This window comes from Camelus ferus, chromosome 2, assembly GCF_009834535.1.
Source record: "Camelus ferus isolate YT-003-E chromosome 2, BCGSAC_Cfer_1.0, whole genome shotgun sequence".
Classification (NCBI taxonomy): domain Eukaryota; kingdom Metazoa; phylum Chordata; class Mammalia; order Artiodactyla; family Camelidae; genus Camelus; species Camelus ferus.
Window position 1 is genome coordinate 66,271,787 of NC_045697.1, and position 1,153,433 is coordinate 67,425,219.

The 1,153,433-nt window shown below is 36.8% G+C and overlaps 3 protein-coding genes and 3 long non-coding RNA genes across 23 annotated transcripts; 5 read left to right on the top strand and 1 right to left on the bottom strand.

Annotated features, from left to right (window-relative positions):
• The first annotated feature begins 3,619 nt into the window (after positions 1-3,619).
• PDLIM5 (PDZ and LIM domain 5) lies at positions 3,620-189,039 on the top strand. 7 transcript variants are annotated; one of them, XM_032460004.1, is made up of 18 exons: positions 3,620-3,755; positions 7,057-7,194; positions 59,225-59,376; positions 104,788-104,830; positions 106,779-106,870; positions 112,993-113,007; positions 115,386-115,403; positions 115,687-115,859; positions 116,219-116,255; positions 135,656-135,772; positions 137,946-138,092; positions 138,965-139,096; positions 144,775-144,962; positions 165,853-166,027; positions 179,246-179,426; positions 182,219-182,339; positions 184,260-184,375; positions 185,785-189,039. In XM_032460004.1, exons 2-18 carry the CDS (start codon positions 7,099-7,101, stop codon positions 185,872-185,874), a joined length of 1,893 nt encoding a protein of 630 aa, XP_032315895.1. In that variant the 5' UTR covers positions 3,620-3,755; positions 7,057-7,098; the 3' UTR covers positions 185,875-189,039. The 7 variants fall into 7 exon arrangements, with proteins under 7 accessions (XP_032315895.1, XP_032315842.1, XP_032315851.1 ...); XM_032459960.1 differs by lacking the exons at positions 135,656-135,772; positions 137,946-138,092; positions 138,965-139,096 and having other exon boundaries at positions 3,622-3,755; XM_032459977.1 differs by lacking the exons at positions 106,779-106,870; positions 135,656-135,772; positions 137,946-138,092; positions 138,965-139,096 and adding an exon at positions 109,811-109,827 and having other exon boundaries at positions 3,623-3,755.
• A 70,500-nt stretch (positions 189,040-259,539) lies between these two features.
• Positions 259,540-607,445, top strand: BMPR1B (bone morphogenetic protein receptor type 1B). 11 transcript variants are annotated; one of them, XM_032460090.1, is made up of 14 exons: positions 259,540-259,681; positions 413,045-413,146; positions 463,640-463,734; positions 544,823-544,948; positions 559,178-559,337; positions 569,359-569,456; positions 570,007-570,109; positions 581,339-581,435; positions 582,536-582,674; positions 588,064-588,256; positions 589,053-589,350; positions 598,600-598,775; positions 602,013-602,143; positions 603,622-607,445. In XM_032460090.1, exons 5-14 carry the CDS (start codon positions 559,223-559,225, stop codon positions 603,745-603,747), a joined length of 1,476 nt encoding a protein of 491 aa, XP_032315981.1. In that variant the 5' UTR covers positions 259,540-259,681; positions 413,045-413,146; positions 463,640-463,734; positions 544,823-544,948; positions 559,178-559,222; the 3' UTR covers positions 603,748-607,445. The 11 variants fall into 11 exon arrangements, with proteins under 11 accessions (XP_032315981.1, XP_032315973.1, XP_032315933.1 ...); XM_032460042.1 differs by lacking the exon at positions 544,823-544,948 and adding an exon at positions 395,069-395,159 and having other exon boundaries at positions 259,541-259,681; positions 569,354-569,456; XM_032460056.1 differs by having other exon boundaries at positions 259,541-259,681; positions 569,354-569,456.
• Positions 607,446-612,132: 4,687 nt separating this feature from the next.
• Positions 612,133-619,483, top strand: LOC106730606. Its single transcript, XR_004312647.1, has 4 exons — positions 612,133-614,382; positions 615,810-616,027; positions 617,458-617,768; positions 618,936-619,483. It is a non-coding gene; the product is annotated as an uncharacterized LOC106730606 (long non-coding RNA).
• On the bottom strand, positions 615,316-954,602 carry UNC5C (unc-5 netrin receptor C). Of its 2 annotated transcripts, XM_006192261.3 has the most exons (17): positions 954,127-954,602; positions 767,459-767,680; positions 740,039-740,182; positions 723,404-723,507; positions 684,117-684,297; positions 680,643-680,810; positions 677,758-677,922; positions 658,563-658,619; positions 656,186-656,377; positions 655,183-655,527; positions 652,296-652,383; positions 642,310-642,478; positions 638,611-638,844; positions 625,115-625,264; positions 623,081-623,245; positions 617,886-618,064; positions 615,316-617,157 (listed from the first exon to the last, which is right to left on the bottom strand). In XM_006192261.3, exons 1-17 carry the CDS (start codon positions 954,248-954,250, stop codon positions 616,992-616,994), a joined length of 2,853 nt encoding a protein of 950 aa, XP_006192323.1. In that variant the 5' UTR covers positions 954,251-954,602; the 3' UTR covers positions 615,316-616,991. The 2 variants fall into 2 exon arrangements, with proteins under 2 accessions (XP_006192323.1, XP_006192324.1); XM_006192262.3 differs by lacking the exon at positions 658,563-658,619.
• On the top strand, positions 856,732-872,626 carry LOC116657526. Its single transcript, XR_004312648.1, has 3 exons — positions 856,732-857,422; positions 860,018-860,023; positions 872,617-872,626. It is a non-coding gene; the product is annotated as an uncharacterized LOC116657526 (long non-coding RNA).
• On the top strand, positions 878,522-895,270 carry LOC116657527. Its single transcript, XR_004312649.1, has 3 exons — positions 878,522-878,672; positions 881,530-881,532; positions 895,260-895,270. It is a non-coding gene; the product is annotated as an uncharacterized LOC116657527 (long non-coding RNA).
• Positions 954,603-1,153,433: the final 198,831 nt, after the last annotated feature.

Consider the following 1,153,433-nt stretch of genomic DNA (forward strand, 5'->3'; position numbering starts at 1 on the left):
TTTGCTTACCGGACATTGCCAGGGAAATGCATAGTCCCTTCAAAATTTGCCACTCTTCCTTCAGTATCAGTCGGTTATCAATACTACCCCCCAAACCCAGACTTGAAACTTTGAAACTAGTTTTTAAAAGTTTAAACTTCTTTTTAACTTCTTCCTCAATCATATGCTTATTCAGTTACCTAAGCATCATGCACCTGTTCTTAGAGTCTTTCTCATCCATTAATTCCTTTCCACTCTGTGCCTGGTTTAGCTCTGGCCCCTCTCTCAGGGTTCCCTAGTAAGCTTTAGAATGACAGTATGCATTTCTCCTTAGGTTACTAAATGTTTCTTTAGGTGTTAGAATAGTTAATCTTCCTCTCCATTCCAGATTTTAAAAATTAAATACTCATACTTATGAGTGGTTTATTTGTCTTTCAGGATTAGGACTTAAAAGGTAAAATGACTTAGAGCAATATAGAAACTTTTAAAAGACTGGCACTTTATAGTTTATTGGGTGCAACTGTAAAAACTCATCATAGCCATGCCATCTTGTAATTTAAAGTCTCTGTTATTTTTGAAGTACTGCAACAGGATTCTGAGTCATCCATTGGATAATAAAATGTTAGATCAAACATTTATACATATAGGTAAATACTCTGTTTAGAGGGAATATTCCTAAAAACTCTTCCTGCTAAATCAGTTAATCTTTTGATCTACTTTTTTTTTCTACTTCAGCTTTTTGTGCATTTTTTGATAAAGTGATGAGGTTTTCTTTGTGGCTAGTGCCTCATTGCTTAGCCCATAGAGTTAATGAGGTTAAGGACATTGGTCTGATTTCCCAATGGTTCAGTTATCTTCTCCTTAGTCTGTAGTCACAGACTGTCCTTTAAACCATGGCCAACCATTTCATAAATGTTAGTCATGAGGGAGACGGAGAAGGGGAGTCAGAATGGCTCAGTGTCAATTCATTCTAAAACAAGTTAAGGCACATACCCACCAGAAGTTGTTCAAGAGTTTCATCTTCTCTTATATAGAAGTAACTCAGCTTTTATTTAATTTCCATAATTTGGTGCAGATTGCACCTCTGTGGTCCTCAATAGTGTTAGTTGCTAGAGATTTCCATTTTCCTTCTCTGGTCTTTAAGCTGGATGGCTTATTGAATTTACTGAGACAGTGTGTTGAGATGAAAAGGACAGAGTTTTTGGAGTCAGATCATCTGCTCTACTTCTATTATTAATTAGTTGTGTGCCTTTAGTTAAGTTTCTTAATCTCCAAGTTTGTTTTGTCCTTTGAAAGAATACCTACTTTATATGGTTGTAAGAATTAAATAACATACCTAAGTCAAGAACTTAGTACATGTATAATGAATGTTAATGTTCCCTATTTGTCTTGTGTGATACATAAATAAAGCTAATCAATTGGTTAGGAAAGTTTCATATGGCTACCATGTATTTAACATCTTCTTGATGCCAAACATGCTGCACAGTGCTTTATATATACATATATGTGTGTGTGTGTGTGTGTGTGGTGTGTGTGTGTGTGTGTGTGTGTATGTACATGAAATTTCTACTTCTTATGATAACCTCAAACATTATTTATCATTATCATTTCCTTTAAGATGAGGAAACTGAGATAAATTGCTGCTGTCTGGGATGCACGCTTCTCATCCAAGCATAGTACACAGTAAATTGAGGATTTTGGAATACTTCTAGGAAAGTGGTTTTTAAATATTGCAGTTGAATGATTCTCTGGAGGGGGATATTTATTAAAAGGGTGGGATCCTGGGCCCACCTGCAAGGATCCTGGGTCTGAGTGGGGACCAGGAAACTGCAGTTTTAACAAGCTGTCTGTGCCATTTTGACGCAGTTCTTTGGAGGACACTTGGATAAACATTAACCTGTGCATCATACTTTAATTTGGTTCACTTCCCCTATACCCCAGGCTTTAAACTGTGGTAGGAGGAGGAGGATTCTGAGGCAGGCTAGCACCTGCAGGCAAACATTGAATTTGCATAGGTAAGCAACACTCCCCTCACTCTCAACTCTTCTTCATCATCTCAAGATGCTTACCCTCCAGTGATACCTTCATACACTGCCTGCAGTTCTTGATGTCATTAGTTCATTCAGGCTCCGATTAACTGTATCAGTAGCAAACTGGAGGAAGAGCAGAAATGAGACCCTTACAGGGTAATTCTAGCCATCGCCTGGGGGAATTGTCACAAGCTGTAATCTCTTGTAAACTCAATTTCCTTGATGGGATGACATTTGTCTTATAAAGTTATTGTAAGGATTACTACACTATCTAGCACGTAATAGGTATTTGTAAATGGTAGCTATTATTATTATTTATTGTAATATATATTGAAGCACTCTCCAAATCAGCTCACACTAGCAAACCCTTTCCTCCAACATAATCTTTTGGAGAATGTGATGAAAACTATGGACTAGCACTATCCAATGAAAATATAATGCCAGTCAGCATAGGTAACTTAAAATGTCTTAGTATCCACATTGAAAAAAGCTAAATTAATTTTAATTATGTTTAACCAAATATTAAAAAATCTCATTTCAATATGTAATCAATATAAAATTATTAATGACATATTTTGCATTATGTTTTTCATACTTAGTCCGCAAAATCCAGTGTGCATCTTCACATTTCCATCATAGCTCCGTTTGGGCACTAAATTCAGTGGTAAAGTGAAATGTAGTTCAACCCAAACAAGAAAGTTGTGTTTAACAGAAGCATGTTTACCTGCTTCAGTTTTTAAATTTAAATTAAGCTTATATAAAACAAAACTTCAGGGCCACAGTCACAGTAGCCACATTTCAGACGTTCAATATCAACACGTGACTAGCGGCTACTGTTTTGGACAGAGCAATTTTGGACATTCTCTAGAATTTTGTTTGCACTTCTAGGGGATTCACGGACCTCCATTAAGGTGATCCTTGCTTTACACGTGCCTTGGTTAGAAATGGTCCTTTTTACCTTTTAGAAGCCAATTCACAGTTTAAAAGAAGCCAACAAGTTACTTTCTGCATGTTGACTGAACATTATTCAAATTTGCTTCTGAATAAATTGCTTGGGCTAAATGAAGCAACTTCACAGAAACGGGAAAGTGGACTATTGATCTGGACTTACAAAAAATAAGCTGAGATTATAGTGGTTGAACCACTTTCGGCCGCTGCTCTTTATCACAGTCTTCTGGATTGATCAGAGGATTTAACTTCTACATATTAAAGTTACGGATTTTCATTTTTCCTGAGAAGTAAACTTCAGTGTCTTCACTTCCCAGGGCACATAAAGCTCTCTCAAAAAACCAGGCAGTAGCCGCTGAACTTGCATAGAGTTTTACCCAAAGCCCTCTTCTATTTTTAGCCAAAGCAACTGCTTGCCAGTTCAAAGTTTCTGGAGAGAGAAATGCGTCCACTACAAAACATACAGGCGGAGCGGACCTTTGGCAGGTACTGCTCAAAATCCCCTAAGACTACTACCCCCGAACTCAGTAGTGCAATAGCTTTTCCGCGGCGGCATCAGCTCTCCCCAGCAAGCCAGCGCCCTAGGCTCAGCCGCAGCCTTCTTCCAGCGCGGAGCTGCCCTGCCCGGCCCTGCCCGAGGGCGTGGCCGGGAGCGGAGGGGGCGTCCCTGTCCTGGGGGCGGGGCCGGTGGGGGAGCCAGGAGGCGGAAGTTCCCGCGGGCCGTGGGGACGGCGCACGCACCGCGAGTCACTTGTCAGCGCTCGTCTGAGGCGGAGGCATCGCCGCAGCGGACCTGAGGTGAGTGGCCGCCCGCCGTGGATGCGCGTCTCCGTCCCCGGGTAGGGAGGAGGGAAAGAAGGGGAAGCGCGGTGCGCGGAGCGCTTGGAGGGAAGCCCCGCTAGGGGAAAGGAGGGGGGCGCGCCCAGCGCTGGGAGGCTTCTCAGGTGTTTGCTGGACGCGAACCGGCGGAGGTGGGAGAGCTGCGTGGGAAGAGGAGCGCTCGGGAAAGGGCGGCGTGGGAGTGGGCGCCAGGCCAGAGCGGGCACTGGAAGTCTCCGGAGCCCGGGCCGCCCGGGACGAGCAGGCACTTGGGAGCTGGGCGCCCGGCGTGGCGAGCGCGGGCGCGGAGGGGCCCTCGCACCCCCGCACCGAGCTGCGATGCGGCTGCCGGGCGTCGCCCGGCACCCACCTAGGCGTCCGGTCCTCCCACGTCCTGCGCCAGTCCCCGCGGGTGTAGGGAGGAGCGGGGCTTAACAGGAGTGGCGTGTTGGTTTTTTATTTGCTCTTACGCTACTGAGAAGCATGTTATTTCCCTCCGAATATTTAGAATTGTGTAACTTGTTAGGGGAAAACTTACCGTGCGTCTAAAAAAAAAGATTGTTTAAAAAAAAACCTGTCGTGAACGCCAGGTTTATTAATACTTGCGTACTTGTTGGGGCTTTTGTAAGACTGTGCCTCCAGTTCGTTTGACAATAAGTGGAAAAAGGAAGGGCGTATGGACAGGGAAGGGCGTATGGACAGGGCAGGGCTTGGAAAGAAAATTCGTGGCTGCGCTGGGCAACGCAGGTCTAGGGTGTGATCGCCAGATCCTATCTCAAGTCCGCCTTCTTGACCGCGAGGACGTTGGGACCCGCCTGCCTCGGAAACAGTCGGCTCCGGAACCTTATTTGGCAAACAGGGCTAGGCGTGAACCTCTGCTGGAAAGCTGTCTGCTCGGCTGCTTTCATCCTGTGCCTGTGGTTTTAGTTCTTCCACTCTACCTCCACAGCCTCTCAGTCTGGGGAAAAAGCAGTATCTCAAGATACTGCTTGCGTTTCAGACCCTTCTTGTTACTCTGAGCAGTTCATCACGAGTTCTCCTTTTCCTCATCCTACCCACCGGACAAGCTAGGATAGAAGTGTGGGAAATACCCACCTTCCTTCCCGAGTCCTAGAGCGAAGACATGGTTTGGACTTTCCCTAAAAGAAAATCCAGCACTCTGCAGAAGTTCCAACTTTTTCTACGTGTTGGAAAGCAGAAAGGCTGCTCACTATTTCCTGCCTGACTGGTATTTTAGGAAGAGTTTGGCACTAATAACCAGATGGAGGAGACCTGGAAAAAGCCAATAATATTACCATTGCTTAGGGATCAGAATATTTTAAGTCACATAAAGCTAGCAAAGAGAGAATACAGAAAGGGAAACGACACAGACTAGAAATGAACTGACACTGGTTCTGTGGTGTAGCTGTGACCTTGCCAGTGCTAGAACTTTTAGTAACAAATGGGAGAAGTCAGGAAGGGAGCCCCCAAGTAAAGGGAAGTTGCAGGTACATGGGTTGATACAGGAATTAAATACATTTTCTTGTAGGGAATAATGGGGTTAGAGGAAGTTGAGCCTAACATTCACATTCTTCTCTTAACAAGTTAAAGATTAAAAAAGGAAGGGCAGGCTGCCTGTGAAATATCTACTGACTTTACACACTTTTTGATTTGTGTTGTGTGCCATTATCGAGACAGTCTTTCTCTACATGTTTTCTGAAAGTCTTTTCTTTTATTGTAGGGAGAAAGTTAAATCATGTGTGGCTCCTTATTACCTCCTTACTGTTTGTTTTTCACATCTAAAAGTTTGACCTCTGATTTCGCCTTTTTGTCTTTTTAGTGCCTGTTACATCAGTGCTAAAGTCACGTATTATTGCCTGATAGTTTAGTGTGCTACTGTGCCAGTGGAAAAGCCCATTTTGTTTCTTGGTAGATGCAGTGCAGATTTTCAGTGATTTAATTTTCTTTAAGAACTAGACTTATTTGAAAGTTTTGCCTCATTTTCCCTATGTGAGAAGATGGAATCTGTTTGCTTTTAATATACCTAGTGGTTCAAATATCTACATCTGCCACTGTTAATATGACATGATGGAGTTGAAATTTTGAATGGGTTAAAAAATGGAGTAATATTTTAAGATAGGTAATAGAAGGTGACGATTTGGTTGAACAGCACAGACTTCCAAGGAAGTGTGTCTTAAACAGCTTTTTTTTTTTTCAATGTGGCTTTAAAATTATTAAATTATACGTCTGTTATATTACTAATATTCTTAAAGAGGGAAATACTAGGTTTCTTAGTATTACATTTTAGAAAATCTCTATTCCTCCCAATTTCTCCCATTCACATATAACCACCATAACAACCAATACCAAACTCTGAGTCATGCTTTTTTTCTTTAGTTTTTTATTATGTAAAAGTACTATCATGAGAGTCATTATGAGCATGCTTCCAGCAAAACAGAAAAAAGAAAGCACTGAAGCCCCTTCTAAAGCTCTAATTCTCTTTCATGCTTTGAGTTTAACCGTATATTCCTACCACGTTTAGTCAGTCTTTTTCTCTGTAATAAATGCTCACTCTGCTTTGCCTGATGGGGTGTGTATGTTAAACAGAAAGCAGATTCTGACTAAAACATCACTGCTAGAGTATTGTCCATCATACTCTGAAAAAAAAGTAAATAATTTTAAGTGTGGCAAATACCATATCTCTGTAAGAGGAAATACAAGTTGTAGTTTATAATTGGAGAGAATACTTTTGTACATTAAAAAGCAACTTCTCATTTTAAAGAGTTTAGTGTTTGCAAAGCATGAATGAGAGTCTACAGATTTGCAGTTCTTTTCATATGTTAGAATAACTTAGAATTTAAGTGAGTGAAATTGAAGGACTCTTGCCAACTGTAGGCAAAAAAGAATGGGAAAATCATTTTGAATTAAACCTGAAATAAAATTTTGGGTTTTTAAAATATAATACGATGTGTTGTAAAGCACTTTGAATTAAAGTTTGTATGCGAAAAGCCACAAATTTATTATAGCAAGTTGTAAAGCTGATTGAGTGTCCAGAAATGTACTCTGATATGGAATTTTTAGGCTATGGAAATTGGCTTGAGTTTAGAAATTGTATAGTAGCTCATGGATTCCATTTCTTAGACTGAAATGAAAACTTAATTATAAACTTATTCTGCATTTCTCCTCTGCCTCCCAAAACAAAATACTGAACTAATTTTGTTAGGTTTATAGTAAATCCATTTAAATATGTAATATGTCTTCAAATAAACATTTTTGTTAACCATCTAATTTTCTTTCACAGTTTCTTTCATTTTTGGGGATTGGACTTGGAGTCACTAGAACCATGAGCAACTACAGTGTGTCCTTGGTTGGCCCAGCTCCTTGGGGTTTCCGGCTGCAAGGTGGCAAGGATTTCAACATGCCTCTGACAATCTCCAGTGTAAGCAAACTACTGATTTTATTACAGATGTTCATTCAATGCATAGTCCTGGAAAATTCAGAACTGAGTTGTTGAATTCTCTGGATGACCCATGCTCTGCTTAATAGAATTGCTCATGGAATTTGATCTCAGCAAACTTAGTTATCTAAAATAAACAAGGGGCTAGGGAGGGAATTTAGCAAGGATAGTTGATTTCAATTAAGCCTGTTTTCTCCTTTCTTAATAATGAAATGGAAAGCTTTTAACTAGGGGCAGAATCCAAATTTTTGAACTGTCACTAACACTGGGAATTCTCTAGACCTTAGTTTCTTCATATGTTATTGAAGTTTTGCACTATGGGATTTTTACTGTCCCTTTCAGCTCCTAAAAGCTGTTGATTAGAAAGTATTGATCAATATTGAATAAAATGGCTGTTTTTGGTGTTATTTCCTTATCTCACTCTCTGGTGAAGGTGAGAGCCTAAAGTAAAATGGCCAGAGGCTACTTACCTTTGAAGAGGAAATGAAGGACTTGGATCGCCAACTAGATAGCCTTGGAATAATTGAGATTGTTTACCTCATTATGGATTTAGTTCGAATGTATTCTGCATGTGTATTTTAAGGATATGTTTTCTTGATGATACTGATGAGGGGAGTGATTACAGCTTTCATTTATTGAGGCTTGACTGTGTATCAGGTGCTGTTTCACTTTCATGTCTAGTAGGTAGTTATTGCTGTTAATTACTTGTGTAACATTCCAGACGGGTTTTTTTTGTATATTCAGATAAATATGAGTATCTATTCCCCTTTTACTTACATGGTAGCATATTATACACAGGTTCTACACAGTGCTTTTTTCTCAACAATTTACCATGGAGAACTTTACCTGTTAATATATGTTTTATTTTTAGCAGCTGTATAGAGTTCTTTCGTAGGGAAGTAACCTTTCGTTAAGCAATCCCCTATTGAAGAGCATTTATATTGTTTCTAGTATTGCTATTATAAGTAATGCTGCAGTGGATATAATATACATAATTATATATATACTTTTTGATAGGTTGTGCCAATTTACACTTTTGTACAGTACATGAAAATCCCTATTCCCCCTACTAGCAAACTTTTGGATTTTTGCCAGGTTCTTTACCTGCACCCTTTCATTTAGTTCTCACACCAGCCTGTGAAGTAGTGGTGTTATTCTCATTGTATGGAACTGTGCTGTGAGCTCACATGGCTGGTGTGGAAGGGCTGGCTTTGAAGCATTATACTGTGCTGCCTCCCTAATAATAAGCTTTGTCTTAAATTAGGTAGATTGTTTCTCAGGTTAGGTATTTAGAAGGTTATCTTTTATTTTAATTGTATATGTATAAATATTTACAAACATATACAGATATACACACGACACTTCTTACAGTATATGTATAGCCACCTTGATTTTGAAAGATTAAAAATAAGTTTGTAACAATTACATATCTCTATTAAAATGCTTCAAATCCCAATTCACTAGTGAAGTTTTCCTTGTTTCTTGGCTGTGGATTTTTAAATACCTTTATCACCGAATTCCATCTTGATTCCAGTTACTCAGATTTTTACAAGGAAGCACATATATGTAATCCAGCCTGCAAGTTTTAAGGCTTCGTGGCTGGGTGAAAATGTAAATGTAAAGCATCCATGTAAAAATGTGTCTTGTAGATTTATTCTTCTTGGAGGGAAGCAGTGTTTTTCTTCCCCTCCTAATAAAGAGCTAATACGAAGAAAGGAACAATATTTGAACATTGTCTGTTTTCACATTCTGGTAGCATTCTTCTATATTGAATTTGACTATCCTAGTTTATGATAATAGACTAAAGAAAAGTATTGTTTAAATACTTCCATTTTTGCTGGAAAAAAGTCCAGAAACAAATTGACACCTAAATGAAACAGACTTAATCATCACTTTGTTGTATGATTATAGAGGTGCAAATGGATTATGTACATTTTGTGGTGCCATGCCTTTAAAAGAATTTTCTGTGCTTCAGTTCCCTGGCCAACAATTTGAGCTCCATGTTGTGATGCTGATACAACAGAACACTGTGTACATACATAGGCGCCCTCCCCTGGCACAGAAGAAATGCTTTCCTTGTGTAGACAGAGTGCTAATTAAAGGATTTTGAACATACTGATTAGAAGAGACTACGGTAACAAAGCTGCTGAGTTATTTCTGTTCTCTTACAAAAGTCTCTGCCATCTCCGGTGACCTTGTTGGGTCTTGTGCAGCGGGGCATGCAGTTCGTTCTGGACTGGGGAGGATGGGAACGGGAGGAGGAGGAGAGGGAATGTTGGCTTAACTGAGCTGCTAGGCTGTTGGCCTTTCATTGTAGTTATTTTTAACCCCTTGTGTGGTTCAGCTTAAACATGCCTGGTAACATTCCCTAATAAAGATGTGTGCCTAATAACCAAGTTATATTGTGGCAGTAAGATTATTAATGTTATACCTCATCTTAATTAGTTATCTGGTTATATTTATTATGCCTTAATTATCTAAAATTGTTGTAATATATTTCAGTGATCACCAGATGATTTAATTAATAGTATCAAGAAGCAATTAAAACCTGAAAGCATGCCTGAAAAAATGTAATTTAGTGATTCTCTTATTTTAATAATGTGTATAAAATTCTTAACAAGGTCTGGCACGGTATTCTCTCAGTTGTTATTTTTTACAATTGTATGAAATTCAAAAGAAAATTATTTAGAGACTTGAAACATCAAATCCCCCAAAATTATAGGAAACAGTAGTTATATGTGTTTTTTAATTTACAGTCTGTTGGAATTGAAAAAGAAACAAAATTGCAAGTTTGTACTTAGCTAGGAACCTGTATCTTTATTATATATAGAGTTCAGAAGTACACAATTTTTCCTCTGGTCAGGTATCATTATGTTGAACTCCAAAGGGCTGTTTATGTTCCCTTATAATACCGGAATGCAGAGATATCAAATGTATTTGAGATGAATAAGCCATTGGTTGGGACTTGAACTTTCTGTTTTCTTGAGATTTTGTTGTTACCAGCCTATGAATATATTGAATATGACTTTATTTCCAAAGCATACAAACTATAAAATTTTAACATTACACTCAGGTTTGTTCCCAGTCTCTTTTGTGTGAGTTTTGCATACTTTTTTTAGTATGTGGATTTCTAAGATAAGATTGGTAATTCTTGCAGACTTTTTGAAAATATCCTTAGATAGCTGTAACTGCCTGGTCACATGTTATTGTCTTCAGTTTCCTAACCTTAAAATGGAATACTGTCTACTGGAGTTTGCAGGCTATCTTTTCATGACCCTGTATTTATGGAATTGCCTTGAAGCCATGGAATGTGGGAATGGGTTTCATCGTAGCAGTGTGGGTTTGTTGGTCTTTGCCAATACATTTTATAAGAAATAGGAGACGTTGCACAATTCAAGGTCATATTTTGGCAAGTTGATGCTCCTCACGATGGAATTACACAAAGAATACTGTGTCTTTGAATTACCTTTTAAGTATAGCATCCTAAAGTTGAAATATTCTGTCTGCTGTGTGTTATTTTCTGATGTATGATATTAGAGTTTTTCCCTTAACTATCAATATTTGGATTTCCTGAAGGTAGTCTCCCAATTCTCCATAAACACATCTATGGTATTTCTTTAGCAGATAAAATAAGGTCAGACATTTTAATAACCAAATAATAAAGATTTTGATTCTCAAGAGTTAGGGGAGGACCAGTTGTTACCAGGTCAGACAAGATTGGAATTCAACTTGAAAAGCAGAAGAAATGTTCCATTTCCTGGAGTCTGGGGCCCTGTTGAAGAGTATAACATAGAACAGAGAAAACACTTGAAACACATGAAAACAATTTGCTATAAATTCATTTATTCAATAGTTTAAGGACTATTTCCTAGAAGCCACTGAAGAAGAGACAGAGTAATGAGTACAAAGGTTGGGGAGAAAAGAAATAAATGCAGTACTTGACAATGTCGTAAGACCTGTCACAAGACAATATTTAATGGAATGACAGAGATACAGATAAGTGTTTCTCATTTTCAGAGGGCATAGACCTTTTGTGTTTGTTCAGGGATGGAGAGTTGGCTTCCTACAGGAGAAATTAATTAAACTGGTCCTTGAAGGATGAAATTTGAACACCTCAAAGTCAACATTTCTCTGTGCTGGTTTTCAGTGCAGAATGAAGACAGAGACTTTTCTTGCCATTGCTTGACTCTGAGTGAAGCTGTGAATATAGCTGAGTGATAGGCCAGCTGCAGGGTTTCCCTCCTAGAGGAGGGGAGAAAGAGACTTTCAGTCCTCAAGCTGAAATGGGAGAACCATCCTACCTTGAATAAATGGGCCCATTGTTAATTTTAAGCTGTTGAGTATTTTCTTTTACATTCCCTCCAGCCCAGCTACCCTGTGTTCATGCCAAGCTAGAAGGTTAATAAAATTAGTTTGTTTAACTACGTAATGTATATTTCATATGGATGTTCACTCTCTGCTTTTAAAATGTTAATTAGCCTTTTGTCTTTTCCCACATGGCAGTTTTCTATCATTTGTGGTCAGAAGGCTCAAGAATCTCAAGATAATCCCAAAGGTGTTTTTCTAGTCTGTTATGAAAAGCTTTTTCAGTATATTTTATGGTAAATTAATAGTTTTAGAATAAGGGGGCTTTTTTTTTGGTTTTGGTTTTTCTTTTAAGTTTTTAATGGATATTGGGCATTTTGGAAAGTTATTTGTTAAAATAAGAGGAATTTGACTGGTGTGTGAGGGTTTTTGTATCTGATAGAGGAAACAATATTGTAGAGATTGGATGAAATAAGAACAGTACTTTAGACCTAAGTAAAGGAGATTTTCATACAACCTATTTATCTACTCATGACATTTACTTACTTAACAGAGAGTACTGAAGCCTGTAGATATATTTTCAGTTATTTTTTTTAGAACTTTCAATGTAACGAGCTTGTCTTTATGATGGTTGTTGGTCAGGCTACAGTGTGGATGTACAGTTAACCAGATGTCTTTGTCCAAAACATCCTGTTTACTGTAGTTCTTGCCCAGATTCTCATGTACTGCACTACCAGTCACGGCCATTTCCCCCAGTTACAACCGCATGGAGGAGAAATTTGATATGAGTTAGTTAATCTAGAAGCAAACATTGCTCTAGGTAAAAAGGGGTTGTTTCTTTGGGGTTTTATAAGGGATACTTATGTTTCAGCCTTAGTAAGTGAGATTCTAGGTCTTCAGTTAAATTTTTGAGATGTAGAAATGTTGAGTATGTAACATAAAATTTGACAAAACAAGAACCTAGCATGTGAAATCTTAATATATGTATGGATTTGCAAATAAATGATATAATGGGAATGAAAAAATGTTCATTTGAAAAAGTAATGGCTGTGATCATGTGATCCCTAATTTAGGTATTCTAAGTGCAGAGCCACTTCTGGGAGTTCAGGTTTGGTTTTTTAATTACATAGTGGGAAAATCACTTTTATAGCATGGATACTTTGTTTTTATTGATTTTTTTTAAGGTAATAAAATACTTAGGTTTGGACAGAGCAGACAATATTGAATGAGTGTTTAAAGATAGTTTGGAAGAACTTTTTATGATATCATTAAAACGGAATCTCTCAAATTTTCACTTCCCCCATCTTCTGTCACCTTCTTACTATTTTTTCTTTCTTGTTGCATAAGTGGATTTATCTATCTATCCTTTTGTAAATACTCAGGTGTCTTTCACAGCTGAGATTGTTGCCCATTTTGTGTGATAATTACTGGAACAAAGTTCATCAACCTCATTGGCATTTAGTACTCCCAGCAGGGCTTAGCATTTGTGACACATGTCCCTGTCCAGCCTCAATGGAAGAGAGTAAAATGATCTGGGAAAGTTGATAGAGGGAATGATCAAGAACAAATTAGAGGGAAGAAGAAAAGAAAGAGGCAATTTAAAAAAGGAAACAGTTAATTACTGGGTCAGATTTGGTGCTTGGGAAATTTTAACGCTTCATCCTCCACTCTCTTTTAAAGTTTGGTTAATTTGTACTTTTCTTTAGGTGAGACATTGATGTGAGTTGAAAGCCAAAAGATTCACTAGGGTTTAGAGGAAGGAGTCTCCTGTAGCCCTGCTAATCATTTCCTCTGGCTGGAAGCAACCAGTATTAGCAGTTTCTTGTGTGTACTTCCAGGGATAATCTATACAAATGTGTGAAAATACAGACATATCCTCACCAACCTCCTTTTCAACACAATATCCTTAAAAATATACTTTTTTTTTTTTTTTGCATTTTGTTTTTTTCACTTAACCCCACATCAGTGAATATATCTTCATTCTTTTTTAACAGGTGCACTGTGTTTGGATTTATTGTAATTTATTTAACCGGCTTCTATTGATGGACAATTAGGTTGTTTCTATCTTTTTCTTTCAGTAACACTGTAATGTAATTTTTACATGTATATGGCATTTATATGAGCACATCTGTCAGACAGATTCCTATAAATGGCATTGCTGAGTCAAAGGTCATATGCTCTTGTAATTTTGATTGATGTTGCTGAATATGTCTAGAGGCTCTCCTGCCCACAGCAGGAGAGCCAGTTTCCTCATACCTGTGCTAGCACGTGTTTCAGCAGACTTAGATCTTTTCCAATCAGATGGGCCTATTTCCATCTTTCTCTTTTTTGTAAAGGCTTAATCACAAGTATTCTACAGAGGATTCTCTGTGTTTTTAAGTGGTTCATTTTTGTCCATTTTGCATGAGAATAGACGAAATAAAAATGTGCTGACCTTCTTTAAATGGTTTCATAACTTTGGGGAGGGTAGTATTATTTGAATTTTTTCGTTTAGAGCTTTGATTAATGATTATCCTCCATCATATGTTTCCTATTTCCAAACGGATTTCCTCTCTCTTTAATATATTACTTCCAATTACATGGTGAAAGTTTTTTTGGTTTTTTTGGAGCAGTTTTTGGCATAGTGCCCTGTCATAGACTTTCTGAAAAATTAAGTAAATTACACTTAACAGATTTAAGGTTGTTACCTTTGGAGTTTCTCCAGTAGCCTGATACAGTGTGTAATTTTGAATCCTACTCTTCTCCAGCTCCCCTTAGATGATATGACAAGGAGCCTGACCATAATGAGGTGTTTGGCTTGGTCCTTGGACGTAGTAAAATTCACTGTTAGGAGCCTCACTGTTCTTTCATATCAACCTTTATTAGCCAGTGGAGTGTAACAAGTCACAACGGTTTATAGTGTTTCATAGCTTAGTGAGTCTGGCATTGTGAAGTCATACTAATGTGTGGAATGATGTATTTCTTCATTTTTCTTCATTTGGGTGTAAGCAGCAGAGAGTGTACGTGTTGGTAACTTTGGTGACAAAAAGAGGATGCCGGGGTGTTTGTATTTTATGTGCTTAAAGATGAGGGAAGGAGGAATTTCCCTTTAGCATGTTGCTATAAAAATATTTTTAAATTTTCATTATTTTTTAAATTGAAGTACAGTCAGTTACAATGTGTCAATTTCCAGTGTACAGCACAGTGTCCCAGTCATGCATATACATACATATATTCATTTTCATATTCTTTTTCATTAAAGGTTATTACAGAATATCAAACATAGTTCCCTGTGCTATACAGAAGAAACTTTTATGTTGCTATAAAATTTTAAGTATGATGAGAGGAGTTTGGAACTAGATAATGATTTGTACCATTTGTTATTTGAATTGTTTCCTTGTTAAATATTTTTTTCCAGGATTCAAAAACTGATTTAACAGTGGCCACTCTTCTTCATGATAATCATCTTGGGTGAAGTTTGATCTACCAAAAGGGGAAGCGGATTTTTAAGGACAGTAATAATGGAATCCCATTTACCATTGATTCCATCAGGGGTTTAAGTATTGTGATTTGGTTCCGTTGAGGATCCAGTTATTAGTGCAGTATTTCTCTTATGATTTCTGAGATATTAACTTCTAGAGATGCTAAAATTAAAAAATTTAGTAAGTTCGTATAATGCTAGCCAGAGGAGATTGCGGATATTTCTGAAAGTGTTTTTTCTTCTTGAGAAAAGGTACTGGAGGACAAATGTCCTTTAGAAAACAGAAGCTTTATTCCCTAACTAGCAGCTCTTAGAGATGTTCTGGAGAAAGAAGTTTGTGTATAAATAGAAGCATTGTTCCACATGAAGTTTTCTTGACTTTGGACATTCTCTTGAAATATCTCTATGCTACTGACTTCCACATATTTTACAAATGTTTCTTTTGACCTTTTCGTACTAGGCACTTCTGTTTATCTGTGCCTTTATTCATTCTGGAAGATTCTAGCTAGTTACTATCTAATTGTCGATGATACTTTGATAGTTTAGCAGACAAAGGCATTTCCAAACTTCTTCAATGGCTTATTCTCGCCTAGACTGGTTCCTCATCCTCACTCAGGCTGGCACCTTGCCCAGGCAGGAATTCTAAAACCCTGCATTTAATACATTTGAGAACTGTACTGTTTGAGAACTGTAGGGCTTCATGTTACTTATTGCTTAACTCCCCTGCCTGCCATTCAGGCTGCGCATCAGCAGGCCCACTCAGTAAAACCGAGTTTATGGTCCAAGATGCCTGTCATGAACCCTGAAGTCCTTGGTCTCTTAGAAGCATACTTTTTTTTTTTTTTACCTTTTTCTTTTTTTTTTAAATGGAAGTACTGGGGATTGAACCGAGCACCTTGTGCATGCTAAGCACACACTCTACCACTGAGCTGTACCCTCCCCCTGAAGCCCTTGGTCTCTTCATTCTTCACACACAATATGTTTATTTCTTATCCCTAAAGCCCTACCCATCCATCAAGGCACATTCATATACTAGGTGCTCTTTGAAATGTCTGACTGTTCCATCCCACTGGAGTCTCTTTTCTTTCCTATATTAAATAATAATAATGAAAATGCACTAACGTTTATTGAGCCCTTGTCATTGTCTAGGCCCTACTCTAGGTACTTTGCACATGTTTGATTACTTAATCTGCATAACAACCCTCTGAGGAAGTATGATTTAAAATCTCTACAGATGTACAGATAAAGAAACAGACAGAGAAGTTAAATAACAAGCCCAGAGCTACACAGCTGGTAATTAGATAAGCATAGGATTTGATACCAGTCAAACTGAGTGGTAATACTTTTAACCAGTATACTGTACTTTCTAGGAATAGATGACAGCTTTCACTACCGACAACTAAGTTTGTGTGTGTGTTTCTTAAAGAGAGTATGCATGCTATAGCATCAGGCTTATATAAATGGGAGTAACTGAGATTATTAAGAAAAAATATGACTAGTTTCTAAACTAATCATCAACATCAGTTAGATTTTAAAAATGTAGCTTCTAGGCCCCAGACTTTGAATTCAGGATGTTTAGGGATTCTCTCATGCTTTTTCGATGTTTCTCATGTACCATTGAATTCCATTTTGTACACTAATGTTTAGAAACTGCATGTAGCTTTGTTTTCTTAAAAGTATTTTTGTTATGGATCTTTTGTTATTTAGATCATTTCAGCAAAAAGATTAAGGCTAAATTACAATGGAACTGCTGTTGACTAAATAATGTGATAGATCTACTTTTCTTCAGCTACTGGTCTTTTTGCTTTTTTTTCAGAGTTTAGTCACCATAGGTCAAATAGTTTTTGGAAATAAATGTCAGCTTTAATAATATGTGATATCAGTCATTAGTTCTGTTTATGATGCTGTATCTTTGTGACCAAAGATTTAGAGGACCTTGAAGTTGGGACATTGCTTATAATATTTTAATACTATAAAACATAATAATGAATGTTGAACTTACTAAAGATTTCTGGAGGAATCTTTGGCCAGACCTGGTTTTGTTCTGCACCTCATTGTTAAGCTAAAGTGGTAACATTTAAGGTAAAAGGAACTGGTTACAGTTTATTTAAGGCTCTGGGCCAGAGATCAGTTCAGATACTAGGTTTCATAGCAGTACAGTTTAAGTACATATAAATAGGTCATATACTTTGTTAAATCATGAACCTCTCTCACCAGGAAAAATCACCCCTATAACCCTGGATCTTATTTACTCAAGATCATATTAAAATTTCCAGTACATCTTTAGTTAACTGTTGACTGATGATCATAATGATGACAGGGGACAAATGGGAAGCTGGGTTGCAGTCAGTTGTAGTTGGTTCTTCTAGAATTGATTGATAGTTATCGTTAACTGATGAAATATTTTGGTTTTCTTTGTTAGTGTTAGTCAGGAGATGCCCTAGAGGTTACTTAATTTTAATAGCCCTTTGGCTCCCAAGGGCTTCCTGTGTGTCAGCCTGAATTTGTTTTCTCTGTATTTGACTCAGCGGTTCTACTTCTGTCCTTTAGTGTCATGCTTAACAAATGATAGCTGTCGCTCATATTACAGTCTTTCAAATAGGTGACTGACTTATATTCCCCTTTGAGTCTGGTAGATGTTCTGTTGGAAGTCATTTCTTCAAATGTTTCTCTTCTAATAGTTTGCTTCTCTTCACTACCCTGAGTATTTGCCTTTAAAAGGAATTCAGTTTTTAAATGTTTCTTTGTGTATGACTCGCAGAACTGAACCTCACACCTCAGATATATTAAGAGCAATGCTGAAAAAAAAAAACAAAGAGCAGTGCTGGGGGAAGGATATAGCTCAGTGGTAGAGCACATGCCTAGCATGCATGAAGTCTTTGGTTCAATCCCCATTACCTTCATTTTAAAAAAATGATGAAAATAAATGTAATTGCCCCACCCCCCAAAGAAAGAGCAATACAGAAGTATAGTTATTAAGTAAGGAAACTGATTTTTGTGACTGGGTAGGGCAGGGTTTAGAACTGCCCCGGGCAGTGAACTTGATAGAATTTTCAGTTTTCTCTGTATACTTTAGTACTGTTTGGAATTTTTACAGTATGTGTGTCTTTTGTTTAAAAAGTGAAAGAAAATTAAATCTGGCCTATGCTTTGTACGTGTGCAAACTCGGGCTTGTCTGGACATAAATGGAGGTTAGGAGAGCCTGAGAGGGGCAGGTGTTTGTGTATGTGCGTGCTGTTTGCATGACAGATCAAGGAACTTTGTGGGAAGGAATTCAGGAAACACATAATTGAGGTGTATTCAAGCTTTAGTTCTTGGAGATTTTATTATTATTATTATCTATTATCTTTTAAGAGAGATGGATAAATTCTTGGTAGAGCAGAGCGCGTCCTTGGTATTGTCTCCTCGTGATGCCCTTCTGAATGAGTCATGCCAGAGCCATTCCAGGAGAAGGTGTTAGTTAACACATATTTGTTGACCTCTTACTGTGTACTAGGCTTGGCTATAGAGAGTGGTTCTCTATTTTCTGACCTAAAGGCACATGGAATATGATGTAGAATATAAGAAGGAACTTGGAAGCAGGTGAGGACATGTATGTAGTAATCAAACCTTGGAAAAGACCACAACAGTATGTGTGTTGACCACACAGCCTATCAGGATGGGATGGAACTTCTAGACTAGGATCTGTGGAATCCATAGAGGAGACACAGAACAGGCTCCAGTAGACAATTTGCTATATCTACATCTGGGCATGGAGCCATTTGCTCAGTATCATTATTGAGCATGTACTTTATGCCCAGTACTGGTCACGGGACTGAAAATATACAAAACAAAGTTCTTATTGTTATGGACCTTATATTCCAGTAAGAGGGGCTGTTAATTCACAAGTGTATAAATAAATAAGCAGTGTAATTTTAATAAGGTGCTGTGGTGGGGAAGGGCGTCTGGGTTAAGCGTTTTACTTAAGTTGGGCAGTCAAGACAGGCCCTACTAATTGAGGGCAACAGGATAGGAATCCAGTCATGGGAAGGGGAAGAACAGCACTGCAGGCATAGAGAACTGTAAGTGCAAAGGGCGAGAGACAGGAGAGAGCTTGGTGTATTTAAGGAACAGAAAAGGAGGCCAGTGTGGCAGGAGTGCAGTGAGCAAGGAGGAAAGTGGAGTGAGATGAGGGAGGGGAGGTCAGCCTAGTGTCGGAAGGAGAGCTAAGGAGGTTTAAGGTGTAGAGGAGGATGACATTGAGGGTGATGGTGGGACAGCTGGGGATTTGAGAGGAATTCTGATTCCTCTGGGTCAGAACCGAGCTAGGGACAGTGGGTTACTATTACTATGATTTTACCATATCTGCAAGCTGATGTGTTTTTAAACTGGTTTTGAAAGAAATTTCAGGGGAAGAATTCCAAAATTTTTTTGAGTGAAGGAATAACCATAGCCTTTCAAGGTGGCTACCTGGAAGTAAGATACTTATTTTAATATGTTTGTTTGGAAAAGTTATTTATAAGTTATAACACAGAAATGATTATTTTCTCATTGTTATTTGCACACTGATTACAGTTTTCTACTTTGTGTTTTAAAAAATTTTTAAATTATCACTGTTAAGGAGCAACTTGTTTCCCAGATGGCTTCTGTTTTCATTTCCTTGTGATGTTATGACCTTTTCTACTTTAGTAAGGAAATGTTGCACACACATTCAGGAGTTGTTTACAAATTATACTGGTATACTTTTGTTAGAGTCTGTCTGAAAGATAAAGTGAGTGTTAGGTCAGATATGTTGAACTGAAAAAGATTTTAACAGTGTCTATTTTTAAAAAGAATGTTTTAGCCTTTTGGTTGCCTAATGTGCCCAATGCCAAAAGTTATGTTTTGTAGTCCTTTTATTATTTCAAGTGGAGAGAGTTTATAAGATTTAATGTTTTTCATTTCTGAGCCTTTCAGAGAGGTCACTTGAGCAGGATTAACATCTAATAAGAGAAGGCTAACAGTTGACATTTCATTAAATTCAGATTTTCATGTCTTAAATACATTGTTAATGGATAAAAGTGTTATCAATATCATGTAGCTGTAGGTCCAGACTAATAGATCATAATGCCTTAGCAAATGATGTAACTTCATACTTAAAGTCAACTTTTTATAAATTCAGGAAAAGAATGAGTTTTCCAATGAGTTTTGGGGTATATTTGCAAAATAATACTTTACAGTCAACTTATAAATATCTGTATTACATTAAGTATGACGAAATAATATACCAGTGTAAAAGAAATGTTACTTTAGATACAGTTTTCTTAATGATTTCAAGATTTAAAGTAATGTAATAGTAATCGATTTCCAGCCTTAAAAAAAAACACTACTGGCAGATGTGATGATATCATGACAAGTGTTCAAATGTCTCTGAACATTTTATTACCAAAGCTAACACAGTAGTCTTGTATTTTTTATTGATTTTGTTTTACCATGATCCTTTAAGGTTTATGTTTTCTCCCAACATACCATTTTAAGATTATATTTCTAGTGGACAGGATTCTATGTGCTGTTTAGTATAGTTATTACAAGTGCAGGCTCTGGAGCACAATGCCTGGGTGTGAATCCTGGCTCTGTAATTCACCAGCTGTATACATTTGGACAAATTACTTGACTCTACCCCAGGTCCGTAACTCTCAAGTAGGGGAAAAAATAATATTTACATCACAGGATTCTTGAATTAAATAAATTAACACCTGTAAAGCACCTGACACATAGTAAGTACTCAGCCAAGGTTACCTAATAATAATAAAGATTATCCTACAGTAATAAATATTTCCTAGTAATATCTAGTTGAAGCAGTTTTGACACATTGGAATAGTATTTCTCTATCCATCACTTTTTAGATAACTTCATCTTCCAAATCAATTCTGATTTTCTTTTTCATCGGTTTTTATAGAAAATTCTTTAGAAGCATCCTTCTCAGTACACACACACACACACACACACACACGTACAGACACAATGTACACACACTGCAGTTTAAATTATTTCCTGAAACATCTTTCATAAAAGTACATAATAAGTATTTTTTTTTTGGATGAATAGGCCGTTTCCTTCTTCCATCTGTGATAGTCTGGCAGGAACTCTCAAAGAGATCTGAAAGGAGGGCTGGCACTGGTAAAACCTCCAATTAGACAATCTTCTGTTAGTGATTGTCATTCACTGTGATTTTCGTTTTTTAATTCTTTGAAAGAGAAATGATAAGCTATATTCCTGTGAGAGACAGTTGTTCTAGGGAACACTTTTTGCCTCCAGAGAAGGATAAATTTGGTTGTAAGAGGAAGTATGTAAGTGGAATGTAGACTAGACAAGTTGAGCAGTGTGTCTGCCAGTGGTACCATCTCTTTCTAGGAGTTCTTGCACTTCATCAGCCTTTGTGTGTAGATCTCTTTGCTCCTTACCTTGCTCTTCTGTTTCCCTGGCCATAGCCAGCTGACCCTGGGATGAGTGCCTGACCCAAGTGTAGCCATCTGTAGACAAAGTTAGGAGATCTGTATGTGGTTATACTACTTACAAACTTTATGGATTTTAGGAAATATAAAATTTAACTACTCTGAACTTTACTCATAAATGTAAATCATTGCTGTCATTCATTGACTTACTTACTTCCTCCACAGTGTTTATTGAACACTGTTACATGTGAGGCACTGTCCTAGGCACTAGGGATACAGTGTTGTGAATAAAACAGAGCCTGTGCTCTCCCAGACCTATCCTTTAGGGAAGTGAAGAAGAGACAATAAATAAATAAAAATAGTTGGTGATAAGTAGTAGGGGGTAAAAACAAAGACATATAGGGAAGGGGAGTGGTGGTTGAACAGGGGTTACTGATTTATAGAAGGTGAGCAAAAAGGCCTCATAGATAAGGTGACATTGAACAGAGGCTGGAGTGAAGTGGGAAGAAGAACATTTTTGGCAAAAGGTGAAGACCCTGAGATGAATGTTTGCTTGACACATTTCAGAGACAGCAAGACTCCAGTGGGAGGAGTAGACTGAGAGGGAGAGGAGTGGGAGATGATTTCAGAGAGTTGAGGGTAGGTATTTCCTAAGGTGAGCTGTAATAAAATCTACAGCAGGTTAGTTGATAGGATGGAGGCATTTTGCCTTTAGATTGAAATGAGACCTTGTCAACAAAGTGAGAGTTTGGTTTGATTTGATCTGGTTTGTTTTTGGAACACAGTACGCAGTACTGTGGTGCACAGCAAATATTTTCTCTGAAGTCTGAAAAGTCTGCTGATTGAAGTGTTATTTTATTCAGGACTGATACTAATTTTCAATAGTATTTGGGGTTTAAAAGGCTGTAAACATTGGCCTTTGTATCCTTAGTGCTGTTGTTTTGATGTAGGAAGAGTAATTAATTATAAATGAGAAATCGGGTCAGATTTAGTATGTAGTTCATTGAAAGTAACTTTCGTGGAGTGGTGACTACTCATTCATTTCATTGCCATCACCCTTACAAGAATATTTACTTTGAAAGATAAGGTAAAACAAAAAATTATTTTTGTCTTTTCTCCAAGATTTTGGTTTTACCCTTATTTTTCAGCTTCATAATGGAGATTGAAAAATTTTAGTATCTGTTGGGTAATCATTAAAGTAACATGCAGATTTTTAAAGACATATTAGTCTGTAAAATGATTCAGTCTATTTAGGGATTTGTCAAGTAATATTTGAAATCACCTTTTAAGTTTTACTTCTAGAAACATTTCCTGGGACGCTTTGATCTCTTTACAGTGGATGATCATTAAAACATTTCATTTACACCTGGCAGGAATGACCTTTTGAAGTCAGTTAGCTTTTCAGGTGGACTGGTAATCATTGTCCAATTGTCTTGGCTTCTGTTACAGTCACCAGACTGTTTCTGTTGAAATTTTAAATAAAAATAGTGAAGTATTTTCTTGGGGAAGGGCAGTTTCCAAAGTGCTTTTATTTTATTATCACCATTAACCTTCATTCTCTTCAAGACTTAAGCTTTATTATTGCTAGACAATTATCTAAGTTATCCTAATTAAAAATTTTGTAATCAGCTGCATTACCTTTTGCGTTAGTGAAGCCCTGTCCTTTCTTTTGTCTGAATGATGGGCAAGAAATGTTAGAAATTTTCTTGTCAAAGGAGATTGCTGTAGAGGACAGATTTATTCTAATGAAGAGCCACTTTCTAATCTAATGGTAAAGCTCCACATGTGATACAGATGATTTGTTTTTCTAGAGTTGGTAACAATTTAAGACTGATTTTTCAGTGATTTTGTGAAGCAAATGTTTTCTTCAGCAAAATTTGGAAGTGAATTTAGCAGGCTGTTTAAATAAGTTGATATCGTGCTTGTCTGGTTTTGATAGTTCAGGTTTTTGCAACTGCAATAGACTAGTTTCATGGTTAAATTTGGCTTTCACCAGAAATAATGATTATTATTTGCATTGATGTTAATTTTATTTTAACCTCAGTAAAGTTATAGTCTTTCTTTAAAGAGGAAAATAAAAATAAAAACTAGTAGAAAAGTAGATGGTGGTTAAAGGGGCTGAAGGAAGAGGGAGGGGGGTTGATTAATGGGTACAGGCTTTTAGTTTTGCAACATGAAAAAGTTCTGGAGTTCTGTTGTACAGCATTGTGAGTATGTTTGCCGCTACAGGACTGTGCAAATTGATGTGACTTTTTTTGATCAACAGAAAATGACCCGTTTATAAGCCCTTGCTATTTCTTCTAAGTATTATAAATACACATTCTAAAAAAAAGCATTTTTTCCCCTTGATGTGCCAAAGCAATAGTAATAGTATTTAGACAACAATGAGTAGACAGCAAATTATTGCTAACTTTTACTTGAAATTATGGGAAGTAAAATTTAACTTCAGGGATTGATGTAGTTATGGTAATATGATTTCTTAACTAAACTGACCAGATTTACCAGGGAATATCCTCTATATTTAAAGACAGTGGAAAGTTTGTGAGAATTGGCAAACCACCTCCCAGTTCAGTAACTCGAAGGCAGCTCAATTCCACCTTCTCTTTAAATAGATATATATGCAACAAATATTATATATATAGCTATATATATATATACAATATATATATAGCTCCTAGTTCTTTTTAAACCATCAAGTAACTCTTAAAGTTGCATCATACCTAAACTAAAACAAAATATGTCATAAATACGTCTACATACCTCATGAGTAGGAATGTGCTTGACAAGTTATTATTAACTGATCAACACTCTGAAGCTTGATTCTTCATATGTTGGTGTTACATGCATACAGAGCTTACACATACATGAGGACATTAGGGTTGTGTTTTACTTCTGACCGTCTGGAATCGTTCCCCTTGTTTTCTTTATAGTTTTGTAGCACACATTATTTCTGATTGGATGTTATTTGTAATTCTGATATTTTGAATGTTTTAGCTTGGGTGGATAAGAGTGTCACTTTGTATTTTAGGTAACTCAAACCTCTTCCACTTTTTTCTACCTAAAAATATAGTCAGTAGAATTGTTGTGAAGAATTGAGGAGTTGCTCTCTTGTCATTGTCTTTTGTTTGGTAAATAGTAATTTATAACAATCTAATTCTCAAGAGGAAAAAATTTTGTTTACTTTTTATTATAAAAGTTATAAATACACATTCTAGTTGAAGATGCATAGGAAACAATGACAACAAAAACAAAACAAAATACTCCACCAAACCTGAAATCCAGCTACCCAGAAAACTGGGCATTTTCTTGAGTAACCTTAAAAACAGACACTTAACCAACATTCTTCAGATAACAATTCATCTAGAATCTTCTTCCATCATCAGTATATAAAGACTTTTATTAATTTCTTTTTTGGTTGTATCTTGTTCTACTGTGTTGGTTTCATATTTAAATATTTTGAGTTTATATGTTTATAGTTTAGAGGAAGTGTAACAAATACAGATAGAGAGGTAGAGTATCATAGTGTGCAAGATTATGGACTCTGTAGCGAGTCATTGTGTGGTCACATCTCAGTACCTACACTTTCTTGCTGTGTGACCTTGAGCAAGTTACAAAACTCTGGGTCTCTGCTGTCTCATTTGTAAAATGAGATTATTAATAGTGTACTTGTATAGTAGAGTTATTGTGAAGACTGATTGACTTCATATTCTTTAAGTATGTGGAATACCTGGCAAAGAGTGTATGCAATATAATATAAACTATTTTTGTTGTTACTATGGATGTTGTGGTTGTTCAGTTTTAGGTAGATTTCAAATGATTTTAGATGTTTAGCCTAAGCATCCACCTGTGTCCTTTTGCCAGTTCCCCATCTCTTCAAGTTTGTGCATGATATTATGATGTGTCTGTTGGATGGAAATGGAGTGAGGGGAGGGTGGTAGAAAGGAGGTTTTGGGTTTCAGAGACCTGGACAGAATTACTGTTGGCAGTTATCCATGCTTTTCTGGCCATATTGTCTTTGGCATATCTTGGGTGGCCTTTGACTAGAGCTGTTCTAAGTAGAGCCAGCCCTCCTTGATACATCTTGGAATCTAGGGAATAGTTTTAAAGGTTCTTAACTGAGGGCCAATAAAAGGCAATGTAAGTTAATACAAGTTAGTGAATTTTGGCATGTAGTCTAGCCTGGAGATACACTCTGTAACCTTACTGAAGATTTTTGTTGTGTTTAACTATTCTTAAAGCATTAAAAGTGGCATGTGTTATGTGAGAGAGACTCTTTTGACTTCTCCACATGTATAGTTTTTTTTTTAATTGAAATTTGTGGGAAAAGAATGAAACTATGACTTTCAGTTTTTCATATTAAGTTTTTTTTTAATGGCCTGCAAAAAATGAAATGTAATGAAACAAAAAAATTTTTAAGAAGATTTGGCCTATGGTTACATGGATTTATAAAATTTTATTTTAGTATCATCTTCTATGAACCTCCTTAAAAATCAGTGAAAAGTTATTAATCAAGTGACTGTATCTTCTACTTGCCATGGCTTCATTTTTTTATAGGTATATATTTAAAATAATATTTGATTTCTGACTACTAATTTTTATGTATATTTCACATTTGACAGCAAGTCAGGCACATAAGTTAAAAAAACTTACTGTGACCAATAGAATATGGTTTAGTGTAGTATTACAACTGTACAGTCGGTCTGCATATCTGAGGGTTCCGTTTCTGCAGGTTCTGCACCTGCAGATTCAACCACCTGTGAATTGAAAGTATTCTGGAAAAAAATTCCAGAAAATTCCAAAAAGCAAAACTTAAATTTGCCATACTGGCAACTATTTACATAGTGTTTACATTGTATTTACAACTATTTACATAGCATTTATATTAAACGTTGTAAGTAATCTAGAGATGATTTAAAGTTTATGAAGGATGTACATAGGTTATGTGCAGATACTGTGCCATTTTATATATAGGACTTGAGTGTTCTCAGATTTTGGTATCCTCAGGGGGTCCTGGAGCCTAATCCCGCCCTGGCGCTCCCCCACCCCCCAGTACTGAGGGATGACTGTACCAAGTGATTGTGAAGCTCAGTCTGGCTGTCTGGCTAGAAGTGTTAGACTGTGAGCAGGAACGTTAGGGCACTCGTTGAGATTTCTAAAGATGGTGATGTCTTTTATTCTGTAAAGCACACTCAAATCACTATTTCACTTCATTTTCTTTTCTTTTCTTTTTTTTTTTTTTTTTAACATTTTCTTAGTCAGTTTCTTTCCCATTATTGGTCAGTCCAAATGGCCCTTTAAGGGAATTTGATGGGGAGATCTTTGTATATTGGATTGTTTTCAGGGCAAGCCATGGTGAGAAGCTAAACTGTTCTTAGATTACTCTATCTTATATTAAGATATGGATAAGATATAGATAAAATATTCTATTATATCTTGTGATGTTTTTCACATACAGCCTATTTATTTTTAACCTGTATTGTCATCATTTTATGGTATTTCTCTTTGCTTTGATTCTGAGTTTTTCATTTTGGCTGAAATATTCTGGCAAAAGTTGTTGTAAGTCTAATTTTCAAGCTTCTGAATAAAACTTGTCCACTGCCTTTCACCAACTTTTTAATTTTCTTGTTCTTAGAGAAAATGCCACTAGGAGGAGGGAGAAGAAGGGAAAAATTGAGAGTTTGAGGGGAGGCTAGAGCTAAAGCTCATTTAATGGTGGGTTACTAAGTCAGCAACCACCTTTTTATTTAATTCACTCTTCAAAACATTTTTAAAAAACACTACTTCTTTTACTTACTGTCATGACTTTTTTGGTAAATGTGGGCCACAGAGGATATATATTAGTATTACGATTATTAGTGTTAAGTGATTCTGGATCACGGGTAATTTATACATCTCAACTTTCTGTTTTACTGGGGTTTTTTTCCCTCCCTAAAAAGTAAGGTCCAGTAAGCATTCCTTTGAATTACCAACTTCTTCTATTGAAATCTCCTATTAAGGTCCTGATTTTAGGAACTGAATGAGTCAGGGTCCAATTAGGAAAATAAAAACACTCTAGGTGTTTTAAATAGGAAATTTTAGTAGATGGAATTGATAAAACAGTTTTTGGTAGAGCAGAGAAACCAAACAGGGTCTGGCAGGGCATTCTCGAGATGAGCAACAGCAGGACACCATTGTCATCTTTAGGACCCAGAGAGGCAGTGGGAAAATGTAGTGTTACCAGAGCCTGGGCATTGGGGCTGGCTGGTAGGAGCCAAAACCACAGAGAGGGCATGGGCCCTGAGCTGGGACCACGGAGCCTGGGGCTGAACGACTGGAGTTGGAACCATAGAGCAGATGTAGAAATGGGAGAAATACCAAGGCTTCTCTCCGGCCCTCCAAGCCTCTGCCATTGCCTCTTACTGGTGGGATCTATCCAGAAGCCAGAGCAAAGGAGCCTTGCCATATACAGAGGGGGCAAAGGAGGGTGGGGAATTGATTTGACAACAAGTAGACAAATGATCAGTGGAGGCAATACAAAAAAATGTTGTTTTTTCCCCCCTTGGAAACTGCTATTATTAGCGCTTTTCGTATTCTAAGGCACTCCTCTTCCTCCATGGCTCAGGTTCCTCGTACTGTAAGATGGTAATAATTATGATGTGTATGGTCCCAGTTTTCCGGAACCACTTACGTTTATTAGTAGTAAACTTTTATTACATTTGCTGCACATTTTTCTGCCAATCTCTTCTCATTTTTATTGTTTATATATGAGACACAGAAGTTTATCATTTTCATTTGTTCAAATCTTTTCCTTTTTCCTTTGTATGTCTTCAAAGATTAGAAAGTCAATCCTCTTGAGATATTTAATAAATATTCTATCCTGTCATCTGCTTTTTCTAGCTTTTCAACATTTTTAAACTCTGTAATCCATCTGGAATTAATTTTGGTGTGGGGTTGATATATTATTTTAATGTCAGTTAAGACAGTTTATTCATTTTTAAAGATTACCTATATTTTGAGAGTCTTGATCTTTTTTCTCTTTTAATTGCCTTATCTATGCTGGCTTTCTTTACATTTGGTAGATCCTTATCTTTAGTTATATTCCAGATTTTATTTGAAGTGTCATCTCTGCTAATTTTTAAGTTTATTGACTATAAAGCATATTTCTACTTTTAATCATATTTGAAGTTACTATCCAAAGGCAGTCTACCTCCTTTTTAAATTAAAAAATCTAGGATGTCATGTTGAGATTTGGGTTGATTTTAGAAATTTTTGATGTTAACTAACAAATAAGTACAATTATATTGATGCATACATCTCTATTTATTGTTTTTTATGTACAAGTCCATAAAGGACTGTCGTGATTTTCATTTTTTGCTTAGTTTAGTCATGGGAGAGTAAAGTGACTTTCTTGCATAGTGAGTGTCTAATGTGTTTTGAATGTGGCTTTTTCAAATCTATTGCTGTAATCATATTAATCTGGTAAATGTCGTATGGAACATTGTCTAAATTTAGTAGACAGGGAAGTAAAAGTCAAAATGTAAAGAGAAAGCAAGAGTAGATTACTTTAAAATTATTAACTCCTTACCTTTTTCCTTGATGTATTTATTGACTTGAGGTGAGGATGTTGGAACTCTGAAAATATCTAAATAGAGCATCACTTATTTTATTTGCTTCTGAAATGTAATATACTGTTATGAAATATTATGTAGTGACAGAATGGTTAACTTAGCATTTAAAAAGAAATCGGGTTATAAGGTAGGGTGAATGAGGAAAAGATGTGTTTAAAATGCATTATTTATCAGAAAAGATTCTGAAAAATTAGCCCCTCATATTTAGTTTTGAAGCAAGAGATTTTTGCCTTCAGTTCTTTATAGTCACAATTTAAAATTTCCGTGTAATTGGTATTAATTAAAAACTTAATACAAACAATACAGATTTTTAATGTGGACATTATCAGCATTATAAAAGTAGAATAATATGAGCCCACTGTATCCATCACTGAGGTTCAGTTAAGTATGTAGTCAATTTTGCTTTATCTGTATTCTCACTGATTTCCCCTTCCATGTTCTTTTGAAGCAAATCCTAGTTATATCATATCGTCCAAATATTTCAGTATGTATTTCAAAATTTTAAGAATGCTTTTAAAAACATAATCCACAGTACCTTTATCACACCTGAAAAATTGACAATTTCCCAGTATCAGCAGAATTCTTATCTTCCCGATTGCCATTCATAAGTATATATGTGTCTATATAATAATTATTCCTTTTTTTTTAGCAATCTGAATCAGTATCCAGATAAGGTCCATTCTTTGGGATTGGTTTATATGTTTCTTAAATCCATTATAATGTATAAATTCCTCTTCCATAGTTTTTTTCCCTTAGATTTTTATATTAAAAGAACTGAGTCATTTGTCTTATATAAAACTTTTTTTGAGAGATAACTGTATTGTAGAAAAATAGAGCAGGTTCAACATGTTTTCCAGATTTGTCATTTGTGTACTATGTTCATGATATTTGTCATATCCCAGATTTACTTAACTATTTTCATGATTATGATCCTGCTTTTAAACCAAAATTCATACTGTATTCTCATTCTAATCACTCACATTTATGGGATGATGGTTTTTGATGTCTTTATTATATTTTAAAATACTTGTTAAGATAAATGTAACTATTAAGATAAATCTCTTCATCCATGTACCATCTAAAATCATTTTGAATACCACACCTTTGGAAACACTATTTTAATATTACTGTCTCTTCTCCTTATTTTCTTTACTCACTTTCTGTGTTGAAATCTAATCAGTTACACCAAGAGGGACCAATCTGAAACCTTAGATACATTTCCTGCATGTGTCCTGAAACGAGGTACATTCTGTGCAAAGTATGGTTTTACTGGCATCCTGCTAGTGCAGTGTGTTACCAATCTGAGATCATGGTCTAGCCAGTTCAGCATTTTTATCTTTCAAGTTCAAATTCCATTACGTGTGACCTGTAATTTTACAGAGGAAGGAAAAAATCCAGGAACCTACTTCTGGCTTCTCAATGAAATCTTCAGTTTATTATTGGTAAGTGGAGTTAGGTGATGGCTGAAAACATTTTTCTTTCTCTTGAATAGGATTTAACTTATAGGGAAAGTTAAATTTGAATATTATAAATTAAAAAGAAAACAGTGATAATTTTTTTAAGTTTCTAAAAATTTGTGGAAAAGGCATTACAATAAAATAAGTTGTTTGACTATATGAACTTTGAGGAAACTTTATTTTTGTCTTTTTGACTCTGGTCAAATTGTATTTCTCTCTTGTTCATCCATCTTTGCTAGTTTTCCAGTTTTGTCTTAGGCTTATCCATTTTGTCCTGTTAGAGTTCTAAGATTATAACCTCAATATGTCTCCTTTTGGTTATATATTATCATTATGCTAGAACTATGTTATCAAATGATTTGATAAAATATTCTGTAAATAAAAGCATTAGTTTCACACTGCATGGCCAGTGTAATATATATGCAGCTGGGAAACTGTGTGGTTAAAGTGAGTGAACTAGCGCATGCCGCTTACGCCTAAGGAATATTGTCATCTCCAGTGGCTCTTCTAGCTCTTAAAAAACATAAATCATGTGACATCTGTGTGGTAAAAGGCCAGTAGATTATAAATCTGGGCTTAGGATGAGAGGAGGTCTCAAAGGCTTCCTCAAGTTCAGGAAGGCAGAACTGGGGAGTCAGTGTGCTTCTCCAGATCCCTTGGATTCACCTCGTAGATGAGTCCTATGCATCCATGATATTCGTTGTATTTCTTATGCTCCAGCCACTTAGTGTGGATCTGTAGGTTACTACCTATAAGTAACTAGCTTAGTCCTAGCATTTCTTTCCTTAAGATAGTCTTTACATTTCTTTTATTTTGGTATTTGAAATATAATCAAATAATAAAGAATACTATTAGGTAAGGATCCTTTAGCTTTTAATACATTGGATAAGGTTTTATATGTAGCTTCTAGATAAGGTGCTTTACTTAGAGCATTAAGACTCTAGGAGGTAAAAGAAAGATCTTTGTGAGTAGGAAAGGTTGGTTGGTAGACCTCATGGTAAGCTCTCTGGACAGAAATGGTGAAGATGACTTTTCTCATAAGAAATTTTTGGGTGACAAACACTACGGTTTTTGGGTGACAAACACTACGGTTTGCCTGTCTAGTACTTTTCATCACTACCACTACCCGACTTTCTTTGGGGTGGCAGCTTGCCTGGCTGAGAGATTTGCCTTTGTAGACTCATTGCACTGCAGTCTAAGTGGATGTCTGCCAGGGTGTATTTCTGTTTGCCCGAGTGAGGTGCCCCTCATTCCCTATTGCTTTTCTTCTCCTTGTCAGGAAAGTGGATGTGGTGCTTGGACTTTCTTGCTCTCATTTGTGACAATTAAAAAGTAGATGAAATCTGTGTATTTGGGTGGCTGAGGAAAAAGAATAAAGGAGACTGGGGGCAGTGATGTCATTGTGGGGCTGCCTTGGACTGCCTACCTTTACACTTCTCTTTACATGAAGAAAATAACAATTTCTTTTCTATTAAAACACTGTAGAAGGATATTCTGGTATGTGCAGCTGAATATAATCCTAACTTTGCTGCCTAAGAAACATTATGTTTTAGCCTCACACCAGAGCTTTGTTACTAAATGCTATTAGTACACCCCCCCCCCCAATACTGATTTTGTCAGTGAACTTCAACTAGTATAGAACTTGACTAGCTGGGATGGAGAGGCTATGAGAAAAAAGCATAATTTCAATGTAATTTCAATGTAATATATCATCAAGAATCATGTGATTCAAGACCATTCTCCTCCTGAACACTAAGTTGAAGAAAACTTTGAATCCAGGTAAGTTCTTGCGGTTTGGTTTCTAAAAGTTGTTTGTAGCTTTCTTCCTCTTGCAGCCTGGCCATTCCTTAATGATTCCGCCACCAAGACGGATGGCACATGCGCGTATCCAAAAAGCCCCTGTCTTTTCCCTTGCTGATTTTAGCCTGCCTGTACTCCTTTAAACATTCTTTAGGAATAGAGACTCTATTGTTTTTACTGGTCCCATGCTGCAGATGTTCAGGAATTGCTTCATCGACTGTGCATAACACAGGAGTTACTTCTGCAGGGTGGGAGTGTTCAGACTTTCCTTTGAGTACTTGTGGATGGCTGTATGTGTATCTTAAGAAACTACAGAGGGTGTGGGGGAGTCTCTAGAACAGAGTTTCTTGTCCCACCTGGGTCAGAATTAGCTGGAGCTCTTAAAAATACACATGCCTGTGCCTCACTTAAGATTTACTGAATTAGAATCTGGAGCAGTAGAAAGTGCGAATCTGTGTTTTTAACAAGCAGTGCAAATGATTCAAGGACGCAGATACTTGAGAAATACTGTTTTTGAGCCTTCTTAGATTCCCCCAGCCTCCTATACAGGGCCCTCAAGTTGCGTGTTTGTATTAAGGTGCTGAATGAACCCGTTCCGCTGGTGAGTGCATCCTTCACTGTGGGCATTTGTTGTTGATGCGGATGCCAGCTAGCTTGCTGAGTGCTGGCTCTGTGTGTGAATCAACTTGTAGATCGGTTTTACCTGAGTATTTAATGTGTGAGGAAAGTTCTTTGTCTTGCAGTAATTGATATTATTCTTGAATTGAAACAGTTTTTATCTGCAAATAGCCATGGAGCTGTTTTTCCTTTAATGGTGCTTATCCGACTGGCAAGATTCATATTCATTCAGGTTTTCAGAAACTCCTATTACCTTCATTTTATTGAGGAAATCCTTGTTTTCTTTTCTTTCAGAGGTGCTAATTTTTCAGTCACTCCTAAAGTCTTTTAGAAATGGGAATATAATTTTTAAAAATCTCCATCATCCTTAAAATAACTTGCTTTTACCTTTGAATAGTTTTGAAAAATGTGGTGTCACTTCTAAATCATATCTTTGCCGTTAAATGTGTACTGATAAGTAGCCCTTAAAAAATATCTTGGGTTTTTTTTGTTGGTGGTGGTGGTGCAAAAATTTCACTTCTGAATCCAATATATAAGCAAGCAAGCCTTTCTTTGAACCTGAATTTATACATTTATAACATAGAACACTTACATATTTTTAAGTGTTTGTACTTTTTGAGTCAGTTCTTAAGCCATGACAAGTTCAACTTAGCTATTAGGTGTTTTTGAGGCCTCCTGGTTGAGCATGTGTTTTACCTTCCGCCTTACTGCCTCCTCCTTTATTGGGCTGTTTCAGTCATAAAATGCTTTGCCCTTTACTAAAGCAAATGCCATAAAGGATTTGCCTTAGGGCCAATTATTTCTCCATGACTTAAGGTGGAGTAAGAATACTAAGGAAGTGAAGTAAACAGAGAGTACAGCTCATGTCCTTTTATGGAAAGTAGTTTTGCAGGAAGAATTACTTTGTACACCGCCCTTTGAGAGTGAGGCAGTTCAGAAGATGTCCCGTTAGGAATGGTCATAAACGTGTGTTTTCTTCTGTTGATGAAATGCAAGTAGCCTAGAAGATTTGGCAGCTCTTCCGTCTCAGATAGCGTGTGGGCTCTTTTTAGTTGTGTGGGAGCAGAATGGATGGTTGAGACAAACAGCTATCCTAGCAGCTGTGAACCGGGCACTTGTCAGTCTGGGACACTCTGTCCTCGGTTCTAGAATTTTACAGGCTGATTGGGAATGTTTGATCATATTAGGTTACATAACATGCAGTTCCTGTGGACACATATGCATGTATATTATACATACCTTAGATAGACACCTATATGAATGATAAATACCATATAAATGGTGAAGTCATTCTAGAGTTGATTATCTGGTAGTTAAAATTTGTTGCTTTTTTGGTTTTGGTCATTATATGAGCCTTACTAATTAGGTGTAGGATGTCAAGAATATTTTATAAGACTATCTGGTGACATCTTTTAAAACAAACATTTTTATTGAAAAATTAAAGCTTAATGACACTTGTAAAATATTTGAATAGTTTAACAATATACAGAGTATAAAGTAAAATTTCCCCAACCTTTTCTAGTCTTCCTTCTTCTAGATACACTCTTTCTACCGTTTTACTCATTTCTATGTTCTAATGTGCATCACTCTCCCCCACTAATACATGTTGTTCTGCAGTTTTCCTTTTGTTCTTTGATTGTATCATGGATGTATTTCCAGACCAGTACATATAAGTATTAGTGATGTACATAATTTACATGTCAATGTTTTTGAAGTAATTATTTTTTATATCCATGTTTTTTAAAGGAATGTTTGCTTATTTTTTGCCAACACATATCTTTATGTGGCTGTTAATAACAGAAAAAATTAAATATAAGGTATAGGTAATCTTGTTAACAAGTATTATGATAAGTTATATGCAAATTTCCAATTACAATTAATAAACAATTTAAAATGACCTGAACATCTTGTCAACAATGACTATAAAATATTGTAAACTCTGTTTTTGAATATTTTTCCATATATTTGATTCTGTGTAAAATATTTGAATGATTTTGGATAGTGTTTTAAGTCTTTGAAATGTTGACATCTGTGAATATGCTTTCCATTAGCTTTTCTCAAAATTAAAAATACGTAACTTATACAATGCCATGTTAATTATACCTCTAAAAATGTTTATTTAAAGATTTATATATAAAGTAGCTGGAATTATGGTCCCATATACTATATATTATTTAATAATAGTACTTAAAATTCTTGACCATGTCCTTCCTTAACAGTGGATAAAAAATTGGTGAGATGACCCAAAGGGGTATCTGATCAAAACTAATTTATTCTGTATATTGCATGTATTATCTTTCTAGAATTTCTCGTTAGTTTGATATTTATAATCCTATTTTATGTAGCCTGATATTAAAATAAGTCAGTGTGTTTGATAATTGTGTAAATGGTAAATGGCAGCAGAAGCCAATTTAGTATTGAAAAAAAATTTTGTGGCTGATCTGCTAATTGTATGACCCAAATGTGAAAAACTGAGAGATGATTCAAAAAGTGGTGATTCAAGAAGGTAAATGATTCTTTTAGAGTAGCGTTTTAATGAATAGCCAGTGTTGTAGTGTTAAGTAATTCAGTGAATTAATTTGGGTTGTACCCAGAAGGTAGGAGTGGATTCTTAATATACCTTTCAATTCTGTGTCTGGTTCTTTTTGTCTTATATGTGAATTTGAGTTTTGTAGTATAATATTAAGTGACTGTATTCCATGGTTTTTTTATACAACTTTATCTGTCAGAAGTCTTTATTCTCCATCTCTGTCACAAAGCAGCATTTCTCTATCCCCAGTGGGAATTTTTACGTGATAGTGTGAACCTTGTTTGTGTTCACTAACAGAGATCCTTGGTATATTGATTTAGGAGTGTGGTCACTTTTTCATTGTAAAGAATGCAGTGATCTACCCTCACCCCCAGCCCCCAAAAAAATGAAGAAAAGAAAAGAATGCAGTGATCATTACTTTATTCAGAATAAAAGCCAGAAACTGATTTTGGTTATGGACAGGCATCTAGCATTTGCACTTGAGACGGGAAACTTAATGCTCTTCCAAGCTTTTGAGCTGTTCAGGTGTTTGAGTAAATCATTTCCTTCCATAACTTCTTGACTCTGACGTTGATTATCCTTATCTGATATTTTAGAATTAATATGATCATATTAAAGAATCTTTTACTGTTGCTAGTTCATACTTAAATCCTGGGACAATTTCCTTTTCTTTTTGGACCCAGAACACATTGAATATTGGATAAACTTCAGAATTTATCTTCAGTGATTGGCTACCTTGTGAAATACATCACTTGCGTATTGTATTATTCCTCTCTGTCTTCGTAAATTTTCAGCAACAGCTAAGGCTCATAATCTGTACAACTAAGGATGTATAAACTGTGCTTTATTTTTTCAAAACATTGGCAAGATGAATGTCCATTTCATCATCTATCTCATTTAAGTTAGAGATTTCTTATGCCAGAAACAGATAGGGTAAGGAATGTAATTTTTATAATAAACTATTTAGTTTTAAGAGTTGCTTTTTTCCCCGTTTCTCATTAGTTAAGAGATAATTGGACCAAATTAAATTTATGAATCAGAATCTCCTATATGTGTTTTGTAGATTAAAAAACACTCTAGATTTTTACTATAGTACAATGTTTTGGAATTAGTAGTAGAAGTTTATTTTTTGTGTGTGTGAACTACGAACAGTATTTTAATACATCTTTGAGTTTCCATGATGGAAGTGTAAAAGAAAAAATACCTTATAATCCCCTTATGATTAATATACTACCAAGAAAAATATTTTCTGTGCATATAAATGTTTATTTTTAAAATACAGAAGTGGAATCATTTTTATATGTTTTATAGCTTAGGTTTTTACCTTTATTGATGTTTAATACATGTGCAATATACTGCTCATATTTAAAATGTACACTTTGATAACTTTGGACAGATCTGTACACCCACAAAACTATCATTACAATCAAGAGAGTGAACATAATCGATCACCCCCAGAAGTTTCCTGGGAGCTCTTGTAGTCGCTTTCCCTTCACTTTCCCCTTCTCATCCCATACAACCACTGATCTGCTTTGTATCACTATAGATTAGTTTGCATTTCCTAGAATTTCATATAAGTGAAACTATGCAGTATGCACTCTTTTTTTTTTTTTTTTGCCTCCCCTTGGGTCTGAGCTTTTTTCATTCAGTGTAATTATAACAATTATTTTGAGATTCATCCATGCTGTAGCTAACAGAAGTTCATTTCCTTGTATTACTGAGTAGTGTTTCTTTGTGTAGTTTGTTTATTTACCTGTTGATGGACATTTGGGTTATTTCCCATTTGGGGCTGTTACTTTATAAAGAAAGCTGCAGTGCACCTTCACATACAAGGCTTTGTAAGGATGTGTGCTCTCGTTTTTCTCGGTTAAATACTTAGGAGTGAAATGGCTGAAGTATATGGAAGGTATATGCTTAACTTTTTAAGAAATTGCAAGTTTTCCTAAGTGGTTATATCGTTTTACATTTCCATTAGCAGTGTATGAGAGTTCTGTTTCTTCACATCCTCATCAATACTTGCTATGATCAGTATTTTTAATTTTAGTCATTCTAAATCGTATGCATAGTATTTTTTTTTAAATCAAGATGAATTATTAGAGTCTTCAACATGTGATGCACTGTTCAAGTTTTTTTTTTATTGAAATGAATGCTATTTGTGTACAAATTTCTGTGTGGGCTTATGCTTTCATTGCTTTGGATATGTACCTGTGAGTGGGATTACTGGGTCATATGGTAATTCTGTGTTTAACCATTTTAGGAAGTTTGAGACCATTTTCCAGAGCAGCTGCACCATTTTAATTCTCATCAGCTGTGTTATGAGGCTTCTACTTCACCACGCTCTTGTCCATACTTGTTATTGTCTGTAGTCATCTTGGTATTAAGTGGTGTCGTTGTTGTTTTGGTTTGCATATTCCTGATAGCTAATGCTATTGAGCATCTTTTTATGTACTCTTTGGACATTTGCATACCTAATTTTATGGAGAAATGTGTATTTGAATCCTTTGCTCATTTTAAATGTGGGGTTTTTATCTTTTTATTATTGAGTAGTAGGAGTTTTTTAAAAACAATACATGTTTATGAGGCAAGTCTGTTATCAAATATATGATTTGCAGATATTTTCTCTGTTCTGTGGGCTGTCTTTTCACTTAACCTTGATGCACAAGTTTTTAATTTTGATGAAGTCCAATTTTTCTATTTTTTCTTTTGTTATGCTTTAAGTGTCGCATCTAAGAAGGCTTTGACAATCCCAGAGTCCTGAAAATTTATTCCAATATTTTCTTCCAAGAGTTTTATAGTTTTAGCTGTTACATTTAAGTTGATAATCCATTTTGAGTTAATTTTTCCATATGGTATGAGGAAGAGGTCCACTTTCATTCTTTTGCATATGGATATATATGTGGAAACCATCTTTGGTTTTAATTTATATTTCCCTAATGACCACTGATGTTCAGTATGTTTTCTTTTTCTATTAAAATTTTTTCCAACTTTACTGAAATGTAGTTGACATATTAACATTGTATAAGTTTAAAATGTGCAACATATATTAAAGTATACGTGTATACATTGTGAAATGACCACCACGATAAGGTTAGTTAACACACCCATCACCTTACATAATTGTAATTTTTTTTGTGATGAGAACATTTAAGTTCTAGCAACTTCCAGTACCGTATTGTTAACTGTAGTCACCATGCTGTGCATTAGATCCCCAGAACCTATTCATCTTATGACTGGATTAAGCGTCTTTTGTTTGCTTTATTGCCATCTGCGTATTTTCTTTAGTGATATATGTTCTCCTACTTTTTCACTTAACAGCATTCCATGGACTGAAATTTAAGTATGTAGATCATTTATTGACATAGAAAAAGATCTAATTCTGTGGTCCTTTAATCACTGAATAATATTTAATTTCATGAATATGTTAATGATTTTTTTAAACTTTGTACATAAAAATGGTTGTTTACTAGTATAAAACCTGTTGTCCTAAACATCCTGCACTCTTATTTGACAGAAATAAGTACTTAGAGGTCTAATTACTGGATCCAAAAGTTTATGTGTTTTTAAGATTTTTGATAATTATTGCCAAGTTACCCTCAAGAAAGATTATACTCCAACAGTGGGAACATTTGAGAGGGTCAGAAAAACCTTTAGAAGCATGCATAGACCAGGGGATATAGTCATCTGCCTTCTCATTCACATTCTAGATCTTGACAAGGTCACACTGTTTCTTGACAAACTTTCATGTCTCTAAGGGCATTGTAGGTTTTTTTCTCCCTCTGATACATGTTTCTTACATATTGTTAAGACTTTTATAGCTACATTTCTTGATGCTTTTCTGCTCTATATATCTGGAAAGTCCCACACATCTTTTAAGGCTGAAGCCACTGTGACCCTCCTCAATGAAATCTTTCTCAGTTTCAACCCCAGAGTATAAGTTTATTCTAAGCATACACTACATTTTACATATTCATCTTTGAATTTTAGAACCTACCACTGTGCCTGGCATATGTATTTTTTTCTCAATACTGACTAGTTAAATTATGCTTGGATCAAATCAGGTTTCTTATCTATATTATATTCTACAGTATATCTTTTGTATTAATGCTAATTTCAACTTGAAAAGCTTATCGATGTGAGTATATCCCTAACTACTAGCATTATGCAAGAAATCCTGGTTGTATCTGAGAACGTAAATGTCATCAAAACACACATTAAAGTAACTTTTTGTTTGTTTCAGAATTTTATAATCTCAAATGACACAACTGTATAAGCCTGGCCTGGTTTCACTGTTTAGAATTATAGAGTAGAATATTTTGTTAAACTTTAGCTTAAGATTTTTCTTAAGATTTTCCATTAAGTTGCAGTAATCTCCAAGTATGGTTCAGTTAAGGTTGTGTTGTAAGTTGACCTTAGCAACATCTTCTGTTAGATAGCATGCCAAAATTAAAATGGAGCTTAGTTATTTTACAAAAAGGTTTGGCATTGTAGATATTTGTCTGTCTCCTCTGGCTTACAGATTTGTCCATCAAGCTGTGAAGACCTAAATTTCATATAACCAACTGTCTAGGACATTAAAAAAAAAATGAAACTTTTGAATGTTAAATTAAAATTATTGAGTAAATGTATTACTTGCTTTGTATGTAAAAACAGAAATGACTGTTCTATTGCCAGTATTAGAATTCTTGTAGAAGTCTTATTGAATTGATGAATATATAAGAGGACATTTTTATGAAGATCAGTACAAGCTGTTTTCCAAAGAAAGTCTGGGGAAATGTTTTTGCAACTTGAACATCACTAATGCAGCAAGTTGAGTTATTTGGGGGCTGCTTTGGCCAGCACACTGATGCCCAGAAAAGGTCTGGGCTGATGGCTTGCCAGATGCACATTAGACCCAGTAAAGGAGAAACCAAACTAGCTGACTACTCACTGCCAATTTCAGTTTCCATTTGACTTAATCCAAACTACATTATAAATAGGTAACAGCCTACAAATTCAATTAGTTCCAGAAAAACCAGATTTATCTAAAATTGTATCTCTCATTTTTGTATGGTTCCTCTATAAATTCTCATTGATGGTAGTAGATAAAAAGGCATTAAAGTTTGAGTCTTTCTGATTTCAGAAGATTTATGCCCAGCAGATGTGACACTTTCAGACTCACACCAAATGAGTGAGCTGTGATTTAAGAATTGCTTAAGACTATCCTCTGGTGTAGATTCCTTTTTTTTGAAGACTGCTTTATATATGATTCTTTTTTTTCCTCCTTATGTATATGATTCTTTGACATATGTATTATTTCCCTCAAAGGAAGGTATTGTCAATGGCTTTAATTGAATTAATGCTTTCTGTGATGCTTCTTTGTTCCTCGTTTTGTTGCTGAGCGTTTTGGGGACATGTCTTAATAATTATGTATTTACTGTCAATGAAATCTTTCTGCTTAGTATTGTAGAGTTGAGAAGATAATTTATTTTTTTTATCCTAATAGTAGTGACTACTGTTTATGTAAAGAAGTGAAAATAATAATTCAGACACCCAATACCAGTATCCCAGTAGAGGTAAAAAAATTGAAGGAGTGGTTTATACCCAGTGAACTATACAAAACATGTTATGATCATGATAAAAATATGATTACCAATTATATAGTACAGAATTCATTTTGGAAAGGTTAATTGACTGTGCTCAGCTGTTAAGATACCTTCTTGAGTACTTTGACATTCCTATTAGATAAGGTGGGAAAACATCTTAGTGAATTATTCTAGAGTTCAGGTTTAAATCTTATTTGTAGGGTGGCTTATCTTGTCTGCATATCGTCACAAAGAGTTATGTAGAGATAATGAAACAGCTTCATTTCATAAAGTAGGAACCTATTTTGTATTAATTCTGTATATTATTGCTACATAGCAGAACGTGTATCTAGTGCACCGTCATCCAGTTTCAAATCATAGATTTTGGACCACTCTTCACCACCAGCACTTTTGTCTTTGAGTGTATAGCTACATGCTGTGAGAGAGTTTTAACTTGCCAGATAGGCTGAGAGGAATAACAACATTCATTATTATATCTGTTATTGGAGAATCCTTCTTGGAAAACTATTTTGCCACTGCTTAGCTAAACCTAGATTTTCAGCCAGGAGTCCAAATGAGGAGTGACCTGGGCTTTGAGGTCAGGGCTAAGCACGGAGAAGCCAAGTGCGTGGGCTTTAAAAAAAACAGGCTCATTTGGATTTTACCTGCAGAGAGATATTAGAGTTATATTTATTCCTCTCTCAAATTCAGTGGCTAAATTTAAAATTAAGTACCCCCATGAGTGATTTCAGAGGTCTTTTGCTCGTGGCTAAAAATGAAAATTAAATATATTTAACAGAGATGTTTTTGTGTTTTCATATATTTCATTGATTTTTTATATGTTTTGCTGTTGTAATGGTATATTCCCAGCTCAGGATCTTCACATATACTGGTCTTTTTGAAATTCTTCTGCCTGGCTACCCCTGGACTGTCTGAGTCACCTGGATGACTCCTAGACTGTTTGAAATACCCATATTATTTACTCTTATAACACCTTGCATCAAAAAAAGGTAGTACACTTATGAGAATTATATTTAAGTACTATAGTTATGCTAATTATTTATTTAATGTCTACTTTCTATACTAACTTCACAAAGGCATTTTTCTTGCTCACTGCTGTATTGTCTGTTTCCCATTGTGTCCTTGGTGTTTAATGGGTATGTACGGAATGAATGAATACATGCATGCATCCATTGTATTCTTTTAATATAAAAGCCTTGTACGTAGTAAAGAATCTAAACATGGTATTACTTTGGCAATGGTGTCTATTCACATCTGAAAGTACAATTTTTTTCAAAGTATAATTTTTTTCTGAAAGTTACTGTGCCTTATCAGCAAAAGCAGCTCCTTTTAGAGCATCTAATACCTTGTAAGAGTACTTGAAAACTTGTGAATTTTATTTAAAAAATTTTTTTTAGATACAGGTACTGGAGATTGAACCTAGAACGTTGTGCATGCTAAATATGTTTACCGCTGAGCTATACCCACCACCTGTGAAATTTATTAACAACCGTGAATTCTTTCATTAATTTTTAGCCAAAGGGACATGTGTAGACACAGTTAACATTTTAATAGCTCTTCCAAACTAGGGGATCAATACCTGTAATAGCCAGTCCCAGGAAATTTTACATAAGTTATGCGTAGATTTCTGTTTTACAGTTCAGTTCCTTATGCAGAATTGAAGGCTGAATAAAGAGAGGACGAACACCAAGAATGTATGCAGGGATAAAAAGGCAGAAATGATGTTTTGAATATTCAGGCTTTTATGTGTTATAAAATAAGTTATAGCAACTGAAATGTATTTGTTTTTTAAAATTTCATTTACTTGTACTAATTTTAAACATACAGAGTATAAAGAAGAAAAATTTTAAAGTTGCCTGTAGTCATGTTGTCTAATCCCTCTGGTAATTCCTGTTGACACTTAAAAATATATATTTTTCTGATTTTCTAAAAAAATTTTTTCTAACTCTTTAAAATGTCAGGACATTTCAGGCACAGCAACTGGTCTTTGATGTTCTAATACGGTATTATTAAAAGTGTTGTCAGTTTGTGATAACGTAAGTTCAGAAATTGAGTGTATTTAGACATTTTAATGGCAGTTTGACCCAGTAATTTTATGTCTGTTGAATGTAATAATAGAAATTTGGGGGTTGTATTTTATACATTTTTTAAAAATAAATTTTTCAGATAATTTGGTTTTTGTTGTATTTTTATTAAAATACTGGTCTGAAACAGATAGGAGATTTTTAAGAACTGTCTCTTTGCAGACGCTTTGAGGAGCTGTGCTCTATGTTATTTCATTGATCAATCATATTTCATCAATCAGTCTTATTCCTCTCTCACCAGTCTCTCCTCAGAGAGGCTTCTGTTGTCAGTCATCAAGGGAATCCCTGGGGAAGATCCTTCTACCAAAATAAAAATGTTGGGAGGAAATGGGGTAATACGCTATCTTGGAAGGCAGAAACTGGGCAGGCTGACTTCTCTCCTTCTCAAAAGAGTAAGATTAATTCAGTAGGAGAACTGCAGGGGTTTTAAAGTGAAGCGAGGAAATTGGAGGAGGCAGGGCAAGTGTCTGTCTTTTCTGCCACTTTCCCTCTCTTCCTCTTTTTCTGCCTTTTCCTTCCTGCCCCCTGATCTCCTCCTGCTTCTTCAGTCTCTCTTCCTTTTTGGTCTGGATGGTTTGACTGAGGAATTTTTTTTTAAAGCTTGTGTGATGTATGAATACCTGTTTTTGGATACCTGAGAGTTAATCAGGTAGCAGTTTAGAGCTAAGCTTTAAGGGAAAGAGATTTCTCTCCTGCTTTATCCAGCCTAGTTTATCAAAGTAGGAGGGACAGATAGATGGGATTTAGGGAGTAAACTGTGCAAGAGTAAAACATGTGCTTTTGGCTGGAGTGTGCAGTGTGTTATCTCTGGAGGGAGAGTGGCAGGTGATATGCTGGGTGGGAGGGCAGCCCAGCTGGTGATCACAAGGTGGACTTTGGAATCGCACTGCCTGGGTTCCAGCCTCAGTAATGTGACCTCCTGACTCTAAGTGACCTTAGACTAGTAACTTAACCTCTCTTTACCTTAGTTTCCTCACTTATAAATTCGGAGTACTAGTACTTTATAGCGTCTTTGTGAGGTTAAATGAATGAATACCTGTGAAACATCTAACTCTCCAGCATTGCTTCCCCTTTCCTCCTCCTTTTCTGTATTATTAGCATAAAGCCTGTACCAGGCAACCTGTTGAAATAGATATCTTTGTGGGTGTTGCCGCTGGTGTGAGTACTAGCCAAATATTTGCAGGATGGGCACATAGGTTTCTTCCTTTCTAGTTTGCCATTTTGAAAGTTTTGTTTTTGATTTTTAAATCAGCAGACAGAAGTTTGTGATAGTGACTTTTTTTTTAAATTGGAGCTATTAGATGTTGGGTATTTCTTAAATTATTTCCAATATCTGAATGAAACCAGTAGTCACAGAACAGGCCTAGAAAGATAGATTGTTGAAGTGGCCAGACACCATAGATTATACATTCCAAACTACTCTTCCTCCCCCACCACGTATTTTCTTAAACAGCTGAACAAGCTCAGGACAGATGAGTTCTTTGACGGGTGTAATTAGTTTTGAAAATAACTGCCTTGAACATTAATTTAGTATTAAGTTGTTACTACAAGAGATTCCTTAATCTCTCTTTAGCCAGTAGAATTTTTAATTGAGTAATATGGATATTTTTCACTGACCTCTCCCGAAATAATACTGTTTTATAATAGCTTTTCATTGTGTGGGAGGGTATTTTTGATGGTTCAACTTCATATTGGGATAAAAATAGCTGTAATATTGTTCAGGTGAATTTATTTTCGAGATCTGCGAGGTTTCTCTCCTAGGTGTTTGTATCTGTCACTTGGCTGCCTGAAGAAATTCTTTTTCTTATCAATTAAACCACCCAATCTCTGATGATAGTTCTGTTTTAAAAGGTCCAAACATCTGATGACCTGCACCAGCTTTGATATGGGAGACTTGTTTTTTTATCTGTCAAAACACTGGGGAAAGGTCATTGAATGCCAGACTCCAGACCACTTGGATTTCTACAATCCTTTTATGTTTTCACTTTGTTTTGCTTGTTCCAAAATGGCAGGTTGTGATTTTGGCTGTCTAACATCGTTCCTTAATATGAGAGTTTATGTTTATTATATACAGAATGATAGGGAAATTGATTGTGTTTAGCTGCCTTTTATTTCTGTTGGGAGTTACTGTTATGTCTTTATGGGACAACGTCAGTATCTTGTGTAGAGATGATTTATGTTTCCCTGAATAATCAGTTCTTTCTGGCCTAGGAGACTTCCTACTGTCTTGTTTGTTCCATTTGCCAGTGTCATCACAGCTTAACAGAATGTTATTTTAGTTCTTTTTGAAATCATTTTGAAGTTATGCTTACTATTTAATAATATAAATTCAGTTTCTCTGAACTCTAGCTAGATTGAAACTCATATTTCATCTTGTAGCATTTGCCATGGTAAAACAAAAAATGTTTGCAATCTGATTGAAATGACTGATGTGTAATGAGAATCAGAACGTCATGATTGTATTACTCTTACAGAGAAAGACCATTTATAATGTGTGACTAAAATTGTGTAATGGTCTCTTGCATCAGGTCATGTACTCACCAATTATTGATTGTGTGCTTAGTCTGTTTCTCATTTTCAAATCCGTATATCTCCTATCCAGTACCCTTGGCATGTGGCTGTCTGCCTTCTACTTAGACATACCCAGGAATAGGAATCTCATTACTTTGCAAGGAAATCATTTTATTTCTGGAATGTTCTGAATGTTTTCCAGCCTGTATCTGTGCTGAGAATTGAAATCTTTCTTTCTGGAACTGGTACCCTTGGACTCTTGTTCCTGCCTAGAGGGTTTATTAGATTCCTGGGCTCAAACTCCGACTTTCTAAATCAGAATCTCTCGTAATGATCTCCATGACCTGTACTTTTAGAAGGTGCGCAGAGAGGTTATGATCAGCAGGGTGTGGGAATCACTGCTTTGTAAAACACAGTAATTCTAGTTCACTACTATATCATACAGTCAGTTTTTTCAGCACCATCCATTTTTCCTAAGTACTTCCTGGTATAACTTCTGGATCTTCTATTGTGACCATGGTGGCTTCTCTGGTACTGAATTATGTATAATATTTCTTATATGGTCTAAACACACAGAATACGGTAGGACTGACACTTCCCCTACAGTCGGTAGTGCTTTTTGTTGTTGTTGTTGTGCACTGTAATATATATATTACTGCTTAAAAATATTTAAACAAACCCCAGAACATCCTGTTAACTCAAAGGGATAGTGAAGCCTTCTAAAGTCTCTCTGGTTTTATTTTTGTGAACTCTTTGTCAAGCCTTCCAAATTCTCATGAATTTGAATTTCTCTTTCAATTTTTTGCTTTTGAGTCTAAATACTGGGCTATAGATTTATTCCCGTACATTTTGTGTGTCATCAAGTTAATAAAAAGCTTTTTTTTTCCTACAGCCCAGCATACTACTCTCTTTCCTACTCTGTTGTTTTCTTTTTTTTTTTCTTTTAACATGTATGAATTGGTATACATACCTCCTAAGTCTATAAAAAGTTGTTGGAAACAAATATTGAATCAGTTCCAAGAAACGGAGCTTGTGTTATTGATTCTTTTTTTAATTGAAGTGTAGTTGACTTACGATATTACATTAGTTTCTGTCGTACAACATAGTGATTTGATATTTTTACACATGCACCATAAAAAATGATTGGAATATTATTGACTGCATTCCCTTATGCTATGCATTACATCCCCATGATTTGTGTATTTTATAACTGGTATTTTGCCCCTCTTAATTCCCTTCACCTATTTCACTAATCCTTCCATACCCCCTCCCCTCTGGCAATGCCTAGTTTGCTCTCGGTATTTATGACTCTGTTTTGTCGTATTTGTTCATTTGTTTGGTTTTTTACATTCTACATATAAGTGAAAACATCCAGTGTTTGTCTTTCTCTGTTTGATTTACTTCACTTAACATAGTACCCTCTTGATCAATCCGTGTTGTTACAAATGGCGAGTGATATTCTGTTGTATGTGTACACTACATCTTTATCTGTTCATCTGTTGATGGACACTTAGGTGGCTCCCGTATCTTGGCTGCTGTAAATAATGCTACAGTGAACGTAGGGGTGCATGTATCTTTTCAAATTAGTGTTTTCATTTTCTTTGGATAAATACTCAAAAATGGAATTACTGGATTGTATAGTAGTTCTATGTTTAATTTTTTGAGGAACCTCCATACTGTTTTGTGTAGTGACTGCACCAATATGCATTCCCACCAACACTGCACAAAGGTTCCCTTTTCCCCACATCCACGCTAATACTTGTGTTTCTCAAACTATTTCAAAAAAAAAATTTACTGATTTTTTTATGGTTGCAGAGTAATTATCAAGTGAAAATCAAGAAAGATTTCTATTCACTTAATCAAATACCTAAATAGAGTTTTAGATTTGGAGTGAAGAAAATAAATATACTAATTTCAGCTAGGGCTGGGTCATGTCTGCCAGTTTTTTGAGTTTTTGTGTATTTTACATTGCTCTAAAGAATAAAGTTTTTGATTTGTCAATCACTTTGGTAGGGAAAAATGCCTGGTATCCCCTTCTTCCTCCCTGTTTCTTCCAAACAAAACAAAATGTAACAAAACAACACTTTTTGAAAAAAAAACTTTACTCTTGAAGCTTGCCATAACCCTTCAGAGAATTCTCAGTAAAAATTTAAGTTTCTGTTCTATTGGTTTTGTTCCAGAACAGGTTTTAGTCCATGAAGTGTGCCTGTGATTAAAGAATCTATTGTAAGGAATATGTTTCTTACCTGAGTGTTTCTGAGCCATTAGACATGACATGTGAGCTTGTTGGTCTCTAGTTTATGTCTATAATGTTGAACAGTGTAGCTGGAGAACTTACAGATGAGTTAAAGGCTTTTGCTCCTGAAATAGGAGTTCTAGCTCAAATAATATTGTACTATGGTATGCTGTTTTTCCATCTTGCTTGGAAATTGAGGAAATGGCTTATAATGATGGCAGCAGAGAATAATAACTAAGCTAACCAGGGGGTTGCCTGATAGATGTTCTTGGAAATGTATTCTTAATGTTTAACTTTTTGAAAAGATGTTTGCATACACCAAAGAAATGTTAAGGCAAAATGTTAATGTGTGAGATGGAAGAGCAAATATAGCATTTTTCATTTGTTATCTGATCTTTGTCATTTTATATGTGGAGGGGAAGGTTTTGTAAAAAGAGAAAGTAAAAAAGTGTCTAGCATAGTGCCTGGCATATAGTGAATACTCAAAAATGGTAGTTATTATCTGTTAATTACACATACTTTTAACAATTAGAAAGTATAACTCTGTTATCTTCCCTTTCCTGCTCCCTCCCCTACACTTATACGTGAGTGCACGCGCGCGCACACACACACACACAAGAAATACTTTATGTGCTGGTATATATTATATGCTTGTTAACCATTTGCTGAAAGAATGGGATTTATATCAACTACTTTAATATAACTCAAAAACTTTTAAGTAAAATGTTGGTCTTCTATCATTCAGTAATGATCAATAGTTGGTTAGTAGTGATATTTTTGATTTACACAAGAAAAGCACCATATAGAGACTAGATTTACCTGTGACTTCTGCTAGTAAATTCTTGGGGGTTTTTTGTTGTTGTTGTTGTTGTTGTTGTTCTTAACAGTAATGGCCTTGATCTTGTCCCTATATTTAAGTGACCCTGGGCTCTTACTCTGAAGGGAAGAGGTGATTGATTCGTCAAAGGACTGATAGAATAGGTGGGAAGCAGGGTGAAGATGAAACCGCAGACAACGTGCTTTAGACATATTCTATCAGGCAAACCAAAATCTTAGCCTCCTCCACTTGCTCACTCCCGCCTCTGTGCAGACTTCGCAAAACTGGGAACAGTGACATTGCTTAATAGACTCTCCCTAACTGCTGTCAGCACCTTGTCCCCTGCCAAGTCCCATGTTACCCAGAGCTCAGATACAGATGGCACAGCAGTCGCACTGCAACAAGAATCCTTCAGTCTTGCTCTTAGTTTAAAAAAGGAAAGAAAAAATAGTGGCACTGACGTAAGAACATTTCCTTTCTACTTCCAGCTGCTGTCTGTGATCATGCATTTGCTTTCTGTGGACAGAGTAAAACATCTAGGGGTAAATCAATGTCTTGTGACGAGAGACCAGAGTGCTAGAAGCGATCCACCAACATTTGGTACTATTGATAAAAGCCAACTGTGCGGGCTGGATTATTGACCTAGAAAAATGAATCTGCGACGGCAAGAAAAGGCACAGGAGACCCATCAAGGGGGTATTGGTGGTAGTTCTGACCTAAACAAAGAGAGCTGGAAGGAAAGGTTTCCTAGGATTTTTTTTTTCCTCAACAGATCCCAATTGGGATAAATAAAATAATTCCATATACAGAAAAGTTAACTCTTTGGGCCCAAGTGTTGATGAATCTTAATTTTGAAAGGCTACAGATGTACAAAGGAAGCTGAAGCCATACTTCTAGAGACAGGAATGGAGTGAAGACTTACTCATCTTCTTTAAGGGGTAAGAGAAAGTGTGTGGTAGAAAAAGTACTGAAAAGAACCAGGAGTAGACGAGCATGGATTTCTTGGAAACAGTGTGGCATCCAGGAGTGATAGTTGTATAATGTAAGTACTCTGTTCTAAGCAATAAAAATTTTAAAGAGACCACACGAGTTACTGTGGAAGCAACTTGTAAACTTAGATTCTTCTGGAGTTATTTATTGTCACATACTGTGCCCTTTTACTGTGTGGCTTTTGGCATCCTGGCCAGCCTGGGCTGTTAGTTTCCCTGTCACTTTCTCCCTAACATGTGAACACGGTCAACTACTTGCTATTCTGTGGAAATGGTAGTACTTTCATATCATCATGTCTTTCACGTGCTTTTTGGTTTTTTCTGGAGCTCATACATCCCTTCTGTTTTGATCCTGCAAATTCCGACCTGTCTTTCAGCACTCAGGGCAATCGTCATTGTCTTTGCGAAACTTCTTCATGCCACCGAGGTATATTAGTCATTCCAGCCTTTGTGTTATTGGTAACTTTGATACATTTTTATATTACTCTTTATTGTTCTGGAGTATCCTTACCTTTGCTTGTCCCTCTGCCCAGAATGCCTTCCCCCTAAATACTTGCATGGTTCTTTCTCTTACTTCATTCTGGTTTCTGTTCATATGTTACCTTCCCTGATTTCCTTACTTTAAAGAGCATTTCCTGACACTTTCTATCATTTGCTTTATTTTTCTTCTGTAATTCTAATTACTGCCTGACATTTAATTACTTATCTGTGTGTTTATATGTTGATTGTCTCTTACCAGTTGACTGAATTAAAGTTCCATGAGGGAATGGACTCCTTTTGTTCCTTCTTGTATTCCCATACCTAGAATAGACTGGCATGTAATAGGCACCTGGGAAGTATTGGTTAAATGATGAAATCAATGAGTAGTTGCCTTCCCCATTAGCCTCATAATTTATTCTTATAGTCATTAGTGCATCTGGTCCATATATACTCACTCAGTAAACATACGATGAATGAGTGAAGGCATAATTCAGCATTAAATGCCAGAGGGCTCAGTTGGTACCAGCGGAAAGGAGATTCTTCTTGTTGAGGCTAATTCATTCTAAAAGAAAAACTCATTTGGGATCTGAAAAAAGTCTGTAAGCCAGATTCTCCTCTCCTAATTAGCTCTGAAAATCCAGCCTTTTACATTTCTAATGTTGATGCAGTTTCAGGTTTTTGAAAAGCACTCATGTTTGCCATTTCAGTATTTTGTAATAGAGAAATAAGAATAATATATGTGAAGTAATTGTAGAAGAATACAAAATTTATTTTAGTGCCTGAGTAGTGAGTGGATCCTAATTGTATTGACTTTAGACTAATGAGAGATTGTAAAGTCTGTGTAAATATTTATTATGGTTTAGAGTTGAAAGGTATCCTGGAACATTTGAGCCGACTTTCTTGTACTGCTGAATAGATGAGGCCAGAGATGTAAATGACTTGCCCAAGGTCACAGAATTTGTTAGTGGTAGAGGTAGAATTACCGTCAGTTTTCTTTTATAAAACTAAGGATTGCGAGGGTGTAGGTAACGGACACGCTCATACATAGTTTGCAGACTTGTAAATGGCTGCAGATATTCTTGCTGGCAGTGTAGTGTCATGGATCAAACATTTAAATGTGTATACCTTTTTAGAAGCAGTTCCTAAAGAAAACGTCAAATATGTGTGCCAAAATAAATGTACGATATCATTCGTCGCTTTGTTTAACATAAGACCAAAAAAATTGGAAATGAGTTAAATTATTAAATAATAGCCCGTTTATTAAGCACCTTTAATTTCTAGTGTGACAACTCATTAAAAGTTTATTTTGTATTATGTTTCAGTCCTTATACAGTGGTTCTAAAGAGAAATAGAAGATTCAGTCATTGCCTTAAAGGAGCATCCTTGCTGGCCTACAGACCAGCAAACTGTCAGTTACAGTTTGAGATGAAATAAGGATAGAAATGAAAAATAAGTATCTAGAAACTTCTGTGGTTCTACAGAGTAATTTTATGTTGGTTGAATCTGATGATAAAAAATTTGGTCTTATATTTTGATTTATTTATTTATTTTTATTTTTTGGTGGGAAGGTAATTAGGTTTATTTGTTTATTTTAACGGAAGTACTGGGGATTGAACCCAGGACCTAATACATACTAAGCATGCACTCTACCGCTGAGCTGTACCCTCCCCCTTGGTCTTATATTTTGAATGGTTTCTTTACTTCTTTTTTTCCCCAGTAATTTGTCTTTATTGTAGATTACAGAAGAATCGGTAAAGGCAAATTGAGGGAAAAAATCTTTGTGCACAGATAGTGCCTTCAACCACAGATAGTTTGAGGAACACTGCTTTCTGGAGAGCTGCATATACCTGGGAAAAGTTAAATAGTAGAAAAGAGTAGATGAGGGAATTTCTTAGAATTCGGTATTGAATGTAGTGCCTTGTTGGAATAGACCCTTCTTAAATGTTAGTGATTTTATGCTATGAACATTTTAAAAGTTTAAAAGTGAGTCACCATTTTTTTAAGCTACACTTATCTACCATTAGCATGTGAAATCATGATTCTGCACCACTTTGGATAAGTATTAATTCTGTTTTGAGTTCTTAAATTTTCTTGATGCTAAAGGAGTTTTTCTTTTTTTCTAAACATCTTTAGCTTGTGGGTTTTGAAAGGCTTGTGATTTGTTTCCCATCATTGAACTATGCTGGCACTAGTGGTTTAGGAACCACACTTTGAGAAACACTATTCTAAGGTTTCATTAAATCATTAGGTCTTAACATTTTTTTGGTCATAGATGCCTTTGAGAATTTGGGGAAAGCTATGGACAGACTCAATGGAAAATACATGTATATTTGCATACAGTTTGCTTACAATTTCAGAGAGGATTTAATCTTATCACTGAGAAGAACCTCACAAGAAGGAAGGGTTAAAATGTGTGAATTTCAGTGCTAATCTGTTTGTAGGTAAACTGGATGTGACCAATGCATTTTGAACCTTTATAACTTTCTGTGACATTTCTTACCATTTTCCTTATTATTATAGAGTGGACTACATAGAAACACTGATTTCTCTGTAAGTAACAAATTTGATTTTGAGATGTTTGTGAATGTTCTCTCTCTTTTTTTTTTTTAAAAAACCACTATACCTTCCACATTTCTGGTAGAATTACCTTCACACATTAACTACAGAACACATTAAATCTTTGGGCTTAAACACATGGATTAACTATAAAATGAAAATGTTATGTGGCATCTTAATAGTGAATTACAGTTTAAAAAGGAATGTTTATTTTATTAGGACACTGGTAGAGAAGAATAAAGATGTTATTTCAATTAAGAGAGACTCATCAAGGAAATCCATTTAGATTAGAATAGGCATTTTAGCAGAACAAACATATGTCCGTACTAGGTAGCTCAGTGACTACATAAGAAAAGAGGCGTAATCACCCTCTTCCGTTTGGTTTTATAAGGCATAATGACACATACTTTGAGGTATTCTCTTCATTGCTACCATATAAGGTGTATTTTCAGACTTTTGGGTAAAGCTGATTACAGTTTGACTCATAAGCTAAAAAATAAGGCACATAGTTAAAGTAACCAGTGCTCATATGAATCAGAATTTTACCAACATACAGAGACATCAGTGATTGCTGGGTTTTTTTCACCATTCTAACCTACAGAAAGCCAAGTCATTTTCTTTCACAGAAAAAGATGTTAAAATGAATTCAAAGTAGCCTCATTTTAAAGGAGCACGTTCACATTAGACATCCAGGCCTGAGACTGACATTTTGTATGTAGTTGAGGTGTATTATTGGCTGGTCGAGGCACTAACATATAACCATAATAACCATATACAGTGCAAGACAGAACACCTTTAATGTAGGGCAGACTGATAAGCACTGGAGTGGTAGTAAATAAGTTGAGATGTGGAAAAAAAGCTTTAAAGGCTATGGCTGAAAAAAATAGTTCTTCTTAGATGTTCTTCTGCTCGCGTTAGTGGCTGAAAACTGACCATTTTTGTTTATTTGTGATATTTCTTAGTGATTGAGTAGCATTCATCGCTGGGCAGGAAAGCAAGTTCTGTGAGTCCTTTCTTTTGGAGTAACGCTCAAATAGTTTTAGGCATTTTGGGGGGGTAGTGGTGCAAAAAATCACATTATTTTATTATTATTATTATTATTATTATTATTATTATTATTATTATTATTATTATTATTGTTATTGTTGTTATTATTTTGTTATTATTTCCCAGACAGTATTCTGGGAAATATGTGGGAGATAAACAGCTAGATATCTGGATTCAAATTTTTTATTCTACAGTAGGTACTACTAGTAGGTACTAAAATATGTTTTAAATCAAAATTAAAGATAGTCTATTAATTAGGAATTTTTTAAAAATAAGATTTGTCTCTGTGCTTTCCTCTGCCTCAAGAAGATCCTGTTGGTCAGATTGGTATAGTGTTTTTAGTAAATGTATTTCTCCAAATTTTGGTAATGGCACTGTTAGAAAAACAATAGCTTTTATTTTCCCATGGTTTAGTTCCCATGGTTTTCGGACATGGGAAATTTCTGTTAGTGTCTCTTTCTGTAGCTGTCATATTTATGTGTTCCTTTTTTACATTTACTAAGCCTGATGGCATTCCTGTCATACCCATGGTGTCAGGGTCACACATTTCCAAACATTCCACATTTGTTGAAAATATGCAGAAGGGTGAAAACTGGCATGTTGGCAGTGGCTCATTATATAGGTACCTGTCTCCTGCTTGTTACCCATAGCATGTAATAATGTAATTACTGAAGTGCATTTCTTTTGAACCAGCATAAATTGTTCTCAGTAAGCATCTACTAAAGTGTTATCTATATTATAAAATGATCTCTGTAATATTCTTAGGCACATATATTTTCAATAGATCATTTCTATTGCTAGCACCTATTTTCTGAGGTTTGTAACTAATGGCTTATTTCCAAGGAAAGACAAATAGAGGTTTTTGTGTGCATATTGAGAATTCCCTATGGTTTGGAAGGATACATTTCATTAGAGAATTCTAAGACAGTGTTGGAGTCACTGCTATGGCTAAACATTTTGCCTCTTTATGAAAAAGTTTCGGGCAATATAGCAGCTGTATTAGATGTTCATTTTATAGAGGAATCTTAGACAGACTTATTTAAAATGATATCTGCCATATTGGGTACTAACTTTTAAAAGCGAAAGCTCTATGATGCTTTCATTGATTTTGTTTGGGTTTTTTTTGCTGTGAATTCAATGATTGGTTTGCTTCTGTGATGTACTCTTAAGATGTAATAGCTTTGGGGAAGGATTAGTGTAACAGTTATGTCTGTAACTCCTTATGAATCCCAAGAGGTGTGCTTCTTTGTGGATAAGACAGGTTTTCTCTTTAGTGCATCTTTGAGATCCTTGTCTAAGTGGTATGCCATCTTGAGATACTAATATTTTATTTTCAGTGTAGTTTTATAAAGACATAGAGCTACTTTCCTTTTTTGTTAAAAAGTTTTAAGAAATACTTTTGGAACCACACATTTGTATGGAGGCTAAGTGTTTGGGAGAAGTTTAGCTATAAATTTTATTGGAGTACGTTAAGTTAATGACATGTTTAATGACATATATAAGTATTACTGTAAATTAATTAGCTCTAAATTATAGTTATTAATTATAGTCATTTAGGTTATTTTAGTTATTCAAATCAAAGTATGAGATCTTCTTGCTTCTATAATTAGTTACTATTTTGATGTTTTGTTCAGTTTACATACTATTTTGTGCATGTGCACAGTGATATACAACACACCCAGAGATGAGGCCTGGACCCTGTACCTGGGACATCTCATGACCCTTTCTTCCCTCATGGCCTTGGTTCCCTATTCTGACCTCTATCCCAGTCCCCTCCTTTGTTCCCTTTGCTGTGTGTTCTCTTGTTATCTTTCCTTCTTGTCCTTTCCTGACCCTCAACTCAAGGCTTCTTCACAAGTATCACCTTATTGATTCTTACCGTTTGGCCATTTGGTACAGTGGCAACACGTAACTGCCCTGGGAAGTGGGGGTATGAGGCTACCATCCTGTGGGAATGGAGTTGGGGAAATTCAGACTTGAAAAGTGGTCAGCAGGGAAGGAGGACTTGGGAGCTGGGGTTGATTGTGTGCATACCAAGCTCTTTTGATAAGTGAGGAGAAGGTTTAGGCTCAGAGAAGCAGAGGGAGAAGAGGGGTGTATGGTCTTCCTTTAAGGAGGGAAGGGAAAAGCCAAGTCAGACCGGTCAGTTTGGAAGTTGTCTTCTCTGCCCCATATGTCCTTGCGGGAGATGTCCAGCCTGTGAGAACTGATGGTGTAGAGTGATAATACCAATGGCACTGAACATTTACTGTGCATTGTGTGCTATGTGTTGTGCCGGTGTTTTATTTAATCTGCTCAACAGCTCTGTGAGGCAGGTGGAGTCCTAGTCCCTATTTTCAAGGAGAGATAGTTGAAGCCTAGAGAGGCCTAGTAAATTCACGGCACACAATTGATAGAGGGCAGAGCGTAACGTGAAGTCACGTTTGTCTAACTTCCGAGCCTTTACTGGAAACTGTGTTCTTTCTTGCTGTGTGTAAGCAAGTTATTTAATCCCTTTGAAGATTTCTTCCCATCTGTAGAGCAGCATAAAGCTAACTGATAGTGGTAAAGGGTGGTAACAGGCCTCCCAGGATCCCTCACTTACTCTTGGTGCTCAGTACATAGTCCTAATAACTTTTTCTGTGTCATTTCTTTCTCAGGGAAGAAAAAGACTATGTGAGAGGAGATACTCATCTGAAATAACTGGAGAAAATTTACCTTTGGGTATTTCCTAGTCAAAGTAAGATGGGGGAAGCCCAAGTCTATGATACCATTTTCTCTTACATCCTCTCCGATCTCTCTCTGTCTGTCTGTCTCACACACGCACGCACACACACACACACACACTCACATACACACACAGTCTGCGCATCCACTTACTGAAGACTGGACTTCCTTTTCAAGAGAAAACATCTTACAATCCGTAATTACAGATTAAAGGGTTAAAATGTATCCATAGGGGTGAGTTTTAGTCCCAAGTGCAGGTGATTGATATTAGATCCTTTCTTATCTAAGTTAATGGGGTGGCTCAGTAAAGATACCATTCTCTTGAAGAGCATACATTTTCCTTGTTTACCTTCATTTCTGCATCAGTAAACAGAAGCTCAGAGGTAGTTCCAACAGCTGCAGCCATGCCTGCTTGCAGCTTAAGTGAGACCACAAAGCAATGTTTTTAAAGAAGCATACAGGCAGCTACAATTAAGTATATGAAAAATTGGACAACAGTACTGAAAAATATATTTAAAGATCAAAGGAGAAGCATTTGCTTGTGATTAGTTTGATTTATACTGAACCTGACCCAGGAGCCTCCCGTGACTGCTTCCTTCCTACACATTGTGCATTTATGAAATACACACACTTACAGCTGTCATATAATATATAAAGATTTGCTGATGACAGAAAGTTATTACTGCTTCAAACAAATGCAAGCTATTTAGACTTGCAAAAACAAAGGAGAAATGAACTATACAAATAATGAGTGACCTTGTAATCTTTCCTTTGCTGCTCACAACTCATAATAGTGCTACATCCTACCCAATTAAGGAGGAAAATTTATCTTTCTATTGAGTGGATGGCTGGAGGAAGTGGTTCTGGGGATAAATGAAGCTCATTGGACTATTTAGGGAGATGCCGTCTTTAACAAGTTTTAAATTTGTTTCTATGCATTGGGCCTTTCCCACTGGTGTTAGTTTAGGCTTTTCCTGTTCTCTAGTTTAAATCAAGTGAGTAGAAAGCCTGAGAATTGACTAATAAAGATGATTAAAGATTTAGAAAAGATGTTAATGTCAAAAACCCAAGACAATTAATATTACGAAGCTCAGGGGAAAAAAAACTACACAAAAAGGAGTTTGACGATTTAAATAACAAGAGAGATTTTTCATATGGTGATGGGCATTTTGTTTACATTTCTGATGATTGAGTAAAGGTTGAGAGGTTGAGAGTAAATAGAGTTAAGTTCTTCCTAACTGCCTGTTAGATAAAGTAACCAAGGGGAATTGTTACTTCTTTGGAGATCCTAGGAAAAATATATTAGCTAACTATCCAAAATGGATTTACTTTGTTCTGTTGGAAATATCGTTTAATTTTTGACCTAACTTAGGTCAGTTCAGCCTCATGATTAACTGAAGATTCTCATTTTCAGATTAGAATCTGTTTTTCTCTCTTTGGTGAATTAAGTATGTTTCTACTAGAATATAGAATTTAGAATGTTAAACTGATGGATGGATTTAGGACTAGATTACAGGATCATGGGATCAAGAGGAAAATAATTAAGATAGAACTTTATTACGTATATTTTAAAATACTGTGTAGGCAGATATATTTATTAAAATATGAAAGTAATGTGTGTGTGTTTGAGAGTAAAGAAAAAGTCTTTAAAAAATAATACCTACATTAAAACATTTTGGTAAAAATGTACTTATCTTAAAAGTTAACCATGTTAACCATTTTTAAGTGCACAATTCATTATTTGCATTAAGTATCTTTACCATGTTGTGCAACCGTTAGCACTATCCATTTCCAGAATTTTTTTCATCATCCCAAATGAAAATTCTGTATAAAATCTTTGGTTTTAAGTGTTAGAGAAATATCAGTTATTTTCTTTCTTTTTTGGGCCTAGTTTCACCTGTCTTCCTACAAACCAGTATTCAGTGTGAGCCACTTGTCCTTGTTGAATTCTGAGCTTGTCATTTGAATTAGAATGAATTAGAACTAGATTTCTTTTGATTTGTACTTGTTCCATGTTTCTGAGTATCTATTAAAATTATATCATCTTTTATTTTACTATCATATTATATATTTGTTTCCTTCTTTTGGAGCAATGAAATAGATACATGTTGAAGTTTAAGGGAGATCAAACTAAATGTTAATATGTAGAAAATTTCATAGAGAAGGAAAGAAAGATTGGGGATTAAAGACTGTGGTACACAAAGAAGTCTGACTGTCTCAGATGCAACTGGTTCCCTTCCACTCTTGCTAAGTGCCTGGAGCAGGAAGCACATCCAGCGTAGTAGATACCTGGGGCTGTGATCTGAAAGAGTTCAGTTCCCCAAACATTGGATATGGAGTGGATGCGACATGAAGGACGTTCAGGATGTTCAGTACATCCTCCTTCTGTATTACTCTTTGTGCTCAAACGAAAATACAGTTGTTTAAAGAGTTTTAAAAATTATTTTAAAAAGAATATTAAATACCCTGTTCAGATTATCTTCTTTTTTCCTGCTCAAATGTAATTTTCTTGGCTACTTCTCTTCTGCATTTGTAACAGTCATGCACTACTGTTACACAGTAGAGAAATGGAGAAATTATCAGAGCTCCTTTCTCAGACAATTATTGTAGATTTTTAGAAAGCAAATAAGAATTTAAGACAATAAATATTAAAGTCATTTGAATTTTTATTGACCTGTTAACCAAGATAATTTGTGTTACTTTAATAGTATATTAATATACCTTTATGTCTGTATAACAGAAGTATGATTTTCATCTGTGTTTATTCTTTGTTTTTTAGAGAGTGACAGTCCTAATGAAATCTATTTTTTACAGCTGAAAGACGGCGGCAAAGCATCCCAGGCAAATGTAAGAATAGGTGATGTGGTTCTCAGCATTGACGGAATAAGTGCGCATGGAATGACTCATCTTGAAGCCCAGAACAAGATTAAGGGTTGTACAGGCTCTTTGAATATGACCCTGCAAAGGTAAATTGCTTTTTGTTTGGCTCTGAGAGAGAAAACAACACTGAGGAATGTGTTTTCGTGTATCTGATTCATGGTGTTAACTAAAAAGCAGTTTCTACTGCCATTGTTTCAGGTAGATGAATAAAAAATATAATGGCTTTTAAATTGGGTAATTGAGCAGTGTAAGAATTGGTGATAGCTTTGGATTATACAGCATGTATTCACATACACACAAAAATTGTGTGTATTGTTTCAGGGAATTTAAGAATTCCTGAAATTTCTCAATGGATTGCAGGCTAGGAATTCTTATAGCGTAAAACTCTTGGCCTTAATATTCTGGGCAATATACTAGAGGGTATTTTTTTAAGGTATGATTTTTTTTTAATGTCTTTTGCCTCTTTTTCTCCTGGGTAGAAAAATAAAATTTTAATATATGCATTTGAAGTCCAGATTTTCTGAATTTAGTTTGGCTTCAGTTTTAAAATAGCTAATTATCACATTGGTTATACTATATCAGGTCTTTTCAGTATCCCAACATATGAACTATATTGATAGCACCTGGATTTCTTGTTAAAAATACTGATAGGAATCAGAATATCTGGAAGTAAGGGCCAAGAATTATATTTTGATAAATTGTCTGTGGTTATTATGAAATATAAAGATTGAACCACTATGGTGTCTTGGGTTGAGGGGAAGGGAGGAGAAAGAGGGAATAGAGGGAGCATGATTGAATGATGGCTCTGAACCTTTAAGTTTATAAGGAGGGTAGCTATCATTTACCAGGTGGTTATGGAGGATTTTAAGCAAGACTTGCTTTTTATGATTACAGAAGTGTTCTCTGTTCTATAAACTTTGGAAAGCACTATTTTCCTCTGAAACATCTTATAGTCTTCCATAAATTATTGTGTGTGTTATAAATCTTTAAGAGAGGAGTAATGTATGTGGTACTTTCCAAACATTTTTAGCTATGAAACCTTTTTTTCTTGGAGTCTCTCCTGGGACTATTTAGAGGATATAAACAAAATAAATTATATGTACTTGTCCGGAGCAGTATCAGTTGGGTCTTAGGACAGAGTAGGAAACATTTTTGTGAACTTAGACTTACAGATTTACTTTGATGTATCATGACTTTCTGACCAGTTCCCCTTTGGAGAAATTTGTGTGTGTATGGTGAGTATGTGTGAGTGTGTATATGTGTGTGCGTGTGAAATTTCTTTCAATGGACCATTGAATCAAAGATCATGTATATTTAAATTTGGAAAGATATTAGCTATACATTGTATTATTTTTTACTGTTTGTTTATAAACTGAAGTATAGTCAGGCTACAATGTTGTGTCAATTTCTGGTGTATAGCATAACGTTTCAGTCATCCATATACATACATATATTCCTTTTTGTATTCTTTTTCATTATAGGTTACTACAAGATATTGAATAGTGTTCCCTGTGCAATGCAGAAGGAACTTGTTGTTTTATCTACTTTATATATAGTAGTTAGTATCTGCAATAGCTATATATTTTAAAACATATAAAAGTAATCAATGAGAAAAAAAAACCTTGCTAAAAAGTTCCATTTTGATAGTATCCTTTCATTCTATATATTGAGACATGTAACACAAAAATTGTTACTAGTTAAATGAAGGTAGTCATTTTTGTTGATAGGCATTTTTGCTAAGTATGAATTCTGAAAGGGATCCAAGAAGTCAAGAAGCTTAACTCGTCTAAGATATCAGCAAAACAAACACAGATGATGTTGAGCTGTTTCTCAAATTCGATACGGAAAGTTTATGTAGGGTGTAAGCTTTTTTTCTGGGCTGTGTGTCATTTCTTTCATAGTAGCTTACTTGTTTTCACATTGTGCTCCTTATTTTATGATCCAGGACTCAGTATCTTATTTTCTATTGAAAACACTTCTGGGTTCCTAAAGAGTAGATGAAAACCAGATGTTACCCTGTTTGAATGCATTTCTAATTTAAGTCATCTGCTACTGACTCGAGAAGTGTCTTTGAAGCTACTTAAATACAAAATTATAAACATTTGGAGATACTACTTAATCTTGTCTTCTTATTTCTGAATATGGATACTCAAGAGACCCAAAATATGAGGGAGAATTTTAGAGTCCTGTTGTCATTTATTGTTACTCTTCTCCAGTTTTTGAACACTTCTTTTGTTAGGTGATGTCAGCCTGAAAGAGAATTGCATTTGTGAGAATTCACGGTATGACATAGGCGTTGCTACTGAAGAAATGCTTTTTGCCTTTTATGGAAAAAATAAAACATTGAACAATTATCTTCAATTCTTCCCTATACGAAGGCCATTCTCTTCTTAAGTCCTCTCTCTTTCTCATATCAAAGCAAATATTTTTACTCCCACTCATTTCTGAGTTTGAACAACAGCATCCTTAATTGGCCTCCAGTCATCTTACCCTCTTTACCCCACCTCTCACCAACCAGACTGTTCAGCATTCTCCTTCCAAACTGAGTGAACTACAACAGGACTTTCTCTGTGTAACTTTTTCTTCATATACATGTAGTTTTCTTCATGAATAACTAGTACTTTCCTTCATAGACTTGTCTTAGTCCAGTTTCCCGAGAAGCAGGACCTGAGATGGGATTCACATACAATTGATAGATCAAGAGAGATCTTTCAAATGTTACTTTCAAGGGAGTGAGTGAAGCAGGATTGGGAAGAAGAAACTGAGGTGAGCAGGGTTGTGGTTTCAGGGGATGTTTCGCCTTAGCTTCACCCAGGAGGGAACTTGGCAACAAAATTGTACCATTGAGTCTGTCTTACCTCGAGGCAAAGGAACTGGGCTTTTGTCCCCCTTCCTACGTTCCTTAGTCTTTGGCCACCAGCTATCCTGGAAATACATGTGTGTGTGTATGTGTGTGTATGTGCGCATGCACACGTGCATGTGCAGGGGAAGGCTAGGAGGTAGCTTCTGCTGCTTCCACAGCAGAAGTTGCTGGTGTGAACCATTAGCAGCAATACAGGGAGCACCTTGAGGATGGATGTGCCAAGCCAGTAGAAGAGTTCTAGGGGACCCAGACTGGGTACCCACAGTATGTGCTGTGAGATTCCATCCAGACTGGAGTCCCTTGCTCAGAGGAGCAGACTCTCTGCGACCAAGGCCCACTCAGATTGTCCTCCACAGATTATCGCTGCTCATCAGTGAATACCATATTTCTGTTTTTAAGATACCTTACTGTCCCTCACATGCCTTTTTGTCCTCTTATGAAAATCTGCTTCATCTGGAACGCCTACCCACCTCTTCACTGCCAGTTCGTGCCTCCATTCCGCAAACTCCTCATCATCTACCCATAGTCTTTCCTTACCCATTTTCCCCCTTTGAACTCTTATGACAAGTTTATACTATTCAGCTCAGCATTTAATTATACACTAGGTATAACTAGGAATAATAAGGCAGATTCCATGAGTCATATACAAATAAACCTAATTAGTTAATAATCATACCTAATACTGCCTATGTAGTTAACTAATTACTTCATGTATATTAGCTCTGTTTCACCAGCTAGACTCCTTGAAAGCAAAGACCATGTTTTTTTGTACTATTTATATTTGACAACATCTTGTATAGTCTTGTGTTTTTAGTGTCCAATAAATGTTCGATGGGCACCAGCATTATTTCTCAGACTTGGCATCACTGATTTATTCCACAAATATTTTTTGAGCTATTACTGTGTCAGGCACTGTTGTAGGTGCTGGGGACACAAAAGTGAGCAAAACAGACAAAATCCCTGCCCTCCTGGTGCTGACCTTTTAGTGAGCAGAGACAGATAATACACAAGTAAAAGCGTATGGTATGTCACATGGTGATAAGTGCTATAGGGAAAAATAAAGCATCTAAGGGCCATAGAGAATGCAGGGGTAGGAGACAGCAATTTAAGGTAGAGTGGTGGGGAAAGACTCAGTGAGAAGGTTGCTGGATCCCTGGGTCCCGAGTGTCCCAGGCGGAGGGAAGAGCTGGTGCAGTGGCCCCGTTGGGAAGACCAGTGTGCCTGGAGCAGAGTGAGTGAAGGCAGAGGGGTAAGAAGTGAGGTCAGAGAGGGATGGAGCAGGGAGTGGGTAGGGAAGGGACAGAACTTGTAGAGCCTTGTGGGGCACTGTAATGTTTGTAATAAAATTTAAGTTTTCCTGGGCCTATAAAAAGTTGTGAGAACACCTTGGAGCGTTGTAGCTGCTTGGCCAGATCTACGGTAGGATTTGGGAGAGAAAAGACATCATTATTGGAAAGAGGGGCTAAAGGAGGAGCAGGCCAAGCCGCTCCCTAGTCTTTCTTTCTCATAGGATTAATCTCAGTTTAAGAAATAATTTAGGTTTCATCATTTTTAGTAAATTCTTTTTTTTTTGTATATTCATTTTTTATTGAAGTATAGTCTTGCTAGCGGTGCACTGCCTTTTCCTTCTAGTAGAAGTACTGGGTGATTACCACTTCTGCTCATCTCCACCCAGGAATCCCCAGGGGGAGACTATAAGAGAAAACCCATCCTTGTTTTTGAAATGAAAGTTACCAGCAATTTTGTTTTGTGAAATTGTTTTGGTATTAAGTACTATTGTTATATGTCTGTTCATTAAATATGTATATTTAATTGATCTCTTCTTTAAGCCCAACCTCAATATCCTAAAGTAGGATTTAAGTAAGAAAAAGTAAAATAAAGAGACTTGCTTGAGTAGGGTTATTTTGTACTGTTTTTCCTATCTAGTCTAATTTGGGGCTTTTGTAATAAAGCAAACACACTATCTCTCATTGATATCCTAAAAAATAAAAGACTTGTATCATTGAATCCTAGCATCTAATGAATATAGAAGTGTGGAAGTTTTCATTTTGATTTGTCTTTTATCCTTGGAAAGGATGGGAAAGCATTTTTTTTCCCCCTGAAACTGGCACTGATTCTAAGTATACTACAACTGGACACTGAAAAATTCTATTTGAAATTATTTTTCCTTTTGGGAGAATTAGGCAGATAGTAGTGTGCTTATTTTTAAATATCATTTGCATTTTGCCTATGCTTTTGATCCAAGTCAAAGTGGATCATTTAAAAAGTTGCATTATTTCAGCTAATAAGAGAAGAAAACTACTTTCTAAAGCTTTGATGTCTTGTAGCTCTATTAATTATCTTAGAGTTGGATCTGTGAATAAGATTTTTGACTTTCATTTTATTTCAGTAATTCTCTGAATAACGTAGATAAACCTGCTAGTAACTTACTGTATGAATTGGGGTAAGTCACTAAACTTCCAGGCCTTCATTTTCCTGACTGTAAAACGAGGTTAGGACTAATTTCTTAGTTGCCTTAAATTCTGGTTCTCTTGTTGTGGTTTTTCAGCTGTAAATGGATAAGTTCCCTAGAGCTTGCTGTTAGATCAGACTAACTTAAGTCTGCTTGTTTTGGCTTTGAGAATCAGGAAATTTGACTTTTTTCATTGGAGTTATCTTAAACTGTGCCAGGTTAGCAGAGTGACTTGTACTACTCTGCCGACTTTAAGGTGAAAGGTCGGTCAGAATGATATTCAAACAAAACTTAATCATTAAAAAATACTTTATATATTTGTCCTTATTTAATATTTTTAAATTAATCCTCTCAGAATCACAGGGACGATGTGTAATTTTTCTAATCTTTCTTGTTTTTTGCATTATTGGTAGTGGCATGTCTGTGTTTTTTTTAATTTTTTTGGTTCCTTAAACTTCATTTAGTGTATAACTTGTTATGATTGGAAGTGAAAGATATAGAAGGATTGAGTTTTGAAAAATATTGATGTACTCTCTTTCAGCCTCCTGCTTCTTCCTCATCCTTGAAGCTACAAAAAAAAAAAAAATTGTCAGAGGTCCAGTAACTACAACTAATGAATGACAGAGTGGAATAATTTAATAGGCACTTTGAGTTACAAGAAAAAAGAAAAAGTAGCTGTTGTACCAGACTGAAGCTATTAGGCATCTTTTGTTTCATTTTAATGGATTGCTTAACATCCTATGACTGTTAACTTTAATGGGTTCAACTCTCTTTTTTCACTAATATCATAGAGGCAAGATTTCAGAAAGTTTTTATTTTTTTAATCGGAGGTTTTGGTTCTCTATCTGGGATGCTTCTTTTCATGTGAATTAAAAGACATTTAGTTTGATTATCTTTTCTTTTAATTGGAGTTTCACATTATCCCACCTCTGGTTCCTTTTTTCCCTTTGGTATTTCATATGCTTTTTGAATGTCTTTTCTGCAATTTAGGTTTTATTGGTTTTTCTTGTTTGTTTTTTGCTTGTTTGTGTTGGTTTTAATCTTGTTTTTTAATTCTTTGTTTGGAGGATAACTTTTTCAGAAGGACTGTCTGATTAATCTACCCTCCTCCTCATCATTAAAATTAGAAGTGCTGCTTAGGAAGAAAGTGGAAGAGGACAAGCACACATTGACATCTCTTTAGTGCAAGTCTTTTTTTTTTTTAATAAGAGTGTAGTTGATTTATAATATGTTAGTTCCTGGTATACAGCATAGTCATTCAGTTGTATGTATATATGTGTGTGTGTCTGTGTGTGTATTTATATTCAAACAGCACTTTTTCATATTCTTTTTCCTTATAGGTTACTACAAGATATTGAATATAGTTCCCTATGGTATACAGTAGAAACTTGTTGTTTATCTATTTTATATATACTATTTAGTATCTGCAAATCTCGAACTCCCAATTTATCTCTTCCTTCCCCCTTCCCCCTCTGGTAACCGGAAGTCTGTTTTCTGTGTCTGTAAGTCTGTTTCTGTTTCATAAATAAGTTCATTTGTGTTTTTTAGATTCCACATAGAAGTGATATCATATGATATTTGTCTTTCTCTGTCTGACTTACTTCACTTAGTATGATAATCTCTAGGTCCATTTGTGTTGCTGCAAATGGCATTATTTCATTCTTTTTTATGGCTGAGTAGTTTTTGTGCAGGTCTTTTCACATATCTCACTTAATCCTTTTATCAGTCCATTGAGGAAGCAGTTAACATACCCATTTTCTGGATGATTATTTTATGGCTTTGAGAGTTTATGTGACTTGCCTAACAAACCCAGATCAGTTCAAAGACTGCCCTCCCCTCTTTCTTTGCTGTAACAAGGGCCTTGGTGACTATAGTCTCATAATAAAATTTGGTAAGACAGGATAGTAATTTAATAGGAGTTACTCCTTGATTCTTTTACTTTTAAGCAACAGCATCTCTTTTCATTTTCACTCTCACCTTTCAGTATTCCATAATAAATATTATACCTAAATTATTTTCTGTGTGCTTCATAGACCTTATATATTAGAATAAAAGTAAAAGAAAATAAGGAGGCTCAATAGATGAGTGGGCTGCTAGGTAGAAGCATTCATTTGGATACTGTCTTGTATATATGGTTGCTTGTCCTAAATCAAAATGTCATTTTTAATTCCCCCCCCCAAGTTTATAAGCTTGTTGACTATAGTATTTGCTAGCTTATTTCTGTTTTAAAGTTAGAAAACTTTTTTCTTCAGATGGCTCTGTCTGTGCATTCCATGAGTAACTAAGGATTCACAAATTTTAAAAAAGTATGTTTTTAAGACTTCTTACTCAATATGACGCTGACTGGAAAAGATGCTGAAACTGCCTATCAGCAGACCTACAAGGGAAGTATTTATCTTTTATCTCTTCTTCTTCAATTCACTAGGGATAAAGACTGCTGAAAACGAACTTGAAGACTCAAATTAGTGCATCATTTTTGATAGTCTGTAGCAACTTGGCAATAGCAGATTTGGTAAATATGGGTTTGTCAGAGTATTTTGCATTTTGAAATTCTTGCCTTTGAACTTTACATCTTGAAAGTACAGTTTGTTTTTTTTTTTTAACATTAGAGTCTTATTGATTTATCTGAAGGAAAAAATATTTCATTCTGTAATCCTTTGAGTTAAAATAATCCTAGAGAATAATACATTTAAACACCTGTTTAATTTTGAAGCTTTAATGTAAATCCTTAATATGTAGAATATTTTTGTATGTGTATAATTTTTAAATAGGCCATGGAATAGAGATATAAAGAAGGAGATTGGTAGTAAAACTGGCTTTGAAATTAGGACAACTTGGTACAAACCTTGGTTCCACCACTTCCTAGCTGTGTGACCTTAGGCACGTTATATAACTGAGTTTGTTAGCCATTTGTAAGTGGGCAAAGTAATAACTCCCTTCTAGGGCTATTATAAAGGTTAGATGAAATAATAAATGTAAAAAACCTAGGACATAATGTAGATAAGTTTTCTCTCCTTTCTTCCTGTTTCTCTCTTCAGTATAAGTGAGTGTCAATACAGTGTCCATTGTAAAGTTACTTCTAGGAGATTGTATTTATTTTGTTTCTTAGCAACAAAATGGGTGTGACTGGAGGGAAATAGGGAGAAAATGAGAGGGCCGTCTGGTAGGTAGTTATCTTTGAAAGTCAGAAAGATGATGATTCAAGTGTTAGAAGAAAGGATTGTTTATAGTCAAGTGAGTGGTTTTTGATCATACAATTGTAATTAAAGCTTTTTTAAAGCATGCAGTGGATACAGATATTATGCTTAGTGCTAGCTAACTACTGCCTTCGTTCAAGAACTATCTCAACCAATAATTTATGGCAGAGAAGAGAAACCGGTATGCCCCTAGTCTTGTTTATTCTGCTAATTCCTCTTGTTCTCTTTAGAGGAACAATGCAGATATAGTTCTCTCTTACTCTGGGTTAAGCCAGAAAGACAAACAACAAAAAAAAGTTTTTTCTGTCACTCTCCCGTCCAAATTCATGTGTATTCCCTTTAATTTCCTGTGTGACATTAATATCAAGTTAAATTTCTAACTATTGGATTGTGTTTTTATGATACTTTTAGAAATAATTTTCTCTTGTAGCCTTTTATCAACACTGTCATTACTTAAGTTTAATTGGAAAATCTCATAATGTTCCAAATTTTTGAAAATTGGACTTCTTCAGATTTACCTTATGACCAGGTGCCATAAGGGGTGGATATAAAGAGAATGATTTATTTATTTATTTTTAATTTAAAAAAAAACCTTTTTTGGGGGGTAGGTGCTTAGGTTTATTATTTATTTTTAGTGAAGGTACTAGGGATTGAAACAGGACCTCGTGCATGCTAAGTGCGCACTCTACCACTGCTCTACCCTTCCCCACTAAGAGAGTGATTTATGATTGGGATATTTATTGAGATAGGGAGAGACAGAAACTGCTACAGAGGTTCAAAGAGGGCAAGATCCTTTTCAGATGGAAAGGCTTCTTATAGGTGCTGAATCTTGGGCTTGGCTTTGATGAGAAGACTGTCTCAGATGGGGGCGGCCAGTCCCCAAGGATCTGTTCAGACGAGCATGCTAACCATCAAAAGTGGAGATAAGAATGAAAGGAAAGTTAGGTTTGAATAATGCTTTGCAGAGTCTTAGACACTGAGATGTTGAAAGTTTTGATCAGAAAAGTGACATTTTCAGGAAAGTGTTTAATGAGACTGCTTGGAGGAAGGTAGACACCAGAGGCAGGGAGACCAGTTTGACAAGGATTGCAGTAACGTGGGGCTTGAGGGCCTGAAATGGAAAGCAGAGGAGAAATGGGAGGAATTAGAATCTGTGAACAGTAATTCTAAAGGCCACAGTAATGGTGTGAATATGAGGAAAGAGGGAAGAGCCAAAGAAGGCTCATGTTTTCAGCCTGCTGGACCCGGGCTCCATTCTCCTGTCACCTTCTCCCGGCTCCTTGACTCCCTGGAGCCATGGTTCTGCTCTGCTTTACACTAGAGTGTCTCACAGATTCCTCAACCTCAGTATGGTCAGAACTGAGCTCTCCACCTTGTCTCACCAGTTTGCATCTCCAGCTGCACTTATCTTGTTGAAGCGCCCACCACCCACCCTGTTACCCAGATGAGGAGGACTCATTCCTTGTCTGAACCTCCCACATTCATCTCTAACCACCTGTTAGTACACTTTGTATGTATCTCAAACCAGACTATGAATAGAATAGAATAAAGTAGCCAGGCCTCAGGGTATGGAGGTGGGGAAGCGTAGCTCCTAGTAATAATGGGAGTAATGTGTAAGATCCTTTTGTTGGACAAATGCTAATCGGACATTTACTGTGCTGGTTATTGGGGATGGAAAGGAAGCCCTCACACCTGCCCTCAAGGAGCGCACACTGTGGAGCCCTGGTTTCTAACCTTAAATAAGGACCTTGTTTTAATATCAAACATTTCCTGGGCAACCCTTCGCCCACTACATTAAGATAATAATTGTATTTTAAGAAACTGCAGACTTCATACCTATTGTACTGCATTTTTAAATGAAGATTTTTTATATTTATGTACAAGAATTTACATTTATTTAAAAATCCAAACATATACATGATCTAAGCAGACTTTAAACAGTGTTTAGTATAGAAATGAATTCATGAATCATTTGTGACTGCTTCGAACTGTGTGCTTGTTACCTCCAGCTGCTTCAAGCATCCTTCACAAATTGGGAACCACTGGCCAAGAAACATTTTAAGCCATCTGAAAGTAGATCCATAGGTAAGATGAGACAGAGGAGAGAGAGTTTGAGGGTGGTCAGGGAAACAAGAAAGAAAGGCAGAGATCGCAGGGCAGCAATTGAAGGACGAGAGTAACCTGGGAAGATTCTCCTGGTCACATCTGCTTGTTAGTGGATTAAAAAGACCATGGTTCTGCAACATTAGATTCTACCAAATTTACCTTCAATATCATTTTAAGAAAAAGCCTAATTTCAGAGTTTAAAATGAGAGGCATATGTCATATTTCCTAGTATAAAATGGAATAGCTGAGGAAGATGTAACATGCACGCTGAGTTAAATGGCCAGAATATCACACCCCGCTTTTGAAAGGAAGAAATAATACTCTGTTTTTACATACTCCAGAGCCTATCACTCCAGGGGACGTAGAAATACTCAATAAATAGTTACTGCCCTGAGTTGTAGAGACTGTTACTTTAAAAAATACAGTAATTTTTGCTATGTTTGCCTGATACATTTAGAAATAATTAAGAAGTTATTAGTGAGATTGAGTGACAAACTGGTCATTTTTGAGTGTTTGATGGCAGTAGTCTCCTCGGAATTTCAAATAAACCTTGTGTCCATGGCATTGAGAGCTTTTGAAAGAATTGAAATTCAAGTCATTCCCAACTGTTTCCAGTAACTGTTGTTGCTATTAAGGTCTCGAAGGCTGAAATAGCTTGGGCTTTATGTGATTTGGAAAGTAAACGGGAGTGATTGACTGTGCAGAACACAAGCGGCAGAGTATTTATACTGTTGAACTTTGCAGCTTATTTCTTCTTTCACATATCTTAAAGGCTGTGTTTTCATAATAAACCAGCTTTATAAATAGATTTCTAAATGGTACTAGTCCCAATAATTTCTTTTATCAAGTACTATCGCTATTAACAGTCTTTCTCTGAAATTTAAAACATATAAAAATAGCCTCTCATTCATCTATTTTTTGTATATATGAATTTTAGTTTCTTGTGTTATACAGCAAGAGTTCATTTTTGCATTACAATAAAAACCTATAGGTGATAGTCTTGAATTCAGTGACCTCTCTTAAAATTGAGTCTGCCTTTATCTTGACTGTTTTGGCTGACATTTATAGTATTGTTTTCCTGTGTAATTCACCCTATTACAATGAATATGAGGGACTTTCCAGATTCTTTTGTTTTACTGGAATTTTGCTACATGGACCGCGCTTTGAAATAATGGATTATTTATTAGTTCAGAATGTTTTTGTTATCCTGAGGATATGGGATATGTTTGGTTACTAAATTATTCTTAAAACTATGAAAAGTATTTTTGTATTTGAAAGATAAGCTGGTTAATTGCCTCCTTCAAACTAGGATTTTAATCTTTTTGACACACTGAAATATAGAGCAATGTCTCTTTTCCAGATTTTATGGATTCAATAGTGTTTCTGTAGATTTCTTTTTCTAATGAGAAACCTGTTTGTTTTAGTAAGGCAAAGAATTATCTCCAAGGCATCAAAGTGAATTTGTCCTTAATTGAAACTTTGCTGTGATGTTTTTGATTTTTACATGTAACTATTTACAGCTGAAATAATTTTATAATTATGCAGAAAAGAGTCCATTTTTATTTATACCTTTAAAGAGCTTATACTGGTTATAGCAATATTCATGTTTCCAAGGACTTTAGATAACAGTTTTTCTTCTCAGCTATCTGATGGGAAAAGTGTCAAAATTGCTAGGGATGGAATTTCAATCTTGTTTTTTTTAGCACGCAGTAGGAAATTAGTAAGTAAAGCATATTAAAGAAAAAGAAACTAGAATTTTAAATTCTTGTTCCAGCAATACACTGAGCCCGGAGCTTTATATACCTCAGTCATTGAATCTTCACAGCTGTTTGACAGTCTCCCTCTGCTTTACAAGAAAGTGAAGCAAGTGCTTCAAAGTCACACAACTTGTAACTAAGGCAGAAGTCAAGCTCAGATCTGTTTCCCTCTTACTGTAATGATTTTTCGATAACATCACACTGTCTCTTTAAACAAAGGAATTTTAAATATATTTTTATTGTACAGTCATCCTAATACCTGTTGTCTAGAAGTTCATTTTGCTTTTCCAAATACACCACAATAAGAATTTTTGCCATCAAATTTGTTCCATAGGAGGCACAGAAAGAGGTAAATTGTGGAGACATTTGTTTGATATTTAAGTAAATTTGAAATTCTGTGAAAAATACTAACAATGAGTTAATGCTCTTTGAAAAATTTGCTTTTGTAGAAGCTCACAAAATATTCTAGCGGTAATGTTACCTCACTCATTCCTCTAGCAGCTCCAATTCTCCAAATAAATTAAAGCAGCTTTAGTATCTTCATCTGTGAAGCAGTTTTTCAGTTGAATTAAAATGCATGGTTAAGTTCAAGTATAGAGAACAGGCGTCATAAATTCATAGCATTTTAGGGTTTGAAGCAATGCCAGCCACCAACCTGTGTAGTACTTAGTCCAACTACATTATTTGTCTCTGGACTTAAAATTTTCTTTTTGATCTATGTAAAAAGTACCTACTGTGACCACTCTGACAGTCATGACACTGGATTGGAGTTGTGCAGCAGAGGAGGAGAAGGATAGGTGTCAGCCTGTGAGCTTAACCTTCTCATCCCACATGCCTTTCACCCTGCTCTACTCTTCTCCATCTGTTTTGTGGTCTAATTACAATGTTCTTTTAGATGTCTTATCATATACCGAGAGTGGGAAATGTGTTGGATTTAATGGTAAATTGGTTTATAGGAAATGCCAAAACTGTTACAGAAACAACATGTTTCCTGTTTTCTCTCATCTTTTCTCCTACTTTCTTTTAAGTTGTTCATTTTCCTGCATTTCTTTTTTTCTTTAGAGCCTTCATTTGACTGAAAGGTGTCAAAATATCTTCCCCAAATTATACATCTAGAACTTGAATAAACCATATGTAATTGATTTACAAAAATAAGAAAAATGTTTATGTTACTTTCAGCTAACATAGAGACCTTAAAAATACTGAAGTACAGCCGCCCCCAAAACACACACACACACACACACACACACACACACACACACAGATGGGACAAATGGTGATGGCAGAAAGGAACAGAGTAGCTTTGTTCAGTCACCAGAAGTTTGAAATTCTGAAAAGAATTTTTTAGACTAAAGGCAGGGAGAGAGTTTACCAGAACACCAGAGAAGAGAGATCCTAGTTCAGAGTGATTCCGTGATTAAAGTACAAGGCAGGGTAAAAGTTAGTACAAGAAATATTCAGTTTTGCCAGGAATCAAATGAGATGAACCATGCTAAGGTTTAAAAGGACTATAAAAACTTCAGTAAGATGTGAATGAGTAACAAGTGAACCGAGTTCTTGTGACTTATATCCATGCATGTGTATCTGTGTATAATCCATTATTCATACCCCCAAATTCGTTTGTATTGTAGAAAACTGTAGGTGTACTTTGGGCTGCTGACTGAATTTATTGGCTGAAGAGGACCTTCATGGAGAATGGAAAAACGTAGGGAGGATTGGGGCCACTGAGGCCATGACGGATGAAAGAGAAAGCACCGTCTTTTTCTTCTTCCCTTTCTCCCTTTCTTCTGAAGGCATATGTTTAACTACAGTTAAGTACATGGGCAGTGACTATGCTAGGATCAGAAATAGATAAAGAAATAAATTCATCTCTTAGTTCAAGAAGCTCCAAATGGGAAGAAACGGGCATTTTTATAATACAGGTGGATGACAGAGTGTGGGTGTGTACACATAGCATCTGGAGCACAGAGGAAGGAGCAGAAGGAGGTGAAGAAGATGTCCCATGCGATCGTTCATGAGCCGAAGCTTGACTATAGACAAGGCCTTGCCAGGTGGTCAACAGTGGGAAGAAAGAGGGCATTTTAGGTGGAGAGCCCAGCTTAATGAAAGCCACACTGTGTTCTGAGAACTTGTCAATAGTTCACTAGGGCTGAAATGTAGTTCTTGAGAGAACAGGACCAATAGGAGATGGTTAGAGGGTTAAGAGGGTTTAGATTCTTTATAAAAGATTCTCAGCTACCATAAATAAAATTTTGAATCTTGGTTCTTAGTTCATGGGAAACTAGAAAAGTTGTTTGGCAATACAGTAATACCGGGTTTAAAAATAAGAGTTAATATTTATTGAGCAGGTACTGGTTTTCAGGCATTCTTTTTAATGCTTTTCATATAAGTCATTGAATCCTTTTGAAAACTCTGTGAGGCATGGATGTTACTATTTTTCTTCTATCAGAAATAAGGAAATGGAGGGAAACAGTGCCTCAGGTCAGCTGTGGGATCCTGAGCCTGGGCACTGGGGCTGCGTATAATACGTGTAATGTGTGTAGGGCCAGGAAGGAAGGGAGGAGACCAGTTAGGAGACTGTTTCCTGAGTGTAGCTGGGAGCTGGTGAAGGCTGGGGCTAGATGGGGGTCGGGCAGAAAGGTGAGAGGTCTGATGGCGAGGATCGAAAGTTCCAAAACTGATTGAGTAACTTTCTGGTGAGCAACTTTACGGATTCAGGTCTTACTGCCTCCTCTATTGCTTCTCTCTTGCATTTAGAGCCCTGTTCTGTTCCTTCCATTTAGTTTGTCTCTCTTTGCTCCCATTAGTAGCACTTATTTACTTGTTCTTTTAACAAGTATTTGTCAGGTTTGTAGTTGGTGTGAGGCTCCAGGAATTACTGTGCAGTTACAGAGAAGAGAAAAAAAGACAACAGCCCCTGTCTTGCGTGGGTACTTGATGTAGTGTGACAGGTGAGATAGCGCACAACCAGTAATTCAGGTTTGGGGTGAGAGAGGCCATCAGAATGATGCAGACGCCTGGGAAAGCCGTGTTCCTTTGAAAGTTTACTTCATCTTTCATTTATATTTCTCAAGAGATTTCAGAGTCATCTGGGCCAGCGAGGTCTTCAGTCCCTTGATTTCTTAAAGGCCAGAGCTGGGACCCTCATAGGGCCATTATATATTTATTCTATTTTTAGGGGTGTAGAATATGTACTGTCCCCCTAACATGAACAATCACACACCTCTTCCAAATTTCCCAACATTTTGGCCTTAAGGAAAAAAAAGGCTCATTAATATAAAACCTCATTCACATCTGCTAAGGGCAGAGGCCGTGCCTCTCTTGTTTACAATAGTATGTCCTGACCTTTCCTGTGTAGAGTTGCCCCATGGTTTGTGTTAAAATATTTGCTGAATTGAATACTGCATCAGAGGGTAAAAGTTTCCCAAAAATGCTTTTGCCAAGAACTTGGAAATGAGAGCACACGAGAGAGTACAGAAATGAGTGAGACTAATGAGCACGAGTTTGTGACACTAAATAAAACTATACTAAATTGTAGTCACCGATTGGCAAGGACATTTTGTGGAGCAGCCCCATGTGCCATACTTCTCCCTGGGGAGCCATAACTCTAATGTCTCCATTTTTCCATCTTGATTATCCACCCAGCTCCCCCTTTGGCCCATCACCAGCTGGGGAGGGAGGTCATTCCTTCTTTCTGCTCCTTCTGCCTGTTGTGAGGACAGAGCTTCCCAGACATCTTCTCTGCCCACTGGGACAGGGGCTGATGGAGGGTACAACTTCTGTCCCTCCAAATCAGCCCCTCCCCTGGTTGCTGGAGTCTGTGCCTGATTGGTCCTAACTTGACATTCAGTGGGCCACATTTAACAATGAGTGGAGGGAACTTGTGCTGTGACAAAGTCATAGTCTCCAAGTTCTGCTTGTTCACCTGCTGGCCTCAGGTGTGACAGGTACCCTGGGCAGAGGAGTGGCCTGCTCTTCTCTACTTTTTTGATATGAAATGGAGTCAAGGAGGTGGAATTTAAGACAGGAGTCCCCTCTTTGCTTCAACTGTGATCAGAAGCTCCGTATTTTGGGCCTTAATAGGGACTTGCATTTATAAAGGGTTTACATTTATTTCTCCTTTGTCAACCAGTCTTTGGTAGGACAGAGCCCTGCAGAGAAGGAGGTGTCAGTGATACACTTACCTTCTAGGTGAGAAGTGGTTTGGGCCCATCTGGTCAGTACATTTCATGGACTGCTTAAGTGGCTGATACGTCTCTTTGGCTTAGAAGACAAAATCATTGTATTTCAGTAGCAATACATTGACTGAAACAGTATTTCACTTGGGTGATGAGTATTTTTCCTTTTCTTTGTTAAACCATTCACTCTGTAATTCCATCTATTTCCAGTGAGCTTAAACCCCTTTTATTTCATCTATTTAATGGATTGGGAGTGATTGGTACTTTTTCAAGGCTACTAGTAAATTTAGCCTAAGTTAGTCAAATAAATGAGAAAATCATTTAAAAATTGTTTTTTCTAGAAACAAACCTTAATGATTACAGTTGATAATTTAAAAAATAGGGGGGCAGGGTATAGCTCAGTGGTACAGTGTGTGCTTAGCCTGCACAAGGTCCTGAGTTCAATTCCCGGCACCTCCATAATAAATAAATAAACCTAGTTGTTCATCCCTCTAAAAATATATGTATTTACTGGGCTACCAACTACAATTTGGCAGTTATTTTTGCAGTGAGGAAAGAAATATGTGACATTTTCCATCCTGAAAAACATTAAAAAGCAGACATTTATATGTAGAATGTCTGTGTATTCATTAATTAATAATAATTACTAATACTTATTATATATCTACAGATTAAGGTGCTTTGAATATGCTATCTCATCAAATCTTTTCAACACTCTTTTTGTACTGTATTTTATAGTTTCCGGTAGCTTATGTAGCAGATTACCACAGATTAAATGGCTTAAAGCAACAGATATTTTTTCTCTCACAATTTGGAGACCAGAAGTCTGAAATCAGTGGCAGAAGGGCTGCAGTCCCTCTGGAAGCTCTAGGGGAGAATCCTTCCTTGCCTCTTCAGCTTCAAGTGGCTGTCAGCATTCCTTACGGCTACATCAGTTCAGTCCCTGCCTTCATGGCCACTTTATCTCCTCCTCTTCCTATCTTCTCCTCTTCTGTCTGTTACAAGTAGATTTGTCCTTGGATACAGAGTCTACTCGGGTAATCCAGGATGAGCTCATTGAAAAGTCTCTAACTTAATTATATCTGCAAAGACCCCTTTTCCAAATAGGTAACGTTCACAGGGTCTGGGTTTTAGGACATGGACATATCTTTTTGAGGACCACCATTCAACTCACTTTAGGTACATGCTTTTATTACTCCAGCTTTCTGTGGAGACCCTGAGTAAGGGGTGAATCTGTTACGACTAGGAGCTGTGCCTCTCCCCCACTGCACTGAGATGCCATGCTAATTTATTCTGCTCTGTTTGTAGCCCATCTGTTTTGAGGCATTATCTGTATGGTATCTAGTCCTTTATTTAATTAGGAATGAATTCACACCTGGTAAATTTTTTCTACTTGTTGCGTACTGTTTTGGGAAGTATATGTGTAAAATTCACAGATGAATTCTCTCGATAAAGACTGGAGTTACCTTGCCATGGTTAACTCCAGCACAGAAAAGGCAGGCAGCATAGACTGGTTTTCCTGGTTCAGTGGAGACCAGTCAGAAACATCCAGACATCAGAGTTCTAATCCTGACTTTATCACTTAGTAGCTCTAGGACTATGAGCAAGTTACTTCAGTTCTTAAAACCTCTGTTTATTTACCCATAAATTAGGAATCGCTCTTTTATAGAATAGTTAGATTAGTTGAGAAACTTAAACCTGAGCATTTAATAGGTAGTTTGCCTAAATTATATAAATATTTGAAATATATAATTGCAATCCCTGTGAATTTCTTTAGGCTTATTTAGACCTCTTTACTAATAAGTTATACTTTTAAAACAATTCTCTATACCACAAATGATGGAGCTTGCTCCTTTAAATAAAAAAAATAAATTTAATACATCAGCATCTTTTATTATCCATGTACATATGTATATTTTTAAAAGCCCAAATAATATTTGCTTTGCCTGTTTGTGGTAGCTCCATCAGCACATTTTGGTTTCGTTGTTTATGTATGTTTAAAAAAAATTGTTTTCCTCTTACCCAGTGCCTGACACACATACCAAAAAGGGGAAAATTATAAGAAAGAATGTTGCTCAGATCACATTATTGAATTATTGTGCTCTCAGCATTTTGTGAGTGATAGCTTCTTCCTAAGGAGACATTTTTGTCAAGGTTGGAGGTCATTGTTTCTTTTTAAGAGCACTATGTTCCAGTTCTAAATAGTATTTCCTTGATGGGAAACATGACCATCTTTCATTTTCTTGTCATTTTTAGTAGATGTTTGTTTTTGAATACTGGATACTGGATAAAACAAACTGCCCCAGTCTAGTTGTTCTTATGCATTCTTGTTTGTTTTTCACAGTTGCATAAGCCTATTTGATAAGGTCATAGTGCTTGGATTTATTTTTCATTTATTTTTCTGATGAAAGGACTGATTTTTTTTTTCAATATTGCCTTCTCCTCTCTTATTAAATTCCTGACAACTGACGAATTTTCAAAACTAAATGTTTTAGGAAACATTATTTTTGTGAAATATGTCTTACTTTTTGCTATTTTATAAAAACTCTTAGAGTGTAGTCTTAACATAATCTATCTTGCGTAGGAGGTGTTATTTAGATAGTGAAAAAAAAGCCTGTGAAGTTATAGGCCCAAATGAGTAGTATCTGTAAAATTTGTTATCCACTTTTGTGCAGATGGTACAATGATGGATGCATAATTTTGACCATTAGCATTTATGATACTTGCTTCAGGAAGAGTGTATTATCACAGAGCTGAATGTAGTGATGGATTTTTCAAACTAGTCTAATGCAGTATTTTAATTAGTAATGATATTGCATTGCTAATACTGCCCCTGCTATTAATTTTTCCCTGCAGTAGAAAATGGTTTTTTGTTCCTACCATGACCCATTTAAATATCCTCACCCCACCATGTTATGACGCATTAAAATACCCTCTCCCCACCACGTCCATATATACATCCATGTGCACACAGCCACATTTCTACTCAAAACAAAATAGTTTCATATTTAAGTTACAGTGCAGAAAAAGAAGGTAAACTTTACCTAGAGAAATGTATGTAAGTAACAGTTTTCCTCTTTGTATTTACTTTTTTTTTTTTTGATATCAGACAAAAGCTACAGGCATACTTCGGATATATTGTGGGCTCAGTTCAGGACCACCTCAATAGAGTGAATATTGCAGTAAACTGAGTCACATGACATTTTTGGTTTCTTGGGGTGTGTAAAAGTTATGTTTACACTATAAAAGGTAGTCTGTTAAGTGTGCAGTGGCATTATGTCAAAAACAATGCACATACCTTAATTAAAAATATTTTATTGCTGAAATATGCTAACTATCATTTGAGCTTTCAGCGAGTCATAGTGGTAACATCAAAGATCGCTGATTAAAGATCACCATGACAAATACAATATAATAAAAAAGTTTGAAATTTTGTGAGAATTAATTAACAAAAGGTGGTGTGGAGACTCGAAAGGAGTAAATACTGGTGCAAAAAATGGCACCAGTAGACTTGCTGGACACAGGGTTGCCATACACCTTCAACGTGTAAAAAGCAAAGTACAATAAAACAGAGTATGCCTTTATTTGGAAATCTTTGGAGTTTACTCTGAAGAGGTTTCAGATGGGTTCTGTTTTCTGGTACTCTTACGCTTTAGAAAATATATTAATGTGTTTAATATGTATCTGATATTAAATATAAATGAAAATTTCCATTATTGATAGAAGATGTTCTGAAACATGTGTAGGTGTTCTTGAATTTTTAACATCCCATCTATAATTTGAAGTAACTTTTAAAATATAAAGCAAAATTTAATCTATGGTAAGAGGCATGAAAACATCAGGGATATCAAATTTTTTAACTTTTAGTATTTTAGCATATATATATTACTTGTAATTTTTACTTAATATATTCAACCCTAGCATTCCCTTTTAAATCTAAATATGTAATGGATTTAAGGTATTAGAAATTGCATCTGAGTTATGTTGTGGTTATCTCATTGGCATTGTAACATCTAGGTTTACAGTTAACTGTTAGTGATTTTAGGCTTAATGAAAAAAAAAAAAAGCATTTATATAAAGTTAGTGGTAAAACTTCAGTTAATCCCAAAACATCAGGGCATAGCTAATTCTGAATAACTGAATTTTCCAGATAAATTGACATTAGATACCTCAGTGCTTAAAATGTTTACTGTAGCATTTTCATAAAAGCCTTTCAAAAGATGATTTCTTTGTGTATTAGTTTCCTATTGCAGCTGTGACAAATTACCACAAACCTAGTGGCTGAAAAAAAACCTTCACAAATTTATTATCTTACAATTCTGGAGGTCAGAAGTCCCAAATGAGTCTCACTGAGCTAGAATTAATGTGTTGGCAAGGTTGCCTTCCTTTCTGGAGGCTCTGGGGTACATCTGTTCTCTTGCTTTTTCCGTCTTCTAGAGACCACCGGCTCTCCTTGGCTCCTGCCCGTTCCTTCCATCTTTAAAGGCAGCAAAGCCTGCAGTCTCTCACCTCACCTCATTCCAACACTGACTCCTTGGCCTCCCTCCTCCATATTTAAGGACCTCTGTCATTACACTGGGCCCACTGGAGAATCCAGCCTAATCTCCCTATTTTAAGGTCATCTAATTAGCAGCTTTAATCCCACTTTCAGGATATCTTAATTCCCCCCTGCCATGTAATTTAGCATTATTTATGGATTCTGGAGATGAGGACAGGAACATCTTTGGGATGTCTGTTTGGGCCATTATTCTGCCTACCACACTTTGCCTTTTTATTTGTATTGTTTGTTTTCTGAGGGGGAGGTAATTAGGTTTCTTCATTGATTTCCGCTTGGAGGAGGTATTGGGGATTGAACCCGGGACCTCTTGGATGCTGAACATGCGCTCTACCACTTGAGCTATACTTTGCCTTTTTAAAGTATTCAATTATGTGTACTGAACTGATTGTGATTGTGTAGATTGCACGAGATGGTCGGTCTGAGTGACTTACTTTATCACTGTCCACTAGCTTGGTTAGCAGGCCTTGTTTGTGGCTCACTAGAAGTTTTGGTTGGTGACTGTGCTTCTGCAAGCACAGCAGAGCTTTTCTGTACCAGCGTCACTAAGGGCTGTTATTGGGATACAAATCAGTGTTCTGACACCCCTTCTCACTCCTGGGAGGTATAGTGCCATTAAATACTCTTTCAGTTGTTCACCCTTTTTATTACGGAAAAGCCCTTTCCCATCCTTTATCGCCATGTCTCTTACCATCACCACAGTTGGCGTGTCTGACTTCTGGTCACTTAGGGTGGTCACTGATCTTTATCAGATTCTAGTCTTGCTCTGGTCTTTTTGCTGTCTGTTGTACCCTTTATTCACATTTTTTTTCTTGTTTGTTGTTGTTGTTGTTGTTGTTGTTGTTGCTGTTGTTTTTTAAGATGAAGAAATGAGAGTTTGGGTAACTTGCACAGGATTACTCATCAATGGCTGATTCAGGATTTGAACCCAAGGTTACTTAATCCAGGAGAGCCCATGCTTACCTCTCCACTGAATTGCTGTCCAACATTTATTCCAAACCCTGAGCCTTTTCTTGGAAATCCGTCTGTCATGACATTTTAATTTAGAGGGTTTTGCAACTAGAAGGGAGAACCTTTCATGGAACATGATTTCATTTACCGGGAAGATAGGAGTAAGATGGGCTGATACTCTCACTCTCCCTTACCTCGTTCAAGAGCTAATACAGGAAATCTGAGGGATAATGTCTGTGTTTCAGTAGATTCAGTAGAAATAGTTCATATACACCCATTTCTCAACTTAGAAGGAGATAAGGAACTGGGCTATTTTTGTGACATTCTTCTAAGGGAAGATAAGAGAGGAAATAAAGGCGTGAACCAAAAGACATCAGATATAAAGTGCCTGTTTGTTCCCTGTGAGTCACTGACTTATTCTGCTTTGAAAACATGTTAGGAATTCATCTAATCTTCTTCAGGGCACACCCACTTCCCTCTAAGCCTTAGTAGAGTTCACAGATAAATTGGTCTTTCTCAGCTCACTTTTGCTATGCAGTCACCTTGCCAACGGTGATTGGTGTCCTGCGGCTGGCCAGACTTCCTATTCTGTCTGTTTCTTCCGTATATAAATGAGTACCTGGCTAACATATTTTCCAGTCCTAAACCTTCCTTTGCCTAGGCGATGTTGCTGTGAGCTGAAAGAGCCGTCTAAGTTACTAAGTACATATTGGTGGTCACTTTGTTGTTTAATTCATGTTTTGCTTTACTTGACTACTCTTCTTAGCTTCCTACATCCTCGGTTTCCACAAATGATTATTTGCCGAAAACAGTCATTTTATGCATATTTACTCTCTGTCCTGAAGTTTAGGACACTGTATGCAGAGTTAATTTTCCTTTGTTTGCGTGCTAGTGCTCTGTTTGGGCCAAATAGTGCCTGAAGCTTCTTCTTACTCTTGTTTACAGTGAGGAGACTCTATACAGAGTATATAGTTCATTGCTAAATGACTTCTGTACTCCTTAACTGCTTCCTTCCCTCCTCCCTCCCTTTCTATCTTAATGTACGCATTCTCATTCTCTTGTTAGATTGCCTGTTTGTATCCCTTCCCAGAAAAGGCCCTTAAAAGGCATGAGCTGGAACTTATATTTTCACATATTTATATTTCTTTAGCTTTGAATTTTTCTTTTAGAAGAAGAGAATGCATAAAAAATATTCTCTATGTTGGAAATTATACTAGAAATTGGATTCATCATTAGAGACCGTACTAGAAACAGGGATTCGTGCTCTTTGCGTCTATTGTCAGCTTTTTCAGAAAGATCTAGAAATGTTTTATGCCTCATTGATTAAACCAAAAGAATATCTGGTGTAACTTAAAGAGATTTGGCGTCCAAATGGTCCAAAATATTCAAGTCGCTATTTTTGAAAGTAACTACTGCCTCCAACAAAACTATTTTGAAAATCTATATGAGGTAATTTGCAGCTGAGAAAATTAAGTTAAAACCTGAGAAAATTTCTTTGCTATAGCAAATTATTACCTTCTGGATCTCCTGGATAAATGAATTATTCTTTTTAGCTGAGGGAGAGTACTTGGTGCAATGGAAAGAATATGGAGTGTCAGACAGAGGTGAAGTTTATCCTGATAACATTTACCTGATCTCTGTATTAGAAAGTGCATGATTTGACATTCCTGAGAGTTCAGAATCTTTTTTATAAGCAGCATTTATTATAAGGGTGCCAAAGATGCAGTTGTAGGTAGCAGCATGGTGTAATGAAAAGTTTTTGATTTGGATTTTAGTTCAAGATTTGAGTCTCTGCTCTGCCATTTCCTAATCCTGAGGACCTTAGGAAATTTTTGGTTTTTCTTCTTTTTTTAAAAACCACAAAATTTTGTTAATTACTTTTTTGATTGAGTAGTATATTCATATTGTTAAAACTCCAAAAGTTACAAAGCTTTTGCTGTAAAAATTCTTTTTCCTTCCTCCTGTCCCTCAGTCAACTAGTTGTCTTCCATAGAGCATCCAGTAGGAGACAATTAAATATACTTTGATGTATATGTATATTGAAACACTTTGCAGCAGTATTTTTGCAGAGATATTTTATGCATGTAAGAGCAATGCACATGTATGTTTCCTAAAGATGATAGATACTATGCATACTGTTTGATAACTTCTCTTTTTAACTTAACTTCTTAAAACTTCAGTTGATTTAAGGGATCTTTCTATATCAGTAATTAAAACTTGTTCATTTTAAAAATAGGTACATAATGTTTCACTGTATGGATCAGAATCTGTTGCGCTTATTTCCTATTGTTGGACTTTTAGTTTGCTCTTAACAATGTCTTAATGGTTTACTTTAAAAGTGCTTCATTTCATATATGTGTGAGTATATCTGTGGAATAAATATCTAGAAATGGAAGCAGCAGGTCAGAGAGTATATCCATTCTTTGTCTTTAGAAGAAAACAGACCTTACAGGTATCTGAGTGCTGTTTGGATAAAATATTGTGTGCACTCTGTTAACATTGCTTCTCTTTGTCCCTCCTGAAGCACATATGGATACTGGGGACCCTGGGTCAGCTGAATGCAACTTGAGTCCAGCTTATTTGACATGTGTTGAATGTCAGCATTGTTGTCGTGGCTTTTAATTTGCTTCTGCCATAAAGAATAGGCCCTTTGGAGATGAAGTGGCTGCCCTTCTCCAGAAGTAGTTTGTGTTCCAGAGAAAGAAGCAACCATTTCCAAAATATCTATTTCCTTTCTCAAAAAATGTAATTCTTCACAATTATATTATGCCTTTGAAATGTCATCATATCATGTCAAGACTGAAAACGCTATCTTTGATTTTTAAAAATCACTAGCAGAGTAGAAAGCAGGCACGTTCTTGCTCCCCTACTCTTCTGTCTCACTTGCAGTGTCATGGAGTGAGGGAGACTGTCCTTGTTGAGTGTAAGACTTTAAGCTGACCTTTATTTTTTCCAGTGCTTGCAAATTTTCCTCAGGCTTCAGAAGATGCATCTTCTCCTCTTCTGACGTATGACCATATCATAAAAATCTTGAGGGCTTTTCTTTTTTCTTTTTAAAATTTTTTAGTTTGAACTGAATTCTGGATATTAGGCACATTAATCTTTTGTAATAGTCTGAGAGTTTTGTTTTTCACTAGTGTGATAGATCAGTTCTTGAATGAACTTTTCTAACAACATTCATTGTCTAAGGTACACCTTGCTCCTGGGTGCATAGGAAGATGGTAAAAATGAGGACAAGGGCTATGTACTAGAACACTGTCACATAAGTAATAATAGCTAAATCATTGTTATGACTTACATCTATTAGCTCATACAGTACTCACAGCATCTTTCCTGTGCAGTAAATGATATTCAATACTTGATATTGAGCAAAATAAAGCACAGAAGGGTGAAGTAACTTGCCTGAGGTCACCCCTTTAGTCAGTGGCAGCTCCGTACTTTGAACCCAGCCTGGCTCTCCCTCTGTCATATCCTACCCTTAGTTAAACAGATGCCTCTTTAGTGTGACATTTTGGTGCTCTTAGGGACTGCTGAAATCTAAATAACTGTCAGCTTAGCTCCCTCCTGTCGCCTGTCTCTGCCTACCCCTTCCTTCACACCAAGCATGCACAGCCAGCGCAAATGCCCTATGGCGAAAGTGCCACTGTGGTACTAAATTTAGATTGTACTTTAACTCACTGTTCTATTTTCTGGTTCTTTTCTCTTCTCTGAAGTCAGTATCATATGAAAGCTATAAACCTAGTAGAGCACCCTGTCTTCTGGCACTGTGAATTTAGCACTTTTCTCAGCCATGTTTACTTGCTCTGGCTGTCAGAGGTGGCTTCTTTATTATTGAAGAAAGGAGTTTTTTGCCAACTACTTTACAAGTATTAAACATCCCTGGGCCAAGTTATTTAAAACTATTAGGAAAATGGAGGTTGGTAAATCGTAGCATGGTCAGAAAGCTTGGAGTCTGGAATACCATGATTCTAAAAGCCTTCAGTAAATCTTCAGCAACATGAATCTTCAGTAAAATGATAGTAATACCAGTGTCTCATGTTTGTAGAATGGTTTCCAGAATATAAAGCTTCTGTTTATGTATCTTCTTGTTGAAATCATTGATACAACATCCGGCATATACACAAATATACACATATTAATTATATAATAATGTAATATAAATATATATTGATTCAGTAGGATTGTCATCTGAATACATTTTCTTAGTTTGCTTATTTATCTAAGGATTGATCCAAGACATCTCACAAATATTTTTGTCTAATCTATGACTGCATCTGAAGTATTTTTCTATATAAAATACATTTTATTCTCACTTTCTGAATTTAAAACTAAGACATTTCAGAAAGATTTATGCATTATCTATTTAGTAGAAACCTTTCAGTTACTTTCTGATATGTAAAGACTAAATGAATCACAGAAGATGAGGAATTTAAAAGACTTGTTAGTAAGTGTTTAACATGTGCTGCTGTCCTTGTAAAATTATTTTAAGCTCTATCTGTTGTCACACACTGCAGGATGAAGGAAACAATGTGGCTTTGGCTGGAGCTTATCACTTCTCAGAATAACTTTTGTGTATTATCTTTAGTGGCATTTTTAGCTTCATTGGCCCACTTCAAAATATCCATCAGAGACACTAGAGATTGACTTAAGCTTTGATGATTTGCAGTTCCATATATGTCTAATTTTGGAACCCTGAAAGTTTGGAATTCGAAAACTCTTAACTTTGAAATGCTGCAGTGTCCAACAGCAGTTCTGTCTACTTGAGGGGCAAAGGGAATTGTTCTGATATTTATAATTAATGATGTTTTTATTATTTCTCTTATTAAAAATTACCCATCATAGTATTTTGACATTTTATTTGCACAAGCATTACTAGAAAGAAGTCCATGAAAATAGTGTGTGACTTTCTTGAAAATACACTGCACCTGAACTATGAGGTCAAAGTCCTTATCAGAATAAAATTAAATAGAGAAAGAACCAAGAGAACGAGAAATGCCAAAACGAACAAACAAAAAGAATAGAAGCTTGAACTTAACATGTCTATTTAAAAATTCAAATGGAAGAGCAAACATTCAAGAAGAGTTTGGAAAATTTGAAGAACAAGGTGAGAGGATTGTTGTACAGTATATCACAATGTAAAGCCAAGGGCAGTGTGGAATTGTTGATATGAGGCGGCAGAATCATTTTAATGCTTCTGCTGGAAAAGGTCCTTGTCATCTCAGCATTTTCTGGCTCAGTTAAATTCACAGTTGTCGTTGCTCCTACCCACCCACCCCCGCCCCCCGCCCCGCCCAGTGAAGCTATTTAGTTTATAAATTAGCATTTATTTTACTAAATTTATTGTATACCTCTTTTATGCCAATCATTCTGCCGGTTGCTAAGGATAGAAAAATTGGTAATCTGAGTGAAGACTGCTGGATTTACTGTTTTCACGGGGCCCCATTAACTGCTTATACTAAACCTGGATCGTAATGAATGTATGAGCATGCAGTAAATCAAGGAGCAAGCCTTAAATTCTCTAAAATCAAGGTCCCGAAACTTTTTTGAGCTTATAAAGCTTGGAAGCTTGGAGTGGCTTACTGGGTTCATCCCCAGAGATTTTGATTTTAGAGTTAAATCTCTCTTACTCCACAGCCCACGTATGTAACCACTGTTCCTTATTGCTTGTTTATTCCATCTCCCCCAATAAATGTTAAGATCCTTGAAGGAAGGATTCATTTCTTCAGCTCTGAGATGTCTCCTACAATACCCATAACAGCCCTAATACACAAGGGATGCTAAAATATGCATACACATGAGGAGTTAAATCCAGGCATGTAATGGTTTACCTAACTCGCCTTTCTGTCCAGTGTATATAGGAATAAAGGAAAAACTGAAAACAACTGAGGTCTCTCACTATGTGTCATATACTGGGCAGCTCAGAGGGAAAGGTCTTCCTCTGCAGCTGAATATACAAGTTGTTCTTTTGTATTCTTATATGAATGTGTAAGTTGTTCTCTAAGAGGAAATGGAGGAGTGGAAGAAGCTTCCTTTCTTTTTGCTTTAGGAAATGACACTCATTCTCTGCAGAAGGATTGACTGACTTTTTGCCTATGTATGAACGGATTATTTCTTTTATGTTAAATAGGCGAAGATATTGTATAGTAAAGTTTGCTTAAGATAAGATTTTTGGCTCTGCCTAGTGAGTTTAAAGCTTGCTTTATCACTTCTCAATAGCTACCCATTAGCTAAGAAGAGTGTACTTTTCTAGCTAAGTTGACCTGTGGACACAGACGTGTGTTGACCGCTGTTGTAAGACGCACTTTGATGATTGTTTTTTCATATATCATCACAGTTAACTATTTTCAGAATCTGAGGCACTCTGTCTCCTTTATAAGTCATATATTCCATTTAGTGACAACTGTTTGACAGTGTAATATATACTATAGTGTAATTTTAAAATATCCACAAGTTGTCAGGTTGAGTGGCTGAGAGATTTGTTTAAAGAAATGTGGGCAAGATTCTTGTGGTTGGAAAAAATTGGGAGAAAATGAAAATATTGTTAAAAGATATTTTAAAACTTATTTTGTGAAATGTATTATATCTTAAATATAGTCTTTTTAAAATAAAAATGAGAACAGACCAAATTCTAACTGTAAATATCTTTTAAATAGGAGTACTTAAAAAGACAGTATTAAAATTAACTTCTGATTATGCATTCTGTGACCTCAATAGAGCATTTGTTGACTGAGTGAAATAGATATAAAAATCTCAAACATAGCAAAGTTTACTCATGGTAAAATCTCATTTTAATGTATACCAGTATTATTTAAGTCAAAAAAAGAAATTTTCCGTGAGATACACACACACTCACACACACGTACATATATATATGTATATATATGAGAGAATATAGAGAAGGGAAAGGTTTTTCCCCTAAGATTTTGCTTCATAAAATAGTGGTATTTGATATTGGCTAAAAAATGATTGATGTAGTTTCATACGGTGGCAGTAGAAAAAAAGGCACATTAGGTAAACATCAGGCACCTCTGTGACATGGTCATAGAGCCTGGAAAGAGCAGGGCAAGGTCGGGTAGCTAGGTCGTCTGGTTTGATTAGTGCTTCTGGAGCAGAAGGGAAGGGGCTAGAAATGTTGAGAAGATCTGTATGTTTTGTAGATACGGGTCTCCTTTGTTTTCTTAGTAAATCTAATTTTCTTATATGGTATTTGAAATTATTAGGCATAAATTCTCTCCTATATTATATTCCTAATGTTTCTACCTTATTTTACACTTTGGATCATCAAATATACTTCTTAAAAGTTAACTTTATTTGTATCAAAATATCTTATGCAACTAGTATAGGAAATTAAAAGGCTTATTTAAAAAAAACTCCCCAGCCATCCCTTTTTTTGCACCTCCATTTACCTGGTATCTTCCATCACAGGCAACCAGTTATTTCCCCTGGTATTTACCTTTGTATTCTTAAATAATAGTCATTTGCTAAGCCTCAGTTCATCAGTTTTAGTTGTTAATCACTGACTTCTTTTGGTAAATGAGATTTTACCTTACTTATAGCCCCACTTCTCCTGCAACCTTTCTTGTTAATATCATCATTTGGGAGGATTATTTAACAGTAAATTTTTAAAATCTGTATTCAGTCTTTTCATTCTTAGGACAATACAAACACTCAGTGCTGAGCCAAAGTTTGGGATAATTCAGTGTACCAGAATTCAGTAAGAAGATTGACAGTGTCTCACAGAGAGCACTTCAGTGTATTGTGGGCCCTAATGGAGTGTGTGAGCCACGGCCCCCCTCACTCTGTACATGAGCTTAGTGTGCTGAGCCCATGATCCTGGAACCCAGCTCTCCTTGCCAGATTGCAGGCTTTTCATGTCTATAGATATGGAGAGAGAAATTCAGCATTTCAGAGAAGACATATAGATATGGCATTGGAGGATGAATAGATTGCATAAGCTTGTGGGAGATGTGAAAGTATTTTCTAAAAACACATTTTGTAACAATACTCTTTTTCCACATTCTTCGTATATTATTTATTGATATTGTTCCACAGTGTTATCGGCACAGATAATGTCTGCTATCACATTGTCTTTGCTGGGAATCAGACATTCATCTTTCCGTTTGTTGTTGGACTTCTCGTTTTTTAATTGTCTTTATAGAGTTTTCATCATTTTACTACTTAGAGCTAGTTCATTGCTTTTCTGTGTCCATTTTTGTGAATACATGCCATAATCCCTTTTAGAGGGCATCTTCCATCAAGAGGTTACAAAATCATTTGTGTTTGCGAGGCTTTCGACTTAATGCTATTATGTTCCTTGTTCTCATCTTTAAGCACTTTTAAGAAAATATTTAGTGACTTCTTTCTACTTGGAAAACAATTACACCTTTACTGAAGAACATTTGTAAGATACAGAAAATAAGAAACTCATGTGTCATCCAGAGATGACAAACATATTTTGGTATATGCTCTTCTAATCTGACTATACACTTTCTGTCTCTCTCTCTCTCTCTCTCTCTCTCTCTCTCTCTCTCTCTCTCTCTCTCTCTTTCGACACATACTTCAGGGATATAGAGGTGAACAAAATAGGCAGGGTACCTCTCATCCTGAATCTGCTACTACACAAGCTAATAAAGGAGATAGTCAACATATAATAATATAGTAATTTAATTTTAATTTTGACAAATGGATATAGTATAAGAACACAGTTTCTTTTTAATTTGAGGTATAGTTGATTTACAGTATTATATTAGTTTTGGGTATACAGCATGGTGATTCAGAGAATACAAAAAACAGTTTCAAGGAAGAGTATAGTGTTATCAAATTTATAAGCAGATTTTGTCATGTAAAAAACCTTATTATCATAATATATGTTAATTGCCTCGGTAACATGCCATATTATATATAGTCTTCAATGTATGTAAATTTGTCAAATGTATCTCATTAGGAGATAGTTGTGGCCTAGTAGAATTAAATACTAGTGTGAAGAATCCTTCTTCTTTCAACTTTATCTTTCGTATGTAAACTTTTTCAGTCGAATCTTTTATTTCCACCATTGCTGCAGTGCTGGAGTAGTGAGATAGACTGCTTATACTGTTTGCCTGTGAAAGCACCAAATGATGATTATAATGTTAAGTAGATTCATTTTATAAATACATGAAATGCCGTATAAATTGTAGGCTATTTTATATGTTGACTACAAGATATAGGTATAGGGCTAGTTAATTTACATGTATTACATCATCATTACCCCATTACAGAACAACCCTGTGAGATAAATGGTGACCTTTTTTACAGATGAGGAAACTAATTCTGAGAAGTTAATTAACTTGAACTAACTTACTGTTGTGAAGATACTAAGTCTTGCTTGGCTGCAAATAAAATTCATGCTTTTAATTTTCTTGATATCATGCTCTCTTTTGTAATGGTGAGATAGATGAGTAGGAATTATTATACTCACTTCTCAAATGAGAAAACAGGCATAGACAAGGCTAAGATTTCAAGTATAGTAGAAAGAGAAATGAAATAGTTGTCAACCTATTCTTTCTCAACTTAGGTTTTCCTGTCTCTATATAAAAGGATTCCTTTGTATCCAACTCTATCCTATGACAATGGTACCAGGAGGCCAGTGGAATGCTTTCCGATTTTTCTGCTTGTACTTGTAATTCAACTAGAGAAGCTGTACTTTTATTTGTTTACATATTAGACCTTGTAACACATTCACGTATAACCAAGGATTACATTACTAACCTAATTTGGGAATAAAAATTTGGACTTTCAGTTTTGATTTGCTGCTTTGCTTTTATTCTAGGTGAGACCATAAATAAATTAGTTCTCTATTTTATTTTTCTATAAAATAAACTGTCAGAGTCTTTTTTGATAGTAAAAAATTTAATGAGAATTAGTTTATGTAAGTGGATATTGATCTTGAGGAATGTTTTTAATAATAACATATGTTAGGTTTCCTCTCCCAAGTAGTTATGATAATTTTTTTTGTCTAAAGCATTTCATCTATAGCAGTGATATTTGAGTATATGTATAGATATTTATGCTCAGTATTGTTGGTGAACTAAGTGAATTTATAGTATAGAATGAGGAATTTTGATTAGACTAGTAGGAAATTGTGATAGTTTGACATTGACTAAGTTACTGTTTATCTATCAGGAAGCCTGTAAACAATAATGATTTTTTCTGTGATTCTGATGATGTGATTTTTTAAAATCTGTACTTATTTTTATTTTTTATATTTTATTGAGTTATAGTCATTTTACAATGTTATGTGATGACGTGATTTTGATGACGATATTATGAAAAGTCAGTCTAGATGACCTGTTAAGATCTATGTGTTTGTTTGATTTCTCAAGCCTTTACTGAGAATTTTGTCAATTTTCAGAAACTGGCCTGAGTATCCAACTTTATCGAACATAGGGTATACAAATATCTGGGATTCAACAAATATTTTTGATGATTCTGAAATGAAGTTTATAATTATCTCAGCTGAACCTCCTATCTAGTGCTATTTTCATAAGTCTGCTCTACCTCTACAAATGTTCCTTCTGAGTAACTGGTTTCTTACAACCATACCCATCAGTATTCTAGCACATTTAACTGCTAGCCTCTTTCTTCAGAACTAACTTAAGACACATAATTCAACAAGAAGCACAGGGAGTCATGCCGCATCTTGTTTGCATAGGAGCAGCACCAAAGCATGAGCCTCTGCCAGTGTTTGCTGTAGGGTAGATTCCCCTAGAAAACAGGAGATCAGTGAGATGCTACATTGCACTTTTATGTGACAGACAGCTGAAAACAAGGCCATGTGTGAAAGCCAAACTCTTAGATGTTCTGCATGTCAAAACGGGAACAAAAATTATAATGCAAGTTTTACTTCCTTAAATATGGATCCCAACATTAGTTGAGGTATGCAGCTCTTCCACAGCCTTGGGTGTGGCCCATGAATATAGCTGCTAACTCTGATCTGTAATTTTTGTATTTTATTGCCGTGTATGACTGGGCCTTTGGGTTATAACCATTGATGTAAATGAAAGAGAAGGAAAGATTGTTGGATATAACGTAACGTGTGTATTTTTGGCTTTGGTATTTGTGTCATCATAGAAGTTCATAGAACTTCAGGACTTGGAAGCACTTTTGGAGAAAGTTTAATATGCTGGATTTCTTCATGGGGATTGGGAATAGAGCTTGTTCTCTAACCAGTCTGTGATAGTTTCTTATCTCTTCAGACTCCATTACCAATCACTGTGATGGTTTCAGAGGCATCCAAGGCCCACACTGTCCCCCATACATTACCTCTGCAGGCAGGTGCGCGTGATTGCCTGCCTGCCATGTGAGCCTGGTTGTTGTCCTTGCACATTGGATTCAGGGAAGTGCCAGAGGGGAATTCAGAAAAGAAGAGTCATTGACCTCACCTTTTCCTCCGTCTAACTTTTCATAAACAAATGTTGCCATCACCAAGCCCTGCATTATTGTTAGTTGAAAGAACTGTTCAGAAAACAAGTAGACCTTAGTTTTGCTCTGGGGATTTAGCAGTGACTCTGTGTATTATGGATGATTTGTAAGTGGGTTGCCTCTCCCATTTCCTATTGTGGCTGATACTCCCCCAAAACTCCATTATTATGGTAGCCAAGAACTGACGTTTTCTGAAATGGACCAGTGAAGTGGCTTTTACAAAACTATATCGTGTTTAATGTTAGGCTTGTCTAACTTAGAAAAGCCTTGAGCCTGGGAGATTATAACTGCCATTTATGTTCAGTTTTCATGCCATGGAGAATGATAAATATCATAGCTGACACTTTAATAGTGTGTATTTACGTGGCAAGCACTATTCTAAGCACCTTACATTTTTTCCTTTAGTTTTCACAATAACCCTACAAGATAGATAAGCATTGTTGTTATTATTATCTTACATGTGAAGAAACTGGGAGAGAGTGCTTAAGTAGCTTGTCCTAAGTTGAACAACTAGTAAATGGAGGAACTAGTGTTAACTTGAAAACTGGGTTTGCCTCTTGGTGGATGTTGAGCCAAAAGACACAACCAGGCCAAAGATCAGAAGAAAGGATTTATTACTTGCAGCAAGTGAAGAGAATACCGGGGATCTTTCCCAAAGCAGTGTCTCCCTGAACAGCAAAATTAGGACCTTTCAAGCTAAGGGCACATGCATATTCATGAGGGGATGAACAGAAGAGAATTCAACATAGAATTGAGGCAGCGGTTGACAGAGGCCAAGCTTTAGTTGATTTAAGTCATGAGAAACAGATAAGGTCAACATCATCATTCCTTAGGTTCTGACCAGTCTGGGGTCTCAGCATGTAGTTATCATCCTCCACCTTCATTCCTGCAGAACCAATGATATGTATCAGATTATTATGTCTATCCCTTGAGGAGGAACTAGGACTCTATTTTATTTGTTGACTGCTTTTCTTTTGTTCCTGCATTCCTTCACTTCCTTTAAGATCATTAATTACTGGGATCCATTCAAAGACAAGCATTGTGGCCAGGCTTACATCACAAAGTGGCTTAAGCCAAAAAGTGGCTTCTCTTATGTCAAGAAAGCCATTCCTGGTTCCCTTTCTCCAGGGACTCCCTATCCTATCTGCTACACTAGGATTAGAATCTGGGAAATCTGCTTCTCAGCTCTGTGAGATACTGGACATTCTAGGGGCTACACTGCTTATCAAAGTCACCAGGCTAAGACTTAGGTGAAGTTTTAAAATTTACCTGTGGTTTTCTTGTCTTTGAAGCCAGCGTTAGTATCGGGTTTATTTGCCAGTTTGTCCTGAGTCTCTTACACCTTGTCATAAGTCATACATACCTAAGAGAAATAAAAGAATTAGCTAATACAGACAGGTTTTCAGAAAGAAAAAGTTAACACTGTATGATAATAGGCTATATTATAGAGGTGTTCGTATTCCCCTGAGCTTGAAGGGTCCTTGTGGCCAGTTGGTCTCACTTTCTCCTATGAAAGGATCCCTGCAACAGCATTACAGATCCTACGTGAACCTCTCCACTGGACAGCCCTTTCCAGTTAGACAAGTCTAATTAAGGGAAAGTCCTTTTAATTAAAAGCTCGTGGTTGGTATTCGGCAAGAACATTTTAGAAAAGCAGCCAAGAGTTAAGTATCAGAATAGCTATGGAAGAAAAGAATCATTGTTATCTTGAAAGGAATCAGGAACTTTGTTTTCAAAGTTACATAAGTGCTTTTTCATTTATTGTAAATAGTTTTTTTGTTGTTGTTGTTTTTTAAGATCACTGTTTAGCGCACATTGTGGCTTGTTTATGAACTGGTTCTATTCTTTCGTGAGATCTCAGGTCCTTCTGTGACTCTTTGAAAAGGGGAAGTAAATGACAGGAATCTCCTGTTTGTATTCTCTAGAGATTTTTTTAAGGGATGCTTGGTGCTAGCGTCAGGGAAATATCAGATTAGAGAATGTTTTTCTCTCACTGAAGAATCGAATACATTTCAGGTTATCTCTTAAGAGTTAAGTGTTAGTATTTGGCTTCTCTGATGTTTATACATTTTCAAATAAGGACTTACTAGAGGGTGTCGTTGTTGGAGCAGTACATATAGTAACTTATGGTCAGCACTTCTGTTCTCAGTGATTATAATTCTGTCAAAAGCAAATTTGGTGAGATAGAGCTTTACAGGCATGTCCTAGCCAGAAACTTGTGTTAATTATTGTTGTTGCTAGGCCTGTTTATTTTGTGCCTTTGAGGATATTATTGAGTGCAGTACTTTTTTCACAAGTCAGAACTAGCTTAATATTTTGTGAATGGGCTATTTCAGTTCAATGAACATTTTTTGTGTGTGTGTGACCACTGTTAGGCAAATGTCATGTTTATTATATGACCTCTCAAGCTTCCAAACTCTTCTGAGTTCTCTGCCCTTGAGTCAAGATTAGTGTTTATCAAGCTGAAGCTTATTATGCATTCAGTTTACTGAGTCAGGACCAGCGTCTTCCCTAACCCTCCTTTTTTTGTTTTATAAATAATATAGACTAGAACAGACTGTATTATAATGGATTGCATGTGAAAATATGTGTTTTTATTGGTTCATATTTGTATCATGCAGGTCATGTTATAAAATGTATTTCTGACAGTGTATTGTGATGAAAAGTTTGAGAACAGTGGTCTATGTCAGTGCTCCTCAGTTTGCAGCCTCTGGACACTGGTGCCATTTTGGACTGTTGGTTCCTGGTCTGTCATGAGATAGGTACAGAAACTTGGGATAGGCATTTAGAAATTTTCGTAGCAATTTGACATTGCCATGGTTTTTAAGCTTTTGATCAGCAGATTTGTCCCATTGAAAGATACAGACCAATTTGGGTGTTGTGAATGTGCATGGTTTCAAGTTGTGTACTGTTAAGAAGCGCTTATTCTAGGGTCATCTTCTAAATATTAGATTCACACCACAGTGGAGGGAACTAATTCTCTTAGGATAATATGCTTACCTTTTGGTAAAATAGGCAGAATGCATTTCTAATTTGCTACAGTTTCAGATTTTCTTTTCTGTAATGACAGAGGTATTAGAGAACATAATTTATAATGTTTTATATTGTTTCTTTGTTTACAAAAAAAACCTTGGGAAGCTTTGGATTTCTAACATAGCTTAAATTTTACAAATAAATTAATTAAATTATCAGTCAGAAATAAAAGCAATACCGTCTTTTTATAAATAAGTTTTAGTTTCTGTAAACAGAAATAATGTTTCTCAATAAATAAAAGAAACAGTTGAATATGTTTCAGTCCTTCCTCTATGATAGTGTAAATGTGGTTAATCACAAATAATGTAAGAACTTTAAAAAAATGAATAAATACTTGAATACTTACTGGTTTAAAATTTTTCTTTTTCATATTTAGATGTTATTATCATATAGAATACTTTGAACTAATTTAATAAGATTCAGTGATGAGGATGTTGGACAAGATTCTACTTCTGAACTGATAAATGAACTTTATGGCTCATCTTAAAGTTATTAAACAGGGATAAACCTGGCTTATCTGTGGCTAAAATAGTCACATTTGATCATTAACTTTTGAATTCCTAGACTCTGAGTACCACTAGATTTTTTTTAAAAACTCAAACCCACCCTCAAATTATTTTTAAGTGTTAAATGAATGGAAAAACCTAAGTTTAGACTATAAAGAATGAGAAGTTTTCATTTCTGTGCTTTTCACAAGACAGCAGACTGACTTTGCTTTCCTAATAAGGCTGTGCTAAATGTTGGAATGCCTGTCCCCTTGAATTTTATTGAAATACCTAAAAATACCCACTTTACCAAAAAAGTTTGCAACTTAATGTGTTTAGCCTAGACAAGAATAGAAAGATGTATCTGAAAGAAATTAGAGGCAAAATTGTGCCTCCAGTATTAGCGTAGGACAGAGAGCATGTAAGAGTGAACCTCAAACAGAATTATCTTATACTTTGGATGTTTCAAGAACAAATAAGATATTCCGCTGTTTTCCATTTGTATTGTTTGTCTTGGTATATTTAAGATTTGGGGCAATTTTTAGTCCATCTCTTCCCCTTTATAGTAAGTAGGCTCATACAGTTTATACGTATGTATGGGCTAATTTATTGTTCGACGCTGTATTTAGATTTACTCTTCTTTAATTTGATTTAACTTTCTTACAAAATGAAGTACTGTGTTTAGGAATACATTTCTGTCCCAATTAGAGGAGTGAAAGACAAGGTCCTGATAGTGGCATGAAGTAGCTTATATGCTCTGGCTCCCAGTTAGCTCTCCGGCTTCATCTCTCATTGTCCTCCCAGCTTTCAGTCCCATTCTAGCCCCACTGGAACATTCTTGCCTCCAAGACTTCACACTTGCTATTTGGTCTGCCTGGAATGTTCTACTTCAAGTCTCTGCTCAGCTCTCATCTTTTAGAGGCTTTCTCTGACTCCTTTATATAAAATAATGTATCCTCTGCCCCTGTTTGCTTTATTATACTCCACTGCACTCATTACCATGTGACATACTTTGCTTGTTTGTTTTTAGTCCGCCTCTTCCAAATAGAATGTAAGCACCTTCAAGATAGGGATTCTTGTCTGTATTATTCATTACTGTTGCCCCACCTCCTGTGGCAGAGTCTGCTATGTTAGGGGCTCAACAAATATTTGTGTAATTAATTAGTAAATTAATGGAATAAATTAATTTAAGGAAAAGCTATAGCACAGGTGTTGCCCTCAAACTTGAAGTGACATATAATACATATACTAGGTATAATACATATTGGTCAGGAATGAGAAGGCGCTTGGTTAAAATAATTTAAGGTAATTGAGAAGCCCATACTAATTATAACACACCTGGAGGGTTAACAGAAGTTAGATTCTGTTAAAAAAGGGTGTGTGTGTTTGTTTGCTTGTTTATAAAAGTATAAGCTGATTCACAAGTAACTGAACACTATAAAAATGTATTATTCCGTGACTAGGTGTATATGAATATATGTAGCTAAACCAAATTTTAAAGGATACATCATGGTTATTTCTGTAATCTCACATGCTCAGTGTCCACCTCTGTGTCACAGGGCATACATCAGACCAGCAGTCTTATTCTCTGGATTATTGGCAGCATATAACCATTGATAGTTGTAATGGGGATTATGATGCCAGTTCCTTTATTTTTTCAAGATCACCAGTGAGGAGATACAAACACAAGGTTCTTGACATGTACCCAGAAGAAGATCACATAATGTGGTATCTTGGGACCTGCATGGCCACTGACTTCAGAAGCTGATTGCTGCTTTGATCAAAACACCCACTTTAGCACCATAGGTGCCCTGTCCTGCTGAAAAATAAAGTTATTAGGGAATTCCTGTTATTATGGGAAAAATGTTTCTCTTCTCTGGAAAAATAAGGAAGAATGAACTGAAGGCACTTACTTCTTTGTTTTTGTATGTTTATAAAACTTTTAACTGAGAATTTTCTGAAGAACTTAAACTCTTATTTATGGGGTAGTTCAAGCTGTAAAATATGTACTTTCTGTAGATCGAGAATCAAATAGGTAGATAGATACCTGCTTAGATCTCTGTATATCTATGTGTTAACCACAAACATATGCATATATGTATGCATTACTGTGAGTAACTCCTGATTTTACATAAGTTAAACCAAAAATGACATTCTATAAATAACATGATTAAAAAAGAGTAGTTATTAGTTAATAGAAAGTTAATAGTTATTCATTGTTTGAAAGCGTTTCTCACTGAAGTTTTTGCCACAGTTATTTCTGTGACTTTCACTTTGATATTACTCCAAGAAGGCAGAGTGTTAGAGTTGCATTTAAAGCATCTTGGGTTCAAGTCTTGGTGCTGCCATTTTCCAATTCTAAGTTGTGGTCAAATTATTTAACCTATTTGAGCATCTGCTTCCTGTAGTTAAAATGCAAAAAATACTCCTTTCCCAGGAAGAATAAATGAGATAATTTATGTAATGGGTCAAGCAAAATTATTGGCATTTGGTATGTACTCAATAAGTGATATCTTCTCATTAATTTCTATTTTGTTGTTGTTTTCCCTTGAAACTTACCCTGGCAGATAATTTGATTATAACAGTATATAATCAGAAATGGAGAATAATAAATTTAGCCTAATGCTCCCTTCTCTCCCCACACCCTCCTTTTTTTCCCTCCTTGAAATTAGTGTAACCATGTGGGCCAGGGAAGCTCAGCATAAGTCCTTCCTTCTTCCCTCCCTCTCCCGCTCGTTCCTGCTCTCTCCTGCTTGATTTCCGACTGGTCGACTGGTCGCTGAAAATTTCTTCTCAAGCCCCATCAGAACTCCTGTAACTACCTGAAGAAGATCTTTACAACAGAAGCCCTTTCCCCTTTACCTAGGGAAGTAATTATCTACCAGTAACTGCCTGTTCTGGATTTATCAGAGCCACACCCAATTTCAGGACGACCTCAAGCAGAGGGAGTCCCAGGTACTCAGATGGACTAGAACAATTCCCTTGCTTCTTTTTACCTTCTTTCTCTGGCTCTTCAAAGTCTGTCCAGCTTTGGGTTATTTCTTCCTCTCTAGAGAAAAAAAATAGACTTTATTTAGTTCCCATGGTAAGACAGAAAATCAAAGAGAGGGAAAGAAAATGAGACTATGTATGAATGCATGTGTGTGTGGTGGAGTATAATCTTTTATAAGTTAAAAGGTTAGTTATGCTGAGATAGAATTATTTTGTACTTTTGTTTATAGATAATATAACCTTTACATGTTCTCAAATCATTTAGAAAAAACCACTGATGCATTGCTTTAAGTGATTTAAATATTTAGGGTTTGAGTTTTTAGGAAAGTCGACTGACTGAAAGTAAAATTAAATATGGGAAAATTGTTTAAAGAGACATCCCTCTGCACACTCGAGTGCTCCTTTTTGCCTTCTGGAGTTGCTTTGTTATTGCAAATTGACAACTTTGCAATTAAAGTGATTAATGATGTATCCCAGTGTTTATGGGTCCTGAGGTCAGTGAGCCCAAAGATGGCTGTGCTGTGGGAAACTTAGATGGAGCTCATCTCACGGAAGATGAACTAAAAATCCTCCTCTTTTCTGTGTGATTGTTTATGAGTTTAACTATATTAGATATGGTTGAAGGCAGTCACCAAGACATAATGAGTAATGTGAGTAACTTTTATCAGTCCAGTTTTGTTGCATAATTCCTCATTCTTAAACACTAATGTGAACATTCATTGGCTACTTAATTAATTAAAAACATGTTTTTATAAAACAGTATTGAGAAAAATTCATTGAGTGTTCATATGATGCAGTTTTTTATGATTCCCTTGAATCTGATCCTTAATAACGCTGTTGCGTATTTATGGCTTTGTTTTTCCTGCACGTTATTCTAACCAGGGTATCACAATTCTAGTTTCTAATACAATCCCTTATAACTTAGATTATAAATATAATCCTTTCAGCTGTACAGCCGGAAGTTCTGATACTGGTTGTAATGCATCACAGATTTTTATTTTGGATACTGCTCTTATAAAAATCGATCAACTTTCAAAATAGATTGTTGTAGCCACATTGATGATTTTGTTCTCTGAATTTCATGAGCCGAGGACAGTGCTGGGCCCAAGGCACTAGTCTCTCACCAGTCATGCTTTCTCCTGTACAGTGGCTGCACACTCAGGGAAGGGAGAACAGTAAGCAGATTGTTGAGTCCCATGGCACCGAGCCATTGCCAGGATCTCTGCTGGCTTGAAACACGTACTTCACAAAAGTGATTTGTGATGATCACTGTGGTTGAAAGGCAGATAGATATATTATCCCATTGCATATTTCCCAGGATTTGAAGAGAAAAATGTCAGAATGATTTTTAATAACTATACATCACTTTAAAAACTGTTTAAGTCTTTACAAAATTATTTGCTTTTATGTAATCTGTGACATTTCTAAAGTAAAGGAGCAGAGGCTCAATATAATATTGTTCTAAAAAAAGAAAGGCAACCATAAAAATTTTAACTTTGAAAACTATTTTTCTTTATTCATTTTTCCTTATTCGTTTCCTTTTCTCCTCCAGGAATATAGGAAATGTATATTTCACTTTGGTGAAGGAAATGAGATTTTCCCCCTAAAACATTAAGTTAGGCTCAGAGTCTTTGGGTATCTTACTTAACAAAGTTCAGGAAAGCACTAGTTTGATAAGAAAGATATTCTGTGTAACAAAAGGTTCTGAGGATTTTATGGATTGTAATGTTTCTTGCCCTTAATTTTAGCCACCTGGAGGAGACTTAAGTAAGTTTTTCAGACTGGCAGAGATTTACTGTCTTTACTGTTTCTTCAAAACATTTCCTAGAGGGTTTTTCCCCTTCCTAACTCCAATCCTATGAAAGGTTTCCTAAGAAAATGAAGATTCTAAAAATGAATTCCAAAAATGAATATTCTACACTTCAAATGGATGTGGACCACAGTATTTTCTTTTTTAGACATTTGAAGGCTTTGAGTAGTCCTGTGGCTAAAATGCTTATGTAACTTTAACTTCAAGTTTTCTAGATATCTTTGATAACAGAACCTTTGTTTTTTTTTTGGTTTTGTGTTTTGGGAAGTAGTTTTCTCCAAAGCATGCTTTGAGAAATAGTCTTAATTTTTTAAAAGTGGCACATGTACAGTGCATAAAATATGGAAAACACACAAAAGGGAAAAAATAAATATTCATAGAGAGCCTCTGCTAAAATGTTGATGTGTTTCCATCCACTTTTTTCCATGCATTGATCATGCTGCATATGCTATTTTATATTTTCCTTTTTTCACTTAACATTATACAATCAGAAGCATGTTATCATATAGTCAGAATTTTTTCTAAAAATGGTTTTAATCATTGCAAAGTGTTTCATCATGTGGTTATATTACAGTTAACCATTTTCTCATTTGTATATTTAATCACTTGTTTCCTATTTTTCACTATTACGAGTTTTACTATAGGGAATGAATATCTTTATACATAAAGTCCTTTCCTTATTTCAGATTATTTCTATGATAGATTCCTAGATGTTGATTTAATAAGTCAAAGGGCATGAGCTTTCTTCAAGGCTTTTTACAAATAAATGCCAAATTATTTTCCGAAAGAATGGTAATAATACATAGTTCTTCAAGCAACATATCGAGTATTCTTACAAGCATTATGTATTAACATTTTTTAAAACTACACATTTGAAAATGAAAGATGATGTATCTTTTATTTTGTTGTCCTGTGATAATTAGTTAAGTTTGATTTTAAAAAAATTAGTGTTAACTGCTATTCATTAGTTTTCAGATTTCATTTGTCATGTATTTTATATCTCCCAAACCATGGTGGTATCATAAGAATGTGTAATCACACTTAAGTATAAATCTTATGTACCCTACTGATCTTTTAAAATGTAACAAATGTATGTTATAGATTTTATTTACATATTCTGCATGTTAAACATGTTTTTCCAAATATTTTTAATGTGGACAGGTTGACTTCCTGTTTATCCCCCAAAACAAAATAACACATTAAAATGAAGGCTATTTTTAACAAAAGAGTTCAACAATTACATGGCTTAAACTGTGAGCGCCTATAAATATTGAGGTCAGATGTGTACCTGATTGATATGTCATAGAGTAACTCTAAGGGATCTTCTGTGTTTTAATGATTCTGTGACTCATTTGGTAGTTATTTAAATGTTTAAACCAACAGAACTAATTTTTTTTGCATCTAGTGTCAACTCTTTCATTTGACATTTAATTATGAGCCAGTCTTTTATTTTCCTCTGCAAAATGAAGCTTGTGTTTTCACTGTGTAACGGACTCAATCCTGGGACTTTGAGGGCATTGTTGCCTGTCTTGTCTTTGACTGCATTTCTTAGTTCAGGTCATTGCACTTGTGAGCTTTATCAGAAGGCAAGCAGGGCAAACATTCATAATTCAGTTTTACATTTTTTGGTGAATTCAGAATTTGAAGATGTATTTTTGTATAACTTTCAATCCATAAAATATGTTAAGACTGATTGTTATTCTGTGCACTCTCAACACACTAAGAGGTCAGACTCCAAAGTTAATGAAAACTAACCATTCTGGGACTTTTGTTGTTGTTGTTGCTAACACTGTTTAAATAAGAACTAACACCTAGAAAAAACGAAGGAGTTTGTCTTCATAGACACAGAATATATGCGTTTTATTCTGTTTGAAAACCTAGTGACCATTTAAACATCATCTTTTTTATTAATCGTTTTTGTATTGCTAAAAGAGCCCCACGCACCTGGAAGTGTCCAGATAAAAAAGGATATTGTCCTCTCAATTATGGCAAATTTTCAACAATGTCCTGTGTGGTTTTAATAAGTAGATCCTTTGTGATTACATCTTACTGTGAAATTTCAGTGAAAGGAGGATTCCACTTTTCTGTACTTAAACTTGTTTCATTTGTTTGTTATAATAACTCTATAAGCTATAAGAGAGATTGTTTGAGAGTGCACATGGAAAGTTGTGCAACTGCACAGTATTATTCTGCACTGCAGTAACTGAATGTTAGCATCTATTGTGGCCTCTCATTAGGTTAGCCAGTTATTCAGTCAGTGCTTGCCCTGGCTAACCAAATTAGTTGTTACTGGAAAATTCAGTTGCTGCTAAAAAATGTTGATCAGAGTTCACTACTAGGTTATGATTATAGAGACCAAATATCCTGTGTTTGCATCTCTGTAAGTAAAAAGCATCTCATGGTTGCAGCTTAAAATGATCACATTATTTACCTGCTGTTGTTACATTTTTTGAATTCTGCACTTGCTGTCTAATTCTCAGGCTCGTGTGGTGTAAGAGTCAGGCTGCTTCCTGCATTGTTAAACATAGCATATACTCTAATACTGGGGAAATAGCCTTTAAAGCATTCAGAGTTTTCTGATCATTTGGTTACTATCCTTGACTACAGCCAGTGTATTGTAATAAGTAAGAACTGTTGGCTTTAGCCCCAGTCTGGTAAGTAATTTACTTTAACTGAAGTTCCTCATATGAAAAGTGGGAAAAATGATAGTTGCTACTTTGGTTAGTTGTCATGATTATAAGAGATAATTGCTCTGAATCAGTTATTGTTACTATCAGTCCATGCTAAATAAAGGGACAGTAATATACAAAAAAGCATATATTAAAAATAATAAATTTGAGTGTACATGTGCATGACTGGGACCTTATGCTGTACACTGGAAATTTATTGTAACTGACTATACTTCAATTAAAATATAGTAATAAATTTGAATTTGGGAATAGTTCTGTGCATGTTTTTTTATCCTTCTTTCCTTGTTCTCTCCCTCCCACACTCAATACTGATGACCTGTTCCAGGCCAGACACAGGGCTGATATAGAGACACAAATGGGGCATGGTCATTGCTATCACTGAAAGTTTAGCCTAGTGGAAGAGCTTACAGTTTGGTTTTAGTAGAACAGATACATTAATTTACACTTAAGAATATAAATACAAAATAAATGCTCATTTTGTGACCCAGCTCACCCAGAATTGATTCAGTATTTTCACAGAGACCCAATGCCCTGTGGGCATCTTCATAGGGGATTGAAAAAGCAGAAAAGGCAGATACCATTGGAGATAGAGATGCAGATGATTTGTTTCAAGAACCACTCAAGGGTCAGAAAGTCATGTTTATTTTTCTTTACCCTGTTTGATAGGGAATAGCCTTAATTTAAAGATTAAACACTGGTACATTAGCACACAAGATTGGTGTTTGTCTTTCCTTATTTGAGTGTGTAGAGAACTAATGAATGCCTAGTGTGTGAGGTATTGGGTCTTGCAGCATTTAGTTGCATGAACCAGTTAGTAAACTGTGAATGGTCAAAACCATGAATTACAAAACCATAAATTCTGATGATCTGGTATATTAAGGTATATAGTAATAAAATTCCATTAATAAGAAGTTTGTAACAATTTATGTTTTTTTTTTTTTTTCCTTTCTTTCTTTCTTCTCCTCTCAGAGCATCTGCTATACCCAAGCCAGAGCCGGTTCCTGTTCAAAAGGTGTGTTTCTAGTCTAGCATCACTGAGGTACCATTTGATTGTCCCTCTTGAACCACTGTGGCTTCCATCCCTATCTCAGGCCATACTGACAGTTTATAGTTTCAGTACAGTTTTCCTCACAGTTTTCCTTTAAAGACAACTGGGAAAGTGGAAATCAATCCATACAGAATTATCATCTGTAATTATGCCTAAATTATTTAAATATATTTCCTAGGTTGTATATTATCAGTAACTTATATCCGAATTTCTTACATTCACTTTTGATTTGCCTGGCTTTATTTACATATTCTAAAGAGAATAAATAAGTGGTTACCAAAAATGAATATTACAATAAGCCTTTAATAACATTTTATTAATAGTGTTAATAAATTTTTAAATTACATTTGCAGAGTATTCTTGGATTAGGTTATTGGCAGGTACCCTTTTTTCCCTCAAATATAACCTCAAATTGTTCCAAGCCATTTTTCATATACATCTGGTTTATGCTTTTTGGGGTTTTCCCCTTAATTTTACTTGTGCCTTTCCATTGAATTACTTATATTGATACATTGAGGCATTAAGCTACTTTATCCTCTCAATTACCTTATTATTTCTGCAAGATTAATTTAGATTATCTTTTTTTCCCCCTCAGATTAACTGTAATAGAGCCACCATTGTATACTTTTTAAAGAATTTGATTGGTTTTCTTTTGGGATGGTAGAAACTGATTTTTGAATATCATGGAAGCTTCAGTTGTATTTTTAAACTTTACACTTGCTTTGGGATAGGGGTTTGCAAATGCAAATTCTGTTAATTTTAGGAGGACTTGATTTTTCTTACTAGTTATTTTTTGTTTGGCTGATAGCAGTGAAGAAACATCTGAGATCTTTGGTGTTTCCTTCATGTAACTATTACTAAATATTTATTTTGGAAAGGGAAGAATTTTATTCCATTTTTAGTGATATTTCAGAACAAGAGAGAGAAATGAGATTACAGGAAAAGAAAAGGATTGATTTTGTTTTTTTCATTTGTTTGCTTTTTTTGTTGAGTTTTTTTTAAGAAGAAATTTCTTGATTCAAAATAACTAATTAGAATGTGCAGATTTCTGAGTTAGATGAAAATGAACATTCCTTTTTTTTAAATTCAAGAGTTAGAAATATGCTGCTACTTCTGCATGAATCAAATAATTATACTCTGGAGAGTAATTAAGCATGTTTGAAAGATGGAATTATAATTGAGACTCTGGATATTTTAAAATAAACATTTTGGTTAGTGATGTTTTGTTTATTGTAGGGTATTTAAAAAATTTTCCTTTGGAATATGTCTGAATTGGGACTTATGTTGGCCTTTTGGCTTTTTGATAACTTTCCTGCTCTATTTCCTAAATATTTTGAACTCCTTTCATTTTTATATAAAAAATATATATATGCACTCAATATGTGCATCTGTGTTATGCTTGTTGGGACCAGTTAGCATGCATGCTATGTTATATGAACTCATTGTTTTTATCTGGAAACATGTGAAGTTTGGCCTGCTAACATTGTGTTTGTGTTTTAAAAAATGAGCTGTGTGTTCTTTTCAGTGGATCTATTTTGCATGTATTTGGCGTGTTTTTGTGTATGTTTATTTTTATTTTACATAGGGAGAACCCAAAGAAGTAGTTAAACCTGTGCCCATTACATCTCCTGCTGTGTCCAAAGTCACTTCCACAACCAACATGGCCTACAATAAGGCACCACGGCCCTTTGGTTCTGTGTCTTCACCAAAAGTCACATCCATCCCATCACCATCGTCCGCCTTCACCCCAGCCCATGTGACCACTTCATCACATGCTTCCCCTTCACCTGTGGCCGCTGTCACTCCTCCCCCATTTGCTGCACCTGGACTGCATGCTAATGCCAACCTTAGTGCTGACCAGCGTTCGTCTGCACTGAGCGCTGGTAAACCTGCAGTTAATGTCCCACGGCAGCCCACAGTCACCAGCGTGTGTTCCGAGACTGCTCAGGAGCTAGCAGAGGGACAGAGAAGAGGATCCCAGGGTGACAGTACACAGCAAAATGGGTAGGTGGCCAAGGGTGCTTTCTGCTTTTGTCAAAACTCTTCTTTCAGGCAATTTCCAGGCAACATTCCCCCCAAATCAGCTGTTCTTTGAAGGAAGGGAGATGAAGTTTTGTTTGCTTCATTAGCATGTAGCTTTATGTTATATACGTATAGCAGTTTCTGCAAGGCAATTATAGGTTAATCCAAACCTAATTATGCATTTTGACATGTTATGAACCCTGTCACCTACTCTGTAACTCGTTTTCTCCAACTCTTGGCACAGCGAGGAGCAGCTGGCACTTATAATGCAGAGCAATTCTTGGATCTTTCTTCCTCAATTTTTCCATCCTTTTATTAGCCACCAAAGGTTTAAACAGAATGGTTGCAGTTACTGTCCGCTTATGTATCTCATGCTAAAGAGAGAGAAAATGAGAAGTTTGTAGGAAGCTTTTTTTCTAGGGAGTAGTCTTAAGACAGAAAACAAATTAGCTTTGACTCATGTCTGTGTGTGATGCACTAGTCTAGGTCAGATAGCTAAACAGTATTCTTTTCAGATAAACTTATGCTAGAATTTAGTCTTTATAAGCAAGCAGTAATGAGAGACAGTAACATTAAGGGATGCTTAAAAAGCAGAAGCAAATTGGAGAGTATTTTCATTGTAAAGATTTTTCTAAAATAAATAGGTTTAAAGCAATGGATACTAAATATATAAGGTTAGCAGAACTTTTTGAAAATCTATCCCTTATAGTTTTCCCCTTTTGGTGGTATAGGTTTTAAAAAAAATGGTTGAAGTCTGCTTTCAATAGCCTCCATTTATAGATGGTCATTTTATTCTTTTTGGAATTCAGTGACCATACTTTAAGCCAAAATCATTTTGGTAAAATCATTTTGATCAGATTTATTGTGACAAAAGTGTCTTTTTAAAAGGAAAACAAAAGGAAATAATCTACATGCGTGCTTGTTTTTACCAATGCTGGTTCCCAGGAAAATATAATTAAAATAATTGTGTGGAGAGGTTCTTTCTGAGCTAATCCCTTCTGAATGTTAATTCATGTAATGAAGGGGCTGTGCTTTCATAGTGCTGCTGTCATGGCAACCTGAGGGCTTTGGAAAAGAAGGTGGCAGGGGTCCAGGCGGCTGCTGAGAACAAGGAGCAGGTCTGGAAGGACAGATACTGGATCCTACATGTGGTTTTGTGGTTGTGGGTGGCTTTTTAAAGTTGTACTCTATATATTGAGGAAAACTAGTGTCCTTCAAAGAATGTTATTTCTCCTTTCATGGGAAGAAGAGAAATAGTATGTAGTGTTGAGGTGTGTGTGGCTCTGTTTTTTATTTTTTTAGTATGTCTATTTGAAGACAGTAGATTTTAGAATAATCAAAGTAGGTATCCTGAAAAGCCAGATGCTACCTGTCAAAGGCTAGCCTCCTGGAAAACTAAAAGCAGAAGTTTACCATGTTTGTGAAGTTCCAGGTCCAGTAGGAGAAAGTCCTTTGAAGGACATGTTGGCGTTAAAAATCTTTTCTCCTTGCTAACACTTCTTGAAATTTTATAACAAGGACTTCTTCATGGAAAATTATAGAGATAAAGGCAAATTGAGGTTACAGAAAACTCTACATGGAAAATAGGTGAAAATACCAAGCTTAAATTTTGTGTTTTATGAATACAGCTTTGGTGATTAAACTTGATTTAAAGATTATTATTTTCAGGCTGAAGCTGTAGACAGCGGTGTAGTTACAGGGCCTTTACAGTGGCTTCTTAATCAGTCGACATGTGATCATTGAGCACATGCCTGGTGCCCAGCACTGTTCAAGATTCTGGAGAAGAGAGATTATTACATGGTTTGCATCATTAACAAGCAAGTAACTACTTTGTATTTGCAAACCGATTGCATTTGAGAACAGCTTAATTTCAAACGTTGTCCAGATATGAGCACAGTGAAAACTTTTACTGTGAAAACAAAATGTGCTGTCTAAGACAGATTTGCAATGCTCTTTCCACATTTAGATCAGAGAGATCCAAAATAAGAATTTACTATTTTACTAGTCAGTGATGTGCCATTTTGATGAGCAGGTGTTTTGTGATATTGATGAATGTATTTCCTCCATCAGGTGTCAAATTGTTTCCCTGAAATCACTGTCAGACTTTTTACTAATTCTGTGATTATTAAATTTCCTGTATTTTTTATAGTGTTACAAAAGATCTGCAACAGAATTCTTTCACAGTTGAGAACTTGTTACTTTTCATTAATTACTTTTCATTTTAAAAATATTATATGGCAGTAACCAAAAATTAGGCGTTTAGAGGATGTAAAAAGTTAAATGCGTAAGTTATCTGTTTCTTCAAAGCAGAAAGACTTTTAGTCTTTAAGTGATTTAAAGTAACTAGCTAGTTTGCCAGTTTGATAGGCATCCCACTTAAATTTATATAGGATTAATAAACATAAGACAAACAAGTACTTATTAATTATACATCAATCTGAGAAATAGTTATCCATCCTAATAGTATGGAATCTAATAATTATGTTGATATTTTAAAACTATCTCTTAATAATACTATGTTAGCAATCTTGTTCCTTCTTATAAATCATAATGAACAAGAGACAAGGGACTTTTAAGAAATTTTTAGTTTTTCTTCAACATATACCAATTACTAGTCTTAGTTTACTGTTTTCTTTACTACCTTACTCAGAGCAGAATGGAACTTTACATTCCAAACTGGAAGGGAAACTATTTTGCATCAGGTAGTATAAGTGATTTCCCTTTTCCCTTTTCATGTGCCCTTGCATTATAATGTGCCACTGCTTTCAAGAGGTAAGTCTTTCAGGTATCCTTCATTAATTTTAATTTCATTGGACTGCAGTTTCTTCTAACAGTTCCTATGTGGTATTTTGAAGAATCTGGCCTTGGAATATGCAAAATATGGTATGGTAGTAATGTTTTTACATGCTTTTCTCTTTGCAGAAAACAAAAGTGACAAAGTTAGTATCCACATTACTGGAGAGGAAATATGGTGATTTATATAATGAATAAACAGCATGAATGCCTGATTTTTGCAAAATTAAGTTAAATTTTGCAAAACAGCTATAATTTAGAATAACCACATTTAGTTTTTTCAATAAGTTTGGTTTGCATTGCTATGTTGTAGTGAATTGCTTTATGGTAATTAATAGTAATGTTTAACTTTTGTCATAAAATATATGTGGGGTTTGCTGTGTAATGGTTTAAAAGAGGTAATGTTTGGGATAATTTGTATCATTCAAGACTGTTAGAAAACAAAGGTAGAAGAGAAAGCATAAATATACGTACCACTAGTGAACAGTCTATATAAAACTGAATTGATTTCCGAATTTATATTAAAACTCATTGTTTCTCAGGTAAAGTCTCAGAGAACTTTTTTGATTTTTTTGACAATGTTGTTGAAAGGTTTAGAACTTTAATATATAGTCGTGTGTCATTGGAAGATAGAAAGTCTATACACCTTTGAAATTAGTTAAGAGATAATTACTAGCTTGTTAAATGTCACAGGTAGTTGGGAGAGACATTGGAAATCACTGTGGTATAACTTTTAAACCTTGCTTTTGTGTCTATTGGTATTGACAGTAAACTGGTGATTACTTGCTTTAAAAATAGATTAAAATCATATTAGGTAAGAACTTTAATTTTGTGTTACATTACTATAGATAGAATTGGAAATGTGGAATATCTATCTTAGACACACTGAAGGGAATTAACTATTGAATTATTAGAGCAACTTTATCCCAGTGTGGCTGTGGTCTCAGTAATTGAGTAGTTTCATGTTCTAGACACATAGGAATATTGCACACCAATGCACTAGAGGAACATTCCCCAAACCCTGATTTATTGTTTTCTATTTAAAGTTAGTCTTACACACAGGGACTTCTGCTAGTTACTAGGTTCCAGTGTTAACAATTTATTAACAGTTTGACTTGTAAGGGGGAAAAATTGGGTCTTGGAAAAATAAATTTAAGCATTTAGGTTAAATACATATACATTTTTTAATTCTTTAAAGATTCAGTTACTTTATTATTATTATGCATTGTGCTAGATGTTTTTAAATGCACTATGTGATTGAATTCTCATTTAAACTTTGAACCTTGAGAGGTTACTTAAATTTCTCAAGTCATGTAGCTTGCGATTGAGCTAAGATTCAAGGCTAGGTTTTTTGAAGCCAGATTTTGGTGTGTCTTGCTCTGCGTCGCTTGTTTGTGACCTAGGCTTATTTCTGTTACTTTGAATAAGTATTTGTTTTTAATGGTTATAGACTAAATTGAGTGAATTGAGGCTACATGAGTGAATAATGTGCATAAACTATAGTTGGGTTTGATAGTGTTTCTTTTATATTGTGCAGTTGGAGGATCTGTTCTAACAACAAACCTGTATTGGTGTATTTTTCAGAGGGCCTGAAAACATGTGCCCTTACAAGAGGTCTGAAAGATGCAGCAATTGTCATTCATTTCACTGTTGAGGAAAAAGAGGCTTCTGGGGATTGCACCTGTCTGGGCACAGGGGAAGTGGGCAGCATAGCCAGGGTGCAAAACCATGTCATCTGACTGTCCTGATGACACATATGCCACTGTGGTGTATGATGGGATGTTCCACTTGGGCACATTTTCTAAAAGTCATGAAAGTATCTGTTCAACATATTAAAATTGGCATCTTTAGGCTTTAGCCAATCAACCCTCTGCTGGCTACCACCCACCACACTGTAGAATATTTCCTCCTCAGCTTCTTGTTGACATTAAACTTTTCCCCTAAACTTTAAAATGTCTGAATATATATTTAAAATTGTATTCTGGTCAGAAGAGGTTATTTTGAAAAACTATTTCTCTACTATTTAAAATAACAAGGCAGAGGAGAAAATGCTTTGCATTATGGCTTAGAGAAGAATAAATACCCATAAATTACTGAGATTAACTTAATCCTGCGTCTCACCCCAACTCAGCAAAACTCAGCCCTCTATTGAGTTTTGAAACTAACTTTGACATGTGGAAATATGGCTTCTTAGTATTCAGACTGGTAGACAGTTTTTCTCACTATGTTTATAATCAGTTATTACTGTGACTAAAGTTTATTGCAGTAAGATTGATTCAGCATTGTGTTGAGAAACTGTATAGAGCTTATACTTGAGTCTTCTATCCATAATGGAATGTGAGTATATTTGTTTTTAACAATTCTACACTTAATAGGCTTTGAGAATGAATTCTGTTTTCACTCTTTAGATGTTATTAACCTAGTTCTTTTACCATATCATATCAGCTATGCCTTTCTGGGCAATGATTAGATTGCTGATCATACAGAACTGCGGAATTCCTACAAATCAGTTCTGAACGTCCTGAAATCTGCCTTGTTAAGAGGGCAGTAGTAATGATGAATAGGGAAGAGTCTGAAAATTGAGTAACAGCCCATTATTTGTGACCTGCCACTTCATGTATTTTTCATCATAATCACTACATTTTAAAAAATAAGAGAAGATTTTCAAATAGCATATCATTCCTTTATAATATATGATTCAGGATAATTTATGTGAGAGGATTACACTTGCTGTTAATGTATACTGCTTATATTATGTGAGACTAAAAGATTTTCTCTTAGTCTGTTCTGACTTTAAAAGTGATTCTAAAATGATCTGTTTTTACATCTTATGTCTACTTTATATTTTAATCTCTGCCTTTTGTTAGGAACACAATAGGAATTTAGATTCACTCTAAAACGAATTTTATAAAAGTCTAGAAAAATTTTAAATAGTGGATCTTTATTTCTTGGTATTAGTAACTTGAGACTTGAACTAGCATTCATATATAAAATATTTTTCGTTGATTTTGGAAGCCAAAAAAAAAAAAAAAACCCCAGAGAACTGTTGTCCAAATAATAACAGTGTAACAGAATTTTGACTAACACTTGTTCATTTTTGTTTGTCTGTGTTTACGTGATTATTTTGAAGCATGATGTTTGGTGTAGCATCTTCATGTAAATTCATTGTTTTGAATTTTGTTATTTCATTTTTCTTTTTCTTCTCCTTTTTTTATTTTTTTGGTCTCATCTTTGTTTTCCATCATCCTGGGGACATCAATGTCTTCTCTACTCTATCACGTCTTTTTGTGTGTGTATTATTCCTCCTTCAGTAACCCTGGCACCGTGTAAGTATCTAATCAATGATTTCTTTTCTAATTTTCATCATTGTCTCTGTAACCTTCCATCTGGCTTTCAACTTAACACCATCAGAAAATTTTGTTAGTATCTTCTCATTGCATAAAATGTTCAAGTATGTTAAGCAGCCTAGGAAACTTGTTTTTCACACCAGAGAACTTCATATGAATTAGTGTGTGTATTTTAGAAAACCCACACTTATGCAGTGGAAAATCTTAGTAAGCTAAACCTTCAGGAAGATAGATCAGCACTATGGACAGTATATACGGGAGTTAAAGATGTAGTTGGGGCCTCCCTTGTTAAGTATTTTTTTTAATTTGAATAAACTTGCTAATTTTGAATGTCTGTATTTTGAAATAAATTATTTGCTCTTGATAGTTAAATTTATATTCTATCCCAAATACATTTAAAAAATAAAATTGTTGAGATTATTCTTTTCTTTAATCATAGTCATCAGAGTTTGGAGTTTCAAAACCAGTAGATGTTTAGAAACTTTCTATCGCTTGACACAATCTGAAACTGTGGTGAATGTCACAAAGAGTCTAAGATGTACTATACTTTTTGCAGGTGTGTCATGGCTAAAAAGTATTTTTTAGTGGTGTCATTTTATTAATCTTAGTCTTAGCTTGACATAAAACTTTTCATTTTGTATTTTTATAGTTCAAACCTTTTGTAGAGAATAAAGTAGTCTTATACCTTAAATTGGCACCTTTTAAGAGTAAGCAATACTTACTATTTAAAATTATAATAAATTTAGTAGCTTAACGTTTTTCAAGTAATTGCATAAGATAAACTGTTGTCTGTTTAGGAATGGCCAAAGACAGTGTATTTATGAAATAATCTATATTTATTATTTTATAATTTTTAAAAATTATGTCTACTTTAAGAAGATTAGGAGGTTTTGTTTAATATTAGTTAAACGTGTTTTTGGTATTTTACTTCTAGAATATTAAAATTTTATCATAAATCATAGTAATTTTAATTACCATTATAATATGCTATTAAATATACCACTAAATGGTATTAAAACACTATTATTAGTATTGTATGTAAATACTATTGATCTGTTCTATATATATATAGATGACCTATAGTCTTAGAACATGCATTGCAAATAATTTTTCTAGTAATCGTTAAGGAACACATTACGTGATCATTACTTTGTGTTAGCTACTGTGGAAAGCACTTTACATACTTTAACCTGTCTTATTTATTCCTCAAAACGACCTTTTAAGGTAGATGGAATCCCCATTTCTCAAATGGGAAAAATTGGGGCTTGGAGAAATTAAATGACTTGCACAGAACACACACTGAGTGAAGGATGTATGTTTAGAACTATTATCTGACTCCAAAGCCAGTCTTAATGTTAATTCTATCATGTTCTTCACTGGACAAAAACTCTTCTAGTGTATTGAGACAGTTTTGATACTGTCCCTCTTAAAATGACAGCAGTCACGTGGCATCCTGAAAGCACTATGATTTTCTAGCAGAGTCTTGTGCCAGTTGTCTGCTAGTCCAGATTCAGGTTCCTTTTTGTCTTTTGAAACTAAACTCATAGCCTCTAAAAGTTTGCATTATACTATTTGTGGGGGAGAGGGTTGAGAAGGGAAGGAGTACTTATTAAGTTACCTAGATCTTGGGTTAAAGTGTTAAAGTCATGTACACTGTGAATTCCTTAATGGTTATACTTTATTAATAGAAAACTTAGTGTTCTTAGCAAGCTCAAAGTTTTTGAACTCTGTAGTTTACAGATCCCTTTCACATACATTATTTCATCTAATCCTGAGAACAGTGTTACTTTATATGTGATATTCTTGTCTTATAAATGAAAAAACTGAGGCTTAGTGAGATTGACTTGTCCAAAAATCACATATCTGAAAAGTCATAGACCCAGATTCATATCTTGGTCTTTTCATAAATATTTCATCGGTTTCTGATACACCACAGCTCTTCCTCACTGTGCTGATCCTTCACGCAGCTTTATTTAGGATGAGGGATATTTGTACACATCAATGAGAAAACCGTAGAAAATAACAGTTCTGACCCTTTTCAAAATTGTTATTGGAACTGCCGGTTTGCCCTGTACTAAACCACTCCTGGTTCCTGGACCTAGTGAGGAAATGGTCATTTAATTTTGTGAAAGCCAACACATTTTAGCAGCATGTGGGTATTTAATGGTGGTTATGAATATAATCCATATCTGTTTTGTTAGCCATAGGATGAACAATACAAGTAATTTTGAATTGTTTGATTTTAATTACTGTGGACTTTTCAGTTTCTTGTTATTTTCCTTCTTTTCTTATTCTTTTCTTTTCCTTTTCTTCATGTTGGAAATCTCTCTTCTGGGCCTTCTTCTGTCAATTAAAAGGAAAATCCCACCTAAACGGTAACCTTTCTGTTAAATAGATACTTATACTATTATTTTGTATTAGCATATAAGTACCTCTTTTTTTTTTTTTTACTAGTTAAGAAACCTAGTCTGCTTTATTTTAGAAGGATTTTTTTGTTTTTTAGAAAAATTGATGCTGAGGATACTTGAAAAAGCAAAATATGTTAAAGGAACATTGAGGGAAAAATGTATAAATTATAAACAACACAGAAGAGGGTATTTTATCTTTAACATAATTTAAATTTTTTTAATCCTGTTTTTTTTTCCTTCTTAACCCTAGCCCACCAAGAAAACACATTGTGGAGCGCTATACAGAGTTTTACCACATACCTACTCACAGTGATGCCAGCAAGAAGAGACTGATTGAGGATACTGAAGACTGGCGTCCAAGGACTGGAACGACTCAGTCTCGCTCTTTCCGAATCCTCGCCCAGATCACTGGGACTGAACATCGTAAGTGAATACCTAGGCTTCTAATAGATAAATATTCTTTGCCACAGAGACTAGCATTTAGGGTGATGGACAATTACTGGAGAATAGTAATTTTCCTGAGACAGTCTGCTTTTAAATTATGCCATGCATAATGGTATTGAAAATGAGAAACCAGCCCAAGAGGGTTATTACGGAAAGTGTAGAAGTAGTGTAGTTGTAGTACTGACTGTAGTCTGTAGCCAATGACAACACGATAGGGGTCTTTTTAGTGGCTCTGTGCAACTTGACCGTTTGGTATTAACTGATAACAGGTAATTGCTTAAGTGATTTTAAAGTTAAAAAAGGCAAACTAACATTGGATATTGCTTATTATATTTCAGTGAAAGAATCTGAAAGTGATCATACAAAGAAGGCAAAGTAAGTAGTCCATTTTTTGGTAAATTGAATGCTTTTTTTCATGAATGGTCGCAATTTGTTCTTTTCACCTTTTTGGTGTAATGGTATGGCATTTTGTCTTTGCAGCTGGAAACTAAGCTTAACTTTGGTGCCTTTTATGGGACTTATATGTACAACTTACAGATTTTTAAATTAGTAGATATTGTCTGGATTTTGTGTCTAAGGCTTATTTTTCTTTAGTACTGCAGTAAGTGGGCAGAAGGGTATATTTGGGGGTGCTTTGCTAACACTGCAGGTCTCTGTGAATGGGTTCGTGTGTTGTCTTGCAGTCTCCTTATTTGGGAATAAAAATTGAAGTTTCCATGAGGGTTCTGTAGATTAATTTCTGTATTTCTGAAAATGCTCTACCCTTAAAATCTTTGCTGTTAAAGCAGCTCTGTGAAATTCAGCTTTTATAAAGGCATGTTTTTTGCATGATGAACTAAGTGTAGAAACTTTTCCTTTCTCTTTCTTATGACTCTTCTATCACTTTCTTTTTCTTTCTTTCTTTTCTTTTTTTTTTTTTTTTTTTTTATTTCCACAGGGAAAAGATACCCCTTCACGTCTTTAGTCCCAAATACACAAAATTACGTGACTGGCACCATGAAGTTTCAGCACGTGCTCTTAACGTACAGTGATTTCTGAGCCTTGCTCCCCCAAGCAGTCAGCACATACCTTTCATTCACTTTTTTCTTTTCCTCCACCTTCATAGCAAAATCTGTATTAAGTTTGCTGTATGAAAGAAAAAGTAGAACCTTTTCTATACTTTCCTAACCATTTCCTGCTGTCATGAAAACAAAGAGGATGAACATGTTTTGTGCTAGTTAGTAGCTCAAAAATGTTAAACCAAGAGAGCAAATTAAGGAACTAGGTATGTTCAATGGATTTACATCTTTTTTATTGTTACTACGATAGTAACCTTGGAAAAGGAACTCTGTTTGTAAGTGGACTTCGGTTGGTTTTTTGAAGCAGAGGTAGATGAGCAAATAATGTCCTTGTCTCTTTTGGAAAATACTTCCTTTATGTTACTTCATTTCCCAAGGTTACTTTTAAGTTCATTATTACGTAATGTTCAAAGTAGGTTGTCAACTGTTCTAAATAAACAAATATGAGGAGGCAAGATAAAATAGAAAGGACTTTATTAGAATGGAATTCATTATAGATTTGGGTATTTTTTTTAAAGCAGACACTATTGAGAATGGCTATATGAGAGCAGGGAGCCTAGATTTGGCTCCTAAAAAAAGGAAAGAAGAGAATTCTGTCCCTACTGGCAATGGGGAATATCGTGTTCTTTTGGTTTGACTACTTTTAAAAATTCTATTTTCTACTAAAGGAAGTAGGTCTAAACTGGTGGATTTGTTTAGGGTATAGACAACTTCTAAGTATTAACTAGTAAGATATAGAAAAGATAGCTTTGCTTTGTTTCTAAATCAGAGGAAATGAACATAAAATAAATTGCAGTATGAATGATTCTTTATGCAACATCAGAGATATTTTACTTAGTGATATAAACTATTGTGCATTGCTGCTATTCCTGAGAAGCTCCATTTTAGGCAATACATGCAAGCTAAATATCTGAGCAGAATGCTTTCTGTCTTGTAATATAATGTATTATATATTAGATTAAATTCAATGATAAATGCATTTTGAAGTTTGGAAAAGTATTGTAATAAAGTTGCCTTTAACTTAGCTTTGTACTTGTTTTCTGTTTCCTTGAAGCTAGTAACAAGCTATCCAAGACTTTATAGTATCACTTGGATAAAATAAATGATTTTCTTGACATTTAATTTGGAAAACATTTTTAATTTTGTGAGGTTGCTAAAATGTGAGTGTGGAATATGACGAACATCCATATTCAGTTTTTTTCCTACCTTATTACATTATTTTACATGACGTTATATGTAACACATGAGATCAGTCAGACTAGAACACGACATAGAATTAGTCTTTGTGTGAAAATTATTGCTGAAGCATCTTTGCCTGCATTCAAGGTTCCATTTTTATTTTTCCAGGTTTTCTTCACTTTAATGTCACCGTAGAATAGGAAAACTGCCTGGTGATTTGGAGAAACTAACATTAATTGCAGTTAGTGAATACTGTTTAAAATTTGGCATGCCAAATGCATTTATAAAAGAATTCTAGGATTTAACTATGTTCATTTTTCTATGCTTAATACTATATTAAGATGTCTTTCTTTTAATTGCATCAGTTCTTCAGATACTGCTTACGATTTTATGACCCTTACATCAGTCTCAGTTTACAATTGTGTCTCCAGCCTCTGTAAGAAGATCTGCTTTCTTAGACCAGGTTTTCCAACACCTAATAATTCTTCACTGGTCTCAAAAGATGATGCTTGAAAAAAGACAGAATCAAATTCTCATGAAAATAAATGGTCTGGGTAGAGTAAACATCGTATTTACACCAAGAACCAAATTTCTAGAATAACTTCAGAGTTGAGAGAAAGAACTGCTAAGAGAGTTTTAGGTAAGTGAAGACAACGTATGTATGTAGAACTTTGTAAGTTGAAATAGGTGCAGTTGAAAATAAGAGTTTAATACCTTGCCTAATTAGAAGTGAAAATATTTAAAGTGTCTCATTGTCTCATCGAAAGTGTAGACTTAGATAAATGGTAAATGGAACGATCCATACTTGAGTACGAGGGTAAATGTTCAGCCAGGATTGCAAAGGACGTTCCGTTTAAACCTCCCTGTCAGAGGTGAAATTCCTCTGCTTTGTTAATCTCCTGGGACATCTTTATTCCAGGCTTAAATGCTAGCCAAAAACTGTAAAAGCTTCTTGCAGAAGTATTGTTGCAAGTCTGGTTACCTAATTTATAGATTGTTTTTGTTTGTCTCTCTTATACAGACTTTCTTTATCACAGACTTGTTTTTCTCGTAAAATTGGAAAGTTACTCCTAAGAGTTTCCAACATTTTTTTCTTAATAATGTTTTACCAGCCAGAAGATAATGTCTCCCACACAATCTTTTTATTACCATGATAAACAATTATTTGTGGAACCAGAAACGTACTCATTTTGCACATGATTACGCCCTTAAGGAGGATACAGATAAAAAAAATACCCTAGAGGGCTTGTTTAATAAAAACTGTGATGTTAGGAAAGAAAGTAACAGTCCCTTTTTTTATTCACATTTTTTTTTCCAGAAATACAGGGTGGATTGATTTCCCCAGACAAATAATTGTGCAATCGTTGTGTTGCTGATGGGTCTTTAAAATCATATAAATCATGAATATTCATTTTTGTCTGTATTCATTCTTTCGCATGACTAATTACCGAATGCTTAAATTCCAGGGACTGATCCTGTGCTAGAGATTCAGAAGTGAATAGCAGTTGATATATAGACAAGATCATCTGAGATAACTCTGTTACCCAGATAATAAAATTAGTTAATACAAAGGAAATTTGGCCCAGGCAGGGTAGGCTTACTTAGATTTTGTGGACCTCTGAGGCGATGACCTCAGTGCCATCACCTGAGAGAGTAAACGGGGTCAACCATGTGATGACGTGGGGCAAGTGCTCAAGGCAGAGGAAACAAGGCTGGGAACCCTGAGGTGGAAAGGAGCCCAGCAGGTACACAGAACAGAAGGGACCGTGTGGCCAGAATGTGGTAGGTGAGGGGAAGCTCAATCCAAAGACAGAATACTTGTGCATTCAGGCAAATAACGTATGTTCCCCATACTGTCCACAGCATTTTAAATGGGAAGTTGTCTAATTATTATGTCTAACCACGTCCAAGTAAAATTAGAAAATGAAAAGCCAGAAAGTCTAATCAATTTGCTTAAATAAAGTCTACCCACCGAGTTAGTGCGTGCCCTGGGCATAATGATCAGGCTTAGTGCTTTTCTAGTTGAGACCCATGGAAGACCTAGAACAGGGGGGCATTAACATGGGATATGTTGGTAACATATTTGTAGGGAACAGAATGCCCCTTAAGCACGTGAAGTCACTCAAGCAAAACTTCCATGTGTAGAAATGGAACATATAATGCTCTGCTCATAATTTTGGGATGAACTTGACAATTTAGTCCTTTCTGTGAAAACCTGTCTTGGTTTTCACATATCACCTGAGCTGCAGACACCCCCTTCTCCAAGGCCACAGCCTTTGTGGCACCGTCCACGGGCGGTGAACTGATCTGGGAGGGCAGGGAAAGCCTGGCCCCTTCAGCACAGGTCAGGCCAACCTGGGCAGGCCATGCTGGCTCTGTGAGCTCCCACCTTGTACCTCAGTTGCCCCCATTCTCTTCAGTGTGATCCTTGTCTTCGCCTTCTCATCATTCTCTCTGTCCTGGACCTTCTCCTCCCTTCTCCTTACATTTTCAAACCAGATCTCAGATACCATTTAATGAAATCATTAAAGTGAAAGGATCAATTTAGGGCAGCCTGAAACATGTATGGAAGTCAAAAGAAAGATACACTGACTCTTCCTTGCCTCCACTAAAGATGTCTATTTGTTGATTCCATCAGAAGCACCCTGGGAGGAATGAGGAGGTAAAGATGTTTCTGTTATAAATAACTTATTTCTTATCTTGGTGTTTATAGGATTTTGTGTTTTAGCCTTGAAATAAAGCAATTTTACTGGCCCCCCCAAAAATCAAATATTATCAGGGCTATATGAATGAGTCAATGAAGTAAGAGCTTCAAAACAGAAAATTAAGTTTAATTCTGAATAAATGTGATACGATCTCGTCACTGGAAAGCAGCACTTCATATACTATTATTATTTTGTATGTTATACTTTTCTATATGCAACTTTTTAGAAGCCTTTTGATCAGTCACTTAATGCGTTTTATTTAACACCTCCGCCGTTTCCTTCATATCCTAAAAGTTTTCTCTAGTTCTCTGCCAGGGAAGATGCTGCTTCTGAGTGGCCTTTGGGAATGTGTAGGGGGTGGTATAGATCTCACAAGGTCAGGAGGGTGCCACTCGGGGCCAAGGATACTCAGTGTCTTGTCCTGCTCGGAATTGTCCCACAGGATCAAGCGTCATCTGCCCAAAATGCCAGTGGTGCTTCCCTGAGAATGACTGGGCGGAGTACAAATGCTCCCTCCTCTGAGATTTTCTTGTTCCTCCTACAGCTTCAGCCACACAGTCTCACCCATGGTGTACCACCCCACCCTCCACAGTGGAAATAATCTCACTTCTGAAGTAACAACTGTGTCATTTTTATCACTCTTCGGCACCTCTTTTTCTAATATGTGTTATGGATATTTGTCTACATGTCCTAAATCTCCCAACTAGAGGATAAGCTTTTCAAACACAAGACTCAGAGTATAATACACATTGGGAGGTAAAGGCATTCTAGTGGTCATGGTATTTCTTCCTGGACATTTATACATAAGTGTGTATGTAAATATACATATTTAAGTATTTAAATACAGTTGCTCCTTGAACGACATGGGAGGTTAGAGGTGCCACCACCCTGTGCAGTCAGAAATCCACATCTAGCTTTACAGTCGGGCCTCCCTTTCTGGGGTTCTGCATTTGTGAATTCAACCACGTGCAGATCATGTAATACCGTAGTATGTATTTAGTGGGAAAAAATCCACGTATAAGTGGACCAGTGCAGTTCAAATCCACGTTGTTCAAGGGCCAACTGTATATAAATATACAGATTCAGTTAAAAGATTGTAAGCTTCATCTCTGGTGAACCGCTCCCCAAATTATAAATAAGCTGTATTAGTCAGCTGAGGCTGCCGTAACAAGATGCCTAGACTTGGTGACTTAAACAACAGAAATTTATTTTCTCGCAGTTGTAGAAGCTGGAAGTCCAAGAGCAAGGTGCCAGCAGGGTAGGTTTTGGGTGAGGCCTCTCTGGCCTGCAGGTGGCCACTTTCTGGCTGGGCTGTGTCCTCATACAGCCTTTCCCTGTGGACTTGTGAAAAGGGAGAGCTCTGGTATCTATCCCTTCCTCTCCTTTAAGAACACCAGTCTTCTTGGATTAGGACTTCAGCCTTGTGACCTCATTTAACCTTAATTACCTCTCTAGAGGCCCTGTCTCAAAATACTGTCATATTAGGAGTTAGGGCTCCAACATCTGAGTTTGGTAGGGTGGGAGCACACAGTTCAGTCCATACCACACTCGTGCTGCCTTTCTGTACTAATGTTTATTTTGATAGATTAGCATTTAAGAAAAAGTTACTCTTAAATAGAATCACTGACTTGGACCCAGTTGGAAGTATTATTGTTACCTCTGTTGTGGTGCCTTCTTTTCTAATTTGCATGGCAGGTATTTATCCCTGGGTCCTCTGTCCCTAACTAGAGGATGAGCTCTTTGAACACAGGTTTTTGTCTTCTCCCCTCCCCTGGCCCCCGGATTTGGCTCTGATTAGCACTAACTAGTGGTATTAATTGTATGGAATTGCATACTGCTCCAGTTCCCTAATTGTTCAATTGTAGGGAAATTGTTTACAACATGGTATATGTAATTTTTAATTGAGTACAAAATTCAACATAAGGTTGAAATTTCATAAAAATGTCAAGGCATTAATATCCTCACTGAGGGTAGAGTGGAACCATCCCTAAACTGCTTGAGAAGAGAATTATAGTTGTGCTCTGGACAATCAAATTGGCAAAACTTGATACTTTTCCCGTTATATTATCTGTTAAATAGTCATTGGAGATACTTTTTTTTAATTAAATGAACATTTGTTCCTTTATCCATCGTCCTTTGTGTTTTTGGTCTATTTCAACATGAATAGCTCACTCACTCCTGTGAGGGACGATACCTGACTGATTTTAGAAATAGGCTATCAAATGCTTAGTGCTCTGATTGCAAAAACCAACCAAAATTTTATCATTACTAAGGGAATGTTTTAAGTTAAGAGTCTAATTAGAACATTGATTAAAAAGAAGCAGCCACCATATTATTAGTTAGCTATTAATACTGAAACCTAATAATAATTTGTGGCCTACCAATATAGAGAGTTATGGGAGGCCATAGAAAATTTCATTTAAAGGTAATTCTTTTAAAAACTTTTATACCCAAAATACATCATTGTGTCAAGTACCACAATATTTTCAATTAAAGGGAGATTTTCTTAATCTCACTACTTTGTCAGTTTCTACTATATAGTAAGATATTTAATAGGTGATTTTAAATTTTTTATGGTTGTATAGGTCTGTATAAATAAGCATAAAGTAACATTTTAGTTTAGCAAAAAGATATTTAAAAGTACCATGATCAAAACATACTTTTGTAAGTCTTTTCTTTCTCTTGCTCAAGGAATGCTATGTTCTGATTTTTCACACATTATGGTTAGGAATTATAATATATGATCCCGTTTCCCAATTTTCAGAGACTTAAAATATACTCACCAAGGGAGAAATGACTGCCCCTCCCTTTAATTGAAAAACAGTTCAAACTCCAGTCGCCAGTTACATTACACAAAACTGAAGCAGTTATGGGGGGAAAATATCCTCTTCTAGGCTGTCCCATAGCACTAAATAATGTCCACATGATTTCCAGCTGAGGGCCATCAGAACAGATGTTAAGTCACTTCTTGAACAGAAACGTAGGACCTTTGTATATTCACTGAAAATTTAGAAAGCAGTTAATACATAAGTATTTCCAAGCATGCTCTTTTTACAGCAAGTTTTCAAAATGTTTTAGCTCGTTCATAGACATTCACATGGTCCACATAAAACAGATTAATGAGTAGCAATGAGTTTGCTTTCCTGTGCGTGTCTTCATTATTGTTGTTTCACCGTATACTGGACTCTTGTTGCATCTCCGTATTAAGACACACGTCATTTAAGTTAATCTAAAACCATTCCTTATAAGCGATGCAAAGAGATCAGGGATCACTCCTAGGCTCATATTCTCACATGTTTTCATGAGGTAAGAATTAACAGTCAGATTTTCCCCAAAACACAGAACACCAGTGCTTTCACAGCATAGTCTAATTTTTAAAAAATAAAAACATTAACAGCTGGACAGAACCGTTTAGCCAATACTATCATATGGATTCCTGCAAAGCATTTTGCCAACCTGGAAAAAAGACCACAGATTCAAATAATGGGTATATAACCAAGCAGTAATTTTTTGTTTGTTGCAAAATATGGAATATTTGTAATTTATCTGCTTTCATTTTCTACTGGTGGATTATACTGTCCTATGCAAATACTGGTTTGGTGACTATAATATAAAGGCTGCCATCTATTGAACATAAGTAATTACTACACTTGAGTTCCTTGTGAGAAAAGTACTTATAAAGTTACTAAAGCAAGAAACATAGTTCCCGTCTACTCATTTTCACGCACAAATTGTTTGATTCTCTGTTTAATTATGGAAGTACTTGAGTACTTTTCCCAAATTAAGCTGAGAAGACTACCATATAAAAAGATTTTCTTCATAAAAATCAATATTCATAATAAACAAAAATTGACTAAGTTCTCTAGGCATTTTATCAGATGAACAATGTTTCTCTTAAGATACTGTTTGGATAAATTCTTTTCACTTCACCTTTAGAGAGGTAAATTTCACAAAATTATTTTATTGAACTCAGCTAAAGAAAATAAAAGGAACTTCTTTTCTTGACTAAAGCTCAGTATTGAAGACACTTCCTGCAACTTTTTTTTTTATTCTAAAGAAATTACAACTTAAAAAGATTAATTAGGGGTGTTGCTAATAGGCAGTCTTTTTTTTTTTTAGCATTTTTTATTGATTTATAATCATTTTACAATGTTGTGTCAAATTCCAGTGTTCAGCACAATTTTTCAGTCATTCATGGACATATACACACTCATTGTCACATTTTTTTCTCTGTGAATTATCATAACTTTTTGTGTATATATCCCTGTGCTATACAGTGTAATCTTGTTTATCTACTCTACAATTTTGAAATCCCAGTCTATCCCTTCCCACCCTCCACCCCCCTGGTAACCACAAGTCTGTATTCTCTGTCTGTGAGTCTATTTCTGTCCTGTATTTACGCTTTGTTTTTGTTTGTTTTTGTTTTTGTTTTTTAGATTCCACATATCAGCGATCTCATATGGTATTTTTCTTTCTCTTTCTGGCTTACTTCACTTAGAATGACATTCTCCAGGAGCATCCATGTTGCTGCAAATGGCATTATGTTGTCAGTTTTTATGGCTGAGTAGTATTCCATTTTATAAATATACCACATCTTCTTTATCCAGTCACCTGTTGATGGACATTTAGGCTGTTTCCATGTTTTGGCTATTGTAAGTGCTGCTATGAACATTGGGGTGCAGGTGTCATCCTGAAGTAGGGTTCCTTCTGGATACAAGCCCAGGAGTGGGATTCCTGGGTTATATGGTAAGTCTATTCCTAGTCTTTTGAGGAATCTTCACACTTGTTTTCCATAGTGGCTGCACCAAACTGCATTGCCACCAGCAGTGTAGGAGGGTTCCCCTTTCTCCACAGCCTCTCCAGCATTTGTCATTTGTAGATTTTTGAATGACGGCCATTCTGACTGGTGTGAGGTGATACCTCATTGTAGTTTTGATTTGCATTTCTCTGATAATTAGTGATATTGAGCATTTTTTCATGTGCTTTTTGATCATTTGTATGTCTTCCTTGGAGAATTGCTTGTTTAGGTCTTCTGCCCATTTTTGGATTGGGTTGTTTATTTTTTTCTTATTGAGTCGTATGAGCTGCTTATATATTCTGGAGATCAAGCCTTTGTCGGTTTCACTTGCAAAAATTTTCTCCCATTCCATAGGTTTTCTTCTTTTACTTCTGGTTTCCTTTGCTGTGCAGAAGCTTGTAAGTTTCATTAGGTCCCATTTGTTTATTCTTGCTTTTATTTCTTCTAGGAGAAAATTTTTTAAATGTATGTCAGATAATGTTTTGCCTATGTTTTCCTCTAGGAGGTTTATTGTATCTTGTCTTATATTTAAGTCTTTAATCCATTTTGAGTTGATTTTTGTATATGGTGTAAGGGAGTGTTCTAGCTTCATTGTTTGCTAATAGGCAGTCTTCACCATGATGGCGGCTTAATTTTCTAGCTTTTGCCACTATTCAGTTTTACATATTTCAGTCACATTGAAAGTTTCAGAAGCCCAGGTTTTTCTACCTTTATGTAAAGATTTTTATTATGATGGTATGGTTTTATAAAAGAACACTGCAACCGTATACTATATAATATAAAACATGACAGGTATGGATATTTAGACGTCTTAATTTTCTTCTTAGTCAAATTAAAGAACTCTATTTTCAAATTACATTGATCATAAAAGCAGTCTCAGCACTCAATAGGTGTTCATCTCCCAGATGCATCTAATTAATTACTTCTGAAGAATACGTATTAATTTCTAGTAACAGAAGAATGTGTTAAAGCTAGGATGACAGCTCAGCAGTATTTGAGCTAGTGGTACATGTGTGTTTTATCTTTTCACATACTTTATTTGTACCAATATCCTAGTAATTCATAGGTAGGAAAAAATGTTTGAGGATAAATTTCTGAGATATTTTAATGGCTTAGGGCAGTTGTATATCACTGTTTACATAATGGCGAATTTGAGGTTTTAACACAAAGAAGCAAGACTTCTAAACAAACTTGATGGGCTCAGACTTATCCTTAACTTACAGTAATGGAATCAAATATCTCTTGTCAAAATCAACAGATCTCTTAGCAATGATATTAGGAGGGATATTAAAGCAGTACCATGTGCGTGTTAGGTAAATGTATATACACGCAAATACAGAAATCATTTCACTGTGAAAAATAAAACAACCAGACAACATTAATTCAAGAGATGAAAAAGTAAAAAAGGGGAGTATTATCAGGAATTCTTATTAAAATAATAAATGCTGGTTGTTGAAAAATATAAAAAAAGCAAACAAAAGTTACTCAAACCTGGAGGTAAATGCCGAAAAGGTTTTGGTTTATTTACATTCTGGAAGAAATTGAAGCCTCAGGTAGAAAGTTGTTCTAAATGAGCTCTCTGTAGTCTCTTTTTCTTGATGATTTATAGCCTGAGTATTTAGAGAACTTAACAGATGAGATTTGCCAAGTAACACAGTTTTCATTTTTTTTGATCTTGGTGAATGAAAAATAAAGTAGAAGACTAGGGACAGGTAAATAAATAATAAATGGGGACAAGTGCTGATTTTCAAAACAGAAAAAGGTCAACTTCCAAATTATAAACTAATTTGAGCTTGAGCTCACCTGAAAAAAAAGTCTGGTTCATTATGAAGTATTTAATTAATTAATTGTTATTGAAGTATATTTGATTACAACATTGTGTTTCTGGTGTACAGCATAGTGATTCATATGTATATACACATACATATGTATATTTATATATTCTTTTTCATAATAGGTTATTACTAGAAGGAGTTATTAAAAGCCAGTTAGTGAGCATTGAGAAAAGGAAGGCAGAATTGCCAAGACCCAGAATTAAGTTTTCAAGAAACCAGTCACACCTAACTTAACACATTTTGGATAGACTGGGGGAAATGTTAATTTTAACAAGTCATCAAAGAAAGGCTCTTAAGATCCCTTTGAATTTAAAAATAAAATGAGGCCAATGATTCATAACAGGTTGAAGGAGTTTAACCAATGAATATTATTTGAAGATCAGTCAGTGACTTAGATGAGGCCCTCTACAGCTTGCTACCTAAATTTATGGGTGACATGAGGCAGTGAGGGATAGCATTCATCTGTCATAAAAAGATCCTCCTTCAAAAATATATCACAAGTGTAGGCAAATGGACCAAATCTAGCTTTTTTTTTTTTTTTAAAGAAAGAAAGAAATGTAGTATGGTTATGTGTAATTTGGATCAAATCATTTGCTCTTCTGGGACATATTTGGGGTAAAGGGGTGGGATAAGGTTAGCAAAAACAAATATTTGAAACACTAGGGATTTTAGAAGAAAATGAGCCTAATACAAGTGTGTCATGTCATTTGACTTCTAGAATTATAAGGCAAGTTAATAGTTCTATTCTGTGCTAGTAAACTCTCATGTGGCATATTATGTTTAATCTTTGGCATTAATCTCCAACAATTATATAGATAATCCCAAGAAAATCAACTGAAAAATCATGAGATATTTAAGCTTTCTTTGGGTCAGAGGCAGTTATATAATTCTTTTTAGCTGATAGCGTGAGCTAGTTCCTTGACCAAGATCCACAACTATGTCTTCTCCCACAAAGATTCTCCCTTAGTTTCGGGCCTCATAGATGAGCAGTGGTCTCTGCTCATGTTTATTACATATTGTATATAATAAATAAACCAAACAATGTTTATGAAGTACTTACGTGTGCCACTCAGTGTTCTAGGTGGGTGCTTGGTTTGTGGCAGAGGCAAAGTGCTGTCATGCACTTACGGTCTAGTCGGAGCAGATGTGCAAATAGTATAGTTTTATATTACAGTGTATTCTATAAAGAAATAATATGGGGCAATAGGACTAGTGTAAGGAGGGAAGGGAGGAGTAAAGTCATTAGACAGTAGTTAGGGGAAAAGAAGATTTGAGCTGAAACAGGAATAATTCAAAGGAGATATTAACCATGCAGATGTGTAGGAGTTACCCTCTCCAGGCTGTGGGAATAGCAAGTGCAAAGGCCCTGAGAGAGGAATCAGCTTGGTGTGTTAAAGGAATGGAAAGAAGGCCACTATGACTGGAGCAGAGTAAATAAAGGAGAGAGTGGTAAGTGATTGAGTGAAGAAGTTGTCAAGGGCAAGACCATTTATTGCCTTGTAGGTCATGTTAAAGGATTTAGATTCTTATTTCAATTAAATAGGAAGCCAAATAAAGGATTTTAATCATGTGAGTAACATCTGATGTATGTTTTTAAAAGATCACTCTGAGTACCATGGAAACTTGATTGTAAGGGAAAAATAATGAAAGCAGGAGACTATGTTTATTTCCCTAGTTCAGGCAAGAGATGGTAGCTGTTTAGGCCATGAAGGTCCTAATAGAGATGTAGATGATTGGACGGGTTTATGTTTTAGAGGAAGAACTGACAGGCGTGTGGAAATATTGATGGGGGAAGAGGAGCAGTGTGATGGATAATGGAAAATTGCTGAGTCTGTGAATTTGATAAGAATTAATTCAGTTGTAAGAGTCAGTGAAATTGATGACTCAGTTCAGTACAGTAGAAAAGCTATTCAAATCAAGAGGAAGAGGAGTGGTTGAGTTAGGAAAAAAGGTGCTTAAAATCCAGATTTTAGGCATGTTATACTTGTTGATGAAAAAGTAAAGGTTGTGAATTCTGGAGTGCATGGCTGGGGTCTTCCAGGCCTAACACTTAATTGGTTGTAGAGGGATTACCACTGAAGTGAAGAAGTCAGAGAATTTAGCAGTCTCCTCTTTCAGTGATTCAGCATGATAACACTGAGGTCATCAAGAAGTATTATTGGAATGGGGTAAGGAGGAGCCAGTGAGCGGGGGGCTAAAGCAATAGTGTGAGGTGGGGGCAAGACAGTGAGTGGACAGACAGCCAGTGCTACAGGCTGATGACTTGGGCCTCAAAGGACTTGGCATTTTGGAGGATCGAAGATGACTGCTGATGTTAGGAACAGAAATGAGGACACCTGCTCCATCTCCAGCTTTATAAGCATGCGATATGAGAGAATGGGGACCCCTGTTTGAAAGGACTACAAGGGAGGTGTAGAATGATAGAGAGTCTGTGAGGGCTGAGAGGGGCAGGAAGTGGATCCCATTAGGAGATACATAGAACGGTGAAGGAGGAAGAGCTTGGGAGATGATGGATGACTGAGGGGTTTGTACTTCTGGTTGTGGCAGGTAAACAGGGATGGAAAGTCTGATGGGACAGGTCCTCATGGTCTGTTAGTCTGTTAGAGGACAGTGGACCCTGGAGTGTAAGCTCCATGAGAGCAGGACATTAAAGTGGGCATTATGCCTGGCGTCAAGGGGGAATTCAAATGATATTTTGTAGTTGTTGAATGAATGAGGGGATGCAATGAGTGGCTGTGTGGGAGTGCTCAGGATGCATGACCCAGAATCTTTAGCCAGGGAACATGTGGCCCTTGGCTTCTGTCCTCTCATGCTGGAAGGCCACTCTGGCTGGAGCCGGGGGCACCGTGGTGGCTTTTTCAAGATACCTGACTTCTCCCAGGACTCACAGTGGGTGGCTGTTGAACGGGAGGTATTCACACAGATTCATTTGTATTTTGAAATAGGTAATGGATTGACTCAACACTGCTTATTGATTAATATATCCTTTTAATCTGAATTTTAAAAAAATCAGTCATTAATTCTTTTTATATTAGGATTACATTAATATTTACAAAATGGCAGATTTTTTTCCCCCTGTATAAGAAACTCTCCCTAACTAGTAGAAATTGTTGAAATCATTGAGAGGAATGATCCAGTGATGAAACTGATGATGCAAAATGAGAGCAGCTAAGGTTAGTGGTAAGTACCCTGCTGTGACTGAGGGAGTCAGACTTTTATCAGGGGATTGTTACAAATGATTTTTAAGTTGGTGTCATATCTTAAAATCTTTATATTATATTGGTATTTTTTATAGACACAGCATAAAAATATGCTCATTCTTTACCTATGTTTTCTTTGGACCTCATACTACATTTTCTCTACAGAGAGCAAGGAATAGTATAGATAACTAGAGAGTTCACATAATAATAATACTGGACATTTAATAATGGCAAAATCCATTAGGGAAAGGCAAGAAGAGCAGGGAAAGGCAAGAAGAGCAGAGAAAGGCATAAAGTTAAGGCAGAGTTTGTAAGGTGCTGAAGAAAACGGGATATAATGACAAAGAACAAATTCTTCCCTCAGTGCAAACAAGTTCCAGTTCCTTCAGAGGCCTGCTTATATGTTTCCCTCTTTCCCTTGCTTCAGTAAATCGGAACGCTCCAAGAAAAATAATTTCTTTGAGTTAGTCCTTTTTCCTCGCTCTCACGAAAAATAAACCTCATTTTGGGTGGTATTATAATATATTTCATCATCTTCTTTTCTCCTCTGACAGTCAGTCCCCTCTGCCCCTCCACGTGCAAATCAAGGATGCCCCTACTTGCTGATTTTGAAATTCTCTTCAAGATGCCATTTATAATAAATGGAGAATTAGCTGACTTAAATAATGCTTTTAGATTGCTACAGGAGCAAAGGCTGTTGAAATTAATTAATAAACTTAACTTGTGATTAAGACTGTCAGACATTTCCAGCTGAGGTTTAGTTGATTTAATTTTCCAGAAGGGGGATCACAGTTACAAGTGAACACACTCACCAAATTTATTGTCAGGAAGCCAGCAAAAGATACCCATTTTTCCTGTCAGCAAGCAGTTTCCTTGACTAAAATAAATGGCTTTGCTGTGCCAGTGAACCTCAGAAGTGCACAGTGCAGCTGTGGTCCAGGTATATTCCATTCTCTGCTTACGATTGTTTGTGAGTGTTTGCTTTGTGGAAGATTGAAAATACCAAGGACAATTTATTGTCATTTTCCTCCTTTACCTGTTATAAAATACATATTTTAAGGTTTCTGAATCTCTTCTTTTACTAAAAACTTGCCATGTGGTGTTACAATAAGTCATTCTGTTTGATTATTTTGTGATATTTATTTAGAGAGTGAGGAGACACTGAAATTTGTAGCTGGAGACAAAGTTTTCATACTGCAAAATAATTTTATGCATTCCTTTTCAAGGTTAGCCTTTGTGAAGAGTTTATTCTTGTATAGTTTGCATGTCATTCCACCAAAATATGGATGAGCCAAATTAACATTTGAAATTTTATTACTAATGGTGTGCTTTAACATCCTGCAGCCAGAAATGGCCAGTGAAATAGTACGAAACACAGGCAGGTGTATAGGGTCAGGGCACCTGAAGATGGAAGAAAAGGAGTTGTCAGTTGAGTCCTATGCCGAGACTAAAATTAGCAGTGCGCTCAAAAGACGGAACATATGATTCCACCTAAGTGAGGTATCTACAGTGGTCAAATTCATGGAAAATAGAATGGTGGTTAGCAGGGGCTGGGGGAGGGAGGAGAGGGGAGTTGTTATTTACTGGGTGTAGCGTTTCGGATTTGCAAGATGCAAGAGTTCTGGAGATCTTTTTCACAGCAGTGACTGTGTCACTCTACTGAACTGGCCACTTAAAAATGGTTACAATGGTAAATTTTATGTTGTGTTTTTTACCACCATAAAAAGAAAATGAGGAATGCAAATTGTCAATCGGATTTAGCCACAGAGAGGTCATTTGTGGCCTCGGCAGGAAGATGGTTTTGTAGAGGTTGGGGAATGAGCCCCACTCGCGGTGGTGGAAGAGGAGCAGGCAGGTGAGGAAGTGGAGACTTCGGGAGTAAAGTGTTATTTCCCAGAGTTTAGCTATTAAGGTGAGTGGGAAAGCAGAAGGCGAAGGCACTTTGTTGTTGTCGTCGTCGTTTTAAGAGAAACAGTAGCATTTTTGAATGGGGATGCAAAGCCTGCAGTGGAGAAGGAGAAATGGAAAATGCAGGAGAAATAGAGGGGGACTAATTGAGGCTCCTGAGCAAAAGGGAGGAGCTGGAGTACACATGGTAAGGATGTTGCTGTTTGAGTTGTCAGGACTGGGATTTAGAAGGAGAGTTCCTCTTACCAGTCCAGTGGGATGGTCAGGTTGGTACAGTAATAAGATGGGCAGATTGCTAACACACGTCCCCAGTGCAGAGATTATGCAAAGAAAGGCACAGTTACCCGGAGAGATAATGCACAGATAGCTGTTTGTTCATTTTTCCTGAGAAAAACAGGCCAAAAGGATGCAAGGCCAGCTCTCCAGACATATCTGGGAAGGAGAAAGTCTTCATACCTCTCACTGGTGAGAAAAAAAAAAAAAACTCACTTAAGTAACAGACAAAGCAGAAAGTCTGGCTGCTTCTGAGGTGCTGTTAATCAGAGCTTCCTCCAACCCTGAAAGGAATAAATATTAGGGAATGACAGGATGAGAATAGATACTGATGTCTGTTCCATATTCAATGAGATAGTTTAAGATTAAGATTTTCTTCAAGTCTAGTATATTTAGAGTTTGGCCAAGCAAAGGAATAAGTAATCAGTGTGTGTAATACATGGGAAGCCTCCCAAGTACATTGTTGGAAACTTGGAAATCTGGCTTTAAAAGGTATTTCATGAGTTATATGAATGTATTGTCAAGCGGCATTCATTTTTCTAATCAGCCTAGCTCATGGAGGTGTTGGAAATCTCAACCTCTCCAACTCTTGTATCTTACCTGTCCTCATATATTAAGATATAGGCATTAATAATTCTTTATAACTGTATTTTATTTTTTCTAGAACATTGATCATTTATATTTTAAAGGATATTTTAAAAGATATTTTTGGAGTTTTAGTCATTTCTTTGAGGTTGATCATGTGTCAGTTCTTAAAACAGTAATACCAGTCTCACTTGACTTGGGAAATGGTCTTTAGAAAGTAGAAATATGTTCTGAGAAATGTATCTATATTGTGAGTGAGTTCTGTATTTGAGAACAATACATTTCTTTCATGCATTTATCCATCAAATACTTATTTTTTGTTTACTGTATGTTAAGCACTTTGTTACACTTCATTTATACCGGTAAACATAGCAGTCCCTAACCTCAGGGAGCTTCTGATTGGCAAAGGAGTCCAGATTTAAACCAATAACTACACAAACTGTATAATTATAGTAAGACCAAATTCTGTGAAGAAGAAGTACAGGGTGTTACGAAAGCATATGACATGGGCAACCTTTAGGGGATTTGGGAAACCAGGGAGGCCTCCCTGAGGAGGTGACATTTAAACTAAGGCCAGAAGGATACTTAAGAATTAGTGTAGTGAAGGTGTGGCAGAGTGGTGGGTATAGAAAGTGAGAATGAAGAGACTACACAGAGGCCTTGAGGTGGGAAGAAGCTTGGCCTGTTTAAGAGGAGATGGAAGACCAGTTGGGACTATAGCAAGCCAGACAGAAGACTCCATCAGGTGAGGCTAGCAATAGGTAGCCCATGATCACAGCTGTCCTTAGAGCAGTGCTGAAAGCATCTAAACAACAGACAGGTTCAGATTTGTGTTTTTAAAGGTTCACTCTAGTAGCTGCTTGGAGATCTTATTCTCTGGAACAGGGGTCAGCCAACCTTTATTGTAAAAAGCCAGATAGTAACTAGATTTTGTGAGTCATATGGTCTGTTGCAACTACTCAGTTCTTTGTTTTGTGAAAGTGGCCACAGACATACGTAAGTGGAACCTGGCTATGTTCAGTAAAACTTTATTTATGGATGCTGCAATTTCAATTTCATATAGTTTATATGTGTCATGAAATCTTCTTTTCATTTTTTGAAAACAATTTACAAATATAAAAACCATTCTTAGTTTCCAGGCCATAAAAAGATGGGAGACAGGTTGAACTTGACCTGAGAGCCATGGTTTGCTGAGCCCTGTTATAGGACTTAATGTTTCTTATTCTTTTAACTTTTTCTGCTCTACCTCTTAAAGGATGTTTTGGTTCTACCATGACATTTTTCTTAAGTTGTCTACCTTTTTTTTTTTTCAACACTCTGGTAGAGGTATGGCCAATGTTAAAGAAAAAGTGGGAATATAACCTCTTCTTTTCTGTTTCTTTATCTTAGTGTTAATTTTTCCACTTGAAAATCAGTATAATGACTGACCCATTCTATCTTTATCTACAGGCTTTTTAAAAAATGGGTAATTTTATACTTTCCCTATTTATTTTTTTCTTCCCAAAGTGTTATACTTGGTGCTTTCTTCTTTCAAACCTCACCCTGAATTTTTCATCCTTTCTTTATCTGGTAATACTTCTTCTAAAGTAAAATCCTGGCATTCAAAATTAAATATGGTAAAGACATCAGAAGGAAAAAATGAAAAATATTCAAACAACACAGTTGCATGCAAACATTTGTTGTGTGACTGGGTGAAATACTTTGTTTTACATCAAGATAAACAACATCCATATAATCTCAGATCTGCAAACACACCATTCTGACTTGAAAGGAGATCCCTAGTTGCTTTCATGTGGTCCACTGCTCAGCCCCACAAGATGTTAGAAAGCATTATGTAATGGAACTCGTACAGACAGACTTGGTTCAAATTCCACCTGACCCTTTAGGTATATGATATTGGGCAACTTGATTTCTTTGAGCTTGAGTTTTCTTGAAGCATGCAAAATACATAGGAAATTCCCATCCACCCTTCTTCCTCTGTGAGCATATCTGTTATCACATGGAAGTCACCATGTTAAAAAAATTGGGGGGTAGAACAGCCTATGTTTGGTGGTGGTGAGGGTGATGGTGTTGGTTTTAACTTTATGTAGATATGAAGCTTAAAAAAAAAAAAAAGAAACCTAACAGTATTCCAAAATGGAACCAGTGTACTTTTAAGGTAGTATAAATGATAAATGTCTGTGCTTTTCATTAATATTTCCTTTGCCTTGTTTATTTTACTTCTGAAAACTCAGGTTTGACAGTTCTCTGGAAGACCTACCTAAGAGTGGACCTCACCCACCTGCAACTCCTCAGGTTTCACATATTGGTAGCCACGTAGCTACACTTTCTAAAGTAACCACATATTCTAGGTAGAGTTTTCTTCCTCTTGGTATGTCTAAATTTTAATGCTGGCAGTGAAACTAAATACTAAAACTGTTTGACTAAAAAGGAAAGAGTGATCATAGATTACAGAACTGACATCACTAATATATAGACAAGAAAGCTTGGCACTCAGCCTTGGAACACTGCTTTCTACTGCTTTTATATTTTTTACTTTTTGTTTAGATTCTAAGTTCTCATTTAGAGTCAGGAAATCTGTTTCTTTTATTTATTCTCTGTGATTTGGAAAGTCAACTTTCCTGAGCTTGTTAGAAGTCTACCTTACTGAATTAGAGCATTTACCTCTAAAAAAGGAGCAATAGAGATTGTATGTTCCAGGTGCGCAGACATAGTCTAAAGGTACTCAGGTTAATTCTTGTAAGATTTTACTAGACCCTGCTGACACCCAGTCCTTTTATATTATTGTGATACAATGTGATGAAACAAATTCATCACACTTTCCTTTTCTTCTGGCAGGAGAAGGATAATTTAGCTGATTTTTTTTTTTTTAGCTGACCTGCTTATAGACTGATGTGTCTCATTATTATGCACCATTACTCCCCTCAAGTAGTAGCTGTTACCTCAGAGATGGAGAGTAATTGAGAAACTCAAAGTTGAATCACTTGATAACTTTATTCTGCTTTACATGACACTCATTCCCCTGCTCTGCCACTGATAGCATCTTTCTTTTCTCTTTGTCAGCCTCATTCTTTATTTTCTAGCCATTCACAGCAGGTGACATAACCTTCCTTTTTTTCTCTGCTTATGGGAATTCACACTTCATGTTTGGATTTATTTTCTACTTAGTTGTTGACAAATCAATCTTCAAATGAATGTTGTTATGTGACACTGATTCAAGTAGGACTAGAGACAGTGAACTTAAATACATTAAAAAAGTTTGTATGTTCATAAAATCAGTTTTATGGAGGATTATACATCATTAGACTTAGCAAAAAGTTATACTTAAAGTTTAACAATTCTATGTGTGTGTGTATATATATTTAATGGCTTGCCACTGGTTTTTTTTTTTAATGTCTTCTAATGGTTTGTAAAACTGTAGCCAGTGGAACTAGGAATCATGGATTATCAAATTCTTCTAAAATGTAGAAGAGACGTGTGTCAACCCTCACAGTTTTAGACATCTGAGCTCTCGTTAGCTGGGGTTGAATTTGATGCATAATTACTTTGTGCTAGAGGTGGCTGTTGTCAACAGATTCTGGAGAAAGTAATCAGAGTTTAGTGGGAATATTCACTAAGAACTTGTGCTCATAAATGAAGAAAAGAGACACAGGTTTCACCTTGTGCATTTTAGACCTCCGTTTTACTTAATAAAAAAGAAATGCTCAATTCCAATTTGATAACCAAATTTGAAAAGTCATAAAGTCCTAATGATGAAATGTTAATTCCTGTCCAAATGTTTGACCTTTTCTAAAAGACCAAAGGAAAAGAATTATTATTTTAAATAATAAGAATTCTGAAGGTAAAATTTAGTACCAGCATTTTTGAATCTTTACAGAGCTAACTGAAAACAGAAATACAGAACATGAGCAGAGAAGGTGATGTTGAAGTCATATTCACTGTAACTGCTGTTAATATTTTACACAGACGCCTGCCCCCCCAAATAGCTTTACTCTCAATATTTTAAAGTTATTTCTTGTCTGTATTAATACGTATTGCTGCTTCTGAATAGGCAGCTGGTTGTATCTGCTTCTCCTGAAAACACGAGTCTCATTAAAATGTCAGGTCCTGGGTGTATATCATCTCTACAGTAAAACTCCTAATGTAGAGACTTTTTGGAAAAATTGACATAACCTTCCTTCTTTCTCTGCTTATGGGAATTCACACTTCACGTTTGGATTTATTTTCTACTTAGTTGTTGACGAATCAATCTTCAAATGAATGTTATTACATGATACTGATTCAAGTAGGACTAGAGACAGAGAACTTAAATACATTAAGAAATGTTTCTGTGTTCATAAAATCAGTTTTATGGAGGATTACACATCAGATTTTAATTTCCGAGAGAAATCACAGTGACAGGAAATAAAGGACCAGAACTCCTTTTACACGTGTGACGCGTAGGAAGGTTGCTTTCTTACCTGTATTGTGCTACCTCTTCTCACTTTCCTTTTTGTTCCTCTCCTGTTTTTCTCTACTGATCAATTTAAGCAGCTCCACAAGAAAGGTGGCGTCAAGTTCTTTGGAAGGTTTTCGAAACTTGTCTGCCTTGCCTTCTCCTGCCAGATACAGTGCTGCCGTTCTGAGCAGCGCGGCCGCCACTGTGTCTGCTGTTCTCGCTGCAAAAACCAGGTAGAACTACGTGTACAATGTGCGTCTGCCGTGAATCCAGTGCTTTCCACTGTCTTACAGCTCACCTCCAAGAAAACGTGCCCATTTCAAAGGGTCACAGCGCTATTACAATATCTTAATTGTACGGGGATATGTTATCTAGGCTGTGAATATATCCTATGATATTTATTACTGATTTTTCTTTAAATCGTTCTTTTTATCTCTTTCCATTGCTACCATTTATCTGTGATACTTCTCAGTTGCATGGATTATTGCATGTTGTGTGCCTATCGACTTTTGGGTTTTTATCATTTTTAATTTTTATATCTGGAACAGAATCAAGCATAAATAGGTATTTTAAGTTTCTGTTGGTTTTATCAGCTCCCACAAACTGGTTGTGTTTGAGGGTGATCTAGAGTGGGTGATCTAACACTCCTTCCTCCCATAAAAAGAATACAGCCTTTTTATTGTTACGGGTTTTGTTTTTACATAATTTGTAGTAGTCTTTATCGCTTTAAATGCTTTCCAAAAGATTGCCCTGATCAATTTTGGTGAAAATTTAATCAATTATATATGTGTTTTTTAATACATGTTTAAATCTCTGGGTTTTTTCTTTTTTTTTTTTTTGATGGAGGTACTGGGGATTGAACCTAGGACCTCCTGCATGCTAAGCATGCACTCTACCACTGTTCTATAACCACCCTCAATTCTATATTAATGAGTAAAATAGTATAACAGACTCTTCTTTTCATCCTTTCTACTGCTTTGTTCTCTGTCTCTGTCCCTCTCTATATCTCTCGAGATGTTTCAAATCACAAGCTATAAAAATTACGTACTTTCTGCTATTGGTAGTGTGATTTTTCAACCTAAAACTCTTTCTAAACGCTCACCAGGCTCTCCAGTCCTGAAAAATATCACTCACTCCTGGATGCACTTTGCATCAGTCCTGTTTCCAAGCCTTTAGCTTTTTCGTATCTCCAGCCCTCGAGGAAATCAGCTGGTTCTGTCCATGTTAAGAAGACCAGGTACTGGGGGAGCAGACATCACAGGGGTGGTTTGCTATGAAAGGTCTAACACTGACACCACCGTATTAACAGCCGAGATAAGAAAATTCTAGAGCTGATTTGTGTCCAGTTTAAATTAACTGTAATTCCAATGCAATGATAACGTACAAGCATGTTATTTTGTATGATTATTAACGTGCCTTTTAATCCTTTGTGACATCTTTTATTAGCACACTTGATGTTTGGTTTGAAATTATGAGTAATTGTGCAAGTATTTGAGTTCCAATAGAACCCTGTTTTTAAATCGCATGGATGGAGCCATACGAGAATGCTTAAATGTTTAATAAAACATACCTTTATACTTTTTGAAAAAGATGAACAAGAATAATGAGATAATTGGTTTTGATTGGCTACTATCTTATAGTTCTGAAATATGAAGGTTTTACTTGGGCAAACAACTTAATTTTCACCATATCTGGGAAATACTAGAACACAAAAAATGATTTTTCTCCTAAACTGAACAATTACGCCAGAATTATTAGGTATAATGTAAAAATGAAAATATCTCAAGTGCTTACTAAAAGTGTAACCTTAGTGAAATAACTACAAAATTATTTACAACAGAACATAAAATTAATGGCAGAGTACAGAACTGTGACTATAATCAGTAAAAGCCAGATATGACATAGGCTGTCTGTTGATCAAATGTTTGTCCTACCCACTGTTACAGATGTTCTCAATATGCTTAATTACAGGCATGCCACAGAGAGATTAGGGGTTTGATTCCAGACCACGGTAATAAAGATCGCAATAAAGCAAGTCACAAATTTTTTGGTTTCTCAGTGCATAAAATTATGTTTACACTATACTGTCTTCTGTTAAGTGTACAATAGCGTATGTCTAAAAAACTAATGCACATACCTTAATTTAAAATATTTTATTGCTTAAAAATGCTAACCATGATCTGAGCCTTCCAAGAATCATAATCTTTTTGCAATAGTAGCATCAAAGATCACTGATCCCAGATCACAGTAACAAGTATATTAATAATGAAAAAGTTTGGACTATTTTGAGGATTACCAGAATGTGACACAGAGACACAGAGTAAGTAAGCAGCAGATGCTTTTGGAAAAATGGTGCCTATAGACTTGCTTGATGCAAGATTGCTATAAACCTTCAATTTGTAAAATGCAGTATGTGCAAAGCACTGTAAAACAGAGTGCAATAAAATTATATGATAACTTTTAAGGGAGGTGTTTAAACAGGGGGAAAAGAGATCATTGTACATTTCCCTCTAAGAAAATAAAACCTGAAATTATATTTGTGGCATTGTGATTGTTAAATGAGCAGGCATAGTACATTGTCAGAGCTGAGTCTGTACAAAGGCAGGTTACTGATCACACTTGGAATAAAAAGACCCTTTGAGAACCTAATGGAATGCTCTAAATTCTCTCTCCAGAAGAGCATCTGTTGCATTTCTTTTTAGCAAAATGGCCTACGGTGTGTTTTGATTGACATTCAATAAGATAGGATGGGGGAAAATACTGCTTATGAGAAAATACCCCTTTCTCCACTTTACTGCTCCCTTCTCCATGCTTTTTCAGCTGATAGCTTTGTATTCCAGTGAGTTATCTTGTCCTCACCGTTTAACAGAAAAAGAACAACATAAAATCCTTGCATACCTTGTTTGATTGGAGAATTTTAACGTTTTTCATTTACCATTGTAAACCGAGGATAATTGTGTAACTTTTTGACCTGTAGTTGTTACATGTAAGGCAGTGTGTCTTGCAGCAGGGTGAGCTTCTCTAAAAGAAATGAATCCTAGATAGTTTTTGCTTCAACTCAGGCGTCTTATTGTTGAAATGAACTTTTTGTTTAAAAAAAAAAAAAAAGTAGGCCTGCAGTTATAGACTGACTGAATATTTATCTATGGACCCATTTCTAGAGCAAGTGTTAGTAGTCATTTTCGTTACCTTTTATTAACAGCAGTGGGCACAAACTAAATATATTTTGATATTTGAAAAAGGAAAATGGTTCTCGGCAAGGTAAGCTAGTTGGCATCTTGCACAGCAGGGACACAGGGTGTCCTGAGGAGACCTTGCTGCCTCAGTGGGAAGAGTACCAAAAAGAGCAGTTGGGCTAATGTCAGAGGTATTTTATCTCTGATTTTTGCTTTTGTATGACAGTAATCTTTAAAATTATAATGAAGTGTAGTATAATACCAGACTTGCTTCTCTCCATTGTAGTATATTTAGCATGTCGAGTTTTGATACAGAAAGTCTAAGTTAAAGAATTTTGCTTAGGAAAATACAAAAAATTTTCTTGTAAACAGAATTCTGGAAGGAAGGCATCTCATGACTGTTCTGTTTTTCTAGGTCCTTTTATAGAGTTTTGACAGAAGAATTCTATTAAAACTATAAGTTGCTTATGGTTCTGACCTTCCAGAAATATTCCTCTCCTGCCACTTAAGAATCTGTGTATAAGTGTATCAATTTTTGTGAAACTTTGGCTAAAAAAACTGTTTAAATATTGACATAATTAAATCTGTAGTGTACAGCTGCCTTTAAAAAAATGTAAACATGAAATTGGAATAAATTTACTTCAAGATTATTCTTTGAGCAGGATTTTTCCTTTGAAAACAGACTTGAAATTTCCAATTGGTCCCAACTGCAACTGAAATGTATTTGCTGTAGTAGTTAAACAAATGTGGGAAAAGAATGTAAACTCAAGATAACTCAGGTTGCTTACACTGAAATTTACTTGTTTTTTCCTTATTTTTTCCCCATTAGTTCAGTTTTGAAAAGAAACCTTTGCTCTATCAGTATATGTTTCTCCATTTTCAGTTTTTGAAATATGAAACAGAAACTTCAGTATTCTTGAGATAGAAGACTTATTAATTTAACATTTCATTTTAGTGCTTATTTGGCACATTATTGAAAATGACCATATTTGATTCTTAGCTTCTGTGATGTTAACCAAGGGTATTTATGGATTTGCTCTGGTTTCCTCGTTAGCATCTTTTAGAAAGCATTTTAATTTTGTTCAGAATTTAGGTATACCTCAAACAATTTAAATTTAGGGAAAATATATATTAGTCATGATTTCAGAAATAAGTAATCATGGCATGTTAATAAATTAGTCATCAGTTTGAAATATTTTGCGATTATTGATTATTGATAACATTTATTCCCAGATATAAAATTGTATAGCTAGTAGTTTTATTAATTCTTTCATTTTTAGTACACTATACATAATTTAATATATTTTCTTTAAATAGTAGCAAATGGTTAAATATTTGGGAAAACAATGTTTTTCAGTTTTAGAGTCCTAGGCATGATATATTCTGATATATGATTGCCTAAGTAAAGCCCAGTATTCTCCAATTACTCCATTATATATTTTAAGTTAATAGAGCTGTATTTCTCCAGAGATTATTTAACTCTGCCAGTCAATCCTGAATATAAATGTAATTGGAAGAACTTTCTTGCTTATAACTTAGATTTTTATAGGTTCTTTATAATTTACTGCACACCCTTTGTATCTAAGGAGAACTCTTACTAAGTCTCATGGAACTCTTATGAGCAAAGTAGTATCCCCATTTAAAGTTTAGGTAATGGAGGCTTAGAGAAGTAAAATAATCTGTCCATCACAAATCTTTTAAAAGGCACCAACTATAATCCTTAAACTCTGCTTCCATTAATATTATTTATTGTGCCATCTTTATTGATAACTGTGTTCAGCATTGCTATTGAGTAAGCAATCTTTCACTTTTTATTTATGATAAAATTATTAAAGCACTTAATTTTTTCATTGTATGTTTTAACATCAAACAGGTTTTAGTTTTTCATCAAACTGCTTTCTGCTTAGAAATGATGAAAGAAGGTGATAGCTCTTCTGCACCTGAATTTGAGAGAACAATAATAGAGGATAATATTTCCAGAAAATGAAAGTAGCTCCCATACTATTTTTCAAAACTGTTTTCGTGCAGAGGTGCACTAAAAGCACCCCTAGGTTTGATGAATCACTGGAGGACTCACAGAACTCGGTCTGTAGTCATGCTCATGACTAAGAGTTATTGCAGTGAAAGAGTACAAAGCATGATCAGCAAGGGGGAAAGGTGCGTGGGACCAAATCTAAAGAAAGGAGGTTCAAATTTCTAGAGGTCCTGTTGCAGTGATGTCACATAGTACATGTAGATTCCTCCAGCAATGAGTAAGAACAAGACAGGCAAAGCGCTGTCAACCAGAGAAGCTCATTAAAAGCCAAGTACCTGAGACAGACTTAATTGGGGATCCTTACGAAGGCATGCTGGGCCTCGTTCATACCAGAACTGGAGACTCACAGGAGGAAAGCAGGTGTTTACCGCATTGTTCATATAGTTTAGGCACAATGAGCCACCCTATCTTTTAGAGGAAGTTTTATATGACTCTAGGGAACTGTTTACCAGCCAAGTTCCCACATGCCAGGCAAAGGGCAACCTTGCAGCCAGCCTTTCCTAAGGAGAGGCGGCCTCAGACCTGCTTTGTTCGGTGTTATGTGGGATTCAGGAGGCATTGGGGAAATTAGGTGTTCTTGGTCATTTGATAGTATAGTGGGCATGATTGCATTGAAAATTTTGTTGAAATAATCTCAAAGTAAATGGTATAATTAAGGGTATTTATTTTACTGAAGTCATTAATATAGTATTTACTGAAGTATTAATGTAGTATGTCTTTATTGAACGATTCCTCCAGCTATTGGTTTCAGTTATTGAAGGAATTGAGTTTCTGTGCATGGAATTATTTAGCAACCAGACCTCAATTTCTATGGAAAAGTTAGTAGGATGTGTTATTGTTGTTGTCATTGTTATACTTCACTTGAGAGAAACTGCTAGAGTATTGCATCATTCCAAAGAGCATATTTTATAATTTGAACTACCTGATATTATTTTGTTTGAAATGATGATGTATAGTTAAGAATAATAGATGTCTGGGATAATAAAAGCCTTATGATTGTCTAAATCAATCTGGAACCAGTACAGTAAGACCTCCTGTTAAGCAAATACCTGACTGAGAGAGGACCATGGCAGACTTGTTCCTCGTTTTCTTGTCGTCAGAACACGGAGCACTGGGTGTTGTCTCTCTTTTTACCACTGTAAGGCCAATGCGGATGGAGCACAGTGTCTGGCATGTAGGAGGTGCTTGAGTATTTATTGAATGAATGAGTAACTGAGTGGGTACGTGAGTGAAAAGAGTGACTGGTAAGATGTCAGGAAACTTAGTTCATAAATTGCCAGAGGAATGTGGGAAAGAGGAAAGCAACATCTGTGCCATTTGGTAGAAATTATCAGGGTTTCTCCAAAAATTAACTGTTTTCATCTAGATGATTCTTCTGAAGGAATAGGAGATTAGCTTATTATTTAAAAGAATTGGCTGTACAAGTTTTTCAGTGCCTAATTTCTCCTGGTAGACCTTTTAAAGAGAATTTCCAAAGTACTGAACAACTACAATCTGATTCCTTTCCTTTTCTTTTTTCCTGTTTTAAAGAGAGGCGGCCCCTCAATCATGGTACTAGAGTTTTTCTTTTTCAAAATATCCATTAATTAATTAATTAATATATTTGTTCTCCTTCAAGATTTAATCGATTGAGAAAAGAAGGAATCATTGCTAAGTTAGATTGCTACCACTTCGCCAAAAACGTTTCCTTCCTTTTCTCCCCAGCATCACACACGAGCTGTCTCAGCAGTCGGCTCCGCCAGCGGCTGCAGCGCCAGAGGGGCCGGGGAGCCCAGCCTCTGCCAGGGCCGGGGTGGCCGGGGTAGCTGGGCTCACTACTGCCGCCGCCTTCAAGCCTCTGGGATCCACCAGTGGGATCAAGTCACCAAGCTGGCAACGGCCAAACCAAGCAGGTATGCTGGAGAAGTTGCTTGCTTTTTGCTTTTCTTAAGTGTAATTATGAAAATGTGTTTGGGATATATGATCGAATACACTGGTGAAACCTAGTCTCAGCTATCTACAGTTTAAAAATTGAGAGGAATAGTTACAGCTTTGTTTCTCTCTGAAGTGTCTCTTAAACATTCTCGGTGTGTTTTTGATGCAACTGCCACTTGCTATTTCTGATTATAGAATTGGGCATGGCCTGGTTTCCCAGATTATTCAGGAAGCATGGGTTGAATTGTAAATCTAGGGTCTTACTAACGAACTATATTGTTGGAAAGGTAGCCTTGGAACTACAGCATTTTAGTTTTGATCATATATACAAAATAATAACAACAGAGGCATTTGTTGCTATCAGACAGTTACTGAAGAAAAGGACTTTTACTTTTTGTCCTCTGAAGATTCACGAGGCAGAAGCGGAGGAAGGACGCAGTAGGTACTAGAAAGAGAGCATTTCTAGCATGGTAGGAGGGAGCAGCTTGGGCTTCATTTGGAGATCTGAGTTTTTATTCACTTCTGCAGATAAACAGCTTTAAATAAAGTCACTTAACCTCTTGACACTCAGTTTTCAGATTTGCAAAATGAAAAGAAACTAAATATTTCTCCAAACACAAATGAAGGTTATGATTCTAGGACTAAAGTACCTCTTAACAGGAAGATGAGACCGTCCTTAAATGTTGCTGATCCTTCCCTCAGCCTTCATCTCTTCTTACTCTCTGTGCTCTCCCTGGATGATGCGTCATCCAGATTCCTTTTACTACCCTGCCCCTGATGATCTGCAGGCCTCTCTCTCCTGAACCCCGTATTCTCAAACTTGTTGACCTGCCTGCTGTCCCAGGTGGCACCGTAAATGCAGCACATCCAAAAATAGCATCACCCATCCCTGGCACCCAGGCACCACAGCTAGAAAGTAAGGTTGAGACCCTCACCGCCGGCCCCATGGTCTCACAGTAACTAACACCTAATGGTTCCTCTTCTTAGTACTTCTCACGTTTCTTCTCTGTGTGGTCAGAGCCATTGCTTTGGTACAGGCCCTTGTCGCTGAGAACAGCTTCTAACTGATTTCCCAATCTCCTCACCCCATCGATTTGTCCTCCGTTACAGGTGATCTTTCTTTGCCCATGTCACTCTCCTGCCACACATGCTGTGCTGTGTTTCCCCCATTAAGACCGTATCCACTCTGACCTCTGCTACCTTTTCAGTCTCATCTCCTGCTGCTCCCAATTTATAATCTGTGCTGTGGTCTTCCTGAAGTATCTTCAGTTACTGAGACATGCCATGTTACCTTATTTTTGAAAGTTCTGGTTCCTCTGCAAAGAAGGCACTCCCCCCCCCCATCTTATCCCCTGTGTAATTCCAGTCCTTCCTTATCAGTTTTGGGATGAGTATTGAGTGACTGCACAAGGGGTTGATTTGAAAAATATGATAGCTTTAAAAAAAAAGACCGTTTATTATTATTTAAGAATTTTTTAAGTTATAAGAGTGGAAAGAGGGGATTTTTAATTAATTTCATTAAGAATCCATCTTTGTTTTGTATTTTCCATAGTGTTTAAATATATTAACACTACATTTATTGTAAGTCAGTTATCTTTAGAAAATTACTGATTATTTATATAGTTAAAATTTATTTCATAGTGTCATTTTGTATAGTTTCTAATTACCATTGCTAATTTTGCAAAGAAGCTACAAGTTTTGTGTTACGAGAGAAAGAAAAAAAGCCATTGCATATGATCTTGACTGTTTTAAAGAAAAGACTTTTATTACTTTTGAACCCTTAAAATATTTAGACTAATATCATTAGAGATTTCTGCACTATTTGACTTAGCAAGATCTATTCTCTTGAAAAAAATGCTGATGGCTCAGCCCTACACATTTTAAATTATTTCCATTTCCTTAAAGCTTAGCTATGACAATGGAGAGTTGCTGTAATTATTTTGTATGTGATTAGAATACAGAAAGCAACTTTCATAAAATTTTTTTTGGTATGGTAATTGAAAGGGAACAGGAAAATGTTTCCTAAAAAAGCAAGGAAAAAACTAAATTTCAGAGGTAGAAACTTAAGGAAGGGTACAAAGTATATGTGCTGTGAAGGGCAGAAAGTGTATGTACTGCTTTTGGAAATTCCGAAACTGGTCAAAATACTGCTCTGCCTATTAGAGTGAAAAGATGTGGAACTCCTGGAGAATACACTACAGCAAAATTACCACGAGAGGGCGACAGAATCCTTGTTTCTCTTGGTCTAATTTAGTTTGTTACAATAATCAAAGCAGGCAAATAATATAGATATAAAACTATAATCATGATTCACTTGGTTAATATTTAAAATATTAATCTTTTTACAGAAGATATAACTGAATCTAGTTGAGAAAAACTACAACAGTACAGAAAATTATACAGTGTATATAACACTATAAAGCATTAATTATTATTAAAAGAAAATGTTTTGCAGTTGTGAAGTTTTAGTTGAACTACATCATGATGCTAAGCTCAAATCAAAAAATATTTGCAGAACTCTTGCTGTTTGTCTTGCTCTAGGTTCTACAGACTGACAATGAGTTTATGTTATGTAAAAGTTACTTATTTTATGCTATTTTGTAAAAATTGTAAAATGAATACAAAATTCCCAGCCACCCAAATTCTATAATTTTACTCTACCTAGCATTACACCATATTTCAACAAAACAAAACAAAACAAAACAAAACAAAAACCTCAGAATCTACTTAGTCTTTGATAAATAGTTTCAGGGGCTTCCTAATGCAAATGAAAAAGTTCTTCTGATTTAGAAGGTGGTAGCTGTTTCATGATGGGTTCTTAACGTTCTTCACAACTCACCTGTGAAAACGACAGTGCCAACCAAAGAGTGCAAAAGCTAGAGAGGCCAGTCGCTGCACTAGTGTGGACTCAGATCAGACACTGAACAGGTGGCGTTTCTTTTCTCATGCTGAGAACTTCAAGCTTCTTTCTCTTGTTAGTTCACAGCTGTGCTCTAGTGTGGGCAAAAAAAAGGGGAAAAAAAAAGATTTTATTACCCCCCTCACCTACCCACCAACACCAAAGATATCATTTTAAAATAATTCCTGCAGTTGGATGGGAAGGATGGGAGCAGAATCAGCAAAATGCAGTCTATGGCCCACTTAATTGATCGTGAAACAGTGTAATGGACACAGTCAGTCTTTTCATAAAAAGTGAAACAGAGTAGAAAATATGAGAGTATTTTACTATATGAAGTATATTAACATATTCAGGGTACATATCACATTATGAAAATGTGGTTTTAGTTTATGGATGTATATATACATGAATATGTATGTAAGTGTCTATATATGCACACATACAGACACCTATATTTTGAATCTTTCTATTTTTATAGTTAAGAAACAGTTTGAAAGACACTTATTTAAATAAGTATTTTAGTTATACTTTTGCCTATTGGGTGATGACTGATTTAGTTTTGAAATGATAACCAAAAAACACAAAATCAAAAACAAAAGGCTACACTGAAAGGGCTAATTGGAATTTTAAGACCTACAAGTGCATTCTGAACCTGTCATGGGTTTCTGTTACCTCCATTGAAGTTCTGACTTTAAATCTGAGATCATTTCACTTGTGGTATCATATAGCCCGTGTTACCCAGAAGTCTTTCAAGAGCACAGTAATGCAACACCAGTTGACAAATAGGGACTAGGTGTGTATGTCACAGCATGATAGTTTAGACTGGATTATCTTCTTTTTCTCAGGAGTGTAGTTTAACATACACTGCCACACATACACAGCTTACCAGAGACGGACAGCTAAATATTTCAGGATACAAAATGTTAAAAAGTTCATAGCCTGCATGAAAGTATCAAGATACAAAAGAAGTGAGAATCCATGCTTGAGCTTTACGTAAGCTAGCCATATTACTTCCTACATGCACCTTGTCTTTGGTAATAACTTCCATAATTCCAATGCAGTAGTCCCCTTTAGAAATGTTTACTGGAGCTAGTAAATTACATAAAAGGCAAGATTCTTCTTGTTATTTTTCAAAATTGAGGATTTGTACTTCTTTACACTTATATTTTAACTCACTACATTTGTACGTCTGACAGGCTTTTTAACACTTGAAATTTTCATATTGTATATAATAAGTGGTTAGATAGATATTTTTAAAACCCTTTTAAATTTAACAGTATACATTTAAAAATATGTTCCTGTGTTTCTGTAGGTGACCTAATCTGGAATATAATATTTTTCCTAGATTTGGTTTAGGTTATTGATTACCAGATTAGGTAAGTTTAGTTCATTTGATGCAAGTATATATATAAAATATTACTGTCTTACCAAATATAGTCAGGTGTTTTTCACAAATTCAGTCTTAAAGTCATGAAGAGCCATGACATGTTGAAAGCACATAAGTTTTCTAACTTTAATTATATACACAATGAGAATGACCAGTGCATTAGAATATAAGCAGAGCTTTGCTGGATCAGGCCTACTGTTCGTGGAACCCAGTTTGTTGACTAGAGAGGCCCTGAAGAATAGAAACCCCTGCCCTCTGGGGCAGCGACCTCAGAAGGCTGTAGATGTTGCCTGGATGGGGTGCTGGGACTTCAGTTTCTTTACTAAAATAAGGGTGTAAAAAGCTCCCTGTAGTATCGTTGTGGGGCTCGAATGATGCAATGTATATTGAAGTGCCTGGTACATAGAAGATACTCAAGAAAGGTGGTATGTCTAGCCCTTTATTCTTTTTAATGATAGTGTTAGTAACTTACACTGTTACCATCCAATACAACAGTTCTCCTCACGTGACTTCCCTGCTTGAAGATGTTGTGGGCCCTTTGCTGCCCACACGTTAAATGTTTGGCTTCTTAACTGGACTCACAGTCCTTTCACAGCCGTGTGCCAGCTTCCTCTCCAGCCTCACTCACTTTGTATTATCTTTCCTCGTGGTCCCTCCGGTCCTGGCACACTCAAGTTTGTGAGTTTATACCATTCCTCAGGCGCACACGTCTGTACTTTGTACAAGGGGCTTCTTTTACTTAAACTGCTTTCCCACCCTTCTACCCGTGAGAAATTTCTCTCCACTCCTTAATACCGGATGTCATCTCTTCTGTGACCCTTTCTTGAGTCCTCTGAGTAGTTGCCTATTCTTTCTCTATGTTCCTACAAAATTTTGATGATGGCTTTATTGTAACATTCATCCTGTTCATTTTGGTTGTTTACATATGTGTATTTTACCTGTGTTTTTAGAACCCCTTAAGGACAGGGACCAAGTTTTACTATCTTTGTTTTACAGCACTGAACCAATAGCTGGTACCGTTTACAGGCCCTCATTCTGTAAATGCCAGTGCTAGGTTTGTTTGTCTTATTTTGGACATCCTCAGATGATTTGAAGGATTCTCCAGACATTGTTTTTCCCTCCTGCCAGACTTGAAATCCCCACGGCAGTCACTGAACAGGGTGGGCGTGCTGCCTGCCAAGGGCCACCATTAAAAACCATACATACAGATAAAGGAGAAGGGGCTTTCACTGTCCTTGGAGATTAAATTCCCAGAAGGCTTAAAAGTTGCAAACATAAACAATACTGTAACTAGTACTGTATTATTATTTTCCAGTAATTAAAAAAATTAATAATAGATCTGAAGCCATCTGGTAGGAAGTTTTTTCTCAAAAAATATGGAAATTTACAGCATATAAGAAACCAAGAAGTGGAATGCAGAGGAAATATTAGGAATAGTTCACCAGCCTTGTCACGGTGGACAAATTAACTGGGATGCAAAGCACCAGTAAGTAACAGAAATCAATTTAAAAAAAATACAGAATTAAATCTGATTATAAGGTCCAGGTCAGAAGGCCTGGAGGTCTGGGTCAGTGGGAACCAGAGAAAAAGACCAATAAAGTTCCAGTGATACAGTCTTGAGGTAGCGTGTGTATTTGTCTATAGTGGAGTCATAGTTTATGCAAGAACAAAGTGTTCATGTTTGTGCGTAAAGTAAAATCATATGCAGTCAAGGCCCCCTTGAATATTCTCAGGAAGAGGCCAAGTTGGAGAGGGAACAACATACGTGGAAGCTCTCAGAGAACTTGGCTTCTCTGCGGAAGGGCAAGTGGTTCAGTATGTTCAGGACAGTAGAGTGGCTGGAAAGAAGGTTGGATGGATTAGTGGGGGTCTGCTCAGAAAAGGCTTTGAAAGTAAAAAAGAGTGTGGATAGATGCAGAAAGGAAGCTATGGTAAGATTTGTAAGTTGGACCGTGACACAATCAGATTGGCATTATTGACAGATCATTACTGCATTAATGTGTTTAAAAGGTTATCATGACTTCAGTATAGAGATTAAGACTGGAGTCCTAGAGACGACTGATGCGTTTGTTGAGGTAATCCTGTGCAGGGGTGATGATAATGAGTATTAACCTGGGCATTGACAGTGGGAGCAGAGAGAATTCCAACAGCAAGAGAATGCAAAGTACTTACACTTTAACCTGCCTGGGAGGCAGGTTCTAACCACCGCTCCCCTGGGGAGTGTTGTCCCTTGTGGAGTATTCATGTATCCTCTGTTAGAACCCTGGTAGAGGATTGCATTTGGCTTAAAGAAACTATACTTTGTTTTAATTCAGACTATGGCTCAAAAATTGATTGTATCTTTAAGTTTATGTAATGTGTGTAGTTATAAAGTAAAAATCTGAGTGGATTGCACCTTGTACTTGAGAAATATGTTTAAGTTTGCTTTTCTAACACAACTAGTCTATTTTTGCCGCATTTCCTCAGGTGAGTGCATTCATTTCCTCTAAATCAGTATGTGCTAAACGTTCACTCTTTTTCATTTCTTTATAGTTGCAAATACAAGGTTGGTTGCTTTGGCATGATCCGCACTGCATTGCTTGCCTTTGCAGGAAGCACTTGTACTACATGTTGTCATGGAAATAAATATCATGAGATGAAAAAGGGGTTTCTTCTGAGACTAAAGAAGAAAAACTCTATAGCGCCCCATTGGTCAAAAATTAAATACTTATGTTATTTGTGTGTAGTTCAGAAAGCTTTAAGTCCATGCATAGACTTTACTTTTTTTTTTCATTAATTACGGATTATTTCTTCCCACTTTTAAAAATATGTCGATTTTGAGAGCATTTGTAATGATTCTTAAATGTGTTAACATTGTAAATTTTTAATAAATAACACAGTTTGTTGCTCAGAAAAAGCATTGAGCTATACAGTACTGGCTAATGCTCTAATCACCATTTTTCTTTAGAAAATAGTATGACTTTATTTCATAGAGCCATTGAAAATAAGCTGTGTTATGTGTTCTTTCTTTGTCATGTAGTGGTGTCTAGCCATGCTGAAATGTCTCCTTTTTCTGTTTTCTTTGCAGTTCTTGTAGCATGTTAGAATAATGCCACCTTCATTCTTTGTTTAATTACACACAACTCCATCTATTCTGTCCCCTGATGCTGGCAAGAAATTATTGGATTTCTTGTTTTTACTTTTATTATTAAATGTGTCCATGGAGGTAGACATTCTACAGAGAAAAGTAAAGGTATTTACTGAATATTATGGTGATATACCCAGTACACAAGCAGTATTTTATCATTTAATATGAGACATTCTTAACCTCCTTTACTCCATATGTAACAAATATTTCCCTATATTCTACTTACGGCATCGTTCCCTTCACGTGTATCAGGTACAAGTTTCTTCTGCTGTCTGAAAGCAGAGGTTCTTACGAAACCTTTTGTAAGGCAAAGTCATGGAAAGCAAAGAAGCAATTACCTTTTTTCATAAAAGTAAAAATCCTCTTTAGATTTCTTTCGGTTTAGTGAAAATGAGCACTAATGAAGTCTTTCATAAAAGCAAAGTGGCACAAAACAAACTTCCTGAAAGCGGAGAATATCTGTAATATGTATACAGGCTTCTTATTAGTGAATTGCTAATTTTTTTGTGAAGCAATTTTAATATATGTAGTAAAAGCGAGAGCTTATAGTTGGCAATGAGATTTGCAAACATCAGTATTTCTTTTTTAAAAGATGAATTGTGTTTTGAAAAAGCACAGTGCAAGTAAGCACTTGGAATCATTTGCAAATCTTTTAGGGACACAATAAATTTCTTTTGGTCAAGTGAAAAAGGGAAAAAGATACAAGCCTACTTTCAAAATGAATATTCAGTTAATTTTAGCTCTGTTATATTGTCTTGGGGAGTACTCACTGGGCCATTTGGAACGCAAGAATATAGTTGGTAGCCTTGAGAGGAGCAAACATCCTCTTTTAACAGTAAAATAGTGGATATCGTTGATTAGTAGTAATAATCATGTTTTTATAATTTTTCAGTTCTTTAAAGTATCCTTTTATTCAGAATATACAAAAAGGTAATATCATTAAAATTTTAAATGGGCATCATTTTCCCAGTGAGGTAATTCAGAGTCAAAGAGGTGTCAAAAAATTTGCTCAGGGTCCTATAGTGATTTGAACCCAGTTATTTTGACTAAATGGTGCAATTTTCTATATCACAAGATCACATCAGTGAATATATTTAGGAAGAACTAGCTCTCTTAGGGATAGCCTAGAAAGAGCAGATAGACTAGGTAACTTGCAATTAGTGAGATCTGTTTCAAGTAACATTTTCATTGCTTCTAAATTGCAGTTTTTAAATTTATCTAAGATTCTAGTTAACATGACCCTTTACCATACCCTGCTCCTGGTGTATGCTACATTTTAGAAATTTAAAAAAAAAAGCTTTTTTATTCATTATGGACAGAGCTTTGGAGAGATCTGATGCAGTCTTTTTTTCAAGGAAGACTTGGATGTATTTGTGAGATCTGATTAGATCGAAGACTGAATGATGTGCATCTCAGTTATAAGTGGATATAAATTCTATATTTTATTTGAGGTCTAAAGGAGATAGGGGTGAGAAAGGAAATTACTGTTTCTACAACCATCCCGAATTTCATTGTAGGCTTTCCGCTGCAGTAATAAATCGAGATAACTAGATTTGCTTAGCTAGGATGGATAGATTTATTGGTTCCATTTTTAAATTTTGATATGAATAAGTAAACTGCTACCAGTTGCGTATGTTTCATCTCTTCTAATAATGTTTTATTGCCATCTGCTCCCCTGCATTTTGACATCATTAAACTAAACAGTTCACTTGCTGTAAAGGCTTAACTGGTGTTGTCCATTGTCAAAACCATGGTGTGAAGCATGTAAATATCCCCTGTCTCTTTATGTAACAAATATATTTTTGTTTAGAATTATGACTCTCATACAGGAAAAAATCAAAGTAACAGCCATTAACTGCCCTCTTTTTTTTTTTTAATTTTAAATGTCCTCTGATTGGAATTGACCCCCTTGCTGGAAGCTTCCCACGGTGATGCAGGTGCACTGTTTTGAAAGCTCTTCTTCCTCCCCATTCTCCTCTCACCCTGAGATCAAAATATTAAGTCATTTTTAAGGGAAGATACTTGGATTTATTCACATATGCTTTTCATGCAGAATTATTACATCTTATTAATTAATGCATATGATTCAAACCAGGGGCCCTTGGCCACCTCTGCTGCACCACCTGTCTTTGTAAATAAAGTTTTACTGGAGCACAGAGATGCTCATTCGTTTACATGTTGTCTGTGACTCCTTTCATGCTTCAGTGGCAGAGTTGAGTAGTTGCAACATAAACTATATGGCCCACAAAACTTAAAATATTTAGCCATTTGCAGAAAAAAAAAAACTTTAGGTTTAAACCACAGGTGTAAGAAAAACCATGCCTGATAATTCTGCACAGCAGCTGTACACTTTACTGGGGATCTTGGGCACCCTCGTCCGACACTAATCCTAAGGCCCTGAGTTGCCTATTTGCTTGTGAACATCACCCATAAGAAGGGAAATTCTTTGGGAGCAGGTATCTTACTCTTAGGTGTATCTTTCATACCAGAAGATTTCCTAGAGCTGAAACATTAAATGTGCTCACTAGGTAGCTGTTGAATGGATATTTTCTTTTTTTTAGCCATGTAGGATCTGGTGTCAGAGTGTAATAATGACTGACAGTGATGAAGCATTTCTTCCACATTCAAGGAACTGTAAGCAAACACTGCTTATACCACCTTATTTAACCCTCTTACACTTTGAGGTCGTTATTTTTGCTATTTTACAGATGAGGGAAGCTGAGACCCAAAGTGATGACATTTCTGAGTTCACACAACTAGAAATGAAAAGAATGAGGAGTCCACAAGTATCTTAACATTAGTCATTATACTAGAGATACTGCTTCCTCCAGCATAGAATAGCTGAGCAGTGTTCTCTGCTTCTAAAAGATGTGAAATTCAGATATAGCTTTGGATAATGATAATAAGGTTTTGTTTATCTTAAAGATCTAGTGACTAATTGAGAGAGAGCGAGCTTAGAGAATTAGTAGTAGTAATAGAAGCATAAGAAATATCCCCAGTTTTAAATTTTCCAGTGACTTACTATTCATCATTAGAGACATGTTTGGTGTTGTCTGACACGGGGAACTCTTCTTAAATTTTCCTTCCCTTTCTGCTTCAGTTGTTCTGCTTCCATTAAAAGAATGAGCACTATTTATATGAGCATTCAAATCTGAGGTACCTTTCTCCTTTATTTCTGAGACTAGATTGCTTTCTCACTTACATAAATAGATGAAAATTGGTGGGGAAATGGTAGAAACCAAGCCCATTTGGGTTTTATGTTACTTTAGGAATAGGATATGTGAGAACTCTAGATATAATGTGAATATAAATAATTTTAATGCATGGTTTTCTCATTCAAATATAAGCTAAATTCTACAGATTTAATGTTTTAAATGAATTCTTAGCTTATAGAGTCTATTTGAGTTTACATATAGGTGATCCTCTTTAGTATTCTTGAGGTCATGAATCATAACTCAGATTTGTGGGGATTTTTTTTTTAATATTATTTTGTTTCTTTTTGTTGTTTCTTCTTCTTTATCCCCCACTTCTCTCTTAGCATAAAGCACATTGAGCACCCATGATTAGGGCGTGGATTTGTCTTCCCATTATAAAATTAGAAATTGAAACAGTGATACGGTGATTTATAAAACTCTATAAATGATAAATAATTTGTTGATTTTTAATTGAATGTTGGCAAAACCAGAAATTTTAAAATCTCTTATCTTTATTTTCAAGGTACAGACTGAGTTTCTTTTACTTGTAACTCTGACCAAATGGAAATGTTCTATGGAAGGTCAGTTAGTAGGGAGAAAAAGGCAAATTTCTGTATCCCGAATTTTGATGATGTGTGATGCAACAAATTAAAAAAGAAGAGAAAACCTAATCTAAGTCCCCACACTCACTTTAATTAAAATACTCGAGATCCAGTTTAATCTAGGTTCTTAAGAGTTGAAAGGCTGGCTGCTGATGGAAGAAACTAACCTCCTGAAGTTGCGGAAATATCTGATACTTGGCCTTGGGCGCACCTGTTCCAATTCTTTACGGCATACATACCAGCATTCTCCACTGCTGAGAGAGATGATAGTAGTTTAATCTGTCCGATTTTGCTTTTAATCACTGAATTAAGAAAAAAAGTTTGATTCCACTTGATAATATTTGCACAAACCTCTCTAGAATGTACTTTCTTCTGATCCTGGATCTTGGCTCAACTTTAAACCTTTTCTATTTCTACTGGATGTGATTTCATGCCTGGATTATGAAGAGTAGACGGTTGTTTATGCTTTCAACATAAGGAGCTTGACAGACAAAATGCGCAGATTCTCTGCTTGTCGTGGCCACCATCTGTTTGAAATGATTGGGGAAGGGGTGGAGAAGAAAGCACTTGGTGCCCACGATAATGTGCAAGTGTGTAGCCATCGCTGCTGCCCAATTTAGTATGTGCAAAATTTCTACCATAGCTTTGTGAACATATTCTTTGAGATGTTGAATTACAAGACTTTATCTCCCCAAGAGTACCAGAGCGTCACTTTGATGTAGCCCAGTTGTTTATATGAGGACAGCACTAGCCTCAGTGTTTATAAGAACACCCCTGCTAGGAGAAGTTGTTTTCCACACCAGGAAACCTCCCATATGATTTCTTTCTGTCTTGTGCAGGCTGTAAACGTTTTTCTTTTTCCTTTTGAAGGAGAATATTAGTATTCTTGATATCAGCCTTATTTCTGACTTAGTAAGAATGAAATATTACAGAATTTTTAAAACATATTTTATGGTTATCTGTAGATTTACTGCCATAACGTTCTCTGTTACTTTCTCTTAATTCAAGTGTAGTAGGTGAACTATTTACATCAATAAAGCTTATACAACAAAATGGATTCAACATTCCAATGCTTCCAGCCTGTTTGTCCTTAGCAGAAGTACTAGATCTGTAATTATACTTCGTTTCTGAAGCAGTTTATATAATGGCTGAGAAGTATGGACAGTCAGGTTGAGGGAAAGAAAGTTAGATCTCTGTAGGAAATGAATCTTTTACAGAATACATGAAGGGCTTAAAAGTGATAATCTAAGACGTTAGACATACCAGAGCAAATTAAAAAATAATGCTTTCATACATTATTCCTAAATTTATCCCAGCAGACTTATTAAGGAAGTTAAAATAGCAGAAATGAATCATCTCAGTTATCACTATCCCCTCCTTCTAAACTCATCTAGAAGTTAGTACTTCCGGATTTAGATCACACTTGAGAACATCTGCCTTCATGTTTTCATGGGTCAAAGGAGTACCTGGCAAAGAGCTTGTCACACAAAAAGCGCATAATAAATATTTGATGAATTAATCTTTAGGGACATAGGCACTGGAGTAGACAGAAATGGTTTTGGATCCCATATTCTCCACTCTGCTTCTTTGGCTTCCATGCCATACTCTCCTGTTTTTTCTCCTACTTCCCTCTCTGTTCCCAAAGTATTTCTGTTATTTTGCTTTATGCCTTAGGAGTTCTTCTATTTCATACTACTCTTTCTCTGAACAACTTCATTAATTTTCACAGCCATCAATATGCTGATGACTCTTGAATCGGTTCTTCTAGCTAAGTTCTTTTTCCTGAGTTCATATATCCACTAGACTATCTGTACTTAAAGGAAACACAAGCACCTCCAACTCAAAAAAAAAAAAAAAAGGGTTTGAGCTCTTTGAGAGAAAGGACAGTACATGTTTGGTTCTCTCTTCTGTACCCACGCATAACATAGTACCTGCCACACTGTAAACTCTCAGTATACACTTGACTGAATGAATATCTGTAATTAAACTCATTATCTTTCCATCATTCTAGCACTAATCCCACTATAACATAATTGACTGTTTACTAGTCTATAACCTTTAAACTTCGGAGGGCAGAAACCATGTCTGTCTTGTTCATAGTGGTAAAGTCTAGCACAATTTTTGTTCAAAAAATAGTAGTTGTTCAAAAAACATTTGCTGCATTTTATTGCTCTACATGTCCTTGGACAAATCACTAATCCTTTCTGAACTTTGTATTCCTAACCCCATCAAATAGTAAGAATAATACCTTGTATTATTGTTGAGAAGATGAAAGTTCAGGTTAGTATGTGTAAAATTTCTCTTCAACTTTTTACTATTAAAAAAGGTTCAGATACACACACACACACATAACTGGAGAGTTGGTTTCTTCTACATGCATATTGTAAGGGGTGGGAAGATGGAAGGATTCATAGACTAAAAAATTGAAGACATACATGCACCAGATATAATATATGGACCTTCCTTATTTGGGTCCTGATTAATATTGTGTTGGGGTATGTGTGGAAGGCAGAATAATGCCCCTCCCCAAAGATGTCCATGTCCTAATACCCAGAACCTGTGAATATGTTACATTACACAGTCAAAGGGGAATTAAGGATGCAGATGGAATTATGATTGTTTAATCAGCTGACCTTAAAATAGGCATATTATTCTGGCGAGCCCAGTGTAATCCCAAAGGCTTTTAAAAGTAGAAGAGGGAAGCAAAGAGAGAATTGGAATACTGTAGTGTGAGAAGGCCTCAACCTGCTGGCTTTGAGATGGAGGAAGAAGGCATGAAGCATGGAATTTGGGCAGCTCTAGAAGCTGGAAAAAGCAAGGAAATGGATTTTGCCTAGAGGTTTCAGGGAGAAACACAGCCCTGCCAGCACCTTAATTTGGCCCAGTAATATCTGTGAAGGAGAATTGTAAAATAATACACTTATGCTGTTTTTAAGTCAGTTAAGCTTTTAGTAATTGGTTATAGCAGCAAGAGAAACTAATGCAGAGAATAATCAGAAATAAACTGGAAAATTGGTTATTTGATGATGTTAAGGAAGTTTTTATTTGAGGTGTGATAATGGTACTATGGGTAGGTTTTTAAAGAGTACTCTTAGAAATGATACTGAAATACTATGGATTAAATGACAGATCCTGAATTTGCCTCAAAATAATTCAGAGATGGCAGTGGGGTGAGTAGGATATTGACAAAACATGATCAGTTAGTTATCAGGTGAAGAGTTGTTAAAGCTTGATTTTTCCCTTTTATTAAATTTTACTGGGTTTTAAAATAATGAATTGTTCCCTTAGCATCTTGTGAAGATGATTAATGTGGTTTTGTAAAAATTCCAGAATCATTGTGATCCCATGTAAACTTACATGAAAAAAGTATTTCAATCCTTTGTAGTTATTATTATTATTATTACTTAAGCTGTCTCATCTGCTTCTTCAAGTCCATTTGATACCACTGTAGTTCTTTCACAGCATTCTTGCTTTCTCATTTGACAAGATATTCTAGATTTTCCATGTTCATTTTTTTTTTTTTGTCCCAATCATAGAATCAGCAGTTTCTCTAAGAAGTCTGGTTCCTTTCAGTGGGAGGACAATAATTCTGCTACCAGAGTCATTCATTCTCTAAACAAAGGTTTCCTAAACAATATGCCAGGAAGTGTTCTAGGTGCTAGAGATATAGCAGTGAACAAAATAAGCAGTGTCCCTGACCTCAAGGTATGGAGAAATAGATAATAAAAAGCAGTAAGAAAAACATAAAATGTATTAGATAGGGATGATAAACCAGTTAAGGAGTATAGAGAATGCTGGTTTGTGGGGAGGGGGTTGCTGTTTTATACAGGATGGTCAGAGCCACATTGATAAAATGGCCTCTGAGCAGAGAACTGGAAGGAATCGAAGAAACAAGCCATGCAAACAGCTGAAGGAGAGATTTCCAGACAGAGGGAATAGGAAGTACAAAGGCTCTGAATCATACTGGCCACTTAGAGAAATAGTAAGGAAGACAGTGGGCCCCATAGGTAGGGAGGAGAGGAAAAGAGACACATCAGGTCAGAGAGGTAGCAGGAGTCAGATTCTATAGGACCTTTGGTTTTAGTTCTGAGTTGGAAGGGAGCTGTTGGAGGATTTTGAGCCTCAGAGGAGTAACATGATCTGATTTGGTTTTCTTGGCCTTTATGTTGTTGGCAAGACTAGAAGCAAGACCTTTAGGCAGTCACTAATAATAAGCCAAACAAAGATGATGGTGGCTTGGACCAGGACGTACTATAGACGTGGTAAGAAGTCATCAGTTTACGTATTTCTCATGTTGTCGTGGGCAGTTCATCTTCCAGCACCAGCTTGCCCTCCTGTTGAATGGTATGTTCAGCAATTCGAAAGCACTACATCTAGCAAGGGTAACCTACCTTGGAAGACACTAACCACAGCGGTTTGTTTTGGAGGATGTTATCCCCCTAGCCGCAATTGACTTATGTTAAGTTTCCAAGTAAGATTTGACATAATATAGTATTTTTTCCACCTAATATATGTATCAGTAATATGAATATTTTTTACTGGCAATTGAATAATTTGACTTGAACCAGAAGAGTTTAACTGATGAATTTCATGCCTATTTAAGTGCAGCCTGGTCGGGGGTTTAATGTATACATTATAATCTTCACTATGCTCTTTTAAAGAATATTGGTTTAGAGTTAATAGCTTTTTTCTCAACAGGAATAGAAAGCAAAAATATCATATAACCTACCTTATTCTTAATACAGTTAGAAAACATTTGTTTTCAGAGAATTCACACATTGTACTACCTGGAGTTTTATTGGTCCTAATCTGTGTTTTCTCTTTGGAAACTTTTTATTTATATAAACAGGTGCCTTTTAGCTTATCTATTTTTGAAGCATATAGTAAATAATTAGATAATTTCTAATTCCTTATATATTACACAGTATTTTGTAGTATTATATATAATATATAATATTGTAATATTTTATGTAAATCCCCAGTAATATACTATGTGGCCCAGTGAGAAGTTACTTGGATAAACTTGATAATCATCACTTGTTTAGAGCCCTAACAATGGTTAGAAAAGAAAATTAAATTTCAGAATAAGATTGCTTAAAACTTGTGTTAACTAATTTGCTAAATACGTAACGCAAACTTGAATCATCTGCTTAGGGGGAAATGCAATTAAGATCTTTCTAGAGTAAAGAATTTTCATTTTACCTTTTAAAGTGATATATCACAAACATTTCCCATGACAGAAAGTACATGTTCTACTAAATTAATGAATATTTTGTGGTTCAGTTTTTCAGAATTCTTTATCTCCAATTTATAGTCTGTAGTCCAAAAGAGATGACTTCATTTCTTTGTAGTAAATTAAATTTCATGGTTAGTAAGTCAGTGGTCTGTTTGCTTTTTAAAAAAGTATTGCCCCTTAGAATTCTCAGATCGCAAAGACAAATATTTTTTAAATTAGCAACTCAACATATTGTGGGTTGGTTATATTTTATTTGATTAACTTGACAACTTGATGTATTATATACTGAGAAAGTATTCTAGTATGCTGCTAGGTTTTTCCACTAATTTGTGTTTACTTATTTAATGATAGCCGTTGTAATCTTAAGTGTGACTATCATAGTGCTGAAAACAAAAGCACAGGATAAGTATGAATGTATGTCATTCCAAACATTTAGAAGACTTATAAATAACCATTTTAAAGTTAATAAAAGATATCTCACTAACACTGTTAGTTTGGAGAATAACTGTCGGCTTTAAATTTCAAGATGAGTTTTGTGGTGCCGAAATGTATTTGATACAAAAGAGAAAAATTAATTTTTAAGCACGGCCCCATTGGAGTAGAGATCAGTCATAAAAGAAGCCAAATTTAATGGAAATTGTTCAAGAGTAAGATTACAAAGGAAAACTTGAGTCAAGAACTAACCTCCCCCTGATGTTCTCATTGTGACATTTTTCTGACTCACTCATTATTCAGTTTGAATAAGTCACTTAAATTTTTGTGACTGAGATTCCTAGATTATGAATGGGGCAAATTCAGTGTTCCCATTTAATAGTTCTATTAGAACTTAAAAGAAAAATCTGTTTTTATTACAGATAAGTAGATTGAGATCTTTAAACTGCTATCTCTAAAGAGATTTGTATCTTTTTTTCCTGTGTAAAAGTGGTTTTTATGGCAGGTTCAGTAAATGCGAAGTAGTTCGGCTTCTGTACTCCCCGTGGAGGATTGTTTTGGTCTCTGTGGTAGTGTAGTTCTCTACAGAATTATAAAGGAAGCAGGGCTCATCTCATGTGCTTCCTCTCTTCCAAAGCGTCACCTTCTTACACCTCTCTCTCCCCAGTAAGCCAAATGAGCAGAGGCCAGGGGGCTGGCACTCAACAACTCACAAGTTGCCCTCTCCTGTGCTAGAGTAGTGAGAAATCCAGTGTGGAGAAATGAAACATCACTCTATTCATACAGGAAAGAACTGTTCCTTTGAAATGGTCAGGGCTTGGTAATACAAGGCTTGTGTAGCTTTGTGTGTGGGCCAATGTACGAGCAACACAGCAACAAAACAGAGGTGTGAGAACTTCTGTCTTTTTCAGAGTGGCTAAAATGGGGCTGTAACAGAAAGCAAGGCTTTTCTTCCCAAGGAAGGAACAGCAGTGAGCTTAGAACCTTTTTATACGTGTCTAAGATACAGTCACATGTTTCGTGTTTAAGAATGGCTTCTCATGTTAAATGAGTTACTTCCCCATGTATCTTCTCCTGGAGGCATGGGCCAGATGGATTATGTCCCATTTTACAATGACTGATGGAGAATTACTACACTCTTTTATTGCTAAAAATGTCTCAGTGACTCAGTACTTTAGGGCTTATGCATAGATAATGTGATAAAATAAAGGCATATGGTAGATGAAAGAGTCTGACTCTCTTTGAGGTCTGATTTTCAGATTTTTCAATTGGTAACTTTCCCACTGTTTGAAATCCTGAACCTGATCCCCATTTAAAAAATATCTAAATCGTGTTCTTTGAAAAGGCGAAATGAAAGTGACTTGGAACCTTCCCTTTTTCATTTGCTTAATTAAATATTAATTTTTTGCCTTCTGTTTTTAAGCCAGTTTTCTGGTAATGGGTAGAAAGAAGTGTTGTAGAAGGAAATTCATTTTACAGAGTTTATCATTGACTTAGGAAGGAAAAGATATTATAGGATATTGATAAATAGCAAATACATAGGTGGGGGTGTTAAAGATGTTAAGAGGAACAAGAGCACACTTCTGGCTGAGATGGTCAGGGAATACTGGGGAAGAAAATGGCACTTCCATGAGCCTCACAGAATGTGGGAAAACCGTGCATAGCAGTGGACATTTCATTAGCTGTGGGTGGTAGAAGCGGGCCCAGCACAGCACGTCCAGGAGACAGTGAGTACACAGTACAGTAGTGTCAGTCAGTCACAAAGACAAACATCTGGTATCATTTATATATGGAATCTAAAAAAATGATACAAATGAACTTATTTACAAAAACAGAAGGAAACTTATAGACTTAGGAAACGAACTTATGGTTACCAGGAGGAGAAGAGGGGAAGGAAAGGATAAATTGGGAGTTTGGGGTTGGCTGATACAAACTACTATGTACAGAATAGATAAACAGCAGGGTCATACTGTATAGCACAGGGAACTGTATTCAATGGCTTGTAGCAACCTGTAATGGAAAAGAATATGCATGTATATATGTATAACTGAATCACTATGCTGTACACCAGAAAGTAATACAACATTGTAATTTTTTTTTAAATGCAAAAAATAGAAATGAAAGAAATTTAAAACAAGACATTGAAGGAGAGAGTTGTGCTGTGCAGATCAGTAAGGTAACAAGGATGAGAGTATATACAAAGTGAGAATTATGTAATTTTCTTTCTCATTTCTATAAGAGAAAGTGTGAATCTAAGAGAGTGAAACATGTTCTCAGTCCAGTTGACTCAGCTTCAAACATGGGCACTCGTAGAGCTCCCTGGCCTGCAAAGTGCCATTTCACAGCTCAGGTGCCAGGTAGAGCAATGGGGGAGATGTGCTACGTGTTTATAAATGCCAGGTGTCTGGCTCTGTAATGTCACATCATTGCAAATAGGCTTTATTCTGGTGAAGGAGAATTATCCTTCAATTATCCTAATTAATCTTATCCAATTCCAATCACACCTTTAATAAGAATCCTGACAGTATACACACACACATACACAACCACACACATGTACATCCACACACTGTTAATTTATATTATTTATATGCTTTTCTTAAAAGTTATTCCTTTTAAACATTTTGAGTATATGCCTTTTCTCTTCCACTACATTTTAATTGCCTTTGGGTAAGGCGCAGGCCTTCATTTGGTTTCAGTTCCTCAGTTTTTGCAGATGTTCATTTATGTATAGATTCCAGTTTACTCATTTATTCATTCCAGACACTGTATCAGTTGCTAGGGTTAGGATTAGATATAGTCCCTGCCCTCAGGGAACTCACACACTGTTTAGGGAAGAAAAGACACGCATGCATGTAGTAGAAGCAATAATAAAGTCATTCACAGAAAATTATGGGAACATGGAAGCAACATTAATCTAGATTATGTGGATGGGGCAGTGGGGAGAGGTAGTTCCGGGAGGATTTTTGGAGCAGTTGACTCCTGAGATGCATCTTAATGAGTAGGGGTTACTGGGTAAATAGGAAGAAGGGTAAAGAAATGACAGTGAAGACAACCTGTGAATAGATAGACCCCTCCACAGGGGAAAATGAGGCAGTGTGGTATTCGCCGTAGCAGAAAGAGAAAGGCAGATAGAGATGAAAGATGAGGCTGTGGGGCAGGAAGAGACCACTAGAGGAACCTGTATGCTTAACAAGCGTGGACTAAAAAAGTAAATAAATAAATTTTTAAAAACAGCATGGACTACACTCAGTGGTCAGAGAAGAGGGAGATTCTTGAAATGGTTTATTAAGAGTCGTGATCAGATAAGATTTCAGTCCTAGGTGGCACTGGGAGCATGAATTTAAGGAGGATGAGACATTTTGGTGGCTAGTCCAGGTGGGAGACATTCAGGACATAAACCAGGACAGTTTTGTAGGGATGGAGATAAGGGAGCAAAATTAAAGAACTCTTTGTGATACAAAATCAGCAGGACCCATTATAACCACAGAGGGGCAAGGAGGGCCGTAGGACGTATATGACTGGGTGACTGAGTTCAGAGTCTACTTAGACAACACAGGAAGAGAGAGTAGAGAGTGAATTCACTTTTGCTTTTATCTTCAACACATTAAAATCTTTAATGTGTCTGTGATAATATTCTGAGTTAAGTCTAATTAATGGTTAGCCGAGTTGTCTGGATGGCTGGAAATACCTCGCCACCAGTATTCAGCTTGCCCACACCCCGTCCTGGAAGCAGAGGTGACCCTGCTTTTCCTGCACCACCCTCTGCGTTCATCTGTCATAACTTCTTCCCTGTGTTGTAATCCTTGAATTTCTTTCCTGTTTTGGTCTGTAGTCTCAGCCCAATGTTGGGTACATAACTTCTCCGTAAGTGTGGGTGAATGAGCTAAGAAATGAAGAGATTATTTTTAAAATAATATTATTATTTGCTTATCAGGAAAAGTTTAAATCTGACTTCTTCTCATTCTGATTCTTCTGTTTTAACTACTAGCACCTTCCACTGGAAGAGTCTCAAACAGTGGGACACCCACAGGCGCCGTGGCACCAGCCAGCTCCGCCGGAGGGCAGCCCCAGCCCAGCGATGAGGACACTTTAGTGCAAAGAGCCGAGCACATTCCCGCAGGCAAACGAACTCCCATGTGTGCCCACTGCAACCAGGTCATCAGGTTGGTTATTTGATTTTTAAATTTTCTTGAAAGGACTTGATACCAATGTTGATTTTTTTTAACATTCTGAAAGAGTAGACATTTTATTAGTGAAAATATTCTTGCTGTATTTCTATGTAATAGTTATTGAAGTAGACAGGTATGAATATGTGTATTTGTTAGAACCTATTTTAATGAAAAGTAATTCTGAGCTCTGTGAAAATAAAACTAAAAATACCAATTTAGTCAGTTACTCATTCCTATCAGAACTAAGGAAAAATAATGATTAATTTGGCTTCTCAGAGAATAATAAAATATTAAGACTCATAAGGACCCTGAAGATCATTTATCTGAACAAACATCAGTATTTTACAAATTATAAAAGTGAAAACTTTCATTTAGATGGAAAATAACTAGTTATATAAAATAAAGAATTTTAAGCCCTAGAGAGAAAAGAAGATTGGATTTTTTGGAATACCTAAGCACTGAGAGGGTATCATTACCTGCAGATCTGTTCATAAATGCTTTACATTTTAGATCAGGTCATAACCTGCTTTAAAATTTTTTTTACCCAATTGTATTTTATTGTTTCTTAAATTCTAAAAAGCAAGACAGGCTAAGTAGTGAGTGTGCTACACTGGCACTTATTAAATCTCTGAGCATTTCTGAATAAATGGCTTCTAAAATGCTGTGAGGTTGAGGTGTGAATGTTAATTCAGGGATCCCACCACAGGACCTTGTTGCCTCTGTGAGTTGCCATGTTGGCCGTAACAGATTAAGGCTTGAAATGACTGCTCAAGCTTTCTCCTCATTTTTAATTTACCCTGTTTTGAAATAACTGAAACAGTGGTTTTCTAAAGTTGAATAAGGTGTTAAGCCTTAACTTGCATTTTCCCATCCTCTCTTACATAATCATTGCTTGGGATAATATTTCTGGTTACTGCTTAAAATGGACCACAAGAGGTCTCAGTACCTTATAAGAGCCAAATATAAATTGGTCTTCTTTTTAACCCACTGTTAAATAATAAATGTGTGAAGAACACAGCACAGGGTACATGATTTTTTTTAAAATAGCTTTTGTATTTTAAAGGTAGTCTATGTTCATTGTGACATTTCCAAAATACAGAAAGCAAAAATAAAAGTTCATACATAAGTCCACCTCCCAAGATAACCATTATTAGTATTTTATAGTTCACACTTTCAAACCCACACACTTAAGGACAAATTTTTTTTTTTACAGAAAGAGAATCATAATGATATTCTGTAAACTTTTATTTTTCACTTAGTTTGTATTTTCTGCAGTGAGTACCTGCTTTGTAAGAATTAGCCAGCAGCAGTGGGAGTAGTGACAGTGGTTGTGGGGAGAAGGAAGCAATCAGTAGAGGTTTCCAAAGTCCGGCAGAGTCTGCAGCACACAAAAGGCATCAGTGACTGTTTGACCTAAACGGATCATACATGACTCAGCACCAGCTTATCCTTCGGGCCATAATTTAGTTTGGTTAGTCATTTTTTTTTTTAAAGTTTCTACTATAGGGTCTTACAGAAATATTTAACTATTATAAAATCTAGTGTGGTACTGCTTTGTCCCAATAAATAAAGTTGTGTTTTTAATTACTAACTGTATTTAGGGTTATATTTTTAGGGCTGGTATTATTAAGAAGAAGTTTTGACTTATAACATTGTTTCTGTAAGTTATGGTACTTTGATTAACCTATACTGGTATGTGGGGATACTGTGTTCTGGATAAAAACATCCTTTATGGGGACAGGAGTCACTGCTGTTCGTGTGCCGTTGTAAGCAATAATCGCTGGATGGGTTAACAAAATGTCGCACCGTATCAGTTGCTGATTCGTGTGGTTTGATGATCAGATTCTGAGATATCCTGTAATATGTTGTGATACCACGACTGCCAGCACATCTGAAAAACTTAGTATGGAGAAAATGTGAAGGGCAAAATAGAAATTATGCTCCCCATCTTTAAGTGCCTTGGTTTCAGTTTTTAAAATGCTAGATCAGGATGTAATTTTAATGTGCAATCTTCTGCCAAGTGAAATAAATATAATTGCGTTAATAACATGAATAGCCCTCACTTACTACCCCCCTCATCTGTTAAATTTTGTATTGGTCTGGATTATCCCAGCACTTGTTATCAGTTAAGCACTAAAGCTTCATTTACTAGGGTTGTTAATAAGGACAAGGATTAGCTCATGTCAGGATCCTATAACAGTAATTAACATAACACATTTGCTTGGTGCTCAAATGCTAAAGCAGCTTGAATAGATTGCGGTTATTTCTGAGACCTAGTCAAAGCATAATTTCAGTTCTTGGCCTCGGTGTCAGTATCACTTACCAAAGCAACGAGGCGTTGGATCAAGTGACATTCTCTTGGACACCTGTTTTAAAAACAAGCTGCAGTTGTAGGCTTGATACTTTCAGTATAGGATATTGTAATCTGGCAGACTCTGAGAAGTTTAAGATTATTTTATAATTTATACTACTTGTTTTCCACAGTGTGATTTATATTATTTGTTTGTAATTTCTATTGTTTTGTTTTATAGTTATCTTCTAAATATTTCAAATTTTCAAAATTATTTTTTTTAAGTAAAGGCAAACTAAGGCAAATTTTATGTTTTATTTCATTGTTGTTTCTTTTTAAGCAAAGTTTTTGGAAAAATTTCAGCAACCTGAGTCACTGAATGTTAGCACTGAACTGGTTATCTCCCACAGAACATATTTTTAGCTTAAAACTGCAGAGATCGTTTTACTTTGATCTGATGTTTAAACTTTTTTGGTTTATTTGAACCTTGAGGAGATTATGAATGTTTTGCCTAAGTTGTATTATTTAAGCAATACTCTGATTAGTTAGTTGCCTTTTACAGATGGATACATTTTAGGAAATTCTACTGAAGCTTTGATTAAGTTTGCTATAGAAGATTTCCAATCTGTTTATGATAGGAGTACCTTTCTTCAACTCTTACACTCGTGAATAGACTGACTGTTGGAGTGCTGATATAATAGGGAAACAGAAAATCAGGCTACTAACGTAGCCAATGCCACATTTTCGTTTCTCTGGTAGAATGGGCTTATGAAAACACTAGCTTATTTCTGGACTGTGTATCTAGTGGCATTAAAATCTATTGACTACTTGTATTACGTGGAGTTAAATAGGCCATTCACATTTAGCTTCTTAGCATTTTGGTGAAAGAAGTAAGGAATTTATGGTGCTTGAATTTCTGCTTAGATATGGAATGCTTAAAACACACACACACAATACTATTGTTCTGTCTTTGCCTGCAGTACAGCACCAGAACAATCACATTCAGACAACCCATTGTGTATTCCAGTGAGAGAGAGGATTTTAATATTGTTGATTTGTTTCTTGCTGACTTATTTTCAAGCTTAAAAGGAGGGCCATTTCAGCTATCCCAAGGAAAAAGCCAGCAGAGTTTTTTTGCCTGTCTGACAATCCATTTCTATCTCTGAGCACTCCTTTATTAATAAATGGGTTTTATTTATTTCCTCTTCTGGTTAAGATTTTATTTGAAAATAAAAGGTTTCTTGGCTTAATGTGTTAGTCCCTCAATTTAAGGAAACAGTCTAAGACATAGACCAAGATTTTAGATCTACTGGAGTGAAAAATTGGAAAGAACAAAATATTCAGCTCTGTATGATGTAATAGTATGGCACCATTAAGATCCAATTTTCAGATAATAATTATTTAATGTATTCCTAGCATGTCCCAAATACTGTGTTAAGAATTTTATCATAACCTTGTGAGACAGTTACTACAGTTGCCTCAGCTTCACAGATGAGAAAACTGAGGAACAGAAAAGTTACATATTTGCTGAAGTTACATAAATAGTAAATTCAGTAAAGCTGAATTTGAGCCCAGATCTAACTTTAAATTTTATTCATGATTTTAACTTCCACATCTTAGGAAAATGTTATAGTATTATATTAAGATAAAAAAAGAAATATAGAACTCTAAATAAAGTGTGATTCTAATTTTGTATAAGTAAAATATTTACCTATATATTAATATATAATAAAAATAAATATTATGAATATATACTACTGTATTAAATCGGGGTGGTGGGGGGACCAGCTTAAGCAGACCTGCCTTAACTTAAGAGTGTGGCAGTGTACTCTTCTTCGTAACGTTAGAGTGTGTAAATGAGAAAGGAGTAAATAATAAATAGGCTGAACAGGTAAAATTTCTTACCTCCCTGCCAAATGACTTTGTACCACATACTTGCATTCTTAGACTCATGGAAGTGACCCAGGAGTAGGGAGGTTCACTTTTCCAATTTCTCATCTAATGTAGAAATAGTCATTCTATAAGCAATGCTCATTGAGTATTTTATGTATCATCTCCACTAGGTACCAGCGATACAGAAATCAAAGGCATACTCCCTTCCCTTAAGGAGGGTACTGTTATGGACTGAATTGTGTCCCAGTGAAATTCATACATTGAAATCCTAATCCCCAGGACCTCAGAATATGACTGTATTTGGAGATAGAGCCTTCATGAGGTGAAATGAGGTCATTAGGGTGGGCCCTAATCCATTATGACTGGTTTCCATATAAGAAGAGATTAGGACACAGACACACGCAGAGGGAATACCAGGTGGAGATGGCCATCTACAAGCCAAACAGATAGGCCTCAGAAGAAATTAACCCCAATGACACCTTGATCTTAGACTTCTAACCTCCAAAATTGTGAAAAAGTTAATTCCTGTGGTTTAAGCCACCCTATCTGTGGTACTTTGTTAAGGCAGTTCTACCCAGCTAACAGTTACACTCTAGTGAAAAATACAGAGAAGCAAATCAACAGCCATGTCAATGTAAGTCTAATAGAAATACATCCAGAATCCTATTGGTGAAAGAGGAAAGGTGGGGATTATCTAGCTTTAACAACCAATTACTTTTATTTGAAAGAAATTGCAGGCAGTGAAGTTCAGTAGTGTACTTAGAAGATGGTACTTTTATACAATAAATATCTGTCAAAAACTTATAAAGTGTTGGCTAATGCTAAGGTGGTAATCATATTGCAATATATAAGTATATCAAACCAACACATCACATACCTTAAACTTACACAATGTTATATGTCAATTATATCCCAATTTTTAGAAAATACTTTAAAAAGAAAACTTAAGTGCAAGTTGCCATACTAGCACCATAGTATATAAATGTTAAACAACAGTCCCTGATTTCATGTACTTTATCATCTGATAAAGAAGCTAAAGACCTGGCACAGATAATCATAATGTAGTTGTGTAAGTGTCACAAGAGGTACATAGTTCCCTTACAGTAATATAAGTAATATATACGTATTGCCCATTTATCCATAGTAAGGAGTCCTGAATCATAGTACTTGGGAAAAGTCATGAGGTATCTGTAAGTATCTAAATTATCACAGTTATAAAATTGAAAAATTAATCTTGCCTTAGGAAAATTTTTAGTAATGGGAATTCATCTTGATGATTTCAATATTTATATATATGATCTTTCTAATATCCAGGTCTCTCAGTTCCCTGACATCTTCTGCTTTAGTGATCCATGCTTCAGTCACCAATTTTCAGTCATATCCTAGACCTGGTCTTTACTATTAACTACAGTTTCTCCATAACCTCATTTCTACACATCCCACTGTACTTCAAGAACCACCACCTATATTCCACTCTGTCGCTATTACCTCAACTCCAGCAATCCTTTGACCATCCCCTGGCCCCACCTAACAACCTTTAATTCATTGATCCAAATACCTTTTAACTGTCCCTCAGGTCCTAATAGCCTCACTTTCTTTTTTTCCAAAACCTGTCATTATAATCAATGATCACCCCCTTACATACACCCTTAGTTCCTTTGCCCATCTGTCATTTCATCGTATTCATTTAATTAAAGCACTAGCCTGAATAAAATCAACTCTTAGTCATCTCTGTGCCCGCACCTGAGCAGATGGATATGGTTGGAGAGAAACCCACAACCATACTAACCAGTGTTTAAATTCATGACTATTAATCTCAAGTATGTTCTTAATAAAGTCATGACTATTAATCTCAACTATGTTCTTAATAGTGACAAAAGTCAGCTGTATTTCTCTAGTACATTTACTTCTGCACTCTCCCCAAAAGCCATTTCATATCTTCTCCTTTCTCCTTAAACCTCTAATACCTCTTCCCCATCCTCATGATCAGCTGATGACCTTGACTCCTCTTTCACTCCTTTATGTAGGAAAGGGAACAAAAAAGCTATGCAATACAGAGAAAACAAATAATAAAATAGCACTCATAAATCCTACCCAATCAGTAATTACATTAAATGTAAATAAATTAAACACTCTAAAAGAAAAGGGCAGAGCAGATAAAAATCATGATATGACTATATGCTGCCTATAACAGATATTTTAGATTATAAGACACAAATAGGTTGAAAGTAAAAGTATAGAAAAAAGATACATTGGATAAATATAACCAAAAGAAAGCTGAAGTAACTATACTGATATCAGATAAAATAGGTATAAAGAAAAAAGTTGTAATTTGAGACAAAGAAGGACATTTTATAGTGATAAAGAGTTCAGTCTGTCAAGAAGGTAGAACAATTTATAAACATGTTTTCATCTAACAACAGAGCCCCAAAATATGTGAAGCAAAAACTGGCAGAGTAGAAGGGAATAATACAGATAATTCAACAATAATAGTTGAAAATTTCAGTACGCCATTTTCAATAATTGATACAGTGACTGCCTAGAAAGTCAACAAGAATTAGAAGCCTTCCACAACACTATATACTAGGTAGATTTAACAGACATCTGTAGAATATTCTATCTAGGAACAAGAGAATGAAAATATAAGTATATATATAAAAATATATATATGTATATATATATAATTTTTTTTCATCTTAAATGCACATGAAACGGTCTCCAGGACAGACCATGTATTAAGGCATAAAACAAGAGTCAATAAATGTAAAAAGATTGAGGTCATACAAAGTATGTACTCTGATCAGAATGGAATGAAATTAGAAATTGATAACAGAAAAAAATGTGGGAATTTCACAAATACATGGAAATTAAACAATACACACCTAAATAACCAGTGAGTCAGAGAAGACATCAAAAAAGGAAACTAGAAAATACTTTGAAATGAATGAAAATAAAAACATACCAAAACGTATTAAATGCAGCTAAAGCAGTGCTTAGAGGGGATTTATAGCTACAAACATCTAGATAAAGAAGAAGAAAGCTCTGAAACCAGTAACAGAATCTTTCATCATAAGACACTAGACAAAGAAGAGCAGACTAAACCTACAGCAAGCAGGAAAAAGGAAAGAATAAAGATTACAGTGGAAATTAATGAAATAGAGATTCTTTTTTCAGTAGAGAAAATCAGTGAAAACAAAAGTTGTTTCTTTGAAAAGATCAACACAATTGACAAATGCTTAATTTAACTACCAAGAAAACAAAGACTCAAATGACTAGTTTCTATGCGTTATGAGTCTGGCCATGGGTTAGTTGAGTCCTTGCTCAGAATCTCACCAGGCTGAATTCATGGTGTCATCTGGAGATCAGGGTCCTCTTCCAGGTTCATTTAGGTTATTGACCAAATTTAGTTCCTCACAGCTGTGTCTGAGGCCCTCAGCCAGCTCCCAGAGTCCACCCCATCCTTCAGTAGTTCACAGTATGACTGCTTTCTTCCTCAGGACCAGCAGGAGAGCATCTGCTGTTGCTTTTTGCCTATTTTAAGGACTTACCTAGTTAGGCCAGGGCCAACCTAGGATAATATCTCTGAATTAACTCAGTGTCAACAGATTAAGGAGCTCAGTTACCTCTGTATTATCCTCTTACCATATAAAGTAATCTAATCCCAGGAGTGATATTCCATCATATTCACAGGTCCCACCCGTACCTCAGGGCGGCGAATTATACAAGCCTCGTACACCAAAGGGTCGGTATCTTGGGGGCTGTATTAGAATTATACCTTCCATGCGGCCTTTCCCAGTCTTCTTCCCTTTCTAGGTTAGGTGTTAGCTTTGTTCTCACAGTTGCTCAGACCTCCTGTGATCTATCAGCACATCCTTTTGGCTTTGAGTTCTAAATACATCCACAATCTAAACACTTCTCTTTCTGCTACCGTCCTGATCCACATCACTGTCATTCTTGGGATAATATAGTTGTTTTTTTAACTAATATTTCTGCTTTGGCCCTTGCCCTATACCTGTGTGTTATCAACACAGTGGCTAGAGTAATTCTGAGAAATCACAAATCAGATCGTGTCACTCCTTTGCTTGAAACCCGGTAATGGCTCTGCTTTTGGTAGAAGCCAGAATCCTCCTAATGGCCTAAAGCCCTATACAGTCACCCCCACCTCATTATCTCGCCGTCCTTATTACTTGCCAGTTTCCCCCTTGTTTCTTCTACTCCAGACACACTGGCCTTGCTGTTTCTCAGACACCCTGGACTCCTTCATCAGGCCCCTTGCATTTGCTGCTTCCTTTGCTTGGATTTTCTTCCTCTAGATATTTGCATAGTTCCCCTTCACCTTCTTCTGGTCCTTCCTTCTTTATCTTATTTGTTGTCTCTATCCCCATCCTAGAATGTCAGTTCCATGTGAGCAGGGGTTTTTCCCGGCATTGTTTCCTGACAACTTCCTTGCTCCTGGAAGAGTACCTGCCACATATCACTGACCAGCTGATGAATTAACTTTTTAAAAACATTTGGAAGAATGTGTGATAGTAGTCTTGCCAAGATGAAATTATAGCCTACTTATTTGTCTTATTATATAAAATCACATTTCTCTTGCTTTTCCAGTTTTATAATAATTTTAGTATAAAGCATGGACTGTAATTGTCTCTAATAAACTTCTATAAATTATCAATTTATATTACCTTTTTTAGAACTTGTTCTTTTTGTTCACTATTATGTTTGGGCTCATTTTACGTGTGCATTTGTTCTTGAGGAATAAATCATTTATGTCTTTAAAATAAAAAGCGATGGTTGGCCTCATAACCTTTTAAATGCAGTATTTTAAAGGGCTGCGAATTGAAATTATACACAATGAAAGTAGAACTATATTTTTTTATGTTCTAAACTGGAAAGTTTTGGGCGTAATCTGCTGGAAATGAAGAATTAAGGACATCAAAAATATGGTATTTCTGAATTTTCTGAATGATTGTTAATATTTCTGATTTTGACCTTTATAAATCTTAAATCTTTGTCACTGTGTGTTTCCTTCTCCTTTACTTTCTTCTCTTCCTGCGTGTGTCTGTGTATATATTTGTGATCTTCTGTTTCACTCTATTCTTCTGGCTATATTGTATTTAGACTCCTCAGGCTAAGCCTTTCCTAAAAGTTGACCATAATGAAAAACTGGCTAATACATTTTTGTTATTTATTATATCTAGTTTATTAGAATACCAGCTTTCATATTTATTTTGAGCATGTTATTGTTTATGTGACTTTGTTTTTAACTTTTGTTGATTAACTTCTTTTGATTGTTTTTAGTTTCCTTTTGTTTTTAACTTCTATTGATGCAGTAACTTTTGGTTGAATAAAAATTTTTGATCTGTAGTGGCTGAGCCTTGGAGGATTCCAGCTTCACAGTTCATCATCCTCATAATCTCAGAGAAGTTGGCTAACTTCTCCGCTGTTTTCTTCATCTGTTTGTAGAGTTCATTTCTATCACCGAGGGTTATTGTAAGAATTAAATAACAAAAGGAGGCAAGAAGTAAGCATTTGATTCTGAAGCGAAATCCCTCTTAACCTGTGCCTGTTGAAATTTGCATTTCCTTTTACCTTTCTGAATAAGCTTTTCTTTTGCTCTGAATTCTTTCCTTAGCATCCTTCGCTTGCTTTCCTTCCAATTTTTTTGTTTTCTTTTTGGCATAAATGTCATGGAAGGTGGACAGGGTAAAAGGTTTCATGCTGTGGCTCTTCTGTCTCAGCCAGTCAGGGCTTCAGCTCTGGCCCCCGCCCTTCCCTTGTCAGTCAGCAGGTATTTAGTGAGGGAGGCTCAAGGGGCGCGGGGCCCTCAGAGGGGCAGCCAGCCGACAGCCAAGGGCGTCACTCCTCTGTGCAGTTACCCGAGCCTGTTGTTCACTTCACGGACCGAAACCCAGTCCTACCAGGAACAAGAAGAGCTTCTTCAGTGTTAATCCTGTATTAACGAATTTGTTTTAATTAGTCCCTTGCCGACACAGAAGAGAGTACTTTGTTGTAGCTAAGAGATTTTATTGTTTCATCTATAGACACTACTTCAAGGGCATGGATGTGGAAGATGCTCTTTCAGCTCAGCAAGGAATATCAGGTTGTGCAGAAGCCCAGGTCATTGTCACCTCACTTTGTAAAGATGCAGAGGGAGTTTCTTTACTGTCATTAAGATCTTTCATTATTCAACTTTGATAAAGAAACTAAGTAAATATCTGAAAATTTCTTTCTTTTCTTTCCTTTCCCTTCCTTTTCTTATCTTTCCTTTCCCCTTTCCTTTCCTTTCCTTTCCTTTCTTACTCTATTCCAGAAAGCTTTCAAAAAGACTTTTAAGAATACATGAAATATATGAAAACCTTTTAATTACAAAAAGGAGAAAAAGAAGGATGAAAATCATGGGTGGGACTATTAAAAATGAAGACTGGAGAAAATTTTGTCATTGAGACTGGATGATAATGACATACGTACTTGCTGTGGTTAGACTGGATTTGGCTTTAAGCCTTTTAGCAGTCTGCAAAAAAAAAAAAAAAGAAAGAAAAGAAAATGTTTTAAATTACAGTGAGATAATAAAAAGAATAAATCTCTTGCTCAGAAGAAGCAAAACCATTCTTGTTACAAAAACCTGAAAGGAGTTTCTCCTGAGAATCCATGTCATAACGGCCCTGTGTGATCTGACAGAGGCGCTCTCAGCAGCACCTTGCAGGAGACTCGGGGATTTTGTGGAGCTGTTGTCCGTGCAAACTGATGGTGTCACCCTTAGCACCGGTCAGTCTGTGGATTGGTCAGACCCAGTCTGCTCTGATTCCGGGTTCTCTGCTGGTCAAAGTTGATCTCAACACTTATTTTAGAAAAGTCTAGACAATGGATTATATGTTCCTTAGTCAGCTGTTCTTAAACATCTTTTTTTTTTTTCTCAGATGAACTTTGTTAAATATTTGGTAGCACTGATAGACAAGTTTCAAGAGGAAAACTCTTCCTTCCAAGTACATGCTAATACTTAGGCTTGAACAGGATGCAGAATTTGAGGTTAGATTGGCTTCTTTTCCAAACTGAGTCATCAAATACGGATGCTGGTCTCAAGGGGCCATCCAGCCTTCTGGACGAGCTGAAGATGTGCCCTAATAAATTTACCCTCGGAGACTGGTTTGAATCTACTTTAATGTCCAGACCAATGGTAGCATAAAACCCTACAATTCTGTGTTATGGTTGCAGTAAGTTTACCCTGGTAGACTTTTCAAGCACACATCACAAAGACATCCACCTGGTGGAAAAGCTCAGTGCATTCATAAAACTTTGTCTAGCTTTGAGCATTATATGATTCCTTGGTTTATTTCTGAGGATAAACTGCTTACCAAATACATACTGAGAAAATGAAGTGAGGTGTTAAGTAGGACTGTCATTTATAAACCAGTTAAAAATTGAGGGACAGCCTACCAAAAGTAACATATTTGGTTATAGAATAAGTGATCTGTAGCACTTTTTTTTTCTGACAGGAAATAGTTAACAAAGGCATTCCTTGTTAGTAGTGACAAAAATAGTATCCTAAAGTTTAAAAAAATAATAATAATAAATTACTTGTCTCCAAAGCTAAGAGCTGCATGCACTAGCTTATATAAAATGGCACCATATTAATAAGAAACAAATTAATAAAAAATGGGGCTAGGAGATATCCCCTTCTGCCCCCAGAACACATTTTAATCATTCTTCAAGAGCCTTACTACTTTCTTGACTCCTACAGAATTAGGTGCTGGTTCTGAATAAACATTAATGTATTTGTGAAGAATTCCCCAATGGGAACGAAGATTTACGTTATTGTCAAAGGCTAAAAACTTTCAACTATGTCATGCTCATTACGGTGACCTTTTCCCATTAATAATCTTCCTAAAGGCCAGGTATCTTGTGCTTACTAAGAATTAATTAGGATGATAATTGATGGTAATGAGATCAGAGGCAAAATATCAGTTGACTAAGGCAGTATACTATAAATCAGGAAATTCAGCTTCTGGCCTTCATTCAATCAGTGATTTTATGATACATGTCATATCTTTTGAACATTCTGTATCTCAGCTTCTCCATCTGCTAAACTGTTCATAATAACTGCCCTGGTCTATCTCACAGGAATGTCTCATGGACAAATTAGATAACTGTAAAAGTGCCTTGGAGGTAAAGCCACTCTGAATAAGAATTAGTGTGAGGTAGCTACTGAAAAGTATGTTGCAGAGGCTAGGGTGGTTAATCTCCCCAGGCCTCATGACTAGATAAAGCTTCTTAATGGATTCCTGTCAAGCAAACCAAACCCACCTTATCAGTTCCTGGCTGTATAGTATTTAATGGAAAAAAATCTCCTTTACAGACATTTCTTACCTTGATACAAATGTACGTTAAAAATCAGTCATGTTTGAATTAAATAAAACCTTTCTAAGTTGCTTCAAATAATCTCTAATACCCAGTTTATAATTTCTGTAGTCATTTTAGAGGGTAAGGATTTGCTATGTTTAATAAAGTTGAGAAGTACTATATGAAATAATATATGGGGGAGAGAAATTGACTCATGCTTTCTCAGGTAATACTTATTACTGTTTTTAAGACTGACATTACCAAATTGAGACTTTTTTTTCTTTTGTTTATTTTATAGAAATGTCAAACTCATTTCTGCCTAAACCTTTTATTTTTTTCCTGGTTACTTCATAATCTGTCACAGTTAACCTTCTCATTCTCAGTCATAATCATAACGCAGACAGACTCACTCACTGCAGCTCAAAATCATAACCACCAAATCCCTTGAAGACAGAAAAACAGGGGGCAGGGATGGCCTTTCCTGAAGAAATCCCTTCAGTGCTCTTACTCCTCTTCCCTGTTGTCTTCACTTCAATGTGCAAAGAGTTCCTATGTAAATTTATAGCACCCAAGTGTTCAGTCCTTGAGAAGGAGAATTGAGCAAGTATTTAATTATTTGCATAAAGAGGTCCTATCCGGGCTAACTAGAAACTTTTATTCCTAACTCAACTTCATCTCTTTTCTTCCTGCAGGGGACCATTCCTAGTGGCACTGGGGAAATCTTGGCACCCAGAAGAATTTAACTGTGCTCACTGCAAAAATACAATGGCCTACATTGGATTTGTAGAGGAACAGGGTGCCTTGTATTGTGAGCTCTGCTATGAGAAATTCTTTGCTCCTGAATGTGGTCGATGCCAAAGGAAGATCCTTGGAGTAAGTACTGGAAACCTTTTCATTCTGAGTGAGTTTTAAAGCAGAACAGTTTTTTGGTATGAGACCCTTCCATCCTTTTTACTTTTTATTTTCTTCTTGCTTGATCTCCTCTTTGCTTTCATCACTATTTATTTTTGTAAAGCAAAACTAAATAGGCCTCTGTAGGAGTATATCGGACTCATGGGGTTAAGTTGTCTTTGGTTTTGTCTTACTGAGTACTGGCTTGTCTGGTTAAAGTCTACCTACGCTGTGGGGAAAAAATAATTTACTGTGGGTGTGCTACCTCAACAGGACCCTGTTTGCTCAGGAATGAAGAGGTCGCACAGGACCACACACGTTTGAGTTCTCAGAACCGACACCTTCCCTGTTTTAAATTAAATTCCATCGCTTTTATAAGAGCAGCATTTCCCCATTTGTCAGGGTTCAAGCACAGGGCACAGGTCTCGTGAAATATATAAAACATGAAGCTTATAAATGGTATATTTTTCTTGAATACATATAATGTTTAAAAATATAACCTCAGTTTTATGAGAGTATACATGTGATAGAAAAATAATCAAACCACCTTTTTTTTTTTTTTTTTACAAAAGGAGTAATTTAGCAGTCAGATACATAATAAATAATGATGAATGAATGAATGAATGTCCTACTCTGGAATACCCAATTTGCAGTTGTGAAGTAAGGTTAAGGCATTTCCTATGGGTGACCAGGAGTTAGAATTTTACTTTTAGAAGCAGCCAAGGTCCTGGACTCATAGAAAACTCAGACAACTCATACAAACTTTGGAAATGACATTGCTGAGTTCTGTTTCAATATGAAAGTATAATAATGAAACTCTAATTCATATTAATTCAGAGAAGAGTTAGTATGAGTTATTGAGCAGTCTTAATTTTAGAATACATCTTTAAATGGGCCTAAAATTTTGAGGACACTTAAAAATTATAAATATACTACATGGAATATGTCTGTATTATTAATTTATACAATATGTGGAGAACAAAAGAGAAGAATGATTCAGGCTGTACCTTTCCAAATGACAAAGAATTAATAGGTAGAATACATTAATACTGTTTTAGTAGATAAATGTATTCTGTGGATTCTAGAATAATTAATAAAACAAGGTCAGGTAAGAATCTAAGCACCAAATGAGGTTCTTGGAAATAGAAATCTTAAACTCGCTGCTACAGACATGGGCCAGAACATCACTAAAGGGAGAGATTCTCTGGATTGTGTTTTAGTTGTCTGATAGCCTGCTGAAGAAGGAATAGTAATCTGTCTCCTGGATAGAGAGCTGACTATATCTAGAAGCCTTGGGAAATGATTTGGTTGAATGTATATTTCTTGTATGTGCTTATTGTGATCTCTTTGGGTCTAAATAACTGCCATTTCTTCCTCTTGTCTTTCATTAGTGAACTGTGGCATTTTCTATGGCTAATAATTTATTCTATATCCCTTTATTTTATTTTGACAGTGTTTTTAATTACAAAAAATATTTCACTCTTTAACAATTAGAAAATACAAAAATTAGAAGGGAGGGTATAGCTGAAGTGGTAGAGCCCATGCTTATCATGCATGAGGTCCTGGGTTCATTCCCTAGTATTTCATTTAAAAATAAATTAAATAAACCCAATTACCCCCCTAAATGTGTGTGTGTGTGTGTGTGTGTGTGTGTGTGTGTGTATTTTTTTTTAAAGAAAATACAAAAAATACAAAGAATAAAATTAAAATGACCTGTATGTTTACCAATTCCAGAGAGTTCCCGTTAACCTTAGTATGCGCTTTCTTCCAATGTGCTTCTTATAAGTAATCCATTTATAAAATTGTAATTATGCTTTATGTATATGGCACCCTCTTTTTTGTGATAAATATTGTGGAAAAAGTAAATTCCTCTGTTATTACCTATTCTTCAAAAATGATTTTTAATGGCTGTATCTCCTCCTCTCAATTCAAAGAAATGATTCCTTGCAAACCACCTTCCCCAGACTTCTTTTACTACTTAAAATCTGGCCCAAGTCTTTGATACTTCGTACATGTAAAGCACAGGGCCACTGTTGACTAGAATCCATGCTTTATGGTTCAAATTTTAGACACTCATTTGAATGTGTGCTTAGTACAGTCATAGCTGATTTCCAAAATCCTAAACATGTGTTAAACATGATTGGATTACACTGTTGCAGTTATTGCTTCCATCATGCACCAAAGTATAGGTTTGTTTTAGTTTTTAAATGTTTTGCCCTTCCTCCCTGACATTTTCAAGATAATACTGTGAAACCTTTACAAGTTAATGTTTCCTGACACCCTTTGAGAGAAGACAGAATGTATTGTAGCAAGCACTTATAAAATGCTTTTATTCACTGCATGCATAATGTTTAACATAGTAAATCATTCTTTAAATAAGTTTGTTGGTTTATATTTGTGAAAAATGCATATTTTATATAGAGCATCAGTTTAGATGATTCGTGAATCTGTTCTTAAATATCTCTAGTTCCTTAGAGGAAAAGCTTAGGGAAAGACAAAGCATGTATGTCCACTTTGGGTCATTTTAAAAGGGCTGTATTGGTGGTGGGAGGGTGTAGCTCAGCGACAGAGTGCATGCTTGACATGCACGAGGTCCTCGGTTCAATTCCCAGTACTGCCAATAAATAAATAAATAAGTAAGTAAAACAAATAAACAAATGAATAAACCTGATTACCTCCCTACCCAAAAAGTAAATAAGTAAAAGGGCTGTGTTGGTACAGTTAGTACAATAAGCGTTCATCTTTCTTTACATCCAATTACTTTTTTCTGACAGGAAGTCATCAATGCTTTGAAACAAACTTGGCATGTTTCCTGTTTTGTGTGCGTGGCCTGTGGAAAACCTATTCGTAATAATGTTTTTCACTTGGAGGATGGTGAACCCTACTGTGAGACCGGTAAGATCCTGAAGACATTAGTTTCTTAAGTTTTGAATGAAGATAAAACATTAATCCTTTTATTGCTATAAAGTTGAAAGGAAATACTAGGCAAAAGAGTTGTACTGATTGTTTTAGGACCCACTTAACATTACTCTAAATGTATAGCAAATGTGACTGTCAAAACAGATATTCCCCACTTCATTAAGAGAAGTGAGCACGTAAGCAATTACTTTGAGAACTATTTTTCTTGAATCACCAATAACTTATGGGTATTAATCCTACCAAATCGTGTAGCTTAAAGCCACCTCTTACACTCCACTAGTGAATTTTGAGTGGTTATAAACATGAGAAGTGTTCAGGTTTTGAATATGATACTGATGTGCTCTTTAAGGGAACTGCCTTGACAATAAATTGGAAATCCTTTGTTCCTTTTACTGAATGGGAAGGTAATCCTGGTTTAGTTTGCTCCCTTGGTGAAATTATTTTTAAAAATCCAGGCTCTGAGGACCAGTCTACTACATTTATCCTATTACCTGAACTCTGAACACTTTCTTTTCCTTTCCAAAGGCTGTAAGTGAACTTTCATAACACTTATTTATTATTACCCTTACCTAGATATTACTACCACACATGCATGTTTCAAAACATAAAATATTATTCCCTTATTGTGCATCCACTCAGTATCACTGCATTGCTACCATGGGCTTTATTGTTGTTCTACCTTGAAATTCAAAGGATGATGCTGGAAGAAGGGAGTATTCCACAGTGGTCAAGTTACAGCAGCAGTCCGCTTCTCATTTGAGGCTGGTCAGCATGACTTGACTCTTCTTTGCCCAATCTAATTAGTAAACCCTAACCGTTCTCCCCCAAGTGTGTATTGAACTCATGCTTGTCTCTCACCTCAGCTGTCACCACTAAATCCAATTCACTCTAACCCTTCACCTGGACATTGTCATTGCCAGCTAAAATGGTTTATCTTCTTTCTCCCAACCCTCAAATAGTTATGATAATATTTGTTTAAATATGAATCAGAATGTGCTTAATACCTTCATGGTTTGCATTAGAGTGAACACTATGCTTCTCACTAGAGCTGGCTTTGGGGCCCAATTCCTGGAAATCCTCACCCTTTCCCCAAAACAGTTGGAATAATCTTCCTACTTGTTAGCATATGAAACTACCCAGCCCATAAAAACCAAAACCCCCGTACCCTGGGGCTGCCTGTCTTGCCTTCTGAGATGGGCCACACTCTGTCTGTGGAGGGTGTATCTCCCTGAGTAAATCTGCTTTCACTTTATGCCTTGCTCTTAAATTCTTTCCTGCACGAGACAAGAAGCTATATTCTCCGGCAACACACTCGCCTTTGCAAAAAAGCCAAACTACTGACACCTGGTTATGGTGAAGGCCAATGCAGTGTTTCTTATAAGGCACCAGATGAGGAGTCCAGAACAGCTAGTGCTCAAAAAGCCCAGATTCCCTGATGGGTTTCAGCAAAGCATTTTCAAAGGCAAAGTGAAGGAGGGGCGTCCCAAGGTCTGTGATAAGCTTGTGCACAGTTCTCTGATTGGTTGATGGCAAGGTAACAAGGCAGTGTCACAGGGGTTGACGTTATCATTCCTTAGGCTCCAGGAGGCCTGGATGATCACAGTCATCAGGTAGTTAACATCTTCCATCTGGTGGGGGTTTTCGCATCTGTAAAACAACTCAAGAATGTGCATCAGATTCTATTATCTAGGGCCCGGAGAGATGTTAAGTTGCTAAATACCATTTACCAAGGGTAACCTGAAATATACTACACATATCTCAAGCAAAATATTATGTCATCTGCAAATTTTTTAGTTACTAGTAACTTTATCTTCATCATCTTATTGAATTCCAATTTTGTTGCTGTTTTCCAGAAACTGTCATATTTAAATTATGTCTCCTCCCACTCCAATACAGATTATTATGCCCTCTTTGGTACTATATGCCGTGGATGTGAATTTCCCATAGAAGCTGGCGACATGTTCCTGGAAGCTCTGGGCTATACCTGGCATGACACTTGCTTTGTATGCTCAGTAAGTAAACTCTTATTTCCAAATTAAAGGAGCACAGTATGGCCAGTTCTAGCCTAGGCATTAAATGGAAATAACAGTTTTTGTATTTTTCAGTACTTCAGACTTTAAAGTATTTTTACACTGATTTTGAAAGTTGTTTATTAAAAGTTTTGGTACTTTTTGAAATTATTTGGCACACAGTAAGATGCTTACCCCTTTAGAGAAAAATCATATTTTATACATTTTTGTCTATAAGGAGAAGCTATGTATTTCTTAAAACAGTAAGTCTTCTACTTTTTTTTTTTTAATACTCTCTTACTGGTGTGTTTTTAGTAATTTTGAGGAGCATAGACACTTCTTAAAATAGAAGTAAATAATTATAAAAATCTTATATTAACTTATCACTGGAGTACACTATATTTGATCTGTTTCCTTATCAATAGTCTATGAATACTTTTTTGAGACTATAATGAACATACAGTAATATAGTTAATTGCCTCTTTCATTTGATATTTTAATATTTTTGGTTTTATTTTAATGATGAGGATAGATTCAGAGATTAACATTAACCTAAGATGTGTAGTATTTAAATTTAGAAGTAAATATCTAATAAAGGTATTGTCAGTTGTTTGATTTTTTTTTTAATTCAATTTAGTATCTTCAGTGGTTTACAGTACCCATTATATGAAGGGGGAAAAGTCTTGTTAATTGAAGTCAAATGATTTCCCCTAACATTATCATTGAACCCTGTCTTGTTTACCTCCTTGATCTTTTAGACTTCATAAAATCTATAAAAAGCAACAATTTGTAGCAGATCTGCCTCCTCCTGTTCTCTGGTAGATCTGCTTAGGAGCATTAAAATTAACAAAGACAGTGGGAAAGACAAGAAGACCTAAATGTGCATAGTTAACTGAGGATATAATCATCCAGCAGCCAGATGTTGACTAGGGTTTTCACTGTAAGCAACAAAGAAATGAATTAAAAAGAATTCTCAGGTATTCTATGCCTGTGTATTTGGGGGCTTAGGAATGTGTGGCAAAGCAATTGTGTTGGGGTTTTGGGTTTGTTTTTCTGAATGCTTTGGTTCTCTACAATAGGAGGCAGATTTAAAGCATTGATTAGAATTTGAGAAGAGAAATTAATGTTACTTCTTTATGTGTTATTTTTTTCACTAGGGCCAAATATTCCCAGTAAAGGAAAATAATAATCAGTGAATTTTAAATAAATTAGAATGCATTCCAGGAGAAAGTCATTCTTCATTGCTTTTGAAAGATTACATGAAATATACTGGTAATCGTGAAATGTTAGAGGTCAGACACAACCAGTTAAAGTGCTTTGTCATATTCTTCATCGGGTGAAAAATCATTTTCCCCTTCTTGGGTACACTTGATAAAATACCGAAATTCTCTTAAATAATGCTTCTTTTTCAGGTATGTTGTGAAAGTTTGGAAGGTCAAACCTTTTTCTCCAAGAAGGACAAGCCACTTTGTAAGAAACATGCTCATTCTGTGAATTTTTGAAAGCCATCAATTCAGGAGAAGAGAAGAAAATCTGAAGAGAAAGAAGAGATTTAAAATACCGATTAATTTTTAGATTTAATATTTATATGGAGTTTTGAAAAATAATTAGTGCCCCTGAAGGGATAAATTCCAAGCTTTGAAAACCAAGTCTATGAGGAAATATTTGGCTTCATAAAGAGACAGTTTGGCATTTATTATTACTTTTTTCCTGTATTTTCTCCCCATAAAATAACTTTTATAAAAACCAATTTCCTGGTTGACTATTAAATTCATCTTAGAATAAATTAGTGAAGAATTAAATTTTAGAATAAAAACCTTCAACCTCTATGCTGAAATAATTAATTATGCCTTCTTTCCTTGTTAGGTAGTTATGAGTAAATCTATAAAAGGCAATGAAAATGCCTTACACTTAATCAACAAGTGAAACTTTTTTTTAATAGTGTTTATCTTTAAAACAGTAAATAGGAGTTTAAACAGAGGATTTTATCAGTGGTGGTGTCATTTTTTAAAAAACTATACATTTTTTGTCTTTACAGTTGATCATTCCAGTAGGAAAGGCCAATGAGATTTTGATCAAAATGTGTTATGCCAATAAGAGATGTTATATTTTTCTCCGATTCCCCCACTCCAAAAAAGCCACCATATAGCTTATAAATTTCAGATGTTTGCCTTTTATTAAAATACAACTTTTTATTCATATGTATGTTTCACCACCTATATCAAACTTTATTTTTTCCCCTTCTTCATGCTGAGATAAAGAGCAAGTTGAATAACTTTGGACTCTGACGGTTTTCTCTCTCTTTAAAGAGAATGAATAGAAAAGAATGTGGTTGGGAATTATGGTAACTGAGAGGATTGGATCAAAATTTTTAAAAAATTTCCCCTTTTCAGACAATGCATCAGTTAGATCCGTTTCAGAGTTGTACTCCTGACTGATGGAAGTTTGAAAGTTCTCTTTACAGAATAATTTTGTTCTTCAGTTCTACGTCAGAAAAATAAAAGATTGGCTTGGGGAATGTGATAAAAATTTAGATTTCTTTTTTTCTTTTAGTAGTTCTTTCTCAATAATAAATGAACCACTTCCAGTTGTAATCACGCAGTTTGGAAAATGTTTATTCACAGAGGTTTGGTAGTATAGAGGGAAACATGATTAATTACTCAGACTGGCCTGTTACTTGTTTTCTTTATTTTAGGGAAAAGATAAGCAGCTACCACATGAAAACAGAAAAACAATTGTGGTAGAATCATGGATCCTGTTGATATTTGTTGATAGTTTTTTTGTTTCCAAAACAAACAGAAGCCCATGATCACGGGAAGGTATAGTTTAAATTTGTTTGGAGAAGGTGCTCTTACAGTGGACACTGAGCCCCAAGCTCTGCCTGTCCTAGCCGGCACCTACAACTTCTCTTCCACTGTGTGTATGTTTGTCAGAGAGGGGGATTTAAGGCTACAATATTTGTTTAACCTCCCTAAGAACTTTTCAAGGTATCTGTCCTTGAAAGCTGCTAATTTATGGTCTAGCAGATTTATATTATATGCAGATAATAATTAACTGGGGCTAAAAGAATGAGAAAGGTGATACCAAGTAGCAAACTGAATGCTTCACCAGTAGCAACCCCAGACTACCTCCTCACCCTGCATCTTGTAGGGAGGCAGGAAGTTTTCTGTTCTGTTTTTTAAAAGCTGGAACTGAATTGTGCATTATTTCCTATTGCTGCTGAAACCACCTATAGAAGACATGCTGGCTAATGTGCACTGTCACATATCAATGTCAGTCTTTCGCTTTACACGACATAAAATAAGCTGGTGGTTTTGTTTTGGTGTGGTAGAGATTTTTTTAAATTTAGTTTTACCTTTCTCAATTATATGTCAAGATAGTATTTGATAAATCAATGGCATTTGAATGGCATTTGGGTATTTCCTTCAAAGAATTTTATTTGACCTGAATTTCTTATAAAGTTATCTTACATTAGGATTTCATTTTTATTACACTTTTATTTCTACATATTATTCATGGAGCATAATGTTGCATTTCTCTAAATTTTATCCCTAAAAGAATAATGTTGCTTCCTAATTTATCATTTTGTCTTTGTGCTTTGCCCTTCTCTTCTGTGGCGAAGCCTTCTATTTGTTGCTAAAACAGTGAATCCTGTGAGATAAATATTGATTATAACCCAGAAGAATCTCTGTATTTTACAGTGGGGAATGCCATATTTAATACACCAGCAGTAATCTTTTAATAACTGGCAGAGCACTTTATTCTTCTGGTGAGCTCCCTGAATATTTATTTTTCTGATTATAAATATTCCATATCAGTAGCATTTTTTAAAATTATTACCTCTATTGTAGAGTGTTTCTTTAGTCTCTCTAGCTGTATATTTTGGAATGCTGTGCTTAGGGTAGTACAGATGAAAATCACAGTACATGATTCCAAAACATCTACTTGGATTTCCCAGTTTCTAAATGTTAATGATGGGTTCAAACGTATAACATTCTCCAAGGACTGAATGTTGCTCACTGAAATAGCAGCCAGAAAATAATGCCCCCTGCTTATGCTTGTAGCATGCAGATTTCCTATTGGTTCAGGTTACAGGTTCCATTTAGAGTCTAAAACTAAACCCTAATAATTTGGTCACTGTATTAAGACAAATAGAAATGAGTTTAAATCTTCAAAATATTAGTGCAGCATTATTGTTTAAAAATGATCTACAACAAAAAGGAATTCTTTGATACCATTTTCAAGGGGTACTGTATTAGTATCACTTTTACAGCAAATAATTCTTCCCCTTTCAAGTGGGAATCTAGGGTTATAGTCACATTTGTGTGATACGTGGAGTTAAGTCATCCCTGTCGAAAGGAGAGGTGTTACAGACATACAGGAAGGGAAAACACACTGAATAATTTCATACAAATTTAATGTGGCTTCAGTTTGTCCCGCTTCGTTCCCCGTAAGTTTTAAGGTATTGAATTTGGATTCTCAGTGTATCATTTGTCTTATGTATTAATCTCTATCTTCTGTTTCTTTACATTTTTCAGTTTGTTTATGTCTGTGCTATTTTTCTTTTGGATGTGTTTTCTAATTAAAAACCACATGATAAATATAATCAGTATAGCAATACCTTAGTGTGCACATACTCAATAAATAAATGGCTGCAGTGATGTCGACAAGCTCTCCTGGTTTTTCTTTTTGGACGGCAAGTGGTTTCCATTAAGTCATCATGGGGAAAAACATGTTCACAAGGTAGGATGAGATGTAATAATTCTCAGGAGAATTCCTCTTTTATGGTATTTGCCAGCCAAAATGTCCCAGAAACAAAATATTTGAAAATACTGTCACATTTATTCTGCTTTAATCCATATTTATGCTCTTCATGTAGCATGTATACAATAAGTGGTTGTAAATTAATAGATCAGTATGCTCTATCGTCTTAAAAATTATTTGTTGCTGAAATCACTTATTGGAATAACCTGTCATGTCAAGCGTTATACTGTATCATATGTCATGTTCAGACAACATCCATCATCATCTACATTCTCACTTTTCTCATTGACCAGTGTGTGTTACTTCATTCTTGACTCACCCTGATCTCATTAGCTAACTTTTCTGTAACTAGGTAGGCTCACCTATTCCTTGTTTGTTTATTGGTTTGAGTTCAGATTTTTTTCCCAACTGTATAAAGTTGAGAGGAATGTTACTGTTGCAAGCTGTATACTGGAAATAAAAGACAAATTCAAGTCTATTTGCTCACAGTATGTTAAACTCCAGAAGCCAAACTTATAAGGGCATCGAGTCTGCATCTGACATTTTAATAGCTGCTGCTTGGTTTCTATCAATCACGTCATTGCACATTAAAATGCACCGACAAAATAAGAGATCTGTCATTCCTTCGTTAAGAAACAGTAATCCAGTACAAGATTTATAGGCTTAAGACTCAACAGTGTGTTCACAATAAATCCCCATTCAGTGCTCACACCAGAACAAGCCTCCCTGTCGTCCAATGTTTTCTGGTCAGAATGTCCCCAATATAAGATTATCAAAGGTTTTCTTACAGAACTACATATAAAATCCTTCTTGCCAGCAAAAGCTTAATTTAGGTTGGCGGTTTCCCTTTTTGAGTCCTCTCAGACAAGATCTTGGTTATATCAGAAACACATAGGACCTGATGTATTATTAGCAGGCCTGGTGTTAATTAGGGAGAATTACCAGAAAGAGTTTGCTTCGTGGGAATTTATTACAGAATCACCCTTGACTGATGGCAGAATAGGAGTTGCTGAGAGAGAGCAGCTCCCACTCATAACCACTAATTAATAAGGTGCCAAAATTCCGCAGAGGGGGTTTCATCCCAAGTGTGGGAGCCTCACAGGGAAAATGGTTCCTTTGCAGTATTTAAAATTTAAAAGAGGAAAGGGGCTGGGACACACGGTTACCCAACAGAAATCTCAGACTGGTACGGTTTTGTGTTGTACTCATGAATGAGGGCATTTAACACGGGAAGCACCCCGTCCAAAAGTTTGTGAGAGAATTACTTTCCCTCCAGGTCAAAAGTAGCCTGTAGATTTACCATACTAAGAAGATAGGCATAGTATTTTTAATGTGGCAAGTGTCTGATTCATGCAACTGTTCATTTTATGAAGCAAATGTAGAATAAGCTATTTGTCTGTGGTATTATATTACTGAACTTTTACTCTTTAGTCTGTGATTTAGAAGGAGGCAAGATTGCATTGATGATTAATAAGAAAGGTGTGGCTTCCACACCTTCAGCACAGAGCTGGGGAAAAGCAAGGTGTGTTTAATGATTGGCACTAATGGCAGAGATCTGGGGGAGCCCTATTAAATGATTGCCAAGAAGGAAATTTTCTTGTGTCTGTAACTGTGTTAATCATACACAATAAAGCTCAGAGCTGTTGCTTAGTTGTAAAGAAGAAAACATTTCCATGTGAGAAAAGCACTGATCCCTGACCTCGGGGAGAAAAATAAAACAAGTTAGAATTCACAGAGTATAATTTGTCAATTTCTCTTTGGTTCCTGAGGAAAATGACTTCCGTGCCAGTTCCACGAATTGACTGACGTGGTTTCTAATGGATCCATATTTCAAAGGACAAAGTTTTGTTTTAATAATTGGGTTCCAAGTTAGTTTTTCATCCTCATGTTCTAAATGATCACATTTGCTTTCTAGTTCAAATATACTTAGGTTTGTTTTTATTTTTTTCTTTCCTTTTTTCTTTTGCTTGTAAAGCACACACAGCTGATACTCTTCTAAGCACTTAAAAATATCATTGTTTGCCTGTTTTAGGTATTTTAGTAGACTATAGTATCTTTAGAGTTGTGGAGTATTTTTTTCCTGGTGTATCACTGATACGCCTAACTGTTCCCTTGGTAAGTAGGAAAGTAAATTGAACTCCAGTGACTTCTACCAGTATTAATTTCTGTGCAAATAAAAGTCTTTGCTTAGGTGACTTCATATTAATGTCGTCTGACCCTGGAAGCTTTCTCTATCCTGTTTGCTTGAGAATCTGGACAATCTCAGGCCCCCCTTGTTGAATGAAATGGCGAGCAGGAGAATCCATGGAGCATTTCAGGTATGAACTTTGGAATATAAGTTAAAGTAATCCTGACTTTCTCAGCTGAAACTTATTTATTCTGCTCTGTTAAATTATTATGCAACTGCTTAATAATTTTTCTGGTACTACTTAAATGCTTCAAGTAAAGATGAACTTAATAAGCAAGATGAGAGGCACTGAAGTGAACCCAGGACTTATGCCTGAAAAGATATAAATCAATGATATGAATATACTATAGCTTTCTTATGCTGGAATCAGGGAGTTCTAGATGATCTTTAACAATATATCAACATAATATAGATGTTGAGAGTATAAATTAGAGCTTGGGGAGGAAATGTGTTTTATTACTCAGCCTGGGTCCCATCAGGAGACAGATAACCTAACAGTAACCTAACAGGAGAAGTTTAATGTGAAGAATTATTAAGCTATGATAGGAAAGTAACTATGAAAATATAAAAAGAGCTCTAAAGGGTAACATAGGGCTGAGAGAAGGGACCCAAGGAAGGCCAACCTTACAAGGGGGTCAGACTTTGTTGAAGGAAGTGTGGTTGCAGCCCACACGACAGAGAAGTTTTCTGGACCAGAGCTGACCCTCAGTTGCCCAGAGCTAAGAAACAACCCTCTGAATACAGGTAAGCTAAGATTGGTGGGTGGGTGTGTGCAAAGGGAGCTGGGGTACTGCTATGGGTGCAAGGCCTGAAGTACACAATATCCACATGAAGAGACCTGTGACAAGGTGGTCAGGGATATGAGGTCACGGAGGGACTGTGCACTCTAGACGCATAGCTGGGGCAGATCTCCACCAGGTGTCTCCAACCACATGCTCCATGAGTGGACCATGCTGCTGGTGCAAGAAAAAGCAAGATGCAGCACCTGGACCCAGGAAGAGAAGCCTTTTACTTCTGCAATATTCCTTCAGCTTCCTTGGCTGACAGCTGACGAAGCTTAACACTGTGCTCACGATAAAGCACTGATTGCTTTTTCCAAGGTCTACCCTCTAAACATGCAGTATAATCGAACAGTTCTGAATTTAACTGGATATATTCTAAGATATAACAGAAAGGTTTTTTAAATGAGTTTATTTTATTATACTGTAATGCTTTCCTATAGCTAAAATGAGTAAAACATTCTTAATTGAAACTTTGTGCTATTGAATTGGAATATCACTTAATAGAAGTTTTTCTGTATAAACCTAAAGTCCTATCAAAGAGAAAAATTGGATTCTTTCATATTCAGTAATAGAAAGCAAAGAGATTAACAATTTCCCCTTCACAGTAAACCATAAAGGATCAAGTCCAGTGGCTCTATAATAATAACTTACATATAGTAAAGTCATTGCAATTTGTGTAACATGTTATCTCATCTGTTACACTAAGGTATACTAATACACTATAAGGTTCTAATAATTGGAGAAACTGGGTGTCAAGTATTTTTAACCCACATAATAGAGATGAGAAAATGAAAACTCAGAGAAATGATTCTCTAACAACATAGTTATTAACTGGAAAATCTGAGACTTAGACTTCTTAAAAGATTAGGGAGAAAAATTATTATTTCTTACACGTTCCCTGAGAGTCCCTCTTTTTAATAAGGGAGAATTTCCATATATTCAGTTAGTAAAGGGTAGTTTTAGGAATTACTTAATTTTGATAGAATATATAAAACTTAAAAGCTGTATCATCCAGATGGCAAACAGGCACATGAAAAGATGCCCAATAGCACTAATTATTAGGGAAATGCAAATCAAAACTACAAGTGTCACCTCACACTAGTCAAAATGGCCATCATTAAAAAATTGATAATAAATGCTAGAGAAGGTATGGATATAAGGGAGCCCTCCTACACTGTTGGTGGGAATATAAATTGGTGCAGCCACTATGGAAAACAGTATGAAGTTTCCTTAAAAAACTAAAAATAGACTTACCATATGATCCAGCAATCCTCTTGGGCATATATCTGGAGAAAACTACAAAAAGATACATACACCCCAATGTTCATAGCAGCACTATTTACAATAGCCAAGGCATGGAAACAGCCTAAATGCCCATCAACAGATGACTGGAGAAAGAAGATGTGTGTGTATGCATGTGGGTGCGCGTGCGTAATGGAATACTACTAGGCCATGAAAAAGAATGAAATAATGCCATTTGCAGAAATATGGATGAACCTAGAGATTATTAAATGAAGTCAGACAGAGAAAGACACATCTTATGACATCACTTATATGTGGAATCTAAAAAAAAAAAAATGATACAAATGAACTTATTTACAAACCAGAAACAGACTCACAGACAGAAAACAAACTATGGTTACCAAAGGGGAAAGGGGTGAGGGAGAGATAAATTAGGAGTTTGGGATTAACATATACACACTACTATATGTAAAACAGATAAACAACAATAATATACTGTATAGCACAGGGAACTATACTCAATTTCTTGTAATAATCTATAATGGAAAAGAATCTAAATATATATATATATATGTATGTATATGTATAACTGAATCCCTTTGCTCTACACCTGAAATTAATATTGTAAATCAACTACACTTCAATAAAAATAAAAATTTTTTAAAAAGCCATATCTATCTGACTTGTACAGTTGCCTGCCACACAGATGTCAGTATTTGGGAGGTTTGCAATTGGACCATCTGTTCATCAAGGGAATTTGTGATGTGGTAGCCCTCTCTGCAATGCACCATTTGCTGTTCTTTCTGTTGGTTCAGTTTCAAAGAAGCACAAGATAATGGGAGTAAGTTAAGTTAGTTTGAAGTGGAGATAACACCAGATGTGATACCAAACAAATGAGAAGTCCATAGGAAATACAATTGCAATTACTTCTGTACTCAGAGGTCAATAATGACCTATTTATAACATGCTGGAAAACAGGTTATGGTCGTTGACACCCAGTTCACTGTTACCTCTGCAGTGTGATGAAGTTAGTTCCAGGCTGTGATTGAAGAGTGGAAGATGGAAAAGGTGAGAGCTTGGTGAGAAACTGCATATACGTCCAATTATGCTGACAAGGTTGCCTAAGATTTTTTTTTTACTCAATTGAAATAAAATCTCTCTGCTATTTGGTAATGGCAGGCACCACTGCTAAGTCCACTGAAGCATAGCTGGAAAATCCAGCTGCCCTCACATCTGTTTTGCATGACCTTTCAATCATCAGCAAATACTTCTGCCCCTAGGAATGGAAGTCTGGGTCGGCTATGGCCATGGGACTTTCTAAGCTATCACTATGGAAAACATATTGAAACAAAATTCACGCATGCCATGTACTGTGCCCAGAAATTAGAGACTTGTCTGGGTAGTGTTAAGGTTTTGACCTATCAAGAGTGCTCACACCTGCTTCTTACATTCAAGTTGTTAATCCATGGTTCACAAAATAAGACACATTATGAAATATGTGAATGGACTTCTCTGGCTTAAGTCTTAAGTGTTCAGGCTCTTAAACTAGTTCAAACTAAAGTAATGTTGATGAAATTGTGTTTTTTAGGCGTCTAACGATTACATTTATTATATGTCAGAAACCTGTGTGATTTGACTTTACTCTCAGCTTCTTTGAGAGCCCTGACTTGCTTGACTTCCAGGTTGTAATGAAATGTTTTGAAAATTTAAAAAAGAGGGGAAAAATCACTAAAGAATTTCTTGAAAGGATTGTGATAAATTTCACTCTCACATTAATAAATTTCCTTCTCACACTAACCCGATGGGGAGCCAATAGACTAAGTTCCAGAACACAGTTCAGTTTATCTCAAGACTGACTTCAGCTGTTGTCAAAGTAGAGCAGTTATACTGAACTTAAAAGCTGTTTGTAAATGTCCGAGTCAAGCATTCAAAGGGCTGGGACTTTGTTTAGGAGGAATACAGGCACTGGTATTTGATAAGCCTGAGTGTGATTCTTGATCTAAAGTATCTCATTCAACCTCATGAAGTTCTCTCCCCAAGAATCACCCTAGTAAATTACAGTTTTCTCCCTCTCAGTGTTTCCAGGAATGTTTAGATGGGCACCCTGGGAAATTAACCAGCAGACCAACCTCCTTCACTGTCGTTCCCTCTCAGGAAAACTTCTGACCTTGGAAAAGCTACAGAATTTGGCTGAGTCTGTGGAGTTTTTTTGCTTTTTCGTGTTTGTTTTCTCTAATGTGTCCCTTCAGCATCTCAGAGGATAATTCTCCACTGTCTTGGAGAATTGTTGAGACACAAATGAGATAGTGTATGTAACCCTGCCAGAGCCACAAACAACCTACTCAGCCTTTTCTTCTGGTATCAACAATAAGAGATGCTACTCAAAAAGCAAATTCAAATTGCTGGTCCTCTGTTCAGAAAACGAGCCGTATTATGTAATACGTGAATGGACTGCTATAGTTTAAATCGTGTTTCCCAAACAATATATTTGACCACGAACTGCTTTATTTAAAAAACATCTATTAATACCTTATTCTACATAATACAATTGGGGAAATACTGTCTCATCTTTTTTCTCTTTTTAGGGTGTACACTCTAAGTCATGTCTGTCTTCACTTTTTTTTTTTTTTAATTTTTAATGTAGGTACTGGGGATGAAGTCCAGGACCTCATGTATGCTAAGCATACGCTCTACCACTGAGCTATACTCACCAGCCCCGTCTTCACTTTCTAAACAAGGGTACTCAAACTTTGTTGTGTGTCAGAATCTTCTGGACAGAACTAGATTTTTAAGCCTCATCCCTAGAGTTTCGAATTTAGTAGATCTGGAGCAGGTGAAAATCTGCCTTTCTGCTGAGCTCCCAGGTGACGCTGATCCCGCTGATCCCAAGACCACTCCTCGGGAAGCACCTGATGTAGATCTAGGCCAACGCTTCTCACTTTAATATGCAAATACCCTGAGGATCCTGTTAGAAGGCATGCGCGGGCCCACCCCGGAGGCTCTGATTGGCTGGGACGGGGGTGGCGTGACTATATTTGCAATGCCACTTCGCTCCTGCTGGTGCTGCCGCGCCGCCGCAGAGCGGAGTTGGCGGAGGGGTTCGCTCGCTCGGATGTCCTGAAACATTGGTCGGAAGCTTTCGGCGACTGCAGGTAGAAACGAACGTTTTCTCTCTTCCTGTGGCGTCTAAAATCAGAGACTCACGCCTCAGTTTATGAAATTTAGATACCTAGAAAAAAGAGGATTTACTCTGGGGATTTTTGCAAGTTTTTACCCACCTCTTTTTCTTTCCAGAGTTCTGTGGCACTCGTGGGAAGCAGAGCAGATAAAACAGGTTCCGCACAGACCTGGCTGTTTCCTGAGCTGAAACAGTAAATGCCGCAGTCAGTGTGCAGCCCCCAAGTTAGGCGTTAAATTAAGTCTCACGTGGTACGGTTTCCCCATCATTCCGTATTAGGAATTTTCCTAACCTGTAAGATAAACTTAATGGGGAGGTGAGGGAGTTGGGTGCGGCAGTAAGTTAGAGAAGAGCACCCGCGGAGCCAGGAGTAATGCATTTGGGTGTTTGATTACTAATTATTTCTCTGATCCCGGAGATAGCTTGGGTCCAATCCTGACCAGACCGTCCATCTCTATAAAAATTAGATCAGTGGTTTCTACGTTTTGATTGTTTTAGTAACTCTTGAAACATCTTCAGAAGCGACTACATAGAAGAGCCCAGAGGTAAGCATTTGGCACGTTAATTTCTTAGGGTTTTTTGTTTTTTAAGCAACAGATAGTTCTAATTTGCAAAACCTTCAAAGAAACTCTGGATTCTTCAGATTCTCAGGAACAAGATTTGTAAACTGTTTAACTGGAAGGCGGCCTAAATTTCTTCCAATGCGACATTCAACCACCTGTGGGATTGTGGATTTGTTCTGATTGATACACACCCATTCACATTCTCTGCAATGACTCAAGCTTCTCCTGAAGAATAATTTGTTTTTGTTTTTAATCATAATCCCTTTTCTTCAGTGCTCTCCCCTCTAAAACTAACAAGCAAGTTTTTGTTTGTTTTCTTTTCAAACTATTGGAAACTACTTGGTCTAGGAGTTGGAGTGGGAGGAGGAAAGGTTGGTTGTCTGCAGCCGCGCGGGGAGGTCTGGGAGTTGCTCTGTTTTCTTAGCTGTGCTGTGCAAATGAACTGAAGGTTTAACACTTAGGTGCTGTTTGAAGATATAATACAACAGAGCCCAGAGGAGGGAGTGCAGGGCCGCCATGGACGGCCTGGCCCGAGGCCCCTCGGTACAGCTGCTCTGGGAGCTGCGAAGCTAAAATTTGTTGCCATGGCTTAAACCTAAACAAACCCCTGCCTGTTCTGGTATGTAGATTATGTTCTTCGAGGACAGCACTGCTCACTCATTTTGCATCCATCTGTGTGACATACGGGTTTCAATCATTCCTCCGCCGTCTCCCATTCTAAAGCTGCAGTCTGTTACATGATATAGTGCCTTGTCACTTAGCAGCAGACGCCATGGCGTTGGAATCAGCCTGTTCCTCCAGATTTTCCCTGGCTATACTGGAACCTCTGTCCTCAGGGACCTTGCTGTGGGACCACCTTGCAGGCGTTAATACTTTTCCCACTAAGCCCTCTTGGACAGAGGCCAGGGTGGATGCTGTTCTCAGCGGAGCAATGAAGATTCCAGGATACGTTTAGGTTAATGTGGAGGCAAGAGAGCACAGCATCCCTCTCTTCATCAGGCTCATCTTAATTTCCTGTCTCTCTCTCTCTACCCACCCTCTGGGAAATGACTCTTTTTGGTTTTTTCTAGTACAATGATATTTGGCCTGATTCTTTAGGTTTCCTCCATCTCAGGACGCAGAAGCAATTTTAAGAACCAGAAGGTCTCCTAGAAAACAGCAAAATAACATTTCTAACTTCATGTAACATAGTAGGATGCTAGCAGATACATAGACATGTTTGTCAGTATAAAGTGTAACAGGTGAAAACTACAGAACTTACAGACAGAAAGCACAGATAACTTTAATCTGAGCAGCACGCACACATACTTTCCCTGTATTAGTGATGTCAGTGGTATTTTCCTGGCAACGGAGAGAAAGGTGCTATGTGGTCTGCATAGTCAGACTTAAAAGATGCAAATGAGTGTCATGAGGAAGGCTCCTGGTTGGCCCTGGATTCTTGAAGGAATTTGTGTTGATCTTTAAGGGGCCATTTTGTTACCTGAGGTGTCGCACACATGTTTTCAATCTTGGAATGGGTGGGAAAAACCATCACTGGTAACAAGTCATGTTTATATCAGCTCTGAGAGCAAAATGTTAAATCTCATCCCACAAAACATTTCTGCAAGGGAGGTGAAAGGACATGGTCTATATACAGTGGTTCCTCATCCATTCTTTTCACATGTTCATTCATTGAACAAACATGTATCAGAGCACCTAGCATTTTCCATGCAGCACTGAAGTCACTGGGAATTTAACACAAGTCTCTTCCCTCCAAAAGTGTATGTTCCATCAGGAGAGGCACAGTGAACAAAGTTGCAATTGAACATACAGAGTATCGGGTGGTAAATGGAGCAAAATAAAGATGGGTGGAGGAAAGGCCAGGTAGGTGGGGGTGAACCAGAGAGGAAACAAGGGAGGGAGCCACGTGGTATTTGGAGGAAGGTTGTTCCAGGCCAAGGAAAAACCTTGGCACATTTAGAGAACGGCCAAGAGCCAATGTGGCTGAAGTGAGTGGGAGAGAGGGGAGACTAGGGAGGAGAGAAAGTGATTGGGAAGGTCCCAGAGGGCCTGGTGGGCCATTTTAAGGACTTGAGCTGTTAACTTTAACGGTAAATGGTTAACAAATCCCTCAGGTTGGCATATGTTATTGTCTCTCTGTCTCTCTCTTGGTCCCCACGTCTGAGGCAGATTTTTGGCAACTGGTGGACCACATTCCAATGTCTGAATGAATGAAGGCCTGAGTGTCTGCTGCGTACTAACCACCTTTGACTTTTACTGTGATTTGCTCACAGGGCAGGGCTTCCTGAACACTCTATTTTTGGCTTGTAAGAGAAATTATGTAGTTCTCATCTTGATGAAATTTCACAAGTCTGGACTCCGTCTAATTTCCGCAATACAAAATTTAGTAGTCTTCAGTTTTCCTTTCCTTGTTCCTTGGCCTGGAGGGAGCTTGTTCTCACGGCGCTGCCACACTGAGAGATGAGCCTTCGATGACCCTCGCTCAGGTCAGCCCTCGGGGGGGGGGGGGGGATGGGCTTCCCCTAGAATTCTTAAGGGCCAGGATGGGTGGGAAGTTGGTGAAATGATCAGATGTTTTAAGTTGCTGAAGGCCCAGGAGATTAGATGGTACCTGCGTCCACAGCTGAAGGGAATCACGTCTGCCTTTCTTCCCACCATCCCTCCGAAGAGGTGTCATGGAACTTCACTTTAAAAGTCTGAGATGCTTGTTTCATTTGTCATTGATGACCTCCCAAAGTGTTGCTAACCACTGTTTTAGAGAGCTGCCAGGCTTTGGGGAAATCACATTGTAATCTCCACCCCAAACATTTTTGTCCAGGAAAAGTAACTGTCAGGAACAGCTTAAAGGTTAAAGGGAGTCCCTGAAACATCATAAATGTGTGCATGTTAAGAGTGTGGACTTGGTTGGTGGTGGGTGGGGATGTCAGTGGATGGTGTGACTGGGCCCAGTGGACCTTGTTTATCTGGGTAAAGAAAACGGCTTCCTTGGCCGCCTTCCTCCACCTTGCCCTCTGCTCGTCTTGAGTTACTGCCCAGCTGGACAGCATTCAGCTTGTTCTTCAAACTGCTCTCTAGCCATGCAACAAAGTGTTCAAGTCTTTATAGATACTTCCCTCTAAATACACATAACAATGTTTGATACTCGGGACAGTGTTTGTTCCTTCTGGAATCCAGATACATGTGTGCATTTGCCAATCTGTGTGGCTAGTTTATGAGCTTTGGAAGACTATCAACAGTTGACAGTTGATCACTTATCCCAAGTAGGAAAGGCTCATTAGTGTCGTGTCCCATTACCACCCTCCTCGACCAATCAGTCATCAGAATAATTCCCGCAAACACGCCTAATTCTGTTTCCAGATCACCACCTCTGTGTGACATCATGGGAGCTTAGTGCAAATAAATCTCCAGAGAAACCTGTGCTGGACAGATATTGAAATGGATTGCCGCAGGAGAGCATTACTTATCTCCTTAGAGAGCAAGGTTTATCGCTAAAGCAAGGTTTTGACAAAAAACACTCCTGGGGATCCACGTACCTGGGTGTAGCCAAAGCATTTCAGCATCAAGTCTGGACATAGCCCAGAGCAAAATTAGAGCAGAATCTTATTAGCAGCTCAGAACCAGGATGTTCGGGGTACAAGGGGAAGCAGCTGTGGCAACATATTCTAGCTATTATTGATACTACTGCTGTTTAACCAGCAAGGTTGGAGAGGCTCCTAGTTGTGGCTGCTGAAATTGTCCCTGTTGGTGTTGAAAAGGCAATTGTTGAAGAGAAAGCTGCCTCCCTTCCAAGTCTTGAATTATCCTTAGTGGAAATTTTGTGTCACTGCAGGGGCTAGTATATGGCTTTCTGTATGGGAGGATGCTCAGGATCAAAATGGAAACTTACACAACTTCTAAGCATGTTCTTTTCAGATTCACTCCTCCTGAGGTTATAAACTGAAAGTGGGAGTTGATTATTTTCAACATATTCTCTTAAATCCAGAATGGGACAAAGAAATGACCAAAAAAATTGGTGATGGCAAAAATACTTATGGAGGATAAGGCAGAGAAGTCACTGCAGATTTAGCCGGTGTAAGGGCAGTGTAAAGGAGTGGGATATATAGTTAGGCCTCACGTTTGTACAGAATCCAGGAGAATGGCAGGTGGAGAGCAGACCCAAGTAGAGAACCGAGATGTGTCCAAGGATACTTCCAGTCTGGAAGGAGTAGGGCAAAGGTCGGGGGAACGGTGGGCATTTAATAACCCAGAAGGTAAGAATTAGTGACTTTAAAGCTAGGGAAACTGCGGTTCAAAATAGTTAGTTTTTCACAAGGTAGTGAATGATAGAATCAGAACTTGGATGGCGGTCTTTCTTCAAAGCCCATGTTCTGTGCCTTCATCTATAAGTCAGAAGTGTTGGATTCACTTTGATTCCGAGAACATAATGAAGAGAGATGTTCAGATTAAGCCCCTTAAAAGTCAGAGCTACATGAGAGTCTTGATTATCAGAATTTTTGTTCTGTATGTCAGAAATGGGAAATCAGCAGTCTATCTCCCAGTTTGCAATCTTTGGCCATCAGATTAAAAAAATTTTAAACATAGTTGCCAACTGCTAAAACACTGAAGATTATATACCCCAGAGTGAGAATTCTGTCTTGGCTCTAGGAAGGTTTGGCAGCTTTTGCCTTTCTGATGGGAAGATGCTGGAACCCAGCAGCTGCCATTCCTTCTCGGGGGCACGGGCTCCTCAGTTGGCTCCCGTGACCCTGCAGGCTCGTCTCCCCATCATCTGCCTGCCCCTGCCAACCTTTGAGATCCAGGCCCCCGACTTAATAACGAAGAGCCACGAGTGCTCTCAGTAGGAGAGGAGTGCGATGAAGGAAGAGTTTTAAGAGGTAAGAAAAAGGACAAAGTGATAGATGAAAACAGGTCTTTAAATTTGGCTCATAGGGCGCTTCATGCACTTGCTAGCAATCCTGAATATTCACCCCCTTCGTTCAAATCTCCCCAGTAAACAAGCTATTCTGGGGAGCAGTGTATGATTTGTAAGGTGAAGGAGCCAATAAGTGTGTAATGTTAGTGTTGGGAGGTACGTTAGCAGCTGAGTCCAGCCCTTGTTTTTAAGAGCTGAGGACAGAAAGGCCTGTCTAGGAAAAGCGATTGTACCTCAGGTGGCCTGGAGTGAGAGCTGTTCTCCACTGAATGTGTGAGAAAGGTCACTCATTTGTAATGTTAGAAAATGAGGCAAAGTGTCAGATTTGGGGTAAAAGTCCTATTGGAACTGTGCATTGAATAATGAGCCTGTTTTTGTTTTTTTTTTCAGTCTTTTGTGTCTCTTTATAACTCTTCTCAGTGGGTTTTGTGGTGGGCTGTGGCTCTCCTTGCAAACCTGTTTGCCCTGAGATTGTGTCTGAGATCGTGCGGAAGGTCTTGGCACCCCTCCCCTGTCTTCCACCCCCCAGTTCTTTGACGGAGAAGATAGCCGAGTCTACGTGAGGGCAAACCAGTGGCCTGGAAAATAGAAAATACAGACGATTTTTGGTTCTGACACCTTTGGATTTTATGTAGCATTAATGTTCCCAAAAAAACAAAATTCAGAGGCTGCCAACTTTCAGACTTTTCACACATTGACAACTATCATTTGCTATGGAAATCATTACATTAAGAAAAGAACATTTTAGCATCAAAGTGGAAAGGACATGATCTCAGAATAACCGACAACTTTTCCTGAGAAAAGATGGTTGGCAATCTAGCCCTGACATATATATAAGAACAAATGCATCTATGTGAACGTTAACACGTAAAAACTGATCTGATCTTGCTCTGAGTGAGTGAACATTTTAACATAGTCTGGTATTTGGGAACATTTGTTCTCAACAGCACCCAACTACAAACTGAAATATTTTTATTGCCACTGGGACTGAATTTTGGTTACTTCTTTGTTTTCCTGTTAAACCATCTGCCAAGTTTGTTTTTTAATCTGAAAGAGCCTACAAACGCCATCCTCTCATATTGACATATATATTTATAGTCGGAGCTCTGGGCCGCGTCTGAGTGTACTCCAAAACCTCACAGAAAAGGAGCCGTCTGCCCCGTGTTCTCGAATTCATGGTTCTGTCTGGTTGTAGCTTGATTCCTTTTAATATAAGCTGTGCTGTCGAGGTGAATTTTGCTTGCTGGTGGTCATGGGGAAGGCAATTACAAAGTCTGACATTATTCTTGGAATGATTTTAAGCAAAATATCATAGTTCATCAAAACCTGTCTGCAAAACGCCAACAAGTTAATAGTCATTTATGTACAGAAGGAAAAAATTACGGCTGCCAGACCACCTTCATGTGGGAGATTGGGCCATAAATTTTAAATATCCATTGTGAGAATTATATTATGTGTAAGGAAATCAGCATCCTGCAGTTTTATAAGTAGGCCTAGGAGGGCGTAATGCACAAAGAAAGATTTAACAAGAGATATAAGCAGAACAGGCAGATGAGAAGACATCTCTGAAACTTCTGGTGCCTCCTACAAGGCTTTTGGGAAAGGGCATAGTTCCTAAGGCTTTTTTTTAAACACAAAATGGTGGCGTGGGGTCCTGGTTGTTTTCAACATTTAGAACTGCTTCCACTTTTGAATACTTCATGTGTGCTAAGTACCTCATGTCGATCATCTAACATAAGCTTCAGAGGGGCCACAAGATGTAGGTACTAATGAAGCTGAGGTTTACTGAGACTGGTAACTTGTACATGTTCTCAGCCTGGTAGGCCAGCCTGTGTCTGGCCATCATATCATAAAAGGCACTGTCTAAGGGCAGATGGATCATAGAAACGCACCCACTGGGCAAGGGAGTTATAAAAAGGCATCTGTCCTATGTCCACATAGCCTGCCAAGGGGGATACAGCTAAGACATCTTGAAGTGTGAGTATCGTCTTTGACAAGGGGCACCTCTCTTATTACAAAGTAGGCACAGTCCTGCACCAGGGCACATGGCTTGGGGAGCAATGGGCTGAGTTTTATCTCCAGTTCTGGCCAAGCAACCCCCGCCCCCATGCTGGCCGCATTACATCAACTTGCCCTAGGCAGACCACAGGACAAATAGAGGGCCTGGGAGTCAACCCCAGGCAGTGTGACCCTGGAGGTACATGCTTAGGTGCAATCCTCCCTTATCTTTCTTACCCAGTTCAGCCCAGTGAGCAGGTGTCTCCATCATCCATGCGGGGGCCCCCAGCATTGTTCGTTCTTCTCTTTCCTACCACTGTTCCATTTACCTAGGCTACGTATGCACTTACATCCCCAGTGCCTGAGGCAGGAACCCTGCCTTCAAAGAATTCATGTTCTAGAGACATCACAATTTCACAAGCAATTAATTAAGCAGTTGATGCACCTGGTGGTAGGTGCCGGTGGAGGGAACATAAAAGGCGCCATATTCACACAAGCTGGGGCAGACTCAGCACCGGAAGACTTCCAGGGGAAGCTGTGGCTAAGCTGGGACCTTTGGAAGGAAGAATAGGAGTCAAGCGAAAGAAGGGTAGGATGTGACAGGCCCGCTGGGTGGGCTGTGGGAAGAAGCAGGGTCAGGTCACAGCTTCGTGGGCCATGGCAAGGGGTTCACACCTTATCCTAGGGCTAAAGGGAACCATTGAATGGTTTTAAGCAGAAACATATCTTTTCAAATAATCCTATTTGTTCATGGAGTCGTTTTCAGATGACTTTAGAACTTTATAGTCACTTCATATAATAAGATCTTACCTGGTTTTTAATTATTTCAAACCACCTTCAAAAACACTTTCTAATCACCCCTAAAGGCTAAGTGACTCATTCTGGGTCTTCAGGCTAGACTTGACGCATTGCTGTCCTACTCCATCACAGCACTGAGCGTAATTCCATTGACATACCTATGTCTGCGATGCTTTGTTTGCTGCCTCCCCAACCTGAATATAAGCTCTGTGTGGACAGCAACCTTGTCTGTTTTGCTCACTCATATGGTAAATATTCAGCAAATGTTTAAGTGAATGAATGGATGTCCCATGGCAAGTGCATGCTACTCCTCAATATCTAGGGGCTCCCCAGCAGGTGGTCCTTGGGAGCTGGTGCCCAAGACATGAATTGTGAACTTCCTGTCACTGGGAGTTTAGAACATGCTTTCAGGATATGTACAGTTAAACTTGTTTTAATACAGCCTTCCCTGAAATTGACATACATGTCTTTTTTTTTTTTTTTTTTTTAAGAAAGCCTGTATCCATTCATGGCTCCATTAGAAATAAAGTAGAAGTTACTGGAGTTGCTCACCAGTCACTGCAAGCTAAGGCTTTGCCTTCTTCGACAGAGAGAGGTTCAACATAAGTTTGGGAGAACTCCAGAACTGAGGTCTTCACGACCCATGATACTGTACTGTCCCTTTACATCTCACATTTTGGGTTTCAAACTGGATTGTGTATTGGATGCTGCCAATTCAAACATTTGTTAATATCTAGAATTACACACGCTTTTGTTTTTTGTATATATTTTTATTGAAGTATAGTCAGTTTATAATGTGTCAATTTGTGGTGTATAGCATAATGCTTCAATCATACATGAACATACATGTATTCATTTTCATATGCTTTTCCACCATAAGTTACTGCAAGATATTGTGCTATACATTATGAACTTGTTTATCTTATATATAATTAGTATCTGTAAATCTCAAACTCCTAATTTATCCTTACCCACCCCTTTCCCCCCCATATTTCTAGATATTGAATCAGGTTCTGAATTAATCGGGAGCATATAGTTGGGGCCAGTGTATTAGTTTCCTTTTTGTGCTATAATAAAGTATCACAAAATTAGTGATTTTAAACAGTACAATTTTACTACATTTCTAGAGGTCATAAGTTGTTATCTTATGATTTATAATAAGAAATATATATTTGTTCTCTGTCCCCGTTCCTGGCACTGAACTCCTAAAACCCTTGGAATTTCCTTAGGAGCGCAGTAAAGGTGTCTTATATTAGTAAGGTGACTTTTGGAAAATACCTAAGAAGGGAGGGTCCTAGTTGCCAGGGAGCCAACCAAGTGATTGGAGGGTTGAAACTTTCAGTCCCACCCCTCTTCACCTCAGCCTCTGAGGAGGGGCTGGAGGGTGAATCCAATCACCAATGGCCAGTGATTTAATCAATCCTGCCTATGTCATGAAGCTTCCATAAAACCCCCAAAAAGATGGGGTTAGAGTGTCCAGGTTGGTGAACACAGATTTGGGGAGGGGAGCGTGGGGTGCCCAGAAAGTATCCTCCATACTCTGCCCTGTTTTTCTCTTCCATCTGGCTGTTCCTGAGTTATATCCTTTTATAATAAACCTGTATGTGATCTAGTAAGTAAGTTGTTTCTCTGAGTTCTGTGAGCCACTCTAGCAACTTAATTGAACCCAAGGAGAGGATTGTTAGAACCTCCAATCTGTAGCTGGTTGGTCAGACGCATAGGTAACAACCTGGACTTGAGTTTGGCATCTAAAGTGGAGGCAGGGGTTCAGTTTTGTAGGACTGAGTCCTTAATCTCTGGAATCTGATGCTGTCCTCAAGGAGATAGTGTTAGAGTTGAATTGTAGGATATTCATTGGAGAATTGGTTGGTGATGTGGGGAAAAATAAATACATGCATCAGAACGGAAATTGGTATGACAACTGTAGGAGTCCAAAATGGATTTCAGAGGGTGAAAAATAAGGGCTCAACAGGGCTGTGTTACACTGCTGGAGGCTCTAGGGAAGACTTAATTTCTTGCCTTCTCCAGCTTCTGGAGGCTGCCTGTGTTCCTTGCTTCTCCACCCCTTCCAACAATCACAGTGCTGTGATCTGTGCTTCCAGGACCCATCTTCTCTGACTCACTCTTTTGCCTTCTTTCATGTGTATGAACCCTTATGGTTATATCAAGCCTACCCTTATAATCCAGGCTAGTCTCTCCATTTCAAAATCCTTAGCTTAATCACAAAGTCCCTTTGCCATGTTCCTAGGTTCTGAGATACCATGTAACTAGGTTCTGAGGATTAGGATGTGGGCATCTTTAGAGGACCATTATCTGCCTGACTCAGCTGCTGTATGGTGCATATACCCAGTTGGTAGAGAAAAAATGGTATGAGTTAAATTAGACCTGATTCCTGTTCACTTCTACCGTTTACCAGAAATACAGTCTTAGGAAAGTTACTTAACTTGTCTAAGCCTCAGTTTCCTCATCTGTTAAATAGGAAGGATATTATCCTACCTCATAATCATGAAGTTTATAGACAATAGAACATGTTACTGCCCTGTACCTCGTAAGCACTTGAAAATGTTTGATATCATTGTTGTTAGCTTCTTTTCCTTGAGCAGACATCCCTGGTAGCACTTGAGTCTTTGACTTGGAGATTTTCGGAGGCTTACCATAGTATGCCACTATTTTCTGAAGGATTTTTGTTAACTTAATGTTACGATTTTCATGAAAGAAAATTGTAAAATACTCAGTAGTAAGTTCAGAAATTATCACTGAGAGTAATACAGACTTTGAAGAAAACAGCTTTCAATTTCAACAAGAATTTAATTTAGGTACTGGGTGTGCCCTCAGAAATCTTTCAAAAGTACATCACTAAAATTTCAGTGGGTTCAGGATCCCATCAGCCTTGGGTGTTTATGGTCTTTATCAGAATCTGCTTTCCTCTCTGAGCCTTGACAGAAATTGCTTCTGGACTCTAACTAGAAATCGTCATGGTATATTTAGGGCTAGCATTGTAAGTTAGACTACGCACAGCTCGCCCCTAAAACTAAATGTCCATAGAATAAGGCTCGTTTCCTGCTGCTGCTTTCCTAACTGAGTTTTGGAAAATCAGTTTTCCTATAAATTCAAAACGAGGTGCCAATGTGCCATAGATATTTTAAAAAGACCCTCAGCAGCTGCCTGAACTTGCCTTCAGGTGAGGTTCTATTACATCCTTTCATCTCCTTTCTCCTTCTCACTGAAGAGCAGATCTGCCTGCTGCAGGGAGAGCTCTGTTCTCTGCTGACAACTGGCACTGAGGGTCTCCACACACAAACAGGTCTCTGCACATATTTTGAAAAACTTGAGTAGAAAACCAATTTGAGAATGGTAGATGCAACTGCCCTCCAGAACACACATGTTCACATACACACAAAGACATACAAACACACACTCAGGAATGTAGACAGAATGTCTTGAAGCCCAGTGCAGAAGCGAATTTCCAGAACAAAAATACCTTTGAGGCAATTCCTAGAAGTTCTGAGCTTTGGACAAGGATAATTCTTGGCTCACACACCTTTGCTAGAGAGTTAGAAATTGAAAGTACAATTACTGAGTAATGAATTTTTTTCTAATAAACATGCCAGAAATTCTACATCCAAAGATTGTTAATCATCCATACATTCATTGCACTAACAGGTATTGAGTTCAATAGACACTGTTAAATGACCAGAGTTTTCACCCATGAGAAGTAAATGTGAAATCCTATGATCACACAGTAACTGTAGCTTGTTGCTTTTACAGAATAGATGATTTCTGAAATATTCTGTGAGCTAATTTTTTTTACAATTAAGTTGTTACTAATGCCATAAAAGATTTAATCATTTTTAAGCCTTCTTGCAGTAAATCTTTTTGAATAATCAATGTTTTAAAACAGTAATTGGAGTAGTATGGACACAAGGACAGAAAAAGAGGGTCCAGATTCAAATCCATGAACACATGAAAACTGGGTCATTATCAGGTGGCTTTGCAGATCAGCCAGAGGAGGGGGTCATCTTTTCAGTACATGATGCTGCTCCTCTTGCTTAGCCATATTTAGGGACAATGGATTTATACTCTATGTGCAAAAATGTATTCCAAGTGTTTAAAGATGGAAATATGAAAAACAAACCTTCAAATGTGCTAGAATAATATAGACAAAATTTTTATTACTTGGAGGTATCATGAGAGGTTTTAAAATATCACACACATACATAAAGGAAAATATTGATAAATTCTTTTTCCTTAAAATACAAAACCTAGGTTTGTCAAAGACCATTTTTAAAAAGTGAAAAGATAAGCCACAGTCTTGGAGAAGATATTTGCAAAGCATGAATCAACAAATCAATTAGGGGAAAACACTATTATACATAGTAGGTATGTTATAGAAAAGAAATATGCATATAATACTATAAAACTATAAATTTCAGGGCTGAATGTTTTTAAAGGAGGTTATAAATGTTAAAGTTCTCTATAAATTGACTTATATATGAACTAAGTGAAAATTAAATTCTGTTGATAGGTTCCATTGCACATGAAACATGAATATTACTGAATTGTGGTTACGAAAAGCATTTTATTATGAGATTTAATTCAAGTTTACTACATAGAAAAAAATCACAAATTTAATAGTTGCTACTAACCACCTACTCGTTTTATTGATGTAAGTTCAGATTATTCCTGTTGACACAGGGCTTCCTCGTCCTTTCCTTCTCATTAATTTTTAAATACAAGGTTGAACAAAACTGAAGATTTGCAGTACCACAATTTTATCTTTGATAATCATAACTATTTTTAATCACTTCTGTGTGTTTAGCATCGTGCTGAGAACTTTGTATGGATTGTCTTATTTCCTACAGACCTATGAGATAGGTACTATTTTTAACAACCTGTTTTACAGATTTAAAAAATTAAAACCTGGCAACTATGTAATTTGCTTGCAATTAAACATCTAGTGAGTTTTATTTTTTAACTGACTTTGGTCTAGAAAGTATAAAAAAAACTCGCATTTATGGCACTTCTTGGTGACATCTTTAAGTGAATGAACTAAGCAACAGCTGAGTAACACTGCTTTCTCAAAACAATTGTTTGCTCAATTTGATGTGTTCTTTGCATAACTGTGGATAGGACAGACCTTTAAATCACACTGGAACGTGTGACCTAAAAAAAATTGAAGTTATAAAAGTAGTATTTTTTAATTTCAAACAGCTAATAACTAATGGATGGACTCTAAGGAAAGTTAGTGTTTCAGGTAACTTCTCCGAAAGAGAAGAAACTGGGACGAAAGATAATGGCTTATCCTGCCTGCCCTTGACTTCTTCAGGTGAGCGATCAAATTGAGCTCTTTTAACCCTGGGCATTTCAGAAAGGAAGAGAGGCCCACTTAATGTGAGGTACTAGTTAAAGGAGAATGAAGGAAGCGCTGTGTACCTTCCGTCCTCCATGTAGTCTCCCCTGTACTGAGGTTCAGCTCATACACCCCAAATCGTGGCACCTGTTCTTAAATTGAGATTAGTTCATGCTGGTTGGAAAACAACTGCCCTGAGGCTCCCCTCCCCATCATCACAGTGCCTTCTGCTACTCAGTTGCCTGACCCCGACCCCATGGACCCCTGAATCTCCCCACTATCCAGCAACCTAAGGATTAAGGACAGGCAAAGGGAGGGTATACTGCATCCTTGATTCTGAGCTACCATCAGCATCCATTCTGGTCAGTTGGTACCCATGAATTGTTAAATATGTCAGTTAGCACCTCTGTCCCTCCCATTCTTGATCTTGAATCCTATATTTGGTGATTGGCTCAAAGGACCAAACCATGTGTTTTGACTAGGAATTAATCACTATCCGAATAAAGAAATGTTCACAGCTCTCATATATTGCTTCTGCAGTGCCACCAAGATTTCCTTCCTCACTAGGGTTCCTGTTTCCCACTGGCCCATCTCCATTCAGTACCTCATTTCAGAAGTGGGGCTCTCCCTTCATTGCCTTATTTCTTCCTATGACCCACTCAGAAGTGGGATCTTTAATATTAGCTCAACTGGTTTATCTTACACAGACATGATTTGCTGATGTAACAAGGGTACATCTTTGTGCTATACAAGACTCACACAGTGCTGCTTTCACTACTCCTTGTAAGGGGAGAGGATCATAGGCCATGTTACTTGGGAAATTCCTTAGTCTCCTGTCCACATCTGTCATGGTGTAATCATTTTTACAGTAAGACAGCTCCATGGTAAAACAAATGAATCATCTCTAACAAAAGAAAAATTATTCTAGAATGAGAGGAGCCACCTCTTGTAGGTGAAACTACATGTTGAAGGCTCCAATAGGCTCTAATCGTCCCTAATCTCACAAGTGAAAAATGCTCACGTAATGTGATACTTAATTTGTGTCATTTTGGCTAGGCTGTGATGCCCTGTTTGGTCAAATAACAGTCTAGATGTTGCTGTGAAGGTATTTTTTTTAGATATGATTAACGTTTAAATGCGTAGACTTTGAGTAAACCACCTTCATGATGTGGATGGACCTCATCTAATTAGTTGAAGGCCTTATGAGAAAAGACTGAGGTCCCCCTACAGAGGAAAGAATTATGCCTTTAGGCTGCCTTCTGACTCAAGACTGTAATATCAACTCCTGCCTACTAGTCTGCCCTGCAGATCTGAGTCTTGACAGCCCCCACAATCATGTAAGACAATTCCTTAAAACAAATCTCTCTCTCCAATATGTCCTATTGGTTCTGTTTCTCTGGAGAACACTGACTGATAATACACTTAGCATAGAGAAATTTTTTATTAGAAAAAGATGATTGCTTTAAAAATTAGATTAAAAAATTTTGAAGTATAAAGTGTGATGAACATAATTTTGAGAACATCAATAAGTAGACTTTAATTGTTTATGATGTAGGATGACTTTCCCTGTCGTAAAGGGCCAGGGCTAAATCTATTTAGCAGCACAAAAAAGCATAAGCTTTGAGGACAGCCTACCACTACTGGACTCCAAGAACTCTGCAATCAGCAAGAAAACTTGCTGTATATGTTCCTGGTAGCAACTCTGTAGACCCATTCTTTTCTTCTGCACTGGCTCCCAGATACAAATCACCTAAAGATACTGGAGCCTTTTCCAGACACTCAGTTTTCAGTCCCAGAAAGTCTGAGGGGCACTTATAAAGCATTCTGCTTGAGCTCCAAGAATCAAGCTTCTCTCTTGCACTGATGGGTCTAGGATTGATATATGAGGGCCAACCACTACACTGCAATGTGTTTCCCATCACTTACCTTCTCATGCTCATATTGTGTTTGGTCAATACTCAATACAGCCCAGTCTGTGAACATAGTATGCCCCTCCATTTATTTAGAAACCTTTTAAAAGTTTCTCAGTAAAATCTTTGATTTATAAAGTCCCTGTATATCTTGTGTTACATGTATACCTAGGACCTAAAATATTTATCATTATCATTTATATGATTTTAAGATTACGTTTTCTTGCTAGTGAAAAATGGTAAGATGACTTAGAGTGTTCTTCTGTTCTTGGAATGGTTTGTGGAAGATAGGATGATTTTCTTTGTTAAATGTTTGGTGGATGTTCTGGTGAAGCCATCTGGGACTAGATGTTTTCTTTTTTTTTGAAAGTCAATTTGATAATTTGATTTCTTAGCAGTATAGGTTGTTTCAGGTAATCTTGAGTAAATGTTGGTAGGTTACATTATTCCATAAATGCATTCATTTCATTTATATTTATAGATTATTGGCATAAAGTTGTTAATACCCTTCAGTTTCTTTGTTTGCAGCATATGTGACACTATTCCATTTTTATTTCTCATAATCTGTAAGTTGTGTCATGTTTCACTTTTGATCACAATCTCACCAGAGGTCTATGACTGTTTAAAGAACAAACTTGTTTGTCTTTATTGAATCTCTATTATGTACTTGTTGCTATTTAATGGATTTCTGCTCTTGTTTTCATTTTTTCTGTGGCTTTTTGGGGATTTTTTAGCTACTCTTCCTAACTTCTTAAGATACACATTTACCTCATTAATTTTTTACAATGTATGTATTTGAAGCCCACTATTTCCTTGTTTTCCTTGTATCTGTGTATATCCACAAAATTTAAAAGTTAATGTTGTAATGATTGTTTCATTGAACATACTTTCTCATTTTTTTCCCTGTAAGTGCATTTAAAAAAATTGAAGTAGTTAGTTACAACGTGTCAATTTCTGGTATACAGCACAATGTCCCAGTTGTGCATACATATACATATATTCATTTTCATATTTTTCATTAAAGGTTTTTACAAGATATGGAATATAGTTCCCTGTGCTACACAGAAATTTGTTTATCTTTATATATAGTGGTTAACATTTGCAATCTTAAACTCCCAAATTTATCCTTTTCTGCCTTCTTTCCCCGGGTAACCATAAGATTGTTTACTATGTCTGCAAATCTGTTTCCGTTTTGTAGATGAGTTCATTAGTGTCCTCTTTTTCCTTTTTTTTTTTTTTTTTAGATTCCATATATGAATGGATATCATTTGGTATTTTTCTTTCTCTTTCTGGCTTACTTCACTTAGAATGACATGACTGGATAAAGAAGGTGTGATATACAGTGGAATACTACTCAGCCATAAAAATAAAATAATGCCATTTGCAGCAACATGGATGGACCTGGAGATCACCATTATAACTGCATTTTTTAAAAAGTTAAGATTCTACATATAAGTGAGGTCATACAGCTTTTATCTTTCACTCTCTGACTTATTTCATCTAGCATAAGGCCCTCAAGGTCCATCTATGTTGTCACAAATAGCAGAATTTCTAATTTTTTATGGGTGAATAATACTCCTGAGTGTACCATATTTTCTTTATCTATTCATCTATCAATGGACACTTAGATTGTTTTCATCTCTTTGATAAGGTAAATATGCTGCAATAAACATGGAGGTATAGATATCTTTTATATCTTTTCAGGTTAGTGGGTTTTTTCTCCTTCAAATGAATATCCAGAAGTGGGATTGTTAGATCACATAGTAGTTCTAATTTCAATTTTTTAAAGAACCTTTATACTGTTTTCCATAGCAGCCATACCATTTTACATTTCCACCAACAGTGTACAAGGGTCTTGTTTTCTCCACATCGTCAACACTTATTAGGGCTTTCTTTTTGATAATAGACGTTATAACAAGTGTGAGGTGATATTTCATTGTGGCTTGATTTGTATTTCCCTGATAAGTGTTATGAACTTTTTAATGTATCAGTTGGTGCTCTGTATATCTTACTTAGAAAAATATCTGTTCTCTTCCTCTGCCCATTTTTAAATTGAATTGTTGGGTTTTTGCTATTGATTTGCATGAATTTAAATATTTTGGATGTTAACTCCTTATCAGATAAATGATTTTGCAAATATTTTCTCCCATTTGGTAGGTTGCCCTTTCATTTTGCTGGTTTTCTTTGCTGTGCAGAAGCTTTTTAGTTGGATGTAGTCCCACTTGTTTATTTTTGATTTTATTGCCTTTGCTTTTGGTGTCAATCTGAAACACATCACCAAGATTGAGGTCAAGGAACTTCTTATGTTTTCTTCTAGGAGTTTTATGGTTTTAGGTCTTACATTTGAGTCTTTAATACATTTTGAGTTAGCACACACCATACACAAAAACTAACAATCCAGTTTTGTTCTTTTGCATATGGCTGTCCAGTTTTTCCAACATCATTTATTGAAGAAACTGTCCCTTCTCCATTGTATAGTCTTGGCTGCTTTGTGATAAATTGACCATGCATGTGAGTTTACTTCTGGGCTGTCTATTCTGTTCAATTGATCTGAGTGTTTTTATGCCAATACCGTGTTGTTTTGATTACTACTGCTTTTAATAGTTTGAAGTTTGGAAGCCTGATGCTTCCAGCTTAACTTTTTCAAGATTGCCCTGGTTATTTGAGGTATGTTGTGGTCCCTTACAACTTATAGGATTTTTCTGATTCTTTGAAAAAATGTTATTGGAATTTTAATAGAGATTGCATTTATGCTTTAGATTGCTTTGGGTGGTATGGACATTTTAATAATATTCCTTCAATCTATGAGCATAAAATCCTTCCATTTATTTGTGTCATTAATTTCGTACATCAACATCTTATAGTTCTCAGTGTACCAGTCTTTTACCTCCTTGGTTACATTTATTTGATAGGTACTTTACTCTCTTTTAAGCAATTGTGAATGGGACTGTTTCCTAATTTCTCCTTCTGCTAGTTTGTTATTAGTATATAGAAGTGCAACTCTTTTTTGTATATTGATTTTTGTATCCTACAACTCTACTGAATTCATTTTTACTTCTAATGTTTTTTTAATGGAGTCTTTAGGGGTTTCTATATATATCATGTCATTTACAAATAGAGACAAGTTTACTTCGTCCTTTCTGATTTGAATACCTTTTGTTTTTCTTGCCTAATCGCTCTAGCTAGGTCTTCCAACACTATGTTGAATAACAGTGGTGAGAGTAGGCATCCTTGTCTTGTTCTTGATCTTAAAGGAAAAGCTTTGTGTTTCATTGTTCGGTATGAATAGCTGTTGGCTTGCAAGTTACTTTCTAATTCAATTTGACACTTAAATCATTTAGAAGTAAATTTCTTGTTTTCCAAACACTGTAGAATTCTAGTTATCTTTTTGCTATCTATTTCTAGTTTAACTTACATTTTGAGAACCTACTCTATGACTTTAATTAATTGAAATTTGTCGAGGCTTGCTTTATTGCCAAGATACCCTTAACATTTTTTAATGTGCTGTATTCTTGAAAATAGATATTCAGCAGTTCTTACAACATACACATATAAATATGGTCACCAGATCAAATTTGTTAATCAGGTTTTATAATCTTAACCTTACTACATTTTTGGTCCATTTGTTCTATCAAATTACTCAAGGAGCTCTCATTTTGATTTTATTTCTCCTTTCAATTCTGTCATTTTGATTTATGCATTTTGAGGCTATATTATGAGGTGCATGCAAATTTGTTATATTTTCCTGGTAAGTTACATATTTTGTCTTTATTAAATTTTCTTCTAGTAATGCTTTCCCCCCACATTAATGTGTAATATAGTTACACTGTCCTGGGGACATTGCTAATATAGAGCTATCTTAACTTCTCTGTACAACTCAGGTGGCGTGAACTTGGACTGCAAATCCAGGCAGTGGCTGGTTTACCTATAGTTCAGCTTTATCCTGAAGGTGTGATTCATTTGCACCCCAGCTACTTGTGGGGAGAACTTCCTATAAATGATTCTTTATCCTGTATGGACCCAAGTCTGATTTCTGTTCCTTTCATCTGACAAGGCCATTAAGAAAACATTTGCATATATAAAACTCCTAAAGGAAGAGGCATCAACCATACTACTAAAACTATATAGATGTTGAAGTGCTTTTTATTCTTCTATGCTATTTAATTAAATTGTGAATTTTATTTGGAAGTAATTAGAAGAATAGCAGACAAAAGCAATGAATATACTTAAATGCTAGTTTTCCAGTTGCAACTACGAAACAGTCTTTTAATAAAAACATTATTACAGCACTGGCATGTAGTGAGCTCAGGATTCAAATCGAGAGAGCCTGAGTCCAGAGCTTACATGAGACAGCTGGATACAAAGAAACATTAATAAAAGTAAGACCTCTCCCTCTTGGTAGTAGAACCTGGCTATATTTCTCTATACCATATGCTCTTGTGAGGACACCTGTCAGAAAACTGAGATTCCAGTATCCTAACAATAAAGGTCTCCTTAATTGAGCTCTCTGAAATTCAACAAGTCTGATTGAAACAATTCACAAATTTTGTTAGAGAAATCTTTCATATTGTCAGTAAATATTTGAATAAAATTATATATTCTCTTTAACATTACACAAATATATCACATAAATTAATGCCATTTTTGATTCACAAATTACATTCATATTCTATATAATCTCATTTTCTTTACCTCACAAAGAACACAATGTGTGTTCCCATTCCAACTTTGTTTAAAGAAAATAAACTGTGCATCATATTCTTAGGCTTATATATTCTTAGGTTTCTGTTAAAGAACTTGAAGATTTTCCTAGTTCTTAATTTTATCCAGAATTAAAACATCCTATTTTTAACCCATGTCATCTTGCAACAGTTATTTTGCTTAGGGTACACAATAGTGCAGGTAAGTATAATATTTAAAATGTTAAATACATTTATTTTCTCATCCATGACTAAGCCATTTTTATTCAGTAAGTCTGTCCTTTAGAATTTTCTTCTTTTTTTTAATTGTGGGAACTTTAGTACTATTGGCTCTTGATCTAATGCTTGTAAGAGAATATTTAATGGTTGGTGGCAGTTTTATTGCCCCTTAAACATTTAATGGGTTTTCTGCATAATTTCTCAATGTGTTCTTATTTGTTTACTTTTTTACATTTTTAGTATAAAATTGAAAACTTATGGTATTGAATTTTATGACTTTGGCACAATTCCACCTGCGCAGTTGTAGTATATACTTCCACTATACTCTTATTTCTAGGGGCTAAAATATGAACTTAAGAGTGCAACATGGCCTTGATCCATAGTTTATATTTAGATGACCATTACAAATTAAAACCTTTTTCTTTTTTAAACTAATAAGATTATTAAGTTCCTTCTCTTTTAGTTGTCATTTATTATAAACACACTGGCAGAATCTGGAACTAAACTTTATTACAATTTTTTAAAGTTCAACGTAAGTTTGATCAGCTTTGTTTTACTTGCCTAAGTATGTTCTAATGGAAATGGCACCAGGGTGGAAGTCAGGAAATTCAGGTTCTAGTCATAACAGCGCCGTTCGTTAGGATGCTCTGTGATTCCGAGCCTCAGTTTGAACGAGGTCAGAGATTTCCAAATTTCTTAAGGCTAACACTATGTTTAAACAAAATCTCACAATATGAAAATCAGAACACAGCATCTGAAAAAGAGTAGAATAGATTCTTTTTATTGTTACTTTACAATTCTAGGATTTACGGTTTACTAGATGAAGCAAATCCTGCCAGCAACTAAAGAGATTTTTCAATTGTTTGAAATGACTAGTTTGCTCCTCAGGGCTATTAAACTTATCATTTCTGTGCTTGTGTGTTAAGGAGGTAACTTCAACTTTCACAGATCATTTATAAAAACTTTCAGTCTGTCCCACGTCATTTCTACTGATGTGTATATTAACAACTTAGTAAAAATAATTTTAAAGAGGCAGCTTTCAAAAGTCCACAATTTAAATGGAGAAAATACAGAATGAAACTGCAGAGAGCTTTTAATTTGGTATTTAGATTTATATAAAGTAAACAAATGTAAATATTTCTGTTCTTAAATTCCATACATGAGAAAGTTCATTGTTGTTTCTTCTGTCTTTTGGGAAATGCTCCGAAGGAAACTGCCTCTCATGGTTGATTTCAGACAGGCCATTCTATGAACAATTCAGAACCCACTGTTAAGGGACAGAATGACACTGTTTTACAGAAAAGCTGAGAATGAACATTCACTTTATCTTTTGCTCCCACTCCCTGAAGTCTAGTTGTGACCAGCACCCATTCCTGTGATTGGCATTTCTCTTTTGGTGGCCTGGCTCCAGCCTCCACTTGCCCTGGGGCAGAGTTTCCTTGGGAACAGCCCTCTCCATCCCTTGCAGTTCACCAGGGAAACCTACCCAGGCTCTCACTCATAAACCTCTTTACTCCCCTCTTATTAATTTCATAGCAAACTTTGTAAATTTTCAGTCCTTATTCGTTTATACTGGTGGTTGCTGATCCTTGCTCTCCACTTTGCTTCGAGTGAAGCTCCACAGGCACAAGCCTTGTTCCAGCCTCCCTTTCACCCAGGACTCACAATCACTTGATTGTCCTTGACTTGAGCTTGGCCAGAATAGCCCTATTCCTGCCCTGGCTACTCCATACTCAGTAAAGGAGTCCTCACTGAAGTCCAGTGTACCTTCAAATCTGTACCCCTTGTAATCATGACATGGCTTCTTTTAATTGAAGTATAGTTGAGTTACAGTATTGATTTAGTTTCTGGTGTACACCAAAGTGATTCTGTTATGTATATACATACACATATTCTTATTTTCCATTATGGTTTATTACAGGGTATTGAATATAGTTCCCTGTGCTATACAGTGGGATCTTGCTACTTATCTATTTTATGTATAGTAGTTTGTATCTGCTAGTCCCAAAGTCCTAATTTATACCCCTCAACTCCAACCTCCTTTCCCTTTTGGTAACCATAAGTTTGGTTTCTACATCTGTTGTCTTTTTCTGTTTTGCAAGTAAGTTCATCTGTATCAAATTTTCAATTTCATATATAGGTGATATGATACGATATTTGTCTTTCTCTGCCTGACTTAACTTCACATAGTATAATCTCTAGTTCTATCCGTGTTGCTACAAATGGCATTATTTCATTATTTTCATGTCTGAGTAATGTTCTGTTACTCAGTAATGTTCCATAATTCAATTGTATAAATATACCACATCTTCATCATCCAATCATCTGTAGATGGACATTTAGGTTCCTTCCAGTCTTGGCTATTGTAAAGTGCTATGAATATTGGAGGGCATTTACTTTTTTGAATTAGAGTTTTCTCCAGATATATGCCCAGGAATAAGATTGCTGGATCACATGGCAACTCTATTTTTAGTTTTTGAAGAAAACTCTATACTGATATCCATAGTGATGACACCAATTTATATTTCCAACAATGTAGGAGGGTTCCTTTTTCTCTACATCCTCTCTAGCATTTATCATTTGTGGACTTTTTAATGATGGCCATTCTGACCGGGGTGAGGTGATACCTCCTTGTAGTTTTGATTTGCATTTCTGTAATAATTAGCACTGTTGAACATCTTTTCATATGCCTTTTGGCCATCTGTATAACATCGCTTCCTTACATTGAATGAATTCCAGATGAAAAATGAGTTTATATTTTAAAGTCATTTTATAGATGTTTAGTTCTTTTAGTCCAAATAACAGATGTCCTCCCCCACAATTATTTTCTTCTTTTTCTTGCCCTGGGGCAGAGCTTCCTTGGGAAAAAAATCACCTAAAATCTTTTGAAAGTTTACTTTTCCGAGACCATTTGATGTAAGTCCTCTTTGGATGAACTTGACCAATACTCAGGGAACAGTTTTGGATCTTATTTTATGTGTATACTGAATTAAATAGTACTTAAATATTTTTATTCTTGGTGTATTAATGAATAATTTATATGGTTATAGGATTGAAAAAATCTTGGATTCATGTAAGTGGGCAAACATGTAAAAATACTGGAGTAACTATTTAATTCTTCCATTGTTTGACGAAACAACATTTATAAGCCATTTACCCTCTACAGGATTCCATAAGGGAAAACTTTACAATCTAATGAACAGGTCAAAATAATAAAGGCTCATACAAATATGTATTTTCCCTCCTTACATGGTTATTATATATGTTTATTTTTCTTTTTATAGTACGGACTTTAAATATACTGTTTTCACTAAATTGTGAAAAGTGTTTTATGGTATAATTCCACATAAAGGCTTCAGTTCTTACACTGTAAAATAGAGTATTATACCTTAAATCCTAAACATTCTTGCTTGTGAGCTGAAAATTAAGAATCAGGATCCAGTCAAGCCCTTCCAATTGCTTTTGGAACAGGTGCTGGGGCAAAGCTGTGAAAACAGAAAGCTGAGCGCCAAGAATTCCCATGGCTTTCAAGAATGGAACAGACAAAACCAAAGGGTGGTCCAGCAGTCACTGCCAAGTGACATAGCTCACTCTAATCACTGTATATTTTGAGAGCAAATGCACTGGAATAACGAAACCTTTTGCTTTCATTTTTACATTTTGAAACATAGGAGCTAGGACAGTTGTGAGAATTTTCTAGTGTTGGAAAGAGAACTTACGAGCAGGGGTTGGTGGTGGTGGGGGGGTGCTCTGAAGCTGCGATTGTTCATTAGGAAAGCAAGAGGAAGGTGCCGGTCCCCGCTGCTTGAAGTCCTCCCAGGACTGTGCTGACTGAGGGTCCTCCCCAGCTGGGCATACTTCGAGGAGAACTCAGGGAGGGTGTCTCGGTGTGCTCCTCACATCTGCCATCACACTGGGGGCTGTGGACCCGTTGTGGTGCTACACCCTCTGGGGACTGTCTTACCCCCTCCCTGCCATGCTACTGGAGCCCTCCGGGTCTCAAAGCTGCAGGGGCTCAGTGCTCAGGAGCCCCCAGTTTTGTTTTGCTCCTTTGACCAGTCAGTTAGCATCTCTGGGATTCACTTTCTTTGTTTGAACACAGGATAAATAATACAAGATAAATAACAACAGGCCCACCTATTTCACAGGGTCCAATAAAAGAATGTATACAAATACACTTTAAAAGCAGAAATCTGAGGTGTTCAGGGAGGTATTTTAATTTGCGCTGTGAACTGCCAGTTGATATAGTAAGATGTGCTTGGAAGTTTGAGAGAGTGGTCATGAGTACAAGAAAGGTGCTAAGAAGAAAGAACTGTAAGAGTTAAGACCAAAATAAAATTAAGGGGAAAGTGAACAGGAAGTCAGAAGTGTGAGGTGAGCTCTAACTTTGTCCACGTACAGGCTGTCCAGCTACATACAACAAACAAACTGAGTGGTTATACTGGAGTGAGGCAAGTAGACAGCAGTGAGGGCCTGGGAGTGTGCGGACAGGAGGAAGAGGCGAGAACTTACAAGTGATAAGCACAGTGTAAACTCCTAGGACAGGAGTGGTTTTATCTGTTGACTTCACATTGTACAGACAGGTGCTTAATTGAGGGTGTCATACTTATTTATAAATATTTAAATAAAGTCTTAAATCTTACAAAGTAAGATTGTCAGGTTTTTTTTTTTTCAAGAAAAAGATAATTTATTGGAAAGATATTGAGCAGCTCACAAAGATATAAGGAGAAACTGAAGGATCAGATTTGGTTGTAGGACTGACTGGAGAGTCTCTTCAGGTCATCATTAGTGGCAGTCACAGCGCAGGACACTGGCCCAGTCCAAGCTTTTCTTTCCTCTCTGGAATAAACAGAAAAAGAGAAACAGCCCAGAGATCTTACTTGTTGAAATTGCATGATTTCTTTTAACTGTTTATTTAGAAATAGTTTAGACTTAGAGAAAGGTTACACACATAGTACAGGGAGTTCCTTCACCCAGCTTCCCCTGTTGTTAGCATCTTGCATAACCGTAGTGCAATGATCAAAACTGGGAAATTGACATGGATACAATACCATTAACTAAACTGTAGACCTTATTCGGGTTTCACCAGTTTTCTCATGAGTGTGTTTGACCTGTGCAGAATCCGGCCCAGGATTCCACATTCCACTCTGTGTTAACTGTCATGTCTCCTCGGTCTCCTCCAGTCTGTGAGGGTTCCTCAGTCCGTCCTTGTCCTTCATGACCTTGACACTGTGGAACAACGCTGGTCAGTTATTCTGTAGAGTGACTGCCAGTTTGGGTTTGTCTGGCATTTTCTAGAATTAGCTTGAGGTTATGCATCTTTGGCAAGAAAGTCACAGAAGTTATACTGTGCCTTTCTATGTGCATCTGTCAGTTTATGTAATGTCAATTTACCTTCTTAATGATTTTTGTGCCTTTGGTTACAGTGGTGTCTGCCAGGCTTCTCTCCTATAAAGTTAGTATTTTTATCTTTGATATTAAAAAAAAAATACCTTGTGAGGAGGTAATTTCAGAATACGAATATGTTGTTTCTCGTACTTTTAGTTACTAAATATGACATCTATCAATGGTACTTGCCTTAAAACAACGTTTGCCTAATGGTGACTTTTTTATTTTCATCATTCCTTTTCCATTTATTAAGAATCCTATGATTTCTTAATACTTGATTGGGGTGTGATAATGACACTCATACGTAGGTAAATAATATTCTTACTAACTTCAAAATGTGGTTATCGAAATCCGGGTTGAATTATCCTTCAGATAATTGTACCCAGTTAGTGCAATGCATTAGTTTACTGAATGTCTCCAACTATTTTAGGCTTATAAGATTCTATTTTAAAAATCATACAGAACCTGGGAAAATTAGAAAACTATTTTGTGACAAGACTTACAGCTAGGGTAATTAGGTATAATGAGATAAAAAACCTATAGAATTAGAAAACTTGACTGAAGGAATCCTGATGGAGTCAGATAATGCTTGTTTAAATCAGTTAATTGTTCAGATTTGGTTGACCTGGTGTAAGAGGAAATACATTTAAAATACATGTAAAATAGGTATAAAAAGGATGTAGTCCCTTTAAGAAACCAGAGTGCCACGTTTGGAAATTGTTCTGAGAAGAAGCAGCTCTCCGTAAGTGTGGGGAGAGCTTTTCAACATAATTTGCCATTATTTTGATAAAAGCAGAAAGTGCAGAGGCTCTGAGCTCTAGCCTCTAAATCAGGAACAGCCCTGGGGGAGGAAAATTAAGAGCCTAGTGTAACTAGAAGGTGTTAAGGAGGCAATAAAACCTTTTCCTCTACATGGCAGCCAGGAACTGGCTGGAGGAGAAGGTGCCAGGGGCCATGAAAAGGCCCAGGAACTTGAACCTGTGGCATTATTTCAGATCAAAAAGTTTAGTTGGTGTAACTGGTAGACACTGTGCATAAAACGAAGTAAAGACTCCCAATTTATAGCATCATGGGGAAAATGAATAAACATACTTAACGATGGCTGGTATTCAGTAAACAGTGAATAAACAGTATTCATTTTCACAACAAATATCCATTGAGTTCTTGTGTAGTTTCACACTTAACCATACTGGGCCTTAGATTTTTATAGTCATAAAGGAGATCATATTAATGACTTCTAAAGTGCCTTTTAACTCCGAAATGCTATGACTATACTACCATAAGTGGGAACTTGAAAAATTGCACACTGGACTTTGAGAAAGGCCAAACCAATCGCCTTAACCTATTTGTTAAACACTAGCTGTGTAGCAGGCACTATACTAAAGGCTAGAAATCTCTAGGCCAAATAAATAGCATTCATTCCCTGACTTACTTCAGCCGCACAGTCTATTGTGATGGATGACCATGCAAACTATTAGTATTTAATATGGTAGAGTGGTGGAAGAAAGGGGTAGTTCTTCCTGTAGGAGTGAAGGCTGGCCTCAGGGAAGTGAAGATACGAGACCTGGTCCAGGTAGAGTGAGAAGAAATTTACCAAGCAAAGAACAGTACATAAGGTAGAAGAGTTTGAATAAAAGTGTAGAAATACGGAAGTGTATGGACCTTTAAGGGATGAGTATTATACTTTGGAGAAGAACGTGGTTGAACATGAGAAAATAAGTTGGGACAAGACCAGAGTTTGACTTCTGTAGCAACAGGGAGCCATTAATATTAAGTAAGAGTCATGTGACAGATCACCCTTCTACAGTGTATTTGTCAGCAGGATAGAAAATGAAATTAATGGGAATGACTGGAGAAAATAGTTTAAAATAGTTTAAAATAGTTTAAATGGCTGAGAAAATAGTTTAAAAGATTATTTCAACAATTCAGATAACCAGGGAACAATTTTGCAGTAACAGATAGTGTCTTCGTGTAGGACAAAGGGCAGACATGCTTACTGGCCATTACAAAAGATTTGAGTTCTCCAAGTTCAAGTTGCCTCTCTTGGAAAGCAAACTACTATGCATGCAAGTGTTACCCAGCCCTCTTTGCACTGCCCTGTGAGAGCTGGAGCTTGGGGAATTGATTTAAGAAAATGCCACTAGTTTGGCTATAGCTATTAAGAAACTCCTATGTTTCCAGCTCAAAATTCTCTTATCTTCTGCCAGCGCCCATAAAACTGAGGCAGGCTAACTCGGTGGCTTGTGAGTAGGGCAAAATATCAGACCCTTCACCATTCTTGACAAGAGGTTTAGACTTACTGATGAACTGTAAAATGAATAGAGATCAAATAAGAAATGACATACTGTAAGAAAATTCCCAGTAACACAGAACCCAAGATAAGGGATCTTTGGAAGTTTATGTAAGAGAGGACCAGCCATAAGGAGAAATCGGACCTGGGTCAGGGATATAAGGATAGAGTTTGATCTCAGGGAAGATGATAAGATCAAGCTGGGACCTCAGTTCTAGAAGTGTGCTGGGATACTGCATTAGGTGTCAGAAATTGTTTAGAAAGAGGGACCATATGAAGATGTCTTCCCAGTTACATGAACTAAGGCATGCAGAGGGAGAAAAACTCAGACTTAGAAATAAATGTAGGCATATGAGAGGTTGAAAAATGTCATAAAATATTTACAAAGAGGTTAAGCTTTTTTGTAACTTTATTTGGCCAAGAGTAATGAAAATGGAGAGTCAAAGGAACATGATTGGCACACGTAGGAAGGATGTGGGGAGAGAGCTGTGACCTGGGGGCACTGACCCTGCTGCAGGTACAAAAGGAACGACCTCGATGTTTAGCTTCACGAGAGAGGGAGGCAGATTATGGCCAAGGGTGTTTAAGTGCTTACTGTCTGCTTCAAATCTGGATTGATCTGAAAACTAAGGGTGAAATGGGCAGATCATTTGCAGGGGCTAAGAAAGCTAGAGATACTGGAGGTCAAAGCAAGACCTAAGTCCTGCTTTGATTCCATTCTCCTGCATAAACGCCTCGTGTTTCTGAGCATTGGTTCCACAAAGCTTCTAAACTCACTTCTCGTTTCCATTGTTGACCTGTTGTAAACACTTGATAGATAGAAAGACTATGACTTGAGCCCTTTTTGACTGTTTCTAAGACATTTCCCTTATGAAAGCTGTTTCTTAAATAAATTATCAGTTTGGCTAGGAGTACTTTCAACAAACAGTAACAGAGTACCCAACGAGCCATGGGTTAAGCAGTAAAGATACCTGATTATCTCACACAATAGGAAGGTCAGCAGTTGCAGGTTTCATGAAGAAATGGCTGTATCACCAGAGACCCTGGTTCTCCCCTTCTGTTCTACCGTCTTTGATCAAGATAACAATTTGGCTGTCACTGTTCATCACTCAGCTGGTTTAAAGCAGAAGTCTAGGGTGCTAGTAAACCTTTGCCTCATTAGGTTCAGTCTATCCACTGGGGTAGAAAGTTTACTTTTCAGAAGCAATGAGCGTCTCTAATGTCTCCTTGGCTAGAACTGGATCTACACACATTAGTCAAAACTGGGTCACATGCCTACCAAGACCAGTCACTAGCAAGAGGAAGGGGATCACCATGATCAACACAGGCCAGCAGGTCTCAGATTTCATCGCACGTTGAAATCATCAGTAAAAAATACTGATGCCTGAGTCTTACCTCCAGCGACTCTGATGCAACTGTTCTGGGTGTGGCCCAGGCATCAGGTTTGTTTGTTTCAGTTTCCCAGGTGATTCTGCTGTGTAGCCAAGGGTGACAAATACTACTTACTTAAAACACCACTCATGATCCCTTAAAGCTAGAGGAAAGGACTAACTTCACAAGTTCAAAGGGTCTCACCTGCCAACTGAATGAAACTGAGGTAGAAAAATGGCTGCTGGTGGCCTCAGACTCGCATTTTTTTTTCAACCCAGTGGGAAAAAGATTCTCTTTGCCAGTATTTCCAGTAAAAGTCCAGAATTGAGTCCCACGGGACTGTCTTTGGGTCTGTGCCATCCTTGAACTAATCCTTAGGGCTGAAGGGATAGAGAATACTCATGGGCCAACCTGGGTTATGTGCCGGGAATGGAAATCACACCAACAGAACCAAGTAGAATGCTAGTGGGAAAGGGGAAGAGGTGGTTCCCCAAAGGAATATGCAGGTGCTGTTACTAGAAAAAGGAGAGAAGAAAACCAGAGGCTTACTAGTGTTCAATATACTGTATTTTTGAATGAATGAAAGAATGACATTTATTCCTCATCGTTTCCATTCCTGAGTGAGCAAAGGGAATAATTAACACACTTTACTCTCATTTAATCAGAGTTCTATTCTTCAGAGGAACTGTGTTGACTCTCAAGACATGAGTCTTTGAAATATAGCTCAGTCTGCCTTCATGTATTGAGGATTATTTCTAGTCTCAGGCGGTGAACTAAATTCCACTAAATGGAGAAGAAGGATAGGTATGTATAGAAGACACACACATTTAGCAGGAAATGAAATCGAGTATTTTTGCCCCAGCTCACCCCTCTGATCATGACAGTGCCGATTGTGCGTCTTTGCCAGATACGCGGTATCAGAACGGCATACTACCTGATTGTCATGGCACTTTCTAAAACCAAAGTCCTTTCACCTGAAGACAGTTGTGCAACGAAATCATAGTGCGACTTTATCGCTGACGGTTCATTAAAAAACCAGGTAGGTCCTGTTGTGCTGGTAGCTTGCTTTTGCAGCCTCAGAGGGTGTTAGCGTAGTACCAAGTTACAGCCTCAGCAGCTGCTGTGGGAGATCAGAGGACATGTGAATAGCTAAAAAAGGTTAGGGAGGCCAGATGTGGTTTAATCTATTTCCTGACTCTGTGATTCTCCACTTAAGGGTTAACCATTAGCTTCAGGGTAATTTTTCTGCCTGCTGACTTTTTTTTTTTTTCCAAGAGTTTTCCAAAGGATATTAAAATAACTATGTTCATGGTAGCCCCTTACATGCAAGGGCAATGAGGTGCTTCTTACAAATCTCCAGGAAGGGAGAATTGGAGGAAAAAATTGTGTCTTCTCCAAACACTGCTTGTGATTTTCCACCCAGGCAAGGCTGGGGAAGGGGAAATGCTGATAAACCTTGTGATTTTGCTTGTTTTTTCGTTTTATTTATGCTTTTAACTTTAAAAGAGAAAACATTTCTTGCTAGTTTGCACTGGTCTGGTGACTTGAGCAGCAGAGGAATTGAAACATTGTCTTATTTCATTCCCAGTACCTTTAAAGTGAGGGTTTCCTATGGTCAAAGTCTCGGAACTTTCTAGGGGTATTTGTGGGAGCTTTGTAGAGGTTAGGGGGTGGTTAGTAACAATGTGCAAAATGTAAAACACAGGGATTGAATTAGGTATTCAGTTGCCAACATTGTAAAATACCATGTTAATTCCAACCAGGTAACTTCCCACATAATCCTTTGATTTTTGTGTGTACTGAGAGAAGATTAGTCTTACCTACAGCCCTCCTTCCCCTTTTACTTTTTACAGGAAATTTGAGAAAGACAAAAGTGCACAAAGAATGTTTCATATTTTTACCATCCAGAATTAACCGATCAACATATTTCTTCCTTAATTCCTATTTTCCTTCCTTCATCTTCATCACTTTTCTGTTTTTTTAAAAAAATAAGACATGTTGACCATAAAAAATTTGAACTATACAAAAAAGTCTGAAATGAAAGAAAATACCCCAAATCCCACACCGAAATACTCAGCATTAGGTGAACATCAGTTGCAATGCATTTCTACACATGTAGATAAGGTAGAAATCCTTTTATAAAACTGGGATCATACTGTAGATAGTGCTTTTAATGTAGAAGTATTTAATTCTGTTTGAATGTTAAGAGAATAGAGAATGAATTGTTTAATACGTATATCTAACACATACATACACGTACACATACAGCTCAGGAGATTAGTATTTCCTAAAAAACTGCTAGGTCTAAAAAATAACTTACAAATAACTTAAAAGTTGGCATGGTCATGATTTTTGAAAAATTCTTTTTAAATAGTAGAAATTGATCCTTGGTTACCAAAGTCCGAACGTGAGCTCAGACTACCTCTTTCTCTCCTTCACATCCTGATTTTTGTCACTTATGTTTTTATATTGCCCCCATTTATAATGTTTTTCTGTTCTATAGAACACATGCCCATTCTTCTTAATTCTATGTTTAAATTTACTTAGTGCTGCCATCAACTCTTATCACAACTTATTTCTGTATTGTGTTTTGATTCAGCTCTTAAAGACTGGATTTCATTGTTAAGTAAATTTTTTTCAGAAGGGCTCATAAGGCTGTATTTAGTTCCTCTCTTTATCTTTGAGAATTGTCTGTTGCGTTTGTATTGAAACATCTTGGCCAGTTGTAATAATCGTGCTTTCCTTTTCCTTAGCGCTTGACGAACATTGCTTCATTGACTTGTAGCATTAAACTTTGCTGTGAATTAGACTGAGTGTAGACTAATTTTCTCTGAGTAGATTTATAATTACAAATGTTTTGATCCGTAATCTGAAGCTTCCTAACTTAACTGGAGTGTGTGTCAGGCTTAAGATTTCTGTCTCAAACTTTCCTGAAATAGTCTATATGGTGCAAATACCACATTCCCCCTTATTTTAGAGAAATTTTCTTGTATTATTTTATCTTTGAATATATTTTCTATTCTTTCAGTAGGCTTTTTGCTTGAGAGATCTTAATTATCCTTATTTTGGAATTGACCTTATTTTCCCAAGGTATTTATTTGATCAACAGCCATATTTCTTTTCATCTCACTTTGTATAATTCCACCTTTAAGCTCTTCATTATTGTTTTGATATTCTTAAGGTGAACAATGCAAAACACTTGGGAGGAATCTCCTTTGTTCTGAACTTTTCTTTCTTTCCTGTCTTTTGAATGGTTTGTTCCTATCCTCTTGCTTCACTTTGGGCGGTGGTTGTTGTTCCTTGCCATTTTAATGTTTGCATGTTGTGGAGTTGCTGTGCTGTTTCTTGTATTGTTCATGCCTGAGTGTCTCTCCACTCTACCTGCTCAGATCATGTGGGAGCGATTTCTTTCTCTAGTAACTGAGGGTTTGGATTTTTTTTCCACTTCGCACATACAGCTTGAGACTCTATATGCTATTACCCTGTTTTTCTGTGCCGTAAAGCAGTGGTAGGGGACGGGAGTAGTGTGCAGGCTGTGTTAGATGACCTGGGGTCCGGTACTTTTTTCCTGAGATTTTATTACATATCCTGTACAAGAGTTCACTTCAGTTAATTAGGACTCAATACCGCTTACACTGTGGAGTTCTCTTGGGCTTTGGATTGTTTTCTGTCTCACCCATTTCTCCCCTTTAGTCCCTTGCCACTGTTCCTCAGTCAGAAGAGGAATTGGATAATAAAACCAACTCAATTTCCTTTTCCCCATATTTGGAAGTTTTTGTGGGAATTCTTGGATTTTTGTGAACCCACCATCATGGTTTCCAGAAAGCTGAGGGCTGGATTCTGAGCCAAGTTATGTCTTTCATCATTACTTCATTCCAAAATCAGTTGTTTCTTATTGCAGTTGATTATGCCTCTTCCCTTATTTGGTGGTTTGACGAATTTTTCTTTTTGTTGAATTTCACACTTTTTTAACTACAAAAGGCAGCTTTAGTAGAGTGCATTAAGGCGCGAACACACTGCCTGGCTTCAAGTCTCTGCTACTTGCTCATTCTGAGACTTGGAATCAGGTATTTAGCTTCCATAGTGTTAGTTTCCCAGTCGGCCTAATATCTTTCTCAAAGGATTGTTGCTAAGATTAAATCAGTTAATAGAAGTAAAGCTTTTAAAACAGTCTCTGGCATATGCTGAGCACTTAATGTTAGGTAATCTTCTTATTTTTATTATGGCTAACTTTTAAGTATTCAGCCGTGGAGAATTCTTTCCAATCTACCACCTTAAACCAGAAGTCTCTGATTCTGTTCTTCAGGTCAACATTTCCTAAAATTTTGAAACTATGATAGACATGTCACCTGGCTAAATTGCTCAGCGAGTTTACTCAGATTGTCTCCATTGGTCCAAACTTTCTATTTATAAATTCAAATCATATAAACATGCCTATTTTTCTTCATCTTGTCCTTTTCTCAAATCTTTGACCTTTGGGAGCTTATTAAGCACTTGAAAAATATCTGGTGCATACTAGGCACTGATCAGTGTTTACTAAAGATTCCTGAGAACTGCTTTACACTTGGGTTTTAATGCCTCTCTGCGGTCCGTTTAAGAGTCCATGCCATTCTTTAATATATTGTGCATCCTGTTTTTTTAAAAGATCTAGGTGTCTTTTTTTTATTCTTGTATAACTTAACATAGTTTATTTAAAAATATTTATTTTGGTTCTGTACTTTAAAATATTTGGTTTCTGCCAATGTTTTCCAAATACTGGGTCCTGCAAGTGTTACAGGTTACACATCGGCAGTAATACTGATTCCTCTTGGCGCCTAGGCGGAGTCTGAAAAGCTGGAACAACCTGCCTTCAGCTTTGTCTGCTTAGCACGACAACAGAGGTCATTTTCTGTATGTGCCATGATATGGAATAGGTTGAAAGGAGTGAGTCTGAACAGTCAAGAAGTAAATTATGCTGAAAAGTAAGTCACCCCAAATGGACCCATGCACCATCTGCTTAGAGGACAAATAATGGATTTGAAAGTCCACAAAACCCCTAAAATTGTGTGCAAAGTTTGAGTATTTTTCTGAGACAAGGCGCTGTAACTTTTACAAAACCCTCAGTGTTTTTCAAAGTGCAATTTGAGATTTAGAGTCATCTGAAAAAGGTGTTTTAAGAATCTGGATTCCTAGGACCCATCTTACTAAATATTAAATCCTTTTAAATGACTAAAGTCCTTTACTTGTCCAAAATACTTGAAAACTCTTTCTGCATGAGTGCCTGTTTTTGTTAAGTTGAGGCTGCGTGTAAAGTGCGTGTGTCAAAATTGGGGAAAAAATGTTGTGGTTTTTATTTGACAGTAAGGTCTGGATTTATTGATAATATAAAGATGTGACTAAAAGTTAATAAGATCTGCTTCACTGATGAAAGTTTACATGTAGAAGAAGAGAGAAAATTTTCCTTTAATTCTTCACAAATTATATCACACATAGGATATGTTCTCTCTCAAACTTCGGAAGTTATAGGACTAACTAATTTCAGATCATACAAAACAACTTTCCCTTAGTCAAAGCTGCTTCATGATGGAATGGGCCATTTTGGGGGACTGTAAGTTTCCATCTCACTAGAGGGGTTGAACATAAGGAATACTGTAGAGGGAATCGACACATCGGGAGTATCAGAATTCCATTGTTGTAGTAATTTAACTTGCTCTGCAACCCCAGCTTCTTAAAACGTTTTTTGACAAAACTAACACATGCTTATTGCAGAAAATTTAAAGTATAGACCAGCAGGGAAAGGAAAAAAAACTTTAATTCAATATCACTCATAGATAATTGCTGCCAATATTTTATTTTAGTCTTCCAGTCTTTTTTAGAGACAAATATATAGAAATATTTTTTACAAAATAGAATTATATTGTGCCTAACAGTTTATAAATTTTTCGCTTAATAGTAAAATACTCTATGTTCATAAATCTTACTTAGAATATAATTTTTAATGTCTACCTCTTAGTTCATCTTATGGATAGTCATATAATACTCTATTCACTTTTGATATTGAATGTTTAAATTTTTTCTTACTCTTTGTAAGACAGGATTACAATACATATCCATGTAGTCAAAGCTTTGTATATATCTGCATTGTCTATTGCTGCATTAACATATTATCCCACACTTATAGGCTTAAAACAACAAACATTTATTATATTTTCTATGGGTCAAGAATCGGAGGCATACTGAGTGGTTGTGGTTCATGGTCTTTCATAGGTTGTTGTCAAGATGTCAGCTGAGGCTGTAGTCATCCAAAGTCTTTTTACTGAGGGGGGGAATAAACAATATAGCATTATTAACTATAGTCACTGGGTTGTACATAGATCCCCAGAACTTCCTCATAACTGGAAATTTGTACTCTTTGACCAGCATTACTCCTTCCTACCCCCTCTACCCACACCCTCTACCCCAGGCCCCTGGTAACTACCATTCTAGTGGGTTTCTTTGAGCTTAGCTCTTTTATATCATCTCACACATAAGTGAGATCAGATGGCATTTGTCTTTCTCTGACTTCTTTCACTTAGCATAATGTCCTCAAGATCCACCTATGTTGTTGCAAATGGCAGGATGTCCTTTTTAATGGCTGGATAATATTCCATTTAATATATACCACATCTTCTTTATCCATTCATTCATTTACTGACAGATGCTTGTTGTTTCTGTATCTTGGATATTGGGAATAGTACTGCAATGAACATGGAAGGACAACTATCTCTTTGCCATCCTGTTTTTATGTCCTTTGAATATATACCCAGGAGTGGGATTATTGGAATACATGGTAGTTCTAATCTCAATTTTTGAGAAACCTCCATACTGTTTTCCATAGGGGTTGCACCAATTTACATTCCCACCAACAGTTCACAAGGGTTCCCTGTTCTCCACATCTTCACTAACACTTATCTCTTGCCTTTAGATGGCAGCCATCCTAACAGATGTGAGCTGGTATGTCATTGTGGCCTTGATTTGCCTTTCCCTGATGATGAGTGATGCTGAATACATTTTTATGTACCTGTGGACCATTTGTATGTGTTTTTAAGAAAGACTTTCTCTGCCCACTTTTAAATTTAATTGTTTATGTTCTTTTGCTATCGAGCTGTATGAATTCTTTATATATTTTGGATATTAACCCTTCATTAGATACATGATTTGCAAATATTTTCTCCCATTTCATAGGTTTCCTTTTCATTTTGTTGATAGTTTCCTTTGCTGTGCAGAAGCTTTTTAGTTTGATGTTGTCCCATTTGTTTTTGCTTTTGTTGCCTTTGGTGTCAAATCCAAAAAGAATCATTCCCAAGACTGATGTTAAGGAACTTACTGTTTTCTTGTAGGATTTTTATGGTTTCAGATCTTATGTTCAAGTCTTTAACCTATTTTGCATTGACTTTTGTGTGTAGTGTCAGGTAGGGGTCCAGTTTCATTCTTTTGCACTTGGCTGTTTAGTTCTCTCAGCACCACTTACTGAAAAATCCTCCGAAGTCTTGCCAGAGGCTGCAGGTTTGACTTTCATGGCTCACTCTCATGGCCGGCAAGTTAGTGTTGGGTTTTGGCAGTAGACCTCAGTTCCTCCCCCTGGGGTACACAATGGCAGCTGACCCATGTCCCAAAGCAAACGATCTGCCAGAAAGCCAGACCGAAGCTGTTCTTGTGACTTAGCCTTAGAATTGGTAGAGCAGCCCTTCTGCCATGTTGTGTCTGTTAGAAATGAGTCCTCACTAAATCTGGTCCATGTTCAAGAGGAGAGGAATATTTTTAAAAATTTTATGGACATACTTTAAAAACCACCACAACAATTCACCGTAAAATAAATTCCTAAAGATGAGACACGAAGAATCGAAGGATATGGAACATGTTGGGGCTTATACATGTTTCTAAATTGCCTTTCAGACAATCTGTACCAACTTTACTCCTATAGCGGTATATGTGAGCTATTTTCCTGAGCCCTAGGAAACACTGAGCATTCTCTTTAATGCAAGGCCCCTGCTTGTCCGAAGGGTGCCTTTGTAAGAATCAGAAAAAGGAGCCCCCTCTCCTGGCAGACACGGGGTCCCATCAGGGTATATGGCTTGACAAGAGTAGTGCCCACTGGATTTCATCTCCTCCTGGTCTTCTGGTCTGGGCGCCCTTGTGCAGGCCACAACCTGCACAATCATGCTCAATGGCCCTGTTAACATTTTTTTCCCCTAAACTACAAATTTGCCTTTTTTGTGCTCATTAATGCATATTTGATTTTTTTTCTCATTGTAATCATCAAAGACTAGCACTGTCTAATTCAGTTTAAATTTTTTATTATATATACACCTGAGAATAACCAAAATTTACTTAAGTTTGGGATTAATAGATACATATTACTATATATAAAATAGACAACAAGTTTCTACTGTGTAGCATAGGGAACTATACTGAATACCTTGTAATAACCTATAATGAAAAAGAATGTGAAAAATATATGCATGTATATGTATAACTGAAGTACTTTGCTATTTATCTGAAAGTCACATTGTAGATTGACTACACTTCAATAAAATAAGAATTAAAAAAATTTACTTTCTTAAACTATTTCTATACACATTTTATTAAGTTGGGCTGGGTTTCTTACCCTGCTTGCCCTGTCTTTAGCCACCCTCCAAAATAAAGTTTGGACTCCGGCACTATATTACGACAAAATTGTCTGTAGAAGTGATTTCAGTTTGTAATGATACAGGCAAGGTTGTTAAACGCTAGTCAGGAAAGTTAACTATGCACTTATAAGCATCAATTGCCCTTGACCATATTCACAGCTTCTGCTTTTTTTTACACTTTCATTTCCTGTAAGGGGAGATGTGATAAACCACAAAATTGGCCGTGAATCCTACACCTGCCACAACTAGCCCTTTGGATCCTGGCACCTTTTATAGAATATACAAGCATGTTTATGCCAGTTTACTTGAGAATACAGCAGCCCATTCACATGTTTTCTATTGTAAGAAAACATTTAAATTATGATTTTTATGTTGTCTAAACCAGGCTATAGCAACTGTCCATTGTAACGTAACCCTCTCTGTTCTTGTACAACATCAGGACATCAATTTCTCAGTAATTTCCTTACTGTTCATTTATCACTTATCCTATGTTCTTTTTAAGATTGAAAATTTCCTTAACTGGTAAAAGAAAGATCTCATAATTAAAGTTTTGAAAACCTTGACTAATATAAATGTGGATGATACTGTTAAACAATTTAACTATTGTAACTGATCTGAGCATAGTGGGTTTTTTTTTTTTTTTGTATTAAATTGACCATTCCGTTTAATCGTAAACAGTAAAACAGTGGTTAGCATAGTTGAAGCCAGAAGCATAGCTGCTATTTTTCACCTTAAGTATTTGGGTATGATATTATCATATGCAGTCCTTCATTAAGTCTACGCTTGGAAGTAGGTGTTAAGGAGCAACAAGAACTTGGATTTACTTCCACAAGACTCATGGGAAGTATAATTGAAACATTACTTAAAATGTAAGTGCTTTTCCATCAAAAATTTAAAACTGAGAGATGACTTTTCCAGGTGTCAAATAAGCCCTGGTTTAAAAAAAAAAATGACAGTCACTAACACTTATTAAATTATATTCTTTATAGCAAACAAAAATGAGTTCCACTATCTAAAAAGCAAGCAAACTTACTCATAAAAAATGAGTGGTTACCTCTAAATAGATATGAGTTAAGTAATGTTCATGAAGATGAATGAATTCTAATGACTAAAACCTAAGCCAACTGATGGCTTGGAATACACTCAAATAGCCTCTTTTGATCATTAGATCAAGCAAAACAGTTTTACGGAAATCTCAGTTCTCAGTATCATCTTTATTACATTGTAAGAAATATTTTTTGCCTCTAAAATGTCACTGTCCTTTCTTAGTTGTCAACCTGGACTTTACATCAGTGGAGAGAATGGTGTGAGAAAAAGCTTTAAGTGGGCCAAGAGTTTTGCTTAAATCAATTTCTGTTAAAGTGCTTTTTCATTTATCACCTCTGAAAGGACATTTAACAAAGGCCCTCTGATGTAACTTTTGTCAGAGTCCCAGGTAAACTGCTGCTTAAACATTAGCTTAGTCTAGAGGCTGAGTCCTGAGGAGGGAGGGGCAGTCTTCAAACTTCAATCTATATGAGGAAATGAATTTATTAGTTGAGCTGCTCCTTCTGAAACAGTCTGTCACTTAGGGCTTAACAGTTTCATGTCCAGAGTGAGAACTCGCGTGCGGAGCATGATCCAGGGGATTATGATATTTAAAGGTTAAAAAAAGATGGGTGGATCACTGGAAATATCCTTTCCAATGCAACAGTATTAAAGGTTTTATGTGTACTGTGAACCTGGAATATTTGGATCTTGTCGGGGAAAGTTGACTCTGCTGGCAGAGTTTCCTGATTTTTTTTTTCTTGTTTTTATGTTGTATTGGTTTGTAGCACTGAAACTGGACTTCAAAGTAAAGTGGAGATTTTACATATGTGGAGAGTAAATCATTTCTATGAGGCATTTTCATAGGTTTAGTTAAATTCTTGTAAGTAATCAGAGTCCAAGGACAAATAAGAACATTTAAGGGGAGATGATACCTGTATTAAACGATCTTAATACTTAATGTAGAGTGATTTTGAGGGCAAAATGTAAAATGGCTTTGAGGGTAAAATGTATCTGAATTAGTCTCTCCTTTCTCAGCATCTCCACTTTGGCAGTGATGTTCTGTGCGTAGACCAAATTAGAGGTAGGCAATAAATTGCAACACAAAAGCAAAGATTATGCCTCCACCAAACCTGGCCACACCACCAATGTTTATTGGAACTTTTTCTTTTTTAATACCACTTGGAATTTGGAAGGAAAGAGAAAATCTTTTCGGTTTTTTTCACTCATGCTGGATATAGTCAGGAAAAAAGAGCACCCATGGGGATTTTAGTATTTATTTCTGTTTAAATAAAAATATGAAGAGAGCAAGAAAAACCTGAACGTGTGTGTACTCCCCCCCCCCCCGCTGTCCCCCACCCCCCGAGACATGGCTGTTATTCAGAATGAGGGAAACATAGAATGAGATGCTATATAGAGGAAAATCTGTGATTACGGACATCCAGGGTGAAATGCATTGACTGATAATTATGTTTCTTGACAAGGCTCTTGGAGAAATGTATAGCACAGTACTCTGGCATATGAGGTGCTCAATAAATAGATATATATATTTTTTAACACACTAGAACCCAAGATCCTTGAGGCCTCCAACTGTTGCACTAACAGCAATAACTCATTCTGTACTCTTGTTACGGGACCTTCAAGCTCCCTGAATGTCTCACGCAGTGATTTCTGGGAGTTGGAAAGGAACGTCTTGTTGAACTGGAAAGCAGGTCTGTCATGATCTCTACTTCGGCCCCCTTCTTGATTTCTGCTAATTAGAAACCACTTGAGAGGCTCAACATGGTGGTGCTAATATCTCTGCCAAGCTGCAGCCTCCTGGTCTTCTGCACGGGGCCACTAGTAGGTCTGTGTAGGACCGTAAAGTTTATGCCCTGCACAACCTCAGGGAGCACCATTTCCACATGCTGAAATGTGAATGGCATTGCCTGGAATTGTGCAACAGTTCTTTGCTTGCTTTCCTGCAAGGCTTTGCTTGCATTACCTCTGGGTATTAAAAAAAAAAAAATAGTGCTGTATTTCCTGGAGCTCACCATGTGCCAATGGCTTGTGTGTTAGTGTGGAAATGGGGGACATGCTCTCTGCTTCTGTGCTGTGACACACTTGGACACCTGAGCACTGACATAGCAGTGCTTGTCAGTGCTTGTATCCTGTTCTTATAAACAGCAGCTTCAGCTTCTGGATACAGCCTCTGTCGACACAAGGCCCAGTCAGGTGCAGTGGGACCAAGATTTAAGCAGAATGGATTGCTGACCCCTTCTCCTAGTCTTGACTCTCTGTGCCCATGAAAACCTTTCACCCAGCTCTTAGAGACCCTAAAACCTATCGATTAGGCATGCTTGTCATGTTTGATTTCCTGTTTGGGATCAAGCTTGGACCCTTGCTAGAATTTAAGTGAATAAATGCACGAGTAACTGGATTTTGGTATCCATATACAGTCTCGATTTATCTGTTAAATTTGGTTTCTAATGGAAAAAGAAAATCCTGTATGTGGTATTAGTTGGTATAGTGGAATTTGAACCTGGGATCTCATTGTCTGTTGGAAGGATAAGTTAATTATTATGGTTTTTTTTAATGTAGTTAGACCCTCTCTGTGTGATTGAATGGAAAAAGCTTTGAGTTTGATATAGAATCCTCACAAAAGTTCCTCATAAAAAGGCCATAAAATGGACAGTACAAGTCAGTGCTACATATCCTCTGGAGGAATTGTAACAGTTTCAGGGTTCTGCTTGGTTTGCTTTAAATGATGGGTACCTAATGGTCCCTAGTGCATCTTTAACGTAAGTAATTTTCTTTTAATTTTAAAACAAAACCTTGGTTACCCTTAAGCCACAGGGGAAATTGTGGTTTTCTGTTCTAGGGTGAATTAACTGTTCAAAGCATCCTGTTTCCAGGACCTATAACTCCCTGATGGGAAGTGTGAGAACCTCTAGCCTGAATGCCGTGATCTGCATCCACACACCTGTTCAGCCCAAGATCCTGCATCCAGAGTCTACGGACGCAGGTTAGGGAGGACCCAGAGCTATTTTGCTCTTACGTAGTTTGTTTTTTTGAAGCATTGCAGTTCTAACCAGTCTGTACTACTTGAATATCTCCCAGTTACCATGGAATACACTGATTGGATTGATTGAAACCTTTTAAAAAGTGCTAAGTCTAAATTCCTCATCCTGCTAACAACGTCCTTAATAACATGACCCCAGCCTATCTTTTGCACTGTTTTCTAACAGCTCTAGCTGCACAGCCAATGCCCCAGCCAGCAGTAAACAAAGTGTCATTGTCCATATCCATCATCCAGCACACTTCTGTCACAGTGTGCCTGCCATTTCTTCTGTCTCGAATGTTCCGCCTTCTCTTTTCCACATTACAGTGTCATTCATCCTTAATAACTGGGAATCTCTAGGGCTGTTTACAGATGATCAGCTTCTCCTGCTTTCAGGCATTTGGTTGGATTGCTCTTCCCCATTCCATTTTAATTCAGATGTGGTCCTGTGACTTGCAGTTTCCAGTGTGTTATGAGCAGATGTGCTACGTTATTGGGCAGAAATTTCCTGGCAGAAATTGAGAGGAATGAGAGGTCCTGACTCCCCTGGCCCCAGCCCCCTGCTGCAGCTCTCAGGAAGGCATGTGTTGACATGATGTCTTTGTCACCTGATCGCCTAGTGACGATGTTGAGCAGCAGCTCCCTGCTAACTAGACCTTGATGTGTAATGTGAGAGACATTTTTGTGTATGTGTTAAATCAACAGAAGTTGTGGTGCTTTTTGTTACCATGGCTTAACCTCACCTATCCTAGCGGATATCATAACTGAATCCAACTCAAATCTTGGTTTATCTTAGAAGCCCTCTCCCCACCTCTCCTGCACAGTGATCACAACTCTCTCAGCACTTTCATAATGCTTGGAACATAACTTCATCATTACTCTTGCCACAGTACATGGTGAATGTTGTTTCCATGACCGTTTCCCATGTCATCCTTTGAACACCCCAAGGAAAAGCCTGTATCTTAGTCACCATCATTACCTTCCCCTGCCTTCTAACCTTTCTCCTTTTCTAGCATATTGCTTGGCACTTGGTTGATATTCAATGACTATTTTTAAATAAATGAGAAAACCTACTTTCCTCTTACGATCAAAAGAGGGTTTTTTATTTTGTTTGTTTTTTTTTAGCAGCTCCATTGTTCAAACAGGGAAAATAAGCTCATGAAGTTATCAGGCCAAGAATTTTTTTGGTTGTTCATTTAAAGTCAAGAATGTATTAAATTTATTTAAATAGCTATTCTATACTAAAATAATTCCAAAGGAGGACAATCATTTTATTGGTATTGTTTACAATTAGCACCAAAATCTGCATCTCATAATTGAAGCATTTCTTACTTTACTCACATCAAGATAATCGTTAACATTGTGTCTGCTTATGAATGTTTCATTCATTCAGTAAATGTTTGACTGTCTATGCTGTGTCTCGTACTGTGCTAGGCACTCGGGATACAGTGATTGAATAAAACATAATCACTAACACCAGGGAGCTTATAGCTTAGGGGGACAGAGATAAGAAAAAAAAAAAGGTAATTATAATGTAATACAGTGTGGACCTTAATTGAGACACACACAGGGCATTATTTATGAACACAGAAGCATTAGTCCCACCTGAAAAGTCTGAATCAGGAGAGTCATGCGATCCCATGCACAGCCCTGTGGTTTCACTCTGGCTGCAGGATGGCTTGCTTTTGTTCTGTGTGATGATGGCCTAACCTTGCACAGTGCTAGTAGAATGGAGGAGAGGTAAAACTGGAAAATCTTAGTGCTTGGGTTGATGTGGGAGTAAGGGAAGGGAGAAGTCAAAGGTGACACCCAGGTGCTAGCTCGTGTGACTGGGGTTATGATGGTGCCCCAGGTTAAGACCACAGAAGGAGAAGCAAATTTAGATAGACCCTAAATGGGGCATCACATGATGTATATTATAAAGGGGCCTTGGAGCTGAGCATTGGTAAGGTATTCCCAAAACCTGCAAAGGCCAACAAAACACTGTGATGCTTTCTCAGTGGTGGCAGATAGAAGATGAAATAATTTTTCCTTTATTTTTGAAGGGATTTCCCTACATGCCCTTTAGAAAGGTCACTGATGCTGCAGACTCCTGAACCTTGGTAGGGATTATCCCCTATCCTCTGGAGTTCATGTATCCTGCAAGACAGACTTATGTGTCATCTTTAAGAAAGGTTAGGAGTGTCAGCCTTCAAAGGAGAGGAGGGGGCCACTTTTACAGGCCCAGAGGGTTCAGCAGAATCTGGAATGTCAAAGGTCTTGAATGCACTGACTGAGATGTTCCTACCCCAAGTCTCAGATCTTTCCCAATCAGCGCATTGTAATCAAGCTCACGTGTCAGGTTTGAGAATGCAAGCTTCTGGATTTCACTCTTTCTAATGGAGTTCAAAGCCCAGTGCTAAGCATTTTCTACCCTCCAGCTGCAGGAGATGAGCTGCCTCCTATGCTGCCAAGGAGTCTTTTACTCACACTTTAAATTTGTGATTAATTATCGGTGTCTTCTTTATCTTTTTCTAGTGCATCAGTAACGCCCAGCAACAGCCATCTGATTCCATGGTCCTTACAATCGCTTTTCCTTCCGTACATCTCAAATGCCTGAGATCCCAGCACCCTTCGGTCCATTCCCTTCCACTGGCATCCTGTACTCCTTCACTGCTGGTGAACAATTGCCTTGCTACAGTGTGCCAAAGGCTTTCATATTCCACCTCCGATCCCCCTCCACAGCTCCATTATAGAATTGTTCTAGGACACTTCCAGTTTCGAGTCCTACGTTGGGTTTCCTGGAAATGGACTCTGAGAAGCAGGTTTGCATGTAACAGGTTTATTGGGGAGTGTTTCTGCCTGTGAGGCAGTGAAGAAGGCATGATTAGGGAGAGAAGTCAGTTGCAACAGAGGCCCTGGCTGATCCCATAGGATCTCTGCAAATGGGATGATCCTTAAGAATTGTCCCAAATTGAAGCCAGGGCCCTGAGGACTTCAAACAAAATACCGCATTAACCAGTGATGGAGTGCAAGCAGTCTCTGAGGATGGGACATGACGTTGGGTGAGGCAGCTACCCATATGTGTAGCCAAAAGTGATTCCCATAGACCCGTAAGCCAAATTATTATTATTAGCTGTGGAATAGGGGGAGGGAAGGGATAGGTGCCTTGGTCCAAAGCAGGTGATCTGGGTGGCACATCACAGTATCACTGCAGTAAGGATCACTGTTTCTGGGATGCTAGGAAGAGAAGGGACAAGGGGATTTCAAGGAGAGGAAGAGATGAACAGATTCATGTCCCTCCCTGCCCACTTTCATTGCCACTTTCTAATTCAACCAAGATGTAGAGGAAAGAGCAGTCTCTTTGGAGTCAGACCCATTTTCAAATTACAGTCTGAAATTTGCTAGCTGTGTGACCCTAGACAAAGTATTTAAACTTGAGTTTGTTAGCTGTAAAGTGAGGCAAAGAATACTTTCACATGGGGCTATCCTAAAGATGAGTTAATAGTTAACACTCACCGAGCTCTTAGTACAGACTAGATGCTCTTCTCAGTGCGTCACACGGACAAATTGATGTGCATGTACTAGCCCTGCCAGGGAGGGACTATTCCCAGTCATGTCACAGATGAGGATAACTGAAGCACAAACATGTTCAATGCCTCCTCCAAGATTCAAACCCAGTAAGTGACAGTTGGAGATTTGAACTTCCACAGTCAACGTCGGAGACTTGACCTTTAACTATTGTCTTAACTATATCCTATCTTGCCTTGCTTTCTTTAAGGAAAATATTTTATTAAAAGAACTCATGGAGGTAGAGTGCCTGTCACAAAGTGGACACTCAGTGAATGTTAATTTCCTTCCAGTTTCCTCTTGGATGGATTTCTAGAACTGTCTAGTCTAGATTAGCGTTCCGGCCCTGTTCTCACAGGCCTCATGTGGTAGGCTGTGGTCTCAAGTGCTCATGATAACACTGTTTGTACTCACACACGTGTTTTATTCAGGTTGGTGTTCATATGTTGCATGTGTTGCAAAATAATTGCTCAAAACATTTGTTAAATGAAAGGATAAATGGCAAGGGACATTTTTAAGAGTTTCTAGAAATACTGTAACATAACTGTGGTGGTTCGACTACTATATACATTTGTCAAAACTTACTGCATTATATGCTTAAATGGGTAAATGTTGTTATGTGTAAATTATCCTTAAGTAAAGCTGATTGAAAAATAGTTTTGACTCTTAGTGAAGTGAAAAGCAGCTTTCTGTAGTACATCTAATCACTATGGGATACTGAGCGTTTTCTATCACTAGAAAGGGCATCTAGTACAATTAGGTCAGCCATTGCAGAAAGATTAAGTTTCTAGTTCAACCAAGATAATATAACAACTTGGCTCAATGTTTCTCTAATTGATTTACTGTTTCCTCTCTGTTGCTTCTGTTAGTCTGAGAGTACTTTGAGTAAATTTTAATTTTAATTTTAAACATGACTTACTAAATTTTCTAGGAAATTGAACCTCAATGGTGCTGTCATGCTGGCCATATCCATAAAGCACAATGGATAGGAAACAGCGTATTGTCTTACAGTCCAGCTTTATATTTTTGATGGTATTGTAAATGGCATCTTTTAAAAATTATATTTGTTTGTTTGCTGGCTATTAGGAATACAGTTGCCTTTTATATATTTTGTATCCACCAGTCTTACTAATCTACAACTTCTAATAATTATCATGAAGGTACTATTACACTTTTGTCTTTCTTTCACATTTAAGTTTTAATCTGTCTGGATTTCGTGATTAAACCAAATTCTTACTTCTTTCCTCTACCTTCCTCCTTCCTTCTCTCTCTCCCGTCCACCCCCCTCTCTCAGTCTCTCTCCCCATCTGTCTCTCTGAACCTTTCTTCCTGTCTTTCTCTCCCTGTCTCGTTCCTTTTTTTCTTTATATGTCTAATCTGTGGTCTTGATAGCATTTACTATAAAGTCCATCTTTTCCTCGCTGTTTTCAATGCAAGTACTATAAAAATCAAGTTTCCACAAATGTATAGATGTGTTTCTTGGTTCTTTCATTCTGTTCCATAGGTCAGTTTGTCCACATTTGCACCAACAGCAGACTGCATTAATTCCTATAGCTCTATATTAATATTACCTAGTGGAACCCCTGCCCCCCAACTTGTTCTTTCTTCTTTGTAGTGACTTAGCCCTTTTCACTTGCATGTAAATTTAGAAATGGCATGCCAAGATCATGTACCCTCATGATATTTTGAGTGTTGGTTAGATTGGTATTTAATCTGCAGATCAGTTTGGGAGAAATGAACATCTTTAGGATTGTGAGGCAATCTATGATCGTGGTATTTTTTTCCATCGTCTTTAATGTCATACCAGAAGACTCTACAGTGTTCTTTGTAAAGACCTCTTAAAGATTTTTATCTAGTACTTTATATTTTTTGATGGTATTGTAAATAATGTCTTTAAAAATTACATTTCTATTTGTTTGCTGGCCTATAGGACTATTAATTGACTTTTATATATTTTGAATCTATCGTTCTTACTAATCTATGACTTCTAATACTTACTCTGAGGATTCTTTTGCATTTTTATGTAGGCAGTTATAGCATCTGTGAATAACCATATATTCTTTTCTAATTCTTACCTTTTACTTTTTTCTTATTCTGCTGACTTGGACCTCTTCTGAGTATGTAAAAATAAATAAAAAATTTCACCTTTCATATAAATATCTAAAATTTAGGGTATGATTACATGAAATCACTGAACTACCATATGATTTATCCCGAATTACCTGTGTTAATTTGATGGTCCCACTCTAAAGAGAACATGGTAAATCAGATCAAACCCAGCTCACAGAACCACATGGTCTTACTTTTCCAACTATAGAAGGCTGTGTAATTCTTTCACGACTGGCTTCCCTCACCTTAAGAAGCAGAAGGAGGGATGCTGTTCTGTTCATCATTGTTTCCTCCAGAGTCTAGCATATTTCTGGCACATGATGCACCTCTACTAAATATTCATTAAATAGATAAATTAACGTATGCAAGAAATCATTTGGAGACTGATAATTAGGCGTTTGGCTTCATGGCCTGCGTGAGGGCCATAGATGTATTCCACGCTGATTTCCACACTGATTGTCTTTATTCATGCTGCTTGAAACGATGTTCCTGGGCCAGCAGGTATCACCATCACCTTGGAGGGTGTTAGAAATGCAGAAACTCAAACCCCACCCCAAATCTGCGTTTTTACAGGGTCCCCAGGCAATTCGTAGGCTCTTTAGTATGGGAAGCCTTGCTCTACATGATGCCGGCTGGATTACCTGATCCAGGATCCTTTTGGCAGTTTAATCCTTTTAGGCTGTGCCTGAATCTTTCTTTAAAAAGTCTGACAATCCTCTTGCATCCACTTACTCTGCTGCTACTAATGCATGCTGAACGTCCTTGGAATTAAGTTTAAGCTATTGTTTTCCTGCTCAAAGGACAAGGATTTCCTTCAGGAGCATAGTCAATCCAGGGCAGAGATGATCTTTTTAGACAGGTTTGAAAACTTCCTGTTTCTTTCTTCACAAGAAAATGCTGGGAATATTTGGGAGATAGGTTTGAACACACTATCATGGTCTGTGTGGTACCAGGCCTTTGAAATGCATTAATACTTGGAGTAAGTGGGAATGTTGGTAATCTTCTCTTTGTGCCTGAAAATAATGTGCACGCTACATTTGTTGAGTGCAGAGTTCCATATATGTTTGTTAGATCACTTTTCAGCTGTCACATATGCATTCCAGGCAGTGGTGAGGAGGAAGGCAAAAAATGGGCTTCTCCAAACTTAGCTACTTTCAAGAAGTCTTTCTAGAAGCCTCAGACAACACTTTGATGTTTATCACAGTGAACAGGAATTAGCCATGTAACAATACATAGCTGTGTGGGAAGCTGGAAAACACAGGATTTATTCTGGGTGGCAGTATACCCAGTTAGGAATTAGTTTTGTTTCTGAGGGAGAAAGGGAGAATAGATATTTGTAGGCAAGTGATAGTACTTGTTATATGCAGGACAGAAATTCCCTCACCTCACTAACATAACATTTATGTTTGTTACTTGCTAGTTGAAACCTGGCTCTTCTGGAAGACACTCTAATAAAATGCTACATTCTCTCCCAAGTACTACCCCACAAGGGAGTGGAGGTGTGACCTGAATTGCTCTCACTTCCCTAAACAATTTCAAGACCACCAATTCTCCTTTTAAGACCCCTTGTCCACTCGAGCCATGAGCTGTTCAGCTGCATCATGCTTCCTTCCTGTCACTGCCAGTCGTTGGTTTCCCAATCCCTGCCCTCAGTTCACTGAAGAGCTGAGTTTCTGGGTCTCTCTCTACTCTCATCCTGAGCCATCATCCCTTTTGACTTATTGTTCACAATGAACGGCTATTTTCAACATGTGGTCCAGGGATCCTGGGTTTCTCTGAGGCCTTTCCCAGGGAGTCCATGAAGGCAAAATTACTTCTACAGTAATTCTAAGATGTTATTTCCCCTTTTCACTATCATTCTCTCACAAGGGAACAGTGGACCTTTCCAGAGGCTACGTGAAGTCTGATATTGCAACAGATTGAATGTAGGGGCAGATATGAGACTCCAGCTGCCTCCTATTAAGCCAACATTAGAAATTCACAAAAAGTAAAACAGTGTTACTTTTACCTCTTTTTTATGAATAAGTTTATGTTAACACATAATGGTTTATCATTTTGAAATGAATTTTTTAATTTAAAATTTGAGTCTTAAGTTCTCATTCTATAAATATACATGAACAATCTTTTTAGGGTCCTCTGGAGTGTAAAGGTTTTGTGAGGCCAAAATTGTTGACGTAGACCAATAAAAAAAATTTAATCTCAGCTTTTCAGTTCCTTGCTTATATTTACCTTGTAAGTATAATGGAAGAACAAGGGGCAGTGATTCATGGCTGACCTCCACACTCAACTATCCAGCACAAGCAACTGCCTTCTTAATGTTTCCAATTAGATGTCTCATGGGCACCTCAGGCTCATCGTGTCAAAGCTAAATTTCATCACTTCCTCACCAAACATGTTCTTCTTCCACTTTTTCTGTTTCGGGAAAATGGCATCATGATTCACCCCATGTTTTAAACTAGAAGCCTGAAAGTAACCTTTCATGTCTCTTTCCTCCATTCTTAGGTTTAAAAATTTACCAAGTTCTGTCATTTCTACTGTCTTTGTGTGTTCATCTTTTTTTTTTTTAACTTTTTAATTGAAACATATCTGACATATAACATGGTGTGAGTTTAAAGTGTACAGCATGTTGATTTGATATATTTATATATTGCCATATGGTTGCCCTCATGGCATTAGCTCACACCTCTATCATGTACATAATTATTGCTTTTTTGGTGGTGGGAATAATTAAAATCTAGTCTTTTAGCAAGTTTGTTTATAATTAAATATTGCTGTCTATAATCACTGTGCTGTGCATTAGATCTCTAGGACTTACTTATCCACTAGTTGCACGTTTATACCCTTACACAATATCTCTATTTCCCCAGCTCCTGGTAACCACCATTTTAGTCTGTTTTTATGAATTTAGCTTTTTTAGATTCTATACATAAGTGATAGGCTGTGGAAATCTTGTCATTTGTGACAACATGCATGGACCTCGAGGACGTTATGCTAATGAGACAGGCACAGAGAGGTTATGTAATATGTTCAATGTATCAGTCAGGAAAACAGATCGACTGAGTTATGGAATGAAGGATTTATCATAGTAGGAATATATATAGTATGATGAGATGTTGGGGAGGAAGGTCTTAAAGGAGAAGCTAGAAGATCAAAGAAGTCATCAGCTAGTCAATAAGATAAGCCAAGCACGTCCAGCCACTCAAGTGGGACTGTGAGGGTGCTAGTGGATGAGTTTATGGGAGCTGTTGTCTCTGAGTCTGCAGCTAAGCATTGGGTGATGGTCCTAGACCTGCTCTTGGTCAGAGGAGCCAGAGTTGAGGAGATGAGCTGAAAGGGGAGGAGAGTGAGGACAAGCTGGAACCCTCAGGCTCCTCTCAGTCTGTCAATCACTCCATCACTACATCCAACCATGAGGACCTTCACAGGGTAATGGCTGCTGTTTCACTTTGATTTCCTAAATCTTGTGCAAGTTCCTTATCTGACCAATAACAGAACTACCTAGCGAAAGAGAATATGAAACATGATTCTCAAGTTAATCAAGCTGAAAATGGAATGATTCGGCACACCGAAAAGTTACCAAGACTTAGCTTATCAGTGTTTGAACCAGAATTGGAACCCAAGCAGCCTGCCTCAGCTTCTGTAATGGTCCACCTTACAGTGGCCTTTGTGGTCTTGTTCAGGATTCCTCTGCCTACCTCTGCTTTCACAGATGCCTGCTGTACAGCCTTTGCTTCAGCCGTACTGAACTACCTCTAGTCCCCTGACTATGGGATGACCTCTGACTTTTGGGCCTGTGCACCAGAACACTCTGCCTTTCCTTAGTCTTTGGCCAAATGTTATTTTCCTTTGGGGGTGTCAGCTAAGCTGTCACTGCCTCTAGAATGACTTCCTTATCCCCTAAAGACTGGTGTAAGTACCCCTGTCTGATAGGATCTAATGCTTGCTGCTGTCTTAGGACTTACCACATACCCTCTACCAGGGCAGAGGCCTGTGTGTTTTGTTCACTGCTCTATACTTAACACCTAGCATAGTGGCTAATAAAACATGAGTAAATAACCACACTGTTTAGTAATTTCTTATTTATTAAACTCCCTCCCTGGACTATAAACTCAGCTGAGATGGATTTTGGTCTTGCCTAATGTATCCTCAGCATACAGCATAATGTCTATTCATATAATATGTTGAATTAATGAGGCGGAAATACCTGTGAAAGCTTACAATTTTGATAATCAGTTGAATATGTTCTCTACCTGGTGAATTAGGTAGACAAAGACTCAGTGAGAATTAACTTAGAATTATATATTCTTTAGCTTAAATAATTAGATTCATTAATCACTCTTCTCTGTTCATCTGAGTACGTTAAGGTAAATTTATACCATGAAATTCTAGGTTGGTTTTAGTGACACCACAGTGAAACTGATTTCTTAAAAAGATCCAAGGGTAGCCAACAATAAGGATGTGAATAAATTGTCGTTATTAGGAATCGAAAAAAATACTTTGACTGACTTTGAAAATTCTGCTGATTATCCCGTTACACTTGATTACTGGGAGAGTACATCTAACAATCCCGCTTGCTCACAAATTCTGTTAAAGTCCAGGGCATGAAGTAATCCCAGTGCCCCTTCAGAAGGAGCCTGCAATCCAGATGTAGTATATAGAAAGGTAGAGTTAGTAATGTGTTTTCTGTGAAAATACACTGGCTTCAATAGGAAAAGCAAAGTGAGAGACCATGCTGCACATGAATGTGAGTCCTAAATCTTCTAAACCCCTTCATAAGAAAAAAGCATGGAGGAGGAAATGACATGGACTAGAACCGACCTAGGAGAAGGTCCGGAACGTGTGCTCAGTGCGATGGTGGTATGCCACAGGGGAAGGATGCGGACAGCTTCCAGAGGTCAAATTGATAGCATCTGCCACCTACACTGAACGTTAGAAGATAAGCCTTTGAGAGATAAAGGAGAAAGTTTTAAATAACTAGCATGTCATAAAGTTCTGCTTATATTAACAGAAGATGTTAATCAGTGTAACCATAAGTGTTAATTAGCAAGTTGATGAAGCTGGGTTCTATGTGTATTCTCTGAAGGGCAATTATTCGTTACTATGAGATTTATTCCTTGATGAGTGTCAAGAAATTCAAGTGTTGGCTGAGCCTGGGTGAAAGATGAGATGTTGATAACATGCATAACCATTGTGGAAATTCAAATGTAGAACTTTCTGTTTAAACAAATGATTATGGTTAAAGTAGAAGTGCAAACAGGGTCACCATTCATGACATGTCAGTTCTTTCCCTGCTGCAGTCATAGGTTTCTCACCTGCACAGTAACACCCGTATGATTGCAACAGAATAGACCATGACTAAAGGATTTGCAAAGACCTTGCTTTACAAGAAAATAAAAACAGAAACAGATAAGAAATCAAGAAAGTCTTGTGAATTGCTGTTTAATGAATTCCCTATACTTAAGGAACTACAAAGCTAGGCTACGGGGAATTCAACTGTCTGAATCTTCTTTTGTTTCCAAATCTGTTACATTTATATTGACATATTCTAGGTATACTTTAGGGAGACCTTGGACCTAAATTTTGGAGGAGTTAGTTTTAAAGAAATGAAAATCTTTATCAGGGCTTCCCATCTGTTACTATATCAAGGCCTACATGTTAGGAATATGTGGAATACAGTACAGCCTGGTCATGGTTATATAGAAATAAATGCTGTTTTTTGTTTTTTTTTTAAATACTACAATTCAGGATTCTTCAGTAATCTATTATCCCAGCGGTATACTGAAATATGCTTTCAAATCGTTACTTGTTCATCGGGAAGTAAAGTGATGAAGTAGAATGGTAAGGAATTCGGAGGCTAATGTGTTTTTGGTGTCACAGATAGTAAAGCTTGTAGGTAATTGGATTCCTAATCTCGGCACCTCCCCATGAGCATCACACATGCACACTCGTCTGTCACACTCCCACAGGAATGTCATGGAGTGTGAACGTCACTGAGACGACAACAGCATCCACAGAAACGATACCTTGGCCACCTATACACTAATTTTATGCCCTCAGAATACTGTGTACTAAATAGAAAATTGTGAAGTTGCTAAATACAAAACTATGAATATCAGTAACTATGAGATTATGGTGAGTTGCAGATACATTAATGATTGACTTGAAACATCCTACAGAATGATTTTAAAGCCCTCACAGTCATTAGCTTCTTGGTCCATTGCTTTCTCCTCAAAGTACAGTGACTTGGGCAGCATAAGGTGGCAACTTTATTAATGAGTACCGTTTCTCCAGGTGGATTTCTCTCTGCCTGGGGGACATTCTTCATGCTTATCTGGTATCTTTTGCTTGTTAACTCCATTCAGACTACTGTCTCTGGTTTCCATACAATGTGCACAGCAGACGATTCTTAGCCCATGTACCAGACTTCTGGGCAGCTTTGCGGCCCCTTTGTAGAGCTGATACTTGCAGTCTGAAGGATGATCTGTCCCTATTTCAGAACTCATGTTACAGTATCAGTATGGCTGAACGTCATTTATTTTTTCATTCTGTTATATGTATCTCCAGTACATATAGGTCAGAAAAACTAGTATGATGCCCGATGTGATTTATCTACTTACTGAGTAAGCATGTATTCACATTGATTAATATGCTACAGAGTATGCTCTGGGGATACAGAAATGCAAAGATACAGCCCCAACCTCAAGTTTAGCAACCAGTAGAGGAGAAAGATGAAATAAAAACTTCAAGCATTCAAATTATATTGAATTTTAAGACTCAGAACAAAACAAAAGGGGACCTGAATTAAAATATTTACTCACTCCCTTTTAATGTTGGAATTTCAATCAAGTATAAAGTGGTATCTTTAATATTAAATGATATTGAAAGTCCTCTGTGGCGTCTGCATAATTTTGTCATTAACATTTCATGGTCTGTGATACTGCGTCCATAGGTAACAGCACTGAAGTAATGTTAACGTTAGGAAACAGATGGTAACATATCTGCAGTCATTAACTGTTTACCTCTTTTTGCTTCCCAATAGAACAACATTCTGAGGTTAGTTCATGGTTCTAGAAAGGTCTATCACTAACAGCAAAAAGAACGATAGATTTGGTTAAAAGTACTTTAGTCAATCCATGCATCAGCTTGCACTTTTTTTTTTGTTTTGCAGTTACACAATTGATTGTTTTCTTTCACAACTGCATAGTTTTTTTTTCTTTTTTTTTTCATCAGCTTGCACTTTTAATATGTGGCAGTATTCATAAGCTCTGTGGTTGGGGGTATGCTGGTTAAGAATGAGTTCTTCATCCTAAAAAACCTGAGTTTAAATATCCATTCCATCATGTACTAGCTTGATATCTTAGCAAGTTACTTTCTCAAAACCTCATTTTTCTCATCCATTAAGATGATGGCATTAATAGTAACCATGATTAAATGAGATAAAGTAAATTCTAAAGTACCTGGTACTATAATAGGCAATGAACGCATCATAGCCATTATTTATACCATATTAGTACTGTTCTCGTTATATCATTTCACCCCTAAATTTCATTTTATTTAACCTATAATAGGAGTGTGTGTGAGAAGAATCGATCTGTTCTTACTCTTCCATAAGAGCACTTGGTGGATGAAACAGGAATGCTATGAAGTTGATAATACGTTGACATGTTATTTATTCATTCCTCATGTATTTATCAAATCCTTAATATGTGTCAGGTTGCTAATGGTGTGTTTGTGTCCTGAAGGAGCTTTCATTTGCATCAGAAAACATCTTGAAACACCGTGTTCAGATATGAATGCTCTGAAAATCTGACGTTCTCAGCAGTGTGATGATTTGATGGCTATTTTCTACCATTTAGAGGATAATAGTTGTTATTGACTGAATGTTTGTGTCCTCCTGAAATTCAGACCTTGAGATCCTAACACTTAATTGGTATTAAGAGACTGGACCTTTGGGAGGTAATTGGGTCAGGAAGGTGACGCCTTCGTGAATGGAAATTAGTGCCTTTATGAGGTGGATGAAGGGCCCAGAGCTTTGGTTTTCTGCCATGTGAGAATACAGTGGGCAGTCAGTCACCTGCATCCTGGAAGACTGTCCTTACCAGAATGTGAGCTAGCTAGCACCCCGATCTCAGACTCCCTGCCTCTGGAACTGTGAGAAAGAAATTTATTGTTTAAGCCACCCAGTCTGTAGTATTTTTGTTACAGCAGCCTGATTTGAATAAGATAATAGTCTTTACATTCCTGAGCAAGGAATGAAGAAATTTTGCCCCTGAGACAGTCACTCCCATGCCTAACTGGACTTCCATCCACTGGGCTCTCCCCATCCCACACCCAACCCAAACTACAGGTTGGTCGGGCCATTTTGTGCTAGGCCACTGCTTGTCCTGATCTTACAGTAAATAAGCTGATGTGTGTTTTCTTCTCAAAAATTTTTGTTTTTAATTTTTTTGTTTTTATTAATCCCTCCCCCAAAACACCTATGTATCCTGCTGCCCATATAACCCACGTGTAGGGTGTTAATTGTTTCAAAGACCTTTTTTGAGTGGCTGATGCAATTGGAAATTCAGCCTCATGATTCTAACACAATCGTGAAGTTTTATAGTTCTGTTTCTCTTTAGCAGCAAAGATACATGGAACACCTATTATGTGCTAGGCCGTATGCTATGTTAAGAATATAAAAAGATGTAAAATACATTAGAGTGGTAATGCAGAAGTATGAGAAGGCATGACTAACATGCCTGGGAAATGAAGACCTGTCTTATGAAAGGAAAGACATTTGACTATGGTCTAGAAGGTGAACCTCAGATAAGGAAGGGGGATAGTTGTCAGGGGGCCAGATGGTATACTAGCCAGGAGAAATTGTGGGAGGTGTGAAGATATTTGGCAAGCTGTCTGTGAGGCTGGAAAATTTGGCAAGAGATGTGGCTGGAATTGGATGCTGAGGTCACATTGTGATGAGCCCTGAAGGTCCGGCAAATGAAAACCTCAGCATTTTATTAGCAAGTGTGTTATAATCAGACCTTCAACACTTCATGCATTTTGATTTCCTATGTAAATGTTTAGCTCAACTTAATAGTGTTACTTAACAAAATCACAAATGCTATCTGTGTTTTCAAACAGAATTCTGCCAGAAAGAAAGATACATTTTAGAATGTAATGTCTTTACATTCCTCCTTGATTTTTTTGCTTTCTCGTTCCTGCTACTTTTTTTTTTGGTTGGAGGATTTGTTTTCTCTTTGGTCCTTTCCTCCTTAGACTTCACTTCTGTCATTTTCCTTTCTGTTAATAGTAGTGTGAAACTTCCAGGATTTGTTCACAGATTGCCAAAGAAGGCTGTGGCTTTATCCTGCAGGATCCCCTGGAGTTAATCAATTTTTCTATTTTATTTGGTGGTGCAGAAATCTGTACAGCTTTTGACGCTCTACTATGAATGTCTTCACAGTGTATCATTCCAAAGTGTATGGTATTCTTATAGGTAGGAATGTCAGTAAGGACTTCCTAAAATGTCTTTAAGTTTATGCAGATATGTTCAGTATTGTTCTGACATTAACAGTGTTGAATCTTTGGGAATTTATATAAGGCACAAAACTCTGAACTCATGGAACAGAGGTTAAACTTCTTTATTAGTTTAAAACAGTTCTGTCGAGTGAAGAACTTATGATGGAAAGAATGGGCTTCATTTAATGAGTCAAACCCCCTCATTTTCAGGTAGTTTAACTGGAGACTTGCTTTTCACGTGTTTTTGTTCCGAACTTTCCTGTTCTTTTTTTCTAGTTCAGAAGGGAAATGGTTGCTGTATGTTTCTTCCCGAGACACACACTGTAAATATACTGTGAGTCAGGAAAACACTGAGAAGTTCCAAGGTTGGCAAATCACTTTAGAAGGAAAAAGTCATTAGGAACATGAGACTCCAAAGAAACAGATGTAAGAATTTTTATAAGTTTCATTGCAGAATTTTTCCCTAATTTTCCAGTTTTAGGAATTATGTAGGTGTATGGGTCAGGATGGTTCAGAAAAAAAGATGCTCAGGCTTTAGAAATTTTAAAAAATTGAAATGAAATGACATTGTATTCAAATCCAATTTCAAAGAGATTAATTTATGTCAGGCCTTGGATAATTTGGCAGCATATAAATAGGTAGGTATTACATCTGCTTTTATTAAGACAAATTGGAAAAATGCTGACAGCAAAAGAAAAATCATTTTAGCATTTCTACTTCAGATTTTCTTCATAGATTATTTCTGTTTCAATTGAGGAATTCTGTTTTTCTTGAACTTACATATTGGACAACATAAATTTAGTTCTAGCTGTAGAACTAGAATCTGTTATTTTTTCCTGTATGCAATCATAATTGTTTTAAATAAAATCAAATAAAGAGAACAGAAAATAGTATGGAAGTTTTAGGATACAAGTATGGAAGCAATTTGTGAATTTTAATTGTGAGATTATCACTGATACGTTATGCGTCAGAGTGAATTGTCAACATTCATATTAATATTGAAGTTATTTAATAGCCATTCTAACACTATGAACATAATATTTGTATGAATTATGTCATATTTATGTTGTATTTGTGTTAATATTTTAAATTATTCACTTTCAGTCTGTTAAATATAGACTCAAAGTAGAAAGGAGTCTCAGAGATTTTTGGTCTGCCTTCCCACTCACTGGAGGATCCTCTTCCGTAATATTCCATCTCTACCTCTGAATGCTCGCAATGGGAATCTCACTATCTTATGATGCAATCTGCTACACAATGTTAAAGATTCTGACTTTGAGTTAAACTCACTCATATCTCGCTAGCAAAAGTAGTTTGTTTAAAAAAAAAAAAAGGTTGCGGAGAGTAGTAAAAGACAAGGAAGGAATCCCCAGAAAGTTCACAGCTTGGCAGAGGACCCAGCCAAAGGCATTAAGTGCTGACCCAGAGGGGGACATGTTAAAAGCCACAGACCCTATTGCTTCCCATGTTCCTGGCATCACCAGCTTTGAACCCAGGTGCTAGGTTTCCAAGAAGCTTAGGAAACTGTTTAACAAACTATAAAGGACTCAAATACTTTGCCTTTCCATACTTTCTGGGATCCGTTTCACATATTATCTTAGATTCAAGATCTCTAGGTATTTTTGTCTGGTATCTGTTGGATACTTGAAAATGTGCTAACTACTAGAGCGTAGTTTTGTACACGGAATAAGCCTGAGGTGTTGTAGCCACACTGCCTGGGTTCATATCTTGCCTCTTCTACTTGGTAGCATGGCCTTCAGCATGTTATCTAACTTCTCTGTGCCTCAGTTTCCTCATCTGTAAAATGGGGAATAAAATAGTACCTACCTTATCATGAGATCTCAACGTATTCATCTGTATGAGGTACTTAGTAGTGTGCCTACCACGTGGTAGTTAACAAATTTGGCTTCTATTATAGAAGCTACATACTTTGCCAGTATGTACACATTCTTACATTAACAAGCAAGGATTTAAAAACTCCAGTTGAGGGGTTTAAGCTCTAATTTTGTGTATGTAGTCAACACATTAGCAGTGGGTTATAAGACAACCATAGCAGTATGAATCATGGGGAAAGAAAACAGTTTTCTTCCTTCTGCTGAAATATCTTTCACCTGATTCCTAATATATCTCAGAAAAAGATTCTTTTTATGCCACATCTTGAGAGAAATAACTTAAAAGCACTCTGGAATGCTACTTACCATAATGGTGGTTAGATCCCTTATAGTTTGGGAAGAGGGGGAGGTGGAAAAGGGAAAGATGTGGGAGTAAGGATATGGATGAAGAGAAAACAGTTGGAGAAAGGGGATGCTGAAAGCACAGAAGCAAGCTCACTAAATCACTTCCTCAGATCTGTACCACATGTAAATTCTCAAAACAGTATGAGTCCAGTAAGGCTAGGCAGATGTCTTCCTTCATGGGAAGTATGCCTGTGATTTCTGTGAGAGTCCTTGCTTTTGCTGCTCTGGTGTCCTCTCCTGAGATACCTGGAACTTTGAGATGACTGACTTTTACAATTGGATGAAAAAAGAAATTGTGCTTTTGCTCAGATTTGTCATCCCACCAAACTAAGCCTTTCCCTCCTCTTCTGAACAGCTTCTCCCTCAGTGGTCCCTGTTGCCTTTAAAAGCACCACCATCCCAGGCTGCAAGGCCAGGGAATCAGCTTGTACAACTCTATCTGAAGTGTTCAAGTCTGCTGGTTATCTTGGTAGCCACGTCACTATCTTGGTTTAAATCTTCACTCTTTACATGAGCCTCTTAATTAGTTCTGTGCTTCCATTTCTCCCACTCTGGGTACCTCTAAACGATCTTCTGACAGTCCCAATCCACTATTTAACACCTTGGTTTAAAAGTCTCTACAATTAGACCTGGGTGATATATAGTCCTCTGTCTGTGTTTAAAGCCTTCGGGCAAGTGATTCAGGCTGGCAGGGTGCAAATGTCTGGGGCAGTTGGTGTGTGTCCGTGTTGAGAGGGCTGTTCAGTGACTTCATTTGTTTTGTGATTCTCTTGGAGGCTAGATACTGTACATAAAGTCCTCAAATTCCCTCTGGAAAAAAAATCTCTAAGACTTCCCCATCACCTAACAAGGAAAAATCTTCCATTAGCATATCTGACAAGGTCATACCTGAACCCTGCTTAGCTGAGATTCATCTGCTACACCTTCTCCTCACAACTTGGGTAGCATCTCCGAGCTACCAGCTGCTCACTCAATGCGCTCAGCTTTTTCATTCTGTTCCTTCTACTTAGAATGCTTACTCCTTTTCTAACTGCTCTTTGGTCTATAAAGATCCTTCATGTCCCTGATAAACTGTGACCACTTGGTGTGCGGTTTTCCTCCCATTCCCAGATAGAATAATTCCTTTTCCTGTGCTCCAGTAGTTGTTGTGTTCATGTATTGATGACTGTACTTCTCACGGAATGTCCTAATTTAAAAAATATACATCCTCTTAAGACTTTCAAGAATTTAAATCTCAAACATGAGTGCATCGTATGCCATAGGTATTCAATCAAGTAGATTGTTGAATGGCTTATAACCCAGATTCCTCTTCCTGCCTGTTGAAATCTTACCTTTTAAGGTCCATATCAAATAGTCTCCTTGTTGGTGTCCTCTGATTCTCTGACACCCAGAATACTTTTTCTTTTTTAATTAAATGAAAATCAATAGAAACTTCCTTATTCCTGATTGTGAATTTTTAAAATATCTCATTTAATTTGTCTTGTCTACCCAGAGATGCCAGATATTCCCTGGATTAGTGTCTTATGTCCAATAGATTCTTAGAAGAATGTTTTCTGAATAAAGTTAAGCGAGAAAAGCCAATCCTTAGTGCAGCTTCTGAAAAGATACAGATGACCCCAACACTCTCTGCTCCAGCCCTTCTTCCATGTCTCATTTATTTCACCGCAGTTTGTGAGGATTGAAAAACAAAAAGGCAAAAAAAGTTTGTCACATAAAAGTTCCCAGTAATTCACACAGTGGAGGGGATCAATTCAAAATTTTTCCCTATTGAAACCTAGTTAATGTCAGAAGATGGAAATGATAGGAAATTTGAGGACAAGGAGGAAAGTAGTTTAGGAGCAGAGAGGACTTGGTGATAAGGGTAAAATGTGTGGATTCTACCTTGGGATTCTGGGGACAGTAAGATAATTACTGGTACTAGGGACTAGAATGAAGGTTGAGTAGGAGGTGAGATGATACTAATGACAAATATAACTTCTTTTGAAAAATTTCTAGTGTCATCTTAACCAGAACTTTCCTCTTCCAGTCTGGCCTCAGGAACCAGAATGCAGTTTAGTCCTCATTGATATTATGGTTCAGATAGGTTATGGGGAAAATAGACTTTTGTGGGGACCCTACCTAACATGTCTTTGGGGAAAATGTGCTCACATTTCACAGACTCAATCAGTGAGTGCCTGGAGCACCACCTGCTCACTCCTGAGTGGGAACTGCATAAAATACAGTTATACACAATTAAACATTTTCTTGTAAGTTCAAAGAATCATTTTTAATACTTAACATAAAATCATTTAATGGGAATAATTTTAAAAAAGGAGGAATTGAAAGAAAACAGTAGGCTAAGAATTAGACAATAGAAATAGATATGAAAAAATTGGAAAAACTACATGAGAGTGAAATTGTATTAAATTATTTAAATCACATGCTTGATGGTGACCAAAGAGGGTTTATTAATATTTCAAAGTCGGGAAAATTTTGCAAAACAAGGAAATTCTGGAGGGTAGGCAGCTGAGGAAAAAAATATTTGGAAGTCGTTAGGTATGTCCTTGGGAGATACAGATAGCAAAATGGCTGATTTTGGAAAGTTAACTATTCTCCCCAAGTCTCTTGAAAGATTGTGGGCTAGCTTAAGTTATATTTACCTCTTTAGAAAATGTTTCAACACTTAAAAGATGTAGCAAGGGAACCACGAAGTGAAGACGTTACGTACTTTTCCAAAATAAACACGCTAATTGTAAAATTTCATCAAATAGTGTTTTCTTTTTGTTTGCGTGCTTTTTTTTTTTTTTTAAAGTTTAAATGTATTTAAAGAAAAGAATATCTTTTCCCTAGGAGGTCAACTTGTGTTTCAGGGTTCCTACACTCCCCGTCCAGAACTGCAGGCATAATTTGACGTGTTAAGTGTGGTTTTTTTTTACGAGGTGTGTTAACGTTTTATCAACTTCTCAAAAGTGTCATTGGCCCTGAAAAGTTTCAGTCCACTGCGCTAGATCATCTTTGGGAGCCCCTTGCAGCTCTCACTGACCAGTAATTCCACAAATCTTTGTTCCTCAAACGTAGGTTTTTTTGAAATCCCTGTTACACATGACCAAGAAAGCATCTGTGATTGAAATCGAGGTGAGGCTCTGCGAAGCAGGCTGAGCTCGGAAGTTCACCCTGGATGCAGTGCGGTGGAAGGGCGAGAGGCAGCGGGCTCCCCAAGTCCGCTCACCCTTCTTTACAGAGGCGGCGGCGCTGGGGCAGCTCCAAGTGCGTCGAGAAGTGTAATCCCTTCGTTAAGTACTTGGCTCTCAGTCTCCAATCACTAGTGGGAGCTGGAGAGGGCAAGTGAAAAAAAAAAAAAATTCCAGAGGCAGCCGAGGAGCGAGAGGGGGAAAAAAAAAGTCCCGCGGCGGCGGCGGCGGCAGAGCGGCCACGGCGGCCAGAAGTTGACGGCACGGCCGGGCGCGGGGCGCGGAGTGCGCGCGGGGCCTGCGGGGCGCCGGAACCGGCTGGGGACCCGGGGCGGCGGGGCGGCGGCGCCGAGGACGCTAGGGCCGGGTGCAGCAGCCGGTAAGGCGCGGGCGAGCGGGCGCGCGCGGTGGGGCGCCGTCCTCATCCTCGCGTGCGGTGGGCGGCCGAGCTGGCGCGAGCGGGCGGGCAGAGGGGGGCCCGGGTGGGCGGCAGCCGGGCGCGGGGCTCCGCGGGCGGCAGCCGCTCGGGGCGGGAGCAGTCGCGCCGGCGAGAGGAGAGCGAGCCGCACGGCCGTGGGGCGGCGGCCTCCCGGGCTTTGTGCATGGGCGGCTCTGCCGGGACCCCCGGACCTCGTGCCCGCGCCGGCAAGGAGTCGGGGGCAGAGGCGGGACACGTGCTCCGGAGTTGGGGAAGGAGGGACGCGCCGAGGCGGGCATTCGGGACCTGCGCGCCGTGGGATGGGGCAGGAGGGTGAGCGGAGGGCAGCCCCGGAGTTGGGGGAAAGAGGGAGCCCCGCCGGCCAGAGGCGCGGAGCCCGCCGAGGCAGGACCCGCCGGCTCCCAGCTCCGTACGGAGCCACCTGCCCCGGGCGCCTCCTGAGACCCCGCGGCGGAGAAAGTGCGCAGCGGGCTGGTCCCGGCGCCTCGGACCTGCTCGTCGCTGCCGCTATTGCTTGTCTCTGGCCCCCCGTCTGTTGCTCTGTCTCTCTCAGGTTCTCAGTGTCCCCTCCCCCCCATTCTCATTTCTGTCTTTCTCTCTCTCCCCCACCCCCTGTTGTCTCTTTCAGTCTCCCTCTGTTTCTCTTTCTTCCCGCTCCCCTTTCTGTCTCTCTCTGTCCTCTCTGTCTCCCAGACTCTTTCGCGCGCGCTCTCATTTAGAGGCTGACTTTCTGCTCCTTGTCTCACTGTGTCTTGCTTTCTGCACCCATCAGTCTGCTCGGTCCCGTTTGTGTCAGGGCTCCATATTTCTGTCTGTCCCTTGCGGTGTTAGACTTGAGACCCTCAGGAAGTTGTCCGGTGCGGTGTCTTTCTTTTTGAGCCGCGCCGCTCCAGTAGGGTCCTGGGTCCTTCGTATTTGTTCCCCACAGAATGGGAACTCTGGTTTCCTTCAGTTATTAGGAATTGCTCTTTTCTTAGTCACCTTTCCACCAAGGTGAGGTCAGTGACTGTGAGCAGCCACAAAGGTGCCAGTGAAAGAAAACAGAAGAAGAAAGCTGCTGATGGCCTGTAACATATAAAGAGAAAGTACCAAATATACCTGCAGTGGAGCTGAGCCACCTGAGAAAAGGTTCCTAGATTCTGGGAAGAAACACGAAGGTTTCCCCCAGTGCTGAGGGGACTCAGCTAAAAACTATTTGAAAATTATTTGAAAGAGCGCTTAGGGAAATTCTTTGCTATCCTAAACTGATGCCAACTAATACCTGTTTTCTTAGATATATTTTTAAGATCCTAGTGACAGCTCTCCTAATTATTGTTTGGGGAAAATTATGGAAAATGTCCTGTGTCAACTGGGACATGTGTCTTTAAGAAAATATTCAGTCTTTGTACTCTTATACCTTTTACACTCTAGTGATCAAGAAGAATTATTTCTAACTGCAAAGAAAATAGGAAAGGATTTGTCAGTGATTTTAAAACATGAGACATTCCAGAGATCAATAATTTCTTTGGAAAACGTTCACCATAAGGATGTTTTGAAGGATATTACATCTTCGTGAAATATGCACGTTATTACACACTTAGATCATTGTGCGATGCAAAAAAAGGTTGTGTGCTGTAAGCAAATCATAGGAGTGATGGTTTTTTGTGGGAAACATAGCTGAGAAATTAATTGCTCTGATTTTCACTGTTTTCTTTACTCATGTATAATGTACCTTTGTTTTTAGCAAAATATGGCCTAGGGCTACAAAACTTGATACAGTGCGTTATTTGTCCAATCTGAATTACCGTTTAGAAAACCACCTTTTTCTTTTGGTCACAAGATATGAGTTGATATGATCTCATTACTCAAGTGCTAGAGTCTGCTGATGAATTTTAATGGCACTGATTTGTGATTTTAAATCAAAATGTTAGTTTTTGGTGAGTTAAAATCTTGATTTATGTCATGTTAGTGAATCAATCACTATTTATAGGGGCTTTGCCACCTTTTCTGCCAGGTGCTGTGCAGCATTTAGCCTGGGCAGGGTTTTCTGAAATTCCCTGTTAGATCATTGTCCCTGAGTGACGTGCTGCCCCTGCTCATGGTGTGCTCATATATGCCCTTCAGAATGTTCCAGTCATTAAATAATATTTATTAAAAGGAAATTGACTTAACTTTTTTCTTCATAAACATCGAAAATTGTTGAGGTGGCCTGATAAATTATTTTTGTTACAGTAAGTACTGTATGCCTTGTGCTTTTAAATAAATAATACAATTTAAAGTGTGATTTTTGGGGGGTAGATAAAGCACCCTCCACTTTTCTTCAGCGCTCAACTCCTATTTATCATTTAAATTGAAAGTCAGTTGTCATCTACGCCAACCTAATAAAGCCTCTTCTAATTTTCATAAGCCGCCTCATGTCTACCCTCTGGCTTCAGTGCACTCCTCCCTCAGCGTTCACCTCTCTGCCGTGTGATAGCTCGGCTCTTCCTCTCGGGCTGTTTTTCTCTTTGAGGTGAGATAGGGTCCTTTTCTTACCTTCCTTGTGTTTCAGACGCCCAGCACAGTACCTGTCTTATGATAGATACTCAGAAAATCCTCAAAGGATGATTTGTTCTCTTCCAATTTGTCTCTAACTTGTGATGCTACCTTTTGTTGGTGCAGCACCTGAAGGGGGGAAATACTTTAGCATGGTGTAATAGCAGCTCAGAGACTGAGGGTTGAAGGAGTTGGAGAAAGCATCTCATCACACGTTAATATTGATGATGAAGCAGATGAGGCCCAAAGAATGTGAAAACCAGGCTCAGAACTAGGCCATGAAGCCCCACGGGCTATAGAACTGAGACCTCGCGTTGTATTCCCGGGGCCACGGTTCTTCTCACTGGACTCATGTTTGCTTTCTTTCACTAGAAGTGGGTAAATATGTCTATTATTAGAAGTTAACAGTTGTTATTGAAATGCTGAAGACTTCTCATGCCAACTGATAAGTCCTGCATGAAATGTATCAGTTTGCAGTAACTGACAATAATTGGGTTTACATATGCATGGAGGTGATACGTGTCTTTTAGAACACGGACTTCTAAGTGCTTTTATGTATTAAGCATTGTTCTGGGTGTTAACTGTGTCAGCTTGGGTAGACTGAATTATTTCTACCTGCAAAAAAGATTTAAGCTCTCTGGACTTAAACTTTCTCCTCTGTAACTTTCTGTGTGTATGTTGAAGAGGGGTGAGGAGAAAAGAAAGGAAGTTTGGACCAGATTAAGGGCTCTTTTTGAAGTTTTTCTTCAGAGACCTATTTAACTCCCAGAACAACTGCAAATTCATCTGTTTTACATATCAGACTTCCCTGTGAGCTTTTGTTTGAAAAAAAAGGCAAACTCAGTTTAAAAAAAGCTTGACGACCACTTCACTTGATGTTTTCCAATCTCCCTTCCAGTTCTTGAATTTCATAATCAAGATAATTTCTAGCTTTTAAACCTGGGTATCTGGAGGATAGTTGATAAAAGTATTAAGGGTAGAAGGAGAAATGATTTTGCTGGAGAGGTACTAATTTTGGGTTTCCATATGCCAAATTTGATGTGATGGCAGAAATTGGAAGTAGAAGTGTTGTAGTATCAGAGGCAGGCCAGGGTGCAGAGGAGAGAGGGGCCAGGCCTGCACATAGAGATGTAAGTCATTTGCACTGAATTAATGATTAAAATTAAGGAAAACTGAAACTTTAGGGATAGAGTCTGGAGAGAGAAATGAAGATTTGGGATAGAGAAGAGGGACATTTTATGTTACTTCTGAGTATTCTTAAAGCTGATCTGTAGTATTGAGATAAGAAAAAAAAAAGGTTAATGCATGATTTACATCAGGCAGTAATCAATTTTCATGAGTTTTAGAGCATTTACTTACATGCCAGTTATCTTAATTACATTCGTTTTTACTTGAATGTTGGAATGCCTACTCTTGACCTGGCATTATTATATACTTTGGGACATTGCAGCCACAAGAGGCACAAGGCCATTGCTGTCATTGAACTCTCATTCTAGAGAGTGGAAGCACAGTGAACTGTAAACAAGCACATGAGTAAGGTAATTTCCAGTAGTGAGAATTGCCATTAGGAAAATAAGACAGGGTGATATGACAGCGAGTGCTGGGGCTACTTTATGTGAGGTGGTCAAGGAAGGCCTCTCTAAGGATGTTCCTGGACAAGAGAGTCAGCCCAGTGGAGATGTGGGAGAGCTTCCTGGCAGGGGGAACATTAAGGCTGTCTCTGAAGCAGCAGCAGGCTGGCCACACTGGCAGTGAGGGGAAATGATAGAGATGAGGTCAGAGCGCTTGCTAGGCCCACGTTATAAAGTATGCATTTTATTCAAAGTACATTTTATTGAACCACCCTGGAGAATTTTAAATGGAAGTGAACAAATGTGACTTAGCATGACTGTCTGTAGTGTGAGCAACAATGTCCGAAGATGATGTGGTGGGAGACCATGAGAAGCATCTAGCTGAATTTGGTGGTTTGGCCAAGGGTGGAACCTGGAGAGATTGATCAGACATTGTTCTTATCACTGAGTAAGAGTAACTGGGTTGAATCATGCCGTGTGGTTTCCCCTGCCCCCACAGATCTTCATTGCAGCAATCCGCTGGTTCAATGGTTGCTTTTACTTTTAAACTGTAGATCTCAGCACCTCACAGTTCCCAGATGTCACCTTTTTACCTTCCTTCAAATACCTCCTGGGCTACAAGCAAGCTCCTTGGCTCAGAGGCTGCAGTATGTCTTGGGAAATGTTGTGGCAAGGTTCTTTAGGGCTCAAAGTGATCTTTGGTCTACGTGGGGATGCTTGGCTCTTTGAACTAACCTTTTCTACACTTCATCATACATAAATTTTGTGTGCTGATTAAAAAGGAAAGGATGCAAGTCAGAATTCCTCTAATTAGGTTTTACTGTCATTTTTTTCTAACCCTCAGCCTTGAAAACTTTGCATGTTTCTTGAAAGACTTCACTGTAAAGTCCGTATTTTAGATCTGGATCTCACCCATCATATCCCAGTCCTTTGCAAAGAGCTAGTATATAGTAGGCGTTCAGTAAATATTTGTGGAAAGCTGTTGAGTGCAGTCTATTAGAGACCCGTAGCTTTGACTCTGCTGACTTTATTTTTCCTGTCTTTCAAAAAAATGTATGGCTGCATGTGCCTTCAGCTTTGGAAGTATTAAGTAGCAAGTTTGGAAATGATTTTTCTGCAGGTTGTATTTACTTATTGGCTAAAGGAAAAGAGATACAATCCAATATATCTTTATAACATTTGTTGCCTGGCTGTCTTGAGATAAACATTTTAGTCATTTTTATAGCAGTTAGATAGATATGGACTTAAACAAGTACAGACACATCTGTCACTAGTTAATTTGGTGATTTATGAATCTGAAGTGATTCCAAGGAAGCCTGCAATGATGATGCCTTTGTCTAAATTAATCTCTTGATACAAATCAGTGAGTTTTATCTAACTAGTACACTTTACAATGATCTGTAAAAGGTACTAAATTATCAGTTTCTTCTCTGGAAACGAGCTACTATTCTGCTGTTGTCCGATGACATTTAGCTACGCTAGTGCACATAATGGGGGCTTATCCCCAAATCCTTCCTCTTATTGCAGAATGTAGTACTTTACTCAAGTGGGCTTCACAAGCAACTTGGCATTACCTCGCTTCTACATGTCCAGCAATTCTTTCACTGTTGCTTTAGGTCCTTTTTCAATAAGTAGAGAGTCCCTTCTGTATCTGAGTGTCCTCTCTTCCTGTCTAACTCCATTTTGCTGAAACCTCATGCGTTACACCCACTGGCTTCTGTGCCAGTATCTTCTGCTTGCCTCCCCAGATCTGTGGTCCCCGCTTCTACTTTATACTCTGTCCAGGAGGAAACCTGGATGAACTGTGCTGATTTCCAGATAACTTAGGTTACTAGGGACCCCCAACAGGAGATTAGAGGGAGGGTGGAGAGAGGGTATTGATTTGGTTTGCTTCTTCCGTAATCAGCTTAGGCTGCCTGTGTCCCTGCACGGGAAGTCCCTGATCTCCTGAAGGGACCCTTCTCTTGGGCTGTCTCTGTCTCAGGATTCCAGTAATCTCTGGAATTAGCTCCTCTGCTTTTACTATCCTGATTGACTGCACTACCCTTCTTTTACACTCCTGCCTATGCTTCGTTAAATTGTTTGTTTGTAAATAAATCCTCTTCAATTTATCAGAAGTTGTAACAGTTAAGTTCCCATTTTCTGTTGCTTAAGCTTCTGAAAGCTACCTCCTTTTCAGAGCCTTCTTGGATTGATAAGAGCAGTTGGCTCCCCTTAACTCTGTTGGACATCTGCTTTCCACCCCAAATTATATACTTCTATTCATGCAATAATGGCTCAGAAAATGGCAACTGTTGTTATGTAAGTACTTTTCTGTCAAGCAGTTTGATTGCCTTAAATTTTTTACTTGATAGTCTGTAAACCTACCATGTATGTAATTTGGTTGTGTTTCATTCATTCTTTTATTCATTATTAACACAGTGTATATTTATAGACTCACTGTTTAGGGCCATGCACTATGCTAGGCGTGGATACAGAAAAGCAGATATGTCCTTACTTGGGTTGAGGACTGGGGAGGGGACAAGAAATAAACAACATAGTATTTACAAATCAAGTTGTGTTTAGGGCTGTGAAGGAAATAAACAAGGTACAGTGGTGGAGAGTCATAGAAAGGAGTATCATTTTCTTGATCACAAGCAACTGAAAGAGGGGTGTTTCTAAGTGGCTTTTGTTAACCTGCATCTTTTATGCAAGCTCTTCATATGGGAATTTTAGAGTTTTCCTGATGACATAATCTTCTTGGTAGGAGAATTAGAAATTGCAGGTAAACTTACAGAAAATAAATTTCCTTATTACCTAAAATTAGTACTTTGATATACTACACATATATACTTTATGAAGGCTCTTGTGCATTTTTAAACGAAATGTAATGTATTTTTAAACGAAAGTAAGATCACATGTTTTTTTACTTACACTTTCACTTAACCATATGTTGACAGCACCATTCTACATCGATCTCTTCATTTTGAAACATAACACTGAGCGTATCATTTGATAATTAGTGATCACAGTGTTCCCCATCTCCCTGTCAATTACATCTTTTAGGATTTTTAAAGTCAGATAGGCATGAAGAAGAAAATGACAAATAAACCCAGAAACCTCTGGAAGTTAGGAGACTCTTGGAACTTGAATATAGAAATGGCCTAAGTTATGTAGATTTTTATTTAATCAAAATTCCTTCGAGTTAAGATGTTTGATAAAATTAAATGACAACAGAGAGGGAAAACAATTTAACCAAATTTCTCTCGTTTAGTAATTACACGCTAGAAAATTTTAAGCCTAACACTGTAGCAAGTTATTTCTCACTCATCACATACTAAGTGAGAAATTTGGAGTTTGAAGTAGTGTGAGCTGTTCTGCCAGTTGGGGTGAGCAGTTGACATACAACAGTATGTTTTACTTGACTGCCTTTATTTTCATGAATAGTGGTTTTGTGGAATGGCAGGCGGTGTAGCCCAAGACGGATCTTGCGGGTGGCAGCACGGCCTACTGGTTAACTGTGGGGACTCTGGAGTTGGCCTTCTTGTCACTTTTTAGGTGTGTGACCTTGGGCAAGTTACTGACCCTTCTCGTGTTTCAGCTTCATCTGTAAAAGGGGAATGACAATAATAGTGATTACTTAGTAAGTTTACTTGCGGATTAGAAGAGTGAATATTTGTAAAGCGTTCAGAACAATGTCATAGTAAACACCACAGGCATTCATTATGTAAATAAGTGATCAAAGAAATCTGGGCATTGCTGACGCTTTTAAACTGCAAGCATTCGCTGAGCCTTGATGATGCTAATACGCATTGTGACTGTCTCCGAAAAAAGGGGTTTTTGACCTTGGGACTTGTTTTTTCCCTGCATTTATCATTGGGCTAATGTTCCTCAGAACATACTTTAGGAAAAATTGATACAAATAATTGGCTAAACATTTCACCAGTCTATTGTCTCCTGAGAGAAAGGGACCATTCTTATTGCCAGGACTTGTTCCTCTACCTGTCACACCTGTTACAGAGTAGGAACTCCGTTCTTCTTGTGCCTCCTCCCTTTTTTCTTTCTAAAAGTAAAATGAGTGAGTTCATTTCCCAGAGAAAGACTTGCTGTCAGTATAGATGTGAGTATTCTCTGGGCCTCTGGGGCTCACTGAGCCAGGGTTTACAGTGTGTAATATCTTCTGAAAAGCGACTTCTCTGTATAGTTTTCTGGTGAAGAATACATATCCCTTGAAGTGAACTTGAGAAATACAAGGAATTGTAACAAAAATCACTCTCTTGTGCTGTGCAGAAATAACTACTTATTAACATTTTGGATCTTTTTTTCTTTGCAAAATTGGGAGCATAATTTAGTATGGTTTTGAGTCCTGCCTTTCTTTTTCATTTGACTTTATATAATATTCTCAATCCCAGACATGCAGTGACTTCTGGCCTTCAGATGATTGGTCATCTACATTTCAAAAGAGCTTCCTTCCTTCCTTACCCAATTCTGTGGCCAGAGACAATATGAAAATAAAATGGTGTATCTAGAATGAGTTTCTCATTTTAAGTGTTCTCGGAAATTGGAACCACCTGGTAAGCAGTTGGCAGTTCTGTTTAAGAGACCTGGAGTAGGTGACCTCAGGTTGCTTCATTTTTATGAGTCATTCCAGTGTTCCAGCCAGCAGCCAGATGGACGCACAAGAATCCATGACCAGGCTGCTTTGGAGGCATTACTTACTCATCCTGAGTGACTGTGAGTGAACTTATATAATGTTGAGATTAACTTGGAAAAGCTATCCAGGGAAGCCTGAATTACTTCCAGAATAAATTAAACTATTATTTAACTTTTAAATAAAAAGTTTGTTCTCTCCATTGTATGTTGGAGGTGTAGGAGTATAATAATAAACTAATATGGAGGACAAACATTGCCTCTAAGTATTTTTATCTTCTATAATTTTATAATTTTGAATGGGAAAGACAGTATTGCCTTTATATATCAGTACCTAATGTAAAGACTTGGAAAAATACTTATTGTTGTAGATTTTACCTTGTGTACTTCATAAATGATGGATGCTGTTGTAATTAAAATATATCTGCACAGGAAGTCCTTCTCCATTCAAAATACTTCCACAGTTTTGAATCTTTATCTCAAGATTAAATCAATCACACTTTAAAACATTTATCTTTAACATCTGTAGCAAATGAAAAATTTAAATTCTTTCTGAAGAGGAAAACCATACTACACTGTTTAATTGAATTAAATTAGCTTTTCATGGAAATTTACCTAGGAGCTGTTTCTGGAACCAATTTGGAAAATGATCTTTGTATTCTGTGGCATTTATGTTTGATTATGTTTTTCTTAGTAATTCTCAGTGGACCTGATTCACTCCTTGCTTCAGTCATCAAACCCTTGCAATTTTTGTAGGCAAATTAGGCATTTCCTACCCCATAATTATGCATATTTATGGAATAATGTATGCTTTCTCCTTAAGTAAAGATGGTATAAGAAATTCTTAATTCTGTAACTGAAAATTAGCTAAATTTTAGCATCTTAACATGCTATAGAGTATATTAAGGCTGAGATAAAAGTCATATATAAATTAACGTCTTCCCAAAAATGTTTTGTACAGTTTAGGTTTTGACACCTTTTAGTAATAAAAGCACGTGCTGGTGTTTCTAAAAATGGCAGATAATTCAAAACTTCTTGTAAATATATTGCCTTGAAACAGTCTGTACTTCAGGCACATCAGATTTTGTGCAATACATTTTCTGTATTTTCTCTTATATTGTAATGTTATTTCACACAGCCATGAAGAATTTGAAAATTGCTCAGAAAAACTCAATTTTCAGGTTTTTTTGCTGTAAAATTTATCCTTTGTGATCAACGGCATAGGGGATATATTTCATATGCTCGGACAAGGGAGTATGACTTAATGTTTTTATTTCTGGAATACTTCCTATTTCGCAGTTTAAAGATATTGAAAACATCTTCAGCTTTTTATAAAAACCTTTGCCGGCATTTGCTGCAATCCTGATGTTAGAGCTGCAGCTCTTTTCTCCACGTCTGTGTTCACCTTCCCAATCCCCCACCCCTTCTTCTTCCTTGTTCTCACCTTTGCAGTTGATTTGAAATCACTGTTTGCTCTAACTACTTTTTTTTCTATTAAAACATGCTCATTTCTGTGATCCTGAACATGTAGGGTATTTCCAGGGTCCTTCTAGCTTTATACCATCCTCTGACTGGAGTTTTGACTAAGTTATTGTAATTGGAATGATGACTTAGTATTCTCTAGACGTAATCTTAAAATACTTTAATAATAGAATATTATTAGAATTATTAATAGAATAGAAGACGCATTTCTATTTTGTTAAGAAATCACTTATTACATAATTTCACTCGAAGTATTTTTATGAAATGCCCATGTTTTAAACATTTAAAGAAATGGGTTCTCATGGCTAAAAACTTAAAAATGGCACAAACACATATTATGTAAAATATATTGCTCGATATTACTTGGATATAGACTTTTTCATTTTCATGCAGTTCTTTGATATACAGACATCTGTAATTGCATTGTATATGTTTTCACCAAACACTCTCTAGCTCCTATTTGAAATTTTGTGTATTCATAATTGTGGTTTGAAAGATGTTAGGCATTCTTAAACATTTTTCTTGTAACTTACTAGCATGCAGCCTGGCTTACCGTGAGACTGTAAATTCCTTTTTTGGCTCATCTCTTAAACCTGGAAGGTATAATGCAGTTTAACAATAATATTTTACATCTTTAGTTTGTGAATAATGTCTTTCTTACAAATGGAATTATTAAATATTTATGCAATATGTATGAACTTGATACCATATGTGTCAAAGAGATAATTGAGTCTTGCTCTAAGGGGAAAGATGTTTAAAATCATAATGATTCACTATCAAAAAATAAATGCAGAGCATAAACAGACGGAATATGGGAAAGACAAAATGAGAAGTCGATGAGAACATTCATGAAGTGCCAAGTTGATTCAGTCTTATTCTGTCTTTCAGTGGTGCCATCAGGGGAGATGTTAGGGAAGGCTATGACTAGTGTTCTGTGATTTCTCTTTTAAAATTTAGAATTATATCCTTCAAATATCTTTGTTTTCCTCAATATAAACCACTGCTCTCTTTTTGGAACTGATTAGAATTTTTCAACGTGTTTAACTTCGTGGCTTTATGCTCGTGTGTTCTAGTTGAAGTTACAGCAGCAATTCCTTAGCTCTGTATCTGTCTTGTCCACACTTTCCATTGTTGTGTAGAGTCTGTGAGTTTTAACATCTATGTTTCCTTGTAAACTTCACCTTTCTAGACGGAAGGAATGCTAATCTATCTTACTTTTCTTCCTAGGGCTGTCCTGTGGTCCACTTGATCATTGCTTTTTATCTCCTTGGATTTTCCTCAGTTTCTAAATCTTTATTTCTCCTTCTTTCTTGGTGAAATTAGAATTAGTCCCTCCCTCCCCCCATTCTTCAGCAGATACTGGAGTGCTAGGCTGTGTTAGACCAGAACTGCATGTAGTATTTTAAGTAAAAATGAACTGTGGTTTTAAATAGGACGGAGAAGCATGTTTTTTGTTCTTGAGTGATGTCAGTGCCATTATTAGCTTTGTTGGCTATGGGAACACATTAACACAGGGACTTTTAGGCTCCTTTTTATGGTAACTAAGGCCCATTATCCTAAGTAGTGTAGTCCCTGTATACTCCTCCCCCATATGTATATAACCCTGTAGTTTTCCACTTTGTATCTTACTTGATGTTTTCCTCCTAGAAACTCAAAAGTTTTGGAAATCCCACTGACTTGGCATTTCACATACTGGAAAAACTTAGTATCTTTTGCAGACCTGGAAAACTTAATCTGTGTTTCCTCTTCTACATCATTTATAAAGATGTTAAATAAGACCACTTCTAGCACCTTCCTTATTTATAATTTTCTTGCCAAAATAATACCCCCCCTCTTTTTTTTAGTGTCATCTTTGTATATCTAGTTAAAAGTTCATCTAATCCTATGGTGACTTAGTTCTTTTTAATAACTCTGTGGCCTGTTAAGGGCTTAAAAAAAAAAATAGGATGGATTATATTCACTGGTTTCTCCCTTGAAGCTCCACATGGCTTTTAATATGCCAAGACATGATTACCCCTGAAAAAAATCAAAGCCACCCACCCCTGACCATTGTTTGCTAAATCCTTTGGTGACCTTATACTTTAGCATATGTAGACCTCACAAATTTGCCAAATTGCCAAGAAATAATAACAACACTGAATTGGAGGAAATTTGAAAGGCTGTGGATGAGAAAGATGAAATTTAGCATTAATGTGATGGTTGAAATGCAATTATACATAAACAAGCGAAAAAGAGGTTACCGTGTTTGAGTCTTTCCTATGTTCCAGACAATGAGCTACAAAATAAATAAGCCAATTGTGTTTAAGATGGTAATTGTCATCCCCATTTTACAGATGAAAGACCTTAAGGCGTAGTGAGGTTCAGCAGATGTTAGTCCAGGATTCTAATACAGGGCTGTCTGATTCTAAATCTGTGCGTAAGTGTTGGAGGGCTGTTACAGCCAGATGTTGTTAGTTACTGATGCTAGAAAGATGAGTAGCGCTCAGCCCGGGGGGCCCAAGGGCTTTTAAAGACTGGAGAGAAGGGAGAGACCTGTGCATGACAACTTTAAGAGTTGGTAATTGCATGTAGACATGCTGTGAGCAAAGTTAAGACATTTTTTTACTAAATTTAGCTTCCATTTGACCCACATATTTTGTGTATGTGCATGTGAGGGAGAGGGACATGAGAGTCATTAACATGGTTTAAATGTAGTGACAAGTTTTAGTGAATTTGGGAAATCAAATAGCTCAGGTAGTTTGCTAAGAATATAGAGATGCAAATGATGAAAATTATTTAAAGTTGATCAATTTATCTGAAATGACATGATTAAACTTAAAAAAATTATTTTGTAGGAAGCACCATAATATATACCGAATTGTAAACATTGGATTCTGGGGCTTGGCCAAAGTTGATTTGTTGGGAGGGACCAGAGGCATGTACTGAAAACACAGTAAAAACCTTTGAGGAGAGTTTGGTCTTAACTCTTTTAAATCACTTTTTAAAATATTTTAATTGACTCTAGATCATTATCTGTAATTTTTTTCTCTATTAGTTCGAATGTGTTAGCATGAAATGAAATTACTACAGTGACTTTCAAAGAATCGTAAAACCTTCCTTGCTTTAAGCATAATACCTTTGTTTTTTGCAGGGTTAAATGAAATGGAGTCTGTTGGCTGTGATCATGGAGCTTAGCTGAAGCAAAGTTACTAAAGAAATCTTTAGTTTCCAAAATAACTAGATAAAACATGTATTTTACATGGAGCCAAAGTGCTGTGTTGAAGGCAGAGTTTAAAATGGATTTAGGCATTAAAAGTAAAATAGTAAATTAAAAAATTATTGTTACAAATATTTTGTTAAAATCAGCTCATTTTTACTAGTCTCATAATCACCATTTGATTTTCCAAATGTGCATATATACCACAAAAACACAGTAAGTTATAGTATAATTTGGAATGAAAAGAAAGCTTCCTTCGTGAATCCTTATATTCCAAAATACAATTTTTCCATTATGGAAAATTATATTTATGTTGAACATAAATAATCAGATATTTGCTTCACTAATGATCCAGATTATTTTAAAATCATGTTACTGGATTTAACGATGCGACCTCTGTTCTGTGACCTTGTGTATTCTGGAGGCTTGTTATGCATGTCAAGGGTACTTCCTTTGATTTGTTTTAATTTTACCTGCCACTTAAATCATTGAATGACCCTTCATAATCTTATTATGAAACCATATAATAAGGAAGGACTAGTTGATTATTTTTTACTTTAACTTTCGTAATCTCATATAATTCAGATCTTCTTTGTATTCTCATTTCTCAGGTCAAATAATTCTTGTTTTGCAATTTCTCATCACAGTAATGGATGAGATAGAGTAGTACATTTCAATACATTTATTTTTATTATTTTAGCATTTTACATCTGTTCTCTCTATTTCAAGGGGAGGGAGGCAAGTAGTATGTTGAAAACAGCACACAACTGGGAGACAGGAAAGGCCATAATTAGTTTTGGAGCCTGAGACTGATCACTTAAGTAAAAGATTGGCCAAGCTCTCTAAGGTCTTTCTGGTTTGAAATGCTGTGGTTCTGTAACCCAAAAAGGGGAAATCTTATTATAGTTAATAATTACAGTATGGCATTAGTTTCTTTAGAGCAAGGCACTATAACAGATTAATCTCTGTATTTTTTTTTTTTATTATTCAGGTGGTTTTTGGAATTTCTGAGACAAAAGAATGTTCACAAATTAAGCACCTTCCAAACCTAATCACCTTTGATATTTTATAATTCTTTACATGAGATATTGATACTTACAGGTTATGTAATTACACTAGGTACCATTTTATATGCTTTTATAAATAAACCCTTTACTTGGGGGTTTCAGATAATGTTGGTTAGTAAGAAGTAATTCTGTAGTCAGTACTGTTGTACTGCTTTCTTCGAATTATTTTTGAAGAACTTTATGGCAGTTGTTGAAAAAGGTTTTGTTCAGAAATCAGATTCAGTTTCACGTTTGACTGTCGGGTTCTAGTGGCTAATTTTACTAGAAATAAAGTATGCAGAGCATGCCAGCAATATGATAAATTCAACTTTGTGGTAACTTTTCACTAATTACTAAGATGATTTCTGTGTGCCTTATTGATTACCTTTGTTTCTGTGATGCCCCATACTAATTATTCTCTTTTAAAACCCTTTTTAGTATAAAAGCAAAGGCTGAACTAGGTTTAAATGTTGTGCAGTTAACCTGGTTCTCTCTATGAGAAGTTAATAACCTATTCTATTTTTTTGTAAAATATTCTTCAAATTGTTCAAGGATTGGTTTAATACTCAGATCCCTTTAAAATGTTTAGGCAACTTGATGTATCATTATTTTCAAGTTGATTAGTAATTTCCTTTTAAGAACTATTTTCAAACAACAGTCAACTCTTATTTTTTTATGTGTGAAGGTTTCAGTGGTACTTTCTAGATTATCTATAACAAATTTGTAATCCCAGTGTGCTTCTTTGCAGCCTTCCCCTATGGTATGTCAGTAGGTATTGAAAGAATCTATGCTAAGAGGAAAATTATACTTACCAAGCTGAGTAAAATAAAATTGAGAAAACAAATTTTCAAAGCCCCTGGAATAAAAAATCATCCTGGAGCATTTGCTGTTGATACAAAGCAGGAATCCTCCACTGAAAACTATAGAGTTGTTTGTATTACGTGGACTGTTTGCTCTTATGAGATAAGGGAAACAATATAAGGAAGACATTGAAGTTGTAAAGTAATGCTGAAAATGTTCTTGTCCATGGTGATTGTATGAAAGTTCATGATACTAAAACATCCTGAATCAAAACTGAGGAACAATGTGAAACAAAGTAAGGCAAGTCCCCTTCATATGGACTCTTTTCTTGGAAGTTGGATTGAAAAATGAAGAAAAATCTGATTACCTTTATACCTAACATGTATCACTTTATTTATGAATTTCTCATACTGACACTATTCTTGTACTTTTCCCTTCTTTGGAAAACTGATTTTTTTAGTTCATTTTCGGAAAAGCTTCTGTTAATCCCATCTCACTGGGCTCTTTCTTCCTTTGCTCTGCCTGCACCCTCTTCCACCTTAGGATGGAAGTCATGCAGTGATACTCTGCACTGTATGCTTGTATTTATTGGTTTCCTGTGTTAGTGTAATTAGCATCCTCACCATTTTAAATGTATTGAATGCCCCCAAAACTGTCTTCTATTTAAATATTTTTCTACATATGTCACAACGTAGAATGTAACACCAAAAGATGCGTGGTCTATGTTGACTGATTTACTTTCCTACCTTGTATGGTTTTCATCCTTATTTCCTTGTAATTAATGGAAGTGTTCACTTTGAGAATATGTGAGAAGCCTTAGGACGTTAAAAAAAAATTGTGTAATTTGTTGTATTTGTTTTATAAATACATTGTAGAACATGAGATGGGAAAAAATTCTCTTCCGTGCTTTGACTAAATCCAGTGTAGATGCTCTGCCCTGGATCTGGAGGCAGATATCAGAGTTTGTATCCCAGCTCTTGCGTTTGGTGCTATCATCTTGTAGGGGTACTACTCAGGAAGGATGTTGTGGAGTTGAAGTGAAGTACCTCGAACTCTGCCTGATATATGGTAATTATTCAGTAAGTGTTCCCTCTTACCCTTTATTTTAGATGTTTTAAAGTAGGCTGAGTGCCAGTACCACTTAAAGTGGTACCTATGTGAGACTGTTCTACTAAAACAGAATGAAGAAAATTTACAGTTAATTGATCAATTTTAATGAGAAACAATTTTCTTACAGAATATTTCCAAATGCGAAGTGTTTTAAGTCAGATATTCATACTAAAATATAAGTGCCTTGTTAGAAATAAGCTCTTCAAAATAGTTATTTCCTTCCCTTTTTATTCAGTTTGGGATACTTCCATCTCTATTTCAGATGCTTGCTTCTTAAAAAAAAAAAAAGTCCATATAATGAAATAAGAGGATAAATTGTATGTTTTCATTAATTTCAATGGCATTTTCCCTTGGATGAGTTATGAAAAGCCTGGTTAAGTTTAGCACCAGTGGAGCTTGAAGAGATGTTAGTATTAAGCAAGTGTTTAGTTGCATGACATGATCAGTTTACACTATTGCAGAACCTTAATTAAAGTTTTATTAAACTGTGTAAACCATGATCCAGTTTGGATTTGAAAGTAGATAGACATCTGTTTCAAATATTATTACTACAGTTAGAAATTAATAGCTTTTTTCTGAAAGTCTGAAAGTTCTTTTGAAACTTTTGTTTCTGTCTCATTCTCTATTAAAACTTTTTTTGAGATGTTAAGTTTATTTTAAAAAATCATGTTCATAATCTGTATAATATCTAGACAAAAGAAAAGTGGGGAAATGTTTGGAAATATTTTTTCAAAGAACAATAAAACAAGACCCCTCTTTGTGTGTTAGAAGCAGATTTCTACAATGATGCATCAGAGACTCCTAAGCCAGCCTCCTCCTTCCATCTCTTTTTTTCTTTATGAAGTGAAGGCTAATGCTAGATAAACTTAGCGTTATTTTGCTCACTTAGCAATAAGTGAAAGTGTCCTATTTTTTCTCTTTGCCTCAATGACATTAGAAAATTATTCAGCAAATTTATTTTAATTGGTTATATGATGTGTTTTACTCTTAGTTCTGGAAAGGAATTGATATATTTCATTCAAATCTTTATGCTTTCTAGAGAAAAAAAGTCAGAATTTAAATTAAAATTTTTAAACCACACTCACTAAAATAGTAGAAAACACAGCTTGTGATATCCTAAAGTTCAGAATTCATTCATTTACTCTATTACTATGTCTTAGTTCTGCAAATACTAATTATTAAATTAATACATGTTTGATGAAAACTTTGTAAAACAGGAGGAGGGCAAAAAGGAAACTGCACTACTTGGAGTCTGTTATTTGTTATCATTTTGATATATTTCCCTCTCACGTTTTTAGACTAAAAAACACTGAAGTTGCCATCCTGACTTATTTTCACTTCAAATTATGAATATTTTCTCATCATTAAATATGCCTCAAAATATTTTAATTAGTGACTGGAAATATTTAAAAATATTTTTACTATTTTTCATTATAAATGCTTCAGTGAACACCTTTATGATTAGATCTTTAAATATTTTTGTGAAGCCTTGTATATATGATGCCAAATTGCTTTCCAGTTAAATCATTCTAATTTATAATCCTACTAGCATGATATCTATTTAATCTTACTCATTTTCTTAGGTATGTTAATAAATATTCCAAATATATTCATTAAATTTCTGTAAAGCTCAGAAAAAGACCAAAGTGAAGAAGAAATAAATGAAGTGAAGGTAAGCAATTGATCCAATAATGAGTTCTAGGTAATGATCATAAAGATGCTCAATGAATGCAGGAGACGAATGGATGAACACAGCAAGAATTTCAGAGTTAGAAAATGTAAAGGAAAACCAAACAGAGCTGAAGAACACAATAACTGAAATAAAAAATATATTATACAGAGGATCATACAGAGAAATGGATCAGTGATCTGAAAGGCAAACTAGTGGAAATCACCCAGGCTTAACAGAAAAAAAGAGAATGAGGAAAGTTTAAGAGATCTCTAGGACAACATCAAACTTCTAGCAACACTTACATTATAGGAGTCCCAGAAGGAGAAAGAGACAGAGAAGCAGGCAGAGAACCTATTTGAAGAAATAATAGCTGAAAAATTCCCTAACCTGAGGAAGAAAACAGAAACTCAGGTCCAGGAGGTACAGAGTCCTAAACAAGACGAACCCAAAGAAGAACACACCAAAAACACTACAATTAAAATACCAAAAATTAAAGAGAGGATCTCAAAAGCAGCAAGACAAGCAACTAGTTATGTGCAAGTGAATGCCCATAAGACTATCAGCTGACTTCTCAGTAGAAACTGCAAGCAGAAGAAAGTGGCATGGTATATTCAAAGCCATGAAAGGAAAAAAACTTACAACAAAGTACACTCTACCTGGCAAGGTTATCATTCAGATTTGAGGGAGAGATCAAGAGTTTTTATAGATAAGAAAAAGCTAAAAGAGTTCAGCACCACTAAACTGACTTTAGAAGAAGTGTTAAAGGGACTTCTCTAAGCAAAAAAAGAGAAGACCGCATAGAAATATGAAAATTAGGAAGAGAAAAAAGTCATATTAAAAGATATTAGGACATGGGATATAAGGGGCTGTCTGGTAAACATTATCATGTGGGTACTTAACTGTGACTTGGGAGTAAACGATCTGGCTAGGACATGTGAAAATGTCAATTTCTTTGGTATGTTGAGAAAGGAGTCACAAGTCTTAGTGGGCGGGAATATTAGAAAGAATTTGCTTTGTAAGACTTGAGAACCCACCAGTTCTGTTCCTTAGGACGTTCCCTTCACCAAGACAACAAGGAACGCATCGCTGAACCTTCTGCCGAGTGTCCAACCTGCAAATAAGCAGACAAAGACATGGAGCCCTTCGTAGGGCACTGTCTAGCCTGTCTCTGGTGGCAGTTGGGTTATCTTGTACACCTTGGGCACTTCTGAACTAGAAGGAGGTAGCAAATTGTCCTTATCGAAATTGATATGTATACCAGATAGAGATATTTTTATTCCGCTGCCTGCAGAACCCTGCTGGAATCACCATCTGAGTGTTCAGCCCACCGACGGGATGACTAACATAATCAATATGGTACCCCATCTAACAGTCCCCTGGACTAAGGGGCCTGTCTTATGCGTGAGCCCATGATCACAGGATTCATGGGTCTTACTGTGTTCCCCAGCTCCCAGAAGCATCTGGATAAGAAGGGTGGGATGGTCTGTGGAATGGAGGAAAGGTTCAGTGAAGGCAGCAGCTTGTGGATAACTCTGGTGTTGGATGCACTATATATGGTGCTGATTCAATAGCTGGTAGATACTGCTGACTTGATAACAGATTAAAAGAATCTGAAAATGAAGGGGTGGAAGTTAGACTTGACTTTTACGATCAGTTTCCATGACCTACTTGCAAGTTTGTGCTTTCTGTCCCTGCAGTTTTAGCCTCTGCTGGTTTAGAGTTCCTGATTCCTGGACGGTGGGATGAAGAACACTGTTGAGGACAGGACACAGTAAGAATTCCATTGACTGGGAGCTGTGAATACCACCTGTTCATTTTGGGCTTATGACAGTGCACCAGCGGGCATAAAAGAAGTGTCAGCTAGACCAGTCAACCCTGAACACTGGGAGAAGCTAAGGGTATTACTGCACAGTGGATACAGGGAGCATTATCTCTGGCTTAAGGGATTCACTGGGCTGCCTTCTGGTGTTTCCCTGCCTTGTGGTAACCGCAGTTGGACAATTTAAACAACCATAGCCTGACAGAGGCAAGGCAATTAGAGGTCCAAGCTCCTTGGGAATAAATGTCTGGGTCATCTCATAAGGCAGAACCCCAAATTACCCAGAGCACTGGTCAAGGGTGAAGGGAATCTAAAGTGGGAGGTGGAAGAGTAGATGATAGATATAAAATTATAAAACCAGCTGGAAACAGCAAAGTCGGGAGCTTCCTTTACTAACTTTTTGACAACTGCATTACTACCATGAACTGGACTTGTACCTCTTCTCTTGGAGAAGATGTCAGGGTAGCCTTCTTTTCATACGAGATCTGCATATCTTGAGAGCATATAAGTCACCTGAGTGGCACAAGGGGAGGGTTGCCGTAAGTCTGGTTTGTGTGCTTCTCAGGGCTTCTGGGTTCTACTGCCCATGTCTCAGCAGCCTGCTCTGCTGCTTCAGAGCAGCCCTGGCAAGTCTCCGGTCTTAACTGAGGTGCCTTGCCTCTGCCGTCACCTCGTCCTGATCGCTTCTGTCTCAGATTCCTCCGAGGAGATGAGGACCCAGCTTCTGCCCCTCCATCCCTCGCACTGGGATGTGAGTGTCTGTAGCTCCTGTGCGAGGTACCACCTGAATGGAGAGGCTGCAGCTTTCTAGGAAGCTGCCCAGAGGGGCCAGGAAGCACAGCCTTAAGTGCGAAGGAGAGAACACCCTGGGGTGGCAAACTCTGCCTAATGAGAGATGGGAAGCAGACGAACAATTGCTTATCTTTCTTTCCTTCAACAGAGCATTCTAAGATGGAGTGGTCTCATCAGCCTTTCTGTGTTGTGAAGGATGAACGTAATTTAACAGGTAACCTGAGGCAGGAGGAGAGATAGTGTGTCCCAAGTAGAGAACAGTAATCCCTGTGGCATTATTAGGATTGGAAAAGGTAGCCTGTGGTTGAGGAACTGAAATAGTTTGGTAAGTTGAGATCATAGGATAACTGGAAAAGATGAGATCTGAGTGGCAGATAAAGGCCTGATCTTAAAAATTTAAACTCCAAGATGGTGTGCTTGCTCATTGCGGTGTAAAACTTGTATTAATACCTAAAATAGTGTCATTCTTTATACATTTCTATTATACATGTATATTTTATCTCAGTACAGTACATCATATATAAAATGTATGAAATATTTGATAGATGCTATGGAGAACCAGTACGAGTTATTACTGTTACAATGTAGTAGACTAACATCAGATACAAGGTTTAGTAAGGTAACTTTATTGCGTGTCTGGGGTGGGTTGCTGGGTCGGGTATCGGGATTTGGGAGGCAGGGAGACCAGCTGAGAGGTTTATGACTTCTGAATGCTGAGGTTCCGCTCTCACTCCCGTATCCCTTTCCTGTGCGCACTCAGCCCTGGCCTGGGTCTTTCTGCAGAGCTGTCTGTCAGGTAGGAGCTTGGCCTCAGGGGTTCACCCTGTGCTTTCCATTGTCCACACTGAGAGAGTTCTCACTGCATCTTCCTAGAACTTGTTGAAGTAGGAGGAATTTCTTTTATCTTGTGAGCTTTAAAACAAAACGATAGACTTTATTGTTTTAGAGCAGTTTTAGGTTTAATCAAGATAACTTTTAAACAAAAAGGAAAGGATATCTTTTAGTTTTTTTTTAACCTCTTCTTATCTTTAATATCTCGTTATCTTTAGTATCTTCTTGCTTCGTCACAATGAATGGCTCTTTGTAGGCTGTGGCATCTCTTTTGTAGAAATTCCATGTCGTCTTCCTTGATTTACACTCTTGTACTGTCTTTAATAACTTTTGATAGTTATATTGTGAAGTTATCCACTTTACCAAGTATGTCATTTTATTACTCAGTATTACCATGATGATCTTATTTGGGCGAGAGCTAAGATTTTTATGTCCATGAAGTTTAGAAATGGTCACTGCTTCATGTTCTTTCACTAGTGTTTTAACTTTGTGATCTCAGAGCTGAAAAGTTTTTGTAAACTATTTAAATGACTAAGGGGAAGTTTTGTCTCAATTATGCTCACGTTAAATTTCAAAATATTGTCATGAAACTTTTGAGTCTTCTAATCACTTGCAAAAATACTTGTTGTCTATTTTTTTATTTACTTGAAATATGAAATGATATGCAGTCAGATAAACAGGAAGAGAATGGACTTAGTTCTGCGTCTTCCTTTCCTGTTGGCCACCGGTTTTATATTCTAAATGTAGTTTATCCCAAAGTAAATGCCTTAGGAAGAGCTAACCAAAATCAGCCAGAAGAGGCTCCCCACCCTCTGCCAATCCCCCATACCCCCGCCCTTGCCCTGGCTGTTTTCTGAAATGAATAGTTCTTTTATTTCATAACCCCCATCTTTACTGGATATTTTCAAACTATTCTTTCTTCCTTTTATCAGTGGTGTAGCTTTTCCATCACTTGGCACTGTTGGATTTATAGTGTATTTTGAAAAGATGTATTACTAAATTGAGCAATTCCCTATCTGTCTGGCATATTTAAATTGTGGATTATTCAAATTAAGAGAGTTTTTCAGATGATTAAGTTTTACATCCTTGATCATGAAAATATTTAGTTATTATTGATAGGCAACTCTAAAAATAATGTGCTTTTTCCTTGCCTCATAAAATAGGTTATATTGAACATAATTTAATCTTTTCTGATTACTCAATTATTATAGACACACTCTAAAAAACTCTGCTTTCGTAAATACTTCTGATATAAATGGGCTCTTTGTCCCTACTCTAAGTGTTCTCAGGACTGAATTGTTCTGTCTGTTTTGGCCTCTGATTTTTGTTATTTATTTGATGGCTACAGTATTTCTGTCACTAGTGGGCCCATGCCAGCACCCCGTCTCTCCTCCTCCTTTTTTTCTCATCGCTTTTTCCATAACACAACACACACATCACACGCACATACCCCGTTAGCTATTTGTATTGCTTTGATTACTTGAAAAATGAGAATTGGTCCAAAATAGGATAAAATAAGGACTTGAATCTGAAGCCAAGTGGTTCTACTATTAGTCAATTATCTAAATCTCATTGTATTTATCATCTGGCATTTCAGTTAACTAGTCAGTGGCTTTGTTTAATTTGCTTTTCAGTCTTGGTTAGGCTGGAGAGTTGAATTTTCTCATTAAATATGACTTTAGGTTAACTGAGATGTTACTGTAAAAATGTAACTTTTACATAGTTACATATGAATTTTGAGGCAGAATTGATTATGGAAGCATATCCAGTAAAATAAAACTATCTTTTAAAAATGATGTTCCCTAAACAACCATATTTCCATACAATTTAACTGAAAACTATCCAAAGCAACTTAAATGGGTTCTCCTTTTACCTTTTAGAAAATTACTGTCTGAAAGCAATGGCATTATTCAGGTAGTCACTAAAAGGGGGAAAATACGGTGTAACTAATTTCCTATGGAAGGTTATATAGACAACCTCTTACTGAAACATTAAAAAATAATTTGGGTCCGGATTAACATTTTTAAAAAGTGAAAAACGATGCCACCTCTGAGTACACTCAAACATTTGGGGAGTTAGATGACAACAAGCAGAACTGTAAAATGTTCAGCCTCAGATTTTGCTGTCTGGATTTTATGTTTGATCGATTCATAGTGCATTTGTAAAACTGATGGTATGACTTTGCATATTTGGGGATGGCCAATAAATTGTCAGGCCAGTTTTACATGAACTTTCAACAGTGTCTCCTGTTCTGCAGGCATGCCATGTGGTTAGTAGTAGTTAGGTGAATTCATGCTGCAGCAGTAGGTTTGACTCTCTTCTATTCAACAGTATTGGGGAAAATCGCAGATTTCTGACATGTTTGTGGCACCAGCGTCTTTCTGAATATAACCGTATTCTGAGCCTTTCTCAGATTACATACAAATAGGAAGTAATTGAAACCTTTGAGAAGAGGTTTTTAAAAATGTTTTTGAAGTTTTCGGTTGAGTAAGGATCAGGACTAAATGAATGAAAATAAGGGATGTTATGTAGACACATCTCTTGGTTTCTCTTTCATCTCATTACAGACAGACTTAAAGATAATAGGAATTTTCCCAGAAGAGGGTGTTTTTTTCTGTGCTTTCAACTCTTATGTTGCTCATGTGTCGTTACTGGGCTTCCTTGAGGTTCTGTTGATTACATACTTGTGATATTTTCCAGTGCTTCTCAAAAGTATTGCGTGTGCTGTAAGAAGGCAACAACAAAAAATAATCAAAGTAAGTTTTGCTTATTTTTCATTTATATTGAATCTGTATTTGTGGTCAGGTTTAATAAGGTTTACTTGTTTATTTAAATATGGAGTGTAATATGGAAGTGTATGATACTTCAGTCTCTGGAGTACTCAGTTCAAGAGATACATGTGTAAGAAATAAATATGATTTACTTAGAACCATTATTTCTCTATTTCCAGAACACTTGTTTTAAAAGTGCTAAGGGAATATTTTCAGGAATACATATATATTTCTGAAGTATTTACCCTGTAAGATGAAGTGTTGTAATGGCATATATTGTACAGAATTGATACAACTTATTAAATATGAGTTCGGAAGGTGTAGGGAATTACTGAGGCAACAGTTGTTACCAGATTTGGTTGTGGCAATTAACAGTGAAATGAATTCACGTTGACCTGAGGTGTATGGTGTAGTATTTCCCAAATTTGTCTAATATGAGGCTTTCCTGGGTGATAGAGGGTGTGTGTGTGTGTGTTTTAAAATGCATTTCTGGGTCATTTCTGAAGAGATTCTAATTGAATAGTTTGGGATAGGACCCATGAGTTTATACTTTTAATGATACCCTAGGTAATTCTTCTTATAAAGTATGTTTGGCCAATAATCACATGGGTTAAAGAGTTAGACTGGCAAATAATACCTATTGACGGCAGCTACCAAGCAAAGAACAGTATTTATGCTGTTAGAGGACTCTTCGCCGTGTTAGTGGATGAATTTATAATAGTGATGATGGGAAATAGCTCTAGTCATAAAATTGCATCATTTCTTCATCATGTATTTACTTAGGGTTTAAGATGCGCCAGGCATTGCTTATTTATCACGTATAGCATTTGTGATTATTTTACATATCTCATTTAAGAGTTGAGGAAACCAAGACTGAGAGTTGTGATTTAACTTGGGTCAAATTTAATGAGTAGGGGAAGTAATATTTAACCCCCGGCAGTCTGTTGCTAGAGTTATTAGTACTGTTAACCAAAGTATAGGTGTATTGTATGCTTCGATTCCCTCTTTATTTGGTAAGAGTTGATAATTCCAAGCACCTCAACCCCAGCTTCCCTGTAATAAAAAAGCAATTCAGGTATGACACAGGGTTGGCTGTTGGGAGTGGTGTGAAGGGGCTGTTGGCATTCCCAGTGAGATGTGTCCCCTCTCAAAGGATGCTGTAGTGTAAGAGGAGACACAAGCAGCCTGACGCAAGTGTCCTAGAGTACCCCTCATTCTTCGCTATGAGTCTCCAGACGCCAGCACATAAAAGCACCACGTCACTACCTCCGGCCCCAAGTCCCATGACGTCAGCCCTCCCACACAAATACTCTTGAAGCCAGGCAGCAGTGTCCATCCTTCACATGTGTTTTTACTTGCTGACAGACCTTTGGCAGGTTTAGCTGCCTCAGTCCTAAGTGATAACTTGACGTTGACATCTGCCTGTTAGTCAGAGCTGCAGAGTGGAGAGTTTCATCAGGGCGCTGATAATCTAAGGTGTTGACTGTCCTCAGGATAATAAATACTGAAGGTTTCTCTTCCCCTCCTACCTTCCGTGTTTAATGTTAATTAACCTTAGTGTTGAGAATCTGTTCACTGGTGTTGCTCTTCCAGAAAGCAGCATCCAGAGAGGAAGATTGAAGGCAGGGAGCATCCTCAGCAAGATACTTGGCTTATGTGAGTCACTGTGGTTTTCGTGTAAACCATGCCATTGAGCATCCCAGGCGCATTTTAGTGCATGTTTCTCAGACTACCCCTGCAAAGCCATTCTCTCCAACCCAGTTTGAAGCAGGCAAACAGACAAGAACAAAACAATGGCTGGCACTCACACCATGCTTCTAGAGTGTAATTTTTCAGTTCTGCCTCCCCCTCATTCATACTGGGTGAGAACTTGTTCTTTCTGTTGTTCCCTTGATGGCAGAAAGATCATATCTTTGTGATGCTGTGATGAATAGAGTTCATAGTGATGACGTTGGAGGGGAACACTGGCCTAGCCTTCCATCTCCGGGGAGAGAAGACATTGGGAAATTCAGACATTTTAGGCAAAGGAGAAATGAAAGCTAAACTTTAAAGGAGAGAAGAATTTCACTTTTACATGATTTAAAATATTTTATTTTATTGAAATATAGTCAGTTTATAATGTTTAATTTCTGGTGTACAGCATAGTGTTTCAGTTATATGTGTGTATAATATGTATTTATGTGTTCCTTTTCATATTCTTTTTCACTATAGGTCATTATAAGGTATTGAATATAGGTCCCTGTGCTATACAGTAGGACCTTGTTGTTTATCTGTTTTATATATAGTAGTTAGTATCTGCAAATGCCAAACTCCCAATTTATCTTTTCACTCCGCCCCCTTCCCTCCTGGTAACCGTAATTTTGTTTTCTATGTCTTTGATTCTGTTTCTGTTTTGTAAGGAAGTTCATTTATGTCATTTTTTTAAAAGATTCCACATATAAATGATATATGGTACTTTTCTTTCTCTTTCTGGCTTACTTCACTTAGTATGACAATCTCCAGGTCCATCCATGTTGTTGCAAATGGCATTGTTTCATTCTTTTTTATGGCTGAGTATTCCATTGTGTGTATGTGTACATATACCACAGCTTCTTCATCCAGTCATCTGTCGATGGGCATTTAGGTTGCTTCTATATCTTGGCTATTATATGTAGTGCTGCTATGAACATTGGAGTCCATGTATATCTTTTCGAATTAGAGTTCCCCTGGATATATGCCCAGGAGTGGGATTGCTGGATCATATGGTAAGCCTATTTTTAGTTTTTTAGGGAATCTCCATGCTGTTTTTCATAAATGGCTACACGAAACTACATTGCCACCAGCACTGTGGGAAGATTCCCTTTTCTCCACACCTTCTTCAGCATTTATCATTTGTGGACTTTTTAATGATGGCCATTCTAACTGGTGTGAGTTGATACCTCATTGCAGTTTTGATTTGCATTTTTTTGATAATTAGCAATATTGAGCATTTTTTCATGTGCCTGTTGGCTGTTTGTATGTCTTCATTGGAGAAATGCTTGCTTATGTTTTCTGCCCATTTTAGGATTGGGGTTTTTTTCTTTTCTTTTTTTTTTTTTTTTTTACTGAGTTGTATGAACTGTTTGTATATTCTGGAAATTAAGCACATGTCAGTTGCATCATTTGCAAATATTTTCTCCCATTCCATACATTGTCTTTTTGTTTATAGTTTCCTTTGTTGTGCAAAAGCTTGTAAGTTTGATTATGTCCCATTTGTTTATTTTTGCTTTTATTTCTGTTGCCTGGGTAGACTGCCATAGGAGAACGTTGCTAAGATATGTCAGAAAATGTTTTGCCTATGTTTTTCTCTAGGAGGTTTATAGTGTCTTTTCTTAAGTTTGTCTTTAAGCCATTTTGAGTATTTTTGTGTAAAATGTGAGGGAGTGTTCTGACTTCATTGATTTACATGTGGCTGTTACGTTTTTTTAATTCATGATTTTTTTCGTCTCTTGTTTTGAATGCATTTGATTCAATGGGTGTCACTTTTTCTAAGTGGAATTGAATCAGAGTAGTGTAGTATTTGTGATTCTTTTTCGCTACAACTAGAGGATGATCCCAATTTCTCTTGTCATTTGCCTTGATACCCTCTTTAGCAGAAGGCATTCTTTCAGTGCTGTGTCTACAGAAAGAAATTTCGGGCCGTTTTCACTGCCTTTTTGGCTGCTTTGAATCAGGAATCTTTTTAGTAAGGTTTACGCATTTGTATTCAGATATCATTTGTGCAGGAACAGCTTTGAATCCAGATGTGAGATTTCATTTTAGTTCAGAGTTTATACTTGAAGAGTGTATAGGAGATCATTTATTTTATGCCATCCCATGGATTAGGAAACAGTCTGAGTATAGAAATTTATTGTGAGGATTATTTAGGATATTTCCCTGTGATAGGAAGCAAAACTATTTTAAGGTCTTTTTGTTGTTTTACTGTTTTCTTTGGTCAGCAAATGGTCTTTTAGTGAATAGGACAAGGACTGTCAAGTGCTTAATATGGGTCTGGCACTCCTGTAGAATACACGTGGGCAACTGTGAAGAAGTGAAGTCGGCTTGTTGCTCCTTATCTGTGTGACCTCAGGCCAGTCCTGTCCCATCTTTGGACTTCACTGTCCTCAGCTGTAAAATGAAAATTGTCATATCACATTTGCCTTCCAGTTGGGTTGTTTTGAGGATCAAGAGAAGCTGTGTCTTTTTAAAATTATAATATAATTATCTAAAGTTATTTGATATTTTTAGTCTTTTTTTTTATATAGTCACTGTTCTTCAGGAACTTATAACTTGTTTGCTTTAACAAAGTTTATGTAAAATAAATACTTGAAGAGCAGCATAAAGTAGGATATAACTAAATGCAATTATTTTTCAGCAGTTTCTATGTTTTACAGGTCAGGAAAAGGAGAGATGGCTGTAGATGGGTTAGAGGAAGCTTGCAGGAGAATTGGGTGAACTGGGTATTTAACTGTGGATTAGGGCAGGGAGACCTAGACCTGGAGCAGAGAGTGATCATGTTGGTGGGAAGGAAGATAGGTAAGCCGATCCACCTGATTTCACCCAGGTGCCATGGACCTGAAAATTGTCTGCCTTCAAATGTCATCCAGAGCCTCCATAGCTGATCCCTGTGGTCGCTGGGACTCTGCTTACTCCTTTGCACATCACAGTTCCTCTTCATGGGATTATCTTCCTCCTTTCCTTCCTCCAATCTAGTGTCTTAGATCTTATGACAATCAGGTATCATCACCCTGGTGCCTTTGCTGCACTATTAGCCTTCCCTCCTCTGCCTTCCTACTGTACCTTCTGGAGGGCTCCATGACTCACAACTTACCATTAGTTACGTGGTTTAAATGCATCATTCCATTTTGTCATTATAATAGCTTCTTGAGTTGTTAGAACTTCCTGAGTTAGGTATTATTATTATTATCCTTATTTTACAAACAGTAATGAAAATCCTTGAGACTCTGAAAGCTTAAATAATTTGTCCAAGGTCCTTTAGCTAATAATGCACATTTGGACTTAAACTAAGCCTATGTATCTGTTCTTATCAATGATGGAAAACTGAAAGATAATTTTTAACTACTTTATTTTAACAAGTTTTTGCATGTAAAATATGAGAGGAAAAAATAATACAAAAATAGATTTTGGAAACTTTTCCCATTATTTTTTTTCCTGCTGGATTTTGCAGAGCAATAGATAAAATTAACCTTATGATTAAACAAGAGATCAGTAATATGCTGAGGTAAAGAAGAGTTAATTATAACACTCAGATTGTCAAGAATGCATTTTTTCTTTTCACTGTGTGCATCACTTTATACTATGCAAGTCTAAAAATTTTTGTATTCTGCTTATAGGATTCTATTATTTCATTTCATATTTTACAAATGAATATATACCAAATTGGTTGGCATATAGCAAATTGATTGTTTAAAAGCGATTTTATTTTTAGCTGGGAGGAGCACTTTGGAGGCAAGGAATGGTTTGTATTTGGTTCCAGGTACTGTGGTTGCCTGCCGTAATTGCGGGGAGAGACAGGCGGCTGTACAGACATCACATTTATTGGATGTTCAACTTCCTACTTTTCCCAGGTCAGTGGCTCTGGCTGAATCTCAAGCATGTGTGTTGAGATTGGTCTGGCCTAGGTCTGTGACAGAAGAACTGTTCCTCTTGGGGGCAAGTCTGGTTGGTGAGAGGCCTGGGGGCCTCTGGAGCTAGATAAACTGCCACTCGGGGCAACTCCTCAGTGTTTTGTTTTTTCTTTTCTGTTTTTTTTTTTTAAAGGCATCTTTGTCATCCCAGGAGTTCAGTTATCTACGCTAAAATTATCTTTGGCCAGGATGGTCAGTGAGAAAAGAGATGAATGAGGTAAAAGAAGGCTTCGTGACAAATGTGGGATTTGAGCTGAACTTTGAGGGATGGTGGGACTTACTTGCAAGTGCTACCCAGAGAATAGTAGCAGAGACCTGGAACTGATGCCATGTTGAGGGTGATAGTGGGAGTTCTGATAGGATTAGAGAAAATTGTCTCCCGGGTTAATAAAATCTACCTGTTACCACTCAGATGTGCAGAGAAATGTGTAGTTTGTGTATAATTAATCTGGTCTTTCTGGTAAGACTCATTTACTCATTGCTTAAAAGGCAAAACATAACTATTACAGCCAGTCTGAAGGAAGAGTAGTTGAGTTTATAGCTTAATCTCCTTGAGTAATGACACTTCTCTCTAGGACGCTTTGCTACTCTGTCAGGCATCTCACCCTTCTTCCTAGCACTTCCCCCAGATAGCGAGGTGGACGGGGTAGTGGGTGGGGCAGAGTTACCTGGTGCCTGCTGTTCACTGCCCTTGTCTGTGGGGCAGTGGCTCTTGTTACCCTGCTTGCTGAATGCCTCCTCAACCCGTAGTGCTCATGCTTGTGGCTGATGAACTCACAGGCCATTCTTTGAATTTCTCTCTCTGGGTACACCCTGGCTGACTCCAGACTCCTTTGCTTTTGCTGGATCGTGGAGCCCGTGGAGGTCTGGACTATGATATCCCTGGGTCATGTCCTGAGCAGTCCATCCTGCATCCTTGTTCCAGAGCCACCTCAAGTTGTGGCAGTGATCTCTGTCTGAGAAGCTTCTTGGTCAGAGTCTTAGCTAGATCTGCATCTGGTCTACCCCTACACAGTAATCCAGCATGGTTCAGGAAAGCTTCGCCTCAGTGACTTCTCTGCCTCCAGGAAACTGGTTTGCTCTGATATGGTTCCCTCCCAGGTCCTTAGGAGTATCTTTAAGACACGCAACTGGAGAAAGGAGCTTATGAGCAGAGTGGGACCATGAGAAGTAAAGAATTGACAAGTCTACTCATCTCAGTTTCCTGCCTCTCCTCAATTCTTTTCTAATTCTTCCAATGTGAAAAACAGGCAGGATTCTTCCTTCCTCTTCCTCTCAGGTCTTTGTTATGTAGGAATCTATAGTTTAGCTCAGCAAAGATGGCAAAGGAAGGATAATCTTTGGTCAAGATAATAACTTGATTTATAAGGCTCTTGCTGCAAAATCTTATTTTCTGAATGTTAGAAGTTGAAAATTTCTTCTGTCTTGGTCTTTGCATTCGCAGTTCTTTTATGATAAATCTTAATCTCTGTAAGCTAAGCTTGGATAGATTTGGGAAAAGGTCATGTGCTCAAGAAGTGCAAAGGTAAGAAAAAAAAATTAACATTTCATAGTGCGTTTGTTACAAGTGGTAAAAAATGACTCAGAAAACTGACCCAGGTTCTTTGAACCAAATTTTCCAGGCTCTGTTCTGTAGGATTAGTTAATAGCATGCTTAAAATGATTCCTTCCAAAAGAGATGTATGGCCAAAGTGGGTATCTGCCTCTTAGAAGGTCACAGCAAATATTAGTTTATTAAAGGTTCTGAAAAGTCCTGCATAAAAAGAGGTATCTGTTAAGTTTTGACCATGAGGCTTAAGAAAATTGTTTAATTCCTAAGTGGGGAGAAGCTTTTAGCTGTGGCTGATCTAAATACAGGTCAGGGTCATGGCCATGCCAGTTAGAGCCTAAAACCAAAGAGAAAGAGATTTGAATGGCCGTTCAGACAACTTGCTTTGTTAATGTTTCTTTGCCAAGGACCATTACTGAACCTCTGGTGAAGGTATTTTTTGAAGTAAATCTATATTTTAAACCTGTTCACCTAGTATTTACTTTAAACTGAACTCCAGATAGAAGTTATTTTCTTTGGGAACTTTTACATAAAGTAGTTTATGTGATGTAGAAACTACTTTGTAATACGTATGCCTAGCAGTGAGCCTTTTGTGAGAGCCACTGTTTTCCCTTCCGATTAAATGAGAAATGCTGAAATTCTGTTTCATTTGGCTGCAAGCAAACAAATTCACTTGGGACCTCTTCTGCATCAGCTTTCTTCAGATAAAGAGTATAATGCTAATACTACTTACGTTTACATAATTCTGGAATTCAGTATAGACAGAAATAGGCAGGATGTACACTTGTCTGAAGTAATGTACCAGCTAATAGTCCTTATTTTAGAGTTCTTCTGGGATCCACAAAGTAAAGAAAAAATATACTGTGCCTGTTAAAGGGATAGTTTCTTCCAGCTCCAAAATTCTTTGTGTCTTTAATTCTGTGTCTTAAACTAAGCCATGCCTCTATCTCCCATATATCAAAGCAGAGAAATAAGGCTTAGAGAAGTTAAATAACAATTTTAAGTTTCTATAGTGAGCACTAAAATACAATTTTACTTTCAGTAAGCTGAGTAATGATTTAACAGTTTAGGTAAATTTATTTTTTGATAACACATTTCATTGAAATCTAAGGAATTTGATTCCTTATTAAGATCTTAAACCAGATGCACTTTATAGATGTTAAATTCCTGGTTGTATGTTTTTAATTCACTGAAGGGAAGCGTATTTATAAAACTTAGAAATATGTGGAGAAACTACCTTCAACTTTTAATTTATTTTAACCAAGCATATTTTGTGATTAATGATAAATGAAAGCTGCAACTTTATTGCAGAAGGCTTTTGTGCCCCAGTCGGAATAATTTGTATTCATGAGCCACAGTGGAATGAATGTATAATGCAGTTATAAATCATACTTGTATTATTGTTCCCAGCAGTTGAAATGGGTTTTAAATAGAAAAGTCACAGAATAATTACATCGCTGTAGCAGGGGTAGGAGAATTACTGTGGAGAGGAGTGTGGAAACTGGGAAAGTAGTGTGGATATAGATGGTGATTCAGGCAAAACCCTGGCTTTTAACAAGAATGCCCTGAGAATGAGTAAATCTGTTAAATTTTGTCCTTTTATTCTTTGTTAAAATTTCCATATCTTAATGTATACTAGCAGCTGAAAAGTTATATATAGAGTAAATGAAGAAAATGAATGAATGAATAAATATAGATCTGGAAAGTTGGTAGCCAATAATAGTATAATAGGAGAAGATTGATTCATACAATTAAGACTCTCAATTCCTTTACAATACATTCATCTGATACTTTCACTGCCTGGATATAGCAGTAACTGTACATAATGGAATCCAGTGCAAGTCAACAAATATTTTTCCAAGCAATGTATTTTCTGAGGGGACTTCTATGTGTAGTTCACTTTAGCTTTATTCAGGAAAACCAACCTCTTAGTATCTAAATGGGATATTCTCCTTACTGTGTCATATTGATCTTAAGGGAGTATAGGTACAACTTAAGTTCAGGCTGAGTCAAGGCATTTTAACTGTGTTCAGTGAATTCAGTCAGTGTTGACAGTGAGTTTCTGGGTGTCAGGCCCAAAGTTAAGATTCTTCTCCATCATAACTGAGAGTTGGAACAAAATTAATTAGTTGGCTCAGTCATTCCCTTTGACTGTATACCCGTTGTCTATAGTAGACTATTAGCTGCTGGACTTCAAACTAGTGACTTATGCTCACAGAGACTGTTTCCTTACTAGTACAATGAGGGTAATACCTACCTCACAGGGTTTTGTTGAAGATAAAATGCATCATTTGATATGCCCTCTGCCTAGCACAATTTGTGGAGGTTATTGCACCAGTAATTAGTAATTTCTTCTTCACTTTTCCCTCTGTATTCTTTTACTGTACTGTAGGTCTAACTGAGTTAATTACGCTTCCGATGCTTCAGTGTTCTCTTCATTACTTCCAGGGATGCCAGGTAAAATGTACGATATCCAGTTAAACTTGAGTCTCAGATAAACAAGGAATAAATTTTACTATGAATTTGTCCCAAATATTGTATGGGACATACTTATACTAAATTAGTCATGTTTATGTGAAATTCTAATTTAATTGAGTATCTTGTATTTTTATTTGCTAAATCTGGCAACTTTATTACTACACACTGAATTTTACATCAGTAGCAATTGATATTCCTTTTTCTTATGAAGGACATTATTAAATAAGTTCATAATGAGTAAAAAATATTGCTAGTTATTTGTGTATTATAATATTATATTATAATGAAAGTCATATTAAAATAAATCAGATTTAAAGTAAATCATATTAAAATAATCAAGTTTGATATAAAAAGTTTGATAATGATTTTTATTATAATTGCCTGTGTTTTATTTATTAAGGAACTAGAGAAAGAGAGGGAGTGAGGGACAAAGGTGGGGAGAGAGAGGCAAGAATCTAGTAGAGAGAAATTGTGTATGTACTTTTGGCTATAAATCAGTAAAGTCAGGAAGTGAATCACACTTAGGTAATTAAGAATGATTTAATTTATTTTCAAGGAGTGAAATCTGGTAACAGCAAATCTGGTGAACATGCAGCCATACCTGGTGTATTGTGACTGGAGAGAATAACATGATGTTTTGTAATCTGTGGAGAACAGGAAGTAGATTCAATATGGATCCAGGATTATATATGATGAACTTTGTTTTATATTGTTTCAGCATTTGAAATAATAAAATAAGTATTTTTCATTGCAACATTGTACATGTAGTATTTGCGATTTTTCTATTTTGTACTTACTTGTAATTGTTACTTTGTAGAATTTCTAAAATTAAATGAACATACTTGTTCCTAATGCTGTTCTAAAGGTTTTTGCATTTTTTGGCTATACAGCATACATACCAGCTATAAAAAAATTTGGAATACAGAAAATTAAAATAATTACTCACAGCTTCATTACACAGAGAAAACTAGTATCTTTTTGGTATTTTATTTATATATTTACATTTAAAATTTTTTTATTGAAGCATAGTCAATTTACTTGTTTTGCTTGTATAGCATAGTGATTTAGTATTTTATGTATTACATACTATATTAACTCCATTAAGTTATTATAAAATAATGGCTGTAATTCCCTGTGCTGTACAATATATCACTGTTGCTTATTTATTTTATACGTAGTAGTCTCTATCTCTTAGTCCCATTCCACTGTTTTGTCCCTCTCTTTGGTGGTAACCATTAGTTTTCTGTATTTGTGAGTCTGTTGTGCTGTATATATTTGTTTTATTTTTTAGATTCCACTTATAATTGATATCAAATATTATTTGGCTTTCTCTGCCTTATTTCACTAATCATAATGCTTTCTAGGTCCATCCACATTGCTGCAAATGGCAGAATTTCATTTTCTTTTATGACTAAGTAATATTCCATTGTGTGTGTGTATATATTTCACATCTTTATCCTTTTGTCTTTTGATGGACACTTGGGTTGCTTTCTATCTTTGCTATTGTAAATAGTGCTGTTATGAATATTTGGGTGCGTGTATCTTTTTGACTTTGTTTTTTTTCTGGATATATACCAAGGAGTGGAATTGCTGGATCATATACTAGTTCTATTTCTAGTTTTTAAGGACCCTCCTTACTGTTTTCCATAGTGACTGCAGCAGTTTACATTCCCAGCAACAGTGACAAGGATTTGCTTTTCTCTGCATCCTTGCCAACACTTGTGGTTTTTTTGTTTGTTTTTGATGATACCCATTCTGACCTGTGTGAGGTAATATCTCATCATGGTTTTGATTTGCATTTCTCTAGTGTTTAGTGATGTTGAGCATCTTCTCGTGTGCCTATTAGCCATCTGCATTTCCTCTTTGGAAAAATGTTCAGTTCACATTTTTAAACTGGGTTGTTTTTTGATGTTGAATTGTATGAGCTATTTATATATGTTGGATATTAATCCCTTATTGCATATCATTTACAAATATTTTCTTCTGTTCAGTAGGTTGTCTTCTCATTTTGTCAGTGGTTTCCTTTTCTGTGCAAAAGCTGTTAAGTTTAATTAGGTCTCATTTGCTTACTTTTGCTTTTATTTCCTTTAGGAGATGGATCCAAAAAAACATTGCGATGGTTCATATCAAAGAGTGTTCTGCCTAGGTTTTCCTATAGGAGTTCTATAGTATATGGTCTTACATGTAGGTCTTTAATCCATTTTGAGTTTATTTTTGTATATTCTGTTAGAATGTTCTAATTTTATTCTTTTACGTGTAGCTGTCCAGTTTTCCCAGCATTACTTACTGAAGACTGTCTTTTCTCCATTATATTGTCTTGCCTCCTTTGTTGTAGATTAATTGACCATAAGTACATGGGTTTATTTCTGAGCTTTTTATCTGGTTCCATTAATCTATGTGTCTGTTTTTGTTCCCATACTACACTGTTTTGATTACTATAGCTTTGTAGTATAGTTTGAAATTAGCATAATTCCTCCAGCTCTGTTCTTTTTCAAGATTATTTTAGGTATTTGGGTTTTATTTTGTTTCTCTATAAATTTTAAAATTATTTGTTGCAGTTCTGTGAAAAATGCCATTGCTATTTCAATAGACTGCATTGAATCTGTAGATTGCCTTGGGTAGTGTGGTCATTTTAACAATATTGAGTCTTTCAATCCAAGAATACAGTATATCTTTTCATCTTTTTTGTCATCTTCAGTTTCTTTCATCAGCGTCTTACAATTTTCAGGGTAAAGGGCTTGTAAACAAGACTCAGTCCTGCCTAGGAGGTTGAGCCCCCAGGTGCGGATTCAGGGCTCGGCCCTGCCCCCACCCGGGTGCTGTGCACAGGAGAATATGGCGGCTGTGGCTGTGCCCCGCTTCTCGCGAGATGAGCCAGTAATGGCGGCGCAGGTCTGAGGAGATGAAGGCTACGGCACCCCTCCCCCCAGGGCACACCAGCTGTGTTGCTTTGCTTTTTTTACAATTTATGGGGGACTGGGGTTGTTCTGCTCTGTATCCCCTCCCAGCCCCACAGCACACAGCCCCCTGCAGCCCCCCGGCACTGCCTCACTGCAGCCACCCCAGTCCTCCGCCCGGCTCGGGCAGCCTGCCCCGGCCCCCAGCTGCTGGCCCGCATCTTGGGCTGAGTGTCGCAGGGACCCTCTGTGCCTGTTTAACTCAGTTCTGTCGGTCAAGGGCTGCTTCGTACAGATCCGAGCCTCGGAGGCTCCCCCTCCATCCTGCTGGCCTCTCCGTTGGAGTGGGGAGACCCAGCGAACGAGCGTTATTCCTCCTCTGCTGCTCCCTCCCCGCCGGACCCGTCCCACACTGTTCTGCTTTTTCTTTTCTTTTTTCTTTTCTCCTACTAGATTTTTGGCGTCTTTGTCTTTCGAAGAGGGCGATATTCTGTCGGAGTTCCACAGGTGCTCTGGTTGGCTGAGTGGTTCCATAGATGTGAGTTTTGGTGTATTTGTGGGAGAGGGTGAGCTACAAGCGTGCTACTCCGCCATCTTGCTTCTCTCTCCAGAGATTTTTCTTGTTTCTTGAGGAAGGCCTGTATCACTATAAACATTCCTCTTAAGACTGGTTTTGTTGCATCTCATAGATTTTGGTGTTTCGTGTTTCAATTTTCATTTGCCTTGAGCTATTTTCTGATTTTTCTCTGATTTCTTCATCGACCTATTGGGTTTTTAGTAGCATGTTGTTTAGCATCCATGTGTTACTTCTTTTCCCATATTTCTTTCGGTAGTTGATTTTTAGTTTCATATCATTGTGGTTGGAAAAACTGCTTGGTATAATTTCTCTTCTTTTAAATGTATTGAGACTAGTTTTGTGGCCTAGCATGTGATCTGTCCTGGAGAACGTTCTTGTGCACTTGAAAGGAATGTGTTTTCTGTCATTTGGGATGTAATGTTCTATAGATAACCATTAAAACCAACTGGTCTATTGTGTCATTTAAGACCACTGTTGCTTTACTGATTTTTTTCTCTGGATGATCTGGTTTATTGATGTAAGCAGTGTGTCAAAGTCTCCTTCTATTGTATTGTTGTCAGTTTCTCCCTTTATGCCTGTTAGTATTTGCTTTATAAACTTAGGTGTTGCTGTATTGGTTGTGTATGTGTTAATGAGTGTAATATACTCTTTTTTCTGTGAATCCCTTTCTTATATAATGCCCCTCTTTGTCTTGTGTTATAGCCTTTGTTTTAAAGTATTGCTATTCCTACTTTCTTGGTTTTGTTTACATGAAATATCTTTTTTATTCTCTCCTTTTCAGTCTGTGTGTGTTTATAGTTCTGAACTGGGTCTCTTGCAGGGAGCATATAGATGGATCTTATTGTGTTGTTTTGTTTTTTGTTTTGTTTTTTTAATCCAATTAGCCACCCTATTTCTTTTGGCATTTGAAGTAAATTACTGATAGTCATGTATTTATTGCCATTTTATTACTTGGTTTCTTTTTCTTTCTTTCTTTCTTTTTTTTTTTTTTTTGTAGTTCTTCTCTAGTCATTTCTTTTTGAATCTCCCCTTGTGGTTTGATAATTTTCTTTAGTAGTATGCTTGTATTCCTTTCTTTTTAGTTTTTGTGTATCTGTTATAGGTTTTTGATTTGTGGTTACCACAGGGTTCATATATGTTGATCTATAACTTTATTTACCTGTTTTAAACTGGTAGTCATTTAAGTTCAGATACATTCTAAAATATCTGTATTTTTACTCCTTTACCTCACTTTTTTTTTTTTTTTGGTATCATGTTTTACATTTTCATGTTTATGCCGTCACTGTTTATTGTAGTTTTAGTTTGCAATTTTTTGTCTGTTCCTCTTCATACTGGCTTATTTAAATGGTTGATCCTCAGTTCTTTCTATGTATTTGCCCTTCCTAGTGGGATTTTCCCTTTCCTGTAGGTTCTTTTTTCTTTTCCACATAGAGAAAGCCCTTGAGCATTTCTTTTAGTGTATATTTAGTATCAATGGACTCTTAGTTTTTGCTTGCCCTGTGGAAGTGAAGTCTCATCCCAGATTGCTGAAGCAGAAACCCTCAGTGTTGGCCAGAGCTGGCTCTCTTCCCTTTCCTGGAGCTGTGACCTGCGTCCGAGAGCAGGGGAGAGCTGCAGTGGGGGGCCCACTGGGCTTCCACCTCGTGTCCACTGTAGGCGGAGTGCACGGCTGTCTCTGATGCATTGCCTGTGTAGGCATGTGCAGTTGTTTCTCTAGCCCTGCTCAAGCACAGTTTCTGGTCCAAGTCCTCTTTGTCACTCATAGCTAATCGCTGACTCCAGCCCTTGCCCCTGCTCTGATGTGGAGTGTCACTACAGGACAGGTAGGGCCCGTGCAGGCTCTTGGATGTGAGCTGTGGTGGAGTGACCTCTATCAGAGTTCTGGGCCGCTTCAATGTGCTGCTTGAGCAATCACCAGTAATGGCTGCCATTACCCCACCCAGGCTCTGTCCTGGGACTAGGTCGCCTCTGTGTATCTGGCCAAGGTTTCTCCTCAGCTGTGGCAATCCTAGATCCTAGTGCCATGCTATAACATGGCGTAAGTAGAGCTGGAGCGTTTTCTCCACTTGAGCTGGTGCACGTGCTGAGGCAGTTACGGGAAACCTATTTCCACGCTCTCTGCCCTGCCTCGGGGCAAGTCAGCATGTGTGCTCCTCATGAGTGGAGTCCAGGCTTCCCACAGCTTCCCTTCTAGTTCCAGCAGTCCTCCAACCAGCCAGGGAAGCTTGTCTCCCCTGTGTGGGACCCCAGATCTGGGGCACCCAATCTGTGGCTCTCACCACTTACCCCCATGGCAGGTCTCTGCCTGTGTATTCTGCCATTTCTTCTGAGTTTCTCCCAAGGGCGCAGGTTCTTTTCTTCCTATTTAATTACATGTAAATATTTCTTATAGCCTTGATTGTACAGGAGTCTTTCTTCCAGTTTCCAATTCGTTTTCTGTGAGAATTGTTCCACATGTAGATGTATTTTTGATGTGTTTGGGGAGAGGTGAGTTCCACATCCTCCTACCTCCATCTTGATCAATCTCTATTTTTAGTATTTTAGTCTTCCCCTTTTACTCTACACGTGTTTTAGATTGGTCATAATTATTGTATTTTATAGTATAACAACATTACAAAAGTATAATTTTAATGACTACTTAATGTCACATCCTTCTGTTGTACAATAATTTCCTCAGCCAGTCTAATACTGTTAGGCACTTTGGTTGTTTTTTTATTAGAAGTAATGTTGAGATGAACACTTCTGGTATATGGCTGTTTATATGGTCATGATTTTACCTTAGGCTATTCACCAATGGTGGAATTTTAATGATTCAAGGAAACATACGTTGTAAGGTTCTAGACATATGCTTTCAAAATCAGTGTCTGAAGAGATTGTGCTTATTTTTGTCAACAGTGGCAGTGTGTCAGAGTTCCTGTTTTATTTTACCATTTCAATATTGACCTTATATTTTCAGAAGTTTTTGCTAATTTGATATTTAAAAAAACAATTCTGTACTTCTTTGATTATTACTATGGATCAACCATAATAAATCCATTTGGCCACTGATTTTTTAATTATAATTTTTATGATATTTTAATCAAATTTTAGAGTAGCAGTGTGGTATGGGCACATGAGGGGAACTTAATAGATGCTTATTGCTTGAGTACTTTATGTAGCTAGGACATGATGTAAAATTGTTCTCATTGACATTTTCTATTTTCACCTTCTTTACACCATTATAATAAAAAACCCTTCAAGTTCACTGGAAGTGAGGTTACTGTTGCTCTGAGAAATGTACAGTAATCAGTTCTTTTATAATATATAAGCTTCAGATGATAACACTTTCACGTCTCTGAGGGTCATGCTGACAATAAGTTAGGGTAAAAGCAACAAATATTAAGTTCAGCTGTTTTTCCTTGATCACTAAATATTCTCAGTAAATGCTTTTTTCCAAGGATGTTTTTTCCCTCTCTTTTGTATACACTGTACAGTCCCTCCCTGCCAACGTGTAGAAAAGAGAAACAGTACTTTGCATGAATAATTTTCTTTCCCCTTTTCTTTCTAAAACACACTTGTTTTACTCTTCAGAAACAGTGGTCAAGGATCTGAAGGACTCAAGAATACCAGTCAGCTTCCTACTGTAGGAAAACGCTTTTGCATCAAGCTGGTCTCTGCTGGTATCCAAGATTTGAGGCAGAAGTATAGCCAAGTGTTTACCCGTGGGGAGCAGGAGGGACTCCGGTGGCTGCTGTTATTTTACTTTAGAACCTGAATTCTTAAAAGGAAGGAAGCAGGTGTGTCAGGGCCACCTCTCAGTTGTTTTGCAGTTGTACAGAACCACAGAGAAACAGGTGAATTTATAGCTTTTTTTAAAACCCTACATCAGGTTGGCTGTGGAGTAAGATCCAAATGGCACAGTCTCTTTTTTTCCTGTCTTATGTGCTTTAAAATGAAACTCTTAAGGAACAAGGAGAGAAAATTATACAGGCTGTTGCTGTCTATCAACTCAAGATACATAGCTTTTTGAGTCAAGTTCTCTTATCACTGTATATGTTGGCATATATTTGCTTCCAGTCCAAGTGAAGTATTTTTACTATTTTGTGTTAAAGACCTGCTACAATTTGTTCCACGCTTGTTGGGCATTTTTTGTCTTTAATGAGTACCATATTAACTTGATAACACTATGAATAGGTATATAACCATATATTCCCAATAGTTGAATAGGTCATTTTGTTCCTGTCTCTTGGAGTAGTGTCTAGTCGTTTTCCAGGATTAGAAATTCAGTGCAGGGGAGAGAAGGTATAAATTTGGTGTGTGAATGGAAACTAGCAGTGGATTGTGTTATTGTCCAAAGGTCAGAAATAAAGCAAGATTGAGATGCAAGCCTACATCAAATGTCTCATCACAGAGACAAAGCAAACACAATTTGATTTGTATTTTAAATTAAAAAATCTTTAAAAGTCTGTTATTAAAATAGATAAAATATACTGCATACCTATAAAGATAAAACCTAAACTGTTTTTCTTGAAGCTGTTGATTACAAGTAGTCAGAACAAATATGCCAAGTATGCAGGTCTCCTGGGGTTGCATGGTATTTTCCCCCTTGTGTGTTGAGTGGCTTCCTCAGTGTCAGGTACATAGTAGGTAGTTAGCTGATGCTAATTGGGCTAGTTTGGCATGATTTTTTAAAACAGGGATGAGATGTCTTTATTATATATATTATGTATAACATACAATTTATTTTTTGTAATTTATATTATATATTTATATGCTTAATAGAAAGCAGGAAGCAAATATCTTATATATAATTATATATAATGTGTGTATAAAATTCTTTTGTAGTGCATAACATAGTGTTAGGAAGATTGGGTCGAAGATTTACTGGTTACAAGGAAAAATCAGATGTTTATGATTCCCTGTGAAGTGAGAAGAAGGTAGTATAATAAAGGTGATTATTATTAAAGTTCTCAAATTACTAATTTTCAGACTCAGTATGTTTAGTTACAGTAAGGCTAACAGTTGCATAATGATATCTCATAATGTATCATGCTCAACCATTAGAAGAAATAGAAATATATTTCTTATTCACATAGAGTTCAGAACAGATTTTCTGTCTAGTGGATGGTTCTTGGAGTAGTGATTCAAGGACTCAGGCTGATCTTTATGGCTCCATCATTTTACATGTATGGCTTCCATGGTGCTTCTGTGCTTCAAGGCAGCTGAAGGGAGAGACCAGGGGAGTTACATGTTGGAGGTTTTCATGGACCAGGCCTGGATGTGCTTCACATGCCTTTGCTCCATCCCATTGGCTAGAACTTATTCGTAGGTCCTCACCTACCTGCCAGGGACTAGGAATCTAGGCTAGCTATGGGCTAGACCATAGATAATCAACGGCAACTCAGTCTTCTTTCGTCACTGTTTCATTCATGAATAAAATGACTCTAATAGGGCCATTATACTCCAGTCCAGGCTGATTATTAAGAGAATTAATGGCTCTTTTAAAAAATCAAAGTTATACTGAGTGTTTGAATACAAAATTCCTAAGTTTAAGAACTGCTAAGCTTTGATACCTTGGTCGTGACAACTTTCTCCAGGACCAGGGAGGGAACCTTTGAATCCAAATATTTTCTCTGTGTAAAAGGCCCACCCACAATAACATTCACTTGCAGAAGGAAATGATTTATTGCTCCCTGGGAATGAGTGCCAAAAAAAGTTTTCTACTGAAATGTGGTGCCAGTATTTCCATATAAACACAATTTTACCATATTCAGAGGTGTGGAAATTTATTTTTTCCATAGAATTTATAGGTTTTGAGATGTAAAGAGTCCTCATAAAGTCCTTGTGCTGTCTGAAAACGTGAAAATATTTAACTTTTATAGTTCAAAAATTTATGTTGTAGAAATGATAGAAACAATATCTAGAGGACGTTTAAAGCTTTTTTTCTTCCAGGTTACTTGGTCTGCTTGGCAAAAGATATTGTTTTATATTCTCATTCACTAAACAGACATTTATTGGGCACTAGGTGTGTGTTGTGTGATGGGCAACATTTATTAGCCAGTTTGGGGAGAGAAACTCTTCATCTATGACTCAACACATAATCCATCCTGTTACAGAGGAAATGGTGAAGGAAGAAGACTGATGTTTTTGAGGAGAGTTTCTGAAGTTTTTGTAAAGAAGATAACATATCTTGGCCTTGAATAATCCATTGGTATTTGCTTGGAATAGAAAAGGTTAAGAGTATTCAAGGCAAAGAAGAGCATGGGCCAAAGTGATGAACGTTTTGACAATTCATGACATGACCGGGATCTTGGAATTTGTTTTGAAAGGCTGGAAGTTTGGCAGTTTGGGGAGGGATTGTGGGATGTGTGTCTTTCCCAATAGGCTGGACTGGTTTTGTAGATCAGACTGAGGCTTTTAGCTTTTTCTCTGTAGGCACTAGGTAGGTATGTGAGTTTTTAATTTGGATGATGATATAACCTGTATTTCAGATCTGTGTTTTAGAAAGATAACCCTGTTTGCTCTGAAAATGTGTTAATGTTGAAAAGACCTGAGGCAGGGAAGAGAGGATGAGGATGGTCACTGGGAGTGGAGACCTCAAGATGCCTGGGGGAGAGAGTTCACAGATAGAATTGCCAAAAGTGTGTCAAAAATGTGTCATCATTTAGTTTCCGAAAGTGGCTTTTTGGTTTATCATGAGAAATTGAAAAGATAATAAGGAAAATTGAATAGTGTATGTGACTCAAACTTTAATAAATTTATTTTACATACAGTGGCTAGATTTTACATTATATACTAAACACAGGAAAGCAAATAAAAGCTAAAAACAGACAAGAAGATTAAGACAACCTGTATTGCTTCATATTGTAAAAATGATGTTTTACCTGAAGGCTTCTTGCCTAGCTTCATCTCATGTAAGGGTTTTAACCACTGTTTTAATTTTAGTAGCAGATTGGTTAATTACACATGTGTGTTCAGAGATGAGCAGGTCATGAGGACAAGTTATAAAACTCCTGCCTGTGTGCAGTTGAATATTCTCTTAAAGGAGACAGTATGTTAAATAAACAAGACATTCTACATCCAGTGGCAGGTGGTCATAACAGCTATGGAGTCTAAGAAAGGAGGGCAGGGGGCATGTTGGAGAGACCTGAAGGTCATTCTGAAACAAGCTGTCCGGATTCCTAGAGAAGGATTTCCAAGTAGAGGGAAAAGCCAATACCGAGACTGAGGCAGAGACTTCGGGTCCTGCATGTGAGGAACCTCTGGAATGGCAGTGGGGCTGGAAGAGTGTGACAGAGGGAAGGAGATGGGGCGTGGGAGGGAGACGGAGGCTGCATCACTGCAGCCTTGTAGGCTGTTGTTGGGCTTGGGCACTTTCCCTGAATTAAACAGGACAGAGAGTTTTGTGTAGAGATAGGACATCTATCTGACTGAACTGTTGAAGGCATTGGCTGTTACGTTGAGAGAAGACTGTAGTGGGTGGCGGTAAGGGGGCTACCTTGACAATCTAGTTAAGAGAGAAAATGGTAGCTTAGACCAAGAGCGTGAGAAATGATCAAACTCACTGTGTATGCTGGCAGATTGCATGTGTGGTATGAGAGAGAGGAGTCAAGGGTAACACCAAGGTTTTTGGCCTGTACAACTGGAGGAATGGAGTTAGCGATGTCAAGATGAGGAAAGCCAGAATGTGGGTTGGAAACGTCAGGAGTTTGGTTTGAGGCATCATTATGTTGCTTTGTCTATAAGACACACAGGTGGAAATGCTAAGTGGGCAGTTGTCAAGGAGACTACCCTGGAAGTCTGAGAGTCAGAGTTTGAGTATGTCGTGATTATATTTGGAGAAAAAAATAGAGTTATTTTAAAACTGGTCACAAATAACTCAAATATTGTCTGTTCATAAATATTTAAACAGATTATAACATTTTAAAATGAATAGGGACATTTTGTAATGACAAGAAAAAATAGAATGTTTCTATAAAAACAGAAAATAGAAAATTAAAAAAAATTTTAGTGACCTTTTCCTGTTTTATTCATATTAAAATTCTTTAAAAAAAAAAAAAACCCCACACATTCTCATTTTTATAAACCTAGAATTTGGTAAAGAACTTTCTCTAATTTGGCTCAGAAAGTAAGCTTTCCTGAATCCACAGCGTGTTACTGCCGTATGTAAACATTATGCTTACTGATTGTTTACCTATGTCCTTATTCTGCTTTCCAGTAATAAGAGTTTTTGACAGGGTCACACAGTGAGTGCCAAAGAGCAGAACTGCTTGGTTGTTAAGAGTGTGGGCTCTGGAACACATCCTAGCCTTGCACTTTATTAGCTGGCTGAACTTAGGCAAATTACTTACCATCCCTCTGCCTTGATTTCCTTATTGGTAAACTACAGATAAAGCAACTGTAGGATTGTGGTGAAGATTAAAGGTGTTGAAGCATATAAAGTCCTTAGAACAGTATGTGGCCTACAGTAAGTGCATAAATGTTAGCTATTATTATCTGCTATTGATTCAGTGGTTATGTGTCAAAATTTATAGTGGGCACACTGCATGTATTATTTTACCACATAATTTTGAACTATTTTCTCCACAGAATATATTTACTGCATAAAATAACAGCATTAATGGGAAACTAAATTAAAAAAAAATTAGTGTGAACTCTACCACCTCAAATTAATGAGGTATTTTTTTTCTTAGTCCGTCTTAAACATGTTCACTTGCATATTTAATGTATCTTTCTGTCACTTTCCATGTTGTAACATGGTCATAATGATTATATGTTTTAATGTAACAAAAATTACTTGGTTATACCTCTGTTGATGGATATTTGGACTATTATAATTATAAATGGTGCTGTTAAGTAATATTAGGAATTACGCATTTTTTCCAGCAAATAATTCTCCTTTATTTCATTTTTTTCACTTATTTCCTGAGGTTATATTCCTAAAAATAGAATTACTAGGAAAAAGAATGACTGCTTTGAAACATTTTGCTAAATTTCTGTTAGAACTCTGCAACGTCTCCTCCTGATGTATAGTCAATATCAGTAATACTTTTTGTTTTGCTAACTTAGTGGTTATTGGTAATATTGGCAAATCAATATTGGAAATGTTTCAATAATCTTATTTTTGTTAATTTGATGGGACATGGTGATAAAGAATATGGGTGCTAGAATTAGGCTGTCTGGGTTCAAATCCCAGAATCACCCCTCACTAGATGTGTGATCTTGGAAAGGTTACTTATCTATTCTAAGCATTGGTTTTACTGGTCTCTAAAGTGTGAAAAATGCTGTTTCCCGCCTAATGGGGCTATTGTAAGGAGTAAGTTAGACAATGTGTGTAAAAAGAGGGCAGTGTCTGACATTTGATAAGGTTACTTTTATTATACTGAATTTTTCTGTACTTTTGCCTAATGTAAACAGTTATGTCAAAGAGTTCATATTTGTTTACGTTTTTTATTCTGTGTGGATTTTTTGGAGGACTTAGCCTTTTTTATGCTAAACAATGACAAGTTCGAAGACTATAGTAAATGTATACATTTTATCTGGTGTTTTGGCATTGTGTGGTTTCTTCAGTCTGTTGATTTTTCTGTCTTTTACTTCTGTTTTATTTAAAAATATGTGTGTCATTACAACCCGTCCTCATATCTGATAGTTTTAGTTGGTGCTAGTACTTACATAATTTGAACTGTTTGGATGTAACTCTCATTCTGTTTGGAATTTGTTGTAAAATGTGAAATATGGATCTAAATTAGTATTCCTAAATTGTTGACCATTATTCTTCCCATTGCCATTGTTTTTCAATAGCACAAGTTATTTTTCTATAGAAATAAAAATCAAGATCTGAAATGCTTAATAGAAATCTAGCTATCACATTGTTTTCTGCAGTTTATCTTATAAAAAGTGAATTTCACATTAATTCATCTTACAACTTAGAAGGCACGTCTATCAAGGAAAACAAAATGATCCAGACTCATCCTGTTCTGAAAGTCTGTTATTGGAAAAGAAAGGTGTAAGTAACTTTCCTTCTCCACATGTCTGTCCGTGTAAAGACAGTGATTTCACACTTGTCAAGTCCTTTGAGAATTCATGGCCAGGATAGAAGACAACAGTTTGATTCTAAGAAGAGCGTACCACAGAATCCCTAGAAATTTTGTTTTCAGGCACTGACCTTTTCAAATACTGTGCCATTTTTTTTTTCATCGTTTCAGGAATTTCCCCTTTTCATCCCTTGATAAGTTCAGATTCTGGCTCTTCTATTTCTTAGAGGTTTGTGGCCTTTGACATATTAGCCTAAAGGCCTCGGCTTCTTTTCCTGGTCTGCAAAATGGGAATCCTAGTATCTCCCCTGTAGGCAGAGCTAATCATTGGCCATGTGCTATTGTTGCACTCAGCTGGTGTTACTCTGATGAGTGCCTGTGTCTCGTGAGTTGCTAAGTGCTTCTAAAATTTCTTCCAGGGTTACTGTGAGGATGAGAGATAGTATCTACTCTGTGCTCCAAGTTCAGTGGGATGATGGGAGATACAAGCACCTCAGGAGAAGGTATCAGGATGATGCTGAGAACCTTCTCTGATGACTCCACTCTTTTCTCTTCCACCCACTTCTCTGGGAAGCTTCTCATACTGGATGGAATGTGTTATATGCCTCAAATGCATTGGGGTGGAAAAAACTCGAAACCACAATTCTCAGTAGGTGGTTCTTAACTATTTGCTGCACAGGAGCGTCACTGGAGGAGCTTAGTAAGTCAGAAGCTCTGCCCAGGCATTAGCTTTTTAAAAAGCTCTGCTGATGATTCTGTTGTTAACCTAGGGTTCAGGAAAAATATGCTGTATTATTTTTCTGTAATGAAAGTGGTACTGCTCTTTGTATTCTTTTTAATTACGTTATTAGGGACTCCTGTGCAGGCCTCCCTGTGGTTGGCTCATTGTGCTGCCTTAGTCTTATGCTTGTGCTTATACTCTTGCTATTTTCGGTTAGCCTTCTAGGTCTCCTCATGCATTCAGCAAACGGTAATAATATCTAATACTTCTGTACTGCTGATTTTGTGCCAGACACTGCTATATATATACTGTTTCTATTTAACTCATTTATTTTCCATGACAACTTCACAGAATAAGTACTATTATCCCCTTTTTGCAGATGAGGAATCGGAGGCATAAAGAGGCTAAATACCTTGCTCAGTATTACAGGCTAGGAAGAGAGCTGCACCTCATTGAGAGAGTCTAAGCTTTCAGCTTCCAGGCCATACTGTCTCTGTAGTTGAGCCCCCGCTGTATACCTGTATACCAGGGACTCTGCTGGGCACTGAGATTAACACAGTGAACAGAGCAAGGAAATCCTACTCGTGATGGAACATACAGTCTAGTGGAAATTCTAGGGGTACTCTTGATTTTCAGTCAGGATCTTGTGTCTCAGAAAACCCTCTACCACTAAGCTATTCCCTCTTCCTATATAATGACTTACAATTTTGTATAAGTGAACATATATAGTATCCTTACTTTGAGAAAAGTTTCATTGGTCTAGACTGATTAGGTAGGGGCAGGGGGAGATGAGTAAGTGGACGTTTATAGAAGAAAACCCCATACCCATTCTCTAGACAGTTTCAAGACAGTTTACTTTTCTCTTACAAAGTTAGCCTTGGGCCAGAGGGTAAAAAACAATTTTATAGTTAGAACTTGCTCAGCCCTCTCAGGATGAAGGGACCTAATGTTTTTTCCTCTTCCCCCCATCTGCGCCCTCCCCCCACCCCGCCAACTGGAAAAAACTCAAATTCACATCCAGACCTTTATTATCCTCGCTCACCTTGACAACTTCTCTTTGTGGCATCTCATTCTCTGGGCACTGTTAAGTGATACAGTGGCTAATGAACTAAATGAATTTGAGCTAAAACACTGGCTGACGATATCTAAGGGTGCTCCCCATGCTGATCCGAGTTGTCTTAGCAGGAGTCTCCATGTGAGCCCCTGGGAAGAAACTGCGTGGGAATTCCAGGCCCTGTGGCACAGGCAGTGGGAGTATATTTAGCCCAGAGGCCTTTTCATCACCCCCTCCAGTCACACCACTTAAACAGCTGCTTACTCTGTGTGCGTGTAAACAAGTTCTTCCCCCTCCTCCCCAAGGACCTAGATTGGAGACCCTTCTTCAATCCTTCACAAATATAGCATTGATTGTGACCTTTTACTCTAATCTGGATGCTCTTGAGATTTTCAAGTACATGCTGACAGAGATTTTATGGGAATATGTAAGTATCTGCTTCATGGTGAGAAACAGATCTTTTAACCAGGAGCTCACCCAGACCCGTACATTTGGACACAGTTGGTAGTACCTTAATAGTGGAACAGAATCTACCCAATGAAATTTTGTTTTTATTGAAAGGTTGGCTTGAAAGCATTGTATTCAGCTGTGGTTGGAAGAGTGCCTTCCTGCCAAAAGGAACAGTTCCTGAAACAGTCTGTCATTTTGAGCTTTTATTCATTCCTGCTCCTTCAGTTGGCCTCATGATTAGTGAGTAGCTAAACAAAGTGGAATTGCCTAATGTGTTATTAGTCTTTGCTACAAAACTGAGATCCCCGGAAGCCCAGGAAGCGCGTCTTTCTTGTTCAGAGTATTACTCCACTGTGTCTCCCGGTGAGGCCCACTGAGGTCCACGCTACGTACTTGGTGAGAAGAGGGGTAAGGGAAGCCAGAAGGAATTTTCCTAGGTGCTAGACCTTGACTGTGTGGAGCAGGATTTTAACTTGGGTAGTCGGATTCAAAATTTTATGGTTTAACTTCACCAAAAAGTCAACTATTAAATGAATTTAAAAACCATTGGAACGTACTCCGTCTACAGAAAACCTTTGTTTTCTTGGAGAGCTTTACCGAGCTCCTGCTTTGTGAGTGATTTACCAGTCGGTGTAACCTGCCTGCTGGCCTGCTTTTCCAGTGGGACTGTAAACTCCTCCAGGGCAGGGAGAATGCTTTGTTCATTGTTTATTCCCAGGACTATGCAGACTGTTGCACGAAAAAGTGTTTTAAATTATCCAATGCGTTGTTGTAATTAAAACATATTTTTCTCATAATGATATAGTAATGATTTGCATCAGAAACAGAAGCCTTTTCTCTGAGTACTTGAAAGAGCTCAGAACATGTAAGGATACTAACTTATTCTCAAAGGACATTTGTACCTAGGATTCTTAACTCAGGTTGTAAAATCTGATCAAAGTCATAAATGTAAATATATTTTCATTCTTATAGGCATTAACAAAATCACATAGATACCTTATCTAATTTATACTCGAAACCTCATGAATTATGAGGTACATTTAGTGTGTTCAAAAAAAGAACCTGATTCATTCTACTTTTAGCACTAACTTTAACCAAATAACATATGTTGCTAAAATTGGAGTTTTCAGAAATACGGTATTCACAATAATTAGAATAATGGATTCTAAGAGAGATCATTATAGCGTACAATAAGCTTTACCTCTTACCAGCTGTGACAGGGCACACCATTGCTATTCCTCAGACTTTGCCTAGAAGCTTTAAAAGAATCTGTTTATAAACTGGAACCAATACTTAAGTGTCACTGGATTAACACTTCGAATTTCATGTTTACACATATATTTCACAACTCTCTTTAATACGCTTTAAAGCTGGCTGAGACTTATTTATGTGTTACACAGCTATACTGGGTTCCATAATCTATAGCTACTTTCTTTTGAAATTAAATTTACTGCCACAGAAAATTGTGGCGAAAATAAAGCCAAAAGGTGTTGCAACCTACTAATTGAAAACATGTATTCTGTAACTAGTAAGCATTAGTAGGCACTTAAGAGGTAAGGTTTATTTAGCTTTTTTGAAGCTTAATACTAACAGAATTCAGATTTTAAAATATTGTTAGCAATATTTTCCCAAATAATTTTAGAATATCTATTTATCTGTCTATATGAAACATAGTGTTTTAAACTTAACACAAATGTAAGCTCTAATCCCAAATAGAATTCAAGAGTTGAAATTTGGATCAAGATACTGTTGGAAATAGTTCTGCCTAGAAAGATCTTAAATCAAAATTAATAAGAGTTCAGTGAAACAGTGGTACATGTAAATTATGGAAGTCAATTCCACAAAATCTATGAATACCTGCTGTTTGCTGGGCATTGTGCTAGCCAGTATGGATATAGGAATGAACAAGGTGTAAGTGCCAGACTGTATGGATTTAGTTATAAGTGTAATAAGAACAAGATTCATAAATGTTCTCTTCTTGTGGCCTGGGTGGAACTGCGTGTTGGTAGTTTAAAAAAAAAAAAGTGGGGTGGCTTTTGGCAGATATATGCCACGTGCATCTGTTGAGGTGGTAGGTAAGTGAATCTTCCACCCCTCCCCTTCCTCCCTCTGCAGTAATGAAATGCTCTGTATGCTGGTACGAAGCTCTGTGTTAGCACTTACTTTATTGTGTGGTGGTTGCTTATCTGTCCAATGTATTTTTTACTGGACTGTAAGCTTCTAGACAGCAGAGATCACTCACAGTCCAGAGCTTCCCCCACATAGGGCATATTGAACTGTGATTGGATAAATAGGTAAATTACTAAGTTGGAAAGGGAGAAGATGGAAACGAGAGAAAGGATGAGGAGGAAGATGGACAACGTAGACAAGAAAGAGAGGAGGAAATAGGAGAGAAGATAGTAGATGGCTGGCTTGCTCTTCCCTGTCTTTTTCAGATGAAACTAGCTGTGACCTTCCCTCCCAGGACTGTGGGGAGGGCATGATAGCAGTGGCAACACAGTCAGATTGGTTATGAGGTGAGATCTGGAAGGCTTATTGAATCGTCACTGTGTAGGCGTGGTACCTAGAGGACCAAACTAGTCCATTGTGGGAATGCACTCCAGGCCAGGCAGACGGGGGACCTGTTCATCCTGCTTAGTCTCCTGACTAGCAGCATCACCTCATCAGCTGCTCATCAGTGCGAAGGCTACCAAGGCTTTTTCAGGGTAATACTCACCAGTCCAGGGGTCTTTGCACAGTGCAATGGCGACCTCCCTGTCAGTTCAGCTTTGAAGGATGATTGCTTTTGAATGGGAAGTGATATTCCTAAAATGTGTCCTTTAGGTAAAATTATATTTTGCCTCCCAGTTAAAAAGCGTTCATGTCAAAAAAAAACCACAAATGTTTCTAAGTTAATTTTTGGTATCAACATTTGGCAAGCGTTTCCACAGGCAGCCACTGTGGCAACTGTCCGCTTTCTTGTTAGAGACTCCTTGAAATGCTTAGTTGAAGTATTTTGAAATCATTTCTTATTGAGGTTGTGGTGCTCTTTCTCAGCTCACATCCTAAATTTACCTCACAGAAGAGCAGCTTTAGGTCTTAAAGAATTCTGAGATGCAGCTACGTTTGAAAATTTTGGTTAAAACTGGAGTGAAGTGGGCAAAGGCAAGGGGTCCTTCGCTGTTGGCAGGTTGGCAGGAGAACTGACTTAATGGAAAACGAGCTTCAGTTCCCTTCACTTGCGTACTTCTCTCCTGATGGGCTGCACAGTTCCGTGGTGGATGTGAGTGAGCTACGGGAAAAAGTTGGGGGCAAAGCTCTTTTTGAGATCTCTGCTGTGACGAGCTCTGCCCAGGCTTTGGGGAACCAGTGGCTGGAAGGTGATTTTAGAAACAACCAGCAGAGAAGGGAATTGTGGTCATAGTTTATGAAGAAAAAATAAAAAGACCTGAGGTGACATACCGGGAGACCTTTGCTGCACACAGTCCAGCCTCTCTATATGGCAAGGTACTGACTCTCCATTTATTTCCTGGGGCTACATTCTGCCTGAGATAGGGAGTCAAGAAAAGCTTAGATGTGTCTCTCTGAGCAGCCTGCAGACTGAATACCTTATCTTAGTGACCTTTTAGTTTTTAGAGTTCAAAGTCTCATTTAGTATTTTATTTCTTTCAGAATTGTGGTGAAGAAAATCAGATATATAATTGGGCTACTAACTCCAGTGTTTTAACAATTTTAATCCATTTTTTTGTTTGGGTTTTGATGCATTAACTTCTTACATAATTTAATTAGCCTGATCACTGACACAAGAAGCCTGACACTGCCCCATACATCTGTTCAGGAGGGAGCTAAGGAAACCTTCCTCGCCACATAACATTTTCCCTCTCCATGGATTCCCCGGTTAATGAGATACTCCCTTTTTGATGCTGGTCCACAGCTCTGTGGTAGATAATTATCAGATGATGAGTGCTGTTCTGCCTGACTTCTTTAGTGGACCCTGAGCATGTGAACAGAGCAGATAACTTACTCCACCTATGAAGCTTTCAAACTTCGACCACTGCATGACTAACCCCCATATGCAGACACCAATGTAGTGCATCCATGTGATATTTGAACTTACCTATTTTTGATTAGTAATTTACTAAAAATATCATCCAACAAATGATAAATCAGAACCTTTTTTTTTTTTTACTGCCCATATGGTATTTAGAGACTTAATTTGAGATAATGAAAACATGTAATTGTGAAAGAAGGCAAATAAGTACCATATTTAAGATGTTTCATTCAGAAAAACTTTTCTGTTAAATGAGGAAGTCAGTTGAGGGGAATTTGGTGGTAGACTTGAGTAAAAACATTTTTATATTAGGTAAATTTTTCTTTTGGGCTGTAAATTTAATAAAGTCATATTTAATGACATTAGTATCTAGTTTGTTTTCTATAAAATTTATTGAATGTTGTGCGTATGATTGGAATCCTTGAGTAAGTTTAAATGCCATTTTTTTCATTGTTCTAAGAATAATTTTGCAAAAAAAAAGAAAAATCCCAATTCAAACTGACTTAAACAGGAAAGTTGATAATCTGTCTTAAGTGGATGTCTAGGGAGAGTGGTGCCAGAGCTGACTGATGCAGAGCAGTGGCTCCATAATGTTCTTGTAGAATTTGCTTGTTTGATGGCTGTTCCCCTATAGCCTCTGACATTGTGTTGGCCTCATCAGTCTGGCAGTTAGCGCCACACACCACCCTCAGATACGAGAATGTTTCCAGAGGAAGAACAGGTGCCATCTTTTATTACGCCTCTTTCTTAGTGTGGAAGAATTCTCTCCAGAAGCCCTGCAGCCAACTTGCCCATTCCTACTCATCATTAACAAGGGAGATGGATGATGGTGCCTTGCTTAGACTGATCATTTGTGTTAATAGATGTTAGGGAGTAAATTAGAGTGGCTACTACAATAGATAACCCTATCCTGCCTATGTACAAATCTCAAAGTGCTTTGCTGAATATGGAAACAAAATGGATTTCATTGTACATCAACAAAAAGATTTTTTAAATAAGAAAACAAAAATAAATCTCACAAATATATATTACATCCATAAAGAATTAAATATTACAACAAAGGATTTTTTTTTCTGGTTTCCTAAACTTTGGAGTTGGGCACATGAAAACATTTCCTTATCAATTCCATGATTTTGCAGTTAAGGATACTACATTCCTCCCCCTGTGCCATTGGTTACTGGGAAGGGATCTGAAAGTTTATTTTGTGTAAAAATGTTACTAAAATAACTTCATGGAAAGGATATGAAATATTTTCTTTGATAATAGCCAGTCAGGAAATAAATGAATTGATGTAATAGTATGGTGTGTAGAACTTAGATACATTGTGAAGCATAAATGAAACATGACTAGAAATCTTACATGAGACTTTGGGCTGCGGCCTATTGGTGGTAGTTTACAGCTTGTGAAGAAGGTTAAGGTTAAATGAAGGTTGAAGGGATATTGCAGATGTTATTCTTCTGTCAGGTGCTGTCGTTTGCACACCTGCAACACTGGGGTCTTCTTTTAATGTGCATAGAAGCTCACTTGGGGCCAGACTGCTTCCAGATTGACTTCCTGCTCACTTTGTTCTCTTTTTCACTGAACTTTTTCTGCTATGTCCTCACTCTCATTTGTTTAACCCATTTTCATAGGGAAAGTTGCTCTTGTAATATAAAAAACATGGAATCCTTGAGATTCCTTTAATGTTTTTTCTGTTTTCTGTTCAATTAATGTTATCATTAGTAAGATGATTATAAAGAGGAATCTAGTAAATGTATTCTTTGGGGAATACCAATGAAGGAGGAACATCTGGAAAGTTCTGTACAATAATAAAAATGGAAACAGATGTATAATTGCTACCCTGCCTCCTGTCAGATGTCTCTTATTAGTAATTTAGGAAAATTTTTATTCTACGTATCCACAAAGAAAGGTAAATATATACTTAGAATATTAAATTGTTGAAACTGAAATGAATAGTTTAATATTAGACATAGAGACGTCAGTGAAAAAGCTTTTATTACCAAGATTAACAATTTTGCCCATTAAAAAGTAGAAGTTAAAACTTAGTTAAAACTACAATAACTTTGATATGACTTGCCAAACAGATGTAAATTTTTTAACTGAAATAATTTATATGATTAAAAATCACAGCATGTTACTACTTTCAAAATGGTATAATTATAAAAATAAGCCAAAAATACTGAGTTATAAAAAAAATAGGGGATTTTTAGGAAATAATTTTTCTAATATGAAATATAATTCGGCTCCTTAAATGAACACTGTTCCTAAAATGGCATTCTATTTAATAGGTGTTCTCTTCACCCCACTCCTCACCCCTGCTGTGCTTCTGTGGCTGAGTTGTCTTGAGCAGCAATCACCTCCTTCTGTAGGGTAAGAGCTTCTAGTGGTAGTTCCTCTGTCCTTGACATTGGACAGCATGATTGTGTTATCTAAGGTCCAGATTGCTCTTTGGAAATCTAAATAATCCTTTTAAAGTTAAATTTATGTAAAGGACAAAGTCTCTTAAACATATTAATTATGTTTCTGTGCTATTTTCAAATTACTGCCTCAGTCTTTCACAAATTTAACAAATACATGTGGAATACCTACAGCATGCCAGGCACCGGGTTAGGCACCAGAACAGGCAAGAATCATTCCCTTAGGGAGCTTACATTGTTTAAATTCTGCTAACTGATGCCTTCACTCAATTAGCTTTTTTCTTTTTATTCTCCTAGTAATTCATTTTTGCTATTCTTACGGCAACCAGCTGTTTAGCGATATTCAGATGTGTGAACTATAATGTGGAAGATCTTAAATATGTATTTTTGCATGTAATTTTTGTGATTAAGAGAAAAAAAAGAAAAACTGCTAGATAAAATAAACAGGATGAGTATATAAGTTACCACTGAGACAGTACAGCACAATGGAGAGATGGGTGACTGGAACATGAGTCAAAAGACATGTCATCACTCAGTTCCATGAATTGGTGACTCGCTTTGCCTTCCCTGTTCTCAGCGAACTAACTCATGGTAACACAGAGAAATACCTGCTGTATCAGCTTCACTAAGGTGTTTGCAAACACCAGATAAAATCATGTATGAGGAAACATTTTGATCTGAACATATTTAAGGTTTTTTATAACATTGCTGTAAGCATTTTATTAGTAAATGTGAACACAAGGTAGATATGTGGTTTTCAGTATTTCAAATTCAAATTAATATTAAATTATGCATAGCTTCTAATTAATTGGATTAATGACTGACGCACTGCTAAATTTTGATATGTACTTCACACCAAGGGCTACTGAAGTTTGCACTGCAAGAACTGGTATACATGATTGGAGGAGATGCTATTTTATTTTGACAGGAAGTTGAAATGCTATTTTATTTAGACAGGAATCATACATGGTAAGAAGTTGGATTATTTTCCAAGGACAGAATTAAGTTCTGCTAAAATACATTTTAAGGAAATAGTTGTAAATAGTCAAATGTAGTTTTTTTTTTTTTCAGAGTGTATTCTGTAGAGCATGGTAGGATGATAATGATTGCTCTTGACTCCAGGGTTAAGTAATTTTGTTTGATAAACAATAAAACTTACTTTATTGCAAAACTTTTCAGAGCTTTTAATATGCTAAAAGTTTATAGTGAAATTTTAAGAGAGCATACAAAATTCATAGCACTTTCCCACAGTATTTGGGAGTGGATATTACCCGCTCATCTATGGGCATCTATGAAAAGCACAGGGTGAATCCTCAGAGTGCGGTCCTAGGACCAGCAATGTCATCATCACCTTTGCTGCACCCCAGACCTCCTGAATCGGGATCTCTGAAGGTAGAGCCCAGCAGTCTCTTTACCAAGCCCTCCAGTGGTTCTGATGTACCTGAGAACCACTTCCCTGGGTTCCAGGAACATAATGTGGAAAATAAAGATCTAGTGAATTTAAAATCTGTATGCTTCTAAAAGAAAGCTGTCATTCTATTCTGAGTAGTAATATTTAGGTCTCAAGTCTTCATGCAGGTGTGTGTGTATGAAATCAAAGAAAAAAAGTCAGTGCATTCTTGCCAAGTAGAGTAGGTGTGGTAGAATGAAAATGTGTTGAAAGTTTGATTCAGGATTTAGCAAAAGTGGGGTTGGATTAGCCTTAGATTATGCATGTGACCTCAATACCACACCCTGACTACCACAGATTTATACTTCAGTAAATTGAAAAAGTGCATACTTGCACATCTTGGATTACAAAGTAGAGTGCCTCAGGATTTTAACTTTCGTAAAGAGGTGTGCTTTCATCCTTTTCTTTAAGCTTGTTGACTCTCTTAATTTATTCCAGCAAGTCAGTTTTCTTATACTGCTGTTAGGAAGTTCTTTCAACAATTACTTAGTGACTGCTTAGTAGGGGCTTGGTAGGTAGGCACTGTGCTAAGTACTGGACTTAGTAAATAGAGTACTGATCTTCACAGGGCCTGTAGTGTGTGGGGAGGTAGAGGCAAGGCTTAAGACATGGCTTAAGGAGTGAAATGCTACAGTTAAGTCCAAGATGCCAGGGGAAGGGAAGGACACACAGTCTAGACCTTGAGCATTATGGAAGGTTTCTCAGAGGAAATGTCAAATAAAACATTGTAAAGTGTGAGAAGCAGTTTAAGTTGTGCAGTAATAACTTGAAAAATAATGGAGGACTATTTCTAACTCATTTCTAATTTAGGAAGGAGAAAGTACTTAGTTTGGGAGTTTCTGATAAGTGGGCAGTTCATCATGTAAGATAAAATTCAGTGCGTCTGTCTTTTGTAGGTTGTAGAAAAAGCAAAGACCATTTTATCCTGAATTTAAGAGAAACTGAAAATGAAACAATAAAATACATGTGTGATGATGGAGTTAATCTAAGCTTGCTGATAAGTAATGTATTTAGGCTGTCATAAGAAAGAATATTTATATTAAATAACTCTAAGTAGTAAATAATATAATTTATTTGGCCATCTTCAAAAGGGAAAATCCCAAACTTAGGGAAAAATAATATTTAAAGTATTTATGACTTAAAACACATGTAAACACCATGTGTGATTTTAGAATTTTACCTATGTATGTGTTTTTATGTGCTTCAGTGAATTTTGTTTTTGTAAATATAATTGTCTTTTTAAATGAAAAAGCTATCCATACTGTGTCAGTAAAGCTAGTGTTAATTTTAAAATTCCAATGTTTAATATACTTTTGAGTCACTAGTTTTTATAAACTGTTAGTTGTATCAGGACTATGGATAGGTTTGATGCTGTGTGGGTTATAATTTTGGACTCCTTCTCCGTCCCCTTTTTAAACTCTTTCAGATACTGCTATTATTACTGTGGTTTCCTTTTGGAAGATTTACCTCTGGATACTGCCATGCCTGAAATAGTAGTGGTAGATGTTAATAATGTTGGGAATTTAAGTATGCATTAGGGTGTTTTTTTTTTTTGTTTTTTTTTTTTTGGATTTACTACTTGAGCTAAATGATTATCTACTCCAGATGCTGTTATTACTCCAGTTGACTGGGGTCCCTGAGTGTTGACAGAGGAAGGTTTATTTGCACATTAGAGCAGCTGACTGGTTTGATCAGGTCAGTCTCATGTGGAAAGGGATTATAAAAGTCACCTGCCTAGGTCAAATCCACACTCTGCATTTACAGTGACTTTTTAACTTGAAACTTCTGTGCTTTAGGTTTCCTCTTCCTTAAAATGTACCTGCTTCGTAGAGTTATAATGAGGATTTTAAAAGTTAATTAATCTGAAGTGTTTAGAGCCTGGCACATAGTGATCAATAAATGATGGTAATTAGCATGTTTCATTTGACCTTTAATAATCTTTCATTATTAGAGTGAAGAAAATACTATCCTTAACAAGACCCATAAAACAGCCCCATTATCTGGCCATTATCCCCTCTTCATTCCTCTTCTTTTCCCTGAACTTTCCAAGCTACTTTCCATATTTGGGGAATTTTGTAGCTTTGTTAATTCTCTCCTGAAATGCTCTTTTCCTCATCCTTCCTTTGTCAGCTGATTAATTTCGTGTGCTTCAGATTTGAGCTCAAAAGGTACATCCTATAGCCTGACCTTTCCTGCTATTCCCGCACTGGCCTCCGTACCCCCAGGCTAAGTGCTGCTCCCGTTGCTAGCTATGTCCATATAGAATTTTAAGTTTCTCATGATACAGTTGGGTTATTTGTTGTCTCTTCACTCTGTAGCATATTATGGACCTAGAACCGTTCTTAGCACATAGTGGGCACAAAATAAATACTTAAATGTGTATGTGTGTGAGGGAGGGAGGGAGTGAATTATGAATGAATGAACTGTCCTGTGTACATTTGAGTGTTACGCATATTTAGGTTTATAAACATAGGGACCAGATAATCCTGATACTCAGTGGGCTGGTTTTCCTTGTCCTTGAAAGCTGAGAAGGTAAATGCTTCACTGTATGGAGATGTACTTGAGAATTACCCCTATAGGGTAAGTGTGTTTGGTTTTGTTGATTAAATGGAAGAAAAATCTTTTTGATATTTACGAATTGTTCGAAACAGGATAAAAGTATTACTATGCTTGAAATATGCTGATCATGGTATGAATATTGCCAGTCATTTCCCAGTATGCCTGGGGTTTTGCCTATCACCAGCTTACACAGATTTCCCAGGCTGCGGTGGGCTGCCAGCGGCCTACTTGTGTCCCTGGTGTGCATCTGCAGGTGATCGCCCTGAGGCCACAGCCTGCAGGAAGTCATTGAGAATCTGAGTAACTTGGAAGCTAAGGCTCCTGCCTGAGCTTTACAAGTACGGATTTGTTTGTGGGACCCTCTAGTTCCGCTAGGTTGTATTCATTGTCTGCTTATTTCCTTCTCTCCTATCCTTTTTTTCCTTATTGTCCTAATATCTTGTCTATTCCTAGGCATTTCTGTTCTTTTTTTCCCACCTTCTTCCAACTTTGCACACTTGACAACATATGCCCCCACCTCTTTGGCTTGAAAAGTCGAGGGGAAGCTTTTTCTTCCTTTGAGACTCTTTAAAATTTCTGTGTGAATCTTGTATGACTTAGACATAGGCAGTGAAAAACTGTTCAAAGACATTAGACTCCTGTTTGACTGGGAGATGGTTTGGCTTAGGAAATGAAATTCTATAGTTTAGAACCTTATGAACCAGAACCAATGAAATGGTTTGCCAGAATGGGAGTGTTTTATACTTTCTGGATCACTGATTATTTAGTACAGAAAGTTCAGCATCACCAAAACACAACAGTTAGCAGCTTTTCATACCTTACTCTGGAAGGGAAATGGCAGTGCCTGCTTTAGATATTTTGATAATAAAAGGGACTCATTTTTTTCCCCACTGATTGAACCCAACAGTTCTTAAGAAAGAGGCTGACATTAAAAAATCTCAGAGGAATTTGTGCAGTTTATGTTTTTTCCTTTGAAAATACCCTTCAAAGATAGGTAATAGTCTCTTCTTATCTGGATGAGGCCCTTTCCATTTGACAACCATTTTCTTTTGCAGTTTCTAGGCACTTTTGGGAAGACACACAGATTTTATTAATTTGTCTGAGTCATCTTTGGTTATGTTGACCATCATGAGTTTTCTGTTGGTGTTCTAATTTTCTGTGGAACAGCAGGGTTATCTTTACAGCATGTTTAAAATGTTAGGCATGGTTTGTTGACTTTTTTTGGCAGCATTGTACACACAGGATCTTCAACTACAGAGTCATTCCCTATGTGTGCTAACACTTGGAAATTGTTTTCTTAAAGAAATGTTTTTTTAAAATGGAATGAACTTCTAGTAACGTTAACAAGTTTTCAGAATTGCAATAAATTATTTGGCAAAATATTTTATATTGTCATAGCAATAATCTCTTTGGTGATAAGCAAAGATGGCGAGAGAGATGCAATTACATATTTTTAGATGCCAATTTATATTGAGAATATTTATAAAGTATGAGTTCTGTAAAACTGTACTATTTAAAGATTCTATCCCCTAAGACCATGCTAATTTTTATTAAAATGAGAGATTATCAGCTACTTAAAAGCCATCGTGTTTCCTATTGATGATAGTTAACTAGGTAATTAACTACAAATGAAAATGATTTTAGTAACATTTCTTGGTATACAGTCTACTCTTACTTTATCATAAATGGGTGTTGGATTTTAGCAAAAGCTTTTTCTGCATCCATTGAGATGATCATACGGTTTTTATTCTTCAGTTTGTTAATGTGATCTATCACATTGATTTGCAGATACTGAAAAATCTCTGCATCCTTGAGATAAATCCCACTTGATTATGGTGTGTGATCCTTTTAATGCATTGCTGGAGTTGCTCTGCTAGTATATTGCTGAGGATTTTTGCATCTATATTCATAAGTGATGGTGGCCTGTAATTTTCTTTTTTTGTGATATCTTTGGTTTTAGTATCAGGGTAATGATGGCCTCGTAGAATGATTTTGGAAGTGTTCCTTCCTCTGCAATTTTTTGGAATAGTTTCAGAAGGATAGGTGTTAACTCCTCTCTGAATGTTTGGTAGAATTAACCTGTGAAGCCATCTGGTCCTGGACTTTTGTTTGGGAGATTTTAAATTACTGGTTCAATTTTATTCAATTTTATTACTGGTAATTGGTCTATTCGTATTGTCTGTTTCTTACTGGTTCAATCTTGGCAAATTGTACCTTTCTAAGAAATTTGTCCATTTCTCCTACATTGTCCTCTTTGTAGGCATATAGTAACCTCTTATGATCCCATGCATTTCTGTGGTGTTGGTTGTAATTTCCTCTTTTTCATTTCTTATTTTATTAATTTGACCCCTCTGCCTTTTTTCTCAAGTCTGACTAAAGGTTTATCAATTTTGTTTCTTTGCAAAGAACCAGCTTTTAGTTCTTTTCAATTGTTTTTTAGTCAAATTTATTTCTGCTCTGATCTTTACGATTTCTTCTAACTGGGTTTTGTTTGTTCTTTCTCTAGCTGCTTTAGGTGTAAGATTAGGTTGTTGAGATTTTTCTTGTTTCCTGAGGTAGGGTTGTATTGCTATAAACTTTCCTCCGAAAACTGCTTTTGTTGCGTCCCAGAGGCTTTGGATCATTGTTTTTGTTTTCGTTTGTCTCAAAGTATGTGTTTAATTTTCTCTTTGATTTCTTCAGTGATCTATTGGTTGTTTAGTAGCATATTTTTAGCTTCCAGGTATTTGCAGTTCTTGCGTTTTTTTTGTTATAGTTGATTTCTAGCCTTATAGTGATGTGGTCGGTAAAGATACTTGATACGATTTCAATTTTCTTAAATTTACTGAGGCTGACTCTGTGGGCCAGCATGTGGCTGATTCTGGAGAATGTTCCATGTGCACTTGAGAAAAGTGTGTTTTCTGTTGCTTTCAGATGGAATGCTCTACAGATAGCAATTAAGTCCGTCTGGTCTGATGTGTTATTTAGGGTACTCTTACTTTAGAAATCTTCCTTAGTGAGTCACTTAAAGGAGATGATTGCTGAAAAAATGGAACGGTGTTTTTTGTTTTTTACGCTCACATGTAATCCTTCTGTGTGGATATATGCTTTGTTAATGCCCTGGTGCAGCAGTTTAAAAAGTGCTTAGAAATTGCTTTTTAAAAAATAAATGATTTAATTTACTGGGTGACTAGGTTTCTTAGCTCATGGTATAATTCTAACAAAGGACAAAAGTAAGCTTCCTCCTAGTCTTGTCTTCCACCCACTCTGATGTCCTCCCCAGAGACAATGACTGTGACCAGATTTTTGTTTTCCTTCCAGAGGCTGTGCGTGTGTGTGTGTACATATATACACATACACTCATATACATGTATTTACATGATACAGAAAAATATATATAGCATATATAAAATATATATTTCTTACTTTTAAATTCAAGTTTGAGTAGTTACACATACTGTTCTGTATCTTGCTTTGACTAAATATATGTTGTCAGTCATTCCGTATTAATGCATATAAAGCTGCATTATTCCTTTAAATGCTACATGCAGTTATTGGATATAATGTAGTGTATTTGATTTTTCTAGTCATTTGTTGTTTATATACATGTGTGCATGTAACTACAGGAACATTTCCTGGAGCATAGAGTTGGACACCACAGAGCTTGTCCCCATTTCCATGCCCACCCAGAATACATGAGAGTGCCTGCTTCCTGTATGTTACCAGTGAATATCAAATTCTTAAACTTCTGCAAAGCTGATAAAGAAAAAATACTGTCTCTGTAATGTTTTTACTTTGCATTTTTCTTATGAGTATTTGGCATCTTTTCATATACTTGAAAACCACTAATTTGAATTTTTGTTAAATCTTTGTTCATATTGATTATTTTTCATGCATTGCTGGTCTTTGTTTTTATTTTTTAGGAGTTTTTAATATATTATGGAAAAATAGTACTTTGTGATGATTTGGGAATATTTGCTTAGTTTGATTTTTGGCATGATTTATGATTTTTTTGACCCAGGAGGGTAAGAACCTTTTTTTTTCCCCCACCATTTACTGTGTGCCACTTTTAACCCTTTAATTTGTCTTCATAAACTTATTTAATCCTTAATAAAAAAAAAATGATGAGTTAAGTAACTTACCGAGAACCTCACAGTTAAAGTGAACTCAGGTAGTCTGACCCCAAGGCCCCTCCTCTTAACTACTGTACTGTGTTGCCTAAATCTGTATTCTTAAAGACCAAACATGTAAGTTTTCTGAATTAAAAAATTCTAATTCACAGGATTTTTTCTTCTTGATATGGGCAACTGATAATTCTATTTTTTTTCAAATAAAAATACAGGGACTGATTCACTGCTCCCTTCAAAGCAGTATTGACAATTATTTGTTCTTATAGTTAGAGAAGCATTTTTATACTCATTTTTATATTGGTTAAAGTAATTTTATATGGAAACTGGTATCTGCGAGGCGATATTTATAAATAGTAGTGCATTTTGATTGATCATTTTCTGTCAGAAAAAATAAGAATACTTACTAGGATTGGATTTTCGGAGAGGTGTAAATGTTAGGTTATTAGGAATATTCTTGGTATCTCAGAACCCTAAGGCACGTGACACATAAATGTGGAGTCACATTTTTATGGCCCTCCTAACTTCGGAACAGTGGGCAGAAGACCAGAGACTATCCAAATACCTTAGATCTAGATTTCTTTTTTCTGGATAAGGCTGTTACTTAGCAAGACCTTTTGTGAATACTTGTTTTTTTCTGTCTTAAATATTTAAAAACTTGTTTAAAAGAAGACACTGCTTTTTTCACATGCTTGTGATTAAAAAAAAAAATTGCTGCCTTAAAAACTGCATTATTTAAAGGCTTACCTGCAGTCAAGTTTCATAGGTCTACAGTAGAAATCAGTGAATTATACAGTGGGTTGCAGAGGAGGAAGACAATTCCACCAGGGAAGGAAGAGGCGGCAGGTGGGAAAAGGCTTTTGTGGATGAGGTGTCATTTGAACCACATCTTGAGAGAAGAGGAGGAAGCAGCATTCCACAGATAGGGAGTTACACACGCAGGACAGGAGACGCACTGTCTGTCGGAGGCACTGGGTTTAGTGTGGCCAGAGGGGAGAGGAGACACAGTTAAATATTGATATTGGTTGTCTCTTAGACGGTGCCATGCAGCAGAAATATAGTGTGAGCCATGTATATAATTTATAATTTTAGTAGCACATTACAAAAAGCAAAAAATAAACAGGTGAAGTTAATTTATTTTATCCAAGCAGGAAAAAAAAATTGGATGGGAGTCAGGGTATGTGGTGTGGGATTCTTTTTTTAATTTTTGAAAGAAGAGACTTAAACAGGCGTTAAGCCATAAGGAAGGATAAGAAGAGTGAAAAAATTCTAAATATGAGACCAATTAAAGAAGTCTAGATGGGGAGATTGGTCTTTATTGGTAGAAAGGAGAATTTTTCCTCTGAAACAAAGAGGAAAAGGGAAGATAAAGATTTGTGTTTCTTTGGAGGTTTTGGAAGTCTAGGAAAAATTAAAAATGCATTCTCAAGTACAGCTTTTCAGGAAGAAAATGAAACTCAAAAAAACCCAGATTGTTCATGAATAACTATTTTTTAATGTTCTTTTTAGCCCTTATAATAACATGAATTAACTCTTCACATTGAAAAAAATGGCCTAGGATATGGAGAGCAATAGAATATGGATGGCAACAAACGTCACAAAAGAAACCAGTGCACCTTTATTCAGACTCTGGTGGAGTGATTCAGGAATGGCTCTGCCACAGACAGGGTCTTGGAAAGTTTTAAGCCAGTTTGTAAAGGAAGAGATGGACACAGGTTGGCAGGAATTCTTAATGTCAAATACCTAGGACTAGTGAGGGGGAGGAGAGACTAGACTAGAATGTAGGGAGGGAAAGAGGCACTGACAAGTAATAGCAAATACCAAGGGGTGAAAAATATCTTTGCTCTTACTTTAAGTCAATGTTTTTTCAACTTTTTCACAAAATTATCTGTTACACGTTACAGAAAGTGCATCTGAAACTCTGTTAAACAATGAAAGCAATGTACTGGCTCACAAAATCAAAAAGTTTAAGGGTATCAGACTTTTTTGATCAGGAAGCTCAGGGTGTTAAGGAGACCAGCTCTGTTTTCTGAGGTGCTCCGGACTCTGCCCTGCCCCACACATTTGTGTCCTCCCCAGGCGGGGTATCCTCATTGCTGTACAAAATCACGCCCTGCTGTCCCGAGTGGCAGCCAAGTGCATTCACCTCTGACTCCAGTGAGAGTACTCATACTCACTCTGATTAGACTGTAGTTGGACTGCAAACTCCATCTCTGGGGCTGGGAATGCAGTTAGGTCTCTGGGATTCCATATCCCCAGTGAAAACTGGGCCCAGTTGGGAAGTGAGAAAAGAGACCAATGATACAACCATGAGTTCCTGTAGTACCAAGGGAGCACGCTAGGCACCTTGGACGATTAGCCTGAAGCACAAAGTTTCATTTTAATGTATTCCATTGTATATTAAATATTACTTACAATTTTACCTTATATTCCATAATCTACTTTTGTGTATATCAAGATTCTTCCAAAATCTTTGAGTAAAATGAATGATCCAAAGCTGTCATTTAACCTGTGACTGCAAATGTCCCTTGGTGTACTAGCAGGTACTTGTAAACGGGCCTTGTATCATCTTGACATAATAGACTCTGTAATACAAACACATATTTGATGTATAAAATAAAGAGAACGCTGAAAGACTTATTAAATAGTGTATCCAACATATATTTTAAGCCATGATTTTTGTCCATTTTAAGAGTACGTTTTCCACAACTCACAGTTATTTACAAATACATATAATCGCTGGAATTAACCATTTCTTGGATATTAATAACCATGGTAAAAATAACTGAGAATAGTTTTTCTAAACATGCTTTGTACTCTGTGTCATTAAACTTAGTCTGAGAATGCGTTTAGTAGCTGTAACTGTGCTGCGGGACATTTTAAAAACTAGAATTGAATGCTCAACCCCAGGATTCCTCTGAGATAATTATAGGATGAAAAATGACAAAGAAAAAAATCTACTTATCTTTGTTAATAAAGATGCCCCCCAGTCCTGTTCAATAGTTTAAATTTTAATGATACGTTTATTTTATATACACAGACACACACTAATGTCTGTTTTTAGGAAACAGAGTTATCCATTTACTGTGATACCCAGATCTTATGTGAGACTTGGATAGTAGTGGAAAACTTCTAATTATTTTCAAGAAGTAGGACTTACTGTGAGCCAGCTACTGTTTCAGTGTTTGAAATACAACCACATTTAATACTTATATCAACTCTCAAAAAGTCAAGTTCCAGCATGATTAAATAGCAAATAACTTGTCCAGTGTTATTTACAAAGCTAGTAAGTAGTCAGGTTGGAGAACCCTGGGAGCCAGACTCTGGAGTCCATGATCCTACCTGTACACTGTGTTGATTCCTAGTCATTCTGTTAACAAAAAAGAAACCTTTGCCAGGTAAATCTATGGGAGTTATGAAAACAGTTTGTGGTGATACTATTCATCAACTTTTCTAGTTTGAAAGTGAGGGAGCAACCTTGTGTTTGAGCTGTGGCATGAGAGCGGGCTGTTTTCCCAGCAGCTCACATCTGTGCTGTACTTTTGAAGTCATGCTTCGCTGAGTCTTTGATGTGTTTCTTCTGTCCAGGTTCCTTTCACGTGTCTAACTTCAAATGAATGGTAATGGTGCCATTCTTCACCGATAACATAATGGAACTTGGGTTCTTTTATCCTTGTTGTTATGTTGGTCATAATATGCTAGATTTTTAGGGAAGTTTATTTTAACTAATCAGAATGTTGAGTTTTAAGATTTATCTTTTGGTGCTTATTTTATGTGTTTATCCATTCAATGACAGATTACATTAGAAACTTTTACATAATGCTTTTGGAAACATCAGCTGCTCTTCAAAAGAAGTGTGGTGAATGAATTCCATTTGTGTTTTGGTAAGCAACAACGGGATGAAAAATCCTTAAATCGTTTTGTCCCTGAGCCTCATTGAGATGAAGTTCACCCTCACCTTCTTTATTTTAGATACTCGCCTCATGCTTCTGTCAGTTCCATAATGCACTTCTAGTCTTGTTGGAATAGTGACGGAGGAGCTGGGGCTGTAACCCCAAGCCAGAAACATGGAAGAAATAGTAAATGTAAAAATACCTCTTTATTTTGAATCATCTTCCATTGTGCTTTTTCTTGATCCTTCCCTCCATCCTACTCCAGCCTCCTTTGTTATAGTTACAGGAAATAGAAACCAATTTTAAGGAAAACAGATTCATTGGGAAGATTCAGAGTGGCTTAAAGGAAGAGCTGAACAACCAGGCTTTGGAATGGAGCCAGTTGCTTGCTGAACTGTGTTTAGATGTCCTTCAAGGGGATGACTTCCCTCTGGTCACCTTCTCTGGTCAGGATTACAGTATCTGGGGAAAGTGTGGGAGAACTCAAGTCAGTTCCACACCTGACCCCGTCTCTGGGCTGGAGGGATGGAGTGTCCTTTGTGGAGGAGCTTGCCTCAGAGGACTGCGGAGATGGGACCCAGGCCAGCTCATGCTTGCTTGCTCCCCACCCCTCTTCTTTCTCCCTCCCCTCCCCCCCTCTCTCTGTCATCCTCTCTGTCTCTCTCCGGATTCTGTGCACACTCTCAGACATAGGCAGTCTAATTTGATGTAGGATTTTGCTCCAGGGAAGAAAGACTTGCTGGAAAAAGAAAGAAGTAATGGCACTGGGTTCCAAATCAGTTTCATATTGATCACTGGGTAATTCTCAGTGAGTCACATTTTTCACTAATCACGAGTGCAGATTGGTAAGATTAATGAATGTGACTGAGAGGATAATAGTAGGCCAGAACCTAGAAGCTGTGTATTTCTACCTGTGCCCCTCCTCAGGGAAAACCCAGAAGGGAAGGAGGGAGAAGAATTAGATTAGTAATTTTCCTGGTTCTCTGGTCTAGCTTTTTGCAAGACTTCTCTGCTTTCACCAACTAAGAAGAGAGCAAAACAGAATGTAACACTAAAGGAGGAGAAAAAGAAAATCATTACAGAATGTTGATATTTAGAATTTTATAAAAATATTACCACAGATGACATATTTCATAGAAGATTTAAGTACATAATTTAAAGAGTAAATAATTGGGTGGAGTGTTGCATGAAAGAATTTGTATTAATAATTTCAAGTTGAACTTTAAGGCAGTTAAAAATAAATTGCTAGGTTAGAAAAGGTGAGACCGACAATAACCAGGAAATTATTTTTCTAAGAAAGACTGTTTTCAAAACTTAGACCCCCATTTGTTTCAATCACAACCTAAAGTTTCTACCTCACATTTATATTCTCTATTTAAACTTTACAAAAACTAATTTTTGATTAAAATTCTGAGTGTAAATGAAAATACTGGGATCTAGTCTATTTACATGTAAACTTTTAAGAAATGCCAAGTCAGTATTATTATTTTGACTTAATACAGGATCAGGATATAGGGAACACATTTGGAAGAATTATTTCTTCCCTAGAAACCTGTATTTAATTTTTGTTACCTTAACAAGTATATTAAAAAGTGTCTTATAAATTGCAGTGAAAGCAACCATAAGCAATTCCCAGTTTAATATAGATGAAGTATTGGTAATAAATGCCATTCCAGCTTATCTGTCATAAGTGTAGGATTCGGTTAGGGATTCAAAGAAAAGTGAAGCTAAATTTCAGTTATGCTTTTTCACTGAATCTATGAAAGCCATTTTAGGAGGGAAATTAAAATTCATTGAACTGCTATATATAATAGTTCTCTCTAATTAATCCCCCAAGTACACAACAGGGACATTTTTTAGTAACAGATGTATAAGAAAAAGGCAAAAGTTTAATTTAAAGAATTAATCACTGCAGCAATTTTCATTTATTAGGAGTGAGGTACGTTTCATTTTCTCTTGGGGGAAGATGGTCCCGGCAGAGTGAAGCACAAGTGCAGGTAGCTAGGCGGTAACGTGACTGACGTGCTTAAAGACCGGCAAGGCGGCCACGTGCCCAGAGTGGACTGATCCAAGGGGAAGGGACCACGAGGGCATTCAGAAAGGCAGTGGGCAGCTAGGTCGTGTTCTGACTTGTAGGCAGTCTTAAGGACTTGGGCTTGTATTTTTAGTGATATGGAAAGTCATTGGAATGCTTTAATCAAATGAGTAACCTGAGTTGTCATTGGCTTTAAAAAGATCATTCAGGCTGCTGCATGGGGAGTAATGTCAGGACCAAGGAGGGCAATCGAGAGAGCTGGAGTCCCCTGCAGCAGTCCCAGGTGAGCCAGCGAGGCAGGGGAGAAAAAGTAAAACACACAGAATGTGTTTCACAGGGAGAACTGAAAGGATTTGAATGGGATGTGGGAAATAAGTAATAGGGAGCTGTCAGGAACAAGTGCGAGGACTTTCCCAGATCAAAGATGAAGTTTCCATCTGTGGGGCCAAAGGGAGGCTGAGAAGTGAAGGTGTGGGTTAAATCAAGAGTTTGCTTTTGGACATGTTGTGATAGATGTCAGTTAAACTGGATATGTGAGTCTGGAGTCCCGGGAGGAGCGTGGCTGGAGATATAAATTTGAGTTTCATTAACCTACGTTAGTTTCATGTAGGTTTTGCCTAAAGCCGTTAAACTGTATGAGACAATATAGCGAATGAGTGCAGACAGAAAAGAAATTTGAAGACTGGCCCTAGAGAACTCTGAGGTTTGGAAGCTGGGGAGATAAGAAACCAGCAAAGGAAGATGAGGAGTGAGGTAGAGGGCAGTCAGGACCTTGTGTGTATTCAGGCAGTCATGTGATGAAAGTATTTCAAGGAGAAGGAATTGATAATCTTAGTTTAATCCTGTTTAAAGTTCAGCAACAGGGAGGGTCAACTGGTGACCTTGACAAAAGCAGCCTGTAGTGTTGAGGGGAGAGCATGACTGCGTTGGTTTCAAGAGAGGGCAAGAGTGGAGGAGGGACTTGCAGGCAGCAAGTATAGACAGTTCTCTTGAAGGGAAAAAGGAGCTGAGAGATGAGTGGTATTTGGAAGGGAAATGAGGCCAAAATAAGATTTTGATTTTGTTTTTTAAAAATGAAAGTAAATTCAGCTCAGGAATGATCCTGTCAAGAGATGCGGGGGATGGGGTGTGTGGACTGCTGTGGTGCTGTCCTTGAGGTGGCCCCTGGAGGTGGGATCTAGTGCAAAAAAAGGACCCCGGGGCTGAGGAGGGGGTCTTGGAGAGGCGCAGACTGTTGATTCGGTCAGGGAAGGTGGGCACAGAGGCACGTTGGTAATTAGGTGTGATAGGGCGTGATAAAGTAAGAGGGTTTTTCTGGTGTGTTTCAAAATTTTGGTTTTTATTTTTTCGTTTCTGTGGGTTGACCTTGACACAGGATTGACAGGTGTGGGAATAGGAAGTAAGGAAGGGCTGGAGAGAAGAGAAGCAGCCCTAGAAACAAAGCAAAAGGTAGTGGTCAGTGGAGTTTTATAACAGCTGTGGTCTGTCCTAGGATATACTGTATTCCTTGTCCATTTGTTACAGCCCTTCGGTTGAAACCTACATACAGCACATAGAGGATTGTCCCCTGACTTGCTTATTTTCCTTCCTCTTAGTTCTTGTTGCTAGAACATCAGTCCCCACTTTACCTGGAACACAAGGGCTCTTGTATGCAGCAGACTTTGACTAAAGAATTGAGAGAATGGGGGAAGATTACAACATAATCCTTCTAGCCTTATTTTTTTTTTTAAGTTTTTTTTTTTTTTTTAATTTGGCGGGGAGGTAAGTGGGTTTATTTATTTATTCTTACAGGAGGTACTGGGCATTGAACCCGGGACCTCATGCATGCTAAGCATGTGCTCTACCATTTGAGCTATACCCTCCCCACCTAGCTTTATTTTTTAAAAGTTATTTTCCCTCATACTTCAGAGCAGTTCTTTCTTTTTTGTGCTATGGATCCCTTTGGCAAACTAGGGAAGCCTACGGATCCCCGCCTCTCTTCAAGGTAATTTTTAAATAAAAATAATTCATAGTTATAGAAGAAACCAGTTAAGATGTGGTTTTTAGAATATATAAAACACAGTAGGAATATAATATGTCTTTATTGTGCATTAAACAAGCTGGCAGGTGGCATGACTACCTTAATTTCAAAATAGTTAATGAGTAAATTATACTCTGAGATATCTGTATTGACTAAGATATAATATGAAAATGTTTGGGATTTCCACTGATGAGAAGGTCACAGATGTTGGTACTGTGATTTGTTGCCTACTTTTATAACTAAAGGAAATGCTAAATTCAGCTAAACGTTCATAAAAACATAAAATATTTCCCCCCATTCAAGTTCTGTCCTGCCTTCTGTGTAAGAACCTTTTGCGGGTCTGTGGACTTCAGGCTAATCACCCCTGCCTCAGAGGAAATACTGCGCCTCTCCTGCTAAGGCCGGACTCATCACCTGTGGTCTGCCCTCCGACTCCGTTTTCTCTGGGACCCACTCCACACAGGTATCCCAGATGGCTTTTATATCTTGAATCTCTTCTATCCATGGATGTTTTTCTTTCCTTCCTTGGAATATACATGGTTTCTTCTATCTTCCATTTCCCACGAGAGCAGTAAAGAGCCTTATTTGCCTGGGTGAGGCCAGCATGGTGCCTGGATATGCTCTTTAAATGTTTACTGCTTGTAATAAAAAAAAAAAAAATGTTTACTGCTTGTAGAAGGTGCTCATGAAATGTTTAAATAAATTGGTACTTTTCTTTCCAATGGAAATTCAGACTTTTGTCTCAGTTAGTGAGTGTTACAGCTGTCTCCCTGGTGGTGAAGGGAGGATCCCCATAGGATTAAAGAGCATCATGTAAAAACCCCATTGGTAAACTCAGAAGAGTAAGTAAATTCAGTTAGTCTGTGAACGTTAACATTCTCAAAGAGGGATATGCTAGATGTCTAAATTTTGTTAAGAAAAGTTGAGATTGGCTCTTTGTCAAACCAGTTCATTGATTTCCATGTAAATCTGATGAAGAAGAAGAGAATGGTGAATGATGTGTAACTTGTAACTGTGTTTATGAAATACAGTTAACCTCAGTTTTGTGACGTTGCAAATGTTTACATACGTTATGTTTAAAAATACAATTCTCGTTTAAATTTTGCACTAGGTTAATATAGACATGAGTTACCTTGGTTTAAAAGGATAGAATTCAATGACAATAGAATTTAGCTTTGGAGATGTATTCACTGTTATTATTAGAACATGTTTTTTCTCCTTGATACGAGATTATTTTTATTTTATCAATTTTTTGAGCTAATTTAGTTTTCTTATAATCCAGTATCTAACATTCTTTGAACACATACCTCTAATTTATGTAACTTTTATATGTTTATTTTATAATATTCTGTTTTCTGTTCTTTAATTACTGAATGGTTACTTGATTTTATTATGTTTACACCAACATAAATGAGTCAGTTGAGGCAATTGTAAAGCTAGTAGATTAGTGCTTGGCACATAATAAGCACTACACAATAAATAAAAAACCACAAACATATACATACAAACATTTATTCTCTCCAACTAGGTTATAAACTTGTGTGTCAACTCTTTGACCACAGGACCTTGTTTTTCTACATTCTCTTATCTGGCCCATAGTGGGTTATTAATAAATACTTGTTGCATGGATGTAAGCCCCTAAGGTGCAGTGGTCATATAGGGTGGAAGAGAGATGAAGAAAGTAGAGATTTTTATGGTAACTAATGCTAAAAATGAACATGTTTCCTCCTCATGCGTATTCGTACTTGGTGCAATGAATATTTCTTACAAATACAAAATGACTATGGTTGTTGCAAGTGGATGAAGAGTAGGGAGGGACAGTATTCAGCTAGGACACACTGGCATGGCTGTTTTGGTTCTTTAAGGCCAGCCTCCATTCTCGTTGGAGATAGGTATATATAGGCCACAAGTTGGATAGCATTTTGAATATCATCTGTGGACTTGAGTGAATAGTTGAAAGAAAAGTTACTCAGTTAAGTTGTGTAGGTAGAAAAAAAACATGTATACACGCATATATGAAGGGAAGATGCTCATAAGATTAATGAGCATTGTGCAAGCCCTGTTGCTAAATACTGTGTCTAATTTTAATCGCTGATATTTTAGCATATATAGATCATTTATATATGAAAGAACCTATATAAATTAGTAAACTATATTTTAATGTTATTAATAAGATATTTTAACATTTAACATGTTGATTTTTCTAGTTCCAAATGGCAGTCATGGTAATGGAAGTACATTATTGGTTTTATTACATTTATATACTCGCTGGTTCAGTAGGGAACTCATATTTTACAGGGTCATGAAGATTAATCAGTAGCATTTGCTTCTTATGATAGGCACCCACATTAAAATGATTACATTCCAGATATCTTATTTTTTGGTCATCATTGTCTTATTTCTCCCCCTTAAGAAAAGGCATAGCAACTACTATACTATATGTAAAGTAATTCTATACTTGCCAATTGATCTTCCCTTGGGGGGCTACGGTAGTTTTTATAAATAGCTTGCTGACTTCGAAGAAACATAGTTCTGTTCTTAGGAACTCATCTGGAAAGGGCATTTCTTTGGGGATATGGAGACCATGTGTGGAATTTCAGCTACAGGAAAAATTCTGGGATTTAGACAAAGAAATATTGGCTGCTTTAACATTGAAGGCCCGTTCGTGAAAAATTGGTTTGCTCTTAATAGCCATATTTTGTTTTTAGAACCTAATATATTGGGGACTCATGGTCCCCAGTCTGAAGTTTTCAAGTTCCTAGGGACCTGCAAACAGATTTGGTACCACTGCTCATATTATCCTGGTCAAAGGTACTGATGTGAAGTAGTTTATCCTTGATTATTAAAAATGAGCAAATATTATTGCTTTAAAAAGGCAGTTTGTTTAGTTTACTCAGTTTTCCATGACATGGAGTTCATGGAGTAAAAATAACAAAAAGTTCCTCTGGGAAAGACTCTTGTCAGTTTGAAGCCTAATCTGTGGGACTGTCACATGTGTGATATTGTTGCCCCTGGAGATTTTTATTGATTGAATTAATATATTCATTTGTAAAGCTAAGAACACAAACTAAGGGAGTTTTAATTTTAAAAGTTGAGATGTAATTGACATACATTATATTAGTTTTAGGTGTCCAACATAATGATTTGATATTTATATATATTGTGAAATGATCACCACAATAGGTCACCATCCATCAGCACACATTGTTACAACTTTTTTTCCTGTGATGAGAGCTTGTAAGATTTACTCTTAGCAACTTTCAAATATATGATGCAGTATTAACTATGATCATCATGCTGTACATAATATCCCTAGGGCTTATTTATTTTATAACTGGAAGTTTGTGCCTTTGGACCACCATCGCTCATTTCTGAATTTTACTTGACAGTGAATAGCAAAGTTTAATGAACTGCTTTTTATCCCACATTAAAATTTTTGATGGAATATGCAAGTGGTTTTATGATATTCGTGGTGAGAATGTGTGGAGGCCAGCATTTTGTAAATATTTCTATCCTTAATGCAGTGGATATGTGATACTGAATTCATATTTCTTAAAGTGACTTTTATTGTACTCGGATTAAGAGATATCAAACAATATCCTTTGCTGTGTTCAGGACCAGTTTTATTTTTGTTTGCTTGTTTACTTTTTCCTTTTCTTTGGGTGACAGGGATCATGGTTAGACTAGCAGCCCATGCCACCGTCAAGCTTCAGACACTCTGAACATAGATCACACTCCACCCCCAGTTTCTCCAGATCATTGCAAAAGCGCTAAAGCTTTTATTGAAGACTCAATTTTCTATGAATTCATTTTGAAACACTTAAACATTTTAAAACATTAGGTGAATATTTGTAGGATTATCCCATTTTACAGTCCAATTTAATTTTTAAGAAAGCTTTGCTCATTACATTCTTACATGGCTTAAATATACTGATAAGCACTTCTCATTCTAGCAATTTACAGTCTTCTCCTTCAAGATGTTTAAAATGCCTAACCGAAATTCTTATTTGAAGTTAAACTTTTTCTGGTTTAGTCTGCAGTTGGAGTAAAAGTAAATGAGTTATTTGCATTTTCTCTGGACTCCCTTTGTATGTTGGACGGTTGCTATGCAGCTCTCTATTCTTGCTAGCTCTCTTCCTTCATACCCCACGCTGCCTCATCTATTTTACAGTTCTCCTTTAGTATCCTGAAATGTTGATGTGATATGGTACTCCACTGTAATCCTATTGTAATTTAAAGGAAAAATTACATAATTTTTTTAAAAGTATTAACCAATACGTTTTCAAAAATAGTGTGAACTTCAATATGGAAATGCTTGGGCATGAGCACACAAGGAATAATGAAGTAGGTAGATTCTTATGCATATGTGTAGCCTCACTATGAAGACTAGAGCCACAGATGGAGACTACAAAAAAAAAATTGGTTGTATCAGAACTAAAAACAGCAGTGTTGAGAGTGTGGGTGTGAGTTTTTGATTTGATGAATCACTTTTGACAAGGTTCTGAACAAACAAATCCCTGACTTACACAGTTGTGTTTTTGAAAAATTCAGTGTGTGTTAAAAATCTTTCATGAATACTCCGTGTTTATGTAAAATGGTGTAAGGTTCTAGACTCAGATAATTATAGACATATTTTTCACCCCCGTGAGTCTTTAGCTATCTATTCAAAGGCCTGAGGGACCCAAGAGCATTCTTTGTTTGGGACTCTTTGGCATTGCAGCGAACATAGCAAGCCTCTCTTCAGCCCATGAAAAGCAAATAACACTCCCTAGTCGCTGTGCAAACCCAAATGGGATCATTTATTTTCAGGAAGGCCAGTCCTAGGTGATTCTTTTGAGAAGCTTTGGTTTAGGCTAAGGTTTTAAACCTTAGTCTCTTTTCTGAAGCGTCAGTAGTTTTTCCTCCCTCCCCTGTAGACTGTCCACTTTTTCCTTGTCTTAATGTAATTGACAAGGGTCAGGAATTCACATTTGCTTATCTCAGAATATGCCTGATAGATACTGAATGGTGCAGCTGTAATAATCTAGGAGTACAAATAAATTTTCAAGCAAATTACCAGTTGCTAACAAACCATTATGGGTGATTACCAAAGAGGTCCTTTCATCTTCTTTTAGTGGAATTCCACTAAAGATCGAGCATTTTATTTTAAAATATGGGGGGGTGGTAATAACACAAACATTTATGGAACACTTAAGGCATGCAACATAACTGTTTCTTAGCTCTTATTTTTAAGTCTGCTATCCATCTGATGAAGCAGGCATTATTAATCTCTTGATTTTACAAAAGTGAAATCAGAGTCATAGAGAGGTTAATTACCTTGCTCAAGGTCACATAGCTATTAAATAGTAGAGCCAGGATTTAAACTCAAGTTTCTCTGACTCTACAGCAATTGCTCTTAAATTGCTGTGGTGTTAGATGAAATCTTCTTGAAAGTGGATCATCACTGTTAAAATGTGTCTAGCACGGACCTTCAGAGAAGCTTTCCTAATTTCTGGTAACATTTGTCTGTAATTCCTCTTATTCTCCCTTTTTGGGGTAGCTGTATGTATGGGATATAAAAGTGACCGGTATGCAGAAGTTCTCCTTGCTGTTGTTTCAGCGTCAAAGTGGCAGTGAGAAATTGACTTGCCAACATCATGATGCTCATCAGCGATAAGCATTTTGAGTTGATGCAAGAGAGCTTCATCTCCCTGTGTGATCTAGGGTGACAGAAAATATGAAAACGCTGCCATGCACTTAACAAAAACTACATGAATTATAAAACCCAGAAGGCAGAGGGTAATGCTGCTTTCTGTTTACCACCTTCAACTTCAGCTAATGGGAAAGCCTGCTTTTCATTCATCGGATGCTAGTTACCGGTGAAGAAAATGAGTTTACATCGCTGAAACTGGTGATATTTGTGGCTTCTAGGTAAACAGTGCCTTCTAGTCTCCTGTGTGTTACTCTTTTTAGCATTAATAAATTTATTTAAAATAGTCATGTGAGTAGAACAAATGAGTTATTCTTGTGCTTAACAGTGAAATTATCAGATTTTAACTTATTTAAAACTTAGAGAGGTTTCCCATTAAAAATAGCATTTGGTTGCAATTGCTGACATACCTTCTTCCAGTTTTCCATTAAAAGACCAATGAAGACTGAGAAAGAAACACAGTATTGGAGGGAAAATAAAGACAGACACTTCTAGAAACTTTGATGCATTTCCTCCACCTAGAAGGAACTGGACTGGGGAAAACTGGATGGGGAAAAGCATTCTCCCATGAAAAGATAGGCTAGCCAGTCTCAAGTAGGGAATGTAGTTTTCTGTTTTCCTAACATCTGCTTGTTCAAACGCCCATCATCTTTAAACAGTGAGAGAGTGGGACAGCTCTCCATCTGCTGCAGGGATGCTGTTTTTCTGAGGAAGCTGTGGTATTACCATCACTTCCACCTCCATTCACTTATGTCTTTCTACATCCATCCAACAGCTGTAAGAATGATAGAAAACAGCAAGAATGTGAGGACAGGGAGGGTTGGAGTTGCTGACTCCTGCATCCTCGAAGGAAGAGGTCTCCTCACGTAGAGGGCTCAAATGGGAGACTAAATAGTAGGCAGTGCAGTCATTAGGTGATCCTTTTTCATACTAGGAGTATTTCAGGAGAAGGTCCCTCTGCATTCCAGAAGACCAGCTTTAAGTATGCCTGAGAGTCACTGAGGACTGAGCCTGTAACTCCTCATATTCCTGCTACAACACTGGAGAGGAGTTTCTGTAACCATCAAGAGCACAGAGAGTCAGGCCAAGCCTATGTTGGTGATGGACACCATCATCATCTTAGAAGAGGCAGTAGGAAAATTCAATGTGGAATCTATTAACAAATCTGTACTTGAGGATGAAGGCTGATTGTCCTGAAGATGCAGAGAGAGGCACATTTTGGGGAAATATGTGTAACAACTAGAAGAACATTAAGAAGACAGTTCACCGTAACAGAACATAGAAGGTATGATATCTATGAAACTGCAGCGGAGAGCTGTAAGAGTACAAACTTGTGTTTTAATAAAGGTAAAGAAAGACGGCAAGAAACACTAAAAAGGCTGGGAGCAGGATTTGTCTGTGTAGGAAGCAAGAATTAATGTTTTGAAAAAGTGAGTCAGTGATATTAAGAACAAAATTGAGGGACTTTTGAAAACATTTCATGATATGAAAGTCTCCCTGTCTAATAATGTAGCTTCAGTGTCCCTAAATTGGATGCTAAAAGAACAAGGAGAATCAATTTGGGAAGCTGCTTGCTATCCAAATGTGTTATGATTTACTTCAAAAGTCATTTATGATTTGAAAAGTCATAATAAATGTTAGCACATTATAATGCTCTCTGAGAAATCCTGCAATAAGGACGTCTTTTAACTTTGCTTGAATTGGTTTATACCATTATACCATAAAACACAACATCTCCCAGAAGAGTGTTCTTTAAATACCAGATTGGGAAACAATATGTTAAATTTAAAACTATACATATTTATGTGAAATGGAAGTAAATACACCAAATAACTTAAAATTATCTCTGAATAGTAGAATTCTTACACTTATATGTAAGTCTTAAATTTTCTTCAAAGAATTTCTTCAATGAGAATGCAATGCTTACATAAGAAAATGCAGCAAATGCATTAAAAAATTGTTAGGGAAATTCCAGCTATAAAACTTAATAGTGATTAGAGGAACCATCATTCTGGTGGAATTCATGTCATGATTATTTTGGTATTACAGAATTTTGTTAAAATGTGTAGAGATGTTTTGATCAAATTTTTAATGATACAGAATTAGTCCCTCCTTAATTACGAATGGTGAGCTTCAGAAGACTAACAAATTGAATTATCTTGAGTCAAAATAGAGTGAAAATAGTGGTTTCTTTATTTTGTTTTAATCAAGAACTGAATACAACCCTTGCTGGTTTATTAACCCCAACCATTTGAAAAATGGGACAGGGAGGTTAGTTGCTGTTTGTTGATGGTTGAGGAGGGTGTGTGTGTGTGTGTGCTTGCAAACTGTGTGTTTCAGCTTTCTAACTTCCTCCTCCTCCTCTTCATTTTTAATACATCAGAGTGGAAAACACTAATCCTACCTCGTCAGTCTTTCTCCACCTTTCCAAGTCAACTTAAATTCTAATTATTCACAGATGAGATTAAGTCCGAACAATTTTTGTTGATGTTTCTGTGCTGTTTCTTTTACAGAGAACTCTTTCTTTTTGCAGCTATGTTAATATACAGGCACATCAGTCTAGTTTACTGTTGCCATAATCATATTTTGTTAATGCGAGAATTTTTAGATTAACAGGGAAATCTGGAAGTGATTTAGGTCCTTGCCTTTTTGAAAAATTTGAATTGTCCCATCAGACTGTCTAGAGCAAGTTAAATTGGGAGATGAGAGAGTTAAGGTTCAGGAAGCTACACTTTGTTAGAATGGGTAATATTCACTGTAAGCTGTAAAGTGAAGTTGAAAGAAACGCATGTTTTAGTTAATAATTTTTTTAAAAAACAGTTTTCTGTCTTTTCAGTTATCCAAACTAATTTTTTATGATTCACACTGAAGACTGAAGCACACAACATGAATACTCTTCTCATGAAGGACACTTTAATGCTAGAGTCAGTACACCAGTCTTACTTTGTGTCCTCTAGTATGTATAGGGTAAAATAGCGTTTCTTCCCCCACATTTATTTACTAGGCAAGACTTAATTTCAGGAGGCCGTCGCACATTTATTTTTGAAACAGTCAAAGATAGAAAATACTGTAATCCTCATATGGCTAACTCCTGCATTCTTGATTTGGTGAACACTTTGATCAGTGTAGTGTGGCAGTTTTGCAGCCAGATCCTACCCCAGGTGGCATAAAGATGAACCTTAAAACAATGGGCTTCAGTGACAAGGCTTTAAAAAAAAAGAGTTAATAGGTGGTAATAGTAACAGTAATAGAGAAATTTGTGAAAATAATAAAATATTTTTGAGTTATTTTGGCCTCGACTGTGAGCAAAAATTACTTAATTGCATATCAATGAATAAGGGTGGTATAGTTAGGATTTCAAAAGTAAACCGTTCCCATTTCATCCAATGAAAAATCCTCCTTCCTGAGTCTCCAGGAGCTTGGTTAATGTTTTTCCATTGGATCATCGTGGTTTTGGGGATTTTCATCTGTAACTAATTAGAACAATTAAAACTTGTTTCTTTTTTTAAAATTTGAAATTCTGCCTCCTTGGTGGAACTCTGTAATTGGAGTGAGAGCAAATTTTTCTTTCCTGCTTCCGTTCTCCCTAACACTTCCTAAACTGGGTGTAGCACTGCTGATAAAGGGAGAAAGTGAAGCTTAAAAGAATTAATGCGGCTGTTACTTTATTCTACATCCAGATTTTCTTTACTAAGAGGGGAAAATTTGGTCTCCCTTGAATAGGGAAGAAATACAGTAAGATCTGCGAATTAAATATGCTATAAACTTCAGGAGCAGAAGTTGTATATTTAGAAGCATATAGAAATCCAGAAATGTCATTAGATGCTGAACAAATACTGTTCCCCAAATAGTCACAGATGTTACAGAATGAGCGATACATAGTCACAGAGGGCAGTTCTTGAGGACAGGGACCATTTCTTATTTTTTAATTCCTAGGTCTTGAATAGCAGTTACATAGAAGGTTTGCTTTTTCCATCAAGAAAAATTTTAAAACAGGGGCATAAAGATTCAATCTGAATTAAATTGTATCTGTCTTACTAAACTTGTTGTGTTGGTTGGTTTCTTACAGCCAGGCATATCTCTTTTTATAAAGAAGAGGTGTTTGCTACTTACAGTCTTTTTTTTCCCCAAGTTTTGTAGGAATTTGCCCTTCCTCATACTAAGTATTGGGATGATAGTATGTTTTATAGTAGTTGCAACCAGCGTTGGAGTTTGGCAGACCTGTGTCGTATTCTAGGCATTTCTGCGGCCAGTCTCTCCAAGTTCTTGGACTAAATCCACCTAAAAGTTCACTTTTATTTGTCTGTCTTTGTCACAGATCCCATTCCGTTTCATTCTATCCCATTCTTTTATTGCTTCATATATGTGTATATACTTTTTGTTTTCGTCTTGAGAGTTACAGGTAATGTAGTACAGTGATTAAGAGAAAGGGTGTTATGGCTAAACTGGATTCAAATTCCACCTCTGCAGTATACATAGTAGCTGGATCATTTATGGTAAATTATTTAAGCTCTCTGTGTGTCACTTTCCTGATGCATAAAATTGGGATCACCCCTCAGAGCTGTAGCAAGATTAAGTGTGATAACGCGTCTAAAGTGCTTAGAGCAGTGTGTAGTGCACATTTGAATTCCTTTGTCTATCTTTGAAGGCTGATTAGAACTTGATATTACCTGTTTCATCCCAGAGAGTTTTCTGACCCAGTTTGATGTTTGTATTTCGCTTTGACCACACGTGGACTCTTCCTTTGGTGTGCCCCACCCATGCCCTGCATGCTCCTGAAATACTATCCACACTGCTCCCGCTACTGGAGTTCTAATGATCCGTGAGGGTGCATGTTAAGCCTCCTCCCCTTTTCTTACTGTCAAAGTAAAAGCATGGTCCCTGAACTCACAAAATTCATATTACCAAAGCCGATAGCAGACTTTGTGAGGAGTGCAAACACAGAAATTATACTTTTGGATATCCTGGAACATTCTTTATCACAGCATTGGGCAAAAATGTTACCAAGTAAGTATATGCTGATTATAAAATTGTGCTAATCTGTTTAACAGAACAGAACTTTAGAAATGGTATATAATAATATAGATCAGAATAGATTTTTTCTGTTTATGATTCCAGTTGTGCACTTAATAATAGATTAGGAATCATCATGGGTGTTTTTCACATTGTACATTCCCTGAACCTGTTGTTTGGGTAAAATAGGATCATCCTAAGGCTGAATTTCATCCAGGTAGGTCAATAGCTTATGCTTACTGCTTTATATGGACTTAGGTTGTGAGAAAACCATACATTTTAGTGGAAATAATAATAGTAGTAGTAGTTATGTTTATACAGGGCTTCTTATGTGCTTCAATGAACCTGTCTACCAACACTGAATCTTGACTGAAAAGCCTTAAAAACTAAAGAATAAGATGACTTGGGAGATTCCAAATTTAATTATAAATTTTAGGAACTTTTTTTTTTAATGGAAGATTTTAGTTTAGAGAGTTTTGTGTTTAATAGAAATGGTGCTTCTAGATAGCCCACCAGATTGTAATTGGCTCTGGAGAATGTCAGATGGTGGTGGTCACCACAAGAGTAAAGTGGGGCAGTGGAGGACACTGTCCTTGGCAACATAGGGTGGTGAAAAACAGCCCTAGGATTTTTTTTTCCACTAAAAGTCTCCCTAAGATCTTCAAGCTACTCAAAGTAAAAGGTGAGGAAAATAGTAGCTCTCTGTATTTATTTTGCAGTTACTATAAGGTTTCTAATTTAGGCTGTGTATTTTCCTTTAATGTTTCATTTTGACATAATATATTTTAAAATGGACTTTTCTTGTGGATAAACATTTTATGGTATGATTTTTCTCAAGTTCTAGGCGACCATGTGGCTGTGTTTTATTTACTTGACTCATTTGTGATGAGAACCAGACTCAAGCTTATTTCAGAAATAGTGTTAATTATACAAATGAAAGAGGCAGATCTCTTTTATTTCATCTACACGTTTCAGAGTTGCTCTGTAGTGCATTCCTGAAACTATATCTGAATAATCATACAACATTTTCTCACGTTGGTGGGTATTTTATACTTACCCATTGGAAGTTATATTTAATTAAATGGCCACGCAATGATGTGTGGTTGTCAGGCAGAATGAGATTCAGCACATGGGTAGCTACAGTTGTCCCCCCTTATCTGCGGTTTTGCTTATCACGGTGTTTGTTACCCATGGTCAACCAAAATCTGAAAATACTACATGGAGAATTTCAGAAATAAACAATTCATTAGTTTAAAACTGCACACTGTTCTGAGTAGTGTGATGAAATCTCACATCTTCCTACCTGGGAGGTGAATCATCCCTTTGTCCAGCATATCTATTCTGTGTACCCTACCCACCAGTTAATCACGTAGGAGCCACTTTATCGGGTCGACTGTGGAGGTATTGCTGTGCTTGCATTCAAGTAACTCTTATTTTAGTTAACAGTGGCCCCAAAGCGCAAGAGTAATGATGTTGGCAGTTTGGGTATTCTCTATCTGTGCCTAATTTATAAGGTAAACTTTATCATAGGCACATATGTCTAGGAAAAGAGGTGGTATATATGGAGTTCAGTACTGTTGACAGTTTCAGGCATCCACTGGGGGTCTTGGAACATATCCTGCATGGATAAGGGGGGACTACTGTAGTATATGGTAATGAGGTTAAAGGTAATGGAAGATAGATTCAAATGTAGATGACGAATTGTGTACTTAAATTGTTCTTCTAATTATAGTAGGTTTTAGTTGATCTTTTAGTGGCGTATATAAAAAAAGAAGAAAAGTAAAAAAGTTGGTAGATCATGTTATATTCTCAAGTATCAACAGTTGGAGTGGGAAAAGTGAAAGGAATGTGTGTTGTAGTAGCAGGACTGTGAAGAAACCGTGGTCTGTGGCTCGAGTGCCGGTCACTGTAATGACTGGAGTCTAGTCTCCAGAACACCCTCTCTCTGGGGTACAACCCCAACACTGATCCAACCTCTCGCGTTTTGCATCTGCTTCATGGCAGGTGGGAGGATGTTAGGATAAAACTCAGGATTTAAAAAAAACTTAGGTTATTAAAAAATCAACATCAAGGTACTGTTCAGAAGATTTTGGTGAGAGGAGTAGGGGTAGAGGGAGGATCAGGAAGTCATTTTGGATATGAGGGTGAGCTGAATTCCATAGGAAGGAGATGTTAAATGCTGTTTCTGATCTATGTAATTTTGCATTTTTTTTACAAATGGGTCATTTAATAAGAGTTAGAGACTTATTAAAAGACTTAAATTGTATAGAAGTAGAGCATTTCTTAAAATTTCTTGACTGTAGATTAGGAACTTGACTTAGTTATATTAGGTCATTGCATTTGACAAAGGAGTACTAGATCAAAGTGCTTTTATTATATTTTGAAAATACTAGTACTAGAGGTTAAAAGTCAACAAAAAGTGAAACTTAGCTTGATTGCCCCTTAATCAAATTTATTTAAATCATATCTAAAATTGTAAATCTTTGACTTATTTTTTTCTATTTAAGTATGTATTTGTTGCACACAATATTTTTAATAGCTTCATAGTGTATGGAGGTTTGTTTTATAATTTACAACTATGTACTTCAATACAATAATTTATAGAATAATAAGAATTTTCAAGTTTATGGATGTAGTCTAGATTAATTCAGAAATATAAATGTGGATTTAATTATTTTTACTTATTAAAACTCATAAGAATGTAGTACATAATTCAAAACACAGATCTGTTCCAATTGCTTTCTACTTGAAATCTTTAGCATTTCCCATCGCCTTCAAGATAAAGTCAAACATCTCTATCATGGAAGCCTCATCTTTTTCATTTATTCATTTATAAAGCTTCTATTTGTCCCAGTCTGCTCCCTGTCCCATTCCTTAGAGGGATTATGTCATCTTCCATAACATATCTCTGTAGCTTTTCAGAGGTTGACCATTTCTTTTCCCTAATGGAGAAAATACAGGTCGTGGGAGATGTCCACCCATACTGCCACACATTCATTCCTAAGTATTAAGGATCTTTCCCCCTTATTCTTAACATAACAATAGTCTTGTTTAATCATATTCTGTCTCCTCTCACTCTACCTTTTTCTTCCCTGCTGACTCCTTTTTTTTTTTTTTTACGAACTTTTTTCCCTTTCCAGAACCCATCCCTGACCCAGTGTCAGCCTCTAACTGCTTCTGTAACTCTGAAAGTTGTCTGTATTCCTGACATCGATTGTCCATTTCATTGTCGATAGCTGGAATTGCTTTCATCAAGTCACTGATGGCTGTTGATTTGCCAAATCCCACAGACACTTGTTTCGGGTACTGGTATATCCCTTGTATCCTGTCACGCTTGCATGTTACACATGCGGTGTTTGTTAACTGAATCACATTTTTCACTTGTATTATCTTCTCCTTATCTTATTTATATGACTTCGCCTTTTTTAGGCTCTTTTACTCGCTCCTTAAATGTCGGTGTTCTCTTAAAGGTACTGAGACCACATTCTCACTGTAGCATGATTTTTACTGTTCCCTGGATAGACACACCATTCTCAAGCATGCCTCCAAATACATAGCAGGTCTCTTACCTTGTCTCAGGTCCATATTGAAAGACTTTGATCTTTTTGTGTGTTTCATACAGTCCCAAACTCAGGATGTCCAATTTTAACTCATGGTCAATCCATAAAGTATAGTCCTTTTGTGTTATTACCCATAAGTAGCATCTAGCTATTCAAATACTGAAACCAGGTCTAGAAACAATTCTGTAATTCCTGCTGTCTCTAATATCTTAATTTTGAGTCTTCCTCTTCTCCTTAATACTCCATTGTAGGGCCTTGGATCAGTGCCATCTCAATTTTCATCTGTAATGAACTTAATATAGTCTCTCTGCCTGCCTCTCTAGCTTTTGCTATCTATGTTTTGTTTTTTTCTCTTTTTTTAACCTAAAGAAAAAATTTTACAGTTCCATTGGGATGCATGATTTTTTTTTCCCTAGAGCAAATTGAAAATACTTGTTTGAGAGCCCTTGGAAAAACAGAATTTTTTCAAAACCTTCAAAAAGTGATGGATATTGCTCAATACATGCTAATGTTTTACATATAATTATCATATTTTTGAAGTTAGTTTCAGCTGCATACTAAGATCACAGTTTACTTCTTTATTCAGTGAAAAAGAGCTGCTCACTGTTGTTGGCTTTAGCGATGGGGAAACTAATGTGATCACGTTTCCTTGGAAGGGGCCAAGAAGTGTGCTTTGTTTCCAGTGCTGAAGGATAAGCAGAATATTAACAGAAAGGCCACTCTAGGCAGAGAGAAGACAAAAGCCAATGCTTAACGCCATGAAAAGAAGCAGGGTGAAAATATTCTTGGAACATGAAAATAAATGTTTGAATTTACGCAAGTGCATTTGACTTACTTTTAATCAGAAGTATTGTGTAAGAAGATGGATAGTTTATGCTTGCTTAGTCACTTTAATTTCTTTAGACAGCTATTTCATCTCAGGGATTCCCAATTTGGTAGACTCCGTATAATGGATTGAATGCTGCCCTTTAATTTCTTCGTCACTCCTAATTTCTTGTTCACACTGCTTATTTACGTAGTAGTGTGAGTCTCCATGGAGTCATTATTTAAAACTTAAATGTTAGAGCACTCTGAGGATCAGGCCAAAAAGAAAATGTATTTTAGCTTTCTGTAAAATCTCTTCAAAAAAAAAGTAAGAAAGCTATAATTTGTTTAAAATAATTTATTATTGTCTTTCACACACATGTACACACACATATGAAGGAGGAATACTAATTTGTATTTCTACTTGCTAGATAATTTGTAAATTACATTTCTTATTCTTTCTGCCATGTAAAAGAGAAAACCTCCATAGCTTTTCTTTTAAAGTCTAGAATCATTATTCATATATTGTATGAAAACAGTTTTACACTTTTTTTTCTTCAAATCTTTTTCCTTTATATTTCTAAGCACTAGAAGAAAGCCAGATTTTTTCCTGTGATGCTAAAATTTCTTCCAGATCACATGCTAAAATACCCTTTCCTTTTTCCCTTGAGGTCCTTCCTAAGTGATCAGTTGTAGACTTTTAAGTCTATATGGCCAGGTCTTTAATCTAATGTACTTCGTCTAAATTTAAACTATTCAGATAGCATGCATCCTCCTCCTGAATAGCTTTGCATCTGGGCTATACTTTAACCAGGGAGTTTTTCTTTTTTTCCCTTCTTTTAGATTTGACTGAAATTAGAGGTACATTCTGTCTATATTATATGGGTTCAAAAGACCTGCTTGATTTGGAAATATCTCTCTTTTACTCATTATAAAATAGAATGGGGCTGTGTTTCTAAGTATATATGTGTTTCCTAATTAATAACATTTATCTTCCTTGAGATCGTGTAAGCATTTCTTTAAAAAATCTAGTTTGTATAAAATGGTTCATGCTTTATATATGCTTGGCCTTTTAGAATTTTTTTTCTAAAGATGTGAAGATGAAGGGTTATAGAGAGCAGCAGCACTTCTTTCCTCTTTGAAATGTGGTCAGTTTTTGTGTAAGGAATAATAAATACCGAGAAGAAGGAATACATTATTAGTAGTGCTTTCATGCTGATATTTAGCAAGCCTTATGGATAATAGAGTTGAAAACATACGCAGTCTACATGTTTAAAAAGTTACATTACCTATGTAAGAAATTGCAAAGGACTTCAGATTTAAAGAAAAGAAATTTATCTTACTGTTTTCAAGTCTTTTAAAATTCTATTTTTATGAGTTCTGACCAGTCTTAACTAAATTTTGCCTTTAAACCTTTGGATGAAAATTCATGTTACTTGAGTTCCTTCAGTGTGAACTTAGTGCCGTATTTGGGCTTGTTTTTGTGATTTTCTTCCACTGAAGTTGGAAGGCAGTCTTGAAGAATAGATTTTTGGCTCTCAAGGGCCATCACAGTCACACACTACTTCTTAATCACTGTGTCTGTGGAGTGTCTTGCTGATGTAGCTCTCAGTGTGTTGACTTGCCCTCCTTGTTTCCAGCCAACATTTTTGTAAATGTTTCAACCGCCTCCTACCCCCACAAAAAAAAAACCCAAAACAAACAAAACCCAAAACTACACATTTACCGCTTGTGGTGGAGAACATCTTTACTTGGTTATGTTATTTGCGTTGTGATGATTATGGAATTACTGCTGTAATAGAAACTGTCAACTTTAAGTTATCAGTGCACGTTCTGGATTAACAGCATCGTTAGTTTTTATTTCTTCTCAGTCCTTTTGCTTGTTTCATTGTGCCTTAGAGAGTGGAGAATTGGGAAGGAAGAGAAATGATTTAATGTTTCACCATTTAATTCAACTTTTCTTGAGTAGCTGAGAGTAAATATAAACGTTTTTGTTACAAGGAGGCTTTTGTATCATCTGTGGATTTGATATTCTTCTGGCACAAGTAATCCTCTGTTAGCACAGTGAATTTATAATTGCTCCGACATTATTGAAAGTCTTGCAATGGATTCTGACCTGACTCTGGAAACTTTTTCTTTAAAACTGAGATGATACAAAGAAGGTTAACAGGATTCAGGATCTGAGATTTCCCATATCAGCACTGGAAGCTGTCTTGTGATATGTTCTTGAAGAGCACTTATGGAACAGTAGAAATAGCTTTAGTTGAGGAACTAAGTAACCTGCTTTCTCAGGTACACTCTTTTTGAATATCAGATTCTCACATGTAAATCCTTTTTTTTTTTTTTTTTTTTTGGTGAGAGATACTATGTTAAATGCTGCATGTACATTATCTTAATTATTACAGTAGGTGTGAGCTAGGCATTATCTCCATTTTACAGATGAGGAAACCAAGACTTAGAGAAAGTAAGCAGCTTGCCCAAGATGACACAGCCAGTAAATACAGAACTGGAATTCATACCTAGGGACTGTCTGACTGAAAGATCCTGCTCTTCTCTGCTCTCTCTTCTCCATGTAAAGTACCATGTAGTTATTGTGAAGATTATGTAAGCTAATGTATGCATCCTTTATAAAGTGAGTTATTAGTCTTGGTATAGTAAAAATATGGGCATATTTGGAATTGGAACTGTTTGTAATCCCTTCTGCTATTTTAAGGCTTTATATTTATTTCATAATTTTATATATAAATATTTTACACCTTCAGGATTGATAATATTTTGCCCATGTCATGTTTCTTGATTTATGAAGTAAGTCGTGTTATTTTTTAAAATCTTTACTAAGAGGGAAGGAAATCTATGAAAATTCCATGGATTTTTGTTCTGGAAAAAAAATCAGTAGTTTTACCTCAGAACCTTCTTCAGGATTTTCTGGACTTTAGAATTTAATAATGTTATATCATTCACTTATTTCATGCTGGAGAACAGAATGTTTAATACTTCTCTATTCTAAAAAAAATAAGACAAGATAAACACGTTAAAAAATGTTTGATTGCCTTAGTGAGGATACTGAATAGTCAAAAATTTTTAAACAATTTAGTTTATTACCTGTGTATACAAGCTATTTTGAGTGTTGTGCATTACTGAAATACTTTAATGCCTTCTTAATTAATATGCATTGCTGAAATACCCGAAGCTTGAATCTAGAATGCTTAAAAAATGTTAAATTGCAAGGGGAAAAGAAATGAATGCTTACTCATGTTGTAACACTTTTCTGTAATTTCCCTCAATTTCTGAGGTTGTCCTCTGGTACCTTTCATTTGGGTTAGGAATGGATTTTAAGTACTCTTGATTCCAAGTAATTTGTTTAATTGTCTTAATGCTATCTTTATAATGATTTTAAGCTGTGCTGCTCTGCGAGCGAGTGCCCAAGGGCTGGATAATTGACATCCAGGCAGTGAGGTCTGCTTTCTCTTACTGGCCTCTTGGCAGCCTCTGTGACCTCACAAGGGCATCTAAAAAAAAAATCTTTTAACCTCTAGTAGCTTTGAAGGCAAAGTTCTAGAATATGGTTTAGGAATTCAAAAATGATAATTTAAGTAAAACTAAGATAAATACATGTTTGTAGACAAAGCATTCAAGTCTAAACTGTAGTAGAAGCTGTAGTTTAAATACCCTTTTATAAGCATAAAATTTTTTTCAATATTTTTTAAACCCAGGAGCAATATAGTGTGAAAAGTCCCTATCAACATCACATATTGAGTAATGGTTATAAGTATTTGTTTGCAATGTAAATTTTGTAATACTGTTTTTGATTAAAGGAGAAGTATATGAAATTATTAACCTTACTTTTCAGGTGGGAAGTATAGAAGTTTCTTTGTCTTTTATAAATAGTATGAATTGATGAATCTACTGCTTTTTGTTTTAATCTTATTAACACATCCATCTATTTAGCATAGCCTCAGGTAAACGTTTGGCAATCGAGGATGATCATTGATTGTCCAGTTACTTATAAATGCTTTCTGTGAGCATAAAACTGAATTCTGGATGAAGGATATAAGAAATGATCACTGCTCCTAAGAAGTTTGGAGTGAAGAAATTTAATTTGAACCAATTTAAAGCTAATGTAAGTCCATACTGGCTGTGGAAGATTTTGTAGGGTATATCTTCATTTATTGGAAACCCAACTGATTAGGTTGCCTGTGAGGTCCCCCAGGCCCACCTCACATGTGCCTAGGCTGTATTAAGAAATCTCTATCTGAATTCTATTCACCTTAAGTCAGACTTCGTGGGTCATCACTGAGCAGTCTTGTAACAGCTATTCCTGATGGCTTTTTTCCACCTCTCTGATCTGTCTGGCCAGAGCTCTATTTGTCCTGTCACTTCAGAGACTTCTTGAGCACTGACCGCCTTACCAAAGGACCCTCAATCCACTATTCTAGTTTGATCTGGGCCACTCTTCTCTCATTTGCCTGTTGACCTGGGTTTTTTGCTTTTCTCCTTTGTGTAGGTTGGATCTCCTGTCTGGTCTTTCTCCTCCTCCTGCCTTTCTAAATCTGATCATACTATGAATTCTGACTTTGTAGTTTCATGTATGTTACTAATTACCTGTGTTTTATTGCCTTTAAAAAATTGTGATAGAAAATGTAAAATTTACCATGTTAACAATTTTTAAGTATACAGTTCAGTAGTGTTGTTTATTTATATTGGGCAACAGATGGTCACAACTTTGTCATCTTGTAAAACAAACTCTGCTCATGAAACAACACCCCATTTTTATCTCCCCTCAGCCTCTGGCAGCCACTGTTCTACTTTGTTTCTATGAGCCTGACTACTTTAGATACCTCATATAAGTGAAATTTTACAGTAGTTTTATTTTTTAATGACTAGCTTGTATCACTTTTCATAATGTCCTCTGGTTTATCCATGTTGTAGCATATGACAATATTTCCTTTTTTAAGGCTGAATAATATTTGCATATATTATATATATATGTAAAATATTCATTTACATATATAAAATGTGACCAACATTTTGTTTATCCTTTCATCCATCTGTTGGGATTTGGGATGCTTTTATACCTCTTGGCTACTGTGAATAATTCTGCTAATAAACATGGGTATACAAATATTTCTTCGAGATTCTGCTTTCAGTTCTTTTGGGTATATACTTAGAAGTGGGATTGCTGGATCATATGGTATTTCTGTTTTTAATTTTTTGAGGAACTGCCATCATGTTTTCTGTAGTGGCTGCACCACTTTATATTCCCACCGTATACCAGGGTTCCGGTTTCTCTGCATCCTAACACTTGTTATTTTCTTTTTGTTTTTTAATCGTAGTTGTAGTCATTCTCCTGAGTGTGAGGCAGTGTCTCATTGTGGTTTGATTTTTCATTTCCCTATTGATTACTGACTTTGAACATTTTTTCCGATGCTTGTTGGCCATTTGTATATCATCTTTAGAGAAGTGTTATTGAAGTCCTTTGCCCATCTTTTAATTGAGTTTCTTTTACAGTGTTACTGTTGGTGTGTAAGAGTTCTTTATATATTCTGGATATTAAACCCTTACCACATATAATTTGCTAATATTTTCCTCCTCTTCCCGTAATTTGCCTTTCTACTCTCTTGATTGTATCCTTTACTGTGCAGAAGCTTTGTGGGTTTGGTGGGGTTCTGTTTGTCTGTTTGCTTTGTTACCTGTGCTTTCGATGTTGTGTCCAAGAACTCATTGCCAAATCCAGTGTCATGAAGCTCTCCTTTTATGTTTTCTAGGAATTTTAGTTTATTAAGTCTTTAAGTCTTTAATTCATTTAGAGTTAATTTTTATGTAAGGTAAGGGTCTGGCTTCATCCAGTTTTTTTCAAATGTGGATGTCCAGTTTTGCCAGTAACATTTGCTAAACAGACTGTCTGTTAAAATTACCTAATTTACTCATTAATCATTCTGAAGCTAACATTTATCACTGAACATTAGGCATTTTTGAAACACTGTGACTTTTTACACATGAGGAGATTGAAGCCCAGAGGAAGCCAGGATGAAATGAAACATGTTTATCAATTCATTAATTCCTAGTTACTTAACAATTGTGTATTATGTACCAAAACTGTTTCTGAGTGACTTGGCCTCATGTTGGCATTTTAGGCAAGACTGCCTAGTGTATTTAAGCATTTCAGTTTGATGCTCTTTGTGGAGTGATGTGATTTATGTTGATTGTGCCATTTATTAATGCTTTTTTGTGTCTGATTTGAAAGCTCAAACTTGCAATAACTTTAAAACACAGGGATAATAAAAAAGTAAATCATTAACTTCGTCTTGACATCATAATCACATACAATTTGTTTTTCAAACTATTAAAATGTTCTATATTGTGAATCCAAATCAAGATCTCTCCTGATTCGGGGTTAAATACAGTTGTATTCTAACAAAGTTCCATTAGTAACTTTGAACTCTATGGGGAATGGATTTTATTTTGCTTTGAGACTGTGGGAATTTTATTACACTAAATCTGGCTGTCAAGTCACTGTCGGTTTAATTCAGATATTTGTTTACCTACTTAATCTGATACTGTTATAATGAAAAAAGTTAGTCTTTTTTTTTTTTTACCTTATTTGACCATTTTGCTTTTAGTCTTCTTCCTTATTCTGTCTTGTTTATGTATTTTAACTGGAAGAGCATATTCCCTACCTAATTAAGATCTAACTGTGGTTTATACAAATTTTACTAGAATGGGGTGATGTGAATAGTAACAAAAGTCTATGAAAATCCAATTATTTTTCTTGCTTTCCCTTTTTCAGTAAATAAACTTGGTTAGGAAAAATGTCCTAGATAAAAATCTAGGTTATATAATTAACTCTCAAGCTATGGCTATACTTTTATATAAGTAAAATCTTCAGTTGTATTTAAACTTACTTAGACCTAGTATCTGCTTCTTTTCGGAAAGATACCACACAAACTTTATATGGTGTCTGTAGTTTTATTATATAGAGTACTGTATTTTCTTATGTTTACAAGCACAGAGCTCAGAAAGTTAGAGCTTTGAGGTGCTAAAGTACAAATACACTTTTTTTTCCCAATTTAATCATGCATTGCCATTGGCTCTGCATTTGAACTGGTAAAAGATCACCCACCCTTTTCTCAAGCCAATAGATTAAAACAAATAATACATCATTTTTCCCCCCTCTGTTGACAAGAGTGAAATTCAATCTACTCTTTCTTAGACGTGAAAGGAAGGGAAGGTCATTGCATGTTCGTTGATAAAAGTAAGGTCATAGTAATTATTAAAGAGTTTAGGATGTTTGTTGGACATCGTTGTTGCTTTTTGACATTTTGTCTTTGGGGTATGCTGAAGTTAACAGGAAGATAATATATTTTATACAAAGAATGGAATGTACACTTGTTCCTTTAGTTATCAGTAAAAACACATAAGATAAGGAAACTGGTATAAATCAACATGACAAAGTGGTTGTGATTTGCTATATAATGAGAAAGTAACTTGTGCCTTTCATTTGAAATGTTGGCTTACACATTTAGTCTGTTAATCAAACATTTACACACTTGGTAATAACCTTTTCCCAAATATTGCTGATATCAACATGATAACATTTTTCAGGTTAATACAGACTAGATTAAAGAATTATGCTGTTTTCAAGCAAATCCAATCCATTATATTTTCAGGCTGATGGTTCTAGTTGGCTTCACTCATTTGAGAGGGCAAATGTGAAACAGGTGTGAGGACATCAGAGGCCCCAACCCTGAAGAGATTGACATGGACCCTAGTGATTGTTCATTTGGAGACTTTTCTAACCAGTTTGTGCCTGCATGGAGTTACTTTTTATAATGTGCTTCAGTGTTCAGACCATGTTAGAAATACTTCATATGTATTCAATTTATATATGTATATATATATTTTTTTCAGTGTTCTTTACAGCAACTCTGTGGGGACTATTCTGTTAGTATTCTTATTTTAAAGATGATAAAACCTGAGCACTGGAAGGTTAAGAAATCTGTCCAGGATTACATGGCTAGTAAGTGGTAGAGCTGGGATTAAATGACAGCCTCATGGTCTTTACTGCTAAAATTATATTGAAAACCTACAACACTATTAGAGTAATTACCCTATGACTGACCCTTGATTATCATACATCAACTGACAGCTTCAGCTGCAAACTCAAATTTTTCGTCATATCCTACCTTTAAGTAAAATTATGTATTTTACAACTATCTCTCAGTTTTTGACACCTAATTTGTTTTCAGTCAAAAACAAATGTGTAAATAGTGTTTCTGTGAAAACACCAATGTAATGACTCTCCTCTAATCTTCACAGTTGTGTTCATGTTTTTAAAAATTTAAATTACTGTAATGAAAGGTGAAGATAATATTCAGTAAGAGAGAATGTAACTTTCACCTTTTGGTTAGTTATTTAATCATCTCTTCTTACTTTCTTTTAACAAATTTTTCTGGAAAATACTGGCTTCATTATTTCATGATTCCTGGAATATTTGCACAAAACATTAAAAGATTAATGGCAAATTCTATGAGAGGAAATAACTGCATGTTTCCTTGAAAATGAAATATTTAAGAACCTGAATCAAATACTGTTGGAGTGAACAAGTTCACATTAACAATGTAACTGTTGTAGAGGCAGGACACGTTGGTCAGAAAATCTTCTGAGTAGAGTGTAGGAGACCAGGGAGATGTGCACACAAGAGCTATGTTATTCTCAAGGGTATTCTGTATTATATGTCTATTTAAAGGCTCTTGGATGCCAGTCATTGTTTAATGGCTATATTTTTATAGCTTCCTTAAACTCTTTAGAAACAACGTACCCTTCTTTCTACTCTTCTGTGATGAAAGGTGGCACCGTCCACCTAGTGGCAGCAACCTGGATTAGAGACCTAGGACGGAAGAAATAAGGAGGCTCTGTTAGCTTTCACATCTAAATCTCTTGATTGACAACCGGCTACGCCTAAGGTGAACAGACACCATTTTAGCATGAGACAGAAGATGTTAGATGAAGAAAAAGAACAATGGATATGAATTAACAAGTCTTAAGGATCTGGATGTCAGATAATTTGTAAGTCAATTTAGAGAGGTGCTTAATTTGTTCTTGGTAATTAGAGAATAGGTGAATTCTTAATGCAACTTGAAAAGAGAATAAGAATTTTTCACCAGGTGCTTCAGTGAGATTGAGCCAGTTCATTTTCTGTAAGAAGAAAAAAAAAAAAAGATGAGATTGTGGAGTTGATTGACACTCGTTCTTTGTGAACATTGCAGGGTGAACTAGTTCATAATAATGATGGAAAGATGTGCTTTATTTTCTTGTATCTTCTCTAGTAACAAATGAGCAGTACGGAGAATAAGTTATACTTTTAAATGTATTTGACTTTAATGTACTACAGTGAACTCTTTGAAAATTTTTTATATTTACATCATTGCTAAATACACTCAATGAGGTTTTCTGAAAGTTACTTAATCCATATTTTTATAGGATTCCATTGTTGGCTTAAAAATGACCATTTTAAAAGATAACAGGAAAATTTTAAATAAGAATAAATAATACAGTTTAGAAATATTACTGTTTTTTGGGCTATCAATACAACTTAATTTTTTTTCCCTGGGTTAATTATTTTGAGGTTAAGTTTTCTACGTGGTAACGTCCATAGCCACCACATTATGTCATTGGACTGAAAACCACACGTTGTCTTGGGCATCAGAATCATGGACTCTCCCTCATGGGGAGAGGTGGTGTGAGAGCGGGCGGAAGCAGTAGGTCTTAATCTGGCTGCTGTTTTCTTTCCAAAGGATGGCATCTGGGGCATTGGAGGAGAGCGTCGGAAACCCCTGCAGTACCAGGGTGAGGAGTTGGGAAAACGCTTCCATCCATGTTTGAGTCTTGCTCCCAGTTTTTGATGGGCTCAGAGTTTAACCCCAAAGGAAAGAGAGGGAAGGGTCTTTTACTTGGACTTTGGATGGGGTTAGAGACCTAGCCAGATGTACTGGCTTCAGAATTGGGATTTCCTGTTAGTCAGTGAACCAGAGTAAATCAGAAAAGAGGGAGAACCTCAGCCTGTGGACTAGGCCCCCACAATTCTGCTGGGGAAGAGGGTACCTGCAGCTCCTTTCCCTAGGGATGAATTGTAGGAGTAATCCCGACAACCGGACTAATCTCAGTCCCACCCCCCAGGATGTAAGGTTTCTAACACAAGGCTTTGTGAACATATTGCCATGAACAATGGGAGTGCTCAGCCTGTAAGTTAAAATTTTCACTATATTCTTAAAACAGTGAGCTTGAGGGAACTGAATATAGAAACTGATAGGCATGTATTTTTTTCCAGAGACATCAGCTATCAACTGTGTTGAATTTTCTTTAACATATTGTCTAGAAATGTAATATTAGGACATTTGAAACATTTTATTGGTGACAATTTTATTAGTGAAAATAATTATGCTTATTGTGGAGATAGCGGAGGTAATAGGAATTCTTCACCTCAGTGTTAGCGTTTCTACGTTCTCCCTCCATCTGTCGGCCTCCCCTCTTTAACTTGGAGTCATGTTGCCTCTGTTGTTACTGGTCCTCTAAAAAAGAATTTTAAGTAAAGGCTGTGCACTCTTCTGTTGTATTGTGTTAGAGTGTATCTCTAGAATATATTCCTGACAGTAGAATAACTAGATCAAGAAATGGGAACATTTTTAAGGGCTTTTAAAATGTATTGCAGAATTTCTTTTTGGATCGCTGTATAATTGATGTTTGTTTCAGAAGTTTGAGGGGACTGGTTTTATTGGTTAGAAGTATTATGAAAATCTTTGCAAATTAGATGGGAAATTTGTATTCAGTTGTTTTAATATGCTAGTCTTTTATCCCTTCTGAGGTTTCACTTTTTTTTTACTTTTGATATATTTATTTTGATAGACATTTGTATATTTTGTGATTTTCCTGTTCACGTGTTTTCCAATTTATCTGTTGCAGTTTTAGTTTATTACTAATTTGTATGGGATCCTTATGTAATTAAATTATTGAATTTTTTGGCTCTTACGTCATATTTTTATATGTCACATTTTTATTTTGCTGCTTACCTTCAATTTAAGTGAATTTATTGAAGTATAGAGATTTCACATTGAATTTATTGAAGTGTAAAGTTTTCACGTTGTATATTCAGATCTAATGAATTTTTAAAAAATAATTTCTTCTAATTTCCAGATTTAGAAAGAAAGCCCCCAAATGGCCATTTTGATGATAATACTATTAATGGGGTGTGTACTATCTTTCTGGACCCGTTCTGTCATTCACTTTTGATAGCAATCTGAGAAGGTAATTGCTGCTAGTAGCTTATTTGGTAGATGAAAAAACTAAGATATAGAGGAATTAAGTTATCTGTCTGAGATAACCCAGCAAGTAAATGGTAAAACTGGCATTTAAACTGGTCATATGGCTCCTGCTAGGAAACAGCTTTTCCTAGCAGGAGAGCCCTTCTTGAAACAGCTAAACACTGACTGCATATTTGATTGGTTCTCATTCACAAACTGGCAGAATTTCAGAGAGTACTTCCTGAATCATGATTGTCTCTATACATTCAAGGCAGAGCGGCGAATTTGCCCTCAATACAAGAAGTAAAAAATGGTATTTTAATGAACTTTCAAAGATAGAAAACCACTCTTTTTCTTTTAAAGGTTTGAGGGTGAAAATGATGCAACACAAGAATTTGGCAACGAAAGGGGCTGGGTTCAAGTTCTAGGCTTAGGCAAATGTTTTAAACTTCGAGGCCTCCTTTTCTTCAGCTGTAAAATAAGGCCACTGATTTCACCCCAGTGGATGGCTGTGGTCCCTTCCAGCTCTAACTATAATCTTTGTAAAATAGCCTGAGGTCTCCTGGAGTAGTTTGTAAGTGAAACGAAAAACTCTCAAGGGTAAGACAGTGTCTGGACCTGGCTGTTGACCTCACCAAGTTCGTGAGGTTTTGAAAAATGCTGATTTCCTTCTCTAGAAGATTGATTCCAAATTCTGAGTTCTGGACTCAGGACTGTGGGGTTTTTTCTTTAGAGTCATGTAAACCTAATGGATAGCCAAGTTTGGAACTACTTATTTGAAAAAGTCTCCTATGTTTCTGTCCCGTTCTATTCTTTCTCCTTTGAAAGGCTGGGGAGGAGGACATCTTTCTGTGGATTCTTTGATTATTAAATTTTTGTTGTCCTTTCCTTAGAGGAAGTTTTTTTTTTTTTTTTTTTTAATAACCTGTGGATATTCTTTTGTGTCTTTTCTATTCCAGGGAGCAAGAACTGTTCTATCACCAGATCAGTGTTTTTATATGGAAACAGGTACAGTCCTGCCTTATGTTGGAAATATGAAACATTGTTCCCCTCATCAGAGTTTAGCTTGGGAGTTGGGAGTGGGAGTGGAGATACACATAGACTTAGCTGGAGATTGGCCTTTTCCCTCCATTGTTGGTATCTGTTAAAATTGCCTTCTACTTGCCAGGTACTATGCCAAACACTCAATGTACATTGTTTCATTTTATCTTGTGAACAACTCTTTAAAGGACAGAAGATATTATGATCTATTCTTTTTACAGATGAGAACAATCAGAAGCAGAGGCTTGATTCACCTGGTCCAGATAACCTGGCTAGACTTGGTAGAGTGGATATTTGAAGTTGAAATTAGGTCAGGCTGCCTTACGGTACTTTTAAAAGATACAGTGTTTAGTTTTCAAGGAGGTTTCTTCAGACCTCCTTGAGGATCGTGAGATAGAAGTAAAATGATTTTTGTAAAGGGAATTTAACGTATATCATCATTGGAAATGTAGAAATTAGTAAGTTTAAAATGTTATCACTCTCTGATTTTGTTGGCATGCAAATTAAATGAATAATTCCTTGCCTACAAAGTTGATTGTATGTAGAATCAGAATTGGCACCAGGCAAAATTATAAGACACAGTGGGCCCTTCTTCTCCTTCCCCTTTTCCACCCTTAACTTCAAGTTACCCTAAGGTTTTTAGGCTGACTTGATTCTCAGTGCAAGAATCTTTCTACTCGTCTCTCCTTCCTGGCAGCGTCTCACAGAAAACTAGGCCTGCAAACTTAAGAGTTCTAAGAATTCTCCTCCCCTCTTCCACTGGTGAGGATTCCCGTCCAGAGCTCGCTCTTTCATAAGATGATTGTGAATCTGAGGTGGCTTTTTTGAGGCACAGTGTACAAACTCTGATACTGCATGCCAGATTTGTCTGTGTGTACATTTTCTGGCCCATAACTTCACAGTCTCCTTGGAGTCTGTGTTCAGAAAACAAGATGGAAAATGTTTTTGCATTCCATCACATTGACATTCTAGGTGGTCTTATATTTTCTGTTTCTGCTACTTATCAAATATTAATGTGATAGCTCATTCCCCAAGACTTTTTACTCACTACTAATACACATGCTCATTTATTTGTTATTTACACTTCTCTTCTGTTTTCATGAAGTAGTTGAGATTGTTCACATAAAACATTAAACAACTTACTAATTTAATTTTTATCCAAGGGGAATACTTTTCATAATGTAATATATTTTATAAATTTTCATCTAATATACTTGAAGGATGGTTTCTAGTTGGAGAGTTCTTTATTGTGGTACGGTCATTATATATGAAGTATAGGAAATTTAAGATGCAGAATATGGAATTTAGCTTTTTTCTTTGTAAATTATTTTTGCTTCATTGTAATGATTTTGCCAAGTTTTAATTTGATTATTTTTTTAATACAGAGTTTGAGAGGCTGAAAATTTGAATGCCTTGAGGGTTGATTTGGCAGTAGAATGGATTGAGGGCAGGACTATAGAGAGTAATAGGTTCTATGACAAGATAGAAAATAATTGCTCTAGCTAAAGCATTTACATTCACATTGTAGGAAAAATACTGATAGTTTAACAAACATGGGCAAAGGCAGATGTCTGTGACCCCTGTCCTACTCCCTTTGTAGGACTAAAGATATACTAGTAAATTGGATACTTTGTAGTTAAGCTACTACAGGAAAAAAACAAATGATTTTTCATAGTTGGAGGAACATGTGATACTCTTGATCCAGGTCTGTTTTTCATTAAGCTGAAAATTCCATGAGTAGAGGAACTATTGAATCCTCAGAACCTACCAGAGTATTTGGCACGTAGTAGGTTTGTTAAAAACACATTTAGTAGTATAGTCAGTTTTGCCCCCTAACTTTCCCCCAAATCTGCCTATTCCTGTGCATCTCCACCATCATACCCTGATCTAGGGTACTGCTGTAACTAATAACGTATAATCTACTAAAAGAATTTTTCTGGCTCTAGTCTGGTCAATGTCAGTCTTTCCACAATGAAACCAGAGTGATCCTCCAAGGATTCAAAACTAAGATAACTCCCTTAATTAAAAGCCTTTAATATATTTTCATTGCCCCCAATTCAGAGAAGAGTTGTGATCACTCGAGGGTGATATCAGAAATTTTATATAATCTTCTTTAGGTGTTAGAGAATTTCTAGACACTAATAATATAAAATCTCATGAAAATATCAACTGTAAACTTAAATTTCACATTTACAGATTGTGATTTATCAATTGCAAAAATAGCCCCAGTTGTTTCTTTCTTGTATCTATATTCTCTGCAATGTGACTTTACTGCTCTTCCTGTTAAGATGTAGTCTATTTCTCTGTCTTGAATCTGCTGGCCTTGTAATTAGGTTTATTCAATAGAATGTGGCAGAAGTAAGGGTGCCCCGTTCTCAGCCTTAGTCTCAAGAGCCCCAACTTGCTTCTGTTCCCTCTTGGAAGCACGCCACTACCATGAGGACAAGGACAGGCTAGCCTGGTGGAAGAAGAGCAGCCACGTGGACGACAGCTAAGTTGTGTTAGACTTGAGACCAGCCGTTAGCCAGCTGACCCTGAAACATAGAAGAACCCAGCAGTGATGAGCTACCTGCCTCACCTGAACCTCACCACACAATCTTGAGTGAGCCCACTTGAGATGTGAAAAATCTTCCAGCTGACCTATAGGTTCATGAGCAACAGTTAATGTTTGGAGCTGCTGAGTTGTAGGGTAGTTAATTTTTGTAGCAGTTGCTAATAGATCTATTTCTGCCTTTTTCATCCAGTTACTGAAAAAAAGACTCAATTTCAAACAACTGAATATGTTGCATTTTTATTTAGAAAATCATCATTATCAATGTTTGGAAGGATCTGGCAAATGCATTTGCCAATTCTTAAGAATTTGCAAAGAATAGTGAAGTTTGAACATTTTTCTATTCCAATTTGTTTTTAAAAACATAAGGAAATACACAGTTACCTTTGTTTTTTAGCTGAAACTATTAGAGCTAACACATTTATTACCAGAGAAGAAACTAGTATAAAGACATTTTGCCAAACTGTCTGACTGTCCTAATGTTTTTGAAGGAAATGTTAAATTAACATAGGAAAAGAACACTTGACCACTTGACTTCGATTTTTCACATTATGGTAGAATAAATATTTTGAAAAAATTTCAGGATTTTGAAAATGCATAATATAAAAATCACAATTTAATGTTAAATATAATTTTTAAGTGCGTTACTTTAAGCTGGCAAAGATACTGAGAGGAATCTTCAGAGGCCAAAAATAAGAAAACATGAATCCAGAAAAATAAGAAAGAGAGCTCTAAATCTGACAGCCTTGGTGACCCAACCCTGGAAATATGGCATTCTCATGAAAGGACATACTTGGACCAAAAATTCCCCTATAGAAGGAAGCTTAGTAAAAATGAGGAAAATAAAATGATACAAATAAGTCCAAATATATCAGCAATCACAATAAACGTAAATGTACTGAGCTTTTTATAGTTCATAAGGACTTTCTAATGACACTGAGAAAAATCCAGCTATATGCTGGTTACAAGTATCATGCCTAGAATATAAGTTTAAAAACGGCTGAAAGTAAAAAGTGAGATATATGTATCAGCCAGATAATAACAATAATTAATAAGCTTGGGGAGAGAGAGCATGAGAAGAGATAACATTCTAAGATGAAGAAGCATAATATCCTGAAAGATACAATTCTTATGTGTATCTAAAAGGATGGCTTAAATTTTTTTATTAACGTAAAATTAACTGAATTATAAGTAGGTGTTGACAAGTGGACTCTTTCAGTAGGAGGTTTGAATGTAATGCTCTTCCTTGTTGCTCGACCAAGCAGGTCCCAAATCAATAAGCAATATAACAATGGAGCCACGTAAACATTACATTTGATATTATGGCTCTATATTGTATGTATATATATTGTACTGTGCTACAAATTTGTTGAATACACATTTTTCCCAAAGTAATGGAAAACATTTTAATAAATCACCATAGACCTTCCAGGTAGCTGAAGACAGTGGAGGGTAGTACGCTAAGTAGCCTCCCCAAACCTCCTCTCCAGATATGACATAAATTTCACGACTACTGAATTTCTGTGCAAAAAGTACATGAGCAGCGTTACTTGAAGACAAGGGATTCAAAGATTGCAGAATGACAATGAGCGCTGCAGCCCCATACATTCCTGTTCGTCCCCTATCACACTCATGGCAGAGCTCATGACAAATGCAGACTTAGGAAAACGAGGGGTGCTTTCTAGGGGCCTTGAGGAGGAGTTGGAGAGACCACCCCAAAGATGAAATACAAACGGAATCTGAAGACACTAAAAGAGTAACTGGGCCTATGAGAAAAGGATTTTAAAGTGCATTATTTAACAATTTGATGGGACAGTCTTATGGATCATAGCTTTTCAGAGAGGGAAAAATGGTCAGAAGGAAATGCAGGATTCTTTGGCAGTTGGATGGTGAAGAGGAAAACAGGAAAGGAGGTATAAAGGAGAACTACAGTCTTAGAGGACGCACAGCCCTTCCCACCTCCAAATCAAATAAACAAAGAAATGAACCAAGCAAACCAGCTGAAGTACCTGGACTTTGTCAGACTGACAGAAGAGCACCAAAAATATTCCAGTATCACAAAATGAACAAAAGAAAAATAAAATTCATATAGATACACTGAAGAAAATCAGGAAATGAATTTTCACATAAATCAACAGTGAGCTGGAGGAAAATATGTCCCCTACCCTGAAAAACAACCAAGAACTAGAAGAAAAAACTGTGCTGACTCCAAACAGAATTCAACGTAAAGCATTTAAGTATATGAAAACTTACCTTTAATCAGAAATTTGAAAACCAAAAACAAATTGAAAAAACAATGAAAAGTGAAAAATAGTACACATATTTATCTCAGGAAATAAATGAAAGGAAAAAGACAAAATTACTTCAAAAATAAAGAAAAATTAAAAGGCACCCAAGGAATAACATAATAACAGACCCAAAGGTAAGTAAGAAACGTTAAGGAAAGATAGGAGAACTTCGAAGATAATACAGATGGCATAAAGCAGCAAAATAGAAATGATTGGAAATGGAAGGTAGGCAATAATATATGAAGGAATTATATTTGCATTATTTAACTCTCTGAAGAAAAAATGTTCAGAATTAATTTTTAAAACTATAATCCAAGAAAACATCTCAGAAATAGAAGAAATCCTGAATCTCTACACATTGAAAGTGCTTACAAGGGAAAATTAACCCTGAACAATCAACTCTGAGATTTAGCGTGTTTCAGAGAGAGTGATAAAAGCCTCAAGGCTAATAGGCAAAGAACAAAGAATACTTAGACTAGCATCAGACTTTTCAAAACCAGTATACGAGGAAAGCAGGGCAACAGTGTTGATATGTTATTAATGTTATTACTCTTATTGTTATCCTCAATGAAATAAAAATACTGTCCTTTCTACTACCCCAAATCTTTGAAAAATAAAGAGCAAACAGCAAATATAATAAATTACACATAAATACACAACACTGATGCAGTTGAGACCAAATGTGTCAGACATAATGCATGTAAATAGGGTTAAGTCACCCAGTTAAAAGAAAAAGATGGTCATTCTGACACATAATACAAAACCCAACTATATGCTAGTTTATTACAGACACGTCTAAAACAAGATGATTCAAAGAAGCCAATAATAAAGGAGTGGACATAAGTATATCAGGCAAAAGGGCATAGAAAGAAAGCAAGGGTCCTGGTATCAAAGTGGAATACAAGCTTCAAAGCATTAAGCATCACAGAGACGAACACTTTTAATACTAAAAGCCATGGTCCACAGTGAAGCTATAATGTTTTTGAGTATGTATGTTCCAAATAACCCAGCAACAACTTTTATGAAACAAAAACTGCAGGAGATGGAAGAAGACAGATGGCAACCCACTAAATAGGTGACTTTAATAACATGACACTCAGCACAGGACAGATCAGGTGGACAGAAGATTAGTAAAGGGAAAGAAGATATAAACAAGGTAATCAGTAGGGTGGGTCTTAGAGATGTTATGTATGTAAACTCTACACCCTGACAGAGATTACACATTCTTTTTAAGTGCCTATTGCACATTTGCAAAAATTTATCACACCTCATTCACAAAGAAAACAATTTTATGAAGTAGAAATACGACAAGTAGCAATTTCTGATCACTATGCATTAAAAGGAGCATTTCCTAATGAAAACAAGACATGTTAGGAACTTTGAAGGAGAGAGAAATGATCAGTTTACAGAGAGAAGACCAGGAGCATATACACTTAGTTTGTAGAATGGTGGGGCATAAATCTTCATCTTTGTTGGGTTTAAAAAAAAAAAAAAACTGAAAAAAAATTTAATTTACCAGTGCTGGTGCTCAGTTCAGCAAACTTTGTTTTCCCATTCTGTGCAAAATACTGGGTGTACAGAGATGAAAAACTCTTCCTTGCCTTGGAGAAACTCCCAGCAGAGGTGGGTAATTATGATCATATGTAATCACTGTATGATTACAGTGGCAGAATTGATCAAGCAGTCTTGGAAAATACTCAGCATCTAATTTAATATTTCTGTGCTTGTGGAGGGAGCAGGATCTTCCTATCAGGCCGAAGCTCTCCAGACCCTGTGCTGTTTTTCCTCTATACCTTGTGGCCTGGATAATGCAAATCCTGTTGCATAGACTGCTCACAGTAGGTACTGAGTACAGTTAAAATCCGAGCAATGATTTTCATTTATCTTATTTCTGTAGTTTACAAGTACTTTGTATCATTTTATTATTTATACTCTATGACAGTTTTTAAATAAGATATTGCAACTGCTCTTCATAGATGAGGCCCTTCACCTGAACAGAGCTTTTCTAAGATGCTTTCTGCTCTAGAATCCCTTGTACCAACTTTGGGATAGTAGTGAGATGGCTGGTTGTCTTGTTTATATTTGTTAAAAAAAAAAAAAAAGTAACTAACTGTTTTAAACTACTCGAGTTAGGCTTGTTTATTTTAGACCATTTAAAAAGCACAGAATACATAAAAAAAATAAAATAAATACTACTTGTCACCCAGATGAGCACTTTTCATGCTTTGGTCTGTATTCTTCTTGTTCTTTTACTGTCTCATCTCGTCATCTCTACTTAGCTTTTTTCTTTCCTCCTCTTTCATTTGCACCTTCTATATGTGTACAATTAAGAATATTTTGTGTATCTGTTGTTCTTTTACACAATGTGATGGTGGTACCAGGGAGGAGAAATTACAAGTGGGCAGATTGAGGAAGGCTTTCTTGAAGGTGGTGATTTTTGGATCTGGGTTTCAGAGAATAGGGGAGATTTTTGACAGGCAAAAATGGGGAAGAAGATCACGTTAGGTAAAGTTCTCTCACTAAAGGCACAGAGGCAGGAAAATTTGCTGTGTTAGGCAAATGCAAATAGTTACAACTGTATGTTCACTTATAAAAGCATAAACAATAACAATAGTTGATGATACCATGCACTTTTTGTTGGAAGCACCTTGTAAACATTAATTTTTTCATAATTATATGAGGTAGGTTCCATTAATCATGTTACAGATAAGGAAACTAAAGGATAGTGGGATGAAGTAGTAACTTGGTCCAAAAGTGGAAAGTGATAAAGCTGAGATGGAGACAGAGGAAGGCTAACTGGAAATTTGTGTTTGTAATGTGGCCAGTGAACTGAAATTTCTGGGCTAGTCCCAATTTCAAATGTTTTGTTATAAAGTTGCTTACCTTGGATTGCATTATTTTATTGTCTTTTATTGTCAGAAAATCTATTAATGATAGATTGCTAGGGAAACCATATATTCCATTGTTTCTTACACTGCAAAATCGACTTTTCACCAGTATTAAAATATTCTACATTTTATAGTATACTTTAATACTAAGTTGAAAGAGGGATAGTTAAAAAAAAAAAAAAGACTTCAGCAGCCTTTTTTTCCCCCTTATTTTAAGTGTATATGGGAACCTCAAAGAATAAGAGAGAAATTTATAATGAAGTCCTTTTAATATGTCAGCACCAGAAATCTCTTGTGTGGAATCTAAGAGAGACCCCGCCCCCCCCAATGAATTTTTATTGTCAAGTAGTACAATGGTGATGTTCCAAACATGTTATCCAAAAGTGAACTTACTAGAGTTTTAACAAATGTATTTTATCCCTTGCCTTCCTCTATTTTTATCTTAATTTGCCTGTGGTTAAAGTATTTTTCCATCATAATGCTATAAGATATTTGATAAATTCTGAATATATTATACTTGATAAGCATTTTACGAGCCAAACATGTCTTAAGCCCTGTGACAACTCTGTATTCTCTCTGTTTCCCAGATGAAACTGAGGCTCAAATTAGTACAGGGAAAACAAGTTAAGATCGAAAGTTAGGTGTCTGCAGCTTTAAAGCACATGCATGTTCTACTCTGGGGTGCTAAAATTCTGATTCTTTAAGTACAAAAAGTGGTCATTGAAAAAAAAAAAAACCAAAAGGTTTTACTCTTGATTCTGATGTGAACAGAGGAAGTTCTTACTAGTTCTGAGCCTCCCCCAGTTTTTTTTCACTGATGCTGCTGTCCTGCAAAGAGCTGTCCCATACAGAGTAGCCATAATGTACTGCAGCCCCCAGGTTCCAAAACGGGAAACCTGAGAAGGAGCCACAGCCTTCCTGTAAGCAACAGATGGTTACTGTTTAAATGAGGGTAAACTCTGGATCTCATCTGTGAAGTGATTTTAGGTTTCTGCAGGGCGGGTGGGTTCAGAGGGTTAGTCAAGGCAACAAGCTAGTAAGAAGATTTAGGAGGAGGAAGAAGTAAACAAACCAAATTTATTGTAGCATTTTTCACCCTTATATACGATTCAATCACAGTCATGTGGCAGGTTGTATGTTTCTGCCACCCCCACCCCACCCCACCCCACCCCAAATAGAGGAGGAGGGGCGAAGGGAGGGCATGGCAGGCTGTTGAAATTTGTAGTGTGTTGGCACCCAGCAAGTGAGTTTTGCTAGGGGGGTAAGTCCTGTGGCTTGTTTTCTGCCTTCGTGAATAGAGCCTTTCCGTCTTTGCCAAGCCTGCAGTTAATGCGGTCAAGGGATTTATTATGAAATGTACTAAATCTTGGCATGCAGCTAATTGCATATAACAAGAAGCGTGCTAGAGGCTTGGACCTGAGAAGTGACACATGCAAAAAGCATTCTCTTTCTGATGTTGCTGAAAGAGGTTCTGTGTAGGGGAGTGTCTGCATGTCTGCGCTTATTGCTAATGAGGTAACCCCTCACCCAAAGCACATGTCTGAGTTGCTTGTTAAAATAAATGCAGAGTTCTCTCTCTCTCTCTCATAGTTGTGAACAATTGGCAATTGAAGAATGAATATTTACTAACTCTTAACTCCACTTCTAAAACTCTTACTGTGCCGTAAAAATACACTCATGGCAGTTGAAATTACATAATTAAAATCTAGAGTAATTCTGATGCAAAGGTATAAAAGGGAACCAGAGAGATGTTGTACTAAGTCAAGCTGCCATAACAAAACACCATAGAGTTAGTGACTTAAACAACAGAAGTTTTCTTAGTTCTGGAGGCTGAAAGTCTGAGATAAGGGTACCAGCATTGTGGGTCTGATGAGGGCTCTCTTCCTAGCTTGCAGACAGATGATTTTTCTTTGTATCTTCGAGTGGTGGGAGAGGAAGCATAAGGGGAGATCCAAAGAGCACGAGCTGTCTGGTCCTCTTCTTACAAGAGCACTAGTGCTGTCATAAGGTACCACACCCCACCCCCATGACCTCATCTAAACCTAATTACATCCAAATGCCCTATCTCCGGATACCATCATCCTGAGATGGTAGGGCTTTTTCAACATAAAGTTTTGGAGGGGACACAATCCAGTCCATAGCAGAAGTATTTAAAAGGAAAAAACAAATATTGCCTCTTTTTAAGCTCAGTGCGTGTTCTTAAAACTTTAAAGTTTATTTTAAAAGTATAATTGAGTAAATTAAAAGTAAAAATTGAGTGACTTTTAAAAATCCCTTTCTGTTTTTGTGAAATTTTGTTACATGAATTTTCTCAAAGCATTATTTGGATATTTATTTTTATAGTCCTCACAACACCCTAATGTATGCATTGTATATAGTAGGTGCTTAATACTTGTTTGGTACATTAAAAACTTAAACACTTTTAACACTTTCCCACAGTACATACCACATACACATTAATTTACTGAAATATACAGAGATTAAACCAATAAAACTTGGTTCAGTGAAACAGTCATATCTTTTGACCGTAAGGAGAAACATTTTTCTGCAGATAATCCTCTTCCCTTCCAATAACAAAAGCTGGTTAACAAAGTACGTTTAGGAAATAAATGCAAAGTTTTGTATTTTCTTAGATTAGTGATTTCTGTATGCATGTGAAGCTAAGACCTTGTTACTTAAAAAGTAAGTGGGAAGAGATAAATGGTGGGTTGCTTATGGTAGCTTCTGTTATATGACTAACACTAATCTTTTTGGTACTAGCGGTTTTTGAAGTGGCGGTAATCCTGAACTTAAAACAGTAGTGGCCACACATTTTAATCGTGGCCAGCAAAAAGGAAATGCTGAAATGAAAGTGTAGCCTTTGAAAAAAACAGTAGCATTCAAAGATAGAACAGCCAAGAGATCATTTGTGTGATCCCTATAACCTTGAAAATTCATTAATATCTAGGGCTTACCAGAGCAGTTTCAATTTTTATCAAGTGCCAGATATTGGCACTGATCAGGGTAATAAAAACCTGATGATTTACAGAGAAGGAATAGCTTCTTTGCTTGTTCATTCACTTAAAATTGATTTACTGAGGTTCTCCTCTGTTTTGAGGCACCATGCCAAGCACTGTGACAGACACCAATCAGTGATAGCTTTTACCCTCCAGTACTTAATTCTGTATTTACTTAACTAATATTAAATTGAGTCCCTCCTACATATACAGTACTGTCCTGCCTCTTGGGACTGAAAATACAAACATCAGTAAGAATGGCCCTTTTCAAAAAAGCTTGTGTCTCATCCAGGGAAATACGCATAAACACGTAATTGCTCTTAGTTATTAAGTTTAATAACTTGAGATTTGGTGCCAGCTCTAAATAGAGGTTAATATTCAAGAGGAACGAACACATGGCTTTCCAAACCATTCACCAGGTCTGGTATATGTTACCACAGTAGTTTAAGTCCTTGCTGCCCAAAGGGTGGTCTAAGAACCAGCAGCAATGTCATCACTTGGGAGAAATTACTGGAAATGCATAAGAATCTCAGCTCCCACTCCAGGCCTACTGAATCTGAGTTGACATTTGATTCATACATGTATTGAAGTTTAGGAAGCTTTAATACAAGGTTTGACATATTCATATTTATATGAGGTGAGTTTTTTATCTGATGTCATAGCTGAGTTTTATTTGCACAAGTGTCCTTTTAACAAGCATTTAGTGAACACAAGGACTTATGGGACATGTACCAGGTACTGTGCTGGGAGCTGAGGACAAATGACTTTTAGCCATAGTTAATTGTTAAATAAATCTGATAACCTAGTAAAGAAGTAATTGTATCAGTATTGAGAGTAAGGAAACTTTCTAGAAAAGACATGATACCAGAACTAGTCCTTAAAAGATCTGCAAGGATTTGTTTAGGAGGAGAGAGAAATACCCCAGATTCTTTTCTCAGATTCCATTTATCTGTCAACTTTTGAATAGGTGAGTTACTAGAGGTAGGTTGTTGGAAGTCTTCTAAAAAGTATTAGGTAATACCTAAATCAAAGTTTTGTGTTTTGCTGCATTTCGCCAATGGGATGAGTGTATTATTTCTTAAGGAAATGTGATATAGTGAGCACCAGAGTTCAATGTGAGTAATTTTACATTCCGAGTCTCAATTTTTTCATCTGTGAAGTGGGACTGTCGTTTTGCAAGGTTTTAATGAAGATTGCTGGTGCTTGTAACTGTTATTAATGATTATAAGAAAAATTTGTTTTTCTTTACATAATGTTGCTAATTTATTTTAGCTGAAGGAAAATATAATGTGACATGTTTAAAATAAAAATATTCCCCTATATTAATAATGAATACTAATACATCCTCCTTTACAATCTAAGACATACAAAGATTTAAAAAATGAGAAATAATGAGTCATAATGTCCAAAAACTGAAAAAAATATTTTCACCTTCTGAACGAGGAAACTTTCTAACTCAACATTCTCCTTTGGCTCTAGACTCTGCACTTCAGTGTTCATGGTCAGCTCCAGGACAGGCGCCCTCTGTCTCCAGTAATGGGCCATTTCAGTCCTTCCTCATGAGGCTTCACCCGAATGCCTTTTAAATATTTGAATAATAAGTTTGTGTGAAGTGGACTCTTCACCGTGTTGTGTGTGGGCTTCCTGAGAAGAAATACATCCATGTGTTCTTAGAGAAAATACGACTTCTCTTTTTTTATTTCACGAATTTGGGAAACACATTTAAGTTCCAAGCTAATATAGTGCAGCTGAGTTGTTCTTACATAAACAGAAATTGAAATTGGCTTTCTCTAAAGAAATGTTCTTTATTCAGTGCTCAGGAACTGGGTTCACTTGCTGTTCTAAAGCTGGAGTCTCACATGACCTTAGGCAAAATTTCTTGGTGCCTTTCCCTTCATTTAAAATGGCCATCTGAGAACCACCAGTAGAAGGCAAAATGTCAGTGGAAGGTATTAATCTGAAGAAAGGTGAAAATGGTGCAGACAGCCTACTGATGTGTAGCGCAGTCAGAAGTGGGTAACAGCATTAAGTGGGCTGAGGGGCAGGATTTGAGTCCTGCCGTGAAATGTGCTACTCAAGGTAAACAGTCCATTGTTGTTGTCTTTGGCAGTTCTTGAGAACCTTGTCATGTTAATGTAGTTATTCCAAATTATTGAATTTGGAAATTGTAATGTTGCTCTCATATTTCACTTAAAAACAGTGCTGCTAACTCCCACCTTGAAAGGGATCACATGTATCTCATACGCAGGGCACGGCTAATATTTTAGTAACCCCACAAGAAGGATAGTGAAATGAAATGCTGTGAAAACACAACCAACCTGCGTTTTCTTTTCCCAGCTTACTTGCAATGAGATACATAATGTAAAAATAACCCACTACCCAGTTCTCTTTACAAATGCACAAATGGTACCCATTGTGTATCAGAGATCACCGTGGGTCTCTGTGACCCTGGCGACACTTCAGGGGTTACATTTTCAAATGGATCAACTTTTCTTGAACAGTTTCTCCAAATTATTGGCACAGACCAGCTTTTCTTAAACAGTAAGCATTTATTCCTTTTTCTCCCACCTATTTTTCCTTATGAAACATAGCTATGAAGTCTTTAAGGAAGGAGAGGAAGGGAGGGAAAGCAAGGAAGGGAGGAGAAGGGGGGGAAGAGAGAGAATGAAGAGGGGAAAAAAGGAAGAAAGGAGCCTTAATTACCATTTACGTACGAGTTTCCACATAGTATCAGGGCAGTGTTGTCACACCTGATCTTAGTTCACATTTGTCCCTTTTTTAATTTTAAAGGGTTGGCTCTTTCAGGATTTCTTTTTGAGAATAGTTTATATTGCTTATTGTCCCTGAAAGAACAGCTTAAAAGATATTTATGAAACATATATTTTCATGTATTTTCCGTGACATACCTTTTGTTCATTTTTCTAATAGGGAGGAGTTGTAGATTTGGCTTTTGGTTATTTTGGAATTATTTGAAGAAAGGAAATTTCATATTTCTTTCAACTTTCTGACCTTAGGCAATGAATACTGAGAGAGGCTGCTAGTTCTTTTTCTTTTTTGCTCTTCCACATTTTAGCATACTTCTTGATATGGTAAATAAAGTAAATACAGCGAGTCCTTTGATCATTATTGGATTTTTAGAATTAAGTCGATCATGAAACTAATTTCTTCTTGGTTCTCTGAGGATTAGGTAGAGCAGTTACTCTGCAGGTAACCATGATACAGAAGAGTAATGTAGAAAATAAAATAGTTAATGCCGATGTCTTAAGTTCTTTAATGTAACTTTTCATTGGAGAGACTTGGTAGTATCATGTTCAACTATTAATGTAAACAAGTATCACAAAATTCTTTTTTCTCTTGGTTTTACAGTTGTATAGCTGGTCCAAAGTTGAAAATGTGTTTGTTCTTGAAAGAAAAATATCCCTTATTGCTTAGATTGATGGTGCTTCAAGACATGTTTATTCAAAGATGGCAGCAAAGAGGTGAATAGGCTAAATGCTCCACATTAGGGATCACTGTGTCATGTACAACAGATGCAGCCAGTGGACTGTTTATGTAGCTGCCTTCAATTTTTCTTTGATTTATAATCTATGGGAAAATTGAAATGTTTTGTCTACTTTTTTGAAAACAAAAATAGGGACATTTTATACAAAAATCTGTTAATTCTAAAATTCAGTTCTTGAAGAAGGCTTTCTTAGCCTGCTGTTCTTCAGCTCTCACGTTAATTAAACATTCAGGTTCTTTCAAGAGTTACTCCATCAGGCAGTTAGATCAAGGAAAATTATCTTTGATTTTGGTGTCTTAGAGGCAGCTTATAGGTATATATATATAATTGGCTAAACTTGAACATACAGCACTTAAGACTAATCGTTAAGAAATACACTGGTGTTTTTGAGGTGTGTGACGTTTGTTTGCTTTGTAGAAGGCTATCAAAAATATGCCCTATATGACACTTGAGTTTTAAATAAAACAATCAGAATATTTTCTCAACTGCTACATTTCTTTTGTGTCTAGTTACTGGAAATTATTGTATGAACATTCTAAAATAGGCAAAACTGATTGCACTATATACTTTATTTAATGCTAAAATGTGACAGAAACATACCAGTCATTACCAAAAACAGGAAATCAACCTATCTCTGTTTATCTGTAGGGTTTCTCAAGAGAGCTTTTGATTGGCATTTGAGTAAAAGTCTCTCGGTGACATAAATATATATTTCAATGTTTTGTGTGACCACTCACCAGTATGACTTTCCAGGTGTAACTAGCATTCTTTCAGCAAGAATAGCAGTAAAGACTTTCTACTTCCAGAAGTTTATTTTTTATTTAATGATAGTCCTGGTTAAAAGCTCTTTGGGGATTTGCAAGACAAACAAACAAACAAAAAAACAGTCATGAATACTAAAAGGATAAAAATGAGTAGTGTCTTTCTTTAGAGGTTTGAAAAAATGTTTATCCTCTTATTGTTGTTAAGATTGATGTAACTTCTCAAATTAGTGATACATGCATGTCTGCATAGCCCATGAGTGGAGTATTTTTGACAGTTAAATCTAGACTTGATGATCAGAACATCTGTTTCAGTATAGAAAAAGAAAAGTTTGAGAATAGTTTTATAAGTTGACATTTGATATTTGGTCTTACGTAATTGATCTTCTGATGCTCTGAGTTTGAAAAAGAAAAGTTTGAGAATAGTTTTATACATTGACATTTGATATTTGGTCTTATTTGATTGATCTTCTGATGCTCTGAGTTTGCTATATCTAAATCTGAAAGTTGAAAATTAGCTCTAATTTGAGCATGATCTTTTTTTGTACCCATTAATTATGGTTATCATTTCCTTGATTGTTTTCTGATGTTAGCAACTTATCAAAGTTTAAAACTACTAAAAAATAATAAAGTTCTCTAGAATATATTTACAACTATAAAATCCTATGAATTCTACAACCTGAATGAGAATGTAAACATTTTTAAAAAACATAAATATGATTATAATACCTTTTTTTTTTTTTTGCATATTTTGGGTGACATTAAGTCTCCAGAGTTTTGCAGGAGTTATTTTTTCATTTGTCTCAATTAGTGAAATTAAAGCAAATGTTTGCTGAAAATTGTTGGCTTTCAGAATAATAGAATATGTTATAAAATGATTAAGTGCCAAAACCAAGACCCTGTTGTATGGAGAGGCTTGGACCAAGAAATTAATATAAACTGTATCCTGACTCAAAAATAAGTGAAAAGAAGAGATGATACTGATTTGAAAGATTGGGTGTCTCTTGCATGTATATATTTAGTAAGTTATATACAGTAGGCAATATTGATACAATTCTATTTTATTTATACCTTGGCTTACTCATGAATGTGAAAGGGTTATGGGGAAACCTGAGATATTTACTTGCTTTCTGATAAGAAGAGCTGCCCCCTCCCCATGGCTGAGCCTGGCTCTGATGCTGCAGCACCATCTTAGAGACGGGGATTTAGCGCCCAGACTGAAATGACATGACGTGGCTTTTGTCCCAGCTCTTCCTGCTTCTGTAGGATGTCCTTGAGTAGACTCCAAAACTGCTTGTGCTCCCAGTGTAAATACTTATTCCTGCGTGACTCATAGAGGTTGAGTTGTTGTAGATGATGCGACACATTTGAAGGCATTTGGGAGTTTTGTCTGGTAAGATATTATTCTGTCTTCTCATCACCCAGAAAACTGGAGCATTTGTGTTTTCTACCTACCCCTTTACATCACCTCTTGCTCTCAGAGTCTGGTGTGCTTTTAGTAAAACTTAAAAACATTAAAAGAGGGAAAAGTTAGCTGTAATCCTGTGTATTTCTTTCTGGTCTTTTTTTTTTTTTTCTTCTTCTATGCATTCAGAATAACAATTAAAAGCAATAGTGTATATATTCTTTTGCATGTTGCTGTTTATATGTATATTTTAAGTTTTTTTTTCCCAAATTCTTTTTAAACATTATTTTTGATGGATATATAAGATGTTCAGCTAGGACGGACTGTAGTTTACTTAACTCTCATTTTGAGTGTTTAGATTGTTCCTAGTTTTTTATATTATAGCTGTATGCTGTAGGAGCATCTTAGTCTATACAATTTGATCTGATTTTGGCATGCTTTCTTAATATTGATTCTTAGCAATGAAATTACTGAATCAAAGGGCAGAAGTACTTTTATGATCTGATAATGACTCGAAAATCATTTTCTGGAAGTTTTTAAATGAAGTTTGAATCTTCCCCCGGACTAGGCATGTATTCTCTTCATTCTCCACTCTTCATTTTTCTAGGCCTAATTCTTTCAAAAACCCTTTCCACATTCCCCCAACACACTTGAAGAAGATCTCTCATTTCCCAAGTGGTTGAGGACCCCTCACCCCCAATTTCATTTACTTTGAAAATTCTATTATCTTGAGGTAATAGCAGTTCTGATTGCATTAGTTTCAAGGGCTGCTGTAATGAAGTACCACATCTTAGTGGCTTAAAACAACATAAATTTATTCTCTCACAGTTGTTGAGGCCAAAGCCAGTTTCACTAAGGCTAAGTCAACATTTCAGCGGGTCCATACTCCCTCTAGAGGCTCTAGGGGAGAATCCATTCTTTGTCTCTTCCAGCATTTGGTGGCTGCTGGCATTCTTTGACTTGTGGCCACATCACTCCAGTCTGTCTCCGCGGTCACAATTTTTTATGTGTATGTAAACTTGCTCTCACTCTTTTTATTTTTATTTTTTAACATTTTTATTGAGTTATAGTCATTTTACATGTTGTGTCAAATTCTGGTGTAGAGCACAATTTTTCAGTTATACATGAACATACATATATATTCACTGTCACGTTTTTTTTCACTGTTAGCTACCACAAGATCTTGTATATATTTCCCTGTGCTATACAGTATAATCTTGTTTATCTGTTCTACATTTTGAAATCCCAGTCTGTCCGTTCCCACCCCCTACCCCCTTGGCAACCACAAGTTTGTATTCTATGAGTCTGTTTCTGTTTTGTATTTATGTTCTTTTTTAGATTCCACATATGAGTGATCTCATATGGTATTTTTCTTTCTCTTTCTGTCTTACTTCACTTAGAATGACATTCTCCAAGAACATCCATGTTGCTGCAAATGGCGTTATATTGTCGGTTTTTATGGCTGAATACTATTCCATTGTATAAATATACCACCTCTTCCTTATCCAGTCATCTGTTGATGGACATTTAGGCTGTTTCCATGTCTTGGCTATTGTAAATAGTGCTGCTATGAACATTGGGGTGCAGGTGTCATTTTGAAGTAGGGTTCCTTCTCGATATATGCCCAGGAGTGGGATTCCTGGGTCATATGATAAGTCTATTCCTAGTCTTTTGAGGAATCTCCATACTATTTTCCACAGTGGCTGCACCAAACTGCATTCCCACCAGCAGTGAAGGAGGGTTCCCTTTTCTCCACAGCCTCTCCAGCATTTATCATTTGTGGACTTTTGAATGATGGCCATTCTGGTGAGATGATACCTCATTGTAGTTTTGATTTCCATTTCTCTGATAATTAGTGATACTGAGCATTTTTTCATGTGCCTTTTGATCATTTGTATGTCTTCCTTGGAGAATTGCTTGTTTAGGTCTTTTGCCCATTTTTGGATTGGGTCGTTTGTTTTTTTCTTACTAAGTCATATGAGCTGTTTATATATTCTGGAGATCGAGGCTTTGTCAGTTTCATTTGCAAAAATTTTCTCCCATTCTGTAGGTTGTCGTTTTGTTTTACTTATGGTTTCCTTTGCTGTGCAGAAGCTTGTAAGTTTCATTAGGTCCCATTTGTTTATTCTTGCTTTTATTTCTATCGCTTGGGTAGACTGCCCTTGGAGAACATTTTTGAGATGTATGTTAGATAATGTTTTGCCTATATTTTCTTCTAGGAGGTTTATTGTATCTTGTCTTATGTTTAAGTCTTTGATCCACTTTGAGTTTATTTTTGTGTATGGTGTAAGGGAGTGTTCTAGCTTCATTGATTTACATGCTGCTGTCCAGTCTTCCCAACACCATTTGCTGAAGAGACTGTCTTTATTCCATTGTATATTCTTGCCTCCTTTGTTGAAGATTAGTTGACCAAAAGTTTGTGGGTTCGTTTCTGGGTTCTCTGTTCTGTCCTGTTGGTCCATATGTCTGCTTTTTTTTACCAATACCATGCTGTCTTGATGACTGTAGCTCTATAGTATTGTCTGAAGTCTGGGAGAGTTATTCCTCTAGCCTCTTTCTTTCTCTTCAGTAATGCTTTGGCAATTCTAGGTCTTTAATGGTTCCATATAAATTTTACTATGATTTGTTCTAGTTCTGTGAAATATGTCCTGGGTAATTTGATAGGGATTGCATTAAATCTGTAGATTGCCTTGGAGCTTGCCCTCACTCTTTCTCTTACAAGGATGCTTGTGACAGCCTTTAGGGTCCACCTGGATAATTCAGGATAATCTCCCTATCACAGTATCCTTAATCACATCTGCAAAGATCTTACCATGTAAGGTAACGTTCACAGGTTCTAGATAATAGGACCTGATGTCTTCAGGAGCCCCCATTCAGGCCCCTACAGTAACTTATTACTAAGATGAGTAAGGTAATTTGAATAATGATTTGGATTTTTAAAAACATTTTATGTATTTAGAGCAAAATTAACTGATACTACTGGGAAGTAATGTAGTTGAATATGAAGTATGAATGTGACCATCAAGATGTGAGAGCTCAAGTAGCATCATCTCTTAAGAGTATTATGTGACCTGCTATAAAACATGGTGTGTTTATATTTAAGATAGAACGAAAGAAGAGTTGATATTAACTCGTGTTTAACAAACTTCTCATTGGAAATGTGAAATTTCCTAACAAATTCCTGAAAAATCACTGAGGAAATTTATTATAGTCACTGTTATACTTTTAAGATAAGAAAACTTTTCTTTGTGAAATGAGAATGTTTCTACTGGAATTAAATCGGGCATTTTTCTCCCTCTAAATACCTATGATATCAACTAAGTTTCCCTGTTCACCTATACATAGTACATTTATAGTTTCAGGTGTATATTCCTTTAAGTTTTTTTTTTAAATTGAGATATCATTGATATGGTGTATATATTTGTAACAATCTATACCAGGTGCAGAGCTTGCTATTCAAATTGCTGTGGTACAATTCCAGAAAATAGCAGGTTGTTACTTCTGGACTCCCATCATGAGAGAGGAGCTCAGGGAAAGTGGGAGAAAAGGCACGGGTTAGAAATAACCTGCTAGTTCTAATCTTCAGAACCTTTGCATAAACAAGATTGGAATAAAAACAGTGTTGTGTTTTTTTTTTTTTCTTCAAATTTGGAAACCTGTAACTTGTCCAATCATAACATTCCATGCTGAGTGCATGCACACTTTTAGAAAGACACCACACTATTATGTACTAGGTCCCCAAATCTGCTTCAGTACTGGCTTTGTATATAACTTGAACTTGAGACGTCAGTTGGCTAGATGGTGTATTTTTATATTGCATCCAGTAAAATGAAAAGATAGCCAGCAAAATGTAGTCAGCATAGCACTAGTAAGTTTTAAGAACATTTGACGTTAATCAGAATGTTAGGTCCTGTATTTTTACTGCAAAATCATCAAGCTACAATTTGTCTTCCTATGTGTATGCAAACATTTAGATACTGTCAGTGCTTAGGAGCAGCTGAATACAATGGAAGTATATTAAAAATAAGGGCAGAGTTCTGGAAAAAGAAAAGTTAACCAAAAAAGCAATTAAAAATAAGCCCAGCATTCTAAACCTGATTATTTTATTCAAAAACACAAATGTCTATATTACTTGAGGCAGTATTTGGGACAGCAGAGAAACTATCTGTATTATTTGAATAGTAAGAATATCAGCAAGTTGTTGCTTACTTCCTAGGGGCATAGAAACAATTGTGCCTTTTGTTAGTGGCAAATCTTGGAACTCAAATAACTTACAAAAAGTATACTTCTAAGCATATTCAAAATGTGCCCCTGGTTTATATATCTGGAATCTGAAACAGTGTTTATCATAAAACAAAGCAAAACAAAACAACAAAACCCCAAAATAGTTAAAATATTTCTTAAAAATATCTCAAGTGTCAGACCTCCGATCTCATCCTGTGCACATCCATGAGAACAGTCGAATGACATCTTGTAGCACTAATGTGCTGAGAGCCTGGGTCTCTTTGGGCAGATGCCCAGTTGGGCATACTTTGCTGTCAGTACCTGTGTGGAGTGGGTAGGGGTCTCAGTTCATTATAGGCTGAAACTCACAGGTGTATTCTTTTCTTCATAGGCATTTTGGGCATAGAAAAGATCCAGTGTTTTCCAGATTGAATGTTATGACTCATTAATGGGGTTATGACATCAATTTAATGAATCTCAACTAACAATTAAATAGATTGAAGTAAAATAAAATAGAAAATATCAGAGTGCTTCACATGTAAGGATAAGCATTGTTTTGTGAATTTTTAAAATTCTGCAATGTAATGTACAAATCTAATAAACTATTCTTAGATCTCCCTCGCCAGTGGGGAAGGAGTCTCATATACTACTTGACCTTTGTGTTCAGACCTTGGGAGGGGTGGAGATGCCTGTATGGGAATGTAGTATTCCTGGTTGGTAGATGGGGTAGGAGCAGATGCAGCATGACCTTAAGTGATAAACTGTATTTAACACGGCTGAGATTTTTCCCTGTATTCTTGACCAGCTCTTCACTCTCCTGAAATTGTGGATTTAGTCAAATAAAAAGATTGTCTATAATCTAGGAAATAAAAGCCAAAACAGCAATGAAATACTTTATACCCCTCAGATTGGAAAAAAAAAAAATCCGATAGCCCTAATATTGGCCTGAATGTGGCAAGAGAGGAATTATTTTCTGTTATTTTGGAAGGCAATTTGACAGATCTTGGTGAGTTTGAAGATACGCGTATCTTCTGACCCACTGCTTCCATGGCTACAAATCTATTGTAGAGGAAGAAGCTCTCCTGCATGTGCATAGAACACTTGCACCAGGTTATTTATCCATATGTATGTCTTCATATCTATATTTCTATCTAAATAGGTGTATGACTATATAGATTTAGAGATCTGATCTCTGCTATACTCGGCTTCTTTTTAAAAGTGGAATGATTAAGAAGGTAACTCAAAATCTTTGCTTTTTTTCCCCCTTATTCTCAATTCACTTTCTGCAGATTGTATGTGTGTCTGTGTGTGTGTGTAAAGGAAACAACCTTACCATCCCTCTGCTGAGGAACAAATAACAAGCCGAGGTTATTTATGCTGTAAATACTCTATTGCAGTTGGAATGAGTAGGTTAGACTTGCCAATGGAATATATCAGAAGTAACAGGGAGGCTAGAAAAAACAAACTGCAGAGAGTTCAGATAGTTTAATGCTGTTTATGTAAAAATTTGATTCTTCAAATAATACCTATTTTGTGTAGGGATTCATATGTATTAAAGTAAACAACCTGGATAGAAAATAATATTCTGCAATTTGGTCAACTTTATAGAGACAGTGAGAAGGGGTGGTGGTAGCACTTGGTAGTGCTTGGTGATATTTTAGCTCTTATCTGTACCATTTGATTTCTGACCAAAATAAGTTCTGAAGCAAATAAGGGCAGGATATTAATATTTGGTAATTGTGGCTTGTAAGTACATGGGTGTAATACTGTTTCTGAACTTTTCTTTGTCCAAAATATTAAACAGCTTAAAATGTAGTCTATCCTATCTTTGAAAAATAGAATCCTTTAGTCTTTGTGTTACAGATTAATTAAATTTGTTGGAATTTCCACAACTCTTGATGCATTCACTTGTAATATTTTGAAGAACAGGGAAGATGTTTATATCAAGTCTCATTTGCTGATCTCTGATATATTTGGCTTCATTCCAGTGAAGGGGTGATTAAGAGAGTGTTGTGAATGCTTTGATTCTTTGTTCTCAGTGTACGTTCACTAGAACAGAAGCTGCGTGAGGGCTGGAATTCTGGTCTCTTTGGCTCACAAGCATCTAGAGTAGTTAGTGCCTGGCACTAGGACGGCTCAGTAATTTGTGCTGAATGAATGAATGAATGAATGAATGAATGAATAAAAGGATAAATAATGAATCCCCAGCTATGAACGCTTTGTCATATCCTGTTAGTTTATGCATGTAGCATAGGCACTGCATATTACATGCCAAGAAGTGAAGTTACAGTACAGGATATTAAGAGATGCTTCTATATTAATCCATTCCTTACTTTCCTCCAAGAAGTTAACTGTTGGGACAAAATTTTTTTTCTTTGGACAAACTTGTCATCTACCTTTCTCTAAAAGATAAGAAGCCACATACTCCCACCTTTACCTTTCTTTTTATACCTTATTTTCTGATTAATTCAGAGTTAAGCTTAGTGTTTGTTGGAGACAGTAGAATGAATTGACGCATATCTATATCTCTGCAGTGTGTAACGGTTTCCGGTTTCTGTGTTTGCTTTTGTTTTTGTTGCTGTTCTATTTTATTAACATATTTCACATAGTCTTAATACTATAAACTCTCTCAAAAGTTTCTTGAAAAAAATTACGATGTCATATTATTTCCATAAAAATTATATTCCTTTAAAGTTGTATGTTAATTTTGGGGGGAAAATGCATCATTTAAAATGTACCTGACTTCCAATATTTTTAACTGAATTCAGTTATGAACTTCATAAAGCAAATGCTTACTCAGTGTTGGAGGCTGTGTCCTCTAAAATTTGTATGTGCTAGTCCTAACTCACATACCTCAGAATGTGATTGTATTTGAACATAGGTTCTTTAAAGGGAGGGTATTAAATTAAAATGAGGTTTTAGGAGTGAGCCTTAATCCAATATGACTGATGTCCTTAGAAGTAGGAGAGATTAGGACACAAACAATACAGAAGAAAGACTGTGTGAAGATACAGAGAGAAGATGGCTACCTGGAAGCCAAGAAAAGAGGCCTTAGAAGAAACCAACTCTGTCAACGTTTTGATCTTGGACTTCTAGCCTCTAGAACTGTGAGAAAGTAACTTTCTGTTGTATAAGCCATCCAGTATGTGGTACTTTGCTATGGCAGAAAACTAACATACTTGGTAAAGTTAATAAATATATACACATTTATCTTTTGTCAGCCTAAACTTATTAGACAGTAACCTGCCATCTAGATCTTAGGAAAATATGGAATCCTTATAATAAGGAAGTTAAAAGATGTCAGAGGTATATTCTGTACAGTAATATTTAACCTTTATATAGTTCTTTATACTTTAAATACAGTGTCATACATCATCTCATTAGATAGCAATCTGACATCAGTGACTTGATTTAAAATACATTGCAGTGCATGACAGCATTTCAGTATCTATGTGGCCGTATGACTTACAGATGTATACTTCTGTCATAATTAGTGCCTATAGTAGGGACTTTGAAATACTAGTACTTTTCAGGCACTTTGCCACCTCAGTTATATTTAATGTTAATTTTAATGTGAAAAAGTGATAATGTGTATTAGTACAGTAGTTAATGGGGATTCAGGATATCAAATTAGCTCAAATTGCTCATTCCTGCTTCAGTTAATTGGTAAATATTTATTGTGTTGGCTTTGTACTACCTACCTGTGCTGGTTTCAGTTTATCTCCACGAAGTGATTTGTGACTTATTAGTAAGAGAAATCAAAGATTATAGTATTTTAATTAGTGCTGAAACATTCTTTTGCTTCTAAAATGAAAGATGTTATAATTAGTATCTTAAAATATTTTCTCTGGTAGCAAGCATGGAGGTAAGTTCTCTGAGGTTTTAAGATAGATCATGAAACTGAAATATGAAAAAGGTTGGATTTGAACCTACTCACTTTTTAGCATTGGTTTGCTTTTATTCTACAACATGGCAAATATCAAGAAAAGCAAGCTTGGGTTATTTTGCATTCTGCTATTAGTTTTTCTTCGTCATCCCTCAAAATTCTATGTGTATACTTCAAATGCTACAAGAAAATAAAAGCAGTGTTTTATATGAAATGCCCTAACCTAAATTTTGAGTCCTCTATTTTGAGTAACTCTGAGCCTTGAAGATCTTGGAATCCTTAAATCTCTATTTTTGGCAGGCACCATGAGAATTGTTTTGTGAATTATTTAAAAATAGGTACCTTCACTTAACTCATGAACTGTTTGTGAATTCTTTTACAAAATTGTCCAAAGATGGGGTAGTTTTTCCTTTAGTTTAAAATGGTCAAGATTGTTTGTGTTGTGAATTTCTCAACTCATCTAGTGGTGTAAGTTAATTTAAATGAATTTTTAAATTTTTATTAAGTAGGAAATTGTTTCATTTTTTATTATACTGCTTGTGGTTTCCCAATTTTAATCATAATTAAAATATGCATACTTTATTATCATTTAGTGTTGCTTCTGTAGTGAAGACAACTAATTTCTAATGTAGAACAGTTAACAGCTTAAAACATATAGTGGTTATGATCAGTTTATAGTCTAAAAACAACTCAGTTACCGCAAATATTGTTTATTTAGATTAATCAGTGAAAATTAACTCACCTGTATTTTCTGTCAACTTGAATTTCATACAAATCAGGCGTCTTGACTAATCAAATCGTACATTTACATAGCCTTCCTTCAATTTTCCCTCTTTAATTAACTCTGTTACATACATACCCAAAAGGTGATTGGTGTGATCATGTTGTACATTCTACATTCCTGTGTGTTCCTCGCAGCTGTGGTGCTGAGGGCTCCCTACCCAGAATGCCAGCCTGCCTGGCTGCCCCAGCTTACCTAAAGGCCACATTTATCACAGCTAGGGATGCGGAGGGCAGGGTAGGATATCTCTCTATTTTCTTTTCTGTCTTTACGGAAAATATGGAATTTTTATGTCTACTGAGGAAACAATGATGTGTTTTACAATTTAATAAATTTTTTTAACTGTTCATTCTGTTTTTTCATTAATAGAAATTTATTTCCCTCTGGGAAAGTATTAAGCTACAAAGGAATAATGAATGGATAATAATATTAATCAAGTAATTTGGTGATTTTAAAGAAGTATTTCACAGCTAAGGTTTGTTCTTGTCAAGAAAATACTTAGTTTCTGCTCAGCCAAGATTTTTCTCTTCTGAGTAGTGTTTGGATGTAATTCATATTATCTCCAGTGACTACTTTTTCCTGGCTATTAAATCTAACTCCTCAGATTGATATTTTCCTTCTGTAGTTGCTTTGATAAATCGATCAGTTTTGAGTCGTCTAGTTGATTTGGGAACCCAAATGGTTAAATGCTTTGAAAATGCCTCTGGAGACCAAATTAAAATCGAAACCTTTTTTTCTTTATATTTGCAATTTTTTAATGTCAAAAATCACAGTTAAAATACCAGTGCATTTGAAACCAGACGTTCGTGTTTTATATGGGGAAAAAAATCACAAAAAATATTCATACTTGAGTGGCAATAGCCAAAAGCAAAAATGTTTTGTGATTCACTATTAGTCCTCCCGACTGTTCATCCCAGAAAGACACATTCTTTTGTTTTATATCCCTCTGGCCTGATCTGTTATACTGAATTAAATAGTTGAAGGCAATCATATATCTTTTATTTTCAGTTTTTAGGAGATGGCACACATTTTGTCTCTGAAAAAGCAAGATCTTTTGTATTGTAATTTGGTCAGTTTCTGAGTTTTGTAGAGCAACTTTTGGATTATAATCTCTGCCAGGATCTTTCCACCCATATCCAAGTAGATACCTCAGAGCATTTCATCTGCTGTCATCTTTGAGGACCAACTAGCATATTGTTGATGCCACAGCCTCAGCTCCAAATCAGAGACTCTCAGAAGTGTAATAGAGTGGTCACGCAGGGAGGTTTTTTTTTTTTTACAAAGCACATGCCTGTGCCCTGTTCCGGACGTATTGCTTTAGAATTGTGGCGGCGGCAGAAACATTTTGGAAAAATCTCTCAGTGTGACACACTCTCATGGTGAAGAGACACTGACTATACCATAAACCCGGAAAATCTATCATTGGTAATACTTACCTTTTAAATGAGAGAAAGGCAGTTTTTGTGGTGTCTGACCCAGAATGGCATTGCCTATGACAAGTAAAAGAAAATCATGCTATATTAATATTAAGTCACCCACACAGGAAATATTTGAGTCCTATGGTGTGGTAGGAGCATTCAGGATTCACTTCTCCGGCCACAAACAAGGTAATTGCCTGTCCAAATGCTCAGTCCTCTTTCTCCTGAACTCCTCTCTTCTCCATTCTCTCTTTACCTACCTGTCTATTAAGATGTAATTCAGACAGTGCCATCTTATTTTATCGACTCCCTTACCAGAACCTCTGGGTAGAAAAAGAGGCCAACTCCACAGCTCTCTAGAATCCTTATCACCGTCGTCTGCGTATCACACTGTACAAAAATGTGCTCACTTTTCGTTTGGACTTACTTGTATGTGTCCCCACTTTAGCCTGTGAATTCATTCAGGGAAGGGATAGTGACTTATATACTAGCCTGGGAAATCTTTGCTTCTCCAATGCCAGGGTGTCTTCAGGGTTAGCTGAATGACGTTACTTTTTCTGTCTAGTAGTAGAATTCATGGGAATGTACATGCCTGAGGTCTTCACAAGTTAAATGTTCTTCAGGGAGTGTCCATTCTAAATAAATACGGGAAATTTCATCTGTTAACCTTGAATAGGAAATGAGAAGATATTTTTCTTAAGAATTGTACCTTCTAGACTGACACAGAAGTTTTGATACTATATTGCAATTTCAGAATTTTGTAAGGGTATATTTAACATATTAGTGTATATGTCTGATGTTTTATATACTGCATTTGATTTTGGCATTTTGGCCACTTGTTAATTTATTCAACAGGCATTATTTCCGTCTCCTTCTTGAAACATTATTGTCTCATGCCCTCTGTGATGCTCTTCTCTCCTAGTTATCTTACTACTCTCAACTCCGTGGTCTTGCTTGCTTCTCATCCCAAACCTCTAAATGGCAGAGCTCTTCAAGGTCTTGTTCACATCAGCTTCTCCTTTTTTTCTATCATTATGTGTAATGATATCACTCCTTCTCAAGGCTCTCAATGCCATCTGTGTGTCAGTGATCCCCAGATTTTATCTTTAGCTTCAGCCCTCTTACTAGAGGTAGTAATTCATTTCAAAAGCTTAGTCATGAGTAAACTGATGGATATCTGCGGATGAAGACAGGACTTTTCGTCAAATGCAGTGGTACCTTGTTAATGCATCTATGTCACATATCTTCTCTTCATTTAGAATTCGTTTTTCATAATTCTGAGTGAATTATTTTCATAATTATGAAAAACCCATATTCTTTGCTTGATTAATTCCCCTTATATGGTTCTTATGTGCTCTTCATGAACTTATTCTTTTTTTATTGGGTAACATTGGTTTATAATATTATACAAGTTTTATGTGTACAATACTGTAATTGGCATCTGTATATACTACAGTGTACTCACCACCAGAAGTTTAGTTTCTATCTGTCCCATACAATTGACCCCTTTTATCCATTTCACCCTGCCCTGCCCCCTTGCCCTCTCTCTTTACCCTCCCTACTTCCTCTCTGGTAAATGCTGATCTGTTATTTATATCTATGCATTTATTTTTGTTTTTTGGTGTTTTTTTAATTCCACACATGAGTGAATTTGTATGGTATTTGTCTTTCTCCATCTTATTTCACTTAGCGTAACACCTTCAAGGCTTATCCATGTTATCACAAATGGCAAGATTGCATCTCTTTATGGCTGAGTAGTATTCAATTATATACATTCATACACACACACGCGCGTGCACACACACACACACTCTACATCATCTTTATCCATTTATCTGCTCATGGGCACTTAAGCTATTTCCATATTTTGGCTATTGTGAAGAATGCTGCAGTGAACATAGCGGTACATATTTCTTTTAGAATTAGTGTTTTTATTCTTCAGATAAATACCCAGAAGTGGAATAACTGGATGATATTGTAGTTTTGTTCTTAATATTTTGAGGACTTTCTATATTGTTTTCTATAATGGCTGCACCAATTTACATTTCTATCAAGGATGTGTAAGGGTTCACTTTTGTCTGCATCCTCTCCACCTCTTGTAATTTCTTGTCTTTTTGATAATAACCATTCTAGCAGACATGAGGTGATATCTCATTGTGGGTTCTGATTTGCATTTCCATAATAATTAATAAGATTGAACATCTTTTCGTATACCCATTGGCCATCTGTATGTCTTTGGAAAAACATCTATTCATATCCTCTTCCCATTTTTTGATCAGATTGGAGTTTTTTGTTACTATTGAATGGTATGAGGTTTTTAAATATAGTTTGAATATCAACCCCTTATCAGATATATGATTTGCAAATATATTCTCCAATTTGGTAGGCTGTCTTTTTGTTTTATTAATGGTTTCCTTTGTGCATGAACTTTTTAGTTTGATACTGTCCCACTTGTTTGCTTTTGTTTCCCTTCTTTGAGGAGACGTATTTAAAAAGATGTTGCTAAGACTGATGTGATGTCAAAGAACGTGCTGCTTAGGTTTTCTTCTGGGAGTTTTTTCGTTCAGCTCTTACAGTCAAGTCCTTAGTCCATTTTGTGTTAAATTTTGTGTATGATAGTGGTCTAGTTAAATTCTTTTGCATGTGGCTGTCCAGTTTTCACAATACCATACTGAAGAGAATTTCCTTTCTGCATTGTATGTTTGTGTCTCCTTTGTCGTAAGTTAGTTGTTCATGAATGTATGAGTTTATTTCTGGGCTCTCAATTTAGTTTCATCGATCTATGTGTCTGTTTTTCTGGATACTATGCTGTCTTTATTATTACAGCTTTGTGATATAATTTGAAATATAATGTGGTAACTCCAGTTTTGTTCTCTTTTCTCAGAATTCTTTGGCTATTTGGAATCTTTTGTGTTTTCATGCATTTTAGGATTTTTTTTTTCTATTTCTGTGAAAGCAAAAAAAAATGTCCTTGGGATTTTAATAGGGATTGCATTGAATCTGGATTGCTTTAGGTAATGTGGACATTTTAACAATGTTGATTCTTTCCATTCATGAGCATGGAATAGCTTTCCATTTATTTGTGTCTCTTTCAATTTCTTTCAACAGTGTCTTATAGTTTCCAGCGTACAGGTCTTTCATCTCCTTGGTTAAATTTATTTCCAGGTATTGTTGCAATTGTAAATGGGATTGTTTTCTTAATTGTTCTTCCTGCAGGTTTGTTGTTAGTGCATGGGAATACAACAGATTGTTGTATATTAACTTTGTACCCTGCAACTTAATGGTATTCGTTTATTGTTTCTAATATTTTTTGGTGGTGTCTTTAGCATTTTCTGTATATAAAATGTCAACAGAAAACAGTGACAGTTTTCTTTCCTTTCCAATTTGGATGCCTTTTATTTTTCTTGCCTAATTGCTCTAGGACTTCCAGTGTTAACATTGAATAAGACTGGGGATAGTGGGCATTCTTGTCTTATTCCTGAACTTAGAAAGATAGCTTTCAGTTTTTCACCATTGAGTATGATGTTAGCTGTGGGTTTGTCATATATGGCCTTTATTATGTTGAGGTACATTTCTTCTATACCCATTTTATTGGAAGTTGAATCTTATAGGATGCTTTTTCTGTGTCTATTGAGATGGTCATATGATTTTTATCCATAATTTTGTTAATGTGATATATCATGTTGAATGATTTGTAGATATTGAACCATCCTTGCATCCTTGGAATAAATCCCACTTGATCATGGTGTACTATTCTCTAAAGTATTGTTGAATTCGGTTCATTAATACATTGTTGAGGATTTTTACATTGAGGGTTATCAGTGGTAGTGGACTGTACTTTTCTCTTTTTTGTGTTATTGTTGTCTGGTTTTGGTATCAAGGTAATGTTGGCCTTTCAAAATGAATTAGGAATTTCAGTTTTTTGGAAGAGTTTGAGAAGGATCAGAATTAAATCTTTAAATTTTTGGTAGAATTATTCACCAATGAAGCCATCTGGTCCTGGACTTCTCATTTTTAGGGGAGGTTTTGATTACTGTTTCAGCCTCCTAACTAGTCATTGGTCTTTTCATATTTTCTATTTCTTCCTCATTCAGTCTTGGAAGGATGTATGATTCTAAGAATTTATCCATCTCTTTTAGATTGTCCAATTTGTTGGCATATAGCAGTTCATAGTAGTCTCTTAGACTTAGAGATGTGTGTTACTTAGAGGTATGTGGCCTTGGGCAAGTTACTTAATTGCTCTGTGCTTTAGCTTTCTCACATATAAAAAGGAGATAGTAGTGCCCACCTCAAGAAACTGTTGTAAAGATTAAAATATTTAATATATGTAAGGTATGTAGAATACCTAGCACAGAGTAAGCAAATTTTAGTGATAAATGCTATCCCAGTCTTCTTACTTAATAGGCCTATGAAGATGCTTTCCTGAAACCTCCTAATTTCATTTCTTGTTCTTCCTCTTTCTGATCTTAAATACTATTCATTTGTTTCTCCTTCTTCCTGTAATCATTTGTGAGGTGTTGCAAGAGGTATACTGTGGTAGTGCAGATGGTCTTTGCACATTTTCAAGGTCACTTCTGGACCACACCCACTTAGAAGCCTCTACACGGCTGAAAGGCTGGAAAATGTGGGGCCTATTGTGCTTCCAAATGCCTGTGGTTGCATGGGATCCTTGGAATGTTAATTAATTTTCATATTTCCCTGTAAGTTACTTTTTGTTCTAGCTACAGAAGTATCTGAGTTGGGTCCCATAGTGGCATTGTCATTCACTAACACCCTCATAGGAGACTGTTCTTGAAACTTTGTCATTTTTAAAAGTCTGTAAAAGGCATTCTAGGTTTGCAAAGCTAGTTTAAGATATGCTCCAAGGTCTAGCAGTGAAGCTTTTGGTCACATATTCACACAGAAGATTCTGGTATTACTTTGGACAGTGTGCTTTGCAAGGCTGAGGTACGTTTATGGCAACTCAGGGACTTTGAGATAAGGAAAGCTACTCTCATATTTCCTCTGAGAACCTTCTGGCCTCATTAGAAGAGATTTTACTTCAAAGCATGCCTATTTTATGTCTTCTGCAGTTTTTTTTTTCCTCTTTCAAAATTAAAAAAAAAAAATCATACCAAGTATCTGGTGATAGAAATGCTGTGAGCTTACTTTGGGACTCCTGATGAATTCATTGAAGTAAATTCAAGTCTCTTGAATTCTTTCCTGCCATTTGAGACCAGTGGCAAAAAATGAGACTCAATCAAGCCAAGTAAACTATACATGTAAGTTGCATTCTTTGATGTAATTTATAAATGTGTATTTTTAGGTATAACTGCTTATTTCTATTATGTTTTGAAGTTAAACTACAGTATTAAAAATTTCAGATAATTCAGTGCAAAAACTCTTGTCGATAAAAGAGAGAATTTATTAGAGTACACTGACTCATCCAGTACTTACATCAACCATGCATACTGTATCCTGCTTTCCACCTTGTTGACTTATTTTTTGGATATTTGATACACACCAGTGTATTCAGAACAGACCAGTCTAGCTTCTTGTCTTTGTACAGTGAGATGAGCTGAGAAAATATTCACTTGTTCATTTATCAATGTTTATTTAGAGTCCACATTTTACTGACTTGGTGCCAGCCTCTGAGATCAACGAGACTCAAACTTTCACTTAGTATATCTAGAAGAGAGAACTGATGTGTAAACCATTCAATTACAATGTGCTGTGAAAAAGGTAGGAGGTGGCAATGGTTAACTGTCTAGGATTGAGGGTAGGAAGAAGTTTGCTAAGTGAAGGTGACATGTGAGCTGTGTTTTGAAACATAAAGGGAGCTTGTTGGCTGATATGAACAAAGAAGAAAGTACGTGTCATGTGTTTAAGAACTACAGGCAACTTGGTTTTGCTGGAGTTTATAGTGCATGTTTTCTTGTTCTGATTCTAGGACTCCTGGTAGCTGTGGTTTTTGGTGTACTCTGTGGAAATTGAGGAATTTTTATTCACCTCATGATACTTGCCAAATCATTTGTAGAGACAATATAATATCAAATTATATAAGTGAATTTTTAAGCCCTGATAACTGATACCACAATATCAGAGGTTTGAAAAGTATTGCATAATACTGCAATCATAGCATTTTCAATCTCTGTTCTGCTCCAGTGCATCTATGTAATGCACTCCCATTAGTAATGGTGACTCACCAAGGTGATAACTTTCAATCTTAGGCAGTGGTTTGGGGTATCACCACTTAGAGGCGTGTACTTGCTAAGGTTAATATAGTCCTTGTAACAGATAAATCTCCAAATACAAATGGATTAACACACTAGGGGTTTATTTCCCTCCTAAGTACAGAGTAAGAGTTGTGACTGCTAACTAGGTGTGTGGTGGCTGGAAATTAGGTGGAAGGCAAGTGGGCTTGGCTCCATATCGTTGTTCAGGGATCTGGCTAGTAGGTGTGTCACTGTCTTTAGCAATTTCCAAAAGTTCCCATCCAAGTGCCATAGGGCAGAAGAGAGAATGTGGAGAAGGCCCATCAGCTTTCTTTCTGCCTGAGCCCTGAAGTGGCATATATAACCTGCCACTGGGAGCCTGGTTTGATGTGAGTCTAGACATGTGTTAGTTGAGGGGTGACTGGTTTACTCTGCCTTTTTGATTAACATATAGGTATTTACCACTGAAGCCCACGATCCCAGTTATTTATTTTTAGTTTTGGAGACCTCAAATAATGCAACCCTTTATTGTGATCCTAGGCCTCTGCCAGCCCACCAGCCCTCTCAGTGAGCTTTATCTCTCAGTGGGACTTGTAGGATGTTCTGAATCCTTTGCAAGCCATGCCCAAACCATGAATACCCAGAGCATGCTTTCAGTATACCGGTCACCACCTTCTTCCAAGCTGTATTAATACTCCTGTGTCATGTAATATACAGAGTTGAACTGATGGTTGGTCTTCCCTTAGGGCAATTGCTTTCACAGTGTTTTGCTATGAACTATAGTAAACACATTTAAAACTATAGTCTAGCAGGGAAACAAAAGGTTCACAAACCAATATTTATCGTTGCTACTTGAGATACATCTTAACATTTATGTTATTCTAAAACATTTGGAAAATGCTATTCATGATCTGGTAAGTTGATTTGTGACCTAGTATGAAGTCTTCACTCGAAGTTGAATCAACGTTGTTTTAGAGGCCTGCAGCCTTCCCGTGGTGATGTCTGGGATGTGGGCCTCCAGGTGAGATGTTCTTTGGGTGCCTTGTATCTAATTGGATGTTTACAAGAGACACTTCTTTCCCACTGTGCCCTCTCCCTTCCCCACCCACCATTCTTCCCCAGTCAGAGGTTCAGGCCAGACAGTCTGGTTTTGTGATGTCACTTAAATTTGATCTCCTTATTCTCCATCTGGCCTTCCTTCCCAGTACATGATTAGGATCGTGCTATTATATGAGGATATACTTTGAGTCATGTTTCCCTATTTGAAAAAACTGGTGAATAAAAGTGGGGACAATGCTGTTATTTTGCTATCATATTCTTTATTCTGTTCTTCAAAAGAAATTGTCTTTCAGTCATATGTGACTGTTAATAATCTTTCAACTCTATATTGGATTGCTGTGCCACTAGTAGAAAAAGTGTATCCTTGTAAGTTTTCACTGTTTTGGGGTTTAGAATTTCCAGGAGATTCTTCAAACTCAATTTTATATGAGGTTTAAAAACAGATGTGGCAGACTTATTTATCTTAAAACTGGAAGTCTGTACCTTTGACCACCATCATGCATTTCCTCCACCCTCTTTTGTGACGACCACCAGTCTATTCTCTGTATGTCAGTAAGAGTTTGGTTTTTAAGTCCTGGGAATGTAATGAGCAGTAGGGTGACTAGGATTAACAATATGGTATCGTATATTTGATAGTTAATAATGGAGTAGATCTTAAAAGTTCTCATGACAAGAAAAAGAAAGCTTGTAACTATATGTGGCATTGGATGTTAACTAAACTTAATTGTGGTAGTCATTTTACAATATATACATCTATCAAATCATTATGCTGTACATCTAAAGCTAATACAGTGTTATATGTCTTAATTATACTTCAGTAAGAAAAAGAATTACAAAGCAAAACAAAATCAGGTGTGGTGGGTACATTGAAAAAGGAAAAGGGATGTTAATTCTGTTTTGTATTAGTTGAAAGGCATTAGGACAAATTCTTCTAAACGTAGTAACAAACAAAAGCACCTTCCCAATATGTAAGCAAACTCTTCTTTCTAAAGAGCAGTTATTTCAACTTTTTATAAACGTAAAATATTGCCCAGAATTTTTAAGGTTTTTTTTTTTTTATAGCTTTTTGATTGTTTTTATTGAAATGCTTGTTGTCTCTTGTTAAATGACTGCATTAATTATACAGCTTTGGGCCAGCTTCTCAACCTTTTCCAGAAGAAGCCCCCGGTTTCCATTAAAGAGTTTTATGGGGGCTCCCCACACGTCAGATTTCACACAGCCAGCTATACTGGCTTTTTATAAAGGTCTTTGAATGCAATGCCAAGGCCTCCCACTAATTGTTTTATGGGCTCAGTGTGGGATCTGCATCCCTGACTGAGGAAGCCCCGCGTTAAAAGACTGTGGGAGTAAGGAGCTGTCAAACATACCCAGAAAGAGCAGTAAAAAAAAAAAAAAAAAATCCTGGTTAGCTGTACTGTTGTTGCCAAGGAGCGTAAGCAGAGCACAAAACATGCCAAATGCTGACTGATTTTAAACAGTCACCCCTATTTCAGAGAATACTCACTTCATTACATTTTTTTGGGACAAAAATCAAATCACAAATAGCTCCATAATTTGAGTGCTCATTTGAAAGTTTGGCACTGTATTTCCAAGGGGTGAAAAAAAAATACAGCTAACTAAATATTTTTATGTGTTCTGTTAACTCATCATGGTTATCTGCGAACATTTAGTCTTGGAATAATGTGTTCAGAGTTCTTTGCTTCATTATCTTATTTCCTCTGAAAAGGTTAAGGAAGTGTTTTTACCCCCTATGAACCACTAAATTGCATGTATCTACACTAAAAGTAAATTCTAAACTTTAAAGAAGTAGTGGCAGAATTGAAACTTTTACCTCCTCTCCAGGCCCCGATGTTGAGTCTTGTCAGTCTCCAGCAGTCTTCTTGGGATTCTGAACCTGCTTTTCCTCTAGACACTGAAACAGGACATTTTTGAGGTACAGTATGAACTTAGAGGATGTTTTTAGCTTGGTTAATGTTGACCTGTGAACAGAAATAATTGAGTCACTTCAATAAGGCCTAGAGTAGAAATAGTGTATTCTGGAGGAAGGAAAATGCAACCTGTGCCCTTGCAGGTTAATGGCATTAAAACTAATGACATACTGAGATTTTTGTGAATTTCCAAATATCTTTTTGGAAACTTGAAGGAGAAAAGTGAGTAGAGTCCTTTGTAATCAAAATACGCGCATTAAAAAATGATTCTCGTACTTTAAATAATCTTGAATTAGCAATTCTTTATGAAAAAATTATTCTCCTTTTCTTAGCATGTTTCTTATGTGTAACATGTGGCTACTACTTGTATATGGTGCGTGTGTATGATATTTATATACTATTCTGTTTACTATTAATAATACAGTAGGAATGTGTAATGTATAGAGCAAACCACAAGTAAAACATTGTATAAAGTGTGAAATGAGTTTGATTTTGCTAACTACAAAAGGTAATTTCAATTTTCTGTTAATAGTCTTTTGTCCATACAACTATGATATTTTTCCCTTGAAAGCTGGACAAAATCCAAAGCAGAGAACCCTTGATGGTAATTTCTTCATCACTGTGACTCTAAGAAATTCTTCTCTCAGTTATATATATATATATAGTTATCTTTTATGTAAAATAACTTGAGTTGGCCTGCTATTTTATTTACTGTATGAAAAATTACCCTTAATGCCAGGTTTCACCTCTGGATGGCCCCTTGCTATATCATTATTGTGAATAAGAATCAACTTAGTAGTGTGATCCATAAAACCAACCATGCTTCTGTCTATTAAAGATAAACGTATCTTTTACAACTTCTTCTATGAGCTTAAATGTGTCATTTGTAATTCAAACTCCAAGTTATGAAATCTATTCATCATTGCCAACATTTTTTCTGTAGATTGTACTAAATTTTTCCCTTCATTTTGAATTCCGAGGGACCAGATTATAGGGTGCTCACCACTGCGTCTGTGTTGCCATTCGATTCCTCCATCCCACTGGAACTTCCATCAAAAGTGCTATTTCATTGACTCATGTTCCATTGTGTGTCTCTAAAATGCTTACAGTCATGCAGGATATCCGTCTGTGTAACTAACCAGTCTTTAGCCAGCTTGCTTCTCTTCATCAGACACTTTGTTTTATCATTGTTCTATTGAATGTCCTTCTGTGTATTTTTGAGGTACATGATGGTAAAGTTTGACAGTGAAAAAGAAACTGCCACTTCATTAACAGAATTCATAATAGTGTTCTGAGTTGTTTTCAATTAGTATATTACAAGTTAACATATATTTAATACTTTCTCAATTTCAAATGCACTTCATATATGTATTTATCTCTTCTAATCCTGTAGAGGTAGCATTGTTATTCCTATTTGCAGATGAGAAAATTTAATCTTATGGAAGTTAAGAAACTATCCCATAGTCACATAGCAAGTAAGCAGAGTTGGGATATGAATGCAACAGGCTATGTACAGTCATCCCTCAGTACCCAGGGGGAGGGAGGGTTGGTACCAGGACTCACCACAGGTACCAAAATCCACTGGTGCTCAGGCCTCATGGTTGGCCCTCTGTATCTGTGGATAAGGAACCGTAGACAGGGAGGGCTGACTGTATAGTTACTGGAAGAAATCCATGTATAAGTGGACCCTTGCAATTCAGACCCATGTTGTCCAAAGGTCAGCTGTACTCTGAAATTGTATGTTTATGAAAGGAAGTATTGAAACTGAAGGGATTGTGTAGATTTTTTTCTGTGGTGATTGTTGTCTGGTTTATAGAGACTGCTTTTGGGTAACTTATACTAATAATATATGTACAATAATTGTTGAATGAATTCCAGAGACCTGGGTTCAAGTTCTGGCCTTTAGATTGGATACTGATAAATGATTGAACCTTCTTGGACTTAAGTTTCTCAGATAAAAAAATAATGTATTTAGGTGTTGGAAAAACTGGACATCTACGTGCAAGAGAATGAAATTGGACCGTTATCTTGCATCGGATACAAAAATTAGCTCAAAATGGGTTAAGGACTTAAATATAACACTGAAGCTGTACAGCTCCTAGAAGAAAATGTAGGGGAAAAGCTTCATATCATTAATCTTGGCAATGGTTTCATGGAAATGACTCAAAAAGCATGGGCAGCAAAAACAAACAAGTGGGACTACTACTACTGCACAACAAAGGAAATGACAACAGCATAAAAGGGCAGACTGCAGAATGGGAGAAAATATTTGCAAACCATTTGTCTGACAACAGTTCATCTCCAAAACAAACATGTAAGAAACTCCTATAATTCAATAGCAAAAAAACTAATAGCCTGCTTAAAAGTGGGTTTTGAATCTGAATAGGCATTTATCCAAAGAAGACAAACAAATGGCCAACAGGTATATAAAAAATGTTCAATGTCACTAGTCATTGTGGAAAAGCAAATCAAAACCACAGCGAGATAATCACCTCATACCTGTCAGGATGGTGATTATTTAAAAAAAAAAAAGTGTTGACAAGGATGTGGAGAAACTGGAACCCATGCACAGCTGGTGGGAATGCAAAATGGGAGCTGCTATGGAAAATAATAAAGAGGCTTCTTAAAAATTTGAAATAGAACTACCATGTGATCCAGACACTCTAAGTCTGGATATTTATCCAAATAATTGATACCAGGATCTCTAAAAGATATTAGCACTTCCATGTTGATTGCAGAACTAGTCATAATACCCAAAATGGAAAAAACCTAAATGTCCACTGACAGACAGATAAATAAAGAAAATATGGTGCATGCACACTGGAATACTATTTAGCCTTAAAAAAGAAGGAAATTTTGCAATATGTGACAAAATAAATGAACCTTGAGGACATTATGCTAATTGAAATAATCCAGTGTGGGAAAGACAAATTGCATGATACCCCTTACATGGGACATCTAAAATAGTAAAATTCATAGACTCAAAGAATAGAATGGTGGTTGCCAGGGGCTGGGGAGAGGGCAAAGTGGGGAGTTACTGATCAGCAGGCATGGGTTTTAGTGATACAGGATGAACCAGCTCTAGTGATCTGCTGTACAGCATTGTGCCTTGAGTCAACGATACTGTATTTCACACTTAACAAGAGATCTACCCACTTAACACATTTTAAGTGTTCTTACCACAATAAAATAACATTAAAATTTTTTAATATGAAAAAGGAAAAATAACAAGTTTGGATGAGGTATTTTGGTGTACTAAGAGCAGACATGCTCTTCCTGGAGGTGTAATAGTGGGAGGAGGGAGTGCTTATAAAACCTCCTTTGCTCTGTTTGTTCCTACCCCAAGGCAGTTAGAAATGTACTAGATGAGATGATCTTTCAGCTCCGGGGTAAGCTGGGTTCCAGATCTCTTTGGCTACAATCTTTTGAAAGGCCTCACTTGGACTGGGCCTTAGGAGAATCTACCGCATGGACCTAAATACTGTGATGAGTAAACCCCTCTTGGTTGGTGGATGAAGGGGGTGTGGCTAGCCTCCAGCACTCAGTTGTCCCCCATTATTATGGGACCCAGTTGAAGGGTGTTATGTTTCAACTCGTGTATGCTGTTCTGGGAACTATGGAATTCTCCTTCATATTTGGAAGAAATTCCTCTTCATTCTGAGGAAAGCTTTCCTTTTCCTCCCTGCCCTTTGGCATTTAAAACATTTACTTGATCTATTTCTACTACTTCTATTTGGCAACTGTAGTTACTTGTCTTCACTTTTCCTGGAACAAGCAAGTTAAAGTTGGAGCTGTAGAATGCTGAAATCATCCTATCAGCTGAACTGTTTCCTTGTATAGTGACTTCTTGGTCTTATATTTCTAGGCAAAGCTTAAACTGTACTCATAAATTAGAGAAAAATAGTATTAATTTTTTTTTGCTTCACATTTCTTGAGATTACAAAATCTGGAGGAGATGGGAAAGATAGATGTAAGAGCCTGTTGGGAGACCTAGTCCTCTACTACCTGAATTTGAAAAAAGGACATTTGGTGGCATTTTGCTTCATTTAGATGTAAATTTATTCTTGTTCACCCCACCATAATCTTTAAAAACAGTCTATAAAAAAGGGCAGAGGCAAAAGTCTCAGATTATAGGAATAGAATGTGTCCCAGACTTGATTGGGGTTGGGGTGGGGCGTGGACTATTTGCCTACCTCTGCAGCATTCATTTGCCACCTTCTTTCCTACCAGTAAATAGTTTGCTTCTGAATATCCATGAATTTCCAGGAGAGCAGACTTTTACCTTCTGCATATAATTTAGATCAAGACAATCAGGGTATTTCATTTTTCTGGCTCTAGTGATGCTTGTAGGGTGAATATGTGACCTAGGCCGTTTCAGTCAAACTGAATCACAGAGCTTTGTTTTAGCATTTTAGAACAACAGTGCTTTCTTTCTTTCTTTGTGAACTTGGGGAACGGGAGTATTTTGCCTCGGGAGTTGCTAGTCCCAGTGTTAGAATAATGGGTTAAGATGGTATAGTTGAGAAATGGGTCCCTGGTTATTTCATTGAACTGTTTCATCAAGCCTTACCTGAAGCTCATTCTGCTTCACAACTTTTCAGTTATGGGGACCAGTAAATCTGCTTCACGTGTAACTTAGCTTGAATAAATCATTGCCAGCAAAAGAATTTTGGCTGATACATGAAAGCCTTTGTACTTTTGCCTAGACCTTCCTAATTTAGTTTACTTTCCTAGAAGCAAACTTTCCGATCTGTTTAGACATGAGTTCCTTCACCTATTAAATGCAGAGTTTGTATCGAACTGTCCAAAATATCCATTGGATCACTTTTTCTCCCTTCTTCCATGTAGTGGAAGTTGAATCTGTTAGGTCAGAAATTTGTCACCCTCTCTCTTCTTATTTAGACCTATCCTGCTGCAGTCCAGACTCTAGGAGTGTGGATTCCTTCAGTACCATACATAGAATAGCATAAATGTCATATACTTTTGGTCAATTTTACAATGTATGATTACTTCTTTCCATTTTTATCCAAGCAATAAATACTTTATAGACACACAAGCTTAGGGAAAGAGAAGGACGTAAGAACGATGAAGCATGAATGTTTTCCTGTTAATCTATAATTAAGAAACAGCAGATGACTACAGGGAAAGCTAAGAATTAATGATTCCAAAGATAACCAGTCTGTCCCAATATAAATCAGTTGATTTTGCTGTTTTTTTTTTTTTAATAACACGCTGGCTCCCTAACCTAGCCAGCTATATCCTAAATGTTGTCAATAGTTAAAATAATTATTTGAGAATAGTATCATGGATCAGCTCAAAACTTGAACCTAGTGTTAGAGAGACAACTTAGATGCCTTAGGGATACTATAAGTCCAGGTCAAATTATCATGTAAAGGAAAGCACAGAAATGCATTGAAACTTGGACATGGTACTAGGGGAATATTAATAGAATTTGGATGTTCATAAGGACTTTAACACTGTTCAAGAAGATAAGACGAAGAACCAAGTAGATTTTTAAAGCCGAATGGTTGATTGTGGTGGAGGAGTGGTATTAGTGGGAATTAACATTTATTGAATTGTGCCAAACAGTGACAGGTCCAATGAAGGCTTTATATGAATTCAGTGAATGGTAATTTGTAGCAATGTAATTTCATGAAGCAAAGATCTCTTGCAAGGCACAATTTTTTCTTTTTTTCTTATTTTTTAATGACATTTTGTTATGTGTGACTCAGTGATGAATGACTTTGTAAAATAGGTGTGTTCCTCCAGATTGCACTGTGGGACATTTAATTATTTTTCTTCTGAACAGATGTTTTATAGATTTTGCAAAATTTGTACCAAATTCTTCTTGGTCTTAGCCATAAACATCATTGTATTTAGACCTATATTGCTGTACTTCTTCTGTTATGCTTGCTAGCTAGATTTTAGCAATGAGTTTTCCTGCATTTTAAGATACTACTTAAATTAAAAATGTTAAATTCTACAGTTTTTCTTTAAGGCCAACCAAAATTTTAGCCTAGAGGAGTTTGCCCTGCAGTTCAGATGCATCTGCTATTTTGAGTGGATGCTCCGGGGACCTGTCTTATTTTGTTTCTCTCAAGAACACCTTGTTAAATTTGGTGATCATGTCCAAAGTCAGCAATGCATGCTGTTTCATGAGTTATTTGGCTATACATTGAGTTGCATTTTTTAAAGTTGTCACTATTTTCATTGAATCTTAGTGTTATATTGATTTATAGCTTGTGTGTATGTGTGTGTGTGTGTGTGTGTGAGAGATGGCTACATTTGCTTTTTGCATTTAAAAAAATAGTTACAATAGTACCTTTGAATGGTGTTCATAAGGTGAAAATCTAGTAGATAAAGTTTAGAAAACAAATGACCTCAAATTAACTTGGGTGTTGGCTTTTAAAAAACATTTTAATTTAAAGCATTTTATTTTATTTTTGAAACTTAGTAAAACGATAATTTTCCCCGTGGTAGAATGATCAGAGTTACTTTGAACAAGATAGTTCCTCTTTCAAAATTAACCTGATATTTACTTTATTTGCTTGAAAGTTATTTGTATATAATTTATTCATCCAAAGTTCTTAAGGTTCATTGACAATAACTGGTAAACTGGGATGATCTGCGCACAACCAGTGCAAGTCCCAGTCTTAGTGCACAAGAAAGGGGTAATAAAAGCTGTGGTGGACAGAGCAGTTCATTCACTCCTTGATGGATTGCTTTGCTTCCAGACCTGCATTAATGCATTAACATTTTCAACTGCATTCTGCAAATACTGACAGTATTACTATAATCAGATCATTAGGTGCCTCTAGATGAGAAATAGCTGTGACATGTTTTCTGTCCCTCATGGAGCCAATGGATTACCGGTGGCAAAATGTAAAAGCAAAACCAAGCAATATTCAGGACATACATAGAAACCATACAAGACACAGGTGTTCCATGGGGGCATGGTCAGAGGTAGATTGGGAAAAATAAAATTATGCAGGAACTGATGTTTTATCACTGAAACATCAAGCAGCCTTCCTGGGGAGGGGGATTGGGAGAAAGCAGCATTCCGTGGGCAGAAATGGCAAGAGTAAAGATATGGAAGTACAACTAGGAAACTGCAGAGAAATGAAGTTTCAGAATAGTAAGCCTTGAAGAAAACTGTCCTGTAATGTATCTGAAATGCCAGGGCAAGGATTGCTCACTTAATTTGCTGCTTAAAGGGGGACTACTCGGGGCTGAAAAAGTCACTTGGAACTGGGCTTTGTGCTGAGCAGTTGGACCTCTGCTTAGGAAGAACTGGCTTGCATTGGGAAGTTGCACACGTAGTGAAAAACCGAGCTGCGTCATGGCAGAGGTAATGGAAAGAAAGGCAAAATTCCTGACATACTGAATATGTGGAGTCCGTTGTATTTGGTGCATACTTGGATATAGAGGATGAGGAAGACTGGTGTTAAGGATGACTCCAAAGGTTGAGGCTGAGCTGCTCTGGAATGTTGGCTGTTTTATTAATAGAAGTTGAGAAGTCAAAGAAGGAGCTGTTTGTGGGGAGAAAATGTAGGAATTAGATGGACTTCACATGCGCTTTTTTCCCATAGCTCTGGCAGAAATAGTCTCATCTGACAGTTAAACGCATGTGTGGGTTTTATTTTTTATATTAGTATCTGCAAGTCATTCTAATTTGTATGTGAAATTCTTTTATAAATTTCTTAGATTTGAAGTTACATACAAAAACTTGTATCACTGTGCGTGATAGCAGACCAATTACATTTTTTTACATCTTTATTTAAAAAAATTTTTTTAGAGGTATAGTTGATTTACAGTGTTGTGTTTCTGGTGCACAGCAAAGTGATTCAGTTATACATATACATGTATATACAAGACTAGATGGGTCTACCTCTTGCTGTGTTGTGCAAATGAAGTGAAAGGCCTGAATTTTTTCCTAAAAGTTCTACAACGAGAAGATAATATTGTTGGCCAGATGCTGTGGAAAACAAATAGCTGGCTAGGACTACTTTCTTTTTTTACTGTATAAGTTTCAGGTGCACAGCATTATAATTCGACATCTGTACACATTACAAGGTGATCACCTCCACAAGTATAGTCACCACCCATCACCATATAGTTGAACTTCTGTACCCATTTCACTTACCCTAGGCACTATTCCCTTTTTGCTACAGATATTAAAACATGTTTAGGAAGATGTATAAAACAGGGTTCTTGCTTTTGCTTTTTGATCTTTGGTTCATACCAGATATTTTACCTGCTTCTATCTTTATAAGCACTTTTATGCACCAATGTTATTTACAAACAATAACATGCAATTCTTTAGTTTCTATAAGCTCCTAGAACTCATTGAAATGTTCAATGGGTGATATACGCAGACAAGTGAACTCATAATAAATACTTCCTGTACTGCCATTAATATTTAACAATAATCAATTGAACATTGAGTTGGGTAACTTTATTTAAAGTCTCATGGAATCTATGGCATGATTAAGTTTGATGTAATATTTGTATTTTATAAGTTTTACACTTGACATACGGACATATCTTGAAGTTATTGCCGAGTTCAGTTCCAGACTACTGCAATAAAGTGAATATTGAAATAAAGTGAGTCACATGACATTTTTGGTTTCCCAGTGCATATAAAAGTTATGTTTATTATGCTGCAGTTAAGCATGCAATAGCATTGTGTCTAGAAAACAATATATATATCTTAAATTTAAAAATATTTTATTGCTAAAGCATATTAATCATCATCTGAACCTTCAGCGAATCATAATCTTTTTGCCGGTGAAGGGTCTTGTCTTGATGTTGATGGCTGCTGACTTATTGGAATGGTAGTTGCTAAAGGCTGGGGTGGCTGTGGCAATTTCTTAAAATATGACAATAGTGAAGTTTGCCACATTGGTTGATCTTTCATGAGTGATTTCTCTGTAGCATGCAATGCTGTTTGATAGCACTTTAGATACAATAGAAGTTCTTTCAAAATTGAAGTCTGTCCTCTCAACCCTGTCACTGCTTTATCAATGAAGTTTACGTAGTATTCTAAATCCTATGTTGTTGTTTCAATAGTCTTCACAGCATCTTCACCAGGAATAGATTCTGTTTCAAGAAACCACTTTTATTACTCATCAGTAAGAAGCAACTCCTCATCCATTAAAGGTTCATCATGAGATTTCAGCAATTCAGTCACATCTTCAGGCTCCACTTCTAATTCTAGTTCTCTTGATGTTTCTACCACATCTGCAGTTCCTTCCTCCACTGAAGTCTTGAGCCCTTCAAACTCATTCATGAGGGTTGGATTCAGCTCCTTCCAAACTCCTGTTAATGTTGACATTTTGACCTCTTCCCATGAATCACAAATGTTCTTAATGGCATCTAGAATAGTGAATCCTTTCCAGAGGGTTTTCAGTTAACTATGCCCAGATCCATCAGGGAATCACTATCTATGGCAGCTTTTAGCATTATGAAATATATTTCTTGAATAAGACTTGAAAGTCAAAATGACTCAATGATCCATGGCCTGCAGAATGGATGTTGTGTTGGCAGGCATGGAGACACCATGAATCTTATTCTGCATCTCCATCAGAGATCTTAGATGATGGTGCATTGCCAGTGAGCAGTTATATTTTGAAAGCACTCTTTTTTTTTTTTTTTTTAATGGTAGGTCAGTCTTGAGTAGGCTTGAAATATGCAGTAAACCATGTTGCAAGCAGATGTGTTGTCATTTGGGCTTTGTTCCATTTATGAAGCACAGGCAGAATAGATTTAGTGTAACTTTTAAGGCCCTAGAATTTTTGGAATGGTAAACAAGCATTGGCTTCAACTTAAAGTCACCACTTGCATTAGCCCCTACCAAGAGAGTCAGCCTGTCTTCTGAAGCTCCGAAGCCAGACATTGACTTCTCTTCTCTAGCTATGAAAGTCTTTAATGGTGTCTTCTTCCAATAGAAGGCTGTTTGGTTTATATTGAAAATCTGTTTTGTGTAGCCACTTTCATTAATGGGATCTTAGCTAGATCTTCTGGATAACTTACTGCAGCTTCTACATTAGCACCTACTGCTTCACCTTGCACCTTTATGTTATGAAGATAGTTTATTTCCTTAAACCTCATGAACCAACCTCTGCCAGCATCAGACTTTTTTCTGCAGCTTCCTCTGCTTTCAGGATTCATAGAATTGAAGAGACTTAGGACCTTACTCTGGGTTAGGTTTGGCTTAAGGGACTGTTGTGGCTGGTTTGATCTTTACCCAGACCACGCAAACTTTCTCCATATCAGCAATAAGACTGTTTTGTTTTCTTATCATTTGTGTGTTTACTGGAGTAGCACCTTTAATTTTCTGTAAGAACTTTCCCTTTGCATTCACAACTTGGCTGTTTGGCACAAGAGGCCTAGCTTTCAACCTACCTTGGGTTTCAACATGCCTTCTTTAGTAAGCTTAATCATTTCCCCCTTTTGATTTAAAGTGAGAGACTTGCAACTCTTCCCTTCATTTGAACACTTAGGGGCCATTGTAGGGTTTTTAATAGGCCTAATTTCAATACTGTGCCTCAGAGATGAGGGAGATCTAAAGAGAGACAGCAATGGGAGAACGGTCAGTTGGTGGAGCAGTCAGAGCCCACAGCACACTGATTAAGTTTGCTGTCTTACATGGGTTTAGTTCATGGTGCCCCAAAACAATTATAATAGTAAATCAAAGATCACTCATCACAGATCACTCTAAAAATTTAATAATAAAATGAAAGAGTTTGAAATAGTGCAAGAATTACCAACCTGTGACAAAGAGACATGAAGTGAGCAAATGCTGCTGGAAAAATGGCTCTGATAGGGTTACTCAACACCAGATTGCCTTCATTAAAAAATAGCATCTGTGAATCACAATAAAGCAAAGTGCAGTAAAATGAGATATGCCTGTATTTTCCAAATGTTTTAGGTGTAAAGTGATTTTTTTTTATTCCCTTAAGACTCATTTAAAAAAACAAAAATGATTTATGACACAACTCACTGAATAGTTTTTATAACACACATACTTAAAATCAACCAAAGCCAGTGCCTCCTAACAATTCCAGCTTCCTTCAACTGAGGAACATGAAACTTGGCTAAGGTGATGGTTTAAGAGATTCCCAAATAATCAGTGAGTGTCCTAGAGCACTTCTCTGACTTCCCACTGAGGTTTCAGTTGTAGTCAAAACCATCGTTAAACATTTGTTTGGAATTGCTTGGGCGATTGTGGCATATTTTAAAATTTTGAGCAGGGTGACATGCAGTAGGAAAGTGTGAATTAGGATCAGTTGGAACATTTAATAAGTTCCAGAAACTATGCAATTTTCTGTTTTCACATCATATTTACTCTTCAGTAACTTTTGAATCACTCTGTTATCTCACTGTGGAAACTGTCTTTGCAAAGGTCATGAATGACCTCTTTTGTTGCAAAATCTATTGGCCTCGTTTTAGTCCTTTTGCTGTATCTCAGGATCATTTGACACTTAGGTGTTACCTTCTCAAAACTCTGTACTGTGCACTCTCCTGATTCACTTCTGAGCACCTGTGCTGCTGCTTCTGTTCCCTTTGCAGGTTTCTCCACCTCTTCTGCTTCCCCAGTTCTTGCTTCCAGGAGTGCATGCTGAGGCTGTCTTCCTGGCTGTCCGTCTCTCGTGGTTCACTTCGTACACTTCCATGACTTCATGTGCCAGTATTAATGCTGATGGCTCTCATATTCATGTCCCTAGAATGAGTCTCTTCCACACACACCAGACTCTCTTGCATGATTTCTGCAGATCCCCACTTGGAATGGGGTTTCTCAGTTATCAACAAAGTGATTTCCTTGAATGTTTGCATCAAGTAAACACATGCCCTGACCAGATTTGCTTCTCTTTCTGTGTTTTCTGTAGTAGTAAACATCACCATTATCCTCCCTGTTGCCAAAACCAGAAACTGAGGAATTGTCTGTGAAATCTTGACTGCTCTGTTTCCTCAACTCAGTTTTTAAATCCTGCCTGTTCTGTTTCCTTAATACTTGTTAAATATGTCTACTGTTCTTTATTTTGAATACAGAGTTACAGCCTTAGTTTAGGACTCCATCACTTCTCACCTGAATCACCATTAACTGTCTCTTTACTGGTCTCCCTGCAGCCAGTCTTGCTCCTTCCATTCTAGTGTACTTTATAGTCACAGTGACTTTTCTGAAACTTACCCTAGTGGTTCCTGAGAATGAAGTACAAAGTCTTCAGCATGGCATATGAGACTCTCGAATATATGGTACTGCTTAAACCTTCGGATCTCATATTTCATTGTGTGTTCTGTGCTGAACCTGTTACACCATAGCTCAGATCTGCCCTGTTCCCTGCTGTTCCAGGTGAGCCCTCTGTCTCTTCCTTGCATTCCCGTGGTACACAGTGTTTAAGACAATGTATTGCAACCATTTGTTTTCTTATTCTTTGTTAAACTTTCTTTTAGTATTGATAGATAAGGACTGTGGCTTTTTTCCTTATATACTTACTGAATAAGTGTTTAGCATATGTCTAGTAGATATACAGTAAGAATGTTGAATGGATTAATGAGTAACCAAACTAAGATCAATAAAACCTGCTTTCTACTCTCAAGTACCTCATCGCCTAGTGAGAAGTTTTACAAGTACAGATAATTTTAAAAAGCCATCAACAATCAATTACAATATAGTGTGGTGTAAGCTATTAAAAGTCATGTTTTCAAGTAGGAAGTGATTAAATGAGAATGACTCAAGGGACTGTCTCTTGAGGATATATGATAGAATTAAACAAATTTTCATGGCGTTCAACCATGTTTCTTTGAAGTGAGGTCTTATAGTAACACTTAGGGTATTCAGAGTACTTTACAAAACGTTCTTTATTGACTCTTTAAAACTTTACTGAGTCTTTTGTTTTGTCAGTTTTATGAGGACTCAACAAAAGTGAGGCAGGATGTGTTAAGCTCCTAGACATCTTGCTTGGTTAGCTAGGAGGCGTGAGGATCATAGCTTATTTTTCTTTTCCTTTCTGAAACTACTACAATAATTTCTGTTATCTAATAAGATTTCAGTGACTTTATGCTTTAGAGTTAACTCTCTAATTACAAGAAATATAGTGGGGTTTGAGTGCGTTACTTTTATGATTCCCCAGATTTAAAAATGCCATCATGACATGATTTTCCTCATAATAATGGAATAAAATATTGTTGAAAAAATTAATGACCCCTTCTGACTTTTAAAGTTTTAAATGATGTGGGTCATGGACTTGTGTATTGCTTGGAGTAGGCTACACTGTGAATGTTAACCCTGTGATTGCAAGGGCAGGGTCTGTTTAGTTGGTTTTCAGATCATGTCCTTCAGGACTCGGGTTCTAGGGACATCTAAGGAGCCCTGTGTGGAAGGTGAGGAGCATGGGGGCAGGCTGTGGGTGAAGTTCTGTAGCCCTTCCTGCATCTTCCACGCTTCTGTTATATCACTTGCTTTTATCTGCTATCTATTGGCCTTTCTTTGTGAAAGATATTCTTTAAGTGGGGAAAGATATTCTTTAAGCGGGGGGGAGCAGACTTCAAAAATACCTCAAGCCATTGATTGGTTAAATCGTTGCAAGTATTCGAGGAAATCACCTTGGTGACAGTTGAGAAAATCCATGAAAATGGAAAATGTACAACATTTCCTTCACTAACTGCTCTTTCTATGTGTCATCTGCAGTAGCATCCCGAGAGACAGTGAGGGAGAGCTGTACACTGAGAAGAGCTAGGCGAGCAGTGTGTCCTGTCTCATCTGTTTTCCATCAGAGACTTTCAGTCACCATGTGGTATTTCCATTGTCTGGTCTTTAGAACCTGTGAACCGGGGCCTGACTAGGTTTAGAGGGATCTTGAGGTGGAAATTTTGGGGATGGTGAGAAACAGAATTTTAATGCTTCTTGAGACCAAGGGAAAGGGTTGCTGATCTTGCCAGTTTCATGGTGTTCACATCATAAGGCTAAATACTTTATGCCAAGAAGCTTAAGGGTCAGGTCAGAGTTTTATAGATTTTGGCCAAAAGCAGTTCCAAAAGAAAAGTAAATGTTTAACGGGGCTGACCATTGCCCAAACTTATTCTTCCATTCTTTTTGTCCCTTACTTCTCTCCCCTGCCCCAAATAGGGTTAGCCTAGGTGCAAAATCCAGGTCACTACCATAGTAACCACACAAATAGAGCACAAAGGAGGGCTGTTTGCTTTAACTTCATAATGATGGAAAGAGAACTACACAAGGAGAGGCTTAGAGGCAACATAGATGATGGTATAAAAATGTGTCTATAAGAGATAGATTGGAATGGACTTTGTCCATAAAAATTTTGTATCTTAAGAATCTAGGGAGTAACTGCATCTTTTTAAACACTTTAAAAAGTTGGCAGTGTTGATTCAAAGTGCTACTTAAAGACTCACTTTCAAAATGACATTTTTGGGGGGAAACTAACTGTCAATTTGAAGAATGGGATTCTTTTCAGCAGAGCTTGTAAAAATATCCATTGCCATATGTGAGGCAGGTTTAGGGTAGTTTATCATAAATAGATGAATTTGTCAAATAAATAAACACACACCCATTTTTGGCTGCAGAGAAGAAATTCCAAGCCCATAGATAAAGAAATATCGTGAATTTCTGCAGCACGTCTCACAACTAAGATATTTCGTTGATACACATATTAAGAGCAAACAGTTTAAGAAGGGATTAATCATACCTGATTAGTATTAATCACACCAGAGATAGTATTAGAGATTATCAAGCTTTGTGGACCTGGTTGGAGTTGGGGTCTTAGGAAGTGGTTGAGGAGAACACCACTCAGAAGGGTATGACAGATCCTTTGTTCCACTGATGACTTACATAAGGAACATTACCTTGAATAGCCACAACTTCACTTGGCTGAAGCAATTGTGGTAGCTACTGTAGCTGTGTTTCTAATTATAAAAGTAATATATGTTCATAATTAGAATTGTATTTAGTTCTACTACCCTAAGATAACCTCTCTGAACACGTTGATGTATCTTTTTTCTTTTGTTGTAGGACTGTGCATATTATATACAAAAGAAGAAAACAATACTTTTATGTAGTGTGCATGTATATATTAAAATTGGAATCTAGCTATACATATAGTTTTTGTATAGGTTTTATAAACTGCATTTTTATTTCCATTATTTAACAATTCATTGTGTGCCTGCCATAACCTAGGGATTTTTCTGTCCCATTAAATTTTCCTTGAAATCATGACATTCAATAACTTCTTGATATTTCACTATATCACAACTTATTTAAATATCTTCTTATTGCTGGGCACTTACATTGTTTCAGCTTTTTAATATTAAATTGCTATCTTTTTATCTCGAATTCTTTTCTATTTCAGTATTTCTGATTATTTCCTGAAGAAAAAGTCCAAGAAATGAAACTATGTTTTAATAATCCTCAACTTAATGACACTGTTTGGGGAGAATTATATGAGCCCAAGCTTTTATGGAGCCCAAACAATAAGATATTCAGGAGAAAATGAAAGACATAGTGACTTACCTTCTCAGCAGCCCAGCATACTGGTTGGGTTTTAAATGGCCTAGACCTTAGCATCACTTTAGTGTAGGTGTATCAAGGTTCTTACATAGTGTGGTTGCCCAGTGTATAACAGATACTTGTTATGACAGATGGTGTCATTGTAAACTGAGTTACTCATTTCTCATTACTGTTCTCAGACAAATCTGAACACCCAATTCTTATGCATAAAACTGCTTTTAAAGCCTAATATCTTACACACATCTAGGTCCTTGATGCTGTAAAATCAACTTCACTGTACCATGACCCCACTGAATAAAAGAGAAGGAAAAATTAAGAGAAAAGACAATTCCTGCACAGTGCAAAGGTATTCATTCTGTTGTGCTGTATGATAGCCAACAGATTTTTATTTTACTGTTGAATTTTGAACTATGTCTGGTATGTAGTTCTTTTAGCTACACCTTGCAGTAGCTAATGGATATAAGGTGAAAGATAACTGATAGTTCTCGCTCTTCCTCCCCTCCTCTCTTTCTCCCCCTCTGTGTGTTTGTGTCTCATGTCTGCTTCTTCAAATATGTGATTTGGTTCATTTCAGTCATTTGTAGCATCCACAAATATTTAGTCAAGTACTTAATCTTCCCATGAAATGCTTCGGAGAGTCGTCACATGAAATCATTGGTTTCTCTTCAGTGCTAAGTCATGGCAAATTATCATCTTTTTTTAGGTTGATTTTGTGGAGTGTTAAATGCTATTTAAATTTCACTTAGATATGAAGCCATTTATTTTTCTCCTAATCACTTAAAATAGCAAGAACTAATCAACTGGAGTTTTTCTCCCTTTTGTAAATACATCAGTCTACCCCTGACTCACGTGCGTGTTTCTGCCTTTAGGTCAGTGGGAACTTTTCCCAGCCATGTTTTCTTTTTCCCCTTCGTTCCTAATTTCTCTCAGGAACAAATGGCAGCACAGTTAAGCATGAGAAACTTGTTGCTGAAGGTGCTAACCTAAACATCAGTGCCAGGATATGGCTGAGACTTAATAGACTAATTAATTTGTCTACTGCACCTCTGACCTGGGAATTGCATACAATGGGCTGCATGTACATATAGAGCTGAGAGTCAGGGATCCAGAGTAGAGAAAATGCAGCTTTTGTGTGCTTTATACATCGACATAAGTTAGTACTGGGTTCTTTCAGAAAATAGATTTTGAAAATGGAACTTTATCTCATCACATATGTTAGAAGTAAGATACTGCAAGATTCAGTGTGCCTTTTTGTTTGTTTTCTTCTTTTACATTTTATAGGAGTGCTAAACAACACCCTCCCATTATTTGATCCCAATATGCTACTGACCTCCAGTAGAGACCAATTATATAGACTGCCTACCACAGTTTCTGTGTTATCTATTCCAGCGTAATACGCTCACGTGACAACCACAGTCATCCTTAGAAAAAAATAGGAGCTTGAAGCTTGAACGACATTTTAAAAAGTGTTTTTGCTATGAATTCCTGACTGCTATTTATGCTTCTATCAGTCAGAAGATTAATTTTCTCTTGTATTCCTTTTCTCCCTTCTTCATTTTAGAGACGGTTTAAATATACTTTAAGAACAGTTAACATTTGACTGCCACTGAATTCTCATGGCACTGAATAAAAGCTGAAATCGGTATTAGCCTGTCAGTGTAGGGGTTATGCATATCTGGGTCTTGTGAACTCATAGAGGTACCAAATAAACCCTTTTCTGTTAGGAATTTATTTAGAGCAGGGTTTTAATATTTTGATAGTTAGTGGGTTTGGCAGCATTTATTAGGCCACCAAATGTCTGTTTAGCACATGGCAGGCATTCTGCTAGACCCGGCTGATGAAGTGGTGAACAAGACTGGTGGTTCCCAGCTCTGCTGAGGCTCACAGTCCAGTAGCAAGAGTCCTATACAAAGTAAACCCTAAGAGTAGTAATGGAAGTCGACAAGGCTGCTTGTTATGTACCCAGTGAAACATCAGGGAGATGCTATTGCAGCCAAAGTATTTAGGGGACAGCTTTCTGGGAGGCATTATGAGAGCTGGAAATTAAACGATGAGATGGTAGCCTTTGGGGAGATGCTGTTCTTTTTCAGTTATTGGCAGTCACTTTACCTGAAAGACCAGGCAAGATGTCATATACTTCTCAGTACATGCGTAGTGCATGGATACAGTAAGATGTTTGGTGGATATTAGCATGAACAGAATAAATAGATATTGGCATAGGATTTGAGGGGAAAATGCTTTACCTTTCTGAAGTTATGTTGCTTCTAGTAGTGGAGTGAATGATTTAGGCTTTGTGTGCGTTCTGTTGTTAAAATGTAATATGAGCCTCACACTGAATTTGTTTTCTTGCAATTATTTATTTTACAGGCTTCCGAGCGGTCAAGAGAGTGAATGTGTCTGAAGTGGATGTACTGTGCATAAAACATCGAGAACATTCTATGCTACACTTACCAGCAGCCTATTTATCTGGTTGGTATCTAAAGCAACTCAGATTGACCATGATATACACATCATGGTTAATAAAAACATTGATTTTAAGGGAAAAACCATTCAATGATTTTTGCATGTCGGGTTGTATAGACCCAATTCATTTCTGTCCAACCGGGTCACATAAAGGTTAGCTAAGGTGTTAAAGCAGTAATTTGAAATCTGGGCTGGGGTGTGAAGGGGAGTTCTAGTGAAGGCAAGATGTCAAGTGGTGTAGAGGCCACAGTGATGGCAGACTTTATTTACTGCCTTCAGTGAATTTTATTTGTACCCATTTTCAAAAGAAAACCTGATGAACAGGTATGTTTGCAGTCCCTTCACTTTGACAGGTTGAGGGTGGGCAGGGGAGATGGAATTCTGTTATCTCTCAACATTTAGCGTTTGAAAGACATTCCAAGATCAGTAGATAGATAAACATGGTTTCCAGTTTAGGCTTTAAAATGTTAATCTTGACCTGTTTCTTCTTGTTTATACACTGAGAACTGCAATTTTAAAGGTAGAAAAAAATACTTAATTTATTCACAAAGTAAGAATGGATTCGACTTTCAGCAAAGATTCATGTTAAGTGTTGATGTTGCACTGAGTCTCTCCTTGGCTAGCCTCTCTTCTCAGTTTGTTTTCACCCACACCTATACTTTCAATTATCAGGATTCCATTCCCCGCATCCATTATCTCAGATCCTCAGTATTTCTCAGCTATACTCTAAAATAGCTTCCTAACATCTGTCTTCTCTTCCCCTTTCCAAGCTGTCTACCATTGCATCAGCAGAAGGGACATCTGATCCTACCACTCTCTCTCCCATGACCCCTAATGCCTATGGGATTATGTCCTGCAGCATATAGGGCCCTTCAACTTGGTCAAATTCTGACCTGCCATTCTATCCTTGTTACTTGTCGCTACCCTTTCTGTACCTACACTTCTAGCCTGTGAATTGTCTCTGCTTCCTCAGTTCATGTGCTTGCTCATTCATTCATGGTTCTGTTCCTTTGCACTTGATGTTTCCTCTTTCTTGGATGTCATTCCTACCTCCTCTTGTTTGCGTGGAAAATTTTTACTTATCCTTCATAATCCTATTTAAAAGAGATATTTCTTTCTCTGTGATACTTCACCTGGCAGAGTGAGGTACTGTTTTTCTGTCTTCCCATAATGCCTTGACTGCATCTCTAATTTGATTCTCAGTATAAATGTTTTCATGGCTCTCTCACAGTGCTCTGTTAACAAAACCTTTATGGACAGACTGCCTTCTGTTTTCTGCTCTATCCCCAGCCCTCAACACATTAACTACTAGTGACTGAGTTGTCATGCATTGGAGGAATAAACTGATAACCTGCTGTGTTTTAGCACCATGCTGTATATATTGGAAGAAAAATTAAAAGGATATGATTTAGTTCCTGTTTTCAGTAAGGCTGTGATCTTACTTGGTGGACAAGAGTTAAACACATGAAATAATTAGGGAACACAAAGCATAATATGCAAGTGAATTATTTACATTTTAAAAGTTTAATATATACGCATACACAATACACATGGTGCTTTGGGGGAAGGGCAAAGATCAAGTTTAAATCATGAGATAAGCTTCTTGGACTAGATAAAAGTTCTGAGCAATAGTGAGGGAGGTGAGGTTGAAATGTGGTCTGAGGCATGAGTAGAGTTGTGGTTATTGTATTGATGAGTCCTTACCGTATGTATGGTTTGCTTAGCTTATTTTTTATTAAATCTTATATAGCTTATATAGCTTTACTCTAAAGGCAGATGTTTAATATTTTTATTTTATAAAGGACCAAAAATCAAATAGAAATTAGAACAATGAATGAATGTTGAGGTGGATGCTGGGTTTGGGTTAGAAAGAGGTCCATCCATGTAAATCGGACTCTGGACAGAATATGTCCTAAATGCAGATGCCCAAGTAGAAAATGGAATGACTGACAATTAGAATAATCTTAGGATGACAGTGAGGTAAGACTGCTCTTTGGGTTCTAAACAGTAGTTGGAGATAGTATTTACTGGGCTCTCGGATGTTATAGCTAGAACTCTGTTCACCCTCACGGAGAAAATGAAACTCAGAGATAAAGAACAAAAACAAGCTGAATTCATTCGTTTACAGGTGAACAGTGAGACATGGTTTAAATTGAGTTGGGCATGACTGACTGATGGAAGAGAAACCATCTTTCTGGGGGGTCAAAAATGAGAAAACCAGTGGGAATGTGCAGAAGTTTCACAAATTGAGCAGGTAACTGAGTAAGGCTACAAAGGCTGAAATCTTCAGTGACAATATGTATGGATACATTTCTCACTTGCATATTAATTCCTTGAGTACATTGAAGAGAATGCTGCCTCCGTCTAGGACAGGTAAGGCAGAAAGAATTTAGGGAGCTCAAAGCCATGTTGTTCCGCTTGGGTCCTGGGGTCCCTACATGGTCGTCACTTCTGCACTTTTCACAGTCTTCTGATGTGCGTTTTATAGATGAGGTCCAGATTTTTCAGCTGTGGTAGTCTAGTGGGAGAAACAGGAAGAAGTACTTGCACTCCATCTTGGTCCAGAATCACTTAGATTTTTAGAAGTTCTTATTGGGTCCTTGGAATTTAGTATTGGAATATGTTGAATTGACAGCTTTTCAAATGTCGGGAGGTAATAGCTTCAAGATGCTGTGGATTCTTAGGCACTAGAAGACAAACAAACAAATAATAGCCACACTTACCATGTAGTGTAAACCCTCTTTAAAAAAGTACATTATAATTTTCACAATACCCTATTTCTACCTCAACTCTATATGGAAGGGAAACTGGGGCAAAGAGGTTTTAGGGCTTCTCCCCAGACTCCGGACAATCTGATTGCATAATCTAAACTTTTAATCACTGTGTCTCCTTTACCATTTGACAAATAATTATTTTTTAGGACTCTGACATCCTAAATTGGGAATCACCAGCTTTCCGCAAAGGATTAAGGAAATTGCTGATGGAACCAGATACTTAAAGTGATACACTGAGAATTGTGTATGTGAGCCAAAAAGAACACAACTACCAGTTTAAGTTTTTCCCATAGTTTTTCTCCTGTGCTCTAAAATAATTTTACAGATTTTATAATTAGGGAGTAACCAACACTGTGAGTTAAAACCAGGGTAATAACTAAACTCTTCAACCTAAAAGTAATAGTTCTTGACAGTATGGTGGTCTGTGATGTTATCTGGCTGTTATGAAAACTTAAAAACTACAATTTGAAAGTGACCTCTGGGTGCCCGCTGTTCTTGCACATTTGGAAATTTTCCTAGACCAGTGTAGTATGAGTTTCTCAACTTTGTCAAGTTTGTAAAATTCATAAACTTTGTTAAAGTCGGGTCCAAAGCAGACTAATAACTAACATTTGATACCAAGCCATAGCTTTATCTTCTCTTAATTTCTTGATTCTTCAGTCAGGTAGAAGTGGCATATTACTAACGCAATTTGGTAATACATACACAATAACAAATCCCATTTGTTCTTTTCCAGTTCTTAGGGTTAGTGGTTATATTTTCTGATTTTTGTAATTTGATGTAACTCTTTCCAGACACTACCTAGGAAAATGTCTTGTTTTTGATTTGACACATTTTAAAGCCAAAACCTTTTTAGGATACTTTTGCTGTGTTTGAAGGAATCCAATAGTCGTGAAAGTACCTGGCGAATTTCAACAGCATTCTGGCTAGTCAGTGTGGTCAGTGCTTTAACTTGAATTGTTTGTTTTGAATCAGATACTGTTACAAATTAATCTAATACAGCCCCCCCCTTTTTTTGTCTAGGAACTAAGCCAACAATACTAATGCATTTAGGGGTTATTATGATGATGATGTAAAAATCAAAACATGTATGAAATAACAAAGCAAGAATTGTTCAAGATACATACTCTGAGTCTGGTTAATTTTTCCATCTGACTTCTTATAAATTCAGGCTTCTGCAATATTGTGTATGATAATTTCAACATGTCATAGTTCCTGGTGATAAAAATTTCTGTAATATTGCCAGAGCTTTAAGATCTTAAAGTTTTTTTTTCTTTCTCATATTTGTTGAATATGTGAAGAAATAGTGTTTACTGAGTTGTACAATACATACAGGCTGACTTGATATGAGGCTACTGGATTGCTAGTCAACTTAGATCATTACTTACTGCAGCATTTCTTTACCATATCGTTAGCTGTGCACTAGAGCCACTGGCGTTCCTCTTTGACGTTGAACTGAATATGTTACCAAGCTCTGTTACTTCATTCTCTGTTGGCCTCCAGATTTCACTCCTGAAGTTGATTCTCACTTTCACAATCCTCTCCAAGGCTTTCATCCTCGAAGGACTGAATTTTGGCAGAGACTTTTAACTGATTGCTCTGCTTCTGTTTTTTCCCACCCCCTGCAGAAAAGTTATCTGAGTTTTGAGGTACGTGGTAGTAGGTACAATATAAGGATGCAGTAAATGCTTATTGATTGATTAGAAATCAGTTCTCAGAGGTAGAAAGTCAGGTACTTCATTTGAATGTTGAAACTTTAATGGTGAAGCTATATTTAATTTAATTTAATTTTTTTGGTTTGGTGAATAATCCTTTGAAATTCAATTAGATTCTGTCTTTATGTACCTTCTACATTTTAGTTGTGAAGTGTGCACCCTGGCTCTCCTATAGGTGATAAAAGAAAACAAAAATGCTGATTACTAACTCTGAGTAAATATTCAGTAGTTCAAAATAGTAATGTTAAAAGAAGTATTTTCTTTAATATTTTCCATTTTTATCTGTAAAATATATTTAGACATTTAAAAAAGTTAAAAATTATGGTGAAAGCAGGTGGTGTGGGAAACACAAACAAACAGAAGAAAGAAAAATCAGCATTTTATAGGATTTTTTCACGTATCTGTGAGATTGTTGACTTGGTAACGGTTCATTTGGGGGGAGCTTATTTTCAGTGGGTTGCTCTGTTTCCAAGAAGAAAAATAAAATGCTACTCTAACTCTAGTTTTTACATTTTCATCAAAGTCTTTCAGTAAATTTAAACTGTCCGAAAAGTGTGCAGTGAAAGTTGTGTGAACAGTCCCTTGCTTCTGTTGTTGTGCGTTTCAAACATCACTCATCTGTTTCCAACAGGTGTTCTGCCAGCTGTGCCCAAAACGTTTCAAATGATTTAAAATCTGTTTCCACACTTACCTTGTATAGTGGCTATTTACTGTAAGAGGAGTTCTCTGATTACAGAGTGCTCTGGCACAGGTGAAGGACTAGAAGACAGAAAAGTGAGTCTAGTATGAGGTCTACCTGCCTGTTGTTGCTTCAGCAGAAGGAAGAGGTGGGAGGACTAGGGTTGTGTTTGTGTAGCACTGGTGCTGATAAATGGATTTTCCTCTTAGTCTTGTATGCTTTAGCATGTATATTTATCTTGTGGCAAGAAAGAATTTAAATGGAGTCAGAATAATTTTATTTTCACAATTGCTTGAAGATACAATGAAAAGTTTGAATTCTTAGAGGTTTTAGAGCTATGTGGTCTATTAAGATGGAGGAAAAGATCTATATTATACTGCTTTGATGAAGAAGTAAAAAATACATAAGGTCTTTTCTATCTGTAAAAATTATCTGATTAGTGATCATAAATGACTGGGAAATGTAAGAAATTTTGTGAATATATCACACCATGGTCAAGATATTAAGCAAACTTTAGAACTTCTGAATATTTATGCTTCATGCTACTAAGGTTAAACTATTCTTTCTTATTAAAGAAGTAAATAAACACATCTCAATGGCAGTAACTTAATAAAGCCGTTTTCATGCTGATAATAGAGTTTGACCTCAGCTATAAATAATCATGGTTGAAACATCTCATTTTCAAACTGCAGTTATATGTAACAGATACCATGTTTTAATGTCACCTTATAGCTGATATCAGATTTAACTGTTGCTGTCACTTTATTGCATACCATTACTGGACTGAATTCTAGTCTCACAGTGCAACTCCAAATATAAGCAGGTGTTAAGAATTTTGCCTGAGAGTTGCAGGCATAGAAGAGAGTATGTCCATGCAGATAAAATGGTCTTATCTGTAATGAAGAGAGTATGTTTGCATTTTATGGACAAAATAAAACTGATTTGGAGCTAGAGAAATATCTAATACTTCCTCCATATATTGTATCATGTTGAGGAACTGCTGTGATCTGAGGCACTGTAATATTCGCAGTCAGCATACCTTCCACTCCCAAATTTTGGCTTTTCCCTATTGCAAGAAAATTAAAACAGCCAGACTCTCCATTCCAAAGAATATCCCAGTTTATGTAGTAGTCCAGTGTGGTGGTGAAAAGAGCTGGCCTTGGAGCCAGTCAGCTTGGATGTGAATTCTCGCTCTTCCATTTATGGCTTGTCTTCATCTCTAAATGAGGATAATACAGTACCCACCACATAGGTTTGTTTGACAGTGAATGAATTAATATGTGTTCAGTGCGTAGGACAGTGCCCTACACCAAGCAAGTGTGGCCTAGTTGTCTGCATTCAGATGCTTGATCCTCCCGTGCCTGATGACTGTAGGTTGAGAAATGCTGTTGTGGGAAAGTAGAACTTCATATACCGTCGTTTCTCATGGTTTGCATTTTTAAAGTTAAGGAAATTGAAATTGAATGCTGTTAAATGACTTGTTCAAGATTAAACAAATACTTAGTGGCAGATTTGGAGCTAGAGTTTAGCCCTTTTTCAGTGTCTGGCATCTGCCCTGTTTTTATCTCAAGAGCATTCAAATAATTCTAATAATTATCTTACACATTTGATGTTCACAATTTCTCTTTTCTTTAATTTGGAATTTCACTGAAATAGTTTAAATGCTGCAAATATGTAGAGTATAAACTAATATTTATATATTTCTAAAATCACTTTAAAAATTCTCACTTGGAAAATGGTTTTCATGTATTGTTACACAAGAATACTAAAATAAGGAAACAAGACTCCTCTTCTGCATCTCCTCCCCCATCTGCCAGGGTCTGAAACTACTCAACATTCTGTGCCATAGCAAGTGATCGTAGTTTTTAAAATAAGAAGTAATCTGTTTAATAATGCATTATTGATTTGCAGTTCTCTGGAGACCAGGATTCAATTCATCACACTTCCTATGTAGAAATGTATCAGTAGCCAAAGAGACATTGTTTTATTTGTTTGGAGGAGCTTGTACAGTTTTCTTCAACAGCCTAATGATTTATATTGTAATTTTTGCAAAGCTTTGTGATTCACAAGAGGGTATCAGACAGTTAAATGGTGATGTTTGTACTTTTTGGGTAGTTCCATGGTAAGTGAAGCTTCCTGAAGGCAGAACTATAAATAGGCCCTAATTACCTGCCCTCCGTGATTTTTTTTTTTTTTTGTAGTGAACTTTTTACCTAATTGTAGAGCTCCATAATGTTTATGGTGCAACCTGTATACCTGCATTGACTGGGGAGATTGATTGGCTTGGCTGTCTGGGACATATAATAGATTACAGCCTTTTTCCGTGACATCATTATTATAATAGACTTCTTTGAGAATATGAACAGCAGCTGTGCACGTTTGTGAGTTTTACATTATGAACCATAACAGCCTTTTCAGCTCTATACAAGTGATAGGGCAGCTTGATGCTTAACAAATGAGGCCAAACTCTGAGCTGTGAAACTGTTAACAGATCTAGTAATGACACGGGCCCCATGTGTGGAACATTTCATGACAACTGGGGAAAATGGGCGACCGTCATTTAGCACGTTGGCTAAAGGTTTTCTTTACTTCTTATTCAGTGTGACTGCACAGAATCAATTAGAATTGAAGTTTGTGTCCATAGATGTAGCATCTCTTCAGTTGAATTTTATTTTGAAACTTTCAAATTTTCCAGCTTGTGAGTGTTCCATTTTCCAGCCTTTAAAAAGGAAAAACAAGAATTCCTGGTCCTTGAAGATCAAAAAAAAAAAATAATAAAATGCTTTCTTTTACTATAAAGGTAGGAATCTAAGTTAATATGATGTGGGAAAAATATCTTGATTAAACAAATACATACTATTTAAGAGTAGGAAAATAAATGTATTTCTAATCTGTACAATACTAAAGCAAAAAAAAAATCATTTTAGTAGAGAAACTTATTTAACTGTTGTAGGCCTACCTAAAAAGTTCTTTGTATATTGTGCCTTGTCAGACTTTTTCTTTTTGAATAATTTATTACTGTGATTTGCAGTGACAAATGGTATGCTGTCAATGTGTCTTTTTTGTAGTAAAAAAATTAACAAGGTAATAACTTGGAAATTATCTTTTTCTGGGATGTGTAAAATTCTGTGTTGTATTTTAATTAAGAGATAAAAATTCCTGAGATGGGAACATTTTTAGAAGATTATCTTTTATAATTCCCTGTTTAGTTTAAATCTAGACTCTTGGAATAACAATGACCTCCAATTTACATTCACACCAACAGTGTAGGATGGTTCCTTTTTCTCCACACCCTCTCCAGCATTTATTATTTGTTGACTTTTAATTAATTAATTTTTATTTATTTCTATTGAAGTACAGTCAGTTGCAATGTGTCAGTTCCTGATGTACAACACAATGTCCCAGTCATGCATATACATTTATTTGTAGACTTTTTAATTATGGCCATTCTGACTGGTATGAGGTGTTATTACCTCATTGTAGTTTTTGATTTGCATTTCCCTAATGATTAGTAATATTGAACATCTTTTCATGTATGTATATATATACATGGATGAATAAAATTGGTGCAGCCACTATGGAGAGCAATAGGGAGGTTCCTTAAAAAAATTGAAAATAGACTTACCATATGATCCAGCAGTCCCACTCCTGGGCATATATCTGGAGAAAACTCTAATTCAAAAAGATACATGCACCCTGGTGTTCATAGCAGCACTATTTACAACAGCCAAGACATAGTAACAACCTAAATGTCCATCAACAAATGACTGTAGTTGTCATATATATATCCACCTACCATGGAATACTACTCAGCCATGAAAAATAAATAATGCCATTTGCTGGAACATGAGTGGACCTGGAGATCATCATATTTATTGAAGCAAGTTACACAAAGACAAATATCATATAATATCAGTTATATGTGGAATCTAAAAACAATCACATAAATGAACTTATTTATAAACCAGAAATAGTCTCACAGACATAGAAAACAAATTATGGGTAAGTCTATTTTCACTTGTTTAAGGAACCTTTATACTGTTTTGCATAATGGCTGCACCAAACTACATTTCCACCAACAGTGGGAATTTTAAAAAGTAGTATAGTCAATCATGAATAGTACACAGTAATAAAAGAACAAACTATTAATATATGCAATGATCTAGATGGATTCCAGATGATTATGTTGATAAAAAAAAATCCAACCTCAAAACTTACATGCTTTTATGATTAAATTTATGTAGCATTTTTGAAATGACAAAGTAATAAATGTTGAGAATAGGAAAAATAAAAATAAAAAACCAACAAACTATGATTACCAAAGGAGGAAGGGAGAGAGAAATTTGGAGTTTGGGATTAACATACACACACTACCATATATAAAATAGATAAACAACAAAGATCTAGTATATAGCACAGAGAACTATACTTAATATCTTGTAAAAGCTATAATAGAAAAAAACCTGAAAAAGAATATATATATACACATATAATTGAATCACTTACTGTACACCAGAAACTAACACAACATTGTAAATCAATTACACTTCAATTTTAAAAAGTTAAAAAATAGAATTTTTAAAAGAATAACAATAATCTCATAAATAGCCATGTACAGTCTTTGCTAAAAAAAAGTGAATACTGTCATGGAATATTGGTGAGTATATTTGAGTTATCTTTTAGGAATCTTTCGGCAACAAATGCTAATTTTTTAGATTGTTCTCATCACTACTTTTTTTGAATGAGGATTAGTTGTTTCTTGTTTTGCATTGAAAATGAGAGGAAAATTGTGGCTTTTAAAAGTGTCAAATCTTTGTCAGGGAATAGTAATTCTAAAGTTTCATCAGTTCTGCCATTGTGTTCATATATCACTTAGTTTGATGTGTGGGTTCATTTTTATGAGTGAGGCATTTAATACATTGAGGAAACAATTGCTCTGGGGAAAGCTATTATATGGCTTCTTATTAGAAGGTACTGGAGCAAATTTGAAATAAGCTACGTATAATTGATTTTTCAGTGGCAAGAATTGAAACTATAGTACATATATTTAAGAATCACCTAAAACTATGATAATTGAGTGAATTATGAATTTACAGTTTTTTAGCTTCAATCACTAAATTTTCCAGTCAAGCTAATAAGCCAGCATTAATTAAATATGCTGTCTCCTTTCAAATGCTTTATTTTGAGATTAAAGTTCATAGTTTATATCATGATATTCAGAAGTGCAGTTTCAGGAGAAGAACCTGACTTTAGTAACAATGATATGAAGTCATAATCTGTGTATTCTTATGATTAAATTTAGATTGATTGCTGTCAGTCAAAGATGGGAGATTTAATGGCATGTATATTGAATAAATCTGGGAAAAATTTTAAACACAGCATTTTCTAAATTTCTTTAACAAGTGTTTTTAGTTAAGAAAATTCCAGCTGTAACTTCTAGATGGGCTTAACACTACTTACATGCTTATCCGGTAGTGACGGTAGGTTTAACCATCTAGATGAAGTAAAACTGGTGTAAGATTGCTGAGTACTGGTATGAAATAAACTCATTTTAAAAAATAGTCACAGTTCTTCCCAGATACCTGCTGCTTTGACCTAACTAGTGGCTGTTACTCACGGGTGTTAATCCTTGTTCTATTAGATTGTAAGTTCCTTGAGGGCTGGATTCTTCCTTTACTTGTACCTCCCTGTGATTGGGGGTAGAGTAGGTATTTAATACAAACGTGTTAGCTGAAGTAATGCTCTTGTTCCCAAGCAGGATTTTGAAGTCAGGTTACATACCTTTGTATGATAGGACCCGCTGGACAAGTAGCCAAGGGTGGTGTAGTTGATTTAATTTTCTGGCCTGTCTTGGCTCCTTCATTCTATTCCTGGAAAAGAGGTTTCCTCCCAGCCACATCCCCTCTGGCAATTCATGGCCCTAGTCCTGAACCACACTTTCCCTATCAGGCTTCACTTTCTCCTAGTTCTCACAAACTTCAGATCCTACTACTGCACCTCTTACTGCAATTTATTTATTTAGGTTTTAAATCCTTTACGTATACAAATTTATTCTCACAATCCTCTGCAAACACACATTTTACACAGAGGAACAGGTAGCATGTCCAGTGACGCACATGCCACAGATAGAGACCAGATGTTCACCCAGGACTTTCTGACGTGAAACCTGTGCCCTTCGTCTCTCCCTGGTCGTAGCTCATTTTGCCTGCCAAACCAGGTCCTTACACTTCTCTAACCGTAGCTGGGTTCAAACTTAAGAGTTCAGACCCTTCTAAAGTGCCTTTGTCCGTACCAGGAGGCAATTTCCACAGAAATACAGCCAGAATCACTCTGAGAGGTCCTAGAGAAACAAGCATGTTGAGAAACACGAAGGAAACCTGAAATGAGGACAATGGAAGCAAGAGCAGGAGAACATTCTCAATCCCTCAGTCTCTGGCAGAAGTTCTCAGGTTTCCAAGGCAAATAGTTGTATTTAAGCACAAAACCAATACTTCTGCCTGAAGCTAAATGAACAAGTAGCTCTTTTGAAGTATTCAATCCCTCTCATTTAGATAGAATTTAAAAACAAAGAAAAAAGAAAAGAACAAGAGCATGAAGAAGAGATAAGGCTTTGTAGTTCCCATCCTTGAGAAGCTCTGGTCCTTTATTTTGAAAGTTAAAAGGTCTATAGAATCTGGGGCCCTTAGCTGACCATGTGATATTGGCAACTTCTAAAACTCTCTGAGCTTAAATTTCATCACTGATAAATTGGAGATTGTAATTCCAGAATTCAGGCTGCACAGCAAAATCTCCTGGGGGCTTTTTTCCTCTTTTTTTCTTCTTTTTTTAAAAAATTTTTTAAACTACAGATGTCTAGGATTCAGCCTAGATTTGCTAAATCACAATCTTTGCCTGGGCTTGTGCAGAGATAGGGAGATGAGACTGGGGTGGAGGTGGTGAAGTGTGCCTTGCTAAAGAGTGTGGGCGTTGCTGTGCAGCTGGTCGGGAGGCTGTGCAAGTTTTAAGGCAATTTATCAATGTCTCTGACAGCAGTGAATGAAGGTAGGCAACAGGTGTGCCGTCAGACAGGTAATTAAACATGTCTTTATTTTGTGAAATGTATAACTTAGGGTAAATGTATTTGTCAATAAATTGTATTCTGAAAAGAATGAAAGGTGAAGTCAGTTAAGAGACTAGCCTTTCTTCTCAAAGGTGGATTTGTATTTCTAGTTTCTCTCCAAGTGAACATTTATTCATTCTTTTCATTAATTCTTTTCATCCATTTAGGAATGTTAATTTTGTGCCAGGCACAAAATTATATGTTACTTCCTTAGAGGAGTCCATGTGATGTTACTGAGCTGCTGCCTATGTGTGGAATAGTGGAGATGGGTGATTTTAAATCTGAAGGACCTTTTAATTGACAAAAAAGAAATACGTGTTAATTATCTGTGCCTCTCATTTATACACTCCTCTTATATATTAGGATTTAAAGACAACTATAATTTTTAAAAATCACAATTATATTAACCTTTAAAAAGAAAAACATTTGCTTTCTCTGTCCAGTACAGGACAGTGGACCACAACTGCTTAATACCAATTTTGCAGTTTTTTGGTCTAGTCTCCAATTCCTGCTGAAGATTTGGAACAGATAGCATTTCTTTTCCAGAAATTTTATCGGGGGACGGGGGGGGAAGCAAGTCTTATTTAGACTTTGGTTTTAGATTTGATAGCACATTTCTTTCTTCATTGCTGTTAAAATATTAATTGGGATTCCCTTTATGGAAACATTTTTACAGTGAGGTAGAGGCATCTGAAGCTAATTCAGCTTTTACTAACAGGTGATAGAAAAAGTACCTGATGTAGCCTGTCAGTTCATTTCCTTTTATAAATTCAGCTTTTACTAACAGGTGATAGAAAAAGTACCTGATGTAGCCTGTCAGTTCATTTCCTTTTATAAGAGCCAGAGATCATGAAGTAAACCTACTCAGATTTATGAAAATTTTGCTGAATTGATTCATACTAAGAAGTTTGAGCCATGATGGTCTAGCAGAAAGAAAATGAGTTTTGGATTTGTAATTGTATCTCCAAGAGGCTTACAGATTGCCAGATCTTCACCTTCCCAAGTTCCTTACATAAATTTCTTAGCCAAGACTCAGTTTTCTCACGTGCAAAATGGATGTGTTAATCCCTATCTGATAGAGTTGCTGAGGATAAAATGAATTCTGAAAAATAAGTACCAGACTTAATATTGAGTCTTAATAAGTGTTGTTTTTTTTCAAAGAAAGTTTTCCAGCCTCTAAATGAAAGCATGAATAAGCACATCACATGTGCACTCATGAAGCCAAAAAGTTCTAATTAGGCGCTTTGTTTCATTTACGTTGACTTAATTTTCAAGAGCAGTTTTAGGTTCACAGCAATTTAAGGGAAAGATACAGAGATTTCACATATACTCTGCCCCCATAAATGCATAGCATTCCTCATTATCAACGTCCCTCTCCAAAACGGTACATTTGTTACAGTTGATGAACCTACATTGACACACTGTAATTACCCAGAGTTGGTACTTTGTATAACAGTTGACTCTTGGTGGTGGTGTACATTCTGTGGGTTTGAACAGTTGTGTGACATGCATGTACCCATCACTATGGTATTTTCATTGCCATAAAAATTCTTTGTGCTCTGCCTATTCATTCTTCCCCCTGAACCACTAATCTTTTTACTGACTCCATAGTTTTGCTCTTTCCAGTATATCATATACTTTGAATCATACAGTATGTAACCTTTTCAAATTGGCTTCTTTCACTTAATATGCACTTAAATTTCCTCTATGTCTTTTCATGGCTTAAGAACTCATTTCTTTTTAGCACTGAATAATATTCCATTGTCTGAATATACCAGTTTATCAGCCTACTGAAGGACATCTTGATTGCTTCTATAATGTTTTATATTCTTTTGAGTCTTTTTTCCCAGTCATTTGAGACAGATTTAAGTAGTACAAATATAAGTATAATAAATATAGTCAATTATATTTTACTTTGTAATTCATCATTCTTACATTTTTCTGAATGTTATTTAGGAAATTTATAATACTGCAAATGCTAATAGGAAAATGAAACCATATTGTATAATATAGACTCCAGTTGATCTTAAACTATATTGCATTCTCATCCCATCCATTATTCAATGTTTATTGCTTCCCCATTACTATAGGCTGTAACATTTTGTATTTGTTAGAGTTTTTATGTTTCCAGAATACTTCTACGTCGATTAACAAGTTCCATACTATGACAGCTCTGTTTAAAGCACTTCTGCATGTGGTTGAGACTCCATCCCTTGCTGCCTCCTCTCTGACGTTGAGCCTTCAGTTCTTCTTTGTTGCTTCTTTTTTTTCCGGGGCAGGGTTGGTTTATTGAATTAAAGTCAGTTTACAATGCTGTGTCAATTTCTGCTGTATAGTATAATGTTTCAGTCATACATATACATACATGTTCCTTTTTATGCTTTTTCATTATAGGTTACTACAAGATACTGAATATAGTTCCCTGTGCTATACGGAAGAAACTTGTTTATCTATTTTATATATAGTAGTTAGTATCTGCAAACCTTGAATTCCCAGTTTATCCCTTCCCACCCCCTTTCCCCCCTGATAACCATAAGTTGTTTTTTTCTGTGTCTGTGAGTCTTTTGCTATTTTGTAAATAAGTTCATTTGTGTCTGTCTTTTTTTTTTTTTTTTTAGATTCCACATGTAAGTGATAGCATATGATATTTTTCTTTCTCTTTCTGGCTTATTTTACTTAGAATGACAATCTCCAGGTCCATCCATGTTGCTGCAAATGGCATTATTTTATTCTTCTTATGGCTGAGTAGTATTCCATAAATATACTATGACTTCTTTATCCAGTCATCTGTCAATGGACATTTAGGCTGTTCTATATCTTGGCCATTGTAAACAGTGATGCTGTGAACATTGAGGTGCATGGATCTTTTTGTACTTGTTGAATTTTTTTTTTTTTCTCAAAAGAAGTTTGCTTGAAATATACTATTGGTGCAGTTACATTTTTCCTACTTGTAATATTGGAAGGTTCAGATATTTCAGACAGTGTTTTATCCACTGTACTTTTCAGGAACATTCAGTGTTTGGTTTTTTTGTTTTTTGTTTTTTTGTTTTTTGCTCTTTCTCCTACCCAGAGCGTAGAGATTAGATGGGAAGTGAACTAAGAACCTTTATCCTTTTTCTTTATTCTTTCTTTTATCAAACCAAACTTGTTTACTCCTTGGATCCCAGAACAAGTCTTACTCATTACCCTATCTTGGCTTTGCTGATTCCATGTCTGACTAAAAAGACTGTATTTCAGATTCTGATTGTAAAAACTGTGCAACCTGATCTAAATTATTAAACTTTCTGTGCATACAGTGCAGATCATTATGACTGCTGTATCTGGCTTCTCAGACTGTGCACTGCACCTCTCTGGGACTCTATTTACATAGATCACAATATGTGGAATGTGTGACATCCTTTGCAGGATAGTTATAAGATATACATGAGGTCCTAAAGAGAGTAGTTGAACACAGTGATAGAGTATGGACTTGAAAGTCCAAACTCCTGGGATTACAACTCAGCCATTCTATTTATTAGCTGTATGATCTTGGGGAAATCATTAAACCTTTACTGTGCCTCACTTCCCATATTTTTAAAATGGAAACAAGTGCCTACATCGTAAGGGTATTCTGAAGATCAAATGTGTTAGTATTAATAAAGTGCTTAGAACAGTTCCTGGCATGCAGAATGCCTAGTATATGTTAGGCATTTCTCTTACTGTATGAAAATTGCTTACTGTGGTTCTCATGCTCTTTAACTGGTAGCTCTTCTTTAGATAAGGTTCACTCCTCACATTCAAGGTCCTTCTTCACCAGATCTTTCCTAACCTCCTTATACTTCAGTTATTTTTTCATAAGAATTCTACACAGCAGGAATTATAGTAGGTATGTGATTTAGCTTGGAACTTAAGCTGCTTTATAGTATGCATACATCTCTTTCTAGAAGGCCAGGACCCTCATCTTTACCTTTAAGGTGTTCTCAGCTTTTATCCCCTTCTGCCTCATTTATGACTGGTGTTGCTGGAAAAATGATCCATTGTCTGCCCTTTGCTCTGAAGGGAGTTGGTCTCAAGCGTCCGAGGCTTACGAACCAGAAAAGACAGCAGTAGTGCACTCATGGTCTCTTCTTTTAAGGCTTGTATAATCTAGTTTATTATATAAGATTAATGTGCACAACAATGAACAATTCAAAGTGATTAAATTCTGTGATACACAGTTAGACTAACAGCAGTGAGAGTTTAGGAGAAAGCCATGTGTGTAAGAGCTGAGTCAGTGAGAAGAGCCTTCCTGTGGGGTGCAATTTAAATGGAGTTGTATGTGAATAGATCAAGCTGATCTAGGCCTTCAGATAATGCTGATGATGTTAATGTGTATGTTGATACTAATAGGTAATATGTGCTAATATTAATCCTCAGAGCAAACACGAACGCAGCATGCAATGCTAGATGTTGTTCTTAGTGCTTTACACATAGTAACACAATTAATTCTTTCTACAAAGTTGAGAGGCAGGAGCTACTCCTGTCATGTTAAAAATAAGGAATTTGATGTTGCCAGTAGGTTATATTTAGTTGTGATCATGATTACAAGTTTTACTTTATTTCACAGTAAATGAAAGCCTTTATAATTTTTCAAAAAGATCGAACATTTGAAATTAAGTTTCATCATATTTTCTTTAATCTTGCCTTGTAATCTTTTTATTTATTTTTTTAAATGAAAGTTGTTTTTATGATAGCTCCTTCCCCATAAAGACATAATATAATTATCAACAACAACACAAAAAGATGAAAGACTTTCATGGTTTGGAATGTGGTGTAGCTTATTTTATAATTTAATAACTTCTTTTATAATTTAGGTCAGCACATCAGATTTTAATGGTTTCTTATTTGTCTGATTAAAAACAACTGGTAAAGCTCATCTCCAGTGAGAAAAAAAGTGGAGTATTGAAATTGCAAAATATTTATGGTGGTGGAGTTCTGAATTTAATTGGTAGCTACTTGGGTGCCAGTAACAGATTAGAATTTGGTTTTTAACAACTTTGATAGACTTAGTGTACTCTTGCCAAACTTTGTAACATAAATTGTGGATTATTGGCAAATCTCATCCGTATTTTTTTTTTTTTTGGCAGCCCTTTGGTGGAAATAGACTGATTTTTATTGTGTTGTTTAAAGAAAAAAAATAATTGAAATCTGTTTTTTCACTCATCAAAAAGACTGTCTTGGTTTTATTTTGTAACTGCATCTTTTTCTAATGAGATGTAGGCTGTATTCCTTGGGACATCAAAGAAAATTGTTTAGTTTCTAATAGAAGTCATTTAAGAGGTAGCTAAAGATGAGCAGACTTGATTGGGTTTTAGAAAGTCTTTTAAAGTGTAGATTATTCTGTTGATGCCCACAGCTTTCAGTTGTTACTGGCTTATTCATTTGCCAAAAGAGCAGATAAACAGTCTGTAGGGCAGGAGTTGCTGAGTTCTGTAATTGGGGCCATAGTTCATGTGGGCATTTGCCTATCTTTCCTCTCATTCACAGGGCTTGCTGTGGCTTAGTGTTAACAATCCTGTGTTTGAGGGTGGCTGTGAAACTCGAGGCCTCACGCAGGAGGCCTGCCTTCCATGGTGGTGTAGGTGTGACTGTGAAGTGTGAGACTGGTTTCCACCTTATGGACAGCCTGTGCCCAGGGAGTCTGCCTCTGCTGGGTGGTTTTTTCTTTTCGCAGTGTGTGTGTGGGAGAACGTGTACAGGAATTCTTTTTGCTCTTTCTTTTCGTGTTTTTTCTTACAAGACCGTGATGTTTGAAATGAGCATTTGGTCTTTCATGGCTCCTTTTTGCTTTTTTCCCCCATTGTCGCCCTGCAGCTGTAGATGAGAAGCATTTTTCTTTGACCTCCCTTCCCTGTGTTACTTTAGCTCCTCCCAGGGATGCTTCACAGATGACCTTGTGATCCTTCATTTTCACTCATGTCTAGGAGGTAACATATAACTTCAATTAGTGAGTTGAGGTATTGATTCAATTCTAAGATACAAGATACATTCCAACTTCAGGTAACAGTGTGAAAGCATACCTATAGTGGTAGTAACTGTTACTCATTTACGATGCACGTTTTTTTAGGATGTTACAAGGTAAGAAGAAAAAGGAATGCAGGCATTTGTATCAGTGAAATATTGTCAGTTTTATTAGGTCCTGACTACTGTGGGTTATCGCTCTCATTTGATATGAAGTGAGAAGTATAATATGGTTGGAACCAAGATAAACCTTTGTGTGCCAAATTCCCTTCTTTGAGCATTTCTGAAAGCAGCTCTTTTAAATAGGCCATTGTTAATTATGGAACCTGACTACCACATGTGTTCTGAAAATATATATGGAAAGAAGGTGCTTTCTACTTCTCAGTCTACCAGTTTTTTATCCATCAGCATTCTACTGAAAACACAGTGTTAGTGGTAATAATGTTCTCTTTGGATCACTCACATATGGGCAGTAGAACATGAGGTTTAGTATCACGAGCTTCAGAGGCAAGTTAGATGTAGGCTCTACTTTGTACTAGGGTCTACTTTGAGACTTTGAACATCATTTCTTTCAGTTTTCTCAGGTAATAATATTACATAATATATAGAGCTGTGTTGATTAAATTACTAACATAAGGAAGACACTTTGCACAGTGTCTGGGCATATGGCAGGAATATTAGTCTGCTAATGCAGCCATAACAACATACCACAAGCTGGGTGGCTTAACAGCAGAAATTGGATTTTCTCCCAGTTTCGGAGGCTGGAAGTCCGAGATCAAGGAGCAGGCATCGGAGACCTTTCTTCTGGGCTTACCCATGGCTGCCCTCTTGCTGCCTCTTCCCATGGTCGTCCTGTTGTGGACACACATTCTTGGTGTCTCTGTTTCCTAAACTCTTCTTATGAGGACAGCAGTCATATTGGACAAGGAGGAACCACCCTAACAGCCTAGTTTTAAGTTAATAACCTCTTTAACCGCCCTCTCTCCAAATACAGTCATGTTCTGAGGTACGTGGGGCTTCAAAATATGAATCTGGGGGAAATGCAAGTTGAGACCATAATGGCAGCCCCTCAGTGTTAATTGTTACTCAGAAGTGATTGTTGCTCAGGTGGTGCCTGGTGTCAGAACGAGTAGCAGGGATGTAGTCAAATAAGAGGACTCCGCTCCGGTTAGCACGGTCGGGATGGGTCACATGGGAACATTGGGGTTTTCCCTGGGTGCTGAGGATGGTAGTGCAAGTTTAAACAGAAGGTCAGGATTTAGCAATGATGTTTGAAATAATGAGTTTGGATGAGCCTGGTATGATTGGAAAAATGTGAGAAACTTGATTTAACAGGAAAAGAGTTTCATATTGGGAAGTCATGAGAGGTTAAGCACCTGTAAGATAGAAGACCAGATTGTAGAGTTGCTTGAAAAGCAGGCTGGGTTTTTTTTGGTTTTGTTTTTAAGCTCATGTTAAAGATTACTGAACTGGAGTGTGACATGAAGAGAATTTTAGAAGGGTTAAAATTTTTTCTTTAACTCTACAAATTTCTCTATATTTTTAATATGAAAAATGAAGTGTGTATTTCACATATTAGAGATGTACTTAACACAAATACCTTTCAGAACATTTGAAATGATCTTGTTAGCAATTCATGGTAATAGTTGGGTAGTCAGCAGTCTCATAAGGCATGTGCAGCTCCTTGAAATAGTGTGTTCAGATGCTCTCCCCGCCTTGTCTGTGAGAACATTTAAGGTATAAGGACCCTTTGCAGACCAGTTTGGTCGGACTTGTAGGTCGTCCCTGAGTCAGTTAGTGAACATTTTACAGAGACTCCTGGAAGCTGAATATTTCTTTGGATTATTAGAATGTTTCTTACTTCTCATGTTTATTTTAAATATTTTTTACTAATATTATTGTTTGAGCCATATGGGCTGTCTTTAAAAGGATAACATTCTTTCTTGAAGTGTAATGTAAAATTTCATTACAAAATATGTAGTTGTGTTCCATTTCATAAAGTTAATTTACTTCACAGAGCTTTGTGAAGTGCTTTGGCTAGTGAAGTTTTTGATCTTTGATTAAAATGTCAGGTAATAAAAATACTATGTGAGTTGAGATAGCTGAAATCTAGGGTAGAGAGTATGACTTTAGTTGCAACTGGGAAGGTCTTGTGCATTATTTATTATTTTTGAAATCCCCTTAAAAGTTAAAAAGCTCAGTGTGAGAAGTAATCTAAAAATTAAGTTTTCAGAGATTTAAATGTTAATTGAATTGTCTGCATGTTCTCAGTGTTGAAGAAGCTTAATAGCTTTTGAATTATTGTTCTAATTGAGAGTGTCAACACATCTTGAATTATTGAATGATCCTAAGGACCAGCTCCTCTTAACTTGTTGGAATTGTCTGGGATGCTAAATTTTTCTCTTTTTGCTCATACAGAGGGCCAGAACTTTGCAGATCTTTTCATTTTATGATGGCAGTTTTAGTCATGTCATCTTTTAAGGGAAGTAAAGTTACATCTCAATAAAAGGAAACACTGTATCTGTGTCACCAGTTCTGAGGCGCTATAATCTCCTCATTATGGCTGTAGTATTAAGACTCTTGCTTACCTTAAACATAATTTCACAGCATAAATCTCCTATACTAGACTCTTTGAGAGCTTTATCCTTGGACATTGCTCGCTTTTTACTCTTTATGTCAATAAACTGTTTTCAGGGACAACCGGAGTAAGCAGGGTTGGTCTCTTACACATCCATGTGTTCTAGGAATGGATGATAGTAACGTTGGAACATAACAAGAGAAAGCTATTTGGCATTCTGAGGCAAATTAGGTCTTAGGGTCTGCTTTAATTTTAAAAACAAAAGCTCTGCTGTTTTAGCCAGAAAACAAAATATCTTGGAGTTAAACATGGAAAATGTTTATAGTGTTGTATAGTTTTATTACTTCAGACAGAAGGAAAACAGTTTATTGAGAAACTTTTTCAGCCAATAAGAAATCTTATACAAGCCAACAATCAAGAGGTGAACAAAAAACATTTTCTGGTTTAGGGAGAATGAATGGTGAAGGCTTAAGACACTTAACCATTCACTTTGAAACAAGTGCAGTCTTTTTTTGCTTTTATGTGACAATAGACAGCTAGCCAAGTAGAAAGGCTTTGAGTTACAGAATTGGCCTGAAAATGAAGGATGTGCCCTTTTCTATTTTTTCTTCCCTGCTTGCTAGAATGCTAATTTGATGGCTGAACCTCAAGCCAGTTATCTTGAACCAAGAGTTGGCAGTCACATGTGGAGGATGGTGCAAAAACGATTATCAGAAGAGGCTAGGTCTTTTGGAATCGTGGTGCTGTCATACCAAACCTGTCTGTTACCTGGAGATTTTATTTACGAAAGAGGAATAATCTGTCTGTTTAAGCCACTGTTGTTTTAGGTTTTCTATCACTCATAGCTGAATATAATTGTGAGTCATACACCCTCCCCTGTTGCATCTACTCCTGGAGTCAGTAAACTATAGTCTGCTGACCAAATCCAGCCCACTGTCCATTTTGTAAACAAAGTTTTATTGGAACACAGCCATGCCCGTTTGCTTACGTACTGTCTGCGGCTGGCAGTGACTGCTCTCCTGCTGCAGTGGCAGGGTGGAGCAGTTGTGTTAGAGACCATGTGACCCCCAAAGCCTAAAACATGTATGACTGGCCCTTCATAGAAAAAAAAAATTGCTGGTCTTGTCTGTGCATTGACCTCACTTATTTTTCTTTGAAAATGTCTCTTTTATTGTTCTTTTTTCCTGTATTTATACAGGTCCTTTACCAGGCTAACCATTTTTACTTTACATTTGAACTACTTTAGCTGTCTTATTGTAAGCTTTCTTAAATCATTTGTAACGCTACCATTTATTCATTCTACCAGATGCACCGTAACACTGTAAGCTTTTGTAAAGTTCACATTATGTCACTCCTCTGATCAGAAATTTTTGGTGATTTCCTATTTCCTACAGCATCACATCATACAATTTGTCTTTTATGATTCTTTATATTTTTGCCCTGCTCCAGCATGCCAACATTATTTTTTGTTCATTTATTCATTAATTTAACTTACTTTAAAAATACCAATGTGTCCTGGGAAACCTGAAGCGAACCCACAATTCCAGTGACTCTTTGCCTGTAAAGTAGTAAATAGCTTCTGTTGGTCGCTTAGCCACAAGTCTTCCCTATTCTGCTCTTATCTTCCATACAGCTTTTTGGGTGAGTTTTCTGGAATGCAGTTCTGATAATGTCACAGTCCTGACTACAGCCCACATCACCTGCATGGCAGGCAGTGCAGGTTAAATCTGTGCATGGCATAGTGTACAAGGCTTTGTCTGATTTGGCCCTTGCGTATTTTCTACAATTCTGTTTCTTCTTTGAGAGGACCTTTCACTATAACCTTGAGGGCTTGCCCTTTATAAAATTTCTGCCCAGTTTTTTCTTCTTTTGCACATACAATACCTCTGTCTAAAGAATCCTTCCTTCCACCTTCTTCCTGCCAGCCCTTTTCTGCAATAATTACGTGTCTGTATTAACTCTTCCTAAGTGACGCACAGGTGCCTCCTTCACTGTGAGGTGTCCTGCCCCTCCTGAGTTCACCACTCCTCCTCTGTGTTTCCATGCAGCCTTGTGCGTACTTACCCTTGAGCCCTTGTGTATGAGCCCAGTGACTCCTTGGACTGAAGTTTCCTGGTCATATGTTCTCCTTGGGTCTTGTTGTTTTCCCTTATGCCAGTTATCACAGTTGTGTGCTGTATTTCTCTGTATTGCCATGGGATGAATGTCCTTCCAGTTCATCACTTTCCTGACCCTAGGCCAGACCTGCAGCCTTGTGCTCACCATTGAATTTCCCAGCATACAGCTAAGTACCTGGCACACAACCGACACTCAGTACTTGGTTGTTGAATGAGTAGACTAATTTGTGGAGGGCAAAAGATATTTTTTTCTTTTATGTTTGTGTCTGTGTCGCATAGCACAGAACACAGCAATGTTAATTTATCACTAATGAAGCCTTAAAGAGTACTTTTTTTAAAACAGAGACTCTTTTCTTCAAATAAATCTTATCAAAAGTCCAATGTATAAAAGAGATAAAAGCAGAACTTCCATGTTTGAATACCCCTCCCCTGGCTCCCCACTAGGGCTCCTGAGGGAACGTCACAGCATCCCCTGGCCTCCCCCTCAGGGCTGGGCAGTGTTTGGGAAACCACTGGAGAGTGGAAATAACTTTGGCTGCAGCAGCAGGTGAGCAGTGTTTTTCGTCAAGCCCTGGCTGTCCCTGTCTGTCCCTGGGCAAGCGATTTAAGTGCTCCGGGACTTGGTTTTCTTATCTTTGAAATGAAAGGTTCAAACTTACAGTTCTTGGTGTTTCTTTCCAGCTATGCAAGTATATTTAAACGTTTCAGGTTTTTTCCAGCTCTTGGTCCCCACTTAGATATGCTTGTTCTCTTATTGGAGCGTGCTTGCCTCTGCCTCACTTGTGTGCTGGATTTCTCTGACTACCGTGCCAACTCATCTCAGAAGTCTTCCCCAGCTACCCCTTTGCGTATTGCACCTGTCACGTTCATTGTCTACAGCACGTAAACTAGAACCTAGCAGAGTTGGCTTGGTACAGAGTTTCCATGCCGAACATGCTTTAGCAAGTAGATTGGCCAGACACCCACTTTGCTTACCTTAAACAACCTAATCCTATTTCATAATACTAAGGCACATTCTTTCCATATGTATATTATTTGCCTCCTGATAAACATGTAAATATATTCTGTGGGAGGGAACGCTGTGTGGAGTGTCTCCTGTTGATCAGTCACCTCAGTCAGCTTTATCTGTGTAATTGCACAGACTTCATATTTCTATGTACCTCTTATCCTTTACTATTTACTTGTTGATGGGCTGATCATTTGAAAATTAATCACCTATTAATTCCTCAAGTTAGGAGAAACAGGAAAATGCGCTTTCAATTGCTGAGATCACAATTCCAGTGAGATTGTACTTATACAAGAGGGGCAATCCATTGAAGTCCTCTCTATCCATTTGTCATTAGATTCAAGAATGGAGCAGAAGAGGGACCTGCTTTTGCAGTCAGGTCTGAATTTGAATCAGATTTCTGCACGCCTTTCCACAGATTAAAACCCCTTTGACTTTAGATTCCTTATTTTTAATAGAGTAATGCCTACTTTCTCAGGGTTGTTGTGAGGATTAGAGCTAACATATGTCTAGAGCCTGTCACATAGTAGGCAACCCGCCCCACGTAACTGTTCATGGTATTTCTTAACACTGGAGGAATCTGAGACGAACTCCCTATGGCCAAAGAAAAAGATCTAGGTATTTGATAGGGTCCATGCAAATCCATTTGTTTTCTGGCCGGGCTTGTGTAAGAGATTTCAAATTGAAGTTACGAGCTTTTTTTTTCCTTCAGGCTAATTCTCTCCTGGTTTGAAAATGGTGAAAGAAATTGGAGAAAATAAGGAGAAATAGGAACTTTCATTAAAGCTGTTCAAATTTTGTGGGACTGATTTTTTTTTCTTCTGAATTTATTTAGTAGCACACTGGAGGAGTGTTCTTCTTGATGAATATGTTTCAAAGAAATGTAGTTTGATTTAGACAAGAGTAAATTGTGTAAGTTTGTTCTCATGTTTACACATACGCACAGGAGTATTGCTACGATAAACACTTCTTTAGGCACTCGGCAGCTCTGAACTGTATTGAGACTAACAACCCTATGATCCAACAATGGAACATTTGTGGAATTGAGAAAGACAAAGAAACATTGGAAAGCAGGGTCATTGGTGCATAGGGAAAGCATTAAACCAGCAAAGCACTTAGAATGGACATGCGACCACACAGTTGTAGAAAAAAAAATTTTGAGTCTCTCAACACAAAGTCTTGGTTTTGGACTCCCTTAGTTTAAATATTGACTTCTGAAATGGGATGAAAGTTGATATGTGCCCTGTTGCAATGTCTTTCTCACCACATATTAAGTGGCAATAACGTAACCTTGTTGGGTAGAAGCTAGTACTGAGTTGTTCCTGATTTACAGCTCTGGTAATTTTTCTTGTTCTGGGAATACCCTGCATGAGAACACATGTTGAAGCTAAAATTGGCTTTAAACCTACCTAAGTAAAAGAATTCTTCTCGTATAACCAACTTATAAATATTTAGATTTTAAAATGGTGTTTCAATATATAGATCTTATTCCCTTTTTCAGAGAAATTATCAAAAGAATAAAAAATATAAGCATAGAGACAAAGGTAGCATTAGGAGTAATTACAAAGAATGATAGTTCAGTTTTAGAAGAAAATAGAATGCTTAAGCAGCCCTGAAAAAAACAGTGTAAGAATTTTGCCATAAGAAGGACAAGCGTATGCTTGCTTATTCAAAGGGTAAGGAATATACTGTAATGAAAAAAATGCAAACTTTTTAATTAGTCACAATGTTTGTTACTGTGAGTAATCCATTATGCAGTGGACATTCTCTAAGTCATGAACCCTTTATAATGAGCTCTATGGAAAATCTCCCAGTAATTGGGTAATTCCAGAGCCTTCACTTGGCTATGCATATATGGCATAAGTGTTAAGAGAGTTTATGGCTTAATTGTCATGCCTGAGAAATTTTTGCATTTTATTAACTTTAACTTAAAGTACCATTGGGTTGAAAACCTAAAGTTTGATGACTAAATTCAGATTATATGCAATGATTGAAAAATATTTTATATGGTAGGTTTATACTGAAAAATTTTCATGAACACAATCATCTGTATCCTAAGAGATAATGTGGGAAAGTTTAAGGGTAGAGTCTGAAATTCCACGAAGGGAAGGAGGGCCCTTGGAGAAATGTTTAATCTTGGGAGGTGACAGGAAGTGGCAGGAAGACCAAGCATGTGAGGTATTTTTATACACAACTGATGGGTAGGGAAGAGATAGGAATCCATGACAAAATATGTCAAAAGTTGGGTTATGTTCAAACTCTGTATGTTTACGAAAAATAAAACCATGGAATTAAGGAATAGTTTCCTCTTTTGACCAAGCCCAAGCAAGCCCTTGTAGACCTTTTGTGCAGTCTTCAGCTCCCTGAAGTAGACATACAAGCACCTTGAACATCTTTCTTGGGCTTAGTGATTAATGTATTTGACTTGAGAAGCCCACCTAGAAGTGGAGCCATGCAGGAAATAGGGGGAGTTACAAATGCCGCATTCTCCTTACAGATTATGTACATCAACACATTTGTTGTAAAGTGACCTTCTATGATTGCATTCCATTTTCTTACTAACTTCTCTTATAGAATAGATAACTTTATAAGTGTTTTTGTCCATGTGAATTAGACTAATATTCCTTTAAAACTACTTAATGAAATAGTAGGAACATGAAAAATTCTGACTGTGGTACTGTAAGAGCTCAAAATAAGTCAGATCCAGAAATTTATCAGAGAACGTGAGATAGCACCCATGACCATGTTCTTTATCCCGCTTGGAAGGTTATCTCCATAAGGGTAGTGATAATAACATTTTAGGATTTTGATTAATTTTCCTATTAGCTGTATAATTATAAACAATACTTGTAACTTTATATTCAGAGAGATTTTGTTTTTCCTTTTTGTCATCTTCGGACTTTCTTGGCATCTCTCCAGTTGCCATTACTTAAAATATTTGTATGGTTTATTTTTTATTCAGAAAGAAAGAGGTAGCTAGAGACCAAAGTGATTACCTTGCTCGTAGCGGCAGCCCCACCTGCCCTGTCTCCCTCCCTCTTCAGGATAAGACCTCACTGCGTGTCCACTGGAAGAATGTTACAATGCTAAGTGTTGGCATGTGGTGAGTAATTAAAAAAAATAAATAAAGGCAGGTTTAAGAAAGATATTTTTTATGGGCTACACTTTAAATGAGAAAATTTGAAAATGCTATACTAAGTTCTGGACAAAACACGTTTATTTAAAAATTAGGTATCTTACTTTATCGGGCTGAAAAATGTCAGAAAATTTACACTGCTGTTTTAGACACTGAAATGTTAGGAGGAGTATTTGAGAAGCGGCAACCTCAAAGTAACTTTACACTCCTTAAATTAGTCTTAGCTTTGATCCTTATGCCGAAACTTAAAGGCAGCTCACAGACTTGGGCAGGTGGCAGGCACACGGCCCATGGGCCTCTGGTGTTCGAGTCAGCGCTAAAATCCATCCCGGGCTAAGTCAGTGTATTTGCATTTTAGGATTAGGAGCCTATGTTCATGTTGCAAGAACAGAATCAACAGAGCAGAAACCTTCCTCTTCTGCTTTAGCTTTCTCCTTACTAACGTGCTGTATTTCACTTTTGAATCTGGTTTATAATTTGTCTTCTTCACTACAGTGTAAGCTCTGTCTGGGCAGGGAATTGTCTGCTTTGTTCCCCTTTGTATCTTCAGTTCTTGTAACAGTGCCTGGCACACAGTATATGCTCAATATTTGTAGACTGAAATTCTAACTTTGTCAAATAAGTATGTCTTTAAGTTGAGAAGTCGGCTAAGGAATTAATGTTCACTGTGTTCTGACTGCCTAGTGGTTTCTTATATGTAAAAAGTGATACTTTCATGAGGTTTTAAATGTTTGCTATACTTTTCAGTGTTTCAATATTTACTACACTCAAGAACTATAATTACAGATTAACTTGCAAGCCTAGGATTATGTTTTTGTTCTATATCTTATTTTATATTTTACAGCCCTTTAAAATTCTGCTTTTTTGTTGTATAAACCCATTAAAATCAGCAATAACTTATTAATTGATCCTGAGACAATCTTTTTTTTTTACGTTTTCATCTCTTTGTTGAACTTCTCCTTTTGTTATTATACTGTTTCCTTATCTGTTACATTGTTTATCTGGGTTCTCTCATAGCTCTCTTAGCACCTTGTTGTTTGTTTGTTTAATGGAGGTACTGGGGATTGAACCCAGGACCTTGTGCATGCTAAGCACGCGTTCTACCACTGAGCTATATCCCTGCCTGCCTCCCCTCAAGACCCACAGTCTTAAAACATTTTACAATTGCTGAATTTGGGATATATCTTAATGTCATCATATGACAATAACACCATTTTTTTCCTTACTGCTACATAAAATGGTGATGTGCTGCATCATATAAATGTTCTATATTTGATGAAATACTTTAGTTATGCTTTGAAATTTTGGATAGTGTTTGAGAATCCTTAAATTTCTAGAGTGATTTCCATTTGAATCACAAAACTAGTGTGAAAAGCCTTCACAAAAACACCTTACAGTCCTATTTCCTACACTTCATATACCTCAGTTACTCTAACAAAATATTTTGGAGGGGGTTTCCTCTTACTAAATACTGAACTGGAGGGACTGCTTGATCGCCCAGCAGTGATTTCAAGGTACTACTTCTGACATCGCATGTAATGGAAACCTGTCCGTTTGCAGTTTGACAAATGAACTCAGCCCTTCGTGTGACCTTATCTGTAAGGTGCACTTTCCATCTCCTAAGTAAACCAGAGGTGCCCTTCAGAGGCCATTCAATTTTTGATAGCATATTAGAATCACATGTAAAAGAAGTGTTTGTGAGAGTCCAGAATATGTCTCCCAGGTGGGGAAGCAAGGGCTTGTGAGAGTTGTCAGAGAAACTGTAGAGTTGTCAGGTTTTGAAGAGACTGTTTGCTGCCTCTGATTCACTGACTGTCTTGGTAGAAAGTCATCCAATCCCTCTAAGCCGCAATTTCAATTCTTGTGAAATGAGAGAACTGGACCGTGGAATGTGATAAAAATAACTGTTTTCGCTCTAGGAATGGATTGTGTTAGAAAGGTTCAATTTGATTTAAGTTTAAAAAAAGAAAATGGGAGCATCCATTGGTTGGAATTGAGTGACCCCATCAGTGTTTGAACTCAGTATGTTTATTGATTGAATTAGTCACTATAAAAAACTTTTACTAAGGTAGTTTATTATTCTACTTGTCACTTTAAGGAAGAGCAGTGTGGTCCTCAGCTCTATTCCCTGTGTCAATTAACTGTAACATTTAGTTTCATGTGGCGATTAAAACATGATGGATAAGCATGTGCTACCCTAATGTAATTCAGAAATGCCTCAGCCACAGGTGGCAGCTCCTTATCCATTTCCTTTCCTGATCTTACTGAGCCTGACACCACAAAGATCAGATTTAATTACCATTTTCCTCTTACTGCTTGTCTATTGATAGACTTACTGCTTTCAATATTTAATGTTACAGAATATTTGGATTATGTAATCCAGCAAAATTCTAGTTTTTAATGCATCTGATAACTGTGTAAATTTCAATAATGAGATGAACATAAGTGTTATTAGCAGATTTCAATTCCAGGTAAAACTTTTTTGATTTATAATTTTATAATTATTCAGTTTCACCATTTATAAGATGGAGATAATGCGCATCTTGAAGTATTTAAATATTAGAAGCACTATAGTGAAAACACTTTCATAGAACCCAGTTAATAGTAGTTGCTAAGTAAATATCAGTGTCGTAACTATAATTGATAATCACTCTTTGATTATTCATAACTCATTTATTGAATTTAAAAGTTCATATTTGAATTTATGAGTTGCTTTTGATGAACTTCTAAAACTTGGATTACTAACCAAAAAAAGTATTTGACATTGACATTTTAAAGACTCCAGTCATACATGTAAATTGCTTTTCAGAATGTTTGTATTAATTTATACTTGCATCATAAGTGTGTAAGTGTGTTTTTTCTCCATACCCTTCCCAATATTGAATATTATGAAAACTTTAGACTGATTTACTTAGGTGGGATCTCTCACAGTTAATTTTCATTTGTTTTGTCAACAATGAAGTTAAATTATTTTCATGGTTATGGTTCTTTGCTGTGAGTTATCACTGCATGATTTTTCCTTTTATTTAGTATTTTTCTTACTAACTTAATTATATTAAGGCTATTAAAACTCTGTCATATTTCTAAAAAAGATATTCATAGCCTGGTATTTATCCTTCATTTTACTTTGAAAAAAATTTAACATTTAGTTTCTATAGAAGAATCATTTAAAATATCTTTTTCCACACTGAATCTTTTTTCAACAGCCTTTGCTGTCTCTCTCTAGTCTTTCCTAGATTAGTTTGCAGGACTCCTCAATTTCTGGTCTTCTCATGCATCCCTCATCTCTCCTTTGGATTCCAGTTGTGCCCTGATTCATGTGGATCCCATATAGCATCAAAAAATAGGCAGACCACACCACTAACTCTGAGGAGCCAGCACACTGCACAGGGAGGAAGCTTCCAGTTTGTTAAGAAAGTGTTGGGGCTGCTTCAGGCTCCATAATCTGTGTCGGCATTGGGGGTTGGCCAGGTGAGTGGGAGGTATGTGTCCTTGGCCAGCTCTGCAAAGAGGACGCAGAATATTGCTTGGTTGTGATAAAATGAAGAACAACTTACTCTGCCCAAAAACATCCTCAAGTGTTCAGAGATTCAGGTTCTTGTTTGGAGACTTCGGGAGTTTGGTGCCTGCATCTGAGCATATTTTAATTTGCCTTTCTTTAATACCTTGAGGTGGTAGTACCTTTTTGATTTTGCTTAATGATTTCACCTAAAGATTTATGGACAACGTCTTTAAAATATATTTGTTTTTCTTAGTAAAGTTTGATCAGAATATCTATTCCTATTTTTAGAAATTTTTATGACATTTCCCATATATAGCCTAAATGAGATGTAATATTTTCTGCTCTTCATTTCTGTTATCTCTAGCCGCATAATGAATTATTCCAATCCAAAGTGGCTTAAACCTGCAACAGCTATTCTCTCAGTTTTTGTGGGTCAGGAATGTGTATAGGGTTTGGCTGTTTGCTTCCGGCTTTCATGCGTTTTGCAGTCGGACAGTGGCTGGAGTTGGGGCAGCAGGCAGCTGAAGCAGCTGGGGCCTTGTCCAGCATCTCTTTTCACACACTCAGGGCTTGTCCATGTGGTCTGTCTACATGGGGTAACTGGGGCTTCACAGCATGGCAGCTACAAGGCAGTCACCCTGCTAACATGGTAGCTGAGTGCTTCAAGAGTGAGTACTCTAGTGACAAGGGGAGAACAGTAGTGCCTTTAGTGGTACACTCTCTATATCGCGTAAGTTCAACTTACATCACTTATATTGAAGTAAAAAATTCAAGGTGAATCAGAGTTATAGGAAGAACATAGTGGGATGGCAGATGTTACTGTAATTATCTTAGGAAAATGTAATCTGCCACTGTCCATCCTCTGACCACAACCATTTACAGCCCTCCCACATGTAAGATACGCTTATTCTCAACCTCAGAGCCCCTGTTTCATCCCATTACTGCATTACCTTGAAGTCTAGGATCTCATCTTCTACATCAAGTCCAGGTGCAGCTGAGGCGCCGTGAGTAAATCTTCCTGAATATTGAAAATTCTTGAACTAGGGATTTCCTGAAAAGCTCTAATCAAGAGATAAGTTATCTGCCCTTCACACAGCCAACATTTGGTGGTGTGACAAGCACAGGGAAGTTCTGTAGTCCCACCTGTTCAAAAAGGGAGAAATGAGAAGCTACTATATTCCACAGCAAATCTCAAACCCAAGTGGTCCTGCTGCCATTTGCTTAAGTAGGGACTCAGTCTGTTCCCTGGGAACTGTTCTCTTTGACTCTTGATTCTTCCCACTGTATCCTTGTTTCCATCCTCTGAATCATCCTTCTCCCCCACTTCCCCAAAAAAGGCCTGTATTTATTGCTGACAAAATTCCTCCTTCCTGTTCATGGAAGTCTGGGGGGTCCAAAAGCCACTTTTTGCTTAGTATTGTGTTTGTTTCCTCTTAGCTCAAGCTGATATAAATCTTTAAAAAGTTTCTTTAGGGTTTCTTACATATCAGTTTAGCAAAATCACTCTAGTAGCAAAAGTCACACCCAGAAAATTTTGAGGTAATTGCTCCTTTACCAAGGGTTCCCTATGAAGCTGTGGTGAGATAACACCCTTAAGATTCTTTTTTTTTTAATTGAAGGATAAAGACTTAGTTATATTAGTTATATTAGATGTACAACATAATGATGTGACATTTTTATAGATGATTCTCAATATAAATTTATTAAATATTGGTTATATTCCATTTACTATACATTACATCCTTATATCTTACTTGTTTTATACCTAGTAGCTTGCACCTCTTAATCCCCTTCCCCCATCTTGCCCTGCCTCCACACTTAAGATTCTTAGTAGTCCTACTGTTCAGCAGAGAAAGTTGGCTCCTTATGCCCTTAAGATCCTTAGAAGGCCTTTTATCTGTTTTAAAGGATCTATGAGGCAACTACCTTGATATTCCTGAGATGCTAATACAGCCAGTTTATAGTCACATGCTTATCTTTACTTGTAGACCAGGTTTTTCTGACTACACCTGGCATTTTATCTTTTCCCCCTGAGGCTTGTTTTTGAGACTGTTGTTTTGAGACAGTTTTGCACTCTGAAGCCAAAGGGAAATGAAGATTCATTCTATTTTTCAAACCTAGCAAGTTCTGTCTTTTATAGTTCCTCCAAATTTTGCTGGAAACCAACAGTTCCTTTTTTAACTCATCTATCTCTTCATAAGTAACAAAGGGAAGGCAGATGTCCTTTTAGTATTCTGCTGGGAAAGCTCCTCAGCTTAGATCCTTGGAGTTCATTCGGTACACTTTCTATTTTCTATGTCACTGTGGGTGTTCGAATTGCTAAATGTTCTTCAACTGCGTAGCAAGAATCTCCTTTTATCCACCTTCCAAAAACATAACCTGTACATCTCTGATGCCCTCACAGTCAAACTCATTGAGGCCCATCAGGCTCCCAATAACAGTCTTGTTCAGGCTTCCATCTGCTTTCTGGTCCAAAGGCCAATACCATATGTTTTGAGTTTATTTTATTATACCACTTCACTTTTGATATGAGTATGTTTTGGTTATATATTGCTTTTTAACAAATAACTGTAAAACTTAGTGGCTTGAAACAACAAAAACAATGTTATTCCCTCTCATAGTTTCTGTGGGTCAGGATTTTGGGCAGAACTCAGTTGGGTGGTTTGATTCTCAGTTGGGTGCTCTCTAATGTAGGTGCAGTCAGTGGTGTCTGGAGGCAGAACAGCAGGAGACAGAAGCAGCTGGGAGCTGTCCAGGCATATCTCTAGTCATGGAGTCTCAAGGCTTCTCTGATTTCTCCACATTGGTAGTTTGTTTTTTAGCATCGTGTCCTCTGCATAGTCAGGCTGCTAAACTGGCAGCCAGAGGCTCCAAGAACATGCATTCTTTTTTTTTTTTTTTTCTTTTTTAATAGTTTAGTGGTTTTATTTATTTTTTAGCGGAATACAGTCAATTACAATGTGTCAATTTCTGATGTACAGCACAATGTCCCAGTCATGCATATATATACATATATTCATTTTCATGTTCTTTTTCATTAAAGGTTATTACAAGATATTGAATATAGTCCCCTGTGCTATACAGAAGAAACTTGTTTTAAAAATCCATTTCTATATATAGTAGCTAACATTTGCAAATCTCAGACTCCCAAATTTATCCCTTCCCATTCCCTTTCCCCAGTAACCATGAGATTGTTTACTATGTCTGTAAATATATTTCCGTTCTGTAGATCAGTTCTTAGTGTCTTTTTTTTTTTTTTTTTAAGATTCCACATATGTGTGATATGTGGTTTTTTTCTTTCTCTTTCTGGCTTCACTTAGAATGGTATTCTCCAGGTCCATCCATGTTGCTGCAAATGGCATTATTTTATTTTTTTATGGCTGAGTAGTATTCCATTTTATAAATATACCACAGCTTCTTTTATCCAATCATCTGTTGATGGACATTTAGGTTGCTTCCATGTCTTGGCTATTGTATATAGTGATGCTGTGAACATTAGGGTTCATGTATCTTTTTGAATTAGAGTTCCCTCCAGATAAACACCTAGGAGTGGGTTTGTTGGATCATCTGATAAGTCTGTTTTTGGTTTTTTGAGGAATCTCCATACTGTTTTCTGTAATAGCTGCACCAAAGTTCATTCCCACCAACAGTGTAGGAGGGTTCCCTTTCTTCAAACCCTCTCCAGCATTTATCGTTTGTGGACTTCTGAATGATGGCCATTCTGATTGGTGTGAGGTGACACCTCACTGTAGTTTTGATTAGCATTTCTCTGATAATTAGCAATATTGAGCTTTTTCCATGTGCCTATTGGCCATTTGTATGTCTTCACTGGAGAATGGCTTGTTTAGGTCTTCTGCCCATTTTTGGATTGGTTTGTTTTTTTCCTTAAGTTTATTCTGGAGATTAAGCCCTTGTAAGTTGCATCATTTGCAAATATTTTTTCCCATTCCATAGGTTGTTATTTTTATTTGTTTATAGTTTCTTTTGCTGTGCAAAAGCTTCCCATTTGTTAATTTTTCCTTTTATTTGTATTCCCTGGGTAGACTGCCGTGGAAAACATTGCTAAGATTTATGTCAAAGAATGTTTTGCCTGTATTTTCTTCTAGGAGGTTTATCATGTCTTATATTAATGTCTTTAAGCCATTTTGAGTTTATTGTTGTGTACAGTATGAAGGAGTGTTCTAACTTCACTGATTTACATGCTGTTATCCCATTTTCCCAGCACCACTTGCTGAAGAGACTGCCTTTTCTCCATTGTATAGTCTTGCCTCCTTTGTTGGAGATTAATTGATTGTAGGTCTGTGAGTTTATTTCTGGGCTCTCTGTTCTGTTCCATTGATCTATCTAAGAACTTAGGTTCTGATGAGTCAGTTGGGAGCTGAATCATATTTTATCACCTAGCCTTGAAGCACATTGTGTCACTTTGACAGTAGTCACAAGCTCATCTAGATTCAAGGAGAAAGAATTTAGACCCCACCTCTCAATGGGATGTAAGAAGAGCATTTGAGATAGGAGATACTGTTGTAGTCGTCTTTGGAAAATAATATAAAATCTACCACACTTCTTTGTATCCAGTCTTCACAGGTTGACTCCAAGCTTAATGGAATATAGAGGTAGATATTGATGGAAATTTAGGTAGAACCTTTTATGTTAAGAAAAAAAAATAAACAAACCAAAAAACACCCTTGAACTTAACATCCTTGCTTTCATCCTCAAATTTTGCTATTTAAACATTCAGTGAATTTCTAGTTATAACATTTAACGGGGATCTAAATTTGATGTTTTTCTCTTGGCTAAGCCAAAATTAGGATTGTGGGTGGTACATGTTTTAAGTTACATCGAATTCTCAGACATGCAGCATTTATGAATAGTAATAGCTTTAACTGGCCAGCTATTGAAACCTTGTGTTTTTATAAGAAAAGAAGAAAAATGTTTCCTAAAAATTAAGAGAAATTACATCTATTCCTAAAATGCCTCTGCATAAGAACTGACAGATTGTCCTCGTAATTCTTAAAATTAATCTTTTGAAATACCAAAAACCACATGGTTGAACTTCTGAAGGTGAACAGTGAAAACTTCATTAAAGGCGATGAACGTGCAGCCACTTGGCATCTCCTTTCTTCTTGGCCACATCAGCTTGGTTTGTCTTCTGTCGCTGCATAAACGAGCCACGCATGCTTTGGAAAATCTTTGACTGTTTCAGATGCTTGGTCTGCATAGCCTGGACCCTGTTCACTGCGCCTTATTACTTCGATTTCCCTCTGCTTTCAACAACAGTGCTATCAGGCCAGCTTCTCTAGGAGTAGCAGCAGCCTGTGAAAGCCAAGGGCCAGAAACCCGCTGCCTGTGAGAAACAGTGCTGCGTCTTCGCAGGGCTGTCGAGGGCCAGGTTCCACTTAGCCTTCTTAAATGGACCAAAGGTGATATCAAATGCATTGAAAATACTGGAATAAATCATCACAGTTTATTGCAGTTGTTATACCTAGGGAAGAACCTGCTTCTTAGCAATCAGCCTGGCCTATTGACAGTGAAAATTCAGTCATCAGAAAATTGAGGGCAACATTATTCAGTGAACTATTAACTGTAGTTTGAATCATCTTTTAAAATTAAAGTTAGATCATCAGGTGAATAGTAAACTTAAGAAAGCAACAAATGACAAAATAACATGACAACGTTGAAAACTGGATCATAAAGTAACATAAAAGTAACATGAGGTGAGTAGATAATTGGAATGTCAGATTTGGGTAAATATTTTCAGCTCATTTCAGTTTAATTCACTGAGCATCTTAGTTGTATTGCAAAAGGGACTAACAATTGAGTTTATTGAGTGTTATTACTTAACCATGAACATTGGACTTGTCATTCATTTTAAGTAGGATTTTAAATATCCTATTTATTAGTTTCCTACCCAAATTCTAAAAGTTACTTATTTCTAAGGAGGTTAGTAACTCATTGATTATCATAATAGTAATTGTGTTAAGTTTATGTGTTTGATGTTGTGGAGGGTCACATAACAGAATTTGTTAGTAATTTTAAAACAGTCTTTTCAGGCCCTTGCATTTTTTGCTTACCTACCCTCCCACCCGTTCTCCACACAGCTTTACAGAGCTTATGCTACACTGCTTTTTTTTTCCATTGAAAAATATTTATTTATTTTAATTGAAGTACAGTTAGTTAAAAAAAAAAAAAGACAATTGCTTCTTAAAACTGCTCAGTGGCTTCTCATTGCTAGGAGGATAGAAGTTAGAGTACCTTTTCATGAAAGACACAGGACCTCCATGATCAGCTCCCTCCTCCCTCCCTTACCTTACCTCCTGCCTCTGCCTGCTCTGCTCCATCCACAGAGACCTGCTTGTCGCTCCTGACACACTGTACTATCTCTCAGAGCTCTGCCTTTGCCTCTTTCTGGAATGGATCCCTCTCTGCCTTTTCTTCTAGACTAATTCCTTCTCACCCTGTTAAGATGCAATTCTGTGACCACCTTTCCTCCTCAGTGAACTAGATATTTATATTTTTTCACTTAAGCGTAACTCTTGCATTGCTTTTATTACTATGCGTTCTAGCTCTTGCCTGTGTGCTACTTGGAGGCAGGAGTTGTGTCTTTTAGTTTTGTGTGTTATAGATGCCTGGCATATATTAGGTATTCAGATTGTTTACTGAAGAAATGAGTGATTGAATGGATTTATGGTGCACTTTATTTTTCATTTGAGTCTGCAGTCTTTAGTCATCAAATCTTTCTTTTGGCCCTCCCTCCTTGTTTGGGACAAGCTCTTGTCTCACATTTTCAGGTATTTCTCACTTTTGAAAATTTACCAAGGAGGAGAGAGTGGTAGTCAGGGCTCGGCAGTGGTAATGTCCACTTGCAGAAGTGCGTACCAGCACTGTGCTGCCTTAATGTGTCCTACCTTCAGCAGTGGGAGGCTGGTAAGTCTTCATTATCCATTCATTAGTCGGGTGTTTGAATGACACCACAAAGAAAGGTGCTGTGAATATGCAAAAATGCATAAAACATAGCTCCTGATTTTAGTTAAGGTCTTGTCTACTAGAAAAGAGAAGACAGGTACCTCCTACAAGTTGGGAATGCTGTGGGCTTTCATAAAGGTACAGAAAGAATGCAGAGACTCATTTTGACATGGATTAGCTCAGCTGGCTTTATCAGATGGAGCTTTAAGAAGAAAGGTTCGAGTAGAATTTGTCGTTCCTTTTCACTCACATGCTATGAATTCCATGACAAATGGACTGTGCAGAAAGTGTGTCTACTGCCTTGAAATTCCTTTAAAGGAAGGTTGGTGGTAGTACAGTATTTATATGTGCAATTTTGATAAAATACTGTTTTGACTCGGCAAATAAAGGAATATCTTAAGCTTATCTTCTATGGAGTGTTCGAATTTTTAAATGACATTCCTTCAGGTAGTTAGTGTATTGTAATATGCTAATAGAAGCTGGAGGAGATGCTATCTCAGCAAACTTCTAGGGCTATCGCATATGATAGTTAAGTCAGTTTTTAGCAGATTGGTTTGCTTGCCTGAAGTGTGACCAGGACTTGATTGCTTTTGCTTTTCCATACTTTAATTTAGATACCTTAGCTTATGCATGATTATTAGCTGTTAAAAATATGAACTTAAGTTGGCATTAAGAGTTGGATAATGAGACATTTTACTACCATTAGGAGACTTTATTCTTCTTTATTAAGTGCAGTCCAAGAGAAGGTATTCTAGTGTTTATTTGAGCAATAGAAATGCCATCTGTACCTGATAAATTTATCTAAATATTTTAAGCCATGACAAAATTCTCAGGTTACAGCAGTCCTACTAAATAAACCCCAGATTGTTTCCCAGTGTAGTGCTAGTGGGTGAACTCCTATCAGAATTACCCACCATGAAAAAGATGTACCATTTACAGCAAGTGGGGTCAAGTTCTTGTGTGTCCCACACTAGAGGAATCCCATGTTAATGTTACAGATTATCAAAAAGAATAATATAAGCAAAATTCAAATACTGTCAAGTGTTTTGTGTATTTTTTTCCTTCTCAAGAGACACAAAGTTATTCACAAATTATAAGCAAATATATTTTATTCTAGAATTTACAGGGAGAATTCATAAAAGCAGTGAATCAGGAATGGATATAATTACATGGGTCATTTCCAAAATAACTTAATTTTCACCTAAATTACTTGAATTTTTAGAGGGAAGTGTTTTAATAATTGCTTTCATTTTTGTTGTTCTTCAGGAGAATTTGTTTTAGAAACTAACTTGTTCCTAAAATGTATTGCTCCTTTTTACCAAATATCCAGATAGAAATTAAACAGTTTAGATGTATGAGAGAAATTACAGGTGAAATTTTAATCTTCCAATGGCTGTTTGTGTAATTAGACTCAAATTTAAATCCTTATCTTGGCCTCTGGTGCTTCTCAACCTGGGCTGCGTATCAGAATCACATGGAGGGCTTCCGAGAGTGCTGATCAATGGCTCCTGCTCCAGTGATTCTGATGTAATTGGTCTGGGATATGGCCTAGCATCTGGATTTTTAAAGCAGTCCAGGTGATTCTCATGTGCAGCACAGTTGAAGAACCACTGGCCTGAAACACCTGCATCATTCAGTCACTGTCTAATTATATGTCTTCTCTGTGTGCCCCCTCTCCCTTTTGTGTTGTCACTTGAACACTAAAGATTGTTCTTACCCAAGGATCTTTCTGTAGCAATTTCTTCTGCCTGGAGTGTTCTTCCTGCAGATCTTTCTATGGCTGTCTCCTTCTAATCATTTAAGGATCTGCTTTAGGCCAAGCTTTTCTTAATCCTCCTAGCTAAAGCTTTCTTTTTCTTTTTTTTGGTGTCTATTTTTAAAATTATTTTTCATTGAAGTATAGTCAATTTACAATGTTAGTTTCAGCTGTACAGCAAAGCAATTCAATTGTGTATATATATATATTCAGATTCTCTTCCATTAAATCTAAAGCTTTCTTTCCCCCAACATTATCACATTATTCTGTTTTACTTTTATTATCATACTTTTTGGGGGCTGTGAGATATTATCATAGTCATCTGTCAGTTTGCCCAACCCCCACTAGAATGTAAAGTCCTTGAGGATGTGTCTGATTCACCATCATATTCCCAGCCTCCTAAAACCAAGTCTAACATATAACAGTTGCTCAGTAAATATTTTTTGAGTAAATGAATAAAAATGTTGATAGAAAAGTGATTTGAGTAATATAAATAATTAATACCATCTTTTCTCTCAAGAAAAACAAAACAAAACAAACATGAGATCATATTTTTAAAATTAGAATAAAGCCAAAGATGAAATGAGTGAACAAGTCAACAGGCAAAGAAGTGAACCTAGAGCTGTGACAGCCGCCAGCACCAAAACCTTTAGGGCGGTGATCCTGAGGCTGGGCTAGTTCCCGCCACCTAAGGCTCTCACCCCGTGGCTATGCTTTGGATCTTCCCATCATCCCAAATCTTTCAAATCTTTGTACTCTTTCTGGTTAACTTCTGTTTTAAGCCTTCCCTGAGCTCAGTCTGCAGGAAGAGTTAGGCCTCCTGTGCTCTGCTGGCTTGCACTGAGGCCATTGCTGCACTGTACTGTGAGCTCCCTCACCAGCCGCTCGCCTCCCTGCGAGCAGGGATTGTGCCTGGATTGCTAAATCCACAACTGATTCTCAGTAAGTGTTTTGTTGAATGAAAGCGTAAGCAAATGTGAAAATAGTCCACAAGAAGCATTAGAACTGCTAATTAAAATTACAAAATGGATTTGTCAGGAATATAAGTAAGTTGAAGTAGTTATTAATAGAATAAAGTAATAAATAAGGATATTCTAGCCCAACGAGGTGGGTGTGATGCTATGCCCACTTAGGAAATTAAGAAAACATTGTTGGTGCCAATAAGTCTGAGCACTGGCTTCCAACTGATATGTGGTTTGTCATCTATACAAGGTTTTCATCACTCACTTGGGACTTTTTATACATTATTTACCCTTTTTGATAAACTTCTTCGCAATAGCTACCATTCTGATGGATGCATTTTCCAGTAACACCTGATAAGCTTTTTAAAATGTAGCTTTTAATTGGTATTGATTGCCAGTAAACCCAATGATAACTTTCATCAGTGTACTTTGAACTTCATTGTTCTGCCCAAAAGAAAATGGAGCAGTCTTTGAGCACATAAATATTTAAGTCTCTGCATAGAGCCCTGTTAGTTCCATGGTGTGACTGTGACAGTTTTAGCAGCAGAATCTTACTTTGGAGTGCTCTTTCAGCTTGTATCCTGCTTCCGAATCTCTATCACTGTGCATCCTTCTACCTGGAAGCTAGATGAAGAAAGAGAACCACGCATTTGAAATGAACATTTTCAGTAATATTTTGGAGTTGTTCATTGCTGCATTTTCTATCACAAAGATGATAAAACAGAGGGGAAAAGAGTGAGTACTTAGGACAGAAATGCCAGTCAGGTCCCCCCAAATTATCCTGAAGAGCAGTATTATCACGGCTTTACTGCTGGCAGCCTGGGAGCCGGCACATGCTTCTCCCATCTGCTTTTAGAAGGAAGCACGCCGTTTGTCACATCTGAATGAGACTAGCAAGTACAGCAGGGAGTTCTAATACCAGCATCTCAGCATCTGAGGACATTTTCCTCCTTTTAATTTTCTAATCTGCGTTCCCACAGTTAGATCTAGTTCTGCCCCTTAAATGTTATTTCACAGAAATCAGGGCTCAGAGAATTCTGGTTGTTCTCCACACAGCATTGCCAGTGAGCACATGGTTTGGTGTGTCATGAGAGTGTAATGTGGTATTTGTGTTGTGGGCAAAGGGGGAGTGAAACCAAGAGGACAGGGCCAGGTCGAGATGGTGGAGTGGCCTATATTCTGTGCTGAAAATCCAAACCCGCTGTTGTCAGCAGGAGGAGGTGTTGACATTTTTCAAGTGTTGTAGTCGTGTGGAAGATTGATGGAGGAGGAGACAGAGTGGTGACAGGAGACTTGATTGTGGTCTTTTTGGTACTTAAGATTATATAAAAGCTAAACCTGAATTTTGGTAGGAACAGAGGGAAGGAAAGAGGGGACAGAGAGATTTCAAAGATAGACTGTTAAGTGTTTAGTAACTAACTAGAAAGAGAGAGAAGGGGAACACGAGTTTTTCCTTGGATGACTACGTAGTGGCACTGCCATCACCCAGGTAGTGGTTGTGTGCGCCTGTTTGTGTGTTTTGCCATTGTCAACAAAAGTATGTATGCCTCAAATTGGAATACTTGTTTGTCCCCTAGGAAATACAATTTTTTTTCCATAGGAAGATTATTTCTGCTGAGATACAGCCCCTCAGGTATTATTAAAAAGTATAGTAATAAAGGCCAAGAATATAATGTGAAAAGACCTGAATTCAGTATTTCTTTCAAACTTTGATACATTGGACTGTTACCTTACCTACTTTGAACTTCGGTTTCCTCATCTGTAAAGTAGGGATACTTTCTCATTGGCTTGTCCTGATGATCAAATGAGAAAAACATGAAAGAACACTTCTTAAGAGTATGAGGTGCCGTATAAATCTGAGTCGTTAGATTTGTACATACCATTGAGAGTTGGGCGGTAAGAGAGATTATACTCCATGAATGTGGGTTCCTTGACCCTGGGGGTGTTCTGAGGTTCCTGTACTTCTGAAGTATTCTTTAATATTCTTTACTAGTGTGATTTAAGTGTCAAGAATGAGTGGCAGTTCGTATATGCTTTTCCGAACACAAATGTTCATACAAAACAGTTATTTTGACTTAATGGTTTAGTACAAATTCTCCTCATAATAAAACAAAAATATAAGCAGATTGATTACTAAATTGGTGCCCTATATGTTAGCAGTATTTCATCTCTTTGTTGGATCATGAAAGGAAAGTATAGAGATGTTCTTAATCCTTACCTTTTCTCCTTTTGCCACCCGCCCATCCTCAGCCCAGTTTCAGCTCTGATCTTGGTCCATGCAGGCTGAATACCAGAAGGAAGCAAATTAGAGGAGGTGGGAAAAAACCACACACACATACGCCTCTCAAAGGGTACTCCTGTGCAGTTTTCACCTACTCCAAAGTAGTCTAATGAAATTAAAGCTTACAAAAACTAGAAAGAGTGCTAAAGTTCATCTCTAAGTATGATTTAACTTGCTCTTAGGAATGTGTTGTACATGACAATATTCAGATCCACCAAAATACAGAAGTAAAAGTTAGATTTAAAAAATTTAGTCACTCTTTCTGTATTACTCTTTAGTTATCTTTGATGCCACATTTCAAGAAAATTTCAGGCCCCATCAAGCAGGACAGCCAGTGGAAACAACCACATTTTATACATGAACCAAACAGGAGTAATGAATATCTCATTCATTGCTTGTTCAAATTGGTTTCCTTTATTGTTTCCTTCCTATTTCCTCTCCCTTTTTTTGAAATATGTTTTACTTAGAAAACCATGGCATTAAAGTGAATAATTATATTCCTCAGCTTTACAGATTTAAATCTTTCTTCGTAGAGCAGAAAGCAGACTCATCGTAGAGCAGTAACATAAACCAGTGTTGTTTTTATTTTCTTTTATGAATGGTTCAGACTTGATGTACATTCCTATTTTTACCGCCTGTTAAATTTAATCGTTCAGTGATACTTTTATGGGCTACTGTCTTACGATTAATGAGTAGTAAAAGAAAGAGTTCAGCTTAAATGTGGTAGCAGGTATTTCTCTCCTCCGCTGAGTTGGGTTTTGCCAAACCCTTCCTGGCTGGGATTTCTCCCTTTTCATCCTAAGGAGTGCATGGTGTTAGCTTGTTTCAGTGAGTCCCCCAGTCTTCCCAGCTCTCCTTTTCAGCTGCATAAATCCCTCTGGTGGGGGTGACTTCAGGATTACTTTCAGGCCCCTCCTGCCTTGGGGAGGACACTTAGTATTTTCTCAAGATTCCAGTTCTGCTGTCCAACAAAACATACTGTAATTTTTTTCCTAGAAATAAATGTTCCATTTAATTAATGTCACATTGCTAATTATGGTATCTGTATGAATGGAAAGATCCTCGAATGAGTTCTTAAAAAAGCAACAAATATTGAAAGTCCAGCTACATGTTTATGATGAAAGAAAATCATCGTTTCGAATGTGGGATAATCATCTGTCACCTGGATATTAGAACTATTCAGAGGTGAAAGAAATTAAAAATTCTCATCATGGAGAGTCTTATAGTCACATGTACCCTCTAATGTCCATTTTGCAGTGATAGTAGAAAAACTTGAATTAGTGAGGATTAATTCCTTAACTTTAAGAAATAGACAGATGATGACTTTAAGAACTGTATGCTTTTTTAAAAGTAGAAAATGTTTGAATTTCTATTGCAAATAAATACTAAGTTTCAAATACTTTATGCGACTGCCCTTAGTATATAAATATGTGTGCCTTTATGAGGAAAACAAGTAGGAACACTGATGTATAGTTGGGCACTCAGCTATTATTATTTAGCATGAAGAGACATTAGTATGGTTTTAATATAAGTCCAATTAGCAACAACTATAGTATAAAGATAATATTCTTGATGCTTTTCACTTATTATTATTACTTTATTTTGTTAAATGTAATTGAATTTTATTTTTGGTTATGTTTATATGTGTTACATACAGTATGAATTTCAGAACAGTTTCTGTTTATAAGTGATAACATGTTTTAGTTTAGTTTGGCATTAGTTGGTATAATGTCAAATAAGTTAAAAAGGACACAGATTCTTTGCTGTTGTTTTCTTGTTCAGTATTTTTCTTTTTAATTTATGTACAACATTGTTTTAGTTGAAAGTAAAAAATGACATTAATTGTGCAGTCAGTACTTCTCAAACTAGTAATGGGCGAGCTTACAAGAAAGCGGCAGCGCTGAAGGTTAGTAGACTCACGTGTGCTCTTCCTCTGGGTCGCTGGAACCCAGAGTATTTATTACCTGCGAACAAAGCACCTTAGAGTTAAAGGTAGGTCATTCTGTATGATGTGACTAGTATGAATAATGATGACATGCTTGGGTTACTAATATTTTCCCAGTACCCGTTTGCCCCTGAGGAGTATCTCAAAGTGTTGTTTATATTTGTAGTGTTTATATCTGATTAAGCTTGTCAACATCATTTGTAAATCATTCATTAATCGATTTTTTTGCTTCTTTTCACCTCTAACTTCAAGGAAGCATTAAATTAAAGCATGACTATAACTGGATTACAATTCCTGTTTCCTAACATTGATCTGATAGAATACTTTATTATTACCAAACTGAAAGTCCTATTATGGGTATTTATCATAATGCTGAACAGAGGATTAGCCCATTTTCTGTCATTACATTTTTTTAAAGTTTATTTTCTTTACTAAAAATTCTATTGAAACTGCATAAGAATTCAAAATAACTTAGTTTAAAAACTGAAACAATGTATGAACAAGTATTTCTCATTCCTAATCTTTCATATGTTGATTAGTTTATTCATTTATTCAGTAAACAAGTGAGTGGCTGTGTTTATGCCCGTACAAGTTGAAAATATGTATTAAACTTTGCTTGGTCCTAGGCTTTTCTGAAATTGTATTTACTGAAAGTAGAGAGTAAATGGACAAAAGGCCAAATAAGCACATGAAAAAAGGCACGACATTTAAGTCATTAGGGAAATGGAAGTTAAAACAATGAGATTCTACTTTACAAGTATTGCTTGTAATAAAAAAGACAGATGATTATAGGTGTTTGTAAGGGTGTGGAGAAACTGGAACCCTCCTACATTGCTGGTGGGGATTAAAATGGTGCAACCTTTTGGAAAACAGTTTGACAGTTCTCTATGATGTTAAACATAACATTACCGTATTACTTAAAATTTCATTCCTGCTATTTACCCAAGAGAGATGAAAACATATGTTCACCCAAAAACTTGTACGTGAAAGTTGATGGCAACATTATTCATAATAGCTTGAAAGTGGAAACAACCTAAATGTCTGTCAGCGAATGAATGGACAAATAAAATGTGTAACGTATACAATGAAATATTCCAGGATAAAATGAAATGAAGTACTGATACCCAGTGCAGGGCACTAAGACTAAACTCATTTCATTGATGAGGAAACTACCGTTATGTAACTTATGAAACAACATGAGAAAGATAAAAACTCAAGTCATTTTGACTTCAGAACACTCACTTAACTTCTAGACTGTGATGTGCTGTTGTTTCTTGTTTTAGATCATTACCCCATCTGTCTTTCCCTTTTCTTCATGGCCCAGCTTTTTGAAAGAGAGCTTTTACTCCATGTCTCACTTTGCTTCCCCCTCCAATGGAAATAGCTTAGCCATTGGTGCTCTTGTTCCTTTCTTTTTAAACACCTGCTTTGTTGAAGTATAATGCGTACACCATAAAATGTACCCTTGTAAAATGTTCAGTTCAGTGGTATTTAATATCACAGTGTTTTCTTGATGTTGTGCGTAGGGGGCTTGTTTCAGTCATTTTCACGTTGAGTCTTTCCATGGCATTTGACATTGCTGACCACTCCCTCCTGAGTACTCCATCCTCATTCACCCCTATTCTCGGTTTCTCATTCTTCTACTTACATTCATAGATGTTTTATAGGCTTTGTGGACTTGTCTTCCTTGACCCACCTTTTAAATGTTGGTTTTGGGTTACTTCCCATTAAACGTGTCATCACTGAGAGACCTCGTGAGTCCGGGAGCCACCTGTGTTGGTGTATGGAATACCGTTGTTTTAATTTGCATTTCCTTGATGACGTATGAATTGGAGCATCTTTCATATGCTTATGTGACATGTCTATTTCCTTTGGTGAGGTGTCTGTTAAAGTTCTTGACCCATTTTTCAATTGGGTAGTTTTTTATTGTTGAGTTATAAGAGTTCTTTGTATATTTTGGATAACAGTCCTTCATTAGATGTCTTTTGCAAATATTTTCTCCCTTGTCTTCTCATTCCCTTGATACTGTCTTTCTCAGGGCAGAAGTTATTAATTTTAATGAATTTCAGCTTACAAATTATTTCTTTCATCAGTCATGCCTCTGTTGTATCTAAAAAGTCATCACCATATCCAAGGTCATACAGGTTTTCTCTATTTTATCTTTTAGGAGTTTTTATAGTTCTGCATTTTACATGTAGATCTGTGATCTATTCTGAGTTATTTTTTTGAAGATGTGTAGTCTTTGTCCAGATTCATTTTTTTTGCTTGTGGATGTCCAGTTGTTCCAGCACCACTTGTTGAAAAGACTATCTTTGTTTCATTGTATCTTTGCTCCTTTGTCAGAGTTGACTATCTATTTCTAAGCTCTCTGTTCTGTTCCATTGATTTACTTGTCTGTGCTTTCTCTAATATGCATTGTCTTGATTGCTATAGCTGTGTAGTAAGTCCTGATGTTAGGTAGTGTCAGTCTTCCAACTTTGTTCTTCAGTGTTGTGTTGGCTATTCTGAGTCTTTTGCCTCTCCATATAAACTTTAGTATAAGTTTGTTAATATCCAAAAAAAAATAAGTTGTTGGGATTGCACTGAATCTGTAGATGAACTTGGGAAGAACTGACACTTTGGCAGTATTGAGTCTTCACACCTTTGACTCTCCATTCATTCACTACCCTTCAGTCAAATGAAAGGCAGAACTTTTAGTTATTTTTTTTATAGGGTATGTCAGCTATTTTATTTTTGTCTACTGATTTCCACTGATCAGTTTCTTCATCTTATCTTCTTGTTACCGTTTATAACTCAATATTAAAATCTAGTAGTTCTTTGAGAGAAACGGAGGGTAAGGCTTTAATTTTTTTTCTGATTTTGTGAGAGCACTGCTTAGTCTATTTTCTTGCCTGGCCTGAGCAGCCTCTACCTTTTATTCAAGTAACTGATAATAAAGGCAATATGTGGGATTGTAGACCAGTCAGACAGATTGGAGCTGAATTCCAGATATACTGTTTATTAGTTATATGACTTCAGACAAGCCACTTACTAACTCCAAGCCTCATTTTCTTTCTCTTGAAAAAGGCAAAAGCATACCATTCTATGAGTGTTGTATTTAGTGTTACAGATAATATTTGTAAAGCCCCTGTTAGACAGTAATCACTCCATGAATAATAATATTCCCTTTGGGCCACATGCTTCAGGAAGATAGGGGAAGAGTCTTAACTAAAGTCTATAGTTTTCATTAAGGCTCTCTCTTTGTGTTGTATATGGGTTTTGCCAAATGCATAATGACATGTATCTACCATTACAGTATTAAAAAATATAGATATGTAGTTTCACTGGCCTAAAATTCCTGAGCTATACCTACTCATCCTTCCTTCCCATCCAAACCCCTGGCAACCACTGACCTTTTTAATGTTTCAATATTTTTGCCTTGTCCAGAATGTCATGTAGTTGGAATCACACAGTACATAGCCTTTTCAGACTGGCTTCTTTCACTTAGCAATTGAATGGACAGTTTTAATGGAGTCAGTGTCCAGTTTCTCAACTTCTGCATAAACTCTTTATAATGTTGATCTGACTCAGGGCAGTGCTTTATTCACAGCAGTCTTTCTCTTACTATGCAGAAGAAGGGCACACCCTCATCCATCCCAAATCATACTATAGTGCATTATCCTGGGGCCATAGAAAACTTGATGAAAAATTTTAAATTAATGCCTTAAATTTTTGTTGTAGAGAAGTATGATAGGGTGAAAAATGAGACTTAATTGTTAAAGACATTACATAAAAATTCTGTGAGGAAGTGAGATAAAAATATAGGTCAAAAATAGCAATGTAAAATTTTCAGCTGTTAAAAGAAGGGTCTATTCATGTATTTTTAAAAATGATTAATGGTTTTATTACTGTGGATTTAGGTTCTATTGAGTATTCTTAAAATAGTTGATAGAAGTTCTGTTCTAAAATGTCAATATTTCTAATAGGGCAGAAATTAAATTCTTTTCAAGTACGTATTTTACCACAAGTGAAAAATTGTAGTTGTTAACTTGGTAATGTGTGAGTGGTTATATATTTTTCCAAAATTCTTTTAAGTGTCTGAATAAAAATAGTTGAAGACTACTAGCCTACTGTATAAAACCCAAGTTTATTAACCTGGTGTATAAAACCCTTCATCACCTTCTCCTTCTAGTCTTTTTTTTTTTTTTAATTTAACCATTTCCTGCTTCATATTCTGTGCTTCAGCAAGAAAGAACTTGAAAGCTCTGTATTCTGCTCTTTCCTACCTCTCTGTCCTTACCGTGCTAGGCTTTCTCTTCTTTGCCTCTCTGCTGCCTACTCTTTCTCTAAGGTGCAGAGGTCTTGATTGAGGGGTTGCCTGTATACCACCACTCCGTACTGGCTCAGATGCTCCTGTTCCATGGGCCCGTGCTCCCCTCCTGGTCTGCATCACCGTGCTGACACACTGTTTTGTCAGTAGCTTTTTTTCCCTGTGAAATTGGACTGAAAGTTCTCAGAGTAGGAGCTATGTTTCATCTTCGGCTCCTCAGCAGCTACCTATATACTTCTCCTGGTATTAAGTTAATTTACTGGGCACGTACTGATTATTGAATGAAACAAGTAAAAGTAGATTTCAACTGTTAGAATGTTATTTCTTGTGCATAATTTTTTTTAGGAGGGTCCATTAAACTGTTAAAGGCTGTTGTTGTTTTGTGCTAGTTATTTTTCTGGCTGTAATATTTGCCCTTCCTGATAAGGTTTTTAGTAAGATTTCTCATGAAGATCAGTTTTTGAACCTAAAAAATGAGTTTAAGAACCATTCTTACAATAGAAGTAGCACAGCATTGTGAGCAATAAGGCAAGGCCTTCTAGTCTTGGCTCTGCCACAGACTTGCCATATGATTGTGGGTAAATTATCTGGTCCGGAGGTCAGTTTTCTCATCTATTAAATGAGTAAGTGACCAGATTACTTCTTAAGTTTCCTTTAGTCCTGATTTAATCAGGAGAGGAAATTTCAATAAAGTGAACATATCATTATTCTTGGCAAGAAGAATAAAGAATATGGGCTTGATTTATTTCCTCATCATTCATACTGTAGACGTTATATGTGGTACATGCAGATAATGCTGCCTTGTTCATACCTCCTACAGATTATGTAGTCATGGCTTAGATTTTATCCTTAATTTTAAGAAAAGTAAAATAATTCAAATTGTCATAATGGAAAATCTAGAAGTGTTTAATATAATACGTTGTTCATATAATTCCCAGATTATATTTTAGCTTCTTTCACCAAATACATAATTTGATCTTATTGATACTAGACTTTCCAATGCTCTTCTGTCATTCTGGGGATGAGTTGATTTATGTTGAAACATTTCTTTGTGGCCAGTTACTCAGTCACTGCAGCTTTATTCAATGAAACGCAATATTAAAAACAATTACAAAACTGCTTTCCTACGTCTTTTGGTCATTCTTAATATGTAGCAATTCAGTTTTATAAAGCTAGATTTAATGACATTTAGGTATGGCTTTTATTAAGGGTTTGAAATTATGTTGTTTGGCCAAAACAAAGGCAGTATTTCCTTTCTTGTCTTCCACTAAACCCACCCCCCTTTTCTCCACCTGCTTGAGGAAAACTATTTCTTTAGACATACCTCATAATTGCCCTTCTGTGCCTGATTTGGGCCTCAGGAAAGGCCCATAGCATCTGTAAAGCTGGCAGCAAAATGGTATTTCCAGGCAGGCACAGGATTGCTGGGTAGTGAGCCAATCCACAGCTTTGTCTGAGCAGCTGAGAACTTTGACGGAGTATTACCACGGTGTTCAGTAACACAGACCTGTGCCACGAGCAAGTAAAGCACTGAGCAAGTGTCAGGGTCAATATTTATAGACCACTACGTAGCCGCCTTGCAGAGAGAGAAAACGAGAGAGAAACACGCACACACAGAGCAAGGACAGAAAGGCTGCAGTGGAGGGGATGTTAATTTCCAATTTTCTTCTTTAAAAGAAATTTTTTTTTAATTGTCAGGTTCAAACTTCTGCTGAATCACAACCATTTGCCCCTGAGCTATGACAGGAGAGGAAACAAAAAGTTAAAGGAGCCAGCCTGCCATACATAAGAAGGTAAGTAATTAGCCAGTTCGGTCTCGCTCTTACTTGTAAACTCCATCTCCCTGTTGGCTGCTCTACATCAGTAAGCAGAGGGCTGTGTGGCATGTGAAAGCTAGTAAGGAGGGGCTGGCTGCTGGTGAAGAGAGTTCTTGGTGGCCGTGTGGTTTTGTGTTCTGCTCCTAAGACTGCTGTGTGCGTTCATCATACACTGAAATGACGTGGGTGGTGGGAATGGCTCTTGAACGCTGATTTCTTGTTGTGTCCTATCAGTAAGTTTCTGTTTCTTCAGTCTGTCATACGTGAAGTCTTCTGATTGGTAAATTCCTGTTTACCTTTATACTGGTATTAAAACAGGAATATGAGTAGGTTGTAGTGGAGGGTGGTCTAGAAATAGAATAGGGGGAAAATTCAGATGAATGTGTGAAATGTTGTAGACGTTATCAAAGTGTGCCAGCTCTGAATGTGAACAACATGGGGTCTTTTTAAAAGAAAGCGGGTGACCATTTGACAGTGCACTGAAAGGAAATAATGACTACGTTTGGGGACAGAGTGATAGTGAAAGGTGCAAAGGATTTAGCATTTAGGAGAATTTCTCTGCTTGTCCAAGTGATTTGCTAGATTGGTTCCTCACAAAATGTGATTTCTCTACTGAAAACATGAATATCTCTTGCTCCGCATCAGCAGTTTCTTTTTTCCTTTCATCACAGGTCGTACTTCGACATGTGCTTCTCTGCGTGTCCACAGTGCTGTCGTTTTTATAGCATGGTCATTTATCATTGTTTTGCATATTCCAGATTAACATTAAAAGCAGTGGTGCTGAAGGGGGACAGAAAGAAATTATTTTGTATGTTTTCTGATTTAGAAATTTATATACTTAAGTGTTTTGTGTCTAGTGCACATGGCTCCGAAAGTAAGTATGTTGCTTTGCTGCAGGTGTGGCATTAACTAGATGAAACTTCTCTGACAGAGTGAAAGTTTCCGTGTCATTGTTGGTCCTTAATTGTGGAAGCTAAACATTTGTGGATATTTAAAATTTTTAGGCTAAGTTATAGATGGTAATTATAGTTCCAAAGGGTTTTCTGTATTACATTGTTCAAAGTAAAAACAAAAATAATACGAAAGTTGTTGTAGAGCTTAGACTGTAGGCCCATTAGAGGAAGAGCTAATACTCAGGCAGAGGTTTTGTATTAGGGCCAATATTCAGGTACAGCTCACTGTAAAATAGGCTAAACCACATCCAAAAGCAGCAAGTGAAATAGATCTAAATGTAAACATCTTAAAATGAGGCCAGTAGTTGTAGAATATCACTGTTGTTGAATCAGATAAAATTGAAAAAATAATACAAAATCTTTCAAAATCAATTTTTAATTCATATATGGCTTAAGACTAATCTAATATCTGAATTTAAACTGTATTTTAACATTCATTTAATGCTTGTTTTAGCCTCTGAATCAGTTTTTTCTTTGTACTTTTTCAAGTACTGCCTATTTCTTAATGAGTTTGATTTAGATTTTTGATAGCAATATGTTTATTTTGAAAATGCAACTGTGGTTGATCTACAATGGGCATTTCTCAGTTAAATTTTTCTTTGCCTACTGCCTTTGAGTAATGTCTCACGATCAAGATTGTGATTTCAGTTATTTATTTACTATCTTGTATTTATTCACTTTATATGTTGCATAAATAACATGATATTCAATCAGTGATAAATGATTTCTTATGACTTTTATTTTATTCTATTTTTTTACTTTTATTCATCTGATATCTTGTTTGTGAAGTACCCTGTGGAAACTCTGGGCAGAAAATAACCTGATAAAATTACTAAAATAAAAATAGACTAAAAGTTTTCCTTTTAATAAAGAGGAAATAGAAAATTGTGCTTCTGGTTGACAATGTCTAAAATGGGATATATTTTGGTTGAAGGCTTGTTGAGTATTTTAAAACCTGAAGCACCATCTCAATATTATTTTTGACTTTAATGTCAGTGCTGATGTGGATTATTTATCATATTTGTAAATAACATTTTATATGTAGACGTATTATATAAAATGGAGATGGGATCTTTTGTATCGTGTTTTAACTACCTATTGAAGTAAGAGTAGTGAATTTAGCTTGAAATGTTACTATTAATCTCCTAATAGATCTCACTGCCCTGTCTCGTTTGCTGCACGAGTCCATATGCTGTGCTGCTTTTAGAGTGATCAGTCTCCCACCTTGTGAACCCTTCACTTTCCTGCTAAAGCCCTCCCACCCCTGGCTCTCTGATGCTCGTAGATAAAGGTCAGGCTTCTTGGCACGATGGGTCTCTTCTTGATCTAGCTGCTCCTTTTGTTCTGTAGTCATCTTCTGCTGTTCCTTGTGGGCTGTTTCCCACATGTCTCTTGTCTCTACCCATAAGAGATTTCCCTTCCCTCTGTAACAACACTCCAGTGTTACTGAATATTTTGTATTTCTCAAAGTAGTCCATACTGTTTTATTCCTTTTTGGAATTATGTTGCTCCCTTTATCTTGAGAACTCTCTCCCTGTCTTTGCCTGCAGCCTTAGTAAAGGCATCCCTCCCCAGATGCCCTCCTGGTCCACTGTCAGCCTCTGGACTCCTGTGTAGACCATTGTCAAAACAATGGTTTTAAAAAAATTTTGTTTCTTTCTTCCAACACTTATAGTAGTGTGTGTATGTTCATCTATGGAAGTAGATATTTGTTGAACTTGTAAACTATTTGAGTGACACAAGTTCAAAATTATATTGGTTAGCCCATGCAAATTCAGGGTTTATAGTCTCAAGATGTTGTTAAATTAACTTGATAAAATCTATCAACAAAATCAGCTAGTTGCTGTACCCACATGGACTGCTGCAGTAAATTAAATGATGCTCTAGTAAATGAAGATAGTGTTACACTTTCCAAAAGGCCCAGAGAGAATCTCAGGAGAGAAGGGGTCCATCCTTGTGTATCCTAGAGAATTACAGAGTAGAATGACTCCCAGTCATTCTGATAAGATTACACATCCTAATTTTATTTCCCACTGTAGAGAAAGTTAGGATTTTAAGGAAATAATAGAAAATCATGGATTAAAAATTCTCAAATCTGAAAGGTGAAACTTTAAGTCAGTCAGAATAATAATTTTCTCCTCCAAATAGAAATGTTGAAAGAAAAGGATGTCAATGTTTAAAAAAGCGGTTGAGAAATAGCAGCTGTTTCTTTTAGTTCTGATACTCAATACAATTTTATTTTGTCTTTGTGTTTTATTTTTCCACCATACATAAAAATACTTACTTCGCATATGAAATAATTTGTATACCAGAGTCAAAGGTAAAGTTTCATGCATGATTTAGAGTAATTCACAGCTTTTCTCATTTTGGTTGTTTTTACTTCTCAGCATAGCCTGCCAGCAGTTCCCACTGCTGTTGGAGCCTTACACACCCCTTCCAGCTACTGAGTATGACTCTTCTGTTTATTTAACCTTGAATTGTGTCTTTCTTAGGAATGAAAACAAGATTAGTATTTTTGTAGGAAAATTTGGTAGCTTTTTAATTTGCTTGGAATGGACCATAATTCAATCTATAATTTCTCTTCAGATTTATTTTGCCCACATAACTGTCCTGTAGTTAAATAGGTATGGATAAGATGCCTCACCAGAGATACAGGTATACATTTTATGCATCTTGCTGTCATATCAAGTCATATAAATATTATAAAACCGGAAGAGCATGGACTTAGAAACATACCTAGTTTCCATCGGCCAGTGATGAGAGAAACCTCAGCTTGCCTCAATGTGAGATTATAGCAAAAACAAACACAAGCAAAAAATATCACCACCACTACCACCAAGAAGAGGTCAAAGAACTTTGGTTGGAGTGAGTCATAAAGAAGTTGCCAAAACAATTAAAGTATTTTTATTATTGTTAGCAGCTTAGTTTGCCAATCCAGGTTTTTCCATAGCTTTGCATGGCATAGAATTCATAGAACATGGGAGAAGAATGAATGAATTATGGAAGCAGAACCTTCCAACTCTTCTGCAACTTTTTTTTTTTATACATGTGGGCAAATACGGTACAAAGTGGTAATGTGACTTGCCAAAGATCAGCTTTTAAAGTAACTAGTTAGATTTTGATTTTAAAATACATAATTGTAAGACCAGATCACTGTGGCTTCTCCTATCATTTGTAGTTGATTTATTTTTATTCTGTGTATTGCATGTAAAGCTTAATTTGTTGTATCTTTGTGTTTTGTGTTGTGTTAGACTCCTCTGCATTATTTCATAACCCCTGAAAGTTAGCTATTAATTATTGACCCCAACTGAGATGGAGGACTTTTCCACTCATAATCATAGTTCAAAAATTTTTGCTTATTTTTTAATGACAGATACTCTTTCTGGCTTTCCTGAGTTCTCCCATGCTTTTTGGTAGTACAATTAGATTTATGCCCCCATAAACATTCTCCTTTTCAATAGAACATGGCAGATAATCCTGCAGGAAAAAAACAGAAACTGCAGAAACAAATTTAATACTTTGATTATATCTAAGAGCTTCTAGTAGGGAACATATATTGTATATTATTTTATAACTTTGTTTTAAGATGATTGCTCTATTTACAGCTGGAAAATTTCTGATTAAAACAAAAATCAAGGGACCACATGTGCTTTTAGATTATATTGACTTTCATTTAAGAGTCTTTAAAAAATGTAAATAATTAATGGGGCAGAGAGGAGCAAAAGAAGCTTGTTTTGTACATGTCATCATCTTATAAGACTTTGCTTCTCTGTTCCTTTCCCTGCCACTCCCAAAGAAATTGGAGCTCTTTGGTTTTTTTCCATTCTTATTAATACTAAGGTCCCTGAAAACAATTGCTTGTATATTTAAAGATGAAAGAATTTTGAGCAAATAGCTGAAGGTTGTTCTCAGCCTTAGCCTGTGATTTCTATACCTTCCCATTTCCTCTTTTCCTCACATCAACTTCAAAGTGACTGTTTCTGCTCTGCTCTCCAATCGATGAAAAGTCTGAATATCCCTTAGAGAACATTTCCCATCAGATTGATACTTCCACTTCAAATATGTATTACCTGTTTTCTCAAACTCTTGCCTACTAAGAGATTTATGATTTTTAAATGCTTGCTCACATGATAGAAAAAGTGATGTTTTATTTATGTTTTTAATTACTAGTGAACTTGAATCTGAGGGGATTATTAGTTATTAACATTTTATTCTTTTATCATTTATCTATTTATATCCTTGCTCTTCAGAGGCTGTATTTCCCTTACTGGCTTGGAAGAATTTTTTTTTTTAATCAAAGGATCTTGATTCTTTAAAGTCCTGTTAATTGTAACTGGTTTTTGATTCTTTTAAGTTTTGTTTTATGTAGTTTGAAATGTGAGTGATATATCTTTATTAAAGCTGATCAATATTTTCTTCATCTCCTTTGAAACTTAGAATGCTCTTTACAATCCAGAAATATGAAAAATATTTTTCTACATTTTATGGTTTAATTTATTTAATTGTTATTCTGTGATTCACAAGGAATATTTTAACTAAATACTTCAGTACTTTTGTTAAATCATTAGTCCCCTTTCCCATTTTTTTCTGAAGTCACCTTTAACTTATGCTCCTGTGGTGCAAATTTAAATTTTGTGTTACCTCTCAAATTGGAGATCTTCATCGCTAAGGAATAAAAGTTGATGTTTCTTATTAAATAAGATTTGAGCATTGGCACATGTTAGGGTGCCGTTGGACTTAACTGGCGTGTTCCATGAAATTACTGTAGACAGGAGGCTGCATTTATTACCTGTGTTAACACAGACATAATAAGAATATGAATTTGTGTGAGTGATAAATTATGCATTAATAATAACCACCATTTACCAAGGGTTTCTTGATATATATCTGGCATTCTATCAAGAACTGTAACTATATGATTTCATGTAATCTTTGTAACAGACCACTGAGTGACTTACTTTGATTTTTTTTTTTTTTTCCGGAAAAACTGAGACCCCAGGATGTAAAGTAGCTTGATCTGCTTCACATAGCTAATAAATGGTAGGGTCATGATCTAATCTCATATCTGACTAAAGTCCATTATTTTTAAGGAATTATTGCCAAGTAGAGAAATTATGCTTTTTGCTATATATTTTAAGAGCTGCAGGTCTATAGGAGTCCGATGGCAAGAACCGTCCCAAGGGTTCTTGGGTCCATCTGTGAAGAAATGAGCTCAAGAACCATGACTTTCAAAATCTAAATAGAGACAAGTCAATGAAATCAGTGATGTGAGGAGCCGTTTATGGTTTGGGGTTAGTACTGAAGATACCAGAATCTCAAGAGGGACAGAAACAACCCTACACTTTGAATCGGTTTAAAATCAGCTAAAAAATGTTTAACTTCTTCAGATTTTAGAACCTCTATTGGTTTTGTAATTTTCCGTCATTCCAAGCCAACTTATTCAGTTCTCCCTCATATGCTCAACACACATTACTCTTGGCTCCCTCACCTACCTGCCCATGACCTTAGCAAGGAAATTGGCAAGGAGCTGCCAGGTCAGCAGGGAGTGACTGTTCCATCTGAGTCCCTGTTTTTGTAACTACAGGTTTTATTCAGGGAAGAAATGAGTCTACCTAGCTGACAGCCTTCACTATCATCTCTTTTTGAGCTTCTCAGTTAAGAGACTCACAGTTGTTGCTGTGGTATAAAGCTTTGGTATTTAAAGCAGGAAAGGAAATTCTAGATATTTTAATATTATTAGAACTCAGTACTTAGGCACTAATTGATTACCTGGAATGATGTAAAAGGATAACTTTATCTGCTATGAATGAACGTAACTCATAAATATAGTTTGTATATGTTGGAGGCAGGAATTCACATACAAAAGTGTATACAAAGACATCATTTGCAGTCTGAGTTGTTTGTTATACATTTGACCATCATGAAGTAATGTTTTCCTCTTTAACTCAAGGCAAACAATTTTGCTTAAAGATGATATAGTATTTTTTTCTCCTTAGGTCACTGTGCCCTTTGTTGATACATTGGTGCGTCTATGCTAAGATTTACAGTACACTTCACTGGGGTTTTGTTTATAGCCCTGCCTTGGAACACTTGAAAATAAATTGTGCCTTTTAGTTAATAAGCAGGTTATTCTTGTATTATCACTTGGAAAAGTATGCATTAGTATCTGTACTAATTAACAATCTTAAAAATTCTAAATAGATTATATTATTTCTCCTTTTTTTCATTCATCTTTTTTAGTTTCCTATTTTAAAGATGATTAGAACTGCACACTGTGTAGTTGGAACATGATTCCATTTATGATTTCATATGTTAATTCCTCAGGTAAATACTGACTTTTTTCTGTGTGTAAGATTCACTTCATTGAGAGTCTCTTTTCTATTTCTCTCTATGCCAAGTTTAACTTCAACAGAAAATTGATATATCTTTATTCCCAGTGGTAGTTTAGCTTACTAACCTTGAAATTTATTTCTGTGTTTGTTGTCAGAGGCTTGTTGGCAAATCAAACTTGACAATAATAGAGAAGGAAAGCATGGTGACCTAGGACACACTGTTCTATTGAAGTAATTCACGGTTCTTTGAGTGTGTAAAGTTTTTTGTTTATTTGTTTTAAATTAGCCAACATACAATGCGTATAGTCTTTTGAGTTACTGATTAATACTCCACGTGTAATCCTTTTAAATTATTATTGGTAGAAATAGACAATTATTTAGAATGATTTTTTTTTTCTTGTACCGTTGCAGTCTAAAGTAGTTTGGTACAGCTTCCAGAGCACAATGTGAGCATAAAATATGACTGCCAAAGCCGTGTGTTCTTAACTAGGGGAGCTGGCTTTTTGGTCACTTTGAAGCTGTTGTTATACTGCATGTAGGAAAATAGAAAAGGAATGTGATATTTATGCTAACATGGTTTCAGTTTCTCAATAAGTTAAACTGCGTATGATTTGCCCCAAGGTTGAGAATCAGGTTTTGTTTTGTTTTTTTTTTTTTAATTTGGTTAAATTTTACCAAAGTATTTTCTGTGATATACATATGTTTTTCTTAACTGTGTATTGTCAGTGGTATTAATTGATGCTTTTAGAGACATAAAGCATACTTCAGATCAAACACTGGTTTACAGATAAGGCATGCGGAACACGCAGATAGCCATTGTCCATTGCACTTCTATCCTGTACTTACTATAAGGCTACTGCTCATTTCTACATGTTGAGCAGTTCAACCAACAGGCTGACCTGAGATGACCTGGTGGCCGGCACAGAATCACCTATCCAGCCAAGAGCCACGCAAGCGCTCAGTCCCCTCTCTCTCTGCCACTTTGCCTCATCACCCCATCCTGCCTCCCTAGTTACTTTCTTCCTTTCCCTGCTCCCAGTTCCCCATCATACCAAATTGTTACTGATTTTTAACTTCAGATTCTTCCTTCTCTTCCATCTATTTCCCAATTACTTCAGAGAACTTTTTTGTGCAATTTGAAGAAAATCTTTCCAATTTTAACAGAAATATTAATGCCTGGAAGTAAGAAGAAACTAGTATCACAAAATATTATACTGCCATTAGTATATTTCACAATTTCCTTAAAGTCATTTATTCTCTGGTTTTTACAAAATGGTGACTTGGTCAACATTATGCCATGAATATTTGTATATATGACAACAATCTCTTTTAACCCTTAACCATAATTCTGTGAAGTGGTTATTATTATCTGTATAAGATGAAGAAATGGAAATTCAAGGTTAAATAAGCATGCCTAAGCTTACACAGCTTGGAAAATAGGAGATGCAGGATTAAGTCCTGGTTCTTTCTGACTCTAAAAGCTTTACAGTGTAGTGTAGGATTGTCTTTTAAAATAGGTAATTTCGCTTTCCTACTTCTACGCATTTCTCAAGTTTGCGAAGTAGCACAGCAGTGCAGGTGGATTCCCACTGTAACAGAGGTGCAGACCAGAGCAGCAGTCCCTTCCCTACAAGGAAGACAAGGCTCTGTTGATGTTTACAGACAGGAAAAGCAAATCATAATTTTAGTATACTGTTTTTTCATCCCATATTTTTCTCACTTTTGTAACCCTACAAGGGTTTCTTTATTCAAAGAGATAACAAAACAAATACTTAAAATATTTTCTTCCGAATAAATCCATGCTATGCTCTAAACTGTTTTGAGGCAGGTTCAGTCTTCATCTGTAACCTATAAACTCCTGATTTCAGTTAGACTCTAATAGAATTTCTCATTAGTTATCATTCACAGAATTGCGTGGATTTTTAGATGACACCATTATAAAAAAGATATTTTCAGATTATTTGGAAATGAGTTATATTGCTAGTATAGATTAACTTTTTATCTTTGCCTTGCTCTGCTTTTCAGGAACTTATTAAGAAATTATGTGGACCAGGAAATGACACTTAAATAAATTTCATTTTTAGTCTAGTTGATAAACCTGTGTTGTTTTTTTTGAAGACTTGATATGCAAGAAATTAAACCCATGCATAAAACTGACCTTTAGGGATTATCTGTTGTTTTTTTCCGTGACTGTTCTCACCTCATATTTGTAAGGTATAATTTAAGGTTATTATAAGTTCTAACTTCTGTTTAGCAAATGTTTTACATTTTAAAAGCATTTTCACACCCAGTGTTCCTTTTGACCTTTTGTGCCCCCAAATGCTTTGAAGCAAAATATATGCATTTTATGGATGGGAAAATTAACATGAAGTGAGAGTGGTGGAGTGAGGGAGGTGAAGATCCCAGGCTGGAAAAAGCAAAGTGTTTTCACCTTACCAGAATAGTTATTGAACTTGATTAGTTTAATTTAATATATGAGATGTAAAGAAATTAAGAATATAAGTATATGTTAACCCACACCAGACTCTAGTAGAAATAATGAGTAGCAGGTGCAAGTCATTTAAGAAAAAAAATTGTGAGAGTGTTAATATTGAGAAAATTTTATAAATTTAATTAGTTGTTTCTGAAACTTAGAGAGGAATTTAATAGGATTATAGTGGCAGAACACCTGTATTGAGTTTATGGAATTATGTGGGAGTCTAGTTTGAGAACCACTGAATTATCACATAAAAATTCTTAATCAGTGTGTAGTGTAATAGTAATATTTTCCTCAAGATTTTCATAGGCTGTGTTAGTATGTCAATAAAGAGTTTATAAGGAATACAGACCAGTTTAAATAAACTACTGAATGTTGTCTCGCACTGTATGGGGCGAAATGATGACAGTATGACTATGAACAGTTACAAAAACTATATGAAAGTCATAAAAATTTGGAGTGAATTAATCAAATTGATTTTTTCCCCCCTGAACTCTACTCTATTTGTTCTCTTTTTTATCACCTGTAATGATGTATTGGGGGCTTCAACTTGAATGCATTCTCCATGGCAGACATCACCAGCCCATCTATGCTTTCTTCTTTTGAGTCCCAATGAGCCTTGAATCTAAGCTGCCACTATAATCAGTGATGAATTATTTCTATGGAAAACTAAAATTGATCCCTACACACCTCATTTTCTCTATGGAAGAAAAAATTAGCTATAAAAGATACTACTACTTTAAACTATTAAGAAAAGGATATATTTATTTTAGGGTAAGATGAAAATTTTAAACATAAACAGAGCAAACCATAAAAAGATTAATAAACTCAACAACATTAAAATTTTAAAAATGTGTTCATCAAAGTAAGAAAGGCTGAAAACTAGTTTAGAATATGTTAAAGATTCTATGAATTAATTAAAAAAAAGTAACATCAGCCAATATAAAAATGAATGGGAATTTCAAGAAGAGAAAATTCAGATAATCAATGAACATATGAAAGCTTACTGAGCCTCATTAATAGAGAAATGTAAATTATAACTTGAGTGATACACTGTTTCTTACCCATCGTGTTGTTAAAAATATAAAAGTCTGAAGTACACCAAATGTTAGCGTGGATGTGAAGCAACAGGGATTCTCATACACTGTGAATATGAATGTAAATTAGCACAACCCAGCTGGTAAATTGAAATTGAGCAGAAGTGTGCTCTTTTGTTCAGCAGTTCCACCCTTGTGAGTCCTATAGAAATTCTTGCTCATAGGCCTCAGGAAGTAAGTACAAGATTTTTTATTGTGGCCTTGTATATAATAGCATAACACAAATAAAACAAACTTGGAAACAATCCAACAGAGAGTAGAATGGATGTTTTGGGGAATATTTGTATACAGTGGAATTAGCATAATGATGAAAATGAATGCGCCTGTATGAATCTCCAAAACAACAGTGATTGAAAAACCAAGTCACAGGAAATACATACAACATGATTCCAGTTATACAGATTTTGATTTGAGGAATATATTTTTTGTGGAATCATTATGTATGTGATCAGATGATAAAGTCAAGAAAAAAATTAAAACTAAACTGAGACTACTGCGTGTTCTGGTTGGAGGGGAGGGCTTGGCTTTAGGGAGGAGCCCAGGGAACCTGGGCAATATATAAGTGGGTGATGCTTACAAATTTTATTTAGAAGTATCCTGTTAACACTTATGTGCCTTATAACTGATACAGTATTGTAAACAGTGGATATATATCATAGCTTGTATCATTAATAATTATATTATTAATAATACAACTATGTAAAATGCATATGTATGAAATATTTCATAATACAGTAAAAGCAATTGAAGGAAAGGATTTCTTCCCCCATTTCTTCAAAAGACCTTTTAAGTTTCAAGCTAATTTTTATCAAGGTATGCTGCTTGGCTTTTATGTATGTACTTACAAGTTTGAATTGTTCACAGTTTGTGTTTAGTATGACTCTTTTGCCTATTGGCTCTAATGTCCAGGAAGTTTTATCATTTATACTGCTTTCTCACCCTGTCATGATTTTCTACTGGTAGTATTGTTTTCCAAAGGTGCCTGTGCCTTTTGGTGATTTGTACATTGCTATTTCTTTAGCTCATGGACTCCCACGTATTCCATCGACAGGACTTTGAACCCCCCTTTTCAGTTTCTCTCTTCCTACAGTACTTCTTGGGAGCTTAGGAATTTCGTATTTGTTCACACACAGACCAGCTCGCTCTGTGCACCAGACCTCTGGCCTCCTCCAGAGCCACCTTCCTTCACTCCAGGCTGCCGTCCTTCAGCACCACTGTCAGGGACCCCCTCCTTCTAGCCAAGCCAGGTCCCTTCATCTGGAGGTGCTGCTACTTTAGATCATTGCTATTTATCACTATGCTCTAGGTGTTTTGCCGCCACTGTTGATAATGGTGATCTGTCCCTAGCCACTGAGGTATTTCAGCCTCTCCAGACTGATTGTCCCTTGTACTAGATTCTGCACTTTGGGGTCTTATCCAGTATCCATCAGTCCTCATTAATGCTTGGACCCTGACAGCATATACTCTGTTGTAAACTGACAAAAGGGACAGCTGCCTTCCTGCAGTTAATTGCTCTTGTTTTGATGACCTCGCACGTGTTTACTTAGGCCCTAGAATGTTACAGGTTTTATGGAATCACGTGTTCTGATTTCACCTGTCTTCTTATGGAGCACACGTGCTACCAAATGGATGCATCAGTAAGGGTTATATTCACATTTATCAGGTTTTTAGCAGAAGCATTACTCTCCTCTGATCTCTGGACTTATTGCCAAATCTGACTTGCCACCTCATTCCTTCCCGGTGGACAGATTCTCTCAGAGGTCCTGGTTCCACCTGGATGCTTTCTTTTAGAAATTTTGCACTTCTATTAGAGCTTCAGCCCAGAGATCAACTATCAATCGATCAGTCAGTGAATCTCAATCTCTTCCTCCCCATTTTCCTCCTTTTTCCTTCCAGGCATATCATACAACCCTGGATTCTCAGACATTTCGAGATGCCTCTATGTGTCAAACTCTTATTGTGGATCAGGTTTGAATTATTTCTGAGGGGGTGCCTCAGCCTCAGATAAATCTGGTGGGTAGTGCATAGCTGGAGAGAATGAGTGGCCCTGACATGTGTCACCACATGTGTCAGCATCTAAACCTTGAACCCAACCTGAATCCCAATAAATAACAGAAACAATTGTATCAGCAGAGAGCAGCAGCAAGGGTAATGACATTTTATACATTATTTCATGTAAATTTTATTAAAGTCTATAAGGTAGGTTTTATCATCCCCATTTTATGAGTAACAAAGCTGAGACTCAGATTATATAAATAACCAAAATTTGGATAAATGGTAAAGAGAAGCTCTGCTATAAAATAGGGCTTTGAAAGCCTGTGCTTTTAACCACTAAATTGGATTAAACATTTTTTAATATAAATTCAGTTCAGTATATTCTTTAGAATGTGATTTCAGGTACTGTTAGCTGCTTTTTCTGAATATATCTCGAAAATAATTACTAAATTTTCTGTAAGAATATAATTTGTTTGAAAATAATAGCTCAGTGGTGCAATTTATTTTTATGGGAAATGTTCAATTTGATGACAGTCTGTTGTATTAGATGATGCTCTGTACTTGAGAATCCATCCTTTAAAAATTCAGTATCCTGTTTGCTAAACCTCAGAAGCTACAGTACTTCCCTGATAAGTAAAATCTCTTTAGTCAACATTTGATTACTTTGTCATTAAGGACTGTTAAGCTTCCATGAAATACTGCAAATAAATGTAATCTTTCAGTAGCCTTTCCCCTTGAATTATAAGTGGCATATACTTCTGAACAATAAGGAGCTTCATTTTTTTGAGCTTCAGTTATCTTACAGAATGATTCACGGAAGAATGAGAGTGATCGAAACTTTGTGAGAAGAAACATGAATCTTATCACACTGTAACAGAAAAAATTGAAATCATCAAAATGTTCATTCACAGTAGAATACATAAATAACTGTGTACATAGATAACTGTATAGTTATGCAATTAAGTGAATGAACTTGAGCTATGTTTATCAACATGGATTAATTATTAAAATATAATATTGATCAAAATAAAATAAGCTGCTAAAAGATACATGGGTTATAACATCATTTATAGAAAGTATTTTAAATACTCCATAAATTATATATATAGTTTATGAACACATATATTCATATACATGCTTGTATACACACACACATACATAACACACACACATAACCTCAAACACACACACATTAAAATATTTTGATACTCTTACACTTTCTTTTTAGTGTTTGTTGATGTTCGTTGTTTGCAGAATCATTCCAGTCCATTTAAAGAAAGTGTTGAATTTCAAATAGAATGGAGTTGAAAATCTCTGATTCTTGGAAATTACTTGATCCATATGAAGATCTGTTTAGCTTTTCCTTTAAAACAGTTGTTTAAACTCTAGGGAACTGAAATAATCTTCTGGGCAACCAGGAGTTCAACAACCATTTAATTCCAGAGCAATGGTATATCTTTACGTTATGTCTTTTAAGAAGAAAATCAACCAAATTATTCAGTAATAGGTAAGGAAGATTTGTTTCAGGGTGAGTTTTGTTGTCCACATAGATCAAAGCTATGTTAGGCCTATTACCTATTGTATGGTAGAAGTACTAGGGTCACCCTCATCAGGCATACATTTATTTTCTCATATTATGGGTCTTTGCTTTCTATCATTTATGAATTGTGTTTGGATGCAATTAACAGGAACTGGAAATAATGGTAGAAAAGGAGAAGTTTACTTCTCTTTCATATAAAGAAGTCTAAAGGCAGGCAGTCCAGGTAGGATATGGCAGTTCCATAGAATCAAAGATTTATCTCTTTATTTCCTATTTACCAACCAAGTATGTGACTTACATCTCCAAAGACACGTTTTGGTCCTTGGTGAGTATTGTCATTCTAGCTGTCATGTCCAATTTCTAGGCAACAAGAAAGAGACAGAAGTGAGGAACAGATCATATGGACAAACCATTTAGTTAAGTACCTTCCTGTGAGCAGCAAATCAAGATTCCCAACTCTGGTTACATTTCATGGCCAGCTTTTAATCAAATGACCACATTGTGGTCTTCTAGCTGGGTATATTGCTACCCTCAAAAACCAAGATTCTGTTGCCAGGGAAGAATGGATAATGGGTGATGACTACCCTATTTGTCTCATGTATTCAACTTACGACATCAATGATAAATACAAAATGGACATATTTAGTCATAAATTTTATGTGCAGGTGCCTCATTTTGAAATGTCCCTGATTGATACCTTTTAAGTTCATTAGCCATTGAAAAATGAAAAAATAAAATCCTACTATTTTGTTCTTAACACACTGAGTTAAAATGCATGGTTTCATGAAGAGATTTGAATAACTATTCCCATGAATATGTTAGAACATTGAGGAATTAAAGGATCAACTAAAGAAGTCTGTGTTTGGATGATAAAATATGTTCAGAACATTAGGTCTGTTCAGGTGAAGATGTATGTTTTTAGACAGAAGGAGAAAGGCATTAATTTGTCCAAGATCACAGGTGACTAAGTTGTGAATTATCTGAATAATTTATAGTGTTATTAGTCCAAGAGAAATTGATTCTTGATATATTTGGTTTATTTCTAGTCTTCAGTGTAAATACTAACCTAGCTTTTAGATATGTTGATATGATTGTACCTCTGCTGCTTCTAATTAGTATTGATTTGAATTAATATTACATAAGACAGTTATTTTTGGTGTTTTCCAGCTGTGTAAATATCCTTATTGCATAAACAGACTAAAATTAATCACAGAATTTACTGTGCTAGTGGTATTTACAACTTCATTGTGAACCCAGTGTTTTAAACATCTGTCCTTCATTTACTACATCTTAAACATACACTTTTATAACACAGGCCAAATTACAAGTATTCGTACAAAGACGTTATAACACAATGGTACTTGGAGGAAAGAGCAAAATTTCTAAGGAACAAGTTTCTTAGTAATTAACACGGTTTGGGTTAGTAATGCTGTCTCTCAAAAACAAATAGGGGCCTATCATAAATAAGTAAGAAAGCATTTTTAAGAGAGTTCCTGGAAGATAAACTTTATAATAATATTGAAAATGTGAAATCAGTTTTTTAAAGGGGAGATTTGTGTTGTTATTTTTAAATCTTTGTCTGTGTTAAAACATTATACAACTTTTTCATCAAGTAACTGGTTCACTAATTCTTCCGCTGAAAACCCTGCGCAGTCTTTAAGGTGAATTAGGAGGATATACAACATAGAGAAGCAGATTTAATAAATCTAACTTTCGAAAGTTCTTTTCCCACCAAACGAGTCTGTATCTGTCCAGTTTGATTATGTAAAAGTCATAGCAGTTTGTTTTTATAGTTAATTTTCTAGTTTGAACCCTGCAAGACTAGTTACTCATGTATTTCCTCCAACTGATTTTATTTTGGATAACATTACTTTTATCTGATTTTTCCTTTGAGAAAACATGGACATTTGCTTCCTTGGCTGACTTACAGGTACGGGTGAGTACTAAAGGACCCACGTGAATAGGCTTCACAAATGACAAAGCCCACCCCATGCAGAGACGCTGCGCCAGGCCAGCTATTTGTGCTCTGGAAAAGGCTGACTTGCATGAGAAAACATTTGGTACAGAGGCTACCCTGCTTCTCAGGATTTGCATGTTCTTTTTTTCTATATGCAGGGTAGTGAACGGTTCTTAAAGATGATTAAAGAAATTAGAACATGTAAAACTTCTGAACCAGTGCTACTCATACGTGGGTGTAGAAGAAAGTAAGGGTTAAGAGATAATGAATTAGAAAAAAGATACTGTTGGATGTCATCAACCTACATTGAAGTCTAGATGTACATTGTACTTGTTCTTTTATGTTATAAAATCGGCATTTTTATCATACTATTTATATTATATATTATCTTACCTAATTATATTATAGTTCCTCTGTGGAAACTATTATCTTTTATTTCTTTGGGATCTCCTGTAACATCTAGCATCATGTCAGATGCTTTATAAGCCTAAAATAAAGATACTTAATTGGATCTGGGTGGCAACTTTTACATGAGTAGTGATTCCTTCATGCAGTTTTTAGGATTCTGAGGCTACATCTGTGTCAGTAGAAAAAAATATATAGTGAGAAATTAGACTAAGGACTCTGTTTTATATATTGCAATGTCTGGAATTTAGAATGGTGCCTGACAGGCTATAAGTACTAAATAAATATTTATTAGATGAGTGAATGATTCTGCAATAGTTGAGAGAGCAAGGAAGAATGGCAACATATTTGGCACATTTCTGTTACTAAATGAACTCTAAAGTCTCTTCTAATTCTGAATTCTGTGATGAGTATAAATATTTGCTAGTTCAGCAAATGTTACGTCAGCATCCATATTCAGAAGCTGGACTAACAGTTGGTAGAATTCACCCAAGAAATGTAGATTCAAGGCAATTAAGAATAGCTAAGTTGATAAAGACAATCTTTCCTGGGATTCACCTACCATTATTTAAAAAACAATGAAAACACAGCTCACCTATAATATTAACTTGATGAAGCTATTTAAATTTTAATATTATCCTAATTTTAATATTATCCTCCAGCTAATATTCAGTTAGTTGAGTTAAATTCCTCTACAATTTGTATTTGCAGTTTATAAAGAAAGAAAGATCATTAACCTGACTGTGGAATACAGTTTGGGGATGAATGAATTCTGTTTTATGCAGGGTAAGATCATACTGGCTCATTTATCCCATTTCATAACATCAGCATTCTAAAAGGGGCATCTTTAAATATTTTACACATAAAATGGGTTCCTGGAAGTTTAGTGATCAGAACTGTAGATTTTTTATTACCAGGCTTAAATAGTACTCAGATCTCCTGATTTCAGTACTGATACCTTTTTTGGAAACATCAGTGTTTCCCAATGATTTTTTCCCCCAAATACTCGTTAAAGAAGATACTCTGCTAAGAACAAACGGTTTTGTCCTGCGTTGAGCATCATCCAGGAGGGCTGTGGGGTGTGGGGCGGGGCAGGGGGATGCTCATTTGTCCCAGTGGGCTCCCTGATAGGTGAAGAGAAGGGGTGGCTGGAACAGCGGCCCTCAAAGTGTGCTCCGTGAGCCCCTGGGAGGTCTCCAAGGACCTTTGAGGGCATTTGTGAATTCAAAACTATTTCCATAAAAATACCAAGACGTTACTTGCCTTTTTCACTGTGCTGACCCTTGCTCCCATGGTTCAGAACCAATCGTAGGGAAAACTGTTGGCATCTCAGCACCAACCAAGGTAGTGGCAGCAGACTGACAATTCACCATTGTGTTTTTCACTGCCAGACCCTAGAATAAGAAAAACAAAAAATGGACATTTAACTTAAAAAAATGTCCTTGATAAAAGTAGTGGAAATTATCACTTCATTAAGTCTCAGCACGAGTGCATGCCTTACTTTAATATTCTTTGTGATGAGGTGGAAGTGTGCTTGTCCTGCTGCTGCATACTGAAGGACGATGGTTTTCCTCGACAAATTGTTGCCAAACTAGTTCCTTTTTAATGAGTCGTCATTTGAAGTTGAAAGAGTGGCTGACAGACTGACAATTTAGACTTGGATACTTGGTGGACATTTTCTTGAAAATAATAAAGTGAGCCTATCAAGGAAAACAATGGACAGTATTTATACTGCTGGTCAAATTTGAGCTTTCAGGTGAAAATTCAAATAAAAACTCAAAATGTTGGAAAACTTGAATTGCCACCGTGAGCTTGAGTGTATAAATATTTAAATTTTTTTGGATGATCTGGTTCTGATATTAACAGATGTGATTTTTTTTATTATTGTATAAGGAAATATGTTAACATTTGCAAATTCTGCTTGAACCAATGAACGGATATTTTCGAAAGGATCAATGTATAATGTTATAAAACTACGCATGGATGAAAGAACCACTCAAAGTGCAAGGTAGTAGAATTGGTTTCAAGTTAAAAGAATACAAATATTTCATTGTGATGGTTCAGATTCTACATTGCAGCTAAACTTTCAGAAACTACTCCATGTTGAGTTTTGGTGTAGTATCAAGGAAGAATATCCACAATATCTGAAAAGACTTTTCAAGTATTTCCCCTGTTTTCAGTTCTCTTTATCTGTGAGGGACTGGATTGTCCTCATAGACTTCAACCACAAGAACTTATCCCAGCATATTGAATGCAGCAGCATAGTTGAGAATCTATCTTCTGTTAAGCCAGACACCTCTCACCAAATTATTATTTGAAGAAATGTGGTTATTTTCCATGAAAATATTTATGGTAACATATAATAGATTTGTTCCTTTTATTTTAAAATGAATTAATGAATATTTTATAAATGTCTGTTTTCATTTCTAATATGGTAAATAAATAAACCCCAAAACATACATAAACAAAAATAAACATAAACCAAAGTTCTTTGGGATCCTTAATATTTCTTAAGAATATGAAAAACTCCTGAGACCAAAAAGTTTGGGGATACTGCTCTCGAGTCCGGGTTAGAGTGGGCCTCTGTGCCAAGTGATACTGCTTAACATATTAGTGTTGTCTCAGTAGAATTGTTACCACTTCATTTTTTCATCTATTGATGGATTCAACACACAGTTATTGTGTCCCTTCTATCCTCCAGATACCTGGCTAGGTGGTGGGAGTTACTTCAAGTAAAGAATCTGTCCCCTGCTTATTTTAAAGCTCCTCTAAAGGCAGATCCATGTATTTGTTACCCTTTTTATTTCCCTAATTTTAGTAAAGTCATTCAATATTTGGTTTCTTCTTTCCTGTCATCTTCAACTTTATGGATATGAAGATGTAGCCGGTGGTTGGTTTTCATGTTTTTGTCATTTGTTACTATGGCATAGATTGACTAATATTTGGACAAGTATTTCATTTTTTCACTCCCCTTTCTTGCTGGCATATTTGAAAGTATGGAAGAGGTATATATCTTTGTGATATTTTGTATATATGTAGTTATGTACAGATAGTAGGGATAAGAGACAAGAATAGCATGAGAAAAAGATGGAAGGTTTTATCAAGGTATTTACAGTGTTTTTCAGAGCTTTCCTCTGATTTTTGCAGGGCCCACAGCAAGAGGATGAATAGAGAACTACATATCGTGTTAAAATGTTTAAAAGTTAATACATTAACACCCTGTTAAGTAAAATGTTTATTCTCACGCTCTGACAAATTTGCCATTTAACCAACAATTAGGAAAATATATGTAAAGCAACAGTTTATGCCAAGTAACTGTACATAGCACAAATTTGAAATGATTATCTTTCCACCAAGGACTGTGGTTTATTCTAGGGAGACCCAGCAGCATTTACTAGACAAGAGAAGGATAGACTAAGAACATTTATCTCGTTTTTTGTTCTTCTAGCCTCTTCTTCCAAACTTTTGACAAATCCAGAGAAAACATTCACTCTCTCTTCCCTTCTATGAGAGGAGGCTCTTTCAACCCCACCTACAGTTGCTAATCTACCTTGTGCTGTTTCCTTAAGCTCACTGTCCAAGACTTCAAATAAATGCCCAAGGGAGGAGTCTGAAGAGTTCCTCTTCAATCTTCAGCAAGCCGTGCAAGAAGTGTCCCTCTCTGGCAACATTGCTCTTTTGAGTTTTTCAAATGAAACAAGTTGGAAGGCCTGGTTTCAATGTAGAGCTCTCAGAATTACCAGAATTTCGTGTTAAACTCCTGCTGCCTTGGGAGAGAGGACCCGTGGCCCACCACCCTTGTTCCCCGTGCCCACTGCGCCACGGGGGACTTACCTTGCTCGTGTGTGGACATCTCAGCCCTCTTGTCCGAACTCTGTCTCGGATGGCCAGTAACTGATGGCTCTTGGCCATCCGAAGGAGGTACACGCAGGTTCTTTGCAAAGAGAGTTCCGGGGCCTTAGGCTTGCGGAGTGTGGCACTTCTGTACATGTGACAATGTAGTGAAATTTGCATTTTATTTCTATTGATAATTTGGATTTACAGTGCTTTTTTTTTTTTTTCTGAAGAAATATTTTTAGGTTTCCAGAATAATAATACTGTCTGCAGAGAAGTTATGGATCAAGTTGGGAATTGTATGGAAATACCTATATTGTTTTTGGAAAGTATTTTTAAAAGGAGTGAATGGTTAAATTTAAAAGTAACTAATAATAGTTCTATAAAACCAATAATGAAGCCATTTACTCACTTTAAAAAAAATTCTGGTCTCAGGCCTGTAAAGTGCTATTTAGTAGCAGGGGGCAGGCGGGCGGGCTAGTCACTACTAACCATACAGTACTCTAGTTGTTTCTCAGAGTTAATATTAACTACTACAGATTTGTAATTTATAATGTGAAAGTATTTTAGTCACTGGGATTACCTGGATTATTTAGTATTCTGCGCCTCTGAAATATTGAATGGCTCCTTGTTCGTGGAATTATATAAACTTTTGGGGCAGCTATTTTGGGAGTTATTTTATACAGCTGAATTGTCTTTTAATCATACCGTTTTTCTAGAATAATAACAACAACAACAACAGCAAAACCCCAGGATTTGATTTTGGCTTGTATCAACAAATCAACATAGTGGGTAAGAAATGGGCCCTGAACTGGAAGAGTTAATCTTCAAGTTCAGCTGGAGCTGTGTTTACTGATCCTTTTCTGCTTCTTGTTAATTGGCACCTCAGACTCTGTACTAATTAATGGGAGAGCAAGGGGCAGGTGGTGCCGTTTTACTTTGATAATCCTTGTCAGCAATGTGTAATCTTCTTGTTTAATTATAATGAATGTGCATTTGGGGTGCATAAACTTTCAACAGCTTTCTTCACTGGAAGTTCACTGGGCAAGGACAGTTTTGCAGTTGTGAGACACTGCTGCAGATTGCATACAAAGCCAGTTGTTTGACCATTTTTGTTATTCAGCTCTTACCAATGGAAGTCACTAATGTACGTACCATGTGCTTCTTTAAAACTAGGTAACTATCCAGAGACATAAAAGAAATCTGTGCTTCCTTTAATTCTGCCTTTTTTTTTTTTGAGTGAGGATGAGAAATTTTGTTTAAATAGGAACATTTAATTTTAAAAGTACTTAATGGATGAAAATATTAGAGTAATGTTTTCTCTGGAAGGAAGAGCCTAGGCAGGAAGTCAAAATAAATGGAACTGATTTACTTAAGAATTTGCAAGTTTTAGCTGTGAAATGACTAGATAAATGATTCTGTTGGAGAGTAGGTACCTACTAGCAGATGCATATTTTGCTCATTTCCATTTTAAAGAGATGGTTATGCTTTCAAGTACAAAGGTAGGTTTAGGTAAAATAAATTCGTAATAGTTTTGAAGTTTGGGGACCAGTCTTCAAGTTGGGTTCCAAGCAATGCATTATTTATTTGGGGGAAGTGGGAGAAAAAGAGGGAGGAAGAAGTTAAAGAAACAACAACAACAAAAAACACCTCCTTGGCTGTTAATACCTTGAAACTTCGTGAAAAGGAAATAACACCCAATTTATAAGAACTCCAGTGTAAACAAACAGGAGCTATGACAGGAAGTAGCACCAGGGCCAGTTTGTAAGACTTGGTCCATGTTCATATTTCAGATAAAACTTCCTGTACATACTTCTAGCCATTTTGGGCCAGACCAAAACCAAAATAAATCTTCCTCATGGTAAAAGGAGGCATTTCAATTGAGTGATTTTTTTGAAAAATCAGAAACAGTTACTTTTGCTATGAGTACCTTGATAAAATTTAATTTGAGTGTTATTTCAGATAAAAGTATAGATTTATATAAACTTGGATGTTAATTATATACTTAGAGTTTTCATATGTAATAATGAAGTTTTATTATAATATGTTTGTGCTTCATCAGAGAATCTTGACCTAATTTAAATTTACATTATAATGAAAATCCGTATCTGTGGTTCTCAACCCAGGATTAGTTTTGGCAATGTCAGGAGACATTTTGAATTTTTACCACTAGGAAGGGGTACTACTGGCATCCAGTGAGTAGAAATGATGGATGCTGCTAGACATCCTAAAATGCACAGGACAGTCCCCCACAAAAAAGAATTATGTGGCCCCAAGTGTTAGGATTTTGGGGATTGAGAAATCTGCCCCAGTAATGATGCCTTCTACTGTTGAAACACTCACATTTATAATCAGTGGATTGTGAAGATGATGGAGATTTTGTGAAGAAATGCTATACAATTAAGGAAACAGTTATACGTAGTTAGGCAGGTATGGGGTTGACTGATAAATAGAGCAGCTTCCTAATTTTTTTTCCCTCTCCCTTTCATATTGTAGTTTTCATCCTGCAGGAATGAAAAAACTCGCTATGTGAGATGATGATTGTTAACTAAAATAATGTAAATTAAATGGTTAGCTAAAATGTAGTCATCATGTAGCAATGTGTATATATAGCAAATCCTTATGCTGTACACCTTAAACTAATAGTGTTATGTCGATAATTTCTAAAGAAAACTGGAGAAAAATGTGACTCAGGGGAAATAGTCTGAAATATGGGAAATAGCAGTTAAAATTCTTTATAGATTTCTCTTTGAGTTTTTAACTGAATATAAATTCAAAATTGAAGAAAGTATTTACTTGACTAAGAAGGAATACAGTGTGACCAGTATGATGTTTGGTGCCATATTACATGCTGTTGTGTTTATGAGGCCCGTGTGATTTCCTTGGTGTGGAGTACCTACGTACATGTTAGAGAGTTCCAAGAGGATTTTAACCCAGTAGCTCAATTCAGGCCACAGTTCATCTGATTGGAAAAATTTGTCCTCATCTTTTATTCATACATGATTTTTTGTTAACCTATGATCAGTATCTAATATTTAAATTGAGTATTTGATTTACGATGAAAACAGTAACTGGATCCCAGATGAAACAGTTCACCTTTCGTCTGCTCAGTATCTGCCTTTCATAACATTAATACAACTAAATATATGCTGAATAGCCTGGACCAAATGCCGTTTTTGGCATTCTGGTATCCATCACTGGTCTTCTTAAAGTCTCTAAATTAGTTCGTACTGACTTCCATATATAATAAGGCAGACACACTATGTCAAAATTTAAAAATTAGGTAATATCCTTATATATGCAATATATAGTGCATATGTAAGTGATGGAGCATAAAATATTTCTGAACCCACCACTGTCCCTAAGAAACTTAAAATTAATATTGTTAGTGCTGTGTGAATATTGGCTGAAATAGGGATGTTTGCTTTTTGAACTGGTCTATTTTCAGGTATTATTGGTAAAGCACATTATATTTAAAGAGCTCAGCAGAAAAGTTAATGCATATTGAGTGTATAAAAAGTGAGAAAGATTTCTGTTAACATGTATATTCCCCAAAATAGCTTTCTAAATAAATGAGAAGTAACTTGTTGAAAAACAGTTCAGTAAATTTTTATGTCTTAGACCCTGGGAGAGAAGAAATAGGACGGGCACTGTGGCCAGCAGTGCTGTAGGGAGCTTGTTAGGTGGCAGGAGACTTTGCAGAAACACGGAGGCTCATTCAGCTTGGGAGCTGTAGTATATTTTATAAGGAAACCTGTGTGTAAAAATAGATGCTGAATGAAACTTCTTTTAGAGTACAGGGCCATATGGTTGTTAAAGGGCCACTTTGTTTTACTGGAAAGAAAATACGAAAACTCCCCATTTGGAAGCAAGTCTTAGGTAGTGGCTGTTAGAAAATCTCTTTTTGTACACTGTTACTGGTAAGTGTTCCAAAACAGTTGTTTTCTAACCACACAGATGAAGTAACTGCCTTAATCAGCATTTCTCAAATTCTATTAGACTGTGCTTCTTCTAGAATGATATTAGAAATCATATATAAGTTTTTATCAGAGTTTTTTCCTATGAATTTTGGCAGGTATTCAATATTCAAGACAAAATATGAAATTGTAGGAAATTATCTTGAAGACCTAGGTGACCTTTGCTATTTATTCTTTAAAAAGTCACAAATTCATGGTTTCCATAGAGGAAAGCTGGAGTGGGAGGAGGGATAAATTAGGTGTTTGGGATTAATATATACACATTACTATATATAAAATTGATAAACAACAAGGACCTACTGTATAGCACAGGGAACTATATTCAGTATTTTGTAATAACCTGTAATGGAAAAGCAGAATCTGAAAAAGAATATGTACATGTATTTGCATAACTGAATCACTTTGCTGTACACCTGAGACTCACACACCACCATAAGTTAACTATACTTCAATTAAAAAAAAAAAGTCACATGATACACCCAGTCCAGAGTTTTGATGACAGGAAAATATTTTTATTTCTGTGATGTTTATAAGTACATGTACTTGCAAGTCCATTTCTGTGGCATCAGTGCAATTTGTGAAATTAGAGTTTATAAAAAAAATAGGGAATTGAGTTCTAAATGGGATTTTATTAAAATGATATTAAAATAGTACATACCATAAAACTACTGTTGCTAGTTTAAATGAGTCAGATTTAATTTAAAGTCCATTTTCCTTATGACAGAGGTAAGGAGAGCAACCTGACTTATTGCAGGAAGGGCTGTTTTATGGGTTACCAGCGGTGTCTTGGAGCTCAGAGTAAATGCAGACGACTCAGTAGGATCATACTGTAAAGTTACAGTTGAGAAAAACCCTGAAGGCTTTCTTTACTCCCATAAGCACAGTAAGTGTATCTTTCTTACAGTAAGGTTGCCACTAACTGTATTCTCCTTTATATGAGAGTATTTCCCACTTCCAATGAAAAGCCCATAGGGCTCAAAATAAATGAAACCTAACATGTTTCCAGTTTAAACCCCCACCCCCAACTTTCCTCCTAACCTTTCTTCCCTCTCCTCAGAGACCTCTGCCTTCTATGAAGCACATGCCTGCCAACAAAACTTCTAGTTTGGTAAAATGTTTTCAATTTATGTGTTCTTTCCAACTCTTATGTCAGAGATCCTTGAACTTACTTCAGATCTAGAAGCAATGATGGCAAGCCTTCAACACTCACTTTTAAAATGTGTTTATATGTGTTTGTGTAATACATTTTCTGGATCTCTGGCTTTGAAACATATGCCGCAAATGAAACAGACCTCTCACACAAAATATCATATACATATGCATGCTTATGCACATGAATGAGAAAGTATATGTTACAAGAAGTCCTAATGTGCTGTATGTTGCAAGTCACAAGCTTTCACATATGATACGTCATTTATTCAGTATGATGGTATTATGAGGAATGAGAGGATTTCTGTTTTCTAGCGAGAACTGATGCTAAAAGGTATTAATTGCAGTAGAGCTGAAATCTGTGACCCCTAGTCCAAGGCACTTTTCATTAGACTATACTAAAAATTCTATTTTAAAATCCAGCAAGATGACACTGCTTATTTAATAGTACTGTTGATTTCAGAATTGCTGAATCTGTGTGTAATTTAGCCCATGGGGCCAACACTCTTAGCTACTTGAATAATGACTCTAGTAACTAATGTATTAGAGTCTGTATTTGCACACTGCATGTTCTTTGTCCTATAAAGGAAGAAGTAATATTAATTTATTTGATCTTGCTTTTAGAAAACTTCCTTTTCTCTTTCATGATGACAGATGATCTTGACAACTGAAGATATTTCTTGCATTTCAGATTAAAATTGTATCTGCCGGGTCTGTGTCTTTCAGGGTTCCCCACACCCTCTGGGATTCTACTGGCTGTCTCCTCCTTCCCAGGGCAGTGCTAGGGAGAACTTAAGAAGCCCCCTGGGATTTGGAAGAGGTGTGTCCACTCCTGGTACTTTCCTCTGTAACCCACAGCCTCTGCTGCTGTGAGGGTTGCCCACCTGGTTACTCAGTCTGTGGTCCAAACCATTCTAGAACATGATTTACAAGGGTTTATTGTATCTGTAAGTACAATACAAACACAGATCATCCAGTTTATTTCATTCATTCCATAAATACCAATTGTGCTAGTTGTGCACCAGGCACAGTTACTGATGCTTTGGATAGTGTAGTGAACACGATGGAGTATCTGCTTCCAAAGTGCTGATATTCAGGAGGAGATGGACATCAAATACACAAACAAAGACTGTCGAGCCACATTGAGATAAATTGTTAGAAAAGTTGGTGGTTACTTTTCTTAGGATGGCCATGGAACTGCAATCTAAGTAATGAGAATAAGATAGAGGAACGAGTATAGGGACTGTGAAAGGAAGTGAGTGTGGTGTGTTTGAGGGGCAGGCAGAAAAGCAGCATTCGTGGGATATTTCGGACAAAGGGGAAAGTGATAGGAAATGAGGTCAAAGAAGCAGATAGCAGACAAATCATGTAGGCCACATAGTGCACGTGGTTTTGATTATAATTGAAAGTTTTATATGTGATTTACACTTTGTGCATGTTACTTTGGTTGCTGGGTGGAGAAAGTCTGTGGCTGGGCATAGTGGAATCAGAAGACTAAAGAGTCTGTTAGACAGGTTTCTGCAAGATACATGATCATAACTTGGTCTAAAGCTTTTGCAGTGGAAGTGGTGAGAAGTGGTTTGGTTTGGGATATATTTTGGATTTAGTACTACCAGGTCTTAATATAATGGATTGGATATGAGACCTGAGAGAAAGCATTTAAGAAAGATCTCATGATTTGTGAACAGAAAATCTCTCTTGTGAAGAGTGGAAATGGGAGCAACTTGGCTGGCTGGCTTTCATTCATTCACTCATTCATTTTTGTGGGAGTGTGAGGTCTCTTGACAGACTCACATTTTGCACATGAATTGTTTCCTGGAAGTTGCTTCAGAAGGTTCATATATGCTTAGAAGAGAAAATGAATGGGATGAATTTCAGAGTCCGTTTTTAAATTTCAAAGTGGTTTTCATAAATATTTTTTTAGGAATCATTTTTTTTTGAATATCCATTGTAGAACTGTGATCGGTGTCTCAGTTCGCTGGAACAGTCTCTTAATATCTCTTTTTACCATTGTTTTATTTGTCAAGACAAAGTAAAGAACGTTTCTCAGATTTGTGCTATGAATTTGAAAGACAGTCTTAATTACCTATTTTAAGATAGCAAATATAATTGTTAAACATTTGTTTCAGCTTAGATGTATGATGGCATTTTTATGTGTCACAAGTACACCTGACTGCATGTCAGGGCCCCTTGTATAATCAAAGTGTGCAGTGTATCTTCGCAGATTTTATAGAACGTAACTTTGTTATATGGAGGTTGATATTAGAATCTTTTAATTCATAACATTTTCACCAAATGTATCATTTGATTCTATAATCTAAGGAATTCAACCCCAAATGATTAATATAAGGAACAATCCTCATATTACAGAGAGGTATAAACTTCAGAACATAATTTTAAAGTACTTCCTTTGTAAAGTTACCAAATAACTTTCTGTCCACACTGAGTCCATCCACTTTAAGCATAATTCTTATCATTTCTTACTCCAGATACTTTGTATCTTATTAGTTCTGTTACTAGTATTTTTCATTTTTATGAAAAAAAATCCTTTAATGTTTATATAATTTTTAGATGACCTTAAAATTTCCTCCCGAAAGGTCTGTGTTATTTTAGATAAAAATAATAATTATCAGGATTATCCTGAATCTCATTTTTTAAAATTGTGAGTGTGCTATATAGTTATATATATTTTGAAAGTCTATACTTTTTAAAACCAAAAACAGATTTTCCTTAACTACATACTCAGAGTTACCCACAGTCCAGGTTACTGCTTCTTTCTCTGTGGCCAGTTAAAACAAGATTAGTACTCTTTTAAGGTCACAAGACTGGCGAGCTTTGTTTGTAAAACACGATGAAAAGAAATATTTGTTTCCAAACCTAGAAGAACCTGTTTCCTAATTAACTTATTTTTTCTTATGTGCTTTGCTTTAGTAAAAAATCAAAAATAAAATTAGAAGTGAAAATACTAATTGATTCATGGATTAGTTTCTTGGAGTCTGAAATGTTCAACCAGTTATCTGATGAAAAGCATGGAGGGGAGAAAACCAAAATTTCTCCATTTCTCAGGACCAGATCCGACGTGCTTTTTCCTCACAATGTGATTCTGAGAGGGAAACCCAGCTTGCTTTATTATTCTTCTTTCCTTTTGAGCTAGATGATAAACGCTGAGCTATCACATCAAGCCTATACTGAAAATGTCCAGAGTGACAATAAACCCTTTGTGATGAAAATAGCAGAGGGTAGCTATTTACCAAGTTAAAAATCATAAACTTACTTATACATTGTAGTGTACTTTACGTGTCAGCAGTCTTCAGCTTATTGATTGGGGAAGTATGAATTAACATGGATTATCTTAAGTAGAATATATTTTTTTTTTCATTTTAAGTCTTGTACTTTAATTTCCAAACCACACAGATGATCAGATTGGTAGATGAGATGCCTGCTTTTATGCGCAAATACGCATATATTGTCTGATATGTTCTGTACTTTTTATTGGGGGGCTGATAATTAATGATCTTTTATATGTGTATTGCTTTCTACTTGATGATAATTTTTGCTATGTCAAAGATTGTCTTGCCGAAGTAAACTTACCACAGTGGAAGACCCACCAGAGTAAAGGAAAGCATACTATTATTCAGATGAATTAACTTAATGAAGATAATTTCTTCAGTGCAGAGGCAACAGGAAGGCAGGGCCAGAAGAATTCACCCCAGGAGGTTATATATAGGATGATTGGAGACATTCCTAAAGACAATGAGGCACTGGCATTTGTTTAAGAGAGAGGCTATTTCACTCCAGGGCTCATGCTGGAATTAACTGGTGTCATTTTGAAGGAGGGTTTTGCTAATTGGCATCTCCCAATTGTATATAATGCCAACACCTTTTTCTATTAATTATTTCCCATAAGCATAGCTCTGTAAAGCAAAACTCCTTGCAAACTTTTAAAGGTTTAAGAGGAACTGTTGCAATTTAGTTTCCAAAAGCCCTATGTGAACTATAACAGTTGGTTAGTGTTATTTGTATGATGTTTTGTTGTTTGACGTTGGAAGCATTATGTTCATGTATTGTGGTGATGGCCTGCTGAGTAATTGCAAGGTTCATTATACTACCAAGACTGTCAAGGGGCATTTATGGATATTCATGTGCAGTGAACCCTTGAACTTGAACTGGTCATTCTTGTCTCCCGTGGCTGGAATTGTGTTTACTCTAAATGGCAGGAGAAACTTTAATTATGAAACCAGAAAAGAGGCAAAATTATCTAAGTTTAAAGTGATAAATGGAGTGTTAAGAAATGTACCTGCAGTTTTTCCTTTCTATAAAAATATTATCTCTGCTCTCAAGGAAACTCATAATTCTAAGCTTTAAAACCTTTTAAAGATGCACTGTTTGGTGGCAAATATTTGCTTCCAAAAGTATGTGTTTCAATGTAAAAAGATATTAGAAATCCATTATTTCTACTGTAGGAATTAAATTTATGGGCCATATATTAATAAAAATTGAGAATGTTAATATGAAGTTAAAAAATAAGATCCAAATATTGCACATTGATTTGAAAACTTTAGAAAATATGAAAGAAATTTTAAAAGCAGAATTTGAGATATGCATATATATATGCATGTATTTCTCAACCTGTACTTATGTGTCAACACTGAAGTATGTATTCAGTAGTTGCATGATCTCTTTATGAGTGTCCCTCCACTGGACTTTGAAGTTCTTGAGAACAGAGGTATTAATTAAGCTTATGTATCCTATCTCTCAGTGTTCAATGCATGTTGTATGTTCAATGAAATCTTACTGAACTGAATTGAAAAGAGTTGAGACAGAAGCTGACGTTTAAGAGAGAATTGCAGTTGGAAATACAAAGTTACAACTGGCATGTGAAGTACATGGAGAAGGGTAGCAAGAGATGGAATTAGAGAATTAGGTGGGGTACATCTTTCGCAATTCTGTTCTCAGGTGCTTGGACCATTTAAAGAAGGTGGTATGTTGCAGAATTTTAAAAGGCTAGTCACTCTGACAGCATTGCAGAGGATGGGAATGGAGCAGAGGTAGAAAACCAACTCTCTGATTCACTCAGGTTGGGATGTGATATCCTGGAAGCCTTGTTGAACAAAGGGGATTTTTCCCTTAAAAAAAAAAGTCTTAAAAAAATTTAATTCTGATAAAATACGCATAACATAAAATTTACTATCTTAATCGTTTTTACATGTTATAATTCTGTAGTGTTAAGTACATTCACACTGTACCAATCTCTGTAACTCTTTTCATCTTTGCAAAGTTGAAACAGTCTGCTTGGGCAGCTAGAACGTAGTACAATATACTGAGTGGCTTAAAGAACGGACATTTATTTCTCACAGTTCTGGAGGCTGGAAAGTCCAAGGTCATGGTACCAGAACATTCGGTTCCTGGTGAGGGCCCTCTTCCTAGCATGTAGACTGCTGCCTTCTTGCCGTGTCCTTACATGGCAGAGAGAGAACACAATAGAGCTCGCTCAGGTCTCTCTTGCTCTTCTTATCAAGACAGTTCCATCAGGGGGGCCTTATCTTCATGACCTTGTCTAAACCTAATCATCTCCCAGAGACCCCACCTCCAAATACCATCACACTGGGGGTTATGGCTTCAACATAGAACATCATCACAACATGTATCTTTTTGTTACTTGTTTATTTCACTTAGTATAACATCTTTAAAGTTCACCCATACTGTATGTGTATCAGAATTTCCTTCCCTTTTTAGGCTGAATAATATTTCATTGTATGCATATGACACATTTTGTTTACCCATTCATCTGTAGAAGAACTCTGGAGTTGTTTTTACCTTTTGGCTATTGTGAATAATGTTGTGATGCAAGTGTATAAATATCTTCTCAAAATTCTGCTTTTAATTCATTTGGGTGTATATCCAGTAGAATTGTTGGATCATACAGTAATTCAATTTTTAATTTTTTTGTGGAGCCTTGGTACTGTTTTCCATTCTAGCTGCATTACTTTACATTCCCACAAACAGTGCACAAGGGTTTCAGTTTCTGTACATCTTATTTTTTTGAAAGGAGCCATCCTATGGGTATGAGATGATGTCTCATTGTGGTTTTAATTTGCATTTCCCTAAAGATTAGTGATGTTGAGTATCTTTTTCTATGCTTGTTGGCCATTTATAGATCTTCCTTGGAGAAATGTCTATGTAAGTTAGTTGCCCATTTTTTGATTGGGTTGTTGGTTTTTGTTGTTGTTGAGTTCTAGGCTTTCTTTTATATGCTGGATGATAACCTCCTATCAGATACATGATTTGCATGTTTTGTCCCATTCCTTAGGCTGATTTCTCACTCTATTGATTGTATCCTTTGATGCATAGAGTTTTTAAATTTTGATGTCCAATTTATTATTTTTTAATTGTGCTTTTGGATTCGTATCCAAGAAATCATTGCCAAATACAATGATATGAAACTTCTTCCCTATGTATTCTCCTAAGTGTTTTATAGTTTTAGTTCTTAAATTTCGTTCTTTGATCCTGTTTGAGTTAATTTTTGTACATGGTGTAAGAAAGTAAGGGTCCAAATTTTCCTCTCGCATGTAGATATTCGGTTTACCCAGCACCATTTGTTGAAAAGGCTGTCTTTTCCCCATTGAATGCTCTTGGCAACCATATTGATGCTCTGTGTATGCTGCTGGAGCAAAGGTAAAAAGGGCCTTTAGTGCATGGAAATGAGAGAATAACCTAAGAGACAATTTTGGGGAGATTCCAGGGTTTTTCTAAATAAGTTAGAATTGCAGGTAATTCCAGGAATGAAATGGTGGAATCTTGTCAGATCAACAGCAGGAAAAGGAGAACTTTGAGCAACTTCCTGAGCCAAAAAGAGAATATACAGACTTTGTTTTGGTTTTTTTTTTTTTTTTTTGGAAGATATCTGCATTAGACAAGAAAGGAAGTGTTAAAAGCATAGACAAAGGTGAATGACAGGCATCCTAAGGAAATATGAAGTGTAGTGGGAAAGACAGGAGACAAATAGTTATAATACAGGGTAAACTGATAAGATAAATGTCATAGAAGTGATGGTGATAAAGTGCTGTGGAAGTTAGAAGAGGAAAAATCTACTTCTGCTGAGAGAATCAACTGGGTCTTCCTGGTACTTAAAATTCCACCCGAGCACTTACCTGTGGGACACAGCTGTTCCCACAGTTGAGCCTAGACACCCCAACTTGCCCTGCTCACATCAGCATCGCTAGAGCTGGATGCTGCCGTGAGGGCTGCTGCACTGCTGCCTTTGGGATGAATATAGCTGCTGCCGCTCCCACCAGCGCCAGTCAGAATGGATAACCTGAGGTCTTGATTAAATTCGTGTAAAGTCCGGGAGAGGTGCATCTGATTTGGAAAGTTTCAGTCATGCAGTCAGATCCCAGCTACAGGAGAGGTAAAAAAGTGCTTGTGTGACCATTTTTTGGTTTTTGTCTGTTTGTTTTTTTACCTTCTGTTTTGGTAGAGCTCTGCGTCAAACAAATGGAAGATGCCCAACATATAGAAAGTGAGAAGGGCTTAAAGCCAGGTGGCTGCAAAGTGTGATAACAGGCACAGAGCTGACAGAGGTAAAATTTGAAATGCGGCAGGAGGAGGAGTAATGTTTAGACGTGCAGTGGGATGTGGAAATATGGGGTGGTGGTTCAAAAAAAGATCTATCCTGGTAGTTGAAATTGTATTAGGTGAAGTCTGGGTGTTACAAAGGAATACATTTGAGAGAAGGGATCATTGGGAACGAATCATGATTACCTACATTTACACGAGCATGAGAGGAAGAAACTTGGGTGAATAGGCCCTCATCATGGAAACCAAAGGAAGAGCTGCTCGCGAGTACCTAGTAAATCGTGTTTGTTCAATTTACTTTTAAATGAACGAGGCTTTTAAGAAGGGTGTCTTGTGTTGCCTAGGGATGAAAAGGATACAGACTGAGAAAAATTCATTGGGTTTGTTGACCTTTGAAAGAAGAATTTCATTAGAATGATGGGAGTAGAATCCAGAGGGCAAATATTTACAAGGAAAAAGTAATTGGGATGAGAATAAGGTGGCGCTAAAGGTCAGGTATTTTAGGAAGAGAGAGAGAAGACTGGTCACAGGAAATACTTTCCAAAAAGTCACTGTTTCAGGTGCTTATGGTATGTAAGTGAGCAAAATGGACAATGATCAGTAACGCCCTTGGGGGTCCTTACATTCTAGAGGGGTGAGGGAAGCTAGACAGTTAGCAATAAATACAGTAAGTAAGTGAATTACATAGTGGTTAGAAGGTGATGAGTGGGGTGGGGGGGAAGTAAAACAGCATAAGGAAAACTTGTTGGATCTGTTGACCTTGGAAAGAAGAATTTTATTAGAATGGTGGGAATAGAGGTCCAGGAGGGTCAGGGAGGGATTTGGGGTTGGGGGTGGTTGTTGTCGTAAGAAGAGCAATAGGATAGGCTTCACTAAGGTGAGATTGAGCCAAGACCTGAAGGAGGATGATGGAGAAAGCTAAGTAGATACGTAAGGGAAGAGTGTTTTGGGCGGAGGGGTAGGAGGCAGACAGCTCTGAGCTGGAGCATGCGTGCTGTGTTTGAGGAACAGGATGAGAAAGAGGGAGAGCAGTGGGAGAAGAGCCCACTTAGTGAGACAATTGGAAGCCGCCTCTCATATGACCTTGTAAACCATCATAAAGACTTTGTAAGGACATCAGAAGCATCTGCTCTAGGACTCACAGCTCTTTGATACTTTTGTAGCCCAATATGAGGTTAATCAAAAGCTTTCTTATGCAATTCAGAAAAGCGTTGACTTTCCATAGGCTCTTTCTGTTAATAAACTTCCAGAAAGAGATAATGTGAAAACCAACACAAAGATGTAATGTTAGATAACAGATGCAAAGTGAGGCAAGTTTCTTTATTGAAGAGGCAGGAGTTAAATTTCGATGAATAACTTGTAGTTCTTTTGCCTTAATTCATAGAGTGAAGTAAATATTTTGTTCAGTTGTCAGTTTCTGATTACATACGTAACATTTTAATGAAAAATTGAAAAATCCTTTTTAGACAAGTGTTTCTAAATGAGCAGCTATTGCTTTTGAACTTCTTTTCCTTTTTTCTTTGCACATCCTTTGGTGGAGGTGCTAATGAGATACATTGAGGACTTTGAAGTGTTTCTACTGTAAACTTTGGGAGACCTCAGAGTAGAAATCATAGTGACTATTTAAATCAGGTTGGTCACCTTAATGGGCCTTAAATCATCTGGAAAAATGCAAGTTTTACTCAGGTTGGTTAAGGTTTAATTTGAATGTTTCATTTGTCATAATCCTTAAAGTAACTCGCTGCTTGACTCAATTTTTCTTTTTCAGCTGGTGCTTGATAGTAGCAGATATAACCACACAAAGTGCTGATTAACTATAATAAAAAAACATAGAGCACGATAAAGGAATCCCTGTGTAACCAAGGCTTTTATATTAGATAAGAATTGTATTACAATTTCATATATTTTTATTGGACTAGTAGGGATTTTGTGTCTAAATATGTCGCTGGTTTTATCTGATATTATGATCAGTAAACCTCATCCTCTTTGCCTCCATAATTTAAGCCTCTTGTATCATTCCACGTACATTTAGTATCCTCTGATTTTGCTGCATTGCTCTAGATAGAGCACAGAAAGAAAGGGTTTCACTGACTGAAGTCTTATTTCACTGTACTGTGACCTTCTCTGAATAAGGTCTATATCTGGGGTTTCTTTACATTTATTTATTTGTTGTTTACAAACTAATTGTTTAAACAGCCAAACCAACACTCAGTCTTGTGAAAATTCTCTATTTATGGAGTCTGTTAGAAATGCTTTCATGAGATTATCAGAAAATGTCATTTTTCGTAAAAAAAAAAATTCAAGACACTAAGCAGTTGTGCTTTATATCTGGAGACAGGTGAAAGAAGACGAGGGAGTTATATATATGTGTGTGTGTGTGTATGTATGTATACAGATACAGTATGTTTCAGGCATCCTTTTGGTATCAGCCATCTGTCATTAGGAAAATACTTCAGTGTACACAGTTGACTTCTGCTGGTAGAAGAGATGAAAGGGTTGAGCATGGCATGAATCTGAACTGAAAATCGTGGCATTATTACTTTTATTTGAAAATATTTTTGCATGCACAAAGATTCTAAATATCACCTTAAAATTTAGCTTTCTGTGGTGTTTATATTCTGGCATCAATTTTTAAAACACTAAGAGCTAAGTCTGCTAAGAGGCGTGTCGGTCATACACTGGCAGCACTACTGCTGAGAAAGTACTACAGGGAAGCTACTCTGTGCTGAATAAACTAAAATGTTTCTTATGAATGTCTTCTCTGTTACTTCAAAAAACTTTGTCTCGTGTCATTTCTAACGTATATATATTTATATATTTTCCAAGGAGTGGAAAACGGATTTCCTAGGAGCTGTCTCTGTATGATGTGTGAACTTAAACATAGACTTTTCAAATGTTTAAATAAGGTCTGTACTTTAACTGCTTTTATAATCCCTTTTATGTGTAAACTAATATGCACCTTCCTTCTAAATTATATTCAGAGGAATTTACAAGGAAAATACAAGATAAAATGAAATTTTATTAATATACTTTCTATTTAAAATTTTGTTTTCAATTTATTTATTATCAGTTCAAGTTGGCTGTGCATGAAATTAAGGCACAACTGACTCTAAGATGAAATAAGAGTGATAGTAATCCTCTTTAAGACACTGATTTTGATATGAAACTATGTTCAGATTTTTGTAGTCGCTAGCAAGGGATACAGACAGTATAGGTTTTGATTTTATGCACAGGGATGCTTTAGCTCTAATTTGATAAAGAAGATAGTATCCTTTGGAATAGAGCTTTCAGTAAGACAAGGTAGTAGCTTTGGTGTGTTCTAGTGTGTAACTTTAATTTTGAGGAGTCTGGGGCCAAAGTGTTAGGATACTAGGGTATTTCTGTTATTACTTAAACAAACGACAAAACCCCCTTTATCACATGGTTCCTTGTAAGTGGGGCAAAGTAGATCTTCTCAACTGCCTTCTCATGCTGTAAAGAAAACAGCCTCTTTTGTTAAAACAAACTCAGACTCATGTGGTGAGAGGTGGACTACATTACATGGCTCCTGTGACTTCCTTCATCCACTTTCTTCTAAGCCTGCAGCGTTGCCTCACTGTACCTCCTAAAGCACAGGTCTGCTCGAGGGAGAAAGCCTCTCAGTTCTGAGGGACCTCACTCACCTTAGTGGCTTCACTTACAAAATGTGTTTAATAACACCTGCATCAGAGGGCTGCTGGGCAAGTTAAAAATATGTATACATGACACTGCTTTACATTAATGATTATTTTAATTATTATTAATATGCTTTTTATAAACTACTGTTCATCCTCTGGAGGAGAGGTCCATCTCTCCTTGCACCTGAAACCACTGCCCTCTGCGTTCACTGCTATGGCCTCCAGCGTGTCTGTTGTCCTTCTCTGAACCGAGAGGTTTGGGATTCAGGATACCTGACCCCTCACTTGCTCCAGCCTTCAGGCAGTCATGTTCCCTGAATGAGTCTCACCAGCCCCTAGAGTCTGAGTCCTGCACCTACTGCATGGACTGTTTCTGCCCCAGTTATTTCTTGCAGAGCAAACACACATGGGTCGCTAGTTAGTGATGTACTGGTGTCTGATCCTCTCTACCCTTAACCAGTTCCAGGCCTCCTTGGCTCAGATACACTCAGGATTCTCATCTGTAAATGGGAATGATGTTACCTGCCACACAAGGAAGCAGTGAGGATTCATGAGGCAACACACTGATGAGTTACAAAGCATTGTGTCTAAAGAGTAAAAGTCACCAAGTGTTATGTGTCATCACCATTGTCCTATAATCTGTCTACAAATAACCTGTTGATCTTCTCTGGGTTTGTTACTTTCCAGCCCCTGCCAAGGCATCTTCCTCACATTCAGTTTTAGTGTCTGACCTGAGATAATCGTATTGACCAGGTGATGGATTTCTCTGTAGCGAATGACAGAGAATAATCTCATATTGTATGTATCACTTGCTCCCTATCACTAGGGTACAAGTGTGACCTTTTTAGCATTTAGTTGAATAACACGGAAGCCAGGTAGTAACTGAGCCAGAATTATGCCTATATGGGGTTTAGGGGTCCTGGGGCAGCCTGGAGGTTTGTTTTGTTTTGTTTCTTGTTAGCTTATCTTAAGTTCACCAGGCTGATTTTCATTAGTAGTTTCATCGTGTAAGTTGTCTTTAGTTCTCTTCTACTCTTTAATGTTAATTGCTTTTTGTGTCTAGTCTTATCTTGTATGTAGGCTGTCCACATCCTTGTTATATTCATTGTCTGACATGAGCTTTAAAAGAGAACTCTGCAATCCCTAGGTAAATGAAACTGTCTTAGATTTAAGATATCATTCTGCTAGAAAATGCCATGAAGTGTATTGCTGTAATGGTTTTGGTTGTGCTGATGACCAAATTATGCCCTCCAAGTACACAGTGTTACAGCATCTTAGGAGAATAAAGTTTGAGGCTTATTTGTTCTCTTTCAAAAGCTATCTCAAATCCTTTTAATGAGTTGTGAGAAGTAGCAATGATAAAAGACCAACATCGAAAGCTTTTATCAGAAGATATTATCATGTCTGTTTCATAATATTGGGGCTCTCGCCTGTTAATAATGATGATACTTGTATTAGGTGAAAAGTGGTTTATGCTGTTGATTGAAGTTTAATTTACATAAAGATATGTTCAGTGTATTTTATAACAGATACTCTACTGTTTTTTCAGTGCCTCAAAATGGATACCTTTTATGATGCTTGTTATAAAAATTCATATTTTTAGTTTTTGTTTTATATACTTAGTGAACAATTATTTCAGAAAAAATAAAATCAGTTGGCTAAAGTCCATGAAACCTGGTTTATAAGTAAAGATTTTGACATTTTAAAGCTGAAGTGAAATCTGGTTGTCTCCGTGTGTGAAATTTTTTGTTACTAGTGGTTAACTATAGAGAATTTTTTTCAAATAACACCCTTTTAATAACAATGGTCTCCCCAAATATACTGTGGCACAGCTTTAAACTTTATTAAGTCTGCCTTGGACTCCCCCTTCCTCTCCCTGAGTAAATGGAAGAAAAGTTTGGCAGGCTCCATGCTGTGTGCTTGATTGATGTCCAGAACATCTAAAGGACTTTTGTGTCCTGCCCGCTCTCCATGAGTGCATAATGTGTGGAATACTTAAAGAAGGTCAGCCCTTATCACATGTAATCTAGGCCTGAAAGCCGATCACCGGTGACAGTCATATCCCGTAAGTTAGAACACAAATCATCCTCTACATGCTTTAGACAAGTTGTGGGATAGTTTTTTCTTTTTTACCCCTTCCCACTCACGGGGGACCTGGCAGTGCAGTGAAAGCAGAGAGAAGACGTGCTCAGAATAATGTGTCATTCCTTGGAGGGAGGAAGGGATTGTTTATTTGTAATGATGTGATGGACTTTCACTGTGCAGCTGAAGGGAACGTCGGGTTGTTAATGACTAGTGATGTGGAATGCTGCAAATTAGAACGGGTTGGGGAGGCAGGAGGCAGCCTGAAAGTGGGCTGAAGCTGTTGCTTTGTAAACTCTGAAGTCAGGGGGAAAAAAAGTTTTTGTACACTTGAGTTCTCTTGTTCATTTCTCCCCCCATAATGGAGTAACTTTTTATGTCCACTACGTACGTGTATAGCTGAAAATCAGAATAATAAAATGACTTAGCCAGTACAATTCTGAGCACACTTTACTATTTTTTGCACAACCAGTATGAAAGTTTGAAAACTGTTTTACTGCAAAGCTCCATGGAATGGTAGGGACCTAAAATGCTTCAGCTTCTAATAGGAAAAAGGAAATAACTGTTGTTTTTATGCGCCTGTGTGTTTGAACAGAAGTTTAATTGAAAGGTAAACGTTGTCCCAAACAATGTTAGCAGAGATGTTAAAGTATGAAAAAAAATAACACTCACCTTATTGTTCTCATGAAGAATGATAAGGGTATTGTTGTATTTTCTTACATAAAAAGGAAAATATTCTTCATCTTATCTCAAAAACTTTTCTAGTTTCTTTCGAAATGTAATCAGCTGCACGAATTGGCTGCAGTCTATTCGCACAATGGTAACTGTGCCAACGCCTCCTTCAGAAACCAAGGCATTGCTTCCAGTGTATGTAGGATAAAATCAAAATCAAGTTAGGAGCTGTAAGGCCCTTCCTCCCCAGTGTCTCCCAGTCTCCTTTTCCAGCCTCATTTCACTGCTTTCTATGGATACCCGGTTTCTCATGTGCTCTGCAGATACTCTTTTTCTTCCTCATAAATGTCTGTGCTGTCTGTTCTCTTTGCTTGGGATTCTTTTGCCCTCCCCTCACCCAGTGAATTCCTACTTATCTTTGAAGACCTAGTTCAAATGCCTCTCCCCCACAAGTCCGATCCCCACCCCCGGCCAGAATTAATCTCTGTTTATCCACTGTGCTTTCCACATTCCCTCAGCGTAGCAGGCAGTTACGGTTTTGCATTGTCATTATTTGACTGTTTGTCCTCACCCATTACAGGGTAGGTTTTGTCCTGAAGGCAGGCACTGTCTTTTTAATGTTCTCCTACCCCATTCACTACACGCAGTCTCCCAATAACAGTTTAAAAAGCTGTATAAATACATAAAATCTGGAGACTAAGGGAGGTTCGTTGTGAAAATAAGTCATGAATGGTAATTGTTAGAAAGGTGGTCTCATAATTTAAAGCTATTTTGTGTACTTCTGCTTTAATTGCATGATTACTTAATAAATGAAGTAAAAATAAATGGCTTAAATAAATATTTGCCTTTGTGGGTGTAATACAAATTTATAAAACCTTGATTTAACCTATGGTATATTTTGTATTCTTGTTTTAGTGATCACATTTTTTTGTGACAGAAACAGTTTGGCAAATGTTACTTTAAGGAACATTATTGTTAATAATTTTTTTTTTTCTTTTGGTCAAGAGGCAGGAGCGTGATTAGTGAGATTTGTTGTGAAATTGCTGACCATTTTCTGATGTCCTCCTGTGTTCTGGGCACTGTATTCAGTAGTTTGTATTCGTTTACTTGTAGAACTCATACAGTAATTTTACCAGTTGGATAATGAGCAGACTGTAGAACAGAGAGTTGAAATAATTTGCCCAGGGTTCTTTCAGATAGCAGTTAGGCGCTCTCTGCTTCACAGCACAGACTTCATAAATCTAGCATGAGTGGGTCTGTATAAGAATTCTACAAATAGTGTATAGCAACGACATGTCCTGCTCGTGTTGGTAGTGCTGTCTCTCGTCCTTTCCTTTTCCCTTGCCCTTCTCGCACAGTGTGTTTTCAAATGGAGACCTTTCTTTTAATGTTCTCTCAGAGCTTTCTTCGAAGATTCATTTGGTGTGAATTTTAAGGTGAGTGGGCTGAATCATATGCAAATCTGGATTTTTTTTTTTTTTGCTCACTCAGATTTCTGATCTACATTATGAGTTTTTGTTTTTGTTTTTTTAAAGATCTTTGATCCTATTTGTCTGGAATTTAATTATGCATTGTATGGAACATCTCCTTCATTGTTGACACCCAGCATATGTTAAATAATAAAGGCAAAATGGAGGGAATTAATAGGGCTACCTCTTAAATTTCTTAGTAGTATAGATGAAAGACGTCTGTATTACCGAAACAGTCAACTAAGTGGAAGCCTCTCCTCACGCTTCCAATTTTCACTTCTTCCTCACCTAGTTAGAAGTTTAGGTTCAGAGACTCATCCTATATTCTGAAATCCTAAACCTTTTTTTTAAAAAATCATTAAGCCAGTCCATGCTCCAAAGCCTTTTGGTTAGTTATATAATGTATAGCCTAAAGTCTGTAACCTGCTTTCAGAATCCTGCACAACCTGGTTCCACTCTGTCTAGCTTTTCTCTCCAGCCATTTACTAATAGGAGCTGTCTGCGCCAGTAAGATTTTCCTTCTCATTCTGTTGCACAAATGAAATATTTAATCCTGCCTCTAATCCTTGCTCATATAATTTTCTCCCTTTCCATCTCCTCTATCTCTGTATAAAGTTTGTATTTCAGCATCCAGCCCTGCTTTCAATTTCTGGCCCAGTCTAATCCATCCCTTACTGTGATTTTCCATCTTTGTTCCATTTGAAGGCATTTCATCTTAAAGCAGCTTACCTTTTTACCTTAGTTCTCTATTTTATTTATATATATATATATATAAAACTTCTTCTGTGGTATTGTAAACTTCCTGAGTGCATTTACTTCAGCTAGCAAGCATGTAATATAGAATCAGAAATGGTTGCTGATATGGATTGTTTTGAACTGAATTAGGATTCTAGGGAGAGAGCAACTCTTCTCTCTTCATGCTTTGCACCATTTACGGATGCCCATACTGGGGAAATGTGAGCAGTGGGAGCTGTCCCACATTTCAGCCGTTCACTCCTCATCCCAGAGCTCAAGGCTAGGTTCCAAATTAGCAGTGGAACCATGTTGTGATGTGGCTTTGAGCCGAATATAGAAGGTTTGAACAAGAGAGTCTACTGCTTAATTCTTGTCTGCTTTTCCCTCGTACTGCCCCTCTGTTCCTGATCACCCCGTATTCATTTAATATGCCTCAATCTCTCTTCTTAGCTAAAAGGGATGTGGATAAATGATACTGAAAGACTATCTCATTTACTACCCCCGAACAGATTTTCCTGACAAGTAAGTTGCACGGATTCTGTGAAATGCAAAATATGTAGTCTCTTAAGCTTAAAATACGCCATAATTTTCTGTGTGATTAAAAATACTGCATTTCTATTAAATTCCATCTGATGAAACTGAGACTTGAGGATGTGGGAGTGATAGTAGTAGTCATTAAATCCTAAAGAGCAACTGTTGATCTACTCGAAGCAAGAGAATAGGTTTGAATGGCACCTAGGAAGGTAGTTCTGGGAGGTGCTGGTGTGTTTAGAGAAGTCGGGGTGTCTTCCAAAAATGAGAAGATGGCAGAGATTTTTTTTTCCAAAAAAAAATATTCTTAAAACTTCAGGTAAACACATTCTGATGCTATCTTAGATATAAGCATGGAACTATGTCTCTGTTCTCATAATCATAACTTCTTTATCGTGCAAACCGACTAGGTTTCATTACTTCTGTTTGTCTCTGGTGATACTGTAGTTTCTACACATTTCTTTTATGATTGACAGTTCCCAGAATAAAAGAATACAAATAGTCCTTGAGAAAGTTCTTTTAGTGTTGAAAAAGGTCACTCACAATATCATGGAAAATTGAAATTTTACAAAATGTTCATAGTTTACATTGAGGCACAGTTACAGTTAATATCTCAAAAAATTGAATAACTTACCTTGGTTTTAATTACATAATCGAATTTGTTAGGTCACAGTACTCTTTATTCTATATAAGAAACTTCAAACTATAGTCACTTCAAATTAGTGAGTAGCTTAACTGAAATATTTTAACTTGAAGTACTCATTAAAGATGCTTTTTACATGTGACCCTTTTTTTGTATCTGTGCACATGACTTAGAGGCATTTGCCTCATTCTTTAAATTTTGATGTAGTGAGAAAATTGCTGTAACATGACACCGTGACGTGTTTCTGTCGTTTTATCAAAGAAAAATTTTATTTCTCTTTGTCTTTCTACAATTCCCAAACAGTTACAATCCCTAGCAGAGAAAAAAGCTTTGACGAAAGAAATGAGCAATTGCATGACAGCAAAGTGTAGGTGTGTGTTGCTTTGGAACCCCCCCGCAGCTGCCCGGGAGGTGTGGGGGCTTTGGCGTGGCCAGTCCAGAGCAAAGTCCCGCCTGTGCTGGCCCTTGTGTGGGCAGCTGGGTCAGGCTCCTTTCTTAAGAAAACAATCCGGCTTGGGGTCCTCACTGCCCTTTGTTGTCCTCCCCACGAGGTGATCAGTTGAAGTCTCTGTGGTGACAGAACCAGTTTGTAACAGGCTTGTCTTTCACGGTCCTGTCTAGGGCTTGTTGGCAGGCTAGCCTGAAGCTCTGACGAGTGGCAGCAGAGGAGTCTCAGTGAAAGAAGGAAAGGCAAGAAACAGGAGGCTTAAACAGGCGGGTCACATTGACTGCTCTCCGGCTGCAGTAGGTTGGCTGGAAGAAGTAAACTGGCAGCTTCACATTTCCTTGCTCATTCTTCTGTCCATGCACACGCGGGGTAAGAAGATAAGTGCCCCACAGTACAGTGCTGACAGGGGGCTCCGTTGCTGTCTGGTTTCGCGGTTTTTATCACAGAAGGGAAAGTTCAGGGCAGAAGTTCAGTGGCTAAACACTTCCAACTCCCATCCTCCAACTGCTCTGTAACTACTGCTTTCTCTGTTTCAGCAAAGCTTTCTAGATTGTGTACTAGAATTGTTTAAAATGGATGCAAAGTTTCTGTTTTCTCTAGCAATTAAGATTTAAATGCAGTCCAGTTTGGAACTTTGAGTATGAAGTTGATTGTCAGCATACTGTGATAGTTCACATGTGAAGAATTTAAGAAAATAACAATTCTAATAAACTTTGTTTTGATCATTTTAATTTGAATTTGTTAGTTTCTTTATAGGTTAGCTAATTAACTTCGAAGTTCATTGCAATTTTTATATGGATGCGTTGAGTAAATCTCTAGTTTTATAATGGCAATAATTATAATTTGTGAATATGTGTCAGATGTTTATCCACATTTAAGAACAGGGGCTTGCTTAGTGATCATTTTATCCCGAAGAATTATTCTTGTATAAAGTTGACAAAAGGATAGCAATTTTTAAGAATTATTTTAAATAAGAATAATTATAAAAGTAGGTAAACTGTTTTCAAGTTAAGATAAAGATAACTTAATGAATATGAAACAGCTATCTGTGACAGTGATTTGCAACGAGTCACGAGATTGGAAATAAGAAAGTAACAGTTTCATAAAATTAAGCCAGGTGACAAAGAGAATATGTATGAGATCGAAATGCATTTACAGTTCAACCTTATATACTTGTGAATGCATTTTTACAACCAGTTTGGCAATACTGTTTACTTGAGAAGCATGTATTACCGATGGGCATGTGTTTCCGATTGGCACCTACAAGATTGTTTTCATAATCTCAAAGTTTTCTGTGACACTATTTAAATATTGTGTGGCTTGGCTCCATGAAAAAATGCTTTTAATTTCTAGCATAGAAAAGTGTAACTCAAAGAAGTTTTGTGTATTGATAATGAAGGAACAATTAGTAGTTCATTTACCTGGTTTACTAGTTTACTTTCCAAGAATTGTTATAATTTGGTACCTTCTAGAAGAGGTAAAAAGACCTCAAGGGAATTAAGAATGTTGCAGGGAACTCAAAGCATGATATATATGAGGTGAAGTCCTTATTCCTCTATTCATGCTACTACTATTTCTTGATTGCCTGAGGGTAATTTTTCCTTCTCTTTTAGCATTTTCCTTGAAATATATGAATACTTTGTTTAATTATTGAGTTAAGTCAATCAAAAGTAAAGGGGCTGTATGCTGCAGACTGTATCTTTGAATCATAAATGATAGGATTAGAATACCCCTTAAAATAGTATTATGTAGTTGTCTTGCTTTTCCAGTGGGAAGGTTGAAGCCCAGGGACATTTCCTTGCTTTCTTCTGGAAAACAGCCTTTTTAATTCCCTGTCCAGAGCCCTTTCATGTGAGTGCCTGTGTGGGTCTGTGTGTGTTTACTAACTTATTCTATAACATAGTGGTTAAGAGTATGAACTCTGGACCCAAAATGCCTGGGTTTGAGTCTTAGCTCTGCTGCTTACTAGATGTGTAAACTCAGATGAGGTTTCTTATTGGTGCCTTGATTTTCTCAACTGTAAATTGGGTATAATAGTAATACGTAACCATAGGATTGATTTGCTTACTAAATGAGTAAATACACATAAAGCACTTAGAATAGTGTCAGGTGCTTAGTATTGTCTGAGGATTTGCTATTATTAGTATCATTATTAATAATGTTAATTTATATTGGAGTAGGAGACAATCTGGAAGTGTAAACTGAGACATGATTTTAAAAGAACCCCACAGCTCATCTTAGTGTGATTGACATACTGAATCACAATTTATATTCCCTGCCTGTCACCATTGAAATTTTAACTTTTTTTTTGAGGAATTTCTCTACCTGTAACCTTAAAAAAAAGTTTCATGGTTTTTATGATTTTGCCTGGATGCAAACAGAATGTACTGTAGACAGGGACTATGAGCTCAACCAGGACTAAGCAGCTTTGACTATTGAAGTTACATATTCATTGACAACTTGTAATGCTTTATGATCATTAATTTTGCATGTACTTCCGTGAGAATGATGATCACAGAGACAGGTAAATATGAAGCACAGACAAGTGAAGTGGTCAAGACTTCTGAAGTAAATGACAAAGCCAAGATTAATGTTCTGAGACCTTAAATACTTATTTAAAGTCCATATGTTTCAAAGTGACAACTTGCTACATTTGGAGAGTTTGAGCTTCAGGCTAATAAAAAAATATGTAGGTATTTAAATAGATGGAAACCTAAAAGTTCTATGGAAGGAATATGTGCAATACTCCAATTCTACCTTAAATGGTATGAAGCCCTGCAAAGTCCCGATGAATGGGAAGGGGAGCTCTTCCCACAGGGCACAGAGTGGCTGGGGCGACCTGGGTGGGGGTTGGTCCATCAGCCTGAGTCTTATCACTGCTTCCATCTTATCTGAAATGTCTTACTTGAGGAGGCACAGGCTTAGGAAAAAGGAAGCAAGGGTACATCTCGGTAAGTTTTGAACTTTGTGTTTTTTATCTTGGCACATTGTGATGGCTTCAGAAACGCATTTTTTAAAGTTAGGAATCATGAAATGTGGAATTGCCTTCTAAAAGTGAGAATATGACCTGCAGTGGGGAAAATCTATAGTGTTCATTTCTGTTTGAAATGTATTATTTTAAAGATTGAGCTGTTTATACTGCCCTGCTCCTTTATTCTCAGAAGACAGCGGAGAATTACAGGCAGTCATAATGAGTATAGTGCGATGTGTAAACAGTATGAAGGCATCATTTTGGTCACTACCCTTCCTCTTAAGTTCTCCCGAAGGAATTTAGTGAGGTTATAAAGGTGATAGATTGACAGACATAAAAACTAAAGGACTCTTTCTATTTGTTGTTATAACACAGTGGTGACAACAATATGCCCTTCCTGACATGGATGGGCCTCATGTTCTGCTCTTTAAAAAGGTGAAATGTTTTATTTAGTTTTCTGTTAAATGTATACACTGAAAATTTCTACGGTTCCACACCCCCCCCATAAAATCATGGTAATAGATTATTATAGCAATCAGATTAAAATAAAAATTAGTAGCCAACATTTTGTCTTTAGTTTAGGACTAATTCTCATCATAAAGAGTTACAGGGAAAAAAAGGTGAGATAGGAAGTTGGAAGCAGCTCTTCTGAAATACAGAAAAAAACCCCAAACCCAACGAACAAAAATGGGTCCCAGTCTCCATGGCCCTACAGTTTTATATAACCCAGATTTTATATCCTGCCTCTTCATTGTCAGGTCATATCCCATAGGTTTCCTGTTGTAATATTTGTGTTTGATCTGGTTGACACTAATACAAAATTTTTTAAAAATCTATGTTACTAAATATTTTAAGTAGAATTAAGGCAGATAGGTAATGTACAGCCAGAGGATAAACATGGCTCTGAATGTGTAGTTTGAAAGTTAGAATGGTAGTATTGCTATAGGGCATTAATTTTTGGTAGTATTTTTAAGTGAAAAATGATCCTTGTTACCATATGGCAGAATATAGTGAAAATCTGAACTGTTAGACCAACACAGCTGTTAAATGTATAAATGTGGTTGTGTGTTTAAAATGTTTTCTATTACAGCTATTATGTGGCACTTCCAACAATTAATGTTGGGCTTTTAATTGGCAGAAACTGGATGTTGTGGTAAGCATCACAGATGTAAGAAATTTGATCTCTCTGGTAATTTACCTGGGAGGAAAGTGGCTAAATTATAGTTCTCAACTTAAATTCTGCAGAATAGATTGGAAAATAGACATTCACATAACCACTAACTGCAAACTCAAAATTATTTGGTTTTACCTTTCTTTATGAGATGTTATCTTCTTTAAATATATAGTGGTGGCAATATATATGTCATATATATACACACACATACATATAAATACACATATATATATATGTCTGTGCATGCATCATTTTAGTCTTTAAATTATGAATACTTGAAGGCTTCTGGAAGAATAATAGTATTAGAAAGATCAGAGGAATTCAAATTAGTTTTCTTTCTTTCTTTCTTTTTTTTGTTTTTTGGTCTTTGTGAGCCAGTTGAATCTGAAGTAACATTTTACAAATCTGTATTGACTTAGAACTGCCAGGAACAAATTAATGAATATGGTTTTCCCCTAACTTTTCAAGTGCATATCTATTTTTAGAGTTCATACAGGACATTGGACAAATCTAAGTGAGACAAAGTGCTGACAGTTAAAATCAGCTAAATCATCTATCAGGCTTTTTTATGCTACATTTTAAGTCCTGATGGACTCTTTTGGTCTTGATTATTATACTTTACTCCATCTGTAAAATAGTTACTCTATCCTTCTTAATGGATTTGTGTGTGTGTGTGTGTGTGTGTGTGTGTGTGTGTTCATATTAAAGTGTCTAAGGATAATCTTGTGACTGTGGGCTCAGAGTAACCTAATTCTTATTTCTAGGCCCCGCCACTTTTCTTTTAACACTGGAGAAGCCGTGGCTTTTGGGTTAACTGGTTTCTTAGTTTGATAGCATCTCTGTCACAGTCCTTCCATAATTAGTGAACTATTCGTATAAAATCACATTATTAGTATTGATATTTTGGACAAAAGAACGGAAACTTAAGTAGATAAAAGTCGTTGAACGGAGACGTAGAGAGAAGCTGAAGGAAACAGGCCTCTTGGGACCCAGAGGCCAGGGGACCTGAGCTCCCACTCATCTGTGTCTGTAAGGGTCCTACTCTCCTTCTTCTTTCTCCTCCTCCTTTCCTCCATGTGTCTTCCCTTCTTTCTGTTTACCAGTCTTTAGTGGACACTCCTTGCATTAGGGTAAAACCCACACCTTCCTACGGCCTGCACAGCTGGGTGTCAGCGAGCCCCCTCCTCCCTTTGCAGCTCACCTCACCACTCAACAGCCACAAAGGCCTTTCCTTCCAAAATGATCCAAACCGTCTCTCTCCTCAGGTGTCTCACATATGCTGTTTCCACAGCCTAGAAAGTTCTTTGCTTTTCTATTCTGATTATCCATTTGCTTAAATGTCCCTAAGTTAAGTTTTCCTTAACAATTCAAATTAAATGAGGTGCCCTTGATGCAACCCCTCACTGTAAGTTTTATTCTCTTTTATTGTACATATCATAATGTACCATAGTACATCTCACTCTCCTGCTGGAAGCTCAGCTTCTTAAAGGAAAAAAAACACATCTACTTTGTTTACTGCTGAATCCCCAGTGCATGCTACAGTGCTGGGCATATAAAGGAGTCTGCCTCCCTAGACATACTCATTATTTTGCATATGATCCAAAATAGTGTCTGCATTTCCTGATATTCCAAGACCTTTTCGGCTTACCTCTCCAGACTTAACTGATAAAAGTTTCACTGTTTCTTATTTTTAATTTTTTGGAGAGAGAATTTGATTGGCTGCTGACCCTAAAAATAATCAAATGTACCTCAGGTGGGGTGTGTAGTCACCCAATATCAAGATGGCCACAAGGCAATAATAGACATTGTGGGCAGGGGAGGTTTTTCCTGTAAGAAGTTTGGGATTAGATTGATAGTCAAAAGCAACCCATGTAGCTGCTACTGTCATTTATAATAGCAATATGAATACTTCCACTACCTCTTTGCTTATAATGAATTCCTATTGGCTAATAAGGAAATTATTAGCTATATATTTCAAAAGTCATAAAAAAAAAAACACTAATACTTCTTTTTTACTTGAACTTTGATGTCCAGGAAATGTTACTATCAAAAGTTATGATAATGTATTTCTTTTTTAAAAAAAATTTTTAATTGAAGTATAGTTGGTTTGCAATGTTGTGTTAATTCCTGGTGTACAGCATAGTGTTTCAGTTATACATATATATCTTTTCATATTCTTTTTCATTATAAGTTATTAAAAATATTGAATATAGTTCCCTGTACTATACAGTAGGACCTTATTGTTTATCTATTTTATATACACTAGTTAGTATCTGCAAATCTGTAACTCCCAATTTATCCCTCCAGCCCTTCTTTACCCCTGGTAACCATAGGTTTGATTTTTATGTCTGTGAGTCTGTTTCTGTTTTATAAATAAGTTAATTTGTGTCTTTTTTTTTTTTTTTTTTTTTTAGATTCCATATATAAGTGATATCATATGGTATTTTTCTGTTACTTTCTGGCTTACTTCATTTAGTAAGACAGTCTCCAGGTCCATCCACATTGCTCAAATGGCATTATTTTATTCTTTGGCAATATATTTCCGGAGTTTCTACAGAATTATTTTAATAGTAAATGAAGGTATATGATTTTTTTTCTTTAAAAAAAGATGCTGTAGAAATTCACAATATCAGAGTAGTGGCAAAAATAATATATGAAACAAGGAGTGTAACCACTTGGCAGACTTTAATTCTATCAGATTATTACATATAACTTTCACTCCTTTATTAAAACGGTAGTTGTAAACCTTTGTCTCACGCAAAACATCTCATAAATTTTGTGTTGTGATCCCTAAACAGGACACAAGTTTGTTGCTAGTAGCATATGTCTTTTGTTTGATCAGATTCTGGGAACTTAAATGTCTGAAACTATGCTTTTGATCCCTTTTGGAATCCAGAGGAGAATGAATGTACATGTCTAATTCATTTTTTAAAAACCTCATGAGCACATGCAGAAAACTGACTTTGTTGCATAGGTTTTTACGGCCTGACAGTATCTTGTGGTCATAACGTGGGGACATAATGCGCCATTTTCATCGTGGTATCTTCACAGTTTTAATGGGAGTTTTACATGTAAGGAAACAGGGACTTAACATCAATTTTGCATCAGCTGTGGAACTTCTGTGATACAGGACCTGCATTGATAAGTTATCAGCTAAGTGTGAGGCAATTTAATATAACAAGGCATCTTAACATTTTTTTCTGGTTATTTCTGTTTTCCTTTCACTGTAAACTATCCCAAGGCCGATAACATACGGCTTCAGAAAATTTGAGGTCAGGTTTGTTTTGCAAACTTTGCATGAAATTATCTTTCTGTTATTATGTTTGTAGAAATATTCATGATCAAACTATGTCTCTGCTAAAGTGTTTAGCTTTATTTTGGTTCCTCTCTAAAAGAAAACTAAGAAAATATTTATCAAATCTGATAAAATAATAACCTGTCAATTGTAATTGTGTATACTTGTAATGATTATGCACTTATTTATGAGGCCAAATCTCAACCGAATATTTGTCTTGGTTAGAGTTAATATACTCAATTGCTTGCTGTTTTCAAATTCCTTTACAAAGTCTTTTTATGTTCTATTTTGAAAAAATAAGAAGGTTAATGTTGTAAGAGTAATACGCTGTATTTACCCATGAACTATTAGCTCATTTAAGCAAAGAAATGTGCAGCAGCTCATGGAGGAATATTTGAGTGGCTCTCTGAGTTCACCTTAGGCTCTGAAATCAGCTGAAGTTACTGAGAACTGTGCAATGACCTGGAAAACAACAGAAGAGTTCCATTGTGACATGGTAACAGAAGAAGGGTAGATGCCACTTAATTGAGGTTACTAAACAAATTGCCTTTTTACTTCTATACTTTCATATGCATATTACACATATCCACACACATATGTTTCTTATATGTATGTTTTCATAAGGTTATTACAGTTATTGAAATCAGAGAATATCACTAAATATTTCCTGCTTAATTTCCTATGCCCTGAGTGAAAACGTGTTCAAATTGGGGAATGGGTTTAAAGGAAAAGGACCCTCACACTAAATCACATGATTTCACAGACATAAGACATTCTTTCAATGGGCATTTCTGGAGATTGTTTTTGGGCTGGATTTTACATATATACACTAAAGAGTTTATTCATAGCATGCATTTTAGTAGTTCTTATGAATATTATTAATCTACCTTACTTAACCTCTTATAGTAAAATATATAATTTTCTGTCATTTTTTGTTAAACAGACTTAATGACAAACATCTTGCAAATTAGATTTTCATATATTTCATCTCTTTCTTATGCTCAATTTAATCTATCAAAGCCACACATTGTAGAAGACATCTGGTATTGAGCTTAAGCAGCTGGGTTTCATTTGTAAAGGTTTTGAGCAAATTTCGGTGCTTGCCAACAATAATATAGCAGTTGGCCAGTGTGTTTTCTTTGTGGCAGCTTGGTGCAGTGTGGCAGAAGAGACCTGAATTCAGGATCAGGTGATTTTCCGCTTCTTTGTAGCTTGACTAGAGGGACTGGAGGGTCTGCTGCAGATGTTGCTGTGAGCCCTGGCTAAGTGAGGGCTTGTTGCGATGGCTGTTGAGTAGGAATGTAGGAATCATTCGACAAGGAAGGTGCAATCAGCATTGATCCATCTGAGAAGTGAGAAATCTGCAGTTTTCCTCACAACATAGTTCAGTGTATTTCCTGCATCAGAATCACTGTAGGTCATTTTAAAGATGCAGTTTTCCATACCCCATCCTAAATCTGCTAAACCAAATATTTGGGAGCTGAGCTCAGAAGGCTGCAGTTGATTAAGCTACCCCAAGGGATTTAGCACACACTGGATTAGAGTTCATAAATTTCAGTTCATTTTTTACCTGCAGACAAAACCTGTAACCCTCCTTTTCTGACTAAGAAACTATTTTATTAATGTGTATTTAATAGGAATTGTCAAAATTTGTTTTGAAAGTAACTTACTCACATACCTAGCTTAGATGTCCTTTCATAAAATATGACATTAGTGTGACCTATTGTTTAATAAAACAGTTGTCCTAGCATTATTAAAATATTGCCCCTAATAATGAAGAAGGGATCTTAAATCTTAATTTACTTGAAACAATCAAAATATGAAGTGAAGGATTTCTGGGTGAGTGAAACAAATATGAATCCCAAATTTCCCATCTCTTTCTCAGATACATTAATTCAGTAATTCCTGTCTCCAAACATTCACTGGGCATCTGCTAGGCTCTTGAAAGTCTTTTTGGGGTCTGGCTCCGTGAACTACCCTCAGAAAGCACCCTATTGTTGGGATGCACCTGAGCCCTCAACCCACCTCCAGTTCCACTCAGCATGTTATTCCCAATGAAAATCGTTTGTCTTTGTGGCTCTGTAGGCAGTTTTGGGGACTATTCTGAAGTAAACCAAGTCATAATCCTTTTCTTTGCTTCTGCTGGAAAAGTTATATGCCAGAATTCTTACTTAGTTTAGTATTCTTGTTTTAGTGGTTCTGAGTCCAGAATTAAGTTTTCCAGACAAACACTTAGGAGTTCCAGGGCAATATGGAAACACACCCAGGGAACATGTGGTTGATGTGAGGATTGCCTCCTTGGAAGTTAATAGAGCAGGGGCTGCTGAAACGTCATTAAATGGAAATGTACTTTTTACCTTATCTTGCTTTGGAAATTACCCCTCAAGATAGTCACTTTAGAAAGTGACTGTATACTCTCAGGGGCTTGCTTTAAAATAAACACACACACACCACTTAATGTAAGCGGCAACACCCCTAGAACATATAATGTTAAAAGAGGGTAAGAAAAGGGGCAGTCTAAGTGCGGGGGATTGTCTGGTTCCACGATCCCTGTCATGCATGGGCTCCATCTGCAGCTTTTTACAGTTTTTGGAGGAAGCTCAGTAATGCAGCTGTCTCTAATGTACTGTGAACCTTGAAAAGGAATTTCCTTTCAAGTAAGGACGGAAGTAGTTTGTGTGTGGGATGATGGAGCTGAAGGTTTTGTTTAACAGAAAATAAAGTGCCGTTATGTAAACAAGCATCTACGCAGCATAAAGTCAGGAAGCCCAGTAGAAGTAAATGCTACAGGCACCTACACTCCTGTTTGAGAAAGACCTGGTTTGTTTTAATGATTTACTTGTGTTTCCTCACTTTTTGTGAGAACAGAGGCATCCAGCTGTTAGGTGACTAGGTATGTGAAGTCTCACTGTTACTTCTAGTGGCAGAACCGGAACTTGGGATTCTAGAGTTTCTGTTCTTGTTCTTTTAAGAATGACATTTAAATCTGACTTTAGGATTGCTATTTAGGCTGAATGTTTAGGAAGTACAAGTCTTTGCTATATGAACATTTTATTTAAGAGGCAGATTATAAAAACACCACCACCACCACCACAAATAAATATTCCAGTGTATGACCAAAGCTCAGAGCTGGTAACTTCTGCATTGATTTTCTCATTTGTTATAATATGCACTAGATGGTAAAAAGTGCTGTATATCCAGTCACGTTTAGGCTGTCATAACTTAGTGCTCATGGGAATGCAGTTTACACACAGCTTGTTCTGAGCCACAGCACCACACCATCTGAGATGGGACGAAGTCAACGTTAGGAACACATTTGAGTTATTTTCTCAGAAAAAAAAAATTACATCCTGCCTTGAAAAATGGAGCATCCTTCCCGTTTTCTCTTAAGATTTCCTGCAAATGTTAAGCTAAAGAGGTTACTTGTAAAATATCCTGAGTAGCTCTGACTGCAAACGAGGAACATGACTCGCAGCTTTACACCTTAAGACTGAGCTTGAACAGCACTACAGATTGATTTCTTAATGCTAATAAAGTTGCGAGGTCATTGTTCCTTCCCATTGTAGGATATCGCTTGTACAAAGACCCTTTAGATTAACACGTTGGGTCCTGTGATTTTGAGCAGTTGCTGTAGAATGTTTTAGAATAATTGATGACATGTCTTTGCCAGGTAAAGTTTCTGTAATGTTTATCCTAATTTTTCTACCTGTCCATTGACTGTTTTCCTCAGTAACTGTGAAGCTGCACTGTGATTTTGCAGACTGAATGAGAATACTTGGTCTTTTGTTCTGAGACTTTCTTTTGATTCCTGTATTTGCTATTTAAAGAGTTTTAAAGATCTGAGGATTTCGTATCATCTATTCATACTCACAAGATACATGGAGCAAAATTACCCACCCTCCAAAAAAAGTTCTATAGTGTTTGACTTCATAGTCTAGATTATTTGTTTATTATTCCTCTAGCTTTCAGTGAATCATCACCTTATTTACAAAATAATCAGAATGGTCTAGGGATTAAAAAGAAAGAGGCATTCTTATACCTACATGAAATACTAATCATCTAATAGGTAATAACTGACAGATTTTATTCTGGGTTTTGTGATTCACAAACCCAAGGATACAAACATCAATATTGTTATCCTTTCACTTGTAAATACTTGCATTTATAAATGTTAAGCACAGAGCAGATTAATGATTTTACAGTTTAATAGCTATAGTAATTAGTGTGGTTATGGCCTAGGGTAGATACAGACTGATGCAATGTAAGAGAGTCATAAATATAAGAAAGCAATATGTGTCCAAGGGGACACTGGAGATCAGCAGGAAAAGGGGAAAACCTCATCTCAAACCGTGTATAAAAATCATCTCCAAGTATATCAGAAAGCTAAAGGTAAATTTCAGAAATTGAGAATGTTTAGGAGAAAAATAATAGTAGCTGATGTCCCACATATTGTTCTAAACACTTCATAAATTCATTTAAATTCCACATGGCGTGAGATAGGTGTTTTTATTCCCCCTGTTCTGTAAATGAGGAAGCAGGTTCAGAGAAGTCAAATAATTTGTTCCAGATTACAGAGTGATGCTTGTAGAGTCTAGATTCAAATCAAGGCAGCATGGTGCTTGTGCCCATTCCATTAGCTCTGTGATACAACACCTCTTAGAGTAGATTATCTGTGTAGTTTAAGGTGAAAGATGCAAAAACCAGAGAACATGAGGAAAATGCTTTAGAATTTCTTAAAAGTAGTTAATAACAGCTCAATAAAGCAAATAATGAGCAAAAGAACAGCCTACACACTTGGAAAACATATTGCAAGATGTGTAACTGAGAAATGTTTATTATCAGGTGTATGCAAAGAATGTCTTCAAAAATGAGAAAAATACAAAAAATAAATGTGTCAGAATACATGAACAGGCCATTAACAGGAAAGATGGTAACATAGAAAAGCTAAATAGAGGAATGCAAGTTAAAATAATATGAGCTACCAAGTTATAGTCAACCGATTGGCAAAATAATTAAGTCTGAGATTATCAAGGTTTGTCAAGGATGTGGAGAAATGGGAACCCTTAACCACTGTTAGTTGTAAGCTAAATTGTTTCAGCCATATTGAAGAAGAATATATCATGTTTAGATCTAGATTGTAATTAATAGTAGAAATATTCATATGGTTAAGCAGTAGTTTCTTAGATACGACACCAAAAGCACAAGCAACAAAAAAATAATAAAATGGATTTCATCAATTAAAAACTCGCACTTCAAAACGCATCATCAAGGAAGTGAAAAAAGAGTCCACAGGATGGGAGAATATATTTGCAAATGATATATTCAGTAATGGACTTGAATTCAGGTTATATTAGAAACTCTTAGAAACCAATGATAAAAAAGATAAATAACCCCATTTAAAGATGTGTAAAGATTTGGACAGATATTTCTCCAAAGAATATATATGGATGACTAGCGATCACACAAAACGATGCTCAGCGTCATTAGCTATCCGTGAAATTCAAATCAAAACCACAGCGGGGTACTACTTCACCCACTAGAATGGCTGTAATCACAAATTTAATAACCAGTGTTGGTAAGAATGTGGAGAAATTAGAACTCTCCTAGAAAATGGTGCAGTCCCTTTGGAAAACAGGCTGGTAGTTCCTCAAAACGTTAAACATTCAGTTTACCCTATGCCTCAGAAATTTCACTTCTAGGAACCACCCAAAGGAATAAAAACCAAATGTCCCCCCAAAACTTGTACACAGATGTTCACAGCAGCATCATTTGTAATAGCCAATAAGTGGAAACAACCCAAATGTCCATCAGCTGATGAATGGATACGCTGTATAATAGAATACTCTTTGACAGTCGGAAGTAATGAAGTACTGATACGTGCTATAACATGAATCAACTTTGCAAACATTATGCTAAGTGAAAGAAGCCAGGTGCAAAGACCACATATTGTCTTATTCTACTTACATGAAAAATCTAGAATAGGTAAAACTATACAGACAGAAACCTGATCAGTAACCCCAAGTTGCTTGGGCTAGGGGGCCGGGAACAAGAATGGGGAGGGATGGCTAATGGGAATGGGACTTATTTTGGAGTTGTGAAAATAGTCTCAATTTACATTGTGATATTGTTGCAAAATTCTGTACATATACCAAAAAGGATTGAAATGAACGTGTTAAATGGGTGAATTTATGACATGTGAATTATATTTCTATAAAGCTTCTAAAATATTCATAGTAATGGTAAGTAGCAAATTTAGGATTTCGGGGAGCATGGGAGAAGAGACAGGCACTCATTTGGCTTTATTATATTTTATTCCTTAATGATTAAAAAATCCCTTAAGATTTTTATAAAAACAAGTTGTGGGAACCCAGTATTCTCTAACTTTTTGCAGGGGGGGATTTATTTGTAGAATTTTATATGAGAAAAGAGACAACTAGAAACAGAATTAAGTATATACCCACCCACCAGCCCCCTTTCAGCTAGAAGCACTGTGGGTTTTACTTTCCTCTAATAATTGAAGACTTTGATTCTAGAAAATATTCTCTACAAATGAAATACTGAATTAGGGCTCCAGTATTGACTGTTGTTTTCTCTTTCTGGTATCAATTATAATGTTTTATTTCTGAAATCAGAAATTTAGTGGGACAGTTTTGTCATTGTATCGGTTGGTTTATGAGAAAAATTCCTTGTGATTAAGGGTTACCATTAGTTCTGGTTAAAATCAGATCATTTTTCCTTTGCTAAACACTTAGAGTAGCCCACCTGCAACCCTGCTTGTTCAACTAGTGGGAAAAGATACCTGCTTGGGACAGCTGCTGTTTATAATTTTGCACCCGGGCCTTGTGGGAATCTGTTAATTTGCCTGTGAATCTTTATCATGAACTCCCCTTGTGCAGATGAAGAGATTGTGTTAGGGACAGAGAGCATGCCTGTAGGCTAGGAAGGCTCATTCCTGAATCAGAGGCTCCCGTTGCTTTTCTCCTTGTTACTGCGGCAGAAATGCCTTTCCCGTAGAGTAGTTGGGAAATGGCCCGCACTGACAAGACCTTCGCAGATAGGAGACACTCATAGTCATAACAAAAACATTTTTCCCCAGAATATTGTTTCATGCTTCTCCTACTCAGGGCCATAGCCGTCATTAGGATGGGAAAATGACCTCAGAGCCTTGAGGTTTATACATCAGAGTATTAATAACAAGTGATGCTAGAGTTGATTCAGGATAAGTTGGATTGTGGTTGTGACAGCATTCAAGTACACTTGAAATGAAGTTGCCCTGTAGAATACAGGTTAAGTAAGAGTTCTTTCATTTAACTCTAGAGCCTATAAACATAAGAGTGATTGGAATAGTTTAGACAAAAATCAAAGGATGAGAAAATGTGCAGAGCCAGAAGGTTGTGTGGGGAGCTGGGTGGTGCACAAAAGCTAGATTGTAACTAGACAGACAGTGGTTTTCAAATTGTGGTCCCTGCAGTAGCATGACATGGGAACCTGTTGGAAATATAAATTCTTGTGTCCCAACTCAGATCCACTGAATCAAAAACTCCAGGGAATGAGTCCAGAAAACTGTTGTCACAAGCCCTCCAGGTGACACTGATGTGCAGCTGAAGTTTGAGGACTCTAGACCAAATTATATTGCTTGGTGAATAAGCTTGAACTAGACCTCACAGACAATGGAAATTCATGGAAGATTTGTGAGCAGAGTTATGGAATGATTAGTGTTTTAGGTAGATAGTGGAGTCTTCTATCTTATTTTTCTAGTAAAGGAATTTTAGTTTAGGAAAATATAAAAATACCACCATATCTAGCAATGTGATTTAATCCATAGAAGGGTATGTTAGTTTGTAATCTCTTATAATTAAATATGAGTTGTCTAAGGACTTAACAGAACTTTGGAAGTTTCAAACTTAAGTGATTTTTGTTCACTATAAATTATAAAATGATGCTTCCTTTTGTTTGCCATTTCGTTCCCTAAACTTAAAGTATTTTGCAGTTCTAACAGGACCTAGGTGTACTCTTAAATCCTGGAGATGTTCTCCAGATAAGTTTAGAAACTGGCTGAAGGCATTTCCCAGGTCACTTTACTGTGTAATTTTTTCCCAAATATGTTTTGCATTTTAAATGTTTTCATTTTTCCTCTTAATCTTGTTATGCATCAGCAACACATGATGTGTTGGCATCTTCTGGAATAAGATTTGTTCCAAGTGAAAAGGACTAGGTTCACATTTGTTCCAAGTGAAAAGGACTAGGTTCAGAAAATCTAGTTGGCCAAAAAGTTTACCCAACAGAAACCTATATTGAATCTAAAAGGAATGTGCTCACATTCTCCATCAGAATTAAAATAGAATGAAGCCAAGAAAGCACTATTCAAAATTCGCTGGTCTTTGTTCTGCATGAACAGCATTAACCAAATATATCATTGAGTCCTATAAATAACAGACAACATGTTGAAAAGATCTTTTACCTTTGAGTCTGACATGGGGCTGACTGCACAAAATCTGATTATATCACGGATCTCCTTAAGAGTCTTAAGATTCACTACCATAATTTCACTTTACTTCCCAATGGTTTTATTTTTATGTTAAATGAAATGTTGGTATTAACATTAAGCATTTTTACTCCTTAATGACCTAAGCCTGTAAAATATCCTAGAGCATATTTTACTCAGATCTTATCCAAGAGTTAACTGTTTGGGAAAAGGCAGCAGCCTTTTCTGATGGAAATCAAAATAACTGAATTTTAATTGTTGCCCTGCTATTCAGTACTTATGTGAGTTTGGACATAAGCTTCAGTGTCTCAGAGGATGAGGTGACATATGAAAATATTGAAATAGTTTATATGAAAAGTTGGAGCACAGATATTAAAATAAACATAGAAACCATTCAGTTATTTCTTAATTTACATACTTTAATTACACACCTAGCAACGTCCAGTGTTGTAACATGCCCTGTGAGTCCGAGGGAATACTTGCTGGTCACATCCTGTAGGGGAGGCAGGCAAATACAAAGAATACTTTGAGAGAAGGTACTTGTGTATCTGACTTAAGACATATCAGCTGGGTTGACAGTTAAAAGCTGAGGAGGAGTAATTGGAACAAAAAAGGGAAGTAAGTTCCAGATAGGGGAACCAGCCTGAGCAGAACCCCAGAGAGACCTGAGGAAGCGTGGTATGGCCAGTGGACTGTGGAGGTTAGTGTAACTGCAGAGTTGGAGGTGAGGGGTAGTGAGGGGCTAATGTGAGGTTGTAAGCAGGAGACAGAAGATGTAGCTGTGTGTGGGCCCAGGCTGGGAAGCACATACTCCAGTGGGTTGCATAGGTCCATGACTAGCTGTTAGGAGGAAGCCACATAATCATATTTCCCACTGTCTTCCCTTTTGGTTAATGGCGGTTCCATTCTTGTAGCTGATTAGGACTAAAACCCTTCCCATTATCGTTATCTCTTCATTATCTCTCATATGGTACACACCACCCATTAGAGAATTATTTCAACCCTGTCTATATGGGGCACCCATGTGCACTGCTTCACAATCCCCTTGGGGTTCCCACTTACTGCTGTCATGGGTACAGCCAACAGTTCCATGAAGGCATTACCTTGCTTTATGAAGGTGGACTTGGATACTGTCTTACCCCTTGGCCTCCTGCCCTGCAGCCTCTTTGATGCAGCACGTGGAGCTTGGGCAGGAACCATGCTGTGCTCACACACAACTTGCAAAGAAGAGGCTGATAACTGCCCTGGGCCAGACATGACCAATGGGGGATAGGAGCTGAGCGATAATTACTTCTTTTCTCCCTAGGACGGATAAATACTGAGACTAGTGTCATACCTCTAGTGGGGGGAGCTAGATGAATCATCCTCAATTTGCCATTTCTTTTCTCCCCTGTTTGCCATCCCTGGTCATGCACTCCTGATTCCTGGGGTGACATTCCCTGTAAACTACCTGTTTGCAAGCAGTTGTCTTAGGCTCTACTTTCCTGGGAAGTTAAGGTTATAACAGTGCCTTCAAAACCCACCTTGAATCTGTCCACTTCTCATCACCTTCCCCGCTACCACCCCTGTTCACACCACAGTCAGTGCTTGCCTTCATCACCACAGTCATCTGCTCACTGGCTCTCTGCTTGTATTTTTGACCTTCTAGTCTATCCTTAGCACAGCAACCTGAGTAGAAGTTCCAACAAGGCCCCCTAGGACCTGTCCCTCTTTCCTCTCTGACCTCACCTCCTGCTGCTGTTCCTCTTGCTGGACAAACTGGTACCTGTTGCTCCTTAGGGACCCCAGGTGCACTTCCACCTCAGGCCTCCTGCTGCTCTTTCTTCTGTTTGGAACTCTCTTCACTTTCCCTTCTCAGAAATGATGCCCCAGTGAGGAAATTCTGACCATTCTCTTTAAAATAACCAACACTTCTGTCTCCCTTCCCTGCTTTACTTCTCTCCTGCACTTAGCATAATTAATATGCTTTCATGTTTATTTTGCTTTTCATCTCTTTTTCGTCAGTGAATATAGCCTTTGTCAGGGCAGGGAATTGTGTCTGTATCTTTCCACTGCTATATCCTCGGGCCTAGAACAGAGCCGGATACCTGATAGGTGCCCCCAAGTAATTATTGAGTTAAGCAAGTGAATGAATGTGTGTTTGAGAAAATGTAATAATGGCTGTGGTAAAAGATGATTAGAGGAAGGCAGAGCCAGAGAGCAGAGATGAGGAGTCTGTTGGTAAGAAATGATGAGGGCCACATTTAGCATCTTTTAACAGCATCAGGGAGTCGAGGAAGGATTACAGAAAGATTTAGAAGAGGCAGATAACTGAAATGATTGTGTTGTGGATGGATTGAGTGAGAGAGGGAGACATCTAGGCACATTGTCAAGTTTCTCTTTGGCAGCAGCGTGGGTGGTGGTTATGTTCATCGGAGAGATACTGAAGAAGGGGCAGGTTTAGAAAGGACAAGGAGAGGGTGTAGAGGCTTCAGGAAGAAGGAAGGGGAACTTCAGATTTAAATATGCTGAGTTTGGTGTATCAGCAAGACTGTTAGCATGAAATGATAGAGACCCTGCAGTCAGGTGACTAAAACACTAGAGCTCAGAAAAGGGTACTTGGGTGTTAACTAGTGCCTGGGAAGGGAATTGTACCTGGAGGCAGGCTAGTGACCTTACACAAATCAACAAGAAAAACCATGTATTACTCCATGTTCCTTCAGGAGCATAGGATCCTTAACTGTTGCCGTTATTTCTTTCCTTGACTCTTTTTAAGAAAGTTTTAAAGAGAAACCCTTGAAAAAGAGAAAAGAAAAAATGTCTCTGATTCATTTTTGTTGGGATTTTTGAAAGAATGAAAAGGGCATTTATCTGAGGATGAAGCATCTAAGTACCTCCAGAGTACAAAGAATTTACCTTCAGCTTGCCCTGGGTAGCCTCAAACTCTACATTTTACTTTCACAGCCATCTTCTTTTATTGAAAACATATTGAAGTACATTTTTTTTTCCTTTAGTCACCGGAAATGAGTATGTTCTTTAGTAAAACATCCAGAATGCACTTAATGAAAAAATGTCTAAATGTTTCAAGTAAGATTTCTGGTATATATGTCTCTGTTTAATAATATAACTTTTAAGTGGTTGTGTTCTTCACCAATATATTTTTCATGTGTTTTGAAGCTTAGATTTGTGCCAATGGCTTTCATTCCTCTGGTGATTTTTATTACCTTATTTAGTTGAGAAGAGTCGAGCATTTTGAACTGGTCTTCAACCTAGACATTTATTTAACAATTTGATTTCTCAAGGGAAGACACGCTTGGAAGAGATTACTGTATACAAATCTCTGGGCCAGTAGAGGATAGGCGTGGAAAAGATACTGAATCAAAACCAAAATCACTCTCTCTGATCTGTGACGTCTTGTAGTTGGTGAGTGCACCTTAGCTTTGGGTGATATCTTTGACTGGTTATTTGAATTTAATCCTTGCTATTTGGTCTCATGTTAACACTTTGCATTACATGACGATGTCAGTGATCTCACAGCCTTAACTTGGATTGGATGCTCACGAGAGCACAGAAGCATTAGGGGCTACATGGATTTTGAATGCATACATGAGATCTAAATTATATCGCTGACAGTGAAATTATATACCTTTTATTAGATGGAAGAAATTCCAAGAACCACAATTCCAGTGCCCTAGATAGTCCAGATTTAATTAAAAGGACCTTTTATGTTTACTTAAAAAAGAAGCTTGGATATTTTGGGAAACTCTGAAAACTAAGAATAACTGAATTAGGGTTCTCCATAGGAACAGAATCGATAGGAAATACGTATATTTTTTTCCATAAGGAATTAGCTCAAGTGATTTTGGAAGCTGACAAGTCCTAATAACTGCGTGCAGCAAGTTGGAGACCCAGGAGAGCCAATGGTGTAGTTCTTAGCCCAAAAGTCGACAGCTTGAGACCCAGGAAGTGCTGATATTTCAATTTGAGTCTGAAGGCAAGAAAAAATGTGATGTCCTAGCTTAAAGGCATCAGGCAGGAGAGACGCCCTCTTACTTGGAGGAGAGTCAGCCTTTCTGTGTTGTTCAGGCCGCCAGCCGATTAGATGAGGTCCATTTGCGTTAGGGAGGGTGAACTGCTTTACACCGTCTATCAGTTGTAAATGTTAAACTCATCCCAGGCGCCGTCACAGAAATACCAGAATAACACTTGACCGAATATCTGGGTACCCATGACCCAGTCAAGTTAGCACATAAAGTCAATCATCACAGTAACCTATTTCAGAATCTGTTCAAGTTCAATTAACTAGTGAGCATTTTAGGCATAGCTCTGTAGACTCAGCAGGGGGTAAGACATTTTGAGTATCTAACGAAGTAGAAAGCAGGTGTCAGGTAATGCTTAGTAAGATCAAAATTAAGTAACAGAAAACCAAGGAAAAATGCAAGTTTTTAGTGTTTACACTTTTCACCAAGACATTTTTCTTGTCTATTGAAACTAACTACATGGAACTAAAATTGAGTTCTTATTCTGAACTTTAAATTATTAAAACAGACATTAGGAAAACCATATACATACTTTTTTCATTTTTATTCGTTTTAAACTTTGTTCATATCACAGTACACATTCATCTGGAAGGTGGTAGCATAATAATAAAGTAACGAACCAATGAAAGCTCAGTCTGTTAAAAAATTAGTGTGTCTAGTGGATGTACAAGAAAAAAATTTTCTTTAGCAGTTTTTGCCCCTGAGTTGTGTTAATCTATTCTTGCATCATGTTTGTGGCCCACTGTTTTGTGCCATGTGTCTCTGAATTCAGGTCATATAAAATGTTTCTGTACTTACTGGACATTATAGGTAAACAAAGTTTTGATCTTATTATTTTGCAAAAGAATGAGACCCCTTATAAACATAAGATAATTATTTAGCCACAAAGCATAGCTTAACAAACAGTCATTACACATATCTCCCTCCCCACCTCACCTGTACCCAGTCCATCCAGACTTTAGGAAGGAAAAGATACAATGCAACTGGGGAAATGATTTTAAGAATTTAATGACTGTACTTGGGTTATTTAGATATTTTAGAGTCAAATACAAAGCAAAAATCTGATTATTTTTTAATTTAAGAATAAAAAACATTTAAATGAATTAGAATTCTGAATTTGGCTCATATTGGAAATTATAGAACTAGGGACTCCATTAAATAAGCATATTCATTTTCTCAATATTTATGTCATATTTTCTTCAAGTTTGACTGATGTATCCTTTATCTCTGGTTGCTTCATAATGGCAAGGTAGTTACTTCTACAGTCCAGAGACTTTTGAGGGCAGGGGGTCTCTTTATAGGAACTTACTTGTTTGTCTCTCTTGGTTGAGGAAACAAAAGTTTTAAGAGGAAAGGGAAAACTATACATTTGGAAATAGCAAATATGTTTTCCCCTCTCTTGCAGTTACCTTTTTCAGACTGATTTAGTGAATCAGATGTGGTAGGTTTGGAGAGACTTGTTCTCAGTGAGTTAATGTTTGACTTGCCAGGCCTTTTGCACTTCCTAGGGTGACCTTGGGAACACCGACGTGGCCTTGATATCTTGTGAGCATCTCCCACCCTTTGGCAACTGGGAAATATTCGAGGCTATGGCTTCATCAGGAGAAGTCAGTCTGTATGTTGGTATTACCTGACAGCTGTGTAGGATTGATGTAAAATGCAACACTTTGGTGAATGCTTTCTTTGAAGTCTCAAATCCAGTGTGAAACCTTTTTTGTTTTTAATATGAAAAAGATTTGTGGCACTTTCATAATAGCTGGGCCTGCCCTGTTGATTTAGATCAAAATCATTTCCTCCCAACATCATAACCATTTTACTGTTCAGTGGTGCAGAAGGCAGCATAAAGAGTGAGTGAAGTGTTTTGGATTGTTTAGAATTGCATGAGTGATAAAAATGAAAATATCTCTGGCAGAGGTGATACTGTGGAGAACTTCGTATAAAGGCAACAATGAAAATCTCTCCACACTGAGAATTTCGCCAAGTGTCCTGGTGATGTGAGCCATTTGGACGAATACCTAACACAGCTCCGAACACTTACATTTCCACTTAAGCTTTCATCGTGGCTGCTCTCCTTTGGAGTCTCCGCTGTTTTCTCTTTCAGCTTTCAGGGAGAGAAAACACAAACTCCTCTTAATGTTTAATGAATATTTATGAAGTCCTTTGACAATTAAGGGCTCATTAAAATTCACTTCAAAAGAAAAGAGATTAAAAAACACTTTAAAGACCAAAGCGGAATATGGAGGCAAGTAGAAACTCGCATTTCTCTCTCCCACTGTAAGTCAGAAACACTGCAAATGAGCTGAGATTCTTATCAGAGCGATTCTAGGTAGTAGTGTATGTCCAGTAGGCGGACGTGATTATTGCACGGTGACTTTAACTTTGCATTGGCTGTTGTCTTGGTGAGTGTTTTTTTTTTTTTCCCCCTGTAGATACTAGGAAATCCTGCTTTTATATGACATACCTTCATGGGTAGGAGACCAGGCCTTGTTTAGTCAGACTTTGTGTGTTTAAATCTCAGTTTCAACTCTTTCTCTTATTACATGACCTTGAGCGAGTTCTCAGTGCCTCAGCTTCTGTATTGTAATACGGGAGAAGTAACACTATATAGACTAATAAGCTTGTTGGAAGAAGCACTTGAGTTATTACATGAGAAACACTGGGAACAGTGCCTGGCACTCAGGTTTGCTCTGCTTTGAGAAATCTCTCCTTTCAATTTGGAAAGGGCTTTGTTTTCCCCTGGCTCAGGTGATGCAAAGCAATAGTTAATGAATATTTCTGATAGTTAGCGTCTCTTTTTATTTCCATTTTTCTCTATTCTTTCTTCCCAGGACCCCAAGCCTCTGTGTCCTGCCACTTACAGTTACCTTGGACTGCAGCTGTCTCTTAGTCCAAATATGTCACACAGAACATAGGAATGCATAAGTATATATTCAGTCACTTTGAAAAGCACAGCCTTTTATGAATGAGAAATTGCCAGAGTTATCAAGGTGTTTTGAAGTGAAAGCCGTTATACCATTTTTGCTGTTATTCCATGTCAGTCATTGTTATTTGATACCAGAAATAAATACTTGGACATGAAATCAGATAATGGCCTCGAAAGTTACATGCCTGCTCATCATTATTTTAAATTTGAAATAGAAGTATGTGTTGGGATGAGCAGAGAAGTACTAAAGCATCCATCCACATGTTGCTTTTTCTACCAGGCTTAACTTTTACAGAAGTAAGCATTGATGTGGACACCAAAATTTTGTCTTCTATTGATAAATGTATGCTTTTAAAGAACATCCCACTTATTCCTAAGTAATTTACCATCCTACTTTACACACTACAGGTCATAAGATTAAACTTGTCTTTGTAAAGTGCTGAGTTGCTGTGATTTAACTCAAACCTTATCTTTAAGACAAGCCTCATAAATTGAGTAATAATTAGTCATAGTTTCCACTGGAATTTTTACTGCTTTCACCATCTGCTCTTCTCAGTCTGTGAGAAGACTGGTACGAGGTTGGATCTATTTTACAATAACTAAGTAAACTTTGACTTCTAATAATTATTTTCTATTGAAAAAGTGATTGCTATATTTACAGGTTTTGAGAAGGTGATAGATTAATCTGCTGCAATTTATTCTTCAGCTTTTTCGATGCATCGTAGGGAGACTTTATTTTCACTGGTCATATGTGCATGATTAGTATGTGCATAGTATTAGTAATGACCTCGATGTTAGAAAATAATCATTTCACCATTTACTGGCTATTGTGTACTTGGGCGTGTGCGTACTCCTAGTTTTGGTTGCTGTTGAATTTGCCTTTGTAGTTCTTAGCCATCTAGTCCTCATTTTGGAGTGGAAATTCACTGCAGAACACAACTAATTATTTCCGCATTTTTCTCTATTTTCCACATAGGCACTCAGTACATTAGCGCTAATCAGGCTGCTTGGTGCATGCTACAGGGGTGTGCTCGATAGCCTCCTTCTCCCATAAAGCCACTCTCACAACCCCAAGAGAGATGCCAAGAGCTAAAGAATCAAAGTTGTTATGTTGCCTAATGCAGAGAAGGAAGGTGAACTGTCAATATGCTGTAACTGTAAAACAGGCGTAATTTTTTTTATATGAATGCCTCGATGTTCAGAAAGCATGCAAAAAGAGTTCCCATTGTAAGGAGAAATAGAAAAGTCCAGTGAATAATCTTATCTCTTGCCAAGAGTCCCACTTTGATTCACAACCCTCATTTCACTGTATATGGAGTAAAATTTCAGGATGAAGTGACACTTTGCTTGGAGGGATGAGCTTATTTTGTGTTCTACAGGAATCCGTTATGATAATGTGTATATATTTGCTCTTAGAAAACTACTTAGAAAAGTTATAAAATCTAGTTTTTAAGAAAGTGTTTATACTTGAAAACTTAAATGTCTTTCCTTCAAAAATTTGCAAATGCTAAAATCAGATTGGATGAGCTAGTTTACATCAAACAATGAATTTCTTTGGTCACAAGTTTCAGCTAGTATTACTATACAAATTATTCCCACATACATGGGGCAGATTCTTTAAGGTACTGTTCTAAGCGTTTTATACATATGAATGAATAAATACTACTCTCCTCATTTTACAGATGAGGAAATTGAGGTTCATGGAGGTTAAGTAAATTGTCGAAAGTCCCATGGCTAATTATTCAGATTAATAATGAATTGGGTGACTCATGTAAACAAACTGTACTCCTTGCAATAAGGAGGTGATAGTTGATAGGACAGAATGTATGTCTGCAACTAACTGTTCTTCAAGGCACAGTAAAATGTATAACAAGAAAAAGTTCCATGAGTAGTCAAAAAAAGACATATATTTCTAATTGAAAATGTAACATAGGTGATGAAGGAGAAGGGGGGCTAATATTGACTGAAAGAATATGAGCAGAGGCATAGGAATATAAAACAACAAGGTGCATGTAAGTAGGGCCAGGGAGCAGACCATGGCAGGAGGTGAGGGTGGAAAGATAGCTGGGGTCAGCTGATGCAGCACCTTGAGTGACTTCCTAAGAACTTTAGAGTTAGAGCTTTCTGTTTATTTTGCTTCAGCTTTTTGGTTTTGCAAGTTCATGTGAGTGTGTTGTTATTTTTAGAAGGCAGCAGTGCAAATAATGGATATAGAAGTGGGAGAAAGATCAGAGAGTACTGTACTAGTACTGATTAGAGAGAGGGATAAAGGGGATAGAAAGGAGGGGCTCCAGCCAACAGCTTGTGTTTTGCCACAAGGAAACAGGGCAAACGTAGGAACATGTGTCCCTGTACTGGGGCAAAAGAAATCAAAGCTACGCACACCTGCTGATGGTAACAAGGACTTCTTTTTTTCCTTCCTCTTCTCTCTCTCTCCTCTTTCCTTCTTCCCCCAAACTCTCTTTTCTCCCCCTTTCTCCTCCCCCTCCTCCTCCTCCATTATTATTAGTAGTATTTATTATTAAATGATTTAATGAAAATCTCAGGTCAGCCTTAAGACCTTATATCTGAGCCTTAGTGATTTATAAAAATGGGAATAACTACTGTATTGGCTCTGGTAAGACGTATATAAAGTGTGTGAAAGCTCTTAGAACAGTGCTTCACCTGTAGTAAGTATGCAGTAGTTTTCTTTTACTTGTGGATCATTTCAGCAGTTATTCACTTGCCCGAAGCATACAAAGCACATTGTGATGGCCTTTGTATACAGTAAAAGGTTAATAGGCAAGCCGCTTTCTACACACAACTTTCAGATTGTCTTCAAACATTTTAAAGCAAGTGGCTGTCATACCTATATATTCTCTTAATTGTCTTCCTGTTAAAAACATAGGGCATCAAGAGTCTGATGGAGTCATATAACTGCCGTCTGTGATTATATACCAATGGAAGAGCTGGGGTACATGATTAAGTGTAGACCAGTTTTAAAATTTCACTAACACTGTATGTGGGTGTTACAGAATGCATGTGTGTGTACTTTCTGAGTCTGTTTAACACACACACATATACGTTGATACAAGTATCTTGCAAAGTGTAAGATGCAATAAAGACACAAAATACTGTTAAAAAGTAGCAGCTAATGCTACCTACCAGTTGGTAACACCTTGTGAAGTGAATGAATATGGCCTACAACGCATGCTATTTTTAAGACACATTCATGTATAGTGCTCTGGAGGCAAAGTTGATGTGACATACTGAACAAGTCTAAATATGAGTAAGTAATACTGGTACAACTTCATGTGATGCGTAATGTTCTGTAGTGTGTCTTCATACAGTGCCACAATTATTATCACTGCTAGCAGGAGCCATGATAATGGAAATTCTATATGTCTTTTCTTCCAAATAGTGAAATCACTTTATAAAACAAATTACAAAGTGGTTAAATTGACGGAAATTAGAAATGTGAATTAGTACCAGTGTTAAATAACAGTAGGTCATAGAAAATAGACTTGTGTGTACACATTTTTTTTAACTGCTCTATATCTTTAAATTGGTTCCGGATTCTGATAGTGGCTTTATAAATTAAACAGTTGGAGTGAAAGATGTATGCTTTTCTGTGTTACAAATCTCAGTCTTTACCATCAAGTTTTAATCCATAGATTTCTGAAAAATGAAGGGAACTAACATTTATTGGGCATGTATGCTAAGTGCTTCATATAGTACTGCATTTAATCTTAGAATAGCCGTGTGACAAGTAAACATTATTCCTCCTATTTTCAAGATAGAGAAATGGGGGTCTAGAGGAACTGAGGAGTGTCTCCAAAGGCGTGCAGCTGATTAGCCCAGCTGGGCAGGATCTCCGGCCCATGTGCTATCTTTCATAAGTGAGTCCAGGTTACACTGGCATTAGAGACAGTGTCCAGAACCTTCCTCTCACATCCATGTTCCAATGTTTTGCTCGTTAATAATTTAAGATATAATTTAATTGAATTGGCTCTGTCAGAGTAGGGTCAGAGTCTTTCTTGTGTTTGAAAATTGTATGTCTAGGGGACAGAAGGAGTATCAGAAAAATTCAGCTGCTTTTTTGCATTTTGTTTTCAATTTTTAAAAGTGGAGGTTTTATCAAATAGCAATCACAGTAGAACATACACACACCCCTCTCAGAAATAATCATTAATATATGGCAGATAATATTGTTTGTACATTCTCTCACATTAGATGACTCTTGAAACCTTCATAATAGGGAAGTTGTTCCACATACGCAGTCAGCAATTTATGTATGCCTGCTGGATGCCTGACATTATTTGAGATGCTGAGGATGTTGTGGTTAACCAAAGAGGTAGAATTCTTACTCTCATGCAGTTTATACCCTGACTGGAATATTATAAATATTTCCCCCAAGTGTGAAGTAATAGCATTTTTAAGACCACATGTGAGAAATACGCTTTCAGAGTTTCTCCATAAAATGTTTTTAGATGGAGGAAAAGGTCTACTAAGCATATCCCTTCTTTAGGGTTTTGAATGGTATACATTCTGACTTTTCTAAATTCAGAATTGGCTGTTTTCTGCAGCATAAAGGAAAAACTGATCCGTGTTTGGAAATCAAGACTTAAACTATGGTCAAATCAAGACATTAACATAAAGTTAGAGAAAAGCTTATCTCATTATGGTCAACCTTTCAGTGTTCAATATGAAAAAGAAAAAGTAATCAACCATACAGAAGAAACAGAAAATACTGCCCATGAGAGCTTACAACCAAAAAGCAAAACAAAGCGAACAAAAAAATCAACCAGGACTGGTTAGTGCCATATTTGGCAATTTTTTTTCTCTTTTTTTACTTTTTTTTTTTACTTTTCTCTTTTTACTTTTCTGAGAATGTGAACTTTCTGTACCTGTTTATTTTACTTTCATATTAATGAATCATTTCTTCTTAAATGTTCATCAGCATTTCATAATGGGCAGCATCTAAGTGGTGCTAGCTTAATTAAAGTTCTGTATTTTAATTGTGTTAAATACCAGTTAATAACATTAAAACATAAATTTACATTGATAATTGCTTTCACATGTATTTGAAACACAATACTTCTGCAAGCAATCTAGTATTTCTAAGTGAAAATCTCTCTTGAGCAGCTCAAAAGGATTCGATAATTGTATAAGTTTCTTCATTTTTTCTTTTAAAAATTATCTCTTTTACTCACTCCTACTGTTCAAAATTTCTCAACTTATATTAAGTATAAACTTTATATCTCTAATGGCCAATAGTTGGTCATCTAGTGTGACAACTTTCAAAATATGATTCTCAAGTGTAATAATAAGATGTATTAGTAACATTTGCACTGATGGTACAAAGGAAGTAGTGGTTAGAACTGCTGATAGAACCTTAGCACAAATCAAGACAGAACACCAAACTGCACTCCAGTCTTCACTGCCAGGTATCACAATAAACACAGTAAACGCAGTCAACCAAACAGGCCAACTGGCCAGACACCCTACGAGCTAACCAGACACCAACATCCAACAAGAAGCTACCTTCATTTAGTAATATACTGGATGAAGCAGTAAAAATTACTAAGTTTATTGAATTCCAACCTCTGAGTAGATATCCTTTTAATATTCTGTGTGACGAAGTGTGTAGTAGGTAGAATGAAATTCTTCACCATACTGAAGATTTAATGGTTACCTTGACGCTTTTTTTCATGAAACGCAATTTTGCTAGAGAGAATGACTGACAGACAAACTGTGGTTATTCAGGCATGGGTATTTGCAGACATATTCTCAAAAATGAACAAAGTGAACTTCCCACTTCAAGGAAAACAGCTGATTGTGTGTGTGTGTGTGTGTATATATATATATATATATATTTTTTTTTTTTTTGCTAATGATAAAACTCAAACTTTCAAACAAAAATTAGGATTTTGGAAAGCTTGTATCCACAGGACTGACCAGCATAACTGAGTGAACCAAGAATTTTTCTCCACATAATCAATGCCATTGTTTCATATTCATGCATGTGTGAAAAATCCATTCAAAGTACATGACAGACAGTAGATTTTAATTTATCAGAATATGAAAATTTCAGTAGGGTTTCAGATTCCACATTGCGTCTAACTGAAGAGACACCTACCTGCCCAGTGTGTGTATAGTATTAAAGAATAACCACTATTATGAAAAAAGTCTGTTAAAAGATAGCTCCTTTTCCAACTTTATGTCTGTGGCTGCATTCTCTTCATATATGTCAAACCCAACATATTGCAATAGATTTAATTCAGAAGCAGATAGCCAATTTATTAAGTTAGACATTAAAGAGATTTGCCAAAATATAAAACAGTACTACCTTTTTCACTATTATTTTTTGAAAATATGTTAAAATGGGACGGTTCATTATCATTTTACATGAATTATACCATATTTTAAAACTTCAGTTTTAATTTCTAATATGATAAATATTGATAACTATAATCCACATAAACACCAAATTTGGTGTCCTTAATGATTTTTAGTAATGAAAAAGGATCTGGAGAACAAAACGTCTGAGAATTGCTCTCTAGAGGAGTCGTTGCTTTAAAAGTCAGAGAGCAGAGCTTCCTCCCGCCTTTGCCTGCTGTTCACTTGATGGTTCTCAGGAAAATAACCTCTTCCAGCCCTAGTCCCGTCATGTATAAATGAGTATTTTGAGGGTTACATTATATGAGATTTATAAACAAATAATTGGGGATAGACAAATAACATCTTATTTAATCCTCTTAAAGACTCCTTGAAGTGTAAGTACTGTTGCTATGAAGTGTTTGAGATTTAAAAAGAATTAAGACCTGGCCTGAGGTCACACAACTAATAAATGGCAGAACTGGGATTCTTACACTTTATTAATATGATATTCACTACCCACTTTTTAGGCTATAGATAATGGAAAAAGAAGGCGTATCAGGAAAGTGGAAGTTAACATAGAACTGTAATGTGTTTGAAGTAGGAGGGAGGTTAGAGAACACATCTTCCTATCATCTCGTTTTACTGATAAGATAACTCAGGGAGCACAGGTACACCGCTGTGACCCTTACATCGCTTTGAACCTGGCAGCATTCTAAACATACTTGTTCTCGTCCTTTCCTAGCCTCCAGTTCTTTCCTTGGCCAGACTGAAAGACCTTCAGTATCTTTGGCAAGAACTGTACTTACCCGTCCCACACAGATGCCAATGAAAACAAAAACACACAAAAACAAACAAGAAGACAGGGAGGTTGTGGTAAAAAGCCATAACCTGCTTTGACTACTGCTTGACCCTTTCTCTGAGTTTTTCATGATTTTGATTTTTTTTTTTCAAACTTTAGGAACTCAGTGCTTGTTGGAAATTTAGCTGAATTTAAGTACTTTAAGAAGGGAGTATTGGGGGGACTTAATACTGTGATACAAAGACAAAGGGAACTGATCGTTGGGAATAGCAAAGTGCACATGACTGTCAGGGTCGGACAGCCCATCTTGGAGCAGGCTGGTAAGATTCCACGATAAGTCTTTCGGTCATTTCTAGAGAGGAGGGCGCAGTGCTAACTATGTGTGCTGATGCTTCCTCTCTGCACCCACGACCCCTTGATACCTTATGGATGATGGAGTTAAGGTTTGGTACCACCACTCTGTTTATTCTTTTTGTGTTTCTTCCTAATTTGTTCCCATTTTACTATTATTGAGTAGGATTAAAAACATGAACTTCATCAATGGAGTTAATATGCTATATCAGAGCAAAATTCAACCTTCATTTAAACATAGTTTGTGTAAATAATTAGCTCAAGGGAAATGAAAGTTACTTCCGGGCTGCTCTGTGTGTTAGTTTAATTTTGGAGATCCTCAACTGCTGTTCATTTTTGTCTGTCCTATGATTTTTTTTCCTTTTCTCTAATACATATTGTCTACTTTTAGTCTGTTCAAACCCCTTTTCAGTAAACTTGTTAATGCAAACCCACAAGCATACGTAATGTAATAGGTATGTAATTTTCCCTAAATATATAAATATAGACATCAGCTTAAAATCTGCCTGAAATGATGTGGGTGAAGTCAGGGATACCCATATGTACATCCATATCTAATATATAAAGATACATGTACTTAGTTATGAGTGATTTCCTGTGCTTGTAGCCAGGCAGACTTGGACTGGTTTTCATTCCTCCCGTCCATGAGTGTCACTGTCTGAGACAGTGGGAGGTTAGATGTCCTTTCCCAGACTGTTCATTTGGTAAGGGTAGTTGGAAGTAGTTAGAGATACAACACGTTTTGGTGTTTGGGAATCTTTTGGTCACCAGAGCAGCCACTGCTTCCTCCTGCACAGAAAGACCCACCATCCCTCTCTTTGTTACCCATCCAGGGAACGTGGTCATGGGAAACGCAGTCACTGTGTGGCACTGCTGTATTACCGTGTTGACTCAGGGTCATCTCCTTCACACTCAGTTTCTGATCTAAACAGGTGTGTTTGGCTGAGTCTTTTCCAGTGATCTAATTCATTCATCAGTATTCCTTCCCCAAACACATCCTGAGAACCTGCGTTTACTGCCTGCACCTTACTTGGTAAGTCATCGCTATGCTGGTTTTCTAAACAAAACATTCTGGACATTCTGGAGGTTTCTAAGTCGGTAGCGTAGCCAAGGCTAGAAATCACAATTCCTGCACCTGTTTGGAATCTAGTTATCCTGTTATACGTGTGACTTGGCCTATTGTAAGAGCTGGTGCTTGATTACATGATTTGTGTATAAGTTACTACATTTTGCTATAAAGGCACAAGCATAAGCATCTCAGGTTTTCCTTTCAGGGTTCCTTTGTCCTTTCTTCCCAGTACACTCATTTTCTCTTTGTCCAAAACCCTTCTTCAGCTGGGCTCATCTAGCCTGGGAAAATGGCTCTTTGTTCATAACTCAGGAAGGAACATATGAAGGCAAACCATCCCATGTGAGAGACTGTGATCTCGGCCGTGCATCTGGGGGTGTGAGGAGAGATGGGATCCAGCAGGCAAACGACGGGGTAGATTCCCCAGGAGGACGAGCAGAGATGAAAGCTCACAGTTAGGAGGTGTGTGATGAGTGGAGGAGGGTAAACAGGGTCATTTCACACCTGGTGTTTCCTGTATTCTCAGTGGGGATGGGAGGGAAGAAAGGCGACATCTGGATCTTCAAGTATATTGTTTTTTTTGAGAAGCCACTGGGGACTGGGAGATAAGAAATGAGGAAGGAGGCAGAAAAAGTTCTCAGATCCAAAAAAGGCCTATCCTGCACATGTATTTGAGTAGAGGGCCCCCGCCCTTGTCTTCCTCGTGCATTGTATAACACTAGTAGTGGGTTGCTGCTACTGAGAAGGGAAGTAAAGCTGAGAAGCTTGACTTGTGCAGATAGCAAATTTATAGGAAGATTTATCAGCCACAACCAACATTGCTGCAGGAGGGTAGAGTGCCGTGCATCCTTTTCTGAGCGTTCGCTCTTGTGCTGGGCATGAGCACCCAGGCTCTGGATGATGGACTGAGAAGAAGAAACAAGAAAATGTGCTTTAAAAGTTTCAGTTTTCTTATTCACTGGAGGGACTTGTTCAGTAGTGAGACGTTTTTGAGGTTTGGAAAATACTCAGAACATTTGGGGAAAAGAGACAAATTTTGTGCTAATTGTTACTTGTGGCTCCTCCCTGTGGACCTACTTGTGGGGAGTGTGTGTGTGTGTGTGTGTGTGTGAAAAGGAAGGGTTATATAAATACTACATCTTTTGAATGAATGTTTATATGGTGGATAATTATTTTTTTAAGTCTAAATTGATTATTTTAGATCATTAAGAAACATAACCAGGAATCTATGACTATTAGGTCATTTTACTGGTAGGAAGAATTTTTCTGTCTTTGATTGGGAATCCAGTCATTTAATGGTAGGAATTTCCTTCTAGTCACTATTTTTAAAAAATTAAGAACATGTCACGTTTAAGTTGCTGTTTGTGTTTAACAGAGGTTTTGAATGGCTAAGTACAGTTTTTTAGCATAAACCCTGGTAATTTCAGAATTGAAATACTACTGTCATCTTTCTGTCCCAGGCTTAGTTTCCCCAAGAGCAAGTAGTCATTAATATGAACCAGTTTCCCTTAAGCATTTGTTACTAATATCCTAACATTGGATTTTGTTGTGGTTACCATAGTTTTCATGATATGACAAAAACGTAGGTTTGTTGATATCAAATATTTTATTCTTGTTCAACCTGTTGTTTTGTCAGTGAAGTAGAACAGAAGAGGTGATACTGAAGAAAACATTAAAGGTTTTCTAAGAGGTGGCAATGGATGTGGTGTTACTAGCAGAGATGCTTTTGAACAATACTGCTAAGGAATAGGTCTAATGAGATTTGGGATGTTTTTAAAAATTAGTCAGCATTAGTGTAATGTTCCTTCAGGGAGTGTTTGTAATGCCCACAAGAATGTGTCGGTAGATGGGTCGGGTTCCAAGCCAACCTTCAGGCGCTTTTAGTAGTTGACGTGACACACACCTGTGTGTTCTCTTTTCTGACCTCAAAATTGTTTTGAAAAGCTCCTGACATCTGGAAGTGTGAAAAAGAGCAGATTTAGATTTGTTTTCTGACAAGTAGGAATAATAAGTTCTAAACGTAGTGTGTTTGCCTGCATGTGGTACTTGCAGGAAGGGCCTTGTTTATCTCATATCCCTCTAATCAGCTGTGGGGTGAAACCTCCAAGGTTGCAAGGTAGATTAGTATTTTTCTTGAAGCATTTTAACATGTGAGAGATTGGAATATGTGTGTGTATATATATATTTATATAATAAACGTAAATACATGAAAAAGAGCACTCAGCTTGTGTTTCTTTTTCTTGGGAATAGTCATTTAGAAATTTTCTCTTAAAACAGTTAAATTGTTTGTGAATGGGAGTTAGCTATGGCTCAGTGGTACAGCACATGCTCAGCATGCATGAGGTCGTGGGTTCAATCCCCATTACCGCCGTCACAAATAAATAAATGCCTGATTGCCTCCCCACCAAAATAAATTAATTAATTTTAAAAAATTGTTTGTGAATAGGAATCGTGCTGGTAAAGAAAATTGATCCAGTTCAACTTCACCTTTTAGATAGTGGCAAGTAAAGCTTTCCTTGACAATATACGTTTGCTCAGCACCAGTGTTATCATAAATGCTGTCACTTAAGAGAAAATATCTATCAAGTTCCAGTGAATCTACTTTGAACTCAGACTACCCTGCAATAACTTTGGTAACTGAACCAACTGGCCTTTTAAAGTATATGTTATAATATGTTTTACATATTATATTATTAAATAAAATGTTTAATGATTTTACATTTTAGCATCCCTGGGACCCTAGATGGATTTTTATTAAGTTCACAGTTTTTCTTTTCAAAATTAAGCTTCACTTGGTTTGGCATCACCAGCTTATTCTTTGCAATCTGTTTAATTGAGTAGCTTCTGCTGTTTATCCTAAAATGCAGATAAATGGCTTTCAGCACACTGTTTATAGTTTAGTAGTTCCTGAAGTGAGTCAGCATTATCTGCTAGCGTCTACATGTCATAACTAATGATCTCTCTGCTTATACTTTCTTGCTAGTGAGGAGACACTGAACTCTACAAAGGCAAGAGCTCCCACACTTGGGGGTGGGGGTACTGTTTGAGATGGTGCCTATTGGACAAGGTTACCCCCCCCCCCACTGGTATGAAATGGGAAGAGAAAACATGTCCTGTACCATGATTTCAGCATGCACAAAAGCTGCTCTGACGTGCTGTATTCTAAGGGCTGGGGTGAAAACCTTTTAGGAAGTAGCTATTTAAAGGATTTGTTTTATTCCAGATTGTTTGTCTAATTAATAATTAGCACAAGTTTAATACTTTTCTGGTCAGGCTGTTTGACTTGGTGATGGAGAATGGGAGCCACCAGGAAAATTTCATATTAGTACCAAATAGCTACTGCGGTTTTAATGATGAAAGCAGATATTTTTGTCTGCCAAGAAAGATGGAAAGAAAATAGATAACTTTAACTGTTAACTAATCCTCTGTCAGAAATGGGGCCTGTTCACTCTGAAAGGTCCTCATGCTCTTTCCTTAAGGATGAAACATAACAAAACAGAAAACCTCCGTGAGACTTCACTCCCGGTGAGGAGCAGCAGGCCTGATGACCGTGATGGTTAAAGCTGCCGAGTTTGGCCAACCCCTGATTCATTAAATAATGAGAATTCTTGCCTCCTATACTGAATTATTCTGTGGGTTTTTAGGTAGAGAATAGAACATTTTGTAGTTGAACATAGAGAATGGTTTCTTAGTAGCTGAAATACCAACTCTTACATTTTGGTAAAATATTTTGTTTGATCTCACTTTATTTTTGTCCAAGTGGAAAACTTTCTAACTGAAGTGGCTATTTGAGATAGACACCGTCCTTGGCTCCCATATTAATATTATTGTTGTTTGGAAGCATTTTGGTCATTTAAATAGAACGTGAGTAAAGATGTCTTACCTTGTTACTCTGATACTGAAATTTAAAATCATGTACCCAACTTATTCAAATATTTGAAAGAGAAAGAACCTAACACACAGAGATACAGCTGCCTTATATAGGAAGGGTTGAAAATTAAGAGCCATTTGAAGAAAGGGTGTATGAGAGGTAGTTATTTTTCATGTAGCATCTTAGATTCAGGGTTTTTGTTCTAGTTTTGGTTGTGTTATGTGAGATAATCATACTGGTAATTATTTTGAAAAGGAAGAAGGAAACATTTTGACCTTAGAATATAATGTGTGTGCAGGTAATTATTGGCATAAATGAGGAGATAGGAATTGGATAAAGAAATATAAAGAAGGAACATTTAAAAATAAGATCAGTAAGACTTCAAAGCGTAGGCCGCTGAGACTACTAGGCTTTATACAATTTAAAAAATTTGAAAATAAGATTATTTTGAAGAATGTTTTGAAAACCGAAGCCACTTGTTTGTTGAAAGAGCAACAGCTTGAGCAGCATCAGGCCAGGATGCCCCAGGGTGTGCCGTGCCCAGATTTCAGGTGACACAATCATTGTAATAACATGGTCTCAATTCAGATCTTTCCTCAGTGTTTCTGCCCGAAAGTCAACAAGACTTTTCTGCTTTTGGCAATCTTATGCCAATAAATGGAAGCAAAGCAGATGGTGGGTCAGAATCTCAGCACTATTTTCATGGCCACTTATGTATAATTTCAGAAAAAACTTTTGTCTTAAAATACTGAGTCTGTATATTGCTAGTCACATACGTATCCAGGATCCAATTCAACTATCTTATTTTACTTTGGATGCGTAGAGCAGATTAAGGGGCATTAATATAACATTTTGTGGCATGATTCCTAAATCTTGATCCTCCACCCGTTCATATCAGAATGTTTCTTGGAGCTTTAAATGCCCTTTTATCTTTCACGCTAATGTCTACGTGTAAAGGAAAGCTATGAAACTTGTCAGAGTCTGATGAGAGAGGATGTTTTTATGGACATAGGAATTTCTTTGGACCCTATTGCTCCTAATGTATATCATATGGACTTTTTCTAACATTTTTAATTAGTAGCTAATCAATGAATACAAAAAAAATAGCATAAAAAGTTAAACATTTCCTTTGATATATATCTTCAAATTATGTGTACTTTTTGAAATTGATGTATTTTCTTCACCTCAGCTCTTTTTGTATATATAAATGATCTTTTTTTTAGCCATCTGCTATTGGGAAAGAGTGTCTGTTTTTTGGGTAAGGTTTTAGATTATTTAAAATGGCATGGATACTGGCCTGGGGGACAGATGGTTTTGTGTTTATATAAAGTATAAAAGGAAAAAGAGTGAAAGTTTTGGTGTGAGTGAATGGTCAGCAGCCCTTTTATGACAAAAGAACAATAACACGAAAAGTAACGTTTATTCACTCTCCCCGATTAGATTTTAAGGTTTGTGAGCAGAGAGGCCATTTCTTCTTCTCTGTGAAACCAGAGTGTTTTGAAGTCAGCTTTGTCTATGATAAATATTTCTTAAATCAATCTGGAGTTGCTAACAATTTTGTGCTGGTTAAAATAAATATTTTGTGCTAGTTTAAATCGTCCATGATGAATAGGATAGGTATGTCTCAAGTATAAATTTTATAGCAAAAATTTTAATGAGTTGAGTCCAGTGACATGGTGAACTTAAAAGATAAAATTAATTGTAATAATTTGATTCTCAATTTTCCCAACATTATAAAAGGAATTTGATACCTAGAATAGGTAAAATTCTTCAAAGATTTTTAAATGTTTATGTAGCTATCAACTTGTGAAGTTGTGCTTATTTTAAAATAAGCTAAAGTATTGCATGTTGAAGTACCATTCTAAATGTCAAAAGAGTAATATCAAAAAATAGATTTCTAGATATTTAAATGTGTATTTTTCTGCTTTGCATCTAATCAGAGGCAGCTTTGAACCATCTAGAAATGTTACATAATATACTGTGGTCAGTGACTTTTTTTCCCTTTTCTTTCTTTTCATTTATTTTTGTGATTCTAAGGTTTCCTTTCTCTTTTACCTTTCCACTGTCATATGCCATGTATCCTGAGCATAGTTCAGTGTCTGACCAGAAGAATCTCTCTTGCCAGTTTGTAATCAAAGGGAGCTCTGAGAAAAACAGCTGAGCTGTATTAGGCAACCACAGTCTGGACGGCATTTCTTAACTGCTGAATAACCCATCACAGGTGCAGGATTAGTGCTGCCTACGGTGCTGGGCTTTCTAGTGGAAACCCCTAGCAGTTCTGTGCCGCCGCCTCATGTCTCATCCCAGGGAACCCGGCAACGATCTGTCGAGCATACAGAAATCAAAAGTGAGTAGTGGGAGAAGCTTTATGTCTTGCAGAGGCTGCGTGCCCTTCCAGAAACACAAGCAGGATTAGTTAAGCCAGTTCTGGCACACACCAAAAGGGTGATGGAACTTTGTCTTGGCATGGAGGGTGGAATAGGACAGTTCAGGGGGTTCAAAAACTTTCTGCACAAAATTACATGGCAAGAAAATGCAGGTTAGTTTAGCTGTCCCAGCAGTGTACAGTTTAGGTTACTTTAAAACTACTAAATGTTTTGCATGTATTATTTTAACTTCTGTGTTCTATGTGTGTTGGAGTCGGGGGGATGTTGGCTCTTACACATTGTCCAACTCTGTCATGGTTAAAATCAAGTGTTGCGACTGTGTTAAGTCCTTGTGGTATAATTTGATTGTTTGTAGCTTTTGGCATTTTGAGTTCTTCTGCTGTCTATGACATGGAAATCTCAACTCATGGGTTATAAAAGTCAAAGTTGCTTTCTTGCTGGTACAGTATTTTTTTAAATGTGAAAATATTGTAAAGTATAAATTAATGATTTAAATATTAGAGCAAATGAATATTTTGAAAATACAGTTTCTGAATCTTTTTCTTTTCATCAGGAGGGCTATGAATTGTTTTAGCAAGGTAAAGTATACAGTCACAGAAACTAGGACAAGAGTATATTTGAGTAATTCTTGTCATTTTTGGTATCTATCTTGGAAAACTTTACTAGGAAGCATAACACATACACATAACAAAACCGTGTAGAGAGCACTGCAGGTTTCAGACAATTGTTTCTTCAGTCTCTTCAGTTTTTCTCCTAAAACTCTATAATGGCTTTCTGATATTCAGATTGTTTTAATTCATTTTATTGCTGGTTATCATTATTCCATTTTGTTTTACCAGAGATAGGCCTTTAAACTCTTTGGTGATGACAGTAGTTGATAATACTGCATTTTTAAGTTTTTAAATATATCTATCTGTATTCTGTATATTTTGTGCCTCAACTATTTGAACATTTGAAATAGCAATATATTTCTATGTTTAAGGTCAGTATGCTCCTTAACTAAGATATCCTTTAACAATTATCTAATTAGAGAATGCAGAAAGGATTAGAAACAGAGAGATCCTAAATGCTTTCCAAGTTTTTTCTTTGGGGAAGAAGAACAGCATGAACCTGGTGATGTGGTTTCTGATGTGTCTGGTTTCATGGTCTCTTCTCTTCTTTACGTATATATCTGTTCAAAGTAGTTTTGCACATCAAGCTGTCTTAGAAGTGCTTTGCAAAGCTGCAGACTAAGTCTTTGTGTGATGGCGAGTTGAACATCTCCTTTGATTAGCCTCAGAACTCTGTGAAGCAGAACACTGATAGAAACATCACTGAATAAAACCATAGCTCCTGGCTTGGCAGTCTGCCAAATCCTGCTTGATTCTTCGACATTATTGTCAAAGAGGCTGTGGTTCGGTTTCTTTTCCGACAATGTGAATTTGAACAGACACGTTAAGTAGTTTAAAATACAGAGAGATTTTAAATGTTTTAATCATCCTGTTAGCTGTGATTATACTATTTTATGGATGTAGATTCAGTTTGATGTTAAATTAGCTTTAAACATCACAGTTACTTGCTTTTTAAGTTTATTGTTTCTTATACTGATACTTTTATTAAGATACTTGTAATCATGTTCTGTTTTAGAGTATTTTCAAAGACTTTTAAATTTACATGAACATTTTGCTTGAATTTCTCCAAATTCAAAGCCTGTTAGAACCTGAGGGAGAGGCTAGCTGCTCTTTTACCTTTAAGGAGTGTTAATGTGACGTCTAAAGAACTGTAATTGCTGTCATAATTCAATTACACTGTTTACTCAGGCTCACAGCTCCGTATTAGTTATTGACAAAATATAAATCTATACGTTGTATGTTCACATTTACGTAATATTTTTCCTTTTCATGATTTGCGGAAATCATAATCTAGCTTCCCATAAAATAAAACACTTGAATGATTGAAGCTTTCACTTTTTATCCAGATGTTTTGGGGTCTCTTGGCAGAATTTTTACGATGTAAAATGTTGAAAACGTGATTATCATACAGAGCCTGAGTGATGTGGTAACCCGTGGGTATGTTAAGAAGAGAAACGATTGCCAGTAAATGGAAACATGCAAAATATTTTATTGTAAAAGCCCTAGTTTCCACAGAGAGCCAGCATATCTCTAACATTTTAAAACGAATGTGTTTTCCTTAACCTATTCAGTAGTGTCAACAATGAACCACTGAAATGAAAAACTAGTTTTGGTGCTTATGTTTTCCATAAAAGTTATGGGTTGATTACTGCTACCCCTAGTAATCTTCCCTCCCATGCCTCCTATCTGGGACTTACTTATATTTGACAATTCTGTGTGGCGTTATGACATTTATTGTATTGTTTCATAGGCTGTTTTTTGGTTTTCCATATGTAATTGATTTGCCTCACCATGTTCCACATGCAGTTGATTTGTCTCACCAGCAAGATCGTTATTTTATTGAAGGTACTTTAAGTGCTCTGGGCCACTGTGGTATGCAGATGGAATGGATTTAGTGATTATTTGCTAAATAAATGAATATACCACAGGAAAAAAAGAAAGTTATTAATAGGATATTAGTCAACCTTGAGCAAACTATCATTCTGTTTCTTAAACCAAAAAGCTCAATATTTTTTTATAGCCTTTGTGTGCACATGATGACTCTAGAAAGGGAAGGTCAATGGAACTGAAGTGAAGCAAACAAAAGGGATATTGAAGAGGACGAGAGAATCAGGATAAGAGAAAGAGCGTGGGAAGGAAGAGAAATAGAAACACACAGGAGATGAAGGACTAGGGAAAAGGGACAAAAAACAATTGAGGGAGGAAAAGAGAAACTCCTGAAGAAAGAAAACTAAACAATTGAACAGTAAGCTTCAACAGCACAGAAAACAGTAACAACTCACTGCTATTCACATGTGCAAGGGACCGTGATAGGTGCTTCACTTGGAATGTCTCATCTGATTCCCCTAGCATGCCAGTGTGTGCTGCTGCTCTCCACATCCTCTGTGAGGAAGGATAAGGCCGCAGAGCAAGGTGGTAGCTGAGCTGGGGTTTGAACTGTTTCGTCTGTTTCATCCTATATCCTGGTTAAGTCTGAGTCCGCTGCTTGGTGACCAACCTCATACTGGTTTCTCACCTGACATTTTCCCCCTCCTCAACCTGCTAGCCCAGGAACTCACCACCAACAGCCTCCCTTGTCCCTCTTTCCTCCGACTTCAGAGTCTCTTGAAGGAGAAAGATTCCAGAGTAGATAACGTCACGGTTAATAATGGAAAGTCTTCTACTTTATATGTGTGATTTTGCTTCAATACTTTTGAATTGGAATTGTTTATGTATTTTTATTTTTCAAAAGAGTTTTAGGCATATATCCCAACTTTTTATTAATGATTGGGCTTCATGTTGTTCATATATTTTTTTTAAGTTCTTATTGCAAACAACATAGAAAATTTGTTTGAAAATGTCTTAGTATTAAGAAAGAGGATTAGGCAATGAAAATTGAGGATTTAGGTCAGGACTTTTGAATACACTTTATTAGATAGTAAATTAAATCATTAAATTGAGTTAAATGTTTCAAGGCTTAAGTGATAAAAATAAAGATTAGTTATCTATAAACCCACCATTCAGGATTACTAAAAGTTATTTTGAAAATTAATACTGCTTTTAAGCTCTGATTCAAGTTTCATTCCTGTGTATTATAGGCTTTTGTTTTTAACCAAGGTACTGTTTAAACCAGTTTTGGTTGAGAAAGGAAATGAGTATTGATTCACATTATTTATTATTGTAATAATATAGGTAGTAGTAGAATGGACTGTTCCCAAAACATTGCTAAACAGTTCAGTACTTTCAGATTTTTCTTTCACTTATCTATCTACCCAAGGCACTTGAAGTACAAACTTGGGTGAAAGGAACTTCAATTTCTCTTCTTGCTCTGGCCTGCCCTCTGGTGAAGGTGAGGTAGAACAGAGAAGACACTCAAAATTGTGTTAATTTTTGAGATATTTAGAAAGCTAAAAAAAAAAAAAGAAAGAAAAAGAAAACGAAGAAAGAAAAATAGATTACTAGTAGATTCTGTGGCACTAAATAGTTACATGTCATCTTTCAGTGAATTTTGAAGACTCAAATCCATTTCTAAGTTCATTGTATATTTGAGACTTAATTTTCCTTGGACTATCTCTGTTCATAAAGATTACTCTCTATATGTTTTAATGTGACAGTGGATTCCGATATTGTCTTCACTGTGACATGTAAAACAATCTTTTATAACACAAACTCAAATGTTTTATTTATGGTATTGTGGAAGTGATAAGAATGTTACTGAGAAGAAGAATCAAAACTAAAATTAGCTGGAGCAGACTTTAGGATGCAGTGGATGAATTTGGAAGTTGAAATTTGTTGTAGAGTTGTAGTATTGCAAATTCTTTTTTTCTTTACATGTCACTTTTGTTCTGGGTTTTCTGATTTTTCTATAAAAATCTTGTTTTATTTTTTTCTGTAAAAATTATATGGAAGAGTACATTATAATATAATATAGAAAAATTTTAAAAATAAAGAATTGATTTCTTAAGTATCTATAACAACAAAAAAAAAACTATTATGTCTGTACTAGGCTGCCAGCTAGTAATGGTCCACTGATTACAAATGAGTGCTTTAAAGAAACTCTGTAACTCTTACCTCCTAATTTACACAAGAAGAGATGCGCTTACACTAAAGAGAGAACTATATGCAGACATACAAAATAGCTAAAAACATTTATATAACTGTAACATATATCCAATAAAAGATATTCAAGATATTCAAGAAAAATAATTCTCTGTTTAACCTTCGTAATTGAATGGAAGTCACACTATTGCGGGTCATTAATTACTTCATGAAGTTTGATTAATTTGCTTGAAAATCTATACATCTGTTGTATATGAGAGATGTGAGGAATATAATTTAGTTTTTATTCACTAAGAACACACACACACAACCATATGTCTGGAGGTGATCTTGTGGTTCAGTTGCTCCCTAAAAATCTAGTGAGCCTCTGAAAAATGAGAAACAATTTTAGATTGGCTTCCATGTGCCCTACTTTGTATTATCGTGGTAATTTGGGTAGTGAACTACCTGGGTTGATGACAGTGTAACAAGCTAAGCTAACCAGGCAGAATCCGAAGTGTCCGGATTCACTGTATTAAGCTAAAGGTTGATATTAGAGAGACACAGAGACAGATACTGCTAGGTGGGGGAGAGTGGTAGGGAGGAAGGGAACTGAAAAATGGACTGAGCGCCTAAAGAGAGATTTATTCAGTGTAGTATTTATTCCTAAGAAATTTCTGGGGAGTCTAACTTTCCTTAGTTTTTTTCCTCTTACATTTTTCTGTCAGGTTTATTTATAATTCTGTCACTAAATATTAAAAAAGCCTTAATTGCCAGGAAAGCTGTTGAGAAGAAATAATCAATGTTGTTGAAATTCTTTTCAACTTGATTAAGTAGAAACCATTTAGCTCTCCTATTTAGCTTTCCTTGGTGGAAAGAAATTTTTTTTAAATTTAACTTGTTGTTTGGAAAATACAGTGTGCTAAATTATATGTAATGTTTCTTTAATAATTATTCATCTGCCATTTGTTTTCAATGATCGTCTTTAAATCAAGTAAACGGAGGATCTAATTAATAAATTTCTTACATTATTTGAATGGGCTGAGTAAATCAAACTTTATTTTTCTTGAAGTCTGCCTTTCTCTTGTTTAAATGGAGGATGATAAAAATATAGTAAAATGTAAAAAATACATTTTGATAATTGTCTTAATCAGACATCTGATATTTGGGACATATCTTTGTTGTCGCTACTCCATTGTCCACCTGAATTTTCATATTACCATAAAGATATATCTTTGTCTTTCCTTCTAACTCTTATTTCAGCATGATTGTTATCTGGCTAAATTAGTGTTTTTATAAAATAATTATTTCTTGTGTATACGTGTAATTGCCTTTTTTATGCCTTAGCTGATGTGTTCTGTCTTGTTTTTGATCCAAAATGCCTATGCTTGCCTGTGTGAGGCTGGCTGAATTTTGCATAAATTTGGAGTGCCTTTATATGGAAATGATCCTTTTCATGATTATAACAGTAGATACAACAGTCTAGTTTCTCATTGGCCCTTTATCTCAAATGTGTTCTTGCTATTAGGAAGATCTTAAGGAGATTGAATCAATAATTTAAAACCACTCAATAAACCAAAAAAAAAAAACAAAAAAACCCAAAAGTCCAGTTCCAGATGGCTTCACTGGTGAATTCTATCAAACATTCAAAGAAAAATTAATATCATTCTCAAACTCTTCCAAAAAATAGAGGAGGAAACACTTACAGAATTTTACGAGGCCAATGTTACCCTGATACCAAAACCAGAAAAGGACACCATGAAAAAAGAAAATAACAGGACAATATCCCTGAAGAACATAGATTCAAAACTCCTCGACAAAATATTAGCAAACCAAAGTCAACAATATATTAAAAAGATCATACACCATGATAAGTGAGATTTATTCCAGGGATGCAAGGTGGTATAGTATCCACAAATCAATTAATGTGATTTGCCACACTAACAAGATGAAGGATAAAAATCTATGATCATCTCAGTAAATGCAGAAAAAGTATTTGACAAAATTCAACATCCATTTATGATTTAAAAAACCTCTCAACAAAACAAGTATAGAAGGGACATCCTTTAACATAATAAAGACCACATATTACAAGCCCACAAGTAACAACATACTCGACAGTTAAAAGCTGAAAGCTTTTCCTTTAAGATTAGAACCAAGACAAAGATGCTTACTCTGGCCAATTTCATTCAACATAGTATTAGAAATGCTAATCAGAGCAGCTAGTCAAGGGGAAAAAAAGGCCTTTAAACTGGAAAGGAAGAAGTAAAACTGCCACTCTTGGCAGATGACATTATATTATATATAGAAAACCCTAAAAACTCCACCAAAAACTGTTGAAACTAATAAATGAATTCAGTAAAATTGCAGGATACAAAAATCAGTATACAGAAGTCTGTTGCATGTGTGTACACTAATAATGAACTATTAAAAAGAGAATTTAAGAAAATAATCCCCATTTTAAATTTTCATCAAAAAGAATAGAATACCTTGAAATAAATTTAACCAAGGAGATAAAAGACCTTATACACTAAAATCTGTAAGACATTGATGAAACAAATTGAAGAAGACACAAACAAATGGAAAGCTCAACCATGCTCATGAGCTGAAAGAATTAATATTATTAAAATGTCCATACTACCCAAAATAGTCTACATGTTCAGTGTAATTCTTATCAAAATCCAATGGCATTTTTTAACAGAAGTGAAACAAACTGTACTAAAATTTGTATAGGACCACAAAAGACCCCAAATAGCCAAAGCAATCTTGAGAAAGAAGAACAAGCTCAAGGCTTCATGTGCCCTGGTCGCAAACTATTTTACGAAGCTCTAGTCATCAAAACAGTATGGTATTGGCAGACTAACAGACACATAGATCAGTGGAACAGAATAGAGAACACAGAAATAAACTCATGCCTATATGGTCAATTAATTTACAATAAAGGAGCCAAGAACATATAGTCTCTTCAATAAACAGTGTTGGGAAAACTGGGTAGCCCCATGCATTAGAATGAAACTGGACCATTATCTTACACCATACATAAAAATTAACTCAAAATGGATTAAAGATTTGAATGTGAGACCTGAAACCATATAACTCCTAGGAAAAAACATAGGTGGTAATCTCTTTAGAATAGGTCGTGGTGATGATTTTTTGGATTTGACACCAAAAGCAAAGACAAAATTAAAAATAAGCAAGTGGTACTACATCAGACTAAAAAGTTTCTGCACAGCAAAGGAAACCATCAACAAAATGAAAAGGCAACCTGCTAAATGGGAGAAAATATTTATAAACTATATATCTGATAAGGGGTTAATATCCAGAATATATAAAGAGCTCTTACAACTCAGTAGCAAAAAAACAAAGTCTCATTAGAAAAAGTGGGCAGAGGACCTGAATAGACATTTTTCCAAAGAAACAGGCACATGAAAAGATGCTTAACATCATTAATCATAGGAAATTATATATCAAAATCTCAATGAGATATCTCCCACCTGTTAGAATGGCTATTATCAAAAAGATAAGAGATAACAAGTGCTGGTGAGGATATGGAGCAAAAGGAACCCTTGTGCACTGTTGGTGGGAATGTTAATTGGTGCAGCCACTATGGAAGACAGCATGGAATTTCCTCAAAAGGCTGAAAATAGAACTACTGTGAAATCCAGCAAATCCAGCTACCATGAAACTTCTGGGTATTTATTTGAGGAAATGAAAACACTAACTTGAAAATATATGTGCCACTTGTATGTTCATTGCAGCATTACTTACAATGGACAAGATATGGAACAACCTAAGTGTCCAGCAAGGGATGGATAAAGAAAATGTGGTGTGGTATAGCTATACAATGGAATATTATTCAGCCATTAAAAAGAATGAAGTCTTGCCACTTGTGACAATGTGGATGGACCTTGAGGGCATTATGCTAAGTGAAATAAGTCAGAGAGACCGATACCATATAATTTAATTTACATGTGGAATCTAAAAAAAAACAAAAACAAAACACAAGCTTGTACATTCAGAGAACAGATTGGTGGGTTGGTCAGGAGGTAGGGTGGTGGGCAAAATGAATGAAGGGAATCAAAAGGTACAAACTTTTCATTATTACATAAGTAAGTTACGAGAATGTAATGTCCATTATGGTGAGTATAGTTAATAGTACTATATTGCATATTTGAAAGCTGCTGAGAGAAGTTCTTAAAAATGCTCACTCTCATGAAAAAAAAATTATAACTGTATATGGTAATGGATGTTAACTAGATTTGTGTTGATCATTTTGCAATATATACATTGTTGTATACCTGAAACTAATATAATGTATGTTAAGTATACCTCAATTTAAGAAAAGATCTTACCATCTTTAACAGTGTTCTTAGCTGTTAAAGTGAATTTAATCAGATGTATTCATTCTGCAGTTACTGCTTCTCTTCCCCCTTATCTTCTTATTGTTAGCCTCCAAATTATTACTCAATTATTTTAATTTTATCTTGTGATTGGAAATATTGTGAACTGTGTGGTAACAATCTTCATTTCATAAGGAATGAAACACATATAGATTAATTGACTCCTAAGTAGCAGTTGCACACTTCTATATAAATTACTCCCTTGACTATTTTGGCAAAAGCAAGTGAAGAACTCTCCACTTGTCTCAGATTTGCATTTAATCATCCATTTATTTAATGCTAATTACAAGCAATCATTTATCATCTCACTACTTTTACTTATTCAGGTCACATTGTATGAAGGAAATCTTATATGCTCATTCAGTATGTTGTCTCTTAACTCAGTTTATATATAGACAATGAAAATCTCAAAATGCTTCTTTTCTATCCTCATTTTGCTTATAATTTCTCCAGGTATTCTTTTCTGGATTTGAAATACTTTTCCCTCAGAATTTTGAAGACACCACTCTATTTTATTCTAGTTTATGGTTTTGCAGTAGAAGATTAAATGCCATAACTTATTTTTAATCTATATATATATATAAATAAATTTAGGGTCTCCCTTTGTCTTGAAGGTTTTAAAATTTTATAATAACATACTTTAGTCTGGATCTATTCATATACTCTGGATCCTTTCATATTAGAAAATCATGATTTTGGGTTATGGGAATCTTGCACTATTTATTTATTTGTTTGTTTGATAATTTCCTCCCTCTGTTGTCTCAGGTCTTCCTTTCTGGAGATATTATTCAGATGTTGAATTTCCTGGATTGATGCTCCAGTTTACTTAACTTTTATTTTTTTGTGTGCAATTTTTTTTAGTTTTTAATAATTTTTATTATATATTTTTACTGAAGTATAGTCACTTTACAATGTTGTGTCAATTTCTGGTGTATGTCATACATGAACATACATATTCATTTTCATATTATTTTTCATCATAAGTTACTGCAAGATATTGAATATAGTTCCCTGTGCTATACAGTATGAACTTGTTGTTGTTTATCTATTTTATATGTATTGGTTAGTATCTGCAAATCTCAAACTCCCAATTTATCCCTTCCCACCTCCTTCCCCCCTGGTAACCATAAGTTTGTTTTCTATGTCTGTGAGTCTGTTTCTGTTTTGTAAATAAGTTCATTTGTCTTTTTTTTTTTTTTTAAGATTCCATATATAAGTGATATCATATGATATTTTTCTTTCTCTTTCTGGCTTACTTCACTTAGAATGACAATCTCCAGGCCCATCCATGTTGCTGCAAATGGCATTATTTTATTCTTTTTTATGGCTGAGTAGTATTCTAGTGTATAAATATACCACAACTTCTTTATCCAGTCATCTGTTGACAATTAGGTTGTTTCCATGTCTCGGCTATTGTAAACAGTGCTTCCATGAACGTTGGGGTGCATGTATCTTTTTGAATTAAGGTTCCCTCTGGATATATGCCCAGGAGTGGGATTGCTGGATCATATGGTAAGTCTATTTTTAGTCTTTTAAGGAATTCCCATACTGTTTTCCAGAACAGCTGCACCAAACTACTACTTAACTTTTCCATATCTATGTTTTGATAGATATTACATGAGGTTTCCTAATCTTCATTTCAGTTCACCTACTGACATTTTTAATGTAATCATATTTTCAGAGTTCCTTATTGTTACTCCCTTTTTGTAGCAACATGTTCTTTTATTATTGATGTAATGCACTTTTTATAAAGCTGAGAGGATTAATAAGGTTTTTTTTTTTTTTAAGTTTTAAAATTTCCTTCCATGTAGTGTTTCTTCTAAGGGGCTTATCTCTATGTATTTGTTTTGTTTTCAGTCTTTGATGTTAGAGGCTTTCTTCGTGTATCTATTGACCCTAATTAGTGGCTTATATATAAGAGAATGGAATTCTCTAAAAGCTGGTTGGAAACTTTGTATGTATGGGTACCTCTTGTCACCAGTGGGCCTTGCTGTAGGATAATATTGCAGGGCTGTTTCACTGAGAAACTTCCAATATCCCCATCTTTAGGTATTTTGTTTGTTTTTGACTTTGTCAAATTCCTGAGTAAAGAAGGCATAAGGCAGGCTGCACTGAGTTCTGGAAGCCATGAGGGTAGGAGGTAGAGTCAATATCCAGTGTAAATGCTCAGTGAATGTTTGTAGTAGGTGGTACCCCTGCCCCTCTCTCTGCTTGGTGTCCTGCAGTCCCTCACCTTGATTGTAAACAATGAAAATAAGGAAGGCATCTCAGTGACATTATGTTAGATTTACTCTTATAGTCTGCTGCAGGGGTGGGGAAGAAATGCTACCAGCCTGTATGGAATGGGAAGGATGGCTGAAGCTCGAACTACTTCTGAAACAGGTTTTCAGCCTCCATCTCTTTTCAGTACTCCTGCACTCCCACTTCTAAAGGGAACTGGTGGTGTCACTGCAGTTTGGGGGGGTAAGTGGCAGGATTATTTTGCTTCTTGGCTTCTCCCTACCTTTGGCTTAGGAATCAGCATTCTCAGCTTTATTAAATCAGTTACTGCTTCTGGTTAGTAGGTTTTTATTACTAGTGTCTTTTTCTTTTATATTGTTCTTTTTTTTAAAGCCCCTTTTCTTGTTCTTGTAGTGAAATTTTGTAATTATAATACTCTGTAATCTACCCTTTTCAATAAAAATTATATTTTAACAATCTTTCCTGTCAATAAATATCAACATTTTAGTAACTACATAGGAGTCTTTTTTTTAGAGATCTAACTTATCCCCTACTGTTGTAAACATGGTTTGTTGTAAGCAGTATTACAAAGAATCTCCTTCTGGCTAAATTTTATATCAGTATTTTATTTAAATAAATTTAAAATGTGAGAAAATAATGAATCCTCTCTTAAAATGTTTCTTACAAAATGACATCTTATTTCCGTTAGTGTGAGGGTGTTTCTTTTCTACTGTAGACCATTTGGTGTGAACAGTCTAACCTTTTCCCAGCAGATGGTAAACTCTGTGTATGTTTAGTTCATTCTTCTTACCCAGCTGGACCTGGAACAGGGTAGGTACCCAATATGTATTTGCTAAGTAGACATGTGCGTAATGAATGAATTTTCATTTTTTATTTTAAAAACTTCAAGGATCAGGGGCCTGGTATGGAAGGAAGCAGGATGTAATACATATTAAATATCTTACTTTCATCACTTTGAGTTACTCTGAGGTAACTCAGGTCAAAAAGTTAGTAAGATTGAGAGCCAGATTTAAAAGAAGGAAGCCCCTTGTGGCAGGGTGATATATAGTCATACCAACAGCCACTGCACCTGGAGAACAGGCAGTGCTGAGGCATTTGTGCAGGCAAACTCGTAACAGATTTGGCCTTTGGGAATTTAACTTAAGGATCAGCACCCTATTTTATAGAGATTATTATCTCTTGTTGGGATTAATTGTGTGGTTGGATTAAGTAAATAATATTTGCTTAATATAGTAACAGGTTTCTCAGTGGAATCTGCACATGATCTGTCTCAGAATCACATGCGATCTTGTTGAATATGCACTTCCCTTGGCTCACCTGAGACCTATGGAATCAGAATCACTGTGGGTGGCCCGGGATTCTGAACATAACAAGCTCTTCATATGCACATTACAACCAGAATGTCTGCTGTAGACTTAAATACTGTTGGAGGAAGTTGTTGGAGAAAGTTAGGTGCACGTCTTATATAAATTTGGAGAATCTAATGAGACATTAGAATTAATAACTGGAAAATTCTGATAAATCGATCTAACATATTTTATTGCTTTTTCCTTCAATTATTACTCTAAGAATTCAGCTGATTGGCAGCACACAGAAAGTCAGGAAAATTCATCACAGATCTTTTTCTTAACTCTTCATTCTCTGATATAACCAACAATTGGAGGCACTCATTTGTAGTTAAAAAAGTAACAAATGATACACTGTACCCATCTATTGTCTATATTGCAGTTCTGATCAAGAATTTGCTTTTTAACCCAACATCTTTTAGATGACATTTTTGTTGCAATTTTGTTTAACTGTAGGCAAACTGGATGTGTTGAGATTTTAAATCAAACACTGCTCAGGGTGACAGATTTATACAGTGACAGCCTGTATGAAAGCTCTTAACAACGATGCCTGAAATCTAATAGGTGTCAGTCAACACATGCTGCTTTCTTGAGCATCATTACTTTCCAAAAGTGGTGGTAGAGAAGAAAATACGAAAATTATCTGAGTGATATGTCAACCTGTGTTAACGAAACATTGTCGTAACTATTGAAAAGGTAAAAAAACTGGATTTTTCCAGGAATACTAACATTTATCAAGTATTCTTATGTAACATGCACACTCTGAGCCTTGACATGAGGTAAGTGCTTATAATTATCTCCATTTTAATGATAAGAAAATGAAGCACAGTGATATTATAAAGTTATTCAATGTCAACTAACTGGTAGATAGTAAACCTTGCTTTGAACCCATAAAAATCTGTTTCTAGACATCATGTCTACTAGCGTGTATTCCATTGAAGATATAGAACCATCGCTACCATGGTAGGTAGTCACTTGTGCTCGTAAAAACTGATGAGGATGATCTATCTTTTGAAATATATCTTGATAACTTAGTTTTCATCTTCTGACTCAATTTTGCAGATTAAGTATTTCTAAAGATTTCTTTTAAAAATACATGATATACCTAAAGTAAAGAGACCAGTAGAAAGTTTTAGGGCCCAAACAATCTGAGTTTAAATGCTTGCTTCATGGTTTATCAACTGTGTGCAGAGCACTTAAACTTTGAGTCTTAATTTTCTCATCTGAAAATGGAAATGATAATATTTACCCATAGTATTACCATACACAGTAGAGATAATCTGTATAATAGTGTCTCATTGAATTCCTTGATCTCAATCAAATACAGTGTATGATAACTTAATATATAAACCATTATTCTGAAAAGATTATGAAATATATGAGATATATTATATGAGATATATTATGTAGAAGGTATATTTTTTAACATATCAAAACATCAGAATATGTTTTCTGTTTCAATCTTTTAAGTATCATGAATGCCTAATGTTTTGTTTAATATTATTCTTTGGACAGAAGACTGAATGGGCTATGCCACAGATTCTTAAATTAGACTTAATCTTTCTCCTTTTCAGCAAACTTCCTTGATAACATGCTTTTGCGAAGTTCAGGAAAATTAAATGTGGGCACTAAGAAAGAGGATGGTGAGAATACAGCCCCCACCCCTCGTCCAAAGATCTTGCGATGTAAATGCCACCACCATTGTCCAGAAGACTCGGTCAACAATATTTGCAGGTTGGTCGTATAAATTTTTTAAATCTCGTTTTAACAGAGTGTCATCCTTATTGACTATAGAATTGTAGGCTGGTGTTTCCAAGAACACAGTTGGGGGATTGTGCCTAACCCCATTAACTCAGAGCTGTGCCTGTATGTAGAAAAGGAAGGACTGAATCACACTTTGCCCTGAAATGATGTTCTGAGATTTTTCTTCCTCCAGACATCACTTGTGCACGTGAATATAGAGCACGGATCCAAGGGTCCATGTCAAGGAGCAAGAATCATTTTTTTTTTTTTTTCAAAAGATCTTGCCCCCTCCTGCCAAAATAAATGCAACAGCAGGTGGTGTCAAATGTGTCGGGGGGGTTTTTGTTTGTTTGCTTTAACCATTTATTATGCTGATGGTGTTAGTGCTTTGGAAAGAACACCGAAGCTGTTAGGAATATTCATAAACCGACTCTGGGAAGTGGTGTGGCCATAGAGCTCATGTGAGTCCCCCAGATGTTCAGAAAGATGTCGAAGTACTAGAGAATAAACCCTTAGTAGATAATCATGTTTGTATAAATGCTTTCTAATGTTTGAAACTGGACTATTTGCCTCTTTCTTCCTTGTACATCTTTATGCAGCCACACCCTTTTTGCTGGTCACTACCCCTGCATTTACTCCCCAGGGTGAGGACAGCAGTGGATAAAGAGGCATAGCCTCATGAGGCCAGAGTGTGCCCAGGGAGGAGTGGCTGGGTTACCCTGACATGTGTGGATCTCAGAAGTTAAAATGTCAGCGAAGCAGAGTCTCCCTGAAGGAGGGTAATACCCAAATAGATGGGCTGCTAGGTTTGAAGTCTAGGCAGAGTATCCCAGCAACCATTAGGAAGGAGCATGAAGCTGAGAGCTGAGTTGAAGATTTTTTTTTCCATTCTGAGACTTTTTTTTTTAAGCTTCATATGAAGGAGAATCTAATTTAAGCTTACCAGTGTATCCTGTAATATGTATTTCAAGAAATATGTATTAACTGAGCGATGCAAGGAGAAAATTGGGGTATATTCATAAATATGTCTCATTTAATAAGCACAGCAACTCAGCATGGTAGGGAATGCTTATTTCCTACCCTTAAATGTAAGAAATTCAGGGCCCAGAGAGGTCTAGTAACTTGGCTTTTATACGACAGGACAGAGTTGCAATCTGTGAGTCTTATGCCAAGGTAAAATGATTCCAGAGCTCAGACAGTATTTCCTGGGGAACACTACCTCTTTGTGGTAAACAGAAAAAGTATCAGGAGAATTACAAAGCTTTCTGAAGAAGGGAAAATTAGCAGGAGGAGGCATATTTAAGGAGGTATTTTACTACTTTGACTGAGTCCGTAGTAATTAAGAATAAATCTTTGCATGCCCTTCCCTTTGAGCAATAATTCTGGTAATTGTATGTTCAGGTTTTCCAAAATTATCCCAATTTCAAATATTTTGTCCTATTTTCCCAAAGGCCATTGACATGTCCTAAGTTGATTTGGGAGAAGGTGTTCAGGCATGGTTAACCCAGTGCACATTTTCTGTGGTGAGAAGGGGAAGCTTGGAGGGTAGGCGGAGACATGGGAGGACTTGAGCCTGGAGATGGGAAATATTACTGTGGTCTGAAGGGGATGCTTAAGTAGGAGTGGCAGTGGAGATTGACATGATTTGATTTGCCTTTTTGAAAAATGTTCTCTGCTGCAGAGTACTGAATGTATTAGAGGGAAACAAAAGTGAATTCAAGCACAAAAGCAGCCAGGTGATAGAAACTGAAAAGTAGATTCAGGAAGGACAGTGTATGTGAGAGAAAATGATCTTGGACTGTGGTGATGCTGGTGCAGGTGAGAGCTGGATGTGTTGGAGAAGTATTTTGAAGGAAAGTTTTATGTTGATGAAATGGATATGGGAGGGGGCCAACAGGGACTTCACCAGTTGGTGGGTGTGCATTTAGGTGCATCTTGTAGCCTTTTGATGAAAGACTACAGAGAAAAATAATCAAGTTTCAATCTGGACATGTTGAGTTTAAGGTTTCTGACACATCCAGATGGAGAGCTCAAAGAGTAAGCAGTAGAATGGGTTTGGAGCTCAGATAAGAGGTTAGGAAGAATAAACATAGCATGAGTAGAAAATCAGTCAGTTTTTGCTATGAAATAAGCAGCCTCAAAATCACAGTGGCTTACAAATAAAAGCGTTTATTATTTCATTGCTGGGTTTACAGGTGGGCTGCAGCTGTGCTGGGCTCTGCTGGACTAGGTGGGCTTGGCTTTAGGCTACTGCTTGGGTTCAGACCTGCTCCTAATGTTTCTCATTCTTCTTGGACCAGCAACTGCTCATATGAGTTTGAGGGAGCAACCTCTTGCAGCTTCTGCTTGTGTCATGTCCTCTGACATTCTGTTTACCAAAACTAGGGACATCCTCAAGCCCAAAGCCAGTGGGAAGCCATGTTTAGGATGTGGCATGAACACTTGAGAACAACAATAGACCAATCCAATCTACCAGAGTAGGACTGAGCCTGGAGACATTTGATGTTTGAGTAAAATGGGCTCTCCCCAGGAGACTGGGAATTAGCAGTAAAGCAGTGAAGGTGGTGTCATCGAAGCCAGGTTTCCAGAGGGAGGAAGTAAGGTCAGCCTTATTAGATGTTATTAGGAGAAGGACTGAGACACAGCAGTCAGATTTATTGACCTTGATAACTGCAGTTTAGAAATAGTTAATGTGGAAGGAGATAGGGACGCCAGATTGGAATGGTTTGTGAATTATGTGGTTTCCAGCCTTTGACTTCTGATAGCAAAGAAAAATGAAATAAAAATAGCAATCGGTAGCAATGGAGCTCCTCCAAAAAAAGTGAGTATACTGTGATAGTCAGCGTGCCTCAGTTAACGCCTAGAAGTCAACAGAAAACCAATACAGAGCTTTTATACTACTAGCACGTTTACTTCCACCCAGCTCTGATCATCACAGCATTCCTATACAGAACATAGCATTATCTGTTTTCCAGGTGAGAAATCTGAGACCCTGAGAGGTTAAGTAATTTTCACTAGGTCACTCATTTTTCATGCGCAAATGACTGAAAAAAAAAATTGTGGCCAAGTTTCCAAAGTCCTGAATTTTTGACCAGAAGCTAACTCTTGGCAATCAAAGGAGCAGAAATATGCACTCTTACGTAAAATGCATATCCATTTTGCTAAGGAGTTGCTGACTCCAGTTAATCTGAGAGCTGAGATCATTCATGTCTGAATCACAGGACCTACTTTTGTTCCTGTGCCCTAAGACCTAAAACAGATCAGGCCTTTCTGCCTCCATTCCTGTAAGCCCTCCGAGTCAGTCCTTCTCACGCTGTCTCTCATCAAAGCCTTCCCCCTCAGTAAGTTGTGCACCGGTACTCTCTAAAGTACAGTCAAAATGAGTTACTAGAAAAGTTAATTTAAAAATAATTGCAAATTGTCTGCTGTGTTTTTCTCTTATCTATTAATTAGATTCAACAGAGCTAAATTTATTGCTGTACAAGTTTCAATTTCTATATTAATGTACTCACAGACCAGTAACAAGTGGTTTGCAAGGGAACAAGTACACTTTGAGAAATATTACACAAAATCTTGCACTCACAGGTAAAACAATTCTAAGACAAGGTGTGTTTGCTTGAGACGTACATAAGGGCTGGTCAAAGCTATCTGCCCTGAGGCCTTGTACCAGGCAGATCTTAGCCAAGCTGGGTGCTCCAGGATGGTCTCGTGCTCATTACCACTTACTTCCACGTGCCTGCAGAGAATAATCCAAAAAGTGGCCCAAATCAAAAGCGCATCATACTTAGAAGAGATTCTGAAATCCCACATGATAATTCAGTGCATGTGCAAAGTATAGAGGGTTTTTTTTTTTAACTCTTCGTAAGTACCATCAATCACTTTACCAGCCAACGCCAAGGCCAAAGTCATTCTTGGCCTTGATTCCTATCAGGTATAGTGTGTCTGCTTCCAAAATTTATGCCATTTACGTTGCCTAATGGCATGCGAGTTAGAGGATGTAGTGCAAATATATCATGCTGAGTACAGTATTAGAACCATTTTTTAATACCCATAATTCAAAGCCTGGGTGAAGCCAGTGTCCTGTCTCCCTCAATATAACATCTGTCTTCTGAATACCTTTCCAGGTATTACACTGCGTTGTTTTACCCTTCTTACTCCATTTCCACATTCTATTCCTGGGACCTCAGACTATCACTACATGCCTTGAATGCAGCAAAGTCTTCTTAATTAACTCTTTTTATATGACTTTCACCATGCCAGTGTTCTGTCTGATTTTCCTGTCCCAGCAGGCATGATCTCGGCCCTGTTTATTTTTTTCTCTGTATAATCTCGTCCTGCTTTATGTGTCCTCCCTTGTTTTTCTTGACATGATCTGTGATAGTCATTTATGTCCCTCTCTTGCCACCTCCCTCGAGTTCTGCTCTCTCACACAAGTCTATCCAGTTCTAAAAAAAAAATGTTTTTTCACTCTTTTTCAAGGTAATTTAAAATATTTCCTCATTTATCTTACTGGATTCTGACCAAAAAGTCTATCTGGGCAGTTTTCACAGTTTATAGGTATAATAAATCACATCGGATGTTTGCACAAAGACTGTGCAAACGACACCAGGCTGCCTAAAGGAGGAATGAGATAAGTCTCCACTGTATCTGGAAGAGTGAGAGAGGGCCGAAGGGAAAGCTTAGGGGCTTAATAGAAAGTAAACAGTGTAGGGCTCATTACAGTCATACATAGAGAACCATTGAAGACTTTTGAGCAGGGTGGAAACTGTAAGGTTTATCAGGCAGTGCTGTACAGAGCCCTTATACAAAGTTTGTATTAACCCAAAGCTTCTAAACTCTTGCAGAATGTGGTGGTGTGAGTTTTCAGAGAGGTGCTCCTGACCCAGGTCTCAGAGTGTTTACAGTGCGCCTTGTTCTCATTCGTGTGTACATCTTCCATTCATCCAGTTCATTTTACTGAGCTTTATGACCTTTTTTTCTCCCAGTAGAAGATGTTGAATTAAAACCATTTCACTTATGAGAATGGCAAGCCCTTCTTCAGAACTTAGAATTTAGTTGGAAGAGGACATAGTTTCAAATTCACTCATGAAGTATTTTCTAAGGAATAACTCTACTTTCATGCCTCTCAGTCATAAATGAGACTTAAATGGGCCCATTTGTTGTTGGACTTAATAGAAAGTGAGGTGCAGGGCTCTTTGCAATTACACATAGGCACCGCTGAAGATACTTGAGCTGGAAGGAAGACATCAGATTTCTTGGGCAGCGCTGTATGGAATGGGTTGGTCTAGAGCGGAGTGGGGACGTCCTGCCAGAAGGACGTCAGGGCAGTCTCAGTGAGAGGTAGGGAGGGTCTGCACAGGGTGGTGGGGGTGAGAATATGCAGGTGCTTGTTTAATATAGAAATTGAGACAAATTCAAAAACTCTTGGACCTCAAAGGAGAAAAGGGAACAAAACGCTAAACCACTTGGCATGGCTTCCAGGGAATAATGTATGATAGTTAGACTTCCCTGAGGAGGGAGTAACAAGGCCTCTGTCACACTGCAACTTCATCATTAGCGCTGTGACTCTCAGAGGAAAGGCCGGAGAGAGGGAGCAGTGACAGTCTTATCTGTCTGACCCTCTTTTCCTCTATCTCTTGAGAATCCACCCACCTAAGAAGATAAAGGAAAATGTATATAAACCTTAGGATTCTGTTACTCCAGGAATTTAAAATTTTTTTTTGAAAATTAAATAGAAGTTTAATAGAACTTGGCTCAACATTGTTCTTTGCTTTTTTCCCATCAGTAGAAAGGACTTCGTTAGCTTATGCTTTCTGTCCCTACTGCGTGAAGTTGAATGACTTCGTCTTTCCTAGGATCGATGGCCTTTAGGGACTTTGAGCTCATCAAAAGCAAAGGCTGCATCGTCCTCACCCTTGCTTCTCAGCTCGTAACTCCATCTGAGGCATAGTGTGCTTCATAAATGCAGAATTAACTACTGTCAGCAAAGCTCTAAGCAGCTTTCAGCTCTTTTAGTTAACTAAGATCTACATGATTTAAATAGCAAGTCTAGAAGTTGTGTGTATCTTTGAGTTTCCCTGTGACAGAAAACATTGAAAACTTTGTTAACTCCCTTCAGTGGGAAATAGATATTTTAGAAGACAATGTTCTCAAGGACCTATTTATAACTGACCTAAAACAAGCAGCCTTTTCAAATAGATTCTGAGTGACACTTAAATTTGAAAGAAATTTAAGAATTCTAGAGTTTCTCACATACTGAAAAAAAATTGGAATACATAATTCAATTCATTTTGTTTGGAATAAATAAATTGATCAGTATAGAGGGCTATTAATCCCTGTGAGCAGATGCACTTGAGCAAAGAATCCAGTTATATAATCAGTTTTTGTTAAGAGCAGAATTTTAAACTATTTAATAATTAAATAATAATTTTTGAGTTACTTAATAACTTTAAAGTTATTTTAATAATGCTTTAAAATTTCCTATCACCTGGATTGAACAGAGCAGATATACTTTTTATTTTAAAAGTATTAATACTTTAAAAATCATTTTATAGTTAAATTAATCTTTATAAAGATCTAAACCATTAAAAGAAAACTTCTACAATAGTCCCTTCTCAACTACGGTAGTTACCCTGGGATTTACAAGAAAGAAATGTGAGATCTTAGTGGAAGAACAGAGGTAAAAGGACCGAGACTTGGGTAAACCTTATACACACTGTACTCACTAAAATAAAACAATAAATAAAGCCCCTTCAGTAAAGATGCTGTCAGAGCAATTTTAGACATACTATGAAATTGGTTTCTAACCATTCTGTAAGAACTGGTGAGTGAGTTAAGGTCCAGAAGGCCATTTTTAAATCCAGTTGACCCAGATGAAGCAAAGCTTTCGATTTCTGGATACACACCCATCTGAAGAGTATCATTTGGTCCCTCAAAACATTACAGTAGGTAAATCTCTTTCTGAAAATCTTTTGAAGTAGTTTGTCCCCTGATCATCTTGGTATGCAACTGTTCTGTCTTGTTAATTATTATTTTTTTTAACCTATAAGACAGGGCAGCATTTTTGGAATGTTACGTCAATTGTCTTCTTCTTTTAATTGAAGTATAGTTGATTAACAATGTTACGTTAGTTTTAGGTATATGGCATAATGGTTCAGTATTTTTTAGATCATACTCCATTTAAAGTAATTATAAAATAATGGCCTGCATCTCCCTGAGCTGTGCTGTGTATCCTTAGTAGCTTATTTTATACGGTAGTTTGTACCTCTTGGTTCCCCATCCCTGTCTTGCCTCTCCTCCCTTGTCAGTTGTCTTCTTTTAAAATTCATAATCATTATTGTAATCAAATGATTCATCCTGCATTCATGTATACGTCTCAATGCTTTCAATTTTGTTGACAATTATTTCCCTTTTTGTTTCCTTTACGATTCTTCATCTCTTCTTGTTATCACTGCCAACACTCTGGGAATGAGGGGGTAATAATCTATATAAAACATTGAAAACCTAAGTTTAAATAGGGTAACCAGCTGCAGAATGTTCAAATGAGAGTTAAATGCCTGTTGGGACATTCAGCAGTCGCCTTCGGTGGTGGGTGACATTGATCAGCTTTGACTCCAGAGAGCACTTGTGTTTACGTTTGTGCTTGCTTGAGAGTTGAAAGTTCTAAGTGATTCTTAAACGTCTATAATTGTACTGCTGATTTCCAGTTAACTGTCCCTTACTAGCTAGCAATTTCAATAAGAAGCTTGTAAATTATTTTTGCTTTGTTGTAGATAATATGTACTTGAAACAGTTCTCTCACCTCCTTGCTTGTCCTCCAGCTATTTGAGTTCCCATCTGAATTGATGCCTTAGGGACACCAACTCTTTTCTCCAGGGTCTCTCTCCCTCTCCATCCCCTCTTTTTCATAATTCTTTTTGTATTGAAGTAACATTGGTTTATAACATTATATAAGTTTCATGTGTACAACGTTTTATTTCTATTTCTGTATACACTACAGCGTGCTCTCCACCAAAATTTTTATTTCCATCTCTTTATATTTTTAGCTTCCCCCTCTTCTCAGACAAGGGAGTGTGTTTTGAAAGCTTGAATTTACTCTCCATGATGTGATGTTTCTTTACATATCCTGGGGCATTGTAACAGTTAACATGCCAACAGTTTTACCAGCTTTTTCTCTTCTCTTTTTTGATTCTTATAAGTTACCTAAAAATACATCTTTGTATACTCATGTTTTGAGTAGGGAGACCTCATGATTAAGGAAAAATTAGTCTTTTTAGATTTAACACATTGTGTCTAACTTTTCTTGCTGTTCTGTGATTTTCTAATGTCAGAAACTTAAAATGACTTCATTTCTAATGCCTGAATTTTACTTTTGTTGAGAAATATGTTACACGTGTAGTCTAACTGTGTAGGAAAGCAATAAAAAAAATCACTTGAGTATAGTTTGCTTATATTGTTTAAAGTAAATTTCTAAGGCCAGCTCTTTTATTGTTTTCAGTGTTTACATGCCTTAGATTTTTCATAGCAATTTCAGTAAATTGGCTAAAAAAGCCCCAAAGATTTCAGAGCCAGGGCTGTTCAGCTGCATTTTTCTTCTACAACCATATTCATGCATTTGACCTTCATCTAACAAAGAGATTCATCATTGCCCTTCCCTAGCCACTGATTAGTATGTTTGAACTTGACTGTGCTGGTTCTTGTAAACCGAGGTGTTTTGGATCACTTGAGGCTTATAAAGCCAGTAAACAATTCTGAAGGTGTTGATGATAACTGAAGGGCTAATGTATGGCAGAACGCTGCTGCCGCTCATACAGAACACACACGCACATCATGGCTAGTGCCGTGCTCAGAGCTCTCTTCCTCGGACCTCTCAGGACTAGGTTGTTACATCTGTCTTCGACGCTGAGTATGCATCTGTATGAGAAAACAATGGAGATCTAGTTTAACAGTTTATTTCTTAGCACATGGCAGTAGTGGTTTGTGACTCATATTGGGAGCTGGCTGGCATTCATCACCCGAGCTTGTGAAGACAGTCATGTCTGTTTATAAATAGTTCTATATACAATAGTCCCTGGTTTTCATTTTTAATCCCTGGAGGGGCTTTGGGAAAACTGGGAATGAAGCAAGAAGTCCTTGCTTGATTCAAGGCTTGATTCTGTAGCTGCTTGTTTTATGACCTTGTACAAGTTTGTTAGATTCACCTAACTTTAATTTACCCATCTCTAAAAATAGAAATATTACATCTCATGGTGGTTGAGAGAATTAAATGAGATGGAGTAAATGAAAGTCCCTTTTCATGCAGAAAACCAGACAGATTAAAAGTATTGTTTCTTTGACGCACATGATTGTGTTAAAAGCCCTCCTTTCTGTCATCCATCCTCATGCCACACCCAACTGAAGGCTGGGCTAGTTACCACAAAGCCTGGTGTCCCCAGACGCCGGCCCGGAACAGGCTACCGCATGGCAGAGTCACAGTCACCTCGCTTAGGCTGTGCTCACCCCAGCTCCTACCCCCTTAGTCTGTGTGCCTTAGTGAGAGAGACGCTTATGCCACCAGCTCCAAGCAAGGAGAACCGGCATAAACATTTGCCTGCACGGGTTCACACGCCTGCTTGGCCTCTCATGGGCTGGAAGGCCTTTGAGAAATTACCCAAGGTCTCTGAGCCTCGGTTTCCTCATCCAGGAGGTAAGCATGCTACCGCCTTCCTCTTTGGAGGTGATACCTGTGAAGGGCCAGAGTATTTAGTATTTGGCATATATGGTTATTATGGAAATTTTGGATCCTTCTTTCTCTGAAGTTTCTGAACAGAGGAGATATAACCAGATATTTTATGATAATTCAATCAACTTTCATAAAAGGAAGTTTGGGGATTCTTTAAACAGATTGTAACCTGTAATGATCATTGACTTTCTTGTTTGCCATGAAACAAGTGATAAACGTCTTCATTTCCTTTTACTCTGGACACACACAAACACACACACACTTACTCTGCCTGTTTGGTCTTCAGCACAGATGGATATTGTTTCACAATGATAGAAGAAGATGATTCTGGGATGCCCGTGGTCACTTCGGGATGTCTGGGACTAGAAGGCTCAGATTTTCAGTGTCGGGTAAGGAAGAGAACTTGATTCTACTTTGTAACCTTTCATTGGCTAGATTTCAAACTGCCAAGTTTCCAACAAGGTAAAACAATTGTGGTTTTTTGTGTTTGTTTGTCTTGACTAGCCTGTTTTTTTAATAATTTAGAAAAAAATTTGAAAATTCTCATTGGACCAATACTGCCTTCATTTTGAAATCAAGTATTCTTTTTTTCACTTTTGCTGTTAACTTCTGGTTTAGTGACTCATTTGATCATCTTGCTCAAATTCCAGCTTAGTTAACTGTGTTAACTAAAGAAGCCAAGCCTTCTTCTTCAGTTGACACTGTAAACACTGGTTATTACAAATACAGTAGTAATTTTGTTGAAATGCAGAAGTTGCAGTAAGATAATATATGATAATTTGAAAGAAATTACCTAGTAAACATTTCCAACATGTTTGAATAAAATTATCAGAATTTTAAGTGAGTTCTCTAAATAGTATTGATTTCTAAAGTTTTAGATAATGTGAAACTTTGAAATTTCCAGGAAGCCTGTCAATAACTGTTTGGGTTCAATTTCAGGACACTCCCATTCCTCATCAAAGAAGATCAATTGAATGCTGCACAGAGCGGAATGAATGTAACAAAGATCTCCACCCTACACTGCCTCCACTGAAAAACAGAGGTGAGGAGAGGAAGGCTTCCAGGCTGGAAAAGCTTTAGACATAAAGAAAATAAAACCTTAAATTATTTTGTTTTCTAAATGCATCTGTCTGTACCATTTTCCACTGCTGGGGCAGAGGACCGAGGCAGATGACACAACACGACTGTCACTCAAAGACGTGCAAGGAGTTCTTGGCGAAGGAGTCACACGTGACGTCACGCTTTAGAGTCTTATTTCTGTAACCTCACCTCACTTCCTTGGGAAAACTGCAGTGTCCAGAACTCGCAGTGTGTTTGAGGAGGGAGAGAGAGTGTTTTGTTCGCCCCTAAAAGTTACTCAGAAGTTGCATTTCACTCAAAAACGGCTACTTGGCTACTACATTCATTGTAAAAATAAGGACCTTATAAAGGACCAAATCAGATTATTTGCTGGATGGCATTTCCTTTTATACGTGCTAAGTAACTACTTTTTAGTCAAATTACGTATCACATGTGGATAAAATGGAGAAAATACCTAGAAAATTAAATTCTAAGGCTTACATATTTAGTGTTGGTCATTAAGAAAGATAAATATTGCATCCCAAAGACTTTTGGTTAAAAACAGCTCCCATGTTTCTTTTCTTCTTGTTCTCACCACAAAATAGTTTGTAATTGTCATACAGTCCTGGGTCTTACATAAGTAGCCTAAAATGATTCTTTATGATTGATTTTTTTATTTCTTGAGAAGATAAAATCTTCCCAACAAAGTACAATGACATTTCAAGGTTTCAATGATAATATTTTATAACATTTGTTCCTACTATAGCCTAGAGAACTCTGTAAGATTGATTCCTAATTAGCCACATCAAAAATTCAGTTTTTAAAATTTTGCCAGTCAACATGCTAGGTGGTAGGGATACAGAAATGGGTAAAGAAAGTCCTTGCTCTCACGATGTGCACTCTGGCGTATGAGAGAGAAACATGTAAGTAACTAACTCAGGTATATTTGGACCCTCTCAATAGTAGAGTTAGATTATGAGGTATATTAAGGACACAAAAGAGCGAGTGGCTCATTTTGGGATGGGAGGATGCCAGAATAGCTTCCTGGTAGTGATACTTAATGAGACTTCAAGGAGGAATAGAAGTTTGCTAAAATGGATAGGGCAGGGATAAGAAATTAAAAAATTAAAATGGCTTACATAAGCCAAGCATTATGCTTAGTATTACATTAATTAATTCAGCTTCACAGCAATACAGTGAGGTACTTAGGATTATTATTCCCCATTGAAAGAGGAGGAAATTGCAGCACAGAGAGGTTAATTATCTTTCCCAAGGTTGCACAGCCTGTGAGTAGCCATGACTCTAAACAGAGGCAACAGTAAGTGCTGCGGTTAGGTTTGAAATATTTGAGCAACATCTGCAAAATCCAGGCACAGGAAATGGCCTGGCTGGTTGGAGAAAGTCATTCTTCAAAGGGGGCCTGTGGATCAGCCGCCTCAGTACCACTTGGAGCTCCTTAGAAATACAGACTGTCAGGCCCCACCCCAGACTACTGAACATGCATTTTTAACAAGGTTCCCAAAGTGATTTATATGCGTATGGAAGTTTGGGCAACACTTTTGGTAGAAAAAGAATCTATACGTGGGTATAGCCAGCGCCGCTGTGTCTCACCATGTTGAGTTTGATGACATCTTTTTCAAAGAGAACTCCACTGATGTCAAATTGCTGTAAAATGCCAAATGTTTACTTTCAATTTTTATAGTTAATTCCCTTGTGACCTGGTTGCAAAAGTAGGCATCCTGTAGACAACATTTTGAAAAGCACAGGTGCAGAGTCAGCCGTGTCGGCTGTGGGGGAGGGAGGTGGGGGAGGAGCGCTAGGAATGGAGGTAGACACGCTAGAATTTCTTCCCTCAGGGAGGAAAAGGCTTTTCACCTGCGAGTGGAAGTGGTGTGTCCCACAAGTAGCCCATGGGGTTTAGGAAACTGACGCTTCAAGTGCTGAAGGGGCTGCAGTGCACATGTTGCCCTGTAGATGGAGCCAGATTCTAGTTAGGACGAGGCAGGCCAAGGATATTCTCTGAGGAGGTTGAGCAGGTAGGGACTTAAAAAAATAGACTACATCTCTAGAGAACGGAATGAAAAGGATTTGAAAAGAGGGGCAGCTGTATTGGGAAGACAAGTCTTTGGTTCAAGGCAGCATGGGAAGGAGGATGTGGATGTGGCTGGTAGGTTATGTAGAGGATTATATAAAGTGATAGATTTGGGGGGAATTTGGTGGCATTCGGGTTTACTGCTTTGAACTCTAAGGACTCCAGTTAGTACCTAGATGAGGTCTCTGCAGATTCTACCTCACCCTTTTTGGCGCAGTCCTGTTGGGGTCCAGTAAAAGTCACTGCAACTGTGTCTGAGAGCACTGGTCTTTTTTATATAACTATACCATGGAGCTGCTGCTTTTTTGGTTTGTTTTTGCCTCTACCAAATGCTATGGACAACATTTTATTGGAAGTGTACTCTATATGTTTACTAAAAGTCAGTAATGCCTTGGTCAGAAACTTTTGTGTTGTAGCCATATTGGATATATGTCTCTATGAATTCATATTGGAGATATGTGTCTACATGTTATGGTATAAAGCCCCAAATAAAGAACAGGGATGATGTTAAAGAATCATAGAACCATCTTCTCTTAATATTTTTTATTTTAGCTTAGAATAGCCCTAACTTTTGCGAAGCTGGGGCAGTAGTATATTTGGAAGTCCACATACCATTCACCTAATTATTTAAAACTCATAAACCAGTGTAGAAGACTGGTAAATATAGTTTCTGTTAACCTGACTTAAATGTATTTTTGTAGTGATGGAGAACACCAGCTTGGCGTTGAGAATGCTTGAACTGCTTAGTCTTACTCCCTCTGGTGTGGGAGGGGAGTGATGGGGAGAGCCCGTTCTGGGTTCTGTAAGGGCCTGTCTTGCCTGCATGTGGGTGCTTGTCGTGTGTCTGTCTCGGCCTGTTGATAGAGATGCTATGGGCTGGTAGTGCCTGCAGCACTTACCTGGGCCCATAACACAGTGGCAGGCCCCCCCAGACACTTCCCCAGCTGGAGCCAATGTTGTGGCTAGACGGACCTGTGTGGTTCTCATTACGATTGTAAGATGAATCTCAGTAATAGCCATCAGGGAACTTTGCAAATTAGAAAGGTTTATTATTCACAGGAACTGGAGGGTGCACAGCACACCTGAGGGCCACATGGCAAGGGCCCATGTATGGGGGTTGGGTGTGGACTTGGGGTTCTAACTTTATTGGGGGTGAAAGCGGGGGGCCTTGTGTTTCACAGGTTCACTCTTTATTGGCAAATTAATTAAAAAGTGAGTTATAATTGACACATATCATTATATTAGTTTCAGGTGTACAACATAATGACTGTTTGTATATACTGCAAAATCATCACCACAGCAAGTCTAGTTAGCATTTGTCACCATACATGGTTACAGAAGCACTGGCAAATTTAAAACATACGAGCGGGAATTAGGGCACAGGCAGGTAAAAGGGAAGTTACTCAGGCGGTCCGCTGTCAGGGAACTTCGTAGATGGGGTGGCCCGGTTTCTCGCCTAGCTGTGTCACCAGTAGCTAGTGCCACACAGCTAGCGGCGTGCTTATTTGAGGTGGGTGTGTTTGAAATGGATGCCTCAAAAGCTCAGTGTCAGGCCCGGCACTACCACACCCCAGCCTCCCGTTTATGCTCCACCCGTGTGTCTTGCCCCCACCACCCCTCGGCCGCCCCTCAGGCCTTAGGGAATGTACACCAGCTCCTTGGTCCGCCTTCAGTAGGACAGGGCCGGAGAAGAGGGCCTCACAGTTCCCAGACACAGGCTTAGGGCCGTTTAGGTGGAATTTCAGACTTTGGGGCAATGGCCCATGTTTTAAATGGAAAGAGGACCAGGACAAACTGGGTGGGCACGTGGCCTGGGATCTGCAGACCCACGCTCAGTGGGAAGGGGCACAGTTGAAGGGAGCCAGAGCAGGACCCTCTAAGAACCCTGCAGTTAGCTCAGGGGGTTCTAAGCTCAGACCAGGCCAATTTTCTGGCTAAGGGCAGTGGAGATCATCATAACAACTGTGATCTTTGCTGACGTGAATAGAGTGCTTACTGTGGGCCTTTTCTGAGTGCTTTACATGTACAGACTCATTTAGTCCTTCTAACAGCCCAGTGCAGAAGGCACTGTTATCGTCATCCCCATTTCACAGACGTGCAAGCTGAGGAATAGTGGGGTTAAGTACTGTGCGAAGTTTACACGGCTAGAGTAAGTCCTGGAGGTGAGAAATAGGCAGGTGGCCTCATCTCACTGAATCTTCTATACAGAGCGCTGAATGACTTCCCCCCACCAAAAAAATAAAAGCTGTTACTTATCTAAGAGTCAGGAAACTCTCAATAAATAGTGGTTAGTTGTGTCACAAAATAATCAGTAAACAATTCATATGATTCCTTCAAAGCCTTCTGTTTATTATGTTTGCTTTGCCCAATTAGCGTTTTCTCTATTCTTAGGCTATGGCATTAGGTGCTTGCTCCCTCTCTCCCTTGCACACACCCCTCCTCTTCCCCCTCCTCCACTTCCTTCTGATTTATCGTTTATGAAGGTCCCACTTGTGTACCAGGCCAGAGGTTTTTAAACTTAGGGGCATCAGAATCACTTGGGGAGCTTGTTAAAACACAGAATACTGGCCCCTACCCAGAGTTTCTGATTCAGTAGATCTGCGGGGACCCTAATAATTTGCCTTTCTAAGAAGTTTCCAGGTGATGCTGATGCTGCTGGTCCAGAGAGCACACTTTGAGATCCCCTGTACTAGGTGTTGCCCAGTAGATTGTTAGATATTGTAGCAGATTTATTAAAACCTAAATGGCAAACTACTATAAAGCAGACACTATCTTATTAAAAGAGAGGGCTGAAAAACCCAGCTTACTATTTTTTGTTGTTGTTCTTTATTCTTAATAATTGCTCTTCCAAAAAAGTTAAAAGGTTAACCTTATCACAAAACATCTGTGTTACTAGGAGTTAAATAGTAACAGGCTTAGGTGAGGTTCTGTTATTAGACATCAGAGAAGTCCTAAGTGTAGGGGGAAATATCTACCAATAAATTTTCTTATTGAAAAATAAACAAGAAAACCTTTTCTACTAGTAGAGTTTTTTCAGATTTTTTTTCCAGCTTAGATGCGTGAGCAGGAAATTAGAGAATCACATCCAATAAATATTTATCAGTGTACATTTAGGTCCTTGAAATTTTGTCATCTTCTCTTTCAAAAAATGATGAACGGTGGCCAGAATGCAGCAAGTTCTTTTATGAATATTAGTTTTCCTTTTGCTTTGCTAACTCCATTTTAGCACCAGCAAAGCAGAATGCTGTAGGATAATACTCTTTCTCCTGAAGGAAGAAATATGAAAAGTAATTAGATCAAATGTAGCACCTTCATCATAAACAATAAAACATGATCTGGGAAGCCCAGTAACACTGTGGCTGGTGCTAAGGGTAGGAAGAGATGTCTACTTTGATGGAGAGGCTTATAGGGAGGAGAAGTGGTGCCCTGGTGTCTGGCTTCCTGCCTGCAGATTTAGCGTTGGAGGGGCACCGGGATGCCGGGAGGAAGGATGCACGCCCAGACTCTCAGCATCACGTGGTCTGACCAAGATATTGTGAGTAAAGTGTTGTATTGAAGTGGCATGTAGGCCACAGAACTTGATGAGGATATTTTTCTCCTCTCAGATTACTTATTATAGTCACTTATTTTTGTTAAATCTTTTTTTCAGATGAGCATTTAGAGAAGTGAAACACTGGTGTTAAAATGAATAGAATACGTTGCTTTATTGAATGGGATTCTCTAATTAGGTTTTGACAAAGTCAAATTAAGTTCATATAATTTTTTGGAATAGGTGTAAGTTTGTTGTTTTACTATGGGAATTACTTTATGTATATAGTACGTGTGTTACCGGGAGGAGGGGGAAAAATTACCTCAGGTCTTAGTCACCTGAAAAAAAATGAATTTTTAGTGAGAGACAGAAAATGTGATGTAAACAGATCTTATTCGTAAAGTAAAAAGGTGGTAAAAGATAGAACCCTCCAGAGAACCGGGGGCGGGCCGATCCAGGAGAGGAAACATGGTGCCGCTCCTTTCTTTCTCCTGTCTTACATCCTGGTTTAGGAGGGGTTTTCGTGATTGGTTGACAGCTCACGTTCCTTGCGCTCAGGCACGACCATCCCTTTTGTGCAAGTGCTTACCCATGATGCACACAGAGAAACCTGTGGTGGGGGCTCAAACTGAGCCCCTTATCCTGAGCGCAGGAGTACTGTTATCTTCTGGGTTGCCCCCTCCCCCTTCCTCTCCCCTTGCCCAGAGCTCATTTCTAACTTCCTAACACATGTATACTTCCTAGAAAATGTATCAGAAACAACATTCTGTTTTGAAATAGGATAATTTCAATATAGTTTAGGTAAAATTATAATACAGGGTTTCCAAAGCTAAAATTTATCTTATTATTTCTTTTCTTATTCAATTAAAATACATATTCTGAACAGTGTACAGATTTGTTTAGAAATGCTGTTGCATAGTTTAGATACTGCCAATTACAGATTAAACTCAATAGGTAAGAGGTATTTAACCAGTGAAACATCTCCCTTATTCTCCACAACACAGATAGGTTGAATATATGATAGTGTCTAGAGTGCAAGGATGTGTTGCAGAATTTTCCTTCTGACACATTTTTTATGCCAGTGACAGTATAAACCAGTACATGAGTCGGAGCTGAATTCCTTGTCAGCAGTTAGCTCTAACATTTCTTGAAATGTGCAGCTTTTAATTATTTTGGAAATTCTGGTTAACTTTGGGATGGATGAAAGAAATTTAGAAATAATTAGTCTCTTTTTTTTTCTCGTTGAACGCAATAATCTGGATATAAAAATTCTGTCTTAACTTCTTTTGTTACCAAGAAATATAATTCTAAATATTTTTATGTAGGAAAAGAACTAGAAAATTATGTCTTTGTTCTTAAAGTGAATTTATTTCTAGACATTACTGTAAGATGGAATTCAATATATGATTAAAGTAAATTACTTTACACTATTATTTTTTGACTGAAATCCTCTGACAAGAATATTTTTTCAGCAACTTTATGCTCCTGTTAATAGAAGGATGTCTCCAGTTTATCTGTGATTGTAACTTTGAGAGCACATATAAAGATGTCTTTGGGTCATCGTATTTTCTAGATTCTTTTCTAGATTTTTTTCTTTTATTTCTTACTGCAGTTATGAGCCATCTTCTAGCCTTAAAAAAATAGACCTGGCATTTTAAGCAGTTACAAACCAGTTAATTACCAGAAAGGAGACAAGTAGTGACAGAATGTTATTTTGTTAGGAAACCAATACTGATTCTTACTTGCCTCTCACAGTGAACCAGGCTTCCCTGGAGAGTGCTCTGTTCTACTTCCCTGAGCAGTTGGAGTGACAGCCAGGTGGAAATCTGCTGCCCAGAGAGAACTGTGGGCTCTGTTCTTTTCCTGATAGGTATCTGGTAGTGTTCCCCTTCCAAGATTCTGGCAGCGACTTGAATGTTTACATTTTTAATGCTCTGAGAACAGGTAATGGCAGATTAAAACACGACCAGCGTGACTAACAGAAACAAAAGGTTTATTGATAAGGCTCACGTATTCATGACAGGAGGCAAGGAGGCAGTGGATGAGGCTGTAGGGGATAAGGTTATTGGGGCAAAGGAAAGGAAAATGGGAAGGTCATGTTAGCCTTAGAGAAAAGTGCTTGATGGTAAGGGAAGAATCCTTTATGAGAGGATAATATGAACCTTTCTGGTCTTGTGGCTGTCATAAATCAGAAATCTAGTAAGATGAGGAATAAATATGTATTCTTACAGTTCACAGTGTCTTCTGTATTTACATGGAAAAGTCAGTGAGGCTGAGTTTTAATAAAATTATATCACTTGAATAAAAAATACTCTGTACTCATATACTGACAATGTGTTGTGTTGGGGTAGTTATTTCTTCTAGTTCTAATAGAGTATCCAGTGTTCTCTTTGGTTTTCTGCAAAATCAGGCTTTTTATTTTTGTTATCCTTAAAATTGGAAATCGATTTTAAGCTAAGTTTCCAGCAATACTGTTTGCACACGTATGCACCGTGGTATTTGTGCACCTGCACGCGTATAAACATTGTTACCTGCCCTCTCCCTGGCAGAGGTTGTGCGCACCTTCAGTTTATTGCTAACTTTGCCTCTAACCTAAAGGAGGGAGGGAGAGAGAGAGGGAAAATTTATTAAGACAATTTATTGTGTAAAATTTTAGCTTGATTTTAAGAGCCTGCAGATTATTTTCAAGATTTCCTAAGCAGCACTTTTCAGACGATGCATGTGTTAATTATATGTGATTTCCGTTGGTGTTAGCGTGAATGGCTTTTTGGATGTGTACTGTAGTGGGTCAAGTTCCTGAATTCCTTTTTTTCTGGACCATAGGCAATGTTTCTGAATTTGTTCATATTAAAACTGCTTTTTAAAAAACGGATTCTTATTTAGCTTTTTCAGGTACAGACAGAATACTTGCATTAATATTTTACAAGTAGTAGAGATCATAAGTAATTGTTAAACATATATTAGACTGATGAGTAAATCTTAATATTAACCATCTCAAGATTTGGATAAGAAATTGGCATAAAGATGTATGGATTTTAGTTTAAAATAAGTAATCCAAACTGTCTCATATATATTTCAAAGTAAGATTTATTTTCATTTTATATGTTCATGTTAATTTTCTGATTTTGATAATTGTATCACCATTTGGTAAGACAATGTCCTTGTTCTTAGGAAGTGAACTCTGAAGTGTTTATGGGTAGGAATATTATGTCTATAACTTCAGATGGTCCATAAATTATGCATACATGTAAAGAGATAACCATAAATATGAATACAAATATATATATACACACATATCTTTTATAGAGAGAGAGGTAAGCACACACATACATACTGAGGAAGCAAGAGAGTCATAAAGCAAATATGGTAACATTTTTAAAATGAGAACTTTCTAAAGGACATGTTGGAGTTCTGCAGACTCAAATTATTTTAGAGTAATTGAAACATGTTCATATTGATGATACAAAAGAAACTTATAATCTTTTTTAAAGGATATTTTGACAGCATGTGTGAAACTAAAAATATGTATCCTTTGAACTAATAATACTACTTCTAGGGATGTAGATTAAGAAAATAATCATTGACATGCAATGATACATGCATAAGAATGTTCATCACAGGATTTTAGGTAAAGATGTTATTATAGCAAAATCTTGACAATCCCCTAAATATATATACATCATCAGAAAACTGACTTTCTAATTAGAATGTGTCTGTATATACACTATGTAGTCTTTAAAATCCATGTTGCAGAAAAATTTGTATTGTTTACAATATTATCCATGAAAACACTTGTTATAAGGCAATTGTAATTTTTTCCAATTCTTACTGTGAAATACACATAACAGAAAGTTTACCATCTTAACCACTTTTAAGTGTACAATTTGGTGATATAAAATATGTTCATAATGTTGTGCAACCATCACCACTCTCCATTTCTTTTCATCTTGTAGAACTGGAACTCTTACCCATTAACCATTAACTTCCTCTATCTCCCCTCTCCCCAGCCCCTGGCAACTGCCATTCTTCTTTTTGTCTTTATGATTTTTGACTGCTCTAAATATCTCTTATAAGTGGAGTCATGCAGTGTTTGTCTTTTTGTGATTGACTCATTTCACTTAGCATAATGCCCTTAAGGTTCATTCATGTGGTAGCATATGTCAGAATTCCCTTCCTTTTTAAGGCTTAACCATGTATGTGTATACCACATTTTGCTTATACATCTATATGTCCATGGACACTTGGGTTTCTTCCATGTTTTAGCTATTATGACTAATGCTGCTAAGGACAGGGGTGTATATAATACCTTTTTGTGAACTATTTTGCTGAGGAACACTTTGGTCATCGAAATAACACTGCAAGGGCGTACACTAAAATGTTAGTAGTAATTTTTCCAAGTAGTGTGGTGGTGGCAGTTTCGTTAATTTTATTTTGCTTAGTTGATGCTTTTCAGTTTTTCTTCAGGGAATATATAACACTTTTGAATGAAAAAATACAGTTACATTGAGTGGGATGAGGTCTCCAGCCAAAATGTTTAGGCACTCATACAATTAAAAGTATACAGCACAGTTGGAAAACATCTTGTTTGTAGGTAACCAAAGTCATAAATTATAATACATGATACCTTTAAAAATTAAATAACAGTAATTACTCTCCCAAGGATATACGGTGCCCTTAATAAGAGTGGTGCTAATTCTCTTAATATATAAGCACACCTGGTTTTTGGTCATTTTTCTCCAAATGTATTCCACAGACTAACTGCATATAAATCACCTGGGATGATTGTAGAAAGTAAAATAAAATAGTTTGAATAAAAATCTCTGGGGTTCAAGTCAGTAAATATGCATTTGTATAAAGCTGTCCTGGTCATTCTTACTTTTATGAAGTTTGAGACTGTAAGTAAATCTGATTTGTCAAGAACCAGAGTTAAAACAACATGAATACTATTTAATAATTTGTTGTTTAAAAGGATCATACAATTCTTTGAGTAGAACATACCCATTCGTTTATAAATATGATGCCACTTATGAAAACCTTAGGTATGTATTTTTGAAGGGCATCTTTGCTTAAAATAATGCACATCCATATATTCTATGTTTGGCAATATTTCAGGAATCCTGTTCCTTTGTATCCATCATAGGATGACTTTTTATTTTATGTACACTGAATATAAATTAGTTTTTTATCCAAAGTCATGATACAGTGCGCTCCAGAAACCACATGCGAAAAGCCTGTAAACCCATCAGCTGGATCTGACACAAAGACGAACTACCTGCTGATGTTTTAGGGGTATTGATCCATCTACATTTATTTATATTCTGTGCTTTTATCTTACGTCAAGCGTGTTCCTTCCAGGGAGGAAGAAGTACATGCCCTTGAAACGAGTGCCTCAACGAGCAATGATTCATGGTAGTCAAGCTTACTTAATTTTAAGAGCATATATATGTATTTTTTTCATCAATTAGCAGATTAAAAGGACCTTTCACATCATGCATATGGAGCTTAGCAAGCACTTTTAGGAAAGAACTGCTTCCTTATTTTTAAGTGAAAATAGTCTCTGTATCATGGCTCTCTTTTCTTTCTAATTTCAGATTTTGTTGATGGACCTATACACCACAAGGCCTTACTTATATCTGTGACTGTCTGTAGTTTGCTCTTGGTCCTTATCATTTTATTCTGTTACTTCAGGTAAGTTTCTAATATGTAGGTGTAGGATTTTGAATTTATATTATCTTCCTCATACTCTTCTACCTGTTGACATTTTTTTTACCACAGCTTTCCTTGCCCTAATTAGATCTTAAAGTTCACGGATAATATCAGGTTACTAGTGATAAATATTTGTCCTAAGGAAGCTATTAAACCTATCTCATTTCTGTTTCAAATATCAAAACCACCCAGAAAAAAATTCATCTCTAGAGAATTTACGGTCATTAGGGAATTCAGCAACTAGTTGCTACTGAGGTTTGATTCAAAGCAGAGAAATGACCATGTTGAACTTAGAATGGTTTTAGTAATTCCTTATTTCATGAACTAACAGTTTCTCTTTAACATTGAAATATTTTAAAGATAATTTATAGATTAATTATTAAAATAGAATAAGTTCAGTTAGTAAATTAGAGTATAGTCATTACAAATTATTTTCAGTCACCTAAGAACCCATTTTCTAGTTTGTGAAATGGCAGGGACCTTTACATTCTCATCATTTGCCTTTTGCAGTCCTCATTTAAGTTACTGTTGTGCAAATGGGAGTTGATTCAAATAACATCATTTCTAGTGAAAGACATAATTATTGACAAAAGCTTTTAAAGTTTCAATTGATTTCATTTATCTGTATTATCGCTTTATATACATTACCTTAGATGAAAAAATTTGTTGTAATGTCTTTTGTAAACCAAAAATTTGCATCTTTAATTAATTACCTTATAGGAATTACCTGATATTAAATAATTACCTTATAGAAAAAGACTTTAGGAACTGATTCTTGGAACTATGTAGAAACACTTATGGAACGTAGGCTGCTTGGATATATGCAGTTGAAAGAAATAGAGAAGAAAAATTTAGATGGTTGTGACTGAGTGAAAACATGTAGTTTACTTTAAAAGTAGGTTAGAAAAATAATTATGATTTTGTGTTTTGGAAATCATAACTAAGAGTAATAAATACTGAGCATTTAATCTTGTATTTATGTGCAGAGATAAAACCTGCTGTGGTTACTGTTTTATCTGCCATGTTTTGCTCCTGTTGTTGGAATCCAGAGTCTCAAACTGCCTTCCTCTGTGCTTCTGCAGGTATAAAAGACAAGAAACCAGACCTCGGTACAGCATTGGGTTAGAACAGGACGAAACGTACATTCCTCCTGGTGAATCCCTGAGAGACTTAATTGAGCAGTCTCAGAGCTCGGGAAGCGGATCAGGCCTCCCTCTGCTGGTACGAGAGGAAATGTCAATAACTGCCTGGTTTCATTTTACTGAAACGGATAGGGCGATGGACAAAGAGAAGGCTCCCTGCAGTCAGTGAGACATCAGATCTCAGATACAGGGTTTCCTGATAACATTTTGACATATTGAGGGTGAGGTGATTGTTCTTTAATGTGAGTGTAAGGTTACAATCCAGACCGTCGGACATTCTGATAAAGAGCAGGTTAGAAAATATTCAACATGGGACCATCTTCCCTCTGTTTTCAGTAAGGATAGCGTTACTGCACTTTGGCCTGGCTTTTGAAGGCAAAAGTAGCATCACAACCAACTGGGATCTGAGCGCTTCTCCAAGGGAAGAAGGCTGCGTTTCAGCTGGAGGGTTTATGTTTCAGGGTGAAGTCCTGGCTTTTCCATTCAGGAGAGTTTTAATTTTCTGATGGTCAACACTGCCAACTTTGAAGAAAATATATATCGAATCCAAGGCACTTGCTTTAATGAGAAAAGCATTTGGTTTCTTTATGGACCATGCAAAAAGGTTGTTGGGACTCGGAATGGAAATAACAATTTTAGTGAGAAATATTTTCCTTTATAAACTCTTAAGATTGTTTTTCCTAATCTTTATTGTCTGGTTCTGACTTTGGATATCTTGTTTACTTGACTTTTTTGGTGACTTTTTATTTAGTGCTAAAAATAACTTAAAAAAAAATCTCAAGCCAAGAATTGATTACTCTTTTTTTGACACACAAAAAGCTGTATAGATTTAATATATGTAAGTTGAAGAGTTTGAAAATGAGTATACATCTGTGAAGCCATCACCACAGTCTAGGCTATAAATATATTCACCACCTCCCAAAGTTTCCACCTGCCCCATTCATTCATTATTATTATTTTATGATAACACAACATAAGGTCTAATGTAGCAAATTTTTAAGAATACAGTCCACTGCTGTTAACTGTGGGCACCGTGCTGTACAGCAGGTCTCTAGGACTTAGTCATTTTGCATAACTGAAACTCTGTGCTCTTTGACTAATATCTCCCCTGGAGGTAACAGACCAGACAGAAACCCACTTGGGAAGCAGTCATTCTGACCAAACCGATGCCACTTAGGATGTAAGTTTTTTTTTAATGTCAAAGTTCTTATCAAATTGGTTGATTTTTCATTCTTAGAATTTAATGAATATATAGCAAATACCATTCTTAAATTTAAAAATTTGTTTTATTATACTTTTTTTTAAGTACCAATATTAAAATCCCCTTTAGTATTAATGCATCAGATATTTATGCTCTTGGAATTGAAAGCTACTTATTTTCTTCCTTCTAGCCCATCTTTCTCATTCCTGTGGCATTCTCTTTCTAAAACCTTACTGTCTCCCTCCCTGGATAACACGTTCTAGTGTCCTAGTGTTTACGGGTCCTTCCTGGCTTGGTGAGCACAGCAGCCTCTCCTCCCAACCTCTTCCCCACCTGCTTCTTGAGCCGTAGCATCAGCCTTGAGTAATTGTTTTGAAAATACAACATGGTTTTAAAATCCACGTCTTTGCAAGTGTCGTATCTTTCTGGAGAGTTCCTCTGACTATCACTCAAGGCCTAACCCATGTTTTATCTCTGTGACAAATTAGCCCAGACTGAGCCAGTCTGTTTCTCTTCTGTCCTGACAGTCCGCTGTGGTACCAGTACAGTGGTTGAGGATAGCACTGTCATTGGTGTTAGTGTACCTGAGTCTTAGGTGGACTTCCATCTCTTCAGGGGTGGAGACTGCATTTTTCCACTTCGCATCCTCAGTGGCGTACCTGAGTGATTAAACAGGCTGCTCAGTAATTTGTTTTTAAAAAATTTCAACTCCAACTTTTAATGTCTGTGAAAATACAGTCTTCTTTCTGTAATTTAGATACAAAAAAAAAATTAGTTGTTAACTCTATAACAGTTAAGAGCAGCCAGACATCGGCCTTTATAGGATGAGCTCATTTCATCTTCATAGCACCCGTGAGGTAGCAGTAGACACACATCCCTGTATTTGCGTCCGGGGTGTGCACCCAGCTGGTCAACTAGCTCACAGGCGGATGAGCCAGGACTCAAACCCAGCCGATCTCTAGAGTCTGTGCACTTAATGTTTGTGAACCAAATGTTAAATAAAACAAAGAACTGCATTTGATAATGGCAAGATGGGAAGAAGGAGCCTGTAAAACTCAGTTTAGTAAAGGAACAGTCTCAGTATTACAGATTTAAGATCTTGTTTTAAGATTTGGATTTTAAGATAAACAATGTAGAAATGTACAGTAGCCTTTCTGCGTATTATCATGTGAGTATCTCACCTTAATACTGATTCGTTATTTCATTAATGTAAAGGGAAAATTCATGCCTGGAATATAAACTTGGATGTACTATTTGCCAAGTGACTTCATATATAAATCCTTTAAGGAAGGAACATCATAGGATGGTTGTAAGAATTAAGATGGTATGCGTTTTCCTACTGTGTATGTATATAAATATGCTGGCATATTTAATATGTAGTATGTATTCAGTAAATAGTAACACTATTATTATTTATTTATACCCTATTTATCTGACCTTGTAAAGGAACAAAAGGTGAAGTAAATTGTCTAATTGAACATCACACTTTTTGGTTGAGAAATCTTTTGTAAAGAATCTTTCCAATGTGTATTATTCACACAGCCTTACTAAGCAGAGTATTTAACAGTATATTTTTGTATTGCTAATTCAGTGACATGTAGAGAGTACAGAGTATTACTTACAACTGTATGGTTTCTAGTGTCCATCATGTACGTGGACTTAACCATTAGAGATTATCTGATAATCTGATCACTAGATGAGAGGACATTTCTGATATAGTGACAGCTCTTTATAATCCTTCTACAGCTAGATGTACCCATCTTACATGAAATAATTCTCTTTTTGGAATCACAATTATAGTGATTATATTTTATTTTTGCAATCTAACTTTCAAAATAAATATCTAAGACTGTAATAGAGAGTGAAAGTTTAGGTACAGAAAGATGTGAAACATTAACTAAATCAAACAAAAACTCAAATAACATAGATAAAACATTTTTCAAGTTATATTTTCCAGTTCATAAATATTGTTATAAATCACAAAATATAAATATATTTTAAATTTCTGAATGTAATTTAGTGAGACTTTCTGTCTTTGAGATAAGTTGTTCCTATTATGAGCATTGCCAATTCCATTAGTACTTTCATTAATTAGGTATGTTATCATTAGAAAAGAAGTGGATGTAAAACTTTGTTAGGAAGTGTCCCATAGATTTACGTAAGCAATGTTTTGTAATATCTGTAAATTAATAGTATTTCTTTAACAAATGTAGGAAGTCTTCTCTCAAGTCAGTCATGTAACTCCTTGTGGATTTGGCTCTCGGCTGCTTGGTGCTCTTGGTGATCTGGCCGCTCACTCAGGATGGAAATGTACTGAATGTTTCCTCATAAAGCCCTCTGCCTTTTAAAGGGGGAAAGGCTACTCCACACATATACTTGGTCCCTCATTTCCTTCAGGCTGAGCGGCTTCAATGGCACGTCAGCGATGCTTTTATTTTTCAGTCCTTCTTTGAGAGGAAAAGGAAACTTTTATCTTGTCCCAAAAAGCTTTCAGTCTGATATTAGTGCTGTTAATGGCTCTGGCAATGGATAGCATTACCTCTTGAATTGATAAAATCATCCATTATGCAAAAACAGAACCCATCCCAGTTGGTAGACAGCTGCGGTAGGCTGAACCCCAGCCCCCAGCACGTCCGTATCCTAACCCCTGGAATCTGTTATTTTACGTGGCAAAGGGGGACTAAGGTTGCTAATCACCTGCCTTTAGAATGAGATTATTCTGGATTACCTGAGAGCCCCCAGCTCAGTGTAATTACATGGTCCTTAAAAGCGCAAACACACAAAAAAAACAACTTTGGGTTTACTTGATGCAAAGCATGTCTCTGAGAAGAGTACATCCCAGTTTTTTGACCAGATCTTATGAGAGTCCTATGTTAGATTCTTTATGTATGTCTACCAAATTGTGTAAATGGTCGCCCATACCTAGGCCTTTCAGTCATGGAGTTCTCAAAAAATTTAATGTAAGCACGAGTAGAGTGAAGATCATGTATAAAGAGTCATTGAACCTCTATGCCCTCACTCTCATGTTTTCTTTCTCTTTGTCCCTGCTGCGCTGTCCAGCTCTTCAGAGCTCATCTTTCTCCCCAGCTCTCATAGGCTGTTTTACCTCTCCATTTTACAGGTTTGCTTGTGATAATTAACTCTCCCACCTCAAAGTATAATTTTCAATAATTTCTTACTGCTTGCTAATATTTCATTCTGTCTTCTATTTCTTCATGTATTTCATGTAACATTCTTGGCGTTCTGTATCTGAAAATTCCAGTGTCTGTAACCTGAAGGGGTTAAATCTCCTTGGGGTCTTTCTCTTGACTCTCATTTGTAGTGGCTGTTTCCTTTTGTTTTAAGGAGTTTACTCTGTGGGGTCTTCTTTCTCCTTTCCTTCTCTCCCTCCCCCCTTGGGGATTTCCTTTCTTTCCTTGTGAGCCCAACAGTGCATTACAGGCTTTTGTTTCTCATCTTTTTCCATGATCAAGTTGTCTGGTGGCAAGAGCTCCTTCGAAGTGCCTAGTTTCTCACCATAGTGGTGGAAGTGAAAAGTTCTGCAAATGATTTCCTCAAGAGAGGATTTCTGTTTGTTTCTGCTGGGAGCCATGGTGATGTTGTGCTACCAACCCAGGGCAAATTTAGTACCATTCAGTGGTCCCAGCTTAATGCTGAAGCCCAGGGTTCGGTTTCTCTAATTGTAAAGAAGTGACAGAGTTCATATTCGGGATCTCAGTGCTGGTGTTAGTCTTTGCCCAGACAGCAGCCTGGCTTTGGTATGTACTGAGTGCTTCTCTATCCCTCCTCTTTTCCTCCCTCCCTCCGCCCCTCCCTGTTTGGAAATTTCCTTTATTTCTTTGTGTGCCCAACAATGCATTCCACTCGTGTTTTGTTGTATTTTATTGAAGCACATAGTGGCTTGATTCTCTTCAGAGTGAGTACCTAGTATCCCACTAGAGAGGTGGAAAGGAAGGATATTCTGCCAATTACTGTCAACCATTCAGGTATTTTTCTCTGAAAATAATAACAGGTAGAATGAAATATTTAATAATTTGGAAGCAATATTTCGAATAATTAAAATCCACAGTCAATCTCAAATACATTAGAAGAGGACAGCATAAATTAATAAGTAAATACAAATAACTTGTCTATATAAAGAAGAACTAACTGGCTAAATATACTTTACATGCAATAACTGTTTCTTCTCTGGAGGGGAAAAAAAAAAAAGATTAAACAAATCTGTAGTGCTGTGAATACACCAACAGTGTGTTTTGGGATTTAACAGGTCCAGAGGACGATAGCTAAGCAGATTCATATGGTGAAACAGATTGGAAAAGGTCGCTATGGGGAAGTCTGGATGGGGAAGTGGCGTGGTGAAAAGGTAGCTGTGAAAGTGTTCTTCACCACAGAGGAAGCCAGCTGGTTCCGAGAGACAGAAATATATCAGACAGTGCTGATGAGGCATGAAAACATTTTGGGTGAGTAAAAGTCTATAGCAGTGTTCGGGGTTTCCTAGCTTTCCTCTCTTTTTCTGTTAACATCTGCATATTAACTCATCTGTCTAGACCAGTGATGAAATACACAGACATTGTCATCTTGGCACGAGCCCAAGAATGTCGTAAGCTTCTAATGGGAGACCTCACAGGGGGAATGACTAAGGCACCACTGTGAATGAACGGTGGGCTGGAAATGGAACATGCTCAAATATTTGTTTTCTTCAGGGACAGGAAATGCAAGCGTAATACCAGAATTTCTTAGGGTTTCTTAGGGATTTGAAGGAGCACGTTTTTTTGTCTAAATGTGAAAAGTTACAGGGGATTTATCTGCGGGGTTGATTATATCCAGAGTTTATATTGAGAATTGGTGTCCTTTTTATTTTCTCATGTTAGAGATGACCTAGGTGGATTGTTCAAGGGGAGAGAGTGTAAGCCAGTCTTGGAGTATGTGCCTATTTTGTAAACAGTGTCTCATGTGTAACTGTAATACCATGAACTATTTACTGTTAACTGAGAAATAATTTAAGTAGGAGCTACTGATTAGAAAGGGATCCTTGTGTTTTCAGACACAAACTCTTAGAGTTTCTCTACCCTTGCTATTTTGATTGTCTCTGATTGGTATTAGTAATTCAATACTGTCATAGCCACAGTCAGAAAACTGAATGGAATGCCAAAACGAAGACACCCATGGCAAAGAATGATGGTTGAAAATACGAATTACCCTGATGATATTCAGAAAGCACATAGCTCCTAATCTTTTTGTCTCTTTTCCTTTTAGGGTTCATTGCTGCAGATATCAAAGGGACGGGGTCCTGGACCCAGTTGTACCTAATCACAGACTATCATGAAAATGGCTCCCTCTATGATTACCTGAAGTCCACCACCCTGGATACTAAGTCGATGCTGAAGTTGGCATATTCTTCTGTCAGTGGCCTGTGTCACTTACACACTGAAATCTTTAGTACTCAAGGCAAACCAGCAATTGCCCATCGAGATCTGAAAAGTAAGAACATCCTGGTGAAGAAAAATGGAACTTGTTGTATAGCTGACCTGGGCCTGGCTGTTAAATTTATTAGGTTAGTATCAGGGTGAACAAATATACTTTTTATGGTTCTTTTCTATCACTTTCTGTACATGATACATTTTGTAGCTCAGTGCTTCTAGGATCTTTAACGGAGGAGGAATTTTATTCATTTCAACTTTTCTATGGAGGGAAAAAGAAATATTTTCTTTGCAACAAATGAAGTGGGTCAGTCCTGTTGTTTCTAAGCTCATCAGTGACCTGGCTTCAAGACAATGTTCACATTAAGTGTGCAGCTGCCGTGAAGCTGTTTAGAAAAGAGGTAGCTAATGTCTGGGATTGTGTGGTCAGAATTGTGCATAATGTTTCTAAGTAGGAAAAAGGTTTTAGGAAAAAGCTAGAAATTATGTAGAGATAAAGGCTATTTTTATATGACATAAGAAAGATAACTTGCATAGGTATTCTCTGAGAAATGTTAGAAACTAACAAGCAATATACAGCTTGTAATCAGCACTATTATTACTGTAGCTTGAACAGTGAATGTGATACCTGGACCCATAAACCAGCACAGGATATAAAACAGTGGTTTTCAGACCCCTGGGGGCCCTTTGGAGGTAAGTTGATAGCTTCTACAGAATGGGGAGGAGGAACGCCCCATGGTTGGAGCTCTGTTTTGCTTACCCTCATTCTATTCATAGCAGCTCCTTTTATCTTGCAGATGATTTAATTAGAAGCAATGCTTCTGCTTTGAAAACAAAATGAGTTTGCAAACTGCAGGTGTAGAGGGATCCTCAGATACCTACCTTTTTAAAAACTCAATTCAGGCTTAGCTTTGATTAAATTGTTGGACCCTCTTTTGGATTTTTTCCAAAGAAGGCTCCGTAGAATATGGAGAAGGGCCCAAAGGAAAAGCCATGATAAAGAGTAAAACTCACAAGAAAGGACTATTGGATTGGTGTTTTCACCCAGGAGTGAAGACTGAGGTGTGATACAATGAAAGGTCCCAAATATATGAAGGTCTTCAGCATTTAGAGGGTGGCGGATGCAAGTTCTCAGCCTTTAAAAACAAAGCTGGAGAAAAATGATTTGGACTATGGATTTAAGTTAGAAATGTGAACCTCCTGCCAGTATAAAGATTATTAAATCCTATCTCTCTCTCTTCTGAATTCTTTTTTCTGACCCACAACCTACAAGTCTCCTCTACTGTGAAAAACTTTGCTATGATGCTTCTCAGATTACCAGCCTGTCTCCTTACTTCCCTGTTAAATTTCTCGATAGTTCCAAAAGAGTGATCTGCTTTCACAGCCCAGTAATTCATAGTATCTTGTAATTGGCTTCCACTCATTCTCTCCTGAAGCTCCTTTACTTCGGGACACATTGATCTTTGTCACCAGAAGCCTTTCTTACTGTCGTCCCACCCGCCGCGGTGCCCGTGCCTTTCTGCCTCCTGTGTCCGTGATGTGCCTTTATTCCAGGTCCTCCTCCTTTGTCTCTATGGGTTCTGCTCTCTGTCTGTTTCTTAAATGTTATCCTACGTCTAGGTTTCCTGCTGCTTATGCTTTTCCTCCCTAGCTCCCAGCTTTGATTGATCCTTTCTAAAATGTGTGGTGCCTGGCATTTCCCTGGTTCCCTAAGTTTCTGATTTGCTCAGTTGAATGAATTCTATCTCCATGATATTCCCACTTGAACTGGGCCAGTTGGGGTCCTCCCTACCATTTTTCTAGATTCTGGAGTCAAGCATTTTGTAGTTATTTCCTCTTTGTCTTTCCTCCTTCCAATTTTTTTCTACATGCTGCTGCCAGATTTATTTTCTTGGAGCATAATTATGAACATCGTAGTAATTTCATAATTTCCTATGGCTTTGGGTTAAAATGTAGTGTCTGTTCTGAACACTTTATACTGTCTCACACTTTCAGGTATTTTTAACATGCTTTTATCTCTGTCTGAATACCCAACATCCCCTCCTCTATTTCGATAACTACTCCTTATCTTCACAGTTTCTTCCTTTGGGATACTTACTATTACTCCCTGGCACGCCTGAATGTCGCTGAGTTTCCTTACACCTTTCCGTGTGACCCTGGTGTGCTCTCATGACACCTCTCATGCTGTTTTATGGTAATCATTGACTGCTTATCTGTCATTCCCAATGGAGACTAAGTTCCATGGAGGTAAAGACCATGTTGTTTTTTTCCAGGTTTACATTCCTAGGGCCTTTCCTTAGTGCCTGTTATTTAGGGGCTGCTTCAGAATTTTGCGTAAAGGATGAATGAATGAGTTCACGTGGATTATAGGGTGAAGGAAAAAGGTATTTTTTCTTAGCTTCAGAGATCTAAACACACCCTGGATTAAATCCACTTTTCTAGTTTTATATCCCACAAACTCTCCAACTTGTGAGCTTTCTTTTACGAGACTGAACTACTTGTGTTTTCCCCATGTGTGCTCCATGTTTGCCGCTGCCTTGCTTTTGATTGGACAGCGTCTGGCTTGGAATGTCCTTGCTTCTCCATGGACTGTAATCCAATCTCAGAGTTGCCTTTAAGTCACTTCACTCATCCCCCAGCTAGGAATAATGACAGCATCTACTCTACGCCCGTGGTAAATTCCTGGCCCCAGTCTGCCTGATATTATAATTATTTTAGTACATGCCTCGTCTTGCCCTGCTAGTCATTGGGCATCTTGAGAGCAGCATCCATGCCAAGTTGATTAACGTGTTTCCCATTTGACATAACGTAGTGAGTTACCCATTATAGGTGTTCTGACATTGTTTTCAGTCAGTGAATGTTGGCAATATCAAAGTAAGAGCTCATCATCTTTATAGACCTTAAAACAGACAAGGAAAGTGAGTATCTATTTCTGAAACTTAGTTCTGCTTAATGTAAGGGGAATGAAATGAATGAACTCTCAAATTTCATGCTGACTCTGATTTAGGAAGTGGAAGGAAGTACTTTAAGGGATAATTCAGAGATTTATTTGGCATATATTGACTAGTTCATCAAGAGAGGAAGGATATGAAAACACTGTATCATGTGTACAAATGCAATGGCTGTTGGACGCCCAGACCTCTTACGGCTAAAAGCAGCTTTGGGACCGCTCTATCATTCTGGGCCTCCATTTCCTCTACGTTAAATGGAGGTTGCATTTGATAATTTAAAGTCCTTTTTACATTTTTATTTTGTATGTTTCAAGGGAACTGTGGTCTCAATTTTTGAAACTCACTTTTAAACTTTGCTATATATGTTTCTTTGGTTTTCACTCTTTTCCTGACTTTCCTGTTTGGAGGAGGGGTGTGGTACATGTGTGCACACAGGTATTTACAGCATTTTATTACAAGTGGGGTTAAAGCTAACCCAGTGTTGAGTTCTCAGACTTCATATGTGAACTTCTTGTGAGAACTTAATCTTTACCTTGGTCTTGATGTGGTAAGTGTTCCCTCAGGCTTTTAAGTCATTTCTAGGGGGGGCTCTCAGGGAAGTTGAGAGGCACAGAGAGAATGGACTGTGTGTTAGAGATTTCCTGATCATTTAACTTTTTTATCCTGTATTGGTTTCTTCATGCACTCTCTTAAAAATGATATAAGTGCTGGTGCATTTCCTGCCCAATAGAGATTTAATACGGTGATGCTGTGGCAGACATTACCGTCACCCCAGATCTCTCTTGGGAAGAGAAAACAACACATCTCTCTTGGGAAGAGAAAACAATGACACATGAAATCCCTTGAGAAACTTACAGAACTTTTCAGTCTTCACTCTAGAGGATCAAGCAGCCCCTCTGGTACTTAAGTGTCAGAATAATATATTTTCTTAGGGGAGAAATAAATCCTGGCTTAGGGCCTCCGAGGTATTAAATTTTAAATAGAAAACCTGCAGTGAAGACTAGGTAGTAACAGATCTCCCGACTGATGACTGTGGAATCGTCCAAATGCAAAGGAGACAGAATGGCCTGCCCCAGAGGGTACTGAATGTTCTCAGAGTATTTTGATGTCATTAATTTTAGCACTGCTCCTGGTTTGTTTACTTAGTGGTTTTCTTAAAAAGTGACATGGTTCAGTGACTGGCCAGAGTCACAGACCAAGATGATTGGTGGCAGAGTCAGCACTCCCAGGCAGAGCTTCTGCAGCCATATCCACCTGCTGTTGAAGAGTTTTAATGTTAAGAAACCCTGAGATTTCTTGGGACTTAATCATAGGAACAAATAATTCTGTTGAAAAGTGCTGCAGAAAACTCTTCCTCATTGGCTAACACCTGACTGGGCAGAGCTCAATTCAGCAAATCGGTTCCACGGGTGTTTGCAAGATGCCACAGGAAACAGAGGATGTGCACAGCCCCTTCCTCAGAGGGCTTGTGAGCATCTTTCATGCTTTGCAAGGTCACTGTTGTCTTTCTAAGAGGTGATTCAGTGTTCTCGGGTATATTTCACGTGTAGCTAATTTCAGACATGGTTGTAAGCCACAAGCAAACCAATGGCCTCGCTCACAAGTCTTTTGCCCCGGCCCTTCTTGTTCTTTAAAGTTCAGTTCTTTTTTTTTTTTTTTTTTTTAAAAGCTTTTTATATTATTAAAACTGTACAATGTTTGCTTCTCTTCTTTCTCTGTTACCTTTTTATCTCGCTTCTCCCCTCCTCTGCTCTCTGTTTAAAGCATCAGCAACGTCCAGCAGAAGACCACCTACATGTGCCCAGAGGCTCGGTGAGGTCGAGCCACCTGGTTGATGGCCAGCCCAGTTCCTGAGCTGGCTGTGCATCTGATTCTGTGAAACTCCCTCTTCAGTAGCTGGTGCCCTGGGAGTGTGCGCTGCGCTGAGCCAACCATTGGCTTCTTCCCTCACGTAACACTCTTGTGAGAATTCTCGCTATCGATTTATAATTAGGAAGCTTAATTAACATGAAAATAATTAATATAAAGTAAAGTTAATTTAGGTACTATATTTTTAAAGATTCCCCTTTATTCCCTGTCACCAAAATACAAATCTGCCTACCCCTTTTCCAGTGCACAATAGACCAGAGTGCAAGGCCCATGCTGCCCCAACCGAGTCCCGCAGGGGCTCAGGTCATTCGTGGGACCCTCAGGGTCCTGGCGGGAGGCCCCCCTTTCAGCCTTTCTCTCTTTTTTTTTTCCCTTTCAGCCTTTCTGCGCCCACAGGAGCTCTTTGATTCTTTCCCTCAGTTACACGAACACCTGCGACGCACGCGCCCCTATAGACGCCAGCACTGGACCTGGGGACAGGCAGTAGGGGGGCTGCACTGTCTTAGACAAGAAAACTGATTAAATTATCACTCTGCGCCCAAGTTCTAAACAATGTCAGTGATAAATAGCATCTCCCAGTAGAGCCCGTTGCTTCTCCATCCTCTCCTTAGTACGGCCGCCTCTCTGTCTTCTCTCTCAATATCACAGGCAGCTTTGCTCCCCTCCCGCGCCTGGAGCAGTTGTGAGAACTCGCCCTTTCTTCGTGGTCCCCCAGGCGCGAGAAGCCACTCTAAGTGTGCATTCTTATAGGAGGCCGTTTGTCGTCAGGGCAGACCTCCTCCTTCATCACGCTGGCGCTTTCTTTATTCTCCTGATGTCACCCAAGTGACAAAAGTCAGTTTTTCATGCCTCTTTATGGAACCCCAGCTGAGGCACCTTGCTTTTTGAGGTTCAAGTAAAATTAGACTCTGTCATCCCTGTCCTCCCTAGTCCAGTAGGGAATTCAGTGTCATTCACAGTGTATCTGTGGATCCTAAGAGGCTCCTTTTCTCTTTGCCACACCAGCCTGCACCTCTGATATGTGCTGCCCCTTCTCTACATGATGTAGCTACTGCTGCTTTTCTTCCTCAAACTGTTGGCTCAAGGTTGAAGACATCTTACGGGGGTGTGTTGTAGGGTATTGCATGAAATTTAGTTATAAAATTCATGCTACCAGAACATCTTCCCTTATTTTTTATTCACCTTGATCCCTCCCAGAGGTAACCAGTACCCTGAAGTTGGTATTTATCTTTGCCATATATGATTTTATAATTTTCACATGTATGTATGTGTGTGGCCACACAGTGTGCAGGATTATTTTGCGGATCTGGAGTTCTTTCCTCCAACTGTGCCCCCTGGTGCGGAAACCTCAGCTCTCCAGGTCCAGTCTCTGTGGAAGAGGAAGGCGGGGAGGGGGAGCTGAAGGCACCTTGACTTTCTCTGCCTCCTCCTTCCTCCTTGGCCCTTTCGTGCAGTTACCTCACACCTGTTCTCACCAGCTCTGCACCATCAGACTGCACTTCCAGTCCCTTTTTCTTCCTGTATTCTCGCGGCCCCAGTGTTAAATCACTGTGATTTCTCTTTTTGACTTTGAAAGTTAATGCATGTTCAGCTTTCCTCTGCCCTTATTTGGGAACAGGTAAGATGATGTGACCGAAGACCTGGAAGAGGATTGCCGTTTAATTACTTTCAAGTAGAGAAGCCCTCCCGAGGGAGGGAGAGGCAGAGCTGAGTGTCTCGGAGGATCGGGTATTTTATAATATCAGATAGGAATTACTTGTAATTAGTAGGTTTATTGTTTAAATATTATGTTAAAGGCATTTGTCATTAGGCTAATAGTCATCTGTTACAAAATTAATTTGCCTAACAAAATTCGATTTATTCTCCTAGATACCTGTTATGTCTCATTTTAGGGTCTACATATAATGGACATTTTTACATTTCTCTTTAAATCATCCATAGTAATGTTTACTGTAAAAAAAAAACCTTTCCCCTCTTTCATGTAAAGGATATTCTTTATCTCCCATGTGCAAGGCCCACTGTGAATGGAGATGGAAGGGGCCTCTGCTCTTTGGGGATATAGCAAATGATTAGGACAGTTGTTCGGGGCTCGGAGGAGTTTATAGTCTTAGGTTGGAATATGGATGTTTACTGAGATACTACAAGGGAGAACATTTATTCAAATTCTTCTCAGGGTGGATATTTATTCAAATGCTCCCAGAGGAGACGTTTATTCACGGAGTATTGGGAAACCCCTAAGATGGGGAGAGGAAGGTGAAGGAGGGACCAGGTGCCGAGCACGCATGGCCTGTGTAAGGAACTGGTTTCAGAGGATTTGATGGACGAGCAAAATCTTTGATTGTGTGTTTTTTCAGTGTTTGAGGGAATGAGAGTTTAGAGGTGAACCAGACATGGTCTGGCCATCACAAATCTTAATTCTGTTATCATCAGGTAACAATTACCTTTTACTTTGCCAATAGATGTCTCCATGTCACAAATTCCATTAGCCCTCCCTGACCTCCCAAATCCAAATAAGACGTTAAGGAGCTAAGTGTATAAGAATAGAAAGGAACTGCCTAACGTCTTTATCAGCTGTGATCAGAGTATATCTTTGGCTTGAATACACTCTGTGGGGCCCATACTAAGACTGTTCTGAGTTCCCGGTCCATGTTCTGGAGTATATTTTAGGCCCTTTACCATCTTCTTTCCATCTGCAAGACCCCATGGTGGTTTCTCTGCATGAACCCAGAATTCTCTACCCAAGCCCACCACTGTCTTCCTCTGGTGATTCAAGGTGATCAATAACACATGCACATAACACATTAATGAATTACTGACTGTGTGTTCACATGAGCGATGTCAGTGGGTAGAAGAGGAGGAGAGAAATTAGAATTGAAGCTGGAGCTTTTGTGGCATCTTTTAAATCTGGTATTTTTCCAAGTTATCATTAACTTCTCAGCTCATGTTCCTTCCTTAAGCGATGTACTATTTAGGTACATGAGTGACTTATTCTATTGCATCATGCTGGTAAATTCTGAGATTCATTTAAACTCTTGTGCTAGCCTTAGAAAAGAGCCCTGAACACTGAAACCTACACTTACGGATGGTAGGGAGTACCAGCTCTTCAGCCTTTTTCATTTAAAAAAAATTGCCACTATAACTTTTATCTTAGGAAAACAGGCTTTTCAGAGTTGTTGCTTTTAGAAAATCCGGAGGGGCCTAATGAGCATCCCGGTGACACGTCTGATGCAATTGCTTTAGGTTAAGGGTTTTAGCTGCAAGTGAATTTTAAATGGCTGTAAAAATGAAGCTTTGTAAGTTTTAGTAAATGTACTCAGTTCTGCAGTGTACAGAGGGACATCTACCACCCTTTGCGTTTTCCCAAATGACACTAGATATTTTATGTCCTAGAAGACAGAGATTGAGGCAGTGAGATCAGATCCAAAGGTTTTTTCTCTGAAAGCCACTAGTGTTTTGCCAAGTTTGCTGCTGTCTGTGACACAGTGTGATAAACGTGGTAGCTGATACATGCAGCTGTTTTCCATGTTGAGAAAAACGAATATGTAAATGCTTGAGAGTGGCGTATGATGAAAAGAAAAAGAAAAAAACTCTTTCTTGGGATTCAGGAGAGAAGATTTATCTGAGGTTTTACACGAACTTCAGTTTAATCATGAGGTTTTGTACCTTTTCTGTTTTATAGTTTCTTTATCCATCAAAACGGGGGCTTACTGCTCCTTAGTTCCACCAGTTTTTGTTGAGGTTCAGGACTGGTTGCACTTGTGTTATGTGCTCAGGACTGTGCTAGTAGCAATTTTACACTTTCCTCTCATTTCATCGTCAGCCTCTCAAGCAGCCGTAGTTCAACAGCTTTGAATCACAGGTCCGTAGCTCTGGCTCCAGCTCGCTGCCCTGAGGCAGTGGTTTCCACCTGCTGGTCTGCAGATTGGTGTCCGTCCATCATGAATTTTCTCCCCATCCAAGGGAAATAATAATAAATGGATCGTGTGAAATTTTCCTAAAGCTGAAGACATTATATTGGAAGGAATTATTTCTTTTTTTTTATTAAAAATACATGTTATTTGGTTTATGAAATAATAGTGATAATATAAAGCTTTTCTGTAGGTCCCTGCTTATCAAAGTAGAACATTTGAAAATCTTTGTAGGTCCTCCCCTCCCATCTCTGTTTACTTGTTTGTAGACAGAAAAGCCTCACAACCACTGGCTTAAGAAATACCATCTCAAACAAACCAAACAGGCACGTGCACGTGGCCCATGGTTGAGAGCAAGGCTTCTGAAGTATGAAGGGGATCGTGGTGCTTTTAAGATACTTAATAGACATTTAGCAGTAATTCGGCTTATATTTGCTCCAGTGGCAAGGCAGCCCTGTATGCTGCAGCTTCATTCTGACTGTGTCATCCTCATTGGATTTTCTACCTGTGAATGTTTAACTTCGGGCAGGAAATACTTTTCAAGGAAATGTTACTTCCCGGGGGGGCAGCCTTTCCCCCGGGCCGGGCGCCGCCGCAGCCGTCCCGGGCTGGACCCCTTCAGCGCTGACCGGGCTTTGCTCTCTTCTTTCCTTAGCGATACCAATGAGGTTGACATCCCGCCCAACACTCGGGTTGGCACCAAGCGCTACATGCCTCCGGAAGTGCTGGACGAGAGCTTGAACAGAAATCACTTCCAGTCCTACATCATGGCCGACATGTACAGCTTCGGCCTCATCCTCTGGGAGGTGGCTAGGAGATGTGTGTCCGGAGGTGAGTACCGGTGATCCTGTGGCAGCCCCCGCACACCCTCTCTTTCTGGTCAGAAATCAGAGCTTTCCCATGGTTCACAAAATCAAATTCTATTTGATTTTCCCCTTTATTTCTGATGACGTGGTCTCAATCCTCCCAGGAAATGATATTTAACATCGTAGAAGGACCTTTGACTGCCTCCTTCCCCTCCTCCTCCTCCTGACAAATCTTTCCGAGACACGCTGTCAGCGTCCTCGTGCCCTTTCAGATGTCACTCCCTTCCACTGTAGGTGTCATCTCGCTTTCCTCTTCAGCTCTTCCTCCAGCAGTTGCTCCGTCAAGTCAAACCCCTTTCCCACCCCTTCCAGCCTCTTCTCACCAACCGACTCCCCCCTCATCCCCTGCCATCAGTGTCCTTTCCCCGTGTCTGCCTCTGCACAGATGAAGGGAGGGACATACATGTGGCATGGGACGCCCATGGTTTAATCCCCCTGCTTCTTCACTTTCCATAATACTTCCTTATGCCGCAGTTTGAAAATACCAGTTTGTATCAAAAGGAAATTAAACCCATAAGAATGTTATTATCGTTCATGATAACTTTTCTACAAAACATAGGGGTCCCCTAGGAAGACTAAGAAGACATCCTTAAACATTCAGAGGTGTTATTACCGCTGGTAGTATTTTGTTTACTGCTGCATAATCTGTCTTTGAGTAGATTTCAGCATTTTAGGTGAGGAGCTGAGTCGTTGGCTCTCCAGCACAGGGACCCTGTTTATGCCTCTCCTCCTCCTTGTGCTCCTGAGGAGACCTTGGCGCTGCTGTCTTTCCCATGTTGGCTAGTTCCTCACTTTCGTGAAAACTTGAGCTGAAGTGCGTGCGCTTAACCAGTCCAGGGGTTACCTCTGGGACCTGCCATTTATTATTTGTGAACCTTTGACAAGTTACTAAACTTTTGTTTCAGTTTTCTTATTTTCAGAAGAGGTGAGTCACTGTGTCTACCTCAGATGGTTGTTGTGAGGTTTCAGTGATTGTACAAAGAATGAAAACCACCTGGCTAATAAATAGCACTCAATCCATATACAGTACAAATAGCTATTTTGAATTTTCATTTTGGTTGGTAGAACCTTAACTTACAACTTAGATTCATATTTAAATATGGAAGAGAAACAGTAAACCAGCAGGCACTCCCGCTTTTGTAGAAAGATCATCTTCGGTGATGTGGTGCCTTCTGACTGTCCTGGGAATTCTGTGCCCCTTACAAGCAATTTAAAGTAGAACACGTTCCCTCTAAATTTCCAAAAGGAAATTTAATGTAGGAACGTTTTCCTAACCCGGTATTTTATAAATCTCCCATCATAATTACGCCTTCATGCTGTGGTAAGAATAGATAGGCCTGTTTTTGAGCTGTTTGCTTACACTTACTAAGACAGGTTTCTAGAAGTAAGGGGGCGGCAGAGCACAAGACTGCTTTTCTAATTATGTTTTCCTGAGCATCCAAAGTGAGTCGGGCTACGATAAACCTGTATTTGAAAGCCTGTGGGTTAGAATAAAGGAGAAATGATTATCTGCTTAAAACATAAGCCAGTCTTAGGTAAACAGCAGGGTATTAATTGCTTTGCTAGGGCTGTCCTGGCCTGTGGAGACTGGAGAGGTCTCCCTTATCTCTGTATGAGGTTGGCAGGTATTTGTCAGAGCCCAAGCTCTACCTCGTACCAACTGCATGGCCTTGGGCGGGTTACTTAATCCTTCAAAAGCATCTTTCCTCATCGGTATAGTGTGGTTAATAATGCTGCCTCATACGTGTGTTTATGAAAATTTAACAAGTTATATAACATACCTGCCTCCATGCCTGGTAGATAGTAGCCTCTCAACAAATGAATCTGTGCAGGTCCAGCCAGGTAGTGGCGCCAATATTAGGCACTGAGGAAAATGTGAGATAAATTAGATTGATGTCATCTTTGTCCCAAAGATGTTTCCAGAGCCACTGTCTCGAGAATTAGAAAGGGAGGAAGAATGGGCGTGCAGTAAGCATCCCCCATCCCTTAGACCTTGTGCTCTTATTGTCTTATTTAGGGATGACACACAATGGAAGGAAATATTACCATAAGTAATAGATATAATTAGACTCTGGGATCTCAGCAGAGTAAATGGTGACTTGAAATGATCTAAGAAAACTTTTGAACCTTCTGATTCTTTAGATTATATATGGGTTTGAATTTACAAGAAAGGACATAATACAAGATTCAGATTTTTTTTAAAAGTAAGCCCCCAGTGAATTTAATGATGCAGTGTGCAACCTGCCAACCTGTTAGTATCATCTTGTTCAGATAACAAGTGATGAAATTTCTATAAAGGATGATTTAAGATAAGGAGTAAGGGTTCTCTGGAAAGATTGTTCAGAGCTGCTTATAATTATTGTGAGGGGTTGCTCAAATAAGGTCGGAAAGACACAGGTAGCTGCTTTTTTAAAGGACAAGAGGAAAAGGTAGAAATTAGGTATTAGGAAAATGAAATGAGACAGAATTTAGCGTGGTAAGTAGTATTTCCCTAAAGATGACGTTCTTTTGTATTTCTTCACTCTTCTTTCAATAGTACCTATTTTTTCCTAATAGTAATGTTTTCCTTGTAGGAAGTTTAGATAAATGTAGAAAATTTAAAGAAGAAAATAAAAATCAGACAGTCCTTGCACCTAAAAATCATGGTTGATATTTTTAGGTGTGTATAGTTTTCCAAATTTTTAATGTGCAAAAATACATTCACGTGATTAAACAGAAAAAATGTAAATCTGACATTTCATTCAAGTAGGATATCCTGCCGATTTATTATGAGATCATAATCTCTTACTGCAGTAATAGAAATAGTTACATATTGTGCAGTGTGAGTTTGGGGTGTGTCTGCCAAATTTGCACTGAGATATAATATAGATTTTTTAAAATTTGGCGTACAGTATAAGAGCCTCTATAAAACCGGAAATAAATTTGAGATGCTTGTTTACTTAGCTTCTGGAAATTAGAAAAAAGGCTTGAAGACATAATAATGTTTCATTATGCTTCCCGTTCATTTTTTTAAATTAGACTGTGTCATTTGGACACATTTTATCAAGGTGGGTTTTTTTTTTTTTTTAATTTTGCTGTTTGTTTTTTTTTTTTCAGCCTGAACTCTCTTTGGTACTGATAGAACTTTCCTTTGAGAACAGTTTGTTAGACTTTTACTTCCTCTTCCCAGAAAATAATAACAGTGATAAAACCGTATTTTCAGGGATCGTGGAGGAGTATCAGCTTCCCTATCATGATCTGGTGCCCAGCGACCCATCTTACGAGGACATGAGAGAGATCGTGTGTATCAAGAAGCTGCGTCCCTCCTTCCCCAACCGCTGGAGCAGTGATGAGGTGAGGCTGGTCACGGTGTGGCTGCAACCGATGTCAGAACAGACTTTTCTCCTTTTTCCAAAATTCCAAACATTCGTTACAGGAATTCTTCTTTGCCATGACAGGGGTGGTAACGGTGCCTCACGGGGATAATATATATGATGCTGAGTGCTGAGTGTTCAGTTATCTGTTCCTTTCTCCTGTTTGACTTTGCCACTTCCAGACTACATTGACTGGGTCCACATAGAGCCTGCCTACCCGGTAACATTATTTCATTTGTTGGCGATGTCCTGATACTTGTATAAAGACCATCATTTTTCTGCATGTGTGTTTGTAAAGCATCGTGAATGTTCTCCGTGGCAAACTCACATATAGCGTTCTCTCTCTGCAACGAGGGGAAAGATAGGCACCTGAAGGATAGGGTTTCCTGTACACAGAGGTGGTACAGGTTGACCTCGTTGAGATGCCTGACTGTGCTGGGGACCTTGGTTAATGAGGATGATGCGATCCCGTGGGAGCAGACACACGTTCAGCTTGGCTCTGAGTGTGTCATGGCGAGACCTAAGCAGGTCCAACGGGGAGCTGCTCAGGAGGAGATGAGCTGGGCCCACCTTGCCTTTCCTGCCCCTTCTCCACCCACCCAGGCCTACAGAGCCCAGCAGCCCTCGGAGGAGTGGAACCTTCAGGGAAGAGTTTGAAGCATCCCCAGGAAGAAATGCACCAAAGCCAGTGCAGACAAATGGACAGAGCACTGTATAAGCTAATTCTTCAATGTTAAGAAATTTAAAAATAACCTTTGGTTCATTGGTTTTGTGGCTAGCTACTGAAATGCTAAATAATACATATGTTTTCCAGTGAGCTGGGCAGAAAACTTTATGAGATGCTGGAGTTATATAATTTTGAAGCTAGTTATGGGCATTAATATTACTCAGAGTCCCTTCACTGAGGATTTCTAATGAAGTGAAATTGTGCTTTTCAACAGGAAGGCCAATAATTGAAACCACAGGAGAACACAGGAGAAAGTGGTAGTGAGGCTGTGCACGGGCCATTAATCTTGCTCAGTGGTACAGCGTGGTGCTATCATGGTGGCCGACAGCTGCGGTTTAGCAATAACCATGTTTGTCTGGATAGTATGGAATTAGATAAAAGACTTAAGCTTATCAAGTCTTATAAACAACCTGGGAGTGTGCAGAGGAATCCAGACTCCCTGCGTATTTTTGTATTTGTTTAATCTGACTTCAGAGACACCCTTCCACAATCAGCAAAGCCACCTGCTCACTCCTGTCACAAGGAAGACGGGAAAATCTGTTTTAGTCGTTTGAAATTTGCATAAGAAAATAATTTTTATGGAATTTTAGGTCTGTATGGTTTTAATGGGTACCTTTTAAATATATATTCAAACTTTAGAAACCCAAAACTAAAAAGCCAGTAGCAAGCGCCACCCTCGCAGGTAACAGATTTCACCAGTGTAACTCCAGTTTTCCTTTGCCGTCCTGCAGTGTCTCAGGCAGATGGGGAAACTCATGACCGAGTGCTGGGCCCACAATCCTGCTTCAAGACTGACAGCCCTGCGGGTTAAGAAAACACTTGCCAAAATGTCAGAGTCCCAGGACATTAAACTCTGATCTGAGGGCAAGAAGCAGCATCTCTGGAGGAAGCCAGCAGGCACTCTTCTGTGGGTAGGCAGAGCAAGAGATGTTCCAGAAGCAGCCACAGTGCAAGCCTTGAATGCCGTCCCGCTTCCCAGCAGGCTCGGCCTCACCTCTCAGGGAGCAGCCTGCAAGGAGAGAAGTTCCCAGAAACACGGATTCATCGTGTCTGTTTGTAGGAGGGAGAAACTGCTTGGGTAACTTGTTTAAGATGTGATGCATGTTGCTTTCTAAGAAAGCCCTATATTTTGGGATTGCCTTTTTTTTTTTTTTTTAAAGATGCTTTAATTTTGCCAAAATAAAACAAATAAGGTAGATGTTTTAAGGTTTATACTATTACAGTTTAAATAATAACAACACAAGTTCTTCCCAGAAGCTCTCCTGGAAGGTAAATGCAGCTGTGTGTTGCCATGGGTACTTTGTGTTGCACTCTACCAATCAGAAGACAGTCTATGAAGGGGGAGAGCAGCGAGTGGGACTCATCCTGAAAGCCCCCTGCCCCCCCCCGCGGCCCGGCCCGGGCCGTGTGGACGCACCTGGGTATGGACACCGCCTGGCGGGGCACAGTCTGGGATTCCTGCAGGTGACCTTCTGCAACGTCAGAGGATGCACAGAACAAATGAAGGTTTTATGTGACTCTATTAGATGTAAATGTTGACACTATTCTTCAGAACCACTGTGTGTTTCTGATTCTGTTAGGCATTTTCTTTCACGGTAAAATCCCTTCCTTTTCAGTAAACGCAAACAAAGCTGTTTTTATGCGCGGAGAAGTGGCCCATGCATGCTTTTGATCATGCAAGTGAAAGGATCAATATTAAGTAAAATGGCCATCAGTTGTGTGGAAGACAAGGTGCTTAAAAAAGAGAATTTGCTCTTGTGCTATAAGATGTGTCAGAAAGGTAGGGGTTGAGGGTGGAGGTGCAAATGCCTTGTTTCTTAATACTCAGATGAGCCCTTCTCAGAAGCACCAGGGAAAAGTTGGCACACCTTACCGTGCACAGATAGAGATGGCTTCTTTTTGTTACCATCTGCCTTCTGCGTGTCTGAGTTAAGGGAAGGAGAGGAAACATATGTGAGGTTAATTTAACTAAATTTTAATTTAAAAATAGATAAATAAACCCTCTGGGAGAGGAGAGGGATGCTAGTGGAGGCCACAAAATATTATGGCTGCTGCGATCTGCTATCCTAGGGTAGGTATGGATCGAGTATGTACATCTTCTGTGATAATTTCACATCTTAGGAATGCTGGCTGTTTATTTTATTCTCATGATGTTCAGTTCACTTTTTAATTTATTATTTTTTCTTCTCTGTGGCACTGGTGCCAAACATCTCTTCACCTGTTCAGTTCTGTGGGGTTTGACCTTTTGAGCAAAGTTGAGTCATGTCATTGACAGGGCCAGTATTCCTTAGCATAATAAAGGTTAAAATTGTATATACATCCCTTTCAACTTCATTTAATTCCTGGCTGTGGTTTTCTTTTCCATAGAAATTCTGTAGTGTTTAGTAAAGAACTGGGAAGTACCTCCTCTCACCCCTTAAAAAAAAAAAAAGATTGTACCTACCAGAATACTCCAGAGGGCAGTGTTTTATAACACATTTTCATGTCACCACTTGGTGGCTGAAAGATGGAGAGTTTTTGAAAATGTGACAGCTGCATGAAACGTGGGGACTTCTTCCTCACTTCTGAAGTGGGCCTGCAGCTGGTGACAGGCTCCTTCAGGAAGCATCCAAGGGCAGAGACTGGCTGTGAGCTGTGCTTACGGTTTGGAAAAGTGTCAGAAGAAACAGTGTCCTGCATTCAGCATTCACTTCCCAGTGCTTCATAACCACATCTCCCTGTGTAACAAAGAATATTTTCTTAATCCTTGAATATGAAAAAGTTTCTCTTTTTTCAAAGATTAAGAACAGTTGGTTCCAAATATAATGGTAATCAGAATGCTGCTTTTACTGATATTAAGATAACCTGAATAGTGGTGTAAAGGTTCCTTTCTCTTGTGTTAAATCATGTTCTTTGTGGTAGCTGAGGAGGGGTATGTGGCTAGAGCTAAGTGTGCTAATCATCTGAGCCCAGGGGAGAAACTTCAGTGCCTCTAATCAGGTCATCTACAAACAAATAAGTAAACATTTAAGTTTTTGTTTCTTGACTTTCCCTAAATTTAAGTGATGTTGGGCTTACGTCTTAGGTAAAAATGTGTTCTGTGTTTGGTGAGCTCTTATACATGGATAACTTCAAATCAGAATATGTTGTAGGGAAGTGATGATTTGAAAGTAAACTAGATTTCTTAGGGAGGTGTTGATTTCTGTGAAGAAGGCTAAGAAATTAAAATAGAATCCAAGTTTCTCCTGTATAACTTGTTTGTTTGCTTTAGAAAAAATGGATAGCTCACTTTCTAATCCCCAACCCGACTGACTCACTACGAACATTTAAAAATATTTCCTGATACTTAAAAAGGCCCATTTAGTTATTATAGTCTTTCAATGAGAGAAGAATTTATTTATGAATAGATTTTTCTTTGTATCTTACCAAAATCCACCTTGCTTAGGGAATATTAAATTGTCCTTAAAGAGACTACCTACTTCCAAATAATTCATTTTAATTTTTAAATTTCTGGTAGCTCAGAGTGAATTTTATTTTATTTTTTTGTTTTGTCTTTCAGTAAACTCATGGGAACCTGGAAATAATGTAGTTGATTGCTTATTTTCAGGATGATTTCAAAGACTAAGATTTTCTTCTAATCGCTTCCCTGCAAAGGAATCCTAAAATATTACTTGTTAGCTAATACAAGTTTTGTATGCTAAGATGTTTGTTTGGGTTTATAGTTTTTGTATGTGTGTATATATTATATAAATATATATGTATATATAAATATTATGTTCAGTCTGGAGTCTGGCACAACTCCACCATGTGGATTAGAGAGTAAAGTATTATGGATGGTAAAGTACTAAATGAAACATAATATTTATTTATAAAAGGGTGTGGATTGTTCATCACAGGCGACAGTGCTGTGAACACTGTGAGGAGACAGGCCTTTGACCTAGAAAGCACCGCTCAAAAGTCACTAGTGACCGTTCTTTTTGTTCTCAAAACAAAGCTTCTTGGAAAGCGTACTAAGATTGTATATGCAGGGGATTCTCTGACACATTTCAGTTGCTGTGTAGCCAGCGAGAGCAAGTGCTGGGTAATGACCGATTTTCACGTTCCCGGGGTCACGCATAGTCATCACGAGTCAGTGTCCTGTGCTTTGGTCTGTTCTGGTTCTTCCTTGTTTGTAGGTGGAAAGGCACTGAAAGAAGTCCAGTTTTTTAAACCTGAATAATTCTGTCATTACATCTCCTTAGAAAACTTAGTCACATCGCAGTGGAAATGAAAGAAGTGGCATCAGAAGTGGCTTAATTTAGCAGCTTTGATTCCTTTTGTAAAACAAAACAGAAAACCAATGCCACATTTCTCGGAGAACAGTTAGGATATATAAGGGATTTTGTTGTCTGTCTGTTTCAAAAGAAGACTCACTTGTGTTCTTTCAGGGAACCAGTGCCTTACTGAGTTTGTATTGTATATACTGTAATTATTCAGGACTAGGGAACAAACAGTTGTATTTGTTACAAATTGTATATGGCTTTGTTCTAACATTCCCCCCAATAAAACGGTTTCATTCTCGCCTTGGAAAGAACAAGTCTGTTATCTTACAGTTGGGTCTTTTTTTCCTCTTCAAAAATAGGCGGGAAAGGCAGCTGAGGAGAGCAGTGCCGGTAAGTCTGTACCTTTGGTGGCAGGAGAGCAAGACAGAAGGTCCAAGGGCTCCTGTTCTGTCTGGTTCGGAGGCACAGTTGTCTGTGGGGAGAGAGGAAAGGTGGAGAAGTCGGTGGTCTGACAGGAGTGACAAGGTTTACAATTGCGTTGTGGGCGATCACAGAGGGATGGTGGCCACGCCAGGGGCACTAACTGCGTGGCTCAGTGGCTGAGCTGTGGCCTCTGGACCCTCAGGCAGCCACGTGAGTCCAGGCGTGCTCATCCGCTCGGTTCTGTGACACTGGGCATGTTTTGACCTCTTGACTCAATTTGCTTCCCTTGCAGATAAGAACAATACTTCTCTCTGCTGTGTGCGTCAGTTCTGAAGAGGAAGTGAAATGATCCATGCGCCAAGCATGAGGTGAGCACTCAACTACTACTGAATAGTAGCTGTTACTGCAGACTTTGTGAAGCTTTATGACTTTACTTTTTCATCAGTGACCCAAAACAGGCAGTGGAGACTGTGGCCTGGATTCATTCGCGGGAGGCGCAAGGCATCAGGCCCAGGTGGCAAGGGTCGTGGGAGATCAGAATTACCACCCTCGGGGGTGGCTCACGTGGTCCAGGGGTGGGAGGTGATGAAAGAGGAGGCAGCTGATAGGCTGAAAGAAGCAGGTCAAAGGACAGGGAGCTGCGCCGGGGTGGAGGGGGTGGAGGGGGTGTGGGCGCAGTTCCTGGGAAGGGGGCTGTGTTCAGAGTCAGGATTCCAAAGACGGAGCAGCCGGACTGAGGACAGGCTGAAGGTGTGACTAGAGGGGTGGGCGGATTTAGTTAGCAGACAAGATTGTTGGTGATGAAAGAGGAAGCCAAATGCCAGGCCTGCAGATCTGTCTCTGGATTTTGAAGCCTCCGGGGATGGCGGCAGTCCAGTGACGAGAAGGTTGTGAGGTGAGATTCTCCAGGGCTGCAGAAGCAGCGGGGCGGAAGCGGAGACAGGCTGGTGGGGCCTGCTGGCCTGACGTACGGGGGAGCAGGGCTCTGTGCATGGGCGGTGACCTGGAAGCAGCCTAACAGTATGAGAAAGACCCTGTCCTCCCCGCAGCTGTGAGGTCCTGGGGTGTGGGACCACGAGAGTGTTGCTGGGGTTTCTGAGCCAGTGCCCCTGAGAAGAGAAAACCCTCTGCAGGGAGAGGGGGAAAGTGTTAGATTATTTTTCCAGGGACTGGACATCCTGGAGGGCAGAGTGGAAAGCGTGGTTTGGAGGGCGTCCTTGGGAGGCGGGTGAGGAGAGAGGGAACCCAGCACGGGTTGGGCACGGACAGCACAGGAAAGTGTGCATCTCAGTTACCAGGGGCTCCCTGGTTTTTGTGTGATTGGCCGTGTTTAGGCAGCTGCACTTTTGCCCAGAGAATTCGTCCCTAGCATTAGGACTCAGATTTTACTCCCACCCATGGTTTCACTTTCTCAGTTCTGGGGCAGTACACTGGGACCACGGTCCCCGCCTCGCAGGGCTCTTGGGAGGAATAGGCGGGGTGACTGTGTGAAGCGCGTGGTGACTCGGGCCAGGCTCACAGCAGGTGCTCGTAAATGCTGCTCTCCTCCCTGGCGTTAGTTTCACAGGATGTAAAGCTAGCGACATTTACAACAAGCCAGAGTCCGCTGTGGGGACATCCCTCCCACCCTCCCTGCACCCCTCTCCTGTATGCTGTGGGCCTCCCAGGACTCAAAGGCCGATGGATAGTAAATCCCAGCTGAGGTGAATAGGGTCTTCTCTTGGGACTTTTAAGTTGCAACCTTGGTTCCTTCAGGTCACAGCAGGGCACAGGTGACCCCGCTCTCAGAACCTCTCTCCCTGCAGAGCAGTTCCTGCCCTGGGTGGTGGCATTCACTGGCTGGAGGGAGCCCTGGGCTGAGGAGGGTCTGAGCCGGCCTGTGCTGCTGCAGAGAGCCCATGTCCCAGAACTTTCCAGTGACCGCAACCAGACAGGGGCTCAGGCAGGGGCCTCACGGACTTGACTTGGAGGGTGTGTGCACCCTTTGCTGGGTTTGGTTTTCCCTATGGGAATCCCGGCCTCCAAAGCAGGGCCCAGCGGACGGTTGTGGGCTGAGTCTGCGCCACTGTGAGCTTGCTGTGCACAGTGCTGTTTTGTTCTTTGAATTTCTATTCTTCGAATGGAGCTAAATTCCCAGCCGCGGGACCCACTCCTCCCCTCTCTTTTACCCAGGTTCCACTTCACGTGTGGCCACCACTTCCTCAGCCCCGACACACAGCCAGCTCTGTGACCGGGCTGGACTGAGTCTGAGGTCCGGGGGCACCGCTGCTCCCCGAGGCTGTGAGGCTGAGGAGGGGCTGGGGCGGGAGCAGCCCGCACAGTCCTCTCACTAAGGACGGGGCCACCGTGTGTCCACTGCGCACTTGGAGACTTTCTCTGGCTCATCACCCTGAACAGGGGGGCTGGCTGTCCTGGAGCAAGTTGAACAGGCCTGCCTGGGCCTCCCGTTCCCGGTGCCCCATTCATTTCCTACCTGCCGGTGCGGCTGTTTGCAGACTTCCTTTAAGTTGGGGTCTCAGAGCGTTGGGCTCCCACTCCTCCTCCCTGGGGCCTCCTGACCAGCCGTCCCCAGACGTCCTTCTCCCCCTTAACTGCTCACTGGTCTCCTGGGAGCTTAGAAAACTCCCACCGCCCAGGCTACACCCCAGACCCATGAATTAAGATTCTCTAAGAGTGAGGTCCCAGCAGTGGTATTTTTTTAGATCTCCTAGGGTGATTCCGAGTGTGGAGAGGCCCGAGAAGCATCGTTCTAGAACCTCATTGTGGCCCCCGGAGAGGCTGTGATGACCATCCCTGCAGAATCCAGGAGGCTTTCTGTCCTACTGAAGGAACACAGTGTGAGTCTTCACACAGAGGAGGCTTTATTACAAAGAAACAGGGAGGCGGGACTCTCTGTTGCTTATAAATATAATTTATTACCTGTCTAAAAATTCTTCCTTACATTTTATACATGGTGGCTGACAGAATAAATGCAGGCAAATTTACAAACCCAGGGTCTGCAGGAAAGACGGGGAGAGGCAGCCGGCGAGAGGGGAGAGGCACGGCCAGGCGGGCATCCCTCACCCCCGCAGCGGACAGGTCGCCCAGAGAGCACGCGTCCGCTGGGGAGCTTCTGGAAAAGGAATTGCATAGAAGGTGCAGCAGGAGGGAACTCCACCACAAAAGAAGTGTTCTGTATCTGAAAAGCCAAGCTTGTGTTGTCGTGTTTAAAGAAAGAAATCCAACCAAGCACAGAACCTTAATCTGACATTTCTGCGGTTGAACTGTTCCACGGGGAATAGCAGGTGCCCGACACGCCCTTCACAGCGGACTGCTGGGGAGTTTCCTCTGACACACTCTGCTTCTCCTCTTTAGAAAGGGCGAAGAGGGAGGTCACCAACTTGCAACAGGTCAACATTAAACTCAGTGAACACATACAACACTGTGACATCCAACACACACATACATACACACGCACACACAGAGGTGATATTCCCTGCCACTGGGCTACAGTGCATTCTGTCTGGAGAGTGAGGGAATCCCTTCCAAGGGGCGGCCTGGGAAGGGGCGAAGGGGAGAATGCAAATCGCACTCAGCTTGTCCTGATCAGCTGTCCTCTTTCTTTCCCAAAGCCTGGAGGAGTGTGCATTTGAATGTATACCCCTATGTTTACAGGTGTCATAGGGACTCTGAGCACATACAAGGGCGAAGGCATTTCCCGCTGGCTGTAGATTTTGTGCTCTTTCATGCTGTTCTAAACAGGCATAACATCCAGGACACACAGCTCAGGCCATGATTCTCTGAGGTTGTGCTGATGATCAGAGGTCAAGGGCTCATCAATTCTTAGGCTGCTGATCAGCAAAATTTGCCTACGACTCACGTTCTGAACTCCAGAACTGAGCGTTATTTCACCCCAGGTCGATGCCATCGGGTTTAGCAGCAGCTCTGATTAGTGCCAAGCCCAGCAGACCTTTGGAATTTAAGGTTGGCATGTAGGATTCAAGCATATTTGTAAAAGATCCTGAAGTGTTAATGGCCTTCAGCAATGCATCCTTTCGCTGAGGCACAATCTGAAATGGCATGTTAGAAGGCTGGTGTACAGGAGCAGAGCCTTCAGCTGGTGGGCAGCTGACTGTATCTCAGGGCACCGTTCTTGTTTTCTACTCAACAGCTGGTAGGCCAAGACTCTTGTGACGTTCTGCAAGGATTCCTGACTTGGGATTCCGGAAGATCTCTGGACAGACCTCTGCGCTGTGCAAGAGTGTAAGTACACGGCAGGCTGGGAAGCAGCCTCTGACACCCGCTTGGTTTTGTGTGCTCGTGCATTTGTGCAGGCCTGTCTGTCTGCCCTCCTGGCAGCACCTCCCCTGTCTGTGTTAAAATAGGGCGAGGCGTGTATGTTACATGTGGTTGAATGAGCCCATTAATATCCCACCTGGAGATCAACACAGGGAGGTGACAAGCCCACTGTAAAGAGAGCCATGAACTCTTCTGAAGACAGATGTTTAGAGTAGTATTTCTGAAAATGAGGGCGATCACACAAGGCTGATAAGACTAAAGGATCAGGAAGTTAATTGTTAGTCTGAGGGGAGACTCGCCCGGTGACATACAAGGCCATCTCCCTACTTTTCAAAAATAGTTGATTTTCAGTCATGAATTCTGGAAATATTTATGATTCCATTTGGCTTACTTGACCTGTATGGACACAGGCTTAATTTAACAACGGTTACTATGTATTTATTCCCCTTATGCGTTATTCCATTAAAAAGATCATTAGCGATGCAAGGGAACTATTTCAAAGTGATCATTACAGCCAGAGATTAAACAGATGGATTTCTTAGGGTAAAGAAATAGCACTCCATTGCACAGAGGCAAAGTTCTAAGGATTTCAGTCAACACTAGCTCAGTCAGGTTTAAAAAAAATACACACACAGAAACAATCCAAAGAAGCAAAGTGTAATAGTTGGTCCTATGAGGCACTCGAAAGGTAAATCAATGTTGTATTTCTTTGAGATAATCAATAATAAAAATATTTTCCTTATGGGATCCATAAAATCTAATGCTCCTTGACCCTTATAATCATCTTTACAAATAACTGGCTTTGAGCAAAGGCATTCTGATTCACAAAAGCTCCTCTGTTCTCAAAGAAGATGGATAAAACCTAACTTCACTTTGGCTGTTTCCAGCCATCCTGTCTCTCATCGGCTTTGGCCTTGCACTGAGCTTCTCCGTGCGAAACTGCTAACTTGTCGAGAACTGTTCAGCAAAAGCCAAAGCTCCCATTCAAGCTGAAGACTGAAAACTCGACAAGTGAATGTCTTCCACCTACTTGACGCTCTCCGGCAGGTCAGTACTTTTACTTTCTTTGCCTCCATGGGGGTGGAGCGTGTAGCGGCAAAGGCTTGTGAATTCTGGGGAGACAGGTGTTCAGCTGCTGCCTTCCCCGGACGTTACTGCCGGAGGGGAAAGCAGACCAGGAGCACAGCAAGAGCCTTGTCTGCTCCTCTCCAGAAGTCAGAAATCTCGATTCTACCATTGGGATGTTTACTTTGAAGGCATTTCACTTACAGGAGAAACACCTCTGTGAAAACACTGCTGACTGTGGATTCCAGGGAGCTGTGGACTCAGTCTCCATGAAGTCTCCCTGAAGAACGGTTCTATGGTTTGAATGCTGGGAGACTAAAGTCTATAAAGTAACAGTATATATAAAAATGGCTGATGGCTATGCACTTCAGTCACGGACGTCTCACCCCAAATGCGGCCCTGCTTTGGAGGCGCTTACATGGCTCATGTGAGGATGGGGATTTTTCTGCGTAGCTGAGGTGAGCAGCCCCGCCTGTGTTCATGCTGTTTATGAAAAGGCTGTTGGCTGTGAGCGCCTCGGTGTTACACGTTTGGCATCGCCTTGTGCCTAGTTATCAGTTCTGAATCTAACTTCTGTTCCTCCCAGATCACTTTAAGGAAATCTGCATGAATTTGGTGAGAGGAAAATGAAAACAGAATGAAACCTCTGCCTTTAGATCTCCAAATTCAGAAGAAAGGAAGCTAATTTCTTCTTGAGTAACAACCACAATTTTCGCTTCACTGGACATAGTACTTTCATTTGCATATATAAAACTTATTTCTACATGGATGCTTTTTCCACTCCAAAACTAATTGTTAGAGAACTAAAAGATGATTTAAAACACACAAAGCCCAATGAAAAATATGTGTTAAGAACAACTCTTTAAAAACTGTTTTGTAAAGATTTATATGTATTTCGATAATTTCTATAACCAAAATCCAACTTGAGACATGTTGTGTATCAATGAGTAACATACTAGGTTCATAATGACATAATTTTTGATATGGGAAATTCAAGTGAAAAAATGTGAGAATAAGACAACTGTACTTGAAGTGAGCCTTTCCCCACACCTGTTTGTCATAAAGGTCCTGTTGACTCTACAGGTTTTCTTTTCTTTTCTTTTGTCAGACAGCTTTTCCTGAGTTTTTCTACCAAACTCAGGGTAGATAGTGTTGTCCACCACTAGATGGCACCAGGCACAAGTGGCAGATTTTTTTTTTTCCTTCCAGATGAAGTCAGCAGCTCTTTCCTCACAAGCTACATAGAAGCGCTAGGAATTAAAGGCAGGACGTGTCACAGAAGGGCTGATGAAGTAACTCCCCATGTGCTGGACTGTTGAGTCTGCACCTTCTGCATTTGAGAGCAACCTAACAGCTGGTACTTCACTCCTTACAAGAAGGAAATCAGAACTTGCAGTGAAAATTATTTGATGTAAATGATGTGTTGGACGTACGGACATGGACATTCAGTTGACAGGGAACATGACGTGATGGGGTCCATGACAGGTAAGTGCCTCACTTACAGGGAATCAACTGTGCGTCCCGTTTCAGGCGCTGAGAAGTAGAACCAAAAACCACGAAGCACCTGAAGGGAACCCCTCAGGCCCTCAATGGCTGCGAAAATGCAGTTCCTGCTAGCTTCTGTATTTCTGTTGATGATTTTTTAAGTCAGTTTTGAAATTGATTTATCTGGATACTATCTATTTGCTCCTTTCTACTCTTTGCTTTTTTTTTTTTTTTTTTAAAGATTTCTAATTGTTGACTTCCACAGATGAGAGTGGCCCAAACCAGTAATAAGCAATCTTGAGAAGTTATTTCAAGATGCAGCAGTGGACAATAACTTTCTTTTCTCCTCCTCATTTTTAAAAATTATATATTTAAAATTTGTTCTATGTAGAATAGCTTTACTGTCTTTTGGTCACATACGCATTGCTGTAAATGTATTACTATCCACTGAACTTGTTTATTCGTGCAGTCTTTCCCTTTCACAACCAGTGTAATGTATTTTTATATGTGGTACAGGGAGTGGCCTGAAAGAGAGACTGGGCTGTATCTCTGAGACAGAAGATAAGAAATGAAAGGTATGAAAGAAAAAGCTCCCTATCAAAGTATTAAGTTTCTCAATGATGAGGATGGAAGAACCTGGGAATATCAAAAGTTACCAAAATAGTTAGGAGAGGAAATTATATGTGGAAAGAAGGGGAAAAATGTATAACATTATTTCTAAATCAAATCCAGCCAGCAATCTCGATACCTTCAGCCCAAAAGTAAACCACAGGTATGTTTTGAAAGTTCTGATTCATACGTACGGGTGCTTGTTGTTCAGTCTTGACTCTTTATTTCCCACCTGCTGAATGAATGGTGTCTCTGTGTTAAAACAAAGAGCCTGTGGTCCTAAGGAAATATCATAGTTACAAAAAGTAGTCTGATGACTGACTATTTTTCAGTTAAAAAATTTTTTTAATTAAAAAATTTTTAACCAAAACAGTAATAGAACATAATTTGCAACTAGTCAGAAAGGCAAGTGGTCCCAAGAGAGGAAAGAAAGTGATGATTAAGAGATGTCATCTCCGGGTGAACAGCATGATGCAATGACACAAAGACGAGACTTGAAAGCATAACAAATATGTTACAAGTTAGAATAATCATCTTCAAAGTTGGAGCTACTTGAAAGGCATAATGTAGCCTGGGCAAAAGACAGGGTGATTCTTTAAATGATCCAGGTCAGCGTCCATTGTGATCTTCACAGTGATGAATGAGACTGGAGGCATCACAGTGGAAGTCCAGCATTTTTGAACCTTGAGTGGATCTAATCCTACCCCTTCCTTTTACAGGTAAGGAGACTGAGGTCCAGCGAGGGTAAACGACTCTCCCAAGGTAGCACAGCTAGGCAACAACAAACCCAGAATGAGAACTGGTTTCTTGATTTCCAGGTCAGAAGCTGTCCCTCCAACCACACTGCCTCCACAGCAGACAGAGGACCAACAGGCGGCGTGTGGGGCCACGTGACCACAATACCAAGTGAGCTTTCCTGGAGGTGCGTCCCATGACAAGACTCAGGACAAAGCCCCTTCCTGAGCAAGTGGAAAGAACAGACTGATGAAGTCAGCACGCATGGACCACCTTTCCAGGACAGAGCGGTGGGAGAAAGGTAAGAGGTCAAGGAAGCGACGCCTGTTTAATTAAAATGGTGACCACGCCCACCCTGTTGCGTGAGAAGGTGCGCGGATCTAGTCAATAGCTAAACGCTAACAGTACTGCTAACAAAACAGAAGTTAAAGAAAATCCTTGTACTAGAATACTTGTAAATACTCATCAATAATAATAATGATAATACCTTTAAAAAAACACTTCAAATTGCATATTACAAACACACATGTTGTGAAGAAACGCTTGTTTGTGTGGCTGAACATGAATCACTGTCTTCCTGCGAGGCTACAGCTTTACTCCCCAAGGGTAGGAGGTGGGCGCCCTCAGGGAATAAGGTGTTTTAGCTATTTCTCCTTTACACTTAGATTCCCCATGTCCCTGATACAGACAGTAACATGGGTTCTACAAGTTCTAGAAACAGAACACTGATGGGAAGGTTATCTGAGACACTTGATGCACACGATTTGTAGGAAAAGTCTGTGATGTCTCTGTAAATTACTAATCTGAGAGAGACACAGCAAACCATCCACAGCTTCAACTCCAAATGATTTAAACAAAAATAGAACGAGCCATGGACAATGTCTGCATCCCTGTCCAATTTGATGTAAACAACGTTTGTAGAAACTGGGTTTGTTAAGAAAGTTTATCCATATATCTGGATAGCAATAAAAAGCGTTTCCTAGGAAACTGTAAGATCCTGTACCACACAGCATACAGCCCAACTAAGAGGAAAATTAGGTTGATTTCTAAATTCAAGATACACATTTGTACAACTGTTCTTAGCTCCGGTGACGACGTCCAAGCCGGGCGGCCATGGGTAGCGGCAGTCACCTGCCTGCCTTCTCTCTGCTGCGGCCTGGCCTGTGGCGCTCACTGGTCCAGGCTGGGCTTCCTGCTCAGCTGCACTCCCCTGGGCGGCCGCAGCCCCTGTGATTCTCGTCCTGCACTTTCAGCTCCAGCCTGGGTCAATACTGCCCTTCGGCTGCGAGAGACACTACTGTTTCGTGTCTTCCCATTTCTTCCAAGACAGCTGCCAGCACACTCAGGTTTCCATCTGGGAAGTTCTGTGCTTCCCAAAGATCCAGGATGACACCAGTTGGGCTTGATTTGGTGGCAAAGTAATTCAAGTACCTGTAAATGGTAATGGGAAGATGTCCTGAATGGTGTGATTTATGGACCTAGTTTCCTTTCAGTTTTTACTAAACCTCTTTGTGTCTGCATTTCTTTAAGCATCCTGGTCCCACTTGAGAAACTGTTGCTTACAGTGAGCCATCCTAAATAACTAGCTCGCTCTTAATTACATCAGCCCCAGACAGGAGACGTGATGTTTAACTTTGTTAACCTCAACTCTGAGTAAGATAATTTAAGAGACAAGATGTCTACGGGTCACATCCTAAACAGGAAATCAAGAGACATATGTTTTCTTTCCAGCCCAGGCTCTGAGCATCTTTGACAAGTCACGCCACGCCTTTTGGTTGGTAGTGATGGCAACGTCCTACAAAGCAGCTCCTGAGGTCTTTTTATAACTTAATAGCAATGCTGTGTTTAGCACGTTACTTACCCATCCAGCATTAGGTCCTACTCAACAGAGGAGGGACAATAGCTACTGAACGGATGTATTATTTAGGAGGACTTAACTCCCCAGCTTTGCAAAGTGGACTACAAAACTTGATCCTTAAATACATCAGATAAGCCCAGGATGTCTCTCAACGTGTCTGCAAGACCACAGTGCCAGATACAAGGTAAGAGCTTAATACATGTTGGTGGAATGGAAAGTAAGTAAATCTACAGGTGGAAAAAAAGGAATGTTGCCCAAAACAGCCTGACAGTTACAAGTCCTGGAGCCCGGCCACACCCACCTGTCCAGGTTTAGCTTGTGGGCCAGCATCCTCCAGTCATGACCCCTCGTCTGCGGGGCGTCCAGGCTGCTGCAGAGCTTCTGCCGGATCGGCGGAGGGATGCTGAAAGCGCTGGGGCCCGTCATGGTGGTGATGGTGCTGGCTGGATCCAGCAGAGGCAGATCAGTGCCAGTAGGTTCCTGTAGTTCAGGCACAGGAACAACACAGCGTTATTTCTGAAGACAAAAGCAATCCTTACTGAACCTCGCAACAGAACGCTGTGCTTTGAGTGGTAAGGAGAGATGAGGGCTGTTATCCTCCTCAGTAAGAACAGCTTCTTCTGAAACGGAAGTCGTGATTCTCTGTGACCTGGCTGAGAGGGAGAGGTACACTTTGAGCTGACTTTGCACAGCCTTGGATTTATGGGGCTTCCGTAAGGGCTAGGCTAGATAGAAAGCTCAGGTGTAATTCAGGAACAGCTTTTCTAACAGGATTCTCTAGGGTGAGGGAGGAAATATCAATACTCGTAGGGGTTTCGATTTTAGGAGCGGAGAACTGTTCAAAAGGGCAGTTCTTTGAGAATGAACAGATCTGAGAGTCCAGAGACTGTCTGACCCTGCGGGGAATGCCCTGGGCAAATGCTCCAGTAAATTCTCCCTCTAACCTTTCTAGGAGATAGCTCAGTTCTGCCCTTGTTGAATGAAATGGAACACGGCTCTCCCCTAAATGGTGTCAAATTAAGACTAATTTTTCAAAAGAAAATGGTGAACATAGTACCTTGCCTCAGGGCAAGTTGCTAATGGAATTCTCCAGTCGCTGGTATGCCCTTTTTTTTTTTTTAATCTAATTTTAGTAGAGAAAACCATAAATTGGCTCTTAAGATAGTTTCAGCTCATAAAACAGCACAAATGCAAAATCTGAAATTCATCTGCAGGAGAAACTCTAATCATTTTCTGATCACTTCTGCTAGTTGGAAGAGCAAAAACAAATGTTGCCTGGGAACTATTAAAGCAATAAAAGAAAATCCACTTAATCTACTTTAAATGTCATCTCTCTTTTTTTTCAAAGCAGGTAACTCCTTGGTGTACATAATTAGTTGCTGGAGGATAAAGTAGCCACATGCAGTTCCAGCCACCAGGAAGTCTCAAAGGTCTTGCAGAGCGTTCAGCTCAGAGGTCACTGCCACTCTTGCCTGGAGCCTCCCATCCTTCGATAATCCTGCCCGGCGGGGGCCGCTGTCTGTGTCCCAGTGTCACTGGATGGTGTGCTCCACGTTCCGCGATAGCAGCCAGGGCTCACAGTGAGACCTATGCAGTCGCACTGCAGAGTCCATCCCGGGGCAAGGGACTGCGAGGACAGAGGGTTCTTCACCTCAAAGGCACAGAGCTTAAACAACGGGGACCAGAAGAGTGACATGAAGGCACATGACTGTGGTTTTCAATGGACATGGGGATGTCTGCCCCAAGTGCCCAAGACTTATACTGGATATAAAATAAGGTACAGGTTGGGGTGGGCAGAGGCGTAGAGAAATCCGAGGTATACCCACAGCTTAGCGCCCTCGCCCACTTTGAAGTCCTGCTGGCTTCTCGTGTCCCCAGATTTTGGCCACAATCACTCCTGGCTGCTTACTGTTATCTATCCCTTCGGCCAAACTCAGCTTCCTAAAGCCCAGAGCTGACGCCTCTCTTGCTCACTCAGGGCTCCCCTGACCAGGCGCTGAGGGCCACTTGCACAACCTGCCTGGTCGGCTGGTCTGAGGCCCCAGGTGCTCCCAGCACCAGAAAATCTGCCCACCTTCCTCAGGTTGCCTTGACCACAACTCAGTCTCCTCAGACAGGACATTCCCTGTTTCCAGGGCCTCTCTCAAGGATGTCCCTCTGCCAGTTCTTGTGCCCTCTCCCTGCATCTCTGTCAAGTAACCCCCCTCAAAGCCTGGACCAGAAAGCATCTTCCTGAAGCAGAGCCACCCAAAGCCATCGACCTGGAGCACTTCCCACAGTTCCCACCATCCGCATCTGCCTGCTGGTTGTACTTGTGTTACGTCCTTTGACTTCCCAAGTCTCTTGGCCGTGAGAGTACTTTTGTCATCTTCAGAACTTCTCTGATCCTCAGGGAAGTGCCTAGCACATGGAAGCTATTCAGTGCATAGTTGTTAAAATGATACATTTTTTTCTTGCACAGAGGAGGAAGCCAGATCCTGATAGAAGTCCACCTCCTGGAGCAGCAATGAGCTTCGTTCCAGCTGGACATGGCGAAGGGCATGGCTCCCCTCGGGGTTCAGTGCTAAAGGGAAAGACTGGCTGATGCAGGCATGGCTCTCAGGGAGGCCTGCTCACGCCTCCATGTGGTCCCCCCTTTCCTGGTGAAGGGTCTTCAAACCCTGAGTCTCCAGCCTTGGCCACTTTGCCTGTGTGGAGGAAAGGAATCCAATAGGGCAGAATTTGTCTGTCTTATCAGGTGGCTGACAACAGCCTTGGAGGTAAAAGAAAAATACATACATACATGCATTTACATTTCATCTGGTAATTTCAATTGCTATTAGTTCTTCCTTTACTTCCAGGTAAAAGTAGAGTTTACTCTCAACAGAATGCTTATTACAATAACTGTTTATGATATTGGTACCATCTGTCTTTGATGTTATGGTTCCCTGAGTTAAACATACGATTTTTCACTATTAACCAAACAGCTGCCATGGCTCACATTTTCAACACTCCCCAGGAGAAATCCAGTCCTTTGTGAAGTCACTTAGAAAACTAGATTTTCCCAGGGGTGGTTTTGAACAGGTTATAGAAAACAAAAGAGGGAAACAGGATGACGAGAGCAGAGTGAGGCTCTGTACATTTTTACTACTGTTCTTTACGTGCACAAAAGTGCCGAGGGTCAGTAGTTAACAGGGTTGTAATGTCTTTGTCTATAGTTAAAACAAAATACAAGTCCTGAAGAGACTAAGTTTCTCTTTTCTACATTTTTTTCTCTCGGTGGTGATGAGTAGCTTCCCCGTTGCTACTTCCCCATGCCCTCAAAACAACGTCTTTCATCATTTACATTTTGATACTCATTCATACCCATATTCTTAACTCTTCTAGACGTTCTCATTCTGAAATTTCATCTCTGAGACTAAAGGCTTTATATCTAGTTAAGGCATCTCTAGCCAAGGCTCTCTTGGCATCACTACGGTCTATGTCAAGCACAGCCTGCTCTCCTGGGGAGGGGGGCAGGTCCTCCTCCTGACTAGGGAGGCCAAGTCGCTTTAGCAACTTGATGAGGGGTGGAGGGTGGCTGGGGGGTGGGGCAGCACATTCCTGGAAAGTCAGCTCATTCTTGGGAGACAGAACATTGGAACTGCACCCCCAGCCCACCTGCCAGCTTGCCGTGTGACCCTCGGAAGGAGCGCTGTCCAGAAGACAGACGCCACCGACGGAGCCTTTTCTCTGGTTAGTTATGGCTTGTCAATCACAGGGCACCCCTCCTTGGAGCTTTTGATGAGGGTCCAGGCCTCAGGGCTCTGCAGAGCCTCGCTCCCCAACATCAGCCCCCGACTCATCCTCTCTGGGCTGCATCCACCACATTCAAATGCTAACAACAATGGTGGGACTCAGTGACCCAGAAGTAAAAGCCGCAGAGTGCCCCTTAATCCCCAAAGTCATCTGACTCGGGTCATCCTCTGTTAAATGTGCTCGTCTGTCCCTAGGCCTCTGAGATGACTGCTGCCAAGCTGCAAAAGAAATCATCTTTCCTCTACATTGGCACGAGAAAGAAAGTCCTTAAGCTGTGATGAGACCATACGACGGTCTCTCGGCGGCGAGCCTGCTGGGGGAGCCAGGACCGACCGGCGCGCTTTCAGAGGCAGCTGCAGCTGGTCCACCTTTTCATCACACAGCAGACACTCACGCTGAACAGAGAGCAAGCATCAAAGGAGTAGACCTCCTCCTCCCCCACAACAGTCCGCAGCCTTTGTTGTCCCTGGAGCTGGGTGGTTACTGAACTTTGCAGGCCTGCTGGGCCTGGAAAGTGAAAACACCCTCCCGAGCCAGCAGGGGTGGTGCTGTGGGCCCGGGAGATAGGCCTGCACGTCGCCAGGCCCGGCGGTTGCCATGGCGCCCTGACACCAAGATCATGCCTTGTGAATGTCACTGAGGTCTGTGACTAAAGTTGTTTATGAGTCGAAAGTCTCCTGAAGCGGCAGGAGGAAACGATGGCCACGCCTCGTGGGCTGTGGGAAAGGGATGCGGCGGCGTCAAGGCTGACGTGCACCCTCCTGAGTTTGCTAAGGAAGACAGTCTGTAAATACTACGTGGGGAGCGAGACACACCTAACACGGTGGTGACATTTCATTCTTCACTGTGCACGAGACAGCCGGGGAGAAGCAGTCTTTTAAATCATGCACTGTCCTGCTGTAGCCCTAAAATACGACAGTTCTGTGCTATGTGGCACAGAGAGCAGGGCCCACCTTAGCTCCATGGGCCAGAAGGCTCTGCCTCTGCCCAGCGGCTGTATCCTTTTCTTCCTGCAGCCTGAAGGATTTCCACGGTTCTAACTCCAAGCTATGGGGTGCCAGGTAACCGCTAAGATCACGAGCCCCTCCCCCCTCTTTCTATCCAGAGAAGTTTTAAACATCAGTGATGACTTACTTCTGTAAGAGGGATGTATAAAAATTCCCACCTGAAGGGAGTGAGGGTCACCACAAGGCAAAGCAATGTTGCGGCCACTGGGGGAAAATGTGGAGATGTTACTTCTATTTCGGGACCATCTCTCCCACCCTGGGGGAAAAAGGCATCTCTTCTATTTGGAGGCTGATGTATAAGAAAGCACGGAGACCAAGAGATTTCTCCTTTCAACAGAGAAAAAAGGAAAAGGAGGGGCAGGCAGCACGCACTCAGACCAAGGTGGGCGAGTTCCGAGGAGAGGCAGGGGTGCAGGGGGGAAGCTTTGGGAAAGTTACTCCATGTGCAGCTACCTAAATTAAACCTTATACTTGAAATTCAGATCTGTGTAAAAAGTGAAACCATTATCCTTAAATTCATGTCACAACATATAAAAAGGCTTGTTTTTTGAAAAGGATCCTCTCTTGTGTTCTTTTTCTATTAACAAGCAGGCCCTCCAGAGAGCTCTTCAGGACTTCCCCTCGAGCCTCCGTGGAGATACTTTTCACCCCCCTCCTCCTCCCCGAGCTCCGTCCCTCCCTGATCGATCAAAGACAGATGAGCGCCTCTCACCTCAGACACGGTGCAGCTGAGCTGGAAGATCTGCCCTTCTCCTTCCACCTGCCGCACACACAGCTTGCAGACCAGCTCCACTGTGTTCAGGCTAAATCTTTCCAGAGTGAACGTGCAGTGGAGGTTTCTCTGAGACCCACTCCAGATATGGTAGAAAGGAATTTCCTAAAACAGATGGAAGTGTTGACACAGTGCTGCCAAGTGCTTGTCTCAGTGTTTGTGACACATATCACCTCATTTAATCCTCACAACAGGCCCGTGGACAAGTACAGCCCGACCCACTTTTCAGATGAAAACCCTGAGGCTCAGAGAGGTTAAATAACTTACCCAGAGTCCCACAGCTAGTAAGCGGCAGAGTTGAGGTCACAGCCCAGGGAATCAGCCCCAGAACCCATACCCCTAAGCAAGTCTGCCACTTCTCTGTCATTGACAACAAAGCCATCGTAAGGGATTTTTTAAGGTTTAGAAAATTCCCAAAATGAAACCTACACATCCTACTCATTGTCCATTAGAAGGAGTTCCTGCCTTGCTGTCCTGGAGAAAAGCACAGAAAGTCTAAAGGATGATGCAGGGGACGGGGAACCCAAGACTCACTCCAAGTTGGAAACCAGAGGCTGGGGCTGCCACGGAAAGTTCTTGGCCTAGAGAGCACCAAACCTCTCACGGACGTGACTGTCTGTGGGTCTAGACAACCATGCAGAGCCCACCCTAGAATCTTGTTCTCAGTAAAGGAAAGAAAAGAGTGACACATTAAAAAAAAATGGGAGAACACGTTAAGAACAGAGGCTCTGGAGCCAAATTCAGTACAAGCGAGACTGCTTCCCCTGGCTTACTTGGTGATTTGGGGCAAGTTACTTAAGCTTTCCATGCCTCAGTTTCCTCATCTGTGAAAGATGACTAAGGAAGAGTACCTGAAAGGAAGGGGTTAAATGAGATCAGCCAAAGTACAAGGGAGTCTGGCAGGTGGGAGGAACCAGGCTTAGCCTGTGCTAATATCAGATGATCATTATTAGAAAAACAGCATTTTCCATTATGACTACGCAAAAGAAATTGTTCATAAAAGGGGAAGATTTGTGGAGTTTTATGGCAGTTGCAAAACTAGAGGAAGGAGAAAGCAAAGGGAGGGTTTTAAAGAGAAAGTTAAAGCCAATCTCTCAATCAAGTGCTGAGTTACACAGAAGAGCTAGCACACCCCCACATCAAAGTTCGAGACTGGTGGCGAACTAGGTTTGTTCCCCACAGTTCCGGTCTAAGTACCAGACTGAGAGTAAGAAAGCAGCTGAAAACCTTCCCCTCAGCCCCCCTAGCATGCTCACTGATTTACAGCAGAAAGGCACAGCCAGCTCAGCTGTGGCGCGGTGTGCGGGGTTGGGTTTACACACGTGGGGACAAGGATCCCTGCTTATCTAGGTGTGTCTGTCTCCCAGGACGGGCTCTGAGGCTATGGAGCCCGTCACACAGCCTCCTGAGAGCTCAGACTGCCCGGTGGAGGGGAGGAGAATCCTGTTTTTCCCACAGGTACATACGTTGGAACTTGGGACCAGTATTTTTATGCTGTTCTCTAATAAAATCCTGACCATCGTTTATTTTTACTTGCTACTCCAGTTTCCAAGCTGAGGTTCCTTCTAAATTTTCAATGTAAAGACACTGTCCCGGCCAGGCTGGGGCCTCATTTGTGTCACATGGGATAACCATGTTCTTCTCTTTCTTCTATGAAAGCATTTGAGACTGGCTGTTATCCATTCCATATTAACTTTTACTCAGAAAATGAACTGAAATGATGGACTTGAAAGTCTTATTTACTAAAAATAAAACAATGATAGTACACTTACCTGAAAGAGAATTAAGAAAAAAGCATTTCTTCAAGTATGTCTAGAGTGTTTTTCAAAAATCCTACACAACCCCAAACTATTTTGGCAAAGCAAGTCCTGATGTAGGATTACTTTCAAGGAAGGGAGTATCTTCTGTCTAAATCATTCTAGCCCTCTTTCTCGGAGATGTCTCCAAGCCTTTAGTTCAGCTGGGGAACCTTACCTGGTACTTGGCCAGCAGTTTGCTCTTCCAGAGGGAGTGGGCAATGTCATGAATGGACAGGCGCAGGTTGTGGCTGCTGCCTTTGAAGTGAAGAGCCTTAGGTTCTTCTAGGAGCTGTCCTCCCATCTGTCTCTCGAGCTGCAGAACTTCCTGCAACGACATGCCCAAAAGCAAATGACTGCCCTGTGTCACTTCCGTGACATGCGTCCCCAGTGTGCCTCCCCTGCCACACCTAACTGCAACGCATGGCGTCCCTTCTGCAGCCTCGAGACCCTGCGACTCCCACCAGCTGAGGCCCTGGTCAGTTTGCATGTGACTGGGCCCTTACTGACCATGGGCTGTTTCAGCAATCCACATCACACTATGTCGTGGGGCACGTTCAGTACAGTCTGCACCTCCTGACGGACAAGTGGAATATTTAGTCAGATGCAGGGAAGTAACAAACAAAACCAAAATGGGAAGAAACATCAATAAAAGAAAAAATAGAAATGCAGGCAAATGGGTAAGTAAGTAGATTTTCAATGAACTTTTAGGGAAAGGGGCAAATAACTAAAAAATAAATCGTATCTTAGATTGGTAACACCAGCCAACAAATAAAAATTTCAAATGTGTTTTGGGTGCTTTTTCTGTTTCAGTTTTTTTACCTACAAAGATAAAATTTTTGCTTAAAATTATCCATTACACAATTCCCAAATATCAAAAAATTAAAATATGCTCATTAGATGTCTTATTAGAGGAAAATACACTGATAACAGTAGGAAGGTTTTTTTCAGCACCAAATATTAATCTAAATAGAAACTCAGATTAAATTTTTTTAAGAAACACCTCATTTCTCAAGAACTGTGGCTGATTAAAAATTTTGCTATGTAACTTTACTTATGCTATAAAGATGTAACATGAAGATACATTCTCCATCTACTTCCATTCCTCAGTCTAGTTAATGGGAGTTAATGAAGCATTTACAACTACAGCTACAATTATCCAAACATCAGCAAACCATAAGTTATCGATGAACAAAATATCCTGAGCCTCCTATGCTGTCTGAACCATCCCTATGCATTTTGCTCTTCTTGTGCCTTAAAAGTTTCAGTGATGCAAACAGGCAGCCATTTATAACTTTTTTTTTTTTAAGGAGTTCAGGAAAATACTAGATTTTATACAGATATAAACACAAAATACGATTTTTTTCTTTGGGGAGATCATGATTGAAAGCATGGGGTTCCATCCCACAGGTGATCATTCAGGCTATTCTACACGCAGGTATTAGGAACCCCGACCTGCAAAGATAGCTGGTCATAGTGGAAAACTGAGTGGGGGTCACTGAAATGTAGTCTAGTAAGTGAAGAGCTTACCAACATCATTGATTAAATGGAAACAGCTCATTTCAAATTGCTCCTTTAGTGGTTCTGAGCGTCCATCATCTTTGAGTCATTATTCTGTGCAAAGCAAGCTGCTGAAAGGTCCTATAAGGTGCAGGGAATATGAGGGTAATGTGGACTGTGGTCTCAGACAGGGACCCCTCTAATTAGTGCGTAATGGAAGAGATGAGGCAATAGCCCATTGATGGAGAGACGGGCATGGTCCAGATGCCTGAGAGTACTGACACCGAGAATATTCAACCTTGGTAGCTGATGAGTAGCTATTACTTGTGACAGAAGCCTGAGCCGTCAGCCAGCCCCCAGCCCACCGCACCGGTCAGCCACCCCAACACATATGTCGTGTCACCATGCCCTGGCTCTGCTGTGCCTGCAGCTCAGCAGGCTCCAAGGGTCCCCAGCAGGCCACTGAAATCTGACCAGCCCACAGTTACACGTGCTCCTCATGGAACGCCCTCCCACAACACTTCGCACGCCATTCCTTGACAAGAATCTGGCCGTGTGGAAATGAAGACGAATAAGGAAAGGGAGGGTTAATTGCGGTTTCTTCTGCTTCAGCAGGAAGGCATAATGAGCTTATGTTGATCATGTTTGGTGTCTAGTTAGCATAATAGAGAAAGCTGATGTTCCCAGTGAACCTGGCACCTGACAAATTCTAAAGCTAAAATGATGTTTGTTTATAAGCCATTAGAAGAAAAGAAACATAATTAGAAATCTTTGCGATTACAGTCATGCCAATCAATCAGTTCTAGCTTCTTTCCAGTACACCCTAATTACCTCATCAAGACATCTAAAGAGCAATCGATAGTAATTATCTGATTACTATAGATCTTCATTATGTCCAAATTATCTCCCTGGGATGTCTAAAAGAAGACTTCCGGGAGGTAATTGTACCCAACAATGTATAATCCACACCCCATTCCTACGATCAACACAAGATTGCCAGGGGTAATGGAGAACATGACCAGTTTTCTTGGCAGGGAGGACCACTGAAAGAAACCTCAACTGCCTATTGCCCAAGAACTTGAAGTCAAGAAATCAAATACCATGTTTTGAGTGCAAAGTCTGGGCTGGAAACAGGCCAAGAATAAGGCTCAGTCCTTGGCTTCTATGACACTGACCTCGAAAGTCATGGTAAAGAGTTCTTCCCAGTGAGGAAAGAGACTGAGTTGGCATAAGCCTGTTTTCGGTTTTTTTTTTTTTTTTTTTTTTTTTGACAAAGTACCAAGTAAAGTGCCATTTGAAAGACAACGGGGCTGGAGAACCTACTCTGTCTCCATATTTGTAATTTCTCCATCTCTTCACCAACCAGGAGTGACACAGAGCTGGGAGGAACCTGACTTCTGTCTCCCATTCAGTTGGCCAGGACCCCCGGTGAGAGATGAACTGCCCACTAGAACGCACCCATGCTTGGAGCAGCGGTCTCTAAACATATTTGCACAGCCCATCAGTCAAAAAATCGAGCATACATTTTGTTTATGTTTCATTATAAGTTATATACCTATAATATCTCAGTATGTTACTATATTAAAAAATATACCTAAGGTTACAAGTAGGGACTGAGATGAATAGACACAGAAGTGCTAATATTTTCCTTTTCTGCCCCAAAGGCTCACTGGCCGGGGTGGGGGTGTGAACTCCACTTTGGAGACTGCTGGCTGGGACAGCTGTCCTTCCACTTGAACTCTGGGAGAAATCGGCCCAGGAGTAAATGATTCATCAGTAAGAAGAATCCTTACCAAACTTGAGTTTAACATTTTTTCCTGTAAAGTAGCAACTGGTAACATCACACTCAAGATGTTCAACTTCAAGGAAACACAACAAAAAAAGGCAATAACCAAAAGCACAAATTAAAAAAAATTAAAGTGTGAATTAAAGATACTACAATCAAACAAAACAACTCCTTGGAAACTAAAATCATCTAAAAGCACACGAGAGAGCGACGACTTGCTACGTATGGTGAATCCCATGTATAAATTTTGTGTCAGGAAACAAGAGGCGTGCCCACTTGGTAGGCTTTTGTTCCCTATTGTTGTGGCTGAAGTGTCATAACTTCAGGTATTTTATAGCTAAGCCCACTTAAAAAATAGTGTCACATATTTTAAAAAGCTTGGTTTTCTGAGTTCTGCATGAAATCATCTTGGTTATTACACATATGATACAGGTAAGTCAGAGAACGTAAAAATAACAGATGTATGAATCAATAAGATACAGCTTCACAGTTAAATGCCTTCCTCTTAATCTCCCTGGGAGTATTCATTTAATACACCCACCAGGAACTGTGTCAGGCTCTGGGACACAGACGACTCGGTCTTGGTCCCTGCCTCAAACCACACTCATGGACCACAGGTGAGGGGAGTGCCAACATACAAACACGTAACTCGACGTGCTCAGCTCTAAGACAGCTTCTTTTGGGACCCAGGTTGCTTTTGGGTCCCAATGGTTAGGATATTTCACATACCTTAAAAGAGGATAGGAATGAAATATATTTAAGGTCAAAAGACTTAGGAAGACTTAAGAAAAATACTGTGACCTTGGAAAGAAATGCCATAATAGGAATTAAGATCATCTAGGCTCTTTCCTCTCAGAAATATAAATGTCACCTTCCCTAGCAAAGGCTGTCCTCCCTCCTGGCCACACCTCTACTGCCTTGTTCAGGCTCCAGGTTGCCTCGATGGGTGTCTATAGATGGGGTCACTTCCCGCCTGCCTGTCAGTTCTACTGCCACCCCTCCAATTTCGCCTTGAAAAGACTCTCTCAGGGGTCAGTTATCAGCAGAAATGTCTCCAGCCCCTCCTTCCACGGGAACACGCACACAAACCCCACGTCACCAGGAGGAGCCTCCTGTGCCTCAGAGCCTGGTGTCCGCTGGGGTCTGAGCAATCCCGTGGAACGGCTGCTTCCCCGGTGTGGTGGCCGCCCCAATGCAGGCTCCTCTGTGGAGCCTGTGAGGGATTGTTCCAAAGGCAGGGACAAGGGATTCCACAGTAGAAACAAACATCTTTCACAATAACCAATTAAACCAAGACATTATCCATGCCAAGCCATTAGCCTGGGCCACTTAAGAGCCACAATAAATCCAAGCTGTTTTAAAGGTCTGTGCGTACAAACGGACACCTCTGGCCTGCACTCGGAACTCTCCAGGCTCTAAGAGGGTGGGATCTGCCCTCATTAAGCCTGACAGAGCAAGGCGCGTTGGAGAGCCCAACAACTCCTACCCTCTGGCTTCCCTAACCCCAATTTTTCCCTCCGCATTAACCACGCCTGCCTCTAACTCCGCCTCCACCTCTGCCTCCTGTTCCTCCTCCTCCGGCTCCATCCCTGTCTCACAGCTGGTGCACACAGGAGCCCCCAGGTGATGCGGCTGCCTAGGTGACAGGGCTGAGTATATGGAAATGCCTGAAGGGCATCTGCTGGAATGTGACAACTCTCTGTCCCAGTGCAAAGCAGTGACTGTGCAAGGAGCTGTGTGAGGTGCTGGGGCCCTGGCTTGGTCCTCCACACTCTGTGTTCATCCTCATTCTCCAATCCCCCTCACCCCATGCTCTGACATCCCTGGTCCTGCTCAAAGACTCACCTCCTCTCTCACACCACTGCTCTGAATTGTGCCTGTTTCTTTGAAGACACTTGTTCTAATTTTTTTAATCTTAAAAAAAAATTGGGGGGAGGTAATTAGGTTTACTTGTTTTTTTTTTTTTTTTTTTTTTTAGAGAAGGTGCTGGGGATTGAACCCAGGACCTTGTGTGCACTAAGCATGTGCCCTACCACCTGAGTTATATTCTTCCCCCTTAAAGACACCTGTTTTAGCTTCCAGTTTCTTTATAAGTTATCCAATGTGCAAGTTATCTAGCCTTTAGCTTTCCTTCTCTCTCTCTCTCATCTTCCCTCCAATGACTCTATCACTCCTCTCCTTTTCTTAGAAGTCTTACCAGCTACAGAAAGGGAGACACAAATGATGAAACTTAAATCCCATGTAACACATTAAAATCTCTTCGAGAAAAGAAAGTTGGAGGAGGTTAAATTAATGCTTTGTTTTATTGTGTCTCCCTTCTGTCTCGGCATCGTCTAGATGTGCCCTGTTTGCACACTCTATTCTTGACAGAAGCACAGAGTCCTGAATGGGCTGTATTCACTGCGGCCAAGGAGCCTGGGGGTGGCACCTGGAACCTGAGCAGGTGGACGTGGCTCTCATGAGGACACACGGAGATGACCGTGCTGGGTGAGAACACAAAGGGCAGTAGATGGGGCAGCAGCCAGCCCTGCACGCGGGGGTTTTCAGTTCGGTCTGGATGTACGGCTCAACGGAGAGGGACCCTTAATCCACCCTCTGTGAGGGGAGGGTGCTGGACCAAGCGTGGAAGCCGAGTTGTGCAGTTGCAGACCTGCACCCCACCTTTGGCAAGTTCTGCCACATCAACTCAGGGCTCTCCAGGCACAAAGAACAAACAGGCAGACGTTCAGCGTGCAACACACATTAAACCTCAAAAGACCAACCCTCAACGACTGCACTGCCTGGTGTTTTAAAAAATCACATCTCCCATCAGATTGCATGGAACCTGCTTTGCTCCTATGCCTTCCTTATTCCTGTGTTGAAACCTGCCCCTGTCATTTAGGGATGAGAAATCTCTCTTTGCTAGAGGCCATCTCTGCTGTCGCCATCGCAGGTGTGGGCCTGTACGCTTCCAAAGCGGAGGCCAGAGAGAGGGCCATCCTCTCCTGTTCCCTGCCAGCTTTCCAGAGACACTGCTTGCAGCCCCCGCAGGTGGACCCCTCTTCCAACCCCGGGCCTCAGGCTGCAGAGCCGGCTGTGGGAACATCTGACTGTCAGCCGGCCTCTCCCACCTGCTGGGGTCCTCATCACAGGCACCCAGCCTCGCTGCATTATTTCCTCCTCCTGTGCTCACGCCGGGTGCTCTGCTCTCCCTGAGTCTATCTGCCATACTTCATCCCTCGTAATAACAAGGTTGGACTCAGGTGACCATATGCAAACATTTCCCGTCAAGGCCCCTCGTTTCAAGGGCTCTGCCTGCTGCTCCCACAGCTGCCACCACCACGGGTGCTGGGTCTGGGCTGCCATGGCCAGCTGCCCAGTCACGTCTGTCTGTGACACTTTTAAAGCAAAATGCCAAAGGGTAGCACTCACGGAAGCGGCCGTGTCACTTGCGCACATCTGGGCTTACTTCTAAGGAAAAGATGACCTCACACATCTGTGTATCGGGAACAGGACTTTTTAGGTCATTCTAGACCCTCTGGAGTCATGTTGTATTTCTTCTCACCCTTCAACATTTATTTTTAACTTCTATATTAGTTTCCTGTTTCTGCAGTGAGAAACGACAATGGGTTTAGTGACTTAAAGAACACACACTTGTCTCCTTACCCTCTGGGGGTCAGAAGTCTGGCACAGGTCCCACTGGACGAAAATCAAGGTGGTGGTAGTGCTGCCTTCCTCTCTGGAGGCTCTAGGGAAGAATTTGCTTTTTCATCTTTTCCGCATTCCAGAGCTGCCTACATTCTTTGGCTTATGGTCCCCTCCTCCATCTTCAAAGCCAGCGATGGCGCATCTCTGATCCTTCCTCATGGTCATATCTCCACTTGATCAGAGCTGGAAAGGTTCCCCACTTTGAAGCACTAAGTAATTAGATCAGACCCACCCTGACTGTCCATCCAGGATAATCTCTCCATCTCAAGGTCCATACTGTTAATCATATTTGTAAAGTCTCCTTTCCCATGTAAGGTAACATCTTCACAGGTTCTGAACATTGTGTGTAGATATCTTTGGGGAGCCATTATTCTGTCTACTCCAACTTCTATTTCTTCTTCTCTCTTTCCCCTCTCTCAAAACATAAATTTGACACTGCAGGTCATTCTGAAAATATATGACAGGGTGAGGGCTAAGTCTCATGGGAAGATGATAAAGACAGGATAAATTTAGAGACATCAAAACGAACCCTGTCCCCAAATAGCTGACCTGCTTAAATAGCTGTCCCTACACAGCCGACCCGGCCTGCTACCAAACCTGAAACTCACTGCACAATTACATCACCAACAGAGTTAAGGTCTTCACTGAGCCATTATCTTCAAAATGCCATTATAATCTAAATGCCTACCTATGGATAATTAACATTACTGAGTGACTATTTTGTGCCAGGAAATTTAATAACTTTGGTCAACTTGAATCTTCTAAGGGTCTCTGACGCAGACCAAATGACTGTCTGAGGAGGCCAAGTTCAATGAGCAGGGCCACGGAGCTGAGGAGGGGCAGAACCAATGGAGTCGGCCGGCTGGACCCAAGCTTTCCTGCCGCACCATGCTTCCTTCCACACACTGGGCCGGGAACACACACTTGTCAGCTTTAACACACCTGTTGCTGTTGCTGCTGTTATCTGTGTTACATGTGTGGATGTGCTTAATTCCAGAGACCAGGATCCTGGAAGTATGAAGCACAAATCAGGCTAGTTTTGAGGTTGTCTAAGGGAACTGAAAGACAGATACGGTCAGTGGGGCCAACCCAGTGGAGGGCCAGCCTTAGCTGTCCCAGGAGAGGCAGGTCTGACATGTTCTGAGCTCAGTAGGGTCACAGCTGGCCGTGGAGGGGCATCAGAAGGACACTGGGGAGGGAGCACCAGGTGGCAGGATGAAGTAAGACCGCTAACAAGCTACCTATAATAACAGTCTACGACTGCGGCCCAAGAAACCGAGCATCACACAATTCTCAACTAGACTTCCCACTTTCTTTCACTTTCAGTGTTTCATTTTTCTTATCTTTTCACACAGTATGATCTTTCATAGGGTTACCGCGCTATGTCACAGCCCGTATTAGGCATGTGAAAACTGAAGTAATCCAAAGGCAACTCTTCCCTGCCGAACGACTACATGAAGAAAGCCAGCTTACACGGATACACACCATTTGGTTTGTATCACGTACACGTTTGTCACAAATTCAGCTAACATCCACGCACTGCCCATACTATATGCAAATAACTCCTCTTTTAGGTTCAGGGTTCAGTGTTAACCCCTTTATTAGGAAAGGAGAGTCTTCTAACTGTACCCCTAGGATAGTGGGGATGAAATTACTTATGTCAGCACAGAAGCAGTTTCTCCCTGGGTGTTTTTAAACTCACCCCAAATGTAACCTTGCTCTCTGTTAATTTCTGGTCTATTTGTATTAGGATTTAAGTCTTGGCAAACAATGAAAGGAGAATACCACTATTGCTTTAATCATCTGAAGAGGAGGTAAAAAGAAAAGCCATGACATAACCCAACTCAGTCTTTTCAACAGAAGTGACCCCTCTATCTGAGAACAGCATTGGTTCTAAACCACTCCCCCAGCTCTTAGCATCTTTATCTCTTTACATGGACTCAGCTGGCACACAGCTCCCGCTGGTCCTCCCAGCACACGCACAAGGGAAAAACAAATCCACCTAAACGGTGCAGAAAAGAATCCCACTGTCCCCCGGCAGCCCTGACCTGCACCCCAGCAGTCACTGTAGGCATTCTAACTCTCCATCAATGCTTCCACATTGCTAAATGCAGCTTTTAAGTTTCAGATGACCATTTTTGCTTCCAAGTGTAACAAAACTCAGGGAAACTGTCACAAAAGCTGCTGAACTCAAAGAGGTAGGTGAGGAGATGAAAGAATGCCCCGCGGTTGCTGAGACCCCCCACACATCGGGAGATGTGGGGTCTCTTTTTTTCCCAGCCACATGGACAATAAGCACATGTGATAACAAGTGGGAATTAAGGCTCCCGGTATGTTCAGATTGAGGCGCTGGGCACGGCCTTTTTCTCCAGACTGTGGTTCTGACCTGAAAATGGGTGCTGTACGGGACTTCCCTCTCTGCCCTCGTTCAACATTCTGGGAGGATTTCTGCAATTAATGCCCAGGCCAGAGTGGTAACTAAGAAAATACCAAGTCCCGGGAGACCCACTTTCAGGCATCATTTGCTGGGCTGGAGGTAGAGGTGGTGGAGGAGCTGGATTGAAGTGCAGACAAGTAGAGCTCCTTCTCGTCAGAGCTCAGACTCGGTGAGAAGAGGCTGAAATAAAAGGTCTGCAGGGTGAAGAACAGCAGCGGAGGGGGTGTCCCCTGAGTGGCACCACAGGCGTCAGGTCAAAGCATGAAGGGGCTGCGGAACAATCAGGGATTTGGGGCGACGGGGAGAGAGCCGGAAGAAGAGCTGTGTGAAATCGCACTAGTGAGGAAGAGAGAAATAAAAGGACCGTGGAGTAGCAGCAGAGCCACGGTTCAGGGCAGATGTCTTCGGAGTATAAGAGACTCAATCAGAAATTTACGAATTTTTAGAGAAACTTAATAGCCCGGAAGCAGAAGCAGAGGGCTTGCTCAGTGGAGGTCACCTGCAACTACAGAAATTAGAAAAACCTGCTGCAGCTTCGGATGGCAAGAGATTTCAGAGTGGAAGTGAGTTCCCTATAGATACGGGTCAGTGCAAATGAAGGTCTGTGGACCAGAAGGCCAGGGAAGGTTGAAGGTCTCCCTTCAGAGCAAAGCACAGCTTACACGCACCTGTGTGAGAGACATGGAAGGTCAGATGGTTTCACAGGTGGGGGTCCTGGCTGGCAGAGACCTTGGTGCAGTTCCTGACGAGGAGGAAGTGCATCTACGCTGGTGGTGGATAAATGAGGATGATGTGAGGGTTACTAGGGTAAATCTGGGCAAAGGAGCTGAAGATGACTGGTGATTCTGAATTTGAGAGGATGATGGGAATAAAGTGAGTGGGAAGAAAGACCATGAGGCAGGTACTGCCAGGACGGAGATTAGTGTTAAGGGAATTCTGTGCTAAGAACTGAAATGGATAATGAATCACAGAGTAACAGAATAAAGAATAACAAAACAAAAACAGCCAGTCCAGAAGTACAGCCATGCCCTAGAAGTGGAACTTTTCCTCTTGGCTGTGTGGTTAGTCAGAGGGTGTCGTCCTCACTGCAGGGGCTGTAAGGGACGCAGGTTAGGGACAGAAAGGATGGAAGATCCAGTTGCGGTTAATGTGAGCAGGTAAAGGAATGGGGGAGAAGACGATTTGAGTATGGAGGAAAGTTTGTCACTAACAGGATTAAAGTTCCCAAAAGACCTGTGAAATTGTTTAGGATAATAGAGCTTGACCTTGGTTGCACAACAGAGTATCCCAGGTGGTGCTCAAACAAACAAAAAAACCAAACCCAACACCTATACCAATCAGACCAGAACCTCTGGGTGGGGACCCTGAAAAAAGTCTTTTTTTAAAGCTCCCAAACTGACTCCAACGTGCGCTGTGTAGAGAACTACTATTTGGGATTTAGGATGAGCAGGAGTGAGGAGTGGGGTGGGCCTGAAGGAAGAGGAGGTAATTGGAAGGGGCGATGCAAAAAGATAGTATTTATGGGTAACGGGGACCAGAGGAGCAAGGCGATGGGACAGAGACTGGTGAGAACATTAGCAGGCAAGGTGCCAAGAAGGCAGGATTTAGGTAATGGGCCTTTCTGAGTTAATCAGCCCCAAAGTTCCAATTCAAGCGTGGGCATCAGGCAGTGTTGGCGGGACAGAACTAATTGTCCCTTCGGTGTGTTGAATAGGTCGTTTACCTATAACTAGGGTTTTGGTATTTTGTGCATTATTAAAAGGCCATGAGGTACAGGAAAGCCTTATCCATTATTCATGTTTGTTTCAGGCTAAGTGCTGGATCCCCAGATGCTGAGAATTTATAAATGTCTACATGGAAAGCACTGACCATGATATAAACTGCCCTTGGGTTGTTTTTACTTCTTAAACCTGTTCATCTATCTTTCTTGATGTTGACCATTTGCATCTCTTTTCACTAATTAACACAGTCAAAATTATTTTATTAAATTTTTTTTTGCACGGATTTGCGTGTCTGTTGGGAAGAAAGGTCAAGGGTGCCTGAGCATAAGAACTATGTGTGTGAATACAAACTGTGCGTTAGCAGACATTTCAAATAGGATGTAGCTCTTCTATGGTATGCTTTTTGCCATGATTTTTCTTTGAATTATTAAAAAGACTTGCCTTAATCAGACCCCATGGCTCACCTACAAATACCGTTTTCCCTAAGAAGAATTTAAGCCTAGGATGATTTCTCTCCTGTCAGTGCCTTAGCAGTATCACATTTGCAGGAAATATAAAAGAAGTAACCTTAAGCTTTACACTAGAGCTGTGTGTTCACATCATTTATTTAACATCTGAAACTCCTATAGGCTCAACCATCAAGAATCTATCCAGGGACTGACTACGTCTCATCCCTTCCAGGGACCCAACGTGCAACAGTTTTCATGACCCAGAGTACTCTCTGGATGGAAACTCCAGAAGGAAATACCTTGATCCTCAGGGGAAAAAAATCTTCCCTTGGCTTCTTTGATGTATTTTTCTCCCACTTCTCTTTCTCCCCTGGGTGCTCCTCCTTCTGTAGTTCCTTCGCTGGCTGTCCCTACTCCCCCCGTGCAATGGCAGGGCCCCGTCCCTGTGCCTATCTAGGGTGTGGCTCTTCACGCAGCCCAGAATGCTGCCAGCTGCCCAAGCCTGAAGCCTGTTTTCTCCACTCAATAGCTGTGTGACCTATGACATCTTACTTAACCTCTCTGTGACTTGGGTTGCACATCTGTAAAACAAGGGCAACCATACCCTTCAGGTTGTTGTGAAGATTAAAAGAGTTAATAAAAGATATGTAGAATCTCAATCTTCCTGGCACATAGGAAATTCTCAGTAATGTTTATTATTTTTATTAGTATTTTCACCCTCCACTCTCCCTTAATATTCTCCCCAACGACCATGAACGACAAATATCAATATTATATAATTAGTTCCTAAGTCTGTATCTCAGGATCTGCTCTGTGTTCAGAGAGCCACACCTACATTTCTAACTGTCCCTTTGGGCACTTTTGTCCCGATGTTTAATTCATACCTCTAACTCAATCTTCAAAGGCAGTGTCACCACATCCACACTCCAGAGCTACCTGCCCCTGGGTCTGCTACTGTTACTTAGTGGCAAACTGGATCTTCTGCCCCACCCATTCAGGCTGAGTCACCAGGGCCTGCAAGAGTTACTTAATAGGACCTTTCATACCTTTTCTCTTCTAACTCCTCTGTCACCACCCCAGCTCTACTACACTTTTCTTAACTTGACTCATCTTTCCACTGACATCAGACTAATATTTCTAACAAACATTTCCAATCATCTTTTTCTTCTATTTACATCTTTCCAGCAGTTCTGCATTAACCCAAGAAACTGAATCTCCAATCCTCTCTCTGATCATCAAGGTCTATCCCAATAAAACTCCAATCTACTGTTCTAGGCTTTCTGGAAGCAACAAGCCCATAGACAGTCTGTATTTACTGTCTCCTCTGTGTTTCTTCATGCTGTTACCTTCACCCAGAAATCCTGCATTTTCCCCTCATTATCACTGGTCAAACCCTACCTTCCATCAAGGCCAGTTTCAAATGTTAGCTCCTTTTCAGATTTCCTCAAAATAATATGATGCCTCCTTCTCCTGAACTCACACAGAACCCTGCATTCATCAGGCATTTATCACAATCTGACTTGTCTCCTTGGCATACTCCTTTTATTCTTCCTTCCAGATCATAACATCTTCAAAGGCACTTACTCTATCCTTTAAAGCTTCAAATGGGAGAAAATGGATGGCAATAATAGCACCAAGAATTAAGCTCATTTATTCTGCAAAGCAGCAGCCTGTTGTCAAATGCTAACCCTATTCCTCACAGTCCTCATAAAAAGAATGGGAAAGCATATAATGAAGCAGCACACAAGAGGAACATACAGTGTGAGCAATCATGCCAATTCCTTTTATAGGAAGAACACAGCTGAGATAAACAGGGGAGCAGATTATTTACCATCCACGGGTCTCATTGCCAAATTCTTCCACTTCTAAATTTTTCATTAAAAGAAATCAAGGAAGGTAAACATAAGTAGCCCTTGGGAGGAATCAGCATAATGGAAGCAGCTTATTTATCAGCTCGGCCTCAGAGAAATGTCTCATTTGTTTCTGTAACTGCATCGTTTGAATCCAAACACTTGTATTCACACACTTGGGTGCACACATATACGCACATCGTCTCTAGGTGTGAGATGGAAGGGTCAGGCTGGAGCCACTTACCTTTAGGGCATCCTGGGTGTCATCCAGACAGTAGACCCGGAGGCTGTACTCCAGAGAGGAGCAGCAGAGCGGCCCAAAGATGGCCAGCTTCAGGCGCTTTGCAGCTGCTTTGGTAGTGGACTGCCCAACCAGGGCGTAGGTGCCAAGGTTCTCAGAGAGGAGGTGGCAGGCCTCTGCGTCCAGCTGAATGTAGCAAGGGGTGGTGAAGTTTTCCTCTCCAACCACCACTATATCCTGTGGAGCAAGAAGGCAGGGGCCATGGCTGAGCCACTGAGGAGCTTCCTGGCCACCATGAATGGTGGCCAACGTGGTGCATGGAGCAGGGCCACTTCTCCTGGGTTTTGATTATTCATTTTCCTGCTCTTTTCTTCTTTCTCTGACCTTATGATACTTCTATTTCTATTCTTAATCATTCTATCCCCTACTTTCCTTATCTTTATGTCAACAATATGCTTTATTTAGAAGCTTCATTTAGCATTTTTTTTCCTTCTGAGAATCTACATTACTGGTATCTACCTAAAATTCCAAAAGAAATTCATGTTACCCATTTAACTTCAGCATATCTGAGTTGGTTATCTGTTTGAGAATTTGCTTTAATCTCTAAATTTCTAATTTAATCAAAAAGTACTATTTTATTTCAATGTCATTATAACTAGTAGCTTTTCCCCCTAGCTAAGAACCTAGAGGGGTTTGAAAAGAATTAGAGAAATTAAGGAATTATACAATACCATTCTACTGTGTTCTTCCAACTTCACCCATCAATTATTTTCCAAAGCAATACACTGCTTTTCTTCAATAATATGGGCTCTTGGACTTTACAAAAAGCACAATATAGCAAATTCTGTGCCTTTAAGACATATTTTTCCCTCTGTTATTTTTCAATGTAAGCCTTTTAGATTTTTAAAACATTTAGCAAGTGATGAGTTTTGTGAAAATAGTTACTAACTTAACCAGGTTTTAATTTAACCAAATGGCTCAGGTCATAGAAGAAATCATCTGAAAGACCAAGCACAGAATCCATAAGCTAAAGGTCACCATTCCACATGCCTCCCAGGGCAGCCAGGTAATAGGAACGTGTGAAATAGGTTGGGCAGAAGTGATAAGGAGAGGTGGAGACTGCGGTGAGGCTGAGCACAGCCTGTTCAAAGAGCTCAGTCTCCACTGGCTTCAGCCACCGGAGCTATGCAGGAATGGGCTCTAGGCACTGTAACCACAGGCACCTTTGCCGTAGTCATTTTTGCCACATAACTGATTGACTGTAAGGCAAATTTTGCCGTAAAAGATAAAATAGCAAAAAATTAAAGAGGGACATTAAAAAATAATGAAACATGAAAAATGAAAACGAAGTTAAAAGGACTTTAGTATGAAATACAAAATATTTAAATGCATTTAAAGTGTGTGTTGACTCACAGCAATATTGTGCAAGTCACTGATTTTATTTTGTGGGCTGTACTTAGGCACTTGTTTTCAGTCTTTCATTTGTAGTAGTATGCATTTTTTTGCTTGTTGATTCATCTCCTCATTTTGCATTCCACTTTTCTTTTTTGCTAAAATTTCTTCTTCATCAAGAGAAGTATCAGTTTCTAAACATTAGGATGCATATTTGTAATAGCTTTTTATTGTGTTGTGAAAGCCTGAACACTGCTGTATGTTCTTGGTATATACATCACATATCCCTCGATGGATGCTTCAGAGTTCTATGGGAAATGTGGGCTCAACTCTGTGCCCTTTCAGCCCTTGGCCTCTTTCAGATTTACGTAATATAAAAATGGGAGCACTGCCTTAGTGGAGAAATGAAACCCAAACTGTCAAGCCGAACTGTCAACCAATTATTTTATCTTTTACAGCAAAATTGCCTTATGGCCAATTAGTTCTGTGGCGAAAATGCTTGTGGTGAAGATGTCCACACTAAACGTGCTCACAGCCAAAGCACCAGATGCGGGCAGGAGGGCAGGCCCAGTGGGCATACAGCCTTTAATTTTTCAAGAGAAGTTAGAAGCTCAGGTTTTTATGTGAAATCTTTCACTTTTCATTAATTCAAATTTAAAAAAAAATTCCACGTGGGAGAAATAAAACCTGTGTGTGGGCACGAGTCAGCCTGTGCATTAGGCTACTTCATCTCTGCAGAGGGAGCAACCATAACTACTTTGCTCCCTGCATCTCAGAGGGCCTGGCTCATGAGCAAATGGTTATTTGTCAAAAGCACGAACATGACTGTTGCATCATAAACTGAGTCCCTGGGGCTGGACCAAGCTCTGGAAGGAGCCGCCTCTGGTGGTTATTACTCAGCCTTGCAACACCACCTGAGCTATAGTGAGGGCTGTGTTTTAATAGCACCCATGACATCACCTCTTCAACTGAACCTAAACCGGAAAATGAAGCTCACAGCGAACTGGGAAGGAGAGAAAGGAGCTCGGCACCTCCAGGTTTAGTCCAGACCCAAAGGACTCCTGGAAAGAAGCCGCTTTCTCCAGCAGGGCAAGGAAGGGGAAGCCTCAAGTGTCACTTCCTGACGGCATGTCACTGAAGCCTCCTGGGAGAAATGGCTGAGAATAAAGTGGCTCCACGTTCCTGTCACAAGTGGAAGGGTGTTTTCATAAGGGTTTCCCTCTTTTACTCTTCTCATCTCTTCCTTTTCTTTTCCTTTTATTATTGTTATTACTCAAATCCAGAAATAGACAGGGTATTAGGGGATTGTGCAAACAATTTAGGGTTACTTGAATCAAGACTTCGGGATTTTTTTTGAGATAAATCATATAAACTTAAATGGAATTGAAGTTAGATCTGGTAAAGTCTATCCCTAGACTTCAGTCCTGGACTTGAGATCCTCTGGAAAGGAGTGGTCCCCTCACATGGCCGAGAGCAGGTCCACAGAGGGAGAGGACATTCCACGTAATCTCAGGGATGCCCTGCTACGCTTCTAACTCTAACACTACTTTTTCCTAACATAGTGGGGGTTTGAATGTTCATGTACTTTTTTTCCTAAAAATTTCTTTCCTAAAAGAAAAATTTTGTAAGTAATCACAAAATACATCCAACATACAGATTGGATAATTCTCTTTGTAATGATTACACAAAATTTTTAGGTATCAGGTATAAAATCTTCATGTCAAATGTAACAAATCCTTTTGCACTTAACTTCAGGTGCCAGCTGCAGGGTTCTGATGTAAAGAACAGGACCTGTTTAAGGCACTGTCCTTAAGATGTTCTGATGGCAGCAGCTATAGAGAGCCCAGGTGCCACAGCTGTTCTTCACTGTTGTGGAGCTTAGGACACACCTTCCTGTTTTCCCAGGTTAAGTTCAGACCTACATTTTGGGTACTTGTTGGCAAGTAAATGTAACATTTCTGACCCAGGTGCAATGTTTTTCTGCTGAAAATTAAAAAAAAATGTTTCTCCTCCTAAGATTGTATGTCTATTCCAAAGGGACTTCTGTAAGACTCTTTAAGTGCACTTTCTCTATGAGTTAGCTAATGCTTGACCATCATTTTCTTTGTGCCTATCAGTCATTAGATAACGTACTCAGGAATCAGTGTTTGTCTCTCTCTCCCCCTCTTCCTCTTCCTCCCCATCTAATTTCGAATATAAGCTAAAATTCCTCCCACGTTTTGCTTTAAAAATAAAAGCCTTCCCATAATTGCCCTTTCTTATATGCATGGATCGCTCTTGGGTTCCATCTTTATCCCAACAGAGGCTCACCTCCCACTGTCCCTGTGCTGCCTGGTTCTTGAGCTGTATCTTCCAGTCCTCAGTACTGGGATCTGCACAGTGATGCATAGTGAGGATGATAGGGCGGGTTAGCAGGGCTCCTGGAGGCCCACAGCTCACCACAGGAGTCAAGAGTGTCTGGGAGTCCTCCATGGGTGGCCTAGGAGGAGAGCAGAGATTGGAGTCAGTGACAGTTCCACAGTATTTATATACAATGTACTCACTGAGATCTTAGATCTAGAGTTGTACAAATAGGTTCTTCTTAGAGATGTGTGTGTGTGTGTGTGTGTGAGAGAGAGAGAGAGAGAGAGGGAGAGAGGGAGAGGGAGGGAGAGAGGAGAGAGGGAGGGAGGGAGGAGGGTTGAGGCACAATTAAATGGGAAGACATGCCCTTTATACCACGACTTTGATCTTGCAAGACTTGAGGTCTTTCTGGTAACAGTGAATCTGCCAGCATCTCTTTGATCCCCTCCCTCAGACACAAGTCTGCCTTTGGTGATTTCCTCTGAATTCATGTACAGATACTTTCAAAATGGAATGAGATAGAACAGGGTCCTTATGAAGCTACATAACAATCTTTTTTGATAATACTTGCCAGTGGTTTCACAGAGTTTTAGACACTTTTGTGTTTTAGGACTAACTTGAAAAACACTTCAAAAATCTCACTTTAGAATAAGAACACCCTAGAGCTAAACTTCTTCCAAATGACTTTCAGGAATAATTCAGGCTAGTATAACAGATTCATTTTTTCAAGTAAGACCAAGAAAGTATATTGAACTGTGTTTCTATAGCAATGTAAAATTTCTGTACATGTATACTTCATACTCTGAGAATCTGCATGGGACTAACCTCAAAGACCCAAATTCTTTATTTTCACATTTTTTTAACTGCCTTATTCTTTCCCTAACAAGATTGTAATCAACAGGCAATGAATAAATTAACCAAAGCTGTCAGTAGATATGTAAGGAGGCAACCCCAAGGTGTTGAGTGGATTGCCCCAAGTCTCACAACTAGCAAGAGCTCATGCTGAGACTAAAACCAATGCCTTTGCAAAAACAATACTCAAAACAACTTTGTCAGAACAGCATGACAAGAAATCATGGGCTCGTGGAATTTTACAGGAGGAAGGGCCCTAAGGGTCTACAAGCACAAAGCTTCCCTACATCATGTTGACATGTGGTTAGTGCTTTAAACTAATCCAACATTGTAGCCCACTCCTCCTTGAGGGGTCTTCTCATCTATTATCAATTCAAATTTAAAGAACATTCTTCCTTAGAACAAACACAGTTTGCCTTCCTGACACTTCTCTCCATATATTCTTGACCTGCATTCTCTCCAGTTTGGTCTGAAAGAAACTTTCAAATTTAGAGATTATTATGGTATCTCTAAAAAGTCTTCTTTCCTCCCAACCAAACATCCTCAGTTTCTGCAACTTCAGCTAGAAATACACGGTTTCCCAATCTCTTCCTATAATTCTATCTTTATTTTCATAGAGATGTCTGTCAGTGTTTCAATGTCTTCACTAGAGTGGAGCATCTTGAAATGAATGTAAGATTGTCACCCCTCAGTATCCTTAGAAGGTTGGGTCCAGAACTCCCTGCAGATACCAAAATCCCCAGATGTTCAAGTTCCTTATATAAAATGGCAGAGTATTATATAAAATAGCATATAACCATTACATAAAAATTATATAACCATTATAAAAATTTTATAATCATTTATAACCAAAAAATTAGATCACCCTTATAAAATATGTCATATAACCTAGGCAAATCCTTCCATATACTTTAAATCATCTCTAGATTACTTATAATACCCAATACAATGTAAATGCTATTTAAATAGTTGCCAGCACGCTGTAAATTCAAGTTTTGGTTTTGGAACTTTCTGGAAAAAAAATTGCTTTTTCCAAATTTATTGATCTGAGTTGGTCAAATCTGCAGACACAGAACCCACAGACACAGAGGGCCAATGACATTCAAGTACACAGTATAGGGGGACTGGTGTTTTCTTTGCTTAGGAATTCGTAGCTATATCAATGCCTCACAAAATTGTTGCCTTAGATTATTTGCAACCAATTAATTACTTATAAATATTATTTAGCAGACATGAGTTAGATGGGAAGATAGAGATAATAAGGTTAAGCAACTCTTTTATAAAAGAAGGCAATGAAGCCCCAAGAAGGTTAAGTAATTTGTTAAAGCTAACCACTCTATGTACTTCTAACATGAGAGGCTCTTACACTGTCTTTATAGGTCTGTGGTTGCAATGATGGCTTTTGAGCCTATAAAGAGAAATTTATATTTAGCTATCTAATTTCACTTAATTGTTTTAGGAAAATTTTTAGGTTGTCTATGCCTTAATGCTGTATCTTTCCTCCAAATATAGGCTATCTCTTCCAGTCTTTTATCCTCCATAAATCTGATATGCCTGCCATTTATGTTCTCATTCTAATCATTTATAACACTGTAATACAAGAATAGGGCAAAGACAGAGACCTTGTCAAGGACACTACTTGAAATCTCTCTCCAGTCTGACATCAATACTTAAGAGCTACTTAGTTCAGTCAAATATAAACCCATTAAAATGTACATTGTACAGTTCATATTCATTTCATTCACACAAATATTACAGAGGATATATCAAGTTCCTTTATAATTGCAATAGCCACCTGAAATGGATTTTTCCCTTGTCTTTACCTATGGTTAATATATTACTACTTCATAATGTAGAAGTTAGCTTACATCTATGGCTTACCCTCATTTAACATTCCATGAATGATAGTAGCTGTTATTTTTTTAATATTGTTGGAAAACTATTCTCTATGGATCTCTCACGTTTCTTCATGGTCCTGATTGTCTTTTCAAGGCAACTGTATGGCAATCACCTTGGAAGCCAAAGATAGTGCTTACCTCTGGAGCAAACGGCAGACATGCCTACTTCCCATTATAAAAGACTCAGGTTCCCTGAGCTCAGTGGTCTGTTCCTGGAGTGCAACCACCCAGTGTATAGATGTCGTCTGTCTTCACCTCACCCTTCCAGAACTGGGGCTTGGGAAACCAGCACAAAAACGGTAATACTTTGGTAAGTGCTACTGCTGTGAGTAATAAACTGCCCTCTGTCTGACCCAGGAGTCTTGCGCCACTTATCAGCATCTACAAAATGGTGGTGGCCAACTTGGTAGGTCATAAGTAAGGTCAAATCTTAGAAATTCCTAAGTTCTTGGTAATTATTTTCATCAGGTCTAAGAACTCAGTTAAAATTTGGCATATTTTCCCCTTAATAAAACTTGGCTATCAGTGCTTCCTCTCTCATTCTAAAATTTCACTAGAATCTCACCAACCTGTGGCTTTTCTTCCTATTCAGAACATTAAAAAAAAAATGATCTCTTTAGTCTTTTAATATCATCTCCATTCTCACTGAGTAACAACATAGTTTTATTAAGTGTAAAGTTATCAAAATACTTGGAAATGTACTTATTTGGAATTACAGGGTGAGTGGCAGCTTGAGAACTCATTACTATCCCCTTTAGGTTTTCATTTCCTCTTAACGCAGCTTGTCCTCCTTTGTTCCAGTCTGAAATTCATTTTCTTAGAACATGAGTGAAGTCTTGCTTTCACTGCGTCAAAGTTGATATTACGCTGTTTGCCCTAAGCAGTTACCAAATTCTTGCTTAGTTCTGTTTTCCTACTGGAGCAGCAAAAAGTGATGGCTGCATTTTTCTGAGCACTACTCTTACCTTTTAGTTACAAGCGTACCTTGAGAAGTGAGCATTAAACTTTTAAGGATGGAGACTAAAGTGGAATCCACTTCAAGTGGCCCTTACAACAGAGGTGGGGACTGGGAACATCTGTCTCTCGGTCTGCTGTGAGCAGCGGGTGCTGGAGGCAGGAGGAGGAGGGACTCTTCTCATCACTGAGTTGGAACAGAAGGGAGCAGGCTCCCCGCTGGGCCGGGGCGCTGTCAGGCCTGCACTCCCCTGGCATGCAATATTGATGGGCACCATTCTTGGAGGAGGGCTAGCAAGGGAAGGAAGGGGCAGTAGGTGTCAAAAGAATTTATTAACCCAGTGAGGTGCGAGAATGTAATGAATAGGGAAGTAGTGGTGTGGAATTCATAACAGGGAATGAAAAACAAAGAAGTAACGATAAGAATCTTCTGGTGTTTTCAAGATGAAAGAAGTAGCATTGAAATTGGAAACATTTCCAAGCATATACAGAAGGAGCCACTTAGGGAAGGTTAAGACTTAACTACGAAACCAAAGGTTTTCGTATTTTAAATCTGTATTTCCTTTATTCACATAAAGGGGTGGGGTTATTAAAATACATAAAACAAAAAGAGTAGGAAATAAATACAAATAAATCTACTTCATATTTTTGCAACGGGCTTTTCTCCTTTATGTCTCATATGTTATCAAAGATATTTAAGCAAACATTCTGTAAATATTAATTGCAGATGATATGGAAATGAACTCAAAGCAAAAATTAGCTACAGAAAGAGCAATTAAGGAGAATTCAGTAGTGAGCAATGATCATGTTTTAAAGGCTTTTCAAAGTCCAACAAGGATAAAATCATGGTTAATGCCGGACGGATTCTAAGAACTCTAGGACAAAGCCCTCTGAGAGGAGTTTTAGTTTCCTGTAGGATTGTCTCCTCCTCTGCTTGCTATTATCAGCAAGGAGAACTTCTCCTACACAGAAGTGCACAATTGACAAAACTTTCATAAAACCTATTGCATTTGCTGCCCAAGGCACACTGGTAAGGTAGTCCAGATAAGTATTTATATTACCTTTTCCCCCCGAAAGAGGCAACAGAAATCTAGAGATATTAACACACTTGCCTAAAGCCACAAAGCTAGTCATGGGCAAAGCTAGGATCCAAACACAAGTCATTTGGTTTCTTTTACACAGTGGTATGTTCTGGGTTGCTTATCTGGACTTAGGGCCTTAAGAAAAGTTTAGGGTCTGTTTGCTAGAACAAGCTCAAAGCTGCTTCTTGAAAAGAACCTCTCTGTCTGTCGCTGAGTGGAAATGAGATGCCTTCTATTAACACACATGCCTTTTGTCAGGTCCCTCAGGATGACAATCCCACCCTAGGCTCAGCTGCCTTTTAAAACACACTGGTTTCACGTATAACTGGCATTTGGAATATCTGCACTCTAGGTACCCGACAGGGAGTATCTAACTCACTTGCTATCAAAAGCTCAATTGAGCAAAAAAAAAAATATTTATGGAAGCTACTCTGAAGGGCGTGCCCCCATTTCCCTAGACAGGCCAAAATCTGTCCCTGGATTAAGCCAGAACAGCTAAGTATTGTGCCTGGGACTGAACTGCTGCATCCTTGTGGAATTATTTTACTGAATTTATCCTTGGGCCTTATACTTTCTGCTCACACCGAGGAATACTAACGAAGCTTACTGACGTTTTCATCTTTTAAATGTTGTTCACTGTATGAACAAAATGTTTTCTTTATGAGGAACCAAAAGAGAAATAACTGAGCTTCTTCCAGGCATATTTTTCCCTTATGAACAGATACATGGATCTTGTAACTTACCATGTCCCCCTCTTGCAAGCTTTGAAACAGTAAATTCATGACCTATTAACAAGAAATATGCTGGGAATTACATCAAATATTTTATATTCTAAATGGTCACCTGCTTTATCTTTTCTAATCTTATTTTTTCCATTTTCTCTTTGTTTTCATCCACTTATTTAAAAAAAAATTCCTCCCACTGTAAAGACTGCTTTCATAAATCACTTTGAATCCTTCCTTTAGATGTTGGATTTCAATAAATAAGCACTGTGGAGAACAGTGAGAGAATAAGATTTAAAAATACCTGGACTCCATTCCTTTCCCCCTCTATTTTTAAGTCTTTTTATAGCTGTTCCTTCAAACAAGAATTTAGGACTCTACCTAAAAGGAGAATATCACTGAGTTTCACTGAGAAATAATAATGTCAATTACTACTTTATAAAGCTCCAAACAACACATTAAAATAAATGAAAACTTTCTGCTATATGATTACATACACAAGAAAATTTGGCCCACTATCCTCACATATTACTGTATCATTCATATTCAGTAAATATAAGGACAGTTGTAATTGCCTCACCACTAAGTCACATCTTAAATCCGTCCGACTGGGACTGCATCCTTTAAAAAAGTCCTGAAGGCCAGCCGTGTCCTACAGTTGACAAACCTGGTAGCTTTTTGAATTACTATTCTCTTTCTCTACATTTTAATTTTAGTAATACCTCTGTCAATCACTTCCTCCATTTTGAAACTCTCTTTACCTCTGATTTTGTCCTATTATACGTATAACTGTCCATTCTTTCATTCAAAAATACTCACTGAGGTGCAACTATATATATATTAAGCTAGATGCAAACTCCTATCTGCCTTATCCTTACACGTTCCATTTAGTTTTGCTCATCATACTCAAGCCTTAAATAAGAACATTTCCCAAAGTTCTTCCCCCAGTTCTCTTCTTTCTGCCTCTGCACCTTTTCCCTCAGAGGATCTGCTTGCTGGTGACTGGCCTCTGCGTCTCCAGCATGCATCCCAGACCCCCTCTCGCACACATTGCACAACCAAGTCACAGTCTGTCCCTCCTCTCCTTGAAACAGTTGCTGCTTCTGGCCCCCTTTATTGCTCTCCCAATTTTCCCAGTGCCCCAGGCTTGATTCCTGAGTATATTCTTTCTGCTTTGCCACTCTTCTGCCAAACTTGTAACCAGTTGTGAAACACTTTTTCTTCTGAAATATATTTTTCTTTCCATTCTGAAGACTCAGGTCAGGCTCCTCCTCTCCCCTCTCACTCCCTGATTAATGCCAGGGGCCCAGCCAGGCCCCTGCCTTCACGGGAGACTCTTTCTGTTCCCTCCACAGGCTCACCCTGTACAGTGTCTCCAGATCAGTCTTTAAAAAGCATTCATATTCTGGCAGCACTTGGCCGCTCAGAGAACTTCCACGGTTCCCCACAGTATACCAAAAAAAAAAAAAAAAAAAAAAAAGTTCTATTTACCTTTATATTTGGAAAGCCTAAATTGATTTTTTTTCTTTTGCCTTTTGAGAAAACTGCTAGGCAAGTAAAGAACAGAGGAAGGGAAAATTAACATTCATATCTTCAATTCAAATTGTTTTTCAATAAGAAATGACAAAAGGCAAAATTTCAGTCTGAGTCAGGCTCATTTTTTTTTAAACTGCTACTGGAAACAAGGCAAAAAGGCCCACATTAGTGCTGTGAACTGTGGGAATTCTACCCATGGTGGGGAAACAGGTTTGCAGCTTCTCTGGGGATGTGTAAAGCAGGAGAGCTAGAAATTGCGAGCGCAGCCCTGCAACTCAGTCCCCTTTCAGGCAGAGACAGCCCATCCTGTCCCTGCAGCTCATTTAAGCTGCTCATCTGCCATTCCAGCTTTCTCTTAGCACATATTCTGTAATGATAAGGCCCCCTCTTGTCACGTTCACTTGCCACATGTAATTAAGTTCACACCTCCCTTTAGACAGTTCATATCAGCAGATGACCAGCTGGATACCACCCAGCTGGAAAAACATCCAGTTTTGGATGCAATAAGGCAATCAGAGAGAGGGAAAATGGAGAAAAATAATCAGAATTTTCCTGTAAATGCCTTAAATTAAAACTCGTCTGATATCCTCACAGTGTCTTCTCTGAAAGAAGTTCTGAGATAAAGTCTGTTCTGAGATCATGGTCTCTGGTGAGCAGCAGGAAGACACCACGTTCAGCAACGCACTATGATCAGAAGGCAGAGGCTGCTTGTGTACAGGGGCCTGCGGAGTGGGGGTGGCGTGTTACAGAGCAGAAAAGCTCTGTAATGAGATAACTTGGGTGTGAATTCCACCTTCCCTCACTTGGTAACTGGGAAAGCTTGGCTATGTGACTTAATCTCCCTGTGCCCTAGTTTTTGATCTTTAAAGTGGCGCTCATCCTAACTTGGAGAGCTGCAGTGAGGAATAAATGAAGTTAAAAATACGCTGACTATATGCTACCTATGTTTTGCATTATTATTATATCCTAAAACACATTCTCATCATTGTGTTTTTATAAGAAAAAATGCACCCAGTGCACGGCAGAAAATTAGTGAAGGGAGGACTTTCTCATTTATTTGAGACAGTTGCCTTCCTGTGTTTAGTCCTTGTTTTATGGTCTCTTGCGCATATTTTCTTTGAGATCTTGAGGTTTCTCTAGCTTAATTTTTATAAACAGAACTTCTTTGATGCACACAGAATTTAATATAGTCAGTCCCTCTGCACTTAACTTCAGGTGGTAGGCATAGTAAGGAGTGATTTATAGTTTCCTTTTCTTTAAAGTCAAAGGCAGAGGAGCCTAAATGCCAAAGTGCCTACTTTATCAGTTTTCTGTTTTCTCTCCATCTAAAGTGTACAATTATCCCGGTCAGGGTGCCGGCTAACCCGTGGGAAGGAAAACCACAGGAGGCACCTGAGTGTCCCATCTTTCAGCCTCAGCATGCCTTGCAGCAGCCCCTTGAGGCGTGATCTTCAGCTAAAGATAGTGGTGATTGGATGGAAAATAAGAGACCCTGAACACCTCACTGCTTCTCAGCATAAAACACAAGTCAATACTCATTTCTGTTTAAACAAAATGTCCATGTTGGCCAAGGCCCTGGGGGCCGGATGTACTTAGTGCTAACCTTGACTCCGGACAAGAGAAAGAAGGAAACAGCCTGGAGTTGGCTAATCTTCATGTCTGCCGCTGCCAAAGCAGGGCGGGCGCTCTCAGGGCCTGTGAATGTTACTTTGCACTGAGAATGAAAAAATGAATATTTGATGTGAGCAAATACAAGCCTTTTAGTGATTTTCTGTTGCTCGAATTTGAGGCCCATGAATAATGCTCAAGGAATTTTATTATTTTCTTAGACAGGCTGGTGTTTGTGCAGGTGAAACTGCACCATGCGAGGGAAACAGCGTCCTGGGTCCTGCAGATTATAAATACCAACATCTCCGCCTGAGAGCGTAATAAAAGCTTTTCGGCTACTAAGAGCAAGACTAAAAATGGATGTTTTCTGAGGATAAGGGAGGAGGAGAAAGGGTACAATGTGTTGTAATGATAACCTAGTTCTACATTCGTCACTCACGCTTTGCCCTCAGAGCTCAGGGCTGAGGAGCCGATGCCTTTCCCCTTGGGGAAAACAATGATAATTACATGGAAGGATCTTCATTTAACAACCTCTCTTATTTTAAGATCTCAGCACACTTCAGAAGCACTAATCAGTCAGGCCTCTAAAGCGCTATTTACCGCGCATACTTTATGTGAGAACGAATCAAGAAAGACCAGATACGATTTGTTAGAGGCCAAACTGAAAACTGAATTTAGGCCTTCGAAACTCCTCTTGTTATTTTTACTTAAAATAACTTCATCTTTATGATTATGACACATTCAAAACAGCCCTTAGATTCAACCTAGTTTTAATCAAACTTAGATCTATACAGAAAGGCCCAAGTGTGGATTTTTTGGGGTGCTAAATGTAAGAAGGTGGTTGGTAACACTTAAAAACTGGAAGACAGTCACAAAAAGAAGAATCTGCAGGTGAGAATAAAGTGCCGGGGGAGGCAGGGGTTAAGAGGCTGTCTAATTCTTCGTGATCTTTCACCCTATAATGGCAACAGGCCAGACCCCTGAGCCAGGCCACATGAAGCCGATGTCTCTTTGTTTACCCGTGTACCTCCTGCACAATCTACGGATCACATTTCTGGCCATGGTTCTCAGCTAGTATGGACCTGTGGCCAGAAATGTGTCCATATTCAAGACCTGCAGAAGTGTCTGGAGCTTCAAAGACAAAGGAAAGTCAAAGCTGACCTTTTATAGGTCTAGGGGGCAAAGGATATGCCAGAAGCAGGGCACTCAAGACAAAAACATGTTGGCTTTTTTCTTTCTAGTGTACAGTCCTTCAAGTCAGACATTGATAAAGTCAAGTGCACCAAAACAAGCATATTTACCTCATATTTTCTTTCCTGTGTACAGTCACATACATTTCGTAGACTCTTCCTTGGGGAATGGCCCCAGCGGGAATCAGCAAGCTTACTCCTGAATAGCAAAAGAGAAAAGCAGTCACATAAGACCTATGAGTCAAAGGAGAACTTCACAGAATGACTTTGAAGCAAGTGAAAAGGAGTAAGGAGATTCTGTGGCCACATAGCCATAAGCTGGCTGCTTTTTCTCTAAAGACATGTAAATATTCATAGCTGCCCCGCTTTCCTTCCTTATTAGCCTTATTTGTTACCACAGCTCCCTCTGAACTGTTACGGAATTGCTTAAAGGAATGATGTAATTTTTTAAACTCCTGTTTTATTTAAGGAATAGACAGATGGTTCCACTGTTGTTTTCCTTGTAAAACGAAGGGAAAACCAACAACTGCTCTTAAAACTTCAAACAGCTGTTAATGATGCATTGTTTCTAATTAAAAAAAGAAAATCCCTACAAGATTCAAAGACAGGAAAATGCTAACCTCAACAATATCAAAAACGTTTACTTCTGAAGTATCTGGTTAGCATCAGTGTTTTTCCATAACAGAATAATTGGTGAAGAACGTTTTTCATCATACATAACTCTAGATAGTGAAAGTCACTGCTAGTTTTAGTCATTGGCAGGGCAGGCAGGTTTTTACTTAGCTGCTAATTGGTGCATTTGTAGGACTATTGGCTTCAGCTCTGTTCTAAGTTAACTGTGCCTATAGCCCTGGTTTGCAACTTGAGGTTGCATCAGAATCACCTGGAGGATTTGCAAAAGCACAGATTATTGGATCCTACCCCCGGAGTTTCTGATTCAGAACGTCTGGGGAAACTCTAGTTCTAACTAGTTGCCAGGTGGTGCCAATGATGGCAGACTGTGGACCACACTGTGGGAACCACTGGCCTGTACCACTGTGGCATCATCACAGAGAATAATTCAGGGTGGGCAGCGACCTGAAGATACATGGCTCCGTGATTTTATTCTAATAAATGTAGTTAATTTCAACTCAATAAAAATGTACATACATGATTGTGAGTACAGGTGCTTGGCATACTGTGAACGCCAGAAGTAAAAGATAATGTTCTCGTCTTTGAGTAGCTTATAATTTACTTAGCAAGGAAGGGGAGTATGCCAAATGAGCACAGGGCAATAAGGAAACGTGACCAGCCACGCTGGAAAGCCTCAAGAGTAAAGAATGGAGAGTTGAAGCGGAATAAGTACTCAAAGCCTTTGTGTAACTGGTTGAAAAGGTTGAGGCATGGCCTTCTTGAGAAGGAAGCTGACATGTGTGCTGTGGTGCCAGGGGAGTGAAGGTCACGCTCGAGTCAGGGTGGTTGGTGAGGCACAGAGTGGAAGCAGGAAGACCACACCTGAGGCGCCCAAGCCTCGGTATTTTTATTTTTCCCAGTGGGAATAATCAAATGTTCTTTTCTGTCTGTTATGGGGATGAAACAGAATTATGCATGTAAAGTAACAAGAATAAGGCATGACATATATTAGGTAACTACTGTTACTCTATTAAATAAAGTAATGCATGTAAGTCACTGTTCCCCAGGATAAAGTAGTTAAAACATGCTAGCTCCCTCCTTTCCACTTAGAAGCCTTTATAGTAATTCATACGTGAAAAAGCGACAGGTGTAGAAATGGAAAGGAGAGGTAGAATCCAGTGAATATTATGAATAAAAATGTCTTGGGAATAATATAATGTTTAAACAATGAAAGAATAGAGTACATTTTGATCTATTAATTTTATAGACTTAAAATGTATTTAAAATCATGATTTTAAAGAGCATGCAATAGCATGAGAATAAGTTGAATAAAAGCATTTTATATAATGTATAATCTCAGCTATGTAAAATATATTTTTAAAAAGGAAAAATGATATTCCATTAAATATCTCAGTTTATTAAAATGTACTTTTAAAGGTATGAGGTGAAAAATTGTGAGAGCAAGAATCAAAGACAAGTTCATATTCAGACCTGAAGACCAACTAGTTCTGTATATTACTTGGCTTTATGGCTGTTTACACATTACATTCTCATCTTATGCCACATGAAGACCTTGGTTCAAGCAGATTGTTTCTTTTTGCTGTACCTACAAAACACTCTGTCTTGTCCAAAAGAGCTACCGTATGTTACAGAGGAATCGATTAACCCTCTTATAACTGAGTTCCAAACCCATAACTACTATTAATGAATACCAAACTTTAAACACTGTCACTAACTTCACTATTCACGTTCACTATTTAAGAGCTTTATGGGGCTTATTCTCTAGAAGCAGACAACTAAATAAACTGAAAACTGAGTAATAATACAAAAGAAACCTGGTGAAGTTGTGATTCTGGATAGATATATCAGAAGTAGGAGTGAGTACCTTATAAATACCTTGAGACTGAAGACTGTAATAAAGAGTTAAATTAATAAGTGAAGACTGGGTGTCCGTTATGTCCTCTGATCATCTAAAGATTAGTATTCTGAAGTATTGCTTCCTGTAGGAGTTGGAACTGAACCAGCTGATATGTTTTCTAATTAATTTTTTCTTTTAAAGTGTGATGACAACAGTGAGGGCTTGTGTCTTAATGCTGCCTTCTGAAGTCCTATTAAAAGGAAAGTCAATGGCAGTTCTAAACAATGCCTTGGCAGAAAGTTGTGAGTATAATATTTCTAGAGGAAGTATTCTCAGAGTTGGCTGGAAGAAGATAAGTGGTTTTGCTGATTTTGTCTGCAGTAATGTTTAGTTTACATCGAAAGTAGATTTGGTTTAGATAGGCTACATTTAACTTTTCAGGCCTAATGAAGACAAACAAAAAAGATTTTGGTACAAGAATATGTTTTCAAGCTCTATCTCTGCAATGTAAAAACCTTTAGGAATTACCTGAATTGGGAACAATAAGGTGACCCCCAAGGGAGTTGAAGGTGCCAAACGCAGTGCAGGATGGGTCTGTCTGCCTTGCTAGACTCTGATTCTTCAGGTTGAGGGCCTCATTCTCCAACAAGGATTGGGTCATCTGAGGGGACAGCTTTGATGCAAACTCACAGAGGTCATCCTGGGGTGTGACAGCACCTGAGGTATTGTACACTTTGATTTTCAGGTTAGGCAGTGGATCCAGGATTGGAGAGTTGGTCATTGGGATTTTGTCCGAGACATCATGCAAGGCATAGACAGGTCCTCTGTACATGGCTGCAGCTGATGTGAGGTCTGGGGGTACCGCCAGGAGATCTGAGTCAGAAAGAGAAAGGACGTCCAGTTGCGTTCTTCATTCAGGCAACTTACATTAGTCAGACTTCCCCTGACACTTTCTGAACCAACAGCAAAGCAACTCAACACATATTACAGCTGGACAGACTAACACTGCTGAACACAAGGCAACTAGAGAGCTAGGATCTGTTCTATTATTGGCCACAAATAAATAGATATGTTCATTCTATATTCTGCCTTGAAATCTATTTATTGCTTCTAAGGTATTTAGCTATTTCAACAGACTGTATTCATAGATGGGGATCCTTATTAGGTGACTATAGGTAATAATTTCTCTTGTCTATACTGGTTTGGGGTTCATCTGTAGACCACTGTATTCATAGCAATACAAGATGCCTTGTCAAAAGGAAAAAGACTCAAGAGATCAATCAACCAATCTGTGTACTTAAAAAGTATGACTTGAGAAACCTGTTAGAGAAGGAAAAAACGACTTATGCACCCTGTCAACTTTAATTTGTTATGTGAATGAAGTTAACAAGTAACCAACAAAATAGACCAAAATCCCTGCCTTCATGGAACTTACAGTCCAGCTGAACTGGGTGTTTTCATTGATTCTGAAGACACATAAGGAGGCTGCTTATATGCATAAGTCCAAGTGTGAAGGGCAGTGTCAACTGACCTTGCCTTGCTGCCTTGATGTTCACAGGCTGAAAGCCTCCGTTGAGTGCGGAAGAGTCAATGATGTCAGACTCAAAGTCACGATGATTTTTCCGATACACAAAGAGAGCCACAACTACAGAAATGGCCAGGCAAACTATCACAGCTATCACAATGCCAACATACAGAGCAACATCATCTGAATCAGGAGCAGCTAAAGGGAAGGAGGAGACATTGGATTAACTGGTTAGAGAAATTTCCCACAGTACACATATGTATTGCTATAATTTTTTCAGACATTTATTGCCTTTTTTATAGGTTAATTTCAAATCTATTTCAAAAGCTATATAAAGCAACTGTGGCCTTTCAGTGGAAAATTATCTCTGATTTCTTTTCCTTTCTCACTCTGCATCTATCTAGTCACTAATCTGTCTTAAATTGGGCACCATAACAGACCACTTATTACAAGGCATAAAAAGAAACTGGAGCTAAAACCATCCCAACCCACAAGGAAAAAAAGTTTATTACTAATTTCAGGTGGAAAAGTTTGGGAGGCAGCTATGAATTCACTGACAGTTCTTTAAAAAGATAAACATAAACACTCTGTTAGAAATACCTGGCAGGTTCTGACTCTGTGTATTTATTGAACCAGAATATTTTTCTAAGTATCACTCCAAGTCACAAAATTACTTTCCAGAGCACTCTTCTCACTTTCCCCTAAATCAGTGAAGGGGTGGGTGGGAATGGCGGAACCAAGCAAATAAACATTGGGAGCAAACATGTTGAGTTTGAAAGGTGTACTTTCAGAAGACTCAGATCTGGGGAGCAGAGGTTAATGCTGATAACGCCAGGCTTTTGCTACAGATTCAGTATTACCTCTGAGAACCCTGAGCTTCTCACGGTTTCTTGTCAGAGATTTACACTTGAGCTACTCATTACTGGAATAAAAAAAATAGCTCTATGGTGTACTGAGTAAGATAAAGGCCTGGTTCAATGATCAGAAAGGTCAGACTACCCCCAAAAGGCAATTAAGCATTTGATTAATGCAGTGCAAGGTCAGCTGGGGAGGGCTGTCTCTGGGTAAAGCAAGAAGAAAATTCCTGTAAAAGTTGTACGTTGCCTTAGTGGCATAGAACATGCTTTTTTTTTTTTTTTTTTTAGTTTTTTAGGGGGAAGTAATTAGGTTTATTTTATTAATTTTTTTTAATGGAGGTACTGGGGATTGAATCTAAGATGTCATGCATGCTAAGCATGAGCTCTACCTCTTGAGCTATACCCTCCCCTCAAACAGGTTTTAATCCAATGGCAAATGATAATAGAAGCTGACAATTAAAACAAAACAAACTAACACAATTAAATCTTTCCTGAATCCCACAGACATCTTTAAGTCTCTGGGTTTAGTTTTCTGTAATGGACAAAAATTGTCAGCAAAGTTAACCAAAGCTGTTCTGCTCACCGTAAAAGGTGATTAAACTGATACTTCAGATGGTCAAGAACAGCTTTTTTATGCTCAACTTCATACGTGTACATTTTGTAGGGAAAGAATTTTCAGATTTGTAGGTCCCATGATGACCTCCCAAGAGTTAAGGAGCCACTACTTTCTCTTAAGACTCACAGCCACATGATTTTTCTGGTGCAATGGTGCATCCCTTGGCTTGCCAGCAGCCCATGTGATCACCCATGCTCTCAAGTCGTGTACCTTCAATACAGCGACAGTACAAAAGAATTCCCTATGGGAAATCCCTTCATCTCTTTTAGTATTTTGTGTTTAAATGTACTATATGTGAAAGAATCTTTTTTCTTTTTAAATGATTGTCTTTCTCAAAGTTTCCAGAATATCTGTTTTCACATCAATCAAGTCAACATTGACAGATCTTTTTGGAAAACCAGTGCCATACCAAACCCTCTGGTTATGTAAGCACTGCTTTCAAAGTGCTGACTTCACTTTGCCACTGGGTTTTATTTGAGGCCCTACAGCTGCATTCTGAACTCTGATCAGAATACTGTATCTAAATCCTTAATGCTTTACTTTACCAGGCTGTAATTACTTACACAACATTCATGATTTCTAATTCAATAGATGTGCATTTTCTCAATTCTTTACTTTTTAGCATTTGAACTCTGCCCTTTATTTAGATCAGCATATTTCATGAAGTGTTTTGTCAGCTACTGGGATTCAAGCTTTGAACAGTAAACTGATAGATTTTAAAGCTGGCAGAGACTTGAAATAACCCTTTCTTCTCTTCAGCAGTGAAAATCTAATTTGTTTTTCATGTTAGAATATATTAGGTGCCTTTTTCCTGCGTGTACATCTGTGATGCAAAGAAAGGTAAACTTGAACTGGGGGCAATAACGTTAAATGATTATTCAGCAACATAAAAACCAAACATCAAACTTACAAGAAAATCCATATTCATTCTGGGTTCTCTGTTCAGTTGAAATAGGATAAATGAAACCTTGAAAAGAAACAAAAAATGAAACAAAAATGGGAACAAAATCAAATTAATGAGGGAAACAAAACAAGAAGCATGAAAAATGGTTTAATTAAAATAAAAGGAGAAGAAACCTAGGTCCTTTAAAATTCTGGTTCAGTACAGAATTATGATTCTGAATCTCCTGTCTGCTCTGGAGCCTCACTAAGAATTAATAAGTAGGCAGATTGAATTTCAGAGCAAAAACTGGTCTCGAGTCACTAACTTTGGAGTGCTTAAAGTCTTTCTTTTATTGAGCATAAACTCTAATGGATCTAATTTATTTCAGACATCAAGGGTCATTAGCATAAGGAAAATCTTTTTTCCTTATCCCCGCCATATGCTTTAATTCCCAGGACACATTCAGTAAGGCTCTAAACAGTTTTTTTCTCTTTTATTTAATCATAACAGCTTGCTCTCAGTCTAACAGAACCAAAGAAGACCTGTCGTCATTGGTCAAAGGTTAAACACCCATTTACTGAGCTGAGCAAGACCACCTCTCCTCCCTCCGTCTCACATCTACTTTTTGGATTTTTGTTTGTTTTTTGCCTCTCCATTTAACAGGAATCCAATAGGTTTTGCCCAGGGACCAAGCAGTTTGTCAATGCAATGGAAACTGGATGCTTTTTATTTTAAATCATTCAAAAATCAATAGCACCTAGAGGTTATAAGGTTATTTATTTTAGGGCCTCAGAGGAATAGTGTAAATCGGGCAAAATAAAAAGCTCATCCCAATAGTAAATGCAGAAATAACACCAGCAGTTTTATTTTCCTTTCTTTTTAGTGTATTCCAAGGTAGGAAACATAATGATGAGAATGACTGATGATGACAATAACAAAAAAAAAAATAGCAATAAATGTGAAGTAAAAAATCAGCAGAAAACATTTAAAAAATGTGGAACGTAAATTTTTTGAAATGAAAATCTAGGGAAGAATTTCAAGTATGACATAACTAGCACCCACCGTTTCCTAATATTTAATATTCTACAACACATGAATTAATCAAATGATAACAGCACCATCTGGATTAATCAAATGAAGATGAGTAAGAACTGCGTGAGTTAAACTTTCCTAGCAATACTCAAGAGCAAAAAACGTAGAGAAACTGCAACTGTTAATTGTTTCAAAATTAAAGGTCTGTAATGATACTAAAGGTAACTCTAAATCATGCCTCAGGTAGATCTTCTGTACTTTGTAGAACACACAGTTCTTAAAAGCTATTTACCTATTTTGAGGGAACTAATTCTAGAGAAACATGCAGTGCTACCTTAATGAAAGAGAGGTTTGCTATAGCACAGACAGGTTTGCTCTGAATTAATTTTTAATGCTTTATTTTAGAGCAATGATTGCAACCTCCTACTCAGTTTTATAAATATTATATTCCTTATTCCAGTTGTCTGAGTCCATGTATTAGGTTTGATTTTCATTTTTAAACACTTCTGTCTGGTAATAACCTTTTTCCATTTGTATTCTGTGAACTCAATAAAAGGACATCTGGGACATATACAAGCACAAGAAAAAAAGGTTATTTATTTTTGAAACCCAAAGACTTAAGACAATATAATTTCACTGCTAGCACAGGAGACCAGATAATTGATGTCACTGTTGTAGGGATGATGTTAAATAGAGGGATGTCTAAGATTTATTTTTTTGAAGGCGGGAGGGCCTAGAAATGAGGATTTAGGGATGGTCTGATGTTCACCCTGAAAATTTTGGTAAGAATCAGAGTGGGCCTGTAGGAGGAAGAAGAAGAGCTGGAACTGACAAAGGGAGAAGCCTGTCTCCAGAGACACAGCACGGGCCGAAACTTCACCCTGTAAAGCAGTTCTGGGTCTTCCCTGGCTTTCATCTCCACTTCCCAGCAGAGTTCCTATTCTTGACAGACAAACCAAGGAATAATAAAGAGGAAGCTGATAATGTTTTCATGTTTAATCTCTACTTTCCCATGTTTATGTACATCTGGACCACTCAATAAATACTTCTGTGCCTTATGGTATTCATCTGAGACTTATTATTCTCAGGCACAGAACTGGAATCCATTCATTCATCCATTCATTCATTCATTCACCTAAGAAGTACTCCTGAACCCTATTACCCCTGGGTTCTATTCTAGGCGTAGGGGTACAATGACAAAAGAGATGGGAAAAGTCACTGCTTTCATTCCTGTTTAACAGAAAATAAACAAAATAATGAAGGTCATTTCAAATGCGTCCTTTTGGAAAGTAAAACAAAAGAATATAATGTGATAGAGATAAAATAATGACCAACTTAGGGAATCAGGGAAGAATCTCCTGTTGAAATGAAATTTAAACTGAAGCTTGTATAATGAGAAAGAATCAAGCAAGTAAAGATCTAGAGGAAACAATGCTCCCTGAAGAGGGACAGTGGATGCAAAAGTCCTGACATGAAACCAGAGCCCTTAGAGGGTAGGGAGTGAGAGGAGAGAGGGAGGAGGTGGGCTCAGGGCGATGAGCAGCAGGCAGATCACGCAGGCATGACGGTCCATGAGGAGGCATTCAATGTTATTCTAAATAAAATGCAAATCCTGTGAGTGAATGTAATTTTGAAAAGATCACTTTGGTTTCTCTACAGATAATGGAGAAGCAAGGGAGTGAAGTGACAGGATTTTATGGATAGTATCTATGAAACATAGCCTGGGGGATATCTATCAATAGGTGTATCAATATACTTAACAGAGTGTTGCATTTGAGGTTATTTTAAAATTAAAAAAAAAAACACCTCACTTATTAGTTATTCCTTGTAGCCAACAGTGAGTAATCTAGCCAAACTGTTATTTTCCAACATGGGAAAATTCAAAACAGACAAGTAAGTACTAAGTACACTCACCAATGGTTCAACACCCCAATTTACTCTGTTATGGAAACACTGATAAAGAGTTTTGGAAGGCAGCTCCGTAAAACTTTTTCCATCCTTTTCAAAACACTTCTGCAATACACAACTAAAACACCACTTAGGAAGCTGGGAATCAGAAAAGGGGATTACTGCTCCATCCCCTAAACGCGGGGAACACAGAACCACTTTCTAGAGTTTGTTTTCATACTTCACCTGATCTGTCTCTCACGGAACCACAGGGGACATTTTCTTCAGCTAATGAGGTGATCCTGCTGAGAGTGGTCCTAGCGATAATGAAAAATCACATCTCTGGCAGAACACAGTGCAAAATAATTGTTTTTAGTGTCACTATCAGCAGCCTAGTTCCTAAGTTAGAGATTCCAGTTAACTCTCTTACTACTTTAAAGTCAGGTCGATTGAAAAAGCACCTCGGCTGTTGGCCAAGGCAGTGAAACTGAGATTTTCAGTCTCATGGACTTTAGTCTGAATCCTAGCCCTGTCACTATGAGAGCCTGGTCAAACTATTTCATTTCTCTAAGCATCAGTTCTCTAATCTGTGTAAGGGATTATAAATACTCACTTCCATATAGCTGTGGAAAGGATAAATGAGATTTGTAAAGTGCTGGTACACTGCAAGCAATCAGTAAACGACAACTGCATCAACACCACTATGATGCACATTGTAGGCACACTGGGCTCTTGAGAGATTTTATGTGTAGAGTTGACACAGCCTACTATTTAATAAAATGAATAGGAAATCTGAATTTCAGGTTGCCTAGTTATGACACAGACAAGGAGCCCGGTTTTTCTGAAAAGCCACAACCAATGCACTCTTAAGTACTGTATACTCTTTCACCTTCTCCTTTTAAAGAGGTTTATTCCTGGCCTTTGTGGCTTCTGGCAAAGATACAGTGGCAGGTTTCAGAAGCAAATTTCCAGGGCCAGAGAGCAACTAGATGCTAAAATGGTTTCTCAACCAGAGGTGGTGCCATTTCTAATGTTTGTCATAATGATTAGGGGGTTGTTTGTGGAATTTAATGAGGACCATGGATGCTGAATGTCCTGCAATGGGAGGAACAGTCTTGCCATGGAAGAACTCTCTGGAACAAAACGTACCTCCATTGATAACTTTCAAAGTCACAATCTGTGGGCTGACAGGTGTAGAGCTTGGGGAAGGGAGCAGGACATGCCCCCACTGGCTACAGTAGCCTCAGCAACTTCAACTAGGGGAAACCAACACAGAGCAGTGCCTTTTTTTTTTTTTTAATCTAAATATTATAAAATATTTTAAAAGAATTGTTTTCCTATTCAAATAGGAGACTTTCCTGATTCTTATTTGAGAATAGAGATTGGAAGAAGTCTGACTGTGGCGAGAAAGTTTAGAGAAGGCATGAACAGTTTGAAAGCCAGAGCAAGAGTAGGCTGTTCCTAAATAGCGAAATGCTTCTTATGCTAGGAAGCCGTGTCATAATTGCTCAAAACATCCTTTCAAGAGATTATCTAGTTCAGCCTTTTTCAGATGAGGAAAATCCGTCCCATAGATGGGAAATGATAGTTTACAGTCAAGAAAAGTGTTGAGACTCAAATTTGGTTTCCATCCTCCCGTCGGTAAGGCTGACAATGTGCAGGGTTTGCACTGACCAGCTCTGGTGGCCCGTGCACATCTGTGTTGGCTACACATCTGGACTGTCAATATAATAATGCTCTGGCTGATGGTGGTTAAATGACTTGAGGAAGGAATGACTTTTTCTAATTTTCACAAGGTCATCCTTTAGACTAGAGATGGGGTTTGCCCATATTTTTCAGCTGATGTCCAACTGTTATAAAAGATGAGAGCCCGTGCCCGAATATTTTAAAAAGGAAAGTGAGCTTTCCTTGGTTTTATACAGCACTAAGTAAGACCAAGTTATTCTTAAGTATATGGCTCGTAATTGCGCAATAACATGCCTGAACATAGCCTATTTAGTGGGTTTATATTTGGGAAATCTCAGGAACAAGCCAGGAGCTCTATGTAAAACTTCATTTCCCCAATAAACGCCAACTGCTTTGATTTTTTCCGGTCTTTTAAATTTTCATGTGCTACAAATAACAGACGACAGTCAAAATGATGATCTTATGATTAAGTTTTTAAAACGGTAATTCAAACTATTTTAGTGCCATAAGTAGTATGTTAATAGAAAAAGTTACCAAGCAAATTTGCCAAGGTGAGAAATATTAGAACTTCTGAGCATCACTGGCCAGGTTTAAATTCCTCAAAACCAAGATTATGTCCTTACTAACTCGCAGCCCCCCAGGATGTTAGAGTTAAAATAGACCTTTGATTAGAATGCCCTGTTATAATCCCTTTGTAGATACAGACTGAGGAGACGGGGCATAGAGGGATGAAAGGACTTGCCTAACATCACAAAGCTGGTGAAACTGCAACGTGAGGGGCAGATCCCAGCTCTTGAGCTACAGTCTATCCTTCTTATAAGTACTGTCCAACATTAATGAAAATATTTAAGTGAGGAGAGGCAAGGAAATAACAGAAAAGGCTTGCTATGTTCATGGCTTAATTTGCAATTCAGTTATTGAATGAGGTAATGCTAATTATTTAGACTAGAAAATATCTCTCCATGTGAAATATTATCATTGATATCCATGAGAAAACTAAAACAACAGAGAGACTTTTGCCCTTAAATAAAATAACTTCCAAACAGTGTCTTTTGTTTCAAGTGTGGGGTAAGCAAAGACGGGAGCCAAGCTTGGGCATTTCTACTCTAATGTAACTTGAGAGCCTGCTGGGATGACGCAGTTGTCGATGCACGATAACCGCACTGCATGTGGCATACAACCCGGCTGTCAATAGAAATATTTAAAAAAGAAGCTTTGTTTCTCTCAAAAATGATGCCAACAGGAAAAAAGGAATAAACATCAATAACTGGAGGGACACTACATAAAAAGAAAGTCAAGTTTTAAAGCAATAAAAGCTGGCAACTACTTGCTTTCAGCATCCAAGAGCCCATGTGAAAAAGGCTTTTTTCAAAATGAGACAGATTTGGGTTCATATATTGGCTCTTGCACTAACTTGTGGGCGTTGGGTGGGCTGTTTCAGTTTTAGGCCTTGGATTCTTCCTTCCCAAGATAGAGCTATTATTAGGGGAATATCAAAAGTTCTGTTTGTAAGGTTTTTTTTTTTGTACTTTTTGAGTTTTATTAAATTGAACTCAGGTCAATTTTACTTCAGTTTGGCCCTGCCAAACACAGATTCTAGTCAAAGCAACTAATGCCAGGGCCTTAAGTCACTGTATTTGGTGGAAAGTGAATAAAATTAAAATTCTATCTGAAATTCTTTCAAACTAAAATATATGATACAGTAATTTTTACGTCCTCCAAAGTTTGAGAACCACTGAGCTAAATTTAAGGAATACATAAAAGAAAAGTCTTTCTGTAGAGGTCTGGGAATCAAGTCTGTCTTTAGTTATCAAATTTGTTGTCAAAAGGGAGATAGGTGGAGTTTTATAAGGTGTTCCTGCTTGCCTTCAAGCTTATGCATTGTATTTCAATCTGGAGCTGCACCTACGACCTAACACATGTAAACAGGTTTTATATTGTTAGGATTAAATAGAGGATTAATGAATATCTCATATGGGGAATAGTACATAAGTTATGAATATGACATAACTCAACTATAGTTTATAAAGCATTAAGTGGATTCTAGAAAGGTACATGTTTTTGAATTCTCAAGCTTTTGGTTATTGTTAGTATATTTATCTATCTGAAGTACAAGATACCACTTCATAAGATCTGTCCTCATTTTTATGATCCCAGCATTAGAGAAATCTGTTCTTGATGGATTTTCCCCTCTCCTTGACCTGGCTGCTTGGTCTTTTTTTTTTTTTCCTGTCCACCCCCCTCACCCCTCCATGACCTTACACTAAGCCAACATATGTATTTTTCTCATCCCAATTACATTTTGTCTGATGCAAATGTTCTTATTAAAAACCTCAAGAGCCATTCAAAACAAACACATCCAGATTTTGGTTTTTTCCTTTTAGGTTGGTTCTTATCTAGCCAGCCCATCAGGACAGCACTAATGATGTCAAAGGTCAGGCCTGTCAAAGACACTCACGGTCATTTATTATAATTTACCACTCTTCTGAGGGTTTATTTATTGACAAGAGCTTAAAGAACTCCAAATAAATGAATACATAAATCCTAGGACATGACAACAAAAATTGAAAAGACCATTTGCTTATCACTGATATCAGTTATCTAAACTGCTGTGGTAACTTGTGCTCCAGCCTTCACAGGACAGTCGGCCCTGCTTCATTAACTGATTCACAGCCCTATTCTGAACACTGACAACCACACCCTTCTGAAAATGAATAGCAGAGAATGAACATCTCAGATATAAAAGTCTTATCTCGTGACCCACAGTAGGTGATGAATAAACATCTGAAATTTAACTCAACAGTTGAATAAAATCAAACCCCCAGATAAGCTGCCCAAGTGTTTTCAAAGCAGTAGATTCTCTCCCCATCAATGCTCTTGCAGGAGGATAAATTATTAAATCCAAAGGCACTGATAAATAAATCCATAGCAGAAAAGACATCTGATAGAAAAAGTAAAGTGACAAGAGTCCTGAAGCAGAGGCTGATTCCTAGTGTACATCACCCTATCTGCTGGTTTCTTCAGGCAAAAAGAAAAGCGAAAGCCCCAGCCCTGCCTCTATGTGATCTTGAAGGAGTCCATGCTTTGCTGTGGCTGTGAAAGGTAGTACACTTCGATTCCCTCGGAGTTTCCTTTGCATCCTGGAAGCTGAAGACCTTGCCATTTGCCCTTTCAAACGAATCTGTTTGGGGCTGCAGAGGTGTTCAGCAGGTTCCTGGGGGCTAAATTTCCTAACCACATCCCTGCTTTGAAAAGCAGGAAAATGTTTTACCAGAAAGGAAAAAACCAAAAGCAAACCACACTCATTATACTGGAGACAGCAGAGCACTGTGTTGGGCAGTAAGTCCACGGACAGAATATTTATCTGCCAGCTGGGACATGACAAATATCCAGGACTATACAGACAGAGCTATGACATCAACTTCTTTCAAACTATAGATAAAAGCACTCACTGTCTGACACTGATAATTATGGTTTCCTATCAAAGTGCTGTGTTGACAAGAATTTCACTGGAAACTGACTAGCACCTTCTCAGATGCCTATCAGTGGTTATAAACACATCATGCTAAAGTTAAGAAAGTAAATTATTTCCTCATATTAAAGTAAATTATTTCCTCATATTAAATGCACCTGGGATCCCGGGGGCCCTGGTATGCAGTGTGTCCACACTACAATTTACACAGACTTCTGCCACTTCCTCTGTACGTGAGAATTAATAGAAGAGCTGGGTGACATGCAAATATTTTAATGAGTAGAAAGTGCTAAATTTGCAGACTGCTGTAACATTTTAATTTCCCAAAGTCAGGAAGTTCACTGATGCAGACACAATTCCAGGCAGTTCTTATTTGTAAATTGCAATTTCTAATTTGTCTACTGTGGCATAAACCATCCTCAGCAAGGACTAATTCTAAATTCAGATTTGAACTCTTACATATCCCTATGTGGGACTCCAAACTTCAAATGGGATTAAAAACCAAAGTCCATAGGAACAGATGCAGTAATGTAATAATCTAATTGAGTGTGTTCATAAATATATACAAAATACCATTTCTGGACCAAGCCACATATACATAATCCTTGGACTGCTATTTTCAGAAGGAAAAGGTAAGCATGGGTGAAATCATTGTACACCAACCATGACAAAGTAAGTCTTACTACAAATTCATTATAAACATTATAAAAGTTAAGTTATTAGGTCTTGGTAATAGTTTTATTTCAACATAAATGGCATATATGCTTACTGACTTAGCATTTTTGAAGACTGTCTTAAGTGTTTTTTTTTTGCCTTCTGTACTTCTTCCTGTGCCTAGTGTGTGCTCTCTCTCTCCAGAACCATTTCACGCAAATCCTATTTCAAAATTACATGATGTGGTTTTTGTCCTTTCTTTTGTGGATGTGGTGTACCACATTGATTGATTTGCATATGTTGAACCACCCTTGTGTTCCTGGGATGAATCCAACTTGATCATGATGTATGATTTTCTTTTATGTGCTGTTGGATTCTGTTTGCTAATATTTTGTTGAGGATTTTTGCATCTATGTTCATTGGTGATATTGGCCTGTAGTTTTCATTTTTGGTAGTGTCTTTGTCTGGTTTTGGTATCAGGATGATGGTGGCTGCATGGAACGAGTTTGGGAGTACTCTCTCCTTTCCCATCTTTTGGAAGAGTTTGAGAAGGGCCAGTATGAATTCTTCTTTGTATGTTTGATAGAATTCCCCAGTGAAGCCATCTTGATCCTGGACTTTTGTTTGCAGGGAGGTTTTTTATTGCTAATTCTATTTCATTTCTAGTGAGTAGTCTGTTATCCTCCCAAACTTCAGCCAATATTACAGAGCTACAGTAATCAAAACAACATGGTATTGGCATAAAAACAGACATACGGATCAATGGAACACAACAGATAGCCCAGAAATAAATCCACAGACCTATGGTCAAATCTTTGATAAAGGAGGCAAGAATATACAATGGAGAAAAGGAGAAAAGACAGTCTCTTCAGCAAGTGGTGTTGGGAAAACTGGGTAGTAGCATGTAAATCAATGAAGTTTGAACACTCCCTCACTCCATAAACAAAAATAAACTCAAAATGGTTTAAAGACTTAAATATAAGACAAGACATGATAAATTTCCTAGAAGAAAACACAGGCAAAACATTCTTCCATAAATCTTAGCAATGTTCTCCTAGAGCAGTCTACCTAGGCAATGGAAATAAGAGCAAAAATAAACAAATGGGACCTAATTAAACTCACAAGCTTTTGCACAGCAAAGGAAATCATAAACAAAACAAAACAACCTACCGAACGGGAGAAAATATTTGCAAATGATGCGACTAACAAAGGCTTAATTTCAAGAATATATAAACAGCTCATACAACTTAATAACAAAAAAACCCCAAACAACCCAATCGAAAAATGGGCAGAAGACCTAAACAAGCATTTCTCCAATGAAGAAATACAAATTCCCAATAGACATATGAAATATCACTAATTATCAGAGAAATGCAAATCAAAACTACAAGGAGGTATCACCTCACACAAGTCAGAATGGCCATTATTCAAAAGTCCACGAATGATAAATGCTAGATAGGGTGTGGAGAAAAAGGGAACCTTTCTATACTGCTGGTGGGAATGTAGTTTGGTGTAGTCATTATGGAAAACAGTATGGAGATTCATCAAAAAACGAAAAACAGAGTATGATCCAGTAATCCCACTTCTGGGTATACATCTGGAAGGAACTCTAATTCAAAAAGATACATGCACCCCTATGTTCATAGCAGCACTAGTTACAATAGCCAAGACATGGAACCACCTAAATGTCCATCAACAGATAACAGGATAAAGAAGCTGCAGTATGTTTATACAATGCAATACTACTCTCCCATAAAAAAGAATAAAATAATGCCATTTGCCACAACATGGATGGACCTAGAGATCATCATCCTAAGTGAAGTAAGCCAGAAAGAAAGAAAAATAACATATGATATCACTCATATGTTGAATCTTAAAAAAAAAAAAAAAAAAGCACACTATGAACTCATCTATAAAACAGAAGCAGACTTAGTACACAATCTTATAGTTACCAGGGAAAGGGGATGGGAGGAGATAAATTTGGGAGTTTGAGATTTACAAATGTTAGCCACTATATATAAAAATAGATTTTTAAAAAGTTTCTTGTGTATAGCACAGGGAACTGTGTTCAATATCTTGTAATAACCTTTAATGGAAAAAAAATGAAAATGAATATATGTATGTATATATATGATTGGGACATTGTACTGTACACCAGAGACTGACACACTGTAACTGACTGTACTTCAATTAAAAAATAAATAAAACCATATGGCAAAACCAGGAGCTACATTCATATAAACTCAGGGATGTTAAAAAGAAATGTAAGTAGGTGCACATCACAATAGACCATCCATCACTGCCTTCTGAATAAGTATACTATTTTATAGTATTATTAAATAAAAACAGTAATCTGTTATTAACATTAAGTTTCTTGTATCAGAGATATCAGACATGTATGCTTAGTTATTTTCAATAGTTAAAAGTGCTCAAAGTCATCTACCCTTTCTTGTTCAATGCAATCCATACCTTTTACATACCTAAGGATTCCAGTATTTAATTTTGTTTCTCAATTAACACTGTGCTTATAAACCAATAATGTCCAACTTCTTTCTGGGATATCAAATGACTCTGATGGTTTTTAATTACCCTTTAATAATGTATTCTAGTGAAGTAACATCAATTTTTCTGGAAGTCCTTAATTTGAAAGTAGTGTCTCCAGTGTAAGAACTACTTTTTTCAGGTCAATGAGGATATAGCCAGTGTAATGTATACATGATATATGTTATCAACTTCAATATCAACTGTGTGTGGATGGCTTAAAAATTTACTGGAGTTTCTGAAATTGCTTAAAGACCCCAACCTTGTTTCACAAATGAAGTTACATACTATCATATAATGAAGTCAGTTTATTAAACAGTTTAAGTATGAAATATGAAAACAAATATACGTATGTATACGCATGACTGGGACATTGTGCTGTACACCAGAAACTGACACATTATAACTGATGGTACTTCAAAAAAAAAAAAAAAAAGTATGGTTGCAAGGACAGAGTAATATGTATAAGATAAGCAACTGAGAAATAATGCAAAAGTGTAATTCAGTTCCAAATCTGTGTTTTCAAAATCCTTTTATATATGCACTTGGTTTACTGGGTATAAGTAACTCTTGAACCTAGGGTTTTATACAACTACGGTCTTATACAACTATTTTATGAAAATCTTTTTCTTGGTAATCTAATTTAAATCTAATCTAATTTGAATCAATGTGACCAAATTCCCAGGTCAGGCCAGTGATACTGCTACATCTCAAACCCCAAGACGAGAGTCCTGTTTTCAAGATCATGCAGTTGTTCTAGCCAGTCTGCAACATTCCTTTTTTAAAAAGTCATTTACAATTACAACATGATGAAACACTAAGTATAAAGAATATGGAGGAAGAAAGCACATTAAAAAAGAAAAAAATTACTTGTAATCTCACTAGCATAAATGCATAAATTTCACTCATCTTTTTCCTAAGCTTATTTTTATATGGTTATGACTAGATGCATATATAAATCCATATTCTGCTTTTCCATGTTAAACCATCAAAAATATTTTAGTGGCTATATGATATTCCACCTTATGAATATGTATTACTTAATCACTGATATAATACTGGACTTTAAGATTTTGCATTTTTACAATAAAATGCAAATATAAACATATTTGGCACATATATTTTAGGTATTCACAATTACTTAAAATTTATCCATTGACATAGAATTACAGTATCAAAGGATATAAATAATTATAAAGCTCTTAACTCATTGTCAAATTGCTTACCCAAATAATCATAAAAATCTGTATTCCCATTTGCAAAATACAAGATTCTATTTTACTGCACATTTGCTAACATTTAGCATTATTATATCTTCAAAATATTGAATAATTTTGTAAATAATCCTCAAAGTCTTTTGATTAAAAACTTCAGTTGTCCTTACACAAAAACTCAAAATGGCTTAAAGACTTAAATATAAGACAAGACATGATAAATCTAGAAGAAAACATAGGCAAAACATTCTCTGACATAAATCTTAGCAATGTTCTCCTAGGGCAGTCTACCCAGGAAGTAGAAATAAGAGCAAAAATAAATGGGACCAAATTAAACTTAAAAGCTTTTGCACAGCAAAGGAAACCGTAAACAAAACAAAACAACTTATGGGATGGGAGAAAATATTTGCAAATGATGTGAGTGACAAAGGCTTAATTTCCAGAATATACAAACAGCTCATACAACTTAATAACAAACAAACAAACAAAAAACCAATCCAAAAATGGGCAGAGGACCTAAACAAGCAATTCCGCAATGAAAACACAAAAATGGCCAATAGGCACATGAAAAAAAACTCAGTATCGCTAATTATCAGAGAAATGCAAATCAAAACTACAATGAGGTATCACCTCACACAAATCAGAATGGCCATCATTCAAAAGTCCATGAAAGATAAATGCTGGAGAGGGTGTGGAGGAAAGGGAACCCTTCTACACTGTTGGTGGGAATGTAGTTTGGTGTACCCATTATGGAAAACAGTATGGAGATTCATCAAAAAACTAAAAATAGACCTACCATATAATCCAGCAACCCCACTTCTCAGTATGTATCCGGAGGAACTTTTAATTTGAAAAGATACACGCACCACAAAATTCATAGCAGCACTATATACAATAGCCAAGACATGGAAGGAACCTAAATGTTCAGCGACAGGTGACTGGATAAAGATGTTGTGGTATATTTATACAATGGAATGCTACTCTGCCATAAAAAAGAATAAAATAATGCCATTTACATTAACATGGATTGACCCAGAGATCATTCTAAGTGAAGTAAGGTAAAAAGAGAAAGAAAAATACCACATGATATCACTCATATGTGGAATCTAAAAAAAAAAAAAAGAAAAAAAAATACACTATGAATCTATCTACAAAACAGAAAGACTTGCAGACATAGTAAATAATCTTATGGTTACTGGGGCAAGGGAGTGGGAAGGGATAAATTCAGGAGTTTGAGATTTATAAATGTTAGCCACTAAATATAAAAACAGATTAAAAAACAGATTTCGTCTGTATAGCACCAGGAGCTATATTCAATATCTTGTAGTAATCTTTAATGAAAAAGGATATGACAACAGATATAATCTAAGTATACGCATGACTGTATACCAGAAATTGACACATTATAACTGAATGCACTTCAATTTAAAAAAATAAATAAATAAACTTTAGTTGGCATTGAGGAAACACTTGGATTTCTAAGATGTCTTACACAAAAACTAATAGCCTGGTAAACAATTGAGAAAACTTTTGATTAATAATTCAAAAGAAAATTAAGCATTCTAAAAACAATAAAAGTTAAGAAAAATAAGAATCTAAATGAAAACTATGAGTAAAACCAATCTTTAATATATGTTACTTGGGTGTACTGGGAAGTGGAATTGAATTAAGAATGGCCCAATCAGATAATCAAAGCCATTAACTGGACATTTTAAAATAAAGATTGAACCATATTGTAAGTTCCAATTCTTCACTTTCAGTCCTTCACTATAGTTATGATTTAAGTATGTCTCTGACAAACATTATAAAACTGAATTTTTTCCTTTAATTTTGAATTATCTTTAATAGGTAGGTTTAATTCATTCACATTATTATCCTTGATATATGATAACGTAATATATACCATCTTGTTTTCAATTTTAACTACACTTTTTTTTTGCTACTTTCCTGCTCTTAAAAATCTTATTCTGAATTTATATATTCAACCTTTATGTAGTCAGTCTTGACATTTTAACTGAAACACTTGAATCAGTAAAGTCTAATGCAAATAGCATTGCTGTTCTTTTCCTGAATATATAAAAACATTATAACTTCCCATATTCTGTGTTAACTGTTGTCTATACTTTAGTTTCATCTTATTTTCAACTGTCCCTTAATTGGTCCCTCTTTTTTTTAAAAGAATCAATTTTTACATTTTTCATAATTTATTGAGAGTTTGTGAGTAGTAAGCCCTCCCTATTTTGTCTGGAAAACTTTTAATTTTGCTTTCTTGAATAATATATTTGAGACTTTTCTCATTCTATTTTCCATGTGTTATAACCTATCTTTTATATAATCACTCACTTTATCTTTCCTCCCTGTATTCAGAAAAGCTTCATGAGATCTACATTCCAGTTTACTAATTTTAGGTTCAGAGTTATATAAAGCTGTCTCTTACATGATCTGATTTTTAAACTTTCATTGAGTTTTAACTTTCAGTGGATCACATTCCATTTGATTTTTCCCTAAATCTGCCTGCCTTTTCCACAATATTCTATTTTTTCATTTGTGCTTATGAAAGGTTTATCTTTTTATTTATTTTATAGCCTCATTCAGATTACTCTAGCAGCCCATGTTATTAGAGAACTAGCTCACCTGTTTATTACGTTGCCAACTCTCCCTTGCAGCAGACTATTCCCTCTGGGTGATACAAAACTTTGTATTTTAAGTTCATTTTCAGGAGTGGGCTATTTTTATCATAGACCAATGCCCTTGAGTTGTGGAAAGAACTCTAGAGAATGGCTTGCTGTTCACTTCCACTGGTACTCCAGAAGAGTTACCAAGTAGGTAAGTTACATATACTTGGGTATTTCGCTCCCTCTACCTTAGACTCCCTATCCAGACTGGGTGTAGGATTGTGGTTTTACTTAAGACTTCATTTTTCTTTTCTTTACCATGAATTTTCCTGTGGCTTCCCTGGGCTGATGAGTAGAAAATTTCCAGCAATTCTTTATGATGGGGGCAGCCACTTAAGAGACCAGCTTTATTCAGAGTTCTCACTTTCAACTCTCAGCCTCAGAACTGAAACCCTAACTGCCACCCGCTAGACCTACCTCCATGTCTAATGCCCCTCTTGGTTGTTCTGGTGTCCACTCATTCAGGTACTTCTCTAGATTTGAGTCCCTACTTCATTTCTAGCACTTGAGCATTTCTTTATCTTTCTTTTGAATTTGATAGTCTCTCTCTCTCACACACACACTCCAAGTGTGTGTGTATGTCTTTTAAGTTTTAATATTTTACCCAGTATTTCTACACATTTTGAGTCAAAGGTGTCTATAATGAGGAAAGTGGCTAAGGAAGAAATGTATCTGAATATTATTATTTTAAACAAATTACTGAATAGGCATTGACTAACATTTTTTATATATTTAACTCTGTATTACTCCTAAGTACCAATTTGGGTTATAAAATACACTACACTACAAAGTGTACATTTTGTAACCAGTTAAAGGATACGAAGATCAACGTGGCTGGAGCAGTAAGGGAAGATTTAATGGGTTGGAGTCCCATCCTAAGCATCCTCATGCCCTCCTGTAATGCCATCATCACCCTAAAGCATTTTTCTGTCTGGGTCCCTCTGTAGACCGAGTCCCCTCTGGGAAAAGACAGTGTTTGTTCAATACTGTTCTCCTGTCTTGCACAATGTCTGGCATGTAATGGGCACTTGATAAATATTTGTTAAGTGCAAAAAAAAATGAATATAATAAAACAGAAACAAACTCACAGATAAAGAGCTTACAGATAGTGGTTACCAGTGTGGAGAGGGAAACCAGGAGGGGCAAGATAGGAGTAGTGGATTAAGAGATACAAACTACTATGTATAAAATAAATAAGCTACAAGGATATATTGTACAGCACAGGGTATATTGCCAATATTTTATAATAATTTTAAATGGAGTATAACCTATAAAAATATTGAATCACTATGTTGTACACCTGAAACTAATACTGTAAATCAACTATATTTCAATAAAATGTTTAATTTTTTATTTAAAAATATACACTATACTACGTTATCTAGGTAACTCTGAATTCTACTGACATCCATTATGAACTCTGAATTTATTCTTCCTAGCAGCATATCTACGTTTGTATCTGAATCATATGTAGACAATTTTGAGCAGATTCAGAGGCTGTGTTGCCTACTTAATTCAATGGTAAATAGACTAGGATTATTTTGAGATAATATTTCAATACTGGTAAAAAGCTATTTATCAATGCATTGAAGACACTAATTCTCCTAAAGTAAATAAACATTAAATGATAATTCCTAGTACTATCTTTTCTACTCCCATTCTTCTTCTTAATAAAGACCTGACCCTCTTGCAACCTTGGTACTTTCACTATTAGAAAGTCTTTTGTTCCAAAATAAGGATCAAGAACATTATTATTTCTTTGTCAGTAATGATATACCAGAAACACCCAGCTTACTGGTAAACAGAAACTATAGCTTTCACGATAAAATACTGCAATTATATACCACAACAATTTCTCAGGTTATCACTGAGGAACTTGATAACAGCACAGACTACAATTCCCTTTTGCACTAGAGAAGATACAGGAGGGCAAATAAATGACTTTCCTGACTTAAGTTACTATAAGAAATCAGAATTGTAAAAAGAAATAGCTTTTTAACTGATTTTAATTCAAACACCCGAATGTTTCAGTCTAATAGGAGACTTGATAAAGAAATAAAAACAAACAACAAAAAACCCCTCTTGTAAAGGGGAGGGCATAGCTCAAACTGTAGAGCACATGCCCAGCATGCAGGAGGTCCTGGGTTCAATCCCTGGTATCTCCTCCAAAAATAAGTAAACCTAATTACCTCCCCCTTCAAAAAAAAAAAAAAAAAAAAAAATCAAAAAACCCAAAACTAAAAAAAGCGAGATTATCAAAAAAAACCAAACAAACAAAAATAAACCCCTCATGGCCTCATTCCCCTTCCTTATTTACATACACACCTTGTGCCTTCATTATAGGTAAATATGCAATCATTAAAAAAATTCTATTAATGCAGTAAGAAATAAATTAGATGCAGTAAGAAGTTAGATGCTATATCATGAAAGTCTTCATTTGAATATGTCATGCTTGTATTTAACAAATGTCACAATTTAGAATGTGTCATTTTGTGTAACTAACAAAGGCCCAGTGTTCCGTCTTGCAGCACAGTGCTCCTTGTTAAATAGGTTGCTTTGGGAATTTTAAAATATGCATAATAGAAACAGGAGGCATTAAATCACCCACGTTGAAATATAATATTGAGAGAAGGAGACACTTCAAATATTGCTATTTTTTTGATCACCTGAATCAATTTGGTCAACACTAGAAGAACACTAAATCAAAAATGTTAAAAAGTTAACTTGTGTATAGTATGTTTTCATTTTAAGCCTTAACTCACACTAACACCTAGAGGAACAAACCTTGTACCTCTGGATAAATGGTCAGTAAAATAGTTGTATTCTTTCCATTCTTTTATTTCTCTACAGATTTAGTGAGATGCACAGTAGCAGTCCCCAAACCACAAACAGAAGCTGTGCTTTACCACACTCAGCTGCAGCCTGTCCTCAAAGAATACCATGTACTGTGGACAGAAAAATAAGTCTCATAGGATTTTTATTCCATGTCAGCAACATAATTACCTATTTGTATTTTAAGTAAGGTTTCTTTTTAAAGGTCCCTGTGTGTACAGACTCTGGAAGGTAAAAAGAACTTTATAAATGTGGTGAAAATAAAATATCTTATTCTTAAATGACAAATACAAATACTTCCATACAAATACACTTGGTTGCTTGTATTCCACAAGCAATTTGTAATGTGTTACAAGAAATGTCAACACTTGGCTGCCATTAATTAAGATCCAAAGACAGCACATTGTTTGATCCATTCATCCATATAGGTGTGATTTCAAAACAATTCTTAGTACCTTAATTCATGGTCATGAAAAATGGTAAATTTTGTATAGCTAAGGGCTCTTCAATAAAGGAGTAAGAGTTTGCAAGTATGGAAATCAAACTACCATCTCATTAAGAAACCCTAAGGAACAAAGCCATGAAAAATGGAGAATATTTAGCTTATAGCACCCACTATATTCCTAAGTCAATCTTCTATATCCAATTTTTTAAAGACTTATGTTTTATAAACATTATTCCTTTTAGATAAACATAATGTATAACACAAACCCAGCATTTTCAAGGTCTTATGAAGATGTTCCCATGAAACACTTGTTGTAAACTGGTAAATCTGCCTGCAAAAATGTTTCTCATACATATATTTTAAATTCCATGGATGTTGGTTTAGTCAGACACGAATTAGGAATAAATAGCTTATTTTTCAGAAGTCACGTGACTCTGAAGCGTTTAAGGTGCCCTTTTGTGCACTCTAATAAAACTGAGTAGCAGTCCCCTGCTTTGAAAAGAATGACAGCTCCTTCATGGAAATGACTAAATTACCTTTTGCTCGGGAAAGCAATACTGTGTGTGTCATTTGTTAACTGGACACAGTTATTATTCATTCTGGTTCCTGGGAGATCCATTTTTTCAATGTTGAGAGAGACCTGGAATATTTGTATAGTATTGCATTTTGTTGTTGTTGTTGTTCAGGATTTTTCAATTTTTAATATCTCCTTCAAAGAAATCCAAATAGCTAAACCTCAGACCCCCCCACCCCAAGTGTCTGTCAGTTGCTCAAATAGACTTACTCTGCATGCACAGCCCATCAGTGCAGTTCTTGGATTGCAAGACGAGGCCATCGCAGTCCTTGCCTCCATTCTTGGGGGCTGGCGCTGTGCACTCCCTCCTGCGCCAGTGCGTGCACTCGGTCCCACAGGTAGACCACTTGCTCCATGAGGTCCACCTGCCATCCACTGCCACAAAAAACCAGTATCAGACTAGGAGGTATCAAAAAGGAGAAGGAGCTTCTTTAGGGGAGAGGGGAGCAGAGATCAAGTATAAATGAAACACTAAACACTGAAGAAAGTGCCCCACCCAGGAGTACTACATTCATTTTAACTGGTGGAAGTAGTGCATGCTTTACATAAATCGTCTGGGCTCTGCGAACTTTCCTCAAGAGATGTGTGACTATTGCCTCACTGACCAACTAAGGGAAGCTTAATGGGACACACGGGAAGCTTAATGGGACACGCAGAAAGCAAAGTTGTCACAGGGAGCTATATAAAAGTAAACTGTGGTGGTGTCCCTTTTTCTTTATAAAGAGGAATCTTCTGGATTTTGGATTGAAAATTAGGGGACTTCTGAAAAGAAGATCCAAGATTCCTTCATGGATAATGTCATGTGGCTTGTGCAAGTAAACCTGTGTGGGGTTAAGAAGACGTTGGTAGACTGGGGAAGAAATCTATCTAGCCATCCATTTAGTCACCCACCCATTTATTCATCTATCTATGTATCAATCATCTATGTCCTATATACTGTTTTTTTAAACATTTTTTATTGAGTTATAGTCACTTTACAATGTTGTGTCAAATTCTAGTGTAGAGCACAATTTCAGTTATACATGGGCATACATATATTCATTTATACTGCTTTTATTTTATATTTCCATCCTTGTTGCTTGATTCTGGAGAGCTTCTGCAATGTCTTCTTGAAAAGACTATTATTTTCCATTTATTATTTGATGACTCTATTACATTATTTGATGATGTATGTACATTCTATTTTTATTTTAAAAATAATATTTAAGCATATTCCTAATTTTTTGTTGTGATTCAGTCATTTAGAATAAACTCACTTTCTTCTTAATTTTGATGCTTGGCTTGTTAGTAAAGTTTAAAAACAAAACTTAAATTCTAATGAGAAAATATATAGTGAATTTCACTACGATCATACTTCAAAATGTATTCTTTGTGGGGGAGGGTATAGCTCAGTGGGTAGAGCACATGCTTAGCATGCACAAGGTCATGGGTTTGACTCCAAGTACCTCTGTTAAATAAAAAATAATAAACGTCATTATCTCCCCCCACAAAAAACAAAAAATTTTTAAATAAATTTAAAAAATAATGAAGTGCTTTCTTTAAAGGTTCTTATATAAATAAAAGGAAAATATTGGAATAAGAGTTAAATTTTTAAAAATTTTCCTTGAAATACAGAATTGTCTAGAGTTCAGTGTAAGACAGTATCAAATATCATTTATTGAACATGCAATACACATAACATGTTACACCTGCATATTGATAGAAAGTATACGAATTTCAACAGCCTATAAAGTTTGGGAAAGCTATGTGATTTCATATTCAAATTATTGTGTAAATATATTATGCATAATATGTATAGAGATATAAATATGCCCACATGAAAAAATGATGAAAACATTAATATTTCAGTTGTACTGAGGTATCTATATAAGCAACTCCCAGCTATCTGGAGAAAAGACATTTGCTTTGACCTGTACCACTCCAAAGAACACACAACACATACACACACATACACTTACACACACACATATATATACACATGTATTTCTATTTCAATTTAAAATTGCTCTGTGTATTTCAAATTATGAGAATCAGTATGTAGATAGAATATAAGAGAGTACAAGATAAAATTCTGAAATTCTTAGCCTAGCTAAGTGTCAAAATTTGTTCCATAAATAAAAGCTCTCAAAGGGTCCAGCGTGGGATACTGTTTTGACATTTGGAAATTAACATAGGAATAAAATATAATAATGTTTTTCTCTCCAGTTCATTTATCCAACCCATCTCTGACAAAGGTTCTACTGAAGGATGAACTGGACAAAAGTTAGGCAAAATAAAGGGAAGTAACAAGTTTGTATCTTAATAATGAAAGTGAGAATATAATAGCTACCCCAATGGGGTACACTAAATTTATGGGCTATTTCAAAATAATTTTAGCTTAACTTTTCAATATACTGTATACTAAGACATTTTAATGAGTTTTGGTTTTGGCAAATATTAACTTCAATTTCCCAATGGATGCGAGCTTGTGACAATACAGCACAGAAGATGCTCAGAGGTGGGGGATGCAATAGGTACCACTGCAAATAACTCACATACCAGGTGACCAACATGTACAGATAATAAAGAACTGACTGCACTGTATTTTCAAAATCCATTAGTTCATGTGTCACAAAGCTTAGACTTTCTCTTAATTCATTCCAAATGTTTTATTCGCCCTTGCCCAGAAACTGACACCAAATATCAAGTATTTCAGCCTAAAATGTTCTCTAAATTTCAGTTCCAATGAATTTCTATGGCCTTCTGAAGATCAAGGGTTGTTATCCTAAATGTGTGGTTTTCAATGTTGCTCAAATGCCCTGAATTACAGAACCTGCAATCTTGGCTTCAATAATTTTGTTGAGTAATAGAGAAGGATTATATTCATGTGTGTTTAATCTCCTGTTTTATACTATTTGCATGTTTGGGTTATAAAGTTATGTAATCTTCTGAGGGAAAAGACTTGATTTCCCAGCAATGTAAGCACTGAATGCTATGATAGATCCGAATAATGTTTATCACACATTTAGGTCAAGAATAAGGCTTTTTATGTAGACCCTAAAATTTATTTCCAGGATGGGTGGAGACATTTGGAATGAGAGCAGTGGTTTATTTACCTGGGCATAACGTGGTGCAGGCTATTTTCTGCACACTCTGACCTTCACAGAAGGCACCACCATTGAGGGGGGCTGGGTTGGTGCAGGTCCTCGTGCGCTTCTGATACCCTCGTCCACAGCGGCTGTTACACACAGACCACTCTGTCCAGGTGGACCAGCCTCCGTTTACTGCAATGAGGTAAATAATAAAATGTGAATTAAACATATGTGCATATGCACAGAGACACACAAACCACACGTAAAACAAACAAAAAAGTCATCTCCCAAGTGACCATAAAAAAATCTAAAACTTCAAAGCTAGAAGAGACCTTGGATATCATTCAATCAAAATTTTATTGCAGAGCTGAAGAATCTAGGCATAGAAATAAAATGAATTATCAACATTTATTCACCTACTCAGAAAAGAAAATAGGACACTGTGTCTCTCTCTCTCCTTCGCCATTTTTTTTTTAAATCCCCTTACCTCAAAAACTACTTTCGACATCTCATCTCAAATAATACATGTTTACATTTTTATGTCAAGGCTGCAAGTGGCTCTGAAGCATGGGAACTTATAAAATCATTTAGCCTTTTCTTACTAACAGATAATTGTTTTTCTTTAGTATATAAAAACTTTATAGTCTTCTAAGGATTTTTAGTTAGTTTCATTAATAAGTAAATCTGGTTTTTAAACAGTCTTATATAGCTGGATTTGCAACTGAGTATTTGTGTGAATTAGCGATTAGTTGATGGAATTGAAATGGACACGTATTTTGTGTATAAAGACTAATTATGGTGTTTGATGGAGCCATCAGCATAGGTGAGATTAAAAAACCTACACTCTAACACTATACTCATGATTCACCTCTGGAGGTAATCTAGAAAATATAAAAAGTATATACTCTGATATACTTTAGTACTTCACTATGTGCATCCATGAAATTATTGACATTACGCAATTTCTAACAAAAAATTCTTTCCTGGTGGTTAGGACACGGCACAACTAGTATATGCATCCGCTTCCTGAGAGTAAAGAGTGTCACTCAAGTAACACAAACCTTATATGTGGACATTACATGCCCATCATCTCCTTCTCTGGGAACTTACACAAAAGGGAATAATCATGAGTGCATTATATATACTGACACAGACAGGGTATTTTTCACAGCAGAGTTATTGTTTATATAAACATAAATTGAAAACAACTGTGATGTTAACCATAGGAAAATGGTGAACATGTATGTTCATGTAATTGACTCCTAGGCAGCAATTAAAAATGATGTTGTAGAAATCTATGTAATATAACACATGAATATTTCAACATGTTTTAAGTAAAAAAATATATTTCTATTCCTTATTTCAAAATTCTATCTATGCTTAGAAAATACCAGTATTATAATATTAATCTTTTTAAAAAGCTATCTCTGGATGACAAAATGACAGAATTATAGGCATTTTCCCTTTGATCTTTTTTCTGTGTTTCCCAAATTTACTATAATGGATATATATATCTGCATTCTAAAAATGATGCTAACAAAATGAAATATATGCAACAGACTCAAACATGAAATACTGGTTAGATGTTTATGTTTTCCTGTAGAATTCTAGTGAGCCCAACCTATGAGCCCTGGACAACTTATTTTATGAGGCCATGAAAAGGACAAGCAGATGTTTGATAGGTAGAGTTTCATTTAGTGTTCCAAGAAGCAATTTATCCTGCTCAATTTCACAAAACCCCAAGTGCTGTGGAACTGTCAGTATAAACTGCTTACTAATACACTGGCAAGTCGGTATTTGGAGTTAGAGTACACATGTACTGCTCTGCTAGGATTTTAATGAGAAATGAATAATCAAACTTTTAGAGAAAGATACGTCTTGAAGATCCTAGGCTTAGTCCCTCCCTTTGGAGAAGGAGGTAAGGGACCAAGTGAAGGTCAGTTATTGATAGAAACAGTCCTAGAACACAAGACTCCTGAGCCCTAGTCCCATGTTGTTTTCTAAACTCAAAATGCTTAAGTTACTTGTGTCTGATCCTTTCTGAAGAATGTTTACAGATATTGAAAGCATGCTATACAAAGGAAAAGAGATTCGCTTGTATATTAAACACCTATGTAATATATCTATTTAGAGTCTGCCTTCATTAGTCATTTATGATTGGTATAAGCTGAGGTGTATCCCATTTCTCTTGCATTTCCAATGCTGTTAATTAAGTTGTTCAGACAGTTTAGAAAAAGACAAAAAGTGAGAAACATCTCATTGTGATTTAAGAAAGGCAACTGCTTACAACTCAACATAGCCATTATCTGGGCTAGGAAATAAAACTTTAAAGTATTTAAAAAAAAATAGTATGCATCTGTCCTGTAATGAAAAGGACAGTTTTAAAGCATCATTATATTCAACCTCTCGAACATCACAGCGGTTTCTATTCTCTTAAGACCCTAAAGCATAAAGACACATCCAACCAAACAGCGCTATCTGAAGTAAGTGTCAGAAGCCACATACTTGCCAGCGGCTGTCCTTCCTTCATCGTCACTTAGACAAGTCCCTCAGAGTGCCATTTAACACTGGAGCAGCCATGAAGAGCTTCCCTGCAGTCGAAGTGGTAGCCATGCCATTCCCAAGGTGGCAGGACCTCAAAACACCTACCAGGGTTGTTGTTTCCTGAGACAATAACTCATCAAGAACATGAAGACCTACTATGTATCTCACACTGTGAAATATACACGTAAGTTCATAGAGCTGTCTCTTAGTCTACAAAGGAGCTTAAAAGCTTAGGTGGGGAAATGGAACTAACTTGTGAAACTAGGAGAAAACCACTGAGTGCTAAAGCCTGCAGGGAGATAAAAGGATCGTATGTCACAGCAAAACGGCTGCGGGATCATTTAGTACTTCTGGAGAAATGACAGGTTTAGAGATGAGATGGATTAGAAAGGGCCAGAGTGGAAAGGAAGCTTCCTAAAGGAGTCAGTGTACTGAACCTTGTTACGTGGTTAGCAATAGGGCCAGCTGGCGATGGCAGCCACTGTCTCACTCGGGATGCCCCTGATGGAGTTAAAAGCAAGTACCAGGTTGTTCAAGTTGGTCTGATGTGTTCGAAGTTAGTGTCAGATCCAGTCTACCTGAGGTTTTGCAATCACTCTCTTGAGGCCACAGAATAAGCAGCAAGCTGCTTTAGGCATCTTCATCTCAGAACTCCCCCTAGATCTCAGTGGTCCAGGCTATGGAGGAACAGGGCTTAAGTACCAGGAGATGCTACTGCTTCCCTAGATAGATTTCCTTCACTTTCCCATAAACTGACTGACAAAGGGCTGGGAATCTCCAAGTCTAGTTTTTCACGTGTATCAGGAAAGCAGTTAAACCTCAGTGTCCACATGAGAAGCTGGAAGAGAGCAGCAATGGGGAATGAAAAGGGGCCTCTTCCCTTGACATTTCAAAATCAAAACGAGAAACTGCAGTTTGATCTGAACTAGATTGAGACCTCAAAAATTCACGCACCATAGACTATGACAGTTGCAGTTGTGCTCTTCCTTTTGGCAACAATGTTTTTGGCAACACAAGTATAGTTTGCAGTATCTGAGAGGCGGGCCTGCTTGATGATGAGGTTGTGATCAATAGTAATATAAAAATTCCGATCTTCAACAGGATCGATGATGTCTTCATTTTTCAACCATTCCACCTAAAGATGCACAAGAGAAACAGATAAATCCCCAGAGTGGATCCCTCCATGGCTGTCTGTCCTAACTTATGTTTTCCAATGTGGATAGCATTGTTCCAGGCTATGAACTTCTGCAAATGGGAAGAAGTAACTTTCTGAGGTCACATCATGTTAAGTATCACTCACCTGCCAAACATGCTGATTCTGTCTGTAGTACATTATTCTCAAATGTCAATGACCCAGATGGGAAATACAGTGTTCAAATTGTTTTCACTTTGCCCTGCAGGCAGGAATCGGGGATGTGCACCACCAAGTTCAGAACTCAATCAAAAATAATAGGCTAAGCATTTCAAACTGGACTCAAATCTTTTCCTATTTGATTTGTTTACTCTTGGCAACTTACCTGCTGCTTTTCAGAAAAGAATTAAGGACTATTTAAAAAGCTCAAAAGGCATGTTAGACATCATGCAGCTCTAATAAAACAACATTTGGATGATCTACGTGTAGCCTTGCTGAAACAAATGGACTAAATTTCCCTGAAAATACACCGACTTTAAAATGTAGCAAACACATATTTACAGATGTATCTAAGACAACATACTTGGGGAGGGGGAAGGTTTTCTATCAGTTCTCAACGTAATCTAGCATACAAATCATACTCAAAGCTCTTCCTCGCCTATCACTAGCATCAAATCTTTGGCTCATGGTTTGCTTCTGGAGAACCTTAAGACATGACTGTTCAAAATCACTGAACTATTTTTCTATGCAAATATCCGTTTAGCAACAGCAATGCTATCCTTACAGAATGAAAGGAGGGAAGTGTATCTGCATAAGATGTCCTAAAGAAGGATCAACTATTTCTTGTCCTATAAAACTTGCGTTTTTCTACGACAGGTTTCTCCATAAAGCAAAACAACATTGATATTTACCACACTTAAACTTTCCTTTTGCATTCGTGTGGATACAGATAGAAGTAACCTTTAGTGGTAGGGAGTCAATAGTGTTGCCATTTTCAAAATCTTAAGGAGCTTCCCCAGCACCACAAGAGGTCTGGAAATTAATCTCTAAATCTATCTGGGGTCTAGATGTTGCACAGCTCCAAATTACATCTAACGCTTCTCTAATCCTTAGCAGAGAGGCAAGTTAAAGGGAGAAACAAAAAACAACTATCTTGAAATAAACATACTGAGGATGTAGATAAGAGCAGCTATTTGTAATGATGTAAATTTTGAAACAGCTAAACATTGTTGATATTTACACTAATGGAAGTGAGAAAGAAGGCAATTCATCTATAATAGTGAAGTTTTAAAACATGCATTTCATTTTAAATAAAGACAGCATATTCAGTCATGTGCTTGGGTATATTTGATCAAAGACTCACTCTCATTTAAGCTGGATTTTCTGAAAATTTGGTCTTACATGTGTGCTAATACAATCTTGCTAGAACTACAAGGGGAAAGGTAACAAAATTCAGATTGTAAGAAAACTACTTAATGATAACTGAAAGCTGAAATTAGTATCTTCTGAATCTAGTCTTTACCACAGGTTTTCTTGGTAATTCTTAAGAAAGCTTTCCACTTATAGAAGGTACTGTTGGGCTCCCTTGATTTAGATCCCTGCTTGCTCCGCCCACTTACAGGGCTCTCCTTGGGGTGCTTCCATAACAAACCATTTGTATCCAAACCTTTGCCTCAGGTCTGCTTCCAGAGAACCCGATCTAAGTCAGGATTGTTCAAAACTATGGTTTCTTCTACGTACATAATACCAGTTAAGAACAGTAATGTTATCCTGATCATAAATGACATAAAGTGATCCCAAGGGATACTGCAAACCACTTGGTTATTTGGAAAGTTTATTACATGGGAGAAAGAAAGCAATCTGCACTGTTGACAAGGATTTTAGAAGACTTACATGATTACTGAGTATGTGATCTTCACTATCTTTTACATGACTCTGCATTTTCCTCAGGTGTCTCCCACCAACCCTGGAGCAGTGATTATGACCTGAGCTTCAAGGACCCCTGAGGAGCCTTAAGTGCTGTGGCAGCACCCCTGGACTCTGTGAGGGACACTGCCTTCCTCCCCGAACTCTGGCTTTAACCAAAGCTCTGCTTTGATGTTTTCCACATTAGGCTTGCCTGTATGCCTTTGTTTGAAACAACGGGGTCTACAGCTAGAAAATAGCTGTAGGAATGAAAAAAGGAGCAAAAGGACTCTGGTTTCTGGCAAGATGCCCCCTCCCAGTTCCCTATACCCTGGAAGTCCCAGTCTTGTCTCAGCATCCTGCTTTGAGACCTTATCTCCATAAGAAGCTCCCATCCAGACTGCCGGTCATCACTCACCTCCTGCCCTGGAATCATTCTGCTCTGCATGTCCCCATCACCCACTCTCCAAAACTTTTGAAATCCTCCCACACTCCCTTGGAATATAGCAGCAGCCGCCTCCAAAATTTCAACCTCTTTTTACATTGTTTTCTTCATTCTTCACTAACTAATCCTAGTTCTTCGTGATGCTGCTGTTTCTTCTGGGGTCCTCTCACACGGTGGGTGTTTGACTTCCCAGACCCAACACACCACCAGGCCTGGGGGGCCAGGAAGTGTCTTCCCTGATCTGCACTCTCTATTCCAGACCATGCTCTCCAAACACCTTTGCTTTCAATCTCATGCCATCAGATGTCACCCAATTTCTTCACCCAATTTATATATATACATATATATATATATATATATATATTTGTCATCTATAAACCTCTGGACTCAGTCATTTTATCCAGTATAATTTTTGTCATAATTTCTGATGATTTTAATAATCACAAAGATGACACTTTCAACATCTTGGCTTCTCAATTATGACTCCCTTCCTGCAATAATCTTGGTTTTCAAGTCACTCACACTCAGAGCCACACATTCTAGGCCAGAGGCTTTCAATCCTGGCTTCACTGTAGTATAACTTGGAGATCATTTATAATATAATCAACTCTAAATCCACTCTAGAGAAACTGAATCCAACCCAGAAAAACTGATTCACTGGTCAAGATTTGTCTACCATCGGTGTGTGTGTGTGTTTTTTTTTTTTTTTTTTGAACTCCATAAGGGGCTGTGATTTACTGCTAGGTTGAGAAATATCACTCTAGGCCATTGCCTTTCAAATGAGATCCCTGGGCCAACAGCATCATAGCAACAGAGTCTCAGGCTCTGCCCACCAAGACTTCCTGAATCAAAATGTGCATGATAACAAGAACCTCAGGGGATTTCCATGCACATTAAAGTTTGAGAATCATTAGTTTAGCTTTTGTCCTTACCATTAATTATTAACTGTAACCCTTCCGAAACTCAATTTCAATGATCTTTTTTTACTATTTTGTCTTTCCTGCTTATTCTCTCTAGGGCTATCTCTTGACACACCTTCATCAGGGCCTACAATCTGTTGAACTTACCAACTTTACCTGACACCCTTCTCATGATCCCTCTTTCCTCTTTACCAAGTATAAATGCCATGTCTGCCTTCAGCAACAATCCCTTGCATTACACCCTCAACTCTGTCATCTCTCCCTTGCTCCAACATGCTCAGTTGGCCACTCTTCCCCCTACACCACCTTTGTATCCTTGCAATGGAGCATGGCTGTGTGAAGCCATATTGAGTGGGCTCATCTTCAGCTCATAACACAACTCAAATGGGCCCTAAATTCTGCCCTCAAAATTGCCCTGTATTTTCATCACCTGTTCACTGTTTCATACTCCTAAACAGCCAGTTCACACCTTCCCTCCGCTTAAACACTACCTCTCCCTCAGTCCTCTCAGCTGATGGCCAAGACTTCAATGTCACTGAGAAAACTGACAATCAGGAGACCTCTTCCAAAGCTCCCCCATCCACCTACCATCCTTATTCTGCACCCTCTCCCTTGTTACTGGGTCAGCTCTCCGCTCCTGCCACCTTTCAGTTGTACCCTGCATCCCCTATTCCTGCTCTCCTATTCAAGAGCAAACCCCAGCAATTCTCTTCTCCCTTAAATCATTAATGTTCCCTCTACACAGAATCATTTTCACCCACATACAGACATGTGGTTGTTTTTCACAACTTAAAAGAAAATCCCTCCTCACTCATTTTTGCCTCTAGTCCCTCCTACATTTCTCTGCTTACCTTAAAAAACACCTTAGATACTTGTTTGTATTCACTCTCTCCAGCTGCCATCCTCACATCTACTGAATCGATTCTAATTCGTGTTGACCTCCACCATTAGAACTGCTCTTTTCAAAGGTACTGATTACTTTCACCTTGTTAGATGGACTGGTGAGGTTTTAGTACTTATTGGACTGAGCAGCAGCATTTGACCACGTTGGCTCCCCACGCCTCCTCACTTGCTTTCTCTAGACAGGGCACTTTTCTGCTTTTTGTCCTATCTTCCCCCATCTGTCACAGCTTCCTCGGGCTAAGGTCTGTTTTCCCTGTGGTAGCTCTGTCCTTGGACCTCTGCTTTTTCCTATTTTCTATCCATATTCACTTCCTTGGTGAGCTCGTCCAGTCTCATGCAGATAATTCCTAAATTTATCTCCAGTCCAGATCCATTCCTGAACTCCAGATTCATATATCCAACTGCCTCCTTGCGATTTCACTGGGTTGTCAAATAACAACCCCCTGAACTGTCCTTCAAACCTGCTCCTCCCACACCTTACAGTCTCAGTTAAGGCCAAATCCATCCTTCCAGTAACTTAGAAACCTCAGACTTAGTCTTGACTCCCCTCTTCCTCTCCCTCTGTCCATTTGATGTCAGAGCAGCCTATCAGAATCCGACCACTTCTTGTCCCCTCAGTACCACTCCCCCTTCCCTGAGAAAGTCACCATCACTTCTCTCCTGGATTATTGCAACAATTTCCTGTCTTATCTTTGCTTTTCCTATTGACCCTAACATCTATTCTCCATACAGTAGAATGATCCTTAAACCCTGAGTCAGATCATGCTATACCTCGAATCCAACCCTCCAATATTATTGCTCAGGGTCAGAGCCAAAGTCCTTACAAGGACCCACAAGGTCCTGCATCACCAGGACCCCTGACCTCTCTGAGACTTCCTCATTTACTCTCTCCTTTTCTCTCATCTCTTTAGATGCTGGCTCCTTTGCTGTGACTTATGCACAGCATGGGTGCCCCTGCTTTGGGGATGTTAGGTCCGCTCGTGCAACTGCCTGGAATAATCATTTCCCTGGTAAGTTTGCTGTCTTCTCTCCTTCAGGTCTTTACTCAGATGACACCTTCTCAGTGAGTCACTTCCTAATCAATCTTCAAAACTGCAACATCTCCCTCTGCCTATGCCCCCAATCTCTCACTCTCTTCTATTTTCTCCATCTCATATAGCCTGTATTTTACTTGTTTCCTTCACCAGAATGTAAGCTCCAAGGTTCTGGCCTATTTTTTGATCAGTGTTATAGTCTCGTGGCTTGGAACTGGCATATAGTAGGTGCTTCATTAATTATTTGCTGAATGTATGAACAAAACAAGACATGCAGTGGGATCAAGTCTGTTATACACATTTTTAAAAGAGTAGAGAAAGTAAAGTGAAGGATTTAAAGTCGGTACTTTAACTGTCAAATTAGTAATGAGTATGTTTAGTGAGAACAATTTTAAACATCTTTTCTAACTAACTTCTGATAGAGAGTAAGAAAACAAACCTCCATTGGCTAAGGTCAAATCCTACAGAGCTGGCCTGGCCTCCAAGTGGACTCACAGGAGAAATCATGAGATAGAAAAGGGCCTCTGGAATTATAGTAGGAGACCCCCAATGTTTCACTCCCATTTATGAGTCTAAAGTTTCCTGTGGCCAATATGTTTTAACTACGGCATCTTTGCAAGTGGAACTTGCTCTAGGCCACATTATACCTGTTTATCTCCTGGAGAACTTTAAAAAGGTGTCTGGGTAATGATTACAGAATTTTATCTAGTGAACACAGAAATCTAGGTGATTACAGTAAACCTGAGCCTACAATATAGCTTCCCAAGACCTTTAAATTTCAATAAACAAATAGTTGGCATCTTGTTCTTTCAACTCCATTCCACAAACACTGAGTACCAACTATGTGCTAGGCACTGTGTCAAGTGCTGGATGGGGACAAAGGGGAATTTCAGGTAAGGGCTTGCTTGTGGCACCCTCTGGATAAGAATGCAACAGGGAAGAACAAATCTGACTCTGCATTAGACATGCTGCTTTAGCTCTAACCCTGTGCTGTTTCCTGTGCTTAGTCATACTGGTTCTGTATCTTATGTAAAAGAGTGCTGCCTGTAGCCTGAAATACACAGCACAGCCCATTCTCAAGATTCTGACCTTTAAGGGTATAACACTTTCCCATTCATATAAAGATAAAAGCTTTGCAGAATAGAAAATAACATCTGTCTTGCTGGAGGTTTACAGGGACACCATGACCTGATCTATATGGACAGCTCCAAGAACAAAGGATTCTGACACCAAGAAGTTTGCAAAAACCAATCACAGCCCCTCCCCTTTTTGGTATAAAAGGAGCCTGAATTCTGACTTGGATAAGATGGTTCCCTAGGACATTAGTCCCCATCTTCTTGGTCTGCTGGCTTTTTGAATAAAGTTGTTATTCCTTGCCGTAACACCTTGTTTTCCAATTTATTGGCCTGTCGTGTGGTGAGCAGAATTTGGACTTGGTAATAAGAGACAAACCTATAAACAAATTACAATGTGACAGAAACAATAGATACATGTTCAAGGATGGAGGTAAATTGGGGTTCAAATTACGTGGGGAGAGGACATTTGATGGGGGAATATCTGAACTAGTTTCTTAAGAATGGAATTAAGCTTGTTGAGAAAGCAAAAAAGTAAAGTGACGGATGAAGAGTACACTTCAGGAAGAGGAAACAGCCAGTGCTTCACATAGGCTTGAAGCCTCCTGGGGAGTCTGAGCACTGGATAGTGGTCTTACCTGCAGTCACGGGGAGCAGAGCAAGGATGAAGAAGCTGCTTTCAGGAAATCACTGAGGGACTCCAGTACTGCTCTAACACATCTGACCTTTACTTACAGCTGCTGTGATCCAATGAAGGGTTTAAAAAGGACAGGCATGATGACACTTTGCTTTAAGAAGGACTGTTTTGGGGTTAAGCTAAGATGGTGGAGTAGAGAGACTCACAGCTCGCCCTCTCCCACAAATACACCAAGAATTACAACTACAAACCCACTGAATTGCACAGAACACCTACAGAACTTTGGCAGAGTGTCTCTTGTTTCAAAATACAAGAGGATTGTCACAAAATCCGGTAAGAAATGAAAAAGGAAAAATCGATGCAGGACCAGTACTGCAGGGAGGGAGTGGCATGAGAAGAAAGGTACCCTCATGCTGGGACGCCCCCTTCTCCAGCCAGGAGGTCAGCAGGGACAGAAGCAGAGCTTCTGATGCTTGGGGGAGAAACTGGCAAAATGCTTGGCAGACAGAACTCAGGGAAACTTACCTGGAGGGTCCCTGTGATCCCCGGCCCGAGACACAAGCCAGCAGGGACAAGCCAGCTGGCTGCTAGAGATCGGTAAGGAGCCCAGGCAAAGGGCTGGGGCCCGCTGCACAAAGGCAGCCTCAGGGGACTGGAGGGCAGTGTGAGCTCTGGCTGGGGGTGTGTATGGAACAGAACAGCTGGGGTGGGGGGGTAGGGGCGCAACACACCATAGCCGCTTTCTCCACTTGGTGTGTTCTTGCATGAGAAGAGAGGTGGGGCTTGGTCATAGCCATCACTGCTGCATGGAGGCAGGGCTGAAAGCTGAATCCAGACCAAGAGGTCCTGCAACTTCACAGGCAGGACTGAGATTTGTTTATAGCCCCAGGCAGAGACGGCAGATTTGCTCTCTCTGGACCCGTTGTAGACTCTCACCTCTGGGATGAGCAGGCAGTGAGCAGAGTTCTGGCACACCACAGATTCAGGTGTGTGACTGCATGCTTGCTATCCCGGTTCCCAGTGCCTGAATGCTGGATCTGCACTGGTGGTTCCTGAGGCTCAGAACCTGGGAGACACCAGACCAGGTGGCCAACATTCCCACAGATAAGGCGGGGACAAAGGCAGCGTCAATAAAGAGTACTTTGTAAGCCTGCAAAACAAGTGACAGACAACACCAGAGAGGGCACCTCCCAGTGCACATCTCCTGCCTACTCTTCTTCCCAGCTGAAGTGCTCCAACCCTGCCTGCTACACACCACAGCTCAGAAATGGGTCTAGACGTCTCTATTCCAGCAAAAAGTGAGCATACCAGGACCCTGCCAAGGATATGACAACTACAGAACAAAAAAGGAGGCCTGGCTCAACAACAACAATCAGGGCAAGTTCTGAAAACCACAACTCTAACCACACCCCTAATCAGAGGGATAACAGCCAACACTCATGGAAGAAAGATATGGCAACTATCCATACTAAGAAGAGCCATAGCAACAAACTATTAGATGTATACAGTCTACATAGGAATGCTCCCACTTTAAATAAAAAAAAACAGAAACTAAAACAGCCCTTCAAGACCACGGCAGATAACTGATACTCATAAATCCACAGAGCCAGAGAAATATAAGTAAAATGAAGAGGCAGAGGAACTACTCCCAATTAAAAGAACAAGAAAAATCCTCTGAAAGAATGATCAATGAAATAGACTAATAGTCTACTAGATCATGACTTCAAAAAGAGAATGATCAAGGCACTGAAGGAACTAAAAGAGACTATCAATAAAGACAGAGAATACTTTAAAAAGGAAATTGAAACTATAAAGAGTCAATTAAAAACAGAAAACTCAATTGCTGAGATAAGAGCCGAGCTAAAGTCAGTCAAAAGCAGACTAGATATTGCAGAGGAATGAATAAGTGACTTAGAAGACAGGGTAACAGAAGTCACCCAATCAGAACAGCAGAAAGAAAAGCAAATAAAAACCAATGAAAGCAGTATAAGGGAAATATGGGATAATATAAAGCATGCAAACCTATGCATAACAGGGGTCTCAGAAGGAGAAGAAAGAGAAAAAGGGATTGAAAGAGTATTTGAAGAAATCATGACTGAAAACTTCTCAAACCTAAAGAAGGAAACAGATATCCAAGTACAGGAGGCACAGAGGGTCTCAAAAAAGAAGAGCCCAAACAGACCTACACCAAGCCATATTATAATTAAGATGGCCAAAGTGAAAGATAAAGAATGGATTCTAAAGGCAGTAAGAGAAAAACAAATAGTTACAAGGGAACTCCCATAAGACTTTCAGCTGATTTCTGTACATAAACACGGGTGGCCAGAAGGGAGTGGCAAGATGTATTCAAAGTCCTGAATGAGAAAAAGCTGCAACCTAGGATATTCTATCCGGCAAGACTATCTTTTAGAGTAGAAGGAGAGATAAGGAATTTCACAGACAAGCAAAAATTAAGAGAATCTAGTAATACTAAACCTATGCTAAAAGAAATATTGAAAGGTCTACTCTAAATAGAAAAGAAACAGGAAGCTATAGCAATGAGAAACCCGTAATTGGAAATGCAATAACTACAGTGAACTGCAAGAGAATAAACATGAAGATGTAAAAAATAAATTTAAAAAAGAATATCAAAATTATAAAAGGTGGGAGAGGGGAGGAAGAAATTATAGATTTTTTTCTCTCTCTTTTTTTCTTTGTTCTTTTTAGGATGTGTTTGAACCTACATGACTATCAGTCTAAAGCAAACAGATACAGTAACGAGTTAGTGTACTAGAAACACAGGGTAACCACAAATGAAAAGTATACAGTAGAATCACAAAAACCAAAAAGAAACCAAGCTAATAGAAAAGAAAATTATCAAACCACAATAAGAAAAAAAGGAAAAGGAAAAAAATACCAAATCACCTGGAAAGCAAAGTTTAAATTGGCAATAAACACACATCTATCAATAATCACTATAAATGTCAAAGGACTAAATGCTCCAATCAAAAGACAGAGTGGCAGACTGGGTAATAAAACAAAAGCCTACAATATGCTGCCTACAAGAGACTCACTTTAGAGTAAAGGACACATATAGACTCAAAGTGAAAGGATGGAAAAAGATATTTCATGCAAATGGAAATGACAAGAAAATGGGAGTAGCAATACTCATATCAGACAAAACAGACTTTAAAACAAAGGCCATAGAGAGAGATAAAGGACACTATATAATGATCAAAGGAGAAATACAAGCTGAAGATATTATACTTGTAAACATATATGCACCCAATATAGAAGTACCTCAAAATATAGAACAAATAGTAACAGACATAAAGTGGGAAATTCATGGGAATACAATACTAGGAGACCTTAGCACCTGACAAACATCATTGGACAGATCTTCCAGACAGAAAATCAGTAAGGCAATGGAGATACTAAATGATACAATAGAACAGTTGGACTTGGTTGATATTTTTAGGACACTGCATCCCCAAAAAACCAGAATATACATTCTTTTCAAGTGCTAATGGAACATTCTCTAGGATAGATCACATACTTGGGCACAAAAGAAGCCTAAATAAATTTAAGAGGACAGAAATTATTTCAAGCTTCTTCTCTGACCACAATGGCATGAAATCAATCACAGAAAAACAAATGAGAAAAAAATGACAGCACAGAGACTAAACAACATGTTACTAAAAAACCAATGGGTCAAAGATGAAATCAAAGAAACTAAAAAACGAGACAAATGACAATGAAAACAGCAACCACACAAAATCTATGGAACACAGCAAAAGCAGTCCTAACAGGGAAGTTCATAGTGATACAGGCCTTCCTCAAAAAAAGAACAATCTCAAATAAACAACCTAACTTACCACCTAAAAGAATTAGGAAAAGAACAAACAAAACCTAAAGTCAGCAGAAGGAAAGAAAGAATAAAGATCAGGGAGGAAATAAAATGGAGATTAAAAAATTAGAAAAAAAAATCAAACTAAGAGCTGGTTTTTTTTGAAAGGGTAAACAAAATTGACTAACCTCTGGCCAGGCTCACTAAGAAGAAAAGAGAGCACACAAATAAATAAAATAAGAAATAAAAATGGAGAGATTGCAGCCAACACCAAGAAATACAAAAAAATTATAGGAGAATACTATGAACAACTATATGACAATACATTGGACAACTTAGAAGAAATGGACAAGTTTCTAGAAACATACAGGCCACCAAAACTGAATCGAGAAGAAACAGATCATCTGAACAGACCAATCACTATAAGTGAAATAGAATCAGCAATAAACACTCTCCCTGCAAACAGAAGTCCAGGACCAGATGGGTTCACTGGGGAATTCTATCAAACATACAAAGAAGAGCTCATACCAATCCTTCTCAAACTCTTCCAAAGAGGAGGTAACACTCCCAAACTCATTCTATGCAGCCACCATCACCCTGAAACCAAAGCCAGACAAAGACACTACCAAAAAAGAAAGCTACAGGCCAATATTACTGATGAACATATATGCAAAAATCCTCAACAAAATATTAGCAAACAGAATGCAATAACACATAAAAAAGATCATACATCATTATCAAGTTGGGTTCATTCCAGGGACATAAGGATGGTTCAACATATGCAAATCAACGTGATACATCACATCAACAAGAGAAAGAATAAAAATCATACGATCATCTCAACAGATACAGAAAAAGCATTCAATAAAATCTGACACTCATTTATGATAAAAACTCTTACCAAAGTGGGTAAAGAGGGAACATATCTCAACATAATAAAAGCTATTTATGACAAACCTACAGCCAGCATAATACTCAATGGCGAAAAGCTGAAAGCTTTCCCCCTAAAATCTGGAACAAGACAAGGCTGCCCACTATCACCATTTCTATTCAATATACTACTGGTAGTCCTAGCCATAGCAATTAGACAAGAGAAAGAAGTAAAAGGGATCCAAATTGGAAAAGAGGTAAAATTGTCATTATATGCAGATAACATGATACTATGTATAGAAAACCCTAAAGGCTCCACACAAAAACACCTAGAACTAATAAAGAAATTAGCAAGGTAGCAAGGTACAAGATTAACATACAGAAATCAGTGGCATTTCTTTACACTAATACTGAAATATCAGAAAAGGAACGTAAAGAAACAATCCCTTTTAACATTGCATCCAAAAAAATAAAATACTTAGGAATAAATCTGACTAAGGAAGTGAAAGACTTACATGTGAAGAACTACAAAACACTGACTAAAGAAATTAAAGATGACTTAAAGAAAGGGAAAGGTATCCCATGTTCTTGGACTGGAAGAATTAATATGCTTAAAATGGCCATACTACCCAAAGCAATCTACAGATTTAATGTGATCCCTATCAAATTACCAAGGACATTTTTCACAGCATTGGAACAAATAATCCTTAAATTTATATGGAATTACAAAAGACCTAGAATTGCCAGAGCATACTGAAGAAAAAGAATGAAGCTGGAGGAGTAACCCTCCCAGACTTCCAACAAAACTACACAGCTACAGTAACCAAAACAGCATGGTGCTGGTACAAAAACAGACATATGGATCAATGGAACAGAATAGAGAGCCCAGAAATAAATCCACAAACTTTTGGTCAATTAATCTTTGACAAAGAAAGCAAGAAATTACAATGGAGTAAAGACAGTCTCTTCAGCAAACAGTGTTGGGAAAACTGGACAGCTGCATTTAAATCAATGAAGTTAGAATACTCCCTCACATCATACACAAAAAGAAACTCAAAATGGCTTAAAGACTTAAACATAAGACAAGACACAATAAACCTCTTAGAAGAAAACATAGGCAAAACATTATCTGACATAAATCTTAGCAATGTTCTCCTAGAGCAGTCTACCCAAAGAATAGAAATAAAAGCAGGAATAAACAAATAGGACCTAATTTAAACTTACAAGCTTTTGCACAGCAAAGGAAACCATAAGCAAAACAAAACCACCACCTACAGAACGGGAAAAAATATTTGCAAAAGATGAGACTGACAAAAGCTTAATTTCCAGAATTTATAAACAGCTAACTTAATAAGAAAAAAACAAACAATCCAATCCAAAAATGGGCAGAAGACCTAAAAAAGCAATCCTCCAATGAAGACATATGAATAGACAATAGGCACATGAAAGAATGCTCAATATCACTAATTGTCAGAGAAATGAAAATCAAAACTACAATGAGGTATCACCTCACACCAGTCAGAATGGCCATCATTCAGAAGTCCACAAATGATAAATGGTGGAGAGGCTGTGGAGAAAAGGGAACCCTCCCATGCTGTTGGTGGGAATGTAGTTTGATGTAGCCATTATGGAAAACAGTATGGAGATTCCTCAAAAAACTAAAAACAGACTTACCATGTGATCCAGCAATCCCACTCTTGGGCATAGATCCAGAGGGAACCTTAATTCAAAAAGATATATACATGCACCTCAATGTTTATAGCAGCACTATTTACAATAGCCAAGACATGGAAACAACCTAAATGTCCACTGACAGATGACTGGATAAAGAAGCTGTGGTATATTTATACAGTGGAATATTACTTGGCCATAAAAATAATAAAATAATGCCATTTGCAGCAACATGGATGGACCTGGAGAATGTCATTCTAAGTGAAGTAAACCAGAAAGAGAAAGAAAAACACCATATGCTATCACTTATATGTGGAATCTAAAAAAAAAAAAAAAAAAAGACAAACTTATTTACAAAACAGAAACAGACTCACAGACATAGAAAACAAACATGGTTACAGTGGGGGAAGAGGGTGGGAGGGATAAATTGGGAGTTTGAGACTTGTAGATACTAATATATATAAAATAGATAAACAAGTTTATACTGTATAGCACAGGGAACTATATTCAACATCTTATAGTAACTTATGGTGAAAAAGAATATAAAAATGAATATATGTATGTTCCTATATGACTCAAGCATTGTGCTGTACACCAGAAATTGACACATCATAAACTGACTATACCTCAATAAAAATATTTTAAAAAATTTTTAAAAAGAACGACTATTTTGGGAGCAGTGTGGATTATTAGGGAGGCACAAAAGAAGCTGGAAACCAGTTTATAAGGCTATTGTCATAATCCTGGTGAAAGATCATGAAGAGTGAATTAAGGAAGTACCAAGTGGACTAGGGAGAAAAGAATGGAAAGCAATTTGAAAGGGTGAGGGATAGGGCAGAAGAGTTGATTATATGTGGAAAGGAAGGTGCAAGACAAAACTATTCCCAGTTTCTGGCTTGAGGAACTGTGTGTGGATCAGGGATAAAGGAGGCAGAAAATATTTAAGGGCTAGAAGGTTAATGATGAGCTGATTTGGCTGATCTTACAAGGAATCCAGTTAGCACAGCATGATTCTCTGCAACAGCTAAATTGCTCAAAAATCTCCAGTTATTTCCATGAACAGATTTTTTTTTCTCTTAAGTTTAGAAATACAAAAATAACAAGTAAAACCCTCATTACTAACACTTCTCTTAGATAACAGCACAAAGAACTGAACACAGATACTGATAAAAATGATAAAACATTTATTCCCCAAAAGACACCTGCACACCAATGTTCATAGTAGCACTATTTACAATAGCCAAGACATGGAAACAACCTAAATGTCCATCGACAGATGACTGGAAAAAGAAGTTGTTGTATATTTATACAATGGAATACTACTCAGTCATAAAAATGATAAAATGCCATTTGCAGCAACATGGATGGCCCTGGAGAATGTCATTCTAAGTGAAGGAAGCCAGAAAGAGAAAGAAAAATACCATATGATATCACTTATATGTAGAATCTTAAAAAAAGACAAATGAACTTATATATAAAACAGAATACACACACAAAATACAGACGTGGTTGTCAGGGGGGAGCAGGTGGGAAGGGATAAACTGGGAGTTCGAGATTTGCAGATACTGACTGGTATATATAAAACAGATAAACAAGTTTATATTGTATAGCACAGGGAAATATTCAGTATCTTGTAGTACCTCATTATCAAAAAGAATGTGAAAATGAATATATCTATATTCATGTATGACTGAAGAATTGTGTCTGGTGTACAGCAGAAATTGACACAACACTGTAAACTGACTAACTCAATAAAACAAACAAAAAGCACATTTATTCCCATTTTGTGTAATTAAAAGCTTATGAGAGGATGTACAGAAGGGAAAATAATGTGTAAGAATAATTCTGTTTGTTATGTAAATGGTTGTCTGAATCAGCAAGATAAATCAATATAAAAGTCTTATAATTACATCCTTTTATTAAAAAATATATCCTTTTCATGCATTATCTCCAGAACTCCACACTACCAAATATATTGACACTCTTCCATTTGAAGTAACTTCACAGTGAGTCTCCTTATGTAAACTGTATGTAAAATACCAAGAAAAAAATACAGTATTTTTTGTGATGCTAGAAATTAACTGTATTGAGTAGTAAGTATTTAATTATATTTTCTAAGTGCTATTTATTTGTAAGCTAATCTTAATCAGGAGTTAGTACTTTGGTCTGGCCTCTGAATTCTGTTCATATTTTGTTCATTTCAATGCTTGTTGATTTCACCGAGACTTGGCTTCCTCCCACCCTTCCGATTTAGCAAACCATTTGATTTATACAAGAGAGAAGCCTTTCCAAGTTAGAAGTTATTTTTAGCTACATATAAAACATCCAAGAAGAGAGAAAAATAGGTTGAAGTTCAGAAAACAATAAAAGGCTTCACCCATAAACCATAACTTGTCAGTGCTGCAGTGAGGAAAAGCACTGTTTCTGTCCTTGTGGCTCAGTAACTGCTGTCTTCAATAATTCGGGGCATATATGAAGTAATTTACTCAAGTGTTTATCAAGACATGGGGTTTTATTAATGGATAATAAAAACACTTATGAGGCAATGTTAGGATATCCTATTTGCATATTTGGTTGCTGTTTCGTGTTGATTAATCCCATTGTGTGCGATTGAGAATCTTACTTTATGAAGTAATTCCTACAGTGCTAGATAAGAGGGCTGTTCTCAGGCCAGACTGCCTGGATTCAAAACCCATTTCTGTGCCTCTCTTGGGTAAGTTTCTTATCTTCTGTGTGCCCCAGGGTCCTCATTTATAACATGAGGATAATTGTGGAACTGATTCCATAACATTTTTGAGGATTAAATGAGTTAATACACAAATTACTTAGTGTTTGGCATACAGCAAATATTCTTAATTTAGTATTAATATTAGATTAAGGGTATTTTAAAGGAGATGGGATAAAATCCAAAACAACTCTAAAAAAAAACAAACATAAAAGTGGTGTTAATCTAAAAACAAAAAGGAAACAAAAAGAGATCAAAACGGCAGAGTACGAGCATGTGGAGCTCACCTCCCCTAATAAGCACATCAAAAATATATCTACATGTGGAGCAATTCTCACTGGAAACAAACTTAAGACCGGCAGAAAGACTCCTCTACTGCCAAGGTAATAAGAAAGATCTTGAATTGAGTAGGAAGGGAACAGAAGCGATCAGGTTGGGACCTGGGCCCCTGGGAAGGGACACAGAGGAGAAGAGAGATTACATGGGAGATCCACTCTGGGAGTGAGTGGTTCAAGCCACATACTGGCTGCCCCAACCATGGGGTAGGACAGTTGGAAGATGACTCCCCTTAGCTGGTTCGAAAACAACTGGGACAAACAGAAGGGCTAGTGAAGAGTGTGCACATGCTTTCCTATTCCTAGGAACAAGGCAGAGTATGTGTACTGAAACTGCATGGGCCTTGGCCAGTTTCCTGCGACTGACCCGGCACATGCTGGTCTGAGCTGAGCACCTGCTCCAATCCCTCTTGCTCCTCGGCACAGCTCCGCACTAGGCGGAGGGTTGCAGTGGCTGAGGGGAGTGCACAGTTATGAGTGATAAAGCTAGCTTGGACCCAGAGCACATCTGAATGGGGTGAGGGCAGCCACTGCACTGCTGGTGCTTGCAGAGGCAGCGCATGGGGAGCCGTCCTGGACTCTGACTGGAGCTGGGACCACCACAACCCATGCCCCAACACGTGCAAAGCTGGTATACAGGGGTCATATCTCAACATAATAAAGACCATTTATGACAAACCCACAACTAACATCATGCTCAACAGTGGAAAGCTAAAAGCTTTTCCTTTAAAATCAGGAACAAGATAAAGATGCCCACTCATGCCATTTCTATTTAATATAGTATTGCAAGTCCTAGCTAGCCACAGGAATCAGACAAGAAAAATAAAAGGCATTAAAATTGGAAGGAAAGAAGTAAAACTGACACTATGTGCAGATGATGTGATACTATATAAAGAAAATCCTAAAGTCTCCACCAGAAAACTATTAGAACTAATAAATGAACTCAGTAAAATTACAGGATGCAAGATAATACACAGAAACCTGTTGCTTTTGTATACGCTAAAAATGAACTATCAGAAAGAGAAAGCAAGAAAACAATCCTGCTTAAAATCACATCAAAAAGAGTAAAATACATAGAAATAAATTTAACCAAGGAGATGAAAGACCTGTACTCTGAAAACTATAAGACACTGATGAAGGAAACTGAAGATGATACAAATAAATGGAAAGATACCCCATTTTCACGGATGGAAGAGTTAATATTGTTAAAAATGTCCATACTACCCAAAGCAATCTACAGATTCATTGCAATACTAATCAAAACACCCAACACATTTTTTCACAGAAAAAAATAATCCTGATTTTTTTATGGAACCACAAAAGATCCTGAATAGCCAAAGCAATCTTAAGAAAAAAGAACAAAGCTGGAGGTAGCATGCTCCCTGACTTCAGACTACCCTACAAAGCCACAGTAATCAAAATAGTATGGGACTGGCACAAAAACAGACACATGGATAAATGGCACAGAATAAATAACCCAGAAATAAACCCACACATCTATGGTCAATTAATCTATGACAAAGGTGACAAGAATATACAATGGAGCAAAGACAGTATCTTCAATAAGTGGTGCTGGGAAAAATGGAGAGCTATATGCAAAAGTATGAAATTGGAACATTTTCTTAGACTATATACAAAAATAAAATGGATTAAACACCAAAATGTAAGACTAGAACCCATAAAATCCTAGATGAAAATACGCACAGAACACTCTGACATAAATCATAGCAGTATTTGTTTTGGATGTCTCCTAAGGCAAAAGAAACAAAAGTAAAAAACAAATGAGACCTAATTAAACCTAAAAGCTTCTGCACAGCGAAGAAAATCATTGACAAAACAAAAAGGTAAAACCCTGCTGAATGGGAGAAAATATTTGCAAATGTTATCACTGATAAGGGGTAAATAGCTAAAACAGCTCATATAACTCAAACTTAAACTCAAAAAAGAAAAAAACAAACCTGTATAAAAAATAGGGAGAACACTTGAACAGATGTTTTCCAAAGACATACAGATGGCCAATAGGCACATGAAAAGATGCTCAACATCATTAAATACAGAGAAATGCAAATCAAAACCACAATGAGATACCACTCCACCCCTGTCAGAATGGCTAACATCAAAAAGTCTACAAATAACAAAAGTTGGCGAAGCTGTGGAAAAAAGGAATCCCATATTGATGGGAATGTAAACTAGTGCAGACACTATGGAAAACGGTATGGAGTCTTCAAAAAAAAAACTAAAATTAGAACTGCCATATGACCCAGAAATTCCAGTCCTGAATAAATATTCAAAGAAAACAAAAACACTAATTTGAAAAGATACATGCACCCCAATGTTCATAGCAGCATTATTTACAATAGCCAAGATATAGAAGCAACCTAAGTGTTCATCGACAGATAAATGGATAAAGACATGGTATACATATACAATGGAATATTACTCAGACATACAAAATAGTGAAATTCTGCTATTTGCTACAACATGCGGCCTAGATGGTATTATGTTTAGCAAAATATGTCAGAGAAAGATACTGTATGTTATCACTTATATGTGGAATCTAAAAAATGAAACAAATGAATATAACAAAACAAAGATTCACATATATAGAGAAAAAAACTAGTGGTTATCAGTGGGGATAGGGAAGAAGGAGGGGCAAGATAGGCATAGGGGATTAAGAGGTACAAACTACTACGTTTAAAATAGATAAGCCACAAAGTTATGTTGTATAGCACAGGGAAACACAGCCATTATTTTATAACTTTAAATGGAATATAATCTATAAAAATACTGAGTCATTGTGTTGTTCACCTGAAACTAATATTGTAAATGAACTGTATTTCAATGAAAAATTGAATAAAACAAAATAAAAAACAAAGGAAAATATCTTGATGTCTGAATTCCTTTAGCCTTCACTGATGTTTCTGCTGAGACAAAGTCAATTCACTGCTAGATCAAAAACTCTTAAGATTGTACTAGGAATGTATGTGATTAAGTATTAAGCTGCCCGGTCTAGTTTTTATACTAAACCTAAATACATATTTCCACTTAAACTCTTTGAATCTGTAATTCCAGAGATGTCATTAGCATGCATGTGCTTCAGAGATACTAAAACATGACATTTTAATCAGTCTGTGCAAATATTATTTTTAATTATTTTAAATTATAAGCAAATCATCACACTACATTCATTTTAAGGGTATAAGTAGAATAGAATTTTAATAAAAGAAATTTTATCTAGGTTAATTTGAGGAATATTCATTATCGTACTTGGTAATAATGAGGCATAAATGATAGGAAATTTATTCACTAATACTACTTTTACCTAGTCCTAGACCATCCATATTTTATAGTTTTATTTTACCTTTATGAGTTTTCCAGTTCTTTTCTCCTAATTGTTCAAGTTAGTTATCACCTGTTTTTAATGAATTCAGTCAGTCTCCACCCCACTCCACCCTCATACAATGGCACACCTGTCATTAGATTTAACACCCTTATCCAAGTCCCTAAGAGATGCAAGTTTCTTCTAGCTGCCTTCTCTCTCTCCATTGTCCCCAAATTCACAGTGAGTGTCCCAGGCTCTCCTTTTTGCTTCTCCTTCTCCCCACACATAAAGGATTCTGGGACAGATGGACTGGTTTAAGAGGAGGTAGAAATTATAGGACACACCTACGATTATGGGATAGTTATCATCCTTTGCAGTGGGTCAAGTAGGGGTTCAACCTGGAGGTGGAGAGGCACCCTGTAGTCTCTATGCGAATCATAACTGTTGGAGGAGGTAACTGAAAGTACAGGACTGCAGCTTGACCTGTGAGCTGGACCTGGGCAACTGGAAGTCCTTCTCCTCCTCCGTCCTTGGAACGTGTGCTGCTTGCCTTTCTCACACTAGCAGCTGTCCAAGGATGCAGACTTGAGATAGCAATGTGATGTTGAGATCATCTTGATGGTATATGTAACAGAACCCAGTTAAGGCTTCTATATTAATTTCTACAATTCTGGCAGGTGGGTGCAGAGATCTACTCATCTTGTGGCCATCCAAGACAAGCCTCATATGTAAGTTCCCTTGCTTATTAAACCTGCCACCTACCAATCTGGAGTGGTCTGCCTCTCTCCTTGGTCTCTCCCTGCCCTCTCTCTATCAAGGTCAGTTTCAGATTTCAACCAGGAAACTCCTGAGGAGGTTGCAAACTAACAATGACCAAGTTTAAGGAGAGTTCAAGAGCACAGTATTTTCCCTGGGCTGAAATTTAGAGGACAGAGGAGTGTGTGAGAGGGATGCAATATGCTGGCCAGGAGTGAAAAGGAGGAAAAGAGTGAGCACCTTTAAAGCGTCTCAAGCACCCATCAAGGTACTTTATGTACATAATCTCTGTTCTTCACAACAGCTCTGTGAGAGAGGTATTTATATACCCATTATTCAGATGAGAAGAATGACATTCATAGAGAAGAACTAGCACAGGCTTATAAAGCTCGTACACTGAGTAAATACAGATCTGAATACAGGACTGCCTGAGATCTGGACTCTTTTCTGTCTACCAAGCAAAGAACAGGGAGGAGGCAACTATAGTGCCACAGACTTGAGCACTGACAGAGCGGACTGCAGATCACGGCTGAGGGAAGCTGGGACACCAAACACCTGAGCTACTCCAGGAGATGGGCTTGGGCTAACCTCTGGCTGGTGTCCTCCAGGGAGGCAGTGAGATCCACAGGGTCCACCCCGTCATCACCATTACCCTGCCCTTTCTTAAAGGACTAACTCTGATTTACTTTCAGAGCTAACATTAAGAACGGGTGTACTTTGATTTCAGTAGCATCAGGAAAAGCTCCTTACTCTCCAAAATTGCCCCCTCAAATTTTTGGCAGTGACTTGAAATGTATTTAAGAGGGGCCAGTTTTTAATTCCACCATTATTATATGGGTCCTCTTCATTATGCAAATGACCTGAAGAAATAACAGCTTAAACTAAGCCATATGAAGCATTATAAAGTATGGCATATAAGTGACTAAGGGAAACCCCTTGAAATTTAGATAAAGAAGAGCTTGAAGGAGTGAAGATTTCAAGCTGGGATTCAAGTATCCAGCAGTATGCAAAATGTTTTAAGGGTACATTAGCAAAAATGTACTTAAGGGACTCAATATTTGTATCCTGAACACCTATATGCACTTCATCCTAAAACTAATTGTCTTGAGAACTTGCCCTCTACTTTTCAAAATAAAAGCATCTCATATCTTGATCTTACCATGGTACATTCTAAGGGTGTAAAAAACAAAAACAAAAAAACAAAAAAAAAAAACCCAAAAAACCCCAGGGTACCAAACAAATAATTGGGAATATTAGTGTAATAGTTGAGAGCGTATAGGATTGAAATGACAGGGTAACAAATCCTCTTGCAAATCAGTGATTTACAATTCTTTGCTTTCATCAAAATTGAAGGAGGACCTAACATGACAGCTAATGGTCACCGAACATAAATTCTGATGATAGAACCCTATGATTTTTGGTGTATAATTCAGACAATGTGCAGAGTTGGGGGACACTGTTATAATATAACTTCATGCATTCCCATTTACTTATCTATGGATGAGAAAAACTCAGTATTTGAATCTATTATAAATGACAGATAGAAATGAAATTTATGTTATCCTGTCTCATTTCAGTAACATTCAAACATGGCTAAATGAGCGAACTGCAGAGGATGATAAAACCTTATTTCTCCCGTGTAAATATGTAACTCTAATAAAAATTCAGTCTGTGCTAAATAATAATTTATCAAAATTTACAGTATATTTTGGTTCTTCAGACAAATTATGTACGAATTATTAACAAAGGTATTGACAATTCAAAAGAAACTTAACGTTTATATCTCTGTGACCACAAGAAATAAAATTTATATGTGCATTTTTATTACAGAAAAGTACTGAACTGTGATCAGTAAAAACTGTTTTAAATACCTTTAGGGTAAAAAAATTCTATGGAGAAAGTGGTCTAGAAATCTAGAAAAAAGAACACTGTAAATATTCTTTCTATTAAAGAAAATTTTGTTCTTATATTTTGTTAATGGATGATGTTGGGTAAGAAATCATTACGGTGCTTGGTGTTTGCATTCCACTGGATCATCTTAAGTCCCCGAGCCATTTTATTTATAGATGCCAAATATTTATAATATACTCAGACAATATATTTTCCTACTATTTAGTTTCATGATGAACATTTTAGATTCCAACTTAAAAATGCTGGGGAGATATACAGCTATGTATTATCTATCCATCTATCTATCTTTAAGTCTTTTAAAAATAAGCTAGCAAAAAATTGAAGATCACTGCACCAGGGCATGAGAGGATCTAGATTTTGTCCTCAAGAGAGGAACTCCATCGGGGAGAATGAAAGAGGCCGAGAATCAGGAAGGCCAAAGAACAGGATAAATAGGAGTGGGAGTTGGGGATCAGTGAATTGAACCCACTGCATATTCCTTCTGGGTGCTTCTGCAGTTATGCATATTGCTTTATATTTACATAAGGCCAATGAGACCTCACCAAAAGACACTTGAGTTTCAAGTTCAAAGACTAGAGTTAAGACCCAGCTGTCCCATCCATGAATTGTTTGACTTTAGGCAAGTCACTTGTCATTACACCTTATTTTTCTATCTCTACATATTAATATTTGTCCTAATTCCCTCATAAAGGTCCTGTGAGATATGAAATATATATATATGAAAGCACTTTTGATCACTTCCATACAACTTTAAGCTAATGTTACTATCATTCATCTACAGAAAAATTTACTTCAGTTAAAACAAAGCTATAACTTAACTTTTAGTGTCTTTACTAGTTTAAATGACTTTTATAAATTAACATTTAAGTGTAAAAAACAGGAAAGAATGGTATCTAACGTGAAATGATAAATATTTTAAAATCTTTTTAATGGTCACATTTTTAATCTAAAGGCATTCCATCAAATTCTGTCCTAAAGACAACTTCTATTTGCACATAGGTGAATTCACCCAGGTTAAACCTATCACTCTGGTTTGTTACTTTCTTAAGCAACACAGTCCATGATAAGGATGCTTAGCAATGTGATACAGTTCTGTAAAGAACAACCTTCACATTGTGAGACCATGTTCAACATTCAATCAAGGAAAAACAAATGAAAATAAAGTCACCTTACTCTAGTTGAAAAGTGTTAGCAAGGAGGAAAAAGAGAAAGTTTATCCAGAAGACAAACTTAAAGATGTCTGCACCACTCCCATGATCATTCCCAGCTCCACCTTGTTGAATCCTGAACTCAGATTCGCACTCACTGGTCACTTTTCCACCTCTCAGGCTTTTTGAGGCCCTGGGTCATCAACAAATTACTCAGTATTTTTGTGATCTTCCTTAACCTCAGCAGATGATGTGTCTTATTAACAGACCAAATGGACCAAAAGATACAAACTCCTCTCAAAGCTCTTCCTTTCTTCTATAAAGTCACCCAAAAACATGCGTATCTCCTCCATCCCTCAAACACATCACCCACGGCAAGCCCGCGCCTCTCGTCTATGCTTTCACATGCTCTTTCCTTTGGTGGCTAAACTACTTGAAAGAGCAGAATATTCATAGTCTCTTGCTAAACCTGCCCACTCACTCTTCAGTTTACTGCTGCCTGGGCTCGCCCTCGTCACTCAAGCTTCACCGTCACAGGTGACCAGAGGCCTCCCTAACCGCCCAGTCCAAGGGCACTTTCTCTGCTGTTTTCCCGCCACCTCTCTGTTCTTTCTCAAGCCTCTTTCACTGGTCTATCCATCAGTTTTATGTAGTCCTCCTCAGGCATCTTTTTCTCCCCTTTTAATTCTGTAACAATGGTTTCAACTTTGTTGAGAATCCCCAGAATCACATGCGGGAGCTGTTAAGACCTGCCCATTCCTGGGTCCCACCTGCAGAGGTTCTGATTTAATGGGGCTGACACAGGGCCCAGGTATGGGTGTTCTTAAAGCTCCTCAGATGATGCTAAAGTGTAGCTGGGTTTTCGAACAACCTGTATGCACTGGCTGGGTGATTCCTTCTCATGGCTTCTAACTCAAAAGTCACTGACTTCAATCCTAAGTTTTGTTACGTTCCATTCACATTTCTGATTACTTTCTAGATAATTCCACCTGAATTCTCAACAAATATGAAAAGCCTTAGGTGCTGAATTGATCTCAGTATCTCCTCACATTGGTCCCTACTCCATAAACCTGGTCTCCCCAGTCTTAATTAATGGAGTCATTATCTTCCCATTCCTAAACTCAAAGCTTATAGTAATCCTCACAGCTCTTTAAAATCATTCCTTATGTTATAGACCCTACCTTAAATATTTCTCAAACCTGGGCCCTCTTCCCTAGCCCCACTCTTAAGTATTGTGATACAATTTTAATTCCAACGAGTCTCTAAAAAGTAAATCTTAAAAAACAACACCAGCAAAAAATGCTCTCCATGTGTCACTGTTTCTAGGTTAAAATCCAAATTTCATAGTATGCCACATGAAACCTTTTGCAAACTGCCCCCAGTTACTGCTCTAGCTTTGAGACAGGCTGGGGCCTGGGACCCTTTACTGCCATGCTTGCACCTGGACAAATGTCTCCTCGTGCAATAGAATACAAAGAAACTATAAAGGACTGAAAATAACTGCATGCATGCCTCAGTTGGGGCATGAACAAAAAGCCATAAAAAGGCCAAAAACCAGCTGCCACTTCTGAGGTACCAGGAGCAAAAGCAGGGTCCTGCACATGACCCCTGCACAGAGCACCACCAAGGGAGGGGTGCGGCAGACCACCTAAGCCACCCCTCCTGCCCCAACCCACTGATCTGCCCCTACCCTCACCTCATTTAAGAAACCAGCCTGTCCTCCTTGGAGAGCAAGCAAGGGCACTTATTTCTTGTTTTTGCTCCCTCGTGCTGCAGCAGGAGCCCAGGAAAGCCTTGCCTGAATTCTTCTGGCTTCTTTTCAATTTCTACTGATTCATTAATGAGTCCAAGGACACTGGTCGGTAACAGCTTCACTTGGAAAACCTAATCCTACTCTGTAGGCACGTGAAGTTTCTAAAGTTTCCTCAGCACGTGACCATCATCAACATGGCCACTCACACCTCTGCACTGTCTGCGCACTCTCCCCAGAATGCATTTCCCCTTTTCTGCTGAGAGAATTTCATTCATTCAGCAATGTTCACCTCAGAGGACACTTTCTTTCTGAAGCTTTTTGAAGCTTTTTTGTCTCTTCTAAGTAGTGTTGTCCTTTTATGTGCAGCCCTAGCACTCTTCTCAAACCATTTATCATATTGTACTGTAATAATTAATATACAGTTTGTGGATTCCTACCATAAATGCTCTTGGGAGCATGATTTTATATATATGCATATATTTTATACATTTAAAATAAATATTTATAATATATATTTTATATATGTATATATGATATATACAATATGACACATTTTGAATACATTCTGTATACACAGCATCAGCACAGTGCCCTAGCAGAGATGTTCAAAAATGTACTGATTGTTTACCCAGTGAATATTTGTTAAACATCTACTATGCGGCCTCACTATTCCTGGTACCTGGGATGCATCAATAAACCAAAGACAGTCTGTTCTCCAACTGATTCTCAAGAGAAAAGAAAAACAATATATAAACAAATAAACGTACTGGATTATTTCAGTGGTCCTAAGATCTAGGAAAAAAATAAATCAGCATTATGCAATGCTTTAGATCAGGAATCAGAAAACGTTTTCTGTAAAGGACTACGTATTTCATACTTTAGGCTTTGTGGGCCATATGGTCTCTAAACAAAAGCCATAGACAATATGTAAACGCATGAGCACAGCTGTGTTCCAATAAAACTTTGTTTACAAAAACAAGTGATGGGACGCATTTGGCCTGCAGGCTATAGCTTGCTGACCCTTGCTTTACATGGCTTCTCTGAAGAGGTGACTACCCACTGCCACATGACAACCTAAAAAAAGCCAATCCTGAGTCAGAATGTTCCAGGCACAGAGAAGAGCACTTGCAAAAGCTGTTTGAGAGCCAGAAATAAAGCCTTCATGGTGAAGTGTGGTGAAAGAATGAATATATGAACAGAGGCATGAATGAGTGAGGTTTACCCATATGGAAAATAAAAACTCTTACAATAAGAAATAAGGTTTTGAAAATAAGCATTCCCTCAACTGAGATAGGCTGCCACATTCAAAGAGAAGAAATGAAGACATGATTGTACAGGAAAATACAAGTAAGAGCTACTCAAAATTAGTTCACTCTATGAATACTGATGCACCAAACACCACTACAGGTGCTAGAAATTAGGCAAAATGTTTAATATTTATGACCTAAAGTTTCAGACAATCACAATATTGAATTCCATTTATTCTCAGCAATATATGTAGAGATTTCTAGAAGCAGAAATACTGAGATGACTTCTAAGTACTAGGAAGTACTGTTTATCACAAAACCAAGAGCAGTACTGTGACAAAAACGTAACCTGCAAACCTATAGTACATACCAATTAATTTCACTTTAGAAAAATATTTTGAAAAAAGTTCTTGGACATCAAACATGTTTAAAAATCATTGAGATTTGTATTATTAATGGACTCGAAATAGAGCTTAATTTCTTTACATTCAAAAGTTCTCAAATTCTCATTATTTCATGAAGTGTGTGTAAATAATAACACACAACTCAAATAAACTTGAATACTCTACTTTTGGAAAATTGATGAGATGATGTAACACTTTTAAAGAACTTTTCCCAAAAATATCTTTATCTGGGTATTATATGATTAGCTCATGAAAATTGAGCAAATAAGGCTACACACAATTTATGTCATTTTAATGAACTAAATTTCAAAAACATACAGTCAATAAAACACTTTTTGTTATAGGAAGAAAAAAATGGGCTTAGGAGTTGGCCAGACGTGGCTCTGTGTTTTGGCCCTCCCACTTGCTCAGTCTACAGCCTGAGGAGGCTGTAAGCTCCTAGGATCACAGTCCTCACCTGTACAAATGTAAGGACCGTCCCTCCTGGGGTTGTAGGAGCATTTAATGAGATATGGAAGGGAAAGCAACTGGAATTAGAAAGCAGTCAATAAATTTAATTTAATTGCCTCTTCTCTAGATTTACCCCAAACAGAACTCTACTTGCATTAATGCATTTTACTTGTTGATGATTCAGTGCTCCTTAGTGTCTTTATTAAAAAGTACATACTTCTATATTCATGATGCTGATCAGGAAAAAAGAGAGAAGTCTTTTAATTTTCCACTACATTGGACTACTGGTGTGGGTTTATGAGATTTCATTCATATTAAGAAGCACATACCTCTATATTCATAATATCAGGAAAAAAATCTGGGAGAAATCTTTCAATTTTCCACTACATAGGACTACTGGTGTTGGTTTATGAGACCTCATTAATAAAACTCTCCTGGTGAGGAAAGTTTCCCCTTATTCACAGTCTCAATCCCTCGTAGTGTATGTACCAGAAGAGACGTCATAATTCCAGCCATCTTGTAAGAGGACTGGTGCCCAGCTCTTCTAGTAAGAGGATAAACTTTTTAGAAATCCTTCCAACAGCTAGGTCTCTCACTTTTATTGACTCCTTCAGTCTGGCACAGAGTTCTGAAACCCTAACATGATTTTATTAATGAAGATGAGTGAGTCCCAACTTCTAAGGTTTAGGACTCGAGCATATTCACCCCATATTGTGTGTTCCCAGAAAAGGTATGTAAAACTGCCAACTCTTCTTGTGTGTGGTGTGATTTAGGGATCAACTTTTTTTTTTTTTTATGGTTTTATGCATGGTTTTATAGTCTTATTGTTACTGATAGTTTATAAAATTCAGAACTATTGGCTATATAAGTGCTGTCAGGGAGAGTTTTGCAGAAAAACATGGGGATCATTTTTCAATGCCCCAGGCTTTCAAAACCTCTTCTGAGCAGCTCCTCCAGCATTCAACAGACCTCATGTTTCAAAAATTCTGTTATCTTTCCCCTAAATAATTTATTTTTAGCTTAAATTTAACTTTGACTTATAACATCAGCAAAAACAGAAAAGTGGGTTAACATTTCAAATGAAGTAAATAATCCCCATATTTAATCTTGACTTCCTACACTCAATTTTTCACCTTTACTTACTCTATTGCTGTCTTTCTAATTAAACATCATAAAACTTAGGCTACCTAAGACAGATTCCAAAACTTCCAATGTTAATATAAAGTGGGGGACCCATTTACACAAGATAATTATTTTCCAAAATTTACTTATTTCCAGTACTTATTTTCAAGGCTTGCTACTAAAATTGTTTAAAACATAGCTATGCTCATGTTTTACTATTAAAAAAATAAAAGACAAATATTTGGGGCAGAATGATGTAATAAAAATAAATCAACAGCATGTCCTCCTCATTGCCTCATCCCTTCCAACCCTCTGGGCAAATGGAACATATCATACTCAGGATGATTCATGTACTAGGGGCTTTCTAGAAACGTCTGCCACCAGCATTAGCAACCACAACTACTTGCAAATATATTAAATGACTGCTCTCAGTTGTTTCTTTGTTTTGTTTAAGTGTCACAGTAAGAAAAAAATTTATAACCTGAAATTTTATTCTTATTTTCTGCTTATAAAAGAACACAGTGACAGTGTATTTGGAACCACAGTAATACAGACATTATGAAAACGATGATGTTTTACCTTCAGATGATAAAAGTACATAGTTTAATATTATCAAACATTAGGAATGGAAGTCATATTTTCTAAAGTACACGTACTTTTAATTCTAAACTAAATAAAAACCTTCGTCTGAAAAGTGATTAGGATACACTTTGACTGCCTTCTAGAAGGCTAATGTGTTGGTTTCATGACTGCCTTCTCCATAATGTCAGGATCAAGACAAGGGCAGAAGCATTATTTGTACTGTGAAATAATTTGGCTACAACTCCATCCCTCTAAAACTCTGCCAAGTATGGACCACAAATGCCAATGAAACAACAGAAGCAAAATCAATTTTTTTGCATTAATCATAAAGCTCCAAAGTTGAGATACATGGAGAAGTATAAGTAGAAATTGCAACAAATTATAAATCCAATGGTGATTTACCTATGCTTACAACACCTTCAATATACTATAGGCTGAATTTTGTGATTTCTTTCAGTGTAACTTTTTAATATCAATAAAACTGAGTTCTTTTTTGAATTTTAAATATTTAAGAATTGTTTCTTTCTGTAGTTCAGGGTAAATGACATACCTGATTTTACTAAAAAAAGTAATTTTTTTTTTTTTTTAAAGGAAAGAGACCACAAATTCTCTGCAGAGGTCCTTTAGAGATAGCCAGACTTTGATCACAAAATTGCTAACAAGAGGTGCTCAGAACCCCAAAAAGCTATTGGCACCCTTTGCCCTTTTGATACATGAACTTGTTAACGATGTGATTAGTTAAGGAATTGTCTAATCATATATGTCAATAATAAAGAGCAAAGCACCTTTGTAGTTTTCTTTCCTATTCTACTCCCTTGTAAAGGACAGATGTGTTGTATCTAATTATTCTCTGATTGGTATCGGGAGAAACATTAACATAATTGGCACATTTGTTCTAATTAATAAAGAGAAACTGCCACATGCCACCCAACATGAAAAGTGAGTTCAGCATCCATTAGCTAGAAAAATTCACATTGATCAGAAAGATTATTCTACGAAACTCAAACTGGGGCCCCTCAAGTCCGAACACAGGCTGAAAATGGCATAACAGAGTTGAAAACCTGTGCACACCTGAAAACTGACACTTCTAAAGAGAATGGAGATTCAGCCTAGAATTGTTGCATGCAGATACATTAATCAAATAAATGGGAAAAACAATTATGGAGCAATTATCAAATGCATACTCAGCCAAGCCAAGCTTCTAGAAGGAGCATGAGCTAGAAGCTGGGAGTCAGCCACGTTTTACTGAGTTAGAAGTGACAAGTTTGAAGCTCTTCCTGTATCTGTTTTGACCTTGCCCTTTAGACAAGTGGTTCTCAAACTTTGCTGCATTTGAGAATCACCTGGGGAGCTATTAAAAACCTACTAAAAATAGTGACAGCTAGGCTGCATATTATACCTATTAAATCAGTATCTTTAGCATGGGCTTTAAGCATCAGTAGTTGCTAATGATTCGCAGGTGATTCCAATGTACATCCTAATTTGAGAACCAGTACTGCAGACTGGTTCTGACGATCTTGCTAAAGCACAGATTCTGATTAAGTGGCCTAGGTGGGGCTTGAGAGTTGCCTTTCTAAGATGCTCCCAGGTCAAGTCAGTAGAAACAATCTATACATCACATCTTGAATAGTGAAGCCTTGACAATTCTAGAAGATACCTATAGTTCATAAGCCTTCTATACACTTTCACCAGGTAAGGTTTAAGCTCAATTGCTCCATAGTTCGAAACCCTAGAATTATTCCGGTGTCTCACACTGGACGTATGACCAAGAAAGTCTTCATTACAAAATGCAAATAAATGTTATTTATCGTTTAAAGTTGTGGGTTAAACACATCCTAAAATTCAAAAGGCAAAAGGCCATTTAAAAAAGAAAGTGTACAAAGAAACTCCCCCACCCCCCAGGGCCGGAGTTATCGTGGAGACACAGTTCTCTCTAGTCAAGAATCAAAGGCTACTTTGTTTATGCAGCTATTTGCTTCTCAGATTAGCAATAAGATACTCATTCAGTTCTGTGCTGACCACTGACCAATATACTTTGTACCTTTCAGTAGGTTTGTGACCAGTATTTTATGCTGTAAGAAGAGTTAGTCTTCAAGCAAGTTTATCTTTAGGAAATTGTAAGAAAAATAGCCAAAGGATTAAAAAACAACAAAGTGTAAATGAAACCGTGCCCCACAGTTAACAGAAGCTGATAACTAACAGAAATTCCCGAGCTTGTCTTACAGAACAGATAGGGAATACCTTGTCAAAACCCCTTTGCTTGTAGACTGCCTTCATTGATGAAGTCCGTTTTAGTATTTTTCCTTCTTTTTTCTTTTCTTTAATTTCTTACCTATCCAGTTTCCATGCAGTCCAGTTGTTTCACGGGAAGTTGGAGTCAGCTCCTGCCCAGAGCAGGTGGCTAAAGCCGGCTGGGACCCTTCTAAGTTTTAGGCGATGAGCGGCCTGCAGACTTGGGAGGACGCTGGCTGCCTCCATTTTGATATACAAACACTTTGCGCCTGCGCGGAACACAAATCACCGCCCCTTTTCCCACCTCCCACGACCTTTCCCCAGGCTAAGCCCACCCTGCATATCCCAGTCTCCAACGCGCGGGGAGGCGGATCTAAGACTGGCTCTCCAGTCTTTTCACCTGGCTGCCGTGTTAATAAACTCTTCTCAGCTGTAAACCCCAGCATCTCAGTGTTTGGCTAGTTTCAAGTCCTGCAAATGGATCTGGTTTGGTAATAGAAACTGGAGTGACATTTTGCTCAGCTGTAACTTCCGCAAAGGGAAGGAATTTGCTAAGAAAGGGGATTTTGTTTTCCTGCTGGGAAAACAGTTTCTTAATTCCACACATGTCTGTCTCATTACTTTTGAGAGCTGAATGTATGCAGACCACATTATAGAGGTGAACTTGTCTTGAAACCTGAAAACTGACATTTCTAAAGCCTTAAGTTCAACTATAAGGAGATAAAAGCATGTTAATAAATGAACTAATGGTGACAATCATGAAAAAAGTCCAAAGTAGAATGACTGTATCTAATAATATCTTCCAAGGGAGCAAAATGGCACTGAAATATCCTTAAAATGCTAAATTTTAGGCAAAGGGACTGTACATTGTTTCGTCCAGAGATAGTTCCTAAAGTTCCTAGCCAGTCTTTACTATAAACTTGCCTTTCAAGTTAAGTAACTCTCAGCATTTCCTCTTATTTACCAACTAAGAGTGCTGGATTCTTGCTATCCGACCACCTTTTGAAAATACTGACTTTCTGCTCTTTTTGCTCTCTAAGACTGCCATTTTTCATCCACAATAAGTTTACAGTGATTGGCCTATAGGCATATGGAGAATCATTGAAAGAAATTCCAAAGCAAAGTAACTTATCTAAGAAGTAAAAGACGGAAGTAAAAACCCTCCTGCCCTTGATTGTGGACACAGGCTAGGTCGCTGCCTGTTGCTGAAGCACCACTAAGAGATTGTATTTGAAAACAGCTTAAGTCGACTGACCACTGATCTTAGGTCCTCTAAGAAAAACTCACTCTAGTGCGTCTGTTGACCTTTAGCATGGAAGATTTCACTTTCTTCTGAATGATCAAATATTTTCTAGATTTTATTCATTTAGTAAAATCAAGTTTAAAAACCATATTCCAAATTTTCTATTCCCACAGGAATTAAAATATATTCTTTATTTCTCTACCTTTCTCTGTCTCTTCTACTCCTACTATAAGACCCACAAACAACCATCTACTACTTGAGGAGAGGCAAGATCTCCTAAACTGTGTCCCATTCTTACACTTCTAAAGTCTATATTCCCTATAGCAGCAAGAATAGTCTTTGAAATAAATATAATCAGGTCATGACAATTCCTACTTAAAATCTCCCATGACTTTGCATATATTCAGAAACAGTTCCAAATCCCTTATCACTAACACATGTTAGTCCCTAGGCTCATCCTACCCCCTCTGACTGAAGGGCTTCCTGCCCTCCCCATGGCTCACTGTGTCTCAAAGACACTGGCCTCCTTTTTAATCCGTAACCACATCAACTCCTTCTGAGGGTAATCTGCTCCCCTGCCTAGAGCTTCCTGACCCAGATCTTTTCAGGTCTGGCTTTTTCCTGTCATTCAGATCCCAGCTCAAATGTTATCTCTTCAGATTGATTTTCCTTGTACTTTAAAGTGACTCTTGATCCTCCACAACCATCAGCCTCCAGATATGACCTTGTCTTATTTCCTTTAACTTGCAATTATCTGACAATACCTTGCTCTTTTATTTATATTCTTGTTTAGTGTTTCGTTTTGTTTTGTTACCCCTTTAGGGACTTTGACTGATATGTATTACCTGCAGCTAGAAGAGTAGCCAGCACACAGTGAGTGGACAATAAATATTTCTTGAATAAATGAATTCATAATTAAAAAATAAAACTGCATTTTGTGGTATAGGCTCAAAGGAACCACTAGGTATGTGCAGAAGTCAAGCCGCAAATCTATCATAAGTCAGAAAAGTTTTATTATTTCTTCCTGTGTTTTAAAAATTGATATTGTTTAATTTTATTATAATTTTTAATTCGGTTCACATGGTTAACTATACTTGTGGTGATCTCTATTAGAGGCATATATTGGCATAAAAACATGGAGTGACCATAATAAAGAGGCAATGTTGGCAAATGTTGATTGGACCAATGCAAAGCTTGCAAGCTGACTACTAGTCAGGGAACCTAACACATGTGCCAACCTGTTTGCAAAGGCTGGTAATTATCTCATAAGCAAAACCCCTTCTTGTTGCTGCACACATGTGAGGAGAAAATTTCAACAGATATCACTGGGCCCTGATATCGATGTCTCCCTCCAAATTAGTATTCAAACTCTTCTTTTCTCTCTAAATCTCTTTTGCCTGCAAAGAATATAAAGCACAGCTTGGGAGACAATGCACCTGCCTGGAAATGCATCGACACGAAGTTCCAATTATGAGGGGATGGCAGCGAAACAGTCACGCCTCTCATGAAACAAAGTGTTCAGTGGCCATATTAGTAATCAATTAGATGGAGAGCCACCTGATGCTGTACATTTGGCAAAGCCTCCAGCTGCCAGAGCTTTTCCCCAGGCAGTATCAGCTTAAAAAAATCTCTTTCCTGTTTAGCAAGACTAAATTCAACAAAAGAATCTATTCTTTTGCACTTCACCCCATATTTTCCCACTTGCTAATTAGAGATGCAAATGTTGATAAATAAGACGATGGTTTTTAAGCACAACTGGGTCAATAAGTTGAACAGTGTGCCCTGTTCCTCCAATTAAACTCCTATGAGAAATAGTTCAATTATAATTAGAGGAGCAATTATCCCCTTGTTTAAGGTGAAACAAATCACAGGTTCGTTTGAGTGAAAAATTCAGTTTTGCTCCTTCTGCCCTGCCAACAAATCTTGTATCCATAGATGTTTTGATCCCAGTACTCTCCAGAAGAGATAATCCGATGAAATAATGCATCCCTGAGTATATTTCTGGCTCATCATATGACAGCAACATTTTCCAGGCATAAACTAAAACGAGCAAAGAGGGATTCATTTCCTAGAGTGCTGCTATTATGCCACTGGAGCAACCCAGCACCCGTTCACAGCATATTAATTTTCTGGCCTCTTTAGGGAGATGGGGAGGCTTCTGCTAAAAGGGAGGCAAATGTCTCTCCAGAAATGGAAGAAAAGCATTATATTTTTGGCTTGATCCTAGCAAAAGAGTTATTAAAAATACTGAGCAGTACCATTTTAAAGTATTTCTGGGATTTGTTTTTCTTTCTTTCACCTAGCCTACTTTTAATTTTAATGTAATTATTATTAACCTGCCCTTTCATCCTTGAGCTAAAGTAACTCCCAATGGTCTTTTGTTCTGATCTGGCGGGTTAGAACCCTGCTGAATTCTAGATTCCCTCACTCCACCCACCCTGAATTCTCTCAGTGTGCATCTTCACAGGTGACGAACATCCATTTTCGGGGATGTTCCATTTCCTGAGGTGCAGTCTCTGTGTCACATCCATCAGGGACTCTTTATTCCATTTAGTTAAATATTCTTAGAGAATATACTACGAAACCTACAGTCTACTCGTGTTAGAGATAAATATGAGCAAAAACCCCCTTTTGCTCCTTATTTCATCACAGTCTAGTCGGGCTGGCAAAGGAGTTTTTAACGGATACATTTCAACACAGATAATAGTCAGAGCTATAAAAAATCAGGGCACCTAGGGGCTGGCATTCAGCCAGTCATACTGGTTCTTCCATACTAGGTGTCAAATCCTGGAAGAGTTCTGTATCTGCTGCTTAATAACTGAGTGCCCTTCCCCACCACACACTGGCTCCCCAGGGTCCCTGGACCACCCTGTGATTCAGCAGCTAAAGGGCTTATATCTCATACAGCAGAAGGCCTTCAGACTCTGCCCCTGAGCTAAGGAAGCTGTGTGGGTGATAAATACTTTAAATAAAGAATAGAGAGATAAAGAAAGGGCCTGACAAGGAGGCCAGAGGAAGGAACAGCCGAGACTAGAGCTCTGAAACCCTCACGCTTCATCCCTGAGGCGCCCACAATACAGGTTTTCTTAACCAATGAGTTAAGGAGCTCTTAGTCAAAACTGTCACCACCTGGAGAGACGGAGTATAAGGCATCCTGAGGTGGCCTCTTCCTCCTCTGAGACTTTGTCACCCTCTCTCCTTTGGCTTGAAAAGGAGAACTACCAACAGTAGCCCCAGCCCAAATTTCCTCTTTCGAAGAAAATATCTCGGGACCATGATAACTAAATAGACAACTTTAAAAATCAGAGTGAGGACAGCAGCCCACCAGGACTTGCTGCAGATATTCACATTGACAAGTCATTGGTAAAGTAAATGTGTTATGTAAATAAGGTGTTTCCTTGTTTTGAAGCTCAAAGGTTATCTTCTTGTAGCATTTACGGACTCCAACCAAAGTGACTGCCTGGAAAACAGGAGGGCATCTTGGTGATGCTTCGGAGGACAGAAGCTTCATCTCTGTAAAGCCCACAGCACCCAACAGAGGTGCAATGTGCTCAGCGACTACTCTGAAGTCACAAGGTTGAATTCAGGCTTCTGTGAATCAACAGGTGATAATGTAATAATAGCACTAATAATGTTTCTTGAGTCCGTCTACATGTTCTAAGTGATCTGTATATATCGTCTCATTTAACCTTCAGCTACATGTTGGAGAGACACTATTATTGTCTCCATTTTGTAATTTAATTGATGAAACTTAGGTACAGAGAATTGAAATACCTTGCCCAAAGTCAAGGAGTTAAAAATGGTGACACTTGGGTTTAAACCTAGAGTTCTGTAAGGAAATTAGTTTAATATTCTGCAGTGTAAATTAAAGCCAAAATAGGGGAGAATATTAAGTGTTATCACCTCAGAAAAGCCTACGCCATTATTTCACTGAAGGTGATGCCACTGTAATTTAGGGTTAGTAGAGCTCTTTGGAAACATACTGACGTGTATAGGAAGGAAGAAAATTAATGCCTCCCGGTGTTCTGTAAAGAATATACTTGACTATTTCTTCAATGATGCTAGACATATAAAAGAAAGATAAAGTGAATCAATCAACCACGTATTCGTTAAGCATTTCGTATCAGAGTTTTTCAGAATCATTGGCCTTGAATACAAAAGAAGCATAAATCCTTGCAAGCAGGCCTGATATCCTAAGGATTGATTTTATTTATGGTAAAACACTAGAGTTTTACCTGCTGGTTTCCCTTTAAGATCAATATTACATTTTATGCTATCTTTATGCTTTTAGATGCCTCAAGCCATTAAATGAAAATTAAATAATGAATGCATGTCATTAAATTTAAATAATCTTACAGTCCTCTAACTCACCACATTACATTTCATCCCCTTCTTTTTAAATTTATCTGCCCCTCTTGAGCAAATGACAGTTGTAATGTGTCACGTTAAGGTATTCATTAGATTTCTGATCGTGGTGATTCTAAGAGTGTTGAAAATAACCTACACAGGAGTTTATTAGTCTGCTCTCGAACATGTGTGTTTGATCTCTCTTCTGACTTCAAAAAATAAAAAGAAAAAAATTTGCATAAAATATAGGTCTTTGAATGTCAAATGGGTATATGATTTTTGAGCTTGTCAAGTGTTAATTGGTCTCTTCCCCAGTGATGATACAAATAAAATTCACAGCCAATTAATTTGCAGGCGTAAATCTTTACTCCTTGACAAAGTGAACCACTTTACTGAGGAGACCAAAAAAAAAAAAAAAAAAAGAAGAAGAAGAAGAAAAAGAAATTACTGGAATCTCCTCACTGCAAGTCTCTGCAGGGATCAGCTATCTTTAAGAAGCACCATGTAGAGTCAAAAATGAGGCTATGGATACCCATGTTACTCAGGACATGTTCTGGTGTTTAAGGTAGTTTAATGGAGAAGGTTTGCATTAGAATTTTAGAAAGACAAGGGGACAGATGCACTTATTGTAATAAGTAAAATGAAATATTGAATAGAGAAGGGTTGCCTCCTTTTTAATCACAATAAATCATATTGTGCATCAGTGTTGGAAGGTAAGGTTTCAGTGTGGTTGGATAAAATAGCTATAATCATGCAAGGTCTCTGATATGATGCTATAAAATGCCATTTGATGCCAGGTACAAGGCAAAAAATAGTTCTTTTCTTTCAAAGTAAAAAAGGAAATTTCATTAAGAGTGCCACTTTGAGTCTTTGCGTTGACACATTGGAGATATGAATGGCTGTGATGGAAAAGTTGAGTTATTTTGTAAGGTCCCTACCTACACTTCTAATTAACATATTATTATTATTATTATTATTAATTTGGAAAGAGCAACCCAATGTTTAATCTTGTTATCATGGAACCAGCTAACTGTGTTGACTCTCACTGCTGCCTGAACTTTCAAAAGACTGAAAAACTATGTAAATCTAATAGTAGATGTGTTGATTAACTGTTACCATTTTTTTGGACAATGTTGTAAGTCCCAGTAATACTATTTTGCACTTTCATAGACAGGAAAAATTTAGGGCTTAATTTTACTAGAAAAAAATCAGCTGATCCATATAGAGGCCCAAATTACAATAAAAAAAAAAAGCCTCTTTCCATATATGCAATAAAGAATAAAAATTCCAAAGAACTCAATGTAGCTTAGAGGTTAAAATGACCACCAGCAAATTGGCAGCTATGTCACTTGTCAAACTGAAGTTTTTCTGCTTTCGTAGGATACTGGATCTTCTAGGGCAACAGTGTGTGATGCATATTAGAACGTCTCCTAATACTTACAAAAGGGTAACATTTTTCAGAGTTTGGGATTATTTAAAATGAAATGAAGGACACGGTATTTGATGATTTTCCTCAGCAGTATGCTCTAAGGGGATGGTGTCTCAAGGAGAACATGGGACTCCCTTGTGGTCACTCAGACCTATCCCCATGGACAGGCATTTTTAAAGGCATTGTATTGTTTGGTGCTAATAAAAAGTCATGGTATAAATCTGATTTATAATACTTCGCTAGTGATCAATAGGCTTTGTTTCAGCAAAAACAGAAACTAAAAATGAGGAGCTGATGGAAAGCTTACAGGGTGAAATGAATTGACATTTCTCAAACATGTTTTTGTTCATGGTGTGTGGATGTGCCTCTCAGGTATGTCCATGCTTACATCATAGAGCAAGAAATCCATATGTGGAATGCACGGGTTCATGGATACACACACACACACACACACATGCTTCGTAGATTGTTTGCATTGTATCAAGAACAATAATAAAATTGATAGCACATTATTAAGTCATACCATTTTTCTCTATGATTAGTGCCAGATAAAATAAAGCTGTGTTTCTGATTTCTTGAAAGAGAATGACAAAATTAAACCAAGCCGCCTGTGGCTTTGTCCAGTGGGGCATTCTAATTGACTCCAAGTCATTAATCAGTTTCCAATCAATCTATTTTGCCAGTAGCAAGCAGTTAGGACTCCATTACCAACCATTCATCATGCCATCCCCTAATTCACTGCACCATTAGCCATGGATTAGGCCTCTATTAGAATAACTAAGTGCCAGTTGCTAAATGCAAAGAAGTTTTGTTACTTGCCTCAGCCACTGGGATCCCTTCAGGTGGTCGACACTGGAGCAAGACTTCCTGTTCCAAGGATACTTCCTTTCCCAGGGGTTCCTGCTCAAATGTCTTACGTAGATCTGGAGAGCACAAGAAATAAAATACAAGACAAAGCTAATTAACATTAATTATTTACGGAAAGTACAATAAAAATTTCACAGTTTAATATTTTGTGTTTCTTTGTATTTTTTAATCACATATTAGTACTGAACCATAATCTGAGTGATTTTATTCTGTGTAGTGGAAATTATGAAATTCAGAGGCTATTAACTGTTCCTACTTTAATCTTCACTGGAATGCTTTGTAGATCCTTGTTTTAACAATTAGTGAAATTCATTTATTGTGTTTCCTTAGTATTTCTTAATAACCAACTATAATGATCACATTTTTAATCAAATGAATCCCATTGTTATGATCCTCATTCATACAGAGTTGCTTATGTATTGTAATTTTTTTTCTTCACAATAGATACTGTGGAAGTTGTAATAACTCCAAGATCTTTTGATCAATAACTCAAAAGCAAGGTTCAGTTTCAGAGTGGAAAATAGAATGTTGGGAGTCCTGAAAGAATGAATATAGCTTCTTGAGGTGTCTCAAACACAAGGCAGGGAAAAGAGTAACTACTGGTTACTCTCAATATATCAATATGTAACTATATGACCATTCTTCAATTAGTAGATTAAATAGTCATTTCTGTTCAAATATACCAAGACTCTAATTATGCATTTCTTTAGTTGCTATAGCAATATGCAGTACAATTTTCAAAACTGCTGTTGATGGACACAAGAATGTTAGAAACCAATTAGTCATTTTAAACACCAAAGCTAAAAAGTAAACATCAGCTAAAGAGCTTTGAAGCAGCATTTTTTTTAAAAGAGCAAAGCAAAAAATTTATTTCGTACATGTTCTGTTCAGCTCCTTCCAACAAAAAGTTATTGGAAATTTGCCCAGTTGACTTAACTTAAAAAAGTAAGCACCGCTGTCCTGTCATCCCATGTCCCCAGTAAAGACTTGAGAATCTAAAGCACCATTTCAGCCTTCCAGACTACTGGGTGGAAATCCAAAGACTCTGGAAGTATATTTGCAATATCTTTTAAGGAGCTATTAGAAAGTACACCTGGAAAAACGCAGTGTGAAAAAATACACTGTCATATATTTGCCATTTGGCTGAATTTCTTGGAAGAAAACCTTCAAGAGCTTAAGGGTTGTGAAAAGATTATTGGGTATGCATGGATCTAAGGTAAGACAAGAGACTATCCCAATGCTGACAGAATTTCTGTCAGAAGGGCATTTCTAATGTGATTATCAAGAAATTAAATATATTGTAGGAATGAACACTTAAAATCCACAGTTGTTAGAACTTGAAATTTATCTAAACCATGTCCTTATTTTATATATGAAAAACATGTTTTTCAAATTACTCAAAGCCTCACAGCAAAATAATAGATGCCACATTAGAATCTGCTGACCCTTGATTTGATAGCTATTTTGCTATCCACATATCCCTTCGCATCTCTTTTGGTTGATCTGTGTCCTTCCAAAAGAGACATTAAATTTTTTTCTACTCTTTCTTTTCTCATATGGTAGTTTCTCCTTCTTTTTAATCTGCATTAAGATAAAAACTTCAGCAATACACCAAACACCACTTTAATAAAAATAATAGTAATGAATAACTTTTATGGGATAAAATGTTCTTGACAAGGTATATTTTGTTTGTGAAAGTGATTCTGAAAAACTCCCATCTGATGTGGGGTAGGGTGAAGACCTAAAGACAGGAATTAATTCTCAAATCAAGTAACACATTGATTCATTCTCAGTTAAACGGACCAGCACATCACAAAATAAGGATTGAAAATTAGAAGGTGTGAGGCATGTATGTTTTCAAATGGTCAAAACAAATTCCTTTAACATTTATTAATTATCTCCTTATGGTAAACACTTTATTAGGCACTTAGGATGAAGATGTGTAAGATTCAGAATCAAGACTAGAAAGATAAGCTGAGATCTATTAATGAAAAGACTCCTGTTATGCTAACGAATGGCAAAGTCTCAAAGGCTTCTAAGCAGGGAGGGAGATCAGATGTCGTTTTACCCTCAGTGTGATGGAGGAGGTGGTGAAGAAGCAGAAGGTACTTAGGGACCCATCTGAACAGACCAGGAGGGATGATGAGGTTCTGAACTCAGCTAGTGACAGTGGATAGCAAGAGGACAGAGCAGATTCTAGTAATAAATAGATCAGAAGTTTGGGGAGACGTACGTATCTGGAGAGTGCCAAGAGGAAAGGATAATACCATATTCTTAGCTACTGCAGTTGTTAAGTGGATACCATCATTAAATGAAATAATATCAAATTAGGTAAGAAAGTGGGGAGAAAAGCGGCAAATTTATTTTGATACGTGTTCAGTTTGGTACAACTGGAAAAGTCCAGTAGGTCCAGATCATGACTTCTCAACCTCAGCACAAGTGACATTTGGGACTGGATAATTCTGTTTGTTTGTTTGTTTGTTTAAAGGATTTTTATACTATATTTTAAAAAGCCCACAAAATAAAAAAGGAATCAATCAACGTATATCTTAAAAGTCCTTCCCAAAGTCTCTGCACCCTACCACCATGCGGCTGGTTGTTGCCTTTTCCTTCTCTGCTCAGTCCGCAGCTCACTGAAGGACTGTTGAAGAGTACTTGGGCTCTCGTTCTTAAAATCAAACTTGTTCTGCCAGATACAAGACCTTGGATTTATCCAAATTGCAAAAACATTGCTTTGACCATCCGTCCACCAAAATACCTCCCATTCAGATCAACAACAGCTAGAATTGCTGTCGTGAGGTTGTCCTACGCATAGTCAGGTGCTCAGCAGCATCCCTGGACTCTACCCAGCAGGTGCCAGTGGCACCCCTCCAAGCCATGACAAAATAAACACCTCCAGATAATGCCAAGTGTCCCCTGACAGGAAAAGTCATTTCAGGTTGAGAACCAGCTGTCTAGAGTTTGAAAAAGAAGTCCTGGTAGAAGATTTGTGTTTCACTATCTAGGAGACAGCTGAAGCACTAAAAAGCGATGACATTACCAGGGGAAAGACTGTGGAATTAAAAAAAAAAAAAAAAGAGGACACCAACATTCAAGAGGAAAAGCCGCCAGCAAAAATGGTATGGTGTGAACAAAGACGGAGGAGAAAAACCAAGAGACAAGTGTCAGAGGAGCCAAGAGGAGAATAAAGTTTTAAGAAGTTGGGAGGCCAACAGCACAAATGCAGCAAGAGACTCAAAAGTAGGAGTCTAAAGTTTGGGAAATTGAAGCGTGAAGAGGGAGGAGCAGCCCAGTTGTGTTGAGGGTGCACAGGAATTGGGAAAACGACCACCACGAGAACTACTCCTCTTTTGCAAAAGTTTACGGTGACAGAAAGCAGCACCATTAAGGGGTGATGGCTTCAAATGTAGCAATGCTATAATTCTTCTTAGGATGTGGTATAGCTTTTGGTCCAGTTTTCAAATTCCTGCCATATGAAAGCACATCTTATAAGAATCTTTGTTACCCGATTAAGAATGGTGACCACACATCAGAGGCATGTACTTTAAAAGACAGGTTTAACTGAACCATCACTGAAATATCACCGTAAAATTATTTTGTTTTGATGTGATTTAATTTTAAACTCTATGTAAATTTTATCTAATTTCTAAAATGACTCACATTTAGCCCCCCAGAAGGCAATACTTCTTCCTGAAAAAATCCTTTTAATTCCTGCCATAAAACCTCTTTTCCAGCTCTCAGGTTGTGTAATAAGCACAGAATATATTGTGCTGTCCTGCATGATAGCTGCTCCTTTCAGGATGCCTCCACACTACTTTGCAAAGTGGTGAGTAACATTTTAAGCATATCTTGTATCATTTGGAGAGATGTGATAGAAGGCAGGCTGGATGACTCGCAGGCAGAGAGAACACAAGGGTGACGGATGAATAAGCATGAAAACCGGACACTTGTCAGCTAGGAGTTAGATGTAAACCAGAATGTTTTAGAATAATGTGGGCATTCCTGTCAGGAAAAAGACGAATTTCTGCCCTTGGAAGACCTTTAGGATTCTACAAGTCTGTTTTCTTTCCATTAGTTCTAAGGCTGCTACTAAAATAAGTATAAAGTCCTTTCATTATAACCTAGATTACTTCTGCAAAGTCAACTTCGCTTACTCTTGATTTAGTTGTTGATTCCGTCAATTAAAAGAAAAATCAGCTTTGTCATACTCATGCATTCAGAAAGATGTTGACTTAAGAGCATGAATATTGGCTTACTAAATCCATACAGTGAAATCTAATTAGTAGGTGTAGAACCAGACCTGAAACTATATGGATTTCTATTTACCATTTACACAGTAATCAAAGAAAGCCTTTTAGAATACACACGTGTGTGGGTGTACATGTGAAAAACGGCAGAATTTTGATGCATTCAATGTAATTTCTTTTGCACAATAATAATGCTGTGGTTACAAATTATTTATGATGTGAAATCCACTAATTCATGGCATCCCACAGCAATGAACTCTGCTTTCTGACAATGTGGTAAACAGAAAAAAAAAAAAAAAAGGCTAGCTGGGAGTTGGAAGGCTCTGTGGCCTCATCTTCCTCATTTGTAAAATGAGAGTAAATGACTAGATGCTTTTGGAGGTCTCTTTTGTGAGAAGGGCGTATGACTGAATAGACTAACATTTTAAATATGCATTTTACAGGAAAACAGCATATCCTTTGTCAAATAAGATAAGATCTCTAAGGAGCTATACCAACTATCAGTATCTAAGAGAAATAATAGAAGAAATTATTTTTCAATAATCTAGGAGTTGATGCACCTTTGAGGAGAACAGCTTATAGTTTTCTCTTAGGACAATCTCTGTGGGACTTTTGTACACTTAGATATACAGGTAAGAGTTAGAAAATGGGGAGATGGGTGGGTTCCAGAAGGTCCAGTATTAAACATAGCAGAAAATTCTTTGTACAAATCCACTAGAGCAATGCAATATACAACACAAAAGCAGGTGACTATTAAATTTTTGATGATTATAAATGCATTGAGAATTAATTTGACAAAACTAATTTTCTCTCCCCCTGGAGAGGTGGGAGGGAAATGCTGACCCGAAACAGCGTGCAAGAAAGCCTATCACGTCAAGGTGTATATTTACAAGAGGGGCTGAGAATCAGGTCTCCTTCCCAGCGGCATCCCTGGGGCATCTTTGCCTGACACCATCCAAAAAGGGTGAGAGCGGCCTACAATAGGAAAGTCAAGGCTGGACAGATGGGAGCTTTGACTGTAACGGGTCACGCTACCATCCAAGCACCTGTGAGCCCTGCTGATTTTGGAAGGAAACCAGGAGAAAATACCAGCAAAAGATCTCCCTGTGGTGTCTGAGCAGGCAGGCTGCTGCTACTACTGTCTTTGAAAAAGAAAATAAACATGTTCTCACTCCAAGTTTTAAAAAAATAATTTACATTTGTTAAAAATGTTTATTCCCTCAGCAATGCTACTTCATTATGCAGAAAGATTTATTAGAATAAAATATTTTTTAAAAGACAAAATCTTGACAATGTGATAGACTGATACTATGAAGCCAAGAATTCTCTATGGGTATACTTCAATAGATTATTCTAATGGAAGTTAAAATTCTTAAATTCCATTGAATAATAAGATATAAATAAAATATTACCTTATTAATATTGTATTTTTGTTTTTAGATCTCATAGAGTTTTGTGAATATTAAAAGAGATTGAATCTGAAAAGGTTTTGGAAGATTATAAAGCACAAAACACATGTAATAAATTATTACAATTATTTCTATTATTATTAGAGAGTTCTCACATGAAAGATGATTACTCATTTGAGTAAATTTTAACATGTCATTCCCTTACACACTTGAGCCATGTGGTCTATAAACCATAGTGTTTAATATTCCTTATTGTTCTTATGGAATTTAAGGTTTATTGCTGTGTTTTTCAAACTGTGTCATGACCTCTTAGAGGATTATGAATTTAATTTATTGAATTAAAAACCAGCATCAAAATATGAAGTTGAATAGATAGAAAATGTCAAGGTGTATCACCCATAGTATTATGTGTGTATGTGTATACACACACATATCTCTGTGTACTGGTATATGTGAGGAGATTGGCATATATTTATTTAGTGGATCATGAGATAAACATATTTTTATGGTAGGTCACTATGAAAGATCTGAAAGCTCCTGTGAAGCAGGGTAACATTGCAGACAAGAGCAAGATCTTCAGCACAGACAAGAATATACAATGGAGTAAAGATGGTCTCTTCAAAAAGTGGTGTTGGGAAAACTGGACAGCCGCATGTAAATCAATTAAGTTAGAATACTCCTTCACACCATACACAAAAATAAACTCAAAATGGCTTAAAGACTTAAACATAAGGCAAGACACTATAAACCTATTAGAAGAAAACATTGCCAAAACATTTTCTGACATAAATCTTAGCAATGTTCTCTTAGGGCAGTCTATCCAGGTAATAGAAATAAAAGAAAAATAAACAAATGGGACCTAATTAAACTACTAAGCTTTTGCTTTACTTTTTCACATAAGTAAAACAAAATGACAACCTATGGAATGGGAGAAAATATTTGCAAATGATGCGACTGACAAAGGTTTAATTTCCAGAATATATAAATAGCTCATACAACTTTATAAGAAAAATACAAAAAAAAAAATCTAATACAAAAATGGGCAGAGGACCTAAACAAGTAAATTTCCATTGAAGATATACAAATGACTAATAGGCACGTGAAAAAATTCTCAATATGGTTAATTATCAGAAATGCAAACCAAATCTACAATGAGGTATCATCTCACATCAGTCAGAATAGCCATCATTCAAAAGCCCACAAATGATAAATGCTAGAGAGGGTGTAGAGAAAAGGGAACTCTCCCATACTGTTGGTGGAAATGTAGTTTGGTGCAGTCATTATGGAAAACAACACAGAGATTCCTCAAAAAAACTAAAAATAGACTTACCACATGATCCAGCAGTCCCACTCCTTGGCATGTATCTGGAGGGAACTCTAATTCCAAAAGATAAATGCACCCCAATGGTCTTAGCAGCACTATATACAATAGCCAAGACATGGAAACATGTCCATTGACAGATGACCCAATAAAGAAGTTGTGGTATATTTATACAATGGAATACTACTCAGCCATGAAAAGGGAATGAAATAATGCCATTTGCAGCAACATGGATGGCCCTGGAGATCAGCATTCTAAGTGAAGCCAGGAAGAGGAAGAAAAATACCATATGATATCATTCATATCTGGAATATAAAAATAAAGACACAAATGAACTTATTGACAAAACAGAAACAGACTCATAGACGTAGAAAACAAACTTTTGGTTATCAGAGGGGAAAGGGGGTGGGAAGGGATAAACTAGGAGTTCTTGATTTACTATATATAAAACAGATAAACAACAAACTTCTTTTGTATAGCACAGGGAGCTATATTCAGTATCTTCTAGTAATGTATAATGAAAATGAATATATGTTTGTATATGACTGAAACATTATGCTGTACACTAGAAATTGACACAACATTGTAAATTGACTATACTACAATTTAAAACAAAAGAAAACCCTCCGATTTACCATTTCCTGAACAAGTGACTTGGGTAATTTAGCTAAAGTTTCATTTCCATGCTTCTGTATCATTATTTGCTAAATAAGGATAATAACATGATCTACCTCATAGGATTGTTGGAGGCATCACGGGAGTTAACACTACAGTAAGCATGCCATAAATGCTGGTTACTGGGACACAGGGTTTTTTTAAAGACAAAAAATGAAGATGAAAGATTTTGATTTTATTCCTGTTATTATTTTGTAACCTCTTCTTACTTTAAAAATATATAGATTTTTGACCACTCTTACAAATTTACCACAAGCACTTTCATAATATCATAGTTATATGCAGAGATAGAGGTCAGAATGATCTTTGAGCAAATCCTTCTCAGCAGAAGGATTATCTTGGCAATATCTTTAGTTTTGTCAAGGTATGGCTATCCCTTACTGCATGAGGTCATTTAAACAGAGAAATCCTGAGAGAGCAAAGTCCCTGTAAAGGGAAATACAATTTCAGCCATTCTTTTTTATTTCTTGGTTTTGGGGAATTTATATGACAAACATACTTGTATTCAGATAGTTTTGCTAAAGGGTTTTATAAAAAATAAGTATTTTAGAGCTAGAACTCCAAAGACATCCATTATAGAGGAGAGGAAGAAAAAAAAAAGCCACTCTTATATTCACACTGCATCTTTAGTTTCAGAAAAAATGATTATATGTCATCACAATATTTTTTAAGGTACGTCTTAGGGATAAATAATAAGAAACATGCCAACTTTATGGATGAGGGACCTGACATACCAAAAAGTTAAGGCTCTTTTCTCAGAGTATGAAAAAAGAATGCAATGACTGCAGACAAGCTTTTTTTGCAAATAAGTAGTTTAGCCATAAACTTCCCATTTCATACAGCATAAAACATTACTTCAATGACATATTTTAGTCCAGTGGGTTACCAGCCCTGCCTATAGCACGTAGATGGATGATTTCCCCCAAAATGTAACTTATGAGACAGTGTTCTATCAATTAGATGTCTGCCTTTCAGAACAAATATTAGCTATAAATTTCTAGAGATTTGTGGTGCCTCCACAAATCTAAGGAACTTCTGTCTAAATACAAAAGTAACTATGTTTGGAAAAATATAGACTGATACAATTAGGTAGGTGTTATAGTTTTTAATCCTGAAATAGAAACTACGTGATAAACTATTTAATGTAATGGTTAAGATTTATATGAAACAGGGAGAAATTTATTGTTAAAAGTTTGTCTTATTGTCTAAAACTGTCTACATGGTGTGATTAATCTCATCTAATTAAAAATCTGGCCCCTGCAATTTACAATGGGCTTATTAAGTGGTTATACAAGGGATCAAATCACAACTCAGAGATGCACGTTAGTAAAGAAGCCATTTATTCTGGTGTCTTGGCAAGCCTGCTGAGCTCTACCAAGGTGTTGGCATTAGGCTGCCAGATACTGTCATGGCATAACCTAAATCTTTCAGAATGCCTGGTTAAAGAAATGCACTATTTGGTTAAATGGTATATTTAATTTTGTTTATGCCAAGTAGAGTAGACAGGTAGGAAATGGAAAAGTAACATACAAGGCCACAAATAATGACTTCTGTATATATAAACCAGCATCATAATTCACAAGACACATACATATTTAACTGGAGATATTACTACACCTACTATAGGAATGTTAATTCATTCCTTTATATTCAGAGTTCTTACACTGTGCCAGGCACCACTGTACACATTTTCAATTCATCAGTGAACAAACCAAACAAAAATCTTTGCCCATGTGGGTCTCACTTTCCAAGGGACTAGGAGGAATAGACCACAAGCCATGAATATAAAAAATAAGTAAATATATAGTTGGTTAGAAGTTGGTAAGTGCTATGGAGAAAATAAGTACAAAAGTGTAATGGGGGCTTGAAGTTTGAAGTGGGGAGGGGACAAGGGGGCAGTCACTTCAGTCTATCTGATGTCCTCAAATTCCCTGGATGATAAAACATTTCCACTAAGAGAACAAATCAGGAAAATATTACCGCACTTAGTGACAACTGCCAATATTCTAGTGAATCCAAGGAATCTTTGGAATATGAATGATGATGGTAGATAATTATATGAATAAAATGTATGCTATATGTTGGTAAAAAAAAAAGAGAGAACAAATCATTAGCATTAAATAGCATCATCACTTTGCCTTATCATATGCTTTCAATTTAATTCAATTGCCCTCTATTTACTTATGTCTTCCATTACTAAGTACCAGCCACGTGCAAGGTACCATTTTTAGGTATTGAGGATATAATTATGAAGAAAATAAAGTGCCTACTCTTGTGAGCTTATATGCCAGTGGTGGAGACTATCGACATAAAAGATCACAAATAATGATGAAGAGAAATGCTCTCAAGAAAAATAAAACAGGCTTGGGGTTAGGAGAGTGACAGCGTTGGCGTCAATCGGTTTTAGGTAAATTGACCCCTCTGGAGAGGTGACACCTCAGAAGAAATCTGCATGAAGGAAGGAAGTGAGCCACAAGTAGTGTTGGGGCAGAAGGTTCTGGGGAGGAAACAAGAGTTACTGCAAATAGCCCGTATCTGGATTGAGTGTATTACAGTCTAAAAACAAAGAAACTGGTATGGTTGGAGCAGATCAAGTATCAGGACAGAGGCAGGAACCCAAGGCCTTCTCACACATCTGCTGTATAAGTCATAGTGAGCCTGTAACATTATGTATGTGGAAAATAAGATATCTTTGTGAACTGCCACCTGACATGAAAATCATTGCCATTTCCTCTCTTACTTGTATTCAGTGTCTTGGTTAAAAGCATGGAATACGTTGGTGGTCTGACCTGCTTCTCCAAATATGAGCTTTGAACTCAGGCAGGTTTTTTAATCTCCTTTTGCCCTCAATTTTCTCGTCTGTAAAATGAGGATGATAACACCTGTCACACAAAACTGTTGCAAGGACTGAATAAGCTACTTCATGTAAGTATTGTCAAAGGGCACAAACTTTCGGCTACAAGATGAGTAATTTCTGGGGGTATTTGTGCACAGTATGGGTACTACAGTTAATAATACTGTATTACATAATTGAAATTTGCTGAGAGAGTAGATCTTTAGTGTTTTCACCATACACACACACAAAGGTAGCTATGTGAGGTGAAAAAATTAAATGCTTGGAACAGGGCATCTATTATTATTATTATTATTATTATTATTATTATTATTATTATTATTATTATTATTATTATTCCACAGCCCATCTGTCCAACACGAGCCACATGTGGCTATGGAGCAGTGGGCGTGTGGCTAGTCTTAACTGAGAAGCACTGTAAGTGTAAGCACACCACATCTCAAAGATTAGTATGGAAAAAAGAATGTAAATTATTTCATGAATACCTGCTTATATTGGTTATTTTGTCAAAATGATAGTTTAAATATAGTAGACCAAGTAACATATATTATTAAAATTAATTCTGCCTCTTTTACTTTTTTTAAGGGTGGCTACTAGCAAAGTTGAACTGACATGTGGCTGGCATTATATTTCTTTGGACCCTGTTGTTCTGGACAGAGTGTTGGACACTACAGACTCACAGATGCAAACAAGGTTTTGTCCAAACCCTCAGGTGGCTCACGAGGTGGTTCTGACCTCACAGAAGAGGATGGATGATCTATGAGAGGAGGGCAGAGAGGGCCACCCTGATTCTCCTTAATTCTTCCCAGGAACTATCTTATTCCAATCTGCAGGCAGTGGCCTTTGTGATGATGGCTGTGATTTATTGGTGTGCACATGTAGTAAAGAAAAAAATCCTTAGGAACGATCCTGACATTCCCAAGAAGAAGGACTGTCTGTGCACATAAATTCACTGTAACTCTTGAATTGAGGAGAAGGGTGACCATATAGAGGGCTCCTCCATCCTCGGGCGTAGGGGAAAAATTACAGTCTAATCATATATGAATCAGCAGAGAACTTCAACCTCTAGGACTGACAGCCCAGGCCTGGGACATTTGCTGAGCCTTTGCTTTGTGTCTGGCACATGCCACGTGCTTTACAAGTTTATTCTAGTTTAATCTGAAAATAACCCTATCATTTTCATTTCACGGTTGATGGGACTAAGTCTCCAAGGGGTTAAGTCGCTTAACCAAGGTCACACTAGTAAGTAATGGAACGAGGATTTGAATATGTCAACCCGGCCCCCAAACGTGTGTTCTCTCCGCTCCACTATGCTCTTTTCCCATTTCACCCACTGTCCCCTGACAACCGCAGCCACGACATCATCAACATCACAGTATCAACAACAGCAGCCGAACTGAAACTATTTCCTGAAGAAAGACAGTGTTTGCTGACATTTTGCCTGGACTACGTTTTCCTACCTTAACACTCAGAATTTTCCCATTGGTCCATAATAGGGGACACTGGAGGAAACAACCCAGTGAAATCGGCAGCTGTATCACCATGAGGGTGTCGCTTTGGACAGTCTTTACAGGGTCTACTTGGGTTCTCTCAGAAAAAGCTCCTCTCTCTGCAGTGGAAGCTGCAGCACCAAGGACACCTGCCTGGCACTGCCCTGTGGTCAACGTGCCCGCATCCTAGCTCGGGCAACTTACGTCTTCAGCTCGTGCCTGGCCAGACCCTTACTTTCCTTTTTCCTGTTTTTCCTCTGCCCTGATTGTCTCACACACTTACTTTTCTATTTTATGTAGTTTGAATGTATAAAAGATAAGCAAACTTAAAAACATGAATGAATAGCCAGTATCCATTTCTGCTTTATAAACTTCTGCAAATTGAGCTTTTTCATGAAAGAACTATGGGCTCCTGTGTAGGACACATCATGAGTATAACTTGAGTTGGGTGAGAGGTAACTGCACCTATTTTACTTCCACATCATGGTCATCCTTACCTGAGACAAGTTTACACTTTAACTGCAGCTGATGTGATGGCCGTCTGTCAAACATTACAGGGCAAAACACCACAGCTGGCTTGAAACAGAGCAACTAGAAAATCTACAGTCTTTTTGCAACATTAGCAAGGACTTGTTTGGCAGGACCAGCCCTGACAGAGAGAATTTGAAATTTAACTTTTTTTTTTATCATGATGTAAATCTATATGGATAAATCTTTGTATGTTGGATGTGGTTCCTTGACCACACACAAATGAGTCAGTGAATTATGGAAGTACAAGCAAACTGCTCTTCATTCTTAATACATGAAGATGAAAAGGTGTTATGGGCAAATTAATCTCTTACTAGAAGAAGAGTTTGTCTTCTTATTTGAAAATGTCAAACTACATTTAAAAGCTGTGAAGTAAATAGCAAAGTTCATGCAATATGTTGCAAAGAAAAATGGGGTTGTTATATGTTTTTAATTTTTATGTGGAGAATAGGGCTATATAAAGAGAATATTATCTATATACTCTTATGTTTATATGAAATGGGTACAACACAAAAGTCGTCATTTGGAATTAGGAAGCCCTTAGACTTCTGCTTTTAAGAAAGCCAGTTTAGTATAGAGTGTAGACTGGCAATTTAAAATAGTTATTAGACTTGACATTAATAAACATATAGCAATGAAAGATACTGTTTTGTATCACTGTGCCTGTTTGATTATAATTAGCAGCTAATTTTGAATTCATTTAATTATTTGACCAAAACAATTAGTTTTTTGTTTCTTTTTAAAATGTTTAAAAGTATCTTTTTGTTCTTCATAATTAATAAAATACATTCTTCAAGATTTGTGGTAGACAGTTGTGGTGGATGCTGTGGTATGCCTCTGACATTCCTTTTCAGGACGGTTCCCACCTGTTGGGAGTGTTGATGGTGAAGGTTCTCAGCCTCTCTTTCCTGGAATTGCCTTCAGTTGAGAAGAGCTGACTTGTACCAGGTCACAGAATTTGGTGGGGGTGAGGAATAAAGGAGGGGTCCATATCCATTGACTAGTCAGTGTGGGGGCCAAAGGTCCACTCACCTCCTATGCCTCGAGGTGGGACGACTCTGAAGGGCCATCCCAACTCCAGAGATCCCCATGGGCTAATCTTTTGTTACACCTGCATCGCAGTTCAGTTTCTCTCTCTGCCCATTTCTATTTCTCCACAGATACTGTTCCTAAGAGCACTCTGATACATTGCCCGCATGCATGTCTCCATCTCAAAGTCTGTTTCATAGAGAATCCACATAAGACAAAGAGAAAATCCCTTTAGACGTGCCCAGTGAGGAATTATTAATATAGAACATTTTAATAAACTTCACCAAGAATTCTTTTCAATGGTTTCAATTCAATACAATTTATTAAACATCTTTGATGTTCTAGGCCTTGTGCTAAGCACTAAAGATATAAAGTTAAGCAAAGCTGAATTAAGCAAAATTGACCTCAAGGAACTCAATGGCATGAAACCCAGACATTACAACAAGTGAATATAATTCAAAAGAGAAAAGCTCTATACAAATTTCTCTGAAAGGTTTGAGAAAGGAATACCTTTCACTCTGGAGACTGATGAGGCAGGAATGACTTCACTAAGGACACCTGAAAGAAATCCTTCAAAAAGCCTAGGCCTTTTGAATAATTCTTTCCTTTCTTTCTCTCCCATCCTACATCCAATCTCTCAAAAAAGAGCTATTACCTCTGCCTTTAAATATATCTAGAATCCAGGTCTCATCAGCTTGACCTCTTCCAATCTATGCTAGCCTAACATCTCTCATAGCCTCAGCCTCATAATCGGTCTCCCTGCTTCTGCTCTTGCTTCTCATGGTCTAGTCTCAATGCAGCAGTCAGGTGATTCTGCTAAAATGGAAGTCATGTCATGAATTCCTCTGCTGAAAACATTCCAAAGTTCTCATGTCATATTAAGAACCAAAGATGCCACACCCAGAGGCCCTAGGCCATCTCCACTCTGGCCTTCCTGTCCTTACTTTCAGGCCTTATCTTTCTTAACTTTTTAAGAGCCTGCTCTCACTCACTCTCTTCCAGCCACCCTGGCCAATTCAGTTTTCTTAGAACCACCTTCTGCCCAGCACATCCCTGCCTCAGGGCATTTGTACTTGTGACTCCTCTGTCCCTTCCTTCAGGTTTTTTTCAGCTGTCAGCTTCTTCTGGATATCTTCCCTGACCACCCTACCCAGCACAACATAACCCCTTTTCCCACATATCTTTCCTCATAGCATTTACCACCCACTCTGTTCCTGATTACTTCTTTCATTTGGAGTGTGCCCTTGCTCACCAGACATAAGCTTCCTGAGAGCAGGCATCATTACATGTTTTGATTCTGGTTCTAAACCCAATACATACAACTGTCCCAAGAGTAAATGCTTACTAACTACTTGTGAAATAAATGAATTTATTACAAATAATGGGAGGAAGTAGGAGAAAAGCGGAAGACCTTTGGTATGAACTAGAAAGCATAGAAATGGAAGTATTTCTAATATAGTGTGACTGGCAATGGAGACATTCTTTGTGGTCAGAGCTGGAAACATAGGTTACATTATGTAAACAATGAAATACGGTTGTTATGGACTAAAATGTGTCCCCCTAAAAATTCACATGTTGAAGTCCTAACCCTCAGTACCTCAGGATGTGCCTTTATTTGGAGATAGGGTCTTTAAAGAGGTGACTAAGTTAAAATGAGGCTATTAGGTGGGCCTTAATCCAATATGACTGGCATCTTTATAAGAAGAGAAATTTGGACCTGGATAGGTACAGAAGGAAGACCACATGAAGACATGGAGAAGATAACCATCTACAAGCCAGTGAGAGAGACTTCAGAAGAAGCCAATACTGCCAGCACCTTGATCTTGGACTTATTACAGCTTCCAGAACTGTGAGAAAACAAATCCTGTTGTTCAGGCCACTCTGTGGAATTTTGTTATGGCAGCTCTAGCAAACTATTGCAATAATACCTATCACTGTAAGAAATTTTGACTGTCTCTCAGAAGCCACTGTAAAATTTTAAGCAGAGATGGAGGTGAGCAGAGGTGAGACCTGAGTTTTAGGAAGACTGCATTTGTGGTAATACAGAGGAAGGACTGGAAAAGAGAGAGGACTTCAGCCATGGAGACTAACTGGAAGTGTTTGCAATAGTTGGGATCTAGATCAAGCAGAAGGGAAGGAAGAGGTGAGAGTAGAATTGGGGGAAGCCTGTGAGCCAACATTGTTGGGACTTAGTGACCTATTAGAGGTAAGTGATACTGACATCAACACAAAATGAAATTTAGTAAAATACAGACATGGAAAGGAATTCAGATAATAAAATTTACATGGATTTCAGTGGTCTCACACTTGAGAAAATTTCTCAATATGGAAACTTAAGACAGATTAAAGTAGCATTTATGACGCTCAAGATGTGAACAGCACTCACTGAGAAAAGGTCTGCAGAAAGAGCTGCAGACTACATCTCCCCCTTGGGGATAACATGCACATTAGCATATTAAAGAATATGAAAAGTTTTGCAAAGAAACCTCCTTAATTTTGTCCAAAAAAAAAGTATTTCCCACATTTATTGATTATGGAACACTTTTTTTTTGTGAGGCACCTTTTAACCTCTCCCTGAATATGAGTACTCTAGAAGTTAACAGAGTTTGGAAAATAGTGGTGTATTTTGGTACACTAGAACAGTTCTAAAATAAATAGAGACGCTTTGTCTGGGTAATTTCTATTTCTAATAGCAAAATTGGTCAGCACTGTCCTAACAAACTGGTAGAATAAACTCATTAAAGGAATATAGTTGGTTTTCCCATAGCCTAATCACTACCAGATTAAAAAATAAGATTCAATCTTTTGAAAGTAGCACTAATTCTTTCACAGTCGCTAAAGGGAAATTACTCAGTGCCTTGAAACATACAAATAAAACGAAATCCTGGTGACGTAAGGGGAAAGTGTAGCTCTAATGTAGAAATCTGGGAGCAGTTTTTCATCAAGGTTCTTTGACACGAGAGCAATTATGGTCCAAATTTTTCCATATCTCATCAGTTTCTGAAATCCACAGTGTCCCTGCACAATGACTCACATGCGATGCGCACGTAGGCCTTCCGGCTCTTGGTGGTGCCTGCAGAGCTCCAGGCTACACACTGGCACCAGTAATCTTCAGGTCCAAAGAGTTCTTCCACTTGTTGGCGTGAAATCTCAATGCTCACTTCACGGACAATGAGACCTGCCAAGGGAAAGGAAGATTTAAGTTACTTGGCTCCAGTTACTTGACTCACAACTTTTTCATTCTCTTATTTGCTATTTCAAATCTTCTGGATTCATCAGAAGATGAAAGCAGAGTAGATCTCTAACTCCACAAAATTACATCTTTCCCCTTATGGCCTGACAGATATTTACCTTCCTTCAGGGAGTGGGGTGTATTCAAACATCTCTGTATTCAAGTACGAACTTGGATTTTACTTCTTCGAAGGATTCTAAATTAATTATATAAGTTGTAAGATACCCATGTGCTGTACACAGCTTTATAGTAACTAAGTCTTCCTAATTCTTTACATGGAATGAGAAAGAATGACCTAAAACTATGATCAAAGTATATAGATCATACATATATATATTTATATATACAAACATGTGTGCCAGGTTTTATTATGACCTAGTAGTTTATAAATATGTAACGATTTTTAAAAACTGTCATTTTAAACAGCTTTGCTTGTTACATCATTTTTCTTGAAAGAAATACTGGCCTTAGTTAACGGATCTCTGCTATCCTGTCCAAAGAATGTATGACTTTAAAGTTTTCATGAGCAATATTTTGAAAGCTAAAATGTTTCTCTATAATAATAATGTAACCAAACTCATATGAAAAATAAAGTGGCCTCCAGTTAAAATGCTCAAATAATTGGAATTTATTTCACAGAATTATGTAATCCTAAATAACAAAAACTGAACTAAGAATCTAGGATTGTCATTTTAGGGGTATTTGTTTTGAGGTCCCAAAGTCTATTTTAGAGATTCATCCTGCAATAATGCCTCTTTGCATTGAGCAAGAAGGATTATCTGAACAATGTATGTGGGCAACAGCCAGTTCACCTGCACACTTCCAGCACAGAGTGCCTATTGAGAGAACTGGTAGGGGCACACTTAGGGAGCAGGAAAATTTCCTCTGGGTCAAGTATGAGCACACTACAAAAGATTCGGTGTGTTTCTTTGTACTGTTTATTCATCCATTCATTCATCCATTGATTAAATACCTACTGAATATCAATTATGTGGAAAATATTGTACTAGGTACTTGTGCAACTCTGATGAGTAAGACAGTCATTGCCCTCAATGAACTTCTATTATTGAGAGGAGGACACGTATTAATTTATTATTTAATTACAGTTGTGTTCAATGCTGCAGAGGAGAAGTACGAGGACAATGAGAATGAGTAACAAGGGGACCCAACTTAGTATGAAGGATCCAACATGAGTTAGGTTGGTTAAATCATATGGGGAGAGGGACAGGGTATTGTCCCTGTATATAGGAAGAAGCAGGAAAGGGAACAGGAGATTGGGAAACCAGGAGAAGACAACAGAGACTGCTGGCATGAAACGGAACTGGAGACAAGAAAGAGACCAGTTTATCTACATTCTTGTAAACCAGTGGTTCTCAAAATGTGGCCCGCAAAACAGCTTCATCCGCATCACCTGGGAACTTGTTGGAAATGCAGATTCTTGGGCCCCACTCCAGACTCACTGGACAAGAAAAACTGAGAGTCTGGCCAAGCAATATTTTAACAAACCCTCCCTCCAAGAATTCTGATGCGTGCTGCAGTTTGAGAACCACTTTTATACACCATGTTTAGGAGCTGGGATTTCTTTCTGAGAGCCAAGTGTTTCAAGCAAGAAGGACTAACAAATGATAGATGCTATGATATGTATGAGATACAGAGTTTAACTAGTTCCTAACAGTTGACTTCTTACAATGTTTGATCATGGCTTCCTAGCATAGGGAACATGAAAGAGGTGTCATCTGGAGACCCTAAAAGAGTATTCTGGTCCTCACCCTAAAATCAAGCATTACCCTAAAATGCTCAAATGGGTGGAAGCACTCAAGGAAATTAACAACCACCAGATTATAGTAAGTGCTGACCCACTGGGGGATAAACAATTCTTCCTGTCACAAGCTGATGGGACCTAGTCCTTAGGTCCACTCAAGAGTCCCTGAACTGGAACGAAGCCCAGGAAAGTGGGTTTCATAAGCCCAAGGCAGGGCAAGGCCCTGACAAGACAACTCTATTTTCAAAAGTTTATTAAGTACATTAAAAATAAAAGTTTAAAAATTAGTAATCCTTTTATGCTTATATAATTTGAAAAAAAATTTAAGTAACTGGTATATTCCAACCCCTCACCGCTCTATAAAAAGATTCCTAGATTATTTCAGCCAACGTCCAAATAATAAAACAAATCTCCACAGCAAAAAACACAACTTATTAACAAACAACACCATTTTCCTTCTTATTTCCGGTCCTTGCTTGGGCCTCTCATTTTCCCGTCTCATTGTAATTATCCTCATTTTTCTGTTATCTAGAAACCTGTGCAATGACAGGGAGCCTTCCCTCCTCGCCACCACCTTTGGTTTTATTCCACTTTCTGGTGTTTAAGACTTTTGCCTGTTTTACTTGTTTATACCTTCTCTGTGTATTCAAAAAGTCAGTTACGGGAAGCAAATCTCTTCCTCTAAAGAGTGTTGCAGTAAATTTAGTCACCAAAGGACTGATAAACCTGCCGTGTGTATTTCCTTAGCCCTATAATGGCTCTTTCCAAAATATAGAGCAGCAACAAATGGGCTCAGGATATTAAAACCGCATACAAATATTTTGTGTCCCAAGATGGTAACTTCAGGTTTCATTCCCCCCTTTTACTTAAAGCAATTACAGGAAACCTAATTAAATGCTAGGGGAACTTCACTAGGGCCACTGTATCCTTTAGCCCAAAGAGGCTCATGGATGTTTCTGCTGACCACAAATCTACATCCTTTTAAGAAGCCACAGACCAACCCTCCTGCTACAGGGATTATTCACAGTATGAATGTTCTGAATTGTGTGGCCCAGGCTCCCTGTGGGCACAGGAGTCAAGCACACATCGAGTTTTGTCCTTAGCTTCACAGACGCCCCATTCAGGAGGAGATGGATTAATTACAGTTGTGTACAGTTGCCCTGCCACATGCCCAAAGTTTACATTCCAATTTTTGGTCAACAATGCCAGAACAAGAAAAAATTGAAGCATGAAGTATCTAAACACTTACAGCTTAGAAAGTTTAGAATTCTCTAGAATTAGCTGCATTATTCAAACTCTGAGTTACTCAGTTACAGATCGTCTTTTCATTGCCATAGGTAAGTTCATTACCCGTGACATATTGTTCATCAAACCAGAAGCCAGTGGTTTGGGTAAAAGTAGGTAATATCCTTTCTCTTTGAAAGTGAAATTTCAAATCTGCTTGAAGTCTTGAGATGGAAAAAGCAAGCTGCCTTGAAATTTGAAATGCCATCCACATCACCTTCCAAGGCAGGTTGCTTTGAAGAGCATTTGGGAACTTGAAATTGGTTTCAGGTAATTTAAGGGTAGGGGGAAATGCTTCGGTCCACAGGATTTACTCAAATACAAATGTGTATTTTCCATCTCGTCTGATAACATCAAAGATTTCCCATTACTGTTCTTCCTTTAATAGTGGCATCTCAAAGAGGCATGCTGTTTGAAGTTTACAGTGATTTGCTTTTATAATAAGATTCATTGTGGTTTGGGAGTCAGACTGCAGGAAAATAATTAGCATAATATACCAAAAAGTCTTATAATGAGTATGAAAATGCACTTGTTAGCAGGGAGTTTCAAGTGATTTTAGAAATTCAGATATAAATGCAACCCTCTGATTGGTTCTTTGTGAGGCTATACTTTAGTATGGCAATAAAATCTGATAATTGACATTTATTCCTTATCTTTAGCATAATTTTAATTTCATAATGGTGGTCAAGCACCACAAATAATGTTTTTCTAGAGATTATTATAAAGTGATCAAAAACACAGGATGAATCCTGTTGTATAATTATTTAAAATATCCACATTCCCCCAGAAATGTTATCTGCAGTGCTGTCAACAAATATTAAGTCACTAATGTCAAATTATGTTAATTCCAGAAATGTAAAAATGGATCAAATATCACTTCCAGGCTTGTGCTATTTATTTATCTTGTTTATTAGGTGATACTCAAAACTCATGCATCACCTTAAAATATTTGTTTTAAATGTGTTCATCAAACCTGCATCTTCTGATACCCCATGTATGTTTCACATCCTAATACCGTGTTAGACTTAGGTGTTACGTGTGCCTGACATGTATCTCTCATTCCTCCCAATTACTTTATCTTTCACATGCAAAGGGAAATTTTGAGACACCATACTGTGCAGACCTGGCAACTCGATTTCTTCCAGCACTTTTCTTATTGAGTGAAGAGCTGCAGAGGTCACTCTACCAAATCTCATTATAGTACATTCACAGTTAGGACACAGGTTGGTGGGAAATGTACAAAGCTGCAGGTAAGGATGCTCTGGAAGACATTACAACATTTTACTGAATTACTGTGGTCTCTTTTTCATGCTTCCTTCCAGAGCTTAATCCTATTAGTTTTCACTACTATCTAAAATATGAAGCATATCAGCTTGAGATGTTTTAATATAAATTTAATCACAAAAATACAATCATTATTGAAAAATATGTCACACCATAAAAAACTGATAATTATTTTAGCAACTTATAACTCTTACTAAAATAATCAAAATATAACTCAAAAGGCAAAACTTTATAATTAAGACATCACTTTATGCTATATGAAGTCATCTGACAATCTTTAAAGTACATCAGGAAAAGAAGACATTATAAATGCATAAGTTACCAACTTCTCTCTGAAATGTTTTTCTTGAGTTTTTAATATAATATCCAATATCTAAACAGGCCATCTAATTAAATAAAATTACTTGTGTAATTGGGAATTACAATTTACCACTATATTAGATTTATTATGAGTATAATTTTGTTAATGTTACATTTACTATCTTTGTGATCAAGATGAATTTACCTAAAAGTTAAGGAATAAGATGTTTGGGACCGAATGGTTCCATACATTTGCTTGAAAGTACTTCATACCTAGGCTATGGACTTGATTTCTTTTTACATGATAGTTTCTAGTCATTTGGTTCTGTTTGGCATTCCATGTCCAATGTGTGTTTCATTTTACTATATTTTGTTTTTGTCTAGAACTGAGAAAAAAATTCATTGGATTTTGTATCTGGAGTGGAGAGATGTCTAGTGCTTCTAGAATGCTATATGACAACTATAGATAAATTCACTTTTCCCCCTTGAAACTTGAAATTTTAATTGCAAGACGATATTAAAATAGAGTGACAAATGATATTTACTCTCACAATGCTAGCGCTTTTCCACCTTTCTTTTGCAAGTGTGTCAGGTTTTAAATGTTATAGAAGAAACAGTGCTCCTACTTTTGATTTGACTTTCCAACCAGCATCAAACTTAAGACTGTAAGTACGAAGGATAACTAGAGTGGTGGGCATGTAAAATAATTTCTTACTTATAGAGTTGCATGGATGTGTTGACAGAAATTGATCATACCAAATTTGGCCCATCAGTTATTTCCTATTCTTACCTTCAGTAATGACAAGTCTATTGAATCTCTGTTCCAAGAAAACATGATGGCATTTTTTTTTATTTGGAAGGATACAAAGCACATTCCATTGAAATAGCAAATATATTACTTATCTAAATACTTTTCCCAACAAAACCAAATTTATTACATATATTTAAATGTATATTCTAACATTTTTCTTTGAAAGCTTATTAGTTATCTAAATTTAACTACATGTATTCCTTTTTGTCCTAATTTCATGCAATCCATTAGTAATTTGAAGAGAAGTAATTTTAACAAATTAAAAAAAATTCTGTCAGTAAGGGTTGGAACGATGTGTTCTTGAAGATTAGTTAACTGTGTTCTTGTAAATTATAGACCTTACTATTACTTTAGTCCAGTCATTCATTCAATAGGTATTTATTAAGTCTCTACTATGTGTCATGTACTCTTCTATGTGCTGGGGACCAAGTGGTAAAGAAGACAGTTAAGGCCTCCTCCTGTGGGTTACGTTCTATTGTGGAGCCTGCTATTGAGCACCTATTTCATGCACAGTAGACTCTAAGCTGGGCACAGAGATGAACTGCTTACAGATCCTCCCTTCAGAAACTTACTGGCCAATACCAGGGATAAAAACAGTAGTTCACTGAGTAAATGGACTGTCATATGCATTGTGTATCCACCAGTACAGTAACTGACACAAATATCCTTCTAGGTAATGTATGTTAAATAAATGAATGATTTGTATGTTGTAGCTATAATACAACATAGTGTTGAATCCCAGGTATAAGTAAATTTAATTGTAACTCAGAACAGTAAAGGTAACTAGTATATGTATTAAGCAACTACCATGGGTCTCAGTTAATCTGCATGATAATCTTTGGGGATTAGTATTGTTACACTTATAATACAGGTAAGGAAAGGGGGTCAGAATAACTGTTCATACAGCCAATAATTACTGAAATCATGATATAGATCCACATTTGTCTGAAATGAATGTTCTGATTCCTTTCACTACACCAATATTCCTCAAACTATCTCAAAAAAGTGTTTTTTGCTCAAATAAATTTGGGGATTTCTGTTTAATAGAGCTTTCTCTCAGAAATTCAGAGTGCCTGTTAGTATACTGAAAACATTGGTTAGAAGTTCTGCCACAAAGAAATAGGTTTAATTTGGACTGCCACCATCCCCCCTAAATTTATTAAACCATAGAACCTTACAGTCAACATAAACAAAGAACCCCATTTCATCATAGCTTTCAGTGTGGTTTTGGTTAGCATTCTCCATACGTTGATCTCTTGAATAAAAGTAGTCCATTGTTTGGAAAATTCTGAAAACCCCATGAAGAAAGCTATAGTGAAATTGCTTTAGGAGGAGAGATCATGAGGGACCTGGGGAATGGAATATTTGAGTTTGATGCTGAAGCATGGTTTGGGTTTAAAAATTTACAGAGGGATCAAAGACATTTGAGGAGGAAAGAACAGCAAGAAGCCAAAGGGCAGAGATGAAAAACACGGAGACTACACTACAGAGTACTTTACATGAATTAAGTAAAGAAATAAGACCATGGAATTAGAAGAGAGACTCCTGGAGAGCCTTGTTTGGCAGCTAGAGAAGACTGTTTTGTGGAGCAGGGAGCCTGTGAAAATTGTTAAGTGGTGAAACGGCAGTTTTCAAAATGGACATATGCTCTAGAAAGATTAATATGACTTTACTAGTAAACAAAACTCATTTGATTCACTTTAATTGAATTTTAATAATTTTAATTTTTAATTATTATTACAAAATTTGCTTTCAGGTCTATGGTTTTATATCAGGTCATTAATCTAAGTGTTAAAAGCAATATTCTTGGTGACCCTCTGAAAACACTGTCTGACAGTGGAAATCACGTACATATGTCTAGAATAATAACTGCTCATACTGTTAGGCTTTGATTTTTTTCTTATTCCAAATGATTTAGAAACAAGCATTAAGAGCAATCATCTCTAGAGTGACTGCCACTTATAATAGTTTATAAGATATTGGGGGCAGCTTATCTGTTTATCTTAAAATTGATACATTTCATATTCTTAAAAAATCTTTAAAGCCAAACTGTAAGTGTTCATTTTGTTTGTTTAAATTCAACCCATTCAGGACAATTATTATTACAACTGAGGGACTAGACAAATACTTGTCTAATACACAGTAATCTAGTGATTTATTTAGATAAGAGAAAAAATTCCTGCCCTCTGTTTACTCTCTGACCTTCAGAAAGTCTTAAATTAATCAAGCCTTGTTTTCCCAACTTGTAAAATGAAATTTAGAATCTGTTTTTCATTGAGTTGCGTGAAAATAAATGGAATAAGAGCTATAAAAGTTCTTGAAATCTGTAAAATTCCTTTAAAATATACTATAAAATAATAACAATTGAGAATACAACTATATTCTATTAACAAAATTACCACTAGAGGTACTAATATAGTCTTAAGAGAGGGGAAGGACTCACTGTTTGGAAATTATATTAGTCACATACCTGGATAAGAAAGATATGGCTGGTTAGGGAAATTTTCAACAGAGTTGGAAGAGTTTGGTGAAGGTGAGGACGTCAACTGTCTAGGACAAGGCGGATGTGGATACGATATTTAGAAATGGAGACTGAATAGCAGGAACAAGTACTAGTGGTTTGCCTTTAAGTTTCCTGTCCTTCAGCTAAGTCACTACATTAAAGTGCAGATAGAGTGAAGCCATCCCGATATGATGAGTGAAGACTCTACTAATTTCAGTAACCAAAAAGCTTGCACTGCTCACGTATTAGGAATTTCCTATCTCCCTATCCCAACACATAGGAGAGGCAAGGAAGTCACTAAGCAGCTGAATGGAAATAACTAGCAAGGCTAGTTCTGACTAATCTGGGGCAGAATAAGCAAAGTTCCATCTCCTAATGAAGATTTAAAATTGTTGAGCACAAACACATCTTTTAGAATCATTCTTCACTTTCCAACTAGGATGTGAGCTCTAACAGGGTAGAAAATTTTCTTTGTTACATGATGATACTGTGGCCTAGAATAATACCTGGTACATATTGTAGGAACACAATAAACATTTGTTAAATTAATGAAAGAGTATTTTCCCCCAGGACACTATGACATACTTATTGAAAAGCTATGTGATTATGTTCTGCTACATTTTAGAGGAAAGGGACTTTCAGTCATGATGGCAGTTGTACCTCGCCAGAAAGACATAGCCAAATGCAATTTGGATTTAAATTTTGAACATGCTTGGTATTCACACTTAGAATGGGGAACAAAAAGTGGAGTTATCACAGTGCTTCTTAGAGGCTCCAAAATTGTCGAGCCTCCAATAATAACTGAGTAAACACAGATCAAGTACCAACAAAAAGATCCTTTTTTCCTATCCTTTTAAAAAGGAATTCTAATATGCAAGAATGGCTCAATTTACAATAAGCAGGGAAAAAAGTTAACTTGTGAAATTCTAAGTAGAGATGAAAAATGTTAACATTTCATATTTTCAAGCCAGGAATATGTATTGAATGCCTGCTGAAACACCAATTTTCAATTTTAACTTTTTGGAGAGACTGAGAAATAACTACTTGCTCTGATATTTCCAAAATATTTCTGTATATTCTGAGATCTTTGCCTCAAATCTTTCTTTCATCATTGCAAAGGGAGATACGATTTAATAAAATAATGCAAATAAGTATAATGCACTTAAGTTTTTTCTTTTTTTTTAAATTACAGAGAGGTACAATTTGCCAAGACTGAACCAGGAGAAGTAGACACTATGAATAGATCAATTAACAGCATTGAAATTGAATCAGTAATTTAAAAACTCCCAACAAAAAAGTCCAGGATCAGATGGCTTCACAGGTGAATTCTACCAAACATTTAGAGAAAAGTTAACACCTATCCTTCTGAAACTATTCCAAAAAATTGCAAGAGGAAGGAACACTCCAAACTCATTCTATGAGGCCATCATCACCCTGATACCAAAACCAGACAAAGATATCACAAAAAAAGAAAATTACAGGCCAATATCACTTATGAATAAAGATGCAAAACTCTTCAACAAAATACTAGCAAATTGACTCTAACAATGCATTCAAAGGATCATACACCATGATCAAGTGGGATTTATCCCATGTATGCAAGGATTTTCCAATAACCACAGATCAATCAATGTGATACACCACATTAACAAATTGAAGAATAAAAACCATATGATCATCTCAATAGATACAGAAAAAGCTTTTGATAAAATTCAACATCAACTTATGATAAAAACTCTCCAGAAAGTGGGCATAGACAGAACACACTTCAACACAGTAAAGGTCATATATGACAAACCCACAGCTAACATCATACTCAACAGTGAAAAGCTGAAAGCATTTCCTCTAAGATCAGGAACAAGACAAGGATGCCCACTCTTGCCACTTTTACTCAACATAGTTTTGGAAGTCCTAGACATAGCAACAGAGAAGAAAAAGAAATAAAAGGAACCCAAATTGGAAACGAAGAAGTAAAACTGTTACTGTTTGTAGATGACATAATACTATACATAGAAAACCCTAAAGAAGCGACCAGAAAACTACTAGAACTCATCAATGAATTTGGTAAATTTGCAGGATACAAAATTAATATACAGAAATCAGTTGCATTTCTGTACACTAACAATGAAATAGCAGAAAAAGAAATTAAGGAAACAATACCATTTACCATCTCACCATAAAGAATAAAATACCCAGGAATAAACCTACCCAAGAAGGCAAAAGACCTGTACTCTGAAAACTATAAGACACTGATGATGACATAAACAAATGGAAAGATATACTGTGTTCTTGGATTGGAAGAATCAATATTGTTAAAATGACCATAATACCTAAGGCAATACACAGATTCAATGCAATCCCTATCAAATTACCAATGACATTTTTAAGAGCTAGAACAAAAAAAAAGTTAAAATTTGTATGGAAACACCAAAGACCCCGAATAGCCAAAATAAGCTTGAAAAAGAAGAACAAAACTGGGGGAATCATGCTCCCGGACTTCAGACTATACTACAAAGATACAGTAATCAAAACAGTATGACACTGGCAGAAAAACAAACACATAGATCAATGGGACAGGTTAGAAAGTCCAAAAGTAAGCCATGCACTTATGGTCAATTAATCTACAACAAACGAGGCAAGAAAGTGCAATGAAGGAAATAGTCTCTTCAATACATGGTGCTGGGAAAATTGCACAGCTACCTGTAAAAGACTGAAATTAGAACATTCTCTAACACTACATACAAAAATAAACTCAAAATGGGTTAAAGATCTAAATGTAAGACCAGATACCATAAAACTCCTAGAGGAAAACATAGGCAGAACACTCTTGGACATAAATCACAGCAATATATTTTTAGAACCAGATCCTGGAGTCATGGGAATAAAAGCAAACATAAACAAATGGGATCTAATTAAACTTAAAAGCCTTTGCACAGCTAAGGATATGGTCAATAAAATGAAAAGACAACCTACAGAATGGAAGAAAATATTTGCAAATGATGCAACCAACAAGGGACTAATTTCCAAAATATACAAACAGCTCATACACCTTAACATATAAAAAAAAAAAGCAATCCAATCAAAAAATGGGCAGAAGACCTAAACAGAAATCTCTCCAAAGAAGACATACAGATGGCCAACAAGCACATTAAAAGATGCTCAACATCATTGTTAGAGAAATTCAAATCAAACCTACAATGAGGTATCACCTCACACCAGCCAGAATGGGCATCATTAAAAAGTCTACAAATAATAAATGCTGGAGAGGGTGTGGAGAAAAAGGAACCCTCCTACACTGTTGGTAGGAATGTACATTGGTGCAGCCACTATTGAGGATAGCATGGTGGTTCCTTAAAAAACTAAAAATAGACTTACCATATGATCCAGCAATCCCACTCCTGGGCATATACCCAGAGAAAAATATAATTTAAAAAGACATAGGCACCCCAATGTTAATAGCGGCACTATTTACAATAGCCAAGACATGGAAACAACCTAAATGTCCATCAACAGATGACTGGATAAAGAAGATGTGGTACATATATGCAATGGAATACTACTCAGCCATAAAAAAATAAAATAATGCCATTTGCAGCAACATGGATGGACCTGGAGATCGTCATTCTAAGTAAAGTAAGTTAGAAAGAGAAAGAAAAATGCCATATGTTATTACTTATAAGTGGAATCAAAAAAAAAAAAGGACACAAATGTTCTTTTTAATTATTTATAACTTAGATGACTGACTTCTTGACTATGTGTAAGCACATCTGACTGTCCTTTAATGCCTTGGCTTGGCAGTTCAACATAACTCACTCATAGCCCATTAGCTAGATGTAATCACCTGGCCAAGCTGACAGCAAGGATGCAGGACTTGTAGTAATCCTGCGTGCCCAGGAAGGAGAGAACAGGATGTGAGTATTAGAAGTCCTTCTACTATGTAACTGATAAAGCTACTTGAAGAGGAAAAATAAGGAATTGAATTTTTAAAAAATCATAATGATATTGAAATACTAATAGTTATCATGCCAAATGAAACTTGGATTATTGTTTTCTGTGGCATGAAAATCCTTACTGACAGAAAGAGCTAAATGTGGAAAAGATAGAATATTATACCAAAAGGAAGAAAACCAGATATTTGGTCCTTGCTTGTCCACCATCTTGAGTAATTTTGGGCAGGGCATAAAATTTCTCATTTTCTTAAACTATAAATTGATAAAAAAATAGATAACTCTTTCCCAGTATACTTCACCAGACTGTTATCAGATCAAAAGAAATCTTTAAAAGAAGGTGCTTTTATAGACAGACTGTAGCAAAGACTGACAGCTCCTTACATCTTTTCAGGAATGCAACTGGACCACATTTTCCAGCTTCCTTTCTTTTAGAAGTTCTAGTCAATATAATGTGAGTGGAAGGAACATGTACATTTTTTTGCCAAGCTGTTGAAGAAGCTGGTGGTTGTCCTCTTTGCTGTCTTTCCCTTTCTGCTGGCTGGATGCAGAAGAGAAAAGAAGCTTGAGAGAAGAATGGCAGAGCCACAAGATGGAAGGAGTCTGGGTACATGCCTGACCAAAGAGATCAGGCATGTTTCTGGGATTGTTATGTAAAACATCCTATCATGTTTGAGCCATTCTGTCCTTGGAAGGGTCTAATTGTTACTGTAGCTTAGCATAATACAGACTTAAATGATAGACTATAATATACTTGGCACACAATGGGTTTTCATAAATGACTATTTAGCCAAGGCTAAATGAGTGAAGAAAATCTCACAATATTTTGTTATTTTTTTTTACCATGATTCAGTGCTTAGCTCCAAATTATTAATTTTTTAAAAAATGGCAACATCTTGTTAGAGACACAAAGAATTTCTAGTAATTTTGAGTTTTCAAATGTCTGAATGTGTGATTTTAATATCACACTCAAAATGCTATAAGACAGTATAATTTGCTTATTATGGAACAAAAATATTTTCAAATGATGGGCTTGCAATATTTTTCAAAATACTACTCCTAACATAAATGTTGAACAAACTGATGTGAAAATCTAGGTCATAATGTTTAATTACTATTATAATTTTCTTCACAGTCAAACATCTCATTTTGATGTTTTCCCAAGAGATAGAAAAACTAAAACTTGAAATAGCAAAAGAGTGGTGCTTGATTCTGAATGTTGTGTGTAACTTGTAATGTCTTCATGTCCATTCTGCACTAGCATCACAAACAAAAAGAAAGAAGGAAAAATGATTGTTTCCTACCCCGAGCTCCAATCCCCTGAGATATTTATGTAACCATATAATACTGCCAACGGAACAAACAGCTTCAATCATGTGTCTGTTCATATCTCCAGGCAAACTTTTGTTCTTTTCCCTTTCTTTTATAAATGTATTCCCTTCAAAGGATACATACCCTAGTGGATAAACAATCTCCATGGGAGAACAGGAAAGCTAGCTATTTAATATGTACAGTTCAGTGTCATGAGGTGTGGAATCACAGCAAATAATATTTTGTGAAGATACGCTAATAAACATGATGATATTTTCACGATTAGCCATGTTTTTAGTAAAAGGAAATTAATGGACAGGACTACTCAGTCTGAAGGATACATACAACATGCTGACAAACAAAACAGTTTCAGCATAAAGTTGGTATGTTATATAGACAGTATACGTACACACTTGGCACCACTATATATATTTATATGCGTATCATTCATCTAGCATTTTCTTCTTACCTACAAGTTGGAATGCATTTACTTCATACCCTATGATAAGCCCATTTAGTCACATTTTTGTCAGATTCCACTTGCATAGGCAATGTTGAGTAAATCAGTGGTTAATAAATGTCCTTGGAAATATGTTTAAAGATAAATAGTGAACAGCTATATCTGACCATAAATGCATATTTTTACTCTCAGAATCTTAAAAGAAAGATAGTCTGAGCTATTACATACATATATGGAAAAAGATAAATAATTACAGAGCAATCATGTAAAAAGAGCCTGGTTTATTATTCCTTAATAGATATACTAGAGACAAAAAAGTAAAATGTTCTCACAATTATTCACAAAATTCTACTGCAAGAGAAATACCGAATGAGGATGAGTCACCCTTTCCATCGAAAGTGCTTTTTGTCACAATTCCACGGGCCTAGGGCACCGGTCCAGCACCACAGTGTGCAGAACTGCAGGACACTCAGAATACCAACCCTACTGTCCCCACTCTCATGGGCCTGCTCCAGCTGGCCACATGCACGCTTCTAATTTGCATCAAGGCAGTCTGACAAGCAGGCTGGGAAGACAACGGAGATGGAAATATAGATCAAGTACAAATAAAATATGTTCACCTTGAAAAACACAAATAAAACTTCTAGGTATTAAGGTACAGGGATGTATGTATTGAAAAATGAGAAGAATATAATCACTTCTTTCTCATCAATAATTTTCATAAGCCCCTTTTGATTCTGCCCCAAACTTTCTCTATAACCCAATATTTATACACTCCCTACATCTACACTTACTAAAATAATATAGATTTGTGTCCCCTGCACATACCTCATAAATCTCAACCCATCCCCCCAAAGCTGGTTTCAGGTTTGTTTTAAAAATCTATCATGTGGGTGATCCCTTAGCAATACTTTGAAGTTCCATCCCTGTTAAAAGTGAAAAAGGATCTGGTGTCCCAAGAAGAGAAATGATGACAGTGCATGACTATTAGTTCATGTGTTCCCGACTAAGAAAGAAATCTCTGCTTAAAAAATTAGAACACATATGCCAAAGTTCAAAAAAAAAAAAAAAAAAAAGCAAACATAAAATTGAGAAGGTAAAAAGAAGCATATAAAATCTTGCCAAAGGTTCATGTTTTACATAAAGCTGCAGTTGGGACTCCACAAAGGAAATCTCTGCACTTTTTATTTCTGGTTCAGAGGATTTACATGCTCTTTCTAATGATCTGGGCCTTCAGCACTGGGTAATGTCTCCCAGTCCCCAGCTTAGCACTCATGCAAAATTGAAGCACTTTGGAGGCAGTTTAGTAGCTGCAGATGAATCTCAATGTGCAGGAAAAGGCATAATGGCTGTTTAGCACTTGCTAGGAGAAGCTGAGGAAATCAGGGGGAAAAATCTATTGAACTTAAGCCATCTGGGAAGCCAACTGAGAGTGACTGCATTAACAACGTGTTTACATTCCCATTGTGTTGCCAGGCCAAGCAAAAGTGTGTGTGTGTGTGTGTGTGTGTTGTGTGTGTGTGTGTGCGCGCGCGCGTGTCTATGTGTGTAGAGGAAATTATCAAGTGAGGCTCTTTTGGTTGTACTGGCTATTTTGATTTGGTTTTGGCAACCACGTGGGGAAAGAATTTTCATGAGAAATGTGGCTGCGAGAATTCTCAGGTCTCCATGAGACAGGACAACTGTTGGAGTGCAGAGGCTGGCAAGGATGCCGTGTCGGAGAAAAGTGAGCGATACGTGGGAGCCTGGCTGTGCAGCTCTTCCCTGCATCTGGCCCACGGTACAACACAACAGATTGGGAGAGGCTTCAGAGGGCCAGTAAAGAACACCAGGGAATGCTGTTGTTGCCTGTTACATTTGTAGTTATACTGACTAATTGAGGGAAATACTGACTAAATGAGGGAAAATAGTCAGGTAAATGCCTTCCCTTTCAGCCCCACCATCCCTATTCATGCTTCCACCACCATGGCCTTTTTTGGGGTCATGGTATTTAATAGATTATTATTTAGAGCAGTTTTAGGTTCCCAGCAAAATTGAAAGGAACAGAAATTTCCCATATACTTCCTGCTCCCATACACCCATAGCCTCCCCTATTATCGCTATCCCCAACCAGAGTAGTACATTTTTTACAATTGATGAGCCTACATTGACACATCACCAACCAAAGTCCACAGTGCACATGAAGGCTCACTGTTGGTGTTGTACAGTCTATGGATTTGGATAAATGTATAATGATATGTATCCACCAGTATAGTCTCATACAGAGTGGTTTCACAGCCCTAAAAACCCTCTGTTCTCTACCCGTTCATCCCTCCCCTCTCCAGCAGCCACTGATTTTTTATAACTGTCTCTGTAGTTGTGCCTTTTCCTGAATGTCATATAGTTGAAATCATAGAGTATGTAGCCTTTTCAGATTGACATCTTTCATTTAGTAATATGATTCTTCCATATCTTTTTTCATGACTTGACAGCTCATTTTTTTCACCACTGAATAATACTCTGTTGTCTGGATGGAATAAAGTTTATTTATCCATTCACCTACTGAAGGACATCTTGGTTGCTTCCAAGTGTTGGCAATTATGAATAAAGTTGTTATAAACATCCATGTTTTTGTGTGGATGTAATTCTTCATCTCCTTTGGGTAAATACCAAGCAGTGCAATGGCTATATCGTATGGTAAGAGTATGTTCTGTTTTGTGAAAAAGTGCTAAACTGCCTTCCACGTGGCTGTACCATTTTGCTTTCCCACTGGCAATAGATGAGAGTTCCTCTTGTTCCACATTCTTGCCAGCACTGGTGGTGTCAGTGTTCTGAATTTTGGCCATTCTAATAGGTTTGGAATGGTATCTCATTGAGTCAATTTGCATTTCCCTGATGACATTTGATATGGAGTATCTTTTCATTTGCTTACTTGCCATCTATATATTTCCTTGGTGAGGTGTCTATTAACGTTCACTGCCCTTTTGAACTGTCACTTTAAGTGACTTTTTCTTGACAGATGTTTGGTGACTGTAGTGGGCTGAATGGTGGCTCCCAACAAGATCATGTCCACACAGGAATCCCCAGAACAGGTGAATGTTATCTTATTTGGCAAAAGGGTCTTTGAAGATGTAATTAAATTAAGGATTTTGAGATCCTGAATAATCCAGTTGGGCCCTAAATCCAGTGATAAGTGAACTTATAAGAGACCTACAGAGAAGACTGACAAAGAAGAGAAAGTGATGTGAAGACAGAAGCAGGGACTGAAGTGATGCAGCCAGAAGCCCAGGAATGCCGGGCAGCCACCAGAAGCTGGACGAGCCAAGGAACGGATTTTCCTCTAGAGCCCCCAGAGGGAGTGTGGCTCTGCTGGATTTCAGGCTTCTAGCCTCCAGAACCATAAGACAATAAATTTCTGTTCTTTTAAGCCACAAATTTCATAGTAATTTATTGTGGCAGCCCTAGGAATCTAACATAGTGACTAAAGGGATTTCTCTGTCTCTACACTCAAAGAGTAGACTCAAGAATCTGACAGAGCAAAAAGGTGAGGAAAGGCTATCTGCCATGCGGTGTTTTTCTAGTTCACAAATACCCCACGGAATGGATGCGGGGAGGTAGCCTTTTAGACACTAACGTCATTTCATGCAGAGGACATCATTGTCTAGGATCAGCAAGGCTGTAGCTATAAAAAGGGGCATGTCATTCACTCCCTGCCATTCCTGGAATTGCCTTGTACAGAACATTCCCCTGAGTTTTTCCAGCTAAATTTTAATTCACTCAAGCCCCAGAGCTCCCCCCTCTTCTCTCAGGAGGCTGCTATCTCTCAGCTTGAGAAGTTTAATAGGCAGAGACAGGAGAAAGGATATTGAAGAAAGAAGGGGCTCTCCACTGTGTAACTCTATACCATGGAACTATCAAGGGGTTTCACAAGTTTATTCTCATAATGAAAGGAGAACCCAAGCAAATGGGAAAGCCTGCTTTTTTTCACTCTCTTCTCCCTCCTCTATTTTGCCCTCTCTGGACTATGATCTCCTTAAACGCAGCAGGTCTTAGTTTTATCTCTGCTTATAGCACCAAGTACAGTATCTTGGTCATATTTTTTGAATATAAAGTCTACGTACTTCCTCTGTGCTGCATTTTCACAACAGTGTCTCCTCATGTCTGGTTTTCAAGCCTGGCTGTACATTAGCATTACTAGTGAGTTTAAAACAAACAGATAAAGAAAAAGCTATGCCCTGTTCCCAATTCAATCTTCCTCTCTCGGGGTGGGGCCAGGACATAGGTATTTTCAAAAATCCCCCACTGGGGATTGTCAAATGCAGTCAGGGTTGACAGCAAATGCCCTAATAGCTCCTTGTTGCTCTTGCTTTCATGTTCTTGGAGATTTCTTCCAAAACAGTCTTTTTTTTTTTTTTTTTAAATCAGGTTAAACCCTCAATGAAATTAGGAATGAGTCTGAGATTTCCCTAATGTGAACTGCTTTTCATTGCAAGATATTATACTTCCTACACACTGTGCTTGCTTTTTTGCCAGACCTTGATATTTTGCTAATTGTTGCTCTCACGGTATACAAGCTGGTTTTGTATCTCCAAATTGCAGAGGAATTGACAAGAGTGGTTATTTCAACAGGCATCCTCAAGAGGGCTCTGAGAATCCCTAGCTAAGGGCTGACTCTCGATAGATGATACGTGGGGGCGAAGACTAACGAATCCAGCCTGAGTCAAGGCCTCTCCCCTCAAGTTTTTGCGTTAGATTATTTGTTGATTTATCATTTTCTAACTAAAAATTCTCTGTTGTGTTTTTGAAAATCCCTAAAAACAAGCAGGGTGAGGAGTGAGAAAGCAGTGCCAGAATTTTGAGCCAGTTGTTGGGAGAACACTGGATAGGAAGATTCAGCGATAGATTCAGAGCCTCAGATAGAATGGATAACAATTCATGACATCACAGAAAAAGAAGGGTAACAACCCGGGTCATTATTGCATAATGATCCACCAGGTTTATTCACATTTACCACAACAGGTACAGACACTAAAAAAAGAACATTTAAGTTTTGAGAGTAAGACGTGCTCTTTAGGAAGATAACCCCCTTCTCTAAGCTGACACGGTTTTTTAAACTTCCTTAAGCAAGATGATCAACCCATTTCATATTACACTCCGAAAATCTGTTTAGTATGTTCTTGTTCTTTATTTTCATGGTTCTCCTTAAAGCCCTCACACATTTTAGCCAAAGGTTAGATTAAAAATACATTACAGCTTTTAACATTTGTCCTATTCTCACTCTGAAGTGGGCATATTAAAACTCTAAGCCACAGCATATGCACAGTTGCTGGGCACACGGCAAAATTGTTATAGCAACAAAATCACTGGTTTTGCTCCTGAAATGCCCTGTTTGGGCAGCAAGTCATCTAGATGAAGAACGGTCTTTGGATGCTTGTTTCTTATTGTAGCCTCAGTGTAAGCCCGGGGGTGGGTAGTATTTGATTTTCTCTTCTCAAAATTTGGGGGCAAGGGTATAACTCAGGGGAGAGGGTATCGCTCCAGTGGTGGAGCACATGCTTATCATGCACTAGGTCCTGGGTTTAATCCCCAGTACCTCCTCTAAAAATAAGATAAATAGGTAAAACCTAATTACCTCCCCCCTCCAAAAAAAATCTGGGAAGACACACATAAACACACCCACACACATTGCATATGTATGTACTTACATATCTACTTATATGCATATTCTTGACTACACTGTACTAATCAATGCTTTCATCTTAGCTGTAGGAAGAAAAAGGAGTAATGCATTACAAGTAACCTTGCCCTAAGTGTTAATTGGCAGGGGAAAATTCCTTTGTGTTCATTACATTGAAAACTCTCATAGTATATAATTTTAGAAAATTTCTGTTTTCCTCTAATGAAACACAGCTAGCTAAAACTGCATTGAAAGGTGTAATATTTTCTTGGCTCTACTTTGCAATCATGTTCTGGGCTATATCTGTTTAAAAAAAATACAGGTATTACATTTTTCTATCAGTGTGTAATTCAAACATTAAAAATCTTCCCCATGGGATATAACTAAATTAAAATCACACAGTTTTGCAAATATGGTGTAGTCGGGGTGTTTCAGAGTATGTGCAGAGTCCATAGCATTGGTATTTGCAAATATTGGAATTACAAAAACAAATGATGACAATAAAAACTTCAAGACAACGATATATTAGAAACAAAAGGATTCCAAATGTGTAGCCTAAAATTTTTCAAGTATTCACTTTTGTTTTTAAGTTAGGAAAACAATGGAAACAAAAATCAAGTTTATACACAGTGAGAGAGCCCAAATCACTGAGCTAGCCAAGACTATCTGCACGCTAGAATGGAATGAAAGCAACAACTAAAATCCAAATTCTGGGACTCTGATCCAACTATATTTTTGTAACTGCAGCTGGGATTACGGTGGCCGTGTTAACCCAGGTGTTTAAATGCTTAAAGTCAATGTGAAGTTAGGATAAATCAATTGTGAGCACGAATGAAGAAAAAGGAAAGTATATATTTTGGGATAATTGATATTCTGTTATCAGTAACTGGTAACTACTGTCTTGCCAAGTTATCAGATTGACTCAGTGGAAAAGCTTTAATGTACTACATGGATCCTTGCCAATTTTCTATTTTTATTTTGGGGTCAGACTCATACTGAAAAGAAAAATCGTTAGTTTCTAGTATTGAAAGAAGGACCTCTGAGAAGGAAATCAGATAAATAATTGATTTATATTCCAGAATCATTTATTTTACTTATCAGACAAATATATTACAAATATAAGACTCTATTCTTGCAAAGGCAAAATTCTCATTGACTTTAAATAAAAAACGGAATGAAGTTCAAACAGAGCTTCCAAATTTTATGCATCATTTACTAAAATTTAAACAAAGCTCACCTAACTTCCTTTTGAACATATTCACTCTATTAATCAGAATTGATTTTAAAGTAATTGTTTTACATGGAGAATAACAATTGGTCTGATGTGTATATTTCATGTGTAACATAACTACTCTTGTAGAAGAGAAACTATAATTGGATCCAAATTTAAGTAAATTGTCTTGGCTAGCTGAGTGATTTGGGCTCTCTCACCTAATATCCCTTTGAAAATGTATGAGCAGCATTTTCTAAATCATGTCCTGGTGTAACAAATATCTAAAATTAGTAATAGGTCAGGAGGTGATCAGACCTACTTCCTAAGGTTCCATGTGATACAAGGAGGACCAGTAAGTCATGATAATAGAAAATTGATTACACTCACGTTAATTTAATTTAATGAGGAGCATACCAATAATTCATTGAGTAAAGAGTATTTTCATTTATTTAACTTAAAAACAGAAGTGAATACTTGAAAAATTTTAGGCTACATATTTGGATTCCTTTTGTTTCTAATATATCATTGTCTTGAAGTTTTTATTGTCATCGTTTGTCCACTTAAGTGTAAACGTTATGAGTTGAAGAGTCACCTCTGTGAATTCAGAAATCATGTCTGTCTTTTTCACTATTCTAGTTTTGTGCTTAACTTGGTATTGGGTACTTAGTGGGTGCCCTATAAATGTGTTGTATGAAGTAATGTTCCTTTATTATCACCTTTCCCCAAAGCCAGCTCTGTTAAAATCCTACTCCTTCTGAAAGAAGTATCTTAATGCAATATCATGGATGAATCTTTTTATAAAACCCCAAGTCATAACATAAACATGTCCACATTACACTTACTTGTGCTTCCATTTTCATTATACTCACAAATGGAAATGTCTATGTGTATTATGTTAAACTATATGAAATTATCAATATTCAATTCTTTTTGAGGTACAGAATGGCAATTTCTTGTGATTCAGTATCATATGTTATTTATGAAAGTTATATTCATATCTATATAATCTCTGTCTCTTCAATTAGGTTGGAATGATATGGTATGGCCTATGTTTTGCAAAGTTGTGTCTTTTGTAAAGTTTATAAGCATTAAGCATGGGAGATGATGAATAAAAGTTTGTTTTGTGGGATTGTAGCCATTCATCTACGAAATTTGGGTAACTGAAATTTAGTGATACATATTGATGATGTTTTTATTTGGACTATTTTGTGAGTAGGTGACTTGAGGAATGCATAAGGCTCACCTCTTGCTATTTTGCCAAATGTTAAATATCTTCATGAATATAAATAATCAAATTCTAAGCACTATCTTAATTATTACATTAAAGAATCACGAAGGGTCACATATGAAAAACCTGACACAAGGCAAGGAAAGCAGATGAAAGCATGAAAGATAAATACTGAGCAGATTTTCTTCCCTGAGAAAAGGGATGATTGTATCACATAGCTCTTTTCTAGTCTAACTTAGTTCTGCATTCAACAGTTATGGCAGAATTTAGGGAAACACTGGCTACAGGGCCAAGGGCAGAGGCTTCGGAATCAGAGTCCTGGGTTCATATCCTCGCTCTGTCAACTCCTAGCTATGTAACTGGGGCAGATTAGTTTCTTTATTCTGCTGAGCCTCAGTGTTTTCATCTGAAAAAGGAGAATCCCAAAATTATCTCCTAAGATTGCTGTGATGACTAAATGGCATTCAATATAAAGCTTGGAACTCTTTTTATTGTTGTGTTCGTCCTATTGATAATATTCTGCTGATGTGAGAATAATGAAAGATGATAAGGGAAAACCTAGGGATTTCTAGAACTTCAAAACAACCAAGGTTTTCTAAACTCCCTTGCTTTTTGATAGAGCAGAATATTTACTTTTCAATGGTGAATCTTAGGTACCATGGAAACAAGGGTGGAAACGACTTTAAGTAAATAGAAAGCAAGCAGTCAAGTCTGAGTTTTTCTTAAAAATGTAACCATAAAATTTTGAGCACTTCAAGATTTCTATGGACTTTTGGAGAAACATAGGTATTTGTTACTATATTATCAAATCAAGAGCTTTCAAACAATGAACATTTCTAAACCATCTAATATACGCTGCTTTCTGCTTTTCTGTTTCCTATATTACGTATTTGCCAGAAATGCACCTGTGGTTTAAATAATGGAAAAGCAAACAATAACAGTAATGAATGATCTTTAATCAGTACATTTTATGATCAATAGCATAGCTTTGCTCAGTGAGTATAAATAATCACTTACTTAATATTTCAGAGCAAAGAGAGCACACTGAATACCTTCATACTTTCAAAGGAAGAATTTTATGAGTTGGAGAGAAACTTTTGTTCTTTTTTTGTTGTTGTTTTATTGTAGTTTTTCAATGAAAAGATCTCTCATGGAGATTTTACTGAATGCAGTTGATTTTTCTTAGTTGCAAGGCAATGTATCTGATTGCCACTAAACACACTTCCAGATATGATTACTCTGAGGTAGAAGTATCTATAAAAACAAACTTGTTTGCAGTGACTTCTCCCCGTCCTACCTTCTAATAACCAATTTGATATTTTAAATGCCAAGAAAATTTCTCTGATTTGTAATATATTTCAAGACTTAATGTATTTGAACATTTCTTGATATTAAGAACCACTAAGGCCCACAACAAAACTATACTCAGATTATATTAAATGGAGAAGTGACCAAAGTTTTGGGTGAATCTAACTTCAGAGGAAAAAACCCCAAAACCAAGCGTGCAATTTCAATTCCATTCACAATTACCTGATCTCACAGGAAATCAAAGAACTCTAATACAAGAGTCCTACGAATCCCCTCGCTGTCCCCAGCAGTTGTACAGATTGGAGATTTATGATAATAGGCAAAGAGATGCAATAAACTAGTTTGGGCTTTTAAAATTCAGGTTTCATTATCTATCACGAAAATAACACATTCACAGGACTGAACAAAAATCAAACGATAAAAGAAGTCTCCTACCACCCCAGGTTCTGAGCTGTCAACTGCTTGTTTATTTCTCCAGAAAATCCCAGTGCACAGACAAATATATGCGCATCCTCTTTCTTACTTAATAAGGATATATTGCATGCAATGTTCTGTACTTTGGTTTTTGCTTCAAATTTTATCAGAGAGATTTTTCTACAGCTTCACATGTGGAAAAACCTCATTGTTTTAAAAAGCAGCTAAGTATTCTATCCTAGAGATGAACAGCCCTCGATACAGTAATTGCAACAAGGATGCAGTGGACAACGTTGTCTGCAGGTCTTTGTGCTCATTGAGAATTTTATATTTACATAGTTCCTAAACTTGCAGTTACGGAGTGAAGGAGTATATACATTTAAATATTGATAAGTATTTTCAAATTGGTCTTCAAAAGAGATTGTACCAATTTGCAACCTCATCAACAAAGTATGGGATACACCCTACCCAACCCCTTCATCAACATGGCATACTAATGCTGTTTTGATCTTGACATTTTCTAAAATGCGTATTTACCATTTACGTTTCTTTTCCTACATCTCCATGTGCATGACTTGCTTGATTTTTTAGTGGGTTGCTGATCTTTTTCTTAAATATATTTTAAGAGCTAGTTATATATTAACTAAATCAGCCTTTTGATCAATATATGTCTGTCCCGTGGTTTTTGTGGTTTTCTTGCTTTGGATATTTAAATTTAATAATGCTTTCTTATAAGGCTTCTGGGTTTTGTCTTCATTAAAAGGGTTTTGATCACCACTGAAACCAACCAACCAATAAATTGCCAAAATTATCTCCTAGTGATGATGGTGATGATGACAATGATGATGATGATGATGATGATGTTAGGCCCTAACATCAAGAATTTATTTCATTCTAAAGAATGAGCTAGAATCCAAGCTTTATTTATTTTTTTACTTTTCCAACTGCATACCTTGTGGGTTGAAAAGCTACCTTCACCACATTTAAACATGCCTTAGATGCTTATTCCCTGGTTCCTATTTTAGCTCATTAATCTGTGTGTCAGGCTCTGCTAAGATTAAATTTTTAAAATTTCTTTAGTGTTATATTTATAAAGAGTTAAGATTCCCTTATTACACTACTATTTCAGAATTCTTCCAGCTATTTTCACAAATTATTTTTCATACAATGTTGGTGCCTTTATGAATTCATTTATAAATAGCAAACATTAAAAAACATTGTCTTTCTATCCAAGAACAAAGTATGTCTTTCCACTTATTCAAGTCATATTTTTTTAACCTCTCAGTAGATTTAAAAATTTTTTCTGAAATTCTGCAAATTTCTTATTAGCTTTGTATCTACATTTTTCATTTACATTGTTATTATAAATGTATATTCACATTTAATATCAATGTAAATGACATACTTTATTCCATTATAATTTGAATTGCCTATCTGCTGTACTTAGAAAAGTTGATGCGTTATGTATATCTTTTATCAGCCACTTTGCTATATTGTCTTGATTTTTTTTCAATTTTTTCCTTTGAAACTATGTAAGTTCTCCAGATCTACAAAATTATAATATTTGTCCAAATGATCATTTCCCACTTACTTTATAATTTTTATGTTTTTCAGTTGTTTGTCTTATCTAATTGCATTGACTAGTATGTTAAGTGCAATACCAAATAATGCTAGTAGTGGGCATCTCCATCTTTTTCCTAAATTTAAAGGTAATGCATTCACCTGGCTGCTAGCTTTCTCACATAATTTTGGATGAAAACAAAAGACAACAAAAGGTACACTGCATTCTACACCATCTATGAATCTTAGAACTGTGTAAGTTTTAGGGCTGTCACATCTTTCCTTAGCTCTCATCTATCCCATCCTAAATTTTAATGAAAATATGCCATATATTTTCATTTATAGTTGCTTTAGGAAGTATTTTTAAACATTGGCATATGCAATATTAATTAATATTGTGTGGATATAATAAAAATATAATGCTTTATAAAAAGGAAATATCTTTTTAAAAAGAAAATAAAAATACACACACACATCTATATTACCAATATAGCATGATGCTGCTAGAGGTACTCAATATCAGAGCGGTTTTGTTTTTATTTATAATCTGCCTCTATAAGCATTTTCATTTAGTAAAGATAAGCCTAAGTATGTTTATAACTCTCATTTTAGTTTTGTGATTTCTTTTTCCTCTTTCTATTAAAATGTGTGTGTTTGAAGTCTTTACAAATAAATGAGCTGAAACAAATAAAACTCAATTCCCTCGAGATTTCGACGACATCTGGTGGAGTTATTACTGAGTAATTAGACCAAGAGGTGGGACAATTCCCTGAAGGAAGTGACTGTACAGTTGGATACCAGTTATTTCTACACTCATCATCTTGCATAGTGAGCATATTGATCCACAAACTGACAAACACTTAAATAGAGCTGCCACCTGATTTTCTAAGACCATTTTTGGTAGGTAAGTATGTGTTTCACATGCTTTTTAAAAGATGCCTCTTCTTGGTCCTCTTACAGTCTGTTCTATTTCTTTATGTACCATCACCTAAGAGCTCTTTATTGTCAGAGACATTGAGTGCAGATCTCCTTCAGATGCTGGTCACTGCTTGCCCCTCCTCAGTCCAACATTTGGATACAGATATGAATTAATTACAACTGAATTTTGAAAACATGTTATCTATTTTGGTATGTAGAGGTATTTATGAAAGAAAATAAAGATATTTAAATATTTTCACTTTTATCATATTTATCACTATTTAGCTTGGAAATATTGAATAGTAAAGTCTTAATATTAGATCTGGAAGGGATCTGAAAGTTCAAATTGTTATTCTCCCTGCTGGAGAGAAAAAAAAAAACCCTTAAACCATCTCAGAAAGATATACATCTTTCTAATTTAAAATAACTCTAGGAGTTTCTACAACTATCTTAAGTTACCCACTGTGGAATAAAAATTTGCTATCAAGAAAGTTTCCTTTATTGCCAATGTAAATCCCACAGTTTATGAAGATCTACTTCATATTCTATATGCCTTCAGTATTTTACTGTTAAGGATATTTACAGAGCAATAAAGTCAGGGGTTTTAATAATGCTAGAAGCAAAGATTCTCTGATCAAGACCCACTCAAGTGAAGGCTGCACTTACCACTTCTTTTCCTGGATCCACAGTATCACTGTTCTTAATCACTCTCAATCTAACTTTTGCTAAGAGTTAGGTAATTAGGGTTCATTTTTAGGTATAAATTAAAGACACAGAATACTTTAAACCTACAATGTTTACAAATTGTTTAAAAATACACAAAGGGAAATTATGCATGTGAATTATTAACTTTTGACAGTCATGTAAACAAGTACCATTTATCCTTAGTTTACCGTGTTCCTCAATCCCAGGATATTTAAACCTGACACCAGACTTGACATACAAGTGAAATCCAGAGGCGTCTTTTACTAAATAAATAAATACCATAATTCAGTCTATTCATTCTCATCATCTATCTTCTTAAGCATAAATCATGCTTTAATTCTAGGTAGTCCAACTGGAATCAAGTCAAGTTATTCATCATATTGTACTTCTCAAATGCATGGAATGAGATCACTAAATCTTAACCAAACTGATTTAAAACTTTTTGCCAAAGGACAGTTAACTCCATTTTCAATTTCAATAATTGAAAGAACAATATGACAACATGCCAAAGGAATAAGTGAATCCTAAACAACAGTCCAAATGCAATGGAAAACTCACCAGAGGTTTCATCTACTCTCTCATCTACTATGTGGTCCTTCTGATGAACCCATTCACTATTGCACTTGAAGTAGATCTGGGTGGCGGGGCTGGCTTTACAATACAGGTTCACAGGCTTATTCTTCACAATATAAGCTTCTTCAGGCTCAATAAGGAAATGTGGCAGAGGCTCAGGTGGATCAGACGGAAAGGTTTCTGGGAGTTCGTGAAAAAAGTCATCGTCTGGTAAAACAAAGAAAGTGAAAAATATTCAAAACATTGTAGCCATTTGCCTTTTACTTGCTGTTCTTTTAAAAATAATGAAACTGTGGGTAATTTTTAGTCAAATCCATTTCACCTGCCTTCACTAATCAAGCTCTACAAAGAACCTGCATGTCCTCCAAGAGGCACATAGTCTAAACAATAAGATGCTTGCCTGAGTTGTTTTCCAGAAACTTGGAGTCAGCTGTGTCTAGTTTGAGCTGAGCTGGCTAAGACTGGATAGGACCACTCACCCTCCCAACTGGGCTTGTGTAAGTGTCTGCCCGGTGATTTTTTGATGTCAAAACTCCACCCTCACATCATGCTAAGCCCTTTCATTTTTTGTTTGTTTGTTTGTTTTCGGTAAGCCTTTAAAAAAAATGAAGTAGGCCCTTCATTTTTGAATGACCAGACGCCTGTAGCTTAGTTACAACTGCTCATAACAATTACTGCAGCTTTTTGCACTCACCTTTTCCCACGCTTCCCACGCCTCAGACTGCCCTGCTTCTTTATACTTTATCACATAAAACTCTCAGCCCTTTGCCTTCGGGGAGGTGTTTCTGAGACTTGCTCCTCCTCTCCTCACTTGACTGCCTTGCAAATAAACCCTCTCTTTCTTGCAAACCTTACCATCTGAGTGTTTTGGCTTGCTGCACGTTGGGCAAAACAAACCTGATCTGGTAACGACGATTCGTAAATCATCTAACGAAGTAATCTGAGTGCCTCCTATGAACAAGGCAGTATGTCAGGTCTATTGATCGGTTGTTCAATTAAGGATTTAGATGATTATTCTCATTTTTACTCATGGCAGAACTCAATATCCAGGAAGATAACTTTCTTGCCCTAAGAACACAGGTAGTAAATAGCAGAACTTGGATCAAAACCCAGGTTTCGTCTCCCTCAAAAACTGTGATCTTCCCCACATAGCACTATACCTCCCACTACACAGTGTTACCCTTGAGACCTGACAAAGCAAAAGCAATTTTATTAGAAAAGTTCATCTGAAAAGTTTAAGTCTCTTAGGTAAACCTTAAATCCTTTGCAAGGAGCCAAGATGAAATACTAGAAACATGAATTAAGGATCTTTAAGTTCAGATTCAAATCTGCCATTATTTTCAAAAGATGCCACTTCATGACATATACATTCATTCATCCAAAATCATCCAAAAATATTTATTAAGCTTAGAATTATTTTCAGCACTTGAAATATAGATGAATATCAAGTCAGCCAATAGTAGATCCACAGTAGAGCCTAGAGTCCAGCAATGCTATTTAGTCTTATTTGGAAACTACACCTCAGATATCATATGTGTTATATGACTAGTCAAACCTATTCCCATTAGAATATTAATAATATTAGAGTGTTAACATGAAGAATAGTCTCATTTTTTATAGCACTGAAATTTATCAAACATATTGCTCCCCTCCTGCTGTTCCAACACTACTGAATAAGGAAAACCCAAAAACCACTTGAGATATTTGCATACTTTGAGGTATGTTTTTCTTTAAATTGGATTCTGTCTGATTCCTAATAAAAACATAAAATAATAAAAGCGCCTTTAAAAACCCTATTAACATATTTCACGCAAGTCAAAGTAAAAGGAGTCTTTCTAATATATTATGAATTAAGTTAGGCATGATAATTTTCTTCCTATGAGGGACAGCGGAGAACAGAACTATTATTAATTCCCTAAGCTGAATAAGCACCCTAGGCTAATAAGTAAGGTTAAAACTCCGAGGCCAAAATTAAAAGTTTTTACAAGTTCTTTAAAAGTACACATTTTCAGCAGCAAATACAGGTTATGGTGTTGGTTAAAACCAGTTAAAGACTGGTTGCTAAGATGTTATCTTGGAACTAATTTCGTCCTTCATTCAGTTGTTGCCCTGTTTTGGGAGACAGCCATTGGTAAAGGGGACAACTGTCCACTAAGAAACCTGGCTTAGGACTTCTTAAATTTACAACATGAGACAGCTGTCAGATAGTAATGAAGTCTGGTCTCTACCAAATTGTTTTGCGGTAAAACTGGCTTCACCTGCATCACAGACAAAACTAGCTTTCAGAGCTGCTCCATAATTATAAATTCTTGAGCTTGTAATGTAAATGATATTTCCTGTCTCTAACTTGCTTTCTCATTATGCTTCTTTAATTTGCTTTCTTCTGGCAGGGCATGATTTCTGGTGTTTCCATTGTTGAACATCAACAATCCAAACTGCCAGCTTACTAAAAGAATAACCTCATTTCCATCAATTTGAGTTTCTTTACTCAATACGCAAGAACACTTAAGACTGCTTTAATAAACATAGTTCAGAAAGGCAAAGGAATGGGGAACTGCGGTGTTGACAGATTCATCAGCACAAAGCTGATGTCTTGAAGGCCTTATTTCATTTTTCCTTGTTTTTCTCTTCTGAAGCACTTACTGTTTACATAATGATGGACAGTGCTGATAATCAATAAAGTGCCACAAAATATCAGACTCCAGTTTTGTAAAATGTTATCTGTTGTTTTTAATTATATTACTCATGAACGCAGAGGGTCAACTCGATTTTTTTTTTACTATTGGTATATATATTTACACGTACAACATGTGTATGTATTTCATAACAATATATTTTTTCACACATGCAAAATATAAAAAGCCTTTCAGTCATTGTTTTAGAAAGTGAGACATGCTCCTTTAGAAGGAATGATGACTGCAAGATATCAGATGGTTGTCTACTTACTCAATAATGTAGCAAAAGTACTTATGCATTCACATCGTACAGAAAGACAGAGAATCACTAAAAACTGACAACCCTGCCTTGCCAAAGCATGTATCTCTTTATTCTTCACTTCATCCCTGACCTCAGTTAAGTTAAAATGTGAATGAAATGATACAACTTGCTTTAGTCATTTCAAAAAATTTTTTTCTTCTGATTATTTCTTTGTAAACTACTGGGAAGACTAATGGAAGTTGAGGAAAAGTCACATTTGTGTTTTGGGCTCTGTTAAGTCCCGGAAAAAAACAATGATTTGATGTATTTAGAAAATGTATGGACAAACTAATTTTGCATTTCCTTCATTTTGAATTTTAAGATGAAAGAATCACTACAAATAAAGAAAGAGAAATAATTCCATGTCTTGGTTTGAGGCTTCATAAAGTGTTGATTTTTCAAGGTGTTTGTTAAATAACACTTAATGTGTAACTTCTTAGGAACGATTTCTATCATATGAAGAGTTTTCATCACGTCGTAAATCCAGTATTTCTTTAATATATCATTCTAGTCTCTGTATGAAGCACTTCTCTTAAATTTGATCTAAAGAGATGCCTCAACCAGTCACAGCATATGAGTTTATTAGTATTTCCTATAATACATATACAGTATATTTAAGTCTATGCTCTAGATTAATTCACATTGGGAAATATGGTACATCACTTCTAGTACTCAATTCGGGGGTAAGAATGACATTTATAAAGATAATTTTCAAGGCCCTGAGTCAGTAAAATATGTACATTGAAACAGACATGACAAGGTGCAAATGGGCTGATTATCAGTAGGTTCACAGGCTGTTGTGAAATTCTTCCCCTCTTCCTTTGCAACAGATGGCCTGGGTATCATGCCCCACCATGGAAATTGGCCCAGATAACAACTTACCCACCATCAGGTTTAGTATACTAAGAGAACACTTTCTTTGCTCTAGACAAAAAATGACGTCAGTATTATTTCATACATTGCCTTTTTATGAAATTTCATCATACTTTTTCTAGAGTAATTTTAAAAAATCAAACAAGCAAGTCAATTCTCTTTATCCAAAATTATAAGGAAAATGAGTACTTAAAAATCCAGCGTGGTTACATCTATATGTATTTAACAAGAAAAAAGTGATCATCTCAAATACCATGTATGTTTAATACGGAAAAAGTTACCATCTGCAGATGATCTTCTACTAATACCTCTTATTGAACAGTTAGCTGTCCCGCACTATGGATTTGCCTCTCACATATGGAGAAATCTACGTTTCAGTTTTGGCCACCAGAGTTATCCAACTATTCCCCATTTTCAAAAGCCAGAAGTATACATAACAATGCTTAACACTAGTATGAAAGCTCTTTGAAGACCGGGACACTATCATTTACATTTTTATTTTCCGTAATTCTAATATAGTGCCAGGCACTCATAGGAGGTCAATAAAAATCTTTTATTAACGGTAATTTTGATCATTCCTAACAGATTCACAAGATATTTTAGAGTTTCCAGTGCCTCAAATTCATTTACAAATATAAGGTGTCATAACAATAGTAAGATCTACAAACTGGACTGGCTATGAAGTCTTTGTGGCCCAGTGCAAAATGAAAATTTAGGGATCTTTGTAAAAAATGTATTAAGAATTCTGAGATGGTGACAGCAGAGCATTAAATCAAGCACAGGTCCTGTGTGACAGCACAGGTCACACCCCCCCGAAGCTGGCCCTGTCTCCAAATGTCAGTTAACTGAGCATTCATGTGAAGTCCGAGAATTGAAATTACATCTTTTTTAGGGGATATTCACTTCAGAACTTACTTGGTATTTCCCAGCTTCTTAACAATGATTAGATGTTTTCCAGAAGACATGGCTTTTTAGACTGAGAAACTCAGGCGCTGATCAATTCTTTAAGCAAGTGAGTTTGCAATGGTGTACAAGGGAAAGTGTGTGGTTTTATCTGTTCCTGGCTTTCCCTTTGGATGTACTCCAGTGCTCATCCATGGGCCTGATCCAAAACAAGTAAAATCCCTGCCACACCAAGGTTAACTTTTTCAGGGCACTAGAGGGCTGTTTAGTACGTGAGAATAACAAATAAGATTTGAGATTCTACCTTGAACTGGTGGACTGTTTACTGAGATCAGTTCCTATCATGCAATTCATTTTACTACAGAAATAAACTAGCTTTTTGATACTAGTAAGGTCCTGCTGTAAAACTTGAAGTTATAAAAGAACAATTTGATTTTTCAGCCAGGGAGAATAGTGAGTGCATCCTCTTACTACTTTATTTCTTTATATAAATATCCATAGAGCCTCCTGAAGTCTTCAGGGAGATGATAGGAACTCAATTTGTGAATAGCAGCTTCAGACTGTGAAGTTATTTCTGACACCATGCCACAGTTATCCTAAACTATTACGTGTTGTATAAAGGCACACTCCAGATGCAGCTATGGCTTGCATTACGTTATTTGGGCAAAATGACTTGATTAATTAAATCGCTAAACAATTTTCTACTTAGAGTTCATTCAGATTAACAAAGTAAAATTTCCAAAGTTGGTTTTATTCTGTACATTGAATTCAGTATTAACGTAAAGCTGTAATTGCCTTTTTGATTTAGATGTAACATTATTATTCATTTTATTGCCCCCTAACATTTGACTTAATTTTCCACTTTCTACCATTACCCAACAATGATATTGTCATTTTTATCTTGATATCAGGTAAATCTCAGCATTTCCCTTTCTGTTATATCATACAGACTTTTATTTTTTCATTTACATACAAGAAGAGAAAACTTTGCACCATGTATTATTTTTATAGACTTTCATTCCCCCTAATTCTTGACAGGAAATATTATGCTATGAACATCAATCTCAGAAGCTCTAAGTTTCTGGTTTTATTACTATATATCAAGCCTTAATTCTCATCAACTTAATATATAAGTTTCTATATTTCTGAATCATAAGACTTAAACTATCATTGCTTACATCATAAAATAAAGGACTATTATCTCTTTGTCTGAGACCTGAAGTGTATTCTTCTGAAATGGAATTTACTTCCAAATGATTCAAAAAGCAATTTAAAATGAATGACTGCAAAGCTAATTTTATCTGCATTTGGCTGCCCATCCATCAGAGAGATAATTCATGATATATTACAACAAAAGGCAACTGGAATTAACTATTTGAATGAAACTCCAGCTTATTTTTAATATTTTGATTAAAATATCCATTGGAAGACAAAGACTATGGTCTATATTTCAAGCAACATATTAATGGACTTATCATTTAAATTTAAGTAGCTGAATATATAATGCCTTACATATATTGCACAATTGGAGGTACTGCACAATTTCTAACTCCAAAAGAAAAAAGGTTTTCTCAGCTCTTAAAAAAATAATACCCAAATAATGCCCATATATTATTAATAGCGACATGAAGTCAGCATGCTATTTGACATGCACTTATCTGTGAAAGAAAGGCACCTCCTTCTGCCCCAGTTTAAGCCTTTATTATTTCGGATTTTTTACTAATATAAAATCCTCCTAAGTGTTTTCCTGCATACAATCTCTACCTCTGCCATGTGATCTATGTACCATGCTCTTAGAAAATTTTTTCAAAGATACATTTGCTCCCTTCTTCAAATAACAATAGATACAATGTAAAGTAAAGTGGTAAGTTTTTTTGCTTATTATATTAGCTAAAAATACTAAATGATTGATGAGGTGTTGAGGAAATGTGTATTTACATATACTGGCTGTAGTGTAAATTGGCATCATGATAGAGAATATTTGACAACATAAAAAAACATTAAACCTACGCATCCCTCCAAATAGGTTATCCCATTTCTTGGAATCCATGTTATAGACATGTCATCAAAATGTAAATATATACAAAGATGTTCACTGCAGCATTGTTTATTTTTTAAAAAATGATCCATTACAACGAAAGTCAGCTGTAATTAACTATTTAAATCATACTAAGAACAACTAACAACTAACTGAAGAATGGTTAGATAATTATTCATTATATATCCCTCCAACAGAACACTGCTTCACCAATGAAAATAAAAATGAGGAGGCAGCTTTGTATGTACTAAACTAGAAGGGCATCCATTATTCGAGCAAATAAAACAAGGTTCCGACCAATCTGTATAGAATAATGCCACCTTTTGTTAAGGAAGAAAGAAAAGAGAGAAAGACAAAAGGAGGGAGAGAGGAGAGAAAGAAGTGTGTGTGTGTGTGTGTGTGTGTAGATGGCTACATGGATAAATCACAAAAAGAGGCATAAGGCATAGCTAAGAAGCCAAAGCTCAAAAATGTTAACAGTCATGACTTCTGGGGAGAAGAGTTGGAGAGCTTTAGGGAGAACTTATATCTTCTATTTGGAGCAGGTTTTTCAAATGCTAGATTATGGATAATTTCTATTTTTTAATGTGTTTTTGAGTAATGTGTACTCAAATTAAAAAATGAAGAAATCAAACAATCCCATGTGTAACCTATTGCTTCAGCCTAGAAGAACCACTACAGGCTTCTTCACTAAATTAAACTGATACTGATTCACAAAGCCTTAGATGACTGCACTAAAACTTGTATTCAGAGACCGTGTTGCTTGTAGCTACATAGCATTTATTACATTCTGCCTCATTTCATCTCATTTTCCTCTTAGTTTTCCATTGCCCTAACTTCCTGATCTCTGTGACCCTTGACTTTGAACTAAAATAGTTTACTCTCTTACTCAAAATTTGTTCAAAAATAAATATTTGTGGATCATCTTCTATATCTCAGGACCGTCCTAGCTCTTATAGCTGAAGCTGCACTTTATCTCTCAATGGAATTTTTCTTATAAAAAGAAATAGTGAAATAAAAGATATTAAATTTATGATAATCTGAATTTTATAATAAAAATGGTCTACTAGTCTGATTTTGTAAATAACGTGTTTATAATTCACTAGTACTTGACTTTCACTTTAAAGTGCTTAATTTTCAGATGTCAGACAGGTTTGCTAATATGTATAGAGACTTACACAGTGAATTAAGAAAAAAGTTCTACCGTTTTCTTACTCTCTGTTTATGGTTAGATTTACAAATCCTGTACTATTATTTTGAATGTCAGGAATCTAAAGAATAAAACAAGATCACTCAGAAGAATATTACAGAAATCAAACAATTAATAGATAAGACAACATAAACTTAAGGTTAATCCTTACTAGTTAACTAAAAGTATGATTTGTAGTTTAAAAGAATCCAACAAAGATTTGAAAATTCAGCATTATATTCAATTAGCACATGCTTACCTCTTTCCAGGAATACTCTCTAGGAATGGTCAGTTTTATGTGGTAACCTGGCCAGGAATACATTCCCCAATTACTCCATCAAACACTAACTAGATGCTGCTGTGAAAGTATTTTCTGGATGTGATTAAGTACAAAATTAGTTTCCCTGAGTAAGAGAAACTATCCTAGATAATCTGAGTGTGCCTGATTCCATCCTTTGAAAGGCCTAATAACAGAGCTAAGGCTTCCCTGAACAACACCTGGATTAGGGTTTGATTGAATAACTGGGAACTGTAGCCTGGGCCAGCTGACACATGAACCTGGCCGTCACATTTCCCACAACTTCACCATAGTGTTTTGTAACTCTTACTCATCTTTCAGCTACCAAACATCCATTCTTCTGAAAGCCTCCGCACTTTGAATCCTGGACATAAACCCCTCATATCACCTCCTATTGCTCTCTCCTCTTCTTCCTGTTTATATTTCTTCACCACTAGAAGGCAGGGTCAAATGTCAGGCACAGTGCATATCTTATTCATTTCTGCATAACTGATACCTAGTCCAGTGCCTAGCATGAACTTCAGGGTTTGTTTTTTTTTTTCCATTTTAATTGTTGTTCCTAAAGAAGTTCTACAGGAGAGAATAAAAGCACATAGGAATAACTCTATCAATAGAAACCATGAGAAGAAATCCTTGCACAAAATGCAACAGAAATATACATATTTGGAAGGTGTTCCTACAGTGTTTATAAGTATGGATCCAGTTCTCATATCAAAAAAATTTTCTGTTCTATGTAAGTGTAAATGCCATATATCATGAGGGGTGCACAGCTTTGGACTAAATACATTCCCTCAGTAATCAAAGTTGGATTTATAACATTTGGTGAGTGGGAAATAATATGATATATCTGATGACGGGGCCTCTTCAACCTCTTGGCCTCTTTTGAAACTTGGCTTCATTGCACCACTCCCTCCTTTTTGAAACCTCCTCCTCTCTTGGGGACTGTGCATTAGCACTCGATTGCTCCCTGCCCTACCTCTTTGACCTTTCTTCTTTTTCTTTGCTGCTTGAATACGGTGAGATACTTACCAGGTTCTCTCCTTTAGTCGCTCCCTTGGGCATTTCATCCATAACTCTGGCTACAATTATCAGATCAGGTCACACATATACAACCTTCTACCCCCACCTGCGTGCTTCTTAAAATCCTTCAATGCCTTTGCATTGACTGAGAATGAAATTAGACTCTTTACCAAGGCCAACAAGGACCCGCTTGATCTGACTGCTGCCAGCCTCAATGTCGCCTTTCCAACCCTCCCGTCCTTTCCTCGCTAAGCTCGGGACAGACAGACTGGTAATTGTTTCTCTGAACACACCTAATGCAGTCCCACCCGAGGGCATTTTGCACTTGCTCTCCGTTTCTCTAGAAAAGATTGTCCCTCTCCTTCTTGACACTTAGGTTCCAGGAAGATGCCTCCTGGACAGAGAGAAATTGTTGACCACCCAATCTCAGTCTCTTGATGTCTCTCTCTAAGAACATGTCATGTTCTTTGATTTCTTCTTATCACCCATCACTATCTCAAATTAGCTTGTGCACTAAGTTAGTTGCTTATTTTGTTTTCCCTTCTCACAAAACTCTAAGCTTCATGAAATCAGAAATTTTACCCATTTTGTTTAACACTCTAGCCTCAGCATCAACATCAAATAAACTTATCTCCCCTCAAAAACTACCTTCTTCTTTTGACTCAACTGCTTATTTCTGACTATAATACTCTCACAGTCAAAAGCAAGTGTGGAGCCGCATCTCCCCAACAAGGTGAGCCCACCTACATGTACAGCACATGAAATCTCCTCTACATTGTCTCTCTCACCATCAACCCTTAGTCCCCCTTCATCACCAGAACTCCAGCTGAAGTCCTCCTTCCATTCATGACAATCATTACAAGACCCTTGTTACTGGTTTGGCTTGGTCCTGACTTTCCCTTCACAATAGCATCTATACCACATCACTCGGTTAACATTTCTAAACAGAAAGTGGAATCATAACAGCTTCCACTGGAAACTTTCAGTATTCAGCAAAATGTGGCCCCAAATTAATTTAACTTTCAGCTTATTTACCACCACTTTACCAAAGCTAAATTGGGTAATTCCATATCCCATAGACATAGCTTTAAAATTTTTTTCTCACTTCCATATATTCACTCTGCACATAATGCCTTGTTCCCTACTGACTCTTCAAAGCTTATCTCAATACCACCAAAAAATCTATTCTTAATCCTCCCAGAGAAAACCATTCTTGGCTGTTCAATTGTAAAAATCCTTTAATGCAATTTGAGAGTCCCAATTATTTTTGTATTCCTTACTGCAGCTGGGTTCAAACACATATCCAGTTGGCTCTAAAACTTTCTCTCAGTTGAAGTGAACACATCTAAAATTGATTACTTGTTTCAAGAATTATGAAGAAAATTAATGTCATTTCCATAGATAATGTGTTATGATAATTCGAATTATCAGGGTATAATCTATCCATATCTATCTATTTATCAAAAATCTATGTACATTTTTAACTATGATGGAAATTCTCAAGTCTATGCAAAATGATAGAAAAGAATCTCAATTACCCATAACCCAGCTTCAAAGAATTTCAACTGTGTGCTAATTTTGTTTTACATACAATCATTTTTTTTAAGCATTCTAAAAAAAACTGAACATATCAGAGTACTAGGCTGAGATAGTGAAGGAGAAATAACACCAAATTAAGAATATGAATTAAATTCGTAATTTTGGAAACTGGAAATAAAATCTATGGAAATACATTGAAAATAAGAATACTTGGTTTATGGGTACAATGTTCATCGACACAATTAAGACCTAAAAATAACAATGATCAATGATGGTCTAAATCATGGACTAATGTATATATTACATGGCATAACCATTAAAAAAACTCTAACCTGAGATTTCCTACACAAATTAGAAACTCTGTTTAGTGACTTTAAAGTGAAGAAGTTATTCCTTAAATTTACTGAAATAATTTATTAACAGTACAGTTGAAAAACACAGTAGCCCATAAGTCAATAATGAAGTTCAAGGGTACAGGGAATTTCACAGCTACGAAACAGCCCATCTTGCCTAGGATTTCCCCAAGCCAGAAATCTAAGAACTGTCACTGACTCTTTCCTCTCCCCTACTTCTGACATGAAGACAGCAACAAGTCCTACTAACTTTATGACCTACATGCTTCTTGAATCTGCCTCTTTTTCTCCATTTCTGATTCCAATGTCATCATCAATTCTTGCAAGAACATTTCAAAGCCTCATAATTGCTAACCTTTGCTTCCTTTCTAAAAGCAACTCAAATCTTGGACATTAACCACTAACATCACCTCCCACTGCTCACTACTCTTCTTGTTTAAATTTCTTCCCTGCTAGAAAGAAAGGCCAAGAGTTAGGAACAGTGCTTATCTTTATTTCTGGATAACTGATATCTAGTCCTCTATTTCAAACCCTAAAGCTCCTCCTTATTTCCTGTGAGGTAAATCCAGGCTCATGTGCCTGGCATACCAGCTCCTCCCTGATCTGAAGCGTGCCTACCATTCCACCTGCTTCTCTTACCATGCCCTGCCTTGGCCTCTACATTCCAACAATACAGACCATCTGTCCACCCTGCTCTGGGCACAATATGCAGTTTCTACCCCTTCTGTCTTCAATGACAGCCCTCTCCTGGTTTACCTGCTCCTCCTTATCCTCTAAGCCTCAGCTCAGGCATCTTTCTTCCAGGAAGTTTTCTCTGCTTTCCTCACCTCTGCCAGCTTAGACCCTACCTCTCCCTGCCCCCAACTTCAACTTTGTTAGAAGCTTATGTATATGTCTAACACTGAAGTTTATAACTGACTTCGTAGCTAGCTAACTGGCTCTTATTCATCTTTGTATACTTGGTGCTTATTATAGTCTCTGGAGCTGAATATATGTTTTCTGAATAAATGATTGCAGGGCTTTCTGTACCCAGGGAAGAACACATAGACTTTGGGTTCTCATAGACTATGAATTGTGTAATTGCTACAAAAATAGGCTTTGGGACCCCACAGACGTGGGTTTATCTCCGCATCGCTGTTTACTATATGTATATGACTCGGCATTTCAACCAATCTCAGTTTATGTGGCTATAAATTGGACAGGTATGTGGTGGCAGCGTGTAGGTTACATGAAATAAGGTAAAACGAATGATTCAGCATAGAGCTGGCCACAGATAAGATTTTCATATATGATAACTATTTGTATTATTTTCTTGTTGTGTTGTTACTGTGGATACTAAGCTTCTCTCATTTTTCTAAACAGACTTGAATTAAAGTATCTCTTTAATCCATCTTCCTTGAAATGTCCTTTCCCACCTGTGCCTAATAAACTCTTCTTTCCAAGTTCACCTTAAGCTTTTTCTCCTCCAGGAAGTCATTCTAGATCCTTCCAGCATGGGTTTGTGGCCCTCTCTCTCTGCCACCATGGCACACTATGCATTGTTGTTACTGTTGCACTGATCACCCAGTAATGTCATACTGACCTTTTCTGTGTCTCCCCTACCCAGAGGGCTTATCTGAACAAGATTTTGTGTATTTCATTTTTGAATCTATAGTATCCAGCCATGTTTGGTAAACAGCAGGACCAAATATGAACACAAGATTTTGTTTATTGAATGAATTGATGGAATTACCGAAAATATGTTATAAACGCTTTTTTTTAAATGTAGAAGTTAATACTCTTCATTTTTCTACTTTATAAGAAACGAGATTTTAGATTTTTCATTAAAGTCTTCTTTCTTGCGCATATATAAAATAGTTTTGTCTCTCCTTAATTCTCTGTCTTTAAAATTTTGGACGTAATTTATAAATAAAATTTCAGAATTTGGTCTCTCATTAACAGTCTCCATATATACAAACTTCAGTTACCATATCACTTCTTAAAATATGTTTATTTTGCTACTTTGGAGGAGCCAGCAGGAGGGGCAAAAAAACCACTGAACTGCAAGCTGGGAACCTGGTGCTGGTCCCAGTCACTTCCCAATGATTTAGTGCTTTTCTTAAGTGTGGTTAGGTAGGTTGATAGGTAGGTTAGTATTATGATTAAAATCCAAATTGTGAGAACACCATACATGTAAAGAGCAGAGCTTCCAGAGAGTGAGAGTATCTAGAAGTCGTCTGGTCCAGAAGTCTGTGCTTCCATCATGACTGTGGGTCAGGACTGGGGGAGGGAAGCCATGGTAACGATGGTGGGAGAAAGATGCTCAGGGGCTAATCTCATTTCCAGTGGCAGAAACAGACCTCCCAGGTCAATACTGAAATTTTGTGGCTCTGGTCCATATTTTCCGATTGTGTAAACTCTGTGGCACTGCCTCAACCCCCTTTCCTAATTCACCTGACAGTTTATTTGCTGTCTTCTTATATTTGAGCTACGCATTAGGCTATTACTTTTAAAAATGTTGTTATTTTTTCTTCATTAAAAAGTTATAACACTTAGAGATTTTAGTTGCTAAAATTCTACAATAAACAAATAACAAGAAAGGCAAGTCATTCCTCAAGCTCCACCCTGCTCCCCAGATCTATCTACTGTTAACACTAATGTGTTTTGTTCCGGATCTTCCTCTATGCAGTTACTTATGCAGGCGTGTGTGTAAATGTGTGTGGGTATATATATGGCTTTAGAAGTTAGAAATGGGATCATGCTGTACACGGGGCTCTGTGCTGACTACTGTTTCTTATAGCAAATTCTTTGCCTCACTTGATCGATCACTTGCCAAAGTGAGTGCTGTGATATGCCTACTATGTTTAGTGTTGGCTGACATCCAGTGTGAAAAAACAAAAACCAAAACAAAAACACTGCATATTTAAGGCTTTGTACTGTCTGCATGACACTAAACTTTCAGCAGATGTTTTATAACAAAAGCATACAAGCATCACAACCTTTATTAATGTCATTATTTTCTTTAGCTTTGATAGTTGAATTCTGGATCCATGTGTGTCTTTTTTAAAGTCACAGTCTCCATATGGCATGTGATGTAAACTCATATTTCATGAATTCTGCTTATTAAGTGAGGGTACTGATTAGGTACCAATACATCCATTTTCATCCTTTTTGATGGAGCAACTGACATTCTTCCAAAATTTACTGTTTCAAAAGATAATACACCCAGTACACTGAAGAAGACAGTATGGGTATGACTCACCTCCAGCAAGACACAGGGTTGGTTAAGGTTTTCACATTTTCACCTCTCCTGCCCCTGGAAATCACAATACTTGACACTAGGTCACAAAATTATTAAACCTTAAAGCAGCAACACTTCCTTCTCCACGTGAGACCTCACTTCTCCTTGACACTTTACTCCTGAAATCCCTTTAGGCTCCTGGCCTTTTCTCCCTGCCTTTAACTCCCATAACTAATTAAATCTGGACAAGTCTTTGGTGAAAATAGTTTTCCTTTAAAGTTATTCATTCAAAGTTCCCCTTAAGGCATTCTTTGTCACTTTAGCCTAGCCTGCCATCTTTACATGAAGTTGAAAGAGGTGAGCTATTTTTATAAAATAGAAAACATTTCAAAACCTAAATCTACCTTGATGTCTCAGATAAAGACTAGATTTTGAAATATGACAAATGCCTCAGCATTTCTGGAAGTTTACAAGTAAACAAAAAGTTTAGACTCTGGTCTCACTTAAAGACAGTTAAACTTTTAAAAATAGATTATTGTATTTGGAAGTAGTTTATTTGGGGTCTATAATTAAATTCTTCAACAAAAACAGAAAAAAACTAACCTAATCAGTATAGTTGAACTCATTCCCAATGAATTTGTTTTAGGAATCATGTTGGATCTCTGAATTAAGCAGCACTTTTAATACTGTTATCTATTTAGAAGACAAAAGTGAAGATCAAAGAAAATAAGAGATCAAGAGTGAGAATATGGCATTGATTAAGTATTTTCTCTGCCGAGATAAAATTAAAACTTGCCAAGTTGCCAATTACTTTTAACCTATTTCTACATTTTGTAAATAAACAGGAAATATTACTTTAATTTTGTTTTACAATGTAAAGACCAGATATGTACCATTTGTTGTTGACCCAGGATACTCAGCTCCAGGGCAAAAGACTGAATGAGATTTAATGATGGGCTTGACTATCACTTGCTTAAGGCCAGAGACTTTCTAAGAAGAGGTGAAGAAAGTTTTCTTCATGAACCCAATTGTTTCCTCTATTATTTAATAGCATATTGCTATCTCTCTCTCTCTCTCTCTCTTTTTTTTTTTTTTTAGCTACCTGGTGGGATGTGACTTTTTATAATGTGCTCCCTATGTTTTTTACAAACGAAGACTTGGGTTTTGAAAGTTTGAGTGTGTTTCCCAAGACTACTCATCCGTTTAATGGAAGAGCTAGGAAAGCAATCCAGGTACTTCTGGTTTTATAAGCCTGAGTGCTTTATAAGTGATGCTGCCTCCCACAGTGTGAAAACTTATAACTTAGCAAGTGGTTGTCCACAATTCTCTTACAGTACTACTGCTAGCAACAACACAGAAATAATAAAATAAATTAACAGATACTTACCAAGTACTAACAAAATGCCCCCTAGGAACTTTAGATTTATTCCCTCCTTAATTCTCACAACATCGTGTATAATGTAGTTATCTGCATCATAAAGGTGAAAAAAGAGGCACAGAGAAGACAATTAACTTGCCCATGGCCCACACAGCTAATAAGTAGCGGAAATGTTCTTTGACACTCAGTATACAGACTTAGAGAATCAGGTGATGAATAATCAGCCCTGTGGAGTTTCTCAAGGAGGCACCAACATCTACTTGTTAGCTATAGGTCAAAATGAAATAAGCAGTACGTAATTTTGTAATATTCATCTGCTAGCCTCTTCAGAGTCACAATGATACGCTCTTCTTGCTCTTTCATTTGGTCTCCTTTCTAATTTATTCAAACATACTTACGTTTATACTTATATATTTAACTGCTTTAAATTACCTGTAAAAGCTTTTATCCAATTTAAAGGAAAAAGACTTTGCAAATCCTTGTCCACAACAGAGAGAGGAACAATAAAACACAGTCCACAGAATATGTGGAAGAAATCTGAAAATTGTTAACTACCCCACAGAGTATTAGCACTATCAGAATTATTGTCAAATAAGTAATAACAAGCTAAGACAATTTGTAAAAAGAACACAAGGAAAATATTCTAAGACACATACTGCAAATTTAACAACTTTTAGCTATTATCTTTGAGTCAGAAATCCTAACTTGCATTTTCTCCAGGTACAAAGCACCTCCTCAGAATATCTACAATATAAATAATGAATATGAACTAATGTAAACTGAGGCAGAGGAGGGAGATCTGTGGAAAGACAGGGGCACTGAGGATACAGCTCTGACCTCTTTGGTTACAGGAGGCAGATTTCTTTGAACAGTATCCATTTTCCTTTCACCAAGGCCTCTGTTTTATCAAAGCTCCAAAAGAGAAATAGGAGTTGACAATCTTTACAAATATAAAGGAGGCAAATGATTTGTGGAAAGGAAGAATAACAAGGTTTCCTCATGCTAAGGAGGTATTTTATCAGAAATGCACTCATGCCTAGAAAATCTAGGTCTTTGAGCACATGTGGTTATTTTCAGGAAGGCATACCCTTTCTGTCTTCCACTTCAATAAACTCAGGGAGTGAAAAAGCATTCTGTGAATGCAGCTAGTTCATTGACATTAGCAGCATATCATTTTCCCAAAGTTTGAGAGAGCAATGGATTGATTTCAGGGTTCACAGTGGGGCACAACAAGACAGCATGGCTCACATGGCTTTCAGAAACAATATAAATTCATAGAGCTATTTCAAGGTTTCATGAAGATGTGATAAACTCCTGGATTGGGTTACACGTTTCCTCCTGCAGGGACTATTTCATCCACTCCTCCTAGAGAAGTCAGGCTGATTTGTTGTTTTCATGCTCTGTTTTTCTTCAAATCTACTTAAATAAGCAGGTTGATTTCAGGGCAGACCCCCTAACTCCCTCTTCCTTTGTATGGGTTCAACTCAAGTTCTTGTGAAATCATTATCCTTCTCATACCTTCCAGACTGACTGCTGCAAAAAGTGAATCAGAAGATAAACAAAACTAAACTAAAATAAAATGTGGTTATCAAGGATGTGCCGCTCTGTGCAAATATGGATGCACAATCATGCAGTATTTACGAACATGTCTCCCATGCAGTGTGGGCCATGGGCATCTGAATGCCTGTGACTCTTTAAAACACACACAAGTCCCTCAGGCCAGAGTGCCACTTCACTCTCACCAAAACCAGAACCACAACCAAAGCAAAGCAAATAAAATCCTTTCAATAGTCAGGAGAGCAGAGAAGCAAAGAAGCTATCTGAACTTGTTTCTTTTGAAATCACTACCAGTACTCAGGGAAAGCTTTCACTTATGTGATCTGTCAGGAAAATCAGCTGCCTTTTTTGATAAACTGGGAAATCAGGTTGAAATCTAGTGAACCAAAGACTCAGAGAATATTCCCATGACTCCTATAATCAATTTACCCACGCACTGTTCTGATTTTTCTGTATGTCAGAGTACCATGCTGCAGATCTAAAATACGTCCTTACTGTTAACTATGTACAAGCCTGAACCTTCAGAGGAATGACTGAATGGATGAGAAATAATGAGCAAAACACACTGGACTCAGTGTCAGAAGACCTACATTGTCAAGACATCTATCCTTCCCAAGCCTTAGTTTCACCACCTGTTAAGTGGAGGATATTGTTGCGTTGTTCTTCTTTGCCTGCTTTCATCCACTTTCTCTTGTTTCTTGACAGAAACATCTCCAACACTTTCAGGCCATGTGGTTCAGTTTCCCATTCACTTCTCCACTGGCCCCTCAGAACGTTCCAGTCCCATGACCACAATTACTTGGTGCAAGATGAGCAAGATGAGCACGTGACCCAAGTTAGTGTCATCAACATGGAATCTGAGCTTTTGTTGTCCTGGAAAGAAACTGATTGCTAAAAGAACTGGCTGTTGGTGGCCATCTTGATGTAGGACAGAAAGAGCCAGCTTGAATGAAGCCAACACAGAGAAAGGCAGAGCTGAGCAATGCAGGGAGAACGTGTTGAGGTCATCATTTGGGTCAATGAATCTGGCTGCAACCAATATCAGGTAGATCTAATTCTGGGGTTTCCTGTTACATGAGCTACTAAAATTTTTTTTTTCTTTTCACTTGTTTGATTTGGTCTTCTTTCACTTGCAGCCTGAAGATTTCTCACGTAATATTACAGTGTGGGCTGAGCCGACATACAAATGCAAATAATGTTTTTGGAAACACTGTTCCATGTTCTTATTTGTTTAAACCCAAAAGCTAAAATGCTTGGCTTTACAAAATACATTTGCACTTTTGTTCAATTAAATGTATAAGCTTAAAAAAAGAAAAAAGCTTCCTCTGCCATAGCGACTCTACCAGGGCTTGGCACTAATAAGAATAAGAAAATAAAACTAATCCTGAAGAAGTTTATAGGCAAGTAGGGACACAAACATGTGTTAAGTAATTATAGGATACAGTTAAAATGTTAAAAACCATAAAACGGTAAAACTGGTAAAAAGAAAAACGTGAACAATATATAAAATGTAGAACTACCATATTACACAACTCTAGGGGGCGCCATTCACACCATCGCTTATGTAAATGTCATCACCTGGAGCCACACACAGAAACCCAACTCAACTACACATCTCTCAGCTGGTAGACTGGCCCGGCCAAACACTTGCACCAGCCAGTATTTTCAATCTCCATAATAGTTCTTGGCTGTTGCATTTTTTAATGAACTGATTATTGCCCACCCTATTTGAGTTTTTAAGGAGAGTTTCTGGCAGACAGCTGGCACCACAGGTTTCCCATTACACAAACCAGATGCAAATTTCGCTGGCCTTCCTTGGCCGTGCTACGTGCTATCATTTGCTAGCCATCAGCTGGCAGAGGCACCACTAAATCAAGCATCTGCAAACATAATATGTTGCATCTCAGGATTACAAAGGTCTTTGGGCAGTCAGAGATTCATTGAGCATCAGATTAATTATTTGGCAAAACAAGTGGAGCTTTTATGACTCAAAGGTCATTTACAACAACATACTTTCACACTGTTGCCTCGGCGATAATACTTCATTTTAAGTGGCAAAATCAAACTATAAGTAAATTAGTACCCAAATTAATCCAACAGCTGTGTGTTTTGATAGTGATTAATATGCACCATATAAAAGAGGCTTTTGCTTCTCTCTCGTTCTGAGTCACAAAAGAGAGAGAGAGAGGAAAAAAAAGTTCTTTGATATAATGCCTCTTCTGAAGCAAAGCCAAGGTAGTTCACTGTTTAGTTACAAAAAAATACTCTGAGACCTTCAGGGCAATGCCGCTGCTTTTCTTTTCTGGTGGAATAACAGCCACAGCTCCCCTTGCCACCCTCGGTGAGCTTGCCTGACCTCTCACTCCTGGAGTCAAACCCAGACCAGGCAACCTCTAGTTCACAAGACAAGACAGCTCCAACCCCTGGGCTTGGCTGGACTGCCTTACTCAGATGCTAGATCTCTCTTCTGGAGGAAGCAATTGTAACCCAGCATTTGAACCATGCTGGCCAAACTCTTTGGATAAAGTATTGACATGACAAATCCATATACATTCACATCGGTGTTTATTAACATAGTAAGATTTGCCACTAGTTTGGCTGCATGTTCAAAATTACCCACCTCCATTATTGCTAGTCTGACCCGCTGCTGTCTTCACTCATGATGTGAAATATCCTAAAGCACACTCTGGACTGCATGCCACAAAACACCATTTGGTCTGGAGGCTGAAAGGTTTGGCTCTAAGCCGAGGTGGCAAACTACAACGGTGCTCACCTGGCTTGTACAAATATGCTGCTGTTTAGAGGTGTGGATACTTTCAAGAGCTACATCCCATTGTTGATATGGGGGCATAATTTAACTCTTGGTATGATTCAATACATGGTGCAGTGACGTAGTTAAAAATACACCTATAAAGTGTTGTGTATTTTTCAATTCCCCAGGATGGTTGATAGATTTTTCTTACTGACACTACGATTATGTTTGCAGTTTTGGATTTAGCTGCTAAAACTCTTAGAGCCAAATTTGTGGTACCCTGTGTGTAAACCACATGCTGGGTTTACAGAGAAGGCAGGGGAGCTTGGTCACCCAGAGCCCAGGCTCGAAGGCCAGGTGGCAACTTTCCAACATGGGTTCTGCCTTTTTAACTCTGTGACTTAGAACATGTATCTTAATGTCTTTTCTTCATCTGTAGAATGTTCCTACTGGTAAGGTTACCATGAGGATTAAATAAGTTTCCACATGAAAAGTGTTCACAACAGTGCCTGGCCTTGAGTACACGCTAAATAAACACATCACCATAATCATAAATTCATTATCATCATAGCCTTGATGATTTTCCTGCCTTACCAACTTCCTCTATGATTTATCTTATTCATTGTGGTTTATGCATTTTCCTGAGCATTGCCAAAATCTTTATCTAGCGCAGTTCAGTATAAACAAAACAAAATAAAGCATAATTTATTCTTTCAATTTTCTAACAGAAATAGTACTGTACTTAGCTTTTACAGGCACATCCTCATCGAAAATTTTATTTCATAATGCTGTTTGAAGATTTGATTTCTACTTTCTACTAATGCTACTTCTAATGGCTCATGCCATATTTAAAAGTGTTCTCAACACTCAAAATACATGCTGAAATGTCAAGTGATCTTTTCAAACACAGATCTATATCTAATAAACATAAAGTTGAAACTCCACATGCCTCAAACACCAATGCATATGAAAAATTGAGAATAAACAACATGAAAGGTAAGTGCAAAAACAAGACCAGGTTGCCTGGGAGTAATTTCCAGAGATCTGAGCTCTGAGACTCATCCACAGGGCAGTATCGTTATTCTAATCCAGGACTTACCTATAATGTACCAAGTAACTTTCCCCCCAACATTCCTCCACTCTAAGGAATGTCCTGAGAAGCAGTTCTGTCATGTCCAAATTATAAGCAATAATCTATGTTTTTTACTTTCATTTAAAGAGAAATTAAATTTGGTTGTGTAGAATATCATGCAGCAGATGCTGCAAATCCACCATCCTTTCAAAAAAGGGCCTGGAGTTACCTACTTTTCAAAAGAGAAAAGGTACAAGCTTATGCTTTTTAATAAAGAAATGAAGTCAAAGTAAGCATTATTTTATATTTATAAGATATAGGTGACGTTGAAAATGCTAATCAACTTACAAGTTGTATTTCACCCCAAGTTTATTACAAGAGATGAATGAGTTGCAATATCCTTTTACCTTAAATTTGCTGAAGAGTCTAAACTGTGCGGCGTGTCCAACAATAACAAAGGCAACACGGTTAAAGTCCTGACTTCTTCCTGGATTCTTCTAAGTCTTGAGAAATTGCTTCATAGTCTAAAATCTCCCATTTAAACAAAAAGTTAAATACTAAACAAGTCATATAGTTCATTATAAAATGTAACAAGAAGCTATTACTGGTAGGACATTTGTTAAAATAAAACGCTAGCTGGAAACCTAATTGTAAAATAATTTGTAAAGTACAATTGACCTTCAAACAATAATGGTTTGAACGGCACAAGTCCACCTTACACAGATTTTTTTCAGAAGCAAAGAGTACAGCACTACATGATCTGCAGTTGGTTGGCTCCACGGGTCAGAGGAACCACGGGCCCAGAAGGCCAACTATCAGTTACTCTCGGGTTTTCGGCTGTGCGGAGGGCCAATGCCCCAAACCCCAGGTTGTTCTACGGACGACTACTGTTCCATATTAAAACCTTCTGTGATCTTCTGATTACACCCAGTCAAACCTAACTTTGTAGTTTTTCATTGTTAAGCTTATTTTTGCCACATGAAACAGCAGAGCTGAACACTGAGCTTGTTATTTTAAAATAATAACTTTTCTTTGTCAGGCAGTTTATGACTAAACACTTCTACTTGTGCCTAAGTATAATTTGCAATGATATCAGGTCTACAAACAGCTGAAGAAAGCAGAGGCACATTATAAACCTTCAAAGAAATTCAGGAAGTTAGGTTAGTGATAATGCCTTGTATTTGACTAGTCATTTAAAGGTCAGGAAAAAACCCTTCAGAAACCTATTTTATTTGATCTCAACTAAGACCCTGTAAGATCATGAAGGGACAGGTTTATGAATCCACATTTTAATGTGATGTTATATGCCCAAGTCATGCTTCTGCTCAATGGTAGGTCAGAACTCGAATATGGATCTACTCACTTATTCTCCTGTCCTTTTTAACACTCTGACTTTTGCAATTTTATTTGAATTTAAATATTAGATTTCTAAACATTCTGTATATTAAATATCTATACTTATCTTCTAAAATTTTGATCTCCTTTCCTCACAAATCTTGCTGGTAATTCCAAGAAAACTAGAATATGCTAAGATTATGTTTTCCTGATTATATCCAAACTTTTGAACATCATACAAAATACTAATTTAATATTATTTTTCTTTGTTCTGTTGCTTAAACTTTTCACAGAGGTTAATTCAAATGATTCATGTAGATTTTAGTTGCTTCAAGGAAATGGTTACATGGCCTACCAGACTTGGCTCATAGTAGGTGATTAAGAAATTCTTTTTGAATTGACCAGCTTGTATCTAAGGAGATGTTTGTAGATTGTGTTAGCAATGGAATACAAATAGTACATTCAGAAAATTATTTTATATTATCTTCCCTAGAAATGGCTGACAAATTCATTCTGATGAAAGACAGATATGGTGCATTGAATAGATGCTTTCACAGAAGCATTAGAGCCCATGAAAATAACCCAGACACAGTTTAAATTAGCCTCTGGTGTGCTGACAGCCTGTTCAACCTCGTGTATGAATACCTCTTTCATGACTTAAAAATATTTTGACGTCTAAAATAACATCAAATCTAGTTATCTGTGATGTATGAAATTATAATACATTATAACGGAGTAGTTCAATTGAACACTGAGGTATTTGGAAAAGCAAATTAAATAAGATAATAAGTCTATGTTTTTTCCCTTTACCCATAGAATGTAAGAAAAACAACTTGTGTTTTTATAGTATCCTTTTTTTTTAACTATTAATTTCAAAACACTTAACAAAATACAGAGTTACTACTATACTTCAGGTCATTTTATGGAATTGGTAAGAATTATTAATTGATTTTAAAACATGAACACATTAAAAAAAAAAAAACAAACCAGAAACAGAAGAGGCAAGAACATTTCACAAAGTAATATGATGAAAGGTAGGCCAGCTCTGATGACTGCTAATGTTTATTTATGATGTACTTCATTAAACCCTTTGACTTTTTCAAGGGGCCACCTGTAAACCAGTTATGATTTATAGATTTCAGGAATGTGTCCTATTCTCAGCCATTTCTCTTTTTCTGTTGTTGTTATTTTTAAACCTTCTTTTTTTTCTTTTTTTTATTGAGTTATAGTCAGTTTATAATGTTGTGTCAATTTCTGGGGTACAGCACAATTCTTCAGTCATACATGAATATACATATATTCATTTTCATATTCTTTTTCACAGTGAGCTACTACAAGATGTTGAATATATTTCCCTGCGCTATACAGTATAAACTTGTTTGTCTATTTTATACATACTAGCCAGTATCTGCAAATCTCGAACTCTCAGTTTATCCCTTCCCACTCCCCTTCCCCCTGTCTCAGCCATTACTCTTCAAACCAAGTGCTGGAGACATTCCTAAAGCTCTGGTAAGTGTAAAGACCTAAGCCAGAACTACCCAATACAAATATTACAAACCACATAGGCAATTTAAAATTTTCCAGTAGTCATATTACAAAAAGTAAAAAAAAAACAAATGAACTTAGTTTTAATAATGTTTTATTTAACCCAATATATCAAAAATAATCACTGTAACAGTCAACATAAAAATTTATTGATATTTTACATTTTTTTCTTGTACTAAGCCTATGAAATCTAGTATGTATTTTATTTAAAATTTCTGTGATCTCAATTTGAGAGAGAAATTTTCACTAGAATTACTTGCTTTGAATTTGGTTTTCGTAAAGCTTGGACTTCAATGACTATAATAGATTCACAAACCCAAAATATCCAAACATACTTAAACATTTTCTAGGAACTGACTCCAGGATCAGTTTTAAATTTAAATTAATGAAAATTGAATAAAATGAAGAATTTCTTAGTCATCTTTGCAATATTTTAAGTTCTTAATTATTCAGTGTCTCTAGGATTATGTATTAGACAGCACAAATCTAAACAAATTAAACAGAAGTTTCAACTGGAGCAATAAAATTGGAAGAAATAAGAAGGATGGCATTCTAGAGGAAGAAAATAAGTAGAGATGGTAAATACGGATAAGACTGCCTTTTGTAAGCCTAATTTTCTAAAAAAAAAATTATTTCTAAGATTAGTCTGTTGTTCAGCAGTTTCCAGAATAAGTTTGCCATCTGTGTATTTGTTGTCCACAGAGAATACAGGACATCTTTAAGGTTAGAATTGAACTAATGAGCCCAATTTAAATCCTTTTTATCAATAAGAAAAGTTTAGAGTTAAACTAGCCACATGTGGCTGCTGGGCACTTGAAATGTGGTTGGGCCAAGCTGAGAAGTGGTGTAAGTATAAAACACACAGTGGATTTCAAAGGCTTAGCGCACATGTGTGTGCACACACACACAAAGATAAAATGTCTCATTAATAATGTTTTAAGATTGAAAATATGTTAAAATAATCATATTTTAGATATATTAGACTATATGTTATTAAAGTTAATTTTACTTGTTTCTTTTTATTTTTTAACACAGCTACTAGAAATTTAAAATTTCACTTGTGGTCATATTACATTTTTATTGGACACTTGCATTTGCTTGCATCATGGAGTTGATTCCTGAGGCTGCATTGCTTGGTTTTTGGTTTACTCTGGGCATGTGATTTCTGATATTCCCAGAACTCTCTTTCAACAGTATGCTGCCAAGAAAAGGCTGCATATTTCTGGCCACAATGGGTCTTTATGACCTGGTTTCCTGTTACTGGCTTTCTCAAGCAAAGTTAGGGTGGACTCCAGGGCCTATATAAAAAGGAAGGTTTATCTGTACTCATTTTCAGCTAACTGCTGTTTTGTTCTGTTAACCTTCCTTTGCTCACTTATGTTTGACAGCTTGATGTGTGCTTTTCATTGTTTAGGAGTTGCAAAAGTAGCAAGCTACACCACTCACTGTGGGCGACTCCATGCAATTACTACATGCAGTTTTACATTTTTATCACAGTAGGACAAAGGCACTATTAGAAAAGTACTATGTGAATGATTATATGAATGAAATAATCACCAAGTTTTTCAAATGAGCATGTAATTAACAAGAATATTCAGTTCAAAGTGGTCATGCATTCCTTAACAGGCAGGCAGTCTAAGAAGGAAAGCTATAGTTTTACTTAAGCCTCAGGCTTTACATTACCTATCTGGTTATCAGATGGTCTATGCAGCATGGTCCTGAGGTTGTCAGGAAATCTGAAAAGACTACTCCTGCTTCCTGCTCTACTATGCTCTTATTGGTTGGGAAGGAGGGTAAAATAGCTTCAACAGTGTTATACCAGGATGCTTAATGGTTGTTTCAATCTGTGTTGCTCAGGTTGTTTATACACATACTGAAGTGGCATCTGGGAACTTCAGTTTGGAAAACCCCTAAAAGTGGCCATATTATATCAGGTTTGGGGGCCTTCTTTGATAAGTGATTCAACCATATGAGGCCTCAGCACTCTGTCTTAGCACAGGGCACTGCCACCTATTCCTCAATGCAAAGTAACACAGAGGGCGTTTGTTAACTTTGCTGAATTGCCAACACCACATCTCGTGCCCTCCGTCCTTTATGAAGTTTCCTGGCACCTACCACGAACATAGAAAACTTTGCTTCCACACCACAAACTCTCTGCCTTTGGCCCTTGAAAGGAATTTTGACTGTAGCTCCGGGGCTCTCATACAACACATCTTGCGTGGCTCAGATAACAAGGAACAGATTTCCACACTGCCTTGTAACACTCTGGTAATATGCCTCTAAGGATCCCAGGAAGGGAGTCCTTAGAATATGAAATAGTCAAACCTCATTAAAAAAAATACCTTTTAATAACACCATTTACAAACACAGACTTTCAACAGGAAACATAAAAGGACGGAGTTATACAGAATGCCCACTGGAGGTCCATCAACTTCAGTACTTCCTTTTAAAGGGTTGATAAAGTTGCCTGTATGCCTGAAACGGAAAATAGCTAATGTAATTCACCTTTTTAAAGGTTAATCTTGCTGGAAGACAAGAAGTTGAAGGGCAGTTTATGTAAACACTGACTGTAGCACCCCATGTGGGCACCTATGTGTCTTTCAAATGCATATAACAACACACTCTCTCTCTAGTTTCAAGAAATAATTGTTTTTCTAATTTCTAATTCCTGTGAATTTCTAGAAGAGTCAAGCTGGGATATTAATTACATAATATCTGCCTTTTACTCTAAGAATTATTTACCCAAAATCTCACTTATAAATAGAAGAGGCATATCCTTGGGAACAGAATGGCAAAGGCACGGAATTTTAATACATTAATTTTTCTAATAAAAATTTAACAAGTGTTGGTAGAAATGGACAGAAAAAGAAGGAGTACACTCAAGGAACTACACCTAACAGTTGCCAATTAATTTATGGCTTGAATAATATATAGCTGACATCATTAAACAGTTTGATATTCCTTATTTGTTGTCATGGCCACATTTACTGCACACTACTTTCTCACAAAGAATTTCCAAGATTTTGAATTAAGTAATATTACATTTGTTGAGAGCTACTGTATGCAGGCACAGCACTTGGCACTTAAGTACTCGGCCTTCTTAGTCCTTACAACAATCAGCTCAAGTATGAGCTTCATGTATAGATGAGGAAACCAAGGGTAAGTGAGAGCAGGTTCCCCAGCTTGTATGTATAGAAGGTTGGATGCTGTTCTGCTTGACTGTAGAGCTTGGGGCTTTCCATGAAGCTACAAGGCTACCATGAAAGGAGTGATGCAATGATAAATATGAAATTCTAGGGACATGTTACTACTCGTTACCAGTGGACAGAGGACAAATCTAGGAATTCTGCCTGCGGAACCCCTCAAGCAGTTGTTTCCTGGTAATAGAATATAATGTCAAATCTCTCTGGCAACAGACAAAGGTACATTTCTCAGTCTTCCTTTCTAGAATCTGCAAAATGAAGAATCAAAAATGATTCCAGGGCTGATTGAAACTTGTAATGTCCTTATCACTAAATGTAAAGTTCCTAACTTCTATCACCCATTTCTACTGAGCTAACAGATTGGCTGTCTTTATGTTGAAAAAGATGCACCTGAGATAAAGCTGGGTGACTATTACCAACTAGCATTTATTCAAAACTAACAGCAATTATTCAAAAGTGAGGCCTGAGGTTGGTTTTTCAAGGTTGGTGATAATATGATTTTTTTTAATTGCTTGAAATAGCATATTCATTAAGATTAGGATTGATTTTAGTGAGCTAAAATTATTTATTTGAATAATGTTCACAGTAACTGTTTATCAATAAACAACTAACTGTTTATCAATAAACAACTATCTCTAAGTCCTTGGCATTACCCTTTGCTTACATAATGTTCTAAATACTGTATGGATAAATAACAAAACAAACCTATAAAGAAACTAGTTCATGTCTTTAGTCATGCAGAGCACAATATTTTAGTGACGCTTAACAAAGCCACAAGATTTTTGCTTATAACTCACTCTCCAACTGTTAACAGTAATTTTAAGAATTCACATTTAGGTTATCCTGATTATGCAACAGAACAGTCTTTAAATCAGTCAGGCAAGAAACAGCATGTGGCTGACGTTAACCATGCAATCCCTTCAGTCTTTCGTCTGATAACAAACTGAAAGACTATTCAGTGAATAACCTTTTATCTAAATGTTGAATTGTCCAAGTTTACGGCCTTCTAAAGGAAATGTCATAACTCTCCTAGTAATACACAATTATATCTGTGTATATCTCTGTGTATATATACATTTCTCTGTTACACCCTTCAGGTAACATGAGAGGGCATTAATGGAAAATAAGCCAGTTTTGTTTAAGATTAAGTATGGCTAAGAGTAAACTTCTGTGGGTTTTCTCTCTGACTCAGCTGTTAATTTGAACCAATCATGAGTGATCTGGAGGAAAAGGAGTAAGGAAATTTTATAAAGGAAGAATGTTAAACGCTCAGAACTGTGAGAGGGATACTAGGCGGGCAATTTATGATTTTATGTAAATTTGATATCATAGTATAGATGGTATGTTAGAGTTACCAAGGAAAACTGTTAGAAAGGTTGGTAGGAATATTTCTTTAATCAAATCAAGGATTCAAAATTTGAGTTAACATTTCAATTTTTGTGATTGAAGATTGTTTAATTCCTTAAAGTTGATTCTTTCTCTTTTCTTTCCCTGCATACTCTTATTTGCTTCCCTGACTTTAGTTCATAACTCATAAATTGATGTCTCTAGACCTCTGTGGGTCAAGTGCCATTTTGTTGGACATCTTCACATAAATATGCAACTCGTATCTCCAAATTCAGCCTGTCCAAGGTGGAGAGAAGGGAGGGTGTAAAAGAAAGTGGATTATCTGTGCACCTACCACACACGAGGTACTTTATATTTACCCGAGTTTGATACGATGACCACCAGCTGGAGTCCCTTCCTGTGTTCCTTAGCTCAAATATAGCGAATTAAATATACCTCTTAAGTTATCCAAGTGAGAAACATGGGAATCAAGTTGCATTCTTCCCTCTCCCTTCCTCCCCACAATCAGCCCACTTTTGAGTCATGTCAGTAGTACCTCTGACAGGTCTCTACATTCCTCCCCTGTTTTCCTTTTTCATCAGCTTTTAGTCAGATCCTCACCAGCTCCATCTGAATGAATTACTACCAGAAGCACCTATCTGTTTTTCTTGCCTGAATTGAAACACCACCCTACCTGGGGTTGTTTGTTTTTCTAATGCAACCTAATCATATTACTAACTTTCTCCAAAATCCTTTTATGTTCCACCTTTATCTCTGGCATTAAAGTCAATCATCTTGTATTTATATTCCAAAGTCTTTCTTAACATGGCTCTGGTCCACTTTTCAAACCTCGTCTGACACCTCCCGATCCTACGCTGATCATATATGACTTTTATTCTTGGCCTCTAATTCTTATCTTTAATCTTCATTTAACTTACTATTATTACAACCCTCCCTCCCCGTGTAGAATCTTAATTCCTCTTACTCTGCTCCACTCTCTTCCCCTTACAATATCTGTCACCTTCAAACCTACCAACATTTTACTTACTTCTCTAATATTTACTGTTAATTTTTATCTCACTAGAATTTAGGCCCCACCAAAACAGGGCCTAAATTTTATTATTGTTTAATGTTTAATTTACTTATTTATTATATGCTTATTTAGTTACAATAAGTATTTCAGGTATGATGTTTTCTGAGAGCACAACTGTGCTACGTCCTATAAGTTTGATGTGTGGTGTTTTCATTAATTTTTAAACTTGTGCAATTTTAGTTTTTATTTCTCATTTGCTAAGAAATCCAAGAAAAAGAGAGAGAGATATATAGACTTGCGTGTGTGTTAGTTTAGCCTTATTCATGATTTTATTCAGATATTTTGCACCTTGTTCCACCTACCATCGCATCTCCATCTCCCCTAGAATGTTGTACTAGAGTACCTAAAACTGGTGTTTTATTTTATTATTATTATTATTATTATTGCCTGTTTTGCTCATCTATATGCTTACTGTTGCAAATGACTAGAAGAGTTTCTAAAACATAGTGAGTATTCAACAAATACCTGTTGAGTGAATAAATTCACTGAATGACACTGTTCCTTGTAGCTTCTGTTTACAAGGCACCCTCATTGCTTGCCTAATTACTTAGCCTTTAGCTGGAAAAAATCTCACCTATCCTTAAAACTCATAGAACTAATATTGCCTTCTTTTTGAGGATTTCTTGACTCCTTAGGTGTAATTAATCAATACTCATCTTATGCCTCCACAGCACTTAACCCAGTCTAACCTGGGTTATAATTTGCTGTCTCCATTGTCAGACTGAACAGTGTATCTCCCCATCTATCCAGACTTACACACAGTGGGAGCTTAATATATGTTTAGTAAATTGATTGTTTAAACAGAGCTATAGATGGGACATAAACTGAGAAAAACATGACATGGGTTTATCAGATGGAATCATGGTAAGGCTAATATTTCAGTCAAGAAACAGCAAGGACAAAGGGAGACCAGCTGTAATTTCCTAAATCTGTATTGACTCTTGAGGGAGAAAGGACTAGGAAAGAGTGAATGACCTGTATTCAGCCAATACAGGAACTTTGTAGACTCATTATCATTTAATACTTTCTGAACAGCTGACATTAATTTTGGATATACTTAAAAGGACAAATGCCATCTATGAAAGCAAGACTTCTAGAGCATTAAAATAGTCCTTAGTGTTTTTGTAACTACCTTCGTCAATACAGTTTAGTGTAAGTGACCTAGCAAAATCACAGCGATGGCATTTGCTTCAGGCCACTAGTGAATTCTGTGTGCTCTGAGACACCGCATGGTATGTCAAATGTTAATTAGACAATGAAATAAACCAGAGTTGGCATTAGAAAATAGGCAAGCATTGATTTTCTTTTCACTTTTTATTTATTAAAATGTTACAGAGGAAGCAGATAAACTTTCTTGGCTCAATATTTATGACCTATTTCCTTCTTTTAACTGAGAGAAGCAAGTGTCCTCACAGGTGAATCAAAAGCCTGTCTGTTTTCAGGAACGCTTCGGTTAAGCAGCTTTTCCCCAGTTATAACAGACTCCTCACCATAGTGCCATTTTGGGTAGGTCTTTTTATTTCATGGGTTTTATCTTGCAGAAGTAGTGTCATAAAATAAGTATGAAATGTAAAAGATAAGAAAATCCAGACTGCTTTTTAAACTGATGCAAACACACTTTGCATAAGGCAGGCTTGTCATTGTGCTTCAACATTTGCTGTTACGACAGCAAATTGTCAGTTACGACAAGAAAGAAAAACACTTAAGGGTTTTGTTGCTGTTGTTGTTGGTAGTGGTGGTGAAAGCCAATGGAAAAGAGATTAGAAATGGAAAGGGTAAGGAAGGGATATGTCTCTGTATCTACATTGCCTGAGCTCACCATTTAATGCCTGTGTGAATTTAGGCAAGTTAATTAACCTCTCTGTTCCATGTTTTTTCATTTGAGAAATGGGGATCATTTTATTATCAACTTCAAAGCACTGTTAAGTCGATTAAATGAGTTAATATTTACAAAGCACTGGGAATACAGGGTCTGTATAAATGTTCGCTAGATAGCTTTTCACAGAAGGAAGCAAGCTCAGAACTTCATAGCATACAGCAAACAGACACTTGAGAAGCAATAAATCAAAAGGGTATTTAATTCAAATTTTACCCAGTATAACTTCTGTTCCACCAAATAAAACATTAAAATGTAACATCCCTTACTAACCTCTGGCAATTTATTTATAAAGACCACGTTCTGCATTTCTTAGTAAAGGCTTTCAAGGTACCCATCTTTCTGGTTTCCAGATTATATAATACAACCAGCAACAGAGCCCAGAAAATTACACTGTTCCCCATCAATTAGCTTTTCAATGCAATGTCTCCTGAAACCATTTTCTAAAACATGTTAACAATCCTAAAACATAATTGTGTAACACCCAAGACACCCATGCCTGTTGTTTAATGCTAATTTCCTTGAACTTCCGAAGAGGAATTGCTATTGATGACTTTCATTAGGAAACAACTGACCCTTCTCCAGTGCAGCATCCTGAGAAGAAACTCACTAAATATGCCCATATTTCATCTCTTGAATACCAAGGTGCAATAGGCACAGTGAAGAATATCGTTTATTTAATCTAAAATTAAAATTTTATAGGCTACATTACCTAAGGTAAATTGCTTAATACATTTAGAAGAACAGCTGTTTTCTGAGTGTTTGGCATCTATGTATTTTATCTGAGGCCCAAATAAGGTGAACCTGCAGACACAAGTGCAGATATAATGGTCTCTATGGTATTTCAGGTGCTATGTCTCGTCCTCCCTCCTCAATCACACACACAAAACTGAGTTTCAAACAGGAAAGATCTGTTCTGTCAGACACCATTGATTCCAAAGAGATTTCTTAATCCTCTCGCTTACTTTTTTTGTCTACACAATTGAAAAATAGTCAAAACCCTTTTATAAGATTAAACGTTCTGAATTTCAATTTCTTCAGCCTTGTTTGGGTAATACTACGTTTTTATTAGATATTATTCATTCCATATTCAAAAACAGATTCATGGCATCTTATGATAAAAACAGATATACTATATAGCACTTAAAATAAAGCCAGAACTAATGGGCGGTTGGTGGTTTGTGAACAGAGACTTTCTTGCTCCGCTTCTAAATACCCCAAAATCATTCTATCATGCTCAGAAGATGCAAATATAACAAAAAAGTACAATCTAGATTTCTGTACAGTTGAGATTAAAAGATGGTACCAGAGTCTAGGCTCTCAGGAAGCTATAGTACCATGTGAGAAGAGTATTTATTAAAAAAAAAAAAAGACGACGAAGAAGAAAAGGTAGCAGGATTCTGCCAGCATTCCTTGTAGCTGGAATTAAGTAAGAGCTGAGTTCTGCAAAATCAGATACACCCCTAATTCAACCATTTCTTGCAGTGTCCTCTGCTACCAGCAGGGTGCCAGCCACCATGATTTTTACAGCTCTCCCTGCTTTGACTTGTAACTCCCAGATACCACTATTCCCCAACACAAGGCTGACCTTCTTAAAACATAAATGAACACATGTCCCTTAAGACCCTCCATGGCTTCATTTCACCATGGCCTAGAATGCCCTATATCTACACAACCTGACACTAGCTTTCCATCCTCCCTACTACTCTCTTCCTCCACTCCATTCCAGCCACTCAGGCTTTTCTTGTGTTCCTCTAACACCTGCCAAACAATCTCCTGCCTCAAGATCATTTGTCTCCTTCAGTGGGGACATTTCTTCTCCCACTCTGCTCTCTCCACTGTCATTTCCCCAGAGAAGCTTTCCCTGACTGTTGTCTGTCTTCTTATGTACTACTTCATTCCTCTTTGTGACCTTTATCTTCACCCAACACTAGGGAATATGCTGATGTGTCAATTTGATTTTCATCTAATTCCTCACATGTGCAAAACGTGTTTGTTTCACTGCTCTATGTCCATGACTGGCACATAGCAGGTACTCAATAGACAACTACGAATAAGTGAACAAACAGACTTCCAGTTTATAGGAAATAAATGGATTAGCTGTTAGATTATGGGTTAGAGAAGGAACGATATTAACTCTTTTTGCAAATATGGGAAGAGAGGGGAATACTTCCAGTAACCCCCCACCTTTGCTGTTTAACTATGTTAGGCTTCAAGATAAGAAGGCAAGAGTGAATACATTGTTTCATCTCAGTCTGCAAAACAATTTTAAATATAACTGAGTCGTTTTGATGACAATCTCTAACCAAGTCACCACAGATGAGACCTGCTCTCTAGTTGGCTTCCAACTGTCATCTTTCAGTAACTGAAGAATGGGGTCTGAATCAGCAGGTCTACATCTCAACACAAACACGGGGAGTGTGCAGTTTGACATTAAGAAAAGAAGGGAAGTAATGTCAATAATGTCCCTCAAGTACTGATGTCAATAAATTTGGAAAATAATCCAAGAAAACGAAGGAAAGTAATACTTCAACACAGACCTGACACCAACATTTGCAGGAATCAGGACAAGGGTAAAAATGAAGACTGCATACTGTGCGTCTAAATAGTTCAAGGTTATATATCCAGCTAACACACTAATAAATATTTGGTATCTCTGATCTTGACAAATATACCTTCCAGGGATTTATTACATGGCTAAGTTCTTGATGATCACTCTTTAAGTGCTCTGAGTTCCATGGGGCATAGAAAGAGCTGATTATTCTCTTTATACCTGCAGACCCCCTTTGTCATGAGCAGCCTTATAGGCACCTACACGACCATTCCTGAAATCAAGCTAGAGCCACAAGAGCAGAGAATTCTGGAGTCCTGGGTCCCCATAGCATCATCTAGAAGGGGAGGTGGGTGAGGAGAGGCATAGCTGGAGGAGGGCCAGAACGGAGACCCTCTAGAGTGAGAGGCTGAGGGCAACAGGCCCTCACCCAGGACTGAAGGTGGTATGATCAGAATCTTTCTATACAACAAGGAAAGAAGGAAGCAGAAAAGTATGGAAATCAAACACAGTCAGAGATCATAGAAAGTAAATGCAGGGTTTAGAAACAGATCACATTATTAATTATAAGGAAGTTAAAAATGTCATGGGAGTTAAATTACAATGATACAGTAGGCTAAATTGTAATACTGGATATTTAAATTAGCACTTCAAGTATTAAATAGTAGAAGTGACATGGAAAACAACATAGATTGGAGTTATATACACTGAAAATATTTAACAGAGACTGGGAAGTGAATATTTTATCCTTTTTGTCATTCCTTCATTCACCCTGTGTAGTGGCTCATCACACAGCTGACTCTGAATTAACATTTAAGTAGGAAGTGGATGAGCAAATGAAAAGTTAAATTAAGAAAAAGGTGAGAGAAGATGACAGACATAGAGAGTAAATAATCAGGATTCTGAATCAACATAAAAATGAATTAGAATTGGTTATTAAGGAATAATTGAAGAAAATATTTTAAAATTTAGTCAAAATTAACCAGAAAAAATTCATTACCAAAACACCTTTAAGATTCTTTAGCTTCACAGGAAAATAAATTTTCCACACTCCCAAAAAGGGTGAAAAAAAAACCAAAACAATGGGTTATTTTAGAAGAAACCATTATCAAGAGACTTGTACATATTTTTTCTGCAGTGAAGAAGAAACAGTAGCAGTAGCAATGCAGAGGTCATTGTTACAAAGAAAATGTGTTAATATAACACAGCAACCAAAATATATAATTAATTCAAGGCAAAAAGGTATTTGATAACTTTTAACACTTATCCTCAATAAAACCATTGAAAAAAAGATTAGAAGGACAATTTTCAAATAGCAAAGTCCTGTTTTAAAATGAAAAGCAATGTTCTGAATCTTTTAAAATCCAGGAATGAAATAAGAGTGTTCACTATTAAAAGTGTTCACTATTTACATTCCATAGTTGTAATATATTATTTACTATTTCTTAAGTAAAATGTTTTTTAAGTAACCAGAATAAACATAAATGATATTTGATTGATTAATTCATTTTTATTAATGCCCTTGATACAAAGGTATATCTTTTTAAAATTTTGCCCTTGACATAGAAATATAGCTCATATATACGTACACAAACACATACACATGCTTTTTCAGTGAAATATGCTTGCTATAAGGTGATTCACAGTTTCCACTCTAAGAAGTAGGTTAGAAGATATCAGAAACTAGAAGGAAATATATTGTTTTTAAATATTAAAATTGTTCCCATGTCTATATGAACAAGTAGACATGCTCATGTATCAATACTTATGTTGGTTTAAAACAGGGTCAGTTCAAGAATCAGAAATCATTTACACCTTTAGAAGTTTCCTCTTTTTTTAAACAAAATATGGTTTTTACATTTTTTATTATGAAAACTGAGTTATGAGTGTATCATTCTAAGTCAAATTACAGTCTTTTGATAATAGATTAAACTTAACAACAAAAAAAAGTATAGGTTGCAATTATACAGGGTTTTCCTTGATTGAGTATTTTCAAATTACTTTCAAGACAAAGCAATGTTATTGTCCCTAACATACCATACATCCATCTATTACTGTTACAAATTCAAATTTGACCATTTAAGATGTATATATTTTTCTTGAAAATATACCTTCTTCCTACAAATTGAGTGGACGGTCAGCATAGACCAAGGGTATCCTCAGGCCCCTAGACAACAGTTTGGGTTGCCTGCCCTTTCTCTGGTATTTTAAACCCAATTAAGTGCTAATATCATTCTCCACTCATAGGCCCCAACTCTACAGAATTAGTTAACATTAGACACACTCTGTATATGCAAATCACTATTCAGTAATATTCAGGGAATGTAATCAGTTGCTTGACTATATTTTGGAATATAGTAACACTGAGGGAAAAGAAAATCAAACAGCTATGGCAAAAGGAGCAGGTATGAAGGTTTTATTGTGAGGGGAAGGCTATATTTAATATTCTTATTTTAAAATCACACTTTTCAATTTTCTGCTTTATAATGAACTACAGCCAATTACTTCCCATCAACACTGATAAAAAGAGCTGTCCAACTGTTCAACATTTGCTCTACTAATTGAATGATCAATTATTCAAATAAATGATTCTCCCTATCAAGCTCCAGGAAAGCACTGGTCATTGTTCCAGCCTCAGATATAAAACTCAGTGTGGAGCAACAAAGAGACCAAATCCAGATAGAATTCTAAATTGCTAAGAGAAAATCCCTCTAATTGGGCTAAGATTTATGGCTACTAGAGACTGCTTTGGCATCTCATGGATTCTGATCTTTTCTGAGACTGCTAATCTCACCTTCTCATAGTCTATTTTGCTGATTAATTCATTGGCAAGTATCACTGTGTTCCTTGAGAACATGCACTTTGTTAGGTAATGGATTTTAATGATTAGTCTAAATGTACTCTTTCCTTGCCAGCAAAGAAAGACCCCTCCCTACGTTATCGTATCCCCAAGAGGACTTCGTGGGGAGTGGGGGTCGGGGTGGTGGCAGGGGAATTCTCAGCTGACAGATGGCAGATGTGTTTTGCCTTCATGCCCTACATTTAGATGGATTAATAGTAGCTGAAGGTCATTCTGTGGATTTGCTCTTTTAAAGACAAAATAACTTTTTAAAAGACTCAGACTGCATGTGTAAGCAAATACTATCCATAGAGTTCACAGAATTCAGAAGGATTCCTTCCCACTAAGTGGCAAGCTTTAAACATATATACATGCATCCAAGCAAGAAAAGCTCACACCAATAGGACAGGTTTTTCCCTCAAAATTATTTTCACACACAGAGTCTGGACAGCAGTGTTTTGAATGATTTTCACTCATGTCTTATTTTACATGGAAACTTATATTCTTTTCTTATATTCTTTCACTTCTTTTATCTGCATCTGAAAGCCGCCTAAACTCAAGATTTAGTAGTTTATGCAGAGAATGGCCTAATGTCTATTGGCAGTTCGTGCTCTTCCCCACATGAAGAGCATGCTGCCCAAGATGAAAACTATAGCTTCTAGAATTCAGGTTAGTTTGCAGATGAATCATCCACATCAGAAGAATACAGTAAACAGAAAGTATAACCCACTTTCAGAACAGGGACTAAAACTCAGATACCCAGAGATATAATCTATTAATGGGAGGAGTATTTTATTAAACTGGGCAGAATTTTATCTCAAATCAGGTTAGAGTACTGATGAGAGCCTATGTAACTGTAAACATTTTCTTGATGCCCTAAGGCTATTATGGCTGATGATCGTTTCAGGAGCTAAAAGAAAGCCAAACTTTTTGCATGTACAAACAAACATGGGTTTTGTAAATTGCAGTTAGTAACAGCCACTACAGAGCTTATCAGGAATCACTAGACTATGATCATTACAACAGGTGAAGACTTCGTTCCAGTTCTTGTGGGTGGCTGGCACATCCCGGGTCTCCCACAGTTATTTCTGGAATGAATAAATGAATGAATGGATGACTCCAGGTAGCTATGATTATTTCAAACTGATTTAGTTGTTCTTTCATAGTAATTTTTAAAATCTTAATTAGATTATAACCCACAATTTCTCAAATTTTACATTCAGGACTTTCCGTAAATACAAAACACAATACTTTAGAGTTATTTAAGTATTAAGATACTTAAAAATAGCTGACTCACTGTGTTTTGTTTCTAGAGAAAACACTAAAATGTCTTGGTAAAACTCAGAAACGTCGCCTAATATTTTACTAGTATTTTTGTTTTAAGACTCAGCCTGCATCCTGGGTCGGCAGAGTGCTGGCAGCTCACGCCCTTTGTGCCTGTGTCCCCTCAGCGCCCGCGGCCTTTGCGCCACTGCCCAGGCTCCTCACGCTGGCCGGCCATTCAGCACCAACCTGTGCCCTGCGGGGGCCCTGGACAAGCCCCGGGGCTCCGCAGCCGGCCTGATGCTGGTGCTAGAGCAGCCAGCACAGTCACGAGCCCTCTTAGACGGTAGAATCAAGGACCGTGTTCTTTACGTCTTGAAACTCTTTGACAAGACTGACCCAGAAAAGCTCTCAGTAAATTCTCATTTTATGAAAGACCTGGGCTTAGACAGTTTGGACCAAGTGGAGATGACCATGGCCATGGAGGATGAATTTGTGTTTGAAATTCCTGATACAGATGGGGAGAAGTTAATGTGTCCACAAGAAATTGTAGATTACATGGCAGAGAAGAAGGATGTATATGAATAAAATATAAGACCCCTTTTCTTCACTGAGAGAAGACTCAGAAGATGCTGTGAGAGTCTAGAAGCGAGAACGCATTCCTACATCATTGCTGACTTAGAGTAATTCGTTTAAACTGTTTTTGTTAAGTGTTTTTGCCTCCCGCCACCCCCCACCCAAAAGAAAAAGACTTAACCCAGTTGATCACATGATAATGTTCTCGCTTTGAAAACTTTAGAATGATTTCCTGTTTTGAAAGTAGGAAGTAAATATTCATACTGAGGATAGTTTATTGGTTCTGGAACACATAATTTAAAAGCTATTGGTGAATAGGGGAAGAAGGATAACTGGGGCCAGGAGAAAAGAGACAATAAAGAAATAGGCTGATCAATAATAAATAGGATACTAAGAAACACCCCAGAGACTCCATCCCTCCAAGTTCACTTAAGTCTTAACGTACTTTACATTTCAAATCATATCTCACAGAACAAGTGATAGGATTACACTGCTAAATCCATAAGCATTGATTTTTGTCTCAGTCACAGATGCATGCTGTGCACTATCGGAAAATTTGCTAAAATAGGTTTATGCCATACAGTGACTACCACGTAGCAAGCACTATTTCTATAAACTTGCTGAAGTCTTTAATGAGCAATTATCTAAGCTTAGAAAACATAAACAACATTAAATTATGCAAAACCCTCTCCAAACAAGCTCACGGATCTTTCCTGTTCCTACCATTTTTCACTGTTGCAGAGGCTTTCCTATTCCCCAAGCAGAGTATCCTGCTTTCTAAAAAAAAATCACGGCACACATGTGTGAGCTTTCAAAGTGTTTTTAGGGCATATCCCCAGTGGACTCTGGAGAGCTTGCCTTCCGGTCAGAGAAAGAAGAAGCGCTCAAATGGGCTATTATTTTCACTGATAGGTTGACCCCATTCCTTGTGGAATTTTGGATTTAGTTTCACATGATTTAGTTTCACATGGTGGTAGATCAGTGCTCAGCAGCCATCAGAGCAACAACGACTTGGCACTTCTGAGGCGTGATAAGGAAAGTCAGAGAGCACAGGCGTGAGATAAGGAGGTGACAAGATGGCAGTGCTGCCTCCTGTCCTTGTTAGTTCCATCAACCACTCTTAGGGGAAGGTCCGTAGATGGGGCCAGTAGATGTACCAATGCCGTGAGGAGTCCCTGAAAGACTTGTGACTTGATGAAAAAAAAAAAAGTATTATTACAGCATTTGTTGTGTTTATCACTCTGCTCCTCCTCCTTTAGGAAGGATTTCTGAAACAGTCTCTTTAAAGTTTCTGTTTTGACAGTTCTCTGTGTTCCTTACTCTATTTTTAGGCCCTATGCTGACTTAACACTCTTCAGTGGAAAGCAGTCATATTTTGTCCCATCTTCTCATGCACCAGTTTTTATTTGAGCAATATTCACATATCTAGTTTCTTTCCAAGTATTTTAAATGTATTTTAAAAATTACTTTGATTTTAATAATTAAAATAATATAAAACATTTAAGTTTATTTAAAATAAAATCAAGGTTATCAATTTGTATTTTATGGCTGATTAACTTGGTCAAATTTGGATGGAATATAAATAATACATTATAAAGAACATTTAAAATCACTAATATAATTATGATTACAAATTATTGTTTTTCCTGATGTCTAAGACCTTTATACTCCTTACGGAACCATCTTTAAGATGACATCTTACAAGTAGTCATTAAAAAAAAAAACCCTGCAAACTGAATCTCTAGATTTGCTGTGATGCTGTTTTTCTTACCTTTCTTTCTATGTGTGACAAACAACTCTCTTTTGTGAATATCCTGGAGTAAAACCACACTATTCAGAATTCATTACAATGATCATCTCTAATTTCTATGATTAAGCATTTAGCTTCAGATTTTGCATGTAGCTAATAGCACTGAGCCCACTTTAATTAATTTAACCTCATTAAAGAAAGGCTTGCTCTCCCGGGAACCATGTGACAAGTGAAATGTGAAAGTTCATATTTTGTTCAATTTTACCATATCAATTTTAAACCCTCATTGTAATGAATATTTGTTATGCATGTAATTTATATGGGAGAGGATTTAACTCAGTACACAAGAAAAAACAAGACACTTAGGATTTCAACATCTTTAAATTCTAATGCCTAATATCATCACTGTTTATAAATAGACTTTTAATGAGCTCTTTATTTTAGAATCATATTTTTTTAAATTTTACTGCATTATCCTCTAACAAGGAACAACTTGAATTTCTTATAGGCACAGAACGAGATGTATGCTTTGCTTCTGAATATGAATACTCATCATTATTGTACATCATAGTGCTTCTATAAGAACCACTTTGAAAAGCTACATCATGGAGCTGGATGTGTTGATTATATGTTTCTGTGAAATTATTCATGAAGGTGCTGAATGGCTTGAAGTTCACAACAGATCTGCTGTAAATAGGCCTGTGTGGGTGCCGTGCTGCTAGAACGAAATGGAAGTGGAAGGAGCTTCTGTTCCTATTCTTATATCTTCTTATTTTATCTTATTTCAAATAAACATGCCTTTCTTAACTTTCCCCAAAAGAAATAACACATCACCACCACCACCATATATCCCTGTCTGTGAGATAGTAACCTCGAGTAATGTGACCTTTAACAAAAAGTAATTAAATTTTGAAGAACATGTATAAAGCTCAGATATTAGAATGTCAAATTGAATTGTACAACTCAATTATTTGATACTTCTAAATTTTGAGTATTTTCCTGTCAATAATGGAGATTTGAAAATACTGTGTAAAATACTGCATATACACTTACCACCTACCTAAATGGCAACATCAAGTACCTAGATATTAAAAAACAAACAACACCCCCCCAATCCTGCTAAAGCATTAAAGGAAACTATAAATTTACAAGACTGTTAAGATACTCAGACAATGGGGTCTTCTCATGCTAGTATGCTATCAGTTTAATAGTGACTGGCTGTTGACCACAACCCTAGAACATAGGTATGAGCGTCTGTGTTGGGGTAAGTAGGGGCAGCTGGTCAGTAGCAGTGTTACTAGAAGAAAAGATCAAAGCCCAAACTTTAGGGTTTCTAAAGTATCTACCCACAAGCTCAGGAGCCCGAGACAAGCTGAGTGAGAATATGGTCTCTAGGCTTCCCAGCCAATCCGAAATTTGGCCTATTTCAAAGTCTGGTGTCAGCACTTGGGAAACGTAAAGTCCTTTTCTCCAGGCTCATCTTCTCTGACCTGCAGGTATATAGGTCCAGGTTTTGTGGCACCTAAGCTTTAAATATTTGGGAGGACCTATTATGAAGAAGAATGCAAAATCACGTATATACATTGAAGTACAAATTGGATATTTTATTTAAAATAAGAAAAGAAGTCATAAAAAATTAAAAATCTGAAAAAAAGACAAATGTAGCAATTCAGAAAAGTAACTTCTTTTTCTTTTTAACTAACTGTTTGCATTTGTTTTGTTACCTGTTCTTTGATGGCCCTTCCATGTCACAAAGGTTTTGCATTTAGTGTTTCAATCTGAGTTTGCAGTTCCCTGGGTTATAATTTCAAGCTTACAGTCCATTGTCATTTTGGTCTTTGAAACATTTTTCAATGATGCTTTAGCTTCTTTCTTCTAAGAACAGTGCTTGGTTCTACTTTCTTTTAATAATATTTTTATTTAACCAAAGAAATCTAAATATTATCATTCAAAATGTAGTCCACATCAGAATGAAGAACAAGGTATATTATATCCTTTTCTTCTTTCAGAGTCTTGAAATACAGTGTTTCTTGATTACAGCACATCTCAACTCAAAAGTTAAATTTGATCGGTTACATTTGATCTGTAGAGAGATTTCACAAGATCTACAAGTGTAAGAAAAATTTTTTTTCCGTTTAATGTCTCCAAACGTTTTTTTCCTCCTTTGGTTCTACTTTTGATGGCACGAGGGCATTGATCTGGCTAGGATACCTATGTCAGTGAATCACTAGTCTCAGTTACACTGCCCAGCAGATACAACAATGGGCTTGGGTTCACAGCCACCACTGGCTTGCTCCCTGCCACAGCTTTGCTCTCTCTCCTGACTCCCCTGTCACAGGTATCTCTAGTCTTTCCTTATAGCAAGTTGGGATACAGAGTGGGGATCTTGAACCTGAAAGTGTTTTGTTTTTTTTTAAAGCATAAAAGACTGATGATAACTGTGGGGAATGTGAAATAACTGTGTACTTTGCTTAATATGATAAAACATAAAAAGCTCACATTCAAGGAGCTCATCCAATTTGGGAATTAGAAGCATCTTTATTCCCTTTAAATCTTTTAACACTTTCTGGCCCACTATGTAAGATACACTTTCATATAGAAACATAATGTACATATTCTCCAAAGATATCTTTTCTTTGAAGTCATGAACATCATCTTGCTAATTTGATTACTTCCAGTACATGAGAGACAACTCAGAACTATCCTGTGTCATTTTGTATACCTCAACCTTTGGGGAACAGATAATAACTTAGCTTTTAATTCTACCTATTAATATATGAGCAAACTGGCACTCAAGAGGAATTCATAAGGCCTAGGTGACCCATCTAATTTGGGTAAGTACATAGTACAAAGTCATGAGGTAGAGTAATCTACCATCTGCTTGTGTCTCCTTTTGGCAATGCGATAAACAGCCTGGCCATCATTTGATTCTAAATTGATTCTCCTACTTAGCCACTGCTTTATCAATGCCTGACTGAATGTAAAGCTGGAAGTGAGCAACTTCCTCAGGGTGCACTGCTTTTGATGGGTTAGCTGTCAAATGCCCCATTGTCCAAATTACACTGGTACTGTAGGTTTCCTGCTAAGCAACAATTTACTGTAGCATCTTGCTATCAGTCTTGTGAGCTGTGTTAGTTTTGGGGTATCAAAATCTGATTAACTTACTACAGATACACAGTAGTTCCTACTTTTGCTTTCCCCAAATTTCCATTTACTGTATTGTTAGCAGGATATGGTGACAGAAGCTCTATACAGGAAGCATTCCTAGAATAAACAGTAAACAGTGCTGCCAAAGCTTAATGCAATATCAAAGTGGAAGATAAGCGTGAAAATACAAATAAAAAAGAGAAGAGGATGAAGAAAAAGAAGCTAAACAGTCAAGCTTTCTCATATTTTTCCTCTTCCAATGAAGGACACATAAATTACCTGAGATATACATGTATAGTGTACACACATGTTTACTTTTAGCCAGACATCTTTTCCAAGCTGATAAGCAGCTATAAAGGAATAAGTACTCCAAATTCTATGTGCACGGATTTTATTTACTATTGTTGTTAAATGCATAAAAATAGCAGAATATTAAATCTCTTGGTGATTTAACGTTTCCTCCTTTTAAAAACTACTCCTGTAACAGTCATCCTCAACATTTCTGTTTTGGATCTTAAGACTCAATTATCACTTTACTGAGTCAATACAATGACTTAGTGATGAGTCTGCTTACCCTTTTCTATCTGCTTATTTATATAAACACCAAACCATAGCACACCAAAGAGATTTCTGTGATAAGGAAAACGCCAGGCTGTTTACTCCTTACTCAATCTGAGGGAGTGGAGTACTAGACTTAATTTAATCTTTGCATTCAGGTCAGGCCTAAACATCAGCTCTAATACTGCATTTGCGATACTACTGACATCCATATTTGCTAACTTAATTGAAGCATGAAAACTAGCTTTAATATAAACTTCCCAATTTTTAATAAGCTGAGATACGGACATTCTCATTACACTGGCAAATAACTGTACACGTAACCTTTTCATCTTAATTTTCAATAAGACCCACTGGTTTCCTCTTCACTTCAGGATACTCAAATTTGTCTCTTTCAACTTTCATTTTAAAAAGAGCACTGGATTCTTTCCAAACATTATTCTACTTCAATAAATTCTACACTTTTGTAAACAGCATCGAGTTTACTTAATAAAGTGTCATTTATTAAATTAGCAGAGTATTGAAAAACTGAATTAATCTAAAAGAAAGTAATAACTAGAACCATATATTTCTAACACAAATATTTTTATTACATATAAATATAGCTAATTCTATATGTCCCAAGTATAGATGTAACATATATATGTATATGTGGAAAAATACATTTTTTTTCCCAACAGGCTTTATATGAACGCTTGTCAATGGTATGGTTAAGAAGAGAACCGAATATTTTCCCAACATTAAGCTCACCAATGCCTACTTTCTTAAATCAACTTCAGGTGAGAAATATTTATTAAGTAACTATTATGTACCAGGCCCTGTGCTTGAGCTATAAATACAGTGTGCTTATGGAAAGTCTCTGTCTTTAAAGAATTCACAGTAAAATGGAGAGAGAGATTGAAAAAATAATTACAAATACAGGAATAAACAGAAGTACAAAGCAAAAGGAACGAGTTGTGCCTACAAGGGAAGAGGTCAGAGGAGATTATGTTTTGGCAGAATCTTGAAAGACGACCTGGACAGGTCAGCAGGTGGGTGCAGGGCACTCTGTACACTCACCATGGTACAGAAGTGGGCCAAACAGAGCAGTTGTGGAGAAGCACAGGACGTTTGGCCGAGCTGGAACATGGGCTTCATGTGCATGAGTATGGATAAAACCTGGGGAGTAGATAAGGGTCTGGCAGGTGTAATCAAGAAATATGAACGGCATCCTGGCAAGAGGTCATTAAAGAATTTTTCAGGGGAGTGACAGGTCCAGATTTCCATTTAAAAATAATTACTCTGGTGGCTGTGCGGAGGAGGAATTGGACAGGGTAGAAGACAGAAAAGGGGATGAGTAGGCAGAAGCATATTGCAAATCTGGTGAGAGATTATAAAGGTCTGTACCAAAACAGTAGTTTTGGAGAAGATGACGGAGAAAATGTAAAGGATACTTAAAGGCCAAATTGAGGTGCTTAGACCTTTGATTGAATATGGGAACTGGAGAAGAGAAATGAAGTTTCTGGCTGGGCCGACTGGTGCTACCAACAAATTTGACAGAGGATGTAAGAAAAGGACAGAGTTTAAAGAGGGGAGTAGGGTGATGAGTTCCCTCACATTGTATTCATGCCCCGAGGGAGGTCTGGAGCCCATGTGGAAGTGGCAGTGGGAGATCTCCCAGAGCAAAGTGAGAAGTCTTTAACCACTGGAACAATTCATGGGTCCCTGTTTATATTAGGCCTTCTTTCAGTGCTTTGTAAACTCTCAATTAAAGAACGAAAAATTTTTCAGGCACATAAAGACTTCGTTTTATTTCAAACATGCTCTGAAAACAAACTGTGCTGTTTGTTTTCTCCACTGTGTAGATGTGTTAAACTGCTCATACTTGTAAAATTGTAGACAACAATTTGCAGGAGGATAGAAGAACATATAATGTTGTACTGCTCAATTTCATTTTGTTCTTGTAAAAAATTTATATTTTCATTAAAATTCATTTTTATCATCACTAAACAAGTAAGAACTCAAGCCAAATGATTTTCAATGATACTTCATAGAACTATAGAACATAGAGGAATTTTAATAGCACAGTGTATTACTCCAGGGTTCTGAAACTGAGTGTCACAAGTTTCCACTGCTGATGGTTTTCTACATGAGATAGAAGAAACAAGAAGTGCTTATAAACTTGCCAGTCTATATATTCTTACAACAAAATGATTCTTTTTGCTGATGGCTATCCAAATTTTATCTCCAGTGCCGGCCAGTGGCTGAAGGTCCAGCCCTATAATAACAACTCCAGATTACACATGTTTAAGAAATAAACTACGTTAATCTTATTTTTTATTTAATATATTTTTGAGCTCTGATATGCCCAGAATTCTCTTCTTTGCCCATATTTTAGTAACGACCTGAGAAAAATCAGGCTCTATTTAGGATGACAATCGTTGCATAACCCCAAACCTAAAAGTTGGTCAAGGAGTGAATCAAGTTTATACAAAGTTGAAACATCAAAAAGCCTCAGTCCTCTTCAAAAGCCACCTAACATTCTCTCTACATAAAGAGTTACTGTAACTGGTGGTACCCATTCTGAAACTCAGCCTGACTCATTTCTAACCATCCAACATAACTTGCAATGTCTCTCCCTGTAATTTCTCTAATGTTTCTCCCACCTGTTTCTTAACTCCCCCCTAGCTCACTCTTTCATTATCACAACCAATTTCTAACTTGTTTCTTTGACACTACCATTATGCCCAGGTACACTTTCTGCATGTATCGCTGGTCGAGCATTTATGTCTCCATATTTTCTTCAGTCTTACCTCCTTCCTTACTATAGCACTCATCTTTTGATGCACTCAAATATTTCTTCTGAGCACACTTAACACAGTGGAATAATTTGGACATGAATGCCTTTGATCATCCCACTGTCTTTACCAGAGGCCCTCTGTCCTTCTCTGTCTAATGCCTGTTTATTCTTTGGGATGCAGATGGTCTCACATCTCCCTTATAGTGGTATTCTCTTTAACAAAAACCAACAAACTCTGCAGGGCTGTGACTTGCTAGTCTGTCTTGGGGACAAGAATGTTGACAGCAGGAGACATCGTGGCCATGTCCTTGCCTTGTTGGGAAGGGCAGATGCTCGAGCTCTTCTCAGTTCTCACCAAAATGGTCCTTACCTTGTGCTCCTCTTATACTTAGTTTAATGTGTAAAGTACTTTTTTTCTCTCCATAAGGATCTCCTTGTGGATCTTAGTGGACATTCATATGGATTATAATGAAGAATTAGAAACCTACATAAGATGTCAGCAAAATACAAGGCATATTATCAAGGCTTGGACATTCATGATAGTGTGTAAACACTGGTCCTCTAGATACAGTTATTTCTCTTTCACTCCTCACATAAATGTCAGATTTAAAGAATATTAATTCAAATATGGGAGAAAAATATGTATTCTAACTCACAAAGAAATAATATTTTTTAAAAAATGTTCATGTTTCATAGGACATGGTGCCCTATTTGTTTGAATTAAGTATCTTTAAGAATAAACAGCCATACTTCAAATTAAATATCCTGACATTTCTAATTCTGTGCCACTTTCTGACTTAGTTCCACTCTTAAAATGGAAGAAAAAAGTATTCTAAAACTTCATCCACATGCAAAGCTAACAACTCAGTATTAATGGTTTAAAAAATAATGCCAAATATATTCTAAAATCCTGTGTTTCCGCTTTTGCTGACCTGACTATGAACTTTTATAACTAACTCTGTCAAAGAGCAAAGTAAGATTTTTTTTTTGCCTGTGATAATGCATCTTCAACATCAGTTCAGTGTAGGTTTTTGCTTTAGCTGACAAAGACCCCCTCCTTCCTAAAATGTTTTTACTAGTAATAACTTGATTATATCAAGGATTCTGCTGTTCAGTGGAAACTGCCTAAATGATTGACTGCTCCCCAAAAGTATGGGAATGATTTCCAAGCTATGTTTTCATGGCAGTTATGTGGATAAGCAAAGCCCATAAGAATTCTGTTCAAGAGACGGATGATTCTGTGTTTGTTCCAGAAGGATATTTTTCATATTCAGTGAGTAAGCACATTTGTTTTAAACACTGAAAACTACCTACCAGGGATGATCTATTTTTATGCAAACACTATAAACATTACACATGCCACATTAATAATAATAATACAGAAAAGAGTTCTGAGAAATACGAGCTGAGGCACATGAAGGATGATGTAAATTAAAACACAACCACCACCAACAACAATAATAGGACAGCAAAAAAGTACAGTAATTTGCCAATCTGGCACTACATAACACTAGCAAGTGTACCTCATAATGTTTATCTTTGCTATAATTTTCAGAACATAAAACCATACCTTGATTAAAAGTCTGATCTATTATTCATAGAATCATTTTCGAGAGTTTGTTTATAAAGTCTTGTTTCAAAACAAATGCAAACTCGTCATCTTGGAACAGGTAGGAAAAGCAAAAATTTCACAGTGATACTAATAAACAATTCCTTTTGCTTCTGGGGAGAAAGAGCTTGCACACTCATTTAAAAGAAAAACAACAACAAAAAATGCAACTGTAGACTCTCAACTTTGATAGTCCACGCTTCAGAATTATTATCCTTTGCCTTTACTTCACCAAGGCCGTGTACAGCATTTGCTGTTCCTCTTTTTAACCTTTGGAGATGGGTTTAAAGTGTGACAACGCCTATAGTGCTAGCGGTCTTGTGCAGTAACAATTCATACCCTGAGCGCTGACTCTGCGCCCGGCACAGGGCTCAGGGTATATTCTCACTTGATTCTCTCACAACCCCATTAAGTAGATCCAATTCCCAGCTTCATCCTAGAAAGAGAAAACTACGGCCTGGAAAGATGAGGTAACTTTGCACAAATTCACATAATTTATAAGTAGTGGAATCATGATACAAACACAGCCAGTCTCACCCACCAGCCATACTCTCAGTTCCTCTGCACAGCCCCAGAACACTAATTTTTAAGAGTAATGCTAATTAACAAGCCAATATACTATATAAAGAAGTATTTTCTAGAATCTACCGGTTAAGAGTCCATAGTGAAGTCAAACATTTTCTCTAAAACGTTTTGCCAGGTACAGAAAATGCTGCAAAAAGCCTCCCTCAGCATATTTCCTGGATCTCCCAGTTGGCAATTTGGTAGGTCTGTTATTATTCCAAAGCATTTGTCCTTAACCATACTAGAGCAATCAAGTGAAACAAAGCAGGTTACACTGAAAGTATTTATGAAGCAGGGCACACAGTTTTACAAACCCACAAAGCATTCAAAGCTGTTGGAGAGGAAATCTGGTCAATTCAAGTACTAACAGTCACAGTTAAGGCAATTTCCCAACATTTATCTTCCCATCCGTGCTTATAATGAACGCTTTACTATTTAGTATGAAAAGGAAAATCCAAGTACTCACTACAGAAAGTGTGGGGAAGGTGTTTGTATAACAAAATAAAGCACTAGTCAATGAAACAAAATTAAGTAGCTAGATAGACGGATTTTGACATTTTTTTCCCTCCCATATACATGGAGATATGATAAAACAAGAGCATTACACAGGCTTCTGAACTGTGCTATCCTTTATGGTAGCCACTAGCTCCACATGGCTATCAATCGCTTGAAATTTGGCTAATTAACTGACAAACTGAACTGATACTCAATTCAGTTATTGAAGAAAACAATTTAAGTATCTCTGGAACAGCTTAAGTATGTAAAGTTATTTTTTCAAATGCAAATTTAATGAATTCAAGTACAGATCAGGTGCTTCCAATGAAAATTTAGCATCTGAATTAAGATGTGCTGTGAGTACAAAATACACACTAGATTTCAAAGACATTTAAAAAAGGGAATGTAAAATATCTCATTAATAGTTTTAAAATATTGATTACACATTGAAATGATATTTTAGATATAATGAGTTAAAAATCATGTTAAGATAATTTTAACACTGCTTCTTTTTACTTTTTTGGTGTGACTACAAGAAATTTTAAATTACATATTCAGTGTATAGTATAGTTCTATTGGATAGAGCTGTTCTAGAAGGTAAAGTTGAAAGTCCATTGCTTGTCTTGAAAACAGTTTAAATGTGTGCCCCCAACATTATGAAAATGACAACATTGTTTCCCAGTCATAATCTCCAATCTGGTTGTTGGACAGTAAGAAGCATCATTCTGATTCTTTATTAAGTAGACCCAGCAAGAGATTAAATAATCTCAAATAAAAGGGAGACTGGGAGACTCCATGGGATACCTAGTTCATTCCATTGTTCCAGACACCACTGGTGGGTTAAAGCCACGATTTAGTAAAAAGTTTAGCTGGAAACTAGCCAGGCAAGGTACATTTCCAACATGTTCAAAAACAGGCACATTTTCTGGAACTTCTAAACAAGGGAGGATGCAACTGAAGAAATCTCTACAGCATTCTCATTCTTGGAGTCTACATTTTCAAAAGAGATCGTTATTACCCTACACTTCTTAATAACCCCAATGGCATTCTATCCTTTGGGCTACATTCTAAAGGTAGATATAATCAGACAAAACAAATAAATACACAAGTAAACAAATGAGAGACCTCGGTGTGTCAAGAGGTCTAAATTGAGATCCAAGTCCTGTGTGACAAGGAGCAAGATCACTACCTGTTCTTCCATTTCCCAAATGGAGATGGGGAGGCTCTTTATCTCCAAAAGCTTCTATTAGCTCTAAAAGTTGGTGATTCTAAATGGATTCTAAAAAGCTAACTCTAACAGAATGCTTTCATTTACATAGCACCTTCCATATTTAATTCACAACAACCTGGTGACGGGATTTTTAACCCCTTTTTACTGAGGAGAAATCTGAGGTGCAAAGTGGCTAAACATCCTCCAAACTGACACATTTTTAGAAACTGTGGAGCCTGGGACTACAAGTGATCGAAATCACTCTCCAGTATATTATACTGATTGTCATTTTCTGACAGTCACAGAAGTTACACTGAACAATTTTCATATATTAAATCATTTACAACAGATGAGCTAGACAGTCAGATAACTGTCATTTCTTTCAAATACATCTTGCACTCTCCTTTTCTTTTACTGTCGACATTGCTTATTTTATATGTAAACTATTAGAACTCAGTGAGACTGTCTATTAAATGTGGATTAAAACTATTTGGTAGGCAGTGTCATAACTATTTTAATGATGACAAATCTCTTAATTTTTTTCAATTATCATGTCATACAAACTATGATGTGAACTATGTTTTTCTTTTTTTGTTTGTTTTTGTGAGCCATCTTTGTGAGGGAAAAAAGTAGTCTGTAATAGGTACTTATAACATTTTCTAATGTAGATTGAAAAATAAATGATTTTTTCCCCACAGAAATGCATCTTTAAGGCCTAGAAGAATTGAATCACTTAAAAATTCACCTAATTTTTAACAAAGGACCTTCTCCCCTCAGAAACCTGCTTCATTATTGAGTAATTATACAGTTATTTCTAACATTTTCCATGACTCAGTAGAAAATAACTGTATAACAGATATTATTTATTAGGCTAAGAGAAAGCATTCCAGTAAATGATTAGTCATTAATTAGTTTAAAAATGGTACACATTTTGGCAAAATTTAAACAACTGGCAGAGCAGTTTTTAAAAGAGTCTGAATTATCCAAACACTTTTCCAACAGACTATTTTACCATAAAAATATTATCACTGCAAGGTGATTAAAAGTGTCACAAGATAGAAAATAAGAGAATTTCAATTTAGCAGATGTTTTATAAACGAATTCAGCTAAACATGTACCACTGGTTCAGAAGGACTGAGGCTATATTGATTTAATTGTGACTATCTAAAAGTGAAAATCTCCCAGGAGACTATAAATAAGATATATACATCTCACATTCCCCTGGGGAAATTCCTTCAGATCAGCATGCATGGTATTAGATGTCCACAAATGCACCCTTTAACCTGGAAACAAAAGAGAAAGGAAACAGAAGGGATCCCTACTCTTGGGGAAACACAGTAAGTCACAGGCTTGGATTTATTACACTGCTTTTCTATTACGTGTCACCTCATGAGAAAAATGCAAGGTGGGAGTAGGGCAGATGGAGGAGTTAGATGCTTCAGGGGAATCTAACAGTCATGCCTGTTGATGGCAATGTTACCTCCCCCACACCAATAGATCAGGAGTTACTATTTTAAGGAGGGCAAAGGACAAAACAAAATGTTGAATGAGTGAAAGTATTGTGAATTTTCCAAGATGGAACTTCTGCAACCTGATCATCCTCCCTGAAATGTAGAACACTGTTGGAGGAATCAAGGTAGAGGGGGTGGGGTGGAGAGGATATCAAGAAAGGAAGCAAAAGACTCTTCCTTTAAAATGCTTATGGCAACTCTGTGAACTGAAGTGAGAACCCCACAGGACACTTATCATATCTTAAGGTTCTCTTGAAGTATCTTCCAAACTAGAGTTACTCCAACTGACACTCTGCCCTTAATTAGGAAGTTCCATTGTGCAATATTAACATTTCCAAATCTCTAATTTTTTGTTGCTTCTAAATATTAAATGAGAATATTATTTCTGTGGCCTGCCAACCCCCACCCCTGAAATACGGACATGAGCATAATTTTGCCCTGTTTGTGTGGAGAATGTTTAGCACACTGATAGTTACTCACATGAAATTAAAAACCTAAAATGACCATTTTTCTGATGTTTTATTATAGCCAGCTATTCCATAAATTATAGCTGCTTTAAAAATAGAATTCAAAAAGCAATTACTAAATTATCTGTTTTTTTAAAGATAGTTTACTATATGTCTCTCCTCTAGGCATCAAACCTGGAGGACAGTTCTGAATGTAAATAAGATTAAAGTTATGATAATGGCACTCAGTTTTGAAAATCTATTATCTGATAGTTTTATTAAGAAATAGAAAAACAAATGAAGATGTCCGGCTGGGTAGCTAAGGACATCTTATCTGCAAACCTGTACTAAGTATTGTTAATGCATTGTCCTTAGTGGTGCTTTGATGGACCGAAGCTCATCCTGACACAGTGAAATAAATCTGCTATTCTCTGCAGTATTGCTACTCCGTTTGTTTTATTTTAAGAGTTAGCTGAGCTTGACTTCTGTACCCAGCTGCTTTCTAACTATCTAACTGAGACTTCTGTCCACTCCTGAAGTTTATGAGTAATTTGTGAAGGCACCTTCAGTCCTACTAAAGCAATTTTTGAAAGGCGGTAATGAAATCTCACAAACCAGGAGGAGCTAACTGTGCAGTCAGTCCCCCCTTACACTATGAACAAAATGTTTCTAATTGGAAAACTCCTCTTGGTAGAACAAAGACTGACCTTTACTAACTCTGCCAAAGGATGAAAACTGGAATAAATAAACCGCATTCACCTTATCAGCAAAAAATATAAAGTACTATTTTTCCACTGATTTCCAGAGATAGGCTATGAGTTGGGCAGAAAAGTTCAATGCTGGGACAAGTACCTCCCAACAGATTTCTTTACATAAATCAGAAGGGATGACAGAAATATACAGTCATAATTCTAAAAAGGTATTTGCTATATTTTTTCCACATCTGTCATTATGTGGGATTATTTTTATCCTTTGCTAGTGTTATCCAGCTGTTTGCTAGAAAGTGCACTTTGCAGAAAGATGCTGGTTCAAAGCAGTGCAGCAGCATAAATAGCACTAGAAGAACTGATGAAAAAAGGAAATAAGAAGCAAAAAAATAAACTCCCTTCTGTTGCTGACACCTAAAACAACAGGCTGTGAAAATGGTTTCATTAAAAAATAACAAGCCTGTGCTCACCGGGGGATAGATCAGGGCAAACTGAATCAGAAATTCCTCAGTCATTGCTCAAGTAGGTCAACCAGAATTAATTCAAAGGGCAAAGATCCACAGTGAGCCCCCCCCCCCCCATTTCCCACCAGTTTGCATCCTCAGCCCTCCTCTGCCCAGGAGCTAACTGGTTTGGAGGCTCCCTCCACGGTGGCCAGGTCATCTGGGCAAGCCTCTCTTTACACCAGTGTAAACGTGGCCTCTTGTACCACAGACTATGACTTTGAGCTCTATGTGTTGTCTGCCTCGAAATGCTAACCGACTGCTGATTGGATCCAAAGTCACTTGCCTTTTGGCAATGTACATTCGTGATTTTTTTTAGTTACTACCTTACTTTTCTAATACAGTCATTCATTCAAGTGGATGGTTAAAATGCTGACCTTCATCACAGTAAAATCCTTTTTCTTTTGTACAGATTCTAATAAAACACAATTAACTTTATTCTCACATATAAAACACAATTTTTATTTTTAAAAATCAGAACAAAGTTCTTTTCAATAGAGTTGGAGAGGAATTGGTCCAGGTTAAACCTATAGAATTCTAAGTCTTCCTTTCCTCCATGGCCTATCAAAGGGTACAGCTGTCATAGAGCAGGGTTTTTTTTTTTTTTTATTTTTCTTTGGCTAGAATTCTCTTTTAAAGTAAAATACAGCATGCTGCTTTAATGAAAATGCAGTTCTCATCTATAGTACTAATTGCGGGTGCAGGGGGGAGGCGGGTTGGTGGTGAGTGGGTTAACAGTCTTGAATTTTGCATCTTGGTTCCTTCCATGCAAAGCAGATCTATAGTCTCCTGAGTGCCCAGGGATTTACCACAAAGATCCACTACTTCCATAGAAACTGGCCAAATAATTTGTGAGGCCAAGAGATCATGAAAATGTGGGATTCCTTGTTCAAAAAAATACTAAGCATTTCAAGATAGCAACAGCACAGCATTCAGCTAAGCCTGGGGCCCTTCCAGGGGACACCCATGAAGCTGACCGTGTCCTGTCTCTGTCTCGCTGACTGGGAGTGAGCATGTGGGTACCTTCCAGAGCAGCACAGTTGCTCTGATTTCATCTAGGAGCAGCTGCTTTATTTTTCTGAATCAGCCTCTGTGGTAAGAGCCCTAGGAAATAACTTGCAGGCTATTATAAGCAGATAACTGATAAATAGGGCAAGGAATTCCAGCTTAAGATAAATCCACAGGATATGACTCTGAGGGCTTGTGTCTTCAGGACCCTGGGAAGCGACAGGGAAAGGAAGAGATTCTGCTGTGCAGGAAACAGTGCTGAGCCCCTGACATCAGCACACTTGGATTCAGGATCTGGTGCTCACTCACTGGCCATGTGATCTTGGATAAGATATTCCAGTTCTCTGGATCTCCTTTTTTCTCACTTGTAAAGCAAAGGTGTTAGGTATATGATTCCAAGGGTCCCTGGAATATCTGATGAGTCTATGATATGAGAAAAAAGAGAGAACCTATATTTGCTTTTCTTAAAGAGGAAAACACCTCTACTTTAATGCATATTTAAATTTGTAGAAGGGTAATGATGATGATGACGATGATGATAATATGTGCCAAGCTCTGTTTAAGTGCTTCACCTGTTACATTTAACTAATTTTTGTTTATATTCAACTAATTTTGTTTATATTCAGCTAATCTAATCTTCATAAATACTTGGTGAGGTACATATTATAATTATGCGCATTTTACAGATAAGGGAGTTGAGGCCCAAAGAGCTTAAAGACGTTGACATTCACCAATCTCCTACCTACCCTGTGCTGGGATCTATGGCAGAGCCCATGGGTTCAGTGCATTCAGACAGGGAAACTGGGAGACCGGGTGCCATAGAAACGATGGGAGAAAGAGGAAAGATGGGAAGTCCTATGTGTGCTGTCTGGGTGCCCTAAAGAGAAGAGGACAGAAAGGAAGAGCAGGGGTTTGACAAGTGGGAAACAAGAAGAATTTTCTTAAAGAATATAAAATAGGTTCCATTCATGATTCTGAGAAACATAAATGCTTTACACAAAGTGAGAAAGTCTAACAAATTTCAAGGTTAATAAATTGATGTATTTAAATTTTTGCCAATTGGTATTATTTTCAACTAAACAAGTATGGTTATGAGAACTCATATTTGTTTTCCTGTTAATCTCATTCCATCAATGATTTTTAAATAGTAATGTTAGAGAAAACTTGGTAAGAAAACACTTAGGTACCTAAAGGATTTAGTTAATTATGCTCTAGACAAAGAAACTGTTTTCTTTATATCTCTCTTGATTCTTCGTTAGACATTACACTAGCAATGAGTTTTCAAATAAACACCAAATATATTCTTCCAAAATAGAAAAAAGTACACTGGGTAAAATATGCCACAAGTAGAAACTGAAGTAGCTCTTTTGAGGAATTTTGTCTATTCATGTCACTGCATGCCTAGGTCATGAATGTACACGATGTGCCCAGTATCATACTTAAAATTCAGTTCCTTGGGCAAATGTCCATCTACTGAAGAAATAACATATGAGCTTTTACTGCCCTTACAGTGTTTGGACATGGACTTCAGGGAATAAAACATATTTAAATCAGCTGTGTGAAGCAGGGCGTAGAGATCATCTCATCATACAACACTGAGACAACTATTGAAAACACTTCTTTGAAACTCTCATCTATATTTTAAAGCAGTGGTGTTATTAATTGTCTGCATTCTGCTCCATCTCCATAATTCAATGTGTCCAGTTCTACAATCTGTTCATAAAATTGGCATCTTTATCGCACACTTGGGACACAATTTCCTGAAAAGAACTAGCCAAATGTAGCTGTTTTTGCTTCCTATGTAGAATGCTATAGTGGATAGCATATATCCTTGCTCCCAAAAGGCAGAAAGAAAATTTGTATCACTAACCATATGTAAACTGAAATAAAGGATTTCATGGTTATAATCAAAACCATTTACTTGGGTCATCAAAATGACTTGGCTAATCAGAAGAAATTATTTCTCTAGAATTTTAATGAAAGGTATTCTGTACTGCTGAGTAATTGAATCCGTTCAGAATTTAACCAAAATTACAACCAAGAAACCATCATCCCCAATTGCAATACCAGTCCTGCCCAATTCTGGTTGCCAGATTCTGCAAACTGTCTACCAAATTAGTGAGAATAGTAGCTGCAAGTCAGGAGTCTAACTTCATTCAATCACTCTTTATTCATTCATTCAACGATTATTTAAGGGTCAGCCTAGGCACATGGCAGTAAGTAAAGTTCTACCATAGCAGAGGATTCTCCCTATTTTGTGTTTGTATCATTCTAAAACATTGCTGATTTGCTAAAACTATCTGTCTGAAAATAAAAACTTGCATTTTAACTACTGGCTTAGACAAAGCAATGAATGCATACCTCCTGTTTCTTGTTTCTGTTGCAAGTTATGTATTTATGGAAGACAATAGGGCATTGATTTTCAACCACAAGTAAACAAGGCATCTGGACTTTGTCTTAATGAGATAAAGTTTAGTCTGTGCTTTCTCAGTGGGATGGTTTTTGCTATTTAATTGGTAGCAAAAAAAAAAAAAAAAAAAAAAAAAACCTTCAGCAGCGTGTCCTTTTTCTGCCAACAGTGAATTCTATGTGGGAATGAGGTTGCTGCAGAAGGCTTTCAAATATAAATGCAGCTTTAGAACTAATTAGATAAAAATCACAGGAAAAATACTGTTTATTACTTGAAAGGAAACTGAAAACATTATTTTACTCCATGAATTTCCTGAATAATACTAGAAACATACAGAACTTAGGCTCTGGGTTTCTCCACTGAAATCTTCCAAAATAAGGTCAGTTTACTTTAAACATGCTATTTATATCACTGGTCTTTCTAACATCTTCAACATAATTAGGATAACAAATAAGAATAGAAGTATGCCACCTATAATGTTTTGCCCCTAAAATAAAAATGCAATCAGTATAAAATAAGAAAAAAACTAAGACACAAGAATTACCATGTCAAAACAGTATTCTAAAAATGTTAAATGAAACACAATTAAGTAGCAATTACTTTAAGTAGAGCCTTCCCTAGAGACTACCAGGGAAGCCTGGTCAACAACTTCACAAGAAGACATTGTATTGCATACAATAGGCAAGAATCCTGTTAAGTTACTGAGGATAAAAAAACCATGCAAAATATTTTTTCTTCATTAGTGTTTTCTAATTGGATCATGTCACTACCCTGCTGAAAACCCTTCAATGGATTCTCACTGCACTTAGGATAACTGTAAAATCCTCCTCAAGGTCTGCAGCCCATCTTTACCTCCCCATCCTCATCTATCCACACTGCATCACTTTCAGTCGCACTGATATTTTCCAATCTCTCAGATGGGCTTAGTTTTTCCTGCCTCAGGGCCTTTGCACTACTTTCCTTCCTACCTAAAGTTCTCTTTCCTTCCTCTTTAATAACTTCTAGGCATTGTATTGGTGGTCAAATGACATTTCTTTAAGAAAGCAAGCCATGGTCACCAAATCCAGAGTACTTTTTTCTCATTATTGTCTCATAACCTCCAAGTGGGTTTCTTCACTAATCTTTTTCTGAGAACCCTGCTCTTTTTCTTTCCAGCATTTACTAGAGACTGTAATTATGTATGAGAGTAAGACTTTTGTTTGTTTGTTTTGAATATTTTGAATATTAGTCTTCCCCATTAGAGTATATGTTCATCAACTATAGGGACTGTCTCCATTGTTTATCCTTAACTGCCACAATGCCTGCCTATATCCACTTATATAGTTACTGAAATAATGGTTAACTTTTCAATTATTGGATTTGATCCCTAACATTGCTACAGATAAAGGTAACCAATCTTTGTGACGCACATACACATACACACAAACATACACACACACTGTAGTGGACAAAACTGTTGTCGTGGACATGGCCTAAACTGGTACCAATGACTTACATCCTTGTATAATACCCTTTTCCTTGAGTGCAGGAGAAACCTGTGACTTGCTTCTGACCAGCAGAATACAGTAAAGGTGATGGAATGCCTCTCCTATGATTAGGTTACATTACAAAAGACTCTATCTTAGCAGATAGAGACTCCCCATGTTGGATTTGAAGAAGTAGGCTGCCATGGTCTGAGAGAGGCATGTGGTAAGGTTCTGTGGAAGATGGTAGGAGCTGAAAGCAGACCTCACTGATAGCCAGCAAAGAAATATGGCCCTTAGTCCTATAGCCATAAGGAAAGGAATTATTCCAACAACCTGTAGGAGCCAAAAGTAGATTTCCTCCCCACCCCATTGAGCCTCTGATAAGAACTCACCCCTGGCTGATACCTGCACTGCAGCCTGGTGAGATCTTAAGCAAAGAACCTAAGTAAGCCATGCCTGAACTCTTTACCTGCAGAAACTGTGAGACAGTAGTTGGGTGCTATTTTAAGCTGAATACTTTCAAGGTAACTTGTTTTGCAGCAATAGGAAACTAATACAACTGCCAAACTGCATCACCTCCAAAGCCAAATAGCCATCAGATGTCTTCCTTCTTCTTTTATCAACTGAGTTTTGGATGTTTTCCTTTTTTTTTTTTTTTTTTAAGAGATGACTTTCTCACTAATAGAAATATTTTTCCTTAAGATATAATCTTAGAGGTATTTTTCTTTCTTTTCTTTTTAATATATTTTCTGATTGGGGGAGCTTTAGCTTGTTAATTATTGAATGCACTACACATGCAAAAATTAGAGAGCACTCTTTGCAGGGAGAACTGAAGCTGCTAGGAAAAAAACACAAGATATAAAACAGACTGGACAGTAATACAAAGAACTCAACATATATATTCAGTGCCTCTTCACGATATTTTTATTCTAGTCCTCACCCATAAGAGGCTGAGGTGGAGCCCCTGCTGGTGTTTGAGGCAGAACAAGTGGGCAAGGGCCTGAGAGAGGTGAGGCTAATTGGATCTGAGCATGTAGAATTATCTGATATGCTCCTTTCTCATACGAGGCCAGGAAAAATATTTTTTTTCACTCGTATATTCCCTAGATGCATAGTTGACATTCAAGAAATATTGATTTTTAATTGAAAGCCTAAGAAATATCAGAGAATGATGGAGCATGTCAAGGATAGCATCATTTAAAAAATAATTTTTTTTGAGGGGGAAGGTAATCAGGTTTATTTATTTAGGGATAGCATCTTGAAAGTGGTGTCTTAAGTTGGTATTTGAGGGTGTGGACAGCAGTTATTAGTAGAAAGACTGGTGAAATAGCTTTTCTCTTGTCTTTATGCAATTTCAGGTACCAATTATCTAGATTTTCCCTAAAAGCTGTTTCTAAAAATGTATCATTTGTAGTTTTATTCATTTTGTGAAATGTAAGACTACTAATGCAACATCTTCACTTAATTCCACCTCTACCTACTTGTAATTTTTTTCAGAATGCTTTCTGATTAATACCATTATGCAACTTAAAGATACCATCTATGTTTCAGTCTGCTGGTTATAATTTTTAAATGACTCCTATCCCCTGTGTTGCTTCCATCAGTTATGCATTTCCAGGCTTCTCTCTATTGCCAGAGCCTGCAATCCTGTAACACTGGAGGCCTTGACATGGAAGAAAGGGCTCTGGACACGGACAAAGAAGACCTATGTTTAAGTCTGGGCTCTGTGATCAAGCATACTTCTCTCAGGGACTTATTTTGTATAATAGGCATAATCATTCTCCATTTGTTTATTTCTAGAAGACCTGCTTAGCCTTGAGGAGAATAAAAATGCACATAAATGCTTCTCCCTGTTTCTGATGACACAAGACCAATAGGGAAGAGGAATAAACAGATAATACCAGATGGCCTTAAAGGGTTTTTACAGCACCTAAGTGTTACAGGGTGGTACTGAGGACGAGAATATACACAAAAATAATTAACAGCTATAAAATCCCTCTGTCACTATATAAATATACAACACATATTTACTATTTCTTGGTTGTACCCTATACTCTCCTCCTCTCCACTTTAGTTCAGACTACTTCTCTAGATTATTTTCTCCACTTAGCTAAATCTTTCTAAACCCATTTGAAACCCTAGCAGCAATTTCTAAAGTCCCTAGTCTAAAGAGGTTGTTCCTTTTTTCTAACATTATAAACTACTCTGAAGCCCCTTTGGGACATTTCTTCAGTGGTCCTAAGAGTGATCTAAATTTTGGGTGATTTACTTTTTCATGTATTAGATAAAACTTCTTTAAAAATACACTGTAAGGTATTTAAGATACATTTTCAACTTGATGAATATAAATTACAGCTATACTTAGGAGGTCAGGAACTTCACAGTCTTGGAAGCAGAAAGAAAGAATCAGACAAGTACACCAATAATTAATAAGTGGAGTGCAGGAATAAATGCAGTCGGTATTAAAAATAAAAAAAGGAGGAAAGATTGCATCCGGTTAGGAGAATCAGGTGAGGCTTGTCAGAGTAAGGTCTTTAAATAAGCCTGTCAGTATTAATGAAATTTCCAAAGTCAGAGACACGAAGTTGGCTGGGGAGAGAATATTTAAGGAAATAGCCTGAGCACAAAACCGTGTTGGGAGAGCAACTGAGAGCATGTTCTTGACCATGTCAGCCTGGCTGGGACTTACACTTGTGAAGAAGCTCAGTGTGGAGGTGAAGAGAAGGCATCTAATTTAACAGACCGTGGGAAGCCACTGAAAGCTTCTGTTCAGGGAAGTCAATAGTGCTCAATAAATGCTTACTAATGTTTTTGTTTTATTGCTTTCAAAGCCTCGTCCCCCTTCGGGAGCTGCTATAAGTATTTTAAATACAATACTTCTATTGTGCACACAAAATAAATATATATTTTCCATGGTCATTGTCAGCTGCAGATCAATCGCTATTTCACAAGTTCCTTTTTATCTAGCCCAAGCCCATCTCTTTTCATGTTCCTCAATTTCCACGTCACTGCACTAATCTTCCCTATTCTACGGATATTTTACAATCTCTTGTTTCAAGGATGTGCCTTAGGTCATAATTAAAGAAGGAAACACTGGTGTGTTTCCTCAGTAGTGTTTCTTGAGTCATCTTTTAAAATTCTTTCGTGTAATCAATAAGAGGATATTTCCAAAGTGGCCAGCGTGGCTCACGGACAGATCGCTTTCTAGCAATAGAAAGCTACCTTGGGGGAAGGAAACTACTTAGCCTCCTGTGTGGTAAGTACATTAGACATACCTAACACAATAATTATACTGATGAAGGGTCAATAGACTCTAACAGTCTGGGAGGGAAAAACAAAAAAAGCACATAAACATTCCCCTCCTCCATTTTTCCTTGAGTAACTTATAAATCACCAACTAGACAGACAAATTAATAATGCAACTGTTTACAGTTCTGAAGTAATTTACAATGTCTGCTAATCTTCATAATATTCTCCTGCAAGGGGGTCTGATTATACCCCCACATATTTCATTTAGATCTAACCACTGAAGGGAAATAGAATATTTTTGAACAAAACTACCCAAAAGTACATTAGAAAAATAAAATAGTAGTCTTGAGTTAACGTTATTACTACTGGTACTGATGAAGAAAATCACACGATTCTTCAAGTACCCACTTGGCTGAGACTTGTTTCATCTCTGATTGTGTCAGATGCAAAAACCTTCAGCATTCAGGTGGGACCCACACTTCTTAACAAGCACAAGTTCCACAAGTTCAAGAAGACATCACAAGGTCATAATGATATCATTTGTAGAGGATCAAAGTGGACCCAAGGTTCTAGGCCAAGGTCCAAGGATCCAAGCAGTTTTTTGCCTCTAACCATGAAGCTGTGTGTTAATGAGCTTCATAAGTTTTCTGAGACACTTTAGTTTTCTCATTTGTTAAATGAGTGTTGGCAGGGGAAGTTAGTTATTATATGCACTCAGGGTGCTACCAGCTCTAAAATTCTATGAAGCAAAGTTAGTTTGTTCTTCTATAATTCCTCTGTTCCTTAGTGGAAAGCTATTGATGGTTATCATCAGCTGCTTCATAATTTTTCACTCCTCCCCAGACGCATCAGACTAAAAACAGCCGATACACATATAAAGTGCCAGAAAAAATAAATACTTGAAATCACGAAATTTAAGAACTATGAGAGGTTTAAAAATCAGGAATCTGGTCTGATGACTCATTTTAGATGGAGAAGTTAGATGACCAGCCCAAGTCATACATTTGCTATGGACAGAACCAAAGTCCACGCCTCCCATCTTCTAGCCCTGTGCCAGTGTTTCCTAAACTTTAGCCCCATGTTCATAATTTCTGATACATTTGCACACCTTGAACCATTACTTGTGATTTTTAAAAGTGAAATCAATTCATGTTTTTACTTAAGTATATTTATTACAAGAGGAATCTGTAATATCTGTATATTGTCACATTAACTGGTAAAGGTATCAACTGCCACCTACAGAAGGTTACCATAGTACATAAAATGAACACAAAACAATGCTTCATCATTTAGTTAGATACTTTTGCCTGATGTAGGTCTAGGGCCTAAGGCAGACTTTTTTTTTTTGGTTAAAAATAGAGATTAGTAAATGTTAGGCGATGTCAGCCAAGTAGGAAAGAAAAGAAACTCTTGTTTTAATCTAATGAGTTCTGAAAAACAGGAACAATTCCACTTACATGCTAGGTCAAGGTATGATTCCAAGACTACATGCCTTCCCAGTATCTTGACTTCCAACTCCATGCCCATATGAACAATTTACGGGTCCTATTTCCCATTCACTGCTTTCCAATGCTCTGCAGCCCATCTGTAGGAATACATCATCTCTATCAATGTTGAGTTAGGTGAGAAGTTGCCGGCCCTCCAGGTAGTAGGTGGCATAATATAGCACAGGCTTCTTAGAGATAATGTCTTGGTCTGCAGATACTGTGGCAGGCTTTACAAGGACCTTGAAATCATCTGAAAAGTTATTGTTTGATTCCATTAGGGCCAGTCCTGATCTCATTTCTCTAAAATGAAACCTGACAACTGTGGTTTAGGCATGGCTGATATGTGATGCAACTGGGGCAGACTTGATTTGTAGTCCAAATTTATCAGAATGTGGCAAGAAATAGGTTATATAACATAAAATAGGTCATAATCTTGACTTATTTTACTCCTAGTCCTTTAAGCCACCCTACTTCACTAATAAAGAATATCCATTCCTTACTTCCACATTTAAATTCCTGAGTATAATTTATAAAGCAACTCAAACAATGAGAAATAAAGTGATATGCTCCTGGAGAATGAGAGTAACATTTAACTCTTAGGGCTTAAAATTGTTAGCTTAAAGCAATTTTTATATTTTTCAAAATATAAAATATGGTTTGGCTCATTCCAAACTATATTTTCAGCAACTTCACTATTTAAAAAAAAAAATGCCCATTTAAAAATGCAAACATTTACTTTTAAAATCAAAAGAATGCAATGGTTATTGATGGCAAATTTAAATGTTTGCAATGGTTTGATGGCAAATATGGTGTTAAATGGGCATATTTTAGGTGTTTCATGAAGGAGGTACAATTTATTGGTTACAAGTGAATAGTTGCACCTCACTCCTGAAAATCCTAATTCCAATAAAAAAAAAAGAAAGAAAGAAAAGCTACAAACACACTAGAAAAAATGAGAATGGGAGAGTAGACCATAGCAGATGAAGGCTGTCAAAAAAAGGAATCTGAAAATAAGATGAATTATTAAAAGCTAAGGTTTTAGATAATAAAGTTCTTATCTACAAATCTGTACCAACTGACAATTTGAAAAGAATAAACATGTTTTCATATATAGAAAGGCATAAAAACTTAATCTTTCTTATCTTTATCTTTCACACAGCTCTTCTTAGGAAGATGCTAAAGGGTATATTTCACTAACACTGGTGAGTCAACCAGACAAGAAGATGTGAGATATTTCAAGAGGCAGAATGTCCAGTAAAACCAGAGGGTATTTCTGGGGCAACAGGCAAGGAAATCTTAGTCTGACAACTGTGCAGCAAGCCTGGCTGGGCATCAAGAAAGTTGGAGGTGGGACAGAGGGCTCCAAAATGATTGGATCCAAAGGACAATAAATAGATTACATGACACATTTGGCCTTGCTGGGAGGAATTTTAGAATTTGCTGAAAGCACTTGGGAATACATTAACGTCAGTACTTAGAAATCTAAGGTGAGGGAGGAACAAACAAAGATGGGGAGGGGAGAGGTAGGGAGAGAGAGAGAGAGAGAGAGAGAGAGAGAGAGAGAGAGAGAGAGAGAGAGAGAGAGCACGCGCAAGAGAAAAGAGACATTCCTAGCTACTTCGAATATGGCACCTCTGCAGCGTTTATGTAGCCTACATAGTGTAACCTCCCCAAAGATTAGAGGGTTGAAGATAAGAATCCATTTTCCCTTTTGGGCCCATGATTTGATCCACATTCACAACATTTAGAGAAATGTTCACGGGCTAAAGCAGCTGATGCCAGTAGAGTTTCTCAGGGTCCTAATCCAGGAAGAGATAGGCGAAGTGGGTAGTTTGACAAATTAGTTTTTTTAGTGACTGAACTGCTTTTTCTGGATGATTAGAATTCCTTATTTCAAGCCATTACTAATATTTTCATCTTCATATAATTCGAAATGCTTTGCAAGGACTTTCCTATCTGTCCGATTAGTTCAACCTCACACAATCATTAGGAGGTTAAATAACATATGTTATTATCCTCAGTCTAATAATGAAGAAGCAGATTCAAAAAAAAAAATTAACTCGCTTCTTTGCCCTTTGTTTAGTTTTTGAAAAAGGAGAAAACAGGACTGAGGTCTCCTATCTGCTTCACCCCAAATCTTTTTTCACTCTGTCAGTGATTCCCAGCATGTGGGCCTCAAACAACCCAAGAGGCTCAGAATAATTTTAGAGTGTTCAAATCCTCAAGTCCAAATGCAAACCTGGCATTATCTTCAGAAGAACCAATAACACATCCTACACATATGTAACTTCTACTTTTCAAATACACAATGACATTGCTCTGATGAAAAAAACACACATTTATGCAAAAATTTTTACTGAATTCACAGTAACTTTTTATCTTTGTGCATTCTCAAATCAATGAAAGATTGAAAGCACCACTGTTTATTCTGTGGAGGCGATCAATTTTTTTGAAGCTGAAAGGGATCCTGTATGTCTACACCACACTCTCAAGAGAGGCCCTCCTTGACAAGTCAAACTAAATTAAACACCCACTCCACGCACTGTTCTCTAGCTCAGCCTCCTTTACTCTCCATAGTACTCAGCACACTCACAGGCACCCCATTTATCTTTTGACCTGTTCTGGAGTCCACTCAGATCCATCCCTCACCTGCCACAGGAAGGTGTGGTCCACACGGGCAGAGGCATTGTTGCTCTGGTTCACTCTTGTGTGAACCCAGGACTGGCCTGGTGAAACCATGGGCTCCACCAAGCTCTGCGGACTTCAGGTGTCAGGAATGTTGCCACACCTGTTCTCCCAGCTGGCTCCTGGCTCTGCCCTCTTAGAGGGCAGATGATCAAGGTGTAAGTAGAAAAACAACTATGCCAATGAAAATGGTGGCTGTGAATGATAGTTTCAGGGTGCTTAGCACGTCATGTGAGTACCTTACATACATCCTGTATTTGCTTCCCGGTCTGTAAGATGGGTAATATTGCCTCTGCTTTGCAGATGACAAACTGATTCTCAGAGGTAGTTAGGTTCTGTACCCTGGACCACACTAGGAAAAGATACTGTTGCACCTCTTAACGACATCTGCATGTTCCTAAAAACTGTCCTAATCTCATGGGTTATCTTGTCCCTGGTACTACCCTTATGCATGGCACTCCACAGTAGGTCAAAGTCTTTTGATAAAAAAGAGAAGACCAACAGATTCCATTCAAGGGGCTACCTGTCCTCTCTTACTTTTGTGCATTCATTACAAACGATAATCCTTTAGAATTCAACAGATGTTTCAGCATTAACTAAAATCCCTATTTTTTTTTCAACTCCTGGAGGAGGGAAGAGGAGAGGGAAGAGAGGCAAGATGCTCACAAAGGGAAGTCTGTGATGCTGAATCAGCCTCAGAGCTGAAGCAAAGGCAGAGATGCAGCTACCGCCCAGAGCAAATGAAAGAGGCACTTTGTTAGTAATGGGGGAGAGTGTTAGGGGACACAACATCTAGCTAGAAGAAAGTTAAGCCTCAGGCAGAAATCAGGGCAATTATTGAACAAATCTGGGGGCATCACATTCACTCTGAACACTAAAGAGATGACGGCCTTCTGCTCAGAGGCAAATGACAGCATTCAAATTATGTCCCACTCAAACTCAGCCCCCACCCCCTCTAACCAGTGTAAAGAATCAAAGGGAGTTTGCAGATCAGCCTGGCTCTGCCTCGGGGTTGACAAATGTGAGATCAGCCCCTCCTTATCACCACCTGATTCCCTCTGGACCTTCTAATGGTTCAGAGGGCAGAGGAATAATGCGATTTGTCAGGAAAGGGACAAATGCTGCAATAACAATGTCCACGTAAACTGAGCAAATGCTTGGTTTAATTGTCTCCACAAGTCAACCTCGCAGGAGTTCAGCTGGGAAAGCTGATGATCCAAAAGAAATTATTTTCTTATCTTTTATTGAAAATTTCAAGGAAAACACATGCCACAGCCCCTCAGGACAAACCGGAGAATGGCCAGGACAGGGAAGATGGATGTCTTCCAATGTCTTGACACATCTAACTTTAAGATATTGAGGATACTATCATAACTTTCTGCCTTAAATGTCTTTATTAGAGAAACAAGATTTATGTTTCTGGTCTAGGAAGCGAAAGAAACTCGGGTGTCCATAAAAGGTCCTGTGTCAGTCACTCAGCCTATCTGATTAGGGGCACAGAGGGCAGAATTTTAAAGAGAAAGTTATCTTCCTTCGGGTGGCCAGGTTTCTCTTCCTTGCAATTTACTTTTATACATTTCCCTGAGCTTTCTGGCACATTATATTACTTTTTTGGTTTCTGTTAGAAGTTCCTGCAGGAAATGGTAACTCTCTAGTTTCCTGATTTTCAAAAATGAATGTTCACATATGTTTAACATCAGGCTCCCTCACATCCACCCATAAATCTGCACACTGGAGGGAAATATATATATTATAAATAATTCACATAAAACAGTATAAGCCTGTCTTACACTGAAGGAAATTAGGCAAATGAAAAAGTTGCAATTAAATTCAATCTCTGTCTCTTCTCTTTATTCGTAAGTTTTACATCCTCATAGATGGCTAAGTGATTTCTAGGAGAATAGGGCTGGTTACTAAGTTGGAGGTTTCCTGACGGCTCTCAGCAGTGGCAATCATGGATCCTAAACTAGTCATTATTTCCCCCCATTGGGTCCCCTCCCGGCTGTATCTACTGCTACCGCCTTCATTAAGGACCCAACAACTGCAGGTGCTCCTAACTGGCCTCCCCGGCCGCTGGTCCTCACTCCTCCCATCCGTTCTCCATAATGCTGTGGAACGTTTTTTCTAAAACACGATTCCAGTCACATCATATCTATTTCTCCATTGCCTTCAGGGCGCAGAATGGTCTGGGTTGGCATAGGGTGCCGTGAGCTTCCTCAGGCTCATCTCTTGTCCTTACCCTTACCTCCCCCAACATCTCACAGTCTCCTCAGGCCAAACCACTCACAATCCTTCCGATGGAGTGTGCTCTTTAAGCCCCCTTATGTTCACACATACTTCTCCCTTTTCTCAGAACTCCTTCTCAATTCTGTTCACTGGGTTAGTATCACTACACAAAACTTAACTCAGGTATTACCTTTTCCAGAGAGCCTTCTCTGAACACATTCTATGCGGTACAACTATGCCATCGGGGGTTCCCACTGGATCTGCTTTTCTTTTCTCACACTTTATTATGACTTTATGTGAGCCTTTCCCCCTTTTTCTGGACTACACGCTTCTTGAAGGAACTGACCTTTATCTTGTAGTTATTTTTTAAGAACCAAGAGTGGTGCATGATATATATCAGTAGACACTTGACACATGTTTGTTGGATAAATGACTATGTTAAGAATACACTGAGTTGAAAGTCACTGTATTTGGTATAATAGGAGAAGCAGTGAGAAGTCAAATGCTTCCAAAAACATTATACTGATGCCTGAAAAATCTACCACTCATGATTTATTCCATAAATGATTTATTTTGCCTCATTCCTGGAAGACTATTAAAATGTAAATACTCTTGTGAGAGTTAGCACAAAAAGTCACCAATTCGTGACCCTGAGTTGGTTTTAGGTTCCCACTGTCAACAGAGAGAACTGAGTGCCAGCTACAGGTGGTAAGAGAAAGGACAGATAGCAAAAGGGTGAGGCCAAACTGCACAGGGAGCAGAGAAGAACACAAGTCTGCTCATCAGCTTCAGAATTTTCCCAGGCACCAGCTCTTGCTTTCCATCTATATAGCCAGGATTCCTCCCTGTTTTTCTCACATATGGGAATTGAACAAAGACGGGGCAAGTTTTTTTCAAAGGCCCAACAAATCTTGGTAAACAGAGAATGGAAGAATCCCATGTGACCCTCTGACAAACCCACCTTTCCTCTTCACCAAACTCAGTTCCCCAAACTCATGTTTCAATGCTCCTGCCATACTCCAGCCTCCTGGTCGTACAATTCCTTGATTATTTTGGAGCTATTACTTACGTTAATATACCTGAGGCGTGTTCTGTTTAACTTTCTGTATGGCCTCTCCTCTGCTCCCAGTGGTCATCTCTCATAACACCCCTCATGCAACCCAAGAGGGCTTGTTCCTGTGCTCTCTAGAGATGCCAACTAGAGACAGCATTGACCCACGTTCCCCTGCCTATCCCCTTGGCTGGCTTTCTCAAGGCCACCCATGATGGAGCTTGGCCTCGAGCATTTCCCACAGAGGGCGGCTCTCCCTTCCAGAATTGCCACTCATCAACCTCCTCATTCAAATCAGATCTAACATCTAATTATTCTGATTATACCACATTTGTGTGGAGGGTGTTATTATCTTTGCACTTTATTGAAGACAATACGGTTCGGAATAATCAACTGAATTCATTCTCCCAATGGTGGGAATAAAGGTTTTAGAGCTACACAGACTGGACAAAGCGTTTTCTAGCACTGTCATATACCTCATTTTTATTCTTATCACAATAATAATTTCCACATTAAAACATGCTGTTTCCAGAGTTGAAAACTTTTCCTCATAGTTTATTTGTGAGTCTGCAATAGCCGAGGAAGCAGAAGGTCATACATTTCCAATTCCTGGGTCATTAGACTACACAGCTCCCCACTCAAACCCTGCAAATGTGTCGGTGTTCAATTAGGTGCAGAACAGCTTTCCTTTTAAAACAAGAGACACAGCTTGCAAATGGCCAGGATGAGTCCTCATCCTCAGAGAAAAGCTGCTTCCTACTTTGCACTCAGACCCAAAGTTCCGTTAAACTTCTCCAGACCTTATTAAGTAATGGAGGCACATCAGACAAATACCAGCTTTTTATGATTAGATCAATGCATCCCCTCAAATACCACACTCAGTTAATTTATGGACTCACTCATATAGTTTGTAAAAATTCTGAAATTAAGGAGAGATTCTTTTATTACTTCTTTAGAAACTTCTCAAATTTCCTAGGTTTCAGTTTCCACTTCTACTCTCCCCCACCCCAACCCCCCGGGCAAGAATATAGGTCTTTTGGAGAGGGAAAGTTACCCCCCACAAAAAAAGGATGGATAAAATGAAATGGCAGGGGGTCATACTAACAAAGAAATTATGTAATAGGGAAGAACAGATCTGACTCAATATTGGATCTGTTTCTTTTCCTTTAACCTCTGTGTTCTCTTGCTTTTGCTACAAGTTAATCACTATAGGGATGCTGCCTATAAATTTAAATTATACACAATGGTCCATCTCTGGGAACTCTGCCTCTCATGTAATGAGCGTTAAGCTAAAATATCTTTGTTTCGCTCACAGGAAACATCCTGACCAGGCCCACCAGTAATGGCTGCAGGAAGGAAGAAATTAACACATCCCCTCTGAAGTCTGACTGGAGCCAGGAAACGTTCAACTTTACCCCCTTCCCTTTTGGTCTAAAAGAAGCCTAAATTCTAACTCAGGGAAGATGATTCTTTGGGATACTAGTCCATCATCTTCCCAGTCTGCTGGCTTTCTGAATAAAGTCACTATTCTTTGCCCCAGCAACTTGTCCTTCAATTTACTGGCCTGTCATGCAGTGAGCTTGGATGCAGTAACAACTAGGCAAGCATCTAAGGGTCCACCCTCCTGCAAAGTTGACTCTCTGCTCCCAACACCTCCACGATTGCTTATGAGTTTCTGGAGACACAAGTTGAGTTTGTAACTCCACTAGCTTTGCTATGAAGACTGTCAGCAATGACTGGAATTCTGTTAGGCAACGGGTGTTACCTGAATTAACTGGCATTTGATGGCACAAAGCAGAGTATAAAGAAAATACTTAGCAACTAATGCACTTAGGCCCAACTGTTTTGCATTTCGTAATTGAGCAGGCAGAAATTCATAACCTAATATTTTAAAGTGATTTTTTAGGTTCAGTAAAATGCCTTTGAATTTAAACACGTTTTCTTCAAGGAGGTTATATAGTGCAATGAAGGAGAAAGAATGATCTGGAAAACTATGTTGAAAATATAAAGAAAAAGAATTTTGGAGATTATTGTGACCTTTTTTTTTTTTTACAAGTGGGAAATAAAGTCCAAATCTTCAGTACAATAATATTTACTCTTCATATTAAATTCATATAACCTTAAGCCTCTCCCTTGATTATAAACCCATCTGAGCCCTGGCCACCACAGCTAAAGATTTCTTTCTTTTCTCATCTTTTTGATACTTTAGCCTGAGTTGTCACAGACCCATTTAACTCTTAAAGGGCGTGCCAGAAGTATAAATGTAAAAGTACCAAGTAAAAATTTTTTTTAAATACTGGGCATACAAAACTTTCACTAGCCATTAATATTTGTCTCAACTTAGCCTATTTTTTACTTACATCCTACTTCTTCGAGTCACAACTTTTTAGTTCAAGTGTCCAAATACAATAGGACAATGATCCTCAAATTACGTGACAAAAGGAATCACTGGAATCGTTTCAGTGATTATAGCTTCCTACCTTTAATCTTTCTGAAACCAAATCTCAGATGGAGCTGGGAACACAGATGATTCATAGCAAACACCTGGAGTGCCCCACCTCCCCCCAAGTCCCCACAGATTTCAAAGAAAAACAAACAAAAAAGCAAGTCAGTAAAAAAAACCAGAATGACTACATTAAACTGACTATTCACTGATTGAGTTGATATTTGAGAGTCTTTTCTGTGTCAGTCACTTTCCTAGTCCCCGGACATGATTTACATACTATTCATTAAGTTAATTGTCTGGTTTTAATAAGTTCAATGCCTCATTTTCATTAAAGCAATGCTGATTTTTAAAATAAGCCTTATCACATGTGTCACAACTTATTTCCAAAACAACTTTAATAGTTGACAAACTTGAAGGGTGTCCATGATGAATCATTAGAAAGTATGGGATAAATACGGTGGATTTATTGTTGGAGTCCAGGACATGCAGGTGTTAAGAGCCAACCTGAAGTATGAATCCATCATTCTGAAAAAAAAGGCACTTGCTTTGAAACCAATTTTCAAGTGCTCTGAAAATGGATTTTTTAAAAATTAAAATTAAATTGCAAAGTTAAAATTATTGCTTTTTTAGTAGGCAATAACTGAAATATAATAATGTCCCTTTGTCCCCCAACCCCAACTTAAAACTTCATCAGATGATGTAAAAACACCGATGGAACTAGGCATGTTAAGATTAAAATCGGACCAAATAAGTGAGAGAAAGGGGGCTTTGTAGTAAATTTACTTATGAGTGTCCAGAGGGCAGAAATAGAATGAAAGTTAGAAAAAGAATGGTTAATGGAAGTTAGAAAGATTTAAGCCAATGTAAGGAAGAACTTTCAAGCACTTATTTCATGGATGGACCTGCTTGTCAGCAGAGACAAGGGAACCATCTGTCAGTGTTTCTGTGGGCACTAGGGCTAAGGGTTTTGAAAGATTACTGACTAAATATGAGTTTTTAGAGTGAGGAAGCACCTGAAATGGTGGTGTGCACTGCAGTTTCCCTAGAGAACTAGAAAGTTTAATTTAAGGAGCGTTCACTCTTCGATCCATCTTTGAACTACATTTGCCTTAAAATCCAAGTGGAACACCGAATAACTAGAGACTATCTCGGGGAAAGTGACTTAAACAACAACAGAAAAAAGGGGAGGGGGCAGATAAGGATGCGGATATGATACAAAATCTCTGCTGTCATGTATAAGTGCTACCTCAGTTCCCTGGCTCCAGGGGACAGATAGCAAATTAATGTGTAAAATTAAGAAGAGATATAATCTGATTCAAGGCATATTGGATTTTTCTGGCAATTACAACAGTTAGGTCCAGTTTGCTTAAATATATTTTTATCAGCATTACAGAAATATGCTTTCACTTCCAAAACTTCTATGACATCATTATCAAAATGTCTACACATCATGTCCAAGTCACAGAGCAACAGGACAAAAATATATGACATAATTAAATAGCTTGTGCTTCTTGGAAAAATAAGCATTTAACAGTGTAGTTAATAAATAATGTTTAATGCTGTTTAAAAGGACCCAGCAGAGTGCCTATCCTGCCACAAGGTAAACACTCCATACAGACGTATGGAATGCATACATTAGAACTAGATGAGTACCAGTGATAGCTCAAACTTCCATTCCAGGAATTGAAGGGGTGTTAAATCTATTGTTTCATTTATTTCTTTAAATAGCCCTATGAGGGAGATTCTATGACAGTCTCTTACTGGTGAGAAACTGCGGCCAAGGAACTTGCCCAAGGTAAGTTAAGTGCTAGAAACAAGAATTGAACCCAAGTCTGTTCAGTGTCCCAAACCACATGCTTATTCACTGTTAAGTGTGGGCTAGGTGATCCCCATTCTCCTCCTGCTCTTGCATATTTTATTTTTGTATATTTCAGAATGAGCCCTATCAGGACCTCTGTAGTATGAGAAACTACAGCTCTAATGGCACACAGGAAAAAGAATTGTATATGGAAATGATTTTGCCAGGTGGAGATTTAATACATCTTTTTACATAAATTAGCACTGTAAGTTCTGGATGTGCATTAAGTTCAATCATTTGTTTTAAATGTGTCTTCTCCCACTACGGAGCTCTTTGACCTATATTCTGTTACCTTCATTATTAATAAACTCTAGTGTTTGACATCGTGCACTTGTTGCATAGTGATTTTCACATTTAGTGAGCAAGAAAAATCATCCTCTTGATGACCATTTTGTAATTCTCCTTGAAAATGTTTCCTTGGGATGTTGTTCAGATTGATTAAAACTAATTTAGAGGAAAAAGGAGGCAAGCATCTTCAGTTCCTAAGCTAATTAGCATCATATAAAGTCTCTGTAATTGACATAACATTTCATAGTTGTATTTCATCCTTCATACGGCGATTATTCATGAAGTAGAGCCAAGGCAGGAAGGAAATGGGGGCAGGCACAAAGGGAACAAGTAGGCGAATGTGCATGCATAGGACTGAGTGTATGCCTCTGGCATTACGCCAAGTCCAAATAAAAATGTGGCTGTTATCTGTTGTTTTGTCATAGCCACAGCAGTTATTTCCTCTCCCCTGACCTGTTATCAAGCACAATTAAAACAACTACTTATGAAATGCAAAGCATGAGAGAGCCTTTAAAAATCCAAGAATGCTCTATCAATTTTATGCAAAGAATTCTGATATAATGGCACTCTGGGACGAGCAATAACTATTTTTTCCCTCCCATAACATCAACTGCAAAAGATTAGGGATACATACCCAAATGCTCCCTAAATAAATAAATATGCTTTATCCAGGAATTTAGCTAAATGCTTTATGAGTCTAGTTACATTTTTGTTTTACTTCTCAAGACAGTTATAATCTTCTGTTTCATAGTCTTCTGTTCCATAGTCTTCTGTTCATAATTTTCTTTAGTATTTCACTTTATTTGACCTAAATGTATCTCCTCCAAACTTCTTAGGGTGCTTTCAAATTGTGGGATTTTACTTTCACAATTTGAAATGGACTTATTTGCTTGCTATCAGGTCAGTTCTTAGAGAAGCTTAAAGCAACTGAAATTTGTCTTCCTGAGTTTCCTTTTCTGTACAAACACGCCTCTGCATAGCCCCCCCCCCCCAAGCACCAGGGAGCTTCTTCCAAAGAAAATGACTTACTGATAAATTAAGATATTTGATGATCACGTGAAGTGATTAGAAACTTTATCACGACTCCTTCTTTAGTATAGAGAAGTGGCAGCTTGGGAGTGGGCAAAAAGTCCCCAAGGAACGTTTTCTCATCCCCCAAACTCCTGGACAATTCCTTCACTCAGGTGAAGGAGCAGTGAGGACCCCACCTACTCGTTCGTGACTGTAAACTCTAATAGTTTATAGCCTTAGTCTTGCCAGAGTGAATGATGACATATTTCAAAAACATCTGTGTCTTCCTTTGAAACATCAGTCTGAGGTTACTATTCTCTTTCAGAATTCAATTCTAGAACTATACAAGTATGATTAGAAATGCCATGACAAGTGGTTTTCGCTTTATCTTATTGATAGTTTTTGAAAAAGAGGAGTTTATGTTCTCTGATAAGCAGTTTTTAGAATAAACTTGGTTAAAAATTTTAAGAAACACAAAATTAAGAAAGAAAGGATGAAAAGAAAATGTATTACAAGGAATCATGCTGCGATCTAAAATGTCCAGCTGCATAGGGTTGCCAGGCTGGGGATGGGAAGTTTGTGTAGTAACCTGAGGACTGTCTTCTACTATAACAACCTGAATATTGTTTATTGAACAAGTAAACCGAATGCCCATGGCTCTGACGCCTGAGCATTTATAAAGAGAAAAGGTAAAACTTTGAGAATAAGTAAAGCTTTCAGTGCTAACAAAAGAAAATCCAACTTTCTTTAGAAAGGTGAAAAATGATTACAAGACAGTCCCTGCTCTTCCTCACAGTCAGAGGCCAACACCAGGCAAACATCCCAGACTAATCTCAATCCTCCCCCCACCGCTGCCTCCCTGGACTTCAGGATGTTTTCCTGCTGCTCACTTTCCATAACACTGCCTTCAGTTTGTTTAGGGAGTATCCATCTCATTAAGTGAGACAATAATCCTCTGTATTTCTGACATCCCTTAATTTTTTTTTTCAGAGATACTTGGAATTGAGATGGTATAAACAAAAACATAGGCTTCATTAGATTGAAGTCAATATTCTGACAGCTGAAACATTAAGACATCAAGTTTGTGATAAATGGTTGATGGAGATGGAGCAAACTGTGTCAAGGGGTTTTTTGGCTGGTTTCTAAATATTCCCTCCAGCTCACCCAGTTTTGCGTCAGGGAAATTCCGATGACAAAGTAATCCTGCCATTATTTAAACATGGATAGAGAAAGTAATTCTTCTAGGTTTATTTATTTATTTATTTTAATGGAGGTACTGAGGATTGAGCCCAGGACCTCCTGCATGCTAAGCACTACCACTGAGAAGGTAATTCTTCATTTCTTAAGATGATGAAAACCACTAAAAAATAAAATAATTACCTGAAAACCTAGTATTTTACTCCATTTGCTTTTTTGTCCACAGATTCTTTATGATGTTATGAAATGTTTTCTATTAAACTATTTACTAGTGATCAGAATGAAATCCTAATTGATCTTACAACCCGAGTCTCCCCTTTGAGCAAAGGTGGACACTAAAAAGAGGTTGTGCTCCCTCCAACTCCAGGGGGATTATTCTATGGTTCTCCACAGCCTAATGCGGCTGGCTGCCAGCAAAGGCTTTCTGGTAAATGCTATTTATGCTCACTCAATTAAAGTAAACGAATATTTATTGAGCTGTACATAGACAGAATGTTGCAGTAATGTGGTAATGCAGTCACCACCTCACCACCCTAACCACCCTAAAGACCCTCAACTTTTCTTCTTTCAGAGCTCAGCACCCAGGGAATTCACTCCTAGAGTGGTGGTTTTTTGGTACATTTTGAACATTTATAAAATACTAATTACTCCTGATGCTATAATGGATATACTAGATAATATAAAATACCCAAACCAAAGCAAGCATTCTTGCCTTCTAGAATTTAACTTCTAAAATATAAGCTCAGAATAGCACAATAGTTCTTTTAGAAAAGGATAGCATGATCTTGTTCACAAGAGCTTACAAACAAAAAGAACTTGCTGTGCAACACAATATTTCTATCACTTTGAAGGTCTTTTTATGAGGAAATGGCATTTTCAACATTTCTGCTTGAGAGGGCCTGAGAATAAATACAAAGAATCAAATATGAAAACAAAGCCTTAGTAAGCATTTAAAATGTTAATTTATTCTGCACTTACTGTGTGTCTGGAAAAAGATGGATCAGGTTAAATAAGACTTACTGAAAAGTGTTATGAATCCCCACCCCTTAAAATAGGATGAAAACTCACAGACCAAGACCATATCTTTAGGTTCCAAGTCCAACTATTCTTCCTTGTTACATTCATTAGGGATGTCTGACATAAAATTGAGGCAGATTTAGTCTTTTTAGTAAGCAACTTCATTGAGAATGTCAGTTATCTTCGTATCAAAGAGGACACATAAACAAAAAAAATCATATTTTCATAAGCCTAGAGATCCAACAAATTTAATTTGTTGTAGCTATCAGTACTTGGTACACTTTTCTTTTTGAAAAGGGGATTGATAAATATTTCCCAATAAAACTTCATGCAAGTATGTTTTATTGATGTATATACTGAAAAATATAAAATTTTTTTAGAGTTCTGAATTGGTTTAAATGACTTACTTGTCCACTTTGTTTTCCTTTCTTTTAAATGGGAGGGGGGTTTTTTAGATTTCATTACAATAAGCTGTAATAATTTAGAAGTTCAACAGAACATTGGCTTCAACCAAGAGGTCCTGTAAACATAGGAGAAAGCATACTCTTCTCTTTCATGGAGGCATTAATATACTTACTGTGAGTAACATGGAAAAAATACATGAAACTCAAAAAGGATCAGAAAAGAGAAATGTACATCATCCAGGTTACATTTTTAAAAGAATTTAAATGAAGAAAATACTCCAGTAAAGAAGAACAAAAGCTATTTTGATCAAATTTTATAAATCATATGATTAACACTTGCGATTAGCAAACCAAGGCCATCCCAGGATTCAATTCCAAGATGTTGAGATTTAGGGCCAGTTTTTCTGAAAGATCTAACTATCCTCAATCTCTGTAATGTTCTACCTCAATCTTTCCACTGCATCTGGGCAAATATAAGCAATGTTTTTCCCTGTCTCAATCATCAAGCATGAACTGCCCTCTCATTTCTGTCTAAACAAATAACTGCATCCTCCAAACTTCCACGTGATCATTTTGGAACAGGTTTTTCTGACTCTAGTTAACCTAAAAGTCTCTCTACTATAGAATACAACTTATAACTGTAGTGTATTCTTCATAAAAGTAAAGAAAGATTTAATAAACTGTAAAGGATAATATCTGAATCAATTGTTTTGGAGACAGAATGAAGCCCACTTTTCTCTGTCATTCATCTCCTTCCTCCACTTCTGGAATTTATTTTTCAACAAGATTAGGGAAGAAAAAATAAATTAAATTCTACATATTTCTCAAACATCTATTTGAATGCTTAGTATTATTTCAACTACTATGGTAGATTACAAAGAAGATGTTCTTTGGGTTTCTGCTCTTATGTAGCAGATCTATTATTTGATATTTAATTCAAAACAAGAATCACAAGGTTAAAACCAAAATTGCTTCACACTCTCTTTGTCACACTCACACACACATACACAACATGTTAATTGTTAACTACAAGAGTTTTCCTCAGAATATGAAATATAATGGCATTTAGCAAACGAATGGTTATGATAATTTAATGTAACTATTTCAGGGCCCCCAAAGTAACACTCTTTTTATTGTGTTTTCCAAAGCTCTAAGATAATTATGCTGCATAGTAGAGTCTCTATCATATCCCCTATTATGGATTTTATGGTTCATTTTACTGAAACATTTCTCCCCTCCTTTATTATCTAGAACTTGGATGCTTTTTTTCTCTAACACTTTCCTATCAAGACAGAAGATCAAGTTGATAATGTCCCATGGATCATAGTAAGCTCATCTATTTGTACTGGTAGAAGATCTGTGGTAACAGCAAGGGCCAACCGAACACATGTCAGATGTGCTGACTGGTCCCAGGACAGCAGGCAACATGCAACAAAAAAGAGAAGTTCAAGACCTCACTGACGACAACAAGCTGCAGCAACAGCTTCCCAGCTGAGTGACATGAAGCCCATAATGGAAACATTACTCATTTAGGTAGGCACACATGAAATATTAATTTCCTGGATTGTCTGTATTTGCATAGTAATAATAAGTTCATCTTCTTGGCTTGTTCTGGCCTCAATTAGCAATTTTATTGTCATACCTGAGATTTGGGGAAGGAAGGAGAAGAGAAGGCTATAGAAAATGTCCCTCTGGAAACAGCAACACTAATGGAGCTTATCACTACCATCATTAATTTAATCAAAAACCTTGAGGCAGAGGGCTAGAACAATCTGTTAAGGAAACATTTTCTAAAATGAGAGTGCTTCCCATTTCAATTAGGGTCCTGCTCTTATTTTCTCTTTGAGACATTATTTTTCTCTATTATCTCCCCTTTCCAGCCCTCCCCCTTCTTGCCATTGATTCGATCTGCAACTGGAGGCTGTATTTTTGCTAAAAAATGTCTACTTGCAAATTGACAATTTTGCAACAACATCCATCTCCTCTAACCTTTTTAACTGACTTCCTTATTTTTAATGACATCTCAATTAGTTCACACCCACTGGGCCAAAGATAAAGTCCTTGTATCTCAATGAGAGAATACTCTGGAGAGAATGGAGTTGGCTTCATGGCGTGCATGTTAATATGCTAGTCTCTTTAATTAGTTTTACAGATAATGGCTGCCAGTAGATAATTCTGCTGTACTTGTGTGTTTGTACTCACATGGGTGGTTAGGTGTATTCCCTCTTCCAGATACAAAACAACAAAACCATGAAGGAGGCCACTGAGGAAAGAATTCTTGAAAATGGAATCCCAGCGATGACTATAGACATCATCCGTACAAAACAAAAATATCAATCCACAATTTCAGAACTATAAACTTGCTGATTTTTAAACCTCAGGAACACCATTATTAAACATACGGAAAGTGGTGGTGGTCTTGATTGGACAATTTGTATTTGTGTGGTCAAGAGCCAGGCTCTAGTAACTCTAAAGTAAACATTCTGTAACACCTCCATAATTTTCTGAGTTAAAGACACAAATGACAGTGAAAAAAAAATTTCAATATAGTTATTATTGTTTCTAGAATAAATAGAAATACGCTCATGGTCTAAGCTAGAAGCTCTCAACATGGATAACTACATAACAAAATTAGTTTCCATAAACAATGAAAACTAAATAAAAAAGACAGCATTGATTTATGCATAAAAAGCTGCCATCTTTCTTCCCCCATGAGGGAAATATTAAAACAGGCTCTATTTTTTCTCTCTCTGTTTCATAAAATTCTTAGCAAATTTTATTGAGGGATGAGAAATCTGGTGAGAGACTTCAAAGGTACTAAGCTATCATTCAAATAAATGAATAAATTGGAATAACCCTTGACATTCCTTTCCTCCCACATATTCCATATATACATGCCCATCCAGAGAAGCCAAAATGGTAACACCGAACTTCTCATATAGAAATTTTATATATTTAATATATGAGGAATAGGTAATATCGATTGCTCACATATGTTGGGAGCTCTGCTGAGTGCTTTATGTATATTAAAGTATTCAATCCTCTCAGCAACCTTGGAAGTATAATAACCCTTTTACTTTTACAGATGAAGAAATGAGGCACAGAGAAGTACAGAAACTAGAAGTGATTGGTTTGGAATCCAAATCCATGCACTTTTAACCACCAAACTATTTTCTCTGCAGGAGGGAAAAGAGCTGGCATAGGGTCCAGGAAACTTTAATCAGCTGCTTTCTTTCCCATTATAATGACTCTCTGAGCCTCCATCTTCTCATTTAAAAAATGTCTACATAACTTGAAGTTGTAGATTTCTATGTCACTTTTCAGCTCCAATCTGCATGATCTTTCAAACTGTAAACTGCCCCCTGGAAGTTAAGTGTTGAAAGGGCATTTGAGATCCTCGAATCCAGGCTCCTTCTCTTCACTAGGGCAATCCATCCTATAATATCTCTGATATATTATGATTTTTATACATAAACTTTTCTAGTGAAAGGCATAGCCCATAGCACAGGAGACACTGTTAAAAGTTTAATTGCTAGGTATGTCTTCTTTTTATTGACTTTAACTATATCTACTGCAAGGCTTAAATATTAAATCACTTCCTTTATTTCTGTATCTTTTGCTTTTTATATAACTTTTTACAAACATAAAGAAAAAAAGAATTATTATGTAAACTTTTGGAAAATACAGGAATACTAAAAATAAATTTTAAACATCAACAATTTAATCACCCAGAGAAATCCATTAAAAAGGATCTCTTCAGTTATTTTAATATATATATTACAACTTAAATAATTAAACCTTGATGTAGTGATCTTTTTACTCAACATCATAATGTGAACAGGTATTCATATCATTGCCTGTTCTTGGCATGATTTTTTATAATTGTTTCAGCTTCTTTGTATTTTAAATTTTTTATTACAACTCTAAAGAATTTTTGAATAATTTAGATATTCCCACTCTTAACCATTAATATTTTCTTTATGGTTTCTTGATTTGATGTCATTCATTTAAACTCCAAAAGAAGTTAAATATTTGCTTCTATTTTCTTGTGTTTCTCAACACAATTTTTATGGTTTCTCAACATTTTCTGTTATCTCTTTAATCCATCTGTCATTTATCCTGGCATAATTTACATGGTATGAGAAACTATAAATTTTGTGAAACCCCACAAATGATATTCTTCTATATAATAGGCCTTCAGGTATTTGCAATCTGTGGTCATGCCTATCATTTCTCTTCCACCTAAGTCACAAGTCTTCTCTGTTAAATAGGATCAATTCTATCTTTCCTCAAAGGTGTTTGGAAAGTAGTATCCTCTGTATATTCTCAAACCTGCCAATTTTATTTGGAAGTGGGATGTTCGTAACTGGACACAATTTTTAAATGCACAATCAGTGTTCATGTATCTTAGGGCAGGAAATTATAATTCCATAAATGCAACTTACAAGATTAAATAGACTTGTTGGCTACCACGTCATAACCTTGGCATGAATTCAACTGGTACTTAACTAAAATCTCCCCGATCTTTTTCCCATGAACCACTACTGTCAAGCCCTATTTTCTGAAAATGCTGGCAATTAATCTACAAGCCTTTCATCTACATAGCAGGGTACATGCATTTGATATACATTGTGCTTTCAAATGGTGATTGTGTTTCTGATTTAAATAAGATTATGCATTTACCCAGAAACATAGATGGGGACTCAATGAATGCCTTTGATAGGAGTGATAATGTGTACTGATGCTGGGGTCCCTGTTCAGTAATCCTTCCTCATAAACACACTCCATCTCACTGCAGCACAGGAAACATGATGCAATGCCTTCACGTGAGCAATGCCTTCACTTAAAACACACACCTATGGTACGATAAGAGAGATTTCAGGGAATTCCTTCAATGATACCAAGAAACAAACTTAAAACTCCTCTGAATAAAAGAAGAATTTCAGGAACCAAAAGAACTGAGCAGACCACTTTTTTTGCAAAGCCCTTTGTGATCTTCTTAAGCCCATCTATTCAGAGTAAAGGTCAAGTGGGCAAAGCCAGCAATTCTATTTTCCCACAAAGCTGCTACAGTTTTCTGTCTCTTGACAGCCCCCCAGTCACTAGGAGTCTATTATCTCCCATTCTCTCTCCAGCACCACCCAGATCCTTAACTGGAAACACACTAAACAGCTTCTTTCTTTCATGGGTTGACTTTCAGCTTCTTGTAATGGCTTCATGTTATACATCTAAAAGCTTTCTTCCCCTGCTCTGTTTATTTAAAGAGGGTAATTTGAGAAAGCAGAACCCACCCTAAACAAGCCTTTCACTATGGTAGACCAAATGCAAGTAAAATTTGCTAATAAAGGCCTTTTCCAGTTCATTAGGTGGCACTTGAAAAGTAGCATCTAGATGACGGGTCTGAAACTGTCTTTAAAGACCATCTTAAGAATTTGATTTCTACTTGAAGGAGAACTTTGCATCTTGCTCTAAATAACAGTTAGTGATCCTTAAAAAAAACAAACAAACAACAAAATCCCTGGAGTTTACCGTCTAATCATACACACTACAGTTTGTGTCTGCATTCTATGAAGAACTCATGGAGTAAAAGCTTTTGTTTTTCTTGCCCCTATACCTGTTTAGATTGGTAGCCGTTTTCTTGTTCACGTAATCCAGATCAAGAAATTAAACACCACGAAATAAAATCTAGTTTTTCTGAGTTGACAGCTACTTGGCAGATCAAAAAATCAAATCCTCCTACTTTCAAAGTTAAATGGAGAAAAAGGAGAGGAAAAAAAAAAAAAGATTGCTTCTTGGCAGGCTTTAAGCTTTCCATTTAAAGGTGTTTGTCCACTGATGTGATCAGAGCAAGGCCAAAGGAGACATGTTCATAGCAGCAGAGTTAACATATCAAGTTTAGGCTCAAGTAAGGTGTTTTCTTACATTTCTTATATTTAGTGCATATTTACTTGCCATTTCTTGACTGGCAATTCTTGACACATAAGCCACACATTTAAACACATGCATATCCTTAACTAGGAAGAGAAAACAGGGTTGGGTAACTGACTAAAAAACCAATGGCCCAAAGACACAAACAGAACTTGAAATGTCTTCAGGCTGAAGGTTAACATGTATCTTAACATTAATGTATGAAGCAAGGTGGTGATATTTACTTATCTTAATTTCATGATAAAATGTATTCAAATTAAAATATTTTTAAAAGTGTCTGGTTCACCTTCAGTAATTGAGTAGTAAAGAAATGCACTTAAAACTTCTGGCCATGGGACCCAAATGGCAGAATTTTAGACCAGTTTTTTCATTTTATCTTTGACACACCATACTGTCTTACCACAGTGCTATTGTTCATTTCCTAATACTTACATGACAAAATCAACAAAGAGAGCAGGTTTCAATGATTAGGTAGAAGTTATCTCCAACTAAAATATATTCAAAAAGCCATTCTTCTTGTGTGTTACATCATGACTCTTTATAGGATTTCCACCCTTGGAAGTTGCAGTGGAATAACTGTATGGGAAGCAGCTGTCTTCTTAAGACGGTGATACACCCAAGATTCTATGGAGCTTAAGATATGAGCACATAGGAATGGTGGCAAGTGCCCACAGCCTACAGGAGTTCTGATGGTGGCTGGCAGGACGTAGCCCTAAATCCTTGAGCTGGCTACAAGTACTCTGTAATCTGATCTCAACTCACTTCTCCAGACTCATCTTTATATCCCGCCTCCTCAGCCACTCATACAGCATACTTTATCCGGATGGATCTATTTGTGGACCCTGGAAAGCACCATTTTCCCTCCAGCACCTAAGTCTTTGCACTTGAATTTATTTATATCTAAAATGTCCTCAGAGAATACAGACTTGTGGTTACCGGGGGGTGGAGGGTGGGAAGGGATAGACTGGGATTTCAAAATTGTAGAATAGATAAACAAGATTACACTGTATAGCACAGGGAAATTTACACAGAATGTTATGATAACTCACAGAGAAAAAAATGTGACAATGAGTGTGTATATGTCGATGAATGACTGAAATATTGTGCTGAACACTGGAATTTGACACAACATTGTAAAATGATTATAAATCAATAAAAAATGTTAAAAAAATTAAAAAAAATAAAATGTCCTCACCTTCTCACTCCAATTAATCCCAACTGCCTGACTAGGTAACTCCCACCCAGCCTTCAGTATTCAGCTTGAATCCAGTACTACTTAGCACGTCAAGTTAGGTTCCCCTCTTGTGCAGGTGAATGGCACCCCTCACTTGCCCTCATAACGCTCTAGAGTGATGATGTAAACAGAAGTTTTCAAAATGTGTCCAAAGGTCACATGCACCAGAATCTCTTCAGAGGTTTGTTGAAACCATTGTCCTAAGGAATCAAAATCTCTAGGAATGGAGCTGAGAAAGCTGCACTTCATAAATAAACTTCCCAGATAATACGAATCCATCTTCACATCAGAGGCTATATTCTTTGCAGAACTTTGCAAAGCACAGACTGAAGATATTTTTGTCATTTTAAAATATCAAGAATAAGAGTAATGATTCAAAAACATATTATTTAAAAAATGGAATCTAGCCTTTACAGGGGGATAGAACCATCTCTTATCTCAAAAATCACAATTCTCTATATGATTTTCTTCCTTTTCTAGTCTAGAAAAATGAAATAATACCCTATACATGTCAATTCTATTCCTCTCTGCAAGACATAGAATAATGACTCCTTTAAGGAAGACTGGAGCAAAAATGTGTGTTTGCGCGTGTGTGTGCTTGTGTGCGTGTGTGTATTCAAGAGAAGTACTTTTAAAAGAGACATTTTAATTAACCCCAATTTTGTAGACAATGCAGAAACACCGGGGACTTAAGACACTCCTGACCTATAGCTTTTTAGTGATAATGATGATAATAAATGAGGCTACATTCTCCAGACTAGAAATACTTGCCACAGGCACAATTTCTGAACAACTTGCTTCCCTCACTTCTCAGTGCCCCATATCAAGTAATAATGATGTCAAGCACAAGCACAGAAAACCAAGGGAACCAAATGAAAAAGATATAAAAGGAAATGAGTATAAATGAGGTTATGCAACTCTGGAGACATTTTGTAAAACTCAAATTTCAATGGAGATAGTTTAGAAATTGGAATGACCTTCAAGGTTGGTTCTGCAATGAGTATCTGTGTTTCCTGAACAATTTTGGTGTTGTCTCTCAGGTTTTAATTAGCAATGGTGCCACCCTGAAAGGATTCTTAGCAATTTCTCTTAGACTCCAGGCCTTTTGCTCTCATTTTGAAGGTCTGCTTTCATTGTTCCTGCCATATAATTGATCTTAGCACAGTTGCTAATGCCAACAATCATCTAATTATCTTCAATGTAACATGGAGAATAAAAATAAGTTCCTCTGTAAAGCATATCACATACTTTATTTTTTAAATGCCTGATGGCTTTTCAGAAAAAGGGAAATAACCATATCGTTTTCTACACACTAAACTATTTCTTTATGTGTGACAGAAACGTTGATTTTGGCATTTTGCCTACACCAAGAAAATCGGTGCTTTGAAGGCAGTAAGTGACGGACTACTTACACAGAGCCTGTTATAATCTCTCACCCCCTACCTTCTTGGAAAAGCAGAATTCACAGTGGTTGGTCAGAACACTGTTTGGGGCTGGAATAGGCCAAAACCACTCAGAAGTTTCTAGAGCCAATTAAACACCTCTGATTTACTGATTTAATAAAGAAACTCTGTCTTCTGACCTCAAAGGGTCAATAAGAACAAACATCAATAAAAGGGAAATGTTTTTATTGAAAACACAGGGAGATCAGGCACTAGGTTTCTGATGTGATTCTGTGATGCACTAATTTATCAGTGAAATGCTCGTGGTGGGTAACAACTCATCAAGGAAAAGAGTAATCTCTGTTTCACAGCCTTGGAATTATGCTACTTAAATTTTTACAGACAGGTTAGAAGCCAAACTACTAAGTACACCAGGACTCTTGGGCACACTTTCAAAGAAACAATAGTTCTTTCTTTTATGTCATTGAAGTCAAACAGAAACTTGAAAAAAAAATTAAAGTAGAATCTTCTGCAGATAGCTGATCACACGAACAGACTCGAGTCTGTTCATTTCCTTTCTGCTGGACTGACAGGTGCTGGCGGACAGTTGAGGATTGATGAGGTCTAGTCTAACAGATTTGTCTTTTTACTTATTCAAAGAAATATCATGTCAAAAGACTTGATAGTTTAAGTGATGTAAATTATGCAAATAATTTGAAAGGTTTTTTTTAGAGCTATGAGATATACTTATTATCATAAAAGCAGGTACCAATTCTATAAAAATAAAAATTCATAAGAAAAGAATCAAATGGTCATATGTTAGAATAATCCTTTCCTGTTTGGTTGTGAGATTTTGCATGATTATTATGTCTTTCCTTATTATTATCATTTTTGAGCATTCCCTTACTTTTCCCAACATTTTATTATGAATATTAATACAAACATACAGCAACGTTGAAGGAATTTTATACTAAATATCTATGAATCCACCACCTAGATTTTACTAGTAACTTTAAACACATTTCTATACACCTATCTATTCCTCTATCAATCAATCTTATGTTTTGGATGCATTTCAAAGTAAATTACAGAACCCAGTACACTTTCCCCTAAATATTTAAGAATGTATATCATCAACTAGAGTTCAATATTTATTTAGATTTTTATGCAACATTTACACAAAATAGATTTCACACACACTAAATTAAAATTCACTATACTTCGACAAATGAATGCACCAAATCCTGATTAAAATCCAAACCCTCTACACCAAGTATAAGCTGGCTCCAGGCTGTTTCTCTAACCACAACTCCAGTCCAACATCTCTAGCTCACTCATCTCCAGTTTCACCAGCCTTCTTTCTTTTTCTCACACGAGCTGAGCTCCTGTTACCTTCACAGCCTGTGCACAGGTTAATCCTTTTTTTGGCCCCTCCTCTTTCTTCAGCTGTCACTTTTAAATATCACCTCCTGAAAAATGCCCTTACTGCCTGCTCATGTAGATTATGTCTTCCCAGTTATGCTCTGTAGTCATTCTTACCAAAATTCAAATTACACATTTGTTTATATTTTCTTCATTTAATGTTTATGTGCTACACTGGACTACATGCTCCATGATGTGGGGCCTGATTCACTATGTCATCTAACATAGTGAAACACAGCAGGCACCCAGCAGATAACTGCTAACCAAATGAATTATAGTCTCTGATTGCTCTTTCTTAGACACTAATTCATTCTGTAATAATGAGCCATCTTATTTTTCAGCCAATTTGTATGTTTTTTTTTTTTCCTTCTTTAGACAGTAAGCCTTGGAGTTCCAGTGCATATCCATTCAATCGTATGTGTTTACTAAGCACCTACTCTGCCCCAGACAATTAACTAAGCAATTAATAACAGGGGCATTTATTAGGGAGTGAGACAGAAATGTTTCTGACCTCATTCCATAAAGGAAAACAGGAAACAAAGAAATACACTACAGCCTGAAAAGTGCTTTGGGAATGAAAAAAGGGGTGCCTATCTTGGATCAGAGGAGTAGGAAAGACTTGCCATTGAAAGTGGCCTGCAAGCTGAGGCTTAGAGTAGATCTTAGCCTTACTATACTTCTTCTACACACTAAATTCAGGACCACCTTCTCTCTCATGTGTGAACTCCCTCTCACTTTTATCAACGTGGACTGTGGAGCACTTTTTCGCACACGGAGAAAGAGCTAGTAATAATAAGATGTCAGAGTGACTTTCACTTGGTTTATAGCAAGTAAAATCCAGGACAAGTTCAAAGCTATGACTATATTATCTTTCTCCCCATTGGTCCCCTTCTTGAATATCCCACAGTGACTGTGAAGTTTCAGCACAAAGAGCTTATTATTTTTCCACTCTGTGCACTGGAGTCTAGCTCCAGAATGTGAAAGCACATTGCAAGGGCCACAGAAGCACTGAAGTCTGTCCAAGCCCATTCCCTCCAACATTTGTTAACTTCTCTCAGAGTGTAGACACTCATCACAGGAGATTCTTGCTCTTGCAGAAAAATGTAAGACAGGAAATAGGACAGGTTGAATAAATTTTGCATGGCCCATATTTTCATTTAGTCCTTTCATTCTGTAAATGATTGGAGAATCCCATGTTTACTTGTGCTGACTGGTATGGTAAGCACCAACTGCAGAGACAGAGTGCAAGAAAGCAGCCAAACAGAAGATTTTTAAATGTTACAAGACTACTCAGTGGTCTTCCCAATTCTGATATCTCTTCCAGGTGAGATACTACTTTTCAGTGCAAAACACATTTGAATGACTGAATCCAGTTGGACAGAGAATTTGAAGTTCAATTTTGCATAACAGTAGATGGAAAAATTTAAATGTTGCATATAGATTACACTGATGTTTTTGACAATATTGAACAGTCACCTGTTTTTACTGTAAAGCTCATTATCCTCAATTAGAAAGTTAGTGTGACTATCTTTCAAATGTATAGTCAGCTCTGCTATAACTCTCATTTTGAAAATGCAAATTCCCAAGAGGAAATAATTTGAGTGTGACACATATTTCCCATTTGATTATGCATTATTTTGCATGTGACAAACAACAGATGAACAAAGAAAACCACACTCAACTGTACTGGATACAAGGGAATTCACAAAATGCACACATACACAAACACAGTGACCCTCAAACATCTACGGGCTCCTTCAGCTCACCACAGGTGAACATGTGTTAAGAACCACACCCATTCAAGTCTGGTGCTAGAGTTTCCTATCAGATTTCAGATAACCCTCCTTCTACCTCTTCACAATAACTCTCAAGCTACAACTGTTCCATAAGCAAACATCACATCTCTTTCAAGGTAAAATCCATATTTATTGCAGCATTTATGTATTTCCTAACCATTTACACGAGTAAAACTATGCTACCGTTTTTATTAGGTTTCTATCTTTGCATGTGTGTGTGTCTAATTCAAGTTTTGAGTGTTATGCCCCAAACTCCTTTTTCCCATAAATGCCTGTGGTTTTTATTTCATGATTTTGCATAGAGAGCTGAATGTTAGGAACATATATGTCGTGTTGTAGCAGAACTGATTGTATAATTTCTCATTGTTATTTGTGTGATTTTTATGAATCACCTCTCCATAATTTAAAAGTGCTTTATGATAGTAAATGCAGATTTAACTTAAAATAATTTTTATTCTAACAATTTCCTGTGATTATGCATTTGCAAAATTGGTTAGTAATTAGGGATATAAGAAATTATAATTTCTTTGATGGTAAAAAAATCCAAAGAGAAAATTAACTATAGGAATCATTAACTAGTGGACTAAAAAATATAACCCATAGTCTATTTCTCTAAAATTGAAAAAAAAAAACCTCCTCTATTACATAATAGTATCTTCAAAAAGTCCATGAATTTATTTTCTTGGAGGTGAACTCCAAAACTTTTTTGAAGCTAGAAAAGATTCTTCAGGATAAGAAAGTGGGGGGAAAAACCCACAATTATGAAATTAAAGGCAAATTGTAACCACAATGATTGTTCAAATATTACACTGAATATTGCAAAGATATACAAATAACTACAGAAACAGCTTTGGATGAATAGCCTGGCTTTTGCTTGGGCATTTTTGAAGCATTCATCTTGCTAAAAATGTGAAGACTGATCACTCATGACAAACGACTCTAGGTTGTTTCTGTTAATTAACTCTAAGAACAACTCAGACTTACATGGACACTGTCAAGCTACTAGGATAACAGAATATTTTATCAGTATATACTAGAAGAGTGCTAACTGATCTAAAGCCAATAAAAATACAGTTACCCATCCAATTAATGATGGGTGCGTGGGGAGGTGTCCCCAAGAAATTATGCTCTATTTTTCTAGAACACAGTCAATATTATCATCTTTAGAAATAATGATCTTTAACAGAATTTCATGGTTTATGTATTTTCTAGTGCCTATTTTCTATGAAGAATATATCATGGGACTTTCATAATGCTTCAGTGAAGGCAGGAAATATTTTTTGAAGTGCTCATACACTGAATAAACTGCTTTTAATCGGACTTGGATTTTTGCAAAAAAAACAACAACAGAAACAATGTAAAACGGCAGGTTTGCAACTTTCTCACAAAGGGAATAAAGGGGAAAAAGCTGACAGAGCAAATCCAAACCAATTAAGCAGAACAGAAACCATTTTAAAGTGAATAAAAGCATGGCTGAACATCAAATATAGGTCTAATATTGATGTGAATAAATTATGCAGCTCTAATTGTGAAATTTACCTAAATGTATCATGTCAATTCTAATTTTTAATATTTTAAATAAAATATAAAAAATTCATAGTTAGATGGCCCTGAATATTTGAACTGGTGGTATTTTATGACCATAGTTCTTTTTGTATAATCTAAAATTCTCAAGGATTCAAAAAATGCAGGAGATTTTTAATTATTAAGTTCAATATTTTTATTTATTGAATATTCATAAATAATAGTATCATAAAAATGAGGAAATAAAAGCCTGTCTTTTTTCTGTGACATATTGTATTAAGAACTTGTAGCACTAGGAAAAAAAATTGAGAATTTTGAAGATGTGATAAAAAATCTTTAATAAATAAACAATATAGTACTTCTCTCCCACATAGAGATGGTAAAGCAAGAAACTATAAAATAAAATACTGAAAAATTCTGATTAGCATAGAGACCGCTGTATTTTGTAATGAATGGGTAGAGTAGATAATAAGAGCCAGTCCCATATAGAACTGCAATTAGCTTCCCTGCAACATGGCAATTTAGCAAAGAAGTTGAATAAGCTGGAGCCAGTCACTGGAATGCTACAGGGTGAAGGTAAGGTCTCATGTGATACCCTATGATTCTGTAATAAAAGCCAAAGCTCAACTAAGAAAACTTTGCTAAATTGTTTTACAGCATCAAAAGAAATAAAATAGAGTGGCAGGATCCTTATTAGAGCCTAGGACTTCAGAGTGATTCATTTCACAATTTAGATGGAGTTTATTTGGGTGTAGAAATAAACGCAGAGTTGCAGGTAAGCTTTGCAAATTCATGTTTCTAAATTCATTAATAATCCATCTGGATTTTCTTTTCTATCACTATAACAAAACCCATGGTAAAAGAAACTGCAACAAAAGAACTTCATTTACAGACAATGGGCACTGTTCGATTAAATCAGTTTTCGAGGAATCAACCAACATAACTAAGAAGTAAAATTTGTTCTGCCAGGGATTGCTCTATTTTTAACAAGTCATTTCTCTTGTGGATGGCCCCAGACTTGAACTTGAAGTTTCCGTGACCACTTTAAACTAATACTAGTGAAAAATCAAAATCATACCTCTCCTTCCTCTATTAAAACAAAGCTCCCCCTCAAACCACATATCAGTAGTTAGCAGTGAAGATTAGAAGAACGAATTCTGGTAGCTCTGGAGTCAAGATTATTGAGAATAGATACCCTCTTAGTCAATAATTCAACCAGGTAAAAGTCTCTTTTTAAAAATATCTGTAAATGAAAGATCATAAAAATATATTTAAAAGTACAGTATAAAGAAAAATATATTACTTAAACCAGAAAAAAATACAATTTGTGAAAAATGCTGTTGACTTTTCACTGATAAATGATGAAAGCAAAAATATAGTTATCACTCAAACATCCTCAAGAGATAGGTATGTTCTTATTATCTGCATTTTGCATCTAAGGCATCTAGGCACACATTATCTGAGATGTGCTGGAATAGAAATGCTCACCATGTACACAGCTTCTAAAACAGCTGCTTTTATTGACTGATTGATTTGAAAATTTGCAAATAGCAGTTCTGGTTTCTGAAAATATTGTTTTCCAGAAGTGATCTACAGATATCTTCTCCTTTTATCATCCATAAACAGTGAGCAAAAAACTGAGGGCCATTATGTAGTACTAGGTCAACCCCAAATGCTGTCTTTCCTTCTCCCCAAGTGAAGACGATACAAGGTAGCTTTGTTTTTAATCCCTCAGTCCTCAAAAACTCCTAACAATAATTTCAGTCTCCTTCTACCCTGTCATGTAGTAAGAAAAAAACTACATCCCTGGTGCACATCCAAGTTCACAGGCCAAGTTGAGCTTGTTTTTCTTTTATAGGCCCTTGCAATAAGCAGTCTGTTATAAACAGTCTTCCTCATCAAGGCTGGCCCCAACAAATACAGATAAATAATGACACATACTAAGCTTCTAGAATGTAAAAGACTTATAAGCACGGCTGGCATGGATGACATGAGGACTGGGTTCGGAGGCCATTCGAACCAGAAACTCCAGAAGAAAAATCGGAATCATTTAGCAAAAAGAAGAGTGTTAAGTGAGTTTTTGTTTTCTTTTTTTCCTCTTTTCCTTTTTTATATTTTAAGACAAAGTTTATTTAACACAACACACAAGCATCCCCTTAGTTATCTGATACGGTTAGAGTCATAGCTTCTGCTAGATGAAAGAGATACACTGTGAGACCCAAAGCAATTTTTATTTGAACTTTTTTTGAAGGCAACTTTCCAAAAATATATCACATACTTCCCAAAAACATATCACATACTTCCCTGTTAGTGCAATATGTTGAAAATGTAACTAAACCTTTTTTGATTATTTAAAGCATCATCCCCCAAAGTGCATTCTATGGAACGCTAGCTCTAGAAGGGGGATGTTAATGGCATTTCAGAGGGAAAAAAGTGTTCTGAGGTCAAATAAATTTAGGAGATGCTGATGTCAACTTCGATTTTCTTAAAACTATGAACATTCCCATTTTGACTGGCTAATTGGGTGGGAAACATAAACCCATATGTCAGAGTGTGTAGTGACCCTACAAGCACTAGAAATGGAATGTCAATCTCTTTCTTGTAATCTCATGGCACTGCTCCTTCACCAGCTCCTTACCAGAGGCTGAAATATTAGAAAGGGAAAGAGAAGGAGAGAGAGAGAAGGAGGAGAGGGCAAGCCAAGAGCTTTCACACCCATAATGCTAATTGTCCCCTCTCATTCACACTTCTCTCCTGCCTCCAGCTCTCTATGGTCACACAATTGGCCAACTGTTGCTGCTTCTGCTTTTTATTGGCATTTCTGCCACTTTCGTTCTTTGTTTGGCAAGATAGCTACCTTCAGTTACTTTTGTCTGTGTTGCTGTTTGGGGATTTAAAAATCACAGACAGGCTCACTGTTGTGCTATATGGACAGAGATGTCAGAAATAAAAGTAATGTGATAAATAAAGACACCAGGTTACAGATTATCTTCAGTGGGAGGTCACATATCTGTTGGATTTCCACCCCTCAGTCACTAGTATTAGAGAAGGGAATGAAAACAAACAAAAAAGAGGTAGCCAAGATGAACTAAGTCATACATTTAAAAAAGTATTTTGCTCTCTAAATAGTGAGAAATTAAAACAAAACAGACTGTTTTTTCCTAACTCTCAATAGCAGGTTAGCAGTCATCATTCACATCACTTACCATCAAGGGAGGATGTTAAAATCTCTCTCAATATTCTTACAATTATCTCAAATATTAGTATAATTTTAATAAATGAAGTCTGACTAGAAAACGCTACTTATTTCTTTATAGGAAAAAGACAACAATGCATATACAGCTAATCTTATTTGCATACAAGTTTAAGGTGTTACACGTAGGTTTCTAGATGGCAGTAACGGTGATGGCTAAGAAGAGAAAATTAGAATTCCTTAAGACCTGATAGTAAAGAAAACAAAACACACACAAAAAGGAGAAGATTCCCAAAGTGCCTGACTAGCATGGCATGCATGCCTCAGTGAACTTTTCAAAGGAGTTTGGGAAATGAAATTTAAAAAGCACTCATCAGCAAACATGGCTCTAACATGTTTTTCTTTAATAAATAAAACTTACACATAGTGCTTACATCACAGTTTTCATCTTCAAGGCATTTTACAAACACAAGTAATTTTTATAATACTTCTGAGAATTAACAATGATAGTTTGCATTTATAAGGAGTCACTCATTTGAAAAATCTAAAAGAACTTGACAGAAATTAAATTTAAGCCATACTCAACTGATTTTAAAAAGGAGAAGAGGAATAAAAACATTAGAAACAAAACTGGTCAGGCCATTGGAAACAGACTTAGTAGAACATTAGAATGTAGAATTCCTGATGTCTACATTTAGTTTTTGACCACACAGAAGCATTCCTTCATGGAGGCTGCTTACATTCAAGAGTGTTTGAGAAACTGGTTCAAAAATGGATGCAAAAGAGCTAGTTTCAATCTAAAGCCACCAGACTTCCATTTTTTCATCGCATTTCCATCCACTTCCTGAACGGTCAAGTATGTCTATCTCCTTACTACCCGGCTTAATGGAAGGAAGCAATGGCATTGCTAATGAAAGACATAATATAAAAATCATCCATACTGGACTTCAAATGAATTTATTACTCCCCTTATAGTAAATTTAAAACTGTGTGTTTCAAAAGATAACACTGAATTGTTTCACATTTAATTAATGGTGAAAGAGAACTCCTTGGTTAGTGGTAAAAAATCTGTCCAGGGTGTTTTTTTTCTTGACTTGATATTTCACTAATAAAGAAATTTCTACATTACTTTGGCCAGGCATTATTTGTTTAATATGCTAGTACTCAATTTTTATTTATCCAAATAACTCTACAGATCAATGTTTTAAAGACCTTATAAAAATAGGTATAAATTACTCTGTTTTATATATGTATTTTATTTAATTCTCACAGAAAATAATAAGTATCACTATCATCATTTTATGGATGAATTAACTGAAGCACAGTCATGTTAACTTACTTAACTAAGATGTTAGATCTAGCAAATGGCACAGTCAGGATTCAACCCAAACAGTCTGTTTCAGGAGCTGGGCTCTGAAGCACTGTTTCGGAATAAGTCAGTTATATGAAGCCAAATAGTATAGGAAACTGCCAAAACCAACAGATGCCCGGCAGGTAGATCAATGGCTAATCCCCGGCAGAGAAAAGAAAGGCAGCCTGGATAAGCAGAAAGGATCTTCAGCCGACTTCCATTCAAAAGTTCAGTTTGGAGAATGGCTTGTATAGTCTACCAAACACGTGACCCTATGCACTACGTCGCCTCTGGGGTCCCATTTACCTTAACTGTACAACAGAGGTAGAGAGAAAGAGACTGAATTACAAAGCCTTGGGTCCCTGCTGTTTTTAACAAAGTATGTTCTCTTCTGCCTCTAACATCTGCAGCTGGAAAGATTTTGGTGAGGTAAAATAATAGCTATCCTACAAAGAACAACTAGCCATGCATTCTGAATAATTAGTAGCATATGCAGACATGCATGTCCTCTATTTTTCTCTTAGAAGTCCCACGCATGAGTGTCGTGCACATATACAAATATATGCCACGTACAGCTTCCTGCTGTACTACTTATCACACTAATAACTCAGCAGGTGTTTCCTAGGTTTAGGGCACACAATGATGAACAAGACAGTCCTTGCCCTCAAAGAGCTTACATTCCAGTGGAGGGAACATGTAAAGAAATGAGCTAACTGGAGAGAAAGCAAGTAGGAAGCTGGTGATATTTCAGTGGGACTGGTCAGGAAAGGGCTAGAAAATAAGAATAAGCATTCTGCTCTGAGAGTGTTCCCAGGAGAGGGAACAGCTGATCCAAGAGGTTTCAACTGGGAATCAGCTTGGACAGGCCAAGAGACAGCAAAGGGCCCAGCATGACAGAGCAAAAGGAGAACGGTACACGACCAGATTAGACGGGACACAGCCAGGCAGGGGCCACTGAAAGATGAGAGAGGGCCTCAGAGGCTCGTTTTTTTTTTGGTGTTGTTGCTTCTCAAGTGTAACTGGAAGCTACTAAAGGGCAATAAGCGACCTATTTTTTTCTACTCACAGTATGAATCAGTGTTTGAGATTTTCTTTCCTTAAGACACCTTAACTTGCAAGAGATTCCTTTGAATGATCTAATGCTATCTGCCAACCTAAATATACTTAGCTATTATATGACTGATCAAAGCAATTGGCTAATCTTACCCTTACCTGGCCTCGGTGGAATCTAGGATCTTTGAGAATTTAATAAATGATTCCTCCTTTTGGAACTCACTGAAAATTTGATATTTATCAATGTTTTCCTTTTGTTATTTTATTCTTTATTTTTATTTATGCCTTTTAGAGATACAATGTGAAAATGGATGTTTCTGAGTAGAATTATACCAATTTTAAGAGAGTATATAGCAAAGTTTATTTGGGCTATATATTTGTTGTTGTTTTAAATTATTGTTCTTTACTTGAGTTTCTGTGAGATTATTGAATTTTAAGTCTAAATGCTGACAGGATTTTACCTGTTCCTTCCTGTGTGAAACAAATGCTCTGTTTTTCACTAAAGATAAACTCAAGCTAGGTTTACAAAAATTTTTAGCTAAATAATGAATGTTTTTTTATATATATATATTTTTTAATATATATATAATATATATAATATATATATATATATATATATAATATATATTTTATATATATATATATATATATATATATATATATATATATATATATATATATAAAATCCTATATTAATCCACTAAGACTCCATCATCCTTTTAAAATACTAACAGAATGAATTCTTCAGTCTTCTGTCATGGAGATGGCTATTAAAACAGTACATCTCCATATATACTGACAGTCTATTGAAAGTTTGAGAGCACAAAGATTTCTCTATACATTATATTGAAAATGGACAGACAACAGAATTGGGGTAACTCTTATTAACTGGGATTCTCCAATGAAAATAGCACTGGTTAGATGGAGACCTGCTTCTCATTAGCCTCATCTTCCTTCATTCACTATGGGGTCTTGCAAAATTAACTGTGGGCCTCAGCAATCCCATTTATAAAATGAGGACACATGCTTGTCTGATAAGCAGGAATGGACTGCCTTACGAAGTTCTTTAGGAACCTGAACGATTAGCCACGGGGACATTAAATGTAGGTTTAAGGAGAATGCGCCTCAGACTGGAGCAGTAGATGAGTAATTCTGTCTTCCAGTGACTACTGGAACTCAGTGCCTCTTGTATAGCTCTGAGATGTATGTGTCTTAGAGGATTACCATCACTGTGTAAATTGAAGATTTTGCTTCCATTAAAAAAATCAACTTAAATATTATATTCAAGTAGTCTTCAGTTATATTTAGAAATGTACAAAAAAGCATGTAAGTAGCTACTCTTGGTAGAATTATTCTAATGGAATTTTCACAGCAGAGTTTTGTAACTTTGGAGGTAACTGAACTGACAGGGGTGGAGGCAGAGCCTTGGATGCATCATTACGGAAGGGAAGTAGAAAGCAAATCTAATTTTAAAAATGACAAAGCTGTCACCTCACTCAACTTGTTTTCATTATTAGTTTCTTTTCTGCTTTTCTATTTTTGCCAAGGAGAGAGTTTAGAGACAATTCCTATATCAAATATATATCAAATTTCAAGAGATGCTTTGCAAACTAAATTACCAAGGTTTATCTTTTCCCTCCTTACTTATAAGTCTATGTCATTTTCATTCTTACTTGTTACTGTTTAATTTCATCTGTCTTCCCTCCCTTCTTTTCTTAGATACATTAAATTAATGGATAAGTCTTTTTTTTTTTCTCTTTTAGGGGAATAACAGTGAAAAAGGGAGGGGACGAAGCTGAAAGCAGCTTAGTTGTCTGTTCCCTTTCATCTGGAATCAGAAGGGGCTTTTCTCTGTCACCCTGTGACAGGGTTTGTTTGTTTTTTAATAGTACTCTGTCACAGACTCAAAACATTAAGTATGCAAATCAGTAAGATAATGCCCTTAGTAATGTTGCTTTATACTATCTAATCAAGCAATCAATCTGTAAACACTTGTCAGTTTGGCCACTGGTTGGTATATCTAGTACAAAGGGAAGCATTCAGAGAAGAAAGTGCAAGTTCTCAGCAATTTTGTTGCTAAGACTAAAATTATTACAAAACAGAGAGTCCGTAATAAAGCAGTAAATGAATTTTCTGCAAAATCTGAGTTAGAGAAATCAAGATAAACAGAGTTATCTAGATACACTCTTGACGAGGAAGGAAGGAAGTCTTAAGTTACCTTGGGCAGGAGGGGTATTCACTGCTGGAGTGGAGAAGAGGGCACAAGTGGGATGTGAATTTATGTTATTATTGAGATAGTACCACTGGGACTTGCTTACCAAGAATATCAAGGTTCGGGGAGATAACAAAGAACGTGCAAAGAAGGGGTTGGTTTTTTACAGAACATTTTATAAAAAGCATCCAAAATGAAGGAAGGACACATGTCTTCTCACGAGAGTGCCTACCAGAGACAGGCCCTCATTCAGAGCCCGTCTGTTCTTAAGTACCAATAATTCAACAAGTTATTTAGTCTAATTTCTAAAATGCAATAGATAAAACACAGTAAATACAAAGAGCAGAATATAGCAAGAAGTAGCCACAGGGCAAACTGTACAGACAGAAGGCAAAAAAAGTCTACAAAATAGAAGATGAGAATCCAAAAATAGTTGTCTGCATCTGTTCAGGGAAAATTAGCAACCCATATGGTGACACTCTGAAGGACCACATAGTACACTCATACAAATTCTTACATACAATAATTATTCAATACTCAATAAAGCTATGCTCAAAATGATGACTAATTAAGAAAATCTTACATGATGCTTAGTATTATGAGTCAGAGTAAATCTATAATTATTCAATGAAAAAATCAGTATATCATGTATTTCATTATGTTTTTTAAAAATCACTCTAAGAAATAGTTCAAAATATGATGTGACACAACAGTCTACTTCTAGGTATTTACCCAAGATTAATGAAAATTTATGTTCACACAAAAATCTGTCCACCAATGCTCAGTGTTTTTACTCATAATTATTGAAAACTGTAGGCAATTTTCAACTGGTGAATGGATAAACAAACCATGGTACATCCATACAATGGAATACTACTTAAGAATGAAAGGAATAAATTATTGACACATACAAAAACATGGCTGAATCTCAAATAATGATGCTAAATGAAAGAAACCAGAGAAAGAAGATATTATGTGATTATATTTATATGATATTCTGGAAAAGGCAAAACTATAGGGACAGGAAACATCTAAGTGATGCCAGAAGCTGGGAGTAAACAAAGGAATTGACAGAAAATGGATGTGAAATCATATTTTGGACGTGAGGGAAATGTTCAATGACCAGCAGCCTGAAAGTGGCAGATCCAGGAATTAAATTTAGTCCTGCCTAATTGCAAATTCACTGACAGTGATACATGTTCTATATCTTGATTGTGTTGGCAACACAACTGTGGTGGTTACATAACTGAATGTTGTTGTCAAACCTTAAAGAACTGTAAACTGTAAAAAGGGGGAATTTAACTTTATATAAATTATAGCACAATTTTTAAAAATTAGTTCATTTTCTGGTCTGTAAATGGTGGAGCACTAAATATGTCTGTTGACTGCGTATGACTAGGGCACCACCGCTATATCTTGGCGATCCATGCACGAGGTGGTCCTCACTGCATTTCTCTCTCATTCCCTATGCACAGTTCAGTAGACTGGAAGCTTACCATTATCAGTGCTCACTTCTTTCTCTGAACCCCATCAATAATTAACTCTATATAAAAATTATTTCTTAAATATATTTATAATTTTTGAACCATGAAATCAAGATAAAAGAGTTCTTCTCTAGCATGTTTAAATTGTTGGATTTTATCTAGAAACATCTGCTTAGACCTGAATCAAGTTTGTCCAGTAATAGCTGAATAGTTGGAGATTAGACAGATATTCTTATAAAAGTCAATATCCAACTACTTTGCTAGATTCACAGAAAGCTGAGAAGATGAGTATCTGACTTAAGCTTTAGTGAGATACAAAGGCCAAAAATAATGATAGGTACTATTAATTGAGCACTTACTCTGAGTCATACATTTTACAAAGCTATTCATATGTTCTAAGCTTGAAAACTCACCTGTGAGGCAGGTGCCCTAATTTACAAAGTTATATTAGAAAATTTAGCAACTTGCCCAGTGATACACAGCTAATTTAAAGTGGAAGATCTGAGATTAGAATTCAGGCCTGCCTAACTGTAGGTTCACTGGGACACAGTGAGGGAAAATTTTAAAAAGGGTTATCACAAGGCAGCCTATGAAGAATATTATCATAGAGGAAGAGGAAACTGCAGGCTTTTTGTCTCTTTTTCCAGGAAGAAGAGGCTTGGGAGCTGGCCCCATAGGATGGATACAACCTCGATAAATGAAGGTGAGAAGGAGGACTTTGCCAACAGAGGAATCAACCACTTCCACGCTCACACTTTTCTAGCTGATGTCCAGTTTAGAGGGTGATTTCCCCAATGGTCAGGATCTTCTCTAACACAGAACAGAGACCTAAGCCTGATTTCTGGACACCGTATTATAACTTCTACGGGAAGAACTGTAAATGAGGCTTTTAGCCCTACATGCAGCACTTGAAAATCTCACCACCAGGGGCAAACCATACAACCTAGCTGGGCCTTATTATACTTTCCTCGTCTGTAGAAGTTCAATATTATCTGGCCTGTCTACATCTTGGGACTGTAGCAAGGGTCAAATTAATTGCATTTGTGTATATGTGTGTGTGTGTGTATATACACACACACACATATAATATGTATATGGAATAAATTCTTATGATGGCACACAAAGGAGCAATTAAAAGATAGACTATAAAAAATTCTCCATATCCTGCTTCTCCGGCCTGGTTTTACCAGATGTACAGTGCAAAGAGCAGCTCTAACTCAATGTGAAGCTGACAGAAAATGGTGGCAATGGAGGCAGACTTGTTACAAGTGTTCATAATGTTCAGCAGAGTGAGAAAGTGTGAGGCAGTGGAATTTTCTACCTATTTTCCTTTGATAAATTAACTTACAACTACCAATAGTGCTTGCAGACTTTTAACACAGAGGTATGGTAATGTAATAACACCTGGGAAATGCATTTTTACACAGAAGAGCTGTCGGCAACAGACACACTCTTTTGAGATGAACATCTTATCATTGTATGATATTATTTTAAAAGGAAAAAAAGACAGTTTAAATATTGACACTTTGTTCTAGACCTGGCAAGACCCAGAGGAAACAACCATTTCTGGTAACAAAAGGAAAGACCACTGCTACTTGGCCCACCTCTAAATAGTGAGCCAACTAAGTCCCATTTTAATGAAATTTTTATCTCTGGAATTCTATTTGTTTATATTCTAGGTACCCAAAGGCAAAGAGAGGACCACTGCCCTGTCATCAACACCAGAACTCCAGATCTTTAATGAAACAACCCCTTAAAATGTTTACATAGCTATCTATCCTAATTGTCATGTCTAGAATTCAATAAAGTAATGCTTTTCCTCTTCAACAAATATTTATTGGTTTTTATTAATTTCCAGGAAGTGGATTAGAGCTGGGGCTAACAGAGACCAAGGCAACCATGTTTTCCCTTATAAACTTGGAAGCCCCAAAAGACTAATGTCGTATAGAGAACATATGTAAAAAAGTGCCTAAAATTTTGTTTGGCACATAACACTCAGTAAATTTGTAGTGATAAAACTTAATGATACTAACTAATATTGATTCCATACAATATAAGGACTTTATTTGTTTCAAAAATATGAGAAATTTATAGTCCAAGTAGTTCACTGAGTATCACTGACAGGATGTTTGTAGTGTTCAGAATTCTCCTTAAGTCTCAATCTGGAAGTCTTATTACTTTGAGCCTGTCAATGGTAACTACATCAAATGAATTCTAAATAAACGGATCTACAGAAAGCTTATTCAAAAGGCAGGTGCTGCTGATTTAAATGAGGCTTAAAATCCACCATAGCATCTTGAAACTTTCCCTACTCACAGTTGAATAAAGCGATATTAATATCCAGAAAAGAAACACTGACAAAAACAAACAAAAGAAAGTTGTCTGTCTTTCTGAAAAGAAATGGGAAAAAAAAAAACAAAAAACTACCAGGCTTATTCTATCATCTCCAAATGCCTCAAAATGTAAAATCCAGACATATTAATCATCAGGCAATATAGATATAGTAATGTCACTAGTGTACACTCTATTGGTAAAGTAATTGAAATTCTTTATATCATAAATAGACAGATGGGACTTGATATTTGCTAAATTTCAATAACACTTAGTCTTTTATTATTAAGAAAATATATTATCTTACTCCTTTCGGTTTGTCTAAAATAAGATGGATGACAATTAATAAAACACTTATAAAAAGGGCACCATATTGTATCTCATCTTATCCAAGCCAGAAACTGCATTTTTCAAGAAATAATTATTTCAACAGCATCTCTTTAGTACTATTATCAGTATTCAATATACTAAGGTAAATGTTAAATTATTAATATGACAATTTCAGAAGCTGTATTTATTTTCCATTTTATATGCCTCAAACACGTTAAAAAATCTGCTAGAATTTGTTTCCAAAATCAATTGATAATGATAGCTCTTGAAGCATTGTTCTAAGTTGTAAGTGAGAAGGAAAATATGTTGTGAGTGAAAGGAGAAAAAGACCACCAAATTTGAGGATAATCTTTTTAGGAAAATATTTGTGATTGCTTAGATATAGCACATCAGTTAAAACAAAGTGGTAACATTTATGGTGCGTGATTTTAAATTTTTGTTTGTTTGGGGAGGAAGGAGGTAATTAGGTTTATTTACTTATTTATTTTTTAAATGGCAGCATTGGGGATTGAACCCAGGACCTCATGCTTGTTAAGCACACACTCCATCACTGAGCTATACCTTCCCCCTGATGCATTATTTTAGAACTGTCAGTTCTAAAACTTTGCTTCAATGTTGGATATACTTCATTTCCATATTTTAATTTTTCCATGCTAAAGTATTTTTTTCCTCTCTAAACCTCTAGTGAGAGGTATTGGTTAACACAAAATGAATGTGTGTAATACATTCTTTGAAACCCTGCAGTCAACTCTTTGCATATAACTAATAGAAAAAAAAAAAATCCCACATACTTCATTTTCCCTAAAGAGCAGCATGAGATTTCCAATCCTTTGCTTGAACACATAAAATATTAAGAGCCAATTTTCAGCTGCACCTCTGTCACTTCCATTATCATTCTACACATCCAGAGGTGATAATGGACTCTGTAAATTGCAGTCTTTTTCCATCCCAGACCACTGAGGGTTTCACCAGGGGACAGTTCCACACAAAGGGTGGCCCAGATGTATGTTAATGGTGCTGAGTAGCAAGCAGCAGACACCCTCAAACAAGATAATGTGATGTGTTACCCAGAGGAAAGACAAAATGAACAGAAAACAATTTCCTTAGGAATTCAGTGAAATCAACAACAACCTACTCTTGCCGATGAATCAGATGTGTAGCACTATCTTCACAAGACCTTGGAAACAGAAGATTAAAATACATTCCTAACACCCTGCCTGCAAAGGAGCAGTCTGTCTAAACCAACACAGAATGAGGGCTCACGGACATGGACATTTAAAGAATTATAGGAAAAGATATTATTTCCCACTGACTTTTTTTAAGACACAACAAACATATCTGCCAGCATTTGCAGAATTATATTCAAGCATGAAGTGAAAAAAAGGCTAAGGTAAAGGAAAATGATTATCTTATCCATTGCTGAAATGATACCCACCACTCTCCATGGTTGGCAATTGGTCTACTTGATGCAAGCTGCCTTGTAGGAAACTGAATGCAATCGGCACTAGGTTTTTAAATGATTATGTTTCCCACTATTCCCTGCAAAATAAAAATCATATTTTACGGAAAGTATACAGAAGGAGGTGATTTAGATCGAGTTTTTCTCCCCTTTCCATAGGCACTACTCTAACTGTATGTCTCTCTAGTACTGGGTGAGTATTCGTTGATTGAACCCTCCAGACTGAGTACTGATGCTTTGGGCAAGGGGGTGGGGAGGGAGTTGGAAGACAAGGGTTTTGCCAAGAGGAAAGAACATCTAGAGAAAGAAAAGAGACATAACAAAATCAGATTGCATCATCTGGAAAATCAAATGTGGCCCTTTTACATATTAGACAGTAATATACATGACCATAATCACTGCTGATACTCTATTAAAGCTACACGTTGGACAAATCAAGGTAAGGCCAATTTTAATCCAATAAATATATTTTGGGACCAAGTGTATATTCTTCAAAGTAACTTCAGGAAAGCCAGACCTTACAAACAAAACCATACACACACACACAAAGGAAAGAAATAAATGAAGAAAGAAGAAAAGAAAAAAAGGAAGAACACAAAAGAGAAGAAAAGACAGAAGAGGAATCCAGTGTAACTATTTCTCTACTTACTAATTTAGGTCAAAATATTATCAGTGAGCTCTACCTCTTCTCTCGTTCCCTCACCTTCCCTTCAGCGAGCAGTGAGCCCTCGAATGTGTAAAGGCACTGTGCCAGGCACTAGGGGTAAAGTGACAAATGTTCTCCGGTGATGTCAGTCTTGAAGAGAAGACAGACAAGTAAGGAGATCATTACAACAGTGTGGTATGTGCTATGGGAGAGGCAGCAGAAGGCTTCTTCTGATGACATGTTACCATCTTACCAGAGTTTTCAAAATTTACTCTTAGGATTTTACATCCTTTTCCTTGATATCTCTTTTCTCAAGAAAAATGAGGAATAAAATCAATGCATAAACAATTTAAAATTTATACATAGTTACAGTTAGAATCATTGAAATCTAGAAGAGGCAAATTCAGAGAGACAGGGAGCACGTTAGTGGTTGCCCGGGGAAGGGAGGAGAGAGGCTTGAAGAGTGATTATTTTAAGGGTACAAGGTCTTCTGCAGTGATGAAAAAGTTCTGAAACTAGAGCCACACTGTGAATGCAGTAAACACCACCGAATTGTACAGTTCAAAATGGTTAATTGTATGCTATGTGAGCCTCACTTCTATTAAAAAAAAAAAAAACAGCTTAAATACTTCATTTGAAATTTTGTGGCACTGTTTGAAATAGTCACTGTGAAGTATCACAAAAATTTGCAGGATCAATCAGTCTTCTGTTTTTCCTCTTTTTTCCTCTCTACATGCAGAAAACAGTGCTATTCTCTTTGTAAAAAATCAGAAACTTTTGATATAATTGGGCAACTAAGGCAAAGTTAATGTCTGAGGTGATTTTTAAAGTTCAGAAGGCTGTAATGGTACAGTAGCATAACAGGAGGTACTACGATTACATGTGTCAGTCTTCTCAAGAACTTTCTTTTCTATGAATTTTTAATGATGCAAGTAATTTTTCAAGGTCATTGAGAGAGCAAGCAGTTATTCAGACGTTAAATTTGTTCACAGTTTCTTGGCAGCTTTGCAAGAAAACAAGTAAGTAGGATTTGTGGAGGAGGGGAAATAGTGTACTGAGGAAGAGGTGAATTAGAAGTAATACGTAATTACTTGCAGATATAGCTGATTCACTTTTTAACCTGGCAGAAAATATCTAGATGTTCTTACACATAGAATGAGACTTAGAGTTAAACATTTTCTGGTTGTAATTGTGGTTAATAACATATACATATATTTTTACATATATAAATATATTTTCTATGTCTGTAAAATTCATTTTCTAGTGGTTTGACTATATCCGTATCCAAATACCTGCTAAGCGTTTCTAATTTTACAATTAAGTTTATGGAAAGGACATTAAGAAATATATATCTGTCAATATACACAGGCCAGAATGAGCTATTTCCCCAAAGCTTGAAAATCACAAGAAATTATATTGTCCTCTTAATATTAAACTATAAAGTGGAAACATAATGGAACGAGAAAGGGCTATGCAAGATGTATATATATGGATTAAAAATAGTGTCCCAATCCCTGGAGAAGGCAGACGGTCATTAATCATCCATGGGATCATATTAAAAGGGGAATCACAGAGGTCAGTATTCAAAGTTTCTTTCAAACTTTGTTCAGGAGAGTATGAGCTCTGGGCAATAAACTTCAAGAATTTCCTCCCTTTGGCAAAGTTGTGTCTAAGCTGGAGATAGATGCAAGGGCTTGCATTGCTTCCTTTCCATTAGCAGAACCTTCTCTACTGCATTTAGTAGCCATCTGCAATGGCCCAGAGCCATATGATTTATCTAATTCTCCTTGCCCTGATTCTAAGCAACCTTTACTACTTATTTTTCCATGTACATTTGCCTTTGGAGAGAAAATGCTTTTGTCATACAAACCTTGATTTTCTTGTCCCTGAGATACTAGTTCTACTGGGTATGAGCAACTTGGCATTCATTTGACTTTCCGTGTACTTAGACAATGGGGAGAGAATGCACCACCATGGTCCATGTGAGTACTCCACTCCATATAATGTTATGTTTTCCATGTCAAGTTGGAATTTTGGTTTGATACCTCAGTATCTCCATGAGAGAGGACTGAATCTACTGGTGACTGAATCCACTGGTGTCTGAAACCACAAGTGTGAGAGTCAGGCCCTAGATGCTTGTTTATTTGTTAAAAGAATGACTGCTGCCCCATGAGGCTTGTGGGTGACAGTTTGAGGCTTTGTCCCAGGTTAACAACATACAGCCTCCCCTTATACAGAGGTACTCTTTCCCCCAATTGTAATTACTGTGTGTATGATTGTAATGATTATAAGAAGGCAAAGGAACATTAATTCAGAGTATAGTATTAACAAATGGAGCAGGCCACTATCTATCTAAGAGAGGTTAAAATCACAAAATTAAAGAGAGAAAACCTGCTCCAGTAAAATAAAATTACAGGCTAAGTTAATTTCACATTTAAATTCTCTAGGTATGAGGACAGTGTACAAGTAGGATAACAGGAAGAGTACGGCTGCAGGAGAGTCAGTCATAAGCATAAAGAGCTCACTGAGTTGAAGGAACTCAACCACGGCAACGGTAGAAATAGACTCATTTGCTTTGGGAAACTCAACCCTCCTGTCTATACATTTTCACTGACTATGTCATTAGAATTTTCTTAATTTATGGGTACAAGAGATTAATTTGGTTCCTGTGTTCAATAAAAATCCTGACAATGAAGTGAATGGCTTTTTAGACTTGATCTTCAGATAACAGGTATTTTCTAATTAAAAAGAATTATTACAAATATTCGAAGACTTATCCAAGACGTGGACATTGGAAATTTCAGTTAAATTAAAGAAGGTAAAGTTACATACCTAGATATAAAAAGGAAGGTTTTCTTTTAAAAATATAATTACATATCCTGTCATATTTAATGGACATTCATTGATAAGATGTTAAAAAACAAATATTAAAATTATATTTCCTATATAAACATGAGAGATTTATTTGTTTAGAAAATTAAAAGCAAATGAGAGTATTTTCTAAGTCCACAGTACTTAAAACCAAAGAAATTTAATAGGCGTAACATAAGCAATAAAATACTATGTTCATCTCTAATTTCAATGTTCTCAGAAAATACTGCACATTCTATATACTTAATAGATGCTCCTGAATGAATTACAAATCAGTTGACATAATTAAAAGTGCCTTCACTACATATTTATGTGCACATTAAAAAAATAATCCCTGTCACACCATTCAATACCGTTTTTTGGGTTCATTCAGCTTGAATCCAGAAGCATTAGGAATGTGCTCATCTTTTGTTATTTTCTTTTCTCAGCCCCATTATGTACACTGATTGTAAACTAATATGTTTTAAAAAGTACAGAAGGAAATCATTTTCCTGATTTGTGAAACTTAAAAAAAATTGTTTCTTGAAATAAATAAACAATGAAAAGAGTGACTTCCCTTGTCCTCTTATCCTTCTGCCAAATTGTGCTGTCAAAGAATTGTAGTGACCATATCAAATACTCGTACCATCTTTGTCACTTTTCATTTGGGAAGGGAACCCTAAGGAGCCAACAAAACAAGAGCACACAGCTACAGACATCTGGTCTGCACTCACATTTCCATTTGAACATTTAACGTGGTTAATATTTCAGCAGTTGTGGTACCAGAGTCAAACTGAAATTTCTACCTATTTAATTCTGAATCCTCAGTCACAGACTTTGGAGAGAAAGAGATTGAGATTGACAGTGAGTTAGAGAGAAAGGGAAACATTGATTCACTTTTTAAGAATCGACGTCAGCAAAAGAACATGAACCTGGTCCTGGGCTTATGCCCTTGAAGGGATTGCGGCACCGGCCAGGCTGACACCTTGATTTCAGCCTGAGGAGACTCTGGGCCAAGAACCCTGTGAGCCCATTCCCAGAGTTTTGACCTACAGAACTCAGAAATTGGAACAGCTTTCTTTGTGTGCTAAGCTAGGAAAATGTATCCTTAGAAGTGAGTTCAAAATTTCCAGTCTAAGATCAGTGTGTTTGTTTCATAAGGAATAGGAGAAAAAGTAAATAGCATATAGTATATGATATAGCATCTGGCGTCTAAGAATATTTACTTATTGTGGAGATATTTTTGTCTTGTCAGTCTACTGTTCCTTCATGTTTCTGTTTCTGCTTAAATGTGTGGGGTGGGTGTTTGCACATTTTACTCCCTCATTTATAATTTTTTTATTGCACTGTTTCAATGCAGCTTACAAGGAAATGAGGCTCCAAACTGCACATTGTTAATCTAGGGCCAGGATTTTTCCAAGGGGTTAGGAGTTTCAAATTAACAAAAATGGAACCTAGGGTAGTAATGAGAGGGCCCACCCCATAAAATTATATATTTAAAAATTATAATAATATTTAAATAGCATTTATGACATTAGATATTACATTTTAAACTCTGTTTTAGTCAGAAAATAGGGGTCGCTGATATAAAAAAGATGGTTTTGAGAATGTCTATATCACATCTTTCTCCCAACAGCATTTTTGCTGAATAATTTTTCAGTCTGGTGAAAGACAAACACAAGAATAGAACTTTCTGTCATTTTCCTTACATATCTGTTTTTCTTTTCACAAAAGCTAACATACAGTTTCAGTTTGACTTTTACATTTGCTCTTTTTTCTTTCTAAAATTATAAAATTTGTCTCTCCTTTTTTATCAAAATTTCTCCTCAAAATAGAGAGCCCCCTACCAGAACTAACTGAGAAAAGAAAGGACTTCAGTGAGATTTCTCCTAAGGCCTTTCAAAATTACCCTTATTTTTTCAGAATAGGGTGAGTATAAAAATAGGTCTTCTCTGTCAGCCAGGTAATTAGTACTCACAAAAAACTGGGTTTAAATGAATAAATGAATAATAATGATTAAATTTTATTGAGTTCTTATTTTAGCTTTGCCCATGTTAACTCCTTTAACCCTCACAATGATTCAATGAGTGAGTACTATTATCACTATCATTTAATAGAACACTGAAGTTCACAGTGTCCCCCAAACTTACATAGTATGGCAGGAATGTGTAACCATCAGCTTAAATTTTACCCCAAGCTTTTACTCACTAACATATACATCAATGAATTAATGAATTCTAAAATTACGATTACCTTTGGCTTTCTCTAAAAAGATTTCTGACTTCTTATCTCATACTTCCAGAAAAGTTATGTGGCCACCCCAACACCTTTTTGTCTGTAGCCCAGCTAACTGCCTAGGAATCTTCCTGTGTTATTTACTCACTACTACTATCTTAAGAAAAAACACAGAGTTAAAAGGAACCTTTGAAAATTATCTTCCGTTAAAGGCAAAGGTACTACAATGGTTCAGTGTTTTTTCTGTCCCTTCCATCTCTTGAATTGCCTTTCAAATCCCTAGTCCCTATATTTGGTGTAGTGAAATACACCTGGAATTCAAGTTAATTCCTTTCAGATGGCAGGCATTGTAATAGTTACTTTGTGTTCCTTCCTCTAAGAACAGACTTCGGTGTGTTCCTAAAGATTAAAAAAAGTCAACATGTACAGCCATTCCAGTAATCAGTGTATTAAAAGTCCCTAAAGGGCCATCAAGGTATTAGACTATCCTGGCTCCAGAATGGCCATTGTCTGTTTTGGTTCAATAACGATTATGCACATGCAATTGACTGAGAATGTATCAGACTCATAAGTCACACTGCAAATGGACAAAATATAATAAATGTACACAAACAGACTATAATTACAACCCAGTTCAATACAAGGGATTTGATAAGCTTCTTTGTAAGTTATAAATATTCTAACAAACTTGCGAATGACTCTGCCCACCGTTTTGTCACAGACGACAGAATTGAAGGCAGAGCCATTAATGTGGTCTCCAACTCCTTTGGAAATAAACAGGAAACTTGAATGTGGCATTAACTCACATCACGCTGCAGTGATGGTGGAACATGTGATCCCAGGATGGCCTAAAGACTCTTCATACAGAATAGCAATCATTTGCTGTGATCCTGCTTATCGCAATACAGTGTGGTGAACTTGTAATAACACTATTGACAATTTTGTGAGCAACTAGCAATCTTAGAAATATCTTTCTGAGTATTTTTCAATAATTTTCTACATATGTAACATATTAATTACTTACTTGTGGATTAGGAATTTGTATGAACGCTAATTCATGTAACAGTAAGCACCTTACCAATTATTTTAAACAGCAATTGAAGTTACTTTTCATAATAGCCAATGAGTCAAAATATACTAAGACTGGTACTAAATCCAGATTCCATTTATTTCTTGTGAAAATGAATTTTTTTGGATCAAATATAAGAAAACTTCATTTTTGAAGTTTTCTGGTAACCGGAGAGCTCCCCATCAGGACTGTCTGTGGGTAAACACATCTTACAAGCCTACTTCTGAAACTGGGTGAATGGTTTATCAAAACTCAAATTTTTGCTGGGTGAAGTAGAAAGCGTGTTCTTTATGTTGCCTCATGATAAACTTGCTTTTTGAAGAGTTCTATCCATTTATACTTATAAATACATAAATATTAAATTGAAAATAACTATAATTATGTAATATATTATAACATATACATTTATAAGTAACATGAATATAATTTGTAAACATATAATGTATAAGTATAGTTTGTATATTAATTTTAATACCATTACAATAATAACTCTTCTTTATAGAACAATAGAATAACCTAAACAGTTAGCAACCTGCTCATTTCTCTTTTGGCTAACCCAGTGCCAACAGTTTATGGATCTTAATTACAGCTACAAAATCCCTTTTGCCAAGTAATGTAATATAATCATGGAAGGGACATCCCGTCATGTTCATAGGTCCACCCACACTCATTGGGAGAAGATTTTTCAAGGGTGTATACACCAGAGAGAAGTAATCTTGTAGGCCATCTGAGAATTCTATCTATCACATGTAGACAAAAGATGCTTATTATTTACAAAAACTATAAACAGAGCAGTATTTTTCACATGGGCACATGGATGGTTTAAAATATTTCAAGTATTTTCTGACATTTTGGCAGATTACATTCTGAAAAGCCACAATTTTTATTACAGAAAATATTTATAAGTATACACTTTTAAATTATTGACAGTGACAACTATTCTACTTAGTTAGTACTCTGATGATATAAACAGGTCCTCTGTTTACTCTTTCAAAAAGACTTGAAGAGAAGACTTCTTAATGCAAAATATCTCCTCCTCCAAGAACAGTGCAAGGCATGAAATTTATAATAACTCACATCCTATTAGACTGAACTTCCTGTGATGTTAAGATGAGACACAGTCCTTTTCCAGTATGGAGCAAAAGGCAGGCATGAGTTTGAATAGATGTCAGAAGAGAGAAATCAGAGAAAGAAGCTGTTTCTCTCTTTGTGATTAAAATATTGTATTATGAATACACTATAATCAAATGTAGGTATAAAAATATTCTCCTAAGTAAAATTATAAATTATTGTTGGCACCTTCAAAGTTCAACTAACATCCAGAAGAGAGAAAATCAAGTACTCACATTAATCTAAATAAAATTTCGGTTTTACCTTAGAAATAGCTCAAGGTGATAAAATGGGATTCATGGTAGTGTGAAAAACGATACATTCTCATGATTTTCTGGTCGGTTGAGTTGTTCTTTGTCACATCATCCTTAGTCTTTCTCTAGTGAAAGACCACCAACGACAGCTCTGGGTCCCTCTTGAGCAAGCCCACCTCCAGCACAGCTCAGACCAGGTGTTCTCCTAATCCTCTGTCTGACCGCGAGCCTGCCACACCTGAGGGCATCCAGCAGCGCTGATGCAGGGTGACGATACTGATGATGCTTGTCACGCTGCTGGCGAAATCAGACTGCTTCCCCACCCAAGACTGCTTCTTTCATGTGCGGAAGTCTAGCCAAATAAGAGGAAGTATTTCTTCGCCCCTTTTGATTTTCTCATTTTTATCTTGTGGTTATATGATTGGCAGTTGGAACTGCTTATTGACTTTTTATTTGTTTACTGGTTCCCATAATCTTTTCCTCAATCAATCTGACAGAGCCTTGGCGGTTTTTTTTTTTTTTTTTTAGGTGAAGGAATAGAGAGAAAGTAATATGCTGTAATATCATAAAATATAATCACATTCAAAAATAGCTATTGCTGTTTTTCAACTGTTACTGAATGGGCAAAATACTTCCTCAGTACTCATTCACTTTCCCTCCCTCTCTCTCTATATAAATACCTTCTGTTTCACATATGTATGTGTAAACAGATACACAGCATCTATATCTTAAGCGGATACATAGTAAATAATTATAAATTTAGACACAAAAAATGAAACTATCAAACCAGTTACAGGATAATGTCATAATGTACACTATGGATTTATTTATAAATTCAAGAAATATTTATTGAGTGATAAATATGTTCTTGGTACTGTATAGGTATTAGGGATAAAATCATAAACAAGAACCATTCCTGCCCATAAAGGCCCCTATCAGCCTAAAATCATTCTGATTGGAGAATATAGTCAAGTTAACCTTGACTATAAAAATGAAATCCTCAGGAGTAATTCCTACTTCAAGGGTAACTTCTTGTAATATGGAAACATACAGGAGGTAGTTGTCTTAAGGGAAAGTCAGATAAAGCTTTTTGGATAAAATAAGTAAGAGTTAAGTTGGTAATGTTTTAAACCTTTTCCCCAAAATGTGATTATTATTAGCATGTATCCTGAGTTTAGGTGACGAATTTAAAAACAACATTTTTTAACATTGTTTAAAAACAAGGATATTCAAATAATTAACAAATAGTCTTTCTTTTATTGATAGGTATACTCAAGACACTTAAGTGTATATGTAAGTGTGCTCTTTGAATCTCCAGAGTACTTGATTAAGGTAGAGAGTCAAATTGCATACTGCAAAGTCACCACATGCACTCAGGCATGGAATGTGAAATAACACACAGTTGGTGAACATTTAGGGGTCACGTAGGGGTGAAGGCCTTGAGGCTGCTCTGCTAATCTTCAAATCTTAGAGGGTGGCAGTGTCTTTGATCTGTCTGCCTTTTAAACAAGGGAACCTGGAAATATCTCAGATGATCATTTGATCTGTTTCTGGTGGGGCAGGTAGTCCTCCAGCTGCCAGCCAACAACATGCTGTGCTCTCCCCACCAGCTAAACCCTGGGCTTTTATGTTGGAGAAAAACCAGGCTACCAGTCACATAGAAGGCTAAAGAAAGGGCTACTGAGAAAGGTCAGTGATTGGAGTGGCAACTAGGCTGCAGGTTCCAACTGCAACCTCTGCCTAGAGACAAGTGGTCACAGGGACACTGGAGCAGCTAAATGTGTAGAAGCATTGGTACCACGTGAGAACAAGAGGCTTTTCTGCTGCTAAGGGGAAGGGTGCTCAGGAAGAAGTAGGGGCAGGAACAGTCTCAGTTTAGGAAGACACCAGGCTCTCCTGATTCAAAGGGCAAGAAGGCCAACTGTGCAATGAGTGGTGAACACAGGACAAGGCACAAGCAGCGGCTGAAGTTCAGGCGACAGACCATGAGGCAGGAGGATGCATGCACACATTCTCATGGAAAGCAGGAAAGTGGAGGATGGAGCAGAGGACAGAATCTCAGGGAAATTCAGGACTGCAAAATCCTGCAAGTCAAAACTATGAGTAACCCACATGACTTACATGACTAGTGAGACAGAGAGACAGGGTCACAGGGTGTCAGAAAATGTGGGATTTTAGAACAATCAGATCACTGTAAATGTAAATCTCAGCATATGCCTTATAGCAACATTTGCATCCGTTTAACCATTTACTCATTTATTCAACAGACCTATGCTGATTCCTTATTTTCAAACCACATATAGGGTACTTCTCATACAAAGATGACTAAGAAGCGGGCCCTTCCCTCTGGGGATAGTCTAGGGAGGGAAAGAAATATGTAAACAAGCCAGAAATTTCTCTCCTAAGGATTTTTAAGCTCTACAACCATATCATTAAATTATTAATATTCAGTTAAATAAAACTGCATTTTAATAAAATAATTGCTGATGTTTACTATAAATGAGCGCTCTCAGGAAGTGCAAGATGAAGTTCATCAATACAGGCACTTTCATGTAAGCTGAAAATAAGAGCTTCCATAGAGAACAGCATCCCTTATTAAATTCACAAGGCACCATTTTTACCACATCACTGGGAAGCGGTGGATATGCGGATGAAGAGAAACATCTCATTTTAGTGACCCAATACAACCGATGTGGAAACTATTGACAGTGCACTCCAGCATGAGGCTCATCTAAAAAGCTCTGTTTTGGTTTAGTTTTAAGGGAAAACATTTGGTGAAGGCTAAGTCTGGAAGGACCTGGAGCATCACTGGCAGGCTGTGTAATAATGAATTGGTTTCTACGGAAATGAAATTGTTACTGTTCGTTTTTGTCGTTTACAATTGATTCATGTGCTGCATCTGGCATTTTAATCCTAGCATTTGAGAGCCATTCCATCTTTCTTTAAGACATGAGAATTAGTCAAAGACAGTTAAAAGACGACAAGTATCAAGCACAGCATCACTAAGGAGAGTCTGCTTAGAGAAGTTTCTTTCCAAGCCTTAGGAATTGCTATTTGACAGTATCCTTTGTGGTATGAGAAAGGCTTTTTTTTTTTTTTAAGCTACAAAGGTAAGAGAATCTAAAATAGTGCTATTTTAGATTATTTAACTTATGAATATAATCACAAGTACTCATGCATTATCCACAGAAAGTGTAATTAAACATAGGATCCCATTTCACTAACAATACTTCCAAATGTCAGAGATGCATTTCTTAAATATTTGTAATTGAAATGACTTTGGGGGATTATTTGTTTGAATTTCTCTTATCAATCATTGTCTTATTTTCTTACCATGAACATGAAAAAAATTCCAAACAGTCTTCTGTTACCTCAATCTTTTGAGAGTGTCTTCCCACCTATCCTTCCTGTAAGTTATGAAGCTGAAAAAAATCATTATAATTAAAAAAATTAATTGAAGGATCATTTTCAGTACTTAGAATATTTACTAGTTTTCTGAATGGGGTTAAGCACTATGTTTTAACTTTGGGCAAAATAAGTGAAGAGTTCCAACATTCGAATGAAATAACATAATTGGGTGTTAAATAATGAAAAAGAAATTCTTTTGGAGCTTTTCACAGAGAGATGATCCAGGCTGAACGCAGGTCCCCAGCGATGGTGAGAACCACATGACTGCCTGACATACTGCTACTAAGGCACAGAGTCCCAAATGAAACTGCACGGGTCACCTGCAGGCTATGTTAAATAAACAATAAAAAATTTAAAACAAATGGCTGCAAAGACTTAGGAACACTCATGAGGGGAAGAGGATGAATTATTTTAAATAGACTCTCTACATCATCCATTCCTGTTGGGGGGGGAGCTTCTCAAGCCACACTTCAGCCTGTAACTTCCACTCCCCCAAAATTAAAGAATGAAGAGACTTAACCTGTGAAAATGGTCATACTGACACAATTTGAAGTAGATAATTATCCAAATTCTCTAACATAATAAAAGGAGATTCAAATATGTAGTCTCTAAAGTCCCTTTGAACTCTAAAAGTATATGATCACTGTGGAACACTACAATATGTAGTGAGGTTCACGAAAAAGTTCTAGCTTCTCTGAAAGTCTTTCTCTTCTTCCATGTCAGAAGGAAGCCAAATACTCCTTATCTCACTTCCATCCTTTCTGAACAAACTTGGTGGTTCTTTAAAGTAGATCTGCACCATCATATGGGGTAACATGTGCAATGGGTAAAAATGAATAGAGACTATCCAGTAATTTATTTTAGGATCCTCAGCAATTTATATCTTAGAAATCAGAAAACCTAATGGTGACATTATGTGTATATATAAATCGATCCCAAAGCACCCAGGTTAAAAAAAAATAGTTTGGATTTGCACATTTTATTTTCTTTCTAATTTCAGGGCCAGAACTACAAATGAATAGCTTCCCCCATGAGCTTCCTTCTCCTTTCAGCCCTGCACAGGCCCTGAACATGTATTCAGTCTTCACCAGTATTCAGAGCTTTTCTTTTCCATACTTTGACTGTAAAACACGACTGCTCCATATCTCATCCTATACTTTCTACGGTCCCAACAAGCTACACAAGTAAACTGGGTCATTCTCAAGGGCCTATATCTGGGCAAGAGCCATAATGTGTGTTTCAACAACAGATTTTTACATATAAGCTCTTTAACACTGAAAACTTTAGCCCAAGGAGAAGAAGAGATATTTTGAAGCTCCCCAAATAAACATAACTATGTCCAAACTGAATCCATGCAAATTACAAGTTAAGGTCCTGACATCCTTAGCTTAGTGAATATTTTAATTAATTCACTTAGTAAACATTCCTATGTTATGTCACACAATGTCATAGTGCTGGGGATACTGTCTTGAACAAAACAGGCAAAAATCTTGGTGTTTATGAAGCCTAAAATCTAGTAAAGGTAACAGACAATAAACAAGACATCCAATAACAGATAATCAACATACAATGTACTACATATACATACACTGCACATATGTGAGACAGTTATTAGGAGATAAACTGGACACTTGCAACTTACACAATTAATCTTTAAAATTAAAATATATAAAGGCATTTAATTACATTTTCCCCTATGTAACATTGGAAGCAGAGCAAGAAAAAACAAACCTACGCAGTAAAACTTTAGACGTTTAGGAAACATACTCCACCCCTTGGAGACATTGATTAATGAATTCTATACTTATTTAGTACCTACTGCTATCTATGAGGCTCTGTGCTTGAGTTGAACTATGGCTACAAGGCTGAATAACATTTAAAAAATCCCAACCCTCAAAGGAAACTCACACTTTTATACTTTTAAAAGCCATTAGTAAATCTCATCATACTGTTAATTTCAGCAACGAGAGATATTTTCCTTCCTAATAAATATGCTGGTTTAAAGATACGTTCACAAGTTCCTTGATGCTACGCCCCTCAAGAGGTGCAGCCCAATTGCATTCCAATTGGTTGGGAACTAGAACTAGTGAATCCCTTCTAACAAACAGAATGAGGTGGATGTGATAGTTTGCAAATTTAGAGAGTGGGTTGTGAAAGGCAAGTGGCTTCCTCCTTGCCCTCTTGCTCTCTGTGAGATCACTTGCTCAGGGGAAGACAGCTGGCATATTGTGAGGACACTCCAACCATGATGAGAAAGTGAAGCCTCCTGCCAACAGCCACACAAGTGAGCCAACATGAAAACATACCCTCCAGCCCTAGTTGAGCTTTCAGATGACTCTGGCCCCTGCTGATGGCTTGACTGCTACCTCATGAGAGATCCTCTCAGACCCAACCAACTAAACTCCTCCATGATATCTGATCTTCAGAACCTGTATAAACACAATGCTTATAAATGTTACAAAATGTTTCTGTTTTAAGCTGCTAAATTTGGGGGTAACTTGTTACACAGCTAATAGATAACTAATGCAATCACATTTTTGGAGGGCAGAGAAGGAAAAGATTCCAGAAAATGCAATTGGGATGTGTGTGTGTGTGTGTGTGTGTGTGTGTGTGTGTGTGTTGTGTGTTTGTGTAAAGACAGTCACATAAAGAACAAGCATAGATATAAACAGGGAAGGAGAGAGGAGAGAGAGAATAGAACCTTTGCAATATACATTTATATTCTTTTCCAATTGTCCCTGGAATTTACAGTCATTATCCTTTAGCAACATAACCCATATTTGATCAAAATCATCACATAGACTCTAAAGTTCTGAAGAGCCACAAATTACGTGAAAGTTAAGTGAAGCCCTGTGTCCGAATAGTCACTGCATAAAGTATTGTTTCCAGGAGGACCTCTGAGGAATGGCCAATATTTTAAAGGTAAGGATGAATGAGCAACTTAACATGGATCCATTTATCAGTTTAACTTGGACTACCTAGTCAGCAGAGGATGGAACACACCACAAGTACATCACTACATCACAACACCTGGGGAGGTAGGGACTGCGACTTTGAATGAATACTGCCCTGGCAGGGGTAGCCCTTCTTGAGTCCAGTGTGGGGATGAGGGAAGGGTGGTGGATAATAAAGGGCAGTGAGAAGGCCAGGAAAAAAACTGCAGTAGCAATATGTGACTGCAATAAATTATGAGTGAACAAAGTGAGTACTCAAAACAAAGTCAGGCTATTTCATAATAGGTTTTGAGATGGGTCAGATATTTATCAAGTCGTATGCTTAACAAACATTTATAACCAGAGCAGGAAAATAATCAACATTCTGGTTTGATAAATACGGGGTGATAAACAGAACTCATTTCTAACAAGTCCAAATTACCCTTATGGTCTATTTGCTTAGCTAAGCAGAAAGTACTAATTATTCTTTTTAAACTACAAGAACCTGCCTTGGTTAAAAAATGTATGAAATATTTAATCTCTCAACAAGATAGATTAATGGTGCTGAAAAAGTTCTTGCTATGTATGGTGAATGTTGGGAAACAATTTCTTTTTTCCCTTGTTTAAGAAAAGATACAAAGATGGATACCATTATCCAAGTAAAATGATGCCAAATCAGAAAATTCAGAAATACTTTTCACACAACTCTTAAAATATAAATACAGGAAAAATGGCTGAAATTTAAAACCCTTTATTTTGGAAGGCCAAGAATGAGGGAGGGACATAGAGTAAGCCAGTGGTGAGGAGGCTAGAATTAAAAGCAGAAAAAGATTTTCACTGGGAGTATTGATTTTAGTTTGAAATTAGGTTAATAAAAATTATATGTAGTATGTTATAAATATAAATAAATAATAAATAAATAAATAAATAAATAAATAAATAAATAAATACCTCAAGAATCTTCCTTAAATCTAAACAAAATCTAGCTTTGCAGAAAGTGGGAATCAGAGTCAGACTGTATTTTGCCCAGGTTCTGTTTATTTCCTTAAGGATAACGTTACAACCTATTATTTCCAAATCTATTCCAAATTTACAAAGCCTTTGAAATTAAACAGCATTGGTGTACATTAAAATATCTGCTGAAGAAATATCAAACAAAACTCGTTAAAAAGATTAAAATGGAAAATATTTGGCAGCTTCCATTTTATGGCTTTGCCGTAATAGTCTGTTATAGATATTACTCAAAGAAAAATATTCTCCTTTCTGAAGTATCTTAATTAGTCTGCAAAAGTGTAAATTAAATTCCTGTGATGAAGGAGTGAGAGGCCTTTCACTTCACATTTCCATCACAAGTCCTACTTTTCTATTTAAGGTTTCCAAAATATTCTCATGTGAAGTAGGTTCCAAAGTATTTATGACTTTTTTGCCAGGATCCCTCTGATATGGGAATCAGGGAAAAGAGATGACTACTCATTTTCACCTATATAACTTTTTAGCCATTGACACAATGCAGAAGTGTGTTTTCTAGGTTAAGGCTTTGTCTCATTATTCTCCACAAATTTAAATGTCATGTTTCTGAAGTGAGGACATGAAGCTGAAGAATGGAAATCCAGAATGAATGGTTCATTTTATCCTTTGTAGCATCATTTGCAGCAGCATGTTCCCTGAGCTGAGCCCCATGGTACACATATAAATTCACCTTTCAATCATTTGTGTGGCTTAATGACACTGAGTAATAACACATTAGCAAAGTGCCATTCCAGACACCAGCCAGGCATGCCAAACAGATAATCTGACAATCGTTTCAGATTCATTTTCCACAAACAGAAACACTGTTCAGGCTTATTAACTGGCAAATCTGCATGAGGCACCGAGTAGAGCACAGAGCCTCCATTAGAAGCAGCAATCTAGCTCATTAATGTAATTTACAAGGATATTTGGCCCGTTCTATTGTTTTAAAATCTAAAAAAAAAAAGTTCCTATTCAACAAAGCTGTCATTTATTTATAGCAAATTCTTACCATGTCCCTTATGTGCTTCACTGAAATAAAAGGATCATAAATTGGTTAATAACAAAATTGTTACTCAAATATCTTATATTTTGCTGCCAACAGTACAGAGCATTTGGAACTTAACCCCTATTATGTTCTTCAAAATATAATCTGATAGACTCACCCGATAGTAATTAATGATAAATCTTCTTCTTTTATGGTTTGACTTTTGCTTCACAAGTTGACTTAAAATTTCCCCTTGGAACTTGTGATCAGGGACCTGTTGTACCATAAATATCTGAAACATGATTTTAATACAGATACGCTTGCCTAAGATTTCTGCACTGTCCTTACCCATGGAAACCGGGGTCTGGGGTCCTGTTTTATTTTAACATCTATGAATGGGAAGTTCATCTGTGACTATCAAAGTTCTCACTATATAGCTGAGGAAAATATTCTCTTTTACTCTCTTGAAAGCTTGCTGTCTCTTTGCGCTTTATGAACAATGTATTGTATTCTCTCCTCTTTATGCTGGGAAATGTCCCTGCATTTATCTTCAGATTTCATGAAAAGAGAAAATTCCATTTAGAATTCATGTCTTTAACAATGGTTTAATTTTCTTTCATTTTCTCCTGATATAGGTATAACTTTATGTTAAATTGAGGTGACCTATTCTTAAGTATGTATTTTCAAGAAAGCTATCAAAAGATAAAGTCTTACTAGAGATAGTCACATGCAGACAGATTTTCAAATCAGTGACCTATGCTGAAATTACTCCAGAAACATTAAGATCTCCACTTTTCTGTGACATATTCCAAGTCGAACATCAGGTGCACTGAAAACTTCTACATGGGGGAGGCAGTAGCCATTAATGACTTAATTATGAGAGAGTGAGGTCAGGACAGAGTCTCAGAATGGCAGAATTCTGGAAGGGAAATGTTTATTAGGATAATAGCTCCCACCTGACAATCTGTTTCTCTTCAAGGTCTAACTCCCTGGCATAGATCACAGAGTTTTCCAACCCTGATAGGCTACCAAGACAAAACACATTTTTCCTCAGCCGTCATTTTTTTCTGGGTTGGAGACAATGATATTTCATATAATCAAATTCCTTACTTACATCACCTAAACCTTCAGTGATAAAATCTTCCCTCAATGGTTCTGTAATTGATATTTTCCTTTCATTCAGAAAGCATTTGTATTATTATTTTCCCCCACTTGTGTTTATGTTGCACAAAAATGTGCTTACATTCCTCGGAGTTGATTCAACTTCTGTGACTGGCCCTCTGCTACAAAGTTGAGATGCAGTCAAACTGGGCTTTACGTATCTACATACATACACACACGTACACATACACACATTTTTGGTCACACATATAGTTTTGAAAACACATGGAATAACTGGATAAAAGCCAATACTTGAAGAACCAGAAAATGTAGAAACAGAAATCCATAATTATATATGAATGGAAGTATAAAATAAAAATAATGAATAATAAAAAACACTTAGAAAAACATATGAATTTTAATGTAAAGCTCATTAAATTTCATAACTTGAATCCATTTGCCCATCCAGCACCAGAGCAAGAAAGAAGACTTTACCAGAATCCTAGAAGCCCCGTCATGCTGTCTTCAAGTCGCTACTCACCACCCGCAAGTGTAACCACTGTTCTGACTTCTAATACCACAGATTAGTTTCCCCTGTCTGTTACTTTTTGTTTGCTTTACAGAGCCCTGGTTTATTAAACACCCATTTATCTGTATCTGTATCATGAAGCTCATTCCTGGTGAAGGCGTTCCCACCTCCTCGTCCTTACAACAGCCTGCTCTGCATGCTAACAAGCCGCTCCATCTGGGAGTCACCCTGGGGTTCCACCTCCTGCTCTGTTCACTCGGAGATGAGGTCAAATGTCTCTGCTTTCCCGAAGATAAAGCCATAATCTAAGTTTAAATTAAGAGGTATCTTTATATCTCTGTGCTCTGAAAACTGACTTAAAGATGGTAAGAAACTTCAGGGACCCCATGAAAAATCCGTGATTGAAGAGAACACGGGAGAACAGAGAATATGAATCAGAGACCCATTTTGGGTCTTGCTTCAGTCATTTCCTTGTCTTTGCTCCATCTCTCAATCTATAAAGAGGCAGTAACAATGACACCCAACTTGAAGAGTTGCTGAATTAAATGATTGCACATATTAAAAATACAAGTGGTGCTGGTGAATCCTACACACCAGGCCCTTTCTCTTCACTTTCGTTCTATGACATTCGGGATACTCAAAACCAAAAACAAAAACAGAGCATCTTGCTCCCAGGATACCTCTATGGTCAGTATTAATTTTTCATGTGATTAATTTGTTGTTTTAATTCTCTCAGTGCTTGACCCTGAATCAAAACTATTATCAGCAGCTTCATTCCCTGAATTGGCGACATAATCACTAATGATAACAAAGTCTCCACTGCATTTTTTAGAGGAATCGAGTGTTTTTAAAGTCCATGTAATTATGCCAGACACGCATTATGTTTCCCTGCATTATTACATACTACCGAGTACTGGTCAAGATCCCTAGTCAGATAAGCAAATACTTCTGAATAAAGACCACATGACACACACTGTAGTAACTTAAGGGGGCCCATTTTATTCACTTCTATTAATATTCAGTAACCTAAGTCAGTTTGTCTAAATTTTTACTTCAAACATATCATTTGATCTCACTCCATTTCTTGGCCTTTCCTTTTAAACACATCCTTTCTGGAATTAGAGAACTTCCCTCCGGGCTCATTGCAGATTTCTCCAGTAATGAGCCCTATTTTCAGCGGTTAGTCATGCTCTCTTCCTTCAGATCTCTGATACATGGATTAGCTTCTCAGTAAATATTTCTGTTTGAAAGCAGTTGGTCTCCAGTCTTTGTAAAATCTTAAAAAGGCCTGGCATATACCATCTCCACAGGGTACTTTGCCATTGTAAAAGGAATGGCAGTTTGGAGATGACAGGCAGTGAGTTATTTTCTTTGCCCCAGAAGGTGATGGGCGATTACAGATAAAAACATCACACAAATTACATAAAATCTTGCATAACCAAGTGAAATAATATAACTTTTAGAACTGGAGTGTCCATTAGTTTTGTTAGGGAACATTTCCTTTACTCTCTATCACCTTTCCTAAATTTAAAAACACAAATTCATATTTTGATAGAATTTCTAAAATGTTATGATTTCTTCATATGCTACAAAGACCCATACATCTCACATTAACCAAAACAAAACAAAACAAAACAAAACAAAACCCCCACATACACCAGAAAGTCCTATATCACATAAAAATTGCACAGGCTGAAAAGCAGCTGATGTAATAAGAGCCCCAGTTTTAGAACCAGGTCTGAGTTCCAAGTTCACGGCCCTTCCCAGCTGTAGGAACTTGGGTGAATTTCTCATATCCTTGTTCATAAAATAGAATAGTGAGACTTGAATTGCAATTGGGATGAATGCTAGATCTCTAGTTGCTTCCACCATGTGAGGACACAGGGAGAAGATGCCAGCTATGAACCAAGAAGAAGGCCCTTATTATCTGACCATGCTGGTTCCTTGATCTTGGACTTCCAACCTCCAAAACTATAAAAAATAAATTTCTGTTGTTTACAAGCCACCACTTAGTCTGTGGTATTTCGTTATAGCAGTCCCAACAGACTAAGAGACAGCTTTATTCTTATGTCTATTTGTATGCAGACTTAGAGAAATTTTTATTTTCCAGGTCATTTTTGACTTTAAATATCTCCCCCATTATCTTTATATGTACATTCTTTCTTTCCATGTGTTTCTAGTTTTGGTTAAGAAACTGCGATCACTGTTCCTGTGTGAGCTTATATGATATGGAATTTTAGACCACTGGCTGGATCCCTCGTGTATGATTAAAGATCACATCAGAAGCAAGAGATCCGTTTTGTACTCTGTGATAGGAGAAAGAAAGTCAGTCACCCTTAGGATGAATGACTGCTCAGCCCTGTATTCAAGGCATCACACTAAGAAACTGAGGTTTTACAGAGATTCTCCTTAGGCCTGTTTTCCTAATGCAGCTCTATGGGGCTGGAAAAAACTCCTGAGACTGTTCTCTGCTTCCTGAAACTGTCATGGAACATCAGAGTTTTAATCATCCTTCAGGAGGGAGTGGAATACAAGCCCAAACTGGACTTGGGGGTGCTAAATATAGAGGTTCCCTGAGTTGTCCAACCAGGGCACTGGGGGGTGTTTAAGGGACAGTCAGCCACTGACAGACTCCGTGAGACAATGATAGAGGTGAGAAACTGAAGTACTTGCCAACATACCCTATAGGAGTTGCTGAGAGACCCAGGAAATGGCATTAATTTGACAAAGCGTAGACATTAGAATCTAAGGAGGCGTGGAGGACCTCTAGATTACCAAACAATGTACACAGCACAGGGCACTTCTTAAGCGGAAGGCGGATCACAGTAAAGGGCTGTTCCACCAACTCTGGTTTATGGAATCAGAGGATTTCAGTCCTGGCTGCCCACTGGAATCTCCTGGGGAACTTCTACCAAGCATGGATGCTAGGTTCCACCCCAATGAATCTGATTGTTTGGATGGCAGCCCAAGGCTGAGTATTTTTAAAAGCTTCCTCTAGATAGTACTAATATGCAGCCAGGATGGGGATCCTGTAGTACAAACCACAGCAGAGGATAAAAACTATGCTATCATTTGAGTGGACAATATTTTCCCCCTCAGTTACCTAAATGTATATTTGAAACAATATGGAGGCTCAGACCTTAACAACTACAATACTCAATGGAAGGTCTGAAATGCCAAATGAACTGCGTTTAACAGAGATATGAGTCCTCCTAGTCTAAGGAATAGCTTAGTTTACAAGAGACCCAAGGATGTGGATGTATTTTCCACCCAGAAACCTTCCCTCCCCTGAAAAAAGAAATATACTTTTCATGGATATGATGGTTACTTTTATGTATCAACTAGAGTGCCCAGGTATTTGGTTAAATGTTATGTTGGATGTGTCTGTGATGGCATTTCTGGATGACATTAACATTTGCATCAGCAGAGGGAGACTGAGTAAAGCAGGTTGCCTTCCCCAAGGTCAGTGGGCCTTATCTAATCCTTTGAAGGCCTGAATAGAACAAAAAGGCTGAGTAAGGGAGAATTCATTGGCTCTCTCTGCCTATCGTGGAGCTGGTACATCAGTCTTCTCCTGCCTCTACCCTCAGACTTGGGCTGGAACTTATAACACTGACTTTCCTGCTTCTCAAGCCTTCAGATCCAGTCGGGGACTTTAGTAACAGCTCTCCTGGGTCTCCAGCGTGCTTACTGTAGATCTGAGGATCTAGTCTCCATAATCATGTGAGCTAATTCCTTATAATAAATCCTTTTTTATATATTAGTTCTGTTTCTCTGGAGAATTCTGACACACAATGAGGCTTCCATTTATTACTTCTGAAATACATTGTTACTTTAGGCAACAGTTGCCTAAAAATACTAGTTGCCATGTCCTCAGAAATGAGCAATAAATGCTACCATTTCCATGTATATACAATGGCATATGGCTGAGAATTTTCCCCAAGATCACCCCCTGTCATTTTTCTGCCATTGCACACAGCCTGCTTGTTATGCCTCAGAGGGAAGGAAAAAAAAAAGCATGTTAAGATGACCACAATGGAATTTGCTGGAATAGCAGCAGGGAGTTCCAGCAGTTCCCACAAGCCAGCCCTTTATAAGCACCAGCCCATCACTGCCTTGTTTTCAAGACCTCCTGCTAATAGTCGATGCCTGGGCTTGGTTCTGGTCTATTAGACTGTCCACTGGCAAAGAACTCAAGTTCCATTCAGGCATAATGAATCATCAGTCTCACACTAGCAAATAATTCACCCAGACTCCCTTCTGTCTTCCCTTCTTTGACAGTTCATCTCCTGTCAAGTGAACTAAAAAGGGTATTAATGTTTTTCATTTTGTAACTGCTAGAGTCAAACAAGCACTTTTCATATTACCTTTAACTCTTTCTCTTTATTTTTATAAATACTCACTCCTTAACTCTACCAATATAAATGCATATATGCATAGTGATGTGTATTTTTCTCCACCCATTATGTTAGTAAGGCAACTGCCCACTAGAAATCTTAAACACAATTAGAATTTTAAGTTGGTAGAATATGGCTTCAGTATAAAAAATGACAGTGATAAGCTTTTCTCATTTCAACAGTCAGATACAGTCCTGTTCAAAGAATAAATAAAATAAAGCTTAGAAAAAGATCCATTTATGGTTTTGTATTCTATTATGAATTCTATAATTCTCAAAAGCTACCTTAAACAATCAGCCCAATCAGGCCTCTGCTGACTGTAGGTTCCCTCCCCTTGATACAATCTCTCAGGAGAGTAAATATACCCCAGGTTTGCCTTTGATCTCTCAGTTTTACTGTTTTTAACCTGCACCCCATTAAGCATGGGGCAAGTCTTTGTATGACGAATTTCAGCGATATCCTCAGAAACAAGGGAAAAGGCAGTAAGGAAAAAATAAAAGAAAACATGTTTCTTAAAGAATAATAAATGACAAACAAATTAACTATACAAAGGGAATGAGATTCTCAATACAGTTCTGAGGGGCATCCCATTCATTCATTCATTCATTCATTCATATTCTAACATGCAGGCACCACTCTAGGCACTGGGGTTAAAATGGTGAACTGAACAGAGTCCTTGCCATTTTGCAGCTTACATTCTAGTAGGAAGAGCAACCAGTACTTAGGCAGAACCAATAACCAGTATATTTATTAGTATATCAAAGAGTGGTAAGTGCCATGGAGACAAATAAAACAGGGTGACAAAGAAGAGCCTCTCTAACAAGGAGACCTAAAGGAAGTGAGGGAGTGAGCCAGGCAGGAGAGTCTATGTTAGGCTTTGTGGTTCATAGTAAGGACACTGATTTTCCCTTTGAGTGAAATAGGGAGCCGTTTCATGACTGCAAGCAGAAGAGTGACATGATCTGACATATTAAAGGATCGTTTTGCTGTTCTGCTGAGGTTGTCTTGTAGCAAGGATGGGTTTGGTCTTCCAAACTAGTGTGGAAGACATGATTAGTACTCGGGAGTTCCCCAAGCCCTTTTTCTGCCTGGGCACACAAGAGGTACATTTCCCAGCTCCTCTGCAGTGAGGCGGGGCCACAAGACTGGTGCTGGATGATGAAACGTGAGCAATAGTGACCTGTGTCACTCTTCTGCTGCAGCTCTAGGGCTCTCCAGTCTTTCTCTTCCCCTACTGCCTCAGCCAGCGACCCTGTGAACGGGGCAACCTCCCTCAGCCCTGATCCCTGAATGACTGTAAGAAGCTCCCCCCAGCCCCCTTCATCTTGTCAAAATAAAGTCGACATTTGTGAATAAGATATATGATTTTATTTTGGTGTTAAGCCACTGAGGTTTGGAGAGTTGAGAGTTATTGCTGCAAAAGCCTACTCTGTTCTGATGAAATCATCTAGTTAGGAAGTGATTACAAATGACTCATTCTAGACATCACGGTGGCTTACACCAAGGTGAAAGGGGTGGAGATGAGATTCTGGATAAATTTTGAAGGTAAAGCCAAACCATTTGATACATTTCTGTTATCTTGATAAGAAATTATTTTTAAACTTGAAAACACTTTCTAAACTTGTCTTTAGTTATAAAATGTTTGGCAAATGACAAATATATCCATCTAAGCATATATAATCTTTTTGGGCTGATGTAACGTAATTCCTATAAGTGGTCTCAAAACAAATACAGTGATGAATATCTCACATTTGTATTCTGCCTTCTTTTCTCTAGTCTGAGCATATATTTTGAAAAAAATACATAAATTTCCATTTAATGGAATATGGTATGCTATTAATTACATATTCTGGCAACAATTTCCAATAAAAAGACATAATTAAAAAAAAAAAACACCTCACTGCACTAAACTGCATTGGGAATTACCAGATATCTTATCCTGAGACAAAATATGACAATGTCTATTATAGTGATATTAAATGAGTTGTGTTTCAAATTGTACCTGAAGTTAAATATCATAATCTATTTATTTAGCAAACATGTAGTAAGGAAACAATGATGTGTGAGAATCTATGCTAGGCACTTTAATCATGATAGTTACGGTCAAATAAAGAAATTACTGAACTTTCTAAGATCAGTGTCTATAGCCCTAAGTGTCCACTTCATCATGTTTTGAAAAACACAATGTATAAGGACATTCATGTGGTCCCAAAGTAAATTAACAATGTTGTAACATATAATAGAGCCTCCCTCCCCACAAATTAGTGGAATACTCATATTTTCTATGCATTTCACAATGTAAGTACTTAAGACAGAATGGTTACCATACTGATGATTAGAAAGTGATCGTAAATTAATAGAAAACAGACATGCAATGTATCTTGACTTTTAGGTATTTTTAAAGGGGAAAAGAAAAGGAGACATTGTTTTGATAAAAGCTTGTTATTTTCTCCTATAATTCATTTTGACATTAAATCTCAGCTATGGCTTTGAAGGGTCAAGGCCATCAGGTAGGGTTCTGTAAACTACATTTCTGCTTTACCCTAATGGTCACTTTTATGAATAATACTAGTAACAGAATAAACACAGGTTCAAACATGCATTTAATTATACAATCTTCCAATATCTTTTCCATTAAGAATATTTTGATATTTAAGAAAATGTTAGATGACATTAAATGATTTTATAAATTTATATTGGAAATGAACTCTAAAAAATACTTTTCTGAAAAATATCAGGTTTCCTAAGGGGCAACCTTTTGCTGAAATATCTTTACCTGATCTAATCAGCTTTGATTTTCTTAAAAATCAGTCTTACCTTTTTAGTTTCTGATTTGTCCAAGTTCAAAATGTCAAATATACATAAAAGAAAATTAAATGTATAATTTCATAATTTATAACCATTACAGGAAGTTTTTATTATTTTAACCTAGTGTACAAAATGGTCCTGAAAATACTGCATGCTTACCATTGACAATATCCCCTTTGTCTAAGTTTTAGTGTGTATGCAAGCATCATTTTCTATGCTGTATTTTCCTAACCTATAAAAATAGACATTTCACCATCTACAGTCCCTTTCCTCTCTAACATTCTTTGACTCCAAATCCTTGCCATGTCAACACTTCCCTGGCATCCCTTGTTGACATTTCTACTGCAACTGCCTTCATTTAGGCACTCACCAACCTAAACTTGAGTAACACAGTGGTCTCCCAGGCATATAATGTTCTTGTCTCTAATCTGGACTCATCCTCACTAGCCTCCACATGATTAGAGTTATCATTCTCAGTTACAAATCTGATCATCTGAGTTACTCTTTGGCTTAAAAAGTTTTTAATGTATTTCTTCTTCCAGATTCTGGAAGAACACAGGTGCCCCACCATCACATTTGAATGCTCCCCAACATGACCCTGGCCCCTAGGACACTTCTCTTTTATAGAATTTATCACACTGTAATATGATGATTGATTTAAAGCCACCTTTCCCTCTAGACTCCTTGAGAGTAGGTAAAACGTTTGATTTGGGATCCTTTGTGTTTATCACATTGCTTGTACGTAGTAGGGAACAGTATGTGTTGGTAGGAAAAACAAAGAAGTGAATGAATAGACTTCCCTAATACTTGAATGCAAGGTTTTAATAAAGGACGGAAGTACCATATTCTCTAAGACTCTACAAATATTTATTCCCATTTCAAAATATGCCACAAATCTCTAGCACATATTTTGCCACAAGAGATACAAAAGGAAAATGCCATATAAACATGAAACCCTATGGTATACTTTTTCATATTCATACATAAAATTACTTGTAAAACATTGCTTTTTTGCCTAATTTATTCTATTTAGACAAAGAAACCAGACTGGCTAGATTTATGAGGTGGTTAAACGTGCGATGTATTGATTTACACTATTATAAATACTTACATGCCACCAAAGTTTTTCATTTTAAGAAAAAAAAAACTACAAATGTTAAATGATATATTAGAGAACTCTCTCCTACCACATCCTAGTTATTTTAAATGGAATCTAAATTTGGGGTCTAAATTAAGAGAATACATGTAAGTTTCACACAGCATAATTTAGAACAGGAAGTTTCCCTGGTAACCATATATAAGTTGGCAAGCAGCAAAAGAAACTATAGCCTTAGGTTCTTGTAAAGGAACAGGAAGTATACTTTATGACCTTGAATTTGTTATTGGTTAACTCCTTCTTGCTTGTAATTTTAGGTTTGTCTTTTTCATTTAAATCAACTGTTTACAAGTAGGTAGAAGAGAATTTTAGTAAATCCCATCTCATATTCTTTAAAGCTTTTCAGATGTTCTGTGTGATAACCTTCCTTTTTTCTTCGATTAATACACTTGGCCAATCAATAAAGCAATCTTTAGCTTCCTTCAGTCAAACTACAGTGAGCGCAAATGACTTTTTAAATACCCTATCCTGGAAATGTTCTGGAAATAACCATAAAGTCAACGGCAGGAATACTGATGTTAAACTTATTTCTTTATGTTCACATTAAAGAATGTCAAAAAACAATGTACCATTGAATGCAATATGCTGCTACTATTATTCATATTATTATTATTATTATTCATAGTAACAAACAGAAATATGTTCTGAAGAGAATTTTCCATTACTTTACTTGATATAAACACAATTTAAAAAGATAAATGGATTACACTTTATACACTCCATAATAACAAAAATCTAGATCTTCCTAGCTTTGTTTTAGCAGACTTTTTAAAGAAATTTTTCTTAAATTAGTTATTTGCTAAGAGGCACATGTAGCATGTTTTTAAGTACTTCAACGTCAGTCCCTTGGTATCTGTAATTCCTTGCAACCAGTACTCTAATTATTATATATGATTTAAGGAGAAAAATGCATGTACAAGCAAATTCTACTGTTAACAACAGGAACTCATAATACAAATTAATGGTAGCACATGCTCCTTAGTGGTTAATGTAACATTTACAAAAGCTTTTTGTTAACTGTAGCAATATGCTGAAACTTCGGAACCATCTGGAAATAATTCTATTCACAGTCTCAGGAGGAAGCAAGGCTTGTTAGCACAGAATATTTCAAATATTTAGATAACTTTAGATAACGTTAGGTAAAGTAGCAGCTCACTCTCACATGGACATACATGCTCTCCTGCTTTCTGGGGTGTCCTCAGAAAAGATCAGTTAGAAAAATGAGAATCTGACTAAACTATGCCATTTGGCAGATATTTATTTATCATCTGCTACCTTATACTGTGTTATGCCCAAAGGGGATGAGGGCATACTATAATAAAAATGAGAGAATTCAGGAAAGGAAGGAGGTGTGGAAGGGAGAAGGGAGGAAGGAAAGTAGGAAGGAAATAAATATGAAATATACTTTTCAAGATCTAAGAAGTTATCTCAGAGAGATGCAATAGTGATGCCTATTAAGAAAGCACAGGTCAATTTCTGGTGACAGGGCATTGTAAGCAGAAGAAGCAAAGGCTCTACATGGAAAGTACAGTGGTATTTATAAGGAACAAACAGCATGAAGGCAAGCGGAGCTCAGTGAGAGATGGTGAAGTGCTCAGTGAGAAAATAAGGAGTGGGGATGGGATGCAGAATTTGAGTCCATGGTGAGGAAAGAAGAGAAAAATCAAGAATTCTGTTATGGACAGCCTATTCCAAGTGGAAATATCAAGTATGCAGTTGAAAGTATGATTCTGGATTTCAGGGGGAAGGTCCAGGCTGAAATTTTCAATTTAGGAGGCATTGTCACACAGTTGAAATTGCAATCCACAAGACTAAGTGAAATTCCCTAACAAGATAATCAGAGACACAGAACATAACTGGAACAAATGTGTGTGGAAGCCCTAATCCATAGATAAAGAAGAGAGAGGGACCCAAGATGGAGCCCTGAGACCTCAACACTTAAGAGTTCTGATGAAAATGGAGTCAGAAAAGGAGACTGAGAAGGACGTATCTGAGAGACAGAAAGATGAGGGGAAACATGGAGGTAGAATTTGATTTCACAGCAGTCAAAAGAAGTATTTTGAGAAGATGGAAGGAGTTACAACGGTCAAATTCAAATACAGCAAGTTACCAAAAGTCTCTACAGAAGTAACTCAAAGGAAAAAAGGCCATCAAAATGGGCCAGTGTTAAATATTTTCAACTTTTCAAGATATTTCTGCCAATAAACGTCCTAAAGTTCATAATGAAAGAAGCATTCAACCACATTTTATTGCTTATCTGAATTGCTGATCCCACTGTGAACTTTTAATTAATACATAAAAGGAGCCCCTACATTAATTTATTCCAATCATTATAAAGTAATTAACATCTTGACAATGACTCAGATTCCACATGTCTATATCTATAAAATAAAGCATAATTAACACTTGTATTAGATTCATCATCTGTGTTTTAGTGAATGACCTTATTGCTTCAATAAAGCCTTACTGAAATGTCAGCATAACCACAAAGATAAATGAAAAAGAAAATTATCATTCAGTAGTTATCTCTCAATAGTTTTCCTACTAAGGGCAAAATTGTGTATCTGAATATATTTATCCATTAGTCTTATTGATTGCAAGAACATCTAAAAGATAGTCCATTAAGTCTCTGAAGTGTTTTAATTTGTGCTAAAGGATGAATAACAAAAATACTTTAAAAAAGGTAAAATATTCTGTAAATATAAAATGTTTTAAATTGAACAATTATTGAATTATTATATACCCAGGTAGGTCTCATTTCACTGTACTAGGTCAATTATAGAATATAATTTATTTCTGTAATTATTATATATTTCCTGTTTCTCACACTGCATAAAAAGATTCTCACAGCAGAGACTAGGTTTATCTCCCCAATGCCAAGCTCATGGAACAGATTAGGAACTTAATACATATCTGGTAGATGAACAATGAATAGGTAGGTGGAACCACAAAAGTGAGAGAGGATATACAGATTGCTTTCTTTCTATGGTTCTAACATTGGCATACAAAATATTTTTCAGTAGCCAAAAAAGTGTGAGATATGTCTGTGTGTATAATTTTTTTTGCATGAAACAAGGAAGGAAATGTGAACATAGTAAATTTTATTTAACTGGAGACTGACAAAATAATCACCAGCACAAATGCTGTACAGTAGTACTGCATTGCCATTTTAAAGATGGAAAAGGGTCAGTACTTTGTAGAAGTGATCATATTTGTTCACAGATAGGGAAAAATATGCAGAATTAAGGATAAGAAACACTCAGAGTTTTGACAAAGAGGCCAAATATGTGTGATTTTAATGAATACTTTGAAAACCTGTTGTGGAAAACTGGACAAATCAGAAAAATAGTCATTCTATTTCTGAGACAGTTCATTTTGTTCACTGTTAAGTTCTGATTCAGAGACCACTAGACAGTCAGAAAGAATATGTACCAAAATCCTGATTCACTCACCACAAGCCCTCTATGGAAAACTGAGAGTACAACAATCCAATTACTATATAGAAATTCACGGTTGGAAACATGGCAGGAAATACAAGTTAGAAACAGACTGTTAAACACTGAATTTCAAATTAAGGCTTTATCTTGCTTGTACACTCTTTTTAAAGAAGGTTTTCTAAATATCTATATCCAGCGATGCACTTTTTAGTCAGTGGATGCAAATGATAGATTGTGAGCTTTATTAAACCTCAACAATTTTCTAATCTGTGAAAAGAAAATGATAGTAATACAAATGATGAAAAACAAACACATGTTTTTCAATAAATCTTTCCTTTAAATTTTTAAGTTATGCTTAGGCATTCATTTCCAACTATGTACTGTAGGGCAAAAGTTGGCTAGATTTTTAAGGCATCTAGTAACTGGGTAGGAATTTTTAAAATGTTGACAAAACTTGCTGCATATTCCTCCTTGCTCCAAAGATCTTTGCAAATCATTAATTTGCTAACTCAAGGTTAAAGATGTCTGGCTGATCAATGATATTCCAACCTAAAGGCCAATCTTGTTATTAATAAACAATCTGAAAGCAAATGATAGATAGGAAATCTCCACAACCATTCCCAGTTAATATTGTTTCAATTACAATGCCATATTTTTAGTTTTAAAAATTGAATCTGCCAAAGATGCCAAATATATGGTGCATTTTATGATTAAATCAAAACTATGATATCTAAATTCAATAAGGAGATATTAAAACTGCAGGAGTCAGTTATCTTGACTAAGTCTAGGGTTGTGCCCCAGAGTGAAAAGGGCAGGAAAGAAAAATCACTCATGTGATCAGTGAGTAAAAGAAGAAAAAAGAAAGATGATTGACTGAATAGAGGTTAAATCTTTTGAAAGGCTTAAGGAGTGGTACTATTTGGCAAATATAAAAGCACAAGTCGAATGGTATTTAAATCCACTTGTGACATGTTATAAAAGAGCAAACGATTTATAATCTAATGACAGTGTCAAGGAGGGTCTGTATGTTCAGATATTCAACTGGCAAAATAAAAATATCAACTCATGAATCATTCAAAGATTTCAGAATCTTTAAAAGGACTACTACTGATGAGATTTTTCAGTTGTTAAAAACTAGACCAAAGAAGTCCCATAATGTGCTTTGGACTTTGTATTTTGTTTTTAAGATTTTATTACTACCCACCACTCCTCCATCCTTATTTGTAGTTAAGAGAATTTGATGCTTTTATCAAAGAAACTGCATGAAATGCCTCTCAAAGATGTACCTCTGTTTAGAACACTTTCCCACATTAAATGGAATTCTCAAAATTGTAGGTTTAAAATTTAAAAATGTAGGGAAAATGCAAATTCCATGAAGGAATAAGGAGTTTCTTCTGTTTCTAAAAGGCAATGCCAAAATTAAAACTTTAAAATTAAACTAAATTCTAACTAAAATTAAGACATTTTAAATAGCAATTTAAACATGAAAATGTTCAGATAATGTATTCATATGCTCTTAAAGTGTAGAACTGATACAATTTATAAGTCAGTACCTATTGTGAATGTCTTCATTAATCTTAGTACTCAGAAGTAACTCACTATTAATTTCTTTAAATTTGATTAAAAAATTAATTGGGGAAAAGTTGATTACATTATAAATTAAAATATTTTGTGTTAGTATATCATGGTCACCATGTATAGAGCTATTTGAAAATTAGATCTACGTAGGGTATTTCTTCAAATGCAATGAAAGCGACCTAGTTATGTACACTGTGCATATCACTTATTGGGCATTTCTAATTATTTGTAATGGAGGTTAGCTAGTCATCAAGCCAGAAAGAGTTTTCTATTTCCCTCCAATGTCCCATATCCAGTTTCATTTTTCTTATTTTCATGGAAGAAATTATTGCTCTCTTTTTCTCTTCCTATGTAATACTGTATTTTCCAAGCCTAACTGAAAGGAAGATTGTTACACATTTCCCACTTCCCTCTCTCCTGAATGTTCTTAACAATAGGATATTCCTGTTGGATATCATCTGTAACTTTGGTCAGTTTTAAAACAGACTTGTACCAGATAGAGGTCAGGTTCTGTTGGTTGACAGATGCTGCCCTGAAATTGACAAAACAATTGTCTCTAACACCAGAAGGGAAGAGTTTGTCAATTTCAAGATCAAATTAAGCACTGGCCTTCCCCTCTCCATCACCCCACTCTGGCATTGATAGAACCTCTGAGGAAAAGGGTGGACATTATATGGAGTTGAGGTCCACATATTTACAATAAAAAATATAATAATTGATATATACTTATCATAAAGATCACATTAGATTCATATATACTATCTCTCTGCACCTTCACAACAATATCAGTGAGTAAATTAGGACATAGACATATTCTATAGACAGGGAACTAAGCCTCCAGGGGATTGAATGGCTGCCCAAGTTTGGACATGTATGATATGGCACATGCAGGACTTAACAATCAGGAGTTCTGACTCTAAAGCTTATATTCTTTTAGTGGCCAACTCAGTCACCTTCATTTTTAAATTATGAATTTGGTGGAAATCTCTTTGTTGATTAAAGCAGCAACAACATAATGGGCCAAAAACTTGGAAGTTTTAATCTAAGGATTTACCAAAATTCAAATGCATTATGAAGGATCCAGATTACAGGCAACACTCTACTCATATGGAGAAATTAGAAAATATTCAGAGACATAATATTAATATTAATCACAACACTTTTCATTTATATAGGACTTTGCACTTTTCAAGGTGTTTTACATATATTAATTATCCCATTTATATTGCACATAGAAGCAATTCTAGAAATGTTAAAGGCTTTTTTTTTTTTTTAAATGGAAAACTACTACAACTAGAAAACTGAAAATTTCTATTCTGAAGAAAAACTGCACTGGCCATTCTATACGTACATTTTTCCGCATAAATCCTCACTTATCAACTTAGCAGAGTGGCATTCTGTATTGACAGTTTATGCACACTATTTACATAGTTTAGCTTTTCCTGATTTTCAAAGGAGACATTTAGTGAGCCTTAGAAATTAGGATTTAGCCAAAAATGCCTAATAGGCTTTTTTCTTTCCTCTTTCAAACTAGTGAATGGCCCATACGGGCCAAGAAAAAGGCATATCTGTATCTGATAAGAAATTAAAATTATTGACTATATTTTTACACTGTTCCATATCTAAACATTGCAGTGTGTTAAATATCTGAAGAATACAGAATGAGAAATAATTATAGGTTGTTCTTATTTTAGTTAAGAAATTTAAAACTGCACATTTTCAGTCCATTTATAAGCTGTAACCTACAATATTTTGAAGTCTGCCACTAACAAAAGAATCACTTTCAGCCCACTCTAGATTTAAAACAGAGACATTATTCATATCCAGGAGAATTCTAATTTGATCAAGTGACATAAATATCGGGCACTAAGTGACAACAGCATTGCAAACAATTACAACAAGAAATACATTATTAAACTTATTTTAAAATATAAACTTATATTGATACATGTAAGGCATTTATGAGAGATTATATTCATTAATTCTGTGCTTATTCTACACAATCTGCATTATTAATGAGCTTTAAGAAAGACCCTTGTTTATTCAACTATCATTCACCTGGTGTTTATTTAGTAAACACTCTGGGCCATGCTGGATCCTGGCGGCTACGCTCGTGTGGAAATCACTAATGGTTTTCTACAGGTGTAAACAAACTGTAAGACTTAATGTAGTAAGTGTAAACTCACGGTACAAAAGGCACACAGGTGACCCAAATAATGATTAGTATTCTCCACACACTTATTTATCACTCAACCAATGGATTCACTTATTTAAAAACAGGTATTTATGACCAATATAATTATAACAGTATTAAGGAAAGTTTAGAAAGCACAGCAAAAAAAGCATAATACAAAAACTACTGTCATCATATGTTTTTTCCCAGTTTTTTTAAATATGCATTTTATTGTGAACTGCATTTTTATTTACTCCCTCATAAGCATTTTCAGATAATCCCACATAATTTTTTGATAAGCTTTTAAATAGCTACATAATATTCCATTCAGGAATCAGATATAATGACAGAATCTTTCAAATCTCATGGACCTGGGTTTAGACTTGGATGATTGCTCCACTACCATTTAACTAGACTGCTTTCTTCTCTGTAAAGTGAATATAATAATATATACCTTTCAGACTTTTTAAACATCAGAGGTTGTTAATTTATGAAGCACCTATCACAGATGCTGAAACTCAGTAAGGAACTAAGAAATGGCAGCTATTGCTTATTAAGTCCCTGAATGTTGTAGAACTAGATTACAGTGATTTAAATACTTATTCCTTTTGGATTGTTTTATTGAGGTCCACACACAATTCTGCCTAACACTTATTATAATCCCTGAATTTCTTATTTTCTAACCTCAAATCAGAAATATGTTACAGTAGATATTTTGGCAAAAAGAAAGATCATTCAGGGAGTCATAAGGGAAGTAGGGCAAGAGTAGCTGTACTTAATGTATACATATGCATGACTGGGACATTATGCTGTACACCAGAAACTGACATATTGTAACTGACTGTATGTCAATAAGAAAAAAATTAAACATTTTCCCCTGAGTAGTTGACAAATATTGCATAAGAAGAAAAGCACGCTATCTCCTCTAAAAATATTAAATGAGATACTAATCGTCAAAGTGCTCTAAAAATTTTAATGTGTACACAAGTGTTAGCTAATAGTATCACTTAATTATAGGATTTTTTTTCTTCACAGGTTGGTTGTAGCTTAAATTTTGAGCCAATCTCTACATATTTGGGGGAAAAAAACCTTTTAAAAAAAACCCCTCCTGTTACATCATTTTATTTCCTCCAAAGTATTTTCAGATTGGGAAATACAATTTTTTCTGGGGCCATGAATCATTATAACGTTCAGATTTTACATTAAAATATTTTACTTTGGTGTTAATTTATATGAAATGACATGCAAAACTTCATGAAGACAGGTGGGGCAAGAGACAGAACGGCTTTAACTTTAACTGCTGATACTTTGCTATTTTTTGCTGCCATAAATCTGTCATTTTCAAATTAAAAAAAAAACACTTCTCTATGCCTAGAGAAGATAAAAAATCAACTTTACAGCATTCACTATTGGTAGAGTGTTTTGCTATTGAAACCTGTTTCCCCTCATGGAAATGGAAGGAAAGGTAAGTTTATCAAGGGCAAGGTGAAATGCACCCAAGAGGAAGATATTTTCAGACACAAAGTTTCAAAATATCCTCCTTATTCTAGGTCAAATCCCACTCACTGTGTTATTTCCAACTTGAAAGGACACAAATTCCAGTGATTCTTAGAGTTCAAGGTGGGAGGAATATTCTGGATACAACAGGGGGAGGTGAAAAAGTCAGCCTAAGAAACCCTTAGGCAAGTGAAGATCTGGCCACCGTTCCCTGCAGGAATGTTTTGAAGGCCAACAAATACTCTACCGCTGTCTTCCCTTTATAAATGATTTTCACAGGCTATGGAGAGAGGCTGGATGTGGCTTTCAGCTTCCTTGCGGTCACTTGGGCGTTCTCAGGTCCTGCTTCTGTACAAGAAGCCTACGCCTCTGTGGGAAACCCCAGTGATCTCAGAAAGGAGTGGCAAGGGCATGTGGCAGGACAGTTCTCTTCCCTAGAAACCTCACTCCTGTGCTCTTTTCATGCAATCAATCAGGAAGGCGAGGTCAACAGGCAGCTTTCATTTAATTGATTCACTTACATTGATCTGGGCCAAAGAACTGAAGTTGTGGGGAGACAGAGGGAGGAGCCCAGTGATCAAATCACAGGAAACCTAAACTGCTTTCAGTCGTGTAAAGAGACTAAACACACTCCATAAGCCCCCTCTCCTCAGTCACAGACATTTGGCTGAGCCACTAAGGTGATTTTACAGCGATGTCCAGTTGGAAGTTGGCATGTGTGTGCACTTATGAAAGGTGAAGACACTGGGGAGGAAAAAACAGGAGTGAAAGGCCAGTCATTCACTGTGATTAACAAGACCAGACAGGGCCGTGTTTCAGAAAGGTTAACTGGCTACCTCCTAGGCCATTAAGTGCAGGCCTGGATGTCAGAAAACAGAAGGCATACGAGGATGAATCCCTCCATCCTTCCAACACTTAATACACCTTTGGTGTCTGACTCATTAGCAGCTGAAGCACTCTAAAGGTGATCTGTAAACCAGCTGACACGGAGACTTAAGATAAACTACCAAAGTTTATATCATTTATTTTGGTTTTGGAGCAGCCAATCCTTAAAACCTAGTTCACAGAAGTGCTGTGATATTTTCTTTTTAATAGAAAATAAATTTAATTTCCATTTTGGCTTCATTCTTAGCACTTTGCCAGGCCGCAAAGAGTATTAGCAAAAGGCTCTCCCGTTTCAAAGGAGTTAGAGCTTCTACTGATTCTTCTGAATCCTACCTACTCAGTGTCCTCCCAGACAATAAATTTCATGGGGACAGGAACTATAAGTGTTCTGCTTACCATGATAGCCCTAGTGCTTATTGCATGATAACTGGCCCACATTAAGTCCTACATACATAAGCTGGTTAATGAATAAATGAGTTTCCAAGAACACATGTCCATCATAGCCACGTTAGTGTTTTTTCCTAACTTTCTATATTTATTTCATTGGTGATGTTTCTATGGGTTACTTTTGATTTGGCATAGAAATAACAAAGTGAGTACCCTTGATCCAAGGTTCCTCAGCTGGATAAACAACAACTTGCTCTTATTTTGATTAAGGAGAGCCATTACATGTTTTTCCTCAAGCTATTAGTCTGCTAGGAACATGCTGTAATTTATAAGCCCTATCAAAACCTTCCCTTTAATGAAATGAATAGGAAATTAATGCAGTCAGGCAGAAAGCTCTTTTAGCTAATAGTTTTTAGCACTTTCTTCTTTGAAATACTAGAGAGTAATTTTCATTTACTGGCTATTTAAGGAGGAAAAATTCATTCCCATTGAATCACCTCAATTGGGTTTACAACAAGAGTACGGTATACTCTTCCCTTTGGGCAAGCCATGTGCTATAACATGGAAACACACATTTTCTAGCTTTCTAATATTAATGGTTTTACAAATAGAACTACATGACCATCAGCAAATAAACTCCAAGAATAATACTATTTCCTATGGGTCAATAAGTATTTGTAGAATTTAGGTAATTCAGGTTAGAGATAAAATACCATATTCATGGGCATTAAAAGAGATGTGATTCTAATTCTGCCTTAACACAGAGGTACAAATTAATGTGCTTACTCTAATTCTTGGGAGGTGCTTTGTGTTTGAAATATTGAAATAGATGATAGTACAATCAGATTTTACTTCTTACAGATTTGTATGCAGCTAGTCCTCTGTTCTGTATGTGCCTGTGTCCTTTAAAAGGACTGGCTGGAGGCATATTTCACTGGCTCAGAACTATGAGAACAAGATCATTATAAAGGGCTTTTATTGTAAATAACCATTCTATAAATATGGTATTTACATACAATTTTACTATTTAATTGAAAGGCATTTGCTTTCTAAGAAGGCTAACCATCTCCATTTTACAATGTATTTTTTGTTAATAATTAGCTTAACGAACCCTTTAACAGCTGAAAGGTCACTTCCAGCCTATCAAATATAAATTATTATTACATACTAAAGAGTGTAGAAATCTCAATCAGTGTTGTTAAAATTAATAAATTCTTTGACTCTTGTTAATACATATATATCTGAAATGATACTATATATCTGAAATAATTTTGAAGTGAAATACCTTTTAAAATACTAATCTATAATAACTTCCACAAATATTAAAAAGGCAAATCAGAATCCTAGGAGCATGAGTAGGACCAAGGATTCTTTTGTCCATTATAATTCCTTTTTCAGGATTCAGCTTTGAGGCAGTTTTGAATTTCACATCTGATACCACCTTTGAAAATATTTTCACAGTGATGAGTGACCTCTTCCATGTAAAACAGTTTGTGAAATATATGTATGTTTACCAAAGCTCCTTTCCTCTTATGTTGGAAATGTTGAAATGTTTATTTCTTGATTGGAATCCTGTGGTGATGCAGCCACAGATAAATGCTACTGTAAGAGGAAAGAGATTTATTTCCTTCAGTTTATAAAAAAAAAAAAAAAGTCAACTAACTATTACAAATGAATTCTACTCTTATGTTGACAAATTAGGGTTCTTAGAACTGGCCCTTTTTTTTTAATTAAAAAATTGTGGTTCATTAATTTGAAGAATACTTTTTATGTTTTCAAATCCTTACCATGGTAGTGTATTCAAACTTCACTAGTTTTGACACAAGTTAATGAGCATTTTCACTTGATCTTTTACTGATGGACATAACTTTTCCTAGTTTGGTTGGCTGTTTTATTATACTGTGGTTCTGATTCAGCCCTGATCACCTAGTCACCACTTTGGATCAGAAACCTTGCTAGAAATTTAACAAAAATAATTTTCACATAAACACGTTTTTGACTTATACATAACTGCAAACAGATGACATAATTACAGAACAGCCACATGACAACACATAGTGTCCAGCACGGGCTTGACCACCTGTGGATAGCAGTTAGCGTGTGCCCATCACCATTTTTACCATTATTAACAATGGAAACAGGCATTTCCATTGTCTAAAGTGTAAAATCATCCCCCATAACTTCCTTTTAGGGTAAAACATAAATTTTAGCCCAGGTTATTTTGAATATTGTAGTGTTATAAAATATTAACAGAATCTAAAATTTCTGCCCTGCCAAGACTCCCATACATCTCCTATCCCAGGTTTTTCAAATGATGTTATGCTTGATTCTAACTAGTTTTACATTCCCTCTTTTCTCATAAAAAATTCTTCTGACCTTTATTAATATTCCCCAAACGTATTCCATATCTTAACTTCCTATTGAGGAAAAAAGTTTAATTCATATATCTTCCATTATCTTCAAATTTGTAATTATTGGACAATACATCTAGCTTTTCCCTTTCTTAACATTAACAGGTTGACATTCATTTTGATTCTTATTGTAATTTATTGCCTATTAGAGTCATTTGGCATAATTCTTCTCTTAATGCAATAAATTCAGTTTCCTTTTTCTAATATTGTTTAGCTGACATGAGGACACAAACCTTCTGAGACATATTGAAGAACAGAAACTAAATGAAATAAAAACTTTAGCAAATTTATTAAGAGGTACTAAAATGATAGACTAGTAGTCATATGATTTATGTACTACTTATTTTAATTTATTCTGCCCTTTTCACTTGCAGAATATACAAAATCATCTAACCGACTCTTTAAAAAAGCATAAAACAGCATGCCCTCCTCCCTTCTAAATTCTTTATTGTTGTTTAACTTTGAACACTGCTTCTATCCTCTCCCATTTCATTCTGCTTATACTCAGTGGCAATTTTTTCCCTAGGATCTTTAATGTAACAAAGCAACTTTCGTTTCAGACCTATGGCATTTTCTTCTCTTTCACCTCAGTCCCTAATTTTCACTTCATATCAACCTAAGAGGGACTTCAAATTAATGTCATTAATCAATCACCACTATCTCATATCACTAAGAATCCTGAAAATTTATTTCCTACTGGTTTTATAATATACAATTTTATCTCAACTCCATTCGTATTGTGCAGTAACGCCAAGACCCTTGTTCTTGAAATCCCACCGGTATTTTCTATGAAATAATGAACATTCAATGTCTGGTAATATAAGATGGCACTTCCTGCTTCTCACATCCTGGAAATGATTCTCCATTTTTCTCTGCCTTTCTACACTAGGGCTTCTTCCTCTTTCTTATCGCAAACAGAATTCCCCTCTGAGCAAATTTACCCACCACTCAGTTCTAAATATACTGCAAAATAAACTGCAAACTTTAAGCATTTCTTTAACCTCCCATCTTCAAATCCCTAGTTGTCCCTTTTGGGCACCTCTCATTTCCTTTTGACCTCATGCCTGTGGCAAATATGTATAAAGAACATATATTTGTTATATGAGTCACATCTCTGTGAACCTAAGTTTTTAATACTATTCTTGAAAAAACTAGCATGAATTATAATCATGACTATGGTATTGAATAATTTAGGGAGTATTTCATTACTGATTTCGTCTATTATTTAAAAGTGAGTAGAAAAAAGGTTTTAGTGGGAGAAAAACACACATTACTTCAAGTCTACACTCCGAGTAACAAAACTGACCTGTGGTTTCAAAAAAAGGCACTGGTACATTAGAATAGGCAATAAAAAAATTAACCCTGTGCCAAAATTTTAAAAAATGTATTTTGCAAAGATACTATATATGCATATATGTGTGCAATACCCTCACTTATGTGAATCATTGACTAATTTCTTTGCTTTATGATGTCATGTATTATGATGTCATGTCAGTTTAAATTTGGGGGTGGTCTCAATTTTTATGATCTTTTCTTTTGATAGTATTAAATTTTATTTTTTGCAATTCCTTTCAGTAAACAACTTCTGTATCTTTTTGAATTATTCAAATTCAAGCAGTCTAAAACTCAAAGGCTTAGCTTATTTATCCAAATATTCCTGATACTCTCCTTAAAAAAAATGAAAGTAACAATGCTAGACATAGCAGGGAATCAAAACAAATATTCACTCCTCAGTTTCAGAATTTTGCTCACTGCTTCAATTGGTCCAATATTAGAACTTGATTTTAACTATTCACTAACAGGGAATAATTTATCGATTAAAAACAGTAGCAGACGAACAACTTAAGGCCCCCAAAGTGTTACCACCCTGGTACAGGTCAATAGAACTAGGCAAACAAGAGGCCAATTCAAGAGTTCCTGCCCAATTTCCTTCCACAACCAGGTCTTTATGAGCAAGCAGTCATGGAAAAGATCCTAGAAAAATAAACTGTGGAAACATTTCGGCAACTTAATTGAGATTTTGCAAGACTCTCAAAGCCTGCATTGTTACAGCCCACTCTCATCAAAGACCATGATTCAGCTTTAGAAATGGTGCTATTCAAACCCTGCTGTATTAGCCATATATCTTAGGAATTTACTTCCTAATTATGCAGCATGCTTTATAAACACTTTTTTTTTTGTTCTGTCATTAGGTGACATAATATTTTAAGCAAGTAAAGCAAATTGGTTTGATCACTATTAGGAAAAATTCTTCCTCAACACGTCTGATTTAGGTTATAGAGGCACATTGCATTTGAGTTCTAGAAACTTTAATGATCTCCAAGTGAATGCATCCCTTACTATGGTGCTGGGGGGAAAATGTGCCTCTATAACCTTATATCTAATGGTGAGACTGCTGCTCCTCTACTTGAAATTCAGGGGATGTTGAAAAAGCAATAGCATAGTTTCTACAAGAAGTGAGAAACTATGTCTCCTGCAAAGAGGAAGCATTAAGGTCACAACTTTGATTTTATCTGTGTCTCTGAGGAAGTCCAAGAACAGATTCAAAGAACACAAAACTGAACTCATTTCAAGGGTGAAGAGTCACTCTCAAGTGCTTTTTTCTTGGGAGTGCTACCAGAGACGAGGATAAGTGCTGACTTCACTCTTTCTTCTAATATCCGGCAAGAAGAAAAGGATGATAAGCATGTTTCATTTACTTGCTTCACTCATCTAATTTTTATTTTCACTATGAATTCATTTTAATCTCAACAAGTGGCTAAATTTATTTTTATGGCCTTCGTAGGAAATGTAGACAAAGTAGAAAACGGTCTGTTATATGAAAATAACCAAAAGTAATTTAGAAGCAAAATCACTAGGTGGTTTCAGGGTATTCAATTTTTGGGCAGTAAGTTCAGAGCAACAGTGCTATGAAAGTATTTGTACTTAGAATGTTGCTTTTATCTACCTCAGATTTGGTAATTATCATAAATTATGACATTTGACTGATGCCCAATAGTACAGCACATTCCAGTCAAAATATGTCACCAAACCACCAACACTGCAGGACGGTTTTTGCCCCTAGGTGATTGTGACGTTAAGCATAATACTCAGTAGTAATTTACCCTATCACTCACACGTTTTAAAGTTGCTATTTTGAGTGGTCTTTGATGTAATAATATATTACGTGTTACTTTACACCAAAAAAAAAAAAAACCAAAAAAACCCTAGCATGTTGAGTGAAGGCTAATTGGAAAGAAGACCTAGCAAAACGACCATGTTGTTGGCCCACCCAGATGGTAAATCTGAGAAAAATTAATCAGAACTACATCCCCAATCTGAGTTTTTATTAATAGTTGTACTGTACTAAGAATAATAATGAAATAGAATAAAGTGCTTGCTTATGTATATGGCAGTAATAATATCCAGGATACATCTCAATTTCTTCTGTTATTACTGTCTTCTAATGCCTTCATTCTTAGAGTTTAAGTGCAAGTACATTAATAAATATAATAAGCAAGGTTTCTTATGATTGACATAAATAATAAACAGTATATGTATATAGGTGTACACACTGATGACTAGAAATTGCACTCCCACTACCTGAAAATCATTAAAATTTTATTTTGAGGTACAGGGTAGGAATTTATTAATTATTTAAAAACCTAATAAATGTTGCATTTTTCAGTTTTCAAAGTTTTTACTCTCATGAATTTGAGACTATCAAGTATATCCCCCCAAAAGAAGAATCAATTTCATTTCTTCTCTAATATAATATCACACTGAGCAAATTAATTGACAGATGCCAAGGAAAGTGATTATTTAAACTGACTAAAGAAAATGAGCCAATGATACATCATTAGATAATTAGGATAGATAACTGACAGCTGGTACCTCTGGAATGACGGAGTTTTTTCTAATGACAGCCAAACAGACCAGTCAATGAAATGACTTAACCCTTCCTCCCTCATTCCAGCTCTTCCTCTCTCTCTTTCCATCCTCCTTAACAACATTGGTTGTCATCCCTTTAAATATCTTTTTCTATGTCACCTCTGCAACATTACATTTTCTGTTTTCTACAAATTCTTAGTTTCCTTCTCCGATTTTTCTTCTTCTGCAGACTTGTAACAGTGAGCAGATTCCAAGACCGCCTTCTCTAACCTCAGCTCTTATCTCATACTTAGCCTTGAAAACACTCACTTTCTCCTGATTTCAATCATTACATGGACTCCAGTGCTCCGTGCGTAGCCATTTTTCCCTCCCAATATGCCATCACATGATTCTAGTAGGTTTCCAACTAAAGAGCTTTAAAATTCAGACACATCATTTCCTCTATAACTATTTCTTCTGTTTGAGTTCCTAAGTTTTGTCAGTGGTATCATAATCTATCCCATCACCTTGCTCAAAATGCCACAGTCAGCTGTAACTCAGGGAACTCCCTTCACCTCCCTGGATCAATGTGAAGCCATCAATTAAGTCAAAATGTTCAGTATTAATGTTTTCTTCCTAGGGTCTCTGAACTTCACCACTTCCTTTCCATCCCCACTACCATCACATTACTTAAACATATTAGTATCTCACATTTGGTTTTACTGCAAGAACCTGCTGACCAATCAATGCTTCTTTCAGTATACTTCCACTTGGATCCATCTTTCATATAATTCCAGTTTCATCTCCCTATACAACACTGTTTTTATACCATGGAATAGAGTTTAAGGGCGAAAATTCTGAAATCAAGCTGCTTGGGGTGCATGTATGCCACCCCCAACTTTCAGGAGGTTACTAATCTTGTTTAAGTTATTTGGTATTTTGTTGCCTTATTTCCTACCTACCACATAGGGTTGTTGAGAGAAATAAATGGGTTAATACAAGCAAAGCACTTGGAAAAAAGACAAGTGCTTGATAAATGATGGCTGCTATTATTATTACTATTATCAATTTCTCTATTAAAAACTTTTAACAGCCTCCTGTATGCCATGTGATAAATCCCTTAACCTGGCATTTAGGCTCTGGAAAGTCTGGCCCCATATTAATGGCCCAGATTCAATGAATATTATTTGCCAATATGAATCCTCTGGTCCAGTCAGAATGAACTAATAAAACATACTTGGAAGTTACGTTTTCATTCTTTCTGTGACTCACTATTGTTCCTTTCTTCACTTACTGCCTTTCTTTTTCTCTCCACCTTTACTATGCTACTCATTCTTCAACGCCCTACTCAAGTCTTGTTTGCTCCCAAAATGGGTGGACTAGATGAGAATTTCTTGCAATTCAAAGTTTCTAGAAAAAAGGTTCCTCACCCTTGGACTGAGCTATATGTTATAACCCATCTTGGAGATTAATAATGCACATTATTTAATATATTAATTAATATTTCAGGGTTAATAATAATCTGTGAGCTCCTACAATAAGCAGCTTTTATTAAATACAGTGTCCCAAATTTATTTCAAGATGAAACATTTTCTTCCTTCTAGAAAATATTAGAAATCTGAACATGAACATTCCAGAGTCAAGAAAAGAACTGAAAAGCTTTTAATTTTTAAACTGTGTTGTATTCAAAATTTCTCATTATAATTCTCAATTTCAAAAATGAGTTGAGATAAATCCTAGAGAACTGAGAATGTGGAAACTCATTTTTCAATCAAATAAAGGGTTCAACATATCATACCACTGGTAAAACAATACAAAATGTTTAATAAAATTTATCAAGTATACTCCTGACCTATGTTACTATATCAATTAAAAACTTTGAAATCCCTGAGAAAGATTTTTTAAAAGCTTTCTTTTAGTCACCATAAAAATATCTACTCACATTTTCAGCATAATTATTTTGCTACATCTGATGGTAGTTTGTCAAAGAAATATAACCCAATGTTTATTAAAATTTTATTTTAAGCTTCCTTATCCATGGATTGATTTCATACAGACTCAGTTGATATTTCTACATTCTTTTGCAGACATTTCAACCTTCATCCGAATTTCTAGGCCCCACCTTATAGCTGGAAAATTCCATCTTTATTTCTATTATATAAGCTATAAATTGAAGCAAAGAAAAGAAATGCTTAAATATCAGAAACAATAAGAGAAAGACATTTAATAAAAATTTGAAGATTGACATCCAGTCTTTTAAATCACTGATTCAACCAAGGCTGCTTACTAAAAATGTATATACCCTGTTACTAATTCAATTAAAAAATAATTACAATCATGTAGACTAAAGACAATTATTAGACAATTAGAGAGTTGTTAAGAGAAAAGCACATTCTTCATAATGTAAGTTTTTATGAACATTCATTTAATTTTATTCTCATTAAATTATTACACTTGATGTTAAACTAGATGGCCCTTTTAATCCAAATCATTATTTGCATAATAGTAACCAAACATGAACAACAGAAATAATATTAAAAACTAAGTATATATTAATCAACCACACTAGTATCTAAATTGCCAGTAGTTTCTAAGTACCTATAATCAGAATATTCCAAAAGAAGAGTATGCTTTCATTTCATGTCTGTAATTACAGTACTCTGTTAAACAGATTGTTTTTCACCTATGAAATACTTGATTGACTCTTCCGAGACAAAAAAAACCAATTTGAATTATATTTTTTTAAGGCACAACAAATTGGGAATACACCTGAAATACAGCAACATCAGGTTTAAGATACCAATGTCATACATAAAATATTTGCATCTTTCTAAAAGGAAAATTCCTTTCATTTTTGGTTTCCCAAATTCTCCTTGACATGTTTCACTGCAAAAATTTTAACCTAGATAAAAGAAAGCTTTAATAGACATATATTTATTAAAAATCATAACGATCCTACTTATCCACTTATAAATACTTTGTTATCAATGTTCATCTTTTAAAAGGTGGGTTAGTTTTATTTTCCTATTTCATTGAAACAGGCCACTAGAGGGCAAGCAATACTCTGATCTCAGTTATAAATAAGTAAATGAATATAGCTTCTTAAAATAACTAGTTATACTTAATGCTCATTCTTTCTTTCTTTCCTTCCTTTATTCTTTCATTCAACAACTATTTGCTCAGAGTTTACATGTGCCAGGTGCTGGGATTCTAGAATTAAAGAGATCAAATAAGTCTCCCTCTCTCCTTGGGTCTCTCTCTCTCTATATATACATATGCACATATATTTGAAAAATGGCTTTAATATACTCCTTCAGTGTTTTCTAGCCCTTCATAGTTCTTACTTTCAACATTTTGTCATAAATAGAGTGTGCTACAGCAAAATCAGAGCTCCAACTTAGCAGACAAGTTGTAGTAGAGTAACTTGGATGTTGCCAATACTGAAAACCAAAGAGCAGCTTTTGGTATCAAGTTTACTGATAAATAAAAACTATAGCCCATAGAATGTTCTAAAACTCTATCCAAAATTTGCCTCAGCATTTTCCTAATTCAGTTTGGCCCTTCTTTATTAGTGGTCCAGAAAGAAAAATTGATACACAGAGAGAAAAGAAGTTGAGCTGTCCTCAGAGACAACTGAAGGTTTCCTTAGGTCTCCACTCGCCAATGCCCTGAAAGATGGGTAAAATGATTTCATAATTTCTCTTGAATACTAAAGGATGCTGATACCTGAGGGATACTGGTCCAGAAAGACAGAAAGAGTGTCTGGGAACCTTTTCAATGATACGGAAGTTAATGGTTTTGTGATTGACCCAAGATAAAGTCCTTAAAACCCTTGATAGCTGCAAGGCAGACAGTGCCACTGCTGATGTTGTCAAATTCGCAGGAGCCAAGTGTCCCATGGTAGAAACCAAACCCAAATACCACAAAGGAGAGTTTAGTAATACTCATATATTTTTAATTGTGTTTGCATGTGCATGTTTTATCTAACAAGAGATTGCTATTAATTCTTGTTCATCTCAGGTTCAAAGTGTTTTCTAACGTCAACACTTTCACAGCACGCTAGAATTCCAGACAAGCTCTGCCAAATGACTAAAGGAAATGGAATCTGCCTCTCTTCCACATGCCAAAAACAAGACACACAGAACTAGTATTGTTAAATGGTCAACTTAATCAAATTACATGGGAGGAAAAATGCCCGAGATGTAGAAATTGATAGAGAAATGTTTAATTACCAGACAACAATCAATGTACATCTCTTTAGCTGGTGGTTTCTTCACTTAAAATTCACACTGATTCATTCCTTCAGAAGATATGTATGGACCTCCTAGTTAAGCTCCATGGATACCAGATCTGCTCTCATGTCTACGTTCTAGAGAGAGAAACTGCACTTCCCCACTGAATACACAAGGTATAAAGCTAGTCAAATGATGTTTTCCTTTGAAGAGTTTCCTCTCACATGCGGGAGAAAGACATCAGGATTTAGAACTATGCCAAAGGAAAAAGGATAAAAACAGCAATATGTGCCAATGACTGCAAGGGAAGAGGTGGAAGTTTTCTTCTGAGGAGCTGAGATGGGGGGGCTGGGGGTCACGTCCTGTGCCTTGTCTGGAAGAAGATGTGAGGGAAGAAGATTGCTTTACCAAGTTTAACTCATTTTGGAAGAAATTTGAAGGATAAGAGAAGAATATTTGTTAGACAAGGAGGAAGCAGTGTGCCAGGTACTGGGCACCAAATGGCAATGCAAGTAGAATACCGAAATAAAAATGGGGCTGGAAAAGGGGGCAGGAGGCAGGACCAGAATGTGAAGGAGCTAGCATGCCCCATGACTACAGGGAATCATGTCTTCATTTTGTTGGTGATAAGGAACCATTTTAAGATTTTAGGCAGAGAGTCAAACTTGACGAGGGAACACATGAAACATATGATAAAATGTAAAAAAAAAAGTATGAAAAAATAATTACTTTTGCATTTCACATGCACAAAAATTTACCCTGATGAAAATATGAAAAATAGATTGGAATCAAGCAGTTCTTCCTACGCTTACAAATCAGGACATTAACAGAGAAGCTGGATAGACTACTTTCAACCAAGCATGGAGAATTTCTCATTCACAGCTAGCAACTGTCTAATCTTCCTCCCCTAGAACAACGTAGAGAGGGAAACTGGGCATGGTTCTGAAGAGTCCAGGTATAAAATAAGGCAATGAGAGACTTCACCTTTCATCCTCAAAATCCTCTGAAATTCAAGTCACCCAAGGAGGAAACTTTCATATAAATAACTGAGTGGTTTAAGTACATTTAAATTGGTATCTGCTTACACGTAAAATTAAACCTCCTAGATTTTACCATTTCTCACATTTCAACAGGGTTTAAAGTTTCTCTACCTGAAATTATATTTGTTTTGTTAATCACTATGATAAGTTAGATTTTCAACTTTTTCATGGCAGGTTCATAGAAAATTGCTCAGGTACTTGCCCCTACTACTTAAAAGCAATTCTGTTTTTGTTCTTAAACATTAGGTTAACTGGTAAGAAATTAGAACAAAAACTACCTTTTCAAGTAATAAAAAATCATTTCTCAGAAGTGCTGACCCAGAAGTAGAGTCAGTATTTTTAAAGACGTAAAAATTGTTCGCAAATTCATTAATTTCCCTTATAGATGCTGTGTATATGTGCTTTACTCCCTGGCAAAGGTGTCCCTCTGGAAAAAAATAAAAGAGCGTATTTTCCTGATAGAGGGTAGTATCATGCCTCCACAAGTGGTTTGACAAACCGAGTTCTTGTCATGGTGCTAAATATGTAAATCACACTGAATGACCGAGACTAAAAGCAAAGTGACAGTTGATTGTGACTGCCATTAACCATGGATCACATCGCGGCATGTAATGCAATTATATGGCAGGAAACAACTAATGTGGGCTGCTCTGGTGGGAGAAAGGCGAAAATATTGAATTTTTCTTTGTAATCTATTTACATCTTGCAATGGGGGCATTAGTCAGATTAAGGATCAGAATGCCAGGCGCACACAGGCCCGGTGTGCTAAGTGGTGCCTCCATTCATAATGTGATAAGAAGATAATGGTTAGACAAATACATTAGGACCCCACTGAGTCAGGGGACAATTTTCTCACAGAAACTTCTTTTTCTTTAACACCACTTCACCTCTGGGTACAGACTGAAATCTTTTCAAAATATAAAGATCTGCCAGCATTACTACGTATTAAATCAACTTTTCTTTTTCCTTCATAAGCATATACGTTACGTCGAAATTTCAGCAGTAATTCATATTAATTTCCTCACAGAGTTCAAGCTTATTATATATTATCAAGACGCATGAACCAAAGAGTACTGAAATATTCATCTCCTCAATCATTTTATTTCTATAGCTGATGCACTAGATCACACCAAGTTTAAGAGAGAAACAGGCGATGTGGGAGGCAGAATAAGGCAAGAGCTTTAGAACAGCTTGGCAAATCCCTTTCGAATATTCTGGGAGTTTGAAAATTCAAACCTCAGTGTGTTTTTCTTGGATGCTCAGGTAGTCCAATCATCCTGACAAACCTCTTAACTTGTTTCTCCAAATAGCTTTCTGAGATCAGCCAGTTTTGCCAGTCCCAGTACCATTTTTCTCATTTTTCCATGGTCTTTCACCAGAAGTTATTTATACAAGTTCAAAAATTACACTGTTCAAGAATTATAGATAGCATATAATAACTCAAGATCAAATCTGTTATAGATGAATTAGTTTTTTAGCTAAGGAGTAACTCAACTAACAAAATATGCATTTATATTTAAACAACTATAAACAGTTTGTGTATCTAAAATTTTTTTTAAAAGAGAAAAAATTTATTTGCCAAATTAAGTACAAACACAAAATAAATCTGGACTTTAAAAAATACGTGCGTGACCTTAGTGTGCTTTGACTAATTTACAGAACTTTATAGTAGTTCCATTGGTCCTTGTGGTGGACTGGAATTCTCTTTATGCTGGGTTGATTCTTAGGACTCTGGTAGGGGTTAAATAACCTCCTCTGAACAGCCTTCCTTAGAAATCTACTAGTTATCATATGTTTCTATAATTTAGTGCACCTTTCCTTCAAGACACTCATCACAATTGCAATTAAGTAATTTTTTACATCACTCTTCCCTGTTTATCTCTTACACTAGCTTGCGTTCCATGAAGGCAGGAAACATGGATCAGTTTTATTTACTTGAATCTTTAGATACAAGAAAAGTACTAGGCAAACAGCAGAGATTCAATAAATATTTATCAAATGAATAAAACATGAATGGTAATCAACTCCTTGATATTTCCCCCATTTTAATAATATACTATTTAAAAATACATCTAATTTCTTGTTTCTGAAGCAAGTAATTCTTACACATAGCCCGTATGTAAAAGTCCATTTCTTCCAATTTCTTGAGGCATTCCTCAGTTTGTATAGAAAAACTAGAGAACTATTTATACACAGATGACAAGAATGAAGTCAGTTGCTTTACACAAGTAATATGGAAAACTAAGGATAATTTTAAAATAGCATCAAAAATATCCCCCTTATGCAATATATCTACCACTGGTATACATGCAATTAATTTACTAATTGTAATCTAATTCCTGATTATAGTAATTCATAGAACATGCTGCTTTCTCATGTTTTCTCAATAAATTATCACAAAGGTCTTAGGGTGAGGTGTTACGGTTTTTGTTTTACAGATGGACAAACTGAGGCTCAGAATATTAAGGACCTGCCCAAATTTAAACAGCTGGTAAGTGACAATGACAGAATGAAATCTGCACAGTTTTATATTCTGATTGAAATTCCAATGACAGAATTTAAAAAGTATTCCAAAGTTTGACCTTAAAATCACGTATTTGTGCTTAGCTCCTTAGGCTTTCCTCAGTGAGCCGAAGTTTTAGTTAGCTGAATAAAATGGATAATTCAAAGCATCTAAAATTTTTCTTTATGATAATAGAGAAAGAAATTAATGTTAAGCATGAATAATGCAGTAAGTAGCTCTAATCATTTAGTATGCATAACCAATAATCAACAGATGTTCAACATAGATCTAAAGGGAAAAACACCTTACGTGTCTAATAGGATTTTTTACAAAACAATGTACCCTAAAACAAAGGTCATAATAAAAACAAAATAATAAATTTCAGCAATTCTTATGCTTTTAGAGATCACATTTTCCCATTCTAGGGGTGTATGGTGGCTTCAGCCAAGTGCAACTTGGCAGTCTAAAATGTATATAGATGTTGCAAAATTTTTATAAATATTAACCAGTCTTTAAATGATGTGGCATTGTGCATGTATACATATATTAATTCTAGAAGTGAATGTATGTATGCACAGTTGAATTTTTTATTACAACTTATAAACTGTGCCTACATAGGACAACTTAAGTAACTCTATGTGCTTTTTTGGTCTGGATCAGCTATGCAGAAAAAAATCTTCATTATTTTTTCCTTAATACTAGAGCAATAATGTTTACCTATATACTCAAACCTAATCTTTAAAAATAATCAAGTGATAGATAATCATTTTATCTGGATTAAAATAAAATGTAATTAAAATTAGAAATATTTGATACTTGACTAAAATATGATATCTCAAATTGACCCCAAAATACATCTCCTCACAGAAAATTCTTGAATGTAAATTCTGGACTGGTGGTTCTAAATGTTAAGAAAATGAAAATAGTCTTGACTAGGACAGAAGATTCTACGGTTTGGAATAGCCTTTATTAATTCAACCAAAACGAGTCAGAATTGACTATTCGATGAAGAGTAAAAACACACATAACCTGTAGTTTTAGTGAAACTGTTGGAGATTGGGCCAATTTTTCAGATTAGGAAGATTAAATGCATTCTTTTTCAAGACTGTTAGCTAGTGGACAGTTAAAGTTTGAGGACAAGTGTGTGTGAACACCGGATGGTGGTCAGCTGCCCTGGGCAGAGTGGGCATGTGACCCTTTGCAGCGGAGGGAGTGATGGATTTGCAAAATCTCCCACTGCTCCCAAAGCCTTCCCAAGCACTGCCTCTAAGTCCACAGTCCTTGTAATCAAAGTAACATGCTCACCAGCCTGGATAATCATTGCTACATCAATGTCTGCATCTGGTGTTTATCTCTTGGATCGCCAAGCAACAGAAGGCTTCATTTCAACCATGCATTTTAAAATCTCTTCTTGGAATGACACTTCCTGTGTGCCCTGAAGGACCTACAGTGAGTGCCAAGATACTGTGTTTCCCATGGCACATGCACATGGAGAGCACGAGGAAAAGAGAACTGAAGTCCTCAGCAGAGGCGTTTACGGGCAGCAAGAAGTAATGGAAGAGCAGAAGGGGAAGGATGTGCATGTAGCTCAGTCACCCACTGACTGGTGTCCTGTAAATTGGGGGATAATACCTACTTTTCCTTACTCAGTGATTAATTATGAAGGTTAAATGTAATAACAAACTGCTTTATAAATTGTGAAGCTAGATACAAACAACTAATAATGACAAAGATATTAAAGTGTTGTTCAAATGCAAGATACTAGTATATTATTCCCTAAATCCAACTCAGAAAATTCTTGCTTCCTCCAAAAACAATTCTTACTTCTTTGAAAGGTGCACCTTCCTCATTTTGCTGATTTATGTTTTCATCTACGAATTCGGGGTTTCTAAGCCCCAATGACCTGATATCAGAGTCACTTACTACAGGTAAATATATGTCTACCTGAGATAGGGGGCCAAGCACACACAATAAAAAGGAAAAATAGGGTATTCCAGCTATATCAGAAACATATACACACTCCCTGAAAACTGAAACAACACAGAAACTTGAAACAAAACAAAAAATGATAACCGTGGTAAAATGCTCCTAAAAATATGATAAAGACAATTTCGAAAATTGAACTACTAACTCAATACCACAAAGATATACTCTTCAGGGTGGGATTATGCTATTATCTGTTCCTGTACTGGAGAAGAAAAATGTTTTATGATCATGCAAATTTAGAACTGAGGCACAGTATAAAAAAAGGATACCATTAAGAAGAAACATCTGGTCATTTTGGTATGATCACACTTCTGTTACAGAGTGCAAATACATTCTTTATAAGACTGTGCCATTGATTACATTCTCTGCATTTTAACACTGTTTCTAAACATACTGTAAATTATGTTAAGTAACCCACTGAGTCTCTGATTTCGCTTTTTTTTTCCTTAAGCCGAAAGATGTTTGCTCCAAAAAAGAAAAAACCAGTAGACAAATCACATTTATAAACTCGGCAAGTGACATGAGTGACGTTAAAACATCTGGGAGATGTTAGAGACTGCATTAACTCTAATCATGGATCACATTACGGCAGAGCTTTTTTTTTCTTAATGAGGAGAAAAGACAGATAGCGAATGTGTTACTCAACATAACCCTGAAGTCCTCATCCAAGAACTGATAAAGCCCTAGAAGGCCTGGCCCCACCAAATTTCCAGAACTAAGGCCACACAATCTCCTTTATGTTTGGCCCGTGTGTCACTGGTGAGGGTGTCTGCAAAACCAATGTCCATTTTCTCACTGCAAATAAATCACAGGATACCCAGCACCCAATATTTACATTGAGCAAGAAGATGATCTCTGTTCCCTTTCTTCAAGCAACACTTCATTTATCTGTTAACTGACTAACCGAAAGAAGGGCTCACTTCAGACAAGACTCCATATACAATGATAAGATTTTAAACTCTGTAAACTATCATATACACAGGAAAACCCGAGTTAGTAATTATGCCACAAGATATAGTTAAAAAACTTTTAAATATTGACTTTAAATATGCGTGTTTATAGAGAAAACTATGTGAAGAGCCAAAGTCAGATACAAAAATAGGGAGGGAGGACTAGGAAATTAACTACAACTGCAGTAGCTCACCTTGGAAGAACGTTCTTGTTTTCAACATGCAGAAGAGCAACCATCTCACTTTAAAAAGCGCTTTTCAGCCATTTAGTCTTTAGGAATTATATTTTTATTTCATTTATAATAAAATGATCAAATAATATCTATTTTGTGTACAGTTTACTTGGTGACTGAGTTTAAAGAATAATTAAATAAAATATGACTATCCCTTTGATGAAAAGATTGTTTTCCTAAGATATAAGTCCTTATAAATAGGCATGTAATTTTCTTAAAGGAGGCTTGGTTTAGGCTCTAATGAGAAGTATAACTCAATATTTAAGTTTGCCACACACACACAAAATATATATTGCCTTGGGTGTCTCAGTAGCAAAGAATTAGAGAGATTGGTTTAGAGTATTATTTTGAAAGTGTTTGTTTATTTGAAATTCATTTTGAAGCTGAGAAAGAGAGAGAGAGAGAAATCTGACTAGAGAATCAACTCCTATTTTCTTTGGGAAATGTGGCTTCAAGGTTAAATCAACATATGGGAAACGTTGCTTCAGGACACAGAGAAAAGAGAGTTAAAGAGATTTTAATAATGATGCTTGGGTATACCGTTAAGCTGCTAGCAGCTGGTTAAGAAAAAAAAAAAACTCTAGGAGAGTGGTGACTGACACCTGAACCCACTCACAAGTGGACTGGGTGCTCGGCTCTAGAGCAAGGCCAGCAAGGGTTTGAATCCCCCAGAGAAGTGAGAATCCATTTGAAGGGAGAAACCAGAGATCTCCCTTCAGGCCATCATACCACCCTGTCATTCCAGAATGATTAAATGATTTCTCCCCTTTATGGGCCATAAAATAGACTTAAGATTATTTCATCAACACTACAATCACCATTACATACACTCAATGACCCAAAACATTGCTTCACTTATTAATTTCGAAACTTCAACAGAAAACCAAACACAAATACACACCCCCTCAAACACACACACACACACACACACACACACACACACACACACACACTTACTTTCATTCTTTTTTTAAACCCCTTCCTTCTTCAAATGCTGACTAAAGCAACATTGTGACTGGAACTCACCGGAGTAAAGTACAATCAACCTACCTGCCTAATCTCCTCACAGTAAACACTTTCCTCCATCAATGAAAGTGATGGAATTAATTGTGGGAGCATTTGATAAATGCCTTAATTGTCCAGAATGCATAAGGGAACAAAAAGAGGAGACTTTTTAAAATCAATTTCCCATTTCTTAACACTGTCTGCCCTACTTACCTTCAAACCTAAATTACAAACCTAGCTGAAGGTATTTTTGTCTTGCATATCTGCCAATGCCTGCATCTTTAATAGAAATGATTTATAAAGAGCTTTTGGAACATGCTGACTTCATAATGAAGAAGCTCTACTCCCATAGGAGCCACTAACCCAGACATCATCAGTGCCTGGACCACAGGGAATCATATAAAACTGTTCTATTAGCAATGCCAAGATGGGTTCTTAGCCTTTCAGACAAGCTGAAGGATACAGGAGTCTCTATCAACCCCCCAAAATGTTGAGATGGATCAAGAAACTGAGGCCCCCAAAGTAAACTTTCCCAAAGTCACAGAGCCTCCCAGGCCTCTAGATACCCAACCTAGAAAGAAATATCTAGATTATTTACAGATCACATCACCTTCAAATACAGAATATGAAATATACCCATAGGTGTACTGATGCTTTGTTCTGTCATTGTTCTAAGTTACTCCAATGAATTCAAGACAAAAATATGGGAGTTATTTCAAGTAAGATTTAAACATGAGAGTAAAATTCAAGACTTATCCTTTAAATTTTTTATAATTAACTGACTCACTGTACTTGTCCAGGTTATATTAGTTACTATAACAAACTCCAAAGTCCAGAATGGTGAAAACATGATAGAAATGTACACATGAACAATATATAAATATTTGAACCTAAACAGTCATTATCTCTTTGGGTAAATGACTAAAAATGGAACAACATGAAATTGAGATTCCTTGAATCATTGAGGAAGCTGCACTTAAAAAACTATTTTTGGAAAATAATTTAAAAGTATATGCTCCTTTTTGATAATCTGGGTACCTTTTATTAGGTAGCCTGATAAAGCAATGATTCTCCTCTCTGTCTTGGCGCCCTAAGTAGAAACACCAATGGGGAAAATGAAGGAAAGGTACTTGGGTATGCATACATTTTCCAGAATACTTGATTAAAAATGTGGACTCTAGGACAAAATAATTGTTTATTTTCAAAAGTTCCTATTCATCTTTATATATTACAGAATGCAAGGGAAAACAAAATGGGTAAAATTATGTAAAAGTAAATATAATTTTCTATTTAATTTCATCATTCAATTTGGTCTTGGCATGGTGAATGAGAAAACTGGCAGTTACAAATTATGTAATTCAACTTAATGAATATCAAACTGAAAATAAATGTCAGAAGTGTGCATTTTTTTCTAAGGAAAAAAATGACCAAATTTCTTCCAGTAATTTATTTCTGGAATAAGTTAATATTATATACTAAATCATATTCAGTTTTCTCAGATCATCTACAAATAGTCCCTGCCTGAACAAATGCATGTGAAAAAAGATATTACTTAAGGGTTTTATTATGGCATAGGTTATATATTTGATTTCCAGATATTAATTTATATGCAAAACAATTTTTAGAAAATACACTTTTCATAAAATAATTAAAAACCAAGAAAAGCCTCAATTGTAAGGCCAGGGACTTTAAATAATCATTTTTAAAGTGTAATGTTAATATTTCTTTCAGTAAAAACAGACAAGGCTGGATGAAAGCCATTCTGAAAGAAGGTATGAGAGTGAAAGCATCCACAGGTGTGCATGAGAGGGGAATAAGAGAGGGTGAGAGTGGCAGGGGGATAGAAAGGAGGGGAAAAGAGGAGGAGGAGGCAGAGAAAGAGATGTTCTATTAAAATTTTAACAACATCATTACCAAGAAGTTACTAACTTGAAAAATCATCTACCAAAAAAACTATAATTTTTTTGTTTTTATTTTTGCCCATGGAGTAAAGAAAGTGTTCTGCATTTTCAATTAGTTGTTTAAGATTCAGAGTTGAGAGTCAACCTCCAAAATCACAGTGGGTTCTGTTATCACCATTAACCTTCAGTACAAAGGGCTACTGCAATTCCCAATTCTCAGCAGAATTCTTAAAATCACTTCAGTATTTTCATCTTAACCTCTTCTTTCTTCCTCTCTTGATAGTGGATTTATATCTATATTAGAGTCTGCAGCAGCAAAGAGCCTATATTCCAAGCCACATGTTCTCATAATTGCTCTATTTAAAGACTGCAAAGTCTTGCATAGTTTCTAATTTTGAGCAACACCAGGGATCAGAGCAAAGCACAAGAAATTAAAGGGCCCCTCATTCATAGGCACATTTTCTAGTAAATTTCAGTGTATTTCAATAACACTGTTGGGTACTCTGATACCTTCTTTATCTGGGTTCCCTCAAAGAAGAGCCCAACACAGGGATTCCTGTGCCTTTCATTCACTGAAGGATACTCTCAGGAGACATGGAGTGAGGGAGCAGCATAGGGCAGAGGAGGAACTAAGCAAAAATCTGCTCTTATCTAGAGTCAGGCTTTAGCTTTGTGGACAGGAAGCATGAATTGCCCTACAGTGTTGTTCCCACCCTGAAGAAATCTATAAGGCAAGATAGTCCCTGGTTCAGCCAAAGACAGTTCTTCAGGGACAGGGACAGCTGTGAGCCTGTAGCCGCCAACATCACAGCAGCTGGGGGATGCGTGCACTGGGCCAGTAAAGAAGATCAGAACAAGGACCAACAGCATCCACTGTGGTGCCCATTCCTTAGGGATCTCCCATCACCTCTCTTTTGACATAACTGATCATCTCTGCATGTAGCAGAAACAGACATTAGGACAGATGAAAAGTTATGATTGTAATTGAAATGAAATGTGGCTGTGCAATTAATTAGGGATATACCTTGTGAAAGAATGCATGGCCATACTTACAGAGAGAGAAAATAATAATAAAAATATTAGACTAAAATTAATTTGAATGATTCCACTAGCTCCACTAAACTGACAATGACAGTACTGTATTCAAAGTTGAAAGAACAAAACAACTAATAACAAAATAATTTTTAGAATTGCATTTAAAACGATGTGCAATAAAAAATCAAAACAAACTTAGAGGCAGAGTTCCAATCCCCAATACATGATACATCAAAGTGAAACAATGTTACTTTTAAGAATAAATAGCAAAAGTATCAATCACCTAATAAGATTATTTAAAGCCCAAATTTCATCTCTATTACAGGTACACAAGTAATTTATTGATTTTTTTTAGAAGAAAAATGAAAAGAAAAGTGTCATCTCAGGTAGGACCCAACTTAATAGCCAGTTAGAAATTTATTACACCAGAGACGTGATATAAATTCTAGAAATTATCACAGTCCATGCTTAAAGTAATTATTAGTTTACAAATGTAGCTTGTTCACCAGGCCAAATATCATGCTTTATGCAATGTTACCCTTCATCTTCAGAGTAAAAAATGCTTTTTAGATAGTGATAATTCAATACATGTTTGAAAAGCTGCATTGAAATGGACTTTGGAAAATTCTATAGATTCTCCAGTAGCTTTAGTTCAACCAGTGATGGCTGAACCATCAGGGATGCTGTCAGGTGTGAGAGTAAGATTAAAAACTGTGGGATCAGACAGGGCTAGGCTTCAACTGAGCCCTGCATTTATCTGTTGGACACTGGGAAAATGACTTTAAACTGGCAAAGCCTCAGTTTCCTCATCTTCAATATTTCTCAAGGATGTTGAGAGGATTACAAGACACAATGCACACAAGGTACCTTGTATGTTTCAAACAACAGGGCCTATTATGATCGCTGCTGTTAGGGAGATGAGAAACATGCTCTGAAGTGGAGGTTGCAATCTGCAGGCTGCTGGCAAATGTCCACCTGCGTGCAAGTTTTCTTCGGCCTGTCCTCCTTGAGAAACTTCAAATAAAAATTGAGATTTCTGGTTTTTTGGGAAAAACTAGAAGCTGCCACCCTAGCAAGCCCACACTCCTGCAGGGAGGACTGGACCCTCCTGTCAGTCAGGACCTGTGCCTGAGTCCTCTGCTTTGCCACACTCACCAGCAGCAGCTGTCATCCTGCACTCAGTCCACTTATTCATGTAACCTCACGGGGCCCAGCAGGTACTGGGGCTTGTGACTGCTGGCTTTGCCAAGGAAGAATAAGACTCATAGGCACGAAATTTAAATCTACATAGGGGCAGGTGAAGATGCAGTGAGTGCTGCATGGTAGAAAGCAGCTAGAACCAGGAGCCAGGGGACATGGGTTGTATCCCCATTCTCCACTCACACCTGTGTGAGCTCTGGGCTCTGTGGGGGTCTGTTTCCTCATCTGTAAAGTATATGTTCTGGGTAGGTCAAGTTTCTGAACACAAGGCAAGTCAGTTCCCCATCTGGGTTTCAGCTTCTCATGTGTTCTTTTTTAAAAAATGATGCCAAATTAGTGGGTCACTGAAGCCTGGCTGAATTAGAGAAAGCCCTGCCTCCACATGCCGCTGTCAAAAAAAGAAGCACTGCACACAGACTTGATGGAATACATTTGGAAGTTCAAATGCCAAAAGGAAGTATAATACACATAATAGTAGCAATTTTGAGAATGCCCTCCCCTGTGCTGCTGGCCTCATGCATTAGTTCTAATTGAGTAAATAAAACTAATTGTTTCCCCACACTTATCCCGTCTTCCTAAAATACCAATGAATCCTCAAGTACTAAAGTAAATTAGATCACTTCTATAATTTTTCTTGGGTGAAATTCCAAACTTATCCTCTTATAACTTTGCAGAGCTACCTTTTGAAACTTGATGACTGGGTATTTAATCATTATTTGTGTGTGTATGTGTGTTTCATTCTACAGAATTTTAATTAAATGACTTTTGCAAATTCCACAAGATAAAAAGATGAGAAACCTATGTAGCTCAAATACGTTTCACAACAGTTTTCATCCTAGATAAGTCCTTTTTAAAAAACAACCTTCTGTAATTCTCATATCAATGAGCTAAGGCTATTTCTAGAAAGAAAGAGATAATACATGGCAAATATATCTTGCTTATGTCAAAGATAACTTGTTTGGAAATACTACTTCTTTTCAGTTCAAAAATCAATTTTGGTCCTTTCAGTTGAATTTCAATACACTCTGAAGTAGAAATCAACTAAGACAAATGAACTAACTTATGGAAGGTTACTGTCAAGGTTTTCTCTGTTTTGTGTTCTGTTGTTGAGTATCTATGGAGCTGCCCAAAATGAATGTGTTGACAAAGCTTCTCAAAGCATACGGCCATCTGGTGACAATTCCAGGTAGTAGAATGACACCTAACAAGAATAGGAGAAAAGAGAGGAAGACCAATCCTGGCAAAGTATATTCTAGGTCTTTTAAAATAAATCTTGATTTCTAATACTTAAAAAAAAAAATCTGTTACTGGAAGCAAGCTGTGCTGCTTCCTACAATACATTTAATAAAACATTCAAACAGCTATGTGAAAGGGTGAAGGTGCACAGGTAAAGCACACTCTATTATTTAACACAGGCAGGGAAGTAGCTGTTCTGGTTAATCGATTATTCTCTTCAACATCAAGAAAGGGAAATAACATCCAAAGTGTGGAATAAAGTACACTTAATTTTAAAACCACTGAGAATATAAGCTAACTTTTTAGCCTAGTGATTTAGAAGGTCCCACAGGGTCTTGCAGTCTCCTGGTAGGGTGATTATTCATCCCGTTAACCCAGGACAATCCCAGTTTATGCTTGTTGTCCAGAAATAATTCTTAATAGCTTTCCCATTCATTCACAAAAATGACCTAGTTTAGTCAATAATTATGTGGTCTCTGTACGTCTGGGTCATTGTAATGCATCCAGTTTTCTCTTCAACATGCTGCAGATAGACAAAGATGCAGGTTTAATGATAAAACTGTACCCAATTAAGAAAATGTTCAAAAACATAGCTTATGTTACAAAATATAAATAAATACACTTCTACAAAAATTTTAGTCAAGATATACTTATATTAAGGTTAATTCAACAGTGAAAATAAAACTTTTTAATGAAGAATGGTCAGAAATACAGTTTAAAATAACTAAACTAATATGGAACACTAGAACAAATGCATTACTTGCAGTATCTATGAAGTTTTAAATTTGTATCTTAAAATCAAAATTAAAGCTATTTAAATAATCACAACAAAAGAACTATATTCCAAAAACTATATAATTTAAGTTTTAAAAAAAGTTAAATATGGGCCCTAAGTGGGCCTCTCATTTTCCAAAATTAAAGTAATATTCTCACAATGAGTCAATTTTGTTCTCTATTGGGGTCTCTGAACCCAAACTTGTGAATTGGAAAATGATTCTAACATATAGTTGTATCACCAACATTAGAGGCTAACGATAAAGACACAAAAGAATGATTATTTGCCTCTTGACTAAAAGTAGCTGAGAGTTCAATTTTAGTTTTTTAAAAGAAAATGCAGCACTTAAGAAACCAGTAACAGGAACCAAAACATGTCTTTAATACAGACATGGTAGCACAGCTTTTTAGGATAAAGTTTCTAGTCAAGTGACAATATATAAAATTCAATATAAAAACTCTACAAGTAATTTCGAATAAATAAAATCAAATGACAAATTTGGCTCAATTCAAGTAATGTGGTCAATTTCAATTCCAAATATTTTAACAACTAAAGATAAACACACATTAAATACATATATCAGTATTTTCCAAATTTTACACTACTTAGGAGTTTTCTACTAATTACTTAATAAATTGTATTTATTGAAAAATAATAGATTAACTCACTTGTAGTCATAAAGATATACTACGAATTAGGGCTTCTCATCAGTGTTACTAGACTGAATAACCAAATGAGTTGATAATGTTAAAAAAAAAAAAAAAAAAACCTCTGGATTCTTGTTTGGTAAGCTGTGCAACCTTAGGATTTTTGAAATTTTGGAGTAGCTGTTACTTCCCTATATTTCTTCAAGGTCCTGAAGTTCGTATTCTATAGAACTATCAATATCAATATATATTTTTGTGTTGATTATCATTTAACATAGTAAAGCATTCACAATTGCTTTTATGATTATAATTTTCATATATTTTAAGAAAAATGAATTGTCTGTCTTCATAGACATAGTTAGTGGGTCAAATAAGCAGAATAGCATTTGTTAGGAGTTATGAGAGAATTCACTTGAGAGAATGTAAGTTGTTTTTACTTGTTAATCTAAAACATGAAGTTTCTTTATATTATATATATATTTAATCCAATGCTTTGGGAAACTAATAAGATCCTACCACATGCATGGCGGCAACACTGTACTGAAAAATCACTTTATGCTCTTCTCCCACATTCTTCCCACATTTTTGTTTTCACATTTCTAAAACTGGAAAATACCAGGGCTTCAGATATATTCGCTGACTTACCATACACTCTTCACTCTAGCAATACTCCTAGTTTCTCCAAATGACAAAATTTATAAGAAAAAGTTAAAAAGCCCTTCCTAAAGGGGGAACTAAGGAGTAAGGACATTATGGTTCTAAAAATTATTATACTACCAAATTTAAAATTAATATAGATCAATTATCTATCTGTCTATCTATATTTTCAAACATTTGTGAAAGATGTTAGGCAAAACATTCTTATGTTTTAAATTTAAAATCTAAGCTTCAGAATTGTTCACAGAGATCCCTCTGGTCCTTTCAATTTAAATTTACCGGAAGAATTTTAGTTAATTATAGAAGGCTCTACAGTTGACTCTGAAGTAGTTTTACAGGTTGCATATGCTTAACTTAGTTCCATTTTCCCACCCCGGGGATCCATGCAAAAGGTCCTCCTCCCCTTCATATATCCTTTAAGGAGAAGGGCAAGTATCTACCATAGCAATCCTCTGCCTTTCAAGCACTGACATCATTTTATAAACATCACAGCACCAAGGAGACCATTACTCAAAATCCAAACAAGTTTTAAAACATGTAAAAGTGTATTTTAAAGGGGACAACAAACCTGTACAACTTGACAAACTCAAACTCTGTTGCTGAGAGATGCGGTAATGTCTGGTCTAAAGTAGCTTAGCGACAGAGTATGTAATAAAACAGCTAAATTTGGATTGGAGACTCACTTTGCACTGTGGAAATGTAACGTAGCCCTGAAAGAGCAAAGGCAAGAGCAGCTCAAGAAATCAGAAACCAGGTCTCTGTAACTCCTCACTTCAATGGAAAGACGAGAGCTGTTATTAGGAGAAAGCCCGAGGGAAGAACTGCTCTCAAAATTGAGAGGGGAAGAAAATGGGAAGAGATGCAGAGAGAACAGAATCTTGCACGGCTATAACAAGACATTTCCAGTGGCCTCTAAGTGAAGTGGGAGCAGTACTTATAAAAGGGAATGAGATAGGTTGCTTTATTCCTTTCTCAGAATTGGCTAAGAGTTTATCCCTGCAGAAAGTTCTAGCACCAAATCACATTTATCTCTCCTTTTATCTCTTCCAAAATAATTTTATTCATTCTTCTGTCAGTTTGCCACCTTGTAGTTGCATATATTTTATCTCAATATTTTGTCTTCCAAACAAGATTTTTCAGTTTCTTTAAGAAACTTATTATTCTATCTCATTTCTCTCTATGGGATACAGCAATTAATACTTCCTCAACTGAACTGCTCTCAGCTGTACTGGATTCTTTTTCTCCATAAAAAAGGTCAAATGGAACCGTAGTTTGAGAGAATATACTACATGTTAAAATAGTTAGAAATATATCCTAACTTTGGCATCCACCAGCTCTAATCACATCTATCTCCTCCATGTAAATTTTATATTCCATTAGTGAGAATGCAGGCAATTACTTGGATGCTCTGTTACACCTATGTACACCATGAGCCCTATGTCAGGCTTGGTTTAATCTACTTCACAATCTGAAGAAAAATAACTCCAAATAAGTCAAAATATGCAGATAAATTTCAAATCATGAACATATTATTCCCTGTTTCTTTTTAATCCATCTTTTTTTAGGTAATTCTTGATGCTCTCTTCCATATTTGGTGTCCACTTTGAACAAGGACTGAGACCCTCTATAACTTACATATGTATTTTTAGATGAAGTTATCTTAAGCATAATGCGTCAAGTGTGACTTAAGTTTATTTTAATTTAGCTACAGAGATTGTTTCCTTCACATTTTTGAGGGCTGGTCTGTCCTGGTAAATTTCCAGAATAAATCTTATGTCTTCCTTTTAAGTATGGCGAGATCTTGACATACAACTACTGTGGGAGCTGAAGGCATTTCTGGCAAAAGAGCAGTGAAATGACTGACTTCTCCGCTTGTTTTCATAGTGATAAATATATGGTTAGCATTAGGCAGGAAAACAGATATTCCCCAAAATACACACTAAGCACTTCTGAGAATGAATGGGATCTCACAGATATATCATGACTCCTCTCTCCATTAGGTGCTCAGTTCCATGAGGATCATTCACTCTCACAACATAAAAACAGCCAAAGTGTATGCTTACTTTGAAAAGAAAGAAAAATTCTCCGTTTAAAAATGTAAAAAACTACCCAGGCAATTATGTTTCGTTGGTTTTCTTTAGTCTGTCCATGCCTCATATAATAGAACTTCCTGTAAGTTAATACAAACTGTAGCCTTTGGTCTATAGTTTAAGATGAAAGAAAAATACTGAAATAATAGTTCACTATCAAAACAACTTCACTAAATGGATCTCTTAAAGGGGAACCAGCATTATTAAACTAACATTTAAAATTTCTTTTATAACTTGATTGCAAGTTTTTATTGTGTATGTTTTATCATATGGATCATTATTCCTTCTAAGATCACTCAGAAAGGATGATAATATTTTATTTCTTTTAGAAAAAGGTGAGAATTGAAAAATGTTATCACTGAAGGGTGAAATTTTGTACAATTGAGAAATGTCTGATAGCGTTATATATAGTAAACTAGTAAAAGTATATTAAAGTTTTGGTTCCCATTTAATACAAAGTATCTTTTGTTTTAATTCTTCAACTTAAAAGTTACAATGAAGAAGATTGTTAACTTATGTAATTGAAATAAAAATTTCTGGTCATATATGATTATGGAATCAATGATCCAGTGTCCTTTGTAGCCATGAAAATTCATTTTAGAAAAGTAACTTTTCATTCAATTTATTCATGTGATACTTATTAAAATAAAGAACAAATCTTTTAATAACCAAAAAATGTCTAAAGTTGTTAAAGCACCCCTTTTCTGAATATGGAGTCCAGTCTTATTTCAGACTTCATATCTTGATAATACTTAGGCATAAGGAAGATGTTAACCTGCATAAAAGGAATGTATCACATTTTCTTTTGTTTCCATGGAAGTATTCTTTTAATACTGCTCTCAAGCCAGTTTTTATTTAGATGTCTTTTGGTCTAAATTGACAGTCTTGAAAGCTTTTCTAAAGTAATATTTGCCTCTTTAAACATCTCGCTGGCATTCCATTATGGGCACCTGCTGCTGATAATTACAGGTCTGTCTTCTAACCACTTCCTCTGCTTTATGTCAAGGCAAGATTCAGGCTGCTTGATTACAAACAACTACCAGTTAAAGACCACTGCATAGCTCTTTGTGGTAATTATTCAGGGCAAGTTGGGTCTGTGTTTACTGAAGTCTTAACAAAAAGAGAAGTAGTTACTTGTTATAATTTCCTCTTTGCTGGCAGTGTAGCATAATCCATAACATATTTTGGTCACCTTTAAAGTGCCTAGGAGAATATCTGATTCAATAATGCTTTATAATGATACATTTCACTATACTATCTCCTAGTCTGAAAAACAAAATATCCTGCCCAAAGATAACAGGCTGTGGTCCTAGCAAAAGAACTTTCAAACAATAGTCAATTACAGGAAAACAACTGGTATAATATGTGCTCCAAAACAGATTTATTTTTCTTGACTCTGGGCCACTCTGCACCACTGCAGCCCCTCTCCCCCTGCCGTCCCACCTCATACTCATACTGCCTTACTGCCACAGTTCAAAGGTTTCTGCCTTCCCCAAATTCACATGTTGAGTCCTAATCCCCAAAGATTATGGTAACAGGAGGTGAGGACTTCGGGAGATACTTAGGTCATGAGGATGGAGTCTTCATGAATGGGATTACTGTTCTTACAAAAGAGACCCCACAGAGATCCCTTGCCCCTTCTACCATGTGAAGACACAGAGAGAAAAGGCGGTCATTTGTGAGCCAGGGAGAGGATCCTTATCCACATAGCCATGCTCCTGTCTTGATCTTGGATTCCCACCCTCCAGAAAACTGTGAGAGGTAAATTTCTGTTCTTTATAAACCACCCCTGTCTGTGTTATTTATTATAGCAGCCTGAACAGACTAAGACACATACTCTGCAAGAGACTTGCTTGCTTTATACTGGAGAGAGGTAAGAGAAGATACTCTATGGGACAATTTTTGATACAACAATAATCCAAATACAAAACGGTTTCATCACTTAGGAGAAAATCTATTTTAACAATATTCCATATGATAGAATTCTACAATTGAATAATCACAAAGCTTCTCTGAGAGGTGCTAGGGTGCTATTTTGACTTGTAGATCTCTTAAACTCCCATTCTGCATTTAGACAACTTGGCCACATCAGTTAAGAGTTTAGCATGCTCACACTGCTTCCCAATCAATTGTCCAAGGTTTATTTCCTGCACCTATATGAGAATTCAAGTTCTTCATTATGTAATGGCCCCAAATTCTAGGGCAGATGATCTGAAATTAGGAATCAATTTCTGAAAGAAGGGTACGGAGACTGAGCTTTGGGGCAGAATCTAAGAGATGGTGAACTTTCACTCCTGAGACTGTCCTTTCCACCTACAACTTCATATTCTGCTCACTTTGTCCAGTAGCTTTCCAAGTGGGTAATGAAGGAAACGTGGAAAGTTCTTGCTAACTCCACCACAACAAGTAGTCCCCAAAGCCCCTCTAAGATGTGTTATTTATGCATGAACAAAATATGTATTCATCCAACATCACTCAAAAGATCTGTATCGCATGCCAACTGTGTGTGTCAAGCCCCACGTTATATGCTAGACATACCACAATGGACGTGCTTCCCATCCTCCTCATGACGACATGCTAGCCGTGTACACAGGTAAAAGGACAGAGTGTTACAGTTGGGTGTGCAAGGTGCTTTACGAAGAAATGAAGATCTAAACTAAGACATCAAGATGGAACAGAAGTGAGCCAGCACAAAGGGATACAACACTTGTTCATAGCATAAGAAAGCATGTAAGCTGCCATACTCACTCACTGTCAGCTTTCTAAAAAACACCTGAAGGATGTCCCCTTCAAGGGCTACCCTGGAATCACCTGTGCCAGATTTGGGACAGGTGCATGGTCTGAGGAGACTACAACTACGGAGGAGTTCCACGAATAGAATTAGACATATAAGGACAAATATCTCTGTCAGCCATGTTAAGAGGTTTAGATTCAAGTTTCGAGGCAATGGAAAGCCATCAAAGGGTTTTAAGAAAAACAGCTATACTGGTGACATTTGCTAGGATTTGCCTGGCTTCTGTGTAGAGGACAGAAGAGAGTGGGGCAGGACAGGAAGCAGGAAGAACCTTCTTCAGTGATCCAGTTGGGAGAAATGGACATACTCAAAACGTGTCTGGGTAATATGTTATCTTTGCTAATATAACATTATTAAAGAGAGGGCTGCATATATTTAAGTGGTTGCAAATATCTAAATGTATGAGCCTCTACAAAATAATCTAATTTTTTGTTTGTTTTAACAACTTGGCTTTCTAAATTGCTCCCCTCCTCCCTCAATAAAATAATAACAAATAAACATACATTCTGGCACAAAGTAAATATTGTTCATATCAATTTAAAAAACTCCAAAACCTCAGTAATCACACAACAGAACTTCCTAAGAACATTTCCTAATGTTCAGAAAATTAAAGTTTTGAGAAGCTTGCCTTTATTTAAAAAAATAAACAAACAAACAAAAAAACAGGTACAGCTTAGAAGAGGTAGTTAGAAATACAGTCTCATATTTTTAATGGTTGTGGATTTTCCCCCTAGAAATCTTCAAAGAAAACCAAATGTTATATACAACAGAATACCCCAAATAAACAGTTTAATCAATCATTAAAACATTCTAGGTTGCTTCTGTTGGATTCTTTAAGTGGAATAAGAGTCTATAATGATAAGAAGATTTTATAATTATGTAGAAACTAAACCACATTGTTGATTCTAGAGTTCTTATTAATTTTCTCTTTAAAAAGTGGAATGTTTCCCACAGTGCTGGACTTGGGAAGTGAAGGGGATGTGGTAGAGGAGAGCTGGAGTTAAAAATTAAGAGAAACTCTGCTTTCTGCACAAAGAGAATGGCAAAAGAACTAGTGTTCAATGGGCTTTTGAAAGTGTTTCCTGTGTGGATATCATGTTAGTGCGGTGAAGTAGTTATCCTTGTTTATTTATTTAGTTAATGCATCTACTACATTCTGTTTGCTAAAGGTCCACAACTGCATTACTTTCAGTTATAAACGTTTTGGATTATGTTCTTCCTACCACGTTGACACATTCTGAGGAAAAAGATTTTTATGTTGTATCTTATTTTAATTTTACAATGAAGCATGTTAAAGAATATTTTAAAAAGAACAAATGAGATTATTTAATGTCATAGTGAACTAAAAATATAGTTTTTGTTTGTAGCTAAAAGTGTTCTATGCCCATTTTTTCAAAATAAAGTTGTTACTTAGGCAACAGTACACTTCCATTTCATAAACACACACTAGAAAAGTTTTTTCAAGCATAACTATGATCTGCATATTTTTTCCCTTTCTCTTCTTATGTATCATAGTTAACACATGCATACCTACAAGAAACTGTAAGAATTCCACTACAGTTTGTTCATGAACTAATCCATCAGAGGAATACTTTATTAAATGCTAGTGTCTATCACAACATATATATTTAACAGCTTGGTATCTAATTTCTCTTTTTGCCCATAATATGCCCCTTGCACATACACGAAATTTGGCTTTGTTTGGAAGTTTCAGTTTAATAAATTTTGCTTCTACTGTAGGCTCAGTAAATGTTTTGCTATGTTAAAGTTTTTGATATAAGTAAAGAAAGCTGTTTCTATTCCTCTAGAAAGGAGGTTAGCAAAAAGTTAAGAATTTGCTCATTGTTTTTTCCTGCCTTTTTACTTACATATTTGTTTACAAGTATGGCGAATGTATAGTGGATTAAAGTATAAACTGATTATTTCATTAACATTTATTAGATAATGGTTTTAATGGAATATATTCTACATTAAGAATCTGGCGTAGAAAAAAAAAAAAGAAAGAAAGAAAGAAAGAAATCATCTTAAACATGTCCATAAAACGAAAACACTCATGTGTTGAGTTTCCAAAGTGTTTTAAAGCACAATTGAAATCTCATAACTTAACTGGGTATTCTTAAATGTGATTTTAAAATCTACAAATTTCTTTTTAAGGGCTTCACCTTTGACTACGCTTTTGTGGATTCATATGATATTTTTCCACCTGGTGGTACCCCCAGTTGAGTGCAATCCTCTCATTCTTGTGATATAGTCAATTATTTTCATAGCAGTGCCAAACGAAAGTTGTGTATGGTACAGACTTACATAATAAAAATACAACAGCAACAGCAACAATTGCTAGCGTGCACTAAGCACTTATCTGGGGCCAGGTACTGTTCACAGTTCTTCACTTTTGATAACCCTGTTAATCTTCACCGTTCTGTGATGTAAATACCATCATGATTCTGACATTCTACTTATAAATGTGAAGCTGAGATTTCAAACTTGTATGCAATTTTCAAGCTTAGAATTTAGCACAGCTTATTTTTCATCAAGAGACTTATTTACATGAAGGCTGCATTAATATTTCCCTAGCATAGTTGTCCAGAAATACTTGATGATAAATATTAATTTTTTTCAATGAATTTTGATTGATTTTCTATACCAGGAAATTATCAGACCTACAAACACATGCATATATCTAATACGTTTTCAGTTCCCTAGCAGTCAAATAAATGTTAAACAGCAAAAAAGAAAAAAGAAGTGAGCTAAATACTTTATTATTCTAAACAGTCATGATAGTCACACTAAAGAATAGACATGATTAAAGATTATTTTAAGAAAAGTTTTCTAAGCATAAATGAATAAACAAATTCAATTTAGCACCAAACCATACAATACATTGTGATCACTCAAATTTTTTAAAAATGTAAGTCTTCATGCAAAGAACAGATACATTATAAAACTTCCAAGAAAGTAACAGTATATTAACATTGCAGGGTAATTTCTTTCTAAAAACTGTTCCAAACTCTAATGTAATAACTGTCCTATTTCAATCAGTCTAGCATCATCTTGTTATTTTCAACATAAGTCAATTTCATAACTAGTTCATAGATGTGTACAAATTTATTGTCTAAATACTATGACATTCTCTTTTCATCTTGCAATAAATTTATGCAATAGAAAAGGAAAAACATACAGAAAAGAGTCACTTTTAATAGATGTCTTAGTCTGAAAAAACTAAAGTAAGTTTAGAATTAAAAATCAAAGTCCACTGGTTGCAGTGAGGCATATTTACATCTGTTATTAATGTTTGAGTTACGTACTAAAGATGAGATTATTCATCAAGTCCCTCATGCAATATGGGATTTGGTCAGGAATTTAATTGCATAAACTCTGTCTATGGAAGCTTACAATTCATTCAAAATGAGCCTTTACAGTGGCCTGAACTGAATTAAAACAGTTACCAACACCAAAGAGACCTTCCTGATTTTATTACAAAATGCTGGTATGAGAATCTGCGAGCATAAAAGGGAGATCTCCGCCACCCCATTATGACTAAATAGCAGTCCTTTTCTTCGTTTTCTTTTCTTTGTTCTCTTTCTTTTTTTCCTTTTTTCAAGGAATGCAAGATTATATGAGGTATTTTTTAAATCATATAAAGCAAACTGACTTAATTTTAAAATAAAAATAAAAGATGTAATGTCTCAGGTTAGACTTATAAATGAATTCTCAGGTTAGAATGATGAATAATTCTGAGTTCTAGAAAGTGTGATGAGAATTTGAGTGAAATTCGAGTGAAATTGTGAAAATATGCACCAAGCTTATACCCAAGTGATTAGGGTCATAAGCTTAAGCAGGGCTCCCCACTGTTGCCTGTACAGGGTTTTACTAATGGTCTGATAATGGGGAGGGGTGGTCGGCATGGAGGTTCTCGTAATACGTTAGAGTAGTGTGAGCATGACAGCCACTGATTAATTACTGCCTGTTCTCAACTCACACATTAGATTACTGAGCAACACTCACTGTCTCCATAATGGCCTCACAGTCACAGAACACTCTTAGAGAATTCTTTAAGATGACTTATTAAAGATTTTTGGATTCTACTATAAATTTGCAGTAAAACTTCCTGTCTTTCAGATGATTACAATGGAGATTGGGAAATAATCAAAAGATGGAAAAACAGGAGGGAGGAATAATACAGACATTTCAACCTCTGATTTCACTGTAGGCAGCACTAATAATTCATATTGTTTTAAAAAATATTACCATAGTAATCACCTTAAAATATAAGCACATATGAAGTTATATCTGTTTTCACTTTTTCACTCGCTTTCTTTCTTCAGTCACCTTTTACTCCCCACCACCACCCCACTGCCATTTACACATGTAACAGTGTCTAAGGAGGGGTCTTCCTGTTGTTTCAAAATACAATGAAATACTAAACACTGAGGCTAATAGCAGAAAATCACTTCACTTTGAATATCTCAAAGTAGTGCACGTTAATATGTGCTTCTATGGAAACAGCTCTTTCTGGTTGTCAGCTTAAGCTTCTCCATATGATTTTTCTCAAAGGCTCCCTTTTAAAACCATCACTACCATCTATTATCTTCTTGTTATATAGGCTGTTACTTTTGTTTCATCACAAATCTCTGCCTCCTTATTAGTAGTCCTGCCACAACTATCAGATGACATTTGTTTTACTTAATGTATGTAGTTTTAGAAAAAAATTACAGAGCTGCTATTACTGCATTATATGAAAAAATTCCAATGTACATTTAGCTGACACTGCATCAGCTGCTATTTAAACTGGGCTTAGCTAATGGACTTTTAATGTCAGCAGGGTTACGTGCAGTTACTGGCTATTAGCAGAAATGGCCCCTTTCTATAAAAATCACTTTTCCTCAAGTGTGTTGTTTGAACATTCCTTTCCCTAATTTAGTGACTGTCACTGAATGCAAAGCAAACTCAAGGACTGTGGAATCCACTGTTATCTTTAAGACCCTCTTTTTAACCTTGCAATTCAGCATTAAACAGGCAACCTCTCTCATTAACATTTAGACTTGTAATCACAAAACTTTGTGGGGCATTACTATTACTTTGTTGTTCTTAACAGAGTACTACATATTTTCTTATGAAAACCCATATCATCCATGAAAATATGACACGTAAGATAGAGAACATAGGAAACAATTTCCTGTTTTTTTAACTTGCATGTTTTATTTGCATCTTTTAAAATCTTAGTTCAGAAATGCCAAGTGATGTGGAAACATACAGCAATAATTAATCTACTGATATATCATATAAATATATATTAATCTGCATTTAATACAATATTTAAAATAAGCAAGAAAGTATATTATCCCTCTATGTGGAATCAAATTTTTTATATTTTCATTTAGTAACAGCCTCCCCCCCCCAATTAACTTTATCTTTGTTCATTTAAATAAAAGTATCAATGGATGTAATGGAGAAATCTGGAAATAAAGTCACCTGTATGGCATCTGAGGAAGTCTAGGAAAATCAAATATTCTGCAGCCTGGAAACAACTCCATTTTACTAAGAATTTGAAACAAATTACCACTGAATTCAGGGGAAAACAACACACCTGACCTCACTTTCAATCAGTCCAATCAGAAAAGGTCACTGCAGGCAGGGTGCTCACCAGGGAAACGCTGTCTCTCCTGAAGAGGGGATCCCATGTGTGAATGAAGACGTTTACTTGTGCACGCAGGAAAGCTGACCTTCTCTTTTGGTCAAAAATTATAGTCTACTGTGTGGGAAAATATGGAAGTTCTGTGAACGTGGAGATCCCCTAGTCTTTGTCATTCGGAGGACAGGGGAAAATTGTCTCTATCACTTAAGCCACTGCATGAATGAGGCAGAGGCACCTCTACTGTGCACTACTGTGAACAACTTAGCTACTGATAGACAACAAGGCGCTTTTGCAGAAAAGAATATAATTTTTCAATTAGAAACCAGTGATTAAATCTGATTCCTTATTAAATGACTATCTCATGAATTTTTTAGTAAAAAAAAGTTTGTTTTCATTTGTTTATAGGTTCTGTTTACTTTTCAAGGATGTTGCCAAGGCTGTTCGACAGTGAACTCTCCTAGAACAAAAACGTTACACACACATACAATTTGTGCAAATGTATGTGTATATATATATATATATATATATATGCTCATACGGAATTATTGAGCTATATATTTGTCTACTCCTTCGTAACTCTTCATTCCATTAAGAGTCTGCCTGGAAATACCTTCCTAGGAAATAATTCCATAGTTACCTAATTCAATAAAAAGAAACGTGTATTTTCATGCGATCATCATCTCTAATAAATCCAATAAACTGATTACCTCATCCCTACTGGGAAAACATACATATTGTTAAAATTTTTTCTAGCCATCCTATATTTTTTTCATCGGGTTATAGTAAGTAAACTCAAACTTTCTGCACTGTGGTCCCTTTAAATAAACAAATAAATGCACATTTAAATATAAACAAATATATATATATATATTTTGATCACAATATAAGAGAAAGATACTGGCAACATTTTTTTTAATTACTGTGATTATATTAAACATAAACTCCACTTAAGCAAATTCTTTCCTGGTACAGTTGTCCCTAAGAACTCCAAATAATGCTAAGAATACTAGTTCAATTTCTGATGTCCAGGTGAGATTTAACACACAATGTTGATATTGTTATTAATGACAATGTTTGAGTATCTGAGGAAATGGCAATGCATTTTATGAAGACCATTGAAGAAATCTATGTATCAGTGCACCACTGGTTTAAATCTAGATTTCCCAAACAAATACATCCTGTTCAAACAGTTCCAAGTAAACTCCAACTGTAACTTCTTTCAAAAATACACCTTTTAAATACTTTCCAAATCTTTTCTTATGTTAACTGAAATAGGTACATATCAAGACTCTATTTATATAAAGGTTTCAAGTCGGAGTGCCTGTTGAATAATATTATGATGAAATACTGATCTTAGGTCTCTATTATGGATAGCACAAACAATAAATCATTTGAACATGTCTGTTTTTCCTCAGCTTCTGAGAGCAGTTACTGAAATGGGCTTCTGTTTTCCACCAAGCTGCCTGCTCTGTTAGTGATGGCTGTAGTCGGCTGGGAGGGAAATGTCTTAGGCTCTTTCAGTCCTTGAATTTGATCCCTAACACATTTTAAGGTTTCTACTCTTTCATCATCTCATGGAGATCCAGAAGGAAGAAGGCAAGTTACTAAAGAAAATGACAGGTAACCTAATTACTGTTTTATTTAGAATGACTTCAAGATTGCTGCTTGCCAAACTTGCCTACTTCCACTGTGTGCTACAATGTATATATTTGGCAAGCTCTTTATTCAATGGAAGATAAAATATATCCTTTTCTCTTATCAAAAGCTAGATTCAAATGTCAACATATTTCACACAGACATACTGCTCAAAGTGAAATTACCATTATTTACCATGTCTTCCCAATCACAAAGTTTTTGTTGTGGTAGTAATCTGGTTATTTGTTTGGTTTGGATTAGAGACAACACAGGTCTCTGACAATCACCTATAATAAAACAACAATGCTTTTTCACTGACTGTCATTTTCAGTTCCAGTAAAAGTTAGAGAATATCATTTGTTAAAGAGTACTCTTTGATCTAGTTCTTGACAGTTTTGGTTTTTTTTTTTTTTTTTTTTTTTTTTTTTAGTTCTTGAAGATATTAGAATGATCTAATATATTCAGTTTGAATACAAGAAATAAACTTGCAAATTCACAGAGAACAGAATGGTCCCCAACTGCTCCCCATTCCCTTTCATCTTATACATGAATGTATTTCACTATGCCTGTAAGTGGATATTATTACACCACATGCCCTATCATGTTGCTTTAAACTTCTATTGTCTAAGAGAATGTATACTATGAATTACTTTAAAATAATTACTTTTCTATACAAATGGTATACTTTACTTCTACACTGCTCTTTTATATTGTTATGCACTCTAATTTTCTTGAATTTTGAAAAACACCTGCATTTCCACTCACAGACATATTTACCCTTGTAACTGGGCTACAGATGCATTTTAATATGCAAGCACTAATGTATTTTTATTGGAAATTAATGTTCATATATAAGGCTTTTATTCTGAACAGGAAAAATAAGACGGGAATAAATTATGGTTGTGTTCAGTCAGTCCATGATTAAATAATCAATTAAGACATCGACTAAAACTGAGAAATGTTAGCATTCATCAATAAACTTGTTAAATGTGCTGAGGGAGTTTCTGTTGTTGAACATCCTTAGTTAAGAAGAGCAGATAATACACGTTCATCTACATGAGGCATTTTTATGGCTCTCATAATTGCTGAGAAATGAATCTAGCCACAAGACCCAAATGACAATGATTAATGAAGGTAAAACCCCTATTCTCACAACATTTTACAATAAGACTGGTAACTCTGGAGTTAAATGTGATTAATCAATATCATCTGTTAATACAATTATTTGGTGCCCTCACATTTAAAGTAAGAACTGTAACAGGCACATCAATATAATGAAGTCTCACCTGTCTCCCCCTCACATTCCACTGCCCGCTGGCAATGACACATGGTTAGTTATTTAACTAGAAGAGGGTATCCCCCAAACACTGGCGTTTTCAGATGTTAGGCTTACACTTTTGCCACACAAAGCACTTCTGAATCACTGCTCATTGCTAATAAAAGGTACACTGACATAAGGACAAATATCTGCATATCTGGCACTTTCAAAGATACAGCTCACTTTCCAAATTATAACTTCAATTTAATTAGTGTCACAGTAATGTTACTACTATGAACTCCATGTAGAAAGCTAGATATGTTTTAAGTACCTATAAAACCTGGACACATTCTTCTGTCTATTAAAACCTCTTTATATAATCCTAAGGGAGCAACTTTTAGAGGGCAGGAATACTCAAAATGAGAAATCACATTACAACTTTAACTCCAAACTATAATTGTAAAATTATAACAATAATTTATAACATTTTGTTTACAAAGAGTTCAAATATTTGCAACATAATATGTGTTTTTAGTTTTCATGTAAAGGCAGAAATTCTTCTGAGAGTTCTAATCAGGTAGAGAAGATAATAAAGTTTACTATTTCTGATCTTCTTAGCTCATAAAATTACTACTATAAATTTTTTTTATTAAAATATCCATAAATTTAAAGACAAATATTTAAAATAGGAGAAACTATAACCTATTCAATTATTGGATTTCTTTTTAAGAATTAGAATAAAAGGAGACAGGAGTATTTTAATATTGCTCAAGGCAAACTTACTGTACCTTAAAAAGTCACATAAAAAGTAGCACTGAGTTTCTGTGAGTTTCTGTTCTAGTTTAAAGTCCTTGAACTAAGTGATACTGGGACAATCCCTTGGGTTTCAGATCCATGGAGCCCTCTTCCACAAATACATAAGCAATAGCAAAGCCAAATAAAATATGAAATCAAAGAAGATCCCATACATAGATTTAAGAAGTTAGGTTAAAAAAAGAGTGAAAAATTTGGGGCTCTGTTAAGTGCAGACCAGACAATCAAAAATTAAAATCAGAATGAAAATACTATAAGAGAATGACTATCAATTCTAAATAACATAAAAATCCCGACAAATCTCTACTTTTCTTAAAAATTTGCCAAAAAAACCCCACATTTGCACCAAACATGAAAAATAGCAATAACCATTAAACAAGCAGAAGTAATTAAATATGAAATGTTAAAAATATAGATTATCTAGATTATCCATGTTGTTCTAAATTATGATACAAAAACTTTCTACTGCAAATATAATTCAAATGTATGAAGGTCCTGGTGAATTTGCTTTGCCTTCAAGTTAACCTATGTTTCTATATTTTTCTTGTGTTGTTTTATCATGTATTCAATTATGTTCTTGAGACATACACTTGTGTCCATTTTTTTAAAAGAAAAACTATTGATATTTGCATAAAGGCTTGGTTTTCTCAAAACTATTATCTGAAAACCTGGAATTTGACAAGTTTTTTTTTTTTTCATAAAAGTGCTTATGGAGTTATCTTTCAATATGCATCATAAAGATAGAAAGTCAAGAGTAGCACTTGTAGCCAGGACTTAACAGGCTGTAACTTAACATGGCATTTTTGGACTGCTACTAGGTTAATTTTCCCAGAGAGTGCAGAAAGGAAGAAATGTGGCTATGAAGAGAGAGAGCTTCCCACAGGCTGTTCAAAGAACCACGCCCTGTCTAGGAGTCCTGCAGTGGTACACTTTGGAGCATTTCCTCAGACAGCTCCATTTGTTGCTTTTGGGGAAGCAGTGTCTGCAGCAATCCCCATGCTGAGTTTACAATTACTGACCTTTAATTTCTTCAACTTTTAGATTTCTTTGCCAGTGGTTTAGTGTTGGAAGCCAAATAATATTGCTCTAAATACTTTAGATGTATTCATTCATTCAGTCCTAATATGACTTCTTAGAGTACATCTTAACCTCATTTTACATCTGAGGAAACTGAGGCACAGAGATGCTAAATATTGCACCCATGGCCACACAGCTAGGAGGTGGTAGAGGCAGCATTAAGAGGCAGTGGTAACCATTAGACTAACAGGCAAAATGGGTACACACTACTAACAGCCTCTAACTTGTACCTCCCCAAAGCCAGACCAATTATAGATTAAATATAAGTAAGATCTAAGACATTTGCAATGCAAACTTAGCTTTAAGAAGATCCCACTTCTAACCAAACTGCCACCCTTAAGGTTCTCTGTGCAGACATCATGGGACCCCCTGCCACCACTCACACATGGAACCAAGCCTGTCCTATGTTTACTACATTTGAATGCTTAAATCCAGAAGGTACTATACCTATGTCCACTGTTACATATTTCAGAAAGTAAATTATAATTCTATGCTTCTAAATCTGTCTTCCTTGAGAGATGAAGCTGTCTACTCTATATCCATAAGCACACAGTGGGGGACATAATAAGTGCCCAATAATTGTTCAGAACTTTGCTTATAATACCATACACTATCTAAATGAGCTAACAGGTTTCTAATTTGTGGGGATGTGAACAGGTTTCTTTTAACTGACACAAACAAACAAACAAACAAAAGTCAAACTAAAAAGGAAGGAAGCTAAAAGAGCAAGGCAAGAGCACTGGCTCTATCCCCAACCCCACATGCTTCCCCATTATCTTCCTGAAGTGGATGCAGCCTGTAATTTTAATGCTTCTGAGAGTGACTCCCTCTGCTGCTCCAGCAAAGCCATGACCTAAATCAGAAAAGTGCTAAATGCAGTTAAGGCACTCTGGCTGTTTGCATTAATTGGAGAACCTAGCATACATTAGAGAACAGCTATTTTTAAGTCTCAACAATAATTCTAAATAAGCTAAGAAAGTTCACCTAGGAGAGCTCATGCCTCCTTCATCTCCTTAGGGGGGTTGCTTAAAAAGGCTTAGTATGAATTCTTATCAGGATAACCAGTTCCCAGATTACAATGGGAGACGCTCTAGGACCCTGTCTTGCTGAACTTAGAATCCCCAGTATCCAGAACACAAAAGGCCAGAGAGTCCATAAATATTAACAATTTAATGGTTCCTCATTCTTTATAAGTACTTGGAAGCATTTTAAGTATTCGCTAAGCTAGAATACATGAAACTATTGCTCGAAACAAAGGTAAACTAGCCTACTTTTCCTTATTGCAAATTCCAAAAGTGAATTTATGAATTTACTCTGCTCCTAAAATAGAAAAAAATATACGGTATACTTATAAAGAAATTCAGTTATCTTTCATACCAACTGTTTGTACCACACCAATATGCATAAATGCATGAAAGTAATTTTTAGTCTTCTCTCAGAATTATATTGTTTTTAAAAATATTACAAGTTATTTTGTATCAAGTTTAGTGCTTTCCACATTTTTGATACCTAAAAGAATTATTCCAATATAATTAGTGTCTTCAGAAATTTTCTGTTCTGAGTTTGGTGGTGTTAACACTCGTAACACTAGTTGGTGCTAGATAAGCAGGATATCAATGCGGGGCAATCCACAAATAAAGTGCATTTATAAAACAGGAGGCCACTAATTCTGAGGCAAACAGGTCAAACACACACACACACACACACAAATGCACACGCACATGCGCGCGCACACACACACACTGCCTTTTCCTAGTAAAATCTTTCATTCTTGAAAGTCAGAAACACAACAAATTCCCTAGAGCTAGGAGTTTCCAGCAATCCTGGAAGAAACAATTAGGGCATAGCCAGAAAGGAAAAAGTTGCCTAAAGCCTAGAGAATCTCCCAAAGATCTGTTCAAAATGACTGCTGTCTTTCTTCAAACCACAGTCACAAAACGAAGTACACTCACAAATAACACTCATTCTGCCTTTTTATCTTAAGCATCTGTTATTTTCTTGGCTATCTCTGAAGAGGCACATATTTCCTGAAACTTTCCTTTTTTTTCCCCTAGTATTTCTCTAACAACAGAATAAAAACCTTATCCTCATTGTAAAGTGCTTAAATTAACTTTCTCATCTTAATTGCATACACTCTTCCATCCATTAAAAAACATACTTTATTCCCATTTTAAGTCCTCAGCACAAGGAAATCATACCTTGAGGGAGCAACAGTGTCTTTTATTTCTCTAGTGATCTAGTCCAAAGAGAGAGGGAAAAAGAGAAGAAATGAGAAGGAAAGGGAGGTCTGACTATTGGACCATTCATTATATACGAGTGTGAGTCTAAGAATGAGTGGTTCAATAGCAAACAGGCTGGATTAGAATGAATTAGAGTGATGGTGATGGTAGCTGAAAGCAGAGTTTGGTGCTTCCCACGTTTATGATACCTAACAGACAAGACAGGAATAGCTGGTATCCTGAACATGGAGGAAAACAAAGATAGAAGTGGTGGAACAGTGTCTCTCAAAGACCACAAAATTCAAACATAAATAGTTTGTTCACCAGGAACTTAAAGAACTAAATAAACTAAGTGGAGCAGAACAGCACTGAGGTGCACACACCCAGAAGAATACATTTTATTTTTCCACTTAAGATCAGAAGAATAGGTTCAATCCTCAGTCTTTGGCTTGCCTGATCTATAAAATGAAAAAAAAAGTGTAAGTGGCAAACACTCAGTCTATCATGAGCGTCTTTTCTTTTAATCTCTTCTCCCTTTTTCTTTCAATATTAATCCACTTACAATATCCTGTTTGATTATCTTTATTGATCTTTTTTCCTACCCAGTCTTTTTAATTTGGCTGTAGTAAGCTCTCAGCAGGGATCCTGTATCTCCAGTTTGGCATCTTTGGGGACTTTAACTTGTCCTTTTCCCAAACAGTTCTCTCACCGCCTGTTCTCCCTCCCATACCCACCCCTACCGTATAGTTTAGTCCTTTGTGCGCCCAATAACAGCAGGCAGGCGAATTCCACAGGGAGTCACGCGGTTGATTCCACAACTATTCATCAGGTTGCTCACTTAAACTTCCAAACATCCCCTTTAAGCACCCTCAGCTGCCGCCCTGAGAATTTCTTCCAATTTCAAGAAACGTACAAGAAGTTTATAATTCTCAATGAAGACTCCTTTGTAAAATGGACAGGCAGATGAGCTCTGGAAATATGAATAAGAAAAACAGGGCAGAACCTCGGGGATGGGAGGCATCTGGCAAGAAGGGAGGAAGGATTTATGAGCGTGGCTACTTAGCGAGGCAGCAGGAAAATTTACTCCCAAAGTAGCTATGGCTAATTCACAAAGCCTCGCTAATCACTTACCTCCCCACCCGGACCACACTAGCCTACGCTCAGCGCTCCCCTCCACCTACAACGCCATCGCCCCCAGCGCCTTCGCTCATCAGACGGAATGCAGTCGGTAACCTCGAGTGTCTTAGAATCTCCCGGGGAGTTGAGGCTATCGCCCCAACTATTCTGTCTTCCAAATTTGTAAAGAGTGTAACCGAGATGATGGGATGCCTGGATTACCTCCTCCGAACGCTGCAGAAGCTTCCTCCACCCCACCAAACCCCCCAACACCCCCATTCCAGGGGAAAGCTGAGCTGTCTCCCCTGAGCCAACCGAAATGGGCAAGACTCAGGTGGGCACTCAGCTTGGCCGTAAGGTTGGGGACGCAGATGACCCGAGAAAGACCTGGGAGGAGGGCTCCCTCCTCTCCATCTCCCTTCCACCCAGCTTCCCGAGCTCAGAAGGCTGGGATCTGCTTCTATCACCTCAAACTCGAGGGGTAATAGGCAATCAGGCCCCCACGCTTCCCCTCCTCCCCTCCTCCCCTCAACTCCCGGCCAAGCTTCGGCCGTTCCCGGTTTTGCCCAGAGCACTTATTTTTAAGGCTCAGACGCATTAAATTAAAATGTCAGAGTTATAAAGTGGCTGATTACCCCGGGGAGTTTCGGATTTGGTTTGAACGACCAGTCCGTTTCCTCAGAGCTCCGGGGTTTTAAGTTTCTCCGTCCCCTGCTGGGAGGGAGATGCGGAGAGGCTAAGAGTGAGGAGGCGTGCACAACCGGGGCCTGCCGCGGGCTGGGTCCGCGGGTCCAGGTGCGCGGTGCATCTCCACAGCGCCCCGGGCAGCTGCCGAGGGGCACCTGCGATTGTGGGTCCCCGGCTGTAATGGACACATTTCCTTAGCTCGGCGACCTTCGGCATCTGACGTGCTCAGAGACTCACCGTAGATCCCTCAATCCTAGAGGCGGCACAGCGTGGGGAGCCTCTGCGCATCAGGGTGCATCTACGGCGTGCCACACAGCCACCCGCACCCAGAGTCTCTCCAAACCTCAGTGTGCACAACATGCAACAACGTGTGCGTGTGGAGCAGAAAGTGCAAAAGACACTCAAGGCGCCCCCATGCCCAGAGGCAGGCTTGTGTCCACACCCCGTGCGTCTCTGGCCCATCCGTGCCCATCTCGGAAGATAGATTTAAACTAATAATAACCAAAGCTTCGCGACTAGTTGGGAAAGTAGAATTTAAAGTGGTTTCCAGTTAAGAGAAACGAGGCGGGCTAAGGAAGCCAGGAGAACCGGGGAAGAGGAGAGGAAGCAAGAAGGAAGGAAGAAGCGAAGGGAGGTGGCCGCGGACCTTGGCGGACCCCCTTACCTTGAGCCGCCGAGCCGGTGCCGCTGGCGCTGAGCAGGGCCAGGGCAGGTAGCACGAGCATTTGCAGCACGTACCCAAGTCCGAGTCCGCAACGGGCCGCTGTCGCCCGCAGACCTTTCCTCATCGTCGACAGAGGTGTGTCGGGGGGAACTACACACAGAGGCGCGCCAACAGCGGAAAGCCCCACCCGGCAGCAGTTGAATCGTGCACCGCGAAACTGTCTGAAGAAATAATGATGACCGAGCGCGACACTCCACTTTCTCCAAGGGCAGAGGCCAAACGAGGGTGGAGAGGAGACGCTGAGGAGGAGTTTGGAGGTTCCTCTTTCCCTATGCCTTCAAACTGGCGGCTCCGTGAGCGGCTGCTCTGCCCCCACTTGGGAAGTCCGGGGAGGCGCAAGGCGGACACCTCGCCGCTCTCCCAGCAGCAGGAGCAGCCGCAGCTCCGCCGTGCGCCGAGCCTGGACTGCTCTTCTGGTCCCCTCGCCTGTGCGGAACACACACAGGCACCGGGAGTGGGGGGGTTGGGGGGGGTAAAGGAGGCGGGGTGGGGGGCGGAGGGAGAGGAAGAGACAGCGGGAGGAGGAGGGAGCGAGGGGAGGGAGTTGTGCACAGTGAAGAGCCTTCGTCTCCAATCTGTGTTCTCAAGCGGGCGGAGAGGCGTCCCGGCTGCTGCCGCTGCTGGGTGGCCAAGGAGGGTCACCTCCTAGTGCGGGGCACACGGGCGCGCGGAGGCGCTCGTCGAGGAGGCGCGGAGAGCCCAGCCCAACTCCGCTGGGGGGTGAGGCGGCGGGAGCGCGCTCGCCGGCGTTATGTAAGCAAGGATTGGCGGGAGCAGCGTGCCCAGAGCCGGAGGTGGAGAGCGGCTGCTGGTTTATCCGCGGAAGCTGAGGCGAGAGAGACCCGAGAAGAGGTGGATTCAGAGAGTGCGAACGCGCCTGCCTCCCGCGGTGCTCCAGACCTGGACTCAGAGAGCGCAGCGGGAGCGCCCCGAGCCACTTGGCTATGTCCGGCGGAGCTCAGCCTGCTGCCTGCCAGCTTCCCCACGGCGCTGCCAGAGCCTGAGCCTGAGCCAGACTCCCCTGGACTAGACTCGCTCTACGACTTCGGGTCTTGCGATTGATTAAGCCGGGTTCGGTCTTGAGCCGAAGTCCTGCGTGGCAAGAAAAAGGGCATAAATCTTTTGCAGTGTCCCAACCCGCTGCAGTCTTGGGGTTGTCAGCACCACTCAGATTGTTTTATGCTCTTGGGCGCCTGTGACCTCTCTAGTGGAACAGAGACTAAAAGCTGAAGGAAAACTCTTCAACACACCTTTATTTGCGTGCATCTTTGGTGGCTGGCAAGGCTGAGCATGTAAAGGGTGGTAAGATGACACCAGGAGAAACTCCCAGAAACAATGCACAACAAAACTTACAGATATTCACGTAAAGTGATGGTGGAACCTATGACATGTTTTCCAGATTCCTAACGGTGTAAGGACTGAAACTGCTATGAATTTTTATTTTTATTTTAATTTTTCTTCAGGAAAGAATTGTCTGTATAGCTGGGTTGTGGATCCTGTTGTAATGATGAAGGGAGAATGTAAGAATGGGTGGATAAAATTAGGAGAGGCTGGACAAAAGGAAAGTGGATGGATTAAAAGTTCAGTACACACTGGCACACTGACCTGGCTAGAAGGAAAGCACTTCCCAAGATTAGTACATTTCTCAAATAATAATAAATAATATATCAGGGAAATTTTAAGCTCTTGGTGCCAAGGGGGAAAGGTATAAACACACACAGGCAGGAAGCTTGTGGTCTGATCTTGGCTGTGGTCCTAAGTCATTCTGTTTTCCTTGACAGATCAGGTAAACTGCATGTCTCAGTTTCTTCATCTGTGAAATATTTTATTAGATGGTTTCAAAGTTCCATGATTATGCCTGCCAAGCTCCATCTAAACCTCTAGCCAATAAGACTTGTCTTGGATGAGTCTGGTAGAACTGAAAAGGTCATTCTTCGGCAAAGACATTGACAAATCTAGCCATTTCTTATTTCTGTGGAGGCACAGGCTGCCATACTAAAATCACTTCTTCATCCTCTTCAGCTTCCCCATATTTTGGTCAGAATTTAAGAAGTTCCTGTGTCAGACTGGGTTTAATTCTTAGCATTTCTTAATACTAGCTGACTCAACAAAAAAATAAAGCTCGATGGCTCAGTTTCTTAATCTGTAAGATGGCCCTAGTTGCAGTTACTATCTTTGGGATTTTGTCAAAAATAAATGAGTTAGACATATGTAAAGTAACTGAAACATGAAATTGTTAGCTGCTATTCTTACCATTTATAAAAGATTTCCCCAGATGCATGACAGCTAGACCAGTGCTGTCCAACAGAACATTCCACAATGAGAAACATGTTTGTATCCATGTTCTCCAAAATGGTAGTCATTAGACACATGGGGCTATTGAGCGCTTACATGTGACTAGTTTAAATTGGGAATATTTATGTAATTTTTAAATTTTAATTGTCACATGGTTAGGGGCTACCACATTGGACAGTACAGCTAGACAACTCATAACCTGTCATTTATTTTGAGGGTGACATCACCAGAAGGCTTATGATTATATTTTATATTTGTCTTCACAATTTTTCCAAGAAAGACAGCAGCTTAAATACTAAGAAAGAAACTTCACGTATACTTACTATATTAACAACACTTACAAGTTACTTGTTTATTCATTTGCAATTTTACTGCCTATCTTCTCTAACTAGACTTTAACTCTTTTTAAGGCAGAGGCTTTGCCTTGTTTATCATTTCATCCCCAGCTCCTAGCACAGAGCCCAATATATAGTTGGCACTCCATCAGTTAGTATTGGTTGATTGATTGCCAAAAAGGCTCAATACGGAAGAATCCTCAAAGTCTAGTTAGTTAAATATAATTAAATTGTCACATAATTCAGTTTGGATGACTGAAGTGCCCAATGATAGACACTGCATAAAATTAATTCTTTGAAAGAAAAAGTAAGAGACAAGAAGGGGAAAAGTAGTTTAATATTGAAATTCAGCCCAAAGAGAGCAGGAGAATGGTTTGAGAAATGGTATGTAGAGAAACGGAGTGGAAAAGGGAGGGAAGAGTGCACAAGAACAAGTACAGGAAAAGTAGCAAACTGATCAGATTTTCTAAGCAAGTGACTTTCCTACAATCTATTATTGCAGGTGGAACTTGCCTTGTGTATCAACATCCTGCCTAGTTTTTTCTTCATGGAAGAGATAATGCAGTGTTGCATAGACTTCTGAGCATAGAACTGCTAACTTACTTCACTTAGACCTGGGCTCAAATGTGACTGCTTAGAGAGATCTTCTTTGACCATTTTCCTAAAATAGCACCCACCACATCACTTTCAATTGCATTTACTTGCTTTGATTTTCCATATAGCACTTATAAGAACACATACATGTCTATGTTTAAGAATACACAGCTGTATATGTATATGGTATGTGCTCCAATAGAATGTATGCTTTGCAAGGGCAGGGATTTTTTTCTTAGTACTTTCACTGGTCTATACCCAGAACCTAGAAAAGTTTCTGGCACATAATAGGTGGCCAATAAACATTTCTTCAATGTTGAATGGATGAATGAGAACCAATGGATCTTAAAACTGAGTTGAGTCCTTGATTAAAACTTCTTTTTTCCACTGAGACAAATTTTCAACTTACGAATAGGGTTTTCTAGTTGTTGAATAAAATCAGATTTGGGCAAATTTTCACTAAAAATGAATTTGAATATGACTTTTTCAGGATTGGAATACTGCAGATGTTTAAGGAGTAGATATAAAATTATCTCATTTTGAAAAATAAAAGCTTCATTTAAATCCGTGTACAAGGGTTTCCTTTTCCTTGGCTGCAGTGAGTGGAGAATTAACTCTGGGATAATAAATCCCAGTGACAGGTGCTAATGGGAATTAAGCATGCAAATCCCCTGCATATCCCTCCAGAAATCTACACCAAGAAAAGTATGCTATTTAGCATGTATGCTGCTTAGTTATAATATTATTTACTCTAAACTAGTATGAAAAAAAAATTCAGCTTAAAGTTTAAGAGATAAAAAACAATGAATTTCTGATTATATTTCAATTATAGAAATATTTTCATTTTATCTCTCATATGTTTGATTCCCTACTTTTTGTACCTTAATATGTTTTTAAAAATAAATCATATCAGAGACATTATTAATTGGCAACATAGAAGAAGGAGAATTTTCTTGACTATAAATAGGATGGTGATGAGGAAATTCACTAGAAGTTGAGGGCCTATAGACCTCAGGTAAAATTACTGATAGACATCAAGTAAGGAGAGCCAGATGGTCTACATTCGGTTGATTCAATGCCCTTTCTCTGCCTCAGCCCACAGAAGGGAATTTGGCCTGCCATAAACCTGTACACTCCGGGGCTTCATTGCTTTATATTAATTGTATTAGACAAGACCCTTCTGTTGCAAGTGATAGAAACCCAACTCAAACCAGCTTAAGCAAAACAGATAATTTTTTACTGTACATAACTCTAATGACAAAAATTAAAATATCCACATTAGTAACAGCTAACAGTTATTGATCACACACTGTGTGTCAGGCAATGTTGTAAGCTCTTTACATGTCCTATTATATATATAAGTATATATGTATATAAGTATATGCTAGTATAATATAAGTATTATTACTATCTTCTTTTCCTATGTGAGGAAACAGAGGGGTTAAGTAACTGCCCAGTCTGATTTCACGGATCATGTTCTAGATCCAAAAACTTAACTACCACCACTCATGGGACTTAGTCTCTCCTCAGCTCCCTCCAATCTCTTGGTTTTGGCTTCATTCACAAACCCATGACATCCACACTGGGATGCCTGGAAGTTCCAGTTTTATATTGCCTTTAACATTATTAGTATCAGTACAAAAGTCATTCTCATTCCCATCTAGCCAACAAAATCCCAGAATTATGTCCCTGGCCTATCTCAGGACACATATCCAAACCTGAGCCAATCACCATGGCCAAATAATTGAGATATACGGAATGGCAAGGCCTGGATCACATGGGGAGAAGGGATTCCCCAAGAGGAAAATCAATATACTGAGAAGGAAGATTAATAGATGCTAAGAAAATGGATGTAGGGCAGACAAAATAACTATCCCTGTTCTGTGCTGCAGAGAGGGAGAATGAGTTCTTCTCCAGGCTTGAGTTTTGTGCCACAGCACATCACTGGAGCAAATGAAGAGCATTAATTAAGGAGGACTGAAGAACAGGTGCTAGTCGATTACTTTTTCCATTAACTGACTGGGAAAATTGAGTACTATTCAATTCAGTTCTGTTCAATTCACAGCAATTCAATTAAGTTCAACTCAACTCAGTTCAATCCAATTCTGAAAACTTTTACTCAGCTCTTGTTATACTGAGGCTTCATTCTAGGATCCCTGGAGAAGAATAGTCATGAATAAGGGTCCTTGTGCCCCAAGGGCTTATAGTCTAATGAACAATATAGATGAATAAACAGAAGAATTTCACATGAATACCAAAATGTGGTGGACACACAAAGATACGAAAACATCTCAACTAGAGAATATTACCTAGCAGTTAAGACTTAAGCACCTGTGTATCAGTAATACTAAGCCTAACACAAAAGGTGCATTTATCTCTAACAATAAGAAATCTGGGAGTGGGCAGTCCAGGGCCACTATGGACTAAAAGCAGCTCAGTTACCTCTTTTCGTGGCTTGGTTCCATATTCCATAATGTGACATTTCATTCTAATTTCTTGATGGCTTTCCCACCTCCAGGCGTCATGGTCCACTTCCCAGGCAGGAAGAAGAAGGCCCCAGGGGATGCAGCCAGCATAGGTGCCTTCCGAATAACATTTCTGGAATTTCTCAGCCCAGGGAGTTTACATTTTCTAAGTGGCCTGTCAAACGGCCCTCCTAGATCAGTCACATGTAGTGGACAGGAAAAGGGTGCTGAGAATGCTGGACGGATCATCTATGTTGGACACAGTTCTACTGGACGGGAGGGATAAGAGGAAGAAGGCACAAAAAGAAAGACATGAAGATAGAAGGTACAGAATATTTAGAGAATTGGAAGTAGATGGGCAGTTATTCTTCTGTCTTTAGTTGTGTAAAAGGGAGGAGTGTTTTCTATCACGCTGGGAAATAAAAGGATGGAACAGAATATATTCTTCAGTTCACTAGAGAGTATTCATTGAAAATTTGGGAACTGCATAGCACTGAGAAAGCATCTTCTCCTCAAGGACTTTATCGTTGAGGTGTAGAGATATTTACAAAAAAGAAGAAATGGAGCAAAAAAGGTAGGTTGACACAAAAGACTAAGAAGGCAGAAAAGAAAGAGGGAAAGGAGGAAGTAAGAATGCAAGGAACAAAAGAAGGAAGAAATGGGAAAGGAAAAGAAGAAAGAGAATAAAAAGAAGAAATAAAGAGAAAGAAGAAAGTTCAAAGTGATTTCTGCATTTGTGTGGCAGGCTGCTGTAACTGCTATAAGAAGGAGAAAACAATAAAAGGCCCAATAAAAATTAGAAGGAAAAATAATAGTATATGTAATTTAGAATATTATCAGAGATAGATAGTATAGTTTCTTGCTGACTAGAGTTCTTCAAATACCTCATTTTATTTTAAATTTATCTGCCAAACTAGATCACAGTTTTTGTTTTCTTTTGTTTTATTTTCATGTTAAGAATTGAAGAGATAAGATACTTTATGGAACGGTGGGAAGATTGTGATCAGGAAATACAGATTTAAGTCTCCATTTATATAAATTATTTGCTCAGATATTCCTGCAACTTCTTTGCACTTTAATTTCTTTGTTATGAAAAACAGGAACAATATGAACTCATAAAGAGCCCTGAAGACGAAATGTGGTTGAAAGTACTTTCTAATGTGTCTGTACTTAGGGCATTATTATGTTAAGAATGTTCTGTGCTGTCTACAGGACTTAATTTGCATAATCATCTAAAGAATAGTATTAGTGATGTGGCTCTCCATACATGAATTATACCACCTTAGTTTAAACTTGGAGCTTTCTCAGTATCTTCTTCACTTTTACCCACATCACCTATTCCATGACTAAATCCATCCAGTGTTGCTACTGAAAGGTCCTGGAGACCTATCCCCTCAGCCACGCAATATATTGGCATGTTCCCCTGGTCTCTCGCAGTTACTTCCTTCATAGCCAGTCTGCCCTCACATTCCAATCCATGCTCTTCACACACCCCAGAATCACCTTATAATATGTAAATCCGGTCATTTTACTGTCCTAAAAGACTGTCCATTGATTCCTCATCGTCTTAGGCCTCCTTTCCCAAAGTCCCTGTCCTTAAAAAAGGAGTTCTGGAGTAAACATAGTATGCTAGATTGCATTATTCCAGATTTTTTACTCCTCTGCTAACAGATGTAACTTTTGCCCTTGAAGTCCGAACCCACCACAGTGGGATGGAGTTCTCTGCTGTATTATTGATGGTGGCTTAGTAATGAGACTGGCTTTTACCAATGAATGTGGGCAGATGCTACAGAGTGCCAGTTTCTTCCATTGCATACTTCTACTCATTTCGATGTACTCCTGCCAGTAGGCATGAGAAGAACATTCCCTTAGGTAGCCACCACTCAAAGTGGATGAGAGACCCACAAAGAGGTGTGCATCCTGGAGCCTGGTATCTGCTGTCTGGAGCCCAGAGCCTGAGTCTATCCCAGTTTAACGAAGCTGAAGCATACTCAGTAACCCAGGAGCAAGGGATTTTTAAAAAGCTTGTTGAGTTCAGCTACCAAGTTCTGGGGTGATACTTTATGCAGCATTATCACAGCAAGAAATGCTTGATATGCATAGTGTGAGAAATTATGTCCTCAGATCAAGTTAAAGGTAAATTAGATGGTAATCTCCCCCATGGTGCTAATAAGCTAGTAGAAAATAAGACAGAGTAGAGAACTAAAGAGGGTGACTCTGAGAAGTGAAGTGCAGTGGGCAGAGGTACGGAAACATGGCTTTGGGAGGTGAGAGGGACGAGCACTTACTTCAAAATGAAATTAATTTAATAATAGAGTCTTAAATGAGAGCACATTAGGCCTGGGCCTTGAAAGATAAATAGAATTTATGTTTGTGGCATTTCAGGCAGAAGAAACAAGTGAGGCAAAGGAGGAAAAAAGAGCATAGATGTCAAATACTAAGTGGCTTTGCTTGAAGTCCAGAAAGCATTATGTGTAATACAATTACTAATTATAATTTTAAAAATTCTTACAGTTAATATTTTTGAACACTCATTAGTCTGACATCATATATATATATATATATTCATTTGATACACACAGTACTCTATTTGAAGTAGGTATTACTAATATCCTTATTTTAAGCATGAGTATGGAAGTCAAGACTTAGTGGAATTAAACAACCAGCCCAGCTAAATTAGTGTCACATTGAGATTTGAAATTAAGTTTATCTAGATGCAGGCAAATACACTAAGGTAAATTTGGACAGGAACGTAGGACTAATTTTTGAAAGGCTTTTTGTAGTTTGCTAAGTGGTCTATCCTGTGTTATTCATATTCTAGAAAGCTACCAAAGGGCTTTGGGCAATGAAATGCTATTCTGACCATCCTTGCTTGTATCAATGTGCAGAATGAATTAAAGTGGGAAGAAAAGTCATGGAGTATTTTCTCATTATTAAGATGAAAAGCAGTGAGAGCTGGAACACAAGTAGCAGACAGAAAACAAGTGAAGAGGGTATTTAGTTGGGATGGTGGGTTACTAATTCCAGAACACAAGATGAAAAATTTATATCATTAAATATTCATGACCTAGTTAAGAACGAACTATGTAATCCTGAAAAGCTACTTGCAACAGTAAACTATCCTCAACTTAATTAAAAGCCTTAAAGAATTAGAAATAAGATTTAAAGGGTGAGAGGGACACATTAATTTCTTAGGACTACTTGTGTTCATCAGGGCTAGAAATGGTTAGTTCAAGCAATATTGTAATGATTCACTAGCATGTTGGTTATATAATGAGATTTTTTTTTAATAGTCCCTAATACTGTGCCTGGTACAGAAAAGATAATCAACAGACATTTAAAGAATAAATGAATAATAAGAAAATTTTATAATATATAACCTAAACCATTTATTATATATGAAACATATTTTACTTTCAATTTTTTCCTGAATTTATTTATGAGTTCATTGTTAGAAATGTGTTGTGCTTTATTTTACAGAAACATAAATTATGGTCTAGAATTCATCCCACAAGATCATGTTAATCACACATAATTATATGGAAAACAATGATATTACAGAATATGTAATTCTATCAAAAAGTCAAAAATATAATTTATAATTAAATCAGATATGCAGCAGAACATCTGATCTTTGTTCTTATGGTATAAATAAAGAAGAACAATGAAATATTATTGAGATTCCTAAGTTCATGATATTTCCAGCAACTCTCAACAATGAAGCCATTATTTCTACTTCATGTTTAATTTCAATTGGAAATAGAATTTTATTTTCTTTCTAAATAAAGAATTTTATTTTCTGTAGATGTTGCACTAGTATATGGTTGTTTTTTGTTTATTTTTTGGTTAACAGATTAAATTACAAGGAAAAAAGAAAGTAAAATTGAGGAACACAAATGAAAAATTCAAGGAAAGAAAGAAGGAGTTAAATAATTCAAGTGAGAATTTTCTAGAGGTATTTTAAACAGAACTGTGTGAAAGAGAAGTTAAAAAGAATGAGATAAATGGCTCACATGATTACCTACATGGTCCACCAGATGGCCCCACTGGCCAAGAACAGCCTGGTATTGTAGAGTAGGTGTCAGTGGGCAACCTAGCATTAAGAGTTATGAGAGTATTAAGCATTAAGATCTATGAGAGTATTACAAATGAGGCACTCTTAAGAATAAAGGCTTTAAGATTATTTGCTTGCTTATTTACATGTGTTGCTTCTCTACACTTTGAGATTCTCAAGAATTTTCCCCTACCTTAGTAATACTTGAATAAGCAACATCACCTACCCAATATCTAACTGTTAGAAGACCCTAAGAGTGATTACATAATTAAAAATAAGTCTAAAAATGAGTAAATGATATAATAATTTATGTGCATTTTCACTTAATCAATGTTATTTTTTGTTGTTGTTTGCTATTTTATTTCTTTTTAGGACTGTAAAGATCTTTTGATGATTATTATTCTCCAAGTTAAATTTCACCTTACATTTTTGACACTAGTGAGATCAAAGGGAACCTCATTCTTCATAGAATTTTTTTTTTTCCTGTGGACACGTTGCTTTTTAAATATACAAGGAAATCACTTACAGGCAATATTTTACTTTTCATTTTATTGACCACTCCAACCAAAGGCTATAAATTGTGCTGGTTAGAGATTAGGAGGAGTCTATTGGTCCATTTTGTGATTGTGGGAGACAGGGCCAAATAGCTTGAAGAAAATCTATTTGAATGTATGATAAGGCTAAAATTTGTCAAGAAAATTGAAGATAAGTTATTTGAGGATAGGTGTCAGCATCTGGAGACTGATGTTGGAACCATACCTCTGCCTCTATTCCCTTGCCATGGCCAACTTTCATTCTCCCAACAATCAAGACTTCTGTCTGGTCACAGGCTAATATCTGGCACATTGACACCTTCAAGTCTCTGCAATTTTTCACGACCTTTACTCTGCCTCAAATTTCCTTCCTCACAAATAGATTAACCATTCTTCAAAGTCTAGTTCAAATGCTAACCCAGGTATGAAGCTTCCCCTGCCTGCTACAGCTGGAAGTGCTGTACAGCCCTTCTCTGATGTCCACATGCAATTGCACCACCTTCTACCACTATCTCTGTAAACGTATAGTTCCCTTATACTAGTTTATATGGCCTGTATGATTTGAGTTTCGGTCTCAGACACCTTGGACTCTTTTAAGAACAGCTACCTTGTTGGTTGGCATATGGTAAATGGGTAATAGTTTTTTAATGTGTTGATAGGCTCTTCTCTTTTGCCTTTTCCTACCTGTCCTTGACCAGGCACTCATCGACCTGGGAAGAGGGGAAAGGTGTAGGAAATGAGTATACTTGCAGTTAGTGCAGAAATGCATATGGGAAATAATTCATATTTAGTTTCTGAACGCCAACATAAAATTTCTATGTCTGTAGCCAAACAACAGGTTTTTACTTCAGCTTCTACAGCATAGAGAAGACACTGCTTCTAAATAAGACCAAGACTACTGAACTTGCTGATTCAGAGGCTATAATATTGGGAAGTAAAAAACCCAGAAGTCCAAATTTCACCATGTCTACCTCCAGGTATTATGGCAGAAATAGAAAGAGAAAGGAAGAGCCAGCACATCAGGTCATTTTCCTACCACTCTCCATGAGGTCTACAGATGAGGAAGGGGAGTGTGGAAACCCTGAGGATTAAGAGGAGGAAACAGCAAGACCACCTTACATCAACATGATGCACCTCAGTAGATAAATGTTACAAAACAGAAACTACTTTGTATTTTGAAGACAATTTCGTGTCAGAGAGGCATCTAGAATACCCTTAATGAGAAAAGACACACAGGGTAGCACTGATTTGAAAACCATGGTAACTTCCACAGTACTCACTCTGGGAGGCCAGGGCCATGAGCGGGAATCATTGCGTTCTGCAGGGCTAGCAAGACATCTGAGGATGAGCCACAGAGCACCAAGGCACCTTGATAGTCACCAGGTGTTTCAGAACACAGGCTCTGCAGTGAAAGTGCCTGGGCTCTAAACCCTGCTCTGCCCCTTACTAACTTTGTGACCTTGGAAAAAATCCATTGTTTTTCATCAGTACTCTTGTCTGTAAACTGGGATACTAACAGTATCTCCTCTATAGTGCTGTTGTAAGAATTGAACACATTAATTCACATAAAGACTACTAACCATGCGTGGGATTGAATAAACTTTAATAAATGTTAACTGTTTTAAAATATTATTATCATATTTCAGTAAATAAGTATCAATCTGTCAAAGAGGTTTCACAAATCTTTTAGTCATTTCACTGATACAAAAACTTGCAACATCAAATATATTTGTAACATTTTGAATATTCTAATTCCATAAAAACTTTAATGTGCTACCTCCATTCACATGAATATTTTTACTTTCAAAAATGAAAATTATAATTTAGGAATATTTGGTTTAAAAAACTCAACATATTCCATATTCCAAACATTTGGCAAAGCCATGCTAGAATAAAATGACTCAATTATGTGATTACAACATAAAAATGTGAGCAGCGTATGTGTTTATGTTGGTACCTTATGTTCACAAAGTCAAGATAACGCTTGCAGCAAAGGAGGCCTCAAAGGTCAGTTCCGTGGAGAATAGAACAATATCTACCGATCCTCACAATGTTTTTTAAACGGAAAAAAAAAATGCACTCCAGGGAATGTGATACAGTTGTCACAGGAATTTAAGCTATGGGAAACGTGCATATAATAAAAAATGACTTTTAGCACTGCATATGATATAAAGTTGATGTTACCCACCATGCTTTTCTAATAGTAGTTGTTTGAGCTGAGTCTGTCGCCCTCTTTAATTCTAAAAATGCCCTCATTTATGAAAATCTCACAGAATGGAGCCTGAATTAAGGGAACACTCCTAGAATGAAGCTTACTGACCTATATGAGTATTTAAAGTAGCAATTTTCATTTCATTACTACAAGGGGCTCACCAACTGAATATATCACTCAGAAAATATAGACAGATCCATTTTTTAACATGTCAGCATTCAACTGAAAGATTATGTCATTGATGTATGTATCAGCCCTCTTCCCCCCCAAACATGTTAGAGGCTCATGTGCAGAAACCTGCCCTTTTGGAGATAAAAATGCCTATTTGTAAGTGAACAGATGGTGTTGCTCAAGTTCAGAGACACATCTTAGGCAGAATCTCAGGGGGAGGAGGGACTGCGGGAGAAGGAGGGCTGATGTAGTTTGAAAAGGCTTCCTGGGTGATTCTGATAGCCTCCCACCTCGCCCCCACTGTGCAGCACTGATTTAAAGCTTAAAGACATAAATGTCATGTAGACACTGATTAGAGTTGCAGAGTGAAAAATGAACTCTTTTGCTGGTAGAAACTTGTCTGATTGCATTTCTTTGCATTTTACGTCCTAATTTTCAAAGCCTGTACCTCCCAACAATATCTTAAAATTGACTCCTTTTAAAAACGTCTGATTAGTTCAGATACTATCTTATTTCCATTTGTATGATGGTTTTAAATGGCAGGTCATTCAAAGATAATTTTTATTTTGGGTAGGTTTCCATATGTGTAGGTCACAATAAAAATGGATCACACATTTATGGCATTAAAATGTGAACAGCCACATCCACAAGTATTACTGGTGAAGCCACAGAAGTAAGATTTTAGACTCAGAATGATTAAAACAATTCCCTTTTTGGTAAGATTACCAAAATTGCCTTTGAAAAATACTTTAAAGCAATCGTGAAGAACGGTATATGTTTTGTATATAAAAATTTGCCCAGTAATTCTTATGCATGTTAAAATCGAAGGTCTTGTTAAACTAAAGGAAAAGAAGAAAAAGTCTCTATGCAGATGTTTGAGCACTTAAACAATTATGACCTTCGGGTGATTATAGAACCATCCCAAAGGAGTGAGGGGTGCCAGGGAGAAGTGCCAGAAAGTTACCCTGGTTTCCATCGGGGGGGTGAATAACCTTTGCTACCTACACACAGAGGGAGTTGCTCATGTTCCCCTGGAGACACCGAAGTTTCCCATTCTTGAGATGGTAGGAAAATAACTCCATTTCTTTTGTTTAGATAGTGTTGTAATTAGATGGATGTGGAATACCTCAGGAGAAGAAATTGTCAGGATTGGATGAATAGGCTACAGGAAAGACTGTGTTTGAAGTTTGATAAGGCGGTGCATGCAGGAGCCCTTCTAGCTCAGTTTTGAGTTCACCTGTTCCCTGGAGAAGACTGCTTATGTAAAGAGAAAAAAGGACTAAAGCCAATGAAAACTACGCCAGAATCTATGACAGTGCCGGGGCATAGACAATCCAGCTTATCACTGAGGGTCTGTCCTCCAGGCCACATGCCACATGCCACTTGCTAACAATGGTTTCTGTATTTTGTGTTTGTCTTGTGAAGCAACTTGCTCTGATTTTCAATGTTAGTAATTGGTGTGTGTGGAGGCGGGGGAGAGGGGTCGGTAGGAGGAGTGTGTGTGAATTACGTATAGAGGGTCCACCAACTAGCTCTTTCTCCTGGGATTCAGACCAAATACTTTTCTGTCACCAATTTCCCAGTATTTACAGGTATTGCTTCAATAGATCTCTCTCTCACACAGGCATATATGTTCACAATGTTATCCCTCTTGCAACCTAGGACTCCCAATTCCCTTCTAACATTTTTAGTATCTTGTCCTGAGTCCTTCTACCACCCATTTCCCTACTACTTTAGTCTTTCTCTTTCTATATTTCCCCTTTTTCTCTCCATCTGTCTTCTATAAAGAGCCAAAGCATGACTTATTTTTCTATCATGAATAGAATTCGACCTTAGGGAACATAATTTTATAAATAAGGAAACTGAGCTTCAGAATGTCAAACTGACTTGTCCAAATCAAGAAATTTTAATGATAGAATCAAGATCCATAACAATGGTCTTCTGTTTTCTGGTCATATTGGAAAGATTCTGGAATAGGATATATCTGATATCAGTTCCACTTTTGATATTAGCTTTTGATATGATTTTGAACCCAATAAACTTCTTTAAAAATAGGGAATGATAAAACCTGAATAAATAGAGTTGTTATCAAGCATCACCATGTGAATAGATATCAAATGACCTTAATATGACACAGGGAAATATTAAGTGCACAATAAATATGATTTTCCTACCAACTTCAAATGCTTTTTCTTTTATGTCACGTCACCCTGCAATCTCCCTTTTGGTTTACCCTTTTCTCTTCTGAAAAACTGCTCTTTATTTCTTATTATTTTACTGTGTTTTCTCTCATTCAGTGTCCACACTCAGATGTCAGAGGCTGGAGAAATCTTTTCCAAATCTGTTAGTGACGTCTTGAGTGATAGAGCCATTCCCTGTCTGCAGGCTGTCTGAAGTTCAGTAGATGGAATCATACAATGACAGGCCTTGCAGAGCATTCTTCACATCTGTTTGCTGAACTGGCCCACAGCTGCAGTGGCTCCCCTCCTGCAAGTGTTTGGAGCCTCTCAACTCTCTACAGGACTTGACATTTGCCTATAGCACCAACACAGCAGGGCTGCCTTTCTCTGGCCATTGACAGAAAACACAGAGCTTAGCAGGTATTCAGTAAACATTTATGAAATGCAAAAAGAAATAAATGAGTGAATACATACAAAGGCCTTGCTTCCTTCACTAAGTAGGGTGGAGAGGAAGAGTTTTCATGCAGGAATCAGTGTCTGACATCTGGTGATTTACTTGTGGACCCGTCTGTATAGGACTTTGACGAAACATCAGGCTCTCTTAACATCTCAGAACCAGCTGCCTCTCCAGCCCTTCCTGATTCTGTTTACCTCAGAAGAGCCAAGATACCAAGGTTTAATCAGTCCTCTATAGGACACCATCAAATTCAAGGAGAAAGGATAGGGTTTCAAGGGCAAAGGGTAGGGTGACATTTTGGGGGACATTTCTGAACACCTGCTCCTGAATCTTCCACTCCCTACTCCCAGATCTCACATATGGGTAGAGACCATTTCATTATGGAGGTTTTTTTTTTTTTTTTTTTCTCATGCTGCCAGCTATGCCCTCTCACACTTTGACCTTAGCATGGACAGCAGCCTATTTCCCTCAAAACATCTGAGACAACATGACATTTTCAAAAGTATCTTTGCTACATTACAAGAAAGCACAAACTATAGTAAGTACAAGTAGTAGGTAAATAGTCATGTTTCAGAATGGTAGGTGTCTATCCCTTCTGGATGGTGCTGCTTCACCTTTGTAAGCATCTCGTTTAACTTCATGCCCTCCTGGGTCTTTGACAGATTCGCTGGATGGCATCTTTTCTCCTAGTATGCATGCGGACACCTGGACACCTCTTTTTCATCAAGGTCAAAGGTAGAAGGCATCACCCCCATTTCTTTATAACCTCTAAACTTGTACAAACCTCCAGTCCCAAAATTATGCCTTCTATAGTCTGTGGCTAGGCTATGGAGTTTGAGGCAATATGTGATCTTATTCTCCTTTTTCAGATTATTTGTTTATCCCTTGCCCTGTAGAGTTTCCTGATTTACTTCCTAAGACACCTTTTTACTTCACGTGAGCCGAAGACAATTCAGTGTCCACTTGTTATGGAGTTTCCCTTTACTATTCATCTGCCAAGTGAGTTTACTTGTTGTCTCTGAAATAATCACTGACCCCTCCTCCTCCTTTTCCTCCTCCTCCTCCTCGAGAGAGAATCACTCCCTTCCCTGGGTGTATTATTTGTTTGCATATCTGTGCCTACTTCTTTAGTGTGAAGACATTGAGGATGGCTTTCACGGTTTCGAGCTTTGGATCCCCAGATGCTAGCACAGTCCCTGCCAGAGTGAAGTCTCTAAAAATAACACAATACTTGATTTAATCACTTAGAAATATGCCAATCTTGACATCCATCCATCTGAGACCCGCACACTTAGTAACAGAAGGATCATGTGGTCCAACTCACCCTGTTTATTTGTATAGGTCCACTTTTTCAGATCAGATCTGGATTTGATGTTAACTCTGGTCTTTCAACTCTCCTGCATCTTCCCTGTAAAAATTACAGTTCTGGTGTGGGACCCCTTCCTCACCTATGGAGATTTTCCATATGGGGTATACTAGTCAATGCTAGCTGGATTGTTGGTTCTGACTTTTGCCAGTCTTCCCATTTCTACAATCTCCTAAGATAAAGCTCAAGATATAAGACTGCTGTATTTCTCCATATAACTGAGGAATAAAATAGAAATGAGGATCTGGTGGAAGAAAAGGGACAGAAGGAAACAGGAAGAAATAGTTTGCCTCCTCTTTAAAAAGGACAGAGCAGGACAAATGGCAAAATCAGACTGAGTCAATTAAAAGGATTTTTAGATCAAAGATGTTTCAGACTTGGCAGGGACCTTTTATTTCAATACTACAACTTCTGCCACCGAGTGTCTCAGAGGTCTTCCATAATCAGCCACCTAAAGAGGGCGCCCACCTCCATCTCCTTCTTCATCACAGTTTCCTGTTTGTTTCTTTTATTACACTTGCCATCACCAGACTTCTCTGTTTTCTCCAACTAAATGAAAGTGTCATGAAGTCATGGACCTTTTTATCTTATTCCCCCGGATTACACAGTGCTTCTCACAGTGCCTGACACATAATGGGCACCTAGTAACTGCTTGAATGACTAAATGGAAAAGTGTCATTTTTTTGAGGAATCTGGAATTTTAAATTCCCAATTTACTCTCAGTCACTCTTTCTTGAATTATTAAATATTTATAATTATTAAATATTGGGACATTGAAAATGATTTGATATTATCATTCATTGCAAACAATTATTAAAGTTAAATACTAGCTTCATTTTGTAAATACTATTGAAGAAAAATCTCATCCAGAGAACATTTTAGGATGGAGTTTTGATAACATATCATACAAAATAATAGGAGAAAAAACTTTACTGCAATTGTTATGATAAAGGCCCTATTAGAGTCTGAGAACTACCCTCACAGAAATTCTGTACTCAGGCAAGAATAACCTCACTGAAATACATTGTGCAAAATACATATCAGTGGCTTAAATGCTGTATGAATGGGATGTTACAGTCCACACATTAATCGTCCATGCTTGAATGTAGGCTTAAGTAGATAATGCCCAATATTTAAAATGCCATATTCAGATATATTTATGTTCAAATTGATTAAAACAAGTGTTCTAATATTATAATTAGTATAGAGATGCAGCACATTCTAATTCAGGTAATAAAATTAGTATTTTGCTTCCTAATTTTCTGTCAAAAGACATTTTAAAAGTGAAGAGAGAAGAAAACTTATTTATTTTAAAAGAAATTAAAACCAAGATAGATGATAAATCATCTAGATATCAGCAGTGTCTATGTAAAGACAAATTAAATTCTAGGGCAGAGAAGAACGCATGTATACACATACACACATATATATAGATATAAACTCTTGTGATATATAAACTCTTCTGATAGCTAGTGAATCAGTGTAAGTGGCAGAGATGACATAAGGCTGGAAAACTGGTGTATGTTATAGAAGCATTTTCCTATTTCATTTTGGTAAGCTTATTATCAATCAATGGAAAAATCCTAGGTCCAATGAGTTGTGAGGTTTTATACAAATTAAAGTTCACCAGTAGTCAGCATGAGTCTTTAAGAAAACTTTATATTTAAGTAACACCATTTTCTTTTAGGATAGCTGTCTAGATTAGCTTAAAGGTATAGGGCCAGTTTTTTCTCATATATGTTTGGGCAAGATGATAAAATGTGACTTATTCAAAAACTAAAGGGAGCAATTATGATCAGTGTTATCATTAAAACAAAGTTAATCCAGCCAATGTTGTTGATCTCCAGGGACTACAGAACTGGATCCTTCTGGTATTGAGAGGTGAGTGTCTGTGTTTGGGGATCAGAGGGGTGAGATTCCTCTTAAAAGTACAGACTACTTCTCCAGAACGTTAGCTCTGGTTAAAATTTTCCTCTTAAAAGTACAGACTACTTCTCCACAACGTTAGTTCTGGTTAAAATCATTTGAGGCAAGGAGTCCTCAACATATTACTGTTGTGCTCAGTCCCACTGCTGTCCAGAACAATTAAAAGGAATTGGAAATTCAGCACAGTTGGGTGGAAAGTTTGGGTACCACTGAGTGGAATAAAATCCCTTTGTCCATACTCCTGCATATTCTCCAACCTGAGAGTGTTTCGGACATTGAAACTGGAACTGAAGTAATGTGGGCATGGAAGACTAGTGATAGCTATCAATACCTCTCAAGTTTGTCTTAAAATGAGTTGTTTTGCTAGTGGAACATTGGGCTAGATCAGAGGTCTTCAAACTTCCGTAAGTACCAGAAAACAAAACAAGACAACAAACAAACAAACAAACAAACAAAACAGCTTGAGTAAGCATACTTGTATCTAACCTGGATTCCCTTCCCACTTTCCCCTTCACAATTGGCCTTTCTTACTTTCACAAAAGAAAATCATACTCCTCTTCATCCCGTGTTGCAGCCATTATTGAATTGTCATAGTGCAGAAGCCCCACTCTCAGCACTAAATAAAATGACTATTACCAATTTTCATGTTTGTACTAATGAAGTAAATGAACCTAATAACAGCACCAAACCCATTTGCAAATCACACAGTTTCTAATTCTTTGCTTTCAACAAAATTGAAAAAGTGCCTAATTGATTGCCGTTTGATGACAGATCAAACAGACTAGAATTGATAGTGAACTCTATCTTATTTTAGCAATAAATTATGTTCATTTCTGGATACACAAATTAATTGGGAAATAAAACTGCATTCACCTCATTAGAAGATGCATCTTTAATAAAATTTTGCTCTTTAGGTATAATAATTATTACAAAACATGTAATATACTTATGTTGTATTAATCAAGTTTATATTACAGATAATTCTAATTATAACTCAATCCAAAAGAAAATTTTAACAGTTGAGAGCCTTGTAGTCAAAGGAAAATTAAAAATTAAATTAAATTTCAATTTACATAAATATTTTATGTACAAAATTATGATAGGGGTATCAATAAATGACTAAAACTTAATAATTTATTACATACTAATAGAATCGTCTGGATAAGTAGAATGGATACGTGAGTTCAAGAGAAAATTCATGATGTTAAATTTCTGACTGTTGAATAGTTTTTCATATTTTTTTGACATGAATGATAGCAAGTATAAGTTTGCTATGATATTTAGATTCTACTTGTCACATTTTTAAATGATATAGGACTTTTAAAAAGGTCAATAATTATGTTAGAAAATATAAATTGAATTACTTAAGGTTTTATAAACAAATTATGCATTGATTAAAAATTGTGTGAAGAAATTGTATAGTCTTTTAGAATTCATAGTACCTAAGTATTGAAGCAAAAATTCAAATACCATTGGACTAGCTCTGATGTATTTATAGGATGCTTCTCATCCACAATAAAAGGAATTTTATTCAATTAATAGAAATTACACCCCAAAATGAAGACTAATGTAAATGAATAAAACTTCAAGTGACCATCTGGTTCAGCTTTTAGGTGACTCTCCAGATGGTATTTTTTTTTTAATTTTATGAACAGAGATTTATTTATTGTACAAATTAACGATTGTTCTACTAAACGGACTTGTTATGTGAAAAGAATCTACTGTGAATATAACTCTGAATTTAATTATATCCAGTATTTATCTACTGAAAAGTGAATAACTGCTCAGCCTATACAACAATGTATAGAAAAACGAATAAATGTAATTACAGTATTTCCTTCTTATCCACAGTTTCGATTTTTGAGGTTTCAGTTACCTTCAATTACTCTCAGCACAAAAATATTAGAGAACTACAGAAATAAACAATTCATAAGTTCTAAATTGAGCGCTGTTCTGAATAGCATAATGAAGTCTAACACCATCATTTCCAGGATGTGAATCGTCCCTTTGTCCAGCATATCCCACCCATTGCTCACTTAGCAGCCATCCTGGTTGTCAGATGGGCAGTCTTGGTATCACAGTGCCTGTGCTCAAGTAACCCTTATTTTACTTAATCACGGTCCCAACGTGCAAGAATGGTGATGCTGGCAGCTCAGATATGCCAAAGAGAAGCCTTAAGTGTTTCCTTTACGTGAAAAGGTGAAAGTTTTCAACTTAGCAACAAAAGGAAAAAAATAGTCTGCTGAGGTTGCTAAGTACTATGGTAAGAATAAATCTTATCTCTGTGAAATTGTGAAGAAGGAAAAATAAATTCGTATTAATTTTGATGTCACACCTCAAACTGCACAAGTTGTGGCCAGAGTGAGTGATAAGTGCTTAGGAAAAAAAGGCATTGCATTTGTACAATGAATTTTGAGAGAGAAAGAGCACATTTACATAACTTTTATTACAGTACATTGTTATAATTGTTCTATTTCATTGTTAGTTATTGCTGTTAATCTCTTATTGTGCCTAATTTATAAACTAAACTTTATCATAGGTATGTGTGTCTAGGGAAAAATGTAGTATATATAGGGTTCGGTACTATCTGCGGTTTCAGGCATCTGTTGAGGGTCTTGGAACTTATCCCTGGAGGATAAGGGGGGGACTATTGTATCTAAATGTGATCCAGTTCAAAAAAATATGCATTTAGGAAAAAATAGATAATATATTTATATGGAGTATGCATATATGTCATATACTACTACTAAATATAGTATATACATTATTTCACACTATTATTAGTTATTATTAAATTATATAATACATATATACAATAGATGTCAATTTAAATTTTTTGTTAGGATAATATATTACTAAAATACAGTATGTACTCAGTAAAGTTTGTTGATTGTAAAATAATTGGTAGTTTTTTAATATGTTATGACACACATTTTCCCCATGCAGGTTTAGTTTCTCTCTTTTTATCTATATCAGTTCCTTTAAAAAATTTATGCAATCCTATTTTATCTATTATAAGATCAAATAAGACAAAATACAAAATCATACATTTCAAAATTAGAAATTTCTTAACATTTTCTCATTATATTTATTATGGCAATGTTATATTCATAGCAACAATTATCATTTAACAATAGATATTATAGTTCATAATGGATTCTGATGCAGTTAGATTCCACAATTAGCAACCCACACAATTATCCTATAATATTTAGACTTCAGTACATCAGATATAATGGCTAAAAAAGTTTATTTATATCTGGGTTGAAAAACTACAGAAGAAAATAGCAGCTGCCCTTAATAATTGGATATGATTTTATTTTATGTGTTTTAAAAACATTTTTAGATTTTTACTGACATGCTTATTAGGTGTGAGAAAATTATCATACTAGTGTGGCATGTATTATTATTATAATTAAAATAGAAAAGGCACTCAATTTAGAACTGTTTTTCAGAAAACAGATGTGCATTCCTTGGATGAGCCATATTTTATATAAAGAGGACTTGACTTATAATTGCAACATTACCTATTCTTCTTTGTGAAAACTGGCCTAATTTATTAAAAAGTATTTGCTTTTAAATCAAGTGTTTTGAGATCCTGCCTCTGAGTCAAGAACATAATTACTGTTTTTTACTCAATGGAAGTATATTATGGCAAGGATCATTTATTTTTCTGATCATAATGTTTTTACTGTGAAAATCTTGAGGCTCACATGTAGTGGGAAATAATCATACAGGTAGAAACATGAGCTCTAAATGAGGAGATGCCAACTTAGGCATGTGACTTATCCTCACTTTATTTTTTTAAATTGTTTAAAGACGATTTTCCAATCATGGGAAACAATAAATCCACTACACACAGGGCTGGTCAAGTCACAACTGCAGTATTGTGTTCACCCTTTGCCTGATAAACGTTAAAAATGTATATTTGTTTATATATACATTATGGTGCTCCCCAAACGTAGGCATACGTTTTAGGAGCATTAGCAAACGAGAATGCCTCCAGGTAAAGGCATTTAGGATTTTAAAAAGTCTGGAAAGCATGTCATCTGGAAGCAACTGAGATTATTTAGCCTTGAAAGAGTAAACTCAACAGAGCCACTTTTAAAGATTTAAACAACTTCAAAAATAATACAAGGATTAGATTTTTCCTATGATGCTCTAGAATTCAGAACTAAGATTAACAGTGGAAGTGAAAAGAATATAGATTTTGGTCTTATCGTAAGTATTACTTTTAAAGCCCAGTTCTTTGGCAGTGGAATACATTGCCTCATAAGATAGTGGGGCTACTCAAGGTGGAACTATCTAAGTCAATCATCTTTTAGAAACAGTATAAAACATACTAAACTCTAGGATTCCTATATATTTTAAGGTTTTTACAGTACTTTGAAATTTCTTTTAAAATTCTAAAACTCAATGTTTCACACACAGATTATTTAGCAAATCTCTCTTTACTTTTATCTATGGTGACAAGACAGTTTTTATTTTGAATGCACTTTCATTCATTCAATCAACAAATATTTATGGAATAGATACCAGGTGCCAGGTATGGTGTTAAGTGCCAGCATAGAGTGGACAACCAGACTAGACATAGAGTCAGCCTTGCAGAGGTCGGAGATGAGTAGAGGCAGACATTACTGAATAGTCATATAAACAAAGGGGCAATTATAATATTTGGTAAACAGTATGGAGAAAGTGCACAGAACTTTGTGACCTTATGTCAAACACTATAAGCTTATTTCCATTTTACCATTACAATCTAGTGCAGCCCACATCATCTCTAACCTGGAGTACCACATAGCTTACTGACTGGACTCCCTGTTTCCACTCATGCTGCCCTCTAAAACTTTCTCAGTTCCACAACTATAATTTCTTCCTAATGCAAATCAGATCATGACTCCATCCTTCCTGAAATCTTGTAATGCCTCTGATTGGTCTAAAGATAAAGACCACCATTCTTAACATGGCTTGAAAAGATTTTAATAATATAATCCATTTCTATCTCCAAGGCTATCTCAAATCACTTTCCCTATTTTCTATATTCCAGCTACCCTGAGGATTTTAAGCACTGGATAATTACTCATTATCTTCTGCAAGAGGGCCTTTGCACATGCTGTTCTCTTTCTGCTAAGCTTTTCATCCATTCTCCCTTCATCTAGATAACTCCATCAATACAAACACACATTTTGCCTTCTTGTACACAAGCATAAGTCATTTAGTCATGTGCTCAACAAATATTTACTGAGCTTCTAGTATGGACCAAGCATTATTCTAATTGTTTGGATTACAAGAACAAACAAAACAGGTCAAAGAGACTTGCCCTCGAGGGAGAATAAACAAAGATTCCTGCTAGTTTACACTGTACTTAGAAAGTTAAACCATTATTTAAATGCTCGAATCAAATCATTAATTTTATTGGCTATGCAACTGTATTCAGATTTTTCAATGTTAAGTTTTCTAATAATTCTTAGAAATGTAAGATTAAAGAGACTATATAAAAAATGGTCCTTTGACAAAAAGACACACTACCCTACACTTACAGTTTATACAGAACTTGGCTCATTTCATGCCTTATGATTTCATAATTTAGTTGATAGTACACTAAAATATACATGTATATTTGTACATGCACATTTACATATATTAATACATATAATGCATATGTATGTTATGTATGACCATGTAAGTAGATTATATACTATCCTCCACAGAAGGATGTAAACTAATATTTCAAATTGAAAGTATTAATGGATTTATTCAAAATTATTCTTACTATTTGGGAAATTTAACTTTTATAGATAATTATAAATTTTACTTCTTTTGAAGCAAGTGGTCATTAATTAATTAACTACTTATTTCAGAAAGCCTTTATTCATCACATTTTGTTAAGTGTTGAACGTGAAAGGAGGTTTTACAAATTAGGAAAACTTTTCATTGGTTTGAGGAATTTATAGTTCACCTAGAGAGACAACATAAATGAAACAATATGAGGCAGTATATCCACAAAGTACAATAAAGTATAGTAAAAAAGTGATCATAAAAGAAGAAAACAAGGAAACTTTTCTTCACCCCAATTATTTTCAATATACTTCCTTATTCAGCAAGATAAAAGCAGTGCAGCCATGAATTTATGTTAAATCAGATAAAATTCACTAGACTGTGACTTTTGGTAAGAAAAAACTGCTAAGCAGTGTCTTGTACTACTCAAAAAAAAAAAAAAAAAAAAAGAAAAAAGAAAAAGAAAAGAAATACAGAAGCAGCAACCTGGACTCTCCAGGAAACTTCTGGAGACACTAGATTGTGGCTGTATTCTCTTATGATCAGGGTATCTCAGTGTGAAGGCTTTACAAGTTATGGATCTTAGAAAAATAACAGTTCAGTGGAAGTTTCTCCTTTGTAGCTCACTGAGATGAGGAAAAGGTCAAAGGCATCCTAATGCATTTATAGCAGCTTCGCAAGTTGCGGTGGTGTCAATCTAGGCCACCGCAGATAGGATCTCGCAGCAGTAATTGTAGCTCTGCTTTTTTCCGTCATCCTGATTGTGGTGAGAGCTGAGAACTTAGAGCAATGGATTGAGAAAATACCATGAAATGAAAGGACCATTGGTCTGGATAAAACTACAGTCAGTAAAAATGGAAAATAAACTTCCACGTGTTTGGCCTTTAGCAGCCTCAGAGACTTCAAATAACATTTTACCAAATTGCTTTTGAGTCTTTCATAGTTGTAATACTTTTCCTTGGGTCACTTGATAGTTTAAAATCTGTTAGCAGTTGTGAAATAGTGTAAAAGGGATATAGAATATATTTATTTTTTCTTAAATGCCACTTAATCCAATAAAAGTTAGGCCAAGGGGACATACTAATTTAAAAGTTATTATCTATTTGCACTGCTGATATGTTTGTACCCTAAAAGTTATTTGATTCAGGATTGGTCAAAACAAACTTGTATTCATTGGCCTGCATATTGCTTTCATAGGGCTCCATCTATTAGTTGAAGAATTTAGCATTACTCCAGGTTTCAGGTATTATTTATGCTAGATGGTTTTGTATGTAGGGCACACAGTTTAAAAGGGTGCACTCTGTAATATTAAATGATATGAAAAATGAATGCTGAGAACAGAATTTAAATTTGAAAAAACTAACACGCCTGACAACTGATAAATGGCCCAATTAACATTACAGACATTTTACCAAGTTTTGAAAAATGAAAAACAAACGAACAAAAATTTATTTGTATTAAAGGCAAAGTTTAGAAGTTTATAAATCATTTTCTTCATATTTCAGAATAATGGCTTAGGATTATTTTTCTGAATTGCTTACTTATGGTTCTTTAAACAGAGCACAGTACATGTGATTAACTGCCTAATGATTTAGGTGAGTTATTGAAAAGATTTTGTATAAATTGAATATTAATGTCTTGAATTACTCTGTTCCATTGGATCAGTCTTATAAATATCTGAGGGTGAGGGTATTTGGCTAAATGCTGAAGCCCCAGGAGCTGGACAAGTGTGGGCATACAATAAATAAGCCCTTCAACCCTGCAGAACTTTGTTTTGAATATATGAATAAAAGCCCTAATAAGAAAATGAACACAGTAAAGAAAGATACGACTCTGAAAATAGAAGCATTCTGAATGGATATGAATGGATGACAGTGATATGGATATGAATAACTGAATCAGGATGATGAAAGCAGAGTCTTACCAAATTGATCATACAACTCAAATAGAAGAGTTATAATTCTCCCAATTTCTACCATCAGCTCTGTAGGGAAAAGCAAGTAATAAAAAATAAAAAATACTCTAAAGATGAACTTAAAATCACTTATGTGTCCTCAGTTGTAGGAATAGATAAAGGGAAATACTTAAAAAGAATATGCTGCTGTTTTTTGTCATTTTTATTTTTTGGAAAACTTCATCTTGATAGGAAAAGTGACCAAGAGAAGACAGAAGTAAAAAGGTGGTGGATCCACAGCAAAACCACCGCATAGAATAGTTGGTGGTTTTAATTTTTTCATCAAAATTCCTCACTAAAGACCAGTTTGTTCCTCAGTTTGCTCTTTCTTCCTTCCTTTCTCCCTCCCTCATTCCCTTCCTTCTTTCTTTTCTGTTGAATCCCAGGCAAGTGGAAGCCTTATAAAAATATTTGAACATCTGCTTTGAGAATTGGACAAGTCTAAGGCACTTTTTGGAAATGTCCTCACTTTAACAGCTGCTAAGGATATGGGGCAGGAAAGTACAGGGATTTGGAAATAAAGGGGACCTTGAAAGATACAGTTCCCCATCTTCCTTGACTTGCTCATTCCCTTCACAGTCTATCTCTCCTATCACACTTTTACACTAGTCCTGAAGCATCTATGGTGCATGATAAACACCTTCTTTGATTCTCCACATTTTCTTGGTCCTTCAGTTACTTTCATTGAACAGAGAATCCTTTCACTGGTTCCATCAATTTTATCCACATCTCTAAGGGATATCAGAATACCATACTTAACTTGAATAAGTCTAATATTACGGCATAAACTCTTGCTTCCTATTTGTCACATGTCTCACAGCCACATGCCACAGTAATTCCTTAATTCTCAAGGAACATTTTCTTCTTGAACATAATACGAGATATTGTAGAAAACATCCGATCGTGTCTCAGCTTGTCGACAATGCCTAGCTTTACTGGAAATGCAGCTCTTGAGAGCCTGATTCCTTGGAATGACCTTATAGTATGAGAGGATGAGAATCAATTCTCCTCATATCACTAAGAGTCTGCTGGGGATTATACCTGGGTATGGATGTGCCACACTCTTTTTAAAAAGTAAAAGGTTACCAGTTAAATGATATTGGACTACTGGGTGCCAGATTTTTCAAAGCAGATTCATCTACAAAATCAATATGGACATAAGACATTTATTGCTTTATTTCATTATACAGCCATACCTCAAACATTTAACATGTTGTCAGGAATAATACTTTGAGCTCTTAAACCTTAACCAAATGTAAAAGCAGAGACCCAGAGAAAATTAAATCTCCTGTGAACCAATATATCAAATTGTATGATTTTTGTTCCTAGTTGTTCCATGAAAAGAAAAAGGGCCAATAAAAATATAACTTAAAATGGAAATAAAATTTCAAAAAACTGTGCCAAATAATAGAGGAGTATTTTTCAGAAGAGTCACTGACCACAAAAAAGTGTCAATTAAATGAAATATCTTCATTGATTTCACAAAAAAAAAAAAAAAAAGAGAGAGAGAGAGGAGAATTAAAGACTTAAAGAAGATGGCTTTAGGAAATAGGAAACATATTGATCTGAGATAGTTCATTCCTGACAATTTTCAGCCTTTCATAAACTAGGTCACAGGACAATATGTGGTTTAGGATAAGGCAACGAAGTGGTGGTAATAAGGGAGATTTATGGGTTGAAAGGTAGTATAAGTTAAGAAATCTGACTAGTAGTAGTATTTTCTTATAGGGGTTAAGATAGGTGAGTGTCCAAAGACCATTAAAATGTGAGAGGAAACCATATGCTAGATAAATGCACATTTTATTTGCCTTGGCCATTAAATTCATGTTTAAATAATACCAAAATGCCTAGATAAAGAGTAAAACATCTATCATCTGAATATTGGGCTTTATAAAGTCTCTCTAGTCACAATTTTATGGATTGTCTGTTTATCTAGTATATGCATGAAGTAGGTTAGCAAGCGATGCAAAAAATAAAAGCAAAAAATATTATGATTAAAAAACATATATTGCTTCATTCTTTATATAAAAATATCCATTAGGCTGTATTTCATTACTTAGGCTTCACTTTATAGGTTTCTCTAGATATTTGAGCTGCATAAAACTTTTGTCCCCAATATTTCAACTTTAAATAACGTTGAAAAATATGTGCTGTCAACCAAGTAGAATTTTTAGGACTTTTAAGAATGACCCAATTTCACTGTGTAATCAAAGATTTTATTTTATATAAACACACATTTTTAGATGCCCCTCCACACATCCTAAAGAACTAAATTTAATTATTTAAAATGATTAAGCCATTCCTATATGTCAGGCACTGTACTAATATGTATATGACATCTATGAAATACATACATATATATATATACACATATATACACACAAATGCATTCAATGAAAATACACTCGATTAGATTGTTATCCATATTGAATTTTTAATAAGAAAAATTACAGGAAAGTAGATATCAGAAAATTAGGTTTTTTAGCATCCCTACATTAAATTAAAAATAATCTTTCTAACATAAGATCTGGGATCAATATATATTCAGCTTGATTTTCTACAACTTTTATTTGTACATATTTACTTTAACTGTATTTTACATCCCTGCTATACTTTTAGAATATTGAAAGCTATCAAAATACCTTTTCCTGAATATTACAAAACAGCTATAATATTCCTATCAGCCTTAACCAGATGAAAAAATACATTGCACTGTGATGAAAGGAGATAAGAATATTATATTACAATTTTAGCACAATCTTTAAGAATAGCGGTGTTGCTACTTTGGGCTGAAAAAAAAAAGAAATTTCCCTTCATGGGTAATAAATCCATGTTTGTTTGGTGAAGCAGTATTAATATTTTGATAAGAGCAAGATTTTATATGTAATTTTAGATGACCAACAACTTGTATCAAACATGCTTTTCTGAGCAGCATATTGCACTTACCAAAAGTAATTTCTTTTTCTATTTGGAAATGCTCAGGACTCTTGCAAAAGTGAAGATGCAGAAACTAATGACACAAGGCCATGAGGCCCAAGTTCTATGTTGTGAAAGGTATTTAATAATCTTGCTATTGATTGAAATAAAATGTTAAAAGTTATCTGTATCAGTCAGTTTATTCTGATCTTCATTAATATATAAAGTACTTTTTATTGCAAACATGCAAAAATTCACTCACCTCAGTGCAGAGGAAGGCACTGGAATGATGCTTTTTTGGGGTTTTTTTGGATTATCTAATTATGTCACCCCTTTTCCAGTGTATATTGTGTGTAGAAACAACTAAGAAACTAAATGTGAGTCTGGCAGAGAAAGATTATGAGATTACATGATTTTGAAATTTGTTTTTCTAGTGTTTTACCACATTAGTGACTCATAACATTAGAATGAATTTGGTAAGAAAAATGTCATAGGAAAATATCCAAAAGTAAGTTTATATTTGGTTAGGAGCTCAGAATTTCTTTGCTTGCCCATTACTTTTAATTTGTTATTTGGTCTCTTTTCTTCAGTATGATCCACTATATTGAAATCAAAACTCAATAATCTGTACTTTTGGGAAGTGGGAGGAGATATACTGGTTCGAGTTGTGAAACGGTTGCCTCTTGGAGATGAGTGATTTGATTTGTGTATACTGAGAGGAAGAACATATAAATAACTGAGATAAACCAAACAAGAGTATTTCTGTGATAACTCTATGGAACCTAAATTATATGATGAATCATTAGGTTTCCTTGAGAATATTTAAATAAATGATAAATTATGTTAATGCTTTTTAATACTAATATTTTTAAATACAGAAGCCAAACTGGGTTTTTGAGGTAGAGACCATTTTGTTAAATTCTCTGCAATCCTCTACGCCTCCAACACCCCTGATTATGGTACCTCCCACACTCTACCGCTCTGCCACTCCAGGTGCTTCTTATTTATGTTTTTGTATTCATTTCAAACATCAATCCACCTTTAAGTCTCTCATGGACTTTTTAATCACATATGCCTTGTGCCTTCTTAAACAGCCAAGCACCATGCCATGTGCTTTAAAACAGTTCATTTATTCCCTAAAAAACACTATGAGGTTAATAGTATCCTATTTTATAAATTAAGAAACTGAGACTTGCTGACATTAGATTACTTTCTTAAGCTTAGGCATCAGAAAGTACAAGAGCCAGGAATTAACCTTAAGTCATTCAGACTCTAAAACTTATACTCCTGCCAGTATATAAACCTTTAAAATTTAATTCTCCAGACTTCGTCCAAGAGAAAATCATGTTACTTCATGACAGCATTCAGATTAGTTACTCATTTAGTCTAGGAGTGCTTTCTAAGTACCTTAGGTGAACTCTCTGTAGGAGAAGAAATGATTAAGGGCATCAGAATCTCAGATATAAATCCTGCTTGAGCAAATTACTTACTGTCTCTGTGTTTCAGTTTACTCATCAACGCAGAGGTAATTATTCACCTCACAGGCCATCATAGAGATTGTGATCTTCCATGTGATAGTATCTGACACATAGCAAAGAAGAGTTTTAAAAATGGATTATTATACTATTGTTAGGGACAGAGTCCTGCACTATGTAGGAAAAATGAACAGATAGTTTAAAATCTAACCGAGGAGACAAAAGACCAAAATATAAAATGATTTTAGGACAGTTACAATGCATGTTAAAAATTATGAAATGAGATATATACACTCACACACACACACACACACACACACACACACACACACATATACATCTCTAAATAAGGACTGACAATAACAAAGTTTTAAGAGGGAGACTGGTATACACAGAAAGATTCCTAGGAGCAGGTGTGTTACAATATGTTAAGTTGACAAGTGGCAATTAAGTTTAAGGGTATGAGAGTGAAAGGAGAAGCATGAGGGCGCTCTAAAGAGGAACTGGAGGGCTCAACTAAAATAGAACACTGAGGTGTTTTTAACTCATCTATCCTTCAAAAAAAAAAAGCTAATATTTGTTTAGTGCCTTCAAAAGCCAGACATTGTCCTAAGAACTTTGTGCTAACTCAGATCTCACAGCAGCCTCATGCAAGGGAGGCGCTATTCTTATTTCCTTTTTACCTGTAAGGAAACTAAGGCACAGAATTGCTGATTGCTTTGCCTAGGGTCACGCATCTAGTGAGCCAGATCCGGGATTCTAAATCCAAGATTTCCAAAGCAGGCGAGCCGGTTCTAGGACTTGAGCAACCAGAGAGGCACTTAGCACTCACTGCACTGGGGCTTGGGAGGATGTAACCACTGGAGGAGTACACTGTGGAGCAGGCTTAACATTAAGGAGCTGAGACTGGTGCTACTTTGTTATGTCAGCTGAGGGTCAAGCCCAAATGTTTCCTGCTTAATTCCTAAGAATCAGAGGATCTGAAAGCTGTCTTTGAGATGTAAACCATGCAGGGATTGACTAGGAGTTTTGTTGCAGAAAAGGATAAGCAGGTTGGATTAAACAACTAAATCCCACCTCAGAGATAAGCAATCACAGAGAATTGTGCAGACAAGAGGATGAGCAAGAATGTAAATCACATTATGGAAGTCCAAAAACTGGGGTCAGGATGAAGCTTGGGAAGGAATTTAGAGGGAAGATTTTACATAAGATTTAGTTAATGAGATACAGATTGAAGTTTGGGGCAAATGGAAAGGAAAGAAGGGAGGATTAGATGCAAGGCACCATTTAAAAACTTGGAAGTTTTCAGTCTGAGTAGAAGTGCTAGCAATATTAAAGAAAATTTAAAAGGTAGAAAAATTAAGGTGAAATGGAGCAGATACAGTTTTTATAACATTAAACTAGGGCAAATTTTAACTCAAATATGAAACACATTTCTCTCTGAAAAAATTTTATATCAGAATTAAGTATTTCCAAATACAAATTTTGGTGAATTAACCTGTTGACAAAATATGAGGGATAAAAATGATTAAAAGATTGTAAGAGACAATGAATTTATTTGACGTGGGAAAGATAAGGCTCAAGAGTGGCAATAATTTTCATACACAAGTTTTGCATGTGTGTATATAAATTATGCATATATAATTATATATATATTTATATACATATAAAATATGGAGATCAGCTTATCTCTAGTGATAGTAGAATGAGAAAAATTAAAAGAGAGGTATTAAAGATAAGATCTGCATATTATGAAAAGTAGCCTCTCTATATGTATATCATTGAAAATAGGATTTGTATTTAGCTGGGATATCTTAATATATTTCAGTCAGAGAGACCTGTCATATTCTCTTAAATTCTGTGGCTTTGGTGTTATTGACTTTGCTGTTGTCATTATTTTATATTCACAAGCAGAAAACAAATGCCTCATGAGGCTTAAGTTTGGAGAGTCTAGAGGTTTCATATATTCATGTAAATGAGTTATCTAAGCCTTTAACCTTGGAGAAGTCCCAGGCTCTCCCATCTCCACTCCCTGGTGGCCTTCCACATAAAAAGGTAAACAGGTGGCAACAAGGATGAGACGCAGAAAATATAATGCAGAAAGCCTCATGGAATGACTTTTTGGGATTCACATTTGTGGTCAGGACCTGATTGATCCCTACTTGAGAATCAAAAAGACTGTCATAAAATCCATGTTTTATTGCCTCCTCTTTTAATATCATGCAATCCCCAAATGGTTATCATTAAGTCCACATTTGCTTATAGTAGTAACCAAGGCAGATAGACAGCTGAGTGGAATCCTCGGGTCCTTTCTGTTCAATAACCCCAAATTAATTTTGGTTAAATTTTAATTAGTTTCCTAAAGAGAGATCCAGTTTGTATTTTGGTTGTAGAATTAGACTTCTTTTGATGGTTGTCTTTTCATATACATAATGTTAAGTGAATTGGTCTTAAAGGCTGACAGCTGTGGTTATGTTAGTAGAGAATCACTCAGGGTATTAGAGGTCAACTTGTAGATAGAGCCAAAATCAACTCTTAAAAACACACAGCTTTCTGATTAGCTTTACTGGGGCTATTCTCCCTAGAACTCTTAAGACGGATATGGCCAGTGATCTGCAAATTACTACTGCTTGGAACCATGCTGAATTTTATCAGAAACTGAAATTAACTGGCTTCAATATTAAATGATTCTTCTATGTCCTAATATTTATGCACTTTTGTTCCCTAACTTAAAATGAGTAGACTATACTTACAACTATATGATTTTGAAGACACTCAATTTTATTTCCCTTCTACTTCTATTTACGAATTTTGACTTGTAGGATGAGTGTTGACCAAAACCAGAAAATAAAATCTATAATGGAATGTTAGTTTGATGAGGGAAGGATTTTATGACTGTATATTGTTATATCACCGGTAGAACAGTGCCTGGTATTTAGCAGGAAAGCAATAACATTTGTTGAAAAAATGAACAGTTTGTTTTGATTAGTATATATAAACTTTTGAATAAAAACATTGAAAATTATGTATATACTAAATTTCCATACATACTGTGTGTGTGTGTGTGTGTGTGTATGCACATATCTCTTCTGGTAGACTCAACATATTCCAAATAATTTCAAAAATAATTATGTAACAATTTCTATTTATTACAGAATTATAATTACTGTGCTGTTTATTTTAAATCCTCTATATATCATGTCCTGTCAGGGGAGTTACTATATCCTGGATTCTTGGTTTTCTATTATTTTTTCATATGTATGAGAGCAACCGGAATTTTCTGCCCCTTTCTTCCTCTTTTACTACCTCCAAATCTCTTTTCAAACACCTTCCTTGAAGACCTAGTTCACTTTAATGGAGGATGGTGCAAGTAAGGAAATAACAGTATAGGTGAAACAAGATCTGGGTATAGCTGCCCTCTATAGACATAACATATTGGCCACTGGGTGAGACCACCCAGAACTGTTTGAATGTGTTGGTATACAGGAAGAAGAGAAAAGGAAATTCCTTAATGTGATACACTTTAGTTGATGCTTACAAGTTCTGCAGTTTCTTCTTTAGTATTGTTTCAGTATGATTGGTTGATTAAGGCATCATGCATATATTAAACATCCTGCTAAATTTAACATTCTAATGCTAGAAGCTGCTCCCCAATCCATGTGTTTAAATTATAGTGCTGTCCAGAGTTTTAGGTATCATCTACTTAAGCTGTAAGAGACCATCTCTTGTGTATTAGTCATTTTATGATTGGCTTTTTGAAGATTACATGAAACATGATTTACAAATAGAATATATGAGTAGAGCCTTCATGGTAATAGTGCGGTGAAAATGCTTTTCTGCTTTTTCTTGTTCCTCCATTCCTGCTTCAGTTATACATTTGGAAAGTGCCCTGAGAAGAGTGCTGATTCTCATGATCATTTCTGTCCGCCTTATCAGAGTCAAATTCCAGCTGTCTGAAAAGAAAAATAAATCCCCAACCTGGTTCCCAACTGTAAGGACATAAGGCCTGGTACTGACAAAAGAGCCCCTACTTTATACACTTGTGTTATTCTACTGAATGCATTAGGGTTGTCCTTTCTCCTTTTTCCAAAAGTAATTTTAGGAATGCTTATTTCTCTATTTTGAAAACCTTGTATCTTTTAGCATCACTATGGAACCACTCCCTTCCTTTCTTTCCCTTGTAATATCATTTTAATTTTTATGTCTGTGTCTTTGCCCTTTTCTTCTGAATAGTACAAAGGACTATAGTTTGACTATAGACTTAAAAAAAAGAAAAATCCCAAGTTTTCCTACCAATATCTAAAGCATCAAATCTTACTAGGCTAAGCTAATCCTAGTCCAAACTCTGTTTTATGCAAAATTAAGCTAATATTTCCAGGTGAGTAATGAAGGTATCTGAGCTATTGAGGTTTTCCTAACAAAACTTTCACCTAACTTCAGTTGCTTAGAGGCTCTTAGAGGACAAAATTGAAGTCATATTAGAATTTCTGGGGAAAAATGTGTTCAGAGATAGAACATAAAAACTCCCATCCAGAAAATTTACATGTAACAATTTACATGTAAGCTTTTAAATGTCACCTAGCTCTGCAAAAAAATCAAATTGCCAAAGTCTTAATTACTCTGTACATTTACTTTACAATATCATAATCCCATTACATGGAACTCCAAATCAAGATTAATTTCTTTCTCCTGTCCCTCTCTTCTTTCCTTCTTTCTTCCCTTCTTCCCACTTTCCCTCCCTTTCTTTCTAGATGTTCAGAGTGAATTGTATCATAAGCATTGACTATTTTAGTGCAAGCATCCAGCTTTTTCTTTTTGATGGATTGTAAAAGCCACATTACTTCCTGGGATTTTGTGTTCAGTATTAGTTACAAGTTACCCAGAGCTGAAGCACATCTTCACCTTAGAAAAGCTTACCTCAGGTAGGATCATCAGACAAGAAACTTTGAACTAAGGAGTGATAGGTTTCTCAGTTCTTTATGCCATATACTTTTGCAGTCTTTTAAAAATATAATGAATTGGAAAACATACTTGTGAGCTGGCCTTGAGATGAGTTAAGGCCATGGCATCCAAGGCCACAGCCAGAGCCTTGAGATAAGTTAAGGCTGTGGGACCTAAGGCCACGACTACAGAGCGTGTTTGTGGTATGCAGTAAATAATTGCTCCACGCATGCATCAATTATATAAGATTTAGAACAAAGAAAATAGAAGTACGCATGTGCTAGAGATACTCTGTAAGCCTAATGAACAAAGAAACTCAGACCGCGCATGTGCTGACAGAAAACAGATAAAAGCAGGACAGGTGCATCATAGGCACACACCTTCCTGTGCAAAAAAGTGTTGTTAACCCCATGGTGTCTCTGGCTGAAGTCTGTCCGGCAGTATGGCAACTCCTCGTGCATTGTTTCGTTTGGGCCGCATCTCCTAGAACCCCACATCAGCCTCCCTCGGCTGACACCTGGCGTAGTCGGCAGGATGAGGTGAACGCCCCCTCTAAACCCCCCGCCCCTGACGGGAATGCTCTAATGGAAGCAAACTGGCCCCCTACCTCTGTATGGTACCCAATGGCAGCCTATTTGCTGACGTAGGCTCAACCTGAGGATTGGGACACAATGGCGACCCGGCCAGATGACATCCATAGGGCGTTGGAGCTGTTAGAAAATAATGTCCCATTAGCCCACCAAGAGGCAGCCAGGAGGGTGGTCTGGATGTTCTTATCTGTTTTACAGCATGCTAGCCAAGACATGAGAGATTTACAGATGCAAGTGGAGGAGTTGCAATGCAAAGAAGAGGAACTTAAGCAGAGACCCAGCACAGCAGAAAGATGTCTACGTGGTCCTAACTCCGCTGCCTCTGAGAGCAACTATGCCTGTGTAGCTCCAGTCCCACCACCCCTGGGAACAATAAGCCCGACCCCTCCCCCCATTCCACTGCATCTACGGCCAATGGTGAGTCAGCGGATAGAAATGGAGGAGCCCATGGCTCAGGGGGGAATTCCTGCAGGGCCACGGTGAGTGACATGACAAACCACCTATACATCCTACACATCAATGGAATTGAGAGACCTGGCAAAGCAATGCAAGCAGTGTATGGGTGAGTCAATCCCCACATGGCTACTGCGCCTTTGGGATGATAAGGCTGACCAGACCGAGCTATCTCCGAAGGAGATGGGCCAGCTGGCCAACATAACAACTGTCCCCTCACTGCGGCAGAGACTGCAAACTATTCCCCAGTCAAATGCTGATGCTGGCAACCATACGCTGATAAGCTGGTTAATGGCTGCTGTACGCACTATGTGGGAAAATGCAGGGGATTTGCCTGAACACATGAGTAAATGGACCACGTATTTGGACTTAGCACAAGTTGTCCAGGAAATGGGCATGAACCAGATGATGTTTTCTTTGCATTTCCGTAGTCCAGATGATGAGCTCCTAACAGCTCGAATGAAAGATTTGATTTTGGCTAATGGCCCAACGGGAACGTTTGGGACTATGGCGGCGCTACTAGCACCATATGTAGACCGCCCCATTCATGAAGTAACTGAGGCTCTAGCTCAACTCGGGGGACATAGAGGTGCACTGAAAGGGGGTACATACTGCCAAGACTCAAGGTGAATCCAAGACCCTCTCCTCCCATGCAGTGACGCAGAAAGGAAAGTCCACACAGAGGAGGAAAAAGGGGAATGCTCCAATTTTAGGAGGGCCTCAAAAGCTAGATCACTGTCAGATATGATATGATTTACTGGCAGCTGGCCTGGACTGTGTGAAATTAGATGGCCAGCCATTGGAGGTGCTGATGGCTTTATGGAAGAAATTACGGCCTGAGCAACAATACACTCCATTGCCAACCTCCCATCAGGCCCAAGAGGTGGCCTTTGCTGATTTCCTCCCAGACTAGGAGGAAAACCAAGGTGTTCGGGACGTGGGGCACCCTGGTGACCGGTGGCCACATGTTGAACTGACTATTCACTGGTCCCCCATGAATAAACAGCGAGTGCTGGCACTAGTAGACACAGGAGCTGAAATTACATTGGTGCATGGAAATCCGGAGCGTTTTCAGGGACCATGGGTTGATATAGAAGGATATGGAAACAAGCAAATGTATGTTAAACGAGTGACTCTAATTTTGGGCATTGGCCATCTGCCCCCTGCTGCATATGAGGTGCATATACCCCAGTATATGCTGAATACATTCTGGGGATAAACATTTTGCAAGGATTGCAAATACAGACCACTCAAGGGCAATTTCGCCTCAGAGTCCACATGATGAAAACAATTATACAGGGGCATCCTCATCATGCACCTTTGATTTTGCCACAGGCCACATGAGTGGTGAATATCCAGCAATATCGATTGCCTGGTGGCCATGAGGAAATAGGACAGACTATCCTGAAGCTTGAGGAAGCCAGTATAATTCGGGCTACGCATAGCCCATATAACTCTCCAGTATGGCCAGTGCGGAAGCCAGATGTCTCCTAGAGGATGACAGTGGACTATCGGGAACTAAATAAAGTCACTCCCCCCATGCATGCAGCTGTACCGAATATAACAGATTTGATGGACTGGCTGTCTCATGAACTGGGTACTTGTCACTATGTGGTTGAACTGGCTAATGCAGTCTTCTCGATAGACATAGCCCCTGAGAGCCAAGAACAGTTTGCCTTCACCTGGGGAGGCAGACAATGGACATTTGTTGTGTTGCCACAGGGATATCTGCACAGCCCCACACTGTGTCATGGCCTGGTGGCCCAGGACCTGGCTACGTGGAGAAAACCGGATACCGTTCGCTGGTTCCATTATATTGATGACATAATGCTAACCTCTGATTCTCTTTCAGATTTGGAAACCAGTGCCACAGCGCTGCGAGAAGCCCTGGCGGGCTGGAGGTGGACCGTGAACGAGGACAAAGTGCAAGGACCTGGCTATTCTGTCAAACTCTTGGGTGTTGTCTGATCGGGTAAGACAAAAGTGCTGCCTGAAGCAGTAATAGACAAAATCCAGGCATATTCCTGCCCTGAAACAGTTAAACAGTTACAGACTTATTTAGGTCTTCTGGGATACTGGCAGGTGCTTATTCCTCATTTGGCCCAAATAGCCAAACCACTGTATAAACTGATTAAAAAGGGAGAAGCCTAGAATTGGTCTGATGAGACCGAATGTGCATTTGTTGAGGGCAATGGCCCAAGCGCAAGCACTGCGCACTATAGATCCAGACCTTCCTTTCTGGTTGACAGTTCATGTGGACAATGATGGATATGGCTGGGGCTTATGACAGAAACATGGGCAGCGGAAAGTGCCCATAAGATTCCGGTCTCAGTTGTGGAAAGGGGCTAAATGTCGTTATTCTCTGAGAAACAGTTGCTAGCAACTTATGTATCCTTGATTGCCATTGAACCCCTGACGGGGAAGCAAGAGGTCCAAGTGCAGACCACATACCCTATTGCAGGATGGGTACAGACATGGGCAAAGCAACCCTGATCGGGAACTGCCCAAACCCCAACTCTGACGAAGTAGGGTGCTTATTTGGAACAGAGAGCCCAGTACACCATTAGCCCCTTGGCTGCAGAGTTGCAGCAGGTGTTAGGGCCTATGAAATTTGTTGCACCTGATGTACAGATGCTCCCACAACAAGGGGTGGACCCTGTGCCCAGTCCCTTTCATGAAGGGAAAGGGCCACCCCCAGGAACTGCTTGGTATACTAATGGATCTTGTAAGGGCAGTCCGTCCACTTGGGTTGCAATAGCACTGCACCCTGCCACTGAAGCCTTCTGGTATGAGACCAGAGAAGGCCAATCCAGCCAATGGGCTGAGTTACGGGCAGTATGGCTGGTGTTGATGAATGAACCCAGCCCCTTGCAGATTTGTACAGATAGTTGGGCCATATATCGAGGCCTTACACTGTGGATACCCCAATGGGACCTGCAAGACTGGATGATTGGGCACTGGCCCCTATGGGGACAACAGATGTGGAAACAGTTATAGGAAAAAGGCCAAGAAGGCCAATATACTGTTTACCCCGTACCAGGGCACCACCCAGCCCTGGCACTGGGCAATGATGCTGCTGATGCGCTAGCCCAACTCCACCCTGTACAGACTATGGTCCCAGGACCCAATATAGGTCCCTGGCTCCATAAGAAACTTGGTCATGTTGGCTCATACACAATGAGGCAGGTAGCCCACCGGTGGGGCCTGCACCTGAGCCACAGTGAAGCCAAAGATGCCATGCGGCAATGTCCATGGTATGCTAAGTACCACCCACACCGGCGGCAATGACCCCAACAGATGGGGAAGATTGCATGGGGAATTCAGCCATTGCAGGTATGGCAAATAGATTACATAGGCCCCTTTGCTCCGAGTACGGGCTTGCGGTACCTGCTGCCAGTGGTAGACACCGCTACTGGTCTAGGTTTTGCTCACCATGTGCCCTGAGCTACACAAGACTCTACTATTAGAGCACTGGAAGTTTTACAGGCCTTCTATGGGACTCCCTTAGAAATACAAAATGATAGAGGGACCCCTTTCACTGCCCAACAGACCCAAGAATGGGCCAAAGAAAATGATATTAATTGGATATTGCATGTGCCTTACCGTCCTCAAGCAGCAGGAATGATTGAACGGTACAATGGCCTATTAAAGGACAAACTGAGGGCTCTCAAACCACAAGGGCAAGGCTGGAACAATGTCTTGCCGCAGGCGGTACATCTTTTGAATGAACAACCTCGCCATACAGGTATGAGCCCACTGGAAAAATTATTGCAAGGGACTATTCAGAGGCTCAAAGTTGGGCCTGTGCAGGATGCCTCCGATGTCTCAATAATGGGGCATACGTTAATATTACATGCCCCCAGGGTATTAAACTCAGGAAAACAGGACACCTAGACATAGAAGAATCAGGTCCAGACTGAAGGCCCCTGGCTAGCCCTTTTGGAACCATGGGGCAATGGGCTAGAGAAAGCCCTGCAGGTAACCCCAAGAGTGAGGGCATGACCTTTTGATATGCAGGTTACTCTAAGGAAAACAGGAATGTCCCTACTTAAAGGAGCAGAAGCCCTACGGCTTTGGGCAATTCCACTGATAGCTCCTGAAGCTCTCCCAGAATGTAACCAATCTAGTGTGGGCAGGTTGGTATGGTACCACCGCCCAGGGTGAACAGCACTTCATGCCACTGTACTCTCACAGGATGAGAAAGTGGCTTGCATCCTCCCAGAAGGGAGAAATTTACCAATCATGGTGTCCACCTCTGCTCTGTCCTTCCATCCAGGGTAACAGCAAATACCATGTTCTCCTGGGCACACACATTCGCGTGAGTCCACAACGTCTCTCACTGTTGGGTCTATACTGAACTTCCCATAGATACTGAACTGCCATGGCACCTCCACCCCACGTCCAGAGCTAATTGGAGCACCTTGATTCGATGGAATGCCAACAGGACAGCGAGATCGCCCTGGGACTTGCGGCAGCAGACTATTGAAGAAATACTCCCACATGAGCAGGGCAGTCCCCCCCCCACCCAATTAGAAAGACGGTATGTAATGGGTGGGAATAAATGAATAGTGTTCATGTAAAAGTGAGAAATTTAAGCCCCCTCTGTATGGAACAGCGATTTGAACACGAGGCTCCAAATCGCACAATGGGGTGGCTCCCAGAAGAGCTATGTGCCAAAATTACTTATAATGTAAATGCCTCCACCTGGTGGGATGGACGACCTCTAATTGGCACAAAACCCACTGATTTCCTGCCACCAGGGTATCTGTGGGTATACGGCACCCACAGATGGTCTTATCTCCCAACTAAATGGGCAGGGTGCTGTACTTGGGGGTAAAGCTTACTTGCCCGGACATATCCGGCCCACTTTAACAGAGAGCCCCACAAACTGGAACCCACTGCACACCCGGTGGCACTGGGGGAAGCGTGCAGCTTGATGGTTTTATCCCATGGCCCTGTTCCTGCCTGGTGCTGGGACCATCAATGTAGAATTGCAGGTAGAAGCTTTGGCTCAGCACATATCAGCTGTACTAAATGTTACTAGAAGAGCTATAGAGAAATTGTTAGACGAGACTACCCAGATGCGAAAGATAGTCTTACAAAATAGCATGGCATTAGATATTCTCACTGTAAGCCAGGGTGGCACATATGCTATGTTACATATTGAATGTTGTATCTATATACCACATCACCAGAAGGAAATAGCTAAGGCACTGCATGAAATAGATCAGGAATTGGATCGTATAGATTATATAACGCAAGACCCCCTTAAGAATTGGTGGTCATCCTTGATGTCCTCCTAGAGATGGAGCCTAACTGTCCTGGCTATTGTTGCTGTCTGCGTATTAGTAGGATGCTGTACTCTGTATTGTTGTTGTGGTCTTTGGGCACAATGCTCCGCCCTGTGGGCTAAGGTCCCCACGACCTAAGGGGTAAAATGTGAGCTGGCCTTGAGATGAGTTAAGGCCGTGGGACCCAAGGCCACAGCCAGAGCCTTGAGATAAGTTAAGGCTGTGGGACCCAAGGCCACGACTACAGAGCATGTTTGTAGTATGCAGTAAATAATTGCTCCACACATGCGTCAATTATATAAGATTTAGAACAAAGAAAATAGAAGTAAGCATGTGCTAGAGATATTCTGTAAGCCTAACGAACAAAGAAACTCAGACCGTGCATGTGCTGACAGGAAAACAGATAAAAGCAGGGCAGGTGCATCATAGGCGTGCACCTTCCTGTGGCAATAAAGTGTTGTTAACCGCATGGTGTCTCTGGCTGAAGTCTGTCCGGCAGTATGGCAACTCCTCATGCATTTTTTCGTTTGGGCCGCTCACCTCCTCGAAACCCACATCAGCCTCCCTCAGGCTGACAATACTTTATATTTGGCATTGTCTAAAAGAGGAAAATTGATGTTCCATTTGACTTTTCTTTCAGAATAAGAGACAATGTCTTCAGGAAAAAAAATCCAAAGATACAAATCTTTCATAATAACTCATTGAAGGCATATGACCTTTTTAATGTATTTGCCTTTTAATAGTTGACATCCACCCCACTGGGTCACAAGAGCCCGCTTTTGGTGCTAACAGCCTTCTTCCATGAAACAAAAATGGAAATTTGTCCTAAAAAGCAAAAAGAATGCCCTATCCCCCAAACAGTAGAAGGAAAAAATTTTACTCAACTCTTAAAAAGTCTATCTACTCTCAATTCTCACTAAATGAAACATATGCATAAGTGAAAAAAACAAAACCAAAAAAAACCCCTAACAACAACAACAAAACTTCTCCCAGACAAGGAGACTTATACCTGAAATAGGAAAAGAAAATAATAGCAAAGAATGTGAGTTGACTAACTTTGGTTTAATTATTCAAAGACCAGCTAGTTCTCCAGCAAATCTGAATACCAAGCATCCTCAAGTTGTGTAATTTTCACTAGCATTTGGAAGATTTAATTGTTGAATGTATGTCCTCGGCCCATGCAAAAGAAGGAAATGGAGAACAAACTAACATCGGTGAATACTCAGAGGGCCAGCCAGACCACATAATTGTTACAAACCACATGCTCATAGGAGAAGGACTTCCATAAATATAACAATGGAACTCTGTTTCCAGATGAAAACTCCTTTTTTCACTGTGCAGTTTCTGAATACATAATGATTTCCTTAATACTTTTTTAAGTAAACCACAGAAACTCTAAGGGAGAGTTTATTTTATCCTGACAAAACAGCTTTTACAAAAAAGATTAAATACATGCAGTTCTATGAAAACATAATCTGGAAATAAAATGTTAAACTTGGCACAGATGTGGGTACCCAGTGCACAAGAGTGAAGCTCAGAAGCCCAGGTATCTGTTTATTCCTGAGATGAGTTCTGGCCTCAGAAAACAAATTCTACTGTCCCATGGGCCAGAGGCTCCCTGATTCCATCAAGAGCTCATAGGATGATAATCCCATTTTACACTTCTCTATTGAGCAGTGACTGTTATTTGAAAAATGTCCTAAACTGGAGTCACACAGACTAAATGTTATATAATTAGTCACATTTATAATGATGTAATTTTGCCTCTCTCATTTTCCTTTCTCACATTTCTTATTAATTTAAAATTTTAACTATCTCCATCAATTACTTATTAGAGAGTTCTAGGAACTTGTTCTGAGTGTTCCCTAACCCCTGGCCTTGGAGCTTTTCTGGGCCACATTGAGACTGCTTTCTGGTAGAATTCCAGAAAATGACCAACATCAGCTATTTCATTTGCATTTGCTGGTTTCAATGCTTGTAATAATCTGAAAACTGTGATAATACTCCAGTCTCCAAAATTGAACTCAATGGCCTGTGTGTTTGTTGTTTGGTTTGCTGGCTTTGGTCTACTTCCACCTTCTTCCTCCCACTTGTCCCTAAGCTAAGACAGAGAAGAAAGAGTGAGGTGGGTGAGATGGAAAAGGCCTGAAATTCTAGTAAAGCCATTGTAATTACTTTTTTAATGCTACACGGGGATTCTTGGGAATGCTTCTCTAGTTCCCTTAAACTTGGCAAGTATACCTTCATAATGACAAAATTACTGACAAATGTAGTGCTATTACTATTTTTATCAATGAAACTAAAATAATGAAAACAGTTTACTTAACTATTATTGTTCATTACTGTGTGGTCTGCTGATAGGCTGGTGACATCTGGGTAAGTAATAAAATCATGTATAATTCATATATTTTATATATTTATTCCATGAAATTTAATTTTCTTGCCTTGATCTTAATAAAATCACTGATTAGATTATTATAATTAAAATGTTCATTTTTTTATGTTAATCACTTCTTGAAGCATTATAGTTCTTATTGTTTTATTTTATTGATTTCAAGTTAGAGAATTTTCTCATGGCTGAGGCAGAAGTAATTATTAAAACCATATTTAAAATAGGAAGCATATAATAAATTTGATACTATAATCATGCACTGTGATGGAATCAAATATAAATTATCATAACCACAGAAAATACTATAAAATATTTTAACTTTAGCATATGGTTCATTACACATCACAGTTTTTACTGCTAAGGTATTATACAAATCTCCACAATATTTGTTGATATTTTTCTTTTAAATATTTCAATGCTATGATGGCAGAGGAATTAAATAAGAACATATTGCTCAGTTTGGCCACATATACCTTAAGATTAAATCTCGATCTGTAATAGAAAAGTCTCTACAGAAATTACAGTCAGGATTTGTATGTGACATAATTTCCTTACATTTTATTGGAATGCCATAGCTTACATAAAATTTGTTTCAATTTGAGAAAAATTCTCAAAACTAAAGAAATATTTTATAAATTTAAAGTAAAATAATAAAGCTTAACTTAGTTTTTATAACTTATTGCTATCATGATTAATATTATTAGTAGTTTATAACAAATACCTGCATGTAGCTCAAGTCAAAATAATTTCATTTCTACCAGAAAACATGATTCAATTTGATTTGAGGATCATTAGTATATTTCTTTAATTCTGCTAATGAATTTTATCTTGCCTAAATTAATTTTAATGGCATTAACAATATTTAGTTAGCATTCCCTAGTACGTCTGAGAGTACTGTAAGAACAAATAGGATACATGTTTCACCAAGCTGTTCCACCTCTGGGCAAATCTGGAAAACATCATATAATCTTGACTTGTTCCAAAGATCATTACTGACATTGGCACAATTGAGACCATGTTTCTGCATGACAATTTCCAACTATAAGCTTGGCACCTAGAATATATCTACATTTTTTGCCAAAATTCCAGCTTGTAGACCATTTCCTTTGAACTACTATGCAATTATCTTTAAAACCAATGCCTGAAATTGAAAGCTAGTTTTCTCAGTTCTTCATTTTATTCAAAACATATCCTTTTTACAGTAAGTTAGAAAACAAATGAAAATCTCTTTGACTTCTATATTTTTATCTGGTGGTTCAATAGTTTGTATACAATAACTGTTAGTTAGTTATTCAGCAAGATTTTTGCCCCTTACAAACTAGTTGAACTGTGTACTATTTCCTTTTTTATTGTAGGTATGATATTCTCTCACTTTAATGCCCTTTACATTAGCAATATCATTCTAAATTATTAATACTTGATAGTAATAATCTGTTTTAATATTTTTACCTGTCTTTATATTTGGTCATTATACCAATATATTTCTAAATCATTTTTATTAAAGCTAGTCATTTTCCAGTGTTTTTCCAAGTTTTTCCAAAAATACTGCACTGCTATTGCCACAAAACACTGTTGTGCTTAGCTAAACACTGAAGAAATAGTATTAATATTTTAAGAACAACATTACTATGTTCTATATTGGCAATTACTTGTTTGTGTTGAATGCTGTTGATTTCTTACTGTTTACTCACTCTTTTTTCCCTCTGGTTCCAGTAATTGCTTGTATGTGTATATTTCTGTACAAGTGATGTTTCCTGTTTTGTTCTTTTATTTGCCAGTTTAAATGTTTCCAATCATAAATGAAGTCCAAAGTTGATCTTGAAGATTGGTTGTGAGAAATGTAATAGAAGAAAAAATACTTTGTTTTTGGATTTATAATATAAAAACATGTTTCTCTGGAGGGAAAGAGGAAGAGGGAGTTATTGTTTAATGGGTACAGAGTTTCAGTTGGGGTGATGAGAACATTTTGGAGATTGATAATGATGGTTGCACAATAGCATGAATGCATTTAATGCCACTGAGCTATAAAATTTAAAAATACATAGAATGTTAAATTTTATGTTATGCACATCTTATCTCAGTTTTTTAAAAGATGCTGAAAAAGACCATTTCTACAGTTTCTTTCTCCATTTGAAATAATTTTGGCATAAAGTTAAATTAAAATATTCTACCAGGGTAATAGAAAGAAAAATGGTGATAATAAATTTGAATATGATTATGTTTTGTTAGAAATATTACCACATTCTCAGGATGATGTGATTGCTATTTTTCAGAATTACCACCTGATAAACATAGTAAATCATCAAGAATTTTTTTGTTCTCCTGCCTACTATACCAACTTCACAAATATAATTTTTAATATTCTAGCAGGAAGTAGAGTTGTACTTGTTTCTGAATCGTAAATTTGACTATGAGTAATTCTTTTTTTATTTTCATTGTTTTGATCATTAATTACATCATCCAGTAAATAATGTAATATGCCTGATTTCAGCTGACTTATTCAAGTTGAAAATTAGATGATAAATTTTCATAATTTTATGATGCTATTTTTATTATTTTGATTAGTAACTATAGCATAATTAAATATTTAGTAATGTCTCATTGATGGACTTTATGTCATATTTGACAGAAGTCTATTCACTTTTATTATTAGAATTTAAAAAATTTGAGCAGACCAACTCTGAAGATAATCTTTTCTTTTCAGCATCTATTTTTGAGTTCCATTTATATCTTTTATTTCTATCATGATCCTGACTTGAGATCAATCATAACAACTAAAGATTTAAAAAATAAAGAGTAATTCACTTAGAGAGTTCAAAATTGAATACATTTTTAATCAAAAATGTATATTAAACAAGAAATACAAAAAAATTAAAATTATATTCCACATGTTTGTTACTTCTCAATAATACATGATTGCAGCAATTGGAAAGCAATACCCTGAAATAATGGACTTCTAGCCAAAATGGTTCAGTCTGCGCTTGAATGAGTGACTAATTCATCATATTTACTCCTGTAGCCAGAACTGGTCTTGGAATCAAGGGTAAATATGCAAGTGGCTCTTCTTAGTATTACATCTTACAACCTACTTACAGAATTTGTTTGCTTCCATTCCCTGCAACTTGGAGTTATGTTGCTTTGGAGTTCTTAGTTTCTAAAGGAGGGATGCCTCCACCAGGGGCTATGAAAAGAGGCCCAGTGAACTGGACTCCTATGTGGCCATTCTGGAATTTTCATGGCTTTGAACCAACAGGCAAAGAAAATCGGAGTGGATGTCATTCTAATGGATGTGGTAATAATCAAGAAGAAATTGGGATCCTCTTTACAATGGTTGTATGGAGGACTATGCCTCAAACCTTCTGGATTTCCTGAGGTACATTTTAGTATTTCCATATCAAATAGTAAGAATTAATGGAAAAGTGTATCAAGGGGAAAAAAAAGAGGTAGAAACACTGAGGCTTCATACTCTTTAGGAATGAAGTTTGGGATCACCTCACCAGGTAAAGAACCCCATTTAGCCAAGGTTCTGGCTAGGGACAAAGGTAGCATAAAATGAATAGTGAAAGAAGGATAACTATATTCTCATGGCTAATTACTGGAATGAGAGATTTAAACGCTAAGTATAGTATCCTTTGCTGTTTATGTGTGTGTATCACCTTATTGTTTTCTAGAAGGCTGGTTGGCATTGTTTAATTTTGCAGTTTAATCTTTAGGTTACAGAATATTCAGATAGAAATCTGAGTGATTTTTAAGGAGGTATTAATAATTCCCAGAGATGGATATTGTGATTGTCACAGAATATACCATAGTACATATACTGAGTAACAATGATTATTCACATGTCTCTCCTTTTAGGGGAGAAAGTGAGAGTTTTGTTTAAAGAAGAGATGTTATTTTGGTAGGCCAAAAAAAAAAAAAGTTGCTGTTTGTTATATGGAAGTTCAAATACATGTAGAAGATAATATAAATAATCAAGGGGTATGAACCATGCAGGTTACTAAATTTTTGGTAACCTGCATGGTTCATACCACCTTTCTCTACACTACATTGTTACACTGAGTATAGGACTTGGCAGTGCCAATTTCTTCTCTGTTAGCTGGCTCCCCATTAGGTTCTTCCAATAGGGGTACTAGAGAAGACTGGAAAGCAAGAGGAAGAACTAAGGTCCATTATGATTTTAATTCTTGTTGCTGTCAGAGTCACCCTGGCAATGGTTCTGCACCCTGGTAGTGGCTGTTGGCTTCAGTTTCCTCTGCTGTTGTTATTGTTTACTTCACATTCCAGAACCAACCCATTGAATCAAACTAAAATACAGTCACTTACATCAGGGACAAAATGAAGATGGTCAGCACAGGCATATTAAGGAAACAAACTAAACTTACAGGAATTTACAACTCTTTTCAGAAAGCAGCACAGAAGACCAGCCAGCCCCCAAATGCCAAGTCTGTTGATGCCGTCTCTGGACTTCCTTATTCCCCTGGCTCAGCTAATCTGATCCAAATAAGAAAGAAGACCACTAGGCAACCAATCAGCTGAAAAAACCAAATAACTTCCAAATATATCTCCTAAATCCCTTAGTCTGTGGGATACTTGGAATTCATTGCTCCCTTAAACTTGAGTTTCCTAGATTGCAGGTCAAAAGCCTTGACATAAACTCATCTTTGTGCTTTGTTTTATTCAGCATGCAGAATTTGGTTTTTGACAAACCTCACTGTGTCCCTTCAGAGATACCAGCTCCTCTACTGTACTCTTCTCATATCTTAATTCCAGGGAATTAAGCCCCTGAGGAACTAGCTTTAAAGGATTTAGGTCCTAGCTCTATAGGACTCCACAAAAACTTCTAGGTTCTAAACACCCGAATCTTTTCTCTTTGTTCCTCCAATCCTAGGAGTAGTGGCTTATTTAAGTGGTAACTATCTCTGTGCTATTCACTGTTATATGTTTGTCATTTTAGTTCTTTAAAATCTATTTAACATATTTTCTATGTTAAATTCTTTCTGTGAAAATAACTGGTGAGTATTCTGTTTTCCTGACTGGACTCTGACTACTATGCTATTAAATATATATATATACTTTGAAAGTATTCAAATTATAAATTAAAATTAAAAGAAAACTACAACCTATAATTAGCAAATATAAAAATGTAAAATCAAAATTAAGTAAACCTAAAACTTTTATGTTTAAAATAATATGAAATATTAATAAATATTTTATAAAAATTGTCAATTCTAGTATTCAATGTCCATCTAGCTACGTTTAGATCTAGGCACATACATGTTTAAGAGTAATATAAATAAATTGTCTAATGTTGTTAAATGTTTGTCAGCCATCATGGGCAACTGTTGTAAATATCAACCCAATTCAAGAGTACCTCCAGAGACATTATTCGGCACACCAAGCAAAACAATAAAATGAATGCTTGGCAATACCGAGGTGAGTATTTTTTTACACAGGAATTTATTTCTTCATGCTATCTGAGAGGAAAGATTTGACAAGAAAATTTGTCATTTTTCTTACTTGAACAATGTCATTACTCAAATTCTCCCCACTTAGTAACCGTGTTTTTCTCTTACATCTGCAGCAGTACAACTTGAAAGCCTCATGGCATTTGTACACAATGACCTGTTTTGAGGTCATAGGGCCAGAGACCTGGAGAATTATTTTCTGTGGTATCTCAGTGGTCATGCTCTGACAGTGTTAAGCATAATATCCAAATGCACAGTTGCCTATGTGTGGGACAAAACAACTGTCCATGTGTGTGTGTGTGTGTGTGTTTGTGTGTGTGTGCAGATGATAACATGGGGACCTATAAAACATGGGATCAGAGCTCTTGCCTGGGGCCCAAGGACATTATAGGTCACCTTTAGTGTAATGAGATACTCAATTATTAAGTAGATTTTGTTTTAAGACCCATAATCTTTCTTGATCTTTTCCTGATCTTTATGTGATTTCTTTCTTTTCTTTCCCAAGCATTAATCTCTCTTTCCCAAACTCTTCTTTTTTTTGATTCTTACTTTCTCCCAGGGGACTTTGTTTCTTCATATCCCCTTGACAGAACCAATGCTAGATGTCTCTTAAGGTCCCTTTATTCTGGTCTTCCAGTCCTTTTTCATTGACTCATTTTTCAAAGCGGCATATGACTTATTTGCAGTTTTCACAATTCTAAGACTCACTTTGCAATACACTCAGTACATATCTAACAGGATTTGTAACTTCCTCAAAGGCCTCCATTGCAATAGATCACTTTGCTCCAGGAAGTCACAGCCTCTGAACATCTTTAGCACAATTATAGTCCTTTTGGTACTGGGCTTAAGTAGAGCAGATATGTTTAAGGATTCATTAGGGAGCCCCATGTCCTTTTTCATTATGCAAAAGAGTTAAAAGTCTACTCCTAAAAGTATGAAAACTTTGGATTTACTGATGTTATCACATACATCATAGTTGTTCACCTCCGCCACTCAGTGGATCTGCCCTCTTCAGCTTAAGCTTGGTGTATCATGTGGCCTCTGAAGATAAAGCTAATTAATACAAAATTCATATGTTCTCCTTATTCCTAGATCAGGAGGCCTTTTATAATAAGCAAACAGGGTTCCCTGATTCTCAAATAACCAATTCAAGAAAGTGGTCAAAATATAATTCTTGAGTTTTTCTGTATAATTGAGTCTTATCTTCATTCCTCAGACAAAATGTCCTGGCAGAGAGTGTGGCTTGATTACCAAAATCTCATCATATCACAATGTCGTTTCATTCTCTCTTAGGCATTCCCATGTGTTTATCTTTTTTTTTTTTTCTTTCCCCTCAAAAAAGAGCTTTATTGTAGTCTGACTGCAGAAGACATCACTTTGTGTAAAATGTACCCATTACCAGATTTAATTTGTACCTGTTAAAATGTCAAAGAATGACCCACCTTGAATTTGACCTGGAATATTCCAAGATGATGAAGTTTTTAATTCTCTTAAAAGTGGCAAGGATTTTCTTCATGGCTGTACTGACTATCAAGTGTTTTTCTTAAAGTCATGTCTCTTGCCCATATACTCTTCTAGTCCTATAATTGCTTTACACAAATATATTTTATATAAAATATTTAAAAGAATATAATTTCTGTTTTCAAAATTTTATATTTTGTTCTTTTTCTAACTCTACACTGAGTTGCAAAATTATCACCTATTCATCATTAATCCTTTAATATATCTACATTTAATATTCTAGTCTAGTCAAATAGAATTAAAATGTATTAATTAATAAAAATTTCTAATAGGTTAAATATATCAAGAAACAATAACATAAAAGTAAGCATACATATTAGTCTAGAGCAAACATGTACACATACTTTCTAGGCATTTTACCAAGGTAATTATTTTTTCTGTATAAAGTAGTACTTAGTGAAACACAATTCAACGGAAATTTTAATATCTTTATTACTATCATAGGCCGCCGAAGTAGAATACATCAACATTCCCTTTAAAGTTTGTTATTTACAAACAGTATTTGAACTCTTGTATATTCACATATTTTCTTTACCATCTGATTATGTCAGAACGATTAAATAAGCCTGATGATTCTGAAGACATCTTTTTTTTTAAGTGAATACTACCTCTTTTTTTTTTTTTCTGAGAGGGAGGTAAATAGGTTTATTTATTTATTTTTAGAGGAGGTACTGGGGATTGAACCCAGGACCTTGTGCATGCTAGGCATGTGCTCTCCCACTTGAGCTATATCCTCCCCTCTGAAAACATCTTGAAATCATCACAAAATAATTCCAAAGGATAAAATTCACAATCTTTTTGTTGACAAACACTATTTGCAAGTGTGACATATCATAATCTATCTCTTTATTCTTAAGGTGGACAGAACAGTCTCATAGAGGCAGGAGAACTTAAGGGAATATGGATCATGGGTCATTTGAAAACACAATTTTCCCCTTTTTCAATATCCCCAAATACAGTTGAAAATCACTGATACGTTGTAATTCCTTTGGTGCACTTCACAACTTCTTTTAAAGCAATGATTGGAAATGCTCTTAAATCCCAAATATTCAAGTAAAATTTGCCTAAGTTTGAACTTGATATTCAGACATGCAATGATGGTAATAGTACTTACCCTCTCTTAGACGTGACAGGTAACACATTCTCTCATTGATAGTAGTAAACCCTAGGGAGAAGCCAAATATTCTGTCCAAATCACCTATACCGTAGAATGATGTAGCCTGTATGGCTCAAAATAAAACACATTATAAAAAAATAAGTGTTTTACAAATTCCTTAGCTTAAGCAGAGTTTTGCTGAACCCAGTGGCTTCATCTAATCTTGAAAGCCCATCACCTGTCTGGCTGATTCTCCCAACCTCAGGCTCTAATTCATGACATTTCTTTGAGGATAGTAATTAAACTACAACTTAAAATAAATTAATTTAAGCCCCAAATTGAGCCGTTCATTTATTCCAGTCATTGGAGATTATACCGATATAAATGATGCTCAGAAAGTTCATCTGTTAAAAAAAGACATGTAAAATTAAATGTTAGAAACTATACTCATCTGTGCCAGGGAGCGGATGTGGTCAGCGTTCTCTTTTGGGCCTAAATTATTTACTTAAGGGCAAGTAAACAGAAGACAAACCAAAACTTCCAGATTCTAGAATACTAGTTCCTGTATTATTACTATGTACTGTCAATTATTTGCGTGTAATGTATTTTCAAAGAGCTTGTTTAACTTTATTTGCACCTTCCCGAACTTGCAGTGTGGGTTTTGGAATTGAATTTTAGGCAGATAATCTATTACAGTGATTAAAAATATTGATTTTAATGCAATTCAAGCCTGGTTTCCAGAATCACCTCTTAACCAATTATCAGTTTTATACCCTTTAGTAACTAAAAATTTCTGTTTTTCCTTTTCCTCACTTGTAAATTCAGGATGTCATACCAGCATCACAGGGCTGTTTAGTATTAAGTAACATAAGGAGAGTAGAGCTTTTTGCTCATAGTAAGGAGTCAATGAGTGGTAGTTATTTTGTTGTAATTATTTTATTATCTCTAAAGAATTTTTCTAGAGATGAAAATTAAAGAAAAACAAAACAGCAGAATGTCAGTTGTACTGGAAAATGCACTGCACAAAAATCAGAAGATGGGGTGTTAGTTTTGACTCCTATAAGAACTCAATAGCTTCATTCAATGACTGTAGAAACCCATTAAACTGGGTTTTCTTTGTTCATTTCCTCATTTATAGAATGGGATAATGATATTTGAGTCCCCAACTCAGTTAGTTGTGAGGGTAGTCAGATAATGATTAGAATTGATATGAAACCAATTATATTATCAGTATTTTAAAATTATGAAATAAAGTACACACATGAAAGAACATAATGTAACATATATAAAGTTTAAACTGCAATAATAAAATTATGAGAGCAGTCAACCAGAAAAAGAGCATTACTGTTGCAGGTCCCTGTGTGCCCTGTTTCCAAAACTCTGTCCTGGCTTGCCCCCAGAGATGAGAAGCAACAGGCCTTTGATTTTGTGCTTATTGTTATCTCGTGCATATATTTATTACCATCAATAATACACTTAAAATTTATTAAAATGATAATATACTTTGGATATTCTTCCATAACATTAAAAAACCCTGGTTTATTGTGATCCAATTCATGTATTCCAAAATTCACCTATTTAAAGTGTCTAATAGTTTTTAGCGTATTCAGACTTGTGCAACCACGGACAGAGTCTAATTTTAGAACATTTTAATCACTCCCCAAAGAAACACTGTACTCATTAGCAGTCACTCCCTATACCTCCTCACAGCCTATAGCCCTGTGCAATCACGAATCTATGTTCTGTGTGACTTGCTTTTTACTCATTATTATGCTTCTGAAATTTATCTGTGTTGATGCAAGTAACATTTATTTTCATTGTTGATTTTCTTTTAGTCTGCTTAACCTAGCAGCTTCTGTGAGAGATGTATTAAAATCTCCACTGATAATGATTGATTTTTCAATTTTGAAGTCACATTATTAAGGACATACACATTTAGAATGATTAGATTCCTGATGGTTTGAAAGTTTTATTTTCATATAGTGATCAATATCTCTTGAAGTACTTTTTGCTTTAAACTCTCTTTTATTTGATATTAATAGAGTTACATCAACTTTTTTCTGACTATTGTTTGCATGTATGTCTTTTTCTACACTTATACTTATGATTTAGGTGTGCCTCTTATAAAGAGTATACTGGCTGGTATTTATCAAATTTTGAAAAACATTTTTCTTTTGAGAGAATTTAAGGGTAGAAATTTAATCAACTTATAGATGTATACATATGGATGTGTGTAGATTTATATATATTTATCTTAGATTTTCTGGTCTGGCCTATGTTGGCTTATCTGGTCAATAGGCAACATAAAAAAGTTTCATTCTTTTGGGTGGTTGATGTACTAGCCTTTGCTGAGAATATTTTTATATCTCAGCAAAGCAGGTGTCTAATCAAAGGAGAGCTAATGGTATTAGTTTAGTTAATTCATTTCCCAATTTAATCTCAAAATGGAAGCCTTCAATATAAATGTTTCACAAATTGGAAGCAACACAATTTCGAGTGCTTCCTGTAAACCCTCGAACAGTACTAGGAAACAAATTTAAGCTGTCTAGGCAACTTTTTAGAGGCAATACATGTAGGTACTAGAGGCCGAGTGTGTTTATGTTTAACTATAAATGCTATTTTGAGCTGAGGTTTCCAGACTTCTGAGCAAAACTCAGTTTGTGTAAACACAAATGGAAGTTTCAGGAAGCAAGTTGGGATATACAATCTGAGTAGATTTAAAATTAAGAAACATTTTCCAAGGCATTTGAGTGCAAACTGCTTCACTGAAGAACAATTTCTAGTAGGTAAGAAGATTTTAGAATCATACAGATCCAGATTAGAGCCTGGAGCTATATTTTATCAATCTTTGTGCATTGTTGACTTCTTTTCCACATCTGTAAAATGGGGACACTAACAATACTTATCATATCAGTTTCACATTTTTATTTTTTGATAAAAATACTCAGAAATTTCATTATTGTTTTATTTCTAAAATGTATTGAATATTAACTCTGTACTAAGCATGTTACTAAATGTTTGTCTTGAGTTACTGGATTTAATCCCGCCCAAATTCATGGGTGTGTACCATTATTGTCCCTATTATTCAAATAAGGCAATAGAGCTAGAACTGGAACTCTTGTCTAATTTCTTAAATGCTGTGGAATGTTATCTCATAGTACTATATTATATCCTAGTTTTCTTCCTACTCTAATGAACTCTTTCATTACAGCTCTTCTAATAGTTTTTCTTTTACCTGTTAACTATAGACACTCCTCTACTCCCATTTATCCTCACCTGTCTCCTTATCTCATTATCTCATCTAAACCTATGTCTTTAGCATTCTCCTTTATTGTTCTTAAATTTACATCTCCAGACTTGAAGGCCCTCTTGTATTTCAGATTCTTATTTTCAACTACTTGCCTGAATAGAACCACCTTGATGTCTTCACACTTCAAATTCATTATGTCAGAACCTAAACTCATCTTTGCTCACAAAACTACTTCTGGCTAGGATATTGGTATTCTCTTAATCACTGGAGTATGAAACCTAAGAAACTTCTTTGACTTGTTCTTCTTTGAGACTAACACTCAGCCACTTGTGAGCCCTCCTTTACAGCTACACTGCTGTGTTTCTCCTCCACTTTCTAGTTCTTATGCATCTAATCTGTCTCATAACATCATTATCTGGGCTATCCTCAGTAGCTCTTGACTGATCTCCCTCATCTATTAGCTACTCTTCTTTTGATCCAATCAATGTATAACTTCCAGATGAATTTATCCTAAAGCCCATCTCTAATCTTTTAAATGAAAACAAAAGAACAAAAGCAACCTATTAACACTACAGGGTCCTTTACCAACCAACTTTAGATCAATATTTTAAGAGGACTCTTTTACACTGTCAAGACCATTTATAATTTGATTCAAAGCATCTTCTCTTCCACAAGCTCTTTTTAGAAGTAGATCACTCTGCTGGCAAACTAGAGTATTTCCACTTTTTAAGCATACATTATTCTTTTAAAAATGTGTCACATGGTTTTCTAATTCTATTCTCTCACTCTCTCCACCTTTCTTCATTATCTACCTTACCCAAATAAATATCTGATAATATTACCTCCTTTCTAATAGGAATTTATATATCTTTTAATGAAATATAGTATAATTTACCTATTTTGTTTTGTGTGGATATGTCTTATCTCATCTATTAAACTGTGATGGAGAAGAGAACCAACATTTAATGAGGACTCCAATGCAGCAAGCACAGTATCTTCTCAAGACCGACATGTAACACCATTAATTTAATTTTACAGATAGGGAGATCCAGAAAGGCCTAGTAACCATTGGTGTTTTGAATTCTATGAACATTTTCAGTTGACAAAATTCTAGTAAAATTTAATCTCACAGCCGAGTTTCCATGTATTGAAACAAGAATGGTTCCTTAGGTCTTGCCACAACACACCTGCTTTCTTATTGGATTTTTTGTAACAAAGACATTTGCAGTGGCAAGTCTGAGCTGTGACTAAAAATTTGCTTATTTGACTTTGTTCTAATTTTTGTCAACATTACTAAGGAGTGACTTCTGGCCCTTTCACATAACAGTTCTAAATTCAATGAGGAATATATTTACAGTTCTGTAAGTATCACTTTGGCATTTTATGTTTTGTAGGAAAGCACTTTAACATTGCAGTTCATAGGAGTTTGAGTTTTTTAAATGCCAACTAGCGACACAGAAAAAGAGACTTCCTAGAGAAAACACCAAGTTTCAAATTCAGCATTGGATTCTTAGGGGTTGCTATGAAGAATGAGGACATTATTTGATGAAAGACCATAGAGCTTTAGCTTGTTTATTTATTGCCTCACAGGAGAAAGGATGGGATAACATTTGAAAAAGAAAAAAACAAAAAGGAGTGGTTCTGTACTTTACTTCCCCTATAATCTACTTACATATATGATGACCTGGAACATTATAGACAGCATGTAGGAACCAAAATAAGCACAGCTCTAATTAAACTAAAAAGCTTTTGCACAGTAAAGGAAACCATAAACAAAATGAAAAGACAACCTACGGACTGGTAAAATATACTTGTGAATGATGCAACTGACAAGGGTTTAACTTCCAGAATATATAAACAGCTCATACAACCCTGCAACAAAAAAACAAACTACCCAATCAAAAAATGGGCAGAAGACCTAAATGGAAATTTCTCAATGAAGACATACAGATGGCCAACAGTCACATGAAGAGGCACTCAATATGGCTAATTATCAGAAAATGCAAATCAAAACTACAGGGATTTATCACCTCATACCAGCTAGAATGGCTATCATTAAAAAGCCCACATAAATAAAATGCTGGAGAGGGTATGAAGAAAAGTGAACCCCTCTACACTACTGATGGGAATACAGTTTGGTGCAAACACTATGGAAAACAGTATGGAGATTCCTTAAAAACTAAAAATAGTCTTCACCATGTGATTCAGCAATCCCACTCCTAGGCAAATATTCAGCTTAAACTCCAATATGAAAAGACACACACACCTCAGTGTTCACAGAAGCATTATTTACAGTAGCCAAGACATGAAGCAACCAAAATGTCCATCAATAGGTGACTGGATATATATATATATATATGTGTATATATATATATGTATATATATATATATATATACACATATATATATATACACACACACATATATACACAATGGAATACTACTCAGCTATAAAAAAGAATGAAATAATGCCATTTGCAGCAAAATAGATGGACGTAGAGATTATGATACTAAGTGAAATAAATCAGAGAAAATCAAATATCATATGATATCACTTATATGTGGAATCTTAAAAAAATGACACAAAGGAACTAATTTACAAAACAGAAAGAGACTCGCAGACTTAGAAAAGAAACTTATGGTTATGAAAGAGGAAAAGGGGAGGCATAAATTGGGAGTTTTGGATTAGATACATACATACAGAATAGATAAAAAACAAAGTCCTATTGTATGGCACAGGGAACTATATTCAATAACTCATAAGCTATAATGAAAAAGAATATGAAAAAGAATATATATGTATAACTGAATTACTATGCTGTATACCAGAAACTAACACAACACTGTAAATCAACTATACTTCAACTAAAAAAAGTTCAAAACAGACACCCCTGGGAAATAGCAATTTCTATATATATTGGTAAATTATGATGAATGGAGGTATACATTGAAGATGTGAATGTTTTAGAGGTGGATTGTATCAGTCTATTTCATAATCTAGAAAGAACAACAAGTTCAGGAAAATTAAGTTTTTGCAACAAACATTTAGACACTCAGCATGGCTAAAGATTTTTCTCAAGTTATTGTTGCAATACAATCAGTCTTGTTGACATATTAATAATAAATAAATTATAAAGATGGCTTTTACTTATCACATAGAGATTGTTTCTATGGTATTTTTGGAATTTAAATGTCAACAGTTATGGTAGCTTTAAGCAGGCATGGGCTGCTGATGTTGGCACAGAAATACTGATAATTAAAGTCTCATCATAGTGTAAGGTTTACTGTTCCTATCTTCATTCAGGAAAAAAGTTAAATGATTTCATTTTCACTGCAATTGTTTCTCTAGTTTTTATTGTTTTCCTAAAACAGCACAGTATATGATCTAAAAACACAAAATAAAGACAACAAAAAACCCTGTCTAACTGGCTGTTGCTGACATTTTGCTTTTTATCAGAAAGCAGACTCAATTAAGAACAACTCAAAGACACTTTTGGTAAGCACTCTATCCTTAAATAAAGACATCCCAATAAGTTAGCAATTTTATATTTCATAGTTGGTCCTGAGAGGAAAAACCCAGGCATATATTTGTTTTCATTACATAGTTATGAAAGAGTATGATCTTAAGCTAACAGAGAGTGACAAACCATGTGGAGTTTGTTGTGTCTTTGAATGAGATTATTTATCACTGTGCATTCATATATGTGGTGAATCACTTTTAAAACAAGAAAACCCCATACAAAGACAAAGACATTGTTTTTTGAAGCTGTTAGCAGGTAAGTTGACAAGCTCAGCATGGAAACTTCTATCACTGGTCCCTTCCCACTCATTTTTTCCCTGATTTATTTCCTCCTTGACCACAACTTTAACTATCACTATACACTGACATTAATAAAATTCCAACTAAGATTTCAAATCATGCTCTATTCTGAACCCCAGACTGCTAAATCCTATTACAGGCAAACCTTTTATTGCACTTCACATTATTGTACTTCACAGATATTGCATCTTTTCGCAAAATGGAGCATCTGGGGCCATCTCAGAGGAAGCCTACTGTATGTACCAACTAAACAATTCCTTCCAGTGTTTAATAGGCACTTGAAAGTCAACATGTCCAGAAATGACTTCATTGCTGTTGCTCTGAAAACTGCTTCTCCTTCGGTGATCTCTACTTTGAATATAGGTCATAGATCGTTATCTACATAGTTTCTCCGTATGTGTGTATGCTTTTTTTGTATGCATATTCACTAAAGTTTCTTAAAAATTATAATTTTTTTTGTACGAAGGGCTGGTTAATTTAAGCTTATATTATTAGTTCAGAGATCCTGGAGCCAGATTGTGGGAAGGGAACATGGTCTGGTTGTGTGATTCCAGGAGACCTCATGTTTATTGAATTTTTGCCTGAAAGATCAAATATCTCTACTCTTTCTGTCTGGCCTGGCCTTTCTTTCCAGATGTGTGGCAGATGACATCTGGCCTCCTTATTGATGTTGCTTTCACTCTCATGTCAGGTGGAAGCCCACTGTCCTTCCATTAATGCCCTGCTGCCCTTCCACTTGATGAAGCTTATAGAACGTGTCTGTCCAGCACACTGCTGTGGAATTCCAGTGGGAAGAATGAACCAGGAAGGGTAGATCCAATCTGTATTAGGACATTCTCTCAACTCCAGCTCCTGTATTTTCAAATTATAGGGATAAAAATTGCCTTTTCTTGCTTCCTTCAGTCCTCAAGCAAAGGAGTTATGAAATCTTTTGAACCCAATTGTTCTATAATATCATAGTTATTTCTCATTAATTTTTTTGAAATATGGGTGATATTTTCAGGTGCTGATTTCTATTTTTATATTACATCGAAAATTTCCTTTCAGATCTAGAATTGGTTAGAAGTGAGGTAAATTAGAAATCTGGGTTCACCTGGCTATTTTATGGTTTTTTAAAATTACTTTTTCTCTTGCCAACAAAAGTGATTATATAATCTGTTCTATTACAGGTTTAATAACATCTTGAAAATTTTTCCTGTTAAAAACAATTATCTCTAAGTTCCTCCTCCTCCAACTGTGTATTTGTTCTTTCTAAAGAACTGCAGTAGATTAGTGAGAACTAATGTTGCTTTGGTATTAGTAGACTGCATTTCTGAAAATAGCACTATGCCTGTAACTTCTTTGCCATGAGGGTAAAGTTAATTTAATTGTGTGTGATCTGTTGCTTTTTCTAAAAACTTTCTGAGAGTTGGGGCACATCTTGGCCAGGGCTGGTTCTCTGAAAGTTGCTACTCGTATGATCAAGATCATGTACATTAATCATGATACATATATTTATGTTTATATAAATATAAATACATGTTTGGGGGGAGGATTTTTTCAAAACTTTAGAGATGTGGTTTTGGTCCTTCACTTATAGCTAATTCATCAACTAATGTGAAGTAACCAGTGCATCTATCTATTCTCCTTTGCTTCTTACTTGTCTGCCAAAAGATTGAGATGGGAATGCTCTGTAAATTTTTTCAATAAGTACCAAAACAAAGTTCATAAAGTCTTTGCTATTTTCTTGTCCTTGAGCATAAATTTGGTACCATAAAGACAAAATGGTCCCAAGGATTCTAGCTTTTAGTTTATTTAGAGAATATTTTTCTCACACACTTTATCCCACATGTTAAATAGCAGACAGGGGTACATAAATGCTCACACACATCTTGCTATTCTTTACTATTTGCAGAAGTTTCTTTTAATAGCCAGAGCCACTGGCTATTTCATTCTTCCCTTATTAAATGCTTAACTTATTTTGGTAATCTCTTTTCTGAAATTGGGTAAACATGTCATGGATATCAATTACATCAAGATCTTCACTTGCTGCAAACTATTTCAAACATTGATTTTGCTTTTATGCCTCTAGTATATGTCTAGAAGTATTTGTCTACATTTTCTGGCTTGGCATTTCTGCCACTTCCTATTCTTGTCAGTTGTCTAGGCCACTTAGTGGATTACTTTGCTGTCCCCATTTTTCTTAAGTACATCATCAACTTACAATAGACAACCTTTGCAAGGCTAGTGTTCTGTATCCATCCTTTACCACATTATTATATAAAATTCACAAATTATTTTTGCTAACAATTTATATTTTAGTGACTACAGGTTGGTTACATTTCTTTTCATTTTCTCTCTTTTCCTTCAGTGAGTACCTGTGTTTATTAAAAGGACATTTCTGTGGCTTAGGTCAAACTTCAAGTGGGTTCTCAAAACTTTCAGGTAATATCTACCATATTTCTCAGTCAATTCACTCTCACAGTCCTAAAGTGGACTCAGCCGATGATTTTGCTTTTTATTTCACTGAGAATATGCAATCAGTGAGAAGAAACCTTTATCCTCCTGAAACCAAATTTACCACATACATACTTATGTGTCTGTATAATCTATCTTTCCTCCTTCTACAAAGCATCCAATAGTCCTGCTCTTGTTGAGGACTCTATATTTACATATTTGACCTCATTCAGTTTCTTCTTCTCAAGGACTTTTGCTCCTGCAAATATATTACCTCTTTTCAGCATCATCAACATTTTCCTACTACAGGTTTATTCTCATTAGCCTGCACACACAGTATAATATTTTCCATCTAAAACAAGCAACATACACACAATTGATAGAGGGATGATCACTGTCATTTTTTCAATTGTTCAAAATTTACTTCAGTTAGCCATATTAAAATTAAACATATTACCAACACATATGCATTAAAAATGTAATGGCATCTCATGGCCCCAACTTCTTTCTATGTACTGTATATTTTAAACATAGATCCTACTCTGTTATAAGGTAAATACCAGGTTGACCAAGAACACATTTATATTAATTATTAGATTATTATCAAAAGGAAAATATATTTAAAATAGAGACAATTTCTTAAATCCTAAATCTACGATTAGAATTTGAGAAACATTTCAAAAGAGAGTGGAAAATTAACTACAAAGTTTGAGTCAGCAATAATCTGGATTTATTTGCCCTGAGTGCCCTTGAGTATATCTTTCTCATGGATTTAGAGAAAGAGGACTGCTTATTGATTTGCATATTCAGGATCTAGCCAAATATTCTTCTATATTTTCATTATCAATGTTCACTGTTAAAATGACCCTCTTATACATCTTTAGGTCATGATTGTCACTAACAAATATAATCACTCAAACAGAATCAGATTTTATGATCACTCAACTAAGTATAGCAATTAGTTTGGTATAATAGATAAAGCAGAAAAAGCAAAGTACAACACTCAGGAGACTGAGTGCATCCAGGCTTTGTGTCCTTTGCAAAATCGTTTTCGCCCTTTGCATAACTGTGTTCCTCCTGTACAGGTTGACGGTATTGGATTAGATGATCCATATGCTCTCTTTTGCTCTGAAACTCAAGGAAAAACTTTTTTTGGCCAATAATAACTAAAACTAACCTTTTTTGAGCTCCTCCTAGTTACATTTCAAAGCACCATTGTGAGTGTTTAATATGGGCTATGTAGTTTAATCTTGACAACAACTGAATTTGAATTTTGGTATAATTAATATCACAGATAAAGACACTGACAATTAAGAAGCTAAGTAAAATGCCCAAAGGCTCTTGGTTGTTAAGTGGTGGAACTGAGACTCAAGCCGTGGCCATCTGACACAGAAGCTGAGATCTCTTAACCATCTCACAAGACTACCTTTCCCAAAGAATGGGCAGAATTGTAGAGTGAACTATAATATAAGTAGAATAAAATGTTGTTTAATGAATACTTGTAGTAGGGTTAAATTTTCACATTTTATAAACCTGATAATTTCCTTACTCTAACTCCTAAAAGGCAAGCATTGCTTCAGAGCAATGATTACATAGAATATAAATAACAATGTGCCAGATTTTTGGCTTTCGAATATCTAAATTGACTTTTTAAAATCTAATGAGGTAATTAGGTTTTTGAGCCAGATATGTGTAATACATAAGAGCCAGAGTTTTAAAATTTTAAATGATTAGGCTCCTAAGTGTATTGAAATGAAGTTTGTGTTTTTATCACTAGATTTAAAAGGGCAGTCATGGAGAACAAGTCTACACCTTACTCAGAAATTAGGAGGTAGAATAGCCTAGAGATGGAAGAAGAGTCAGAAAGGAAGCAAGGCAATTAGACCTGAGGGAAAGGGATCTATGACCTATTCTCCTGGGTCTGAAAATCTTGGTGAAGGGATCAAGTAATAGAAGTCCCAGATTACTCTGTTAGGGAATTGGAGAGTGGAGATGTGGTTCGAGTTTTTTGGCTGGAACTCTGGGCATGTCAGCCTCTTAGAAGATCCTCATGGAATGGGGATATCTATGAAATGGATATCCAGAGTGAGTATGCCTTCATAGAAGACCCAGAGGGTTGGAGGCAAACTCAACAAATTTCTGAACATGTATCAACAAGGAAGAACACTGCATTTTTCCTCTGCTGTCACAGAGTGTATGGAAGTTAAGAGGGACTTTAATTCTGGAGTAGACTTGAGTTAAGGATAGGGAGAATGCAAAGTAAAATGGCGTCAAATAGAGGAACCAGGAAAGATGGGTGGTGATAATCAGATGTCAGAAGAAACAGAGAAGTATTAGTCACTATGGAGGAGGTTATTGGATAATAAGTAACTGACTTCCTAATTACCATGTAAGTACCATACAAAATTAAATGTGTCTTAGTAGAGAAAAGAGGAAGGGGTGTCAGATCTTGACATGACTGCAACAATCCTGAACTGACTGAAAACATTTTGGTGACTGAATTAAAAACCTATTATGTTTGAGAAAATGACAGAAAAACCGGAGTTGACCAAGTTAAGTTTCTATCGTCATGCAGAAGAAGGGCTTGAAATATAAACCTAGTTCAGTTTGGAAAATATAATACAGTTAAATGTTTCCTTCATTTTCAGATAAGTAGACTAACAATGTCATAGTAAAGAAGATGGCTATATTGAGGAAATAGGGAGAACTTCTCAGAGGATTTGGGTTCTTAGTTGAGCCTTGAAATATAAGTAGCATAATTATGCAAAAAATATGGCAGAGAGGCAGGGGTGGAAACTGTACACCAGCTGCAGACAATATGAACAAAAAAGGAACATAGTTGTGAAAATTGTTAATGTATTCAGGGACCAGTGTGATTTGAGCATAGGCATTTTGGAGGGCAAGTTGGATGTATAACAAGAAGAGTGGATTAGTGGTCTGCTCGTAAATGGAAAAGAACACCATTCTTAAGAGTTTGGATATTTTAATACCTGCAGACAATGAGAGGTTGTTGAAAGCTTTTGAGCCAGGAAGAGATATAAATTGCTTACATTTTTATAAGTTAATCTTCTAAGCCCCATGCCAGTTTATGCAACTTCCTACTTGACATTCCCATTTGGATGTCTCACAGATAGATAAAGGATAAATTCTTGACTTCTTCCCATATCTTCTCTTCCAGACTTCTCTATTCCAGGAAATGGTTCTTCCTTTCCTCTATGTGTTCATGCCACAATGTCCTTGTTCCAACTACCCCTCCATATTTAATCTTTTTTTCTACTTTATCAGTACTGCTAGCAGAACAGATTTCAAATATGCACACTTCTCTTCATTTCCCCTGCCTTCACTTCTAACCCAAATCACCAACTTCCCTCATTCAACTCCTGGATCCTTGCAATTGACTCGGATCCACTCTTCTCCATCTTCTACTCTTGCCTGTTTAAATCCATTCTTCTTATTACAAGAGTATTTCTGAAAACAAAGTAAGCTCATGCATGCTCTGTATAAATTCCTTCAATCTCTCATTACCCTTAGGAAAAAAATCTCAAATCAACATTACCAACAGATTCTGTTATATGCCCCTTGTGTATCTTTCCAGTGGCATCTCTTGACTCTCCTTACTTTACTCTTCAATCATACTGACTTCCTTCCAGTATCTGAAATGAATTAAGCTCTTCCTGGTTGATGGTATTTTCACATGTTCCTCTCCTTCAACTCTCTTTCTGGTAACTCTGAACAACTTTTGGTTTCAATTAATATTATTTCTGGAGAATTCTGAATCTCAATCCAAATCAAGACTTTGTTCTAACTTTCATCGTATCATTTCCTTTTTTATACCATAGCTTGTACTTACATATTAACGTATTTGCTTCTTTGTTTAATGTTTGGCTCTCCTGGTAGACTACAAGCTCCATTACCATATCTATTTTGTTTGTTGATCAATCACTAGCTGCTAGCCCAATGACTGGCACACAGTAGATTTTTCTTAAAAACTTGATAACTAAGTGAATAAGAGAATGAGAGTCAATGATGTGAAAGCCAGGTATCAAGTCTGAAGGAAGAAAATGTTTAAAAAAACTTGGCAATAAAAAAAGTGAAAGCTGGAATTTCGTGCAGTTGTACGTTATAGAAAAACAAAAGATAAAAATTTATCACTGGCTTATCATTAGGTAGGTAATCCTACATGAGTACAGCAGCTCCACACTCATCAGATTCCTTGTTGCCTTAAATTTTACTGCCCTGCTTTCCCATGAATGGCACTATCTGAACCAAGATGGTGACACAAATTCTATCAACAGATCTATATTCCAGGCAGTAGAGAAATGGAGTGGGAGGCAAAGGGTACGCACCCTCTCTTTAAGGAGTTTTTCCAGAACTTCCACAAAACACTTCTCTTTACATCTTGGACAAATATTAAATGGTCATTGCTAGTTACAAGGGGTCTAGGAGTTTGGTTTCCCAGCAACAATTGGGGTTCTCCTACCAAGAAAGAAAGAGAGAATGAGAGTGAATGTGGATTTCGATAATTAATGGTCTCTGCCATACAGTAGTTACAATGAAAACAGAGGGAGTAAAACAAATATCAGCCACCTTTTAGGAGTTGTGAGCACTCAGTGACTAGACGAGCTCTGCTATAGCTCATTTTATAAATGAAAAAAAAAAAATGAAATCTGTATCTACACACTTCCCTACTTCCCATCACCCTGATAATATAAGGCTCATTCTGGTCAACAAATGGTTTCATTTACGCTGACACTTCCAATAAATTTCATTTGAACCAAAACTTAATGAGGAATTCACAAAACATCCTCAAAATGCTTAAGCAGTTTGCACAGTGTAAATATTTAAGACAAATATATCCAAATATATAAACACCGACTGTCTCAACCTTCTCATAGATAAATCCAAACATATCAATGGGGGCAGTGAAAAGTCAGCTATCTTTGTTCAGATGTTGTTTAGCATATCCCAGATGCACTGGAAAACATTTTGGAGGTGTTCTTTCCTTTTTGTTAATTCTTTTTACCATTGTATAATGTTTCAAAATTTGGAGATATAATCCTGCTAATAGAATGTGTGTCTAATTAAAATCTCATCCATATAAATGTGTTTTGCTTACAGAACAAATTTTTAAAGTAAGATGAAAGACTGAAATATCATCTATTATTTTTATGTTTTATTATATCTTATTTCAATGAAATGGCATTTTGTGCTTACAAAATATCTGTACAATGTGTAGAGGTTCATCTTCTGAGCATGTCTTTTGTTTTTCCTCTTGGCCAACTTTGGAACTTTCTGTTTAGTAATATTTTTTCATCTCAAACGGAGGCTTATGTCAAAATTCTATCACATTAAAGTACAGCAATGTACTGACATAATACTCATTCACAGGCATAACACTATGACAACATTAACAAGAAACCAAATAATGATCAATTATGGAGTGCAGGTAGTGACCTTGGTACCTGATACACATTATCTAATTTAAAAGGCTCAGTAATAATTTTCACATTTCATTGATGAGGAAACTAAGCTAAAAGATATTAAGCATTATATTGAAGAGTATAAAGATCACAGAATCAAGCCAAGTCTGGGTGACTCAGGTCCTATGGTACTCTGCTCTAGATTGTGTGCATTTCTGTCTGCCCTTCACTTAATTTTGATCAACATTTGTCTGAACGGACATTAAATTCATTAAAAAACCCAGAAGATATATAAGGACATCTGGCTAATTTTTTTTCTTGCTTTTATGGGAGGTACGGGTTCACACTTTACCAAAAATTTTATATTTGGAGGTCCATTGACCCCAGTGGGTTCCAGAATATGTTTCAAAGTGCCTATGAACTTTCAGAAGCATACATTTATTTAGGGAGAGTGTTTAAGGCCTTCATCAGATTCTTACAAGGATCTGTGATTTCTAAACACCTAAAACTCTAGAAAAATTAATAAATATTCATGAATGATGAACATGACAAACCAATAAGAAATGTGTTCATATATTCCTCTGAAAAATAGCACTGCTCTTTTTAAGAAACTTGAGTGGATGAGTGAGTGAAACTTGTCAAACTATATCCACTACTTTAGATTACTATGGGAGAAAGGTCAAGTCAATATACACTAGAAGCTTGTTGCTTCATTGGGAGATACTGGATTGTGTGGTAAGAACACAGGAATAGAGGTATGAGGACTGAATTCTACTCGGACTCAGATCCTTTCCTCTCTGACTCTGGGGTAAGTTTCTTAATAATTCTTTCCTCAGTCAGAAAAAAATTTGGATGATGGTATAAGCCCTGTCTAGCTAATACGGGAAAATTAGACAACATATATAACAAACAAACGTGTTTATTAACAGTAAGTTGAATTTCTGAACTTCTCTATTTCATTCCAGGTTTTACAATGATGAAGTAGGCAAGTCATTTTACTGATCTGGTACTCTAAGTCCTCTTAGGAAAATAATAACACTCTCCCCTGTTCTCCCTCCCAGAAGTGGTATCTGAATAATAATGACAACAAAGTGATATTTAAAGGTTATTCCTTCAGTGAAGCTGCCTACCTGAACCAGCATCAAGTTCATTAATTCAACAATGAACTAGCTGTTTAAACTAGATGCTTTTGAACTAGATGCTTAAGCTAGAACTGGAATTAGAATAATCAACTAGATGCATTAATTGAGTAGTTTTAATTCAATAGTTAAATAAATTAAATCATCTATTCAATAATTTTGCATAGTTCAATAATTCCTTCTTCCCTGACCATGATCCATTCTTTGCCACCTGAAGTTATTTAAGCTATCCATTCATTCCTTTGCTTGTAGTTTCTCTGCCCCATTACGATGGAAAATCTATGAAGTCTAGGGCTTTGTTTTGGTGTCAGCAGTGTCTACAATAGTACCTGAAATGTGGTAAGTACTAATAAATATTGTTGTATGACCGTTGGATAATTTACATGAACAAAATGCTTTGATATGTTGGAGGCAAAAGATATTATCATTTACATGCAAAATTTTATTACACTACATGACACTTTCCTTATTTCTCTATTATTTCATTATTTTTCTCCTGTGATCCTTTCCTTTCCTCCCAACTGTTGCTGAGTGCTCCCTTAATTTCTTATTACTTCCACTACAAATCACCTCTTTCATCTCTGTTGGGCACCGTCATGCCCCTGTGGCAAATACGACGCAGGAGCCAGAACTGCATGGTGACGATGGCTCAAGCTCTGTTGTCAGTCATGTGTGAGCTCCTGACTCAGATACTAACTAGCTGTATGTCCTGGGAAAACCAGATTAAGCTTTTAAAAACTAAGTCATTTCTAATCTGTAAAATTTATTTTTCAATTTTGAAAAGAGCAAGAGAAAGAAAATAGGAAAAAGGGGATCCCAAAACTTACCTTGGTCAGAGAGTGGAGTTTAGAAAAATCTTAAAAAGGAGTGTTCATAGAATAACCTTGAAGACTATTAGCAAAAAGAGTGAGTTTTAAAGTCGTGACATGGATTTCAGTCAGGTTTAAGATTCAGCAGCAGCCTTTGTAAGTGAAAAAAGCTGTTACACCCATTAGGAACTACATTAATAAGCCCTTCTGTGGTTGTTCTTACTATTTGGACTTTAATAAATGTCCTAAATATGTGTGTTTTTCAGGGAACATTTGACTACACTCTGAAGCACATCGGGAGCTCCTATGTGGGCAGAGACACAGATTGTTGGGGCCATATGAGCCTGTGGACTTTAAGTATAGCAGCATACTAAGAAACCTTCTCAGAGTAGTTCTTCCATCCAAAAACTCCTACTTGGTGCATATTCCTCCTGTAAACCACAGCACATAAGTCATTTCATGCTGAGAGCTCCAAACTTTCTGAATAGGAAGGTGAAGTATGAAGATATGTGGGCTAATTCTGGGAGAAAATCAAGTTATTACAGATGCTATTCTAGTAAACAATTTTGATGGGGACAGAAAGTCCTAAAGTCAGTTGTGTGCCAAGGTGGAGTCAATTTCTCACTTTTGAATACTAATTAAACATATTTTATTGAAGTCTCTTGGGATGATGGGTCCTAAAAAGGTGGAGGCGTGTAGAGTGGTAGTATTAAAAAGGGTTAGGAAAATTTTACCAGTATTGGTTCAGCCTGTGAAAGTGATTTTCCCACACGAGTTGTGATGTGACGTCCATTTTCCCATGACTCCACAGATTTTAGCAGGACTGACAACAAAAGAGAATGGCCTTTCTTTTTTAATTTTTGACCTGTTTTGCTATCATGATGTTTACACTTGGGCCTTGATTCGGTTGGTCTTAATGGAAAAACAATTTAAGAAGCTATGAATTTAAACTGTTTGCTTATTAAGGCAAAAGGGATGCTAAATTTATATGCATACATATTTATACCTGTATAGGTAATTTGTCTCAAATGTCTCAAAATGATAGTGAAATTGTAATTTGTTTGGATTGCCAAAATTTAAAGTGTATGCCGTTTTTGCCATAGAGTGGTGGAAAAAGACTGCAAGGTCTGTTGAAACATGGGGGTGTATCAGTTAATATGGATGCATTGTCCATTTCTTCTAAGCTCTCACCATTTATATACATTAATAGTGTATACAAATACCTGTGATTCTTGTCTCTCTCTCTGTTTTTTGTGGGACAAGCTCAGATTGCCTAGTTGTCAACAATTCTAGGAGTAGACATTAACCAATGGTGGACAAGGGTGAGTGGATAAATACCCCAGCACTCTTTCCCCTTGGGTGGGATAACTATGAAGTTTACTTTATCAGGTCTCCCAGAAATCCCCAACAGGACGGAGCCCTAGCTCTGCAGCACACCGTGATAATCTACTCATTGACACACTCTGTGCAAACTTCTTTTCTTTCCTGTCTCACTCCCTTATCCCAGTACTTATGCTTCCTGGGATCACTTCCCAAATAAATGATTTCATTCAAATCATTATCTTCAGCTCTCCTCCTAGAGGGATCCTAACCCAAGACAGGGAGTCATAAAAACATGCAGAAGTATTGTGGTTAGGATTTCAGAAAGAATAACTTATGGATAAGGGTAGATCATTTCATTTGTCCATTTATTCATTCATCATTTACTTGGTGAGAGCCTGCAATGTTTCCATAACTAAGGGAGACCTTGTAATGACTAATAACAGTTGGCTCCCATTCACGGGGCGCTCCCATTTAATGAAATATCAGGCCTTTAGAGGCTGAGACTATTACCTTTTTTTTCCCCTGTGCTAGGAACCAAATCCTAAATTGACAGATGAAATAAGGAGTATTTGCTAATTCTCCATTTACAAATAATGGAGGTTTTAAATATAAGAACAGGGCAGAGCTAAAACAGGACTCTGTCCTCATGGACTACCATTTTTGTTTCATAAGCAAAGGGAAATCATTGCCATATGGACTCTCTACACCCAGCTCATAAGGGTGTCATTAGTGAATTCTTTTTTTTGTGGATTTCCTGGATTTAAGATGCTCCATGAGTACAAGGCATTATGTTCTCAACTCTTACTATATTTTTTCCTTAAATAATCACACAGTTTTTGTTTAAACTGGCGTGTAGGAGGGTTTTAGAAAACACATTTTATTCCTACTCTCTTGTTCTGTTCCCTCAGTACCATCTGGTATAAGGGAGAGCCTCCTTAATTGACACTAATGACTGGGAGATCCATTGCAAATTACTGAATTTTGCAGATTAGCAAACATGATTAGAAAAATCAAGGAGTCTGCATTGAACTAATGTACTTTGTTGAGAACTAAGAAAAAAATTTAAACACATTATTAGAGCTTAATCGTCTAATATAAATAGATACTTTATAGGGGTTGACTGTGCCATTAGGGAACAATGGAACATAATGTTCTGTGGAAAAAATTAGATGCAATTTAAAAAGAAAATGTCCTCATGCTTCATGCTTTTTCTGAAGACTACCACTATTCACACTATACATGAACTAAGTCTAAGGTAGAGTCATACCATAAGAATCTTAGAGGTCATCTTGTACCATTTGTTCTGATGCAGGGAATGCACAGAGATTATTTGTGTAAGTGTGTCTCTTTATGTTGTATCTTATTGCTTTATAATAACACTGCTTATGTTAATGGAAATATTGTGGTTTGTAAACATTTTAAATGTCAGCTGTTGAGGCTCTTAACGTTTATTATTCTCAATTCCCATTTCTGTGTTATCCTTGCTCTTTATCAGGCAACAAACTCTCTTGCTTCCTCCCACACACCAGTGTAAATAGTTTAACACACACAACCCATATTGCATACAACTTTCTTGGGCCCAGCTGTGTGTGCCTTCTGCATCCTTCAGGAATTCAATCAAGAGGGTGAGGGGAGAAGGGAGGGAGGAGGAGAGAGAATAAACATAGAGGAGACAGTTACAGCATAGATAATTGAGAGGTTATTTTCTACCTTTAAGCATTGTACTATACAACACTATGTAGTGTTGTAATAGTATTGCCAGTGTCTTTTCAAACAAAAAACTCTGGGATCAAGATGAAGTTAGGTGTAGAATTTTGAGCTCCAAAGGTTGTTGCTCTGACCAAGCTGCTTTTCTCATCACAAGGAAATAGGGATGATAAAGGTCACAGTGCCATTTACTTCACTTGATATAGTCAAAAGCCAGTAGGAGGAACATGCCCAGGAGAGGTGGTGAAGAAGTCACCCCACGTAACCTCTCCAACTGGGAACTGCACTACAAAACACCCTGCCTTGCAAGTGATATGAATTTAATACTTCTGAAACTAGAAGCAGGAGGATCAAAGGATGTATACCTGACCGACTGTGTGACTGAATTAGAAATAATGTCACTTAAACAAATAGGAACTTACTTAAGCCATTATCTATTTTTCTTTGTCTAGATTTCCTCTAATATGAGCTCTTAATCCACATTTGATTCTTTAAAATAAGTTATCTTTAAAAATTAAAATTAAAAAAGCATAAAAGCAATTTAAAAACTTTATTCTGGTATGTTTATGATCTAATTAACAGTGTATTAAACACTGCAAGAAGGAAATTAAGATAGAATGCAAATGCACGGTTTTACCTTTTTTTTTTCCTTACTGAATCTCTTGTAATCAATTTCTGCTGAACTTTCTCATTTCTTACTGAGCAAGTTGGAAAAGATTAGAAGAGATTATCTTAGTCTTAGATATTATGTAGATTTAGCTTTTTCCCCCTTCATTGTAATTCTTTAGAGTACTTTCTCTAATGTTGTATTCTCTTTTCTGTTTTAAACACTGTTTTTCACAATTTTAAACACTTTCAACATTTTTGTTTGGAAGCTGCCTGTAGTGAGAATGTCATGCAACTTGACTTCTACAGGGTTTTAGATTATGAAATATAAGTGACTTAGTCACTGAATGGATTATGCTTAGAATAACTAAAACCTCACAGATCTTTCTGACAAATGTATATGCTTAGATTTATTAAAATAATCCACATAAAATTTTGATAAAATGTATCATTAATTCATGCCCCTTAAAACGAACAAAGCAAAAGGTAATATTTTTTGAGCACTTTGCGCAAAATTCCACAGAAGAAGGAAAAAAATCAATCTGCATATGAATGGGTAGAATAATGAAATTTTGCCTGTGGTTTTCTAGCACAAAATGTATCCACTTCATGGAGTTTGGCTTTTTGTTTTTTTGAGTTTACATTGGTTCACTCCACTGAAAGAATTGGGAAAAACACAATACAAAAGAGGGGTTAATTGCCTAAACCTGCTTGAGAAATGCTTGACATCCTGTGGTAGCACTGAATTGAATAGGGAACCAACTAAGAATTGGTTTAAAAACTATAGTGGGTGAGGATATATAGTGTATTTTCAGGAAAGAAAAAGGAATTACTGATGCAACAATCAATAAAAGGAAAAACAAAAGATAGTGAATGGAAAGAAGCTCTAATCTCTTTTCCTAAGGAAAACAGTTGCTTGATATGAATAGGTAATTTGGTAAAGGAAGGAACTGATGCTGAGTTTTGTTTTGGTATTCCTGTCTGTTATTGCCACAGTTGAAAAGCAGTCATTTCTAAGAACTTGAGAGGTATTTCTCAGCAGTCACCATAATGTTTACCCTCAGGGATTTGGGCCCAACAACTACAGCAACCAAACTGGCTTAAAGACATTTCATATCAAAAGGTCTCTGTCATGTTCAAAAAGAGCAAATCATCTTTAATTTACTGTTTAAATTGAAATTGAAAGACAGTAGACATTAACCTGAGATCTCCACTCCAGTCACATTGCACAACTGCATTAAAATGCCCTGGTAGAATGACAGTCTATAACAACACTCTGTGCTGTGTATTTAAAGTATTATTCATTCTCTTTGTAGCCCTGGAAGATGGTAAGCAAGTGAAGAAATACTGTAACAAATGGAGGTGGTAATAGGGACATTCTCTTTGAGCCTTGGGAAAACTTTCAAGCAATGGGGAAAAAGATTCAGACCAGAAAAAGATTTTAATTATTGTATAATCAGACTCCTCTGTACATACGCAACACACATTGCTTCCATCTCAGATTCTCTAATGCAAGTATAGGTTATTCCCATTTCAAAGATAAAAACACTAAGACATATATTTCTTTTTGCTGTAACTTGACACATTAATTTTTTTAGTAAAATAGAACTAAAATTGAAGAGAGGATGGACTAAATCACCAAGGAAGACTCAGAAATTAATTTCTGAGCCAGGCCAATATCTTTGAGCTCTTTAGTCTTTCGGCTTTTGCTTATTCTGTCCTGTCTTACTGCTTCTTTCTTTTAATCAGCCATTAATTCTTCTAAAAGCACTGTGTTCCAAAAAAAAAAAAAAAAAGAAAAAAAGAAAAAGCACCATGTTTCAGTTAAAGATGTTCCCTCGAACAGTGTTTCTGAAATTATGTGCGTATAAAATTGTGTCACGGTGCAACGTGAGGCATATGGTCCCAGGGTGTCCGGCGGAAAAGGGCCGGGGCTGTTTGTGGGGTGTTGTGAGGTTCATTGGACTCAAAACCTGCTTACTAACCTGAGCAGCTTCTAACCTTTGCAGTAAACCACTTAGACTAGACCTATGCGTTCAGCATCATCCAAGATTCTCAAATCACTCCTTAGACAAAGGCAGATAAGGAGTTCTAAGGGAAGAGGTAGCAGTTCAACAGCAAGTCATCTCAGTTCCTGGGCCTTTTCTGGCTTTAAGCCCCGATTTATAATGACCAGTTGTTACCTACCCTTTCCAGTAGCGGTCCAACAAGGGTCCTCCTGCTCGGAGCCACTTGCGCCAATTGACAGAGTCCAGTTCAGAAACACCAGACAGCCTTATTCTTCCAGCAGAGAATGGAGAGGTGTGAGCTCACACTGTAGGGCCCATGCTCTCCCCACAGGCGGCTGACGGACGAGGTAGCTGACGAGGCGGCTGACGAGGCTGCTGAACGGACTCTATCAGCAGCGAGGAGCGGAGTTCTCGCGGGGCTGCGCAGTGGCGCTGCGCACTGTGCTTGCGCAGTTGCAGTCGGGGCGCAGCGCCTCTGCCCACGGCCCGCCACCGCCATGTTGGATTGGGGTGCCGCGCAAGCGCAAGCGCCTCTCCGCGCAGCTCGCCCAGTCTTGGAGCGGTTTTGCCGGAAAGTGCTAATCCGACTTGTCTGGCGCAAGGCCTCGGTCCGCAACCTCCTACAGGCAAGTGAAACTAGACTAAGTACTAAAGAAGAGTTTAGACCTTATTTTATCACCTAGATTCTATCTTATTTTTCCCAGGGTACCCAGTGGTCTTTGCTGGGGCCCAGACGCCAAACTTCCAGTCACTTGTGGTGTAGAAGGGAGAACATGGGCTGTGGTTTCAGTTAAGTGGTTGTACTTGACAGTTTTCTTTACCTCTCTGACACTTATTTGCTTTATACGTAAAAACGCATATTATAAAACCCAGTTTGCAAGGTTGTTCTGAGGACTTTAATGTTATAATGCTCCTGGCACAGTCCTGAGAGAGTGGAGTTCACTTAAGTTTGTTCTTTATTTGCAATAACTGAACACGAGTCTGAACATGTGTGTGGTGGTGCAGAGAGTGTTTTCTTTTAGACAAAATCTCCAGCTCCCAGAAGATTGCCTAGGACAGGGCAGGAGCTCAGATGAGGTGTCTCATCTTGTAACAGGCTCTCCTGGTTCACAGTGTGCCAGATACCCTGGCCTTAACTGTTGTCCTTGACTCCTTCAAGCTCCTTGCTGCATCATTTTACAGCTGCTCTTTTCTTTTCTGGAACACCAGTTACATAGCTCTTTATACAGTGGCCTTCTCTTTGTCATCTGGGTTCCAGCTTAACTGCCTACCTCCTTGGTGAAGCCTTCCCAGTTATATTTGTATATAAACAGCTTTCTTCTAAGTGAGGAGTCCACTCCAGGCCCACATCCTCTGTGTGATCTTTCAGCCCCAAACACAGACAGTGACAGGTGGGGTGGGAGTGGGATTGCTCTCTGTACACCACGGACAGGTCACTGCAGTTTTCTGGAGGGAGTTTCCGTCAGGACTCAGTTCCTCCTGCCCCCCTCCCAGGCAACCATCCTCATACTCTCATATGTTTGCATACACGTGCAGGCTCCTCCATTCAGAAGCCTCTTTCTTGGGGATCTTGGCTGAGGCACACGTACTTGGACCCAGCATCTTTCTCCTCGGAGCCCTTCCTTCTCTCCTTTCTCCCAGTGCATGGATCTATAAAGAGAAAGAAGCCTTTTGTATGGAGCTCCTCTTGAGTGAGATGATTCCCCCATCTGTGCTTCATCCATCTGACCCTCACCCTGTTTTCTGTGGGGAAAAGTGGAACATTGATAAGTTGGTACTTCTTTTTGCCTCTTTCTTGCACTGTTGCTCTAGGTGAATAAAGGCTTGATTGATTCAGTTTAGCTCATTGTCCATATGTGATTGATTGACACTAAGGACATATCAGTATTTGAAATTATCTTGTTTACTTATTGGTCTTGTTTACTACCTCCATTTCCTAAGCTGAATGTATGCTCCACGATTCTAGTGACTTTGCTCTGTCTACTGCTACATCTTCTGTACCTAGAAGAGTACTTGGTATGTATTAGGTCTTTGATAGACATATAAGCGCTAAATAAATAGCAGCTACATACCTGGTAAACTACTTCATCTGGGCTTCTCCCAGCAGGCAAATCTGTGTGCACCTTACTTCTTACGAGGATAGGAATAAGATTCAGGTCTTTAATACCAGTTCTCAGGTCTTCATTTTCCTGATGTAAGATCAATATTATATAGTAACCATACTTCATCTGTCTAGAGCTTCATCCACTGCCTCTTGGAAGACCACCTGAAATGACATTCTGTATGACATACTGTGGTCTACGCTTTGAGTTTCCATTGCCTTGTCTGCTACTGATGGCTAGTTGACTAGGACATTTCTCAATTGCTTATTAACTGTTGCTTCTTTTATTAGATACCGATCTCTATAGCATTTTCCTCTCCCATGTCCTAGGAATCTTATACTTGACCATTTCACTTGTTACAAAAAATGCTAAACTCTAAGAGGTCAGCAAATTGTTGACAATGGGTCAAATCCAGCATGTCGCCTGGTTTTGCACAGTTTGGAGCTAAGAATGGATTTTACACTTTTTAAAGTGTTGTTTAAACAAAAAGAATATGGGATAGAGACAGTACATGGCTAATAAAACCTAAAATATTTACATTCTGTCTGAAGGAAAGATTGCTGAATCCCGCTGTAAAAGATAGCCAGCCAGCCCCAGTGGTTCCAACACCCACAGATCTACTTGCTGTCAGCCAAAAGGCTGCACTAATATGGCTAGCTAACCTCTAAAGAAGGATTACTTACCTAATTGTAAGAGAAATTAGCTCTACTGTCTTTGGCTTCTGTACCAGGAATTTAATATTTTCAAAGTGACTTCCTTATATAAATCTGGGGACAAAGTTTTCACTTGCCACTTCAAATAGTGAGCAAACGCTACTATGTATTCTATCTGCTCTTCTAATTAGAACAGAGTTTGAGGCCTCCTTTGAACTTGATGGTACAGTGCTTGTGAGCTTAGTTCTCTGCCCCCTTAGGTCCTGGTGGCAATTATTTGCAGCAATTTACTAAGGAGTATAGGAGATTATTAATAAAATAGATGGTTCTGAGATAAATTTCTAAATTTATGCTCACAAATTTAAGAAGGGTGGGCCAAGGTGAGAAGCCAAGAGGATTATAAAAACAAGGGAGCTAGTTTGCCAAGGCGCACCCGTCAGAAATGAAAACCTGTATAACTCCATTGAATTTTCTGTTGTTTTAATTGAAATGCCTGGAAAAAAAAAAAAAAGAGTTGACTGCATGGGGAAGGTATAGAAGTGCTCTTTTGGCTGCTAAGAGCAGTGACCTTCATACTGTTTACCAAGCACTGTTCTAGGTACTGGAGATGAAACAGTGAACAAAATAATGTTCCTACCTTGACCTGTCCTTTTAGTGTGAGAGGCTGGCATATGTTAGGTGGTGGTAAGTGCTATGAAGGTAAATAAAACAGAATAAGGGAAACAGGAAGAGTCAAAGAGGGAATGTTGCTGTTTTACATGGAGAGTTTAAGGAAAGCCTGATTGGTGAGATGACAGTAGAGCTGAGAGGAGAAGGAAGTGTGAGAGTTGATATTGGGACAAGAACATTTTATGCAGAAGGAATTGCAAAAGCCAAGATATCAAGGTGGAAGGATGGTCTGTCCAAAAATAGTAAGGAGGTGAGTGCAACTAAGTGGAGGAAGAAGGGGAGAGTGGAAAAGGTGAGTTCAAAGAGGTGGTAGGGAACCAGATGTAGAGGATGTTATTGCCTTTTATTCTGAATGAGACATGAAGTGATTGCCGGCTTTTAGCATGGGATTGAAATAATCTGATGTAGATTCTAAAAGGATGGTTGGGACTTATCTCGTAGAGAATTGATTTGAAGGCAAAGAGGTAGGAGGTGGGGAAGGTAAACACTGAGATCTTAGCTAGAGGGCTGTTTCAATAATCCCAGAAATGATGAAGGTCCGGACTAGGGAGGTAGCAGTAGAGGCAGTTAAAAGATGCTTATTTTAAGAATATACTGTATTTTGAAGCTATAGCCTATATGTTTTTGTTGTTATTTTTTGGTGGATTGGATGCAAGGTATGAGAGAGAGAGGGTCAGTGATTCTAAACAACGGAAACAACAATTCCAAGTATTTGGAGGATCAGACTTCAAACATTTTATCCACTATGAATAGAATGATGAAGTTGACATTTGCTGAGATGGAGAAAATTACGTAAGAAGCAAGTTTGATGGGGTAAATCAGAAATTTTGTTTAGAACTTACAAGTTCTGAGATACTAATTGGACATCTAAGTAGAGGTCTGTAAGACACAGAAAAATGTACAAGTCAGAAAGAGGTCTAGGCTGCAGGTGTATATTTGGAACTTGTCATTTTATTTACTTTGTATTTAAAGGCATGAAATGGAATGAGGTCCCCCAGGGAGTCAGTGTCCTTAGAGAAGAATAATTGCCTGAGAACTGAGCTTTGGGCTGTAGATGTAAAGAACATAGAGGAAGAAGCAAGGGACACTAAGAAGGAGCAGCCGGTAAAGTGGCAGGAGAACTAACAGAGATATGGGTATAAGAGACTGAATAAAGAGAATAAATCGAGAAATCTCTGATCAGTTCTGTCAAGTTCTGATAATGTGGAGTAAAATGAACATTGGATTTAGCAATGCACTGGCCAAAGTAACCTTTGGTAAAGAGAACGGGAAGATGGAGTAGGTTTAACAGAGAATGAGAGAAGAAAATTTAAAGCCAATTACTTTCTTGTTACTCTGAATTTTATGGTAAAATGACACGAGATAAATTGACTAACAACTAGAAGGTGTATATCTTAATGGAAAACATTTGTAAAGGGAGATATTTTAGTAGTTTGGATGCTGATGGAAAGTGAAGGAAGTATTTAAAAAAGTAGACAAGAAAGGGGACAGTGGCTGGAATGATGTCCCTGAATGCGTAGTATCCAGAGATTAGAGGAATTGGACTTCCGTAGGCACATGGAGAGTGCATCCATGATAAAAGAAGAAGTATATAGCTAGACTATGAAATGTGGTAAGAGTGGGTGGAAACTCTTTGGATTGCTTCTATTTTCTCAGTGAAATAGGGACAAAGGTCATTAGTCAAGAAAGAGATGGGAGAAAAAATATTGCAGGCTCAAAGAGTGATTGTGGAATGAATGTGAACTGGGTGAAAACCAAGTTGGGAATTGAGGCCAGATCAGGTGAGAGGTTAGTGTAGCTGGTTATGGGGCTATAGTCCGGCAAGCAGTGTAGTTAAAACAGAAGCACAAAGGTGTTTTATCTATTATGTGGGGTCAGACCACCATTAAGCCTCAGGTTCATACGATGTTACAGGATGGACTAGCGTGGACTAGGCAAACATGAACACTTGTACTGCAACTTAAGCTCTTCAGTTAATAGCAGAAAATAGCACCTATGCCAGTTTGGAAAGGCTTTAGAATAGAGTGACATTCCCAAACTCTGGGATGATTGTTGATTCTCTAACTCTCCCAAGGCACAGATACAGTCAAATTTAGTGTCTTTTTCTTTATGGAGAATGAGCATGGAAATATGGAGTCGTGTGAGGAGTGTAGGAAAAAATATGTAAGTAGTGAGTGATTAATTAAATTTCAAGCCTTACTTTTCCTGTGCTATTTTAATGGAGCATCCGATCCTATAAACCAAAAGAATTTGGCATAAAAAAGTAAGATCTTAGCTCTTCTATGAGCTTTCTTCTTTTAATTGACTTTACAGTTAATCTCTCTAGACCCAATTTAGTCATCTCTCTGGGACCCATGTTAATAATTTCTCCAGGGTTTTGCAAAATTAAGAGAAACACATCAAATGCTACCTGGTTAACATTACCACCTCATTGTTGATTGTTGTTTGTTGTAGAAGATAGAATATAGAAATTAAATGTATGCTTAATTTTAACTACAAATATTTTGTGGAGATTTATTTATCATCATGGCTTTTTATTTAAAGTGTAACAATAATTGGAAAAGTGTGGTGTTACAACAACTCCTTCAAGTTAAATTTTATGAACAAGAAGAAATTTTTAAAATGCTTTAAGTTTCCACTAGTATATTTTAAATTTGACGTCTTAAATGACCTTTTAATTTCATTTACAATCATGCTAAATGAGACTTTTTCTCTTGTAACTTTAACATTTTTGAAAAGCCTTTATACTCAGTTGACTCTAAAGATCAATCTTTAACATTTAATAGATGTAAGTACAAAAGGCATAATCTCATCAAACTCTTGATATGAAATTTTCCTGCATTTTATAGCTTACAATTTTATTTTTTTTATTACCCGGTAAAAATATTATTCAAGGTTAGACTTTGCTATTGCAAAGTTCCATATTCCACATACTGTATTGATATTTGGATTAGAAAGGCATTGTTGAATGGCTAGTATCATATAAGACTTAATTAGGAGGAGCCACTTATTCACAGTTGATTTTGGTGAGCACCAAAATTAACCAAAGCTCCACATTAAATTATACCTTTAAAATTACAATAATATATTATAAATTTATTTGTTGCTGTCTATCATAGAACTGTGTCATATGGGGAAAATTCTGGGACTGGTGCACCTTGTGCTATGTTACTTAACAAATCAGACCGTCAGTCTCCTATACATTGAGGGGATAAATGAGATGACTCTGAAATCTGAGCTTTTCCAAATCTAAGATCCCATGAATCCATTTGAGGTTCCTTAAGTCTTTGCACATGTAAAGGAGAATTGTCTAGTATTTATCTAATTGGTAAACAAGACCAACTTTCCTATTCAGTTAAATGTTTCTTAAATTCATTATTTACTCTCCTTTTCACTGCCACTGTTTGATTTGTGAAACTAAGCATTTGGACATTTACATTGGCTTCCAAGCTAGTTTTCCAATGTCGATTCTGAACTCCAATAACAGATTGCTCATTCATTCACACATTCATTCAACAAATATTTATTAAATGTCTGGTATGTTTCAGGCACTGTTTTGCTTCAGCAGAGACAAAAGTGAACCAAAGAGACAAAACCACTTTACTTCATAGAGCTTACATTCTAGTGAAGGAAGAAAGACAATATAATATACATATGTTTGATAGCCATAAGTAGAATGAGGAAACTAAGCAGGGTTTACATTTAGGGAAAACTGGGGTGGAGTAGGATGGAGGAATAATTTTAAGTAGGATGATCAGGAAAGGCCCACTAATAAAGTGACTTTTTTAACTGAAACTTTTAAAGCATTTATTGTCAGTAACACATTTAGTGAGTGTCAGATAACGTGTTACTGTGAAGCATTTGCAAGAGGAGAGAAATGTAGAAGAAGAATTTCAAAACTCAAGGAGATTAGAGTCAAGTGGAAGAAATGAACCAATAAAGCATACATTAAAAAAAAAAGGTGGCTATGATGTAATCTCAAAAATATGAGTCCAGATTCATTCTCTGCCACTTTCCAGTTGTGCTGAGAAATTAACATTGCTAAACTTCAGTGTGTTCATCTCTAAAACTGAGATTATAACTACCCACACTTGTGTCTTGAAGTAAGTACAAAGGTTAAATACACTTATACATTTTATTTTGTACCTCATAGACTGAATGCCATAGCCAGCCAGGCCAGGATATAATAAGTTGGCACTTAATATGTGTTCAGTGATTAAATAAAAGAACAATGATTTATTTTTAGGAAGTGATTTTTGTTTTACAGTTTACCCATTGTATATAAAGTTATAGAATTTTTAATGGTAAATCTTTGTTATGCTTTTAAAACTTATGGTTGTCATTTGAATTACCTGAGCTATAAAATAATCTGAGCACAATAGGAACTGTGAATTGAAACAAAAACAATCTTAAGAACAACACTGATTAAAATGTTCAATCTTTGCTCTGTAAATATAATTTTCTATGAACAAAAATAAATGTTGACATTAAATCCATAGTAATTTTTGTTAACCTCAGGGCTCCCTAGGCAGCGTGAAAGAATGTTATTTTAAAAAAGAAATGAGTCTGTTTCCTTGTGCTACATGAAGATTTAATTTTGATGACAATGAAAGGCATCCCTAGTACCTAGGTAACAGCTATTTACATATTAGATTGAAGTTGGCATTTAAAACAATTTTTAGATAGAGTGAACCAAGCTGTGACTCCCTTTATGACAAAATTGGATTAATCAAAGACACCAATCAGTTTCATACTATAAAAGAGGTAATACGAAAAGAATGCAATGTAAGTACTATATATATGTGTTTTGCTGCTCAGCTGTGTAGCACAGCTTTGGAGACCTGCTATGTAGTATCATGTAGGCAAAATGACATTACTTTTTATCTCACACTCTTCCATCTTTCAGGATTTTTTTTTTTTTTTTTTGCAATCTCTGAAATTGGTCCCATTGGTCCCAATATTGCTAACACAGAATAATGACTTAGACTTAATATCTTTTTTTTGTCTGTGTATATATATATTTTTAATTGAAGTATAGTCATTTTACAATGTGTGTCAATTTCTGGTGTATAGCATAAAGCTTCAGTCATACATGAACATACATATATTCGTTTTCATATTCTTTTTCACCATAAGTTCCTACAAGATTCACTATGTTTAAATAAAGTTAAAAGCCATGTTTAGGGTTGTGTGAAAAGCCACAACTCTTCCATTAAACTCCTATACCTAGTACTTTTCCGAAATGGTAAACCTGATACAAATAAGACCAGGAAAATTGTTTTTGATGCATTTTAGCTTTGCATCAGAAAATATTGAAATAAGAACTTAAGACAAATTGTTTCCTCGGAAAGCTATAGTAGCTTTTTCCCCCTCACAAAATTCATCAGCTTTTGAAGAGGAATAAGTCATTCACTTGAAAGCAGAGGTCATATCAGAAAAAAAGACAATACATGCATGACTGACAAAATCTTCTCATTCATAAGGAAATTTTTATTTAAATTTCAAATCAGTAGTAAACCCTATCTGAACACTTTTTGACCAGGAAATAAAATGAACTCTGTATTTCTATGGATATAGTTTGTGAAGCATAATATATGATAGATGTTATCTTTCTTATGCCCTTGCTTACACTAGAAAGTGCAGTAGGTCATGAGAAAGTACAGCACAATTCATAATGTTTAATTCACTTTGATAGTACTCATAATTCTGTATGGAGCCAAGTAAGTAATCCTTGAACCCAATTAAAATAACTTCATTATCCTTAAACCCTCATAGTACATACCAGGAAATATTTTTTGATGGTTAAAAACAAGCTTTAATATAAGTTGTTAGCAAACAAGTGTAAATCATACTGAATCACAGAAATTAACTTTATTTTCAAGGATGGGGCAGGATTGATGTCACTTTAACTTTTTATAACTAGCATGTTTATTTGCAAGATTAGCTAGCCATCTTTGATTATTTTTATATTATACAACTGGTTTGGGAAAATACTTGTAAAATACATCATACAAAACTGTAGTTAGTAGATCATTTGGGAAATAAAAAGCATATTGGAAATGAAGGTTATTGATATTTTCAGTCTGAAAGTAACTTCGAATTAAGCTCTCTGGACAAAAGTTGATGTTGCAGAAGCACAAGAAAGGTTATTTTAATATTTTCAAGTTCTGGGTATTGAACTTTTATACATCAGATAATTATATTTTTCACTTTCAGTCCAGTGTTTGGCATTGTGCATTTGTTGCCATCCTGGAAAAACCTTTGATGCGACAACAGATTATATACTTTGGACAACATATTTTCCTTTGGATTACATCAAATCCACATGACTACCAACTCTCTAATTACAAATACAGCATGTCATTGCAGAATAATAAAATGACTTGTTGGATGTGTTTTGAAGGTACAGAACCATAAATAGCATGTGTTTCCCACACTCAAGTTCTTAATCATAATCAGGCAAATAGAACGCAAAATACCTCATTTACTGATTCAGTGAATATTGGCTGACTTGGCTTATATCTGAAGGTAAGAGTGCTTCTTAATAAATTCAACCCCAAGTTAGATGGGAGTCTTCCCATAGTGACAGACATCCTAGAGGAACAGAGTAGAGCAAAATTGTCCTTGGTATGAGTCTGTTCTCCTAAGAGAAAGAGAAACAGAGGAATGGGATTTTAAGTACCCAGTTTCTCCTCCCACGCTTACTAGTTAGAAAAATCATTCCACCTGAGATGGAGTCAGAATATGATTAGAGAGGACAAGAATGTTAGCCAGTGGGCAATCCTTCCACATGCAAGGAAACATCAGGAGTAGGTAAGCAAGCTAACACTTGCTTCACCTAAAACATCTCTTGGATATGGGATAATGGAGGCAAAAAGGAATGGTGCTCAGTAGACAAGGAATCTGTGACCAAGGTTGCTACTTTAATCAATACTTATCAAGTAGTTGCCATGTGCAATGAACAGAGCTTTATACAGATGTTTGTAAAGAGGTTGAGCTCAATAAAAATGTTTAATGAAAGAATGATACAAGCTCCAACTATACATTAAAATCAAAGTCAAGAGTTAATTAAATTAATCGGTGCCACAGTTCTAATCATATTTGTTTAGGGTTTAGAAAGAGAAAAAACAAGTAATATTCAGAGCTCCAAGTTGCCCTGTCATATATTTAGTATCTTTATTTCTTTTGTGGTACATCAGAAAAAAATGGCCTCAATTCTTCCCTGCATCAATTATTCATGATCTTTTTAATCTAGCTTTGCATTGTTCTGGGATTGGCCATGTGACTTGTTTGGGTCAGTAGGATATAGCAAACATGACTAAGAAGAAGCTGGAAAAGTGCTTGAATAAATAGGCTTGCCCTCTCTCTTGCCTTGCTGCCAGCATCAGGCCTGGTCTACAGCCTGCTGGAGTATAAGAGACATGTAGTAGAGTTGATTTATTCCAGTCGTCCATCTGAGGCCTGCCTAGGTAAGCCCAAAGCCGATAAAGTGAATGCAGCAAAGTGCAGCAAATACAACTAGAAAGTAACACAGGCACTTGGACATTGAAAGCTTACTGTAATTTGCCAATGAGGTTTTATGCTTCTTATATATAGCATTATGGTGGCAATAGATAAATGGTACAGCTTCTTTCCATTCTACCCCCCATCCATTTCTCTGTGTCTCTTTCCTGCAATCTGTCTCTTCTTTCCTTCCTTCAATGATGAATCAAAACGTATTCATCATTTTCTGTGTGCCAGGCACTATGTAAAGAATTGGAGATGCAAGGATAATGAGGCACTAACCCAATCACTTTATCCTCACCTCTCTACAATTCATACTCTTTTATGACTACCAAAGACAATAGGCTATAAAATTAAGTGACTATCTGCAGCCAAGTATAATTTGGCTAATTTTTGAATTCAAAGCCCTTTGAGCATCTAAGTGAAGGTAAATAATAGACAGTGCTTAGTCATTACTTTTATTGTTAGCTCTAGCCTCATGTCTTAAAGTCTGGGCATAAAGCCACGTGCTGATCTGTAAGGTTGTTGGTATCCAAAATGCCAGGAAAAAAACAGATCAAGTGGAGTATACTTTAATCACAGGAGTTTCCTAAGAGAAAATATATACTAGTGGGACTATATATGATGTGATGATATAACTATCAATATTAAAAGTCATACTTTAAATTACCTTAAAAAATCTAAAACATACAGATTTATACTTTAATTAAAAATTTTATTAAGAAAAACTCCATATATATTATATGCCTGTTTAACCAGACTCAACAAATATCAACTCAAGGCCAGTTTTTTTTCGTCTATATCCACACTCATCTTCCTAGATTTCATTTTGAAGCAAATCCCAATCAACATATTATTTTATTTATAAATAGTCAGTACAGATATCTAAAAGATAAAGTCTTTAAAAAACGGTGATACCATTATCACCCTAATAGAATAATACCTCTCAATATTAGTGAATTTTATAGTCCATGTTCAAATATTGGCAGTTGTCTCATAAAAGTATTCAAATCAAGAGCCAAATAAATTTCACACATGGTAATTGGTAGACAGATCTCTTAAGTCTCTTATTTTTAAAAGATTAATCATCCCCCCCCTTTTTCCCCTTGCAATTTACATTTTGAAGAAAAAAGAATCATTTGTTTGAGATCACAACAATTTGAATTTTGCTGTGGAATCACATAACATATTTCTCTGACTTGTACTTCCTGAAATGCAGAAGTTAGATCTATGGGCCTAATCATATTTGGGAAAGATTTTCTTGCAAAAATACTTCAGAATTAGTTTTCCGTATTTCCATTAGGAAGCACTGATACTTCTCTTTCCAAATCTATTATCTAAATCCATTAATTCATTAAAGACTGCTAATTGATGATACTCTAATTATATCTCTTTCACTACATCGTCCAAAGGTAAACATTGAGTTTTCTTTTCTACTTTTTGTTCTTTTTCCTCGTCTTTGTTGTTTCTTATTTTTTAAAAGAACATTAATGACTATAGATTTAAATATATTTGATTTATTTTTAATTCATTATTCAGTGAGAGATGCTTCAATTTGCCTACTGAGTTCTTTTAATTAAACCTCAGTTGTCTTTGATGGCTTCTTTTGCTTTCTGGTTGACAAAATGTTCCAGACTCATCTTGTACATCCCCACCTCGAAAATTAGAAGCAAGTACTTCTTCAAGGATCACCTGGTTTCTTTGTTTGGGAAATGATATTTAGAGACTACAGTTTGAACACTAGTGGCATCATGAAACTAAGCTCATCGTAGTTTCTAGGTCTTTTCAGTGGAAGAACTAGCAAATGCATATATAATGCTTAATAAGTTTATTCACTTTGAATTCAAATTTAGGGTCAATTAGATCAGAAATATAAAAATTACTGTTGACCTTGTATCTGCATCACCTATCAACCAATGCTGAAAATTCATGTCCCCAATGACTCCAATATAATTATTCATTGACTTTTTTCTACAATACACATAAAACACTATCACCACTACCAGAAAAACTCTTATCAGAAAAACACTGTTAGTACTAGCACCAAAAACATGATCACACCAAAAAAGTTGAAATTACTTTTTCAGTTATTTTTGTGTTTAGAATATATCTAACTAAGAATATGTAGTCAAATTTTATGTTTAGTTATTTGAAATAGTTCCTCTTTTTGGTTATGCCAGCACCCCAATAAATAACTGGAATGTGTGACTATTTAAAATTTAGCTTTAGATTTTGAAATATTTCTGTGCTGTTTAAATCTTTCATCATTATTTAGAGTATTTTCATTATTGTAAATTCAAAATCACAAACAAATTGTAGTAACCAGTCTCCAAAGTGGCCCTCAATTATCTTTGCCTCCTGATATTCATGCCCTTGTACAATTCCTTTTCACACCAAATCAGGCTAATCAGTATGACCAATAATGTACTTTTGAAGTGATGATGTGTGACTTCTAAGGATAGGTCATAAAAGACACTGTGGCTTCAGCCATCATCTTTGAATCACTCATGGGGGGAAACCAGCCACTATGTCTAATGTATTTCTCTATACTTTATTAAATGGTGCATCCTTTGGGCCCTCTCAAAGAATTGAGTGTTGAGTGTACAATTACATGTACTTCCACATCTGTGTATTCTTAAGCCTTCAGATTCCTCCTTCTACATTATGCTAAAGAAAATTAATTTTATTGAATATAGGCTTCTCTCAAATCTATGTTTTAGTTTAAAGGAAACTGCTGGAGCTGCTTATATTGCTGGAGCCATCACCTTAAATCCAGAATCTGTGATAAGTGCATCCATAATAATTTGGCTTGATCAAAAATTATATTCTGTCCTTCGTGGTTTAACACTCGTAGAATTCATTACTACATATATTCCCAAAGTTTCTGGCAATACAAATTAACAAAACATTGAAATTCTTTTGGAGTGTAAATGGTCCTCTTCTTGGTTAGACTTCATTCTTGTTTCCATCAAGCCTGCTGATATCTGGCACTAAATATAGATCTAGAGGCAGTAGTGGGTGGTTTGGGTGGTTGTTAAGGTGCCCAGCATCTCCTTACCATGCAGCTGCCTCTGTAAGTTTATTATGTGGTCTTTAAGCAAGGGAGCGCTGGTTTCCTTAGGCATGCGAAGAGGGGACACTTTAGCTGGTAAAGGAGACTTAGGAAAACTAGAAGGCTCAAGATCATTCAGGTTCACCCATGTGGTCTCATTCCAGATCACAGGGTCCCATTATTTCCAGTCAATGTGCTAACTTTCACTTGGTGAATCTGTAAAAGCATTCTACTTCTTTAACTTGCACAGTTAAACACGCTTGGCCCTGTTGGCTTTAAGAGATCAGTGATTCCATTGGGTCTGTCGTAGAATCTTTCTTGTTCTTTGTGACTTGAATAGAAAGTTTAATGTCCCAATCTTGTCATCTACAAAAAGCTCTCCAGTGCAATAAGAAATATCCATCCTTCCTCACAGCTTTTAAAGTGACCATTACCACCACTTTACAATTGTAAAGTGCAACAACCATTTGACTTGTCAAGGTACTTACTCCCAGTAGGCACTATGTCACGAAAACAACTGCTTACAATTTAATTTACCATGATGACTCTGGGTGCTGTGAGTTGCTAGGATCTTATTTCATATTGACAGGGAATCTAACCTGCATTAAAAACACTGCCAACTAACCCAAGAATCTTCTCAGTTAAGATTTATACAGGAATAGAGCAACTGAACTAGGTATTTCAACAGACGGAATTTAATAACTAAGTTTATTACACAGATGTTGGAAGTCTGAATCAGAAACAGGGAACAGCTGGGTAATATGATGATAATAACTGCAGAAAAAAAGGACATTTTCAAGTAAGAAGTTGAGATTATCAATACATAGATAATTAATGGAAAGAGTTATGTAGCTGTAATTCAGAATTTCTTACAGGAGGCCTGCCCAGCTGCCAAGGATAATGGTGACTGGGGAAAATGGAGCAGTTCTGAGAATGCTCAAGGCGGTCAGAGGCTGGAACTAACTCCCGCTGTTGTGGTGAAATGTCTTGACTCAGCATTTCTATCAGGAACAATAAGAAGAGAGGAAAAGAATAAACCCATTCTCCTTTTCTCTGCCTTCAATTCCTACTATAATACCTCCTACTATTGCCAGAACTTGATGGGTTGCCAATGGGCAGATAGTTTATAGAAAGATAGATTTGAAACTAAAAGTTAATAGATAAGTGACTGGCATAATTATTGTTTTTCCAACATTTGTTAGTTGTGTTTTTTGTTTGTTTGTTTTGTTTTGTTTTGTTTTTTGAGGATAGCCATTCTGACAGATAGAGAAGGGGAGGGTTATGTTCTCTAGCTTCACATCCCTAGGGCTCCTTTCTCTTTTTGTTAACACTAGACATTCAACAGTATAGATTTGTGTTCTTTGAGATCTACATCATCTGCTTCTCTCCCTACTGTTACATGGTACTTCTTTTTCTTTTGCACTAGTGTCTCTTCCCTACTCAATGAAGTTCCTCTTTCCAGTGGTTTCTTTTCAAGTTGGACTGGATCCTTTAAGCCAGCTACAGATGGTTGATATCTAGAGATTATAGGGTCCAAACTACCATGTACTGACCATATTTTCCAATGTTTCCTTTTATTCACCTGTGAATTTTTGCATACTGATTGAACCCTCTCTATTTGGAAAGAGTATGGTTGACAGTTCCCTTCATGAAGTCTCTGACTCTCTGGGCTATTGGAAGTCTCTTTGCTTTGCTTCTGAGTCCTCCTTCGTGGTTGCTACTACCACACAGACCTTTTGAAAGTTGTGCTTTAGCCCTATCTTCCTATGTTATTATCTTAAGGATACACTGTCATTGATGTTGCTGTAGAATTTGTCTGTGGGATTTTTTAAATTGAAGTATAGTTGGTTTACAATATTAGTTTCAGGTGTTCATCATAGTGATTCAACATTTTTATAGAGTATACTCATTTAAAGCTATTATAAAATGTTGACTATATTTCCTTGTGCTAAACAATATATCATTGCAGCTTATTTATTTTATATATAGCAGTTTATACTTTTTAATTCTCTACCCCTGTTTTACCTCTCACCCTTTCCTTCTCCCCACTGGTAACTACTAGTTTGTTGTCTTTATCTGTGAGTCTGTTCCTGTTTGGTTATATTCATTTGTTTGTTTTATTTTTCAGACTCCACTATAGCCGATAATATACAGTTATTTGTCTTTCTCTGTCTGACTTACTTCACTAAGTATAATACCCTCCAGGCCCATTCATATTGTTACAAATGGCAAAATTTTATTCTTTTTATGGCTGAGCAGTATTCCATTATCTGTCTGTCTGACTATCTATATGTATGTGTGTATGTGTGTGAGTGTGTGTGTGTGTGTGTGTGTGTGTGAGTGTGTGTGTGTGTGTGTGTGTGTGTATCTCCACATCTTCTTTATCCACTCATCTGTTAATGGACACTTAGGTTGTTTCCACATCTTGACAATTGTAAATAATGCTACTATGAACATTGGATGCATGTATCTTTTCAAATAAATACCCAGGAGTGGAATTGCTGGGTTTTATGGTAGTTATATTTTCAGTTTTTTGAGAAACGTCCATACTGTTTTTCACAGTGACTGCACCAATTTATATTCCCAACAACAGTATACAAAGGTTCCATTTTCTCCACATCCCCATCAACATTTGTTAGTTGTGGGGTTTTTTTGAGGATAGCCATTCTGACAGGTGTGAGGTGATTTGTATTGTGGTTTTGATTTGCATTTCTCTGATGATTAGCGATGTTGAACATCTTTTCATGTGTCTGTTGGCTATCTGTATGTCTTCTTTGGGTTTTTCTTTTTAATTGTTTTATTTCACATGCCATGCAATTCATCCATTTAAAGTGTACAATTTAATGAGTCTCAACATGTTCACAGTTTTGCAAACAACACCACAATCAATTTTAGAACTTTTTTATCAACCACGAAAGAAACCTATTAGCAGTCAGTCCCATTAAGTATGATGTTAGCTCTGGAGTTTTCATGGATTCCTCTATCAGACTAACAGTATATTTCTGGTTCTAGTTTGTTGAGTGCTTTTTATCATGAATGGGTGTGAGATTTTGTCAAATATGTATCCTGTATCTATTGAAATTATCATGTGTTATTTTTGTACTTTTTTTTTTATTAATACAGTGTATTATGTTGACCGATTTTTGTATGTTAAACCAACTTTGCATTTCTGGGGTAAATCCCACTTGATAATGGTGTATAATCCTCTTTTACATGTTTCTGGATTTGGTTTTCCAGTATTTTGTTGAAGATTTTTCTGTCTATATTCATAAAAGATGTTGGTCTGTAGTTTTTAAAATTTGTTTTGTTTTGTTTTTCTTGTGATGTCTTGTTTTGGTATCATGGAAATACTGGCCTAATAGAATGAGTTGGAAAGCATTTCATCCTTATCTATTTTTGAGAGTTTGGGCTTTGGATTTTCTTTGAAGTGGAAAGGTTTTTAATTATTAATTCCCTTTTCTTGCTATAGGTCTAGTCATATTTTCTATTTCTTATTGAATCAATTTGGTAGTTTGTGTCCCTCTAGGAATATATCCTTTTTATCTGTGTTACTTAACTTGGTGTACAACTGTTTGTAGTATCCTGTATAATCTGTTTTATTTTTGTAAAGTTAGTTGTGATGTCCTCTCTTTTATTCTGGATTTTCTTAATTTGAATCTTCTTTCATTTGTCAGTATAGTTAGGGTGAATCACTTTTGTTGATCTTTTTGATAACCCAATTTTTGGTTTTGTTGATTTTTCTGTATTGTTTTTCTATTCTCTGTTTCATTCATTTCCAGCATAATTTGTATTTCCTTGGCTTGTGGTGGTTCTTGTTTGTTTGTTAATTTTTATCTTGTTATCTTAGTTGTTCTGTTTTTATAGGAGGATTTGGGGGCATTTAAAAATAAAAAGGAGCCACTGCCTTTTTGTCTGGGACCAATAGAAGACATTTTAAAACTACAAGGATAAAAAAGCTTGTTTATATATTTTTATAGCAACACTTTCAGTAATGCATACTTTGTTAATAACTTCCTTGAGTAAAGAAATGTGATGTTATTCATCCATTATTAAAAATGTACAATTTCTTAGCTGTTACTTATAAAATCAGTGACTATATTCAGGAAGTCAATTTAATCAGTTAGAAATTATTTAATCTCTATGTTTTGTAGGCCTGAGTTTATTAATAATTAAACCAGGTTCTGTGTATATTTATATATGTGTACATATGTATACAGACATATGTGCATATATATCCATGTATATTTATATATACATATTATATGAATACATGTATATAATTTCTATTTATATGCAATTATATACATATATAAATAATTTGTATAATTATACAACTGCTCTACTTTTAATGAGACTCTGAGCTCTGGGAACCTTGGCCTTTTAAAATGTCACAGAAGGAAACAATGGACTCTAAAACATGTATCGTTAATAATAATAATAAAATAAAAAATTATAAAAATATATAAAAAATAAAAATATATACATTGTCTCAGAGTTCTAACTACTTTGAAAATTGGAAGTTAACATGTCCATATTAAGGAAACTGAGGATCAGAGAAGTGAAGATCTTGTTTGCAGCCTCACAGGAAATAATTGACAGAGCCAAGAATCAGTGTTTATAGGATTTCAAAACTCTTGTCTGCTCTTTTTTTCTATATAGCTCTTTTTTTTCTATATAGCTCTTCAGTCTCAGTTCAGGATTAGAGATGAAGTACTTTCAAGTACATTTATCGTCCTATTTGAAGAGTAAACACATTTCCCATATTTAATAGGAGTAGATTGAATTACATATGAGGTAAGCTAATTCGACTCATTCTGTCTGTGTGGAGAAATACAGGCATCTGTGTGGGAAAAACAGGGCAAAGAAATATGGTAAAAATAAAAAACTGACGTTGCATCAAGATGTATGTCTATAGGTTTAAATGTCTGGTATGCGTATTCTCTTTCTAACTACTAAAATGTGATTCTTTGGGCAAAGGTTGCCAGATTATGCCATGTCAAGATGGCTATAGGGCCTTTGAAAGAACAAGTCACTGATATTGACTTGTCAAGCCTTAGAGTAGTCATAAAGCTTCCACAAACAATCATGAGCAGAAACATAAAGAACCTAGTGATGAGTCACTTCTCCATTCTTGATATGATTAATTACGAAAAGTCATAAGCAATACAGGAGTGATCACTAAATGGAATAGCCTCAAGGAGAGAGATCCTTTGTCCAAGAAGAGTGGTCTAAGAAGAGGATACAGCACTGAAAACATGAACTATGGTTTGGATTAGGAAGTGATAAATGAGATCCCTCTGTTCATATTTAGTGGAACCCAGAGGCTATTTGAGGTGGTTAGGAAATGTAACTGCTTCAGGAGATAGACAGCTGCATGGTAAGAAGGGTACTTTTAAGGTACTTTAGTTGACATAACCTTTCTTTAACTCCTTAGGAGTAACACATTAACTAAATTTTTTAAGTCCTCGGGTCACCTTTATATCCACAATTTTGTTGTTTCAGTCTCTCTCCAATTCATCCCCCAAGGATTACATATTGACCAATTCTGAAGAAGAAAAAAAAAATTAAAGTTCAAAAAATTTTCTGTGTGAAATTGTGAAAGACTAATTCACACCTATATTTGCTTGTTGTAATGTAAAAGTTTTAGAATTTTATCATTGTTGGAGAGTGAGAGAAAGGGGCAGAGGAGGGAGAGAGAGAGGGAGAGAGGAGAGAACAAAAAACCTGTTATCTCTACTTACTGCAAAGATATTTCATTATTGGAATGATGACTGAATTTGATTTTTGCTTACGAAGTTTGTTGAGTGTGTGAACTACTGTCATGGCTCTCCCTTTTCCAGCCTTCCTGCCACCACGCTGCCGCCCATGGTCCTCAAAACCTGGGGCACCTGGGTTTTGCTCCTGGTTTTTTTGTTTCTGCTTTCCTCTGCTGCAGGAGGTTTGCCTGTCTGTCACATTTACTAGATACTGAGGGACTCTAGTCCAAACTGGGAATAAGGCAGCTCTATCTTGCCTTTTTGAGATTCAAGCTAAAATTGTTGACTAAACTTGTTCTTACTCGGTACACCCTTTTGACTTCTGAGTTGATGAAAACTGTCGGAGATCTTAGCCTTAAACTGCTCCTTCCACCACCCCCTTTCCTTCTCTCCTTTTCTTCACTTTGCTTCATGCAGTCCAACCCCTTCAACTACACATGTAACTCTCCTGAAATGTCCTGCTGAATTTTCTGAATTTGCTTCAGCTGTTAATTGAAGCATTAGGACCTTTATAACAAACAAATAAACAAACATGTATTTTCCCTTCTTATTTTTGTTCTTATATAGTACAAGGTAGGATACCTTCATCTTTTTATCTGGGGTATATCAAATTAAAATAAAATAATGAGCCATACTACTTAGATGTGGTTGTAAATTTAAGGAAAAGAAAGATCTAAATGTATGCCAGTCATGGTGTCATGCACATTTCCACATGCTTAAAGAAGACTTTTAGCTTTGTGAGCTAACTGTTACATTACAGTAAGCAAGAAGTCAGGGAACTGGATCAGAAGCTGTAGATGTTATTGAACTATTTACTGATTTCTATTCTTCATGGATGAATGGAGGAGAAATTATGGTACAAGATGATGAATAAACCTAATAACAGTTTGTTACCTCAAGAAGCCTAAAATTAACTACAGAATAGACTTATTCTGAGTGGTCTCATAATTCAGTCAGCAAGATGAAATTTTAACAATAAAATTCAAGTTTTCAGAGCAGATAATTTTCATTCCTACCACTGTGTACACTCATACTAACTGAAGATGATGTTGAAGAAAGGATTCATTTTTCATTTGTTCTTCTCTTCCTCATGAGCTTGAATTTAAGATAAGTAGACATGATTTCTGGCTCTGTGTGTGTGTGTGTGTATGTGTGTGTGTGTGGCTTTGGACTAATGTTTAATTTTTCCTTCAGTTACACCAGTGTTAAAATAAGGATGGTATTACCACACTAAGATTAGTGAGAACATGAATTAGATAATGCCTGTCAAGTTCCTGTAGTTCATTAGAGAAAGATATTAATGTTCGTTTGTAAATGACTGAAGATGTAAAAAATCAAGAATTTACTTGACTTCTTTTAATTTATATTATAAAACTTCAAGTATATTGGTATTTATTATACAAATAGGCAGGAGTAGAATGAATAAGAATATGACTATAAAATAAAATTACTCACATTTTAATATGTTACACAATTAAAAGAAGAAAAGTGGTGAAAATAGAGAATGTATTCCAGAATTAATCTTTTTACTGTAACCTGCCATTATGTCTCTATAGGCTCATAAAAGTTTCATATTCAAAATTTTAAAACCTGATTTAATTGGAGAAATTTTAACCACAACTTTCTCAAGCAAACTTTTTTTTTTTTTAAATTGTAGTTCTTAGCCTGTATTGTGTGACTGATCCTCTTTGGTATCTCTTGAAAGTGGTGTCTCCTTTGCTTAGGTAAACACTATGTCCGTCAAAAGTCTTCACTGACAACAATCAGAACCAATTCTGGTCAGCTAAAGCAGAAACATGACTTACTAAAAGATTGTAATTAGCTTACAGAATATTTCAGTGGGTCAGAGAATTAGGCTTGGGGGCTATGTAGTTCAGAACAGTGCTCTGAATACTCCACTGTATGTTGTTGCTCATCCAGGGCTTGTATCACCAACACTGGATGCTACTACAAGAAATTTGACTTCTGCAGCTTTTGGAAGCTAGATTCGGTTAATACTACCCTTGATAGAAAGAGAAGGATGAAAAAGCATATTCTTTTGTTTGTTCATTGATTTAGCCAATATCATGTAGTATCTACCATGCTATTAGGCACTAGGGAAATCATAGGGAATAACAAAGGAGATAGTCTATGGATTTGATAAAGTTTCTGAGGAACTTAAAGGTAGTTGTGACTGAGTCAATGGGATTTGGTAAGAATTTTCTCTGGAAGTAATTAATATTGTCAGCAAAAACTGTAGGACTGCTTTGGGAAAATGAGCTAGTGGAGAGTCAATAAACAAAGCTGTAGTATCATCCATAAAGCTGTAACATAAAATGGAAAAGTCCAGAGAGAACGTAAAAAAAAGCCCATAGAGTGGTGATATAAAAATGTCCACAATGGAATTAAACTATGGCTTAACAAATAAAGAAAATTTATAATAAGACAAATTTGAAATATGCATATATAGATAATATTTAGTCTGAAGAGGCAAATAATGATTTGCAACCTTGTATTATGTTATAGCAAAATACCACAAACTAGGTGGCTTAAACAACAGAAATTTATTTCTTAGACTTTTGGAGGCTGGATATTCTAGATAAAGATCCAGAAGAGTTTGGTATCTGGCAAGTGCTCTCTTCCTGGTCTGCAGACAGGTACCTTCTCACTGGGTCCTAACATGGCCTTTCCTCTGAGTGTGCACACAGAGAGACAGAAGTAGAGAGCTCTTTGATATCTTTTCTTATAAGGATACTAATTCCTTTGGATCAGGGCCCCACCATTATGACCTTATTTAACCTTAATTTTGTCCTTTTAGGCCCTATCTCAGTGCTGTCACTTTGGGGTTAGGGGCTTAGTCATATGAATTTTGAGAGGGTATAATTCAGTCCACAGCAAACATTGGGCGTATTTTATGTAATAATGTTGCTATTTTATGATGGTTAGGGATTTTGTGGCTAAGCATGTTTTATCCAGTCACATGTTATTTTGAGATATGCTGGAGCAATACATATATATTTTGATATATATGATCATATATGTAGTACACTGGTTTAAGTACACAGCATTTACTCAACATCTATTCTGTACAGAAGCTATAAGCTAGGCATTTTTGGGGGTACATACTTTTAATTTAATGCACATAATAGACTTTTAGCTATCTATAATTCATATTAACTTGAGTGAGATTGAAAATTGTCTTTAGGGAACCACTCCTACTCATGAGAACATAATGAGTAAGATGTAATAAAATATAACTTTATTTTATTTATTTTCCCTGGAGTTTCTTGAGAACTCTAAACCACAAGAACTTGTCTGTAGTTGGAATGCTGTTGTATAAAATTTGGAACTTAAAACCTAATACTTGTTGAACATAAGAGAGGCTACAGCACAGCAGTAATTGCTCTGAAAACTATAGCTCTACACCATTGTTTAATCTAGCTAGAGTGTAGACTTAAAAGGTTTTTAATGTCTCTTAAGGTATTTTCAAATTCCAGATTTGCATTAATATAGCAAAAAGGCATAATGCAGTATTGAAAATGAAAGCAACCAAATAATGCAAACACAAAACCATTCCACATTCATCAGAGATTCCATACTAGAGTGGTGATTATAATCATGTCAGGCTTAGTGTACAAATTTGTCTTCCTCTAAGATAGTTACTTGTATATTTTAAATTATAATGAATTATATAGTATTTCTTTCCTCTCAGCATCTAGTTTGTAGTGTAGAATCTGAAGTAAGTTTTCCTATGTCTGATATGCCTGATAATATTTTAGGTATTATATATTATTTAGATTTCCCCAAAGGTTGATACATGTTTCTTGTTTGCTTGTGGGTCGGACCACAGAGATTTGTTGAGCTGATTTTGTGTATTTCTTTCCTTGAGGGAGCACTTACTTTTCCCTGTTTAGAGCAGAAAGGCCCCAAGGTACAATTTGTTTTCATCAAAGGATTTACTTTTTTATTTTGTGAACGTATTTATTAGGAAAATTGTTTGAACTAGAGCAGATTTTTTCATGATACATTATGAGCGTAGTTAAATTGGTGATCAGAGAGCCAGACAAATCAAGTCTTCTAAGAGACTGTGTATTTGTATTCAATAATGTTGACTAAAACAAAATTTTCCACAAGGCTCTGTAAACAATAGATTTATAGTTTTATAAAATAACAAATATCATTAGTGGTCATTTTAAGCAGTATTGACTTGTATTTTTTTATTTTTAATAAGGAAAATTTGGAGTAATAATGTAAAATAATATATTTTATTCCTGTTCATTTTTTAATAAATATTTTATCTTACAGAATTCATATAAATGATTTATTTGGATTTTTGTTTAAACAGCCAAGTGCTAATATTGTTATATCATAGTAACATTTATTAATTTTCAGTGAAAAAAGGAATCTTTTACTAAAACATAAATACATCAATATTCCTAATTATTCTAAATAATAAGGAGAGAGTTTTGGTTATATTACTAAGATACACTAATCAGTTGGAAAATAACAAAATTAAATAATAGTTGAATTTTAAATATATTCCATCTTTGTATATGAACATTATTTTTATTTATAACACTGGTTTAACTTATGTTAAACTATGTAATGTAGGCTAATTTACATGGAAAGATATGAAGAAAGTTCAGGTCTATTGTGTTTCAGAAACTTAGAAAATTTTCTAAATATTCATCCTAGCAGTGTGATTAAGATTTTAGAATAAACCCTTAAAATTAATGTTTGTATTGTCTTTCTTTCATCATTATATCTATTCTTTGTTGATGTATTTGATAGCCAGAATAATGGTCCCCTGAGGTTGTTCACACCCTAATATCATGAATTTGTGAGTATGTTACATTTTGTGGCAAAGGGAAATAAAAGAACAGATGGAAGTAAAATTGCTAATCAGCTGACCTTAAGATAGGGGGCTTTTCCTGGATTCTTTGATTGGGTCTAATGTATTCACAAAAATTTTTAAATGTGGAGGAGGGAGCTAGAAGAGATCAGTGATTCAATGTGGGGAAGAGTTGACCCACTGTTGCTGGCTTTGAAGGTGGAGAAAGGGGACACTAGCTATCAAGTGTGAATGGCTTCTGGAAGGTGAAGAAACTGGTTCTTCCTAGAGCCCGAAGAAAGGAACACACCTGTGCTGATGATGTTGTCAACTAGGAGTTACTCTCAGTTCCTAGAGGCTGCTCTCAGGTCCTAACTATTTGGCCTTCTCATAACATGACAACTTAATTCTTCAGTCAGCAGGAAAATCTTTCCAGCCTGATACAACAGTGTCTTATATAATGTAACCTAATCATTGAAGCCCTTCGTATTCGTAAGTCCTGCCTACACTCAAGAGGAACACATACACAGGGTGACTACACCAGGGGACAGGAATCTTCGGGGCCATCTTGTAGGTCTCTCTCTTTTTCCACATTCACACACACACGCACACACACACATTTATTTCATCAGTGTAGACATATCAGCTTCTTATATTTATTTTTCCAATTTTTTTTACTAGTTCAGTCATAATATTTCTGTTTTAGTTACCAAATCCCATCTGATTAATGAAAACACCATTGAGAATATAAAGAGAATTTCTCTGTGCACTCTTTTCCCTCATAGCATTCAAATGCATATCCATAATCACCAAAACTGCAGTTATTGACACTAACATTTCAGATAATCTGTTTTAATATATATTTATTAAAGAATTTTTTTCATCTGTGAGAGTTAAGTAAAAATTAATTCACAGCTCTGCATCTCTGGTGATAAAAGAAACTGTAACTAAAAAATCTTCACACTGATCTGTGCTTTATATTCTCAGTGAGTCAGGTGATTAATTAAATCCTAACACTCTTATGAAGGAGATTGGGTATTTTTATAAATGAGAAAAATTACAAGTAAGGTCTTAAATCAAGTTATTCTGATTATCCAGGAATGCATGCCCCCAAATTAAGCATTTCTTATAGGGGATATAATTGAAAACTTTCCACTAAAAGATAACAAATGATAAAATATATTTATTTCTATAGTAAATTTCTAAAAGTATGTGATAATTTTGTGAGTTAAAAGAGGTTACAGGGTATGTAAAATACTGTGTGTATATAAAATTTTTAAGGACAGTTAAAAAATATGAATGAGGAGCTATGAAGCATTAGTTCTGTGCATATATGATAGACTCCTGTCCCCTGTGCTTAACCCTGTTTATTGGCTCAACTATGCTAACTACACACTAAAAATGAACCTCTTTATCACTGTGAATGATCTGTTTTTTTGTTAGTGCAACTTACAATTTTTCATATAACAAAAAATATGCTTAATATATTATGTTGAGATTTTTACAGAATAAACTGTAGTTTAAATATATCTTAGCATTTTTCTAGAAGGATTGCAGTAGTTCGTTGGTGAGAAACCATCCCATCTTATGAAAGAAACTTATGTGGTTAACTAAAAAGAAACCATTAAGATCTGGGGGCCCAGGCAACCATGCACTATAAGTCCCATTTGGTTACAGGATAAAAAACATCATATTGATTTTATAAAAATCAAAAAGAAAGAAAAGAAAAAGTCACAAGTAATCCCATTACTATCTCCCCAAATACAACTGCTAATAAGGATAGATTTCCTTCTAGTCTTCCCTCTTTCTTTCAGATGTAGCTGCCATGTGAATCAAGCATGTCTTGTGGGATATAATCACAAAGCACATTTATTCTTGTCTCCTCCTGTCTTTTTTCATTTATTGTGTTGACTAATTCTCCTTGCCCTAGTTCTTTTCCTGGATGTAATGTAGGGGAAGTCCCCAGGCTTATCTAGTCATTTTCAGATAATGAAATCTTCTACAAACAGTAGTATTTTCAGCCCACTGTGATATTCAGGGTTTAAAAATCATTCAAAATACTAGATACTTCCCCTTTTCCAGCTTAGGCTAAGCAACTGCAGTGGGAGAGAGGTATGTTTTCTCCTCTTTCCCTGACTGATGTCTTTGTCCCTCCTTCACCTTATCAGTAAGTGTCTGACCCTTGCAAGGAAATAAGTGAGGGGAAGAAGAAAGGAAGGGAGTCAGACACTTGTTTGATTGATACTGTTCAGAGTTGGGATGTGCTCTTTATCAGGGAGATATTTAAAACTATCCCTCATAGGATACTTTCTTGGGTTCCTTGTATACTGCTCTGCATGACTTCTCTGACTAATGGGAATCTTTACCTGCTATTCCCTTGCCCAGGTAATGGCTTCTCCCTCTTTTTTCTCCCTGGGTCTCAGTGTTCCACTGCCACATAAACTTTCTCTCACTGATGGGATTCCATTGTCCTCTGGATGGCAATCCTGGGCAGGATCACTGCCAGCCCACCAGGCTGTCTCTCACATGGTGCCACATCTGGTTCCCCCAAAATACTGTCAGGAAAAACTAGAGAAGATAGGTAGATACCAAGGTAAAAGCACCCCTACTTCCCTCAGCAGATTAACTTGCCAGGGAATTACTCATCCTCAGGTTCCTCAAACTCCTTCTGATATCAGCCCACCATGTACACCAACTGCAGGTGACAGACATTAAGCCCCTTGAGTAGTTTCCTCATTGTCCTCTCTCTTTAGTTGAGGAGGATGGAGAATTCCATTCATTCTCCTTTCTTAAAGCAGGAGAGTAGATGGACTCCACCCATGCACACCAGCACACCAAAGACTAAGCCCACTGTTCTAATCTTCTTCACCTCTTGATGTGAATGAGAGGGTTGGAAGCAAATGGTTTTCCATAACCTCCTGTTGCAAGTTATACATGATGGTTTTACACTTCATTTTGGAATCTATTTTCTTGGTCCTCAGCAGAAACTAAACTATTTCTGTTTTAGCATTGTGTCACACTAGCTTTTAAAAATGAACATGTGCTTACGTACATTAAATACATAGTTTCCTTAACAATCTTGCAATTCAATTCTGTATCATGTTTCATTCAATTATTAAATTCTAAACATTCTCCATCTTACTATATATGTTGTTTGAAAACATGATTTTAATGACTATAATATTTAATAATATAGACATACTATCAATTACTTAATCATTTTCCATTGTTGGGCATCCATATGAAATCTGATTTCTAAGTCTTATATATTATATTGTAATGGGCATCTTTTAACCAATTTTTCTTACTAAGAGGGTATTGCAATTTATATTCTCACCAGTATTGTTTAAACAAGTTCACTTTTGATAACCTTGACCACACTTCTTTCAATTTAATATGTAAAATGGTATTTCATTGATTTGTTCATTTGCACATATTTGGTAATGTGAAATGAACAGTTTTTGATTATTGGGGTTTTTTTTGCCTTATCTGATATTCACTGTCTTTTAATAAATGCTATTTGTGCCTTTGTCTTTCACTTATTTTTGAGAAAGCTTTCTGTATTTCCTCTTCTCTTTTCCTTGAATGGCTTAAAACTATAGTTTGCAGTTGTTCCTTTAGAGGTTATCTTAAAAATTTTAATGCAAAATCTTTACCAAAATTTTTTTTTTAAACAAGGCCTGCATTTAGCAGTAACACTTTCTCACCTAATTTAGGGTAATTTACAGGCCTAGTGAACAGTCCCGTATTACATTCTCCTAAAACCATACTCTCCTAAAATTTGGTACTAGTTTTTGTATCAAAAATATCAATGTTTTAACAAAATAGTTGCATTTTACTGAATTCCACTAGTTTCAAACTTCTTCTTAATTATGGGCAGTTTTTCATGAAAGTGTGAATGTTAAGCACGTTAGGTTAGCACTGTCCAGTATCAGTACAGTGCAGATCACAAATAAAAGTCATACATGTAATTGAAAATTTTCTAGTAGCCACACTAAAGAAAGGAAAAATGATAACGTTGATTTCAACCTTAATAATGTATTTTTGTTTAATGTATTCAGAGTAATACAATTTCAACTAAAATGTTAATTGAATTTTTACTTTTTTTATACTATGTCTTTGAAGTTCAAGGTGGATTTTCCACATACAGCAGATCTCCATTCAGAGTAGATTTCAAGTTCTTATTAGACATCTATTACTGGTGGCTTGTGTATCAGACAGTGCAGTCCTAAGTATTTAAGTCTTTCATTTTAAAAGCTCAAGATGAAAACAGTTCCATTTTTATACCCCTATTATTACCTCTTGTATTGCTCTTCCTCCCTCCCTGGTGTTTCAAGTTTCCCTTTGTTACCATTTTCTTTCTGATCGAAGAACTTCCATTAGCCTTTCATGTGGTCTCGTCTGCTGGCAATAAATTATCTTAGTTATCCTCATCTGAAAATGTCTTTATCTTCCCTTAATTCCTAAGGTACACAGAAATTTGTTCTGGATTGAAGTTCTTTCTGCACTTGAAAAATGTTTTGCCAGTTCCTTATGACCTTCATGGTTTCAGATGAGAAGTCTACTGTTACTTGAATTGTTTGTTCCCTGAGGTAATGTGTCATCTTGTGCTAGCTGTTTTATCTTTTTTCTCTGTCTTTATTTTTCTTAAATCTGATTATGATGTATTTTGGTGTGGGTTTATATGAATTTATACTTTTCAGAATTCATTCATCTTCTTGATTATGAAGGTTTGTACCTCTTGCCAAATTTGGGAAAATTTTAGCGATTACTTTAAATAATTTTTGAGATTGACACTTCTTTATCTTCTCTTTCTAGGACTTAATAATACACATTTTAGATCTTCTTTATTGTCTACATGTTCCTGAAGCTTTTTTCATTTTTAAATTTTCAGCCTATTTTCTTTCTGTTGTTCAGATTGGGCAATTTTTACTGAGTGGTCATCAAATTTATTGATTCTTTATTCTGTCACTCTATTCTGTTATTGAGCAACTTTTTGTTTCTTGTATTTCTCCATTCTATAATTTCCATTTGGCTCTAGTTTTTTAACCTTATTATTATTATTTTTTGCTATAATTTCCTGTTTTTTCTCCTTGTTTCAAGAGTGTTTGTAATTGCTCACTGAAGTATTTTTAAATGGCTGCATTGACATCCTTATCAGATAATTCTCATAGCTGATTCACCTTGAGGTTGGTGTCTGTTGTCAATTCTTATTCCAGTTGTGATTTTCCTGTTTGTTGATATGATAAGGAATTTTCACATATATCCTGGACATTTTGGATATTATGTTTTTAGACTCTGGGTCCTGTTTAAATCTTCTGTTTTATCAGATAGTTGACACATTTAGGTTTAGCATACAGTTTCTGTTTAGTTTTCAGTCTTGCAGTGGTAGTCTGCTCTGCCTTGTTTGTGTGGTATCAGGGGCTAGTCTGAAAACCCTAGTGGTTTTCCAAACATTGTCCAGGTCTCAAATATTCTGCTGTGCTGAATCTTGTCAATTTCTCATGTGGGCTACTCAGGAGCCTACCTTGAACTTCATATATAGATTTAGCAAATCCCTTTCACTAGCTCCCTCCACTAAAACTCTGATTGGGAGAGAAAGGGGCTTCCTCTTGTCTGTACAGAAAGGTGGTGTAAGTTTTCCTTTTGGCCTCGGTGGACACTAGCATAATTGGGTTAGTGTAATGCCACCCACTTCAGATGGGTAGGGTTCCCACTCAGCCACCACTAACACCATCTGAGCATTAAAAACAGAACACTGTCTACTACAACCTAATGGTTCTCCATATAGCCTCTAATGACATGATGGGGAGAGGAAGAATGTAAGAGAAAGGGGGAGGTTAGTGAGGTATTCGATGAAGAAGTTTTCGCTTCTTGCAGTTAACTTTTTTTTTTTTTTGATTCTTTGGCTAGAGAGAGCAGTCTTTTCTTGAACCATTTTTTGTTGTGCCTTTTGGCATTTCTGGGTTGCCATGTTCTCCAGACCTCAGTCTGGAATACATGAAAAGAAAAAAGATAACCCAGAAAACACTGCTGTGTCATTCTTCAAATCCCAAGACCTGTCTTCTTCCTACCTTTTACACACTTCTGTTATTTGTTGTATTATGCTCAGAGTTTTACTTGTACTTAGCAGAATTAGTAGGGTGAAAGAATTCTATTCCATCTTGTGTAGAACTGGAATTCCTATTGAACAAAATTTACCTTCATTGTTGTTGTCAGTGCCTATTTATAAATAATTTTGAAACAATTCAAATATAATAACATTCATAAATATTGTTTTTCCATTCAGTGTACATATTTATTTTTAAAATGCTATGCTATAACAGCTGATCAAGTTAAAGAATCCTAGTTGACATAAAATTAGTTATCCTGTAAGATAAAACTTTGGTTTATTAATTTGGTAACATATCTTCCTAAACAAGAAGTGATTTTTCCCTAATTAGCTTTCCTTCTCAGTATTTGAAGTCTTAATCCTAAAGGTAAGATTCAAAACTTGAGAATAATTCATTACAATATTTAATCTTCTGAGTGCTTTAACAATTTGAAAGAAATGACAAGGATTATTCAAGGCTTATGCTGTTAAGAGGCTCTAATTATGTTTAATAATATTCTACTAGAGTTAATACTGCTTATTAAATGAATAGACTTGTTTATCAGAAGGGTATATGCCCAATTCTGCAAACATTTTTCCACTGATTTTTGCAAAGATGTTTAAGATGTTTCAAGACTATGTCCATGAAACACTTACATGTTGTTATGATTTTTGTTTATCTTTAAAAATGCACATGAAGTTATATAAGGAGTAATATATTTTCATATATTTAAGACTCAGACTCATACATTGTAATGCAAACTTTTAAAATGTATTTCATACATGAGCAGTTGCCTCCTGATAATGTACATAATTGTAGTTTTAAAAATTTACAGTATCATTTAACATATATGCTATTATGTTGCTGACAGAGCTTTTCCAGGCTCTCATGAAAATATAAGATGAATATCAAAATATTCTTAAGTAATTTATTCTTTTATAATCATATTAGGTATCAGAAGAAGTATTTTGTTTACATTTTGTTCCCCTACACAGTTTAGTTGAGAAAAGTGTATACATTATGTATATTGTAGTTCATCTCAGAATTAGGATTTATAAATTCAGTAAAGCATATTTTTGTTACATGGGATTATTTATTGGCTATTTATTTTTATATTTTACTACTAGTGTCTGATGTAATACTTCAAATGCAAACATTTTGGATTAATACATTAATTAAAATGAGTATAGTTAGTAAAATGTGTGAAAAAATTACAAGTGTGATGTTTTTCAGTACTTTAAACATCTGGGATTTATGACAGTTGTGCTAAAAGAGGTAATGTGGAATTGTGGCCAGCAAGCTATGTTCTCAGCTCAGTTCCATGAATGATTTACTGACAGTTCATCAAGCTGCTGCTTAAAGCTATATGAGAAGGACCCTATATATGAGCTCTTTCTTTTGTAGATGTTGTGAGATGTTGCCTCAAAAGCATTATTAGTGCCTTAGAAGAAGGTATTTTAAAATATAAAGAACTATGTTCTTAAGTAATATGGCCTCCTTGAAGAAAAGAAACTATATATTCTCACATTTAAATATTCTTCAGGGATCAAATCTCTTGTGTGTAGAGGCTAGAGTGGTACAGTTCTCTGTACTTAGCAATAATGAAGTGGGAGGTATATAAAGGCAGGCCACAGATAATGCACAGGCTGCAGTATGGAAAGCCTTCTGCCTCAACTTCCACAACATAATACATAAAAAATAAGTCACAAAATTATGTCTAGGATGATAATTACAGCTCTTCACTGTCCAGTGATACCCAAATTGGCACTTAGAGTCTATCGCTGTGAACATTGTCATTGGAAGTATATAGGGGATGTCATCCTTTAGAACTGTTTAGAAATGCCAGTTAATTTTGCCTTGATTCATATTTAGCCACATCTCTAGTGATATTTCACAGGATATTTCAGTGGGATATCTAGACAATAGGAAACTCCCTATATTTTCAACAACAGATTTCATTTGTATTTTTTCCCTTATAAATCCTGTGTTGGAAGATATTTTCTCTACCATATCACCAGATTAATTTGCAGTCATTTATTTATTAAACAAGTAATATTGATTACCTACTATTAATCAAACGCTATTTTAGGTCTTGGAGACACAGCTCTTCTCCTGGAGCTAAAAACATTTCTCTAGTTCATGTAATCAAAGACATGAGCACATTTCTAACAGCTTCTGATTATTGAATTAAACACCAGAGCTATTATACTGAGTTGATATAACCAAGCAAAAACAAATTATCGTGGTGATTTGCTTAACTATTTAAGCTTATATATCTTATGTTTCTAAATTTAGAAAATAGTCCAACAGCCTTTCATTACTAACTCCTGACACCTCAGGGTACAGAGAATCCTTCTGGGCAATTGCCCTATAGCTTGAAACTTTTGATTTTAAACTAAGATCATTTGAGAAAAGTTTATCTTGACCTATTCTCTACTCTATTTGGTTAACCATATAGTTGCTGTATTTGGCTGAGCACTCTTAGGAATAAAATTGGACAAAAAGTAAAACTCTAAAATTGCTCATGTTAATATCTCATATTTTCTCTTTCTATTTTTCATTGTATTCTGAATTTTTAAATACTATTCCTAATGTCAAATCCAAGTTTGTGTTCCTTACACACAGTGAAGCCAAACAAACCAAAATTTCAGAATTTGGAGCAAAGAAAGATTTATTGCAAGGGCCAAGCAAGGAGAACGGGCAGCTCATGCTCAAAAAGCCCAAAAATCTGTGATGGGTTTCAGGGAAGAGTTTTTAAAGGCAAATCTGGAGGGAGGGCTGCAGGGTATGTGATTAACTTCCTTGTGATTGGTTGGTGGTGAGGTAATGGGGTGGTGTTCCAGAAATCTCAGTCATCAGCCCTCTGATTCCAACCAGTCTTGGGTACACATGCTTGTGCTCAGCCTGAAGTTACCATCATCTACCTGAGTGGGGATCCCAGCTCCTGTAGAGCTCAGAAATACGTATCAGATTGCTATGCATATCCCACAAGAAGGAACCAGGACCCTGCCCCATCACTGCACTATTGTTTATTGACTGCCTTTCCTTTGTTTCTGCATTCCCTCCCTTCCGTAGTTAGTAACTTTTTGAATCTGCCCTTTGGAACTCAGGGATGGTCTAGGAGGCTGAAACCTTTTTCCTACAAACAAGAAATGGGGGACATGGAAAGGCTTTTGTACCTAGGAGGGCCCCACAGGACCCTACTGGGCTTCACTGTTACTTACTTAATAAAATCCAGTCTATATAGAAATTATATGCCTGATATTGTTGTATGAAATTCTCCAGGAAGAAACGGGGTGTGTGTGTGTGTGTGTGCGTGCACATTTGTTAAGGGTATTTGACAAAGCTTTATCTTTAGTCTGGACATTTCCCAAATAGACATGTTCTTTGTTTAAGCCCTCTTGACTGACATTTATGTCACTGTAATGCAAAATTGGTTATATAATTTTAAAATGTTATATACAGTAAAAAAGTAGTGGCATTCAAGATTATATAGCTTATCCTTTTTTTTTTTTCAAAAAAATTTCAAAATCTTACATCTTTATTCCTATTTCATCTGTGCTTTTATTGTATCCCTGAAATTACTTCAGGAATATAATTTTGATGTGCCACTTTTCCGTGTATTATCTTAGCAGTGTGTGGGAGACTGAACTTGAGGGCCCCCAGTGACACATGTCCCTTGATAGTCATGTTCTTGTAAGTCTTCTTCCATATCAACTGCAGGCAGGGCCATGTTGAATTTTTGGCCAATTCAACACTAACACTGGACATTAAACTGTCCTCTTGGAATATTCTTCATGGATTTCAGGTACTACTTATATGAGGAATGCCAAGTATCCACATGAACTGGTCCACATAGAATAAAACTGTGGTCTCTAGCTGACAATCTTAGCTGTAGATTGTGTGAATGAAATCATTTTGACCTCTAATTTTGCCCAATAATACCACATGGTAGGGGAGGAAACATTTTCTACCAAGTAAGTGACCAGAACAGAAAGCTTTTGTACATTTTAGATAAAGAAACAATAAATTCATGAGGAAATGACAAGACAAAAGGGTTTCGGCTGGGGAAGTAAATTGCTGGAAAGTGACTAGTTAATAAGTGGGGAGTAAACAGCTAGAGGAAGACAATACTATTTTAGTAAATTTGTATAAATCAATTTCAATGTTGAATCCCAGTCCCTGGTACAGGAAGGGTACCCTTTTTATGGAAAATTTTATGACCTGTTTTAGGTAGAAAGGGTAGGTTAGACAGCCCTTCCTGTATCCACCATTTCTCAGGTGCCTTAAGCTCAAAAAAATCAGTATGTGAAAATAGCATATTTTGGGGTGACATGTCTTGAACTTCTTTAACATGAAGCTAGAAGTTAGAACTTATGGGAGAAGTTAAGGTTGGAGATGGATCTTTTGGGCCCATGTCTAAAGAGAAGTTGAGGAGAGCTATGTGAGTTGGAAATATTAATTAAGAGAGATTAGAGAAAGAACAGCAGTCAAAAACGTCTGATGAACACTTTTGTTCAGTACTTAAGCAACCGGAAGAGGATTTATAACAGGAGAAAAAACATGGAGAATGAGAAAAATGCTCATTCAACAAATATTTATTGAACATATATCATTTACTACCCTGGGATAAAGAATAAGAAATAGGAAAAAATGGCCTTCATCAAAAATCTTATACTCTAGAAATGTTAAAGAAACAGGCTTAAAGATTTTTAACACTCATTAATAAAGGGAGGCTGATTTGAACGTCAAGTGCTTATGATCACACATTTTTATTGGGTCACGGGAAGGGACCTATGCCTTCACATCACTGTAAGATGAAGCTACTTCTCTTCTTTGTGCTATTATGTGAAATTCAGTTTATCAGACATAAAAACCACTCTTGTGTTTTTGATTGGAACACATGAAAGCAATGTACCTTTGGTGAGTTAATGTACAGCTGCTGGAATCTGTACTCTTATAAATGTTGATAGCTTTTGGGGGTTTAAAAAGATCATATCTATCTCTCAGAATATGTGAAAATTTCTTAGGTATATCTTTGATGACTTGAAGACCTAGTCATTCTAAAGCTGATTATTTTTTATTAGAGTATAATGGATATGGCCACTGTTATTTCATAGAATGCTGTTTCTTGGACCTGTGTTTCTATGTTCTTACTGCTTCCCATCTTACCCAGACATGTTGTCGGACATAACCAATGATCAGCAAAAGTCTTTAAATCATCTTTACAATTAACTATCTTTATTTATGAGAAATTATCCAGTCTGTCTCCCCTTTTAAGTTTTTTGGGGAGACAAGTACAGTTTTTGGTATATTCTCTAAGTTCCCATGAATCAGACTTAAGAAAAATAAAATTCTTTAGAATTACTGAATTTCTAAATTATTCATATTTATGGTTTCAAATATAAAAAGGCATATATTTGTGTAACACACACATATACACACACACACATATACATGTGCTGTGCATAATAGATTTATTCTTATGCCACAGTACAGCTGAGTTTCCAGAAAGCATTTTCTATAAATTAAAATAATCTCTCTTTCACACACACATACACACCCTTATGTACCAATCTGAAATTAGGGCTTCAAATAGTAAAATGCTATAAAAACCTTAATTGCAAAGGCATTAATGGCAACTTCTATAATGCTGGGAAACTATCCACTCAATAATGCCTCTCCAGAGAGGCTTGCAGACTACACACCTGCTTCAGTAAATGCAGAACCTGTGCTTCACTTCATCTCTTCAACCTTAAAACTGCTTAGAGTCTTCACTCTTTTCATTTTGATATATCTCTCATATGAGTGACAAGTATATACTTGAGATAATAAAATGTGTTAGAATTGTCTGCTTGGCAGTGTTTTTGCTGATGTATTAATTCATTTCGTTTCACGTGCTATATCACCATCATGTCTAACCAGATTTTATGAGAGGGCTCACTGAAGTGAAAATCAAGCCAACGACTCGTTTAATATGAACTAATGAAAACCAGATATAAAAGGCCTTAGTAACTGTTTTGGAGCTTTAATTGTCAAGTGGGTGTAAATTCTGAGCACTGCTAAATAAAGGAAAGGACTGTAATGAAGAAATTGGGATCACTTTGTGGTAACTGGTTTAATTAGTCATGTAAACAATGATGTCCTGGACAAAGACACTGAAATAGGAAGGGGGTTAATGTTTTCCACAAGGTAGGAGATGCACTTTGAAAGAGAAAAGAGAACAGTTTTGTTATCTTTCTTTTCCAAGGTTTGAGAGAAAATCATCATTAGCATGTCATAGCCATTTAAACAAAGCTCACTTTGTTCAGAGTAATCCATAAGAATATTTACATTTAAAAAAAAACTAACAAAGTATTTCAAAACTCCTGTTTTGTATTTATGGTATTGATGTGATAAATTTGTGGTTTGCCATGTGATTATCTATTACAATGTACAAAGAGGTGCTACAAAGAGGATAGCTATAAATATAGCCCATCGACTGTTCCTGGATGTTGAAAAGGTATTTTTATAGTATTAAATCAGGCATTGTCTATAATAATTGATTTAGGAAAAGGTAACAAGTGATGCCATGAGGTGACGTGGAAGATTTTTAGGGAATAAATATTGGTAGGATGCCAAGGTATCATCCAACAGATAATTTACTAAATACGAAGAAAAAAATTACAAATTTATGATGAAGATATCTATAAATCAGATCCTTGAATAGGTTATCAAATTAAGCATCATCACTGATAATGCTGCTTTATATGATACAGTAAGGAATATAGAGCATCACTTAGGTAATATTTGTACCAAATGATTTAAACTGAATTTAATCACAGGAAGCAAGCAGAGAAATCCAGAAGGTAGAGCATTTTACAAACAACTGGCCTGGATGCTTAAACAACAACTAAAGCCCCCAAAACCTCACAGTGTCATAAAACAGAAAACAAAACAAAAATTCCAAAATATGAAAGGAGAAGGCATAGTTCTTATTTAAGAGACAGAGTATGAAAGGAAATTACTAATTTTGGATAGAAAAAGAAAGAAGTAAGATTATGAAATACTTCTTCTGGGGAATATTGAAATCTATAATGTTTTCTGGGTAGTATCACATTAATATTGACTTTCTTAATATGATAATAGTATTGTGGTAATGTAGGTGATTGTCTTATTCTTAGGATATGTATGTTGAAGTAGGGCTTAAGTGTCATGATGTCTGCAACTTTCTGTCAAGAGATTAATCAAAATGCTACCCCCACCCCAGAAAAAAAAACCACACACACAAAGAAAAACAAAAAGAGGAAGAGATAGAGCAAATGCGGCAAAATGTTTACAGTTTGGTTTATGTAACTGAAGAGTGTATGAGTGTTCACTTTACTAATATTTCAGCTTTTCTGTAGATTTAATATCTTCAAAATAAAAAAACTGAAGAAGATTGGCATTCCATATGGTATTGCATAAAAATAATTGTATTTGGGGCCTGCTGAATAGGGAGGTACATACTTTAGTTGAAGAATTTAGATCTCCTTACCACCCAGTGTTAACTAAACTCAGCGTTTTGAATATCCAGATAAATTAAATAATTCAGAATGTTAATTATTTCCTGAAAAGTCACAGCCCAAATTTCTCATGGCATAAAAGACTCAATTATTTCAGTTGTTTTTTGCTCAGTATCACAGCTAGCATTATATTTAGCTTCTTAAATTATAAGGATGAAAAAAATTTCAAAGGGATTAGTCAGTGCCGCTCTATAATTTCAATCAGGAAAGTTTATTTTTGCAAATTTTAAAAAATGCTAAATTAAAAAGAAACTCATTCTTAAAAAGACATATTACATGCATTTTTATATAAGCATTTAAACAGCCTTAGAAAATGTACAATTGAGTTATTTTGTTCACACCATTAATTAACTTATTTTGTTCAATAATTTAATTTCCCTTACTCTTGCAACTAGATATATTTAGATGTTTGTCAAAAATCAACAGATAATACTCATGAACATAGAATTGAAAATATCTATCAAGCTGTTTCTCAAAATAGTGAAGTGCCTAAGTATGGAAGAAGCTGTTAATGAGAGTTTGATTACATGAGCTTTATGCTTTGTTAACCTAGCTCATTATCATACAGGCATACCTCAGAGACATTGTATGTTTGGTTCCAGAACACATCAATAAAGCAAATATCACAATAAAGTGAGTCAACTGAACGTTTTGGTTTCCTATTGCATATAAAAGTTATGTGTATGCTACACTGTAGTCTATTAAGTGTGCAATAGCATTATGTCTAAAAAATAATAATTAAAAATACTTTATTTCTAAAAAAATGCTAACCATATCTGAGACTTAGGCAGTTGTAATCTGTTTGCTGGTGGAGGGTCTTACCTCTATGTTGATGGTTGCTGACTGATCAGGATGGTGATTGCTAAAGGTTGATGTGGCTGTGACAGTTTCTCAGAATAAGACAAGAATAAAATTTGCTGACTCCATTGATTCTTCCTTTTGCATGTGGTTTCTCTGTAGCTTGCAATGCTGTTTGATAGTATTTTACCCACAGTAGAACTTCTTTCAAAATTGAAGTCAGTCCTTTCAAACCCTGCCACTGCCTTATTAAGTAAGCTTATGTAATATTCTAAATACTGTATAGTCATTTCAACAATCTTCACAGATCTTTACCAGGAGTAGATTCTATCTCAAGAAACTGCTTTATTTGCTCATTGATAAGAAGCAAGTCCTTATCCATTAGGGGTTTATCATGCAGCAATTCAGTCACATTTCAAGCTCCACTTCAAATTCTAGTTCTCTTGCAGTTCCTTCCTCCACTTAAGTATTGAATCCCTTAACCCCATGAGGGATAGAATCAACTTTTTACAAACTCCTGTGAATGTTGATATTTTGACCTCTTCCCATGAATCATGAATGTTCTTACTGGCATGTAGAATGGTGAATCTTTTCCATAAGTTTTTCAACTGAGTTTGCCCATAGCCATCAGAGGAATCACTATTTGATGGTTGCTAGAGCCTTACAAAATGTACTTTGTAAATAATAAGACTTAAAAGCCAGAATTGCTCCTTGAGTCATGGGCTGCACAATGGATGTTGTATTAGCAAGCATGAAAACAACATTCATCTTATTGTACGTCATTGTCAGAGGCTTGGGTGATGAGGTGCATTGTCAATGAGAGTAATATTTTGAAAGGAATCTTTTTTTTTTTTTTTCCTGAGCAGTAGTTCTCAACAGTGGGCTTAAAATAATCAGTAAACCATGTTGTAAACAGATGTGCTATCATTCAGGCTTTGTTGTGTCATTTATAGAGTACAGGCAGAGTAGATTTAGCATAATTTTTAAGGGCCCTACGATTTTTTCAGAATGGTAAATTTACCAGGTACATTACCCCTAATAAGAGAGTCAGCTTGTCCTTTGAAACTTTGAAACCAGGCATTGACTTCTCCTCTCTAGCTATGAAAATCCTAGATGGCATCTTCTTCCAATAGTCTGCATTCAAAATCTGTTGTGTTGTATAGCCAGTTTCATTAGTTATCTTAGCTAGATCTCCTGGATAACTTGCTGCAGCTTTTGAATCAGCACTTGCTACCTCACCTTGCACTTTTATGTTATGGAGTTGACTTCTTTTCTTAAACCTCATCAGCTAACCTCTGCTGGCTTCAAGTTTTTTTTCTGAAGCTTCCTCACCTCTTTCAGCCTTCACAGAATTGAAGAGAATTAGGTCCTTGCTCTGGATTAGGCTTTGACTTAAGGGAATGTTGTGGCTGATTTGATCTATCTAGACTTTTACACTAAGTTAAAACTTTGTCCATATCAGCAGTAAGGCTGTTTCACATTCTTACATTTGCGTGTTCATTGGAGTAGCACCATAAATCTCCTTCAAGAACGTTTCCCTTACATTCACAACTTGGCTAGTTAGTTTTGTGCAAGATGCCTAGCTTTCAGCCTATATCAGCTTTCAACATACCTTCCTCACTAGACAATCATTTCTAGCTTTTGACTGAAAGTGAGAGACATGTGACTTTTTCACTTGAACACTTAGAGTCCATTGTAGGATTATTAATTGGCCTAATTTCAATATTGTTTTGTCTTAGAATAGGAAGGTCTGAGGTAAGGGATAGAGATGGCGGAATGGCCAGTTGGTGGAGCAGTCAGAACACACACAACATTCATTGATTGTTAGCAGTCTTACATGGGCATGGCTCGTAGTGCCTCAAAACAATTATCAAAGATCACTGATTACAGATCACCATTACAAATGTAATAATAATGAAAAAGTTTGAAATACCATCAGAATTACCTAAATGTGAAACAGAAACACAAAGTGAGCAAATGCTGTTGGAAAAACCGTGTGAATAGACTTGCTCGAAGCAGAGTTCCTACAAACATTCAGTTTGTAAAAACCTTCAATTTGCAGTATCTGGGAAGCATAATGAATTGAAACAATAAAAGAGGGCATGCACACGTGTGATATGGAAGAATCCCAAGAATACAAGGATGATACAGTGTCAAAAAATGTATTAATGTTACACAATCAGTAGATCAAATACATCAAAATCAGTCTTTTCAAGAGGCCCCTCAAAATTTGATAACATTCAAACAATTCCTATTAAAAACTCAATCCTCTTAGCACTGCCTTTGCTGTGTCCCATAGGTTTTGAGTGGTTGTGCTTTCATTATCATTTGTCTCAAGGTATTTTTTAATTTCAGCTTTGATTTCCTCATTGATCCATTGTTTTTTCAATAACATATTGTTTAATCTCCATGCTTTCGTTTTTTTCTCCTTTGTTTCTCTGTTGTTGATTTCCAGTTTCATGGCATTGTGGTCAGTAAAGATGCTTGAGATAATTTCTATCTTCTTAAAATTGTTGAGGTTTCTTTTGTGTCCAAGTACATGATCGATCCTGGAAAATGTTCCATGTGCACTTGAAAAGAATGTATATCCTATTTTTTGGGGGTGTAATGCTCTGAAAATATCCACCAAATCTAGTTTTTCTATTGTAGTATTTAATTTCTCTGTTGCCTTGTTTATTTTCTGTCTGGAAGATCTGTCTAGTGATGTTAATGCAGTGTTAAATTCTCCAACTATGATTGTATTCCCATCAATATCCCCCTTTATCTCTGTTAGTAATTCTTGTATGTACTTAGGTGCTCCTATATTGGGTGCATATATATTAACGAGTGTGATATCCTCATCTTGTATCACTCCTTTAATCATTATAAAATGTCCTTCTTTATCTTTCTTTATGGCCTTTGTTTTAAAGTCTATTTTGTCTGAAATCAGTACTGCAACACCTGCTTTTTGGGCTTTTCCATTTGCATGGAATATCCTTTTCCATCCTTTCACTCTCAATCTATATGTGTCCTTCTCCCTAAAGTGGGTCTCTTGTATGCAGCATATTGAAGGTTCTTGCTTTATTATCCAGTCTGCCACTCTGTGTCTTTTGACTGGAGCATTTAGTCCATTAACATTTACAGTAATTAATGATAGATGTGTGTTTATTGCCATTTTGAACTTATCTTTGCAGTTGAATTGGTATATCCTCTTTGTTCCTTTCTTCTTCCTTTTGTGGTTTGGTAGTTTTCCTTTGTATTATCCTGGATTTTATTTAATTTTTGTGACTCCTTTGTAAATTTTTGGCTTGTGGTTACCCTTTTTTGTAAATCTATCAACCCATTACTATAACTGTTTTTATTAAACTGATAGTAACATGATCTCAAACCCATCCTACTGTTAAAAAAATTTAAAAAAGAAAGAAAAAAATATTCTATATTTCCCTGCCTCCCTCTCCCACTCTCAGTGATTTGTATGTCTTCTTTTATAATTTCATGTTTACTTTATTTGTAATTCATGAGTTATCACCTTTCCAGTTGTGTGTTTCTCATTTCTGTAGCATCCTGCTGCTTTTCTATTTATAGGAAGTTTATAGCGATACAGGCCTTCCTCAAAAAAGAACAATCTCAAATAAACAATTTAACCCACCACCTGAATGAATTAGAAAAAGAAGAACAAAAAGCCCCAAAAAGCAGCAGAAGGAAGGAAATAATAAAGATCAGAGAGGAATTAAATACAATAGAGATTAACAAGACCATAGAAAAAATCAACCAAACCAAAAGCTGGTTTTTTGAAAAAGTAAATAAAATCGACAAACCTCTGGCCAAACTCACAAAGAAGAAAAAAGAGAGAGCACAAATTAGCAAAATAAGAAAGGAAAATGGAGAAATTACAACAAATAACATAGAAATACAGAATATCATACGAGAATATTATGAAAAACTATATGGAACCAAACTGGATAACCTAGAGGAGATGGACAAGTTTCTGGAAACATACTGTCCACCAAAACTGAATCAAGAAGAATCTGAACACTTGAACAATCCGATCACTAGAAAGGAAATAGAAATAGCAATTAAAAACCTCCCTACAAATAAAAGTCCAGGACCGGACGGCTTCACCGGGGAATTCTACCAAATATACAAAGAAGAACTCATACCAGTCCTTCTCAAACTCTTCCAGACGATTGAAAAGGAGGGAATACTCCCAAACTCATTCTATGAAGCCACCATCACCCTGATACCAAAACCAGGCAAAGACACTACAAAAAAAGAGAATTATAGGCCAATATCACTGATGAACATAGACGCCAAAATCCTCACCAAAATTTTAGCAAATAGAATCCAACAACACATAAAAAAGATTATGCATCATGACCAAGTGGGGTTCATCCCAGGGACACAAGGCTGGTTCAACATACGCAAATCAATCAGTGTAATACATCACATCAACAAGAGAAAGGACAAAAATCACATGATCATTTCAATCGATGCAGAAAAAGCATTTGATAAAATTCAACACCCATTTATGATAAAAACTCTCGCCAAAGTGGGTATAGAGGGAACATATCTCAACATAATAAAAGCTATATATGACAAACTTACAGCCAGCATAGTACTCAACGGTGAAAAACTCAAAAGCTTCCCACTAAAATCTGGGACAAGACAAGGATGCCCACTATCACCACTCCTATTCAACATAGTCCTGGAAGTCCTAGCCACAGCAGTCAGGCAAGAGAAAGAAATAAAAGGGATCCAAATTGGAAAAGAAGAGGTAAAAGTGTCATTATATGCTGATGACATGTTACTATATATAGAAAACCCTAAAAGGTCCACACAAAAGCTACTAGAGCTGATTGAAGAATTCAGCAAGGTAGCAGGTTACAAAATTAACGTTCAAAAATCAGTTGCATTTCTTTACGCTAATGATAAATCAACAGAAGAAGAAAGTAAAGAAACAATCCCCTTTAAAATAGCACCCAAAGTAATAAAATATCTGGGAATAAATCTAACCAAGGAGGTGAAAGAATTATACACAAAAAACTATAAACCATTGATGAAGGAAATTAAAGAAGACTTTAAAAAATGGAAAGATATTCCATGCTCTTGGATTGGAAGAACCAATATTGTTAAAATGGTCACACTGCCCAAGGCAATCTACAGATTTAATGCAATCCCTATCCAATTACCCAGGACATATTTCACAGAACTAGAAAAAATCATAATAAAATTCATATGGAACCATCAAAGACCTAGAATTGCCAAAGCATTACTGAAGAGAAAGAAAGAGGCTGGAGGAATAACTCTCCCAGACTTCAGACAATACTATAGAGCTACAGTCATCAAGACAGCATGGTATTGGTACCAAAACAGACATATAGACCAATGGAACAGAATAGAGAGCCCAGAAATGAACCCACAAACTTTTGGTCAACTCATCTTTGACAAAGGAGGCAAGAATATACATTGGAATAAAGACAGTCTCTTCAGCAAATGGTGTTGGGAAAACTGAACAGCAGCATGTAAAACAATGAAGCTAGAACACTCCCTTACACCATATACAAAAATCAACTCAAAATGGATTAAAGACTTAAACATAAGACAAGATACAATAAACCTCCTAGAGGAAAACATAGGCAAAACATTATCTGACATGCATCTAAAAAATGTTCTCCTAGGACAGTCTACCCAAGCAATAGAAATAAAAGCAAGAATAAACAAATGGGACTTAATGAAACTTATAAGCTTCTGCACAGCAAAGGAAACAAGTAAAACAAAAAGACAACCTACGGAATGGGAGAAAATGTTTGCAAATGAAACTGATAAAGCCTTGATCTCCAGAATATATAAGCAGCTCATAAGACTTAATAAGAAAAAAACAAACAACCCAATCCAAAAATGGGCAGAAGACCTAAACAAGCAGTTCTCCAAGGAAGACATACAAATGATCAATAGGCACATGAAAAAATGCTCAATATCACTAATTATCAGAGAAATGCAAATCAAAACTACAATGAGGTATCACCTCACACCAGTCAGAATGGCCGTCATTCAAAAATCCACAAATGACAAATGCTGGAGAGGCTGTGGAGAAAGGGGAACCCTCCTACACTGCTGGTGGGAATGCAGTTTGGTGCAGCCACTATGGAAAACAGTGTGGAGATTCCTCAAAAGACTAGGAATAGACTTACCATATGACCCAGGAATCCCACTCCTGGGCTTGTATCCAGAAGGAAATCTACTTCAGGATGACACCTGCACCCCAATGTTCATAGCAGGACTATTTACAATAGCCAAAACATGGAAACAGCCTAAATGTCCATCAACAGGTGACTGGATAAAGAAGAGGTGGTATATTTATACAATGGAATATACTACTCAGCCATAAAAACCGACAACATAATGCCATTTGCAGCAACATGGATGTTACTGGAGAATGTCATTCTAAGTGAAGTAAGCCAGAAAGAGAAAGAAAAATACCATATGAGATCGCTCATATGTGGAATCTAAAAAACAAAAACAAGAACAAACAAACAAACAAAAACAAAGCGTAAATAAAGGACAGAAATAGACTCACAGACAGAGAATACAGACTTGTGGTTACCAGGGGAGTGGAGGGTGGGAAGGGATAGACTGGGATTAAAAAAAAAAAAAACTCAATCCATTCTACTAAAGAATAAACCCACCCAGGAATTAGATTCTAGGTAACCTTATAAAAAGTATTTGCTTCAAATAAACAGCTAACATCAATTGAACAGTACAACTTTAAAGGCATTCTCCATAAAATCAGCAATATTTAAAGATTGACAGTAACACTATTATTTTTACCCTTTTTGGGAGGTAGGTTTTATATGATACAATTTGACTTGAAATAGAGATGGGAACTATAATTTTGGCAATAAGGAAAATAAATCATCATTACTTACAGAGTATATTAATATATACTTGTAAAACAAAAATGATTTGGTGGAAGGAAATAGACACAATAGGAAAATTCAGTAAAGCATTTGGATCAAGTATAATAAGTAACTTTCTCATTCAAAATATCAGTTAGAAAACATTAAAAATGTTTATTCATAATAACACCATAAATTACAAAACTCCAAGAATTAAATTTAAGAGGATATTATTAAGGTATATGTGAGGCAAGTTAAAAAACTTCTTTTGATAAACGATTAATTTGAAAAAAACAAGTTTTCACTTACAGGAAAATAGTTAACTATCTTGCTGGTACCTTGTTCTTAGACTTGCCAGCTTCCAGAACTTGTGAGAAATATATTTATATTGTTTAAACCAGTCGATGATATTTTGTTAAGACAGCACAAGTGGACTAATATAGGAGAGAAGGAGAAAAGGACTGAAATCTGCTCTGGATCGTTGATGTATTACTCTTATCCACTTGAGAATTTTGGGCCAAGGACAGTCAACAATAACCATGCTCATTGCAGAGGTTCATTCTTCCAGTTGTGCTAAATAACATCCTCTCAACGACTCATTCACTCCTTTCTACTGTGTCTTTACCATCACCAGATAATCAGAATTCCTCACCCTCTCCACTGCTAGTATCCCGGTCTCTGCACAGTTTTCTCTCATCTGGCCTATTGCTATTGCTTCCTAACTGAGTTCCCTTCTTATCTCTTTCACTTTTCAGTCTGTTCCCACCATAGTGATTCTGTTAGAACTAAGTCAGATCATGTTGTTCATCTATACAAAATCACCCAATGCCCTTTTTATCTGTTTTATAGCAAAAGGTAAAGTTCTTACCATGGCCTGAAAGACAGACAGTCTGAGCCACTGTTAGCTTCCTGATCCAATCTCCTACCTTTTCTCAATCTTTTCAGTTGTTCTGGCCCATCTTGTTGATTTTTTAACATAACCAGGAATGCTTCTGCTTCAGTACTTTTACATTTCCCATTTTCTCTATGTGGAACATTCTTCTCCAAGATATCCCCATAGCTCATCCTCTCACATTTTTTCTGGCCCTTATTCAAATGTCAGTTTTCTTCATGAGGTCTTCACTGCTGTTGAATGGGTTAAATGGTGTCCTCCTGAAAACAAAAAATATGTTGAAGTCCTAATTCCTGGTGTCTCAGAATGTGACCTAATTTGGACATAGGGTATTTGCAGATGTAATTACTTAAGATGAGTAGGGTGGGCCATTAACTGGTGTCCTCAGAAGAAGACAACCATGTGAACACAGAGACACAGAAGGAACAGTGAGGGCATGAGGGCAGTGATTGGAGTTCTGCTGCTGTAATCCAAGGAATACCAAAGATTGCTGGCAAACAACCGGAAATTAGGAAGAGGAAAGGAAAGATCCAAAAGGAGCATGACCTTGCTGACACCTTAGTTTCAGACTCTAGAACTAAGGCAATCAGTTTCTGTTGTTTTAAGCCATCTGGTTTGTAATGCTTTGTTATAGCAGCCCTAGGAACTAATATAGCTGCCCTGTCTGAAATTGCAGGTCCTGGGATCCCCTGTGCCCTGAACCTGCTTTAGTTTTTGCCTTAGCACTTGACATCTAACCTGCAATATTTTCTACTTATTTACTTTGTATATTTTTGGCCTAACTACCCCCAAACCCTACCACAAATGCCAGCAACATGAGACTAGCACTTGAAACAATTCTTACTATTGTATAGATCCTCAAAATACATCTCTTGACTGAAGCAATGAAGATATGAATGAATGAGGGAATGAGTCAAGTAATTTGTTCCATCTCCATGGAGAAGAGTACGGGATGTTTCAAAATGACATGAATGTTTTGGAAAATTGCTCTGCTTACTGTATAAAATACTGTAAGTGGAAAGGAACATCCCTTATTATAAAATCCTACGCAGATATATATGATTTTGAAGGGTTTAAATGACATGAGAAATTCTTACTGTTTTATGGAAATGGTAGTTTATAAAATAGTTTCTACAATATAATCATAGCTGTAAAACAGAAACTTTTGAATAAAGAATAGATTAGAGGAAATATTCTAAATTTCTAATCATGGTGTTTTGATTACACTATGTAAGATTATTTTCTTTATTTTATTCTGAAATTTCTATACATTATGAAATATGTGTAATTATAATTAATTATTTTAAAATGCTTTATTTCTCTCAGTTAGCCTCATGGCTGCCCATGCTCTTGCAAAATATCAGGCAAGAACCCAGAAGTGAAGTTATGATAATTCCATGACAAACTTTTAAAACCATATTACAGAACTAAGCCACAAAAGTTGCCACTTTTTCTGCCAAGTTTAGAAACCCAATCTTCCACCAGACTTTTCTGCTCCAGAGTCTTGCAATTTTCATTTCTCCAATCCTTCAGTGAAGCTTCAGATATTAGAAGGTCTTTGTTGAATCAGAGAACCCCAGCTGATTCAAGAACCTCGACTTTGAACCACAATCCATGCCAACAAAACAGACATGCTATATCCTGACCCTATCCTCTTATTAATTTGAATTGTCTCACCTATGTGATCTAAATGGCAGTATACCTACATAATACTCAGATTCCTAACTGCATGGGAGACTGGGAAATACTGTTTTAAACTCTGCTGCCTTTGTGTATTAGAACCTAAGTGGAATGAATGGTGATTGCCTATTAGATGAAAAATAATTTCTCCTAATGGAGTGTTTATTATAGTCCTATTTCTAGCATATATTCAGGGGAAATGGATATCCAACATGTGGGAAATGGTGAAATAGAAAATAAGTCTTGGTTAGGAAATACCCTCAAGAATGAAAGAATCCTTCTTCAGCTCTTTGGTACATGGTAAGTGAAGAATTTCTTCCCTTGCGTCAGTATGAAGGAGATCCAGATTGCTTTCAGAGAACATACAGAAGTAGAATTTAATGAACTGAAGGACAAGTTCTTGTTGGTTACTATCATTGATTATGGTCAATTTTTCAGACTTTCAGTTTTGCTGTGTGCAAAATTTTCCTTTTCCCCTCATGAAGCTGGAACTAAGCCACTCACTTAAAAAAAAACTTTTTGGTTGGATAGGGACTTAATCATTAGATTTCTTGAGAAAGAGGTTTTATGTTGTAATTCAAATGAAGTGAAGCCATTAGATTAACAGGAATCAGGCTTATGATAAATTGTTTTAAGCCTTCATTATAGATGGAGGGGAAAACCGGGAATGATTGTCGAAGATAAGGTAGACTAGCCGTACAATACTCTACCCATAGAAATGCTAAAAATAACTTGTAATTTGTGAATAAGGTCAGAAAACAGAGGAAGACTAAGGTAACTATGTTCTACTTCCTCCCCTACTAGTTTGTCCTCAGTTCTTTTATCTTGACACTGTAACTAGTTGTCAGACTGGCCAAGGACATATGTTCAAATAAACTGGAGCACTGGAATTTCTTATAATTTATTTCTGTTTTTGTAATCTTTATTTGTTAGTTGACTGTTGATTAGGCCTCCCAGGTAGGCTATCAATGTGAAAGATCAGAAAATATTGCAAATTGTGAAAAATAAAATTGACACTAAATATATGAACTTCATGCATCAGTGACTGGTGAGCCTAAGAGACAAAGGACTGTATTTATTTTACAAAGATGTCCTAGAAAAAAGGAAGGACCTCAAGGGTTAATAAGAAATTTGAACTTTATGATGAAGGGAGTGATGGATTGGAGCTATATTGTAGAACTGACAGAAGTGTGGCTGCAGCCTGAGCAACCAGTTAGACCACTGCACAATACTTTTTTGGAGCCACATGCTGAGCGTCACAAATACTAGAGTAGATGTTATGAGGAATAACAACCAACTTAATATACTGAACTACTCTGTGTTATCTACTCAATACACTCTCTTTTTTCTTCTTTTGACTTTTACAATTCCTTACTACATCTTGCCTCTAACTCAGCTTTTCATCTGCCTTATGAATCAACTTAATGAAAATATAAAGACTCTTGGGCTTTTGCTCTGTGTCTCTCTACAGACTCAGTTTTTAACTTTGTCTCTTGACTTGGAGAATTCTTGAATTGCTCTCTATTTGGGAACAATTTTCCATGAGTCTCTCATGTTTCTGCATGTTTTGTGAGTGAGGCACTGATTGCCCTTTGTTTTGGACTGTATTTTCATGTATGTTGTTAAAGCAAAAAGTCTTGGAAGCTATACATAGTGTCTCCCTCCAGAACAAAGAGCAGGTTTGCTTACAGCCTTGGGAGACAAGATAATGTCTCTCTAGGGCAGAGAGCAAAGTAGGCAGCTTTAATGCCCACTGTGAAAAACTCAGGTTTCCTGAGCTCAGGATTCCACTCATGTAATACAGTTCACATTTGCAAGTATCCATCTGGAATCTTTTCTGTTATCTCATGGAACTTAGGGGCAAGAAGAACTGAGGCAAAAACAATGATGCTCATGCTGTTTTTTTTGCACTGTGAGTTATAAAGTCCTTTGTCTCTGACCCAGGAAGCCTGTATCTTTTGCCAGCATCCTTGAGACTGTGGCAGGCTAATTTTTTAGTTTGCAAGTAATGTGAAATCTTAGACTTTTTTTTCTGTCTTGGATTTTATTTTAACACCTTATCGAGATATAATTCACCATTATACAATATGCAGCTCAGAGGTTTTAAGTGTATTCGGAGATGTGCAGCCATCACTACAATCTAATTTTAGAATATTTTCATCACCTCAAAAGGAAACTCTGCACCCTTTAGCTATCACCACCCAATCTTCCTATCTCCCAATTCCAATCTAATTTTTTTCTCTACATACTTGCCTATTTTGGACATTTCATATAAATTGAAGCACACATACATGTTTTCAAGGCTTTTGCCTGCTGTGGCATTTATCAATACTTCATTTCCTTATATTGCTAAATAATATTCTGTTGTATGGGTATACCAAATTTATTTATCTATTCTTGATAGATGTTTGGGTTGTTTCATTTTTTGGCTGCAATAAATAATGCTTGACATTCATGTATAAGTTTTTGCATGGACATATGCTTTCATTTTCTTTGGGGACATACCTGGGAGTGGAATTTCTGGGCTGTATAGTAACTCTATGCTTAACATTTTAAGGAACTTCTGGGAAATTTTCCAAAACAGTTGCACAACTTTGCATCTCCACTAGCAAGATATATGAGATCAAATTTCTCCATATTCTTGCCAACACTACTATTTCATGTTTTTAAAGAATTACTGTTGCCCTCCTTGTGGGTATAAAATGATTCCTTATTATTGTTTTGATTTGCATTTCCCTAATGACTAATGATATTTAATGTCTTTATATTCTAACTGGCCATTTTTATATTTTTGGAGAAATGTCTATTCAAAACCTTTATCCGTTTGTTATTGGAATATGTGACTTTTTCTTATTCAATTATAATATTTCTTTGTATTTCTAAATCTGAGTCCCTATACAAAGTGTTATCATTATAAATTATGTGATGTATGGATCAGTACATAATTAGCAAGTATTTTCTCTGATTCTATACATTGTCTCTTCACTTTCTTGATGGTAATTTTAGAAGCCCCAAATTTTAACTTTAATGAAAGCTAGTTTATTTTTTGTTTTATTGCTTATTATTTTGGTATTATATGTTCAAAAATTTTGTCTTGCATATAATGATGAATATTTATTCCTGTTTATCCAGGCTCAATATTTTTACCTCTTACATTTGGCCTCTAATCCATTGTGAATTAATTGTGCATGATAAGAGGAAGAATTCCATCATCCTTTTGCATATAGATATTCATTAGTTCTTGTACCATTTGTTGAAAACTATTGATTTGACATTGAATTGTCATCCCGTGTCAGAAATCACTTGCCCATAAATGTGAGAGTTCATTTCTGTATTTGCAGTTCTTTTCCATTGATTTACATGTTTATCCTATGCCAGTCACACGTTGTCTTGATTTCTGTGGCTTTTGTAGTAAGTTATGAAATCAGAAAGTACGAGTTCATCAGTTTTTTTTCTCAAGTTTGTTTTGGCTAGTGTGGATCCCTTAAATTTCCATTTGACTTCTAGGATTATTTTTTTTAATTGCTGAAAAAAATTCTAGGCAGGATTTTGATGCATAGTGTGCTGATTCTGTCCATCAATTTAGTATACGCATTTTCATTTTGATAATGTAAAGCCATCCAATTTGTAAACAGGGGATGATTTCCCATATATTTAGGTCTTTAGTTCTTTCAACAGTGATTTGTAGCTTTTAGTGACCAAGTTGTACGCTGCTTTTATTAAGTTTATTCCTAAACATTTCACTCTTTTTGATGCTACAGTAAATGGAATTATTTTCTTGATAATCATTTTGGATTGCTTGTTGATGGTATATGGAATACAAATAGTTATTGTATGTTGACCATGTTCCCTGCAACTTTGTTGAACTTAACTAGTTTTAATAGTTTTTTTTAATGGATTCCTTAAGATTTTCTATATATAGAAGATTATATCAATTACAAATACAATTTTACTTATTTCTTCCAATCTAGGTGGGTTTTATTTCTTTTTCTTGCCTAATTGCCCTGCCCAGAAACTCCAGTAAAATTTGAATAGAAGTGATGAGAGTGGACATCTCTCATGTTCCAGACCTTTTTGGGAAAGCATTAGTCTTTCACCAAATGCTGCATGATGCTAGTTGTGGATTTTAACAGCAGAAACTGAAGAAGTTCCTTTCTATTCCTCATTTTCTGAGTGTTTTTATAATGAAAGAGTATTAGGTTTTCTAAAATGACTTTTCTGCATCTATTGAGATAATCAAATGGATTTTTTCCTTTATTTTTTATTTTTCATGTATTTTATTTTATTTTTTATTGAAGTGTAGTTGATTTACAATGTTAGTTTCAGGTGTACAGTAAAGTGATCCAGTTATACATATACATGAATATTTTATTCTTAAAGAAAATGTTTTCTCTGAGATCATGGGGCTGTACAAACCATGGTAAAAAACAGGTTTCCTTTCTCTGAATATGACTTTATGCTTCTGTTCTCTTTGATTGCTCTACTGGTCCTTCATTAAGTACCCGCTAAATATCACCATGTGGTAGGTATTCTGTGATGTTTAGCAGGACATCAAGAGAAGAGTGAGTATGTTTATATATTAAGTGGGGCCATGTATTAGGCTAATGATCAAATAATTACCCAGAAAAAAGTCCACATAATTGATGCATTTGTTACAATGACTACGAGGGTGGAGGATTATGGATACGCATTTATGAAGTGCCATTAAAAACCTCTGGCAGTGATCTGGTTCTAAAGTGCAGTGTTTTTCTTCCCAACCAAAAGAAATGAATTTGAATTTGAAGCAAACATTAAACGTCTCGTGAAGATAAACTTTCATGGCCAACATTGTGAGAAGCCACTCAAATGATGTAAAAATTAAGATTTTTGTAAGAGCTGGGAAACACAGTTGTTAAATAATCCAGTGTCTAAGAGAAGCGATGTTTTACGTTTTTGTTTGGTTTGAAAACTGAATTACTCAAATGGCTCTAACAACATTAAAAAAGAATCTTGCAAATCAGCATTTCCTTTTAAAGACTTGCAGTTTTGGTCATTTGTCAAGGGTCCTGTGCCTGGAATCACAGATGTACCTTCACATCATAATAAATTTTAGTTCTGCTTCATGTTAAAATATGTTTCATTTGCTTACAATACCATTCCTCTTTTTACAAAATAGCTTAATTTTCTTTGTTAGAATAAGGCTAATATTACTATATCCCCACTTAACAGAACTGACATTCCACTAGCTTTGTACTAAATTATACCTCCCAGTCTAATTTTCTAATTACAAATGACGTGTGGAACAAATTTTCTAATTACGGATGACATGGGGAACAAAAGGTTCTTGGATGAGAGTAATGGAAAGATACCAACTGATGTAGAGTTATTAGGTATCTATGTGGCTAGTGATGAAAATCTTCTTGTGACTAGAAAACTCAAACCACAGGTCTGGTCTCCTCCATAGATTTATGTGTTCATCAAAAAATTAATTATCGTTGGCCTCCAAGTGCTACAGATAAACCAGAAATCCAGAAGAAGTCCCTGCCCGCATGGAACTTACACTGTTTAGAGGAGACAGGTAATGAGCAAATAATTATCACATACCTTCAGGTAGAGATCAGCTCCCATGACAAGACAGTGAAACAGGAGAGTAATGTAGATGGAGAGTGGTGGAGAGTTCCTTTAGCTTGGGTGGTTAAGAAGGCCCTTCTAAGAAGATGAAGATAAAGGGGAGATTGAATTTAGGCAGAGGGAACATTTAGTGCGGAGACCTTGACCTGAAACAAGCATGGGGTGTTGAGGGTCAGGAAAGTCAGAAAGGCTGGAGTATAACGTACAACGAGAGTGTTAGGAGATGGAGCTAGAGATTTGACAGGGAGCTGACTGAACAGGCAGAGCGCTAGTTCTCCAAGTGCGGTCCCCAGACCAGCAGTATCAGCATCACCAGAAACTCTGTGAGTAATGCAGATTCTCAGGCCCCATCCCAGACCTACTGAATCAGAGTCTTGGGGATGGAGCCAGGCAGTCTGAATTTTAACGAGACCCTCCTGGTGATGCATCCTCAAACTCAGGACCCACTGATCTAGAGCCTGTTTGCCAGGATAAGGAATTTGTGTTTTATTCTCCACTGGAGAGTTTTAAGCAGAAGAGGAAAATAATAGGATTTAGGTTTTGAGAAGCCAATGCTGGCCTTTGTGAGAATTGTCCTTTATTATTTTTATATAGTGTATTACATTAGTTAGGTTTTGTATGCTAAAATAGTCTTGCAATTCTGGCATAAATCCTACTTGGTTATTGTGTATAATCATTATTCGTTGTTTTGGTTTGCTAGTACTTTTTTCGAGAATTTTTATTTTTATATTAATCAAATATTGGTTTATATGTTTCTTTTTGTGTATGATGTCTTTAGTATGTTTTGTATCATGGTTATAATGACCTCATGGAATTAAATGAGAAGTATTCCCTCCTTTTCTGTTTTTTTGAAGGGCATGTGAATAATTGGTATTAATTCTTTAAATGTTTGGTGCAATTCACGAATGAAACCATCCTCCGGTACTGGGATTTTCTTTATGGGAAATTTCAAAATTCCTGATTCAGTCTTTTTACTTCTTATAGTTAAATTCATGAATTTGTTTATTTCATCTAAGTAATTTGTTGGCATCTAGTTGTTCATAGTATACCCTTATGATGTCATTTATTTCTGTAATATCAGTAGTGATGTCCCCTCTTTCATCCTGATTTTAGTAATTTAAGCCTTCTCTATTTTATTCTTAGTCAATCTATTGAAAGTTTTATCATTAAAACTTTTCTTCTGCTTGCTTTAGGTTTGATCTGCTCTTCTTTTACCAATGTCTCAAGGTGAAAGGGTAGCTTATTGATAGGGGAGCTTTTTGAAAAAAAAAAAAAAAAAAAGCATTTACAGCTATAAATTTCCTCTAAGCACTGATTTACCTACATCCCACAAGTATTGCTACTTGTGTCTTTACATTTTTTATCTCTAAGTATTTTCTAATTGACTATATGATTTCTTTTACCCATTCATTATTAAGGAATGTTTTGTTCAACATATATTTGAATTTTCCAAATTTGATTTATTGATTTCTAATTTCATTCTACTGTGGTTGGAGATCATATATTTTATGATTTTAATATCTGTAAACTTATTGAGGCTTCTTTTATAGCCTAGCATATGGTCTGTGCTGGTGAATGTTCCTCATGCACTTGAGAAGAAGGCATGATCTCCTCTTAATGGGTGTTCTATAGATTTCTTTTAGGCCATTGGTTTTTGTGTTGTGCAGGGCTTTTATTTCTTTGTTACTCTTCTACATTGTTGATATATCCATTATTGACTATGAGGGACTGAAATCCCCAACTGCTATTGTTAAATTTTCTATTTCTACCTTCAGTTTTGTCATTTTTTTCTTCATGTGTTTTGGGGCTTTGTTGTTAGCTGTGTATATATTTATAATTCTTATGTATTCCTGATCGATTGACCCTTTTATCATTATCATTATAAATTGTTCCTCTTTGTTTCTGTTAACTTTTTTGTCTCACAGTTTCTTCTGTTTCATATTAATATAGCCATTCTAGCCTTCTTATAATTGTCATTTTCATAATGTAGTTTTTCCTACTTTTATTTCCAGCCTTTTGTAACTTTGATTCTAAGGTGGTGTTCCTATGCAACATATAGTTGGATCTTGATTTTTTATTATCTGAGTCTCTCTTTTTTGTTGGATTAATTCATTTACATTTAATGTTATCATACATAAAATTGGATTTATATTTGCTGTTTAATTTTTTTTTTACTATGTCTTGTGTCTTTTTTGTTCCTCTGATCCTACTTTACTGCTTTGTCTTACATTAAGTATTTTGTTGTGTAGTATTTTAATTCTTTTAAAAATTTATTTAACTTAGAGTTATTTTCTTAGTATTTGCTCCAAGGCTTACCATATGCACGTTAACTTATCTGAATCTACTTTACATTTGTACTAACTTAATTGCAGTGAACTATAGAAATGTTGTTCCCATGTAGATCTGTTTCCTCTTCTCCCTTTTTGTGTTGGTATTGTTATATATATTAAATCTATGTATGTTACAAACCCCAAAATGCATTGACGTATTTATGTAATGTCATGTTTTTTAAAGAAGCTGATAGAGGAAAGGAGAGCAAATATATATTTAAAGATTTGTTATACTTATTTTATTATTTATCATTTTTAGTTCATTTAATTAATTTTCCTGTGGATTTAAGTGACCGTTTTGTGTCATTTCCTTACTTTATTAAGGTTTGTCCCTACTCACATTTTGAGCTATTATTCTCAAATTTATTATACTTCTATATATTATATATCCCACAGTATAATTTTATGCATATTGCTTTGTATAATTACTTTTTAAATAAGTTAGTAGAAACAAGGAGAATATGTATTTATACTATATTTTTAATTACATAATTATTTTTACTAGCACTTTTAATTTTTTCATGCAGATTTGAATTACTATCTGGAATTATTTACTTACAACGTGCAGTAGAGTTTTAGCATTTCTTTTAAGGAAGTCTACTAGCAAAAAATTCTCTCCACTTCTGTTTATCTAAGAAAGTCTTGTATTATGAAAGACAATTTTCTAGATATAAGATTTCTGATTTGCAGGGTTGTTCCCCCCCGCCCCCAGTACTTTGAATATGTCATCCTACTGCCTGTGGCCTCCATTGTTTCGGATGATGTCAGCTGTTGATAGTATTAGGTTTCTTTTGGAGGTAATGAATCATTTTTCTTTTGTTGTTTTCAAGATTTTCTCTTCATCTTTGACCTTCAACATTTTTACTGTGACATGTCTGCATGTAGATAAGTTTATGTTTATCCTACTCAGAATTCTTTGAACTTCTTGGTTATGTGGATTATTTTTAATCAAATTTGGGAATATTTTGGCAATTATTTCTTTAAATATTTTTCTTCTCCTTTCTTCTCCTATCCCCCTTGTACTCTCTCTATGTATATGTGAGTGTACTTGATGTCCCACATTTTTCTGAAATTGTTTATTTTTTCCTTAGTTTCTTATCCTTGCTGTTCTTTAGATTACATAATCTATTCTTCCATTGATCTGTCTTCAAGTTCATGGATTCTTTCTTCTACCAACTCAATCTACTTTTGAATTCCCATAATGAATCTTTCACTTCTATTGTGATTTTAAACGCCAGAATTTCCACTTACTTATTTTTATATAATTTCTATCCTTTATTGATATTTTCTTTTTGATGAGACATTGTCGTCAGACTTTCCCATTACTTCTTTAAACATGATTTCCTTTAGTTTTGAACATACTTATAATAGCTTCTTTGTAGTTTTGCCTGTTAAGTCCACCAACTGGGCCCCTTCAGAAGTAGTTTCTGTTGCTTGCTCTTTCCCCTCAGGTATGCATCATACTTTACTGTTCTTTGCATGTCTTGTAATTTTTTGTTGTTGTTGAATATGGGATTTTTAGATACTGTATTGTAGCAGCTCTGGATAACTGTCATCCTCTCCTTACGGAGACTTGTTTTTGTTATTTGTTTTCTTTTTTTTTGCTTAGTGACTTGGTTGGACTATTTTGGTGAAGTCTGTTTCCCTTGCAATGGCAGCCTCTGATGTCACTCCTCAGAAGGCACAGTATTGGGCATGTGCCCAATCTCTTTGGAATGACAGTGGTTTACCGGACTCTCTTTGTCTCTTTCCTTGATCTCTCTGTTACATTTCCTGCCTCTGTTGGTATCAAACCTAGTTGTTAGCCTCCACTAATTGACTGATGATGATGACAGTGATAATTGCTGACTCAATGTCCATCCTTCTCACTGTGCATAGACCAGGACTCATAATGACTTCCCATTGTTCTCTGGTGCTGGGAGCAACAGGGCAGCTTTTATTATGAGCCTTTGCTTCGCAGCATATTTATTTTTAAAGCTTATTGGCTGCTCTTTTGAAAATTTAGGCTTCAGTGATAGGAGAATTTCCACATAAACTGAGGCAATTTTTCTTTCCAGTTTAGAAGGCTTTCAGGTATACACATTAGAAACACTACTAGCTGTACCTGGTGTTCTGAGGAAGGCTCATAGAAGTGCAATTGACAACCACTGAGGAAATGTCACTGTAGTTTTAAATTACTGTCAGCACCACTTGGTCTGCTAGGGAAGTAATCTCTGGAGAAAATTTCCTATTATGCCTGTACTACGTACTTAGTGTTTTTAAAAGGTGTACTGTGCATTCATTTAATATTAATTTAACGTATGATTGTAGTACATCCAATCTTTCTCTCTGTATGACAGAGAGTGAAATTTGTCTTCCCCTGCCCCCAGAGTGGTTTATTGCCCTATATAATGATCAGCTTTTTTTTTTTTGCGGAACTTTTTGTATTATAGGTAGAAAATAATACATTAGATGTTTTAAGTCCTTCTGCTTAAAGACTATAGAAGAATAAACCCTAACCATATGGCATATTGCATGCATTTTAATGTGTTCCTTAGAGTACTCATAGTTACTTCACTCTGCCATATACCCTCTGTTTATTTATTTATTATTGTAGTTGTTGTTGTTGTTGTTATTATTATATTAACTGCCTTGAAAGTACTCTTGCTCTTTATTGAGCCTTAAATGAGCTAGTTTGAATGTGCTAGTAGAAGTTCTGGCTAAAAAAATATCCGCCTACTTCAAAACATATTATTTATCAGAAAAAAAAATGTTTTCTTTACAAGGAAGAAAGTATTTTTCATAAAAGTTATCAAATTAGTGAAATTTTACTTCTAGTTATGTATGCATAGTAAGTAGTCTGGAGTACCCTGGAAGACATTCTGGAGAAAGCTTGCTTATGGAACCATCTATGTCAAATTAGCATTGAGAATTTATTAAATGTAACAGACCTTGAAGACCTTTCCTGAGATTTTACTATTCCTTACACAAAATAGTTTTTCCTGCTTAGGTACAAACACACACAATAGTGAACAGTAAATAGTTTAGTAAAAACATATTAAATACTTCCTTATCCTACTGGCAATGAAAATGAAAAAAGAATCATTACAATAAATTCAATAAAAAACAGAAGAGACATTTTTATTTTCAGAAAAAAACTAATGTTGTTGATGAATGAGAACCAACATAATAAATTATACATTTCCTCATATAGGTCTGTTTTTCTTTCCTAAATGCTTCCATAATCTGTCCATTTGCCCATTAGTATTATGAAAATCATTCTCATTTTTTCGCTTAAGTCCGTATGTATTTAATCAGTCATTAAAGACAGTAAATTCTATATTTTTAATACTCTAAAGTCGAGGTCTTCCTTCTTTACTGTCTGTCACTGACTATGTTCAGGCCATCACTGTCTCTCACCTAGCTTATTATGACAGTTGTCCCTTTCTGATCTCCCTGCTTCTAGACTTCTCTACTTGAATCATTTACCAGAAAGAGATTTATAAAACATCAATGTCACTTTCTGGCCTTAAAGCAGTCCATAGTTCCCTGTTATCTTCACAATTAACACACAGTTCCTTAGCATGGTGTGCAAGCCCCTTTATGACCCAGCCTCTCTCTCTCCAGTTTCATCATAGGCCCCTTCTCCACTTTCCACACATTGTTCTCCATTCTCCAGATAATTTTCAGCTCCGTGATTGTACCATGTGTTCTTCTCATGCCCTTCCTGCCTCCCTGCCTTCCCTCTTCCCTCTTCCCGTCCTACATTCTACTGTCTCTCTCTATTTCTCTTTCTCTGTCTCTCTTCTCTCCTCCTTCCTTGTGAAAATTGTATCTTCTCTGCCAATAATGGCCCTTGTTCTCAATCCTCATCTGCCTAATTCCTAAATTGATACTTCTCATGCAGGTATCTTACCTACTTTTCACTATTTTACTTCCCACAGCCAGAGTGATAGTTCCAAAACGCTAGTATCACTCCCCAAAATTATAGGACTCTCTTCTAAATTACCATATTTCTCTATGAGTTTATCAGTTTTGAAACCTTTATGACTTTATATTGCTGTTGCTGATTTCTTTGCTTGTCTCAAATGCATGACTCTAAACTTTCTCATGGCTAGGATTATGTTTTGCAGATGTTCTAATTCAAACCTGAATTTAGACCTGAGACATAGTTGGGGCACAATAAATGTTTAATAAACGTGTTACTTTTAAATATATTTTCCCTTTGGAAAAAAACTATTTACTCTTTTAGAAGTAATCAAGTTTAAATGGCTGTTGAAACACAAAACATCAATAAATATGACCACACAAAAACTAATAATCCTTGACATTAAGCATCCATAAAGAAAACACACACACACATACACACACACAAATGTGGAAAATACCATTGAAATAAAAGCAACAAACAATTATGGGACTTGTGTTCATAGCTGTAGAACTCTGATGGGCCAATTTGAACTGCTTTGAAGTTTATCAAAGTTTTCTGTTTCTTGAGGCTTATTAAGTAGTGGTCTTAGTATTAAGTATTCATGTAAGCTTTTTTTGTGTGTTTCTTTCATTTGTTGTTTTAGTGGAAAGTTTGGAGAAATTGTAGAGTGACAGAAACCAAGTGCAATTTTAAACTAGCAGGAGCTGATATGATGATTTTCTTCCTTTTGTTTAATTTTTCCTATGGGATCCCAGTGCAATCCCATAATATCACATGTACCAGGTTATAACATAGTTAATGTTTTATTATCTACTGGAATTGTGAGCTCATTGAGGGAATGTGTTTCATTAGTCTTTTTATCTTTAGTGCCTGGCCCAGAGACTGGAGTTTAAAAGATATCCCAAGGTGTTTTTGAATAAATGAATGGAATTCCCAGCTTGCCTGAAATAATGTGATGATTTATGGTATGCTTACAAACTTTCATTTCATTATGGAAAAAAAAAAAAGATAATACACACTTAGCCATTTGTTCTGTTTTGTCTGTTTCAGATGATTAAGCCCTGAGGGAAAGGGACAGGGATGGGTCAGCATCTTGCACATACTATGTATTCATCTTAAAAAGTAAACAATATATCACATTTAGGACATCAAACTTCCTCTAAAGATCCAAGTTAACATATTGTATCAAATAAAAATCTATGATAAGTAATCTGAATCAATTTATAAATTGTTATCCCCTAGGTGCTTCTTCAGCAAGTTGGTCTATTTGTGAGGTTTTGGCTCTTATATTTGGATTGTGTTGTAGTAAAAATTATATCATGTAGTAAAAATTGTATCATGGAAATTGTATCACGGAAAAATTTTTATTGGATTGATAAAGTATTTAGTCATATTCCTACAGGATTTGAAGTATTTTGAAAGACAAAAGACAATGTTTTATACTCACTCTTATGATAATCTATGGATTTTTACCATGTTGTGATATCTACTTCAAAAAGGCAGTTCCATAAATGTGTCATCTGCAAATTTCTAACATATGAGATACATAATACTGTGATTGTTTGATAAGTATATTACAGATTGAATTGTGCACTCCCTTCCCACTACAAACAAAAGATATGTTGGAGGCCTGACAACCAGGACCTCAGAATGTGACCTGATTTGGAATAGGGTTTTTCCAGAGGTGATCAAGTCAATATGAGATCATTAGGCTGGGCCTTAGTCCAATTTGACTAGCATCCTTATAAAAAGGAGAAATTAGGATGCAGATATGCACACAGGGAGAATGTCAAGCCAAAGACTGGAATGATGTGTATACAAGCCAAAGAACACCAAAGATTGCCAGCAAACTGGCAGAAACTAGGAGAGAGGCAAGAAACAGCCCTAAGAAGGAACCAACCCTGCCAACACTGTGATCTTGAACTTCTAGCCTCCATAACTGTAAGACAACACACTTCTATTGTTTTAGCCATCAAGTTTGTGATGCTTTCTTACAGCGGTACTTTGAAAGTAATATATGGTGTATCCCAAGTATTCCAAGTTATCATTTGTTCATAGAAGGGGTCTGCATTAGTTCAGGTCTTCTGAGAAACAGATGCTAGGAAGAGATTAAAAGTGCAAGAGTTTTTAGTAGGAGAAATGCCTGTGTGAAAGAAGGGGAAGGAGTCAGGTAAGGCTGGGCAGCTGGGTAAGACTAGGAGAGTCATCACATTACCATGAAATCTGACATGGGTGAAAGAAAGACGAAGACAACAATGGACAGACACATCCTAGGATTGACTTGCAGTCCAATGAAGGTTCTATTTTGGCAAAACTATTGTGCTGTCTTCAAGTCAGTGTCAGTTGTCAGGGACATCTTAAGTTTTCCTTGAACAAGTTGACCGTACTATCCCTTCCATAGACATTCACTGACTGTGAGCAGCTGCAGCAGATATGTGCTCAGCTCAAACGTGGTGATGGATTTCCAAATACAGTCTAGGGCCCTTGGTTAATTCTATTCCCTCTGAAAAGAGGTCTGTGAGACACATTCTCATGGTCCTTGGAAATGCGACTCAAATGACTGAAAAACTGATACCAGAATTCAATCCTTGAACAAAAATAAATCAAATGTAAATATCTGTAAAATAATAGAAAAAAATCAGTCATCTAAAATACAAATTAGGGTATACCAGGCTGTAAAGATAAAAGCTCCATAAAATAGAAACTTTCGTTGCTCACAAGGCAGTTTAGTGATAGGAAACTTGGCAGTGGGAGTGAGGAAGTTGCTCTTCTCCTCTCCTCAAAACAATGAGAGAAACAAGCAACAGTAGCTTCACTGTATTAAATATGCAGCTTCCAAGTTTGTCCTGGGGTGGGTGTTGCAGCCACCACCTGAGTTAGTTGGAAGAGAAAAAAATATGGAAGAATATATAAGGGAGATTTTTATGATCAAGGCCTTGAAATGGCACATGTTTGTTGCACTCACATTCCATTGGTTGAAGCTCAGTCACTTGATCCAGCCCAGTTGCAGAGTAGACTGGCAATAAGTATACATGAGCTACGTGCCCAGGAAAAGAGGACTATCAATGCTGATGTACATCTGGCCATCTCCCACACTTGGAAAAGATCAAAAATCAATATTTGTGGCATCAACTAAAAGAGAATTCCGAAAGATTGACTGAAATTTTAAGTTTTTATCCAGATGTTTGGCATTATACAAGTACAGAAAATAGTCACTAACTAATGCTTTAAGATTAAAAGTACCTACAATATTTAGAGATGCATTACTATAACATAAATAAATTAAGCATACACTAAAATAATTATTACAATTCCATGCTTCATACTTGAATATTTTCTCCCTAGTTTTTACAAATAAAAAATGCAATTAAGTATTCTAGAAATAGAATGACAGATGGTTCAAATGAAAATGTATGGAGGTGGATAAATCCGACATGTTGAATCAGCCCTATAAATAAATTTCTCTTCAGTTTTGTTTTATAGGTTTTTAAGAGTGTATTTTCAGGCTCATCTTTTTTTGGATTATCTGTATTCTTGGTTTGTATGCATTCATTGGCTTGTAATAAAGCTGTAGGGATCTAAAGGAGTTCAACTTACAGTTTTAGTAGCAAAACAGTAAAAAGATAATTAAGAATAAATGATGACTAATTATCAGTAATATAATCTTTGTAGAAAAACAGTATTAATCAAATCTGAACAAATCTCAAAGTTCACAGTGTGTCTGGCTATCTACTTCTCCTTGTTTCCTACCCCATCCTTGCCCTATTGTGTACAAGGAATATTCTGCTGCCTATAGACAGCCCCACCTTTCTCCAAATAGCTCTGAAGCCCAGCCTGAAATAAAGCCTAAGTATTAGTGTGGCCCATATTGTCAGGTGGGCCCAGATTGGAAGGCCAGCTGTACTATGAATTAGATGAATGACTTTGGGAAATTCACAAGTTCCTTAGACTCTCTATACTTCAATTTCCTTATGTATAAAATCGGAGTGACACTAACTCCTCACAAAGTTGCTGTAAGGAATAAATGAGATAATGCATAGTGGTCATCATGAACCTGACACATGGTTACTGTTCAATCATGTGGTAAATTATTACTATTATTATTAATATATAGATGTATTATATATGTATATAATACATATATAACATGAATATAATGTATAAATTATATAAATACACTTTAATATAATTTTTAAAATCTTCTATTCCACTAATTAGTAGTATCTAGAAAGCAGTTCTTAGTTCAGGCTGAAATGTTTGAAAGTAAAATTGACCTCTTAGTGATTCATCTACATTACCAAGTGTAAGTCCCTAAATAACTTTGTAGAAGACCAGTCTCTCTGTTTAGTTTTTGGGGAATCATAGATTACACCAAGGCCTTCTAAGTTTTTGTCCTATGACCCCTGAAATCCACATGGTGCCTGCTCTCCAGCTGCATTTTTGTGAAACTGTTTCTGGAGGCCAGACTGAGTCCAAGCACACTTCTTTTTTTTACCACTGGTCCCAGTAGTCAGTCTTACTGCCTCCTGTTAGACCAAATTTGCATCTCAGCAAAGGCTGCCAATGGAATAGAATTGCCAGGGCCCAATTTTTGAGACTACTCTTTGCTTTAAAATCCTTTCCTGGGTGACTTGTTCCCCCTTAGAGTGTTCTGAGTTACCCAGAGTCTTCCATGTAGCTTGGTCTCCCTTCACCTTTTCGTGAGAGATACCAGTTTAAAAGTAAATTATTTATATTTACAAGTGTTATTATTGTATTATTATAGTAATTTTTTTTCTGGAGCAATAGCTTTCTATATTTTGTTTTTAAAAATCTATATATTAGATTTAATAATACCTCATCTATAAGATTAAATCCATAAGATAAATTATGGTAAATTAATGCCTTTGTTTACCTCATGTTCTGATGGTCACAGTAGACAGTGAGATTGTATTTTAACTTTGATATAATTTTTGATAAAAATTTGAGTTGGAAAAACAAGAAACATACAGTTTTCTTTTTAGGTTCCCCCCTCCCCAAATGTGATATACATATCTTAAAATAACACATTTGCCCTTTTATATGTTGTTTATTTTAATACCACTCCACCTTGAAACTGCTCACATTTAACTTGAGGGAAAAAAATGCTGCTGTGTGGAAATACTTTTCTTTTTGCATCATATTAGTATTCTTTCATCTGATCATTTTTCTTTCATTTCACTACCGTGTGCGAGGATCATAATATTAGGTGTTGTTTTTCAATAAAGAAGACAGGAACTACCCATATTTTCAGAGAAAATACTCTCTAGGAGTCCACAAAGCTTTAAGTGGAATATATTTTATTTGTGAGATCATGTATTCTTTCATTAAGGAATTGTTGAGCATCTGTCTATGCTACATGGAATACAGTGGCCAGTAAGAAAATCAGTTATTACCATTTTTTGAACCCATCCTAGACAAAATTTTTTTTCTATATGTGCAGTGGAATTCAGAATACACAGAACTTTAGTTTTACAGAAATAGGGCATCAAAGAGATGAGAGCAGAACTGAGCCTTCCACTGATTCTTTTGCTGCACTGCACCTCTCTCCTGCCTCCCTATCATTACCATTCTCCTACTTTTGGGGATTTAGGAAGAAAATGGCAATATCGGGTTCTGTTTCCAACTCAGTTCCTCTCTAGCCATTTTGGTACATTGGAGCAGTAAACTCTACAAAGCAAATCCCTGGTTACTCTTCTGGAGGTGAGGTGACGTTGTAACACCACACCGAAAACTGGAATGGAAGTAAAGTCCTGTCGGTGTTTAGAAAAATCACCTCATTCCTCGATTGTCACTTATGGACATATGAGGTGACAGCAACCCTTTTATGAACTTCTTTCTAAGCATTAAGAAAAGAAAAATGAAAGAAAATGTTCCTGACTATTATGTAATCCTAGGTGATTCATTATACATAAGCAAAGGGAAACACTAATCTCAAAGAATAATAAGAATTGTTCAGAGTATCAACAAATTAGGACAGAGATGATCTTAAATTAGACCCAGTCTTAATTATTTTCAAAGAATTAGTGGAGAATGCTATATTGTTTGAATTTAATAATGATGTCAAGAACTAAAAGACACAGCTCCAGCTACTTAAAAACTGTTTTACGACTGAAAGCACTTGTCCACATAACTCCAAAGCTATTAAAGTTTATATTTTAGCTATCTAAGAATAAGTCACATTCTCAACTTACTGCATTTCATTTGTTATTTTTTTTTTGTAAAATTCACATTGGAGAAAACCAACAAGAGCAAAATTCTGATATTCACTGATTTTTTGATTTGGGTTAATTTTACTCTTAGGAAAAAAAGGAAATATTTTAAATAAATTTGAACATTAGTGATATAACATGTTAAATTTTGACACAAGAATAATATATTATTTTCCATCTCTGGTCTCACATACAATTTAAATGATAAGATTATTGTGTATATATATATATACACACATACACACACATATATGTCGTATATGTATATAGATTCAATTTGATTACAATTTAGTACAGCAGATACAATGATATAAATAATATAGAATTTCTCTTACACTGTTTCTCTTTTTCTCTTTGGAACTGACAGACAACTGTTCTTATGTATTAACAATTGTTCTCTAATAGTTGTTAAAGAGAGATAAGATTAAATAAGGATTACCTTTGGTTGATCCCTTTTAATTTATACATTTAGAATTCACTGTTAGGTCCAAGGTGAAAGAATACTCAGCTGACACTAATCACTGACAGATTTGGGGAGCCAAGTGACATTGTATCTCTGTTAATGTTTCACCTCTTGCACTGTGCTCCCACCAAAGGAAACTTAACTTTCAGCTTGAAGTATGTGAAGGAGAAAAGGAACAATTCAGCCTAAGCCCTAAAGATAAGCTAAGGTTCTGCTTAGCACTGAACAGAGAAATGGTCCCATTAGCTTCTCCATGGGCTTCTCTGTAGACGTAGACCTGCAGTGGGGTTTTATCTGATTCCTTGCCTGTAGGCATCCCTTTCTTCACTTCAGAATGAACTCTTTATACTGTTTTTAAGACTTTTTAAAGAGAAACTACAGAAAGTACCATTAGCTTCTTTTTATAATTGTTTAAAGAGAAACAAATGGAAGACAAAACTCTAAGTTGATGACAAATTACCTATGCTGGAACTTAATGATGTTCAGGGAAATAAAGAAAGGGGATTAAATTTCCCTTTAAATTCAGCAGGAACAAAGAACACCCTACATTCATGAAATGTTTCTCTGAAAATGCTAATCTCTCAAAAAAACTTTCTTCCCTGGGTTGTTCATTTTCAATTTAGAAAGTGAGTTAAGAAAGATGTAATTATAATATATGTGTGTATATATGCATATTAATACCTATTTGCCACATAGATGTATATACTTATACATTCACACTGGTACACACCTTCATACATCCCTGGATTCACCAGTGTTTTTTTGTGTTTCCTTATTGGGCCATTCTAAAATCGTAGCATCTGCAACATCAGAGATGATCATTAAGTCATCCAATATATTTCTTTTCTGGAGAGAAGTTGTTCTTTGTAGTGTGTTTTCCAGTCCTTTACCTATTTCATGTTTAATCACTCAGCCACAAGGACTTTGACAATTTCCTTTGAAAAAGTGTCCCACAGACTGACACTTTAGTGTATAGAGATGTTTCAAGATTCTCAATGTAAATATTCTTTTACTCAGTTTTCCGTTGCTGTTTCTAGACCCGCTTTATTTCTACTGCCTTAAAATAATTTTTAAAAACATCATTACCTTCATCCCAGTCAAGAGAAACTGTAATTATAAGAGCATCCTAGTTGATCATTTTGCTTGTTATACCTACGACGTTTGCATTATTTCATTTTAAAATACCCTCATTGCCCCTTAGTCATGCTTTTGGTTTGGGTAAACTATTCTCATTACTACTAGCAATTATTAGTCAAATAATTTATTCTTGTTGTACTTTAATAATGAGCCTTATTTTGGAAATGTTTTAGTTTTTGACATTCGGAAATCCCTATATGGTTCTGTGACTGTGGCTTAGGTGGTGAATCTGTCTTACTCAGATCTGTATCCCTTACTGTAGCAATGTGTAAATGAGGTTCTTAGTGAGATAGTTATTGAATAAAATCAAAAACTTGTCCTCTTAGATTGAGGTTCTATTGAAAGTACAGTGTTTGTTATCAGAATTTTGAAAATCAAAACATCTTCTTTCCTGAAGAACTGGCTCCTCTGTTATGTTCTGTTTAGATTGTGTCCTATCTCAGGTATTATTGCTTGTTGTGTTGGATATTATATCAATAATTGTTTATATTCAAAATCTCAGCATTCTTTTCTCCTACATCAGTTCTCCTTGGAGGGTTCTGAGATAGTCTTGAGCAATGCAATTAGAAAGGGTAACCAAGGGTAAAATTGTGGGTCATACTTAAATTTCTTTAAAAACAATCTCCTGGGAAACAAGTACGCTGAACCAGTAGTCATAAGGGTTAGCCTTCTGGGTTTTTTTTTTTTTTTTTCCTTCTCAGTATTTAGATGATGAATTATGTTGAGATTAGATATTTAGTTGAACTAAATATTATACTTACATTCCATATGAAATGAAATGAAGCTATACAACTTTCAGAAAATATCTCTCTTTACAACTGAATGCATTCCCTGCTATATTAGTTGAAGTTGTTACAGATTTTTAATATTATAATTTTCTTACCCATTCTGGAGGATCTTTTCAGCTTCTGGATATTCAAAACTTGTGGCATCTATCTGGGCATAGATAAAAATTCTTTGGAAATACTGACTCAGGCACTATATTACCATTAGGGTCATGATAACACTTAATAATAGTTTATATTACAACTTTATTATCTCATTGGGGGAATCTTCAACTTATACACCTACACCCAGCAAACTCATAACATCTCAGACAAAGACTTTCACAAGGTTTTTGTGTTAACTGATATGGTACTGCATTACCGGTGGCCGTGTGGCACTAAATAATAAATATATGTGGGACTCGGCCCCTCATCTTTCACTTTGGATGAGGACTTCAGATTCTCCACAGTCTGACACAGGACCATGCCCTTTCATTACCTTTCAAAATGTATTGTTTTACCAAGTATTTCATTATTTTTTTGTAGTCTTAACAAAAAATGTGAGGTTGCTAGAGACACAACATAAGGCAGTACATGGAATTCCACTAAAATATTTCCAATTAACATTATTTGTTCTTGGCAATGCCAAGGGATTTCTCTTCCCTAAACAGCACAAATTCTTTAAGTCTCAACTATTGTGGGGTGGAAAGGGATAAACTGGGAGTACGAGAGATGCAGATACTGACTGGTATATATAAAATAGATAAACAAGTTTATACTATATGGCATAGGGAAATATATTTAATGTCTTGCAGTAGTTCATGGTGAAGAAGAATATGAAAATGAATATATGTATATTCATGTATGACTGAAGAATTGTGCTGTACACCAGAAATTGATACAACATTGTAAACTGACTATACCGCAATAAAAAGTAGAAAAAATAAATTTAAAAAGTCTCAGCTATTTTTCCTTGTGGGGTTTCCCCAGAATTTCAAGTTTCTCTTTTTCTCTATCATGCAGGGCAATGTTTTGACAATATTTTACCATTAGCGTGATATCTTGGGAAGATACCCTTCCACCATAAATATTCAGTTTGGAGTTTTCCCTAAGAAATTATTCCTGGAAAGGAATTCCATAAATTCTGTCCTCCCATTATAACTTCGCATAAAATAAGTAAAATTTGAGATAAGAGTGAAATTCAATTTAACAAGCCTTTGATATGATACCATGCCAGGCACTGAAAGAAAAGTTTATAAGAGAATAATTTTTGCCTAGTTATTTATTCTGCGTAAAAAATTACCCCAAAACTCACTGGCTTAAAATGATATATATTTTCTCACAGTTCCTTTTTCAGAAATTCAGGCATGGTGTAACTAGGTCCTCACACTCAGGGCCTCTCATAAGGCTGCAATCAAGTTGTTGATCAAGTTTACAATTATCTCAAATTTTAACTAGTGTATAATATGCTTCCAAGCTCACTAGTGCTTCTTGGTGGGATTTGGCTTCTTTTGGGCTATTGTACTGAAGACCTTAGTCTCCCTACTGATAGAGGTCACCCTCTCAGTTCATCACTCAGTGAGCTTCTCCACGGAGCAGCTTACAGTAGGGCATCTGGCTTCATCAGAGTGAGCAAGACAGAGACAGAGGGTTATTGAGAAGTCACAGCCATAGTAATCAAGTCTTGAAAACGGCACCCCATTATTTTTTACCACATTCCATTTGTTAGAAGCAAGTCCCTGGATCCAACCCACACATGGACGAATGGGGTTACACAACAGCATAAATACCAGGAGGCAGGGGTTATTGAGTGCAGTCTTAGAAGGCTGTCTGCCACATTCTGTTGTACCAAGGATTGAGAAAATGGTAGCCAAAAATCTAATATAAAACATAAATCACTTTTCGTAACAGTGTATTTAGTGTCTCATCTTCCACTGGTATGAAGTACCTGTTGAATATTGAATACCGTTATTACAATGGATGCCCAAATCACCCTCTCGTATTACAATGGATGCCCAAATCACCCTCTCGCCATTTTGAGGACTAAAGTTCTCATTCCTTCAGCCACTGGGAGTGTTGGTGGCTGACACCTTTCTATTGTGTCCTTCTTGGAAACTGGCTTCATTTAAAGGTAGCTTTATTGCCAAAGGTCACTCCGCTTCTTAGGGATAATCTTCATCTAATGACTAATCAATGCTGAGTTTTAAAGGCTCAGCTCCCTTGCCTCAGTGTTGGATATCTCAGCTGCAAAGCGGCTTTCAGATTCAGCTGAATTTTTTGTTGTAATCTAATAGCTGTCCAGCTCCTCTCTCTACTCAGTCTGACTTACTTCAGTGCCTTACAAGTAGTGTTCCCTTGAGCACTCCTCAATAAACTTTCTGTATTCAAATCTGTGACTCAAAGTCTATTTCCTAGGAAATCCAGGCTTTTCCTGTGTAAGGGGAAAATAGCTAATATATAAATACTAAAATGTTAACATAGAATCTGTAGAGATTTTATTTATTTATAAAACTCTTAAAAGGGTTGTTGAAATGCATCCATAAGAATCTCAAGCCAGGAGGTTAGAAATTTGTACTTTGGCCCTCTGTAGAATTCAAGTAGAATTTGAGATCCTGCCCTTAATGTTCACCAATGATAATGTAATGCACAGCCACTTTTATTTACTACAGTAGCTATTATTATAGATCTAGTTCATTGTATTCTTTCTTTTCCTTATAAATAAAACTTTGGTTGTAAAACCTTCACTGAGTATTAGAGGTGAATGTGTTTATTTCCTCTTATGTCCTGATTCCCTTCATACTTTTTAGACCATGGGGCAAATTTTTACTTTTCTGTGGGAAATCATTGGGAAAAGCAGGATACACAAAACATCAAAACCCTTATTACTAAATATAGAGATTGTTTGGAAGTAAAGTTAAGATTATCACATTATATATCGATCACAATAATCCTTAAAATATGATTACAATATATAATAACCTTCCTACTTTTTAAAGGTGGAATTCATGTAACTCTTTACAGTGCAGTGTGCCAGTTAAGAAGATGAGAGATGGAAGAGAGTCTAGAAAGTGTCCTCAGGCAAAAATGAAATAAAATACAGAAGAATTAGACTTAAAACATGAGAACTGTTAGGGTTTACAGTTTTATTATGATTGTATCCCGAACTTATTGCACTCTGACCTTTCTTCACTCTTTGGCTGCTTTGCTCTGATCTCAGTGGAGGAGAGCTGACCTCTGAGGTTTGCATTTTCCAGGCTCCTGTGTCACCTGACTTGCCAAGAGAGGAGGAGGCCGAAAAGAAGGGAAAACGTTACAACTTTTCCTCTCTTTCTGCATTGAATGACGTCTTCAGCAGCAGCTGCTTCTCCTCTGTGGCTCTAGCTCCGATCTGCCTTTCCTGCAGCCTGAGCTCAGGTAGGACAGCCAGCCTCCTAAGTCCTGCCAGCCCAGCAGTGGAAGCTGCTCTCTCCCCTTGTTAATCGTTGGTTTGCTCCACCATCTCCTTTGGCTTTTCAGCTCTTTTTTTTTTATTACCTGGGCAGTAAAAGTTCTACTTTATTTCTATCTGATTGAAATGCATAGACTGGTTTATGGTTGTATTTGAATGGCCACAACTTCCTGATGTGTGCTCCTGTTCACTGCAAGAAGAATTCCCAAATACAAATGTCTGTATTATTAAGAAAAAAAAAAAAGGTCCTCAAAATAACCTAATGTGATGTTATTATCCACATTTTTACAAGAAAGAAAGGCAGGGTCAGCAATGTTAAGTAATTTGCTTATGATCACATATCTAATGCATAGCTTTCATGAGGAATGTGGCCTCTAAAGTCAGAAGACTCTACCTTTTATTAGTCAAGCAAATTACTTAACCAATCTGTGCTCAATTTTTTCATCTGTAGGACAAGGATATTAGTCATATCTACCTCAAAAAGTGTTCTGAAAATTAAACCAATTAATTAATGTTAAGGTTGCTAGAATAGTTACTGGTACATAGTACATACTCAATAAAAACTAGCTATTATTATTAGCCTTGTGGCTTCAGTATTGTTTTTAATTACTTTGGAAACACAAAACAAGTTGCTGTGATTGCTCCTGGGGTTTATGGCCTAATGTGTGTTTTGAAAAGAACTAATTTTAAAGTAACATACAGATGTAAGGCATGACATCATACTGAACAATAATTTCTAATTTGCTTAAAAAATCTAGTCTTCTACTCCTGATTATCAGAACAGTTCAGAAAAACAAGATTGATCTCTTTTGTGGAAATGGCAAGAAGTTCACAATGCCCTAAGGCACCAAAATGATCGCAAACCATCATCCTCCAGTTAAAACGGCCGTAACTGACCTGCTCTATCAAATATTGATCTTTGGCTTCTTCTGAATGCACCAGTGAGTTCAAGGTCTGGATATGTATGACTCGTGCTAGGTCTGTGGCATTAAGCTATTTGATAGGAGAAAACTATTCTTCATTGCATTGAGCCTGACACTTGAGATTCTTTCTACAATTTCAAAATTGGTAGTTCACAGAGTGTATTTAAATGGAAAAGGCTACCATTTGTAACCATCATCAGCTGATAGAAACAGATTTTTCACCATTGAAATAACTGCACAAAAAAACATTACAGCCTGAAACTACCATGAACGTATATTAATATTTTATATATAATACTGTTAGCACATACTGTTTTTATGGCATTTATACTTGGTAACATTCTCAACAGTATGAAAATTATATGAATATGTTAAGTTATGCTATTTATTTTAAGTCATGTGAAGAAAAAAGAAAATGCATATATATTGTAAACAAGAATTTTCTAATTACCATCACAATTGTGTATTTTATAATGTTGTTCAGGCATGATTGTATCTCTCAGCAATACAAAATTAAGTGGAGGAGAGTGAAATAATTAATCTGAGTAGCTGATTATTGTACCAGATATTTTAGTTTTTGTTATTTACTTTAATACTTATTTATATGTTTTTACCATTTACAAAAACCATATTACTTTCTATTGAAATTTCTCATAATTTTTTCCATCCTATGAGTATACCTTTTAAATGACTATAAAAGCTAACTTATGGCAGTCTTGGTTATTTTGACTGTTGAATATGTATTTTGAAGAGATTTTAAAATTAATTTCATTCTTGGGTGGCATGATACTATTGAATATTAATTTTACACTTGTGGGTATATATATGGCTTTTTTTGCATTATGATACTTTATTTTCTTAACTGAATCTTGACATGTAAATGAATGAATATAGTATTTTTCTTCTGTTCCTTTTTCAAATGACTTAAAATTACACTAAAAACACCTGGAATAGAATTCTTGTCCTTCATAAGTGATTTTATCTTAGTTGTGGTAGAGATGTGTATTAATGTTGTTTTAATCCATAAAGTTTCTTTATCAGTGATAGTCTCTTATAAAAATATATAAAATCTAGTCTTTATTATGTGAATAGCCAAAGGGATATCCAAATTCACTGTCAATTTTGAATAAAACTTACGTTTTTAAGTCAGGGTCTTTGAAAGGAAATACAGTGCACATCTAGCCTTCAAATATTCCAGGCTTTTAAACTAAATGTGTAAGCAAACATGATTTACATTGGAGTAGAAAGATGTAGGCTAAATTTACACAAAGTATTTGTAAGGATGAAATTTATGAGCACAGGGAGGGTTGAAGGAAACATTTAAAGAATATTATTTTATTTAAAATTTGAAATTTAGAAAAGACTATACTACTCCTTAATAATTGAAAATAAATGTTTCATGCAGATGTTTTTATTCACCATGTATGTGGGCTAACATAATTAATGGCAGATTAACTGAAATAAGTGTAACATGATCACAAAACTAAATACGTTATATGAAATAACACAACAGATATCCCCTTGCTGCTTTTCTTATATCAGTCATCTCATTTGAAGAGGTCACCCATCAATGATGACATCAATTTCAAACTAAAGGGAACTTCAGTTAAGTCTAACCTCTTGGACAAGAGGGGAAAAAACCCAAAGTTGAAACTGATCAAATGGCTTTCCCTAAAACATTTAGTATACAGATCAAAATTCTGCTTTTTGTGAGTTGAGTATAGTCCAACCCAGCAATGCAAATCACCTATCATAAGTAAATTAATTCTTACAATTATATGTAGACTGTAGAAGCTTTTAACATGGATTTTTAGATCTATGCAAAGATGGGTTCACTGTCAGGCTCTGCCCATTAAGCTATTAGATCTTGGTGAAGAGCCTTGAATTCCTGTGAATTCATATACTAAATACATAATTTATCTATAATGAGGATCCCTGGATATTTGAGAATTAGAGATTGCAAAGCAAAGTGCCAGCAGTGCCTGGTTCATAGTTGTGGCTCAATAATTGGTAATTCGTGAAAATCTACCATTTGAAGTAAAGATAGAGATCATAAGATGTAGAAGTTAATGGTTTATTTTATATTTCCCTACATTTCCTCAGTTACTTTCTAATTGTGTGTTGTATTAATATCATCTTATACATCTACCTCTGAGGTCATGTTAATACTTACATGTCTAGTCCTTCACAAATTTTGGTGGCCTCTCATTGTTGTGTCTTTATTTTGCCATTATTGATAAAATATGCAGAGTCTGTATGAATGATGTGGAACCATGTATATTCTGGACTAAAAATTATTTGTTAATAGTTGCTAAGACCCATACCTATTTTATGATCATTCCCACCATCAGAACCACAGACTCTATAAAGGAGAACAAAACTTTGGGCTTTAAAAATAATTACTATTACGTATTATTAATAGTAATAGCAATAACTGTTTGGCATGAATTTATAAACTTGGGAGCTAACTCATGTCCTGGAGTTCTGTGTAAATTTGATTGTATTAGTTCTGAGAATAAACTATCTCCTCAGATATATCTCAAGATGAAGATGCCATAAGGGACATATGAGGATAATCATACCCTGAAAACCTACCTCCTGGGCTTGTTTGTGACTCAAAGAGACATAATCAGAGATTGTCAAGTAGAGTTCACAGCAGTAGCTCAAGGATTCAATGATGCATTTCATATATATACTATAGACAGGCAATATAGAACATTACCCTTTGAATCATAATTTGAAGAACAATAGTACTGGATACTTTGTGATCTACTGCCTCTGTGAAGATGGAATAAAGGTATTACAGCTTTTTCTCAGTCCTTTTTAACTCATATCTTGAGGTCTAGTGCCTACCTGATGGACATTCTTTTTTTTCTTAACTTTTTTTTATTGAGTTATAGTCGTTTTACAATGTTGTGTCAAATTCCAGTGTAGAGCACAATTTTTCAGTTATACATGAACATATATATATTCATTGTCTTACTTTTTTTTCTGCTGTGAGCTACCATAAGATCTTGTATATATTTCCCTGTGCTATATATACAGTATAATCTTGTTTATCTAGTCTACATTTTGAAATCCTAGTCTGTCCCTTCCCACCCCCCGCCCCCTTGGCAACCACAAGTTTGTATTCTATGTCAGTGAGTCTGTTTCTGTTTTGTATTTATGTTTTGTTTTGTTTTGTGTTTAGATTCCACATATGAGCGATCTCATGTGGTATTTTTCTTTCTCTTTCTGGCTTACTTCACTTAGAATGACATTCTCCAGTAACATCCATGTTGCTGCAAATGGCATTATGTTGTCGGTTTTTAGGGCTGAATAGTATTCCATTGTATAAATATACCACCTCTTCTTTATCCAGTCATTTGTTGATGGATATTTAGGCTGTTTCCATGTCTTGGCTATTGAAAATAGTGCTGCTATGAACATTGGGGTGCAGGTGTCATTTTGAAGTAGGGTTCCTTCTGGGTATGTGCCCAAGAGTGGGATTCCTGGGTCATATGGTAAGTCTATTCCTAGTCTTTTGAGGAATCTCCATACTGTTCTCCACAGTGGCTGCACCAAACTGCATTCCCACCAGCAGTGTAGGAGGGTTCCCCTTTCTCCACAGCCTCTCCAGCATTTGTCATTTGTGGATTTTTGAATGATGGCCATTCTGACTTGTGTGAGATGATACCTCATTGTAGTTTTGATTTGCATTTCTCTGATAATTAGTGATATTGAGCATTTTTTCATGTGCCTATTGATCATTTGTATGTCTTCCTTGGAGAACTGCTTGTTTAGGTCTTCTGCCCATTTTTGGATTGGGTTGTTTGTTTTTTTCTTATTAAGTCTTATGAGCTGCTTATATATTCTGGAGATCAAGGCTTTATCGGTTTCATTTGCAAACATTTTCTCCCATTCCGTAGGTTGTCTTTTTGTTTTACTTGTTTCCTTTGCTGTGCAGAAGCTTATAAGTTTCATTAAGTCCCATTTGTTTATTCTTGCTTTTATTTCTATTGCTTGGGTAGACTGTCCTAGGAGAACATTCTTTAGATGCATGTCAGATAATGTTTTGCTTACATTTTCTTCTGGGAGGTTTATCATATCTTGTCTTATGTTTAAGTCTTTGATCCATTTTGAGTTTATTTTTGTTTATGGTGTAAGGGAGTGTTCTAGCTTCATTGCTTTACATGCTGCTGTCCAGTTTTCCCAACACCATTTGCTGAAGAAACTGTCTTTCTTTCATTGTATATTCTTGCCTCCTTTGTCGAAGATGAGTTGACCAAAAGTTCCTGGGTTCATTTCTGGGCTCTCTATTCTGTTCCATTGGTCTGTATGTCTGTTTTTGTACCAATACCATGCTGTCTTGATGACTGTAGTTCTGTAGTATTGTCTGAAGTCTAGGAGAGTTATTCCTCCAGCCTCTTTCTTTTTCTTCAGTAATGCTTTGGCAATTCTAGGTCTTTGATGGTTCCATATAAATTTTATTATGATTTGTTCTAGTTCTGTGAAATATGTCCTGGATAATTTGATAGGGATTACATTAAATCTGTAGATTGCCTTGGGCAGTGTGGCCATTTTAACAATATTGATTATTCTAATCCAGGAGCATGGGATATCTTTCCATTTTTTAAAGCCTTCTTTAATTTCCTTCATCAATGATTTATAGTTCTCTGTGTATAATTCTTTCACTTCCTTGGTTAGATTTATTCCTAGGTATTTTATTACTTTGGGTGCTATTTTAAAGGGGATTGTTTCTATACTTTCTTTTCCTGATGATTCATCATTAGTGTAAAGAAATGCAACTGATTTGTGAACATTAATCTTGTAACCTGCTACCTTGCTGAATTCTTTGATCAGCTCTAGTAGTTTTGTGTGGACCTTTTAGGGTTCTATATATATTGTAACATGTCATCAGCATATAGTGACACTTTTACCTCTTCTTTTCCAATTTGGATCCCTTTTATTTCTCTCTCTTGCCTGATTGCTGTGGCTAGGACTTCCAAGACTATGTTGAATAGGAGTGGTGATAGTGGGCAGCCTTGTCTTGTCCCAGATTTTAGTGGGAAGCTTTTGAGTTTTTCACCGTTGAGTACTATGCTGGCTGTAGGTTTGTCATATATAGCTTTTATTATGTTGAGATATGTTCCCTCTGTACCCACTTTGGTGAGAGTTTTTATCATAAATGGGTGTTGAATTTTATCAAATGCTTTTTCTGCATCTATTGAGATGATCATGTGGTTTTTGTCCTGTACCTGATGGACATTCTTGAGGGCTGTGTCAGCAGCTACTGGCTTTAAAGTGGTCCTGATGGCAGCAGCAGTCCTACAAGGTCACACATAATTTCAGCAAATACCTTCTAATAATAATAACAATAATTATTAATGTTTGTTAAGTTGTTATGAGTTAAGGACTGTGCTGAATAATGCAAATGATCTTATATAATCTCAACATAAACATACAAAATAGGCCATATTGTTATATTCCCGTTTTGTTGAAGAAAAAAGATCCTATTATTAACTTAATAAAAAGTCTATAGCTAGAAGTGGCAAAAATAAGATCAGGTCTATCTATTACCAAATCCCAAGATCTTGGTCACTATACTGTACTGCCTCCTAGCCAACCTGTCTTAACTTTGTTATTTTTTAATGAGTATTTGTTTAAGTCGGGGGGTAGATACATGGAACTGTGCATTACGTTGATATTCAGTCTGAGATATCCCTGGTGAAATTGACTCCTGTTTGTTCTGAAGCCTAGCTTCTGAAAAGTTTTTAGAACACAATTTTTTAGAACACAATAATGACATAATTATCGAGTTATGTGCTGGAGGCTTCTATCTGAAGGCATTTTCAGACTTGGAAAAGCATTTTAAATTTTCTAAGATTTTGGGATATGATGGAATATAATTTTTTAAGCAAAGACTACACTATACTTTTGTTCACCTGCATGAACTAAAAGTGTAATAGATGCAAATAGAATAGAAAGCAAAGGAATATCAGAGAAGAAAAGCTGGTAGCAACAAAAATTCAGCTCTAGTAAATGAATGGCTGATCCAGCAGTCCTTTTCTTTGAAGTTTTGATCTGAAAGAATAACAACAAAAAGAGACTGAGGAAGAAAAACAAAAACTTATTTACACAAGAGTAAAAATAAGCATGTCAGGTAATTTCCTCTTCTTTAAACACCCTAAGGAAGCCAACTTCAAGGTGGAGGACTTCCTCTAGGTTCTTAAATGAGAATAGAGGGAAACTCCATTTTTAAAATAAGCCTGTACCAAAGATGTTGTCCTAGATCCCATGAAACCAATCTGATCAGATGCTGTGATTGTTAATGTACTCCAGGGCAAATTCACGTGACATTTCCTTCAGAAATACAGAGAGATGTTTAGAATTATTTATAAACAGCCTTTTAAAAAATGGTGAGTCTGTCTTGGCTATGTGACAAATGTTAATCACACTAATTTGGGGATATTTACTAACATGATACATGTAAATGGGATTCAGTTTACTGAATTATGTGAACTCTTGAGACAGGCAAAAATTTATAAATCATCTGGGGCTTTAACAAAAAAGCAAAGGAAAGTTATTTGCAGATATTCCATTTATTTATCCAATATTTACTGAGCTCTCTGATTGACAGTATGAGGGTGGCTTAAAAGAGGGAGTGACCCCAAAGTTTTAAAGAATCAGTAAGAGTTTTCCAGAAATATGAGGGTGGATCAGAATTCTAGTCAGAGGAAAGAACAGAGAAAAAGGGCAGAAAAAGAGCCCAACCATTATGTGAGGATCTTTAATTACCTACAGTATAATCACTTGGGGTGTTTATTAAAAGTGAGGTTACTGAGCCTTGTCCCATGCCAAGTCAATCACACTCAGTAATAGCAGAGGGAAAGAATTTACATTTTAATAGGCACACCCAGGATGTTTTTAAGATTGGAGAATTGTAAGTATAGATGATAGAAGTATCTGGACTCAAGCAACAGGATTTTACAGTCTGTTTTACACTTACAGAGAATATGCTGATGGCCTATGAATAACGAGAGAAGTTTGAAAATGAAGGAAAGCAAACCTGTTAAAAAGACTGGTACTCTGATCCTTAACTCCCTTTCCCTTTCCCAACTGTTTTAATCAGGTTTTTGTTTCTAAACTCTTGTCAAAGTTACCAAGAATCTTAAACTTTCTAAAGTAGTAACTCTCCACCTACATCTCAACAGCATTTGAAAAAAAAAAAATCACCCACTCTAAAATACTTGTTTCCTAAGAAACCACCTGATACTCATATTCCTTTTCCATCATAGGCCTCTCTTTCTACTTCTGCTTTACTGCATCCTCTAGAACCTTGACTTCTTTTTTCTCTTTCAATACTTACTCTTTGAAACAGTAACTTTAAATTATCCATATAATTAGACCCCCACGTCTATTTCCAGACCCTCTCTTTTCCTTTTCCTTTACACCTTATATGTTCAACTGTCTACTCAAAATTTCTGCTTTGATGTCTAGATGGAATTTCAAATATTTATGATTAAAAAGCGATCCCCCTAGACCCAAACTTGCTCCTTTTCCAGTCTTACTCATCTTAGGTAATGGCATCCCCACTTCATTAGGCCAAATACCTAGTAATTATCCTTACTTCTTTCTTTCCTTCCTTCTTCCCTCCCTCCCTCTCTTTCTCTCTCCTCCCCCCTCTTTTTATATTTCATGATTGATCCATCAGCAAGCCCACTGGAACCTCCCTTAAACTATATCCTGAATCTGACATCTTCTCATGAACTCCATGGCTGTTATTCTAGTTTCAGGCACCTGCATCGGTGATTCTCTGGATAAAAGCAGTTGACTCCTACCAGATATCTTTGCCTCTATTCTTACCTGACACAGTAAATTTTTCATAGTGATCCTGAGTGACCTTGAAGAACATAAAAATACCACTATCCTGCTGAAAGTCCTCCAATGGCTATCATACTTAAAATAAAACCCAAAGACCTTACTATCTCTGTTGGCAGTATCTTCTGTGTTTATACTTTATTTCTTCTGCTTTAACAGTGATTCATATACAACTTCCTATGACCACCTTACTTAAACAGTTCTCTCTCCTCTATGTTATTCTATAGCCCCCTACCAGGCTTTTATTCACAGCATTATCACTAAAATTGTACTATATAAGTATTAGCTAGCTTAGATATTGTCTCTCTTCCACGTGGGAACATAAACTCCATAGGAATACTTTATCTTGTTTACATTTTGTTTTTTTTTTAAATCCCCTGTACTGAAAACAGCCTAGTAGTTGATGGAAGGCATATAAAGAATATTTGTTAAATGAGTGAATCTTTTATATATAATCTGTTGAAGGCTGAATGATAGCATTATGAATAAGAGTCGTGAGAAAAGAGAAAAGGATGATTCTGCTTTGCAAAATTAAGAGTAATTTTAACTAACATGTCATATCATACTATAATGTGATAAGGCAAAGAACTAGAAAACATGAAAAATATTAACGTTTCTCTTATCAAAATGACAATACAAAGGATAAAATGGTTAATCTATTCAAAAGAATGGGATATTAACAGATGTGGGTTTGAAAGGTTCTTGAAAATGGAGTTGCTGTGGAGGAATAGGAGGTAAAAAAGGGAAGAAAATGTGCAGAGATGAGTTGAACAGACACTCTACGCATAGAGATTGATGTTAAAAGTCATGAAGATTTGGGAAAACTGCAAATAATTAATCAGACTAAACTATGGGGTTGGAGATTAGGGAAAAGTGGAAGGTATGACATGGGGTGAAAAATGATCCCATCCCAGGTATTTGCAGCTTTGAAGACCATACCTATATTACTGGGAATTAATCTTAAAGAGACATTGAAGAGTTTTAAGCAGAGAGGAGAACCTGTAGTGGACTTCTTTTGTCACTGAAAAACTGAAATGTTTTGAGAGTCCCAAATATTATAGCAAGATCTTAACTCCAGCCATGGTGCCTGAAATGGGACAGACAGTACCTCCCATTGCTCCCTGGCAGCCAAGGCAAGAACACATGGTTTAGCCATTTGGATGCTGTGACTGGGATTTTGATTTCCGAGAAACAGTGTTCACCATGATAATGGACGAATCAAGAATTCAGGACTGTGGTGGCTACTGTGTGTGCATTGCAACAACACTATGGAGTACTGAGCACAGCATTCTTAGTCCTTAGAGCTTTAAAAGACCTTTTCAGCTTTCTAAATTTTTTGGATAAGAAGGTTAATGTTGCAGCTCTCAGAAACCAGCAGTGTCACAGATAGATACACACGGAGGAGAGTTAGGAAAGAAAATCTATGATGCCTAAAGATTACAAGATAATTTTTATGAAGCTTTAAAGTTTTGTGAAATTTGCTGTAGGGAAAGACAATATTAAGTGGTATCCTAGTGGTTTTGAAAATTGAACTTCCTAAATTTGAGCACCAAGTTTCATTATATTCATGCTGGACAACTCATATTTGACAAATGTATGTCAAATTAGGTGAGTGTAGACAGTTCAATAAGATAGTTCTGTCTGATATAAAATTTTGATTGTCTAAATTGATCAAAGTGTTTGGAATATTGTGATATTGACACTCTGTGTTATATGAAACTTGAAGCGAAGGGCTCATCCTTTCAGGGTGAATGAACTTTTCCAGTAACCTATAGTCAAATGGTTCATAAACAAATCTCAGAAGAAGTTAAATGAATTTGAATACAATCCATTATAGGTCTGGATCCACTAACAATAATGTAAGTAGAAAGTAATCTTAAAGGTATCTCTGCATACAGTTAACTTCGATTAATACAATGATAGAATTGAATAATTTAATATTGAGCTTTTCTGGGAAATAATATAATATTTTTAGTGAATACACTGCTAGAGCATAGATCTCTTATCAAAGTTTTGTCTATTAACTTTAATGATTCTTTTTCAGTGTTTATGTTAGCCCTAGATAACAACTGATCTAAATAGCCTGAGTTTATTTGAAATTTATGCTCAGAATTTTAAATATCATAGATGAGTTCATTTGCTTACAAACATTATGATCTACTGTATATTACCCCACCCACTGAATATTTTGGGCATCTTTAATGTCTACTGCATTGAAAGCAATTTAATAAGTAAGCATCAGTGGAAATTATTATTTGGCAAGAATAGAGGTATATCATGCTATTAGTATCATGCAGACTCTGTAAAAGCATAACATTTTATATTATTTGCATATTTTTAATATATTAATTGTAGATAAACCACTTTGGGTAGTTCATTGCAAGCTTTCATCAAAAGAGACTAATAACATTTAGATGTAAAATTCTAGAGGTAAAAAAACTGAAATTTTAATTCAGTTGTTGAAAACAATAGCATACCATTTTCATACAAAAAACAATGTGCAGGAAGCAGTTGTCTTCTAAAGTTACTTTGCAATTGATTCTGGCTACAGCTAATATTTGAGCTTTAAGCATTGTGATCTCAGGATTTTACCTAATGGCACATATGAATCACTCAGGGCTGTGGCAGAAACATGCACGATGTGCTCAATAACGATTCCCTTTGCATTAAAGAAATGTTTATTCTTCAAGGTAGGCTTTGTGAGAGGGTCCAGTCATGACCTTAAGATATGAGAGCATTTTTCATAAAATACAGGAACTGGGGAAAATGCAACATCTTGTAAGGAAGCTCATTAACCAAATGGCTGGCATAGCATATGGCAGTAGGACTCACTGGGCATTGGAGAAGCAAGCTGAAAGTTTGATAGTGGAACATGTTACACATAATTAAATATGGATCCTTCCTAATCAATAGTGAGGGCATAAATACTTTTCTCAAGGTTAGTTAGTCAGGGTTGTTTAAGGGGACAGAAGCCAGAGTGAAGGAAATCAAGACGACATACTAGAGAATCACACATTTTGGAGCTAAGGAAGCTATTAGGAGCTTTGGCACACTTGAGAAAACAGACTGCAATTTTATCAGTAGTCTCATTAGGGAACTATTAGACAAGGTCAAGAAGGCCTATGAGAACTGATGGGTACATTTAAGCAGTGCCTTCCTGCTTCATCAAGTTACTCAATAATAGCTGTCACATTTTCATGTTTTTGAACACAAACATCTTACATGAGCGTCTTCTTAAAGTATTGCCCAATTTTGCCTTTTAAAGATGTCATCATTCCTCTGTGTAAGCTATCAGTGATGAATTAATGAGTGTTTCCTGTGGTGGTGAACCCAAACTGTTCCAACTACTGACTGTAAATCATGAGGAAAAGAAATATGTACTTAAGTATGTGTAGGTGTTTGTAAATATGTCTTCCCCCATACTAGGCCCTTGGGAAGGAAGAATAATGAAGAGAAAGATCGTAACATCTTAGTCCCATCAAGCATGTGGGCTAGTTAGCATTCCTAGAAATGTTGCTAAATATTATATCTTTTCTCCTTCCCTTCCTTTTCCTTCTATCCCTAAATATTTATTGAGTACCGAGTACCTTCTTTGATCCAAGCATTGAATATAGGAGATATAAATTATATCTCCTATGAATAATAATGATGGTGATAAGAGTGATTGTGAGGGTGTGCCAAGTATCATCAGCTGTCCGTGAAGGCTCTCTATTACACACCAGAGAAAGGATGACTTGAGCTGTCATGTGAGACTGTAAGACTGCCTGCACATTTGACTTCGTACATGGAACGATATATGAAGGAATTTCAAGTTTATTCCAGGAACAAATAATGTGAATTTGTGTTTATATAAAGGTAATACTTACCTGAAACTTTTTTCCCCAAGCATATTTGATGAAAGTTCTGATTTCAGAGAGATTTTTTTCCGGGAAACTTACATAAGTTCTTAAAATCATCTAAAATCCTAACAAATATATCCCTTAAAAACTTGCCTTTCTTACTTTTATTTCTGAAACTTTAATTTGTTCCTTTAAGAGATAAGAAAAAACATTGCTTTTATAAAAATGAATAGTATGTCATATTTAGTAACTGTTACAAAATGGTCAAGTTTTGATCTGAGATAATATGTATATAAAACCTTTGAAATTAATTAAAGCTTGAGAAAGGGAAGTCTCTTGGATATTATTTACCATCCTTTATTTACTTATATTTTTAATATAAAGCACTAACATCATAATGTTTTTTTCCCCACTGAATATTTTCAAAGTTTGTTAAACTTAAAACAATTTTTAATTAAAAAATTAGTTGGTCATAGGACTAGCGAGACTAGCAGTTTTTAGCAATGTATGTATTTTATATGTTTATTAATAGTGTCTTTACATGGGCTACTTGAAAGTCTATTCCCACCTTCATCTTTGCTGACAGAACTCTGTTCTATTTTTAATTCCAGGCATCTAGCAGAGCTCTTAGGGATGGTGGGCCCCATACCTAGCCTCGGTTTGGGAATTTGGTCAATGAGATGTATATACAAAGAGACAAAGAGACAGAGACAGAGGCAGAAAGAGAGATTTTAAGGAATTGGCTCACACAATTGAACTCTGTCGAGCAGGTTGGCAGCCTAGACCCTCAGGCAGGAGATGATGCTGCAGTCTTAATGTAGGTTTTCTTCTCAGGGAAACCTGTTTTTGCTCCTAAAGCCCTCAGCTAATTGAATGAGGCACACCCACATTATCAAAGGTAATCACCTTCACTTAAAGAATTGTAAATCATTAACCACATTGCAGATATTAGCCACATCTACAAACTACGTTCACAGCAATACTTAGATTAATGTTTGATTCAATAACTGAATATTATTACCTAGACAAGTTAACTCATAAAACTGACCGTCACAGAATTGCTTGATATTTCAGGAAGGGGGAATAATCTAGGTCTGGGATCTGATAGATAGTATCCTGACCAGAGTCACTAGCATGGAAATTCAAGGTCTTTCCTCATGTTTCCAGAACTAAGCTTATTTACAGATGCAGAGGCTCTCAACTGAGGAAAGACTGAATCCCTTTGCAGAAGGATCCTGCAACTTGGCCAGGTTTATGTTGTAGCTCTTCCTCCATCCAGTCCTCCACCAGAAAGGCCATTTATTAAAGTGACAGTTTATTTGAGAAAAGCAAACACCTAGATCTTCTGGGAGTTAGTAGAAACATGGTTCTGAGGTGATGCTAATGTCTGGGGATCCAAAACTCCACCATGGTCCATGGTAGATTATGGTAGTATGGCAATAAATGGAGTCTTGACCCAGTGTGTTATAAAATAGGTCTAGCAGACCCACAGATATCCTATCATTGTTTTTTTGGTTCCTTATGCATATTTAAGATAGATAATTTAGCAACAGGATCTCCACTGACCTATGAAGTAATGATTATAAATAATGGAAGGAGGAGCCAAGTATAAGTACCTGGAGTTGCCTCTTCCTACAAACTCATCAGTTTAGCGAACCAGCATTAATTCTGTTTCTGAGCGGGAGGGATTTTAGACATTAGTTTCACAGTAAAAACTTTGAAGACGCAGAGGTGGTGATTCCTATTATATCACCTCTTAATGTATCTGATTGATCTATGAAAAAGCTAAATGAGATTTTGAGAAAGACTGTGTATAATCACAGACTTAAATTTAATCAGATGGTAATAACAATTTCAACTATAAGTTTGTTTGTTTGTTTTTTTTTTTTTGGAGAAAATCAACGCAGTTCCTGACAGCTAGTATTTAACACTGACTTAGCAGACACTACACAATTCCATTTTAAAACGACATAGGCAGTCATTTGCTCTTACCCAGAAGTGGCAGCAGTGTCCTGAAATCTGCCATAATAGAGTCTGCAGGGCCCTTGGTGACCTTGATGGTCCAGAGAGCATCGCACTAGTCCTTATAGTAATGAAGGTATGCTAATGAGACCTGGGCATCAGGAGCCAGGCTTCTAGATGCCTTAGAAAGACAGGTGCTTGCCAGGGATTAAAAAATAAACTCTAAGAAAACTCAGAGGTGGTATTAGTCAGGAGTCTCCAGAGCAACAGAGCTAACAGGATATATATCCAGAAGAGAGAGAGATTTATTTTAAGAAATTGATTGGTTACCCTGGATGGCTGGTCATTTTTTTGTTGATTCCGTTAAATCTATCCCTTTAAATATTGTTTCACTGAAGTCTTTACAGTTAAACCATCTGAGCTGAAGTCTGTTTCCTGCAAGACCCAGATCTAGAGAGTATGTCTGTCTGTCTGTCTGTCTATCTATGTCTCATCCAGGCCCAGTATTGAAATGGGAATTTGTAAGGCAGTCAGTGAATATTTGTTGACTGATAATTATCATAACAACCACCATTTATTAAGCCTGAACTACTCAGGCTAGGCATTCCACATTTATTTCATTTTAATCCTCATATTAACCCTAAAAGGGTGTTACAGACAAGAACAGAGACTCAAAAAGGTTAGCTGGGTAAGGTGAAACAACTAGTAAATAGTGGCATAGGAATTTGTACCTAGATCTTTCTGTAATAATATTTCACCATAGATAATAAAAACTCATTTATTTTCTTTTTATTAATTTTGAGGTAGGTATTTTAAATAAACAAAAAATTTCACTCTTTTCTGCATGATGTACTTAACACATATGCAAGAAGGTCTAATTCCATTCTTTTGTGAACACACAATCCTTTTGCCCCCAACTTGCAACACAATGTAAGTGATGCCCAGGATTTGACATACTGTCCCCAAATTAGTACCATTAATTCACTGCGATTGAAAAGGTAGCATTTAGAGCCACTTCACTGGTATACTTGCTTCACAAAAGGAATTTGTTTTGTATTGGAAGAAATATATTGTACCTGCCTCTTGAGAAATCTCTTAGAATTTTTTAATACCACCACTAAAAGTAGAGAAAGAGCCAATATGATTTTTAAAACAGGAGAATATTGTTGGTACACCACCATCTGGCTCTAAAACTTCTGGGGAAGAATAAGACCTATTTTCTGACTTGATGTGGGAAATCTAGTATCATGATTCCAAAATATATCCAGTCCCTTCCTATTGACTGTTAGTTTATTTGAAACACAGTAATAATTGTTAGGTGTACTAAGTGTTAAAAGCTATTCCATAGCTGCTGTCTTGCCACATGATACAGTAGATGGTCATGAGTTAGAAATGGAATAAAATCACCATACCACTATCTCAGTTCCTAAGTAGTAAAATCACAGTGTAGAGATCAGGACCGTGTCTTTAGCTTCTCAGACCTGAGAAGATCAAATGGGGAACTGACAATAAAATGTTCATTTTTTTCCCTGAAGACCTCAATCCATGTTTCCACCAGGGTGATAGATTAAATTATGTCCTGAAAGACATAAATGGCGTCTATGTAAGAAGCTGCAAAACAGTCAATTTTGAGTTGAATACCCCACAATCAGCAAGCCTGTTTGATCAGAGGACCCACTTAATGAGCCATTAGCCATGCTTTACTCTGTTTAAACTTAATCTAAGTTCTGCTTTTCTCTTCTTCCATTTTATATACTCTTGATAACTTTATTTTTAAGAAAGGAGTTGCACTTCTGTTTGCAGTTTCTTCCTTGTCTGAGCAAAAGTTTGAAATAAATTCAGCTTTTTTTCTTAATATTTACTATATTGTGATTTCCACTAATATAACAAACACAGAATTACAGATGAATGTCAATGCATGTGGGTGAAATGACTTGTTTCAGGTTAGGGAGCAACTCAGAAACAAAATCAAGGAAATTGCTGAAAGTAAGGAAATACTCAAAAGCAAAAGGACGGTAACAAGTCAAAGGGATGTGGGAGACAATGTGAAAGTACTTCTTACGGCCAAAATAAAAAAACATATTATTATACACCACAGTAAAAAATGAATTCCCCGCAAATTAAATATATATCAAATGACCAAATAACTAAGTGAGGAAGAAGAGACAAATTTCCTATACAGAAGAATTACAAATAATTTATGTACACTTATTACCCACACTCTCCAGGAGATGGAAACTGACACCCTATACCTCCCCTTCCTGCTACAGTGTGGACTGTGTTTAGTAACTTGCTGCCAAAAAAGAAAGTACGAAAACAGTTAAGAAGCAAAGTATCACTTTACAGTGGAGTATGCTGGCAATACTACCTTGACCAGGTGATCAGGGTGAATGTCATAAGTGATAAGTAATGTATCTTTGATATGATGGCACTTCACTTCTGTGGTCTTCCTCTAAAAAATCCTGTAACCCTAGTCTAAAAATGAGGAGAAAAATCAGACAAACCCAAACTGAGGGACATTCTTCAAAATATCTCACCAGTACTACTTAAAACTGTTAAGGTAATCAAAATCGAGGAAAATATGACAAATTGTCACACATCAGAAGAGACATGATGACTAAATGTAACGTGCTATCCTGAATGGGGTCCTGGAATAGAAAAGGACCTGAGGAAAAACTGGTGAATTCCAAATGAAGTGTAGAGTTTAGGTGTTAATCAGATACCAATATTAACTCCTTAGTTAAGACAAATATTCCATCGTAGTTTAAGATATTAACAATAGGGGTATCTGAGCAAGGGGCATGCATCTCTCTATACTATCGTTGAAACTTTTTGTGAAGATAAAACTAATATAAAATTAAAGGTTTATTTTAAAAAATCAGAAAAAAATCAAAGAGATTACTAGAAGTCTCTACAGTCCTAACCAAATTTTTATTATTAGAAGGTTTTTAAAAATGTATTAATGAGTAAACTCTTTACACGTTCCCAGCAGATTCTAGTATTAGAAAAAATATTTATAGCATGAAGTATGTGAAACAGCACTCAGCATATTGCCTTGTATAAAGAAAACTCTTAAATATTTATCAATTGATTGAATAGGATCGTGAATTATTTTTCTCCTTTGCTTAACATACTTACTACTTTGTTTAGTTTCTTATGTAATAAGTAGTTGGATATAAGTGAGAGGCTTTTTTAAAATATGGAAATTTTAATACCTAAAAACCATACTAGTAAGAATCAGTAAATAATATAGTAGGTTAGTCATCCAGTGAAGTAACTCATCCTATGAAAAGGTTGCTCAGTTTATCCTAGAGATTTGAGAAAGGTCTGCCTAATCAAGGTGATTGCAGAGTAGGCTCAGGAGTGCATAACTGGAATTGTTATGAAAGAAAAATAGGTGGATCAATGACATTAACGTTCCTGAAGATAGCACAGTTAGTCAAAGTGTGAAGAAAGGGGACTCTGAGAAGAAGAATTTGTCAGCATTTCCCCAGCACTCTCCACGGGATGCCTCAGGCTGTCACAGCTTGAAGTCATTACTATTAGGTTCATTCAACTAACTCTCCTTGCTCTGATTAATTTTATTTCCCTTGTAGATTTTTTTTAGTAGAAAGGGAATACTCTAGGGTTACTTTGCTAGTTATAGTTCCTGTGGTAAATTCATAGATTTGCATTTGCATTCTGGTTTATTCACTAGTTTCTTAGGCATTTGGTTAACCTAGTTTTCTTTTCTTTTCTTTTCTTTTTTTTTTTTTTTTTTTGCCAAATAGGTATAATGTTGTTACCTACCTTAAATACTAGTCTTGAAATTAAAATAAGTAACAAAATGCATAGCTTGTGCTTAGTAAAATGCCTTCTATAAACAACCATTAATTCTTGAGCTGTACTGTTGATATTATAATTGTTTTGTTTTAGTGGTTACTGGATCTCTTTCAATCTCCATCCTGAATTTGAGCCATTCTGACGAAATTTAATTCTTTAACCTGAAAATCTGAGAATTAGATAATGGTTCAGTTACTCTCTGATAGAATGCAAGCTTGCTCGGCCTGCCTGAGCAGCAGATTGGCTTCCCTCATACCTCTGTTTCTAGTCTCACTTTCAACATCAGCACCCGAGGATCATATACACATACAACAGCTAGTAGCCGGTAGAGAGACTACTGTATAGGGATCTCTTAATTCATCACTGAAATGAGGCACCTCTAGAGTAGGATATAAAAATTATTTAGCCAGCTGATTTAGCAGCTGTGATAAATGGTGTGTGTGATTTAAACTTGAGTAAAATTGTGTTTAATTGAAAATTTGGCCACTATATGAAATTTTCACTGCAAAGATTAGTGCATTGAAGTCTGCCAAGGGTGCCAAAAATGTGGGAGAAAGACACACTTAAGTTAATATTTCATGAAGCAGTCAGTGTTTTATAAAATAGAGTTCTGGAAAATGTTCCAGGACCATGTTCATCAGAATCACCTGGGGCATATGTTAAATTGTAGATCCCTTGCCCTCAAAAAAGTTCTTTTGGACCAGAATCTCCCTATGGGGAATCCAGGAATTTTCAAGGTTCATGGGTAATTCTTACACACCCTACAGTCTGAGAACCTGGTTTTGCTTTATAAATTAAGAGAAAGCATTTTGTAACCAATGTGGTGACAGATTTTATTCACAGTGTTCACCCCTTTCCAGAAGTCTTGAGTTTAAAACTTAGGCAAAAAGAGGGACACTCTCATGCTTAAGTATTGTGCCTCCCTAATCAACATTTATAATGAGGTATTTTTAGAATATGTTTTGTAAACTAAAAATTGTACTTTGCATTTTTAAATAATGGGGGTTTTAATTACAAAAGACTTTGGTTCAGAAAGTTTAGCCAATTTGCATATAAAAGGGTTTCTAGATGCATAGCAATTCTGCTAAACCTAATTTTTTTGTTTCATGTTTTCATTTGTCAGAATCCTTCTATATCATGTTTTCATTTGTCAGAATCCTTCTATATATGAGGTTGTTTTTCTTTTGATAAACATTTTATGGAACACTTACAGAATCAAGCTATTAAGCTTAACCTCACCAGCTCTCTGGATTGGATTAATTTTCTCAAATTTGCTTTGCTCGGGGTCAAATATTTGCAGTTTGGTGATATTTGTATGAACCCGGATATGCAGTTGTTTTTGCAACATTCACAAAACATATCCTACAGAAAATACACCAGCCTGGTTTACTTGCAATTAAATGTTTGTTCTAACACCAATCCAGTGGAACCCATTGCAACAGTAAGACAGTGGGAACAGGCATGAAAATGATTTCCCTCTGATCACACCGAAGGAATAGAACTTTGAATCAGAGAAGCCTATGTATTACCTGTATGAATATGAGTACATTCTATGGACTTTCTGAGCCTCCAATTACCTACCTATAAAATGGGTTGATCAAATAAGATAATAATATTTGTAAAATACCTGTCACATACCAGCTAAACAGAGAACAGTAGCCAAAAGGAAAAAGAAAGAAGCCTGAAAATAATAGAACCTAGATAAGAGGAGGCTGCAACTTCTGGGACTTTACTTCGTAGACATGATGCAGAACTCTTCATTTTGAAAACTGGACATCCAGACTCTTAGAACTGGAACTATATAAAAGAGAAGAAGAAAAGAATAAAAGTCTCATTTTGTGGCACAGCTAGAACTCATAGTAATTTTGTGATTTTTGAATTGTAAAGTGAATAAGAATGTTATTTACTTCAAGAATCGTCTCCATTGTACCATGGTTGAATGAATCTAGAATTCTTAATAAAGGCACTGTGCTGTAAGAAGTATCTCTTGATGCCGCTGACCTTATATTTCCTGTTAGTTTTTATTCTTTGACTTCACATTTCCTGTCTTCCCCCTTTACACGTAATGAATAAAAATTGTTTCTACATTTTATATTATGATGCACATTATCATTTCTTATTTAACATTTTTATTTTCACAAGAGAACAAAATGCCATTTTCCATGAAGAACAGGAAGAACTAAGGAATTTTAAGCTTTAAAAATCCTTAGAAATCCTTATAGCTATTAGAATGATTACTGTGCCTTCTCAAAGAAAGCCATTTTAAGGGAAAGGGCCTTTTAACCTTCTCCTCATAACACAGTGATAACAGTTACCTAATGAAACATGTTAATATAATTGGATTGATGACTTTAGCTTTTGCAAAGTAAGGACGAGTGAAAGGTAATATTTTTATGAACTAGTGCTCTTTTTATAGCATTTTTTAAAAAATCTGTGTATCCCCCTTAACTCAGATGCAAAGAGACTAGAGAACCCACTCAGAATAGGTGTGCAGTGCTTGGAAAGAGGTTTAACATATCAAAAATAGAAAAAAGTCATTTGATTTGATAACTGGTAAAAATATAAATTAGAATAAAAGTTATTTTTAATATAGAAAAACCTGTTAACCCATACTGGAAAATGGGCATGTAATCTTAGATAGAGTGAGAATAGAAGAAGGAACCAGTGGGACTCTGAGAAGAAAAAAAAATACTCTGGAAAAACTTCATGAAAAAATACTCTCTCGGAGATTTGGATTAGAAAACTTTGTCTTCCAGTTTTTCCATTTTGTTTTTATTACACGTTTATACACATACTTCATTCTAATACTTATTTCCTTAGGTTTCCGTAACTAAATTTATTACACTAAAGAAAAATTTAAAGCTGTTTCTGTACATCACTATGAAGAGTGTTTATTTGTTGGTGGAAAACTGTTGCCAAAGTTCTTACCAACATAAAGTCTGAGAATGCCTGTCTGACTCTGTAACTATTAATATTTAGCATTACTATTCAAAAGTTACTGTAAATTAGATGAGTAAAAATTTCCTCTCCTTTTTTCTAAGTTTATTTGATTACTAATGAAACATCATATATTTATTTGTTATGTACAGTTCTGTGAATTTTTTGTTTATGAGCAATGCCTACTTTTCAGTTTGAGAATTAACATTTGTTTTTATGAATCTCTATCATTCAAAATTGTTGCACATGTCTTCTCAAGTTTGTCATTTGCCACTTAAAGTAGTTCTGATACTTTTTAACACATGTGTAATGTTTTATGAATTTAAATATTCTCGTTGGTAAATAGGTTAACTGTCAAAATACAAATTCTGTTAAGACACAGATTTGACTGTCTTGTGCTCTGCTATATCTCCAGCACCTATCATGTGCCTACCAGCCAGGAGATTCTCAGTAAATATATATTGTTAAAAAAAATTTGGGAGGGGTAATTAGGTTTATTTATTTTCATTTATTTATATTTTTATCTTTTTAACGGAGGTACTGAGGTTTGAACCCAAGACCTCGTAAATGCTAAGTGCACACCCTACCACTGAGCTAAACCCTCCCCCTACTCAGTAAATATTTTTAAGTAAATGAACATTTGTAGGTATAACAGGTTTTGTTATTCATAATTCTGGCAAAAGTAGGATTCTGGGGAAAAGTAACTAATAGTTTCCTTATCGTTCATCTCTTTATTTTACTCTTAGAAATCCTTAATTATAATATAAGCATTTTGAAATAAATTACTGTGTTTTACAAATGTCTGTATAGATGAGATAGCTTAATATAGGGCCTTTCTATACATATTTATTGACCTGTATTGAGTGCAAAGAAGAAAAAAAATCCAGTCAAATAGAAAAATATTTCTTCCTCAAATATTTATTTTTTTATCAAAATTCCTATTTTTAATAGTTATTTACTGATTGTCTATTCTGTAGTAATCATGAAAATTGTGAGGTAACAGAAAAAATAAATTTACCTCTGCCCTCATTTCCTGGCACCAAACTCCTAAAATCCTTATAATTTCCTTAGTAATAAGAACACTAGGAACATTTCTTGGTTGCATATTTGTGTTTGATTCTGTCCCTAACATTAGGTTCCTAAAAACCCTTGTAACTTCTAATGTGATAAGAGAATTAAGAGCATCTTTTATTCTAATGAGGTGACTCTGGGTGGGCTGCTGGATGGCTCCTGGATGAGAGCTGATCAGCAGAAAGACCAAGCCATGATTAGAAATTTGGGATTCTCAGCCCTACCTACCAAATCTCTTGAAGGAAGAAGGGATGAAAATAGAGTTAATTGTTCTATCATGCCTATGTGATGAAGCCTCCATAAAATCCCTAAACTGTGGGGTTCAGGGAGCTTCCAGGTTGGTGAACACGTGACGATGCCAGGAGAGTGAGATGCCTGGAGAGAGCATGGACGCTCCATTCCCCTTCCCACTTACCTTGCCCTGTGAGTCTTTTCAACTGCATGTTCAGCTGTGTCCTTGATCACATTCTTTGTAATAAACTGGTAAACATAAGCAAATATTTCCCTAAGTCCTATGAGCTACTCTAGCAAATTAATTGAAGCCAAAGCGAGAGGAGGTCATGGGAACCTCCACTTTGTAGCCAAGTCAGACAGAAGTTGTGGCTAACTTGAGAACCTACTACTTGCAACTGACATCTGAAGGGAAGTAGGGAATTGGATTGTCCTGTGGGGCTGAGCCCTTAACCTGTGGGATCTGACACTGCCTCCAGGAAGACAGTGTCAGAATTGAGTTAAATTGTAGGATACCAAGCTGGCATCAGAGAATTGCTTGGTGGGGGAAAAAGCTCCACACATTTGGTGATCAGAAGTGACGTGCTCTATGTGAGTAGTAAAGGAGACACACAGAGGGAAAACACACAGTGGAGAAGGACTGGGTTTTTCCCTACATAGAAAAGGAAAAAAAAAATCTGAGTTTTTCCTTTATAGAAGTTTTACTGATTTACCAGTAAGAATATTTGAGAGGCAGGCAATGCTAACAAATTTTGGCTATCAGACAAAAAGAAAATTTGCTAGAAGTGCATCAAGAGAACATAGAATAAACAAACTGAAGTTATAGGACTAGGACTGAAAGATAATTAGTAACCAGGGTTGCCCAAAACAGTAACCAAGGCTGCGTAAGAGCTTACATTGACACAAAATTTTGGTCATGATGATGTTACAATTCCTAAGGGATATCATTGCTGATTCTATAAAATAGATTCTGACTCTCCCTTGTCTCTGTATCATTAAACCAAGATTCAAAGATGAGAATACAGACATCTTATTGGCCAAATCTAGGACAAACATTTCACCCTGATTTTCAGAGAACAGGAAGAAGAATTTTCTTCAGCCTCAACCAGTTTTCATCTTGTACTGCCTCCTGAAAGATTGTGCACAGTGAGGCATTTACTAAACTGGGGGTTAACTGGAAGCTGCAGATGAAAATTACAAATATCCTAGATAAATAGAAATGTTGAACCAAACAAATACAAATTTTTCCTTATATCTTGCCATCTGGAAGAAGAAAAACTATATAAACATATCAGGATTTTTTTCAATTTCAAGTGACAGAAATCCAGCTCATACTACTTCATAATACAAAGGAATTCATCAGTTAACTTACCTAAAAAGTCTAGGGTTATGTCTGGCTTCAAATGGCACTGGATCCATTCCAAATAGTGTGCTATGGATTGGTTCCTCCATCTCTATCTCTAGGTTCTAATTTTTCTCACAAGTTAATTTTCAGGCAGCCACTTACCCCACAGGGTAGGAAAGCTGCTTCTTCCGGAGCCTCATTGAAAAAAAGTATTCCACTTTGAAATCCCAGAGGATCCAATGCTGGAGAACTGACATGAAAGACATAGAAAGAATAAACAACCCAGAGGGATCTTTCCACATTTCTAGAAGTGATAATTATGTAGGTCAATAAGAAAATCCTGATGGAAAGTCCCCAATATTGAAGATAGATAGAAAAAAGCCCAGTCTTTATTTTAAAGTGTTTATTGAACTGAAAAACATTAATTTATACATCCAAGCTCAATGATACTCACTTTAAAATAATACAAAGAGATACATAGATACATTATTATCAAACTGTTGAAAGACAAAGACAAAATGAAAATCTTTAAATCAGCAAGAGAAAAATGACTTAATGCATACAAGGGATTTGCAGTAAGAATATTGCTTACTTCTCAGCAGAAACAATGGGGGCTAGAAAGTAGTGGAATGATATAGTCAAAGGCCTGAGAAAAAAAACAAACAAAACAACAACAACAAAGAAAACAAAATAAAACTATCAACCAAGAATTCTGTATTCAGCAAAAACTATGCTTCAAAAACTGAAGGCAAGATACAGATACTTCCATGTAAACTAAAATAGATAATTTGTTGCTAGTAGACTTCATTTACAAAAAATACCAAAGGAAATCCTTCAGGTGAAAAGGAAATGACTCCAGGTGGTAACTCCAACCCATGCAAAGATAAAAAAAAGCACTGCTAAAATTTTTATGTAGGTAAATACAAAACCAGTATAATAATTTGTTCTCTTTATTTCTCTTAATCAAATTAAAAGAAAGTTGTATAAAACAATAGTTATAAAACTGTATTGTTGGGTGTATAACATATAAAATTGTATATGATAATGATTGTTTGAAGAAACAGGGAGGAAATTTTGAAGCCAAGTTTCTATATTTTACTGGAGTATATTGTGCATATTTTACTATAATATATTTTATATGTTTTTAGAAGGTACCAAAAAGAGGAACAGAGAAACATGACATAAGATACATAGAGATCAAAAAGCAAAATGGGAAACTTATAGTTGACTTTTACGTTAAAGGTAAACAGATTAGACATTCCAATCAAAAGGCAGTGATTATCAGTCTAGATAGAAAATAGAATCCCAATATTTGCTATCTACAAGAGACATAAGTTAGACTTACTAAAAAATACCAAAAGGCTGAATGTAAAATGAAGAGGAGAGATAAGCCATTAAAATTACAACCATATGAGAGTTGGAGTTGTTATACTAATATCACACAAAATAGACTTTAAAGGAAAAATATTATTAGAGAGAAAATGATCATGAGAATATATAGAAATTATGAACATATGAATACTTACAAAGAGAGCCCTAATTGATACAGAGGAAGCAAAAAGGTTAAACATGAATTTAGCATATGAACCAGCAATTCCACTTCTAAGTATCTACCTGAAAGAAAGGGAACAGATAACCACATAAAGGCTTGTATAAAAATGCTCACAGGAGCATTATTAATCAGCGCCCCAGATGGATGGAATCGAATGTCCATCAAATGGTGAGTAGATAAAAAAAATATTACCGTGTATCTATGCAGTGGAATACTATTCTGCAATAAAAAGGTCTTGACTACTGATACATGCTCCCACTTGGATAAATCTTATATATAGGCTGGTAATTCAAAAGAAGCAAGAGTCAAAAGCTCACATGTTTTACAAATACCTTAATATGCACTGTCCAAAGAAGGCAAATCTATTTAAAAAAAGAAAAAAGATTAGTGGTTTCCTGTGGCTGGGATTGGGAATGGGGTTAATTCCAGATGGGCATTAGGGATTTTGTTGAGTTGATGGAAGTGTATTAAATCTGGATTTTGGTGGTGATTGCCCAACTCAAAAATTAAAAACAAAACAAAACAAAACAAAACAAATTGCATTGTATGTTTAAGACAGGCAAATTTTATAGTATGTAAACTATGCTTTAATGAAGCTGTTTAAAAACAAAAGGCTAGATATTATATAGTAACTTTAAGTGTTAGTATAAAGTCTTATGTTTCTATGTAATTCCAACATTCTGTGATTTTAAAAACTTTGGTACATGTGGTGGAGATTAGACAGATTCTTTCTAATTTGTTTTCTCTTCCTGCAAACACAAGGGAAAAAAAACTGTATTTCTGTTTCCTGTGTGACTAGTTTTGGCTAACGGAATGTAGAGAGAAGTTATATACACCATTTCCTGGCTTGGTAATGGACTTTCTGCACTGTCCTCTTTCAACCTCATCCTTGTGACTGAAAACAAATGACTTTGGGTGGTGAAGACATGTAATGAGAAGAGTCACAAATCTGAGAGTGCTCAACCTGTATCAAGGTGTACTCATTAAACAGGAAATCAAGTTTTATGATGTTAGGTCATTGATATTTGGGGATCCTAGTTACCATAGCTTAGTCTAGCTTACTTTAATATGTTATATTTGTTATTCTATAAGATTATCTCTGTTATCCAAATCTTTATTATAATTATTCATTATTTATCCTTCCTTTCCAAGATAATTTCCTAGAATCTACTTTTATTTGTTATTTGTTTCTTCAAAGTATGTGAATGGCTGAAAAAAGAGTATCTTTGTGATCATCTCAGCATTCTACTATTGACTCAGTTGTATACTGGCATATGCCAGGATAACATTTGATGAGATATTATTCTCCATTTTCTAATCTGGCCATGCTTAAGGAAGTGATTTCTATCAATTCTGTCTTTTTCCTTCTCAACAAATATGGGCTATGATAGCTACATGTAATTACTTTTACAAATTGAAAAAAAAAAATATGGTAAAGATCAAAGCCTGAAGCAGAAGATTATAGGCAAGAAGACAAATTAATGACTTTGTGTGGGAGTCGCCTAGAATGAAGCCAACCAGTCTGAGAAACTAGATAGTGAATTTCAGAGGATAACAGGAGTGATTCCAATAATATTGAAGTCACATAATTTAATGAGAGTTTGGAAGAGGTGGTTAGGAGAAATAGAAAAGAAAATGCAAAGGACTATTTACAATCAGCAAATATGGTATGAAGAACTGGAGAGCATATCAACAGAGAGACATCTGGAGCAGAGCCATATACTATCTGCATTCTGGGTATATGGGAATTGGGTGAATTTGGACAGTGAAGTGTATGAGTCAATTCTATATTCCAAGTAGTTGAATCTTCTTTGTACCATATTAATCTTCATGAGTAATATGTTGTTATATTTTGAAATTCTTTTAGCTTTAAAAGTTTAAAAACTCCGGTAATTTACTGTGATACTTTTCTCCTTCTAGCTCTTTTTCTTTTTTCTTTCTTTCTTTTTTCCTTTCTTCATTTCCTTTCTTTCCTTTCTTTTTGATGTTCTCAGTGCTCCCATGAGCAGAGACTCTATAGTTAGACTTCCTGAGAACAAATTGGCTCACTTCTACTTTTTTTTTTTTTTTTTGTTATGTGACCTAGGTTGTGGGATTCATGTCTTATCTTTTAATCTCTTGTAACTTGTCTCCAGCCATGCCTATTCTAATCAGGGTAGAAATACTATTTTATTTGACTCTGCATCTCTAGGTCCTAGCATCCTAGATAGAGTCTCTGGAAAGAGTAATTGTTAGAAGTTACTGGAATAATTTTTGTCAAAATTTAAAGAGGGAGAGATTCCTAGTTAAGATACTATCACTCTTCTCTATGTCTAGAATCTTAGAAACTAGGAGGAGGATGTATGAAAGGGAGGACCTGAAATGTAAATTATGCAATATTTCACAAATCAAGAGGAATAATTTTCATTACTATCAAAGAAAGGATAACACTGCTGTATTTGAGTGACATTAAAATAGTGAAGGTTTAGAAATCAGGAACACAGTTCTACACTTAAAGGCCTAGGGAATAAGAAATGTCATATTTATGATGTAAAGTATATTATAAATTCTTGCAATTTGGTGAAACAAAAGAGTATTCTCTGATTGATGAGTTACAGGAAGTACAGCTTGGATGTCCTAAGCCAGGCAAGATAATGGCAACATAAAACTTGAGCTTGCTAAAATTTATCTCTTTTTGGACAGGTCAGTCCCTGGCTTTCTGTAAACTGATCAGCTTGGAAAAAAGTAAAGAATCAACTAATGTTCCTGAGATATTGTAAATTCCTGGAAGACAAAATACTACTTTATTCTATCCCCCATATGACCAAACAAAAGCAATAATAGGTGCTTGACAAATATGTTTTGATGTCATTTGTTTGTTTTAGTGAGCACAATGCAAGGCAAACTAGGAATTTAGAATTAGCGCAGGACTCAATCTCTCCTTGTAAAGGCTTTTAATCTTACTAGGAAGACACAAATTTAGAAGCCTTTGTTGAGAACCAGAGAAGTCTTAGTTCTATTTACAACTTTCTAAATGACCCTAAGCTGTAAACATAATGATCTTACATATGCATTTTACTGTAGCATGTGGTTTGTTTCTTCTTAAAAGCCATAATAAAATATTTATAAATTTTAATATTTATATATGAATCCACAGGTTGAAAAATGAGACTAAAGGACACTTGCAAAGACTGGTAATTTTCCACTATTAGAATTTTTAGTTCTAATCAATGTTATGCCTGTATGTTATCTCACTATTGATTTGTCTTTTTTGTTTGTTTTATATTATCAATACTCTTAAAAAAAACTTTCAAGATAGTTCACTCTTAATTTTTCTATCATTTAGCAATTAAAATGAGAAGAAAAATCATAATATATTTTATTCTCTTCCAAAAATATGAAGTATTTTTTGTCACAAGTTTATAATTAATCATAAGGTTTATGGTGCTAAAATGAGAGAGCTTATTTTATGAGTAAAATGAAGTCAGCACTTTAACTTAATTTCTGATATAAGATTCCATGTTTGTGTGTGTTCTCCATGTAAGCTTAATAATATTAAGGAAAACAGAGAATTTATATGCTACTTGTGTAATCTTGTGAACGTAAGTTGTATGTTTCATGTTCTGTGAAGAGCTGAAGGCCATATCTAGCTGTTAAGTGGATGAACAGATATAAAACATTTGAAGAGAACTTTGGTTTAGGCAAAATTTCAGCCACAAACCCAGAAAGAATTTCACTCATTTCTCTTTCCTCTCACTCACCTGTGCCAAGACTCTCGGATCATCAGTGATCTCAAGAAAAACAGGACATTTCCAGTGACTTATAAAGGGGATTTCTATTATTGAATTTCTAAAACAATTGGCCCAGTTGTTAGTCTGGGCACTAACCTGGACTAGGAAAAGCTGCTCTGGAGAAGAAGTTGGAAGAGGAAAATCAAGAGAATTGGGTAAAATAGGCCTATTGCTTTGTGATCACAGAGGAAGGGGGGAAGGAGAGACATTAGTTGGCTTCATTCTTCTCACTGGGTGTAACTGTGTTTGTGTAAAGTTTGGCTTTAGACATCTACTTAGCTAACAAAAATATAAGATCTATTGTGTTCTAAGACCACAAAGCGCTCTTTGTGGAAAACAGCAATGAGCTGTTTCATTGTGCTGGAAACAAAGTTCAGAACAATTTACAAGCGTTTCTTTCTCTGTACTCAAAACCACCCATTCGTGGGGAGAGGTGGGTGGAGAGGAGTTACCTAATTCCTCGAGAACCATATTTCAAATCAAAAGGACATGTTTAGACAGTGCCAATTTGGTTTACTTTCCTTTCTTTTTTTTTTTTTATTAGGGTAGTTATTATGTGAAAAGCAAAGCTTTGGTAATGTTTCTTTGATCATTGATCAGTCATAAAATTGATTAAAATGCAGAGAATTAGCCATTTGCAACTGATCTGAATTGTTATATGACTGTTCTCTTCTTATAGCTGAAAAATCAATGAGCACATGGTAGTTAATGGCTATCGTGGAATACAGCTATAAGTGACTCTGCTGAGTGAAGACAAGTTCAGCAGTTTTCAACATACTCCATAGTCCATTCTTACTTGAAAATCTCTACTTTCCTGCTCCTGCAAGTGATCTTTCAACTAATGTGTTTTATGAAGACCTGACGTTTGTTTGGCCTACATTCAAGAAGTAAATTTAACATGGTATAAACAAAAAAGAGGTTTTAATAGTCATTGTAGGCAAAGAGAATTCCTCCACTAACAAACTAAATCTTCTACTCTTTAATAAATAAAATCGACAGACTCTATAATTTGTTTCCCAGTGTTGAGACTGTCACTTAGTTTTGCCTTTAAAAGCAGGCTATCTTCTGCTTATACTATCTTTGAACAGTGATTTAATACTAAATATTTGAGGATTTGCTGCCAGATTTGCTGATGACAGTAAATCCTTCAAAGGGAGTCTGTTCCTTTACATGGGAAATCTTTTTTTTTTTTAAACACATTTTATGCCTCCATTTTATTTCATCCCACTCACTCCACAATAGAGAGAACCTGATAGCAAGAAAAACCATTTGGTGTGTATATTTATTGGAAATACACAGATCTTCACTTTGTATTTTATATACAAAGTTATTGATTCATCCATCAAAATCTACTCATATGTTTGGAATAGGGCATGCATTGTGTATGTCAGCTAAATTCTGATATTGAGGCTGAGATTCTGCTATTATTAGGACACATTCAGAAAAAGTGCCTGGTCCAAACTTGAGATTAATAATAATGAGTAAAATCCTCATCAGCACAGAATATTTTGCCTTCAAAGGTAATATGTATTTCCATGGTAGAAAGGAAATGTGGCCTGTGCTGATATAAAATTATAAAAATGTGAAGTTTGTTGTTAAAGAATTTGTTCTGAATCTTGGGAGAGAAAAAATAGTGCTGTATGAGGTACAAATAATTCCATACAAAACCAGGATGACTTTTCCAGCATTTTGGAGATGACATTCTTAGATTTAATCAAGTGGTTTAAAAAATAACTTAACTGGACAAACCAAGAGGTAGAAATCAAAGTAACAGTAATAAGCTACTCAAATTATAGAAATGTTAGGGATCATTATAGGGTCTAATAGATAATAGCCTATAGTGAGTATCAAATTCTGTTAATGGAGAAGATGAAATATGTGATGGCTCTCCAATTCTTCTGAGTTTACAAAAGTGAAAGCTAATCTAAGACACTTTAGTTATATATATATCCCTCTGCATTTGTGCTTAAAAATATTTATAATTATTATGTTTATGGCTCATGATTTTCAAGTCATAAAATGATTTATAAATGAGTAAATATTATGTCTGGGTGAAAGAAGAGAAATTTAATGAGGGATTCAATATAAGGACTCTGCCCAGATGAACCTAGACTAAGGTACGAGTAAGTGGAGTGATGATATATGATACCTATTGTATGAAAGTTTCTCTGGGTATACAGTAATGCTATTTTCTGGACAATAGCCTTTATGTTAGAATGGCAAACATCCAATCTGATTGACTTCTGGGCTGGAAATTCTTAACCAGTGGTATAATCATCCTGATAAACTTGTTCAAATTAAACCACATTTGGGGGACTTACTGATTTTTACTATAATGCCATGGTATTGTTGCCACATAGCTTTTACTTTGATTCTTGTTCCTGCTATTACAGAGCATAATTGTAATTGTTACTTTATATTGATCCGTTTTTTATGTGCTAAAACTTTTACTGAATCTTTGCTAAGATATCATGGCACAGGGATGATTACCATCATTTTACAAATGAGAAAACTTAAGTTCTGAAATTTAGCCAATGTACTCAAGATCACAGAAGTAGTATTTGATAGAGTCAAGTGACACCCAAAGCCATAGGAATTCCCATTACATGTATGAAGAGAAACGGGCTCCAGTAGGAATATTTTGGGAAAGAATTAAAGTGTATCTCTATGTTCAGTAAGCAAAACATAATTGAGATCTTAACAGTGGATATTATTTTTGTTTTGGTTTTTATACCCCTATTGATTTTATTGTTTTTGTTTAAAACCAAATTGGATAAATAAAAATTTACTGTAAAAGAAGACCAGCTTTTACCCCCAAAGCATTTTATATACTCCACGCTGATATAAAAAGGATCTCCTTATGAGAAAGAACAATAAGGAAGGCAGAAAGAGACAAACATCTCATGTTTAGAGCCCACTGGGAGCTTCAGAAATGTGAAACAATGACTTCAAGTGTAAGATAATTCCTCCCATTCTTCAGTTGGTTTTATTGGCTCAATACTCATGTGTCTAGTTGTAAGAGCACCAATTTTTCAGAAATAAGAATCTGTGTGGACATTAAAAAATGCATCTAGGGTGGAAATACTATCACATGCTTGTCCTAGTACCAAGCACACACATGGGCTTTTTATAAAGGAAAGCTTATTTTATTGCATTACATCAGCTTAAAACCCATGCAGCCATAGTAGAAATTGATTCCAGTTTGGATTTAATAACAATATTTTAATTTTGGTTTGCAATTTACAACTTACAGAGTGTTCTTATGTATATTGTCTGAGTTGAATTTCCATTTTACATAAAAAGACAGTGAAGTTCAGCATTGTTTAAAATTTTGTCAAGAATTTGTCTGTAATGGCAGAACTCATGAGTTTTAGAAGTAGGAAATATAATGACAATTTTTTTTCAAGCCCAGAGTTCTTCCAACTCTACAGTGCTGTCATTTTAGTGATGGCATGATCTTTAATGAGATTCTTGTGATAGTGACTTGTTCAGTCAGTGAAAGTTAATATTAATTCATTTTTGGATTTAGTTGTTCAGCAAAATGTAGTGAGATTTTTATATACCAGTTACTGTCTTAAGTAAAGTAGATATAAAAGGAGGAGGTGCACAATTTGGGGAGAAATGAGTGAATTAGTGGGAGATGAAAAGTTTCTGTAGAGGAAATTACACTTTGTAGCTAATGCAGATGATCTAAGAAATTATTGACAGAGTCTTTGTAGCACTTAGAACCTGAATCGTGTGACAGAACATGTTTCATATTATTTCCTAAAAGGAGAAAACAAAGGAGGACTCCAGTAGGTTAAAGCAGCATTGCTATGCTTGAAAGGGTTGACCAGACTTGACTACCTGGCCTTCTCCTTTTACCTAGAATTTTCCCTGGGGCCAGGCTAAGAACTCTCTGGAAAACGTTTATTTGCTGCCAACTCTGGATGTATGATACATTTCTGTATCATGCTTTAGTATCTGTATTGGTGAGAGTTCAAATCAGTCAGTTTTCACCAGAAGTTAGTAGCTATGGGAGGTGGAGAACGGCCTGAGTTTTGACTCTTCTCTGAACTTGCTGAAAGTGTATGGCAATTGCCACATTCAATCAGTGTAAGAAAATCATGATTAACGCAGAGTTTTGTATTCAATATATATAAGAGGAAAAAATGTTGACCTCTGATGACTAGAAGAAAATAAAAATCAATGAAGAAATCAGGGATATATTTCAGCTGTGAGTTAGCTCCTGATATTTCACTCATCTGCTTTATGCACAGTCTTTATGTTCTTGGCATATTCACCTATACCCTTAATAATCAAGATCCTTCTTTCTTGCCTTTATCTCTCCAGCCTAGCTTCCTAATCATATTTCCTGCCTGAAGAGTCTTTAACTTTGTTAACATTCTTTTTCTGTCTCTACTAGCTCTCATTTATTGAGCACATATTATATTCCAAACACAGAGATAAACATTTTATATTCATGTTGGATGTAATCTGCTTAATACCTCTTTGAAATAAGTCAAATCTGATAAGGACACTGAAGCTTTTAGAATTTCATGAGCCCTAATAGCTAATAAATTACAGAGCTGGGATTATAGCTCAAATCCATCTGGCTCTAAAGTTTTGGCAGAGATGGCTGATTTCTCCCCATTATCAGATCTCCCCTTTTCTATACATATGACCAACTATATAACAACCTTTGCTACAAGGAGAGGTCATGTGACTGGGTTCCACTTGTGGGACACGGTAACACAACTTCTGAATCATGATCATAAAAGAATATGCTCTTCTCTCTTGTTTTCTCTTTTGCCATTGTCCAGAATACCTTTATGAAGAAAGAAGCCATCACAGCTTGCTTGAACCTCAGATCAAAGCTGCATGTTTAGAGTCAGAGCAATAAGTCAGAAGAAAACTGTATCTCTATCACCATCAAGTTGCCACATAAGCCAATCAGACTTACACACACTAGTATTTTTGAATCTCTTAGATCAGCCTAATATCTATCTAGACTAACACAGAGGCCCATGCTCTAAGACTCATTCTGAAAGTAAGAAAAAAGCAGTGTGAAACAGGAAGCATTTAATAATCACCTTTAGGGGATCACAGAAATGGTTTGAGAAGCTTTTGGTAATTTTATGCCAGGAGAAAAGGAATCCAGGATTGGGCACGTTCATGGTTACCAAAAATAATTGGTGGTTTCACAGTGGATAGGTTAATGAGGGTTCAAGAAGCAATTTGAAACATCCAGAACAACTTTGATTCAAGCAATGAGGGCAAAGTATGGAGTATGAAGATACTGGGACAATCTGCCTAGCACAGTTATAAGCAATCGGGAGTAGTCAGAATGCAGTTTCAGAACTGGGATTAGGTGTGAAAAAAATCTGAGAAATTTCTGTAGAACTCATTTTTCTCTTGAGTGTGTTATGTTGTTTCTGAGTCTGTCAGGCACAATTTATTTGTATTCCGTTTACATATAATCATTTTAATGAATGTGCTGACCAATTATTCATCTTCTTATCTATTAATAATTTGGTTAGCTATTTTCTTTTTACATGAATATTAACAACTACCTTGTCTCAGTAGCTTAAAACTATTCTTACATTTTTAAACAAACTCTTCAGTATTCGGTATTTTATTGTATCCAATATACAACTGCCTTTAATTTAAAGTTTAGTATTTTGAAATACTAAATAAGAAAATGTTAATAATAAAAAAAATTTAACATCACTTACAACTAATAAGAATCATAAATTGAATTTATGAGTTTTCTAGACCTGTATCAGATATGATCCAATACATTTAAATTCACTGAAAAGTCAAAAACATGTTTGGAATCTAAGGCATAGAATTCCTCAAGACTTATTTTTGGAGGAAAGTTAGTCATATAAAGTGGAAAAAAAAGCTTGACTTTTTATAATGGACTGTAGATCATGCTGAAGGAGTGTGGGTGGATTGGGCATTTACTCAGGAGAAGGAATTTACTCATTATTGGAAATTCAGAAAATAAAAACTTGTTTTTCAAAGATTTATGCTATGATTTGTTATGCTGTTTCCTTTACAGCTTAAATAAAATATATGAAATATAGCAGCTCTCAATTACTTGGGCTCTATAATAATTTTAAAGAGAGGGTAAGATGTTACTGAAAATGCTATGGTAATTTGGAGATGTAAATATGGTAGAATGCATAAATAAAATTACTATCCCACTGTTTTTGTTTCTTTGATTTCTTTGCCCTCAAATGTTTGAAAGAGATCAGTTTCAATGAAAATCGTTCAAAGGCTTCCCAGCTCATTCAGTGTGACAGCCAGTCATTATACAAGATAGATGTTTGGCTCAGTCTGGCTATGGGGGAAAAGATTCTTCTGGTATAGGATCAATAGACCATATGGCAAATTATGCTTCCCCAAAAATGTCTACGTCGGTATATAGGCCATCCAACATCCTCTTCTTTCAGTATGGCTTGGGTGCTCCTGTACTGAGAGGCAGGGTCTTTGTTTCTTCCCCCTTGAACCTGGGCAGGCTTCTGTAATTTCTTCAACCAGTGGAATGCAGCAGAAATGATGCCTCATGATTTCCAGGGCTAAATCTTAAAGACAGCACAGCTCCCACCTATCTTGTTCTTGAAACACTTGCTACCATGTTGTGAAGAAGCCCAGACCATATGGAGAGGCCACTTGTGTGTGTTCTGGCTGATAGCACCAGTTAGGTCTTCAGCTGAGAGCCGACATCAAACTTTGAGTGGATAAAAAACTTTAGATTATTCCAGTCCCTGGACTTAGAGTCTTTCAACTAATGCCCTAGACATCATGCTTCCCCAACTTCCCATCTGACCTAAAGAAATTATGAGAGATAATAACTGATTACTGTTATTGTAAGCCATCTCAATTCTTTGGTAATTTGATAGAGAGTAATACATGTGGTAACTGGATACCTATGGCTACTAACCCTGGCTGCCAATAGATTTTGAGGATCCTTTGATTTATCTGCTGGCTTTAGAGTAACTCTGATAATTCTTTTCTGGTAGTGCCCAAACAATGTTCTGTTGTTTTTTTTTTTAAAGTTGTAGCTTCTAGAGCAAACAAAGAAACCAAACGAATTAATCATTAGATTGCTTGGAATCTATGTCTTGAGGTTATTATTATGAAGAAGTACAGTGAATATTTTTGACAAAATGTCAGATATCATTATATTTTTAAAAACACAAGATTTCCCTTTAAGTTAAATAATTTCACCAAACACATTGTCTGATCTTTTAGTTTGGTATATTTATACATACTAACCTCCAAAAAGTCTCTTTTAGAAAAACATAATCATATTGAAAAAAAATTTGTTTTTCTCTAATTGTTTTCCTAATTGCTTCATAATGTGAATATGTACATCTCATTTTGAAATGAATTAAATCCTGTTTTAGGTACCAGATGGACAGAAGTGGTGGGTGCAGTTCTGTTTTTAGGCTGAGCACAGATGCAGCTCTGGGGGTGTGAATCATTCCCCACACTGTCCTGCCTCTGAGCAGCCTGTTCTGCTCTGGGGGATTCCCCCACTGTTGGCTTTCCATTGCGGCGTCCAGGAATAGGCATTCATTTTAGCATTTAAGGGTTTCTGATCCCTCAGGAATTGAAGTTAGGCCACCAATTCATTTCTGCAAACATTTATATGCTCAAAGGCTGAGGAGTAAGTGGCTAGTTTCCCTACATTCGTTTTCTATACCCAATTGTGATGGGAGAATTTAAGTTGAGGAGTCGACTGTCACCTTGATCTGTTGAAGACCTCGTTTCCTTTACTATAGGGCATGAAATGTGTGCTGCATGTTTTCTGATGGGCCATGTATTTTTACTTCATTAAATACTAAAGCTCTTTAAAAAAAATAAAGAATGTGTTTTTGGTGCTTAAGAGTAGTGACACATCCCTGGCAGGGGTGTGTGGCTAATTAATCTTTCCTTTTTATAGGTTTAAATTCCAGCATGTAATACAATTCCAGCATTTAATAGACTCTGCTTGATGCGTTGATTAGGCCCTGTAAGGCCTCTGTGGAAGACTCCTTCAGTGTCCCGCCAGTATTCTGTGTTGTTGCCACTTCATCAGGCAACACTGCTCTGCTGTCGGCTTTCTCTTACAATTCCAGCCCACATTGCTCTTGTTTGGCTGGCTAAAAGTGCAGAGGAATGAATGGCCCTGGGGGTATCCCTCAACCAGTGACTGATAAGAGAGTTAATCTCTCCTTCCTTGCTCCTTGGAGAGATTAACTCTGAGTTTATAAATTTTACATTGGCTCCCAAGTGTCATTATGAGGATTAAGCTTCAGTTACTCACAGTGATGGCTGGCTAAATGACATATTTCCTCATTGGTTGTTTTCTTTTCCTTGTTTCACATCTACATTCTCCTGTGGGTGTGCCCTTCAGCCTTCCAGTGGACCAGCTAGTGGACTGACTGGCCCTGAATCCTTGTCTCAGGGCTTGCTTTTGGGAGAAAGCAAAATGAGGTATCAGTTATTCTACTATTACTTGGTTAATTTCAGTGTCTTTTTAAAGTTTCTCTACCACATTTATTTTTTAAACAAGTGTTACTTTAATAACTTTTTCATTTTTCTGGTCAAAAAGCCCAGTAACATTTATTCTGTTCTCTTTTAACTTTAGACATTATATCAATTATTTCCTTTTCTTAGCATTTTAAAATGTATGTTTCTTTAATTTTAATGCCTCTCTTTGTGGATTGGCTTTTTCTTTTTCTTTTCTTTCCTTTTTTTTTTTTTTTTTTTGGTTTCTCCTTGGCAACATCTTCTTACCCATCATCATTTGTAATCTCTTTTTTGATACATTATGTTTTCTTCTTGAAGTGTGTTTTGTTTTGTTAGGATGTTTTGAGTTGAAAGTCTTTCTATTTTTCTATTTTTATTTTTTCAGTCAGGCTAAAGCAGCCTTGAAAAACACACTCAACCTACGGGTGATACAAAAGATCATGTTGATAATTGAGTATCTTTCCAGACCTACCACCTTCCCTGCTACCCAACCTGATGCTCTGTGGGAAATAAATGCTTCTTTTTTTTCCTTTTCCCCATACATCTCAGTAGGTCCATGCTACTGCTGAGTGTTTGTCTTGAGGGGCATGGTGGTGTCCTCAGATAAATTCAGCTGTGTCATCTCTTCTCACCTCAGGACCTGCCCCTTCTTGAAGACTTTTCTGGATGGGACCCATAGAAACTATTAGCAGCTGGCTAATGATTGTTCAAGGTAAGAAAAAACAAACAAACAAACATATGGCAGTAGTAGGCAGGACAAGAAAGTTTACGTATAAAATAAATGTGTTAGGGAGCCTGGGTGAAGAATTCACTGAAGAGTAAAAAGTTGCAAGTAAAGATTTTGCTCCGTCTTCCTTTTGAGGACCAGCTCGCTCTTTATGGGTGGCCAGTCCTGTAGTTTGGAACTCAGACCTATATTAAAGAGGTTGGCAAAGGCCAGTTGCCCAGGAAGACCATCTAAATGGTGCCATAGCTTCACTTGGGTGGAAAAATAAGGTAACAATAATCAACTACAGGTGAGCCAGAGGAGTGGAATATATGTTTGTAAGAAGTAAGGTGTTTTAGATTTGAGAAAAGTGAACTTCCCAAGGGGAGTTGTCAATTACAGTAGATGGTGTGTTAGAAAAACCTCCCGTCTTCCTTCATGTTTCTCCGTTACTTTCACACTACTACTGCACTTACAACACTTTTGACACCTCGGGTCACCAAATGTGTATGTGGAGTTTTCCCACCAAGCAGTTCTCTGAAACACCAACTGAGTATTCTACAATTTAACTCATTTCTGACACCACGTACCTAGAGGTAGCATCAGATCCCACAGGTTCTGATCTCAGTCCCACAAGCCTGCCCTTACCTCCCTTCAAATGCCAGTTGCAAGTCCAGGTTCTCACCTGTGCTCCTGATGCATGGATGTAAATCAGAGGATCCCATGCCCCTTCTTTGGGTTGTATTAATTCACTATAGTGGCTAACAGAACACAGGCAAGCAGTTATTTATGTTTGACAGTTTATTAAATGATATGATAAAGGATACAAATGAACAGCCAGATGAAAAGATGCATAGGGTAAGGTCTGAGAGAGTCCAAATGCAGGAGCTTCTGTCCTTGTACAGTTGGGGTGCATCACCCTCCTGATGTGGATGTGTTCGCCAACCTGAAATTGCTCCAACCCCGTACTATTGGGATTTTATGGAGGCTTCTTCACATGGGAATGATCAGTTGCTAACTCCATTTCCATCCTCTCTCCCCTCTCTGAAAGAGTTAGGAGATTGGGGAATGAGGCTGAAAATCACAATCTTCTAATTATGAGTTGGTCTTTCTGGTGACCAGCTTCCATCCAGGAGCCATCTAGGAGCCCACCCAGAGATGTCTCATGAGAGCAAAAGATTTTCCTAGAATTTACAGGGGTTTTAGGAGCCTTGTGTCAGGAATGTGGGGCAAAGATCTATCTATCTATATATCAATATCTGTATCTTTTTAAAAATTATCTCACAGATGATGAAGTGCCTTCTAAGGTGCATAGGTCCAGTGAACTGCTCATTTTTGCTTTGCTTGCCTGGAGAATGTGAATTTGGATCTGAATTAAATTTTAAGGACAGCAATAGACTGGCAAGCACTGCAGCTAATACCTTTTTCTCACAAAGTACCCAGCATTTCATCTCACTTCATTTTCATCACCCAGCCTAAACATTTATATGTTTAATAAATATTAAAAGAAAACCATTTTCAAGGCATGTCAAATTATTAGCCTTTCCCAAGTATCCATATCTCAGTCTGGTTCTATTATCCTCTGACATATATTTTGTTCTTGTATATACTATCACTGACCCTATTTCTTGAAGTCATCTTAAATTATTAAGAGAAGTAGGTAAGACATAAATTATAAATTAATAATTTTATCAACATTACTTCTTATATTTGTTTTCTTTACAGAAAGTAGAATATCATTAAAGTAAATCCATCAACTCCTCTTTCATTCAAGACCCCCAAAACTCACCATGCTGTGATTGAAGGTAATATTTGAAATTATTAAAAGAGAAGTATAAGCAAGTAAAAGAATTTCCAGATAATTTGATACTCTCTTACCTTTTCTGATGCTCCTGGATCTTTCCTTAAAATATGTAAATATTGATAACTTTTAAGAGTTTTTAAAGATATTGGTACTTGTTATGGGCTGAGGCAGGAAACTTCCTTGGAGTCTAGAGCACCATATCCTTGAAACAGTATTTGTTTTTCCTTTTGGAGCTGAGGAGCTTATGAGTTTAGAATAGTAGCAATAATGCATGTACAATAAAAATGCAGTTGCTAACCACTCCCCTTTTGTTATTCATGCTGAGAATTACTGATCATTCAGTCAGATGTCAGTGAGCTTGTGGTTTTCTAGTCTGTGGTGTTCAGATCAGGGTTGTGATCATTAAGACAGAGTAATGATGAGAATCTATTAATGAAAGCTGTCAAAAACAATATGCTTAACATCTAATATTTCATGTACACTGCCAGTATTTCTGGTAAAGTGTCTAACCACATGATGGTGGTCACAGGTTTCTTTCATCACCTAACAAGTACTAGAGTAATCCTCTGGCTATTTTTCATGTTTGATGAATCATTTTTGATCTTCTGTCTTCTTGTTTTTGCCCCATTTTCTTTTTAGCTTTTGATCCTCATTCTCTTCTATGTGATTTTGTTTCCTTTTCTTAAAATTGGCTTGCAAAGAGAAGACCATTAAGATACATTCTGTAGCTGTCAATCAGTAGACCCAGAAAGTTTCTAAATGATAATAGTTGATTCAGCCCATTAGCTTGTTGGAATTATCTGCATGGCAGAGATGTCAGTATATTGTTTCCAGGCTCGACTTCTACATGCAAGGAGTAACAGAGCATGTCCCTGCTTCTTTTATATTCCACAGGAGAGCAACCAAGTGGCATAATCAATTCTTCCAGCCTTTGTATTTTACCTGATGTTTACTTTGCACACTGCTTTAAGATGTGCCCTTATCTCACCTCTTTAAAATCTATTTACTTTTTCTTTTTTATCTTCTAAGAAAATAAGATTATCTTAGTGCAAGGTCATGGTGTACTTCATTAAACACTCATAATATTTTTCTTTTCTCAGCATCCAGAAAGCACAGAAGAGTTTCCCCAATTACTGAAAGATTGTCAGGCTCTGGATATACAAAGAATAACCTTCGCTTCTCAGGTGCTGAGGGAATTAGAACTGTGCAGATAACAGTAACTTTACTGGTCAGTGACGTACATTACTGTTACCTAGAAGAGATCAAGCATAAGCTTGGCATCTTTTGTGCTATGAATATAAAAATTAAGGAAGTGTAAATTTGGTCCTTAATGCATGAAAATAACTCTGTGTTTCCTAAGAGAATTCAGAGGCAATAATTAATTGTCAGATTTTTTGCAAATGACCAAGCTGGCTTTTTCCTTTGGGTTCTCTGTGTGTGTTTTCAAGTTACTTAATGAACAAGATCAGGAAACCACTTCTGGGTGTTAAAGGTCACATTAGAAAACTCCAGGCCTCTCCTTTATATTGCTATTTTTTTTTAGCAGTCAATACCAACCACCTGGAGGAGTGACCACTACTGGGCCATGGCTTCTTTTGCAGTGACATTTGCTCAATAACTTTTTTCATAGTAATAATTGAAAAAAGTCAAAATGCTGTGAAGAAGTAAATGTCATATTCCCACAATACAATATAAATGGAATTCATAAAGGTTCAGTGACTCACAAGACAGGTTAATTAAAGCCTCCATGTGGCAGATGGAAGTTAGCACAAAATTTGCTTGACCACATTATTTTCTGACCTCAGAGAATGAAGCCTTTATTAGAATTTCTAGACAAGACTATGACCTAGTATTAAATATAATCTATATTATTGCTGCTTACTTTACTTTGTTTTACTTTAATCCATTTTCCATTGCCAGTCAGTAATATTTTAAGGGCTAGTTTTTAATATACTAATTTGTGTTGCAAAAAGGCAACATAATCTGTCTCATAGCAGTTGCTCTAACTATACCAGGAATAGTCTGCAAGTTCCACAGCATAAAGGAAGAAAATGCATGCTAGAAAGGAATGACATTTTGTGGACTTGGAAAACCATGTTGTCTTTTAAGTATATTGATTATTAATTTTTCATCTCCCTATATTTTCCTGTGGGGTTCTAACAAAATGGACCCTGCTATATGAAACTAACTCTTCTGCTTTCTTAAGACTAAGGAACAAATTCGATAAACAATAAACAGCTCCAAAAGAGAAAAAGCATTTAGAAAAATTGGAGGTGATTTGCACCACTGGGCAAGGAGAGCAGCAGCTCACAATCCTTCAGCCACTGGGGAGCAACTAGCTGCTTCCAGTGTTATGCCTACATACTCTCCTGACAGCTCACAGGAGGCAGGGACAGGAAGAGGAAAGGCAGTCCTTTTGAGCCTTTTCACTGTAGGCTGCTTGTCTGCATACCGTAGATGTTCCTTTATTCTACCAAGATAGGCAATAAACGAAAACAATATAAAAAATATTTTAAAACAAGTTGGGGACTTTGATTTGTTTAAAGAAAAATTAGTTTGAATCTTGGTAAAGGATAATGCAAGAGCTTATCTCATTACAACCCAAATTATGAAATGATATCCAATTTTAAATCTTGAAAATAGATAGCTTCCAGGTTCTCCATATAGCTATAAATAGGTAGATAGATACATATAACACTATATACACACACACACACACACACAAACACACACATATATATGCATATATAATATATCATATATAACACAGTCTCTGACACAGAAGAAAGAACTACATATATACAGACTATGTAATCTCTCTCTCTATATGTATGCATATATGTGTGTGTTTGTGTATACATATACGGCTATATTTCTTTGTGTTAGAGACTGCAGATTTCCTACCTTAGTACCTTTACTTTACATATTTTTAGCTTGGCATGTGTTCTTGCAGAATAAAGATAACTTGTCTACATGCACAGGCAGAAAAATAAAGGAAAAATTGTTGCTGCTTCTGGGATTGAAACCAGTGGTCCTTCCTGCTAAGAACTCTCTGGAGCAGCCTTTTTTTCTGTCTTAAGCCATTGCTATTTTGCATTTTTCTGTCACCTGCCAACTGGCAGAATCTCACTGTTAGAGTGGAGTGGGATCATCATGAAACAGTTTGGAGGCTGGGTAGAGTAAAGGACTTTAGATGCATAGTCAGAAGTTCAGATCTGATTCTTGCCTCTGCCTCTTGCCAAGTATGTATCTTTGGGGAACTTTCTTCATCTGAGTTGCTTTATTTGTAAAATGAGGTGGTAGTTCATACCTGACTGACTAGGAAATAAATGAAATCATGAAATATTTGGGCTAAGCAAGTCCATCCCCACAAAATGATCAAATGTCAACTCATCAATATCATCAATATCAATATCATCAGCAAACAAATGAACACCTGAGATATCTACTTATACATTTAATAAGGAAAAAAAAAACAAATTATCAAACATTTTAGGTAAATAGATTTCAGTCTTTTTTTACAAAATAAAATTAATATATCTTCTACTTTATTAAATTTTTTCTTTAGGTAGACTTTCTGTCTCTTAGAACCTCAGTATTAATATGAGTTTCTTTGATCATTTAACTTTATCTTGCACTCAGTCAACCACCACTCTGACTTAATCACTATTTGCTACCATAAAAATTTATAGATTTATTTAAGATTCCAATAGGATAAAGGCAAAAAGTTTGTTTTGTCTCTTTATCTCACTGGGAAGATTACTATAAAGGCAGTAATTTCATTATTTATAATGCAAAATTAATGACAAATCTGAAGCCATATTTGACAGGAGCTTTAGAGTATTTTTTAAATGTATACAAGTAGAATATATATATATATATCTCTACCTTATAATGTCCAAACATCCGAAATTGCCTTAAAAAAATCTAAAAAAAATGAAGTTTCATAATATCAAACTGAAGAACATACAATTTATAGGTTACACACAAACTGAGATGCATGTGACCATATTGACTTTCCCTCCATGCTTACCCTCTAGACCTAGATGCTATTATTACTACTGCTTTATAACAAATTATGACTGTTACTTTATAATCTATGTATATATTACAGATTGTTTCAAATAACAATTTCAATTAAATTATATCTTTAATCTTTGAGAACAAAGAGCTTATGTTCTTATTGTTTACTAAAATGGCCATTTATTTCTAAGAAAACATCAAAGCTGAAAACTTCAAAAGTGCATTGCCCCCCCAAATTAAGAAGAATCATAAAAAAATCACTTTTTACCACATGGCAAATATACTTTTGGCATAATATGCAACTTGATTTCTGACAACTGCCTGTGTCATCTTGAGTTTCAAAAATTCATATTACTCAAGGAATGACATAAGAAAAATACCTTGAACTAAATTATCTCATTAGAGATATGATTAATATTGAGGAACTATTAGAAGAAAATTCAAGTTAATGTTTCTGAACTACTATAGGTCATAAAGTAAAAGATATGTAAACTACGTATCACAAACTTATTTCCCATATTTTAAATTTACATTGTTAGTATCAATAGCTTCTAAAAAGACTAAAAAGTCCTTCTTGAACTAGTAATCATTAATTATCACTATTAGTTTGTGGTTTAAACATAACAAAAGGCTGGAGACAAGTTGGAGATGACAAACATTTTTGATGATTTTAGATCACATTTTCTCTAGAAGGGGATTTTGCTTTAGTTAGACATTCTCAGTCTGTTACCTAGGATGCTGAGAACAGTTAGGAAAAGATATATTCACTTCAAATTACGGACATTGTCATTTTCTACAATCTTTTCATGGAAACAAGCTTAGGAATCATCAATCCTGACTGTAAAATAATGTTAAATGACTCTTCTGCTCAGTTAACCTAATCTTTTATTCTTCCTTTTCTGACAACCTCCTCTAAATTTTGTCTGATTTAATACCACCTTGTTTTAACTCATTTAATCTTATGTGAGCTGGCTTCTGCCCCAATCATTTTATTAAATTTATTCTTTTGGAAAATGTTCATTATTTCCTAGCAACCAAGTAACAACTTTCGCACTTCTTATCCTCTTAGATTTTTCTTCTCTGTGTGAGATTGGTATCTCTTCTTTCTTGTCAATATATTTTCTAGGACCAAGTATCCATTCATTTGTTTATTACAACATTCATTCACTTCCTCAAATGTACACTTCAGGGTTTGATGTGTTAGGTTCAATGCTTAGAAGGAGCAATTGCATTGGATTATCAGGCAAGGCATTGGCTTCCCACTTACTCTGGATTTATGCCTGTTTCTGTAACAATCACATTTCCATTGATTTATTAGACAAATATTTATGGAGCACCCATCATGTGCCAAAAGACTTTGTGCTAGAGATACAGTGATGAGCATGCAAAGCCTACTTGCTGAAGTGAATGCTTGAGCATTCAAGCAAACATTGATTCACTCAAAAATATAATATATAGGATAGATATTATATGTCAGGGACTAGTTTAGGCACTGGATACATGGTGGTGAAGAAGAACGTCCATTCTGTCACGGAGTTTATGTTCTACTGGGGAAAACAGACAAAATAAATGGGCAATATAATATGAATTATTATTATGCATACCATGCATACCATGAAGACTGTCAAATCAGGATAAGTTTAGAGGCTGAGAGATACGGATTTTTAGATAGAGTGGTTAGGAAAGGTCTCTTCAAAAGCAGTGTTTTTGAGACAAATTAGATAGAAATGGGGGGGGTAAAGCATGTGAATATGTGGGGAAGACCATTTCCAGCAGAGGGAACATAGAGTGTGAAGTCTTGAGGTGGTATTTATTTTGTGCATTTCACATACAAGAAAATCACTAAACCACAGGGAAGTGAGGGAAGAAATGAGATTTGAGTTAGAACCAGGCAAGTTAGAACCAAACCAAATCATTTAGAGCCTTGTAGATCATGCTAGGACTTTAATTTGAATTATACTGGGTAGCCACTGGAGAGTTTTATGTATCCTTTTAATTGCTGTGCATAAAATAGACTGTAAAGGAATGAGAAAGTATACAAACGGACCAGTTGACACCAATTCATTTAATAGTCCAAGGAAGACATAAAGGTAGCTTAGCTAGGGCAGTGGCAATAAAAAATAAAAGATGTGTTATTCAAGATATGTATTTAATAAGTAGATATTGCATAAATGGCTGCTGGTTTGGGGTGGCCTTATATAAGAAAGATAGAACACAATTATAACTCCAGGGATGTTTACCCAAGTGAGTGAAGAAGACTGAGGAGGACCAGATTTACTACCTATTTGCTTAAGTAAAAAGACTGAGAACATACAGCCTTAGGGTGGGAAATCAAGAGTTTGTGTTTACTCATATTAAATTCTCCAGGTTTACTAGATGTGTGAGTGCAATTGTCAAGTGGGTTGTTGGATATATTTATCTGGAGCTCAGGGGGAAGTTGAGCATTATAAATCTGTATTTGAGAGTAGCTGGTCATGGGCCTGGCTGAGAGCACCAAGGGAATGAATGCTGATTGAAAATCCAAACTGAGTTCTGGGCACTAAGGCGTTTAGAGGTCAGCAATAGGAGGAAGGGTAAGAAAATTAAAATGAGATAGTAAAGTGTGTAGGGACAAATCCTGGAATGTGTAGTGTCTAGGATCCCTTGTGAAGAAAGTTTCTCAAGAAGGGGGTCAATCATTAGCTGTCTAATGCTATAGAAAAGTTGAGTGAGTTATGTCTTGAGAAGTGTCCATTATGTCTAGCAACATTGAGGTTACTGGTAATCTTATTGTAAACATTTTTGGAGAAGTATGGATAATAAAATGAGTGGGGTGGGTTTAAGAGAGAATTAGAACTGAGGAAACAGATACAGCTAAAATAGAGCACTCTGTTGAAGAGTTTTCCTATAAAGTGGATATTAGAAATGGATTGCTAGCTGGAGAAGAATGTATTGGGTAAAAGGGGAAAATGGTTTTTTAAAGTAGGAAAAGTGATAGAATAATTTTACACTATGTGAAACATTCTGGAGAGAAGATGAATTAGAGCACATGTAATTATGTGAGAATGTTGGTACTGGTCATGAAAAAAAGCATAATAGTCTGATATCAAGTCCCAGAGTGTTGGAGTTGAGAAGATGACCAGAGATCTACTTGTATATCTCCCTCCAAAGACCTGCTTGTCCTAGAATAATTCCCTGTATTAGTTACCTATTGCTGCATAACAAATCATCCCAAAACTTAATGACTTAGAATAATAGTCATTTACTGTCTCATAAGGTGGGGATATATAGGCTAGGAATCTGCAAGTAGCTAATTTGGGCAGCTCTGGCTCAAGGTCTTTTATGAGGTGCAATCAGATGTCAGCTGGACCTGCACTCATCTGAAGGTTTGGCTGGAGCTAGAGAATTCATTCCTAAGGGGGCTCAGGCCCATGATTTTCAAATTAATGCTGACAAGGTGGATCCTCTCCTTGTGGAGCTCTACATGGGGTTTCTTGAGTGTTCTCACAACATGGTAGCTGAATTCACCCAGAGCAAATGATCCAAGAGATCAAGCCAAAGTCTTTATGACACAGATTTGAATATTGTACACTGGCACATCTGCCATATTACGTTGCCCACAGAGATCAGCCTTGATTCATTGTGAGAGGGTATTATACAAGGGTATAAATGCCAGGTGATAAGGATCATTGGTGGCCATTCTGGATGCTGACTACCCTAACTGCCAGTGGTCTTTGTACTTTTAACCTTTCATTATCTTCACTTGTCAAATATAATGATTTTACCATATGAGCTAAAGTTCCCCTCTGACTCTAAAATTTCATGATTTTATTTTTCATCTATGAAAATGGCTCGCAAAGAGAGCGTATGAAAGAGAGAGGTTAGAATCAGCTAGAATCTTCTGTTTCCCAGCCTCTTATTCATTTCTATTCTCTTCTTCTTTGTCTTCTCCTTCTCTTTTTTTTTTGAAAAATAGGATATATGATGGTTCTGCATATTCCAAGTTGAAATGAATAACTTTCTGAATATTAAAATGCTCATTAGCTTGTTCATAAAGTAGACTAGGTCATGTTTAAAAACAAAACAACAACTCCCACCAAAACAAAAATTCCCCTACCATATTTAAGTCCGTTTACTGAATCCTGATTAGGAAGCACAGCCTAAGGAATCCTTAGGCTACTAAAGAACAACATTAGCATACTAGAAAAGAGAGTATGTCCAAGCAAAATAGCCATTGGTGGTCTAATGGGAGCACCAAAGGCTTTGGATTAAGACCTGGGCTTGAATGCTGGCTCTGTTTTAACCATCTTTGGCAGTCACCTAATCTCTGTGAACCTCAGTTTTGTCATATGTAAACAGGGACAATAATTACTACTTCACAAGACTTTTTGGAAGAATAACTATACTAACTGTGTGAAGTGACTGTGACCATATCCTGCACATAGTAGGTGTGTAATAATTGTTATTTTTTCCTCTGGCCTATATGTTTTTCCCTAATCTCAGTAAGTTTTCAGGCATTATAACCATTGAAACAATTATTTATAATATGCAAAAGCAAGAAAAAATTTTGCAAAAGAAAATGAAAATATCTACTCTATCAGATATATAAGCCCGGAGTCAGTATCAGTAAGTGAAGTTTTCTTTCCTCATTCACACCTGTTCATTGGCCATTCTGTCATCTACCCAGTGTCTAGACTACTGAACTCCTCTCTAGTTTTTCTCCAAGATTAGAGTGGCTAAAGTGGTGTGACAGACTGTATAACTAACTACTCACAATATCTCATGTCCTCCCTGTGGCAGAATTATGCTTCTCTACCTGTTGAACTCAAGTGTGTCCATGTCACTTTCTTTTGCCAGATAAATAAGACTCGTGTGTGCTGTGCCATGTTTCTTGTTCCCTCTGCCACAGAGGCTCTCAGTGTTCTAGGTAGTGGTTGAACTGAAGCCCACGGAGTGAAGATGGTGACAGTGCAGAGCAGAGCCCCAGCCAATGATCAAAACAAGAACAAGGTATAAACCTTTATTTATTTAAGCCACTGAGCTTTTCAGGTTATTTTTTATCTTTCTTGACTGACACACATGCCAAATGTGTTTACCAGTATGTAAGAATGGGACTTTTTCTGCTTCATTTTGAGAGGCCAACAGAAAGAGACAAGTAACTTGTATAGAATTTCAAATAGAATTTCAGCTTCATGCTTTTGAATCCCATATCCACCTGGAGAATGTAAACAATCATTTTTATAGAACGATTTTGTGACATGATCAATAGAGAGATAGAGAAGACAGTGGTTGCACTTCTGTGCTTTCCCTCTCCATCTCGCACATTTTTGGGGAAGGGGGTTGGGGTGGAGCTACCTCCTAGTGCAAAGTATAGCTAGAAAGATTCAAGAAGGGACACTTGGAGACCTTTGAAATGTATTCCTTGAAGTTGGCCGACGCAGAGGTTTGGAGCCTGAATTCTGTCTGTGAAAGTTGGAATGAACTGCAGATTGGGATCTGACTTTTGCCTGAAAAATTTGGAGGGGGAGAAAGGTATTTGGCGGCTAAGTGAGGAGGGTGCTACTTCACTGGGTGCTACTTCATGGGGTTCTCGAAAGTCCTATAGTTTGTCTGAGCAAGGTGCACTTACATTTCTTGGCCACAAGAGTGAGTCCCCAGGAGGAAAGAATCACTGGGAGGATATTGTGTGTTCCACCTAACAGGGCTTCATGGAGGGGCAAGAAGACCTCAGCAGAAAGTAGGTGGAGGCCTGGGATGCCCTGGCATTTCAATGGCCACACAGAGTACAGAACGTTTGCCAAGATTAAAGGAACTTCAGGAGACAGGGGCTCAACCTGGAACCTGTTAAGGCCCCTTGGAAGCACATCACAAGAAGAGCCAGCTCTTAATCACCAGCATGGTCAGAGTGCAGAGTTGCCCAGCTAAGTAAGTACTGTTTTACCGTTTACTCTTCTCCTTCCTCTACATTTTTGAGCTTAAGTGAAATAGCTGCTAGTTTGTTGAGGGACAAGGTGACTAGGAAGAGAGGGTATAGCAAAAGGACCATGCCTCTACCTTTCCAACGTGGGAAGGGAAGCAGGGCTGTGGTATGTGATTATAGGATTGTGTAGAGTTTACCCCAATATTGATCTTAATTTACTCTAAATCCACTGAATTGGTGAGATGGAACTAAATTCAGCCAGTATTCCATTGGCAAAGCCCTGGCAGGGTACTCTGGCATGGTCAGAAAAAGGGTACTTTTTCCTGATTTTCACAAAGACACCATTTTAGCTAACAGAGAGACTAGAAAGAAGAATTTTTATGGTAAACTAAGAACAATTCTTTTATTTATATCGTGAAATGGACATTAGAATTTCCAAACCAAGACTCTGTTTTTCACTAACATGACTATAGTATGGTCTGTAAGTAGGCAAACATGTAATTTCCACATGGAAATTGTCATCAGAGGGACAGGCACGATTACCACCACTGAATACCAAAGGACAGTGAAAGACAACAATAATATGCAACTTTATTATAATCTGTATTTCATGCTTGCTCAATGCATTGTTTACATGTAAACACGTAGAGAAAGAGAATGATGAGAGAGAGAGAAACATAATTAAATATGCGAATCCTCTGTTTTTTTATTGTCCTATTCACTCTTTTTCACATCCTCTCCCTTCCACCCACTAAAGAGGCCTTTTAGAATAATAAGTTACCAATTTAATGTGATGCTGTAGGAAGCAGGTGACCAATAGAACAAAGCTTTGTTGTTGTTGCTGTGTTTTGATGCTTTCTTTTATTGTGTTGGGATGTTTTGTTTTGTTTTTGATGCATTCGTTTTCCTGTGTTTGCTCCAATCTGAAGAATGTAGGAATCCACTATGTCAGGTTGGAACCCCAAATATATCACTCTAGCCTTGATTTCAAGGGATTCCAGCAGGGTGGAATTATGACACGCAGTCCAGAGCAGAGGATTTGCCAAAGAAAGTAGAATGGAGACCAAGGGAGAAATTGCTCCTAGGCACCCATTCAAGTTGGATGCTGTCCAGATTCCAGCCTGATATCAGTAACTAATTACTTTAAACCATCTTCTGGATTCGGCATTTGGCTGTGATCATCTGACTGGTAAGATGTTATTTCGGATATTAAGCAGTAACTACATATTCTTCTCTAATTTTCTGAAAATGATACCTTGTGGATAGATAGACATATATAGATGGATAGATAGCTATAAATAGATATAGAGAGATATATAAACATAGATAGAGATCTACTCATAGATATTTCTAAGTACTTACCCACATTTGTTTTCTTTATATTTTCTCTACTGTGTAAAGCAGTGTTCTCTTCAGTTCTGTTCACCACTGAGTTTGTAAACATGCTTTCATGTGCAAAGTCAGCATACATGAATAGAATTCAGTTACTAGCTTGGGTTGCAATCAGCTAAATTTGACCAATCAGTTTCTCTGGACCCCTACCTATTTTTAAAAGGTAAATTCTCTGGAGAAGTTTCTAGACTTAATCATGTCTGATGTTTTGAAGTAGAAATTGGTGATCGGAGAAAAAAAATAATATGTGTAGAAGTGTGAAGAAGTGAAAAGGCTTCATATTTGTGATGGAAGGAGATGCTGAGGAATCCT

Bases quoted from the DNA above. Each gene is read 5' to 3' on its own strand.
- PDLIM5 (XM_032460004.1), top strand. From the start codon at position 7,099: ATGAGCAACTACAGTGTGTCCTTGGTTGGCCCAGCTCCTTGGGGTTTC. The intron at 115,860-116,218 runs GTAAGTGAATAC...ATTATATTTCAG, and splicing joins GATCACTGGGACTGAACATC to TGAAAGAATCTGAAAGTGAT. The intron at 144,963-165,852 runs GTATGCTGGAGA...TTTAACTACTAG, and splicing joins GCAACGGCCAAACCAAGCAG to CACCTTCCACTGGAAGAGTC.
- BMPR1B (XM_006192263.3), top strand. The intron at 559,338-569,353 runs GTTGGTCGTATA...TTTGGTCTTCAG, and splicing joins TCGGTCAACAATATTTGCAG to CACAGATGGATATTGTTTCA. The intron at 582,675-588,063 runs GTACGAGAGGAA...GGGATTTAACAG, and splicing joins GATCAGGCCTCCCTCTGCTG to GTCCAGAGGACGATAGCTAA.
- UNC5C (XM_006192261.3), bottom strand. From the start codon at position 954,250: ATGAGGAAAGGTCTGCGGGCGACAGCGGCCCGTTGCGGACTCGGACTT. The intron at 652,384-655,182 runs GTAATTCCTAAA...TTTGCTATTCAG, and splicing joins CCTTATTGTTCCCAATTCAG to GAGTAAGCTTGCTGATTCCC. The intron at 625,265-638,610 runs GTAAGTGGCTCC...ATGTCGTTGCAG, and splicing joins ACACCCAGGATGCCCTAAAG to GAAGTTCTGCAGCTCGAGAG.